Source organism: Myxocyprinus asiaticus, chromosome 8 (genome assembly GCF_019703515.2).
Source record: "Myxocyprinus asiaticus isolate MX2 ecotype Aquarium Trade chromosome 8, UBuf_Myxa_2, whole genome shotgun sequence".
Classification (NCBI taxonomy): domain Eukaryota; kingdom Metazoa; phylum Chordata; class Actinopteri; order Cypriniformes; family Catostomidae; genus Myxocyprinus; species Myxocyprinus asiaticus.
Genome location: NC_059351.1, coordinates 30,291,664 through 31,445,096, shown reverse-complemented (window position 1 = coordinate 31,445,096; position 1,153,433 = coordinate 30,291,664). Strand labels below are relative to the sequence as shown.

Here is a 1,153,433-nt window from a genome sequence, read left to right as displayed (position 1 = left end):
CGGACTCGTGTTTATCATCGAAGGAATGAGCGTTACACCAAGGCCTGTACTCTGGAGCGGGATCGATTTGGAGGTGGAGGGTCCATCATGGTCTGGGGCGGTGTGTCACAGCATCATCGGATTGAGCTTGTTGTCAATGGCAATCTCAACACTGTGTGTTACAGGGAAGACATCATCCTCCCACATGTGGTACCCTTCCTGCAGGCTCATCCTGACATTACCATCCAGCATGACAGTGCCACCAGCCATACTGCTCATTCTGATTTCCTGCAAGACAGGAATGTCAGTGTTCTGCCATGGCCAGCGAAGAGCCTGGATCTCAATCACATTGAGCACGTCTGGGACCTGTTGGATCGGAGGGTGAGGGCTAGGGCTGTTCCCCCAGAAAGTGCCTTGGTGGAAGAGTGGGGTAACTTCTCACAGCAAGTACTAGCAAATCTGGTGCAGTCCATGAGGAGGAGATGCACTGCAGTACTTAATGCAGCTGGTGGCCACACCAGCTACTGACTCTTACTTTTGACATTACAAAACGAAATCTCATAACTCTCATAAAATTACACATAACTATATTGCAGTGTTTCCCAAACTTTTTTCTGCCACGGCATACTTTTTAAGATGAAAAAATTCTACAGCACACCACTATGCCACATAGGCTAACCATCGTCAATATTGTTCCTTTTCAAGAACTTGTCATGTTTTCTGTCCGTCTTAGTAGCGTGTTTACTTGTAATGTTTGAAATTCGGCTATGCAAAAAAAATTAAAAAAATAAAATCACATAGGTAGGCTACGCTGTGTGAGGTCACAGGTGGCAAAAGCGCTAAATGGGTAATGAAAAAAACAACAAATTTGCTTCTTTTCTCATTTGTATATTTGTTCTTGCAATGCTACAGCAAATTACAGGGATGTAAACTCACAAGGGGTGAAAAAGGTAAGACAATCACTGGTCCACGAATATTTTTTCTGGGGATATTTTTTTTTTTTTAAAGAATAAGCTAAAAGCACCAATTCCAGCTATTTTAGTGATTAAAGTTTATTCAAGCTTACAATTGTGCAGAATTAGCTGCAAAATAAAGAGTATTTTGGTGAGGCTTGCTTCTGTTTCACAATTTGTTACATTTTATTAACTGATTAGTTCAGTGACCCCTTCAGGAATTGTCACAAGGTGGCAATAAATGAGCGTCTTATGTGCTATGAGTGAGTCAGTGAATCATTTTGAGTCATTCATGACCGAAATCTACCAAGAGACTTTATAGTGTTAAAGCATTAAAAGAACAAAGCAGATCTATAGTCTTCCTTCAGTCTGAGCATTATTTTTCATCCAAAAAGACAACAATAATAGTCTAATAATAGTGAGTTTCTATAACGTCCTTACCTTCTTCTTTATTAAAACTTGCATGGCTACAAATCTACTGACTTCAGTATAAGAATTACAAACACAAAGCAGATCTATGGTATCATTTTCCTACAGTAGCCTATTTAAACTGCTGAGCATGGCTTTTATCAGAAAAGACCACAATAATAGACAAATAATAATAATTTTGAGTTTCAATAATGTTCTTTCGTCATTGTAAAGCGCATTTCACATGAGTTGAGTCGAGGCGTCAATGCTCCGTTCAACGCCATCGTCAAGCGCCGCATTGCCCTCCACATGACAGGAGTTGCAGAAAGCATCACAGAGGGGTGATTCTATGAGTTTACGACGTAAAAAGCGGGAGGTGTGCACAGTAAACATTGAAAACATGTATTTGGATGAGAGAAAAAAGCTTGCAGTTGCTTTGATAGCAGAAAGTAATAAAAGGATCCGTTTATGTTTAGGTCTAAGCATTTTCTTGGTGAATTTAAATTACTTCAATAACTGTAAACAATAAGGTAATATTTAATTAAAAGAAATTATGAGACATTCAATGTCTCTTCACAAATTTGAACAGTTTTTAAATATTTCTTGTTACTTAGTTCTCTCAACGACATTATTAGCGTAGCAAAAACGTGTGTGTGAAAAACACTGTGGTGTAAAGTGGCGTCACTTCATAGACTTCAATGCATTCTGCAATGCTGACGCGAGTCATGTTAAAGGCCCTTAACGCGTATAAATATCAGTCACTTTTGCACATTAATCATTGTTCTTCATAATCACAAAAGTGACCGAATATGGTTTCAAAACAGCGAATTTCTCTGAAAGGTGAGGAGTTTGGATCCCTGAAATTATATATATTTTTTCATGCATTTATATATTTTGTGGAATTTGATAATTTTCCACGGCACACCTGAAAATCTGTGGTTGGGAAACACTGCTATATTGCATATATTATATTTTGTTACATGTTTGTTTAATTTTATAATCTGTACTATTCACAGGTCTATTATTCTATTTGTTTCCATGTCTCAACCATTCATATCCCAAGGTTACCAGAGCCGGCCAGATCCAGCTCTGTTCCTGCTTGGTGTCGGACTCCACTGCTACGTGTCGCTGAGTGATGACGACAAACTACAGCCAGTGCTAGCCAGACACTTCGGTCTTTTACAATGGACTTCAGAGGATGAACTGATGCCAACTCCAACTGTAAAACACTGAATACTTCATATGCCACTGGCTGAACTTTGGACTTAGGATGGACCCCACCGAAACTCACCGAAATGACCTGCTGGTTGAACTGCGATGCACCTCATCATTGATCTCTGCCTGCATCACTTTTGTCTTTTGATGGACTACACTCTTGAAATGGAATACATAGACTATCAAATAATTGCCAACAAAAGCCTTCATAAGCCAACTACCAAAGGACAATGCATCTATGTGAACTTCTGCGGTTAATCCAGGATGGACTTCAAAGACATTAGTCTTTAATCTTTTTTTTAACACTGGACCTTAACACTTACTTAGTTTACAAATTTTAAATCATGACTTGTACTGCACCCAAATAACTAATATTGGGATTATATTCCAATATATGTTATATGTTGTTTAGCCAGAGGGGAACTGGCCCCCACAGTGAGCCTGGTTTCTCCCAATGTTATTTTTCTCCATTAACCAACATCTTATGGAGTTTTCAGCTTGCTCACAGGGGTTCTAAATACAATTATTATTTAATAATTTAATTTGTATACACAATTTACAATCATATTTACTCAAACTACGCAATGATCACTCTAAAACTTTATAGATATTACAATTTAATTTTTTTGTTAATGCATGATTTTCTGTAAAGCTGCTTTGAAACTAGGGTTGCAGTGGTATACTGGTTTCACGGTATACCACAGTATGAAAATTGACGGTTTTCATACCATGTACATTTGCTTATCTACATTATTGAGAAAAAAAAATGCAACCGGATGGAGAATCTCACCTGCGCATGCGCATCTCCTTTCCTCCTCGACTACCTGTCAGATTCGCCAATTTGTGCCACACACACACACATGCAGCGGAGAAAATGTCAGAGAGAAGTGAGGCGAGGGGGTCTGACATAAGTGAGTGGGTGTGTGAGTTAAAGCAGTGTTTCTCAACTGGTGGGTTGTAGGTCTATTCGGACTGGGTCGTGGACAGCAGGGAAAGAACAATGCCATGGTTCTCCCATTGAAGATATTTCGGCGGCCACCCAAGTGATAGCCTATTTAGGACTCCTGAGGCAGATTTAATGATAATCTCGCAATCAGCTAAAGGCTTCTTATCTGCACTTTTGCACAAGTGTAACAGAACCAGCTCGTGATCATGATTTGCTCTTCTCTCTGGCGCGCTTGTGCAACAACCGGGCTTCCCTCGATATTGCGGATCGCAGACCTCAAAACTGATGTGACCATTTTAAAGTGTTACGGAGGAAGTCAAGTCGAACCTCTCAAACGGTAGGCAGCCCTGACATGCCAAACAGCACTGAGGAGGAAAAGAGCAACACTGTGCTTTGCGCAGTTTTTTTTTTTTATTATACATCATCACCTTTACAAAATTGTTGCATGATTTTACATGAGTACATGTTATATTTTGACAAAATGTTATAGTTTCTTATGAAATAATCTAAAGGTAGAATCTATTAGACCTCATTTTATATCAACAGTGGCATTTGTAGTTAAAGTTTCTTCATAAATAATATAATTAGTTATTATTATTACTATTATTTAAGACTAGCTACACTGACATGACTATGGTAATGAGGAGCCTTTCCTCCTGTGTAATATGTATGTTCTGTTTGAATTATGTTTGAAATTAGGAAACAAACGGGATAATAATGGGCTCATATAAGTAAATATGCTCTTCAATTTGTAAAAGGGGGGAGAGAAAACTTCCTGTCGCTTTTGTTGTTGACATCAACAACAAAAATAATGTATCTTGATGCATGTCCTTGTACTTGAAAACCATGAACAAAACTATGCAACATAAAAGGAAATGCAACCCAGGATACATTAAATACAGGATATGTTTTTTCTATGATGGGTCGCCACTTGATTTCCAATGTAAAATCTCGGTCCTGAAGCAAAACCATTTGAGAACCACTGAGTTAAAGGTATAGAGAGGAGCAGTCTTGGCTGTGCTGTCGTGCACCTACAGTATATGTTAATTGTTAATAATCATAGGACATTACTTTAAAAGCTCAGACAGCTGATGTTATTTTTCATTTAGTAGTTAATTTAACATGCTATGCTAACATGTAAACTAACATGCTTTAGTTATATAACGTTATATTTACATGCTATTTTTTATCATGTTTATAATTCAGTTTATTATTATAATTCTGTTAGCTTTCTTATTTATACTATTTATTTTCAAAAAGGAGACTTTTTTTACACATACTTCAATTTAAAAAAAAAATGGTTTCAAGTTTCAATTATTATAAAGCTTTTATTCAAACAACAAAAAAAAAAGTTGGCTGTCATCACCATTGAGAAAGAGATCCTTATGGATTTAAAAACCTGAGATGTTCTGCACGATCATGTGATTGATTAATTAAACATGAAAGGAGGACTGATTTTCACTTCAAGCAAATTGGTAAGTGCTTTTTGCATTATTATAGCAACATCAGGAGTTTTCTAAGTGTAAATTAGGCTGCTTGAGCATTCAGTGTCGGATCAAGTTTTGAAAAGTAACCGTGTACCCTGACGAAACAAAATTTATTGCAAGCAAAATTTAAATTGCAAATATTATTAGAGAGCTTTTTCTTGGTATTAGACCTCCTTGGTTCTGGGTTTCATGCATGGACGTGTTTTTAAAATGTCAGTTGGTATTATTAGTTGACTGCTACGTAATGTATGATAGGCATATGGTGTCTTATAATGGCATGAATCGAACTGAAGGCCTAGACTTAAAATGCACGGGCCACGGCTAACTCTCAACATGCAGTGAAAGGATCTCTCTGCTGAATACTCCACCACTATACTACACAATTAATTCACTGGTGAGTGAAATCTAAACATTTACCAGCCAGTTGCCAAATATAAACATTTTTAGTCATATAGCACGAAATTTGGTTGCAAATGTGAGTGATTTTCTCTCATTGTTGTGGAGGGTTGCACATAGAGTAAAAGATTGATCCATGGCTTTTGAGAATTAATATAGAATCAGAAAAAAACAATTTTTTGCCCAGCCCTAGTAGGGCCACGGGTGCTCTTGCTGTGGTTACTGAGCTTGGACCGTACTCGCAGCTGAGTCATGTTCATCCATCTTCTTCTGCCAGTGATTGTTATAATTTGTCTCATGCAGGCACAGGTCAAGGTGCTGTGTGTTGTGGTAACATGATGTTGCTTCTCAATGACCAATGACCATGTTGGGGCCAATTTCATTTTATGTTAAAACTGACCTAATTGGCAGACTAAATAACATTTCACTTAAACTGGGCATTGGTGCAATTTGATTGGTTTGTTAGTATTAAGGTAAGATGGAAGAAAATGACCTGCAAAAATGTAACGAGTACGTTTCAAGTCTCAATAAAATTGTAAGGAGAAAAAATTACTATTTTTTTTTCTTTGAAATATAATTGAGTAAAAGTACAAATATTCCATTTAAATTGCACTCAAGTAAAGAACAAATCCCCAAAAATAATACTTAAGGATAGTAATGAAGTATAATTACTCAAGTACTTAAACCCCTGCAGATGGGGATGATTATTAGTGAATAAAGACTTATTTTTCAGTATGCTCCATAAACAAAGCTATCATATAGCTTCCAAAGATGTGCAATGGTGCACCCTAGTCTTATCTTTCTGTGGAGTGCTTTTTTGATAAAACTGATCTTTCTTTTGAGCCACAGCTTGGACATTCTGAAAACTCATTTTGTACCCCACAGTAAACAAAATAAATATTAAATAAAAAAAATACAATAATTTCATTTTAAACTGTTTAAATGGGTTGGCTAGAATCTAAACGTACTTTCAGCCATCCAAGGGTTTCATTTTACGATGTTTTATAAACCCTATAGGTGGTGGTAAAAAACATTTCGGCTTAAAATCACAAAGCCTAGTTATTAGCCTAATTATAAATGTGGATTAAAAGTTTGCACTTTGGGCAAATACAGCACCTTTGATGGTGCAGGATAAATGTCGCAAAAAAAATGTTAGAGCACCAGTTTGTCCATTTTGTGTAGAAAAAGCATTATAATCTCCAAATGCTGGCAAACAAATAATCTATTATTTTCTTTTCCTGTGAGAAGCCAGTTTCCTGAAATGGCCATTCTTTAAAGTTGTGGACATGCTATATTATAAAGCCAATCACAATTCTTTCTTTTGTTTACTTTCTGTCACTCTGAACTCTCAAGTCTTTTTTGTGTGACTGCTAGAAGTAATCATGGGAGGAGTCAGTCCATATACAATGTTTTCTCACATTCCCCACCTTCACAGCTTACTTTCTATTAAGTTCAACTCACTATGAATGTGACAGATTGAAAGCAGACAGAAATTCATTCAAATTTAGGAACTGTCAACATAGTGTTTGATAAAAAAATTCATAATTCATGCAAATTAACTGTTTAGATACATTTAAAATAGTTGAAATTCATATAGTTCATAAAATGTTTAAAAAGTGTTTATAATTGTTTATATCCAAAAATGTTGAAAAATCTCAAAGATCGTTTCCATGGTTTCCAGTACATCTGCGATCAATTGGTTAAGTAAGTACACATGCAAGTTCTGACACTAGGGAGGTCGTGACCCCAAGAAAAGTTATGAGTCAGTTTATCTGATAATTGTACAGATACACGACATGACTTTTATGACCTGGCGAATTCTGAAGCAATCGCATGAATTTTCACGCTATTTTTCATTATAACACATAAAGCCAGAGAAGATTGCTTTAATTCCTTGTAGCTTATGAATGCGATTTAGAAATGAAAAGAGGACTGGCATGGCCAGGGGCTACATTAGCTGAAAACTCTTCTGCCGATTAAAAAAAAAAATAAATAAAAAAAAAAAGGAAAATTATTACAAAAGCTGTCCGACATTTGACAGATTCAGATTTTGAAGGGAGGCTGTGTGATTTCATGACTGCACACATAAATCATAACAGCAGTGCTTTGCTGCCAGTTAGTTACTGCATGATAATAAAGCACATAAAATATACAAGATTAAAAAGAAAGTGCTGAAAATTTGCGCACTGTTTCTGCCAGTTATACTTGGATTTAATCAAAGCGCAAACAAGACTTAGTGCAGAATTCTGAGTTATTTTAGTGGAGTAGGCTACCTGTAGTCTAGTAGGCCACCACGTAGCAAAGTTTAAAAATCTTGTTTTAGCGCAGCGCTTGACTGACAGGTAGAACTTTCAACCTAGAAGTCCTTGGTTTCACCAGATTCGTGCTTAGGGAGTTTAAAAAAATCATATATCCACTATTGTGTGCATATACAAATATATAAGATGCTACATAAATAACCCCCTAAATGTAGCCCTAGAATTGAAATGAATGTAAGTATGAGGAATCAAAAATAGACCTGACGGAAATTTTAAATCTCTGTCCGTCAAAGTGATAAAGATTGTTTTCTAGCGCAACCCGTATGGCAAATTATTTGTTTGAAGAGCAGAGAACAGCATGGCTTTCTGTAGAATTCTTCTCAGTGATGGTCGTGAATAATATGGGAAAAACAGTTTTAACACAACCATTTTCTCCAAATGTGTAAAAGCTTCATGAACACTCAGTTCCCATTGATCGTGTGAGTTGTAACACTTTCTCCTGTTTGGTAAACTTCAAGTGGAAGGAAAACATGGCTTGTTCAACTGCACACACCTCAAGAATTCAAGCCGACAGCGGCCAAATTTTTTAGATATTTTTAAAAATTATCGGGTGGTAGTGAGGTGCTCGTAACCTGCTCAGCTCTGCTCGTAATTCCTCTCACACGATACGAGCTGCGACCAAACGAGCACCAACGATTTCCACGCGATCTCTCCTGACTGAAAAAACAGTCGGGAGCTCGCATGACAGGTTTGTAATTGATTAGTTTTGCCTGATTATACTCTAGGGGGAGCTCTCGCGGGTTTTCCTCATTCCACATAAAATTTGCAGTGGGGAAACATTGCATGTGTTTTTCTGTTATTACTCTTCTCCCCCTTTTCAGGTATGACAGTCAGTTTTTGGTTAATATAGTGTAAAATAATCAAATATATAATGTTTTACTGTTTACAGAGATTACTGTAATGTTTTTGAGGTAACTGAAAGTCTAATTAAAATTTGTGGTGAACAGTGAGTTCAGGGCTCTATTTTGAGCATAAAAGACACAAGGCTCACATGTGCACTGCATGTAAGATGTCTGACATCTGTCCATGTACATTTGTGTTTAATGTGCAAATGTATGTTTTCTGTAATGGTAATTGTTTTATTTCCTGTTGAAACATGAAAATATTAAGAAATATGAGAGCAATACAAGAGAAATGTATGAAATACAGGTATATACATTTAAAAGTTTAAATATATACATCCGAAATTTAAAAAGATAAATAATTGTGTATTTTTGTATTGTGTAATTGTGTAAAATTGAGATGTTTATTTACAAGTAAAAGGAAAATGTCTTTGATAAATATAAATTCATCAATATATCATTAATAATTATTCACAAGTAATCTGTGTACATGATGTACATTAATCTGTTGATGTAATTATTTCATACATTTAAGAAAACAAAGCATTGCTGTTGTGAAAATCTTTATTGTAATTTGCATTTTGTAAAAAATCAACAAAGTTTGCAGTGGGGAAACATCACAGGAGTTTTTCTGTAAGTAATCCTCCTCTTTTCAGGGGTGCAACATGAACAATTAGTGGGCCCTTTTTTAAACAATGCTGTTAAATCTGTCTCTAGTCACCCAATCAGGCTATAATCCTTACGTTGAGAGAGAGAGAGAGAGAGAGAGAGAGAAACATTCACATAACACAAGACTTTGTCCATAAGATGTTTGTACAGGATTACCCTGATAACGATAAATTGCTACAAAATTATGTAAATGCAGTGAAAGGCAAAGGATAAGGTTTTTTGTTTGTTTTTTAATAATTATTATTATACAAATAATCGAATAGTATGTCACTCATTTTGCAAAAACTAATCAAAAACACGCCTTGAGAGTCCACTCATTCACTGCATGATGTAGCCTAGTAGGATAGACTACTGTGCGTGCACACTGAGAGTGCATACTTTTACTGCGTGATGTAGCCTATTAGAATGCAGTGTGCTGGTATAGGCGTACATGGTCACCAAACCACAAGTTAAGCTAGCGTAGCTGCCTAAATATGCATGACTGAAGTTAAAAATGAGTGAACAAACAGCGCCAGGAGACAAAATACAGACTCCAGCATCCTCTCAATCTACGTCGTCAGATTTAATTGCTAAACGTGGGTCATCCTCACTCGCATGGGGAAGACGTGTGCTCTTTCATCCACGTGAGTTCCCGGGATCGGTGAACCCTGGATTCCTCCCCCAGCACCTGCGGCAAGCAAATTCGGTGGAGGAATTCGACACCAGGCCCAGTGCTTGTGTCAGTATGCCCTGTTCAGGTCAGCCCCTGTACTGGGATAGGTGCTCCATACGCGTTGGTTCCCTGTCGGTAACCCCATATGATGTAATCTTCCACAGTACGGTCTCCCTGACGGTAGACCCATGTCTCCCCTTGGGCAGAGTCCCCTCTGCCACTGGTCGCCATGTTTGTAGAGCTCCATCCCCTCTGGGTAGGACCGACCATGGGGACTTCCTCCACATGCGATACTGCTGATAAGGAATCGGTAAGCCCATGTGATGTATTTCCACACAATTACCTCCCCTTCGGGCAGGGTGTGGTCTCCGCGGTGTCCTTTTCCAAGTACACCTACCCTGACGCAAATACGTTTGGCCCCAGCTGGAATCAAGCGAGTTCTTTCTCTGTGAGATGAAAGAAGAGAAAAGGCTGAACCAGCTGGTGCAGCCTGTTCCCATTGTGGGCACGTCTGACCCCCCTTTTTTATGCTTTCGGGGGCGAGGGTCCATACAACGTGCACGGGGCATTGGGAAGGTTATGACGGGGCCGGTGCACTTGTTACTTGGCACGCAGTGGCCTGCCTGCACCTGCACCGCAGATCCTCGTAACACAGCTCAGCAAAGTTGTGGCGTTTCATATAGGGACCCCTAGTGTCACTACATAGACACAATTTTGAGTGAGTGACAGATAGGGAACATCTAGGTTACTGTCATAACCCTTGTTCCCTGATGGAGGGAATGAGACGTTGTGTCCCTACTGCCACAACACTGAACTACCCGCTGTGCTCCTCAGCACAAAACCTGAATGAGTGGTAGCACACCAGCTCCTTTTATACCCATATGTCCGGGGGAGTGGCATGCAAATTCCACTTGCCAATTTTCATTGGCCTTTTCTTAAAACATCAGAGGTGTTTGGGGCTCCCAAGAGTGACCCCTAGTGTCACTACATCAACATAATGTCTCATTCCCTCGACAGTAACCTAGATGTTTTCCTTAAAGGTTCTGTATGTAAGATTCAGAAACCCTTGTTATTAATGACACCTGTGGCCGTTAAGTGAACTGCAGCCAGCTACCTGTTGCATGTGCTCGCACTCGTGCACACACTCCATAGGGACACGAATGAGCGAGCATCGGCCAAAACAATGATGTAACGTACAAAGAGACTAAACGTGATTCACTGGCATCATGCTGACAGATGAGGTAGCATAATTAAAATTACACAGTTATGATTGTTTTACTACAAACTTTGAGACTAAACTAAAACTACTTATCAACTAACATAGCATACGGTTACACACATACAGCTACATACTACCAAACTATACCAAACAGTTTACTGTTGCACTGCACTGTTATGTTGCACTATTGTATATTCTATTGTATGTATATCTGTTGTACTACAATCAAGAAACCAGTGTATTTGCTTAAATTTATCCTGTATACCTGACTTTTAGTATAAAGAGAAGATTGTTGAAATTATTTGAAAGTTACGAAGCAAGGTAGCTTGCAAGTCGTCAGCATTAGCAGGCAAGATCAAGTTAGCTAAAATTACACAGATCAATCCTTATGGCACTATATTTCACATGCTTTGCAGTTATGTAAGCTTACCTGTCCAATAAGAAGAATGCCAATTCAGGGTCGGTTTTGATCCCCAAAACTGAACGAAGGTCCCTCCAGGAATCAAATGCCCTGCCGATGTTCACTCTAGTTTTCACTCGACCAAGATCACGTTCCCGCTTAGCCAGACGGGATTCAGTGGATAATTTTTTTTTTTTTTTTTTTTGGCTTACTCAGAGTTTGTCTAGGAGTCGGTGTTGTGATGGGACGTTTGCTGGATTCCATCTCTAAGATAACATTACCTAGTGTTGCAGACTGTCTGTTGTCGCTGTTGAATAGTAAAAGAGAAGCACTGAGGCAAGGCTCTCGGAAGCACGCATAATCGTCACATCCTTTGGATTTTCCCGGCAAAACCAACCCACTCCCTTCGCATGAAAATCAGTCTACAGGCTTTAGTAGGCAACCTAGGAAGTCCGGGAAGGGCTCATTTTTTAAGTTGCGTTACAAGCTGTTCACACATTAGCAAAAAAAGGCGAAAATTACATGAAAATTGTTACATACTGCACCTTTAAATATGTTGTTTCCATTAATATCATTAGTAAGCAACAATTAATATCCTATTAACAAGAGCAAGTTAGTACAATATAAGACTTTTACTTACACATTTTTGAAGGATGCAAAATATTGTCTACTATCGTTATCAACAAAATCCCAGAAAATATCGAGATATCATTTTTTGACAATATCGCACACCCCTAGTGAATACATGGAAATTCCTATGTGAGTACATATGTGCCACAATTTACATGTGAACAATAAGAGTGAAAACAATTAATATTATATGTATATATTTAGTTATTAAATGTTTATTTGAATATTAATGAATTGATTCATATGTTTCATTTGAATGCAAAATTACCTAGTACAGCAATCCTTTTAGTCTTGTTTTACTATATAGGCTATAGTGCTGTGAAAAAGTCAGTACACCCCTTGAAAAGTGCTCTTTAATAAATAAATAAATAAAATAAGACAAAGATATTGAATTGCCATTTTACAATGACCTTTTAAGCACCTCACCTTTTTCAGTGGTCATGATTTAGTTCATAAATGACAGCTTAGTCATTTATGACCTAAGTATGATTTCCATTTACAACTTACAATAGAAAACATCTTGTACCAAACATATTTTTATCTCTCAGATGTAAACAAAACTCTTGTTTGTAACTGTTTTTCATGTCATTTACTTTTTTATAACTTTTAACTCCATCAGTAAAATTGTCTATACACTTGAGTTCTGAGGATCATTGGATCATTCGTGGCAGTTCTTGGCTCATTTCAAATTAGTGTAACTGGTCCTGCTCAACCCACTCCAAGCGGGATTTGAACCATCATCTTCGGCATGGGAGATGGGCGTGATAACGAGGAGGCTAAAGGCTACAGCCACTAGCGTCAGTCACTTGTTCACCTCTTGAAGCCAGGGGAGTAAGGTTTACACACACTGTACAGCTATCATGTACCAGCTGGCTCCAGTTACATTAGGCATGACCAAAACTGCTCCACTGCTGCAACTGGATAAAACTAGTAATTTATTCATAAATCAGACATAATTATGTCTTTAATGGAAAGTTTTTTTTTTTTTAGGTACTTTTGTACAGTAACAGAAACACTTTGTTTCTCTCCACTGTAGCTTACTACATTGATGTATTTGTGGAAATTTGTACAATATGAAGTTCCTAAACATAAGTTTGGGAGGGGCGAGTCCATCCAATCTTTCAATTAACAGCCAGAGTATATAAGCAGCTGTTTACCTCTCTTTGGTCTCAGCTGTTTCCAGCATTTGGCCCCGCCCACCCACAACAGATCCATGCAATGTCTTATTACTCTGCTTGAAGCATTTGTCCTCCTTATCAGATAAGCTATTTTATCAAAATCATTATGTTATTCAACGAAAGCTGCTGCAGCAGCGCACTGTTTGCATACATCGTGATAATGCCGGCTGCCACTTTAACTGTGGTTTTCTACCCTGCCTTTTTAATCATTACTCGCCGAAGCAGATCCTATTGCATTGAGGCTGCCTCCGCAAAACTGGCCACTGCTTCGCCATATACCAGTGCTACCGCTTCATGTGGCCGTGCACAGGTCCTTTCACCTTAACTGGTTACATTTTATTCCCACATGCTTGATTGTTTAAATCCCGTTCTAGTGCACAGGTGTTTCCTCTTAGCGGCGCTTCAGCGGTCTCTCTTGCTCTCTCTCTCTAGTAGTACGGAGTATCTTCTCACAAAACTAATGCAATGTAGATACATCAATCATGCAAGACGTATATTGTACAGCAGGTGGCGGTCATGCAGTACTCCTAAGGAGTGAATGGCCACAAGTGAATAATGATTGCAAGTCCATTTTCTCAGTTTGCAGTGCAGAGCTAAAGCTCTTTTATTTCTCAGATAATTTTATGCTGTTGTTCATTGTTTTAAAGCTGTATTTCCCAGGAAGCCCTCTTTGCAGCCTCCTTTACTCTTAGACAATTTTATGCTGTTGGTCACATTATTGTTTCTAAATGTCACTAATATTCATTTTCTCTTCTCTCTAGACTGATGTCCCCGAAACATCGACCACATGCTTTCCCCTCAAATAAGCATTAGCAGAAGTATTCCTTTTACTGGCGCAAGTGCAGCCCATTCTCCAGTGGCCATGGATCTAACTTTTCACAGATTATATCTTATTCACAGGGTTGTGAAATGTCTTCTTAGTATAAGTTTCACCTAAATATGACTATTTTGTCTTTTCTACAGCAACACCTGAAATTGTGCCTTCCGCAGGGGTTTTACCAATATTACTTCCAGCAGGTAAAAATTCCAGGTTTAAATTCCTGTCACTGGATTGTATGGAGGTTTACCTCCTGCTTTCTCTACCTAGGTGTCTTTCCAAGACTTCACTATTACCTACCGAGGAGCCAAAGATGGCAAAAATTTTAGTTAGAAGGCACAACTGTGGTGCTCCTGCCATTGACTCCAAAACATCCCTAAGCAGCATAAATGTGCTGTCCACGTGCCACAACTGTGGCATCTTTCAGGTTATGCAACAACTCCCACGACACCACAAAGCAGCGCAAAGATGCTGTACAGGTGCCTCAACTGCGGCGTCTTTCGGACCATGCGACAAATCAGGCCAGGAACACACTGAACAGGGAAATCAGAGTGGCTAAAAGGAGATACTCTGAGAAGCTGAAAAACAAGTTTTCAGCTAATGACCCTGCATCAGTGTGGAGTGGCATGAAACATCTCACAAATTACAGGACTCCTACCCCCAACCCTTTAGGGAACCAACAACTGGCTGATGACCTGAATGTGTTCTACTGCAGATTTGAAAGGCCCAATCTCACACCCCACACCCACTCTGACCTTCACTTCACACAAACACCAACACCTCCTGCAACCCCCCTCCTGCTACTCAACCTGCACTTAAGATCTGTGAAGATGATGTGAGCTGCGTCTTTCGGAAACAAAAGACGAGGAAGGCTTCAGACCCAGATGGCATCTCACCAGCGTGTCTTTGATCCTGTGCTAACCAGCTGGCCCCCATCTTCACACAGATCTTCAATAGATCACTGGAGCAGTGTGAAGTCCCATGCTGCTTCAAATGCTCAATCATTATTCCTGTCCCAAAGAAACCAAAAATCACAGGACTTAATGACTACAGACCTGTCACCCTGACGTCTGTGGTCATGAAATCATTTAAGAGACTGGTGTTGGCCCACCAGAAGAATATCACTGGACCCTTTCTAGATCCCCTTCAGGTGTTGGCCTACCTGAAGAACATCACTGGACCCTTTCTAGATCCCCTTCAATTTGCTTATTGAGCAAACAGGTCTGTGGATGATGCAGTCAACATAGGATTGCATCATATCCTGCAAAATCTGGACAGACCAGGGACATATGCAAGGATCCTTTTTGTGGACTTCAGTTCAGCTTTCAACACCATCATCCCAGCTATACTCCAGAATAAATTACACCAACTCTCTGTTCCCTTGTCTATCTGTCAGTGGATTACCAGCTTTCTGACGGACAGGCAGCAGCTTGTGAGACAGGGGAAACTCACTTCTAGCACCTGTACAATCAGCACTGGTGCCCCCCAGGGATGTGTGCTCTCCCCACTACTTTTCTCCCTCTACACCAATGACTGCATCACCAAGTACCCCTCTGTCAAGCTCCTGAAGTTTTCAGATGACACCACTGTCATCGGCATCATCCGAGATGACGATGAGTCTACATACAGAAGGGAGGTTGAACAGCTGGCTGTCTGGTGCAGTCAAAACAACCTTGAGCTGAACACACTCAAAACGGTGGAGATCATTATGGACTTTAGGAGAAACACCCCAACACTGACCCCCCTCACCATTCTAAACAGCACTGTGGCAGCAGTGGAGTCATTCAGGTTCCTGGGCACTACCATCTCATAAGACCTGAAGTGGGAGACCCACATTGACTCCATTGTGAAAAAGGCCCAGCAGAGGTTGTACTTCCTTCGCCAGCTGAGGAAATTCAACCTGCCACAGGTGCTGCTGATACAGTTCTACTCAGCAGTCATTCAGTCTGTCCTCTGCACTTCAATAACTGTCTGGTTTGGTTCAGCTACGAAATCAGATATCAGAAAACTACAAAGGACAGTTCGGACTGCTGAGAGGATTATTGGTTGCCCCCTGCCCCCCCTTCAAGAACTATACACTTCCAGAGTGAGGAAAAAGGCTGGAAAAATCACTCTGGACCCCACTCACCCTGCCCACTACCTTTTTGAACCGTTGTCTTCTGGCCAACGCTTCAGAGCTCTGAGCACCAGAACCGTCAGGCACAGGAACCGTTTTTTCCCTCAGGCTATCCATCTCATGTACAGTTAAACTGCCCCACTGAGAAATAACTATGTGCAATACACAGTTTAGTGTTTTTCATATTTATCCAACACATCCAACCTCTTCTGCCATTTCATTCCTCTGAAAAAAAAAACTAAAACATTTGCACTGTACATAACAGATTTGTATTTGCACTACCCATGTGTATGTGTGTATGTATGTATGTGTGTGTCTGTAAGTATGTGTATAATTAGTTTTATTTTTTATCTATGTCTTGCTGCTGTTTTTGTATTGTTGTACACTGGAAGCTCCTGTCACCAAGACAAATTCCTTGTATGTGTAAGCATACTTAGCAATAAAGCTGAAATTTTGATTCTGATTTTGAAACTCCCACGATACTGCAAAGCAGCACAAATGTGCTGTCCAGGTGCCGCAGCTGTGGAACCTTTCAGGCCGTGCCACTAAATCACCCACAACACTGCAACCATGTTTCCTGTTTCCTCTTATAAAAGTCTAGGGGCATAGCTTATAAATATATACCCATTGCAAACCGCAATTCGTCAAGTTTCTCTACTCTGCGCCACCCACCATTCGAATGCTGTGTGGGCTCTCGTGTTCGGGCGCAGTGTGATCCTACGCAATTTGGCCACAGGTTCTCCTGTTTTGAATCGCTGTGTGGGCCCTCCCGTCCGAACGCTATGCAGGCTTTCCCGTCAAATTGCAGTGTGGGCTCTCCCATTCAAATGCAGTGTGAGCCTCAGCGCATTGGTCACAGGCTTTCCCGTTCGAATCGCAGTGTGGGCCCTCCCATTCGATTGCAGTGCAGGCTCTCCCATTTGAATCGCAGGGTGGGATCTCCCATTCGAATGCAGGGTGAGATTTCACGTCATTCACTCCGTTGGCTCTCCCATCCGAAACGCTGTATGAGCTCTCCCGTTCGAGTGCAGTGGTGGTGCAGTAATCTTAGGAGCCTTAGGCATTTCCCGTTAGCCTTCGCATTGGCATTTCTTTTGCTCACGGTTAAAATGAGCCCAACACATAATAAATAGAGCCTGATATAACCTACAAAATAACCTTGTGCTTTCCTTAAAGGCGTGTGTAAATATAATAAAGCCATGTGTGCCACACTTGATTCTGCCGCAGCAGCGCCCCACTTGGTACCGCCACAGTAGTGCCCCATTTGATACTGTGCCGCAGCACCCGACCACGCTCGATAGTACCGCAGAAGCTCCTGCCTATGCTCGATACAGCCACAGCAGTACTCCTTTTGCTTTTGATACTGCTGCAGTAGCGCCCCGACATGACAAACGTAATAAAGTTATGTTTTCCTATCTAACCTTTTGCTTCCCTTACAGGTACATACACGGAGTTATTTCTATTCTCTCCACAGGCACTTTCAATATCTAAGTTCCATATTTTTATACCAGTGCATCTACAGCAATGGAAACACAGCAGCGCTCCCACAGGAGCTCCTTCACTATGCCTCCAGATACTCAATTCACTGCCGCAGCAGCAATCCGCTCCCGCAGGAGCCCCCCCCCCCTTATATTACTATTCCATCTCCTCTACTCCACTGCCACAGCACTGCCTTAACTCTGCTCCTGCAGGAGACTCACTTTACTCTACTGCCGCAGCAGTGTTTTACCATGCTTCCGCTAAAGCTCCTTTGTCTTTGCTTCACAGCAGCTGTAATGTGCATTACAGCTGCGGTCACCATCTCCTCCTGTTCATTTCAAGCACCATATCTCTCTGTCTCCGGGAAGACCATCGAATGAGGCTACTGCCGCAAGCGAGTTGATCTGACAGTATACCTATGGTACAACTCCCTATTGTCGTACACAGGTCCTTTAATCTAAACCTTCCACCTAGAGAAGGCCCTTGCGTAAGGCTGCCTCTGCAAGCCAGCTGCTTCATTGCAGTTTACCAAAATCTAGCTCCTGTAGACCACCCTCTTAGACATCTCCACACCCTATCTATGGGTTCAATACTAAAAGCCATGTTCTCATGTTCTCGACCATGAGGGATCTACCATTCGGATTGCAGTGTGGGCCCTCCTATCTGAACAGCGGGCTGGAGGTACCAGGATTTGTTTGTCCCCCAAGCACAGTGGGCCCCCGTTCTCCTTATGCGATCCAGGCCCTTTCGTCGGAAGGATTGTAGCTCTGCATCTCATCTATATACCATAGGCTCCCTCCTTCTGATACCAGGAGGTTTTGCTTCAGCCCGCTCCATGGGGGACGAGGACCTCCTTCCCCATCTGTGACATTTGAGAGCCCATGCACTTTTGACTAATGGGCTCCATGTCACAGACTCTGCGGCAGGACATACTCCAGCTTTACTACTATAAACCCTCCAGTCTAAACACTGCTCCCGCAGGAGCATTTTCAGAGTGTCACTGCCGCAGCAAATCAAAATCAAATCACTTTTATTGTCACACAGCCATATACACAAGTGCAATGGTGTTTGAAATTCTTGGGTGCAGTTCTGATCAACATAGCAGTCGTGACAGTGATGAGACATATACCAGTGCTCGCTCACGACTCTTGGTCGATAAATGCAGCAGCGAGATGCATCCCAGCGCTAAGCTTACGAAATCCTAATGCAACCCCTTGAGATTCCTGCTTTTCTCACTGCCGCAGCAGTACCTCAATCACACCTTTCGCCGTAAATGCATCGCTGGGACATGCTTTCCAAATGTAGCTCCCACCGGAGCCCCTTTCTAAAATTATTCTGCCGCAGCAGTACCCAGCACATAGCTCCACATTTTGGACATAGTAGGGAGACATTGGTCCAGCCTAAGCAGCAGCAGCGCCTGCTCATGACTCTAGGTCGATAAACACAGCGGTGAGATTTGAATTGGTGAAATTGAAGCATCACCAGTTGACACTACCACTGCAATACTTGCTCCTGTATAAAAAAAAACGCAGCAGCGTAATGTGACCCAGCATTAAAACTCCATATAGTTCCCCCGCAAATGGAAACTCCCACAATAACTACCGCCAGTGCGCAACAGTTGCTCCGCTCACAGCTCCCGCAGAAACTAGGCAACCACCATCCCTCATCATATATTATAATTATAATTATAATTATATATTATATATCTTCATCCCTTTCAATTCACTTTTTTTTTGGTGGGGGGGGGTTCTTCCGTACTACCAAGCCTAATGATAACCTACATCATTTCAACCTCTAATCATCCAACTTGCTGTCCTAAACTCCTCCTGCATATTTTTGGGGGGATACTTCAGAGCTCGAGTTGAAGCTGCTTCATCGAGCCCCTCCTCCGTGGACAGCAAGCCAAATAAGTTTAACCTTAATAGCTCAAAGATTATATGGGCATACGAACTCATGAATTTCCCAAACATAAATTCAGGAGGAGCGAGTCCATCTAATCTTTCAATTAACAGCCAGAGTATATAAGCAGCTGTTTACCTTTCTTTGGTCTCAGCTGTTTCCAGCATCTCTCCACCTCCCCAACTCCACCTTTACCCTAGGCATCTTGCCCCACTTAATCATCTCCTATTAATAGTCCATGGGGGGATATTTCAGAGCTCGAGTTGAAGCTGCTTCACCGAGCCCCTCCTCCGTGGACAGCAAGCCAAATAAGTTTAACCTTAATAGCTCAAAGATTATATGGGCAAACGAACTCGTGAATTAATTTTTTTCTAAATGGCCTACACTTTAAATACCCTTCAAAGATAATCAAAATGTAGATACAAGGATACAGACATCTTGATAAGAGGGGCATATTTTTTTCCATGACAGTGTCAGTGGCAGCCAGATGAGTATTCGACTGCATTGTGATGATCGTCAGCCATTATCATCACACCGCTGCCTGCCGCCCTTAGTTCACACTGATTGTGTTCCCTGCTCACTGTGTGTCCATCTATAGGTGGAGGAGAATTTTAAAATGAATTAATTCTAGCCCCTTTTTCTCCACAAAGAAAATGGCCATTGTTCTGAAGGCAAGCGTCAAGCTCCTCATGATTGATGAGTGCCATGTTTGAGTACCAGGAAGGAGATTACAGGTTGTTGCTGTTTGAAAAAATAAAATAATAGTAACTCAGCAGTGTTTTGGAATTTGTTTGGTGCTTGGTGTTATGGGTGGCTTTTATAAGAGAGATATTGAACTCTCTAAAAGTGCCATTAGCAAGCACAAGCAAGATTCTGAGAATATGTTTCAGAGTACAGAGACAAGAACAACCTTGGACAACCTTGTTCTCTAGACATTTATCACTGCTGAGCGTAAGCAGTATGCTAGTATCAAATCAAAATCAAATCACATTTATTGTCACACAGCCATATACACAAGTGCAATGGTGTGTGAAATTCTTGGGTGCAGTTCCGATCAACATAGCAGTCGTGACAGTGATGAGACATATACCAATTTACAATAACATCAAATTAACACAACACAATTTAAAGTCTAATATACACATAATTACAAACAACACAATATGCAAATAATAACATACACTGTACAGTATACAATACGCACAATATAGATTACATTATTCAATAAAAATAAAAAATAAAAAGTATATATAGTAGTATATATAGAATGTACAGTAGGTTGTATTGTACTGTATTGACATTCAGTCGGTTGATAGTAAGTTGTTAAGAGAGAATATATATAATAGTAATACAATTTATGACAGTCCGGTGTGAGATATAAGAGTAGGAGTAATAAAGTGCAGTGCTGATGTATTTTGATCGTGGGAGATTCAAAAGTCTGATTGCTTGGGGGAAGAAGCTATCATGGAGTCGGCTGGTGCGGGTCCTGATGCTGTGATACCGCCTGCCTGATGGTAGCAGTGAGAACAGCCCATGGCTCGGGTGGCTGGAGTCTCTGATGATCCTCTGAGCTTTTTTCACACACCGCCTTGTATATATTTCCTGGAGGGAGGGAAGCTCACCTCCGATGATGTGTCTGGCAGTTCGCACCACCCTTTGCAGTGCTTTGCGGTTGTGGGCTGTGCTATTGCCGTACCAGGCAGAGATGCAGCCAGTCAGGATGCTCTCTACAGTGCAGGTGTAGAACCATGTGAGGATGTGGTGGTTCATTCCAAACTTCCTCAGCCATCTCAGGAAGAAGAGGTGCTGATGAGCCTTCTTCACAACGACTTCAGTGTGGATGGACCATGTGAGTTCCTCAGTGATGTGGACACCCAGGAACTTGAAGCTGCTGACTCTCTCCACTGGTGCTCCATTGATGGTGATGGCACTGTGTTCTCTGTCTTTTCTTCTGAAGTTCACCACAAGCTCCTTTGTCTTACTGACATTGAGGGAGAGGTTGTGCTCCTGACACCAGTGTGTCAGAGTGTGCACCTCCTCACTGTAGGCTGTTTCATCATTGTCAGTGATCAGACCTACCACCGTCGTGTCATCAGCAAACTTAATGATGGCATTGGAGCTATGTGTTGCCACACAGTCATATCTGTACAAGGAATACAAGAGTGGGCTGAGAACACAGTCCAGCAGGGCTCCAAGGTTGAGGGTCAGTGATGAGGAGATGTTACTGCCCATTCTAACCACCTGGCATCTGCTTGACAGGAAGTCCAGGATCCAGCTGCACAGCGAGCTGTTTAAGCCCAGAGCCCAGAGTTTCTCATCAAGCTTGGAGGGCACTATGGTGTTGAATGCTGAGCTGTAGTCTACAAACAGCATTCTCACATAAGTGTTCTTTTTTTCCAGGTGGGAGAGAGCAGTGTGTAGTGTAGATGCAATGGCATCATCAGTGGAGCGGTTGTTGCGGTAAGCAAACTGCAATGGGGCAAGAGAGAGAGGCAGCACAGAGCAGATGTAATCTCTGAATAGTCTCTCAAAGCATTTGCTGATGATGGGGGTCAGAGCAACAGGACGCCAGTCATTTAAGCAAGTTATTTTTGATTGCTTTGGAACAGGCACAATGGTGGATGTTTTAAAGCATGTGGGGACCACAGACAAAGAGAGGGAAAGGTTGAAAATTTCTGTAAAAACACCAGCCAGCTGGTTCGCGCACGCTCTGATGACGCAGCCCGGAATGCCATCGGGGCCCGCGGCTTTGCGGATATTCACCCGTCGGAAGGATCGGGTTACATCCGCTACAGAGACGGAGATTGAACTAACTTCTGTAGCTTCGGCCGCAAGAGCTCTCTCCAGGAGGGCGGTGTTATTTCCCTCAAAACGAGCATAAAAAGTATTTAGCTCATCCGGGAGAGAGGCAGCAGTGTTCATGGTGGATTTTTTATTCCCTTTAAAGTCCGTGATGATGTTAATTCTTGCCCATCTTCCAGGGGGGGCTCTTTGGCGACACAGTCGGGGACTTCGCCCATCAGTTCTCGATGGTGAAGAAGCAGACGGAGACCATCAAATACATCCTGCCGTGGTGCGACTCGGCCACCTACAGGCCTCTGAAGTCCCGCACCCCATCTGCCTCTTGCCACGGCCGTCCTCCTGCGGTGTCGGCCCTGGCTCCCCCACCATCTGAGCCCACACGCCGGCCTCTGAGAAGAAGATCCTCCTGCGGGAAGGTGGCACCTCCTGCCCGTCAGCCGGCCGCCTAGAACCCCGGACAGGCTTCGAAGCGGCCCTGAGACAGGCGACCCAGGGATGAGGCAATTATGGCCTGACCCAGGTGTGCGCATGGGCCCCACTCCCACCCCTGGGCCAGCACGAGGTGAGTACCCTCATAACATCACTGGGTGCCTTCTGGGCCCCGGCGCCCAAATTGTCAATAAAAGAGCAAATTTCCTCATTCCCTGGGTCATTCGTCAATGCTCAGCCCCTCTGGCCCTCGCGCTTGCATGGCCAGGCGCTGAAAGTCTTTCCAGTCAATGAGTGGGATTTTACCGGGGGGGGGGTTGCACCAAATTCTGGATCTGCGTGTCTTGAACAAGGCATTACACAGGCTTCCGTTCAAGATGTTGACGCAGAAGCGCATCCTGGCATCAGTACGACATCAGGATTGGTTCGCGGCCGTCGATCTAAAGGACATGTACTTTCACTTATCGATTCTTCCTTGACACAGGCCCTTTCTTCAGTTTGCCTTCGAGGGACGAGCATACCAGTACAAGGTCCTTCCTTTCAGTCTGTCCCTGTCTCCTTGCATCTTTACCGAAGTCACAGAGGCTGCTCTGACCCCGCTAAGGGAGAAGGGCATCCGCAACCTCAATTATCTCGATGCTTGGCTGATCCTAGCTCACTTGCGGATCTATTGTGTGCGCACAGGGACCTTGTGCTTCAGCACCTCGACCGACTGGGCCTTCAGGTCAACTGGGAAAAGAGCAAGCTCTCCCCTGTGCAGAGCATCTCTTTTCTCGGTATGGAGTTGGACTCGGTCACCATGATGGCACGCCTTACAAACAAGCATGCACAGTCGGTGCTGGCCTGCCTGAAAAACTTCAGATGGAAGGTAGCGGTGCCAGTGAAACAATTTCAGAGGCTCCTGGGGCATATGGCATCTTCGGCGGCGGTACACCCCCTCGGGTTGATGCATATGAGAATGCTCCAGCACTGACTATAGACTTGAGTCCCGAGGTGGGCATGGCACCACGGCACCCAGCGTGTGATTATCATGCCACGATGCTGCCAAACTTTCAGCCCTTGGTCAGATCTGGCATTTCTACGTGCAGGGGTTCCCTAAGAGCAGGTCTCAAGGCACGTCGTGGGCCAGATGATGTCCACCTTCTTGGTCCAAGAGTGGCACCTGTGATTCAACTTTGCGGACATGCATAAAGACGAGAAGGTCCACTTTCTCGATGCGCATCTCTGCAGGTGGACCTGTTCACCTCCTGAAAGTCCTCTCATTGCCCCCTTTGGTACTCCCTGTCCGAGGCTCCCCTTGGCATGGATGCCTTGGCACACAGCTGGCCTTGGGGGCTGTGCAAGTATGCGTTTCCCCCAGTATGCCTCGTTGCACAGACATTGTGCAAAGTCAGGGAGGATGGACAACAAGTCCCGATGGTTGTGCTGTACTGGCCCAACTGGACTGGACTGGAAGAGTGGACACAGACAAGCTGCTGCATGCCTCGCAGCGAGCGCTCAACCACGTCGTGACCTTCCAGCGAGTTAGGTAAGGCATCTCCCTAGTCCCGTTAAGGGGGCTGGAGGCACTTACCCAAGGAGGCTACAGACATTGTCTTAACTGATTGCTGTTAAGCAATGTCTTGCCGAGAACTTTTCTAGAATAGCACTGGGAAGTGCTCTTCCCTCTCGAGGAAGGAGAGCACTACGGAGACCGCATCCTGCTTAAGGGAGTTAGCTTGTGGAGAATACCTCATATGAACTTATCAATGGGCCGAGCACAGTGGCCGAGGCAGAGAAAGTTCTGACGAGGGGAAACACAGGGTTCACCTAAGGGGAACTGAACAGTGGAAACTCATCATACGGGATTACCAAGGGGGAATCACCATGCATGGAGCACTGAGCCCGTGAATACCATGAGTATTGGGCCTGGTAGTGTCACTCCTCTGCTGAGTTCGTCACCTGAACAGTGCTAAAGAATTAAAGAGGCGTCTGGAGTTCTGTGGAACGGGGAACTGTTGTGGACAAAAAGCGCACATTATCACCTTTGAAAAGGGGAAAGGCACAATGGAAGCGGTACACCCAACCGGCCGCCCGGTCTACCTACTGTTACCGCGTAACACTCGGGTCGAAACCGGGTCTATGCATAGGTTATAAAACCTCACAAAGGTATTGTGTGTAGCCCAACCCACAGCTCTGTATATGTCTGCAAGAGAGGCCCCCCTTGCCAGTGCCCAGGAGGACGCAACACTTCTAGTGCGCCCGGACTCCCAAGGGGCACGGCAAGTCTTGAGACTGGTATGCGAGGAAAATGGCATCCACAATCCAATGGGATAATCTCTGCTTGGAGACAGCTTTCCCCTTCTGCTGTCCTCCAAAACAGACAAAGAGCATCTAAAGCTCTGTGTGAGGTCCAGATAGATGCGCAGAGCGCGAACTGGACACAGCAATGACAAGGCCGGGTCTTCCTCATCTGAAGGGAGCACTTACAGTTTCACCACATGGTCCCAAAAAGGAGTGGTGGGAACTTTGGGCACATAACCAGGCCAGGGCCTCAAGATCACGTGAGAGTGTGCTGGCCCGAACTCCAGGCATTCGCTGGTAACAGAGAGCATCTGCAGATCCCCCACCCTCTTGATGGAAGTGAGCGTCACCAGGAGGGCCATCTTCAGGGACAGAGTGTTGAGCTCGGCCTGCTCCAGGGGCTCAAAGGGGGCTCTCTGTAGGGCAGGTAGGACCACAGAGAGATCCCAAGAGGGGATCAGGCACGGTCTAGGAGGATTCAACCTCCTCGCACCTTTGAGGAACCTGGTGATCAGGTCGTGCTGTCGTGAGGGTCTCCCATCCAGTGTATCGAGGTGAGCTGCTATAGCAGCTATGTACACTTTCAGTGTAGAGGGAGACAGCCATCTCTCCAGCCCTTCCTGAAGGAAAGACAGCCCCGACGGCGCATCTCTGTGGGTCTTCCCCACGGGAAGAACACCAGTTAGCAAAAGGACACCACTTCAAAGCATACAGCCATCTCGTAAAGGGGGCCCTGGCCTGAGTGATTGTGTCTACCACTGCTGCTGGAAGACCTGAAGGTCCAGTCCAGGAGCCAGATGTGGAGATTCCAGAGATCCGGCCGTGGGTGCTGGAGCATGCCCTGCCCCTGAGTGAGAAGGTCCTGCCTCAGGGGAATGCGCAAGGGAGGTGCTACTGTCAGGAGCATCAGATCCGAGAACCTAGTCCAGTTGGGCCAGTACGGTGCAACGAACAGGACTTGCTGATCATCCTCCCTGACTTTGCACAGAGTATGTGCAATGAGGCTCACCAAGGCATCCATGCCAAGGGGGACCTCGGACAGTGAGTACCACAGGGGGTAGTTAGAGGAGTCTTGGCATACAGGTCTACCTGCACCTCCTCGAATCTCTCCCAAATCAGCTGGACTATTTGGGGGTGGAGTCTCCATTCCCTGCAGAGCGTTACCTGCCGTGAGAGCGCATCTGCTGCACAGTTGAGGACACCAGTAAGGTGAGTGGTCCGCAGAGACTTCAAGGTCTGCTGACTCCAGAGGAGGAGGCGGCGGGCACGTTGCGACATGCGATGCGAGTGTACGCCACCTTGTATGTTTATGTATGCTACGGTCGCTGTGTTGTCGGTTCAGACCAACACATGCTTGCCCTGGATCAAAGGCCGGAGCCTCCTCAGGGCCAGCAATACTGTCCAGAGCCCTGAAACTGCCAGCCCCTTGCACACGGCCCCCCAGCCCGATTTTGAGGCAACCGTCGTGACCATGACGCACCTTGAGACCTGCTCTAGGGGAACACCTGCCCAAAGAAACACCAGGTCCGACCAAGAGCTGAAAGTCTCATGGCACTGTGGCGTGATGGTCATACGCCGGGTGCTGTTGCACAATGCCCACCTCGGGACTCAAGTCTGTAGCCAATGCTGAAGCGGTCTCATATGCATCAACCCGAGGGGGAGAACCGCCGCCGAGGATGCCATATTCCCCAGGAGCCTCTGAAATTGTTTCACCGGCGCCACTACCTTCTGCCTGAAGGTCAGCACTGACGGAGCACGTTCGGTTGTAAGACGGGCCCTGAGAGTGACCGAGTTCAACTCCATACTGAGAAAAGAGATGCTCTGCACAGGGGAGAGCTTGTTTCTCTCCCAGTTGACCTGAAGCCCGAGTTGGTCAAGGTGCTGAAGAATAATGTCGCTGTGCGCACACAATAGATATCTGAGTGAGCAAGGATTAGCCAGTCATCGAGATAATTGAGAATGCGAATGCCCTTCTCCCTCAGCGGGGCCAGGGCAGCCTCTGCGACCTTGGTAAAGACACAAGGAGACAGGGACAGACCGAAGGGGAGGACCTTGTACTGTATGCTCGTCCCTCGAAGGCAAACTGAAGAAAGGGTCTGTGTCAAGGAAGGATCGATACGTGAAAGTATGCGTCCTTCAGGTCGATGGCCGCGAACCAATCCTGATGTTGTACTGATGCCAGGATGTGCTTCTGCATTATCATACTGAACGGAAGCCTGTGTAAGACCTTGTTCAGGGCATGCAGTTTCCTCCCCCTCTCTTGGGCACGATAAAATAAGGGCTGTAGAAGCCCTTGCGCAACTCGGCTACGGGGACGGGCTCTATTGCTCCCTTCACCAGAAGGGTGACAACTTCTGCCCAGAGGACGGAGGCACCCTCGCCCTGCACTGCAGTGGAGAGGATGCCACTGAACCGGGGCAGGCGTTTGGTGAACTGGATTGCGTAGCCGAGGCAAATCGTCCTGATGAGCCACCGTGAGGGGCTGGAGAGCTCTAACCAGACCTGCAGTCTCCATGACAGTGGCAACAGGGGGACAACTGGACTGCTACACAAGCCTGCAATGGTGGCCGGTGACTGAGTAGGGCGAGCTGCCCCAGAGACCAACACACTTACCTGTTCGCCGGCTGTCTCTCAACAGAGAACGAGGGAACGGGAAGTACTCGCGTTTGCCTGATTGACCGGAAAGACTTCCAGCGCCTGGCCATTGTGAGTACACGGGCCCAGGGAATGAGGAAACTGCTCTTTTATTGACCATGTGGGTGCCAAGGCCCAGAGAGCACTCAGCAATGTTATACTCATCACGCGCTGGCCCAGGGGTGATGTTGGGGCTGGAGAGATGCCCTGGGCCAGACCGGTCAGGAGTTGTCACCTCATCCCTGGGCGGGCCATGTCAGGGCTGCCTTGAAGCCCATCTGGGGTACTTGGGGGCCGGCTGATTGGCAGGTGGAGCCGACTTCCCACGGGAGGATCTTTTTATCTGAGGCCAGCGTGCGGGAGATGGGCACATCAAGAAAGCAGACTTTCTCGGCATCTCGCATCTCCGCAAGGTTGAGCCACAGGTGCCGCTCTTGGACCACAAGCATGGACATCGTCCAGCCCAGGGTGCGCGCCTTGACCTTCGTCGCATGTAAGGCGAGGTCGGTCGCAGTGCGCAGTTCCTGCATCAGCCCTGGGTCGGTCCTACCCTCGTGCAGATCTTTTAGCGCCTTGGCCTGGTGGACCTGAAGGATGGCCATGTCATTAAGCCTTCATCATTAAAGAGGAAGAGAATTTACAGGCCTTGGAAGGGAGCCTTGCTTGGTCGCGACAGGTGGCTGCGCCCTGTGGGCATAAATGCACCGATACGGCGCACTCTACCTGGGGGAGCTCGACATATCCCTTAGCCGCTCTGCCGTCGAGATGCCAGGTGGTTAGAATGGGCAGTAACATCTCCTCATCACTGACCCTCAACACTGGAGCCCCACAGGGCTGTATTCTCAGCCCACTCCTGTATTCCCAGTACACACATGACTGTGTGGCAAAACACAGCTCCAATGCCATCATTAAGTTTGCTGACGATACGACGGTGGTAGGTCTGATCACTGACAATGATGAAACAGCCTACAGAGAGGAGGTGCACACTCTGACACACTGGTGTCAGGAGCACAACCTCTCCCTCAATGTCAGCAAGACAAAGGAGCTTGTGGTGGACTTCAGGAGAAAAGACAGAGAACCCAGCCCCATCACCATCAATGGAGCACCAGTGGAGAGAGTCAGCAGCTTCAAGTGCCTCTGTGTCCACATCACTGAGGAACTCACATGGTCTGTCCACATTGAGGCCATTGTGAAGAAGGCTCATCAGCGCCTCTTCTTCCTGAGATGGCTGAGGAAGTTTGGAATGAACCGCCACATCCTCACATGGTTCTACACCAGCACTGTAGAGAGCGTCCTGACTGGCTGCATCTCCGCCTGGTACGGCAATAGCAACGCCTATAACCGCAAAGCCTTGCAAAGAGTGGTGCGAACTGTCGGACACATCATCGGAGGGAAGCTTCCCTCCCTCCAGGATATATATACCAGGCGGTGTGGGAAAAAAGCTCAGAGGATCATCAGAGACTCCAGTCACCCAAGCCATGGGCTGCTCTTACTGCTACCATTAAGCAGGCGGTATCGCAACATCAGGACCCGCACCAGCCGACTGCATGACAGCTTCTTCCCCCAAGCAATCAGACTTTTGAACTCTTGATCTCTCATGATCAATATACATCAGCACTGCACTTTATTAATCTTATAATTGTATTATCTCACACTGGACTGTCATAAATTATATTCTCTTTTAACAACACACTGACAAATGACTATCAACCAACAGCCTGGATGTCAATACAGTACAATACAACCTACTGTACATTTTATATATACTTTATATACTAATTTTTATTGTATAATGTGTAATCTATATTGTGTGTATTTTATACTGTACATTGTATGTTGTTATTTGTATATTGTGTTGTGTGTAATTATATGTATATTAGATTTTAAATTGTGTTGTTTAAATCTGATGTTTATTGTAAATTGGTATATGTCTCATCAAGTCATGACTGCTATGTTGCTTGGAACTGCACCCAAGAATTTCACACATTATTGCACTTGTGTATATGTTGCATGACAATAAAAGTGATTCGATTTGATTTGGTAGTCAGAGTGGACGAGCCCACGAAGCGTGTACGCGCAGTAAAAGGTGCCTTCCACAACTTCGTTAGCTCCTCGTGCACTTCCGGGAAGAAAGGCACCGGGGCGGGGCGCGGCGCGGCGTGGCTGTGAGTTGCACTCCGAGCCCAGAAACCAATCAACTAGCCGTGAACGCCCAGTGCAGGGTGGAGGGTTCCACTTCAGCCCGATGTTCACAGCCGCCTGGGCAAGCACGGATGCCATCTCTGCATCTGCCTCATCCTGTGCTCTACCGCCCATGGGCGGGAGCTCAGAAGATTCGTCCGCTTCCGATAGCAGAAGCCCACCCTCCGATGCCACGACCGAAAGCTCATCCTTGTCGCGAGCCGCGAACGACACATTAAACCTGCCCTGAGGCAGACCACCTGCATTGCTCGACAGCTCGTCCGGACAGAACGAGCATGCTGGGGGATGGGAGGTCCGCGGGGGCTGAGCCGGTGGAAACGCTCCGATGTCCACATCCAGATCGCCCGCGGTGCTTGCCGACCCGGCCGACTGAGCGTCAGCTCAGAACAGACCAGGTTGGGGAGCAGCCGCGGTGGCTCCCTGCTTCATGAAGATGGAAGTGAGCCGTGACCGCAACGTTCTCATGGGTATGTTCTCGCAATGAGAACACAACCCTTCCACGAAAGCCACCTCAGCGTGCTGGCGCCCCAGACACTCAAGGCAGATTTCATGGGTATCCGGAGAGGAGAGATAATGGCTACATCCTGTAGCGCAAACACGGAAGGACATCTTTAAAAAGACACCAAGCGTTTGCGCGAGCTCTTTTAGAAGGAAAATACACTCTTTTATGAATATACTCTTTTAGCACCTGCAGACTCAGGCTGCCGAAGCGCCCAGGGGAAGCACAGCACTCAACTGTGCGAGGGTGACCGCTGATATGTGCCGTAAAAATCCAGCAGCGTAGCAAGAGGTGAGAGGACGAACACACACACACATACATTCGGCTCTGAAGAAAAAATCTGAATGAGTGATGCATGCCATCTTCTTTTAAACCCATACATCTGGGGCAGAGAGTGGCATGCAAATTCCACTCTGCAATTTTCATTGGTCTTTTCTATTTTAAGCAAAGGTGATTGGGGCTCTCATGATCGAACCCCTAGTGTCACTACATCGACACAACGTCAAGTGAGTGACAGACAGGGAACCTTGGTGTTTCAGTACCCTCGTAGCACATTGTTACCCTGAAGCAACAAACCAATCTGGTTGGGGGGGGGGCGGACGGACACATTTTTTATGGATATATTATCAGGGTCCCCCAAGCTCCCAAAAAAAAATGGGGTGAAATATTTTTTTCCCCCAAAATAAAAATTCATGCCATAGAGGGTTATGTCTTAAAGGTTTTGAATTGAAAATAAAGCTAAACGTATCCTAGTTTCCTCACCTACAATCTGTCCTCCTGGCACGCCAGCTGCAAAGTGTCATGTAACTACAAAACGCCTTGTGATTGGCTTGTTGCGTCAGGATGGAATTTAGACAGTTACATGTTGTTACATTTAATTTCAAGCACATGAAAAACTCACGCTGGGGGGTGAACGTATGTGCGAAAAGGTTAAACACACAGTATTTTATGCATTTAACACATGCTTAAACCACTCAAAGCATGTTATGCATTTAACACATGCTAAAATCACACACAGTATTTAGCTTATTTTTTATTCAGACTTTAAGGACATGTACAACAGCCCTAAACAACATAATTCTCATGTTCACTTAATTGGAAAACACTCTGGGTTATAAATCATTAAATAAGATTTACATACCCAGTTCTCACATGTGTGCAGAACATAGTCAAACTCCACACATGCAATCCATATGCATCCTTCAAAAATGATCCAAAACAAACACTCAGTTTTAACATACAACTATTCTGAACATATATTTAATGCAATTTATGAGCATTTTGTTATTTTCCCAAAGAATTATCAACTGATGAACAAAAACGGGAGCTCTCTTGCCCAATGAATGTTCTCATGTTTCTAACATGAGAGAATGCCAGAAAGCAGGTGTCGCAAAACTCTGGTCTTAAATTTATGACTAGAGTTAAATTACATGAAATGTTTCCACTTGGTTACATACAGTATACCCTCATTATTTAAATGGCAAAAATGTATGGTGAATCATAAAACCCATTTACCTATTTTGGGACAACTCATTTCATATGATAAGGCCATATAAATATGTCTTCTAAAAAAAAAAAAAAAAACTGACACATTTTTGTTTTACCCCACATTAGGGGTAAGCTTTGTCATGCCTCATACATATTTTTTGACATTGACAAATTTGATTCGACTTAAAACCTGTCATATAGACATTTTACTTCTGTACAATAGGCTTATTGTTACAGTATATATTCCCCATCATGAATATCTTGTACTTTTTATGAGTGCTCTCTCATTGGATGCCCTCCATCTGTTTGTCTTCTTGTCACCTTTCAGAGGAACCAGACAAGAACAGGTTCAGTTTCAGTGTCTCAGAAAGTCTGTTCGTGAACCTCCACAAGGAAGCCATGTGCAAACACAGCATACCACATTCTACTAAATTCTGTACCCCAGCATCTTCATTTGTACCTTCTTCAATACCTTATTTGCTGAGGCAGGGCCCAAGGGGGGCATGACCCAAAAGAGCTTGCTGAGATATTGAACCAGCCAGAGGATCACACAAATTATTCAATACTGATACTCAGAGGAGGAGAGTGGGAGAATGAAGAAACTACATCAGATGAAGCAGCAGAGTACTGAAAGGGGAGCAGCAGGCAGCTTTATTTCAGAGAGAGAGATTGAGAGAGAGAGAGAGAGAGAGAAAACAAGGTGAGGTTCCTCTGCAACTTTGTGCACCATCTTTTCTCCATAAAGACATTTTGGGAGTGCTGAGACAGACAATAAAACTATTAAACCAAATTGGTTTGTCTGAAAGTAGAGAGGAGCTCTAAACCTTCAAACTCTCCTTTGGACAGTAATGAACTTCAACCTTTTCATGAGTAGGGTCTAAATTCCTCTGCAGTGCCCCCTGGAGTGAGTTATTTTTGCACGTGACACTGCACAGCTGCTAGAGGGGAGTAGAGTGTTGACAAGTATTTTTTTATTTTTATTATTTTATTATAATTTTTGATTTCTTGTCATAAAAATTACTGTATATAATATAGTAAACGTGAACAAATGGGTTATGCCTGCTGTACTGTTTTTGTTTTATTTATTTTGTTTTTATAGCTGTAAAAACAAATAACAAATAATATCAGCAGTCCGGTTTGCCTATGCACTGTTTTATGTCTCAGACACTGTGTGTGTGTGTGTGTGTGTGTGTGTGTGTGTGTGTAGAGATAAGCGCTAATGTAAACAGACTTGGCTGCATGCATGGACAATCATACTCGATCAGCATGATTTCACTGAGTATACAAGTTTTAAACAGTTATTGTTGTGCTTTTGTGATAGTTTGGCTGTCTGTTTCAGAAAACAAACATATATGCCTGAAAAGACTGTTTGAGTTGCTGTTTGTGTGAATGAACACCGCATCTGTACCTAATCAGCAGACATGGCTGTGTGCATGGGAAGATCATGTTTGGAAATGATGGCTGTGCATATACAAGCTGTGAACTGTTATTGTGGTACTCTGGTGACATTAACGTTTGTTACATAAAATAAACATATTATGTGCTTGAAAAGACTCTTTGAGTAGCTGTTTGTTTGACAAATGACAACCGCTACTAACGTAAACAAACATGGCAGCATGCATCAGATGAACATCGTGTTTAATGTATTGACTGTGTGTATAATAGCTGTAAACTTTTTATCATGGTACTTTGGTGACGAGTTGGATGTATGTATATAAAATAAACTTATTCTGTAGTTTAAAAGACTGTATGAATAACTGTTTGTGTGAATACAGTCCAGCCCATTTGGGCATTGCCTGTGCGATTTCGCAAACCTGCTTGTGCCTAGACTTAGTGCATGCTTGCACAAAAATACCTAAACTTCATGGCCATGCCCACTGACTTTGCAGTTATGACTTACGGCATAGTGCTGCGCTTAACGCTAGTGCTCTTAAAATAGGGTCCAAGATTTTTAGTTTAGTTGATGATGACTCATAAGATCTTTAATTTTAAATATAACTATCTGCATTGTAATTCATCTGTAACACACTGTGAACATAAAATATTGAACAGAGATAACAATAGGAAAAAAGATAAGTTTGATTTGCATTAACCCTCTGGGGTCTGAGGGTGTTTTGGGCCCTGGAGAAGTTTTGACATGCCTTGACATTTGTGTTTTTTTCAGTTGCTTAAAAACATATTAATGGCTAAAGTCTGATAACACTGTATTCAGCACAAACTGGGATACAATAATATGCGAGCAACATGTATGTACATGTCTGTATTTTTGAGAAAATAACGTTTATGCGTGGTTTTTGAAAAAACAAAAATTTTAGGTCACTGAAATAAGGCCATATAACACATACTAAACATTTGTTCACAATACATTTGAGAACTGGATCTCGTAGCCTAGAGTTTTTGCTACAAAATGATGTGAAAACCATCCTGATCAATCAATATATGATCAACAATATAGTCATTTAACTTTTGTAAGACACTTTTAGTGTTAGAAAGGCCATATGCGAGGAAGCGTGGATGATCATGAATATTGATGGGATTCACACCTGAGGACCCCTCCTCTGAGAGAAAATGAATGTGAAGAAACTTAATGATTGAATGTATTGTTTGTAGCTTATTCACAAAATCAAGTTTAGTTAAAAGAAGTAATCTGACTATACATTTTCTTTACGTAAAGACTTTACTTAAATTTAGACCTACACTACCATTTAAAAGTTTTAGATCTGTAAGATTTTTTTGTTTTTAAAAGAAGTCTCTTCTGCTCACCAAGGCTGCATATATTTGATCCAAAATACAGCAAAAACAGTGATATTGTGAAATATTTTTACAATTTAAAATAACGGTTTTCTATTTGAATATATTGTAAAATGCAATTTATTCCTGTGATGTAAAGCTGAATTTTTAGCATCATTACTGCAGTCTTCAGTGTCACATGATCCTTCAGAAATCATTATAATATGCTGATTTTCTAATATGGGCATATTTACAGCACATTTTACACATTTACACCTGAACAGATATTTGCAAGCACAAGCTTCATTAATGATAATGAGGCAGCATAAACACTAGTTAAAATATAATCTAAACATTCATATTATTTTTATATCATATTACATATCATATTTATATCATTCAGCATACAATTTAAATACCTGCTTTAGCCGAAACAACATTTAAATGAAACTAAAACTTGCCTATTAGGACATACGTATTTCAAATTTCAATACTCTGAATACTGGCTGGCAAGTTTGAAAATAGTCCAACTAGTAAAATATGTACATGTTTATATAAAATAGCATGTCAACTAATGTATGTAAAACTAAAAGACTTACTCATCCAAAATTGTATCCTCGGCTGGATCAAGTCGCTCTTCAAACGTTCATCATCAGAGTCCTGCTCTTCTTCTGAGGAAAATGTGAACTCTTTGTCACTATCCAGGAGCTTCCTCACCTGTGTAGCATGCCATCTACCAAATGCGCAGGACAGTTAATGAACATGATGCTTTTTAAGGCATTATTGGGGGCGTTTACCATTTGCATTGATCGCCTCAGCACATTACCGTATGAATAGCACCCTCTGCCCATGGGTGGTATCACATTAGCGATAATTAGCTGAGCCACGATAAACTGTACATCACTTTGTTTCATACAGATTACATTGCAGGAGAATATTTGATTTAAATTTGAATTGTTTTATTTAAAAGTAGACATTTTTAGCTTTCTTTTAGCAAGGAGCTGGCCACTCATTCAGATTTTCTCTTCGGAGCCGAGCAGTGTTGATGTATTCCACAGCCAATCCATTCACCTCTGTTAGAAAGCAAACTGTCTCATGTGGCTGTTGGATTCTATGGTGCATCACAGCAATTTCTCCCCTCTCGCACAGATAAGTGCGGAGAACGCCCCTGGGCACTTCGGCAGCGTGCGTTGAGCACATATTTTCAATAAAAGAGCATATATTTTCTCTAAAAGAGTATATATTCTCTAAAAGAGTGGGCACTAATGGAAAGCGTCTTTTTAAAGATGCCTTTCCGGTTATATGCGGTTCCTGGTTGCGGTCGTTATCTCTCCACTTCTGACAGTCACGATCACTGCCTTATGTGTCTGGGCTCCAGACATGCTGAGACAGCGTTTGTGGATGGTTCATGCCCACACTGCGAGAGCATGACCATGGCCACATTGCGATCGTGGCTTTCCTTCCTCAGAGGGAAAGCCACTCCAGCACATCCCCCCCCCACTTCTTCTGCCCGCGGGCACAAGACTGCAACGGTTAGTGCTGGGGGCGATTTCGGGACTTTAATGGAAGTAACTCCGCCGGGTGAATCCCTACGGACCTCCCATTCCCCAGCTTGTGCAGAGTGTAACAGGTGCATATTATGGCCTCATATATTATGTTAGCACATGCAGAATGTAAACTTGACAAATTACACATTATCTACAGCATATATATTTACATTTACATTTACATTTATTCATTTGGCAGACGCTTTTATCCAAAGCGACTTACAAAAGAGGAAAACATAAGCGAATCATCTTAAGGAGACAGTGGTATGAAAAGTGCCGTATTACAAAGTTTCACTAGCATCAGAATAGTATTCAAAACAGAATAAAATGACTGGGTAAGTGCTCATGGAAAAGATGTGTTCTTAGTCATTTTTTGAAGACAGAGAGTGAGTCAGCTTCACGGATGGAGTTGGGAAGGTCGTTCCACCAACTTGGTATGATGAAGCTGAAAGTCCGGGAAAGTGTTTTGGTGCCTCTTTGTGTTGGTACAACAAGGCAACGCTCCTTAGCCGACCGCAGGCTTTTAGTGGGCGCGTAGCTCTGCATAAATGATTTTAGGTATGCTGCAGCAGACCCAGTGACTGTTCTGTATGCCAGCATCAGAGCCTTGAATTTGATACGTGCATCAACCGGCAGCCAGTGGAGAGAGACAAGGAGTGGTGTAACATGCGCTTTCTTTGGTTCATTAAAGACCAAACGTGCTACTGCATTCTTGATCATTTGCAGGGGTCTAATTGCACATGCAGGGAGGTCTGCAATGAGAGTGTTACAGTAGTCCAGTCTAGTTATGACAAGTGACTGGACAAGCAGTTGTGTGGCATGTTCAGAGAGGAAGGGTCTTATCTTCCTGATATTGTAGAGTGTAAATCTATATGATCTTGCGGTCTTTGAGATGTGGTTTGTGAAATTTAGTCTGTTGTCGATGGTTACCCCTAGATTTCTGACCGATTTGGAAGGCGTTACTGTAGTTGCACCCAGCTACACGGTGATGTTGTGTTCAACAGCAGGGTTGGCTGGAAAGACAAGGAGTTCAGTCTTGGCTGGGTTGAGTTGCAGGTGGTGCTCCTTTATCCAGGCTGAGATGTCTGCCAGGCAGGCAGAAATTCGAGTAGTCACTGTGGTGTCGTTGGGCTGAAAAGACAAGTAGAGTTGCGTGTCATCAACGTAGCAGTGCTAAGAGAAACCATGTGCCTGAATGTTGGGTCCCAGTGATGTTGTGTGTATAGAGAAGAGAAGTGGCCCAAGCACTGATCCCTGAGGTACCCCAATAAGTAGCTGATGAGGCTTGGATACCTCACATCTCCAGGCTACCTTGAAGGACCTACCTGAGAGATAGGCGTTAAACAAGTCAAGCACAGTTCCTGTGATGCCCAGTGAGGAGAGTGTAAGATCTGATGGTTGACTGTGTCAAAGGCTGCAGAAAGGTCCAGCAGAATCAGGACAGATGATCTGGATTCAGCTTTTGCCCGTCTCAGCGACTCAGTGACAGATAGCAGGGCAGTCTCGGTGGAGTGTCCACTTTTGAAACCTGACTGATTGTCATCCAGCAGTTTGTTCTGTGAGAGATAGGCAGAGATTTGATTGAAAACTGCCCTTTCCAGTGTTTTTGCCATGAATGGGATGAGACAGACTGGTCTATAGTGTTCTATTTGTGTGGGGTTAAGTGTGGGTTTCTTCAGCAGCGGGGTTACTCAAGCCTGCTTGAATGTAGTGGGAAAAGTGCCTGTAAGTAGAGATGTGTTAATTACGTGTGTGAGTGCAGGTAGGATGGTTGGAGAAATTGCCTGGAGAAGGTGAGAAGGAATGGGGTCAAGGGAACAGGTGGTGGGGTGGTTGGAGAGGAGGAGTTTAGAGACCTCAGTGTCAGTCAGAGGAGAGAACATAGAGACAGAAGAGTTGCATACAGAAGACGGGTGTTTGACAGGGTGTGGTGCTGAGAATGTATTGCTGATGGTTGTAACCTTATTAGTAAAAAATGTGGCGAAGACATCTGCTGTCAGTGATGTGTCAGGTGGTGGAGGGGGAGGGCAGAGAAGTGTGTTGAATGTTCTAAACAAGCTGCAAGTGTCTGTGGTGCTGTTGATCTTGTTCTGGTAATAGGAGGTTTTTGCAGATTTAACGTTATCTGAAAAAGTTGCAAGCAGAGACTGATATTTACCTAGATCTGCTGGATCTTTATCTTTCCGCCATCTCCTCTCAGCTGCCCTGAGGTCAGTCCGATGTTCACAAAGGACGTCAGACAACCAGGGGCTGGGTGGTGTAGCACGTGCTGGCCTAGAGGATATAGGACAGATGTTGTCTAGACAGGTTGTTAAAGTAGAGCTTAGTGTGTCTGTGGCAATGTTTACATTAAGCGTGGTAAATACATTTAGTGTGGGAAGAGAGGTAGAGACAGCAATGGAGAGGCGTGAGGGTGAAAGAGAACGGAGGTTACAGCGAAAGGAAACCAAAGGTGGAGACTGTTTTACTGTACATGGGAGAGTCATGTTGAATTGAAAAAGGAGTGATCAGAGACATGTAAAGGAGTAACAAGAATATTTGAGTTGGTACAGTTATGTGTAAAAATGAGGTCCAGCTGGTTGCCCGATCTGTGAGTTACTGTGGTGCGTAGTCTTTCCAAGTCAAATGAGGCCAGGAGAGAATTGAGTTCAGTGGCCTGGGGCTTGTCTTGGTGTATGTTGAAATCACCAAGAACCACAAGTGGCCTACCATCCTCCAGCAAGTAGGACAGCAGGACATCCAACTCCTCAAGAAAGTTTGTCAGCTGACCTGGAGGGCGATAGATGACAACAACATGTATTTTTGTGGGTTGAATTGTAGTAATAGCATGGAATTCAAAACTAGTATTGTTACATAGTGAAGAGTGTGGTGAAAAAGTCCAGTTGTTATGAATGAGCAAACCTGTTCCCCCACCCCTGCTGGTGTGTCGAGGGGTGTGAGAGAAGGAGAAGTTGTTGGAGAGAGCAGCAGGTGTTGCTGTATCCTCTGGACCTATCCATGTTTCTGTCAGTGCCAGGATGCTGAGGGTGGACTGTGTGGCAAAGGCTGGAATGAAGTCAGCTTTGTTCACAGCTGACTGGCAGTTCCAGATTCCCACTGAGAAACAGAGCGGAGCAGGTGCTGAAGTGCAAAGTGGCCGTAGGTTGTGTGGGTTGCGTTTGGTCTTGCATCGATATCGTGTAAACGGTCTGTAACAGATAACAGGGATGTGCTTGAAGGCATGCATTATTTGTGAAGTAGACATGTTAGTATATAAAAGGAAAATAAGAAGAGAGATAAAATAACAAGATACTTAAGTGCTATGGTGAGTGGCGCCTTGTCGGTGTCCTTGCTCGGTGGACTCGCACAGGTAGACTCGCTGGTCTTTACACAAGTAGGTCTTCACACGAGGAGGGCTTTACATGAGGGCTACCACTTCCGCTGCCGCTTCCGCGTCAGCATTCAAGTCAAATATATACATGATGATAACGAGCCGATCAATGAAAAAAGCAGGACATGTCTTAATGCTACTTAGCACAACAAAGCTAGTCACATGGTCAACCGAAACTAAGGGTCACACAAGGTGACAAGCACGGGAACAAACGCGACTTTCGTACACCGCAAATAAATTATGCTGCACTTTAGCAATAAATAATACTCTAAAACAAGTGAAGCACTGTTTATAGACACTAAAAACCATGATAGTTTTACACACACTGGACAACCAACGCTAAATCTAGCAGTGAATACCCTGGGACAAGTCAAAACAATATAGCACACACACACCAACCCACGTTTAAGTGACGCGAGTTCAAGACAGTAAACAAACAGCACAAGTCTAGCAATGAATACCACTCTACAACAAAGTAAAACAATGAAATAAACACACTTACACGCAACTGCAGACTCCTGTAGATAGATCACTTCTCCTGAATGACTATGGATCCAGCGGTTTAAATCTCTTACCTGGTGCTTGACACGCCTTAATATATATACATATATGACACTTTCAGGTCAGTTTAAGGGAAAATGAGGAAGTGGGAAACAGCTTACACACTTCAGGGTGATTTTATTTTGTTATATATACAGCCTGCACACAAAACTCATTAGCTTCTTATTAACTCAACACAAAGTCCTTCTTGTTCACACAACACAAGGTCACGCTACTGTCTGCAGCATTTTAAGCGTCAGGTCTCTCTCTCCCCCAACTGCCGCTATGGCTGCCCTTTATCGCTCTCCAGCTCTTCACGTAACACAAAACAGCTGTTAGAGATAATTCCCCCCAGGTGTCAATCCTTACCGTTCTTCATCTCCCGGCATCGCTCTCCACAGACATCACTCAGCCATGCCCACATCACCACATACCCCCATCACCCGACTCAGGTCGGGGAGCCATTCGGCCTGTCACTTACTCCTCCCCCCACCCCCCAATTCTGGAGAGGAAATCTGCAACAGCCATCTGTGCCTCCGGCCTGTAGACCACCTCGAACTTAAAAGGCTGAAGAGCTAGATACCATGGAGCCACTGGAGCGCAGCTTTCGTCCACGTGAATGCCTGCTGACATGGCTCCATCCACTGAACTGGATCTGGTGCCCCCTCTTTAGTAAGATCAGTCAGTGGGCTGGTGAAGGTTGAATAGTTAGGCACAAACCTACGATAATAGCCAGCCAGCCCCAGGAACTGTCTCACCTCCTTTTGGTTTTTAGGTCTTGAGCAAGCTGTAATCACTGCAGTCTTATCAATTTGGGGCTGCACCTGCCCATGACCCAAGTAGAAGCCCAGATACCATACTTCCACCCTCCCAGTTGCACACTTTTTTGGGTTTGCCGTGAGTCCCGCCCATCTCAGTACAGCCCTCAGATGCTGCAGGTGCCACTGGCAATCATTACTGTAAAGATTGTCGTCCAGATAGGCAGCAGCGTAAGCAGCGTGTGGTCTGAGGATTCTGTCCATGAGCCACTGAAATGTGGCCGGGGTCTCAAACAGAACGGAAGCATCACGAATTGGTGTAATCCGAATGGTGTGGAAAATGCAATCTTTTCATGGGACATGGGAGTTAAGGGGATCTGCCAATATCCCTTCATCAAATCCACTGTCAGAAAAAAGCGAGCCGCACCTAACCGATTGAGCAGTTCATAAATCCAAGGCATTGGGTACGCATCAAATTTAGAGAATGTATTGACTTTTCTAAAGTCCACACAGAACCAGACCAAGCTTAGACCAAGTTCTGGAAATGCTTAGGTTCCCCGCAGCTCCAGCAGACAAGCCCAGACTTCTTGCCCACAGCCGTGGCAATGGATTCACCAAGCTGTGGAGGAGAGCAGAGAGAGATAGGGGGAACTGGCTGGTTAAAAGGTCCCCGGGACCGGGAAACCGGTTTTGGGTGAACAACTTCCCATTTCTGGGGAGTAGGGACAGAACGGGGGAAACAGGAGGGGGAGGAGAGAGAAACGAGGGCTCGCCGGCCCCCTGATATGCCGCCAAGTGGTCCTCAGCCAGCTGGACGGCCTCCTCCAGTGACGCCGGGTGGTGGCACTGGACACATTTCTCCATCCCTTTTCAGCAGTCGAGAGATTAATTGCTCCAGCACCACCAGATCGATCAGTGCCACGGCATCGCGTCCTGTTGCCAGCAGCCACCGCTGGCAGGAGTCATGGAGCTGTTGCACAAATGCAAATGGGCAGGCAAGCTTGCTAAGCGTCAGTGAGTGGAAACACTGGCAATGCTGTTTGGGGCTGCGGCCGATCCGCTGCTAGATGGCTCATTGCAAGTTCTCGTACTACAGGAATTCTGTCACCAGAAGCTGTTGGGCCATGAGTTTAGCCTCCCCAGTCAACAGCAGCAAAAGACAGACCGCCCACTGGTTGTTGGGCCATCCCCAGGATTCGGCTGTCCGCTCGAACAACTTGATAAAGGCCTCCAGGTCGTCCTGCGGGCCCATCTTGACGAGTGTGACATGGGGGATGGCTGAAGTTGTGGCCGGGGTCGCGGCTGAAGTTTCCCCTTGTGGTACTAAGCTCTGTAATACCTGCTGGTCCTCAGCTTGGGCTTGAAGGAGCACCTGGAACCACTGTTCTCGCTCCACGTGCAGATCCAGGAGGGCCTGGTGCTGGGTTTGGTGGATACCAGCAAGGTGACCTTGATCACCTCGGCCAGTGGCGAGGATTCTATAATGGCGATTCCTTCCTGTTCCTGGGTTTCGGCACCACTGTGACACTCTCAGGTCAGTTTAAGGGAAAATGAGAAAGCGGGAACCAGCTTACACACTTCAGGTTGATTTAATTTTGTGTCGCTTTCCAGCCTGCACACAAAACTCAAAAATGTATATATATATATATATATATATATATATATATATATATATATATATATATATATATATAAATCATGTTCGAGTGGTTAAAACAGCTTCTTCTCCTGATCTTGTGTGAATTCTACTCATAGATTGAGGCATGAAATCATTGATAACACATTTTAATGTCGCATTATTTAAGGTTTTTACATGCAGTCTTGTCCTCTAAACACATTTGTGGTGGAACGACCCGTCCCTCCCTTTCATTATCATCAACCTGATTCTGAGGGCCGTCCTTCAGCCAGGTTCACAACAGGAGAGGGCAGGAGAGAGCAGAAGTGCAATTTAAAAAGTCTCATTTGGGCAGCAGACGATGAGGCCCACCTGATGTGAATCAAGCCTGATTGTCATAATAATGTAGAGCGAACCTCTCCTTGGGAAGCCGGCTTCTATCTCCTCGTGTGCACATGCTGATCTGTCCTTGCAGGTCCAGGAGTGCAGTGGGGACGGAACCGGCCGTATTAGATGCACTGCTGGACCCACTTCCCCGGAACCCTGGCACAAGTTAGATGCGTCGTTGGGGATGACAACACGCGTTGCAGCTGACAGGTTAGGAAGCCGGGCTGCCTTCCCCTCACACTTGCTGTGGCCCCAGGGAAGACTGGCCAACACAGAAGCCACCACCACTCACGCCACAGAACCGATGAGGGGAGCCCGTGCAACCGTCAGACACTGCCCACATGCTGGACCATCTCATTGACACTCCCCTTACCTACCCTGAGCCCCATTCATTGCAAGTGTTCCAGATCCCCCTTTATTTTGGAAATTTTCCACCATGGACACTTTATTCCCCTTTTTGAACATTTTATGTTTATTATTGTAAAAAAAAATGTTTGGTCTCAAAGTAGGAAAAAATCTCACAGAAATGTATTTATACAGAGGCCACAACAGATTAAAAGTTGTGCAAAAAGTGCCAAGTGCAGTAGCAAAATGTTTTCAGGATTACCCCTTCATCAGTGCTAGATACTTCTAGGTAACTCACCTGTAGTTATTTATAGCACAAGCATTTACTGTAAATATTCTAATATACAACAGGATCAAAGGTCAAAAAGACATACAGTAGTTTTATACATCCAGAAAGACATAGCTTGTAAAGATATCTCAAAATACACTTTTGGACCATAAATGCAAATTATTTACCATAAACAAATAATAATAATAATAATAAAAAGAATAATAAAAAAATAATAACATTTACATACACAATTTTTTTCGAATTTGGCTCACAGTAAGGAAATTAAGAATGTAATAAAAAAAAAATTGCCATATACTATCGAGTGAATGTATGAACTTAGAATGTATGCTTTTGCAGAGGGAATGTAGATTCTCTGTATTCTCTGGGAATGAATCAGTAGCAGCTTGTGACCACAGATATAGGCAGGGCAGATCTTGCTCTAAGCGCTACGGTTTCTCTTTTTTCTTTTTTTTTTTTTACATTATTCAACTTGTTCATTCTTCAAACAACAAACGCGATGACACCTGTTCTTGCATTATTCAACCACAAGGCAGCACTCTTAGAATATAATGTTGATTCTAATATTTAAAAAAAGAATGCTTTACCTTGGAATATTGACTTGTTGAAGATCAGAATCTAAATCATGGTGAAATATCTTTCTACATAAACAGAACTATATGCCATTAACACATTTTCACAGAACTAAAAATAAATAAAATACATCCCAGGTAGCCAGTGCAATCGGGCCAGTTGCAGCTGAGTGTTGGCTCACTCGGCTGTGTTCTGGCAGCGTCTCACCAAAGGCCCAGTAATGGTTGCCAGATTTGGCTAGGATTTGGATGTGCGGATTTGGCCCGGTTTGGGCTGAGACATGGCACATTTAGCCACATTCGGCCCGACTATGGACCATAAGTGCTGGCCTCATTTTGGGTGAGATATGACCATACAGACCTGGACCAGTTTAGGTTGAGTGCTGGGGGTGGACAGATCAGGGACTGGGGCATGGGGTAGGGTAGAGATGCCTTTTCAAGGTGGGTCACCTTTTAACAATGTTGACTTTGTCATAAAATTATGTAACAGTGACCCCTAAACTTAAACGTAATATATTTTAACACATACACATACACACACACATATGATAAATGTTTTTTTTTTTTTATCTATACTTTGGAAGATCAGTTGTAAAGCTCTTTCCCTGTCAACTTTATGTTATTTATTGTATTTCATTATTATTTTAATTCCTATTATTAATTTATTTTTTAGCTTTTTTCCCCAGATTCTTTTTCTTTTTCTTCATAATTTTGGTGATTTCATCATGGAGGTTGTTTGTTTCTTTAATTAATCCATTACATTTAACTACATTTGGTAATTAATGATTACAATTTGTAACTGACAATATTGTCTTTCAGGTCACCTATTTTGGAATGGCAGGGGATCTAACTGTAAAAGAAACTGTCTGGAGAATAATGTCAAAACTAATGACAAACCAACTGGTGAAGCAAATTAACTGGCGCGGTGTGAATGGGAAGTATGGCTTTGAACCACTTGCCATTAAAGATGTTGTTCTCAGTAAGTCTTATTTGTGTATCATAGTGTTAATTCATTTTCATCATTATAGGAAACACATCACACTGTCATGTCTATATGCTAGATATGAAGCTGGAACCATGAGATGGTTAACTTAGTGCAGCGTAAAATAATAATAATAATTAAAAAATAATAATAATAAAAACAATTTGGTAATGAAAAATAACCAATAAGAGTATCAATAAAGAACCGTGTAATGCATATCAATAAAATAAAGATAAAATTCTAACAATATACACAGCCCTTTAATAAAGTAAAAGTATTTCTTATCAGATTACTTGGTTAATCAATATAATAATCAGTGGAATACTTGATTACTAAAATAGCTGTAAGCTGTACCCATTTACAGGCTGTGATACTTGCCAAAGTACTGACCATGCAGTGTGCCCAAACTTTTGTTATGGGCCTTTTTCTTTTTTGTAATTTTGAAACTACAAAATATGTCAATTGTATTCATTTAAAACTAAATCTACAACACAATAAAGTCTGCAAAAAGTGAAGGGGTCTGAATACTTTCTCAAACGACTATATAACCCCGTAAAGTGCTAGTTTTTTCCAGACTAACTTACCAGCTTCATGTTTGAACAGGCAAACTTGTGCCATATTCACCTTATTGATCAATTCTTTTTCTTTCTTTCTTTTTTCTTTTTTTAAGAATCTGTGCAAAGAAATGTGAGTACTGCCAGTGCGTTGGACGGAGACATTGAAAAGTTCATAAAAAGATGAATGCAGCTTACATCTGACAGAGATGGGGGAAGAAGAGAGCGGGCCCTAAAGCAAGCAAATTCTTTCTAAGGTATGTTTCAAATGTTGTTACCATTTACCAGAGTTACCATTCATATCTTCAGTCTGAGATTTCTGAGATCTATCTGACTAACTAACCATATGTGTCATTGTATGTGCCCCCTTATCTCTCTCTTTCTGTCAATCTGTCTCTCTTTTAGGGTAGACTTACTTGAGGAGGGTCCTGGGGTTTTCTATTTTTTGTTTTTTTTGTTTTGTATTTGTTCATGCCACTTTTTTCTAATTCATATACAGCTGTATGTTAATGTTAGGGTTCAAATAAATTCTCATATTTCTCATATTTTCATCTTTTTATTGCCTGTATGTCTGGCTTGTCAGGACTAAGTTGTTTGATGGCCAGTTTTTCTTGAATTTGCTATAGAAACAACACACTGTTACACACACATTCATCGATAGCGCTCGCCATGTTCGCAATCAGTCACACTGCTGGAGTAATAATACTTAAATTACCTTTGCTTTGGCTCTACATTTATGGGCAGATTAATTTCTGCTGCAATGCGTCTCAATGAGGGCTCGTTGCAGTACCATATTTGACCACAGATTTCACTGGGTAAAAATGAGGGGCACTGTGGAGTTCGGGTGGGCAGCAGAGTCTCTGCTCCACATGCCTTAGATCTATATAAAGTAAAATGTTACGGAGTTTTCAGCTAAATTACATCTTAAAAATAGAATAAAAACTCATCGTGCGTTCCATTTGTCTCGGAAGTCGGAGTTCCGAGATATTTTCCAAGTTCCGAGACCGGAACTGACAAATGGAACGCCCCCCGTTGTCGGAATTCCTACTTGGAAAGTCAGACGAACTCAGAGGACCCCGAGTTCAGAAAGCAAGATGGCTGTGAAGAGCATCAACTGTAGTATGCTGTGGGTTTTTGTTTGAGTTTTTTTTAGCACTTTTGTCTTTTTTGTGTCCAATTTAGTAAGTCGTATACACAATACTGTATTACCGTTGCCTATAGGCATGTTGCTATGATCCTGTTATGTGTGAATTACCGCGTAATGTGCTAAAATTGGCTAGGTCGCTGCTGCTAACAACAACAATGGTCGCTGCTGCTACAAGAACAATGGTCAGTGTTGCTCCAACAACACTGCCTAATGTTACAAACCGTAAAACCGTTTACACATAAACCCCATTAGGCAAATTTATATTGCAAATATACGTTTGTACTTCCATAGGGCATTGCCCTTTGTTTACACCGCTGGTTCGATTAAAATGTGGTTAACATGTTTTGATACAATCAAATACGCGGAAACATTAACATACCTTCTCCGCTTTCTGTCATCTTCCTCAAGGTCTCTTAGATGAAGGGCATACTTATTTTGTAGCTCTCTGTACTCCAAAAGAGCTAGTGCAACAATTACTTTCCTGGAGGCGTCCATTTTTCTTTCCGACTTGTCGTGTTGTGTGTAATGGAACACATCCAACTCAGATTTCTTGTTTTTTTTAATGGATATGACGTCGATCCGAGTCCTGAGCTCCGACTTCCAAGACAAATGGAACGCAGCATCATTATAGGCCTGCTTTTAAATACATATGTCAGCATTGTGTACACATAACAGGTTAACAAATTACATATTGGCAATTCATAGTATGGATCTATGTTTTCATCTGGATGAATATTAGGTGGGGCTCTGCCATACCTGCCCACATAGATGGGCTGAGCCTCAAATGAATGAAGATCTTTCTTTGAGTTGTTTTCTTTAGATTGAAACTATGTGGTTAAATAAGTTTCTCCTTGATTGTCCATGTATAGAGTTGCACAAGGTCTGTTGTTTTGTGTGTATATACTGTATATTGCTGTTAATACTTAAAAAAAAAAAAAAAAAAAACAATATGAATAATAATAAAGTGTTTATGGCAAGTTATTTGTATTTATGGTCCAAAAGTGTATTTTGATATATACTGTATATTTTACAAGCTATGCCTTTCTGGATGAATAAAACAATGTCTTTTTGAACTTTGATCCTGCTGTATGCCTAATATTAGAATATTTAAAGTAAATGCTTGTACCATAAATGATTGCAAGTGTGTTGTTTACAAGTATCTAGCATTAATGAAGGGGTAATCCCGAAAACATTTTGATTCAGCACATCTTGCACATCTTTTGCTCTGTGGGGGCCTCTGTATAAATACATTTGTGATTTATTTATTTTTTTTCTACTTTGAGTGCAAACTATTTTATTTTATTTTTTTACCTTTGGATTATTCTATTTTTCAGTCTACGCACCTGGACAATTAGATTATTGTTTGAAGCCTGGACTGTTGTTTGGTTGTTATACTACTGTAGCCAAGTGGAGAAATTTCATGTGGTTTGGTTCTAGTCATAAATTGGATGTGGACCCTTTAAGAATCAGTTTTGGACACCTGCTTTCCAGCACACTTTTGTGCTGGAGAAGTGAGAATATGCATTGTGCAAGACAGCTCCCGGTTTTGTTCATCTGTTGATAATTCTTTGGGTAAATATAAAATTCTACACAAAATTTTGTTCAATTGCTTTAAATATGTGTTCACAAGAGTCATATGTTAAAACATAGTGTTTGTTATGGATTATTTTTGAAGGATGCATATTGATTACATGTGCAGTGTTTGACCACGTTTGTGCACACGTGCAAGAACTGGGTATGTATCTTATTTAATGATTTATAGCCCAGAATGTTTGGTGAATAAGTGTAATACATGTTATATATGAAAATATACTGGCGGCCAAAAGTTTGGAATAATGTACAGGTTTTGCTCTATTGGAAGAAAACTGGTACTTTAATTCACCAAAGTGGCATTCAGCTGATCACAAAGTATAGTCAGGACATTACTGATGTAAAAAAAACAGCACCATCACTATTTGAAAAAAGTCATTTTTGATCAAATCTAGACAGGCCCCATTTCCAGCAGCCATCACTCCGACACCTTATCCTTGAGTAATCATGCTAAATTGCTAATTTGGTACTAGAAAAGCACTTGCCATTATATCAAACACTGCTGAAAGCTATTTGGTTTGTTAAATGAAGCTTAACATTGTCTTTGTTTTTGAGTTGCCACAGTATGCAACAGACTGGCATGTCTTAAGGTCAATATTAGGTCAAAAATGGCAAAAAAGAAACAGCTTTCTATAGAAACTTGTCAGTCAATCATTGTTTTGAGGAATGAAGGCTATACAATGCTTGAAATTGCCACCCCTCCCCCCCCCCCCCAAAAAAAAGAAGATTTCATACAAATGTGTACACTACAGTCTTCAGAGGCAAAGGACAGCTGGCTCTAACAAGGACAGAAAGAGGTGTGGAAGGCCAGATGTACAACTAAACAACATGATAAGTACATCAGAGTCTCTAGTTTGAGAAATAGATGCCTCACATGTCCTCAGCTGACAGCTTCATTGAATTCTACCCACTCAACACCAGTTTCATGTACAACAGTAAAGAGAATACTCAGGGGTGCAGGCCTTATGGGAAGAATTGCTAAGAAAAAGCCACTTTTGGAACAGAAAAACAAAAAAAAAGGTTAGAGTGAGCAAATAAATACAAACATTGGACAACAGATAATTGGAAAAGAGTGTAATGGATCTTAACCCACTGAGCTTTTGTGGGATCAGCTAGACTGTAAGGTGCGTGAGAAGTGCCCAACAAGACAGCCACATCTATGGCAAGTGCTACAGGAAGCTTGGGGTGAAATGTCACCTGAGTATCTGGACAAACTGACAGCTAGAATGCCAAGGATCTGCAAGCTGTCATTGCTGCACGTGGAGTATTTTTTGATGAGAACTCTTTGAAGTACTTTATTTTTTTTAAACTGAAATAGTAATTTTTCATGTTATTAATGTCCTGACTATACATTGAGATCAATTGAATGCCACTTTGGTGAATAAAAGTACCAATTTCTTTCCATAGGAGCAAAATCTGTACATTATTCCAAACTTTTGGCCGCCAGTGTATGTGTAATTAAAATTATATTGTTTTGGACTGTTGTGCATGTCCTTAAAGCCTGGTTAAAAATAAGTAAAATACTGTGAGTGATTTAAGAATGTGTTAAATGCATAAAGTACTGTGAGTGTTTGGGCATGTTTGGTATGTATTAGGTGTGTATGCTGAGGCATGTGGGTAGGCTAATGCCCTGTTTGTGTTTTCTTTTGACATTAGCCTTTACCACATTTCATTGTACTGTATTTCATTTCCATATGTTTTTTTTTCTTTTCATTTTACTGTATCTAATTTTTTTTTTTTTTTAATACAATACGGCCCCATTGACTGCTATTTTTCTTTGTTACTGAAACAGCTGTAAGATAAAACCCCAAAAAGATATTTTTGTGTCCTGTGGTGATTATTTTCAACCCACCAGCTACACTACTATTATTATTTCCAGTAAATGCCTCTCAGAGGCCTGACGCCACAACCTACTGTCTCTCGCTCACCCCACTACAGCCTCCCACAGCGGCATGGCCGATGTCTGAAACTGAATGTTCGCAAACAGTATATTGTTGCTCAGCTGTTTCAAACTTATTTTTGGCTCTGAACAAAGAATGAAAAATAACTTCTCTGTGATTATGCCAGGCCTTTAGGTACTTTCCTGGAAATTTTGCATAAGAACTGATAATCAACTAATTGGATTACCACTCAAATGTTTTGGCATGAAAAACTCTAAAACTTTATCTCCTATTTCTTCACTTGGAATTGGCCTCTGTGGGGTTCTCAGCTGGTCAGAACTGTTTTTTTTTTCCAGAACGTTTTGCATTTCTCCTCAAAATAAGCCAAGCATCCAACCAAATGTAACTCAATGTGTAAGGAGACTTTATACATGTGCTGTTGAGCCAGAAGTTGGAAATACAGTACTTTGCTAGTGTAACATCATACACATTTAAGTCTATGCATCCCAATATACCATATATAAGGACATCTACCTCTGTTAAAAAGATCAAAATGTACAACTGGCAAAGATTCTCTTATTAAAAAAAGATCCTATGTGAGGAGTTGACGTAGATGTAATAGAATCAAATTTGAAAGAGGGGCAATTTGAACAAGCCTGAGCTCAAAGACAATGCGTTCTCTCCAAAGCCAAATTGCTTGCTTATCCCAATACTCTTTTTGTGCAGATAATTCCACCAGCCAGCTTCATCCAAAATAATGAAGCACTCATATTATGCATTAATGTCTCCTCTCATCACCAGTCATCTGAATTATGGATCTTTCTTTCAAAAGGTTTACAAGTCACAAATTGCTCCTCCTCTTCTCCATGAAAGTTCTATAATTATTTATCAAAGTCTGCACACAGAGCTCACACAACTATGATTATGTTGTGCTGGGGTCATTTACAAGATGTGCTCAGACTTTTATATATTCCACCTATCAAGGGAGACAACAACATTTCAGAATACTCATCGGCACTGGGAATCAATATCTAATTACCAGCCCCATATTACTGAGGCTCAGCAGTGAATTTGGAAAGAGAGAACCTTTCTTATTACTCTCTCTCAGCCTGAAGCTCAATAACATGTTGTGGATTATTTCTTCAGCAGTCATTTGCATGCTGTCACTGTAAACGCTCTCTGCTTTGAAAATCCATTCTCCCCCTTTATCCTTTCTTTTGCTACCAAGCTTTTTTACCCCTCTTTTTTAACACTTTTCCAGAAACTCTGCACTTTTAGAGGTAGGGAGATTTGTCTTGCTGTGGTCCATCACTCAACTTAAACTGCATTCGATTTACACCGCAAAACTGCAATAACAAGATCATTGGATGGGGCAAGACAGTTTTGCATTTTAAATATTCTATTTTACTTTGCAGTTGTTTTGAGAAGAAAATTCTCCATATTTGTACCCAGATTCCTTGTCTGATTCTGATCTGAAATCAGTCACCAAGGCTGTTTCAAGGTAGTCACTGATAGACAGACAATGCTGCAGTGCAAATATATCAAGCATATAAAACAATCCATCCAGCAAATTCAATTTGGCTCAGTTCAACTGATCATTTCTCACCTTCCTCCAAGACCTGTTGGATATTCATCTTACTGTGGCCATAAATGAGAAGCAATTTTAGCCACAGATGTCCTTATTTCTAGAGGGTTTTTTTTGTATTATTATTTTGAAAAACAAAGCCGAACAGATTAGAGATTCAACAGGCCAAAAGGTGGTTGCAGGTGTGAAGTGATCCCAACTGGGCTTTTTCTGGTTGTGATCCACCACTGGCAGCCACATACAGTATGTGGTGATAATTACAGAGGGGTGCGCTGACTGCCCTGGATCTTTCAGGGTTTGCTAAACTATCTTTAGCAATGTACTAAGCCCAGCTGTGCCAAAAAGAAGACCGCCTTTCAAAAGGTCCAGAGGGACCCCTGAATCACTGTTGTTAATGGCCAATGTACATCTGCTCTCGTTTCAAGGATGGATTCATCTCTTTTCTTCACCTCCTAATGTATCAGAAAGCAACCAGAACCAGATGAAGTGCTGTATGTAATCAAATCATTTCTCTTGACTCTTGTCCTTTTGTTTTTGTAATGCAGTTCTGAAGTGACTAGCACTGACCTAAATTCCATTGTGATCATTTTCTGAGCCCAGGTCTGAATTGGAATTCCTCAATAGTAATGGCTGTAGTTCACCACCTCTTTGTATTACAGTCATAGTTTTGGTCTGTTTTGACAGAAGATGCTTGAAATTTTTTGCCCAGATGTCAGAATTTATAAAGGGTTAAAGTCATAAAGAAACAATTAGAAAACTCAAATTTATAGCAATTGATTGGCAATTTATTTTCATAATATATTTTTATTAACTTATATAAGACACTGGCCTTAAAAGCCCTTATAGAAAATCGAGAGTTCTGGCAAACTAGCCACAAACTTAACACAAATTTGCCTGCAAATTTGCCACTCATTATATTCACATGCAAATGAGCTTGTGATTTGCCACAAATGTGTGCCAGAAGTTTGCAGCTCTTCACCGGTACTGGTGAACCTGCAGCAAACCTTTGGCAACAATGGACAATTTGCCTTAAGTTTGCTGTAAAGTTAATTTGCAAGTGAAAATGATCAGCATGTGAAAATGATCACAAAAATCGAGAGTTCATGGCAAATTTGCTGCAAATTTGCCACTGATCATTTTCAGATGCAAATGAGCTTTGAGGCAAACTTGCAGCAGTCCATTGTTGCCAAAGGTTTGCTACAGGTTCACCAGTACCGGTGAAGAGCTGCAAAATACTGGCAGTTGCGGCAGATCACAAGCTCATTTGCATGTGAAAATAATGAGTGTCAAATGTGAGGCAAGTTTTTTTTTATTTTTATTTTTTTAAAGTGAAGCCATAATTCTGATCTGATGGTGATAACTTTGACACTCTGAATTTTATGAAACAATTTTTTAATACTGTGTCATGTCGGGGAGCCACGTGACGCCATGCGAAGGGCAGATGTGTGAGAGACAGCTCTGTGCACTTTGCTAATTTTTTTTATTATTTTCATGATATAATCATGTGAAATTCAATACACCCAGTTACACATTTGCTGTTTGAGGTAAACATGGCAAAGAAGTCAAAATCCTTGGGCTCTGGAGACATTAAAAGACACTTCAAGATGAAAGCCAAGATAGGCCTGTGGACCGGGAACTCGATTTGGATGGTGCGGCGGGAGAAGGAATCCAGCGTCAGTTGTCCAACATGTCGGTGATGTTGACGAAGGTACTTGCGGACTTGGAGGATCTCACTGTAATACGTTGATCGATTACGGCGATGGAAATTTTTTTTATCTGAGTTAGTCACAAGAGTGACAGATGTTAAGAAACAAATCGATTATTTGGAGTCATCAGAGAGGGAATTAGCCGCTAATCCACCCTCGACCGAAGTTGATTTGGAACGTGTTCTTGAAAAGCTTGAAGATCTTGAGAATAGAAGCCGCAGGAATAACATTCGAATTGTTGGAATTCCTGAGCATGAGGAGGGCAGAGATATGGTGAAATTCCTAGACGAGCTTTTCCTGAGTCTGCTCAATATAACAGGCCACAAGCTGGAAATCGAGCGAGCTCACAGAGTCCCAGCTCACAGATCTGTTGAGGGAAAAAAGCCCCAATCGATTCTGGACACATTTTTGAGATCATCCGATAAAGATCTTGTGTTGCGCCAGGTGAGGAGCAAAGGAAAGCTTTCTTGGAAGAATCACAATATTTTCTTGTTCCCGGACTTTGCTAACTCGATGAGAGAAACGCGATTGGTTTAAGGAATGCAAGAAACTCTTACATCAGCGGAAGATCACTTTTGCGCTGATGTTTCCGGCCAGACTGAGAATAAACACCAAGGATGGCAGCAAAGTATTTACATGTTCCAATCAGGCAATGTCTTTTATTGAAACAATGGGTGAGTAACCATTGGGTGTTTTTCTTGTGAGTGGATTGACTCACTGCACATACTCTGGCTTTCGGAGGAAGCTAGGTGCTATTTCTGTATCTTTTTGCGTTGGCTCCGCCGAGTGGCTGGAGTTTGTTTTGTTATGTGGATTAACATTTTTCCTTAAAGAAACTTTTGCATTGACAGAAGATTACTTTTACAATGAAGTTCCCAGGCAGATTGAGAATAGACCCTACGGATGACCGCAAAATATCTACATGCCCACACAAAAGATGTCTTTTATAAAGTTGGCGGACTGTGTAAATCATGGGATATACTTTTATGCGGCCTCCGAGTGAATTAACTCTTGACCATCCGAGGAACCGGGATGCGTGTTTTGTTTCCTTTTGTGCTGGTTCCGCCTAGCGGTTGGAGCTTGTTTTGTTAAATAACACTATTTCGGGACAGTTATGGATGAATCTGTCAGTTCCTTGTGCTTATGCCTCCTGTTGGCTGGAGTATGATTTGTGGAGTATTTTCGTGGGGCATTGGAATGATTACAACATCTGCTGCACTCATCAGCTGGCTCACTGAAGATTCGTTTGTCTGTCTGAGGAAAATGAACGACTTTATATCGGCTGGAATTTGTTTTGTGAAGGAACACACCTTCAAGACAGTTCTGTGAATGAGTCTACATGTTCTTTGTGTTTATTCTGCCTATTGGCTGGGGTTTTTTTTACAAAATATTTGATGTTATGTAATTTTGCCTTACAAATTTGTGAGGCAAAATTGAGCAATCAGATGGCAAAGTTGTCGCGGGGGCTCTCGTAGGCGTACATGAACTCTTTGAGTTTAAAGGGTTTGACGCCGGTTGGCACTTTCGTGCACGGGGTTAATGCGCATGTTTATCTTTTTTCTGTTTGTTTTGTTCGGGGGGGAAGTTCGGGGTTTTATTGTTGCATTAATGTTGAAATGTGGTCTTCATAATTTTTGGCACACAGTTTATTTTCTATTATATCAAAATGTCAGATGTTAATATGAGTGTACTATCTCTCTCATCATAGAATGTGAATGGGTTGGGGCACCCCATAAAAAGAATGAAGGTTATTTCTTTTCTTAAACGTAAGAAATATGATATAGTGTTTATTCAAGAAATGCATCTTTCCCCGCAGGAAGCTGAAAAATTTGGGAAGATGTGGGGTGGACATGTTTTCTTTAGTGTTGGCTCAAGTAAGAGCAAGGGAGTCATTATATTGTTAAGTAAACATTTACAATTCAAATGTCTCAAACAGTTTAATGATAAATTAGGAAGAGTCATTATTGTTTTAGCAGAAATTCAGGGGCAAAGTCTGATTTTGGCTAATATTTACGCACCTAACGCTGATGATCAGGGCTTTTTTATAAATCTTGAAGGGATGTTGCAAGTCGCTGGCACCACTCATGATATAATTTTAGGAGGAGACATTAATCTTTTGATGGACTCAGTCCTTGATTATAATGAAGCAAAAGTGTGTAAGCCCCCTAGAGCAACACTGATGCTTCACAGGATGTGTAAAAATCTTGGTCTTACAGATATTTGGAGACTTTTTAACCCATCTGGAAGAGACTATACATTTTTTTCATCAGTCCATAAGATTTATTCTAGAATAGATTTTGTTTTTGATATCCAAATCCCTCATTTCATCTGTCATTGATTGCTCAGTTGGAAACATTTTAGTCTCGGATCATGCCCTGGTGAGTTTAGAGGTGTTGCCACATATAGAGAAAAAGAAATCATATAGTTGGCGCCTTAATGTATCCCTTTTGCAAAATCCTGATTTCCAACAAATGTTAAAGACTGAAATCAGTCTTTATATGGAGACCAACTGGACCTCGGTATCCTCTGTGGGTGTGGCTTGGGAGGCACTTAAGGCGGTTCTTAGGGGTCGGATCATACAGTATGCCTCATTCATCAAAACATCCAAAGCACGAGAACTCGTGGAGTTGGAAGGAAATATTAAAAGTGCAGAGGCAGAGCTGAAGCACCGTATGTCATCTGATGGTCTCAGAGAATTGAAATATAGATATAATACTATTTTGTCACAGAAAGTGGAGTTTTGGTTATTCAGGGCAAGACAGTCATACTTTGAGTCGGGGGACAAAACAGGGAAGTTTTGGCCAGATATATAAAGCAGAGAGAGTCTCTTTCTATCATTCCCTCAGTGAAATCTGCTGGTTGTGAAATTGTTTCCTTAGCCATTGATATTAATAATGCCTTTAAAGAGTTCTATCTTGGTCTTTATAGTTCCACGTCTTCATCTACTGATGAAGATATTATAAACTTTGTGGAACCATTAGATCTTCCTAAACTGAAGACTGAGCAAAAAAACTCTCTTGATTCTAAGATAACCTTGGAGGAGCTTGACGAGGTAATTAAGTCCCTGCCTACTGGCAAGGCTCCGGGGCCAGATGGTTTTGCCGCATAATATTTTGGATCCTATGCTACAGAACTGGCTCCACTTTTGTTAGAAGTTTATACTGAATCATTAAAGAATGGAAAGCTTCCTCCAACCATGACACAAGCCCGGATCAGTCTGATTCTTAAAAAGGACAAAGATCCAAGCGAATGTAAAAGTTACCATCCAATCTCCCTGATCCAACTAGATGTAGAACTTTTGTCAAAAATTTTGGCTAACCGATTAAGTAAGGTTATGACATCTCTTATACATATAGATCAGGTGGGGTTTATTCGGGGCTGCAGCTCTTCTGATAACATCAGGCGTCTCATCAACATCATGTGGTCAGTAGCGAATGATCAGTCTCCGGTCACTGCCATCTCACTTGACACTGAAAAGGCATTTGATATGGTAGAATGGGATTATCTTTTTAAGATTTTGGAAATGTATGAGTTCGGGAGTACATTATTGGTTGGATTAAGTTATTTTATAGACACACTGTAGCAGCGGTACAAACAAATGGATTAATTTCAGATTATTTTACTCTGGATAGGGACACTCAGCAGGGTTACCCTCTTCCCACATTATTGTTCTGTCTTGTCCTGGAACCATTAGCAGCCGTGATAAGAAAGGAGGATGATTTTCCAGGGGTGGTTGCGGGAGGTGTGGCGCATAAACTTCTGCTTTACGCAGATTATATTGTATTGTTTGACTCTGAACCTACTAGATCTATGCCTTGCCTCCACGGAATTATTAATTCCTTTTCCAAGTTCTCAGGATACAAAGTCAGTTGGTCTAAATCTGAAGCTTTGGCTCTGACAACGTACTGTCCAGTAACGGCTTTCCAGCCGGGCGCCTTCCAGTGGCCCAAACAGGGCATTAAGTATTTGGGGATTTTATTCCCAGCAAATTTGTCTGATTTAGTTAGTGTTAATTTTGAACCTTTAATAAAAAGGTTTTTGAGCAATGTGGGCAGGTGGGCTTCATTACATTTATCAATGATTGGGAAGGTTAATGTTATTAAAATGAATTTATTCCAAAATTTAACTACCTGCTACAATCTCTCCCTGTAGATGTCCCACTCTCTTATTTCAAGCAATTTGATATTATCCTTCATTTGGAATGGTAAACGTCCCAGATTGCATTTTAATAAGTTACATAGGCTGATAGACAAAAGTGGGCTGGGCCTACCCAAGATTTTGTTTTATTACTATTAGTTCAGTCTCAGACATTTGGCTCATTGGTCACTTCCACCTGAGAGAGCCCCTCCCTGGTTTGTTATTGAACAGGCATTTCTTGCCACATTTCGCCATTACAAAGCACCTCTGTCAAACTAATCGGAAAAGTTAAGTTACACCCCGTTATTTCACATTTACACTCGGTATGGACTAAAGTGTCCAGATTGTTTAAAATGGACACTTATTTAAATGTTGCCTCTAGCATATGGCAGAACCCAAGATTGTGTATTGGCAAGTCCCCTTTCTGCTGGCCAGAGTGGATTGTGAGAGGGGTTGCTACACTCGGTGACCTATATGAAAGTGGAGTGTTGAGATCGTTTGAAAACTTGGTCCAACATTTTGGGATCCCCAGACCTCAGTTTTATAGGTATTTACAACTGCGCCACCTGCTTTGTACTATTTTTGGGAGTAGCACACCCCCCCTAAGGAGGCAGATGCTTTGGGAGAGGTGATTGCGGCTTTTGGAAAAGGTCATGAGGCATCAGTGTACTACTCCCTGTTAATTCAGAGTCTGGGGGACGGAGCCTTAACTTCTCTCAAGAGAGTATGGGAGAAAGATTTCAACTTGGCTTTGGAGGAAGGAGTGTGGGCTAAGATTCTTAAAAACGTTAAGTCTGCATCTAGAGATGCAAGGGTGCATCTTATACAATTCAAAATTTTGCATAGATTTTATTGGACCCCCTCTAGACTGTATAGGCTTGGTCTTAAAGACACACCCACCTGCTGGAGATGCCAGTCGGAGGATGGAGACATGTTTTTTGGTGGTGTGTCGAGATCCAGAAATTCTGGTTGAAGGTTCAGAATTTTGTGTGCAACGTGGTGGGCACTCGGGTTTCGTTTTGCCCCAGAACTGTGTTCTGGGCGATGGGGCGGTCATCGATGTGGGGGATGGCCATATTGAGAACTGGGTTCTGACTTGTGTGATGATCACCAGGCAGGTTATTTTGAGGGGTTGGAGGTGTCTTATGAGGAGGTGTCATTGTGAAGACGGGGTGATTTAGATTTGTTTGTCTGGAAATGGGGCAGGTATTTGGAATTTTTGGGGGGCTCTCGGGTGGGGTGTGGAGAGAGTTTTGTAGTATAGTTTTTAAGTGAGTATGATTATTATGTGTGTGTATGTATGTGTGTATATATATATATATATATATATATAATATATATGTGTGTGTGTGTGTGTGTGTGTGTGTGTGTGTGTGTTTCTTGCTATTATAAGATTTAATAAAACATTTTAATTATAAAAAAAATACTGTCATGTCTTTTTTATTTACAAAAGGACATTTTAAGTAGGTTTCACCCTGTTGTTTGATATGCTTTTATATGCTGCTGTTTGTCTGCAGCCTGTAAAGCCATTCACACCTGAAACAAACTGATGTGTCTATAGTTATTATTCTTTAGTCTATATTCTGCCCATTGACTAATCCTGCCATATTTGTCTGCCATAGTAGCACCTATTATAGACCATTTCAAGCATGTAAACAATAACAAAGGAATTAGATCACAACTATTCCTTAAGCACTTCTGGTATCATTAATGGATCCTTTAAATAAGGCTCAGAGTTAACATATTTTTCTAAAATAATATCAAATGTTTACCTGAAGTGACTTATCTAGACGTGTTGTTGATACTGAGCATCTACGTGAGAGAGGCAAAGAAATTGTATTGTAGTTTGTATCATAGATCCTCACAATTATTTCCTCAGCAGAGAGATTGGGAATATTGGATTGCTCCTATTGTATAATCAATGAAGCTGTTCAATTAAGCTGTGTGCGTGACCTGTGGACAAGGTTCCCTATCTGTCACTCACTCGACGTTGTGTCGATGTAGTGACACTAGGGGTCACTCTTGGGAGCCCGAGACACCTCTGGTCTTTGATAAAAGGCCAATGAAAATTACCAAGTGGTATTTGCATGCCACTCCCCCGGACATACGGGTATAAAAGGAGCTGGTATGCAACCACTCATTCAGATTTTCTCTTCAGAGCCAAACGGTCATGCTCATTGAGCTGAATTCTACTGTTCATTCACCTCTGCTGGATCTGACGGCGCATTTCAGCGGCTTCTCCCTCCTCTGCACTGGTGCACTGCAGAAAACGCCCCTGGGCGCTTCGGCAGAAAACAAGAGAGTATATTTTCTGAAAGAGCTTTTTTCCTCTAAAAGAGTATATATTTCTCTAAAAGAGCGGCACACATGGAATGTCTTTTTAAAGATGCCTTTCCGATTGTGTGTTATTCCTGGTTGCGGTCGTTATCTCTCAACTTTGGATGGTCATGATCGCTGTCTTTCATGTCTGGGCGCGACCCACATGGAGGCAGCGTTTGTGGATGGTTCATGTTCTCATTGTGAGAACATGACCATGGCAACGTTGCGGTCGCGGCTTGCTTTTGTAAGAAAGCAAGCCACCCCAGTGGCTCCCCGCCTCAGTCCTTCTACCTACGGGTATGAGGCCAGCGCGGCTAGCACTGGGGGCGATTTGGGGACCCCAATGGGATCGCCTCCACCGGGTATCCCCCCGCGGACCTCCCATTCCCCAGCACGCTCGTCTGCCCCAGTCGGGCTTCTGGATGAGTTCGCCGGCTCGTCTCACGGTGAGTCTGGCTTCTTATTCGGAGCCCGCGAAGATGATGAGCTCTCGAGCGCAGCATCGGAGAGCGGCCTTGTCAAGTCGGACGCAGAAGCCTCAGCTGGGCTTCCCCCCTCGGGGATGATTGCCCAGTCACAGGCTGATGCTGAAATGACGGACATGCTTTCCCGGGCGGCCGCAAGCATCGGGTTAGAGTGGAACACTCCACACTTCTCTGAACCCTCGCGACTTGATGATTGGTTCCTGGGCTCGCGGCGCCGCTCAAAGCAGCCACGCCCCGTTCCAGTGCCATTCTTCCCGGAAGTGCACGAGGAGCTGACGAAATCGTGGGAGGCACCTTTTACTGCCTGGCCCCGATTCCGCAATTCCCCCGCTCTCACTACCCCCCGCTCCTCAGCATAAAACCTGAATGAGTGGTTGCATACCAGCTCCTTTTATACCTGTATGTCCGGGGGAGTGGCATGCAAATACCACTCGGCAATTTTCATTGGCCTTTTATCAAAGACCAGAGGTGTCTCGGGCTCCCAAGAGTGACCCCTTGTGTCACTACATTGACACAACGTCTCGTTCCCTCCATCAGGGAACGGAGGTTACGCAAGTAACCATGATGATTTTTTTTTATGTTCCTAATTTGTAAGTCGTTTTGGATAAAAGTGTCTGCTAAATGACTAAATGTACAAGTAAATAACTTGCGCAGCCTCATCCATCATAATGGGAGTGATATTTATATCTTACAGCATGACTATTGTTCTCCCATCAAAGTGACCTTTGGAGGGTGATTTATTAAGTTTTGAACACAGTCGGAGTTTGACAACTAGCAGGAAATGTTCAACGAACAAAAAGACGTCACTTCCTTAAACCATCTTGAAATGGTTTATATTGACACCAGACACCCATCCTTGCTATAGCATCAAATATCTTTCTTGAAAAACAAATACACAAATTTTTTTCTTTTTTTTTTGTGATCTTAAATGGATTCTTTTATCAAATCACATCATAAAACACAATAACAGAGGGTAACAGGTGCATACTATGGCAAAGATTAGCATGCTAGCATTAGCTCAATGAGTGCAGCTAGTAAACAATACAAATTGCACATTATGCACTGCAAATATCTTACTCTCAATGATCATCGAGTGGTTATAAAAGCTTCTTTTACTGATCTCCTCTGGATTCCTTTCATAGAATGAAGCAGAAAGCATATTATTTAATTATAATACACAACATGAAGCAAATAACAGATTCAGTAACAGATAAAGAACCCTTCAAGTAAACATATATCAAACCTATAAAATGCCAGAGATCGACTGAAAAATATAAACAAACCATATATTTTCATAATCATTTATTCACGAAATCTCTCATTAGTCTAAACGTTATTATTAGATGGATAGTTCACCAAAAAATGAAAATTCTCCCATCTGCTGGCTCATATGTGTATGACTTTTTTTCTTCTGCAGAACACACATTATGATTTTTAGAAGAATATCTCAGCTCTGTAGGTCCATACAAAGCAAGTGAATGGGTGCCAACATTTTGACACTCCAAAAAGCACATAAAGGCATCATAAAAGTAATCCATACGACTCCAGTGTTTTAATCCATAATTTCAGAAGTGATATTATAGGTGTGGTTGAGAAACAGATAAATATTTATGTTCTTTTTTGCTTGAAATTCTTCTTCCTGCCCAGTAGGTGTGTATGCATGAAGAATGTGAATCAACAAAAACACAAAAAGAAGAATGTAAAAGTGATTTGTTTCTCACCCACACCTATTATACTGCTTCTAAGATAAGATATAGATTTAACCTGGAGTCTTATGAATTACTTTTATACTGACTTATTTGATTTGTGGAGCTTCAAGATTTTGGCACCCATTCACTTGCATTGTGAGGACCAAAAGTGCTGAGAAATTCTTCTAAAAATCTTCATTTGAGTTCAGCAGAAGATGGAAAGTCATAAACATCTGGGATAGTATAATGTTGAGTAGATGATAAGAGAATTTTTGGGTGAACTATTCCTTTAAGATTTTTCATGGAGTTTATGTCCTACTTTGGTAAGGGGTGAGGAAGTGCTGTCATATGATCTCTGATGTATTAAGCCCTGACTGTTTTTAGTAAAGCCTAGAATAAAAAGTACCAGTACTTCCGTATCAAGTTGATCCTAAAATTAAAAAAAATATTTTAATATTAAGTAATATATCTAAGCAGTTGCACCGAAATGAAAATTATTGTCCGAAACCCAAAATTCTGGACACACTGAATATCTCAGCTCTGTAGGTCCATTCAACACAAGTGAATGGTGGCCAGGCCTTTGAAGCTCCAGTTATTAAAGATAATTCATCAAACTCCAGTGTTTAAATGAATGTAATGGATTGCTTCAGAAGACATTGATTAAACCACTTATGGATTACCTTTATGCTGACTTCATCTCCTTTTTGGAGATACAAAGGCCTGGCCACCATTCACTTTCACTGAATGGAGCTGAAATATTCTTCTAAAAATCTTTGTTTGTGTTCTGCAGAAGAAAGTCATACATATCTGAGATGGCACGAGGGTGAGTAAATGATGAGAGAATTTTCATTAAAGGTTGAACTATCCCTTTAATATATATATATATATATAGAGAGAGAGAGAGAGAGAGAGAGAGAGAGAGAGAGAGATCAGCCACAACATTAAAACCACCTGCCTAATATTGTGTAGGTCCCCCTCGTGCTGCCAAAACTGTGCCAACCCTCTTCTCCCCACAATTGTACAGTGCGGTTATCTGAGTTACCATAGACTGTCAGTTCAATCCAGTCTGGCCATTCTCTGTTCACCACTCTCATCAACAAATTTATAACGTCTCATAACACTCATTTTGATGCTGTAAACTGTTTATTTACTATCGCTTTTACTATGACTTGAATCAATATATGAATGAATTAAAGGGATACTTCACCCAAAAATTAAAATTCTCTCATTATTTACTCACCCTTATGATATCCTTGGTGTGTATGACTTTCTTCACTAGAATACATTTGAAGAAAAATACAAAAATATCTTAGCTCAGTAGGTCCTTAAAATGCAAGTGGATGGTGATTTCTCTTTTGAAGCTCCAAAAATCACAGACAGCATAAACGTCATCCATATGACACCAGCTGTTAAATTAAGGCCTTCTAAAGCAACACAATAGCTTTTGGAGTGAAAAAGATAAACTGAACTGACGCACTTGCGTCACAGCTGGCAGTGCTGTTTACAAGTGAGTAGGAAGAACTCTGTACAATAGCTTGGTTGGTTTTGGTTTAGATCTGTATGTATCTGTTTCTTTACTCTCAATGGTGCATTTGTGTGCTTCTCCTTGATGTTTCAACCGAGTGGAGAATGTGAGATTACCTCTGTAACATGGCAACGTGATATGTCACATGAGAGACCGCTTGAACTCCACCATCTTGCAAAGTGTTTTTCTATTTTTCTTGAAATGTGTTGTGGTGAAGCGAGAAAGTCATACACACATTTTTGGGTGAACTATCCCTTTAGTCGCAGAAAAAAAACTCCACAGGAAACCGACGAACACCGGTATTACCGCTGGTTGGACGCTAGATGGTACTATGGGGTAATTTTCGTTAAGCAGGCTTAGGGATAAACCTACACAATAAAGCAAGACACCTTGATTTCAAACTTTGAACTTTATTTTTTATTTATTTTAACTAAAAATTCAAATGAAACTGGAAAAAAATGAAGTGCAATTAAAATGTGTGTTGTTCAACTTTTTGAAAGATGTATTTACAACAGTTGTCAACATCACTCTGGCAAAGAACCTACTTCATCTGTGCATTCTCTACCGGAAGGGTATTTCCTTGTTCGGGAAAATACATCATGTGTGTGAATAAATTAGTTTTGTTGCCTCCTTCACGATATATATATATATATATATATATATATATATATATATTATCACAATATCCAATTACATCGGCAACCCCCGGGCTGAGGGATCGGTGAATATTCTTGCTTTAGTGATTTTGCATTGAAAATTAAATTAATTTATTTAAAAAACGAAAAATGTCATGGTTACTTGTGTAACCTCCATTCCCTGATGGAGGGAATGAGACGTTGTGTCGATGTAGTGACACTAGGGTTCACTCTTGGGAGCCAGAGACACCTCTGGTCTTTGATAAAAGGCCAATGAAAATTGGTGAGTGGTATTTGCATGCCGCTCCACCAGAGATACAGGTATAAAAGGAGCTGGTATGCAACTACTCATTCAGGTTTTATGCTGAGGAGCTGATATAAGGTCCGGCCATTTCAGCGGGTAGTTCAGCGTTGTGGCTGGAGGGACACAAGGTCTCGTTCCCTCCATCAGGGAACGGAGGTTACACAAGTAACCATGACGTTCCCTATCTGTCACTCACTCTACGTTGTCAAGTCGACTACCCAAAAGATAGAGACAGGCTTAACCCAGTCGTGGCCTCTTTTCCCCTTATTTTTTTTCCACTCCCTAAAAAAGAAGGGGGATTAACTGACTGGGCTGCCAGGTCTGGTTGGGGGGTGTCCCTCCCAAGGGGAAGACACAGCGGAGACCATACCTCGCCCAAAGAGAGGGGGGGATATTTAAGTGGAAGAATACTGTAGAGCTGAGGAGGGCGGGGCCGGGCTGGAATGAGACACACCCGGTCCCCAATCAGCCTGATGGGGCGCGCGAGGGATAAAGGCGGCCGGGGACGACAGTTCGAGAGAGAGAGAATTACAGACAGCTGTGCTGTGTTTTTAGTTGTGTGTTTTTGGTTGGGTTTTTGGTTAATAAATTATTATTTAAGTTGCCAAGCCGCTTCTCGCCTCCTCCTTTCCTCTAAACCTCTTTTACACTGGTGCCGAAACCCGGGATTGAAGTTTGGGTCGAAGATGGATGGAGGTCGTCCCGTAGAGTCCTCCCAGTTGGCGGAGATCCTCCAAGCCCTCGCCAGCCTACATCGGAACCACAAACAAACGCTGCTTGAGCTCCGACAAGATCAAGACCGCCGGTTTGTCGAGTTCATGCATGCTCAAGCCGAGGACCGGCAGGCGATCCGGAGCCTCCTCAGCCAGGAGGCGTCCCCAGCTGCGACCCTGGACGCTCACACGCCGTTACCCCCGCCCGCGTTACAGAAAATGGGGGTGGCGGACGACCCCGAGGCCTTCCTGGATTTGTTTGAGGGAACCGCCGAGGTCTGGTGCTGGCCGATCGGCCAATGGGCGGCCCGACTTATCCCGCTATTGTCCGGGGAAGCCCAGCTCACGGCTCAACAATTGCAAGCGACGAGCCTCCTGGCCTATGGAGGTTTAAAGAGAGCCATCCTGCAACGGGTTGGTCAGACTCCGGAGGTAAGTCATCAACTCTTCCGGAGCTTGAAGTTGGAAAGCTCCGACCGCCTGTTTGCATTCGCCCAGCGGCTCCGTGACGCCTGCCGAAGATGGTTGCTAGCAGGGGACCGCGACGTCGACGGGATTATCGACCAGGTGGTACTAGAACAGCTAATACATCGTCTGCCAAAAGGGACGGCGGAGTGGGTCCAGTGCCACCGCCCGGCGTCGCTGGAGGAAGCCGTCTGGCTTGCAGAGGACCACATGGCGGTGATCCCGAGGGCGGAAGAGACCTCCTACACTCTCTCTCCTCCCTCTGTCTCATCCCCCTCCCCTCTCTCCTCTCGTTCTGCTCTCTCTCCAGGTCCCGTTCCTGCCCCACGCAGACGAGGAGGACTTCAGCCCCTGAGACCAGTTCCCCGGGTGTGGGAGGCGACTCCTTCCCCTATGCCCCGCCACTCTCCCCCTCAGGGGGGGTGCCCGCCGACGCAAGTGCGGGCATAGCGCCTGGGCCAGCCTGCTGGAGGTGCGGAGACCCGGGCAACTTCCGGGATCAGTGCCCTCTGATGGAGCTGGGAACGGTGGTGCGGGTCTCTGACCTCCCACAGGCTGCCCCCGACCGGGCCGGAGCGTACTAGATACCGGTAAGTGTCAAGGGGGGTACTCACCAAGCGTTGGTGGACACCGGGTGTAATCAAACCACTATCCACCAACGCTTGGTTCAACCCGAGGCATTGGACACAACTAAAATGGTGAGGGTGAAATGTGTGCATGGGGATATTCACAAGTATACGGTGGTGACCCTGACGATTAAATTCCGGAGGAAAAAGCATAGAGTGGAGGCCGTGGTTAGTTCACGCCTCAACCCATCCGCTGATTTTGGGGACTGATTGGCCTGATTTTAGAGTTTTATTAAAGGGAATTTGCGTTGATGGGTCCTGTATGAAGTTAGGGAGATGTGTAATGTGCGATGCTCTGGCAGGGGAGGCGGAGCCGGGGCCGTCCTCGACAGTTCCACATCATAATGACAAGAGAGGGGGAGAGGCTGCAGCACCCTTTCATACCCCTATTTTGTGATTATAAATGAGCGGTTGTATAGAGTGACACAGGACACTCAAACTAAAGAGGATACAATCCAACTTTTGATTCCAAGGAGCCGTCGGGAAATGGTATTCCAGGCGGCTCATTATAATCCCATGGTGGGTCACTTAGGAGAAAGGAAAACACTGAACCGTCTAATAGCCCATTTCTATTGGCCGGGCATTGGCGGCGATGTCCGCAGGTGGTGTGTGGCATGCCGCGAATGCCAACTGGTTAACCCACCGGCCACCCCAAAAGCACCATTGCGCCCTCTCCCTTTGATCGAGGTCCCCTTTGAGAGAATTGGAATGGACCTCGTCGGGCCATTAGAACAGTCAGCACGTAGACATCGCTTTGTATTGGTCCCGGTGGACTATGCAACGCGATATCCGGAAGCAGTGCCTCTTCGCAACATCTCAGAACGCAGTGTTGCGGAGGCACTCTTCAAAATAATCTCCCGGGTGGGGATTCCGAAAGAAATCCTCACCGATCAGGGCACAACGTTTATGTCACGGACACTACGCGAACTGTACGAGCTGTTAAATATTAAATCGATTCGCACCAGTGTGTACCATCCTCAAACGGATGGCCTGGTGGAATGATTTAATAAAACCCTCAAAAACATGATTCGTAAGTTTGTGCACAACAATACTAGAAATTGGGATAAATGGCTCGACCCCCTGTTATTTGCAGTACGAGAGGTCCCGCAAGCCTCCACTGGCTTCTCCCCATTCTAGCTACTGTATAGGCGACGCCCACACGGCGTGCTTGATGTATTGCGAGAGGCCTGGGAGGAGGAACCTTCAAATAGCAAACATGAAATTCAATACGTTCTTGATCTTAGAGCAAAACTCCACACTTTGGGACAGCTAACACAGGAGAATTTGCTCCAAGCTCAAGAACAACAGCGCCGACTGTATGACAGGGGAATTCAGCTAAGGGAATTTGCACCGGGAGATAAAGTGCTTGTATTGCTTCCCACATCAAGCTCTAAATTACTCGCCAAGTGGCAAGGACCCTTTGAGGTCACACGACGAGTGGGAGATCTCGATTGTGAGGTTAAACAAACCGATAGAGGGGGCGCACATCAAATATACCACCTCAATCTCCTGAAATTGTGGAGGGAGGCGGCTCCCGTGATGTTGGCTACGGTAGTTCCCGAGAAGGCGGAGCTCGGACCGGAGGTGAGTTCAAAACATAAACAGTTCATTTATGGAGACCACCTCTCGTGGAGGTTGCTAGGTTGCAACAGGAGTTTGCGGATGTGTTCTCCCCTCTACCGGGACGTACAAACCTCATCCACCACCACATCGAGACCGAGCCGGGAGTCGTGGTACATAGCCGCCCCTATCGATTACCCGAACACAAGAAGAAAATCATTCGGGAAGAATTGGATGCAATGCTCGATATGGGGGTAATAGAAGAATCCCACAGCGATTGGTCCAGCCCTGTTGTTCTAGTGCCTAAGAGCGACGGGTCTGTGCGATTCTGTGTGGATTATAGGAAAGTCAACGCGGTGTCTAAATTTGATGCATATCCAATGCCTCGCGTTGATGAGTTGCTCGATTGGTTGGGCACTGCTCGATTTTATTCGACATTGGCGAAGGGTTATTGGCAGATCCCCTTGACACCAATTTCCCGTGAGAAAACCGCCTTCTCCACACCGTTTGGATTACACCAGTTTCGGTTCGGTTTGTTTGGAGCCCCGGCTACGTTTCAGCGTCTCATGGACCGAATCCTCAGACCGCATTCAGCTTATGCCGCTGCCTATTTAGATGACATCATCATTCATAGAAATGATTGGCAGCGGCACATGCAACATCTGAGGGCGGTTCTGAGATTGCTACGCCGAGCGGGACTCACAGCGAACCCAAAGAAGTGCGCGATTGGGCGGGTGGAGGTACGGTATCTGGGGTTCCACTTGGGCCACGGGCAGGTGCGTCCCCAAATTGACAAGATAGTGGCAATTGCGACCTGCCCAAGACCCAAGACCAAAAAGGGGGTGAGACACTTCCTGGGGCTGGCTGGCTATTATAGAAGGTTCGTACCTAATTATTCGGACGTCACCAGCCCACTGACTGATCTCACTAAAAAGGGAGCTCCAGACCCGGTCCAGTGGACGGAGCAGTGTCAGCGGGCGTTCACGCAAGTTAAAGCCGCACTTTGCGGGGGGCCGCTTTTACATTCACCTGTCTTCTCTCTCCCTTTTGTTTTACAGACAGATGCTTCAGACAGAGGGCTGGGGGCCATGTTCTCGCAGGTGGTGGAGGGGTAGGAGTGCCCGGTGCTGTACATTAGCCGTAAGCTCTCGTTTAGGGAAACTAAATACAGCACCATGGAAAAGGAGTGTCTCGCCATCAAGTGGGCGGTCCTCACTCTCCGATACTACCTGTTGGGGTGGGCCTTTACCCTCTGTTCTGATCACACCCCACTCCAGTGGCTCCACCGCATGAAAGATACCAATGCCCGGATCACCCGTTGGTACCTGGCTCTTCAGCCGTTTAAGTTCAAGGTGGTCCACAGACCGGGGGCGCAGATGGCTGTCGCTGACTTCCTTTCCAGGAATCGGGGGGGAGTGGTAGGCAGGCCATATGCCGCCCCAGCCTGAGTCTGGCGGTGGGGATATGTGGCAGCGGGGGCATGGTCAAGCATCTCTCTGGAGAGAGAGAAAGCGGTAAGGGTGGTTACACCTGAGTTAAATTATGTCTAACACCTGTCTCTAATTTTAGTGGCACGGGGAGAGCGGCATAAATAGAGCCACACCGCAGCTAGACGAGAGAGAGCCTGGGCACCAGAGACCCGAGTGTGAAGCGAAGAGTTTATTATTGAAAAGTTGAGAGTTTATTTTGTGAAATAGTTTGTGTATTTTTTTAGACTAACTTAGTGAACAACATAAAAGCCCTGAGAGTGTATATCTGCTGCAGAGAGGAAAATAAAAACCCTTACCTGAACCAGGAAAGCTGCTTCTCGCCTCCTCCTTCCACTGAGAAGTGTTACAGGAACTTAAATCAAATACATTTCTAAATTCAAATTGCACTCCAAACAAAAAATGGCCAGAAAATTACTTACACAAATGAAGACATAAAAACAATTATAAATGTAAAAATAATAATTATGATGATAATAATCACTGAAATATAAATTATGGTTATATGGTATCGAAGTGAATGTGTTTTTGTATTATTTTATGTTTTATTTACATATGTATAGGCTGCAGAGTTGTGGTCACAATGAACTGCTCTGTGGAAATAAAGCAAACTGAACTCAAAGCACCTCCTGAGCTGAGATGTCTGAGGTAATTTGCAGCACTCATAGACAATACTGTTCTTGCAAAAAAAAAAAAAAAAAAAAAACATTCAAAAGACAGAAACAAAGAAAGAGTGAGAACCTTTACATACGCTTGTTCCACGAGACTGCATGCCTCCGTACAAACATACATGCGCATAGATGGGTTTTTTGTCATCTGTTCTTAATAATATAATAAAGTGTTTCTTCAAGTGCGTGTCTGTGTGTCTACAGGCAAATTATTTGTAATATTAATTTGATAATAATGATAGCCTAATAATAATAATAATAATAATTTAATACATGGGAAAACTCGCCAAATATCGTCTTGACATCGTCAAAGGCATCAGTTATTGGCGATCACTCTGACCATCGTCGATTCCCGAGATCATTGTCTATCGGCGCAACCCTAATGTGCATTTCTCTCTATAAATTAACAAAATGTTCAGACAGTCTCCTTGCTGGTTTTTCCGACACATTCAGAATCATTACCGCTTTTGCCGGTGTCGCTGCAGCTCGCTTCGTGCGTGCGCTTGTAAAATTTATATTTTAAAGGCTCTTTATTATGGTTTAGTATTTCTCTGTAATGTAGAACACTGTTAGCAATGTTACTTATAACATTCTCAGTCCTGGAACTCAAACCATTTTCTGATGTCCCTCAACATATAAGTCATTAAATACATTTAAGTAATTAAATTAATATCATAAACGTGCGACTTGTCGAATAATGGCTTAAATTAACGCCTACTTTCCTAGTCGACTAGGAAAATCTTTGGTCGGGAGCAGCCCTAGTCTTGATAGCAGTGTGTGTAGTTGCTCAGGTGGAGGAAAGTGGGGGGTTCAGCGGATGTGGATTCTGCATGTTCCATTTGAATTTGATTCTCAGCAGGGCTCTAGTGTGATTTGCTTAGCATAGTGGCCTTGTAGTTTTTTTTTTAGATTATAATTATGCAGTACACATTGTCACCAGGTAACTACAGTCAAACCAAGTTAGGGTACACATTTTCAGGATACATGGCTAGCTACATGCAACTGAAAGCCACCTCACTGCAGCCAACATGTCTGGTGGCCAGATCTGCTTTGTGGTGGTGGGGGGTCCTATCATCACTCTGGCTTGTGTTCTTCTTTGAATACATAGTCATTGCAATATTAGGGGGATAAGTATTGATTCTGTTTGTATATGTTTTGCTTTTATCTGTTTAATATTTGAATCAATAAAACATGGTAATCACAAAAAGAAAAGGGGAAGGTTTTTTCAACTCTTTTAGGGGTGAGCACTGTAAGAAAGAGACCTAATGGAGATGTTGTAATGATGGTGAGCAGAGAGAAAGAGAACAGCAGGGTGGAAGAGTAGAGTAAAGGAGACACAGAAGAGGCTCAAATGATCTGAGAGTCCCTCTATTTGATCATGTTATGAATCACAGTCTCTCTGAGACACACAAACTGTAACTTTGGCCTAATGTGAGCAAATCTACAGTGACTTTAATTTCAACAAAAAAGAATAGGCAAGAATGGCATTGGTCTGCATGCCACAATAAATGTCCACAATTACTGTACCATCTGTGCTTACAGTGCTGTCTTAAGTAGGTCTACACAATATAGCAAGGCTGCATTTTGTTTCACAGTAAACTTCCTTGTCCTTTTTCCAGAGGAAAAGCAGTGGAAAAACTAGGAATTTTGAATTCAGTGAATTCAATAGAGAACACATCTATGGTTTTGATGTTAGTATTTAATTTTAATAAATGCATAATCAGAAAAGAATACAGTGATTCATTATGCAGTGAAATTGAATTGTTCGGCAAAATTAAGCATCTGATTTTTCGGCTGTTTGAATTGTTTTGAGAGCATTGACTATAGTCTAGAGAAATGTGTAAAATCGATCGAGAAAAACTGTAATGCATAAGTCAGTAGAGGCAAGGTCATTCTCCTAAGTGTTTTTGTTTTTCATTACGTAGTCTCAATCCCAACAACAAATATAGCTTTTTGTAGTTTTACATTATTGTCAAACTGGTAATAAATAATTGTCATTGACTATCCTTGCCTGCCAATGTCATATTCAGATATATGTTATTTAAATCTGTTGTGAAGCCCAATAATTATATTTAATGGGCATATTTTTCCAGTTTTGTCTCTATGCTAGGGTATAACAACTGCCTAGTTGGAGACAGATTTCTTCATTGTCTTTCAAAAGGAAGAGCATGAACAACTAGAAATTTAGAGAAATGTTATGAAAACATATGGAAAACGGTCTTTATTGTGGACTTTTTATCATAAATGTGTTATTTCAATAGAACAGTTGTGTGACTTTAGCTGAATATATTATGAATCCAATTAAATTGCAGCACAATTTCAGCGTTGATTGCACCTTCTTAAACTAGATTACGGATGGATAGTGAATAATACGCAGGTTTTTGCGCTGAAAAACGTCCTGGTTACTTGCGTAACCTCCGTTCCCTGATGGAGGGAACAAGATGTTGTGTCGATGTAGTGACACTAGGGGTCACACTTGGGAGCCCGAGACACCTCTGGTCTTTGATATAAGGCCAATGAAAACTGGCGAGTGGTATTTGCATACCACTCCCCCGGACATACTGGTATAAAAGGAGCTGGTATGCAACCACTCATTCAGGTTTTATGCTGAGGAGCCGAGACAAGGTCCCGGCCATTTCAGCAGGTAGTTCAGCATTGTGGCAGGAGGGACACAATGTCTTGTTCCCTCCATCAAGGAACGGAGGTTACACAAGTAACCAGGACGAAACGGGTTCCACCCGGAGATTGTAGAACCTCGCAAAGGTGTTGGGTGTTGCCCAGCCCGCTGCTCTGCAAATGTCTGTTAGAGAGGCGCCACTTGTCAAGGCCCAGGAGGCCGCTACACCCCTGGTAGAATGGGCCCGTAGCCCTACCGGGGGCGGCATGTCCTGGGTGTAATATGCCATAGTTATGGTGTCAATGAGCCAGTGGGCGATCTTCTGCTGTCCACCAAAGCAGACAAAGAGCTGCTCAGAGACTCAGAGACCAAATAGATGCATAAAGCGCGCACCGGACACAGCAACGTCAGGGCTGGGTCTGCCTCCTCCTGGGGCAGCGCTTGCAGGTTCACCACCTGGTCCCTAAAAGGGGTCGTGGGAACCTTGGGCACATAGCCCAGTCAGGGTCTCAGGATCACGTGAGAGTAGCCCGGACCAAACTCCAGGCACGTTTCGCTGACAGAGAACACTTGCAGGTCTTCTACCCTCTTGATGGAAGTGAGCGCAGTCAGGAGGGCAGTCTTCAAAGAGAGTGCCTTAAGCTCAGCTGACTGCAAGGGCTCAAAGGGGGCTCTCTGTAGACCCTGAAGAACTACAGAGCGGTCCCATGAGGGAACAAGGCACAGTCTGAAGGGATTCAACCTCCTGGCACCTCTCAGGAACCTGATGATCAGGTCGTGCTTCCCTAAGGACTTGCCATCCACTGTGTCGAGGTGTGCAGCTATAGCGGCTACATACACCTTCAAGGTGGAGGGGGATAGCCGCCCTTCCATCCTCTCCTGCAGGAAGGAAAGCACCGATCTGACTGCGCATCTCTGGGGGTCTTCGCGTTGGGAAGAACACCACTTAGCGAACAGACGCCACTTGAAGGCATACAGGCGCCTTGTAGAGGAGGACCTAGCCTAAGTGATCATGTCTACCACCGCGGGTGGTAGACCGCTTAAGTCTTCTGCGTCCCGTCCAGGGGCCAGACATGGAGATTACAGAGGTCTAGTCACGAGTGCCAGATGGTGCCCCGTCCCTGAGAAAGAAGGTTCTTCCTCAGGGGAATTTGCCAGGGTGGGGGGGGGCTGTCGTGAGGAGCATGAGGTCCGAGAACCACGTCTGGGTGGGCCAGTAGGGTGCTACCAGGATGACCTGCTCCACGTCCTCCCTGACCTTGCACAGGGTCTGTGCAAGTAGGCTCACTGGGGGAAACGCATATTTGCGAAGTCCAGGGGGCCAGCTGTGTGCCAGTGCGTCTATACCGAGAGGTGCCTTGGTCAGGGCGTACCAGAGCGGGCAGTGGGAGGATTCTTGGGAGGTGAACAGGTCTACTTGTGCCTGTCTGAATCGATTCCAGATCAGCTGGACCACCTGAGGGTGGAGTCTCCACTCTCCCCTGAGGGTAACCTGCCATGACAGCGTGTCCGCTGCAGTGTTGAGGTCACCTGGGATGTGAGTGGCTCGCAGCGACTTGAGGTGCTGCAGACTCCAGAGGAGACAGCGGGCAAGTTGTGACATACAATGGGAGCGCAGACCGCCTTGACGGTTGACATATGCTACCGTTGCCATGTTGTCTCTCCGAACTAACACGTGCTTGCCCTGAATCAACAGCCGGAACCTCCACAGGGCGAGCAGAATTGCCAGCAACTCGAGGCAGTTGATGTGCCAATGCAGCCGCGAGCCCATCCATAAGCCGTATGCCCATTGCAAACAGCGCCCCAGCCCATTTTGGAGGCATCTGTTGTAACCACGACACACCTGGAGACCTGCTCTAGGGGAACGCCTGCCCGTAGAAACGTGAGGTCGGTCCAAGGGCTGAAGAGGCAGTGACAGATCAGCGTGATGGCCACGTGATGTGTCCCGCGGAGCCATGCCCATCTCGGGACTCGAGTCTGAAGCCAGTGCTGAAGCAGTCTCAAATGCATAAACCCGAGCGGAGTGGCCACTGCTGAGGATGCCATATGCCCCAGGAGCCTCTGAAAGTGTTTCAGTGGAACCGCTGTTTTCTGTTTGAACGCCTTCAAACAGGTCAGCACTGACTGTGCGCACTCGTTTGTGAGGCACGCCGTCAACGAGACTGAGGCCAACTCCAAACCGAGAAAAGAGATGCTCTGAACCGGGAGGAGCTTGCTCTTTTCCCAGTTGATCCGAAGCCCTAGTCGGCTGAGGTGCGAGAGCACCAGGTCCCTGTGTGCACAACACATCCCAAGAGTGAGCTAGGATTAGCCAATCGTCGAGTTACTTGAGGATGCGAATGCCCACTTCCCTTAGCGGGGCAAGGGCTGCCTCTGCGACCTTCATGAAGATGCAAGGGGACAAGGACAGACCGAAAGGAAGGACCTTGTACTGATACGCCTGACCCTCAAATGCAAACTGCAGGAAGGGTCTGTGTCGAGGTAGAATCGAGACGTGGAAGTACACGTTCTTCAGGTCTACTGCTGCGAACCAATCTTGATGCCGGACGCCTGCTAGAATGCGTCTTTGCATCAGCATCTTGAACGGGAGTCTGTGTAAAGCCCGGTTCAGTACTTGCAGGTCCAAGATTGGCCGCAACCCACCGCCTTTTTTCGGTACAACGAAGTAGGGGCTGAAATAAACCCTTCTTCATTTCTGCCGGAGGGACAATCTCGTCAGACGTACCGGCGGGTGGGGCCTCGCGGCGGGGCGGAGCCTGAGGTGCCACACTGTGTCGCAGCCACTTGGGCATGCGCACAATTAAATGCAATTAAATGTAAAGGTAACAAAAGATTCTCCTCCTGGCCCACCACCGGGGGATGGAGTGGTCTGCTTACCAGCTCCAGAGCAGCGGGTTTCGTCGTCCCTGGGTCGCCCATCTCAGGGGCGCTTTGAAGCCTTTCGCGGGTTCTTGGCGGCCGTGAGACGGGTGGCGTCTGCTTCCGGCGGTGGGCTCCACGCCGGGGCCGGGCCGCAGGGGTAAGCTGCGGCGGAGCTGGTGCAGTCACCGCAGGGGGATGCCCTTGGTGATGAGCAGATGGGGTGCGGGATCTTGAGCCACGCCGGGGCAGGATGTGCCGGATAATCTCTTCTGCTGCTTCACCGCTGAGAACTGCTGGGCAAAGTCCTTGACGGTGTCGCCAGACTGGCCAACCTGGGAAATGGGGGCGCCAAGGAACCGTGCCTTGTTGGCCTCTCCCATCTCGACCAGGTTGAGCCAAAGGTGGCGCTCCTGGACCATCAAGGTGTCTGACTGGACGAGCCCGCTCTCCGATGCTGAGTTCGAGAGCTCATCACCTTTGCGGGCTCCAAGTAAGAGGTCGAACTCGCCGTGAGACGAGCCGGCGGACACATCCGGAAGCCCGATCAGGGCAGACGAGCGTGCAGGGGAATGGGAGGTCCATGGGGGGATACCTGGTGGAGGTGGTCCCATTGGGGTTCCCAAATCGCCCCCAGTGCTAGCGGCGCTGGCCTTATTCCCGTGGGTAGTAGGACCGAGGCGGGGAGCCTCTGGGGTGGCTTGCTTTCTTACGAAGGCAAGCCGCGACCACATCATTGCCATGGACATATTCTCACAATGAGTACATGAACCATCCACGAACGCTGTCTCCGTGTGAGCAGTGCCCAGACACGAAAGACAGAGCTCGAGAGATAACGAGAGCAACCAGGAATAACACACAAATGGAAAGGCATCTTTAAAAAGACGTTCCGTGTGTGCCGCTCTTTTAAAGATATAAACTCTTTTAGAGAAATATACTCTTTGATTTCTGCCGAAGTGCCCAGGGGCGTTCTCTGCAGTGCACCAGTGCAAAGGGGGGAGAAGCCGCTGAAATGCGCCGTCAGAGCCAGCAGAGGTGAATGAACAGCCGTGGGAATTCAGCTCAGTGAGCATCGACCGTTCGGCTCCGAAGAGAAAATCTGAATGAGTGGTTGCATACCAGCTCCTTTTATACCCGTACGTCCGGGGGAGTGGTATGCAAATACCACTCGCCAATTTTCATTGGCCTTTAATCAAAGACCAGAGGTGTCTCGGGCTCCCAAGAGTGACCCCTAGCATCACTACATCGACACAACATCGAGTGAGTGACAGATAAGGAACCCTACGCAAAGCTGCAAAACTGTTTAGTGAATTCACCCGTGTGTTCCCCAGCAAAACTGTGCTATTATACATGCAAATTATTTATGCTGAAAGAAATGTCATCCAATTCAACAGTTAGATCGTTCTTGCATTAAATTTTGAAACAGAACTAATGTGTTTAACTCAGAATATAGCCAAAGTGAATAAAAACAGCATGTCATCACCACTGTCAACTGAAAGGCATATAAAGTTTCTATGCAGTCTCAGTTTTGGAGTCTAAATCAATGGGTGGATTCACTACTTGAATATGGATTGAAAGAAGATGATAGCACACAGAGTTAATATGTGATTCACATGTGGTGAGTAGATGGTGAGTAGGAATGCTTTCATGAAAATAAAAGTACTGTGGGGAAATGCAGTGCAATTATTTTGCTCCATCTCTCCCTCAATCTCTCTCCCTCTCTCTCTTTCGCACAATATTAGCAATGGTTCTCAACTCGTTGGGTTTGTTCAAATAGGGATGCAGGCAGCAGGGGTAAAACTAATGTATGCTAAATGTAAATAATAAAATGCAACTAACCATATAATCATGCTTTTTAAGATAGCAAAATAGGCTTACCAACTTCCAAGGGAGGAAAAAACAGTTCATATTGTTTTTGTTGTTGATAACAAACCTTGTGCGCCCAATCAAACCCCCCAATTCAACAGTCACTTGGTAGCTACTGTAAGCAAATTAGACAGATGGCAACATGGGCAGGTTGCGGAACATGCCATCATCCTTGAAAACCAGTAAAAAAAAAAAAATAAGATGCAAGGTAAAATAAAACGACTCAGACTACATTAAATATGAGTTATGGGTTTGTTTTTGTGTTGCCACTTGATGTTCAATGTTAAACCTGGTCCTCCTGAAGCAAAACGAGTTGAGAACCACTGTCATATAGCATTGTCAAAACCCCTGAACGCACTCACACAGTACATCCACACACACTTTTTTGCTTTGCCATTTTAACACCTACAGGAAGTGCACCACACATTCACCATACACACACATTTCATCTCTCTCTATCTGTGTGCTTCTCTCTCACTAATGTGATTGATGAATATATCATTTGACACATATTTTCCAGGGAGGATCCTTGTCCATTTCTCTAGTATGGCACAACCTCCATCATTACTCTAATGATAGTGCTGGGCCACAGTGTGTCACCCACTCATTCTCCTACCTCCATTCTGCCCCTGTTTCCTTTAACCTTCACTTCCACACAGCAGACAGAGGTAATGTATGGCTCCGGCTGTAATATGAAGGCCTTCTTAAACACAGACAAGGTTATGTCTCATCACTAAAGAAGGTCACTGTCCTCAATTTGCAAATATAATTGTTTTTTCCAAAACTGTTATTCTTATCAACAGGCATGGAGGAAGAGGGGGACGGGGGTGGGTGAGTGGATGGTACTGTTGCTGGGTAAGTGATAAAAACCTCTTTTGGCTGGGTTCAGGTAATTTAGAGACATTTAAGTGCTAATGATGTCATAGACAAGGACATATAGGGCCAGTTTCAAGGGTCAACATGACACACCTAGGGTCCTATTTTAAGAGTGTCATAAAATAAACGTATATTTATTATTATTATTATTATTGTAGCCGAGTGGAGAAATTTCATGTAATTTAACTCGTCATAAATTGGACGTGGCCCCTTTAAGAGTTTTGCAACACCTGCTTTCCGGCAGTCTCTCGTGTTAGAAATGTGAAAACAAACGTTGTGCGAGAGAGCTCTCGGTTTTGTTTATCGTTATTTGGGTAAATATATAGGGGGTGTGTGTGTGACAGTGTGTGTGTAAGGAGGGACGCACACAAAATAGCGGACGTGACTCTTGTGGAGAGTATGTCACGCGACACTTCCGGCCAGGGAATATTACCGCGAATGGGGGCGGAGATGGCCTCTACCAGTTACCGCGTATATCCGCTTGTACGATAGCTTAGGGACAAAGCTGGGCTTTAGCATTTAAGCTATCTACAAGCCAAAATGTGTGCCAGAATGTTTGTGAGGGGTCGCGTGCCTGCGCGCGCGTGTGTGTGTGTTTGTGTGTGTGTAATTAGTACGAGAGAGAGAGAGAAGTGACAGCCCTAAAGCTGATTTCGCGATCGTGGGAGAGAAAGCAGCTGTTTAGTTCATCACTCAGAGACGCGGTGGATGGCTCGTAAACAGTCCCGTGTTATTTGACTCTTTAATGGATGAACTCAGTTGCGGTCTCACCCGCGATGGCGAAATTGCACAACAATCCAATTTGGTTGGACCACAATACAGCAAAACAAAATCATGATAATTAATACCCTGAGTATTAATAATGAGCGGACATGGCGGTCCATAAACTGTACAAGCAAAAACCTTGAAACACAAGAATAACACACTATAATATTCTATCTCTGCCCAGACGTAAACCTCTTACTTGAATTGCATGAGGACACAGGTAGAATGTGTTTTCCTCCATCCTTTAACTCTGACCCGGTTCCTTCAGGCTCAAGTGATGACGGGATGCCGTTTCCTCGCTCTGTCGGCGGGCGGTACGGCTGTTGATTGTCGGCGGGCGGTACGGCTGTTGATTCTCAGCGGGCTGGCGGAGAACTCAGAAATGTCGACTTGATTGAAGATGGAAGAGAAATCTTTAATCTCTTCACTTCTGTAGGCAAACGGATGAAGACGCGAATTGCTCGGCAGTCTCCTTCGGATCCGTTAGAGTGTTCGGTTGAACACAGAGTAATCTCAACTCGTCCAGCTAGATGGAGATTGTATGGCTACAGTTTCAAGTCAGATGTTACTTCCTTGTGCCACGAGGTTGCACCTGAGAGCAGCAAAAAAAAACTACGTCTATATTCGGTGAACAAAGTCGCTGGAAGTGAATTCTGGAAGCATTTCAGAGGTATTTCAACTCCTGATGATGTCATGTTTAAGGGACGTTCTGTTGTGTGCCTCATCCAATAGGAGTTGAGAGTTCGATCCTTTAGTGAGCAAGGCTTCATGGATTTGTAGTCTGTTTTGGACTCCCTTTGTTTGAAATTTACGACATGGAATGTGTGGGGGCTGAGTTAGGTTTTACGACTTGTGTTAGGCCTGCCTTTGTCTTCTATCTGAATACATGAGGCCCAACACAGATAAATGTAAGACATCATTAGAAACTATAAAGGGTCTACTTTTATTTGTGTACACTCACAATAACAACAAAACCTTGTGCTTTTGTAAAATAAAGAAAATAAACAGGGTGCGCTTTCAGCCGTCTCTGTCTCCACGAGCATCTTTCTGAAACACGTCACAAAAATGAACTGAAACTCCGTGAATACTTATCATACAAACATGAAACATATGTCTAAAGAAAGCTTAAAATGTCTACTTTTAAATAAAACAATTCAAATTTAAAACAAAGATTCTCCTGCAATGTAATCTGTATGAAACAAAGCAATGTACAGTTTCTCCTGGCTCAGCTAATTATCCCTAATGTGATCACACCCACGCGCAGAGGGCGCTATTCATACAGTAATGTGCTGAGGCGATCAATGCAAATGATAAACGCCCCCGAGGCAAGTTATATATATATATATATATATATATATATATTCCTCTGATGTAAAGCTGAATTTTCAGTGTCTTCAGTGTCACATGATCCTTCAGAAATCATTCTAATATGCTGATTTGCTGTAATATCTGATATAGGGCATATACACAATATATATATATTCAGGATACTTTGATGAATAGAAATTTCAAAATAACAGCATTTATCTGAAATAGAAAGCTTTTGTAACATTATACACAACCGTTCAAAAGTTTGAAGTCAGTAAGAATTTTTTGTTTTGTTTTGTTTTTTTGGAAAGAAATTAATACTTTTATTCAGCAAGGATGCATTATATTGATCAAAAGTGACAGTAAAGACATTTATAATGTTACAAAATCTTTCTATTTCAGATAAATGTTGTTATTTTGAACTTTCTATTCATCAAAGAGTCCTGTAAAAAATTGTATATATTGTGTATATGCCCTATATCAGATATTACATTTTATTCTGTTCCCAGGGGAGGGTCTTTGTCTCCTCAGGTGTGAATCACATCAATATTCATGATCATTCATGCCTCCTCGCATATGGCCTTTCTAACACTAAAAGTGTCTTACAAAAGTTAAATGACTATATTGTTTTGTATGAATGAGTGATTAGGATGGTTTTCACATCATTTTGTAAGTAGTATGTGTTATATGGCCTTATTTCAGTGACTTAAATGTTTTGTTTTTTCAAAAACCACGCATAAACGTTATTTTCTCAAAAATACAAACATATACATACATGTTGCTCACATATTATTGTAGCCCAGTTTGTGCTGAATACAGTGTTATCAGACTTTAGCCATTAATACGTTTTTAAGCAATTGAAAAAGCACAAATGTCAAGTCATGTCAAAACTTCTCCAGGGCCCAAAAACACCCTCAGACCCCAGAGGGTTAAACTAATTTTTTCCACAATTCCTGACATTTAATCATAGAAAACATTCCTTGTCTTAGGTCAGTTAGTATCACTAATTTATTTTAAGAATGTGAAATGTCAGAATAATAGTAGAGAGAATGATTTATTTCAGCTATTATTTCTTTCATTACATTCCCAGTCCCTCCTGCAGCAAAGCACCCCCATAACATGATGCTGCCACCCACATGCTTCACGGTTGGTATGGTGTTCTTCGGCTTGCAAGCCTCACCCTTTTTCCTCCAAACATAACGATGGTCATTATGGCCAAAAAGTTCAATTTTTATTTCATCAGACCAGAGGACATTTCTACAAAAAGTAAGATCTTTGTCACCATGTGCACTTGCAAACTGTTGTCTGGCTTTTTTATGGCGGTTTTGGAGCATTGGCTTCTTCCTTGCTGAGCAGCCTTTCAGTTTATGATGATATAGGACTCGTTTTACTGTTGATATAGATACTTGTCTACCTGTTTCCTCCAGCATTTTCACAAGGCCCTTTGCTGTTGTTCTGGGATTGATTTGCACTTTTCCACCAAACTACATTCATCTTTAGGAGACAGAATGTGTCTCCTTCCTGAGCGATATGATCGCTGCATGGTCCCATGGTGTTTATACTTGCGTACTATTGTTTGTACAGATGAACGTGGTACCTTCAGGCATTTGGAAATTGCTCCCAAGAATGAACCAGACTTGTGGAGGTCCACACATTTTTTTCTGAGGTCTTTTGATTTTACCATTATGTCAAGCAAAGGGGCAATGAGTTTGATGGTAGGCTTTAAAATACATCCACAGGTACACCTCCAATTCAGTACACCTCCTATCAGAAGCTAATTGTCTAAAGGCTTGACATCATTTTCAGGAATTTTCCAAGCTGCTTAAAGGCACAGTTAACTTAGTGTATGTAAACTTATGACCCACTGGAATTGTGATATAGTCAATTAAAAGTGAAACAATCTGTCTGTAAACAATTTTTTGAAAAATTACTCATGTCATGCATAAAGTCGATGTCCTAAACGACTTGCCAAAACTATAGTTTGCTAATATTAAATCTGTGGAGTGGTTAAAAAATGAGTTTTAATGATTTAAAGTGTATGTAAACTTCTGACTTCAACTGTGTGTGTGTGTGTATATATATGCCCCCATTGACCGCTGCTTTTTCTCTTTCTTCAAACAGTCATCAGAATAAATATAGATATTTTTGTATCCTGTGGTGATTATTTTCAATGCACCGACTACATTTTTGGTACCAGGAGTGAGGTATCTGATTGTTGGGAGCCTATAGGTCAATTTTTTGTTATTTTTGAAATATGGTAGAAGTGAAGATATGTGCCAGTGGGACACAGAGTGGAGGCTGTCTTCCTTGGCGCAGCGGTCCAGTGAACAGATGTCGGCCAGAGGTGACATGGCAAGGTTACAAGACTGCTGGACGAGAGAGAGGTAGCACCTGATTTCTGTTGATTTCACATGGGTACTGTTTGATGAGACACCTATCCAGTGACTGTCTACAAGAGAACAGAGAAATATTATACAGACATTTGGCAATATATCTTTGCACTGTAAATAATTTTTTGTTCACTCAACTTTATTGAGTGGCATTTTTGCTTTGACTCAGTTGAGTTTGTTTTGAATATTAAGTAATTTCAACTTAACAAGTTTTGTTTTAAATAATTAATTGACCCAACCAATTATTTAAAGTAACATCAATTTATTGAGTTTAGTTTAAATAACTTTATAAAAGTAAAGTGAACTTATGTTTTCACGTTTTCAGAACCAAAGTTCATGTTCATTTAACTTTGTACCTACATTTCTGTAGTTCAACCAAATATTTTTAATTGCAACCATTTTAAAAATGCCAAAAAATCTGTCAAAAATCATGAAGCAAATCTGAAATCTATAAAATGCTTTATTATTTTTCCCTTACAAATATAAAAGTGCAGAATAAATAAAATATTAAAACATTTAGCAATTCAATTGCTAATCTCTGTAATAAACTATGTATAATAAAAGAACAAATCTTAAATGTTAGTGAAAAAACAATCCTGTCTTCGTTTCCAAATAAAACCCGAAATTAAAACGATAAAAAATAACTTAAAATTAAATTACAAATTAATTAAAATTATATAACTTTTTTGAAAACAAATAAAATACAATCTTGATGTTCTTTTAAAAACACCTTAACAACAGGAAATATTTTTGAGAAATGCGTGTAACACTTTAACAACATGCAATTTCTTTCAGAACAATACCATCTCTACTTCAGCAATTTGTTTTTGAGTGAGTGGACTCTTGCACTGCAGGCATCAGCTCCATTGTCCATGATCAGCCTCTGAATTACCTCAAAAGTGAATTTTAGGTTTTTGGGGTAGTTTATGTTAAGTGCATTGAGCAGTCCAATCAAATTGGCGAAAGCAGTTGGTACATTACCAAGATTGCGCTGGACTATTTGTTCTTAGATCACCAAGGCCATATACCTGCAGACTAGTGATGGGAAGTCCAATTCTTTTCCGCGAACCGGTTCTTTCAGACGGTTTGTTTCAATGAACTGGTTTAAAAAAAAAACAATTCACCAGTTCGTTTACGTCATCACGTAATGACGTCACTATATATAATGCTAATATGCCAGCGTCATAGAATACATGCACAAACACATTCAATAAAGCCATATGTAAGGACATATTGCTGATTATATCATTTCATTTAATTAAGTTAAAATAATAAGTGTGTTTATTGTCATCAGTGTTTCATTCAGTGATCTTACAATACATCCTACATTAAAGTTTTGCACCTAAAGCACCTAATACGGACACTGATATGCAAACGTGGATGTTCTACACATGTTTAAAGCATAAAAAAGTGATTAAATTAGTCTTAATCAACTTACCCTTTTTTACAGAAACCATGATCCAGCTCATCACAACTTCAGATATAATCTGCATGCACAATACTCAATAGTAAAATTTGTTTACATCTCTTGACTGAAACGTTTCGCCCCCTCATTCAAGTCCTCGGTTTACGCATGCTCATCAGCTGCTCACTGATCAGCAGTTCTCAGTATTTCGTCCGAAAGAGGCGATTCTCAGTTCAGTGTACTGGTGACTCGCAAACTGCTGTGATCGACTCAATGTACTGCTGACACGAGAGCTGCTGTCCTCAGATCAGTGTACTGTTGACTCGAGAACTTCTGTGAATGACTCAATGTACTGCTGATGCGAGAGCTGTAGACTGGATCATCTTCATACGTTGATATAACGGTAATACAATGAAGTCATAAATACATTTCCAGTATGTTTTATTTGTTACACTCTGTTGTTCAGCAAAATACACCTGAAACATATATTTCGCCCCTTAATCACAAACAAAGCTCAATGTCAGCAGTTCATCAGTTCTCAGTATGTCGGACACATCCAAAACAGGCGGTTCTCAGTTCAGTGTATTGTTGACCCGAGAACTGTTGCAAGCGACTCATTGTACTGTTGACTCGAGAACTGTTACGACCCGAGTGTTCGGTTTGATTTGTGAACTAGTTGGAGTGGTTAATTGCAAAGAAGAGTTGGCAAAAGCAGATATCACCAGTTCTAGGATCATATTACTCACGGTTATCGGCACATTTCAATTCGGAGTGTCAGACACATCTGAGAGACAGGTTAAGATAGAGTAACTTGTGGATTAGTGTTGATTCGAGATGCGAACAGTTTCAAACGATTCAGTCCGATTGGTGAACTAGTTCAACTCGTTCACTAAAAAGAACTGGTTCAAAAGAACGATTCATTCACAAACTGGACATCACTACTGCAGACAGATGGAATTGGCTCACTCACATCATCCACAACTGCAAGGATTCCAACAGTCATGCCCTTGATAGATTCCTCTTCAGAACCTGTGTGCTTTAAAAAAAGTAAAGCTTTAAAATATGCTTCTACACAAACAATCTTAAAGATAACAGATTTTAAAAAAAAGAGAGCATATCGCTAAAATGCTGAAAATTCTATTAAATATTTTAACTCAACCTTTTATTTATGTCATAATTCAGTATGAATCATTGAGGGGGGCCTGGGTAGCTCAGTGACTATTGACGCTGGCTACCACCCCTTGAGTCACAAGTTCGAATCCAGGGGGTGCTGAGTGACTCCAGCCCGGTCTCCTAAGCGACCAAATTGGCCCGGTTGCTAGGGAGGGTAGTGTCACATGGGGTAACCTCCTCATGGTTGCAGTTAGTGGTTCTCGCTCTCAATGGGGCACGTGGTAAGTTGTGCGTGGATCGCGGAGAGTAGCATGAGCCTCCACATGCGGAGTCTCCGCGGTGTCATGCACAACGAGCCACGTGATAAGATGCGCAGATTGATGGTCTCAGAAGCGGTGGCAACTGAGACTTGTCCTCCACCACCTGGATTGAGGTGAGTAACCGCACCACTACAAGGACCTAATACAGTTGTGATCAAAAGTTTGCATACCCTTGGAGAATTGGTAATATATGTACCATTTTTAAAGAAAACATGAGTGAGCAGGCAAAACACATTTCTTTTATTTTGTATGGGATTCATATTCAACTGTAGGTTATAACAGAATGGCACAATCATAAAACAAAACATGGCAACAAAGAAAAAAATGAAATGATCCCTGTTCAAAAGTCTGCATACCCTTAGTTCTTAATACTGTGTATTGCCCCCTTAAGCATCAATGACAGCGTGCAGTCTTTTGTAATAGTTGTCTATGAGGCTCCAAATTCTTGCAGGTGGTATAGCTGCCCATTTGTCTTGGCAAAATGCCCCCAGGTCATGCAAAGTTTTTGGTCGTCTTGCATGAACCGCACATTTGAGATCTCCCCAGAGTGGCTTGATGATATTAAGGTCAGGAGACTGTGATGGCCACTCCAGAACCTTCACCTTTTTCTGCTGTAACCACTGGAGGGTCAACTTGGCCTTGTGCTTAGGGTCATTGTCGTGCTGGAAAGTCCAAGAGCGTCCCATGTGCAGCTTTCATGTAGAAGAATGCAAATTGTCTGCCAGTATTTCCTGATAACATGCTGCATTCATCTTGCCATCAATTTTCACAAGATTCCCCGTGCCTTTAGAGCTCACACACCCCCAAAACATCAGTGAGCCACACCATGCTTCACAGTGGGGATGGTATTCTTATCACTATAAGCCTTGTTGACCCCTCTCCAAACATAGCACTTATGGTTGTGACCATAAAGCTCTATTTTGGTCTTGTCACTCCAAATTACAGTGTCCCAGAAGCTGTGAGGCATGTCAAGGTGTTGTCGGGCACATTGTAACCAGGCTTTTTTGTGGCATTGGCTCAGTAAAAACTTCTTTCTGGCAACTCCACCATGCAGCTCATTTTTGTTCAAGTATCGTCATATTGTGCTCCTTGAAACAAACACATTGTCTTTTTCTAGAGCAGCCTGTATTTCTCCTGAGGTTACCTGTGGGTTTTTCTTTGTATCCCGAACAATTCTTCTGGCAGTTGTGGCTGAAATCTTTCTTGGTCTACCTGCCCTTGGCTTGGTATCAAGAGATCCCCGAATTTCCACTTCTTAAAAAGTGATTGAACAGTACTGACTGGCATTTTCAAGGCTTTGAATATCTTTTTATATCCTTTTCCATCTTTATAAAGTTCCATTACCTTGTTACACAGGTCTTTTGACAGTTCTTTTCTGCTCCCCATGGCTCAGTATTTAGCCTGCTCAGTGCATCCACATGAGAGCTAACAAATTCATTGACTATTTATACACAGACACTAATTGCAATTTAAAAAGCCACAGGTGTGGGAAATTGACCTTTAATTGCCATTTAAACCTGTGTGTGTCACCTTGTGTGTCTGTAACAAGGCCAAACATTCAAGGGTATGTAAACTTTTGATCAGGGCCATTTGGGTGATTTCTGTTATCATTATGATTTAAAAAGGAGCCAAACAAATATGTGATAATAAATAGCTTCGTATGATCACTGTCCTTAAATAAAAGACAGTTTTTTTTGCATGATCAGTCATATTTTCAAAATCAATGCCAAAATTCCACAATTTCTGCCAGGGTATGCAAATTTTGAGCACAACTGTAAGTAGTGGGAATTGGGCATTCCAAATTGGGAAAAAAAAGGGGATAAAAAAAAAGTATGAATCATTGTTCCCTATCTGTCACTCACTCGACGTTGTGTTGATGTAGTGACACTAGGGGTCACTCTTGGGAGCCCGAGACACCTCTGGTCTTTGATAAAAGGCCAATGAAAATTGGCGAGTGGTATTTGCATACCACTCCCCCGGACATACAGATATAAAAGGAGCTGGTATGCAACCACTCATTCAGATTTTCTCTTCAGAGCCGAACGGTCGATGTTTACTGAGCTGACTGTTCATTCACCTCTGCTGGATCTGATGGCGCATTTCAGCGCCTTCTCCCTCCTCTGCACTGGTGCACTGCAGAGAATCCCGCTGGGCGATTCGGCAGAAAAAAGAGAGTATGTTTTTCTAAAAGAGTATATTTCTCTAAAAGAGCAGCACACACGGAACGGCTTTTTAAAGACACATCTTTTTAAAGATGCCTTTCTGTTTGTGTGTTATTCCTGGTTGCGGTCGTTACCTCTCAACTTCAGAGGCTCTCGATCTCTGTCTTTCGTGTCTGGGCGCGACCCACGTGGAGACAGCGTTCATGGATGGATCATGTACTCACTGCGAGAACATGACCATGGCAACGTTGCGGTCGCAGCTTGCTTTCGTAAGAAAGCAAGCCACCCCAGCGGCTCCCCGCCTCGGTCCTTCTACCGACGGGTATGAGGCCAGCGCGCAGCACTCGGGGGCGATTTGGGGACCCCAATGGCACCACCTCTGCTGGGTATCCCCCTCTTGTCCGGAGCCTGCAAAGCTGATGAGCTCTCGAGCACAGCATCGGAGAGCGGGCTCATCCAGTCGGACACAGAAGCCTCAGCTGGGCTCCCCCCCTCAGGGATGGTTGCCAAGTCACAGGCTGATGTGGAAATGACGGGCCGGGAGGAGAAGCTTTTCCACTTAATTAATTTCCAATTTAATTAAGTGGCTGCGGTACCCAACAGTTCAGCAAAAGAGCAGTTTCCTCATTCTCTGGGTCACATTACCGGTGTGCACAGCTGTCATCACGACCACCGTCCACCTTTTCATCCTTGCAGGGTTGGTCTCCCCACCCCTGCGTACACAGCTGTGGCACAAATCTGTCCCCGATGTGACAGTCTCCACAGGTCGCGAGAACAGGCCTCTTCCTCTGCCGTCCCAGGCTGTTCCGGGGGTGGTCACAAGGAGCCAGGTAAGTGCTTCGATGTCCCTGGACACAGCACGGCCACAACATGGTTTGACACCTCGGGCTCCGCCCTACCGCAAGGCCCCACCTGCCGGTACGTCCGACGAGATTGTCCCTCTGGTCCCCCTCGCTCGGAGCTTGGATGCGTGGCTTGCGCTTTCCAATCTGTCGTGATGGCTGATCTGGACCGTCCGACTCGGCTGGGTTAAGTGGCATCCAAACGCTGCTACCTTGTGCGCGGAGATCGCTACCCTCCTACGGGATGATGCGATACCTGTCCCTCTGGCCGAGATGAAAAAAGGGTTTTACAGCCCCTACTTCATTGTACCAAAAAAGGCAGTGGGTTGCGGCCAATCTTGGACCTGTGAGTGTTGAACCGGGCTTTATACAGACTCCCGTTCAAGATGCTGGCGCAAAAACGCATTCTGTTGAGCGTCCGGCATCAAGATTGGTTCGCGGCTGTAGCCCTGAAGGACGTGTACTTCCACGTCTCGATTCAACCTCGACACAGACCTTTCCTGTGGTTTGCATTCGAGGGAAGGGCGTATCAGTACAAGGTCCTCCCTTTCGGTCTGTCCTTGTCCCCTCATGTCTTCACGAAGGTCGCAGAGGCAGCTCTTGCCCCGTTAAGGGAGGTGGGCATTTGCATTCTCAACTATCTCGATGATTGGCTAATCCTAGCTCACTCTCGGAATATGTTGTGTGCACACAGGACCTGGACCTCGCACCTCAGCCGACTAGGGCTTCGGGTCAACTGGGAAAAGAGCAAGCTCCTCCCAGTTCAGAGCATCTCTTTTCTTGGTTTGGAGTTGGACTCAGTCTCGTTGACAGCGCGCCTCACGAACGAGCGCGCACAGTCAGTGATGACCTGTTTGAAAGCGTTCAAACAGAAAACAGCGGTTCCACTGAAACTCTTTCAGAGGCTCCTGGGGCATATGGCATCCTCAGCAGTGGCCACTCCGCTCGGGTTGATGCATATGAGACTGCTTCAGCACTGGCTTCAGACTCGAGTCCCGAGATGGGCATGGCGCCGCGGGACACATTGTGTATTCATCACGCCGATCTGTCACCGCCTCTTCAGCCCTTGGACCGACCTCGCATTTCTACAGGCAGGTGTTCCCCTAGAGCAGGTCTCCAGGCGCGTCGTGGTCATGACAGATGCCTCCAAGACGGGCTGGGGCGCTGTTTGCAACGGGCACGCAGCCGCCGGCTTATGGACAGGCCCGCAGCTACATTGACACATCAACTGCCTCGAGTTGCTGGCAATTCTGCTCACCCTGCGGAGGTTCCAAGCACGTGTTTTTCAGACAGACAACACGGCAATGGTAGCATATGTCAGTCATCAAGGTGGTCTGCGCTTCCATTGTATGTCACAACTCGCCCGCCGTCTCCTCCTCGGGAGTCAGCAGCACTGAAGTTGCTGCGAGCCACTCACATCCCGGGCAACCTCAACACTGCAGCAGACGCGCTGTCACGGCAGGTTATCCTCAAGGGAGAGTGGAGACTCCACCCTCAGGTGGTCCAGCTGATCTGGAGTCAATTCGGACAGGCACAGGTACACCTGTTCGCCTCCCAAGAATCCCCCCACTGCCCACTCTGGTACGCCCTGACCGAGGCACCTCTCGGTATAGATGCGCTGGCACACAGCTGGCCCCCTGGACTGCACAAATATGCATTTCCCCCAGTGAGCCTACTTGCACTGACACTGTGCAAGGTCAGGGAGGATGAGGACCAGGTCGTCCTGATAGCACCCTACTGGCCCACTCAGACGTGGTTCTTAGACCTCATGCTCCTCACGACAGCCCCCCCCCAGCAAATTCCCCTGAGGAAGGACCTTCTTTCTCAGGGATGGGGCACCATCTGACACCCAGACCAGACCTCTGGAATCTCCATGTCTGGCCCCTGGTCGGGAAGCGGAAGACCTAAGCGGTCTACCACCCGTGGTGGTAGACACGATCACTCAGGCTAGGGCCCCCTCTATGAGGCGCCTGTATGCCTTTAAGTGGCGTCTGTTCGTTAAGTGGTGTTCTTCCCAACGGGAAGACCCCCAGAGATGCGCAGTCGGATCGGTGCTTTCCTTCCTGCAGGAGAGGTTGGAAGGGCGGCTGTCCCCTTCCACCTTGAAGGTGTATGTAGCCACTATAGCGGCACTCCATGACACAGTGGACGGTAAGTCCTTAGGGAAGCACGATCATCTGATCATCTGATCATCAGGTTCCTGAGAGGCGCCAGGAGGCTGAATCCCTTCAGACCATGTCTCATTCCCTCATGGGACCTCTCTGTAGTTCTTCAGGGTCTACAGAGAGCCCCCTTTGAGCCTTTGCAGTCGGCTGATATACCATAACTATGGCATATCACGCCCAGGACGTGCCGCCCCCGGTAGGGCTACGAGCCCATTCTACCAGGAGTGTAGCGGCCTCCTGGGCCTTGACCAGGGACACCTCTCTAACAGACATTTGCAGAGCAGCGGGCTGGGCAACACCAAACACCTTTGCAAGGTTCTACAACCTCCGGGTGGAACCAATTTTGTCCCATGTAGTGGCACGCACAAGCAGGTAAGACCGGGACAGCCGGCCGGGCGTATCACTTGCGCATAGCGCCTTTCGCCTGCCCTGAGCTGAAGACATAAGCCGTTAACTCCCAGTAATGTTCACAAACTGTGTTCCCTGGTTGATTTCCTCCAAGCCCTGTGGCAGACGAGTTTTCGGAGAGACTCGCTGCTGGCCCATTACACGTGCTAACTCAAGCACTGTACTGGGGTAGGTGCTCCGCATGTGGCGGTTCCCCGTAGGTAACCCCATGTGACGTATATCTTCCGCTAATTTGTTTCCCTGTTGGCAAACTGGATCTTCTTTGGGCAGAGGCCCCTCTGCCCCAGTCTCCATGCTTGTATTAACTCCTCCCCCATAGGGTAGGACCTACCATGGGACTTCTCCACATGGCATACTTCCGACATAGCTCAGCAAGACCATGTGACGTATTTCCACTTAAATACCCCCCCCTCGGGCAGGTGTGGTCTCTGCATTGTAGATAGACCTGGTTGGCCCAGTCGGTTAATACACCTTTTTTTTGGGGAGTGGAAATAATAGGGGATAAGAGGCCATGACTGGGCCATCCCATCTCTATCTTTTGGGTAATTGACTTGACCCAAAGGGCTGTTCGACACTCATAACAGTGTTGGGGGAGGTTACTTGTCGGCCTGGTGCACTGGCTACGAGGCACACAGTGGTCTGCCCGTTACACACTGCCAGTTCACGTAACACAGTTCAGCTAGTTGCGGCGTTTTGTATAGGGACCCCTAGTCCCCCTAGTCTCCAATGTCGAGTGAGTGACAGATAGGGAACATCCTGGTTACTTGCGTAACCTCCATTCCCTGATGGAGGGAACGAGACATTGTGTCCCTCCTGCCACAACGCTGAACTACCCGCTGAAATGGCCGGGACCTTGTCTCGGTTCCTCAGCACAAAACCTGAATGAGTGGTTGCAAGCCTGCTCCCAAGGGCAACCCCTAGTGTCACTACATCGACACAACTTCTCGTTCCCTCCATCAGGGAACGGAGGTTACAAAAGTAACCAGGACATTTTTTGCAGCAAGAAGTAACTTTCTTAGGTCATCATATTTCAGCTTGGTATTGGTACTGATCCAGGTAAAGTTGAAGCGGTCAAACGATGGAAAATTCCCAGTACAGTTAAGGAATTATGCTCGTTCTTAGGGTTCTGTAATTACTACAGAAAGTTCATTGAGGGATTTTCTAGAAATGCTGGCCCTCTTCATGATTTAGTGAACCTTTGTATCAAGCAGTTTGGCACCACAAAGAGAGAGTTTAGTGCTTTGTGGTCATTGGAGTGCCAGTCAGCATTTGAGCTGCTGAAGGAGAAGCTTACTTCTGCTCCTATACTAGTATGCAGATTTCAATCTTCCTTTCACATTGGACACTGATGTGAGCAGTGAAGGCCTGGGTGCTGTCTTATACCAGCAGCAGGGTGAGTGTTGGAGACTCATAGCTTATGCCAGTAGGAGACTTCCTAAAGCAGAAAGGAATGACATACTCTAAATTACATTAGCATGAAGCTTGAGCTACTGGCCCTCAAGTGGGCTATCTCTGAACAATTCTGTGGCTATTTGATTGGTTCCAACTTTGTGGTCATCACAGATAACAACCCTCTGTGCCATCTAAAAACTGCCAGGCTTGGTACAATTGAGCAAAGATGGATCGTTCAACTAGCCGTCTTTGATTTTGAGGTGAAATACCACCCAGGATGGCATAATGGAGCTGCTGATGCCCTCTCTAGGCAGCCATCAGCAGGGAAACCTGCCACTCCTGAGGATGCAGAATATGATGACTGTATTGCTATCTGAAATATAATAAACAAAGGAGCTTGACTTAGTGATGGCTGGTGAAAAGCTCAGTAGGTTTAGACAAATTTGTGCTTTAGAGTGTGGAGTAGTAACCCTCGAGAAAGTACGCCTACTCTGCCGGGTTATACAACAGCTGAACTGAAGGATTGTCAATTGAATGATCCCACTCTTAGTTCTTTCAGAACCTTTTGGGAACATAAAGAAAGCCTACCACTCGTGAGAGATCTGGTCTATCAAAGTCTGTTCTGTCACTGATAAAGCAGTGGAAGTGTGTTAGAGAGCTGGATGACTTGCTTTATCACATTACCAACATCATGGTGAATGTCAACAGCTGCTTTTACCCTCATGTCTAAAAGAACAGGTCCTTGAAAGTGTTCATGACAGTATGGGGCAACAGGGCATGTGGAGCATCATTATACATGCCAATCAAAAAGTGTCAAAGGTGCATCTTAACCAAGACGCCACAGCCAAGGATACATCCTCCTATGAAACCTTTTTTAGTTTCAAGGCCCCTTGAAGTAGTGGCAGTAGATTTTACTGTGCTTGAACCTGCCTCTGATGGCCGTGAGAACATGTCAATTGTGACTGTTGTTTTCACAAAGTTCACACAGGCATTTCCAACCAAGGATCAGAGGGCTAATACTACTGCCATGATCCTTCTGAAAGAGTGGTTCATGAAATGTACTGTGCCTGAACGATTGCATTCTGATCAGGGCAGAAATTTTGAAACGACGTGATTGCTGAGCTGTGTAAAATGTATGGTGAAAAAAAAACACACCACACCCTATCGGCCTCAGGGTAATGCTCAGTGCGAGCACTTTAACAGAATGCTCCGTGATCTATTACATACACTTCCCCCTGAAAAGAAATAGTGTTGGTCAGAACACCTTCCTGAGTTAGTTTATGTATATAATGCAACACCACATGCAACCACTGGATACTCACTGCATTACTTGCTGTTTGGAGTCAACCCTCATCTTCCAGTAGATGCACTGTTAGGTCAAGAGCAAACTGTGGACAGAAAACATGATTGGTTAGTGATTCACCAAGACAGATTGAGAGAAGCTCATGCAAAATCCAGGGAATACGCTGAACACAAGGCTGCTGAGAGACTTGCCCCTTTGAATGGCAAGGTCTTTTGCCCTGTGATTGATGTGGGTCAACAGGTATACTTGCATTACAGACCTTTGGGTAGGAACAAAATACAGGATTCATGGGGTCCTACTGTATACAGCAGGGGTCGGGAACCTTTTTTCACTAAGGAGCCAATTTTTAAATTTTTGGTTGATGCATTTTTTCGAAAGAGCCATAACACAAACTAATAATTTACTATTTTCAAAAAACTAAGTATTTCAATGAAATAAAATGTTTATTATGCCTATAGACTACTCAAAAACACAAAAAGAAAACAAATATGAAACAATGAATAGGTAACATGTTGCAATATGGAATTGAGTACACGTGTTTGTGCGGGTCTCCATAAAATTATTTAATTTAACAATTGTTCATGAAAAAGTTAACTTCCCTTTTGGACTGGGCGATATGTAAAAAATATTTTAATGATAATCAGCTTAAAAAATATAGCGATATCCGACTATATCGTCAGCACCCCCTGTCGAGGGTCAGTGAATATTTTTGCTTTATTGATTTTGCTTTAAAAATGTAATTAATTTATTGAAAACAAAATATATTTCTAAATTCAAATTGCACTTTAAACGAAAAAAAAAAAAATAGCAATTAAAATAACAAAGTGATCAAAAAATCTTATTTATAACCACTTCTCCATTTACCGTCTCCAACGGCCCCATTTGCCATCACGCAAGCATCCATCAACGACAACATTTGAAAAATTACTAATAGCCTACAAATTAAGAACTAAAGACAATTATAAATGTAATGATAATAATAATAATAATAATCATTATCATAATAATCATAATAAATAAGCCTAATAAATTCCCATGTGTTCCAAAAACAAATGCTGCCAAATGTGTGTTCTTATCGAATGTGTTTGTATTGCATTTTGGTAATACAGTTAATGCTGCCTAAAGAAAATAAAATAAAACTAAATCATAAAATAATTTGACACACTGAACCTAAAATTTAATCACTATCGTCATTGTTTCTTTAATACAATATACTATATATATATATATATATATATATATATACATATGTATATGTATGTATATATTAACAACATTATTCTTGCAAAACATTTTTAAACAAATGAAACAGAGAAAAAGGAGTTCCTTTACATGCACGTGTTCCACGAGACAGGGTCCTGCTGGACGCCTCCGAACAAACAGCGAATCAGACATGAGCATTGATGGCTTTTCTTTTGTCTGTTCTTGTATAATAAAAATGTAATAAAGTTTAATTTCAAGCACGTGTCTTTGTGACTAACAGCATTTTTTGTCATGTGTCACTCCGAGATACCTTAAATGTCACCCGCCTGTTGGGTAGATGAGCAAAATTATTCGCGCATGAAATACCTGCATTTGAACGAGGAGCTCGCGAACTGGATTGAGCCTCATCGCATTTGACGGGTGCTATTTCACACCCTGGGTGCTCATAAAAAATAACGAACGTTCGTAAAATCGCTCATAGAAAATGCTTAACGGCTAAGGTAGTTATTGGGAAATGAGGCCCAGAACTCTATGCATGTGCGCGTCTTGGAAAAGTGCTTTCATTGCACTTGTGAACAGCAGAGCTCACATATCAAATCAGACGTGCATCAGTGGCTTTTCTTTTGTCTGTTCTTCAAAATATAATCACACGTGTCATCAAACGCATGTCTTTGTGTTTCATTTCTTGTCATATATCACTCCGAGAATTGGGTCTTCCCCAACAGTGGCTGGTACATCAGCAAATTTACCCGCCACTGCACATGAAAAATCCAAATTTGGCAGGTGTTAATTTCAAACCTTGTTCATCAGGAGTAGACAAAGTGTCTTTGACTTCAAGCTTTGCAATCACATCCACACTTTCTGCAGGAAAATTATCTCTAGAAAGTTGTAAACGATCATGTGTTGGTGAATAGTGATACACCCTGCGAGCCACTTGATTTTTAACAAAGAGCCACTTGTGGCTTGCAAGCCATAGGTTCCTGACCCCTGGTATACAGGGTCATAGATATGCAGGGTACCACACATACCATTGAGCCCCTTGAGGGTGGTCCTATAAAGAAAGTCAATAGAGTTGACTTGCACCCTTGTGTTAACTCTGTTCCTGAGCCAGATGTTGGGCCTCATGTATTCAGATATAAGACAAAGGCAGGCCTAACACAGTCATAAAACCTAACTCAGCCCCCCACATAAGTCATAAATCTTACTGATAAAAACTGCGCCAAAACAAAGGGAGTCCAAAACAGACTACAAATACCATGAAGCCTTGCTCACTAAAGGATCGAACTCTCAACTCCTATTGGATGAGGCACACAACAGAACGTCCCTCAACTATGACATCATCAGGAGTAAAAATACCTCTGAAATGCTTCCGGGATTTGCTTCCAGCAACTTTGTTCGCAGTGTATAGACGCAGCTCATTGCTGCTCTCAGGTGCAACCTCGTGGCACAAGGAAGTAACGTCCGACTTGAAACTGTGGCCATACAATCTCCATCTCGCTGGATGAGTTGAGATTACTCTGTGTTCAACCGAACACTCTAACGGATCCGAAGGAGACCGCCGAGCAATCCGCATCTTCATCCGTTTGCCTGCAGAAGTGAAGAGATTAAAGATTTCTCTTCCATCTTCAATCAAGTCGACATTTCTGATTTCTCCACTAGCCCGCCGAGAATCAGCAGCCGTGCCCGCCGACAGAGCGAGGAAACGGCCTCCCGTCATCACCCGAGCCTCGAGGAACCGAGTCTGAGTTAAAGGACGGATGAACACACATTCTGCATCCTCATGCGGTTCAAGTAAGAGGTTTAAGTCTGGGCAGAGATAGAATATTATAGTGTGTTATTCTTGTGTTTCAAGGTTTTTGCTTGTACAGTTTACGGACCGCCATGTCCGCTCATTATTAATACTCGGGGTATTAATTATCATGAATTTGTTTTGCTGTATTGAGGTCCAACCAAATTGGACTGTTGTGCATTTTCACCATCGTGGGTGAGACCGGCAAACTGAGTTTATCCATTAAAGAGTCAAAGAACACGGGACTTTTACGTGCAGTCCACCGCGTCTCTGAGCGATAAACTAACAGCTGCTTTCTCTCCCACGATCGCAAAATCGGCTTTAGGGTCATCACTTTATTCTCTCTCTCTCTCTCTCGTACTAACCACACACACACACACACACACACACACACACACACACGACCCCTCACAAACATTCTGGCACACATTTTTGGCTCGTAGATAGCTTCGTGCTAAAGCTCAGCTTTGTCCCTAAGCTATTGTACAAGCGGATACACGCGGTAACTGGTAGACGCCATTGACTGGTTTCTCTCTGCCTACATTCGTGGCCATATTCCCTGGCCGGAAGTCTCGCGTGACATACTCTACACGAGAGTCACGTCCGCCATTTTGTGCATGTCCCTCCTTTTACACACACACACACACACACACACACACACACACACACACACACACACACACACACACTCACACACACACACCCTCATGTGTTATATTATTATTTTGATTTCCATATCTAATCATATCATTGTTTAGTTTGTAGTTGTAAGTCGGAAGTTTATTGACTGCATTGTATTAATTATTAATTGATATTACTGCATAAATAAACTTTGTTTATATTACAAAGAGAAGTGTTTTGGTTTGTTTTGCATACGCCTGTGTCATGCTGACGGGATGTCAGTGCTCGGATTCAAGCCTTCTTCGGATGTCGATTTTCCTAAGAAAACAATCTAATATTGAGACTGTTATACTATCTGGTTATTAGTCTCTGATTCTAGGGTGGTGCCCCGTCAATGTTAATCCTTATTAATATTCTGTTGATTTTTGATAATTGATAATTATCTTTGATGAGTGTTGAATTTGAATGATCAATAAGCTAGTGTTAATTTTAATTAATGTTTCATCAATGTTAACCATTAACGATTATCTTTGATAATTGTTGATTTAAAGGATTAAAAAAAAGCTAACATTGATTCTCATCAATGTTCTATTGATTTTAATAATTAATAATTGTCTTTGATAATTATTAATTATTGCTAATAATCAAACCCGCTCCTAAACGTAGTGCACTACATTTACTGGAGCCGCATATGAGGTTTTAATGAGTTAGATTCAATTAATTAATTTAATTATTAATTAATAACTAAAGAAATAATTATTTCTGATAGTAACACTGATCTAAACAACCAGTAAAGCCCTACACAGAGATGACTGAAACCCTTTCTGCCATGACACCACAATCGAGGGGAGAATCTGTTTCTGAGCAGATTGAAGTTGTGCATTTTGATACTGATTTTGTTATGTTAGAAGAGGTCACATATCCTAGTCTGCAAGAGACAGAGAATGTGAACCCTGATAACCCTGTGTCAGCCGCTGAAGACCTTATAGGTGAACCTGTACTGATTTCAGGGAACACTGAACAATAAGGTTCGGTACCAGAGAGAGTTGAGTTTAGCAATGACACAGCTCCTAGAGTGTCTGGTCCAGAGAGGGTTGAGCCTGACACTGGCATGGCTCCTAGAGTGTCTGAGCCAGAGATGAAAAAGCCTGTCCAAGCACCAAGAAGAACTAAAAGAGCCAATGCTGGCATACACTCAAACCCATTTAATGAGCCAAAATCAGCATGCAGTGCTGTTTTACTCAGTCCTGAAGTCTTCTCTCAGGTGTTAACAAGCCTGGGTAGTGTGTTCTTTAGAGAAGCTGTTAAAGAAGTGAAAAATATTAAGTCATCGGGGACACTGACTTTTAGCAGGGGAGAATGTAGCCAAGTGGAGAAATTTCATGTAATTAAACTCTGGTCATAAATTGGAGGTGGCCCCTTTAAGAGTTTTGCAACACCCTCTTTCCAGCAGTCTCTCATGTTAGAAACCTAAAAACAAATGTTGTGCAAGAGAGCTCTCGGTTTTGTTCATCGTTTGAGAGTTCTTTGTGTAAATATCAAATTTTAAACAAGATGTTGTTAAATTGTATTAAATATGTCTTCACAAGAGTCATATGTTAAAATTGAGTGTTTGTTATAGATAATTTTTGAAGGATGCATATTGATTGCTTATGTGGAGTTTGACCACATTCTGGTGCACACATGTGAGAACTGGGCATGTAAATGTAGAATTAATCATATTGTTGTATTAGGATAACCAATATGAGGGTTTTCTACAAGGATTAAGCCAGAAGAGTCTACTGCTTGCTTACAACTTTTTCACACACATCCATAGCTCCCACATCCCTCACAACAAGAGGGCAATGTTTCCCCTTAACACTACATCCCCCTCTCTGAGCTACCCTCATCCCTTCTTTTAGTAAAACAGATGAGCAGGAGGATGCAAATGCACAACTATCACACTTTTTATTATTTTGTACATTTAACCATTGCTTTAGACATTTACCTTTTTTTCATCTTACATTCTTACCATTTTAAGTATTCTGTCTATACAAGAATACTTTACCTCTTTAGTCTTTTAAGCATTAAACATTCACATTACCTTCCCATTAATAGAACATATTTCTTCTTTTTTTCACAGAACATTTTCAAAGAACATTTAAAACATTTTTTTTTTTTTTTTTTTTTTACTAAGAAGGTTGGGGTGGACTACCAATGCCTTCTACTGAGTGTGGGGGTTTATTCTGCCCTGTTGAAAATCATTCAGTTTTCCCAAAACACCTGTTACCTACAAACAAAGTCCTTCAGGTATTTTTGGGGGTTTCTTTCTCTGGCAGGATATCTCTTCCCTGGAGTGTTGGTAAGTACAGGAACATTTTCTTGATTTTGATCGTCCTGAACATCCTTTGAAGCTCTTTTTTCCAGTTCAGGTACTTGTCCTTGTCCAGGTGGTGCTACTGGTGTGTAAACTAGATGACTGCGGTTGTGCCAAAGGATACGCCTAGGTGAGTCCACAAGGTAAAATCTTGGAGTCTCCGCTGAGGTAAGCACTGTTCCCTTTTCTCTAGTGTCTTTACTCCACACATGCTCCCCCAGATACAGCTGTGGTAATGTGTGTGCTCTGTCTTCTTTTGAATTGTTTTTTTCAGTTTCTCTCTCTCTCAACCTTTACTTTCAGCTGACGAAGTTTCACCCAGTCTGGGTTTAAAACTGATGGAATGACTGGAATGCTAGTGCGAAGTTTTCTACCCATCAGCTGTTCTGCAGGACTGTAGCTGTTGGCTAATGATGTGGCCCGATATGCCATAAGAGCTAGGTAAGGATCTGTTTCTTTGTTCAGAAAATCTTTCACAGTCCTCTCCATTGGCTTGAGGATACCTTGGGCTGGACGTTGTGTGAGAAAATCCCCAGTCTTTTGCGAATTTCTGGAAACATTCTGCACTAAACGGTGGTCCATTATCCGTTATCGCCTCAGAAGGAATTCCATGGCGAGCAAAAATACTTTTGAGATGAGTTACAACTGCTGCTGCTTTTGTTGATGACAGTTTAGCAATCTCCACAAAGCGTGAGAAGTAGTCTATCACCAGCAGATATCGTTCTTCTTTCCACTGAAATAAATCTGCCCCCACCTTTGTCCATGGTCTTTTGGGGAATTCCGTGGGAGTCAGTGTCTCTTTAAAGTTTTCCGCTCTCATGTATAAATGTTGCACTTCTCCACTATCTTCTGAAGCTGAGTACTGAGATCTGGCCACCAAACTGACTGTTTTGCACATTCTCGACATTTAGCTATGCCTTGGTGTGACGTGTATATTTCTCCAAGATGTCACTCTGTAGTGATTTTGGGATAACAAGTCTACAGCCTTTTTGCAACAGACCATATTCTACTGTCAGCTCTCCTTAAAATGGAAAGTACTGCTGTACCATGACTTCAGTTCTGTTTTTAATTGGCCATCCTTCTTGGCAATACTTCCTCACTAGTTAAAGAACAGGATCAGCTTCCTGGTGCTGTTTGATTTCCTGTAGTCTCTTTTTAGTAGCTGGTAAGTTTGTACTGTAACTATTGTATACACATACAAGTTTATCTCCTCTTCTTGCTGTTTGTCTTCTTTCTCTTTTGTAGGTGCTCTGGCGAGGACATCAGCAGTGGCAATATTATTTCCTGGAACATGAGAAACAGTTTACATGAACTTCATCAGTCTCATACGCAATCTTTGGATGCATGGTGGCAGCTCGTCTAGGTTTTTAGAACCCCGGTGGGATACCAGTGGTTTGTGATCTGTCTCAACATGAAAAATCTGACCCACCAGAAAGTCTGAGAAGCGCTCGTATGCACACGTGACAGCAAGAGCCTCCTTCTCAATTTGTGAATACAGTATCTCCTTTCTGTATCTGTGAGCGCTCTTGATGCATAAGCTATGGGTTTGAGCTGTTTATCGTCTTGGATTTGGATTAATACTGCTCCCAGCCCGTTTGATGATGCATCTGCTGAAACAATTGTTGCTGCTTTTGGATCATAGAGAGCAAGAACAGGTGGTGTGCTTAGCTCATTCTTGATGCTTTCAAATGCTCTCCCCTGAGGCTCTCCCCATGACCACATGTTTTCTTTCCACAGCAGATCTCTCAGAGGCTATGTCTTCTCAGCTAGGTTAGGCAGGAACGTTCCTAGATGATTTATCATCCCCATGAATCTCCTCACTTCACTAGTGTTTGTCGGCTCACTCATGTGTGAATGCTCTGACCATTTCTGGATCTGTGTGAACACGTGACCCATGCAGTATCTGACCAAGGAACTTCACACTTCTCTTGGAGAATTTGCATTTCTCATTAAGTGTTACACCTGCTTCTTGTAGTTTTTGTAGCACAGCAAAGAGACGTTGATCATACTCGGTTTGAGATGCCCTGAAGACCAGTATGTCGTCCATGTGATACAAGACACCCTTCAGACCCTCTAGTATCTGTGACATCCTCTTTTGGAACTGTTCTGGAGCTGATGATATTCCAAAACATAATGATATACTGTAAGCACATATTAAGGTGATGTATGCTGAAGCTTATGCTCTGTTTGTGTTTTCTTTTGACATTAGTCTCTACCATATTTAGTTGAACCATATTTCAATTTTTGTATTTTCTTTATTTTTTTTAAACATATATACAGCCCCATCGTCCACTGTTTTTTTCTCTTTCTTCAAACAGCCGTCGGAATAAAACCCCCAAAATATATTTTTGTATACTTTTGTGATTATTTTCAACCCACCGGCTACATTATTATTATTATTATTATTATTATTAATCATATTGATCTACTGACACACAAATCATGGCTAGTGTTAAAACGTCATCGATAGCTCTTTGATATCATCTGCTGGTGGAATCCACAAAACTGCTAATGCATGAACTGATTTTAGGCTTTGTGCCGAGATTAGATGTGGTTCTCAAACGTCTTAGCGGAATGACCTATTTCTCAGGAAATAGTGTGGCCACGTAAATAGAGCCCCTGCTGTTGGTCCAGTCTAATGTTATAGAACACTATTTCTTCTGTGTTTTAAGTTAATGTAATGCGAAGATGTGCTGCCATTGCAACTATATGAAGAATCAGTGATTTAATAGTTCACAAAACAAGCATTTGACAAAACAAAAATTTGTTCAAGAAATTATTTAAATTACAAATTACACAATTATTTATACTGTAGCATTTATAATATGTGATTATATATACTATAATATCATACTACAGTACATTTATATACTACATAGCGCATATAATGCTCCATAAAACTTTAATTTTGCTTGCAAAACACTAGCAGTTTTTTTATATAGAAAACACATTTGCAAAGCCACCTTTTTATCTATTGCATTATTAATGTTCAACGTCAGCCAATGGACAAGAGGAGACACATGGCTATTTATGCTAAAGCTAATGAATCACAAGACAAAAAAAATAAATAAAAAAAAAATAAAAAAACTCACAATAAAATTATGTTCATCTGTTGTAGTCACATTCTCCCAGAGCCACCATATTTATGACCATCAGTTAGGGAAGCTTTGATGGAAATTTCAAAAACATCTTAGTGACACTGATCCACCGGGCTCTATCTCTTTCTCCCTCACTGCCAACACAGTGCTCACTCTCCCCTGAGTTTTGATCACATGCACTTGCACATCATTAGTGGATAATCAAGGACGGCATTTATACCCAGCTTTCACACACACACCCTTTGTCTGTTCTCGTCGATGTTTTCTCAGAGACTACGGACCTTACTAGTATTGACAAACTTACCTGATATGATATTCTGTGGATATTGCCTCCTTGTTGTTATCCTCGTCTGGGTTTGTGTGTTGGTTCCTCCTCCGATTATCCTCCAGTGTTGTTACTTTCCTGGGTAGGGTTGCACCAGCTGTGCGCAAGTTCTCACGTAAGTTAGGATGTAAAGCTCACACTAAGGGCTTAGTAACTACTAGTTAGTTTGTAACTAAGTAAGTGCTTAATTTGGTTGCACCACCTGGTCTTAAGGCAAGTCTTAACTAGTAGGTTGTGAGCTCTCCGTAAAGTAAAGCGTAGTTGCATAATATGACGTTAACCTGTATTGATCCAATAAGCAGCCTTCAAATTTATACACAGAAGTGATAAAAAGCTGTGAACTTCAATTTGATCTTGTTAGGGTTAAGTAGATTTGATATAGTATATTTGCCCTATGTAAAAAATATTATAGGAACTGTATCTAAAATAAATAAGGGGTGATAAATAAATACTAATACAACAGGCTGGAAAAACAGACATTTATTCGTTTTAATATCATATATATATTGAATGTGTTGAAACGTGACACCCTGAAAACTGCACTGTTAGATCGGTTTCATGCTGAAGAGCCGCTTAAAAGTATAAACATTTTCTCTCTCTCGTAAATGTTAACATCATAATATATGTTGAAAGGATTGATGCCTGTCACGCAAAACATGAGCTCATTGATGTCATTAAATGAGTCTGCTTTTTTATTCCATCCGTTACCCCTGGTCGGATGCTTCTGTAAATATTTAGTTTATACGTAGGGTTACGTTTTAATTGTTTAATGGTGCAACGCTCAAATTTAGTAGTGCGTAAATTGCGTAGTGCCTATTTACGCCACAACTAGGCTAAGTTGTAAGGTACACATAACTGGTGCAACCGGCCCTTATTTCTTCAAAAGTTACCTGCAAGTATCAAAAGACTGAGTTATCTGTACATCGTGTTATTTCCCTGTCTGGAAATTACTTGCCCGCTGTTTGCAACACTGCTCAAACTGGATTTGCTCGCCCATTGTTTACATCACTGTTTCATTCACCTGTTCAATAAAACCCCGCTGTTGAGTCCATATCTCTGCCTCCGTGAGTTTCTCCGTGACACATAGAACTATAATAACCCTTTTGAACTATAATAATATTGCTCGTTCATTGCCACGGCTGCTAACATTATTTTGCTATCATGTGCCTTAACTCCGCTCTGCCTCTGACGTCACTCAGCTCGTTGTGGCTCCTCTCCATTTTTCACCTTATTTCTCGCCCGCACTTTCTCATCCTAATTTTACAATGTTGCAACTTAGTTACAACACACACAGCACCATCATCATCAGCGCTGTCTGATCACGGCCGGGTGTTCTCGGATCGACTCGGGTATTACACGTAATGTTAAACAGACCTGGGACTCGCAGCAATAGAATGGGACCCTGCTGACCGTATAAAACGTGGATCCGAACCCGTACGGCTCCCGGGTCGGGTCTCGGATCTTTGGGTTAGGGTGGACCCGTAAAGACCTCTACTTCATATGTTTCAGAGTTTTCAAAATCCCTGTATGCATTTTGACTATATCAATGTTGTATGGGGTCATTTTGACCCCAATATATTTTATGGTAGGCAACCTGGAAAAATGTACAGCTTTATTTTTCTCTACTGTTTTACCTTTTCTTGCTGACTCTGCCCCATGATATTTTCAACTTTTTGCAGAAGTATCCCATACCTTTATGTCCTAACATAAGTTTTTCTTTATTAGAGAGCTTTAATGAAGTTTAGGTCTCCTTTCAGAGTTTCACACCTCTGAAAACCTAATTGTGAGTTTGACTAATTGTGAGTGCTTTATATCAACTGCTTTTTCTCAAATAAAGGAAGAAACCTTGTATTTTTAAAAACAACAATGTATTTATAAACACATTACTCATTATAACACATTATATTTTTCTTACAACCATGAATCAAAAGGCATCGTTTACAGATGCAATAAACATACATTTACAAATGGTCTGGACAGTGTAAACATTGTGCAAGAGACTATTCTGAATTTGTGTTTGGCATGCAACACACTATCAATAGTACCATAGAAAAAGGTGTACACATGCAAAGATGTCTGATAGGGGATGGTGCTTTCCAGTAACTTGGCAAAATGGGGTTGATATCAGGGTGCTGGAATATTTGGGAGCAACACTGTGACAAGGCAGGTGAGGAATGAGGATCTAAATGCAGCTTTAATGGAACAAAAGATAAACAAAGTACTCAGAATAAAACTAAACAAAAACATGGGAAACCAGGCACAGAACATGAGAACACATGTGAAGACTGACAAAGAAAACAGGGAAAACAAGGGCTTAAACAGGGGCAAACAAGGGAATGAGGAACACCTGGGGAAACAATCAGGGGAAAATCAATCATAAAATGAAACTACAATGGACTACAAAACTAACAGGAAACAGGAACTAAACAAGAATTGCAACATAAAAGTCTAAGCAAAAAACAGGGAATACAACAAACATGTTGACTTACCGTATGATCATGTTAATTGGAAAGGGAGAGATTTTCAATTGTATTTATCAGTAAATAAATTCAGTGAATGTAAAAATTAGCTATTTTGAACTAGGTTATTATAGCCTTTTATTATTATTATTATATAATATTACTATTATATATTCTAGCTTTTTATTATAGTTTTTCCTAATACAAAGGAAGAAAACATCCTGGTTACTTGCGTAACCTCCATTCCCTGATGGAGGGAACGAGACGTTGTGTCGATGTAGTGACACTAGGGGTCACTCTTGGAAGCCTGAGACACCTCTGGTCTTTGATAAAAGGCCAATGAAAATTGGTGAGTGGTATTTGCATGCCACTCCCCCGGACATACGATATAAAAGGAGCTGGTATGCAACCACTCATTCAGGTTTTATGCTGAGGAGCCGAGACAAGGTCCGGCCATTTCAGCGGGTAGTTCAGCATTGTGGCAGGAGGGACACAACATCTCGTTCCCTCCATCAGGGAACGGAGGTTATGCAAGTAACCAGGACGTTCCCTATCTGTCACTCACTCGACGTTGTGTCGATATAGTGACACTAGGGGTCCCTATACAAAACACCACAACTGGCTGAACTGTGTTACGTGAACTGGCGGTGTGTGACGGGCAGTTCCCCCAACATAGTTATGAGTGTCGAACGGCCCTTTGGGGACAAGTCGACTATCCAAAAGATAGAGACAGGCTAACCCAGTCGTGGCCTCTTTTCCCCTTCTTTTTCTCCACTCCCTAAAAAACAAGGGGTATTATCCGACTGGGCCGCCAGGTCTAGTCAGGGGATGTCCCTCCCAAGGGGAAGACACCGCGAAGACCACACCTCGCCCAAAGAGAGGGGGGGATATTTAAGTGGAAAATACGTCACATGGTCTTGCCGACCATGTGGAGAAGTCTCACAGTAGATCCTACCCAATGGGGGAGGAGTTACTACAAACATGGAGACTGTGGTAGAGAGGGCTCTGCCCAAGGAAGATGCGCTGAACCTGGGCGGACACCTGGTGAACTGAATCGCGTAGCCGAGTCGGACGGTCCGGATCAGCCATCGCGAAGGATTGGAAAGCACAAGCCACGCATCCAAGTTCCGTGTGAGGGGGACCAAAGGGACAACGTCATCGGACGTACTGGCAGGTGGGGCGGAGTGGAGCTCGAGGTGCCACACCATGTCGTGGCCGTGCTGAGTCTAGGGATATCGAAGCACTTACCTTGCTCCTTGTGACCACCCCCGGAACAGCCTGGGACAGGGGAGGAAGAGGCCTGTCCTTGCAATCTGTGGAGACTGTCACAACGGGGGCAGATGTGTGCCACAGCTGGGCACGCAGGGGCGGGGAGACCGCCGCTGGAGCGCCAATCCTGCAAGTGAAGAAAGGTGCACTCCACCGGGGGATGGAGTGGTCTTACTACCAGCTCCATTGCAGTGGGTTCCGTCGACCCTGGGTCGCCCATCTCAGGGGCGCTTTGACGACCTTCGTGGGTTCTTGGCGGCCGGCCATGAGACGGGTGGCATCTGCTTCCTGCGGTGGGCTCCACGCCGGGGCTGGGCCGAAGGGGTGTGCTGTGGCGGTGCTGGTGCAGTCACCGCAGGGGGACGCACTTGGCGACAAGCAGACGGGGTGCGGGAACTTGAGCCGCGCTGGGGCAGGATATGACGGACAGCCTCCGTCTGCTGCTTCACCGTCGAGAACTGCTGGGCAAAGTCCTCAACGGTGTCGCCGAATAGGCCAGCCTGGGAGATGGGGGCAGCAAGGAACCGTGTCTTGTCGGTCTCATCCATCTCAACCAGGATGTCCTAATGTGGACATCATCCACTCGAGAGACCGCACTGTGACCTTCGTCATTTGGAGAGCGAGGTCGGTCGCCGAGCACAGTTCCTGCTTCAGATCTAGGGCAGAACTACCCTCGTGCAGTTCTTTTAGCGCATTGGCTTGGTGGACCTGCAGGAGAGCCATGGCGTGCAGGGCAGAGTTGGGTTGTCCAGCAGCGCTGTAGGCTTTGGCAGTCAGGAACGACGTGAATCTACAGGGTTTGGACAGGAGCTTTGTGCATCCACCCCAGGTGGCAGCACTCTGCGGGCATAGGTGCACCGCGAGTGCCTTATCCACCGGGGGAATCCCCGTATAGCCCCTGGCCGCCCCGCCATCGAGGGTAGTGAGGGTGGGGGAACTGAGAAATCGGGACCAGGCAGTAAAAGGTGCCTCCCATGATTTTGTCTGCTCCTCATGCACTTCCGGGAAGAAAGGCACTGGAGCGGGGCGCGGCTGCTTTGAGCGGCGCCGTGAGCCCAGGAACCAATCCTCGAGCCGCAAGGGTTCAGGGGAGAGTGGAGGGTTCCACACTGGCCTGACGCTCGCGGCCGCCTGGGAAAGCATGTCCATCATCTCTGCATCGGCCTGTGACTGGGTAATCGTCCCAGGAAGGGGGGAGCCCAGCTGAGGCTTTTGCGTCTGACTGGACAAGCCCGCTCTCCGATGCTGTGCTTGAGAGCTCATCAGCTTCGCGGGCTCCGAACAAGAGGTCGAACTCGCCATGAGACGAGCTGGCGGACTCATCTGGAAGCCCGATCGGGGCAGACGAGCTGGGGAATGGGAGGTCTGCAGGGGGATACCCGGCGGAGGCGGTCCCATTGGGGTCCCCAAATTGCCCCCAGTGCTAGCCGTGCTGGCCTCAAACCCATAGGTAGAAGGACTGAGGCGGGGAGCCGCTGGGGTGGCTTGCTTTCTTACAAAAGCAAGCCGAAACCGCAACATTGCCATGGTCATGTTCTCGCAGTGAGAACATGAACCATCCACGAACGCTGCCTCCGTGTGTGTCGCGCCCAGACATGAAAGACAGTGATTGTGACCATCTGAAGTTGAGAGGTAACGACCGCAACCAGGAATAACACACAATCGGAAAGTCATCTTTAAAAAGATGCGTCTTTAAAAAGATGTTCCGTGTGTGCCACTCTTTTAGAGAAATATACTCTTTTAGGAAAATATACTCTCTTTTTTCTGCCGAAGCGCCCAGGGGCGTTCTCTGCAGTGCACCAATGCAGAGGAGGGAGAAGCTGCTGAAATGCGCCATCAGATCCAGCAGAGGTGAATGAACAGTCATGAGAATTCAGCTCAGTGAGCATGACCGTTCAGCTCCGAAGAGAAAATCTGAATGAGTGGTTGCATACCAGCTCCTTTTATACCCGTATGTCCGGGGGAGTGGCATGCAAATACCACTCGCCAATTTTCATTGGCCTTTTATCAAAGACCAGAGGTGTCTCGGGCTCCCAAGAGTGACCCCTAGTGTCACTTCATCGACACAACGTCGAGTGAGTGACAGATAGGGAACAGGTTATGCGAAAACAACATAATAATGTGTTTACAAACACAGTAGGCCTACACTATTTTACAACCATGAATAAAAAGGTATTTTTTCAGATGCAATAAACATACATTTACAAATGATCTGCAATTATGTGCACAGTAGCACAGTGAAGGAGTGAACACTGGGTATCAATGAACATTAGTATCACTGGTGTATTGTTAAATGTTTCTTGTTGTGGGTCTGTGGTAGTTTTTTTTTTGCAACCTGTTTGTTTTGACTGGGGTCAAATTGACCCCAAACATAATAAATGTCATAATTTTCCTAAAGATACTGTGAATTAATTTGCCCTATCTTATTTTGTTCTCAAAATCACTCAAATGTGTATTAAAAAATTACTTTGGTTTCTGAGGTTTTAGTTGATGTGTTTTAATTCACATCACCAGAATGTATTGCTGGTCAGGGGGGTTGAATAATTTTGATTGCAACTGTACGTTGTATAAAAAGATTGGTCAGAAAGGACACCGTCAGTAGGCATGGCATAAAAGCAAATAACATTTTGAATTTGAGAAATTAATCTTATTCTAAAATGTTTGGGGTCATTTTGACCCCAAACATAAAAGTTGTTGCCCAAATTTACAGTAAACACAACAGGAGGGTTTATTTATTTTTTAATAACAAATTTGTATTGATTCATGCAGCAAATCACACAGACATAATAGAAAATACAACCACAAACCACATGAAATCAAAAAAAAAAAATTTTCTCCCCGAGCAATAATCCCTCCATCCCACCTGACACAAACAAGCACTCTAGTAATCAGAAGTCAACTGACAAAGACACACAATAGACAATAAAACAGGAAATATTTAGACATAGATATAAAAACATTATAAATAAATAAATAAAAAACTCTAATCCATCTCCACTTCCCCTCACCGAGAACCCTCCAAAAAGGCCAGATAACCGCCCCACTTCCTAATAAAAATATCCATGTTATCCAGCCTTCTGTACACCATCTCCTCAAATGCTGCCACCCTACCCAGCTCAACGCACCACTCACGAAACGAGGGCGCATCAGACGACTTCCATCCCTTGAGAATTAACCGCCTGCCAATCATCACGCCTGTCAGGACCCAACTCGCCACGTATTTATCACCCACATGTAGGACCGCTCCATCCCCCAAAACACACAATCTGGGGCAAAACAAAAACCGTGTGTTGACCACTTCGCATACGAACCTCTGTACTTTCAACCAAAACTCTTGTATCCTAACACATCCCCAAAAAACGTGGGATGTGTCCCCATCTTCCGATTGGCATCTCCAGCAGGTGGGTGTGTCTTTAAGACCAAGCCTATACATTCTAGAGGGGCTCCAATAAAATCATTGCAAAATCTTATATTGCATTAGGTGCACCCTTGCATCTCTAGATGCAGACTTGATGTTTTTTAAAATCCCAGCCCACACCCCATCCTCCAACACCAAATTAAAATCTTTCTCCCATAATCTCTTAATAGAAGTTAAAGCTCCATCCCCCAAACTCTGAATTAGCAAAGTGTAATACACTGATGCCTCATGTCCTTTACCAAAAGCAGCAAGCACCTCTCCCAACGTATCTGCCGCTCTAGGGGGGTGTACGCTACTCCCAAAAATAGTACAGAGCAGGTGGCACAACTGTAAATACCTAAAAAACTGAGATCTGGGAATCCCAAAATGTTGAGTCAAATTATCAAAGGATTTCAACACTCCGTTCTCATATAGATCACCGAGTGCAGCAAACCCCCTGACAATCCACTCTGACCAGCATAAGGGGGACTTATCAATACATAATTTTGGGTTCAACCATAAGCTCGAAGCAGCATTCAAATAAATGTCAGAATTAAACACTCTGGACACTTTTGTCCATACCAAGTTCAAATGCGAGATGACTGGGTGTAACTTAATTTCACCGGCTAATTTGATAGACATGCCCTGCAATGGCGAAATGGGGCAAGAACGTCTTGTTGGGTAGGCCTAGTCCACCTTTGTCAATCTGCCTATGTAATTTGTTGAAGTGCAATCTGGGACGCTTACCATTCCAAATGAAGGACTTCGCTATACTTTCAAATTGCTTAAAATAAGAGAGGGGGACATCTATAGGGAGTGACTGTAGCAGGAATTTGAATTTTGGAATACAATTCATTTTAATTACATTGACCTTCCCAATCATCGATAAATGTAGTGAAGCCCACCTGTCCACATCGCTCGAAAATCTTTTTATTAGAGGGTCAAAATTAACTCTAAGTCAGACAAATTTGGTGGAAATAAAATACCTAAATATTTAATGCCCTGTTTGGGCCACTGGAAAGTGCCCAGCTGGAAAGCCACTACTGGACAGTATGCTGTCAGAGCCAAAGCTTTGGATTTAGACCAATTGACTTTGTATCCTGAGAACTTGGAGAAGGAATTAATAATTCTGTGGAGGCAAGGCATAGATCTAGAAGGGTCGGAGACAAATAATAAAATATCATCTGCATAAAGCAAAAGCTTATGCGCCACACCTCCCACAATCACCCCTGGAAAATCATCCTCTTTTCTTATCGCGGCTGCTAATGGTTCCAGGGCAAGACAGAACAATAATGGGGAAAGTGGGCAACCCTGCTGGGTGCCCCTATTCAGAGTAAAATAATCTGAAATGAATCAGTTTGTTTGTACTGCTGCTACAGGGTGTCTATAAAGTAACTTAATCCAACCAATAAATGTACTTCCGAACCCATACATTTCCAAAATCTTAAAAAGATAATCCCATTCAACCATATCAAATGCCTTTTCAGCATCGAGTGAGATGGCAGTGACCGGAGACTGATCATTCGCTACTGACCACATGATATTGATGAAACGTCTAATATTATCAGAAGAGCTGCGGCCCCGAATAAACCCCACCTGATCTATATGTATAAGAGATGTCATAACTTAATCGGTTAGCCAGAATTTTTGACAAAATTTTTACATCTAACTGGATCAGGGAAATTGGGCGGTAACTTTTACACTCTCTTGGAACTTTGTCCTTTTTAAGAATCAGACTGATCCGGGCTTGTGTCATGGTTGGGGGAAGCTTTCCATTCTTTAATGCTTTTATATAAATTGCTAGCAAAAGTGGAGTCAATTCTGTTGGACAAGATCTAAAAAATTCAGCGGCAAATCCATCTGGCCCCGGAGGTTTGCCTGTAGGCAGGGACTTAATTACCTCATCAAGCTCCTCCAAGGTTATCTCAGAATCAAGAGAGTTTTTTTGCTCAGTCATCAGTTTAAGGAGTTCTAATGGATCCACAAATTTGCCAATATCTTCATCAGTAGATGAAGACGTGGAACTACAGAGATCAAAATAGAACTCCCTAAAAGCATTATTAATATCACTGGTCGAGGTAAATATTTCACCGGCAGAAGATTTTATTGAAGGAATGGTAGAAAAAGACTCTCTCTGTTTTATATATCTAGCTAAAAGCTTCCCTGCTTTGTCCCCGACTCAAAGTATGACTGTCTTGCCCTGAACAACCAAAACTCCACTTTCCGCGACAAAATAGCATTATATCTATATTTCAACCTCTGCCCTTTTAATATTCCCTTCCAATTCCACAAGTTCTTGTGCTTTGGATTTTTTGAGGAATGAGGCATACTGTATGATCCGACCCCTAAGAACCGCCTTAAGTGCCTCCCAAGCCACGCCCACAGAGGATACATATAAACACTGATTTCAGCCTTTAACATTTGTTGGAAATCAGGATTTTGCAAAAGGGATACATTAAAGCACCAACTATATGATTTATTTTTCGCTGTATGTGGCAACATCTCTAAACTCACCAGGGCATGATCTGAGACTAAGATGTTTCCAATTGAGCAATCGACTACAGATGAAATGAGGGACTTGGATATATAAAAAAATCTATTCTAGAATAGATTTTATGAACTGATGGAAAAAAAATGTATAGTCCCTACCAGATGGGTTCAAAAGTCACCAGATATCTGCAAGATCAAGATTTTTACACATCCTGTGAAGTGTCACTGTTGCCCTAGGTGGCTTACACACTTTCGCTTCACTAGGAGACTACACTACTTCAAGAACTGAGTCCATCAAAAGATTAACGTCTCCTCCCAATATTATATCATAAGGGGTGCCAGTGGTTTGCAACATCCCTTCAAGATCTATAAAAAAATCCCTGGTCATCAGCATTAGGCGCATAAATATTAGCCAAAATCAGCCTTTGTCCCTGAATTTCAACTATAACAATAATGACTCTTCCTAATTTATCCTTAATCTGTTTGAGATATTTGAATTGTATATGTTTATTTATCAATACAATAACTCCCCTTATCTTACTTAAGCCAGCACTAAAAAAAACATGTCCACCCCATATCTTCCCAAATTTTTCAGCTTCCTGTGGGAAAAGATGTGTTTCTTGAAGAAACACTCTATCATATTTCTTACACTTAAGAAAAGTAACAACCTTCCTTCTTTTTATGGGGTGCCCCAACCCATTCACATTCAATGTGGAGAGGGATAATCCATTCATATTAACGATTGACATCTTGATATAATAGAAAGAAAAAAAATGTATGTCAAAAACAAGATTATACAGACCACAATCCCAATTAGTGCAACATTCAAACCCCGAACCCCCCCCCCCCTCCCCAACCAAAAAAAAAAGAAAACGTGCGCATTAACCCCGCGCACGAGAGCGCCAACTGGCGTCAATCCCTCCAAACTCTAAAGGTCCATGCACGCCTGCAATATCCCCCACGTCAACTTTGCCATCGGATTGCTCAATTTTGCCTCACAAATTTGTAAGGCAAAATTACATAACAGAAAATACTTTGTAAAACAAACCTCTGCCAATAGGCATCATAAACACACGTAACGTATAGATTCATTCACAGAACTGACTCAAAGATGTGTTCTTCCAAAGAACAAAATTCCAGCCGCTATAAACCGTTCAGTGTCCTCAAACAGTCAAACAGATGAACGGTAATCATTCAGATGACGTAATCATTCCAATGTCCTGCAAAAAGACTCTGCAAATCAAACCCCAGCCAACAGGAGGCATAAGAACAAAGAACATGCAGGTTCATCCACAAAACTGTCCCAAAGCAGTGTTACTCCACAAAGCAAACTCCAGCCGCTAGGCAGAACCATCATAAACAGCAGCAAAACAGGAATCCCGGTTTCTCGGGTGATCATGAGTCAAGTTCACTCAGAGGGCACATGAAAAAAATACACCATAACTTACTCAGACCGCCAACTGTAAAAAAGACATCCTTTGTGTGGGCATGTAAACATTTTGTGGTCATCCATAATGTCTAATCTCAATCTGGCCGGGAACTTCAGTGCAGAAGCGATATTCTGTCAATTCAAAAGATTCTTTAAGGAAAAGTGTTATTACACCAAACAGACTCCAACCACCAGGCAGAGTCAATGCAAAAAGAAACAAAAATGACGCCCAACTTCCTCCAACAGTAGAGACAATGAACAGCGAGTCGATCCACTTACATTAGAAAACCCCAATGGTTTCCTCACTCATAGATTGTATAAAAGACTTGCTTGTTTCAGACATGTGAATACTTTGTGACCATCCTTCATCTCTATTCTCAGTCTGGCCGGAAACATCAGTGCAAAAACGAAATTTCTTTGATGTAAGAGTTTCATACACTCCTTGAATCGCTTGCGTTTCTCTTTTGTCGAATTCGCAAAGTCCGGGAACAACAAAATACTGTGATTCTTCCAAGAAAGCCCTCCCCTGTTCCTCGCGTGGCGCAACACAAGATCTTTATCGGATGATCTCAGAAATTTGACCGAAATCAATCGGGGCCTGTTTCCCTCAGTAGATCTACCCGCCGGAACTCTGTGAGCTCGCTCGATTTCCATTCCTGCAATTTCTATTCTCAAGAACACATTCCAAATCAACTTTGGTCACGGGTGGATTAGCAGGTAATTCCCTCTCCGATGACTCAAGACAATCGATTCGTCTCTCAACATCCGTCACTCTTGTGACTAACTCAGAGAATTTTGTTTCCATTGCCGTAATCGATCGACGTATAAGAGTGAGATCCTCCAAGTCAGCAAGAATCCTCGTCAGCATCACTGACATGTTGGACAGTTGACGCTGGATCTCCTCTCTCGTCGCACCAACCAAATCGAGTCCCTGGTTTGTAGGCCTGACGGGGCTTTCATCCTGAGCACGTAAGTGTCTTTTAATGTCTCCAGAGCCCGAGGATTTTGACTTCTTTGCCATATTTTACCTCAAAGAGCAAATGTGAAACTGACTGAATCGAATTTCACCAGGTTATCACATAAAAATAAAAAACATTGTAGCAAAGTGCGCAGAGCTCATTGCTCACACGTCTGCTCCCTGCATGGCATCACGTGACCTCCCCAACAGGAGGGTTTATTAAAATATTACAGTGATTAGACACTAGCATCTGTCTGGTGATGTTGGATACTACAACTGACCTTTTAATAAGTCTCTCCCCTGTGCAGTCCCCTAGGAGTAAACTCCTATGCAACGGGCACTGGTCAGCAATTTTGGTCCTGCTAATCCATATATATCTCCCTAAAGGGCCTGAAACTCACAGCCAGAACCATGCAGAGAAATGAATTTCTGCTAAGAGTTTATTTACTTATTTATTTTTTTATTCTCTCTCTCTCTCTCTCTCTCTCTCTCTCTCTCTCTCTCTCTCTCTCTCTCTCATAGCTTTGCTTAACTTTGAAGTCTTATTCTGTTTGCTGAGCTTTGAAACACAGCTTCAGGGCTAAGTGGATAAAAAGGAAGAAAGGAGTGTAGAAAGTGAATAAGATGACTCACAGCCTTCACAAGGAGAAATTCATTACAAAGCCTGGAGTATAACTTTGCTCATTTTAGCCAATTAAATGCACATCTTTAAAACATGAAAAAGCCCTTTATGGATATTTATTCTTGAAGGGAGGATTAATGCTTTATGTGGCCCATGGAGGTCTTTTTCCACAATAAATACACTCTGTACTTCACTGTTGGTGGTGATTCTGTTGAAAATAATTTTTAGTCTGTGGCCAGCCTTTATCTGTTTCTGGAACAGCAGGTAATACAGAAGTCCATGTGGCTAGCAAGAAAGCCTGACCAAGGAAATAATGGAGATAAAGAGGAATATACCATTGGCCGCACCAAAGTATTTCATTTTTAACTTATTCAAACACCTTGTGAAATCTATAATGCATTTACTATTTTCACTGTGAAAAAACTCATGAGAATAGAAGAATCAAGCAAATACAAAAATCAGTGCTTTGTAATATGTAATTATTCATGAATAGATCAGACTCAGGAGAAGTGAGGAAAGGTTTTTCCAGTTTCAAAGTGGGTCACACTTTATTTGAATAAATCAGTGCCTTACAGTAATAGACATCTAGCAATCAAAGCTGAGAAGGGCAGACTCTTCTTTTTCACTTCCATTCTTCTCTGATCTCTTTCACGTTTAAAATTAGTTGTTTTATAATTCCTATAGTAATTTTAGAACGATTGCTTCTCTCTTCAGGAGGGGGCGGTAGAACACAAGTAGGACGGCGTTAGCAACTTTTTGACATATAAAAACTAATTTTGTACCTGGCTTCACTCCTTCTGCTGTGTGTATGTGTGTATGTGTGTGTGTTTGCACGAGAGAATGAGTGCTCTGTGACCATGAGAAAAGGCATTTTTAATGCTTCTAATGACGGATAAAAATAACCATACCATAAATTTTACTTGTGAAAAATTTATGATTAATGGATAATGTTTATTTGCCGTGCAACCTCTGACTGGAACATGCATTATGTACCATGCGGTGATGTTTTACATTACTGTGACATACATACTCAAAAATATGTAGCGGTTGACAATTTTTTTTTAACAGGTATATAATTTTAACCTGTATATCAATGGATGAGCTGAATCCCGGAAAAGCACTCAAACATTGTGACCAATGAGGGGATAACTCACATATGACTTTCAGTAACACAGTTTTAGTAGTTTTGGTCTGTTTTGAAATATCGCCTTATGAAAGAACAGAACCAAGAAGAAAATGCAACATTGTAAGAAGTTTAGCCCCTGTTTCGGAAACAAATCAAACGAGCTACAGGTCTGAAAATGCCTGAAAAATTAAGAGGCTAGATCAATGAAGAACTTTGTGCTCTGGCAAACAATTTTGTGCTCTAGTAGTAATTTAATCATAAACACATTGGTTGTATAGATATGAATGGTGATGACACAGAAAAAAAGTCACACCCATAAAGCATGTTAAACGAGACAGAGTTTAATGCAGTTCATAAATGGTCAAAACAGAAAATCGACTACACTAGAGCATACATTTGAGCCATCAAAAAAATGAAGCAAAAGTGATTACCTGTGTTGAACTTGCTCCTCAGATGCTGACTGGGATTGTGAGATTCTTTGCCGAGGCAACGGTGCAAAACACAACACTATAGATCTTTTATGTTATTATGAGAAGTGTAAAAATATTTTCAGTTCATTATGAAACTGTGGGGGTACAAATATAGGTAAATAAAGGGAAACACTTCTATTTCTACATTTATCATAAGAACAGGCAACAACAAAGAACATGTTGCCACATTGTGCATGCTTTAGTGGTCTATAAAATAAACAACCATTCAAAATCAACAAATTTTACACAAAATTGAAAAAGGCTGTTCTCTGAATAAATAAAATAATAACCCAACCAATCTATCCTCCAAACTACAAAGTAGGCCTATATTCAGTTGCAACAATTAGGCTAAGTGCATTCTGTGTACTGAAGTGAAGGGAGCAGGATCATTCTCCTGCTTTTAAAGTTAAAATCAGATGAACAGTTTAACTTTCAAATCTGAGCTTGTAAAGGCCCTGGACTATTGTATTAAAATGACAATAAGTTGGCTTGGCTACAATTACCAGTAAATTTTATGTCACGGGAGTAAGAATCGATAATATACTAGGCTATATCTTAAAGCTTTTGCTAAACAGTATCATATATTTGCACATTTTCTTGTAACGGGTGACAGGCCGGCTAACATTTCTGATATCCAAATATGATTGACTATTAATCATGTAATGCATATTTATTTGTTTCAGTTACCTGACAAAGGAACTAGCCTACAGGAGTTCACTCGTTTTTCATTGACGATGGCGTCACAACACAATTTTATGCCAATGCCAGACTAGCTTGCTTGTTGTTAAGCTTAATGGAGTACGTTAGTTTGGATGTATTGAGATGTTTTAAAAGTGGTTTAATTTCACAACAGTGACAAACAATGCAGAAGCTTAGGGCAAACACTATCATTGCCTGGCTGTCACCAATGAAGGCAGGTCAGAGATCCGTGGATGATGCTCCGCAGGGCGCTCGATTTGCGTACGTTAACCGTGGTGGCAGTGACAAGGGAAGTCGAATAGGGAGGGGCAGGGACTCGCAGAATTAGAACTCAAATGCAGTTGTCGGGCATTACAACACACTTTTAATTGAGAATTTATGCCACTGGCCAAATTTAAAAACTAAAATATAAAATTAGGGAAAAAAAGGCACTTATCTAGTCAGAGGCCAAAAGGGCAGGTGCTTGAGCACCGCCTGGGGTCTATCTGTGCACGTGTGTGAAAGGGTGTGTTATATAGTGGTGTGTTATAAAATGTTCACGTCATATAGAGGTTTGTTGTAAATAAATATAAATGTTTGATAGAAATAAATATAATTATTTGTAATAATGAAGAAATAAAACTAATCAATTTATGTTTCTATTTTAAATAATCTGATGATGGTGTTGTAAAAAAACAACCCCCTTAGTCACAAACACACATTTGATCCATGAGAAAGTTAAGTTAAATTTGACCCTGTAATGATGGCAAATTATTCACCTTATTCAAACCCCGCACCTTTTCAGCATGTCTCTTTTCTGGGTTTTGTCTTCTAACTTCCGGTTTATATTGATGCTGCTGAGAAGAGTCGGTTGAAATAGAATACATGTGGGAACACAGAGAGTATTTTTCACCAAGAGGTGATGCTGTGAGGCTACAGCACTGCTCTATGTGAAAAAGCTAGCAATGTGTTTTTGTGTCACAGTAAAAGTTTTCTGACACCCATGGAGGTAAATTGGACCTGGATCACGGATCACATTCTGACAGCTATGACACACTGCACTATTTAGATGATACAAACATTAAATTGTTATACATGGAATTTGGTTTTATTTTTAGGTTCCAACTTGTCAATAATTTGTGTTTAAATCTGTATTTGACATGAAATTTCAAACAATGACAACTCATATTGTTATACATGAAACTGATTTGAAATTAATTTGTAACCCCACATTTTTTCAAACACTTAAATGTAAGTAAAATTGTTGAACTGAATGTAAAATTAGCGTACAGTTTCACTTATATGTGTGTGTCTGTTTATGTTGACTGTGTTTAGTGGCACTCCCCCACCCCCCGATTTGAGACATAAAAATCTGCTCACTTTAACTGTAATGTGATGTGTGAATGACACGAGAAGATGTACTACAGGTGTAGTACAGAGATATTTTTAATGACTTTGTGTTGGCTCTTGGATTTTCAAGAGCACAGAGGCATATCAGTACGTCCACAGAATGAAGGTAGGATCTTGTGGATTTATGAATGAAGCAATCTTGTTTTAAAATCATTCACCTCTACTTCCAGTTGATATGACATCCCCTGAACACATTACAATAGTCTTGATAACTTCTTGCCTTGTGCTTGTTTCTCTGGCACATAAGGTGAATAGCAACATGGAGTGATATTTACAACAAATACTAGAGCCCTTCTTTTGCAATTGCACTGAGATTTCAATCACAAATAATGTTAAGACACAATGAGCAAGAGAGAGAAAAAAAGAACAAAGAGGACCATTTTTTTTTTTTTTTTTTTTTTTTTTTTACTGTTCAGCGAAAAAATTTAGTTTAGGAGTAGTTGAGAAAGTGCATGACAACATTGTTGTGCCTCATGTATTCAGATAGAAGACAAAGGCAGGCCTAACACAGTCATAAAACCTAACTCAGCCCCCCACATAAGTCATAAATCTTACTGATAAAAACTGCGCCAAAACAAAGGGAGTCCAAAACAGACTACAAATACCATGAAGCCTTGCTCACTAAAGGATCGAACTCTCAACTCCTATTGGATGAGGCACACGACAGAACGCACCTCAACCATTACATCATCATGAGTAGAAATACCTCTTAAATGCTTCCGGGATTTGCTTCCAGCAACTTTGCTCGCCGTGTGTAGACACAGCTCATCGCTGCTCTCAGGTGCAGCCTGGTGGCATGAGGAAGTAACGTCCAACTTGAAACTGTGGCCATACAATCTCCATCTCGCTGGACGAGTTGAGATTACTCTGTGTTCCACCGAACACTCTAACGGATCCGAAGGAGACCGCTGAGCAATCTGCATCTTCATCCGTTTGCCTGCAGAAGTGAAGAGAAAAGATTTCTCTTCCCTCTTCAATCAAGTCAACGTCGCTGATTTCTCCGCCAGCCCACCGAGAATCAGCAGCCGTACCGCCCGCCAACAGAGCGAGGAAACGGCCCCCATCATCACCCGAGCCTCGAGGAACCGAGTCGGAGTTAAAGGACGGATGAACACACATTCTGCATCCTCATGTGATTCAAGTAAGAGGTTTACGTCTGGGCAGAGATAGAATATTATAGTGTGTTATACCTGTGTACCAAGGTTATTGCTTGTACAGTTTACAGACCGCCATGTCTGTTCATTATTAATACTCAGGGTATTAATTATAGTGAATTTGATTTGCTGTATTGTGGTCCAACCACACTGGGCTGTTGTGCATTTCCGCCATTGCGGGTGAGACCGGCAAACTGAGTTTATACATTAAGAATCAAAGAATGCGGGACGGTTTACGAGCCATGCACCGCGTCTCTGAGTGATAAACTAACAGCTGCTTTCTCTCCCACTATCGCAAAATCAGCTTTGGGGCCGTCACTTAATTATCTCTCTCTCTCTCTCTCGTACTAACCACACACACGCGCGCGCGATCCCTCACAAACATTCTCGGACACATTTTTGGCTCGTAGATAGCTTCGTGATAAAGCTCAGCTTTGTCCCTAAGCTATCGTACAAGCGGATACACTCGGTAACTGGTAGACGCCATTGACTGGTTTCTCTCCGCCCACATTCATGGCCATATTCCCTGGCCGGAAGTCTCGTGTAACATACTCTCCGCGAGAGTCACGTCCGCCATTTTGTGCACGTCCCTCCTTACACACACACACACACACACACACACACACCCTCATGTGTTATAGGATTATTTTGATTTCCATATCTAATCATATCACTGTTTAGTGTGTAGTTGTAAGTCAGAAGTTTATCGACTGCATTGTATTAATTATTAATTGATATTACTGCGTAAATCAACTTTGTTATATTACAAAGAGAAGTGTTTTGGTTTGTTTTGCATACACCTGTGTCATGCTGACGGGATGTCAGTGCTCGGATTCAAGCCTTCATTCATTGTTTTTTTTCCCGAAAATCGATATTCTTCAGATGTCGATTTTCCTAAGAAAACAATCTAATATTGAGACTGTTATACTATCTGGTTATTAGTCCCTGATTCCAGGTTGGTGCCCCGTCAATGTTAATCCTTATTAATATTCTATTGATTTTTGATCATTATTAATTATCTTTGATGATTGTTGAATTTGAATGATCAATAAGCTAGTGTTAATTTTAATTAATATTTCATCGATGTTAACAATTAATGATTATCTTTGATAATTGTTGATTTAAAGGATTAGAAAAAGCTAACATTGATTCTCATCAATGTTCTATTGATTTTAATAATTAATAATTGTCTTTGATAATTATTAATTATTGCTAATAACCAAACCCGCTCCTAAACGTAGCGCACTACATTTACTGGACCCCCATATGAGGTTTTAATGAGTTAGATTCAATTAATTAATTTAAATATTAATTAATAATTAAATAAATAATTATTAATTATTTCTGATAGTAACACTGATCTAAACAACCAGTAAAGCCCTACATAATAATTGGTGCCCCGTGTGAGGCATCCTACTTTGTCACAGTGTGTATGCATAAGAATCCAAAGTATTAACTTGAATCATTACTTCAAAGTTTGGTTCTGTTTGACAATTGACTTCTCAAAACTTGCCAAACATAAGCCAGTGTGGTGTGAAAGTGCTCTTAAGAGTGAATTAGGGGTTGGTAAATTTACTATAGTCTGCTTAAAACCTGCTGTTGTTGTTATTTAACTCCTAACGCTTTCATCTAGATATTACAGAGAGGTGCCAAGTCACTTCATTGACGTCCACCAAAGAGAGAATGCAGTGAAATTTGCACATTACATAACAGTAGCCCGTAAGCCACAGGTCGAAGCCTCTCACCTGTGCGTTCGTGTCAGCATTATAGCAACTGTAAAACAACAAGCTATCAGAGCCACTGTGTCAAAATAATTTTTACTGCCCCAGTAAAATGAGTCACCAATCGCCCCGCATGACTGGAGCTGAAGCTCCACAGAGGTCAGTCGACCCAGCGCTGCAAGATGTGGTTGCTGCTGTCCTCCGTCTCTCCGTAGAGGAGAGAGATAACCTTAATGGCTACAATATTAGTCGTTGTGATGAAGCATTGCAGGAACTAGTTGATTATGTCAACAACCCGGTCGGGAAGCCAAAGCGCACAATCCCGGACCTAGTGGGCCAAATGTTCCTTCTTCATCACCGCAAAACCCAACTGCAAACCGCAGAGCACCAGGCCCAGCTCACCCAGCAGCAGAGCAGCTATCAAGCGGTGCAGAAGGAAAATCTCAGCCTGCACCAAGAAATTAGGTGCACCCAAGCTGAGAAAGTCCAGGCACAGGAAGATAATGCCCGGATGCAGGAGGAAAATGAAACCCTGCACAGGCAGCTTCAAGCTGCCCAGCTAAGAGTAGAGTCAGATCAGGTTAGTGCAGCTGAAATGCACAGCACAACATCTGACATAGAAGAGGGCCCCCTCTTTAGCGCTATGCGTAGAAATGTGCCCCTGAGAAACCCAGATACACACGCTAGGAGCCGAGCTGCCCATAGTGGTACAGTCTCTGAGTTCATCCTCCAGGACACCTTTCAGGCTCCTCCAGCAGCCCGCTAGTTGGATGCAGGTGCCCCTCCTTACAGTTGCCCTCCTCAGTCAGTTTTCAGTCACGCCACCATGCATTTCAAACTGACTGATTCCACACCACGGAGGGGGGACAATTATTTTCAAGCCCAGAGTGGTGTAAGCAGCTCGAAGATCCCATTAGCCAGGGAGCCATACGCAACCCGGGGTCCACCCCCACATGTCGACTGGACTACTTCCCCACCACGAAGGGGAGGAAGTCGTCCTCATCGCTATAGTGATCCGAGTGACTATGGTGTTTTGGATGACTCGGACGACTCGTGGTCATACCGCCACCAACGCTTGCGAATCCGACAACTCGAGTCCCTCGCAGGGGACATAGAATGCTTTGACCCAAGTAATCGAGATTCAAACATCAACAATTATCTCAGAGAAATTGAGCACTGCCTGGTTGACTTGCCTTATGCTTCGTCGCGTGAAAAACTCAAGCTTATATGGAAGACCACGGTAAGGAGTGTCCATGCGTTCATGGAAACGCTACCGACTGGTACACGAAACCACTACTCTGCTCTGTGTAAAGCCCTACGCGAGGAGTATTCGCTGTATATCGACGAAACCTCCGCTACCATAGCTGCTTTCACCATCACCCAGAAGAGGCACGAGCCTCCGCGTGAGTATTACAGACGCCTGAGAACCACGTACTTCCAAGGAAGTAATGCACCAGGTCTAGAGGAGGAACGAGCTTTCAAGTCTCTTTTCCTTCACAACCTCCACGAGTGCGTGCAATATGACATCACGATGCACTGCAGAATGGGCAACCACACCATGCAGGAAATCAGAAGGTACGCGCAACTGGCATTGGATACACGCGTGCGCCCTGCCTGAGGGCATGAAGGTGATGCCAGAGCCCTGGGGATCCAAGCCTCATATGCAGACCTAGCGCTTGAAGGCAATGAAATGCCTCGCGTTAAGGTGAATGCTAGAACAGGACCCCAGAGGAGCCGATCACCCCACCAGCAGGGTAGGCAACAGAACCAGGGGGGTGGTAACCATACACACCCCCAGGGTCACAGCAGGCCTAAACAACAAAATGTTCACCGGCCGAAAGTAAATGCGCGGTTCGAACGAAAACCCAAACAAGAAGGTGAGTGGGTAGGCAAGGTTTCAAATCCCCTCAGAGAACAAGATTTGAGAGAGGAAATGGAGGATATAAGGAGATGCTTGACTGAGTTAGTAACGAAACTTGACGTGCTCCGTTGTTCACCAGGTCCGTCGAACTCCTCAAAGCAACACGGTGCTGAAACCTCGTCAGTATGACTAGACGGTATACCCCCTCATGTTAACACCAAAGTTTACTTTGTAGGTCGGGAAAAGGGGAACAGGGTCCAAGCTGCTCCCCAAAACAGTCACTCCTAACATGCCACACCCTCCTTTCCTGACCTTCTTGGGTGATCTGTTCCATAAGGGCAACGCCTGATACACGGGTCATTCAGCTCCCACACACTACTCGACACCAGTTCTGAAATAGTCTAATGGGTTCCAACACCTTCGCAGAGGTGGCTAGAGCAAAGCTCTCCCTTGGCAAACCGTTATAGACAGAGACCTGCAACGTAAGCATCACAAGCTACACGCAAGATAGGTCATCTATCACAAAACGGGCCTGGATTGAAACCTTTCAAGGGATGACGTTAGTACACCCTGTTTACATATGTCCCATTAATACGGAACCACTGTTAGTTGGCCAGGACCTACTGAACCGATTGTCTCCACTCATTGACTGCCATCGTGGACACATGGGCTCAGGTTGAAATACCGAGACCACTTGGTCCAGAAAACAGTTCGCCAGCTTCAGATGGACAAGTCGCCATCATCCAAAAATCCAGCAGAGACGACGACTCCAATAAGAACAATTACAGAGCCTGAATAAAACCCTTCAGGGTACTATGGTCACTGTAAATTTGCATTCCGTTCTTATCAATAACACTTTGCACGCTTTAGGGACTTTGTCAGAGAAGACAACTTATGTGCATATAGTTAGAGATCTAATGCAGGACCTCCTCAGGGAAATTAGCTCCTCAGTCAACAGTCTGAGTGGTGGAAGGATTCCAGCTTACGTGGTCTCCCTAGACCTTGTCGAACAAATCCTTAGATCTGCTACTATCTCCATTGTGCAACCTTCACAGATACACCTGACATATAGTTTTGGCATTGTAATTCCAATCCATGTAAATCCTCAGAACCTCAAAATAGGATTTATCCTCAATCTACCATCATAGGCAGAACATATACAGTCTAAAGTCCGTATTTAATGTTGGTTTTCAGAGAGGTAATGCACACATTCACCTCAAAACACCACCAACACTCACCTACCATGATGAGGACCCCTCGCTCTACCTTATCCCTAACCTAAACATGTGTACCAAGACAAAGTACATTCATTGGGTTTGTCAAAACGCAACCCCTTTGTTAGAGAGGTGACTAACTACCTCTGCGGCCTAAGAGCCAAATTCCCTGAACAAGTGTCATGGTAGCATGTCCATCAAAGATGAAGGAACAGAGACAAGGGTAGAGAGAGCAGACAATCGCTGGCTCGTTAACACACCAGCCACCGAAGTCCCAATGTCATACAACTGCCATGATACAGCCACTAAACTAAGGCTACCAAACCAAACGGTGTTCTTAATGGTTAAAATGCTTTGAGTGTTTTAAGAAATGTACTTAAATGCATAAAATGATTAAGCATGTTTAAGCACGTATTAAGTTAGTGGTTCTCAAAGTGTGGGGCGGTATTGTAAGGGGGGTGCGGAAGACTGGCCCATCCTCAGATCTCGGACAATTTTACACATTCAACAAAAATACTGACAATAAACACGAGAACCAGTGTGCGCAATTTCTTTTCCTCTGACTTTTCTCCTGCCTTGTTTAAACTTTTGCCTGGCACCGCAGCGCATCCTGTGTGCACAGCGGTGCCAGTGCATTTGGCTGGTTGTGATGACTGATGGCAGTCCTCCTAAGAGGACCTTTTATACAGCTGAAGTCAGAAGTTTACATACACTTAGGTTGAATGTATTTTTTTTTTAACCCACTCCACAGATTTAATATTAGCAAACTATAGTTTTGGCAAGTCGTTTAGGACACCTACTTTGTGCATGACACAAGCGGTTTTTCCAACAATTGTTTACAGACAGATTGTTTCACTTTTAATTGACTATATCACAATTCCAGTGGGTCAGAAGTTTACATACACTAAGTTGACTGTGCCTTTAAGCAGCTTGAAAAATTCCAGAAAATGATGTCAAGCCTTTAGACAATTAGACAGTTAGCTTTTGATAGGAAGTGTACTGAATTGGAGGTGTACCTGTGGATGTATTTTAAGACCTACCTTCAAACTCAGTGCCTCTTTGATTGACATAATGGGAAAATCAAAAGAAATCAGGCAAGACCTCAGAAAAAAACTGTGGACCTCCACAAGTCTGGTTCATCCTTGGGAGCAATTTCCAAATGCCTGAAGGTACCATGCTCATCTAAACACCATGGGACCACGCAGCCATCATACCGCTCAGGAAGGAGATTCATTCTGTCTCCTAGAGATGAACGTAGTTTGGTGCGAAAAGTGCAAATCAATCCCAGAACAACATCAAAGGACCTTGTGAAGATAATGGAGGAAACAGGTAGACAAGTATCTATAGCCACAGTAAAACGAGTCCTATATTGACATAACTTGAAAGGCTGCTCAGCAAGGAAGAAGCCACTGCTCCAAAACCGCCATAAAAAAGCCAGACTACAGTTTTCAAGTGCACATGTGGACTATAGGGGAGTTTGAACTATTTTTGCTGATTAGGAGATTGTGCTCACCCCAGGGTGTCAGAAAAAAACACATCACAGGATTCAGAACAGTCTGACTTTTACTTTTAGATAGGTGTGTGTGTGGTCTGCAATAAACAAATGAATAACATATTACAATAATATAATTACAATATACATACATAATAACAACATGCATGATAACCTACATCTCATATAATTCTCATTGTCTGGACTGCACTACTTAAATTAACCGCTAGATGGCTCATATAACAGGGATTCGCAAATTCTCTGTGTCTCTAAGAAAGTGCTGCGTCATCGTCATATATCAATAGGATTACGAAGAATATGATAAATACCAATAACTTATCACTTATTGAGTTACACTGCACCAAGTATCTATAAGTAAGGAATAAAGCAAATAAATAACTTTATATGCACAATCGGTTATATTTATGGCAATCAGTTCAGCGTGAATCTGAGAACTCTTCAGGAGATAAACAGCTCGATAATTTACGTTAAATAAAGTGGTAACATGGCAAATAACTCTATTAAATAGCACAAATAAGTAAACAGACTTAAATTTTTACATGAACGCACACAAGGGATGTAAACGTTGGAGGTTAAGATCAGGAATATAGGACTGTGTTCATTATCTTAACTCCGCTGGCTGACCGATAAGATCGGGAAGTTTCTAGCTCGCCACCTAGTGTCCTGTTCCGACATCACCAATAAGGAGGTCTCTGATTGGTTGAATCTCCTTAACAGGGACAAAGATCTTACTTCTTGGAGAAATGTCCTCTGGTCTGATGAAACAAAAATTGAACTCTTTGGCCATAATGACCATTATTTTGTTTTGAGGAAAAAGGGTGAGGCTTGCAAGCAGAAGATCACCATCCCAACTGTGAAGCATGGGGGTGGCAGCATCATGTTGTGGGGGTGCTTTGCTGCAGGAAGGACTGGTGCACTTCACAAAATAAATGGCATCATGAGGAAGGAAAATTATGTGGATATATTGAAGCAACATCTCAAGATGTCAGCCAAGAAGTTAAAGCTCGGTCGCAAATGGGTCTCCCAAATGGACAATGACCCCCAAGCATACCTCCAAAGTTGTGGCAAAATGGCTTAAGGAAAACAAAGTCATGGTATTGGGGTGGCCATCACAAAGCCCTGATCTCAATCCAAAAGAAAATTTGTGGGCAGAACTGAAAAAGCATGTGAGAGCAAGGAGGCCTACAAACCTGACTCAGTTACACTAGTTCTGTCTGGAGGAATGGGCCAAAATTCCAGCAACTTATTGTGAGAAGCTTGTGGAAGGCTACCCAGAAACGTTTGACTCAAGCAATGCTACAAAATACTAACAAAGTGTATGTAAACATCTGACCCACTGGGAATGTGATGAAAGAAATAAAAGCTGAAATAAATAATTCTCTCTACTATTACTGTTACACTTCACATTCTTAAAGTAAATCAAATCAAATCAATCAAATCCCTTTACTTTCACTCAACCATATACACTAGTGCAACAGTGGGTGAAAGTCTTGGGTGCAGTTCCGAGCAACATAGTAGTCATGACAGTGATGAGACATACACCAATTTTCAATAAACATCAGGTCTACTCAACACAATGTACATATCTAATATACACATAATTACACACAACACAATATACAAATGATAATATACAATGTACAGTATACAATACACACAATATAGAACACACATACACAATAAAAATAGAATAGTATATATACAATAAAAATGGTATATATAAAATATACAGTAGATTGTATTGTGCTGTATTGACATTTAGGCTGTCGGTTGATAGTCAGTTGCCAGTGTGTTGTTAAGAGAGAATATAATTTATGACAGTCCAGTGTAAGATTAATAAAGTGCAGTGCTGATGTATCATGATCGTGAGAGATCAAGTGTTCAAAAGTCTGATTGCTTGGGGGAAGAAGCTGTCATGGAGTCAGCTGATGCGGGTCCTGATGATGCAATACCGCCTGCCTGATGGTAGCAGTGAGAGCAGCCCATGGCTCGGGTGGCTGGAGTCTGATAATCCTCCGAGCTTTTTTCACACACCGCCTGGTATATATGTCTTGGAGGGAGGGAAGCTTACCTCCAATGATGTGTCTGGCAGTTCGCACCACCCTTTGCAGGGCTTTGCAGTTGAGGGCAGTGCTGTTGCCGTACCAGGCAGTGATGTAGCCAGTCAGGATGCTCTCTACAGTGCTGGTGTAGAACCTTGTGAGGATGTGGTGGTTCATTCCAAACTTCCTCAGCCATCTCAGGAAGAAGCGGCACTGGTGAGCTTTCTTCACAACAGCCTCAGTGTGGACAGACCATGTGAGTTCCTCAGTGATGTGGACACAGAGGAACTTGAAGCTGCTGACTCTCTCCACCAGTGCTCCATTGATGGTGATGGGGCTGTGTTCTCTGTCTTTTCTCCTGAAGTCCACCACAAGCTCCTTGGTCTTGCTGACGTTGAGGGAGAGGTTGTGCTCCTGACACCAGTGTGTCAGAGTGTGCACCTCCTCTCTGTAGGCTGTTTCATCATTGTCAGTGATCAGACCTACCACCGTCGTATCATCAGCAAACTTAATGTAGTGAGCTAAGACAGGAAATGTATTCTATGATTAAATGTCAGGAATTGTGAAAAACTGAGTTCAAATGTATTTGTCTTAAAGGTGTATGTAAACTTCTGACATCAACTGTATGTTAATGACTGACGTGTGAGTGAAATGTGTTAAGTGCTTGATGTGTTTTCAGAGCACAGGGCAAGGCAAATAACTGAAAGTTTGTCTTATTGTAGGCCACAGAGAACTACATTACTGTACAGATAAACATGCTAAAATAAACACCCTGAATGTAAAAATTGTTAACAAACAGTGGTGATATTTAACTCAATAATAACTACATTTATTTTACTTGATATTTTTGACAGACATTACAGAAATCTTTGGTTTTAAAAATCTGAGATTTATCCTTTTTTTTTTTACGTACATTTTCAACACCTACACTGTTACCATGTGCTGACATACTAGTTAATTTAAATGGGTAATGGATCATTCATAACAACTGCCTAAAGGAATTGGTCAATAGCCATGATCACTTGGTCATGAAATGTTAACCAAACCTTTTTGGACTCAAGATGGCGCCGAGTATGGCTGTTGTGTTGCGAGCTCCGAAACAACATTGTAGTTTTTTTGTTTGTTTTGTTTATAATTCTTATGTTTTTTGTGTTGGATGTTGTCTGCCTTATTGTCTATGACAGACAAACACTTTTGGACATTGGTTCTGCAATTACACACCATAAACCGGACTTCAAATTCCTCAATGCCGACCCGCTGTTTTCAAACACACCAGCGGAGCGCCTTTGTCTGGGCTGCCCGGCCGTGAAAACGCAGAAGGAAAAGGGGAAACAGAGCCGGCGTTCTCCTCAGAGTAAAACATCGTGCAAATCGACCCCCGTTACCCAGTATTCTACTGGCAAATGTTCAGTCTCTGGACAACAAGCTCTGTGAACTGAAAGCATGGATCTCTTTCCAACAAGAGACAAGGGACTGCTGCATTATCTACCTTATCAGAGCAGCAAAATGCCAGTACAGGAACAAGATTGAAGGACAGTTTAACACCACCAACTCTAGAAGCATGTGGTAGGGAATTAATATCATCACGGACTTTAAAGGGAATAAAAACTCCGCCATGAACACCGCTGCCTCTCTCCCAGATGAGCTAAATAATTTTTATGCACGGTTCGAGGGAAATTACACAGCCCTCGTGGAGAGAGCTCTCGTGGCCGAAGCTACAGAGGTTAGTTCACTCTCCGTCTCTGTAGCGGATGTAACCCGATCCTTCCAATGGGTGAATATCTGTAAAGCCACGGGTCCAGACAGCATTCCGGGCCGCGTCATCAGAGCGTGCTTGAACCAACTGGCTGTTGTTTTTACGGATAATTTCAACCTTTCCCTATCTTTGTCTGAAGTCCCCACATGCTTTAAAATGTCCACCATTGTGCCTGTACCAAAGCAATCCAAAATCACTTGCTTAAATGACTGGCACCCTGTTGCTCTGACCCCCATCATCAGCAAATGCTTTGAGATACTAATCAGAGATTACATCTGCTCTGTGCTGTCTCCATCACTGGACCCATTGCAGTTTTATTACTGCAACAACCGCTCCACTGATGATGCCATTGCATCTACACTACACACTGCTCTCTCCCACCTGGAAAAAAGGAACACTTATGTGAGCATGCTGTTTGTAGACTACTGCTCATCATTCAACACCATAGTGCCCTCCAAGCTTGATGAGAAACTCCGGGCTCTGGGCTTAAACAGCTTGCTCTGCAGCTGGATCCTGGACTTCCTGTCAAGCAGATGCCAGGTGGTTAGAATGGGCAGTAACATCTCCTCATCACTGACCCTCAACATTGGAGCCCCGCAGGGCTGTGTTCTTAGCCCACTCCTGTATTCCCTGTATACACATGACTGTGTGGCAACACATAGCTCCAATGCCATCATTAAGTTTGCTGATGATACGACAGTGGTAGGTCTGATCACTGACAATGATGAAACAGCCTACAGATTGGAGGTGCACACTCTGACACACTGGTGTCAGGAGCACAACCTCTCCCTCAACATCAGTAAGACAAAGGAGCTTGTGGTGGACTTCAGGAGAAGAGAAAGAGAACACAGCCCCATCACCATCAATGAAGCACCAGTGGAGAGAGTCAGCAGCTTCAAGTTCCTGGGTGTCCACATCACTGAGGTACTCACATGGTCCGTCCACACTGAGGCTGTTGTGAAGAAGGCTCATCAGCACCTCTTCTTCCTGAGACGGCTGAGGAACTTTGGAATGAACTGCCACATCCTCACATGGTTCTACACCAGCACTGTAGAGAGCATCCTGACTGGCTGCATCTCTGCCTGGTACGGCAATAGCACCGCCCACAACCGCAAAGCCCTGCAAAGGGTGGTACGAACTGCCAGACACATCATCGGAGGTGAGCTTCCCTCCCTCCAGGACATATATACCAGGCGGTGTGTGAAAAAAGCTCGGAGGATCATCAGAGGCTCCAGCCACCCGAGCCATGGGCTGCTCTCACTGCTACAATCAGGCAGGCGGTATCGCAGCATCAGGACCCGCACCAGCCGAATTCATGACAGCTTCTTCCCCCAAGCAATCAGACTTCTGAATTCTTGATCTCTCATGACCAATATACATCAGCACTGCACTTTATTAATCTTATTATCTCACACTGGACTGTCATAAATTATATTCTCTAACAACACACTGGCAACTGACTATCAACCGACAGCCTGAATGTTAATACAGTACAATACAACCTACTATACATTTTATATATACTATATATACTATTTTTTTTTTATTGTATAATGTGTATTCTATATTGTGTGTATTGTATAATATACATTGTATGTTATTATTTGTATATTGTGTTGTTGTTTTTTTTTTTTTTGGTTTTTTTTACAAAGTACGGGTACTAAAGAAATTGAATGCAAATAATTTAATATGTCTAATTAAAAAGACTTACTGTACAGTACAGTAGTAAACCAAAATGAAGAAGTTAATAAACAAATAAAGACATAAAAAATAAAGTAATAGAAGCAGAAAAATAGTCTCACCAAAACATTTTTTTATCCAAAATTATAAGATTTCTGTGCAGAGTGGTATTACTACTGATACATACTCTTTTGTCTGGCTTAACTGCACAGATTAAGTACAAAGTACACATCTGCCTGCAATACGTTACACAGGTAGGAACAGTCAGTCTGTGTGCCCTGCAAATTCCATACCTCCACAGTGCTCCCAAAAAATGTCTGTCTGGATGAGGGTGCAATGTGTGTTGCAACGTGTATCTTTTTCCTGGGCAATAACATGGAGCTGTTCAACAGGTGTTTTTTGCAGCCAAGGCTTTAAGATGTGTGTCTATACAGAAAAGACTTGAAAAAATAAACCTACTAAAAATATTTACTGGAGTAAAAAGTGTAACAGCTAGCCCTGGTCTCCCCCATTTTTGACTATTCATGATTGACCCCCACCCCTTAATCCCCCCACACACACCTCCACAAGTGTCATTTCAAACACACCTCAAGATGCTACAGACAGACAATCAGACTGCAACATTCAAAGAAGAATCTTCAATAAAAGTAATCCAATAACCAAGTAAGACCGATGATATATACTGTATTAAATGCCTGTCAGAGAGTGAGACAAAGAGACCCAAGAGCAGAGGAACAGTTCAAAGGATTTATTGACAATAAATTGTAACTTCAACTGGGCTGGCGAAGAGTGGAGAACCCGGCACCAGCTGCAGTAAGCAGGAGATAGGTGTTCGTTGATGCATGCGTGCGTGCTGTGGTGACAATGCCAATACTGTATTTAACTTTATCTGATTTTAACTGCATTATAATCTCTCACATATTGATTCCTCTTTTCCACAGGATAATTTTTTCCTACATGGCCAGACTCAACTCATCTTCACAGATTATATAAGGTAACATTCAAACCGTTGTTGCAATCTTTTAATATCAATTTTTATGTTGGTTTAACTATCAAGTCTTTCTCTTATTAATAATATTTTATGTCTTTTAAGATTCCTGCAAGACTTATAATGAGGCTATGAGTTAGAAGAATTCCTACTTTCATCCTGGAAAGGCAGAGCTGAGAGACCCAATCAAGATTGTGGCAAAGAGAGATAAGAGTACATTAATACAGTTGATGTAACTTTTTTAAGCCATATGTTGTTGAGTTTTTTGAGTGGATGTTTTCAGTGGCTAAACGTCATGTTTTGCAGTTGCTGAAGACCAGGCCAACAGAGAAAAACACAGACATGTTGTATGGAGTATTGTGGGGACATGATGTCTGATGATGAAGATGGAGTTGTCTATGGGAGGCCAGTGTTGGTTGTAAAGCCTGCAGCTTCGAGAAGCTTTGTTCCAGGAGCTACAGAAGAGACTTGATGCACTATACTGGGAAATAATCACATTTGTGTGATGGCAAGTGACAGAGTCAGATGCCAGTTCATTTTACTGAACTCTAATTGAAGTTTCACACTGTGTTTCAGCTGTTTGTATATTTTATTATTGATATATTTAGTACATTTCACGTTAACCTTTTAATAAAGATATTTAAACCCAATTATTGTCTCAACATTTATGTTGTGTCAACATTGATTAAAGACCTTTAATGCTGCTTGGGATTAGGTGGGCTAAATTTTAAGTATAACCAATCATTGCATGCAGTGGCCCAATAGCTGTTAAGGGATGTGCTAAAAAATTGTAACCAATCAAATAAATGCCAGTGTATGCAGTGACCCAATAGTTGTCAAGATTTAGGGGTAGGTTAAGTTTGAGGGCAGCCAATCAATTGAGAATAAGGGTGACCATTTTATCTAGAAGTTGAGAAATGCAAATGTGACTCAGGTGTGAAAAAGTCTCCTGACAGACAATTTAAGAGATTTACTTAGCAACAAATGGCCATAACACGTAAGAAATCATCAGTCACTAACATCCGAAATCGGGCCTGTGGAATTTAACACTCCCGGCCTGTACTTTTCTGAAAACGTCTGAAATTCAGCAGTTTATTATTCTTTTTTTTTTTTTTTTTGAAAATTTTAACTTTTCTTTCAGTTTTCGTTTGTATTTTTAAAACTTTCTGTAACATAAAGTTGAAAGAAAATGTAGGTAAATCTTTTAAAACCTTTTTTTCTGTAAAAAGGTGAAACATTGATTCATTTTTAATCATTTTTGATTAGATTATTTGAGTTTTTTTAACAACAGCTGTCAGAATAAAACCCCCAAAGATATTTTTGTATCCTGTGGTGATTATTTTCAACCCACTGGCTACATTTTTGGTACCAGGAGTGGGGTATCTGACTGCTGGGAGCCTATAGGTCAGTTGTTTTTGTTTTGTTTTTTTTTTTGGTTTTTTTTTTGTATTCATCTTGAAATACGGTAGATGTGAAAATAGATGCCAGTGGGACACAGAGTGAAGGCTGTCTTCTTTGGTGCAGATGTCCAGTGAACAGACGTTGACCAGAGGTGACATGGCAAGGTGAGGAGACTGCTGGAAGAGAGAGAGAGCACCTGATTTCCGCTCATTCCACAGGGGTACTGTTTGATGAGACACCTATACAGTGATATCCACATATAAGTATTATACAGACATTTGGCAAAATATGCTTTAGCTCCAGAAAAAAAATAAAAAAATAAAAAAAAAAACATTACAGACTGATTAAGAGACTTTTTGCCTACAAGTGAACAGACACTGTTTTTTACTGAGTTGAACTGAGATAATTTGAACATTACAAAATGACACAATCTGATGATGATGGTCCAGTATTACAAAACACTGATGATGAACATGGTGCAGGTAGTAGTATACATGATGTTCAGGGACAGATTCAAAAAATCATTAGAAAGCATGATGAGACCATAGCAGCTATCGCTAATTTGAGTCAAGAGCCAACCAGGTCTTATGTATATGTGCCAAGAGAGTGTCACATCCAACCATTTAATGGTAATTTCAGCAAAGATGGGATATGTTGATGAGTTTATTGAAGCAGAGAGGGTGTTACAGGCTAGAAATCAGACCAGTTAGACCCTGTACTCTCTCTCTTAAACGGTGCAGCCTTAGAAGAGGTCAGATTATGGATGAGAAATTAACCAAAGCGACCATGAGACCTCTTTATGTACCTGAGAGAAGCTTTTTAAGAAAAGCACAGTGTGTCTCAGTTATTCAGATTAAAATTTTTATTGGTTGCTCCTCAAGCATGACACATAACAAAACAAAACATTCATGAACAGAGTCAACCATTATACCCCTCAAACCCCAATATTTCCCTTCCCACCTCCAATCCCCAACCCCACCCCGACTCCCAACAAACATACCTCTGGCCAAACCCGTGTACACACGCAGATAAAAAAAATAAAAATAAAAAAAATGAATAATTTATTATTATTATTATTATATATATATATATATATATATATATATATATATATATATATATATATATATATATTACATACATAAATATGTATATAATAATAATAATAAAAACACACATTTAAAAAGTCCCTCTCCACTGCCCCTGGAGAGCCCTCCAAAAATGCCAAATACTGCCCCACTTTTTTTCAAACAACTCTTGCCTAGCCTTCTATATGACATCTTCACACATGCCGCCACCCTGCCCATCTCTGTGCACCACTCGTAAAATTAGGGTGCTCCAGCCAACTTCCATCCCCTAAGGATGACCTGTCTGCCGATCATAACACTGGCTAGGACCCAATTTTTTATGTACATATCCCCTATATTAATGACCGCCCCATTGCGGGGCAAAATGAAATTTGAGTGCCCAATACGTCACACATAAAACTCTGAACCCTCTTAACACACCTCCAAAAAACTTGGGTTGTGTCCCCATCTTCTGATTGGCATCGCCAGCAGGTGGGTGTGTCTTTAAGACCAAGCCTATACAATCTAGAGGGTGTCCAATATAATTGATGTAAAATCTTAAATTGCAGGTGCACCCTTGCATCTCTAGATGTAGACTTGATGTTTTTTTAGAATCCTAGCCCACACTCCCTCCTCCAATACCAAGTTTAAATCTTTCTCCCATAATCTCTTGAGAGAAGTTGAAGCTCTGTCCCCCAGACTCTGAATTAGCAGGGAGTAATACACTAATGCCTCAAGACCTTTTCCAAAAGCAGTAATCACCACTCCCAGAGTATCTGCTGCTTTAGGGGGGTGTATGCTACTCCCAAAAATAGTACAAAGCAGGTGGCACAGCTGTAAATACCTGAAGAATTGAGACCTAGGAATCCCAAAATGTTGAACCGTATTTTCAAAGGATCTCAGCACTCCACTCTCATATAGGTCACCGAACGTATTAACCTCCCTCACAATCCACTCTGTCCATGTCAGGGTTGTATGTGTTTTTGTTCATGTCTTTTACTTTTATAAATTTGATATGTTTGTTCCTGTTTCCTTGTCATGTGATCTTGTCATGTGTTTCCCATGTTCTTGTGTCTTGTCCCCATTGGTTCATTGTTTCATTGGGTTGTTAGCAGTCTAGTTATCTTGTTATCAGTTCTGTCATTGGTTATCATTGTCATGTCTCCCAAGTCCAAGTATTTAGCCCTCATGTTTGCATTGTCCATTGTCGAGTATTGTGAATGTATCGTTGTTGGTGTACAGCTTTCCATGTTAAGTTTATAGTCAAGCTTAGTCAAGTTAAGTCATGTCATGTCATGTCAAGTTAAGTTTAGTTTAGTCAAGTCATTTATGTTTGTTCTCACGTTGGATTCATGTTTTGGAATACACCTTGTAAATAAACTGCACTTGGGTTTGTCGCACTTCATCGTCATCATCTCTTCATCTATCTGTAGCCAGCCAATGTTACAGTCCAGCAGAAAGGGGACTTATTAATACATAAGTTAGGGTTAAATTAAACACTCTGGACACTTTTGGCCATACCGAGTACAAATGCAAGATAAAGGGATGTAACTTAACTTCTCCTGTTAGTTTGATAGAAAGGCTTTGCAATGGCGAAATAGGGGCAAGAATTTCCTGTTCAATACAAAACCAAGGAGGGGCTCTCTCAGGTGGAAGCGACCAATGAGCCAAATGTCTGAGAACAAATGCATAATAATAAAACAAAATCTTGGGTAGGCCTAGCCCACCTTTGTCAATCGGCCTATGTAACTTACTGAAATGTAATCTGGTACATTTACCATTCCAAATGAAGGACTTTGCTATGCTATCAAATTGCTTGAAATAAGAGAGGGGGACATTTATAGGGAGAGATTGTAGCAGGTAGATGAATTTTGGAATACAATACATTTTAATTACATTAACCTTCCCAATCATAGATAAATGTAATGAAGCCCACCTGTCCACATCACTCAAAAACCTTTTTATTAAAGGGTCAAAATTAACTCTAACCAAATCACACAAATTTGCTGGGAATAAAATACCCAAATACTTAATGCCCTGTTTTGGCCACTGGAAGTCGCCCGGCTGAAAAGCTGTTACCGGGCAGTACGCTGTCAGAGCCAAAGCTTCGGATTTAGACCAATTAACTCTGTATCCTGAAAATTTAGAAAAGGAATTAATAATTCTGTGCAGGCAAGGCATAGATCTAGTAGGGTCAGAGACAAATAATACATAAAGCAAAAGCTTATGTGCCACACCTCCCACCACCACCGCTGGAAAATCATCCTCCTTTCTTATTGCAGCTGCTAATGGTTCCAGGGCAAGACAGAACAATAATGGGGAAAGAGGGCAACCCTGCCAGGTGCCCCTATCCAGAGTAAAATAATCTGAAATTAATCCATTTGTTTGTACTGCTGCTACCAGGTGTTATAAAGTAACTTAATCCATCCAATAAAAGTATTACCGAACCCGTACATTTCCAAACTCTTAAAAAGATAATCCCATTCTACCATACCTAATGCCTTTTCGGCGTCAAGTGAGATGGCCACAACCGGAGTCTGATCATTCACCACTGACCACATGATATTGATGAAACGCCTAATGTTATCAGAAGAGCTATGTCCCTGAATAAACCCCACCTGATCTATATGTATAAGAGATGTCATAACTTTAAATTTTGACAAATTTTTGACAATATATTAACATCTAGCTGGATCAGGGAAATTGGACGGTAACTCTTACACTCACTTGGATCTTTGTCCTTTGTAAGAATCAGACTGATCCGGGTTTGTGTCATGGTTAGCAGAAGCTTTCCATTCTTTAATGAGTCCATATAAACTTCTAGCAAAAGTGGAGCCAGTTCTGTAGCATAAGATCTAAAAAATTCAGCGGCAAAGCCATCTGGCCCCGGAGCCAAGGCCTTAATTACCTCGCCAAGCTCCTCCAAGGTTATCTCAGAATCAAGCAATCAATCAAGTGATTATCTACTGGGGTCCAAGTTTGTGGTTATAACAAATAACAACCCTCTGTGCCATCTAATAACGGCCAAGCTTGGTGCAATTGAGCAAAGTTAGATTGCTCAATTAGCAGTTTTTGATTTTGAGGTGAAATAATGCCCAGGACGGCATAATGCAGCAGCTGATGCCCTTTCTATGCAGCCATCAGCAGGGGAGCCTGACACTCCTGAGGATGCAGAATATGTGATGACAGTATTAGACAGATTAGTGTTTTAGATTGTGGAGCAGAGGAAGGCAGTAACCCACAAGGAAGTACGCCTACTTTGCTGGATTATACAACAGCAGAACTGAAGGATTTTCAATTGAAAGATCCCACTCTCAGTTCTTTCAGAACCTTTTGGTAATGTAAACAAAAGCCCACAACTCGTGAGAGATCTGGTCTATCAAAGTCTGTACTGTCACTGATAAAGCAGTGGAAGTGTGTTAGAGAGCTGGATGGCTTGCTTTATTGCATTGTGAATGACCAACATTGTAGTGAATGTCAACAGCTGCTCTTACTCTCATGTCTAAAAGAACAGGTCATTGAAAGTGTTCATGACAGTATGGGATATCAGAGCATTGAGCGCATGCTAAATCTGTTGAGGCAACGATGCTTCTGTGTTGGCATGTATAATCAGGGTTGGGGAGTAACGGAATACATGTAATGGGAATACGTATTTAAAATACAATATATAAGTAACTGTATTCCATTACAGTTACAATTTAAATAATTGGTAATTAGAATACAGTTACATTCAAAAAGTATTTTGATTACTGAAGAGATTACTTTGCATTTTATTGTCATTTGTTTCATTTAATATTTAGTGCTTTCAGATGGAAAACATTTATACAAATAAATTTGTATGTATAAAAGTGCATTTGAGCAGCAGTGAAACACTTTCTTATGATGTGTTACATTCATACGAGAAGACAGAGAAGTTAATTTGAAGTAAGTTTGGAGCAGAAGAAATAGAAATAAACCTTGTGTAAATTTTCAGCTTTACGCTAAGCTAAAATGCTATTTCTGGTCATTTTACATGCACTTGCTACCAGGCACAATCATATTTGTTTATCAAGAAAGTTCACATTGGATCATAATTTCTTTTTTCTAGTAAGACCTTTGATATTAATGCAAAAATCATATTTTTTATAACAATTTTTGAATTGTTTTCCTGTAAAAATATCTAAAAATCCTTAAAACAAGATCAATTTGATTTATCTTGTTTAGAAACAACACTGCAAAAGATATTTAGGTTTTTCAGAGAATGTATTTTTAACATGTGTATTTTGTCTTACTGTACTGGCAGAGTTTTTATAGTCAAAACAAGTGAAAAAATCTACCAGTGCTGAAGAAGTAATCCAAAGTATTTAGAATATGTTACTGACCTTGAGTAATCTAACGGAATAAGTTACAAATTACATTTTACAGCATGTATTCTGTAATCTGTAGTGAAATACATTTCAAAAGTAACCCTCCCAACCCTGTGTATAATGTTGTGGAGCAGTGGATCAAAAAGTGTCAAAGGTGCATCTTAACCAACATGCCACAGCCAAGGATACATTCTCCTATGAAACCCTTTCTGGCTTCAAGGCCCCTTGAAGTAGTGGCAGAAGATTTTACTGGTGGCCATGATAATGTGTTAATTGTGACTGATGTTTTCACACAGTTCACACAGGTGTTTCCAACCAAGGATCAGAGGGCTGATACCACTGCCAAGATCCTTCTGAAAGAGTGGTTCATGAAACATGGTGTGCCTGAACGACTGGATTCTGATCAGGCTAGACATTTTGAAAGCAAGGTAATTGCTGAGCTGTGTAAAATGTATGATGTAAAAAAAAAACCCTGCACTACAACCTATCGGCCTCAGGGTAACGCTCAGTGTGAGCGCTTTAACAGAATGCTCCATGATCTATTACGTACACTTCCCCCTGAAAAGAAAAGGCAATGGCCAGAACACCTTCCTGAGTTGGTTTATGCTTATAATGTAACACCACATGCAACAACTGGATGCTCACCACATTTGTAACGTCTGTGTAAGATCAGTGATGGTTAATTACACTTCGTTTAAAAAAACCCTTTTAGCCTTTTGACATTTGCATATAAATTACTGACCTGGCCTCCGCGTTTACATTTATATGGGTGCTAAATTGCAGATGGTCTTTATCACTATCAAAAGGATGCTAAAACAGGTCGCCTCTGGAGTGTCTCCATCAAGCTTCAAACACATTCCACAGAAAGGGGGGTGACCCCCCGTGCCAGGCACCAGAGCAGTTGTCTGTCTCCAGTAATTCCAATACACGTCACACACACACCTAAAGACATTTTCTCTATTTTAGGCCATAGTAAGCAGTTATAAATGTATCTGCTATATGCATGTGTTGTATGTATATTCCCCTATTATATTAACTTAGTTAAAACCCTTTACTTGTATTAGTTAGACGTTAAATGCCTATATTCAAGTGTATGAGTGTATCTCTGCTTTAGTATCGTCTGGAGGTTACCTTCTTGGTATCAAAATGATCTTCCCTTTATTTCTCACACAATAATGTACACCATGTGATCGTGAAATGCATCGAACAATTCTTACTATGTTTTGAATTAAAAGCTGCACTAGCGGTCCAGATCAGCAATAAAATGCGAATGGGCCATAAACGGAGACAAAGGATGTCTCTCCCGCTCAAAATGCATGCCTCTGATTGGCCACTCCACCCACAAAATGGGTGCGGCAATGAACTAGTAAAACTCCAGAACGCAGACTAATCATCGCTCAAAAAAAACTCTTCTTCTTGAGACCAACACACTCCAAAACTCTCCTCTTGAGTTTAACCTTCTGGCAGTGTTTACCTTCAAGTAACTTTGTGGATTTGCTGTGGACTTCTTCAACTCACTCCTAAAGAAATCGTCGAGAACCTCGTCTACCGCATCAAGACTCTTATTCAGCATTAAACCAATGCAAGTAACCATTTACAACTGATTAGATGCGTGTTTAAGTTTGAACCCCTTTTAAGGTGAATTGTGCCTCTGATGATTCTTATTTAGGTTGTGGTTAATTGATGTGAATACTGCCATTCTCTGCTCTTCTCTCTCCTTTCCTTACTTTCCTTCATTCTATATATGTATGTTTTGCTTAGTTTGTTTGTATGTTAGTTATAGTTTCATTTATTAAATCCCTTATATTCACAATTGATTGTCTCTGTGTTCCGCTCACAATTCAAAGTCACTGAATGTTGCTCCTTGCTACATGCTAAACTACTGCTAGCACTGTATAAGTAGGAGGGCTATTGTTCCTTGGCCAGGAAAGTAATCTTCCTAGAATTGATAAATAATTATATTGTCTGCTCGGTGGACGGACAGATCAAGTAATTGTAATATCGATTCTGCTACAGTTAATTCTAAGATCTAATCTAAATATTTATTACTAATTATAACCAGTTATAATTAATTATAAATAATTCCCTTTTTAAGCTAATTTGCTACACATTACTTGCTGTTTGGAGTCAACCCGCATCTTACAGTAGATGCACTGCTCAAGAGTAAACTGTGGATAGAAAACGTCTTGGTTACTGATGTAAGCTCAGTTCCCTGATGGAGGGAACGAGACGTTGTGTTGATGTAGTGACACTAGGGGTTCAATCTTGAGAGCCCCAATCACCTTTGTGTAAAATAGAAAAGGCCAATGAGAATTGGCGAGTGGAATTTGCATGCCACTATGGGTATAAAAGGAGATGGCGTGCACCACTTATTCAGATTTATGCTGAGGAGCCGATAGAGAGTCCCAGCCATGTCAGCGGCCAGTTCAACGCTGCGGCAGGAGGGACACAACATCTCGTTCCCTCCAACAGGGAACAGAGGTTACATCAGTAAACAAGACGTTCCCTGTCTTTCACTCACTCTACATTGTGTCGATGTAGTGACACTAGGGGTTCCTATAGGAAACGCCGCAGGCGCTGAACCGTGTCACAAGGTATGGAAGAGTGGACACGGGCAAGCTGCTGTGTGTCTCGCAATGAGCACTCAACCACGTCATGACCTTCCAGCGAGTTAGGTAATGCGTCTCCCTAGTCCCATTAAGGCACTTACCCAAGGAGGCTACCGGCGGAGCCTTTCCTGATTGCTGTTAAGCAATTTCCCGTTGAGCACTTTCTAGAATAACGCTGGGAAGTGCTCTTCCCTCTCCAGGAGGGGGAGCACTACGGAGACCACATCCTACCGGAGGGAGGTTAACATGTGGAGAATACCTCACATGGACTTACCAACAGGGAAGTTTACATATGGAATGATACCACCAGAGGACCCTATCTACAGAGAGGGTATGCAGCAACAGTGGCCAAGGCAGAGAAAGCTCTGACGAGGGGAAACACAGGTTTCACCTAAGGGGAAAACGAACAGTGGAAACTCATCATACGGGATTATCAAGGGGGAATCACCACGCATGGAGCACTGAGCCTGAGCACATGGGCTTACCTGAAAAGGGGCATGCCACGAGTACTGGTCCTGGTGCCGTTAAGAACAGTGCTTAAGAATTAAAGAGGTGTCCGGGGTTCACCGGATACGGGGAACTGTTGTGGACAAAAAGGCGCACATTATCACCTTTTGAGAAAGGGGAAAGGTGCAATGCAAGCGATACACCCAACCAGCCGCCTGGTCTACCTGCTGTTACAGCGTAACACCCAGGTTGAAACCGTGTCTATGCATGGGTTATAAAACCTTGCAAAGGTATTGGGTGTAGTCCAACCTACAGCTCTGCATATGTCCGCTAGACAGGCCCCCCCTTGCCAGTGCCCAGGAGGATGCAACACCTCTAGTAGAGTGCGCATGGACTCCCAAGGGGCACGGCAAGTCCTGAGATTGGTATGTGAGAGAAATGGCATCCACAATCCAATGGGCTAGCTTCTGCTTGGAGACAGCTTTCCCCTTCTGCTGTCCACCAAAACAGACAGAGCTGCTCTGAGCGTCTAAAACTCTGCGTGCAGTCCTTATAGATGTGCAGGGCACAAACTGGACACAGCAACAACAAGGCCGGGTCTTCCTCCTCTGAAGGGAGCGCTTGCAGGTTCACCACCTGGTCCCGAAAAGGAGTGGTGGGAACTTTGGGCACGTAACCGGGCCGGGGTCTCAAGATCACATGAGAGAGTGCCGGCCCGAACTCCAGGAATTAGCTGGTAACAGAGAGCGCCTGCAGGTCCCCAACCCTTTTGATGAAAATTAGTGCCACCAGGAGGGCCGTCTTCAGAAACAAAGTACTGAGCTCAGCCTGCTTCAGGGGCTCAAAGGGGGCTCTCTGTAGGCCAGGTAGGACCACAGAGAAAACCCAAGAGGGAATCAGGCGCGGTCTAGGAGGATTCAACCTCCTCATGCCGCTGAGGAACCTATTGATCAGGTCATGCTGTTGTGAGGGTCTCCCGTCCAGTGTGTCATGATAAGCTGCTAGGGCAGCAATGTTCACTTTTAGGGTAGAGGGAGACATCCGTCTCCCCAGCCCTTCCAGAAGGAAAGACAGCACAGGCCCGATGGCACATCACTGTGGGTCTTCCCCACAGGAAGAACACCAGTTCATGAAGAGACGCCACTTCAAGGCATACAGCCACCTCGTAGGGGTGATCGTATTTACCACCGCTGGCGGAAGGTCTTCCATGTCCCATCCAGGAGCCAGACGTGGAGATTCCAGAGGTCTGGCCGTAGGTGCTGGAGCGTGCCCTGCCCCTGAGAAGGTCCTGCCTCAGGGGAATGCGCCAGGGAGGTGCTACTGCCAAAACCATCAGATCCGAGAGCCAAGTCTGGTTGGGCCAGTACAGTGTCTGTGCAATGAGGCTCATTGGAGGAGACGCATACTTGCGCAGCCCCCGAGGCCAGCTGTGTGCCAAGGCATCAGCGCCGAGGGGGCCTCGGACAGGGAGTACCAAAGGAGGCAGTGAGAGGACTCTTGGGATGTGAACAGGTCTACCTGCGCCTCCCCGAATCTCTCCAAAACCAGCTGGACTACGTGGGGGTGGAGTCCCTACTCCCCGTGGAGCGTTACCTGCCATGAGAGCATGTCCGCTGCATGGTTGAGGACACCCGGAAGGTGAGTGGCTTGCAGAGACTTCAACATCTGCTGACTCCAAAGGAGGAGGCGACGCGAGCGTACACCGCCTTTACATATCCCATAATATGTACGCTACGGTCGCTTTTATCCCATAAAAAAGGGGGGGGGGTACTATAAAGGTGTGCCGTAGTTTTAAAAAGTTTTGAAACCACTGCCTTAGGATATCCTTTAAATAACATAGTTGAAATCAAAATGTCACGTTATTACCATCACTTTACCATGGTACGGACTATTGTGAGAAACCTACTAGTGAATTCATGTGAATACTTAAAGTCTAGAAATGCTTTGTATCCCACATTTAAATTCATGCTACACAAGAAAATCTTGAAATCCTGTTCCCAAACTCACTAAAATAACATGCTTTGGTGCTGTTCTTTTAAAAAAAAATCACACAGGGGAGCATGCTGCCAGACCCCACTGCAAAATAAGAAAACACTATTTGACTAGATGAATCCTACAAAATACAATGTACATAGTTTCTGTTTTATTAAGACATAATGCAGATATTTATATACATTCATAGATTATTATACTGTATATATGTGTAACCCTTTTTGTTTTAGGCTTTTATTTTGGCAAGTAAGCATTTTTCCTTTAAAACAAGCGCTACCCCTTTAAGAACGTAGTAGCTTGTGTGTGGAGAGAGCTGCGATAGTGGGCAGTGGAGCCGACAGACGAATGCGCGGTGTGGTTTGGCGGGATAGCAACAGCTGTGCTGTGACTGAAGAGGATGATACAGGAAGCATGGATGGGGAAGATGATTCCTCATTCATAGATGGCAAGGTATGATCTCAGGTTCAAGCTACACACAAATGGAAAAACAGGGAATCAGAATCGGATGATAACATATCTGAAGTAAGAGTAAGGGACATTAAGACAAGGATGATGGAAGCTGAATTTAAGGCTATGATAATGTTTGCTGCTGAAGTTGAAAACATTAATAATCCAATGAGATTGACCAAATTAATTAAAAAAGTGATTGATAATATTAAATCTACAAAGTACGTGTCCAACAACTGTGTACCTTGTATTGTGTGTATAAAAAACAACAAGAAATAGCATTGAAAATAAAGGAATTGGGAGGGGTAGCTATCAAAGTTCATATACTGGGAGAAATGGAAAGCACTAAGAGGGTGATTACAGGAGTACCAGTTTCACTGGCTGACGATGTGCTTAAAACACAAATAAAGGATGAAACTGTGACCAAGGTGCAACGTTTGTTTACAAGTAGGAATGGCGGAAGAGAGGCTAGCACTACAGTGGCTATAACTTTTAGCTGCCAGAGGGTACCAGAGCATATCAAAATTTGATACGTATGCTATACAGTACACCCATATGTGCGTCCACCACTGAGATGCTTTAAGTTTCAAAGACTAGGTCATGTAACAGCAGTATGCAAAGGGAAAAGGAGATGTTGTAAATGTGGTGGAGATCATTATTATGGGAAATGTGGAGAGGGAGTGGAAGTGAAGTGCTGTAACTGTGGTGGACCACATAGTGCTGCCTATCTAGGATGTAAGGCTCAGAAGCAAGCCACGGAAGCTATAAGACAATGCACAATATTTCATATGCAGAAGCAGTAAGACATGTTCAAACTGAATATAGAGATGTCAGGAATAGTAGCTCTACCCAGATGCAGGATGGTATTGGAAAAGGAGCTTGCAAGCATTGGTGCCCTGTTAATGAAAATACTCTTGTGGTTAATAAGGTCAAGTTTGTAGCATTTATTGCTGAAGTCATTAATTGTACTGCTCAAACAAATAAAATAACTGAAAAACTGAAAATTATAATATCTGCAGCTGCTCGTCATCTGGATATAAATTATACTACAGTTGATCAGATTCAATCACTACTTGGACAATCAGAGGTTTCATCAATCTCACAGGACACTCTAGGCTGTCAAAGTAAAACTAAATGACAGTTATGATTTTACAATGGAATGCTCGAAGTTTAATTGCAAATGGTCAAGAATTCAAAAAATGTATATATAACTTAACAACTTTACCGGATATCATACACTATATTGCCAAAAGTATTCGCTCATCTGCCTTTAGACGCATATGAACTTAAGTGACATTCCATTCTTAATCCATAGGGTTTAATATGACGTCGGCCCACCCTTTGCAGCTATAACAGCTTCAACTCTTCTGGGAAGGCTTTCCACAAGGTTTAGGAGTGTGTTTATGGGAATTTTTGACCATTCTTCCAGAAGCGCATTTGTGAGGTCAGACACTGATGTTGGACGAGAAGGCCTGGCTCGCAGTCTTCGCTCTAATTCATCCCAAAGGTGCTCTATCGGGTTGAGGTCAGGACTCTGTGCAGGCCAGTCAAGTTCTTCCACACCAAATTCGCTCATCCATGTCTTTATGGACCTTGCTTTGTGCACTGGTGCACAGTCATGTTGGAACAGGAAGGGGCCATCCCCAAACTGTTCCCACAAAGTTGGGAGCATGGAATTGTCCAAAATCTCTTGGTATGCTGAAGCATTCAGAATTCCTTTCACTGGAACTAAGGGGCCAAGCCCAGTTCCTGAAAAACAACCCCACACCATAATCTCCCCTCCACCAAACTTCACAGTTGGCACAATGCAGTCAGACAAGTACCGTTCTCCTGGCAACCGCCAAACCCAGACTCGTCCATCAGATTGCCAGATGGTGAAGCGTGATTCCTCACTCCAGAGAACGCGTCTCCACTGCTCTAGAATCCAGTGGCGGCGTGCTTTACACCACTGCATCTGACGCTTTGCATTGCACTTGGTGATGTATGGCTTGGATGCAGCTGCTCGGCCATGGAAACCCATTCCATGAAGCTCTCTACGCACTGTTCTTGAGCTAATCTGAAGGCCACATGAACTTTGGAGTTCTGTAGCGATTGACTCTGCAGAAAGTTGGCGACCTTTGCGCACTATGCGCCTCAGCATCCGCTGACCCTGCTCTGTCATTTTACGTGGCCTACCACTTCGTGGCTGAGTTGCTGTCATTCCCAATCGCTTCCACTTTGTTATAATACCACTGACAGTTGACTGTGGAATATTTAGTAGCGAGGAAATTTCACGACTGGACTTGTTGCACAGGTGGCATCCTATCACAGTACCACACTGGAATTCACTGAGCTCCTGAGAGCGGCCCATTCTTTCACAAATGTTTGTAGAAGCAGTCTGCATGCCTAGGTGCTTCACTTTATACACCTGTGGCCATGGAAGTGATTGGAACACCTGAATTCAATTATTTGGATGGGTGAGCGAATACTTTTGGCAATATAGTGTATGTGTCCAGGAAACTTGGCTTAAACCGCAGTTGAACTTTGTCATTCCAGGATATACAACAATTAGGAAGAATAGGACAGAATTGAGTGGTGGTGGGTGTGCAACATTTGTGAAAAATGGGGTGGCATATAGAGAGATAATAATTGATACACAAATGGAATGTGTTGTTACTGAAGTGTGGATGTATATTGGGGTGTAAAAATAGTGAATTTTTATAATCCATGCAATCAATTAACAATTGAGAGCATGAACACAATAGGTGGTGATGGTAAAGTAATATGGTGTGGGGATTTTAATGCTCACAATGTTCTTTGGGGGAGCTCTAATACTGATAGAAATGGTGTAATAGTAGAAGAATACATGGATGAACAATCATTGGTATGTTTGAATAGTGGAAAAGGAACCAGAATTAATGTTAGAAACTCATCACTGTCCTGCATAGACTTAACATTAGTATCAGGATCTATTTCAATAAAATGTCAATGGGATATAATAGAGGATACTATGATAGGGAGTGATCACTTCCCATTAACGTGTAGAATTGATATGGAAATGACAAAAAGAACATTTAATTTGATAAAGCAGATTGGATGAAATTTAATAAATTCAACATAGAGGAGGATATAGATATAAGCAATAATAAATTAACTTCTGTTATAATTAATGCAGCAAAAGAGACAATTCCTAAAACAAAGAGTAGTGGAATGAAGAAGGTTGTCCCATGGTGGAGTCAGGAATGTTCTGAATCTATTAAACAGAGAAATTAAGCTTTTAGGGTTCTGAGAAGGACTTTAATCCCTGAATCCCTCATTAACTATCAGAGGAAAAGAGCACAGGTGAGGAGAATTATCAAGCAGGCTACAAGGAAATATTGGCAAACATTTTGCTCTAAAATAGGAAGAGAAACGCAGCTAGGAGATGTATGGAATGTGTTAAAGATGATGACCGGAGTACATCGATCCAACAATATACCTGTATTAATAGGAGAAGGGAGAACAGCAGTAACGGAGGAAGAAAAAGCAGAGCTGTTAGTCCAAACCTTTAAAAAAAGCACATAGTACTGAAGATCTAGATGACAAATACAAGAAAAGGAGAAAGGAACAGAATCAAGACATATATAATCAGAAACCTAATGGACAGACAGCTTTAGATGCTAAATTTGAGATGTTTGAATTAAAAAGAGTACTAACTCAGGTTGGCTATACGGCCCCGGGAAAAGATAGAGTGTGTTACATTATGTTTAAATATGCAGATGAAGTGATGCTTAAAGCAGTATTGGATCTATTTAATAAGGTGTGGGTGGAAGGTAGATTGCCAAGGGAATGGAAACAGGCTGTAATAATTCCTATAGCTAAACCAGGAAAAGAACCATCAATAGCAGGCAACTATAGACCTATTGCCATTACATCTAACCTATGTAAATTAATGGAAAGAATGATTGCAAATAGGTTGTACTATATAATAGAGAGGAAAAAACTAATAGCATCATACCAGTATGGTTTTCGCACTGGACATTCTACAATAGATGCACTAGTAAGGCTGGAAACAGATGTTTAAAAGGCTCTGGCAATGAAAGAGGTACTGATAGCAGTGTATTTTGACATAGAAAAGGTGTATGTTATGATGTGGAAAGAGGGATTATTATTAAAGAAAACTGGAATTGGAGGAAGACTATATAACTGGGTATTGAGTTTTCTGTATGGTCATTCAATTCAAGTGAAGGTGGGAGATATACTATCAAATATGGTCAATGTAGAGAATGGTACACCTCAAGGAAGTGTTATCAGTCCCTTATTATTTAATATTATGATTAATGATATATTTGAAGAAGTTAATCCAGACATCAACACAGCATTATATGCAGATGATGGAGTATTGTGGAAAAGGGGAAGAAATGTTACATTCATTACTCAAAAAATTAAAAAAGCAATAGGGAACGTTGAACGATGGTCATTAGAATGGGGTTTCACATTTTCTGTATCCAAATCTTGTTGTCAGTTCTTCACCAGGAAAAAGATAGGCTCAAATATACAGTTACTTATGTATAGACAACCACTGGAAAGAGTGACAAAGTTCAAATATTTAGGATTATGCATGGACTGTAAAATGACCTGGAAGATGTATATAGAATATATAGAAAAGAAGTGTAACAGAGTACTTAACTTAATGAGGTGTGTAGCAGGACAGGATTGGGGTGCAGACAAACAGTCGCTGATGGGAATATACTTTGCACTTCTTCGCTCCATAGTAGACTATGGATGTATAGTGTATAAGTCTGCATCCCAATCGTTGCTCAAGAAACTGGATGTTATACAAGCTAGAGCATTAAGATGTATCTTAGGAGCTGCTAAACAACACCAGTAGCAGCAATGCAGGTGGAGTTGTCAGAAATGCCTTTAAATTTATGGCGTCAAAAACTATCTATGGCATATTGGATAAATCTAAAGGGCCACAATAAGGAACATCTAGCAAGGAAAGTATTAAAAGAAAGTTGGGAGATAAAACATTCAAATGGATCAGGATTTGCATGGAAAGCTAAGGAGTGGGCAAAAGAAATGAAATTGGACTCAAGAATATTTGGAACAACTGTTGCAATATCTCCAGTACCCCCTTGGTTATTTAGTGAACCACAAATTGACTTTGCACTACATGACAGAATCCAAAAAGGAGAGAGTGGAAGGGATATTAAATCTATAACATTAGAACATATTAATACTACCCATTATGCATTTACTCCAGTATACACCGATGGATCAAAAAACCCTGATACGGGTCGATCAGGTGCAGCATTTTATGTCCCAGTATTTAAAAGTGGAAACAGAGGGAGATTAATTGATTCAACTTCAGTGTACACTGCAGAGTTAGTCGCCATTCAAATGGCACTTGGTTGGGTTGAGGAAGTGATGACAGAGTCTGAAATGCAAGTTTTAATTTGCTCGGACTCAGTGGCATCACTTTCAAGCCTTCAAACTTTCCAATCATGTCAAAGTGATATATTGATAGAAATGATGTTTATGTTACATAGACTAAGGCATATGGGAGTTTTAGTACACTTTCTGTGGGTTCCAGCACACGTTGGTGTACAAGGAAATGAAAAAGCAGACAAAATGGCTAAAGAAGCACTTAATTTGGATAACATCAGCTTGACAGTCAGTTTAAGTAGGGTAGAAGGAAAGTGTCTGATTCAACAAGCCTGTTGTAATAAATGGAAGAAGTACTGGGACACATGTCAGAAAAGCAGACATTTCTATAAAATACAAAGTAACATAAAACAAAGTAAAATTAGTCATAACGTAAACAGAAAGGAATATATTATATTTACAAGATTAAGAATGGGTCACACTAAACTTCACGCAACACTTCACATCATGGACAAACACAACACAGGTTTCTGTAATATGTGTCAGGAAATGGAAACTGTAGAGCATGTTTTGATTAAATGTACTAAATATGAACAGGAAAGAATTAAACTTATAAGAGAATTAGAAGCCTTTGGAAGCATAGAATTCACTATATGCAATATCTTAAGTATTGCACCAGAAAATGGTAGAACAATAATGGCGATAATGAGGTTCCTGAGAAACAATGGTTTGAAATATAGAATATAGAAAATCTTCCTCATATTCCAGCACAGTAGGTGGTGGTAAGCACCTTTTTAGTTGGTTTGCAACCTGCCAGTAAATCCACAAAAGAAGAAGAAGATGATGATAGCGGGCAGTGGGAAAAGGAGAGATCTCAAGTTTGCTCGTGCAGGGCCGAATGCTTGTTATAGTGTTTGAGAAATTCTCTTTATGTAGATGTTTTGAGGATTAACAAACGTCAAGTTAGGCAGTTTATTAGTTCTGCTAACAAATATTGAGCTTTGGAGGATTTCTTTGGTTGTTTCTCTGGTTTTTACAAGGCATCCTATCACTATTACTGATCTTTGGGAGGGAAATGTTCTTTGAATGTTTTTATCCTTCCAAATGTCCTGGTGATTGTATTTTGTTTTCATCTGACCATTAATTGTTATATTTTTATCAATTTTGAACAAAATCATATCAAAACCAGTCAGGATGTGGTTATTGGAAAGAAAAGTTAAATTGTCTGTGTGAGAGCAATTTTATAAGTGCGTAGAGAACGGCTGAGTAAAATGCTAAGCTGCTAGCATTGCTTTCCATGATGAACGTGGCATGCGATGTCTAAGCTTTAAGATACTTTGCATGTGTTGAGTGTTAACGTTTAACATGTAATGAGACAATTAATTATATATGTAGATGTGGGTATGTGGAAGTGTGTTGTAAATAAATAAAAAAATACCAGACAAGGTTAAATTTAACACTGTTTATTTCATGTATTGAGAGAGGTGTTGGAAAAAAGTACACATTGTATCCATTTATTGGAAATGATTTTGATGATGTAATCAATGTTGGGATTAACCTTGGAATTTTGCATTTGTGCAGACTTTTTTGTTGTTGACTGTGTTCTTGAGTGAATCATTTGGATTGAATTGCTTCAAGCAGATTCCTTTGAGTGAGCATTTCACTGGATTCTTCTATCCCCTTCATCATCCTTTCATCGAAACTGGACTGAATATCACCATTCCCAAGGGAGTGGTAGGACTGAGACAACCAATACATACGCGCACACACACCTCATAGGACTCAACACATTTTAAATGTTGTTTTGTTCACTTACTTTTGTCAACTTGTAAACGGTTCAGTTATCATTGTGATTCCAACTGTCTGTAATAAATTAAGATTGTTGTGAGAGTCAACCCCTTAACATTGAAGTTTAAGATTTAAGTGTCTGAAAAAAATCTATAAAAAAAGGAAAGGAAAAGATACAAGGAAATTCCTACCACAATTTACATATATTCAGGGCTCCAGGCAATCTCAATGCTCGTAAATGCGACCAAAAATAATTTATTACGACTATAATTTAAAATCTAGTCGCCACTGGCGACAGTCGGGTTGTGTGCGTTCATATGCGGTTTTGTCAGATATCATCTTGTGAGTTACTGAATACATCTATAGAGCACCAGTGTGTCTCGCGCCGCTTTTCACCCGTTCTGTCGTGATGACGAACTCACTGCACAGCACGCAACAACAACAACAAATCCAGCGCGAGAGAGTCGTGAACAAAAGACTCTTTTGAACTGGATCTTTTTTCATGAATCACATGAAAAGAACTCAGGGTTTGAACTTAGGAGCTCAAGTTAGCAGTTTGAATTAGATTCACTTTCTCAGCGAATCAGCCGTCTGTGAGCTCACAACTGGGAGTGCAGACATTTCAAAATAAGAGTCCCATGCGTATTTCGGGCTTCTTTATAATTAAAAGTCCCGTATTGTGTACCACATTGTTTTTCTCCTGGTAATTATTGATTGGGATTGGAGTAGCACAATAAACTACATCTGGGATTTCATTCAATTTGCACTCTTGTGGTCTCTGTGTCTGGGCCATCTGGTAACAGTAAAAGATTAAGGCAATATTGTAAAACAATTTATATAGTGTGTGTGTGTGTATGTATATGTGTGTGTGTATGTATATATACAGGTGCATCTCAATAAATTAGAATGTCGTGGAAAAGTTCATTTATTTCAGTAATTCAACTCAAATTGTGAAACTCGTGTATTAAATAAATACAATGCACACAGACTGAAGTAGTTTAAGTCTTTGGTTCTTTTAATTGTGATGATTTTGACTCACATTTAACAAAAACCCACCAATTCACTATCTCAAAAAATTAGAATACATCATAAGATCAATAAAAAAAAACATTTTTAGTGAATTGTTGACCTTCTGGAAAGTATGTTAATTTACTGTGTATGTACTCAATACTTGGTAGGGGCTCCTTTTGCTTTAATTACTGCCTCAATTCGGCGTGGCATGGAGGTGATCAGTTTGTGGCACTGCTGAGGTGGTATGGAAGCCCAGGTTTCTTTGACAGTGGCCTTCAGCTCATCTGCAATTTTTGGTCTCTTGTTTCTCATTTTCCTCTTGACAATACCCCTTAGATTCTCTATGGGGTTCAGGTCTGGTGAGTTTGCTGGCCAGTCAAGCACACCAACACCATGGTCATTTAACCTACTTTTGGTGCTTTTGGCAGTGTGGGCAGGTGCTAAATCCTGCTGGAAAATGAAATCAGCATCTTTAAAAAGCTGGTCAGCAGAAGGAAGCATGAAGTGCTCCAAAATGTCTTGGTAAACGGGTGCAGTGACTTTGGTTTTCAAAAAATACAATGGACCAACACCAGCAGATGACACTGCACCCCAAATCATCACTGACTGTGGAAACTTAACCCTGGACTTCAAGCAGCTTGGGCTATGAGCTTCTCCACCCTTCCTCCAGACTCTAGGACCTTGGTTTCCAAATGAAATACAAAACTTGCTCTCATCTGAAAAGAGAACTTTGGACCACTGGGCAACAGTCCAGTTCTTCTTCTCCTTAGCCTAGGTAAGACGCCTCTGACGTTGTCTGTGGTTCAGGAGTGGCTTAACAAGAGGAATACAACAACTGTAGCCAAATTCCTTGACACGTCTGTGTGTGGTGGCTCTTGATGCCTTGACCCCAGCCTCAGTCCATTCCTTGTGAAGTTCACCCAAATTCTTGAATCGATTTTGCTTGACAATTCTCATAAGTCTGTGGTTCTCTCGGTTGGTTGTGCATCTTTTTCTTCCACACTTTTTCCTTCCACTCAACTTTCTGTTAACATGCTTGGATACAGCACTCTGTGAACAGCCAGCTTCTTTGGCAATGAATGTTTGTGGCTTACCCTCCTTGTGAAGGGTGTCAATGATTGTCTTCTGGACAACTGTCAGATCAGCAGTCTTCCCCATCATTGTGTAGCCTAGTGAACCAAACTGAGAGACCATTTTGAAGGCTCAGGAAATCTTTGCAGGTGTTTTGAGTTGATTAGCTGATTGGCATGTCACCATATTCTAATTTTTTGAGATAGTGAATTGGTGGGTTTTTGTTAAATGTGAGCCAAAATCATCACAATTAAAAGAACCAAAGACTTAAACTACTTCAGTCTGTGTGCATTGAATTTATTTAATACACGAGTTTCACAATTTGAGTTGAATTACTGAAATAAATGAACTTTTCCACGACATTCTAATTTATTGAGATGCACCTGTACATACATGCACATACATACATACATATACACACTACCGGTCAAAAGTTTTGAAACACTCATTCTTTATTATAATTTTTTCACATTTAGAATAATAGTAAAGTCATCAAAACTATGGAATAATATAAATCGAACTATGGGAATTATGTTGTGACTAAACAAAATCCAAAATAAATCAAAACTGTGTTATATTTTAGCATCTTCAAAGTACTCTTGACATTTTCTCAACCAACTACTTGGGGTATCACCCTGGGATGCTTTTTAAATAGTATTGAAGGAGTTCCCATCTATGGTGGGCACTTATTGGCTGCTTTTTATTATTTGGTTCAAGTCATCAATTTCAAAAACTTTTTTTTTTTTTTATTATTTATTTTGTTTTTATTTTTTTTATTAAAGTTTTATAATGAAAGAAATTAATATGGTGGCACAATTATATTTTTTGTCTACAAAACTAATTTCAAACATTTAAGCATACGCCTTCAGATCAAAAGATTTTTAAGATCATGAGAAACATTTCAGTCAAGTGTTTCAAAACTTTTGACCGTGTGTGTGTGTGTGTGTGTGTGTGTGAGATCAAGCTTTTGACACTTAGGACAACTGAGGGACTTGTACACAACTATTACACAAGGTGCACACATATATTGCTGCTCAAGAAGACGACAAACTACTATATGCATACTATACTTTATGTAATTATCTGTAATGTAGATTGTGAAGAGCAGTATTCAATAAATCTTTTATCTCTTATATTTGTATAAAATATGAAAGGGGTGTGAATATTTATGAGAAAAGGGAATGCAAACTTATCTTCTCAACTATATACTGTATATTGTTTATTAAACCTCAGATTAATGGGTTATCAGTTGTCTTCATTTTCTTCTGCTTTCTATCTTGTTTCTGAACAGCAATCTAAATTGAGCAATTCTGTTATTTGGCCACTAAAAACAGCCATCTGGCTCCTTATTGTTTCAGCTTAGGAGCCAATGGCTCCTTAGTCATATTTTTAGTCTGGAGCCCTGATATTCCTTTCAGTCAACACAATTGTGTGTGGTGTATTCTTATTAATTGTTCCCCCCTAGACTGCAGTATATGCTTATTGTAAGTAACTGGTTTTGGAAAAAAAAAAACAATCCCAATCTCCTTGAGCAAATGAACCTAGCCTCATGATACTTGGAATTCAATTATACCGCCCTGCGATCATGTGGAGACCGGGGTTACATATGCATTCATAGTTTATTTACATATTATATGATAATCTTATGATAATCTAAATTTAATCCTGCATGTTTGGTGGGTTTTTGCCCCACCACCTTTGAGTAGTGATGCCAGCCCTGCATGTAGTTGCTATATTGATAGGCATAGCCATGTTCTGGACCTCAGCCCTGTTCTGAGTTCCTGAAAGAGGAGTAATCAGACACACTGTTGAGAGGCCAAGGCTCCATGAGAAAACAATTTCACTCCATATCACTTAATTTTTCTCACTAGGCACCCAGCTGCAAATAAACGCTGTTGGATAGAACTTTCCATCTCTGAACAACATGCTACTGGAAGCTTTTTAGATCCATGTGGGTAAGGAGTTAAAAGGGAAGAGTGTGAAAGACAGAGGCTGATACAAGAGGGAGGGAAGGTGAGACTGCTTGTCAGGTAAAAAAGGAGGCAGAGGGAGATAGAAGGATAGAGACAGAGGGAGAGAAGGACACAGCACAGTCTCTCTCAAGGTAACTAAATCACCTTGGCAGATATCAAACAGGGTGCTTCACTTGTGCTGAATGATAATTGTAGTGAGCTGCCAGGTCCAGTACTCTAGGGGTCATCTTTTACCAGGCATCTCTCTCTCTCTCTCTCTCTCTCTCTCTCACACACACACACTCAATCACACACACACACACACACACACACACACACACACACTATTTCTGTCTTTTCCCCATTCTTTTTTCACAGATTTGGTGTGAAGAGTAAACCATAGATGAGATCACACCAGTTTGTTCTTTGATTCAGCTTGAATAGCATTAAAATATACATAAAACCAGACACACTGAGGAACCATGAATGTTTCATGCTTAAATCTTACATGATATCACTGTATCATTCTCAGTTATACCCAAAGCATGATTTTCGTGACCCAGAAAAACAGTTTTTCAGCAAGTGATTTCTAAGTCATTTGTCTCTCAGAGGGGTTGTCCTGGGAATCATTCACTTTAATAACCATAGGCATTACCAGACTCTATTTAGGAGGGCTTCAGGCCCCCTAAAAATCGGTGACTGCAACAAGCACGTAAATGTTTTAAACAGCTGCAGCCACAACGTTAAATTGTTTGAAGCGCGAGATGCTTTGGTGGCTTTTCCTGCCTGTAAAGACTGACTAAATTGTGAGCCAATAGCATTGGAGTGCGGGCTGTGAAGGAGCATATCATTGGTTTGACCCACTGAATGAATACACCCCATTTCCTCATTCGATCATGAAAGAGCTAGGATCAGCGTCTTATGACCAATTGAAAGAGAGAAGGCATGTTGCTCATTTAGTTTAACAAAGAGAGAAAGGGGCTGGATTAATTAATAGTAAAAGTTACTAATGACATTAAAATGACATCAGGATGTATTTAAAACCTGTAATTACTTAAATAGGCTATGCTGTCTTTTTAGTGTACCTTGATGGTCATGCACAGCAGATCACGAAATTATATGCTTTGGTGTCGTTTGTGGGGAAAAAGTTTATGATGTAGAAACGCTGATTTTAATAAAAATACAATTAGACTTGTTTCGTTCATGAACATCTCTGTGCTTTATCAATGGTTTAATGACACAAAACACACAAAAGATGTTCATTTGTGGCCACCTACTGGCGTAAAATTGATTTACAAAAATGGTTACTGAAAAAACAAGTGAACAAATCTAAACTGATCTTTAAACAGCTCTGGAAAAAATTAAGAGACCACTGCAAAATTATCAGTTTCTCTGGATTTACTATTATAGGTATGTGTTTGAGTAAAATGAACATTTTTGTTTTATTCTATAAAGTACTGACAACATTTCTCCCAAATTCCAAATACAAATATTGTAATTTAGAGCATTTTATTTGCAGAAAATGACAACTGGTCAAAATAACAAAAAAGATGCAGTGTTTTCAGACCTTGAATAATACAAAGAAAACAAGTTCATATTCATTTTTATACAGAGTTCATAAATCAATATTTGGTGGATTAACCCTGATTTTCAATCACAGCTTTCATGCGGTGGCTTGTGACCATCCATCTTTCTCCTTGATCACTGTAACAATGTTCATATCTTCGGGGAAAATGGAGGAGTCAAAATAAACTCAGCAAAAAGAAATGTCCTCTCACTTTCAACTGCTTTTATTTTCAGCAAACTTGTGTAAATATTTGTATGAACATAAAAAGATTCAACAACTAAGACATAAACTGAACAAGTTTCACAGACATGTGACTAACAGAAATGGATTAATGTGTCATTGAACAAAGGGGGGGGGGGGTCAAAATCAAAAAGTCAGTATCTGGTGTGGCCACCAGCTGCATTATGTACTGCAGTGCATCTCCTCCTCATGGACTGCACCAGATTTGCCAGTTCATGCTGTGAGATGTTACTCCACTCTTCCACCAAGGCACTTGCAAATTCCCGGACATTTCTGGGGGGAATGGCCCTAGTCCTCACCCTCTGATCCAACAAGTCCCAGACGTACTCAATGGGATTGAGATCTGGGCACTTCACTGGCCATGGCAGAACACTGACATTTCTGTCTTGCAGGAAATCATGCACAGAACAAGCTGTATGGCTGGTGGCATTGTCGTGCTGGAGGGTCATGTCAGAATGAGCCTGCAGGAAGGGTACCACATGAGGGAGGAGGATGTCTTCCTGTTAACGCACAGCATTGAGATTGCCTGCAATAACAACAAGCTCAGTCCGATGATGCTGTGACACAACTGCCCCAGACCATGACGGATACCCCACCTCCAAATCAATCCCATTCCAGATTACAGGCCTCGGTGTAACGCTTCTGCAGTTCTCGGGCATCCATGCGCATGCCTAAGGCAATTTCACGCAGATGAGCAGGGGCCCTTGGCATCTTTCTTTTGGTGTTTTTCAGAGCCAGTAGAAAGGTCTCTTTAATGTCTTAAGTTTTTATAACTGTGACCTTAATTGCCTATCGTCTGTAAGCTGTTAGTGTCTTAATGACTGTTCCACAGGTGCACGTTCATTAATTGTTTATGGTTCATTGAACAAGCATGGAAAACATTGTTTAAACCCTTTACAATAAAGATCTGTAAAGTTATTTGGATTTTTTCAAAATTATCTTTAAAATACAGTGTCCTGAAAAAGGGACGTTTCTTTTTTTGCTGAGTTTATATACACAAACAATGTCAATGAGAGTACGTTAACAGTAGCGGACATACGCAGCCAACTCTCTCTGCTGATTCTCTCTCTCCCCTTACTGATGTGTCTGTTGGCCTTTTCAGGTCTCCCTCCACCATCACTATAACAAGAGTCAGGTGTTAGAGATAATGACAGCCCAGGTGCTGAGCCTTACTACTCTCCCGCAGACAGTTACATGACCATGCCCCCATCCCCACAATCCCATTCCAGAGGTTTTCAATGGGGTTCAGGTTTGAAGATTGGGCTGGCAGGGTCTTGATCCGGTGGTCCTCCATCCACACCCTGATTGACCTGGCTGTGTGGCATGGAGCATTGTGCTGGAATAACTAATCCTCAGAGTTGGGGAACATTGTCAGAGCAGAAGGCCAATGTTTTTGAAAGGTGGCATCGTAGCCTTTAGGAAATGGGGAAACTGACCCTGTGGACCCCTGCCACGGGCGTTTAACCCTGTAGGATTATCCATTTGAACACAACACCACATTCCACAGATCAGAGAGATCCCCCACCAAGCCATCAGAGAGTCATAACAACAAATGCATGGCACCTAAATTGCTGAAGGAGACCATCTCTCCCATGCCTGCTTAATCTCAAACTAGGTTTTGTAATGACAGAGCTGACCGATAAAGACAACCCTTCTGTGTTCCACAAACTTAAACCCTCTTTAAAAACAAATGGCCAAGTAACACCTTGTGACCTTAATGCATAAATCCACAGCCATATCAGGAAATGGAGACTCATTGAAGACAGTCCCGAGGCCCCTCAGCATGACCTTCTGAACTTCCAGACAGAGCAAATGAAGATTTTCTTGGAAAGTTTTCCTTGTGAGATCCTCCTGAATTACAATAACCAACACAACACTAATTCTATGACTCTTTATTCTGGACGATAATTAGTCATGAGATCCTCATGAGATCCTCATTATTCTGCAAACAGCAGCTAAAAAGGAATCCATGAATGTTGTACTTCACTGAGTTAACCCTCTAAAATGTACAGAATGCATTTAAACCCACAATGTATACAATACCTAGCCTTGCTAGATAATTCTGAAAATTACTTTGACCTGTGATTACTTTTATAACTGACAAATTAATGGTTATAGCCAATGTACCTTTTAAAATATGTGTAGTGATTTGTAATAACTTATAACTGACAAATCAATGATTATAATCTTCAATCTTGTATTTATTCATCTCATTGCACTAAGAATGGTAACTATTCAGGTTTCTCATAATGTGTAATGTATTATCCATGTTGTAAAACCAATGAATTAACCAGTATGATTTGTAATCAGGGATTTTCATGTTTTGTTACTTACACATGTAATATTCATGAAAGCAGGTCACATTTAGTATGTAAATGCTTGCTTGTTTACGTAGAGAATGTTGATGACAACGGATGTCATGTCTCTTGCACTGTTTTCAAGATATAAATGTTCATGTGTAAACATGCACTATTTTTGAGCGGGAGTTGAAAGGATCCTTCACACAAAGGATTGTAAATCAACTTTGAAAAGGACAGACCAGTCGCCCATGTGACTCTGAAAAGCCACTTCTGATTGACTCAGGACACCTTTTTGGGGTGCGGCCAATTTCATTTAAAAAAGTTTCCTACTGAGGAACAACATGCTTTTCCTCCTCTTTTTCTCTACTCATCTCTTGGTTCTGTCTCTTGCTTTTCACTGCAGCTCTTCAGCTTCTCAGCCTCCGTGCCATGTAGAGTCTGAGGAAAACTGGGGACTTGTCCCGAGGAAGCCTCTCACTCTCTGCTCAACGGTTCACACACCCAACGGGAGTCGCGAGTCCTCCTTGCAGAAGGCCTCGTTTCAAAGCCCACCTCACCATGCATCCAGACAATACCTATCCGCGATCATAACAGAGTCCAAGACATCGACGGAACGAACTTTCTTCAAACGCCAAAGAACCAAGCAACACAAGGAAACACAACGCAAGTAAATGCAATGACACGCAAGTACATCTCCAGACTTTTGCTCAAAGTGCTGGTGTATTAGTTAAATCCGATTGCAAATCGATGTAGACTCAAAGAAGGATAAATGGTTCTTAAGGCATTGTCAACAGACTCCATAAAGTTCATTTTCTCTGTACTGATAATTTATTTCACATTCTGTCACTTTACTCACCAACCTGTTTCATGTTGTATGTGTTAGATTAGTTTTATGTTTAGAATAGCAATAAAGTTTGTCTGTATTCAAAGATGATTTGACTGTGGTATATTTTGATAAATAATCTCATCCCTGTTTTTAAAAGATTTAGCTTCAAAGCTATACCTAAATATGTGTAATATTAGTTTAAATAAGCCATGAGAATAATATTACTCCAATAAGGGAATTAATCATAATTCCCTTATTAAAGCTAATTCCTTACAATAGAAATTGTGAGCGGATACAACGAGACGTATTACGATTTTAATGGTGGAGAATTTTATAAAGACAAATAATCTAGTTATTTGTCATTTATATAATTTATAATGGTTGTCCAACGCGACTCATTTCATTATAAATTTCCTTACATAATAATGTAGAATAAGGACAGTTTAATTTAATTCCTAGCTCACACATACTGTTTTCCTACATACTATAATGATGGGGGTACGCGGGCACTTTAACCCATCCCGTGTACATTTATACTACCAAATTCCCTACAAACCTTACCAGCCGGAGTGTTCAAATTTGGGAACAATTATTCCCATGGTTCCTGTCTCAGTATCTTCGCTGTCCAATCACCTATTTTATTTCTGAAAACTGCCAGATACCCATGACAATATAAGCTAAAAGCACTTATGATTGTTTAAGGGATTACTGGGTGTGAATAATAAATGTATCTTCATCAGCGTCATCCTTCATTTGCCTGAGCAGAGCCAGAGAGGATATCCTGGGAGATTACCTCCAGTGTTGGACTTACTGCTTCAAATTGAAAACTGAGGCGATCTTTCGAGGTAAGACAAGTTATTTAACACGTGTTGTCAATATTGTCGATTTAAAGTCAAAACATTTTAGTTACGAAGCATTTTTTTGTATGAGTAACGCTAGTTATTTCTGGAAAAAATGACATGACTGTCGGCGTTCATCGGACAGGCAGCTTCTGTGAAACTTGCTAAATAAATATTAGCTAGCAATATTATGTACATTTTTAGCTAAATATCAATAACTTTTTTGGCCAATTTTGTCACTTGTTGAAGATAGTCAAACCTTTTTAGTTACGAAGCATTTATTTGCACTATCTAGTGTTTTTCTGGAAAAATTGGTGACCGTCATTGGCGAGCCTCTTCTTTTTATATAAAGTTTTTTTGGCAGTTTCTGTGAAACTTGCTAAATAAACAATAGCTAGCAATACTATGTACATTTTTAACTAAATATCAGTAACTTTTTTTTGCCAATTTTGACGCTTGTGAAAAATCCACCTGAAGTAATGTGAGGCAGAGGGCAGGCACTGTTTTTTTTGTTTTATGCTGTTCAGACCTGCCTGGAAACTGGCCTGCTAGTTAGATAAGTTATCTAGCTTGTTGATTTTCCCATGTAATAAAACAAATGGTAGATATCTTTCTATAATTGAGCAGATAGCCTTACCAATCCATCACACAGACATGATTTTAGATTGTGTGTAGCTTCCTGTTCACAAGGAAAGTGTGAAAGGGCTGTCTGCAGTTGGACATTCTGCTTAGTCTGCAAGCCTTTGGTGACTGCTGGCTACCAATTGTGTACTTTTTTCTGTTGTAGAGATGGATAGAGACTATGGCTCCCTGCTCGGCACCCACAAGAGGAGGAGGCAGCTGACTGCTGATGATCTTAGGTTCATAGCAGAGGAGGACATGGCTCATGAGGGCATGAGCACACAGGAGGAAGATCTGCTGGACCAGGAACTACTGCAGGAAGACCCGGATCATGTGTAGATGGAGGATGAGATGGAACCTGATCCCCAGCCAAGACCAACAAAGACTGGGTATATATGAATGTGTATGTATAGTTTGTTTCTATTTCTCATTTGACTGATACTCACAGTAACACTAACACTGTTACTCTTATGATTTTGGGTATGGCTAGCCATTCTCGCACAGGTCCCAAGTCAGCTAGAAAGCGTAAACGCTTTTTTATCCCTTGTACTCTGACATCGATTCACAGGCACCAAAACCTCTCCCATTTAAGCCTAGCCGTCCATTCGGTATTGACTTAGTTAGCATGCGTCAGGCTGTGCGGTCAACCTCCAATGTGATGTTGTGAGAAATTGACTTTTTCATGCTGTTTTTTAATGGGCGAATGGGACTCAATCCCCCCGCAGACCCCTGGAACACCCGGGTGGGGGCCGGACCATCCGCAGACCCACTATCTGTCCCCTAATCAACTATTCTGCACACTATGACCCGAAAAACCTTGGTCTATTAACCACCAACATACTAAATGTCCATTTCCAATTTATTCTATAGGTCTATTAATTCTGTGTCCATCAACATACTAAATGTCCATTTCCAATTTACTGAATAGGTCTATTAACCCTGTGTCCACCAACATACTAAATGTCCATTTCCAATTTATTGTATTTGTCTATTACCCCTGTGTCCATCAACATACTAAATGTCCATTTCCAATTTATTCTATAGGTCTATTACTCATGTGTCCACCAACATACTAAATGTCCATTTCCAATTTATTGTATTGGTCTATTACCCCTGTGTCCACCAACATACTAATTGTCCATTTCCAATTTATTGTATAGGTGTATTAACCCAGTGTCCACCAACATTCTAAATGTACATTTTCAATATATTGTATAGGTATATTAACCCTGTGTCCACCAACATAATAAATCTCCATTTCCAATTTATTGTATTGGTCTATTACCCCTGTGTCCACCAACATACTAAATGTAAATTTCCAATTTATTGTATTGGTCTATTACCCATGTCCACCAACATACTAAATGTCCATTTCCAATTTATTGTATAGACCTGCTAATGTCCACCAACATTATAATGTACAGTATACATAAAATCACTTAATATCATATTTAGATGACTCTCTGACTCCTCCTGAACAACACAAGCCCTTCAAAACCTCCAAATTCGACTGTCCATGAAAGCACTATTTCTGGTAATGGGATAAATTGTAAGTGGGATGTCCAAATCTCAGCTCTGGATGGACTTAGAAAGGTGAAACCTGTGCTCCTGTTCTAATCTCAGCCTCCTCTTTCTATGGTATGATAATTATAATTATGAAATAAACCTTTTTTTTCCTGCTTAAATGTTCTTTTCCATTTATCCTGAGCTTATTGAACTGATAAAAGAATAGAAATAAGTGTATTATTAACTCTTACATTTACTGAAGGAGGAATGTGCATTTCAGAAAAGCAACTAAATACAGAAATAACCATATAATTTCGTAATTTACACAAAATAATGACAAAAAAAAAAAATAATATATATGTTATTGAACAAATATAAATATCCCTTTTGTTTGAAAAAAAAATAAATAAAATTGTTTTCCAAAATAGTAACATTACTTATATTTGGGGCAATCTCCAAGATGATATTGTTTTTAAAAAAAGAAAAATTAAGTAAATGCAAAAGTGCTTTTTTTACTACACGCTCACTAACCAGGCAAACTAACTATGTGGAAATTTACAGTATATACACATCATCTGGGCAACAGGACAGCCAAATGTAATTTTCATGCAAATTTCGAGGGCACGTTTCAGAAAAAATGAAATAAAAAAATAACCATATAACTTTTGATGACACAAAATAATAGACAAAATGGTATATACAGGTGCATCTCAATAAATTAGAATGTCGTGGAAAAGTTCATTTATTTCAGTAATTCAACTCAAATTGTGAAACTCGTGTATTAAATAAATTCAATGCACACAGACTGAAGTAGTTTAAGTCTTTGGTTCTTTTAATTGTGATGATTTTGGCTCACATTTAACAAAAACCCACCAATTCACTATCTCAAAAAATTAGAATATATCATAAGACCAATAAAAAAACATTTTTAGTGAATTGTTGACCTTCTGGAAAGTATGTTCATTTACTGTATATGTACTCAATACTTGGTAGGGGCTCCTTTTGCTTTAATTACTGCCTCAATTTGGCATGGCATGGAGGTGATCAGTTTGTGGCACTGCTGAGGTGGTATGGAAGCCCAGGTTTCTTTGACAGTGGCCTTCAGCTCATCTGCATTTTTTGGTCTCTTGTTTCTCATTTTCCTCTTGACAATACCCCATAGATTCTCTATGGGGTTCAGGTCTGGTGAGTTTGCTGGCCAGTCAAGCACACCAACACCATGGTCATTTAACCAACTTTTGGTGCTTTTGGCAGTGTGGGCAGGTGCCAAATCCTGCTGGAAAATGAAATCAGCATCTTTAAAAAGCTGGTCAGCAGAAGGAAGCATGAAGTGCTCCAAAATGTCTTGGTAAACGGGTGCAGTGACTTTGGTTTTAAAAAACACAATGGACCAACATCAGCAGATGACATTGCACCCCAAATCATCACAGACTGTGGAAACTTAACACTGGACTTCAAGCAACTTGGGCTATGAGCTTCTCCACCCTTCCTCCAGACTCTAGGACCTTGGTTTCTAAATGAAATACAAAACTTGCGCTCATCTGAAAAGAGGACTTTGGACCACTGGTCAACAGTCCAGTTCTTCTTCTCCTTAGCCCAGGTAAGATGCCTCTGACGTTGTCTGTGGTTCAGGAGTGGCTTGACAAGAGGAATACGACAACTGTTGCCAAATTCCTTGACATGTCTGTGTGTGGTGGCTCTTGATGCCTTGACCCCAGCCTCAGTCCATTCCTTGTGAAGTTCACCCAAATTCTTGAATCGATTTTGCTTGACAATTCTCATAAGTCTGTGGTTCTCTCGGTTGGTTGTGCATCTTTTTCTTCCACACTTTTTCCTTCCACTCAACTTTCTGTTAACATGCTTGGATACAGCACTCTGTGAACAGCCAGCTTCTTTGGCAATGAATGTTTGTGGCTTACCCTCCTTGTGAAGGGTGTCAATGATTGTCTTCTGGACAACTGTCAGATCAGCAGTCTTCCCCATGATTGTGTAGCCTAGTGAACCAAACTGAGAGACCATTTTGAAGGCTCAGGAAACCTTTGCAGGTGTTTTGAGTTGATTAGCTGATTGGCATGTCACCATATTCAAATTTTTTGAGATAGTGAATTGGTGGGTTTTTGTTAAATGGGAGCCAAAATTACCACAATTAAAAGAACCAGAGACTTAAACTACTTCAGTCTGTGTGCATTGAATTTATTTATACACGAGTTTCACAATTTGAGTTGAATTACTGAAATAAATGAACTTTTCCACGACATTCTAATTTATTGAGATGCACCTGTATATATTTGACCAAAAAAATCCAAATGCAAGTGCTTTTTTCACAGACTCACCAACTAGGCAGACTAACTGCAAATTTACAATATTCTCCAGGCAACAGGGCAGCCAGACGCAGCCTCTGTTCCCTAGTGCTAGTGAAAAAATAACAGGCACATATTACTGTTATCTAAGACAAACAGAGAACTTTTTTCAAACAGAACATTTTCCAAAGCTAGATAACTGATGTGCTCTCTGTAATAGATTTTGCCAATACCAATATATCTTGAACTGCTGATATTCAAAGAGTTTTTCTTTTATTCCCTCTATATACATATATAATACACAAAAAGGATGGCCAACACTAAACCCTGTCACACCACAAAATTCCTCATACTGTATTATGCTAATGGTGAAAACCAAAAAAAGACTAACTTCAGATGCAAGAGGAACAGATAATTTGTGTGTGTGCTGTACACAAATACTTGTGACATTTCAGACATCTTTTGTTAGTCTTTGAATATTTTTTTTCTGGAGCAGACCTGGCATTGTCCACGTTTTCCAGCAGCTGCTGGAGAAGTGATTGCTTCAGGCCGATTTTGAATCTCCCTCACAGTGGATGCAGCAAAAAGTGACCTAGGAAGGCACTCTGTCCTGTCAATGTGAGGCCTCACCAAGGCATATCCTAGCTGCTCCAAGAATATTCTCCTCCAGTTCATTTTGCCACCACACCACTCATTGTTGATGGCACACCATATCACAAACACATTATATGCACTGATATCCAGGATGTTGAAGAATATTACCTGGGGCCAACGAGTGGTCTTTCGTTGACAGCTGTATGTGGCAACCACTTTGTCCAGGTTGTCTACCCCTCCTTTTGTGTTATTGTAATCTAACACCATGTCTGGTTTTTTGTCATCTCTGGTGCTCAAAGATGTATCTCTGTGCAATGTGCTCATCAGGAGGACACTTTTTTTTTTTGTTTTTTTTTTATGGGACAGTAGGAGACAAGTGTAGTAGTGTCAGTGAATGCAAAGATGCATGATGTTGTCTCCCTTCCTTTAGTCTGAACAAGCTCTTTTGGAAGCTCTGGCTTGTTTTTCTTATTGTGCCCAACATTTTATGCTTTCTTTTCAGCAGTTCTTCTCCTAGTGCATATGAAGAAAAAAAGTTGTCACATGTCACATGATGGCCAGAGAGCCCATCAGTGACATCCAACACAACTCTCATAGCCTATTTTTTTTCTGATGCACCTCCAGGAGGTTTTCCAAGCATAGCTATTATTGGCATCACAAGCTGTCCATATCTTTATACCATATCTCGCAGGCTTGCTTGGCATGTTGGGCCGAAAGGGACATTTTCCTCTGAACGGAACAAGACATTCATTGACAGTCACATAGGGACATGGGTTATAGAAGAGGGGCAGTTGCTGATCCCATCTATCCCAAACATCCCTTATGGCTGCCAGTTGGTCATGTTCCCTCCTGTGAACTCTTGTCTCCCTGTTGTCAAAGTTTATGACTCGTGACAGGACATGAAAAGTTTCAAGAGACATGGTAGCTGGAAAATAGCTCTACCAGTCTTTGCATTCCAAAGGCTACTTGTAGCTTCACCTTTTGATCTGTATACTCCAGCAAGGAGCAGTAGCTCAATATAGCTTTGGAGGATCACATCTACATCGTTCCACTTGTCACCATAAACCTGCCTCCCCTCTAAATTTGTCATCTCAAGAATAATTCTTTCAATTGGAGGTGAGATGTAAAGCTTGAAAGCCGACTTTATGTCTGTGACATGGCTTACTGCATACCTGGTTGGACCTGGGACCATTTTGATTGTATTTGTATTGCTAAATCTACCCCTTTGCTCAGGTGTTGAGAGACCATGACAATTTTCAATTTTTTGGAAAGAAATGTGCCCGGTCTGGGTAGCTGAGCAACAGAGGCCCCTTGTGGTTGTGAGGATTCAGAAGGGCAATCCAGAAGGGCAAGCATTGCTCTCATCAGAGGAGGATCCAACATAATCTGGGTCCTCCACAACATCATCAATTTCAGAAGTATTGTCTGACTCTGACACATCCTCCTCAAAGTCACTGTCGGTGAGGCACACATCCCGTGCCTCAAAAACACTGAATCTGGCTCTTTTATTCATTTACAAACCAAAACATAGCCATGAGAGAAACCTAGCAGTGCAGACGTTTTAGATTGATTCAGATTGTCCTGTACTTCCCTTATTTTTTGCTTGCTCCACCCCTATGCCAGACAAGGTAGAAACTCAAAATTTTTCCTGGGGATTTACAGGTGTATACCACAGATTCTCACAGACGCACCCTTCCCCCCTCTATGAAAACACTGCAGAATGTAATTTTGTGTGTATGATAGAGAAAGAGAGAGAGAGAGAGAGAGAGAGAGTGTGTGTGTGTGTGTGTGTGTGTGTGTGTGTGTGTGTGAGAGAGAGAGAGAGAGAGAGAGAGAGAGAGAGAGAGAGAGTTTTGTATTGAGAAATCGCACCTTAGGTACCAAGCATGTGAAAATTCTTTGCTCTCAATAACATTTATTACTGGGGTCAATATAACCTCAAACATCACGTGTGTAGTCATGTCATAGCGGACATCAGAAACATTATCATTAAGTAAAAAACACATTTCTGAAAAGATCTTATGTAATTAGGAAAATTCATGAAATATCAGGATAAAAAAAATAACGATGCATGTTTTTTTACTATTTGAAAATGTTCTGGGGTCATATAGACCCCAAACAGAACATAAGGGTTAAAAAATGACTGCCCATGAACCATGTATTCGGTGCCATTTAAAACCATTGTACGTGGGACCTTCCTGTATGAAGAGATGTTTAGGGGGGAAAAAATAAAATCTTTTTTATTTATTAGTATTTACCTGTAGAACCTCTAGTACATCACTCAACATACTGTACAGAACACTTTTATGTAACTTACCACTTGTAGATATGCATAATTTGCTTAAAAATGAAAGTGTCCAAAAGTGTGCAATTTATTCTATGGAGACTCAATTTTAGTGACTTTAAGTGTCATTTACAATAAATTGTATTGATAAAATCGCCTTGTTAGCACTTAGAATACACAATACAACATGTTTATGCAACTTACAACTCATAAATATGTGTAATTTGCTTAAAAAATGACTGTCCACGAACCATGTATTTTTCGCCCTTTAAAAACATTGTACGTGGGCACTTCCTGTATGAAAAATTGTCACATTACGCTCACAGGTCAGCCAATAAAGCACTTAACAAGGTGAAACAGACTTCAAACTTTTCACACTGTCTAAGGGGCCCCTGAGAAGAAATAGATTTAAAATTGGAGTCAGTTGGAGCTTTCCGAGTGGCATCCATGAAAGCATTACAGACATGAATGGCTTAAATTGTACATGGGATGCACTCTAGCATTGCTCCGTGAGGTCCTACGGACCCCAAACTTCACACGGTGACACATCGAGTGCCCCTTATTGATACTAAGAGGACTAAGGCCTAGGATGCAAATAAGTATTTTTAATTATTTTCAACAGGTCTCTCTGCCTGCCATAGGAATCAATGAGACAGGCTGACTTGTAGGCCTGTGTGCAGCAGCATATTCATCAGAGGATTTAATAGTTACCGAGCATTCAGGGCCTCCAAATTCTAGAACCTGACATGGGGGCCCCTGATGGCCGAGGATCTCAAGTTTCAAGGTCCTGTGGCCTTCGTAACCCCCTTTCCTAAACGTCCTACTTGCCCATTAAACCAATGCCTTTTTCACAACAGGTCCATGGACGCTGTCCCTAAATGGGCCAGTTTAATGAGGAAAAAGGGTCAAAAGGTCACGGAACTCTGCACACTGTCTGAGGACACCGTGACGAGACATATGTCAATTTTGAGTCTTTCGGACCTTTCGGACATTTCGGAGCACAGTCCACCAAACCATTATAGAAAATGAATGAAATAGATTGCAGATGGACATTGCAGATTATCGAGGATCTCAAATTTCAACGTCTTGCGGCCTTCGGAACTCCCTTTTCTAGACGTCCCACTTGCCCATTAAACTAATGCAATTCTACACCAGTTTCGTGGACGGGGTTAAATTTGATGCTAAGTCTTGGGGGCTTTGAATGCTTTATCATTAGGCCTTCAGAAATGAGATATCAAAAAGCTGTGTTCCTCATGGGGGAAGTACTGTAAAAGAAATCAGCAATGAAAAATAGACACAAACAGTCCAAGGATTGGTCAAATGAACACTTCAAGTTACAGAGCCTTGAAACTTTGCACACTGTCTAGGGGGTCCCTGATAAGCTATAGATTTCAAATTTGAGTTGTTTGGACCTTTCTGAGTCATGTCCACAGACCCGCTATGAAAATTAATGGTATAAATTGTACATGGGATGTGCTCTAACTTCATTCCGTGAACTCCAACAGAGGCAAAATTTTGCACGGTCGCACATTTAGTGCCCCTCTATCACATCTCAGGTGATGTTTTTTTCAAACTTCAAAATATGCGTTTTTAAGGGTTGTGGGCCGGTACCAAACATGTGGCTCGTGATGACACAGACTGTAAATATCTTTTTGGGAAAAATAGTTGGTTAGGGGACAAATAGTGGGTCAGTGGGACTCTGGGGTGTGGCCTGGGTGGTCAGGCAGTCTTAGGGGTAATTTGGGAGAAATACATTTACATTTACATTTATTCATTTGGCAGATGCTTTTATCCAAAGCGACTTACAAAAGAGGAAAACATAAGCAAATCATCTTAAGGAGACAGTGGTATGAAAAGTGCTGTATTACAAAGTTTCACTAGCATCAGAATAGTATTCAAAACAGAATAAAGTGCAACAGGAATTTCTTTTATTTTTATTTTATTTATTTTTATTTTTTTTAATGACTGGTTAAGTGCTCATTTTTTGAAGACAGAGAGTGAGTCAGCTTTACGAATGTAGTTGGGAAGGTCGTTCCACCAACGTGGTATGATGAAGCTGAAAGTCCGGGAAAGTGTTTTGGTGCCTCTTTGTGTTGGTACAACAAGGCGACGTTCCTTAGCCGACTGCAGGCTTCTAGTGGGCGTGTAGCTCTGCATAAATGATTTTAGGTATGCTGGAGCAGACCCAGTGACTGTTCTGTATGCCAGCATCAGAGCCTTGAATTTGATACATGCATCAACCGGCAGCCAGTGGAGAGAGACAAGGAGTGGTGTAACATGCGCTCTCTTTGGTTCATTAAAGACCAAACGTGCTACTGCATTCTTGATCATTTGCAGGGGTCTAATTGCACATGCAGGGAGGCCTGCATTGAGAGTGTTACAGTAGTCCAGTCTAGTTATGACAAGTGACTGGACAAGCAGTTGTGTGGCATGTTCAGAGAGGAAGGGTCTTATCTTCCTGATATTGTAGAGTGTAAATCTACATGATCTTGAGGTCTTTGAGATGTGGTCTGTGAAATTTAGTCTGTTGATGGTTACCCCTAGATTTCTGACCGATTTGGAAGGCGTTACTGTAGTTTCACCCAGCTGCATGGTGATGTTGTGTTCAACAGCAGGGTTGGCTGGAAAGACAAGGAGTTCGGTCTTGGCTGGGTTGAGTTGCAGGTGGTGCTCCTTCATCCAGGCTGAGATGTCTGCCAGGCAGGCAGAAATTTGAGCAGTCACTGTGGTGTCGTTGGGCTGGAAAGACAAGTAGAGTTGCGTGTCATCAGCGTAGCAGTGGTAAGAGAAACCATGTGCCTGAATGATGGGTCCCAGTGATGTTGTGTATATAGAGAAGAGCAGTGGCCCAAGCACTGATCCCTGAGGTACCCCAGTAAGTAGCTGATGAGGCTTGGATACCTCACCTCTCCAGGCTACCTTGAAGGACCTACCTGAGAGATAGGAGTTAAACCAGTCAAGCACAGTTCCTGTGATGCACAGCGAGGAGAGGGTAGATAGTAAGATCTGATGGTTGACTGTGTCAAAGGCTGCAGAAAGGTCCAGCACAATCAGGACGGATGATCTGGATTCAGCTTTCACCCGTCTCAGTGACTAGATGATAGACAGCAGGGCAGTCTCGGTGGAGTGTCCACTTTTGAAACCTGACTAATTGTCATCCAGCAGCTTGATCTGTGAGAGATAGGCAGAGATTTGAATGAAAACTGCCCTTTCAAGTGTTTTTGCCATGAATGGGATGAGAGAGACTGGTCTGTAGTGTTCTATTTGTGTGGGGTTAAGTGCAGGTTTCTTCAGCAATGGGGTTACTCGAGCCTGCTTGAATGTAGTGGGAAAAGTGCCTGTAAGTAGAGATGTGTTAATTATGTGTGTGAGTGCAGGTAGGATGGACGGAGAAATGGCCTGGAGAAGGGGAGAAGGAATGGGGTCAAGGGAACAGGTGGTGGGGTGGTTGGAGAAGAGGAGTTTAGAGACCTCAGTATCAGTCAGAGGAGAGAACATAGAGACAGAAGTGTTGCCTACAGGAGATGGGTGTTTGACAGGGTTTGGTGCTGAGAATGTATTGCTGATGGATGTAACCTTATTAGTAAAAAATGTGGTGGTGGAGGGGGAGGGCAGAGAAGTGTGTTGAATGTTCTAAACAATCTGTGAGTGTCTGTGGTGCTGTTGATCTTGTTCTGGTAATAAGAGGTTTTTGCAGATTTAACGTTATCTGAAAAAGTTGCTGCAGAGACTGATATTTACCTAGATCTGCTGGATCTTTAGATTTCCGCCATCTCCTCTCAGCTGCCCTGTGGTCAGTCCGATGTTCACGAAGGACATCAGACAGCCAGGGGTTGGGTGGTGTAGCACGTGCTGGCCTAGAGGAGATAGGAGAGATGTTGTCTAGACAGGTTGTTAAAGTAGAGCTTAGTGTGTCTGTGGCAGTGTTTACATTAAGCGTGGTAAATACATTTAGTTTGGGAAGAGAGGTAGAAACAGCAGTGGAGAGGCATGAGGGTGAAAGAGAACGGAGGTTACGGCGAAAGGAAACCAAAGGTGGAGAGTGTTTTACTGTAGATGAGAGAGTCATGTTGAATTGAACAAAGTAGTGATCAGAGACATGTAAAGGAGTAACAAGAATATTTGAGTTGGTACAGTTACGTGTAAAAATTAGGTCCAGCTGGTTGCCTGATCTGCGAGTTGCTGTGGTGTGTAGTTTTTCCAAGTCAGATGAGGCCAGGAGAGTACTGAGTTCAGTGGCCTGGGGCTTGTCTTGGTGTATGTTGAAATCACCAAGAACCACAAGTGGCCTACCATCCTCCAGCAAGGAGGACAGCAGGACATCCAACTCCTCAAAAAAGTTTGTCAGCTGACCTGGAGGGCAATAGATGACAACAAAATTTATTTTTGTGGGTTGCATTGTAGTAATAGCATGGATTTCAAAACTAGTATTGTTACATAGTGAAGAGTGTGGTGAAAAAGTCCAGTTGTTATGAATTAGCAAACCTGTTCCCCCACCCCTACCGGTGTGTCAAGGGGTGTGAGAGAAGGAGAAGTTGTTGGAGAGAGCAGCAGGTGTTGCTGTATCCTCTGGATGTATCCATGTTTCTGTCAGTGCCAGGATGGTGAGGGTGGTCTGCGTGGCATAGGCTGGAATGAAGTCAGCTTTGTTCACAGCTGACTGGCAGTTCTAGACTCCCACTGAGAGAGAGAGCGGAGCAGGTGCTGAAGTGCAAAGTGGCCGTAGGTTGTGTGGGCTGTGTTTGGTCTTGCATCGATATTGTGTAAACGGTTTGTAACAGGGATGTGCTTGAAGGCGTGCATTATTCGTGAAGTAGACATGTTAGTATATAGATGGAAAATAAGAAAAGAGATACAATAACAAGGTACTTAAGTGCTATGGTGAGTGGCGCCTTAATGCTAATTAGTACAAAAAAGCTAGCCACGTGGTCAACCGAAACTAAGGGTCATGTGAGGTGACAAGTGTGGGAAAAAACATGACTGCAAATAAATTATGCTGCACTTTAGCAATAAATAATACTCTAAAACAAGTGAAGCACTGTTTATAGACACTAAAAACCATGACAGTTTTACACACACTGGACAACCAACGCTAAATCTAGCAGTGAATACCCAGGGACAAGACAAAACAATATAGCACACACACACCAATCCACATTTAAGCGACGCGAGTTCAAGACAGTAAACAAACAGCACAAGTCAAGCAATGAATACCACTCTACAACAAAGTAAAACAATGAAATAAACACACACGCAACTGCAGACTCCTGTAGATAGATCGCATAATAGTCAGTTAGAGGACAAATAGTGGGTCCGTGGGACTTGGGGGCGTGGCCCAGGTGGTCTCAGGGGTCATTTGTCCTATGCTTTGTGTTCCCAGGTCTAAACTTAAGAATAGTGGTGATCGTGCCTTTGCTGTTGGTGGACCTAAGCTATGGAACAGTCTTCTGGCACATATTAGAACTGCCTCAACTATCGCCGCTTTTAAAACTAAACTTAAAACGTATCTATTTTCCTTGGCTTTTAACATTTGTTGACCATTTTTCTTTTTACCTTTGTAAGTTTATTGTTTATTGTTATTACATGTCTTGATTTTTGTCTTTTTATATATTGTGCAACACTTTGGTCAACCTCGGTTGTTTTTAAATGTGCTATATAAATAAACATTGATTGATTGATTGATTTGGGAGAAATAGTTGGTTAGGGGACAAATAGTGGGTCCGTGGGACTCTGGGGGCATGGCATGAGTGGTCAGGGGGTCTCAGGTGTCATTTGTGAGATCTAGTTGGTAAGGGGACAAATAGTGGGTCTGTGGGACTCGGGGGCGTGGCCCAGGTGGTCAGGGGGTCTCAGGGGTCATTTGGGAGAAATAGTCAGTTAGGGGACAAATAGTGGGTCCGTGGGACTCTGGGGGCATGGCACAAGTGGTTAGGGGGTTTCAGGGGTCACTTGGGAGAAATAGTTGGTTAGGGGACAAATAGTGGTTTCGTGGGACTCTGGGGGACTAAGTGGTCAGTTGGGAGACCACCTGCTGCTCGACATCGCCCCCTATCTATGTCCTTTTGCCCATTAAAAGGGGTCCTTCAAGGATTACCTTGGAAAAGTCCCGAAAAGCTAAAATGTCCATTTGCCGTATAAACCTGATGGCTCACGTCAGTACACGGACCTGGTATTGTCCATCACAGCAACTGTTCACCCAGTGGCAATCAGAATGAATGGACAAATTTCCACAAACCTTCTAATTTCCCTTACCTTGTATGTGGCTTGATTCATGCATCCTTCATGAAGACAAATCTGCCCGAATCCAGCCTTGCTGTTCATCGGTGATGATCTGGGGGTGCTTCAGCAAGGCTGGAATCGGGGAGTTTTGTCCATGGTTTATCATGTTTTTCTGTCTTGTTTTCTCATGATCACAATTTAATTTTTGCAAGATGTCAACAAAACAAAAGTTGTATTCTTGTGTTCTCGTGATTTCAATGTACAGAGAATACACCTATTGGCACTTGGAGCAGCTCATAAGTCATATCACAGGCACAGCATCTTCATCTTCCACTTATCGAGATGGATATTATCTCATTTTTATCTAGTGACTCACAAGCCTGCTGACCAGTACCTCTCAGTCATGATCTAGTATTTATAGAGTACTGATGAGAAAATGAAGCTTTCTGAAGCAAGGGGGCTTTCATTATAATTGTATTGAAATTTGGTTTATTACTCAAAGCTTCTGTACAAGGTTAAATTTACTGCCATCTGGTAGTAAAAAAATACATACTAATATCATTGCAATTACTTAACACGATATGTGTAAATTAGCAGACTATGCTAAGGAACTCAGAGCATTCTCTCAAAGCCAAGCGCTGCGTTATGATCCACCTATTGACCTGTTGTGTTTGTAATACTGGCAACAATAACTCATGGACTAGCATTTCTACACGCATATTTGGTACCTTGGCAAACTGTGTGCATGTCATATTCGCCTGTTATTTATCATCTGAATAGTCTCATCCTCTTACCCCACATGCAATATATGTTAGGTCTTTTATATTAACTCCCCCTGCAGGTGACTTTTGTAAAGTTTGATAAGACGAGTTATGTAAATTGATTTTTTTTTTCTTTTTTTTTTCTCTTTAATTTTAGTTTTGAGAAGGGAGAATGGGGAAAAAATAGAAAAAGGCTAGAATCGATTAGTTTTTTCCTTTTGCAAAAATTTTTTTTTTTTTTCTTTTATCCTTTCAAAACAGATTTGGAAGAACGAAGATACACAAATTTTATGGTAATGACAGAATTCTCATTATTGGGTGAACTGTTACTTTAAACTTAAAACATACATACTGCATATTAGAAAACTTGTAAATCGAGTTTTCCACTCACTCAAACTTATCTTGCATTCAGCTTAGTTTCTCCACAGAGATGTGATATTACCTTTGCATTTCCCCCTGCAATCTGTCTTTATTTGTATTCTTCTCTTGAGCCATCAGCTTTGAAATTTCGCCTTTTGCCCATATTTAGAGTACTTTAAACTGAGCTGACAGAATGAAAAGGCACTCTCATTTCAGTGATATAATAGAAAGAGACCTGGGCTAAATGACAAAATGAATCCTCCATCGACCAGCACCACATTAGTGCACACAAATTCAGTCTCGTTACCAGGTCTGAAACTAAATGTCCATAGTTGTTACAGATCCAATTTATTCACATAAGTTGTTTGCCCGTGCAGGTCAATGGAATGCTCTGGATCACCTTGTGACATGCAGAAGAGGCTCTCTCCTCGGCCAATGACAAGGCAGTATAATCACTCCTCATATGCTGTGGCATCTTGACACTGGGCCACCCCATACATGATTTGAAATAATCATCTCATTTCATTCTGCTCCTGTGTGCACGTGTGTATTTTTTGTGTGTGCGTAGCTAGGGAGGAAATGATTCAATGTTCCGCCCCCAATGCATAGATTTCAATGCCTGAATCAGCTACCTCAATACTTCTAACACTAATTCCTTGCACTGAAATGTACAGTATGATACTTTGTCTAGAAATGCTTTTTTGAAAGATCAGTGGATATCAAGCACATATTATTTTTGTCACTCACCATGGATGTGCTGGACTCAAATAAAGTGCATCTCTTCCTGGGTAATGCTGATATTCTGATCCATCAGCCGTATCTGGATAAGTTTGCATCTAGATAGACAACAACATCTTCTCCATGTGTTAATTGGACTGCAGAGAATTCTGTTATTTCAGCCTCACATTCAAGTTTGCAACTTTGTAATTAAAAACTTGCTTGGCCATCATCCCGATCTTCATATGATTACATAGACTCCCCCACCATCTAGACTAAAAAGGCCACAAGCATCGGAATTTGCCGCAGTTCAACCACCACACCATATCCGAAGATGAATCGCTGAGAGACCTGCCATCATTCCCGAGCCTCACCTCACCTCTCCACATTCTGCATTCCTCCCACGGCCTCCGCTGGCTGCTCCGAGCCTCAAAGCAGCACCTCAGGCTGGCATTAAAAACTGCTCCCAGATGTCATTCTCCCCAGCTACGTGCTTAGATCCTCACAGGTAATGTCACTTTGGTTAAACAATTCTTTTGTGCTCTATACGGCTTGCTGTGGTGCTTATGGGGATATTCTACATTAAGGCTTTTCAATTTGCTGCCCGTGGCCAAATGTGGCCCTCAAATTGTTATTTAGCACTCCATCTGATTATGATAATCATCTAGCAGTCTTATCACGAGAGCACTCTGCGCAAACGCAGTGGTTAGTTTAACAATGCTCTCTGCAACGGCATTCAGCGGAAGTTTAATGACAGTCAGCGACGCGTGCAACAGCATTCAGCTGTTGTTAACTTCACATTGTTCCTCTTAGCAGCATAAAAAACAACTGTTATTAATTGTGATTAAATTATACACAGAAAGCAAGCAAAGAGCTCTCCCTTTATTATCACTGGAGCTGTCAATCACTCCAGTTCAGCGTGAACTCACTGACTGAGTTCCGCACTCTTGCCAAAATTCACGTTATAAACAATGAAGCTGCCTAGACTGCACAATAAATGTCTTATATACAGTGCATTCGGAAAGTATTCACAGCGCTTCACTTTTTCCACATTTTGTTATATTACAGCCTTATTCCAATATGGATTAAATTAACTATTTTCCTCAAAATTCTACAAACAATACCCCATAATGACAATGTGAAAGAAGTTTGTTTGAAATCTTTGCAAATGTATTAAAAATAAAAAACGAAAAAAATCACATGTACATAAGTATTCACAGCCTTTGCCATGACACTCAAAATTGAGCTCAGGTGCATCCTGTTTCCACTGATCATCCTTGAGATGTTTCTACAATTTGATTGGAGTCCACCTGTGGTAAATTCAGTTGATTGGACATGATTTGGAAAGGCACACACCTGTCTATATAAGGTCCCACAGTTAACAGTGCAAGCCAGAGCACAAACCAAGCCAGGAAGTCCAAGGAATTGTCTGTAGACCTCCGAGACAGGATTGTATCGAGGCACGGATCTGGGGAAGGGTACAGAAAAATTTCTGCAGCATTGAAGGTCCCAATGAGCACAGTGGCCTCCATCATCCATAAATGGAAGAAGTTTGGAACTACCAGGACTCTTCCTAGAGCTGGCCACCCGGCCGAACTGAGTGATCAGGGGAGAAGGGCCTTAGTCAGGGAGGTGACCAAGAACCCGATGGTCACTCTGACAGAGCTCCAGCATTTCTCTGTGGAGAGAGGAGAACCTTCTAGAAGAACAACCATCTCTGCAGCACTCCACTAATCAGGCCTGTATGATAGAGTGACCAGACGGAAGCCACTCCTCAGTAAAAGGCACATGACAGCCCACCTGGAGTTTGCCAAAAGGCACCTGAAGGACTCTCAGACCATGAGAAACAAAGATTGAACTCTTTGGCATGAATGGCAAGCGTCATGCCTGGAGGAAACCAGGCACCGCTCATCACCTGGCCAACACCATCCCTACAGTGAAGCATGGTGGTGGCAGCATCATGCTGTGGGGATGTTTTTCAGCAGCAAGAACTGGGAGACTAGTCAGGATCAAGGGAAAGATGAATGCAGCAATGTACAGAGACATCCTTGATGAAAACCTGCTCCAGAGCGCTCTGGACCTCAGACTGGGGTGAAGGTTCATCTTCCAACAGGACAATGACCCTAAGCACACAGCCAAGATAACAAAGGAGTGGCTCTGGGACAACTCTGTGAATGTCCTTGAGTGGCCCAGCCAGAGCCCAGACTTGAACCCGATTGAACATCTCTGGAGAGATCTGAAAATGGCTGTGCACCGACGCTCCCCATCCAACCTGATGAAGCTTGAGAGGTCCTGCAAAGAAGAATGGGAGAAACTGCCCAAAAATAGGTGTGCCAAGCTTGTAGCATCATACTCAAAAAGACTTGAGGCTGTAATTGGTGCCAAAGGTGCTTCAACAAATTATTGAGCAAAGGCTGTGAATACTTATGTACATGTGATTTTTTTTTTCTTTTTTTATTTTTAATAAATTTGCAAAGATTTCAAACAAACTTTTTTCACGTTGTCATTATGGGGTATTGTTTGTAGAATTGAGGAAAATAATGAATTTAATCCATTTTGGATTAAGGCTGTAACATAACAAAATGTGGAAAAATTGAAGTGCTGTGAATACTTTCCGGATGCGCTGTACATAATTTCTACACCTTGTTGTTTATAATAAGATCAATCATGAGAGTGCAGAACTTTGTGAGCTTGCACCGCTGAGCGGATTTCTTCTGCGCCAGTGACTTAACTTAAAAGCCTCTGATTGGCCGATGCATTCATGCGCTCAACAGACATGTCTATGATTTTGAAAAATAAATATGGTTATATTGTTATATTAATAATGTATATGAAACACAATTCTTGGTTACCTATGGTTTAGGGAAGTCCGACTCAATTCTTTCAAACTGTTCATTTCAATTATTGCGATTGTTTTACATCAGCATTTGTCTTTATTTTGATCAGAGATGGTCAGTGTTGTTGTCAGTGAAAAGTTTCTGTTTACGCATAGTTATAGAATAGTTTTATATTAAGTTTCCATCTCTCTGTTTAACTTTGATTGGCAAAGATGAATTTGGCATTCAATGGCTAACATGTGAAGCAGCCATCTGTGTTTTGAGAGTTCATTGATGATGCAAAAAAATAAAAGGAATGGGTGTACATGCAGCAGTGCTTGAAGTGGAAGAAAAAAAGTGCAGGTACTCTCCTTGTTAGTATTAAACTTGATTTATCTTACCTAACACATTTATTGTAACTGACATGTTAACATGAAAAATAAAACTGTTAATAGTATGCATATATTTATATTAAAATAGTATATAATTGCATTAATAGATGTATTTAATTAATATTTGAGTCAGGCTGTAAATTCCTTAAGACCTGGCTGAAGAACAAACATGACCTCACACCCTCAACTAACAAACAGGTTTTGATTAACTTTGAAAATAAAAACAATGTAAAGTTATTGTTTATGTAATCTGAGGAAGTATATTTAGACCTGCTTAAGTCTGTATCTTTGACAATATCAACCCAAATAAGAGAACTGTAATGATGAGTCAACTGAGTTGAGATCCATGTGCAGCTTTATTAACAATAAACTTAGTAATACCAATAGGCAGAGGTCAGTCACCAGCAACAGTAATATCCAAGGTAATCCAGAGAGGTAGTCAATAAACAGGCAAGAGGTCAAGGCAGGCGGCAGACAATCACAGGTTATATCCAGGTAAACAAGGCAGTAATAGTAGGCAGACAGCAACAGGTCAAAACAGTCCCGGATCATACACAGGAAATACAATAAACTAAGAGAATGCTCATAAATGTCAGTCAAGACAAAACAAGACTTCGCAATGACAGTGAGTAAGACTTAAATAGCTGAGTAAATGAGAAACAGCTGAGCAGGTAATCAGTGACAGGTACGGGGATTATGGGAAATGGAGTCCAGAGGTTGTGCATATCAGCTGACATCACCTCTGTAACAGCTTTGACATTTTTTTTATTTTTTTTAAGTCTGTAGTTTAAATACATTTGATTGAATAAGACGCGATAAAATATTCTCACCTAAAAGATGCTGGTTCATGTTTTGGAAAATAGTGTAACTGAACTATGCCCAGACAAGCTTCAACTTGCGCACTCCTCCGGAACTGGACCATGGATCGTTGACGACCGCCTATGCTGTTGTTGCACGTGTTGAGTGTTGTTAAACTCACCGCTGAGTTATGCGCAGAGAGGGCTCGGATGTTTACTGCCGCAATTTTATCAAAAATAATTTGGAAGGACAGATAAAAGTGATTGGGTGTCCTCATCGAATCAGTGACTTTCATTAAATAAAAACATTACATCATACCAGGAAGTGGTGATACGCAAGAAAAAATGCCGGTATGCTGTTGAGTAAATTATAGAAGTGCAGGTACTGCTTACCGCTGTGTACCGCCCCACTTTAAGCACTGACATGCAGTAAAATCAGACCAGTGCCATGCAGACCTCTACTGTGGTGGACAGCCTAGGAGCGACATCTTATAGGCTGTACACTAACCAAAAAAATTAACTTCACTTTAGTTGTATTATTTATATAGCTAGGCATTTGGGTTACAAAAGGCAATTCATAAAACTGTGCTGTTTTTATCTATATAGCTGTCTGGAAAATGTCAGAGTCTGCAGTCATAAAATTTGCATTTGAAAACTTTGAATTAGATTCTGAAAAGAAAAAATGGAGAGCAACCTGCAAAATATGTAACGTTAAGTGAAGCACGTGGTACAATGTCATCATTCAATATGTAAATTAGCTACATTGTCTTTGACATATAACATGTTTTTTTGTTTTATTTCTCAATTTTTAGACTGTTAACTTCCTAAAATGAGAATTTTAACATGTAACAATAATATAGTACATAACCTACCAATCTGCATAGTCTTTACAATGAAAATTATGCAATTTGACATTGTAGTGATGACTTTCATCACAAGACATTTAGGCCATTCATGTTTTCAATGAAAATGACAATTCATAATTATCATATTACAGTCTTTTTAAGTTTGATTTGTTAATGAACAATGGTATTTGAATAAAAAATAAAAAAGTAAATATAGTGGCCATATACCTCTGCTGCAATAAAGGTAGATGTGTTACACATTTTGAATGATGACCCTGTCTTCCACAGGCACTTGAAAAGGAAACACCCCTCAGTGCATTCTGATTATGAAAAGTACATCAAGAGAGATCATGATGCCTCTCAGCCATCAGTTGCCAATGTTTTTGGCAAGTCATCATCATCATCATCAATATATGGACAGAATCATCCAGAACAAATAAAACTAACAAAGACATTAGTGGAGAATCTAATTGTGAACTGTAGCCTTCCGATATCCATCACTGAAAATGACAACTTTGGGAAATATGAGTCAGACCTCAATCCTAAAGTCAGTTTTCTTTATTTTTTATTTTTTTTATTTTTTTTGTGTGTTTACCATAGCTAATTTGTTTTTCATTTGCTACAACCTGATTTTCATTTACTACAAAAGAAGTATTACTTACTAATAATATTTAATAATGTTTATGTACTTTTAAAAAAAAATATATTTTTTTTAATTTAAATTTTTTGAGGAAAACCTGAAACAAAAAATTGGTAAAGTTTGATTGTTGACTTGTTCCTTGTTCAATTAAGTAAAATAAATGAAATGGTGTTAAAATATTACTGTTGAATGTTGTAAATGATTCCTGCAATAAATTCAGCATCTTCATTCTTTAAAATTTGCTGCTAGGATGTACCGAAAGGCCATGGTCTGGGTCTTGGTTTTGGGGATTGGTCAGGGTCTTGAAGGGTCTAGTCTGGGTCTCGAGGGGTCTAGTCTTGGTCTGGGTCTGGATATTGGAGGGTCTCGTCTTGACTACTTCTCTGAATGTCAGTAAAGTTTTTTGCACCAAAACAGTCATAATTTAATAATATATGATCTCTTGCCCTCTGTCTGAAAGCTTGGTTTAAAGCTATCTGGCCCTTTAAGACTTCAATGTAAACACCCACTGTTCTGATTGGCTAACTTCCTGCAGTCCCCCAAATACAGCCATATTATAAACTCAGTCAAAAGAAAATGAACATGCTTTAAATTATAATTATATTTATAATTTAACTACATATCAGGCTTAACACATAACATATACCCAACATATTTCATCTGAATGTATAAAAATGTACACTTAAGCACAGCAACTATCAAATAGTCATTACATTTGAAACATTTGTGAATTAAACTGTACTCATGGGTCCACTCTGATATGAGCCAAAAACATAAAGTCAGTCCATGATGATGTTGGGTGCTTCAACGGGCCATAGCAGAGACACTGGTCTTCACTGGAGCAACATCTCACATCTTCCGTGTTTGTTTACACACAGGCAAGTGCTTCTCCCAGAGAGCGTCGGCAGCTGAATGAGTTGTGTTTTTAAAAGTTGCACTTGTACCGCTCTTAAAATGCAGTGCACATTGAAGACTGTTTTAATCACACTGACTGGAACATATTCAAGGAGGCTGCCATATCTGAGGGCCACACAGACTTAGAGGAATATGCGTCGTCTGTTACATGTTATATCACGATGTTGCTGCCTCACGTATAATATCCATTCCCCCCCAACCAGAGGCCCTGGTTTAATGTAGAGGTCCGCCTCCTTCTCAAAACACTGGATGATGCCTTCAGGTCTGGTGACAAAGCAGCATTGAGGGAAGCCAGGAACAGCCTCACTGCTGGAATAAAAAGAGCCAAGGCCACATACACCAGGAGAATCCAGGACCATTTGGAGACCAATGACCCCCAGTGCTTGTGGAAGGGGTTAAAGGATGTCACAGACTACAAAAGCTACAACACCGAGCCCACTGATGACCCCTCCCTGCCTGCTGCACTGAACAATTTCTATGCACACTTTGAGGCATCTAACAGCACTTCAGCCATGAACCCCCCCCAGCAGATGAAGAAGTGATGTCTGTCTCAATGGCCAAAGTGAGGAGAGCTCTGCAGAGAGTAAATCCACGGAAGGCTGCTGGCCCAGATGGCATTCAGGGCTGGGTGCTGAAAGAATGTGCGACCCATCTGACTGATGTCTTCACAGATATTTTAAACATCTCCCTGATGCAGTCTGTGGTCCTAGCATGCTTCAAAACTGCCACTATCATCCCTGTTCCCAAAAAGTCATCAGTAACCTACCTCAATGACTACCGCCCCATTGCCCTCACGCCCATCATCATTGTCATGAAGACTGTCATCCCACCCACTTTGAACCCCTTACAGTTTGCCTACAAATGGAACTGCTCCACTGCAGATATCACAATATCATATGTCACCCACCTGGCACTCTCACATTTGGAGAACAAAGACAACAACATCAGAATGCTGTTTATTGACTTTAGTTCTTAATTCAACACCATCATCCCACAGACACTCACCAGCAATCTCTCCACACTTGGACTTAACACCACACTTTGCAACTGGATCCTGGACTTTCTGACAAACAGATCTCAGGCAGTTCGAATTCATGATCACACATCACACTCTCTCACTCTGAACACTGGAGCCCCTCGAGGCTGTGTTCTCTGTCCACTACTGTTCACGCTGCTCACACATGATTGTGTGAGCCAGGCACCAGAACAGTTATATCAAGTTTGCTGATGACACAACAGTGGTAGGGCTCATCACTCAGAGAGGAGGTGAGAGAACTTGTGCTGTGGTGCAGAGACAACAATCTATCCCTTAATGTTGACTTCAGAAAGTCTCCTGTGGTCCACTCCCCTCTGCATGTCAGAGGTGGAAATGGGCCAAAATGTTAAATTCCTTGGGGTCCACATCACTGAGGATTTCACCTGGAGCCAGAACACCACATCCGTAGTGAAGAAAGGCCAACAATGGCTCCACTTCCTTAAGAGACTCAAGAAGGCTGGTATGTGCAACATCATCCTGACAAACTTCTACAGGTGTGTGGTGGAGGGCATTCTGACCAGTAACGTCACTGTGTGGTTTGGAAGCTGCACTAAGAGTAACTGCTGCCTATCTTGCACATATTAAGCCTACCTCACTGCAATACTTCCAGACTAAGCATAACTTGCAATACAGTAACTACCTAGAGCAGTGGTTCTCAACCCTGTTCTTTTAGCTGCATGCTAAGACATGTTAAATGTTATTTAATAAACACACTGCAGTGATGCCCCTACTGTGGGTTAGTACTGTGTGTTAGTATTTAATTTGGAGTGCAAATAGCATTTAATTCTATTTGCACTCACTGTAAAGAAGATGCTTTTTGTTCCTATTTACACTTAGTGCAAATAGCAGCTGTCTTTTTTAAAAGATAGATATACATGTTTAAACTTTTCCCTTATGGTAACAATGTTGCCTCGAGACAATAAAATTCCTAAAAATTACAAATATTTAGAAAATTTGTATTGATTAGGATTAAGTGTTGCATTTCAAGTAGAAAAAACAATACATTTTTACCCAATGGTTAGGGATCATAATGTGTACTACCATAGAGGACAAACTTTAATATTAATGTAAATATTTTTAATAAGAAATAAAATAATAGAAAAAATAAGAAAACAGAATTGTATTAATAAACAAAAATTAAATGATAAAAGCAAATAAAAATCAAATACATTAAATACTTAATGAAACGGCCAGGTAAGAATTTGAATGTATTTTTGTCTTAAACCTGAAGTGTAGTGTCACCAAAAGGAATCGCAAAAATAAACATTGTTTTCAAACAGATTTCTGAATACACTCTCTGTCTGTCATTGGTCGAAAAAAACAAAAAACAAACAGATAGTCCGGCCTCAAACGCTCTCCATTGGTTGAGCTGATGTTGCTGTGTCAAACTGGACGAGTGACTCAAAACAAACCGAGCACATTTGGAAAGCGCTACAGAGCCGCAGTGTTAACACTTTTTGGAGAAATCAACCTACTAATGGCTTACTTATATTTACCTCTACATATTAAGATGGGATAGGAGGAGGCATTGAAACACTGGAAAAAATTACGTCAGCTTTGAAAAAAAATCTAAAATGTGTGTAATATTTAACAAGATATTTAGAGGCAAAATATGTTTATTTGTAGATGGGCAAGACAGTTGGATCCATTGACATTTTTGCTGTTTTGTTTCTAGATTGACTGTCTCTTTGGCTCTGACCTACAAGGATAAAGCATTAGGGATCTTGAACAGCATCCTTATCAACCAGTCATGTCTGATTTGGGATACAGTTAAGACGATGATTGGTTAAGATGCATGTTAGATATGTTATTAAATGATGTTGATCAGACATTTACGTGTGAATATGACTGGAAATCTTCTGTCTCTTTCAGATGAGACCAAGCTGAAGTTGTGGAATGTGACCAGCAGTAAGAATGTTCTTCAGCTGCCAAGCATCTTCCACCATCTGCCACACCTGCTCGCCAAGGAGACCAGCCTGCAGCCGGCCGTGCACATCGGCCAGGGCCGCACTGGAGGTTAGTGTGTATGTGTGCAAAAATGAATGGGGGCTTTGGTTCAAAATGCCCCAAAATTAAAAATGTGGGCCCCCTATAATGAGTTCCTCACTATTTTGTTTTTCTAAATTAAACCTTTCTTTTTTTATTTCTTGTTCTTTCCTTTTTCCTTTTTATATTTTTTAATTATTTTAAATTGACCACGTCCACACTAATACGGTTTCGTTTGAAAATGCATTGATTTTGCCATTTATGCCACTCATCCACACTGAAATGGTGTTGTTCTCCACAAAAACGGAACGTTTCGAACACGCTTTCCATTACCGCATTCTTTGAAAAACAATGCCGTTAGGAAACTGAAAACAGAGCTGATTAGGGTTGATGTGGCCTTTATTTGTTTTATTCCCCCCTTCTCTTTACCATGTCTATGTAAAGCACTTTGAATTACCATTGTAGGTGAAATTTGCTATATAAATAAACGTCGCCTTGCCTATATTCTACTCTAGGCCTTTTTAGTTATATGGATATCGTATAAAATATAGGCTTTGTGCATCTTGTGACATGCACTGTAGCTGTCAGATTAGTTCATGTAATACTGTTTTAATCTCTGTATTTGCGGTCTCTGAAGAGAGTGTTATTGAAAGTGAAGCTGACATGAAGGGATTTTTGATCAGAAAGCTAAAATCAGCTCTGAAAGCGATAAAATACTTAGGCTAATCAACTTAAAAACCTGAAACCGTGATTACATCTAAATCCACGGTGACAGTAGAGAGCTCTTTAATCTGTCATACGGTCCAACCAGTTAATTAAGAAATAAGGTACAATAGGCTGTGCAATGTGTTTTATAAACTGTTACAGTATAACACATTTTCATTTTATAAAGAAATTCATTAAGTACCAACCTTCCGCTAGAAGATATTGTCACTCACATGGGTGCTGTGCAGTGAAATACACAATGCTCAATGGATGTAGAAAGGAAGTCCTGCCTTACAGGTAAAAGAGCCAATCTCCTTTTAGATTCAGACATAGCCTGTCAATAAACTCTATACAAGTTGCGGAAATTGTGTGTTTTAGAGTAATATGAGGTAAAGAAGCACAATTTATCATTCCAATATTATCAAATTTTATTGCTGATTTGAAATATGTTCTTTGATTGAAATCTTGACCAACCGGTTGTGGTGAACAATCGGACCAGATGACATTACATGAGCCAGTTTATGGCAGAGCTCTTCTCTAACTTTCAAAAGTTGCTCCATTTAGATCAAATCAAATCAAATCAAATCACTTTTTTTGTCACACAACCATATACACAAGTGCAATGGTGTGTAAAATTCTTGGGTGCAGTTCCGAGCAACATAGCAGTCGTGACAGTGATGAGACATATACCAATTACAATAAACATCAGATTTACACAACACAATTTAAAATCTAATATACACAACACAATATACAAATAATAACATACACTGTACAGTATACAATACACACAATATAGATACACATTATTCAATAAAAAAGTATATATAGTATATATAGAATGTACATTAGGTTGTATTGTACTGTATTGACATTCAGACTGTTGGTTGATAGTAAGTTGTTAAGAGAGAATATAATATAATAATAATATAATTTATGACAGTCCGGTGTGAGAAAATAATATTATAAGATTAATAAAGTGCAGTGCTGATGTATTTTGATCATGGGAGATCAAGAGTTCAAAAGTCTGATTGCTTGGGGGAAGAAGCTATCATGTCTGCTGGTGCGGGTCCTGATGCTGTGATACCGCCTGCCGGAGGTTGGATCGAGCCAAACAAATATCAAGTACCGCCATCTGATAACTGCTAGGACAACTGCCAGACACCCCTCACAAGGCAGGAAAGATCTTCCAACAACCTCCCAAACCTCCCATCCTAAGGCCAGAGGTGAGAAGGACCATAAAATTCTTCAAGACCTCTTGAAGTAGCATTAACTTACCATGTGGAAAAAGCTGAAACAAAGAAGCCACAAAGACAAATCTTTACACACAGACTTTTATTCATAACATGGACACCAACTACAACATATCCACTCCATGTTTGTTCACAGAACTGTTTATGTAAATTGCAGTTGTTCAGTTAGCACAATAGTTCACACAAACTGAACTATGGTGGTATAAATTAATTCATGTGTAATATTTAATCTTTTAATATCATGTTTGGTCTCTATTCTTCAGATAAATGCCAAGAGTATTTTTGAAGAGGTTTGGAAAATGAACAATGCAGAGATTAAACTTTAAAGACATTGTTCTAACTATGTACTTAAAAAAATGCAAATGTTCCAAACAGAGAAGGGAGGGTGAGCCACATTGGATGGCCCTCCGATGTCAGCAGCCAGTCATAGCCCTGAAACAAGAAGTGCCAAACTGAAATCTCCTCCTCATCAGGAAGGTATAAAACTATCCTCCGTATGACCATACCTTTGTCCAGAGTCCCTGTCCATAGGGTTGTTAAAAGGATACAGTTCTATAACACTTCTGAGTTCTTGGCTGTTTGAGTTCGGGAGCAATAACAGAATAAAAATGAACATTCTGAATCTCTGGCCTGAGTGGTAGGAGATGTAACAGACTACAAACCATCCAACATGCTAAGTCAGGATAACAGATCATCCAACTTTCTAAGTCTCCATCCGAGAGACAGTTGAAGATTGACCAAGTAACAAGTCTCACTAAGAGACTATTGCAATGGCAAGTTCGGAATCCCTATAACAGGGAGATAACTACAGCAACAAGGTTTAGCTCTGGTGAGCAAACATTCTCTTCAAGTTTCGTGCATCTGCGTGTACCAGATGAAGAAACCTGCACTGACCTAAGGGCTGTATATCTGCATGTTCCAGATTGCAAGAACCCCCTCGGTGCTTCCAGGAGATCAGCATTCCCCAGCTCCTTCGTTTCAAAGGCTGTTGAAAGGGAATCCAGCTCCTTCCCCACTGTAACGTGGCCCTGAGCCCCAGTGGAAGACGTCGCTATCACCGAACTCATCAATCGATCAAGGAGAATGTAAATATCACTACTAAGCCTCTTTCCAGAGACCTTGGCATTAGTGTATACTATCAGTTTATGATTTTCTAATGTTCTTAAGATTGCATAACCTGTGTTATCGATACAACGTGTAAATATTGGTATAGAAATTTTTTTAAGATGTACCTTTATTTTAATATTCTCATGTTAGCCACGTCCATACGCATTTCCGTCAGACGATGAAGCAACCTTATTACATTCATTTCACTTTATGAGTACTAAATACGCTTTTCATGTGGGACAAGGATGTGTGTGGGGTCTTTGAAGCCAAATTGTGCTCTGCTATATGTGCGGCATGCGCACGCGTCAACCGGGATTGCCGTGAAACGTGAGCTCCAGTGACAGGATCAGTGCGAGTACATCAACCGGGTGCTCCTTAAAATGCGAGCTCTTGTAATAAACGCAGAGCAGCTCACATGCACGATTAATTCTGTCTTCCATCGATATCGTTGTGCATGCAACCCATTTGAATTTTACCATGGAGCAGTTCTACCATCATTTGAAACATCTTGACAATGCTGACATTCTAAACAGCACTAACGAGGGAAAGAGAATTCACTTGCTCAGCACTAGCATCAGTTATAAGACTTCACACTTCACACAGTCAGTTTTTAGATACAGACATCACCTGCCAATCAACTCTAGAAAGCGCATGCGCATTAGCTATACAAGCCGAGAAACTTGCATATGCGTTCCGTCAACGCAAAATGCAGGTCTCACCTAGATCCGTCAACGCCACAGGCTGCTCTCACATGCGATCCGTCAACGTAAAACACAGCTCTCACCTAGATCCGTCAACACAACAGGCAGCTCTCACACACGATCCATCAGTGCAAAACACAGCTCTCACCTAGATCTGACAATGCCACACAGGGGCTGACACAGGCAAGGGGCCCTTCACATCCCTTGTTCTCCCCCTTTGTCAATCCTTATTTATCTAAGAAAGACCTATCTGTAACTTCTCTTCACAAGTCTTCACACAGCAATGATGTCTAGATTTGCATCTGTAAATAAAACACAACAAAACATTCAGTTTAACAAATTCACCCACTGTAAAATCTTATTTTCATAAACAATATGATCTATGTACAGTAATATTTATTGTCCATGTACATGGAAGATCCATCATCGGTTGTCATCATTTACCTTGGTTTTCCAGCAGGTTCTCTGATAGAATCTCCTTACTGGACCTGCTTGCTGCTGCCCAAATTGGAGAAGTTGTTTATGGTCTTCTATCTTCTATCTTGTGTTACTAAAGTGAGAAAATAACACTCAAGACAATAAGAGGTTACTTATGGAGACAAAAAAAATAATAAATATAATATACTGTTAAAATGTTTTACCTTTTTCTCTTTGTCTCTGTCCTTCTCTTCCTCTCCTTTTCTATTTGTCTCTGTCTTACTCTTCATCTCTGTATTTATCTCTCCCTTGAATGTATTTTTTTTTTAATTTACATTGGTTGAGTTTCTCTTGCTTTCTCTCCCTAATCAACTCAGCTTTAGTGGGTGGGGAACATATGAAGGGAATCTTGGGTTGTTGCTGTATTGTTGCATCTAGAGTAATCAGAACAGTGATGGATCTCTTTCATGGATTCTCTGAAGTTGTGGCACATCATATACCATGAGGCTATATTGTGTATGGCTGGGAGGCACAGTTTAGATGGCCATACTAAAATCTGACCTTGCGAGCCTTGGCCTCAGCAAATCTTGCTATCACTAATTCCATATCCAGTGACTTCCTGACTTCATGCTCGATGGAGAGAACAGTAAGTGCAGACAGCTTGTCCTGTGACATAGTTGACCTGAGGTATGTTTAATGAGTTTCAGTGATGAGAAACTTCTCTCAACTGAAGCTACTGTTACAGGCAGAGTGAGAAGTCTGAGAGCTATAATAAAATTTGGATATACGTCAAGGATATTCTCCTTATTTATATAATCAATCATCTCAGATGGTGATGAGATATGTGTGGGGAAGGATCTAACTGCACCCTTTACCCCAAGCTTCAGGTCATCTGCATCAATATCATCCATTCTCTGCTCCAGTCTGTGGCAGCATTCATTCAGCTTCCATCCCTTCTCAGTGCTTCTCATTATGCCAGTGGAGAAGAGAAATCCATATAGCTCATAGAAGGTTTCCATGTGTGATAATCTGTCCTCTAATGTGACAAGGGCCATTTCTGTAAGAGGCAGGGACAACTCACTTTTGAAGAGCTCTTCTGCATTTGACTGAGTGTGCTCTGTTCCTTCATACTCAAACTGTCTAGTTGATGCACCTCTGGCCAGCTCATCTCCACATCAAGCCTCTCTGTTATCTCCCTGGTATCTGTTTTGGCAGAGTTTAAGCCATGAAATTCCTGAAGGAAATCTGTCACTGCCCTGATTTCTTCCCTCATTGTCTTGACTGAAACTTTGGGGCTCTGCAGGATCTTACTCACTTTATTTATCTGGAACAACACATTGTACCACACAATGGAACTTAGCACAAAAGGCCATCTCTGCATCTCCTGGTTAATGCTTCCAGCTGTTGAGAATATCTGCATCCCGTTTCTATATGGCATACTCCTTTAGAGCAGTCAATACCTTCACGATTTCAGGCAGCTGGTAGCAAACAGCTTTAACAGCTTCAACCCTATACTCCCACCTGGCTGTTGATAGTGCCTTCAGTGTAAAGTTATTGACATGTTCTGTGAGAATGGTCCAGCGGTGAACTGAGGAGCTGAACGGAGTGTAAAGTCACTTTAATAGACCAAAGAAGCTTATAGATGTCACAGATGACTTGGCTGCATCACCAACAACAAGGTTCAGTGTGTGACTTCCACAAGGAACACGTAACGCTTTGCTGTTTCCAGCACTCTCTTTTGGACCCCCTGCTTTTTACCCTGCATGTTACGCCCATTATCATAAGACTGGCCTTGACAGTTAGAAAGATCCTAACCTAGTGTTTCTAGATGCCCTAAAAATGACTCACACAAGCCTTTTCCTGTTGTGTCAAGTGCCTGAAGAAAACCAACAAAGTGCTCACGAATGGAGATACCTTTTGAGGTCTCACAATTAAAAATGTTTAGCACCACTGATAGCTGCTCATTATGACTGAGGTCTGGTGTGCAGTCCATGATTACTGCATAATATTTGGTTCCCTATCAGTCACTCACTAGGGGTCACTCTTGGGAGCCCCAAACACCTCTGCTTTTTTGAAAAAAGGCCAATGAGAATTGGCGAGTGGAATTTGCATGCCACTCCCCCGGACATACTGGTATAAAAAGAGCTGGTATGCAACCACTCATTCAGATTTTCTCTTCGGAGCCGAAAGGTTCTATTCATTGAAGCTGAATTCATCCGCAAAGTTCATTCACCTCATCTGCTGGATTCTACGGCGCATTTCAGCGGCTTCTCACCCTCTGCACCTGTGGAGTGCAGAGAACACCCCTGGGCGCTTCGGCAGAAACAACTAAAAGAGTATATTCTAAAAAGAGTATATTTTCTTTCTAAAAGAGCGGCACACACGGAGCATCTTTTTAAAGATGACTTTCCGTCTGTGTGTTATTCCTGGTTGCGGTCGATATCTCTCCGCTTCTGATGGTCATGATCGCTGTCTTACCTGTCTGGGCGCTGCCCATGCAGAGACATCGTTCATGGATGGGTCTTGTCCTGTAACATTGCTGGGAGAATGTGGGACTGGTATACCAATATCCTTCCTCACATAAGGCGGCGGTAAGGTCATTACAACAGACATTGATATCCCAAGCTCCTCATAATGGTGAATGTCTATGTTGGATCGGATATAAATAATCATGTCTTGCAAATTACTCAGTGTGCATGTCACATACACAAAAAAAACTATGTGAAATCAGTATCTTTTTGCCAGCATAAACTAATAAAATGCCAGCCTACCCTTCCACTTCGTCACTGATTCATCCATGGAGAATTATATTTATGGAACAAAAACATGCTGAAAGGAGTGTTATTCACTTGTGAGTTGTAAATGTCCTGAGTCTGCATGATGTGAAGTACTATGTTACTTGGGTCTGCTTTATCAAGGTAGGTAGGTATAATGAATGACATACTGAATAATGAAATGTTAGCAGTTTTATTACAGTTATGGTTAAACAAAAAACACAAATTTCATAGACCATAGTAATTTCAAGAAAGAACTACTTACAAATTTCATTAAAAAACAATATACATATAACAATATTTACCAAGCAGTATGAAATAACATGAAATATTAACTATAAAGAACATTTAAACAACCTTTTATAGGTTCAATAATGTTTGAGTGTGTGGTACTCCTCAAAGCATAGATTAACACACAAGGGAGTGTTGCAAGTCACACACATGTATTTTGTAAGGCACGTCTCCTTTGTCTTCCGTGTGCTGAAGAGACAGACCTTGCAGTTCCGCCAGATCCTGCTGCCCTGGGAAGTGGTTTGAGGAACTTCAGTGGGGAAATGCCTGGCTGTCAGACACAGGGGATTGTCTGAGGCAGGACTGCCCCCACTGCCCCGATACCATGGTGAACTGTGCTCCTCAAGCAGCCCTCTCATCAGGTTGATCCTGAATTGCAGCGAATCAGTGGAGTGCCCTATCAATAGTAAGGGGCCAGTAAGGACATGATGACTGACCCAGAGATCCCAAGTCCCTCGTAGTGGTGGATGTCAGTGGTGGATCCAGTATAACCAGTGAGTACATCACACAAATTGTCCTGGTTACTTGCATAACCTCCATTCCCTGATGGAGGGAATAAGATGTTGTGTCGATGTAGTGACACTAGGGGTCGCTCTTGGGAGCCCAAAACACCTCTGGTCTTTGATAAAAGGCCAGTGAAAATTGGCGAGTGGTATTTGCATGCCACTCCCATGGACATACGGGTATAAAAGGAGCTGGAATGCAACCACTCATTCAGGTTTTATGCTGAGGAGCCGAGACAAGGTCCGGCCATTTCAGCGAGTAGTTCAGCGTTGTGGCAGGAGGGACACAACATCTCGTTCCCTCCATCAGGAAACGGAGGTTATGCAAGTAACCAGGACATTCCCTATCTGTCACTCACTCGACGTTGTGTCGATGTAGTGACACTAGGGGTCCCTATACGAAACGGCGCAACTGGCTGAACTGTGTTACGTGAACTGGTGGTGTGTGATGGGCAGACCACTGTGTGCCTCGAAGCCAGTGCACCAGGCCGACACGTAACCTCCCCCAACATAGTTATGAGTGTCAAACGGCCCTTTGGGGACAAGTCGACTACCCAAAAGATAGAGACAGGCTTAACCCAGTCCTGGCCTCTTTTCCCCTTCTTTTTTTCCACTCCATAAAAAAGAAGGGGGATTATCCGACTGGACCGCCAGGTCTAGTCAGGGGGTGTCCCTCCCAAGGGAGGACACCACGGAGACCACACCTCGCCCAAAGAGAGGGGGGAATATTTAAGTGGAAAAATACATCACATGGTCTTGCCGACCATGTGGAGAGTCTCATGGTAGATCCAACCCAACGGGGGAGGAGTTGCTACAAACATGGAGACTGTGGCAGAGGGGGCTTTGCCCAAGGAAGATGCAGTTTGCCAACAGGGAAACGAATTAGCGGAAAATATACATCACATGGGGTTACCTTACAGGGAACCGCCACATGCGGAGCACCTACCCCAGGACAGGGCTCTTAGTAAGCACGTGTACTGGGCCGGCAGTGAGTCTCTCCAAAAACTCGACTGCCACAGGGCTCGGAAGAAGCCAACCAGGGAACATAGTTTGTGAACACTACTGGGAATTAATGGTGCACGTCTTCAGCTCAGAGGAGATGAAAGGTGCTATGTGAAAGCGATACACCTGGCCGGCTATCCCGGGCTTATCCACTTGTATTGTGTGCTACTACCTGGGATGAAACCGGTTCCACCCGGAGGTTGTAGAACCTTGCAAAGGTGTTGGGTGTTGCCCAGCCCGCTGCTCTGCAAATGTCTGTTAGAGAGGCACCCCTGGCCAGGGTCCAGGAGGCCGCTACACCCCTGGCAGAATGGGCTCGTAGCCCTACCGGGGGCAGCACGTCCTAGGCGAGATATGCCATAGCTATGGCATCAATGAGCCAGTGGGTGATCCTCTGCTTGGAGACAGCGCTTCCTTTCCGCTGTGCACCAAGGCAGACAAAGAGCTGCTCAGAGATCCTAAAGCTCTGCATGCAATCCAAATAGATGCGTAAAGTATTCACCGGACACAGCAACAACAGGGCTGGGTCTGCCTCCTCCTTGGGCAGAGCTTGCAGGTTCACCACCTGGTCCCTAAAAGGGGTCATGGGAACCTTGGGCACATAGCCTGGTCGGGGTCTTAGGATCATGTGAGAGTAGCCCGGACCAAACTTCAGGAACGTTTCGCTGACAGAATGCTTGCAGGTCTCCTACCCTCTTGATGGAAGTGAGTGCAGTCAGGAGGGCAGTCTTCAAGGAGAGTGCCTTAAGCTCAGCTGACTAAAAAGGCTCGAAAGGGGGCTCTCTGCAGACCCTGAAGGACTACAGAGAGGTCCCATGAGGGAAAGAGGCACGGTCTGGAGGGGTTCAGCCTCCTGGCACCTCTCAGGAACCTGATGATCAGGTCGTGCTTCCCTAAGGACTTACTGTCCACTGTGTCATGGTGTGCTGCTATAGCAGCAACGTACACCTTCAAGGTGGAAGGGGACAGCCACCCTTCCAACCTCTCCTGCAGGAAGGGAAGCACCAATCCGACTGCGCATCTCTGGGGGTCTTCCCGTCGGGAAGAACACCACTTAGCGAACAGACGCCACTTAAAGGCATACAGGTGCCTCGACGAGGGGGCCCTAGCCTGAGTGATCATGTCTACCACCACAGGTGGTAGACCGCTTAGGTCTTCCGCATCCCGTCCAGGGGCCAGACATGGAGATTCCAGAGGTCTGGTCGCAGGTACCAGATGGTGCGCCGTCCCTGAGAAAGAAGGTTCTTCCTCAGGGGAATTCGCCGGGGGGGCTGTCGTGAGGAGCGTGAGGTCCGAGAACCACATCTGGGTGGGCCAGTAGGGTGCTACCAGGACGACCTGCTCCTTGTCCTCCCTGACCTTGAACAGAGTCTGTGCAAGTAGGCTCACTGGGGGAAACGCATATTTGCATAGGCCAGGAGGCCAGCTGTGTGCCAGCGTGTCTATGCTGAGGGGTGCCTCGGTCATGGTGTACCAGAGCGGGTAGTGGGAGGATTCTTGGGAGGCGAACAGGTCTACCTGTGCCTGTCCGAATCGACTCCAGATCAGCTGGACCACCTGAGGGTGGAGTCTCCACTCTCCCCTGAGGGTAACCTGCCGTGACAGTGCATCCGCTGTAGTGTTGAGGCCGCCGGGGATGTGAATAGCTGGCAGTGACTTAAAGTGCTGCTGACTCCAGAGGAGGAGACGGCGGGCGAGTTGTGATATACAACGAGAGCACAGACCACCTTGGCGGTTGACATATGCTACCGTTGCCATGTTGTCTGTCTGAACTAACACGTGCTTGCCCTGGATCAACGGCCGAAACCTCCGCAGGGTGAGCAGAATTGCCAATAACTCAAGGCAGTTGATGTGCCATTGCAAACAGCGCCCCAGCCCGTTTTGGAGGCATCTGTCATGACCACAATGTGCCTGGAGACCTGCTCTAGGGGAACACCTGCCCGTAGAAACGTGAGGTCGGTCCAAGGGCTGAAAAGATGGTGACAGACCGGTGTGATGACCACGTGATGTTTCCCGTGGCCCCATGCCCATCTCGGGACTCGAATCTGAAGCCAGTGCTGAAGCAGTCTCGTATGCATCAACCCGAGCGGGTTGGCCACCGCTGAGGATGCCATATGCCCCAGGAGCCTCTGAAAGAGTTTCAGTGGAACCGCTGTTTTCTGTTTGAACGCCTTCAAACAGGCCAGCACCAACTGTGCGCACTCGTTCGTGAGGTGCGCTGTCAAAGAGACTGAGTCCAACTCCAAACTGAGGAAAGAGATGCTCTGATCCGGGAGGAGCTTGCTCTTTTCCCAGTTGACCCGAAGCCCTAGTCGGCTGAGGTGTGAGAGCACCAAGTCCCTGTGTGCACACAACATGTCCCGAGAGTGAGCTAGGATTAGCCAATCATCGAGATAGTTGAGAATGCGAATGCCCACTTCCCTTAACAGGGCAAGGGCTGCCTCTGCGACCTTCGTGAAGATGCGAGGGGTCAAGGACATGCCGAAAGGGAGGACCTTGTACTGATACGTCTGACCCTCGAATGCAAACCGCAGGAAGGGTCTGTGTCGAGGTAGAATCGAGACGTGGAAGTATGTGTCCTTCAGGTCTACCGCCGCGAACCAATCTTGATGCCGGACGCTCGCCAGAATGCATTTTTGCATCAGCATCTTGAATGGGAGTCTGTGTAAAGCCCGGTTCAGTACTCGCAGGTCAAATATTGGCCGCAACCCACCTCCTTTTTTCGGTACGATGAAGTAGGGGCTGTAAAACCCATTCTTCATCTCAGCCGGAGGGACAGGTTCTATCGCACCCTTCCGTAGGAGGGTAGCGATCTCCGCGCGCAAGGTAGCAGCGTTTTCATCCTTCACCAAGGTGAAGTGGATATCGCTGAACCTGGGCAGATGCCTGGCGAACTGAATCGCGTAGCCGAGTCGGACGGTCTGGACCAGCCATTGCGACGGATTGGAATGCGCAAGCCACGCATCCAAGTTCCACGCAAGGGGGACCAAAGGGACAATGTCATCAGACATACCGGCAGGTGGTCCGGACCAGCCATTGCGATGGATTGGAATGTGCAAGCCACGCATCCAAGTTCCACGCAAGTGGGACCAAAGGGACAATGTTGTCGGATGTACCGACAGGTGGGGCCTCGCGGCGGGGTGGAGCTCAAGGTGCCACACCATGTCGTGGCCGTGCTGAGTCTCCTTGTCCTCTCCGTGCTGTCCCTCCTCCTTGGGCAGAGCTTGCAGGTTCACCACCTGGTCCCTAAAAGGGGTCATGGGAACCTTGGGCACATAGCCTGGTCGGGGTCTTAGGATCATGTGAGAGTAGCCCGGACCAAACTTCAGGAACGTTTCGCTGACAGAATGCTTGCAGGTCTCCTACCCTCTTGATGGAAGTGAGTGCAGTCAGGAGGGCAGTCTTCAAGGAGAGTGCCTTAAGCTCAGCTGACTAAAAAGGCTCGAAAGGGGGCTCTCTGCAGACCCTGAAGGACTACAGAGAGGTCCCATGAGGGAAAGAGGCACGGTCTGGAGGGGTTCAGCCTCCTGGCACCTCTCAGGAACCTGATGATCAGGTCGTGCTTCCCTAAGGTTTTCAAACATATGCATGCCCTGACGACACTCATCCAGGAGGAGAGAAGCCAGATGTCTGGATCCTGGTTTCTGCCAGTCTCCACTGTTTGCCAGTCCTGATTTCAAAGTTTACTATTTCATGCATGCTCACTCTGTCACATCGGAGCAGCGACACCAGCAGCAACTGCTGTTACAACATCTTCAAGTTCTTGACCAATATTCTTCTGGTGCACACCATCATCCCAGAATTAAAAGATATTTTGTCGTTCACGCAGCTGATCTGGCGGAGGCTTGGCAATCCTCCCTTAGGATATGAGTTGTTTGATGGCTCTTTTATTTCTGTATGGAAACTCTGTGGACATTGACTTGGCTCTAATCAACAAATTTGAATAAGCTAATCAATTTTTACAGCATTAATAGGAATCTGAGAATCTCTGAAATCTGAGGACTCTGGACCTAGAAATTCAGGACTCTGAGACACTCTGGTCTTAATCTGCACTCTGCAGGGTGGTGACCCTTCAACAGCGGATTTGATAGCTCTAATCTAAATGCTCTTCTACAGTATGCCAATATTCATATTCAAACTGATTGGCTCTTTGCTGCAACGGTGGGTGCTTTCCCGGTCTGCTTCATCTTATCAGTGCTCTTTATCTACTTGTACATGCTTGTTGCCTACATATACGGAGGCCTTGTATTCCTCGGGTTGTAAGCTTTCCCAATTAGGTCTCAATAATTTGAGGGGTCACACACACCCCTATAATATTCATGGTTTTGTGCTAAGCTAAACTGGTAGTCACTAACTTCATCTGAGGCTACACTATTAATCAAATTGGGTTTACAGCTGCATTGGTATCTGTTCTTTAAGTGTCAATAGCCTAGTTTCCATCCACTTTTCGCACTATTTTGTTATTGACAAAGTGAAAATGCGTAAAACAAATTTAGCTACATTTTCCGTCTTCTGCCAGTTTCCATTCAAATGGCCTTTTAGCGATAAGAATGATGTGCGTGATGATGTCATGCCTTAAAAAAACCACTTTGTCGCATAAGTTTTGTTTTATTGCAAAAGAAATGTGCCCTTAAGCCGTTTCCATACAGAAATGTGTGTTTATCGCTAATTCGCCTCCCAGATGTCCCTAATTTTTTTTCCTCCGAAGTTTTGGTAAAATGGGGAGAGTATTGAGACAGTTCATTGAAATTAGCCAGCTTACTGTCATTTTAATTTTACAAATAAAAGCAATCAGAAGACGAGGAATCGCAATCAAAAGGGAACAGTTGCCCTTCTGATAGGACTGTAATTCCAACCAACAGACAGAAATTAAAATCTGCTAAGCCAGTATTAAGGACTGTAAAGTGATGGACCAACGAAGTAGAGCTGGAACTACAAGCCTGCTTTGACTGCACTGATTGGAGTGTTTTTGAGGCTGCAGACACCAATCTGGACGAGCTCACAGATACTGTTACATCATATATCAGTTTTTGTGAGTATATGTGCATTCCAACTAGGACTTATTCAACATTTAACAACGACAAACCATGGTTTACAGCAGAACTCAGGCAGCTTCGTCAGGCCAAAGAGGATGCTTACAGAGTTGGGGATAAAGTCTTGTACAGTCAGGCCAGGAACACACTGAATAAGGGAATCTGAGTGGCTAAAAGAAGATACTCTGAGAAGCTGAAAAACAAGTTTTCAGCTAACGACCATGCATGAGTGTGGAGTGGCATGAAACAACTTACGAATTACAGGACTCCTACTCCAAACACTGTGGTGGACTAAACAACTGGCTGACGACCTGAATGTGTTCTACTGTAGATTTGAAAGGCCCAATCTCACACCCCACATCCACTCTGACCTTCACTTCACACAAACACCAACACCTCCTGCAACCCCCCTCCTCCCCATTCCTGCTACTCTACCTGCACTTAAGATCTGTGAAGATGATGTGAGCCGTGTCTTTCGACTACAATGATAAGGAAAGCACAGGGCCCAGATGGCGTTTCACCTGCAAAAATCACAGGACTTAATGACTACAGACCTGTTGCCCAGACATCTGTGGTCATGAAATCATTTGAGAGACTGGTGTTGGCCCATCTGAAGAACATCACTGGACCCTTTCTAGATCCCCTTCAATTTGCTTATCAAGCAAACAGGTCTGTGGATGATGCAGTCAACATGGGATTGCATCATATCCTGCAACATCTGGACAGACCAGGGACATATGCAAGAATCCTTTTTGTGGACTTAAGTTCGGCTTTCAACACCATCATCCCAGCTATACTCCAGAATAAATTACACCAACTCTCTGTTCCTTTGTCTATCTGTCAGTGGATTACCAGCTTTCTGATGGACAGGCAGCAGCTTGTGAGACAGGGGAAACTCACTTCCAGCACCTGTACAATCAGCACTGGTGCCCCCCAGGGATGTGTGCTCTCCCCACTACTCTTCTCCCTCTACACCAATGACTGCATCGCCAAGGACCCCTCTGTCAAGCTCCTGATGTTTGCAGATGACACCACTGTCATCGGCCTCATCTGAGATAACGATGAGTCTGCATACAGAAGGGAGGTTGAACAGCTGGCTGTCTGGTGCAGTAAAAACAACCTTGAGCTGAACACACTCAAAACGGTGGAGATGATTGTGGACTTTAGGAGGAACACCCCAACACTGACCCCCCTCACCATTCTAAACAACACTGTGGCAGCAGTGGAGTCATTCAGGTTCCTGGGCACTACCATCTCTCAGGACCTGAAGTGGGAGACACACATTGACTCTGTGAAAAAGGCCCAGCAGAGGTTGTACTTCCTTCACCAGTTGAGGAAATTCAACCTGCCACAGGTGCTGCTGATACAGTTCTACTCAGCAGTCACTGAGTCTGTCCTCTGCACTTCAATAACTGTCTGGTTTGGTTCAGCTACGAAATCAGATATCAGAAGACTACAAATGACAGTTTGGACAGCTGAGAGGATTATTGGTTGCCCCAGAGTATATTTTCTGAAAGAGTATATTTCTCTAAAAGAGCGGCACACATAGAATGTCTTTTTAAAGATGCCTTTCCGTTTGTGTGTTATTCCTGGTTGCGGTCATTACCTCTCAACTTCGGACGGTCACGATTGCTGTCTTTCGTGTCTGGGAGCAACCCATGCGGAGACAGTGTTCGTGGATGGATCATGTACTTACTGCGAGAACATGACCATGGGAACGTTGTGGTCACAGCTTGCTTTCGTAAGCCACCCCCAGTGGCTCCCCGCCTCGGTCCTTCTACCTATGGGTATGAGGCCAGCATGGCTAGCACTGGGGGCGATTTGGGGACCCCAATGGGGGCCACTTCCACTGGGTATCCCCCCACGGACCTCCCATTCCCCAGCACACTCGTCTGCCCCGATCTGGCTTCGGATGAGTCCGCCGGCTCCTCTCACGGCGAGATTTTCTCTTCGGAGCTGAATGGTCGATGTTTACTGAGCTGAGTGTTCATTCACCTCTGCTGGATCTGACGGCGCATTTCAGCGGCGACTCCTTCTCCAGTCACAGGCTGATGCAGAAATGACGGACATGCTTTCCCGTGCAGCCGCGAGCATCGGGCTACCCTCGCGGCTCGATGATTGGTTCCTGGGCTCGCGGCACCACTCAAAGCAGCCACACCCTGCTCCAGTCACTTTCTTCCCGGAAGTGCATGAGGAGCTGACAAGATTTTGGGAGGCACCTTTTACTGCCCGGTCCCGATCTTTCAGCTCCTCCGCCCTCACTACCCTCGATGGCAGGGCGGCCAGGGGCTATTCGGCAATTCCCCTGGTGGATAAGGCGCTCGCGGTGCACCTATGCCTGCAGAGCGCTGCCACCTGGCACGGGTGCCCAAAGCTCCCGTCCAAGGCCTGTAGCTTTACGTCATCCCTGACGGCCAAAGCCTACAGTGCCGCTGGACATACCGCCTCCGCCCTGCACGCCATGGCTCTCCTGCAAGTCCACCAAGCCAAGGAGCTAAAGGAACTGCACGAGGGTAGTTCCACCCCAGATTTGATGCAGGAGCTGCGCTTGGCGACCGACCTCGCTCTCCGGGCAACGAAGGTCATGGTGCAGTCTCTCCGGCAGGCGATGTCCACCTTAGTGGTCCAGGAGTGCCACCTTTGGCTCAACCTGGTCGAGATGAGTGAGGCCGACAAGGCACGGTTACTTGTTGCCCCCATTTCCCAGGTTGGCCTATTCGGCGACACTATCGAGGACTTTGCCCAGCAGTTCTCGATGGTTAAGCAGCAGACAGAGGCTCTCCAGCACATCCTGCCCCAGATGACCCCGCACCCCGACTGCTTGTTGCCAAGGGCATCCCCCTGCGGTGACTGCACTGGCTGTGCCACAGCCCGCTCATTCGGTGGAGCCCACCGCAGAAAGCAGACGCCACCCATCTCATGGCCGGCCGCCAAGCACCCACGGAAGGCTTCAAAGCGCCCCTGAGACGGGCGACCCAGGGACGATGAAACCCACCTTGGAGCTGGTAAGCAGACCACTCCATTCCCCGGTGGAGGGCCAGAAGGAGAAACATTTGTTGCTTTTTCATTCAATTTTGCCCTGACCAAGGCACCTCTCGGTATATACGTGCTGGCACACAGCTGGCCCCCTGGACTTCGCAAATATACGTTTCCCCAGTGAGCCTACTTGCACAGACCCTGTGCAAGGGTAGGTGCTCCGCACGTGGTGGTTCCCCGTAGGTAACCCCATGTGACGCATATCTTCTGCTAATTAGTTTCCCTGTTGGCAAACTGCATCTTCCTTGGGCAGAGGCTCCTCTGCCCCAGTCACCATGCTTGTAGTAACTCCTCCCCCGTAGTGTAGGACCTACCATGGGACTTCTCCACATGGCATACTTCCGACATAGCTTGGCAAGACCATGTGACATATTTCCACTTAAATACCCCCCCTCTGGGCGGGGTGTGGTCTCTCCGTGGTGTCTTCCCCTTGGGAGGGACACCCCCCGACTAGACCTGGTGGCCCCAGTTTGTTAATCCCCCTTTTTTTTTTAGGGAGTGGAAAAAAAAGGGATAAGAGGCCACAACTAGGCTAGCCCGTCTCTATCTTTTGGGTAGTCGACTTGTCCTCGAAAAGGCCGTTCGCCACTCATAACAGCGTTGGGGGAGGTTACGTATCAGCCTGGTGCACTGGCTACGAGGCACACAGTGGTCTGCCTGTCACACACCGCCAATTCATGTAACACAGTTCAGCCAGTTGCAGCGTTTTGTATAGGGACATCTAGTGTCACTACATCGACACAACGTCGAGTGAGTGACAGATAGGGAATGTCCTGGTTACTTGCGTAACCTCTGTTCCCTGATAGAGGGAATGAGACATTGTGTCCCTCCTGCCACAACGCTGAACTCCCCGCTGAAATGGCCAGGACCTTGTCTCGGCTCCTCAGCACAAAACCTGAATGAGTGGTTGCATACCAGCTCCTTTTAAACCCGTATGTCCGGGGGAGTTGTATGCAAATACCACTCACCAATTTTCATGGGCCTTTTATCAAAGACCAGAGGTGTCTTGGGCTCCCAAGAGTGATCCTAGTGTCACTACATCGACACAACTTCTCTTTCCCTCCATCAGGGAATGGAGGTTACGCAAGCTACCAGGACGTTTTCATCAATATTTTAAAATATATTTTACATTAATGAGTCCTCACAGATGTAAACATAAAGCATGTGTAATTTTAAGTGCTGATGCTGATGCATGTGTTTTGTGACCTGCACTATAGAAAGTCATAAGATGGCTACAACTGCACTTTAAAAAAAGTCTTACACAGTTTCATGTAATATTTCACATATTTACTCTATTTAATGAAAAAATTTGGCAGATGCTTTTATCCAAAGCAACTTACAGTGCCCTTATTACAGGGACGATCCCCCTGGAGCAACTTGGAGTTAAGTGCCTTGCTCAAGGACACAATGGTGGTGGCTGTGGGGATTGAACCAACAGCCTTTTGCTTACCAGTTCAGTGCTTTAGTCCACTACGCCACCACCACTCACCTACAATTAGTCTCATCCATTGAATGAATGAGAACGACAAAGTACACAACATACAGATAAGCTTCAAATCATGAACCACAGCAGATCAGTATGCAATGTATGCTTATTATAAACTGGTGTGTTATTTGCTAACAACCATTTTCTTACTAATTTACAACATTACATTTAATTTAATAGGTTTTATGATCACTGAATATAAAACTGGTTTGAATTTAAACTATACGTTTTTACAAAAGTTCATATTTGAATTATTTATTTTGCAGTTGTAGTGTATGACAGAGGCTTACCCTTCCTCTCTGTTTTCATAAAGCCTGGCGCAATGACTGAATCAGTAGGCTAAAACTACATTATTCAGTGGGATTGTTATGCTAGCATTTATGACCAAATAAATACATATTTAATGTCTTTGGTTGAGTTCTACATCTACTTGTGCTCTCTAATTAAGTGTGACCATTACATTTACAATGTAAAAGAAAATGGCAAGTGCTTACCTTAACACAATATTAGTTATAACTAGGGATGTGCCCGAAGCACAATAACTTATTCGGAAAGGCAAGAGAGGGATAAGGCCGAGCCGGATGCAGCAGTTCAGGAGAGAGAGAGCCACACACAGCTGCCGTGTGTGTGTTTGTGATTTGTGTCTAAGTTTTCATTAAAATATTACATTGATGCTTCGTTCGGTTCCCGCCTCCTCCTTGCCCATCCCAGGAGGGATGCGCTGTCGTGGAGTCCGCCGAAAAGAGCAGCCGCGGCCATCTGCCGGGGGATGGAGGAGTCGCTGCTGGCTGCGTGGACGTGGAGGAATGGCCACTGTCCGTGACGGGAGGAGGGGTTCGCTGCCGGCAGCCTGGAATGGTGGAGCTGCTGTCTGGGGAGGAGGGGCTCACTGCTGGCTTCCTGGAGTGGTGGAGCCACTGCCAGGGGCGGAGGGGCTTGCCACCGGCCGCCAGAATGCAGAGGGGCGTTCCATCTACCAGGTGTCGGAGGACTTGTTGCTGTCCACCTGGGGAGGAGCGGCTGTCATCCACAAGAGGGTGAAGGAGTAGTCTCACTGTCACTCCGCCTTGCCCTTTCCCTCTCTTCTTTTCCCTCCCCTTGTCTCCCTCCCAGGTCTTGAAATGGTGGGGAAAGCCTGCTGGCAGGCACAGCCGGAAGGGCAATACCCTCCTGGTATGGTAACATTGTCATTCTAATGAAAATGTACATGTATAACAATTTTAAAATTAAAGTCTATGTATTGTTTGCTACCATAGGTGAAATTTAGAAAACCAAAAAAAGGACAAAGACCAAAAAGATAAAAAATGTCAATACTTTTACCCTGTTAGAAGACAAGATAGTCTTTTCTACAAGCTTTTCTTTTCTCTGGTATAAGGTTAATGTTTTACTGTGTGCTGTCCAAAAGGAGTGAATGGTGTTAAACATGTGTGGTGGTCAGAAATATCTTTACGTTTTAAGACCAGAAGACTAAGGTGTCTGTGTGTGTGTGAGAGAGAGAGAGTGTGTGTGGGTGGATTTGGGTGGTTTACGAATACTTTAGGTTACAAACTGGTAATTACAAGGGTATTATGCTATAAATGTGGTTTATGAGGACATTTCTAGTGACCCCATAATTCAAATTGCTTAAAAAAACATACTAAATTATGTTTTTTTTGAAAATGTAAAATTGCATAACGTTTTTTTGTGAGGGTTAGGTGTAGGGGTAGGGTTAGGGTTAGGGGATAGGATCTATAGTTCATACAGTATAAAAATCATTAAGTTTATGTTGAGTCCTCATAAGCAGGGCCGGAGTGGGATTCATATTCAGCCCGGGATGTCATGTCCAAGTCAGCCCACACCCAAAAGGGGGACTGGAGGTGAAGATGATAACAATAAAACAAGATCTCAGCAAAAATATGCAATATATGTAATTACTTGAAAATTATTTAAGCTCTCCATGTCATTATACCACATACGGCATTCATTAAGATTTTCATTTTGTCATAAGACATCGTTGTATGTGTTGTAAAAATAAGTGAATGTTAAAGGGATATTTGATCATTTCCTCATCCTCATGCCATCCCAGATGTGTATGACTTTCTTTTGCAGAACATGAATGAAGAAGTTTAGAAGAACTGTTGGTCCATTCAATGCAAGTAAATGAGAAGCGGTGAGAAACAGATCAATAATTAATAATTTTTTTACTGTAAATCTCCACTTTCACTTTCATAAGCACTCTTCTCTCTTAAGAGCTCTTCTTCCGTGATCCTTCCCGCGCTGTCAAGTGAAGCGGCGCAACATCAGTTTCGTCTCTCACAGGCTACTCTCTCATTTGTTTGGGTGTGAGATGATAAAATACAGACTGCGTCCGCTATAATATGGAATGCAATTCTGATCCTTTAAATACCGGATGTTACGGACTGTTGGCAATTGTTATGCGACATATGATGAAAGTTTGTCAATCAACATGCGGACCTAACCGGACCAATTTTTGACCGGCCCAGCGGGAATTCTCCCGATCTTCCCGATCCTTAAGGCTCATAAGGATAGCCACACCAACATGTGTGTGTGTGTGTGTGTGTGGAGGAGTTTTGTGAAAGACATATAAACTTTAAAAACATAGTTTTAGATATGTCTGTTAGTTAAATGATCAGTGTTTGTACTCTTGCTTATACATATCTGTTTAAACTTAGTAGAATTAAAAGTATTTCCATCTAATTAAATATTTTGTTTAAACCTTACTTTTGTAGAAGAATGTATGATATAGGATGTTGTGTTTAGTAACCTATGGTCAAGTTTTATTTACGACTGGTCAGTCTTATCTAAAAACTATATGAGCAGGAGGACTCTGGTAGGTAATAAGAGGTAAAGATCGCTTACTTATATTTTGAGAGTTACTTGGCCTTTTTTGTTATTAACAATTTGTATTGATTCCAGTGTCAGATTAAATAAACATGACAGAAAACATGACCCCCCCATCATATTTTTTATTAAATAAACCCATGTTGCCCAACCTTCTGTATATCATCCCTTAAATGCCACCACCCTGCCCAACTCTGTGCACCACTCCCGAAACAAGGGCACTCCAGCTGACTTCCATCCCCTAAGGATGACCTGTCTTCTGATGATGACACCAGCCAGGACTCATCCCCTATATTAATAACCATCCCATCGCCTAGAATACAGAGTCTGGGGCAAAATTAAATTTGAATACCCAATACATTACACATAAAATTCTGAACCCTCAACCAACCATTCTTGTCCCTGTGTCCCCGTCTTCTGATTGGCATCGCCAGCAGGTGGGTGTGTCTTTAAGACCAATTCTATACAATCTAGAGGGGGTCCAATAGAATTGGAATGTAAAATCTTAAATTGCATCAGATGCACCCTTGCATCTCTAGATGCAGACTTGACGTTTTTTATAGAATCCTAGCCCACACTTCCTCCTCCAATACCAAGTTTAAATCTTTCTCTCATAATCTCTTGAGAGAAGCTGAAGCTCTGTTCCCCAGACTCTGAATTAACAGGAAATAATACACTGATGCCTCATGACCTTTTCCAAAGGCAGTAATCACCACTTCCAGAGTATCTGCCACTTTAGGGGGGTGTATGCAACCCCAAAAAATAGTACAGAGCAGATGGTGCAGCTGTAAATACCTAAAGAACTGAGATCTGGGAATCCTAAAATGTTGAACCATTTTTCAAAAGATCTCAACATTCCACTCTCATTTAGGTCACCGAGTGCATCAACCTCCCTCACAAACCACTCTGACCAGCAGAAAGGGGACTTATTAATACGTAATTTTGGGTTCATCCATATGCTTAAGGCAACATTTAAATAAATGTCCGAATTAAACACTCTTTTGTCCATACCACATGCATATGCGAGATAACGGGGTGTGACTTAACTTCTCCAGTTAGTTTAATAGAAAGGCTTTGCAATTGCAAAATAGGGGAAAGGAACTCCTGTTCAATAAAAAAACAGGGAGGGGCTCTCTCAGGTGGAAGCGACCAATGAGCCAAATGTCTGAGACGGAATGCATAATAATAAAACAAAATCTTGGGTAGGCCTAGCCCACCTTTGTCAATCGACCTATGTAACTTAGTGAAGTGTAATCTTGGACGCTTACCATTCCAAATGAAGGACTATGCTATCAAATTGCATGAAATAAGAGAGGGGGACATCTAGGGAGAGTCTGTAGCAGGTAGTTGAATTTTGGAAAACAATTCATTTTAATATTATTAACCTTCCCAATCATAGATAAATGTATTGAAGCCCACCTGCCCACATTGTTCGAAAAACGTTTTATTAACCCTTTAAAGCCTGAGCCCAAAATTCTGAAAATTCCATTCTGTGCCAGAATATGATATTCATATACAAATTCATATTATATTCATATTCATATAACATCACACACCTGAACTGTATATACCATATTGAAGAGAAGAACTAGGGCTTTCAAATGATATAAATATATATATGACTACATATAGCCTTATTTAAGGCTAATCATCCTTTATCAATAAGATTTCACACAGCAATTTTTACAAAAATCTTCTCTGGCCACCATACTTCATCAGACAACTGCATTTTCAACCATTTTATTTACAAACTAGAGGGAAACTTAGTGTGTTTGAAATATACATAATTTTGTGGGCAATGTAGAATAGCAGACAGATTAGAAATATAATCTATTGTTTAAAAATTATGACCATTCTAGTGATTAGTGGGAAAACAGAATAATACAAACATTTAGAATGTTAAGATACATTTCATATGACCACTCCTCAAATACTCATTTTGAGCACGTGTATTAATAAATTGAGATTGACTCTGAAATTGAAGGACACAAACACTGAAATATACATTTTATGTGTTCAATAAAACACACACTTTATTTAATTTGAACATTAGAATTACACACAAATTACACAGCAAAACATACAAAATCAAACTTTCGAACTATCTACTGTAAATACATTTTTAATAAGAGTGCAGGAACAGAATATATATAAATTCATAAATACTCAACTGTGTAGCAAATTAGCTTAAAAAGGGAATTATTTATAATTAATTATAACTGGTTATAATTAATAATAAATATTTAGATTAGATCTTAGAATTAACTGTAGCAGAATCGATATTACAATTATTCAATCTGTCCGTCCACCGAGCAGACAATATAACTATTTATCAATTCTAGGAAGATTACTTTCCTGGCCAAGGAACAATAGCCTTCCTACTTATACAGTGCTAGCAGTAGTTTAGCATGTAGCAAGGAGCAACATTCAGTGACTTTGAATTGTGAGCGGAACACAGAGACAATCAATTGTGAATATAAGGGATTTAATAAATGAAACTATAACTAACATACAAACAAACTAAGCAAAACATACATATATAGAATGAAGGAAAGTAAGGAAAGGAGAGAGAAGAGCAAAGAATGGCAGTATTTCACCTCAATTAACCACAACCTAAATAAGAATCATCAGAGGCACAATTCACCTTAAAAGGGGTTCAAACTTAAACGCGCATCTAATCAGTTGTAAATGGTTACTTGCATTGGTTTGTTGCTGAATAAGAGTCTTGATGCGGTAGACGAGGTTCTCGACGATTTCTTTAGGAGTGAGTTGAAGAAGTCCACAGCAAATCCACAAAGTTACTTGAAGGTAAACACTGCCAGAAGGTTAAACTCAAGAGGAGAGTTTTGGAGTGTGTTGGTCTCAAGAAGAAGAGTTTTGAGCGATGATTAGTCTGCGTTCTGGAGTTTTAATAGTTCATTGCCGCACCCACTTTGTGGGTGGAGTGGCCAATCAGGGGCATGCATTTTGAGCGGGAGAGACATCCTTTGTCTCCGTTTATGGCCCATTCGCATTTTATTGCTGATCTGGATCGCTAGTGCAGCTTTTAATTCAAAACATAGTAAGAATTGTTCAATGCATTTCACGATCACATGGTGTACATTATTGTGTGAGAAATAAAGAGAAAATCATTTTGATACCAAGAAGGTAACCTCCAGACGATATTAACGCAGAGATACACTCATACACTTGAATATAGGCATTTAACGTCTAACTAATACAAGTAAAGGGTTTTAACTAAGTTAATATAATAGGGGAATATACATACGACACATGCATATAGCAGATACATTTATAACTGCTTACTATGGCCTAAATAGAGAAAATGTCTTTAGGTGTGTGTGTGACGTGTATTGGAATTACTGGAGACAGACAACTGCTCTGGTGCCTGGCATGGGGGTCACCCCCCTTTCTGTGGAATGTGTTTGAAGCTTGATGGAGACACTCCAGAGGTGACCTGTTTTAGCATCCTTTTGATAGTGATAAAGACCATCTGCAATTTAGCACCCATATAAATGTAAACGCGGAGGCCAGGTCAGTAATTTATATGCAAATGTCAAAAGGCTAAAAGGGTTTTTTTTATACAAAGTGTAATTAGCCATCACTGATCTTACACAGACGTTACAACTGCAATACCTGTGGAGAGAAGAGAGGGAGAAAAGGGGGGAGGGGGAGGACGACAACACCAGTAAACACAGCCCAACCTAGGCCTCTTCGCGAAACTGGTCACACTCAGCTGATTGCCAAGACTGAAAACAGTTCCTATCGCAAACCAAGCAAAGTCTTTTGCCATTACATTCTGGTGCACAACAAGCTACTTTAGTTTTATTTTCAGTCCTACTTTTCCGATAGCATAGCCAACATCTCTAAGAGGACTCTTCAAATTTAGGGACATGGGCTGTGTGGAGTGATGACGAAGGAGGGACTACAGGCTTTAGTGTATGCAAGGGAAACTTGCATGAATATCGATACTGCCCAGCTGACGAGCCAGGTTTTCTCTGAAATCTATCTGGGTTAAGTTCACCGGTCTTCGCTCATCCCCTGGTGCTGCATGAATGTGTTGCCATTCCTTAAACAATATGAAACTATTGACGATGGCAATGTCTATGAAGTGGAAAAAAAGAGTCTTCCACCACTTCTGAGTTTTTTGTAGGACGTCGTAAGATTTTATCCTTTGGTCTGACCTATCAATACCGCCCATGTTTTTGTTATAATTGCTGATGACAGTGGGCTGAAGGACTACTTCTTTTGTCCAGTCACCATAATTTTTTACAAACCAAGTAATTTCGGTTGAGCCATTCGCATTGTGGAAATTGGAGAGGTATGTAACTGCACGCGTGTCCTTCCACTGAATTACAAGTATATTCCCCTCAATCCTACACCACCTCATATCCCCACGAGCTGTCTTGCGTTCCCATCTTTTGATGTCTTTAAATTCTGCAGGAAACAGTTGACGATTCACCCTGCATGTCCCACAGGCATTAGTTCCCATTTCTAATAACTTAACCATAAGAGCTGGGGACGTGTGAAAGTTGTCAAACCAAACATTGTGGCCCTGGTCTTTGAATGGCTGCAGTGACGATTCGGCTACTTTGGTGGCCAAGTCAGTGACACGCCCATCATGACTACCTGTGTAAACATTAAAGTCGAGAGTATACCCCTAGTCTGATGTTGCAATTAACCATAATTTAAAACCCCACCAAGTAGGCTTGCCCTTCATGTATTGTTTAAATCCTGACTGAGCTTTAGACTTGACCATACGTTCATCTATTGTGAGATTTTGGTTTGGCTGAAAGAGCTGCTGGCATTTTTGTTTGAGGTGGTCCATAAGATAACGAAACTTCCTAAGGCAATCCTGATTATCCTCTGTGGTAGGGTCTACAACATGTAGAGCTGCTAAAAGAGCCTTGTAGCGGTCACGCGACATATATCCCCTCGCCCACGAGCCCTGAAGTGACTTGGTTCCCCAATGACGATGGGAATCAGGGAGAATTGAAAACCCCATGTAAATGAGCAACCCAAGAAATTTTTAAAATTCATCGGGGTCACCTCCATCCAAGCTCCTTGGTAGCTGGAATATGACGGATAGTTTAGGATGAGCTCCCACCCCTGACAGTTTGTAAAGCTGCATATCTCAGCCTGAGTAAAAAACAGCATGAAAAAGTCAATTTCTCGCAACATCATATTGGAGGTTGAACACATAGCCTGACACACGTTACCTAAGTCAATACCAAATGGACAGCTAGGCTTAAATGGGAGAGGTTTTGGTGCCTGTGAATCAGTGTCAGATTACGAGGGATAAGAAACAGAGTCAGGGAAGCGTTTAAGCTTTCTAGCTGACTTGGGACCTGTGCGAGGATGGCTAGCCAAACCCAAAATAATAAGAGTAACAATGTTAGTGTTACTGTGAGTACCAGTCATATGAGAAATAGAAACAAACAATGCATACACATTCATAAATACCCAGTTGATGGTCTTGGCTGGGGATCAGGTTCCATCTCATCCTCCATCTCCTCGTGGTCCGGGTCTTCCTGCAGTAGTTCCTAGTCCAGCAGATCTTCCCCCTGTGTGCTCATGCCCTCATGGGAGCCATAGTCCCTATCCATCTCTACAACAGAAAAAAGTACACAATTGGTAGCCAGCAGTGTGTTCTTCACAAATCCGTACACTGAATAGTCACCAAAGGGTTGCAGACTAACCAGAATGTACAACTGCAGACAGCCCTCTCACACTTTCCTTGTGAACAGGAAGCTGCACACAATCTAAAATCATGTCTGTTTAATGGATGGGTAAGGCAATCTTCTAAATTATAGAAATATATCTACCATTTTTTATTACATGGGAAAATCAACTAGCTAGATAACTTATCTAACTAGCAGGCCGGTTTCCAGGCAGGTCTGAACAGCGTCTGCTCTCTGCCTCACATTACTTCAGGTGGATTTTTCACAAGCGACAAAATTGGCAAAAAAAAAAAAAAAGTTATTGATATTTAGTTAAAAATTTACATAGAATTGCTAGATAATTTTTATTTAGCAGGTTGCACAGAAACTGCCAAAAAGGAGGTCACGTGACGCCATGCAAGGGGCAGACATGTGAGCAATGAGCTCTGCGCACTTTGCAAAATTTTTAATTACTTTCATGTTATAATGTGGTGAATTTTGATACACCCAGTTACACATTTGCTCTTTGATGCAAAACATGGCAAAGACGTCAAAATCCTCAGGCTCTGGAGACATTAAAAGACACTTACGTGTTCAGGATGAAAGCCCCGACAGACCTACAGACCGGGGACTCGATTTGGATGGCGCAGCGGGAGAAGGAATCCAGCATCAGTTGTCCAACATGTCAGTGATGTTGACGAAGATTCTTGCTGACTTGAAGGATCTCGTTGTAATACGTCGATCGATTACGGCGATGGAAACAAAATTCTCTGAGTTAGTTACAGGAGTGACTGATGTTGAGAAACGAATAGATTTTTTGGAATCTTCGGAGAGGGAATTAACCGCTAATCCACCCGCGACCAAAGTTGATTTGGAACATCTCCTTGAAAAGCTTGAAGATCTTGAGAATAGAAGCCGCAGGAATAACGTTCGAATTGTTGGAATTCCTGAGCATGAGGAGGGCAGAGATATGGTGAAATTCTTAGAGGAGCTTTTCCCGAGTCTGCTCGACATAACAGGCCACAAGCTGGAAATCCCAGGTTAAGTCCCAGCTCACAGATCTGCTGAGGGAGACAGGCCCCGACCGATTCTGGCCAGATTTCTGAGATCATCCGATAAAGATCTTGTGTTGTGCCAGGCGAGGAGCAAAGGGAAGCTTTCTTGGAAAAACCATAATATTTTCTTGTTCACGGACTTTGCGAACTCGACAAAAGAGAAACGTGATCGGTTCAAGGAATGTAAGAAACTATTACATCAGCGAAAGATTACTTTTGCTCTAATGTTTCCAGCCAAACTGAGAATAGAAACGAAGGTCGGTCGCAAAGTATTTACATGTCCAAATCAGGCAATGTCTTTTATTGAATCAATGTCTGAGTAAACCATTGGATGTTTTTCATGTGAGTGGGTCGACTCACTGTACTTACTCTTGAGGAAGCTGGGCATCATTTTGGTTTCTTTTTTCTTTTTGCGTGTGCTCCGCCGAGCGGCTGGAGCTTGTTTTTGTGAATAACACTTTTCCTTAAAGAAATTTTGCATTGAAGTTCCCGGCCAGTTTGAGAGTGGACACTACGGATGACCGCAAAATATCTACATGCTCACACAAAGGATGTCTTTTATAAAGTTCACGGATTACGTAAGTCATGGTATACACTTTTATGCGGCCTCCGAGTGAATTGACTCGACCACCCGGGGAGCAGGGATGCCGGTTTTGTTTCTTTTTGTGTTGGTTCCGCCTAGCGGCTGGAGCTTGTTTTATTGAATAACACTCCTTTGGAACAGCTGTGGATTAATCTGTTCGTTCTTCGTGCTTATTCCTCCTGCTGCCTGTAGTTTGTTTTGTTGAGTTTTTTTTACGGGATATTGGAATGAATACGTCATCCGTTGAACTCATAACAGCTGGCTCACTGAACATTCGTTTGTCTGTCCGAGGAATCTGAACAGTTTTATTTCAGCTGAAATTTGATTTGTGGAAGATCACACCTTTGAGACAGTTCTGTGAATGAATCTACATGTTCTTTGTGTTCATTCTTCCCATTTGCTGGATTTATTTTCCAAAGTATTTTCTGTTATGTAATTTTGCCTCACAAATTTGTGGGGGCTCGTGGGTGTTCATGGACCTTTTGAGTTTAAAGGGATTGTCGCCGGTTGGCGCTTTTGTGCATGGGGTTAATGCGCACGTTTTTCTTTTTTCTGTTTGTATTGTTCAGGGGGAAGTTCGGGGTTTGATTGTTTCACTAATGGGGAATGTGGCCTGTATAATTTTGTTTTTGACACACAATTTATTTTTTCTACTTTATCAAAATGTCAAATGTTAATATAAGTGTACTATCTTTCATGGAATGTAAATGGGTTGGGGCACCCCTTAAAAACTTTTCTTAAACGTAAGAAATATGATATAGTGTTTCTTCAAGAAACGCATCTCTCCCCGCAGGAAGCTGAAAAATTTGGGAAGATATGGGGTGGACTTTTTTTTTTTAGTGCTGGCTCAAGTAAGAGCAAGGGAGTCATTATATTGGTAAATAAACATCTACAATTCAAATGTCTCAAACAGATTAAAGATAAATTAGGAAGAGTAATTATTGTTTTAGCTGAAATTCAAGGGCAAAGGTTGATTTTGGCTAATATTTACGCACCTAACGCTGATGATCAGGGCTTTTTTATAGATCTTGAAGGGATGCTGCAAACCGCTGGCACCCCTCATGATATAATACTGGGAGGAGACTTTAATCTTTTGATTGACTCAGTCCTTGATCATAGTGAAGCAGAAGTGTGCAAGCACCCTAGAGCAACATTGACGCTTCACAGGATGTGTAAAAATCTTGGTCTTACAGATATTTGGAGACTTTTGAACCCATCTGGTAGGGACTGTAAATTTTTTTCATCAGTCCATAAGATTTATTCTAGAATAGATTTTTTTTTGTTTTTTGATATCCAAATCCCTCATTTCATCTGTTGTTGATTGCTCAGTTGGAAACATTTTAGTCTCAGATCACGCCCTGGTGAGTTTAGAGGTGTTGCCACATATAGAGAAAAAGAAATCATATAGTTGGCGCCTTAATGTATCCCTTTTGCAAAATCCTGATTTCCAACAAATGTTAAAGACTGAAATCAGTGTTTATATGGAGACCAACTGGTCCTCAGTATCCTCTGTGGGCATGGCTTGGGAGGCACTTAAGGCGGTTCTTAGGGGTCGGATCATACATTATGCCTCATTCATCAAAAAATCCAAAGCACAAAAACTTATGGAGTTGGAAGGAAATATTAAAAGTGCAGAGCTGAAGCACTGTATATCAACTGATGGCCTCAGAGAATTGACCCGATTGAAATATAGATATAATACTATTTTATCGCGGAAAGTGGAGTTTTGGTTATTCAGGGCAAGACAGTCATACTTTGAGTCGGGTGACAAAGCAGGAAAGCTTTTGGCTAGATATATAAAGCAGAGAGAGTCTTTTTCTACCATTCCCTCAGTGAAATCTGCTGGTGGTGAAATTTTTACTTCAGCCATTGATATTAATAATGCCTTTAAAGAATTCTAAATTGATCTTTATAGTTCCATGTCTTCGTCTACTGATGAAGATATTAGAAAATTTGTGGAACCATTAGATCTTCCTAAACTGATGACTGAGCAAAAAAACTCTCTTGATTCTGAGATAACCTTGGAGGAGCTTGACGAGGTAATTACGTCCCTACCTACTGGCAAAGCTCCGGGGCCAGATGGTTTTGCTGCAGAATTGTTTAGATCCTATGCTACAGAACTGGCTCCACTTTTGTTAGAAGTTTATACTGATTCATTAAAGAATGGAAAGCTTCCTCCAACCATGACACAAGCCCGGATCAGTCTGATTCTTAAAAAGGACAAAGATCCAAGCGAGTGTAAAAGTTACCGTCCAATCTCCCTGATCCAACTAGATGTAAAAAATATTGTCAAACATTTTGGCTAATCGATTAAGTAAAGTTATGACATCACTTATACATATAGATCAGGTGGGATTTATTCGGGGCCGTAGCTCTTCTGATAACATCAGGTGTCTCATCAATAACATGTGGTCAGTAGCGAACGATCAATCTCCGATCGCTGCCATCTCACTTGACGCCGAAAAGGTGTTTGATATGGTAGAATGGGATTATCTTTTTAAGATTTTGGAAATGTATGGGTTCGGGAGTACATTTATTGGTTGGATTAAGTTACTTTATAGACACCCTGTAGCAGCGGTACAAACAAATGGATTAATTTCAGATTATTTTACTCTGAATAGGGGCACTCGGCAGGGCTGCCCTTTTTCCCCATTATTGTTCTGTCTTGCTCTGGAACCATTAGCAGCCGCGATAAAAAGGAAGATGATTTTCCAAGGGTGGTGGCGGGAGGTGTGGTGATATTTTATTATTTGTCTCTGAACCTACTAGATCTATGCCTTGTCTCCACAGACAATTTCTCAGGATACAAAGTCAATTGGGTTAAATCCGATGCTTTGGCTCTGACAGCGTACTGCCCAGTAACGGCTTTTCAGCCAGGCGCCTTCCAGTGGCCCAAACAGGGCATTAAGTATTTGGGGATTTTATTCCCAGCAAATTTGTCTGATTTAGTTAGTGTTAATTTTGACCCTTTAATAAAAAGGTTTTCGAGCGATGTGAGCAGGTGGGCTTCATTACATTTATCGATGATTGGGAAGGTTAATGTTATTAAAATTAATTGTATTCCAAAATGTAACTACCTGTAGATGTCCCCCCCCTCTTATTTCAAGGAATTTGATAGCATAGCGAAGTCCATCATTTGGAATGGTAAACATCCCAGATTGCATTTTAATATATTACATAGGCCGATAGACAAAGGAGGGCTAGGCCTACCCAAGATTTTGTTTTATTACTATGTGTTCAGTCTCAGACATTTGGCTCACTGGTCACTTCCACCTGAGAGAGCCCTTCCCTGGTTTTGTATTGAACAAGAAGTTCTTTCCCCTATTTCACCACTGCAAAGCCTTTCAATCAAACTAATCGGAGAAGTTAAGTTACACCCTTTTATCTCGCATTTGCACTCGGTATGGACAAAAGCGTCCAGAGTGTTTAATTCGGACATTTATTTAAATGTTGCTTGAGCATATGGCTGAACCCCAAATTATGTATTAATAAGTCCCCTTTCTGCTGATCAGAGTGGATTGTGAGGAAGGTTAATATGCTTGGTGACCTATATGAGAGTGGAGTGTTGAGATCCTTTGAAAATTTGGTTCAGCATTTTGGGATTCCCAGATCTCAGTTCTATAGGTATTTACAGCTGTGAAACCTGCTCTGTACGATTTCTGGGAGTAGCATACACCCCCCTAAAGTGGCAGATACTCTGGAAGGGGTGATTACTGCTTTTGGAAATGGTCATGAGGCATCTGTGTATTACTCCCTGCTAATTCAGAGTTTGGGGTATGGAACTTTAATTTCTATCAAGAGATTATGGGAGAAAGATTTAAACTTGGTATTGGAGGAGGGAGTGTGGGCTAGGATTCTAAAACACGTTAAGTCTGTATCTAGAGATGCAAGGGTGCGCCTTATGCAATTCAAGATTTTACATAGATTCTATTGGACCACCTCTAGATTATATAGGCTTGATCTTAAAGACACACCCACCTGCTGGCAATGCCAATCAGAAGATGGAGACACAACCCATGTTTTTTGGTGGTGTGTTAAGATCCAAGAATTTTGGTTGAATGTTCAGAGTTTTATGTGTGACGTATTGGGCACTCAAATTTCATTTTGCTCCAGACTCTGTATTTTGGGCGATGGGGATAAACACATAAAAAATTGGGTTCTGACCAGTATTATGATAGGCAGACAGCTTATTTTAAGGGGATGGAAGTCAGCTGGAGCACCCTCATTTCGGGAGTGGTGTGTGGAGATGGGGAGCGTGGCAGCTTTCGAGGAGGTGTCATGTAGAAGGCTGGGGATTTGGGATTTGTTTGATAGGAAATGGGGCAGTTTTTTAGCGTTTTTGGGGGACTCTCAGGGAGGAGCTGTGGAGTGAGAGGTATAGTTTTGGATGTGTGATTATTGTATTTTTTTATTGTATTTTTGTGTGTGTGTGTGTGTGTGTGTGTGTGTATTCTTATGTGTGACCACAAGGGTGTTTGTTGGGGGTCAGGATGGGGTTGGTGATTGGGGAGGGGGAGTGGTAATAGTGGGGGTTAAATGTTGATTTACTGTATATATGTTGTGTTTTTCTGTGTTATATCTACGAATCAATAAAAAATGTTAATCGGAAAGACTAGTGTACTCACTTTATATGCTTTAGACATGTGTAGAACATCCACATTTGTATATCAGTGTCAGTATTGGGTGCTTTAGGTGCAAAACTTTAATGTAGGACGTATTGTAAGATCACTGAATGAAACACTGATCACAATGAACACTGTTATTATTATAACTTAATTAAATAAAATGTAATAATCAGCTATATGTGCTTACATATGGCTTTACTGAATGTGTTTGACAACGCAGGCGCATTAGCATTATGTACAGTGACTTCATTACGGGATGACGTAAATGAACTGGTGAATTGGTTTTTTGAACCGGCTCATTGAAACAAACCATCCGAAAGAAATCAGATATGATGTTTATACAGTTTTTCCTCATATTTCCTCATAAGTGTATGAAAAGTTATCAAAAAAAAAAAAAAAAAAAAAAAAAAAAATTAAAATGAATGATTATTGTTATAACATCTAGAAAACATGGTCTGTACCATTTCATCCATATATAAAAGCCTGACAATTTCATACCAGCAGCTTTTCAGCTCTTCACATTCATCTGGAAGTCACAGTCCAACCCACACCTCTCGTGTATCCTTTGGAAACAAAGAAGTTTCTTTGTGTCTCAATAAGTGGAGAATACTACACAGCCATGTTTTCTGAGAGAATTATTATATATGCTCACTACTTGACATTTAGCGATATTAGTGCTCACTCTGTGCATTGTGCTGAAAGATCTGGCATAGTAAAGGTTCAGTATGAACATAATAGACCATGTAGAGAGAGGTTACGTCCCCATTTGGATTTTCTAGAGTTCTATCCTCCTCTCCTGCTGAGTGTTGGTGGTGCAGAAGAATGGAAGAAAAAGGAATGCCCACTCATTCAAAACCACTGATTTTCCAAAATGTTTTCTGCCATCTCACAAGGAACCCCTGCTGGAGAAATGATTTACAGTGGTTATGGAAAATGAATGCTGTTCTACTCAGAGCTCTCTCTCTCTCTCTCTCTCTCTCTCTCTACCTTCTGTACATTCACTCCACTCCCTCAAGGACCACTTTCTCTCCCAGCATGCAAGGTATCGATCTTTAAATATTTACCTTGAAAATGTCTGCCGGGCCAAGCCATGACTCTCCCTCCATGTGAAATATTCACCATTCCTCAATAATTAATTACCTTGTCCTTGCATTGGCCTAGCATGAATGGGGCTCTACAGATGGTGTTGTGGATGTTTTATTGGGTGGTATAGCCTGGGTATTGTATTGGCTGTGACAAAATGCTGGCTCAGGTTAATTGGGCCCTGGGCTTTGGCAGCTGAGGGATTGGGAGAGGAGGGAAGAAAGATTTTGTGTCAAAGATTCTTTGCTTCCTTCAGGCCAGGAAATGAAGTTTCTTCAGTCCAGGAAATAGAGCGACATTGTGGTAAAATAGCTTGGTGGTTTTGACTTTAGGAGAGTCAGTTTCTCAGGGAAAGATTTTATTGATCTGCTGCTCCACTGAAGCACCATCAATGTCACGGCCGCCAAACCTTAATTAGGCATGGAAATTAATATGACTTGTGAGACAAATTTACCTTAAACCCTTTCACACTGTCAGCTCTACATCTGTGACTATGTGATAGGAATAATTTGCTTACAAGCCAAAATATGCTTGAGTATCTGTCTCGTTTTTCCTCCTAGCTGCTCCAAGCTCAGTTTGTGGACATTATGACACACAGATTGACAATACTGGGCTAACAAGCCAACATGCCTGCCTGTGTATACACATGTTTGCATGAGGTAGGGAAACAGGTGGCAGCATGTCAGAACTGAAATGCGACACATTTGCACATTTCTACCAATGACTTCATAAATGATCAAAGGTTCCTCAATGCTATTCCCTGCTCTGCTTCAGTTATTTCTTGTTTATTTAAAGTTTTCATCTTATGCAACTGATGAGCCATCCACACATCTGAAGCAACTTGCATAGATATCATGAATGTATTAACAGTCACAGTTGGGTTGATCCTCATATCATGCAGTAATGCCTTCATTCTACCTCTCTCACATGAAGCATACAAATCCTGGACAATACTTTAATTGTCTGTTTTCTGACAACTGACACAAAAGTTATTGTATTTCAAGGGTTTTTTACAATCCCTAGTACTGCCATACAATGCAAGCAACATTTAGCTAACTTCAACTACAGTTAGCCAGTGAATCTGACAGATAACTGTGATTTCACCAAGTAGCACTTGTAGGGTAGGGTAGGGTTGTCACAATACCATAGTCATATCTTACAATACTACACCAGCTAAGGCATCATGATACCAAGCAGTATCACAATACTTCTCATTTTCTTTCCTAAAACAGGACAGTGAGTATTCTGTTATTTTGTTAATTCTTAAAAACCATGTCATGTGATTATGACCACATATAGAATTAACTATTAGCGTCATGAATGTAGAATGCTACGTATGACAAATTACACATTATCTACTGCATACAGTGTATCTTAATTTCAATCATAATCAAGTTGTTATTTCTTTAATTCTATTATGGCTGCAATAAACATATCAAAATAACAAAGACACTACTCATCAGTCAAAACATTGTTTGTTTGTATTTATACTCATTGCAGAGTTAATGAGGCTAATATTCTAATATGGAATGTTATGTAGAAATCCCTGTCACGTGAGTACTGAGGTAGACATGAAGTAATAACTTATTTTATGAAGATATAAGACAAGAAAGGCATGTGAGCACCCCTGGGTAAATGAAACTTCCACCATATGAGAGTATGTAAGTGCTTTAGTGTTTCATATTGCATAATTTCTTGGAAAATGGACATGAATAATAATTATTTACAAAAGTAAACATATTAAATATGTTGAAAACATATACAAATATGAGGAGGCCCTGAGATGCTGGAATGTTGCTGGAATGGAGTGGTTACTGATGAAAGCAACATGGTGAAAACATTCAATCTGCCTGGTTTCAATTAATTTGGGGATCTGGAACAGGATGCCTGGGAGACAGATGTGGAAGAGGATACCCCAGATTCTGATGCTTTCCAGCTGGTCATTCAATTGAACATGATGGTAGAGCACTACGTGATAGAATAAAATCTTCACCTGAGATGCCTGATCCACTTGCTCCAACTAGCTATTAAATATGCGATCGCGTAGCAATATGCAGTTAAATCAGTAATTAACAAAGTTGGGAAATTACCGGTAGTTAAAAGAGTCAGAAAAAGTATACTGAACACAGAGGAACTTGACAAATTAAGTGTTTGTCTAACAATTACATGCACAATAAGATGGAACAGTCAATTGCAAATGTTTGAATCGGTGCTGAAAATGTTAGAGAAGAATGCACTGTGGCAAAACAGGCTCACATTAGCTTAGTTTCCATCCACTTCTCGTGCTATTTTGTTATTGACAAAGTGAAAATGCATGAAAAAAAGTTTGGGAAATTTGCCATCTTCTGCCTGTTTCCATTCAAATGGCCTTTTATTGATAAACGGTGTGCGTGATGATGTCATGCCTAAAAAAAACACTTTGTCGCATAAGTTTTGGTTTATCGCAAAAGAATACTGCCCTTGAGCCATTTCCATACAGAAATGTGTTTATCGCTAATTGTGTAGCCTACCTTTCACCTCCCAGATGTCCCTAATTTTTTTTTCCTCCAAAGTTTTTGGTAAAATGGGGAGAGTAATGAGACAATTCATTAAAATTAGACAGCTTAATGCCATTTTAATTTCACAAATAAATGCAATCAGAAGACAGAATTGCAATCAAAAGGGAGCTGTTGCCCTTCTGATATTGGTCCTGATGTTGTGCCTATCGTAGGTTGCCACCGGTTCCGACCCAAAAGCGAATCACCATGGCTTTGTTCAAGCTGGCAACCTGCACCAAATAGTGCTTTAAGTAGTACTTTCGGACTTAGTATAAGGACCATCCATCGATGTGTATATGCTGTGTGCACAGCTATTAAAGAAAAATTGATGCGGTGTAATATCAGGGTTTACATATGATATATTCCTGATATTCTGTAGGCTATTTTGAACAATCATCTAATCTAAAGTGTTGCCATCACAACGGTATTATGGTCCGCATATTTGTCCAGCAACTTTTAACGACCAACTGAACTTGATTGTCATCTAAAATTAATTTTAGCATCATAATGCAATTTACATTTTCTGAAGAAGCTCAGCAAATGTGATTCGAGTTAAAGAGGGTTAGATTTAATATATTTAAAATGTAAAAATGTTCAAAAGCTTGTTTTCTGGGGGCCTGGGTAGCTCAGCGAGTACTGACGCTGATTACCACTCCTGGAGTCGCGAGTTAAATTCCAGGGCGTGTTGAGTGACTCCAGCCAGGTCTCCTAAGCAACCAAATTGGCCTGGTTGCTAGGATATTTCCAGCATCTAATGCTGATGCACAAGCTTCCCTGGAGTAACCATAATTTGCGTTGTAAATTTATTTCCCTGTTCAACATAAATATATATATATATATATATAAATATATATATACAGTATATACATTTAAATTTAACATATCCAATTCAACTTTGTGAAAATACTGCATATTATTGCCTACTAGTTTTTAATGCTTTGATGGGGGTTTGGGTCTTTCTTAAATTCACAGTATGCCCACCTCTTCAGACACTTCTACACCACTGCATAAAATCAAAAGTTGTATTTGTTAACATTAGTTAATGCAATATGAACTAACATGAACTAAAAATGAACAATTGTATTTTTATTAACTAACATTAATAAATGCTGTAACAAATATTTTGTTCATTGTTAGTTCATAATTCCTAATGCATTAACAAATATAAACGTATGGAATCTTATTGTAAAATGTTACCTTATTATTTAATTAAATATTATTTTATTATTTTTCTTTTTTTCTTTCTTTTTTTTTTTTTTTTTTACAGATGAAGCGAAGTTAGCTGGATTCCCCTCATACTTCTGAAAGTAATATCTGCTGAGATAGAATGTTTCTATGCAGGTATATCAGTGCTATTCGAGGGACAATATGTCAAGTAATAGTGAAATTTTAAGCACACATTTTGCAGCGAGTATTAAATACAAATACAAACATTAAAACAAAGATAGTAATGAAATGTGGAAACTGTGATTGAAATGAACAAGAAATTATGTATGCTTTTCTGAAGTGGTTATTCTGAATAAACATTATCTTAATTTGTCACTTAAAAAAGCATCTTGTTGTCTCAGAAGTGTTTGCCCAAGTTGACAAATTGTCCCCTATAACTATTGCCCGGTATCTACACTACATCAGTATAACCCCTCGCCACCTTTAAAAAACAAAAGGATTTTTTTTTTTATTCAAAACAACCTTCTGTTGTTCTTTCTTTTCACACAAATTATGTTGCTCCATCAATATTCAATAAAAATATATGTATTCCTTGAATCTTGAGACACTTTTTGACCAGAAAAAAAAAGCACATTTTCTTTAAGGTGTGCCTTTAGCCCCATTGTTCCCTATCTTAATTGGTGATGTGGATTAGGGATGTGCCCAAAGCCAAATACCTTATTCGGAATGGCACAAATAATTACTTTAAAATGAATAACTTATTGAGAAAGGCACAAATAATGACTTTAAAACAAATAACAGATTCATCCATGTCATGTCTAAATGTGTTTTTGTTCATGTTTTGTGTTCAAGTTAATTTCCTGTTCCTGTCATGTCATGCGATTTCCTGTTCCCTCGTGTGATCTTGTCACGTGTTTCCTGTTCATGTGTCTTGTTTTCATTGGTTTATTGTTTGATTACTTTGTTATTAGTCTTATCTTTTCATTGGTTATGGTTCATTTAGTCTTGTTATCTTGTTTATAGTTTAGTCTTGTGATTGGTTGTCTTGCTTACTTGTTCACCATGTCCTTGTATTTAAGCCCTCATGTTTGGCATTGTCTGATGTCAGGTATTGTGTTTGTAATGTTAGCCTCGCCTCGCCTCGCCAAGCCTCACCAAGCCTCGCCTCGCCTCGTCTCAAGTTTATGTGCATTGTTCATATTTGTTTTGTTTGGTTCATGTTTATAATTAGGGTTATTGGATTTCACTATTGTAAATAAAACCGCACTTGGGTTCATCACTTTTCCATTGTCATCGTCTTCATCATTGCCAGTGCCAGCAGCAGTGTTACAATCCAAATAATAGAAAAAAATATCTAAAAATACAAGGATAAAGTGAAATTTCAAATAAACATATAAAAAATTGCAACGCAATGATGAGTCTGGAAAGCCAGTATGACTAAAGTGTAAACCTTATGAATGAAAATGCACACAGTGTGATTTCAAATTGCATGGCCGCGGTCTCGACATTACTTAGAGGGTGAAGTAATAACTTCTGCAAATATTAAATTATAATAACTAATTTACATTTACATCAGAAAGCCATTTAATGTAAGAAAGCTGCTAAAGACACAAAAGTGGCATGCACTTTTTAATACGACAGTCTAATATGCTGCAATTGTGGAGTTCCCTTATGTGGAACTTGAGCTGCGTATGATTGCTATGGGATACCGCCTAAGTGTCACGTGGTCTGAAGCCCTTATAGAATCACGGCAATTTATTGGCTGATGGCGCTTAAGAGAGTGCTTCGTCTGTGCCATTATTCTCTCGGGATTCTATCAGGAGATGCAAGGCATTTTAACTAGTGTTTCTTTTTCACCGTTTCATGGATCACGCGGGCGTTCTGGCAAGAAAACAGACGCGCGTTGCTATCTCTGCTTGAATTTTCAATGCGGCATGGAAGTCGCTCTTTTCAGACAGCTGTTGGATCTACACACTATTGTTTTTACAGTCCAACCAAGCGCATCACATTAAGGAATGCCTTTTTGTGTTCACTGGCTCCGTTTTTCCCCCTGTGGCTCGCGCTGGGGAACAAGTTGGTCAAGGCGATGCTTTTGTTTTCGAGGGTGATAGACAACGGACTTTGTGCTTCCTTCTACAAATTGATCACGTCACACTTGCACTTGGGATTTGTATCGGTGCCATTCAGGGCACTGCATGTCTTTTGACCAGCGGTCAGAATTTATTGATGAAGCAGAGTTCACTATTGGGTCAAGTTCGCCGTTCTTCATGCCTCAAACACTCGAAGTTGCGCCTGCAGCTTGCACTGGGCAGTGAACATTAAGATATTGAATCCTGAATTCAGCCTCTGTCTCCATGACCAAGGGTCTCGAGACATGCGTAACCGAATTTGATGTTCAACAAGCACAAGTGTACACAAAACACACAGTCACACAAGCACCACACGCTGTCCCCCCATAGGAATGCTGGGCCATTGTGGCTGAACAGCTTGTTCCCAATATCCCCCATGTTCGCACACTCTTCCCTGCTCAAAATGCCAGGGAAGAGATTTTATCATTGAAAGTCCCTGCTGTAACACACTTCAGAGCAGATTTTATACATACCTAAATAATGGCAACTCTCCCTACATTCTTCCCTGTTCAACATGCCAGGGAAGATGTTTTATTCAATGAGCGTCTCTGCTATATACACACATCAGGGTGGTTTTTATGCATGCCTAGAAATAATAAAGGCAATTCTCCCTACATTCTTCCCCGTTCAACATGCCAGGGAAGTTGTTTTATTCCATGAGTGTCTCTGCTGTAGACACTTCAGGGTATATTTTAGGCATGCCTGGACATAATACAGGCAAAACATTATTTACCCTCATTCAATCGGCCGCAGTAGAGATGGCATAGTGGTCTCATCCCGATGTGCTGCTGATTTTAGAACAGTCACCAAAAGTAAGCTAAGATCACCATCTAGTGGCTACACTTTGCACTACAGGAGAAAGCCATTCCTCTGTCTGCCCATCTAGCAGCTTGGCAGCAGTTGCAAAACAATCAGATGATAAGAGCAAGTCATTTGTAACTGATAAGTGCAGTCTCTGTACTATGATGGGGCCCAAATCCTGACTGAAATTCTTCATATATACCATTTCTCTGTAAAAATGAACATAGTTAGGAGGACACTCCCGTATCTAGTATTTTTGACATAAATGGGAGATTTGAAATCAGTCTATAACACTATGTAACACAATTTTTGTTCCTGGGTAGTAAGTGTTATTTCCTAATTGCTTATGCCTCAGAAGTATAGAAAATGGCTATTATTCCCCACAAACTTTGCTTTTGTGACCAGGACAGTGATATTTTGAAATGTACTTATTACCAATGAGAAAACGGTAAAGTTCACATAAAGTCAGAAAAAAACAACAACATATGAATCTAAATTAACATGTATTTATACTAAAGTAATACAAAAATGACTACAAAAGATTTAGAAGTTAGTAGTTTTTCAAGATTTACGATTATACTGTAAATCACTTTCACGAATCAGCCCCCAAATGTAGTCTCCCATCATGTTCTCGTTATACTGTCCTTGGTAGCGGCATTCAAAGTCCAGTATATCCTGATGGAAGCGCTCGCCTTGCTCCTCCGAGTACACTTCCATGTTCTCCTTGAATTTATCAAGATGAGCATCAAGGATATGGACTTTGAGGGACATCATACAGCCCATTGTGCCATAGTTCTTCACCAGAGTCTCAACCAGCTCCACATAGTTTTCGGCCTTGTGATTGCCCAGGAAGCCCCAAACCACTGCGACAAAGCTGTTCCAAGCCACTTTCTCCTTACTAGTGAGCTTCTTGGGGAATTCATTGCACTCCAGGATCTTCTTTATCTGTGGCCTGAAGAAGACACCGGCTTTGACCTTTGCCTCAGACAGCTTAGGGAAGAAGTCTTGAAGGTACTTGAAGGCTACCAACTCCTTATCTAGAGCTCTGACAAATTGTTTCATAAGGCCCAAATTGATGTGCAGTGGTGGCATCAGCACCTTCCGGGGGTCCACCAGTGGCTCCCACTTGATGTTGTTCCTCCCCACAGAGAACTCGGTCCGCTGTGGCCAGTCCAGCCTGTGGTAGTGCGCCTTGGTGTCCCTGCTGTCCTAAAGGCGTCCCAAAAAACATTTTAAAATTAAAAACTTTTAAAATTTTAAAAATTAACAAATTTCATAACATAAAATTCTGAGCAACAATTATCCATCTTACCTTCCAGAGTTTTTCTGTCGTGCTCGCAAGTGAAATGAAGTGCCCAGGGTTTGTCTTGATCCCTGACAGGCATGCCGAAATATGCCATGTAGGCCTCACACATCTTAGCAGATCCTTCCACGGAGTACTTTTTCACTCTTGTCTTGATAAATTGGCCGCAGACATAGCAAAATGTGTCTGCCGGATGCTTGCAGCCTCTTGATGCCATCTCAGAAAAATGCAGATATGTATCCACTTAGGCAGCTGGAACTAAACTGAGCTGGTGGTCTTAAGGCCCCTGTATTTATACTACTATTTATATTACTGGAAAGTTCTAGAAAGTTCTAGAAGTTACTCCAAGTTTACTCAGCACTGAATCTAATCGGAATGTTCTGAAAATAGGTAAATTTTAAAATATCACTGTCCTGGTCACAAAAGCAAAGTTTGTGGGGAATAATAGCCATTTTCTATACATTGAGGCATAAGCAATTAGGAAATAACACTTACTACCCAGGAACCAAAAAAAAAAAAAAAATAAAATAAATAAAAATAAAAAACAATTTGGTACACGGTGTAATTAGCCAATTCTCCTGGATCAAGCTGTTGTCTCTTGATAAGCGGTTTGATAACTGCCCATTTAACGTTTCTTGGGACATGCCCTAAGGATAATGAGGAGTTAATAATATTAAGAAGAGATCTTTTTCTGAGATTATAGGAAACACCTCTTTTAGAAATTTAGTCTGTAACATTCTAACATTCATGTTGTTGATTTTGATGTTTTGATAATTTTTGTTAGCGCTTCCTGACCTATAACAGTGAAGGACTGAAGTTGCCTTTAGGGAATAATTTTAGTCTTCTGGGGTGATGCGGAAGACGGATACGTAATTCCAATTTTGTTTCTGATCATTTCAATTTTATCAGTAAATTAATTAATAAAGTCATTACTACCATACTGCGATGGAATATCTGGTTCAATAGAAGTTTTATTCCTAACCAATTTAGCCACAGTACTGAATAAACTCCTAGGATTGTTGTGGTTATTTTCTATGAGTTTGCTCAAATATGCAAACCTGGCAGTTTTTAGAGCCTATCTGTAGTTAGAGACACTATCCTTCCATGCACCGCGAAATACCTCTAATTTTGTGCCCACTGTTCTGATTGGCTAACATTGTGCATCCCCTCAAATTCAGCCATATTTGAAACTCAATCGGAAGACAATAAACAAGCTCTCCACAACATTATGAAACTACATTTCAGGGTTTACACACAATGCACATCCAACACAATGCATCCAAATATTTTAAACTGTTCGCTCAAGAACATCAGCACCATAACTATCAAACAGTCATGACATTTGAAATATTCATGAATTAAACTGTTTACTCATGGTTTTGCTGTCAAGTCCAAATGTTTTTAACTGCCCCATTCTTCAATAACAGTTCCTTTGCAAAGCTTGAATCATATTATGACTGGTTCACAAGCAGTCCATGCTGATATTAACCGCACAAACACATTCCATAGCACAGTCCATAGGAAAACATGACGCACACACATAGGTGCACTGAGGCGCAGATCACCAGAAACGCATCCAAATGGTCAAAGACGTCCAACTAGTGCTTGTTTACATACACTAACAAACAATTAAAAATAGTACAAATGGGTGCAAGAACAGCAAGACACAGAGCAGCTGAATGAAGCCGAATGGAGTCTCCTTTTCTTAGTTGTAACTGACACTGCGTCTTTTAAAACGGCACGATAAACATGACAACAGTCAAATACGTCTGTTTAATGCATGTTATGTGCACAAAAAACGTCAAAATGGTCCAAGATGGGTCCCCTTTTGGTGTTCAAGAATAGTTGGTCAAACTAGGCCTGTCTCTCTTCCTCTCTGTTTACGATTAGTGATGTCCAGTTCATGAATGAATCGTTCTTTTGAACTGGTTCTTTTTAGTGAACGAGTTGAACTAGTTCACCAAATCGGACTGAACCTTTTGAAACAGTTCGCGTCTCAAGTCAACACTGATCCACAAGTTACTCTATCGTAATCTGTCTCTCAGATGTGCCTGACACGCCGAATCAAAATGAGCTGATAACCGGGAGTAATATGATCCTAGAACTGGTGACATCTGCTTTTGCCAACTCTTCTTTGCAAATAACCGCTCCAACTAGTTCACAAATCGGACTGAACGCTCTGGTCACAACAGGTCTTGAGTCAACAGTACAATGAGTTGCTCGTAACAGTTCTCGAGTCAACAGTACACTGAACTGAGAATCGCCTCTTTCGGAGGTGTCCAACATACTGAGAACTGATGAGCTGCTGACATTGAGCATGTGTGTGATTAAGGGGCGAAATGTATGTTTCAGGTGTATTTTGCTCTTTCGGACATAATACTGAGAACTGCTGATCAGTGAGCAGCTGATGTTGACATGCATGAACTGAGGACTTGAATGAGGGGGCGAAACATTCCAGTCGAGAGATGTAAACGAATTTTACTATTGAATATTGTGCATGCAGATTATATCTTAAGTTGTGATGAGCTGGATCATGGTGTCTGTACAAAAGGGTGAGTTGATTAAGACTAGTTTAATCACTTTTTATGCTTTAAATATGTGTAGAACATCCATGTTTGTATATCAGTGTCAGTATTGGGTGCTTTAGGTGCAAAACTTTAATGTAGGACGCATTGTAAGATCACTGAATGAAACACTGATGACAATAAACATCCTTATTATTATAACTTAATTAAATAAAATGTTATAATCAGCAATATGCCCTTACATATGGCTTTATTGAATGTGTTTGTGCGTGTATTCTACGATGCCGGCGTATTAGCATTATATATAGTGACGCCATTACGTGATGACGTAAATGAACTAGTGAATCGGTTTTTTGAACCAGTTAATTGAAACAAACCGTCCGAAAGAACCAGTTCGCGGAAAAGAATCAGACTTCCAATCACTATTTATGATATGAACTGAGTGCCAGTGGGCGGGGCCAGGGTGCGATGACACATGTTGTGGGGCATGTAAATACAACTGAGCAATATCTCGTGATGTCATGAACACACAGTTTTGAAAACTATACGTTTCAATAGACTGGGAACTACAAATGCTATTTTTAGACTGGGGAGGAAGTTTTGAGAAATGTATAGTATCTTTTATAGTACAGTTACCTCTTATATGTCTAAATATCAAGGAAATTAGATTTTCCATGTCATGACCCCTTTAATATACAGTATATACAGTATCCGACAGCCCTACTGACCACCACTATTATTCTTAATTTGGGATGGAAATCAGTTCTCTGCACAATTATACAAGCATTATAGCAACTTGCTTGAGCGTGGATGCATGAGTGAATCCTATGCGGAAGTCTTTTTTGTCAAGGCACCTGATGCATGCATACATTCTGTTCTCCCTTCACATCTGACAAAACAGTTTTAATTCATGTTTCAACTTTGCGGTTTAAATAAACCATATTTTTCATAGATTTCAACAGTGCATCTTGAATTATTAGAATTTATTATGAATATGTTAATCAAGTTTCAGCAACATAACAGCAAGCACTCAGAGGTAATGCCACTGCACAAAGATGGTGCTCTGAAGTGACTTTAGAGTGAGCAAGGACATTCCATTTTACAAATACGTCTTGCTTTCATTCCCCCATTCTTGTTTTCTTTCCTTGCATACATTCCTCGCATCCTAGACATGTCAGCCAACCAGTTGTCAGCAAACCTGAACATGTAAAAGGAAGAGAGGCAGACAGTGCTCTCTGATTGGCTCTTTTTCTTTTTTTTTTTTTTTTTTGCTGTTTACATAGCCATGGGCTGTTACATAGACAGTTGTAATTTCTTAGGACAACTACTTCAGGAATAACTGTCAGGTAATGGGGATAATATATAATTTATTGAATTCCAAAAAAATTAACAAATAAGTAAAATGCTTACATCACCTTTAACATCACTTATTATGACTGTCTGTATCCTTATTCTTTTTACAAGCAAAGCTCTTGATTTTTGATTATGTAGTATTCAAGCAGTTTTAGTTATTTTGCATTGCCATCAAACTGAATGATGTTTTTGTACTATGCCAACAGTTTCAGGCTCCAGAAAGCACTTATCCTTGGTCTAGGAGCAAAAATTAGTCAGACTTTTATAGCACAGCTAGACTGGATACATAAGAAAATCTATAGGCTATTTATCTGACTTTCCTCATGAAAGATATGACACACTCTTCTTTGAAAAATGGAAAGAAAACTTTCAAAGACTTGCAGCTCAATAATGTGACTTTCAAGAGTTTTAATCAAGATTTGAATAACAGCTTCTTTATATGACATGAATAATACAGAAAAAAAGGTTTTAGATGTTATATAGTTTAGCTATTGTACACAGTAATTTAGTCATCACGAGAACCTCACACTGAGCCCTTCAGAACAGCATGTGCTGAGCTTTAAACTTCATTAGAGACTTTACAGTGGTTCTTACTCCAGAATGACATACCAACTCAGTCTGCTTGGAGCAAAAATGTCTCCTTTTTATGCTAAACATTTTTTATTTACCTGGCAGTCAAATGCTCTGAAATATGTTTCTTTAGAGCCACATAATTTACTGATTCAGGGTTATAAATCCCCTAGAGCCGTTGACAATGCAATAAATAAAACTCTTGATATGCAGTATTCAAAGCATATTTTTGCCTATAAGTGGCATATTCTGAGCCTGTTGGTAGGTGCAGATATGACTCATGAGAGAGCTAGAGGCTGAGCCTGATCTGTATGTGTGGGTCTGTTTGTATGTGTACGTGTGAATGTGTGTAGTATGGGTGGTGCACACTCAGAAAAGGGAATTCAATTAAAATGATATGGCCTATTTTTTAAAACCAGTGTTCATTGTTGGAACCATGCAAGGGAACATGCCCTGGGATGAAATGGAAAGTAAACAGATGTCACCAAGTTAAATAATTCATTCAGATTTTGATATGCTCCTGTTGCATGCCTGTGTTGTTTTAAATCCTTTGACCCCAGATAAGACTTTAGCTGCTTTTCCACCATCAGGCCTAACAGTTCTCGTCAGAAAACCGTGCCGTTCCATGCCGATCCAGGCCAGTTGGCATGGTTACGCTGTTTTTTTCCACTGTGGTGTTGTGAAATCAGAATAAAGTACTGTAAGTAACAGATCCGTCTATTGGTGACATCTTGAGAGGTAAACATTGAAGCGAGTGCACTATGGAGGATGATTGCATATTTACCCTTCTAATACACAGGAAAGACACAGCCCATGTTGCGAAAAGGAAAGCAAAAAGAAAAAATCAAGAGGTTTATCATCATTTGATGAGGGCTTGTGTATGCCACCGGACACAAACACACAGAAAGGTAAATGTTCCCAAACAAGTTAAAAAATATATTTATTAACAAAATATTATATTAGTATTAAATGAGAACAGTATATGAGAAAATACTGTATTAATACCTTTTGAGTTTTAATGAGCTAGTAATCTTCCCTGACAAAAAAAGGTGTTCATAAAATAAATGTAGGCTACAATACTAGTTAAACCATAATTTTAAAATCATGAAGATACACTAAACATACACAATTTTTTATTAACTTGTAGTAACTTCAGCCAAATATTAGTGAACTTGGCAAGCTAGAAACAACTAAAAGCACTAAAAGCTGGTGTTGGTAAATTGACAGTCATGAGTCGGCACATACTAAAGCCATTCAACCAGCATGGTTGAGAATGGTTGAGTATGGTTAGCTAACCATGCCAAGAATTCCGGGCCGATAACAGTTTATAATTGTTCCATGCCAAACTGTGCTTAAGTGCTACCGTAACCATTCCATACTGTGCTCAGAAACGTTCGGCCCGATGGTGGAAAAGCGTTGTATGTCAGGTGACTGGGAAAAAATAAATTCATATGTCCATTTTAAAAGATACATTTAATTGTATTGTATGTCTTTGATCTTTGACTAAAATCAATACTTTTAAATTTTGTCTCATCTCTTGCTTTGTTCTCTGATATTTCTTTCTCTGCCTCATATTTCTGTCTCTATTCATTAGTTTATTAGTCCCACCTTCAGGTTTCGGCAGTTTTAGACAATTTTAGTTCCTGAAAAATCTTTCATATTCATGTTTTTCATAAGAATAAAAAAGGATGACATTTTTTCTGTATTCTGACTCCATACTCAATCTATTGTCTCTATTTTAAGAACACTAAATTACACGGGATTGTGTCATGCATTTTTTTTCTTTTCTTTTTTTCTTGAGGATCTAATAATGTTAGTTAAGGTTTTTGCAAAAAAAAATAAATACAAATAAAAAAACAGTCATACTCATGTAGCCAAGTGGAGAAATTTCATGTAATTTAACTCATGTTAATTGGACGTGGCCCCTTTAAGATCTGAGTTTTGCAACACCTGAGTTTTGCGACACCTGCTTTCTGGCACTCACTGGAGTTAGACACATCAGAACATACATTATGTAAGAGAGCCCACAGATCACATTGCTTTTATGTTCTTACTTATTATAATCTCCTTGTATGACATAAGATCCATCTAAAAATGTTCAAATAAAGAAACCTTTTCATCCCAGAGTCCAATTACAGAAAATATCTGGTTTAACCCTTTAAAGCCTGAGCCCAAAATTAAAAAAAATCCATTCTGTGCCAGAATATGATATTCATATCCATATTCATATTACATTCATATTCATATAACATCACACACCTGAACTGTATATAACATATTGGAGAGAAGAGCTAGGGCTTTCAAATGATATAAAAATATGTATGATTATTTAAGGCTAATCATCCTTTATCAATAAGATTTCACACAGCAATTTTTACAAAAATCTTCTCCGGCCACCATACTTCTTCAGACAACTGCATTTTCAACCATTTTAATTACAAGCTCGAGGGAAACTTAGAGTGTATGAAATATACATAATTTTGTGGGCAATGTAGAATAACAGACAGATTAGAAATATAATCTATTGTTTAAAAGTTATGACCGTTCTAGTGATTAGTGGGAAAACTGAATAAAACAAACATTTAGAATGTTAAGATACATTTCACATGACCACTCCTCAAATACTCCTTTTGAGCACCTGTAATAATAAATTGAGATTGCATCTGAAATTGAAGGACACAAACACTGAAATATAAATTTTATGTGTTCAATAAAACACACACTTTATTTAATTCGAACATTAGAATTACACACGAATTACACAGCAAAACATACAAAATCAAACTTTCGAACTATCAACAGTAAATAAATTTTTAATAAAGAGTGCAGGAACAGAATATATATAAATTCATAAATACTCAACAACTGCAATACCTGTGGAGAGAAGAGAGGGAGAAAAGGGGGGAGGGGGAGGACGACAACACCAGTAAACACAGCCCAACCTAGGCCTCTTCGCGAAACTGGTCACACTCAGCTGGTTGCCAAGACTGAAAACAGTTCCTATCGCGAACCAAGCAAAGTCTTTTGCCATTACATTCTGGTGCGCAACATGCTACTTTAGTTTTATTTTCAGTCCTACTTTTCCGATAGCATAGCCAACATCTCTGAGAGGACTCTTCAAATTTAGGGACATGGGCTGTGTGGAGTGATGACGAAGGAGGGACTACAGGCTTTAGTGTATGCAAAGGGAAACTTGCGTGAATATCGATACCTCCCAGCTGACGAGCCAGGTTTTCTCTGAAATCTATCTGGGTTAAGTTCACCAGTCTACGCACATTCCCTGGTGCCGCATGAATGTGTTGCCATTCCTTGAACAATATGAAACTATTGACAAGGGCAATGTCTATGAAGTGGAAAAAAAAGAGTCTTCCAACACTTCTGAGTTTTTTGTAGGACGTCGTAAGATTTTATCATTTGGTCTGTCCTATCAACACTGCCCATGTTTTTGTTATAATCGCTGATGACAGTGGGCTGGAGGGCTACTTCTTTTGTCCAGTCGCCATCATTTTTTACAAACCTAGTAATTTCGGTTGAGCCATTCGCATTGTGGAATTTGGAGTGGCATGTAACTGTACGTGTGTCTTTCCACTGAATTACAAGTATATTCCCCTTAATTCTACACCACCTTATGTCCCCACGAGCTGTCTTGCATTCCCATCTTTTGATGTGTTTAAATTCTGCAGGAAACAGTTGACGATTCACCCTGCATGTCCCACAGGCATTAGTTCCCATTTCTAACAACTTAACCATAAGAGCTGGGGACGTGTAAAAGTTGTCAAACCAAACACTGTGGTCCTGGTCTTTGAATGGCTGCAGTAATGATTCAACAACGAAGCCCATCATGACTACCTGTGCAAACATTAAAGTCAAGAGTATATCCCTAGTCTGATGTTGCAATTACCCATAATTTAAAACCCCACCGAGTAGGGTTGCCCTTCATGTATTGTTTAAATCCTGACCGAGCTTTAGACTTGACCATATGTTCATCTATTGCGAGATTTTGGTTAGGCTGAAAGAGCTGCTGGCATTTTTGTTTGAGGTGGTCCATAAGATAACGCAGCTTCCTAAGGCGATCCTGATTATCCTCTGTGGTAGGGTCTACAACATGTAGAGCTGCTAAAAGAGCCTTGTAGCGGTCACGCAACATAAATCCCCTCTCCCACGAGCCCTGAAGTGACTTGGTTCCCCAATGATGATGGGAATCAGGGAGAATTGAAAACCCCATGTATATGAGCAACCCAAGAAATTTGTAAAATTCATCAGGGGTCACCTCCATCCAAGCTCCTTGGTAGCTGGAATATGACGGACAGTTTTGGATGAGCTCCCACCCCTGATGGTTTGTAAAGCTGCATATCTCAGCCTGAGTAAAAAACAGCATGAAAAAGTCAATTTCTCGCAACATCATATTGGAGGTTGACTGCATAGCAGTCAATACCGAATGGACGGCTAGGCTTAAATGGGAGAGGTTTTGGTGCCTGTGAATTGATGTCAGAGTACGAGGGATAAGAAACAGAGTCAATTAAGCGTTTATGCTTTCTAGCAGACTTGGGACCTGTGCGAAAATGGCTAGCCATTCCTAATATAATAAGAGTAACAGTTTTAGTGTTACTGTGAGTATCAGTCATATGAGAAATAGAAACAAACAATACATTCACATTCATATGTACCCAGTTGATGGTCTTGGCTGGGGATCAGGTTCCATCTCATCCTCCATCTCCTCATGGTCCGGGTCTTCCTGCAGTAGTTCCTGGTCCAGCAGGTGTTCCTCCTGTGTGCTCATGCCCTCATGAGCCATGTTCTCCTCTGCTATGAACCTAAGCTCATCAGCATTCAGCTGCCTCCTCCTCTTGAGGGTGCTGAGCAGGGAGCCATAGTCTCTATCCATCTCTACAACAGCAAAAAGTACACAACTAGTAGCCAGCAGTGTGTTCTTCACAAATCCATACACTGAATAGTCACCAAAGGCTTGCAGACTAACCATAATGTCCAACTGCAGACAGCCCTCTCACATTTTCCTTGTGAACAGGAAGCTACACACAACCTAAAATCATGTCTGTGTTATGGATGAGTTAGGCTATCTGCTAAATTATAGAAAGATATCTACCATTTTTTTATTACATGGAAAATCAACAAGCTAGATAACTTATCTAATTGCAGGCCAGTTTCCAGGCAGGTCTGAACAGCGTCTGCTCTCTGCCTCACATTACTTCAGGTGTATTTTTCACAAGCGACAAAATTGGCAAAACAAAGTTATTGATATTTAGTTAACAATGTACATAATATTGCTAGCTAATGTTTATTTAGCAAGTTTCACAGAAATTTGCTTAAAAATAGAGGCTAGCTGCCTGTCCGATGAATGCCGACAGTCATGTCATTTTTTCCAGAAATAACTAGCATTATTCCTACAAATAAATGCTTCGTAACTACAACATTTTGACTTTCAATAGACAATATTGACAACACGTTAAATAACTTGTCTTACCTCAAAAGATTGCCTCAGTTTTCAATTTGAAGTAGTAAGTCCAACACTGGAGGTAAAACTGGATGACGCAGATGACGATACATTTATTATTCACGCCCAGTAACCCCTTAACCAATCATATGTGCTTTTAGCTTATATTGTCATGAGTATCTGGCAGTTTTCAGAAATAAAATCGGTGATTGAACGGCGAAGATACTGAGACAGGAACCATGGGAATAATTGTTCCCAAATTTGAATGCTCCGGCTAGTAAGGGTTAATCGTTGTAAATGTGGAGTTAAGTACGATGCTTGGGGAAGCGTCCACTCACGAGTCGTGACCGAATGCAATGAAAATAAAACATAAAGATGAAAATGTCCCAGTGTCTACAAATTTATTATATTTACAGTAGTGAAAACAATGATGTTAAAACACTTAAACGCTATCTATTCGTACTTGAGTTGAGCACAATCATCCTCTGGGCTTAAGCTGAACAGCACGCACAGCTCCTCATGAACTGGGAAAACTTTACACTGATAATCACCTCGCTCAGATACTTTTACACATTAATGTGGTAGATAACACATATGGTGAAGTGCTGTGTTAATCCAAAGAAACAATTAAACATCTGATGTTTACTGCCAAGTGCATCCAAGTTGGCTAAATGTATTTTTTTTAAAACTGTGATCATCCAAAGACAGATCGATGGGTGGATGTTTGGTTACGCTACTATTCGGAGCCGGATGTGATGACGTGGACTGTGATAAAAGCCTATATATGCAAGAACTGGGTTTGTAAATTTAGAATTAATCATATCTTATTTAATGATTTATAGCCCAGAGTGTTTTCCAATTAAGTGAGCATGTGTAATGAGAATTTTATTGTTTTAAACTGTTAAGTTTAAGCCTGTTTAGAAATGCATAAAATGCTTTGAGTGATTTAAGCATGTGCTAAATGCATAACATACTGTGAGTGATTTAAGCATGTGTTAAATGCATAAAATACTGTGAGAGTTTAAGCATGTGTTAACCTTTTCACGCATACATTCCATTTTTTTGACTGTCACCCCCTGGCGTGAGTTTTTTATTTGTTTGAAATTAAATGTAACAACATGTAACTGTCTAAATTCCATCCTGGTGCAACAAGCCAATCACAAGGCATTTTGTAGTCATGTGACACTTCGCAGCTGGCACGCCAGAAAGACAGAGTGTAGGTGAGTAAACTAGGACAGGTTTAGCTTTATTTACAATTCAAAACCTCTGAAAATGTAAAATATCTATAAGCTATAATAAACATATTAACCAACAGTTTATGTTACCATTATTTTCACTTTACTTGAGCCTTGCATTTCACTGGTTCATGGGGTTTTACAGCCAATGCACACGTGAGGGATGAACATTGGTTAGTAAACTTTAAGCTTCATTTTCACTTCAAAACCTACAAAAGCATGCATAGACTATAATAGATGCATGAATTAAAGATGTCTGTCCTACATATACAGCCTTGTAATTTGTTATGACATTAGTTTTGTCGTACTGTATAATGCCATCATGTCCTTTCACTTTGTAATCAATCTATTTGGCAATGCTCTGCTCAGCACATTGCATAGTTTATTTTGTTGTGTTCACTCATGCTCACTTTAATGAAAGCTATTGCTTTAGAAGTTTTTTAATAGGATATATTTTTTTAGCTAAAGTTACGGTAGGATTGCATTGGTATTGATAATAGTATTGAACATAATATTACAGCAATGAAGCCAGACATTGTCTTTATTCATGATTAGCTGCTCATATGTTTCACCATAAAGGGAAAAATCCAATGTGATGTAAAATATCACTGTGGCAGCGGGGGCGTGGTCAAGCATCTCTCCGGAGAGAGAGAAAGCGGTAAGGGCGCTTACACCTGAGTTAAATTATGTCTAACACCTGTCTCTAATTTCAGTGAGCACGGGGAGAGGAGGCATAAATAGAGACACACCGCAAATAGAAGGGAGAGCCTGGGCACCACAGACGAGAATGAAACAAGAGTGTTGTTATTATAAATGATGAGAGTGTATTTTGTGTGCGATTGGAGATTAACTTAGTGGATAACGCAAAGACTGTAATTGTGCTACAGACACAGAAAATAAAATTCCTTACCTGAACAAGGAAAGCTGCTTCTCGCCTCCTCCTTTACAATCACACAGCATTGCTTTGATAGAGACAGATGTGAATTCAGTGTTAGTATCATATAGCATTGATTTGTTATAGACATATGTGAATTCAGTGTTATTATCATATAGCAGTGCTTTGTTAGAGACATATGCGAATTCATTGTTATTAAAATAATGGTAAAGAATTTTCATTAAAATGTAAATTTTCAGTAAATTAAAAATGATTTTTTTAAATTAAATGTATCAATAACAATAAAATATGATGACGGTAAGTAAATAATATGAATAAATAATAACACTGCCTTCTCTTTTGCAGTCTCAATAAGGCTTCAGGATGTGGTACTCCACAGAAACATGGGCTAACACAAAAGGAAGTGTTGCACAACTCTCATGTATTTGTTGAGTAACTTACTACTTTACTACTCTGCTTTCTCTCTTTTTATTTTGCAGGTGACCATGGTCATTCTCATCCTATTTGCCCCCACAGTACCACAGGCCCCGTAACATTGCTGGGAGAATGTGGGACTGGTATACCAGTATCCTTCCTCACATAAGGCGGCAGTAAGGTCATTACAACAGACATAGAGATCCCAAGCCCCTCATAATGGTGAATATCTGTGGTGGATCCAATAATCATGTCTGTGCAAATACTCAGTGTGCACATCACACACACCAATAATGTGAAATCTGTTTCTTTTTGCAGGTATAAACTGTTGAATGCCAGCCTACCCTTCCACTTTGTCACAGATTCATCCATGGAGAGTTATTTTTATGGAACAAATACACACTGAAAGGAGTGTTATTCACATGTAAGTTGTAAATGTCCTGAGTCTGCATGATGTGAAGTACTATGTTACTTGGCTCTGTGTTATCAAGTGGCATAATTAATGACATATTGAATAATGATGAAATGTTAACTTCAGTTTTATAATTACAATTATGATTAAACAAAAAACATAAATTTCATAGATCATAGTAATTTCAAATAAGAACTACTTACAAATTTCATAAAAAAGAAAACAATATACATATAATAATATTTACTAAGCAGTATGTAATAACATTAAATATTAACTATAAAGAACATTTAAACAACCTTTTATAGGTTCAATAATGTTTGCGTGTGTGGTACTTCTCAAAGCATGGAGTAACACACAAGGGATTGTTGCACAGCACACACATATATTTTGTAAGGTGCCTCTCCTATGTCTTCCGTGTGCTGGAGAGACAGACCTTGCAGTGCCGCCTGGTCCTGCTGCCCTGGGAAGTGGTTTGAGGAACTTCAGTGGGGAAATGCCTGGCTGTCAGATGCAGCAGACTGTCTGAGGCAGGATGGCCCCCACTGCACCGATACCATGGTGAACTGTGCTCCTCAAGCAGCCCTCTCATCAGGTTGATCCTGAATTGCAGGGAACCAGTGGTGTGTCCTAATGATAGGAAGGGTAAAATTGCTGGTAGCCCTCCAGCAGGAAGAGATTACCTCCTCCATCTCCCTTGGTGTTGTGTGTGCAGGCGTAGGAGCAGTGGCTGAGGCATCTCCATCCTCGGCGTCAAGGGCTTTGAGGTTGGGGGATGTCTCCTCATCTGTGTCACTTTCCTCATTGTCAAAATCTCTCTCCTCCTCATCAGAATTAAAAAAATATCTCTGATCTCCTCATCTGTAAATTATTTTCTTTTTAAAGCAGACATCTTTTTTTTCTGTGGCAATTGTGTAAATAAAACTGTAAATAAATCTAATTAACTCAAGTTATGTGTGTAAAATAGATGACGAGCTCCAATGGCAGTCTAAGGTAAAAGTGACATGCGGTGATGTCACTTGTCACCGGGGGAGAGGGAGGACTAGTGCCATAGCCATGATTATTATTATTTTTTTAGTCCAGAGCCTGTCTAATAATATATATATGTATATATATATATATATATATATATATATATATACACACAGATTCACAATTAAAAATAATTAACAACATTATATGTTTCATGTGAATAAAACATTGCGTTTGAAAGGTGATTGTTTTTCTCGCTGTTGTTATAGACACGAGTGTGTTGATATGCACTGGAAACTTGTATTCTAATACTTCTGTGTTTATTTGAATACAATTAACGTATCCTGTGGTTGAAAAGAATGTTCGAGCAGCTGTTTTAGACATAAATGACAAGCGCTTCGCAAGTCCCTCTCTCTATAGCAATGGCAGCTAAGCAGATTTGGTGAGTTTGTTATCTATTTTTGCCACTGTTATACACAATGTGTCGATACGAACAGTAAATTTGTATTCCTATGTTTGTTTGAATGCATGTAACATAAAATAAACATATCCTGTTGTAGAAAAGACTGTTCGAGCAGCTGTTTTAGGCATATAATTGACAAGTGCTTAGCCAGTCACTCTCTGTGGCAGTGGCAGCTTCACAGCACGAAAGCAGATTTGAATTTTAAATGTTGCAAGTCAATGACGTCAGACAAAAATGCTCTAATCACACGGGTGTGATTGTACGCCCCAGGGACCACTCTGGAATGATCACACTGGTTTGATTGTATGTGTCAAAGGGTTAAATGTATAAAATGCTATGAATGATATAATCACGTATTGAGATGATGTGTGCTGAAGTCTATGGGCAAGCTAATGCCCTGGTTTTCCATTAATTTGGACATTAACCTCTACCATATTTCATTGTACCTTATTTCATTTCCGTATTCCATTTTTGTACTTAATTTTGTATTTTCTTTATTCCTTTTTCTCTCTTTTTATATAATACGGCCCCATTGACTGCTGTTTTATTTCCTTTTTAATTAACAGTCATCAGAATAAAACCCCAAAAGATACATTTGTGTCCTGTGGTGATTATTTTCAAACCACCGGCTACACTCATAATATTGTAATAAATAACCTTTTCCCATCCTGTCTCTGGCCCTCTATCTGAAATGCTCGGTTTTCTGTGCTGTCCCCACTCCAGCACTCGTGGAACTGTTTTTAGTTAAAAAAACTAATGTATAATGTATAAAAAAATACAATAATTCAAATGTGCAGTTGATTTACAAAATCCCCTGAAGGCACTCATTCCAGGCAATCATTAATAGTTATATGTCCCAATTTATGTGAAGCATGCAATCAAACTACTACAGTTGTTCCGACTGAAATTACAATAGAAGACTGAACAAAGTTGGCATTCTGTTGCTCCCAAACACTTATATTGACAGGCATACAAGATTTGGTGTTACAATAATGCTATATAAAGTTAAAAACCGAAAAAAGAGTCTAGACTTGTCACGGATCCACCTGACCTTCCCGCCACAAACACTCAACCTTCCCGCTCCCCGAATACTAATCACCCTCACCTGCCTCCAATCACTGTGTCAATCAGCTCCTCTTTATAACTCTCCACTCTCCCTTCATTCTTCATCTGGTATCATCGCAGTATGCAGACTCACTTACCTTCAACTTACCTGACTCATCAGACGCCATTCCAGCATGCTCCCTTGACGATTCCTCTCCAGCGTTTTTCCGAAGTTTATTCCAAGTCTCCTCTCCTGTGTCTCCTTCCCTTAGTGTGATTCTGCAGCCCAAGTAATACTTCTACCTGCAAATACAATAACCACCAAGTACTGATGTCTATTCCTGAATCGATCTGCTCATTCTTCACTCACCTGCTAATTGCTGTCTGTGTTTGTGTTTGTTCCAATAAATACCTGCATTTGGGTTCACCACCATCTTCGAGTCTGGGTTACTGTCACAAGACTAACACAAGGTGTGAATGTGAAGGGTTAATAAATCTGTATCCAGCTGAAATGGACAGTCAACCAGGGTGTACGTCTCTGTTGTCTGGCCGCTTCAATATACATCCCATGTAATGGGAAATACAGGATGTTCGCTGGGTGTGGATTCGCACCCCCTGATCATGAGGATCAACCTGGACTGTTTCACTGCTTAAATACATTATAAGGGCGTCCTGATGAGTTCATTTCGGCCAAAATATGGGACGTCTTGGCTAAGCCACTAGCGTATTGTCTTTCACTGCACTCTGTGCTAAGTCTTGTTCTTACATAGTAAATTAATTGCACATCAATATTGTGTGAGCAATTACAGTATATGTATTCTTTGGTAACCGTGTAATAAGCACAATCTGCTACACGTATGAGTCCTGATCGTAGATTATTTGGCGACAAAAATGGATGACTATTCAATTCCTTACATACAGTATCAAACTATCACAGACAGTTGAAATAGTAGTATTAAATTTGTTACTTACCAGCATTACTGTTGTGTCAATATAGTTGACACTGCTCCATCTTTCAATATAAGTTTCTCATTCCTAATTAAGGGATACTTCATAAATCTTTACAGAGATGCAGTTTTTTTTCCACAACCAGGAACACATCAATTCTGGGGACCTTAACTGACATCTTAATTTTTTTTTGGTTAAAAGCAAACTATAGTAACAATAGTACCAGAATAGAAGGGCTGATTTCAAAATGTCATTTTTACAAGGTGAAAAATATAAATGCTATTTCCGAACTAGAGAGGAGGTTTTGCGTTCTGAAACTTACAGTATGTTTTTACAGTGACCTCTTATATGTCAAAATATCAAGGAAAATCTGATTTATTTTTACATGATCCCATTAAGCGCAGTGATGTTCAATACCTCGTATGCGCAGTCAGTGCGCATGGCCATGAAGTTTTGGTAGTCTAGGTATAAGTGGGTTGGTGAAATGTTGCGCACAAAGTACAAGCGATAAGTGAATATAGCCCATTCATAAGACATTGGTTGCTGGTGTAAATGTGTTTCAGTATCATTGTTTTGTATACAATTGTCCCTTGCAAATATTGCCACTTCATAACAGCCATCTAAAAATTAATTTACACCCACTTAGAATAAATGGAGATTTTGTGGTACTGAACAAGTGATTACAGAGCATGGGTTTGGCCATAATTTCTTTGAAATGAGCTCTCTGATGAGAAAGTGGGAGCCTCTCTTCTGTTCTCAGACACTGAAGTGCAATCTCTAGGTGCGATATGGTGTGTTGTAATCGCATCCTTAGAGGGAGAGAAAGAGAGAGAGACACTGACTCTTCTGCTTGAAAATATGAGAGGATAAAGGGACAGCGTCATTAACGCTTGTCATTCCACCTGAGAGAGGCAAGGCACTCTTAAGAGTCTAATGAGATCCAAGGCTGATTTTTGGAAACCTGTCCCCTCCTCAAGGTGGGATGAGGACTGCAATGCTAATGCCTGAATAATTAGCGTGTAGCACTGTAAGAACAGGCCAAGACATGATTAGTAACTAATCACATTCACAGTATAAGACAAGACAGGTCAAGAAAAGACAACACTCCATCAAATGTCAAATAATTTCACGAAAGTGTTTAAACCAATGTGTGATAAGTTACGTTCGTGGGCAAGGGAGGAGTCAGGAGACAACGAAGCAGGTTCAAGGTCAGTCTCTTTTAATTGTTCTTTTTTTAAGCACACAATTGACAGCCATAACATAAAATAATTTGTAAATAAATGAAAGCACAATTAATGACTCTCTTACTCAGGGATGTCGTGCTTTCCGGTCATTCTCTCTCCCACATTGATGCTCTGGTGTGCCTTTTCAGGTCTCCCACTGCCATCACTAGAATTAGAGACAGGTGTTAGAGTACTCACAACCCAGGTGACGAGCCTTACCGCTCTCCCTCTCCCACAGACTGACACATGAATTTGAGCTCATTATTGGTTAAAAGGGGGAATAATGATGTAATCTCTAGGGAATCTAACAGAATTAATATTTAACCCAATCAACATATTCATCCACCGATATGTTGAAACTAAAGTTTTTATCAATTATGGGAGGAATATCACCTCGTGGCCAATGAAATAATATCCTAAATTTAGCATAAACACTGTTTATTAGCAAGTAAACAAGAAGGTTTAAGACATTAAACTTATGAGCATGAAGTACAAGACACTTATCTTTGAATGCAAATGAGACTTTATTACACTATTCTACACCTAAGGCACAAACTAATCTAACACATGCACACAAATACACAAATTAACAGGTAAAGAAAATAAACTATGGAATACTGGAAAATTATGATGTGAAGTTTATGGCAATGGAAGAATTTTGACAAACCATGACAGAACAAACCATCAATCTATCCAATTCACCTTCATTTTAGCCTGCAAATGTGGTATTGGTTTTTATCTAATACACCAGTTTAGCGAGACATGGAAATACTGTACTTGGTTACTTGGTCAGTTGATGGGTTGTTTCTTTTGTTGCGTCTTCGGTCTGGGAGTCTAGCCAAAGATGACATGAGGGATCGGAAAAGCCAATCGGGAATAACGAATCAAGAGATGAATGAGCCGGGTTTCATTCATAGGCAGGTTGCTGCGGAGCATTCAAGGGCCGAAGGCAGTTGCGGTGAAGTAGACTACTATCGTGAAAGACTTTGCAGAAAACAAAGACTGGATGATAACGCTAACAACTCAAAAGAAAATGTAGACTCAGCATAGACTTTGTGTTCAGCATAGACTCGTATTAGACGTAGACTCAATGGTTCGTTTAGTGTCATGAGGTTTTAACCTTTCTGACTGGGTACAACCCAAAAGACTTCTAACCAGTCAGAAATTGACTTGACCACGGGGCATAAATAGCTTTTCCCGCCTCAAGTTAATTAGCATATCATTCTCTTGTTACATGCTTTCTTTGGTTTCCTGCTCTGACTAGAGGTATTTCAGTCCTAAACTTTGATAGTAACAATACAATGCAAGTTGTAGGATTTTACCCAACATCAACATTCTGTAAATTAACTATGGACCTCATAAATACCAAACATGAGGGTAATAATAATAATTGAAATGGTAATAACATGCATGATAAGCGATTAAAAGGGTGATAAGAATAAATAATATGGTTAAAGAAAGGATAACATTACATGGGGTAATCTGTCAAGCTCTAAGGTAGATATATACGTGAGAAAGACAAGAACGTTAGTTCCATGTATTTAAGATACTTGAGTGTAACTTCAAGAAGGAGGGGGGACCTCCCACCCCCTTTGTTCCTAGACTGAGAGCTTCCTAATACCAGATTAAAAGTTATAATGGTTACTCCAATAACTTAGAGCATGGTGATGCTTGATTATCTGTTATTGTAGATGATATAGTCAGGCTAAGCCTGGTATTTAAAATTATCTTGTATGTATGGTCCAACAGAGAGCTTGGACATCTTGGAGTGAGATGCATAGAGAGTCAAAAATGTGGTGCCTGCATGGAAAAATTGTTGGGCTGTTTTAGCAGAATGGTTAATCTCCTGACCAACCATTTGGCACTCGTTAATTATCTCAAATCAACAAAATAAAAAGGAGCTTCAGTCTCCCAAAATCAGACTCCCCGAGGAGTGCAATCTTTCTGAGAGTTCTTTTGTTTAGTGATGGATGCAGAATGTAATTGGGAGAGGGGCTACACAGACTTTCATCCCCAAATGTATAGATTCATAGTTTTATGGCCTGGAAAGGCCCTAAGGTTATTCCTCCGGAAGGTTCTGCTTATTGCTTTTGGGGTCCTTTGGAATGTCTTGCTGCCTGGTGCACTTAAAGTCCTACAGGCTACATGGTAAATTACCAGTAAAATTAAACATAAAATAACAATAAAAATAAAGCAAACCTCTATTTAAGGAATATTGAAAAGTAATGCACACCCTGAAGTGGTATCTCCGCTTTGCGTCATGGCCACCTCGGTTGTGCATTATTTTTCAATAATTCAACAGGCCAGAGTCAGATATTTCGCTTATACCACAGTTACCACACCTCAATATAGGGTTTCAGGGTTTTATCTCATTTTTAGGTTTTCATTCCTAAAACACTCTTTTGAATAGAACTACTTCGTTACACCATAAATTCAGTGTCTTGCTTGATCCAGCCGAAGCCTTCGTTGCTACTAGTATCATTAGTATTTTAGAACTAGTATCACAGGCTTGGGCTGCTTTTTAGAACTTATTGGAGTAACAAGGTAGTGTGTATAAGCATTTGTGTGAGTGAGTGAGAGAGTGAACGAGAGAGTGCTCGGGCATGTATAGGTGTCTGCTGCAGCCCTCGTCAGCAGTAACATTGCTTAAAGTCGTGAAGCTGTTAGTTTACTGTAACTAAACTTCTCTGTAGCAGAGTGGTAGCGTCGCCATTCTTGTATGGAGCCTTTCAGTTGCTGAACTGTTTTATTGAGCCACGGGGGTACGTTGACATCAAGGCTCTGTGTCTTGCAAGTGTGTGTGTGTGTGTGTGTGTCACTGCATTAAAAGGCAGATTTCTGGGATAAAACTGACATTGTAAATTCCTGTGACATATAAGGTGTACGGCCTGTGTGTGGTAATTTCCCGATCAAGTGTGCAGAGTCAAATAAACATCCGAACACTTGTGATGCACTGAGATTTCCAAGTGTACCACCTACCTGACATCCTATTTTTGTTGTGTGTAAAGAAATAAGCTTTTTTGAATATTTATTTAATTTTAAACTACTCGCTTGACCAATATACAATATTAATCATGATCACAATATACAAAACATCCAATATACTGTATATTAAAACAACATAATTATATAATACCATATATTAAATATAAATAAAGACAAAAATATATAAAGTATGCAAACATAATATTATATATGAAAACCTGCTGTTAACATAAAATCAGTGAAATTCATATTAAAACTGAGATTGTAATGTGTAATAATATTTTGCAGAGTTTAATCATTGCACTAACGCTGTAGTTTTATTTTGCATGAAAGAAATTGTGAATTTGGCTACAGCCCCTTTAAAAGTGAACACGGAAGTATCGTGTCTTTTAAAAGGAACAGATAACGTGAAGATGCTGGGTTCCGCCTCGTGTGCATTTCTCCAATATTTTCTTTGTAAATGCTCAATAATATCCTTTTTTTGCAAGTTCAGGTACATATGAATTTCGTTGTTGTTCAAACTCCCACAGCAGCGGGAGGTTTTTCTTTGTACCGTGATTTTTTAGGCTACTGTGGGGGTTGCGGTTGTGCTGTTGAATGCTGACAAAACAATGGAGCATTAATTAAATTTTATGAAAATATGATCATTTCAAAGAAACTTGGGTAAGCATAGATGCAAACGTACATTTTTGTGTATTTATTTAGTAAACACTCTTAAAGGAACAAAAAGTGCATTAAGTTCATGCACGAGACTACCGTGATGAACTGGCCTAGCCTAGCTTAGTTTATCTAGTGTTCTTCACTAACTACATCAGCCAAAAAACAAATTTTTTTTTATGTTTAATCTATTAATTGTTGAAAGTGGTGTGTTTTGAGCACTCTACACTGTGCTGAACTGAAACTTGATGAGGAACACGTGATGATGAAAGATGATGAAGATGATGAGAAATAGTAGGTTTGTTTGTTTGTTTGTATTTTTATGTTTATGTTTCTGCTGTTTGTGCCACGGTCATTCTTCTTATTCCATCAAGGCATTTGTATTAAGAAGGTTTTTTAAGAATTAAAAAAACAGGCAGTAAGGCAATAAAAGGCAGTAAGATTGACGAGGATTAGTTTATGCTGATAAGTATTAGAAAATATTATTGTTTTCAATGTAGCCATGTGGAGAAATATAATATAGTTTGACTCTTGTCTTCAATTGGACGTGGTCACTTTAAGAACTTTTTGTGTTGCGCATGCTTGCCGGTTAGAGATGTGGAAACAGACATTGTGCAATAGAACTCCCGGTTTTGTTCATATATTGATAATTCTTTGGTATGCATATGGATTGCATGTGTGAAGTTTACCACGTTCTGTGCACACATGTAAGAACTGGCCTCTACCGTATTTCATTACCGTATTTCATTATACCTTATTTCATGACCATATTTCATAAGCACAAAGACACAGTTTTTTTATTTTATTTATTTATTTATTTTTTTTTTTTAAAAAACACTAAACGGCCCCATCCACAGCTGTTTTCCTTTTCTTTTTTTTTTTTTCTTTTTTTAAACAGTCGTCAGATAAAAACCCCAAAAGATATTTTTGTGTCCAGTGTGGTTATTTGCCACCCACTGGCTACATTTTTGGTTGCAGAAGTGGGGTATCTGACTGTTGGGAGCCAATAGGTAGTTTGTTTTTGAAATATGGTAGAGGTGAAGATAGGTGCCAGTGGGTCACAGAGTGGAGGCTGTCTTCCTTGGTGCAGTTGTCCAGTGAACAGACGTCGGCCAGAGGTGACATGGTGAGGTGATGAGACTGCTGGATGAGAGAGAGAGAGAGAGAGAGAGAGAGAGAGAGAGAGAGCGCCTGATTCCGCTAAGTTTTGTTCGACGAGACACCTATCTAGTGGCTGTCTTCAAGAGGAAATAGAAGTATTATACAGACATTCTGCAACATATCCTTTGGTTTCAACGTTATGGACTGATTAATAGACTTTTTGTTTTACCCACAAGTGAACTGACAAAGAGTTGAACTGAGATAATTTGAACATTTCAAAATGTCACAATCTGATGATATTAGTCCAGTATTACAAAACACTGATGAACATGGTGCAGGTTTTAGTATGAATGATGTTCAGAGACAGATTCAACAACTCAACAGAAAGCATGATGAGACCATGGCAGCTATCTCCAATTTGAGTAGAGCGCCAACCAGGTCTTATTTATATGTGCCAAGAGAGTGTCACATTCAACCATTCAGTGGTGATTTCAGCAAAGATGGGAGATATGTTTATGAGTTTATTGAAGAAATAGAGAGGGTGTTACATGCTAGAAATCAGATCACCGAGGACCAGTTAGACACTCTCTCTTAAAGGGTGCAGCCTTAGAGGAGGTCAGGTTACGAATGGGGAAGGAACCAAAGCGATCATGTGACCTCTGTGTACCTGAGAGAAGCTTTTCGAGAAAAGCGCAGTGTATCTGTTATTACAAACATTCTATAGCCGAAAACAAATGGAAGGCGAGGATATTCGTGCCTTTTCTCATGCATTGTCCCAAATTCTGAGTTCTATCCTGAAGCAGCCATTAAATGCAATATCCAATGTGAATTTGGCATCCAAGTTCAATTCATTGAGGGGATTAGGGACACAGGCCTTAGAAGGGAGCTTCGTTTGTGAGAGACAAGCCACAGTAAACACTAACTGAAGTGCGTGATGAAGCCCTTATGTGGTCTTTAGAAGATCCTAAATCTTATGTCACAAAATTAGTCAGCAAAAGAAGTGTTCTGTCTGAGACAGCAGAAGCTCAGTACGCTGCTGTTGGTATACCTGAGAAAAACCCTACCACTCACTGAAGTTTTAAAAAATGTAGCAAAACAAGGAAAAGCTATAGGAGCGCTAACACAAGCTGTCGAGAAGTCAACCTGTGGCTCATTGTAAACCCAAGATGCATCCAAGGTTTACAGATGATGGTCAGCCAATATGTTTCTGGTGTAATGGTGTAGAACTCGCATAGCTAAGAGGTGTGTGAAAAAAAACAAACAGACTGTCACAGAGAGTGCTAAATCTTCAGTGCAGCAGGGAAGCCTTGCACCCTCGCTTGCTGTGAGCCAGGAAGTGCGAGGGCAGTCCATAGGCTCAGCCAATGTCGATACTTGTCATGACCGACTACTTAAGTGTGCTGTGGGAAAATGTCCTATCGCTAATCTAAAGATTACTGGAGTAATGGCCACTTGTTTACTTGATACAAGAAGCCAAGTCAGTACAATTTCTGAGAGTTTCTTCAGAGAACCTGTATGGGGAGGATGAAGATATGATGTCCACTGCAGGTTTGCTGAAGATTACAGCTGCCAACGGTTTAGACATACATTACCAAGGTTATCTTGAGTTGGAGGTTGAAACCATGGGTATTACCCTACCAGAGTGTGGTTTTCTAGTAGTCAGAGACTCACAAAACTCTTCTGCTGCACCAGCCCTCATTGGCATGAACATCATTAGCAGATGTAGACAACTGGTTCATGCAGAGTTTGATACTACCCTAGGTAGAGAGTTGCAGTCTGATTGGAGGGAGACTGATTGGAGAGTGCCAGCTGTCTAGAGAAGTGAAGCACAGTCAGAGTAGCTAGAAAAGACATAGTACACATATCTGCTTCATCAATTACAATGATAATGGTCAAAGGAGCAAAGAGTATATTACATGAAGGTTCACAGGACTTCCTGTTAGAACCAGCTAACACACCCTTTCCTGGCTGACTGATTGTTGTTTCCCCTCTTGTACCTTCAGAGAAACTGTTGTTTCCTGTACTGGTTGTTAATCTCTCCCCAGAAGATATCTGGTTACAGGCCAGAATTAGACTTGGTACTCTGTCTCCTGGCGAGAGTGTGAAGTCCAATGAGATGTGTGAGGTGAGATTTCAGAGAATTTCTGCTGATATTGAAGAGATCAGTGTAAACACATAAGACAGTCAGTTATTGGAGGACAGCTCCAAAAAATTTCTAAACATGCTACACATCAGTGGTAATCCTGAACAGCAGGCAGAGCTGAGTGATTTATTGATGAAGTACTCTGTTTTTGCTCTTGAGGATGAAGACCTCAGTTTTACAGACAAAGTGCAACATGAGAGTCACGTGGTGGATGATGTAACGGTGGCCCAGTCTTATAGGCGTATCCCACCCACTCAGTATAGGCAAGTCAGAGAACAAATCACCAAACTCCTTAAGAAAGGAGTGATCCAAGAAAGCACTAGTGGTTATGCTTCACCTATCGTGCTAGTTAGGAAAACTGATAGCAGTCTCAGACTTTGTGTTGATTACAGGTAGCTGAATGCAAAGACCAGATGCATTTCCTCTGCCTAGAATAGATGAAAGCTTTGATGCACTACAAGGAGCAAAGTTCTTTTCTTTTTTATTCTTTTGATTTAGCAAGTGGATATCATCAAGTTGCTGTCCACGAGCGAGACAGGATAAGACTGCATTTACGACTCCATTTGTGATCTTTGAGTGTTCTCGGATGCCCTTTGGGGTTTGCAAAGGACCTTCGATGTTCAATGTCTTATGCAGGCTTTCATGAGTGATCTAATTTTTCAGATCATACTAGTGTACCTTGATGACATACTAGTGCACTCGCCCATTTTCCCTGAGCACTTGCAGAAACTGGAAGTAGTCTTTAACAGACTAAAAGAAACAGGTCTCAAAGTTAAGCCTGAAAAGTGTCATTTCTTGCAGCAAGAAGTAACTTTCTTAGGTCATCAGATCTCAGCTTGAGATATTGGTACTGATCCAGCTAAAGCTGAAGCGGTCAAGCAATGGAAAATTCCCAGTACAGTTAAGAATTACGCTCGTTCTTAGGGTTCTGTAGTTACTACAGAAAGTTAATTGAGGGATTTTCTAGAATTTCCGGCCCCCTTCATGATTTAGTGAACCTGTGTATCAAGCAGTTTGGCACCACAACGAGAGAGTTTACTGCTTTGTGGTCATCTGAGTGCCAATCAGCAATTGAGCTGCAGAATGAGAAGCTTACTTCTGCTCCTGCATTATGGTATGCAGATTTCAATCTTCCTTTCACGAGCAGTGAAGGCCTGGGTGCTTCTCCTGAGGATGCAGAATTTGATGACTGTATTGCCATCTGCAATATAATAAACAAAGGAACATCCTTAGAGCCTGACTTGATGACTGGTGAAAAGTCTGCAGGGTTAGACAGATTCATGCTTAGAGTGTGGAGTAGAGAAAGGCACTAACCCTCAAAGTACACCTACTCTGCTGGGTTATACAACAGCTGAACTGAAGGATTTTAAAATGAAAGATCCCACTCTCAGTTCTTTCAGAACCTTTTGGGAACGTATACAAAAGCCCACCATTCATGAGAGATCTGGTCTATCAAATTCTGTCCTGTCACTGATAAAGCGTTGTAAGAGTGTTAGAAAGCTGTATGGCTTGCTTTATTGCATTGTGAAAGACCAACATTGTAGTGAATGTCAACAGCTGTTCTTAACCTCATTTCTAAAAGAACAGGTCCTTGAAAGTTTTCATGGCAGTATGGAACATCAGGGCATTAAGCGCATGCCAATCCTGTCGAGGCAGCGATGCTTCTGGGTTGGCATGAATAATGATGTAGAGCAGTGGATCAAAAAGTGTCAAAGGTGCGTCTTAACCAAGATGCCACAGCCAAGGACACATCCTCTAATGAAGACTTTCCTTGTTCAAAAGGCCCCTTGAAGTGGTGGCAGTAGATTTTACTGTGCTTGAACCTGCCTCTGATGGCTGTGAGAACATGCTAATTGTGATGGATGTTTTCACAAAGTTCACACAGGTGTTTCCAATCAAGGATCAGAGGGCTAATACCACTGCCAAGATCCTTCTGAAAGAGTGGTTCATGAAATAGGGTGAGCCTGAATGATTGCATTCTGATCAGGGCAGAAATTGTGAAAGCGATGTGATTGCTAAGCTGTGTAAAATGTACGGTGTACAGAACCCACACCACACCCTATCGGCCTCAGGGTAACGCTTAGTGCAAGCGCCTTAACAGAACATGATCTATTATGTACACTTCTCCCTGAAAAGAAAAGAGATGGCCAGAACACCTTCCTGTGTTGGTTTATGCTTATAATGTAACACCACATGCAACCACTGAATACTCACCACATTACTTGCTGTTTGGAGTCAACCCGCATCTTTCAGTAGATGCTCTGCTAGGTCTAGAGCAAACTGTGGACAGAAAACATGATTGGTTAGTGATTCTCCAAAACAGATTGAGAGAAGCTCATAAAAAAAGCCAGGGAATACACCAAACACAAGGCTGCTGAGAGACTTGTGCCTTTGAATGACAAGGTCTATTGCCCTGTTATTGATGTGGGTCAGCAGGTATACTTGCGTCACAGACATTTGGGTAGAAACAAAATACAGAATTAATGGGGTCCTACTGTATACAGGGTCATAGATGTGCAGGATACCACACATACTGTAATTTACCATTGAGCCCCTTGAGAGTGGTCCTATAAAAAGTGTCCATACAGTTGACTTGCACCCTTGTGTTAACTCTGTTCCTGAGCCAGAGGTGACTGAAACCCATTCTCCCACAACACCAAAATCAAGGGGAGAATCTGTTTCTGAGCAGGTTGAGGTTGTGCATTCTGATCCTGATTTTGTTGTGTTAGAAGAGGTCACATATCCTAGTCTGCAAGAGACAGAGAATGTGAACCCTGAAAACTCTGTGTCAGCTGCTGAAGCCCTTATAGGTGAACCTGTACTGATTTCAGAGAACAATGAACAACAAGGTTCAGCACCAGAGAGAGATGAGTCTAGCAATGACACAGGTCCTAGAATGTCTAAGCCAGATATGAAAAAGCCTGTAACAGCACCAAGAAGAACTAAAAGAGCCAATTCAGGTATGCACTCAGCCCATTTTATGAACCAAAATTAGTATGCAATTAGGGCTGCCCCCGACCAAAGATTTTCCTAGTCGAATAGTAGGCGTTAGTTTAAGCCATTTGTCGACTAGTCATCGCACGTTTATGATATTAATTTAATTACTTATATATATGTTGGGGGGCATCAGAAAATTGTTTGAGTTCCAGGGCTGAGAAAGAATGTTATAAGTAACATTGCAGTCTCGTGGAACACACGCATGTAAAAAGTTCTCACTCTTTCTTTGTTTCTGTCTTCTGAATTTTTTATTTTTTTTTGCAAGAACAGTATCGTCTATGAGTGCTGCAAATGACCTCAGACATCTCAGCTCAGGAGGTGCTTTGAGTTCAGTTCACTTTATTTCCACAGAGCAGTTCATTGTGACCACAACTGTGCAGCTATACATCTGTGATTAAAACATAAAATTATACAAAAACACATTCACCTCGAACCATGATTTATATTTCAGTGATTATTATCATCATTATAATTATTATTTTTACTTTGAGAATTGTTTTTATGTCTTCATTTGTGTAAGGATTGTGTATGGATACTTGCCTGACGGTAAATGGGAAGGTGGTTACTTATATATATTATTGTTTTGATTACTTCATTATTTTAATTGCTTTTTTGTTTCATTTGGAGTGCAATTTGAATTTAGAAATGTATTTGATTTAAGTTTTTTGTTTTTTAAATTAATTAATTTAATTTTTAATGCAAAATCACTAAAGCAAGAATATTCACCGATCCCTCAGCCCAGGGGTTGCGATGTAATTGGATATTGCAATATATATAGGGAACAAAATAAATGTATTCACACACAATGTATTTTCCCAGACAACGAAATACCTGACCAGTAGGGAATGCACAGATGAAGTAGGTTAGTTGCCAGAGAGCTGCTGTCCTTCACAACTGTTGTAAAGCCATCTTTCAAAAAGTTGAACAACACACATTTTAATTGCACTTAATTTGTTTCCAGTTTCATTTAAATTATTAGTTTAAATAAAAAATAAAGTTCAAAGTTTGAAATCAAGGTGTCTTGCTTTATTGTGTAGGCTTAACCCTAACCCTGCTTAACGAAAATTACCCCATAGTACCACCTAGCGTCCAACCAGCGGTGTTCGTCAGTTTCCTGTGGAGTTTTTTTTTTTTTTTTTCTGCGACCAACCGACCAATCAAAACTTGGTCGACCAAGACTCTTGACTATCATTTGGTCGACTATTAGGGGGCTGCCCTACATGCAATGCTGTTTCACTCAGTCCTGAAGTCTTCTATCAGGTGTTCATAAACCTTGATCAGTTGATGTAATTCTTTGGGAGGCATGTGGATTGCATTTGTGAAGTTTGATCATGTTCTATGCAGACATGTAAGAACTGGCCTCTACCGTATTTCATTACTGTAGTTCATTATACCTTATTTCATTACCATATTTCATAAGCACAAAGGCACAGTTATTGTATTTTCATATATATATATATATAATTTTATTATTATTATTATTATTTTAAATACTTAACGGCCCCATCGACCGCTGTTTACCCTTTTTTTTTTTTTTAAACAGTTGTCAGATAAAACCCCAAAAAGATATTTTTGTGTCCAGTGTGATTATTTGCAGCCCACAGGCTACATCAAAATAACCTCAAATTCTATAGACTGTGTAGCGGATCAGGTGGAGGCTTTGGCAGCTCCTTGGCTAAAGGAAGATTTTTGCACTCCGTAAGTTAACGCACTGTACATATATATGTTTGTGTAGTATATAAGACAGCAGTTAGTGTAAGGCTGGTTTACGTTGATATACTGTATGATGAATGTGTAATTTTGTTGCTAAAGCAAGCTTTGTTTTATTGTAGAATTCACTGTTATTTTTTTCTGGATCGTGAAGATTAGTGGAACAATTTGACCTGTAGACGGTGATTCAGCGAACCAGGAGAAAGCCGGTTTGTTTGTATTTATATATATATATATATATATATATATATATATATATATATTTTTTTTATTATTATTTATTTTTTTTCTGCCGTCTGTACCATAGTCATTCTTCTTGATTCATCAATGCATTTTTATTAAGGTTTTCTTCTTTCTTTTCTTTAGGCAATTGCATTCCAGTGAGAGTAAAGAGGATTTGTTTGTCCTGGTAAGTGTAAGAAAAGAGTCTTGATTTCAAATAACCTGATTTAACTAATTAAAATGCTATTTTCAGTGGTTGCAGTATATATATATTTTTTTATTATCAAAAATAATGGCAGTCACATTCGTAATTATCAGTAAAGGAGTGATCTACCACAATTGCTCTGTTGTAAGAAGTGTAACAGACTACATTTACAACACAAACAGTATCACATTTTATCACTTCTGTTGCTTTTCACTCTGCATGCAGAGAGATATGAATTACTGTTATTATTTCTCTTAACATGCTACAATCTGATGAAGAACTGGTTGTTTTTATATGCAATAGTCAATAAATCATCGCTGAAGACCCTATAGAAATGGCAGACGTTAATCTTCAGATACCTATGAAAACCAAACACTGCTTTTCTCCAAATCCTGAAGAAATAAGACTGAACTTCGTCCTCAGTCTACTTAGAAGTTGGAAAGTTGCAAATGTGTATTTAAATGTAAATTAAAGGCAGTAAATGTCAGCATGTCTTTACAATGTAAACACATTTTTGTTTCAGGAGGTGTAACATGGAATAACTGGGGGAGTCTCAACAGAAGAGGCTGTGTAGAGGATTGTGGGGAGGCTTTGGCAGCTTCTTTGCTAATGGTGAACTTGCCCGAAAGGTTTTTGTACTCATTAAGTTAATGCACTGTACATATACATGTTCATGTAGTATATAAGATAACAGCTACTGTAAGGCTGCTTTACTTGGATATATGCTGAATGTGTATTTTTGCCATTTTAAACAAGCCTTGTTTTATTGTTTCACTATTATTTTTTTCTTAACTGTGATGATCAGTGGATAAATAAGTGCATCTATTAGTTCTGTTTGATGTTACACACTTCAATATTAATCATGCTGGACACAGCCACTTATTGTTCTATCAGTGGACTCAGCATTGTGAATAGTCTATCAAACAACATACGGGTGTTAGCAATACATGAAAAATGGGCTTACTGTACATTTGCATATATTTTAAGTTTGCATTCAGTTAGACTGTGTTGCTTTTATTAATAAGCTATTGTACCATATTATTTACTCTTTACATGTACAGCATTGAAAAACAAATAAAAGAAAATTTACCAGATGAAGATGTGAAAAGACATGTTACACAATGACCATGACAAGCTCCTGATAGAGAGGGTGGAAGGAGAAAATGACAAACACCAATGTTATTGCTGGTTCACCCCCAAAATATTACTGATAATAGTTTGATCTAAACAAAAGGTTTAAATTATTTAAATATGTTAATATTATAAATACAAGTATACATACAAGTACATGCAAGTATAAAATGATTTAAATTAATGCCAAATAAAGTATTGTTGCTTTGCCTTTTAGCAAACTTCAGAAATTCTTTGTCATCCAATTTACATAGCCAATGTCTGTTTGTTTTTTGTTTTTTATTTTTATGCTGTGGTGGCCTTAAGGACACTGTAAAATAAAGTGTTACCGAATTTAATTCAGCAAAAATAATTTCCTGTTAACATTTTTTATTGATTCAAAGAGTTGACAAAGAAAAACAAAACAAATATACATCGAATCAACATTTAACTCCCTCTACTACCCCTCCCCCTCCCCAATCACCAACCCCACCCGACCCCCAGCGAACATCCCTGTGGTCACACATAAGTACACACACCCACAAAATAATAATAAAAGAATATAATAATCATACACACATAAAACTACACCTCTCTCTCCACAGCCCCTCCCCGAGAGTGCCCCCAAAACTCCAAATAACTGCCCCATTTCCCATCAGATGAATCCCAGATCCCCAGCCTTCTATATGACACTTCCTCAAAAGCAGCCCCCCCCCCCCATCTCCGTGCACCACTCCCGAAATTAGGGCGCTCAAGCCGACTTCCATCCCCTTAAAACAATCTGTCTCCCTGTCATAACACTGGTCAGAACCCAATTTTTTATGTGTTTATCCCCTATTTTGATGACCGCCCCATTGCCTAAAATACAGAGTCTGGGGTTAATCAAAACCCAAGTGCCCAACACATCTCACACAAAACTCTGAACCTTCAACCAAAATTCTTGGATCTTAACACACCCCCAGAAAAAATGGGTTGTGTCTCCATCTTCGGATTGGCATCGCCAGCAGGTGGGTGTGTCTTTAAGACCAAGCCTATACAATCTAGAGGGGGTCCAATAGAATCTATGTAAAATCTTGAATTGCATAAGGCGCACCTTTGCATCTCTAGATATAGACTTGATGTTTTTTATAATCCTAGCCGACATGCCCTCCTCCAATACCAAGTTTAATTCTTACTCCCATAATCTCTTGATAGAAGGTAAAGCTCTGTCCCCCAGACTCTGAATTAGCAGGGAATAATAAACTGATGCCTCATGACCTTTTCCAAAAGCAGTAATCACCACTCCCAGAGTATTTGCCGCTTTAGGGGGGAGTATGCTACTCCCAAAAATAGTACAGAGCAGATGGAGCAGCTGTAAATACCTAAAGAACTGAGATCTGGGGATCCCAAAATGTTGAACCAAATTTTCAAAGGATCTCAACACTGAGCATATTAACCTCACTAACAATCCACTCTGACCAGTAGAAAGGGGACTTAATAATACATAATTTTGGGTTCAGCCATATGCTCGAGGCAACATTTAAATAAATGTCCGAATGAAACACTCCGAGTGCAAATGCGAGATAATGGGGTGTAATTTAACATCTCCGATTAGTTTGATAGAGTAGGCAAGGCCTTAATTAGCTCGCCAAGCTCTTCCAAGATTATCTCAGAATCAAGAAATGTTTTTGCTCAGTCGTCAGTTTAGGGAGTTCTAATGGTTCCACAAAGTTTTTAATATTTTCACCATTAGACGAAGATGTGGAACTATAGAGATCAAGATAGAATTCTATAAAAGCATTATTAACATCAGTGGCCGAGGTAAATATTTTACCACCAGCAGATTTCACTGAGGGAATGGTAGAAAAAGATTCTCTCTGCTTTATATATCTAGCCAAAAGCTTCCCTGCTTTGTCCCCTTACTCAAAGTATGACTGTCTTGCCCTGAATAGCCAAAACTCCACCTTCCACGACAAAATAGTATTATATCTGTATTTCAATCGGGTCAGTTCTTTGAGGCCATCAGATGACATTCAGCGCTTCAGCTCTGCCTCGGCACTTTTAATATTCCCTTGAACTCCACGAGTACTTGTGCTTTCAATTTTTTGGTGAATGAGGCATACTGTATGATCCGACCCCTAAGAGCCACCTTAAGTGCCTCCCAAGCCACACCCACAGAGGATACTGAGGACCGTATATGTTCGCCATATAAACATTAATTTCAGCATTTAACATTTGTTGGAAATCAGGATTTTGAAAAAGGGATACATTAAAGCGCCAACTATATGATTTATTTTTCTCCGTAAGTGGCAACATCTCTAAACTCACAAGGGCGTGATCTGAGACTAAGATGTTTCCAATTGAGCAATCAACAACAGATGAAATGAGGGACTTATATATATATATATATATTCTAGAATAAATCTTATGGACTGATTAAAATAATGTATAGTCCCTACCAGATGGGTTAAAAGTCTCCAAATATTTGTAAGACCAAGATTTTTACACATCCTGTGAAGCGTCAATGTTGCTTTAGGGGGCTTACACACTTTTGCTTCACTATGATCAAGAATTGAGTCAACCACAACTGTCCCGAAGGAGTGTTATTAAACAAAACAAGCTCCAGCCGCTAGGCGGAACCAGCACAAAAAAACAGAACAGGCGCCCCGGTTTCTCGAATGGTCAAGTGTGTATTGAGCGAGTTAAATTCACTCGGAGGCTGCATAAAAAAATTCTCTGAGTTGTTTGCAAGAATGGGGGATGTTGAGAAACAGATCGATTATCTGGAGTCATCGGAGAGGGAATTAGCTGCTAAATTAGCAACCAAGATAGACTTGGAACACATTTGGGAAAGATTGGAAGACCTTGAGAATCATAATCGGCGAAACAACGTCCGAATTGTTGGAATTCCTGAGAATGAAGAAGGCCGAGATATGGTGAAATTTCTAGTCGAGCCCTTAACAAGTTTTTTCTACATAACAGGCCGTAAGCTGGAAATCGAGCGAGCTCACAGGGTCCTGGCTCAGAGATCTGCTGAGGGAGACAGGCCATGATCAATTCTGGCCAAATTTCTGAGATCATTCGATAAAGATCTTGTGTTATGTGAGGCGAGGAGTAAAGGAAGGCTTTCTTGGAAAACCACAGCATTTTCTTTTTCCCAGACTTTGCAAATTCGACAAGAGAGAAACGTGATCGATTCAAGGAATGCAAGAAACTCTTACATCAACAGAAGGTTGCTTTTGCACTGATGTTCCCGGCCAAATTGAGAATAGATACTAAGGATGGCCACAAAATATTTACATGCCCACAGCAAGCCATGTCCTTCATAAAGTCAATGGAACGAGTAAGTCATGGTGTGATGACCATGCCTAGCGGCTGGAGTTTGTTTTGTGGAATAACACTCCTTCGGGACAGTTGTGGATGAATCTGCACGTTATTTGTGCTCATGCCTCCTATTGGCTGGAGTTTGATTTGTGGAATATTTTTAGCAGGACATTGGAATGATTAGGTAATCTGCTGCACTCATGAAATAGCCGGCTCACTGAACATTCGTTTGACAGTCTGAGAAAACGGAAGTTTTTTTAATTTATTTTATTTTTTTAATTTTTTTGTGTGTGTGCTGGTTCTGCTAGAGGCTGGAGTTTGTTTTGGGGAGGAACACACCTTAGGGACAGTTATGTGGATGAATCTACATGTTTTTTGTGTTAATTCTGCCTATTGGCTGAAGTTTGTTTCATAGATTTGTAATTCTGTCTCACAAAATTTGTATAGAATCACCAGACTTGAGCAATCCGATGGCAAATTTGTTGCAGGGGCTCTCATAGGCGTACATGGATTGTTTGAGTTTAGAGGGATGGATGCCAGTTGGCACCGTCATGCGCACGTTTGTCTTTTTTCTGTTAGTTTGGTTCGGGGGGAGGTTCGGGGTTTGACTGTTGTACTAATGTTGGAATGTGGTCTTTTATAATTTTATTTTTGACACAAAATCTATTTTTTCCTCATATGTCAAAATGTCAGATGTTAATATGAGTGGATTGTCTCTCTCCATGTTCAGTGTGAATGGGTTGGGGCACCCCATAAAAAGAAGGAAGGTTATTTCTTTTCTTAAACAAAAGAAATATGATATAGTGTTTCTTCAAGAAACACATCTTTCCCCACAGGAAGCGGAAAAATTTGGGAAGATATGGGGTGGGCATGTTTTCTTTAGTGCTGGCTCAAGTAAGAGCAGGGGAGTCATTACATTGATAAGTAAACATCTACAATTCAAATGTCTCAAACAGAGTAAAGATAAATTAGGAAGAGTCATTATTGTTTTAGCAGAAATTAAGGGGCAAAGTCTTATTTCCGCACCTAACGCTGATGATAAGGGCTTTTTTATAGATCTTGAAGGGATGTTGCAAGCCGCTGGCACCCCTCATGATATAATATTGGGAGGAGACTTTAATCTTTTGATGGACTCAGTCCTCGATCATAGTGAAGCAAAAGTGTGTAAGCCCCCTAGAGCAACATTGACGCTTCACAGGATGTGTAAAAATCTTGGTCTTACAGGTATTTGGAGACTTTTGAAGCCGGTAGGGACTATACATTCTTTTCATCAGTCCATAAGATTTATTCTAGAATAGATTTTTTTATTTTTATATCTAAGTCCCTCATTTCATCTGTTGTTGATTGCTCAATTGGAATTAGTCTCAGATCATGCCCTGGTGTGTTTAGAGGTGTTGCCACATATGGAGAAAAATAAATCATATAGTTGGCGCTTTAATGTATCCCTTTTGCAAAATACTGATTTCCAACAAATGTTAAAGGCTGAAATCGATGTTTATATGGAGACCAACTGGTCCTCAGTTTCCTCTGTGGGCGTGGCTTGGGAGGCACTTAAGGTGGTTCTTAGGGGTCGGATCATACAGTACGCCTCATTCATCAAAACTGTAGGGCTTTACTGGTTGTTTAGATCAGTGTTACTATCAGAAATAATTAATAATTATTTCTGTAGTTATTAATCAATATTTAAATTAATTAATTGTATCTAACTCATTAAAACCTCATATGGGACTCCAGTAAATGTAGTGTGCTAAGTTTAGGAGCAAGTTTGGTTATTAGCAATAATTAATAATTATCAAAGATAATTATTAATTATTAAAATCAATAGAACATTGATGAGAATTTTTAATCCTTTTTTTAATCCTTTAAATCAACAGTTATCAAAGATAATCGTTAATTGTTAACGTCGATGAAACATTAATTAAAATTAACACTAGCTTATTGATCATTCAAATTCAATCAAAGATAATTATCAATTATCAAAAATCAATAGAATATTAATAAGGATTAACATTGACGGGGCACCACCCTGAAATCAGGGACTAATAACCGAATATTAAAACAGTCTCAATATTAGATTGTTTTCTTAGGAAAATCGACGTCCGAAGAATATCGATTTTCGGGAAAAAAAACAATGAATGAAGGTTTGAATCCGAGCACTGACATCCCGTCAGCATGACACATGCGTATGCAAAACAAACCAAAACACTTCTCTTTGTAATATAAACAAAGTTTATTTATGCAGTAATATCAATTAATAATTAATACAATGCAGTCAATAAACTTCCGACTTACAACTACAAACTAAACAGTGATATGATTAGATATGGAAATAAAAATAATTCTATAACACATAAGGTGTGTGTGTGACAGTGTGTGTGTGTGTGTGTGTGTGTGTCAGTGTGGTTAGTGAGAGAGAGAGAGAGAGAGATGATTAAGTGACAGCCCGAAAGCTGATTTCGCGATAGCTGGAGATAAAGCAGCCGTGTTCATCACTCAGAGACGCGGTTTTACGAGCGGGGCTCGTAAAAGTCCCTTGTTATTTGACTCTTTAATGGATGAACTCAGTTGCTGTCTCACCCGCGATGGCGAAAATGCACAACAGTCCAATTTGGTTGGACCACAATACAGCAAAACAAATTTGTGATAATTAATACCCTGAGTATTAATAATGAGCGGACATGGCGGTCCGTAAACTGTACAAGCAAAAACCTTGAAACACAAGAATAACACGCTATAATATTCTATCTCTGCCCAGACGTAACCTCTTACTTGAATCGCATGAGGACACAGGTAGAATGTGTTTTCCTCCGTCATTTAACTTTGACCCGGTTCCTTGAGGCTCGGGTGATGACGGGGGCCGTTTCCTCGCGCTGTCGGTGGGCGGTACGGCTGTTGATTCTCGGCGGGCTGGCGGAGAACTCAGAAATGTCGACTTGATTGAAGATGGAAGAGAAATCTTTAATCTCTTCACTTCTGTTGGCCAACGGATGAAGATGCGAATTGCTCAGCTGTCTCCTTCGGATCCGTTAGAGTGTTCGGTTGAACACAGAGTAATCTCAGCTCGTCCAGCGAGATGGAGATCGTATGGCTACAGTTTCAAGTCGGACATTACTTCCTTAAGCCACGGGGTTGCACCGGAGAGCAGCAAAAAGCTACGTCCGTATTCGGTGAACAAAGTCGCTGGAAGCAACTTTGGAAGCATTTCAGAATTACTTGAAGTCCTGATGATGTCATGTTTGAGGGATGTTCTGTGGTGTGCCTCATCCAATAGGAGTTGAGAGCTCGATCCTTTAGAGGGCAAGGCTTCATGGATCTGTAGTCTGTTTTGGACTCCCTTTGTTTGATTTTGACGCGATTTTTTTGTCAGTAAAATTTACGACTTAGAAGGAGGGGGCTTGAGGAATGTTTTTTCATGACTGTTAGGCCTGCCTTTGTCTTCTATCTGAATACATGAGGCCCAACAAAACAAATCCAAAGCACGAGAACTCGTGGAGTTGGAAGGGAATATTAAAAGTGCAGAGGCAGAGCTGAAGCGCCAAATGTCATCTGATGGCCTCAGAGAACTGACCCGACTGAAATACAGATATAATACTGTTTTGTCACGGAAGGTGGAGTTTTGGCTATTCAGGGCAAGACAATCATACTTTGAGTCGGGGGACAAAGCAGGGAAGCTTTTGGCTAGATATATAAAGCAGAGAGAGTCTTTTTCTACCATTCCCTCAGGGAATTCTGCGGGTGGTTACATTTTTACCTCAGCCACTGATATTAATAATGCTTTTAAAGAATTCTATCTTGATCTCTATAGTTCCATGTCTTCATCTACTGATGAAGATATTAGACATTTTGTGGAATCATTAGAACCCACTAAGCTGACAACTTGGCAAAAAAATTCTCTTGATTCTGAGATATCATTGCAGGAGCTTAGCGAGGTACAAACAAATGGATTACTTTCAGATTATTTTACTCTGGATAGGGGCAGCCGGCAGGGTTGCCCTCTTTCCCCATTATTGTTCTGTCTTGCCCTGGAACCATTAGCAGCCACGATAAGAAGGGAAGATGATTTTCCAGGGGTGGTGGCAGGAGGTATGACGCATAAGCTTTTGCTTTATGCAGATGATATTTTATTATTCGTCTCCGACCGCACTAGATCTATGACTTGCCTCCAAAGAATTATTAATTCCTTTTCTAAGTTCTCAGGATACAGAGTCAGTTGGTCTAAATCCGAAGCTTTGGTTCTGACAGCATACTGCCCAGTAACGGCTTTTCAGCCGGGCGCCTTCCAGTGGCCCAAACAGGGCATTAACCCTTACCAGCCGGAGTGTTCAAATTTGGGAACAATTATTCCCAAGGTTCCTGTCTTAATATCTTCGCTGTCCAATCACCGATTTTATTTCTGAAAACTGCCAGATACTTATGACAACATAAGCTAAAAGCACGTATGATTGGTTAAGGGGTTACTGGGTGTGAATAATAAATGTATCGTCATCCGCGTCATCCTCCATTTGCCTGAGCAGAGTCAGAGAGGATACGCCGGGAGATAACCTTAAGTGTTGGACTTACTGCTTCAAATTGAAAACTGAGGCAATCTTTCAAGGTAAGACAAGTTATTTGACATGTGTTGTCAATATTGTCTATTAAAAGTCAAAATGTTTTAGTTACGAAGCATTTATTTGTAGGTGTAACGCTAGTTATTTCTGGAAAAAATGACATGACCGTCGGCGTTCATCGGACAAGCAGCTAGCCTCTATTTTTAAGCAAATTTCTGTGAAACTTGCTAAATAAACATTAGCTAGCAATTCTATGTAAATTTTTAGCTAAATATCAATAACGATTTTGGCCAATTTTGTCACTTGTGAAAAATCTGCCTGAATTAATGTGAGGCAGAGAGCAGATGCTGTTCAGACCTGCCTGGAAACTGGCCTGCTAGTTAGATAAGTTATCTAGCTTGATGATTTCCCATGTAATAAAAAAAAATGGTAGATATCTTTCTATAATTTAGCAGATAACCTTACCCTTGCATCACACAGACATGATTTTAGGTTGTGTGTAGCTTCCTGTTCACAAGGAAAGTGTGAGAGGGCTGTCTGCAGTTGGACATTCTGGTTAGTCTGCAAGCCTTTGGTGACTATTCAGTGTACGGATTTGTGAAGAACACACTGCTGGCTACCAGTTGTTGTACTTTTTTTCTGTTGTAGAGATGGATAGAGACTATGGCTCCCTGATCAACACCCTCAAGAGGAGGAGGCAGCTGAATGCTGATGAGCTTATGTTCATAGCAGAGGAGGACTTGGCTTATGAGGGCATGAGCACACAGGAGGAAGATCTGCAGGACCAGGAACTACTGCAGGAAGACCTGGACCACATGGAGATGGAGGATGAGATGGAACCTGATCCCCAGCCATGTTTACTGGTGGTGTTGTCCTCCCCCTCCCGTCTTTTCTCCCTCTCTTCTCTCCACAGGTATTGCAGTTGTTGAGTATTTATGAATTTATATATATTCTGTTCCTGCACTCTTTATTAAAAATTTATTTACAGTAGATAGTTCGAAAGTTTGATTTTGTATGTTTTGCTGTGTAATCCGTGTGCAATTCTAATGTTCAAATTAAATAAAGTGTGTGTTTTATTGAACACATAAAATGTATATTTCAGTGTTTGTGTCCTTCAATTTCAAATGCAATCTCAATTTATTATTACAGGTGGAAAAAAGGGCACCTTTTGTTTTATTCAGTTTTCCCACTAATCACTAGAATGGTCATATCTTTTAAACAATAGATTATATTTCTAATCTGTCTGCTATTCTACATTGCCCATAAAATTATGTATATTTCATACACTCTTAGTTTCCCTCTAGCTTGTAACAAAACTGGTTGAAAATGCAGTTGTCTAATGAAGTATGGTGGCTGGAGAAGATTTTTGTAAAAATTGCTTTGTGAAATCTTATTGATAAAGGATGATTAGCCTTAAATAATCATACATATATTTATATCATTTGAAAGCCCTAGTTCTTCTCTTCAATATGGTATATACAGTTCAGGTGTGTGATGTTATATGAATATGAATGTAATATGAATATGGATATGGATATGAATATCATATTCTGGCACAGAATGGAATTTTTGGAATTTTGGGCTCAGGCTTTAAATGGTTAACCCTTTCGTACGTAAATTCTAAATTATTTAACTGAAAAATGACTTTTTTTTTTCAGCGGTTATTATACAACATATCAAATGTTAAACTCCAGTGTGATGCATCAAGCTTGTCATGTGACACTGGGCAGTCACATGACGGTTCACAGCTGACTCACTTGGAGCTGGAGGACAGAGTGTAGGTAAGCGATGCAAGTCACGTTTTAACTTTTTTCTTCACTTTAAAACCTTCCTAATAATATGTTTATTATCTGTATTTATCGTAGTTTGTTGTAGTTTACGTAATGGCTCGTGCTGTTCACTGCTTGTGTAATGTTATGGGTATATTGCACATACGTGATCTAATGTTTTATCATGTTCACTTTGATAAAATGCTATTGTGTGAGGTATAGTCTATTCTAATGCTAATATTAGGAAAGGTTGCAATTGAAAGTAGAATGATATGCAATTCATCAGCAATATACTCTAATGCAAAGGCAAAATGCTCTAAATACACATTTTACAAAATTGAGTTATGACTGAAATCGGGTCTCTTGGATTATGATCTGTCTTGTGTCAGATGGGTTTGGCTCAACTATGCTCATATTCCAACAAACAGAGTGTGACAATTGGCTGGACAATTAAAAAAAAAGTTAGAAGCCATTTTTGTTTTTGTTTCTATGTTGGCATTGTTACTATGTTTGATATTTGTAACGCTGTATAGTCACACCGTTTCCTTCCATCACTATTAGATGCTCAAATGTGTTACTAGAGTATATAGGGAATATAGAAAAATAGCCACATGGTGTAAAAAAAAAACAAAAAAAAAAACATGTATCTTTGCTCTGTGAGAAACAAGAGATAAGTTCAGTATTAGCATTATTCTTAAAATTAGATTTTATTTAATTGTATGTATTGATCTATGCTTTTTATATGCATTTGTTTATAGATTTGTTTTTTTTAATATCAATATAATGAATAACAATATAAATATTTTAATAAATACAAGCAACATAACCATAACAGCTACTAAATAGCATTCATTACATTCAATTACATTGAATTTGTGGTAAACAAAAGCCAGCAATGCACACATTTCATAGATTATAAACTAATTACAAGGACAAAATACACAATTTACAATAAATAACAATGGAAATATAACAATAACTAATACAAATGTCATAACAACAATAACAACTATGAATTAAAATGTGCTTATTTTATTTCACAGTTCTCAGTAATGCTTCAGTGTGTGGAACTCCTCAAAACATGGGGCAACACACAAGGCAGTGTTGCATGGCACACATATGAATTTGGTTAGGCACCTCTGCTTTGCCCTGCAAGTGCTGGATAGGCAAACCTTGCAGTGCCGCCTGGTCCTGCTGCCCTGGGAAGCTGTCTGAGGGACTTTGGAGGGGAAATGCCTAGCTGTCATACGCAGTGGTGTGTCCAGGGCAGGGCTGCCTGCTTTGGATGGACACCGAGGTGTACTGTGCTCTTCTAGCAGTCCTCTCATCAGGTTCATCCTGAATTGCAGGGATGTGATGACTTTTCCTATTGATAGCAGAGCACATGTGTGGGAAGTGAGGAGGAGTATGGAATATGACAGCATGGTCATTGTTGTTTTTTGTTAATTTTAGTTTTAAGTTTAAATGCATTCATTTAGTTTACATGAAAAAAGTATTAAAATAATCTCTTTATTTATTTATATGTAAATTATATGTTGTTCTAAGTCTGATGTGCAAATGTCTCACCCGTAAGTTGGCAGTGGACAATGTGGCTGTTCTGTACTGCAGTGTCAAGGAGGTGAAAGAAGACTTTCTTGTACCATTTGGTGGTTTTTCTGGTACAATAAAGAAAGCCTTTCATCATGTCAGCCTTGTCCACTGCCTCCATCTTTTTGTTATATTCCAGCACACAGATAGGCTTCATCTTTCTTTCTCTGGTGATATGATTGACCTTTCCCATGGCTGACATGATGGATGGATGGACCATGGTAAGAAGGTGAACATCCCTCTTGTCATGCCATTTCACTGCCAATTGTGTTCCATTTTCTTTACATTCAACCTGGCCCTTTGTCATTTTGCAGGTGAATGTTGGCATTCCCTTCCTGTTGGCTCGTACAGTCCCACAAGCTCCTGTGTCCAGAGACAAGAGGTGCTGGAACAGTGTGGGACTACTGTACCAGTTGTCCACGAACAGGATGTGACCCTTTTTCAAGTATGCAGCCAGTAATGTCATGACAACGGACCCAGAGATTCCAAGGCCTTCATAGTGCTGGATGTTGGTGGTGGATCCTGTGTATATGATCATGTCCTGCACGTAACCGGTGAGCACATCACATAACACAAAACATTTTACCCCAAATCTGTGCCTTTAATTGGTATGAACTGGCGAAATGACAGCCTACCCTTGAATTTCATCAGCGACTCATTGACACACAGATCCCTGTAGGGCACAAAGATGTGACGAAAGGATGACGTGAAAGCAGTGAATAGTTTCTGATTTTTTGCAGGGGGTCGTTGATGTTTGCCATCGCATTGTTGGAGAAGTGTAGGCAGGGGAGGAGCAGAAGGAAGTTGTCCTGGGAAACAAAGTCCAGAAAATTGGTGTCAGGAGCATGGGGTCTGTACTCCAATAATCAAGAAGTGAGTTTTTTATTTTCACAATTCCCATTAGGAGCACTGCCACCAGGAATGTATACATTTCGTGAGCATTTGTTGGAACCCACTTTGCAATCTTCCCTTTCACTTCAGGTGGTGTTTTCTCCTGCAGCTCTGAGGCATAGCGGTTTGTTTCCTCAGCAATTTCCTCAGTTAGTTCCTCAGTAAGGAACATCTTAAAACATTGGACTTCACTGGGTAATTCTGGAGGGTTTTGCATGCCGCACATCCGGTCATCAAAAGCAACCCCAGGTCCAGGAGGGTTAAAATTGCTGGTAGCACTCCAGCAGGAAGAGCTTACCTCCTCCACCTCCCTTGGTGTTGTGTGTGCAGGCGTAGGAGCAGTGGCTGAGGCATCTTCATCCTCAGCATCAAGGGCTTGGAGGTTGGGGGGCATTACCTCATCTGTGTCACTTCCCTCATTGTGAAAATCTCCCTCCTCCTCATCAGAATTAAAAAATATTTCTCTGATCTCCTCATCCGTAAATTGTTTTCTTTTTAAAGAAGACATATTTTTCTGTGGCAACTGTGTAAATAAAACTGTAAATAAATCAAATTAACTCAAGTTGTGTATGTAAAATAGATGATGAGCTCCGATGCGAGTCTGAGGTAAAAGAGACGTGCCGTGATGTCACTTGTCACTGGGGGAAAGGGAAGACTAGTGATAGCCTATGGTCATAGCCAGTGGCGGGCCGTGCATTTACAGTCTAGGCATTCAGTGTGATTCATGCCATTAAGAAAACACAGTTTCACAATGAACAAGACACCCTATGCCTTTGGGCATCATACATTATGTCACAGCTAACTAGTAATACCAATTGACGTTTTAAAAACACGTCCACGCACAAAAGCCAGAACTTGAAATGACATTTAATGCTCAAGCAAGCCTAATTTTAACTGCAGCATGACTGTTTTGTGAAATGAACGTCTCCCGAACAGACATTCAAAAATCATAATTTTTCATTTGAATCTACCAAGGAGGTCTATAATACCTGGAAAAATCTATCTAATAATATTTGCGATTTAAATGTTGCTTGCAATAAATTTCGTTTCGTCAGGGTACACGGTTATGCTGCGTTCCATTCAAGTTGGATGTGAGATATTCCTACTTGATATCTCCGACCATTAATGCATTCCATTCCCTGATATTCGGAAGATGACATTTAAGGAAACAAAACTGCAGTGCTCCCGTTAGCTTATCAGGGGTTTGACTCTCATTAGAGATGTCTCCTAGCAACCCAACTGATAAACAATGCTGTAGCACTAGCATTTGTGCTTCAGGTGTATGATTATCAAAAGAGATTATAATTTACCATGTTTTATACACCTGTTTCTGCAGGCGTTTGTTAAACAAGCTTTAATATCATGTAATGTGGAAACAAACTCATTTATAAAGTGAATGTTTATCACTTACTTTGTATATCTCCCTGAGTGTTGACATGTTTGTGTGACATCATGCACCTGCATCTCGGCGAAATCGGAGTTGAGAATTTCTGCATGAGCCTACAAGTTGTAATTCTGACTTCAAGATGCATTCCACTGCACTTTTCCTAGTAGGAAGTTGTAAAATCCGACTTTCCAAATTGAATGGAACACAGCACTACTTTTCAAAACTTGATCTGACACTTAATTTACAGTTAGAAAACTCCTGATGTTGCTATAACAACGCAAAAAAGCACTTACCAATTTACTTGACGTGAAAATCAGTCCTCCTTTCCTGTTTAATAAATTAAGCAATCACACGGTCATGCAGAACACCTCGTGTTTTTAAATCCATAAGGATCTCTTTCTCAATGGCAATACCAGCAGTGATGACAGCCGACTCGTCGGCAAGATCTTGTGTTCTTCGCTTTCAAATTACGTACATCACTTAAAGCGTGATTGGGTCACTCAAGGCCAGCTAGAAGGCCTTGACCGGGACATATCCTAAAGATCACACCCACCAAGAACAAATAAATCAGTCTGATTGGCTGATGAATCTGACAATCTGAGTTTAGTTGCCCATTCATTTGCACTGTTGAGGGATTCTGAAGAAATTCTGAAGGCCTGAGTGGGTGGAGCTCAGACTAACGTGCTGCTTCGGATCCAGGCATGTGATTTGTGAAACAGTTGTCACACTTGTAAGCATCAAGTAATAAATTCTGACTGGATAAACTTTTTGTTTTCAGGATAAATCAAAAAGTAACAATTTATTTGCAAGGTAGGAATTAAAATGTAAGTTACAAAATCAGTCAAAGCCAATTTCATACATGATCAGAATAAACAAACATTCCTAAAAATAAAAGATAAGTCAAAGAAACATACCTGACAATAGAAAATGACACACAGCAATTGTGCGGGATATCTGACTACAGACTCCCCGATTCCTTTGTCATCTCTCCTTAAGTACCAAACGATTCTATTGTTATTTCAGATGTGTGTGTTTGATGTTATTCAGGATTTAGTTTACAATTTAGGAGGTTGTACGTAGACTTTTGAAACTTGTGATTAAGTCGTTTGATGTTTACAAAGAATGTACATATCTGCATACAACATCTGGTCCCTGATAGAATGCAGTATTTTTAGTAAGTTCTTAAATCTTACTTGTGATTTGACTTTGCTGAAAGTGAATGAGACCATTTCACCAGTTGCACTGAGACCTCTTGAATGATACCAAACATGTATGATCAGAAAACCTTTTACATTACAGAACAGGATAAGTCATAACTTAGTTTTTGGTGACCCTAAAATGACCTGAGGTGAGGTATGTTAGAGAGGGGGGCAGAAGTGAGTGAAATTTGCATTTTATAGTCCTTAATCAGTAGGGTATGTTGTCTCAGGTGGAGATGCTCTTCTGTGTGAGAGTTTTATGACGTTGGTTCTCGCAGATTCCTTTGGAAATCCCGAAGTCGGAAATAGTGCCTTTTGGGTGTAGACATTCTGGTGCCAGCCTTACAAAGGGTTAAGTATTTGGGCATTTTATTCCCAGCAAATTTGTCTGATTTAGTTTGAGTTAATTTTGACCCCTTAATAAAAAGGTTTTCGAGCGATGTGGGCAGGTGGTTTTCGTTACATTTACTAATCTATGATTGGGAAGGTTAATGTTATTAAAATGAATTGTATTCCAAAATTTAACTACCTGTTACAATCTCTCCCTGTAGATGTCCCCCTCTCTTATTTCAAGCAATTTTATAGCATAGTGAAGTCCTTCATTTGGAATGGTAAGCGTCCCATTTCAATAAGTTACATAGGCCGATTGACAAAGGTGGGCTAGGCCTACCCAAGATTTAGTTTTATTATTATACATTTGGTCTCAGACATTTGGCTCATTGGTCGCTTCCACCTGAGAGCGCCCCTCCCTGGTTTTGTATTTAACAGGAAGTTCTAGGCCCCTGTTTTGCCATTGCAAAGCCTTTCTATCAAACGAATCGGAGAAGTTAAGTTACACCCTGTTATCTCGCATTTGCACTCGGTATGGACAAAAGTGTCCAGAGTGTTTAATCCAGACATTTATTTAAATGTTTCCTCAAGCATATGGCTGAACCCTAAATTATGTATTAATAAGTCCCCTTTCTGCTGGTCAGAGTGGATTGTGAGGGAGGTTACTACACTTGGTGTCCTAAACTACTGGTCAAAAATTTTGAAACACTTGACTGAAATGTTTCTCATGATCTTAAAAATCTTTTGATCTGAAGGCATATGCTTAAATGTTTGATATAATTGTGCCACCATATTAATTAATTTCATTATAAAACTAAAATGTAATAATATATATATTTTTTTTTAAATGATGACTTGGACCAAATAATAAAGAAAAGCAGCCAATAAGTGCCCAACATAAATGAGAACTCCTTCAATACTGTTTAAAAAGCATCTCAGGGTGATACCCCAAGAAGTTGGTTGAGAAAATGTGAGTACATGTCTGCAAATTCTAGGCAAAGGGAAACTACTTTGAAGATGCTAAAATGTAACACAGTTTTGATTTATTTTGGATTTTGTTTAGTCACAACATAATTCCCATAGTTCCATTTATGTTATTCCATAGTTTTGATGACTTTACTATTATTCTAAAAGTGAAAAAGAAATTATAATAAAGTATGAGTAAGTGTTTCAAAACTTTTGACCGGTAGTGTATATGAGAGTGGAGATCTTTTGAAAATTTGGTTCAACATTTTGGGATTCCCAGATCTCAGTTCTATAGGTATTTACAGCTGCGGCACCTGCTCTGTATTGTTTTTGGGAGTAGCACACCCCCCTGTAAAGCAGCAGATACTCTGGGAGAGGTGATTACTGCTTTTAGAAAAGGTCATGAGGCATCAGTGTATCACTCCCTGCTAATTCAGTGTCTGGGGGACGGAGCTTCAACTACTCTCAAGAGATTATGGGAGAAAGATTTAAATTTGGTATTGAAGGAGGGAGTCAGGGCTAGGATTCTAAAAAACTAGAGATGCAAGGATTCACTTTATGCAATGTAAGATTTTACATAGATTCTGTTGGACCCCCTCTAGATTGTATAGGCTTGGTCTTAAAGAAACACCCACTTGCTGGTGATGCCAATCAGAACATGGAGACACAACCCATGTTTTTGGGGGGTCTGTTAAGACCCAGGAATTTTGCTTGAAGGTTCAGTGTTTTGTGTGTGACATTTTGGGCACTCGAATTTCACTCTGCCCCAGACTCTGTATTTTGGGCGATGGGGCGGTCATCAATATAGGGAATAAACACATAAATAATTAGGTCCTAACCAGTGTTATGTTTGCCAGACATTGATTTAAGGAGTTGGAAGTCAGCTGGAGTGCCCCCATTTCAGGAGTGGTGCTCGGAGATGAGGAGGGTGGTGGCTTTCGAAGAAGGGGCATATAGAAGACCGGGGAATTTGGATTTGTTTGTTGGGAAATGGGGCAGATACTTGCCGTTCTTAGAGGGTCTCGGAGCAGTGGAGAGAGAGGGGTAGTTGTTAATGTGTCTGATTATTATTTATTTATTTATTTATTTTTGTGTGTGTGTGTGTGTTTGTTTTTTTTTCCTTTTGTGTGTAAGTGCTCATGTGTGACCACAGGGGTGTTTGTTGAGGTTTGGGGTGGGGTTGGGGTTGGGGTTGGGGATGGGGAGGGGTGGTAGTGGAAGTAAATGTTGATTCTTTGTAGATATGTTTTGCTTTTCGGTGTTCGATGTATGAATCAATAAAAATGTTAATCATCAAAACAAAAAAACAAACAAACAAAAAAAATTGTCACGTAGGTAATTCCAGGCCAGAATTATATCACGTCAGCCTGCATGACTCATACTGTAATTTGGATCTACATTTCAAAAATGTATAAATAATTTTCAAGAAAACTTTGAAATTCCATAGCATGTCCTAGATATTTTATGGAATATGTTCCATAATCAAGAATTTTACCACACACATTATTCTTATTAGAGGAAATGCAACACACTCAGACAAAGATAAAAAACTCTGGCTAAAAAGAGAAAGAGGTTCACATCATGGTAAAACAAAGAAATACAGCAGAGAATTTCTTTAGCTTGCCTAAAAGGTAGCAATACATACTGTGAGTAAGCACCTTTAAATAACAAGAGAATGTCACATCTAAATTTATGCTTCAGAGCATTGGGTCTTTGATGCTCATCACCTGTTGTCAGGGCAATGGAGAATTTTTGTTCAATGATAAAGTGAAAACCCATGACAGCATGATGCATCGACTATATGACTAATGCTGTTATTGTGTGCCACTGAGACAAATGTGGAATTAGGATGGATTAATCCTAAATTTATACAATGAATTTGTTCAGTTTATGTGCATTAGTGCTGATTTTTTTGTGTGATTATTTTTATTTGAAATAATGAATTACAATGCTAGAATAACAGTAAAAGTACAACAAAAATAATAGGAAAAAAAAAATAAGTACAGTAAGTAATGCTACAGGGAAAATTAAAAGGAACAGATGAATAAACCATGGCAGCAGATTAGCACGTAGGTTGACAGATCTTCAGTTTAGTAAAATTATTTGACAGCTTGGGCTATATTACTCCAATAGGTGACAGTATGTATTCTAGCCCCATTAATCCTTGCAGTGCGGCATTCCAAACAAACTATGTTATAAAATGAGAGCAACCAAGATCTTTTAATGTCAATGTCAGGGGTAAACCATTGCTGTAATATTGTTTTTTTAGCAGCAGTGAAATAAGACATTAACAGCCTTCTCTGAACTAATGTGAACTTATAAGAGGAATCAACATTGAGCAACAAGAGACAAGGATCTAGGTCAAACTGCAGCTCTGTGATTGTATAACAATTGAACAACATGTTTCCAGAAATGGGATATGACCGGACAATCCCAAAACATATGCAAAAAAGTACCTTTAGAATTAGTATTACACAGACCTTTAATGAGAGTTTCATCGAGTATCACTTATATGGGGTACAATACATTTTGTGTACGGTTTTAAAATGAATAAGAATGTGCGAGGTGTTTTTGGAGGTAAGTCAGAGATTTAACCATACTGTATTCCAGTCAGGACTATAACCCAACCAGGAGAGTTCTCTCTCCCATACAGCTAATATCTTCAAGGATTTATATGAACATTCAGGTAGTTGTTTATAGATCAGAGAATCTGTGCCCCGAAAACTTCCAGTGTGTTTGATCAACTTTAACAATGGGTGATCATCTAAGCCAGAATTCCAGGGCACACCATACACTTTCATTGCAGACCTTAACTTCAGATACATGAAGAAGGAGGTACCTGGCAGGGAATAGTCTGCTTGAATATCCTGAAATGTATGCAGTCCGCTACCATTAAAAATATTGCCAAAAGTGAGTACACCTTTTAAGGACCAGGGAGGGTAACTGAAAGGTTGGCTGGCAGATAACAGGCGGGTATTGTTCCAGAGAGGAGACTGACGTGAAAGAAAATTAGAGTGACCTGTTATCTTATCTGCACTGAACCAAGCCTTTTAAAGTAGTTGAAATAATGCTTCCGAATTTCTGATGGAGACTTCTTGAGCTTATACCAGTAAAGGGCAGATCTTGAAGCCTATGAGGGAGAACGTGGTCAGATTCAATACTCCTCCAAGGTACTTTGGAATGGGTGTCCACCCAGACACGCATGACCCTAATCTGGAAAGCGAGGTGGTAAAGCATTAAGTTAGGGAGAGCGAGACTGCCGTGTAATTTTGCACGCTGCTACTGAGAAACTGACTCTAGGATGTTTACCGCCCCAGATAAATGTAGAGATTAACGAATTAATTTCTTTGAAAAATTTAGGGGGAGGGAGACTAGGGAGCATGGAAAATAAAAAGTTTGCTCTAGGTAAAATATTCATTTTAACTGTGCTGATTCTGGCTTGCATTGAAATTAAGTTATCCCACCTCTGTATTTCCCGTTTAATTTTCTGACCAATTTCGCAAAAGTTTGTCTGAGCAACTCTTGACAGGGAATCAACAATTTTGTTGCCAATATAAGTACATGAATTAGTGAAGATAAGGCCATTAAGAAGATAAGTTGCTTTAGTGATACTGTTAAGTGCCATTAAAGATGACTTATCCCAATTCATTTTATATCCAGACATGGTGCTAAAGGTATTAAATAGTTGCAAAGCCTCTGGCAAAGAAGTGCTTAAATCTGAAAGATATATATATATATATATATATATATATATATATATATATATATATATATATATATATCTTTACATCAGCGTACAATGAGATATGATGATAGGAGTTATTAATTGTTATAGATTGTCTTGCTTTGTCTAAGGGCTTGTGCAAGAGGCCCGTGCCCGTACAAAAATAAAAGTGGTGATAAGAGACAACCTTGCCGGCAACCCCTTTGGAGTGGGAAAGGTTGTGATTGACAGGAACCTGTCATTACGGAGGCATGTAGGACATTTATATAACAATTGTATAATATTTCAGAATTTAGGGCCAAATCCAGAGTGTTCTAGAACAACCCATAGATAGTCCCATTCGAGTCTGTCAAACGCTTTGAGAGCATCCAAAGAAAAAATGGCAGAAGTAACCGTACTAGTGCAAGCATGGTCAATTATGTATAACAGCCGACGCATATTATCTGATGCTAATCAGCCCTTCAAAAAGCCAGTCTGATCATAATGAATCAGACTGTCAACATATGGTTCCAGGCGTAGAACCAATGCCTTAGCTAGGATCTTGAAGTCAGTAGATAACTAGAGCAACTTAATGGATCTTTATCCTTTTTAAGCATCAAAGTAATAAGGGCTACATTTTGATCTCTGTGAAGTGTACCGTGATCAATGGCATAGTTCATGGAGTTCAAAATTAAGGGACCCACAATGTCCCAGACAGCTAGGCAGAGCTCTGGAGGAATACCATCAGGACCGGGTGATTTACCTTTCTGCAGTAGTTTAGCTGAATTGTCGAGTTCCTCCAGTGTTAGATGAGCATCTAGGGATTCTTGAGCCGAAGTTGGTAAAGTGGGAAGATTCAGATCACTGAGAAAATCATTACATTTTATCTTGTCAAGGGAAACATCAGATGAGTACAACAAAGCATAAAATGATTTAAACTCATCGTTAATAACCTTTGGATCTGTAGTAATTTCACCAGAGCTAGTTTTAATTGCATCAGTGAGTTTCAATGTGAGCAATCTACTAGACCTATCTATATTAAATAGTATATTTGCTTTGTCCTATGAATGATAAACTCAGCTTTAGATATAGACAGAGAATTATATTCTGCTTTCAATAAAGAGAGTTCTTGATTAAGCTTGTCAGAAAAAGCACGGGCCTGTTGGCATTCTAGATCATGAATTTTATGTTCCAACTCCTCAAACTGTTTATTCCTAGAAGTCTTAACCTTGGAGGAATATGAAATACAGTTACCCCTTAAAAAACATTTTGTAACTTCCCACAACACCTGTGGATTGTGCCACTGAGGAGAATTAATCTCCAAAAAGGTAATTAATTCTCTTCTAAATTGAACTAAGAAGGAGGTGTCATATAATAGTGTATTATTGAAGCGCCATCTATTGACTTTAGAGAGTTTTACACCTATAGTGACATTACAAATGACCGGTGAATGATCCGATATCAAAATGGGCAAAATAACAATAGTACTGATGTGTTGGACCAAAAAGGAATCAACCAAAACATATTCAATCCTAGAAAATGACTTGTGATGGGCGGAATAAAATGTATACATCTTGGCATTACCATTTTTAATACGCCATGGGTCTGCTATTAAGAGCTAATGAAGATGGCATTGCCTCAGTGGAGTTTGCAGAAGAGTGGTCTAAGTCTGGGTGGACACAAGCATTGCAATCTGCACCAAGAATAATATGGTAATCGTTACCATAAATTGGTGGTCACATTCGTTCGGTGCATATATAGATGTTAAAAGGACTTTTGTACGATTAATTCTAATTGCTGCGTATACAAACCAGCCATCTCTCCCCACTGTATCAACAGACAAATTTAAAGATCTCTTATGTAGAATTAAGATGCCCTTAGATTTATTAAGAGCACAAGAGCATGTCAGCGTCTTTTCATTTTTATTTTGGAAGCAATGAACGTCTTACCCTTTAAATGGGTTTCTTGGAGCAGCGCAATAGATACATCTTTCCGTCGCAAAAATTCCAAACAATGAGTGCGCTTAACCGGTGAGTTTAACCCTCGCACATTCCAACTTAAAATATTAAGAGTAGACATAACGTGCAGATAGGAAGACAAAAGGAGAGTAATAAAGCCCAGACCTTGAAAAACATTTAAGAAAAGTTGTACATTTAGGTCAATTGCTGCCACTAACAGAACACAGACGAACATAAACCGAACTATATACACTACCATTCAAAAGTTTGGGGTCACTTGCCTGAAATGTTTCTCATGATCTTAAAAACCTTTTGATCTGAAGGCATATGCTGAAATGTTTGAAGGTAGTTTTGTAAATCAAAATATAATTGTGCCAACATATTAATCTATTTAATAACAAAACCAAAATTGTATTAATTTTTTTTTTTTTTTTAAATGGACTGAAAAATTAAGAAAAGCAGCCATTAAGTGCCCAGCGTATAGATGGGAACTCATTCAATACTGTTTAAAAAGCATCCCAGGGTGATACCTCAAGAAGTTGTTTGAGAAAATGTCAAGAGTACATTTCTGCAAAATCTAGGCAAAGTGTGGCCACTTTGAAGATGCTAAAATATAACAGCTTTTTGGGGGGGGGATCCCAATTTCTCCCAATTTGGAATACCCAATTCCCAATGCGCTTTTAAGTCCTCGTGGTCGTGTAGTGATTCGCCTCAGTCCGGATGGCGGAGTACGAATCCCAGTTGCCTCCGCATCTGAGACCGTCAACCCACACATCTTATCATGTGGCTTGTTGAGTGCGTTGCCACGGAGACATAGTGTGTATGGAGGCTTCACGCCATCCACCGTGGCAACCACGCTCAACTCACCACGCGCCCCACCAAGAACAAACCACATTATAGCGACCACGAGGAGTTTACCCCATGTGACTCTACCCTCCCTAGCAACCGGGCCAATTTGGTTGCTTAGGAGACCTGGCTGGAGTCACTCGAACAAGCGAGCTAGCGAACTCCAGGGGTGGTAGCCAGCGTATTTTACCACTGAGCTACCCAGGCCCCCAATATATAACATAGTTTTGATTTATTTTGGATTTTTAAACATAATTCCCATATTTCCATTTCTATTATTTCATAGTTGTGATAACTTTATTATTATTCTAAAATGTGAAAAAATAAATAAAATAAAAATAAAGAATGAGTAAGTGACCCTAAACTTTTAAACAGTAGTGTACATACACTTTGCAAGCCGCGAGGATGTTACAAACCCTCTGGCTAGCGTGAAACTGCAAATTACAAGAGCCGTGATTGCTCAATTGTGGCGTGGTCCCAACCACTACTAAATAGAATGTTTAACTGAAGGAAGGATTTATGATCATAATAACAATCATGCAAAAGATCACGCAACATGTGTGCACATAAAACCTCAGCGCTGTGTAGTTTATCTGGACTCAGTAATGGGCTGCTCCGCATCCATATCAGCACAGTGGTCCAGGTGAAAAGGTAGACCCACAGATGTTATAGCGTTGTTGTGCCCAGGCCGTGAAGACAGAAGATATTGCTCGGCCTCGAACGGCAACCAGAAGAGGTTTTGCCTCCCTGCGTGAATGACCTTGTGTGGCAGGAAAGAGGAGAAAAGACTGAATTCCGAGTATGTCCATCTTCCTCCTCACCTCAGTGAGAGTTTCGCTGCCATATTTAACAGAGTATACGGCCCTCGCCCCTTTGAGAATTGCTTGTCTATCGGTACAGTCCAACAGGTTAAATATGACCGTGCGGGGGCGGTTGGAAGACTTGTCTGAATAGATGCAATGCACACGATCGATTTTGATCTCCCTGTTCATGATGGAAGGTATCCATTTGGGCAGATTAGCCTTTAGAAAGGCGATGCAATCATCTCCCTCAGCTCCTTCTCTTAACCGCACATTGGATCTCCTGCTGCGATCTTCCATATCAGCAATCTTTAATGTAATGTCATCGAGTTTGGATTTCAAATCATTGATCTCATCCCTGTCCTTACGAATGGCGGCTTGAGTGGAATCGCATCTAGACTGAAGCAGACATACCGATTTTTCCACTTGCTCGATTTGTCCGGTTTTGGCGGCGACCGCTTTGTTAGTGTTTTCAATTTCAAGTTTCAGATCTAAAATCTGAGGTGTCAGCACTTCATCTATGGCAGATTTGACAGCGGCAGAAACAATTCTGTCTAGATCAGTCTGTTGCTCACTCAAGGCTTGTTTCACTCCAGCCAAAATGGCGCTATCCAACTCAGCTCAGGAGATAGCGGTGGAGGTCTCCTTAAATTTCTTCTTAATTGGAGAGTTTCCATCCTCCCAAGCATGAACAAGAGGGGTCTGTGTCAACATTTTCGATGATTTGATGTAGTTTAGCATTTAATTGTCATTCAAAGACCTGAAAATATGCGAGTGGTATGGAGAGTGTCTTTTCAAAGCTGCGCCACCTTTAACGCATCACGTGATCTCCCATTAGTGCTGATTTAAATTTATATAGGGGAGTGTAGGTATTATAGTAATGTCTATTGTTTTTTTTGTTTTTTGTTTTTTTCACAGCTTCAAGGTCACTGGTTGTTCTTGGACAACTACTGTATATTTATTACATAATCATATGCATAAATGAGTTGATTATTTGTTTTGTCTTCATTTAAGTGCAAGCTATTATGGAGATACAGAGGAAATTGCAGTTGACTACTCAGGGATCCTTGATTAGTACAGACTCCCCTGGGACAAAATCCAAAGGCACTGGCATTGTGACATAATTCTCCAGTGCCTCCAGTCTTGTTTTGTGAATATCATGGCCTTTCAAAAAACTGAAACCTTCCATTTATAACTTGGAATGAATCACTAAAGGGTTACTTCACACAAAAAATGAAAATGTGTCGTCATTTACCTAGTGTCTTTCCAAACCCATACAGGGGTGTGTGTCTTATACAATGACTTAACTTACTGCTTAGAGGAATAGTTCACCCAAAAATGAAAATTATTTCATAATTTACCCTTAAGTCATCCCAGATGTGTATGACTTTCTCTCTTCTGCAGAACACAAATTATGATTTTTAGAGGAAAATCTCAGCTCTGTAGGTTCATTCAATGCAAATTAAAGTGAATGGGTGCCAAAATTTTGACACTATGAAAAGCACATAAAGGCATCATAAAAGTAATCCACATGACTCCAGTGTTTAATCCATATTTTCAGAAGTGATATGATAGGTGTGGGTGAGAAACAGATCAATATTTAAGTAAATGTTTGCTTGAAATTCTTCTCCCTGCCCAGTAGATGGCGATATGCATGAATAATGTGAACCACCAAAAACACAAGAAGAATGTAAAAGTGATCTGTTTCTCACCCACACCTATCATTTCGCTTCTGAAGATAAATATTTAACTACTGGAGGCTTATGGATTACTTTTATGCTAACTTATGTGATATTTGGAGCTTCAAAATTTTGGCACCCATTCACTTGCACAGTATGGATCAAAAGAGAAATTCTTCCAAAAATCTTTATTTCAGTTCAGCAGATGAAAGAAAGTCATACACATCTGGGACGGCATATGAGTGAGTAAATGATGAATTTCCATTTTTGGGTGAACTATTCCTTTAACTGAGATTCAACCCCCAGCCCTTCCGCTGAGTGCCTTCTCCAAGGTGGAGCACAGGTCTTGGTCTAGTCTGCTCCAGGGTTCATTATCATTAGATCTTGGCCAATTAATTAGTTACCTGCTCCCTGACTCCTTTTCATTGTCTTTCCTTTGCTCTCTTGTCTATGTGTTAACAGTTGTATCCTCCTGCTGCCCATCTTGTGGGCATAACTTGTCCTGCTGGTGGTACTGGTCTTCTTGGTGACTCTCCACAACAGTGGATTCAGTAGCCCTGTGGTACTCAACCGGGTTCTGCATCCTTCTTGTCTGACCTGCTGCTGCAGTACAAGGTTGTGTCTGGCTGTTTCCGCCACATTTAATCCTTCCTTGATGAATCCGCAGCCCCTTGTAAGTCATAACCCTCGTCCATCCACAGCTGTATTTCCAAAGGATCCTTTGCTCATTATCCATGGCCATTCCAATCATGTCTGTAGAGTCCATCCTATTTGATCCATCTTCCATCCCACCTCTTGGAGGGCCACTGGGCTGTTTTTCTTGTATAGGGCTCGTAGTTAGTCAGGGTGTCCCCTGTATGAGGACCTGTGGGTAAGGTAACTAGCCTGCCCACCCCTGTGCAGACTTTCCTGCAGTCAGTCAGTCTTTCCTGACAGTCTTCCAGTCTTCCCTGGACTCCAACTGCCCTATTCACAGTAGTCACTGGTCTTCCAGAATATTACTCAGATGCACAGGTAAATGTTTAAACCTGCTGGGCATTACTGCCTACCACACCTCCACAGGGGCCTTCAGTTATCCTGCTATGGGGTCCACAACTGGGAGCAACCTTTCACGATGTTTCACCTCATTAATCCCAGAACATCTTCTGGTGGTGGGACAGTGGTCAGGGACATCTCCCTGCCAGCCCCCACAGCTGGACCCTGGATCCTCTTGATGGCATCTCATTCTTGCTCTGCCATCAAAGACATTCATCCTTTCCTGTCAAGACATACCATAAAACCAGGGTTCAATACACCTCCACCCCCCATGAACAGACATACCCTTCGTCCAAGGCCTCTTCTCTGTTAGAAAAACACAAGCCACAAAACTCTACCCACCACCCGTCCAGTGCCTGTCCTTAAACCAATCTGCCATTAGCATTAAGTAGGAGAGCGATATGAAAGGCAAGCCACGAGACTGCGTCAGTTGCCCCTCCAAAGCCTAGTTTGGCCTGGTTTCACTCCCCCACTCAATCCCTCTCCAGAAACCCCCATATAAGGACTGAGTGGGTCAGTGGAAATAGTTCCTCCCCACCCTTTTCCTGTTCTACTTGCTACCTCACCACATATAGCAATTGTTCCCTATTCCTACTTTCTCACTTCTGCACACCCCACTTTTTATCCTTCCTTCTTAACCATAGTCAGAAGCTCCCTTTTTCTGCTTCCTCTGCCATTTCCTTCATAGACTTCCTCAACACTGATCCATAGATACCAGTGTTTTTCAACAGGTGCTGCACTTATGTTCCAATAAACCCTTAACACCAACCCCCACAGGGTAAGTGGCAGCCCTACATCCATTTTCCCTGCACTCAGCAGCCAGATCAGCATATTTTAGCTTCTTTTTCTCATAGGCTGACTCCAGCCCCTCTTCCCATGGGACAGTAAGTTCAATCATTATGACTTTCCTAGCTGATGCCGACCATAACACTATGTCTAGCCTCAAGTAGGTGATGGTGATCACAAAAGGAAATATTAGCTTCTGGTCAAGGTCGACCATCATTGACCAATCACTTCCATGTGCCAGGAGTGACCATCCCTCCCTCAGTGCCGTGCCTTATGCAGCACCTCCCTTTTTAACAAACTCATTGTACTTCCTCTGTGGAGCATGATGGCCTTTGTTGGCCTTTATTCTACACATCTCAAGGATCTCTGCCAGCTTTCGCAGAACCTGATCATGTCACTACATTTACCATCCTTGTGCCAAGGCAGTCTTGCTCCCACTAATCCACTATAGTAAAATGCAATGTTGGAGAAATTAATTAGCTAGTCACAACTGTTTTACAAAACCATAATATATATGTCGCACATTCATTGTTCGAACCAAGTTGGTTAAACAATATAGAGCTGTCGTTAATGACATTATGCAGGGAGTGGAGTAATAACTGCTGTAAATATCAAATTATAATATCATATTTATGCATACACCAGAAAGCTGTTTACTCCGCAAAAGTTATTGAAGACACAAAAGTGGCTTGCACTGCAATAGTGGGGTTTCCTTCTTCATCAGACTTTGGGGTTCCCCCGACGCACTTGAGCACAAAGCATATGCACACTCTTAAAAAACATATAAACTCCACTTATGCATTAACATAAACACATAAAAGCCTTGTTCTTCGACAGAAACCATGTGTGTGAGAGGCGATAATCTGACGTTGTGTGAGCTGTGAGGTGATCGTCTGTGTTCTGCTACTGCTACACTGTTAGACCTTATCATACTTTTTACAGTAACAGACTGGCAATACTGTTGCCTGCTAGTTACTGTAAAAACCTGATAACAGTAAGCTATTGCAATTGCTGTGTACATTAATTTAATATAAATCTAAATTGTACCATAACTAGCTGTAATGATCTCATGCATTATTATTTTTTATGTTTTATTATTAGTAGTAGTAATTTTTATTATTATTATTAAATAAAGTTTATTATTAATTTTAGTTTTAATAATTTACTGTTTGTTTCTGGTAGGTTGATCTGCATGTCTGAGGGTTTCCTCTCTCTCTCTCTCTGACTTTCTCTGTTTAGGCTGCGGGGTTGAGTGCCTATAATGTTAGATGACACCACTGTTGTGACGGCGCTGCTGTTTTGCTATTGTTTTATTGTGTTTGCTTTCTTTTGTGTGTTTAATATGTATGTATATATATATATATATATATATATATATATATATATATATATATATATATACATACATACATACATACAATTTTTCTTTTCCACACCAACGGCAGTGTTGGAACAACAGTGTTGCTTTGTGTGCTAGTATTAGAACATTTTAGTCTACCTTTACATGTTTTGTTGCTATTTAATCTCTTGGTTTCCTTTTATTCCTTGGCCATTGTGCCCAGGGACTGTCGTTTTGTTTCTGTTATCATGTATTTATTTTTTTTGACTGAATTAGTTACTAACTTTTCTTTGTTTTGAGTATTGATTTTGTTTATTATGGCATAAACTCATTCAGTGTTAGTCAGTTTCCAGTTTAATATATTTTGTATAGTTGTTGTTTTCTTCTCTCACTCTCTCTCTCTGTCTCTCTCTGTTGTGTTGTCTAAACCCAGTGTTGTGATATACTCCACTCTGTATTTTGTCTGAAGCTCTGTCTGTGTGGCATATTCTTGAATATCCATAGGCTATTTTCTTTTCTTTTCATTTCCTTTCAGGAGCTAGAGGCCCCCAGAGTAGGGAGTCTAGCTGTCCCCATTTCTATGGTAGTGGTGTTTCCTTCACTGAGTGCTGTGTTTTGCTGCTTGCATCCAATCTCTCACTTAAGTGTGTATGGGTGTGAGAGTGTGTTTGAGCAAGTGGTGTGGTTCTAGGGGAATAAATAAGATCTCAGCTAGCCTACCCCACTGCTAGTAAGCTTCCGCCCTGTAAAGTTTATTTAATTATTTTGTTTTTCTTTTGTTTCTGTTGCTGGTAGATTACAAGCATTTCTTCCTGTGCATCTTAGCATAACATTTGTTTGCTCCAGTTGACAAAAGTTTTTACCTGTTTATTATTCCTTGTGTAAATTGCAGGAAACATCTATTTTTGTAATTGTACCCATCTCTTTGCCCTTATTCTGGTAACGAGCCTGTGTGCCCTTTTTGGGTTACTATTTCCTTGGGTAATTCCCAGGGTTGTGTAGTTGGTTGAAATTGGAGTTCATTTAACCCTTACCAGCCGGAGCGTTCAAATTTGGGAACAATTATTCCCATGGTTCCTGTCTCAGTATCTTTGCCGTCCACTCACCGATTTTATTTCTGAAAACTGCCAGATACTTTACTTAGGGTTACTGGGCATGAATAATAAATGTATCATCATCAGCATCATCCCCCATTTGCCTGAGTGGAGCCAGAGAGGATATCCAGGGAGATTACCTCAAGTGTTGGACTTACTGCTTCAAATTGAAAACTGAGGCGATCTTTCGAGGTAAGACAAGTTATTTAACATGTGTTGTCAATATTGGCTATTGAAAGTCAAAACGTTTTAGTTATGAAGCATTTATTTGTAGGAGTAATGCTAGTTATTTCTGGAGAAAAAGACATGACCGTCGGCGTTCATCGGACAGGCAGCTAGCCTCTATTTTTAAGCAAATTTCTGTGAAACTTGCTAAATAAACATTAGCTAGCAATAATATGTACATTTTTAGCTAAATATCAATAACTTTTTGGGCCAATTTTGCCACTTGTGGAAGATAGTCAAACCTTTTTAGTTACGAAGCATTTATTTGCGCTAGCTAGTTTTTTTCTGGAAAAATTTACGTGACTGTCATCAGTGAGCCTCTTCTTTTTATATAAACATTAAGTTTCTGTGAAACTTGCTAAATAAACATTAGCTAGCAATAATATATACATTTTGTTTTTTTGTTTTTTTTTATTTTTTCCCCTTTTTTTCTCCCAATTTGGAATGCCCAATTCCCAATGTGCTTTTAAGTCCTCGTGGTCACATAGTGATTCGCCTCGGTCTGGGTGGCAGAGGATGAATCCCAGTTGCCTCCGCGTCTGAGACCATCAACCATTCATGCCATTCACCACGGCAACCATGCACAACTCACCATGCACCCCACCGAGAATGAACCACATTATAGCGACCACGAGGAGTTTACCCCATGTGACTCTACCCTCCCTAGCAACCGGGCCAATTTGGTTGCTTAGGAGACCTGGCTGGAGTCACTCAGCATGCCCTGGGATTCGAACTAGCGAGCTAGCGAACTCCAGGGGTGGAAGCCAGCATATTATACCACTGAGTATTTTGTCGCTTGTGAAAAATCCACCTGAAGTAATGTGAGGCAAAGAGCAGACGCTATTCAGACCTTTTCTTTTTATTTTTTTTTATTTTTTTACGCTGTTCAGACCTGCCTGGAAACTGGCCTGCTAGTTAGATAAGTTATCTAGCTTGTTGATTTTCCCATGTAATAAAAAAAATGGTAGATATCATTCTATAATTTAGCAGATACCCTTACCCATCCATCACACAGACATGATTTTAGATTGTGTGTAGCTTCCTGTTCACAAGGAAAGTGTGAGAGGGCTGTCTGCAGTTGGACATTCTGGTTAGTCTGCAAGCCTTTGGTGACTATTCAGTGTATGGGTTTGTGAAGAACACACTGCTGGCTACCAATTGTGTACTTTTTTTCTGTTGTAGAGATGGATAGAGATTAAGGCTCCCTACTTTTGAGGGCATGAGCACACAGGAGGAAGATCTGCTGGACCAGGAACTACTGCAGGATGACCCGGACCATGAGGAGTTGGAGGATGAGATGGAACCTGATCCCCAGCCAAGACCATCAACTGGGTATATATGAATGTGTATGTATTGTTTGTTTCTATTTCTCATTTGACTGATACTCACAGTAACACTAACACTGTTACTCTTATTATTTTGGGTATGGCTAGCCATTCTCGCACAGGTCCCAAGTCAGCTAGAAAGTGTAAACGCTTCCCTGACTCTGTTTCTTATCCCTCGTACTCTGACATCGTTTCACAGGCACCAAAACCTCTCCCATTTAAGCCTTGCCGTCCATTCGGTATTGACTTAGGTGGCATGCGTCAGGCTGTGCGGTCAACTTCCAATATGATGTTGCGAGAAATTGACTTTTTCATGCTGTATTTTACTCAGACTGTAGTTGCTGAGATATGCAGCTTTACAAACTGTCAGGGGTGGGAGCTCGTCCTAAACTGTTTGTCATATTCCAGCTACCAAGGAGCTTGGATGGAGGTGACCCCCGATGAATTTTACAAATTTCTTGGGTTGCTCATTTACATGGGGTTTTCAACTCTCCCGATTCCCATCGTCATTGGGGAACCAAGTCACTTCAGGGCTCGTGGGCGAGGGGATTTATGTCGCGTGACCGCTACAAGGCTCTTTTAGCAGCTCTACATGTTGTAGACCCTACCACAGAGGATAATCAGGATTACCTTAGGAAGTTGCATTATCTTATGGACCACCTCAAACAAAAATGCCAGCAGCTCTTTCAGCCTAACCAAAATCTCACAATAGATGAACGTATGGTCAAGTCTAAAGCTCGTCAGGAATTAAACAATATATTAAGGGTAAGCCTACTTGGTGGGGTTTTAAATTATGGGTAATTGCAACATCAGACTCGGAGTATACTCTCGACTTTAATGTTTATACAGGTAGTCATGATGGGCATGTCACTGACTTGGCCACCAAAATAGTTGAGTCGTTACTGCAGCCATTCAAAGACCAGGGCCACAATGTTTGGTTTGACAAATTTTTCATGTCCCCAGCTTATGGTTAAGTTGTTAGAAATGGGAACTAATGCCTGTGGGACATGCAGGGTGAATCGTAAACTGTTTCCTGCAGAATTTAAAGACATCAAAAGATGGGAATGCAAGACAGCTTGTGGGGATATGAGGTGGTGTAGGATTGAGGGGAATATGCCTCTCCAGTTTCCACAATGCGAATGGCTCAACCGAAATTACTAGGTTTGTAAAAAATGATGGCGACTGGACAAAAGAAGTAGCCCTCCAACCCACTGTCATCAGCGATTATAACAAAAGCATGGGTGGTGTTGATAGGTCAGGCCAAATGATAAAATCTTACGACGTCCTACAAAAAACTCAGAAGTGGTGGAAGACTCTTTTTTTTCTACTTCATAGACATTGCTGTCATCAATAGTTTCATATTGTTTAAGGAATGGCAACACATACATGCAGCACCAGGGGATGAGCATAGACCGGTGAACTTAACCCAGATAGATTTCAGACAAAACCTGGCTCGTCAGCTGGGAGGTATCGATATTCACGCAAGTTTCCCTTTGCATACACTAAAGCCTGTAGTCCCTCCTTCGTCATCACTCCACACAGCCCATGTCCCTAAATTTGAAGAGTCCTCTAAGAGATGTTGGCTATGCTATCGGAAAATAAAACTAAAGTAGCTTGTTGCGCGCCAGAATGTAATGGCAAAAGACTTTGCTTGGTTCGCGATAGGAACTATTTTCAGTCTTGGCACTCAGAGTGTGACCAGTTTCGCGAAGAGGCCTAGCTTGCGCTGTGTTTACTGGTTTTGTTGTCCTCCCCCTCCCCTCTTTTCTCCCTCTCTTCTCTCCACAGGTATTGCAGTTGTTGAGTATTTATGAATTTATATATATTTTGTTCCTGCACTCTTTATTAAAAATGTATTTACTATAGATAGTTCGAAAGTTTGATTTTGTATGTTTTGCTGTGTAATTCGTTTGTAATTCTAATGCTCAAATTAAATAAAGTGTGTGTTTTATTGAACACATTAAATTTATATTTCAGTGTTTGTGTCCTTCAATTTCAGATGCAATCTCAATTTATTATTACAGGTGCTCAAAAGTAGTATTTGAGGAGTGGTCATGTGAAATGTATCTTAACATTCTAAATGTTTGTTTTATTCCATTTTCCCACTAATCACTAGAATGGTCATAACTTTAGATTATATATCTAATCTGTCTCCTATTCTACATTGCCCACAAAATTATGTATATTTCATACCCCCTAAGTTTCCCTCTAGCTTGTAATTAAAATGGTTGAAAATGCAGTTGTCTGATGAAGTATGGTGGCCAGAGAAGATTTTTGTAAAACATGCTGTGTGAAATCTTATTAATAAAGGATCATTAGTCTTAAATAATCATACATATATTTATATCATTTGAAAGCCCTAGTTCTTCTCTTCAGTATGGTATATACAGTTCAGGTGTGTGATGTTATATGAATATGAATGTAATATGAATATGAATATGGATATGAATATCATATTCTGTCAGAGAATGGAATTTTTGGAATTTTGTGCTCAGGCTTTAAAGGGTTAAAAGAAATGGTGAACAGTTACAACAACTAAAAATACACTTTCCCTAATACAAATACATACACTAAATTTGGAATAAAAATAGTTGATGTCCATTAGTCAGCTAACCATACATTGTGAACAGAGCTAGAGCTTCTAACCAGTCAAGATATGTTCAAGGACATCTGTAACAATTACTAGTTAATAGTCATTTGTCAATTTTTGACAAAAATTAAAATTGGACATTAAAAATCATGTCCATTTGTGCTATAAAAATTGCTGCTGTTAAAACTAGAGAGAATGAATCCTGATGATATGGCAGTATTACAGCATAATCCTCAGATCCAGACAGCAGCATAGCTGAATAGATATCTTGTTTACACAGGTAATGTAAAACGTTTCCTAAGGATCTGCCTTTTCTTTCTGTACTTCTGTTCAGAGTAAGACAATACATCTTACACTCACATGTACAATCTCACAATGTTGCACATACTGTATGCACAGAATGTCTGGCCTGACATGAAAAGTACCTGCTGCTTGACTAACAATAAACGTGCAGATACATAATCTCCTTAATAAAAATCTTTGCACCATGTGCTGAAGTCTTGGACAAAATATATTAAAAGAAGTCTGCTATTTATGTCCTCTTGAAGGTAAAAAAAGAAGAAAAAAAAAAGCATAACACCGAGTGTCTTGTGAATAATGATCCCCATGGATGTGATTTAGCTATACAATACACTTATAGTGAGCGGAGAGAGGAAAGGTCATATTCACACAGGCACTCTTGTATTATAATAAGACCTTTTTATTCTCTCCTTTTTTTCTCTCGATTTCTTTCTCTTTTTCCCTATACCTTTATCACTGTTGTGCCTCCACTGTATGTCTCATTAAACCAGGGGCATATATTCCAGGGGGGATTGGGGAGGGAACCCCCTTAGTAGTAAAGACACCTCTGCTTAAATGTCTGCACTGTTAAAGTCACCTCTGCTTAAAAGGGCACCTTTACATTTGTGCAGGGCACCTTTACATTTGTGAAAGAAAGCGGCAGGGGCTTGTGCCCCTGTAGCCACCGTTCTGTGCACGTCAGTGACCCCAATGATCAGGCCAAATCTACACTCTTGCATTAAACTATGTATATAGCACTGTTGGCTTTAAAGTGTGCAGATCTCTGTGTGATTCTACTGTTTTCTCTAACTGATTCACTGTCTTTATGTTCTTTTGACAGTCTACTTCGGTGGAGGTTGACATGGCCATTGGAAGCATATGCATTCTCTCTCTCTCTCTCTCTCTCTCTCTCTCTCTCTCTCTCTCTCTATATATATATATATATACACACACACACACTACCGGTCAAAAGTTCTGAAACACTTACTCATTCTTTATTATAATTTGTTTTTTTGTTTTTTTTTCACATTTTAGAATAATAGAAAAGTCATCACAACTATGGAATAACATAAATGGAACTATGTGAATTATGTTGCGACTAAACAAAATCCAAAATAAATCAAAACTGTGTTATATTTTAGCATCTTCAAAGTAGTTTCCCTTTGCCTAGAATTTGCAGACATGTACTCTTGACATTTTCTCAACCAGCTTCTTGAGATGTCACCCTGGGATGCTTTTTAAACAGCACTGAAGGAAGTTCTATGTTAGGCACTTATTGACTGCTTTTCTTTATTATTTGGTCATCGATTTCAAAAACTTTTTTTTTTTTAATTAAATGTTAGTTTTATAATGAAATAAATTAATATGGTGGCACAATTATATTTTTGTCTACAAAACTAATTTCAAACATTTAAGCATACGCCTTCAGATCAAAAGATTTTTAAGATCATGAGAAACATTTCAGTCAAGTGTTTCAAAACTTTTGACCGGTAGTGTATATACACTATATTGCCAAAAGTATTCGCTCACCCATCCAAATAATTGAATTCAGGTGTTCCAATCACTTCCATGGCCACAGATGTATAAAATGAAGCACCTAGGCATGCAGACTGCTTCTACAAACATTTGTGAAAGAATGGGCCGCTCTCAGGAGCTCAGTGAATTCCAGTGTGGTACTGTGATAGGATGCCACCTGTGCAACAAGTCCAGTCGTGAAATTTCCTCGCTACTAAATATTCCACGGTCAACTGTCAGTGGTATTATAACAAAGTGGAAGCGATTGGGAATGACAGCAACTCAGCCACGAAGTGGTAGGCCACGTAAAATGACAGAGCGCATAGTGCGCAGAGGTCGCCAACTTTCTGCAGAGTCAATCGCTACAGACCTCCAAAGTTCATGTGGCCTTCAGATTAGCTCAAGAACAGTGCGTAGAGAGCTTCATGGAATGGGTTTCCATGGCCGAGCAGCTGCATCCATGCCATACATCACCAAGTGCAATGCAAAGTGTCGGATGCAGTGGTATAAAGCACGCCGCCACTGGACTCTAGAGCAGTGAAGACGCGTTCTCTGGAGTGACGAATCACGCTTCTCCATCTGGCAATCTGATGGACGAGTCTGGGTTTGGTGGTTGCCAGGAGAACGGTACTTGTCTGACTGCATTGTGCCAACTGTGAAGTTTGTTGGAGGGGGGATTATGGTGTGGGGTTGTTTTTCAGAAGCTGGGCTTGGCCCCTTAGTTCCAGTGAAAGGAACTCTGAATGCTTCAGCATACCAAGAGATTTTGGACAATTCCATGCTCCCAACTTTGTGGGAACAGTTTGGGGATGGCCCCTTCCTGTTCCAACATGACTGCGCACCAGTGCACAAAGCAAGGTCCATAAAGACATGGATGAGCGAGTTTGGTGTGGAAGAACTTGACTGGCCTGCACAGAGTCCTGACCTCAACCCGATAGAGCACCTTTGGGATGAATTAGAGTGAAGACTGCAAGCCAGGCCTTCTCGTCCAACATCAGTGTCTGACCTCACAAATGCGATTCTGGAAGAATGGTCAAAAATTCCCATAAACACACTCCTAAACCTTGTGGAAAGCCTTCCCAGAAGAGTTGAAGCTGTTATAGCTGCAAAGGGTGGGCCGACGTCATATTAAACCCTATGGATTAAGAATGGGATGTCACTTAAGTTCATATGCGTCTAAAGGCAGATACTTAGAATACAAAAGAATACTTTTGGCAATATAGTGTATATATATATATATATATATATATATATATATATATATATATATATATATATATATATATATATATTATTTTTATTTATTTTTTTTGCAGTATGTCTTTAAATGCAGCTTGTTCAGAAGCAGACCATTATTCATCAAACTGTTCATACTACATATTTAAGAAGATGCTATCAGTACAGCACTAATACAGTTATCTTAAAATACCACCATAAAGAAGGAAGAAAATCTCATCATGGCTTATAAGTGCCTTGAAGTGAAATGTTTACTCTCTTACACTCATGAGGACTGTTTTAACCAGCTTTTCAAAACTCACTCTTTATCATGCATTGGCTTGCTTGACTAAATATTGGCACTTGTATTTACTGTGGAGGTTGCAGAAACCAACATGTCAACCAGCTGTAGAGGGTTAATGGATTTCTGCTCTGGGCAAATCATGTCTGCAGCCCTCCTCCACTGTAGCTTCAAATTCAGCTCAGTGGTGGAAAGCCAGTTTACTCCATGGGAACACTCAACAGCTAACCAACGATTAAGAAAAAGGTTTTCAAAAAAGACAGCAAGGAAGACTGTGCATCTTTCATGCTGTAAAAGCGCAGCTTTGCAACCTAGATTCAATATAAATAATGAAGTGCGGTGAGTAATTTGCAAATACAATAAATATGTATGATATGGAAGAGGATAATATAGTCTAGTCAACAAAGACTTGCAGCAGGAGTTGGTGTGTAGTGATACTTGGTGTGTAGTGAAACCAACAGATTAACTGTCTGAGGCTTCAGTACGGCTTTGGTGCCTAACTTTTCGAAGCCAACGTGTACAGTCTTTTCACTCCAGGGCCTCTCTTGTCCAAGTGCAGGCACTTTTGCAGCCTAGCATGTATTTTGCTTCTAAGAAATTAACATTTGACCTTGTACTTTTCACACCAAGTAACAAAACTAAGTCCATTTCAAGAGAATGGAAAATGACCCCCCTTTCTTGGCAATTGCAGAGCACAACCTTAAGTGGCTTACAATGAATATGAGAGAAATTAGGTGAATGTGGATGCTACTCAAAGAATGCAATCAGAAGAATGAGCCCTGTACAACATGACAGGAAAGATAATTACACATAATGTACAGTTTGTACAGTATGAATGCTTTTATTGTTTAATATGCTGCTTTAAAATGTTATGACATGCTTATTTTTGACACAAAATGGATGTTCACATAGGCACAATATGTGAGTTCTCTTTATAAGAAGAAAAAAACACCAACAAATTTTTTTAAAGGTTTTTTTTTACCAATGGCCTGGATCATTCCGATGGTAATACATGCCTGGTTAGTTTCTCACTTCAACAAAAAAAATAAAAATAAAAAAATAAAAAACAATAACAACATTGACCTTGATGCTCTATTTAGCATAGTTATGTGCATCAGGAAAGAACATGAAAAGACCATTTAGATGTTATGAGCAGATCATACAAGGGATCTTAAGACAGCTCTGACAACATGATGGGTGGAATCAATCACATTTAAGCTCAGAGTTCTGGGTTGGAAAAACAAACACCTCCCAGGTTCCCTGCAAGGAATCACTACAGCAAATTAAATATGTTTGCCACCCACAACAATTGGCATTGGCTTAATGTTTGCGTCGTTGAATGGCAGTGCACAATGGTTTATGTAAACATGCTGTACGTATACCACCATACGCAGAAGCACATTAACTCATGGCTTTTTATTCTCTGTGCATGTTTGTTCTTGTATTGTGCACAGACCCATATAGGATTTTACTATAGTGCTTGCACATTTACCGTAGTTTACCTGTGGAATTTGTAGTAAATTGAAACCACAGATTCAAAACATCAGATGGCTCCTCATTACCATGTTTATATTTGATGTAACTGATTTTTAAACTCAAACTTGTTTTTGTTACAACCCCAATTCTGAAAAAGTTGGGACAGTATGAAAAATGCTAATAAAAACAAAAAGGAGTGATTTGTAAATTATATTCACCCTTTGCTATATCGAAAGCACTACAACTAAACATTATATGATGTTTTACCTTGTGAATTTAATTGTTTTTTTTTTATTTTATTTTTTTTTATGTACAGTAATTTCAAATCAGATGATTGCAACACGCTCCAAAAAAGTTGAGACAGGGGAATTTTAAGATGAATTTAATAATTTGACGAGTTAAAATAATAAGGCAATGTGAAACAGGAGATGTTAAACATGTGAGGCAATCGTGTCATGGTATATAATGAGCCTCCAAAAACAGCCTAGTCCTTCAAGAGCAAGGATTATTCAAGACTTGTCAATTTGGCAACAGATGCTTCAGCAAATAATCCAGCACTATGAAAACAATGATCCCCAAAGACAAAGTGGAAGGATTTGGCCATTTCACCCTCTTCAGTGCACAATATAGTTAAAAGATTCAAGGAATATGGTCAAATCTCTGTGCGTAAAGGGCAAGACGAAAACCACTTCTGAATGCACGTGATCTCTGATCCCTCAGACATCACTGTCTTAAAAACCATCATTCATCTATAATGTATATCATGAACATGGGTTTGGGATTACTTTTGTAAACCTTTATTAGTCAACACCATTCACCGCTGCATCCACAGATGCAAGTTAAGACTTTACTATGCAGAAGCCCTACATCAACACTGTCCAGAAGTGCTGCCGACTTCTCTGGGCTTGGTCTCATCTTAGATGGAAAGTAGAAAAGTGGAACCATGTTTTTTGGTCCAATAAGACCACATTTCAAGTAGTTTTTGAAAAACACATCCATTGTGTTGAAAGAGGAAAAAGACCATCCAAACTGTTATCAGCATCAGGTCCAAAAGCCAGTGTCTGTATGGACCTGGGGTGTGTCAGTGACCATGGCATGGGTAACTCGCACATCAGTGAGGGCACCATTAATGCAGACAGATATGTACAAATTTTGGAGCAGCATATACTGCCATCCAGCACCATTTTTTCCAGGGATGTCTTGGAATTTTCAGCAGGACAACTTCAAACCACATACTGGCCAAATAAGCAGAGAGTGCGGGTGCTAGATTGGCCTGTCTGCTGTCCTGACCATCTCCAATTGAGAATGTGTGGTGCATTATGAAGCGCACAATACGGCAACAATGTGCAGCTGAAGACCTGCATAATAGATGAATGGGGGAACATTCCACTTTTTAAACTTAACAAACTTGTGTCTTCAGTGTCTAAATGCTTAATAAGTGTTATTAGAAGAAATGGTGATGTTTTACAGTGATAAACACTCAACACGCACCCATTTTCCTCCAAAAGTAACGATGGCCATTATGGCCAAACAGTTCAATTTCTTTTCATTAGACCAGAGGACTGTAAAAGATGAGGCGAGAAGCAGTTTTCCTTCTTAAGGTGAGGCTTTATTTTTCCCTCTTCGCCACACCACTTTACAGTTTTCCTTTAAGCACTAAGCTAAACACTATCACACACTGCTTTCACAAATAAACTTTCACTACTAAAAATCCTTGCTCTGGCTCGGCTCTGTCGTGTCCAGTCTCTCTCTCCGACTAAGTGCTGTGTCGCTCTATTTATGCCGCTCTCCCCGTGCTCACTGAAATTAGAGACAGGTGTTAGACATAATTTAGCTCAGGTGTAAGCGCCCTTACCGCTTTCTCTCTCTCCGGTGAGATGCTTGACCACGCCCCCACTGCCACATATCCCCACCACCCGACTCAGGCCGGGGCGGCATCCGGCCTGCCTACCACTTCCCCCCATTCCTGGAAAGGAAGTCAGCGACAGCCATCTGCGCCCCCGGTCTGTGGACCACCTTGAACTTAAACAGCTGAAGAGCCAGATACCAACGGGTGATCCGGGCGTTAGTATCTTTCATGCGGTGGAGACACTGGAGTGGGGCGTGATCCGAGCAGAGGGTGAAGGCCCGCCCCAGCAGGTAGTATCGGAGAGTGAGGACCGCCCACTTGATGGTGAGACACTCCTTTTCCATGGTGCTGTACTTAGTTTCCCTTAACGAGAGCTTACGGCTAATGTACAGCACCGGGCACTCCTCCCCCTCCACCACCTGTGAGAGTACGGCCCCCAGCCCCCTGTCTGAAGCATCTGTCTGTAAAATAAAAGGGAGAGAGAAGTCAGGTGAATGTAAAAGCGGCCCCCCGCAAAGTGCAGCTTTAACTTGCGTGAACGCCTGTTGACACTGCTCCGTCCACTGGACCGGATCTGGAGCTCCCTTTTTAGTGAGATCAGTCAGCGGGCTGGTGACATCCGAATAATTAGGTACGAACCTTCTATAATAGCCAGCCAGCCCCAGGAACTGTCTTACCCCCTTTTTGGTCTTGGGTCTCGGGCAGGTCGCAATCGCCGCTGTCTTGTCAATTTGGGGACGCACCTGCCCGTGGCCCAAGTGGAACCCCAGATACTGTACCTCCACCCGTCCAATCGCACACTTCTTTGGATTCGCTGTGAGTCCCGCTCGGCGCAGCGATCTCAGAACCGCCCTCAGATGTTGCATATGCCGCTGCCAATCATTGCTATAAATGATGATGCCATCTAAATAGGCAGCGGCATAAGCTGAATGCGGTCTGAGGATTCGGTCCATGAGACGCTGAAACGTAGCCGGGGCTCCAAACAAACCGAACGGAAGTATCACAAATTGGTGTAATCCAAACGGTGTGGAGAAGGCGGTTTTCTCACGGGAAATTGGTGTCAAGGGGATCTGCCAATAACCCTTCGTCAAATCCAATGCCGAATAAAAACGAGCAGTTCCCAACCGATCAAGCAACTCATCAACGCGAGGCATTGGATATGCATCAAATTTAGACACCGCGTTGACTTTCCTATAATCCACACAGAATCGCACAGACCCGTCGCTCTTAGGCACTAGAACAACTGGGCTGGACCAATCGCTGTGGGATTCTTCTATTACCCCCATATCGAGCATCGCATCCAATTCTTCCGAACGATTTTCTTCTTGTGTTCAGGTAATCGATAGGGGCGGCTACGTACCACCACCCCCCGGCTCGGTCTTGATGTGGTGATGGATGAGGTTTGTGCGTCCCGGTAGAGGGGAGAACACATCTGCAAACTCCTGTTGCAACCGAGCAACCTCCGCGAGTTGGCTCGGTGAGAGGTGGTCTCCGCAAATGACTGGGGTGAACTGATTATGTTTTGAACTCACCTCCAGTCCGAGCTCCGCCTTCTCGGGAACTACCGTAGCCAACGTCACGGGAACTGCCTCCCTCCACAATTTCAGGAGATTGAAGTGGTATATTTGATGAGCGTCCCCTCTATCGGTTCGTTTAACCTCATAATCGAGATCTCCCACTCGTCGTGTGACCTCAAAGGGTCCTTGCCACTTGGCGAGTAATTTAGAGCTCGATGTGGGAAGCAATACAAGTACTTAATCTCTTGGTGCAAATTCCCTTAGCTGAGTTCCCCTGTCATACAGTCGGCGCTGTCGTTCTTGAGCTTGGAGCAAATTCTCCTGTGTTAGTTGCCCCAAAGTGTGGAGTTTTGCTCTAAGATCAAGAACGTATTGAATTTCATTTTTGCTGTTTGAATGTCCTTCCTCCCAGGCCTCTCGAAATACATCAAGCACGCCGTGTGGGCGTCGCCCATACAGCAGCTCGAATGGGGAGAAGCCAGTGGAGGCTTGCGGGACCTCTCGTACTGCAAATAACAGGGGGTCGAGCCATTTAACCCAATTTCTAGAATCATCGTGCACGAACTTACGAATCATGTTTTTGAGTGTTTTATTAAATCGTTCCACCAGGCCATCCATTTGAGGATGGTATACACTGGTGCGAATCGATTTAATATTTAACAACTCGTACAGTTCGCGTAGTGTCTGTGACATAAATGTTGTGCCCTGATCGGTGAGGATTTCTTTCGGAATCCCCACCCGGGAGATTATTTTGAAGAGTACCTCCACAACACTGCGTGCTGAGATGTTGCGAAGAGGCACTGCTTCCGGATATCACGTTGCATAGTCCACTAGGACCAATACAAAGCGATGTCCGCGTGCTGACCGTTCTAATGGCCCGACGAGGTCCATTCCAATTCTCTCAAAGGGGACCTCGATCAGAGGGAGAGGGCGCAATGTCGCTTTTGGGGTGGCCGGTGGGTTAACCAGCTGGCATTCGCAGCATGCCGCACACCACCTGCGGACATCGCCGCCAATGCCCGGCCAATAGAAATGGGCTATTAGACGGTTCAGTGTTTTCCTTTCTCCTAGGTCACACGCCATGGGATTATAATGAGCCGCCTGGAATACCATTTCCTGACGGCTCCTTGGAATCAAAAGTTGGGTTGTATCCTCTTTGGTCCGAGTGTCCTGTGTCACTCGATACAACCGCTCATTTATATTTGCAAAATAGGGGTATGAAAGGGCGATGTCAGGCTGGAGTCGTTGACCATCGATGACTCTCACTTGGTCAAAGGCGTGTTTGAGGGTTTCGTCTCGCGACTGCTCCAAAGGGAAATCCCCGTCAGGGAATTCCCTGAGAAGGGGAGGGGCTGCAGCCTCTCCCCCTCTCTCGTCATCATGACGTGGAGCTGTCAAGGACGGCCCCGGCTCCGCCTCCCCTTCCAGAGCATCGCATATCACACATCTCCCTATTTTCATACAGGACCCTTCCGTGCAAATTCCCTTTAATAAAACTCTAAAATCAGGCCAATCAGTCCCCAAAATCAGCGGATGGGTGAGGCGGGAACTAACCGCGGCCTCCACTCTATGCTTTTTTTCCCCAAAATTTAATTGTCAGGGTCACCACCGGATACTTGTGAATATCCCCATGTACACATTTCACCTTCACCGTTTTAGTTGTGACCAATGCCTCGGGTTGAACCAGGCATTGGTGGATTGTGGTTTGATTACAACCGGTATCCACCAACGCTTGGTGAGTACCCCCCTTGACACTTACCGGTATCCGGTATGCTCCGGCCCGGTCGGGGGCAGCCTGTGGGAGGTCAGAGACCCGCACCACCGTCCCCAGCTCCATCAGAGGGCACTGGTCTCGGAAGTGGCTCGGGTCTCCGCACCTCCAGCAGGCCGGACCAGGCGCTACGCCCGCACTTGCGTCGGCGGGTGCCCCCCCCCTGAGGGGGAGAGCGGCGGGGCATTGGAGTAGGGGAAGGTGTTGCCTCCCACACCCGGGGAACTGGTCTCAGGGTCTGAGGTCCTCCTCATCTGCGTGGGGCAGGAACAGGACCTGGAGAGAGAGCAGAACGAGAGGAGAGAGGGGAGGGGGAAGAAACAGAGGGAGGAGAGAAAATGTAGGAGGGCTCTTCCGCCCTCAGGATCGCCGCCATGTGGTCCTCTGCAAGTCAGATAGCTTCCTCAAACAACGCCGGGCGGTGGCACTGGACCCACTCTGCCATCCCTTTTGGCAATCGATCTGTGAACTGTTCCAGTACCACCTGGTCAATAATTCCCTGGACGTCGCAATCCCCCGCTAGCAGCCATCTTCGACAGGCGTCACGGAGCTGCTGGGCAAAGGCATCGGGCGGTCAGAGCTCTCCAACTTCAAGCTCCGGAAGAGTTGACGAATTTCCTCCGGAGTGCGACCAACCCGTTGCAAGATGGCTCTTTTTAAATCTCCGTAGGCCAGGAGGCTCGACGCTGGCAGTTGTTGAGCCGTGAGCTGGGCTTCCCCGGACAATAGTGGGATCAGTCGGGCTGCCCATTGGCCGAGTGGCCAGCCCCAGATCTCGGCGGTTCGCTCAAACAAATCCAGGAAGGCCTCAGGGTCGTCTGCCGCCCCCATTTTCTGTAACGGCGTGGGAGTGTTCGGCGGGGGTAACGGAGTGGGAGTGTCCGGGGTCGCGGCTGAGGATGCCTCCTGGCTGAGGAGGCTCCGGATCGCCTGCCGGTCCTCGGCTTGAGCATGCAGGAGCTCGACAAACCGGCGGTCTTGATCTTGTCAGAGCTCAAGCAGCGTCTGTTGGTGGCTCTGATGTAGGCTGGCGAGGGCTTGGAGGATCTCCGCCAACTGGGAGGACTCTACGGGACGACCTCCATCCATCTTCGACCCAAACTTCAATTCCCGGGTTTCGGCACCAGTGTAAAAGATGAGGCGAGAAGCAGTTTTCCTTCTTAAGGTGAGGCTTTATTTTTCCCTCTTCGCCACACCACTTTACAGTTTTCCTTTAAGCACTAAGCTAAACACTATCACACACTGCTTTCACAAGTAAACTTTCACTACTAAAAATCCTTGCTCTGGCTCGGCTCTGTCGTGTCCAGTCTCTCTCTCCGACTAAGTGCTGTGTCACTCTATTTATGCCGCTCTCCCCGTGCTCACTGAAATTAGAGAAAGGTGTTAGACTTAATTTAGCTCAGGTGTAAGCGCCCTTACCGCTTTCTCTCTCTCCGGAGAGATGCTTGACCACGCCCCCGCTGCCACAAGGACATTTCTCCAAAAAGTAGATCTTTGTCCCCATGTGCACTTGCAAACTGTAGTCTGGCTTTTTTATGGCGGTTTTGGAGCAGTGGCTTCTTCCTTGCTAAGCAGCCTTTCAGGTTATTTCGATATAGGACTCGTTTTACTGTGGATATAGATACTTGTCTACCTGTTTCCTCCAGCATCATTCACATGGTCCTTTGCAGTTATTCTGGGAATGATTTGGACATTTCGCACCAAACTACGTTCATCTCTAGGAGACAGAATATGTCTCCTTCCTAAGCGGTATGATGGCTGCATGGTCCCATGGTGTGTACTATTGTTTGTACAGATGAACATGGTACCTTCAGGTGTTTGGAAATTGCTCCCAAGGATTAAACAGACTTGTGGAGGTCCACAATTGTTTTTCTGATGTCTTGGCTGATTTCTTTTGATTTTCCCATGATGTCAAGGAAAGAGGCACTGAGTTTGAAGGAAGGCCTTAAAATACATCCACAGGTGCACCTCCAGTTCAGTACACCTCATATCAGTAGCTAATTGTCTAATGGCTTGACATAATTTTCTGGCAATTTTCCAAGCTGCTTAAAGGCACAGTTAACTTAGTGAATGTAAACTTCTGACTCACTGGAATTGTGATATAGTCAATTAAAAGTGAAACAATTTGTCTGTAAACAATTGTTGGAAAAATTACATGTGTCATGCACAAAGTAGATGTCCTAAACGACTTTAGACTATAAAAACTATAGTTTGCTAATATTAAATCTGTGGAGTGGTTAAAAAATTAGCTTTAATGACTTCAACCTAAGTGTATGCAAACTTCTGACTTCAATTGTACATGTGTCTGGTCGCTAAAGACACGAGGTATGTAATAATGTTTGGCGCAAACATGTGTTGAGCAAATTTTACAACAGTTAGTTCCGGTCCTCAAATTTGATTGGCCAAGCAACAATCCAAGATTCATGCAATGGGATGCTTCACTATTTGTATCACTTGAGGCTTTGGAAACGGGAATTTTCATTCAAAAACATCCTCATGACTGAAACAATGAAAGGAAACGAAAACGATTCATTCACCTAAAAGATTTATTCAGAAGCACTGATTAGTTTACGAAAGAAACACCACTACTGTACATCAAAACCAGAGTATGAGAACAGAGAATGGACTTGTGCTTGATGCTTTGATGTACGTTTTTCAAACTACGTTATAAGTTGCTCAGTATTATTTATTTATTTGTTTGTTGAATGTTGTATACAAGCAATATCACACTCACTATCATGCTGTTGTTAACCTGGTTCAGCCAGTAACACTAATATTTAGCTTCTATTATTCTTCAGCATTTCCATTTTGAAGTAAACAAACAACTCCAATAGGGCTGTGAATATAAACTGTGTAGGTAAATTTATTATCAATCAAAATCAATAATATGTGAGCAACATGTATGTACATGTTTGTATTTTTGAGAAAATAACGTTTATGCATGGTTTTTGAAATAACAAAAATTGTAAGTCACTGAAATAAGGCCATATATCACATACTAAACATTTGTTCACAAGAATTTTGAGAACTGGATCATGTAGCCTAGAGTTTTTGCTTCAAAAATGATGTGAAACCATCCTGATCACTCATTCATACAAAACAATATAGTCATTTAACTTTTTTAAGACACTTTTAGTGTTAGAAAGGCCATATGCGAGGAGGCGTGGATGATCATGAATACTGATGTGATTCACACCTGAGGAGACAAAGACCCCTCCCCTGAGAGAAAATGAATGTGAGGAGACTTAGTGATTGAATGTATTATCTGACTATACATTTTCTTTACATAAAGACTTTACTTAAAAACTTGAGACCTACACTACTGTTTAAAAGTTTATAGATCTGTAAGATTTTTTAATGTTTTTAAAAGAAGTCTCTTCTACTCACCAAGGCTGCATTTATTTGATCCAAAATACAGCAAAAACAGTGATATTGTGAAATATTTTTTTCCAATTTAAAATAACTGTTTCTATTTCAATATATTGTCAAATGCCATTTATTCCTGTGATCAAAGCTGAATTTTCAGCATCATTACTGCAGTCTTCAGTGTCACATGATCTTCAGAAATCATTCTAATATGCTGATTTTCTAATATGGGCATATTTACAGCACATTTTACACATTTACACCCGAACAGATATTTGCAAGCACAAGCTTCATTGATGATAATGAGGCAGCATAAACACTAGTTAAAATATAATTTAAACATTCATATTATTTTTATATCATATTACATATCATATTTATATCATACAGCATACAATTTAAATACCTGCTTTAGCCAAAACAACATTTAAATGTAACTAAAACTTGCCTATTAGGACATATTTCAATACTCTGAATACTGGCTGGCAAGTCTGGAAATAGTCCAACTAGTAAAATATGTACATGTTTATATAAAATAGCATGTCAACCAATGTAAGTAAAACTAAATGACTTACTCATCTGGAATTGTATCCTCGGCTGGATCAAATCGCTCTTTAAAATGTAAACATTCATTGTCGGAGTCCCGCTCTTCTTCTGAGGAAAATGTGAACTCTTTGTCACTATCCAGTACCATCTGTAGAGCTTCCTCACCTGTGTAGCGTGCCATCTTCCAAATGCGCAGAAAAGTGAATGAACTTGATGTTTTTTAAGGCACTGTTGGGGGCGTTCACCATTTGCATTTATCGCCTCAGCACATTACCGTATGAATAGTGTGCTCTCTTGGTGGGTGGGATCACATTCACATCGACCACAGAGGGTTTAACGACCACTCAATCAAGCACCTACATGTGCCGCTTAAAGGAATAGTTCACCCAAAAATGAAAATTATCTCATTATTAACTTACCCTGACACCATCCCAGATGTGTATGACTGTCTTTCTTCAGCAGAACACAAATAAGGATTTTTAGAAAAAGATAGAGCTCTGTCAGGTCCTTATAATGCAGGTACACGGGTGCCAACACTTTGACGGTCCAAAAGTCACATTTTGGCAGCATAAAAGTAATCATGCGACTCCAGTCGATCAATGAATGTCTTCTGAAGCAAATCGTTACGTTTGTGTAAAAATAAATCGATAATTAAAATGTTTTCATTTTTGGGTGATCTATTCCTTTAAGTCGGTGGAACACAGACATTGTTGTGCTGAGTGGAAAGCAACATGTAAACTGGGGGTGTTGTGGCTGTAAATGGTTCAGTGGTAAATTAGTCCCAACGGGATGCCATCAGAGCATGTGTTTTACAAAGCAGGCATAACAAGTCTAAAGTCAGACATTTGATTTTAACATCCCATAGCAAGCAGAAAAATATGAATAGATGTTTTGTTTTTTATTCTTTAGCGTCTTCATGATTTTTACATGCATGACATGTAAATAATAGTGTTTTGTTTGGACAATGCGATGTCTAAGATTTAAATGAATGAGTTATGACAATTTTATGTTGCCAACTCTTTTGGTTTCTGTATATTTTGTTGTTATGAAACCAGGAACATTGTGAAAACAATATTGGATAGCTATCACATTAGACAAACACTTTTGGACATTGGTTCTGCAATTGCACACAGTAAACCGGACTTCAAATTCCTCAATGCCGACCTGCTGTTTACAAACACGCCAGCGGAGCCCTTTGTCTGGGCAGCCCAGCCGCGGAAACACAGAAGGAAAAGGGGAAATAGAGCCGGCATTTTCATCAGAGTAAGACGTCACGCAAATCGACCCCCGCTACCCAGTATTCTACCGGCAAATGCTCAGTCTCTGGACAACAAGCTCTGCGAGCTGAGAGCACGGATCGGACTCAGCCATCGAACCCACGGGGTTCTCCGTGCACTTAGCAGACAGAGCGAAAGACCTCTTAGGTAAAAGCAGAGGTGGTGGTGTATGCTTTATGATCAACAAATCCTGGTGTGATCAGAGGAACGTACATTCTATCAAGTCTTTCTGCTCTCCTGATCTGGAATTTCTCATTCTTCTGTGTCGACCATTCTGGCTACCGAGGGAATTCACAGCGGTCATTATCACTGCTGTGTACATCCCGCCACAAGCCGACACAGACCGGGCACTCAAGGAACTGTATGGGAGTATAAGCAAGCAGGAAACCATGCACCCTGAGGCTGCGTTCATTGTGACCAGGGACTTTAACAAAGCCAACTTCAAGTCAATAGCACCGAAATACTACCAGCACATCAGTTTCAACACATGAGGGGACCGGGTTTTGGACCATTGCTACTCTCCTTTCCAGGATGGCTACAAATCCCTCCCCCGCCCACCATTCGGCAAATCGGCCCGCTTACAGGCAGAAACTGAAACTGGAAGCACCCACCCTCAGAACGATCCAGTGCTGGTCAGACCAATCAGACTCTATGCTACAAGACTGCTTTGATCACGCGGACTGGGAGATGTTCCAGTCCGCCTCTAATTACGACATCGAGCTTTACGCTGATAGCGTAACGTGTTTCATCAGAAAGTGCGTAGAGGATGCTATTCCGACCAAAACAATACGGATCTACCCCAACCAGAAACCTTGGATTAATAGTGATGTTTGAGCGGCACTTGATGCGCGGACCTCCGCTTTTAATTCCAGGAATGCGGAGGAGCATAAACAAGCCAGTTATGCCGTCCGCAAAACTATCAGAGCAGCAAAACGCCAGTAAAGGAACAAGATTGAAAGACAGTTTAACAAACACCACAGACTTTAGAAGCATGTGGTAGGGAATTAATATCATCACAGACTTTAAAGGGAATAAAAACTCCGCCGTGAACACCACTGCCTCTCTCCCGGATGAGCTTAATACTTTTTATGATCATTTTGAGGGAAATAACACCACCCCTTGCGGCCGAAGCTACAGAGGTTAGTTCACTCTCCGTCTCTGTAGTGGATGTAACCAGATCGTTCTGACGGGTGAATATCCGTAAAGCCGCGGGTCCAGACGGCATTCCAGGCCGCGTCATCAGAGCGTGCGTGAACCAACTGGCTGGTGTTTGTAAGGACATTTTCAACCTTTCCCTCTCCTTTTGGTCCCCATGTGCTTCAAAACGTCCACCATTGTGCCTGTACCAAACCAATCCAAAATCACTTGCTTAAATGACTGGCGTCCTGTTGCTCTGACCCCCATCATCAGCAAATGCTTTGAGAGGCTAATCAGAGATTACATCTGCTCTGTGCTGCCTCTCTCACTGGACCCATTGCAGTTTGCTTACCACAACAACTGCTCCACTGATGATGCCATTGCATCTACACTACACTACACACTGCTCTCTCCCGCCTGGAAAAAAGGAACACTTATGTGATAATGCTGTTTGTAGACTACAGCTCAGCATTCAACACCATAGTGCTCTCCAAGCTTGATGTGAAACTCCGGGCTCTGGGCTTAAACAGCTCGCTGTGCAACTGGATCCTGGACTTCCTGTCAAGCAGACGCCAGGTGGTTAGAATAGGCAGCAACATCTCCTCATCACTGACCCCCAACTCTGTAGCGCCACAGGGCTGTGTTCTCAGCCCACTCCTGTATTCCCTGTACACACATGACTGTGTGGCAACACATAGCTCCAATGTCATCATTAAGTTTGCTGATGATACGACAGTGGTAGGTCTGCTCACTGACAATGATGAAACAGCCTACAGAGTGGAGGTGCACACTCTGACACGCTGGTGTCAGGAGCACAACCTCTCCTTCAACGTCAGCAAGACAAAGGAGCTTGTGGTGGACTTCAGGAGAAGAGATAGACACAGCCCCATCACCATCAATGGAGCACCATTGGAGAGAGTCAGCAGCTTCAAGTTCCTCTGTGTCCACATCACTGAGGAACTTGCATGGTCTGTCCACACTGAGGCCATTGTGAAGAAGGCTCATCAGCGCCTCTTCTTCCTGAGATGGCTGAGGAAGTTTGGAATGAACCGCCACATCCTCACATGGTTCTACACCTGCACTGTAGAGAGCATCCTGACTGACTGCATCTCCGCCTGGTACGGCAATAGCACCGACCACAACCGCAAAGCTCTGCAAAGGGTGGTGTGAACTGCCAGACACATCATCGGAGGTGAGCTTCCCTCCCTCCAGGACATACATACCAGGCGGTGTGTGAAAAAAGCTCGGAGGATCATCAGAGACTCCAGCCACCCGAGCCATGGGCTGCTCTCACTGCTACCATCAGGCAGATGGTATCACGGCATCAGGACCCGCACCAGCCGACTTCATGACAGCTTCTTCCCCCAAGCAATCAGACTTTTGAACTCTTGATCTCTCACGATCAATATACATCAGCACTGCACTTTATTAATCTTATTATCTCACACTGGACTGTCATAAATTATATTCTCTCTTAACAACACACTGGCAACTGACTATCAACCGACAGCCTAAATGTCAATACAGTACAATACAAACTACTGTACATTTTATATATACTATACATACTATTTTTTATTGTATAATGTGTATTCTATATTGTGTGTATTGTATACTGTGCATTGTATGTTATTATTTGAATATTGTGTTGTGTGTAATTATGTGTATATTAGATTTTAAATTGTGCTGTGTAAATCTGATGTTTGTTGTAAATGTCTCATCACTGCCATGACTGCTATGTCGCTCGGAACTGCACCCAAGAATTTCACACACTATTGCATGTGTGTATATGGTTGTGTGACAATAAAAGTGATTTGATTTGATAAGGTGCAAAACATATCTGCTCTATAATAGCAAAATCGCAAGATTCATGAGATAAAGATAAGAGCAAACTCAAACATCAATATGAGTTGAAAGACATCAACAATGATCAATGTCTGGATTATTTAATGAGCAATTTAAAAAATGTATAGTCAGAAAATATGTTGGTTATAAAAAAGTATTCTTAAAGCCTGAGTTAAAGCTGAAGATTAAGGGATAATTCAAGACATTCACTATTTAATACATGGTAAATATATGCCTATTTGACATATATGAGTTTTATGCAGCAACTCAAAACTCATTCCAATAAATGTATTTTATACATCTAAACTAACATAAAAAAACACCCTGAGTGCATATACTGTATGTCATTACTCATCTCAGATGTATTTTTGTGCTTTACATTTAATCATATTTTAGTCAATCACAGTCCATCATAGGCCACCAGAAAACAATGATCTTTTATGCATATGCACGAATCCATGAAATCCCTGAATAAAATGTATTACCCCCATTTAAATAAGAAGTATTTCCTCCAACAGCTGTGCAGTTGTGCATCATTTAATTGAGCAATCCGCAATGTCTAACACCAGCATACCATCCTGTCAGTGGAGATCACTGATGGGCTAGTAATTCCAAGAGAGTGGTTGGCTGTCAATTAATGTCTTATCTCATCATATCCATAATCACCTCTAATTGAAAGTAAAAACACAACACAGTCTAACCCACATTCCCTATCTGTCACTCACTCGACGTTGTGTCGATGTAGTGACACTAGGGGTCACTCTTGGGAGCCCGAGACACCTCTGGTCCTTGATAAAAGGCCAATGAAAATTGCCGAGTGGTATTTGCATGCCACTTCCCCGGACATACGGGTATAAAAGGAGCTGGTACGCAACCACTCATTCAGATTTTCTCTTCGGAGCCGAACGGTCATGCTCATTGAGCTGAATTCTACTGTTCATTCACCTCTGCTGGATCTGACGGCGCATTTCAGCGGCTTCTCCCTCCTCTGCACTGGTGCACTGCAGAGAACGCCCCTGGGCGCTTTGGCAGAAAACAAGAGAGTATATTTTCTGAAAGAGCTTTTTCCTCTAAAAGAGTATATATTTCTCTAAAAGAGCGGCACACATGGAACGTCTTTTTAAAGACGCGTCTTTTTAAAGATGCCTTTCCAATTGTGTGTTATTCCTGGTTGCGGTTGTTATCTTTCAACTTCGGATGGTCATGATCGCTGTCTTTCGTGTCTGGGCGCAACCCACACGGAGGCAGCGTTTGTGGATAGTTCATGTTCTAATTGCAAGAACATGACCATGGCAACGTTGTGGTCGCGGCTTGCTTTCGTAAGAAAGCAAGCCACCCCAGCGGCTCCCCGCCTTGGTCCTTCTACCTACAGGTATGAGGCCAGCGCGGCTAGCACTGGGGGCAATTTGGGGACCCCAATGGGATCGCCTGTGCCGGGTATCCCCCCGCGGACCTCCCATTCCCCAGCATGCTCGTCTGCCCCAGTCGGGCTTCCGGATGAGTTCGCCGGCTCGTCTCATGGCGAGCTCTCGAGCGCAGCATCGGAGAGTGGGCTTGTCCAGTCGGACACAGAAGCCTCAGCTGGGCTTACACCCTCGGGGACGATTGCCCAGTCACAGGCTGATGCCAAAATGACTGACATGCTTTCCCGGGTGGCCGCGAGTGTCGGGTTAGAGTGGAACCCTCCACTCTTCCCTGCACCCTCGCGGCTTGATGATTGGTTCCTGGGCTCGCGGCACTGCTCAAAGCAGCCATGCCCCGCTCCAGTGCCATTCTTCCTGGAAGTGCACGAGGAGCTGACGAAATTGTGGGAGGCACCTTTTACTGCCCGGCCCTGATTCCGCAGTTCCCCCGCTCTCACTACCCTCGATGGCGGGGCGGCCAGGGGCTATACGGCAATTCCCCCGGTGGATAAGGCGCTCGCGGTGCACCTATGCCCGCAGAACATGCAGGTCCACCAAGCCAAGGCGTTGAAAGAACTGCACAAGGGTCAAGATCCCACACCCCGTCTGCTCATCGCCAAGGGCATCCCCCTGCGGTGACTGCACTGGCTCTGCTGCAGCCCGCCCCTTTGGCCCGGCCCCGGCGTGGAGCCCACCGCAGGAAGCAGATGCCACCCTTCTCACAGTCGGTGCCTAAGAACCCACGGAGGTCGTCAAAGCGCCCCTGAGATGGGTGACCCAACGACGAAGGAACCCACTTACCTGGAGCTGGTAAGAAGGCCACTCCATCCCCCGGTGGAGAGCCGGGTGGAAAATCTTTTGTTGCCTTTTTGTTTGATTTCGCCATATGCCCAAGTGGCTGTGGTACCCAACAGTTCAGCAAAAGAGTGGTTTCCTTCCTCCCTGGGTCACATACCCAGTGTGCACGGTCATCATCACGACTACCGTCCACGGGTTTTCTCTTGCAGGACTGGCGTTCAAGTGGTGGTCTTTCTTCCCCTGAGCGCCCAGCTGTGGCACACAGCCACCCCGATGTGGCAGTCTCCATGGGTTACAAGGACATGCCTCTTCCTCCCCCATCCCAGGCTGTTCCGGGGGTGGTCACAAGGAGCCAGGTAAATGCTTCAATGTCCCTAGACTCAGCACGGCCACGAGGTGGTGTGGCACCTCGAGCTCCGCCCCGCCACGAAGCCCCACCTGCCGGTACGTCTGACGACGTTGTCCCCTTGGTCCCCCTTGCGCGGAACTTGGACAAGTGGCTTGCGTTTTCCAATCCGTCACGATGGCTGATCTGGACCGTCCGACCTACGCGATTCAGTTCACCAGGCACCTGCCCAGGTTCAGCGGTATTCACTTCACCTTGGTCAAGAACGAAAACGCTGCTACCTTGCGCGCGGAGATCGCTATCCTCCTACGGAAGGGCGCGATAGAACCTGTCCCTCCAGCCGAGATGAAGAAGGGGTTTTACAGCCCCTACTTCATCGTACCGGAAAAAGGTGATGGGTTGCGGCCAATCTTGGACCTGCGAGTACTGAACCAGGCCTTACACAGACTCCCGTTCTAGACACAAAAACGCATTCTGGCGAGCATCCGGTATCAAGATTGGTTCGCGATGGTAGACCTGAAGTACGCGTACTTCCACGTCTCGATCCTTCCTCGACACAGACCCTTCCTGCGGTTTGCATTTGAGGGTCAGATGTATCAGTACAAAGTCCTCCCTTTCGGCCTGTCCCTGTCTCCTCGCGTCTTCACGAAGGTCGCAGAGGCTGCCCTTTGGGCATTCGCATTCTCAACTATCTCGACGACTGGCTAATCCTAGCTCACTCTCGAGACATGTTGTACGCACACAGGGACTTGGTGCTCTCACACCTCAGCCGACTAGGGCGTCGGGTCAACTGGGAAAAGAGCAAGCTCCTCCCAGTTCAGAGCATCTCTTTTCTCGGTTTGGAGCTGGACTCAGTCTCTTTGACGGCGTGCCTAACGAACGAGCACGCCCGGTCGTGCTGGCCTGTTTGAAGGCATTCAAACAGAAAACAGCGGTTCTACTGAAACTTTTTCAGAGGCTCCTGGGGCATATGGCATCCTCGGCGGTAGCCACCCTGTTCGAGTTGATGCATATGAGACCGCTTCAGTACTGGCTCCAGACTCGAGTCCCGAGATGGGCATGGTGCCACGGGACACATCGCGTGGTCATCACGACTTTCTGTCACCGTCTTTTCAGCCCTTGGACCGACCTCTTAATTTTTCCGGCAGGTATTCCCCTAGAACTGGTCTCCAGGCGTGTCGTGGTCACGACAGATGCCTCCAAAACGGGCTGGGGCACTGTTTGCAACTGTTTGGAGTCAGCAGCACTTTAAGTCGCTGCGAGCCACTCACATCCCGGGCAGCCTCAACACTACAGCGGATGCGCTGTCACAGCAGGTTACCCTCAAGAGAGAGTGGAGACTCCACCGTCACGCGGTCCAGCTGGATTTGAGTCAATTCAGAAGGGCACAGGTGGACCTGTTCGCCTCCCAAGAATCCTCCCACTTCCCGCTCTGGTGCGCCCTCACTGAGGCTCCCCTCGGCATAGACGCAAATATGCATTTCCCCCAGTGAGCCTACTTGCACAGACCCTATGCAAGGTCAGGGAGGACAAGGAGCAGGTCATCCTGGTAGCACCCTACTGGCCCAACCAGACGTGGTTCTCGGACCTCACGCTCCTCGCAACAGCCCCCCCCGGCAAATTCCCCTGAGGAAGGACCTTCTTTCTCAGGGACGGGGCACCCTCTGGCACCTGCAATGGTAGACACAATCACTCAGGCTAGGGCCCCCTCTACGAGGCACCTGTATGCCTTTAAGTGGCGTCTGTTCACTAAGTGGTGTGCTTCCCGACGGGAAGACCCCCAGAGATGCGCAGTTGGATCAGTGCTTTCCTTCCTGCAGGAGAGGTTGGAAGGGAGGCTGTCCCCTTCCACCTTGAAGGTGTACATTGCCACCATAGCAGCACACCATGACGCAGTCGACGGTAAGTCCTTAGGGAAGAACGACCTGATAATCAGGTTCCTAAGAGGCGCCAGGAGGCTGAATCCCTCCAGACCGTGCCTCGTTCCCTCATGGGACCTCTCTGTAGTTCTTCAGGGTCTACAGAGAGCCCCCTTTGAGCCTTTGCAGTCAGCCGAGCTTAAGGCACTCTCCTTGAAGACTGCCCTCCTGACTGCACTCACTTCCATCAAGAGGGTAGGAGACCTGCAAGCATTCTCTGTCAGCGAATCATGCCTGGAGTTCGGTCTGGGTTACACTCACGTGATCCTGAGGCCCCGACCGGGCTATGTGACAAGGTTCCCACCACCCGTTTTAAGGACCAGGTGGTGAACCTGCAAGTGCTGCCCCAGGAGGAGGTAGACCCACGCCCTGTTGTTGCTGTGTCCGGTGCGCGCTTTACGCATCTATTTGAATTGTACGCAGAGCTTTAGGATCTCTGAGCAGCTCTTTGTCTGCTTTGGTGCACTGCGGAAAGGAAGCGTTGTCTCCAAGCAGAGGATTGCCCACTGGCTCATTGACGCCATAACTATGGCATATCATGCCCAGGACATGCCGCCCCGGTAGGGCTATGAGCCCATTCTACCAGGGGTGTAGTGGCTTCCTGGGCCCTGGCCAGGGGTGCCTCTCTAACAGACATTTGCAGAGCAGCTGGGCAACACCCAACACCTTTGCAAGGTTCTACAACTTCCGGGTGGAACCGGTTTTGTCCCAGGTAGTGGCACACAATACAAGCGGATAAGCCCGGGATAGCCGGCCGGGTGTATCACTTGCACATAGCGCCTTCCACCTCCTTTTGAGCTGAAGACATGCGCCATTAATTCCCAGTAGTGTTCACAAGTTTTGTTCCCTGGTTGACTTCCTCCGAGCCCTGTGGCAGTCAAGTTTTCGGAGAGACTCGCTGCCGGCTCAGTACATGTACTAACTAAGAGTCCTGTTCTGGGGTAGGTGCTCCGCATGTGGCGGTTCCCTGTAAGGCTAACCCCATGCAATATATATCTTCCGCTAATTTGTTTCCCTGTTGGCAAACTGCGTCTTCTTTGGGCAGAGCCCCTCTGCCCCAGTCTCCATGTTTGTAGTAACTCCTCCCCCGTTGGGTTGGATCTACCTTGAAGACTCTCCACATGGTTGGAAAGACCATGTGACATATTTTTCCACTTAAATATCCCCCCTTCTCTTTGGGCGAGGTGTGGTCTCTGTGGTGTCTTCCCCTTGGGAGGGACACCCCCCGACTAGACCTGGCGGCCCAGTCAGATAATCCCCCTTCTTTTTTAGGGAGTGGAAAAAGAGAAGGAGAAAAGAGGCCACAACTGGGTTAAGCCTGTCTCTATCTCTTGGGTAGTCAACTTGTCCCCAAAGGGCCGTTCGACACTCATAACTATGTTGGGGGAGGTTACGTGTCAACCTGGTGTGCTGGCTATGAGGCACACAGTAGTCTGTCCACCACACACCGCCAGTTCACGTAACACAGTTCAGCCAATTGTGGCGTTTCGTATAGGGACCCCTCGTGTCACTACATCGACACAATGTCGAGTGAGTGACAGATTGGGAACGTCATGGTTACTTGTGTAACCTCCGTTCCCTGATGGAGGGAACGAGATATTGTGTCCCTCCTGCCACAACGCTGAACTAACCGCTGAAATGGCCGGACCTTATATCGGCTCCTCAGCATAAAACCTGAATGAGTGGTTGCATACAGCTCCTTTTATACCCATATGTCCGGGGAGTGGCATGCAAATACCACTCGCCAATTTTCATTGGCCTTTTATCAAAGACCAGAGGTGTCTTGGGCTCCCAAGAGTGACCCCTAGTGTCACTACATCGACACAACGTCTCGTTCCCTCCATCAGGGAATGGAGGTTACACAAGTAACCATGACGTTTGACACTAGTTTCATCTTCAAAGTCTCTGTTTTAATATTCAAAACATGTCAAGAATCACTAGGCACAACATGTAATAAGAATACATCGTCACATATGTGCCACCAGTATCTTTGAAACCAAATTCATTGTGACAATGAAAGGTTTACAACAGAAACAAAGGCAGGTTGTGCTTTTAATCTCCAAAAATAATCATCTTGTTTCCCATTTTCTGCCAATGCCAGACTGAAGCTGCTGACATAGAAGACTTTACAAGAAGAAGCAATTTCACTGTCAGACTTTGTCAAAGTGCCAGATCCCAACAGGTGGCTTATATAATCTGCTCATGCACACTCAATTTGTGTGTGTTGTTGTGTGTGGAGCTTTGGGGAACCACTTTCCAAATAAAGGTTTACTCTTCATTTTTCATCTTTGCCAGAGTTTTTGCATTTGATTAAATCTATCAATCAATCAATCAATCAATCAATCAATCATCAATCAATCAATGCCTTTTAAAGTCCAATGATCATGTTAAACAAACCTGTTATGTAAAGAACAGATTGGGAGACACCATCTCTCCAACACATGATTTACCCAGGCAATTTGTTGACTTCTGCAACACTGGAATCAGACAGACTGGCTTAGGGTGAAATCAGTTTTCAGGTTTGGGAGGGACAGCCGAGTGTCTTTCATCACAAATTGCTGATGTCTTTATGCAGGGGCTCTCCAAGGATGAGCTGTGTGAAGTGTGTACTGTTATTATTTATTCCTGCATCTGATAGCAAGATTTAACTCTTTGAGGTATATGAAAGGAATAGGCCTGGAGAAGTGAGTTAAAGGGATAGTTCACCCAAATATGAACATTCTGTCATTATGTACTCACCCTCATGTTGTTTGAACCTGTATGACTTTTTCTTCTGTGGAAAGTTTGGGGATTGAGAGTGTTGTGACTTCTGCCACCTCTGTGAAACATCACTCTTGAAGTCTTAGGGTTTTGATGCCAGAAGATAGACTTTATTATCAGAGATAGCAAAGCCGAGTTGCTCCCAGCACAATTGACTTTCTGTATTCAAACAGGCCTATATACACATATTCACCTAGATCATGACCAATACACCCCATACATTTTGTTCTATGTCTTCAGACTGTTAGAGAACATGAAACTATTTGAGAGGCCCCTTTCCATCTCTCTACGGGGCCTTAACCTGTATTTCCTCTAGTGTCAAAACATGAGACTCAAGATTACCTTATATGAGTACCATATGTGATCACATATTCCATTTTGAGGGGTCTCCTTTACACAGGCTTCTACACACACACACACAGTAAAATCCATGCTTAACCATTTGAAATAATTGTAGACAAAAATGGCTATATTTACATTGATTATACTTGATTAATTTATATTTAACTGGATAAAAAATATTCCACAAGAGTGGCAGTTCCTATACTTTCATTGTATGGTAAACAGAGCAACACGAACCTTCTTCAAAATTTCTCCTCTTGTGTTTAGGGTTGCTATCTGTCCCATATTAGCCAGGATGTCCCATATTTTAGCTAAAATGAAGACATTTCATGTACGTACGGCAATGCGTATTGTCTTGTATTTCAGCGAATGGACAGCGAAATGTTTCCAAAAAAAGAAAGCCATACTGAGGCTGCGATTCCCAAAAGCATTGATAGCCAACTATAGTCGCAAATTTCATCGTTACCAAAATAGTTAAACGATTTGGTGTTTCCCGAAACCGTAGTTACAACGAACAGGGTCGATTCTTCCTATACCCATATTACGCAGCCTGCGTAGGGCACCATTTCCCTAGGTGAGCACCATCTTACCATAAGGGGGCACCAGAAACTCCACCAGCTGCCCTTCATTGCACGTTATACGTTATTCAAGGTAACATGCATTGCATCATGTGAAAGTTCTGTGGCATCACTCATAAATTACAGTAATTGCTACTAATTGTAGCTGAGTGGTGGGCAATAGAAAGCAGCAAGCTTGCTTAAGTTTTTTTCCACAACTTTTAACCAGTTCACTATTTCATGTCATATTTTAGACAAGATTTAAATATATTAGAGGTGCCCAGCATATAAAGCATTGATAATATTTATCCTACTGGTAGTGGTAAGTAACTAAACAGTTATGTGATGAAAGTTCAGCTGCTGGTTCCTCTATACTTTGAACAGTTAGGCTTCACCTGTATATCAGCCTCCCAGCTATTAGCTGTTATAGAATGTCTGCTTCCAAACTACTGCACAACCTACTCATGACCCCATTCACCCTCTAATAAATGATGTGGGCAGTTTCTAAATGGGCTTCAGCCAGAGAAAAAACAGTGCTGGGTCTTCCTAGAACATTGTTTTTTTGAGGCCAGAGGAATTTTGGCCAGAGGCTATGTTGAAGGGGTTTTGACAATCTCTGATATGCTGTATGCCTGCTTGATGAGAGAAATGTTACTCAGTAATCCTAGTTACTTCCTAGTGATTCTTCAAAAGGGAATGTTTAAGCAATATTCTCAACCTTTAAAGGTTTTCTGCCCTCATAAAAGAGTTCCCTATCTGTCACTCACTCGACGTTGTGTCGATGTAGTGACACTAGGGGTCACCCTTGGGAGCCCCAAACACCCCTGATCTTTGAGAAAAGGCCAATGGGAATTGGCGAGATGAATTTGCATGCCACTCCCCTGGACATAAAGGGAGCTGGCTCACAACCACTCATTCAGATTTTGTGCTGAGGAGCTGAGCGGTTGTGTTCAGCAAGCTAAATCCTCTGCCATTCCATTCACCTCTAAAAAAACTATTGGATTTACGGAGTATTGTAGCGGCTTCTCCCCATCGTGCACGACCTGATCATAGGTTCCTTAGAGGCGTGAGGAGGTTGAATCCTCCCAGACCGCGCCTCATTCCCTCATGGGATCTCTCCGTGGTCCTGGTCCTGCGGGGAGCTCCATTTGAGCCCTGGAGTCAGTAGAGCTAAAGGCATAGCTCACGTCCATCAAGAGGGTAGGGCACCTGCAGGCATTCCCAGTCAGCGACACATGCCTGGAGTTTGGCCCGGAATACTCTCACGTAGTCCTGAGGCCCCAACCGAGCTATATGCCCAAGGTTCCCACGACCCCGTTTAGGGATCAGGTGGTAAACCTGCAAGCGAAGCTGCCCCAGGAGGAGGCAGACCCAGCCTTTTCGTTGCTGTGTCCAGTGCGTGCTTTGCGCATCTACTTGGATCACACGCAGAGCTTTAAGAGGCTCTGAGCAGCTCTTTGTCTGCTTCGGAGGACAGCGGAATGGGAGCGCTGCCTCCAAACAGAGGATCGCCCACTGGGTCATTGATGCATACCATGCCCAGGATGTGCCGCCCCCCTTGGGGCTTTGGGCACACTCCACCAGGCCTCCTGGGCCCCGACCAATGGCGCCTCTTTGGCAGACATCGGTAGAGCAGCGGGCTGGGCAACACCCAATACCTTCACGAGGTTCCTCAATCTCCATGGGTTGAGCCGGTTCATCCCGTGTGTTGTCAGGTAGGAACAGGTAAGTTGACGGGACAACTGGCCGGGTGTACCGCTTCCGTATAGCGCCTTTCCCCTCCTGGAGGGGACGTGCACTTGTTACCCACCAGTCGTGTTCACGAGGTCGTGGACCCTGGATGTACTTCCTCCTTAGCCCTGTGGCAGGCGAGTTCGTGGAGAAACTCAATGCTGGCCCAGTACATGTGCTATTAGGCCCTGTACTGGGGTAGGTGCTCCACATGCGCTGGTTGCTTGTTTGTAACCCTGTGTGATGTATCTTCCATGAGACGGTTTCCCTTTTGGTAATCCCGTGTCTTCCTTGGGCAGAGTTTCCCTCTGCAACCAGTCGCCCTGTTTGTAGAGCTCCATCTCCTCTGGGTAGGACCTACCACAGGGACTTCTCCACATGCAAACACTGCCGACAAGACTCAGTAAGACCATGTGATGTATTTCCACACAATTGCCTCCCCTTCGAGCAGGATGTTGTCTCCGTGGTGTCTTCCCCTTGGGAATGGACACCCCCTGACGTGGACATATATGGCCCCCAGCTGAACGATTTCCATTCTTTTTTGGTGAGAAAAAAGAAGAGAAGAGGCCACGGCTGGGGCGGCCTGTCCCCATTTTGGGCAGACGACTTGTCCCCGAGGTGCTGGGGGCCATACGATGCTCATAGGAGCATTGGGGGAGGTTACGTGATGGCCAGGTGCGCTGGCTATGAGGCACACAATAGTTTGCCCGTCTCGCACCGCCAGCCCACGTAACACAGTTCAGCTAGTTGTGGCTTTTCGTATAGGGACCCCTAGTGTCACTACATTGACACAACGTCGAGTGAGCGACAGATAGGGAACGTCCTGGTTACTTTCGTAACCTCCGTTCCCTGATGGAGGGAACGAGATTTTGTGTTCCTCCTGCCACAACTCTGAACTACCCGCTGAAATGGCCAGGGCTCAGCTGGTCTCAGCTTCTCAGCACAAAACCTGAATGAGTGGTTGCGAGCCAGCTCCTTTTATACCAGTATGTCCGGGGGGAGTGGCATGCAAATTCCACTTGTCAATTCCCATTGGTCTTTTCTCAAAGATTAGAGGTGTTTGGGGCTCCCAAGGGTGACCCCTAGTGTCACTACATTGACACAACTTCTTGTTCCCTCCATCAGGGAACGGAGGTTATGAAAATAACCAGGATGTTCCACTTCTTCAACAAGGCAGACAGATAAAGTCTTTCCACGAGTACGTTGAATAAAGGATGGATTTATTGACACCAGCACTTTGAAATGTAATGCAGAACAGAGTAATACTTAAATAAAGGAAAGAATAAAAACATAAGCTTTTGTTGTTTTACATTAAATGAATAATATAGCCTTCTTACAGTTATGAATACTGATATGTTTTAGTATAAATACTCAACAAACAGAGATGCATGTAATAAAACCGCTGCCTGTAAACCTTGCTAAATATTATAATTAACTTTATAATATTGCAGAAATATCAACAATGAAATATAGATAAACATCTTATTAACACATAAACACTTATAGACAAAGCTTCTTTGAGAGATTAAAAAGATGATGGACAGATGGTTGCTGCTCTATAACCAGTGTGATCATATGGCTGAAAATCACAGATGGCTGCTATATAGGTCAGAGGTCAAAAACCCTGACTACAACATAAAACAAATTACAGGAAAGCACAACAAAGTGGCTCTAAAGCCTTAACCATGGGGATCAGAACAGAAAGCCCATGTTTAAGTGCCTCTTCCTGCAGTGCACTGTGATTTGATTCACACATTTGACCTTTAAGCATTGGAGCCAGCTTGAATCTCTGAATCGTAGATGTAAAACATCTTATTCTAAGAGGAACTCAGAGCAGAAGTGAGAGGGAAATATTCATTTGTTTTTCTTGCATGTGGAGAAAAAGAAAAGAGAGAAAAAAACTGTAAAAATGTCTCAAGAAGCTGGTTCCACTATATTAGTGTCCTTTAACTACTATGCACGTACATTTAAAATGTATCAAAGGAATTTGATACAATATACTAGTTTAGGGGTAGGGTCAACAGTGGAATTGCAGATGCAATCACTTGAATATACTTTAAATGTAAGTACAGTGTAACAACACTTGTTTTCACAATAAGAACTTTGTATTAAATCATTGTATCAAATCAGATGTCTGTACATAGTAGTTAGACCCGTAATAAAGTAAGTAATAAAGTGGGTCTGAGACATTTCTCTAGACTACATACTGCCATCAAATGGAGCAGATCAAGGCATAAAACATAGTTACACATGGCATAGCTTATAAGCTACAAATATATATATATATACAGTACCTTAAGTCAGTCCGGTCAAACCGAAGTATTCAATCCAACTAAATAAAGACCACTAGTGAAGACCAATTAGCCCCTTGTGTTAAAACATATAGTCAATGTGTGCAGATGACCATGCAAGTAACTTCTAGATCGCTGTTAAGAAGGGAGGCTCTGCCCAGTGCTGTAAAGATTACTGCATTCCTTTGCACAGTCTCTAATAAACTCACTAGAGTGCCTGCAAGTGTAATTTCGGCTTATTAATAGTACAACAAATCTGGAGAGGGAACATGTATTTGTTCATGTTAGTGGTATGGTGTGTGCATGTGTGTGTGTGTGTGTGTGTGTGTGTGTGTGTTTTGGAAGGCAGGCATTAGTGCAGACAAGCAGCTCCTTATGGTGGCAATTAACACTTAAAGAGATGTGATAATTAGTCTGTATAGATATCCTTGCCAACCACTGTGAGTTTGCTTGCTGCTTACTCTCTTTGAGTTATTGCTCTATGTGGATACTGTTGACCACCGAATCTGCCCCCAGCTAAACCCTCCCTGCCCAAACTAATACAGACAATTAAGAGCAGTGGACCCACACATTTCGGTTTAGCTGAAGAGAGCATTTTTAATCATCTTACCACATGTCACCAGAGACTACAATATTAACCCAGCATGCAAACAGCTTTCTGTGCCCTGTCTGTGGTTTTTGTACCTAATATTTCTGTGCCTGACATCAAGGGAACTCCTAATAGAAGATGTCTTTGATTGTGTGAACTAATTGTTTTAACATTGTTTTTTGTTTTTTAACCTGTTGATGTGCATGTGCACATCCCCCAGAACTGATGTCACTTTGCTTAAATTAGTTCACATATACTATATAGTCTAGTCAAAAAAGAGTTAATAATGTTGACATATTATAAAGATGTATAATTTGTCAACATTATGAACAATTTTGAAAAGCACACTATATGGTAAATGTGAACTAATTTAAGCAAAGTAAAGTCAAACCCATGGGTGGGGTCAATGAGCATCAACAGGTTAATACTCACACACTCCATCTAACTGGTACTGAGTCCCAATTGGCTGATATCCTGCATGATGGACAAGACTCGGGGTCACTTAGAGGGTGCAGACGGGTTCCCTCTTCTACATCAGTATTGCAAGAGTGAGATATGTGATTACAAAAAGGTTGAATAATATCATGGTCATACTCAGATTCCTAATTAGTCAGGAAGTACTGTATATGCACATACACACACACACACACACACACAAATTACACACACATCTAAATTAGCATTATAAATAAATTTGATTGAAAAAAACAACTACATTAAAATATGCAACAGTATCCCATTTATACATTCTAAGTGAAAAAAGTAGTTTTGTTTTTTTGTTTGTTTTTTTATTACAGATGGTCTCTGAAAATCCTAAAATGTTGCACATTACTTTGTTTGTGATGCATCATGGCAAAACATTTAACTTACAATACTTTTGATGGTAGGTGCTGGGTAGTAACTGATTGCAACTAACTGATTACGAAATCAAATTATAAAAATCAAGTACATGTAATTAGAGTACATTACATTTTAAAAAAACTCAATCAAATTACAGATCCCTTTGTATGGATCACGTGATCACATGTTAATCAGAAAATGACAATAAATGCACTGCAAAAAAAATAATAATTTCAAAACATGTCTTGCTTTTCAATAAAACTATCTAAACATCCTTAAAACAAGATTATTTACTTGAGAAGCAAAACTGCATAAAACATTAAGACTTGTTTTTAGGGAATATATATTGAAGTAAGCTTATACATGCTTGAAACAAAAAATAACTGTTTGCCAATGGGGTAAGAAAAATATGCTTAATTCAAGATTGATGTTAGCATTTTTTTTCTTACCCCAGTAGCAAACAGTTTTTTTCTTGTTTCAAGCATGTATAAGCTTAATTCAAGATATATTCTCTGAAAACAAGTCTACTGTAGCATTTGAAGGTGTGCTTGCATGTTTTCTTAACTTTACATTGCATACCTAACCAACTCCTGACAAACTCTTTTTAACTGTTATTTGAATTAACCTGTGTGTCATAAAAAAAAAGTGTCACTATGTATTTGGAAATGGAAGCGCAGCAGTAATTCTGTCAGGAAGACTCGGGTAGTATTACACCATTCATTCAATTAAGGTGTCTCATCCAATCATAATTCAGCATCTGCTTTATAGTTCCGCAGGTGTCATTCATCGTTTGCCATGCTCATTGGTTTCCCTCACTCGCATGTGAGTGAAACACATAATCCTAATTCATGATTCTTTGTTTTTCAAGCAAACAAACACTTCATATTTGAACTATACATCACTGGTTTACTCACCTAGATGTTCACATTCATCTATGCAGCTAGTCTCAACAGCAAGACACGGAAGTCCAATGGTTTTTAATTCTCTTGGGGAAAAAAAAGTCTAACTGGTGGTTGTTGGGGTTTTGGTTTTTACTATCAATTATCTCAATTCCCTCTTCATCATATATTCATATCAGTATGACTTTTCAAGTGGCAAGGTTTAATTTTCAAGCGTACTTGGTGTGCGCAGATCTTTATGTTTTGTGTGAGAAATGCTGTTTTTCCGCTCATGCAGGTGAGCCTTGTTAAGGTTTTCATTGCTCATATCAACAGTGTTTGCATGCACGATTATACTCCTGCATTGGGGAATCAGTTTCAATATTATACACATTGATTATGCATTGCACTTCAGTGCTCCTGGTCTGATTATCTCCTTTAAGTTACATGATGAGTCTCGTGTTTCTGTTGTTACTCCAATCACACATGAAATCATGGAGATTTTAGGTGTGTTCGACTTCATGCAGTGATGCGCAGATGATCAATTTTTTCCGACTTGAAACGGTGTCACTGCCGTGTCACCATGATGTATGCCATCAAAGTACCTTGAAAGCAATTCGAGAGTAGCCGGCTGGTGCAGCAGCTGCAGTTGCTCCACAGGAGCTTCACAAGCTCTGATGACGACACAGCTCATTCGCGATCGGCCAGTCTTACAATGTCACAGCGGTTACACACGTTTAATGGGCTGCGTTCGCAATTGCATACTTCGCATACTCTTACTACTTCTGCTATGTCAGTCTTTGGCAAAAATAAAAGTAGTATATTAGTATGCCATTACCATGGTGTTTATTCTGATGCCTCCAGTTCTGAGAAAACTCTTACAACTCTGTGTTTTTATAACAGTATATCATGTTTACATCATGCTATATTATGTTTTTCATTGTAATATCATGTTTATTCATTACAAAAATCTAAATTATTAAAAATACTGACTCATAAAATATTAATACCACTTTTTTGTTTGTGCACGTTTATACACTTTTGTTACTATATATGGCAAATCTTCAGTAAAACATTTTTCTCAATGGATCTTGGACTTTGAACCTAATTATTATTATTATTATTATTATTATTATTATATTTTTTTTTTCAACTTTTATGGAAGGTGTACGGATTCCTTTTGCCTTCTTTGATCTATTTGAATCGAATCGAAGCACCCACTTAATACTTGTGACTTTATGAATTGGTGCAGGACTTCTTTCCAGAAAGAACCAACTCTAGGTCATCATGGTAAATCTTTTTGCACTAAATGGTTCGAGATTTTGAACCAAGCATCTCTTGACCTCACAGTGCTTGTTATTGAGTTTGTTCAGAAAGAGTTGGATAAGATCAACAAACAATTTTTTCTCACTGAACAACAACTAAACTGTTTTACAACAGAGATTGACTTTGAATCACTTAAAACCTCCCTTGACTCCACCATCACTAAGTATCACCAAGAATTTGAAGAAGGATACACTGGACTATCGGGATGGACGGGTTTATCCATGGCTACATAACATCCAACATCTGCAACCAAGAAGAGCTCATCTTCCACCACGTTCTGTTTCGAGTTCCAGTGCCTCTGAGATGACCACAGATTCAAATTCTAATTTTTAAGAGGACATGTGTACAACAGGGACCGACCCAAACATCGCAGTGGATCCAGGGCTGCCGCAGAGGCAAGAGAGGCTTGAGGCGCAAGGAGATACGCAGGGTTAGGAGGGTTACTTTTCAAATGTATTCCACTACAGATTACAGAATACATGCTGTAAAATGTAATTTCTAACGTATTCTGTTAGATTACTCAAGGTCAGTAACGTATTCTAAATACTTTGGATTACTACTTCAGCACTTGTAGATTTTTTCACTTGTTTTGACTATAAAAACTGCCAGTACAGTAAGACAAAATACACGTTAAAAATACATTCCCTGAAAAACGTACATTTCTAATGCAGTGTTGTTTCTAAAACAAAATAAATCAAATTAATGTTGTTTTAAGGATTTTTTGATATTTTTACAGGAAAACAATAAAAAAAAATATTATCAAGAATAAGATTTTTGCCCTAATATCAAAGGTCTTACTAGAAAAAAAGAAATTATGATCTAATGTGAATTTTCTTAATAAAAAAATATGATCATGCCTGGTAACGTGCATGTAAAATAGCTAGAAATAGCATTTTAGCTTAGCGTAAAGCTGACAATTTACACAAGGTTTATTTCTATTTCTTCTGCTCCATCTTACTTCAAACTTACTTCTCTGTCTGCTCGTATGAATTTAACACATCATAAGAAAGTTTCACCGCTGTTCAAATGCACTTTGGATCGTATCATTTATATGTATAAATGTTTTCCATCTGAAAGGACTAAATATTAAATGAAACAAATGACAATAAAATGCAAAGTAATCTCTTTAGTAATCAAAATACATTTTGAATGTAACTGTATTCTAATGACCAATTATTTAAATTGTAACTGTAGTGGAATACAGTTACTTATATTTTGTATTTTAAATATGTAATCCTGTTACATGTATTCTGTTGCTCCCCAATCCTGGAGATATGATATGTGACAGACTACTCTGAAGACCCCCGGAGCTTAGTTTTCAACCTATATGACCATCTATTGACTGCTTCTGAAATTGCTGTCCTAAACAGACCTGCCAACCTTAGGAAAATATTTTGAGTACCACAATAGTGCAAAGCTTAGTTCACATGCTTTTGCACCACTTCACTTTGCATACGGTCATTCCCCACTCACCGCCATATCAAGTTATTCAACATATAAATTGGCTATGAAGAAAACAATACAATCATATACACTTGAGAAGAACTCTTTTAATCTTTTACTCACTTGCACTGCAGTGGGCTATATTATAATATACAGTGAAAGTCAAAAGTTTCAGTACACCTGCATAAAACCATTTTTTTCATGATTAATATTTCATTGTATGATATGTGTGCTTATACAAACTGATAACCATAAGTGAATTGCATTCAATTATTTAATAAAAATGGAAATAATTTATTTTGAATATTGTAACATATGTTTTCATTTTCAAGTATTTACAGAAACTTATGTTGTGATGTAAAACACTGTCAATTATGAATAAAACCCAAGTTTCTGTTCAGGAATTCCATTTTATTTAATAATTGAATCCGCATATACAGTATAGGCACACATCATATAGACCTAATGAAAAATATTTAGACTATTCAATTAAAAAATGATCTAGGATTGTAGGCCTTTGAAACTACAGGTTTAGCTACATTATTACCTGAAGCTCCATGGTGGCTAATGTAAAAATCATAATTGCACAATTATGCTCCTGATACTTTGTGAGGTACTTCTGGGGGGCAACTCGCTTCTTTTTAGGTCTGCTTCTCTCTCTCTCTCTCCCTGCCAGTTCCTCCTAATCTGATGTCATATTTATTTGAACTGCAAGGCGCACACACACACCTCCCGGTAAATTTCTAGGTAACGTTATTTATGCGGCATGTGCACTCGCTTTTTTTTTCATCCTGCCATGATCTGCTCCTCTCATTACGGCGATGGGTTTGCCTGCAATAATAATTATGAATACGGTACTATGAAAAGTCACGTTTAACAATCTGCGACACACCGACCATATAACTTAACGTTACTAACAACTTAAATGCCTGGTGAACAAGCAAGCTAGCTTGCAAATTACATAATGTTAGGCTAACTTTACTAACGTTAAATATTTTCCCAAGGTTGGCATGAATGCACTAACTCAGTTCACAATTTCAACTTTCCACATACACCCCAGCCCGTTTACCTTTGCAAAGGAGTTAAAAGCACTGTCCTCACTTGAGGAACCAGCCAGATGGAGTGAGGAGGGGGAACGAGAGGGATAAAACCTATTTCGTGTTGCTGTCGATTTGCAGTCTCTTGAAATGATTGACATTACGTATTTGTCAATCATCCCCGCTTGATATTTGGGGGAATGAACCCAGCACTATGATTGGTCGAACTCTTCTTCTTCTTTCGCTTTTCGGCAGACTAGAAGCAGCTGCCCCTTGCTGTAAGACTTGAGTACTGCACGTATACAATTGAACACAAAGGCGTCACCAGCTTTTTGCGTAGTTTAGTGTGACAAATCGTACCAGCATACTTTGATATCAAAATGCGTACCTGCTACGCACAATGCGTACAGGTTGGCAAGTCTGCCTAAACAAAGGTTTGTCTTATGTTCCTACTTCAATTCCAGATCCTTTTCAGTTAAAAATTTAATTGTTCAAATTTTTCACTGTTATCAAATTTAAATATTTCTTCCATAAAGATGGCCATAATTCATCATTGTTGACTACTTCTGTAGCTGACAATAGGCCTAAATTTAAACCCAAAAGTCAATTTTGTCCCCAAATTATGAGTGCTCCAATTAACACTTTTTGTAAATTGGTAGAAAGGGATGTAGAATCAATCTTTCAGACCTCGGATTTTCTAATGACATAACATCACAAGGCGGAAAATGAGGCCCTTCACAATTTGAGCAAAAATCGAGATGTCATCATTAAACCAGCAGATAAGGGTGGAGGGCTGGTTTTAATGAATACATCTGATTATACAGGGGAAATTGGAAGACAGTTATCTGATCAGTTTTACAAAAAAACAATATGACACTATGAAATGCTTCAAACTTGACTTTGATGGATTTCTTCAAAATGCTTTTGAATCTGATTGTATCAGTGATGTTGAAAAATTGTATCTAACCTGTGAATTCCCTAAAACACCTGTCATTTATATTTTACCTAAGGTACATAAATCCCTCACTAATGTTCCTGGTCAACCAACAGTGTCTGGGATAGGGCCACTGACTGAGCCTCTTTCCAACTTTATTGATGCCCATATTAGACCTCTAGTGACTCAACTGCCATCATATCTTAGAGTGATTTTTTTTTTAGAACAACTGTCTCTGGTTCAAATTGTTGATGATAATATCTATCTGGCAACTCTTAATCTGACTAGTCTCTATACCAATATTCCTCATTCTATGGGATTACAGGCACTTAATTTTTTTCTTAACACAAGATAGAACAAATTTCCCCCCCACCGATCTATTGGTAGAAATGGCACAATTGGTCCTTTCAGTAGTTCGCAAGTTAATGTAATCCTGTAGTGAGTATAGCATAAACATATGTGGCTTGCTGTCTCTGGCGGAGGGCTCGAGGCTTGAGACTTGACCTGAGCTGGAATGCCCCCCAAAAGAAGAAAAGAAAAGGAACAGCAAGTCACTGGCATCGTAGCCTCGTGAGACGCATGTTGGAAGGAATAAGAGGAACTGATTGATTTTAATGACAATACCCCTCCCCCCCCAAAAAAAAGAATGGAACCTGAAATGACGTACTGGAAGGGAAGGGGGGTGCTTGCCTAGCCTTGTGTGCAAGATGGGCAGAGGTGCCAAGGAAGATAGAACGAACGGAGCCGCTTGCAGAGGCAGCCTCATGCTAGTGTCCGCTTGGGGGATAGGAAACCAATATATGTAGGATAGGGAGGAATTAGGGAGTGAAATTTAGGCTGAAACACTGAAAGACAGTGGCGGTATCGGCTGCAGAGAAATGAGCTCGCGGAGAGCTATTGTGCACAGGAGGGATAGTTACGTCCTAACGTGGGGGGCACCCCCGAGAAAGGGCAGGGTCACCCTGGACGGAAGCGTATTATGACTGAGCTTGTTCATGTTGTGGCTTCTGCCGTCTTTGTGAAGATGGCTGCTCCTCACAAACTTTGTTAATAAAACACCATTTCAAATAACTATTTTAGGTTTCAGGGTGATTTCTTTTTACAGATTCAGGGTACAGCAATGGGGGCAACTTTCCTCACAAGATCTTTGAAACACGGTATATCTTATAGCCAGTTTTTACGACTGTGCAGAATTTGCAGCAATTCAGAAATTTTGAGTGCCAAGCCAAAGTCTTGTACAATCAATTTATTCAAAGATAGTATCCAAGAAAGTGGTTAGATACAGCCTTGGAGAAAGCTCGTACTGTTGACCTTTCTGATAACAGGGTACCAAAGAACAGTCATTCTTCACGCATTATTTGTTCCACAACATACAGTCTTATTATTGCTAAAGTGAAGGATATAATTAAAAAATATTGGCATGTGGTAGGGACTATACATTTTTTTCATCAGTTCATAAGATTTATTCTAGAATAGATTTTGTTTCTCTCGTTTCATCTGTTGTTGATTGTTCATTTGGAAAAATTTTAGTCTCAGATCACGCCCTGGTGAGTTTAGATATATTGCCACATACGGAGAAAAATAAATCATACAGCTGGCGCTTTAATGTATCCCTTTTGCAAAATCCTGATTTCCAATGGATGTTAAAGACTGAAATCAATGTTTATATGGAGACCAACTGGTCCTCAGTTTCCTCCGTGGGCGTAGCCTGGGAGGCACTTAAGGCATTTCTTAGGGGTCGGATCATACAGTATGCCTCATTCATCAAAAAATCCAAAGCACGTGAACTCGTGGAGTTGAAAGAGAATATTAAAAGTGCAGAGGCAGAGCTGAAGCGCCGAATGTCGTCTAATGGCCTCCGAGAATTGACTCGATTGAAATACAGATATAATGCTATTTTGTCACGAAAAGTGAAGTTTTCATTATTCAGGGCAAGACAGTCATACTTTGAGTCGGGGGACAAAGCAGGGAAGCTTTTGGCTAGATATATAAAACAGAGAGAGTCTTTTTCTACCATTCCCTCAGTGATATCTGCTGGTGGTGAAATATTTACCTCAGCCATCGATATTAATAATGCTTTTAAATAATTCTATCTTGATCTCTATAGTTCCACATCTTTGTCTACTGATGAGGATATTAGAGACTTTGTGGAACCATTAAAACTCCCTAAACTGACAACGGAGCAAAAAATTATCTTGATTCTGAGATAATCTTGGAGGAGCTTGACGAGGTAATTAAGGCCTTGCCTACAGGCAAAGCTACGGGGCCAGATGGTTTTGCCGCTGAATTTTTTAGATCTTATGCTACAGAACTGGCTCCACTTTTGTTAGAAGTTTATACGGAATCATTAAAGAATGGAAAGCTTCCTCCAACCATGACGCAAGCCTGGATCAGTCTGATTCTTAAAAAGGACAAAGATCGAAGCAAGTGTAAGAGTTAACATCCAATTTCCCTGATCCAGCTTGATGTAAAAAAAAAATTCAACAATTTTGGCTAACCGATTAAGTAAAGTTATGACATCTCTTATACATATAGATCACGTGGGGTTTATTCGGGGCCGCAGCTCTTCTGACAACATTAGGCGTTTCACCAATAACATGTGGTCAGTAGCGAATGATCAGACTCCGGTCGTTGCCATCTCACTTGATGCCTAAAAGGCGTTTGATATGGTAGAATGGGATTATCTTTTTAAGATTTTGGAAATGTACGGGTTCGGGAATACTTTTATTGGATGGATTAAGTTACTTTATAGACACCCGGTAGCGGCGGTACAAACAAATTGACTAATTTCAGATTATTTTACTCTGAATAGGGGCACTTGCAGGGTTGCCCTCTTTCCCCATTATTGTTCTGTCTTGCCCTGGAACCATTAGCAGCCATGATAAGAAGGGAAGATGATTTTCCAGGGGTGGTGCCGGAAGGTATTGCACATAAACTTTTGCTTTACGCAGATGATATTTTATTATTCATCTCTGACCACACTAGATCTATGCCTTGCCTCCTCAGAATTATTAATTCCTTTTCTACGTTTTCAGGATATAGAATCAATTGGTCTAAATCCGAAGCTTTGGCTCTGACAGCGTACTGCCCAGTAACGGCTTTCTAGCTGGGCGCTTTCCAGTGGCCCAAACAAGGCATTAAGTATTTGGGCATCTTATTCTCAGCAAAATTGTCTGATTTAGTTAGAGTTAATTTTGACCCCTTAATAAAATGGTTTTCGAGCGATGTGGACAGGTGGGCTTCATTACATTTATCTATGATTGGGAAAGCTAATGTTATTAAAATGAATTGTATTCCAAAATTCAATTACTTGTTGCTGTCTCTCCCTGTAGATGTCCCCCTCTCTTATTTCAAGCAGTATGATAGCATAGCGAAGTCCTTCATTTGGAATGGTAAGCGTCCCAAATTATATTTCAATAAGTTACATAGGCCGATTGACAAAGGTGGGCTAGGCCTACCCAAGATTTTATTTTATTATTATGCATTCAGTCTCAGACATTTGGCTCATTGGTCGCTTCAACCTGAGAGAGCCTCTCCCTGGTTCTGTATAGAACAGGAAGTTCTTGCCCCTATTTCGCAATTGCAGAGCCTCTCTATCAAATTAATCGGAGAAGTTAAGTTACATCCTGTTATCTCGCACTTGAACTCGGTATGGATAAAAGTGTCCAGACTGTTTAATTTGGACACTTTTTTAAATGTTGCCTCGAGCATATGGCTGAACCCCAAATTATGCATCAACAAGTCCCCTTTTTGCTGGTCAGAGTGGATTGGGAGGGGGGTTACTACACTCGGTGACCTATATGAGAATGGAGTGTTGAGATCCTTTCTAAATTTGGTTAAACTTTTTGGGATTCCTAGATCTCAGTTCTATGAGTATTTACAGCTGCGCCACCTGCTCTGTACTGTTTTTTGGAGTGGTTTACACCCCTCTAAAGTGGCAGATACTCTGGGAGTGGTGATTACTGCTTTTGGAAAAGGTCATGAGGCATCAGTGTATTACTCCCTGCTAATTCAGAGTCTGGGGGACAGAACTTCAACTTCTCTTAAGAGATTATGGGAGAAAGATCTAAACTTGGCATTGGAGGAGGGAGTGTGGGCTAGGATTATAAAAAACGTCAAATCTGCATCTAGAGATGCAAGGGTTCGCCTTATGCAATTTAAGATTTTACATAGAGTCTATTGGACCCCCTCTAGATTGCATAGGCTTGGTCTTAAAGGCACACCCACCTGCTGGCGATGTCAATCAGAAGATGTAGACACAACCCATGTCTTTTGGAGATGTGTAAAAATTCAAGAATTTTGGTTGAGGGTCTAAAGGTTTATGGGCGATGTATTAGGTACTCAAATTTCATTTTGCCCCAGACTCTGTATTTTAGGTGATGGGGCAGTCATTGATGTAGGGGATAAGTACATGAATAATTGGTTCCTGGCTGGTGTTATGATAGGCAGACAGGTTATCCTTAGAGGATGAAAGTCAGCTGGAGCCCCCTCGTTTCGTGAGTGGTACGAGGAGATGGACAGGGTTGCAGTTTTGGAGGAGTTGTCATATTGCAGGCTAGGCAACATGGAAATGTTCATCAGGAGCTGGGGTGACTATTTGGCCTTTTTGGAGGGCTCTCAGGGAGGAGCAGTGGAGGGAGATGTGTCGTTTTAAATGTGTGTTTTGTAGCCTAATGTATACTTTCCATTATGTATTTCTAAATATTTTCTACTGTTTTATTGTCTTTTTGTGTGTCTTTGTCAATTACGTTTGACCACTGGAGGATCTGTTCACGTTGGGTGGGAGGGTTAATGTTCGGGAGGAAGGGTTGTAAATAATATAATGTGATTCTATATATTTTGTTATTTTTTATTATTATTATATTTAAATATGTTATATGGAATCAATAAAACTGTTAATAATAATAAAAAATATATATATTGGCATGTGTTAACAGTCGATAATGTAGGCAAGAATCTATTTACTAACTTGCCTCTTTTTGTTCATTCTAGAGGATGAACCATCAGGGACAGATTGGTTCATGCTGACTGCAGCACAACAACAGTTGGACGCGATAAGAATCTGGAAGGTCCAAGTGTTTTTTTTTCCTTGCAGACATTGTCATTCTTGTCACAACTCCAAAAAGATTAACACCTTTGTTAGCTTTGTTACTAAAAAGCAATATAGAATTACTCGCTTTTTTACTTGTAGTTATACTAATGTTGTTTACCTTTTAACTTGTCTGTGTGGCTTGCAGTACATTGGCAAAACCAACAGGCAACACCGCACCCGCATTAATGAACATCGTAGTTCCACCTACAGAGGTGTCCGAAAATCTTTGTTCCCTATCTGTCACTCACTCGACGTTGTGTCGATGTAGTGACACTAGGGGTCACTCTTGGGAGCCCCAAACACCTCTGCTTTTTTGAAAAAAGGCCAATGAGAATTGGCGAGTGGAATTTGCATGCCACTCCCCCGGACATATGGGTATAAAAGGAGCTGGTATGCAACCACTCATTCAGATTTTCTCTTCGGAGCCGAGCGGTTCTAGTCATTGAGCTGAATTCATCTCTGCTGGATCTTATGGCGCATTTCAGCGGTTTCTCCTCCTCTGCATCTGTGGTTTGCAGAGAACGCCCCTGGGCACTTCGGCAGAACATTTAAAAGAGTATATTTTCTTTCTGAATGAGCGGCACACACGGAACATCTTTTTAAAGATGCCTTTCCGTTTGTGTGTTATTCCTGGTTGTGGTCGTTATCTCTCCGCTTCCGACGGCCACAATCGCTGTCTTATGTGTCTGGGCACTGCACATGTGGAGACATCTTTCATGGATGAGTTATGTCCTCATTGCGAGAACATGACTATGGCAACGTTGCGGTCACGGCTTACTTTCGTAAGAAGGCAAGCCACCCCAGCGGCTCCCCGCACCGGTCCTTCTACCTACGGGTTTGAGGCTGCGTCGGTTAGCACTGGGGGCAATTTGGGGACATCAATGGGACCACCTCGGCCAGGTATCCCCCCATGGACCTCCCATTCCCCAGCATGCTCGCTTGCCCCGATCGGGCTCTCGCACAAGACCGGCGGCTCATCTCAGCGCGAGTTCGACTTCTCGTTTGGAGCTCCGGAAGACAATGAGTTATCGAGCGCAGCATCGGAGAGCGGGCTCATTCAGTCTGATGCAGAGGCTGTGGCTTGGCTTCCTCCTTCGGGAACGGTCACCCAGCCTCACGCCGACGTGAAAATGATGGATGTGCTTTCCCGGGTGGCCACGAGCGTCGGGCAAGAGTGGAACCCTCCACTCTGCCCTGAACCCTCGCGGCTCGACGATCGGTTCCTGGGCATGGGGCACCGCCCACGGCCACGACCCGCCACCGTTCCTTTCTTCCCGGATGTGCATGTGGAGCTGACAAGATCATGGGAGGCACCTTTTACTGCCCAGTCCCAGTCTTTCAGCTCCCCCGCTCTCGCTACCCTCGATGGTGGAGCGGCCAGGGGGTATTCGGTGATCCCCCAGGTGGACAAGGCGCTCGCAGTGCACTTGTGTCCGCAGAGCGCCACCACCTGGCCTGGGCGCCCGAGACTCCCAACCAAGGCCTGTAGGTTTACATCGCCCCTGATGGCTAGAGCCTACGGTGCCACTGGACAAGTCGCCTCCACCCTACATGCCATGGGAGATTTTACAACATATCCTGCCCCAGCGTGGCTTAAGACCCCACATCCTGTCTGCTCGTCACCAAGGGCATCCTCCTGCAGCAACAACACCGGCTCTGCCGCAGCCCACCCCCGTGGTCTGGCTCCAGCGTGGAGCCCTCAGCCACTTCGAGCTACGCCCCGCCGCGAGGCCCAACCAGCCGGTACGTTCGACGTGATCATTCCCTTGGTCCCCTTCGCCCGGATTTTGGGCATATGGCTCGCGCTTTCCAACCCGTCGCGATGGCTGACCTGGACCGTCCGACTCGACTACGCGATTCAGTTCGCCAGGTGCCCAGCCAGGTGAACGCCGCTACCTTGTGTGCGGAGATCATTACGCTTCTGCACAAGGGCACGAAAGAGCATGTCCCTCCAGCCGAAATGGGTTCTACAGCCCTTACTTCATCATACCAAAGATAGGTGGTGGGTTGCATCCAATCCTGGATCTGCGAGTACTGAACCGGGCTTTGCATGGACTCCCGTTCAAGATGCTGACACAAAAATGCATTCTAGTGAGTGTCCAGCATCAATATTGGCTCGCAGCGGTAGACCTGAAGGATGCGTACTTTCACGTCTCGGTATTACCTCGACACAGACCCTTCCTGCGGTTTGCCTTCGTAGGCCAGGCGTACCAGTACAAAGTCCTCCCCTTTGGCCTGTCCTTGTCCCCTCGCATCTTCACAAAGGTCGCAGAGGCTGCCCTTGCCCCGCTAAGGGAAGTGGGCGTCCGCATCCTCAACTATCTCAACGACTGGCTAATCCTAGCTCACTCTCGAGAGTTGCTGTGCGCACACAGGGACCTTGTGCTCCGGTACCTCAGCCAACTGGGGCTTCGGGTCAACTGGGAAAAGAGCAAGCTCTTCCCGGTTCAGAGCATCTCTTTTCTCGGACTGGAGTTGGACTCAGTCTCGATGACAGAGCGCCTCATGACCGAGCATGCACAGTCAGTGCTGAACTGTCTGAAGGCATTCAGATGGAGAACAGTGGTTCCACTGAAACTTTTTCAGAGGCTCCTGGGGCATATGGCATCCTCAGCAGTGGCCAAATCGCTCAGGTTGATGCATACGAGACTGCTTCAGCACTGGCTTCAGACTCGAGTCCCGAGATGGGCATGGCACCGCGGGACACATCGTGTGGCCATCACGCCGATCTGTCGCCGCCTCTTTGGACCTTGGACCAACCTTGCATTTCTACGGGCAGGGGTTCCCCTAGAGCAGGTCTCCAGGCGTGTCGTGGTTACAACAGATGCCTCCAAGATGGGCTGGGGCGCCGTATGCAATGGGCACACAGCCGCCGGCTTCTGGACTGGCCTGCAGCAGCGTTGGCACATCAACTGCCTAGAGTTGTTGGCAGTACTGCTCGCTCTGCGGAGGTTTCGGCAGTTGATCCAGGGCAAGCACGTGTTGGTCTGGACAGACAACACAGCATCGGTAGCGTACATCAACCGCCAAGGTGGTCTACAACACGTCACAACTTGCCCGCTGTCTCCTCCTCTGGAGCCAGCGGTGCCTCAAGTCGCTACGAGCCACTCACATCCCGGGTAACCTCAACACCGCAGCGGATGCGCTGTCACATCAGGTTACCCTCAGGGGAGAGTGGAGACTCCACCCTCAGGTGGTCCAGCTGATTTGGAGTTGATTTGGTCGAGCACAGGTAGACCTGTTTGCTTCCCGGGAATCCTTCCACTGCCCACTCTGGTATGCCCTGACCGAGGCACCCCTCGGTATAGATGCACTGGCACACAGCTGGCCCCCTGGACTACGAAAATACGCGCTTCCCTCAATGAGCCTACTTGCACAGACCCTGTGCAAGGTCAGGGAGGACGAGGAGCAGGTCATCCTAGTAGCACCCTACTGGCCCACCCAGACGTTGTTCTCGGATCTCATGCTCCTCGCGACAACCCCCCCCTGGCAAATTCCCCTGAGGAAGGACCTTCTGTCTCAGGGACGGGGCACCATATGGCACCTGCGACCAGACCTCTGGAATCTCCACATCTGGCCCCTGGACAGGACGTGGAAGACCTAAGTGGCCTACCACCTGCGGTGGTAGACACGATCACTCAGGCTAGGGCTCCCTCTACGAGGCACCTGTATGCCTTGAAGTGGCATCTGTTCACTAAGTGGTGTTCTTCCCGACGCGAAGACCCTCAGAGATGCGCAGTCGGATCAGTGCTTTCCTTCCCGCAGGAGAGGCTGGAGGGGCGGCTGTCCCCCTCCACCTTGAAGGTGTATGTAGCCGCTATTTTGGCGCTTCACGATGCAGTAGATGGTAAGTATTTGGGGAAGCACGACTTGATGATCAGGTTCCTGAGATGTGCTAGGAGGTTGAATCACTCTAGACTGCGCCTCGTCCCCCCGTAAGACCTCTCTGTAGTCCTTCAGGGTCTACGGGGAGCTCCCTTTGAGCCCTTGGAGTTAGCTGACCTTAAGGCACTCTCTTTGAAGACTTCCCTCCTGACTGCGCTCACTTCCATCAAGAGGATAGCGGACCTGCAGGTATTCTCTGTCAGCGAATCGTGCCTGGAGTTTGGTCCGGGTTACTCTCACGTGATCCTGAGACCCCAACCGGGCTATGTGCCCAAGGTTCCCACGACCCCTTTTAGGGATCAGGTGGTGAACCTGCAAGCGCTGCCCCAGGAGGCAGACCCAGCCTTGGCATTGCTATGTCCGGTGCGAGCTTTACACATCTATTTGGATCGCACGCAGAGCTTTAGAAGCTCCGAGCAGCTCTTTGTCTGCTTTGGTGGACAGTGGAAAGGAAGCGCTGTCTCCAAACAGAGGATCGGCCACTGGGTCATTGACGCCATCACGATGGCATATCAGGCTCAGGAATGTTCCACCCCTGTTGTTGCTTCTGCCACCTTTATGAAGAATCACTCTCAAAGTCTTAAGGTTTTGATGCCAGAAGACAGACTTTATTATCAGAGATAGCAAAGCCGAGTCAGTCTGCAGAGTAACTAACTTTCTGTATTCAAACTTGCCTATATACACATTCACATAGGGTGTGACCAATACACCCCATACATTTTGTTCTGTGTCTTCAGACTGTTAGAGAACATGAAACTATTTGAGAGGCCCCTCTCCATCTCTCTACGGGGCCTTATCCTATATTTCTTCTAGTGTCAAAACATGAGACTCAAGATTACCTTATATGAGTACCATATGTGATCACATATTCCATTTTGAGGGGCCTCCTTTACACAGGCTTCTACACACACACACAGTAAAATCCATGCTTGACCATTAGAAATAATTGTAGACAAAAATGGCTATATTTACATTGATTATACTTGATTAATTTATATTTAACTTGATAAAAAATATTCCACATATCCCCCCTCTGAGACTTACATAAGTCTCAACTTCACTGTCTTTATTCAGAGTGCAGTTTCATAATTCAGTCGCCTCAGTTATGCTATCTAGTGACAAAGTTAAGTCACACAGCTTCATCACCAATGACCAGATTATGCAACCACACTCCGGTGGAGATTACAGAACCAAACGTCTCCATTCAATTTTGATTAAGAATGGAGTAAAAGATTCTGTTCTCTTACTCATTCAATAAATGCAACATATAAGCATGTTATAAGCATGAGCGTGCAATTGGTTCAGACTTGCTTGTGTTTGTCATAGTTACATAGAGTATATCAAAAATAAAACAAAATATTCATCCTAATCAAGAGTTCTTTTTTTGTAGTGTACATATCTTCAACCCAGATACTTTGCGCACCATAGAAGGTCACCCTTTGGGGAGAGGTTAGGCTAGCACTTACACCCAGGGTGTGGCTCATCTTTATTCATCTTCTTCGTCTTCATTTGAGGTACTTGAATTCCCATCCAATGTTTGTGAATCCCAATTTGGTTTATAAAGCCAATCCTGATAATATACACTTTGGTTATCCTCTAATATCACTTTCCCATAATCTTGACATCTTAGCACTTCCATTTGCTTAACTGTGGCTTTGATAACTAGTGACCTCAATAAAGGAAGTACACAACAAAACAATAGCCCTCCTATCATTATTGCAATTCCCAAAAACATTCCCAATTTAGCAAACCATGCTCCCCATGCTCCTAACTTTAGATCAAACCAATCCCACATATCTCTTCCAGCATTTGCTTTAACTTCGGTTCTTATGTTTTTTAATTTAATCATGACTTCATAAATGTTCCTCCTGGAGCAGTATTATTTGGTATAAAAGTACAACACTGATCTCCAAACGTAACACATACACCCCCTTTGTCTGCCAATAACCAATTAAGAGCCTGTCTATTTTGCCATGTCATCCTACTTGTTTCGTGTACTTGTTCTCCTAATGCAGATAAAGCATCATTAGTGTAATTAATAAACCTTTGTTTATTATAGTAAATATAATTGATCCATTCTGTGTTTTTATTTTGTATGATCCAAATGAATATTGCTTCAAATCCTGCTTTGACTTCATCTCTAGCTTTAAATTCATTAGGTATATTCCTGGGTTGACCAACTGAATCTATATACACATTAGGGTCTGTTTTATAAGCTCTCTTAGTTCTATTCTTATCTTCCTTTATAAAAAGTCCTAATTCCCACTGTGCCATGGCAATTTCCTGGATCAGTCGTACTCTAACACATATTCCTTTCCATCCTAGTGGTAATGAGGCCCTAAGTCATTCTTTTCCACAGACCCAAAAAAATCTGCCACCACTATTGTCTGATCCTCGTATAACTCTGTTGAAGATAACGCTATAGTTTGATTTTCACATTCTTCTGGATATATTTTCATTCCCTTTCCTAATCTTTGTGCTTGAAGTACTGTGGCTCTTACAGGTACATTTGATCGCCAAGCATTTATTTTGTCTAAGTACCAAATAGTAGCATATCTTCCCTTGAATTTTCCCATATCAAGAGTTCCTTCAGGCTTATTATAGCACTCATACTCTTGGCTATAATCTTTGTACCACCATTTTGGGATTTCTACCTCTCTTTCTTTTATTTTAATTTTTTCTTTTACATCCCAATATCTACACCAATCTCCCCAATGTGGTTTATTAAATTGCTCCTTAAGGATGGAATTACCCGCAAAAGCCAAACACTCAGCTAAGCAGTAGGGTCTAAAATGCTTTTCTAGATGACAAAAGTTTATATTAAATTCAGCACATTTTAAATGTTGCCCATTCGTACCATTCGTTATTTTGCGCTGTTTCCCATAAACTATTTAATTCATTAATTTTTTCATTACTATTAATATCATTATCAATGTTTCTACATTGTTTTGATATCTTCTGTTCTTTATTCAATTCTTGTTCTGTTGGGGTTATTATTGAATTGTTACTGGGTCTGACCAAGGGCTGAAAAATCAATTGTAGGGAAGTCTGATTGAAATTTTGAGCAGTGGTGTTGGCTGTAGCTTGGGCTTGTAGTATCAGATGCAGTAGACATGTGATGATCATTAGACATGCTACTGGACTCATTCCTTCCACTATCTTGATTCTTTCTGCTTTTCTCAGCTTTTTGTGCATCTCTTTCTGAGCTTTTGCCATTCTGCACTCTTTTATCCTGTGTCTCTGGTCTCTCCTCACTTTCTTCCTTATTTTCTGTTTCAAATCTATCTCCTTCTCTTTCCTTCCTTACTCTGGGAACTCTTGTGCAGTGGTTTAGATGATACCAGGTGGTGCTTCCTTCCACTTGGACTGCTGTTGGAGTAGCTGTCACCACTTTGTAAGGTCCTTCTCTCCTGGGCTCATTCCACTTTCTTCTGAATACCCTTAAATATACTTGTTCACCTGGGACGACTGGACAAGATGTCTCTGTCTCCTCTTTGGGCTCCTTTCTTTTTTCCTGTAAATGGATAGCTTTATGTATTGCAGTTAGTTTCTTCATATAAGACCTAAGTTCCATTTGCAATTGCTCTAGAGGGGGTCCTTTGTAGGGACCTCTGCAATACGGCACAGGCATGGGTCGACCCGTAAGCATCTCATGCGGTGTTAAGTGCATGCTTCTGTTAGTTTGCATGCGATAGCTCATTAGCGCAAGAGGTAAAGCATCAATCCAGTTGAGTTTAGCACTTTCACATATTTTGTTAAGTTTGGCCTTCAGGGTACCATTCACCCTTTCTACCATCCCTTGGGATTGTGCGTGATAAACACACCCTAGCCTCTGTTTTATTCTCAGTTGTTGCAATACTTGTTTTACAGTTATTTGAATGAATGCTGATCCATTATCTGAACTTATTTCTGATGGTATTCCAAATCTAGGGATTACTTCTCTTGTTAGAAATTTAATTACTGTTCCTGCCCCCTCATCTGCTGATGGTATTGCTTCTACCCATCTGCTAAATCTGTCTATTTCCACAAGCATATACCTTTTGCCTTGTACTCGCTTTATCATGTCCACATAATCCATCACCAGGTGCTTGAATGGTCCTTCTGGTATTGGTATGTGGCCTATTGGTGTTGCTGTTCCTTTCCTAACATTGTTTTTGGCACAAACTTCACATGTGGACAGAAATTTGTCTATTATTGTATGTAAGTATGGAGACCAATATCCCTGCTGTTTAATTTTTTTATCACTTCCCCCCTTGCGCAATGGTCAAAACCATGCGCATCTGGAATAAGAATGTTTAAAAGTGTTGTTGGTGCAACGATTTGTCCTTCATGTGAACACCAAATATCTTGTGTGTCTTTCGTGGCTCCTCTTTGTTGCCACATGGAGTGTTCATAAGGACCTGCTTGTTGTTGAATTCGAATAATATCATCCAATCGAGGTTGTGGTTCTATAAGAACTACTGGAGCTAATATTGCTACTTGACATCCTGATTCTTTTTTAGCTTCCAAATCTGCTTTGTTGTTACCCTTAATGATATAGTCATTTCCTTTTTTATGAGCCTGGCATTTGATGATTGCTATTCGTTTTGGTAGCATCATAGCAGAAATTAATTGACCTATCTGTTCAGCATGTTGGATGGGAGTTCCATCACTCTTTTTGAAGCCTCTCTGTTTCCACACTGCTCCAAACAGATGACATACACCATGAGCATAAGCTGAATCAGTGAAAATGTTTGCTGTTTGTCCCTTTGGTAATTGTCATGCGGTCGTGAGAGCTTTTAATTCAGCTAATTGAGCAGAACAAGGCTGTACACACTGTTGGGATATTACAGGCACAAATTCATACATGTTTTTCTTTACTACTGAGTATCCTGTATGAGTTCCCAAATAATCACTGAAACTGGAACCATCCACAAAGTAAGTGACTTCTGCCTCAAAGACTGGCATAGACTCAAGATCTGGCCATAACCTAGTGAATGCCAATGAATTAGCCACACAGTCATGTGGCTCACCTTCATAAGCCAAAGGAATCAATTCAGCTGGATTAACTGTATTACATCGCTTAATGGTAACATCTGGATATGTAAGTAATGATGTATATGCTAGAATGCGGGCTTGAATCAGAACAAATTTTCCTTGTTCTAGTAACTCCACAATTTTGTGATGCATATAAATGGTTACTGGGTATCCCATAGTTAATGTAGATGCTTTCTCATATGCGTAATATACTGCTGCAAGGCCTTGTCGGTAACATGGTGGGTAACCTTGCGCTACATTGTCTTTGTAAGCTATGGGTTGTTTTTTCCAACCACTAGAGGTCTCTTGCATCAATACAGTTGAAGCATAACCATCAGCTCTGTTTGCCACATACAGGTGAAACGGTATAGTGTAGTCAGGATTACAGAGGGCAGGTGCCCTTTGTAATTCTTTCTTTATAGATTCAAATGTTAGCATCGCATCTGTATTCCATCTTAGTGGAGTACTTAAATTTTGCAGTCCTGCTTGTTTCATGATTTCTCTTAGTGGAGCTATTTTTACTGCATATTCCTCTATCCAATCAGAACTGAAGCCCGTCATTCCTAAGAAAGTCATCATCTGTCCTACTGTTTGTGGCAATGGTGTTTTACTTATGCCTTCTAAGTGATCTGGGGCTATAGCTTTTGTGCCATATGAGATCAATCGTCCTAAATACTGTGGTTGGCAATACTGTAGTTTTGTTTTGGATGCCTTGTGACCTCCTTGAGCTAATTTAGTAAGTACTTTAATATAATCTCTATGACATTATTCCAATGATGTGGAACAAATCATCAAATCATCTACATACTGCAGCAGAGTACTGTCTATCATTAGGTCTTCTAAATCAGCCTTTAGAACTTGATTGAATATATGTGGTGAGTGTTTAAATCCCTGCGGCATTCTGGTATTGGTATACTGTTTACCAGCATATGTGAATGTAAACAAGTGTCTACTTTCCTCTGCTACCAGAACACTGAAAAAGGCAGAGCATAAATCAATCACAGTAAAGTATTTGGCATCAGGAGGGACATTTGTCAGCAGTGTGTGCGGGTTTGGAACATCAGCTGGCCAATCCTCTACTATATCATTGATTGCTCGTAAGTCATGAATGAGGCGCCATTTAGATTTGTTTGCTTTGATCACAGGAAACATTGGAGTATTACAGTAACTGTTTGTTTCCATTAACACTCCTGCTTTCACTAGACCTTCAATAGTGTCTTTTATGCCTGTTTCAGCCTCAGGCCACAAAGGGTACTGCGATTTTCTTGGCAGTCGTGCACCTGGCTTAAGTTGTATTCTTATTGGGCTGGCTGAATTTACCAGTCCTACATCTGTGTCATGCTGAGACCATAACTTAGTTGGTACCTGATGCTCCACTTCCTTAAACAGCTCAACATCAATAGTCTCTACCAATTTGGGTGTTGTTATCATCTGTGTTTGTATTTTTTTTTTTTTTTTTTTTTACTAATGACTACTTCCTGAGGAGTACCCATCAATAAACTTTCACACAAAATTTTGATGTCATTTTTGTCAGCAGAATGAAAAATCAATGGATTTACTGTTGGTTCCCATTGGCACTGTTTAACTTTTTTCATCAATGGCCCCAAATCTTTTGCATTCCAATTTTTCCCTACATATAATGATACATGTGGAGCAGAATCTGCTACATTAAACCAACTTTTTACAAATTCACTCTCAGTTATACTCAAAGCTGCTCCCTGTTTACTTATTATGATGTATTGTGAAGTCATTTCAATTTTTTGTCCTTCAGTTCCTTCCTGCCATTTCTTTTCTATTTTTGCATCTCTCTCAGGATCATATATCATTGTACAGTGAAATTCTGATTTTGGCAACTGTGCTTCAGGAATTTGTGCTTCAATAAACTTTCCCCATTTATTAATTGTTTGTCTCACATCATTTTCTATCTGTCCTATCCAGTACACATTTGCTCTTGGTTCAGAAATCATCATTTGAGTTCTTATTCCCTGTAAGTCTATATACACTCCCTCTGGAGAACACCAAATTTGAAGTCCCAATTTACATAATGCATCTCTCCCTAACAAATTAACAGGAGTCTGATTTGATACTAGGATAGGTATAGTTGCACTTTTGTTTTTAGTTTGTAGACACACAAAAAAAAAAAAAAAAAATTGGACTCAAGAGGGCGCAGAGTATGGCTGCTGCATTGCGAGCTCCGACACGACATGGCAGTGTTTTGTTTGTTTTGTTCACAGTTCTTATGTTTTTTGTCTTGGATGTTGTCTGCCTTATTGTCTACGACAGACAAACACTTTTGGACATTGGTTCAGCAATTTCACACCGTAAACCGGACTTCAAATTCCTCAATGCCGACCCGCTGTTTACAAACATGCAAGCGGAGCCCTTTGTCTGGGCAGTCCGGATGCGAAAACGCAGGAGGAAAAGGGGAAACAAAGCCGGCGTTCTCATCAGAGTAAGACGCCACGCAAATCGACCCCCGCTACCCACTATTCTACTGGCAAATGTTCAGTCTCTGGATAACAAGCTCTGTGAGCTGAAAGTGCAGATCTCTTTCCAACGAGAGACGAGGGACTGCTGCATTATCTGCCTAACAGAAACTTGGATGTCTGCGGAGATTCCAGACTCAGCCATTGAACCCGCGGGCTTCTCCGTGCACCGAGCGGACAGAGCGAAAGACCTCTCAGGTAAAAGCAGAGGTGGTGGTGTATGTTCTATGATCAACAAATCCTGGTTTGATCAGAGGAACATACATTCTATCAAGTCTTTCTGCTCTCCTGATCTGGAATTTCTCATTCTTCTGTGTCGACCATTCTGGCTACCGAGGGAATTCACAGCGGTCATTATCACTGCTGTGTACATCCCGCCACAAGCCGACACAGACCGGGCACTCAAGGAACTGTATGGGAGTATAAGCAAGCAGGAAACCATGCACCCTGAGGCTGCGTTCATTGTGACCAGGGACTTTAACAAAGCCAACTTCAAGTCAATAGCACCGAAATACTACCAGCACATCAGTTTCAACACATGAGGGGACCGGGTTTTGGACCATTGCTACTCTCCCTTCCGAGATGGCTACAAATCCCTCCCCCGCCCACCATTTGGCAAATCGGACCACTCTTCCATTCTGCTTCTGCCCGCTTACAGGCAGAAACTGAAACAGGAAGCACCCACCCTCAGAACGATCCAGTGCTGGTCGGACCAGTCAGATTCTATGCTACAGGACTGTTCTGATCACACAGACTGGGAGATGTTCCAGTCCGCCTCTGAAGACGAAATCAAGCTTTACGCTGATAGCGTAATGTGTTTCATCAAAAAGTGCATGGAGGACGTTGTTCCGACCAGTACAATATGGATCTATCCGAACCAGAAGCCATGGATAAATAGCAATGTTCGCGCAACACTTAATGTGCGGACCTCCGCTTTCAATTCCAGGAACGCGGAGGAGCATAAACAAGCCAGTTATGCCCTCCGAAAAACAGCAAAACGCCAGTACAGGAACAAGATTGAAGGACAGTTTAACACCACCAATTCTAGAAGCATGTGGCAGGGAATTAACATCATCACGGACTTTAAAGGGAATTAAAAACTCCGCCATGAACACCGCTGCCTCTCTCCCGGATGAGCTAAATACTTTTTATGCTCGTTTTGAGGGAAATAACACCGCCCTCGTGGAGAGAGCTCTCACGGCCGAAGCTACAGAGGTTAGTTCACTCTCCATTTCTGTAGCGGATGTAACCCGATCCTTCCGACGGGTGAATATCCGCAAAGCCACGGGTCCAGATGGCATTCCGGGCCGCGTCATCAGAGCGTGTGCGAACCAGCTGGCTGGTGTTTTTACGGACATTTTCAACCTTTCCCTCTCTTTGTCTGTAGTCCCCACATGCTTTAAAACATCCACCATTGTGCCTGTTCCAAAGCAATCAAAAATAACTTGCTTAAATGACTGGCGTCCTGTTGCTCTGACCCCCATCATCAGCAAATGCTTTGAGAGACTAATTAGAGATTACATCTGCTCTGTGCTGCCTCTCTCTCTTGACCCATTGCAGTTTGCTTACCGCAACAACCGCTCCACTGATGATGCCATTGCTTCTACACTACACACTGCTCTCTCCCACCTGGAAAAAAAAGAACACTCATGTGAGAATGCTGTTTGTAGACTACAGCTCAGCATTCAACACCATAGTGCCCTCCAAGCTAGATGAGAAACTCCGGGCTCTGGGCTTAAACAGCTCGCTGTGCAGCTGGATCCTGGACTTCCTGTCAAGCAGATGCCAGGTGGTTAGAATAGGCAGCAACATATCCTCATCACTGACCTTCAACACTGGAGCCCCACAGGGCTGTGTTCTCAGCTCACTCTTGTATTCCTTGTACACACATGACTGTGTGGCAACACATAGCTCCAATGCCATCAAGTTTGCTGATGACACGACGGTGGTAGGTCTAATCACTGACAATGATGAAACAGCCTACAGAGAGGAGGTGCTCACTCTGATACACCGGTGTCAAGAGCACAACCTCTCCCTCAATGTCAGTAATACAAAGGAGCTTGTGGTGTACTTCAGAAGGAAAGACAGAGAACACAGTCCCATCACCATCAATGGAGCACCATTGGAGAGAGTCAGCAGCTTCAAGTTCCTGGATGTCCACATCACTGAGGAACTCACATGGTCCATCCACACTGAAGTCGTTGTGAAGAAGGCTCATCAGCGCCTCTTCTTCCTGAGACGGCTGAGGAAGTTTGGAATGAACCGCCACATCCTCACACGGTTCTACACCTGCACTGTAGAGAGCATCCTGACTGGCTGCATCTCTGCCTGATACGGCAATAGCACAGCCCACAACCGCAAAGCACTGCAAAGGGTGGTGCGAACTGCCAGACACATCATCGGAGGTGAGCTTCCCTCCCTCCAGGAAATATATACAAGGCGGTGTGTGAAAAAAGCTCGGAGGATCATCAGAGACTCCAGCCACCCGAGCCATGGGCTGTTCTCACTGCTACCATCAGGCAGGTGATATCGCAGCATCAGGACCCGCACCAGCTGATTCCATGATAGCTTCTTCCCCCAAGCAATCAGACTTTTGAACTCTTGATCTCTCACGATCAAAATACATCAGCACTGCACTTTATTACCCTTACTCTTATATCTCACACCGGACTGTCATAAATTATATTATTATTATATTATATTCTCTCTTAACAACTTACTATCAACCAACAGCCTGAATGTCAATACAGTACAATACAACCTACTGTGCATTCTATATATACTACTATATATACTTTTTATTTTTATTGAATAATGTGTATCTATATTGTGCGCATTGTATACTGTACAGTGTATGTTATTATTTGTATATTGTGTTGTGTGTAATTATGTGTATATTAGACTTTAAATTGTGTTGTGTTAATTTGACGTAATTGTAAATTGGTATATGTCTCATCATTGCCACGACTGCTATATTGATCGGAACTGCACCCAAGAATTTCACACACCATTGCACTTGTGTATATGGCTGTGTGACAATAAATGTGATTTGATTTGATTTGATTGTCCTGAGAATCCTACTGTCTTTGCTAATTTTCCAGACAAGGGGAGATGTGAGGCATAATTTGAATTTACACACGTGTAAACCGCTCCTGTGTCTACTAGCATGGGTGTGGTTTTTCCCTCTATTTTAACCTGCAGCATAGGTTCTTGATCAGCATTAGTTGTTAAAACTGGAAGCTGACCCTGTAGGATTCTCTGGGAACCTAATATCCTTGATTTGGACCTCCCCAAGGGTTTACTGGGCCTTGAGATGGACCTTGAAAGGGCTGTTGACAACCCCCCCCCCCCCCCAGGTAACTGTTGCCATGGATTTATGTGGCAATCCCTCTTTATATGTCCAGGCTGTTCACATCCCCAGAACATTCTCAGAGAAAAATTATTAAGCATGCCTCTCCCTCTCTGTCCCTCTTGTGATGGTATTCTTTTCCATCCCATCGTCCCTGGCTGTTGAGCATAGACATTGACAATGGGTGCAGGGATCTGGTGTGTATTTGTAGGGATTGCTGTTGGTGGATTCAGCTGGATAGTAGGTGGTAGCATTTACAGGAGCCATTACTGTCATTTGCTCTGATTCTTCTTTCTTTACTGTAGCTTGAATCTTTTTCTTATGCTTATTTGTTAGTTCTTCAAGTTGTAACTGAGTCAGTTTTCTCTGCAGCTCTTTCTCTTGGTTCTTAAGCTTTTGTTCATTTTTTCTGTATTGCTCCACTGCATGAGTCACATGATTGCAAAACTCCTTGTGTTTTTTGGAGGTTAAGCCAAATACATTCTCCAGCTTGCTCTTTACAGCTTGTGGCATGGCATCTATCACAGCATTTCTAAACAATGTAGCCATTAATGGGTCTCTTTCTGGATCCCCTTCAGTCTCTTGCTTCCATCTGTTTAGTTGTCTCTGAACATATGTGATTGGGTTTCCTGCCTGCCACACTGCTGGACGGTATGCATCAAAAACAGTTCCATCCATGTAATAAGAGTTCACAGCTCTATTCAGACCAGATGTTTGAAGGATTTCTTCCATCTTTGCTCCTCCTTCAATTTTTGCCAGGAGTGCTTTAATGTCCCCCACAGATAAAAGTCTGCCCATTGTTTGTTTATCAAACACTTTATTCCACTACCCAGCCCCCTCGTGGATATCAGGGAGGCGAGTGACCAGCCCCTCAAGGTCCTGTGTATCCCAGGGCACATAATGTCCCTACGTACCTTTAATTAAAATGGGGAGTTGTTGTGCCAATGGTCTAAGCCTTCCTCATTCTCTCCCTTGTGTCCACCTTCCTCCATCAAATGATGACTCCTCTTCCCTTTCTATATCCCTACTGTCTAATAGTCTACTTCTATTTCTCACCAATTTATCTGTGTCTTGTATTAATTTTTCTGTTTCTCTAATTTTCCTATTTATTTGTGCTTCTATTACTTGCGCTTCCGCTTCAATCTCCTCTTGTTCTCTTCTCACTTGCCCTATCGGTTCTTCTTCACATTCTTTTTCATACTGTACTTTTATTTTCTGTAACGCTGTCCTTGCCTGTTCATAACAGTCTAAAGGCAAGTTTCTCTCATTTTTTCTATCCCGTTTCTTCTTTGGTCTCACTCCCAGTTTTGTTTGTCTTTCTTTTTCTAACTCCACATGTCCCTCCATCTGCATTTCTCCAAAAACCTCTACAGTTCCCTTGAGTATTGGGAACTGACCTTCAGAGGGCACATATGGAGGTGGTTTAACAAGGACTTCTTCTCCCTTTTTACTCATCTCTTTTTCTGCATCCTTCAGTATTTTTCTTGCCTGTCTTATATTTTTCAGAGAATTTTCTAGCACTTCTCTCTCTTTTTCCCTTTTTGTTTCTCTCTTTTTATTTTTTTTACTCTTATCTTTAGTTGTATAGTTTTTTTATCAACGTTTCCATTTCCTCGCACAACCCTACATCAAATGGCCCTTCCTTTGGCCATTTTGTCATCATATCTTTGGTTCTCTTTTGCCATTTGCTTGAAAGCTTATCTATAAGTTCTTTACACAATGGATATTTTAATCCTAATATGTCCACAGGAGTGGCTGCCATGTTGCCTATCTGTCACTCACTTGACGTTGTGTCGATGTAGTGACACTAGGGGTCACTCTTGGGAGCCTGAGACACCTCTGGTCTTTGATAAAAGGCCAATGAAAATTGGCGAGTGGTATTTGCATGCCACTCCCCCGGACATACGGGTATAAAAGGAGCTGGTATGCAACCACTCATTCAGATTTTCTCTTTGGAGCCGAACGGTCATGCTCACTGAGCTGAATACTACTGTTCATTCACCTCTGCTGGATCTGACGGCGCATTTCAGCGGCTTCTCCCCCCTCTGCACTGGTGCACTGCAGAGAATGCCCCTGGGCGCTTCGGCAGAAATAAAAGAGTATATTTCTCTAAAAGAGCGGCACACGCGGAACGTCTTTTTAAAGGCGCGTCTTTTTAAAGATGCTTTTCCGATTGTGTGTTATTCCTGGTTGCGCTCGTTATCTCTTGCCTTCTGATGGTCACAATCACTGTCTTTCGTGTCCGGGCACTGCTCACGTGGAGACAGCATTCGTGGATGGTCATGTTCTCATTGCAAGAACATGTCCATGGCAACGTTCCGGTCGCGGCTCACCTTCCTAAGAAAGCGAGCCAACCCAGAGGCTCCCACTTCGGTCCTTTTACCCACGGGAATGAGGCCAGCGTGGCTAGCACTGGGGACGATTTGGGGACCCCAATGGGACCGCCTCCGCCGGGTATCCCCCCGCGGACCTCCCATTCCCCAGCACGTTCGTCTGCCCCGATCAGGTTTCCGGATGAGTCTGCCGGCTCGTCTCACGGTGAGTTCGACCTCTTATTCGGAGCCTGCGAAAGTGATGAGCTCTCGAGCGCAGCATCTGAGAGCGGGCTCATCCAGTCGGAAGCCTCAGCTGGGCTCCTCCCTTTGGGGTCGATTGCCCAGTCACAGGCTGATGCGGAGATGATGACAGGCTTTCCCGGGCAGCCGCGAGCGTCGGCTAGAGTGGAACCCACCGCTCTTCCCTGAACCCTCGCGGCTCGGTGATTGGCTCCTGGGCTCGTGGTGCTGCTCAAAGCCATGCCCCTCCCCCATTCCTTTCTTCCCGGAAGTGCATGAAGAGCTGACAAGGTCGCGGGAGGCACTTTTTACTGCCCTGTCCCGATCTTTTCAGCTTCCCCGCAGTCACTACCCTCGATGGTGGGGCGGCCAAGTGCTATTTGGCAATCCCCCGGTGGATAAAGGCGCTCGTGGTGCACCTATGCCCGCAGAGCGCCACCACCTGACACGGGTGCCCAAAGCCCCCGTCCAAGGCCTGTAGGTTTACGTCGTCTCTGACGGCCAAGGCCTACGGTGCCGCTGGACAAGCTGCCTCCACCCTGCATGCCATGGCTCTCCTGCAAGTCCGCCAAGGTGCTAAAGGAACTGCTCGAGGGTAGTTCCGCCCCGGGATTGATGCAGGAACTGCGCTCGGTGACCGACCTCGCTCTCCGAACGATGGACGTCATGGCACGGAGTGGTCCAGGAGTGCCACCTTTGGCTCAACCTGGTCAAGATGGGTGAGGCCGAGAACACATGATTCCTTGCTGCCCCCATTTCCCAGGCGGGCCTATTCGGCGATACCGTCGAGGACTTTGCCCAGCTGTTTTCGATGGTAGAGCAGTAGATGGATGCTAGCCGGCATATCCTGCCCCGGCGCGGCTCAAGATCCCACACCCCGTCTACTCATCGCCAAGGGCGTCCCTCTGCGGTGACTGCACCGGCTCCGCCGCAGCCCGCCCCTTCGGCCCGGCCCCGGCGTGGAGCCCACTGCAGGAAGCAGACGCCACCCGTCTTGCAGGCGCCCAGAACCAGTGAAAGGCTTCAAAGCGCCCTTGAGACGGGCGACCCAGGGACAACGAAACCCGCTGCTCTGGAGCTGGTTAGCAGATCTCTATCTATTTGTTAACTTTTGCATTTAATTGCGCTGCATGCCCAAGTGGCTGCAGTACTCAAGATCTCAGCAAGAGTGGTTTCCTTGTTCCCTGGGTCACGTATCCGGTGTGTAAGGCCGTCATCATGACCACCGTCCACCACTCTATTTGGCAGGTTTGGTGCTCCAGTGGTGGTCTCCCACCCCTGAGCGCCCAGCTGTGGCACAAATCCGCCCCCGAAGTGACAGTCTCCACGGGTCATGAGGACAGGCCTCTTCCTCCCCCGTCCCAGGCTGTTCTGGGGGTGGTCACAAGGAGCCAGGTAAGTGCTTCGATGTCCTTAGACTCAGCATGGCCACAACGTGGTGTGGCACCTCGAGCTCCGCCCCGCCGTGAGGCCCCACCTGCCGGTACGTCCGATGACGTTGTCCCTTTGGTCCCCCTTGCGCGGAATTTGGACGCATGGCTTGCGCTTTCCAATCCGTTGCGAGGGCTGGTCCGGACCATCCGACTCGGCTGCGCGATTCACTTCGCCGGGCATCCGCCCAGGTTCAGCGGTGTCCACTTCACCTTGGTGAAAGACGAAAATGCTGCTACCTTGCGCGGAGATCGCTACCCTCCTATGGAAGGATGTGATAGAACCTGTCCCTCCATCCGAGAAGAAGAAGGGGTTTTTCAGCCCCTACTTCATCGTACCAAAAAAGGTGGTGGGTTGAGGCCAATCTTGGACCTGTGAGTTCTGAACTAGGCTTTACACAGACTCCCATTCAAGATGCTGACGCAAAAAAAGCATTCTGGCGAGCGTCGGCATCAAGATTGGTTCACGGTGGTAGACCTGAAGGATGCGTACTTCCACGTCTCGATCCTTACTCGACACAGACCCTTCCTGCGGTTTGCGTCCGAGAGTCAGGCGTATCAGTACAAAGTCTTCCCTTTTGGCCTGTCCCTGTCTCCTCGCGTCTTTACGAAGGTCGCAGAGGCTGCCCTTGCCCCATTAAGGGAGGTGGGCATTCGTGCTCTCAACTATTTCGATGACTGGCTAATCTTAGCTCATTCTCGAGACATGTTGTGCGCACAAAGGGACCTGGTGCTCTCACACCTCAGCCGACTAGGGCTTCGGGTCAACTAGGAAAAGAGCAAGCTCCTCCCGATTCAGAGCATCTCTTTTCTCGGTTTGGAGTTGGACTCAGTCTCCTTGACGATGCACCTTACGAACGAGCGCGCCCAGTCGGTGCTGGCCTGTTTGAAGGTGTTCAAACAGAAAACAGCGGTTCCACTGAAACTTTTTCAGAGGCTCCTGGGGCGTATGGCATCCTCGGTGGTGGCCACCCCGCTCGGGTTGATGCATATGAGGCCGCTTCAGCACTGGCTCCAGACTCGAGTCCCGAGATGGGCATGGAGCCAAGGGACACGTCGCGTGGTCATCACACCGGTCTGTCACCGTCTTTTCAGCCCTTGGACCGACCTCTCGTTTCTACGGGCAGGTGTTCCTCTAGAACTGGTCCTCTGCCCTCCTGACTGCACTCACGTCCATCAAGAGGGTAAGTGACCTGCAAGCGTTCTCTGTCAGCGAAACGTGCCTGGAGTTCGGTCCAGGTTACTCTCATGTGATCCTGAGACCCTGACTGGGCTATGTGCCCAAGGTTCCCACCACCCCTTTAGGGACCAGGTGGTGAACCTGCAATTAAGTTATTTTTACTTGGCACACAAAGAATGAAAAATTATTTTATCACCCTTCATTTAGATAAATCATTACATTTAGAAGATGAACGCATATCTTACTATGTTAATTCATTTCCTACTACAATAATCTGTAAAGCCAACAATTTTTCTAATTTCTTTCACCTTCACTTTTTAATACACAACATTCATACAAGTCCCTTTATTATTCTGTGGGGCTCAAATTCTCATACATACCTATTTTCATACATATATGTCCCCTTTTTAGGGCTCATACACTCATTCTTTGTCCTTTTACTTAAGGCTCATTCTCTCATTCTTTGCCCCTATTATTATTTAGGGTTCATTCTCTCATCCACTCCTCTCAAGTGTGACAGTAACTGTGCCCTCTGTTGAATCACACTTACGTGATGGTCCAGAAGGCACCCACTGTCCACAAGATACAGAGTTTATTTTCTCATACAGTCACAGATATACTCACACAGACACAGACTTAGTCACAGACACTTATATATAAACTTTTTACAAACACAAGGCATTTATAAACACAGAGCTCTCAAAGAATACAATAAAATTCTAAAACACAACTATTCTACCTCTCTTAGGTGACCTACCAAACAGCCCTTCTCGCCGATTCACTTCCTCCACATGACGAAAAGCGTATTTAGTAGGATTTTTGTCTACCCTTTTGACCTCTGTGATTCACTTCCTCAACACAACAGAGCAATATCCGCAGGACTTTTACACATACACTTTTCCTATTTTACACTCCTTTGTTGAGGAAGTGTATCAGTGAGAGTAGAACTCACAGTGAAAAACAAATGCCCCTGCAGGATTTTTGTCTACCTGGTTTCTTTAAACTTTATCTGCTTTCATTTACTACTTTTCCGTCAAGGCCCTCTTAACAGTAAAAATAGATCATTGCATGCAATTATTTCTTCTGGAATCAGAACCCTTTATTCTTTATTTTTTTTTTTGAATTTGGAGGAGCTTTTTGAATGTCCTTACCACCACGGGCAGATTCTGGCAAGCAACACAAACTAATTATATAACCAAAAAATGCTTACCTTTTTAAGTAGCCACTGTTTGAGTTGCTTGTCCAGATAGCCCGCTGTGGCTTCCACTCTGCTCCTTTCCAGTGCCCCACATTGGGCACCAATTTGTTGTGGCTTCTGCCGCCTTTATGAAGAATCATTCTCAAAGTCTTAAGGTTTTGATGCCAGAAGATAGACTTTATTATCAGAGATAGCAAAGCTGAGTCAGTCTGCAGAGTAACTAACTTTCTGTGTTCAAACATGCCTATATACACATTCACATAGGGCATGACCAATACACCCCATACATCTTGTTGTGTTTTCAGACTGTTAGAGAACATGAAACTATTTGAGAGGCCCCTCTCCATCTCTCTACGGGGCCTTATCCTATATTTTCTCTAGTGTCAAAACATGAGACTCAAGATTACCTTATATGAGTACCATATGTCATCACATATTCCATTTTGAGGGGCCTCCTTTACACAGGCTTCTACACACACACACACACACACACACACACACACACACACACACACAGTAAAATCCATGCTTGACCAGTAGAAATAATTGTAGACAAAAATGGCTATATTTACACTGATTATACTTGATTAATTTATATTTAACTTGATAAAAAATATTCCACACCCCCTGCGGGGTTACAAGCCCACTCTACCAGGAGTGTGGCGGCCTCCTGGGCCCTGGCCAGTGGTGCCTCTTTGGCAGACATCTGCAGAGCAGCGGGCTGGGCAGCACCCAACACCTTTGCGAGGTTCTACAATCTCCGGGTTGAGCCGGTCTCGTCCCAAGTAGTGGCAGGCACAGGCAGGAAAGTTCTGGGACAACTGGCCGGGTGTACCGCTTGTGCATAGCGCCTTTCCCCTTCCTTGAAGGGAAGATGTGTGCTCTTGACTCCCAGTAGTATTCACAGACTGTGATCCCTGGGTGCCTTTCCTCCTTGGCTCTGTGGCAGTTGAGTTTGCAGAGAAACTCACTGCTGGCTCAGTAAGTGCGTTAATGAGGCCCTGTACTGAGGTAGGTGCTCCGCATGTGCTGGTTCCCCCGAAGGCAACCCCATGTGATATTTTCCACAAAATCGTTTCCCTGTCGGTAAACTGTGTCTTCCTTGGGCAGGGGCCCCTCTTCCGACTTCCGACAAGGCTTGGTAAAGACCATGTGATGTATTTCCACTCAAAATACCCCCCACCCCTTTGTTGGGTGGGGTGTGGTCTCCGTGGTGTCTTCCCCTTGGGAGGGACACCCCCCGACGCAGACACTTATGGCTCCCAGTCAGTTAACAAATTCCACTCTTTTTGGGGAGAAAAGAGAGGGAAAAGAGACCTCAGCTGGGCTAGCCTGTCCCTATAGTTGGGCACTTGACTTGTTCCTGATGGACCATTCGAAGCTTATAAGAGCGTTGGGGGAGGTTACGTGACGGCCTGGTGCGCTGGCTACGAGACACACAGCAGTCTTCCCGTCACACACCGCCAGTTCATGCAACACAGTTCAGCTAGTTGTGGTGTTTTGTATAGGGACCCTAGTGTCACTATATCGACACAACGTCGAGTGAGTGACAGATAGGGAACGTCTGGTTACTTTCGTTACCTTCATTAAAAAATAAAAAATTCTGAAAAAAGAAAAGACACTTTGTAATATTACAACAGTGGTCAGGGAGGGCAGCATAAATCCTGTATTCGTACTTGCATTGTCTGAACAAATATACAGAACAACTAATTGTTCATTTGCACAGTTGATTGCTTATGTAGCCCCATAACTGTATATATCATGAATAATAATCACACAACAATCATAATATTTTATGAATTGTTATTTATTAATAAAAATATAGAAAAATATTTTTTTTACAAAACTGAAATTAGACTTAGTCCCAAAGTTCAGGTATGGTAGTCCCAAAGTTCAGGTATGGTAGTCCCAAAAACAGTTCTTGTCCTCCGATAAACAAAGACGAACATTGCACTTGCGGCATAAAGTATTGGTGTAGCCAGTTTTGCAGAGTCTGCAGCGTCCTCTTGTTGTTTTCACTGGTAAATGTGCAACCATGTCCCTGCGCACGTCCACCAGGGGTTGTGCAGATGGCCTCTTAGCTGGGGTCCTATTTGGTTCACTCCCATCTGAGGACGGTCTCTTGTGAGCATTCAAAGGGCTCCTTGATGTCACCGTCTGTGTTACTGGGCTAACCACCGGCTGAAGATGGTCGCCCTCTCTTTGGTTTAATTGGAGTTGTGTTCACCTGAATTGGATTAGAACAGAATCAATTAAGATGTCAAAAATACATTAGAATAATGGTGTTCCAGAAGATGTACAGGTACCACTGTTTCAATTTTATGCGGAACTTATATTTGGCAGCAAATGAATCCAATAAATCCACACCTCCCATGAATTTGTTGTAAGTTCCCACAATGTAAGGCCTCTCAACTTCAATGTAGGTTTTGGTGGCTTTGTCCCAGCATTTAATTTTCTGCACAGGTTCTGGACCAGCAAAGGATGACACAAATGTCACCGCCCTGTTATCAAACCATTTGACAGCACAGATGTTGTGGTTCCCCTCGACTCTGAAGTCAAAGCTTCCTCTCCCACTCTTCTTCAAGCTCTTCTCATCTGCAAGGTTACAGTTGAGTAGGTGTACCTGTCTAGATATTCCCAAGTAATGAATTCCACGATGAAGGAGCTGAACTACCAATGGGATGCAGGTGAAATAGTTGTCTGCATAAATTTTGTAGTTCTGCCCTTCTGGAAGCGTGGAAGCAAGCTTCATCACAACATCCCCTGACAATCCAAGTTCAGATTTGGCTTGATGTCCATTGACACTGCCTTGGAACACCTCAAAATCACAGACCATGCCAGAGAATCCACTTCTCACCCATAATTTGAACCCCCACGGGTGTGGCTTTCCTCGCAGATACTGCTTTATGCCGCTGAATTGCCCCTTGAAAGGGATCATCATCTCATCCACAGAGTTGTGTTCTTCCAGTACAACCTGCAGACACTTCTCTCTGAATGAGTTGAGCCAAGGTCTTAGTTTCCTAAGAATTATGCTACAACTGTCCTCTAAAACATTCAAAAACATCCAGAACCTGTTTCTGCCCAACTGTTTCTGACTAACAAACAAAGCCCATGGCCAGTTCAATGTAATTTTTTTACAACTAGAATGTAGTAATTTATTCAATTCAGGTCTAAATTCAAAATGTTAACAAAGAAAACACATTTAGAACTTAGTTATAGTGAATAATCAAAGACATTATATGTCTATTAGTATTAGTTTTCCATTTGGGCACAAGTGAGAAGTGAAATGTGCCCCCCAACCCATGAAAAAATGCTACCTGACTCAACCAGTGCTGTAAAAATAGCAACACAAATATAATAAGCTCAAAATATTTTTTTTAAACAAATTTCACAGTAGCTAAATATCTACATGTTGTACACATTGTAATAACCACTAAAAAAATATTTAAAGCATTTAACTTACTTGAATCTTGAGCTATTCAATCCAATAAAAACCGGTTATGTTGCTCCAAGAAAGTTTGCAGGTTGAGTGAGCTTCGGGTCAGATGGTCCGGCACCTTTATACATTTTAATGGCCAGCAGGATTCAGAGGCGGACCAACATGACCCATTGATTATTTAAATGTGGTCTAAAAAAAAACTAAAAAAAAAAAACGTAAAGATGTTTTTTTAGGATAGCTCAAAATAATTGTTGTAATATTACAACCATGGCCCTCACAGGGTTAATAGAGTTGCCTTGTCCCGCAGGTACTCAAATCTGGTGTAACAGACACAAGCCTGTTACCAATTTCTATTCATGCTGTAATATTATTCCACACCGCTCGGGGTGTTAGAGTGCCATAAAGTTTGTATAAAGCTAGGTGTTGAGTAGAGGAAGTTAGCATTTGCGGATGACGGGGCACTGTGGAAAAAAGGGAAGAATGTGCAACACATAGTTAAGAAAATACAAGATGGGATAAAACAGGTTGAAATGTGGGGGATGAAATGGGGATTTAAATTTTCAATGGAGAAGACCAAAGTTATGCTTTTTACAAGAAAGAAAATCAGGGAAGGTAATAATCTGAAATTATATGGAAGTGACCTGGAACGAGTTGAAAGTTTTAATTTCTTGGGAGTGCATTTTGACTCTAGATTAACCTGGAGAGAGCATATTAGAAATGTGGAGAATAAGTGTAAAAAAGTAATAAATATTATGAGATGTCTTGCAGGAGTGAAATGGGGAGCTGATATTGAATCACTGAAATATATATATGTAGCTCTAATAAGATCAAGGCTAGACTATGGGAGTGTGGCATTTGGACCAGCAGCAAAATATATACTTGTGAAGTTGGATGTAATACAGGCTCAGGCCTTGAGGGTGTATTTAGGGGCAGTGAGAACATCACCAGTGTGTGCGCTTCAAGTTGAGGCAAGAGAAATGCCATTGAGTCTCCGCCGAAAACAGCTGCTTGTATATTACTGGATAAATCTGAGAGGGCATGGAGATAGTCATCCAAGTAAAAATGTGTTACAGGCCAGCTGGGAAAGGGAGAGAGTGAAAAAATTTAGTTTTGGCTGGACAGGAGATGCAGCAGCAAGAGACTTGGGAGTGCATGGAAAGGACTTCTGTCCAACTGTAATATGGCCTATTACCCCTGTGTGGACGCTAGAAACTCTGGTGGTAGATTTGGAACTGCTTCAAATCAAGGCTAGAAATAAAAGTATAGATCTGGTGAGTGAGTTTTATAGATATAAAGAATCTAAGTATAAGACTATAAGCAGATCTTTACAGATGGATCAAAGGATCCAATAACAGGAATTACAGGTTCTGCGTTTGTAGTTCCTAACCAGAGAAGTGAGATATGCAGACGGACTTCAAATTACTTAAGTGTGTATACTGTTGAATTGTATGCCATATTGATGGCATTAGAATAGGTGGAACAAAACAAACAGAGTCCTAGTTTGTAGTGATTCAGTCTCTGCCCTGTACAGTCTTATATCAAGTATGACCAGTAATCGTCAGGATTTAATCTACGAAATAATATCATTACACTCAAGAATAAGGAAAGAAGGCACTGAGATCAGGCATTATGGGTAATGAAAGAGTGGACAAACTAGCCAAACAAGCTGTTAAAAAAGAAAACATAGACACAAATATTAGTGTCTCAAAATCAGAAGGAAAGAGCATTGTATGGAGAGAAACCATTAAAGAGTGGCAGCAGCAGTGGGATCAGGAGATAAAAGGAAGACATTTATATTCCATTCAAAATTGAGTTGATATTGTGAAAAGTAGGGGAGGAAACAGAAAAGAGGAAACAATCAAGGCTAGGTTAAGAATAGGACACAGTAATCTGAATATTACACTTCACATTATAGGAAAACATTCAACCGGCTTTTGTGATCATTGTCAGGTATCAGAAATTGTAGAGCATGTGCTTGTCAATTGCAGGAAATATGAAGCAGAAAGAAATGACATGATGGAAGAAATGGAAAGATTTGTAATATCAGGAACAGAAGTAAAGAATATACTGGAGTGTGGTGGGAATGAACAAGGTAGAAGATGCTTGAACAGCTTCCTAATAAGAACAGGATTGATGGGGAGAATATGACATACTGGACAATTTAAGAGTTAGATAACTCCAGAAGATGGCAGTAGTGCAACTTTAAGGATGCAAGCTGCCGGTAAAACCCAAAGAAGAAGAAGAAGAAGAAGGAAGTTAGCATGGCTAGAGTTGTGGAAGCATGTCTCACCTGCTCTGTGCTACAAACAAAAGTCCTTGTTGAAAAACGTGCTGTTTCAAGTTCAATTAAGGACTTTCTTTAGGTGTTGCACTATATGCTTAATACAATGCTGCATCGACATTGTGGATCCTGTGTGGATAATTAGCCACAAGATGGATGTAAGGATGTAACTTTATGAATGCTGGATTTCTATATTCATGTGAAAGAGTTCACCTTACCTGGAATTCGCCTTTTTTTTCTTTTTTCTCCCCAATTTGGAATGCCCAATACCCAATGCGCTCTAAGTCCTCGTGGAGGTGTAGTGACTTGCCTCAATCCGGGTAGCGGAGGACGAATATTAGTTGCCTCCGTGTCTGAGACCATCAATCCGTGCATCTTATCACGTGGCTTGTTGAGCGCATTACCGCGGAGACAGCGCGTGTGGAGGCTTCAAGCTGTTCTCCATGGCATCCACGCACAACTCACCACATGCCCCACCGAGAGCGAGAACCACATTATAGTGGTTACCCCATGTGACTCTACCCTCCCTAGCAACCAGGCAAATTTGGTTGCTTAGGAGACCTGGGTGGAGTCACTCAGCACACCCTAGATTTGAACTTGCAACTCCAGGGGTTGTAGTCAGTACCTGAAATTCACCTTAAATGGAACTATTAGAAGTTTGTTCACCAACAACAACCTCATCAGATATCATCATCGCTGGATCTCCTAATCACAGATAAGACTCTTATACTCACCGAACTTTCACCTTCTCAACCTCCTCCAAACAAGGTAGAACTTTATATTTGAAAAGACTGATTGGTTCACCTCAGCAATTCGATTGCATCTGAACTCTATATATGTTACACTATATGGCCAAAAATAGGTGGACACCCCCTTCTAATTAAAGAGTTTGTTACTCCGTTAATACCAGTGAAGATAAATCATAATTCTTCTCCAAACAATGGCATTCTAGGGCATTCGGTGCTTCCAACTTTATGGCAACAGTTTGGGGAGAGCCCTTTTCTATTCCAGCATGAAAATGCCCCTATGCACAAAGCAAAGTCCATAAAGAAATGGTTTACTGTGTCTGATGTGGAAGAAACTGACTGGCCTGCACAAAGCCCAGACCTGAACCCCACTGAACAACTTTGAGGTGAATTGGAACACCAACTGAAAACCAGGCCCCATCGCCCAACATCAGTGCTGGACCTCAGTGATGCACTTGTGTCTGAATGGGAGCAAATCCCTGTAGCCATGTCACTATGTCAGTATAGTGGAAAGTCTTCCCAGAAGAGTGGAAGTTGTTATTGCACCAAAGGGGGAAATTGATGCCTATGGTTCCTCAAGCACATATGGTGTCCACAAACTTTTGGCCACATAGTGTATTTTCTTTATTCAAGTTTTCTGGTTTTGCTATTGATGAATGTTGAGTTTTGTGTTTGGAATTTGAGTTTATATAAAATCACAGAAAGTATTTATGTTGCTGCCTTGGTTCTTAATTGGTTTTAAACATGTTGATGCTAGTAACTCTCCCTAAATACAGATGCATAGATGGTATGTATGCAAAAGCATGCGTATGGTTATACTGGAACAAAGATTACTGCAGTGTGAAAGTCGATGGATTTTTTTTTTTTGTTTGTTAAAACGGAACAACCTCTTGACTTTAATGAGACCTTAAATCTTTCCTCTTTTCTGTAGGTTTCATTCCTATCGACCTGTTGCCAGGGGTGTAGATTCCAGGGGGATGGGGGGAGGTAACCCCCCAATAATCAAAACAAGCAAGTACAACCCCCCCATTATTTATACCATGATCAATGCCTCGTGCTTATTGATAAATAATTTCACACCTTGAACGTCTGTCAACCAATGAGAACTAAGCATTCAATAGCATAGTGTTATACATGTATGCCAAATTATACGTCATCACAAGCGGTTCACTTCTGCAATTTGGTACGATTGCATTTATATCAGTAGCGTAGTTCACATGAACTGTACTCCAGACCACCTTTTCAAGGTTCAAAAAACAGCATTCACATTATCCAAACAAACCGAACTTTGACGTTATTAGAACCCGGGTGCACACCAAAAGTGCTAGTGTGAAAGCAGCCTTAGTGATGTCAGAAGTACCTGTGCTTCTGTATCAAGTTAATATTAAAACAATTAGAACATGTTATAAAACACACACTTATGTATGTGCGAGCATGCAGGAAGAGCGCTCACAACACGCGATTGCGGCAGTGTGCCTGGTCAACATTCCTGTCTTGGTAGATATTGGAAACTATTAATTTGGTCTCTGTAAATGCAGTACGTACCAAATATTTAGGTGTATAACCATGAAAATAAAGATTAATATATACAAATGTGCTTGAGGTATTTGCAAACTTTGTCACGTGCTAGAACATTTGCGTTTTTTGCAAAACTCAAAGCATTGTAGCATTGTGTTATTTAACTCGAAGCATTGTAGGCTATACGTTAGGCCATTGCTCCACTGATGTATACTAAAACGAAATATTAATTTCATCCCACAAATTTCTTGACCATGTTTAATTTTCACTCGAGAGAGACAAGGAGGCTGCACGGGAGAGAACAAGTGCTTGCTGCCTGCCACTTGTTCGGCATACTGGTGTGCACTGGCTGGCCCACTTCAATCGAGCACTGGATAGACCACCACTTGAAATATTATATCAATATTTGCATTTTGATTCATTTGCATTGACACCACCCTTTATTAAGCACATTTGGAGGCACGTCTCTAAATGGCATTTTCATTTCAGGGAAACACCCAAAAATTGGCAAGACGTGCTATTTTGTGCATCTGAAATACGTAATCCTTAGAAGACTACATTAGTAGATCAGCTCTGACCTTTTTGCTCATGTTTTTATACTCACAAACCTTAAGTAAATCAGGGTGTCAAACTGCAGAAAGGGACAATATATTGTTTTAAAAAATACAGTTTTAAAGGACATAGTGTTAAAAGCATGCAAATATAATAATAATATAATATAAATCTTGAATTAGGCTTTTACAAGTACGATAAAACGTTATAAGTTTATTCGTTTAAAAACTCCACCATTGATTCAGTATGCTTTTCATCAAGCAAACTCTTCTCTCCTAAACTGATGTAGCCCCTAGGCTAATACGAGTGAAGACGACTTTATAATGCTCATTCAAATTCATTAAAACTTTAAAGTTCTGCGTCAATGAAATATGGCGTGCATTTCTTCTTTGTGTCCGTTTCCATGGTGACTAATAGTAACAGGTTGATCAGACCCTGACAAAGAGTCATCATGTGGTTTATTTTACGGAAATGAGTGGCTGACTGGACTTTATCCCACTTATTGCATGGCTACTTACCAAATAAATACATGAACATTAATATTAATACATTAATATAGATTAAGAGACCAGAGAGTGCAATGCACTGAAGTGAGCACAGTGTAGGTGATTGTTTGCCAAGAACAACAGTTAAATATACACTTTCAGAGGTTCACATTAATGTAATCCTTGAATAGAGGAAAAGGTAAACAGATTGAGCTTGCTGTCCATAGTGGGGGGCTCAAGCTCGAAACTATACCTGAGCTCTGAACAAACCCAGACACCCACTTCCCCATACATTACTTGAGTCTAGTAAATAGAAAATGTGGAGTTGGGGTGGAGGAGGGATGTCGGAAGAATTGTCACAGCATTGAGATAAGCAGCAGTTTATGTATGCTTATGCCGGGTTCACAAGTCCTCCGTGAGTGAGGTGTGAGCGGGACGGTCTTGTTAGACGTTCACATTGGCTGCGTCTCTTCCGTGAGTATCAGCAGCGCCTCTGCGTAGGAAATAAAGTTTCCAAATCTATAGGGTCCTACACCATTTTTTGTCTTTAATGAGTTTGTAATAAGCTGAGGTTATTGCTGCTTCAAGGACAACAACGGGCAGTCATGCACACTTCATCTTTATCAGCACACTTGGATGTGATTGGTTAATGTAGTGTCTAAATTTTACACCTATATACACAGAATGGCAAAAGGTCCGGCAGTTTATTAATTCTTTATTTATTTTATTGAGTTTATTTGCATGCAGACATATAAATTGTAGTGCATTATAGGTTTGGTTTGAATCATTTTTATTTGCTTTTGACTTTTCTATAATCTCCTGATTATTTTAGTATTGTACTGCACCCAGAACATACTCCATCCTTCGAACGGGAGAGCCCTCACTGTGATTGGAACAGGAGAGCCCATGGCCTGGATGTGGTGACTCACACTGCATTTGAATGCGAGAGCCCACACTGCATTCAAATTAAACGATTAATGCTGCTATAGAACTAGAGCACCCCTCTGTGATATGAATGGGCTGAATCCTCAAGCACGGGAATGCACAGCATTCGACGAGAGAGCCTAATACTCTCTTTGCAGGAAAATTTCAAACGAGAGCTCCCACAGTGATACAAACGGGCTGAATCATCAAGCATGGCACTGCACAGCGTTCAACAGAAGACCCAATACTCTATTCATATAAAAATAACAATGCTGAGATGCAGACTTATGGCGAACTGTTTAGAGATGACCTGAAGAAGCCTGAATGTTGTCAGTCACTTAAGTCAGTAATGATTCATTTGGCATAGGTGATGGCATAATATGAGACAGTTGAGCAGAAAACACAGCGCAGTTGTGTGTCGGGATGCTTCATCACACGGCCTGAAAGACACACCACAGTTGTGGAACCTGGACAGCACTTTTGCGTTGCTTAGGAGATGTATTGAGCCAATAGCAGGAGCACCACGGCTGTGGTGCAGACATTGAGACAGGATAATATAGAAGCTCCTGTGGGAGCAGAGAGTGAAACAGTGCAGCAGTGGGGTATTTGGGACAGTAGTAATGGTGCCTAGCAGTAGCTGAATGTAATCACTGTTGCTTATGCAAATTAGTTAAGTAAATCTAATTTAAATGAGACCTCATTGGCTTCACTTCTTGCTTTGCTACTGTTCAGATGCTTAACTTGCTGCTCCGTGCTATGCTCCCATGCTTTTGCATTTTAACTGCAAATTTACATATCAGCAGTTCAGTACAATGCTCAAATAACCTAATTTGGCACCCACACTAAAACTAGAGACTTTTGGGATGGAAATGTTATTACAAAATGGGATTCTCAGTCAAAGTGAGTCCCACGGGTGCTTGAGACATCAGACTGTAATGAGTATCACATATTGCAGCATTAGCATCTTCCACCCCAGATACGGCTATGAACCGACTAGCCAATACTGATATTCTTCCCCTCCTGATACGTCTTGAAAATAAACATTCATTAGAGGTTGAACCTCTAATGAATGTGGTCGAAGAAACCTGAAGCGTGATCAGACATAGATCACATCAGTCAGCAGCTACTATTGCAGTTATCAGGCGCTCAAGGTTGGGCAGGCATCAGTGTTTTGCTGAGATAACTGCACTCTGATAGTGGGTGACTCCATTATCAGAAAAATTGGGAGCAGGGCTAGCTCTACTTGCTGCCTTTCTCAAGCAAGTATTTACGGATAATATAATATTTACAGATAATATAACAGTAATATGTAATTTATGCATTTGAGGAAATGCTTATAATTAAATGGCACTGCTGATTAGGGTAGTTAACAAATAGTTGAGCCAGAATAGTAAAAGGGGCCCTGTTGCTGTGGCTGTTGTGAGGTTGAACCAGAATGGTAAAAGGGGCTCCTGTGGGCGCAGAGTGGGGTACTTGAGAGCATGGTAAAAGAGTTCCTGTGGAGCTAGGAGTGAAAGCACTGCAGTGGAATCACCAGTATATGCACTTCTATAAAAATGTCTCAAACTTTGACGGAAGGGTGTGTAGAAATCGGATTTCTTAGGTTATGATAATGTTTTTCAGCATGATTAGGTGTTGCAAGACACCTGCAAACACATGTGAAATGAAAGTAGCTATGTTCTTATACTTGTAGAGGGAATTCAAACTCCATTCACCACAGCAGAATATTGTCATAAGGGACTCATTATTATTAAAGGTATCAAGCCTCTTTAAACTCTATTGGTGATGTTGGCCTCACATTGTTAATATTCAGAATGCAAAGCAAGGGGAAAAGGACACATCCAAGGGGTGAATCTGTTGATGCTTTTTCTAAAAAATGCTGTCTACTCTTAATGCTGTAATAAAAAATATTGGTACAATGATTTCAATGATTATCACAGCTTATTATTGGTAAAGAATGCAATGCTTCAATGGCCAGTGAGTCATCATGGGTGAAGAAAAGACTAGCAAAAGTAATAGTTCCAGGGCAGCCTATGATTTGCGGGTCACAGCAGAAAGAGAGAAGGGAGCATAGATTGCATTGATTAGGAGATGAACTTGATCATTTTATGCTTATTTAAGGCCAGCAGGCCATAAAAGGAATATAACTTTTATACAGTTGTGTAACAGAAGCGCCTAAGCAGACATAATGGTGATCAGTGGGTCCAAGCAGGTGAATAAAAGGAGGCTTTATTTGTAGTGGAGAGATACTGTTCTCATCTCCATACAGGTGAAAGCATTGGCAGAGGATGCATAAGCAAAACTAAATTATGTTTGCTGAATTCAATTTGGTAACACTTTATTTTAAAGTGTCCTTTTTATACATGTTACATGTATTGACTATAGTAATAATAGTAAATTATGCATAATTATATGTAATTAACCCTAATACAAACCCTAACCCTAAACCTATAGTAAGTACATGTTTTTCATTAATATTACTCAGTACTTACTTGTGTAATTACACTGTAACAAGGACCGTGTAACCCCCCCCCCCCCCCCTAATATTTAGACCATGATTAGTGGAAGCATATAAATGCTTCACGCTACAACCCCTCCTCCCCCACCAATGTCGAAGAAAAATCTACACCCTTGCCTGTTGTTGTTGCTGTTGTGTATACAATGGATTACAATGGGAGGTACTTGTGGATCATTCAATTGGTTTAGTGATTAACTAGTCTCTTGTTATCCCTGATCATCATTATCCAGTGTTTCCAATCAGTGTCTGTAATCAATGTTGTGCTTGATTTGTGTGTGTTTATATATGCTATCTACATTGAAGATGTTAAGCACTGAAAATGTCCATAATGGACTGAAACTTTTGCTACATTATCTTTTCTATTTTTTCTTTGCGCACATTCACTTTTTGTTTGTGCACATTTGTACACTTTTGTTTCGGCTTGACGGCTCTCTTTTCAACCCCTCCCCCGGCTGCAACCGGCAAAACTCGCCGATCAGCCAATCGAGATGCAGTTCAAGTCGAACACACCTTTTGATTTACTTCTTGTGTTTACATACGCTGTTCTCTTAAAGGGAAATGATCATATGCTGCGGTGTGCATTCTGACACCTAGTGTTAGGATGTTGTGCAACAACATTACTGAATTACACTCAAATAACAGAGCAGTATGCCTGGGTCATTATCTAATATGGTGACAAACATGTCACCTTGACTTTAAATCATGATAAATATTCAAATAGTAATGAAACTCCCTTCCAAGGCATTTTTCTATGCTTCTTCCATATTAAATTATTTCTATGTTTTGATTTTATTATCTTCTCATTTGAGATAATATTTAAATTTTCAATTCCTGATATCCCTTTTCCCTTTTAATCTAGTACAGCACTTCATGACATTTACAGATATTTGTGTTTATTTTCTCAGATATGTGCTGGTAGTACTAGGCCTTTCAATTGTGCTAACCTAATAATTGCATTCGCATGGTTCATTATATGTGTCATTAATGTTTAAGGTTAAGGTCCATGTGTGAGATTTGTGCAAATGATTTAATGGTATATTAATTATTTTGACTGTGGAGTGGTTGTGATATCATCATATGATTAATCTTTTGTCAAATTTGTCATTGACTTTCATCATGGTGTTTCGATAAAGTTTTACCCTCAGCTTCTATGGGCGTAAACTGAATTGTAATTTTAATATTCTTAAATTGAGCAGTCATCTATTTCGAGTATGACCTGGCTAATTTGGCTTAATACATCTAATAACCATTTAACAGGGGTGTCTTTCATTACTGATACTGGAATTGTTCTCTAAGCTTCTGTTCTTGGCTCTGTTCTGACAGCTTGTTAAACACTTCTATTAAATGGTCCTACAACGGATGTTTGTTCAACATCTTATAATTAGGTAAGTGACATATTTTTGCTCTGTGTAGGATTTCACTGTTCTATGATAGTGCTTTTTTGAAGCAGATACATAATATTTAGTCGATTGAGCTTCACATGTCATGAATCAATGTGTGTTGGTTTTTGACAGGATTCGACAAGGCTTGGGTATCAACATCTCATCACTACTCGCATTTACATTTTGCCCTCTTGAACTGCTTGTGGGATTCATCAGTTCATCGAAATTTCAGTCGTCTAGTTTTAAAGTTCAAGTTTATTTATAAAGCACTTTAAAAACTACAGTATAGCTCAAAGTGATGTACATTAAGATCAAACAAATCGGAGTTGCGTGGCACCATGCGAGGATCGGATGTGTGAATGGCGATCTCTGCACACTTTGCTAGTTTAAATACTTTTTGTGTCATAAACCAGTGAGATTCGATACACCCTGTTCCATAACTGTCCTATGAAGACAATATGTCAAAGAATTCAAAATCCTCGGGCTCTGGAGACATTAAAAGACACTTGTGTTCTCAAACTGAAGCCCCTGAGCAGCAGGCCAAAAGCCTGGGACTCAATTTGGCCAGTGAGGTGAAAGAGATTCAGCATCAGCTGTTGAACATGTCGGCAATGCTGATGAAGGTTGTTGCTGACTTGGACGATCTTGCTGTAATACATTGATCAATCACTGCCATGGAGACTAAATTCACTGAGTTGGTTACAAGAGTGGTGGATGTTGAGAAACTGATCGATTATCTGGAGTCATCGGAGAGGAAATTAGCTGTTGACCCACTAGCGACCAAGGTAGACTTGGAGCATGTCTGGGAAAAGTTGGAAGACCTTGAGAATCGTAACCGGTGAAACAATCGTTGGAATTCCTGAGGAAGAAGAAGGCCAAGATATGGTGAAATTTCTAGATGAGCTTTTCCCGAGTCTGCTCGACATAACATGCCATAAGCTGGAAATTGAGCAAGCTCACAGAGTTCCGGCTCAGAGATCTGCGGAGGGAGACAGGCCCCAATCAATTCTGGCCAAATTTCTGAGATCATCCGATAAAGATCTGGTGTTAGGCGAGGAGAAAAGGAAGGCTTTCTTGGAAGAACCACAGCATTTTCTTGTTCCCAGACTTTGTGAATCCGACAAGAGAGAAACGTGATCGATTCAAGGATTGCAAGAAACTCTTACATGAACGGAAGGTCACTTTTGCACTGATGTTCCCGGCCAAATTGAGAATAGATACTAAGGATGGCCGTAAAATGTTTACATGCCCACAGCAAACGATGTCCTTCATAAAGACAATGGAATGAGTAAGTAATTGTGTGATGCTCTTTATGCAGCCGAGTGGGCCTGACTCACTAAACATTCACTTGACTGTCCGAGGAAACTGAGCACCTTTTTGTTTCTTTTTGTGCTGATTCCGCCTAGTGGCTGGAGTTTGTTTTGTGGAATATTTCTTGCAAATCATTAGAGTAATTAGGGCATTTGTTATACTCATGAAACAGCTGAATTGGCCGGCTCACTGAACATTCATTTGACAGCCTGAGAAAATTGAACTGCTTTTTTATTGTGCTGGTTCCGCTAGAGGCTGGAGCTTGTTTTGTGGAGGAACACACCTTCGGGACAGTTATGTGGATGAATCTACACATTCTTTGTGCTTATTCCACCTATTGGCTGTAGTTTGTTTTATAGACTATTTTCTGTTGTGTAATTCTGTCTCACAAAATTTGTATAGAAGCAATGGACTTGAGCAATCCGATGGCAAATTTGTCACGGAGACTCTCGTAGGCGTGCATGTACTGTTTGAGTTTAGAGGGATGGATGCCAGTTGGCACTGTCGTGCGTGGGGTTAATGCGCACATTTTTCGTTTTTCTGTTTTTTTTTTTTTTTTTGGTTTGTTTTTTCTTTTCTGGGGGATGTTCGGTGATTGATTGTAGCCCCAGTGTTGGAATGTGGTCTTTATAATGTTATTTTTGACACAATCATTTTTTTCTAATATGTCAAAATGTCAAATGTTAGTATGAGTGAACTGTGTCTCTCCACATGGAATGTGAATGGGTTAGGGCACCCCATAAAAAGAAGGAAGGTTATTTCTATTCTTAAACGTAAGAAATATGATATAGTGTTTCTTCAAGAAATGCATCTTTCCCTGCAGGAAGCTGAAAAATTTGGGAAAATATGGGGTGGACATGTTTTCTTTAGTGCTGGCACAAGTAAGAGTAGGGGAGTCATTATATTGATAAGTATACAGGTGCATCTCAATAAATTAGAATGTCATGGAAAAGTTCATTTATTTCAGTAATTCAACTCAAATTGTGAAACTTGTGTATTAAATAAATTCAATGCACACAGACTGAAGTAGTTTAAGTCTTTGGTTCTTTTAATTGTGATGATTTTGGCTCACATTTAACAAAAACCCACCAATTCACTATCTCAAAAAATTAGAATATGGTGACATGCCAATCAGCTAATCAACTCAAAACACCTGCAAAGGTTTCCTGAGCCTTCAAAATGGTCTCTCAGTTTGGTTCACTAGGCTACACAATCATGGGGAAGACTGCTGATCTGACAGTTGTCCAGAAGACAATCATTGACACCCTTCACAAGGAGGGTAAGCCACAAACATTCATTGCCAAAGAAGCTGGCTGTTCACAGAGTGCTGTATCCAAGCATGTTAACAGAAAGTTGAGTGGAAGGAAAAAGTGTGGAAGAAAAAGATGCACAACCAACCAAGTGAACCGCAGCCTTATGATTGTCAAGCAAAATCGATTCAAGAATTTGGGTGAACTTCACAAGGAATGGACTGAGGCTGGGGTCAAGGCATCAAGAGCCACCACACACAGACATGTCAAGGAATTTGGCTACAGTTGTCGTATTCCTCTTGTTAAGCCACTCCTGAACCACAGACAACGTCAGAGGCGTCTTACCTGGGCTAAGGAGAAGAAGAACTGGACTGTTGCCCAGTGTTCCAAAGTCCTCTTTTCAGATGAGAGCAAGTTTTGTATTTCATTTGGAAACCAAGGTCCTAGAGTCTGGAGGAAGGGTGGAGAAGCTCATAGCCCAAGTTGCTTGAAGTCCAGTGTTGTTTCCACAGTCTGTGATGATTTGGGGTGCAATGTCATCTGCTGGTGTTGGTCCATTGTGTTTTTTGAAAACCAAAGTCACTGCACCCGTTTACCAAGAAATTTTGGAGCACTTCATGCTTCCTTCTGCTGACCAGCTTTTTAAAGATGCTGATTTCATTTTCCAGCAGGATTTGGCACCTGCCCACACTGCCAAAAGCACCAAAAGTTGGTTAAATGACCATGGTGTTGGTGTGCTTGACTGGCCAGCAAACTCACCAGACCTGAACCCCATAGAGAATCTATGGGGTATTGTCAAGAGGAAAATGAGAAACAAGAGACCAAAAAATGCAGATGAGCTGAAGGCCACTGTCAAAGAAACCTGGGCTTCCATACCACCTCAGCAGTGCCACAAACTGATCACCTCCATGCCACGCTGAATTGAGGCAGTAATTAAAGCAAAAGGAGCCCCTACCAAGTATTGAGTACATATACAGTAAATGAACATACTTTCCAGAATGCCAACAATTCACTAAAAATGTTTTTTTTATTGGTCTTATGATGTATTCTAATTTTCTGAGATAGTGAATTGGTGGGTTTTTGTTAAATGTGAGCCAAAATCATCACAATTAAAAGAACCAAAGACTTAAACTACTTCAGTCTGTGTGCACTGAATATATTTAATACACGAGTTTCACAATTTGAGTTGAATTACTGAAATAAATGAACTTTTCCACGACATTATAATTTATTGAGATGCACCTGTACATCTACAATTGAAATGTCTCAAACAGATTAAAGATAAATTAGGAAGAGTCATTATTGTTTTAGCAGAAATTCAGGGGCAAAGGTTGATTTTGGCTAATATTTACACACCTAATGCTGATGATCAGGGCTTTTTTATAGATCTTGAAAGGATATTGCTAGCCGCTGGCACACCTCATAATATAACATTGAGAGGAGACTTTAATCTTTTGATGGACTCAGTCCTTGATCATAGTGAAGCAAAAGTGTGTAAGCCCCCTAGAGCAACATTGATGCTTCACAGGATGTATCCTCTGTGAGCGTGGCTTGGGAGGCACTTAAAGAGGTCCTTAGGGGTTGTATCATACAGTATGCCTCATTCATCAAAAAATACAAAGCACGAGAACTTGTGGAGTTGGAAGGGAATATTAAAGGTGCCGAGGCAGAGCTGAAGCGCCGAATATCATCTGATGGCCTCAATTAACCCAATTGAAATATAGATATAACACTATTTTGTCACGGAAGTTGGAGTTTTGGCTTTTCAGGGCAAGACAGCCGTACTTTGAGTCGGGGGACAAAGCAGGAAAACCTCTGGCTAGATACTGTATATAAAGCAGAGAGAGTCTTTTTCTATCATTCACAGAGTAAAATCTGCTGGTGGTGAAATATGTCGGCCAGAAGGCAACAGTTCAAAAAGGTAATGGGCAGGGTGAGTGGGGTCCAGAGTGATTTTTCTAGCCTTTTTCCTCACTCTGGAAGTGTATAGTTCTTGAAGGGGGGGCAGGGGGCAACCAATAATCCTCTCAGCAGTCCGAACTGTCCTTTGTAGTCTTCTGATGTCTGATTTAGTAGCTGAACCAAACCAGACAGTTATTGAAGTGCAGAGGACAGACTCAATGACTGCAGAGTGGAACTGTATCAGCAGCGCCTGTGGCAGGTTGAACTTCCTCAGCTGGCAAAGGAAGTACAACCTCTGCTGGGCCTTTTTCACAATGGAGTCAATGTGTGTCTCCCACTTCAGGCCCTATGAGATGATAGTGCCCAGGAACCTGAATGACTCCACTGCTGCCACAGTGCTGTTTAGAATGGTGAGGGGGGTCAGTGTTGGGGTGTTCCTCCTAAAGTCCACAATCATCTCCACCGTTTTGAGTGTGTTCAGCTCAAGGTTGTTTTGACTGCACCAGACAGCCAGCTGTTCAACCTCCCTTCTGTATGCAGACTCATCGTCATCTCAGATGAGGCCGATGACAGTGGGTCATCTGCAAACTTAAAGAGCTTGACAGAGGGGTCCTTGGCGATGCAGTCGTTGGTGTAGAGGGAGAAGTGTAGTGGGGAGAGCACACATCCCTGGGGGGCACCAGTGCTGATTGTACAGGTGCTGGAAGTGAGTTTCCCCTGTCTAACAAGCTGCTGCCTGTCTGTCAGAAAGCTGGTAATCCACTGACAGATGGACATGGGAACAGAGAGTTGGTGTAATTTATTCTGGAGTATAGCTGGGATGATGGTGTTGAAAGCCGAACTGAAGTCCACAAAAAGGATCCTCGCATATGTCCCTGGTCTGTCCAGATGTTGCAGGATATGATGCAATCCCATGTTGACTGCATCATCCACAGACCTATTTGCTCGATAAGCAAATTGAAAGGGATCTAGAAAGGGTCCAGTGATGTTCTTCAGGTGGGCCAACACCAGTCTCTCAAATTATTTCATGACCACAGACGTCAGGGCGACAGGTCTGTAGTCATTAAGTCCTGTGATTTTGGGTTTCTTTGGGACAGGCATGATGATTGAGCATTTGAAGCAGCATGGGACTTCATACTGCTCCAGTGATCTATTGAAGATCTGTGTGAAGATGGGAGCCAGCAGGTTAGCACAGGATCGAAGACACGCTGGTGAGACACCATCTGGGCCTGAAGCTTTCCTCATCTTTTGTTTCTGAAAGACACAGCTCACATCATCTTCACAGATCTTAAGTGCATGTTGAGTAGCAGGAGGGGGGAGGTGTTTGTGGGAAGTGAAGGTCAGAGTGGGTGTGGGTTGTGAGATTGGGCCTTTCAAATCTGCAGTAGAACACATTCAGGTCGTCAGCCAGTTGTTGGTCCACCACAGGGTTGGGGGTAGGAGTCCTGTAATTTGTGAGTTGTTTCATGCCACTCCACACTGATGCAGGGTCGTTAGCTGAAAACTTGTTTTTCAGCTTCTCAGAGTATCTTCTTTTAGCCACTCTGATTTCCTTGTTCAGTGTCACCACTGTAAGCATCCACTTTGGCCTGACGAAGCTGCCTGGGCTCTGCTGTAAACCACGGTTTGTCGTTGTTGAACTTTAAATAAGTCTTAGTAGGAATGCACATATCCTCACAGAAACTGATATATGATGTAACAGTATCTGTGAGCTCATCCAGATTGGTGTCTGCAGCCTCAAAAACACTCCAATCCATGCAGTTGGAGCAGGCTTGTAGTTCCCACTCTGCTTCATTGGTCCATCTCTTTACAGTCCTTACTAATGGCTTGGTTGATTTTAATTTCTGCCTGTAGGTTGGAAGAAGATGAACCAGACAGTGATCAGAGAGTCCCAAAGCTGCTCTAGGGACAGAGCAATATGCATCCTTTATTGTTGTGTAGCAATGATCCAGTATGTTCCTGTCTCTGGTGGGGCATGTAATGTGCTGTGTGTATTTGGGCAGTTTACGTGTGAGATTTGCTTTGTTAAAATCCCCAAGAATAATAATAACTGAGTCCGGGTATTGTTGTTCTGTGTCTGTGATTTGATCAGTCAGCTGTTGCAACGCTGTGTTCACACACGCATTTGGCGCGATATACACACTCACCAGAATGAACGAGGAAAACTCCCGCGGCAAGTAGAATGGCTTACAGTTAATAAAGAGCACTTCCAAATTAGGACAGCACATCCTCTTTAACGTTGTTACATCTGTACACCAACTTTCATTGATGTAAAAGCATGTTCCACCGCCTCTCATTTTCCCCATTAACTCAGCAATGCGATCCGCTCCGAACAGCTGAAAGCCCAGCAGATGTAGCGTGCTGTCTGGAATGGCTTCACTCAGCCAGGTTTCTGTGAAGCACAAGGCAGCAGAGTTTGAAAAGTCCTTGTTTGTGTGGGTGAGGAGATGTAGTTTGTCTGTTTTGTTAGGAAGAGAGCAGAGATTTGCTAGATGAATACTTGGCAGTGCTGTTCGAAAGCCATGCCAACGGAGCCTGACCAGCGCGCCTGCTCGTCTCCCTCACCTGCATCTCATAGCACGTTTAAACACAGCCGTGCCTCAGACTAAAATGTCCAGCAAAACATCTGAATATTCAAAAACAGGGAAAAGGTTGTCTGGTATATGCTGCCTAATGTTCAGCAGTTCATCCCTGGTAAAACCTACTGGAATATTTTAGTAAATATTACTAAACACAGGACAAACAAACAAAAACAGTGAAGAGCTACACACCAAGGCAGCCATCCGCGGCGCCATCTTTACCTCGGCCATTGATATTAATAATGCTTTTAAAGAGTTCTATCTTGATCTCTATAGCTCCACGTCTTTGTCTACTGATGAAGATATTAGAAATTTTTTGGAACCATTAGAAATTCCTAAACTGATGGCTGAGCAAAAAAATTATATTGATTCTGAAATAACCTTGGAGGATCTTGGCGAGGTAATTAAGGCCTTGCCTACAGGCTTTGCCTGATGTCAGATGGCTTTGCCGCTGAATTTTTTAGATCTTATACTACAGATCTGGCTCCAATTTTGTTAGAAGGTTATATGGAATCATTAAAGAATGGAAAGCTTCTGCCAACCATGACACAAGCCCAGATCAGTCTGATTCTTAAAAAGGACAAAGATCCAAGCGAGTGTAAGATTTACCATCCAATTTCCCTTATCCTGCTAGATGTAAATATATTGTGAAAAATTCTGGCTAACTGATTATGTAAAGTTATGGCTCTTATACATATAGATCACATGAGGTTTATTCGGGGCCGCAGCTCTTCTGATACCATTAGGCATTTCATCAATATCATGTGGTCAGTGGCGAATGATCAGACGCCAGTCGCTGCCATCTCACTTGACGCCGAAAAGGCGTTTGATATGGTAGAATGGGATTATCTTTTTAAGATTCAGGAAATATACGGGTTCAGGAATACTTTTATTGGATGGATTAAGTTACTTTATAGACACCTGGTAGTGGCGGTACAAACAAATGGATTAATTTCAGATTATTTTACTCTGGATAAGGGCACCCGGTAGGGTTGCCCTTTTTCCCCATTATTGTTCTGTCTTGCCCTGGAACCATTAGCAGCTGCGATAAGAAGGGAAGATGATTTTCCAGGGGTGGTGGTGGGAGGTATGGTGCATAAGCTTTTGCTTTACGCTGATGATATTTTATTATTCGTCTCCAATGTGATGAAATTAATTGTATTCCAAAATTTAACTTCCTGCTACAATCTCTCCCTGAAGATGTCCCCCTCTCTTATTTCAAGCAATTTGATATCATAGCAAAGTCCTTCATTTGGAATGGTAAGCATCCTAGATTACATTTCAGTAAGCTGCATAGGCCGATTGACAAAGGTGGGCTAGGCCTACACAAGATTTTGTTTTATTATTATGCATTCAGTCTCAGACATTTGGCTCATTGGTCGCTTCCATCTGAGAGAGCCCCTCCCTGGTTTTGTATTGAACAGGAAGTTCTTGCCCCTATTTTGCTGTTGCAAAGCCTTTCTATCAAACTAATCGGAGATGTTAAGTTACACCCCGGAGGCCCAGACATTCCTGTCCCCTGCAACTTCCTCCAGCTCAACCTGGGGGATACCCAGCTGATCCTCATATTAAATGCTTCACACTCGATTGCAAACCATTCCAGCACGTGCTGGAGGCATCCATGTGATGGTGCCAAAAGCACAACATCATCCGCAAAAAGCAGAGACATCACTTTCCGGCTCCCACATAGAATGCCCTCCTGACCTCGGCTGCACCTCGATATCCAGTCCATGAAAATCACAAACAGGAGTGGAGACAATACACAACCTTGGTGGTGTCCAACACCCACATTGAATGAGCTTGACTTCATTCTGAGTATGCAGATACAGTTCCCGCTCCATGTGTACAGAGACTGAATGGCCTGCATTAGTGGCCCCAGCACCCCATACACCTGAAGCACCTCCCACAGAATGTCTCGGGGAACACAGTCATAGGCCTTCTCCAAGTCCACAAAACACATGTAGACTGGATTGGCAAACTCCCATGCCCCCTCAATTATCTGAGAGAGGGTGAAAAGCTGGTCCACTGTTCCACGGCCAGGACAGAATCCGCATTGTTCCTCCTCAATCTTAGGTTCAATTATTGGCCAGAGTCTCCTTTCCAGCACCCTGGCATAGACTTACCCGGGGAGGCTGTGAAGTGTGATACCCCGGTAGTTGGCACACTCTCCGGTCCCCTTTTTTAAATATAGGGACACCACCCGGTTTGCCAATCCAAAGGCACTGTCCGAGGTCCGTGCAAAATTGCAGAGGCATGTCAGCCATTACAGCCCCACAACATCCAGGCCTTAAGCAGTTCTGGGCAAATCTCATCCACCCCCAGAGCTTTGCCAATGAGGAGCTTCCCAACTACCTCCGTGAATTCCACCAGGGAAATGGACTCTGATACCCCAGAAGCCTCTGGCCCTGCCACCTGTAAGGGATGCATATCTCTCGAGTTTAGGAGTTCACTGCAAAAAATTATTTTCAAGCCAAGTATTTTTGTCTTGTTTTCTTGTAAAATTATCTAAACATTCTTAAAACGTGATTTATTTACTTGTCAAGCAAAATGGGATAAGATGTTAGGTCTTGTTTTAAGATAAATCTTTAGACTTAAAACAAGAAAAAAAAATATGCCATTGGGGTAAGAAAAATAAACTTAATTCAAAGGGAAAACAAGTTTATTTTGCTTAACCCATTGGCAGATTTTTGTCTTGTTTTAAGTCTAAAGATTAGATTTCTCTCAAAACAAGACTTAAAATTGTATGCAAGTTTGCTTGTCAAGTAAATAAATCACATTTTAAGAATGTTTAGATATTTTTACTGGAAAACAAGACAAAAATACTTGTCTTGAAAATAATTTTTTCAGTCCTCGAAGTGTTCCTTCCATCTCAAGACAATGCCCTCATTTGAGGTCAGAGTTTCTTCACCTTTGCTGAGAGCTTGAGCAAGGCTCCTCCGACGACTCTCGAGCTGCCGGGTGGTTCTCCAGAACCTCTTTAAGGCCAACCGAAAGTCTCTTTCCATGGCCTCCCTAAACTCCTCCCATACTCTGGACTTTGCTTCTGCAACCACATCCGCTGCTGCCTATTTTGCCTGCCGGTACCTATTTGCTGAGTCAGGAGTCCCCAGAGCCAACCAGGCCCTAATGGCCTCCATATTCAGCTTGATGGCTTCCCTCACCACTGGTGTCCACCAGCGGGTTCTTGGGCTGCCGTCATGACTGGCACCAACAAGCTTTTGGCCGCAGCTGTGCCTTGCTGCTTCCATAATGGAGGTTATGAACAGGGTCCATTTGGACTCCATGTCCCCCACCTCCTCCGGGACATTTTTGATTTCTTGTCATAAAAAAAAAATATATACTGTATATAATATGGTAAACATGTAAACAAATGGGTTATGTCTGCTGTACTGTATTTGTTTTATTTATAGTGTGTGTGTTTGTGTGTGCGACAAGCCCTAATGTAAACAGAATTGTCTGCATGCATCGGATAATCACTCGATCAGCATGTTTTCACTGTGAGTATACGAGTTTTAAACCGTTATCAAATTTATCAAAACATTGTGATTATAGATGGAATTGTTTACTGAGGAGACTAGCATAGCTAGCTAGTGATGTGATAAGAAATTATCAGACTAAAGTTATATCCTATTTTACACTTTATCCCTTGCTACTTAAGATTGTCATAAGCAGATGTAACGTTATGTAATATCAGTGTTGTATAGTACAGATTACAGATGTGTCATCTAGTTAGCTGGATAACCAACTTTTTGCCTCAATTTGAAATTAATGTGGGTAGAGTGAATAATGTGTTAATGATCGATGAGTTGTATAGGAATTTATATTACAATGTATATTGAGTGTTAATAAGTGTTGAATGGATAGATGGGCACATTTCACAGCAGTAGTCTGTGGATAATGTAGACATACACACTAATGTTTTTTTGTTGTTGTATTTTTTAAGATTCCCATGATGGGGCTGAGGATGACAGGGGTTGGAGGAAGAAAGCGCTATAATGAAAGTAATTTGAAGAAGTGTGTGCAGAAAAGGAGAAGAATGATGGGACAGCCCTATGTTGGGAGGAGAAAGAAAGAAGAGTTTACCAAGGAGCCGCGGGTGATGGGACCAAAATGCCAGTCAGCTGCATGTGTGAAGTCATCCAAGCATCACTGCAGTCAAATTCGAGAGGCAGACAGGGAAAAGATTTTTAAATGCTTTTGGGAGAACATGAACCGGGAAGAGAAAAGAATGTATGTGCGTGGTTTTGTAGATGTCATCCCAGTACAGATGAGAAAGGGGTCTGAAAATTCAAGAAGGTCATCTACTCTTGTTTTCTTTTTAAAAATTGATGGACAGAGAAGGAGGGTGTGCAGGAGTTTGTTTTTGGCAACGCTTGGAATAGGGGAATGGTCTGCCCTTAACTGGGTGCAAGACACAGGAAATACACAGAAGAATGCAGCATCATGCCACAAAGGTGAGGCTCATGAGTTCATGAGGAGCTTTCTACAGGATCTCCCTAAGGTGCCCTCCCACTACTGTCTTTCAGTCCATAATTGACCTGTATAAAGTGTACCATCATGCTGCTGAGGAGAAGATGCTGAGACCGTGCAGGACAAAAATGATGCGAATGACAAGACCATGGTTGTCTGCATGGATCTGAAAGCCCTCCTCCTCTGCCCCATATTGAAAGCGTCGGCTCTTTAATACAAGACAAAACTCACCATCCACAACTTTACAGTTTATGACATGTCTACGCACAACACCACTTGCTATGTCTAGCATGAAGGTGAGGGAGCTCTGTCTGCCAGTGACTATGCATCCTGTGTCACTGATTTCCTCTCTGAGCATGAGAAGTACATTTTGTGGAGTGATGGTTGTGGGTACCAAAACTACAATTTAGTGCTCGGCAACGCTCTTCTGAAGTTTTCTACAGAGATGAAGAAGGTAGTCATTCAGAGGTTCCTGTAGAAGGGACACACACAGATGGAACTGTCATTTAGAGGCGTCTGAGAAACCAGGAAATCTATGTCCCAGCTGAATACGTTGACCTGATGAAGACAGCGTGGTCCAAGCCCAACCCGAATGAAGTCAGATATGTGGACCATAACTTCCAAGACTTCACCAAACTGAGGCTTTGCAAGTCTATCCGTCCAGGGATCAAACCTGGTGACCCCACTGCCCATGATGTCAGAGCCATCAGGTAACTATCAAACTAAAATCAGGTCTCTCTCACCAGCCCAGGTCAAAAGTCATGAAGTTGCACATTTACTTGCTGTTAAATCTGTAATTAAACTTTGTATTGTATGTTAACTGTTAAATGATGCTGTGTAAATGGTGGTGTTCAAACTCTGTCAACTTTTTATTTTTGTATGTTATTAGGTACAACATCAATGGGACGATGGACTGCAAGATCCAGCACTTGGCTAACTGGACTCCATTTCCAAAGCACCAGCTCTGACACACCACCTCAGCCACACCTGCAGTCACCCCACTCTACACAGAGAGCCTGAAGATCAAGGAGATGACACCTCCAAGACCTCAAGGATGTCATACGGAAAGACTTCCACTCACATGCAGGTATATATACGTACACACACAACACACAAAGTGATAAACTGTTTATAAATTGTTGATAATTGTTGATTGTTGATAAATGGTTGTGGATAGATAAACTGAATTCTAAAACATTAGGAAACACATACACACAGATTAATTGTTGTAGGTAGTTGTAGATAAATTGTTAATGTTCATTGTGTAGTTGTTATTGTTAGTGCAGCATCACTTAATTTTATGATGGACTACCTGTTTTTTTATCTATTTTAATGCACATTTCAAAAAATTATTGTGTCTGTCCAATGCATGTAATCAACTATCTAACAAGTGTACACTACAATACCTGTGAGTACTGTTTTAGAAAATGTTTTAACTAGTACTTTTCTTAATAGTCTTGCATTCAGTTAAGCCCTATTGCTGTTTTGTACACCCTCCAGTGGGCAGCAGTATTGAGCCAGAATTGTTGGTAGGTGCTTCACTCAACTGTAGAAGACTACACAGCAGTAGTACTAGGGCAGCGTTCCATTTCAAATTTTTATCCCCTTCCCTCGCAAACTTCACCCTGTCTCATGGACTTGGATGTACATCACTGCTTACGTTGCGCGAGTGTCCACTGCTGGTGGAAGACGTGCAATGGGTTTAACTGGAACACCCTAAACCCTTGATCACTTGGATCATGTTGAAGACTAATGTCAATTTGTGGAATTATTTAGTGATTTTTGCACCTGAGAAAATAATGTTTTCAGAGATTGATTTCAAAGGCTTATGTATAAATCTTGCATGTTTAATTATTTTATTTTTTCATTAGAATGAATTGTTAGAAAGGATTAATCGAGATTTACACAAATGAAAATGTTAACATAACAATGAACACATAGGCTATAACTGCGTGATAAACAGTTTAAGGTAGCTACAATATTATGCTGTTAAATCTCAATATAACTCTTCTAAACTGCTTAATTGACCTAACTTCACTTCCATCATACATTAGAGTTGTGTGGGGGTGGGGTTGATGAAGCGTGATATGCTGCCACGTCACAATCGAGTTGCATTGTGGGATATGGAGCTGCCTGAAGCGTACATCAGAGTAGGCTCGCTCCCTCAGTTAAAATCGAGGGGTTAAGGGTCTGTCAACAGAAACTTCCCTCGCTCACAGAACGAAGTGGAACGGACTTCCAAAATGGTGGTGGGGATTCCCCCGATGGGAAGTGCTTAGGGGAGTTATCGAGTGGATGTTAAAAATGAAGTAGAACACAGCCTAGGCCATTGTTTGAAGACAGCCTCTGCTTGTTTGCAATGCAAGGGTAAATAAAGAACTGGTTGTTTGAATAAGTACTGCATTTTTTTTACTCAAGAAACACTACATCTATAAAGGCTAATATTTTATGTATTTGAGGCCTGAGACATGTGGGAGCGGAGAAGAGTGCAGGCAAACCACGGTAGGTTGGAGTGCAGTTTAGTCTAGCATTTGCCATCTAGTCATAGCCAATACTGTCTTAAATAGCCTGTGCATAGCACTTCATCTTTTATAACATGTTTGGCCAAATGTATTCAATGACAGGAAAAACTGAGTACCCACATAGCTACAATAAACTTTGTAACCTGTAAGTTGATGAAAACGTAATGTGATGCACTTACTGCCTCAGATGTGGCCATTCGAATGATGGACAAAACACATATCTCGACATTCGCTTGTCAAAAACTTCATAACTCCATTTGAGCTTGATTTTGGGAAAAAAAAATATAATATAATGACACATGCAAGTGTCTGACTATATATAAAGCCACAATACCAACTTTGACAATGCAGTGTTCAATTATTTAAAAAATACCGTTTTTTTTTATTTTTTATTTCCTGAAAAGTAACGGTTTTGAACATACAAGGTTTCTGCTGTTGGGCCTCATGTATTTAGATATAAGACAAAGGCAGGCCTAACACAGTCGTAAAAAGCCTGACTGAGGCCCACACACAAAGTCATAAATCTTACTGAAAAAAAAGTGCCAAAATCAAACAAAGGGAGTCCAAACAGACTACAAATCCCATGAAGCCTTGCTCACTAAAGGATCGAACTCTCAACTCCTATTGGATGAGGCACACGACAGAACGCCCCTCAACCATGACGTCATCAGGAGTAGAAATACCTCTGAGATCCATCTGGGCATTGATTCCAGCAACTTTGCTTGCCATGTGTAAATGCAGCTCATCGCTGCTCTCAGGTGTAGCCTTGTGGCACAAGGAAGTAACGTTCATCTTGAAACTGTGGCCATACAATCTCCATCTCGCTGGATGAGTTGAGATTTCTCCATGTTCCACCGAACACTCTAAAGCAGGGGTGTCAAACTGGATTCCTGGAGGGCCACAGTCAAGCAGAGTTTAACTCCAACCCTAATTAAACACACCTGAAACAGCTAGGAGGGCCACAGTCCAGCAGAGTTTAGCTCCAACCCTAATTAAACACACCTGAATCAGCTAATCAAGGTCTTCAGGAGTGCTTGAAGATTACAAGGAGGCATTTTGGAGCAGGGCTGGAACTAAACTCTGCAGGGCTGTGGCCCTCCAGGAACTGAGTTTGACACCCCTGCTCTAACGGATCTGAAGGAGACCACCAAGCAATCCACATCTTCATCCAATTGCCTGCAGAAGTGAAGAGAAAAAAAGATTTCTCTTCCCTCTTCAATCAAGTCGACGTCGCTGCTGATTTCTTTGCCAGCCCGCCGAGAATCAGCAGCCGTACAGCCCGCCGGCAGAGTGAGGAAATGGCCTCCCGTCATCATCCGAGACTTGAGGAAACGAGTCAAACGACGGATGAACACACATTCTACCTGCGTCCTCATGTGATTCAAGTTAGAGGTTTACGTCTGGGCAGAGACAGAATATTATAGTGTGTTATTCTTGTGTATCAAAGTTATTGCTTGTACAGTTTACGGACTGCCGAGTTCGCTCATTGCTGCTAATAATACTCAAGGTATTACTGTAATGTATTGTTATCACGAATGAGATTTGCTGTGTTGTAGTTCAACCACATTGGACTGTTGTGTATTTCCGCTATCTCGGGTGAGACCGGCACACTGAGTTTATCCATTAAAGAACCAAAGACCGCGGGATGGTTTACGAGCCGTCCACCGCGTCTCTGAGTGATAAACTAACAGCTGCTTTCTCTCCCACGATCGCGAAACCAGCTTTGGTGCCGCCACTTTATTCTCTTTCTCACTCTCGTACTAACCACACACACACGCGACCCCTCACAAACATTCTCGCACACACTTTTGGCTAGTAGATAACTTTGTGATAAAGCTCAGCTTTGTTCCTAAGTTATCGTACAAGCGGAGACACGTGGAAAACGGGCAGACACCATTAACCGGCTTCTCTCTGCAGGGAAGGCAACAGAACCAGGGGGTGGTGACCAGACACACCCCTAGGGTCACGGCAGGCCTAAACAACAAAACGTTCGCCAGCTGAAAGGAAAGGTGCGGTTCCAACGAAAACCCAAACAAGAAGGTGGGTGGGTAGAAAAGGTTTCAAATCCCCTCAGAGAACAAGATTTGAGAAAGGAAATGGAGGATATAAGGAGATGCTTGACTGAGTTAGTAATGAAGCTTGACGTGCTCCGTCATTCACCTGGTATGCCGAACTCCTCAAAGGAACATGGCACTGAAACCCCATCAGTATGACTAGACCATGTAACCCCCCCCATTAACACCAAAGTTTACTTTGTAGGTTGGGGAAAGGGGAACAGGGTCCAAGTTGCTCCCCAAAATAGTCACTCCTAACACGCCACACCCTCCTTTCCTGACCTTCTTGGGCGATCTGTACCGTAAGGGCAGTGCCTGGCACATGGATGCATCAGCTCCCACGCACTACTCGACACTGATTCCGAAATAAGTCTGATGGGTTCCAACACCTTCGCAGAGGTGGCTAGAGCAAAGCTCTCCCTTGGCGAATTGTTACAGACAGAACTGCAGCATAAGCATCACAAGCTACATGCAAGATAGGTCATCTATCACAAAACAGGTGTGGATCGACATTACATTTCTAGGAATGACGCTAGTACACCCTGTTTATATATGTCCCATTAATACGGAACCACTGTTAATTGGCCAGGACCTACTGAACCGATTGACTCCGCTCATTGACTGCCGTTGTGGACACATGTGGGCTCAGGTTGACATACAGAGACCACTTGGTCCAGAAAACAGTTCGCCAGCTTCAGATGGACAAGTCGCCATCATCCAAAAATCCAGCAGAGATGATGACTCCAACAAGAACAATTACAGGGCCTGGGTAAAACCCTTCAGGGTACTATAGTCACTGTAAATTTGCACTCTGCTCTTATCAATAACACTTTGCACGCTTTAGGGACTTTGTCAGAGAAGACAACTTATGTGCATATTGTTAGAGATTTAATGCAGGACCTCATCAGGGAAATTAGCTCCTCAGTCAACAATCTGAGTGGTGGAAGGATTCCAGATAACCTGGTCTTCCTAGACCTTGTCGAACAAATCCTTAGATCTGCTACTATCTCCATTGTGCAACCTTCACAGATACACCTGGCATATAGTCTTGGCAGTACAATTCAAATACATATGAATCCTCAGAACCTCGAAGTAGGATTTATCCTCAATCTACATCATATAAAGGCAGAATATATACAGACTAAAGTCCGTATTTAATGTTGGTTTTCAGAGAGGTAACGCACACATTCACCTCAAAACACCACCAACATTCGCCTACCATGATGAGAACCCCTTGCTCTACCTTATCCCTAACCTAAGCATGGATATTCATTGGGTTTGCCCAAGCAACCCCTTTGTTTGAGAGGTGACTAACTACCTCTGCGGCCTAAGTGCCGAATCCCCTGAACAAAAGTGTCAAGGTAGCATGTCTGTCAAAGATGAAGGAACAGAGACAAGGGTAGAGCAGGCAGGCAATCGCTGGCTCGTTAACACACCAGCCACCGAAGTCCCAATGTCATACAACTGCCATGATACAGCCACTAAACTAAGGCTACCAAACCAAACGGTGTTCTTAATGGTTCCCCAAGGAGCCACTGTGCACATTGACAATATTATCCTCCATCTCAATGTCGACAAACATGATGCAGAAATTGAGATCATGGACGCATTTAGAGGTCACAACCTCACCATTGATGACACCCTTCAACAGGAGCTTCAGGCTGAAGGGACGAAATTAGTGAAGTTCAGTCTCAAACCGACTGGCTTGACCAATATATTTCCTAGTCACATAAGCAGATCATCATCTTACCAAGAACACACAATCAGTTTGGTCGCACACTGGCTCATCCTTAGTGGTTGGATCACCACAGCAATTATTGCATACGCCATGTACAGGTACATTCAACACCCACAGGCCAGACTGGACTCCCTCCTCCTCGTACAGCTGCGTTTTACACACCAGTATGAGCCCATCCCACAGGTTAACCCCAATCATTTCCAAGGATAAGCCTTTTAACCTTTAACTCTTCTTTCCTTTCCTCTAACATTTTGGTCCTAGTAACCATTGTCAGGTTCTACTTTGATTTTGTGTTATGACCAAAGAACGACAAAGGATTGTGTTACGGTTACTGCTGTGCCTTCCAATAACTTGAAATGTTTATGTGTGATGAATGTAACTTTAGATTTAGCTAGAAGTTCTATGCCCAGATGTGCCTCAATCTCTGTCCAGATGATAAAGCCTCTGTGAACTCTAATGAACTGTATGGACTGTGCAATCATTTTCTTTTCTATCAGGAATATATGGATGGTGTAACCCACAGGTTACTGTGAACTGACAAGAACTGTTCGGCCCTTCAGTTGCTCTAAAGATTCTAGACAACAACCAACTCTTCAGACCAAAGGGGGGAGTGTTGGGCCTCATGTATTCAGATATAAGACAACGGCAGGCCTAACACAGTCGTAAAAAGCCTGACTGAGGCCCACACACAAAGTCATAAATCTTACTTAAAAACCGTGCCAAAATCAAAGGGAGTCCAAAACAGACTACAAATCCCATGAAGCCTTGCTCACTAAAGGATCGAACTCTCAACTCCTATTGGATGAGGCACACGACAGAACGCCCCTCAACCATGACATCATCAGGAGTAGAAATACCTCTGAGGTCCATCTGGGCATTACTTCCAGCAACTTTGCTCACCGTGTGTAGACGCAGCTCATCATTGCTCTCAGGTGTAACCTCGTGGCACAAGGAAGTAACGTCCGACTTGAAACTGTGGCCATACAATCTCCATCTCGCTAGACGAGTTGAGATTTCTCCATGTTCCACCGAACACTCTAACGGATCCGAAGGAGACCACAGAGCAATCCGCATCTTCATCCGTTTGCCTGCAGAAGTGAAGAGAAAAAAAGATTTCTCTTCCCTCTTCAATCAAGTCGATGTCGCCTCTGATTTCTCCGCCAGCCTGCCGAGAATCAGCAGCCGTCCCGCCCGCCGACAGAGCGAGGAAACGGCCTCCCGTCATCACCCGAGCCTTGAGGAAATGAGTCGGAGTCAAACGACGGATGAACACACATTCTACCTGTGTCCTCATGCGATTCAAGTAAGAGGTTTATGTCTGGGCAGAGATAGAATATTATAGTGTGTTATTCTTGTGTATTAAGGTTATTGCTTGTACAGTTTACGGACCGCCGAGTCTGCTCATTGCTGCTAATGATACTCAAGGTATTACTGTAATGTACTGTTATCACGAATGAGATCTGCTATGATGTAGTCCAACCACATTGGACTGTTGTGTATTTCCACCATCGCGGGTGAGACCGGCACACTGAGTTTATCCATTAAAGAACCAAAGACCGCGGGATGGTTTACGAGCCGTCCACCGCGTCTCTGAGTGATAAACTAACAGCTGCTTTCTCTCCCACGATCGCGAAACCAGCTTTGGTGCCGCCAATTTATTCTCTCTCTCTCTCGTACTAATCACACACACACGCGGCCCCTCACAAACATTCTCGCACACACTTTTGGCTAGTAGATAACTTTGTGATAATGCTCAGCTTTGTCCCTAAGTTATCGTACAAGCAGAGACACGCGGTAAATGGGCAGACGCCATTAACCGGCTTCTCTCCGCCCACATTCACGGCCATATTCTCTGGCCGGAAATCTCACGTGACGTACTCTCCACGAGAGTCAAGTCCGCCATTTTGTGTGCGTCACTCCTTACACACACACACCCTTACACACACACACCCATTCACACACACACACCCTCCTCTCATGTGTTATAGGCTTATTTTTGTTACCATATCTAATCATGTCACTGTTTAGTTTACATTTGTAAGTCGGAAGTTTATTGACTGCATTGTATTGATTATTAATTGATATTACTGCATAAATAAACTTTTTTATATTTCAAAGAGAAGTGTTTTGGTTGGTTTTGCATACACCTGTGTCAAATGCTGGCAGGAGATGTCAGTGCTCAGATTCAAGCCTTCATTGTTTCCTTTTGAATGTCGATTTTCTTAAGAGAACAATCTAATATTGAGACTGTTATACTGTCTGGTTATTAGTCCCTGATTCCAGGATGGTGCCCCGGCAATATTAATCCTTATTAATATTCTATTGATTTTGATAATTGATAATTATCTTTGATGATTGTTGAATGTGAAGGATCAATAAGCTAGTGTTAATTCTAATCAATGTTCCATTGATTTTAATAATTAATCATTATCTTTGATAATAATTAATATTCTATTGAATTTGATGGTTATCTTTGATTGTTGATGTGAAGGATTAAAAGAGCTAACATTGATTCAAATCAATGTTCTATTGATTTTAATAACTGATAATTATCTTTGATAATTATTAATTATTGCTAACAACCAAACCCGCTCCTGAACGTAGTGCACTTCATTTACTGGTGCCCCGTATGAGGCTTTAATGAGTTAGATTCTATTATTTAATTTAAATATTAATTAATAACTAAATAAATAATTATTAATTATTTCTGATAGTAACACTGATCTAAACAACCAGTAGAACCTACACTGCCCAACAGCGATGATATGATGGCTGTGCATATACAAGCTGTGAACTGTTATCGTGGTACTTTGGTGACAATTAGGCTGTTTGTTACATAAAATAAACATATGTGCTTGAAAAGACTCTTTGAGTAGCTGTTTGTTTGACGAATGAAAACCGCTACTAATGTAAACAAATGGCAGCACGCATCTGAGGAAGATGGCGTTTCATGTATTAACTGTGCGTATAAGAGCAGTAAACTTTTCATCGTGGTACTTTGGTGGCGAGTTGGATGTATGTATATAAAATAAACTTATTCTGTGGTTTAAAGGACTGTATGAGTAACTGTTTGAGCGAATATAAATTACAGACGCTTGACCAGCGCAGCCTGTGTCGGCATGAAAGCCGATCTGAATCTGGCAGCTTGTAACATAACTGGCTTTTGCAGAAACACATATGTGTGATGCTACTCTGCGGGGTCCAGTACGTATGAAAGGGTTAACAACATTCAGCAACGCGTGCAACAGCATTCAGCTGTCGTCAGTTGCTGCACAAATCTGGACCGGATTGCACGTTTACATTTTTCTGGCATAGTTCCAAAATATGAACCAGCGCAGTATAGGTAAGGACGTTTCATCGCATTCTATTCAAATGCATTAAGCTGCAGCGCGGAGTGCAGTCAAATCTGTCAATGTAAATGAGTATCACAGCAATTGTTATGCAAGTGGTGTCTGGTCATAAGCACAGGATTGTTCAACAAAGAGAAATTGATGAAATGAAACGAAAATGCACAGAAGAGTTGCTTTTATTCTCAATGATTCACGTGTTAAAATGCCATGTCTCATCTGCTTAGGGCCTGTAGTGTGTGTAAACATGATAACGTGCAGTGCGCACCACTTAACCTGCATACATGTATATTTCCTGACTTACAGTGCTGGCCAAAAATATTGGCACCCTTGGTAAATATGAGCAAAGAAGGCTGTGAAAAAAAATCTGCATTGTTTATCTGCTTTTGATCATTCATTCAAAAATCTGACCTTAAATTAAAGCAAAACAATTGAAACATCTCATTATTAAATAAATATTTTTCTCCAAAACGCATTGGCCATAATTATTGGCATCCTTTTATTTAATAAATTTTGCAACCACCCTTTGCAAAGATAAGGCATCACTTGAGATTAGTTAGCAGTGGTCAGTGCTCATAGCTATGGATTCAGAATTTCATTCATTTGATATCTCAACATACATTCCGGCTGTTTAGATTCAGTTAAGCAGCGGTCAGCATTACCTGTTGGTTGGGGGTTTGTTTGGCATATGGTTTTGTTTTGGGGGGTTTTATTTGCTGCACTCCCTGCTCTGTCCATGCACGAATGCATGGATGGGCGGAGGGTTTGCCCCGAACAGAACCATACAGCCAACACCAACAGATTGCTTTTAATTGTCTATAAGTGAATAAAGTATTAATTTAAGTATTCATGTCAAGTATTCATTTGATGGAAGTGGTCCTGACTGAAATCAAACTCGTAATAAGCTGACACTCAGCTGATCATGACATCTACCAAAACAATGCAGACGCTTATCATCGCATCGCATCATGTCAAAAGCAACTCGCTCCCATTATAATCAATGATGCCGTCTCCAGTGGAAGTGTCCAACATGACGCACCGCACAAAAATGGAGGGATGCCCAGTTTGTTTGGCGGAGCTATTTCAGCCTCGAGCTCACATCTGATTGGTCCGGTGAAGACAGGGTGTAAACTGAAACATGTTTATTTTAAATAAATTGACACAAAGCTCAATGTGTGATAGTGAACTGTGGATTTTAGCATTTGTAAATCATAGAAAACATTTTAACTGTATAATTTCACATCAGCAGTATTTATCTGGCGCATAAGCAATAAGAACATCAATGACGGTGATAACATCAGACGGGAACACATACATTTACAGTATACACAACAAGAAATCTGTACATCTTATAAGAACATGTAGTGATAAATAGACATGTTTAAATATATTTATTTTACTAAGAGAGAAAAACACGAAAAATTCCTCGCTGGAACTTCTGGGAATCGGCGTGATCACAATAAATAGCGTGATATTTGCTCGACAACTTGGTACAGCCATACAGAAGAACTCTTTAGAAACAACTCTGGAGTCTCTTTCAAGATGGTGATGGGAAGTCCGATTCTCTTCCGTGAACCAGTTCTTTTGGACGGTTTTTTCAATGAACTGGTTCAAAAAAATGATTCACCAGTTCATTTACGTTATCGCGTAATGACGTCAACATAATGCTAATACACCGATGTCGTAGACTACACACTCAAACACATTCAATAAAGCCATATGTAAGCGCATATTGCAGATTATTACATTTTATTTAATGAAGATATAATAATAAGGGTATTTATTGTCATCAGTGTTTCATTCAGTAATCTTACAATACATCCTACATTAAAGTTTGCACCTAAAGCACCCAATACTGACACTGATATACAAGTGCAGATGTTCTACACTTATATATAGAGTGATTAAAGTAGTCTTAATCAACTCATCTTTTTCACAGAAACATCATCCAGCTCATAACAATTTCAGATATAATCTGCATGCACAATGCTCAATAGTAAAATTAATTTATATCTCTTGATTGAAATGCCTCATTCAAGTCCTCGTTTCATGCATGCTCATCAGCTGCTCACTGATCAGCAGTTCTCGTTCTGGACCTACAGTAAAAATGGGTTGCAGTTTCTATTTTGATAGAATTTTGGACAATTTTGAAAAAACAATACTAAATTGAAATTACAAAATGCAACCAACCATACAACTGTGCATAGTTAGGGTGGCAAAATAACATTATCACAATAAAAGTTGACATGTTGCTACTGAATGTGCCAGTACCCTGACATTGCCCCCATTCTGCCAAGTGACTGACAAGTGCCATCTCATATTGGATATTTTTGCATCAGTTCAAATGTTTTTACCTTCTCCAATGGTGTGACTGATAATGTGTTTCATCACCAGCCTCAGAGACCTGGGTTCTTTTCCCGCACTGAAACCAGAAAGTGATCATGTTTTCATAATCAATGATGAGTTTGTTTCGGAGGTTCCGTTTTCCTCTAAGAATGCATTTTTTTCCCAATGTTAGTTAGGTTTAGGGTTTGGGGGTAGAGTTAATAAAATATGCAGTACTCGTCACTGTATTACGCCATTAAGAACTAAAACAGCATGCTTTAAAACTTACTTTTGGCACTCCTCTGTGGACATGTCCCCCGGAAACTGGAGCTCAATCATGACCATGTGTTCAAAAACACTTTCTGCTTCAGCCACTGGGGGTAGTTGTTCCAATTTCAGTAAGCACAGACTGAGTTTAGCTGAAGAACTCTGACCAACTGTATACAGTATACTCTATGGTTTTTGCTGATGCAAATGAATATTTTATTTGGTAATACGGCTAATACTAAAAAACTCAGCACAAAAAGAAACGTCCTCACACTTTCAACTGCTTTTATTTTCAGCAAACTTAACATGTGTAAATATTTGTATGAACATAAAAAGATTCAACAACTAAGACATAAACTGAACAAGTTTCACAGAAATAATACTCAACAGAAATAGAATAATATGTCCCTGAACAAAGGGGGGGGGGTCAAAATCAAAAGTAACAGTCAGTATCTAGTGTGGCCACCAGCTGCATTAAGTACTGCAGTGCATCTCCTCCTCATGGACTGCACCAGATTTGCCAGTTCTTGCTGTGAGATGTTACCCCACTCTTCCACCAAGGCACTTGCAAGTTCCCGGACATTTCTGGGTGAATGGCTCTAGCCCTCACCCTCCGATCCAACAGGTCCCAGACGTGCTCAATGGGATTGAGATCCGGGCTATTCGCTGGCCATGGCCGAACACTGACTTTCCTGTCTTGCAGGAAATGATGCACAGAACGAGCAGTATGGCTGGTGGCATTGTCATGCTGGAAGGTCATGTCAGGATGAGCCTGCAGGAAGGGTACCACATGAGGGAGGAGGATGTCTTCCCTGTAATGCACAGTGTTGAGATTGCCTACAATGACAACAAGCTCAGTCCGATGATGCTGTGACACACCGGCCCAGACCATGACGGACCCTCCACCTCCAAATCGATCCCGCTCCAGAGCACAGGCCTCGGTGTAATGCTCATTCCTTTGACGATAAACGGGAGTCCGACCATCACCCCTGGTGAGACAAAACCATGACTCGTCAGTGAAGAGCACTTTTTGCCAGTCCTGTCTGGTCCAGCGAAGGTGGGTTTGTGCCCATAGGTAACATTGTTGCTGGTGATGTCTGGTAAGGACCTGCCTTACAACAGCCCTCAGTTCAGCCTCTCTCAACCTATTGTGGACAGTCTGAGCACTGATGGAGGGATTGAGCATTCCTGGTGTATCTCGGGCAGTTGTTGTTGCCATCCTGTACCTGTCCCGCAGGTGTGATATTCAGATGTACCGATCCTCTGCAGGTGTTGTTACACGTAGTCTGCCACTGTGAAGATGATCAGCTGTCCTTCCTGTCTCCCTGTAGCGCTGTCTTAGGTGTCTCACAGTACGAACATTGCAGTTTATTGCCCTGGCCACATCTGCAGTCCTCATGCCTTCATGCAGCATGCCTAATGCATGTTCACACAGATGAGCAGGGACCCTGGGGATCTTTCTTTTGGTGTTTTTCAGAGTTAGTAAAAAGGTCTCTTTAGTAGCCTAATTTTTATAACTGTGACCTTAATTGCCTACTGTCTGTAAGCTGTTAGTGTCTTAACGACCGTTCCACAGGTGCATGTCCATTAATTGTTTATGGTTCATTGAACAAGCATGGAAAACATTGTTTAAACCCTTTACAGTAAAGATCTGTAAAATTATATTTATAAAATTATCTTTAAAACATAGTGTCCTGAAAATGGGACATTTCTTTTTTTGCTGAGTTTACTATATTTGGCCCAGTTTGTTTCATGTGTTAGGCTGGTAAATCAAACTTCTATTGTTTTTCACGCAATTGCCAACTTTCCTATTCAGCCTGATTTTAAACATATATGAATGAGTCTATGCAGTTGTAACAAGGTTTAAAAGGACTAATAATGATAATGAATTCATTGTGAGTGAATCCCAAAAAACTAGGCATTTAGTTACTGTATTTGAGTTATGCACTGTGTTGTTATTCTCAGGAATAAACTTAAGACATATATCTTGTGTATCCTTCCATCCGTTACACTGGTGCCATGACCTATTGGATCATCCTGATCAGCTTGATGCAGATCGATTGTAGTTGCTGTGTGCATTTCAAGTTCATCACCTAGATGGGTCTTCTATGTTGCGGATGTGGACAGTGTGCACATACACATATCAATATTGGGTAGACATACGCCATACACAAAGCATGAGTGGAGGAAAAAAATTGGACTGCTTTCATAATTTTACAATACATTGTTTTCAAATTACTGCTTTTGTTTTATTTTACTTCTCTCCAGGTGATTCATTACACACAATTCGCTAGCTGACAACAGTAGGGGTATTGGGTTAAGTCAGAACCTGGGTGGTACTCCTGCTGGGTGGGCTGCTGGAGAGGGTCAAAACACATCAACACCTAGTGCTGATAGAGATGCCTTCAACCACCTCACAGACATGGTAGGCCAATTCACAGATTGGTGAGCCAATAGTTGCAAAATTAGTGTCTGCTGGTTTGATTAATGCAAACTCTGAAAACCAGAGCAATTCACACAGCTACACTCAGACACAGGCACACACAGAACATTGTATGCCAGTGATGGCACCACAAGTGACAGTGTACATGAAGTCAGAACATGACACATTTAGAGGCAATGGCTCTGACAAGTATTGCATGCAAGAGTGGGTTGACAGGACCAAAGCTTGCATAAGAAAGTAAATCAGAATCAAAATCAGAAACAGAATGAGCTTTATTGCCAAGTATGCTTACACATACAAGGAATTTGTCTTGGTGACAGGAGCTTCCAGTACACAAAAATACAAAACAGCAACAAGACTTTTAAAAAATAATAAAAAATTGAATAAAACAAAATAAAAGAAAAAAATATTGAAAAGAAAAAAGTATAGAATACAAAATTTTATTTAAGGATAGTGATCATATGAAGCCATTTATTATCACATAGTTGTCTGGCTCCTTTTTAAATCATAATGTTAACAGAAATCACCCAAATGGCCCTGATCAAAAGTTTACATTCCCTTGAATGTTTGGCCTTGTTACAGACACACACGGTGACACACAGGTTTAAATGGCAATTAAAGGTTAATTTCCCACACCTGTGGCTTTTTAAATTGCAATTAGTGTCAGTGTATAACTAGTCAATGAGTTTGTTAGCTCTCACATGGATGCACTGAGCAGGCTAGATACTCAGCCATGCTGATGATGGGGATCAGAGCAACAGGATGCCAGTCATTTAAGCAAGTGAGCAATCCATAATCATCAGTGGGCTGTGGCATCCAGGCGCACATCAGGGACTGGAATTGGAGCAATGGGTCATTTTCTCCTCTTCTCCTCATACTCACCAGAAATTGTGGAACAGGGACGACCTTTCTTGCACTCCAGGCTTTTTCCACTTTTGCATAGGCCTTCAGCGATGTATGACTTGAAGGTATACAGCTTCATATATTCCTTCTTTCTCATGCCAGTGCCTTCACAATCTCTTCGGTAGAGCAGCCAGTCGGTGGTACCACTTCTTTGATCTGATTTTGTTCCAGTACAGTGCAATTAGTGAGTCAAGCAGATCCACCCCACTCATATTCTTATTGTATACTTTCACCACAGCAGGGCAGGGGACTTTGGTGATCATCTTTCACTTGCGATCCCACCTGTCAACCTCGGTGACTTGGTGGGGTCCAGTGTAATCACTCAGAAGGGTCACTGAGCAGTTATCTTACCACTTTACAACATGCAAGTTGGTTTCTCCAACCATGGCCATCTTCTGTTCAAAAGATCCACGTCCCGCTCACTTCAGCTCAGCATCACACATCAAGTTGACGCCTGGTAGTCTGTTGCCACTGTAGGGCTTTACTGGTTGTTTAGATCACATGTTTAGGTTAGGGATAAGGTAGAGCGAGGGGTCCTCACCATGGTAGGCGAGTGTTGGTGGTGTTTTGAGGTGAATGTGTGCATTACCTCTCTGAAAACCAACATTAAATACAGACTTTAGTCTATATATATTCTGCCTATGATGGTAGATTGAGGACAAATCCTATTTTGAGGTTCTGAGGATTTACATGGATTGGAATTTCAATGCCAAAACTATATGCCAGGTGTATCTGTGAAGGTTGCACAATGGAGATAGTAGCAGATCTAAGGATTTGTTCGACAAGGTCTAGGGAGACCAGGAAATCTGGAATCTTTCCACCACTCAGACTGTTGACTGAGGAGCTAATTTCCCTGAGGAGGTCCTGCATTAGATCTCTAACTATACGCACATAAACTGTCTTCTCTTACAAAGTCCCTAAAGCGTGCAAAGTGTTATTGATAAGAAAGGAGTGCAAATTTACAGTGACTATAGTACTCTGAAGGGTTTTATTTAGGCCCTGTAATTGTTCTTTTTGGTGTCGTCGTCTCTGCTGGGTTTTTGGACGATGGCGACTTGTCCATCTGTAGCTGCAAACTGTTTTCTGGACCAAGTGGTCTCAGTATGTCAACCTGAGCCCACGTGTCCACGATGGCAGTCAATGAGCAGAGCCAATCGGTTCAGTAGGTCCTGGCCAACTAACAGTGGTTCCGTATTAATGGGACATATGTTAACAGGGTGTACTAGCGTCATCCCTTGAAAGGTGTCAATCCAGGCCCGTTTTGTGATAGACGACCTATCTTGCATGTAGCTTGTGATGCTTACGTTGCAGGTCTCTGTCTATAACGGTTTGCCAAGGGAGAGCTTTGCTCTAGCCACCTCTGCGAAGCTGTTGGAACCCATTAGACTATTTCGGACTATTCACTGTTCCCCTTTTCCCGACCTACAAAGTAAACTTTGGCATTAATGGGAGGGGGTACATCGTCTAGTCATACTGACGGGGTTTCAGTGCCGTGTTCCTTTGAGGAGGTCAGCAGACCTGGTGAACAACGGAGCACGTCAAGCTTCGTTACTAACTCAGTCAAGCATCTCCTTATATCCTCCATTTCCTTTCTCAAATCTTGTTCTCTGAGGGGGTTTGAAACCTTTTCTACCACCCACCTTCTTGTTTGGGTTTTCGTTCGAAACGCGCATTTACTTTTGGCCGGCGAATGTTTTGTTGTTTAGGCCTACCGTGACCCTGGGGGGGTGTCTGGTTACCACCCCCCTGGTTCTGTTGCCTACCCTGCCGGTGGGGTGATTGGCACCTCTGGGGTCCTGTTCTAGCATTCACCTTAACGCGAGGCATTTCGTTGCCTTCAAGCACTAGGTCTGCATATGGGGCTTGGATCCCCAGGGTTCTGGCATTGCCTTCGTGCCCTCGGGCAGGGCGCACGCGTGTCTCCCATGCCAGTTGCGCATAACTTCTGATTGCCTGCATGGTGTGGTTGCCCATTCTGCAGTGCATTGTGACGTCATATCGCACGCACTCATGGAGGTTGTGAAGGAAAAGAGACTTGAAAGCTCGTTCCTCCTCCAGGCCTGGTGCGTTACTTCCTTGGAAGTACGTGGTTCTCAGGCATCTGTAATACTCACGTGGAGGCTCGTGCCTCTTCTGGGTGATGGCGAAAGCAGCTATGGTAGCGGAGGCTTCGTTGATATACAGCGAATACTCCTCGCGTAGGGCTTTACACAGAGCTGAGTAGCGGTTTCGAGTACCAGTCGTGAACGCATGGACAGTCCTTACCGTGGTCTTCCATATGAGCTTGAGCTTTTCACGTGACAAAGCATAAGGCAAGTCAACCAGGCAGTACTCAATTTCCCTAAGATAATTGTCGATGTTTGAATCTCGATTAATTGGGTCAAAGCACTCTATGTCCCCTGCGAGGGACTCGAGTTGTCGAGTTGATGCGCAAGTGTTGGTATGACCACAGGTCGTCTGAGTCATCCGAAACACCATAGTCACTCGGATCGCTATAGCTATGAGGACAACTTCCTCCACTTCGTGGTGGGGAAGGTGTCCAGTCGACGCGTGGGGGTGGACCCCGGGTTGTGTACAGCTCCCTGGCTAATGGGACCTTTGAGCCGCTTACACCAATCTGGGCTTGGAAATAATTGTCCCCCCTCCGTGGTGTTGAATCAGTCGGTTTGAAACGCAAGGTGGCATGACTGAAAACTGATTGGGGGGCAACTATAAGGAGGGGCACCTGCATCCAACCAGTGGGCCACTGGAGGAGTTTGAAAGATGTCTTGGAGGATGAAGTCAGAGACTGTACCACTTGGGGCAGCTCGGCTCCTAGCATGTGTCCCTGGGCTTCTTAGGGGCACGTTTCTACATGTATCGCTAAAGAGGGGGCCCTCTCCTATGTCAGATGTTGTGCTGTGCGTTTCAGCTGCACTTACCTGATCTGACTCTACTCTTAGCTGGGCAGCTTGAAGCTGCCTGCGCAGGGTTTCGTTTTCCTCCTGCATCCGGGCATTATCTTCCTGTGCCTGGACTTTCTCAGCTTGGGTGCACCTAATTTCTTGGTGCAGGCTGAGATTTTCCTTCTGCACTGTGGTTTGCAGTTGGATTTTGCAATGATGAAGAAGGAACATTTGGCCCACTAGGTCCAGGATTGTGCTCTTTGGCTTCCCGACTGGGTTGTTGACATAATCAACTAGTTCCTGTAATGCTTCATCACAACGACTAATATTGTAGCCGTTAAGGTTATCTCTCTCCTCTACAGAGACACGGAGGACAGCAGCGACTACATCTTGCAGTGCTGGGTCGACTAACCTCTGTGGAGCTTCAGCTCCAGTCACGCGGGGCGATTGGTGACTAATTTTACTGGGGCAGTAAAAATTCTTGCGACACAGTGGCTCTGATAGCTTGTTGTTTTCCAGTTGCTATAATGCTGACACGAACGCACAGGTGAGAGGCTTCAACCTGTGGCTTACGGTCTACTGTTATGTAATGTGCGAATTTCACCGTGTTCTCTCTTTGGTGGACGTCATTGAAGTGACTTGGCACCTCTCTAGATGAAATCGTTAGGAGTTAAATAACAACAACAGCAGATTTTAAGCAGACTATAGTAAATTTACCAACCTCTAATTCACTTTTAAGAGCACTTTCACATCACACTGGCTTATGTTTGGCAAGTTGTGAGAAGTCAATTGTCAAACAGAACCAAACTTTGAAGTAAGGATTCAAAGTTATTACTTTGGATTCTTATGCATACACACTGTGACAAAGTAGGATGCCTCACACGGGGCACCAATTATTATGTAGGGCTTTACTGGTTGTTTAGATCAGTGTTACTATCAGAAATAATTAATAATTATTTCTTTAGTTATTAATTAATATTTAAATTAATGAATTGAATCTAACTCATTAAGACCTCAAATGGGGCTCCAGTAAATGTAGTGCACTATGTTTAGGAGCGGGTTTTGTTATTAGCAATAATTAATAATTATCAAAGACAATTATTAATGATTAAAATCAATAGAACATTGATGAGAATCAGTGTTAGCTTTTTCTAATCTTTTAAATCAACAATTATCAAAGATAATCATTAATTGTTAACATCGATGAAACATTAATTAAAATTAACACTAGCTTATTGATCATTCAAATTCAACAATCATCAAAGATAATTATCAATTATCAAAAATCAATAGAATATTAATAAGGATTAACATTGACGGGGCACCACCCTGGAATCAGGGACTAATAACCAGATAGTATAACAGTCTCAATATTAGATTGTTTTCTTAGGAAAATCGACATCCGAAGAATATCAATTTTCGGGGAAAAAACAATGAATGAAGGCTTGAATCCGAGCACTGACATCCCGTCAGCATGACACAGGTGTATGCAAAACAAACCAAAACACTTCTCTTTGTAATATAACAAAGTTTATTTATGCAGTAATATCAATTAATAATTAATACAATGCAGTCAATAAACTTCTGACTTACAACTACAAACTAAATAGTGATATGATTAGATACAGAAACTAAAATAATCCTATAACACATGAGGGTGTGTGTGTGTGTGAGAGCGAGTGTGTGTGTGTGTGTGTGTGGTTAGTATGAGATAGAGAGAGGGAGAATTAAGTGACGGCCCCAAAGCCGATTTCGCGATCATGGGAGAGAAACAGCTGTTAGTTTATCACTCAGAGACGCAGTGGACAGCTCGTAAACAGTCCCGCGTTCTTTGATTCTTTAATGGATAAACTCAGTTTGCTGGTCTCACCCGCGATGGCGGAAATGCACAACAGTCCAATGTGTTTGGACCACAATACAGCAAATCAAATTCGTGATAATTAATACCCTGAGTATTAATAATGAGCAGACATGGCGGTCCGTAAACTGTACAAGCAAAAACCTTGAAACACAAGAATAACACACTATAATATTCTATCTCTGCCCAGACATAAACCTCTTACTTGAATTGCATGAGGATGCAGGTGGACTGTGTGTTCATCCGTCCTTTAACTCAGACTCGGTTCCTCGAGGCTTGGGTGATGACGGGAGGCCGTTTCCTTGCTCTGTCGGCGGGCGGTACGGCTGCTGATTCTCGGCGGGCTGGCGGAGAAATCAGAAACGTCAACTTGATTGAAGATGGAAGAGAAATTTTTAATCTCTTCACTTCTGCAGGCAAACGGATGAAGATGCGGATTGTTCGGTGGTCTCCTTCGGATCCGTTAGAGTGTTTGGTTGAACACAGAGTAATCTCAACTCGTCCAGCGAGATGGAGATTGTATGGCCACAGTTTAAAGTCGGACGTTACTTCCTTGTGCCATGAGGCTGCACCTAAGAGCAGCGATGAGCTGCGTCTATTCACGGTGAGCAAAGTTACTGGAAGCAAATCCCGGAAGCATTTCAGAGGTATTTCTACTCCTGATGATGTCATGGTTGAGGTGCGTTCTGTCGTGTGCCTCATCCAATAGGAGTTGAGAGTTCGACCCTTTAGTGAGCAAGGCTTCATGGGATTTGTAGTCTGTTTTGGACTCCCTTTGTTTGATTTTGGCGCGATTTTTATCAGTATAATTTATGACTTATGTGGGGGCCTGAGTTAGGTTTTACGACTGTGTAAGGCCTGCCTTTGTCTTCTATCTGAATGCATGAGGCACAACACCACGAACAGTACCAGTGCAGTGAATTCCCTGCTGAGCCAGTCTAAGCACAAGAGGGACACTCGTGAACCAGTTGTCGAAGAAAAGCTTGTAGTTCTCTTGCTTGTGTATAGGCTGGGCCAGGCGGAGGACAACGTTGCCACTTGCTCCCACATCTGCTAGATCAGGGGGTTGTACAACTCTCCCTGTGTAGATTTCAAAATTGTGTGGGACATCATCAGAGCCAGCCAAGATGAGTATCTTATAGCCCCATTTCTTTGGTTCTGATGGCAGGTATTGCTTCAGTCTATTTCTTCCCTTGAATGGGACCATCTGCTCATCAACAGCCAGCTTCTCACTCATTGGGATTGACGTCAGTTTTGAGGTTAGATGAGTGACCAGTGATCGGATCTTGTGGAGTGGATCATCATTTTCCTCCTGTCTCTCTTCATTGTTACTAAAGTGCAGGGATTTTTTGATGGCCTTCCATCATGTATCATGGTGTCAGCTACTTGGGACAATCAGCAGGCTTTGTTCCAAAACATGCGGGTGTCTGTTAAACCAAACAATGACATGTACACCACAATATCCAGGAACTGCTCCAATTCTTTTGTAGTGAGGTTAAGCGGCTTGTTTGCGTTACATTGTATCGCATATAGATTTGACTGCCCTACAATAACTTCCAGAATGTCTTCAGAGAAAAACTGCTTGAAGTACTGGAGGGGAGACATGATATCATCAGATCTTGGAAGTAGGCCTTGCCATTCTGGGTAAGCATTGAAGTATGCATTGTGGGGTGTTCTCCACCGGGGTAGGCGTGGAACATCAACCTCTGCTACATCTTCATCCTCAGACTCAGTCTCATTGTCAACAGACAGGCATTCTCCTAAAAATGAAAGCAGGAGGCTTATACATGTCATATACCTTTCATCATCCACTGACACGCATGCAACACACACACACACACACACACACACATGCACACACACGTTACTTTGCTGAATGACCCCTAACTGACCCCTGACCTCCTAACTGTCTCTCAAACCTGATTCAGGGATCCACTCTTCCTGACTCTCCTCAAGCTCACTGTCCTCATTGTCACTCTCCTCAAGCTCACTGTCCTCATTGTCAGAGGGAATGATCCCAACTGCTCGATCATGTTCCTTCCGCCCATAAAATGTTCTTGTGTTCATTTCCTGTAAGTATCAGAGATAGTAAAGTAAAAACATTGACTATTGGTACATTCAAGTCAAGTCAGAAAGATTGTATATAGCCCAGTGACAAATAAGGTTTTCAACTGACCAAAAATTAAAATAGGTTAAAACTGCACATCAAAGTAGTTTTTGCCTTTTTACTAAAATCTTATTTTCATACAATGTATTTTAAGTGTTTTAATCGAGAATCAAGTGACAACACCAGTCAAAATGTCATATGGGATAACGATAATGAATTTTCAAAATATTATCATATTAAAACTTTTTTAATCAATAATACTTAATGAATATATAAAGTGAGGCAGTAACCAATATTTAGAGCTCGGGAAAATAAAACTTGCACAATTATTTTTTCTCATTATAATGTGTTTGCTTTAAATGTGACCCTGCTTGTATGGGTCAATATGTCCACATTTTGAGCTTCAGTTAGCATATTAGCTTACAACAAACTGGGACAAGCTAACTAGCTAGTCTGGTTGAAGAGAATTTGTTATAGTTAAACTTACATATTTTGCAACAATTTTATTCTAATCACTTCTGGCATATTTTATGCTGACAGGTTTAACATGTTAAGCTTGGGCAGAGCAAGCAAGTAAGCAAACCTATGGAAAATTTGTCAGTAGGAAAGTAAGCTACTCACTAACCTCAGCTGAATTTCCCGCAACTGAAGAGAGAAAAAAACTGCCCAATATGACAGGTTGGACAATCATTTAATTGGCAGCATAAAAATAATAATAAAAAAACATCAATTACACATATAATGCATATTCTTTGCTCTTCATGTTGGTGCAGTAGCGCTAAAAAGCTTCCTGTATTTGTCAGTAAGTGGGGGAAAAAGAAAGAAATATGAAATTGCCCAGTGCGTAATTTTTCCCGACCAAAATCACTTGAACGCACTTTATGCTGTAATTATGACTTCTGAGCTCGTAAAAACAAACTTCCCAGGAGGACTTGAATGCACCATATGGTCCTAATTATGCATCAGAGCACATCTCCACATTTTAGCATGATATTGCCTGAACAAAAGTGGTCTAACTGCACAATGTTGCCCTGAGGCAACAAACCAAAAAACACAGTTTTAGTATATAAATAAAAACAAAATAAGTCTTTAAACAATCAAACATACTTCTTTACATACTCATGCACATGCATATATTTTTTTAATATATAGTTATTTCAATTTAAACATGTTAAAATGTAATATTTATCTTACCAATTGGTGGCACTGTGTCCCATGCCGCTTTGCTTCCTGAAAGGACTGCTCCACCCCCAAACAAAAGGCCACACCCACTTCAGCCCCTCATTTAATGGAACACAGACATGTCAGGTGATATTATATATTTTTTTTATTTAAAAAAAACTCAAAGGGGTGGTGTGAGGTCCAAAAAGGTAGTTTGTTGCCTGAGGGCAACACCATGCCATAGAGGGTTAATTATTGCTCAGTGGGGCAGTTTTAACTGTTCATGAGATGGATAGCCTGAGGGAAAAAACTGTTCCTGTGCCTGACGGTTCTGGTGCTCAGAGCTCTGAAGCGTCGGCAAGAAGGCAATAGTTCAAAATGGTAGTGGGCAGGGTGAGTGGGGTCCAGAGTGATTTTTCCAGCCTTTTTCCTCACTCTGGAAGTGTATAGTTCTTGAAGGGAGGGCAGGGGGCAACCAATAATCACTTCAGCAGTCCGAACTGTCCTCTGTAGTCTTCTGATATCCAATTTCGTAGCTGAACCAAACCAGACAGACATCGAAGTGTAGAGGACAGACTCAATGACTGCTGAGTAGAACTGTATCAGCAGCGCCTGTGGCAGGTTGTACTTCCTTCGCCAGTTGAGGAAGTACAACCTCTGCTGGGCCTTTTTCACAATGGAGTCAATGTGGGTCTCCCACTTCAGGTCCTGTGAGATGGTAGTGCCCAGGAACCTGAATGACTCCACTGCTGCCTCAGTGCTGTTTAGAATGGTGAGGGGGGTCAGTGTTGGGGTGTTCCTCCTAAAGTCCATAATGATCTCCACCGTTTTGAGTGTGTTCAGCTCAAGGTTGTTTTGACTGCACCAGACAGCCAGCTGTTTAACCTCCCTTCTGTATGCAGACTCATCGTCATCTCGGATGAGGCCGATGACAGTGGTGTGGTCTGCAAACTTCAGGAGCTTGACAGAGGGGTCCTTGGTGATGCAATTGTTGGTGTAGAGGAAGAAGAGTAGTGGGGAGAGCACACATACCTGGGGGGCACCAGTGCTGATTGTACAGGTGCTGGAAGTGACTTTCCCCTGTCTCACAAGCTGCTGCCTGTCTGTCAGAAAGCTGGTAATCCACTGACAGATAGATGTGGGAACAGAGAGTTGGTGTAATTTAGTCTGGAGAATAGCTGGGATGATGGTGTTGAAAGCTGAACTGAAGTCCACAAAAAGGATCCTTGCTTATGTCCCTGGTCTGTCCAGATGTTGCAGGATATGATGCAATCCCATGTTGACTGCATCATCCACAGACCTGTTTGATCGATAAGCAAATTGAAGGGGATATAGAAAGGGTCCAGTGATGTCCTTCAGGTGGGCCAAACACCAGTCTCTCAAATTACTTCATGAACACAGACGTCAGGGCGACAGGTCTGTAGTCATTAAGTCCTGTGATTTTTGGTTTCATTGGTATGGGGATGATAGTGGAGTGTTTGAAGCAGCATGGGACTTCACACTGCTCCAGTAATCTATTGAATATCTGTGTGAAGATGGGGGCCAGCTGGTTTGCACAGGATATAAGACATGCAGGTGAAATGTCATCTGGACCCTGTACTTTCCTTATCCTTTGTTTTTGAAAGACACGGCACACATCATCTTCACAGATCTTAAGTGCAGATAGAATAGCAGGAGGGGGGTTGCAGGAGGTGTTGGTGTTTGTGTGAAGTAAAGGTCAGAGCGGGTGTGGGGTGTGAGATTGGGCCTTTCAAATCTACAGTAGAACACATTCAGGTCATCAGCCAGTTGTTGGTCCACCACAGGGTTGGGGGTAGGAGTCCTGTAATTTGTAAGTTGTTTCATGCCACTCCACACTGATGCAGGGTCGTTAGCTGAAAACTTGTTTTTAAGTTTCACAAATTATCTTCTTTTAGCCACTCTGATTCCCTTATTCAGTGTGTTCCTAGCCTGATTGTACAAGACTTTATCCCCACCCCTGTAAGCATCCTCTTTGGCCTGACGAAGCTGCCTGAGTTCTGCTGTAAACCATGGTTTGTCATTGTTAAATGTGAAATAAGTCCTAGTAGGGATGCACATATCCTCACAGAAACTGATATATGATGTAACAGTATCTGTGAGCTCGTCCAGATTGTTGTCTGCAGCCTCAAAAACACTCCAATCAGTGCAGTCAAAGCAGGCTTGTAGTTCCAGCTCTGCTTCATTGGTCCATTTTTTTACAGTCCTTACTACAGGCTTAGCAGATTTTAGATGCTGTCTGTAGTTTGGAAGAAGATGAACCATACAGTGATCAGAGAGTCCCAAAGCTGCTCTTGAGACAGAGCGATATGCATCCTTTATTGTTGTGTAGCAGTGATCCAATATATATCTGTCTCAGGTTGGGCTTGTAATGTGCTTGTGTTTGTGAATGTGTTTGTATTTGGGCAGTTCACGTGTGAGGTTTGCTTTGTTAAAATCCCCAAGAATAATAATAACTGAGTCCAGGTATTGTTGTTCCATGTCTGTGATTTGATCAGCCAGCTGTTGCAGCGCGGCATTCAAACACGCGTTTGGCGCGATGTAAACACTCACCAGAATAAACGAGGAAAACTCCCGCGGCTAGTAGAAAGGCTTACAGTTAATAAAGAGCGCTTCCAAATTAGGACAGCACATCTTCTTTAACGTTGTTACATCTGTACACCAACTTTCACTGATGTAAAAGCATGTTCCACCTCCTCTCGTTTTCCCCGTTTACTCCGCGATGCGATCCGCTCTGAACAGCTGAAAGCCTGGCAGATGTAACGCGCTGTCTGGAATGGCTTCACTCAGCCAGGTTTCTGTGAAGCACAAGGCAGCAGAGGTTGAAAAGTCCTTGTTTGTGCAGGTGAGGAGATGTAGTTTGTCCATTTTGTTAACAAGAGAGCGGAGATTCGCTAGATGAATGCTCGGCAGTGCTGTTCAAAAGCCGCGCCGATGGAGCTTGAGCAGCGTGCCTGCTCATCTCCCTCCCTTGTGTCTCCCAAACAACACAGCCGCGCCTCTGACTAAAATGTCCAGCAAAACGTCTGAATATTCAAAAACCAGGAAAAGATTGACTGGTATATGCTGTCGAATGTTCAGCAGTTCGTCTCTGGTAAAACTGACTGGATAAAGATTACTAAACACAGGACAAACAAACAAAAACAACCAAAAAATGAGGCGGCCATCCACAGCGCCTGTTCAAGACCAGGCTGAAGAGATAATGAGTAGACTTGCTGGAAAAGCAAAGGATGTTGTTAAGATCAGTCTGCACAGTGATCATATGCTCAACGTCAAACAGAACCCTGAGTTGATTTACGGTATTCTGATGCAATGCTTCAGTGAAACGTCATCCTGTCTGCTGTTTGCAGATTTCTATGCTACCCTTCCCAAAGCTAAAGAAAATCCGGTGGACTACTGGATTTGAATCAACAAGGCGGCTGATCTTGCGGATGAGGGCCTGTGAAGACAATGGAAACGATTGGAAAACATAGAAGAATAAGTAACACGGATATTTGTCAAATACTGCCCTGACCCCTGTTTAGCAAGCATATTCAGATGCAAACCTATACATGAATGGAGCGCAAAGGAAATACAGAACAGGTTTGATGATTACCAGAGAGAATTTAGGGGATGTGGAAGTGTTGGTGTGAATTTACAGAGCCACACAACTGCAGTGCTCAGCAGTGAATAAAATGTGTATGATCATTTTAAGACAGTACAGCCTGCGGCTCCATGCCCTTCATTTAGTTCATTACCTGATGCTCAGATATGTCACCAGCCAGCGCCTGCCCCAGTGATCAGTCAAGCACGATATCAGGCTTGTCAACCCTCTAGCTTGCCTTCTGCCTCAGCAATAACTCAGCACATACAACAGTCTGAGGGTCAAGTGCTCTCTCGCATGATGGAGATGCTGGACTAGCTCATAGACAAAGTGCAATTACATCATGTTTCCAACAAGAGACGCAACTCAAGGCAGCAGCGTAGTCATGTAAGAAATGCATGTTGTGTCTGTAATGACAGCAAGCACACCACTGTGACACATTGCATGACAGACAAGCTGCTTTGAATGCTTCTCTCCAGGGCACACAAAGAAAGATTGTCCCAAACATTCCTCCTCCCAGGCACAACCTGAAGGAAACTACAAGACCCGTATACGGAGGGAGGCAGTGTGGGTCTTCATTGCAACTCCAAAATAATGGATGAGTGTGAGTCTGAGAATACATACCTTTCAATTAAAACGAAGCTCAATAATGACCCAGAGGATGGCTCAGTAATGATAAGAGGAGAGTCCTTATCTACATGGGATGATGCTGGCAATGACCCTGAGAATGATTCTCTACACATGCGAGAGCCTGTTAACAGAGTCAAAACACTCAGTTGGGTTTCAAATTTGCCTGACATATTCTCTGAGTCTCAGTCTGAGCCTCTAACTGACCAGGTCAATCCAGTAGTGTCTAAAAGTCAAGTATCTGATCTGTCGGGTGATGCCACAATGGATGATTCTGATGGCGGTGCAACAGATCATCCAGATTCAGAAGATACGAAATCTGACAATACAGTCCTGTCTGCTCAGCCCCACTCATAGGTTTCTACTAGGTTTCTACTTTAACACACGAGGGGACCGGGTTTTGGACCATTGCTACTCTCCCTTCCGGGTTGGCTACAAATCCCTCCCCCGCCCACCATTTGGCAAATTGGACCACTCTTCCATTCTGCTTCTGCCCGTTTACAGGCAGAAACAGAAACAGGAAGCACCCACAGAGAGAGCTCTCACAGCGGAACCTACAGAGGTTAGTTCACTCTCTGTCTCTGTAGCGGATGTAACCCGATCCTTCCAATGGGTGAATATTCATAAAGCCGCAGGTCCAGACGGCATTCCGGGCCACGTCATCAGAGCATGCGCGAACCAACTGGCTGGTGTTTTTACGGACATTTTCAACCTTTCCCTCTCTTTGTCTGTAGTCCCCACATGCTTTAAAACATCCACCATTGTGACTGTACCAAAGCAATCCAAAATCACTTGCTTAAATGACTGGCATCCTGTTGCTCTGACCCCCATCATCAGCAAATGCTTTGAGAGACTAATCAGAGATTACATCTGCTCTGTGCTGTCTCCATCACTGGACCCATTGCAGTTTGCTTACTTCAACAACCGCTCCACTGATGATGCCATTGCATCTACAATACACACTGCTCTCTCCCACCTGGAGAAAAAAGGAACACTTATGTGAGAATGCTGTTTGTAGACTACAGCTCAGCATTCAACACCATAGTGCCCTCCAAGCTTGATGAGAAACTCCGGGCTCTGGGCTTAAACAGCTCGCTGTGCAGCTGGATCCTAGACTTCCTGTCAATCAGACACCAGGTGGTTAGAATTGGCAGTAACATCTCCTCATCACTGACCCTCAACACTGGAGCCCCGCAGGGCTGTGTTCTTAGCCCACTCCTGTATTCCCTGTACACACATGACTGTGTGGCAACACATAGCTCCAATGCCATCATTAAGTTTGCTGATGATACAATAGTGGTAGGTCTGATCACTGACAATGATGAAACAGCCTACAGAGAGGAGGTGCACATTCTGATACGCTGGTGTCAGGAGCACAACCTCTCCCTCAATGTCAGCAAGACAAAGGAGCTTGTGGTGGACTTCAGGAGAAAAGACAGAGAACACAGCCCCATCACCATCAATGGAGCACCATTGGAGAGAGTCAGCAGCTTCAAGTTCCTGGGTGTCCACATCACTGAGGAACTCATGGTCCATCCACACTGAGGCCATTGTGAAAAAGGCTCATCAGTGCCTCTTCTTCCTGAGATGGCTGAGGAAATTCGGAATGAACCGCCACATCCTCACACGGTTCTACACCAGCACTGTAGAGAGCATCCTGACAGGCTGCATCTCTGCCTGGTAGGCAATAGCACCGCCCACAAACACAAAGCCCTGCAAAGGGTGGTGCGAACTGCCAGACACATCATCAGAGGTGAGCTTCCCTCCCTCCAGGACATATACACCAGGCGGAGTGTGAAAAAAGCTTGGAGGATCATCAGAGACTCCAGCCACCCAAGCCATGGGCTGCTCTCACTGCTACCATCAGGCAGGCGGTATCGCAACATCAGGACCCGCACCAGCCGACTTCATGACAGCTTCTTCCCCCAAGCAATCAGACTTTTGAACTCTTGATCTCTCATGATCAATATACATCGGCACTGCACTTTATTAATCTTATTATCTCACACTGGACTGTCATAAATTATAATCTCTTAACAACACACTAGCAACTGACTATCAACTGACAGCCTGAATGTCAATACAGTACAATACAACCTACAGTACATTTTATATATACTATATATACTATTTTTTTAATTGTATAATGTGTATTATATATTGTGTGTATTGTATAATGTACATTGTATGTTATTATTTGTATATTGTGTTGTGTGTAATTATGTGTATATTAGATTTTAAATTGTGTTGTGTAAATTTGATGTTTATTGTAGATTGCTATATGTCTCATCACTGTCACGACTGCTATGTTGCTCGGAACTGCACCCAAGAATTTCACACACTATTTCACTTGTGTATATGGTTGTGTGACAATAAAAGTGATTTGTTTTGATACTATAACACATGTAGCTGACAAAGTGAATGTGCCGCCAAGTCCTAACTCAGTCACTCAAGTCCAGTCTCGTTTTGGACACATCATCAAGCCAGTTGACAGATTAATAGATACAATGTCAGGACAGGCTGTGATTCAAGACACAAAACACAATGTTCAGGCCATTTGTAGGTCAGTGTTTAGAGCTTTCTCAGCTTAAGAAGCAATATTCCATTTCATAACACCTAACATACTGTTTAAAGCATGTTAAGACCTTTTGCTGGTCGAGTTTCAAGGTTAGAGTTCTAGATCGATGTTCAATGTGTTTCAGCACATACCTGATATAAAAGGGGGGTTCCTTATTGCTAAAAGGGATTCAAATAATTGAATTTTCATTTTCTTTTTGGTTGGAGATTCTGACAATGTAACAGGTGGAGGATATTGTGGGTTGTGTGTAGACGTCCTACTGTCAGTAATTGGTGTGAGAACCTAGCACTACTCTCTCATCACTTCATCCTTATGGGATAATTATGAGTTTGGCTGTCCTTCTGTAGGAGATACTTCCTTATTGTGAAATGTTTAAATGTGATGGTGTAAGAGTAAACCTAGTGTTTATACAATTCTTTTCATGCCTGAGTTTTATGAAATTCAGAGGGGGTGGATGTAACAAGGTTAAAAAGGACTAATAATTATAACGAATTCATTGTGAGTGAATCCCATAAAACTAGGCATTCAGTTATATTTACTGTATTTGAGTGGCTATTGATGGTACTGCAGACAGTGTACTTTGTTCCTTCTTGCTTGCCATACCCAGCAGATTTGAGTGTCGCTGCTGCGGTCTTTTGTGAATGTCTGCATAATTATGAGCAAAGCTGTTTGTGTACTTTTTGTAATCACAAGTAATTTCAAATGTCTTCAGTCATTATCACCTTGAGCTAATACACTGTGTTGTTATTCTCAGGAATAAACTGAAGACATATATCTTGTGTATGTGTGTCCTTCCATACGTTACACAGTTTATGGTAATATTACAACATTTCATGTTTTTTGTTTTGTTTTTGTTTTTTAAATAGCTACTTTTGTACAGTTATACAATTTGTTCCTTGTTGGGTTACCCTTTGATGTCTATGTAAATGGTAAAATTTGGGTCCGTGGGAAAATCATTTGAGAACTGCTGGCATAGATATAGATATTATACACAATAGACCTTATTCACGCTTGCTCCATCTTTGATTTTTAATGGGAATGACAACGAGGCTGTGCGGGATAGACTTACAGTCTCTTCAATGGGCTGTACTGCAGTTTAAAGTGTTTTTGGATCGTTCAGCTGACAAAACATTAATAAAATATCTGTCCAAGAACATTCAGTATTCAAAGAACTCTAGACAACATGAGTTGAGGAAAATCAGATGTGATCTAGGGGCTTTATACAGCTTTATACCATTCGTGCCATTGAAGAGATAGTAAGTCTATCCCTCACAGCCTTGTTGTCATTCCCATTAAAAATTAAAGATGGTGCTAGCGTGAATAAGGTCTATACTACACAAAGTCTTGATTAAGCTACAATATGTCAGTTTGTTGAGTTTTAATGTGTGGCAGCGGGGCGTGGTCAAGTGTCTGGAGAGAGAGAAAGCGGTAAGGGCGCTTGCACCTGAGCTAGATTATGTTTAACAGCATATAAGCAGCCATGCCACCAGCAGAGAGAGAGAGACAGAGAGTCTGGCACAAAGAAGGCCACGGTGCTCCTGAAGCTGCTACGTTTAATCTGTTATGTTTGTGAAGCCGATGTGTTTAAGTTACTACGTGCCTGTGAAGCTAATGAGTTTAAGTCTACGTGCCTGTGAAGCTGATGAGTTTGTGAAGTTGTAAAGCATTGAAGTGGCCGATTAAAAGTCCTACCTGAGCCTGGAAAAATCTGCTTCCCTGAGTTCTCCTTCCCTTCTGTTTGTGAGCTGTGTTACACTGGTGCCGAAACCCGGGATCTTGAAGTACGCCCCATGGAGTTCTCCCAGTTGACAGAAATCCTCAAATCCCTCACTGGCTTACACCAGACCCACCAACCGACGACGACCCGGAAGCTTTCCTCTACTTATTTGAGCGAACTGCTGAGATATGGAGCTGGCCGTGTGATCAGTGGGCGGCCAGGCTCCTCCCGTTGCTGTCCGGGGAGGCCCAGCTCGCAGCACAAAAACTGCCAGTGGCAAACCTCCTGGCTTATGAGGACCTGAAAAAGACCATCCTGCAGTGGGTTGGCCGCAGTCCGGAGCAGCATCGCCAGCTCTTCTGGTCTTTGAAGTTGGAGACGACTAGCCGCCAGTTTGCTTTCACACAACGGCTCCGAGACACCTGCCAGAGATGGCTGCTGGGAGTAATCGATCAGGTGGTACTGGAGCAGCTTGTCCAACAGATAACACGAGGAATGGCGGAAAGGGTCCAGTGACACCGCCCGGTGTCGCTGCAGGAGGCTGTTCGATTGGCGGAGGACCATATGGTGGCGTACCTGAGGGCGGAAGAGCCCTCCCACTGTCTCTCCCCTCCCCCTGTGTTTTCCCCGTTTTCTTCCCTCTCCCCTCTTCTCTATCACTCTGCTCTCTCCACAGAGCCCATTCCTGCCCCAGGGAGGCGAGGAGTCCTGCCACCGAAGCCAGGTGTTGCATTGCCCACAGCAGCGGTAGTGCCCCGCCGTTCTCCCCCTCAGGTGGAAGTGTCCGCCGATGCAGGTGCGGGCGTGGCGCCTGGGCCGGTGTGCTGGAGTTGCGGGGATCCAGGACACTTCCGGGATCAGTGCCCTGTGATGGAGCTGTGAATGGTGGTCCAGATCGCTGACACTCCGCAGGCTGCCCCTGATCGGGCCGGAGCGTACCGGATACCGGTAAGAGTCAAGGGGGGTACTCACCAAGCATTGGTGAACACAGGTTGTAATCAAACCACTATCCACCGATGCTTGGTTCAACACAAGGCTTTGGGCAAAGCTAAAATGGTGAGGGTGAAGTGTGTGCATTGGGATATTCACAACTACCCTGTGGTGACCCTTGTGATTAAATTTCGGGGAACAAAACATAGAGTGGAGGCCACGGTTAGTTCCCGCCTAATTGGCCTGAATTCAGAAATGTATTAACCCTTTCCAGCCGGAGTGTTCAAATTTGGGAACAATTATTCCCATGGTTCCTGTCTCAAAATCTTCGCTGTCCAATCACCAATTTTATTTCTGAAAACTGCCAGATACTCATGCAATATAAGCTAAAAGCACATATGATTGGTTAAGGGGTTACTGGGCGTGACTAATAAAATGTATCGTCATCAGTGTCATCCACCATTTGTCTGAGCGGAGCCAGAGAGGATATCCCGGGAGATTACCTCCAGTGTTGGACTTACTGCTTCAAATTGAAAACTGAGGCGATCTTCCGAGGTAAGACAAGTTATTTAACATGTGTTGTCAATATTGTCTATTGAAAGTCAAAACATTTTAGTTATGAAGCATATATTTGTAGGAGTAACGCTAGTTATTTCTGGAAAAAATGACATGACCGTCAGCGTTCATCGGACAGGCAGCTAGCCTCTATTTTTAAGCAAATTTCTGTGAAACTTGCCAAATAAACATTAGCTAGCAATACTATGTACATTTTTAGCTAAATATCAATAACTTTTTAGGCCAATTTTGTCGCTTGTGAAAAATCTGCGCTGTTCAGACCCTTTTTTTCCTTTTTTTTTTTTACGCTGTTCAGACCTGCCTGGAAACTGGCCTGCTAGTTAGATAAGTTATCTAGCTTGATGATTTTCCCTTGTAATAAAAAATGGTAGATACACTCACAGAAATATTTAAGTCTATTTGTAAGATTTTTGTAATTTCATTGCATATAAAATTTCAATTCATTTACATTATGTTGGGCCTCATGTATTCAGATAGAAGACAAAGGCAGGTCTAACACAGTCATAAAACCTAACTGAGGCCCACATACAAAGTCATAAATCTTACTGATAAAAACCGCACCAAAATCGAACAAAGGGAGTCCAAAACAGACTACAAATCCTGTGAAGTTTTGCTCACTAAAGGATCGAACTCTCAACTCCTATTTGATGAGGCACACAACAGAACGGCCCTCAACCATGACATCATCGGGAGTAGAAATAACTCTGAGATGCTTCTGGGATTTGCTTCCAGCAACTTTGCTCACCGTGCGTAGACACAGCTCATCGCTGCTTTCAGGTGTAGCCTCATGCACAAGGAAATAACGTCCAACTTGAAACTGTGGCCATACAATCTCCATCTCGCTGGACGAGTTGAGATTACTCTGTGTTCCACCGAAAACTCTAACGGATCCGAAGGAGACCGCTGAGCAATCCGCATCTTCATCCCTTTGCCTGGAGAAGTGAAGAGATAAAAGATTTCTCTTCCATCTTCAATCAAGTCGACGTGGCTGATTTCTTCGCCAGCCCGCTGAGAATCAGCAGCCGTACCGCCCCCCCGACAGAGCTAGGAAACGACCTCCCGTCATCACCCGAGCCTCGAGGAACCGACTCGGAGTCAAATGACGGATGAACACACATTCTAGCTGCATCCTCATGCGATTCAAGTAAGAGGTTTACGTCTGGGCAGAGACAGAATATTGTAGTGTGTTATTCTTGTGTATCAAGGTTATTGCTTGTACAGTTTACGGACCGCCAAGTCCGCTCATTGCTGCTAATAATACTCAAGGTATTACTGTAATGTACTGTTATCACAAATGAGATCTGCTGTGTTGTAGTCCAACCACATTGGACTGTTGTGTATTTCCGCCATCGCGGGTGAGACCGGCACACTGAGTTTATCCATTAAAGAATCAAAGACCGCGGGATGGTTTACGAGCCGTCTACCGCATCTCTGAGTGATAAACTAACAGCTGCTTTCTCTCCCACAATCACGAAACCAGCTTTGGTGCTGTCACTTAATTTTCTCTCTCTCTCATACTAACCACACACACACACACGCGACCCCTCACAAACATTCTCACACACACTTTTGACTAGTAGATAACTTCATGATAAAGCTCAGCTTTGTCCCTAAGCTATCGTACAAGCGGATACACGTGGTAAACTGGCAGACGCCATTGACCGGTTTCTCTCTGCCCACATTCGCAGCCATATTCTCTGGCTGGAAATCTCACGAGACATACTCTCCACGAGAGTCATGTCCGCCATTTTGTAAGCGTCCCTCCTTACACACACACACACACACACACACACACACACACACACCTTCCTCATGTGTTATAGGATTATTTTGGTTACCATATCTAATCATGTCACTGTTTAGTTTGTAGTTGTAAGTCGGAAGTTTATTGACTGCATTGTATTAATTATTAATTGATGTTACAGCATAAATAAACTTTGTTATATTTCAAATAGAAGTGTTTTGGTTTGTTTTGCATACACCTGTGTCAAATGCTGACAGGATGTCAGTGCTCAGATTCAAGCCTTCATTGTTTTTTTTGTTTTTTTTTGAAAATCGATGTCGATTTTCCTAAGAGAACAATCTAATATTGAGACTGTTATACTATCTGGTTATTAGTCCCTGATTCCAGGGTGGCGCCCCGGTGATTCTAATCCTTATTCTATTGATTTTTGATAACTGATAATTATCTTTGATGATTGTTGAATTTGAAGGATCAATAAGCTAGTGTTAATTTTATTCAATGTTTCATCGATGTTAATAATTAGTGATTATCTTTGATAAATGTTGATTGAAAGGATTAAAAAAGCTAACACTGATTCTCGTCAATGTTCTATTGATTTTAATAATTAATAATTATCTTTGATAATTATTAATTATTGCTAAAAACCAAACTCACTCCTGAACGTAGCGCACTACATTTACTGGAGCCCTGTATGAGGTTTTAATGAGTTAAATTCTATTATTTAATTTAAATATTAATTAATAACTAAAGAAATAATTACCAATTATTTCTGATAGTAACACTGATCTAAACAACCAGTAAAGCACTACAATTACATAGTTTTAATATAAACAAACTTTGTTTATATTAAAACTATGTAATGCAAATTAATGGAAATTTTATATGCAATTAAATTACATAAATCCAACAAATAGGCTTAAATACTGTATTTCTATGAGTGTATCTTTCTATAATTTAGCAGATAGCCTTACCCATCCATCACACAGACATGATTTTAGATTGTGTGTAGCTTCCTGTTCACAAGGAAAGTGTGAGAGGGCTGTCTGCAGTTGGACATTCTGCTTAGTCTACAAGCCTTTGGTGACTATTCAGCGTACTGTAGGGCTTTACTGGTTGTTTAGATCAATGTTACTATCAGAAATAATTGGTAATTATTTTTTTAATTATGAATTAATATTTAAATAATAGAATCTAACTCATTAAAACCTCATATGGGGCTCCAGTAAATGTAGTGCGCTACGTTTAGGAGCGGGTTTGTTTTATTAGCAATAATTAATAATTATCAAAGATAATTATTAATTATTAAAATCAATAGAACATTGATTTCAATAAACTTCCAACTACAAACTAAATAGTGATATGATTAGATATGGTAACCAAAATAATCCTATAACACATGAGGAAGGTGTGTGTGTAAGGAGGGACGCGAACAAAATGGCGGTTGTGACTCTCGTGGAGAGTATGTCATGCGAAATTTCCGGCCAGAGTATATGGCCGCGAATGTGGGCGGAGAGAAACCGGTCAATTGCGTCTACCAGTTTACCGTGTGTCTCCACTTGTATGATAACTTAGGGACAAAGCTGAGCTTTATCACGAAGTTATCTACTAGCCAAAAATGTGTGCAAGAATGTTTGTGAGGGGTCGCGTGTGTGTGTGTGTGTGTGTGTGTGTGTGTGGTTAGTACGAGAGAGAGAGAGAGAATAAAGTGACGGCCCCAAATCCGATTTCGCGATCGTGGGAGAGAAAGCAGCTGTTAGTTTATCACTCAGAGACACGATGGACGGCTCGTAAACCATCTCGCGGTCTTTGATTCTTTATGGATAAACTCAGTGCACCGGTCTCAACCGCGATGGCGGAAATGCACAACAGTCCAATGTAGTTGGACTACAACACAGCAGATCTCATTCGTGATAACAGTACATTACAGTAATACCTTGAGTATTAGTCGCAATGAGCGGACTCGGTGGTCCGTAAACTGTACAAGCAATAACCTTGATACACAAGAATAACACACTATAATATTCTATCTCTGCCCAGACGTAAACCTCTTACTTGAATCGCATGAGGATGCAGCTAGAATGTGTGTTCGTCCGTTGTTTGTCTCCGACTTGGTTCCTCGAGGCTTGGTTAAGGACGGGAGGAAATCAGTGACATCGACTTGATTGAAGATGGAAGAGAAATCTTTTATCTCTTCACTTCTGCAGGCAAACGGATGAAGATGTGGATTGCTCAGCGGTCTCCTTCAGATCCGTTAGTGTTCGGTGGAACACAGAGTAATCTCAACTCGTCCAACGAGATGGAGATTGTATGGCCAAAGTTTCAAGTCGTACGTTACTTCCTTGTGCCATGAGGCTACACCTGAGAGCAGTGATGAGCTGCGTCTACGCATGGCGAGCAAAGTTGCTGGAAGCAAATCCCGGAAGCATCTCAGAGTTATTTCTATTCCCGATGACGTCATGGTTGAGGGCTGTTCTGTTTTGTGCCTCGTCCAATAGGAGTTGAGAGTTTGATCGTTTAGTGAGCAAGGCTTCATGGGATTTATAGTCTGTTTTGGACTCCCTTTGTTCGATTTTGGCGCGGTTTTTATCAGTAAGATTTATGACTGTGGGCCTCAGTCAGGTTTTACGACTGTTAGGCCTGCCTTTGTCTTCTATCTGAATACATGAGGCCCAACATTACGGATTTGTGAAGAACACACTGCTGGCTACCAATTGTTTACTTTTTTTCTGTTGTAGAGATGGATAGAGACTATGGCTCCCTGCTCAGCACCCTCAAGAGCAGGAGGCAGCTGACTGCTGATGAGCTTAGGTTCATAGCAGAGGAGGACATGGCTCATGAGGGCATGAGCACACAGGAGGAAGATCTGCTGGACCAGGAACTACTGCAGGAAGACCCGGACCATGAGGAGATGGAGGATGAGATGGAACCTGATCCCCATCCAAGACCATCAAATGGGTATATATGAATGTGTATGTATTGTTTGTTTCTATTTCTCATATGACTGATACTCACAGTAACACTAACACTGTTACTCTTATTATTTTGGGTATGGCTAGCCATTCTCGCACAGGTCCCAATTCAGCTAGAAAGCGTAAACGCTTCCCTGACTCTGTTTCTTATCCCTTGTACTCTGACATCGATTCACAGGCACCAAAACCTCTCCCATTTAAGCCTAGCCGTCCATTCAGTATTGATTTAGGTAACGTGCATCAGGCTGTGCGGTCAACCTCTAATGTGATGTTGTGAGAAATGTACTTTTTCATGCTGTTTTTTACCCAGGCTGTAGTTGCTGAGATATGCAGCTTTACAAACCATCAGGGGTGGGAGCTCGTCCTAAACTGTCCGTCATATTCTAGCTACCAAGGTGCTTGGATGGAGGTGACCCCCGATTAATTTTACAAATTTCTTGAGTTGCTCATTTACATGGGGTTTTCAATTCTCCCTGATTCCCATCGTCATTGGGAACTAAGTCACTTCAGGGCTCGTGGGCGAGGGGGTTTATGTCGCGTGACCGCTACAAGACTCTTTTAGCAGCTCTACATGTTGTAGACCCTACTACAGAGGATAATCAGGATCGCCTTAGGAAGTTGCGTTATCTTATGGACCACCTCAAACAAAAATGCCAGCAGCTCTTTCAGTCTAACCAAAATCTCGCAATAGATGAATGTGTGGTCAAGTCTAAAGCTCGATCAGGATTTAAACAATACATGAAGGGCAAGCCTACTCGGTGGGGTTTTGAATTATGGGTAATTGCAACATCAGACTCAGGGTATACTCTCGACTTTAATGTTTACACAGGTAGTCATGATGGGCATGTCACTGACTTGGCCACCAAAGTAGTTGAATCGTTACTGCAGCCATTCAAAGACCAGGGCCACAATGTTTGGTTTGACAACTTTTACATGTCCCCAGCTCTTATAGTTAAGTTGTTAGAAATGGGAACTAATGCCTGTGGGACATGCAGGGTGAATCGTCAACTGTTTCCTGCAGAATTTAAAGACATCAAAAATGGGAACGCAAGACAGCTCGTGGGGATATGAGGTGGTGTAGGATTGGGGGAATATATTTGTAATTCAGTGGAAGGACACACGTGCAGTTACATGCCTCTCCAATTTCCACAATGCGAATGGCTCAACCGAAATTACTTAGATTGTAAAAAATGATGGCGAATGGACAAAAGAAGTAGCCCTCCAGCCCACTGTCATCAGCGATTATAACAAAAATGTGCGGTTTTGACAGGACAGACCAAATGATAAAATCTTACGACGTCCTACAAAAAACTCGGAAGTGGTGGAAGACTCTTTTTTTTCCACTTCATAGACATTGCCGTCGTCAATAGTTTCATATTGTTTAAGGAATGGCAACACATTCATGTGGCACCAGGGGATGAGCGTAGACCGGTGAACTTAACCCAGATAGATTTCAGAGAAAACCTGGCTCATCAGCTGGGAGGTATCGATATTCCCCCAAGTTTCCCTTTGCATACACTAAAGCCTGTAGTCCCTCCTTCGTCATCACTCCACACAGCCCATGTCCCTAAATTTGAAGAGTCCTTTTAGAGATGTTGGCTATGCTATCGGAAAAGTAGGACTGAAAATAAAACTAAAGTAGCTTGTTGCGCACCGGAATGTAATGGCAAAAACATTGCTTGGTTCATGATAGGAACTGTTTTCAGTCTTGGCACTCAGCTGAGTGTGACAAGTTTCGCGAAGAGGCCTAGGTTGGGCTGTGTTTACTTCTCCCCCTCGCCTCTTTTCTCCCTCTCTTCTCTCCACAGGTATTGCAGTTGTTGAGTATTTATGAATATATATATATATATATATATATAATATATATATATTCTGTTCCTGCACTCTTTATTAAAATGTATTTACTGTAGATAGTTCAAAAGTTTGATTTTGTATGTTTTGCTGTGCAATTTTCGTGTAATTCTAATGTTCAAATTAAATAAAGTGTGTGTTTTATTGAACACATAAAATGTATATTTCAGTGTTTGTGTCCTTCAATTTCAGATGCAATCTCAATTTATTATTATAGGTGCTCAAAAGGAGTATTTGAGGGGTGGTCATGTGAAATGTATCTTAACATTCTAAATGTTTGTTTTATTCCATTTTCCCACTAATCACTAGAATGGTCATAACTTTTAAACAATAGATTATATTTCTAATCTGTCTGTTATACTACATTGCCCACAAAATTTCATACACTCTAAGTTTCCCTCTAGCTTGTAATTAAAATGGTTGAAAATGCAGTTGTCTGATGAAGTATGGTGGCCGGAGAAGATGTTTGTAAAAATTGCTGTGTGAAATCTTATTGATAAATGATGATTAGCCTTAAATAATCATACATATATTTATATCATTTGAAAGCCCTAGTTCTTCTCTTCAATATGGTATATACAGTTCAGGTGTGTGATGTTATATGAATATGAATGTAAGATGAATATGGATATGAATATCATATTCTGGCACAGAATGGAATTTTCGGAATTTTGGGCTCAGGCTTTAAAGGGTTAAAGGGAATATGCGCGGATGGGTCCTGCACTAAAGTGATGAGATATGAAATGTGCGATACTCTGGCAGGGGAGGCAGAGCCAGGGCCGTCTTCGTTTGCTCCACGTCAGGATGACATGAGGGGGCAGAGGCTGCAGCCCCTCCTGTCTTCAGGGGATTTCCCTTTGGAGCAGTCGCGAGACATAACCCTCAAGCATGCCTTTGACCAAGTAAGAGTGATAGATGGTCAACAACTCCAGCCAGGTGTCGCCCTTTCATATCCTTATTTCGCAATTATAAATGAGCAGTTGTATAGAGTAACGCAGGACGCTCAAACGAAGGAAGATACAACCCAGCTCTTAATACTGCAGAGCTGTCGGGTATTGGTGTTCCAGGCGGCTCATTATAATCCCATGGCGGGTCATCTAGGGCAAAGAAAAACACTAAACCGCCTAATAGCCCGTTTTTATTGGCCGGGCATTTGCGGCAATGTCCGCAGGTGGTGTGTGGCATGCCGCGAATGCCAGCTGGTGAATCCACTGGTCACCCCAAAAGTGCCATTGCGCCCTCTTCCGCTGATCGAGGTCCCCTTCGAGAGAATTGGAATGGGCCTCGTCAGGCCATTAGAGCGGTCAGCATGTGGACATCGTTTTGTATTGGTCATAGTGGACCATGCAATGCGATATCCGGAAGCAGTGCCTCTGCGCAACATCTCAGCACGCAGTGTTGCGGAGGCACTCTTCAAAATAATCTCCCGGGTGGGGATTCCGAAAGAAATCCTCACTGATCAGGGCACAACTTTTATGTCACGGACACTACGCGAGCTTTACGAATTATTGGGCATTAAATCAATCCACACCAGGGTTTACCATCCGCAAACAGATGGCCTGGTGGAGCGATTTAATAAAACCCTTAAAAATATGATTCGTAAGTTTGTGCAAGAGGATGCTAGAAATTGGGACAAATGGCTCGATCCCCTGTTATTCGCAGTATGAGAGGTCCCGCAAGCCTCCACTAGGTTTTCTCCATTCGAGCTGCTGTATGGGTGGCGCCTGCATGGCGTGCTTGATGTTATACATGAAGCATGGGAGGAAGGACCTTCAAACAATAAGAATGAAATTCAATATGTCCTTGATCTTAGAGCAAACACTTTGGGGCAACTAACACAGGAGAATTTGCTCCAAGCTCAAGAACGACAGAGCCGACTGTAAGACAGGGGAACTCGGCTGCGGGAATTTGCACCGGGAGATAAGGTACTCGTATTACTTCCCACATCGAGCTCCAAATGACTCGCCAAGTGGCAAGGACCCTTTGAGGTCACACGACGAGTGGGGGATCTCGATTATAAGGTAAAGCAAACCGATAGAGGGAGCGCACATCAAATATATAACCTCAACCTCCTGAAACTGTGGAGGGAGGCAGTCCCTGTGATGTTGGCTACGGTAGTCCCGGAGAGGGCAGAGCTCAGGCCGGAGGTGAATACAAAACACAATCATTTCACCCCAGTCACTTGCGTAGACCACCTCTCACCGTATCAACTCGCAGTGTTGCCAAGTTGCAAAAGGAGTTTGTAGACGTGTTTTTACCTCTACCGTGTTGTACGAACCTCATCCAGCACCACATCGAGAACGAGCCGGGGGTGGTGGTACGTAGCCATCCTTACCGATTGCCCGAGCACAAAAAGAAAATTGTCTTGGAAGAATTGGATGCAATGCTTGATATAGGGGTAATAGAGGAATCCCAGAGCGATTGGTCCAGCCCGGTTGTTCTAGTTCCTAAGAGCGATGGGTCTATACGGTTCTGTGTGGATTATAGAAAAGTCAACGCGGTGTCTAAATTTGACGCATACCCAATGCCTCGCGTTGATGAGTTGCTCAATCGGTTGGGCACTGCTCGATTTTATTCGACACTGGATTTGACAAAGGGTTATTGGCAGATCCCCTTGACTGCAATTTCCCGTGAAAAAACAACCTTCTCCATGCTGTTTGGATTACACCAATTCGTGACGATTCCGTTCGGTTCGTTTCAGTGTCTCATGGACTGAATCCTTACACCGCTGCCTACTTAGATGACATCATCATTTACAGCAATGATTGGCATCAGCATATGCAGCATCTGACGGCGGTTCTGAGATCGCTGAGATGAACCCCAAAAAGTGTGGGATTGGGCGGGTGGAGGTACGGTATCTAGGTTTCCACTTGGGCCACGGGCAGGTGTGTCCCCAAATTGACAAGACTGCAGCGATTGCGATCTGCCCGAGGCCCAAGACCAAAAAGGGGGTGAGACAGTTCCTGGGGCTGGCTGGCTATTATAGGAGATTCGTGCCTAATTATTCAGATGTCACCAGCCCGCTGACTGATCTCACTAAAAAGGGAGCTCCAGACCCAGTCCAGTGGACGGAGAAGTGTCAAAAGGCGTTCGTGCAGGTTAAAGCCACACTTTGCGGGGGGCCGCTTTTACATTCACCCAATTTCTCTCTCTCTTTTGTCTTGCAGATGGACGCTTCAGACAGAGGGCTGGGGGCCGTGCTGTTGCAGGTGCACAGCACTCTCCCATACTACCTGTTGGGGCGGGCCTTCACCCTCTGCTCGGATCACGCCCCACTCCAATGGCTCCACCGCATGAAGGATACCAACACGCGGATCACCCATTGGTATCTGGCTCTGCAGCTATTTAAATTCAAGGTGGTCCACAGACTGGGAGCGCAGATGGCTGTCGCCGACTTCCTTTCCAGAAATGGGGGGGTAGTGGTAGACAGGCCGGAAGTCTCCCCGACCTGAGTCGGACGGTGGGGATATGTGGCAGTGGGAGCATGGTCAAGCGAGAGAGATAGCGGTTAGGGTGCTTGCACCTGAGCTAGATTATGTTTAACACCTGTTTCTAATTCCAGTGAGCATGGGGAGAGCGGCATATAAGCAGCCATGCCACCAGCAGAGAGCGAGAGTCTGGCACAAGGAAGGCCACGGTGCTCCTGATGCTGCTACATTTGATCTGTTATGTTTGTGAAGTTACTAAATGCCTGTGAAGCTAATGAGTTTAAGTCTACGTGCCTGTAAAGCTGACGAGTTTGTGAAGTTGTAAAGCATTGAAGTGACCGATTAAAAGCCCTACCTGAGCCTGGAAAAACCTGCTTCCCTGTGTTCTCCTTCCCTTCTGTTTGTGAGCTGTGTTACATAATGATTGCAATCTTCTCCTTGTCTTGAGAAGTTATTCATACATTAATTTGGCTTAGTAAGAGCATTAGAGGAAACGTGATATCTACACCTGTTTTACCTTTGCTCTTTTCTCCTTGTCTCTGGTCTTCCCTCCTTTCATCAAATCATGATCATGATTTTGAATGCAAGTCTTCACACTTACGATCTCTGATTGTGGGGTGGGAGTCGGGACTATTTGTATAACCAATGGATGACAAGGCAGTTTTCTGAAAACAGTAGTTATTGTTGTGCCAGTGACACAAAAATAAAACACTTCAGCTTTATGACAACCTTGATGGTTGTTTTGACCAAGAAGTGCAATTGTTCACATGTGTAGCCACGTTACTACTAGGCCCGCAGACTATTAAACATGTAAAAAGACTGGTATAGTAACATCTTATATAAATAAATATATATATATAGAGACTTGGTACTGATTTAGTTTTACTTTTTACTTTGTTCTTTTCCAAAACTTGAACAAGGCCTTCTGTTATGTAGAGGACACATCATTTTCTGAAGCATAAAGCGATTTCCTTTTTTGTACATTAAAGATGTGAGACAGGAAGTGGTGAACTGAAAATCAATGCGATGTCCTACAGCTGTCAGCCTGCTGCATCTTGTTTCCTGCTTGACGGACGAGTGGACTCCCATTTAAGCTCTTAACATGCTCCTGATTTTATCCCTCTGCAGCCCTGTAGCACACTTGGCTGCATCGTAATGCTCTCCATTTGCCATGCGCCTCAGGTGATGCTCTCAAAAACCATTTAATTACTTTTCTTCATTCTTTTCCTTTGTGTCATTAAAAAAAAAATATGCATGGCAACACTGCAGCCATAATAATTATATGTGACCTCATTGAGACAGAGTTGACTAATCCTCAGAGGCAGGCCGGAGCAAGGATAGGTGTCCTTGCCTGGCTTCTATAAACAGATATTAATGACTCCACTGACAGGCCCTGTTTGAAGTGGGAAACAAGGTGGAGAAACATAATTTTATGTGAGCAATCTTAATATAAATTATTCTAGACCTTGTTTGACTTCATCAGTAATTAAAGGCAAGTGTGCCGTTTTTACAAGACTCTCTATCATGAGCTTGTTCAGAGTATGACATAAATCATTTTAATAAATGAATAACTTTCAGTAAACCTGTTTACATAAAATCCCCTTTTCCTATGGTAAGATCAAAACCACCCTGACCGTATGTTAATTGTGACCCATTTACCACCTTTACAACATTTCAAGTGGGGTCAATAATTCATGGCTCCTCAAATAAAAGGGAAATATCAATATTAATGATGTTCAGTCAAATCTTTTAAGTTATACTTGGTTGTGTGCATGTATATGCTGAAAATCTAAAACATATGAAAGGTAATAAGCAAGCAGGTGTCAACACTGCATTGCCATGTGAAGATGGGATGTGCCAAGTGTTATGTAGTTTTTCAAGAGTTGTGAATCCCTCATTGTCTGCCTGACTTTCCCTCTGACATTTCCATTGATATATCGACAGTAATCTAAACATCTTGTTCAGCAATCCAACATCTTGTCAATATTATTTCCCCTCCTATGTGATTTTGCACTGTATGCACTGCACAGTTCCTTTAATTAGGCATTGGGTTTTTAAGGGGATTCTCTTATTTGACCTTTTTTATTTTTTTTTTATTTTTTATTTTTTTGCTTAACAGTTTTATTGATTCCATATAACATATATATATAAAACAAAACATATAACAAAAAATAACAAAATATTTAGAATCACATTACATTATTTCCAACCCTTCCTCCCGAACATTAACCTCCGTCCCCCCACCCCACCCAACACAAACAGATACCCTAGTGGTCAAATGTAATTGACAAAGACACACAAAAAAGACAACAAAACAGTAGAAAATATTTCAAAATACATAATGGAAAATATACGTTCAAAAACAAAAAGGCTACAACACACACATTTAAAACAACATGTCTCCCTCCACTGCCCCTCCCCGAGAGCCCTCCAAAAAGATCAAGTAGCCGCCCCACCTCCTGATGAACATATCCATGTTGCCTAGCCTTCTATATGACAACTCTTCCAAAGCCGCTAACCTGCCCATCTCCTCGTACCATTCACGAAATGAGGGGGCTCCAGCTGACTTTCATCCTCTAAGGATAACCTGTCTGCCTATCATAACACCAGCCAGGATCCAATTATTCATGTACTTATCCCCTACATCTGCCCCATCACCTAAAATACAGAGTCTGGGGCAAAATGAGATTTGAGTACCTAATACGTCACCCATAAAACTCTGGACCCTCAACCAAAATTCTTGAATTTTAACACATCCCCAAAAGACATGGGTTGTGTCTTCATCTTCTGATTGACATTGCCAGCAGGTGGGTGTGTCTTTAAGAGCAAGCCTACGCAATCTAGAGGGGGTCCAATAGACTCTATGTAAAATCTTAAATTGCATAAGGCGAACCCTTGCATCTCTAGGTGCAGATTTGACGTTTTTTATAATCCTAGCCCACACTCCCTCCTCCAATGCCAAGTGTAGATCTTTCTCCCATAATCTCTTGATAGAAGTTGAAGTTCTGTCCCCCAGACTCTGAATTAGGGAGTAATACACCAATGCCTCATGACCTTTTCCAAAAGCAGGCTCTCTCAGGTGGAAGCGACCAGTGAGCCAAATGTCTGAGACTGAATGCATAATAATAAAATAAAATCTTGGGTAGGCCTAGCCCACCTTTGTCAATCGGCCTATGTAACTTATTGAAATGTAATTTGGGACGCTTACCATTCCAAATGAAGGACATCGCTATGCTATCAAATTGCTTGAAATAAGAGAAGGGGATATCTAAAGAGAGAGACTGGAGCAAATAATTGGATTTTGGAATACAATTCATTTTAATAACATTAACTTTCCCAATCATAGATAAATGTAATGAAGCCCACCTGTCCACATCACTCGAAAACCGTTTTATTAAGGGGTCAAAATGAACTCTAACTAAATCACAAAATTTTGCTGGGAATAAAATGCCCAAATACTTAATGCCTTGTTTGGGCCACTGGAAAGCGCCCAGCTGGAAAGCCGTTACTGGGCAGTATGCTGTCAGAGCCAAAACTTTGGATTTAGACCAATATCCTGAAAACTTAGAAAAGGAATTAATAATTCTGTGGAGGCAAGGCATAGATCTAGTGGGGTCAGAGATGAATAATAAAATATCAGCTGCGTGAAGCAAAAGTTTATGTGCCATACCTCCCGCCACCACCCCTGGAAAATCATCCTCCTTTCTTATCGCATCTGCTAATTGTTCCAGAACAAGACAGAACAATAATGGGGAAAGAGTGTATACCCTGCCAGGTGCCCCTATCCAGAGTAAAATAATCTGAAATGAATCAATTTGTTTGTACCGCCGCTACTGGGTGTCTATATAATAACTTAATCCAACCAATAAATGTACTCCCGAACCCATATATTTCCAAAATCTTAAAAAGATAATCCCATTCAAAGGCCTTTTCGGCGTCAAGTGAGATGGCAGCGACCGAAGTCTGATCATTCGCCGTCTGATGAAACGCCTAATGTTATCAGAATTGCTACGGCCCCGAATAAACCCCACGTGATCTATATGTATAAGAGATATCATAACTTTACTTAATCGGTTAGCCAAAATTGTTGACAAAAATTTTCTAAAATCTAGCTGGATCAGGGAAATTGGACGGTAACACTTACACTCACTTGGAACTTTGTCCTTTTTAAGAATCAGACTGATCTGGGCTTGTGTCATGGTTGGAGGAAGCTTTCCATTCTTTAATGATTCTGTATAAACTTCTAACAAAAGTGGAGCCAATTATGTAGCATACGATCTAAAAAATTCAGCGGCAAAGCCGTCTGGCCCCGGAGCCGTAGAATTCTTTAAAAGCATTATTAATATCAATGGCCGAGGTAAATATTTCACCACCAGCAGATTTCACTGAGGAAATGGTATAAAAAGACACTCTCTGCTTTATATATCTAGCCACAAGCTTACCTGCTTTGTCCCCTGACTCAAAGTATGACTTTCTTGCCCTGAATAACCAAAACTCCACTTTCCGTGACAAAATAGCATTATATCTGTATTTCAATCGAGTCAATTCTCTGAGGCCATTAGACGACATTCGGCACTTCAGCTCTGCCTTGGCACTTTTAATATTTCCTTCCAACTCCACGAGTTCTTGTCCTTTGGATTTTTTGATGAATGAGGCATACTGTATGATCCGGCCCCTGAGAACCACTTTAAGTGCCTCCCAGGCCACGCCCACAGAGGAAACTGAGGACCAGTTGGTCTCCATATAAACATTGTTCCCTATCTGTCACTCACTCGACATTGTGTCGATGTAGTGACACTAGGGGTCACTCTTGGGAGCCCGAGACACCTCTGGTCTTTGATAAAAGGCCAATGAAAATTGGCGAGTGGTAATTGCATACCACTCCCCTGGACATACGGGTATAAAAGGAGCTGGTATGCAACCACTCATTCAGATTTTCTCTTCGGAGCCGAACGGTTGATGTTTACTGAGCTGACTGTTCATTCACCTCTGCTGGATCTGAAGGCGCATTTCTGCGGCTTCTCCCTCCTCTGCACTGGTGCACTGCAGAGAACGCCCCTGGGCGCTTTGGCAGAAAAAAGAGAGTATATTTTTCTAAAAGAGTATATTTCTCTAAAAGAGCGGCACACATGGAACATCTTTTTAAAGATGCATCTTTTTAAAGATGCCTTTCCATTTGTGTGTTATTCCTGGTTGTGGTCATTACCTCTCAACTTCGGACGGTCACGATGGTCATGTACTCACTGCGAGAACATGACCATGACAACGTTGCAGTTGCGGCTTGCTTTCGTAAGAAAGCAAGTCACCCCATCGGCTCCCCGCCTTGGTCCTACTACCTACAGGTATGAGGCCAGCGCGGCTAGCACTGGGGGTGATTTGGGGACCCCAGTGGGACCACCTCCACCGGGTATTCCCCCACGGACCTCCCATTCCCCAGCATGCTCATCTGCCCCGATTGGGCTTCCGGATGAATCCGCCGTCTCGTCTCATGGCGAGTTCGACCTCTTGTTCGGAGCCTGCGAAGCTAATGAGCTCTCGAGTGCAGCATCGTAGAGCGGGCTCATCCAGTCGGACGCAGAAGCCTCAGCTGAGCTCCCCCCCTCGGGGACAGTTGCCCAGTCACAGGCTGATGCAGAAATGACGGACGTTTTCCCGGGCGGCCGCGAGCCCTTGTGGCTCAATGATTGGTTCCTGGGCTCGCGGCACCGCTCAAAGCAGCCACGCCCCTCTCCAGTCCCTTTCTTCCCGGAAGTGCACAAGGAGCTGAAAAAATCGTGGGAGGCACCTTTTACTGCCTGGTCCCAATCTTTCAGTTCCCCCGCCCTCACTACCCTCGATGGCGGGACGGCCAGGGGCTATTCGGCGATTCCCCCAGTGGATAAGGTGCTCGCGGTGCACCTATGCCCGCAGAGCGCCGCCACCTAGCGCGAACGCCCAAAGCTCCCGTCCAAGGCCTGTAGGTTCACGTCATCCCTGACGGCCAAAGCCTACAGTGCCGCTGGACAAGCCGCCTCCGCCCTGCACGCCATGGCTCTCCTGCAGTTCCACCATGCCAAGGCACTAAAAGAACTGCACGAGGGTAGTTCCACCCCAGATTTGATGCAGGAGCTGCGCTCAGCGACCGACCTCGCTCTCCGAATGTCACGGCGCAGTCTCTCGGGCGAGCGATGTCCACCTTAGTGGTCCAGGAGCACCACCTATGGCTCAACCTGGTCGAGATGGGTGAGGCCGACAAGGCACGGTTCCTTGCTGCCCCTATCTCCCAGGTTTGCCTATTCGGCGACACTGTCGAGGACTTTGCCTAGCAGTTCTCGACGGTGAAGCAGCAGACGGAGGCTATCCGGCACATCCTGCTCTGGTGCGGCTCAAGATCCTGCACCTCATCTGCTTGTCGCCAAGGGCGTCCCCCTGCGGTGACTGCACCGGCTCTGCCGCAGCCTGCCGCTTCGGCCTGGCCCCGGCTGTTCCAGGGGTGGTTACAAGGAGCCAGGTATGTGCTTCGATGTCCCTGGACTCAGCACGGCCACAACATGGCGTGGCATCTCGGGCTCTGCTCCACCACGAGGCCCCACCTGCCGGTACGTACGACGAGATTGTCCCTTTGGTCCCCCTCGCTCGGAACTTGGATGCAAGGCTTGCGCTTTCCAATCCGTCGCGATGGCTGATCCAGTCCGTCCAACTCTGCTATGCGATTCAGTTCGCCAGGCATCTGCCCAGGTTCAGCGGTATCCACTTCACCTTGGTGAAGGATGAAAACACTGCTATTTTGCGCGCGGAGATCAGGAGGCTGAATCTCTCCAGACCGCTCCTCGTTCCCTCATGGGACCTCTCTGTAGTTCTTCAGGGTCTACAGAGAGCCCCCTTTGAGCCTTTGCAGTCAGCTGAGCTTAAGGTCCTCTCCTTGAAGACTGCCCTCCCGACTGCACTCACTTCCAGCAAAAGGGTAAGAGACCTGCAAGCGTTCTCTGTCAGCAAAACATGCCTGGAGTTCGGTCTGGGCTACTCTCACGTGATCCTGAGACCCCGACCAGGCTATGTGCCCAAGGTTCCCATGACCCCTTTTAGGGACCAGGTGGTGAACCTGCAAGTGCTGTCCCAGGAGGAGGAAGACCCAGCCCTGACATTGCTGTGTCCGTTGCGCACTTTACGCATCTATTTGGATTGCACGCAGAGATTTAGAGTCTCTGAGCAGCTCTTTGTCTGCTTTGGTGGACAGCGGAAAGGAAGCGCTGTCTCCAAGCAGAGGATCGCCCACTGGCTCATTGACGCCATAACTATGGCATATCACACCCAGGACGTGCCGCCCCGGTAGGGCTACGGGTCCATTCTACCAGGGGTGTAGCGGCCTCCTGGGCCTTGACGAGGGGCGCCTCTCTAACAGACAATTGCAGAACAGCGGGCTGGGCAACACCCAACACCTTTGCGAGGTTCTACAACCTCCGGGTGGAACCGGTTTCGTCCAGTGTAGTGGCACACACAAGCAGATAAGTCCGGGACAGCCGGCCAGGTGTATCGCTTGCGCATAGCGCCTTTAACCTCCCCTGAGCTGAAGAAGTGTGCCGTTAACTCCCAGTAGTGTTCATAAACTGTGTTCCCTGGTTGATTTCCTCCAAGCCCTGTGGCAGACGAGTTTTCGGAGTGACTCACTGCCAGCCCAGTACACGTGCTACCTAAAGTCCTGTACTGGGGTAGGTGCTCCGCATGTGGCTGTTCCCCGTAGGTAACCCCATGCAAAGTATATCTTCCGCTAATTAATTTCCCTGTTGGCAAACTGCGTCTTCCTTAGGCAGAGGCCCCTCTGCCCCAGTCTCCATGCTTGTAGTAACTCCTCCCTCATAGGGTAGGATCTACCATGGGACTTCTCCACATGGCATACTTCCGACATAGCTCGGCAAGACCATGTGACGTATTTCCACTTAAATACCCCCCCTCTCTGGGTGAGGTGTGGTCTCCACGGTGTCACCCCTCCGCCCCCCCAACCCCCCCCCCGACCAGCCCCGACTAGACCTGGTCGGCCCAGTCAGTTAAACCCCCTTTTTTTGGGGAGTGGAAAAAAAGGGGATAAGAGGCCACGACTGGGCTAGCCCGTCTCTCTTTTGGATAGTAGACTTGTCCCAAAGGACCGTTCGACACTCATAACAGTGTTGGGGGAGGTTGGTCTGCCCATCACACACCGCCAGTTCACGTAACACAGTTCAGCCAGTTGCGGTGTTTTGTATAGGGACCCCTAGTGTCACTACATCGACACAACTTCGAGTGAGTGACAGATAGGGAACGTCCTGCTTACTTGCGTAACCTCCATTCCTTGATGGAGGGAACGAGACGTTGTGTCCCTCCTGCAACAATGCTGAACTACCCGCTGAAATGGCCAGGACCTTGTCTTGGCTCCTCAGCATAAAACCTGAATGAGTGGTTGCATACCAGCTCCTTTTATACCCATATGTCTGGGGGAGTGGTATGCAAATACCACTCACCAATTTTCATTGGCCTTTTATCAAAGACCAGAGGTGTCTCAGGCTCCCAAGAGTGACCCTTAGTGTCACTACATCAACACAACTTCTCATTCCCTCCATCAGGGAATGGAGGTTACGCAAGTAACCAGGACAATTTCAGTCTTTAACATTTGTTGGAAATCAGGATTTTTCAAAAGGGATACATTAAAACGCCAACTATATGATTTATTTTTCTTTGTATGTGGCAACACCTCTAAACACACCAGGGTGTGATCTGAGACTAAAATGTTTCCAACTGAGCAATCAACAACAGATGATGGAATGAGGGACTTAGATATATAAAATCTATTCTAGAATAAATCTTCTGAACTGACGAAAAAAAAATTATAGTCTCTACCAGATGGGTTCCAAAGTCGCCAGATATCAGCAAGACCAAGATATTTACACATCTTTTGTAGTGTCACTGTTGCTCTAGGGGGCTTACTCACTTCTGCTTCACTATGATCAAGAACTGAGTCCATTGATAAATTAAAGTCTCCTCCCAATATTATATCATGAGGGGTGCCAGCGGCTTGCAACATCCTTTCAAGATCTATAAAAAAGCCCTGATCATCAGCGTTAGGTGCGTAAATATTAGCCAAAATCAACCTTTGCCCCTGAATTTCTCCTAAAACAATAATGATTCTCCCTAATTTATCTTTACTCTGTTTAAGACATTTTAATTGTAAATGTTTATTTGTCAGTATAATGACTCCCCTACTCTTATTGAACCAGCACTAAAGAAAACATGTCCACCCCATATCTTCCCAAAGTTTTCAGCTTCCTGCAGGGAAAGATGTGTTTCTTGAAGAAACACTATATCATATTTCTTACGCTTAAGAAAATAAATAACCTTCCTTCTTTTTATGGGGTGCCCCAACCCATTCACATTCCACATGGAGAGAGACAATCCATTCATATAAACATTTGACATATTGATATAATAAAAAAGAAATTGTGTGTCAAAAACAAAATTATACAGACCACGTTCCCCATTAGTGCAATAATCAAACCCCAAAGTTCCCCAAGAACAAAACAAACAGAAAAAAAAACATGCGCATTAACCCCGCACACGACAGCACCAACCGACGTCAATCCCTCTGAACTCAAAAGGTCCATGTACACCTACGAGAGCCCCTGCGACATCTTTGCCATCGGATTGCTCAAGTCCGGTGCTTCTGCACAAATTTTGCGAGGTAAAATTACATAACAGAAAATACTTTGTAAAACAGATCCCAGCCAACAGGCAGAATAAACACAAAGAACATGTAGATTCATTCACAGAACTGTCTTGAAGGTGTGTTCCTCCACAAAACAAATTCCAGCTGATATAAAGCCGTTCAGTTTCCTCAGACAGACAACCAAGTGATCAGTGAGCCGGCTGTTATGAGTTCAGCAGATGACGTAAACATTCTACTTTCCCTTAAAAATACTCCACAAAAACAAACTCCAGCCAACAGGAGGCGCAAGCACGAAGAACGAACAGATTCATCCACAACTGTCCTGAAGCAGTGTTATTCCACAAATCAAACTCCAGCCGCTAGGCGGAACCAGCACAAAAAGAAACAAAACAGGCTTCCCAGTTCCTCAGATGATCAAGTGTGTATTGAGCGAGTCAAATTCACTCAGAGGCCGCATAAAAAAAATACACCATGACTTACTCAGTCTGTCAACTTTATAAAATACGTCCTCTTTGTGAGCATGTAGATATTTTGCGGTCATCCATAGTGTCCATTCTCAATCTGGCCGGGAACTTCAGTGTAAAAGTGATCTTCCATAAATGCAAAAGTTTATTGAAGGAGAAATGTCATGCCACAAAACAAACTCCAGCCGCTAGGCGGAGCCAACGCAAAAAGAAACAAAAATGCCGCCCAGCTTCCTTAGACAGTCGAATCACTGAACAGCGAGTCAGTCCACTTACAAGAGAAAAACGCAATAGTTTACTCACCCATAGTTTCTATAAAAGTCAGTGCCTGCTTGGGGCATAAAAATACTTCGCGACCATCCTTGATGTCTATTCTCAGTTTGGCCGGAAACATCAGTGCAAAAGCGATCTTCCGTTGATGTAAGAGTTTCTAACATTCCTTAAACCAATCGCGTTTCTCTCTTGTTGAATTCACAAAGTCCGGGAATAAGAAAACATTGTGATTCTTCCAAGAAAGCTTTTCTTTGCTCAACGCCTGGTGCAACACGAGATCTTTATCGGATGACCTCAGAAATTTGGCCAGAATTGATTGGGGCCTGTCTCCCTCAACAGATCCGCGAGCTTATGGCCTGCTATGTCGAGCAGACTCGGGAAGAGCTCTTCCAGGAATTTCACCATATCTCTGCCCTCTTCATGCTCAGGAATTCCAACAATCCGTATATTGTTCCTTCAGTTCCTATTTTCGAGATCTTCCAATTTTTCCAAAATGTTTTGGACACGGGTGGATTGGCGGATAATTCCCTCTCCGATGACTCCAGATAATCGATCCATTTCTCAACATCTGCCACTCCTGTGACCAACTCAGAGAATTTTGTTTCAATCGCCGTAATCGATCGACGTATTACAGCGAGATCCTCCAAGTCAGCAACAACCTTTGTCAGCATCACCGAGATGTTGGACAGTTGATGCTGGATTTCTTCTCCCGTCGCGCTTTCTAAATCGAGTCCTCGGCTCACAGGGCTGTCAGAGGTTTCGGCTTGAGCACATAAGTGTCTTTTAATGTCTCCAGTGTCTGAGGATTTTGACTTCTTTTGCCATGTTTACCTCAAAGAGCAAATATGTAACTGGGTGTATTGAATCTCACCGGATTACAACATGAAAACAATTAAAAAACTAGCAAAGTGCACAGAGCTAGTCGCTCACACGTCTGCTTCTCGCATGTTGTCACGTGACCTCCCTATTTGACCTTTTTTATATTACTGCAGTGCATAAAATACAGTATATTTCTCTATTCTCTGCTGAACAGTTTGCTTAAAGGACCGTTTATGAAAGGGTTGCTTGAGTAAGCAGTTTTGTGAGAGGTAGTATTAGTGCTAATATCATAATAAAAGATCCTTCTGAAATAGAATGGATTGAAGAAAGGGTGATCTAAATCACTGAAGTGCACTGAGAGCTCAGTATTGCTTTTTCAAAAATATAACTGAATTACAGGTAGTCTACAATAACTAAGTAAAATATAAATGTTACAAAGTCTTTAAATAATAATAATAATAATAATAATAATAATAATAATAATAATAATAAATGAATAAATAAATAAATAAATAAAACACATTGTTCCACAAAAATAAAGCAAAACACTACTCTCTGGCCATTAAGTTCTATCAAGTTTTGTCCTCTATAATATAATATCATTATCAAGATTCAACATATTTCTCTGGCTTTGGAGCAATTCAAGTCAACATTGTGTCATACATTTTGGTGAACGTCATTAATGACCATAAATATTTCTTAAAATATGAAACCATTTTTTACAATATTTACACCTGACAAGGGGAATATTTAGTTTTCCTTTTTTTCTTTTGCATTTTGTGATAAACTCGCAGTATCACATGAGCCAGTCGCCCTCTACTGATAATACACATTGTGATTTTGTTTAATATATTTTCGGATTATCCATATATCTGTCGCTACATGAAGTTCTTCAATTTATATGCTGTGAGTTAAATTTTCCACTGAGATAAAAGTCATTAGAACACGAGTCACAACAGTTTTCTTTAGTAGACTGTTTGCAATTTGATCTCTTAAATCAAAATAACTCTTAAATCAACAAGCATCATACTATTATTCTGAGAAATTAAACCATGTATTATTCTGAATTTCCTAATAAAGTTAAATGGTGAGTAGCCTATTTATTGCTCCCTTGTTAAAGTGTATCCACAGATGAAGAATAGGCTAATTGTATGAATCAGAATCAGAATCAGAATTTACATTATTGCCAAGGAAGTTTTCACATACAAGGAATTTGCTTTGGTGTTTGATGCATACAATAACAATAAACATAGTTTGATAAATAATAAACTATATTTAAGATACAATATATAGAGAAAACGTAAACTGACTGGTTATAATAAAGGAGCTGTTCAGTTGTGCAAAATATGTGCAGTTGTGCAGGGATGTGCAAAATATATGCAGAATATGAACCACAGAATGTGCAAATGTTCACAGTTCAGTTTGAGTATAATAAACAGTGCAATAGACCAGATAAATGTTCTTTACGTTGACAAAACACAGATGTGGAACTATGTTAATGTAACATGTAGTGTCTATGGAGGTGAGATAAGAGTCAGGGGGGGTCCTAGGCCTTGATTATGAGGCCAGCTGCAGATGGGAAGAAACTGTTCCTGTGGCATGAGGTTTTGGTCCTAATGGACCGTAGCCTCCTGCCAGAGGGGAGTGTCTCAAAGAGATTGTGTCCTGGGTGGGAGGGGTTGGCCACAATCTTTTCTGCCCTCCTCATGGTTCTGGAGGCATACAGGTCCTGGAGAGATGGCAGATTGCAGCCAATCACTTTCTCAGCAGAACGAATGACACGCTGCAGTTTGATTTTGACCTTGGCAGTTGCAGCAGCGTACCAGATGGTGATAGAGGAGATGAGGATGGACTCGATGATGGAGGTGTAGAAGTGCACCATCATTGTCTTCGACAGGTTGAACTTCTTCAGCTGCCGCAGGAAGTACATCCTCTGCTGTGTTTTTTTAATTAGAGAGCTGATGTTCAGCTCCCACTTGAGATCCTGAGAGATGATGGTTCCCAGGAAGCAGAAGGACTCCACAGTGTCGACTGGAGAGTCACACAGGATGGTGGGGGTGGGTGGGCCTGGTTTCTTTCTGAAATCTACGACCATCTCCACTGTCTTCACAGCATTGAGCTCCAAGTTCTTCTGACTGCACCAGGTCACCAGATGATCAATCTCCCACCTGTAGGCAGACTCATCCCCACCAGAGATGAGCCCAATGAGGGTGGTGTCATCCGCAAACTTCAGGAGCTTGACAGACTGGTGACTGGAGGTGCAGCTGTTAGTGTACAGGGAGAAAAGTAGAGGGGAAAGAACAGCCTTGTGGGGAACCAGTGCTGGTGGTCCGGGAGTCAGACACATGTTTTCCTTGCCTCATGTGCTGCCTCCTATCATTCAGGAAGTCTGTGATCCACCTGCATGTGGAGTCAGGCACACTCAGCTGGGAGAGCTTGTCCTGCAACAGAGCCGGGATGATGGTGTTGAAGGCGGAGCTAAAATCCACAAACAAGATCCTGGCATAAGTTTTTGAGGAGTCCAGGTGCAGTAGGATGAAGTGGAGGGCCTTGTTAACTGCATCGTCTACTGACCTGTTTAGCTCTGCAGGTGAACTGCAGGGGGTCTGGGAGAGGATCAGTGATGGCTTTGAGGTGGGATAGCACAAGGCGCTCAATGACTTCATTACCACAGAGGTCAGGGCGACAGGTCTGAAGTCATTAAGTCCTGTGGTCCTTGCTTTTTTGGGGACAATGATGATGGTGGAGGTCTTGAAGCAGGCTGGCACATGGCATGTCTCCAGGGAGGTGTTAAAGATGTCTGTGAACACCGAAGACAGCTGATCAGCACAGTGTGGTGGGGGAGGATGGGGCCTCTGAGGTAAGGAGCTGTGGAGAGGACCAGGCCCCTGCTGTGATGGGGGAGGTGGAACAGGGATGGAGCTGATCAATGGTGTCATGGGGGATGGTGTCAGGAATGTCCCATTGTCTTTCAAAGCGACAGTGAAACTCATTCAGGCTGTTGGCCAGGCGTAAGTCGTTAGTGGAGTGGGGGGCTTTAGGCTTGCAGTTTGTGATCTGTCTGAGCCCTTTCCAGACAGAAGGAGAGTCATTGGCTGAGAACTGCTGTTGTAGTTTCTCAGAGTACAGCTATTTGGCATCTCTGACTGCCTTACTAAACCTGTACTTTGACTTTCTGTACCTGTCTCTGTCCCCACGCCTAAACGCTTCTTGTTTCTCTAATCTTAGCTGTCTGAGTTTGGCTGTGAACCAGGGTTTGTCATTGTTGTAACTCACCCTGGTGCGTGATGGTACACAGCATTCCTCACAGAAGCTGATGTATGATGTCACAGCCACTGTGTACTCATCCAGACTGTTGTTAGCAGTCTTGAATACATCCCAATCAGTACAGTCCAAGCATGCCTGCAGATCCTCCACAGCCCCAATGGTCCACTGCTTTGATGTCCTCACAACAGGTTTAGAGAGTTTTAATTTCTGCCTGTATGCAGGAATCAGGTGGACCATGACATGGTCAGAGTGACCAAGTGCAGCATGGGGGATGCCGTGATAGGCTCTTCTTACTGTAGTGTAACAGTGAACCAGAATGTTCTCCTCTCTGATCGGGCATTTAATAAAGTGTCTGTATTTGGGAGTTCATAAGTGAGATTACCTTTGTTAAAGTCGCCGAGGACAATGACTAAGGAGTCTGGGTTTGTCCGCTCCACACACAGTATCTGGTCGGCGAGCATGCACTGCGCATCCTGCATGTTGTCCTGTGGTGGAATGTAAATACTGACCAGTATAAATGAGACGAATTCACGGGGGGAGTAGAAGGGTTTACAGTTTATGATAAAAGATTCCAGATCAGGAGAACAGTGCTGTTGAATCACTGTCACATCATTGCACCAGTCACAGTTAGTGTAAAAACAGATTCCTCCACCTTTCGTCTTGCCTGAGTGTTCCGTGTGGTGATCTGCTCTGAAGAGTTGGAAGCCTGCAAGCTGCAGCGCAGAGTCCGGTATCAGTCCACATAGCCAAGTTTCCGTGAAGCACAAAACGGAAGATGAAGAAAAGTCTCTTGTTTTTCCCCACCAAGAGCTGAAGTTCATCCAGTTTGTTGCTCAGTGAACGTATGTTAGAGAGGAATATTCCTGGCAATGGTGTGCGAGATCCACGTCGGCGGAGACACACGAGCGTGCCGGCATGTTTCCCTCTCCTCCGGTGTTTCGCTGAATGTGCAAAGGTGAGGGCACCTTTGACCAGAATGTCCAGTAATTCCACAGATGTAACGATGGAAGTAGGAAATAAATCTACGTGAAAGAGATCCCGGTATTCTGACAAAACACTATATTTACAAACAAAACAAGACAAAACAAAGGGCACCAACAAACCACGGCGCCATCATTGATTAAAAAATGGTAGCACAATCAGCAGTGGCAGTGCTACCATCTAAAAAAATATGTGCCTTTTATTATTATTATTAATAATTTTAAATTCTCTTTAACAATAAATCTTTATTGTTTTAATTTAGTTTTAGTTTTCAATTGTAAATATATCATCATTTTCATGGTGTACTAAGCAACCAACCTCTCCACCCCTTTACCAAATCCTACAGGCAAGCAACTGTTATAACTGCACCCCACATTTTTAGAAATTAATAAATTCTTCGACCCACTTTCTGAAAGAATAGGTTTATTTGTCTTGGCAGCAGTGCAAATAAAACAAGACTGTAGCACTCACCTCCCAACATTTGCCTTTCAGCAAATCAGTTAGGGTAACTTCACATAACCTAATCTTCATGACCCAAACCATAGACATCTATATGCATCATAAACATCTATATGCATCTTAATGTTCACAGATGTTTTAGGCCAAATTATTAAAGTTTAATGACAAAAATTTGAAAGTGACTCACATGAGTCTTTCTATGGCAAAAGGCATTTAAAAGTGTTGTGGAAAAAGCCTCTCTTTGCCTTGAAATTCTTGAAAATGTCAATAAGCTAGTGGCCACGTCTGTATGCAGACAAGCAAGTACTGTTCCCGCGTTTGCAAAGCCCTAGGCAGGTCCCAGATCAGGTTGTGGATTATCCAACAAATGCTGGTAAGAAAGGAGAAACACATTATTATAGATTTGTTGTCCTACAATATGAAGGTCGTCAGTTAGAAAGCAAGATTTAGATGTTTGAAAACAACAGACTGTGAATTGGATACATTTGTGCTGACAGCCAGGGCCATCTTGCTGTAAGCGGTATAAGTGGCCACCAGTGGCCCTTGCAAAGCAAAGTTATTTTTTTTTATTTATCTTTTTAAATTAAACATTTTAAATGTACTAAAAGCTGCAAGCAAGACTCTATTATGGCTCATTTAGACAGTCATAGGGGCCCCCTTGTGGCAGAGAGGGAAGGGAGAATGTAACTGCAAGGAGAGAGTTGTAGCTTGATGTGACAGGAGCATGCACAAAGAGTTTTTCGCCATCATGAAGCACACCTACAAGTCGGAAGCAGAAAAAAGAAAAAGGAAGAGGAGGAGAATCGCAGCCAGAAAACTAGTAAGAAATAAATGTTTGTTCTGTAGAAATAAAGGTGTTAAGTATCATACTTTAAATTGCAATAATTAGTTACCTAATGTTTTGCAGTTGTGTCCTTTCTTTCAAAGGTACATGTTTTCAGACATTTCTGCTAGCTATAAAACTAAGGTGTAGCAAAAGACAAAGTGTAGCTAGCCAAGATCAGAGCATCAATGGGGCAAGACCATCTCAGTAAACTGGCAATAATTAGTGTCAATCACGAGATTGGAAGGATCCTACTTTCTCCAAGTAGGATTTAGCTTAGGGCCCCTATATGCTCAGAAACAGCCCTGCTGAGAGCAGATCAATCTTTTAATGTTCATAAATAGGTATGCTGTTGAGCTTCTGCTGTTTTCTCTCTTTAAGTGATTTGCAAACACTGTAAAAGTGATAACTAAGAATATGGGTCTAAAACATACACAGAAAGTTTCCTAATTTTTATGTTTAGTCTTATGCTTCTGCAGTAGTGATTGGGATTTTTTTTTTTTTTTTTTTTTAAAAGAGTCATATTTTACAATAAAAAAATGGATGAAATATGGATGAAATGAAGATATCAGTCTAACATTTAAATCCAGCAAGTTACTGCTAACTACAATAAAATAAATATAATTATTTTTGAGTAGAGAAGATTAGAAGACCTAAATATAAGTTAACTTTTTATTTTATTTCCAAGTTGTAGAGTTTACCATGGTACCAAACCAAACATATGGGCTTGAGCTGTAGCACATTGGCTAAGATCATAACTGTAACCATATTATTTAACCATTGGTATCTTCTAAAACCGGACACAGATGGTCTGACATCATTTTAAATCTAATCTCTTTTCCCACTCTGGTCACACCATATGGATGGTGTTTTTTGATAATCCCGAAAGAGTAGGTATAGAGATTGCATTTTGTTTGGCAAGACTTCCCTGTCATGTTATGTTATTAAAATGACCTCTAGGGAGAGGATTTCTGATTGAGTTTGTAAGGCTGAAACGAACCCCTTTGCATTTTATGAGTAACCCAATTTAAGTTGCATCTGATGGGCCACTAAAAAATTTGCCTTGCTTGGCATGTGTCATCCCTCAGATTCCCTATAAATCATTGCTGTCTTTTCATCCCCTTGGTGTAAGGGGCAAAAATAATCTCTCTGATAGGGCAAAAAATAATCTTTCTCTGCCCTTTTGTCCTACATACCAAGACTGTCAGGTTCTCACTGTATCTTTCTAGCTGCAACAACATTTAAATCTACAGGCTCAGGCTAATGAATGATTTAATACTGTAAATAATCTGCCCCTCTGTTACTTGAGAAAGGGTTAGTAATTTAGATAACTGTAAGTAGTGCAAAGTATGTGACCCTGTCATACAATTATTTCATCACAGATGATTTCACATTAAAGGATAAATTCACCCAAAAATGAAAATTATCTCATAATTGACTCACCCTCATGCCATACCAGATATGAATAACTTTCTTTCTTCTGCTGAAGACAAACAAAGATTTTTAGAAGAATATTTCTGCTCTGTAGGTCCATTCAATTCAAGTGAATGGTGGCCAGGCCTTTGAAGCTTCAAAAATCAGATCAAGTCAGCATAAACATGATCCATCAAAATCCAGTGTTTTAATCAATGTCTTCTGACATGATCCAGTTGGTTTTGGGTGGGAACAGACCAAAATGTAACTCCTTTTTCACTGTACATTTTGACAGCAGTCCCCTTGTCTATCAGGAATTCAAGCTCGGGAGAGCTCGGGAGAGCACTGCAGGAAGTGTAATCACACTTCCTGCAGCGCCATCTAGCATTCTGCGCATGCGTCAAGCACAAGGATGTGTAATCAAACTTGAAATGATGATTATGCCTACAGACTGCAATGGCAAGATCTACAGTGAAAAAGGAGTTATATTTTGGTCTGTTCTCACCCATAACTGACTGGATCGCTTCAGAATTCATTGATTAAACCACTGGAGTCTTATGGATTATGTTTATGTTGGCTTTATCTCCTTTTTGGGACTTCAGAGTTCTGGCCACCATTCACTTGCACTGTATAGACCAACAGAGCTGACATATACTTCTAAAAATCTTTGTTTGTGTTCTGCAGAAGAAAGAAAGTCATACACATTTTATTTTTGGGTGAACTATCCCTTTAAACTGCCTGACTTTGTTTCAACAGTTTCTACAGACTATAGTTAGTTAACATTCAACAACAATCAACTAATGGTGCTTAAATACTGCACACATTTACGACCTCAGCATGCGAAACAAGCTGGAAGCCCTCCATTCCAAAAATGTGGCTTAGAGAGCAAGATGTTGCTACATCTGTTATAAATTCGAGCAAATTAAATATTATTACATTTCTCCTTTCCCCAACCCAACAAAAAAGGGGGAAACACTGTCCTTCACTGTACCTTTAATGGCACTGGCTGCTCGTGTCCATGTAATTGACTTACATTAGTCAAATAAGCTGGTGATGGGAAGCAAACCATTTAGAAAAATGAGCATATTAGAGAGTCACAGCTGGCTGTCCAGCTGCTGAGAGTGAACTCTGTATTACTATTCTCTCTGTGTCCAACTAGGTCATATTAGCCCACCGCCAGCACTGTCAACACTTAACCCAACTTGCTATTTCTCACTGATCTCAGACTGGTTTTGCAGTCGGCCTCATAATAGGTGAGGTCAGGGCATATGATGTGAAGGCTGGTCCTAGATCAGTGGAAATAGAGGAGGCTTACAGCTTTTAATCTAATCAACACAGTCAGAAGAGCGATGAACCCATTTACTCTGTTTTGTTGGGCCTCTTCCTCGCTAACAGTGTAGTTCATGCACAGCCAGCCATTAAGAGGAATTAGATTTCAGCTTTGCTCTGGCTGTGAATGAGGGCTAATGTTTTGAATTTGACAAACCATTGAGAGGAGCCTTTAAGTGTCCCAGCGGCACTTAAAAGAAAAGAAAAGAAAAGAAAAAAAAATGTTAATAAATTTTAACCAAAATATTTCTGAATGGGGCCTGGGTAGCTCAGTGAGTATTGACGCTGACTACCACCTCTGGGGTTGCGAATTCGAATCCGCGGTGTGCTGAGTGACTTCAGCCAGGTCTCCTAAGCAACCAAATTGGCCCGGTTGCTAGGGAGGGTAGAGTTACATGGGGTAACCTCCTTGTGGTCGCGATTAAGTGGTTCTCGCTCTCAATGGGGCGCATGGTAAGTTATGCATGGATCACAGAGTTTAGCGTGAGCCTCCACATGTTGTGAGACTCCACGTTGTCAAGCACAGCAAGCGACGTGATAAGATGCGCAGATTGACATCTCAGAAGTGGAGGCAACTGAGACTTGTCCTCCGCCACCAGGACTGAGGTGAGTAACCACACCACCATGAGGACCTACTAAAGTAGTGGGAATTGGGCATTCCAACATTGGGAGAAAAGGGGATAAAAAAGAAAATAAAAAACAATTTCAGAATTTTTCCAAATAGGTCAGGTACAGGGTCAGGCTTGTCTATCTGAATATCAAAATCTTGGTAGTTTCTGCTATTGAGTAGCTTATTCAGTGTCCACAAACAGGGCCATAGCTAATGGGGTGAAATGTGGTAATGATTCTAGGGGCCCAAAAACAAATTTTAAACTGTATTTTTTTATATGAAAGGGGCCCAGACCAATATACAGTCATGGGGCCAAGAATTCCTTGCTACGGCCCTGTCCACAAACGCAGAGAATATTACAATTAAGTATTGCCAAATTCTCTTTCAAGGCAAGTCCGTCCACTCAAGTCTTTGGAACGCTCGCAGGCAGGCTGGGCAGCTATTTTTACAAGCAACATAAAAATACAGCTCCTATCTACTTGAATGGTGAAAGAAACAGTTAGTCAAGATTATGATCAAAGAACATATTTCAAATCAGCAGTAAAATCTGACAACACAAGTATCATAAATTGTGCTTCTTTACCTCAGATTATGCTAAAAAAAGCTATTTTCCTTGCTTGTCTAGCTAATGTGCATGCATGTTCTGAGTTGATTGACAGGTGAGGTTTGTATCTAAAAGATGATTGGCTCTTTTACAAGCAAGGCAGGACTTCCTTTTCTACATCCGTTAGGAGTGGGACGTTCCAATTTCTCCCATTCATTTTAATAGAAGTGGTCTGTCTCTGCTAAATACTCTGTGGTAATACTCAGGACTCTTAGTTCTTTATTTTCCCAAGTAATTAATTCCTTAAAAACAATGCAGTTTTTTTTTCTACACTCATGCACTTATGTGTCCACCTCTTTAAAAAAGTTTTACATGAAAAAAAAAAAAAAGGAAGTGTTTTGATGTTCATTCACATGAGATGAAAGATGAAGACTTCAGTCATATCAGTAGCAAAGCTGTTTTATTTTACATGGAGCGGGTTGCCAAATGGGGGTAGACATGTTGAGAATACATTACCAACTGAATGCTACTTGCTTTGTCTCAGTAATTCCCAATACTGGACACTTGCTTACAGAATAAATTAATTCTGGCTGACTGTGACGAGAGCATTTCTACAAAGACTTTGGTAACTGAAAACTTTAGCTTTTGTGTAATACTACATCCACATCACTAGGTGTCAGTATATATCCAAGACAACCAATGCAAAATAAACAAAAACTTACTCCCTGCATTCCAAACAGGATAAATCCGCCTCCAAAGGGCACTTCAAAGTGGGAACAATCATGACCGCCATATTGAAGGGTCATATATTGAAATATAATATTTGAACATATCCTGTACATTTGTATACTGGTTCATTTTTTTGGTTTATATATATATATATATATATATATATATATATATATATATATATATATATATTATAAAACCAATATTTAAATATGAAGCTTAAATTTCTTCATAAAGTCTAAAAGTTTTAAAGCATTTTGTTTCGGTTTGCATTCTGAAAATAGTTAATAGTAAGGCAAAATCATGTATAAACATTTCTGATTAGGTGCAGGTGATGGTCATTAGCGTCAGCCTTTGAGCCACACAGTGGCTCCTTTGGCTTGGACAGATGACGCTGAAGTGCGTTCCGAATGACTGGTATTTTTGAGCCCTACACCCTTCAACCTTCTGAAGCGCTCACTCTGGAGGGCAAACCCTCTGAACGGATTAGGGCATGGGGATGAGCCCTTCAGAATGGAACGCACCCACTGAGTGCACCTTTAAGTTATACTGTATGTTTGGTGCAGTGCCAAACTTATTCATGTTGGTTGTGTTGTGGAACGGAACAAGTTTTTGAGTGTGTGATAAACTTCAACTTTTTATGTCAATATTAAGTCCTCATCGTTCATCATCATGCTGCCTCCTCTCTGTCCACTTAGCTAGCAGCAGATTGCAGATTACATCAGTAACCATGGGAATACCTTTCCAAGGGGATACAAAGCCCAACTTCATACAGTTAGTGGAGAGAGAATGAAATAGGGAGGGGGGGATTTTAATAGCTACTTCAGTGATAATTATTTTCCATTTCTCCATGACAGCTTGTCTTGATAATATTTCAAGAAGCATGACAGGATCCATCTCACACCAAAGTTACTTTTCTGCTCAGTTATTCAGCTGAAGAATACTGAGTCTACCTATTATACAGGAAGCCCTACAGTTAATAAACCTTATTATGAGGTTGCAGTTTAATTTTGAGAACTGGATAGCAGGGTTGTGGTCTTGACACACTTGACTTGGACTTGACTTGGACTCGAGTCACAAATTTGATGACTTGGGACTCAACTCGACATAATCAAAGAAGACTTGCGACTCGACTTAGACTTTTACAACAATGACTTGCGACTTGACTAGGACTCAAGCCGTCTGATTCAAAAGACTTTATACCTTCTAAAACCAAAGATCAGAGTTGTGCATTTAACCCTATAACAGCGTATGTATCAAATATGATACACAATGTCTGACGGCTCCTGTCTCACTCCCTGTTCAAGCTGAAAAGCAAAAAAAAAAAAAAAAAAAAAAAAAAAATGGTATGTAAGTTTCACATGTTTATGGCACCATCTAGTGGTTATTTGTGAAAAAAGTGGTTTCAATGTTTATATCGATCTAATTAAAATGGTGGAAGACTTCTGCAAAAACATGTTAGGATAAATTACAGCTTATTTTAATAAATTAATGACAGTAATGATTATATTGTTACTGATATTTTAAAATGAGCATTTGCTAAATATAAGCAACTTTTGCTTGGTTAAAATGTTGTATATTATTTTATTGAAAAAGCATGTTGAAATGACATGTATCAAATATGATACAATAGGTTTTTGAGGTATATCTCTCAATCACCATTATATTACATTCATGCCCACTATATTATCTATATCATTATCTATATCACTATATCATGCCTACTGTATATATATATATATATATATATATACAGTACTGTGCAAAAGTTTTAGGCACTTGTGAAAAACTTTAAAAGTAAGGATTTCTTAAAAAAAAATAATGACATAAATAGTTTTCATTAATCAATTAACGTCATACAAAGTCCAGTAAACAGAAAAAGAGCTAAATCAATATTTGGTGTGAACACTTTTGCCTTCAAAATAACACCAATTCTCCTATTTACACCTGGACACAGTTTTTCTTGGTTGTTGGCAGATAGGATGTTCCAAGCTTCTTGGAGAATTCTCCACAGTTCTTTTATTTATTTCGGCTGTCTCAATTACTTCTGCCTCTTCGTTTAATCCCAGACTGACCTGATGTTTAGTGGGGGGCTCTGTGAGGGCAATGCCATCTGTTGCAGGGCTCCCTGTTCTTCTGTTCTATTCTATTTGCAAAAGGAATGTTTGGGAGTATAAAATGTATATTTCCTATTGACACACTAAAGTAGCAGATATAAATAACCATCTTAAGACAAATGTTTTTGTGAAACATCTTATGTGCCTAAGACTTTTGCACATTATTGTAAACAACAGAGCTTTGAATATTCTGACATATACTTTTTATAAGATATATTTAAAGTATGAACTAACATTTCTGTGTATTTTCTTATATGCAGCCTGCTCTGCCATTATAAAGATCTCATTATTTCACATTAAAAGCTATGATGTCATTTTACCATAAGTTCCTGAGTTTTACAAAGTTTTACAATTTCCCTTTTTTTAATGTCAGTATAGTGTTTGATGAATAAAATACATATTATAAAAATTGTTTATTGAAAAAAAGTAATTATATATATACACTGTATGTATGTATGTATATATATATATATATATATATATATATATACATTAGCGGCCAAAAGTTTGGAATAATGTACAGATTTTGCTCTTATAGAAAGAAATGTTACTTTTATTCACCAAAGTGGCATTCAACTGATCATAATGTATTGTCAGGACATTGATAACGTGAAAAATTACTATTACAATTTGAAAAAAAAATTTCAGAACTTCTTAAACTATTTTAGAGTTCTCATCAAAAAAATCCTCCACGTGCAGCAATGACAGCTTTGCAGATCCTTGGCATTCTAGCTGTCAGTTTGTCCAGATACTCAGGTGATATTTCACCCCACGCTTCCTGTAGCACTTGCCATAGATGTGGCTGTCTTGTCGGGCACTTCTCACACACCTTACAGTCTAGCTGATCCCACAAAAGCTCAATGGGGTTAAGATCCATAACACTCTTTTCCAGTTATCTGTTGTCCAATGTCTGTGTTTCTTTGTCCACTCTAACATTTTCTTTTTGTTTTTCTGTTTTAAAAGCTTTTTCTTTGCAATTCTTCCCATAAGGCCTGCACCCCTGAGCCTTCACTATACTATTGTACATGAAACTGGTGTTGAGTGGGTAAATTTTAATGATGCTGTCAGCTGAGGACATGTTAGGTGTCTATTTCTCAAACTAGAGACTCTGATGTACTTATCCTCTTGTACTTATTCCACATCTCTTTCTGTCCTTGTTAGAGCAAGTTGTCCTTTCAAACGGGTCATGTTCACACATTATCTCTAAACTGAAAATTGCTGTTACTTTTCTTGAAAAGGCTGCATGTGTGAAAGCAACAATTGATTGCAAAACGAGTTTTGATCCATGCGTGGGGTAATATTCTGTGCTTACACAGATGCAGATTACTGTAACAATCTCATCAAAAACAAGCTAAAAATAAACCAAACCATGTTTACCATTATCCATTAATTACTTCACCAATTAATAAATTCTAAACAAACCAATGAAATATTGTTGTTGATGTTAATGTGGATTTTTTTCACCAGAAAGTCCCTTGAAAGCTGCTGCCTGTTGGACATGTTGTACCAAGCAGCTCAGAAATAATTTAGTATGTTATTAACTTGTAATTGCAAGACTCTTGTTTTTGGATGCTGACTATATGTGAGTATGTTTCAGCATGTGTCTGTGTATGTTAGGAGATGTAATTTTGTAGCAACTCATAATGTAATAACTGCACACAATGTAATAAATGCACATAATGTAATAAGATAAATGTAATAAATGTTCACAATGTAATAATTTTCTCAAAACATAATAAATTGGGACAGCATGTGGTAATAGCATTTTTATTATTTATTTATTTATTTGCATAATATAATAGGCTATTACAAATGTGATATGTATTACATTATGAATTCCCCAAAAACATTTGAATGGGAAATGTAATAATTTTGTCATATTGTGATAATTTTCAAAACAACTGTATTCTTATTAAGGCAAAAAAAACATTGGCATTCCATTACATCAGTACCTAATGTTTTTTTTTTTCAAATCTAGTCTTAAACTATTACAAAATACACAGAATTGAAATATTCTTGCATCTATTATTATTATTAGTAGAATTATTATTATTATTATCATTATTATTATTATTATTATTACCATCATCCACATACATTATAACTATTATACAGTATATAATAACACATAATACTACTGATTATACTAACAGTCATATATTTGTTATATTTTTTCCTGTATTTATGCATGAGCCAAATACACTTGTAATCCTTGGTTTGAAGAGGACATTACATGTTTTGATATTTTGTGATGAATAGTGTGAGGTAACTATGTAAAATTATAGCAGGAGTATTCAATTAAAGTCTCTAAATTTCCTCTCCAGCAAAGGTCTGGGCAATAATAACTTGCACGTTTTCTGTAGCCATATGGCTTGTATGGTTATGAAATGAAATAAGCATTTTTTTTTTTTTTCTTATAATTGTTATAAATTAGCCAGCTAGCAGCAAGTGTTCTTGTGAAAGAAAGAAATAATAAAAGTGCTGCTTTGTCTAGGAGATACCAGGGGCAAGCAAGAGGACACTGGGGGCCCAGAGCCAAAGCAGTGGGGCGTGAGGGATCTTTTACCAAAAGATTAAAATGGATAAGAATATTAAAAGATAAGATCAATTATCTTTTATTTAACCTACTACAGAATGCAAAAAACTTTATTACACTATGCACTCACAATTTTTCTGAATTTTAGTTGCTACACATGTTTGTCAACATTGTGGGACCAAATGTCCCCCTAAGGATTGTAAAATCTGAAATCACCTACATTATGGACACTAGACAAATATCACCATAGGGTAATAACTTAATAAAAACAAATATTGTTTTCATTCAAATGAAAAATTTAAAAAAGATATCTTGTGAGGGTTAGGTAAGGTATAGAAAATAATTAGCTCGAGAGTCAATGGAAAGTGTGGCTGACCATATCGAAAAGTGAGAATGTGTGTGGGGGTTCAGGGTTTGAGTAATTTGTAGGAAAGTCCCCAAAATGATAGTAAAATTGGATATCATCATCATTGCAGGGACCAAACAGTCCCCATGAGGGAAATGGCTTAATAAACATATTAAATAATTTGGACATGATTATGGGTGCTGTCTTATGATAAAGCACACACTGATTCAAAAAATCTAGATTTAATGTACTCCAATGTTTGTATTCTATTATCATACTGTCATACTCAAATCAAGTTTCCCCCAAACTGTGGTTTCTCCAAAAAGTTATCTGCCTCTGATGAACATTATTTGAAATAAATATAAATGGAAATATTTCAATCTCCCAAAAGCACCTTTTTTTTAAACAATCACACATCAGCCCACATTATATTAGTCCATGCAGAATGTTCCATGTCACACAACAGGTGTGTAAAATTAACAGGCCTTATTCAAACCTCAGTTAAGAGTTTACTGTTGTTCTACTGATGTCTGCATTACAGTTTCTTACCTTGTTTCCACTCTCCAAGTGAATGATGTAGGCAGAGTTTTCGGATTCACTTATGATGTGCTGTGGCCCTTGTTTATTAAGACAAAGGCTTATATGCTCAGAAGACAAACTGTCTCATTGTTCAGTGTTCTTTTTAGCATGAGAGAAATTAGCCATCCATTTCTATGAACAGAGACTGAAAGATTAACATTTCAAGTTTTGGAAAAGTTGACAATGCGGTATTGGTAGGAGGGAAAGCAGGAAAAAGAAAACAGGGGGGGAAAAATAAGAAAGGATTTTATCCTGGCTATATTCATTACTCAGGCTGGGTGGCACAGATGGTGTTCCTCTCCACTTAACTGTTCAGCATATATATTGGCTCAAAAGATTTCATATTCATCTATTAAGGTCTTGCCACTGAGGGAGTAAAGGCAATCAACTGAATTGGATGCATAGGTATTTACCTGAATCTTAATTCATGTTTAGAGCGGTAGACAGAGAGGTTGAGTGCAGTAAGATAGAGGGAGAAAGAGGAAAAGAGAAAGAGAGAGAATTTTAGTGAGAAAGAGTTAGTGTTTAGAACTAATATATACAGTATATATAACAACAACTACAAAAAAAAAAAAAAAAATCTCAAAGTAGTTGTTACTCTGTATTATATTCATGTCTTTGCATACATTTGGTCTACGGACATCACTGTCCACTCTTACATTCCTTTCCCATACCCATTATTTTCATACTTCTCTTTGGATGGCTACGTTGTCTCAGCATTGATCAATATGTCACGGTAAGTCAGTGGGCATGGCCACGATGTTTTGGTATTTTTGTGCAAGCATGCTCAAAGTCTAGGCGCGAGTGGGTTTGCTGAAATTGTGTGAAAATAAGTACAAATTAATTTGGAGGTTATTTGATAATTGCACTGTGCATTCTATTATAAAGTCCATTACCTGTCAAGCAGCTGCTATTTAAACAAACACAGCACATATATATGAAGTTGGTAGTGTAAAGGGGCTGTATGCAATAAATAAGAAGAATAGAAACATGGAATTACGTTCTTTTGTGCATTAACTGCATCCTTGTTTAATGTCAGGCATATTTCTATGACCGTGAGATTCTCCTTTTATACACATGGAAAATGTGGTTTTCGTTAGGACATGGATGTAGACTCTGGTAAATTATAGAGAATGTTAGTGTAATTAATCATATTTATCTACAGACACACAAATCATGGCTTGTATTAACAGTGATTTTATCGGCCTTCCAGGTTAGGCTGTGGATTGAGGGATCCAAACATTTTATCCTCTCCAACTTATTCTACCTTCCTCTTTTGCAGTGCCTTTAAAATCATTCTACGACAACAGGTTGAAAAATACCAATACAATTAGATCATAAATACAACTGTAAATATAATCATAATAAAAATAATAAAAAAATAAGCTATGATAGTTTAACACAAACCTCATACATTTTTGTTTCATAAAACGGCTACAACTCTATCATAATTTGACATCATTTGATGTTCCACTATATTTTTAGAGTTTGAACATGAACTTTATTACTACCTGATGGTGGAATTTCCAAACTGCAAATGCAGGAAATGTAAGCGCAGCGTAGTTCTAGCGGGAAGACGAGCAGCTGTACATTATCACACTATTAGCTAGGTAACTCCTAGCCAATCACATGTAAGCCATTGCTTTATAAGTTTGCTCACAATCTATCACATTGCTGTTTCAGTGTGCTAACACGGTAACCTCCACCACCACCAGTTGAGTCCTGTCCTGCACGGGGGTAGGCTCCTCGCCCCTGCCTCCTATCTCCGACAGGATATGACGGTTCAGAGTACAACTTTTTCGGACCGCCAGACAGGGCTTACGCCAAAGAGAGACATTACATTTTTGTTTTATATTCATCAAATAAATTGTCATCTTAAATTTCACTCAAGTCTGCGAGTCTTTTTGATAGAACTGAGTTTAGACTTTGCGCTAAAAACAGACGTGGAACTGAAACGTCTTAGGAATAGCATATCAGTTTCAACACATGAGGGGACTGGGTTTTGAACCATTGCTACTCTTCCTTCCGGGATGGCTACAAATCCCTCCCCCGCCCACCATTTGGCAAATCAGACCACTCTTCCATTCTCCTTCTGCCCACTTACAGGCAGAAACTGAAACAGGAAGCACCCACCCTCAGAATGATCCAGTGCTGGTCGGACCAGTCAGATTCTACACTACAAGACTGTTTTGATCACGCGGACTGGGAGATGTTCTGGTCCGCCTCTGATGACGACATCAAGCTTTACGTTGATAGCGTAACGTGTTTCATCAGAAAATGCATAGAGGACATTGTTCCGACCAAAACAATATGGATCTACCCCAACCAGAAACCATGGATTAATAGCGATGTTCGTGCGGCACTTAATATGCGGACCTCCGCTTTTAATTCTGGGAACGCGGAGGAGCATAGACAAGCCAGTTATGCCCTCCGCAAAACTATCAGAGCAGCAAAACGCCAGTACAGGGACAAGATTGAAGGACAGTTCAATACCACTGACTCTAGAAGCATGTGGCAGGGAATTAATATCATCACGGACTACAAAGGGAATAAAAAGGCCGTGTCATTAGAGCATGTGCGAACCAATTGGCTGGTGTTTTTACAGACATTTTCAACTTTTCCTCTCCTTGTCTGTAGTCCCCACATGCTTCAAAACGTCCACCATTGTGCCTGTAACAAAGCAATCCAAAATCACTTGCTTAAATGATGTGTCCTGTTGCTCTGACCCCCATCATCAGCAAATGCTTTGAGAGGCTAATCAGAGATTACATCTGTTCTGTGCTGCCTGCCTCACTGGACCCATTGCAGTTTGCTTACCGCAACAACCAATCCACTGATGATGCCATTGCATCTACACTACACACTGCTCTCTCCCACCTGGAAAAAAGGAACACTTATGTGAGAATGCTGTTTGTAGACTACAGCTCAGCATTCAACACCATAGTGCCCTCCAAGCTTGATGTGAAACTCCGGCCTCTGGGTTTAAACAGCTCACTGTGCAGCTGGATCCTAGACTTCTTGTCAAGCAGATGCCAGGTGGTTAGAATGGGCAGCAACATCTCCTCATCACTGACCATCAACATTGGAGCCCCTCAGGGCTGTGTTCTCAGCCCACTCTTGTATTCCTTGTACACACATGACTGTGTGGCAACACACAGCTCCAATGCCATCATTAAGTTTGCTGATGATATGACGGTGGTAGATCTGATCACTGACAATGATGAAACAGAGCCTACAGAGAGGAGGTGCACACTCTTACATGCTGGTGTCAGGAGCACAACCCCTCCCTCAACATCAGCAAGACCAAGGAGCTTATGGTGGACTTCAGCAGAAAAGACAGAGAACACAGCCCCATCACCATCAATGGAGCACTGGTGGAGAGAGTCAGCAGCTTCAAGTTCCTCGGTGTTCACATCACAGAGGAACTCACATGGTCCGTCCACGCTGAGGCCATTGTGAAGAAGGCTCATCAGCGCCTCTTCTTCCTGAGACGGCTGAGGAAATTTGGAATGAACCACCACATCCTCACATGGTTCTACACCAGCACTGTAGAGAGCATCCTGATTGGCTGCATCACTGCCTGGTACAGCAATAGCACCGCCCTCAACCGCAAAGCCCTGCAAAGGGTGGTGCGAACTGCCAGACATATCATCGGAGGTAAGCTTCCCTCCCTCCAGGACATATATACCAGGCGGTGTGTGAAAAAGCTCGGAGGATCATCAGAGACTCCAGCCACCCGAGCGATGGGCTGCTCTCACTGCTACCATCAGGGAGGCGGTATCGCAGCATCAGGACCTGCACCAGCTGACTTCATGACAAGCTTCTTCCCCCAAGCAATCAGATTTTTGAACTCTTGATCTCTCACATTCAATATACATCAGCGCTGTACTTTATCAATCTTATTATCTCACACCAGACTGTCATAAATTATATTCTCTATTAACAACACTCAACTGACTATCAACCAAAAGCCTGAATGTCAGTACAGTACAATTCAACCTACTGTATATTTTATATATACTTTATATACTATTTTTATTGTATGTGTATTTTATATTGCGTGTATGTATATTCTATATTGTGTGTATTGTATACTGTACAGTGTATATTATTATTGTGTTGTGTAAATATGTGTATATTAGATACGTAAATTGTGTTGTGCAAATCTGATGTTTATTGTAAATTGGTATATGTCTCATCACTGTCATGACTGCTATGTTGCTCGGAACTGCACCCAAGACTTTCACCCACTGTTGCACTTGTGCATATGGTTGTGTGACAATAAAAGTGATTTGATTTTGATTTGGTTGCTTCAGCAGTTGCATTTTTCATCTCATATTTGCTTTTATTATTTTATTAGTTAGGTTTAAGATAGGGATATAGGTTTTGTTGACTGAAAACACCATAGAGCATTAACCTGTTTGAGAGAACATTTCCACACAGTGGAAATTTCACCTCAGAACTACTTTGTGTTTTTACGAGCTACGTCAGCAGGGGGCCATCAGCGCCCTTCACAAACCTCACAAGCAGAGCAGCCACAAAATGAAAGCTGGTCAAACAGGACACATTCTTGACAGCTGCACGAAGCACACCAGAATGCAGGGGTCTTGATACAGCGTCTTAAAAATAGCACAAACAAAATGCAAGAAACAAACAATCATTGACTTCTAAAGCTACTTTTTGTAATGACTAATAAATGCTTTAATTTCCTGCCACAATAATGCAAAATATTCAGTCTGAATATCTGAATTGTTGTAATATATATTTCAATTATTATGTGTAATTTTTATTGAATTTATTTGGGCCTTTCTAAGCAAATATTGGAATATGTGATTAATTAAGTTAATTAATGGCCATGTCATTTAATATTTAGATTTTTATTTTTATGTTATCGATTGACACCACTAATTTAAATATTTTTATCTGTAACATTTATAACATTTACACTGCAATATATGTCAAGTGTTTGCAACTTGATCATCTTTTTTTTTTCTTTTTCTTTTTCTTTTTTTTTTTTTTATACAATTTTGCAATGCAAAGGCATAAGGTGCCCATGCCCTCTCTTTAATGAGATTTTGCAGCACCCTTAAACCTTACTAAATCAAAGAATGCATTAAGTGCCAGGTATGGCTTTCGATTTGCTGAAAGACTCAAACATACCCAGTGGAATGTACAGGGACTTCTATCATGCCTGAGTAATTGAAAATAACTATTTAAGCTTTTGATTTTTCTCCTGTCACTTTGATTTTGTGTCAAAAGCTAATTTACTCACATAATTTTAAGAAAGATCAATAACGGCAAAGACAGCTAGTGGCAGAATTTCTAAGTAATTTATTGCGACTCAAGGTGCAGTCCATGCTAACTCCTAAAGAGAAGCTGAAAGGCCCAACTTTGTAATGTACAGTGCATTTAAATTACATATGTATATATGTGTATATATATATATATATATATATATATATATATATATATATATATATATATATATATGGTTTCTTTATAGTGTATGCAACCATTAAGTAAGGAAATGAAACATACTACAAAATAAAAGTCCCATTGAGCTCAAAATAAAAGTCCCCAAAAGGCAAAAGGAAGGTTCTAAAAGTTTACCTTATTTAAATAATTTTATATATCAGGGCTGCTGAAGTGAGAGGAAATGCAAATTGGTGACATAGATTGATGCAGGAGTCAAAGGCTAAGAATTATGATGGCATACACAAACTCAACAAACTGTGGCATTGTTTCGTGTCTGAGTGGCACCAAAATTCGAAACCCCTTCCAAATCGTTAAAGGTGAAGTGTAATTTCTGTGCCACAAGCATCATCAAATGAAATAGCAAACATTATGGGCCCTATTTTTAAGAGCACAAGCGTTAAGTGCAGCACTATGCCAGTAGGCATGACCATGAAGTTTTGGAATTTTCGTGCAAGCATGTGCTAAGTGGGTTTGTCAAAATCTCCCGCGCAACGTGCAAATGGGCTGTATCAAGTGCAATTTAATTTTGAGATTCTTCTCTGGTTATGCCACCATCTGCATCCTATTGTATAGTCCATTCCCTCAAGCACCAGCTAAATAAACAAAAGACAGCACATTCATAAGAAGTTGGTATTGTAAATGGACTATATGCAATGAATTAGAAGTACTTTTGCCCAATTACTGCGTCCTCGATGAAGCTCAGGCATATTTCTATGACAGTGAAAAGCTCCTTTTATATGCATGGAAAGTGTTACTCTTGTCAGGATTTGGATGTGTGATCCATTAAATGATAGAGAATGTAAATATTTTAAATAATTTTCATCTACTGAAACACAAATCATGGCTAGTATTAACAGTGATTGTATCAGCACTAGGGATGTGCCCGAAGCCGAATACCTTATTCAGAAAGGCACGAATAATGACTTCAAAACAAATAACAAATTCATCCGAATAATAGAAAAAAAAAATATTCTGAAGATTTATCATCCAATGAGCACAGGAATTAAGCGATATTTTAAATAATAGAAAATTACAAAACAATGATGAGTCTGTGAAGCCAATATTTCTACAGTGTAAACTTTATGAATGAAAATGCGCACGGTGTTATTTCAAGTTCATCAGATGGCTGCAGACTCGACTCAGTCTCCGTTAATTGTGCACATCTCAGAAATCGTATCTTGTCAGGAGTAACGTTAACTATGATACTCTATTATATACATTTTCCACTGTTTAAAATGCCTGTTAATACATAAACACCAAATGTTTCACACAATTCACACGTAAGGATTCATAAACCAGCCTGAGCGTGTTGTTGAATTCCTGACCAGAGGAGTGATGATTTTATAGCGGAGCTCATCTGCCCGTCTCTTAACGTTGATCACATTTACATCCATATCACCAGTGAAGGTATTTGCATGGTTTAGCCTTTATCCCCAAACAGTTTAAATGCCCAAAAGAGGTTTAAATACTTGTAAATCTATTCAGAATATTCCTGCACATGGAGGACTGCAGAGAAACCAAAACATGTACTTTTTTCCGCTTTTCTCTTCTAGAAATATAGAGGCTCGCTCTTGCTATTTATTCCACTGCATTTTGCTAATTCTGCACATGTAATTTAACTAAATAATTATGTTCTCCACATTATGTTAAAATATGTGCACACAAAATAAGCCTCGAGTGTAGTCTACCATAAAACTTTCTGATATAGATTTCGGTACTTTCACATGTTTATAGGCTTTATAATTTTTTTTTCTCATTTCTTTTAATGTTTGTATTTGTAGGCTATTTAATATTCTCTGTAAAATGTGTCCTTGACCTTTCACAATTGCTTGACATCAGGCTAAATGAAAATTCTGTTTCAGTGGATATTAATGTCAGAAATACCAGGAGAAACCAAAATTAAAAACACATTCCACAGTTAATGTAGCCTACATATCCAGCTTCATCTGGTGAGAAAAAAATAAAATAATGTATCAATAATATAATTAAATAGTAATAATTATTATTAGGCTATAATAATAATCATTATAATAATAATTATTATTATTAATAATAATAATACATAAATAGGCCTATCCGAGGCATATTTTATATACCGAATCTATACATGTAAGAGAGTTACATTTTAAAATGAGTTTTGAGGCACTTCCGGTTTAAGCCATGCCTACATCTGTTTCTATCCGAATACAGAAACAGATACAAATAATTTTGTCATAGTAATAAATACAAATACAGATACAGATAATGGCTTCACTGCACACCCCTAATCAGCACGCACTTCACTTCTGCTGGTCGATTTCTATTTTGAAAAATTAAATTCTTTTATTGAAACGTGAAAAAAATGAAACCAAAAATATTTCTAAATTGAAATTACACACACACAAATGAAAATATAATCAAAATAACAAAGTGGTCAAAAAATCATTCCAATTCCAAACATTTTCCTCTTTAACTTCTTCCACCTGCCTGTTTTGCATTGACTTAAAATTCACTCTACGACAACAGGTGGAAAATACCATTACATATAAGATCATAAATACAATTGTAAATTTAAACACAATAATAATGATTAAAAAATAATCTAGGGATGCACCGATACCACTTTTTTCTGTTCCGATCCGATTCGAATATCTGAAATCTCAGTATCGGCTGATCCGATACCAGTGTGTTATTTTTATTTTTTTATTTTTTTGCATAATCAGTTTCGAATATCTTTACATTATTGTGTGGAACTAATTGGGAGTACTCTGTAATATGTAAAGAAACACAGACCTCTAACTACACATTATTTCAATATAAATGTATATCTTATTAAGAAAAACGTTGTTGTTAACTCATCTACTGGATAGTGTAGCAGCAAAATTAACAATAATTCCAGTCTAAGTGTTCAGTAGAAAAGAAGGCACGTTTTGTTTTTGTTTGTTTTTTTGCATATTTTTTTTGGTGCTGCGCATGCATTTTACATATTTTCTTATTAAACACAGCCTTTTGTGATTCACAGAGCTATCGCACATCTTCAAGTGGCTTTGAATAAAATGCATGAGTCATATAAACTACTTTAATGGTGTTTTTATGGTTCTTTTATGTCATTTTTGGAGCTTTACAGTAACGAACATGACTAACACACAGTATTGGATTTGGATCGGGCTCATCAGACCGATACCCAATCTGTCTAAAAACATCAGTATCGGAGCCGATACCGATCCAGGTATCGGATTGGTACCATTCTTAAAATAAACCATGACCTATCAATAGCTTAACACAAATCTCATACATTTTTGTTTCATATAGGATGGCTACAACTCTGATCGTCAGGGACATAATTCATTTTCCACTATTTTTTTTTTTTTTGGAATTTGGACATGGACTTTATTACAAGCTGATGGTGGAATCTCCAAATTGCAAATGCAGGAACTGAGTTTAAACTTTGCACTGAGTTAAAATGTGGTTTTCAAACGTCTTAGTATAATTACCTTTTTCTCAGGAAAATAACAAATTGCACCCACAGTACAAAACACAGTTTGTGCCAATACATCCACATAGTGCAAACACTCCCACCCACTCACACTTGCGCTTTGCACTAGCACGAAAATTGTGTTTAGAATTAGTGCTCTCATGAAAATTGGATAACATGTTGCCCACGGGCTTTGCACGCTTACGAAATAGAGCCCAATGACACTTTTCAAACTCAAAAGCTTCCAGAAAACTCTCTCCATCTCCGATTGGTCGGCCAAACAGGTAGTCTCGCTCCAAACTCATACTTTTTTTTTACAGTGCTTCAGAGCAACGGTGTTTACACTACCTATGAAATCAACCTATGATTGGGTTATCTTCTTTGTCTCTAAAAATTAATCTGGTGTATTTTAACAAGTATTTTAAAATCAAACAAATATCTTAATGCTCATTGCACTCCACTTGCCGAAGCAGAGCTGAAGCAGTGAGTACTTTTCTTTTTCAGCATCCATATTAACAGGTTAGAGTACTCACATCGGAAGCAGAAGCAGCATGGCAGAAGGAGCACAGAAGCAACACTGCAGCAGGTGTTTCGTGCCGAGTCTATTTTTGCTGCACTGCTCCCACTGAATTACAGTGACAGTGCACTGTTGAGGAACATCATGAATATGAGCTGACTTGAAAATTAGAAATTGCACAGAATAAGCATATATTTGTAATCTAGTGTGTTTGCATTAGAGCACATAGGGAAAGAAAAAAAGGGGAAAAATATTAAAATGACACAAAAACAACATGAAATAATTGTATTATATAGCTTAAGCAGAAGTATGATTTTATCATTTAAAACTTTAGTAAACTACAAGTCATAGGCTTAAAAAAACAAAATAAAACAGCCTAATATACTATTAAATAGAGAGCAGGTCTTCAGGCTTAACAGCAATACCCATATACACAGACGAGTGCTAACAGCTGTCGTAAACAAATGCATGTGACAGCATGTGTTGTAGGTAAATTCAGAACTTACCTCAGTCTTTTATAGATGATGGGTGACAAGATTGATTGTGAAGAAACGAAGTGCTCTATGATCCTCAACTTACTTTTTATAATAATTAATTAACAAAGGAAAAAGCGTGGGATGCAGTTACCTTGGCTGTTAGTGCAGACTAGTTTATACATATTTATGGAAGTGTGTCCTTTTTGAGAGAAAAGTAATCAACACAACTTATTTCTGACTATATTATTAAGCTATATTATAAGGAGTGATCGAGCCAAACCAAGTGATCAAACTGTCCTCTGTTGTGCAAAACAACATTCAGGCTCATCCTCCCAATCCCCCTTCCACTGAAGGATGATGTTTGAAATAAGCAGAGCTTATTGTGTTGGCTGCCACTACATGAAAGAATTCTACAAGACTGCATTATGTTACACCAGCATCATGTAAATAAGATTTAATGGCAATCAAGTTTGAAATACGTATTGATAGCTCACTCCTGATAAAAAATGTTATACCATTATTTTCTGTAAAGAGTGCAGCAGTTTCTGCAGCAGAAATGCTGCCAGTGTAAAAGCACATGCGTTGTTTGCTGCTACAGATGTCCTAACGCATTGCTTTGGCTCGGCTCACGCGCTGATTCAGCGTGCAGTGTGCACCAGGCGTTATTTAGACCATACATGGGCTCTGTGTGTCATATCCAATATAATGTAAACAAAGACTGTACTTCTTAACAGTTTGAGTTGTAGTTTGAGCAACTTTTGGGAGCAAGCAACATTGTAGACACCAAAAACAACAGTCTGTGCTTCCACACTCTAGAAAAAAATTTAATAAAAAAAGATATAGGCAAGAAGGCGAAACGATGTATCATTCATTAAGAATGAAATTGGGATGCAAACAAAATGTGCAATTATTGATGAAGGAAACAACATCCCATTGATGTCTACATCATCCTTGGTGCATGAAAGCTAGAAAATTAAGTAAATCTGAAGACACAAGTTTAGAAAATACTGTGGTATTTTATTAAAAATGCGGCAGAAACAGTTTATACAGGTGTCCAGCCAGAAATATCATCTATCACTTAAGGCAAAAACTGCAAACAATATAAGACAAACTATTATTTAGAATCCTACATTGTACCCTTGTTGGACTGACAATTAAAGAACCAAGGGCTAAAATGGACTGATTTAATATAAAAATGTAACTTTATAAACTCCCACGTATTTTATTTTTTTAATTCTTTCTTTGAAAATCTTTTGTTATAGGATGCAGAACTAAAAAATGTCAGGGGTATTTTTTGTTTGCTTTTATTTATTTATAGTAATCATAGTTGTTTTTATTTACACTCATTCACTTATGTTTTAACCCATAATATCACAAGCCTGGCACAATACTTTACGTTTTGCCAGCATGTTACGAATAGAAATATCTAACATAATTTTTTTTTTACAAATATATCCAACTAATATACATAGATACCTAAATCCAGTGCCTGTGTTTTTAATAGATATTTTTAGCTATACAATGCTGGTCACATATGAAGCTCAGGCAGTGATGATACAGATTAAAACAAAAAAGTATTTAAACAATAAAGAGGTTTATGCAGGTAAAATGAGTAGGTTGTGAGTACAAGTTGCTCTGATTTGTGACTACCCTCCTCCATCCAAACCCCAAGATTACATGTAATGAGACAAATCTCTATACATCTTAAATTGGCAACTTCACCCAGCACTGTAATGTAATTAGAGGCAATCTTTCTTTTTTTTTAGCTCTGAATGGGGTCACTGTATGGGGTCATCAAATGTAAAGCAGCAATCAAACATGCAATATTCGTCAATCCTAGGGACAAAGGAACACTCGAATGATTGGCATGGATATTTGGAAGCTTTAGAATACGAATGCTGTCTTTTCTTTTATTTCTTTTTCATGTGTATAGGTTGTTTAGCACAGGATTTCAAAAAGAAAAAGAAATGATAGTGACTGTACGTATATTTACACACACCTTAACAAAAGTGTAAGCTTAGTAATAGTCATATTTTCAACTAAACAACAATAAAAGCTTTGTAAATATTTCAATATTTGTATTTGACTTAAGTATTTACATTTTTGTCATCTTTACATATTTCGTTATAATTACATTTCAGGCTGGGATTTTTTAATTCAGTCCACTTGTTTGGTATGTGACAACACTCTCAGAAAATAATATTAATGTGTTTGCTTGAAATATAGTTATCATAATCCATTGCTCTCTTTTGCTCTTGGTATATGACATATGGTATGGCAAATACAAAGCTTTGTCAGATACTGTACAGCACTCTTTGTTGTTTGTGTGTATATGTTGTCTATACAAGCAAAACTGTCCCTCAGAAAAAAAGTTCTTCTTGTCTTTTGGTGTGAAGTCCCCTGCCCTAAACAAACTTGGCTCCAAATAAAGTATTACTTTAGTAACATTCTTTTTATTTATTTATTTATTTATTTATTCGCAAGTAGGTCATATTTGACTTTCATATATTCTGCAAGAAGGCTTAATAGGAAAATAACATCTCATCCACCAAGATAAGTCTTAGAGTGGAACAAAGTCAGCACAGTTCACCATGACAAATAAAGGTCCTTATCTTTGTGCCCTTGCAGACCATGTCCTAAAGTCCACTGCACAAAGCTATACCCTGGTGGTGGAGTGACCATGGGGCAGGTTGGTACTGTTCTGACTACCTCCAAATGTGTTAAAATTGTGCAGGGGCTGCATTCCGGCTAGTGAGTTAGGAATCATTGTTATGGTACTTGGTGTCATGAGTGGGATGTCATCAGGTGAACGTCGCAGAGTAAGCGTATAATCGGCCGGGCAGGTAAGATGAAGCGTATCGTGAACTTGAAGAGAATCACACTCATGATGGTGCTCATGCTCCATTTGCTGATGTTTCATCTGGAGTGACATCAACTCCTCACTCTGCAGATGCGCTATGTCATTAGCGTTAGCTGCTGCATTAGCCGGTGCAGAGTTCAGCTGCGGACTGGGCCCTCGTCGGTTGGACTCATGTCGCCGCTTATCTTTCTTGTAGTAGAGGGCAGCAAAGGCCAGAATGTTGAGGAAGAGGAGGGAAGCACCCACCGCGATAGTCACGCTGAGCTCAGTGGAGTAATCTCGCTTTGTCTCAATCACCACCGCTGAGTCATCACCCAGATCATTTCCTTTGCGTTGGTCTGTTGTTTGTTTGGTGTTTGCAGGAGGAACTCCAGGATGACGTGTGGTGGATGGCCATGTTTTACCTAGTCTCTTAGTATAAGGGAATGGGGTGGTATCCTGAGGAGGTATCTTAGTCGTGGTTGAGACATACTGAAATAGTTCATTGATGTTATGAAGATGAGGCACTAGCTCCAACCAAAAGGCAACCTTAGTCGCACGATAGTGATCTCTCACCCTTGGCTTTAGCCCAATGTGTAGGTAGAGCTGGTCTTTGGGGTTGTATTTCGACCAGGCCACTTCCTCAAAGCGGTTAGGCTTAGTGTGAATGAATTTGGTGTCTTGTGGAACTGGCTGATTTGGATCCCTAAAATGAGAATAAAAAATTATCAATATTTGCTTAAAATCTTTAAAAAAAGTATTAGGCAAAAAAGTATTATAAAGCAAGCCTACATACACAGACCCATAACAAAGAACTCACATACACCATGTCTAGAGCTCAGGGTTGTACAGTATCACAGTTTTGCTCGCATTTGTGATTAACAGTTATGATATGCTATGACAAATTTTAACACATTTGCAGTGAAGCTATATGTGCCATTTCTGCCTAAGAGGAGCGTTGCATTAAAAAACATGTGCAATGAGTCTGATGTCTGCAATGCTATTGCCAAATCTTGTGCATTCAAACCTTAGCGGGTTGCTGTGGATAAGTTTTCTGGGTCGCAGTATTGTTCCTTATGCTGGGTGTTGGTTGCACAACTGCGTTCAAGAGTCGCACATTAGTCTGTGCGCACTGCGCAGAAAGAGATAAAAACGCGAGATATTATTCTTTTTGCCCTCAAAGTCTGCAAACATCTAGTTGTTCCATTTTCCCGAGGACGAGTTTAAACAGTGGTGCTTTTGACTCAGAAACACTGAATTCAGCATGTTCCTGAGATTCAGAGAAACATCCGTTACTCTAACATGCTATATTATCTATCAAAGGAAATACATCTGTGGTTGTGGGGGCTGATGCCTAGTCCAGGAAATTATAAGGGTGTTGCAGCACCATGATTTATCTTGTAATATTTATAATAATAAAAATATATACAGTAATTATATCAAATAAGTCATTAAAAATATGACAGAACAACACAACAATTTTAGTCCACCTCCAATGTGTGCTAATGAATTTTAATTTGTGCTAATTATTTTTTTTTGTTCACTAGAACCATTGTTAACACCTAAAAAGTACATGTATAGCCCTGCAATAGACAAATAATCAATTGCAATTCAATTGCCTGTCACGTACACAGTTCCCTATCTGTCACTCACTCGACGTTGGTGTCGATGTAGTGACACTAGGGGTCACTCTTGGGAGCCCGAAACACCTCTGGTCTTTGATAAAAGGCCAATGAAAATTGGCGAGTGGTATTTGCATGCCACTCCCCCGAACACACGGGTATAAAAGGAGCTGGTATGCAACCACTCATTCAGATTTTCTCTTCGGAGCCGAACGGTCATGCTCACTGAGCTGAATACTACTGTTCATTCACCTCTGCTGGATCTGACGGCGCATTTCAGCTGCTTCTCCCTCCTCTGCACTGGTGCACTGCAGAGAATGCCCCTGGGTGCTTCGGCAGAAAAACTAGAGAGTATATTTTCTGAAAGAGCATTTTTCCCCTCTAAAAGAGTATATATTTCTCTAAAAGAGTGCACACAAGGAACGTCTTTTTAAAGACGCGTCTTTTTAAAGATGCTTTTCCGATTGTGTGTTATTCCTGGTTATGCTCGTTATCTCTCGCCTTCTAACGGTCACGATCAATGTCTTTCGTGTCTGGGCACTGCTCACGCGGAGACAGCGTTCGTGGATGGTCATGTTCTCATTGCGAGAATATGTCCATGGCAACGTTGCGGTCGCGGCTCGCCTTCGTAAGAAAGCGAGCCACCACAGAGGCTCCCACCTCGGTCCTTTTACCCACGGGTTTGAGTCCAGCGCGGCTAGCACTGGGGGCGATTTGGGGTCCCCAATGGGACCGCCTCCGCCGGGTATCCCCCCGCGGACCTCCCATTCCCCAGCACGCTCGTCTGCCCCGATAGGGCTTCCGGGTGAGTCCGCCGGCTCGTGTCATGGCGAGTTCGACCTCTTATTCGGAGCCCGCGAAAGTGATGAGCTCTTGAGCACAGCATCGGAGAGCGGGCTCGTCCAGTCGGAAGCCTCAGCTGGGCTCCTCCCTTCGGGGTCGATCGCCCAGTCACAGGCTGATGCGGAGATGACGACATGCTTTCCCGGGCAGCCGCGAGCGTCGGTTAGAGTGGCTCGGTGATTGGTTCCTGGGCTCGCGGCGCCCCGCCCCATTCCTTTCTTCCCGGAAGTGCATGAAGAGCTGACAAGGTCGCGGGAGGCACTTTTTACTGCCCGGTCCCGATCTTTTCAGCTTCCCCACTCTCACTACCCTCGATGGTGGGGCGGCCAAGGGTTATCCCCCGGTGGATAAAGGCGCTCGCGGTGCACCTATGCCCGCAGAGCGCCGCTACCTGGCGCGGGTGCCCAAAGCCCCCGTCCAAGGCCTGTAGGTTTACGTCGTTTCTGATGGCCAAGGCCTACGGTGCCGCTGGACAAGCCACCTCCGCCCTGCATGCCATGGCTCTCCTGCAAGTCCGCCAAGGCGCTAAAGGAATTGCACGAGGGTAGTTCCGCCCCAGGATTGATGCAGGAACTGCGCTCGGCGACCGACCTCGCTCTCCGAGCGACGGAGGTCACGGCGCGGCCTCTCGGGCGGACGATGGCCAAACTAGTGGTCCAGGAGAGCCACCTTTGGCTCAACCTGGTCGAGATGGGTGAGGCCGACAAGACACGATTCCTTGCTGCCCCCATTTCCCAGGTGGGCCTATTCGGCGACACCGTCGAGGACTTTGCCCAGCAGTTCTCGATGGTAGAGCAGTAGATGGATGCTAGCCGGCATATCCTGCCCTGGCGCGGCTCAAGATCCCACACCCCATCTACTCATCGCCAAGGGCGTCCCCCTGCGGTGACAGCACCGGCTCCCCTTCCGCCTGGCCCCGGCATGGAGCCCACTGCAGGAAGCAGACGCCACCTGTCTCGCGGCTGCCCAGAAGCCGTGAAAGGCTTCAAAGCGCCCTTGAGACGGGCGACCCAGGGACAACGAAACCCGCTGCTCTGGAGCTGGTAAGCAGATCTTCGTCTTTTTGTTACCTTTTGCATTTAATTGCGCTGCAAGCCCAAGTGGCTGCAGTACTCAAGAGCTCAGCAAGAGTGGTTTCCTTGTTCCCTGGGTCACGTATCCGGTGTGTACGGCTGGCATCACGACCACCGTCCACCACTCCATTTGGCAGGTTGGCGCTCCAGCGGCAGTCTCCCGCCCTGAGCGCCCAGCTGTGGCACAAATCCACCCCTGATATGACAGTCTCCACTGGTCACGAGGACAGGCCTCTTCCTCCCCCATCCCAGGCTGTTCCGGGGGTGGTCACAAGGAGCCAGGTAAGTGCTTCGATGTCCTCGGACTCAGCACGGCCACAACGTGGTGTGGCACCACAAGCTCTGCCCTGCCGCGAGGCCCCACCTGCCGGTACATCTGATGACGTTGTCCCTTTGGTCCCCCTTGTGCGGAACTTGGACACATGGCTTGCGCCTTCCAGTCCATCACGAGGGCTGGTCCGGACCATCCGACTCAGCTGCACGATTCACTTCGCCGGGCATCCGCCCAGGTTCAGCGGGGTCCACTTCACCTTGGTGAAAGACGAAAACACTGCTACCTTGCGCGGAGATCGCTACTCTCCTTCGGAAGGACGCGATAGAACCTGTCCCTCCAGCCAAGATGAAGAAAGGGTTTTACAGCCCCTGCTTCATTGTACCGAAAAAAGGCGGTGGGTTGCGGCCAATCTTGGACCTGCGAGTACTGAACCGGGCTTTACACAGACTCCCGTTCAAGATGCTGATGCAAAGACGCATTCTAGCGAGCATCCGGCATCAAGATTGGTTCGCAGCGGTAGACCCAAAGGATGCGTACTTTCACGTCTCGATCCTTCCTCGACACAGACCCTTCCTGCAGTTCGCATTCGAGGGTCAGGCATATCAGTACAAGTCCTCCCTTTCGGCCTGTCCCTGTCTCCTCGCGTCATTACGAAGATACGCTGCCCTTGCCCCATTAAGGGAGGTGGGCATTCGCATTCTCAACTATCTCGATGACTGGCTAATCTTAGCTCACTCTCGAGATGTGTTATGCGCACACAGGGACCTGGTGCTCTCACACCTCAGCCCACTAGGGCTTTGGGTCAACTGGGAAAAGAGCAAGCTCCTCCCGGTTCAGAGCATCTCTTTTCTCGGTTTGGAGTTGGACTCAGTCTCCTTGATGGCGCACCTTACGAACGAGCACGCCCAGTCGGTGCTGGCCTGTTTGAAGGCGTTCAAACAGAAAACAGCGGTTCCACTGAAACTTTTTCAGAGGCTCCTGGGGCATATGGCATCCTCGGCGGTGGCCACCCCACTCAGGTTGATGCATATGAGGCCAATTCAGCACTGGCTCCAGACTCGAGTCCCGAGACTGGCATGGCGCCACGGGACACACCGCGTGGCCATTACGTTGGTTTGTCACCGTCTTTTCAGCCCTTGGACCGACCTCTCGTTTCTACGAGCAGGTGTTCCCCTAGAACTGGTCTCCAGGCGCGTCGTGGGCTGGGGCGCTGTTGGCAACGGGCACACAGCCGCCAGCCTCTGGACAGGTCCGCTGCTGCGTTGGCACATCAACTGCCTCAAGTTACTGGCAATTCTGCTCGCCCTGCGGAGGTTCCGGCTGTTGATCCAGGGCAAGCACGTGCTAGTTAGGACAGACAGCACGGCAGCGGTAGCATATGTCAACCGCCAAGGCGGTCTGCGCTCCCGCTGTATGTCACAACTCGCCCGCCGTCTCCTCCAACAGCGTCAGCAGCACCTCAAGTCGCTGCAAGCCACTCGCATCCCGGGCAACCTCAACACTTCGGTGGACGCGCCGTCACAACAGGTTACCCTCAAGGGAGAGTGGAGACTCCACCTTCAGGTGGTCCAGCTGATTTGGAGTCGATTCGACAGGCACAGGTGCACCTGTTCACCTCCCAAGAATCCTCCCCACTGCCCGCTCTGGTACGCCCTGACCGAGGCCTTCCTCGGCATAGACACGCTGGCACACAGCTGGTCCCCTGGCATTCGCAAATATGCGTTTTCCCCAGTGAGCCTGCTTGCACAGACCCTGTGCAAGGTCAGGGAGGATGAGGAGAAGGTTATCCTGGTAAGCACCCAACTGGCCCGCCCAGACGTGGTGCTCGGACCTCACGCTCCTCGCGACAGCTCCCCCCGGGCAAATTCCCCTGAGGAAGGACCTTCTTTCTCAGGGAAGGGGCACCATCCGGCACCCGTGCCCAGACCTCTGGAATCTCCATGTCTGGCCCCTGGATGGGACGCGGAAGACCTAAGCTGTCTCCCACCTGCGATGGTAGACACGTTCACTCAGGCTAGGGCTCCCTCTACGAGGCGCCTGTATGCCTTTAAGTGGCGTCTGTTCGCTAAGTGGTGTTCTTCCCGTCGGGAAGACCCCCAGAGATATGCAGTCAGATCAGTGCTTTCCTTCCTGCAAGAGAGGTTGGAAGGGAGGCTGTCCCCTTCCACCTTGAAGGTGTACGTTGCTGCCATAGCAGCACACCACGACGCAGTCGACGGTAAGTCCTTAGGGAAGCATGATCTGATCATCGGGTTCCTAAGAGGCGCCAGGAGGCTGAATCACTCCAGGCCGTGCCTCGTTCCCTCATCAGAACTCTATAGTTTTTCAGGGTCTACAGAGAGCCCCCTTTGAGCTTTGAAGTCAGCTGACCTTAAGGCACTCTCCTTGAAGACTGCCCTCCTGACTGCGCTCACTTCCGTCAAGAGGGTAGGTGACCTGCAAGCGTTCTCTGTCAGCGAAACGTGCCTGGAGTTCGGTCCGGGCTATTCTCACGTGATCCTGAGACCCCTACCGGGCTATGTGCCCAAGGTTCCCACCACTCCTTTTAGGGACCAGGTGGTGAACCTGCAAGCGCTGCCCCAGGAGGAGGCAGACCCAGCCCTGTCGTTGCTGTGTCCGGTGTGCGCTTTACACATCTATTTGGATCGCACGCAGAGCTTTAGAGTCTCTGAGCAGCTCTTTGTCTGTGTTGGTGCACAACGGAAAGGAAGCGCTGTCTCCAAGCAGAGGATCACCCACTGGCTCATTGATGCCATAACTATGGCATATCTTGCCCAAAACATGCTGCCCCCGGTAGGGCTACGAGCCCATTCTACCCGTGGTGTAGCGGCTTCTTGGGCCCTGGCCAGAGGTGCCTCTCTAACAGACATTTGCAGAGCAGCGGGCTGGGCAACACCCAACACCTTTGCAAGGTTCTACAACCTCCGGGTGGAACCGGTTTCGTCCCAGGTAGTGGCACGCAACACAAGCAGATAAGCCCGGGATAGCCGGCCGGGTGTATCGCTTGCACATAGCGCCTCCCACCTCCTTTTGAGCTGAAGACGTGCGCTGTTAATTCCCAGTAGTGTTCACAAAAGTTGTTCCCTGGTTGACTTCCTCCGAGCCCTGTGGCAGTCGAGTTTTTGGAGAGACTCGCTGCTGGCCCAGTACACGTGCTAACTAAGAGCCCAGTTCTGGGGTAGGTGCTCTGCATGTGGCGGTTCCCTGTAAGGCTAACCCCATGCGATCTATATCTTCCGCTAATTCATTTCCCTGCTGGCAAACTGCGTCTTCCTTGGGCAGAGCCCCTCTGCCCCAGTCTCCATGTTGTAGTAATGCCTCCCCCATTGGGCAGGATCTACCTTGAAGGCTCTCCACATGGTTGGAAAGACCATGTGATGTATTCTTCCACTTAAATATCCCCCCCTCTTTGGGGCGAGGTGTGGTCTCCGCGGTGTCCTCCCCTTAGGAGGGACACCCCCCGACTAGACCTGGTGGCCCAGTCGGATAATCCCCCTTCTCTTTTAGGGAGTGGAAAAAGAGAAGGGGAAAGAGGCCACTAATGGGTTAAGCCTGTCTCTATCTCTGGGTAGTCGACTTGTCCCCAAAAAGGGCCGTTCGACACTCATAACTGTGTTGGGGGAGGTTACGTGTCGACCTGGTGTGCTGGCTATGAGGCACACAGCAGTCTGCCCAACACACACCGCCAGTTCACGTAACACAGTTCAGCCTTGTGGCGTTTTGTATAGGGACCCCTAGTGTCACTACATCGGCACCAACGTTGAGTGAGTGACAGATAGGGAACGTCATGGTTACTGGTGTAACCTCCGTTCCCTGATCGAGGGAACGAGATGTTGGTCCCTCCTGCCACAACGCTGAACTACCCGCTGAAATGGCCGGACTTTAAATTGGCTCCTCAGCGTAAAACCTGAATGAGTGGTTGCATACCAGCTCCTTTTATACCCGTATGTTCGGGGGAGTGGCATGCAAATACCACTCGCCAATTTTCATTGGCCTTTTATCAAAGACCAGAGGTGTCTCGGGCTCCCAAGAGTGACCCCTAGTGTCACTACATCGACACCAACATCTCGTTCCCTCCATCAGGGAACGGAGGTTACACCAGTAATCATGATGTTTTATTTACCTCACAATGGTCTAGTCACTAGGAGATGATGTCTATCTAGGGGTGGGCAATATGACCAAAATCCTATATCACGATATGAGTAATTTTATATCATGATAATGATATATATCACGATATAGTTAAATTTTTCTGAAAATTCAATATTTTTTTTATTATATATTAAGCCATGTGGCAATGTGTAATTTTGAGTAATCCAGTCAGTGAATTAAATACTTTATAAATGAATGGTTTGTTTCCTACGGAAGCCCTGAACCGCAAGGTGAAAAAAAAAAAAAAGTGTCTCAGTTCCTTCTAAGGTCTTAGATTTTTAAGTCTTACATTTTTTTCTCTCTTACTAAAATTAGTTTTTCTCTCTTCAAAAAAATTTGTATCTTCAAAAAAAAAAAAAAATTCTCTTAAAAAAAATTTTTTTTTCTCTCTTCAAATTTATTTGTATTGTTTTTTTCCTCTCTTCAAAGACCACCAATTTGTTTGGGATGAACACTTTACATCGGCGTAACTGTCTAGCTCATGTTTAGACAGACCACAATATTTGGATATTTATTCGACATTCTTCATCTGGAACTCTTCACTTCTGCAGTAGACAGTGTGTTTCAAAAGCATAGACAACTTGTTATATTAAAATATATTATTAAATATATTAAATATATAATCGCACAAAACAGCTGCGCGTGTTTGGATGGGAGGCATGTTTGGAGCGCGGGAAGAATGTCATTGAATTTGCTTTGACGGTGGCTCAAGCAAAATTTCATGCCGCAGAAGCGGAACAGTGTCGTTTTTCCTCGCGTTCTAGACAAGCTTTTCATCTAATTACACGTGCAGCTGTAAGTGAAAAACTGTGTTTCATTATTTCTAACAGTCTCACGTGAAGCCTTGACCACTGATATATATGGCGCACATGGATATATCGACATGCACAATGTACAAATCTTGCAAATTGCTAATATCTGCTCGGTATCATGTTTTCTAAACCAAACCAATTGAACACCACGGAGGACGCACTTTTTCCTTCATAATCTCCTCTCATCTTCTCATTCAAATGAATTTGAGGAAGGAGCAGTCCCTCCGCCTTCCTCCATTTATCCAAATGAGTGTGTAATGCGTGCGTGTTATGTGCTGTACACATTTCTCGTGTGGCAATTTTACTTTACTTTGATAGAGACGATAATACAAAATGTATACCGGTTGGCAAATTTCTACTGGTTTATCATGTCTACCGTTATATCGCCCACCCCTATGCCTATCCATCAGTCTTTTCATTTAATTTCATACAGACCTAGTGCTGCTCAGTAATGCTGCTCAGTACAATTTCATACCTGACAAGCTTGAACAAAAAAGTACATCACTGTGTATTTGAACAGCCAATACTGGTATAGCTTTCCCAGCCACAAAAAAGAGCCTACCTGGTGATAAAGGTTTTAACTGGAAAGCCAATTTACCACTCCTACACATTATTCAGTCTGGGAGTAGCAGACAATCTAGCCGGGCATAAAAGGTTTCTAAATATGGAGATGAGGTGGTAAAACCAAACTGTTGTTTCTCTCAGTGCATTAGCACTGTCATGGTTTGTTGCTGGAGCAATAGCTTCACTCCTCAACAGAATTCACAAAAAGATTTGTTGGTTTAAAAAATTACTAGGGCTGGGCAATTTAGCAAAAAAATATTATCACAATATTCTTTGTCATATCATTCAATATCGATATTTATCACGATATACATTCACATTTGCACTTTTTTTTTTTAATTTCCAAGTTGGCAGAAGGAAAGAAGAAAAAATACATAAATCCTAAACAGTCAAACTAGTCTCTAAAAAACTGCATTGGGGGCCCAGAGACAGCCAAAGCAGTGGGCCTGAGGGATCTTCTACCAAAATATTAAAATATTTTATATTTACCAATCGAGTGCTGTTGGATATGAATGTTAAAAGATCATCTGTTTGTTTTGAAACATAATGACAGCAGTCCAGTTTTTTTTTTATTTTTTTTAATTTTTTTATTTTTTTTATATATTTTTACATTCAAATTATATATTTTTATATTTCTTTACATTCAGATACCCAAGTATGGGGACATAGAAGCCCTTGTGACTGAGGATTATCACCTACTTTTCAGGGGTATTCCCTGAGAGAAAATTTAGAAAATGTAAAAGTCTGAATGGACCATTTTTATATTTTCATTAAAGTGAGAAAGACTAGGCTACCAGCTAGTAATTTTATTGTCTTTCCTTGTCATCCATGCCAGAGATGATGACATCTGATTAATTTACTCAAAATTAGAACATAAATCTATTCATTTATTATTAAAGGCTCATAACATGCTGATTAAAAAAGCTAAATGTAGAAGGAAAAACGTTATGGTCTAAAGGCGCTTTGGAATCATGTTAACGTATGCACTGCCTCACGTCTACTCACATGCGGGGAAAAGAGTCAAAGTGTGGGGAGTGGGACAGGGCATAAATGAAGCATGTTCGTGATAGAGAAAAATATACAAGAATACAGCGCAGAAAGATCAGAGCTGGTGTACACTGCACTGTTGTTTTGTCGCACTGCTCACTAGAGACAATGAGAGCGGCACAAATGTTGTCAAAGTCTTGCGGTCTGGATGGAATCAATCCAGGGTCCAGACCACGGTGACTGGCGTAGCCTAATCGGTAGCAAGGCAGCTAACGTTAGCAACTTCATACAGTCTGAGAAAGCCAAACTGCTTGCATTTACAGAGACACACACCTGATCGTCTAGATGTAGAAAATTACTCAAAAGCTTATCATCGATAATGTGGATTTTTTTAACAGGATAAATATCAAGATCGTTTTATCGCCAACCCTAAAAATAACCATGATCATCTGTCACCTGGGTAGGGTTGCACCAGCTGTGAGTAAGGTCTCACTTAAGTTGAGATGTAAAGTTCACACAAAGGGCTTAGTAACTACTAGTTAGTTTGTGACTAAGTCAGTGCTTAATTTGGTTGCACCACCTGCTCTTAAGGCAAGATTTAGCTAGTAGGTCGTAAGCTCTCCGTAAAGTAATGTATAGTCACTAAATATTACGTTTACTTGTACTGATCCATTAAGCAGCCTTCAAATTTGTACACAGAGGTGTTAAAAATCTGTGAATTTGATGAGTTTGATCTTGTCATGGTTGATGTTCAAACCTTGTTTGCTCACATAACTGTCATAACCATTAGATCGGTTTCATGCTGAAGAAGTTTTTTACATAATGTTTTCTCCCATAAATTTAAATGCGTGTTATGCAACATCATCATATATGTCGAAAGGACTGAAGCCTGTCAACCGAAACATGAGCTCATTGATGTCATTAAATGAGTCTGCTTTTTAATTCCATCTGTGACTCCTGGTCTGAGGCTTCCGTAAATATTTAGTTTATACGTAGGGTTATGTTCTACTTAAGTTTAATGGTGCAAAGCTCACATATTTAATAGTGTGTAAATTGTGACTTAGTGCCCATTTACACCACAACTAGGCTAAGTTGTAACTTACATATAGCCAGTGCAACCGGACCCTGGTTATGACGTAAATGGGTCACAGTGCCTATATATATATATATATATATATATACACACACACACACACACATACATATATACATATACATATATATATATATATATATATATATATATATATATATATATATATAAAACAGTAATAATAAATTTCACAAGAAGAGCTATTTACCTACCAAAGCAATATGCAGCTCTTCAACTGCTGTATTTCAGATAAGAGCACCACTTCACAAAAGTGGAATAGTGTTCAAAATATACCCCATTACATACTCTCTGTCGTTGTCATTTATAGTATCACATATGACATCACTTATATAATCAGTTAGGTGTATTCTAAGGGGCCTCTAGGGGAAACCGTACTCTCCATGTGCACAACAAAACAACAAACAAACTAACAAATGGACAAAAATGAAAATGTAATATTTAAAAGACATCTCCAGAATTTGCACAGAATTCCAACTATATCTCTTATATCTTTTTGTTGCCTGAATTGTACAGATACACAAATTGCTCAAATATAAATATACACATATTCTGGGCACTGATATTTCCTTTAAATACAAAAGCCTTTTTCCATGGTTAAAGCCACAATGTCCTTAGACAGCATCAGGCAATGTTATGCTTCATTTCAGACAGTGAGTATACTTCTGAAATAAATGAACCCCATATTGATTTTCACTTTCATTAACAGATTTATCTCTCCCTTGAATATACTGTATTGTGAATATTTGATATATCACCCAGCCCTAAATAAAGCATACACAATAGAAAATAACTATTCCATAATGCTGTTAAACCTATGAAACTTGGATTTCTGTTCTCCCTGCTGTGTCCAATTGACTCACTTAAGACCAGCATTTGTTAATTTTCTCCAGTGCTAACATTAATGAACCATGTTTTGCTCCCTCCCGTCTGAGCATCAAAGCTTAACTGTAACAAAGAAGGGCTACAAAAGACATTACGTTGTTTGCATTCCCCCCTCGTAATTTATTTGTCCTATTTTTTTTTAAACACTCATAGAGACTGATATCAACACTGGAGTGTTTACCAGAGGCTGTAGTGACTCTCCTGCAAAGTGAGCATTCTCCAAGTGCTACTGAAATTGCTTTAGTTTTTCCTGCTCTGTTTTAAAGTACTTGCGCTGAGAGAGACACACTTAGCCAGAGGAGGGAGAGCAGCCTGACGTGAGGCTCTGATGAGCCTGCCAATCTATCTCCTGACACATAGGTATCAGTTGAAATGGTGCAAAACATCAGAACCCGGTCTGCCTATAAACAGCCCATGTGGTGTGAATACAGCCCTGAAAGTATGAGGGGCCCTAGTCACTTAAATTTCAAAGAATCATAATTGCGCCTAGAGACTACAATGGCAAAATGTACAGTGAAAAATTAGTTACAGTATATTTTGGTTTATTGTCACTCAAAACCAATTGGATCGATTCAGAAGACATTGATTAAACCACTGGAGTCATCTGGTATGACCTGAGAGTGAGCAAATTATAAGAACATTTTAATTTTTGGATGAAATATCCCTTTAAGAGCTGCTCTGGTACCAATAAAGGTACACTCCTTTTTTTTTTTTTTTTTTGTCGTTGTGGACTTACACTGACACCTAGGGGCATGGATGCATCTTTATTCAAATGCAAAAGTTTTCAGCAGGGCCGTTTCTGAGCATATGGGGGTTCCTAAGCGAAATCCTTATTGGAGGCCCTGGTTATATATATATATATATATATATATATATATATGACTGGAATACACTATGATCAATATGGTTTCAATTTTGAATTAAAGTTTATTTTGAAAAGTTAACTTTTGCTTATAGAGTTTGATAATATAAAATCTGTGGAGTGGTTAAAAAATTAGTTTTAATGACTTCAACCTAAGTGTATGTAAACTTCTGACTTCAACTCTATCTATCTATCTATCTATCTATCTATCTATCTATCTATCTATCTACATACCTACCTACCAACCTACCTACCTACTGTATATATCTATCCATCCATCCATCCATCTATATAAACACTTTGGCTTTGCCAGCCGCCCTGGTGGCTCAGGGACATTAAGTGCCCACTTATACCGTTTCTAGCTAGAAACAGCCCTGGTTTTCAGTTACCAAAGCCATCCTTTAAATGGATGGTCGGTGTGACAAGGTTGAGTCTTCAAGTTCTGATATGTGAGGAGACAGCAAATGCCACTAAAAATTATTTTGTTTAATCAAAACCATGACTCATTTAGCACAACTTCCTTAAATAGAAAGTGATGTTCCACATTGTGTGGTCTGAGGCAGTCAACAACAATCATTATTTGTAGGGTAGCAGAGAGCTTATAAAGATCTGAATGGACATAGGTTCCCTATCTGTCACTCACTCGACGTTGTGTCGATGTAGTGACACTAGGGGTCACTCTTAGGAGCCCGAGACACCTCTGGTCTTTGGTAAAAGGCCAATGAAAATTGGCGAGTGGTATTTGCATAACACTCCCCCGGACATACGGGTATAAAAGGAGCTGGTATGCAATCACTCATTCAGATTTTCTCTTTGGAGCTTAACGGTCATACCCACTGAGCTGAATACAACTGTTCATTCACCTCTGCTGGATCTGACGGCACATTTCAGTGGCTTCTCCCCCCTCTGCACTGGTGCACTATAGAGAATGCCCCTGGGCACTTCAGCAGAAATAAAAGAGTATATTTCTCTAAAAGAGTGTATTTCTCTAAAAGAGTATATTTCTCTAAAAGAACGGCACACAAGGAACGTCTTTTTAAAGACACGTCTTTTTAAAGATGCTTTTCCGATTGTGTGTTATTCCTGGTTGCGCTCATTATCTCTCACCTTCTGACGGTCATGATCACCGTCTTTCGTGTCTGGGCACTGCTCACGTAGAGACAGCGTTCGTGGATGGTCATGTTCTCATTTCGAGAATATGTCCATGGCAACGTTGTGGTCGCGGCTCGCCTTCGTAAGAAAGCAAGCCACCCCAGAGGCTCCCTCCTCGGTCCTTTTACCCATGGGGAACCCAATGGGACCGCCTCCGCCAGGTATCCCCCCGCGGACCTCCCATTCCCCAGCACGATTGTCTGCCCCGATCGGGCTTCCGGATGAGTCCGACGGCTCGTCTCACAGCGAGTTCGACCTCTTATTCGGAGCCCGCGAAAGTGATGAGCTCTCGAGCGCAGCATCTGAGAGCGGGCTCGTCCAGTCGGAAGCCTTAGCTGGGCTCCTCCCTTCGGGGTTGATTGCCCAGTCACAGGCTGACACGGAGATGACGACATGCTTTCCCGGGCAGCCGCAAGCGTTGGCTAGAGTGGAACTCACTGCTCTTCCCTGAACCCTCGCGGCTCTGTGATTGGTTCCTGGGCTCGCGGCGCTGCTCAAAGCCATGCCCCGCCCCCGTTCCTTTCTTCCTGGAAGTGCATGAAGAGCTGACAAGGTTGCGGGAGGCACTTTTTACTGCCCGGTCCCAATCTTTTCAGCTTCCCCGCCCTCACTACCCTTGATGGTGGGGCGGACAAGGGCTATTCGGCAATCCCCCGGTGGATAAAGGCGCTCGCGGTGCACCTATGCCCGCAGAGCACCGCCACCTGGCGCGGGTGCCCAAAGCCCCCGTCCAAGGCCTGTAGGTTTACGTCGTCTCTGACGGCCAAGGCTTACGGTGCTGCTGGACAAGCCGCCTCCACTCTGCACGCCATGGCTCTCCTGCAAGTCCGCCAAGGTGCTAAAGGAACTGCACGAGGGTAGTTCCGCCCCGGGATTGATGCAGGAACTGTGCTCGGCGACCGACCTCGCTCTCCGAGTGATGGAGGTCACGGCGCGGTCTCTCGGGCAGACGATGGCCACACTAGAGGTCCAGGAGCGCCACCTTTGGCTCAACCTAGTCAAGATGGGTGAGGCCGACAAGACACGATTCCTTGCTTTCCCCATTTCTCAGGCGGGCCTATTCGGCAACACCATCGAGGACTTTGCCCAGCAGTTCTCGACGGTAGAGCAGTAGATGGATGCTAGATCCCACACACAGTCTACTCATCGCCAAGGGCGTCCCCCTGCGGTGACTGCACCGGCTCCGCCACAGCCTGCCCCTTCAGCCCGGCCCCGACGTGGAGCCCACCGCAGGAAGCAGACACCACCCTTCTCACGGCCGCCCAGAACCCGTGAAAGGCTTCAAAGCACCCTTGAGACGGACGACCCAGGGACAACGAAACCCGCTGCTCTGGAGCTGGTAAGCAGATCTCCATCTTTTCATTACCTTTTGCATTTAATTGCGCTGCATGCCCAAGTGGCTGCAGTACTCAAGAGCTCAGCAAGAGCGGTTTCCTTGTTCCCTGGGTCATGTAACCAGTGTGCACGGCCATCATCACGACCACCGTCCACCACTCTATTTGGCAGGCTGGCGCTCCAGCGGCGGTCTCCCGCCCCTGAACGCCCAGCTGTGGCACAAATCTGCCCCCGATGTGACAGTCTCCATGGGTCACGAGGACAGGACTCTTCCTCCCCTGTCCCAGGCTGTTCCAGGGGTGGTCATAAGGAGCCAGGTAAGTGCTTCAATGTCCTTAGACTCAACATGACCACGATGTGGTGCGGCACCTCGAGCTCCACCCCGCCGCAAGGCCCCACCTGCCGGTACGTCCGATGACGTTGTCCCTTTGGTCCCCCTTGCACGGAACTTGGACGCATGCCTTGCGCTTTCCAATCCGATGCGAGGGTTGGTCCGGACCGTCCGACTCAGCTGTGCGATTCACTTCACCGGGCGTCTGCCCAGGTTCAACGGTGTCCACTTCACCTTGGTGAAGGACGAAAACGCTGCTACCTTGCGTGGAGATCGCTACCCTCTTACGGAAGGGCTCGATAGAACATGTCCCTCCAGCCGAGATGAAGAAGAGGTTTTTCAACCCCTACTTCATCGTACCAAAAAAAGGCGGTGGGTTGCGGCCAATCTTGGACCTGTGAGTTCTGAACTAGGCTTTACACAGACTCCCGTTCAAGATGCTGACGCAAAAACGCATTCTGGCGAGCATCTGGCATCAAGATTGGTTCACGGCGGTAGACCTGAAGGATGCGTACTTCCACGTCTCGATCCTTCCTTGACACAGACCCTTCCTGCGGTTTGCGTCTGAGAGTCAGGCGTATCAGTACAAAGTCCTCCTTTTCAGCCTGTCCCTGTCTCCTCGTGTCTTCACGAAGGTTGCAGAGGCTGCCCTTGCCCCATTAAGGGAGGTGGGCATTCGTGTTCTCAACTATCTTGACGACTGGCTAATCCTAGCTCATTCTCGAGACATGTTGTGCGCACACAGGGACCTGGTGCTCTCACACCTCAGCCGACTAGGGTCAACTAGGAAAGCTTTGGGTCAATTAGGAAAAGAGCAAGCTCCTCCCGGTTCAGAGCATCTCTTTCTCGGTTTGGAGTTGGACTCAGTCTCCTTGCGCAAATATGCTTTTTTCCCCCAGTGAGCCTGCTTGCACAGAGCCTGTGCAAGGTCAGGGAGGACGAGGAGCAGGTCGTCCTGGTAGCACCCTACTGGCCCGCCCAGATGTGGTGCTCGGACCTCACGCTCCTCGCGACAGCTCCCCCCTGGCGAATTCCCCTGAAGGACCTACCTGCAGTGGTAGACATGATCACTCAGGCTAGGGCCCCCTCTACGAGGTGCCTGTATGCCTTAAGTGGCGTCTTTTCGCTAAGTGGTGTTCTTCCCATCGGGAAGACCCCCAGAGATGTGCAGTCGGATCAGTGCTTTCCTTCCTGCAGGAGAGGTTGGAAGGGAGGCTGTCCCCTTCCACCTTGAAGGTGTACGTTGCCGCCATAGCAGCACACCACGACGCAGTCGACGATAAGTCCTTAGGGAAGCACGACTTGATCATCAGGTTCCTAAGAGGCGCCAGGAGGCTGAATCCCTCCAGACCGCGCCTCGTTCCCTCATCGGACCCCTGTAGTTCTTCAGGGTCTACAGAGAACCCCCTTTGAGCCTTTGCAGTCAGCCGAGCTTAAGGCACTCTCCTTGAAGACTGCCCTCCTGACTGCGCTCACTTCCATCAAGAGGGTAGGTGACCTGAAAGCGTTCTCTGTCAGCGAAACGTGCCTGGAGTTCTTCCAGGTTACACTCACATGATCCTGAGACCCTGACCGGGCTATGTGCTCAAGGTTCACACCACCCCTTTAGGGGTTCACATCTACCCCCAGGAGGAGGCAGACCCAGCCCTGTCGTCACTGTGTCCGGTGCACGCTTTACGCATCTATTTGGATCACATACAGAGCTTTAGAATCTCTGAGCACCTCTTTGTCTGCTTTGGTGCACAGCAGAAAGGAAGCGCTGTCTCCAAGCAGAGGATCGCCCAGTGGCTCATTGACGCCACAACTATGGCATATGTCGCCTAGGTCATGCCACCCCCGGTAAGGCTACCAGCCCATTCTACCAGGGGTGTAGCGGCTCCCTGGGCCCTGGCCAGGGGTGCCTCTCTAACAGACATCTGCAGAGCAGCGGGCTTGGCAACACCCAACACCTGTGCAAGGTTCTACAACCTCCGGGTGGAACCAGTTTCGTCCCAGGTAGTTGCACGCAATGCAAGCGGATAAGCCCGGGATAGCTGGCCGGGTGTATTGCTTGCACATAGTGCCTTCCACCTCCCTTGGAGCTGAAGATGTACGCCATTAATTCCCAGAAGTGTTCACAAACTTCAGAGAGATTCGCTGCCGGCCCAGTACACGCGCTAACTAAGAGCCCTGTTCTGGGGTAGGTGCTCCGTATGTGGCGGTTCCCTGTAAGGCTAACCCCATGCAATATATATCTTCCGCTAGTTCGTTTCCCTGCTGGTAAACTGCGTCTTCCTTGGGCAGAGCCCCTCTGCCCCAGTCTCCATGTTTGTAGTAACTCCTCCTCCATTGGGCAGGATCTACCTTGAAGGCTTTTCACATGGTTGGAAAGACCATGTGACGTATTCTTCCACTTAAATATCCCCCCTCTCTTTGGGCGAGGTGTGGTCTCTGCGGTGTCTTCCCCTTGGGAGGGACAACCCCTGACTAGACCTGGCGGCCCAGTCGGATAATCCCCCTTCTTTTTTAGGGAGTGGAAAAAGAGAAGGGGAAAAGAGGCCACGACTGGGTTCAGCCTGTCTCTATCTTTTGGGTAGTCGACTTGTCCCCAAAAAGGGCCGTTCGACACTCATAACTATGTTGGGGGAGGTTACGTGTCGACCTGGTGCGCTGGCTATGAGGCACACAGCAGTCTGCCCACCACACACCGCCAGTTCACGTAACACAGTTCAGCCAGTTGTGGCATTTCGTATAGGGACCCCTAGTGTCACTACATCGACACAACGTCGAGTGAGTGACAGATAGGGAACGTCATGGTTACTGGTGTAACCTCCGTTCCCTGATGGAGGGAACAAGACGTTGTGTCCCTCCTGCCACAACGCTGAACTACCCGCTGAAATGGCCGGACCTTATATCGGCTCCTCAGCATAAAACCTGAATGAGTGGTTGCATACCAGCTCCTTTTATACCCATATGTCCGGGGGAGTGGCATGCAAATACCACTCACCAATTTTAATTGGCCTTTTATCAAAGACCAGAGGTGTCTCTGGCTCCCAAGAGTGACCCCTAGTGTCACAACATCGACACAACGTCTCGTTCCCTCCATCAGGGAACGGAGGTTACACCAGTAACCATGACGTTAGATGCTACTGTACATGTAATGCATAATGACTAGTGAACAAGTAGGTTAAAAGTTGAGTTCACCCAAAAATGAAAATTCTGTCATCTTTTACTCACCCTCATGTTGTTCCAAACCTTTATAACTGTTTTCTTGTGTGGAACACAAAAGGATATGACAGAATGTTAGGGATCTACAGTCAGTGATGGACTAGCCATCTGACGCACCAGGCATTTTCCTGGTGGGCCAGTCGATCATTGGGCTGGTCAATCGCCCCACTCTTATTTATTAAGCGCTGCCATTTACTGCTGTGCATGAAAAACACCAAATACTCCAAAAGTATGACGCAGAGCGGGATGACCCTCCCACGCAGAGCATCCATTGGCCGCCGCGCAAGAGCTGAGCAGGACCAGCCCTTTTGCGCAATGCATGCACTGGCTACAGTGCGAGAGCAGAGAGGGACCAGCCCTCCCACGCAGCGATGACTAACTGCTCTGCGCTCGCACTGCGCAGTCACGTGGTAAACAGCGCGAGATATGAAAAGCGTAAAGGCTCCGTGCAAAGCTCTTTGAAACCAGATTAAACAACCCTGACATTCTCAACATCAGTGACAAGGTAAACAGGAAAACATTGTCTCATTCACAGTGGTGACTACATTCTTCTCAATCCACACATCACCTTTCTTATTGCATTGCAGGTAGTAACTAACTGTAGAAACTATGGTGTTTTGGCAGAAATATTGTATAGGCCTACATTTGAAATATATGTCACTTTAATTATAAATACACTGGTGGCCAAATGTTTGGAATAATGTGCAGATTTTGCTCTTATGGAAAGAAATTGGTACTTTTATTCACCAAAGTGGCATTCAGCTGATCACAATGTATAGTCAGGACATTAATAACATGAAAAATTACTATTACAATTTGAACATTTTTTTCAGAACTTCTTAAACTATTTCAAAAAGTTCTCATCAAAAAATCCTCCACGTGCAGCAATGACAGCTTTGCAGATCCTTGGCATTCTAGCTGTCAGTTTGTCCAGAAACTCAGGTAACATTTTACCCCACACTTCCTGTAGCACTTGCCATAGATGTGGCTGTGTTGTCGGGCACTTCTCACGCAACTTTCAGTCTAGCTGATCCCACAAAAGCTCAATGAGGTTAAGATCCATAACACTTTTCCAATTATCTGTTGTCCAAAGTCTGTGTTTCTTTGCCCACTCTAACCATTTCTTTTTGTTTTTCTGTTTCAAAAGTGGCTTTTTCTTCCCATAAGGCCTGCAACCCTGAGTCTTCTCTTTACTGTTGTACATGAAACTGGTGTTGAGCGGGTAGAATTCAATGAAGCTGTCAGCTGTGGACATGTGAGGCATCTATTTCTCAAACTAGAGGCTCTGATGTACTTATCCTCTTGTTTAGTTGTACATCTGGCCTTCCACATCTCTTTCTGTCCTTGTTAGAGCCAGCTGTCCTTTGTCTTTGAAGACTGTAGTGTACATCTTTGTATGAAATCTTCAGGTTTTTTTTTTTTTTGGTGATTTCAAGCATTGTATAGACTTCATTCCTCAAAACAATGATTGACTGATGAGTTTCTAGAGAAAGCTGTTTCTTTTTTGCCATTTTTGACCTAATATTGACCTTAAGACATGCCAGTCTTTTGCTTACTGTATCAACTCAAAAACAAACACAAAGACTATGTTAAGCTTCATTTAACAAACCAAATAGCTTTCAACTATGTTTGATATAATGGCAAGTGATTTTTTTAGTACCAAATTAGCAATTTAGCATGATTACTCAAGGATAAGGTGTTGGAGTGATGGCTGCTTGAAATGGGGCCTGTCTAGATTTTATCAAAAATTACTTTTTTCAAAGAGTGATGGTGCTGTTTTTTACATCATTAATGTCCTGACTATACTTTGTGATCAGCTGAATGCCACTTTGGTGAATTAAAGTACCAATTTCCTTCCAAAACAGCAAAATCTGTATATTATTCCAAACATTTGGCTGCCAGTGTATATTAAATATTATTTATATTGGGGAATATGTCATTTTTATGGCAAGTTTTTTATAGTCTCTACATTATTTTAAATTCCATAATTTGTTTTTTAGAAACCATAATTACGTCTGGTAATGAGTAACATGGTTTTACCTGTGATCACCATGCTCTTACTAATACCATGGATCCTATACAAGAACTATGGTAAATGTTCATAAGGGCAAGTACAAAGGAGAATTTAACAAGAGCTTTAAAGCCTGGACCCCTGTGAATTAAGGATGAAGCTGAGTTTTTTTTTCTCTGTAAATATGTTCAGTTCTGATTAACTTTACTGGGAAAAGTAAATTCAATAATTAAGATCCTGATAAAGTCCTACTGTCATTGCCTTACACAGATTACTGTTTACAGATTTTATTGTTGTTAATTTCAGTAAATGCACATCTGCCTCCCAATACAATTATGCGGTATTAATATTGATTACTGCAATTCAATTCAATAATAATATCACTGTATACAATATTATCAGCTCTGTAGGTCCATACAATGTAAGTGAATGGGTGACAAAAGTTTGAAGCTCCACATAAGGGCAACATAAAAGTACTCCAGATGAATCTGGTGGATAAATCCATATCTTCTGAAGTAATATGATAGGTGTGGGTGAGAAACAGATCAATTTTTAAGTTTTTTTTTTTTTTACTATAAATTCTCCTCCCTGTTCAGTCCATCTCCATTTCACTTTCACTTTCCCATTGTTCTTCTTCTGCTTTAGGTGATTCACATCCTTTGTGCATATCGACCCCTACTGGGCAGGGAGGAGAATTTATGATAAAAAATGACTTAAAAATTTATCTGTTTCTCACCCACACCAATTATATTGTGTCTGAAGATATGAATTTAACAACTGGAGTCGTATCCCCTTGATGTGGATTTTGGAGCTTCAAAATTTTGGCACCCATTCACTTGCATTGTGAGAACCTACAGAGCTTAAAAATCTTAATTTCTGTTATGCAAAAGAAAGAAAGTCATACACATATGGGATGCCAGGAGGGTGAGTAAATCATGAGATAATTAAATTTTTTGGGTGAACTATCCCTTTAAGGCCGATTAATACTTCAGCTACGCATGTCATGCACCTCGTTAAAAATGTAACAATGAGTACGTCGAAACAGACCAGAACAACTGTGAATGGTCCGCTATGTTACCAGAGACCATCCCCCAGCATAACAAAAAAGGTAGCATCACATTTTCATCGTATCCAATGATCAGTGATCGTGTTACATTGTATTTGGACTTGTTTTGTTTTTTGTGAGCATGTTTTTATTTTTATTTTTTATAATCTATTTATTTCGTGAAGTTTCAAGCAAAAACGTGACAAAAGACACATCCGTTTATAACTTTTACCATTGGTTTTTACTCTATATATTTGATATTTGAGTGAAAAAAAATACTTGGATTCTAATCGAGACCTTTCCGATCTGTATGATGTTTTGACCATATTGATAGTATACTGTACAGTAAATAGTCATATTTCATGAGTTATGAAAACGGAACACTTTTAATTTGTCAGCAAATTAAAAAGCACCTGTTAAGAGTTGATTCTTTTGACTTTATGCATTATTTTTTCCAGCACGGAGCATCAAAGTATGCCACAATATTTATTAATTATAATTATTCCTTTAGGGTTTCAATTAATTATCCAGATATACTGTTTATCTGACACCACAAATTGTATTTTAGTTCATAGAGTCATGCAGTGTTTATTCTTAGTTAATAGAAGAAACAAAATACTTCAAACTTTAAACTTACCCTGTTTTAGCAAAATTCGTCCAGTAAGTCATTACGACTGCAGAGAGCATGACATCATTCTTCGAGAAATTGCAGTTAAAGAGATCAGTGGGGCCAATCATGGGAATCCCAAACACATAAGGCACCTCATCTCCATGTGCCGAATCTGCCCAACTAGGTTTCATTTCACTCTGACAATGGTGGTAGAAGGCGTAGAAATAAGTTGGAGATCCGTATTGTGCATGCAGATCCGCTGTAGCTACTGCTGGTGCCACCCACTGGTGATCAGTAAAAAGTGCAACTAAAGTCTTTCGCCTCGTCTCTGGGTTCTCCTTGTCAGCCCAGTCCGTATACATGAACTTGATGGTCTCTCGAAGTGTGTCCTTGCCCTCTGGATATCCATAGAGGTGGTCCACAAAATCAGACACAGCAAAGTCAAAGTCATTTGCAGAGACGCCATCCTCACTGTCCACAATGCCATCTACAAATTTAAAACCTTCACCCTGGTTGACGCCTAGCATGATGTCATAGTTGAGGAACTCTCCTTGTTCCATCAGAATTTGTGGGTCATCAGGGATGACGTCCCCATCAATAACTGGCCCAAAGGCAATGTGGTACTTGGCCTGTGTGATGTACTGCTCAATCAGCTCTTTATAGTTTTTGTTTTGTAGACATTCCACCAGATCTATTGTATCTAGCATATTGCAGCCCACCTTCTCAGCTAATATACGTGTGTATTTGGCTGGCTGGTAGTTCACAGCCCAGCTTGACAAAGCAGTCCCACTCTGGATGATGGCCTTCTGAAACAAATCTGACAAGGAAAAAATAGGAAGAAACAGCAATTAATACTAGATGTGTATTTCCTGAAGGAAATATCAGGGCTTGGAGGAATCAAAATAATTAAATATAACGCTTTTAAAATATAAAACAAAAATAAGAAAGCTCACCCTAAGCTAAAATTGAATGAAAATCTTGAAATCAAAGTGTAACAAGAGTGTGTATATGGTTCGGGCTAAATTAATTGCTGAAGTTTAATACTTAAACTTGATTAGGGATTAAGAAAAATCTCTAACCAGAATGTTTGCAGAATATCAGTGCTGCCTTGCAAGTAGCCTAAAGTAATTAGGCTGATCAGTGTGAGAACAGAGGGGCAACAATGTGCAATGGAGAGGTATAACAATAAAATGAAAGAAACAAGGAAAACAAAAGCATGTTGTTTGATTTCTTCACATTTCAAGATTAAATTCCTCATTGACAACATCTGTTGACAAACCTTGCCCAAAAAAGCACATCGAGGACTCAAAAATGAAAGTGAAAAAGCATTCAGAATAAGAATGCTTTGTAATGATGCCTGAGGCACAATATTACGCAGGGTTTTTTATTTTTCCTTTTCTGTTTGAATGAAGTCTCTTTTTTCCCCTCCATACTGTTATGGATAAATAATATCATTCAGTGCCTGACACAGATGCCAACTAATATGCATATGCCTTGATGATGTACCTTTGTCAGCTCAGCCAGGCATGGCCATAACACGTTGACACCGATTGTGTCCTAGAAAATAGCAATACCTCGGGGTACAGATCTCACTAGGCTGAAGAGAGGTTTCTGATGCACTGACACGGAGTGAAAAATAGCCTTCACTCAAATCCAGGTTGCAGTAAATGTGGGGAAAAATAGAAAATGTAGAAAAACACAGAATGGAAATAGTTGACTTGCTTTTTTCAACATATGTTCAGTTGAAAATGGGGTTCAGCAGAACCTTCCCTCAAATCAAATAAAGACTCATAATATGTAAGTCCAGACTAAACCCAGATGCATGATGGGTTAGCCAGGCATATTGAGCTGTGCATGTGGGATCTGAACAATATTACAAGCACAAAACTGAAAATACAGTTTTTTTTTCTTTTCTTTTTTTTTTTATATAAAAGAAGCTCTTCTGTTGGTCAGAAAATGGTAATTTCAATTTTCTATATAAAATGTGAATTAGTATGTGATTTATATTTACTTATTGCATACAAATGTTAGAAAATGGACAGCATTTATATTTCCTAATAAAAGTAGAGTTGCATTACAAATAACATCCAAATGATAAACTGTAGCGTATGCATGTAGTATGTATGGCAAACATAAAATAACTCATGACATATTTCTAATGGGTCAGATCAAACAGCAAGGGTATCAAGTGAAATTATTCGCCTTCCCGCACTTTGTGATTAACATTATGTAATTCATTCATAAATCATGGCCGACCTTTCAGACAAGAACACCAGGAGGGAACAGCACATCTAGCCCATTTTATTGTGATCAAATATGGCACTTTCTTATTTGGGGATGTGTTAGCGTTAGAGTAACTGTAGCAAGAGGTCATTTGATCCATTACTAGATTTCGTCTGCTATCTAGCTGGGCTGGACATTGAATGTAAAATCTATTTTTATGGTGGGACAATTGAGTTCCAGCTGAATGCCTTGTAGAGGTTGTTGTTGAAAATGAAAATGAGATGCAGCCTGCCACACTGAGAACAAGGACTTTTGGTTCTTAGACCTCCGGCGGTTCAGTCAAGGGAACAGTGTGTATGTGGGTCATCAGTTCCATTCTATTGTGGACATTCAAAGCCAAGGTTTTTTGAAAGGTAATAGTAAAGTGTTTATATTTGTTCAATTTTTGAACATTAAAGTACTCACTTTTTCAAAAGTATAGCCACAAGACATGAAGATTATGTGTTTAAACATGATTTTAGTGTGATAAAATCACTTAATAACCTTTTCTGTGTACATTTATAGCCAACCTCGTTGCCATGACGATATGTCAACAAACCTTGATCCCTAAAATGACTGTAAAAAAGGCTATTTAAACAACTTTACAGCTCAAATAATACACACGTTTTAACAGAAGAATTAATACAAGTACCTTTATCATATTATAAGCTTCATATTTCTGCCTTTAAACCCTCCAAAAATTGGCCACATTAACTTCCATTGTAAGTTTCTCACTGCAACCTCAAATTATTATTTATTTATTTATTTATTTATTTATTTTTTAATGTAGGGATGAGTCAAAATACATTTTTGTGGTAATCAACATTATGCAACAAATGCTGTCGATTGAGCTTGACTTGTATTGAACCACCGGAAAATTACTTTAAAGAGCACCAAGTAATTCACAACCAAAACAATGGAGGTGAATGCAAATGATTCATTCACTTTAAAGATTAATACAAAAACACTGATTCATTTAAGAATGATTACTGACAATGTTTTGTCTGATCCGTAGGTTAATCAGTATTATGTACTTGTTTGTTTAACTGTAAGCAATACCACACACTATTGTGCTGTTGGTCTGAATATCAGCGTGGCTGGGTTAACTGCAGTCAAGACACAGCCATGCTGATATTCAGACAATTACCACTCTTGCTCATGTGATAATGTTTAAATATACTTTATTTGTCATTTTCATTGCACAATAATATTGAGTGCAATCATTCATTCTGAGCTTAAGCTTGAAAAACTGTAAGTGTCAATGAGGACTGCAATGGTGCAACAACATTGTCATCATCTAACTGACAGTTTATTAATAATGCTTTGTACCTTCTGAATAGTGCGACAGGGTCAGCAAGCTTACGCAGGATGCCCCAGCTCCTGATCCAAATATAGTCACCCTCTTAGGGTCACCTCTGAAAGCCTGGATGTTTTCTTTGATCCACCGGAGTGCTTGAATCTGGTCCAACAGTCCATAATTCCCTTTGGCTGCCTGGTCACCTGTGCTCAGGAACCCTGGTGACACAACAAATGACCACAAAACAGTTAAGAGAAAATCTTGGTGGGGAAAGCTTTTGATATAATTACATGTAGAAGTAATTCACTGCTAAGCAACATTATTAGAGGACGTGCACGAAAGCAAAGCATGTCAGTATCTATATAATATCCCTTATATTTCTTATAACCATCTGTGTAACATTTTCAAACAATTAGATCAAAGACAAATTTGAGAATTGAGTTTGATACAAAGCCAAGCTGCACTGCTTTGGCTTACACTTGTTTAGGCTATGGCTTGCATGTCTGAAAAATATTGTATCTCAAAGTGCAAATACATCTAAGCATTTCTGTATACAAACACAATACAATCTTGCTTTTTCTTTGTCTCCTGCACTCTGAGTTTGAACAACACAATACGAATATTTTTTTTATTTTTATTTTTTATTATTATTCTGATTGAACCAAAACATGTTTTATTTGCATTGTCTTTCACTTGACCTACCCTCCCTGCCCCCACCATGCACACATATAAATACACACACAAAAGAAACACTGCACTTGACATCTGAATATGGCGAGCACAGAATTCTAAAAAGAGACCCTTAATGGCTTGTCACCATAACTTCAGGCTAAGGGCACTAATGGATGCCCTCCTAATCCTCTCATTATTTACCACTGGACCCAGTCTGTCCTACTACCATTTCACTTAGTAATAACCATGAAAGAGAATCAAACAGGCCCCATTTCAGGTGCAAGAGACATCCTGTTAAGACATAAAGGATAGTTCAAGGTTGCATTTTAGACATTAATAGGGTCATTCGACTGTCTTTATGGAAAAGGCTGAGGTTACTTCCATGTTAATTGATGCAATTTAGCTACTCATTCAGATTTGGAAGTGGAAGTGCCCATATTTCCATTGGGTTAAGGGTAGTTCAGTCAGATGACATGAAAATGATGGCTTGACAGCAACTCTTGTGGTGGTCTATGCGTGGTTAAAAAAAAGTTACATTCTAATCAAAGTTCATATTTAAATTGCTGGATGATGGCAGTTCTTTCTCATTAAATGGCGATTTGATTTGGCTTTGTTTTACAAAATCACTTCTTATTTAAAGTGACACAACAGTACATCAAAGTGACAACATGCAGCAACAGATATATCCGCAAAGATCTTAAAGTAAAACCCCATTGCTCTGATCAGCTTATGATGTGTGTGCCAACATCCTTTAACAGGCTTGTCAATGTGCACAAAATAACAAACTGGTTGACAAATTAGCCAACTGTCTCAAACCCATTAGCAAGATCCAGAACAGTCTCTGGGGTATCAATTCTCTTCCCTTGCCCAGACTTGGATCTCCGATTCTGGCCACTGGCAAAGGAACTTTCCTGGTACACCCGGTTGGGGGCTGGTCCCAGACCAAACAGCTCTGGTCAAATAGGATGAGAAGCAATGGAAGGAGGGCTAGCAACTGTGGCTTTTTTATAGGGGACAGATTCAATTGGTCATGCCTAAATAGTATAGGCTTGCTGTGGGAGTAGGATTGCAAAGACCCAGAGAGCATCAGTAGCCCAACTGGATAAGGCTATGGTCATGTTTAGATCATCATCATGACTCATCCTGAGAAAAGACTAGAATTCTTGGAGTCTGTGTGCATATGACTGTAAACCTTTGCACTCTGATTAAGAATGTCACTGCTAGAAAGTACTGTCAGATATTTCAGCATGTGGATAGTGATGGAGCTTTCCGCAATCCAATCACCAACACCCCTTCAGCCAGCCCTCATCCAGCCTCATGATTGGAGTGCACTTGCAAAGAGTGAGGGTACAAAATAGAATGTTGCTGGTAATGTGTGATGAGACACACCTGGTGCAAATTGCACCACTATTATGTGTCTCATTTTTTTAAACCTCATTCTGCTGCTGTTCATTCACAGAGTGTCCTTCAAGACCACCTCTAAGCCAAACACCTAGTCCCCCTGGACTGACCCCCTTTGCCAGATCTTACTCTGAATCAGTGAGGACACTCTAACCCTAGATTGAATTAATATAAAAAAAGACCAAGAGAAAAGGTCACACAATGAAAATTTTATTTTTGTTCATGAATTTGGTTTTGAAACAAAATGTTCGATGTACTATGAAAACATTTTAGGCCTTTTTCCACTGCATGAACTTTTCCTAGTTCCTGGAATTATTTCATGTTCACATTGTGTTTCCACCACATGAACCAACTGCACATGGAACTAAAAGGTGAACCAAACCAGGAACCTATTAGTAACTGCTCCAGAGATAATTCTTTACTTGCAAAGTGGAACTTGGGTGGATTAAGAACAGCGAAAATTTCTCATTGTCAATAAAAATGTGTTGACAGCTGATACTGGCCATTTTTAAAAGACCAGTGAGAACTAGGTTTTTCAAATCGAAATATATAAATAGACAGACGCTGGTGTGCAGAACCTGCCAAGTATTAATGGAGAAGAAAAATTCAGCATAAGTATGAACAAAATGTATACCTGCTTCCATCCAATCTTAATATTTTGTGTTCTTTTAGACAAACTGCCATGACTCCATTTTGATAGAAGTTAAATAAAGTAGAAAATAAATAAAAAAATCTAAATATTAAATTAGTAAAATGAACTTTAAAATAACATAAATTTGTAAAAAAAAAGAAAAAAAGAAAAAAAAAGAAAAAGTGGTTTGTTTTCTTTTTAAACCATGTACTTAATTGAAAACATTTATTTGAGGCTTGCATTTATTTCACCTTATTACACTTTAGGTGTTCCTGGTAAAAAATGACCGGCCTATAAAAATTGCTTATAAATCTCTCGTTATGCTATATTATCACTAAATATTGGATTAGATCTTTTTGCCAACTTGTTTTCTTTCAATTAGCACAGGTTTTGTATTTCTTTTTAGAACTTATTGATCGTAGGGCCTCACTGACTTGGCCTCATTTTGAATTAAAAAAGCATTATTTGTGGATAATACTGGCAATTTAAAATTAAATATGAAAACATTCTGTACAATTTATTAGGGGTGTAAATCGGAGGTTTAATCATGATACAATCTTATATTGATTCTCTTGGCCTGCAATCCAATATTTGCCGATACTTCAAAGTCTGCCACGATACAGTTTCGATTTGATTGGATTCAGGGCCCTGCGATGGATTTTCCGATATTATGTGCCTATTTTACACAATCAATTAAATTGTTTTTTTTTTTTTTTTTGTACTCAAATGCAAGCAAAATATAATTTGAATATTTTATTGAGCTCTCCGAAAAGTGCACAATTAGTTTCCACATTGGGATATGCAAAACATAATAAGGTACTTCAGATGTTGAAAAAAAAATATCCAGATAATAATATAAAAAATAACATCACACACAAGTGATCATCACTCATTTGATGACAGCTTTTTTTCATTTTAATCCAATTCAAAGTAGGCTACTTATGGCACTTTTCCACTGCACGTTACGGTTCGACTCAACTCGACTCTGCTCGCTTTACTTTTCTGAGCTTGCTTTTCCACTGCAGTTTAGTGCCGCCTCAACATGGGTGGGATTATAGGCTGATCGTCATAGTTGTGCCACCTCTACTGCCGTGCCATCATCTTGAACGCGACACAAATATTACTGACCATAAACAATAACACGACCGCTAGCTGTTAGCAACTAGCTCATTGTGCTGCATAAAGCAGTTGTTGCATGGTGATTTTACACAAGTGTATAACAGTTAAATTGGCCTGGTTGTTTTAGAAGCAAGCTTTCCAGTAGTTGGTCAACTAAATAAAGTGAAGCTTTCAAGCAGAATATAGAGTTAACGTAACAAAACGTACTATCCTCCATTGTGGACTCCAGTAACGTAGAGTTCAGGGCACTCTCCCTCCCATTGCTCGCTGGTGTATTGCCATAGATAGTGTCCATTTGGTCGAACCACTTCCACTTTCTTCTGTTTGAACCACTCGAAGATTTTTTTTACTTTTCCCTACACTGTTGGTAGGTCCGGTGGTAGCCGTGTGTGGCCAACAGCTGAGACACTTCTTGAAAGACTATTTCGTTTCACGTCGTTTCGTTCGTCGCAAACGAGAGGAATGACTGCACCTCGTTAATTGACCACGACGTGGTTTTGCGCACAGCCATTTCTTTTTACAATTCTAAAGTTTCGTGAACAAATGATATTGTTGTCACTGTTGCTAACTTTAAAACTAGAGGGTTGATGTCCCATGACGCTGGTAGTGACGATTCTCTCTGACCAATCAGTGATTTGCAGGGTTTTGACGTCACATTTAGTATCGGCTCGCTTGGAACCTCGACCGAGGTGGTACTAAAAAAAGTATCAGGTACCAAGTACTATCCACAGTGGAAAACCCCCAAAAAGCGAGCAGAGTCGAGTAAAGTCGAGCTGTACCGTGCAGTGGAAAAGCCCCATTACATACTCATAACTTGTTTCCAACTATCAGTGCCATCCAAGGTTTACTTGGCTACAACTTCCACAGTTGTAATGAAAAATTCTGTTACAGTTAACTGGGATAAATGTTAGTAAGTGTGTTGATGTGTAAATGTGTAAAGTCTTATAACTGATGCTAGTGCTGGGCAGCAGGTGATTTCTCTTTCCCTCATTAGTGCTGTTCAGAATGTCGCCATTGTCAAGATGTTTCACATGATGGTTGAACTTATCCATGGTACTTTTAAATAGCAAATTATCATGTAAAATTCAAATGGGTCGCATGCGCAACGATATCGATGCAAGCCCGAATTTATCATGCACGTGAGCCGCTCTGCGTTTGTCACGAGAGCTCGCATTTTAAGCAGCACCCGGTTGACGTGCTCGCATTGATCACGTCACTGGAGCTCACGTTTCACAGCAAGTCCGTTTGACCCGTGCGCACAGATAGCAGAGTCCAAGTTGGCTTCAAAGACCCCACGCACATCTTTGTCCCACATGAAAAGCTTATTTAGTGCTGTTGGGTCTCATGTATTCAGATAGAAGACGAAGGCAGGCCTAACACAGTCGAAAAAACCTAACTCAAGCCCCCACATTCCAAGTCGTAAATTATACTAATAAAAATCACGCCAAAATCAAACAAAGGGAGTCCAAAACAGACTACAAATCCCATAAAGCCTTGCTCACTAAAGGATCAAACTCTCAACTCCTATTGGATGAGGCACACAACAGAACGTCCCTCAAACATGACATCATCAGGAGTAGAAATACCTCTGAAATGCTTCCGGGATTTGCTTCCAGCAACTTTGTTCATTCTGTATAGACGCAGTTTCATCGCTGCTCTCAGGTGCAACCTCGTGGCACAAGGAAGTAACGTCTGACTTGAAACTGTGGCCATACAATCTCCATCTCGCTGGATGAGTTGAGATTACTCTGTGTTCAACCCGAACACTCTAACGGATCCGAAGGAGACCGCCAAGCAATTCGCGTCTTCATCCGTTTACCTACAGAAGTGAAGAGATTAAAGATTTCTCTTCCATCTTCAATCAAGTCGAAATTTCTGAGTTCTCCGCCAGCCCGCCGAGAATCAACAGCCGTACTGCCCGCCGACAGAGCGAGGAAACGGCCTCCCGTCATCACCCGAGCCTCAAGGTACCAGGTCGGAGTTAAAGGACGGAGGAAAACACATTCTACCTGTGTCCTCATGCGATTCAAGTAAGAGGTTTATGTCTGGGCAGAGACAGAATATTATAGTGTGTTATTCTTGTGTTTCAAGGTTTTGCTTGTACAGTTTACAGACCGCCATGTCCGCTCATTATTAATACACAGGGTATTAATTATCACGATTTTGTTTTGCTGTATTGTGGTCCAACCAAATTGGACTGTTGTGCGATTTCGCCATCGCGGGTGAGATAGGTAAACTGAGTTCATCCATTAAAGAGTCAAAGTACGCGGGACTGTTTACGAGCCGTCCACTGCATCTCTGAGCGATGAACTAACAGCTGCTTTCTCTCCCACGATCGCGAAATCGGCTTTAGGGCTGTCACTTCTCTCTCTCGTACTAACCACACACACACACACACACGCACGCACGCGACCCCTCACAAACATTCTGGCACACATTTTGGCTCGTAGATAGCTTAAATGCTAAAGCCCAGCTTTGTCACTAAGCTATCGTACAAGCGGATACACGCGATAACTGGTAGACGCCATTGACTGGTTTCTCTCCGCCCCCATTCGCGGTCATATTCCCTGGCCGGAAGTCTCGCGTGACATACTCTCCACGAGAGTCACGTCCACCATTTTGTGCGCGTCCCTCCTTACACACACACACACTGTCACACACACACCTTATGTGTTATAGGATTATTTTTATTTCCATAGCTAATCATATCACTGTTTAGTTTGTAGTTGTAAGTCGGAAGTTTATTGACTGCATTGTATTAATTATTAATTGATATTACTGCATAAATAAACTTTGTTTATATTACAAAGAGAAGTGTTTTGGTTTGTTTTGCATACGCCTGTGTCATGCTGACGGGATGTCAATGCTCGGATTCAAACCTTCATTCATTGTTTTTTTTCCCGAAAATCGATATTCTTCGGATGTTGATTTTCCTAAGAAAACAATCTAATATTGTTTTACTATCTGGTTATTAGTCCCTGATTTCAGGGTGGTGCCCCGTCAATGTTAATCCTTATTAATATTCTATTGATTTTTGATAATTGATAATTATCTTTGATGATTGTTGAATTTGAAGGATCAATAAGCTAGTGTTAATTTTAATTAATGTTTCATTGATGTTAACAATTAACGATTATCATTGATAATTGTTGATTTAAAGGATTAAAAAAGCTAACATTTATTCTCATCAATGTTCTATTGATTTTAATAATTAATAATTATCTTTGATAATTATTAATTATTGCTAATAACCAAACTTGCTCCTAAACGTAGCACACTACATTTACTGGAGCCCCATATGAGGTTTTAATGAGTTAGATTCAATTAATTAATTTAAATATTAATTAATAACTACAGAAATAATTATTAATTATTTCTGATAGTAACACTGATCTAAACAACCAGTAAAGCCCTACATCAGCGTCCATAGGTCCGCAGCCCTGCGACCTTTATTAATACTTAATTGGCCCAAAAAGGGACAGCGTCCACGGTCTGCTTATGGATTTTCCATTGTTTAAGTTGCAAGTGGGATGTCTAGAAATAAAGGAGTCAAAAGGTCATAGGCACTTGAAATTCGGTACGGTGGTAGTCCAGGGCCCCCTCGATGCTGCCACCGAGTTCTGAAACTCTAGATGTTTTCTAGATATTTTTTTCTGCTCAATACTCTAACCCTTCTCCTGTCTGACAAAGGCTCTGTCTGGCTATGTGAGCAAGAGGGCTGTGGGGGAGATTCTAGAATAAAATGCAAAGAAACAAAGAAATACTTAATTGGCCCAAAAAGGACAGCGTCCACGGTCTGCTTCTGGATTTTACATGGTTTAACTTGCAAGTGGGATGTCTAGAAAAGGGGGTTCCAAAGGTCACAGACCTTGACATTTGAGGTCATCGACTGTCAGGGGCCCCCGAATCGGGACCCCCAACATGGGGTCTCTAGAACCTTCCTGAGTGTAAATCCCAACCCTACCCTTGTTGTCTCTAATCTAATTCAAGAGGCTCTGTTAAGCTGTGAGTGCAAGAGGCCTGTGTGAGAGAATCTTGCATAAACTCTAAAAAAGACTTTTCCTCTTTTCTAGAGCCTCGTGCTCCCGATATGTCGATAAGGGGCACTCGATGTGTCGGCATGTGAAATTTGGGGTCCGTGGGACCTCTGGGCACTCTGCCAGGGCCCATCCCATGAGCAACTTATTCATTTCTATAGGTAATTTGTGGACACCCCTCAGAAAGCTCCAAATGACTCCAATTTGAAATCTATAGCTTCTCAGGGGCCCCTTAGACAGTGTGCAAAGTTTGAAGTCTGAATGAGTTCGTTAAGTGCTGACTTTTGCACCTAAAATGACAGTTATTTTTCCAGAATATATTTCTTGATTTTTTTTTAAATACTTCCCAATAGGTGAGAGACATACATTTTTTATACTTTGTTTATGAGGGCCCAAAGATGAAGTATTCGAAGCCCCTAGGTCTTAGCATCAAATTTAAGGTTATTTTCACCAGTTCATACAGGAAGTGCCCACCTGCAACTTATTTGACAGGCTCCACGTAGGCTGTCTGTGGACAGACTTTTTTGTTCAAAAATATGCATTTTTATGAATTTTAAATTGCATACAATTGTTCAATGGTGTGTCCTGAGCATTATAAATATGGTTTTATCAAGAAATATGAATAAATGAATGAAATGTCACTTGTTAATGCACTGTCCAGGTAATACCTAACTGGGGCCCATTGAATAAGTTACAGGTGGGCACTTCCTGTGTTATTGCTTAGTCATACAGGAAGTGCCCATCTGCAACTTATTTGACAGGCTCCACGTAGGCTGTCTCTGGACAGACGTTTTTATGCAATAATATGCATTTTTATAAGTTTTAAATTGCATACATATGTTAAATGGTGTGTCCAGAGTATTATACAAATGGTTTTATTTAAAAATATGCACCTAAATAATAAATATTTCTTGAAAATGGATTGTCCAGAGACCACCTATTTGAGGCCCATCAAATAAGTTGCACTTGGGAAACCATAGCTAAAAAACTCTGTCCAAAACAGCATCCCACCTGCAACTTATTTGACAGGCTCCACATAGGCTGTCTGTGGACAGATGTTTTTGTTCAATAATATGCATTTATATGAGTTTTAAATATATTTATTTAATAATATGCACCTAGGGACCTGGGTAGCTCAGTGGTAAAGATGCTGGCTACCACCCCTGGAGTTCACTAGTTCAAATCCCAGGGCATGCTGAGTGACTCCAGCCAGGTCTCCTAAGCAACCAAATTGGCCCGGTTGCTAGGAAGGGTAGAGTCACATGGGGTAACCTCCTCGTGATCGCTATAATGTGGTTCAGCATCCCACCTGCAACTTATTTGACAGGCTCCACGTAGGCTGTCTGTGGACAGACATTTTTAAACTCCATAATCATTTAATCTAATAAAAAACCTATTTAGGTGGCTCTGCACTTCATCCTGCTGCATGTTCATCCATCAAAACTTCAAAATTCCTCTGTCCATGAACAGCCAAATGTTTTTAATAGGATAGGTTGTACATGGGATGTCCAAATCTCAGCTTCTGAATAACATAGGAGGCTGAAACTTGAATTTCTATGCTTGTCTCAGTGTCCACTATTCATGGTGCAAGAAGATGAAGATTAGAGAAAGTCAAAAATTTCGACCAAAAAAACTCAAAGGGGTTTTGAGTTTTTTTGAGCTGAATTTTCAAGTTCCTTCAATCTTTTTTAAATTCACATCGTGGACTGGGGACACCAAGACAAGCAGAGGACTGTGCAGCTTCCAATGTCATCCAGAAACTGAGATCTGGACATCCCATTTACATCCTATCCCATTCAAAAAATTAGGCTGTTCATGGACAGAGGAATTTTGAGGTTACAAAGGTTGCATATTGTTCAGGGGGACTCGTAGAGTCATATAGATGTGTTATTTTATTAAAAATATGTTATTATAAAAATAGGCTGTAAGGAGGCATCTTAGGTCCTCCGACCTCGGGGGGCATTGGTGTCACTTAGGTGGTAAGGGGGCAGAATAGGCTGTTCATGGACAGCCCCGCCCCCTCCCGGACACTCCCCCATGGTTAGCTAATCGAAATCCTGGATTGGGTGGCCAATCCCAAAAATAGGCAGTGAGGGGGCAACATAGGCTGTCCGTGGATGGGGGGGGGTGGTCCTCCGACCCCAGGGGGCATTGGTGTCACTTAGGTGGTAAGGGGGCAGAGTAGGCTGTTCATGGACAGCCCCACCCCCTCCCGGACCCACCCCCGTGGTCAGCCAATCAAAGTCCTTGGAGGGGTGGCCAATCCCAAAAATAGGCAGTCAGGGGTCATCAAAGGGGGTCTGTGGACACCGGGGGCTGCCCCCCAACATTGGGGGTATCAAATAAGTGGCAGGGAGAAGGATAGGCTGTCCGGCTAGGAAGACACCACCCCGTGGAAAGCTGACGAACTGTGAGGAAACAGGCTTTAGAAAGGCAAACTTTGGCGATTTTTTGCCCCGCCCCCGGGGGCCCCAGAGGCCGGGCGGCGCCTCAGGCCAGGTCGGGGGACCGCCCTGAAGGCCCCGGGGCTCTCCGGCGCTTCGGGAAAAATCATCTAGGGGGCGTCGCGCAGCGTCCACAAAGTGCGTCCACAGACTGCACTTTAGGCTGTTCAGATATCCCCTGTTGGACTTCCTTCCCTTAGTACCGAAAGGGAAAAGCTGCTGAAAATGTTTATGAGACTGCGATTCAGGAGATATGGGTGATTGTTTTATTTTCTAATGATTTTTTGTCTCCTGCTTCCCAATGCCTTTCTCTCCTCTTGCGCTCTATTTTTTATTTTATTTTTTTGGCTGTTGCTCATTGCTGGTCTCTCGCTCGTCGGAACAATGTGTATACGAGTTGCTTGCTTGATGTCTTAAGCAGCAACCCTGCCATTAGTGTCACTTTACTATCACTTGTGGTGAGGAAAGAAGAAGCTAACTGTATTCTCAAAGAAGTGGATATCTCATGTAGCCATGAACCGATAGTTGTGGTTAAAGTAATAGGCTAGGGATTGATTAATTCTTCATTAATAATTTAATATTATTTAATACTGAGTCTGTGTATTTTATTAATTTATTTATCCCATTTTCTCCCAATTTGGAATGCCCAATTCCCACTACTTACTAGGTCCTCGTGGTGGCGCAGTTACTAACCTCAATCCGGGTGGGGGAGGACAAGTCTCAGTTGCCTCAGCTTCTGAGACAGTCAATCCACGCATCTTATCACGTGGCTCGTGATAACGCACGACACTGCGGAGACTCACAGCACGGGAGGCTCATGCTACTCTCCGTGATCCATGCACAACTTACCACGCGCCTCATTGAGAGCAAGAACCCCTAATCACGACCACGAGGAGGTTACCCCATGTGACTACCCTCCCTAGCAACCGGGCAAATTTGGTTGCTAAGGAGACCTGGATGGAGTCTCTCAGCACGCCCTGGATTCGAACTCGCAACTCCAGGGGTGGTAGTCAGCGTCAATGCTCTCCGAGCTACCAGGCCCCGCCACTGAGTCTATGGACTGATAAAAAACAAAAAAATGGAGGACAACATGCATCAGTATGCATCGAGGATCGTTTTGTGAATGAATCGCTACCCTTTGAATAGTCAACTCAGTTTTGATTTATTTTGGATTTTGTTTAAAGTAGTCACCCTTTGCCTAGAATTTGCAGACATGTACTCTTGACATTTTCTCAACCAACTTCTTGAGGTATCACCCTGGGATGCATTTTAAACAGTATTGTAAAAACTTTTTTTTTATTTTTATTAAATTTTAGTTTTATAATTAAATAAATTAATATGGTGGCACAACTATATTTTTGTCTACAAAACTAATTTCAAACATTTAAGCATACACCTTCAGATCAAAAGATTTTTAAGATCATGAGAAACATTTCAGTCAAGTGTTTCAAACTTTTGATCAGTAGTGTGTATGTATATATATATATATATATATATATATATATATATATATATATATATATATATATATATACACACACATTGGCGGCCAAAAGTTTGGAATAATGTACAGATTTTGCTCTTTCAGAAGGAAACTGGTACTTTAATTCACCAAAGTGGCATTCAACTGATCAAAGTATAGTCAGGACATTACTGATGTAAAAAACAACACCATAGCTATTTGAAAAAAGTCATTTTTGATCAAATCTAGACAGGCCCCATTTCCAGCAACCACCACTCCAATACCTTATCCTTGAGTAAACATGCTAAATTGCTAATTTGGTACTAGAAAATCACTTGCCATAATATCAAACACAGTTGAAAGCTATTTGGTTCGTTAAATGATGTTTGTTTTTGAGTTGCCACAGTATGCAATAGACTGGCGTGTCTTAAGATCAATATTAGGTCAGAAATGGTAAAAAAGAAACAGCTTTCTCTAGAAACTCGTCAGTCAATCATTGTTTTGAGGAATGAAGGTTATATAATGCTTGAAATTGTCAAAAAACTGAAGATTTCATACAAAGGTGTTCACAACAGTCTTCAAAGACAAAGGACAACTGGCTCTAACAAGGACTGAATGAGATGTGGAAGGCCAGATGTACAACTAAACAAAAGGATAAATTCATCAGAGTCTCTAGTTTGAGAAACAGATGCCTCATCTGACAGCTTCATTGAATTCTACCCTCTCAAACACCAGTTTCATGTACAACAGTAAAGACAAGACTCAGGGTTGCAGGCCTTACGGGAAGAATTGCAAAGAAAAAGCCACTTTTGAAACAGAAAACAAAAAGGAAAGTTTATAGTGGGCAAAGAAACACAGACATCGGACAACAGATAAATGGAAAAGAGTGTTATGGATCTTAACCCCATTAAGCTTCTGTGGGATAAGCTAGACTGTAAGGTGCGTGAGAAGTGCCCGACAAGACAGCCAAATCTATGGCAAGTGCTACAGGAAGTGTGGGGTGAAATGTCACCTGAGTATCTGGACAAACTGACAGCTAGAATGCCAAGGATCTGCAAAGCTGTCATTGCTGCATGTGGAGGATTTTTTTATGAGAACTCTTTGAAGTAGTTTGAAGAACATTTTTTTTTCAAATTGTAATAGTAATTTTTCACATTATTAATGTCCTGACTATACATTGTGATCAATTGAATGCCATTTTGGTGAATAAAAGTACCAATTTCTTTCCATAAGAGCAAAATCTGTACATTATTCCAAACTTTTGGCTGCCAGTATATATAATTGGAACAGGTACAATTAGACCACAAACATTTCAGCAAAATTTCAGACTGGGAGTCTCACATTCATCCAGACCACCCAAAAAGCCAAAGCAAATTTTGAACGAACACCTCAAAAAAGCATAATTTACATTCCTTAGAATTACATTACTTTAATTGCTTAAAAAAAAGACAGTAAGACAAAATAATGCATTGTTCCTTTTGTGTGTATTTCTGTTGTTCCTAGCTTTAAAATGTACCCCAACTCACTTCTATCTGACCTGTAACATTAGTTAATTATGGCCTTAATTTCATTGATCAGCATAGAAAGCATAACAAACATAGTACACTGTATCTAAAATAATGTATTTTCAATAAATATATCCTTTATAAGACAAGTGTAATTGTATTTGAAGGGAATATGATTATCACATCTGAATGGCATGCACCATCGTGGGAACTGGATGCCAGTAAACTTTATTTATACTGTATGTTTTGTGCAGCCGGAGGTTTCTTGGGATGAACAACTCAAGTAAGTGTTCTTTATCCTTTATGCTAAGTGTATTGTGATTCAAAACATGGATATATGAGCCACATGACGCCATGCGAATGGCAGACGTGTGAGAGACAGCTCTGCGCACTTTGCTAATTTTTTTAATTATTTTTATTTTATAATCCGGTGAAATTTGATACACCCAGTTACACATTTGCTGTTTGAGGTAAACATGGCAAAGAAGTCAAAATCCTCGGGCTCTGGAGACATTAAAAGACACTTACGGGTTAAAGATGAAAGCCCAGACAGGCCTGTGGACCGGGGACTCGATTTGGATGGTGCGGCGGGAGAAGGAATCCAGCGTCAACTGTCCAACATGTCGGTGATGTTGACGAAGGTACTTGCGGACTTGGAGGATCTCGCTGTAATACGTCGATCGATTACAGTGATGGAAAAAAAATTCTCTGAGTTAGTCACAAGAGTGACAGATGTTGAGAAACGAATCGATTATTTGGAGTCATCGGACAGGGAATTAGCCGCTAATCTGCCCACAACCAAAGTTGATTTGGAACGTGTTCTTGAAAAGATTGAAGATCTTGAGAATAGAAGCCGCAGGAATAACATTCAAATTGTTGGAATTCATGAGCATGAGGAGGGCAGAGATATGGTGAAATTCCTAGACAGGCTTTTTCCGAGTCTGCTCGACATAACAGGCCACAAGCTGAAAATCGAGTGAGCTCACAGAGTCCCAGCTCACAGATCTGCTGAGGGAGAAAGGCCCAGATCGATTCTGGCCAAATGTTTGAGATCATCTGATAAAGATCTCGTGTTGCACCAGGCGAGGAGCAAAGGAAAGCTTTCTTGGAAGAATTACAATATTTTCTTGTTCCCGGACTTTGCGAACTCGACAAGAGAGAAATGCGATCGGTTTAACGAATGCAAGAAACCCTTACATCAGCGGAAGATCACTTTTGCTCTGATGTTTCCAGCCAGACTGAGAATAAACACCAAGGATGGCAGCAAAGTATTTACATGTCCCAATCAGGCAATGTCTTTTATTGAAACAATGGGTGAGTAACCATTGGGTGTTCTTGCGAGTGGATTGACTCACTGTACATACTCTGGCTTTCGGAGGAAGCTGGGTGTCATTTTTGTTTCTTTTTGCGTTAGCTCCATCGAGCGGCTGGAGTTTGTTTTGTGGATTAACACTTTTCCTTAAAGAAACTTTTGCATTGACGGAAGATCACTTTTACAATGAAGTTCCCGGGCAGATTGAGAATAGATACTACGGATGACCGCAAAATATCTACATGCCCACACAAAGGATGTCTTTTATAAAGTTGGTGGACTGTGTAAATCATGGGATATACTTTTATGCGGCCTCCGAGTGAATTGACTCTTGACCATCCGAGGAACCGGGATGCGTGTTTTGTTTCCTTTTGTGCTGGTTCTGCCAAGCGGTTGGAGCTTATTTTGTTAAATAACACTACTTCGGGACAGTTATGGATGAATCTGTCAGTTCCTTGTGCTTATGCCTCCTGTTGGCTGGAGTATGATTTGTGGAGTATATTTGTGAGACATTGGAATGATTACATCATCTGCTGCACTCATCAGCTGGCTCACTGAAGATTCGTTTGTCTGTCCGAGGAAAATGAACAGCTTTATATCGGCTGGATTTTGTTTTGTGAAGGAACACACCTTCGAGACAGTTCTGTGAATGAGTCTACACGTTCTTTGTGTTTATTCTGCCTATTGGCTGGGGTTTGTTTTACAAAATATTTAATGTTATGTAATTTTGCCTTACAAATTTGTGAGGCAAAATTTAGCCATCCGATGGCAAAATTGTCACGGCATACATGGACTCTTTGAGTTTAAAGGGATTGACGCCAATTGGCGAGTTCGTGCACGGGGTTAATGGTTAACGTTTTTCTTTTTTTCTGTTTGTTTTGTTCGGGGGGAAGTTCGGGGTTTTATTGTTGCATTAATGTTGAAATGTGGTCTTCATAATTTTGTTTTTGGCACACAGTTTATTTTTTCTATTATATCAAAATGTCAAATGTTAATATGAGTGTACTATCTCTCTCCACATGGAATGTGAATAGGTTGGGGCACCCCATAAAAAGAAGGAAGGTTATTTCTTTTCATAAAGGTAAGAAATATGATATAGTGTTTCTTCAAGAAACGCATCTTTCCTCGCAGGAAGCTGAACAATTTGGGAAGATATGGGGTGGACATGTTTTCTTTAGTGCTGGCACAAGTAAGAGCAAGACAAAAAGTCATTATACTGGTAAATAAACATTTACAATTCAAATGTCTCAAACAGTTTAATGATAAATTAGGAAGAGTCATTATTGTTTTAGCAGAAATTCAGGGGCAAAGTCTGATTTTGGCTAACATTTACGCACCTAACACTGATGATCAGGGCTTTTTTATAGATCTTGAAGGGATGTTGCAAGTCGCTGGCACACCTCATGATATAATTTTGGGAGGAGACTTTAATCTTTTGATGGACTCAGTCCTTGGTCATAGTGAAGCAAATGTGTGTAAGCCCCCTAGAGCAACATTGACACTTCACAGGATGTGTAAAAATCTTGGTCTTACAGATATTTGGAGACTTTTGCACCCATCTGGTAGAGACTATACATTTTTTTCATCAGTCCATAAGATTTATTCTAGAATAGATTTTTTTTTATATATATCCAAATCCCTCATTTCATCTGTTGATTGCTCAATTGGAAACATTTTAGTCTCGGATCACACCCTGGTGAGTTTAGAGGTGTTGCCACATATAGAGAAAAAGAAATCATATAGCTTAATGTATCCCTTTCGCAAAATCCTAATTTCCAACAAATGTTAAAGACTGAAATCAGTGTTTATATGGAGACCAACTGGTCCTCTGTATCCTCTGTGGGCGTGGCTTGGGAGGCACTTAAGGCGGTTCTTAGGGGTCGGATCATACAGTATGCCTCATTCATCAAAAAATCCAAAGCACGAGAACTCATGGAGTTGGAAGGAAATATTAAAAGTGCAGAGGCAGAGCTGAAGCGCCGTATGTCATCTGATGGCCTCAGAGAATTGACCCAATTGAAATATAGATATAATACTATTTTGTCACAGAAAGTGGAGTTTTGGTTATTCAGGGCAAGACAGTCATACTTTGAGTCAGGGGACAAAGCAGGGAAGCTTTTGGCTAGATATATAAAGCAGAGAGAGTCTCTTTCTATCATTCCCTCAGTGAAATCTGCTGGTGGTGAAATTTTTACCTCAGCCATTGATATTAATAATGCCTTTAAAGAGTTCTATCTTGATCTTTATAGTTCCACATCTTCATCTACTGATGAAGATATTAGAACATTTGTGGAACCATTAGATCTTCCTAAACTGAAGACTGAGCAAAAAACTCTCTTGATTCTGAGATAACCTTGGAGGAGCTTGACGAGGTAATTAAGTCCCTACATACTGGCAAGGCTCCGGAGCCAGATGGTTTTGCCACAGAATTATTTAGATCCTATGCTACAGAACTGGCTCCACTTTTGTTAGAAGTTTATACTGAATCATTAAAGAATGGAAAGCTTCCTCCAACCATGACACAAGCCCGGATCAGTCTGATTCTTAAAAAGGACAAAGATCCAAGCGAGTGTAAAAGTTACCGTCCAATCTCCCTGATCCAACTAGATGTAAAAATTTTGTCAAAAATTTTGGCTAACCGATTAAGTAAGTTTATGACATCTCTTATACATATAGATCAGGTGGGGTTTATTCGGGGCCGCAGCTCTTCTGGTAACATCAGGTGTCTCATCAATATCATGTGGTCAGTAGCGAATGATCAGTCTCCATTCGCTGCCATCTCACTTGACACCGAAAAGGCGTTTGATATGGTAGAATGGGATTATCTTTTTAAGATTTTTTTAATGTATGGGTTCGGGAGTACATTTATTGGTTGGATTAAGTTACTTTATAGACACCCTGTAGCAGCGGTACAAACAAATGGATTCATTTCAAATTATTTTACTCTAGATAGGGGCACTCGGCGGGGTTGCCCTCTTTCCCCATTATTGTTCTGTCTTGCTCTGGAACCATTAGCAGCCGCGATAAGAAAGGAGGATGATTTTCTAGGGGTGGTTGCGGGAGGTGTGGTTCATAAGCTTCTGCTTTACGCAGATGATATTTTATTATTTGTCACTGAACCTACTAGATCTATGCCTTGCCTCCACAGAATTATTAATTCCTTTTCCAAGTTCTCAGGATACAAAGTCAATTGGTCTAAATCTGAAGCTTTGGCTCTGACATCGTACTGTCCAGTAACGGCTTTCCAGCCGGGCGCCCAAACAGGGCATTAAGTACAGTATTTGGGGATTTTATTCATAGTAAATTTGTCTGATTTTGTTAGTGTTAATTTTGACCCTTTAATAAAAAGGTTCTCGAGCGATGTGGGCAGGTGGGCTTCATTACATTTATCGATGATTGGGAAGGCTAATGTTATCAAAATGAATTGTATTCCAAAATTTAACTACCTGCTACAATCTCTCCCTGTAGATGTCCCACTCTCTTATTTCATGCTATCTGATAGCATAGCGAATTCCTTCATTTGGAATGGTAAACATCCCAGATTGCATTTTAATAAGTTACATAAGCCGATAGACAAAGGTGGGCTAGGCCTACCCAAGATTTTGTTTTATTACTATGCGTTCAGTCTCAGACATTTGGCTCATTGGTCGCTTCAACCTGAGAGAGCCCCTCCCTGGTTTGTTATAGAACAGGCAGTTCTTGCCCCTATTTCGCCATTACAAAGCATCTCTATCAAACTAATTTGAAAAGTTAAGTTACACCCCGTTATTTCACATTTACACTCTGTATGGACTAAAGTGTCCAGATTGTTTAAATTGGACACTTATTTAAATGTTGCCTCGAGCATATGGCAGAACCCAAGATTGTGTATTGGCAAGTCCCCTTTCTGCTGGCCAGAGTGGATTGTGAGGGGGGTTGCTACACTCGGTGACCTATATGAAAGTGTGTATATAGCGAAGAGCGTTGAGATCGTTTGAAAACTTGGTCCAACATTTTGGGATCCCCAGACCTCAGTTTTATAGATATTTACAACTGCGCCACCTGCTTTGTACTGTTTTTGGGAGTAGCACACACCCCCCTAAGGAGGCAGATGCTTTGGGAGAGGTGATTGCGGCTTTTGGAAAAGGTCATGAGGCATCAGTGTACTACTCCCTGTTAATTCAGAGTCTGGGGGACGAAGCCTTAACTTCTCTCAAAAGAGTATGGGAGAAAGATTTCAACTTGGCATTGGAGGAAATAGTGTGGGCTAAGATTCTTAAAAATTTTAAGTCTGCATCTAGAGATGCAAAGGTGCATCTTATACAGTGCATCCGGAAAGTATTCACAGCGCTTCACTTTTTCCACATTTTGTTATGTTACAGCCTTATTCCAAAATGGATTAAATTCATTATTTTCCTCAAAATTCTACAAACAATACCCCATAATGACAACGTGAAAGAAGTTTGTTTGAAATCTTTGCAAATTTATTAAAAACAAAAAACGAAAAAAAATAAATAAATAAATCACATGTACATAAGTATTCACAGCCTTTGCTCAATACTTTGTTGAAGCACCTTTGGCACCAATTACAGCCTCAAGTCTTTTTGAGTATGATGCTACAAGCTTGGCACACCTATTTTTGGGCAGTTTCTCCCATTCTTCTTTGCAGGACCTCTCAAGCTTCATCAGGTTGGATGGGGAGCGTCGGTGCACAGCCATTTTCAGATCTCTCCAGAGATGTTCAATCGGGTTCAAGTCTGGGCTCTGGCTGGGCCACTCAAGGACATTCACAGAGTTGTCCCAGAGCCACTCCTTTGTTATCTTGGCTGTGTGCTTAGGGTCGTTGTCCTGTTGGAAGATGAACCTTCACCCCAGTCTGAGGTCCAGAGCGCTCTGGAGCAGGTTTTCATCAAGGATGTCTCTGTACATTGCTGAATTCATCTTTCCCTTGATCCTGACTAGTCTCCCAGTTCTTGCCGCTGAAAAACATCCCCACAGCATGATGCTGCCACCACCATGCTTCACTGTAGGGATGGTATTGGCCAGGTGATGAGCGGTGCCTGGTTTCCTCCAGGCATGACGCTTGCCATTCATGCCAAAGAGTTCAATCTTTGTTTCTCATGGTCTGAGAGTCCTTCAGGTGCCTTTTGGCAAACTCCAGGTGGGCTGTCATGTGCCTTTTACTGAGGAGTGGCTTCCGTCTGGCCACTCTACCATACAGGCCTGATTAGTGGAGTGCTGCAGAGATGGTTGTTCTTCTGGAAGGTTCTTCTCTCTCCACAGAGAAACGCTGGAGCTCTGTCAGAGTGACCATCGGGTTCTTGGTCACCTCCCTGACTAAGGCCCTTCTCCCCCGATTGCTTAGTTTGGCTGGGCGACCAGTTCTAGGAAGAGTCCTGGTGGTTTCAAACTTCTTCCATTTACGGATGATAGAGGCCACTGTGCTCACTGGGACCTTCAATGCTGCAGAAATTTTTCTGTACCCTTCCCCAGATCTGTGTCTCAATAATAACAATCCTGTTTCGGAGGTCTACAGACAATTCTTTGGACTTCATGGCTTGGTTTGTGCTCTGACATGCACTGTTAACTGTGGGACCTTATATAGACAGGTGTGTGCCTTTCCAAATCATGTCCAATCAACTGAATTTACCACAGGTGGACTCCAATCAAGTTGTAGAAACATCTCAAGGATGATCAGTGGAAACAGGATGCACCTGAGCTCAATTTTGAGTGTCATGGCAAAGGCTGTGAATACTTATGTACATGTGATTTTTTTTGTTTTTTATTTTTAATAAATTTGCAAAGATTTCCAACAAACTTCTTTCACGTTGTCATTATGGGGTATTGTTTGTACGATTTTGAGGAAAATAATTAATTTAATCCATTTTGAAATAAGGCTGTAACATAACAAAATGTGGAAAAAGTGAAGCGCTGTGAATACTTTCCAGATGCACTGTACAATTCAAAATTTTGCATAGATTTAATTGGACCCACTCTAGACTGTATAGGCTTGGTCTTAAAGACACACCCACCTGCTGGAGATGCCAGTTGGAGGATGGAGACATGGTCCATGTTTTTTGATGGTGTATCGAGATCCAGAAATTCTGGTCGAAGGTTCGGAATTTTGTGTGTGACATGGTGGGCACTCGGGTTTCGTTTTGCCCCAGACTTTGTGTTCTGGGCGATGGGGCGGTCAACAATGTGGGGGATGGCCATCTAGAGAACTGGGTTCTGACCTGTGTGATGATCGCCAGGCAGGTTATTTTGAGGGGTTGGAGGTCAGCTGGTGCGCCCCCATATCCGGAGTGGTGCACGGAGATAGGGAGGGTAGCGGCTTATGAGGAGGTGTCATCGGGAAGATGGGGTGATTTAGATTTGTTTGTCCGGAAATGGGGCAGGTACTGTTTTTGGAATTTTTGGGGGGGTCTCGGGTGGGGTGTGGAGAGAGTACTGTAGTATAGTTTTTAAGTGAGTATGATTATTATGTGTGCATATGCATATGTTTATGTATGTATGTATGTATGTATGTATATATATGTGTGTGTGTGTGTGTGTGTGTGTGTGTGTATATATTTACTTATGTGTGACCACAGGATTGTTTTTTGGGGAGGCGGGGTTGGGGGGGGGGTTGTGTGGTTTAAATGTTGTGTGTATATATACACGTGTTTCTTGTTATTATAAGATTTAATAAAAAATGTCAAAAACATGAATATATTATCTTTTACTTGCTTGTTTCTTGCACAACGGCTCTAGCCTTGTCCTAGGCAAAGACTGCGATTTGCTGTGTGCATTTGTATGCTGGTTTTGTATTAATGTTGTCAGTTAGATTATTGATAGATTCTCAGAACTTTAGTAAAGCTTGCCAGTATTGAGATTGCTTCTCAAGTTTCCCCAGTAAGTGGCTCTTTATGAGCAGCATGGTGGAAAAGGGTGTATGTGTGTGTGTGTATGTGTAGCTGTAAACTAAATCCTATTATTACACTGCTCTCTGAAATACTCTATCTGATTGGTTAATGGTGCTGTCCAGTGGTCCAATATTGCTCTATATCAACTGCACATCCACATATCAGACCGCTCATCCAGGTTCTGTGAGCCGTCTCTCCTGCTTCTCGGATCGCTGTGCGATCCTTACAAGTAAATTAATAAAATAATTTCAACTCAAATCATTGATTCATGACCATTTATTTGTTTATTTGGCAAGTAGTCTTGTAATAGGCTGAATAATGAGCAGTAAGTCATTTTCACAAAATAAACACCAACAGAAATCTGACGCAAACCGGAGGTTGATTTCAGCTGTTCAGGGTTTTCTTTCTTCTCAAATTACATAATTTTAGCGCAAATCAATATTATATGTCCATGTATTCATTTATTTGGTTAGTAGCCATATAATAAGCAGGATAATGTACAGTCAGCCGGTTGTTCTTGCAAAATAAACCCCTTCAGGGTTAGGGACGCTTCACGTCGGCGTCCTGATCACCCTGTTGGGGTTTATTATGCGATAACAACCGGCTGACTGTACATTATTCCCTTACTTAGCTATTTTTAAGAAGGGGATTCGTTTGACATGTCCTGCCCCCACTTCCTGTTTCAGTAGGGAATACGTCAACACCAAATCACATTGTGCTCTTCAAGGCACTTTAGTGTGACTATAAGTTGATGAGGTAGCAAACATTTGCTAGTGGCATTTGTGGTAAATTGAAAAAACTTTATTTTGCGGCATAGTACATAATAACCCAAATCCCATGTAATCTACTGTTTGTGAAACTGCAATATAAAGATGCTGGCAATAATGTTGGGACAGTCAGCCATGTAAATTCTGCACTGATTATGTTGACATCCGTTCTTTAGAATATTAGAAATAAGCCTAATTTTTCATTATCTTTTCATATCTCCATCTGTGTGTTTTGCTTCGGACATCACAGGTGAGAGAGTCTGGAGCTTATTCTCGTTTTCCCCTTACACAGTGAAGAATTACATTCATACTCAGCCACATGTTCTGGACAGTTTTGTATTAGTGTTAAGATAAACACTCAGGGACATTCAACAAGGATTGATGTAGTTTCCAGTATGTTGCTCAACACAGGAACCTCTCTAATCCTTTGCTGTATTAAATGGTGAAGCCAGCAAGAGCTGCATGCAAATATAGGTCACCCCTCCAAGTACTATGGAGAGATCAGAAGGCCAAACGACAGTGACAAAAAGATCTAGCCAGCCTCACATCTAGCTGCTGCTGCTGAAACACTTCCAGCTGTATCCTTAACACACAACAGGGGGTTTGAAAAAAAAGGGCGAGCACGCTGATGTCGCCACCATGGTGTGAGCAGCACAATTATACACCAGATGCAATCCCCCAAAGTGGTCTAGACTGACAGTTCTGATTTCTTGTGGAGCAATAAAGTAAACAGAAAGCTTAAAAACATGACAGGACAGTTTACTTGACAAGATGGTTTATAAAATATGGTTGAAGAGCTCTTTTTTTAACAATGGATGAGCAGGTTTATTTGAATAAAGGAATGTGAAAAAAGCTATAGGTGTGTTGTGGTGATTTATAAATCACACTTATCTATTTATGTGAAATCTTCAACAAACACCTTTTTTTACGTTCTTTGTTAAATCTCTTAAAAATTGTTAGCCCACTGTTGAAAAATGGCAGACTAATGACATGTATGACTGAAGAGATATGGTAATGTGTCTCTTTAGGAACAAAGACTTGTCTTGCCATTAGCCTGTTATCAGTACAATACTCTTACATTATTAAGTAGAGACAATCATCAAAATGCATCAGCTAGAAGAGGGAGAGAGACATAAAGGGAACACAAATCAGCTAAAGGATAAGTGATCGCTGAATTCATATTGAATGTAATCCCTGTCAGTGGTCTTGCTGTGTAATGGCTATGTGTGTTTATATTCTCAATAAATTATGCATGTATAGGTGGTTCAAACAAAAATACATTAATTGATAAATACATGCATTGGGTCTTTAGAGACCTGGGACCTCATTCCACCCCCTTTACTTTATCCATTTTTTGAAGTTATGCCCCCATCTCTTATTCCTCAAACTTTCTATTATAAATAGTGTAATAATAATAAAAAAATAAAAAAAGCCAAAATTGCAAATAAATATAAATTGCTTATTTACCAAAAGTGAATAGGGTTGTCAGTGACCTGTGATATATAGTGTCACGAAATATTTTTGCGCTTCCATAAATCATATTTTTTTGATTGTTTCATATCTATATAAGTTTAGTATCACAGTACTACTTCCTTACTAATCTACTTCCTAGTTTATTACAATGAGTATTATATTCATACAAAAGACTTCTATATCAGTGATTGACTTACATTTGACATTGCTATTTGGCGAAGCAATGTGGAAGTAAACTATAGCAAATACAACACATGAACAGTATGGCATAGACCAAAATGGCAATAGCTATTACTGAAATTTTGTAAGTTGTACATCTATTTAGACACAAAAAAGAAAATACTTGCAAATAGCATATGTGTAGCTTATGTGTAAGTTATGAGTTATGTGTAGCTTAATATGTGTTTAACAGCCAGTTCTCATAAAGTGTCTTATAAAGTTTCAGCGTGGAAGTAATGAATCCCATCATTTGTTGCATCATCTCTTTGATAAATGAAAAATAAAACTAAAAATAATACAATAATAATCAAAATATTCCAAAGATATTCTATTTTATTATCTTTTTTTTCTAATTGTCTTGAAAATGCATTGAAAATTGTACACTATCTGAGCATTTTGTAGATCCATTTGTGATTGATATACAGTATGTTCTGAGTCGCTAAGGACACAAGGTTTGTAATAATGTTTGGCGAACTGCCCATGCATTTAAGGGTTAATGGGGAAATTTATGGTTTCCATTAGGGATGCACCAATACCAATACTGGTATCGGAATCGGGTCTGATACCACGCTCATGTACTTGTACTCATACTCATAGAAATGCTCTGATACCAAAAACCGATTCCATCTGACGTACGAATGACATTACATAAACATTCAGCGCAAAGATTAAAATCAAGTCATGTCCTGGTGAGATTATATAACAGCAAAATCTGTGATTTAATGAGATAAATAGATTGTTTGCACATGCAGCATTTTAAATGTGAGTGCTTGTGAATGTGTGGAGCCGGTGTTGTGCAAGCATAGAGACACAAACTGCTCATACCTTTAGAGATCCTTGGCTCATACATGGAAAACACTATTATGAGCCTCGCATGTTCTGTTTGAAGCAGATGACAGTATGCAGAGCAAACATTTTAGCACATATAGAGTCATATACAGACTACATATTTATTTATTTATTTATATAGTAGCCTTTTGCGGTTTAATAATTACTGTGATTCACATAGTGACCTGCTTTTCCGGATTGGGAATCTGCCAACATTACGTCAGAGCTCCTTGGTCTAACAACACAGAAACACTTCAAAATATAAGCTCCGCCAAAATAAAAGCTCAATTTAAATAAAAAAAATATGAAAGAAGTAGATCACTACTATATAGTTATGTAATTTTCACTGTTATACTACTACTACTACTAATAATAATAATACATCAATAGTAACTGTACTATATTTAAGCAATATCTCACATCTGTGATGCTCTATTATGCAGCACTTTATTTAACAAAAATAAATCCAATGTTGTATTTAGGATTGTACTGTGAGGTTCTGTATAAAATCACTTAATTTGATAAAAATAATAAAATTTCATGTTGAAAATTAATTGTTATACTTTCATTTGATTAAAGTTTTAATAAATGTATTTACTTAAACACAATTTTAATGATAAAATTGAAATAAACTGCTGATATTAAGTTCAGGAAAAAATAAAACAGGTATCGGACTCGGTATCTCGGTAACTAAAAAAAAAGTATTGGTACTTGTACTCGTTCTCAAAAAAATGGCATCGGAACATCCCTAGTTTCCACTGTACAAGATTTTAATGTATTTTAAAGTTGAGGGTCTTTATCATACCATCATGTGTCACTGATTGTATTAAACCAAAGTTAATGAAGGATTTAAGCCACTGTGTGAAAAATACACAACTACAGCTAAGACACAGTGAAACCTTAACCTCAGGAATTCTATGTAACACAGTCACGTAATATTTTATGTACATTTTATGCTGCCCTGTAAGAGGATGGATGCAGCTATATAATGTAAGCAACCATAAACCATACAGATAAACCTCAGGGGAGGAGGAGAACAGCATAAAGGATCAGAGCATTAAGTAATCTCCTGGCAGAATAAAAAGATACACATTATGGTCTGTGAATGTATTAGATAGTATTTGTTTTCTGCTATGGGATATGTATACAATATATCAGAACATAACATGCAAATTTCCCATCGGAGATCTATCTAATCTCTGCATTGTTAAATAAATATATATCTCTGTACACATGTGTAAAAAACTAGCTCTTGCTTTTGTGCCCTTCAGATTTTTTAATGACTTTGGGAGCTGAAGCATGAACTGAAAACACCTTGTACCTAAATCCTAAACTCATAAAAGCCTCGACAGTTCACAAATCTCACTCATTTTTTGTAAAGTTGAGATACATGATGCAATGACTGTTCACTTTGTGACTTGTAAATGACCTGGCACTTCTAGAAGATCTATCAATTAGTTCCATAAACAAAGGTTCAGAAACAATACGTCATGACCTGTAAATGGTGGACACACTTAAAAACTGTTACAAATTGATTGGAACACTCACTTTCTTTGGTATCAAAAGTAATAACTATGTCAGATCCAAGAGAATAACTGTGCCCAGAGAAAGAACGCACATATTGCTTTCATTCCTTTGTGATGACAACTTCTAATTTCATAACTGCATAATAACAGGCACAGTCAGCAAAATCATCCCTAATGCCAAATCCTCCAATTATAATGCATATGCTCAGCCATTATTAACTAATGTTTTTAATCAAAATATGCAAAGAAGGAGAGAAAGGAAGAATAAAAGAAAAAAAAATGTATTCTGACAGGCTAATGGTAATAGTGCCTAATTGTGCTCGCTGTCAGAAGATAATCCCTTTGGCTCAAAGATGCAATGTTAATTTTCAAAGGAAGCGACGTGAGAAGGACATTCTGGAATAGCTCAATGAGGTCAGGTCACAGGCACACACAATTCAGAGAAGTTTATTAGAGATTTTATTGGTCTGTGTCTTTGTTTGAAGCCTGGTATGGCGTCTCAAAGGTGCAGGTGCTGGTTACAATGACCACCATCAGAGCAGCTGATGGGAAATTAACCCCTGTCCATTGACTCCTATCATCACATTCACACTAGACGCCAATCTCAGTTCAGGCTAGATTTAATCTCTATACGATGATACAGTGTCCGTATGAATTCCCTCTGGGATAATTATTGCAAAATGGTGCAGGGGGGAGGTATGGTGTAGCATAGTGTCCAAAGCACAGGGCTGGAAATTGGAGGGAATGGGAAAGATCATTTGCGCCTTTAAACAAAGGACTTAACCCCAAGTTGCTCAAAGGGAAAGTACCTATAACAAGTGTACTGTAAATTGCCATGGATAAAATTGTCTGTTAATGACTACTGTAAGCACTGACTAAAAAATACAACAGTAAGTACTACTACAAAACTTAGCGTGTTTCATATGTGTGACACCAGGGCTCCAGACTAAAATGGTCACAAATATGACAAAAAAATAAATAATTGTGACAATAATGTAATAATAATAATATAATCTAGTTGTCATTGGCGACACTAGGGTTGTGTGCGTTCATATGCAGTTTCGTCAGATATCGTCTTGTGAGTTATTGAACCAGTGCATCTCGTGCTGCTTTTCACCCTTCCCGTTATGATGAGCTCGCTTGCTGCAAGCAACAACATACAGTGCGAGCCATGATGTCCGATTCGTGAAAAAATGACTCTTTTAAACCGGGTCTTTTTAACTCAGGAACTCAGGTTAGCAGTTTGAATTGGTCACTTTCTCTGCGAATCAGCCATTAGTGAGCTCAAACTGGGAGCGTAGACATTTCAAAATAAGAGTCTCAGGCGTATTTTGGGCTTTTTTATAATCAAAAGTCCTGCATTATGTACCAAAACATGTTTTTGTCTTGTATTGTTTTGTCTTTTTTTATTATTATTATTATTTATGTATGATGTAAGATCCCACTTTTGACACTAAGGACAATTTAGGGACTCATACACAGCTATTACACAAGGTGCAAACATTAATTGATGCTCAAGAAAGTAACACACTACTACTGTATATGCAGACTATATGTAAATTTTTGTTATGTAGAAACTGAATGGCAGTACTAAATAAAAAATATATATATTTTATCTCTTATATTTGTATAAATTCTAAATGGGGTATAAACACTTTTGAGACAAAAGGGGGATCATTCAACTGTATATACTGTATATATTAAAATCCCGATTAAAGGGCTATCAGCTGTCTTCCTTTCCTTCGGCTTTCTGTCTTGTTACTGAACATCAATCTAAATCGAGCAATTCTGTGATCTGGCAACTAAAAACTGCCATTTGGCTCATAAATGTTTTAGTTTAGGAGCCAATGGCTCCAAAGTAATTGTTTGTCTGGAGCCCTGGACACACACGTGTCATACATTTTCCAACAAAAAAAAAAAAAAATATATATATATATATATATATATATATATATATTTATCTGTTTGTAAAGGGAATTCCAGCTAAATACATTAACTGGACAACAGATTACATTGCATTCAGCCAGCAGCCATATCACCCTGCAGCACTTGCCTGGTTACTCACTGAAGCTAAGCTGGGTTGAGCCTGGTCAGTACCTGGATGGGAGACCGCTTGGGGAAACTAAGGTTGCTGCTGAAAGAGGTGTTAGTGAGGTCAACAGGGGGTGCTCACCCTGCTGTCTGTGTGAGTCCTAATGTCCCAGCATTGTGACAAACAGTGGCGAATTCTCAGGGCCAGCAAAGCCTTCTCTGCTGGCCTAACATGCCAAATAAATAAATATTTTTCATCCTTTCATTCTAAATCACCTTTTTGCCTATGTATTTTTAATTGCTTTCCACTCTTAATTAATCTACAAACAAATAGAGAAAAACAAAAAGTTTATCCAGTCAGAATTTATTCCTTGATGCTTACAAGCAAATTATGACAACTGTTTCACAAATCGCATGCCCGAATCCGAAGCAGCGCTTGAGTCTGAGCTCCACCCCATCAGGACTTCAGAATTTCTTCAGAATCCCTCAACAGTGCAAATGAATGGGCAACTGAAGTCAGATTGTCAGATTCATCAGCCAATCAGATTGATTTATTTGTTCTTGGTGGGTGTGATATTTAGGATATTTCCCGGTCGAGGCCTTCTAGCTGGCCTTGAGTGACGCAATCACGCTTTAAGTGATGTACATAATTTGAAAGCTAAGAGCGCGAGATCTTGCTGATGAGTCGGCTGTCATCACTGCTGTTATTGCAGTTGAGAAAGAGATCCTTATGGATTTAAAAACACGAGATGTTCTGCATGACCGTGTGATTGCTTTATTTATTAAACAGGAAAGGAGGACTGATTTTCACTTCAAGTAAATTGGTAAGTGCTTTTTGCATTGTTATAGCAACATCAGGAGTTTAAATTAAGTGTAAATTAGGCTGCTGGATCATTCAGTGTCAGATCAAGTTTTGAAAAGTAGTGCTGCATTCCATTCAACTCGAAAGTCGGATTTTACAACTTCCTACTAGGAAAAGTGCAATGGAATGCATCTTGAAGCTCGTGCAGAAATTCTCAACTCCAATTTTGCCAGGATGCAGGTGCATGATGTCACACAAACATGTCGACACTCAGGGAGATATACAAAGTAAGTGATAAACATTCACTTTATTAAGTAATATCGATAAATATGTTCGTTTCCACATTACATGATATTAAAGCTTGTTTAACAAACACCTGCAGAAACAGGTGTATAAAACTTTATAATCTCTTTTGATAATCACACACCTGGAACACAAATGCTAGCGCTTCAGCATTGTTTATCAGTTGGGTTGCTAGGAGACATCTCTAATGAGAGTCAAACCCCTGCTAAGCTAATGGGAGCGTTGCAGTTTTGTTTCCTTAAACGTCATCTTCCGAATATCGGGGAATGGAATGCATTTATGGTCGGAGATATCAAGTAGGAATATCCCACATCCAACTTGAATGGAATGCAGCATAACCGTGTACCCTGACGAAACGAAAATTATTGCAAGCAACATTTAAATTGCAAATATTATTAGACAGATTTTTCCAGGTATTATAGACCTCCTTGGTGTCAGGAAATACACCAGAAGAGTAGGATGCAAGTGCAGTAAGGACAGTTCAATGTAAATCAGGCAACAGTACAGTTCAAACAGCAGGCAAAATACAATAATCAATACAGGCAGAAGGTTAGGCGATTGGCAAACAGAGGTAACAGGGCTAAAGGCAAACTCGTGGTCAAAACAGGCAAAGGTACTTTAACAAGAGATCAGGCAGATTATGAAGGCTTGGTAAAATCTTAGACACAAGGAAAAGAGTGTATACTTCGCACTGACAAAATGTGACAGGGTTTCTTATAAAGTGTGCAGTCATAACTGTGGTGATGAGGTTCAGGTGAGGCTGATCAATGTTCAGGTGATTGGGATCGAGGTAGTGCATTGTGTTGTGGGAATTGGAGTCTGGGGCGGCCATGTTTGGAGGTCGCATTGCTTGCTGGGAAACTGAGTTCATGACACTTGGTAGATTCATATGAAAAATTATGATTTTTGAATGTCTGTTCGGGAGACGTTCATTTCACAATACAGTCATGCTGCAGTTAAAATTAGGCTTGCTTGAGCATTGAGTGTCATTTCAAGTTCTGGCTTTCGTGCGTGGATGTGTTTTTAAAATGTCAGTTGGTATTACTAGTTAGCTGCGACATAATGTATGATGCCCAAAGGCATAGGGTGTCTTATTCATTGTGAAACTGTTTTCTTAATGGCATGAATCACACCGAAGGCCTAGACTGTAAATGCACGGCCCACCACTGGTGACGAAGACACTATACTGTAGAAAGGCACGTCTTTCAGATGAGATGTTAAACCAAGGTCCTGACTCTCTGTGGTAATTAAAAATCCCAGGGCACTTCTCATAAAAGTAGTGTGTCCTGGTGTCCTGGCCAAATCCCCCCCATCTATCATGGCCTCCTAATAATCCCTATCCATGAATTGGCTGCATCAATCTACCCTCTCCTCTCCACCAATAGCTGGTGTGTGGTGAGCATACTGGCGCTCTATGGCTGTTGTTGCATCATCCAGGTTGATGCTGCATACTGGTGGTGGTTGAGGAGGGTCTGAAAAGAACTATATAAGTGTAACATTCATTCATTCAAAGCATGCAATTCAGAATTTGTGCTGTCTCAACACCTCTTTAATTGCCCTTGTTCTATTTCAATGTATTATTATGATAGACAATTGTTATAAACATACTGAAACAACAAGTTGCCATGGTATCCATATTTCTCCTTATTTAATATATACATATAAGAATATCTCCATATTTATTACGTATTTATATTTCAGCATGGATCCACATGAATAAATCATAATGTCTTGCAGATTATTTATTGTTGATATGGAGCATCAAGCAAACAAAGATAAACACTTGGCCTTTACAGAAATATTTTTTCTGTCTGAATGATGAGGAAGCACCTTAAAGGGTTTGTTTGACATTGCATCTTAGTTTCTTTATCAGTTTGTTGTTTTACATAAAGACAAAGATACTGAAGATGAAAATACATATTGTATTGTGATTTGAGGATTTATTTATATCTGAGGCTGTCCCTTCCAGCGGAAAGGAATATCCTAACTTTCTCATATCTTAAACATAATAATCAAGTCAGAAAAACTGAAGGTGTCAGATCTGCCAAGGGCAACATCAAACCAACAGTTAAAACACAACACCCACATATGATATCACTGAGTGGGTAATACTTAATAACACTTATTATTTCCATAACTGAGACCTAGCCAAAAAAAGTGAAACTGTTGTCCTTTGCAGCTACTGCAAGAAAAAAAAGGACTGGTATCAGAGAATAAGACATGGGCATCAGATTGCAATTAAATGAGCCATAAGCACAAAGGTAGTTGAGTTTATTTAACATAGCAAGCAACTATTGACTGCTTAGGGAGAGATGTCAAATTGCATATTTAACAAAAGCTGGGTGCATTAGAGCATGGGATTTAAAATTACAGCTGATTTATTGTTCTCACTCCAAATGGCAACTTAAAAACTAGATTCTCTGGCCTGGGTAGCTCAGCGAGTATTGACGCTGAATACCACCACTGGAGTCGTGAGTTCGACTCCAGCCAGGTCTCCTAAGCAACCAAATTGGCCCAGTTGCTAGGGAGGGTAGAGTCACATGTGGTAACCTCCTTGTGTTCGCGATTAGTGGTTCTCGTTCTCAATGGGGCGCGTGGTAAGTTGTGCATGGATCGCGGAGAGTAGCATGAGCCTCTACATGCGGAGTTTCCGTGGTGTCATGCACAATGGGCCACGTGATAAGATGCATGGATTGACGGTCTCAGAAGCGGAGGCAACTGAGACTTGTCCTCCACCACCCGGATTGAGGTGGACCTACTAAGTAGTGGGAATTGGGCATCCAAATTGGGAGAAAAGGGGATAAAAACAAAAAAACAAAACTAGATTCTCCCTTCAAATTTCATGTGTTCCTTATTCATATCCCTCACATTAAGATTATGCAAATTGTGATGTTGCACAATGTTCGGTAAATGTTTGTGTAATATCTTCAAGCAAATATTTGTTATGTTCCATTGGTTCTGAGTAAACAAAAAGTTCCCTATCTGTCATTCACTCGACGTTGTGTCGATGTAGTGACACTAGAGGTCACTCTTGGGAGCCCCAAACACCTCTGCTTTTTTTTAAAACAGGCCAATGAGAATTGGTGAGTGGATTTTACAATGCCACTCCCCTGGACATACGGGTATAAAAGGAGCTGGTATGCAACCACTCATTCAGATTTTCTCTTCTGAGCCGAGCGGTTCTATTAATTGAAGTTGAATTCATCCGCAAAGTTCATTCACCTCATCTACTGGATTCTATGGTGCATTTCAGTGGCTTCTCCCCCTCTGCACCTGTGGAGTGCAGAGAACGCCCCTGGGCGCTTTGGCAGAAACAACTAAAAGAGTATATTCTAAAAAGAGTATATTTTCTTTCTAAAAGAGCGGCACACACGGAACGTCTTTTTAAAGATGCCTTTCCGTTTGTGTGTTATTCCTGGTTGCGGTCGATATCTCTCCGCTTCTGATGGCCACGATCGCTGTCTTACGTGTCTGGGCACTGCCCACATGGAGACATCATTCGTGGATGAGTCATGTCCTCATTGCAAGAACATGACATATCAAATCAAATCAAATCACTTTTATTGTCACACAACCATATACACAAGTGCAATAGTGTGTGAAATTCTTGGGTGCAGTTCCGAGCAATATAGTAGTCATGACAGTGATGAGACAATTTACAATAAACATCAGATTTACAACACAATTTAAAATGTAATATACACATAATAACACACAACACAATATACAAATAATAACATACAATGTACAGTATACAATACACAATATATAGAATACACATTATAAAATAAAAGTATATATAGTATATAGAGAATGTACAGTAGGTTGTATTGTACTGTATTGACATTCAGGCTGTCGGTTGATAGTAAGTTGCCAGTGTGTTGTTAAGAGAGAATATAATATAATAATAATATAATTTATGACAGTCTGGTGTGAGATATAAGAGTAAGAGTAATAAAGTGCAGTGCTGATGTATTTTGATCGTGGGAGATCAAGAGTTTAAAAGTCTGATTGCTTGGGGGAAGAAGCTGTCATGAAGTTGGCTGGTGCGGGTCCTGATGCTGCGATACCACCTGCCTGATGGTAGCAGTGAGAACAGCCCATGACTCGGGTGGCTGGAGTCTCTGATGATCCTCCAAACTTTTTTCACACACCGCCTAGTATATATGTCCTGGAGGGAGGGAAGCTCACCTCTGATGATGTGTCTGGCAGTTCGCACCACCCTTTGCAGTGCTTTGCGGTTGTGGGCGGTGCTATTGCCGTACCAGGCGGAGATGCAACCAGTCAGGATACTCTCTACAGTGCAGGTGTAGAACCGTGTGAGGATGTGGCAGTTCATTCCAAACTTCCTCAGCCATCTCAAGAAAAAGAGGCACTGATGAGCCTTCTTCACAACAGCTTCAGTGTGGATGGACCATGTTAGTTCCTCAGTGATGTGGACACCCAGGAACTTGAAGCTGCTGACTCTCTCCACTGGTGCTCCATTGATGGTGATGGGACTGTGTTCTCTATCTCTTGCTCCTTTGTCTTACTGACATTGAGTGAGAGGTTGTGCTCCTGACACCAGTGTGTCAGAGTGTGCACCTCCTCATCATTGTCAGTGATCAAACCTACCACCGTATCATCAGCAAACTTAATGATGGCATTGGAGCTGTGTGTTGCCACACAGTCATGTGTGTACAGGGAATACAGGAGTGGGCTGAGAACACAGCCCTGCGGGGCTCCAGTGTTGAGGGTCAGTGATGAGGAGATGTTGCTGCCTATTCTAACCACCTGGCGTCTGCTTGACAGGAAGTCCAGGATCCAGCTGCACAGCGAGCTGTTTAAGCCCAGAGCCCAGAGTTTCTCATCAAGCTTGGAGGGCACTATGGTGTTGAATGCTGAGCTGTAGTCTACAAACAACATTCTCACATAAGTGTTCTTTTTTTCCAGGTGGGAGAGAGCAGTGTATATTGTAGATGCAATGGCATCATCAGTGGAGCGGTTGTTGCGGTAAGCAAACTGCAATGGGTCTAGTGAGGGAGGCAGCACAGAGCAGATGTAATCTCTGATTAGTCTCTCAAAGCATTTGCTGATGATGGGGGTCAGAGCAACAGGACACCAGTCATTTAAGCAAGTTATTTTGGATTGCTTTGGAAAAGGCACAATGGTGGACATTTTAAAGCATGTGGGGACTACAGACAAAAAGAGGGTAAGGTTGAAAATGTCCGTAAAAACACCAGCCAGTTGGTTCGTGCATGCTCTGATGACGTGGCCCAGAATGCCGTCTGGACCCACGGCTTTGCGGATATTCACCCGTCAGAAGGATCGGGTTACATCCGCTACAGAGATGGTGAGTGAACTAACCTCTGTAGCTTCGGCCGCGAGAGCTCTCTCCGCGAGGGCGGTTTTATTTCCCTCAAAACAAGCATAAAAAGTATTTAGCTCGTCCGGGAGAGAGGCAGCGGTGTTCACAGCAGAGTTTTTAATTCCCTTTAAAGTCCGTAATGATGTTAATTCCCTGCCACATGCTTCTAGAGTTGGTGGTGTTAAACTGTCCTTCAATCTTGTTCCTGTACTGACGTTTTGCTGATCTGATTCGGAGGGCATAACTGTCTTGTTTATGCTCCTCCGCATTCCCGGAATTAAAAACGGAGGTTCGCGCATCAAGTGCCGTGCGAACAATGCTATTAATCCAAGGTTTCTGGTTCAGATAGATCCGTATTGTTCTGGTCGGAACGACGTCCTCTACGCACTTTCTGATGAAACACATTACGCTATCAGCGTAAAGCTCAATGTCGTCATCAGAGGCGGACCGGAACTTCTCCCACTCCGCGTGATCAAAACAGTCTTGTAGCGTAGAGTCTGATTGGTCCGACCAGCACTGGATCGTTCTGAGGGTGGGTGCTTCCTGTTTCAGTTTCTGCCTGTAAGCGAGCAGAAGCAGAATGGAAAAGTGGTCCGATTTGCCAAATGGTGGGCGGGGGAGGGATTTGTAGCCGTCCCGGAAGGGAGAGTAGCAATGGTCCAAAACCCGGTCCCCTCGTGTGTTAAAACTAATATGTTGGTGGTATTTTGGTGCGACTGATTTGAAACTGGCTTTATTAAAGTCCCCGGTCACAATGAATGCCATCTCAGGGTGCACGGTTTCCTGCTTGCTTATAATCCTGTACAGTTCCTTGAGTGCCCGGTCTGTGTCGGCTTGTGGCGGGATGTACACAGCTGTGATAATGACCGCTGTGAATTCCCTCGGTAGCCAGAATGGTCGACACAGAAGCATGAGAAATTCCAGATCAGGAGAGCAGAAAGACTTGATAGAATGTATGTTCCTCTGATCAAACCAGGATTTGTTGATCATAAAACATACACCACCACCTCTGCTTTTACCTGAGAGGTCTTTCTCTCTATCCGCTCGGTGCATGGAGAACCCCGTGGGTTCGATGGCTGAGGCTGGAATCTCTGCAGACATCCAAGTTTCTGTAAGGCAGATAATGCAGCAGTCCCTCGTCTCTCGTTGGAAAGAGATCCGCACTTTCAGCTTGCAGAGCTTGTTATCCAGAGACTGAACATTTGCCAGTAGAATACTGGGTAGCAGGGGTCGATTTGCACAACGTCTTACTCTGATGAGAATGCCGGCTCTGTTTCCCCTTTTCCTCCTGCATTTTTATGTTTGTTAACAGCGGGTCGGCATTGAGGAATTTGAAGTCCGGTTTACGGTGTGCAATTGCTGAACCAATGTCCAAAAATGTTGTCTGTCGTAGACAATAAGACAGACAACATCAAATACAAAAAACAAGAATTGTAAACAAAACAAACAAAACACTACAATGTTGTGTCGGAGCTCGCAACGAAGCAGCCATACTCGGCGCCATCTTGAGTCTGATCATGGCAACATTGCGGTCATGGCTTGCTTTCTTGGCTCCTCGCACCGGTCCTTCTACCTACGGGTTTGGGGGCGCGTCGGTTAGCACTGAGGGCGATTTGGGGACATCAATGGGACCACCTCCGCCGGGTATCCCCCCACGGACCTCCCGTTCCCCAGCATGCTTGCTTGCCCCGATCAGGCTCTTGCACGAGACCGGCGGCATGTCTCAGCGTGAGTTCAACTTCTCATTCGGAGCTCTGGAACACAACGAGTTATCGAGTGCAGCATCGAAGAGCGGGCTAATCCAGTCTGACGCAGAGGCTTCGGCTCGTCTTCCTTCTTCGGGAACGGTCGCCCAGTCTCACGCCGACGTGGAAATGATGGACATGCTTTCCCGGGCGGCTGCGAGCGTCGGGCTAGATTGGAATCCTCCACTCTCCCCTGAACCCTCGCAGCTCGACGATCGGTTCCTGGGCACGGGGCGCCACCTACGGCCACACCCTTCCCCCATTCCTTTCTTCCCGGAAATGCATGAGGAGCTGTCAAGATCGTGGGAGGCACCTTTTACTGCCCGGTCCCGGTCTTGCAGCTCCCCTGCTCTCGCTACCCTCGATGGTGAAGCGGCCAGGGGGTATTCAGTGATCCCCCAGGTGGACAAGGCGCTCACGGTGCACTTGTGTCCGCAGAGCGCCGCCACCTGACAAGCCGCCTCCGCCCTGCATGCCATGGCTCTCCTGTAAGTACACCGAGCCAAGGCACTAAAAGAACTGCACGAGGGTAGTTCTGACCCAGGATTGATGCAGGAACTCGGTGACCGACCTCACTCTCCAGCCGACGAACTGGGAACAGAGCAAGCTCTCCCCGGTTCAGGGCATCTCTTTTCTCAGTTTGGAGTTGGACTCAGTCTCGATGACAGTGCGCCACACGAACGAGCGCACACAGTCGGTGCTGAATTGTCTGAAGGCGTTCAGATGGAGAACAGCGGTTCCACTGAAACTTTTTCAGAGGCTCCTGGGGCATATGGCATCCTCAGTGGCGCCCACACTGCTCTGGTTGATGCATGTGTGACCGCTTCAGCACTGGCTTCAGACTCGAGTCCCGAGATGGGTATGGCACCGCGGGACACATCGCGTGGCCATCATGCCGATCTGTCACCGCCTCTTCAGTCCTTGGACCGACCTTGCATTTCTACGGGCAGGAGTTCCCCTAAAGCAGGTCTCCAGGCATTTCATGGTTACAACAGATGCCTCCAAGACGGGCTGGGGTGCCGCATGCAACAGGCACACAGCCGCCGGCTTCTGGACTGGCCCGCAGCTGCGTTGGCACATCGACTGCCTAGAGTTGTTGGCAGTACTGCTCGCCCTGTGGAGGTTTCAGCCGTTGATCCAGGGCAAGAACATGTTGGTCCGGACGGACAACACAGCATCGGTAGCGTACATCAACCGCCAAGGTCGTATACGCTCCCATTGCATGTCACAACTCGCCCGCCGTCTCCTCGTCTGGAGACAGCAGTGCCTCAAGTCACTACGAGCCATTCACACCCCGGGTGACCTCAACACTGCAGTGGACATGCTGTCATGTCAGGTTACCCTCAGGGGAGAGTGGAAACTCCACCCTTAGGTGGTCCAGCTGATTTGGAGTCGATTCGGTCGAGCACAGGTAGACCTGTTTGCTTCCTGGGAATCCTCCCACTGCCCGCTTTGGTATGCCCTGACCGAGGCACCCCTCGGTATAGATGCGCTGGCACACAGCTGGCTCCCTGGACTATGCAAATATGCGTTTCCCCCAGTAAGCCTACTTGAACAGACCCTGTGCAAGGTCAGGGAGGACGAGGAGCAGGTCATCCTAGTAGCACCCTACTGGCCCACCCAGACGTGGTTCTCGGATCTCACGCTACTTGTGACAGCCCACCCCAGCAAATTCCCCTGAGGAAGGACCTTCTTTCTCAGGGACGGGGCACCATCTGGCACCAGTGACCAGACCTCTGGAATCTCCACATCTGGCCCCTGGATGGGACGTGGAAGACCTAAGTGGCCTACCACCCTCAGTGGTAGACACAATCACTCAGACTAGGGTTCCCTCTACGAGGCGCCTGTATGACTAGAAGTGGCGTCTGTTCGCTATGTGGTGTTCTTCCCGACGCAAAGACCCCCAGAGATGCGCAGTCAGATCAGTGCTTTCCTTCCTGCAGGAGAGGCTGGAGGGGCGGCTGTCCCCCTCCACCCTGAAGGTGTATGTAGACGCTATTTCGGTGCATCACGATGCAGTAAATGGTAAGTATCTTGGGAAGCACGACTTGATAATCAGGTTCCTGAGAGGCGCTAGGAGGTTGAATCCCTCCAGACCGCGCCTTGTCCCCTCATGGGACCTTTCTGTTGTTCTTCAGGGTCTAAAGGGAGCTCCCTTTGAGCCCTTGGAGTCAGCTGAGCTTAAGGCACTCTCTTTGAAGACTGCCCTCCTGACTGCGCTCACTTCCATCAAAAGGGTAGGGAACCTGCAGGCATTCTCTGTCAGTGAATCGTGCCTGGAGTTCGGTCCGAGTTACTCTCACGTGATCCTGAGACCCCGTCCGGGCTATGTGCCCAAGGTTCCCATGACTCCTTTTAGGGATCAGGTGGTGAACCTGCAAGCGATGCCCCATGAGGAGGCAGACCCAGACTTGGCATTGCTGAGTCCGGTGCAAGCTTTAAGCATCTATTTGGATCGCACGCATAGCCTTAGAAGCTCCGAGCAGCTCTTTGTTTGATTTGGCAGACATCTGCAGAGCAGCGGGCTGGGCAACACCCAACACCTTTGCGAGTTTCTACAATCTCTGGTTTGAGCCGGTCTCATCCCGTGTATTGGCAGGCACGAGCAGGTAAGTTCTGGGACAACTGGCCAGGTGTACCACTTGCGCATAGCGCCTTTCCCCTCCCTTGAGGTGAAGACGTGCGCTCTTGACTCCCAGTCGTGTTAACAGACTGTGATCCCTGGATGACTTTCCTCCTTAGCCCTCTGGCAGCTGAGTTTGTGGAGAAACTCGCTGACCGGCCCAGTACGTGTGCTAATGAGCCCCTGTACTGAGGTAGGTGCTCCACATGTGCTGGTTCTGCAAAGGCGACCCCATGTGATATCTTCCGCAAAAATTGTTTCCCTGATGGCAAACTGCATCTTCCTTGGGCAGAGGCCCCTCTGACCCCGATCGCCATGCTCTGTAGAAAGTCCTCCCCCTTCGGGTAGGACCTACCATGGGACCTCTCCACATGATATACTTCCAACAAGACTCGGTAAGACCATGTGACGTATTCCACTCAAAATACCCCCCCCCCCTTTTTGAGCAGGGTGTGGTCTCTGCAGTGTCTTCCCCTTGGGAGGGACACCCCCCGACGCAGACACTTATGGCTCCCAGTCAGTTAACAAATTCCACTCTTTTTGGGGAGAAAAGAGAGGGAAAAGAGGCCACGGCTGGGCTAGCCTGTCCCTATAGTTGGGCAGTCGACTTGTTCCTGATGGACCGTTCGATGCTCATAAGAGCGTTGGGGGAGGTTATGTGATGGCCTGGTGCACTGGCTACGAGGCACACAGCAGTCTGCCCATCACACACCGCCAGTTCACACAACACAGTTCAGCTAGTTGTGGCGTTTTGTATAGGGACCCCTAGTGTCACTACATCGACATAACGTCGAGTGAGTGACAGATAGGGAACCTCCTGGTTACTTTTGTAACCTCCGTTCCCTGATGGAGGGAATGAGACGTTTTTTTTGTTTTTCACAACGTCATCGTTTTCACAAATTCGCGTTTTTGTATGTTTACACGGAGACGACAAGGGCATTGTTTTCAAAAACTTGCACGATGAAACCCGTTTTCAAAAGTTTGCGTTTTCAGGCCCCAAAACACCGTTGTCATGTAAACGAACAGCCAAAACACATAAAAAGTTTTCCGTTTTTAGTTGAAAACATTGTCGTGTAAATGGCCCCTTAGATCGTTTTTTACTTTTATTCTCAAATGAGAAATTCAGATATTTTTGGAAGAAATAAAATCAGATGTTACAGATGTACCTGTGGCTTACTTCATAAGGGATTTTGGTACTTATGGTAATTATCTTGTTGTAAGTGTTTTCAAGCCTTTCTTTTTTGTTATTTGCATTTCAGTATTACAGTGCACCATCTTTCCAGGGCTCAGATGCAGGAAATGAGTCAAGACAATCTTGAGTCACTAAGCTTCTCCAAAACGTCTTGGTTACTGATGTAACCTCTGTTCCCTGATGGAGGGAACGAGATGTTGTGTCGATGTAGTGACACTAGGGGTTCGATCTTGAGAGCCCCAATCACCTTTGCTTAAAATAGAAAAGGCCAATGAAAATTGGTGAGTGGAATTTGCATGCCACTCTCCGCCCCGGACATACAGGTATAAAAGGAGATGGCGTGCATCACTCATTCAGATTTATGCTGAGGAGCTGATAAAGAGTCCCGGCCATATCAGCAGCCGGTTCAGTGCCGCGGCAGGAGGGACACAAAATCTCATTCCCTCCATCAGGGAACCGAGGTTACATCAGTAACCAAGACGTTCCCTGTCTGTCACTCACTCGATGTTGTGTCGATGTAGTGACACTAGGGTTTCCTATAGTAAATGCCGCAGGTGCTTAACCATGTCACGAGGTACAGAAGAATGGACACGGGCTGCGTGCCTCGCAGTGAGTGCTCAACCACGTTGTGACCTTCCAGCTAGTTAGGTAAGGCGTCTCCCTAGTCCTATTAAGGGGGGTGGAGGCACTTACCCAAGAAGGCAACAGGCGGTGCCTAACTGATTGCTGTTAAGCAATGTCCCGCCGAGCACTTTCCTAGAATAGCACTGGGAAGTGTTCTTCCCTCTCCAGGAAGGAGAGCACTACAGAGACCACATCCTGCCGAAGGGAGTTAGCTTGTGGAGAATACCTCACATGGACTTACCAATGGGGAAATTCACTGTGGCGCTGAGGAGGGTGGGGCCGGTCTGGAATGAGGCACACCCGGACCCCAATCAGCCTGATGAGGCGAACGAGGGATAAAGGTGACCGGGGATGGCCTTTCGAGAGAGAGAGAGAGAGAGAACTATGGGCAGCTGCCCTGCATGTGTTTTTGTTTGTGTGTTTTCGTTTAAGTTTATTATTAAATTATTCTCTACCTGCTCAAGGGGAACACCTGCCCGTAGAAACGCCAGGTCCGACCAAGGGCTGAAAGTCTGACGGCACTGAGGCGTGATGGTCACACGCCGGGTGCCGTGGCGCCATGCTCACCTCGGGACTCGAGTCTGTAGCCAGTGCAGAAGCGGTCTCATATGCATCAACCCGAGGGGGAGAACCGCCGCCGAGGATGCCATATGCCCCAGGAGCCTCTGAAATTGTTTCACTGGTGCCACTACCTTCTGACTGAGCAAGTTTGGTCATAAGACAGGCCCTCAGAGTGACCGAGTCCAACTCCATACCGAGAAAAGAGATGCTCTGCACAAGGGAGAGCTTGCTCTTCTCCCAGGTGACCTGAAGGTGCTGAAGCACAAGGTCCCTGTGAGCACACAATAGATCTCACGAGTGAGCTAGGATTAGCCAGTCATCGAGATAATTGAGAATGTGAATGCCCTTCTCCCTGAGCGGGGCCAGGGCAGCCTCTGCGACCTTGGTAAAGACATGAGGAGACAGGGACTGACCGAAGGGGAGGACCTTGTACTGGTATGCTCATCCCTCGAAGGCAAACCGAAGAAAGGGTCTGTGTCGAGGAAGGATCGATACGTGAAAGTACGCGTCCTTCAGGTCGATGGCCACGAACCAATCCTGATGTCGTACTGATGCCAGGATGTGCTTCTGCATTAACATCCTGAATGGAAGCCTGTGTAAGGCCTTGTTCAGGGCACGCAGGTCCAAGATTGGGCGCGACCCTCCCCCTCTCTTGGGCGTGATAAAATAAGGACTGTAGAAGCCCTTGCGCAACTTGGCTACAGGGACGGGCTCTATTGCTCCCTTCACCAGAACTTCCGCCCGGAGGACGGAGGCACCCTCGCCCTGCACCGTAGTGGAGAGGATGCCACTGAACTGGGGCGGGTGTTTGGTGAACTGGATCACGTAGCTGAGGCAAATCATCCTGATGAGCCACCGTGAGGGGCTGCAGAGCTCTAACCAGGCTCTCCTCCAGTCTCTGTGACAGCGGCACCAGGGGGACGACTGGACTTACCATGCCTGGGCAGGGTGGTTCACAGCCCAGGGGGGACGTGCTGCTCTGCAAGCCCGCAACATTGGCCGGTGACTGGGGCGGGCGAGCGGCCCCAGAGACCAGCACACTTACCTGTTTGCTGGCTGTCTCTCAACGGAGAATGAGAGGACGGGAAGTACTCGCGTTCGCCTGATTGACCGGAAAGACTTCCAGAGCCTGGCCGTTGTGAGTGCGCTGGCCCAGGGAATGAGGAAACTGCTCTTTTATTGACCATGTGGGCCACGTGAGGCTCAGAGGGCATTCGGCGATGTTATATTCACCATGCGGTGGCCCAGGGGCGATGATGGGGCTGGAGAGATGCCCCGGGCGGGCCATGTCAGGACCACCTCGAAGCCCGTCTGGGATTCTTGGTGGCTGGCTGACTGGCAGGTGGAACTGACTTCCCACGGGAGGATCTTTTTCTCTGAGGCCGGCGTGCGGGCTCCGATGGTACAGGAACCGGTGCCGGCACCACAGCGGAACGGAATGGCTCTGGTGAGAAGCAGATGGAGTGTGGGACCTCACTGGCCTGAAGGCTGCCGGGTCACGCCATGGCAGGATGTGTTTAATTACCTTGGTTTGCTTCCTCACCGTCAAGAACTTATGGCCAAAATCCTCGAGGGTGTCACCAAAAAGTCCCCCTTGAGAGATGGGCACATCAAGAAAGCGAACTTTCTCAGCGTCTCACATCTCCGCAAGGTTGAGCCACAGATGCTGCTCTTGGACCACATGCGTGGACATCGTCCGGCCCAGGGCGTGCGCCGTGAGGGCAGCCAGAGTGGACGAGCCCACGAAGTGTGTACGGGCAGTAAAAGGTGCCTTCTATGACTTCATTATCTCCTCGTGCACTTCCGGGAAGAAAGGCACTGGGGCAGGGCATGGCCGTGAGTCGCGCTCCGAGCCCAGAAACCAATCATCCAGCTGCGAACGCTCAGGGCAGGGTGGAGGGTTCCACTTCAGGCCGCGATGTTTGCAGCCGCCCGGGCAAGCATGGCTGCCATCTCAGCGTCCGCCTCATCCTGTGCTCTACCACCCGTGGGCGGGAGCTCAGAAGATTCTTCAATCAACTCTTTCTTGAATATACTCTTTTAGCACCTGCACACTCAGGCTTCCGAAGTGCCCAGGGGAAGCACATCACTCAACCGTGCGAGGGTGACCACTGATATGCAGTGTAAAATCCAGCAGTGTAGCAAGAGGTGAGAGGAGGAACACACACACACACATGCATTCGGCTCTGAAGAAAAATCTGAACGAGTGATGCACGCCATCTCCTTTTATACCCGTATGTCCGGGGCGGAGAGTGGCATACAAATTCCACTCGCCAATTTTCATTGGCCTTTTCTATTTTAAGCAAAGGTGATTGGGGCTCTCAAGATCAAACCCCTAGTGTCACTACATCGACACAGCGTCGAGTGAGTGACAGACAGGGAACTAGAAATATCTACATTGACATAAGTCTCATATCATGACCATCAGACACAATGTAAAGTCTAGCAAAAATGGACCATATAACTTACAAACCCATAGCTCAAAATGCTTATAGCATAAAGATTTGTCCACAAAACATAATTATTGTCTAAACAACAGCTAAAATGTAGGTGCGCGGAAATGTGAGAATACAATCTTGAAATGCAAAACTACAGTGATTAAAAAGAGCATGTGTAATTATCAGAGAGTCTGTCTAATATGTGGTGAAAGCACCATCTGTTCTTTATTAAGTGAGAAATGTGCATTTCGGAGAGCATCTCCTACTTCTCCACCACCAGTGCTCCTGTCTGTTTGTATAAAAAAGTAAACATTTTGCAGGGAATTTGCTCCTGATCTAAAACTTAATTTAAAGGTGAAGTAAGTTATTTTTCAATGTTCAAATATTTTTTCCTGTCCATTTATCGGCCGAGTCCCCCCAAAAGTGTAAACAATGTGGCTTTGTGATGTTATAAAAACATTGCTCTGTTTGTTGGAGCATCCCGACCAGCTCGACATACCAGCATTGTCTAAACAATAAAGTTCATTTGGGTGGACTATCTATTTGATCAAACAATGAAAATCTAGGGAGTGTTCAGTAGGGATGTAATGGTTTCACAGCATACCTTGGTTTTAAAACAGGCTGTTTGCATACCATTGACATCTTCTAGTTCAGAGTATTGGATGAATATAAAGCCAGTTTTGTTATGAACTTTTCTCAAATCTGAAACAGTTTAATTAATACAGAATCGGTCACATTTACACAGCATCATATAAACATGATGTGATAAAATAAATCTCATTACAGAGACAATACAATTTTACACGATTTGTAATGACTCATTAGGTTTATAGGTAGGCTAATGCTTTTGTTTGTGCATTCTGCACACTCAGAAACATAGCAAACACACAGTATTAAGCACTCATATGCAACGTTACAATGGGCCTACTGTTTGTTCATGCATTTATTTGCTCAAGAGCAACACAACAGTAGGACAACAATGTGTTTAATAATAAAATGCTTTATATGTAAAATACTCAGTAGGGTTTACAAAGGGCTTTAGGCATAAAAGAACTGGACAGTGACACTATAGCAGAAAATAGACAGTACAGGAAAAAAAAACACCAATAAATAAACTGCAAATGAATAATAATACATTTTTATCTGAACTGTTAACCTGAGCAGTAATCAATACATATTATTATTATTATTATTATTATTATTATTATTATTATAGTTGATGCTTTAGTTGTTTTAATTAAATTACGGTAGGGAACATTTTTAGCTATAACAAAATTTTAAACAGCAAATAATTTTAGCAATGCATGTCAATACCGGGAAACCGTAATACCATGGTATTTTTTGTAATGGTTACAATTCCGTGAACATCCCATACCATTACACGTCAACACTCTTTAACAATATAGGTTCCAAAACTTTTTTTTTTTTTTTTTTTTTGAGTGTAGTGTTCAGGAAACCTGTTTGAAAACTGTCATGATTTTTGCAATTATGGTGACAGAAGTGCACAGAAATATTACACTTCACCTTTAACTTCCTCTAACCTCTATCAAAAGCCATACTCTATCTACCAGAGTTTATGATGCAAAAAAGAAATACACACACACACACACACACATACTGTATATATTGAAGTAGTACCTTGAAAATCAAAGTGCCATGTAAAGCAAGTTGTGTTCAGTGATCAAATGACATTATTCATCGTCAAAGCCTGGCATACCATATCGTGGACTGCATGCATTTTTGATGATCACATTCGGATGGCTGCTCTCCTGAAGTCATTCAAGGTTTATATGACTGAGGTGTGACTCCTTTCTCTCCCAGGCTGTCTCCACCTTTCTTTGTGTCTCTCTCTCTTTGCCTCTCAATAGTGGGCACCATTTTGTGCAGACCTCAACTTTAACAATTGCAGGGAGAGTTGCAAGAGGTTTTATATCTTCTCTATTAAGTACAGTTCTATGCGCAGTCAAATGCCATTCATTTCAGACGAGAGGAAAAGAACAGACAGCAGGGAACTGCAGTGCCCTTCCCCACATGGGTCAACATTTTAGCTCGACCTCAAATTTCTACACCGCATGCTGCAAATGCATATGGCATATGCCTCTCAATATCTCTCTCTCCCTCTCCCTTTCTCTTTGTGAGTGAAATCCTTATAAACTCATTCAACTTTAATTTGGTTTAAATGGATATAGAGAGGTAATACATATAGGATGTCTGGTCCCCAGAGAAGAGCTAAAGGAATTCTCCAGCCCCTCTAGTCCCTCTGAACCATGAAGAGTGTAATTGGTTACACATCCTTGAAGCCAGGCTATGCCTCCCATGATCCATTAGCGTATGTTCATTTAATTCTGCCGAAGTAATTAGAATCTATTTGACACCCCTAAGAGAAGGACTGCAAGGCTTGCAGGATTGTACATTAAAAAAATTGCTCTAAAGCTGAGGGAATGTACAGTGCATAACACTTAATGAGTTCTCACGCAAGTTCAGGATGAAGTTTATGTTTGTGTGTGTGTGAAGGTCTAAGTTAAGAGGTGGCTAGACCTCAGACTGCACTCAGCTGGACCAATTTGTGGTCTGTATGTAATTGGATTCATACATTTATAAATAAATTTACATAGACGCTTATGAAATTAGCCACTGTGAGATATTGAATCTTTAGCCCTTGCAGGTAGGTGTTTTATCTTTGGCCCCTGAGGCACAAATAAGTAAGTCTTTAATGTATGACTCTATTATCCTCAGTTCTGGCAGCACTGTGTAAAAGCAGTGGGCAAGCTTCAGGGGCATGGTGTTTTAAAGGACAAAATATTCCCATCTCACTGGTAATTGATGGAGTACTCTTTCTGCTCTACTTGCTGCCATTCTCCTGTTGTCAGATGGACATATTTTGATGGATGATGTCTTTTTCTGGATCATGATATGTTCTCAATATCTTTTTTTTTGTCTATCTCCTCCGCTCTATTTTCCCCACTCGTCTGTTTGTGGTGATTCTCACTACCAAGACATATATGGGTCTGCATGTATGTCTGTTTGGGTCAGGTTTTGCCTACATTGAGGGGATCAAATGTCCCAGCATGAATAGTGAAATCTAAAATCACACACATTGTGGGGGCCAGCAAACTGTCTATTAGATGAAAACTGTTTAACATTTTACTAAATAATGTCAATTGAAAATCTAAAAATGCAGAAACGTTTGTGTGAGTGTGAGGTTGTCAATAGAAAGTCCACACTATGATTGAAAAATATGTGTGCGTGTGTGTGTGTGTGTGTGTGTGTGTGTGTGTTTGTGTGCTCGTGTGCGTGTGCACAAAAAACACATTCATTTCCTTAATTTAATTTAAGAAAGTTTTTACAAGCAATATGATTAAGTTATTTCTAATTAATTCAGAATAGTTAAACCAACATAATTTAGTTGGATTAGGTCAAATCAATGTAGTATAGTTGGTTTAACTCAACTTTACTAGGTTAATCAAACTTAATATATGTTGATCTAATGTAATTTCATTAATTAAGGTTTACTTAATTAATTGTCTTATGTTGGTTAAAATTTTTTGTCATTAGTACATACCAGGTGAGCAAGTGTAAGGATAGTGAAACTGATGCACTGTCAGTTTCATAGCAACTGCTTATAGATCTAAGCAGCATTCAAATCAAACATCACTTGAAAGTGCAAGTCCATCCTCAACCAAAGCACAAGCACCAGTCTTCACCAAAATGGTAACCCCCCAAACTCCAGCCAAATAAACTCTACATTTAAAAAATGATAAAACAGAACCATAAACATGACCAAAACTCACCCTGTTCTTATCTTGCTCAAAAATGCATAAAATAACACTTAGTTTCAACATTTGTTCACACCATCCCGTCCCCTGCAAAGCATGCTAGGAAATCGAAATCCCCTGGCCAGTTTCATCAATGCTACAAAATAATATTCATGTAAGCCTTACTCAAATGGATTAAGTAAACTTAAATTTTACTAATTTAATTGAATTTAACTTAATGAATTTAAGACAAAATATTCTAGAATTGTGTTGCTTTAGATCATTTTATTTAAGTAAAGTGAAAAACCTGCAAAAATCATTTTTTTGAGCATGTGTGTGTGTGTGTGTGTGTGTGTGTGTGTGTGTGTGTGTGTGTGTGTGTGTGTGTGTGTGTGTGTGTGTGTGTGTGTGTGTGTTTATGTGTTTGCCTGAAATGAATCTCCACTGTCCTTGTGATTGACTTTTGTGCAGAATCATACCGTAGAAGATGTAAAAGCATGCACAAATCCCAGTATAACTCAAAAACCCTGGCCCCTTATATGTTCCCTAGGCTGGACTGTTGCGCTGCCTTACCATTATGAATATGAGTGGCCTGTTGGTCGACCATTGTGTCCCTTGTTTCTTTCTCTCTCTAGGAGAGAAAACATGACTACACCCACACATTTCAATCAGCTTTTTGAAAGCGTTTAAAAGGTAAATTTCAGTCAGATTCAGGGGTTACAGGGTTACATTTCTAGAATTTACATGAATTTCTTTGTATTTAGTAAATGGGAATTTATGCAATGTATGTAAATTTTTTAACTTTTTACACTTTTTAATCTGGTATTTTGGTATGCAGATATAATTTTATAATATCATATAAATTTAATGAAAACAGTTGTATAAATAAGTGTAAAATAGAAGCATGTTCACTAGTGGACCACACTGTATATTAAAAAAATAACCTCATAGCTCGGCTTCGTCCAGAATGTATATCGGACTACAAACTGCCCCGGCATGGTGCCCATGCTCTGAAAGACAGAGGTGACATGCAACATGTATTAACAGCACTTCTTCAGCTTATGTCCTTTCTTCAAATATTCCATTACGCATTGTGACTATGCAAAAATCCACTGTAGTTTGATTATAACTGTACATGTAAACGTACACACTGTCTACTGTGTACATATGGCAGCTACTATCTAAGCAGCATCCTAACTGAAATGGACATAAGTGACTAATTTGAAACACTCTTTATGGGAAGCAACATTAATTTATGGTCAATAAATGGCACACCATCTAACTATTGCTCCTCATGTGACGTGCGCAGGAAACATATGATCACAGTTATTTTCAAAATTCCAAAATCTAAAGATGTGATACTCTAATAACCACAAAACACAAAGTTCACAAAGTACATATTTAGAGCATTTATAATTTGATAAAATTATTTTCAGTACTGAATCTGAATCAAGATCATCAGTCCTGATTCTGCTGGACCTTTCTGCAGCCTTTGACACAGTCAACCATCAGATCTTACTCTCTACCCTCTCCTCGCTGGGCATCACAGGAACTGTGCTTGACTGGTTTAATTCCTATCTCTCAGGTAGGTCCTTCAAGGTAGCCTGGAGAGGTGAGGTATCCAAGCCACATCAGCTACTTACTGGGATACCTCAGGGATCAGTGCTTGGGCCACTTCTCTTCTCTATATACACAACATCACTGGGACCCATCATTCAGGCACATGGTTTCTCTTACCACTGTTACGCTGATGACACGCAACTCTACTTGTCTTTCCAGCCCAACAACACCACAGTGACTGCTCGAAATTCTGCCTGCCTGGCGGACATCTCGGCCTGGATGAAGGAGCACCACCTGCAACTCAACCCAGCCAAGACTGAACTCCTTGTCTTTCCAGCCAACCCTGATGTTGAACACAACATCACCGCGCAGCTGGGTGCAACTACAGTAACGCCTTTCAAATTGGTCAGAAATCTAGGGGTAACCATTGACAACAGACTAAATTTCACAGACCACATCTCAAAGACTGCAAGATCATGTAGATTTACACTCTACAATATCAGGAAGATAAGACCCTTCCTCTCTGAACATGCCACACAACTGCTTGTCCAGTCACTTGTCATAACTAGACTGGACTACTGTAACGCTCTCATTGCAGACCTCCCTGCATGTGCAACTAGACCCCTCCAAATGATCCAGAATGCAGCAGCACGTCTGGTCTTTAATGAACCAAAGAGAGCACGTTACACCACTCCTTGTCTCTCTCCACTGGCTACCGGTTGATGCACGTGTCAAATTCAAGTCTCTGATGCTGGCATACAGAACAGTTACTGGGTCTGCTCCAGCATACCTAAAATCATTTATGCAGAGCTACGCGCCCACTAGAAGTCTGCGGTTGGCTAAGGAACGTCGCCTTGTTGTACCACCACAAAGAGGCACCAAAACACTTTCCCGGACTTTCAGCTTCATCATACCACATTGGTGGAACGACCTTCCCAACTCCATCCGTGAAGCTGACTCACTTTCTGTCTTCAAAAAACGACTAAAAACACATCTTTTCCATGAGCACTTAACCAGTCATTAAAAAAAATAATAATACAAATAATAATAATCAAAAAAAAAATTCTGTTGCACTTTATTCTGTTTTGAGTACTATTATGATGCTAGTGATACTTTGTAATACAGCACTTTTCATACCACTGTCTCCTAAGATGATTCGCTTATGTTTTCCTCTCTTGTAAGTCGCTTTGGATAAAAGTGTCTGCCAAATGAATAAATGTAAATGTAAATGTAGTACTGAATAAACATATTTTAAATCCCTTTTTGTTCTTTTTATCTTGCTGCAGTATTTTCTGGGATTGCCTTATCTGTGAAGTATGCCCTTCTGCATAGGATTGTGCCCAAAAAAAAAAAAAAACAAAACAAAAAAAAAAAGTCTCATAAGGCAGCCTTATGAAACAGTCTATGATGCCAAAAAAATATTGCCTAGGTAGGCAGCTCCCCTGGTTTTGGAGCAGAGCTTTGAAAGAACTCGCACATCATACTCTGCTCACAGAGACAAGAGCTCATTGCATCAGCAGAACTCTTACTGAATCCAAACTGCTCTCAAGGACACAGAAATGATTATGATTTTAATGGCCACATGCAGGCAAGCACAGCAGGTTCTGCATGTGATATGTGAACCAAAATGTCCCACGGGACTGATGGGATTAAAGCGGTGAAAAAAACTTTCCCTTGGTAGTAGTTTATGTCTCACAGAGATTAATCTGAAATATTTTTACTGTTAAATTTGAATTATTGATATGCTTCGTACAAGTAATGTATTCATAAAATGCTGTACACTTTTTAAATCTCTAGAGAAATCTTGCAGTTTTCCTATCCTCCTGTTCTCCTTCCTTGGTCTCTCTCACTTTCATTGCTCATTTTTTGTCTTCTGAGACTGTTGGATGGCTTTTCTTTACCTGTAGGCCCCTAACTATCATCCTTAGCCTTGTCTCTACCTCTGTCTGTCTCATACTTCATACTAAGACAGGTGTCTGGTCTACTCAGTTTGACTGGACAAGGATCAGTTGTGAGTGGGAGAATGATGAGGGCCCACATGTGTGATGGAGTCTAGACACTCTCTGCTCATGAAGTTCTTTCCCATTCTGACATATGGTTAAAGGTCATGGGAATCAAGGCTGTGTCTGGTGGAGGGTATTCAGAATGACAGGTCATTCAGGTGAAGGACATCAGTGTGTGTAACCACAGAGGCAGCATTTCACTGGACAATGACAGCTCAGCTGAAGAACAGGCATGCAACATTGATTGAAAGGAGGAATGGGAAGGCAGTGAGATATATATCTATGAGCATACACCTATGTCTCGATAAAGATTGAGATTTAAACCAATTTTTGTCTATAAACCAGCTAAAAAAAACTTTCCCTCATCCACTGGTAAACAGGACATGACCACAGCAACATTATGACATGGGAAATTGACATATTTCTTCTGAATGTTCATGTACCCTGAAATTAACCCTATTTTGCCAAATTACTGCAAGCGCTACCCCATATTGACATTTTTGCTTCAATTCTGATTCTGCATCACGGGTTCGCATGGAAACCAGGTTGCAATTGCATTTACATAAATAATGGTAAGCGTGATTTAGAGGTTGCATTTTCACTCTAAAATGACATTCTTCCTCCCCTGATGTTTAGGTTTAGGGTTGATGTTTGGGTTAGGATGTACGGTTAATAAAATATCCATTCCTGATGACTGTATTGCTTTTGGTGCGACTCTGTGGACATACCACCCAAAAACTGGAGCTCAAACGTGCCCATACATTCACCAACAGTTTCAGATTTGGCCACTAGGGGCAATGGTTGGAATTTTGGTAAGCACAGACTGAAACCAAACCGAATTTTCACTAGCAGAATTTTTTACCAACTGTCGCTGAATTCACATTGCAATAAAACTTCCCTCATACCACATGTTGGGTCGCTCTCATGGAGGAGAGTTAACACAAAAATGAAAATTCTGTCACTATTTATTGAACCTCATATTGTTATAAACCTGTTACACTTTCTTTCTTCGGTGGAACACAAAAGGGGATGTCAGGCAAAATGACCTTTGAGCCTCAGTCACTATGCACTTTTATTCTATGGAAAAAATATGCAATGAGAGTACATGGTTACTGAGGCTGTCACTTTACCTAACATCTTCTTTTATGTTGAATGGAAAGTAAGTCAGATGGTATAAGAGCAGAATTTGCAAGGAAAACTGCTTTCTTGTGATGCACAGCAATGGTTTAGAACAGAGCTCTGTTGCAGAATCTTTGCTGCAGAATTGCTTTGCTCTCATTTACATCACAGTCAAGTCTTACTGAATGTGAGTTCAAAATGTAAATCTCCAGTACTTACCCACTGTAAACTTGCCCATCAAATTTCTCCATCAAACCAAAATGACTGAAATCTAGAAAAAATGTAAATACTACTGAAAATGTATGAGCACAGAAAATGCTAAATAGAGAAATGTAATGCAGAGAGGGCTAAATCACCCAAAATTACATGGATATCTTCATAAGTGATATTATTTCATTGCCTATATAAAAGCTTGTGTGTGACATCACTACTTGTGGACCTGGCCCTGTCTCATTGTTTGCAGGGGTACCCTCAAGATTTGCAGTACACCACCTCTGCTAAAAAAAAACAGCTTATCCAGCAATTCCCATGCTGGTCTAAGCTGGTTACTGCTTGTTAGTACTGGTTTAGCTGGTGGACCAGTATATTCATGCATTATTACCAACAAAACCTAGCTGGTGAAGTTGGTTGACCAGCATGGTCTTTCTGGTGAAGCTGGTTAAGCTAGTTTAGATGCCTGGTGGAAACACCAGAACACCAGCATCCCATGCTGGGGGACCAGCACACAAAACACTACATAAGCTTGTGACCAACAGTGCTGGTCTTTTCAGCAGTGACTGCCTTCATCACTTGTCATGCATTGGATTAGAAGAAGAAAAGACAAGTGAAACTGATTCCTTTCCCTTCACATAAATAAAACACGCCCTGCACTACAAGTTGTCCCAAGACAGGAATCCAAATTTTAAAAGCTCTCGTCTCTGTGAGCAGAGTATGATGTGCGAGTTCTTTCAAAGCTCTGCTCCAAAACCAGGGGAGCTGCCTACCTAGGCAATATATTTTTTTTTTTGGCATCATATACTGTTTTAAACAGTAGGCTGCCTTATGAGACTTTTTTTTGGGGCACAATCCTATGCAGAAGTGCATACTTCACAGATAAGGCAATCCCAGAAAATACTGCAGCAATATAAAAAGAACAAAAAGGGATTTAAAATATGTTCATTCAGTACTGAAAATATTCAGAGAAAATAATTTTATCAAATTATAAATGCTCTAAATTTACTTGGGTTTCATCAGTATCTCCAAGTAAACAGACCAAGATGAAACTGTTCAGTGAAGACTGATTTCCCAAAGTGCATGAAGGATTTTTTTAGTATTCATGTCTGATAAAATGTGATTTTGCCCTTGACCAGAGGCTGCAGGGAAGAACCGAGGCAAAAACAGGCCTTCATAAATAATCTGGGATTGAAAAGAGGAGAAAAAAAAGAAAACATATACCACAGCAGAAAAGAACACATTGTCATCCTCAGGATTCCAACAACCTCGGACAGGGCAAAATGTGGAGACTGCTTTACCGAGATCAGGGTCAGAGAGAATTAAATCTCCCTATTGCGATTCCACACAAACACACACAATACCTCAACACAAGCCATCTGTCCTCCAAAAGCATGGCAATCAGATCCATCAGGGTCTCCCAGGTCACTCTCCGCAGGGCAGCTAAACCCACGTGCCCATGCCATCTGACAAATACACTGAGCTCTCTCTTACTAACACCCAACTCTCTGCAAGAGCTGACGTACTACAGGGCAGATTCTCCCCTCTCTGCACACAGAGCACAGCATTATTAAGTGGGTTTGTTTAATAGCAGCCAGATGTTGGGGACTGAGGAATTGTAAGAAAATTCTGCTGTATTAACTATGGATGAAAATAAATATCGCTATGCATGTTCACATAATTGAAAACAGTATTGTTGATAACTTAGCCATTAAGAAGTTCAATACAATGATAGGTGTAGACAATAATATCACCATTATAAAAGTCGTAAATCCCAAGGATGATGCTGCTATTGCTGCCTTCACATGCTGTCAGAATTTTGCTACTTCCTACTTCTGAAGTCACATTCGATGGCTTTGTTGCTGGAGAGAACAGGAAACATGGAGGACACCAGGTTTTTTCTTGTATATTTAATGGGGAATTCTTTTTTTTGACACTGTAATACATGTTAGCCAGCTTGCTGATAATAATGGAATTTTGGTCAAATACATGCTATTTTCTCTTGTAAAAATACAGTAGATGATATACATTTTACTGATATATGTAAATGTATATGACCCAAACTTTTCTGGGATTGAGATACATTGCAGGCCAGACTCTAACCTACATAGCTCATGTGGGCACCACAGCTCCAATGTGTCAAGAACATATGCTCTAACTGCAACACTACAGCCCTAAGATGTGGCTCTGTTTTGTAATCATAAAGCAGTGAGCTGATCGATCCAGTATTTGACCTCTAGACAATCCTAAGACCCTCAAAGTATATCCGAACAGCTTTCAGTTTTACACTTCAGGCATCCTCATGTCACTGCATTATAAGACACTTTCAGGGATGAGAGTAAACATTCCTCAGCAGTCTAGTGGTAACCACACAGGTCCATGATTAAGCCTGCTGTCCCTTGCAGGCCACTATCTCTCACTCACAAGATGAACATCACACCTGGGAAATGCTTTCCTGTCAGCGTGGATGATGGATGTAAAAGTCTGCTGTACTCATTAAGACAGGTGATCTTCACCTCAAGGCTCAGGAGAACCCAAGGACCGTATATGATGCTTTTCTCCTTCACCTTTGACATGGAGTATTTAATCATCAAGCCAGTATGACAATGAGGCACAGTGATACTTAAGTTACATAGCATTTTAGCACGACATACTACTATCATATTGCATTAGAAGTTGTTAAAAGCTAGACCCTTACAATATATACCATGATTAACAAAGTTACTGCCAGAATACAATAGTTACCAATGGAATATTGGATACAACCTAAGCGGGGGCCCCCTTGCAATATTATGAGCCAATTATATTATAGTTAAATTTGCCTACTTGTAGCTGTTTTTACATTGTAAAGAAGCCATATCTAAAAAGCAAATGTACCATGTGCTTACACAGGTGGACAAAGGCGGAATAAGTGTATTTAGAAGAATTGACAATTGTGGAGAAAAGGAGGGTCATTTGCAAACTTTGCTTGTTGATTTGTGTGCACAACAGGCATAAAATAAGAAGTGCAATGATTGCCATGGCTGAGGGAATGTAGTTCATCAGTGAAAAGATACTGTAGAGGTAACAGATTTTGCCAGGTCAGCTACCTTCCTGTAATCTCAAGGAGGTATTTTAGAAGCTTCATTCTATAACTTTTTCTACAGGAGCTCTCATTTATGTTAATTTCAAAATCTGTACTCTGCTGATACTCCTCAAACAAAACAGCAATCTACCATGGCCTTTTATACTGTGATCTGGGTGATAATCAACTGCTGGCTCAGTTTTATTTTTTCAACCAAAATTAAACTAAAGAGCAATTTTAATGGCCCAATATGGATCCAATAATATAAAAGATGGCACCAATTAGTGATGGCATTAAGCCTAATTTTATTTGTAATTCTTTTGTCTAGCAAAACGTTTTCTTCATGGAGTTTGTTATTAGTAGAATGTACTTGGCCGCTAAGACTCTTTGTTGTGTCATTGAGACTGTTTATGCCGCTCTGGGAGGGCAGTGGATAAGACACATTAGGGATGGATCAATACTAGGCAAATACATAACCATGTCGAAACACAAACAAATCCTCTTCATCAACAAGAGCTGGAGTTCTTTACAAAGGCCAAGACCCACATGAAGAAGAAGAAGAAGAAAAAACAGCACTTTACAGATAAGGCAATCAAGTCATAAGTATAACAAAACAGCCATGACAATGGCTCAAAATATACCATCTTTTTTTAAGAACTACCTCGGTCCATGTTATCCATGTACAGAGTCACTGGTGTGTGTGTGGGTATATGGTGGGTGGGTGTGTATGTGGTGTACTGTAGAAAGGTTACTGTGACGAGGAGGAGGGCGTGGCCGAGCCGTGATGTGCACGGCTGGCGATGAATCAGCTGATCAGTGGGAGAGCGAGATAAAGGGGAGCCGGAGGCGCCAGTTTGAGAGAGAGAGAGAGACGCACGCGGCCGAGTTGCATGTGTGTCTGTGTTTGTTTGTTTATGTTTGTTGTAAGTTAAGTTTGACATTAAAAACTTTGTTTACTGTTCAGCCGGACAACTTGTGCACAGATACAGTAGCCTATCTTCATTCATTCAAACAACTTCAATACTATCTGTCATGTTTTCTACACAGGGAGAAATAATAATATATTACATTACTTAGTATAGTAGTATGTTATTTTATAAAATCACAAAAACTGATGTAGGTTAATGATTTAAAACCTCTATATTCTGACCCCCACAGAAACATTTAGTAGCCTACATGAAAACACATAAAGAAGTACCATGGCATTACCATGTTTTTTGGACATGTACCATTACCTGGGGGCGCCATATTAAGACAATAGTGTATGAATATGTTAATCATATAATAATGTACCATAGTAAAATGGTATCCTTTGAATTACCTTGAAGCACCATTTAAATCCAATTGCACAGCATATGGATATGGTAATCATATATCAAATTACCATGATAGTCCCATGGTATTCTTTGAAGTACTTTGAAGCAACATGTAAATACAGAAGAGTACATAAATATGGCAATTGTATCTCAGAGTACCATGGTATTACCATCTGATACCATCAGATATCACATTGTTATTGCCCAGATGTGCTCACACACACACACAAAGAATTTGCCTCTGATCGGAAGCATCTAGTACATACAGAAATACAACAGCTAGACACAGAATTACAGGATAAGATGAATAGTATATGTATGAGTTTTTATACAGGAATGTGCAGGAAATTATGTTCAAATGGACATGGGTTTGTAGAGGTAGTAGTATAAATATGAAAAATAAAATGTAATTTTTTTTATTTTTCATTTTGACCACATGGGTTTGTATAGGTAGCATATATAAACATCAATTTACATGTTTTTTTTGTTTGTTTTTTTTTTACATGCACATACATTTAATATTGCATACTGTATTGTACTATACTGTACCATGGCTTATATAAACATCATGTGATTAGATGCTTTGTCTATGACAGTATGCTCTGTGCATTTGGTTGAAAAAAATAAAATAAATTAACGTAAATGTAGCAAGCTACTTTTGGCATGTAGCTTGTAGTGTAACTTGCTACTTTCTCTGAGGTGTAACTTTTAGCTTAGCTTACCTAATTTTTTTGTTGAATAGTTGGTAGCTTAGCAAGCAAAATTTGTTGAGTAACTTGCCCAACACTGAAATTAGTGTTGTCATGGCAACATTTATAGCTGTCAAAAGTGCATTTTCTGAAGTGTTTAAATAATGTTCTACAGACTCAAGTGATACAGCATACTTGCAATTAAGACAGCTTCAGTAACTAATGTAAACACAATGCTGAGGGTTTTTAGAAATTGCAGGGCAAATAAAACATTTAAAAACTGAAAGGGATAGTTCACCCAAAAATTCAAATTCTCTCATCATTTACTCACCCTCATGATATCCCAGGTGTGTATGACTTTCTTTCTTCAGCAGAACACATTTGAAGAAAAATAGAAGAATATGTTAGCCTATTAGGTCTTTAAAATGCAAGTGGATGGTGATCAGACATTTTAAGCTATCTGTGATTTTTGGAGATTCAAAAGTCTGATCACCGTCCACTTGCACTTTAAGGACTTACTGAGCTAACATATTTTTCTTCAAATGTGTTCTGCTGAAGAAAGAAAGCCATACACACCTGGGATATCATGAGGGTGAGTAAATGATGAGATCATTTTTATTTTTGGGTTAACTAATCCTTTAACTCCATAAACAGTTGTGTCACTTTTGTGTGTGGCAAAAATCTGCATCTATCCACAATCCAGTTTAACCAAATGCAATGCAAATAGCAATTTAGAACATATTTCGTGCATGCATTTGCACCCTTTACTGGCTTGCATAATTCCTTCAGTGAATTGGTCACTAAAGCACCACAGACAGTGCTTGCAACTAAACTATGCTATCAGCAGGCACAATTCATTTACCCCTCCCCCCCTCCTCATTGCATAAACAATTACTTCATATACAGCTGTCATAATGTCAGTAGCAGTGCCTTGAGGTCTGTGGCATTACAAAGAATATACAGGTGCTGGTCATATAATTAGAATATCATCAAAAAGTTGATTTATTTCACTAATTCCATTCAAAAAGTGAAACTTGTATATTATATTCATTCATTACACACAGACTGATATATTTCAAATGTTTATTTCTTTTAATTTTGATGATTATAACGTCATGGTTACTGGTGTAACCTCCGTTCCCTGGTGGAGGGAACGAGACGTTGGTGTCGATGTAGTGACACTAGGGGTCACTCTTGGGAGCCCGAGACACCTCTGCTCTTTGATAAAAAGCCAATGAAAATTGGCGAGTGGTATTTGCATGCCACTCCCCCGAACATACGGGTATAAAAGGAGCTGGTATGCAACCACTCATTCAGGTTTTACGCTGAGGAGCCGATATAGGGTCCGGCCATTTCAGCGGGTAGTTCAGCGTTGTGGCAGGAGGGACCAACGTCTCGTTCCCTCCATCAGGGAACGGAGGTTACACCAGTAACCATGATATTCCCTATCTGTCACTCACTCGACGTTGGTGTCGATGTAGTGACACTAGGGGTCCCTATACAAAACGCCACAAGGCTGAACTGTGTTACGTGAACTGGCGGTGTGTGGTGGGCAGACTTGCTGTGTGCCTCATAGCCAGCGCACCAGGTTGACACGTAACCTCCCCCAACACAGTTATGAGTGTCGAACAGCCCTACTTGGGGACAAGTCGACTACCCAAAGATAGAGACGGGCTTAACCCAGTCGTGGCCTCTTTTCCCCTTCTCTTTTTCCACTCCCTAAAAAGAAGGGGGATTATCCGACTGGGCCGCCAGGTCTAGTCGGGGGGTGTCCCTCCCAAGGGGAGGACACCGCGGAGACCACACCTCGCCCCAAGAGGGGGGATATTTAAGTGGAAGAATACATCACATGGTCTTTCCAACCATGTGGAGAGCCTTCAAGGTAGATCCTGCCCAATGGGGGAGGAGGTACTACAACATGGAGACTGGGGCAGAGGGGCTCTGCCCAAGGAAGACGCCGTTTGCCAGCAGGGAAACGAGCTAGCGGAAGATATAGATCGCATGGGGTTAGCCTTACAGGGAACCGCCACATGCGGAGCACCTACCCCAACACCGGGCTCTTAGATAGCGCGTGTACTGGGCCGGCAGTGAGTTTCTCCGAAGACTCGACTGCCACAGGGCTCGGAGGAAATCAACCAGGGAACAACTTTTGTGAACACTACTGGGAATTAGCAGCGCACGTCTCCAGCTCAAAAGGAGGTGGGAGGCGCTATGTGCAAGCGATACACCCGGCCGGCTATCCCAGGCTTATCCGCTTGTGTTGCGTGCCACTACCTGGGACGAAACCGGTTCCACCCAGAGGTTGTAGAACCTTGCAAAGGTGTTGGGTGTTGCCCAGCCCGCTGCTCTACAAATGTCTGTTGGAGAGGCACCTCTGGCCAGGGCCCAAGAAGCCGCTACACCCCTGGTAGAATGGGCCCGTAGCCCTACCGGGGGCGGCATGTCTTGGGCGAGATATGCCATATATATGGCATCAACGAGCCAGTGGGCGATCCTCTGCTTGGAGACAGCGCATCCTTTCCACTGTGCACCGAAGCAGACAAAGAGCTGCTCAGAGAGTCTAAAGCTCTGCGTGCGATCCAAATAGATGCGCAAAACGCGCACCGGACACAGCAACGCCAGGGCTGGGTCTGCCTCCTCCTGGGGCAGCGCTTGCAGGTTCACCACCTGGTCCCTAAAAGGAGTGGTGGGAACCTTGGGCACATAGCCCGGTCGGGGTCTCAGGATCACGTGAGAATAACCCGGACCGAACTCTAGGCACGTTTCGCTGATAGAGAACGCTTGCAGGTCACCTACCCTCTTGATGGAAGTGAGCGCAGTCAGGAGGGCAGTCTTCAGGGAGAGTGCCTTCAGCTCGACTGACTGCAAAGTCTCAAAGGGGGCTCTCTGTAGGCCCTGAAGAACTACGGAGAGGTCCCATGAGGGAACGAAGAGCGGTCTGGAGGGATTCAGCCTCCTAGCGCCTCTTAGGAACCTGATGATCAGATCGTGCTTCCCTAAGGACTTACCATCAACTGCGTCGTGGTGTGCTGCTATGGCAGCAACGTACACCTTCAAGGTGGAAGTGGACAGCCTCCCTTCCAACCTCTCCTGCAGGAAGGAAAGCACTGATCCGACTGCGCATCTCTGGGGGTCTTCGTGTCGAGAAGAACACCACTTAGCGAACAGAGACCACTTCAAGGCATACAGGCGCCTCGTAGAGGGGGCCCTAGCAAGAGTGATCGTGTCTACCACCGCGGGTGGTAGGCCACCTAGGTCTTCCGCGTCCCGTCCAGGGGCCAGACATGGAGATTCCAGAGGTCTGGGCGCGGGTGCCAGAGGGTGCCCCGTCCCTGAGAAAGAAGGTCCTTCCTCAGGGGAATTTGCCAGGGGGGAGCTGTCGCGAGGAGCGTGAGGTCCGAGAACCATGTCTGGGTGGGCCAGTAGGGCGCTACCAGGATGACCTGCTCCTCGTCCTCCCTGACTTTGCACAGTGTCTGTGCAAGTAGGCTCACTGGGGGAAATGCGTATTTGCGAATGCCAGGGGGCCAGCTGTGTGCCAATGCGTCTATGCCGAGAGGAGCCTCGGTGAGGGCGTACCAGAGCGGGCAGTGGGAGGATTCTTGGGAGGCGAACAGGTCCACCTGAGCCTGACCGAATCGACTCCAAATCAGCTGGACCACCTGGGGGTGGAGTCTCCACTCTCCCCTGCGGGGAACCTGCCGTGACAGCGCGTCCGCTGTAACGTTGAGGTTGCCCGGGATATGAGTGGCTCGCAGCGACTTGAGGTGCTGCTGACTCCGGAGGAGGAGACGGCGGGCGAGTTGTGACATACAGCGGGAGCGCAGACCGCCTTGGCGGTTGACATATGCTACCGCTGCCGTGCTGTCTGTCCGAACTAGCACGTGCTTGCCCTGGATCAACGGCCGGAACCTCCGCAGGGCGAGCAGAATTGCCAGTAACTCGAGGCAGTTGATGTGCCAACGCAGCCGCGGACCCGTCCAGAGGCCGGTGGCTGCGTGCCCGTTGCAAACAGCGCCCCAGCCCGTCTTGGAGGCATCTGTCGTGACCACGATGCGCCTGGAGACCAGTTCTAGAGGAACACCTGCTCGTAGAAATGAGAGGTTGGTCCAAGGGCTGAAAAGACGGTGACAGACCGGTGTAACGGCCACGCGGGGACTCGAGTCTGGAGCCAGTGCTGAAGCGGCCTCATATGCATCAACTTGAGCGGGGTGGCCACCGCCGAGGATGCCATATGCCCCAGGAGCCTCTGAAAAAGTTTCAGTGGAACCGCTGTTCTCTGTTTGAACGCCTTCAAACAGGCCAGCACCGACTGGGCGCGCTCGTTCGTAAGGCGCGCCGTCAGAGAGACTGAGTCCAACTCCAAACCGAGAAAAGAGATGCTCTGAACCGGGAGGAGCTTGCTCTTTTCCCAGTTGACCCGAAGCCCTAGTCGGCTGAGGTGCGAGAGCACCAGGTCCCTGTGTGCGCATAACACGTCTCGAGAGTGAGCTAAGATTAGCCAGTCGTCGAGATAATTGAGAATGCGAATGCCTACCTCCCTTAACGGGGCAAGGGCAGCCTCTGCGATCTTCGTAAAGACGCGAGGAGACAGGGACAGGCCGAAAGGGAGGACTTTGTACTGATACGCCCGACCCTCGAACGCGAACCGCAGGAAGGGTCTGTGTCGAGGAAGGATCGAGATGTGAAAGTACGCGTCCTTCAGGTCTACCGCCGCGAACCAATCCTGATGCCGGACGCTCGCTAAAATGCGTCTTTGCGTCAGCATCTTGAACGGGAGTCTGTGTAAAGCCCGGTTCAGTACTCGCAGGTCCAAGATTGGCCGCAACCCACCGCCTTTCTTCGGTACGATGAAGTAGGGGCTGTAAAACCCTTTCTTCACCTCGGCTGGAGGGACAGGTTCTATCGCGCCCTTCCGTAGGAGGGTAGCGATTTCCGCGCACAGAGTAACAGCGTTTTCGCCCTTGACGAAGGTGAAGTGAGTACCGCTGAACCTGGGCGGGCGCCTGGCGAACTGAATCGCGTAGCTGAGTCGGACAGTCCGGATCAACCACCGTGACGGATTGGGAAGTGCAAGCCATGCGTCCAAATTCCGTGCGAGGGGAACCAAGGGGACAACGTCGTCGGACGTACCGGCAGGTGGGGCCTCGCGGCGGGGCGGAGCGCGAGGTGCCACAGCAAGTCTTGGCCGTGCTGAGTCTAGGGACATCGAAGCACTTACCTGGCTCCTTGTGACCACCCCCGGAACAGCCTGGGACGGGGGAGGAAGAGGCCTGTCCTCGCGACCCGTGGAGGCTGTCACATCGGGGGTGGATTTGTGCCACAGCTGGGCGCTCAGGGGCGAAAAGGGCACCGCTGGAGCGCCAATCCTGCAAGATAAAGCCCGTGGACGGTAGTCGTGGTGACGACTGTACACAGTGGGTATGTGACCCAGGGAGGAAGGAAGCCGCTCTTTTGTTGAACTGTTGGGTACCGCAGCCACTTGGGCGTACGGCGAAATCAAACGAAAAGGCAACAAAAGATTTTCCACCCAGCCCTCCACCGGGGGATGGAGTGGTCTTTCTACCAGCTCCAGGTGAGTGGGTTCCCTCATCCCTGGGTTGTCCATCTCAGGGGCGCCTCGAAGACCTCCGTGGGTTCTTCGGTGCCGGCTGAGAGACGGGTGGCGTCGGCTTCCTGCGGTGGGCTCCACGCCGGGGCCGGGCCGGAGGGGCGGGCTGCGGCGGAGCCGGTGCAGTCACCGCAGGGGGACGCCCTTGGCGACGAGCAGACGGGGTGCGGGGTCTTGAGCCGCGCCGGGGCAGGATGTGCCGGATTGCCTCCATCTGCTGCTTTATCTGCGGGCATAAGTGCACTGCGAGCGCCTTATCCACCGGGGGAATCGCCGTATAGCCCCTGGCCGCCCCGCCATCGAGGGTAGTGAGAGCGGGGGAACTGCGGAGTCGGGTTCGGGCAGTAAAAGGTGCCTCCCACGACTTCGTCAGCTCCTCATGCACCTCCAGGAAGAATGGCACTGGAGCAGGGCGCGGCCGGTCTGAGCGGCGCCGCGAGCCCAGAAACCAATCATCAAGCCGCGAGGGTTCAGGGGAGAGCGGAGGGTTCCACTCTAGCCCGACGCTCGCGGCCGCCCGGGAAAGCATGTCCGTCATTTCGGCGTCGGCCTGTAACCGGGTGACCGTCCCCGAAGGGGGAAGCCCAGCTGAGGCTTCTGCGTCCGACTGGACAAGCCCGCTCTCCGACGCTGTGCTGGAAAGCTCATCATCTTCGCGGGCCTCGAACGAGAAGCCAGACTCGCCATGCGACGAGCCGGTGAACTCATCCGGAAGCCCGATTGGGGCAGACGAGCGTGCTGGGGAATGGGAGGTCCGCGGGGGGATACCCGGCGGAGGCGATCCCATTGAGGTCCCCAAATCGCCCCCCAGCGCCAGCCGCGCTGACCTCAAACCCGTAGGTAGGAGGACCAAGGCGGGGAGCCGCTGGGGTGGCTTGCTTTCTTACAAAAGCAAGCCGCGACCGCAACGTTGCCATGGTCATGTTCTCGCAGTGAGAACATGAGCCATTCATAAACGCTGCCTCCGTGTGGGTCACGCCCAGACACGAAAGACAGCGATCATGACCATCCGAAGTTGAGAGAAATCGACCGCAACCAGGAATAACACACGAACGGAAAGGCATCTTTAAAAAGACGCGTCTTTAAAAAGACGTTCCGTGTGTGCGCTCGTTTAGAGAAATATATACTCTTTTAGAGGGGAAAAATGCTCTTTCAGAAAATATACTCTCTAGTTTTTCTGCCGAAGCGCCCAGGGGCGTTCTCTGCAGTGCACCAGTGCAGAGGAGGGAGAAGCCGCTGAAATGCGCCGTCAGATCCAGCAGAGGTGAATGAACAGTGCTATTCAGCTCAATGAGCATGACCGTTCGGCTCCGAAGAGAAAATCTGAATGAGTGGTTGCATACCAGCTCCTTTTATACCCGTATGTTCGGGGGAGTGGCATGCAAATACCACTCACCAATTTTCATTGGCTTTTTATCAAAGACCAGAGGTGTCTCGGGCTCCCAAGAGTGACCCCTAGTGTCACTACATCGACACCAACGTCGAGTGAGTGACAGATAGGGAACTGACAACTAAGGAAAATCCCAAATTCAGTATCTCAGAAAATTAAAATATTACTTAAGACCAATACAAAGAAAGGATTTTTAGAAATCTTGGCCAACTGAAAAGTATGAACATGAAAAGTATGAGCATGTACAGCACTCAATACTTAGTTGGGGCTCCTTTTGCCTGAATTACTGCAGCAATGCGGCGTGGCATGGAGTCGATCAGTCTGTGGCACTGCTCAGGTGTTATGAGAGCCCAGGTTGCTCTGATAGTGGCCTTCAGCTCTTCTGCATTGTTGGGTCTGGCATATCACATCTTCCTCTTCACAATACCCCATAGATTTTCTATGGGGTTAAGGTCAGGCGAGTTTGCTGGCCAATTAAGAACAGGGATACCATGGTCCTTAAACCAGATACTGGTTGCTTTGGCACTGTGTGCAGGTGCCAAGTCCTGTTGGAAAATGAAATCTGCATCTCCATAAAGTTGGTCAGCAGCAGGAAGCATGAAGTGCTCTAAAACTTCCTGGTATACGGCTGCGTTGACCTTGGACCTCAGAAAACACAGTGGACCAACACCAGCAGATGACATGGCACCCCAAACCATCACTGACTGTGGAAACTTTACACTGGACCTCAAGCAACGTGGATTGTGTGCCTCTCCTCTCTTCCTCCAGACTCTGGGACCCTGATTTCCAAAGGAAATGCAAAATGTACTTTCATCAGAGAACATAACTTTGGACCACTCAGCAGCAGTCCAGTCCTTTTTGTCTTTAGCCCAGGCGAGACGCTTCAGACGCTGTCTGTTGTTCAAGAGTGGCTTGACACAAGGAATGCGACAGCTGAAACCCATGTCTTGCATACGTCTGTGCGTAGTGGTTCTCCCCCACATTTTTGAATGGGTTTTGTTTCACAATCCTCTCCAGGGTGCGGTTATCCCTATTGCTTGTACACTTTTTTCTACCACATCTTTTCCTTCCCTTCGCCTCTCTATTAATGTGCTTGGACACAGAGCTCTGTGAACAGCCAGCCTCTTTTGCAATGAACTTTTGTGTCTTGCCCTCCTTGTGCAACGTGTCAATGGTCGTCTTTTGGACAACTGTCAAGTCAGCAGTCTTCCCCATGATTGTGTAGCGTACAGAACTAGACTGAGAGACCATTTAAAGGCCTTTGCAGGTGTTTTGAGTTAATTAGCTGATTAGAGTGTGGCACCAGGTGTCTTCAATATTGAACCTTTTCACAATATTCTAATTTTCTGAGATACTGAATTTGGGATTTTCCTTAGTTGTCAGTTATAATCATCAAAATTAAAAGAAATAAACATTTGAAATATATCAGTCTGTGTGTAATGAATGAATATAATATACAAGTTTCACTTTTTGAATGGAATTAGTGAAATAAATCAACTTTTTGATGATATTCTAATTATATGACCAGCACCTGTACTTTTCTTTTGGTTCTCCTTTCAATGTTATCTGTGATCATCATTATTAGATTTAAAAAAATGAACTGAGCAATCACAGAATAGATAATACATGATAATAAATGTATTACTAATCCTGCAGATGACGATCATAATTCTACATCGAAGTCCCATACAGCTGTTTACTTTGACATTCATTGGAAAATATGCAAATCCCCATTTATATTAAAGTACTAGGGGGAATCTACAGCTACAGCACATTCATTTCCATGTTCCCTTGTTAATTAGCTGGTGTATAAACAGCTTCTCTCCTGCGTGCCATCCATAAGGATGTCGACCTTTGTCGATATGATGGGTGAACGATTTGCTGTCGCACCCGATAGCCTCTAGTCGCTGAGTGACATTAATCTCTAATCAGCTTTAATCTTGGGGAAGAATCTATTCCTTAGAAGAGAGATGCAAATGAACTTGTTTTTGGTTTTCTAAAGCTATGCCTCAGCCCATTTTCTGAGAAATCAGAACAACCATAAAATGGCATCAATGAAAATGTCAAAGTACCAGTTATTGCTGCCTGAAACATTTCTCAGGGACAAATATGCAGTTTAAGCTTGGCATGACTAAACATGTATGCTCTATACATAATGTACATTTTTAATCCAAGACTGTTTCAGCAGGTCACATAAATAAAATCCTGTCAAGTCCTTTTTCAGTGTGATGTTCAATTACAACATTACATTTCCATTTATGCTTTTGGCAGATGCTTTTATCCAAAGCTAAATATACTGTAGATCATTTAGTGTATTTATTTTGCACATTTGTGTTCCCTGTGAAACAAACTGATGACCTTGGCATTGCTATACCATGCTCTTTCAGTTTACATCAGACATAAGTTATAAAATGTAGAGAGCAAAAGATTTATTACACAGAGGGTTTAGACTATGCTCTCTTTCAGCTTGAGTTTTTAGAAAACTCCACATTTCACTAAATTCTGTTTTCTTTCCATCTTTATCAAAATTTTGCAATGGATAAGACGGCATCTGCTCTGACAGGTCTCAATTTCAGCTCCTCAGGCAGATACCTGCTTCAGTGAACAGCTTGGTATCAACTGTAATTCAAGCATTTATTCTGAAATATCCAAAGAGTGCCCTTGGCCTTAAAAAAATCAACAACCAGCAGATGGAATAACTAAAGAACGTGCCGAACTGAGCTATGTTTTAACCCAAACATTGTCACAGTGAGTGAAATCTCATGGTTTCTAAATTATATCTCTTGTCTTTCATCACAGCAAGGTGGATGAAAATGTGATCATGTGAATCATTTGGATGAAGCAGAAATTAGGGAAAAACATGTCGTTACAGGATTTCTTTAGTCCTTTCTAGACATCATCCTGAGAACAGCTGTGGCAGAGAATCAGCTCATATGTACAATTACAGACAATAAGCACTCATCTAACACATGGTCTTTGGTACAGCTCTGATGTAAAATACTCGATCAAGATTTATTTTAGAGTACAAGGGTTTCAATTACATTCAAGTCTTAAGTTCAGAGTAAATCATCAGACAAATGTCTGCCAATATTGTAAATAAGCATAGATTTTGAAACATGTATAAAAGTCTTTGATCTGCCACCTGCAAAATCTGGTAAGCAACATCAGCAGACAGGTGTGCACAATTACACAGAATATTGGAAAATTCATACAAAGCACCACTAAATTCAGTGGATTTACAAACAAAATATTTCTAACACGTGTTTTTCTCTGTTTATTCAGTAACCTCAGAACCACTCTACATTCTGTAATGTGAAGTTTAATAGCATTGAATTGCACATGTAGTTGAAGTAAATTTGGTATATAAGGAGCTAATAATGTATGCACTGCTCATATTGACATTCTGAATATCGCCTCAAAGTGAAGGTCCTAATCAGATTGAAACTCATGTAATTAAAATCGTCCTCAGCAGGGATCAACCAATAATTAGTGTCAAGCCATTAACATTCTGTTATATGTCTGCTAACCACATATTTAAAACCTTATTCATGATTTCTAATCAGACCATCCTATCAAAACAGTATGCATTATTTAAAATTAGAAAAATAAAAAATAAAATGGGTCAAAATTGTAATTATGTTGATAATGAAAGTGATGTCAAAGAGGACAATCATGACAATCTTTCTAATTAGAGAGTTATAAAAACAGCAGTACAACCTCAATAACTCATTTTAAATGACCTTTTCTTGTGACATTTCAAACACTCCAAGAATCCCTATACAGTGCATCCGGAAAGTATTCACAGCGCTTCACTTTTTCCACATTTTGTTATGTTACAGCCTTATTCCAAAATTGATTAAATTCATTATTTTCCTCAAAATTCTACATACAATACCCCATAATGACAATGTGAAAGAAGTTTGTTTGAAATCTTTGCAAATTTATTAAAAATAAAAAACAAAAAAAATCACATGAACATAAGTATTCACAGCCTTTGCTCAATACTTTGTTGAAGCACCTTTGGCACCAATTACAGCCTCAAGTCTTTTTGAGTATGATGCTACAAGCATGGCACACCTATTTTTGGGCAGTTTCTCCCATTCTTCTTTGCAGGACCTCTCAAGCTCCATCAGGTTGGATGGGGAGCATCGGTGCACAGCCATTTTCAGATCTCTCCAGAGATGTTCAATCGGGTTCAAGTCTGGTCTCTGGCTGGGCCACTCAAGGACATTCACAGAGTTGTCCCGGAGCCACTCCTTTGTTATATTGGCTGTGTGCTTAGGGTCGTTGTACTGTTGGAAGATGAACCTTCGCCCCAGTCTGAGGTCCAGAGCGCTCTGGAGCAGGTTTTCACCAAGGATGTCTCTGTACAATGCTGCATTCATCTTTCCCTCGATCCTGACTAGTCTCCCAGTTCCTGCTGCTGAAAAACATCCCCACAGCATGATGCTGCCACCACCATGCTTCACTGTAGGGATGGTATTGGCCAGGTGATGAGCCTGCTTGCATGTGAAGCGACTGAGACATGTAAACGACCAGTCACAGTTCGTTTTGTTGTTACGTGCCATCGTGTTTCTACAATAACAGAGCAGTGTGCAACACAGTGGCATTTAAATGGTCCACATATCAAAACCACAGCAGACGCGTTTGAGCTCATAATGTTAAAGTGCTCATCTGTTTAATTCTCCCTCTCTCTCTTCAACAGTTCCCTGTAACATTTAACTGTCTTGTCTAATGATAAAAAGGAAAATATCAGTAAAACTAATATCATATACCATCTGCAAATATGCACATATCTCGTTTAAACAGATGTAATAAACCAACCTCACACAACTTCAGCTGATCCAGCATAATGTGGAAGCATGTATTCTAACAGTCTCTCCTCAACAGTTCCCTATAACTTTTTTAATGATAAAATGCAAATATCAATAAAACTTCTATTATATACCATCTGCAAATATGCAGATATCTCGTTTAAAAAGATGTCATTCACGAACCTTACGAAAATCCAGCATTTTCTTCCCATCGAGCGCTCATCTAATATCTTCCTCTGAAGCGCGTATTCTATCAGCCAGAATCAAAAACGTATGGATCAGGATCAAAAGTTACTATTATTCACAAATCATGACGGTCCGTCTGTGACAATCCAAGCAGGCAATCCAGGCAGTTTAAACTGTCAGGTGATTGCTTCTTGTCCTGGATCCGCAGGAGTGCGTGAATGCAACTTTAAGGCTGTGTTCGAATCCAGGAAAATGCTGCACACGGAGGTACATTGAAAATAAGATGCTTTTCAAACTGTTCAGGGACCAGTTTCCTTAAGAGTTCCATTCATTCAAAACAGATGTCACTTAAGCCATTAACTGATTAGGCAGCAAGGTAGCAAGTCAGCTGCCTACGTTTTCGGATGCAGCCCAAGGTAAAAGCGCTTCACGTATGCTATAAGTAAATGTCATGTGTACTGTAGATTCTGAAGAGCAGTACTAAATAAACAAATATTTTAACTCTTATATTTGTATAAATTATGTAAGGGGTGTGAACATTTATGAGACAAAAGGCAATGCAAACTTCTCAACTATATATACTGTTTATTAAACCTTCAATTAATTACCAGCTGTCTTCCTTTTCTTCAGCTTTCTATCTTGTTTCTAAACAGCAATCTAAATTTAGTAATTATGTGATTTGGCGACTAAAAACAGCCAATTGGCTCCTTAATGTTTCAGTTTAGGTGCCAATGGCTTCTAAGTCTTTTTTTTTTTTAGTCTGGAGCACTGTGTATTCTTTTTACTCTATATACACTGTAACAAATTTCTGAAGTTTTCACAGCATTATTACTGTATAATGAACAAATAACCTGTATACAGCATGTTTCTTTGGTGGGTGAATTCTACAGTAAATATATTTTTCCTGTGAATAGCAATACTGTAATTATTTTTTTTTTTTTTTTTTTGGCAGAAACAATAATCTGTCTTTGCTGATGGTACACTTTGCATTTTTTCCAACACAGACATTTTCTAGTTTTTGTTATCATGGAGGCAGATGAGGACCCAACATGTTTATATCCTCCATATCATTAACAGTTACACAAATGATGGGCGTATAACGACATGCTGATGGCCACCTGCTTTTCTCCACACTATTTTGTTGCAAGAGCTTACGGACAAGATTCCACACTTTCTTCAGCCTTTGACTTCAGCAAGGTAACTTTGCACATTATTTTGCAATGCTACATTAATTTAGCACAGTTTCTTCATGTAAAGTTACCTGTGTGTTTAACTTTAAGAGTGCACTGGGAGAGAGAAGTAGAGAGAGGCACCCTTTAGCTAGTAAGCTGGTGTGCATAATGTTACCAAAAGAAACTATTTGTACATGAAATTTTGATAGATTTTGTTATCTAGTGAGATTTAGTTGATAACTTCATCAGTTACATTAACATTATTGGATAAAAGTGAAAACACTTTATAATAATGGTCCGTCATTAATAGGTAACTATGCAGGAATTAATGCAGGACAAATGAGTAGTACTACATTAACACTAATATTAACTAATATGGAAACATGATTAACCAATCAGTAAGTAATAGCGAACTGATGACTGAGGTAGTTCACTGTAAGGTAATCAATAATTACTGAATTTGATCTGCCTCACTGAGAACTATTAACTAACTATGGCTAATTTAAAATAACTACTAATTAATTAGTAATCAAAACATTAACATGTGTCTAAAATGTGAATGATTATGTTTTTATTGTGAACAAGATCACGCATGGGTTCTTTGTGGGAATTCATTTATGAATGTAACAGGTCGCTAAATCAAGGCTACAGTGTCTGGTAGAGTATCATAGTCAAGGATGTAACCACATATTCAGTTTGATGGGGACCAGATTTAATAATGTAATAATTAACCATGGAAAAACAAAAAACAAACAAAAAAAACTTATCAGTAGACCAATTTTATGAATGTCTGTGGTGGTTATAGCCATGATCATAGTCAGCTTACCTTACAGAAATAAAGGGATGTATGTGCCCAACATGTGTATTCCTTGGGATATCGCTTCTGTTAATTAAAAATTATTAACTTCTGCATGTTTGATATTGCTGAAGGTCTTTTTTAAATAATTCTGGTAACCCATAAGTAATGAGTCAAGTCTTACCACATAAGTATGAAGGAATTACTAATGATCTGGACCATTATTCTAAAGTGTGGGTCATGGTAACGCATTATTAATTAATGAGATCTTACTGTTTCCTTCCTTGGGAGTTAAAGGTTATCTGGACCATTATTCTAAAGAGAAAACACATTATAAACCATTTATAGTAACTGTGTTACTTGTCAGTTAGTAATGAATACTCAAGTGTTTGTTCCTACATTTTCATTTAATCAAATAGATGGTTAACAAACATTCACAGACATTCAAAACATTTTTTTTCTGGTTTGAATTATGAATCATTGAAATAACTGAACATAATTGCATAGGCTACAAACCTTTAACAGGATAATGCTTTTAATTACTGCTGCTCACGGCTACATGTTTTAAACATTTTATCTCTTAACATAATGTAAAATAATAAAATGATGTGTCTAAAGGACAAGTGTGTGGATCTCCACAAGACTTCAACAGAAAACGGAGAGAAAACCGGCGTGCAGCATAAGGCCGATTCCACATGTGTACTTCCGCCCTAGACAGCCCACTCTGTAAATATGTACAGTTTTTATCAAATTAATTTGACATGTATCCTCCTTTGCCGATGTTCGGTATGAACAGAACAGAATGTATGTTGAAGTTTACCGTGTGCAGGCGGAGTGACGGGAGGGTGCAAAATCGCACTCGCTCTTCTTTAAGTTTCAGCATGAGCATTGAATATGCTGAACCCTGATTGGATTAGAAGCTTGATGGACCAGACACTCATTCGTTTTTCATTGGATCCATTAAGTTACTCAGAAAAAAATGCACTTCACATAAAATTAAACACTTCTTGTAAGATTAACCTTAAAAGTAAGATTAAAAAATGATTTGTAAAAAAAAAAAAAAAAAAATTGCATATATTCAAATGTGTATATATTAATTAATAATGAGTTACCATGACCCTAACTTTAATATAATTAGTAATTCCTTCATGTTTATGTGGTAACACTTGACTCATTACTTATGGGTTAGCAAAATTATTTTAAAAAGTCCTCCAGCAATATCAAACCTGCCAAAATTAATAATTTGTAATGAACAGAAGAGATATCCCAAGGAATACACATGCTGGGCACATACATCTGTAAGCTGACTGTGATACTCTACCAGACACTGTAGCCATGATTTAGAGAGCTGTTATGTTCATATATTAATTCCAGCAAAAACACACGTGAGGCACATGTTTCTCTGAAGGAGCATTTCATGATCATGTTCACAATAAAAACATAATCATTCACATTTTAGACATGTTAATGTTTTGATTTGTAAGTAATTAGTAGTTATTTTAAATTAGCCATAGTTAGTTGATAGTTCTCAATGAGGTAAATTAAATTCAGTAAATATTGATTAACTAACACTAACCTCAGTCCTCAGTTCGCTATTACTTACTGACTGGTTAATCATGTTTCCATATTAGTTAATAGTAGTAACTAAAGTGTTAATGTAGTACTACTCATTAATACTGCATTAATTCCTGCATAGTTACCTATTAATGATGGACCATTATTATAAAGTGTTACCATAAAAGTTAAATTGGAATTGTGTGTGCCCGTGTGTATGTGTGTGTGTTGGTGCACTAGCTAGCTCTGTTTGGAGAAGCTTGTCACTCGTTTTTCTCGTGCTAGCTACTGTGAGGCATGAGGTACCAAGCTGAAGCAGGCTGAGGCAAAACAAAATGCAACAATGGGTAAGACTTATAAACAGCACAACATTTTTGATAGGATCATGTTTTTTCTGAGCTTCATCACAGGGCAGACGGCAGCAGCTAAGTTGGATAGATTGTTGCTAGCCTAACTTGATCATACAGGGGTCTCATTCCCGACTCGTGGAAGCATAATACATTACACTGTATTAAGATTTTTTCCCAATTTTTAACTCTCACATGTTCTTTTTTGCAAAGTTGAAAGAAGTTACACAATAAATTTAATTTTTGTGACAAAAACAGTGTCTTCATTTTACAGTATTAAAATTAATGCAGTAATGCCTGTTAGAGTAGTATAATATTTGTTGTGATAAAAAATACAGCATCCTATTACTCTGATGACAATTACATCTTGAAATCTTCATATCTTCAATACCTCAATACATCTCACTCATTACATTAAGCAAGCCTGCAATAAGTCAAGCCAATAGACTAAGGAGAAATGAAGGCCAATGCAAAATAAAAATCTTCCCCTGTAATTTTATAAATTTTTACAATGTTACACTAGTAAACTCATACATTCCTACTCCTCCAAAGTGGTTACATATTTCTCCTTTTTTAAATTCTTGAGTCTTCTACTGTGTTTTTTCCCCTAGATTTAATAGTTTCTATTCGATTCACATGGCAATATTACAGTGGTGATTTTCAAAGTGAAAACTCATTTTTATCAAGTCACATTGTTCCTGTGCATTCACTAGAAATCGTCATGGTTACTTTCATAACCTCCATTCCCTGATGGAGGGAACGAGACGTTGTGTCGATGTAGTGACACTAGGGGTCACTCTTGGGAGCCCCAAACACCTCTGCTTTTTTTGAAAAAAGGCCAATGAGAATTGGCGAGTGGAATTTGCATGCCAATCCCCCGGACATACAGGTATAAAAGGAGCTGGTATGCAACCACTCATTCAGGTTTTGTGCTGAGGATCCGAGACCAGGTCCCGGTCATTTCAGCGGGTAGTTCAGCATTGTGGCAAGAGGGACACAATGTCTCGTTCCCTCCATCAGGGAACGGAGGTCACGAAAGTAACCATGACGTTCCCTATCTGTCACTCACTCGACGTTGTGTTGATGTAATGACGCTAGGGGTCCCAATACAAAATGGCACAACTATCTGAACTGTGTTACGTGAACTGGCGGTGTGTGATGGGCAGACCGCTGTGTGCCTCGTAGCCAGTGCACCAGGCCATCACGTAACCTCCCCCAAGAGCGTTGAACGGTCCTACAGGAACAAGTCGACTGCCCAACAATAAGGACAGGCTAGCCCAGCCGAGGTCTCTTTTCCTCTCTTTTCTCCCCAAAAAGAGTGGAATTTGTTAACCGACTGGGAGCAATAGTGTCTATGTCGGGGGGTGTCCCTCCCAAGGGGAAGACACTGTGGAGACCACACCCCGCCCAAAAAGGGGGGGGGGGTATTTTGAGTGGAATACGTCACATGGTCTTACCGAGTCTTCTTGGAAGTATGTCATGTGGAGAGGTCCCATGGTAGGTCCTACTCGAAGGGGGAGGACTTTCTACAGAGTATGGCGACCGTGGGCAGAGGGGCCTCTGCCCAAGGAAGACGCAGTTTACCAACAGGGAAACATTTTTCTGGAACATATCACATGGGGTCACCTTCGGAGAACCAGCACATGTGGAGAATCTACCTCAGTACAGGGTCTCATTAGCGCACGTACTGAGCCGGCAGCGAGTTTCTCCGCAAACTCAACTGCCAGAGGGCTAAAGAGGAAAGTCATCCAGGGATCACAGTCTGAGAACACGACTGGGAGTCAAGAACGCACGTCTTCAACACAAGGGAGGGGAAAGGCGCTATGCACAAGCGGTACACCCGGCCAGCTGTCCCGGATCTTACCTGCTCGTGCCTGCCAATACATGGGATGAGACCGGCTCAAGCCAGAGACTGTAGAACCTCGCAAAGGTGTTGGGTGTTGCCCAGCCCACTGCTCTGAAGATGTCTGCCAAAGAGGTGCCACTGGCCAGGGCCCAGGAGGCTGACACACTCCTGGTAGAGTGGGCTCGTAACCCCGCAGGGGGTGGCAGGTCCTGAGCGTGATATGCCATCGCGATGGTGTCAATGACCCAGTGGGCAATCCTCTGTTTGGAGACAGCGCTTCCTTTCCACTGTCCACCAAAGCAGACAAAGAGCTGCTCGGAGCTTCTAAAGCTCTGTGTGTGATCCAAATAGATGTGTAAAGCTTGCACTGGACACAGCAATGCCAAGGCTGGGTCTGCCTCCTCCTGGGACAGTGCTTGCAGGTTCACCACCTGATCCCTAAAAGGGGTCGTGGGAACCTTGGGCACATAGCCCGGTCAAGGTCTCAGGATCACATGAGAGTAACCCAGACTGAATTCCAGGCACGATTTGCTGACAGAGAACACCTGCAGGTCCCCTACCCTTTTGATGGAAATGAGCGCAGTCAAGAGGGCAATCTTCAGAGAGAGTGCCTTAAGCTCAGCTGACTCCAAGGGCTCAAAGGGAGCTCCCTGTAGACCCCGAAGGACTGCAGAGAGGTCCCACGAGGGCACGAGGCATGGTCTTGAGGGATTCAACCTCCTAGCGCCTCTCAGGAACCTGATTATCGTCGTGCTTCCCCAAGTGCCTCCCTGTGTGCACACAGCAACTCCCGAGAGTGAGCTAGAATTAACCAGTCGAGGATGCGGAAGCCCACATCCCTTAGCAAGGGCTGCCTCTGTGACCTGCCTCTGTGACCTTCGTGAAGACACGAGGGGACAAGGACAGGCCGAAGGGGAGGACCTTGTACTGGTACGCCTGGCCTTCGAAGGCAAACCGCAGGAAGAGTCTGTATCGAGGTAAGACCAAGATGTGGAATTACGCGTCCTTCAGGTCTACCGCCGTGAACCAATCTTGATGCCAGACGCTCGTTAGAGTGCATTTTTGCATCAGCATCTTGGATGGGAGTCTGTGCAAAGCCCAGTTCAGTACTTGCAAGTCCAGGATTGGTTGCAACCCTCTGCCTTTCTTTGGTACGATGAAGTAAGGGCTGTAGAACCCTTTCTTCATCTCGGCTGGAGGGACAGGCTCTATCGCGCCCTTGGGCAGAAGGATAGTGATCTCCGCACGCAAGGTAGCTGTGTTCTTGCCCTTCACCGAGGTGAAGCGGACGCCACTGAACCTGGGCGGGCGCCTGGCGAACTGAATCACATAGCCTAGTGGGACGGTCCGGGTCAGCCATTGCGACGGGTTGGAAAGCACGAGCCATGCGCACAAACTCCGGGTGAGGGGGACCAAGGGAATGATCATGTCGGACGTACCGGCAGGTGGGGCCTCACGGTGGGGCGGAGATCGAGATGCCATGTCGAGGGGACTCGAAGCACTTACCTGGCTCCTGCCACCCACCATAAGATTGGCTGAGGAGGGGGGAGGAGGAATCTTATCCCCGTAGTCCACTGGAACCAATCCCGTGTGGGCGTGTTTGTGCCACAGCTGGGCGCACACGGGCGGGGGGTCCGCCGCTGGAGCGCCATACCTGCCAAAATGGGACGGTGGACGGTAGTCGTAATGACGGCCGTGCGCACCGGACATGAGACCGGAGAAGCGGGTCTCCTCGTCCCTGGGTCACCCATCTCAGGGGCACTTCCAAGCCTTTCTCTGGTTCTTAGCGGCCGGCCGCGAGACGGGTGGCATCTGCTTCCTTCGGAGGGCTCCATGCCGGAGCCGGTGTTGTTGTTGCAGGAGGATGCCCTTGGTGACGAGCAGACAGGGTGCTGGGTCTTAAGCCGCGCCGGGGCAGGATATGTTGTAAGGCCTCCGTCTGCTTCTTCACCGCCGAGAACTGCTGGGCAAAGTCCTCAACAGCGTCGCCAAACAGGCCACCCTGGAAAATGGGGCGTCAAGGAACCGTGCCTTGTCCGCCTCTCCCATCTCGACCAAGTTGAGCCAAAGGTGGCGCTCCTGGACCACCAGGGTGGACATCGCCTGCCCGAGAGACTGCACCGTGACCTTCGTCACCCGGAGAGCGAGGTCGGTTGCCGAGCGCAGTTCCTGCATCAATTCCAGGTCGGAACTACCCTCGTGCAGTTCTTTTAGCGCCTTGGCTTGGTGTACTTGCAGGAGAGCCATGGCATGCAGGGTGGAGGTGGCTTGTCCAGCGGCACTGCAAGCCACAGTCGTCAGGGATGGCGTAACCTACAGGTCCTGGACGGGAGCTTTGGGCGCTTTGTGCCTTATCCACCTGGGGGATCACCGAATACCCCCTGGCCGCTCCACCATCAAGGGTAGTGAGAGCGGGGGAGCTGAAAGACTGGGACCGGGCAGTAAAAGGTGCCTCCCACGATCTTGTCAGCTCCTCATGCTCTTCTGGAAAGAAAGGGACCGGGGTGGGGCGTGGCTGTGGGCGGCACCCTGAGCCTAGGAACCAATAGTCGAGCCATGAGGGTTCAGGGGAGAGTGGAGGGTTCCACTCTAGCCCAACGCTCGTGGCCACCCGGGAAAGCATGTCCGTCATTTCCGCATTGGCTTGAGACTGGGCGACCGTTCCCAAAGGAGGAAGCCCAGCCAAAGCTTCTGCGTCAGACTGAATGAGCCCGCTCTCCGATGCTGCGTTCGATAACTCATCGTCTTCCCGAGCTCCGAACGAGAAGTTGAACTCGCGTTGAGACGAGCCGGCGGTCTCGTGCGAGAGCCCGATCGGGGTAAGTGAGCGTGCTGGGGAATGGGAGGTCCGTGGGGGGATACCTGGCGGAGGTGGTCCCACTGATGTCCCCAAATCGCCCCCAGTGCTAACCGACGTGGCCTCAAACCCGTAGGTAGAAAGACCGGTGCGGGAAGCCGCTGGGGTGGCTTGCTTTCTTACGAAAGCAAACCATGACTGCAACATTGCCACAGTCATGTTCTTACAACGAGGACATGACTCATCCATGAATGATGTCTCCACGTGAGCAGTGCCCAGACACGTAAGACGATCGTGGCCGTCAGAAGCGAAGAGATAACGACCGCAACCAGGAATAACACACAAACGGAAAGGCATCTTTAAAAAGACGTTCCGTGTGTGCCGCTCTTTTTGTAATGAAAATATACTCTCTTATTTTCGCTCTGCCGAAGCGCCTAGGGGCGTTCTCTGCACTCCACGGGTGCAGGGGGGAGAAGCCGCTGAAATGCACCGTAAATCCAGCAGTTTTGAGGTGCGTCTTTGGAGGGAATTGAATTCAGTGCACTGAATACAACCGCTCGGCTCCGAAGAGAAAATCTGAATGAGTGGTTGCATACCAGCTCCTTTTATACCCGTATGTCCAGGGGAGTGGCATGCAAATTCCAATCACCAATTCTCATTGGCCTTTTTTCAAAAAAAGCAGAGGTGTTTGGGTCACCCAAGAGTGACCCCTAGTGTCACTACATCGACACAACGTCGAGTGAGTGACAGATAGGGAACCCCATCGCTCTCGACATTGCATATGTTCAGTTAATGGTGTGATCACATGACCATTCAGGAGCCAAGTGCAGCTGAGCCCAGCTCATTTTACCACTAACTTTATTTCCATAGCACATATTTCCAGATGTGAGAATTTCTTGATAAGAGCATTTAAGTAATGTCCTCTGACAGAGGCTTAAGTGTCTGGACTGGATAAAGACAATAACCTTTGATGTAGAAGTGGTACCCATTTAAAGCTACACAAGGTATCCTGTGGAGAGATAAGGCCCTTAACACATCCTTGTCCTTATTCAAAAATAAATGAAGTGAGAAGTTACGTGTTTACTTGGTCGGGAACACAGAAAAGACAAAAATAAGCCAAAGAAGTGTTGCATTTGTTTTTTATGGTAATTGAATCACTAAGCTTTTGCTGTCATGGGGAGGAATAATGAGAAATAATGCGCAACTGTACATTTGGCACTATATCTCTGTGTTGCTATTGTCCCTCCTTCCATGGGAAAACAAAGAGGATATTTTTTTCACATAACCAGCCAAATGCAGTTATTTAATACTTGGCACTAACTTAAGACTTGGCACACTTTAGTAGCTATTATCACTGCTTGTTTGGCAAGGTTTTCAAGCTCTGTGCTTGCTAAATTCGAGCTATTGTACAGGTACATTCAAAAGAAAGTGAGGAAAAGCAATTCTTATAACCAGACATGCATATATAGAAGATGTGATAGACCGAAAAGCAAGCTGTGATGTTAAAACCAATATGGACTACCAAAAACCCATTATAATGAAAGTCATGCCTTCTTTGTCTCTATTCTCTGGCTCCAGTAAAGCTAGAAAAGTTTAAGGATTTGCATTACAACCCTGCTGAGCAGAGCAACACTGCTGCCAAGACAGTAACATTTTCATCATCGGCAGGGCACAATCTCAGAATTGCTTTTCCTTCAGTCAAATTGTTCCTGCTCCTTTCCTTTGCTGTTGCTGTTCATGCACTACATTTTCTGCATACTGATGTAGATGTAGTTTGGATGTTTTGCACCGAGTCAGAGCTATCAAACCCTGTGTGCATTGATATTAGGATGGTTAGTAATGACAGCACTGTGCATGATACATATTATCTGACAAGATGATCTGAACTGTGTTGCATTTAGTTTCCTGTTGCTGGTCCTTTCAGAACAAGCTGAAATCCTGTCACCATTTTCCCCAAGTCTCTTTCATGCTCTATTTATCTGTCAGATTTATAACACCTTAATCACTGCTATATACGTAGTTAGACGCCTAACAGTGTTTACATACTCTGAGCATATGTATAGATACTTCAACTGTATCAGTTTATTCGCCTTTACAATTTGAGGTTTGTGTAATCATGATGATTATTTTTGAGTGCACCAGCATACAGGACACCCCTAAAGCCACCCCGGGGATGTATGGTATGATTTGCATATTGATGTATCTAGGAGTAGTCTTTGCTAAAGGCTGAACTACACTATACAACTTTTACACCAACTTTAGCCCTGATTTGCAGTTGGGCCGAGTCGGTGTTGGAGTGGGCATGAAAAAAATGTTTAGCTAGCTTTTATATTATGAATACTGTAGAGAAAATGGCTTTGAAACCACACTACTGGATGTTTGACTACCCAAACAAATAAATCGGTCAGTGGGTGAAGAAAAAAATGTCCTGCATGCAGCTTGCAGGTAAGAGCTCCCATTAACAACACCCACAAGTTCCAGAGCACTTAAACCTATAAGAGTGAATGAACTGAAACAAATAAAACAATTTAGCATCCCCAAATTGCTCATGTCAAGTCAAAGTCAAGATGTTGCTTGTTTACATGCCTTTTCCTGTCATGCCTCATTATCTTTATTCCTCTTCCTTGATTTTTCTTTTGATCTCTCTTGATGCAGTTGTAATTTCAAGATTTAATGCTCTATGCAATTACAGCTGCTATACCACAGCTCAAAACAAAAACAAGCAGTATAAACAACATATTAGCATCCACACAATGAGTGCAGGGCAAAGACTACCACTCCACTGGCAGAGCAGCCTAAAATGGGGTAAGCATGACTGAACCAGCCAGACTGCCATCAGCCATATCCATGTTAACCCTTTGCCCTCCTTTGCCCCAGCACACTGGATCCCTGAGCAACAAGCTGTCATCTACAGCACTTCAGACAGTGTTCATAGGATTAACCAATCAACACAGTGTGGTCTCCTTCCCTCAGAGGGACCAGACCATCTGGAGTTATGGAGAAAACAAGGCCAGATCTCTCCAGTACATCTTGTTCATGAAGAAGGTCCACTCTGAGGTCAAATTGAGCTCCATCGTTTCTATCTGGAGATATGATGGTGTGAGATGGTATATATTTGAGATGAGAGGAGGAGGAATGTTTTCTGATAGTTGAATGTCTGTAAACAAGACTGCAGTACAATGGCAAAATGCAGTAACTAGGTTAACATCGAAACTGAGAAAAAAAAACTTTCTAATTATATAGCAAAATGTGTTGTTCATACATACATGATAATGTATTGATTAGATGCATGTGAAGTAATTGTTATGCAAAAACACAATGACAAATGATTTGATGCATGATCCCAAAAATGCATATTTTGGTCTGCAGTCTTACCTCAAATTACTGTAAATTTGCATTTGGTTTTAGTGTGGATTTTGCAGTTACTGCAATTTTAACATTCTGTTTTCTCTGAATCTGACTGAGCATAATCATAGTCTAAAAAACCCAATTAAGGAACCCCAAGAAACATGATTACGGTCATAACAGAATTTTACTGCATTTTGCCTTTGCACAGCAGAGGGATGTACTTTTTTATGCAGTTCCTAATGTTTATTGTCTGGGTCTATTGTCAGTTGTGCATACAGGTCTTCATCTGTACAGTACATCTGTGAGATAAACACAATAAAAATACTGTGTAGAACAGCTTCACAACCGGCAGGAAGGAGAACACAGGGAAGCAAGTTTTTCCTGGCTCAGGTAGGACATTTAATAGGCCACTTCAATGCTTTATAACTTCACAAACTCATCAGCTTCACAGGCACATAGGCATTTAACATATCAGCTTCATAAACACGTAGTCACTTAAACACATCAGCTTCATAAATATAACAGGTTAAACAGCTTCAGCTTCAGGAGCACCGTGGCCTTCTTTGTGCCAGGCTCTCTCCCCCTCTCTGCTGGTGATGTGGCTGTTTATATGCCTCTCTCCCCATGCTCACTGGAATTAGAGACAGGTGATACACATAATCTAGCTCAGGAACAAGCGCCATTACCGCTTTCTCTCTCTCCGGATGGACGCTCGACCACGCCCCCACTGCCACATATCCCCACCGCCCGACTCAGGCTAGGGAGACATCCGGCCTGTCTACCACTCCCCCCCATTTCTGGAAAGGAAGTCGGCGACAGCCACCTGCGCTCCCAGTCTGTGGACCACCTTGAACTTAAATGGCTGAAGAGCCAGATACCTACGGGTGATCCGCGCGTTAAGCCCAAGTGGAACCCCAGATACAGTACCTCCACTCGCCAAATCATGCACTTCTTGGGCTTTGCTGTGAGTCCCGCTCGTCTCAGCGATCTCAGAACCATCCTCAGATGCTGCATGTGCCGCTGCCAATCACTGCTGTAAATGATGATGTCATCTAAGTAGGCAGTGGCGTAAGCCGAATGCGTTCTGAGGAATCGGTCCATGAGACGCTAAAACATAGCCGGGGCTCCAAACAAACCGAAACGGAAGTGTCACAAATTGGTGTAATCCAAATGGCATGGAGAAGGCTGTTTTTTCATGGGAAATTGGTGTCAAGGGGATCTGCCAATAACCCTTTGTCAAATCCAATGTCGAATAAAATCGAGCAGTGCCCAACCAATCGAGCAACTTATCAACGCGAGGCACTGGGTATGCGTTAAATTTAGACACCGCGTTGACTTTTCTATAATCCACACAGAACCGTACAGACCCGTCGCTCTTAGGAACTAGAATGACCAGGCTGGACCAATCGCTGTGGGATTCCTCTATTACCCCCATATCGAGCACTGCTTCCAATTCTTCCTGGACAATTTTCTTTTTGTGCTCGGGCAATCGGTAGGGACAGCTACGTACCACCACCCCCGGCTCGGTCTCGATGTGGTGCTGTATGAGGTTCGTACGACCCGGTAGAGGGGAAAACATGTCTGCAAACTCCTTTTGCATCTTGACAACTTCTGCGAGTTGATACGGTGAGAGGTGGTCTCTCAAGTGAAATTATTTTGTTCTGTATTCACCTCTGGCCCGAGCTCCGCCCTTTCTGGGACTAACATAGCCAACGTCACAGGGACCGCCTCCCTCCACAATTTCAGGAGGTTGAGGTGATATATTTGACGTGCACCCCCTCTATCGGTTCGCTTTACCTCATAATCGAGGTCCCCAACTCGTCGTGTGACCTCAAAGGATCCTTGCCACTTGGCGAGTAATTTGGAGCTCGATGTGAGAAGTAATACGAGTACCTTATCTCCTGGTGCAAATTCCTGCAGCTGAGTTTCCCTGTCGTACAGTCGGCTCTGTCGTTCTTGAGCTTCGAGCAAATTCTCCTGTGTTAGTTGCCCCAAAGTGTGGAGATTTGCCCTAAGATCAGGAACGTATTGACCTTCATTCTTACTGTTTGAAGGTCCCTCCTCCCAAGCTTCGTGCATAACATCAAGCACGCCGCGCGGGCGCCGCCCATATAGCAGCTCGAATGGGGAAAATCCCATGGAGGCTTGCGGGACCTCTCGTACTGTGAATAACAGGGGATTGAACCATTTGTCCCAATTTCTAGCATCCTCGTGCACGAACTTACGTATCATATTTTTAAGGGTTTTATTAAATTGCTCCACCAGGCCTTGGTCTGTTTGTGGATGGTGAACGCTGAACGGATTGATATAATGCCCAATAAATCGTAAAGCTTGCTTAGTGTTCATGACATAAAGGTTGTGCCCTGATCGGTGAGGATTCCTTTCGGAATCCCCACCCGGAAGATTATTTTGAAGAGTGTCTCCACAACACTGCGTGCTGAGATGTTGCGCAGAGGCACTGCTTCCGGATATCGCGTTGCATAGTCCACTAGGACCAATACAAAGTGATGTCCACGTGCTGACGCTCTAATGGCCCGACGAGGTCCATTCCAGTTCTCTCGAAGGGGACCTCGATCAGTGGGAGAGGGCGCAATGGCACTTTTGGGGTGGCCGGTGGATTCACCAGCTGGCATTCACGGCATGCCGCACACCACCTGCGGACATCGCCGCCAATGCCCGGCCAATAAAAATGGGCTATTAGGCGGTTCAGTGAATTTCTTTCCCCTAGATGACCCGCCATGGGATTATAATGAGCCGCCTGGAACACCATTTTCGATGGCTCCGCGGTATTAAGAGCTGGGTTGTATCTTCCTTTTTTTTAGTGTCCTGCATCACTCTATACAACCGCTTGTTTATAATTGCAAAATAAGGATATGAAAGGGCAACACCCGGCTGGAGTTGTTGACCATCGATCACTCTCACTTGGTCAAAGGCGTGCTTGAGGGTTTCGTCTCGTGACTGCTCCAAAGGGATATCCCCTTCAGGAAATCCCCCGAGGATGGGAGGGGCTGCAGCCTCTCCCCCCCTCACGTCATCCTGACATGGAGCAGGTGAAGACGGCCCTGGCTTCGCCTCCCCTGCCAGAGCATCGCACATCTCACATCTCATTGCTTTGGTGCAGGACCCATCTGTGAATATTCCCTTTAATACATTTCTAAATTCAGGCCAATTAGTCCACAAAATCAGCGGATTGGTGAGGCGGGAACTAACCATGGCCTCCACTCAGTGTTTTGTTCCCTGAAATTTAATAACAAGGGTCACCACAGGGTAGTTGTGAATATCCCCATGCACACACTTCACCCTCACTGTTTTAGCTGTGCCCAAAGCCTCACATTGCACCAAGCATTGGTGGATAGTGGTTTGGTTACAACCCATGTCCACCAATGCTTGGTGAGTACCCCCCTTGTCACTTACCGGTATCCATTATGCTCCGGCCCGATCGGGGGTAGCTTGCAGAGTGTTGGGGTCGAGGAATTCTAAAAAATAAACAGTATCTTCATGCTGTGAACTTTTGTTGGCTTTTGAAAAATATTTTTTCCTTTCCACAAACAGATGAAATTTAATTATAAACATATTTCTCCACCCATTATAATATTGGCTTTACAAAGTATTATGACAACTGTGACCTTTTTAAGAAGAACTAAACATAAGCAGCTTTATGAGAACTTTAAAAGGGCAGAATTGGGACAGAATATTACTTTACATATTCTTTAAAGGTTCTTGAGACAAAAACTATTGTAAAAGCTAAACGTTTATCAGCTGTGACTACACTCTTAAAAATAAAAGGTTGCAAAAAGGGTGTTTTTTGGTTTGTTTACCTGTATACTGTTACATCATATATCAGTTTATGTGAGGATATGTGCATTCCTACTAGGACTTGCTTAACATACAACAACAACAAACCGTGATTTACAGCAGAACTCAGGCAGCTTCGTCAGGTCAAAGTGGTTGCTTACAGAGGTGGGGATAAGGTCTTGTACAATCAGGCCAAGAACACACTGAATAAGGAAATCAGAGTGGCTAAAAGAAACTATTATGATAAGCTGAAAAACAAGTTTTCATCTAACGAACCTGCTTCAGTGTGGAGTGGCCTAAAACAACTTACGAACTACAGGACTCCTGCCCCCAACACTGTAGGGAACCAACAACTGGCTGATGACCTGAATGTGTTCTACTGCAGATTTGAAAGGCCCAGTCTCACACCCCACACCCACTCTGACCTCCACTTCACACAAACACCAACACCTCCTGCAACCCACCTCCTCCTCCCTCCTGCTACTCAACCTGCACTTAAGATCTGTGAAGAAGAGGTGTGCCGTGTATTCCGAAAACAATAGACAAGGAAATCACAGGGCCCAGATGGCGTTTCCCCCACTTGTCTTAAATCCTGTGCTAACCAGCTGGCCCCCATCTTCACACTGATCTTCAATAGATCACTGGAGCAGTGTGAAGTCCCATGCTGCTTCAAACGCTCAATCATCATTCATGTCCCAAAGAAACCCAAAATCACAGGACTTAATGACTACAGACCTGTCTATGTCTTTGGTTATGAAATAATTTGAGATACTGGTGTTGGCCCACCTGAAGGACATCACTGGACCCTTTCTAGATCCCCTTCAATTTGCTTATTGAGCAAACAGGTCTGTGTAAGATGCAGTCAAACATGGGACTGCATCATATCCTGCAACATCTGGACAGACCAGGGACATATGCAAGGATCCTTTTTGTGGACTTCAGTTCAGTTTTCAACACCATCATCCCAGCTAATATCCAGACTAAATTACACCAACACTCTGTTCCCACCTCTATCTGTCAGTGGATCACCAGCTTTCTGACGGACAGGCAGCAGCTTGTGAGACAGGGGAAATTCACTTCCAGCACCTGTACAGTCAGCACAGGTGCCCCCAGGGATGTGTGCTCTCCCCACTACTCTTCTCCCTGTACACAAACGACTGCACCACCAAGGACCCCTCTGTCAAGCTCCTGAAGTTTGCAGTCGACACTACTGTCATTGGCCTCATCCAAGATGATGATGAGTCTGTATACAGAAGGGAGGTTGAACAGCTGGCTCACTGGTGTAGTCAAAACAACCTAGAGCTGAACACGCTCAAAACGGTGGAGATGATTGTGGACTTTAGGAGGAACATCCCAACACTGACCCCCCTCACCATTCTAAACAGTGCTGTGGCAGCAGTGGAGTCATTCAGGTTCCTGGGCACTACCATCTCACAGGACCTGAAGTGGGAGACCCACATTGACTCCACTGTGAAAAAGGCACAGCAGAGGTTGTACTTCCTTCGCCAGTTGAGGAAGTTCAACCTGCCACAGGCGCTGCTGTTACAGTTCTACTAAGCAGTTATTGAGTCTGTCCTCTGCACTTCAGTAACTGTCTGATTTGGTGCAGCTACGAAATTGGACATCAGAAGACTGTAGCATCTGGACCAATCAGACCCACAAGTATTCATTTTTTAATGAATAATCCAACAGATATCTCAAGACCGTAACATGCAAAGGTCCAACTCCGAGATGTCTGCTCTCCCACTAATCATTATCAGCTCTTACTCCCCCTTTACTGACACTGGTCCAGCAACTAGTGGACCTCAGAGACATTCCAGGTGGAGGAAGGTAGCCACATGCAAATGCAAAGGAATGTGGAGAAGAAACTCACTCCCCCATAGGAAAGACACATAATGCCCATAAAACAGATTTTTCTTCATTAATTTATAGACAAACTGTTCTATAAATGAACATGCATATCCTCAGGACATTGTGTTTGATTATTACTGTCTCGTATAGTGTCTTTTGTACTGTATACCGTTTTGTGCATGCATTATGACAGAACCACTAGATAATGTAAAATTATTGGTATTATGCTTCCTATCAAATTAATCCTTGTGTGATGCCCTAAACTTTGGAGTATAGCACCCCCTTATAGCATGCATTGTATGCTTGTTATATTAATCAGAGCATAAAGGGTCACAAACTGCTAGCTTACTCCAATCATGCAAATAAATCAGCTTCCAAACAAAGGAAGTTTTCCCGCTGGAAAATTGCACCTTTCTCATTGGTCAAGCCAAACTCGAGAGGAGTAAACCTCCCTCAGGAGTTGAAGGGCACTGTCGGAGTGACCTCCCCCTCTCTCTTCCCTCTTTCTCTCTCCCTTCAGCTCATGGTTGGTGTTCATGTGGGACCGGAAACACCCGGTCCGACCGCAAGGTCGCGGGCCGGCAGGCCTCAAACACAACAAGCCATGTGTAACTTCCTTGACCATAACAGAGTCAAACTAACACCGCAAGTTCATCATCATTTCTTCATTAAAAGCGGAAGAAATTGATTGCAACTTCAACACCATCGACTCAAGGAACCATCAAGACTTTCTCCTGAGACTGCATCCGGGCACTCTCTCAACAGCCAAGGCATTGCAAGTATCATACAATTAACTAACTAAACAGAAGTTTAGTATAAGCTGTGAACCCCTTTGTTAACAAAGGTTCTTTGAGGTAAGAAACTGATGGTTCTTTCAGATGGTTAAATCACTCTTTTCATAGCTTCATTCCCCTGATCTTTTCCGGTTTCATTCACTTTCACTTTTCCATTTCCCATGTATGCGTGATTTGTGTGTATGTGTTTGTTTAGATTAGTTATGTGTTCGTGATTTAATTAAATAAAGCTTTTGTGTACATTCTTGCGGGTTGATTCTGGTCTGCTTGAAAATCAATGTCAATTTAATGATTTGATCACAGTTACATGCTAAGAAAGAGTTATTTTTCTGTGGCCAAGAAAAATATCCTTTCTGAGAGTTGATAGATGATCAATACTGAGTGTTCGCTGGATGAACAGATTAACTGATTGTAATGTTAATTCAGCTAGTTAATTCTATTAACTGATCCAAATATTTATAATTGATTATTACGAGTTATGATTAATTGTTCATATTCCCCTTTTAAAGATAATTTGACTGTGGTATATTTTGATAAATAATCTCATCCCTGTTTTTAAAAGATTTTGCTTCAAAGCTGTACCTAAATATGTGTAATATTATTTTCAATAAGCCATGAGAATAATATTACTCCAATAAGAGAATTAATCATAATTTTCTTATTAAAGCTAATTCCTTACAATAGAAATTGTGAGCGGATACAACGAGACGCTGTATTACGATTTTAAAGGTGGAGAATTTTATTCAGACAAATAATCTAGTTATTTGTCATTTATCTAATTTATAATGGTTATCGAACGCGACTAACTCCATTATAAATGTCCTTACATAATAATGTAGAATAAGGACAGTTTAATTTAATTCCTAGCTCACACATACTGTTTCCCTACATATAATGGTGGAGGTACGCAGGCACTTTAACTCATCCCGTGTACATTTATACTACCAAATTTGCGACATATAATGGTGGAAGAATGCGTGCAAAGATCTAAATTAGTTATTTGATATAATTTCGCTACAAGACTACAAAGGACAGTTCAGACTGCTGAGAGGATTATTAGTTTCCCCCTGCCCTCCTTTCAAGAACTGTACACTTCCAGAGTGAGGGAAAAGGCTGGAAAAATCACTCTGGACCCCACTCACCCTGCCCACTACCTTTTTGAACTGTTGCCTTCTGGCCAACGCTACAGAGCTCTGAGCACCAGAACTGTCAGGCACAGGAACAGTTTTTTCCCTCAGGCTATCCATCTCATGAACAGTTATAACAGCCCCAGCAATAATTATGTGCAATTTACAGCTTAGTCTTTTATATTATCCAACAAATCCTACCTCTTCTGCCATTACATTCTCTTGCACTATATATAACAGATTTGTATTTGCACTGCGTGTGTATATATGTATATATTTTGTCTTATTGTGTATTCTATATACATGGTTGGGGAGTAATGGAATACATGTAATGGGATTATGTATTTAAAATTCATAATGTAAGTAACTGTATTCCACTACAATTATAATAAGTATAATTACAATTTAAATCATTGGTATTCAGAATACAGTTACATTCAAAAAGTATTTTGATTACCGAAGAGATTACTTTGCATTTTATTGTCATTTGTTTCATTTAATAATTAGTCCTTTTAAATGGAAAATATTTATATATATAAATGATGCGAACAAAGTGCATTTGAACAGTGGTGAAACACTTTCTTATGATGTGTTACATTCGCACGAGCAGACAGAGAAGTAAGTTTGAAGTAAGTTTGGAGCAGAAGAAATAGAAATAAACCTTGTGTAAATTAGAGCCCGACTGATATGGGATTTTTGAGACCGATACCGATACCGATTTTAGAGAGGGGAAAATTCACCGATTACCGATATGGTGGCCGATATATTTCATTTTTGAGCTGGAATAAAAACAGACCTTTTCTATGTGGATTTTTCACTGATTTTGCATCGATAAGACTATGCAAAGGTACTCAGAAGGCTGCTTTCTTAAACAAATATTTTTATCAAAGAATATTTGACATTATTATTATACATTTTCAACAAATTCTAGAAATGAACATTGAGAAAATAAAGAATAAAAATAAAATAAATAGCTAAATAAACATCAGTGCAGTATGTTTAGTATAAGTCAATTGCTGACCATTTAAAAAAAGAATAAATAAAAATACAATAAATAGTTAAATAAACATCAGTACTGTTTAGTGTAAGTTAAATGCTGACCATTAAAATAAAGAATAAATTAAATTAAATAAATAGCTGAATAAACATCAGTACTGTATGTTTAGTATCAGTCAAATGCTGACCATTAAAATAAAGAATAAATAAAAATAAAACAAATAGTTAAATAAACATCAGTACTGTTTAGAATCAGTCAAATAATGACCATTAAAATAAAGAATAAATAAAAATAAAATAAATAGCTAAATAAACATCAGTACTGTTTAGTATCAGTCAAATGCTGACCATTAAAATAAAGAATAAATAAATAGAAAATAAATAAATAGCTAAATAAACATCAGTACTGCATGTTTAGTATCAGTCAAATGCTGACCATTAAAATAAAGAATAAATAAAAATAGAACAAATAGTTAAATAAATATCAGTACTGTTTAGTATCAGTCAAATGCTGACCATTAAAATAATGAATAAATAAAAATAAAATAAATAGCTAAATAAACGTCAGTACTACTGTTTAGTATCAGTCCAATGCTGACTATATTAATACTGCAGAGACAAGAGATAAACAGCGGCAGCCGTGTTACACCGTATTCTGCTATACAAGTTCAGGAGAAACTTTCAACGGTGGAAAACCAGACTTTTAAATATTATATTTTATAAATGACATGACTGGAATTGTTCGGTTGAAAGGGGTACCAAACTGTGAATCCTAAACAAAACAGTTTGGTGAATAAAGGTTTACACATTAGCTTCCACTCAGCTGACAAAATGAAAGTAGCTACGTGATTAGCTAGTTAGCTATAAGCTTGTTGTCACAGAGAGTAAAAGACGAATGTTGTTTATTTTACTTTCCAGCATTGTGTCTAACCAACTAGGTAACAACATAGCATGAAATCAACACTCATCAGACACAATCCACCAACGCACCATTGTCTGCTGAGCTGCAAAAAGATGCTCTGATGTTTACCTTTCAATCTGCTACATTATTGACTGTACTGACAAACTATAGCTGGCTAACAGCAAACAGACATGAGTGACATGGTTGTCAGGGACAAGGTTAACATTATATTAGTTATATTGAAAAGGGAAAATGATGGGGTCATTGTTTATTAAGTTTCCAGTATGTATTAAACAGACTAGTTAACAACTTACCGTGATGACACCGCTGAACTCCGCCCTGTCTGCAGAGCCACCGTCAGTTCAGCTCTGTAACAATGGAGTCAGAGCATGCTCTGCTGGACAAACTACGCTATGACACCAATTCTAAAGCATTGTTTTATGCATTATATTTTCTGAAAAAAGGTTTTCATATCGGCACATCAGTAAAATATACCAATATATCAGTGAAAGGCTAATATCGGCCAGTAATTCACTAGTGTAAATTATCAGCTTTACGCTAAGCTAAAATGCTATTTCTAGCCATTTTACATGCACATGCTACCAGGCACTATCATATTTTTTTATCAAGAAAATTCACGTTAGATCATAATTTCTTTTTTTCTAGTAAGACCTTTGATATTAGGGCAAAAATCGTACTCTTAATAATAATTGTTTTATTGTTTTCCAGTAAAAATATCTACAAATCATTAAAACAAGATCAATTTGATTTATCTTGTTTTAGAAACAACACTGCATAAGATATTTAGGTTTTTCAGTGAATGTATTTTTAACGTGTATTTTGTCTTACTGTACTGGCAGAGTTTTTATAGTCAAAACAAGTAAAAAAAATCTACCAGTGCGTAAAAAGTATTTCAAAGTATTTAGAATACGTTACTGACCTTGAGTAATCTAATGGAATACGTTACAAATTACATTTTACATAATGTATTCTGTAATCTTCAGTGGAATACATTTCAAAGTAACCCTCCCAACCCTGTTTATATATACTTTATTTTCTATTCAATTTTCATTTTTTATTAAATTTTCTATTTATTTATTTATTATTTTTTATTATTATCTCTGTTTTGTTGCTGTATTCTATTGTTGTGCACTGGAAGATCCTGTCACCAAGACAAATTCTTTGTAAGTGTACGCATACCTGGCAATAAAGCTGATGTAGGATATTAGGTGCAGAAGAGAGAACAATTGCTGCAATATGACTTGAATCTAGAAAACCCAACCTTCTAATCCTGGAATTCCTCAACGTCATAAATTAAAAGATTCTGCTCGACTAGGCACCAAGAAGTGTTGTGGAGGCCTGCCTTTGGACAATAAAATGGTCAAAGAGACTGAAACAGCATGATTTAAACAAAAGAGGCCATTGGTCAGAGGCCCCTCAAACCATAGGATGGTGACATGGAGCTGACTTCTGAACTTCCACACAGAGCTAAAGCAGGCTTTCTTTGAAAGGTTTCCTTGTTAAAGCCCCTCGTGTTTGCACGATCCTAATATGAAGACATCTCATCTTAATCCATGAACATTACACACAAAGTCACTGTACTTCGCTGAGTTAACCCTCTAAAATGTACAGAATGCATTTGGACCCAAAACGTGAGTGGTGGTGGTGTAGTGGACTAAAGCATTGAACTGGTAAGCAAAAAGGTTGTTGGTTCAATTCCCACAGCCACCACCATTGTGTCCTTGAGCAAGGCACTTAACTCCAGGTTGCTCCAGGGGGATTGTCCCTGTAATAAGGGCACTGTAAGTCGCTTTGGATAAAAGCGTCTGCCAAATGCATAAATGTAAATGTAAATGCAGAACATACACAATACCTAGCCTTGCTAGATAATTCTGAAAATTACTTTGACCTGTGATTATTTTATAACTGACAAATCGATGATTATAATCTTTAGTCGTGTGCTATTTGTGTCATTTTTACTAAGAATGGTAACTATTCAGGATAAAACACCTCATGTTTACTATCGTTGAAATTCTTTCTGCATTTCAGGAATGTTTATGTTAATTTTTTATATATTCTGTTGTATCCAAGATATAAAAGTTCATGATTAAAAATTAACTATTTTGAGAGGGACATTTGTAAGAATCCTCCACACAAAGGTTTGTAAATCAACTTGGAAAAGGTCAGACCAGTTGACCATGTGACTCTGAAAAGCCACTTCTGATTGGCTTAGGACACCTTTGGGGTGCGGCCAATTTCAGCTCAAAAATTTCCTACCAAGGAAGAAGTCCTCGGTGGTGGTCTCCTCTCTTCTTTGACTCTCTTGCTCTTTACTTCCTCTGCAGCTCCTCTGCACTCTTGCCCTCGTGGCTTGCAGCATCCGTGCCATGTAGAGTCCAAGGAAACTCGGGACCCGAAGTCTCGAGGAAGCCTCTCACTCTCTGCTCTATGGGTCACACACACGTAATGGGAGTCGCAAGTCTTCCTTGCGGAAGGCCTTGCTTCAAAGCCCACCTCATCATCCATCAAGACAATAACTATCCATGATCATAACAGAGTCCAATACATTGACTTAACAAACTTTCTACAAAGGGCCAAAGAACCAAGCCATAGCAAGGAAAAGCAACGCAAGGAAACACAACAACATGCAAGTACATCTCCAGACTTTTGCTGAAAGTGCTGGTGTATTATTTAAATACTTTGGGTAATCCGATTGCAAATCGATTTAGACTCAAAGAAGGATAAATGGTTCTTAAATTATTGTCAACAGACTCCATAAAGTTAATTTTCTCTGTATTGATCATTCTGTCACTTTACTCACCAACCTGTTTCATGCTGTATGTGTTAGATTAGTTTTTGTTTAGAATAGCAATAAAGTTTGTTTGTATTCAAAGATAATTTGACTGTGGTATATTTTGATAAATAATCTCATCACATGATTTTAAAAGATCTTGCCTCAAAGCTATACCTAAAATATGTGTGATATTATTTTCAATAAGCCGTGAAAATAATATTACTCCAATAAGTGAATTAATCATAATTCCCTTATTAAAGCTAATTCCTTACAATAGAAATTGTGAGCAGATACAACGAGACGTTGTATTACGATTTTAATGGTGGAGAATTTTATTCAGACAAATAATCGAATTATTTGTCATTTATCTTTCTCATAATGTTTGTCGAACGTGACTAATTCCATTATAAATTTCCTTACATAATAATGAAGTAGAATAAGGACAGTTTAAATTAATTCCTAACACACATACAGTTCCTACACTGATTCTGATTCTCATTCTGAAAGGTACTTAAAATAACCATTTTAAGAACATTCCCACCTTTCCCACTACAAAAGGCCCTTTCCCACTGCAGGAACTAAAGCCCGTTTTAGGTACTTTTACCAGAAACTAGTATTTTTTGTAGTTTTCGCACATGAGGAACTATAGTCCCACTTTTAGAATGACGTTAGATAGACCTTTTTGTTCCTACCTCAGGGTAGGTAATTCTACCCTCAGAAGAGGGACTGTAGGAAGTGCTGCAGCTTGTGTGAAGCACAAAGCAATGAGAAACGCAAGGAGTCAGCAGCCGCCATAAGTAAACAAACTTGTAGCTACTTACATGGACTGCGTTAATTTTCCAATTCCCTTAACAGAAATAACATAAAACCAAAAAAGTATCCAAATAGTATTGCCTATTTCACATATGTATGTATGTATGTGTGTGTGTGTGTGTGTGTGTGTGTGTGTGTGTGTGTGTGTGTGCAGAGCTGTTGTGTGACTTCAACGGGAGACGCTTTGAGTTTTCATTGCATCTATACTCTGTGACTATACAGAAAATAAAATGATTTCTGGATTACTACATTGTTTTGTTTTGTTTTGTATTTTCCTAGGATTACGGGCATAACTAATAAGATATTTAACGAGAGTGGGTAGATTAAATCTATTGTAAACTTGATCATCTTGAAGTCTAATTTACATGAGGAAAGTGTTGTGTACCCGTTACTGCATGGTTAACTTGCATCAAGATAAAACATCCCTAGAAAAAGTGTATCTTCGATCCTGGCATCCTCCGGCTGTGTTGTTGATTTTTTGGTTGTTGTTGCTATTGAATTGTGTGTGCAAACAACATCAGAAGAAAAATGGTCAACACTAGATGACGTCACTACGGGGGTTACTTTTGTGTGTGTAGGAAAAGGAAAAGTACCAGGACTGTGTGTGGGAAAGTGGCTGAAGAAACTTTTGTGCAATTTGAAGGTTCTATGGATGTTAAAAATTCTTAATAGAACCATACATGCTGATGAAACTTTATTTTTAAGAGTGTAAAGCCAAAAGCTGCATTTCGTTAATTCAGTATATGTTTTATTTATACATTTTTCAACAATCATTTTAAAAGTATGCAACAAACTTATTTTTATGTTGGAAAGATTAACATGCTACAAGGTAATACATTACAAAATGGTGGAATTTCAACAAGTGGCTCTCAAGGTAGCCTTCCTTATCAGAGCTGCCAGACCCTCTCACAGGGCCACGATGATTCAAAATGTCTGAATAATCACTACAAGAGGGCTTGCATCATCCGGAGAGGATTTTATATAAATCCTAGAGGTTTGCATTTCTAAAAGCCATCAGAAGTGTGTGTGTACATGTTAAAAGGGAAGCATCAATGGGGATTTCATATTTCTTTAATTATGCTTTGTTTTTATTCTTTTTTCACCCCACCTTAGGCATCAGTGCCAAGAGAAGAAGCGTGTTTGCTTATTGTTTGTGTGTTCTGATTGTAATAGGGGGACTTTAACTGCACAGTGCTGTGTGTGCTTTATGTGTCATGCCATGAAGACCCCTCAGGCAGATGCCTCAAATTCTGTCCTTCTGTATCCAGCCTGTTCTTCTAATTTCTTTAAATATTTTTGGGACTTTTGCCATTGTATTGATAGTAGTAGAGAGATGACAGTAAATGTTGGGGAGAAAAGGGAGGAACAGGATTGGCTCTTACAAATACCAGGGATTTCGAGTATGGTGACATGACATCATATACTCATTTACAACATAATATTAAAGCAATATCACACAAGTAGGAGTGCTATATGGCCTTACATCAGCACGCTGTGATCCGGCTGCAGGCTGAGTGTCGCAGATAATCACAGCCATGCTGATTTAAGGCCATACAGCATGATGGCGAGTGTGATATTGCTTTTATATAACAGCTCAATGAACAATAAAAATAAATAAAACATTAAGGAAAAACTAAGGACTGACAAAAAAAAAAAAAAAAACAAACAAAAAAAAACTTTTGCATGGAAATACTTTCTTACTCCACAGATAAGGATCTTCCATTGACAGTTCAAAATATGCACACAAGGATGAGAGAGAGAAAGAGAGAGAGAGCGAGAGAGAGAGAGAGAGAGAGAGTGTGTGTGCATGTGTGATTACCTTCGTCAGTAGCGACTCCCAAGCAGTGATAAACAGTAAAGCTATAGCTGTTCAACTTTATTCCACAGCTCTAGTGTAGTGTTAGATTGCTAAAGATTATGGAATTTTGGTCAAATACATCCTATTTTCTCTCTCTAAAAATAGCCGCCCAAGCAGTGGGTCCCATCTGAGTATTTTGCGGTAGCCCGTGCGTACTCTCCTCTGTCATGTTGAATGTTGACATTTCCCAAAGCGATGATTTAGAGTTAAAAAGTACTTAAATATTGATCTTTTATCACACCAAAAGCGATCGTATCGCTTTAGAAGACATTAATTTAACCACTGGAGTCGTATCAATGATGTTTATGCTGACTGTCTGTGATTTTTGAAGCTTCAAATGTCAAATCACCATCCACTTGCATTTTAAGGACCTACTGAGCTGAGATATTTTTCAATTTTTCTTCAAATGTGGGTAAAATATATTTTGATATTTAACTGACTATAAGTGACTAATCAACTGGCTTGCTATAGCTAGTAAACATTGTATCAACAAACATTCAGTAGACTTTCAATAGCCTGTATAACAGCAGCAAAATAACAGCTTATCGACTGACTTGCTATAGGTAGTAAACAGTGTTTCAACAAACATTCAGTAGACTTTCAGTAGCCTGTATATAGATCTTTATTAATGACCTTTTAATGAACTGATGTTCTCAACAATCATGTAAGTAGGTCATTAATAGAGATCTATATACAGGCTACTGAAAGTCTACTGAAGGTTTGTTGAAACACTGTTTACTACCTATAGCAAGTCAGTTGATAAATGGAAGTAGGTCATTAATAAAGATCTATATACAGGCTACTGAAAGTCTACTGAAGGTTTGTTGAAACACTGTTTACTAGTTGATAAGTCACTTATAGTCAGTTAAATATCTATTTGGTTCCATCAAAATAAAGTGTTACCCAAATGTGTGTTCTGCTGAAAAAAGAAAGTCATACACACCTGGGATATCATGAGGGTGAGTAAATAATGAGAGAATTTTCATTTTTGGGTGAACTATCCCTTTAATGCTGAAGCTGTTTGTTCAACTGTACTTCCCAAAGACAAATTCCTTGTATGTCTAAGCATACTTGGCAATAAAGCTGATTCTGATTCTGGTTCTGATGTAGTAGTAATCTGAGCGATCATGGAGTGAGAGTGACAACACAATGACTTCAAAGAAACTGCTCGTTAACTGACATGCGCTGACTCAATGCACATCAAACTTAACTAGCTCATAACACATACATTTATTTATTTATTTATTTATTTATTTATTTATTTATTTATTTTTTTGCCATCTGCTGGCTAAAACCTTTAATGTCACAGGGATAAATGAAAAGGCACTTATCAAGCTGCTCTAGTCTGCGCTGCTAACACACACACACACACACACACACACACACATACACACACACAAATATATACTCAAAAACAGTGCCTCAATGTGTCTGGGGCACATGTGCTAACAGCCAGGCCACAGCTCCAATTTCCTTTACAATTTATCTCCCAAGCCCTTTCTTAGCTTGTCACATTTAGTCTATCTCTATCCATTCTCAACCATTTATAATTTGTTTTCCCTCCCATCTAATCTCTCCTTTTCACTTCTCCTGGCAGCTTCTTCAGCATGTGAATTCCCCCCTTCCTCACCTAGTGTTGACTTGTTATCTCTAATCTACTCAATACTCTCTTGACACCTCACTACTCTGTCCACTCTAACTCTCAACAACACATCTGTTTCTACCAGACCTCCACTAACCTATATTGCCTTTACCTAACCTCACCCCTCCTTTCTCTCTTTTTGTATAAAATAAAAATAAAATAAAACTCATTAGAACTATCACGAGAAAACAACAAACAACTCTGCCTTGCGGCTGCTGAGCACAGCATGCACATGCCCACAGATACCAAAAAACATTCTTACTGTTATTATTGCACCATAATATTGCTCAGCTGGACACTTTTTTCCAGAGTTCGTTGACATACACATTTTAATTTTGGAGGGTAAATCTAGCAAAACCTTTTCTCTCTTAATATACACTATTTAATGAGCATGCATGTCACTGAAATTTGTGTTATATGGCATTAATACAAATAAATTATAATAAACTATGATCTAATAAAAATCTATCAAACTAGTGAAAACACTGCTGCAACAGAACTACACAACCAGATTGATATCTATTAAATTATGAGGGTTAGTATGATTCCTTGTTTTAATTGCTATATTTAGTTTGCAGAATGAATGAATCGACTGAATTAATATTTGCTATGGTCTCCAAATTACCTCCAAATGCCAGATGCTCTGTAAACCCTGCTAGTGCTAATTTCCTAACATTCCAAATGTGTAAAAGGGCCCATGGCTTATATTACGAAACAAAAAAGCCCTCTGTTCCCTTCCGTGGAACTTGAACTGCATATGATCTCTATGGGACACCGTCCGAGTGTCACATGATCTGAAGCTCTTATACAGTCACGCCAATTTATTGGATGATGGCGCTTAAGCAACACCACCTAGGGAGCTATGTCACGGGCTCCATAAGGCACTCACTTTCGAGTCAAATTTTCTGTTCTTCAGTGCATGAATTGTCTAAGCCTGTGTTTGTTCTTAGAGACTCTTGTCGAAGTGAGGATTATTTTTCTTCCTTTTGAGTGGCACGTAAGGTGCTTACGCTGTTTAATTTTAAAATAAATGCTGTTGACACAGCGTAAATTTCAGAGCAATTTCAACGTGTTTTTTTTTTCAAAGCATTACAAGGGAGCGACAAGGTCAACGGCACTTCGTTGAGGCTCGCAATTTCTCACCATGAGGCATTATCCCCACTTGTTCCAGTTTCTCCTTGTGTTTGTTACCCACCCCCTGAGCGAAAGCTTGAGTCTCGTCGGACATGCTCTGAGGCCTAGCTCGGTGGCCATTTTCTGACAAACAAAGCGTGTGAGAGACCATGCGTGTCTTGAGCCATTGCCATTAAAAACCGCTGTATGAGTGAATTCATCGTTGGACGGTAAGGAAACAAAATGGGCCCCTTTGTCCCTATTGTCTTTTTCTGTGTCGTTCTGGGAGAATGCCCATGAATAAGGCAATGGAGGAGTGGCTTCTGCCTCTCTCTCTCTCTCTCTCCCCTCCCCGTTCAAAGCGCTGCTCGCAGTGGAGGGGATCATGCATAAACCGGTGAGCCTGGCCACAGAACGAGGGGGCTGGAATAAGAGAATATTCCACAACTGAGTGATGGCAAACCAATGTGCGGTGTGCTTCGTCAGTGCCATTATACTCTCAGGATTCTATCAGGAGATGCAAGATATTTTAACTAGTTTTTTCTTTCACCCGTTTCGTGGATCACGTGGGCATTCTGGTGAGAGAAGAGATGCGCACGCTATCTCTGCTCGATTTTTTTATGGTGACATGGATGTTGCTCTTTTCAGACAGCTGTTGGATCTACACACAATGGTTTTGCAGTCCAACCAAGCACATCGCGTTAAGGAATGCCTTTGAGTTTACCGGCTCCATTTGGACTCCCACTGCGGCTCGTGCTGGGGAACGAGTTGGCCAAGTCGATGCTTTTTTTTGTAAGGGTGATAGACAAAGGACTTTGTGCCTACTTCTAAGAATCGAGGTTAGCAAACGCTTCCCCTCTTGTATTGCGTCTCACAGATGAGTGCTTGGGGTTCTTTTTGGTGCCATTCTGAGAACCGCAATCTTCTGACCAGCCGAAGCCCTCTAAAGTATTTATTGATGAAGCGGAATTCACTATCGAGTCAAGTTTGCCATTCTTTACGCCTCGAATGCTCAAAGTTGTCTCTGCTGTATGCACACTTCAGGGCAATTTTTATGCATGCATAGATATAATACAGGCTAAACATTATTTACTTTCATTCAATCGTCTGCAGTAGCGAAGGCACAGGGGTGTCCTTCTACTGTTCTGGTGATTGTAGAACAGTAGGCAAAAGTAAGCCAAGAACACCATCTCATGTATACACTTTGCGCTACAGGAGAGAGCCATGCATTAATTCCTCTGTCTGCCTGGCTAGCGGCTTGGTAGCAGTTGCAAAATGTTTTGAAATGGGTAATTGGGAACGAAAGAGCATGGTCATCATGGCGGCTTGCATCCCATTCTGACGGAATGGCCCAGGCTTTCTCTCCTCCCCCATTTGAGTCGGAGGAACATGAAAGGTTACATATGCTTTGCCAAGTTCAGGTGCTGCGAGTTTATGTTGAAAGTACTAGCCAGTGGCGTTAGTCAGAAAAGTTGTTTGTGTGCTTTGGTGGCTACAATAGAGGTGTTTCTGTTTCCAAGCAAAGTCTCATTGGCTTATTGATGCAATTTCGAGACTTACGAAGTGCGTGGTTTACCTTTGCCTTCGGTTATTCAAGCCCATTCTACGAGGAGCATGGCATCCTCATGGGCTTTGGCTAGAGGTGCATCCTTGGAGGACATTTGTATGGCGGCAGGGTGGTCCCTTTCCGCATACATTTGTTAGATTTTATAATCTGGACGAGGGTTTGACTCCTGCTTCCCACGTTCACTCCATTGGAACAGGAGTAAATTCATAATTCCTTTATTTAGACACATTAGCTCGTTTGGCGCTGCTGTATGCTTGCCACACTGGCTTAGAGAGTTGGCAGCTACTGTTCGCATGGCGTGAATGTATTTAGTTCACATAGCGATCATACGCAGCTCGAGTTCCACAAAAGGGAACGTCTCTGTTTCGTACGTGACCTTGGTTCCCTGTGGGGAACGAGAATGGGCACGATGCGTTCTTTCATGTTTGTTAAAAAAGGAGAGCAAGGTATTGGGTAGCAGGAGACAAAAAATATTAGAAAATTAAATTATATTTTACCCAAATTTCCCAACTCGCAAATTTTCCCAACTTTTTTTTTTTATTTTCAGTTGTTTTTATTTTATTTTTTTCTTTGCAAATTGTGCAAATTAGCTTAAAAATGGGCTCAAGGCGTTCTTTCATGTTTGTTGAAAAAGGAGAGCAATATATTGGGTAGCAGGAGACAAAAAGTATTAGAAAATAAAATACAATTTTACCCAAATCTCCCTACCTGCTGTCTGTATTATTTTCAGCTGTTTTTATAATTTTTTTCCTTTGAAAATTTTGACATTATTTCATGTTTGTTGACAAAGGAGATCAAGGTGTTGGGTACCAGGAGACAAAAAATAATTAGAAAATAAAATAAAACATGACCCACATCTCCCTACTCACAATTTTTTATTTTTTTTATATGATATTTTTTTATTTTTTTTATTGTATTTTTTTGTAAATGGTGCCAATAAGCGCAAAAATGGGTGAGAGCCATTCTTTCATGTTTGTTGATATGTTATCAAGAATAAACTTTGCGAGTTTGTGAATTCATTTCATAATCTTAATTTCAAGATGCATTTTGGGCAATCCTTTTGAAACAGGACAACACTAAAGGCAGCTGTAATGACCTTTTTTTCGCCAGTTACGTGCGGATTTAAAGAGAAATAAGCTTACGAGCAAATGCAAGAACATGCACAATAGAGACACAGATATGAGCAGCATGCACATTAGAAGCTCAGTTACAGGTACTGCACTAAAATATCTCAGAATTCTGCTCTAAGCAGTATGTTTGCAAATAATTAAGATAAACTGTCAGTTTTTAGTGATTTCTTTCTCGTCTTTTACTTTTTTGTGATTTATTATCATTCAGTAATACACAGACATAATGATTTATGTGTGCCCATATATATATATATATATATATATATATATATATATATATATATATATATATATATATATGTACCTAAATGTTGCTATGCAATAACTGAACTGTGGTAAATAGGGAAAGTGCAAAGTAGAATCAGACTTTCATGGATTATGGACCAAGCTATCCATTTCCCTACTGTGTAAAATCTGTTATGTTCCAAATATCTAAAAAACTCATATGACTGTAAAAAATAAAAATCCCTGCCTTTGATTGCCTTCAGAAACTCCTACAGGTGACTGTACTTCAATAATTATATATATATATTTAATAATATATATATATATATATTTAATATTGGATTATGTGCATATAACGTAAAACATGAGGTCAGGTTCCTCTCTAGTGGTTTTTTTTTTCACCACTAAATAACATTGAAAGGAGTTTTTTCCTTGCTACAGTCACTTCAGCTTGTTCAGAATCAGAATGAGAATGAGCTTTATTGCCAAGTGTTCTCAAGTATACAAATAATTTTTTTGGTGACAGGAGAAAGTGCACACAGAACATTACAGTGAGACAGAATATAAAACAAGGTAAGAGTATAAATAGACATACAAATAATAGGACATATAACAGAATGGCATATGTACATGTGCAAGTGGTAATGTATGTGCAAGGTAGGGGTACAGTATGTACAGTTATTGAATTAAATATGTGAATTTATATAAGTACATGAAATATGTATTTACATTATTGCACTATGGGGGAGTCCTGAGGCAGTTTATTTGTTCACAGGGGGCTTTCAGACAAGGCATGATTTTCTATAAAGCTGCTTTAAAAATATGTGTATTGTGAAAAGCACTATACAAATATATATGACTAGAGTGTAGACAAACTTATTTTCTCAAGTTCATATTAGTTTTTCTCAGCAATCAAACAAAATAAATGCAGTTTAAGTTACTTAGAGTTCTGCTTTTTGTTGCCAATGTCAGACACTTTTGTGATTTAAAAGACATTTATGTTGAATCCTTGAATAAGTTTGAGCAAAACATTTGTGGGTGCTCATATCGTATTGTATCGTATCGTGAGGCTATGCATCGTATCATATCATATTGTGAAATTTGTGCATCGTTACATGCATAACGTGCCCCACTGCAGATGGTGCAATTACAATGAAAGCATGGAACACACACACACACACACACACATGCACACACACACACAGGTAGAGACATACATTTAAACAGACAAACACGTTCTTTCACTAATTCAAGACACACAGACATGCCCATTTGGCCTATACAAAACTGATTAATGAACACCCATATAATCATAATCATACCCACGTGATTATCACACTAACAATCCTGTTATCCATGCCACATTATCACTGTTTTTATCTCAATTGCATTTATGTTCAGCCACTTTTCTTTGCTTTTTAACTAGCCAATACCAAAAACAAATGCTTAACTTTCTGTGAACAGTATTTTCACCAGACTGCTCCTCTCAATTTCTGCTAATCAGTAAGCATGTGTCTAAAAGCTGTATAAAGCCATTACAACACTAGGTCTAAAAACAGCTGAGAAGAAAATCTGTCTAACTGGTGGCTGACTGGGCCTGGGCCAACTCGACAGCAGCCTGTGCAGTTTTCACACTCACATACACACAGATACACACATATGCTGTCACTAAGATACCTTTGAGGTGTTAAAAATGTACTTTTATGAAGGAGATAGCGCTCTCACTCTCTGAGGAGAGGGTACAAAGGGAACACAATCCTGCAATTTTATATACTTGGGAATGTGTCCCAGTCACATTTTACCCTCCATTTAGGGCAGTACTTTTCACTGCCACCATGCCTCAAACTCTTCTCCATAAAGACTAGGTAAGACGGAGACAACCAGACACTTTAGTCTATATCCATCTCCTTCATGCTGAGCACTGTCAGGCTAAGAAGCAGAAACAAATTTACAAAGGCCTCTCTCTCTCTTGCCCTCTCTCGCTGTTGCTCTCTCTGCCACTCTCCTTCCTCCCTCCAACTCCTGTCTTTTTACCCACAGTGCACACTTTTCCAGTATACCTTTTCCCCCTGGCTCCTACACACCTAAATATAGCCAGCCTCACAGAGAGCTGTAGCCGATAACATATGGTAAGAGCAGCAGAAGTGGAAGACTGAATAAAACTATGATGCCATTTTAATATTTGCCCATGGTAGCCAACCAAAACAGTAATAGACTGAGAGTCTTAAACTGAAATGAATCGTACATCATATTGAGGCATAACAGTACCACAATGAAAGATTATAGAAGGGTTTACGTGATCCTAGGTAAACTTTGAAAGGTTAGTAGAGAGCACAAATCAAGGGGTGTAGAAACCATTTTAACTACCTCCCTGCCGCATACCCCATTTCAGTAGTTCGCAAGTTAATGTAATCCTACTTAGAGGATAGTTTAAACGTGTGTGGCTTGCTGCCGTTGCTGAAGGGCTCGAGGCTCGAGTCTTGACCTGAGCTTGAATACCCCCAACCCCCCGGACTTAGATGAGATATTAGTAAATAGATAGGAGGAGAAAGGGGAGGTGGAGGGATGCCCGAAGACTCGACGCCACGTAGAGGTAAACAGCTGTATATATACGCTTACTCTGGTGATGTGATTGGTTGGATTAAATGACCTTGCTCCTCCCGAACATAGTTTATAAAAACTCCATTTCAGTAGTTCGCAAGTTAATGTAATCCTGCTTAGAGGATAGTGTAAATGTGTGTGGATTGATGTCCTGGGCAAAGGGCTCGAGGCTTGACCTGAGTCTCTTGTGCCCCCCAAAAGAATGTAAAAACGAGTTGCGGTTGTCGCTTGCTTATCTTGTGTGAGATGGGCAGATGTGCCAAGGAAGATAGACTCAAGCGGGGCTGCTAGCTGAGGCAGCCTTGTGCTAGGGTCTGCGTCGGGGGATAGAAATTGGGAGGTGTAGGATAGGAGGAGATTGGAGAATTAATTCATGTTGAAGCACTGAAGGGACAGTGGCGGTATCGGCCGCAGGGAAATGTGCAGGAGAGATCATTATGCCCTAAAGCGGGGGAAACCCCACAGAAGGGCAGGGTCGCCCCGGATGGAGGTGTGAATCCTAACTGCCCAGATTGACCTTAAGTCTCCCTCCAGGTTGTTCAATGGTGGGCTCTTGGGGCAAACGGTGCGAGCCCCTTAGGAGAAGACTCAGCAGCCGCTCAAGCAGGCAAGCCCAGCTGTGGCCGACCTGGAAGGGCTCTCACTGGGGGATGGTCATCCAAGCCGCGAATGAGGGAGCACACGATACAGATGAATGTGAATGGCTCATGCTGCATTTGGACAGGGAATCAATTACCGCAGATCAAATGGGGAGAGCCCATGGCATGATTGTGTTGGAGGGGTCTGCAATGCCCTACCATGGGGGTCACCTCCGCAGTCTGGCAGTATCGCTCCGAATGGACCTGGCCCCCCCTCCATATGCAATGTGGGTGCCCTCACTGCATCCGAAACAGGGGAGTCCTCACTGCGCTTCTAAGGGGGAGCCCATGATACAAATAAACGAGTTAGCTTGCATGCATTTGAACGGGAGAAACCCCTGCTACACTGAAGGGGGAGCCCTTGAGTTTTTAGGTGGACCCGTCGAGCAATATGAGACGGGGGCTCCCGGGCTGGCTGGAAAGGCTCCCGCAGTGCCTAAATGGTGGGGCCAGCCTGGCGACCTAACAAGGATAAGGCATGTGTCCCCCTGACCCTGATCGTGAATGAATTGTGGTTAGCTAATGAGGGCTTGTTGAGTGTTTTTGATGTGAAGATGTTTGGTATGAATGTAGCTGATGTAAGCATCGGATGACCAATGGCCTAGTAAATATAATTTGATGCTCTGGCAGGGCTTTTTGGGCTGCAATGGTTGCGGCGCTGATGGAGAAGGAATGGCTTGAATATAGTTTTTCTGAGATGCCGGATTTAAACAGAACGAATTTTAGATGTTTTTGGAACGAGAACCTGGAAACTGCTTGGTTTAGGTCATCTACAAAGAGTGGGTCGAGAGGGTTTTTTGGACTGTGAACCTCTGTAGTAATTGTAGTAAGTGTTAGTAGTAAGTGCTAGTAATTGAAAGGGCTGGATGGGAGTGGGCAGGTTGAAAATGAAAATTGGATGCCTTCTTTTGGTCTGATCTGTTTTACTCTGTTTAATAAGTTATCTGATTGTCTTGTGGTCTATGATGTGGAGGTCGGAAATGGTGGGATGGATTCTTGGGTCAAATTTTTCCATGGTAGTGAGTTCTGAACATCGAAGGAAGCCGAAGAAGGCAGGGATGGACATTGCGTCTAGTGTTTTTGAGGTGTTTGGAGATATGTAGCCCTGGCGGAGGGTAATTGGGCATTAGATGAGCAGGTCGATGGTGAGGTAGCCTAGTATCGGTGCTGGTGGGTTGGGATTGTGAATGCCCTTGATGTGAAGTGAGATCTGGTGATGGCTTATTGTGGGGGAATTTTTTTCCCAAAATTAATTTGTGGAAGAAATGGATGCCGCTGTTGGGGCTTCGTTCAGGAGCGGGGTTGGTTATTAGTAATAATTAATAATTCTCCACGGCATCCACGCACAAATCACCACGTGCCCCACCAAGAGCGAGAACCACATTATGGTGATCACGTGGAGGTTAACCCAACACAACTCTACCCACCCTAGCAACCGGACCAATTGGTTGCTTAGGAAGCCTGCCTGGAGTCACTCAGCATGCCCTGGATTCGAACTTGCGACTCCAGGTGTGGTAGTCGGTGTCTTTAATTGCTGAGCTACTCAGGCCCCCTGATCCTTCATCTTTGACAGACATACTACCTTGACACTTTTGCTTAGGGGATTTGGCTCTTAGGGGTAATTAGTCACCTCTCTAACAAAGGAGTTGCTTGGACAAATCCAATGAATGTCCTTTGTCTTGGTATACATGCTTAGGTTAGGGATAAGGTAGAGCGAGGGGTCCTCGCATCTGGAACGTATGTGAGGCAATGTCAGGATACGTGCTTGCATGGCATTTGTGATATGAACAGGCTAAATCCTCAGGTGCGGGATCGCATGGTGTTCAATGGGAGAGCATATGATTCATGTGAGAATGTTTATACTGAATTTAATGAGCTCGTTAGAAGCTGCGAGCGGCTGGATCCGCAGGGATGACCCACATGGCATATGATGCTAGGATGAATGGGATGAATCCTCGAGCGCAGCATTTAACAGGAAGAGCCCTTGCTTTCATGTTAAATGTTATGCTGCAAATAAGCAAAAAAATCACTCTGGTGTACAAACTGGTTGAGCACGGTATTCAATTTGATGTTGGAATGAAATTGATTGGTGCGAAGATGCAGGCTTCTGGTGAGCTGTTTAGGTAAGACCTGAAACAGCCAGATTGTTGTCAGTTGCTAGGTGGGTGATGGTTCATATGGTATGAGTGACATAATATGTGTTACAGAGCAATGGAGGCTGAGACGCATGGTCTGAAAGATGTGCTACGGTTGTGGCATGTGACCAGTTGCGGTGCTTGGAAAGTGCGTGCGCTGTTTGCTGTGTAGTGGGGGTTTGTTGCATAGCCGGAAAGATGCCACAGTTGCAGCGCATGAACAGCGTGTTGCACTGTTTATTGTGCAGTGGGAGGTTTAGTCGTATGGCTTGAAAGTCGCCACAGTTGCGGCACCTGGACAGCACATTTGTGCTGCTTAGGGATATGTTGAATTAATAGAAAACATGGTAACGTGGAAAACGTAGCATCCGCGGTGCCTGAACGTAATTGTTTGCTAGATTAAATGTCAGGAACATGAGAAACGATGTCAGGAAACAAGCTTGTGTGAGCATATGAATGACATCAATTAAAGTTGGTTTGTCATGAAATTAGAAGGCACCTGGAACTGAGTATCCAGATGAATACCGTGGTCTGATGTTTATTAACTTATTAAGCGTATAGTTTGGAGCTTTTTAGATTTGTTTCCCAATGTAATGCGAGTCATTTCATGACGGGATGACTGCTGTGTGCTGTGTGATGGTCAGAGCGAGCGCTGCATGGCATCGAGCTTGCATAAAAATGTCTGCGTTGGTTTGAAAAGTTGTAATTAGAGTATCGGTCGATTGAAAGTAATTCACTGTTGCATGATTGCCTCTGTGTTGCGAATGGTATAAATCACGCTCCGGATGGCATTTTGAAGGGAGAATGATCGTGATATTCATGTTAGAAGTAGACAAACAGAATCGCTGAATTGATTGCACCCTAAACGGGCTGTGCGGCAAGATAATGAGGCTGACAGGAATCAGCTGTGCAGGAGAACCTGACTGAAACGCTGGGGAGCATTGGAATGATGATGAATCAAATAGTTAAACTTTGTCCCCTTCGTATTCAAATGGAGCTGGGATAGAATTCGAGAGGCATGAGCCAGAGCGGCGCCCGTTCACGGAGACGGCTCGCGTGATAACTTCCAGGTGAAAAGTTTAGATAAGAGAACATATGAGCAGTCGTTGGGGGCTGTTTCATATGTGCGCGGTGCTGAAGCAGCCAGTTTGTGGAAGCAACTTCACACTATAAACTGCTTCAGTGAATGGAGCATAGAAGGAAAGAGTAAAAATGTAACACTTAATGTGGTAGCAGTCAGTACTACGAAAACAAATGAGCTGCTGTGGCAGCTTCTGTTGAATGACGAGATTGAATGCTTTGCAGCAAAGTTGCATCCAGTGGACCGAGTCGCTTGCGTGGGTTTGTTAATGGGTAATGGGTGGGACCGAATGCCGGAAGACTCAACTCCTTATAGAGGTAAGTGGCTGTTTATATACGCTTATTCTGGTGATGTGATTGGTCGGATTAAATGACCTTGCTCCACCCGAAACTAGTTTATAAAACTACTAAAAATGCCCCCTCAGTTTTTATTCTTTTTTTTTTTCCATGGTTGCTTGGCCACAGTTCACTGAAATATAAATTGTAGAACAATTGCTTTAAGACCAAACCTATGTCAACCGGTTGGTTCATCAGAACAGACGTGTAAATTGTACCACTTTGGCTAGTGCCCATTTACCAATGTCCGCATACATTTTGTAATTCAATTTTTCAGTTTTCGCATTCTCAACTATCTCGATGACTAGCTAATCTTAGCTCACTCTCGAGACATGTTATGCACACACAGGGACCTGGTGCTCTCACACCTCAGCCGACTAGGGCTTCGGGTCAGCTGGGAAAAGAGCAAGCTCCTCCCGGTTCAGAGCATCTCTTTTCTCGGTTTGGAGTTGGACTCGGTCTCCTTGACGGCGCACCATACGAATGAGCGTGCCCAGTCGGTGCTGGCCTGTTTGAAGGCGTTCAAACAGAAAACAGCGGTTCTACTGAAACTTTTTCAGAGGCTCCTGGGGCATATGGCATCCTCGGCGGTGGCCACCCCGCTCGGGTTGATGCATATGAGGCCGCTTCAGCACTGGCTCCAGACTCGAGTCCCGAGACAGGCATGGCGCCACGGGACACACCGTGTGGCCATTACGTCGGTCTGTCACCGTCTTTTCAGCCCTTGGACCGACCTCTCGTTTCTACGAGCAGGTGTTCCCCTAGAACTGGTCTCCAGGCGCGTCGTGGTCATGACAGACGCCTCCAAAACGGGCTGGGGCACTGTTGGCAACGGGCATGCAGCTGCCGGCCTCTAGACGGGTCCGCGGCTGCGTTGGCACATCAACTGCCTCGAGTTACTGGCAATTCTGCTCGCCCTGCGGAGGTTCCGGCCGTTGATCCAGGGCAAGCATGTGCTAGTTCGGACAGACAGCACGGCAGCGGTAGCATATGTCAACCGCCAAGGCGGTCTGCGCTCCCGCTGTATGTCACAACTCGCCCGCTGTCTCCTCCAACGGAGTTAGCAGCACCAAGTCGCTGCAAGCCACTCACATCCTGGGCAACCTCAACACTTCGGCGGACGCGCCGTAACAACAGGTTACCCTCAAGGGAGAGTGGAGACTCCACCTTCAGGTGGTCCAGCTGATTTGGAGTCGATTCAGTCAGGCACAGGTGCACCTGTTCGCCTCCCAAGAATCCTCCCACTGCCTGCTCTAGTACGCCCTCACCGAGGCCTTCCTCGGCATAGACGCGCTGGCACACAGCTGGTCCCCTGGCATTCGCAAATATGCATTTTCCCCAGTGAGCCTGCTCGCACAGACCCTGTGCAAGGTCAGGGAGGATGAGGAGAAGGTCGTCCTGGTAAGCACCCTACTGGCCCGCCCAGATGTGGTGATCGGACCTCACGCTCCTCGTGACAGCTCCCCCCGGGCAAATTCCCCTGAGGAAAGACCTTCTTTCTCAGGGAAGGGGCACCATCCAGCACCCGCGCCCAGACCTCTGGAATCTCCATGTCTGGCCCCTGGACGGGATGCGGAAGACCTAAGCTGTCTCCCACCTGCGGTGGTAGACACGTTCACTCAGGCTAGGGCTCCCTCTACGAGGCGCCTGTATGCCTTTAAGTGGCGTCTGTTCGCTAAGTGGTGTTCTTCCCGTCAGGAAGACCCCCAGAGGTGCGCAGTCAGATCAGTGCTTTCCTTCCTGCAAGAGAGGTCGGAAGGGAGGCTGTCCCCTTCCACCTTGAAGGTGTACGTTGCTGCCATAGCAGCACACCATGACGCAGTCGATGGTGAGTCCTTAGGGAAGCACGATCTGATCATCAGGTTCCTAAGAGGCGCCAGGAGGCTGAATCCCTCCAGGCCACGCCTTGTTCCCTCATCGGACCTCTGTAGTTTTTCAGGGTCTACAGAGAGCCCCCTTTGAGTTTTGCAGTCAACCGGGCTTAAGGCACTCTCCTTGAAGACTGCCCTCCTGACTGCGCTCACTTCCATCAAGAGGGTAGGTGACCTGCAAGCGTTCTCTGTCAGCAAAACGTGCCTGGAGTTCGGTCCGGTCTATTCTCACGTGATCCTGAGACCCCCGACCGGGCTATGTGCCCAAGGTTCCCACCACTCCTTTTAGAGACCAGGTGGTGAACCTGCAAGCGCTGCCCCAGGAGGAGGCAGACCCAGCCCTGGCGTTGCTGTGTCCGGTGCGCGCTTTGCGCATCTGTTTGGATCGCACGCAGAGCTTTAGACTCTCTGAGCAGCTCTTTGTCTGCTTCGGTGCACAGCGGAAAGGAAGCGCTGTCTCCAAGCAGAGGATCGCCCACTGGCTCATTGACGCCATAACTATGGCATGTCTCGCCCAAAACATGCCGCCCCCGGTAGGGCTACGAGCCCATTCTACTCATGGTGTAGCGGCTTCTTGGGCCCTGGCCAGAGGTGCCTCTCTAACAGACATTGCAGAGCAGCGGGCTGGGCAACACCCAACACCTTGCAAGGTTCTACAGCCTCCGGGTGGAACCGGTTTCGTCCCAGGTAGTGGCACGCAACACAAGCGGATAAGCCCGGGATAGCCGGCCGGGTGTATCGCTTGCACATAGCGCCTTCCACCTCCTTTTGAGCTGGAGACGTGCGCTGCTAATTCCCAGTAGTGTTCACAAAAGTTGTTCCCTGGTTGATTTCCTCCGAGCCCTGTGGCAGTCGAGTTTTCGGAGAGACTCGCTGCCGGCCCAGTACACGCGCTAACTAAGAGCCCGGTTCTGGGGTAGGTGCTCCGCATGTGGCGGTTCCCTGTAAGGTTAACCCCATGCGATCTATATCTTCCGCTAGTTCGTTTCCCTACTGGCAAACTGCGTCTTCCTTGGGCAGAGCCCCTCAGTCTCCATGTTGTAGTAACTCCTCCCCCATTGGGTAGGATCTACCTTGAAGGCTCTCCACATGGTTGGAAAGACCATGTGATGTATTCTTCCACTTAAATATCCCCCCCTCTCTTGGGGCGAGGTGTGGTCTCCGCGGTGTCCTCCCCTTGGGAGGGACACCCCCCGACTAGACCTGGCGGCCCAGTCAGATAATCCCCCTTCTTTTTTAGGGAGTGGAAAAAGAGAAGGGGAAAGAGGCCATGACTGGGTTAAGCCTGTCTCTATCTCTGGGTAGTCGACTTGTCGCCAAAAAGGGCCGTTCGACACTCATAACTGTGTTGGGGGAGGTTACGTGTCGACCTGGTGTGCTGGCTATGAGGCACACAGCAAGTCTGCCCACCACACACCGCCAGTTCACGTAACACAGTTCAGCCTTGTGGCGTTTTGTATAGGGACCCCTAGTGTCACTACATCGACACCAACGTCGAGTGAGTGACAGATAGGGAACGTCATGGTTACTGGTGTAACCTCCGTTCCCTGATGGAGGGAACGAGACGTTGGTCCCTCCTGCCACAACGCTGAACTACCCGCTGAAATGGCCGGACCTTATTTCGGCTCCTCAGCGTAAAACCTGAATGAGTGGTTGCATACCAGCTCCTTTTATACCCGTATGTTCGGGGGAGTGGCATGCAAATACCACTCGCCAATTTTCATTGGCCTTTTATCAAAGACCAGAGGTGTCTCGGGCTCCCAAGAGTGACCCCTAGTGTCACTACATCGACACCAACGTCTCGTTCCCTCCATCAGGGAACGGAGGTTACACCAGTAACCATGACGTTACTAGGTATATTCACTTTATCTACCCTATCTGCAGTTCTCTGCTCCACAATCTCTTTTGCTAACTTACATCCAATGTTTACAAAATACTCATTACATTTATTGACAATGTCATTCACTTTATTTATAATTCTTGTATCGTCATTTACAAAATGATTTGGATAGTCTACTTTTCCAGTACTCTTTGTAATTATATTGTTAAGTACTTTTCATGTTGCTTGGAAAGTATCGTCATTTACAAATGTAGCAGTGTCTGTTGTTATTAGGGGTCAAGCCCTGAAGGGGCGAAGACCCCTATTGTTTTCGTTAGTGTTCCTATTATTAGGGGTCAAGCCCCGAAGGGGCGAAAGTCCCCTATTGTTTTCGTTAGTTTTTTTCTTCTTATTATTATTATTATTAGGGGTCAAGCCCCGAAGGGGCGAAAGACCCCTTTTGTTTTCGTTAGTTTTCTTATTATTATTATTATTAGGGGTCAAGCCCCGAAGAGGCGAAAGACCCCTATTGTTTTCATTAGTTTTCTTATTATTATTATTAGGGGTCAAGCCCTGAAGGGGCGAAAGGCCCCTATTGTTTTCGTTAGTTTTTTCTTCTTATTATTATTATTATTAGGGGTCAAGCCCCGAAGGGGCGAAAGACCCCTTTTGTTTTCGTTAGTTTTCTTATTATTATTATTATTAGGGGTCAAGCCCCGAAGAGGCGAAAGACCCCTATTGTTTTCATTAGTTTTCTTATTATTATTATTAGGGGTCAAGCCCTGAAGGGGCGAAAGGCCCCTATTGTTTTCGTTAGTTTTCTTCTTATTATTATTATTAGGGGTCAAGCCCCGAAGGAGAGAAAGACCCCTATTGTTTTCGTTAGTTTTCTTCTTATTATTATTATTAGGGTTCAAGCCCCGAAGGAGAGAAAGACCCCTATTGTTTTCGTTAGTTTTCTTCTTCTTATTATTATTATTTTTACTATTATTCCACTCTTGAGTGTATGGCTGCCCATAGAACCGCTTGCGGGAAAGTTATGAAATTTGGCACACAGATAGAGGACAGTATGATGTGTTACCACAGCAAATTTGGCATCTCTACCTCAAACCCTCTAGCGCCTCCAACTGCCCAAATTTGCAATCGCATTTATGTTAATACATTTTGAACCGTGAGTCGCAGGAACGCAATTCTTTTTTTCTCTGATTCCTTGGCTCAAGACGATTTGATTGCACCATATGATGTCATTTTCCATCGTGAATAGAACTTGAGGCTGTATCTCCAAAACACTTTGAGGGATTGGGACGAAACTTGGTACGTGTCATCAACATTAGGCCCTGAGGTTAACTGCAGCATTTTGGCGCACTGCCCCCTACTGGTCACGAGATATGAAAAAAAGCACATTTTTGCTTATAACTTCTGAAAAGTTTATCATAAAATCATCAAATTGGTCTGATTAGATTCAGTGGGGTATATCGAGTCCAACAATATGAAAAATTCATATGTTGGTCATTTTGGACATGGGCCATTTAGAATTTTCAGAAAAACCTACTTTTTCAAACTCGTCCTAGGCCGTTTGTCGGATTTGCACGGAAATTGGCCTGCATCATCTAGAGGCACTCACGACAAAAAGTTATTCACAAAATTTTGATAAACCATACCGTTTTCGAATGGTGCGTCAACGAATTTGACAAAGAGCATGCCAAAATGGACGTGAGGGTATATCTCCGTAACGCTTTAGCATTTTCATACCAAACTTATTATTTGTTATAGGCACCATAACTCGAGGGTGCCTGCTCAGTTTCTGAACAGTGCCGCCTAGTGGTCACGAGATATGAAAAAGCACATTTCTGCTTATAATGTCTGAACAGTTTGTCATAAAATCATCAAATTGGTCTCATTAGATTCAGTGGGGTATAGCAAGTCCAACGATATGAAAAATTCCTATGTCGGCCATTTTGGACGTCAGCCACTTTTAATTGAGTCATAAAATGCTGTATTTTACGAACGACTTGGCGTATTGTTACGAATCTCAGTATGTGTCTTTGGCACCATGCTCTGAAGGGACTCAAAAAGTTTCAGGACAGCGCCAACTTGTGGTCAAAATTATAATGCTATTTCTAAAAATGCTTATAGCTATTGACTCCTTTTGCCTACTGTCATGAGACTGGTCTTGATAGATTCCGTGGTTCATGCCGAGAACAATGATACCAATGATGTCATGATGGAGCAAGCTTCCTGTCTCCCATTTTTAAATGTTTTGAAAACCTACTTTTTCGAACTCCTCCTAGACAGTTTGTCTGATTTGCACGAAAATTGGCCTGCATCATCTAGAGGCACTCACGACAAAATGTTATTCACAGAATTTTGTTAAACCATACCGTTTTTGAATGGCGCTTCAATGAATTCGACAAAGAACGCGCAAAATTGAACTTGAGGCTGTATCTCCACAATGCTTTGAGGGATTGGGATGAAACTTGGTACGTGTCATCAACATTAGGCCCTGAGGTTATCTGTAGCATTTTGGTGCACTGTCCCCTACTGGTCAGGAGATAGAAAAATGGCTATTTTGGCTTATAACTCTTGAACGCTTTCCTGCATGATAACCATCATGCCCAGATACTACCTGAGCAGTTTCAGCACAGCACCACATACTGAACAAAAATTCTAAGAAGTAGCTATTTTTAGTTATTTTTAAAATAAATGGGTTTTTTATGATTGAAAGTTTACATTTTCTACTTTTTCTTTCATACACTGTTCATCGGACTCTAAACAAAAACATGTCACAAAGCTTCTTTTGCTGCTCATGGTGCCGATAATTGGCTTGACCCCGGTATCGCTGCTTGCAGCTATATTTCTACTTGGTTTTGTAATCAAAGGAAATAGGCATTTACTATACATTGTATTAATAAAATCTGTTGTCCTCTTATGTCCGTTTGGATTTAACAAATCAATGCTAAAATCTCCACATACAATTTTTACCATGTTCTCATTCCATTCATTGAACATACCAACTAATTTATTCATAAATGTATCAATACAAGTTCCCGGTGTTCTATACACACAACTAATAATTATATTTTTAGATCTTTCAGTGTCGATTTCTATGGTTAAGCATTCCAAAATATTTTCTATAGTCATTGACATACTTTTAATCCAACTGCATCTTAACGCTGTATCAACATACAGAGCAACTCCTCCTCCTTTTTTATTAACTCTGTTAATCTTAAACAACCTGTATCCTTCCAATTCTACGTCTTGTACTTTCTCGTTATCAAGTCTCTGACACAGCAATCACATTAAACATGTTAAACTGGCACAAATAATCCTTAATTTGTTTGAAGTTTCTATACAGACTTCTACTATTAAGATGTATTATTGTTAATGCCCCCTCCATTTTCACATTCCTATTAAGTTGTTCTTCTGTATAATACTCACAATTATTATTTACATTATTGAAAATATGGTTTTCTGGGTCAATATCATTTTCAATACCATACATTTTATGGTCTGTGTGACTGGAAGTTTTAAAATTCAAATTTTGATACTTACAGGATTGGCTTTGTAAATGGTCAGACACACAGTCCTTATGAATACTAACAAGCTCCCCATCATCAATATCTCTGAATGGGAACAAAAAATCCTTATCAAAGTCTGTCATTTATTTTTATGATGATCCATGTGAGTCCCTATGAATATTCCTCCACACAGTCCTCACTTGTAACCACAATCCACAGTCCTCGTTTTTCATAAACAAAAAAGTGTCCATGTTTACAATACCAGTCAACAAAAATGTATAATACCTTATCCGTATTGGTCCAATTCTTTGAGTTCTCTTATTATGAGTATTTTGGCTTCTTCAGGTGTTCCATTTAGCCGTATCATCACTTTGCAATTTCTTGTCCATGTAGCTTGTATCTTGTTCTGTTTCCTCAGAATGCATGCGCGTCTGGCGATGTCAGCGTTCTTTTATGTAAGATGTTCATTCAGATACACCCTCGTACCCTTCAACTTCTTTGCCTGCCTCAGTAGCTCGGTTTTGTGCTTCCGATTCACAAACCGAACAATTATGGCAGGCTTCGTTCCGCTGTTCTTTCAGGGAAGGGTATAACAGGCTACAGCGTTATTGCTCTGAATGTTCATATTCTTACTTTCAAAGAACTGTATTACTTGTTTTTTCCAGCATTTGTAGTTCCTCTGGCAGGGCATCATCACCGACTTTATCTCCAGCCACAGTACTAGCATAAATTCGGTGTTTTGTTTCCAGTCCATTTACAATTAAGTCCTCCATTCTTGTATATTGTTCCAGATCATCAATCCTTCTCTCTAATTCTTCAATTTTATTATCTTTCTCTTTCACAAGGTTCTTCAGTTGTTTAACTTCATCCATCAGATCAAGTAGCATAGCTTGTTGTTTAGCGACTTTGCTCAGCTCATCTGACATGAAGTTTAAGGATTTTCTGATCTCCTCCAAATCTTCCTCAACTGTCTTAAAGACAAAACTAGTTCTGACGAGAGCTGCAAACCTTCGTTTCCATGTGTCCGGACACTCATGCAGCCACCATATGTAAATGAGCTAATCACGTAGCTACATATCCATATACAGTATACTGTATGTGTGTATATACTGTATATTAGTAATGTTTTGCAATTATTTTAATATTTTCATCTTCACAGACACACTGGATGACCAATCATATGCCTCAACCACAAGAAACTGAAGGGGACAGACATTCACAACTTCTTTTAACAGGACCAGGTTTTTGACAACAAGAATCAAATGTCATTAATAGAACTGAACAAATAATACACTTCAAACTAGAATGACAGATGTTTCAGGAAAGTTTAGAGCTTTCAAATAATTTACCATATGAGTATTCGTGGCAACAGACATTTAAAACTGTTTCATGTTCACATTTTATAAAATTTCTGGAGGATTGAATTTAACCTGGTCTTACACAATAAATATTTTACATGCAAATTCCAGCTCTTCTTTGTTTAATTTGAAGCAACAATGTCATTTTAAATCCTGTGACCTTTAACAATATGACTCTTTCCTCCTGTCATTGGAAGATCATGAGTCAATTTGTAGATGTTTATTGCATCAGGAGAAGGCTAAACATAAATCATGAGGTCAGAAAGATCTCTCTATTATCAAAACCATCCAGCATATCATTTAATGAAAAATAGTGACTTACCCAGCACCCCCAGTCTGTAGTTTAGGGTCACTACGATGACGTTTCCGTAGCTGGCCAGAATGCTGCCATCAATCATATTGCCCGTACCTTCCATGTAGGACCCGCCATGGATGTATACCATGACAGGCCTTAGTCCGTTTTCATCATGGATGTCTGTAGAAAGAAAAAGCAACAATCAACTGAAAATAGAGCAAACAGATGGCCCTTGATCACAGCATGAAGATCCTCGATAATCATGAAATGATTGTACATGTCTGAATAATGATCTCAAACAATTTCTTTCTGCAACTCATAATAACCTGTCAAAAGTTCTGATGCATTTTCTCAGTAAATGAACAAGAGTAGAACACATTATGCCCTCTTCAAATAAGAAAACCAGACTAATATCTCAATTTAAATTGCTCCTTTACACTATTACCAAGCAGCATTTTCATGGAAACTGATCCCACCTTGCAGAGATCCACCTCAAGATGTGGCTAATGCAAAGGGAAGTTCATAATTGCTGTAGCTGGGTTGGTTATTTGTAGGGCTCTTGTGTTCTGATTAAAGCCCCTGATTAGTACATGTGTAGGAGGCTGATTATAAAACAGGAGACATAGAGCCATGGGATGGTAAATAATCTTTGATAGCAAACTGCAGACAGGCTTAACAGACTATAGATTGTGCGCATAAGAAATGTAATGGTCCTGAACAGAGCAGTTAATGTAGAAGCATAAACTGTAGGTCCCCTGTGTTTAGTCACAATGGAAACACATTCAATGTTTCTAGATGAGTGCTCTTACAATGTAAGTTGAACAATGAATGTATCTTTATGAAACCTGCAAACAAGCAAAAAAAAAAAAAAAAAAAAGGATCTCAAAGCTCAAAGATTTTAACATGACCGGCTACAGGCAAGCTTTAACAGAGAGGCTTTTTGTCTAAGGATGAATAATCTTTCAATAATCCTTAATTACCCTGCTGAAAAGACCCTCTTAGACCAGCATGAGCTTCCATGGTTTATGTTTGTTATTGCTGGTTTGGTGCTAGTCTTGCTGGTGGACCAGCATAGCCGTGTTGTTTACCAGCAATAAATGCTGGTCAACCAGAGAGGGTTGTTGATTAAGCTAGTTGAGAAGCTTTGTAGGGACACCTGCATTTCAGCCTTCCATGCTGGGGATCAGCAATGTCCTGTCAACAGAGTAAGAGTATGCTAATGCTCTATGGTTTGCAGTGCTGGTCATAGGGGGGATACTGTATGTACTAATGTTTCATCAAGCGATTATACAGCTTGCTCAAAACGTCTGATGGAATGAGAGCTAATAGCAGGAGTTATCACATTCAGCATGTATGAGTGAGTCTGTCTGTCTTTGCATCCACCTCTGTTCACTGAACAGTTTTCACTCAGTGGGAGTGGTATGGCATTAGAAACACCCTTTCTGGCTTCTCAGCCTGAAGAGGAGTTCAGCAGGGGGACAGCATGAGACCCTGAGTAATTGGTATTCAGCCAAAGCCACATCACTGTACTATGATTATTGGTTTCTGTTGCATATGCTTTCATATACTGCAAAGATATGGCTCACACACACACACACACACACACACACACACACACACACACACATGTTGGTGCGGCTATCCTTATGAGGACTCTCCATAGACATAATGATTTTTATACTGTACGAACTATAGATTCTATCCCCTAACCCTACCCCCTAAACCTAACCCTCACAAAAAACTTTCTGCATTTTTACATTTTCAAACAAAAATATATTGTTTAGTATGTTTTTTAAGCAATTTGAATTATGGGGACTCTAGAAATGTTTATAACATAATACCCTTGTAATTACCATTTTGTAACCTACATTTTTTTCCTTGTAAACCACCTAAACCCGCCCACACACACACACACACACACACACAGAGTGGTCTGCTGCAGAGTTGGCACAATCCTCCAGTGTCTGTGGGCAGGCGAGTAGAATTAAAGGCAAGTCTGTGTATCATCCTCCCCCGCAAAAGAAAACAGAATGAAGGGGAGAAAGAGAAACAGAGAGAGAGAGAGAGAGGAAGAGAGTGAGAGAGAAAGAGAAAGAGAGGGAGAGGTGGAAAACAACCCATCGTGACAGGTGATTTATCTCGGTCGGGTTCTGAGTGGGTGCCAGGCAGCACACTAATGTGAGTGCATCTATTTTGCAGCTCTTTGCTGGTGTACAACTTTCAGCGTCACAGTGCTTTTATTGCACTGGACCATCAGCAAGGCCAGAACCTCCTGTTTAACACTCTGCCTCTCAGCAAGGCAAACTAATAACTGCTTCTGGCATAGTGGAGATGTTACACAAGCTTTGGGTTGATGTTTCAACCTTTTACACTGGTTTAGGATAAGCTTTACTGACCTAAAATTGCAAACTTACCCATAACCACCCAGGGTTGGGGAATAACGGAATACATGTAATGGGATTATGTATTTAAAATACAAAATATTAGTAACTGTATTCCACTACAGTTACAATTTAAATCATTGGTAATTAGAATACAGTTACATTCAAAAAGTATTTTGATTACTGAAGTGATTACTTTGCATTTTATTGTCATTTGTTTAATCTACTTTTTAGTCCTTTCAGATGGAAAACATTTATAAATATAAATGATGCAATCCAAAGTGCATTTGAACAGCGGTGAAACACTTTCTTATGATGTGTTACATTCATACGGGCAGACAGATAAGTAAGTTTGAAGTAAGTTTGGAGGAGAAGAAATAGAAATAAACCTTGTGTAAATTGTCAGCTTTATGCTAAGCTAAAATGCTATTTCTAGCCATTTACATGCACATTACCAGGCATGATCATATTTTTTTATCAAGAAAATTCACGTTGGATCATAATTTCTTTTTTTTTTTTTCAGTAAGACCTAATATTTCAGTAATATTAGGGCAAAATTCGTATTCTTGATAATAATTTTTGTATTGTTTTCCTGTAAAAATATCTAAAAATCCTTAAAACAAGATTAATTTGATTTATCTTGTTTAAGAAACAACACTGCATAAGATATTTAGGTTTTTCAGAGAATGTATTTTTAAAATGTGTATTTTGTCTTACTGTACTGGCAGAGTTTTATAGTCAAAACAAGTGAAAAAATCTACCAGTGCTGAAGAAGTAATCCAAAGTATTTAGAGTTACTGACCTTGAGTAATCTAACAGAATATGTTACAAATTACATTTTACAGCATGTATTCTGTAATCTGTAGTGGAATACATTTCAAAAGTAACCCTCCCAACCCAGTAACCACCACACTGAGAAGAGAATCTTTAAAAAACAGAATAGGCACTAGTTTAGTTACTGATACTGTTGGATTAAACGCAAAGGCAAAAAGCAAGTAAAAACACATTTAGTCAAAACTGAATTATGACTAAAATCAAGTCTTTAAGACTATTGTCGCTTTCACATATGCAGCCTTTTCAAGACAATGAATTATATTTTTACGTTTAGAGGTCTTGTGTGAACAGGACCCGTTGGGAAATACCTTTCAGTCAGCTCCTGGCAATTTCCTATCATGAAAAGTAGTAATATTACCAGAAAAGTTCAGTTTTGGTTCTGTGTTAACAAAACCGCAGTATTAACAGTTTGAGCATGTACAAGGTCTGGGCGCACTGACATAAGAAGTCTGCTTTGGGTCAGTCACAAAGTTCTGATGGAGGTGTCGCAATTACTCCGTGCCATTTAATATCTTTGACTTACAAATCAAAAACTGTCATCAAATTGGACAGATAGTGTTCAGGCTACAGGAACAGTGAGTAATTTTGTTACTTATGACAAAATAGTAGCCTCCCTTGGGAATGTGGTATACACAGCACCAAAAGCCAGATGATCACAAAGTTTAATGGGTACATTTGCCAGAAAAGGCATGCCAGCAATCTTACTACAATTTAATGTGTTTCATGTGTGAAAGTGGATTATGATTTGTCCAGTGGCAAAAGGGTTTGGCTCATCTATGCTCAGATTTAGAGAACACTGAGTGTGAAAAAGACAGCAACTACAAAATTCATACTAAAACAAGTAACTTTTCTCAGTTCTTAGTAAGCCGTGTTTCTCAGTTTCAGTGTTGATGTAGTTACTGCCCTTTGCCATGGAAGTGAGTGAAACTTTTAAGAAACACATTAAGATAATAGAATGGTGCCATGAACTTGTCAAGCTTCAATGCAGATACACATTTAAGGGCTTTTAGAGAGCAAAACCCATAGAGAGCGTTCAAATTTGGGAACAATTATTCCCAAGGTTCCTGTCTCAGTATCTTCGCAGTCCAATCACCGATTTTATTTCTGAAAACTGGCAGATACTCATGACAATATAAGATAAAAGCACATATGATTGGTTAAGGGGTTACTGGGCGTGAATAATAAATGTATCGTCATCCGCGTCATCCTCCATTTGCCTGAGCGGAGCCAGAGAGGATATGCCGGGAGATTACCTCCAGTGTTGGACTTCATATTGAAAACTGAGGCGATCTTTCAAGGTAAGACAAGTTATTTAACATGTGTTGTCAATATTGTCTATTGAAAGTCAAAACGTTTTAGTTACGAAGCATTTATTTGTAGGAGTAATGCTAGTTATTTTTGGAAAAAATGACATGACCATCGGCGTTTATCAGACAGGCAGCTAGCCTCTATTTTTTTCTGTGAAAAATTTCTGTGAAACTTGCTAAATAAACAATTAGCTAGCAATACTATGTAAATTTTTAGCTAAATATCAATAACTTTTTTGGCCAATTTTGTCGCTTGTGGAAGATAGTCAGTACCTTTTTAGTTACGAAACATTTATTTGTAGGAGTAGAGCTAGCAAGTTTTTTTCTGGAAAAATTTACGTGACCTTTATCGACGAGCCTCTTTTTATATAAAGTTTTTTTTTTGGCAGTTTCTGTGAAACTTTCTAAATAAACATTAGCTAGCAATACTATGTACATTTTTAACTAAATATCAATAACTTTTTTGGCCAATTTTGTCGCTTGTGAAAAATCCGCCTGAAGTTATGTGAGGCAGAGAGCAGACGCTGTTCAGACCTGCCTGGAAACTGGCCTGCTAGTTAGATAAGTTATCAAGCTTGTTGATTTTCCATGTAATTAAAAAAAAGGTAGATATCTTTCTATAATTTAACAGATAGCCTTACCCATCCATCACACAGACATGATTTTAGGTTGTGTGTATCTTCCTGTTCACAAGGAAAGTGTGAGAGGGCTGTCTGCATTTGGACATTCTGGTTAGTCTGCAAGCCTTTGGTGACTATTTAGTGTATGGATTTGTGAAGAACGCACTGCTGGCTACCAATTGTTGTACTTTTTTTCTGTTGTAGAGATGGATAGAGACTATGGCTCCCTGCTCAGCACCCTCAAGAGGAGGAGGCAGCTGACTGCTGATGAGCTTAGGTTCATAGCAGAGGAGGACATGGCTCATGAGGGCATGAGCACACAGGAGGAAGATCTGCTGGACCAGGAACTACTTCAGGAAGATCCGGACCAGGAGGAGATGAAGGATGAGATGGAACCTGATCCCTAGCCAAGACCATCAACTGGGTATGTTTGAATGTGTATTTATTGTTTGTTTCCATTTCTCATATGACTGATACTCACAGTAACACTAACACTGTTACTCTTATTATTTTGGGTATGGCTAGCCATTCTCGCACAGGTCCCAAGTCAGCTAGAAAGCATAAACACTTCACTGACTCTGTTTCTTATCCCTCGTACTCTGACATAGATTCACAGGCACAAAAACCTCTCCCATTTAAACCTAGCCGTCCATTCGGTATTGACTTAGGTAGCGTGTGTCAGGCTGTGCGGTCAACTTCCAATATGATGTTGCAAGAAATTGACTTTTTCATGCTGTTTTTTACTCAGGCTGTAGTTCCTGAGATATGCAGCTTTACAAACCATCAGGGGTGGGAGCTCATCCTAAACTGTCCGTCCAGCTACCAAGGAGCTTGGATGGAGGTGACCTCCAATTAATTTTACAAATTTCTTGGGTTGCTCATTTACATGGGGTTTTCAATTCTCCCTGATTCCCATCGTCATTGGGGAACCAAGTCACTTCAGGGCTCGTGGGAGAGGGGATTTATGTCGCGTGACCGCTACAAGGCCCTTTTAGCAGCTCTACATGTTGTAGACCCTACCACAGAGGATAATCAGGATCGCCTTAGGAAGTTGCATTATCTTATGGACCACCTCAAACAAAAATGCTAGCAGCTCTTTCAGTCTAACCAAAATCTCGCAATAGATGAACGTGTGGTCAAGTCTAAAGCTCGGTCGGGATTTAAACAATACATGAAGAGCAAGCCTACTCGGTGGAGTTTTAAATTATGGGTAATTGCAACATCAGACTCGGGGTATACTCTCGACTTTAATGTTTACACAGGTAGTCATGATGGGCGTGTCACTGACTTGGCCACCAAAGTAGTTGAATCGTTACTGCAGCCATTCAAAGACCAGGGCCACAATGTTTGGTTTGACAACTTTTACACGTCCCCAGCTCTTATGGTTAAGTTGTTAGAAATGGGAACTAATGCCTGTGGGACATGCAGGGTAAATCATAAATTGTTTCCTGCAGACTTTAAAGACATCAATAGATGGGAATGCAAGACAGCTCGTGGGGATATGAGGTGGTGTATGATTGAGGGGAAATATACTTTTGTATATTTGAAGGACACGCATGCAGTTACATGCCTCTCCAATTTCCACAAAGCAAATGGCTCAACTGAAATTATTGGTTTGTAAAAAATGAAGGCGACTGGACAAAAGAAGTAGCCCTCCAGCCCACTGCCATCAGCGATTATAACAAAAATATGGGTGGTGTTGATAGGTCAGATCAAATGATAAAAACTTACGACGTCCTACAGAAAACTCAGAAGTGGTGGAAGACTCTTTTTTTCCACTTCATAGACATAGTTTCATATTGTTTAAGGAATGGCAACACATTCATGTGGCACAAGGGGATGAGCATAGACAGGTGAACTTAATCCAGATAGATTTCAGAGAAAACTGGCTCGTCAGCTGGGAGGTATCGATATTCACGCAAGTTTCCCTTTGCATACACTAAAGCCTGTAGTCCCTCCTTCGTCATCACTCCACACAGCCCATGTCCTCTAAGAGATGTTGGCTATGCTATCAGAAAAGTAGGACTGAAAATAAATCTAAAGTAGTTTGTTGCATGCCGGAATGTAATGGCAAAAGACTTTGCTTGGTTCGCGATAGGAACTGTTTTCAGTCTTGGCACTCAGCTGAGTGTGACCAGTTTCGCGAAGAGGCCTAGGTTGGGCTGTGTTTACTGGTGCTGTTGTCCTCCCCCTCCCCTCTTTTCTCCCTCTCTTCTCTCCACAGGTATTTCAGTTGTTGAGCATTTATGAATTTATATGTATTCTGTTCCTGCACTCTTTATTAAAAATGTATTTACTGTAGATAGTTCGAAAAGTTTTGCTGTGTAATTCATGTGTAATTCTAATGTTCAAATTAAATAAAGTGTGTGTTTTATTGAACACATAAAATGTATATTTCAGGGTTTGTGTCCTTCAATTTCAGATGCAATCTCAATTTATTACAGGTGCTCAAAAGAACTATTTGAGGAGTGGTCATGTGAAATGTATCTTAACATTCTAAATGTTTGTTTTATTCCGTTTTCTCACTAATCACTAGAATGGTCATAACTTTTACACAATAGATTATATTTCTAATTTGTCTGCTATTCTACATTGCCCACAAAATTATGTATATTTCATACACTCCAAGTTTCCCTCTAGCTTGTAATTAAAATGGTTGAAAATGCAGTTGTCTAATGAAGTATGGTGGCCGGAGAAGTTTTTTGTAAAAATTGTTGTGTGAAATGTTATTGATAAAGGATGATTAGCCTTAAATAATCATACATATATTTATATCATTTGAAAGTCCTAGTTCTTCTCTTCAATATGGTATATACAGTTCAGGGGTGTAATGTAATATGAATATGAATGTAATATGAATATGGATATGAATATCATATTCTGGCACATAATGGAATTTTCGGAATTTTGGGCTCAGGCATTAAAGGGTTAAAGAGACATATAGAATGGGGGAAAAAGGCAGATCATCCAAACAATTTAAACTCAGCTTGGACTGCACTAGAAACATGTTGGCAAAATTTTCGCTCTTGGGCAATGCTGAAGAGGACAGAGTCTGTCTACTCTATCCCCATCCTGTCAGTACCCAGAGTTTCAGCAGCTTAGACGCTCCCTTTCTTGTTTTATCTGTGGCATTGCACTGCGAAAAAGAGAGATAGGTAAAGAGGATGAGAACATGAGAGACAGAAAGTGAAAGGAAAAGATAGAAAGCAAGTGTCAGAGAGATAAAGAGGAAGGGGAGGGAGAGAGGAAGGAAGGAAAGAAAGAAAGAAGAGAGAGAGAGAGAGAGAGAGAGAGAGAGAGAGAGAGAGAGAGATTGTGTGTGTGTGCATGGGTGACTCTGCAGTGCACACACCCTGGACATTCATCGTTGCCAGGACAGGCCGAGGAGGATAATATATTCCCTCATGTGCTACACAGCATTGCACACATTACTCATCTTTATACAGAGAGAGAGTGAGAGCGAGAGAGAGAGAGAGAGAGAGAGAGAGATCTGAATTCTTCATTAGACTCAATAGTTCTTATTAAGTGTTAGTAGGGGAGGATGGCTGTTAACGACCATGCAATGGAGATGTTTCCTTTGTACAGTGATGAGCTGTTCAGCCGGATCTGTTCAGCTGTAACAGAGATTGTAAAATGCATAGTAAAGCAGAGTGCTAAAACATAGCTGCGATACATCATTAAGGGCAATTGCATGACGATTATTGGTCGGACTTCAGCCTCACATCTGGACACACACTATATTTGGTATTTAAGTACTGCTACTGGTTCTCAAATGTAAGCTTTCAACATCAGCCTTTAATAAACCTGTTATAGGAATGCCGTAGGCCCTCCATTCAGAGCCCATGTTAACCAATTAAGACATGGTTGACAAGTGATATTCTATAATTAATTCGTTTCCAAACGAAAGCTCTTTCTCTCTATGTATAGGCTCAAGTCTTAAGAGCATTATCCTTTCAAAGGGACTACAGAGAAAGAGAACAGCTCTCTCTTTCATATCTATACATTTAAAGGATCTTTCTGGATGAGCTTTAAAGGTGGCAGGAAATTGTAGAGGCTGCTGCATTGCTGTAGGGTGATTTTGCCGGGGAGACTGATGACATAGGTACAACCTCAAGGGAGCCAGGAAGAGTAATTCATTGCCACTGCAGATGTTCACACAGACAGAGAGCATCGATCCTGCCCTCCTGAAAACACCATCTCCATCTCTTCAGCACAAGGAGCACTTGGTGGATGTACTTAACAGACTCAAGGCTGTATGCATTTATACTAGCCAGGTTTAACCCATGAGATTAACCAGCATTTTCACCTCATGTTAAATATTATAACATCTAAACGACCCAGTCTAAAGCGATTTGTGACCAAGGTTTTTATTTTATTTTATAGCTTATTTATATTATTTTATGTTTACCATCTTGGCACTTGATGAGAAACATGATATTTTCCCCCTGAATCTAAACTGATGCAAAAAAAAAATTAAGATTATGAGGCACATAAATATATGAGAGCATGGTGCAAATTAAGGGGGGTCTAAGATAACATCCACATCATGTACACAATATAAATCAGTTATATTACCATATATGTAGGTATCACTGACCTGCCTCTGTGTTGCCTCGAGAATTACGGAATACTCCACTGCTTTCATTCATCCTGCTCAACCATTTCTCAGTGCCTTAAAATTCATCATGTCTTTCAAATGCTATTTGTCCAAGTGTAATGGCAAGCAAAGGAGCAAGCCATTAATATTACAGTGAGAAGAGCTGCTACAACACTGCATATGACAGGAGTTACAAATGAACAGATTTGCATTGTCAAAACAATACAGGTTAGTGCTCATGCTTCATCGAGCAATGAAGGAAAAAACAAAACAGAGGGGAAAAAATAAGGGAAATATGACTGTTTAATAATTGCATGCAGATTTTTAGTTGACCGTCTTTCACTTTGAAGCACTGAGAGAAGGTAATGTCTATGTGAGAACCAGTGTTATTTTAGGAATGTTCTTGAGGCATTCTTGAGCTTTTTCACTCACTCCTTCAACTCTGTGCAAGGAAACATCAAAGAGGAAAGAGGTGTCAAAAAAGGGGTCCAAAAGGTGCTTAATGATGGTGCACTTCAATGGCAAAAAATTTAATTACTTAATTATAGGAAAAACTGAAAATAGGTTTTGCTTTCATGCAAGTACAGGGCTCCAGACTGTGACTGAATGGTCACATTTTTCCTAACAGTGGGATTAATCTTAGCAAGAGGTCGCACTGGTGCGACTACAAAGTTGGCCGACTGATTGTGCGCTGTCGTTTTTTTTGTTTTGCGTATAAGAGATATAAAACGGCAAATGTTCCAAACACGAAAGGAAACAGCTCTACCCGGATCAGTCAGCGCGGCTCAAGGCTCAATGGACAGATCAGCGCAGAGACGTGTATTTACACGCAGACCAGTCTCGAGCGCTCAGCTGTGCAGATCATCAAAAACAGTGCTGGGAGAAGCGCAGGCTGGGTCACGTATTCGGCATTGATTATTTGCTCAAAACCTCTATGAAAACCCATGATGTGTAGATGATTAAACTAGTTTAAAATGGAATTAAATTAAAGGAAAAATCATTACCATGAACAGACAGAAATTGTAAGGCTTTCAATCTACACATCAAATATATATATATAAAAAATATTTACCAAGGAAATTTAATTTCGGGATGTGTTTTTCTTATGAAACATTTTATAATTTGTTACTGTCCATATAATCATGGTTTTACTTTTACTTTTGGTTACTATGATATTATTGCAAGTACCACAGTTAAAACTATAGATACAATGGAACTTTCCTTCAGTGTAAAATCTTTTCTAATGCTCTCTAATTGTAGAAAAAGGCTTTGTTGTTTGTCTTCAGATGACTGTATTTTAATCAGCAAGATCCTGATGAAACAAAAATATGAAAGAAAACGAATTCCCACTATCATACCTTGTCCTAACCAGATGCGATGCTGCAAGATGCGATAAAAGGTATCTTTTCCATGTTAATCAGAGCTTTTTTTCCTAACCAGCCACCACAGGGCATTCGATTTTTGGAATGGTTTCTATTTTCTGTGATGTCGTGCCGGGCAGCCCAGTCAAAAATGGGTCTAAAATCCTTCTCATAACAGTATATTAAATCCAGGGTGACATTAGCCGGATGAAGAACTTGGTGGCACGGGTGCTACCACTCTCAAATGTTGGTCTGGAACCCTGAAGTATCAGGCTGGTCTCTCTCTTTGTTTCTAGTAAAAATTGGAAAAGACAGAAAAAATACCTTTATTTTCACCACCCTCATTATTGGTGAAATCATCGCCTGTGTTGGCTCCGACTGTCAACAACAGGGGAAAAGTAAAGAGGATAAAGGGGGGAACAGATTTTAAAACAGCAGCATTTTGCAAAGGAAAAATTAAGTGTATAGACAACAAAATAATAATAATAAAAATAAAATAAAGAAATTAAGGAAAGAAAAAAATACACAATTTTTCCTTTAAAGTCGGCATGAAACGGAAGTTGCGACCGACTTTACCTCTGTATTGTGACATATTTCCGAGTGAAACAGCTTATCCAACAGGAAAAAATTTAGGGCGGGGATTTGAGTTTATCCATTGGTTGTTGATTGGATTGTGAAAATATGGGCATTGCATAGTGGAACGAGGCAGATCTGAATGCGAGTGGACACACACCCCTACAACCGTGATGCTCGGGTCAGAGCCGGTTATCAGTGAAATTGAGCAGCAATCTCAACACATTTATTATCAAATGATTGACGCTTCGTTCAACTCTACACAAGGTTGTGGTGTCCTGCATACGTCACCAGAGAGAAGTCTGTCGTTTCACCGGAAGATCGAGTTATTACATTTTGATTAAAGATTATGAGGTAAAAAAATAAATACAAAAAAAGTAAAAATAAAACATATGCATGGATGAATCATTCACAATAAGATCAATAACATGCATTTAGAAAATAGGGTGAATTTTCATTTCATGCGAACTTTAACAATTGAGAAAGAAGCATGAGCATTCTGGTGTTTCTGTAAATGACCTTGGCTCATTAAATATGCAGCAATGTGTGTTAACATTGGCTCACACTGAGAGAGCATGCAAGTTCCAATATTCACTCAGGTAACAGAGGATTGTGAGATGTCAAGCTGTACAATCAAAAGCAAGTAGCATGTAAATCACTAGAGTGTGAACAGCACACCCACCCTGCTGGGTCATAAGCACTACACTACAGGAATCATGAGGTTGGACTGAAAAAATTAGACATTCAAAAAGCTTGTTGGGAGGTGATTAAGCATCAGATCCTGAATAATCTACTAATTAAACAGTACACACATTTATATCATGTTTATATATATATATATATATATATATACACATACAGTATATACATGCTTTATTTTTTGTTAGATCAGGAGTAGCACAAGTTATGATCTTTTAAAAGGCACCACAGTAGTCTTAATGTAGTCTTAAACCACCCCACCCTACTCCCATCAAAAATAAAGTTGACAGAGAAATAAAAACCTTTGAAATGGAGCACTCAAGTTAAGATCAGGATATGACAGGCCTTGAGTTGGATGTTAAATGATTAGCTACTTTAGCAACCAACTCCCTTTCTCTTTGAAATGATGGGCCTAACAGTAAATGTCATTTCTAGAATAGAGTTGCTTTCCAGTGGAGATGCAGTGCCTTGTATTACAAATCGGTATTGAATTTTCTGTGCAATTTCCTTTCAAATTAAGATTTTAAATTAAAAATGTAGGTCTATTTTTATATATATTAAAATTAGTTCATAACAAATATTCTTAACAAAATAAATGTTATTCTTTACAAAATTGTGTCACCATTAATATTAAAATTTCCAGGGACAACTTTTGCTGTGATTAAGACACATCGTTTAAGAAATGTAGGCCTACCTCAGGTTTGAAGTCTTTCTGCCCAGATTCAGTTTTTCAGCAGACTGAAACATATTCACTTGCATTATTTCTCTGCATTTTGTTAATGAAAAGTATGGTAGCTCTAGAGCATTATTCTTTCATTACTATATTGTACTCTAGTGTAGTTCACACCACACACATCATTTTGACTTTTGGCTAAAAAGCTTGGTCTTGGTCTCTTAATCTACCCCATCACAGCTACATCACTATTATGTTTTTGGCTCAAGATATGCTTTCAAATGGTTCTTTTTGAGGAATCGTTCTTTTGTGCTACCCTCCCGTACAGGCCTGTAATACATACAGTTTAGGAGATGTCTGAAAATCATGAAGTATACTTGCAAGAGAAATATTTAAAATATTCAATGTAACATTTACTGGCGTCAGAGTCACCACAGATTTGTCATTTCCAGCCCGATCTCATGAAAATTCGTTCATAATTTATGAGTTGGCTATTTCATATGGTTTCACACAATGTTGTTCGCATAAACTTGTATGACTTCATCACGTGCAAATTTAGAAAAGTCATACGAATCATGAGAGTGTGTTGTCATTTTAATTGTGTGTGTGTGTGTGTGTGGGGTGGTGGTGGGTGCTGGGGCTAATGACATATATTATTACATGATATAATCAAATCTTGTAACTTCTGGCTAAGTATCATAGGATAAAGTATTACTCTTTGAAACTGATTTATTTTAACACATCGAAATATCAAGTGCTAACATAGATAACATTGCTAACAAAGAAAGGTCCTCAGGCTATTTAATTGACTAGTTGAAAAGTAGGGAGGCAGTTCTTGTTTGCTGCACAACTAAAAATGACTTGCAGTGTGTAGTGATCTTGGATTGTGCCTTTCAGACTGCCTTGAATAAGACAAATCACTCTCATTTGTTCATAATCTCCAACATATAAAAGCATGAGGAAATGGCATATATATATATATATATATATATATATATATATATATAGAAGGGGACAATATACTGTACTTTTGCAAATACTTAAACTGGTTAATGCTTAAATAAAATGCCTTTGTTCCAAAAATATATACTGATTTACTAAAGGTCTGCATGTTTAAAAACGTGTAAAATTGAGTATACATGCAAAATTGCATCCATGAAATTGTAAAATACAGGGCATTGACATTTTAAATAGATTACATTGCCCCTACAAAGTGATTCACTGAAAGACAGGTATCAAGGGGCGTATTACAGAAAGATCCTAACTTTATAACCCCATCTCATCTGCTTGGTAACCATGGTAATTTCAGTTAGGATCTCATTTAGGACAAAAGATATTACAGAAGAACATTTAATAAGTGTTAATATCTGAAAGGAATATTCCGGGTTCAATACAAGTTAAGCTCAATTGACAGGATTTGTGGCATAATATTGATTACCACAAAAATTAATTTTGACTTGGTCCTCATTTCCGAGTCAAAATAAATTTTTGTGGTTATCAACATTATGCCACAAATGCTGTCATATGAGCTTAACTTGAATTGAGCCCAGAATATTCCATTAACTACAGTAAGGATTTGCTTCTGTAATATGAGTTTGTGAAAAATCATAACTTAACTGATCAGGGCTGCATTTCCCAAAAGCATAGCAAGCTTAAGTTGATCGTAGAGACCATTGGCGCCAATGGTAATTACAATCTACTTAGGCTTAGGATGCTTTTGGGAAACTTAAACTTAAGACAGGAAGTTTCTGTAATACGACCCCTGATTCTCATTGCAAATCTTGGCTGGTGACACTATGACAAAATGGAGACTTCTGAGAACAAAGAATATGTAGACGTACCCAATACACGTACTAATGTAATATAAAATAATATATTTCTTGTGAGCTTTTACCAGAGACTATTTAACAGGGATGGGTCACTTGTATTAAAATGAATGGGAAAAATTGGAATGCCTGACAGTCAACAGATGTAGAAAGGAAGTCCCACCTTACAGGTAAAAGAGCCAATTATCTGTTAGGTACAGATATTGCCTGTCAATCAACTCGAGAACACACATGCGCACTAGCTACACAACCTGGGAAAATAGTTTTTTAGTGTAATCTGCGGTAAAGAAGCACAATTTAGATTTCACTGCTAATTAGAAATACGTTCTTTGATTGTAATCTTGACAAACAATTTTGGAGATTTCGGTGTTTCCCCATTCAAGTAGATAGGAACTGCACTTGTTTACATAGAACAATAGCTGCCTGGGCACATTCTAAAGGTGGCCACTGAGTGAACTGACTTGCTAAAAAGACTTTGCTTTTACTAAGCAAATTTTTTTTTTATTGTTTAAAATTATATTTAGAACATTAGAACTGAATCGTTATAGCTAAACTGAATCATCATAGCTGAAATCATAACTGAATTTAATACATTTATACATACTCAAGCTTAAAATACAATGAGATAAAAAATTACTGACAATTTATATCCTCCTATTTCAGTATTTTAAAAAATTGCTTTTAACTGCTGGTTTTCTTTTCTTTTTTTAGGGTGTACATCATTCCTGTGTGCATCTCTCCGTCAGTGCATGCTGAGAGACTTGATAGAAATCATCATCATACTCAAAAAACCCTGGTATTTAAGGAGAGCCACAATCTACAGGTAGCTGCATGACTAATAATTGGTTTTACCACATGCAAAAGCCTCCTTTAAATTTGGTTCTGTCTAACACAAGGAAGTCTATAACTCCAGGAGAGAGCTATCTCTTAGCATTCTTATTAATTCTAATGTCAGTTGCTCAGCTTGCACAAGGACCCCTAGAAGTACACAACCTGCATGCTGCCATCTTTGTTCTTGGGATCTCAGCTCTGGGCACAGCATGTACTGAGCCAATCCTCTGAGCCGTAAATGCCTCATGATGTCCTGACATGCTAACAACGCTGACTGGCCGATGCCATCTCAAAAATACACAGTCCCAAGCCTTTCACTAGCAACTGCTCTGAGCTATAGCATAAAAGGCAGCAGACAGGAAAAAAATTCCATGTTAAAATGTCCATGTTACACTTTTAGGAGCCCTAAATGTACATGCAAACCAGCTCAACCTTGACCCCATGTGTCAAACGTGTTACTATTTGCACAGTTATTCTCAGTATATAACCCACAATACACTCACAAAACACACATACAGTATTTATTAGATTGTACAAGGAAATTAATACCCTTTTCTGTGATCTTAGTAAAACATGCCCTTAGTGTAATCTGTAAATAGGCAATACAGACATTACAAATGCAGCCATATCACCAGTGCTATGTAACAGAGGCTGCAGCATGTTGGGATGTGTGTGGTCACATGTGTGTGTGTGGGTTTGGTTGGTTTACAAAGATTTTTTTAGGTTATATACTGGTAATTACAAGGGTATTATGCTATAAATGTGGTTTATGAGGACATTTCTAGTGTCCCCATAATTCAAATCGCTTAAAAAACATACTAAACTATGGGTTTTTTTGACAGTGTAAAAATGCAGAAAGTTTTTTGTGAGGGTTAGGTTTAGGGGTTGGGTTAAGGTTAGGGGATAGAATCTGTCGTTCATACAGTATAAAAATAATTATGTCTTTAGAGAATCCTCATAAGAATAGCCGCACCAACGTGTGTGTGTGTGTGTGTGTGTGTGTGTGTGTGTGTGTGTGTGTGTGTGTGTGTGAACACATAGCATAGTTTTGTGTCCCCCAGCAGTGCAGTTCTGTGGCATTTCCTTTCTATGGCTGACCTGCTCCACAGAAACTTACACCTGTCTTTCCACACATTTGACTGCCTATCTATCAGAGAAAGAAGATCCAGTGGCCTACATACTGCTGTGCAATCGCTCTTCACGCATTTGCTTAATAATTAGTGATTTGTGTTACAGCAAAATGCCAAAGACAGTAAACAAATCATAGCTATGAATGATTTCTCATTGGAGCAGTTTTAGAGCTTGTAATGAATATATTTTTCTTATTTTTGAACTTATCTCTGCTGTGTGTGATGCTCTCGTGGTTTTTACTGCTTACCAGTACAGTATGTCACAATGACCTTTTGATATTGACAACAGAACTATTTATAACTGTTTCAAAACAAATAAATGTTAGCAATTCACAATTAATGTCATTTTAATGTCATTTTGGTAACTTTCTAAAAAGGTTCCATTTGTTAACATTAGTTAATTCATTAGGTATCATGAACAAAAAATGAGCAATATATTGCAGCCTTTATTAATTGTAATGTTAGTTAATAAAATTACAGTTATTTGTTAGTTCATGTTAGTTCATATTCATGTTAGTTCAGTTCATCTTTTGATTTAAAAAAATGTAATAGTATATGTTGTAACTAACATTAAGTTCATAAGTTCATGTTAACTACAATAATGTTATATAATGTTAGCAAACATTTTTGGAAAGTGTTACTGTAATTCAACTGTGTGGGGCATAAACATATAACTGCACAATATAACTTGCAAAAGTGTGGCAAAGACACTTTTTAAAAAATCAATATCGGCTGATCTTAGTGTTATAAAATCGGAGATCTGTACTGGCCTCATCAGTGCACCACTATAGTTAAGTAAAGGGTGTATTTTCTGTGGAAATTGCAAAAAGTAATAATTGTTTCCAAATAGATGAGGGTAAAAATATATTTTTTTCCCCCAATGCATCGCAATCTTCAGTTGAATAATCCCGATATTGATTCTTAAATCTCAAGATAAAGAAATGTAAATCACATATGTATGATATGTAAATCACACATATATGCAACCAAATTTTGCACTATTTGACTATGTCTGTATTAGCCACTGGCTGGTAAATGCTCAGATTTCACTGATCAGTGACTGAGTAGTGTAGTGGCGAAGAAGTTAAGTTCACTGTGTTTTGAGAGTTAAAGTTTGGTTTGACTCTTTCCGTGTAATGTGTCCAAAAATGAGATCCATCCAAAACAACATTTGTCAAAAACAACAAAATAAAAACATTTAATTCTAATCACACATAGCACAGATGCGGTAAAGAAACCGTGTGACTCCTCTCCTCCTAATTGAACTGCCAGTATTCTTAATGAGACAGTAACGTCAGTGTAAAGTCAATGTAAATACTTGCAAACATCATTGTACATCAATCAAACTGGTGTGATTACACTAGACTGGGATCAGACGAGTGCGATCAAACCGGTGCGTTCTGCATTCTTGTTGCTGTTTACAAGCAAAAGAGGGACTGAAGCAGTTGTCATAATGAACCAGCTGCTCAAATAGTCTTAGTCTTTTCAACATCACAATACCTTTAATTTTTATATGTTACAAACTTTAAAACGATCACTAAATAAAAGTATAAAGCCATTACCGTCAGAGTGCACTGTTTTGATGCAGCACTGCGGCCATGTTTTCTGACATCAAACAAAGAATATACAAACTAGTCAGCCCACTTGAGCCTTCCTCCATTCTGTCTGTCACAACCACTTCCAGGGCTGGGAAAGTGGAAGGGCTAGGTTTTTAGAACCTTATATGCTCCTCATTTTGTATGCCTATGAGACGAGATCGATGATTATCTGGGGGTGCTTCAGCAAGGTTGGAATTCATCTTTGTGAAGGACGCATGAATCAAGCCACATACAAGGTTTTCCTGGAAGAAAACTTGCTTCCTTCTGCTCTGACAATGTTCCCCAACTCTGAGGATTGGTTATTCCAGCACAATGCTCCATGCCACACAGCCAGGTCAATCAAGGTGTGGATGGAGGACCACCGGAGAAAGACCCTGTCATAGCCAGCCCAATCTCCAGACCTGAACCCCATTGAAAACCTCTGGAATGTGATCAAGATGAAGATGGATGGCCACAAGCCATCAAACGAAGCCGAGCTGCTTGAATTTTTGTGGCAGGAGTGGCATAAAGTCACCCAACAGCAATGTGAAAGACTGGTAGAGAGCATGCCAAGATACATGAAAGCTGTGATTGAAAATCAGGGTTCCATATCTGTCACTCACTCGACGTTGTGTTGATGTAGTGACACTAGGGGTCACTCTTGGGAGCCCAAGACACCTCTGGTCTTTGATAAAAGGCCAATGAAAATTGGCGAGTGGTATTTGCATGCCACTCTCCCAGACATACGGGTATAAAAGGAGCTGGTATGCAACCACTCATTCAGATTTTCTCTTCGGAGCCGAATGGTCATGCTCATTGAGCTGAATTCCCACGACTGTTCATTCACCTCTGCTGGATCTGACGGTGCATTTCAGCGGCTTCTCCCCTCTCTGCACTGGTGCATTGCAGAGAATGCCCCTGGGCGCTTCGGCAGAAATAAAAGAGTATATATCTCTATAAGAGTATATTTCTCTAAAAGAGAATATTTCTCTAAAAGAGCGGCACACACAGAATGTCTTTTTAAAGATGCCTTTCCGATTGTGTGTTATTCCTGGTTGCGCTCGTTATCTCTCGCTTTCTGACGGTCACAATCACTGTCTTTCATGTCTGGGCACTGCTCACGTGGAGACAGCGTTTGTGGATGGTCATGTTCTCATTGCGAGGACATGTCCATGGCAATGATGCAGTCGCGGCTCACCTCCGTAAGAAAGCAAGCCACCCCAGAGGCTCCCCGCCTTGGTCCTTTTACCCACGGGTATGAGGCCAGCGCAGCTAGCACTGGGGGGCGATTTGGGGAGCCCAATGGGACCGCCTCCACCGGGTATCCCCCCGCGGACCTCCCATTCCCCAGCACGCTCGTTTGCCCTGATCGGGCTTCCGGATGAGTCCGCCGGCTCGTCTCACGGCAAGTTCGACCTCTTATTTGGAGCCCGCGAAAGTGATGAGCTCTCGAGCACAGCATCGGAGAGCGGGCTCGTCCAGTCGGACGCGGAAGCCTCAGCTGGGCTCCTCCCTTTGGGGACGATTGCTCAGTCACAGGCTGACGTGGAGATGACAACATGCTTTCCTGGGCAGCCGCGAGCGTCGGCTAGAGTGGAACCCTCCGCTCTTCCCTGAACCCTCGCGGCTCGATGATTGGTTCCTGGGCTCGCGGCGCCGCTCAAAGCCATGCCCTGCCCCCATTCCTTTCTTCCCGGAAGTGCATGAAGAGCTGACAAGGACGTGGGAGACACTTTTTTACTGCCCGGTCCCGATATTTTCAGCTTCCCCGCCCTCACTACCCTAGATGGTGGGGCAGCCAAGGGCTATTCAGTAATCCCCCGGTGGATAAAGGCGCTCGCAGTGCACCTATGCCCGCAGAGCGTCGCCACCTGGCATGGGTGCTCAAAGCCCCCGTCCAAGGCCTGTAGGTTTACGTCGTCTCTGACGGCCAAGGCCTACGGTGCCACTAGACAAGCCACCTCTGCCCTGCACACCATGGCTCTCCTGCAAGTCCGCCAAGGCACTAAAGGAACTGCACGAGGGTAGTTCCGCCCCGGGATTGATGCAGGAGCTGCACTTGGGGACCGACCTCGTTCTCCGAGCGACAGAGGTCAAGGCGCGGTCTCTCGGGCAGATGATGTCCACATTAGTGGTCCAGGAGCGCCAAATTTGGCTCAACCTGGTCGAGATGGTTGAGGCCGACAGGACACGATTTCTTGCTGCCCCCATCTCCCAGGCTGGCCTATTCAGTGACACCGTCTAGGACTTTGCCCAGCAGTTCTCGATGGTGGAACAGTAGACGGAGGCTATCCGGCATATCCTGCCCCGGCGCGGCTCAAGATCCCGCACCCTGTCTGCTCTTCACCAAGGGCATCCCCCTGCAGTGACTGCACTGGTTCCGCCACAGCCCGCCCCTTCGGCCCGGCCCCGGTGTGGAGCCCACCGCAGGAAGCATATGCCACCCGTCTCACGGCCGCTCAGAACCCGTGAAAGGCTTCAAAGCGCCCTTGTGACGGGCGACCCAGGGACGACGAAACCTGCTGCTCTGGAGCTGGTAAGCAGATCTCTCCATCTTTCTGTTACCTTTGCATTTAATTGCGCTGCATGCCCAAGTGGCTGCAGTACTCAAGAGTTCAGCAAGAGTGGTTTCCTTGTTCCCTGGGTCATGTATCCGGTGTGCACGGCCATCATGACCACCGTCCACCACTCTATTTGGCAGGTTTGGCGCTCCAGTGGCAGTCTCCCGCTCCTGAGTGCCCAGCTGTGGCACAAATCCGCCCCCGATGTGACAGTCTCCATGTGTCACGAGGACAGGCCTCTTCCTCCCCCATCCCAGGCTGTTCTGGGGGTGGTCACAAGGAGCCAGGTAAGTGCTTCGATGTCCCTAGACTCAGCACGGCCATGACATGTTGTGGCACCTCGAGCTCCGCCCCGAAGCGAGGCCCCACCTGTCGGTACGTCCGACGACGTAGTCCCTTTGGCCCCCCGTACGCGGAACTTGGACGCGTGGCTTGCGCTTTCCAATCCGTCGCGTTGGCTGGTCTGGACCATCCGACTCGGCTATGCGATTCAGTTCGCCAGGCGTCTGCCCAGGTTCAGCGGCATCAACTTCACATTAGTGAAGGACGAAAACGCTGCTACCTTGCGCGGAGATCGCTACCCTCCTATGGAAGGGCGCGATAGAACCTGTCCCTCCGGCCGAGAGGAAGAAGGGGTTTTACAGCCCCTACTTCATCATACCGAAAAAAGGCGGTAGGTTGCGGCCAAACTTGGACCTGCGAGTACTGAACTGGGCTTTACACAGACTCCCGTTCAAGATGTGGACGCAACAACGCATTCTGGCGAGCATCCGGCATCGAGATTGGTTCGCTGTGGTAGACCTGAAGGATGCGTACATCCACGTCTCGATCCTTCCTCGACACAGACCCTTCCTGCGGTTTGCATTCGAGGGTCAGGCATATCAGTACAAGGTCCTCCCTTTCGGCCTGTCCCTGTCTCCTCGCATCTTCACGAAGGTCGCAGAGGAAGCCCTTGCACCGCTAAGGGAGGTGGGCATTCGCATTCTTAACTATCTCGACGACTGGCTAATCTTAGCTCACTCTCGGGACATGTTGTGCGCACACAGGGACTTGGTGCTCTCACATCTCAGCCGACTAGGGCTTCGGGTCAACAGGGAAAAGAGCAAGCTCCTCCACTTCAGAGCATCTCTTTTCTCGGTTTGGAGTTGGACTCAGTCTTTTTGACAGCGCGCCACAAGAACGAGCGCACCCAGTCAGTGTTGGTCTGTTTGAACGCCAACACCAGTGGTCAAAAACAGCGGTTCCACTGAAACTTTTTCAGAGGCTCCTGGGGCATATGGCATCCTCAGCGGTGGCCACCCCACTTGGGTTTATGCATATGAGACCACTTCAGCACTGGCTTCAGTCTCGAGTCCCGAGGTGGACATGTCATGTGGACAAGCGCTGCCCCAGGAGGAGGCAGACCCAGCCCTGTCGTTGCTGTGTCCGGTGAGCGCTTTATGCATCTATTTGGATCACACACAGTGTTTTAGAATCTCTGAGCAGCTCTTTGTCTGCTTTGGTGCACAGCGGAAAGGAAGCGCTGTCTCCAAGCAGAGGATCGCCCACTGGCTCATTGACGCCATAACTATGGCATATCTCGCCCAGGACATGCCACCCCCGGTAGGGCTATGAGCCCATTCTACCAGGGGTGTAGCGGCTGCCTGGGCCCTGGCCAGAGGTGCCTCTCTAACAGACATTTGCAGAGCAGCGGGCTGGGCAACACCCAACACCTTTGCAAGGTTCTACAACCTCCGGGTGGAACCGGTTTCGTCCCAGGTAGTGGCACGCAACACAAGCGGATAAGCCTGGGATAGCCGGCCGGGTGTATCGCTTGCACATAGCGCCTTCCACCGCCTTTTGAGCTGAAGACGTGTGCCATTAATTCCCAGTAGTGTTCACAAGTTTGTTCCCTGGTTGACTTCCTCCGAGCCCTGTGGCAGTCGAGTTTTTGGAAAGATTCGCTGCCGGCCCAGTACACATGCTAACTAAGAGCCCTGTTCTGGGGTAGGTGCTCCGCATGTGGCGGTTCCCTGTAAGGCTAACCCCATGCAATATATATCATCCGCTAATTAGTTTCCCTGTTGGCAAACTGCGTCTTCCTTGGGCGGTGCCCCTCTGCCCCAGTCTCCATGTTTGTAGTAACTCCTCCCCCATTGTGTAGGATCTACCTTGAAGGCCTCCACATGGTCGGAAAGACCATGTGACGTATTCTTCCACTTAAATATCCTCCCCTCTCTTTGGGCGAGGTGTGGTCTCCGCGGTGTCTTCCCCTTGGGAGGGACACCCCCCGACTAGACCTGGCGGCCCAGTCGGATAATCCCCCTTCTTTTTTAGGGAGTGGAAATAGAGAAGGGGAAAAGAGGCCACGACTGGGTTAAGCCTGTCTCTATCTCTTGAGTAGTTGACTTGTCCCCAAAGGGCCATTCGACACTCTTAACTATGTTGGGGGAGGTTATGTGTCAACCTGGTGTGCTGGCTATGAGGCACACAGTAGTCTGCCCACCACACACCACCAGTTCAGGTAACACAGTTCAGCCAATTGTGGCGTTTCGTATAGGGACCCCTAGTGTTACTACATCGACACAATGTCGAGTGAGTGACATATAGGGAATGTCATGGTTACTTGTGTAACCTCTGTTCCCTGATGGAGGGAACAAGACATTGTGTCCCTCCTGCCACAGTGCTGAACTACCCGCTGAAATGGCCAGACCTTATATCGGCTCCTCAGCATAAAACCTGAATGAGTGGTTGCATACCAGCTCCTTGTATACCCGTATGTCCGAGGGAGTGGCATGCAAATACCACTCGCCGATTTTCATTGGCCTTTTATCAAAGACCAGAGGTGTCTCAGGCTCCCAAGAGTGACCCCTAGTGTCACTCTATCGACACAACGTCTTGTTCCCTCCATCAGGGAACAGAGGTTACACAAGTAACCATGACATTATTCCAGCAAATATTGATTTCTGAACTCTTCCTAAGTTAAAACATTAGTATTGTGTTATTTAAAAATTAATATGGACTTGTTTTCTTTGCAATATTCAAGGTCTGAAAACACTGCATCTTTTTTGTTATTTTGACAGTTTCTGCAAATAAATGCTGTAAATGACAATATTTTTATTTGGAATTTGGGAGAAATGTTGTAAGTACTTTATAGAATAAAGCAAAAATTTTCATTTTACTCAAACTATAAAGAGTAAATCCAGAGAAACTGATAATTTTGCAGTGGTCTTTTATTTTTTTCCAGAGCTGTATATACTGTATATATATATATATATATATATATATATATACATACACTGGCAGCCAAAAGTTTGGAATAATGTACAAATTTTGCTGTTTCGGAAGGAAATTGGTACTTTTATTCACCAAAGTGGCATTCAACTTATCACAATGTTTAATCAGGACATTAATAACATGAAAAATTACTATTACAATTAAAAATAAATAAATAAATAAATAAATAAATTACTTCTTAAACTACTTCAAAGAGTTCTCATCAAAAAATCCTCCATGTGCAGCAATGACAGCTTTGCAGATCCTTGGCATTCTAGCTGTCAGTTCATCCAGATACTCAGGTGACATTTCACCCCATGCTTCCTGTAGCACTTGCCATAGATGTGACTGTCTTGTCGGGCACTTCTCACGTATCTTACAGTCTAGCTGATCCCACAAAAGCTCAATGGGGTTAAACTCTGTAACACTTTTCCAATTATCTGTTGTCCAATGTCTGTGTTTCTTTGCCCACTGTAAACTGTTTCAAAAGTGCCTTTTTCTTTGCAATTCTTCTCATAAGGCCTGCACCCCTAAGTCTTCTCTTTACTGTTGTACATGAAACTAGTGTTGAGCAGGTTGAATTCAATGAAGCTGTCAGCTGAGGACATGTGAGGCGTCTATTTCTCAAACTAGAGACTCTGATGTACTATCCTCTTGTTTAGTTGTACATCTGGCCTTCCACATTTCTTTCTGTTCTTGTTAGAGCCAGTTGTCCATTGTCTTTGAAGACTGTAGTGTACACCTTTGCATGAAATCTTCATTTTTTGGGGGGCAATTTCAAGCATTGTATAGCCTTCATTCCTCAAAACATTGATTGACTGATCAGTTTCTAGAGAAAGTGTTTTATTTTTATTTTTTTGGACCAAATATTGACCTTAAGACATGCCAGTCTATTGTATATTTTGGCAACTCAAAAACAAACACAAAGACAACGTTAAGCTTCATTTAACGAACCAAATAGCTTTCAGCTGTGTTTGATATAATGGCAAGTGATTTTCTAGTACCAAATTAGCAATTTAGCGTGATTACTCAAGGATAAGGTGTTGGAGTGATGGCTGCTGGAAATGGGGCCTGTCTAGATTTGATCAAAAATGACTTTTTTCAAATAGTGATGGTGCTGTTTTTTACATCAGTAATGTCCTGACTATACTTTGTGATCAGTTGAATGTCACTTTAGTGAATTAAAGTACCAGTTTCCTTCCGAAACAGCAAAATCTGTACATTATTCCAAACTTTTGGCTGCCATTATTTATATATATATATATATATATATATATATATATATATATATATATATATATATAAAATTATTCCATTAACCCCAATGGTTTTCGCTGTTGCGCACTGTCTCCGCGTTTATATGTGCCCTACAATATGGAATAGTCTTTCTGTGGGCCCCCCTCCAGTATGGCCGGGCCCTCCTCAAGCCCAAACTGCCTGCCTAATATTGTGTAGGTTCCCCTTGTGCAGTCAAAACAGCACAAACCTACATCTCAGAATAGCATTCTGAGATGCTACTCTTCTCACCACAATTGTACAGAGCAGTTATCTGAGTTACCGTAGACTTTATCGGTTCCAGGGGTGTAAAGTAATTGAGTAAAAATACTTACGTAAGTATTAAACTTAAGTAAAATTTTTAGGGTTTGTACTTTACTTGAGTGTAATTTAAACTGAATATTTTCAAAAGAAAAAACAGTACCTTTGACTCCTTACAATTTTATTTAAACTTGAAAAGTGCTCACTACATTTTTGCAGATCATTTTCTTTCGTCTTACTGGACTGATGCCGCCCTTTTACTGCATCCGACAAATGAGAGACTGACAAATGGCAGAGTGTCGTACTTTGGCTGTGTGGAGTTCTGACCATTTGTAGAGGCAGAATTTCTGATCTGATTTGAGCTTCGGATATGTTGAAATATTTGTGCGACTAGACCGTATGTGATCGCCCGACTGAATGTGATGTATTCATTCAAAACTATGAGCACGAAGTGAGATACATTGACAGTTTTTGTCCTAAACACCTGCTACTTCTACAGATTGGACAGTTATGAAGTCAAAAATGATTGTTCATGTTGCAAATATACAGTACATATATTATGAACTTTAACACTATCACAAAACTCAATTTAACCATCATTTTACACTGCACAATGCACTATTTTTTGATAACAAAAATGGACAAATTCATCTTCAGAATCAAAATCAGAATCAGTATGAGTTTTATTGTCATGTATGCTTATACACAAAGAATCTGTCATGGTGACAGAAGCTTCCAGTGCAAAAATGCATACACTGTACAACATACAGTATACATAAAAACATTTGAAATATATATATACACATATATACATAAACAGTGAAATAAGAATAAAAAATAAGATACAACAGATAAATATATAGGGGAAACTACAGTGGGGCAATAATGTTGTTCAAATATGTTATAATCAGATATACAGTTATGTGCAAGGTGATTTAATGTATTGTGGAGAAGAGGTAGGATATGTCAAATAAATATAAATGGAATATAAATATGAATGAATAGTTGAATATGCACATGATTGTATTGCCACAATGGAGAGTATTGGGGGCAGTTTTAACTGTTCATAAGGTGAATGGCCTGAGGGAAGAAACTGTTCTTGTGCCTGACTGTTCTTGTGCTCAGTGCTCTGTAGCACCAGCCAGAGGGCAACAGTTCAAAAAGGTAGTGTGCTGGGTTAATGGGGCCCAAAGCGATTTTTACAGCCCTTTTCCTCACTCTGGAGGTGTACAGTTCTTGGAGGGTGGAAAGGTGAGAACCAATAATCTGCTCAGCAGTCCTTTGAAGTCTTCTGATGTCTGAATTGGTAACTGAACCAAACCAGACAGTTATTGAAGAGCAGAGGTCAGATTCAATGACTGCTGAGTAGAACTGGATCAGCAACACCTGTGGTAGCTTGAAATTCCTCGGCTGGCGAAGCAAGTACAACCTCTGCTGGGACTTTTTTCACAATGGAGTCAATGTGGGTCTCCCATTTCAGGTCCTGTGAGATGGTAGTGCCCAGAAAACTGAATGACTCCACTTCAGCCACAGTGCTGTTCAGAATGGTGAACAGTGTTAATGCTGGGATGTTCCTCCTAAAGTCCACTATCATCTCCACTGTTTTGAGTGTGTTCTGCTCCAGGTTGTTTTGACTGTGCCAGTGAGCCAGCCGTTCAACCTCCCTTCTGTGTGCAGACTCGTCATCATCTTGGATAGGCAGATGACTGTAGTGTCATCTGCAAACTTCAGGAGCTTGACAGAGGGGTCCTTGGCGATGCAGTTATTTGTGTACAGGCAGAAGAGTAGTGGGGAGAGCACACATCCCTGGGGGGCACCAGTGCTGATTGTACATGTGCTGGAAGTGAATTTCCCCAGTCTCACTAACTGCTGACTATCTGCCAGAAAGCTGGTGATCCACTGACAGATAGAGGTGGGAATCGAGAGCTTGTTTAATTTATTCCATAGGAGAGCAGGGATGATAATGTTGAAAGCCGAACAGAAGTCCACAAAGAGGATCCATGCATAAGTCCCTGGTCTGTCTAGATGTTGCAGTATGTAATGCAGTCCCATATTGACTGCATCATCCACAGACCTGTTAGCTCGATAGGCAAATTGCAGGGGATCCAGAAAGGGTCCAGTGATGTCCTTCAGGTGGGCCAACACCAAAATGACTTCATGACCACAGACATCAGGGCGACAGGTCTGTAGTCATTAAGTCCTGCAATTTTGGGTTTATTTGGGACAGGGATGATGGTGGAGCATTTGAAGCAGCTGGAAACTTCACAGTGCTCCATTGATGTGTTGAAGATCTGTGTGAAGATGGGGGCCAGCTGGTTAGCACAGGCTTTTAGACAAGTGGGTGAAACACCATCTGGGCCCTTTGATTTCCTTGTCTTTTGTTTCCGGAATATCCAGCACACATCCTCTTCACAGATCTTAAGTGCAGGTTGAGTAGCAGGATGGGGGAGGAGGGGGGTTGGAGGAGGTGTTGGTGTTTGTGTGAAGTGACGTGAAGGTCAGAGCAGGAGTAGGTTGTGAGACTGGGCTTTTCAAATCTACAGTAAAACACATTCAGGTTGTCAGCCAGTCGTTGATTCCCTACAGTGTTGGGGGATGGTGTCTTGTAGTTGTTCATGTCTTTCAGTCCACTCCACACTGATGCAGGTTCGTTACCTGAAAACTTGTTTTCCAGCTTTTCAGAGTAGCTTCTTTTAGCCTCCCTCATCTCATTTGTCAGTGTGTTTTTGGCCTGATTATACAAGATTTTATCCCCACTTCTGTAAGCATTCTCTTTGGCCTGACAAAGCTGCCTGATCTTTGCTGTAAACCATGGTTTGTCAATGTTGTATGTTAAATAAGTCCTAGTAGGAATGCACATGTCCTCACAGAAACTTATATATGATGTCACAGTATCTGTGAGCTCATCCAATTCAGTGGCTGCAGCTTCAAAAACACTCGTGCAGTAAAAACAGGCTTGTAGTTCCAGCTCTGCTTCATTGGTCCATCTCTTTACAGTTTACAGTCATATTTGTCTGATGCGTGTTAGTTTAGCTATATGTTGTAGAATAGTTAACAAAGTTTGTTTTTTATTCAAAGAGAAGTTGACTGTGGTATATTTTGATAAATAAATTTGTCACTGAATTTAAGATCTACGCTCCGAGTTAAACAATATTTCAACATATTTGTGATATTTTCAATGGCCATGAGAACACTACTACTCTAAAAGGGTTAACAGATACGTCACAACTCCACACTGGCAGCAGGTTGATTGGACGTAAATTCTTTCTGTATTCCCCAAATTAAGCATAATTCCCTTCTTGAGCTAAATTTCTTGCATATAAATTATTAGCAGATACAACGTACCTCTTGTATTACATATTTAATGGTGGAGAATTTTAATCAGATTTCCAATCTGCTCATTTATCATTTATCTTGCATATATTTCCCTGCATTATTTTGGTGGTCAAACGCAGCCAAGATTCTTAAACCAATTATTAATATATTGTATAAAATCCTACATATTATTGGTGAAGATACACAAGCATTTTAATTACAATTTTGAGCATACAGCAAATCACTTAGTCTGTGCTGTATTTTATATTTTCCTTACATATTTCAAAGAAGTAGAAGCAATTTATTTAACAAAACGTCATAATTCATTATGCTGCTGTGGCACCAGCTATATCATGGAATAATAGGTTAAATATATACTGAATACATATATAAATATAAGTTCAATCGGCCCGGAACATGTACGGCTCATAGAGACAGTACATTGTCCCGTGTCCACAGAAGAATGCAATGTGTCAGCCTCAGCATGGCATGAGAGCGCACCCCTCCATGGCAATTGATGTAGGACACCACCGTCCTGTTGTCCAACAGGATGAGGACATGACTGTCCTGAATATACAGAAGGAAAAATCTTAATGCCAGCAGCACCGTGAGCATCTCCAGCCAGTTTATGTGCCAATATTGACGCTGGCCGGTCCAGACTCCATAGGATGGACAACCTTCGTGTACAGCACCCCAACACGTGGAGGGTCCATTTCCATGGCAGCAGAGTTTGGTAGCACCCACGTGTCACTCTGAAGGGATGAAGCACATGCATCAATGGTTAAAGTCCCTTTGTGGAGTTCATCCAGCATTGAAAAGGTCTCGCATGCAACATGCTCAGGGGAATGACAGCAGACACTGCGATCATGAGCCCCAAAAGCCTGTGAAATTTTCTCGCATGGAGATTGCTAGACACTGGCGTAATGACAGAACGCAAGCTGGAGACAGGCATGCCTGCATCGCCTGTGAGTCCAGCTCCACTCCTAGAAACAGAGTCTGTTGGTTTGGCAATGGGACGCTCTTGTCTAGGTTTACATGCAGCCCTAAATTGCTCAAATGGCTGAGAATGACATCTCGGTGTTGGACAGCCAAAGTCTCTAAGTTAGCTAACACCAACCAATCATTGAGATAATTCAAAACGTGGACGCCTTGAAGCCTTAAGTGCATCAGAGCTGCATCCATGCATTTTGTGAAAGTGTGTGGTGCCAGTGCAAGTCCGAACGGAAGGAAGCAAAACTGGTACGCTTTGCCCCCAAAAGAGAATCTGAGAAAACACCTGTGCTTTGGCACAGTCTGAATATGGAAATAAGCATCCTTCAAATCACTTTATTGTCACAAACCAGTCCCCCGGCTGTACTTGTGACATTATTTGTTTCTGCGTCAGCATTCTGAATTAACATTTTATTAGGGTGAAATTCAAACGTCTCAAATCCAGAATGGGACACAAGCTGCGTCTTTATTCGGGACCAGAAAAGAATGGCTGTAAAAGTTGCATTCTCACTGAGAAAGGGGAATCTCCACTATTGCCCTTTTTTCAAAGAGAGTGAATTTCCTGAATCAAAATTGGGGCATACGAACAGAAACATCTGTCAGAGCAACACCATTGAATACTGGCGGAGCCCACCTGAATTGAATGACATAACTATCTCTATCATTCAAAGTACCCATTTCGAAATGCCCTGCAACCGCTGCCAAGCCGCTAGACGGGCAGACAGAGGAATTAATGCATGACTCTCACCTGCAGCGCAACATGTAACCACTAGATGGCACGCTTGGCTTACTTTTGACAACTGCCCCAGAACCAGAGGCACAGCAGAGGTAGGCCTTTGTGCCTCTACTACTGTGGCTGGTTGAATGGGATTTAATAATGTTTCTGCCTTTATTATATTCAGGCATAAATGATGAGCACCCTGAAATGCATATACAGGTGCATCTCAATAAATTAGAATGTCGTGGAAAAGTTCATTTATTTCAGTAATTCAACTCAAATTGTGAAACTTGTGTATTAAATAAATTCAATGCACACAGACTGAAGTAGTTTAAGTCTTTGGTTCTTTTAATTGTGATGATTTTGGCTCACATTTAACAAAAACCCACCAATTCACTATCTCAAAAAATTAGAATACATCATAAGACCAATAAAAAAAACATTTTTAGTGAATTGTTGGCCTTCTGGAAAGTATGTTCATTTACTGTATATGTACTCAATACTTGGTAGGGGCTCCTTTTGCTTTAATTACTGCCTCAATTCGGCGTGGCATGGAGGTGATCAGTTTGTGGCACTGCTGAGGTGGTATGGAAGCCCAGGTTTCTTTGACAGTGGCCTTCAGCTCATCTGCATTTTTTGGTCTCTTGTTTCTCATTTTCCTCTTGACAATACCCCATAGATTCTCTATGGGGTTCAGGTCTGGTGAGTTTGCTGGCCAGTCAAGCACACCAACACCATGGTCATTTAACCAACTTTTGGTGACTTTTGGCAGTGTGGGCAGGTGCCAAATCCTGCTGGAAAATGAAATCAGCATCTTTAAAAAGCTGGTCTGCAGAAGGAAGCATGAAGTGCTCCAGAATTTATTGGTAAACGGGTGCAGTGACTTTGGTTTTCAAAAAACACAATGGACCAACACCAGCAGATGACATTGCACCCCAAATCATCACAGACTGTGGAAACTTAACACTGGACTTCAAGCAACTTGGGCTATGAGCTTCTCCACCCTTCCTCCAGACTCTAGGACCTTGGTTTCCAAATGAAATACAAAACTTGCTCTCATCTGAAAAGAGGACTTTGGACCACTGGGCAACAGTCCAGTTCTTCTTCTCCTTAGCCCAGGTAAGACGCCTCTGACGTTGTCTGTGGTTCAGGAGTGGCTTAACAAGAGGAATACGACAACTGTAGCCAAATTCCTTGACATGTCTGTGTGTGGTGGCTCTTGATGCCTTGACCCCAGCCTCAGTCCATTCCTTGTGAAGTTCACCCAAATTCTTGAATCGATTTTGCTTGACAATCCTCATAAGGCTGCGGTTCTCTCGGTTGGTTGTGCATCTTTTTCTTCCACACTTTTCCCTTCCACTCAACTTTCTGTTAACATGCTTGGATACAGCACTCTGTGAACAGCCAGCTTCTTTGGCAATGAATGTTTGTGGCTTACCCTCCTTGTGAAGGGTGTCAATGATTGTCTTCTGGACAACTGTCAGATCAGCAGTCTTCCCCATGATTGTGTAGCCTAGTGAACCAAACTGAGAGACCATTTTGAAGGCTCAGGAAACCTTTGCAGGTGTTTTGAGTTGATTAGCTGATTGGCATGTCAAAATATTCAAATTTTTTGAGATACTGAATTGGTGGGTTTTTGTTAAATGTGAGCCAAAATCATCACAATTAAAAGAACCAAAGACTTAAACTACTTCAGTCTGTGTGCACTGAATTTATTTAATACACGAGTTTCACAATTTGAGTTGAATTACTGAAATAAATGAACTTTTCCACCTCATTCTAATTTATTGAGATGCACCTGTATAGCAGGGAAGCTGACAGAATAAACCTTTTCCCTGGTGTTTTGAACAGGGAAGATTGTGTGAACATTGGAGGGAATGTTTATTTGAGAAAACTGGCTTGCCACAACGGCCCCAGCATTCTTTATGGGGGGACAATGTATGGTGCTTACATTCACTGTGTGTTTTGTGTACACTTGTGATTGATGAACACCGAATTCTGTTATGCATCTCTCGAGACCCTTAGTCATGGAGACAGAGGCTGAATTCGGGAAGCAAGCTGCGGGGGGAAACTGAACCATATTCTGGTTGTTGGGCATTCGAGGCGTGTACAACAGCAAATTCATCCTGATACTGACCGAAGGGCAAACAGGAGAGAAACTGACACGTTTATACAGTCCAATGTTGTTCACTGAAAGGGGGCTCATCCTTCGTTACACAGCAAGCCCATCAGGCTTGTGTGTAGACCTATTTTTATTGTACATTGAGTTATATTACGTGTGCCCCGAGACCCTTGGTCATGGAGGCAGAGGCAAAACTCAAGCTGAAAATATTCAATGCTCGTTCGCCAGTGCAAATTACAGTGGAAACTGAGCTAAACTGGTGAACTGAAAAATGGGTTAGACACTAAACCGGTCCCAGCATATAATAGGGGAACAATGCGTAGTACATGAGACAAAGTGCTTTTGCACACTGGATAGAACATTTTGTTGAGAATGCTCAACATTATTATTATAATTATTATTATTATTTTTTTTTTTTTTGTTATTCACGCTATACATATGGGGAGTTTGCTAACCTCGATTCGTAGAAGGAGGTACAAAGTCCTTTGTCTATTACCCTCATAAACAAAAGCATCGCCTTGACCAACTCATTCCCCAGTGCAAGCCGTGGGGAGGAGATCGAGAGAAAGTATAAAAAAAGTCAGTGAGTTCAAAGGCATTCCTTAAAGCAATGTGCTTGGTTGGACTGCAAAACCATCGTGTGTAGATCCAACAGCTGTCTGACCATGCCACCATCGAAAAATCGAACAGAGATAGCAGTGCGCGTCTCTTCTCTCGCCAGAAGGCCCGTGTGATCCATGAAACGGGAGAAAGAAAAAACGAGTTAAAATATGTTGCATCTCCTAATAGAATGGGGAATATTGTCTTATTCCAGCCCCCTCGTTTTGCGATTGGGCTCACCGGTCCATGCATGATCCCCTCCACTGTGAGCAGCACTTCGAACGGGGAGGGGAGAGAGAGAGAGGCAGAGGCTGCTAATCCATTACCTTATTCATGTGCATTCTCACAGAACGATACAGAATTTTTTTTTTATTTTATTTTCTCTTTTTTGATGCAATAAACTACATTTATGGAGGTACTGTTATTTCTATCGTTATTTCAGACAAGGTTGGATGAGCACTTCCAATTAAAAATTTGCAAGGATACCCTCCATACCCTGTTTGTCCTTTTTTTAGACTTAAAATATCTGGTCACCCTGGTAGCTATAGCATATTAATCCACTTCTTATTCTGAGTACTACTGTTTCAGAACAGGTAGAATCTGTATTTTTAGCATGAACAAGGCACGTTTATTAATTCCTTGGTTCAGGAGCTCATTACATTAAATTCATTAATAATTCAACCTCAAGAATATGAGGAACAAAGTTACACTAGCTTTGAACACTTTTTTCGGCTGAGCTTCAAAGAATATCTCATTACCCAAAAGTTGATACTGTTCCCATAGCTCTAATACTGTAAAGGTTTCACACAAAACACCAAGAGAAATGGCCAATTGTTCATGCTAGTGATTGACAGCAACAAATTAAAACTCATGGCGTAGAGGGAAAATGAGAGATGTTCATACAGTATGTGAGTGTATTAGCTCAAAGATTGACCTTACGTAAAGTATGTTGCCAGAACGAATTTCACCGATGCTTTTAAAACTTAGCAATTAATTGTAAAATACACTTAGTGGCACTTTTTAAGGTACACCTTTCTAAAACTGGGTAGGACACCTTGTTGTCCCACAAACAGCTGAATTCTTCATGGCATAGATTCCACAAGATGCTAAAAACATTTTTTGAAGACTCTGATAGCAACACAAAGTTACAGCAGATTTGTCGGCTGCCCATTCATGCAGCAAATCTGATGTTCCCAAAAGAATACACTGGAATACACCAAACTCCAAGTCATGCTCGTGGAACCAGTCTGAGATGACAAGCTTTGTGACTTGCCTCATTAGCTATCAGAGGATGGGTAGACTATGGTCATAAAGAGATGCACATGTTCAGCAACAATACTCAGGTTGGCTGTGGCATTTAAACAATGCAGTTGGTATTAAGGTTGGTATTAACTTCACAAACAGCATCAGCCTGAACCATGTGCCAAAAGTGAGTTGTGAAGCGTTTTTTTTTTTTTTTTTCAGCTGTACAGGCTATAATAAAGAGAAGAGGATTGCATATTTTATAAACTCTACCCCCAACCTAAACACTAAACCTAACCATCCATGGAGTAAAAATTTAATTTTAGAGGGGAAAATGCAACCTCAGAATCACGCTCGTCACTGATTATGTGAATGCAATTACTTCCTGGTTTTGACACAGGATCCAAACAGGGGTCTCCCACTCTGCTGACACAATGTGCTTCCGGTCACGCCACAAGGGAAGGTAAGCACATTGGAGTGGATGCAAAAATGTCTGATAGGAGATGCCGCTTATGTCAGTGAGTCAGCATAATGTGGCTGATCCTAGTGTACTGGAATTCTCATAAATAACACGCTGGCTTCTGCATGCCGCTGCAGAAATAGAGACTCCTCAGAGAAGGTGATGCTTCTCCAATCTAATGTGGTCCAGTTCTGGCGAGTGTGTGCCTACTGTGGCAACAGCTTCCTGTTCTTAGCTGACAGGAGTGAACCTAAAGTTCTCTTTTGGTGCTTTAGCTCAACCACTCAAAGGTTCAACATGTGGTGCATTCTGAGATGCTTTTCTACATAGCACTGTTGTAATGCATGGCTGTTTCCGTTACAGCAGCCTTCCTGTCAGCCTGAGCCAGTCTGGCCATTCTCCTGTGACCCCTCTCATTAACAGGGCATTACACCCACAGAACTGCAGCTCAATGGAATTGTTATTATTTATTTAACTTTTTCCGTGATTCTCTGTAAACCAGTGGAGGCCCGTGCATTTTAATTCTGGACCTGCAGTGCGATTCATACTATTAAGAAAACACAGTTTCACAATTAATAAGACCCCATGCCTGAACATCATATATTACATCACAGTTGACTAATAATACCAGTTGACATTTTAAAAACACATCCACGTGGGGCCTGGGTAGCTCAGTGGTAAAATACACTGGCTACCACCCCTGGAGTTTGCTAGCCCTTAGTTCTCAGATGCGGAGGCAACTGGGATTTGTCCTCCGCCACACGGACTGAGGCGAATCACTACGTGACCACAAGGACTTAAAAAGCATATTGGGAGTTGGGCATTCCAAATAAAAAAATAAAAAAAACACGTCCACGCATGAAAGACAAAACCAAGGAGGTCTAATACCAGGAAAATAATATTCTGATCTAATAATATTTGCGATTTAAATGTTGCTTGTAATAAATTTTGTTTCGTAAGGGTACACAGTTACTTTTGAAAGCTTGAGCCGACACTGAACGCTCCAGCCAGCCTATTTACACTTAAAAAAAATCCTGGTGTTACTATAACAATGCAAAAAGCATTTACCAATTTACTTGAAGTGAAAATCAGCCCTCCTTTCCTATGTACATCTTGGGTTTTTAAATCCATAAGGATCTCTTTCTCAATGGCGATAGTGGCAGTGATGACAGCTGACTCGTCAGCTATAGATCTTGCTCTCTTCTCTTTCAAATTATGTACATCACTTAATGCATGATTACATCACTCAAGGCCAGCTAGAAGGCCTTGACTGGGACATATCCTAAAGACCACACCCACCAAGAACAAATAAATCAATACGATTGGCTGATGACTCTGACAATCTGACTTTAGATGCCTATTCAAGTGCACTGTTGAGGGATTCTGTAAAAATTTTGAAGGCCTAACAGGGTGGAGCTCAAACTCATGCGCTGCTTCAGTATGTGATTTGTGAAACAGCTGTCACACTTCACTTGTAAGCATCAAGGAATAAATTCATAATTGGATAAACTTTTCCTTTTTTGCTATATGTTTGTGGATGAATTAGGAGTGGAAAGCAATTGAAAATACATGAAAATGCAAAAAAGGTGAATGAGACTGAAATTATGAAAGAAATATGTATTTATTTATTAGACATGTTAGACCTGCAGAGAAGGCTTTGTTGGCCCTGAGAATTCACCACTGCTGTAAACTCTAGAAACTGTTGGGCATGAAAATCCCAGGAAATCAGCTGTTTCTGAGTTGTTCAAACCAAACTCTCTAGCATCAACAATCATTAAACTGTCACATTAAAACTCACACATTTCTTCCTTGTTCTGACATTTGGATGGAACAACTACTGAACCTCTTGTACATGTCTGCATGCCTCTTGATTGTCTGATTAGAAATTAGCATTAACACCCAAAAATGAAAATTCTCACATAATTTACTCACCCTTAAGGCATCACAGATGTGTATGACTTTCTTTATTCTGCAGAACACAAATTATGATTTTTAGAAATATATCTAAGCTCTGTAGGTCCATGCAATGCAAGTGAATAGGAGCCAAAATATTGACACTCCAAAAAGTACATAAAGGCATCATAAAATTAAGCATCCAGTGTTTTAATCCATATCTTCAGAAGTGATATGATAGGTGTGGGGGAGAAACAGATCAATATTTAAGTCATTTTTTGCTAGAAATTCTTCTCCCTGACCAGTAGTGGGCATATGCATGAAGAATGTGAATCACCAAAAACACAAGAAGAATGTGAAAGTGAAAATTAAAGATGAGATTGACTGAGCAGGGAGGAAAATGTATAGTAAAAAAATGACAAAGTATTCAAACCCCTTCATTTTTTCCACATTTTGTTATGTTGCAGCCTTTTGTTAAAATACTTTAAAGTATTCTTTTTTTCACATCAATCTACACTCCATACCCCATAGTGACAAAGCAAAAATCTGATTTTTGATAACTTTGAAAATGTATATAAAAAAAGAAAAGAAAAAAATAAATATCACATTGACATAAGTATTCAGACCCTTTGCTATGACACTTGAAATTTAGCTCAGTTGCATCCCATTTCTCTGGATCATCTTTGAGATGTTTCTACACTTTGATTGGAGTCCACCTGTGGCAAAATCAATTGATTGGACATGATTTGGAAAGGCACAAACCTGTCTATATAAGATCTCACAACTGAAAATGCATTTCAGAGCAAAAACCAAGCCATGAGGCCAAAGGAACTGCCTACAGAGCTCAGAGACAAGATTGTGTCGAGGTACAGATCTGGGGAAGGCTACAAAAAAATTGGGCTGCATTGAAGGTCCCCAAGAGCACAATGGCCTCCATAATTCCAAAGTTTGGAACAACCAGGACTCTTCCTAGAGCTGGCCGCCCAGCCAAACTGAGCAATCAGGGGAGAAGGGCCTTGGTAAGAGAGGTGACCAAGAACCCAATGGTCACTCTGGTTGAGCTCCAGAGATCATGTGTGGAGATGGGAGAAACTTGCAGAAGGATAACCATCACTGCAACACTCCACCGATCTGGGCTTTATGGCAGAGTGGCCAGACAGAAGCCTCTCCTCAGTGCAAGACACATGAAAGCCCACATGGAATTTTCAAAAAAAGCACCTAAAGGACTCTCAGACTGTGACAAACAAGATTATCTGGTCTGATGAAAAGAAGATTAAACAGTCTGGCCTCAATTCCAAGCGTTATGTCTGGAGGAAACCAGGCACCGCTCATCCCCTGCGCAATACCATCCCAATGGTGAATCAGGGTGGTGGTAGCATCATGCTGTGGGTGTGTTTTTAGGCGGCAGGGACTGGGGTACTGGTCAGGGTTGAAGGAAAGCTGAACGTAGCAAAATTCACAGATATCCTTAATGAAAACCTGGTCCAGAGCACTCAGGACCTCAGGCTGGGCCAAATATTCACCTTCCAACAGGACAATGACCCTAAGCATACAGCCAAGACAATGCAAGTGTGGCTTAGGGACAGCTCTGTGAATGTCCTTGATTGGCCCAGCAAGAGCCCGGACTTGAACCCAATAGAACATCTCTGGAGAGACCTGAAAATTGCTGTCCTCTGACGGTCCCCATCCAACCTGATAGAGCTTGAGAGGATCTGCAGAAAAGAATGGAATAAAATCCCCAAATCCAGGTGTGCAATGCTTGTTGTACCATACCCAAAAAGACCGTAATCGCTGAAGCACCTTTGGCTGTAATCGCTGCCAAAGGTGCTTCAACTAAGTACTGAGATAAGTGTCTGAATACTTATGTCAATGTGATATTTCAGTTTTTTATTTTTAATAAATTTGCAAAGTTATCAAAAATCTGGTTTTTGCTTTTTCATTATGGGGCATGGAGTGTAGATTGATGTGAAAAATTAATAATTTAAAGAAGTTTTGCATAAGGCTGCAACATAACAAAATGTGAAACAAATTAAGGGGTCTGAATACTTTATGAATGCACTGTATATTGATCAGATTCTCACCCACACCTATCATATCGCTTCTGAAGACATTGATTTAAAACTGGAGTCTTATAGATTAGTTTTATGCTGACTTTATGTGATTTTTGGAGCTTCAGAATTTTGGCACCCATTCACTTGCATTGTATGGACCAAAATCGCTAAGAAATTCTTCAAATAATCTTGAAAGTTATGAATGTTACATTTATATAGTGCTTTTCTGACACTACACTCGAAGCTCTTTACATAGTGAACAGGGGACTCTTCTCAACCACAACCAGCGTGCAGCATCCACCTGGATGATGTGACAGCAGCCATAGTGCGCCAGTACACTCACCACACACCAGCTGTTGGTGGAGAGGAGTAGAGTGATACACCCAATGACTGATAAGGGCCAATGGGGGAAATTTGGCCAGGACACCGGGGTTACACCCCTACTGTTTACGAGATGTGTCCTGGGATTTTTAATGACCACAGAGAGTCAGGACCTCAGTTTAACATCTCATCCGAAGGACAATGCCTTTTTTATACTATAGTGTCCTCATCACTATATTGGGCATTAGGAACCACACAGACCACAGGGTGAGCACCCCCTGCTGGCCTCCCTAATACCTCTTCCAGCAGCTTAGTTTTCCCCAGGAGGTTTTCCATCCTGGTACTGACCAGGCTCAACCCTGCTTAGCTTCAGTGGGCAACTGGTCTTGAGCTACAGAGTGATATGGCTGCTGGCATCTTCATTTATTAATTTGAGTTCAGCAGATGAAAGAAAATCATACACATCTGGAATGGCATAAAAGTGAGAAATTGATGAGATACTATTCATTTTTGGATGTACTATTCTTTTAAAAAGTGAGTGTACAATTGTGCCAAATAAAGCAGACTGATCACACTGTGAATTTGGCAAAAGTACATCGAATGTTTTGATACTGAAATCAGTCTGCACTTACTGAACTTCAAATCTCTGACCCCAGTGGCTGAAGCTGGATGTGCTGTTGAATATATGGTTGTGTGTGCTCCAGTTAGGGTGACCAGACATCACGATAAAAGGGAACAGTCCAGATTTTACGAGCTGTGTCCCACGTCCCTACAGAAGTACAGTCAGGATGCCTTCTACCCGGATAATCAGTCAACTTAAATGTTTTACAAAACTGACATTGCTGTGTTTCATGATTTTTCTGTCATGAGAAACAAGTGTCAAGTAATGAGAACATTTCCGCAGTTCTGTTCATTTCCCAGCCTGTGCTAAACTTTCCCCCTCACCGCCCCCACCTCTGCTGCTGTCTGTCTGCCCATAAGAAAATTCTCCTCAACTGCTAGAAGCCAGAAACCTGGGAGGGATGAATGATAATAGTGTCATAAAGCACAAGTCAATGTATTCAAATAGCAAAATAAAATGTATCCTTTTCATATAGCCCACTAAATCCTATTTTATTGTTATTTATGGTTATTAACAGATGTTTAATATTTTATTAACCATATGCCCGCCCATACCCCAAACCTAAGCCTAATTGTGAGTGGAGTAAAAATGTCATGGTTACTTTTGTAACCTCCGTTCCCTGATGGAGGGAACGAGACGTTGTGTCGATGTAGTGACACTTGGGGTCACTCTTGGGAGCCCCAAACACCTCTACTTTTTTGAAAAAAGGCCAATGAGAATTGGCGAGTGGAATTTGCATGCCACTCCCCCGGACATACGGGTATAAAAGGAGCTGGTATGCAACCACTCATTCAGGTTTTGTGCTGAGGAACCGAGACCAGGTCCCGGCCATTTCAGCGGGTAGTACAGCGTTGTGGCAAGAGGGACACAACGTCTCGTTCCCTCCATCAAGGAACAGAGGTTATGAAAGTAACCATGACGTTCCCTATCTGTCACTCACTCGACATTGTGTAAATGTAGTGACACTAGGGGTCTCTATACAAAACGCCACAACTATCTGAACTGTGTTACATGAACTGGTGGTGTGTGACGGGCAGACCGATGTGTGCCTCATAGCCAGCACACCAGGATGTCACGTAACCTCCCCCAACGCTCTTATGAGTGTCGAACGGTCCTTTGGGAACAAGTCGACTGCCCAACAATAGGGACAGGCTAGCCCAGCCGAGGCCTGTTTTCCTCTCTTTTCTCCCCAAAAAGAGTGGAATTTGAGCCATAAGTGTCTACGTCGGGGGGTGTCCCTCCCAAGGGGAAGACACTGTGGAGACCACACCCCACCCAAAAGGGGGGGGGGGTACTTTGAATGGAATACGTCACATGGTCATACCGAGTGTTGTCAGAAGTATGTCATGTGGAGAGGTCCCATGGTAGGTCCTACCCGAAGGGGGAGGAGTTTCTACAAAGCATGGCAACCGGGGGCAGAGGGGCCTCTGCCCAAGGAAGACGCAGTTTACCGACAGAGAAACGATTTTGCAGAAGATATCACATGGGGTCGCCTTTGTGGAACCAGCACATGTGGAGCACCTACTTCAGTACAGGGTCTCATTAGCGCACGTACTGAGCCGGCAGTGAGTTTCTCTGCAAACTCAACTGCCAGAGGGCTAAGGAGGAAAGTCATCCAGGGATCACAGTCTGTTTCCTCCAAGAGTGCACGTCTTCACCTCAAGGGAGGGGAAAGGCTCTATGAGCAAGCAGTACACACGGCCAGCTCTCCTGGAACTTGCTCATGCCTGCCAATACACGGGACGAGACTGGCTCAACCAGGAGATTGTAGAACCTCGCAAAGGTGTTGGGTGCTGCCCAGCCCGCTGCTCTGCAGATGTCTGCCAAAGAGGCGCTACTGGCCAGGGCCCAGGAGGCCGTCACATTCCTGGTAGAGTGGGCTCGTAACCCCACACGGGGTGGCACGTCCAGAGCCTGATATGCCATCGTGATGGCATCAATGACCCAGTGGGTGATCCTCTGTTTGGAGCTAGTGCTTCCTTTCCGCTGTCCACCAAAGCAGACAAAGAGCTGCTCAGAGCTTCCAAAGCTCTGCGTGCGAACCAAATAGATGCGTAAAGCTCGCACCGGACACAGCAACGCCAAGGCTGGGTCTGCCTCCTCCTGGGGCAGCGCTTGCAGGTTCACCACCTGATCCCTAAAAGGGGTCGTGGGAACCTTGGGCACATAGCCCGGTCAGGATCTCAGGATCATATGAGAGTAACCCGGACCGAACTCCAGGCACGATTCGCTGACAGGGAACGCCTGCAGGTCCCCTACCCTCTTGATGGAAGTGAGCGCAGTCAGGAGGGCAGTCTTCAAAGAGAGTTCCTTTAGCTCAGCTGACACCAAGGGCTCAAAGGGTGCTCCTTGTAGACCCCGAAGGACTACAGAGAGGTCCCACGAGGGGACGAGGCGCGGTCTGGAAGGATTCAACCTCCTAGTGCCAGGAACCTGATGATCAAGTCGTGCTTCCCCAAGTACTTACCATCTACTGTATCGTGATGAGCCAAAATAGCAGCTACATACACCTTCAAGGTGGAGGGGGACAGCCGACACTCCAGCCTCTCCTGCAGGAAGGAAAGCACCAATCCGACTGCGTATCTCTGGGGGTCTTCGCGTCGGGAAGAACACCACTTAATGAACAGATGCCACTTCAAGGCATACAGGCACCTCGTAGAGGGAGCCCTAGCCAGAGTGAACGTCGTGAACGTCGCACCGCGGGTGGTAGGCCATGTCCTGTCCAAGGGCCAGATGTGGAGATTCCAGAGGTCTGGTCGCGAGTGCCAGATGGTGCCTCGTCCCTGAGAAAGAAGGTCCTTCCTCAGGGGAATTCTACGGGGGGGGGGGGCTGTCACAAGGACCATGAGATCCGAGAACCACATCTGGGTAGGCCAGCAGGGTGCTACTAAGATGATCTGCTCCTCAACCTCCCTGACCTTGCACAGGGTCTGTGCAAGTAGGCTCACTGGGGGAAATGTGTATTTGTGTAGTCCAGGGGGCCAGCTGTGTGCCAGTGCATCTATACCAAGGTGTGCCTCGGTCAGGGCGTACATTGGGAGGATTCCTGGGAAGCAAACATGTCTACCTGTGTTTGACCAAATCGACTCCAAATCAGCTGGACCACCTGAAGGTGGAGTCTCCACTCTCCCCTGAGGGTAACCTGATGTGACAGCGCATCCGCTATGGTGTTGAGGTCACCCGGGATGTGAGTGGCTCATAGCGACTTGAGGCGCTGCTGACTCCAGAGGAAGAGACGGCGGGCGAGTTGTGACATGCAACGGGAACATAGACCGCCTTGACAGTTGATGTGTGCTACTGTCGCTGTGTTGTCCGTCCGGACCAACATGTGCTTGCCCTGGATCAACGGCCGGAAACTCCACAGGGCAAGCAGTACTGCCAACAACTCTAGGCAGTTGACGTGCCAACGCAGCCGCAGGCCAGTCCAGGAGCCAGCGGCTGTGTGCCCGTTGCATACGGCTACCCCAGCCCATCTTGGAGGCATCTGTTGTAACCACGACGCACCTGGAGACCTGCTCTTGGGGAACCCCTGTCCGTAGAAATGCAAGGTCGGTCCAAGGACTGAAGAGGCGGTGACAGATCAGTGTGATGGCCACTCGATGTGTCCCGCAGCGCCATGCCCATCTCGGGACTCGAGTCTGAAGCCAGCGCTGAAGTGGTCTCATATGCATCAACTCGAGCGGTGTGGCTACCGCTGAGGATGCCATATGCCCCAGGATCCTCTGAAAAAGTTTCAGTGGAACCGCTGTCCTCCATCTGAATGCCTTCAGACAGTTCAGCACCGACTGTGCACGCTCTTTTGTGAGGCGCGCCATCATCGAGTCCAACTCCAATCCGAGAAAAGAGATGCTCTGAACCGGGGACAGCTTGCTCTTTTCCTAGTTGACCCGAAGCCCCAGTCGGTCTGTGTCGAGGTAAGACCGAGACGTGGAAGTACATGTCCTTCAGGTCTACTGCCGCGAACCAATCTCGATGCCGGACGCTCGCTAGAATGCGTTTTTGCATCAGCATCTTGAACAGGAGTCTGTGCAAAGCCCGGTTCGGTACTCACAGGTCCAGGACTGGTCGCAACCCACCACCTTTCTTCGGTACAATGAAGTAAGGGTTGTAGAACCCTTTCTTCACCTCGGCTGGAGGGACAGGCTCTATCGCACCCTTGCGTAGAAGGGTCGTGATCTCCACACGCAAGGTAGCGGCGTTCTCTCCCTTCACTGAGGTGAAGCGGATGCCGCTGAACCTGGGCGGGCGCCTGGTGAACTGAATCGCTTAGCTTTTCTTACGAAAGCAAGCCACGACTGCAATGTTGCTATGGTCATGTTCTCGCAATGAGGACATGACTCATCCAAGAATGATGTCTCCACATGGGCAGTGCCCAGACACGTAAGACAGCGATCGTGGCCATCAGAAGTGGTGAGATAACGATCGCTACCAGGAATAACACACAAACGGAAAGGCATCTTTAAAAAGATGTTCCGTGTGTGCCGCTCTTTTTGTGAATGAAAATATACTCTTTTAGTATATACTCTCTTATTTTCGCTCTGACGAAGCACCCAGGGGCGTTCTCTGCACTCCACGGGTGCAGAGGGGGAGAAGCCGCTGAAATGTGCCGTAAATCCAGCAGTTTTGAGGTGCGTCTTTGGAGGGAATTGAATTCAGTGCACTGAATTTAACCGTTCGACTCTGAAGAGAAAATCTGAATGAGTGGTTGCATACCAGCTCCTTTCATACCCGTATGTCCGGGGGAGTGGCATACAAATTCCACTCGCCAATTTTCATTGGGCTTTTTTCAAAAAAGCAGAGGTGTTTGGGGCTCCCAAGAATGACCCCTAGTGTCACTACATCGACACAACGTCGAGTAAGTGACAGATTGGGAGTGGAAATGCAGTTTCCGAAATGTGTTCACCATTGTTTTTGTGAATCTTACACAGGACCAGAACTCATGTCTTGGAGATTGCTTGTGCAACATGCTACCAGTAGCACTAAAGGGAACATTGTTAAACCTTAAATTGATGCAAACAATCGCTGTGTCTTGTTTGGAAGGCTGTGTCCTCTGGAGGTCGCATTTGTCGGCTGCATACGTCATCGAGGCTGTCTCGTTTCATTTTTTATTCTTTTTGTCTTTTTTTTCTTATTTTTTTATCTATTGTCAATGCCTTTTATGTATATGCACTTACATTTATACAATTGTTAACCTTTTTTGCATTCCCAATAAAAAAATTTAATCAAATGAAACGAGACAGCCTCGATGACATATGCGGCTGACAAATGCGACCTGCGGAGGACGCATCCTTCCAAACGAGACACAGCCAGTGTCTGATGGGGGATGGTGCTTTTCAGTAATTCGCCTGAATGGGGTTGATTTTAGGGTAAATAACTTTCAGAAGCAAAATGTTGATTTCCTACGTGATCAATAATCATAATAACAACAACAACAATAATAATAATAAAATAATATAATAAAAAGAAAAAGAAGAAGAAAATTGGTGCACATCATCGGACTTGTTGTTGAAATGTTGTTTTTTTTTTTTACTTTATGTTTGTCAAGTTTAAAATAAAGAGAAAATTATATAACATGAAAACGTTTTCATTTATAAAGTATTTAATTCACTGACTGGATTACTCAAAATTACACATTGTGACATGGCTTAATATATAATACAATTTTATTGATTTTTCAAAAAACGTAACTATATCGTGATATATATTGTTATTATGATATAATATTACTCATACCATGATATAAGATTTTGGTCACATCGCCCACCCCTACAGTACATGTAAGTAATTTATAATGAATTTAATAAATATTTATAAATTAATTGTTGCCTGCATTTTTACTAGTGTCCCTTCAGGAACCCAACATTCAAAAACCCCCTCAGTCAAAACACCCCCCCACCCTGATTACACGGATGCATTGTTTTACTGTTTGCTGGTTTCAAGTACATTGTTGTTGAGATTTGTGATGTTCAGAGTTTACCTAAATTGATTGATTGATTAATTGATCTGCCAGGTCCAATTTACCTCTGCTGGTGTCAGAAAAACGAACATTTACAGTGACAGAAAAACACCTCACAAGCATTTTCACATAGTAAACAAGTGGTGTATACTCACACCATCAACTCTTGGTGAAAAACACTTTCTGTGCTCCCACACATAATCCATTTTGATCAACTCTTCTCTATAGCGTCAATGCAAACAGAAAGTTAGATGACAAAATTCGGAAGAGCGGAGTTGGTTATCAAATGTACACGACTTTAAATCAAAGTTAAAAACTCATCTATTTTCTCTAGCTATACTCCTAGATATACTGTGATGTTTAATGTACTTTGTATTTTATTTTGTCTTGAATAGCTTTTCTTACACTGTATACTTTTATATTTTTATATTATAATCATTGCTGTACAGCACTATGGTCAACTGTTGTTGTTTTTAATTGTGCTTTATCAATAAACTGACATGACATGACATCAGTTGTTTTTGTGCCGAGTGATCATGTCTGCATGTCTGGTTAGAAATGTATTATATAAATATTCTACAGTATCCACCTTATTCAGCCCTGCCCCTTTTCAGTGCACTGCTCTTCCGAATTTTGTCATCTAACTTCCTGTTTGCATTGATGCTACGGAGAAGAGTCAATCAAAATGGATTATGTGTGAGAGCACAGAAAGTATACACCACTTGTTTACTACGTGAAAATGCTTGTGAGGTGTTTTTCTGTTACCAGCAGAGGTAAATTGGACCAGGCAAATCACATTCAGACAGCTGCACTTTTTCATGATATAAACGCTTCATTGTTATACGTGTAATTCTGCTTAATTTATAGGTTTCAACTTGTAAGTAATTTGGTTTAAAATGTGTAGTTGACATGAAATTTCAAACAGGACAGCTCGTATTATTTTACATGCAAGTTCATTACATAAAGGAAATTATATTTACTTTTTAAAATTAATTTTTCACCCCACATTTTTAAGAGGCTTAAATGTGATAAAAATATTTCTAAACGCAATATAAAATAAAATGTACACTGTGTGTGTGCAGGGACATTGTGGGTGTCAATACCCCCAATAATCAAAACAAGCAAGTACAACCACCCCCCCCCCCCCCCAATATTTATACCATGCTCAATGGAAATGGAAATTCTTCATGCTGCAACCCCCCCAATGTTTAAGACAAATCTACGCCCTTGTGTGTGTGTAAAGTTGCACCCCTTCCCCCGTTCGAGTTTAACACTCAAAAAATCTGCTCACCTGAACTATAATTTATAATTTCAACAAAAGAGTGGTTTCATTGTTCTCTGGGTCACATGTCAGGTGTGCACAGCCATCGTCACGACCGCCATCCACCGTCCCATTTTCGCAGGTTTGGCGCTCCAGCGGCAGACCCCCTGCCCCTGCGCGCCCAGCTGTGGCACAAACACACCCACACCCGGTTGGCTCTGACGGACTGTGGGGACAATGTCCCTCCTCCCCCCTCCTCGACCAATCTATGCTGGGTATCAGGAGCCAGGTAAGTGCTTCGATGTCCCTGGACTCAGCAAGGCCACGGGGCTCGAGCTCCCACGATGTGGCACCTCAGGCTCCGCCCACGCCACTATTATCGCCTTGGTCCCCCTTGCCCGGAGTTTGGACGCGTGGCTTGCGCTTTCGAACCCGTCGTAATGGCTGACCCGGACCGTCTGAGTTGGCTACGCGATTCAGTTCACCAGGCACCCGCCCAGGTTCAGCAGCGTCCGCTTCACCTCGGTGGAGGGCGAGAGTACCATTACCTTGCGTGCGGAGATTGCGACCCTTCTGCGCAAGGGTGCGATAGAGCCTTGTCCCTCCAGCCGAGATGAAGAAAGGGATTTACAGCCCTTATTTCATTGTACCGAAGAAAGGCGGTGGGTTGCGGCCAATCTTGGACCTGCAAGGTCTGAACCGGGCCTTGCACAGACTCCTGTTCAAGATGCTGATGCAAAAACGCATTTTAGCGAGCGTCCGGCATCAAGATTGGTTTACGACGGTAGACCTGAAGGACACGTACATCCATGTCTCGGTTTTACCTCGACACAGACCCTTCCTGCGGTTTGCTTTTGAGGGCCAGGTGTACCAGTACAAGGTCCTCCCCTTCAGCCTGTCCTTGTCCCCTGGCATCTTCATGAAGGTCGCAGAGGCAGCCCTTGCCCCGCTAAGGGAAGTGGGCGTCCGCATACTCAGCTACCTCGATGACTGGCTGATCCTAGCTCACTCTCGAGAGTTACTGTGCGCACACAGGGACCTGTTGCTCAGGCACCTCAGTCGTCAGAGCATCTCTTTTCTCGGCTTGGAGTTGGACTCAGTCTCGATGACGGCGCGCTTAACGAACGAGCATGCACAGTCGGTGTTGAACTGTCTGAAGGTGTTCAGACAGAAGACAGCGGTTCCACTGAAACTTTTTCAGAGGCTCCTGGGGCGTATGGCATCCTCTGCAGTTGCCACACCACTCGGGTTGATGCATATGAGACCGCTTCACCACTGGCTTCAGACTCGAGTCCTGAGATGGGCATGGCGCCACGGAACACATCGCATGGTCGTCACGCCGATCTGTCGCCGCCTCTTCAGCCCTTGCAACCATCTAGAATTTCTACGGGCAGGGGTTCCCCTAGAGTAGGCCTCCAGGTGCGTCGTGGTTATGACAGACGCCTCCAAGACAGGCTGGGGTGCCGTATGGAACGGGCACACAGCCGCTGGCTCCTGGAACATCAACTGCCTCAAGTTGTTGGCAGTACTGCTGCCCTGTGGAGGTTCCGGCTGTTGATCCAGGGACGGACAACACGCTGATGGTAGCATACATAAACCGTCAAGATGGTCTACGCTCCCGTTGCATGTCACAACTCGCCCGCCGTCTCCTCCTCTGGAGTCAACAGCGCCTCAAGTTGCTAAGAGACACTCACATCCCAGGTGACCTCAACACCGCAGCGGACGCGCTGTCACGACAGGTTACGCTCAGGGGAGAGTGGAGACTCCACCCCCCAGGTCCAGCTGGAGTCGATTTGGTCGAGCACAGGTAGACCTGTTTGCTTCCCGGGAATCCTTCCACTGCCCACTTTGGTACGCCCTGACTGAGGCACCCCTCGGTATAGATGCGCTGGCACACAGCTGGCCCCCTGGACTATGCAAATATGCATTTCCCCAGTGAGCCTACTTGCACAGACCCTGTGCAAGGTCAGGGAGGACGAGGAGCAGGTCATCCTAGTAGCACCCTACTGGCCCACCCAGACGTGGTTCTCGGACCTCACGCTCCTCGCGACAGCCCCCCCATGGCGAATTCCCCTGAGGAAGGACCTTCTTTCTCAGGGACGGGGCACCATCTGGCACCTGCGACCAGACCTCTGGAATCTCCATGTCTGGCCCTTGGACAGAATGTCGGAATGTCACCTTGAAGGTGTATGTAGCCACTATAGCGGCACACCATGAAGCACGACCTGATCATCAGGTTCCTGAGAGGCGCTAGGAGGTTGAATCCCTCCAGACGGCGTCTCATCCCCTCATGGGACCTCTCTGTAGTCCTTCAGGGTCTACGGGGAGCCCCCTTCAGCCCCTGGATTCAGCTGAGCTTAAGGCACTCTCTTTGAAGACTGCCCTCCTGACTGCGCTCACTTCCATCAAGAGGGTAGGGGAACTGCAGGCATTCTCTGTCAGCGAATCATGCCTGGATTTCGGTCCGGGCTACTCTCACGTGATCCTGAGACCCCGACCGGGCTATATGCCCAAGGTTTCCATGACCCCGTTTAGGGATCAGGTGGTGAACCTGCAAGTGCTGCCACAGGAGGAGGCAGACCCAGCTTTGGTGTTGCTGTGTCCGGTGCGTGCTTTACCCATCTATTTGGATCGCAGCTCCGAGCAGCTCTTTGTCTGCTTTTTTGGACAGTGGAAAGGAAGCACTATCTCCAAACAGAGGATCGCCCACTGAGTCATTGACGCCATCGCGATGGCATATCATGCTCAGGACGTGCCACCCCCCGTGGCACTACGAGCCCACTCTACTAGGAGTGTAGCGGCCTCCTGGGCCCTGACCAGTGGCGCCTCTTTGGCAGACATCTGCAGAGCAGCAGGCTGGGTGACACCCAACACCTTTGCGAGGTTCTATAATCTTCAGGTTGAGCCGGTTCTGTCCTGTGTGTGGTCAGGTCTGAACAGGTAAGTTCCGGGACAGCTGGCCGGGTGTACCGCTTGTATATAGCGCCTTTCCCCTCCCATGAGGTGAAGACGTGCACATTTGTCTCCCAGTCGTGTTCACAAGTTGTGATCCCTGGATGATTTTCCTCCTTAGCTCTGTGGCAGACGAGTTTGCGGAGAAACTTGCTGCCAGCCCAGTACATGTGCTAACTAAGCCCTGTACTGGGGTAGGTGCTCCACAGGCACTGGTTCCCCATAGGTGACCCCATGTGATATATCTTCCACTAAATCATTTCCCTGTTGGTAAACTGTATCTTCCTTGGGCAGAGGCCCCTCTGCCCCCGGTCACCATGCTTGTAGAAACTCCTCCCCCCTCGGGTAGGACCTACCAGGTGACTTATCCACATGACATACTTCCGACAAGACTCGGTAAGACCATGTGATGTATTTCCACTCTAAATACCTCCCCCCCCTTCTCTGGGCAGGGTGTGGTCTCCGCGGTGTCTTCCCTTTGGGAGTGACACCCCCCCAACGTAGACATTTATGACCCCCAGTCGGTTAACAAATTCCACTCTTTTTGGGGAGAAAAAAAGAGGAAAAGAGGCCACGGCTGGGCTAGCCTGTCCCTATTTGTTGGGCAGTCAACTTGTTCCCGAAGGACCGTTTGACGCTCATGAGAGCATTGGGGGAGGTTATGTGACGGCCTGGTGCGCTGGCTACGAGGCACACAGATGTCTGCCCATCTCGCACTGCTAGTCCACGTAACACAGTTCAGTAGTTGTGACGTTTTGTATAGGGACCGCTAGTGTCACTACATTGACACAACGTCGAGTGAGTGACAGATAGGGAACGTCCTGGTTACTTTCGTAACCTCCGTTCCCTGATGGAGGGAACGAGACGTTGTGTCCCTCTTGCCACAATGCTGAATTACCCGCTGAAATGGCCGGGACCTCAGCACAAAACCTGAATGAGTGGTTGCATACCAGCTCCTTTTATACCCGTATGTCCAGGGGAGTGGCGTGCAAATTCTACTCGCCAATTCCCATTGGCCTTTTTTCAAAGATCAGAGGTGTTTAGGGCTCCCAAGAGTGAGCCCTAGTGTCACTACATCGACACAACGTCTTGTTCCCTCCATCAGGGAACGGAGGTTACGAAAGTAACCAGGAAGTTCATTCATTCATTCAAAAGTGGAGCCCTTTGTCAACCTCAAGTGGCAGTTCAGTCACTAGTGACTAATCAGTAAAACATGAAACAGCTTTTCAGGTTTTTTATATTTAGCAATTGGACTGGAAAATACAAAAGCTGGGCTGGAGCATACAAATAAGAAATGGAATGGACCTTTTTATATATAATTTTTTTGAAGCATAAAAAAATCATCATACATCATTACGTCATGTCTGTAAACACAGAAAGAAGTACTGGCTGTCACGTGTATGGAAACTACGCTGTTTCAGTTAATCACTGTCACACAGTTCAGGACAGCATCGCTGCAGTCTGGATGGATGTTTATCTGTTAACTGTTTGGCAAAGTTCTTTACTTTGCTATAGATTTGTATCTTTTTCTTTTTCAAGATGGTGCTTGCTTGTGCTTTTGCCTCAACCTACTGAAAATCATTAGATTACGTCCGCATGTATCATCGCAAGTGGACAGACTAACTTTTCACAGATTTCCTATCAATGATCCTGAGCGACTGAAGCTATGACTGCTTGCTGTTCACTGGGATATCAAAACACCCACTGAGTCACTCAGAATATCGAGGGTGTGCCGTGAGCATTTTTTCCATGCTGATTTCAGAGCAGCTGAGTGTTCCAATGATATCGACATGCCAACATGCTTACGTCACACAAAATACAGTTTGAACTCCACCCTCGTGACTGTTCATACCACAGCTGGCCGGAAGCAAACATTTTTAGTAATAAAAGTTTTAAATACTGATCTATTTCTTACACACACTTGAAGTGGAGCAGTACGTAGCGGTACGCAATACCTGCACTTTTCTAATTTTGTCTACAGAGTACCGGCAGTTTTTCTTGCATACCGCCAGTCTCCCGGTACAATGTAATGTCTTTATTTAATGCAAGTCAGTGATTTGATGCAGCCCGCCAATCACTTTCATCTGACCTTCCAAATTATTTTGATAAAATCGTGGTAAACATCCGAACGCTCTCTGAGCAAAACTCAGCGATGAGTTTAACAACACTCGACCCATGCAACAGCGTCGGTGGCCATCAAGGGATCCGTGGTCCAGTTCCGGAGGAGCTTAATCTTGTCTGGACATGAACCAGCAACTTTTGGGTGAGCACATTTTATCGCATCTTATTCACTCAAATGTATTTATGCAAATTGTTTAGCCGCTGGGTGCAGTCAAAACTACAGACTTTAAAAAAAGCTGTTACAGAAGTGATGTCAGCTCATATGCACAACCTTTTTTCACAAGAGGCAAAACGATGATGAAAACCGAACCTTCAAAGAAAATACATAGGAAAATTTGCTTCTCCATTCTTTTCTGTATTGCTCGAAAAAGATTATGTAAATTGTCATTGAACTTGCCTATGCATATATCCTGACAATTCTCAGTCCTGAACATCATCAAATCAGTTTGTTCACCATTTCTAACTATTATTATCTGCATAAGTATCTGGCTCCTGTGTGAAAATTAATGTGTGTGCAGGATAAGAAAGGCAAATTTTGCCCCTCATTGAATGGGAGGATAATAAAAAATGTAAAAAGGAAAAACAGACATCATGCTCTTTTTCAGTTTTAGGCTACATTTATTTTGTGTAAAAAGAGAGTTCTGCATTAGATTGCCATTGTTCTCTTATGTGTGTTGATATCGACAAAGATACAGACTTTAGCAGATCTAAATATTCTTTCTCAGTAACCCTACATTGTATGTTTTTATTTTCAAAGTAAAGTTTATCAAAACCTATTTGTTAGTTGAAGATGTAAGGTCATATTTGTTCTTCAGCCAGATCTTAAGAAGGAATTTACAGCCAGACCTTGAAAATGTTATTTAAATACCTCTTTTAATGTAATTAAATACTATTATAATGTAAATAAACACATTATTATCCATTTTGTTTTTATGTTAGTTACAATAAAAGTGTTAGGTAAGATAAATACGGATAAAAAAAAGTCTGGCCCCAGTTCAGTTTATAAATTTGAGATTGATTACTTATTTTTTAAATAAACATACCGTATGTTGCGAACAAAAACAATCTCAGAGTATATTTTGTACAATACAAACATTAGTAGTAGATAAAACACCTGGATGATCATATTAAAATATGCTGGTGGTGGTTTGTTATCAGTAGTCGCTTTTCCACCATGAGGCCGAACAGATCTTGTGTCACAAAACAGTACCGTTCTTTGCCGATCCAGGCCAGATGGCGTAGTTACGCTTTCTTTTTCCACTGTGGTGCGGTGAAATCAGGAGAATGTACATAACAGATCTGTCTTTTGGCGATGACGTGAGAGGGAAACATCTGAGTGAGTGCACTATGGAGAATGTTCCCATTTTTTAGGACTACTTTTTCCTTGGTTTTACTCTGCTAATACACAGAAAAGACACAGCCCATGTCGCAAAAAGGAAAGCAAAGAGAAAAAAGTGAGAGGTTTATCATAATTTGATGAGGGCTTGTGTATGACACGAACATACAAAGGTAAAAGTTCCCAGACTAGCTAAAAAGGATGTTTATTGACAAATTATAATATAAGTATTTTAATAAAATAGTATATGAGAATATATTGATACATTTTGAGTTTTAATTAGCTAGCAATCTACTTCCCTGGTGAGTAGAATATACTAGTTAAACCAGCATCATAAAATCATGAAGATACACTAAACATACACTTTTTTCATGAAGTTTTATTAACTTCAGCCAAATATTTGCATTGGCAAATTGACAAATGTGAGTCGGCACATACTAAAACCATTCTACCAGCATGTTTGAGAACAGTTGAGTATGGTTAACTAACCATACTGAGAATTCTGAGTTGAGAATGGCTTATAATCATGCTGTGCTGAACCGTGCTTAAGTGGAAATGCTAATGTAACTGTTCCGTACCATGCTCAGATCCGTGAGTGGCTAATGTAAAAGTGCTTAGACTGTAGTCAGAAAAGCGCTATAATTGTAAAATGAATTAATTCATTCAAAATATATAAATATGAGTGTTGGTTATCTTTATCAAAGCAAGTAATATTTCAGTTTTAAATGTTTAATAGATCAACATGAAAATAGAACATTATGACTGTGGCTCTGAATATATCATAGGCAATGTCCAGGCAATGTCCAGGTAAGCTCAAATCATAACATCCATCCGCACAGAAGAGCAATGCCGAAACACAACTCACATAAAGAGTTCTTTCGCAGATTTCTTCACAGTTTCACGGATGTTTCTAGAGAGCACAAAGTTCCGTATTGCAGCTTTAATATCTGTATATAGTAGTATTACAATTGCATGGTCATAGGTGTCAGTTCCTGTTTTGCACCGTACATGCAGATCTTATTTACCCTTAAAACAAAAATGGATTTTAGATGTTACTAGGTTAAAGAAGACCATTCATTTGTCATGACTTCCTCTTTTCAATTTCTTTCTTTGTCTTTGAGTGGGTTTTTTGAAAAGTCCAATGGTAATGAATGTGGTGAGCTTCCTCAATTGAAGAGTGGAGGGGAGCCTTGACTGTTTTTTTTACCCAGAACTTCCCTTTAGGCTTAGGCATTCATTGTGATTAATTCAGAGCAAAACAGGATGTCACCTCCAGAGCCTTCGCTCGTAACTGCACTGTGTGATAAAGCTGACTCAGTCACCAACACACTGCAGTCTCTTTTGTACGCTTAGCTAACAAAAGATGCGGGCCACTAAAACACAAAGGGAATTTATTCATTGCTAAGCTGTTTTTTCCAAGTCAACTAAAGATCAGAATTTGGTCTTTGCACTAAAGGGCTTATTATATCTGTCATCCTACTTCAAGAGAGAGACAACTGCAGAGAAAGTCTCACTTTGAGTCCAAAATGGCAGGATGTTCCCCTATTACACAGGAGTTTGAGAGCTAACAGGGGATGACCGTCTTCGATATGGCACAAAAGAGGACTGAATTTCAACAACATATTGGGGACAATTTTATGCAAAACAGTGAGCTGTCTGAATATTTTGACAGTCTGTTATAGAGACATTTACTGCACATCGGAGCAGGACATTGAAACCACAATTTAAGTGTTCTCTAAGGTTTATTTATCAACAGAGGAATAACTTGGATTTAGGTCAGTATCTGTGTTGTTTTGTGGCTCAAACTCAGCAGCTGATTTTGGATGATTACAAATTTAGAGTTAGGGCCCTATATTAAGAGCGCTAGCACTAAGCACAGCGCTATGCCATAAGTCATAAGCGCAAAGTCAGTGGGCATGGCATGCGCTAAGTCTAGGCGCAAGTAGGTTTGGCAAATTGCCCATGCAATGTACAAATGGGATGGATCAAGTGCAACTGAATTCTGAAGTTTTTCTCAGGGATTTCCACCGTCCTATTATAGTCCATACCCTATCAAGCACCAGCGATATAAACAAAAACAACACATTCATAAGAAGTTGGTAGTGTAAATGGACTGTATGCAATGAATTAGAAGAATAGAAAATGTACATGAACTGCATCCTTGATGCCAGTCATATTTTTATGACAGTGACACGCTCCTTTTATAAGCATAGAAATGTGATTCTCTTCTGAATATGGATGTACGCTCAGTTAAATTATAGGGAATGTAAGTATTATTAATCATTTTCATCTACTGACACATAAATCATGGGTCATGATGATTGTATTGTGATTGTATCGGCACGCACTTCTCTTCTGCCGGTCAATTTTAATTTTAATTAATGTATTCAAACACAAAATAAAATAAAAAAAATAAACCAAAATATTTCTAAATTCAAATTACATTTTAAACGAAACTAAAATATAATCAAAATAACAAAGTGGTCCAAAAATCATACCAAATCCAAACATTTTAACTTCTTCCACCATCCCCTTTTGCAGTGACTCAAAAATCAATCTCAACAACAATAATAAATACAATTGTAAATATACAATAACAATACATATAAACTAGGGGTGTGCGATATTGACAAAAAATTATATCTCAATATTTTCTGGGATTTTGTCGATAACGATAAGTAGACGATATTTTGCATCCTTCAAAAATGTGTTTGTAAAAGTCTTATTGTACTAGCTCGCTCTTGTTAATAGAATATTCACTTTTTTTCAGAATGATTCCGCTAAAGCTTGCTGAGTGTGTTTTTGTGCTGGTACCTTGGCTGGTTTAGGCCTGTCGTGGACAGCTGACTCCCCAAGCTTTTCATATTCTTCATATTCTGTGCGGTCGTTAGTTCGCAGTTGTTGAAACAAGTTCGTTGTCTTTAACGGCAACCGATTTGCGACATAGTTTGCAGATTGCCATCTTTTGAGCAAAATTCATCTTTTCAAAGCCAAACCACCTCCATGCAGGTGAGGATAACCCACGTCTAGCAATTAAATCTAACGACGTAGATTGCGAGACTGGTGGTGTCTGTATTTTGTCTCTTGGTGCTGTTTGTTCACTCATTTTTATCTTCAGTCATGCATTTTTAGGCAGCTATGCTAGCTTAACTTGTGGTGCAGTGACCATGTACGCCTATACTAGCACACTGCATTCTAATAGGCTACATCACACAGTAAAAGTGTGCACTCTCAATGCGCACACGCAGTAGTCTATCCTACTAGGCTACATCATGCAGTGAATGCGTGAATAGTTTTTTGCAAAGTGAATGACATTTACATTTACATTTATTAATTTGGCAGTCACTTTTATCCAAAGTGACTTACAAGAGGAATACATTATAAGCGAATCATCTTAAGGAGACAGTGGTATGAAAAGTGCTGTATTACAAAGTTTCACTAGCATCAGAATAGTAATATTCAAGACGGATTAAATTGCAACAAATTTTTTATTTAGTGACTGGTGCTCATGGAAAAGATGTGTTTTTAGCCGTTTTTTGAAGACAGAAAGTGATTCAGCTTCACAGATGGAGTTGGGAAGGTCATTCCACCAACGTGGTACGATGAAACCGAAAGTCCGGGAAAGTGTTTTAGTGCCTCTTTGTGTTGGTACAACAAGGCGCCGTTCCTTAGCCGACTGCAGGCTTCTGGTGGGAATGTAGCTCTGCAGAAATTATTTTAGGTATGCTGGAGCAGACCCAGTGACTGTTCTGTATGCCAGCATCAGAGCCTAGAATTTGATACATGCATCAACCAGCAGCCAGTGAAGAGAGACAAGGAGTGATGTAACATCTTTGGTTCATTAAAGACTTGACGTGCTGCTGCATTCTGGATAATCTGCAGGGGTCTAATTGCGCATACAGGGAGGCCTGCAATAAGAGCGTTACAGTAGTCCAGTCTAGTTATGACAAGTGACTGAACAAGAAGTTGTGTGGCATGTTCAGAGATGAAGGGTCTTATCTTCCTGATATTGTAGAGTGTAAATCTACATGATCTTGCAGTCTTTGAGATGTGGTCTGTGAAATTTAGTTGGTAATCGATGGTTACCCCTAGATTTCTGACTGTTTTGGAAGGCGTTACTGTAGTTGAACCCAGCTGCACTGTGATGTTGTGTTCAACAGCAAGGTTGGCTGGAAAGACAAGGAGTTCAGTCTTGGCTGGGTTAAGTTTCAGTTGGTGTTCCTTCATCCAGGCTGAGATGTCTGCCAAACAGGCAGAGATCCGAGCAGTCACCGTGGTACTTGATAATGTCAGCTCGCACATCGTTAAAACAACAATTAAGATATTATCATAAATGATACATATCGCACACCCCTAATATAAACATGACAATAAAAATAATAATATAAATATTGAAAAAATAAACCATGATCTCTAGTTTAATACAATTAAAAAGCAATTACCCCTGAAAAATTGCAATTGTCAGGGACATTATTTGATGTTCTGTACTTTCAGAATTTGGACATTAACTTTATTACCACCTGCTGGTGGAATTTCCAAACTGCAAATGCAGGAACTGAATTTGAACTTTGCGCTGAGTTAACAAGTGGTATTGAAATGTCTTAGAGCAATGACCTATTTCTCAGGAAAATAGTAATAGTTAATTTACATACAATGCACCCACAGTTTGCGTGCATACACCCACACTAATTTTGCCAGTAATTCTAATCGCAATTTTCGTGCAAGCGCAAATTGCAATTTGAATTACTGTAGCTCCTATTTCTCAGCAAATAGCAGAATAATCAGGACTCTGGCAAAATCACACGCTATGACAAGGTAATGTCATAATAATGAGACAACAATAGTTTGAAGGGAGTTCTGCCAGAATTAGATTTGTTATTACATGCATCACAATTTTGTGTTGTGAGATAATCCCTTTTCTCTCTTCCTTAATTTATCTAGAGGCCATGCTAAATTTAGCAGAAAGTCACGCAGTTCAAGACTACAGGACAATCAATCTCAAACCACTGATGACCACACAATGCTATCTGGAAATTATTACAGGGTGACAACTATTCTTCATTTTGATTGACTTAATTTTTGATTGAGTGATAAGAACATTCTGGAATGCCACTGATGGATGCTTTACATTTAAATTACTGTGAGTTAAAACAAGTATGAGGACATAGCCAAAAAATGCAAAGCTAAACTAATTAGTTGAGTCGAGGAGCATGAGATATATCAGTAAGCTCATTTTTAAAGTTGGAAACAGAAGTTGCTTCCTTATTGTGATATATTTCCAAGTGAAACGGCTTATCGAACAAGAAAAAATTTAGGGTGGGGACTTGATTTTATCCATTCGTTGCTGATTGGACTGTGAAAAGTTTGCTATCCATACCGCAACGGAGGCAGATCTGAATGCCAGTTTGCAGTCGAGTTTGCACACAGACACCCCTTCCACCGTTCTGCTCATAACAGAACCGGTTATCAGCAGTGTTGGGGGTAACGCGATAAAAGTAACCAGTAAAGCAATATTTTTTATTTTAGACCATAATATCAGAGTTACTTATTAAATAAAGTAACGTGTTGCTTTTGTACACCTCTACTGTCCCTGTATTGTGAGAAATCAGAAGTAAAATTGTGCAAAGTTCGAGGAGGAGACATAGTGGATGATGGGCATTGCAGTTCTATAGAGTGTGAGCCAGAGTTTATTTAGCAGAGACAAGTCACTTCTATTTAAATGAATGGGAGAAATTGGAACGCCCAACCATGAAGCTGTAGCACCCAACAGTCAATGGATGTAGAAAGGAAGACCTGCCTTGCAGGTAAAAGAGCCAATCACATTTTAGATACAGACATCGTCTGTCAATCAACTTGCTAACGTGCAATTGTCCATCAAAATGTAAATTCAAGCCAGCTGGCCCGTAACCAAGGTAGTTTGGAGTAGGGAATAAGGTTTTGTTAGGGAAACAGCTGAACAAACACCTGTTCATTTCTGCATTAGCTGCTCTGAAGCCAGTTTTTTTTAGATGACAGGCTGTTGAAAGGGCGGGGTTAAAACTGACTAAAACTTGCTTAATTGCAGCACGGCCTTGTGTATATCATCAGAAAAGTGTCAGTCATATCACTGGAAGAGCAAGTTACAACATTTTGATTAATGATGAAGGCCTTTTTTTTTTTATTTATATAAAATAGTAAATATGCACGGATGAATCGTTCACAATAAGACCAGTAACATGCATTAATAAAATAAAAATGTCAATTTTGACTTCATGATGACAAAAAAAAAAAAAAAAAAAAAGAAGAATAAAAGACAAACCTATTTTCAGAGTGCCAACAATTTCTTGCATCAGTCAGGAAAAAGCACTTTGGGAGTTCTAAATTTACTGAACTTGGAAATTCTAGTTCTATTTCAAGTTCTGATTTTGAGATGTTGTTTCTATCTAAGCAGGTTTTACTGCAGAAAGCATACCAAGATGATTTAATAAAGACCTAACAAATTTCATCATCATAGTTTGATTGTTGTTAAGTAAAAACATGAAAGACATACATCACATTATGTTTTCTGAGTAAACAAATGACATACCATCCTCGGTGGGTACATAAATGTTTAAGTACAGGCAGTCTTCACTTTGATCTTGTACGTAGGTAACCACAGTATCCAAATTGGCCGTGAACCATACTGGTAACATATCATTGAGTAAAAAGCGGTCTTCCAGAAACTGAGGACAAACAGGAGCAAATTGTGTAGCATTTCGTATCCCTGGCCATGACATGGGGGGCTCAGGGGGCTGAAACCTTCTCTCCCTTGTGGGTGGAAGGGCATAGGGAATCCCCAGATACTGTTCCACAGGCCCTAGAATCTCATTGGGTAGAGCTGTTTTCAAGCCTCTTAGCTTGCCATAGTTTGTTGTGACAATAGGGTGCTGCTGTGCCTGTGCTACGGCTAGCCAAGCAGCTGTAAGCACAATCCATGTAAAAAAGCATAGGGTAGCCAGTGGATGCACCATGGTGAGAGGTAACCATGGGGTTCCTCCAAACCTTGACATGTTGAATTCACAGTCCTCCACTCCTCTCTTCTCCCACTGCCAAGATAAGGTTGTGCCCTCAGACTGTAATAAAACGATGATGGACAGCACACCCACCAATCAGATCAATGACCATGGCATTCCCCAATGCCATGAGGGCATTTTTGATCTCACAAGTATTTTTTCGTGCTGTTCTTTAAACTATATCCTTTTGACAAGAAACAAAATGTAGTTATTTTCCCTGAATTGTCTTCTGATGTAACTGCTCCCTCCTTTCCATTCCTCCTTTATTGGTTTGCCTGCAGGAAAGAAATAACCAGTTTAAATTCATATTCAAAAACATAGGAGTTCCACTTCTCTTTATTAACATTGTATTATGCATTTGCAACACCAAGGTAAACTTGCACTGTAAGAGGAAACCTACAAGAATAGACAAATAAATTATGACACTTAGACATCAGTAAATATTCTAGGTTCAAACAAAGGCTATTTTGAAATATGACTCTACGGTCGCATTGATTGGTCCACGGTATATAAGTGGTCTGGTAAATTGATAGGCTCAAATAACTGTGTGCATAACGTTGCGGTGTCTACACAAAGCTAGCATATCCATTTTCGAGGGTAGTTCTACTGAATAAGTTAGCTCAGAACATGTATTGATCTATTTGCCTGGAAACTGTCTATCATAACTGAAGCAGCCTCTATGAAGCATTTATGTTAGATTCAGAGCAACAATTGAATGCTCTCTATTAGGGGTAGTCACAAACAAATTAAAATATTATCACAATATTCTTTTTCATATCGTTCATATAATATCAGTATGTATCACGATATACTTATACATTTACACATTGCACTTTTTTTGTTTTGTTTTTGAATTTCCAAGTTGGCAGAAGAAAATACTGAAACATACTGAAAATACTAAACAGTCATAATAGTCTCCACAAAACTGCATTGGAGCCCAAGATACAGCCAAAGCAGTGGGGTCTGAGGGATCATTTACCAAAATATTAAAATATTTTTTATAAAAAATAGAGTTTATCTATCAAGTGCTGTTGGATATGAATATTAAAAGATCATCTGTTCGTTTTGAAACGTAATGACAGCAGTCCAGTATTTGCTTGAATATTTTACATTCAGATTATATATTTTATATTTCTTTACATTCAGATACCCAAGTATGGGGGCATAGAAGCCCTTGTAGCTGAGGATTGATGGGTTCAGGGGTATCCCCTGAGAGAAAATTTAGAAAATGTAAAAGTTGTAATGGACCATTTTTTATTTTCATTAAAGTGAGAAAGACATGGCTACCAACTAGTAATTGTATTGTCTTTCCTTGTCATCCATGACAGGGATGATGACATCTGATTAATTTTCACAAAATTATAACAGAAGTCTATTTGTTTATTATTAAAGGCTTATAACATGCTGATTAAAAAAAGCTAAATTTACAAGGGAAAAAATTGTTATGGTCTAAAATCGCACTGGAACCACGTTAACTTATACGCCGCCTCATGTCTAATCACATGCGGGGAAAAGAGACAATGCATGCAGAGCAAGATATGGCATAAATGAAGCCTGTTCGGTGCTAGAGAAAAAAATTCAAGGATACAGTGCAGAAAGATCAGAGCTGGTGTATGCAGCACTGTTGATTTGTTGTGCTGCTCACTAGAAATGAGAGCGGGCGCAACCGTCGTCATGAAGACATGCGGTTTAGATGGAATTAAACCAGGGTCCAGACCCGGACCACGGTGACCAGCCTAGCTTAATCTAGTGTGATTGCTAACATTAACAACTTTACACACTGTGGGAAAGACGATAAATATCGAGATTGTTTTAAAGCTCAGCCCTACTCTCTATATTATCTATTCTCTCTCTCTTTCTGCACTTTGGGGTAGAAATAACAATTTAAGACTTGTTTTCATTATCTGGGTCCAATAATGAAAATCATTTGTTATCTTTGCGACTGAACTCTAGATGAATGTTCTTCAGAGAGTATGATTATAACTCATCACATGATCGCTGAGTCATATACACAGATCTAAATCAGATCTGTCCATTGTGGTCTGTTGTTCAATTACACTTTTGAGAATTTAGCAACAGGAAAATATTCCATGTAATTACGAAAGAGTGAATGACATGAAGATATGAAAGACATTGTTCTGAGATGCCTCTAGCTGTGGCAACATTATACAGTACAAGTTCATAGTTTTTCCAGGAATCTTTCTATGAGCATCCTCTGGAATAAATCTAAACCATTTAACAGGAATTTCATTACACACATACAGTATATTGGACTAGACATACAGCAGGCTAAATACAAATTTTACTCTAATTCAAATACAAGTGAATATTAAAAGGGAGTTTAATTTATTATCTGAACAAATAATAATCTTTCCACCTGAATGAACAAACAGAAGAACCAAACAAATCTGAGCGCAGATTATGCACAAGAATTGCTACCCTGAGTGAGAATTTGAATAATGAATGCTCCATCCTTTTCATTCACATACAAGAAGGGTAGGAAGAGAGACAGACAAAAACAAGAAGAGAGTGGGTGTGAAAAGAAGGAGGAAGGATCAAGAAGATCCTCATGAAATCTGCAATTGGTGCTTTTGAAAAGTTTGGACTTTCACATCACAGTTCTGCAACATAAAACCATTGCTTGGATTTGATTAACTTCATATACGGTTCAAGTTAATCACATGCATTGATCATGCACATTTGTCACAAATTAGTGAACGGGACTTGATGGAGCCTCTGGAAGGCAGTTTTAATGACTACTGGAAGGCAGTTTTAATGACTACACCCTGAGTAAATCTAATAGTGATGAACTCTCTCATTCTCTCTGATCTCTCCATTAATAGCTCTGTCAGTGAAAGAGGTATGAGGAACCTTCCTAAAGCAGAGTTCTTGGATCAGTACCACTGCTGTTCATACAAGAGCATTAACACATGAAAGTTATCAGCTGTTCTAGATCTAGATCACTAAGTTTGATTGAAATATTTTTTTCATTTCCTTATAACACCAAGCAATTTTAGGAGAAATCAGATTGTAGCTAAGATAATCCATGGAAAGTTAATTGTGCGAACACAGCAGTGATGCGTGTAATAGACTCATTGAGACAACTTAAGTTTAACTTAAATTGGTGTTGAGCATTTCTAATTTATAAAAAAAGATTAAGGTTGTCTTCTCTTCTCCAACCCATAACTAAATGCTTTAATATAGTACAATGTTTTAAGCACTAAGAATCACCAGAGAAGACAGGAACATGTAAACATTATTTCCTATAATCAGAAATGCAGACAGTGTCTTGTTACAATGTACCTTGATACAATGCAAAAGGTTATTCTGAAAAAAATATTTACAGGGATTTAAAAGTATTTGGAAGGACATTCCTCTAAGATTGCATCTAAGAAAGGAGTAAGGCTTTAATAAGACCATGCACACATGACACTCTTTAAATGATATTTGGTGGTCTGAGAAAGGCCTATCCAGTGAAACCCTCTGGTTTTTAAGTAATTTCTTTTCTAAAATTAAAACTATGATTTAGCCCAGATATCAAGGCTCTTGCTGAGTATGCCTCCACAATGGCTTCATTATGAAGAGATACAAACAAAGAGTGAGAAAACATAATAAATAAATAAACACATTTTAATAGACTTGAATATTAAGGAAGACAGCTCTATCCATCAAAAGGCTATTGGTGATCTAACAGGTACTGACTTTTTTAGCTGCAGGCTTCCGTTAGCTCTCTTTCTTTGCCTATCATCAAATATCATAAAAAAATGTTTAGCTGTAGGCTTCCGTTAGCTCTCTCTCTTTGCCTATCATCAAATATCATAAAATTGGAATGGGCATTTCAGAAATCTCTCTCATGAACATCTATGTCCTCTGAGGCAGATGGGCCTGAATTTCTGGCAGGCAATTTAATTTCCAATACAGAAAAGAAGCTGGGGTACTCGAGTTTAGACTCGGACTCGAGTCAGAGTCATAAGTCCAATTTTAATGGACTTGGACTTGTCACGGACTCGAGCCTTTGGGACTCAGGATTTTTTTCAGAGTCCAGCTGAGTCCATCACATTTGTGATACAATTAATTAAATAAATAAATAAATAACAAAACAGAAATTTACACCTCTGGTCTTTGATAAAAGGCCAATGAAAATTGGCGAGTGGTATTTGCATGCCACTCCACCGGATATACGTGTATAAAAGGAGCTGGTAAGCAACCACTCATTCAGATTTTCTCATCGGAGCCGAACGGTCATGCTCACTGAGCTGAATTCCCACGACTGTTCATTCACCTCTGCTGGATCTGAAGGCGCATTTCAGCGGCTTCTCCCCCCTCTGCACTGGTGCAATGCAGAGAATGCCCCTGGGCGCTTCGGCAGAAATAAGAGTATATTTCTCTAAAAGAGCGGCACACACGGAACGTCTTTTTAAAGACGCGTCTTTTTAAAGATGCCTTTCTGATTGTGTGTTATTCCTGGTTGCGCTCTTTATCTCTCGCCTTCTGATGGTCACGATTGTTGTCTTTCTTGTCTGGGCACTGCTCACGTGGAGACAGCGTTCGTGGATGGTCATGTTCTCATTGCGAGGACATGTCCATGGCAACGATGCGGTCACGGCTCACCTTCGTGAGAAAGCAAGCCACCCCAGAGGCTCCCCGCCTCGGTCCTTTTACCCACAGGTATGAGGCCAGCGTGGCTAGCACTGGGGGCGATTTGGGGACCCCAATGGGACCGCCTCTGCCGGGTATCCCCCCACGGACCTCCCATTCCCCAGCATGCTCGTCTGCCCCGATCGGTCTTCTGGATGAGTCCGCTGGCTTGTCTCACGGCGAGTTCGACCTCTTATTCGGAGCCCGCGAAAGTAATGAGCTCTCGAACGCAGCATCGGAGAGTGGGCTCGTCCAGTCGGACGTGGAAGCCTCAGCTGGACTCCTCCCTTCGGGGATGATTGCCCAGTCACAGGCTGACGTGGAGATGATGACATGCTTTCCCGGGCAGCTGCGAGCGTCAGCTAGAGTGGAACCCTCTGCTCTTCTCTGAACCCTGCGGCTCGATGATTGGTCCCCGGGATTGCTGCACCGCTCAAAGCCACGCCCGCTTCCTGGAAGTGCATGAAGAGCTGACAAGGTCGTGGGAGGCACTTTTTACTGCCTGGTCCCGATCTTTTTAGCTTCCCCGCCCTCACTACCCTCGATGGTGGGGCGGCCAAGGGCTATTCGGCAATCCCCCGGTGGATAAAGTGCTCGTAGTGCAGGAACTGCACTCGGCGACCGACCTCGCTCTCCGAAGTCACGGTGCGGTCTCTTGGGCGGACGATGTCCACATTAGTGGTCCAGGAGCGCCACCTTGGGCTCAACCTGGTCGAGATGGGTGAGGCCGACAGGACACGATTCCTTGCTGCCCCCATCTCCCAGGCTGGCCTATTCGGCGACACCGTCAAGGACTTTGCCCAGCAGTTCTCGACGGTGGAGCAGTAGACGAAGGCTATCCGACATATCCTGCCCCGGCGCGACTCAAGATCCCGCACCCCGTCTACTCGTCGCCAAGGGCGTCCCCCTGCGGTGACAGCACTGGCTCCGCCGCAGCCCGCCCCTTCAGCCCGGCCCCGGCATGCAGCCCACCGCAGGAAGCAGACACCACCCGTCTCGTGGCCGCCCAGAACCCATGAAAGGCTTCAAAGCGTCCTTGAGACGGGCGACCCAGGGACGACGAAACCCGCTGCTCTGGAGCTGGTAAGCAGACCTCTCCATCTTTTTGTTACCTTTTGCATTTAATTGCGCTACATGCCCAAATGGCTGCAATACTCAAGAGATCAGCAAAAGCGGTTTCCTTGTTCCCTGGGTCACGTATTCGGTGTGCATGGCCGTCATCACGACCACCGTCCACCACTCTATTTGGCAGGTTTGGTGCTCCAGCGGCGGTCTCCCACCCCTGAGCGCCCAGCTGTGGCACAAATCCGCCCCCGATGTGACAGTCTCCACGGGTCACGAGGACAGGCCTCTTCCTACCCCATCCCAGGCTGTTCCGGGGGTGGTCACAAGGAGCCAGGTAAGTGCTTCGATGTCCTTAAACTCAGCACGGCCACGACATGGTGTGCACCTCGAGCTCCGCCCACCGTGAGGCCCCACCTGCCGATACGTCCGATGACGTTGTCCCTTTGGTCCCCCTTGCACGGAACTTGGACGCGTGGCTTGCGCTTTCCAATCCGTCGCGATGGCTGGTCCGGACAGTCCAACTCGGCTACGCGATTCAGTTCACCCGGCGTCCGCCCAGGTTCAGCGGTGTCCACTTCATCTTGGTGAAGGACGAAAACGCTGCTACCTTGCGTGGAGATTGCTACCCTCCTACGGAAGGGTGCGATAGAACCTGTCCCTCCAGCCGAGATGAAGAAGGGGTTTTACAGCCCCTACTTCATCGTACCGAAAAAAGGCGGTGGGTCGCGGCCAATCTTGGACCTGTGAGTACTGAACTGGGCTTTACACAGACTCCCGTTCAAGATGCGGATGCAAAAATGCATTCTGGCGAGCGTCAAGATTGGTTCGCTGCTGTAGACCTGAAGGACGCGTACTTCCACGTCTCGATCCTTCCTCGACACAGACCCTTCCTGTGGTTTGCATTCGAGGGTCAGGCATATCAGTACAAGGTCCTCCCTTTCGGCCTGTCCCTGTCTCCTCGCATCTTCACGAAGGTCGCAGAGGCAGCCCTTGCCCCGTTAATGGAGGTGGGCATTCGCATTCTCAACTATCTCGACGACTGGCTAATCTTAGCTCACTCTTGGGACATGTTGTGCGTGCACAGGGACTTGGTGCTCTCACACCTCAGCCGACTACGGCTTCAGGTCAACCGGGAAAAGAGCAAGCTCCTACCGGTTCAGAGCATCTCTTTTCTCGGTTCGGAGTTGGTCTCGGTCTCTTTTTTAATGCACGCCTCATGAGCGAGCATGCCCAGTCGGTGTTGGTCTGTTTGAAGGCATTCAAACAGAAAACAGCGGTTCCACTGAAACTCTTTCAGAGGCTCCTGGGGCATATGGCATCCTCAGCGGTGGCCACCCCACTCGGGTTGATGCATATGAGACCCGCAGCCGCCGGCTTGTGGATGGGCCTGCGACTGCATTGGCATATCAACTGCCTCGAATTGTTGGCAATTCTGCTCGCCCTGCAGAGGTTTCGGCCGTTGATCCAGGGCAAGTACGTGTTAGTTCAGACAGACAACACAGCAAAGGTAGCATATGTCAACTGCCAAGGCGGTCTGCGCTCTCGTTGTGTGTCACAACTCGCCCGTTGTCTCCTCCTCTGGAGTCAGCAGCACTTCAAGTCGCTGCGAGCCATTCACATCCTGGGCAACCTCAACACTACAGTGGATGCGCTGTCATGACAGGCTACCCTCAGGGGAGAGTGGAGACTCTACCCTCAGGTGGTCCAGCTGATTTGGAGTCGAATCAGACAGACACAGGTACACCTGTTCGCCCCCCAAGAATCCTTCCCACTGCCCGCTCTGGTTCGCCCTGACCGAGGCCTCCCTCGGCATAGCTGGCACACAGCTGGCCCCCTGGCATGCGCAAATATGTGTTTTCCCCCAGTGAGCCTACTTGCACAGACCCTGTGTAAAGTCAGGGAGAACGAGGAGTAGGTCATCCTGGTAGCACCCTACTGGCCCGCCCAGGCGTGGTTCTCGGACCTCACGCTCCTCGTGGCAGCCCCCCCACCCGTGAATTCCCCTGAGGAAGGATCTTCTTTCTCAGGGACGGGGCACCATCTGGCACCCTTGACCAGACCTCTGGAATCTCCATGTCTGGCCCTTGGATGGGATGCGGAAGATCTAAGCGGTCTACCACCTGCGGTGGAAGGGAGGCTGTCCCCTTCCACCTTGAAGGTGTACGTTGCCGCCATAGCAGCACACCACGACGCAGTTGACGGTAAGTCCTTAGGGAAGCACGACCTGATCATCAGGTTCCTAAGAGGCACCAGGAGGCCGAATCCCTCCAGACCGTGCCTCGTTCCCTCATTGGACCTCTCTGTAGTCCTTCAGGGTCTACAGAGAGCCCCCTTTGAGCTTTTGCAGTCAGCCGAGCTTAAGGCACTCTCCTTGAAGACTGCCCTCCTGACTGCACTCACTTCTGTCAAGATGGTAGGTGATCTGCAAGCGTTCTCTGTCAGCGAAACGTGCCTAGAGATCGGTCAGGGTTACTCTCATGTGATCCTGAGACCCCGACCGAGCTATGTGCCCAAGGTTCCCACGACCCCTTTTAGGGACCAGGTGGTGAACCTGCAAGTGCTGCCCCAGGAGGAGGCAGATCCAGCCCTGTCGTTGCTGTGTCCGGTGCACGCTTTACGCATCTATTTGGATCGCACGCAGAGCTTTAGAATCTCTGAGCAGCTCTTTGTCTGCTTTGGTGCACAGCGGAAATGAAGCGCTGTCTCCAAGCAGAGGATCTCCCATTGGCTCATTGACACCATAACTATGGCATATCTTGCCCAGGACATGCCGCCCCCGGTAGGGCTATGAGCCCATTCTACCAGGGGTGTAGCGGCTTCCTGTGCCCTGGCCATGGGTGCCTCTCTAACAGACATTTGCAGAGCAGCAGGCTGGGCAACACCCAACACCTTTGCAAGGTTCTACAACCTCCGGGTGGAACCGGTTTCATCCCAGGTAGTGGCACGCAACACAAGCGGATAAGCCCAGGTTAGCTGGCCGGGTGTATCATTTGTACATAGAGCCTTCCACCTCCTTTTGAGCTGAAGACGTGCGGCATTAATTCCCAGTAGTGTTCACAAACTTTGTTCCCTGGTTGACTTCCTCCGAGCCCTGTGGCAGTCGAGTTTTCAGAGCCCAGTGCACATGCTAACTAAGAGTCCTGTTCTGGGGTAGGTGCTCCGCATGTGGCGGTTCCCTGTAAGGCTAACCCCATGAGATATATATCTTCCACTAGTTCGTTTCCCTGTTGGCAAACTGCGTCTTCCTTGGGCAGAGCCCCTCTGCCCCAGTCTCCATGTTTGTAGTAACTCCTCCCCCATTGGGCAGGATCTACCTTGAAGACTCTCCACATGGTTGGAAAGACCATGTGACGTATTCTTCCACTTAAGTATCCCCCCCTCTCTTTGGGCGAGGTGTGGTCTCCGCTGTGTCTTCCCCTTGGGAGGGACACCCCCCGACTAGACCTGTCGCCCAGTCGGATAATCCCCCTTCTTTTTTAGGGAGTGGGAAAAAAAGAAGGGGAAAAGAGGCCACAACTGGGTTAAGCCTGTCTCTGTCTTTTGGGTAGTCTACTTGTCCCCAAAAAGGGCCGTTCGACACTCATAACTATGCTGGGGGAGGTTACGTGTTGACCTGGTGTGCTGGCTATGAGGCACACAGTAGTCTGCTCACCACACACCACCAGTTCATGTAACACAGTTCAGCCAATTGTGGCGTTTCGTATAGGGACCCCTAGTGTCACTACATCGACACAACGTCGAGTGAGTGACAGATAGGGAATGTCATGGTTACTTGTGTAACCTCCTTTCCCTGATGGAGGGAACGAGACGTTGTGTCCCTCCTGCCACAACGCTGAACTACTGAGCTCAAGGTGCCACGTCAAGGGGACTCCAGCCCCGTGGCCGAGCTGAGTCAAGGGACATCGAAGCATTTACCTGGCTCCGCCGCTGGAGCGCCAACCCTGCCAAAAAGGAACGGTGGACAGCGGTCGTCACGATGGCTGTGCACACCGGACATGTGACCCAGGAAACTGCTCTTTTGCTGAACCTTTGGGTATATGCAGCCTCTGGGGCATGCGGCGAAAAAAAAATAAACAAAAGATTCTCCTCCCGGCCCTCCACCAGGGATGGAGTGGTCTGTGCACCACCTCCAGAGGAATGGGGCTCCTTGCCCCTGGGTCGCCCGTCTCAGGGGTGCTTTGAAGCCTTCCTCTGGCAGGAAGCAGACAGGATGCGGGATCTTGAGCTGCGCCGGGGCAGGATGTGCTTTATAGCCTCCGTCTGCTTCTTCACCGTCGAGGACTGCTGGGCAAAGTCTTCGACAGTGTAGCCAAACAGGCCAACCTGGGAGATGGGGGCGTCAAGGAACCGTGCCTTGTCAGTCTCTCGCATCTCTACCAAGTTGAGCCAGAAGTGGTGCTCCTGGACCACGAGAGTGGACATCGTCTGCCCGGAGAGCGCAGTTCCTGCATCAATCCCAGGTCAGAAATACCCTCGTGCAGTTCTTTTAGCGCCTTGGCTTGGTGTACTTGCAGGAGAGCCATGGCGTGCAAGGCTGAGGTGGCTTGTCCAGCGGCACCGTAGGTCTTAGCTGTCAGAGATGACATAAACCTACAGGCCTTGGAAGGGAGCTTCGGGCGCCCACACCAGGAGGTGGCACTCTGCGGGCACAAGTGCACCACGAGCGCCTTATCCACCTGGGGGATCCCCGAATAGCCCCTGGCCACCCCACCATCATGGGTAGTGAGGGCGGGGGAGCTGAGAGACCAGGATTGGGTCATGAAAGGTGCCCTCCACGATCTTTTCAGCTCCTCATGCACCTCCGGGAACAAAGGAACCGGGGCCGGGCACGGCCGTGAGCGGCGCTCCGAGCCGAGGAACCAATCGTTGAGCCGCGAGGGTTCAGGGAAGAGTGGAGGGTTCCACTCTAACCTGACGCTCGCGGCTGCCCGGGCAAGTATGCCGGCCAGCTCTGCGTCGGCCTGCGACTGGGTGACTGTACCCGAGGGAGGAAGCCCAGCCGAAGCCTCCACGTTGGACTGAATGAGCCCGCTCTCCGCTGCTGTGCTCGAGAGCTCATCGTCTTCCCGGGCCCCGAATAAGAGGTCGAAATCGCCCTGAAACAAGCCAGCAGTCTTATCCGAGAGCCCTACCGGGGCAAACGAGCGTGCTGAGGAATGGCAGGTCAGTGGGGGGATACCCGGCGGAGGTGCTCCCATTGAGGTCTCCAAATCGCCCCCAGTGCTAACCGCCGTGGCCTCATACCCATAGGTAGAAGGACCGAGGTGGGGAGCCGCTGGGGTGGCTTGCTTTCTTACGAAGGCAAGCCGCGACCGCAACGTTGCCATGGTCATGTTCTCGCAATGAGGACAAGACCCATCCACGAACGATGTCTCCACGTGGGCATCGCCCAGACACGAAAGACAACGATCGTGGCCATCAGAAGCCGAGAGATAACGACCGCAACCAAGAATAACACACAAACGAAAAGGCATCTTAATAAAGATGTTCCGTGTGTGCCGCTCTTTTATTTAAGAAAATATACTCTTTTAGAATATACTCTTTTTGTTGTTTGTTTGTTTCTGCTGAAGTGCCCAGGGGCGTTCTCTGCACTGCACCGGTGCAGAGGGAGAAGCCGCTGAAATGCGCCGTAAGAACCCAGCAGAGGAGGTGAATGAAAATCGTGGAGAATCCAGCTCAATGAATAGAACCGCTCGGCTCCGAAGAAAAACTCTGAATGAGTGGTTGCATAACAGCTCCTTTTATACCCGTATGTCCGGGGGAGTGGCATGCAAATTCCACTCGCCAATTCCCATTGGCCTTTTTTCAAAGATCAGAGGTGTCTGGGGCTCCCAAGTGTGACCCCTAGTGTCACTACATCAACACAACGTCGAGTGAGTGACAGATAGGGAACTTTAATTTATTGCTACTTGTTATTTTTATTCATCCATACTAAAATATCATAATAAAATAAATAAAAATAAACAAATAATTCCACCTTCCTACTAGGAAAAGTGCAGTGGTATGCCACATGATGTTAGACTTCCAACTTGGAAATTCCTAAAAAATATTGCACTCCACTTTTGCCAAGACGAAGAGGCCTGTCGTCACACAAACATTCCAAAACCAGAAAGATGCACAAACTTCGTACTATACCTTGACTTTTATTATAAAATATCACTCTGTGAAGCAAAGGTTCTATATTACATGATTATTTAACAAACATTTGCAAAGACACGTGTTCTAATCATGCTACGTTGTACTCTGATGTACGCAAATGCGAGCATTGCAGCATCATTTATAATATGGTTGCTCTGACATGTCTCTAATAACAGTCAAACACCTGCTAGGCTAACAGGATTGTTCCAATTTTGTTTTGTTATAATATTATGACCATCATGCAATTAAATGCCATTATGATCAAACATCAAAGATATCAAGTTTCATGTAACACAACATAATGACTTTTGACTAGACTTTCATTTTGATAACAGTAACATCATGACAACCAAAAAAATAAAAAATAAAAATAATTAAACAAATAGCCCAGTTGTGGCTATATTTATTATTTTTATTATTAGAGCCCGAGCACTGAAAGTGCAGAGACCCTATTGTTCTTCTAAGGATTATTATTATTATTAGGGTCCAAGCACTGTAAGTGCGGAGGCCCTATTGTTCTTCTAAGGATTATCACGGGCCAAGCTCCGAAGGTGCGTAGGCACCTATTGTGTTTTTTAGTGCTCTTTTTATTAGGGGCCAAGCACTGAAGGTGCGTAGGCAACTACTGTGTTTGTTAGTGTTCTTTTTATTAGGGGCCAAGCACTGAAGGTGCGTAGGCAACTATTGTGTTTGTTCGTGTTCTTTTTATTAGGGGCCAAGCACCGAAGGTGCGTAGGCACCTATTGTTCCTGTTAGTGCTCTTTTTATTATTAGGGGTGAAGCACCGAAGGTGCGTAGGCACCTGTTGTATCTGTTGGTGTTCTTTTAAATTAGGGGCCAAGCACCAAATGTGCGTAGGCACCTATTGTTTCTGTTAGTGTTCTTATTGGGGGTCAAGCCCCGAAGGGGTGAAGACCCCTATTGTTTTCATTCATTTTCTTATTGGGGTCAAGCCCCAAAGGGGCGAAAGACCCCTATTGTTTTCGTTAGTTTTCTTACTATTAGGGGTCAAGCCCCGAAGGGGTGAAAGACCCCTATTGTTTTCATTAGTTTTCCTATTATTATTATTATTATTCTTCCGCTTCTTCTTCTTCTTCTTCTTCTTCCGGTCTTGAGTCTATGGCAGCCCATAGAACCGCTTGCGGGACAGTTATGAAATTGAGCACACAGATAGAGGACAGTCTGATGTGTTACCACAGCAAATTTGGCATCTCAAACCCTCTAGCGCCAACAACTGCCCAAATTTTTACTCACGTTTATGTTAATAACTTTTGAACCGTGAGTCATAGAAATGAAATTATTTTTTCCTCTGGTTCCTTGGCTCAAGACAACACCCTATGCCATTTTGAATTTTCTGAAAAACCTACTTTTTCGAACTCGTCCTAGGCCGTTTGTCCGATTTGCACGAAAATTGGCCTGCATCATCTAGAGGCACTCACAACAAAAATTCATTCGCAGAATTTTTATAAACCGTATCATTTTCGAATGGCACTTCAATGAATTCGACGAAGAACGCGCAAAATTGAACTTGAGGCTGTATCTCCGCAATGCTTTGAGGGATTGGGACGAAACTTGGTATGTGTCATCATCATTAGACCCTGAGGTTTCCTGCAGCATTTTGGCACACTGCCCCCTACTGGTCAGGAGGTCTTTTTTGGCTTATAACTCTTGAACACTTTCCTGCATGATAACCATCATGCCCAGATACTACCTGAGCAGTTTCAGAACAGTGCCACACACTGGACAAAAATTCTAAGAAGTAGCTATTTTTAGTTATTTTTAAAATAAATGGGGTTTTTTTATGATTGAAAGTTTACTTTTTCTAACTCCTGTAGGATATTAGATGCAGAAGAATTGCAGCCATATGACTTGAAACCCAACCTTCTAACCCTGGAATTCCTCAACGTCATAAATTAAAAGACTCTGCTTGAGCTGACATCAAGAAGCCTAGCTGATGCTCATATCTGGCCAATAAACTAACAAAAGAGACTTGTGTAAAGAGCGCATGACTTGAGAAATTCATGCTTCTGAAGAAATGTCCCCACATTCAATGGTTCTGGCCTGACACTGCTATTAAGAACTTCTCTGCAAAGAGGCCCCTATGTGCAGAGGTCACAAGCAATAAAAGACAAAGGACACATTCCCTGGAACTCCCAGGAAAGACTCAGAACACACCCTGTTTGTTCCCCTTGAATTACAATGAACAAATTCTGGATGATAATTAGTCATGAGATTCTCATTATTCCACAAACAGCATCTAAAAGGAATCTATGAATGTTGTAAGATGTACAGAATGCATTTAGATCCACAGTGTACACAATACCTAGCCTTGCTAGATTATCCTGAAAATTACTTTGACCTGTGATTACTTTTATAACTGACAAATCAATAAGTATAATCGTCAATCTTGTATTATTCATCTCATTCTACTAAGAATGGTAACTATTCAAGTATTTAAACTCCGACAACCAGGTTTCTCATAACGTGTAAAGTATTATCCATGTTGTAAAGCCAATGAATTAACCAGTATGATTTGTAACCAGGGATTTTTATGTTTTGTCACTTACACATGTAATATTTATGAAAGTATGTCACATTTAGTATATAAATGCTTGCTTGTTTACGTAGCGAATTTTGATGAAGATTAATGTCATGTCTGTTGCACTGCTTTCAAGATATAAAAATTCACTATTTTTGGAGCAGGAAGAGTGTAAGGATTCTTCACACAAAGGGTTTTAAATCAACTGTGAAAAGAACAGACCAGTCGACCATGTGACTCTGAAAAGCCACTTCTGATTGGCTCAGGACGCCTTTGGGGTGCGGCCAATTTCAGTTCAAAAGTTTCTAAACAGGAAGAATGCACCTCTCTACTCTTCGGCCTCTCTTGTCCCGTTTTCTGCTCTTCGAATCCTCTCGTGCCTCTTCCAGATCCTCCGTGCCATGTAGAGTCCAAGTAAGACCTCGGGCCACAAAGTCACGAGGAAGCCTCTCACTTTCTGCTCTATGGTTCAGACTTCCAACAGGAGTCGAGAGTCCTTCTTGCAGAAGGCCTCGCTTCATCTAGACAATAACTATCTGATCATAACTGAGGTCCAAAACATCGACAGAATGAACTTTCGACAAAGAGCCAAAGAACCAAGTGACACAAGCAAACGCAATGCAAGGAAACGCAACGACACGCAAGTACATCTCCAGACTTTTGCTCAAAGTACTGGTGTATTAGTTGAATACTTTGGGTAATCTGATTGCAAATGATGTAGACTCAAATAAGGATAAATGGTTCTTAAGACATTGTTTAACAGGCTCCATAAAGTTCATTTTCTCTGTATTGATCATTCTGTCACTTTACTCACCAACCTGTTCCATGTCGTATGTGTTAGATTAGATTTATGTTTAGAATAGCAATAAAGTTTGTCTGTATTCAAAGATAATTTGACTGTGATATATTATGATAAATAATCCCATCCCTGTTTTCAAAAGATTTCGCTTCAAAGCTATACCTAAATATGTGTAATATTATTTTCAATAAGCCATGAGAATAATGCTTATTAAAGCTAATTCCTTACAATAGAAATTGTGAGCGGATACAACGAGACATTGTATTACGATTTTAATGGTGGAGAATTTTATTCAGACAAATAATCTAGTTATTTTTCATTTATCTAATTTATAATGGTTGTCGAACGCGACTAATTCCATTATAAATTTCCTTATATAATAATGTAGGATAAGGACAGTTTAATTTAATTCCTAGCTCACACATACTAAATTTCCTTACATATAATGGTGGGGTACGCGGGCATTTTAACCCATCCCGTGTACATTTATACTACCAAAATTCCTACACTCCTCATACACTGATCATTGGACTCTAACCAAAAACATGTCACAAAACTTCTTTTGCTGCTCATGGTGCCGATAATTGGCTTGACCCCGGTATCGCTGCTTGCAGCTATATTTATTTATTATTATTCTGTATACGTTTCCTATGGCAGCCCATAGAACTGTTCTTTTATGTTGTTGATTTGAGATAATTAATGAGTGCCAAATGGCTGGTCAAAGAGACAACCATCCTGCTAAAACAGGAAAAACAGCATGATTTTAAACAAAAGGGCAGACTCAGTTCTCACTTAATGACCTTGTGAACTTTTCCACACAGGCACCGAACTTTTGAACTCTCTATGCGTGTGGGACAAAGCTTACAAGATAATTTTATACCCAGGCTTAGCGTGAGTATATCATCTACAATAACAGACAATCAAGCATCACCACGCTCTAAGTTAATGGAGTAACCATTATAACATTTAATCTGGGTTTACTAACACATGGAACTAACGTTGTTCTTCTCATATGTATATCTATCTTAGATATTGTCAGACTACCTCAAGTAATATTATCCTTGCTTGAACCATATGATTTATTCTTATTATCTCGTGTAATGTTATCCTTGCTTGAACCATATGATTTATTCGTATTACTTCACGTAATGATATCCTGGCTTTAACTATATGATTTATTCTTATTACTCTTAATCACTTATCATGAATGTTATTACCATTGCAATGATTATTATCATTACCCTCATGTTTGGTATCCATGAAATCCATAGATAATTTCCAGTGTGTTGATGTTGGTAAAATCCTATAACTTGCATTGTATTGTTGCTATCATAGTTTAGGACTAAAATACCTTTAGTCAGAGCAGGAAAATAGGGGAAAACATGTAACAAGAGAACGATGCTAATTAACTTGAGGTGGGAAAAGCTGTTTACGTCCCATGGTCAAGTTAATTTCTGACTGGTCAGAAGTCTTCTGGGTTGTGCCCAGTCAGAAAGGTTAAAACCTCATGACTTTGAATGAATGAGTTGAGTTGAAATGAGTTGGGTCGGGTCGATGCTGAAAACAGAATCTACACTGAACACTGAATCTACACTGAACAGAAAGTCTATGCTCAATCTATATTTTCTTTTGAGCTTTTAGCATTATCATCCAGTCTTTGTTTTCCACAAATTCTTTTGCGATAGTAGTTTACTTCGCCGCAACTGCCTTCGGCCCTTAAACGCACCGCAGCAACCAGCATATGGATGAAACCTGGCTCATTCATCCCTTGACTCATCATTCCCGATTGGCTTCTCTGACCCCTCACGTCATCTTTGGCTCAGCTCCCAGACACAACAAAAGAAAAGAAAAAATTATCAACTGACCAATTAACCAAGTACAGTATTTCCATGTCTCACTAAACTGGTGTATTAGATAAAGTCAATAATGCTATTGAGGGCTAATACAAAGGTGAAACGGTTAGATTGATGGTTTGTTCTGTCACGGTTTGATAAATTTCATACATTGCCTTAACTCAATATTTTGCATTTCCAGTATTCCAAATCTTGTTTTCTTTACTGTTCACTTTGTGTGTGTGTGTGTGTGTGTGTGTGTGTGTGTGAGAGAGAGAGAGAGAGAGAGAGAGAGAGTGCATTAGATTAGTTTATATATTAGGTTTAGAATAGTTTAATAAAGTCTCGTTTGTATTCAAAGAGAAGTGTCTTGTACTTCATGCTCATAAATTTTATGTCTTAAACTGTCTGATCCTATTACTTGCTTATAAACAGTGTTTACGCCAAATTTAGGATATTATTTCGTTGGCTACGAGGTGATGTTCCTTCCAGAATTGATAAAGATGCTAGCTTCAACATATCGGTGGACGAATACGTTGATTGGGTGTTAAATATTAATTCTGTTAGATTCCCTAGAGATTAAATCATTATTCCCCCTTTTAACCAATAATGAACTAAATTCCTACATTATTGTTAGCAGTGGAAGCCAGTAATTATTCACATTTCTAACAAACATTATTTAAAAATTATATAATAGTTTGTTTACACCACTAAATAAAATAATAAATGATCCAAATAGCCCATTCATTCACACTGATCAGTGCCTGTGCATTTAACTTTAGCCCTATAGCTGCTTTGAGTCCACACACAGAATATGCGCTCCTGCCAGTTTGGTGTTTGTTTATCCTCAGATCTGTGTGGGACTTATTCCAAAGTACTCAAATCTAGCTAGATTGTAGTGTTTTTGCATAGATCCATTGAAAGAAGCAGTTAAAATGTTAGATTTAATCTCCGATTGGTCATCTGAAACAGAAGAAAGCTCAGAGTGTAATGGTGGCCTTAGGTTCTCTATCCAAACAAACACTAGGATGATGTCACTGTTCTGCAATAAGCAAGGCCAACCCCTATAACCATAGAAACGTCATATCGATGGCTATATGATTTGTCAATCAAATCTTGACTAGCGATCCATTGGCTGGATCTATTCACTGAAACAACCAATGTGCATTTTGGAGAGGCCATGGAGCCTTTGATCTGGATTGATTGACAGCGCTGCCTGTGAATCACAGAGAGACTCGTTGGTAGGCTCAAACAACGCAGAAGTTTCACCAGAATAGCAGAGACCTCAAGACCTCGATGCTGATTGATAAAATAAGTTTTATAATCAATATTTTATTGATAATAGACATTTTAATTTACATGATGATGCAAGCAAAGAATAATCAGTCAGTTTTTTCCTCAATTTTAGCTGTTTTGGATAAAATGGTCGTCTACTTTCAATCGTAGACATTTACCATGGATTGTATGCTTTAATTTCCTGCCATCATCCGATCGGATCAAAACCAGAAGATATAAAAGATAAGTAATACTGCTCACATGTTGCATGTTTTAAAATCCACTCTTTCAGTATTTTAATGCATTACTGTAATGACATCATTCAGATTTCAAAACAGTGGGCAGTAGCTTTCAAACGATATAAGGTTTGTCAAGATTAAAGCCGGATATGAAGGTAAAATAGTCCAATAAACATAAAAAAACGCTAAAAAAAGTCTAATATATATGGGACAGTGCCAGTTAATCAGCTAAACTATCTCTTCAGTATACTTACTGTCTGATTGTTCATATGACAAATAAAGAAGAAAACGTTTGCAACATTTTATAAGGAATTTATTTCAATTTTAATTTATTGTATTTAAATGTATTATCAATTTTATTATGAAATGAAAAAAAGAGTTCACATTTATTTGAGTGTGTATTTTGATAAAATAATTGAAATATGATAAGATGTATCATGCTGCATCAAGACTTATTTTGTAATCAAATCATAATGATGTTTCTAAAAATGCTAATAACTTTTGCCATTGATAGACTCCTTGGCTGATGCCAAGAAAAATGTATATTACAAGTGATTCTATTCATTAATTTTCAAGCAGTTTCCCTAAAATCTTCACAGCAATGCTATTTTTGCAATTTTTTGCCATTCCTGTGCTCTGTAGTGCCCCCATTTTCACCTACAGTCACCAAAATTGGTACATATATAGTTCTCATAAAGCCAGACAACTTTCATAGTCGCCATTTTGGATTTTCTAAAAATCGCAGGCTCTGAACTTTTAAATACTCCTCCAAGGGGATTCATGTGACTGGCACCAAATTTGTGCAACATCATGCCAAGACATTGCAGATACTAAACTACAAACAGATTTTTGATATTTGAAAAGTGTCACCATGGCGAAGCAATACATTTATGCCGAAAAATGGAAAACAGGAAGTGCCTTATATCTTCTGTGTGCATTGTGTGATTTTGATGAAAATTCAGCTGTATGTTTGGTAATGAGGACTGATCACATTGATGCAGCTATTATGGGTCACGGACATAGAGCCACCAACTGGCAGCAGGAAGTATGGCACTTTTAACATACTTTGAAATAACCCTCTTGTGTTTACAAGAATTGCTTCAGCATTATTTAGAAGACACTGCTGATGTAAATTTGTAAAGGGTTATTTGATATCTTAAATACTGTTGCCATGGCAACACATTAATTGTTATTATTCCTTTCTTCTTATATTTGGGTGTTTTTGAGGCACTTGACATGCTTAAAATGTCATGAAATTTTGCACACACATCAGAGTTGTTGGCCATTAGGTCTGGTCAAAAGTAAACACATGGGCATGTAGGGGGGCTCTGTAGCATCCCCTTTAAAATTGGTGTATAAGACGGCCTCTGTAGCACCTCCATTTTCACCTACATCATCAAGCCGGACAACTTTCATAATTAAAATCATTAGATCAGCCCTACAGATTTTTTTTTAATATTGCAGTCTCTGAACTTTTAAATACTCCTCCTAGGGGATTTATGAGACTGTCACCACATTTAGACAACATTATGCCAAGACATTGAAGATGCTAAATTGTGAAAAGATTTTTGATATATATTGAATGGTGTTGCCGAGGTGAGGAATTAAATTAATGCTGAAAATGGGAAACCGTACGTGTCTCATATCTTCTGTATGCAATGTGTGATTTAGATCAAAACTGAGATGTACGTTTAGTCTTGGGGGCTAATCACATTGATGTGACTTTTTTGGGACATGGTCATAGTGCCACCACCTGGCAGCAGGAAGTGTGACTCTTACTTAACAGACTTTGAAATAGTCCTCTTGTATTTTCCCAAATTGCTTCCAAATGGTTTAGAATAATGTCAAATGCAAATGCATGTGTCCACCTTGCATTGTTTTACGAAAGCCACCGGGTGGAAATGGACACATTGTGCTTCTGCAGCACCACCTAGAACATGGACCTGTTTGGGGGGCTCTGTAGCACATCCCTTTTAAGCTACAGTCACCAAACTTTGTACACTTATAGATCTCATCAAGCCAGACAACTTTCGTGCTGACAGTTAGAGGGATTTCATGTTACAGGTACCAAATTTGGGCGACATTATGCCAAGACATTGACGATGCAAAATTGCAAAAGGATTTTATTTATTTTTTATTTTTTTATTAACATTTTTTATTGATTCAATAAAAAAACACAACAGAGAAAAACACAACATATACACACCGAATCATCATTTAACTTTTAACCCTCATTAACATCCCTCCCCAAACACCAACCCCACCCTACCCCAAAGAACACCCCTGTGGTCACATAAAATAATACACACACACACACAAACAATAAAATAAAAAATAAATAAAAATAATAAAAAAATAAAATATATAATAAACATGCATAATTAAACTAAACATCTCCCTCCTCATCCCTTCCCCACATATATGGACTCAAGATGGCACCGAGTATGGCTGTTGCATTGTGAGCTCCGACACAACATGGTAGTGCTTTGTTTGTTTTGTTTACAATTCTTATGTTTTTTGTCTTGGATGTTGTCTGCCTTATTGTCTAAGACAGACAAACAATTTTGGACATTGGTTCAGCAATCACACACCGTAAACCGGACTTCAAATTCCTTAATGCCGACCCGCTGTTTACAAACACGGCAGCGGAGCCCTTTGTCTGGGCTGCCCGGCCATGGAAATGCAGGAGGAAAAGGGGAAACAGAGCTGGCGTTCTCATCAGAGTAAGACGCCGTGCAAATCGACCCCCGCTACCCAGTATTCTACTGGCAAACGTTCAGTCTCTGGACAACAAGCTCTGCGAGCTGAAAGCGCAGATCTCTTTCCAACGAGAGACGAGGGACTGCTGCATTATCTGCCTTACAGAAACTTGGATGTCTGCGGAGATTCCAGACTCAGCCATTGAACCCACGGGGTTCTCTGTGCACCGAGCGGACAGAGCGAAAGACCTCTCAGGTAAAAGCAGAGGTGGTGGTGTATGTTTTATGATCAACAAATCCTGGTGTGATCAGAGGAACGTACATTCTATCAAGTCTTTCTGCTCTCCTGATCTGGAATTTCTCATGCTTCTGTGTCGACCATTCTGGCTACCGAGGGAATTCACAGCGGTCATTATCACAGCTGTGTACATCCCCCCACAAGCCGACACAGACCGGGCACTCAAGGAACTGTACGGGATCATAAGCAAACAGGAAACTGCGCACCCTGAGGCTTCGTTCATTGAAGCCAGTTTCAAATCAGTCATTTTAGTTTTAACACACGAGGGGACCGGGTTTTGGACCATTGCTACTCTCCCTTCCAGGATGGCTACAAATCCCTCCCCTGCCCACCATTTGGCAAATCGGACCACTCCTCCATTCTGCTTCTGCTCGTTTACAGGCAGAAACTGAAACAGGAAGCACCCGTCCTCAGAACGATCCAGTGCTGGTCGGACCAATCAGACTCTACGCTACAAGACTGTTTTGATCACATGGACTGGGAGATGTTCCGGTCCACCTCTGATGACGACATTGAGCTTTATGCTGATGGCGTAATGTGTTTCATCAAAAAGTGCGTAGAGGACGTTGTTCCGACCAAAACAATACGAATCTATCCGAACCAGAAGCCATGGATTAATAGCGATGTTCGCGCGGCACTTAATGTGCGGACCTCCGCTTTTAATTCCGGGAATGCGGAGGAGCATAAACAAGCCAGTTATGCCCTGGCATAACTGGCAGATCAGCAAAACATCAGTACCGGTACAAGATTGAAGGACAGTTTAACACCACCAACTCTAGAAGCATGTGGCAGGGAATTAATATCATCACGGACTTTAAAGGGAATAAAAACTCTGCCATGAACACCACTGCCTCTCTCCCAGATGAGCTAAATACTTTTTATGTTCGTTTTGATAGAAATAACACCGCCCTCACGGAGAGAGCTCTCCCGGCCGAAGCTACAGAGGTTAGTTCACTCTCCGTCTCTGTAGCGGATGTAACCCGATCCTTCCGACGTGTGAATATCCGCAAAGCCGCGGGTCCAGACGGCATTCCGAGCTGCGTCATCAAAGTGTGTGCGAACCAGCTGGCTGGTGTTTTTACGGACATTTTCAATCTTTCCCTCTCTTTGTCTGTAGTCCCCACATGTTTCAAAACATCCACCATTGTGCCTGTTCCAAAGCAATCCAAAATCACTTGCTTAAATGACTGGCGTCCTGTTGCTCTGACCCCCATCATCGGCAAATGCTTTGAGAGACTAATCAGAGATTACATCTACTCTGTGCTGCCTCCATCACTGTACCCATTGCAGTTTGCTTACCGCAACAACCGCTCCACTGATGATGCCATTGCATCTACAATACACACTGCTCTCTCCCACCTGAAAAAAAAGAACACTTATGTGAGAATGCTGTTTGTAGACTACAGCTCAGCATTCAACACCATAGTGCCCTCCAAGCTTGATGAGAAACTCTGGGCTCTGGGCTTAAACAGCTCGCTGTGCAGCTGGATCCTGGACTTCCTGTCAAACAGACGCCAGGTGGTTAGAATAGGCAGCAACATCTCATCACTGACCCACAACACTGGAGCCCCGCAGGGCTGTGTTCTCAGCCCACTCTTGTATTCTCTGTACACACATGACTGTGTGGCAACACATAGCTCCAATGCCATCATTAAGTTTGCTGATGACATGACGGTGGTAGGTCTGATCACTGACAATGATGAAACAGCCTACAGAGAGGAGGTGCACACTCTGACACACTGGTGTCAGGAGCACAACCTCTTTCTCAACGTCAGTAAGACAAAGGAGCTTGTGGTGGACTTCAGAAGAAAAGACAGAGAACACAGTCCCATCACCATCAATGGAGCACCAGTGGAGAGAGTCAGCAGCTTCAAGTTCCTGGGTGTCCACATCACTGAGGAACTCACATGGTCCATCCACACTTAAGCCGTTGTGAAGAAGGCTCATCAGCGCCTCTTCTTCCTGAGACAGCTGAGGAAATTTGGAATGAACTGCCACATCCTCACACGGTTCTACACCTGCTCTGTAGAGAGCATCCTGACTGGCTGTATCTCCGCCTGTACGGCAATAGCACCGCCCACAACCGCAAAGCACTGCAAAGGGTGGTGCGAACTGCCAGACACATCATCGGAGGTGAGTTTCCCTCCCTCCAGGACATATATACCAGGCAGTGTGTGAAAAAAGTTCAGAGGATCATCAGAGACTCCAGCCACACGAGCCATGGGCTGTTCTCACTGCTACCATCAGGCAGGCGGTATAGCAGCATCAGGACCCGCACCAGCCGACTTGATGATAGCTTCTTCCCCCAAGCAATCATACTTTTGAACTCTTGATCTCCCACGATCAAAATACATCAGCACTGCACTTTATTACTCTTACTCTTATATCTCACACCAGACTGTCATAAATTATATTATTATTATATTATATTCTCTCTTAACAACTTACTATCAACTGACTGCCTGAATGTCAGTACAGTACAATACAACCTACTGTATATTCTATATATGCTATATATACTTTTTTATTGTATTGTGTGTATTGTATACTGTACAGTGTATGTTATTATTTGTATATTGTGTTGTGTGTAATTATGTGTATATTAGATTTTAAATTGTGTTGTGTAAATTTGATGTTTATTGTAGATTGGTATATGTCTCATCACTTTCATGACTGCTATGTTGCTCGGAACTGCACCCAAGAATTTCACACACTATTGCACTTGTAAAATTGCACAATAAAAGTGATTTGATTTGATTTAGAGTCCTCCAAAACTGCCAAATACCTACCCCACTTCCTGAAAAATAAGTCCTCCAGCCCCAGCCTTCCATCTATCATCTTCTCATAAGCCGCCACCCTCCCCAACTCTACACACCACTCTGGAAATGGTGGTGCTCCGTCTGACTTCCATCCCTTAAAATAATTTGTCTGCCAATCATCATGCCAGTCAGAACCCAATTTTTTAGATATTTGTCCCCCGAATTTATAACTTCCCCATCGCCCAAAATGCAATGTCTGGGGCAAAGTAAAATTTGAGTGCCCAGAATGTCATGCAAATAATTCTGAATCTTTAACCAAAAATCTTGGATCTTAACGCATCCCCAAAAAACATGGGTTGTGTCTCCAACTTCTGATTGGCATCGCCAGCAGGTGGGTGTGTCTTTAAGACCAAGCCTATATAATCTAGAGGGGGTTCAATAAAATCTTTGTGAAATCTTAAATTGCATAAGGCGAACCCTTGCATCTCTAGATGCAGACTTGACATTTTTCAGAATTTTAGTCCACACTCCATCCTCCAATACCAAATTCAAATCTTTCTCCCATAATCTCTTAATAGAAGTTAAAGCTCCATCCCCCATACTCTGAATTAACAGGGAGTAGTACACTGATGCCTCATGACCTTTTACAAAATCCGCAATCACCTCTCCCAAAGCATCTGCCTCCTTAGGGGGGTGTGTGCTACTCCCAAAAATAGTACAAAGCAGGTGGTGCAATTGTAAATACCTATAAAACTGAGGTCTGGGGATCCCAAAATGTTGGACCAAGTTTTCAAACGATCTCAACCCACCTTTGTCTATCGGCCTATGTAACTTATTAAAATGCAATCTGGGACGTTTACCATTCCAAATGAAGGACTTTGCTATGCTATCAAATTGCATGAAATAAGAGAGGGGGACATCTACAGGGAGAGATTGTAGCAGGTAGTTAAATTTTGGAATATGTAGGGCTTTACTGGTTGTTTAGGTCAGCATTACTATCAGAAATAATTAATAATTATTTCTTTAGTTATTAATTAATATTTAAATTAATTAATTGAATGTAACTCATTAAAACCTAATATGGGGCTCCAGTAAATGTAGTGTGCTATGTTTAGGAGCAGGTTTGGTTATTAGTAATAATTAATAATTATCAAAGATAATTATTAACTATTAAAATCAATAGAACATTGATGAGAATCAATGTTAGGTTTTTTAATCCTTTAAATCAACAATTATCAAAGATAATTGTTAATTGTTAACATCGATGAAACATTAATTAAAATTAACACTAGCTTATTGATCATTTAAATTCAACAATCATCAAAGATAATTATCAATTATCAAAAATCAATAGAAAATTAATAAGGATTAACATTGACGGGGCACCACCCTGGAATCAGGGACTAATAACCATATAGTAAAACAGTCTCAATATTAGATTGTTTTCTTAGGAAAATCGACATCCAAAGAATATCGATTTTCGGGAAAAAAAACAATGACTTCCGACTTACAACTACAAACTAAACAGTGATATGATTAGATATGGAAATAAAAATAATCCTATAACACATAAGGTGTGTGTGTGTGTGTGTGGTTAGTACGAGAGAGAGAGAGAGAATTAAGTGATGGCCCTAAAGCCGATTTCACGACTGTGGGAGAGAAAGCAGCTGTTAGTTTATCACTCAGAGATGAGGTGGACGGCTCGAAAAGTCCCGCGTTCTTTGACTCTTTAATGAAAAACTCAGTTTCACCCGCGATGGCGAAAATGCACAACAATCCAATTTGGTTGGACCACAATACAGCAAACCAAATTCGTGACAATTAATACCTGAGCATTAATAATGAGCGGACATGGCGGTCCATAAACTGTACAAGCAAAAACCTTGAAACACAAGAATAACACACTATAATATTCTATCTCTGCCCAGACGTAAACCTCTTACTTGAATCGCATGAGGACAGAATGTGTGTTCATCCGTCCTTTAATTCCGACCCAGTTCCTTGAGGCTCGGGTGATGACGGGAGGCCGTTTCCTCGCTCTGTTGGCGGGCACGGCTGTTGATTCTCGGCGGGCTGGCGGAGAACTCATAAATGTCGACTTGATTGAAGATGGAAGAGAAATCTTTAATCTCTTCACTTCTGCAGGCAAACGGATGAAGTTGCGGATTGCTCGGTGGTCTCCTTTGGATCCGTTAGAGTGTTCGGTTGAACACAGAGTAATCTCAACTCATCCAGTGAGATGGAGATTGTATGGCCACAGTTTCAAGTCGGACGTTACTTCCTTGTACCACGAGGTTGCACCTGAGAGCAGCGATGAGCTGCGTCTACACACTGCAAACAAAGTTGCTGGAAGCAAATCCCGGAAGCATTTCAGAGGTATTTCAACTCCTGATGATGTCATGTTTGAGGGACATTCTGTTGTGTGCCTCATCCAATAGGAGTTGAGAGTTCGATCCTTTAGTGAGCAAGGCTTCATGGGATTTGTAGTCTGTTTTGGACTCCCTTTGTTTGATTTTGGCGCAATTTTTATCAGTAAGATTTATGACTTGGTATGTGGGGGCTGAGTTAGGTTTTACGACTTGTGTTAGGCCTGCCTTTGTCTTCTATCTGAATACATGAGGCCCAACAAATACAATTCATTTTAATAACATTAACCTTCCCAATCATCGATAAATATAATGAAGCCCACCTGCCCACATCGCTCGAAAATCTTTTTATTAAAGGGTCAAAATTAACACTAACTAAATCAGACAAATTTGCTGGGAATAAAATCCCCAAATACTTAATGCCCTGTTTGTGCCATTGCAAGGCACCCGGCTAGAAAGCCGTTACTGGACAGTACGCTGTCATAGCCAGATTTAGACCAATTAACTTTGTATTCTGAGAACTTGGAAAAGGAATTAACAATTCTGTGGGGGCAAATCATAGATCTAGTAGGTTCAGAGACAAATAATAAATTTGTCACACACCTCCCGCCACCACCCCTGGAAAATCATCCTCCCCCCTTATCGCGGCTGCTAATGGTTCCAGGGCAAGACAGAACAATAAAGGGGAAAGAGGGCAGCCCTGCCTAGTGCCCCTATTCAGAGTAAAATAATCTGAAATCAATCCATTTGTTTGTACCGCTGCTACAGGGTGTCTATAAAGTAACTTAATCCAACCAATAAATGTACTCCCGAACCCATATATTTCCAAAATCTTAAAAAGATAATCCCATTCTACCATATCAAACACATTTTCGGCGTCAAGTGAGATGGCAGCGACCGGAGATTGATCATTCGCTACTGACCACGATATTGATGAGACGCCTGATGTTATCAGAAGAGCTACGGCCCCGAATAAATCCCACATGATATATATGTATAAGAGATGTCATAACCTTATTTAATCGGTTAGCCAAAATATTTGACAATTTTTACATCTAGTTGGATCAGGGAGATTGGACGGTAACTTTTACACTCGTTTGGATCTTTGTATTTTTAAGAATCAGACTGAGTCCTATCTGATCCGGGCTTGTGTCATGATTGGAGGAAGCTTTCCATTCTTTAATGATTCAATATAAACTTCTAACAAAAGTGGAGCCAGTTCTGTAGCATAGGATCTAAAAAATTATTTAGCAAAACCATCTGTCCCCAGAGCCTTGCAGTAGGTAGGGACTTAATTACCTCGTCAAGCTCCTCCAAGGTTATCTCAGAATCAAGAGTGTTTTTTTGCTCAGTCGTCAGTTTAGGAAGATCTAATGGTTCCACAAAGTTTCAAATATGGACGTGGAACTATAAAGATCAAGATAGAATTCTTTAAAGGCATTATTAATATCAATGGCTGAGGTAAAAATTTCACCACCTGCAGATTTCACTGAGGGAATGATAGAAAGAGACTCTCTCTGCTTTATATATCTAGCCAAAATCTTCCCTGCTTTGTCACCCGACTAAAAGTATAACTGTCTTGCCCTGAATAACCAAAACTCCACTTTCTGCGACAAAATAGTATTATATCTATATTTCAATCGGGTCAATTCTCTGAGGCCATCAGCTGACATACGGCGCTTCAGCTCTGCCTCTGCACTTTTAATATTCTCTTCCAACTCCACGAGTTCTCGTGCTTTGGATTTTTTGATGAATGAGGCATACTGTATGATCCGACCCCTATGAACCGCCTTAAGTGCCTCCCAAGCCACGCCCACAGAGGATACTGAGGACCAGTTGGTCTCCATATAAACATTGATTTCAGTCTTTAACATTTGTTGGAAATCAAGGTTTTGCAAAAGGGACACATTAAGGCACCAACTATATGATTTCTTTTCTCTGTATATGGCAACACCTCTAAACTCACCAGGGCATGATCTGAGACTAAGATATTTCCAATTGAGCAATCAACAACAGATGAAATGAAGGATTTGGATATAAAAAAAAAAATCTATTCTAGAATAAATCTTATGGACTGATGAAAAAAATTTATAGTCCCTACCAGATGGGTTCAAAATCTCCAAATATCTGTAAGACCAAGATTTTACACATCCTGTGAAGCGTCAATGTTGCTCTAGGGCGTTTACACACTTTTGCTTCACTGTGATCAAGGACTGAGTCCATCAAAGGTTTAAAGTATCCTCCCAATATTATATCATGAGGGGTGCCAGCAGTTTGCAGCATCCCTTCAAGATCTATAAAAAAGCCCTGATCATCAGCATTAGGTGCGTAAATATTAGCCAAAATCAACCTTTGCCCTTGAATTTAAGCTAAAACAATAATGACTCTCTCTCATTTATATTTAGTCTGTTTGAGACATTTGAATTGTAGATGTTTATTAATCAATATAATGACTCCCTTGCTCTTACTTGAGCCAGCACTAAAAAAAATATGTCCACTCCATATCTTCCCAAATTTTTTAGCTTCCTGCTGGGAGAGATGTGTTTCTTGAAGAATCACTATATAATATTCCTTATGATTAAGAAAAGTAATAACCTTCCTTCTTTTTATGGGGTGCCCCAACCCATTTACATTCCATGTGGAGAGAGATAGTACACTCATGTTAACATTTGACATTTTGATATAGTAGAAAAAATAAATTGTGTCAAAAACAAAATTATACAGACCACATTCCCCATTAGTGAAACAATCAAACCCTGAACTTCCCCCCGAACAAAACAAGCAGAAAAAAGAAAAACGTGCGCGTTAACCCCACGCACGAAAGTGCTAACCTGCAACAAACCCTCTAAACTCAAAAGGTCCATGAACGCCCACGAGCCCCCACGACAACTTTGCCATCGGATTGCTCAATTTTGCTCAAATGCTCAAAAAATTACATAACAGAAAATACGTTGTAAAATAAACCCCAGACAATAGGAAGAATGAACACAAAGAACGTGTAGATTATGAGCCACTCACATCCCGGGCGACCTCAACACCGCAGTGGACACGCTGTCACGACAGGTTACGCTCAGGGGAGAGTGGAGACTCCACCCCCAGGTGTTCCAGCTTATTTGGAGTCGATTCGGTCGAGCACAGGTAGACCTGTTTGCTTCCTGAGAATCCTCCCACTGCCCGCTTTCGTACACCCTGACTGAGGCACCCCTCGGCAAATTCGTGTTTCCCCCAGTGAGCCTACTTGCACAGACCCTGTGCAAGGTCAGGGAGGACGAGAAGCAGGTCGTCCTAGTAGCACCCTACTGGCCCACCCAGACGTAGTTCTCGGACCTCACGCTCCTCGTGACAGCCCCCCCCCCCCGGCGAATTCCCCTGAGGAAGGAACTTCTTTCGCATCTGTTCGCAAAGTGGTGTTCTTCCCGACGCGAAGACCCCCAGAGATGTGCAGCTGGATCAGTGCTATCCTTCCTGCAGGAGAGGCTGGAGGGGCGGCTGTCCCCCTCCACCTTGAAGGTGTATGTAGCCGCTATAGCGGCACACCATGACACAGTGGATGGTAAGTCCTTAAGGAAGCATGACCTGATCATCAGGTTCCTGAGAGGCGCTAGGAGGTTGAATCCCTCTCATCCCCTCATGGGACCTCTCTGTAGTCCTTTGGGGTCTACGGGGAGCCCCCTTCAAGCCCCTGGAGTCAGATGAGCTTATGGCACTCTCTTTGAAGACTGCCCTCCTGACTGTGCTCACTTCCATCAAGAGGATAGGGGACCTGCAGGTGTTCTCTGTCAGCAAAACGTGCCTGGAGTTCGGTCTGGGCTACTCTCACGTGATACTGAGACCCCGACCGGGCTATGTACCCAAGGTTCCCATGACCCCATTTAGGGATCAGGTGGTGAACCTGCAAGTGCTGCCCCAGGAGGAGGCAGACCCAGCTTTGGCATTGCTGTGTCCGGTGCATGTCTTACGCATCTATTTGGATCGCACGCAGAGCTTTAGAAGCTCCGAGCAGCTCTTTGTCTGCTTTGGTGGACGGCGGAAAGGAAGCGCTGTCTCCAAACAGAGGATCGCCCACTGCGTCATTGACGCCATCGTGATGGCATATCACACTCTGGACGTGCCGCCCCCCGTGGTGCTACGAGCCCACTCTACTAGGAGTGTAGCGGCCTCCTGGGCCCTGACCAGTGGCACCTCTTTGGCAGACATCTGCAGGGCAGCGGGCTGAGTGACACCCAACACCTTTGCGAGGTCCTATAAACTCTGGGTTGAGCCGGTTTCGTCCCGTATGTTGTCAGGTCCGAACAGGTAAGTTCTGGGACAGCTGGCCAGGTGTACCACTTGCGTATAGTGCCTTTCCCCTACCATGAGGTGAAGATGTGCGCCTTTGACTCCCAGTCGTGTTCACAAGTTGTGATCCCTGGACGACTTTCCTTAGCCCTGTGGCAGACGAGTTTGCGGAGAAACTCGCTGCCGGCCCAGTACATGTGCTAACTAAGCCCTGTACTGGGGTAGGTGCTCCACATGCGCTGGTTCCCCATAGGTGACCCCATGTGATATACACAACAATAGTGAGTGACAGATAGGGAACATCCTGGTTACTTTTGTAACCTCCGTTCCCTGATGGAGGGAATGAGATGTTGTGTCCCTCTTGCCACAACGCTGAACTACCCACTGAAATGGCCGGGACCTTGTCTCGGCTCCTCAGCAAAAAACCTGAATGAGTGGTTGCATACCAGCTCCTTTTATACCCGTATGTCCGGGGGAGTGGCATGCAAATTTCACTCACCAATTCCCATTGGCCTTTTTTCAAAAAGCAAAGGTGTTCGGGGCTCCCAAGAGTGACCCCTAGTGTCACTACATCGACACAACGTCTCGTTCCCTCCATCAGGGAACAGAGGTTACAAAAGTAATGTAGGGCTTTACTGGTTGTTTAGATCAGTGTTACTATCAGAAATAATTAATAATTAATAATTATTTCTGTAGTTATTAATCAATATTTAAATTAATTAATTGGATCTAACTCATTAAAACCTCATATGGGACTCCAGTAAATGTAGTGTGCTACGTTTAGGAGCAAGTTTGGTTATTAGCAATAATTAATAATTATCAAAGATAATTATTAATTATTAAAATCAATAGAACATTCATGAGAATCAATGTTAGCTTTTTTTAATCCTTTAAATCAACAGTTATCAAAGATAATCGTTAATTGTTAACGTCGATGAAACATTAATTAAAATTAACACTAGCTTATTGATCATTCAAATTCAATCAAAGATAATTATCAATTATCAAAAATCAATAGAATATTAATAAGGATTAACATTGACGGGGCACCACCCTGGAATCAGGGACTAATAACCAAATATTAAAACAGTCTCAATATTAGATTGTTTTCTTAGGAAAATCGACATCCGAAGAATATCAATTTTCGGGAAAAAAAACAATGAATGAAGGTTTGAATCCGAGAACTGACATCCCGTCAGCATGACACAGGCGTATGCAAAACAAACCAAAACACTTCTCTTTGTAATATAAACAAAGTTTATTTATGCAGTAATATCAATTAATAATTAATACAATGCAGTCAATAAACGTCCGACTTACAACTACAAACTAAACAGTGATATGATTAGATATGGAAATAAAATAATCCTATAACACATAAGGTGTGTGTGTGACAGTGTGTGTGTGTGTGTGTGTGTCAGTGTGGTTAGTGAGAGAGAGAGAGAGAGAGAGAGAGAGATGATTAAGTGACAGCCCGAAAGCTGATTTTGCGATAGCTGGAGATAAAGCAGCCGTGTTCATCACTCAGAGACGCGGTTTTACAAGCGGGGCTCGTAAAAGTCCCTTGTTATTTGACTCTTTAATGGATGAACTCAGTTGCTGTCTCACCCGCGATGGCGAAAATGCACAACAGTCCAATTTGGTTGGACCACAATACAGCAAAACAAATTTGTGATAATTAATACCCTGAGTATTAATAATGAGCGGACATGGCGGTCCGTAAACTGTACAAGCAAAAACCTTGAAACACAAGAATAACACACTATAATATTCTATCTCTGCCCAGACGTAAACCTCTTACTTGAATTGCATGAGGACACAGGTAGAATGTGTTTTCCTCCGTCCTTTAACTTTGACCTGGTTCCATGAGGCTCGGGTGATGACGGGGGCCGTTTCCTCGCGCTGTCGGCGGGCGGTACGGCTATTGATTCTCGGCGGGCTGGTGGAGAACTCAGAAATGTCGACTTGATTGAAGATGGAAGAGAAATCTTAAATCTCTTCACTTCTGTAGGCCAACGGATGAAGATGCGAATTGCTCGGCGGTCTCCTTTGGATCCGTTAGAGTGTTCGGTTGAACACAGAGTAATCTCAACTCTTCCAGCGAGATAGAGATTGTATGGCTACAGTTTCAAGTCGGACATTACTTCCTTAAGCCACGAGGTTGCACCGGAGAGCAGCAAAAAGCTACGTCCGTATTCGGTGAACTAAGTTGCTGGAAGCCACTTTGGAAGCATTTCAGAATTATTTGAAGTCCTGATGATGTCATGTTTGAGGGACGTTCTGTTGTGTGCCTCATCCAATAGGAGTTGAGCGCTCGATCCTTTAGTGAGCAAGGCTTCATGGATTTGTAGTCTGTTTTGTACTCCCTTTGTTTGATTTTGGCGCGATTTTTATCAGTAAAATTTACGACTAAGAAGGAGGGGGCTTTAGGAATGTTTTTATGACTGTTAGGCCTGCCTTTGTCTTCTATCTGAATACATAAGGCCCAACATTAACCAGGATTGCCGATCCAGTGCTGGAATGTGTTATTTTGAATTTATGATAAATGTTTTTTCTGGCTATTATCAATTTCGTTTAGTGTCAACAGTTTTTTCTGGAGCTCGCGCTCTTTTCCAGGAAATAGAAAATTGAAAAATGTCCCCATTGTTATTGGCCATAGAGACTTTAAAATAGTACTCTTGATTTACCCAAATTGCTTCAGAATTGTTTAGAATAATGTTAAATGCCAAATGCATGGGTGCATTTCGCCCTGGTGGATTTCAGAAATCGATGCAAGGTGGACACATACATTTGGCATTTAACAGTAGCATATCTTCTGCATACATTGTGTGATTTAGGTCAAAATAAACCTTTTTCACACTCAGGGTTTTGGAACACAGAAGTAAATGTTTGCAGGGTAAACTTCGACAGCAATGAATGGGAGCAAATATAATTTTCACTTACCCATTTGCTCCGAGACCATAAGAAAAAATCCACTATTACGTTTGAATGACTTTCCAGAAGAGGAAAATAAAGAGCGGTGGATTAAGACAGTAAAGTGGGAGAAGATGCCAAATTTATTGTCACTCTCTCAGCAGCTGCAATAGAAACCCCCTCGCAGCTGTGGTAATTAGTTTTTTAAAACTAATTCCAGGGTAATATAACACAAAGCATAATGTTATAAATTTACACTCAATATAAAAAAAAAAACTGATGAATAAGGTGGAAACGCACCATCACAGTCTGTGAAAAAGGTCTATTGAGCTGCATGTTTGGTAATGGGAGATGATCACAAGGATGTGGCTATTGTGGGTCACGGTCATAGTGCCACCAACTGGCAGCAGAAAGTGTGGCACTTAAAACAGACTTTGAAATAGTCCTCTTACACTTACCCAAATCACTTCAAAATTGTTTAGAAAAATGTCAAGACACTGCTGATGTAAGATTGTGAAGGGTCCTTGATATCTTTAATAGTGTTTTTATGGCAACGGATTAAATTATATGGTGTTGCACTCAAACTGGAATGGTGGCATATATCTATTACACATTCTATGGTTTGGGTCAAAGTTTACATGAATGTTGAGTTGTTGTGGTGTCCATCATGCATTGTTTTCTGAAAGCCAATGGGTGGAAATGGACCCATGGTGCTTGGGCCCGTCATCGCTGCTTGTAGCTATATTTCTTATTATTCTTCTTTTCAAGGTTTTTGGTACTTTTGGGGTATATAACATGCATGAAAAATTGAAAGTTTGAACACACATCAGATCATCGACCATTAGGGCTGGGCAAAGTTGTAGGGGGGGCTCTGTAGCGCCACCTAGAAGATAGGCATGTTCGGGGGGCTCTGTAGCAAATCCCTTTTGAGCTACCGTCACCAAGCTTTGTACACATATAAATCTCATCAAGCCGGACAACTTTCATGCTGACAGTCATAAGCCCCACCCAACAGGAAGTCGGCCATTTTGGATTGTTTGAAAAATGTATGCTCTGGAATTTGAATCACTCCTCCTAGGGATTTAATGCTACATGTACCAAATGTGGGTGACATCATGCCAAGACATTGACGATGCTAAATTGCGAATGGATTTTTGATATATTGAATGGTGTTGCCATAGCAATGTGATAAATTAATGTAAAAAAATTTGAAAAAGGAAGCGTCTCATATCTTCTGCATGCAAAGTGTGATTTATATCAAAATTGAGCCACATATTTGTCCTTGCAGGCTGATCACATTGATGTGGCTATAGTGGGCCACAGTCATAGCGCCACCAACTGGCAGAAGGAAGTGTGGCACTTTCAACAGACTTTGAAATATCCCTCTTATGTTTACCTGAATTGCTTCATAAAATTTTTGAATAATGTCAAGACAGTGCAGATTTAAAATTCTGAAGGGATTCATGATATCTTAAATACTGTTACCATGGCAATGCATTAAACTTCATTATTCCTTTTTATGTATATTCACATGTTTTTGAGGTTCTTGGCATGCTTGAATTTTCATGATATTTTGCACACACATCAGAGTTGTCGGTCATTAGGCCTGGGCAAATGTTAACACATGGGCATGGCTGGGGAGCTCTGTAGTGCCACCTTTTGACAAAAGTGGTGGGCTCAGTTTCTTCTATGGTCACCAAACTTGCAACATATATTGTTCTCATCAAGCCAGACAACTTTCAAATTTACAGTCATTAGCTCCACCCAACAAGAAGTCGGCTATTTTGGATTGAATGTGCATTTTTTGAAAATTGCAGGCCTTGAACTTTTGAATACTCCTCCTAGGGGATTCATGTGACTGGCACCAAACTTAGGCAATATTCTGGCAAGACATTAAATATGCTATATTGCGAATGGATTTTTGATATATTGAACGTTGTTGCCATGGCGACACAATAAATTGAGGGCACAAATGTCAACAGGAAATTCCTTATATCTTCTGTGTGCATTGTAGGATTTTGATGAAAATTCAGCTTTATGTTTTGTAATGGGGGCTGATCACATTTATGTGGCTACTATGGGTCATGGTCATAGTGCCTCCAACTGGCACCAGCAAGTAAGGCAATTTTATCAGACTTTGAAATAGCCCTCTTGTGTTTATCTGAATTGCTTCAAAATTCTTTAGAATAATGTCAAGACACTGATGATGTAAAATTGTAAAGGGACATTTGATATCTTAAATACTGTTGCCATTTCAATTTATTGTGCAAGTGAAAGCAGTTTTTAAAGTGAAATATAAAGCTATAGAAGTCTTAAGTTTATTATAATGAAAATGTACTGCACAATCGTTTTATTTTTTTATATAAATAAAATATAATACAAATATCAACTGAAATGTAAAAATATTAGAAAATCAAAGCCACATGTCTAATCCAGTTCTGTTCTAAATTTTAGGTCGATATATAAAAATTACCTTTTAGTGGCAAATTTGAGATGCAGTACCAGAAATGTCCAATAGAGGACAGCCAAACTCCATTGGTGAATGATTCTCAAAAGACCACATTTTGCAAAATAGACCTTTTTTCACAGACTGTGATGACAGTTTCTGCCTTATTTATCAGCGTAAATCTTGCTTTTTTATATTATTTTTTTTAAAATATTGAGTGTAAATGTATAACATCATGCTTATTGTTATATTACCCTGGAATTAGTTTTAAAAAACTAATTACCACAGCTGCGAGGGGGTTTCGATTACAGCTGCTGAGAGAGTGACCATAAATTTGTCCACCGCTCTATTTTTTTCCTCTTCTGGAAAGCCATTCAAATGTAATAGTGTATTTTTTCTTTTGGTCTTGGAGCAAATGGGTAAGTGAAAATAATATTTGCTGTGATCTCCCATTCACTCCCAAAAAAGGTCTATTATCTGAATAACTCAGCAGGAATTGGCATAAAAACACAAAGGAACCAAAGCCACTTGTCTGACCATGTCCTGATATGAATGATATGCCCTGTTTTCCACAGATTATTGGAGATTAGGGCTTCTTTAAATTTCCACCAGATCGTTGCATCAGGAAAAACACAGGATTTTAAATAAACTATGATAATTCATGGGTCATCATCATTGTTATCGCATCTGCTCTATTAGACAAAATTGACCCGCAGCAGCTGTTGGTGGATATGAACTTTTTATCAAAGAAATCACGCAAACGGCTGTTTTTAATTTCCAAAGTGCTGTCACTGTGACAGATATGAGGTCAAATATGATCTAACAGTGATCTTATCTGATCAAGACCACTATATATAACAGGAGGAACAGATCCCGTCTCCACCACCGCAGAACATGGACTACTGTTTGTGAAAGGATAAATGAATAAAACGAATGTCATACTGCTAAAATGATGTCTCACCTGAAAAGGGGCATACCACGAGTACTGGGCCTGGTGGCGTCACTCCTCCACCAAGTTCATCACCGAGCAATACTTAAGACTTAAGAGGCGTCCAGGGTTCACCAGTTACAGGGAACTGTTGTGGACAAAATAGAGCACATTATCACCTTGAAAAAGGGAAAAGCCGTAAATACAAGTGGTACACCCAACCAGCTACCCTGTAACACTCAGGACGAAACCGGTTCTATGCGTAGGTTGTAAAACCTTGCAAAGGTATTGGGTGTAGCCCAACCCACAGCTCTGCATATGTCTGCTAGAGAGGCCCCACTTGCCAGTGCCCTGGAGGACACAACACCTCTAGTGGAGTGCGCCTGGACTCCCAAGGGGCACGGCAGGTCTTGTGATTGGTAAGCCAAGGAAATAGCATCCACAATCCAATGGGCCAGCCTCTGTTTGGAGACAGCTTTCCCCTTCTGCTGCCCTCCAAAACAGACAAAGAGCTGCTCCTAGCGCCTGAAGCTCTGCGTGCGGTCCAGATAAATGCGCAGGGCGCGAACTGCACATAGCAACGACAGGGCTGCGCACCTCTGTGGGTCTTCCCTACGGGAAGAACACCAGTTCATGAAGAGATGCCACTTCAAGGCATACAGCTGCCTCATGGAGAAGGCTCTGGTCTGAGTGATCGTATTTACCACCGCTGGTGGAAGATCCGCTAGTTCTTCCATGTCCTGTCCAGGAGCCTGATGTGGAGGTTCCAGAGATCTGGCCGCGGGTGCTGGAGCGTGCCCTGCCCCTGAGTGAGAAGGTCCTGCCTCAGGGGAATGCGCCAGGGAGGGGCTGCTGCCAGGAGCATCAGATCTGAGAACCAAGTCCGGTTGGGCCAGTATGGCACAATGAACAGGACTTGCTGCCCATCCTCCCTGACTTTGCACAGTGTCTGTGCAATGAGGCTCACTGGAGGAAGCCCCCGAGGCCAGCTGTGCACCAAGGCATCCGTGCTGAGGGGAGCCTCATACAGGGAGTACCAAAGGATGCAGTGAGAGGACACTCGGGAGGTGAACAGGTCTATCTGCACCTCCCCAAATCTCTCCCAAATCAGATGGACTACGTGGGGGTGGAGTCTCCACTCCCTGCGGAGCATTACCTGCCATTAGAGCATGTCCGCCTTACGGTTGAGGATGCCCGGAAGGTGAGTGACTCACAGAGACTTCAACATCTGCTGACTCCAAAGGAGGAGGCGGTGGGCGAGTTGTGACATATTAAGTGAGCGTACACCGCCTTGGCGGTTTGTCTGGTTGACCGGAAAGACTTTCAGCACTTGGCTGTCGTGAGTGCACTGACCCAGGGAATGAGGAAACTGCTCTTTTATTGTGGGCCATGTGGGTGCCGAGGCCCAGAGGGCACTCGGCGATGTTATACTCACCACGCGCTGGCCTAGGGGTGATGGTGGGGCTGGTAAGTTCACCCGGGCCAGACCGGTCAGAGTCAGTCGCTTCATCCCTGGGTCGCCCTGGTCAGGGCCGCCTCGGAGCCTTCCTGCGGTAGGATCTTTTTCTCACAGACCGGCGTACAGGCTCCGATGGTGCGGGAGATGGGGCCGGCACCGCAGGAGGACAGCCCTGGTGAGAGGCAGATGGGGCACGGGACTTCGGAGGCCTGAAGGTGGCCGAGTTGCGCCGCAGCAAGATGTGTTTGATCGCCTCCATCTGCTTCCTCACCGTCGAGAACTGATGGGCAAAGTCCTCGACAATGTCGCCAAAAAGCCTCCCTTGGGAGATGGGCGCAATGAGAGAGTGAACCTTCTCGGTGTCACACATCTCCGCAAGGTTGAGCCACAGGTGCCGCTCATGGACCACCAGAGCGGACATCGTCCAGCCCAGGGCTCGTGCCATGACCTTTGTCGCCCGTAGGGTGAGGTCGGTCGTGGTACGCAGTTCCTGCATAAACCCTGGGTCGGTTCTACCCTCATGCAGATCTTTCAGTGCCTTGGCCTGGTGGACCTACAGGATGGCCATGGCGTGCAGGGTGGAGGCAGAAGGGAACTTACAGGCCTTGGAAGGGAGCCTTGTTGGTCCCTCCAGGTGGCTGCACCCTGCGGGCATAAACGCACTGCTATGGCACACTCTACCTGGGGAAACTTGACATATCCCTTAGCCGCTCCGCCGTCAAAGGTAGTTAGGATGGACAAGCCCGCGAAGCGTGTACGGGCAGAAAAATGTGCCTTCCACGACTTCGTTAGCACCTTGTGCACTTCCTGGAAGAAAGGCAGAAAGGGTGGGGCGCGGCCTTGAGTTGCAAAACGCTCCCATGTCCACATCCAGATTGCCCGTGGCACTCACCGACCCGGCCGCCTGAGTTTCAGCCCAGGACGGATCGGGTTGGGAAGCAGCCGCGGTGGCTCCTTACGATGCGACCGCAACGTTCTCATGGTCATGTTCTTGCAATGAAAACATGACACCTCCATGCAATGATATGGGGTGGGGCGCAGCCGTGAGCGGCGCTCTGAACCCAGGAACCAATCGTCGAGCCGCGAGGGATCAGGGGGGAGTGGAGGTATCCACTCCAGCCCCACGCTCGCAGCCGCCCAGGCAATGAGGACATGATCTATCCACAAACGATGTCCCCACGTGGACAGCGCCCAAGCATGTGAGACAGCGATCGTGGCTGTCAGAATCGGAGAGATAGCGACCGCAACCAGGAATTATACACAGACGGAAAGGCATCTTTAAAAAGACGCTCCGCCTGTGCCACTCTTTTAGTAGGAAAATATACTCTTTTATTAGGAAGAATATACTCTTTTAGCTGCTGAAGCACCCAGGGGCATTCTCTGCACACCACCGGTGCAAGAGGGGAGAAACCGCTGTAATGCGGCATAAATCCAACAGCTTTTGAGGTGAATGGATCGGCAGAGGAATTCAGCTCGCTGAAACACAACCGCTCGGCTCCTAAGAAAAAATCTGAATGAGTGGTTGCAAGCCAGCTCCTTTTATACCCATATGTCCGGGGGAGTGGCATGCAAATTCCACTTGCCAATTCCCATTGGCCTTTTCTCAAAGATTTTTTCATGACTAAATTTGCAACTAAAATCTTTAATAGTGCTCTCTAATGTTTTGGAGAATATTTGATTATATCTTTCTCCTGATCAATTCCCATTAATAAATCAACCTATTTGATCTGATGAACAGCACTTTTGAAGTCATCTAGTTTATGTTTTGGGATGCTGGAAGAATCATATTTCCTAACAAATGAATTAAATCTCTTACTAGATAATTTTCTGGCCACTAAAATCTAATTGTGGTCAGAGAGGCCTGTTAACATATTAAATGATTTTAAAATTCTCTCAGCTCGGTTACTAAATATTAAATCAGTTTGAGTCCTTGTTGAATTAGTTATTCTTGTAGGCCCATTAATCAGTTGCTTCAGATCAAAATGATCAGTTATCTGTTTAAGATTCTTTCTAGCTATTTTGTCATCCCAGTTCATATTTAAATTTCCCATAATAATGACCTCTTTGTTAAAATCACATTGTTTTAGTAATTGCTTCAAATTTTCATAAAAACTACTATTAGAAGAGGGAGGACGATAAATTACAATTAATACAAAGGACATTTGTGATGATAAAGTAATATTCAGGCCAATACATTCCAAGTCCATAGAGTTTGACCAAGGGATTTCATTACACTGGATACTAGCTTTCACATAAATCATAACTCCACCCCCCTTAGAACCAACTCTATCTCCCCTATACAGTTTAAAACCAGATACTTTTAATGCTGCTGACGGGGAATTTTCATGGAGCTATGTCTCAGATAAACAAAGAAAATCTAAGTTAGAGTCCAGTAGAAGATGATGAATTTGATCATTTTTTGATATAACACTTCATATATTCAAATGACCACTTAAAAGTCCCTTTGGCTTAGCTTCAGGATCCCAAATTGTTCTTGATTGATTTACTGTCCGAAAGATCCCCCACTTCCTGTTCTTTAAAATCGCTTGATTTACAAATTTTCTTTTTATGTTTTGCATAGTCTTTTCAACTACATGAGAAGTACCTAAACCAAAGTTTGCAGTACTGAAAATGTTACGCGGTCCAACCAGTACAGAGTCCCCCTCGCTCCCCGAAGCCGTCAAAACACACCATTCCATCTGTAACTCCGCGTCACTCCTGTCCATCGCACAAGAACCCAGGCTCGTCTCAGTCGCCGACAACCCCATAGGGACGCCGCGAAACACCAACCCCGGCCGTGGAAGCACCCGGTAGCCTCGCCGCCGCCACCTCAGAGCCCACCACGACACTCCAAAAAGGCAGAACACCACCAGTGAACCAAAGCGAGGAAGGTTAGTTTGTTGTGCATAGTCAGACAGCAACGTATCGCTATCAAAAGTGTGTACCTGTGAGATATAAGTTACCGCTAGAACATGCTTGCCATGCCCGAAATTTCCTAAGGTTTTATTTGTTTGTTGGATTGACCGATCAACATTATTGGCATATATTTTCCCATATCCATTGCATGATGAATGGTTATTAGCATGATTCAGAAATAAACTAAAATTACCAGGTCTTAAAAAGTTAAAAAGCAAGCTGTATATTAAGAGAGCTGTGACAACTCCTACTACTCCTGCCGCCATCTTGTCCCTCCACGGTTTGTGCGAGCTCTTTTAGTAGAAAATATACTCTTTAGAATATACTCTTTTAGCACCAGTAGACTCAGCCGCCGAAGCGCCCAGGGGAAGCACAACACTCAACCATGCGAGGGCGACCGCTGATATGCGCCGTAAATCCAGCAGAGTAGGTGATAGGACGAACACAATACATGCATTCGGCTCTGAAGAAAAAATCTGAATGAGTGGTGCACATCATCGCCTTTTATACCCATATGTCCGGGGCGGAGAGTGGCGTGCAAATTCCACTCGCCAATTCTCATTGGCCTTTTCTATTTTAAGCAAAGGTGATTGGGGCTCTCAATATCGAACCCCTAGTGTCCCTAGTGTCACTACATCGGCACAACGTTGAGTGAGTGACAGACAGGGAACAGCTGTTATTAAGTTTTGATATGGAATATGATCATACTGAAGTAAGATTATTATTATTTATTGTATGTGGGTTAATAATTTAAGCAGCAAAGACACATATTGCATGTCTAGTGGTAGTTTTTATTTTTATATATCACATTTCTTAGGCTTTAGAAGCATGTTAAACATGTGAGGATGTGTATTCATAAACCTGTAACATGTCTGACATAATCATACAGGCTCATTGAACCAAGTTTAAACTTGTTTTGCTGATATTTCAGAAAAGAACCCACATAATTTCTTTATTGTAAACCATAGATAAACCATTTATAATAACTTTTATTAACATTAAAATACATTATTACATTCTATAAAGCTTAAAAATTATTAAAACTACAGCGCTGCCTATTTCCACCATTGAAATCTGCTGCTCGAAAGAACCTGGAAGTGCGGTTTCCTGCAGTGTGATGTCAAGAGTAATATAATCTATAGACCTGTTCTATATTTAATAGTACATAAAATACTTTTTTGTCTCATATTTTCAGGCTCATAAGTTGTAGTTTACTATAGTTTTAAATGATAAACTGTACTTCTGATTAAGATCTTTAATTAACATATTTTAAATTGGTTTAAATTCTTAAATCTCCTGGATTTTTTTTTCTTTTCATTTGTTTTTTCAGATGTGCTCTAATTCATGCAGTATAAATACACACTAGACTACTAACATATGCTTATTCTGTGCATTGTGTACTTTTTTTTATGTCAAATCACATTCATTTTATCCATCAACAGTGCATGGTCACTTTAATTGAGTGCGAGCAGCACTGCAAAAATAGACTCAGAGACGAAACCCCTGCTGCACTGCAGCTCACACTATGCTCTTACAGGCTTCTGATGCTTCCAATGTGACTGCTCTAATCTGTTATTATGGACGACAAACAAAATAGAGTCTGCTCACGTGCTGATCACGCTTGAGATGTGAAACGGGCGTTACACCATATCACACTATCTGATAGTTATGCTGGTAGCACATCCTGATAGGTATTATCTGGCTAACAAGATGTGTTACCTAAGATTGTAACACCTTTAATGCTGTTGAAGTATATACCGACAGGTTCTCCCATGCCTCGACATGTGCTACCCAAGTTTAGGCTTTACATATCACTGTTTAAACTGCTGGTAGTACATCCTAAGCAGGAAGCAGAACACTGGCAGTTTTTCTTGCGTACCACCACTTCTCAGAGTCTCCCAGTACGATGTGATTATTTAATGTAAGTCAGTGATTTGATGAAGCCAGCCAATCACTTTTCTCTGACCTTTCAAATGATTTTGATCAAATCACTGTGGTAAACATCCGAGCCCTCTCTGTGTAAAACTCAATGATGAGTAGTGTTGGGTGGGCAACAACAGCATCAGCAGTCGTCAAGCTAATCATGGTCCAGTTCCGGATCGGAGCCGCATGTTTAAGGTTGTCTGGGCATAGTTCATTTACACTCTTTTCCAAAACATGAACCAGCAACTTTTAGGTAAGCACATTTTATCGCGTCTTATTCTATCAAATGTATTTATGCAAACTGTTTATCCGCTGGTTGCAGTCAAAACTACAGACTTAAAAAAATGTCAAAGCTGTTACAGAAGTGATGTCAGCTCATATGCACAACCTTTTTTCACAAAAGATAAATCGATGATGAAAACCGAAGCTTCAAACAAAATAAACTGGATAATTTGCATTTTATTCTCAATTCTTTTCTGTAGTGCTTGTAAAAAGATTATGTGAAGTGACACTGAACTTGCTTATGTATAAATCCTGACAGTGTTTATTTGTATACAGGTGTGTGTCAGCGTTCACAATCCTGAACATCATCAAATCAGTTTTTTCATAATTGCTCATGATTATTCATTATCTGCACAAGTATATGGCTTCTGTGTGCAAATTCATGTGTGCAGGACAAGAAAAGACTTATTGTCTCCTCATTGAATGGGAGGATAATAATAATAAAAAAGGAAAAACAGACATAATGCAATTTTTTCAGTTTTAGGCTACATTATTTTGTGTAAAAACAGAGTTCTACATTAGATTGCCACTGTTCTCTTATGTGGGTTGATATGGTCAAAGATAGGCTTAAGCAGGTCTTAATATTCTTCCTCAGATTTCATAAACACTTACCCTACATTGTATGTTTTCAAAGTAAAGTTAATCAAAACCTATATGTTAGTTGAGGGTGTGATGTCTTTTCTTCAGCCAGATCTTAAGGAATTTATAGCCAGACTCAAATGTTAATTAAATACCCCTTGTAATGTAATTGCATATGATTTTAATGTAAATAAATGCATAATATTAACAGTTTTATTTTTGTGTTAGGTAAGATGAATACCCCCCCCCCCCCCCCCAACTGAGAACAATAATACAAAAAGATCAGGTATCTGAAAGCTTTTTCTACTCCTCCTTGGGGATTCATGAGACTGTCACCACATTATGCCAATTTTTGATATATTGAACGTTGTTGCCATAGCGAGGCATTAAATTAATAGCATAAAATGGGAAACAGGAAGTGTCTTATATCTTCTGTGTGCAATGTGTGATTACCAACTGATAACCAACAAACAACTATTGTTCCTTGATGTTGCCACAATGTTGTCATGATGGACTGGCACAGTTCCAAAGCTAAGTTGTGGCTACAAATCCAGGAATTTCATTTTTCCTGTTGTCACAACGTAATCAGTTATGTTGCCATGATGAAACTTTGGTCATCAAATTACAGTGCAGTTAGGTAATGCAAGAACTTATCTAAGGTTAAAATAGATGTACAATAAATCTGTAAACTAAAAACACAAATGAGGATTCAATAATTAAGCCTGTTGCAATTATTGCATTGTCCGATATTTAAATCTTGTATATGGCCATATACGAACAAATACAATTAGAGTTAATATGTTTGAGCATTTATGTACACATTTAAATTCCACAAATATATATATAAAAAAAAAAAAAACATGTTACATGTATGAAAATTGGCGATGCACTAAATTAATGGCAAAAAATAGGGAAACATGAAGTGTCTCATATCTTCTGCATGCATTGTGTGATTTTGACCAAAATTGAGTTGTATGTTTTTTCTTGGGGTCTAGTCACATGGATGTGGCTATTGTGGATCATGGTCATAGCGCCACCAACTGGCAGCAGGAAGTGTGGCACTTAAAACAGACTTTTAAATAGTCCTCTTATGTTTACATGAATTGCTTCAAATAAATTAGAATAATGTCAATACACTGCTGATGTAAAACTGTCAAGTAGTGCCCGACCGATATATAAGAACATATAATGCAGAAAACAATGCTTTAGAATTGGTCTTATAGCGTAGTTTGTCCAACAGAGCGCGCTCCGACTCCACTGTTTACAGAGCTGACTCTGAGCTGACAGTGGCTCTGCAGACAAGGCGGAGTTGAGTGGTGTCTCAGTAAGTTAACTAGTTTGTGAAATACATACTGGAAACTTAATAAAAAATGACCCCATCATTTTCACTTTTCAGTATAACTAATATAACATTAACCTTGTCCCCGACAACCATGTCACTCATGTCTGTTTTCTGTTAGCCAGCTATAGTTTGTCAGTGCAGTCAGTAATGTAGCAGATTGAAAGGTAAACATCAGAGCATCTTTTTGCAGCTCAACAGACAACGGTGCGGTGGTGGATTGTGTCTCATGAGTGTTGATTTCATGCTATGTTGTTACCTAATTGGTGACACACAATGCTGGTAGGTAAAATAAACAATGTCTGTCTTTTACTCTCCGTGACAACAAGCTTATAGCTAACTAGCTAATCATGTAGCTACTTTCATTGTTGCCAGCTGAGTGGAAGCTAATGTGTAAACATGTATTCAACAAACTGTTTTGTTCAGGATTCACAGTTTGGTACCCCCTTCAACCGAGCAGTTCCAGTCGTTGGATTTATAAAATGTAATATTTAAAAGTCTGGTTTTCCACCATTGAAAGTTTCCCCTGAACATGTATAACAGAATATGGTGTAACACCGCTGCCGCTGTTTATCTTGACTCGGCAGTATTAATATAGTCAGCATTTGACTGATACTAAACGGTAATACTGATGTTTATTTAGCTATTTGTTTTATTTTTAATTATTTTTTTACTTAAATGGTCAGCAATTGACTGATACTAAACAGTATTGATGTTTATTAAGCTATTTATTGTATTTTTATTTATTCTTTATTTTCTCAGTGTTCATTTCTAGAATTTGTTGACGGTGTATAATAATAATGTCAAATATTCTTTGATAAAAATATTTGTTTAAGAAAGCAGCCTTCTGAGTACCTTTGCATTGTCATATTGGTGCAAAATCTGTGATAAATCCACATAGAAAAGGTCTGTTTTCATTCCAGCTCAAAAATTTAATATGTCGGCCACCATATCGGTAATCTGTGAATTTTCCCTCTCTAAAATCGGTATCAGTCTCAAAAATCCCATATTGGTCAGGCTCTAATGTCAAGAAATATTTAAAATATTAAATAGTGTTGCCATGGCAACACATTCATTGTTATTATTCCTTTCTTCCTCTATTTAGGTGTAAACTTAAACGGTTGTAACTCATGAATGCTAGGGAGTACAGACCTAAGCCTGGTCTCTTTTTAAAGAAGACACTTGGCAGTTTATTGTGCAAGTGCTGTTAGCAGTTGGAGCCAGCAACTATTTTCATTTTCAACAAACATATTATATTTGTTCTGCCATAAATTATTCAAGAGTTGGTTTATGTCACTAGATGATGCAATAAAGTAATAAAATGCTCAGGTGTGCTTATGCATGAACATAAGATGAGCGCCGGTGAGTAAAAGACTTTAGCTCGTTAGGTGCTCTGAGCACCCAGGCAAATCATGTGCTCGCACCTGTACATCGAGTGTTCCTCATCAAAACTGTGTGGAACTTATACCAAATACATTAGTTTATCCAAAGCATTGCATGTTTGCATAGATCCATCGCAAAAAGCAGTGAGAACATTTTATTTTGGGTCCAATCGGTCATGCACACACAGCAGCAGTGGAAGATGTTATGCCTCCAGGCAGCTTGGATGTCAGAGCCCCTCCTCTGGATCGCTCCAAATGATCACGTTGGTTGATGCTGCTTTCTAAACTGAGAAAGGCCAGCCCGTGTAACCATGGAAACACTTTTGCCTACATGACCTACCAGTCAAACCATTACTAGAGATCTATTGGCCAGATTGATCCAGGCAAATAGACAATGAGCGTTTGGTAATACCACAGTGTGTCTGATCTGTGTTGAATGAGAGCTCTGGCTGTGAATCACAGATCAAGGTTTGGGTGTGCTCAAAATACTCAGAAGAGTCAACAGAATAGGGAAGACATCGATTTTATAGCATAAAAATGAATTAGTAATATTTTATTTAAATTATTTTTATGTTATCATGTAATCAAAAATGTTGGGTTTTTTTCCCCATTTTACCTTCTATTTTCGATGATTTGAAAAAATTGTTGAGTCCATTTTCATCAGTGGACCCTCGCAATGAAATGCATGCTGTTTTTTTTTTTAATCTTTAAATTGGATCATAAGCAGAGAACATGAAACATAAGTACTGTCGCTCACATGTCACATGTTTTAAAAATGCACTCTTTTAACATTTTAAAATATGTTTTTCACTGGAATGTTCTAATTGCAAAATAGACTGTAGAAGATGAAAGTTGGGTTTTTAAGCTTTAATTTGATACCAAGTTTGTGAGCACTGATGAAGTGTTTGATATAAAACAAAGCATTTGGTTTATAGCCACACTTAAACGTCCCACCTGTTGGCCAGTGACAGTTAACAGGTTTAAAAATGGGCGTGCAAGACAGCCTCTGTAGCACCCCCATTTTCACCTACAGTCACCAAAATTGGTACATATATAGTTCTCATCAAGCCGGACAACTAATAATTATAGTTATTAGCTCCACCCAACAGGAAGTCGGCAATGTTGGATTTTTGAATATTACAGTCTCTGAACTTTAAAATACTCCTCCTAGGGGATTCATGAGACTGTCACCACATTATGCCAAAACACTGAAGATCAGGACCGGATGTAGACATGGGCAGGGGTGGACTGAGCCGACTAAATGCGAGTCTTGCCCACCCCATCAAACATTTGGCAAACACGGTATTAAATCAAATATTTTATTTTTTTACGAATTGTTCATTGGTTAAAAGCAATTTGGAGATGGGCTGTGTTTTGCAAACACTGATGATTGGCTCTAGACCGTCCCAACCAATCACAAAATAGCACTGGAAATTTGTAGTATTTTTTGTCATTGGCTGAAAGCAATTACACATACAACAGGCGGCTGCTGCAAAACTAGAGAGTCAGAGACAACATGCGAGAGAGAACGGTAACGAGATATTTTTGGACAATGCATAATTTTTTTGTGCACATAAAAAGCCTGGTGGTGTCTCAGTGATGTGGTAAAGCAACATCCTGGCCAATAGCTAATGGTACAGTTAGCGATCATGTCTAGATACAGTATTTTGCGGGACGCATGCTTTTGTTTCCCCTATTAAAAGTTGTTTGTCGCAGACGAGAGAGACACTATCTGTCTTCGCCTCGCCTTGCCTCTTTCATTTCTTTTATATACATCTTTTTACAGTGCTATGATTGTTTGTTGTTTATTTTTAGTCATTGCGCTTTAAACTACTCTGTTTTTGCCATAAAAATAACCGTTGGTGCTTACATGGCATTACTTTCTATCCATCCATTCATCTAAATTCCTGTCCCTAAAAATGACTTAACACATGTTTAGTTTCACTGGTAAAAATACCAATACCCTTTTTTACCCTACAAAGGCCAAACACAGTAACTAACACTGAAACTGAGAAAATGGCTTGAATTATTTTTATGTGGATTGTGTAGTTACTGCATTTTCACGCTGTTTTCTCTGAAAATCAGCATATGAGCCAAACTCGTCTGTCACAGGCCAGATCATAGTCAGAGAAATTATTTCAATCATAACTCAGTTTTACATTTTACTTTTGTAGGGCAGTATAATTGCTAATTACATTTCTATTTAACTAATTAATCAGAATAGTCAAAGAGAAAGAATTGTCATCATTTAATAATATATCATTACTCCTTTAAGCATCATTACTTCTTTAAGCAGTTTCCATCTGTGCTCAAATCCTTGTATTTATTCATCTCCACTTCATGCTCGCATTCGTGGGGACTCTGATTTGTCTCTGGAATTTGCTTTAAGGCTATCTAATTTCTCTGAAAGTGTATTTTTATCATTTATTTCTTAGAAATGGAAGTAGTATACCAAGAATAAGATTGTCAGAGCCCACTTCAATCTTATGATTATATACAATGTTTATCAGTTTATTTCAATAATTTTGTAATATTGGGAATAAGTGTAAAATATCATTTTAATGGGCCTTATGGTTTTAACAATTACACCATGTTAAGGCAATTAAAGACATTAAATTAGAAGTCTGGACCCATGGTGCTTGGGCCCGTCATTGCTGCTTGCAGCTATATTTATTCTTGTATCACACCAGTGGAGACAATAAGAATGTCTATGGGACTGCTGCATTATGCTTTTTTTGCTAACTTTGCAGGCTCACCTTGGTAGAAGGGCTCTGGTTGTTACAAAGCAGGGTCCAGGGTTGCTAGGTTACGAGGGCTGCTCCACCATTGCTGACAGTTGTTGTGAGACATGCAGTTGGATTGCGCTTAATAAAGTTTCAACAGTTAAGTTTACCACCTCATCTGCTTTGTGTATCATGACAGTAAATATTCCACTTGATTGTTTTCTGTTCTATTTATTTCATTTCTGTTTTTACGGAATGAGAAACTCTCCAAACGATACTAAACCATTTGACTTATTCTTTGAAGGAATCAACTCATAAGACTAATTAATTCGTAAATCAGGCATCACTAGTTCTGATTCTAAACAGTCAACAGAAATACAGGACACATGACATGACTGCTAAAATATTGTCAGGGAAAATGTTTCTTCATACAATCTTCATACAGAGGATAATCTGCTGGGAGTTACAGACATTTGCTGGGGGTGCTATGGACTTTCTTGGGGAGGCTGAAGCACACGCTAGCCTCTCCCTAGAGCCGCCTCTGCTTTTAGATGTGCTGTGTGTTGATGTGTGCACATTTGTGTTTATTATTATTATTATTATTATTATTATTATTATTATTATTTTACATAGTATATGTAATACTGGTCTGGGCACTTTCCCAGAAAAAAACAAACTAGCTTTTGGGCCCATCTCAAATATATTTAGCAAAAAGAAAAGTGGGTGGAATGTTTATCTTAAATACACCACATACTTTCCTTAAATGTGTGACACGGAGAGATGAGACCAAGGAGGATAAATGAAGAGAAAATAGCATGCACTGCACGTGTGATCGCTGAAGATAATGCACAGAAAATCTCAATGAGGGTGCTGAGTCTTCTTCTGCATATTAATTCTAATAAATGATCTGCTTCAAGTAGGTTTTACCAATTGCACTGTTCAAAAAGTGACTCACATCGCAGAGACAGTATTGATTAATTCAAAGCAACAGACAAAAGAACAACAGATAAAGCATTTAAACTGCCATGACCTTCGGGTGAACTTTGTATAAATGTGGTGTGATTTCGCTGCAAATGCACCTGCTATGACTTATTCAACATGCCGTCTGGGCAGGTAAGTCAGCTGGAATTCGTTTTCTCTGTCCTAAAATTCTCTCCCTCTATTTCTCTGTAAGTTGATTGAGTGTGGACAGGAACCCCAGAGAGTAAAGAGAGAGTGTGAATATGTATTCAAAGGTGACAGAGCTGTTGATGTATTCACACCAACAGCCAACCGCTGATCCAAGTGAGAGAACAGGAAAAATAGATGAATTCCAAGCTTAACCTGCACCTCTAAACTGCAGCGATACCAGAATTTATATTGTTCTTAAAAGCACCATTTATAACTACAATATTTCCCTAATATTTGTAAGCAAAAACCCAGCTCTGTCACACTTAAAATATGCATGTGGCATATTTAAGTAAAAAGCGATTACTAAAACCCAAAAAAAGCAACACGTTTGCATTTTCACCTGCAAAAATATAAAAGTTATGTTCCTTTTCTCTATCCAAAAAACATGCATTCTCAGTCACGATCAGTCAAGGCCTAAACCTATTTTAAAGCTACACTACCAAACCTGCATCAGAGTCTGCCATTTTACTGCTTGATTTCTTTTTTCCTAAAGCTGAGCCACTGAATTTATTTGAGCATCTGGTATAAAGAGACTGGACACAAAGACAAAACTCTCAAATCAGTCCAGCGTTCTCAAGTTGGACTTTTTTCAAATTATGTGATTCGGGAACCACATATAACCTGCTTAAACAGCCATTACTGTTCGTGCATTTGCCGCGTATTTTTAGCGAAGTAAAGGTTAAAATGCTGCACAATGTGTATTTTCGAAAGGCGGCCCAACATCTCCACCTCACACCATCCAAAAAACACGCACACGCACACAGTGCCACCAAGTGGCTCACTACTGTACTAGCGGGACAGCTTGTGTTGAAACAGTGGTACCTGTGATGAAAGTCCGGACTCACCGCATCTTTTGAGGAGATCTAGTGCGCCTGTATCCAAAACCAAAGCTAGGTGAGTGTAAATTTACAAACCACGACATATTACCAAAGCAAATCTTAAATCTGAGGGCACCTTAGTTTCCCGCCACAAACTGAAATGGTACTTTACCTTGAATTAATTCTTTGTTTGCCCTGTATTTTAAGTACTATTACTTAACATTTGTCAAACCTTAGGCCAAGGCCGAGCAGTTTTATTTATTTTTTTTTCCTCTCAAAAATGAAATCTCGAAATATTACCTCCACCACATCTGTAACAGTCGAGTGTCTTAATTTTACGCAAATGAATTTGCACCATGATTGTAGGTACAATGAGAAAACAATCATATAATCTCTCACTGTCCGACAAATGTCGTTAGTGTGACGAAGCTTTGGTTAGCCACAGATAAATAACGATCTACTAAAACACAAGATCCTCTTGCCCCCCCCCCAAAAAATAAATAAATACAAAAAAATAAAAACCTTCCCCACATCTCTTGGAGTCTCCAACTGCATACATGAATTTAATGACTCATAAATTGCTGGCTCTTTCAAGCAGTGTAGTTGCGCTTCATTTCTAAATGTAGATAGGGCCACTAATAGAGGGTAGAATACAAGTTTTTTATCGAAAATAATTATTTGGATGGGGAGAAGTGTACATGTAATTTTGTTTCATATTTATATTATGTTCGGACTGCCTTTTATCGTGCAGATCGCCGCGTAGTCCGAATGAAATGCACAAAGTAACAATTTATCGTCCGGATGAAGCACTGCTTTCAGAGGGACAGTGACAAAATCCTGGGAACCTCCTGAAAATAAACGTGTACGCGGCATCAGGCAAACAGTTCAACTCTGCTTAAGCACAAAAAGAGATAGCCTACTTTGACTTCCACGGCAGCTCGTATGTCTTACCTTTGCGTTATCTGCATTGTTCGGTTTCTGTCCTGCCGGCCCGACTTCCTGAGGTACGGTCAAAATGTATGTGCCACACAAGGGAAAAATAAAACTCCGTTCTGCCCCTGTTAAAATCCAAAGTGATGCTGCCGCCCGAGTGAGGTGGCACACCGGGGAGTGTTCAGCAGAGACACAGTAACATGTCTGATGTAAATGACCCACGTAGATTAATGCAATTCGTTGAAATCACTACGGAGAAACAGTTATTTGTAGATTTTCTGATTGTCTCCATAGCAAGAGAAAGAAGCAACACGGACTGAAAATAAAAGAGATTAAAGGGAGAAAGACTGTGGCTGTGCCAGGCGTCTCTCTCTCTCTCTCTCTCTCTCTCTCTCTCTCTCTCTCTCTCTCTCTCTCTCTCTCTCTCTCTCTCTCTCTCCACTTGCCATTGGACTGCACTGAATGAAATGTACAAAGCCTACAGCCAATAGATTTCCGCATTCACCATATCACCCTTTAACCAGATGCAGTTACCTTTATAATTGCAGAGTGTCTATGGTTAAGATGTTTTCTGGTGACATGTTGAGGACATGAAAAACAGTATGTCTTTTATCCACAGAAATGCCATAAATCACTTAATTCCACATGTTGCAGATCTCCTCCAATCTCAAAACATACACAGACTGTCCAGAATTAATGAGATCAGTGAGACTACACATTATGAGTTCAGCATTAGACTTTTGAGATGACAAGGAACAGTGTCTTGCCAAGCCTTTCCCCTCTATTATAAAAACATGTATTAACCAATTTGTTTTAATCTTTACTATTATTATTACTGACTGCAGCTGTAATTGGATGTTTTGATTAAAAAGGAGAGCCGTTGTGTAATTGGTGCTGCTTGGAAGGCACAATTACCAAACAGTGTCTGACGCACTATGCTGCTGTGGCTATAGTGGAAATTACTGTGCATGCCTAAGTGCTTTGGATCGCAGAGATACAATCACGCGTGAGACTTAGATCAAAGGCCAGGGGCACTCATTTCTCCAGGTGTTCAATCTCCCGGCACAGATGAAGCTCGTTGCCTCAGGGCAGCAAATGGATTCATATGGCAGCGGTGGGCCCATACGAGTGTGATGTGAGTAGATCCCTGTAGATGTAGATGCGAGTAGATCCCTAACACTGTTTACTCCCTATTCTTCATATCTGTTACAAAACAGTACTTTTATAAAGGATGCATTATAGTTTTATCTCCCCAGCGAAAGCCTGAGGAAATAAATATTTTCAACCTCTGGCTGAGACTGAAAAAGTCCTTTCAAAGAGATCTGCCAATATAATAATCAGTTCACAGAAATAAATTTAACACGGTACAGATTATGGTTGGTCTTTTGGTTGGATATATCTGGTGTTAAAAGTTATTTTAATAATGATAAAGCACACTCCATAGTTCCCAAATCAGAGGTGGGACTGCAGTCCATCCTTCCACCTCTCTGACTATTACATTTGAGTCAAACAACAACAGCATTTTCCATTTTGCCTCCCGATAAACTTTACCTCATCTCTCAGATTCTCTCACTTCCTGTGCTGCAACTGAGTCTCATTTCTCCTCACTGTCTACCTCCTCCCAGTCTAATAGCAGGGATCTGTCTAGTGCCTGCTGACCCCAAACGTAGTCGCACATTTAATCTGGCTGCATCCCGCAGCCACGTAACAATTGCTCCATCTCTAGTGAAAAGCCCATGATGTATCAGACATGACACCTGCATCAATAGCTGCTGAGAGCTGGCCAAGTGCTATAAGCGGTATGATAAAATATTTCAGCTTTAATACCTGAAATGTGCCTGTCAGACGGAATGAGAGAGAGACTGAGCAGAATGCTCTTTAAAATTTAATGTTCAGGATTTGACATATAGCTGTATATTTATTGATTTGATATTACACATTACATTTGATAACAGTAGAGTCCATTTAAAATGTGCATGATTTGAGTGCATCCAGTTGTGACGAAATGTTCAACTTTGGTGTAGATACACCTGAGAAATAACTACATCTGACAAATCTTTTCAGTGCCATTTTCACTTATTCCATGTTGACAAGTCTTTTATTTTTTGGTCTATATAAATGGGGCCTAAATATAACATTTTTACAAAATAATCAAGCGTTTGTTTTATGAACAGGCTGGAATTGTATATCATATTTGTGGCAGTGGGGGTGTGGTAAAGCGTCTGTCCGGAGAGAGAGAAAGTGGTAAGGGCGCTTGCACCTGAGCTAGATTATGTTTAACACCTGTCTCTAATTCCAGTGAGCATGGGGAGAGTGGCATATATGCAGCCTCGCCACCAGCAGAGAGGAGAGAGAGTCTGGCACAAGGAAGGCCACGGTGCTCCTGAAGCTGTTGCGTTTAATCTGTTGTGTTTGTGAAGCTGATGTGTTTAAGTAACTACGTGCCTGTGAAGCTGTTGAGTTTGTGAAGTTGTAAAGCACTCAAGTGGCCGATTAAAAGTCTTACCTGAACCTGGAAAACCCGCTTCCCTGTGTTGTCCTTCCCTTCAGCTGTGAAGCTTTATTACAATATTGTATTAGTATTTTTTCTTTCTTGCTTAGTTTTCTTTTTCAAGATTATTGAGAGAGATGAAATGAAGCATGTGCCAGATAATCTGTGTGAATAAATTCTGAGAAAAATTACTTCCATATCTGTAATGCATCTTCTTTATATGATAATTATGGATTCTTAGTCTCAATGAATATTAATGTGCTGGTTAAATATTAATACATGCATGAATAAATTATAATTGATTAATTCCATTTGACCTAATACATTTCTACAAGATTTGTTTATACTGAGAATTAATATCTTCTTTATGAATTTAACTAGGATCGGTGATGATCTGGGGTTGCTTCAGCAAGGCTGGAATCGGGCAGATACATCTTTGTGAAGGACGCATGAATCAAGCCACTTACAAGATTATCCTGGAAGAAAATGTGCTTCCTTCTGCTCTGACAATGTTCCCCAACTCTGTTTTTTCCAGCAGGACAATGATCCATGCCACACAGCCAGGTCAATCAAGGTGTGGATGGAGGACCACCGGATCAAGACCCTGTCATGGCCAGCCCAATCTCCAGACCTGAACCCCATTGAAAACCTCTGGAATGTAATCAAGCCACAAGCCATCAAACCATCAAACAAAGCTGAGATGTTTGAATTTTTGTGCCAGGAGTGGCATAAAGTCACACAACAGCAATGTGAAAGACTGGTAGAGAGCATGCCAAGACGCATGAAAGCTGTGATTGAAAATCAGGGTTATTCCACCAAATATTGATTTCTGAACTCTACCTAAGTTAAAACATTAGTATTGTGTTGTTTAAAAATGAATATTAACTTGTTTCTTTGCATTATTCGAGGTCTGAAAACACTGCATCGTTTTTGCTATTTTGACCAGTTGTCATTTTCTGCAAATAAATGCTCTAAATGACAATAATTTTATTTGGAATTTGGGAGAAATGTTGTCAGTACTTTATAGAATAAAACAAAAAATTTTCATTTTACTCAAACAAATTAAGTACCTATAAATAGTAAATCCAGAGAAACTGATAATTTTGCAGTGGTCTTTTATTTTTTTTTTCCAGAGCTGTATACATACAGTATATATACAGTATATGTATGTATTCGGTAGAGCCCTTCGAATACAGCACATTGTCATATGGATTACTTAATTTGTACTGTTTTCTTTCTTTTTTTTTTTTTTTGGACATTTTTTGGAATCAATTATTGTGGTTATACTGTATTTATCTGCCTGATATTTATTTTTATTTATTTTTTAATTGTTAAGAAATGGTTAGGGTTAGGTTATAATAATATGTTGTTGCTAAAATTAAAGTCACTATACATTTGTCTGCCTATTATGTTTTTTTTTTGTTATTTTTTTTTTTTTTTTAAATGTGGTTAGGTTTAGGGGTTGAGTGAGGTTAAAGGATCTAAAATATCTATAAAGGATTAAACATGTAACTATAAAATATATATTTATAATATGAATACATTTATAATATAAAGGATTTGAAAATATTTTACATTTCTAAGCTGTTAATACGTAAAAACAAATATTTTAGATGATGTCTGTATGTCCATCCAAATTTGCATGTAAATGTTATGTACAAAAGCATATGAATAACAATGAGATCAAGCTGAATATTCAATACTTTAGAGGAAACCAAATATTTATGTTTGCAAGGCATAAAAACACATGTACAAGATCAACTGGCCCAAAACTCTTTCACACTGGCCCTGGACTAGTGGGCCATTATTATTTTTGAGTCCTGCCATAAGGTTAAAACCGCCCCTTGCATGACCTCACAGTCACTAACAGGGACATGAGGAGTTAAAAAGGGCAAAGCAAGGTGCAAAATTACACACACAGCATATGACCCATTCCTCACCCGATAGCCTTGTGAAGACATTGACCACAGGGTCCGTTTTATCCCAGGTCAGACAGAAGCACTCCACATACTGCAGCACATCCATGCACTCATCCACACACAAACTTTAATATGAATCCTCTATGACATCTGACAGTCTCGCAAGGGCTGATGGACAGATTGAGTGATCCAATACTGAAGGATTTCCATATTCAGGGAGCAGCTAAAATAAGCACTGCAGTGTTGCTGTCCTGGAACGCAAAGGGGGAAAAAGATCTATGTCAAAACGGAACATGTTGATGGATAAGGATGATGTGGTTTGACCTGAACCATTAATAATTTATAGACCAGTAATATTGTTCGCATTGAAGAGTGCCTCTTTTTTTTCTAATGGTGTATTAATAATTGCTGCCCTGCATTACACTTTCCTCATCTGTCTGTCTGTCAGTGTTTATATATTTATATATATATATATATATATATATATATATATATATATATATATATATATATATATATATATATATAAATGGTCACTGAATGTGATAGACACTCTGTATACTCAGTATAAGTTTAATTTAATTAATGCTTGTCTCAGTATCATAGTTAGCATGTTTGACAATTTTGACTTACATTTTTTATTCATTGACTCATGCAAATATGTTGACACAATTCAATCAGGCATATCAGATGAAAATTAATAAAACATCCTTGTGTAACACTTCTACAACAAAGCAAAAATATTTACTGTTTCCTTTTCGCCTGGCTGCATAATTTTGTGCCTTCAGGCAAATATGCAGCAATATTAAATTTTGTTGGCAAATGTGACAAAATGTTTTTTTGTTTTAAACTCATCTCACTTTGTTATAACCAAAGAATTAATTACATTGCACATGATGCAACTTGTATTTAGGGAAATAGTTATTTTTAATTTATTCACCAGTAGCATTTAAGCTGTAAATTTAACCAGATATTTCAGGATAGAATTAATTATGGAAATTTATGGAATGTAAAGTGTATCAAAAACAGAATAAAGGAGTGCATAGTATGTCAGTTGTAAAACTAAGATGTTTGTATTTGCTTGATTTTTTATTTTATTTTTTCAGGTCAGGAATGAATGTTCCACTTTCTTAGAAAATGGTTATTCAGAAAAATGTTCTCAGAGGCAAAACTGATTAATTTATACACCTGAGTCACATACACACTGGTATAGAGACGTATGTATGCATGCATGCACAAATGCACACCTTTGCAAAAATAGATCTTCACCCAGTGCTTCATGGCAAAATTATGCAGTAGCTGTTCAACACAGCTGATGTCATAAAGCCTCAGGTCACCAGTGATGCAAAGCAACAAAAAAGTTGATTTTTTCCTTATACTGTATATAGAAATGTGGCACTTTTAATTAATATGTTAAAAAAAAGTAATTATAGACTGTTGTTTTAAACTAATTAATTGTAACAAATAATGTTCAAAACATCATATCAGGATTTTTATTAAATTGAGGTAAATTATGTCATTTTCTCTAGCATTTAAATATGATTTACTGAATCCCTTTCCTAGCTTTAGTCAATTGAAACCACAGCATTTAAATTTATAACTGGTCAAATTTATCAAACTCTGCTTAAATATTAGGTCAAGTTATGTATTAGTTTAAGAATATAAGACAAACAGTTTGCAGTTTTAAATTGTCTTAGCAGGATTGATATAGTTTGAAATAAAATTAAATCATATTTTTTTCCTAGCTCTCCCCATGTGCCATTGTTTATCATGACCTCATCTCACATCTCACAGAATACAACACAGCAAAACACTTCTGTCCAAAAAGAACTTTAGTTACCTTCAGAAACACAATTTCTTTCAGCAATCATTTCATATGATATTAATTATAAGGTAAATAGGATTAAAAATATCCAAACTTCCCATGTTTGGGAAGGCTGAAGTGCTATATTGCCCCTCTCTGCAAGGACTGCAACAAAATGCTAAATCAAAGGCCTATAGCAAACGTGATCATGAGGCATGCCATCTGCCAAGGTAATGTGCTATCCTTGCTGCTGATCTGCATAGACCTTAACCCTCTCAGCCAGATTAAGATATGGAAACAGGTTCAAGACTAGAGCTACAATAAGCAACCTCCTGCACATGGATGACATCAAACTGTATGTCAGGAGAGATAGGGACAGAGACTAGAGATGTTTGCTAGGATAAAAGTGAATAACAAGATAATATGATCAGAGCAGTTACTTAACAGACCTATAGGAAAATTACATTTGTAGCAATGCCTTTGAATCTCTGGGATAACGTAGGTATCTCACGGCCAGATGGGATGAATGAAGAAGAAACATGAAGGAAATCAACATTCAGGTATTTCTGTGTACATTGGTCTTGAAATGGCAATTGAATGGGAAGAGCTAAATTAAAGCCATCAACACATATACCCTGCCAGTCGTCATACCCAGCCACCAGGGGCATCATTTTATTTGAGGAGGCATGCGCACAGTCTGTGTACTAACCGTCTGATGCCTATAGCACACAAAATTGGGAACACTTTCTCAGTCCAGTCAGACTAAACCTGATTGTCGGACTTCTACGGGATTTTCGAGAGCCTAGTTTGCGCTGGTCCACGTGGAAGCATGAGTCGAGTTCACAAGGTTTTGTGTTGACACAATGAGCACTTTTGAGGACTAAATAATCACAGAATTTGCCCAAGTTTGCCTGGTTAGTGACATCAACTCTTTTAAAGATATTCAGTGTTTGGTTTGAGGCACGTAGCAGAAAGTAAAGCAGATATCCATGAGCAGAGCTGCATATTCTGCTTTGTTTACTTAGTTATGTCTGTGAAATACTCTGTGATATGGTTTTTCTGTGCTGTACTTACACTCTACACATTTTCCGCTATTGTCCTGTGTGTTTTCTGTGCAATTGCTCGTGGAGACTCGCGTGCCATTATATAAATAATTTATTTTATTTTTTATTATGGTATGATACAGTGCATCCGGAAAGTATTCACAGCGCTTCACTTTTTCCACATTTTGTTATGTTACAGCCTTATTCCAAAATGGATTAAATTCATTATTTTCCTCAAAATTCTACAAACAATACCCCATAATGACAACGTGAAAGAAATTTGTTTGAAATCTTTGCAAATTTATTAAAAATTAAAAACGAAAACAAATCACATGTACATAAGTATCCACAGCCTTTGCCATGACACTCAAAATTGAGCTCAGGTGCATCCTGTTTCCACTGATCATCCTTGCGATGTTTCTACAACTTGATTGGAGTCCACCTGTGGTAAATTCAGTTGAATTGGAAAGGCACACACCTGTCTATATAAGGTCCCACAGTTAACAGTGCATGTCAGAGCACAAACCAAGCCATGAAGTCCAAGGAATTGTCTGTAGACCTCTGAGACAGGATTGTATCGAGGCACAGATCTGGGGAAGGGTACAGAAAAATTTCTGCAGCATTGAAGGTCCCAATGAGCACAGTGGCCTTCATCATCCGTAAATGGAACAAGTTTGGAACCACCAGGACTCTTCCTAGAGCTGGCCGCCTGGCCAAACTGAGCGATCGGGGGAGAAGGGCCTTAGTTAGGGAGGTGACCAAGAACCCAATGGTCACTCTGACACAGCTCCAGCATTTCTCTGTGGAGAGAGGAGAAACTTCCAGAAGAACAACCATCTCTGCAGCACTCCACCAATCAGGCCTGTATGGTAGAGTGGCCAGAAGGAAGCCACTCCTCAGTAAAAGGCACATGACAGCCCGCCTGGAGTTTGACAAAAGGCACCTGAAGGACTCTCAGACCATGAGAAACAAAATGATCTGGTCTGATGAAACAAAGATTGAACTCTTTGGCCTGAATGGCAAGCGTCATGTCTGGAGGAAACCAGGCACCACTCATCACCTGGCCAATACCATCCCTACAGTGAAGCATGGTGGTGGCAGCATCATGCTGTGAGGATGCTTTTCAGCGGCAGGAACTGGGAGACTAGTCAGGATTGAGGGAAAGATGAATGCAGCAATGTACTGAGACATCCTTGATGAAAACCTGCTCCAGAGTGCTCTGGACCTCAGACTGGGGTGAAGGTTCATCTTCCAACAGGACAATGACCCTAAGCACACAGCCAAGATAACAAAGGAGTGGCTACGGGACAACTCTGTGAATGTCCTTGAGTGGCCCAGCCAGAGCCCAGACTTGAACCCAATTGAACATCTCTGGAGAGATCTGAAAATGGCTGTGCACCGATGCTCCCCATCCAACCTGATGGAGCTTGAGAGGTCCTGCAAAGAAGAATGGGAGAAACTGCCCAAAAATAGGTGTGCCAAGCTTGTAGCATCATACTCAAAAAGACTTGAGGCTGTAATTGGTGCCAAAGGTGCGTCTACAAAGTATTGAGCAAAGGCTGTGAATACTTATGTACATGTGATTTTTTTTTAAAAATGTTTTTATAAATTTGCAAAGATTTCAAACAAACTTCTTTCACGTTGTCATTATGGGGTATTGTTTGTAGAATTTTGAGGAACATTAATGAATTTAATCAATTTTGGAATAAGGCTGTAACATAACAAAATGTGGAAAAAGTGAAGCGCTGTGAATACTTTCTGGATGCACTGTATGTCTCTGATAACCCTGCCTCTAAATCCCACGTAATGACAAACCCAACTGTGATTGGTAGCTTTACATGTCAGTTATATGGCTTTTCCTGCCTAAGTGGGCAGTTATTTTCCAATGTAACTGCGATAAACCCGAGACCTTTGCCATAGTCTGGCTATGCGAGACTACTGCTCATTTGGTTCTCTAGGCAAGATGTCAAAAAAATCTAAATCAAAAATCAAAGCGTAACATAGAACAACCTATGCTAAAATCCTTTTGAGGAACTATATGTAAGAAGTTTTAAAATTATATAATGATAGGGTACAATGATTCTTTATTGTTATGTTGTTCCCAAAAATCAAACTGGTTTAAAAATCTGAGGTTTGAATGGGCGTGGCACTTCTATTAGCCACTAAAGTAATCTGAACAAGAAAGGAGATGAAAGCCATCCATATCTAGAACAGAAAACTCTTCATTGCACCTCAGTATTGCACCCGAAGTCCAGTATCTAGAATTTGGAAAGAAGGTGACAGGGTTTATAAAGTGTCAAGGCTTCATCCTGGTTGAAGTGCAAAACATCCATGAAAACAGTACCAGATCAATAGAGAGAACGTTCTATAGCATCAGAAAAAAAAGCCAATCCAACTTTCCAATTCCCAAAAGCAGGATGCAACATTAACAACATACACTGATCAGAACAAGTAAATGAGATTGTATATTGGATTATATGGAGTACAGCATTAAGACACCAAATTTCAAATGGGAAGCTCCACAAAGAGTGATGAAAACAAAGGCTAATATCCTGTGGATCTTCCAGATCCAGACAATAAAAGCAAGTACTGCTCAAACAGCCCAACATTGTGACCATGGATGCTATATTTGTGATGGATTGGCAATTTCAAATGATAACAGCAAAAAAAAAGTTGTTCTGCAGGTGATAGGTACTCTTTGGGCTGTGACATACTAGCTGGAAGAATGGCTTCAGCAAAATCCAGGAAAAGCTTCTCAATCTAGAAGATATTTACTCCAGTATACACTACAAACGCCAAACCTAAATGCATTATGTCTGGAAAAACACTTTAATCCATACATACTAAAGCAAGTCAAAGCAAAGCTTAAAATGCAATTCTTATTTTAGCCATGCGCTGAACAACCTAGTCCGACCCATAATTCCACAAATACAATAATGCTCACTCTTCAGAATCCAGATGGTCTATAACCTACACTGGTTTGCCACTATGTTAGCTAGCAAAGCCAGCTAGAAGTGTTCAGTAAATTAAGTCTGCTACAGCAGAAATGAAAAGGTCTGTGATGCTTCCATCTATGTTGATCTCTCATGATACATATTTATCCTTGCAGTCATGAACATGACTGGCCAAAGCCTTTTGTTGCTCTTGGTAGAAGTTGCTCTTTCATTCTAAACCAGGACCACCACCCTCCTCCTCCTTTTTAGGGGATTCCACACAAAATGGTTATGGCAGTGGCCACAAAACTGGTCTCAGATCAGAACAAAGGGGTGGCTCCAATTAAAACCCAGAGCAGCACTATTCAACACACGTGTGAGTGTTTCACCACTGAAAATATATTTATCAATAGTCTATCAAAGGTGTATGAATTGTTAGGTATCCATTTGCAGTAGTATTTATGGTAGTTCTAGGTATTTATGAATCACAGTACAGTTAGAGAGGGAAATAAACTGCAAAGAATGCAACGAATGAAATAAACAACAAAGAATATTAAAGCATAGCTGATGTTACATTCGAGCGGAGGTCAGTCTGCGCACGTGTTCACAGAAACAGTATGTGCGTGCATGCGCCATCTGTCAATCAAACATGCTTGCTCTCAATCTCACTTGAGAGTCACTCATCACAACACGACTATGTCAAACATGTTTAAATAGCTTAAATATTGCTTGTCATGATCACAGTCACAGATTTTTTTTCTGCAGTTACGGCATTGAAACACCTTCACACAAATGCTTTTTATCTGTGTTACTTCTCCTTAACACACTAAAGAGGGTGAAGAAATCGTTATTACTCCTCACTGGAGCAGTTTTGGAGTTAATATTGTATATGTTCAGTTCAATTCAAAGTACCTTTATTGGCATGACTGTAAATAATACATGCCAAGCAGACTTATAGCAAAGTTTTATATATACAATATACATGTATACATATACAGTATATATATATATATATATATACACACACACACCTATGAGAGAGAATATATGATACACCTTTTATATGTGGACACACACAACACTGAGCCAAGATTCAAAACTGTGGACAGAGCACACTGAGGCACCGAAGTACCATAGGATCATACCAGCCTTTTGATAACATCTTTGCCCAAATTAATCTCAGAACTCATTTCAGGGGTATATAAAGAAATAATAATGAAATAACAGAATGTTTATCCAAAGGAAAGCTCAAGAGGTTAGCTGAAAACCTTATTTTAATGTAAACAGATAAAGCTTGATGAGAACATTTTTCATATATATTTATTGGTCTGTCTTATTTTGCTTATGTTTCCTTCTAATCTTAGACTGAATGCTCAGGGGAAGATGTGTAGTGACTATAACTGACTGTGAGAGTCATAATAACAGTTGCCCTCTAGATTTATTCAATGGGCACACAGCCACCGGCTCCCGGACTGGCCCGCAGCTGCGTTGGCACATCAACTGCCTAGAGTCGTTGGCAGCACTGCTCGCCCTGCGGAGGTTCCGGCCGTTGATCCAGGGCAAGCATGTGTTGGTCCTGACGGACAACACAGCGACGGTAGTGTACATCAACCGTCAAGCGGTCTACGCTCCCGTTGCATGTCACAACTCGCCTGCCGTCTCCTCCTCTTGAGTCAACAGTGCCTCAAGTCGCTATGAGCCACTCACATCCCAGGCGACCACAACACCGCAGCAGACAAGCTGTAACATCAGGTACTGGACTCAAGATGGCGCCGAGTATGGCTGCTGCGTTGCGAGCTCTGACACAACATAGTAGTGTTTTGTTTGTTTTGTTCACAATTCTTATGATTTTTTGTCTTGGATGTTGTCTGCCTTATTGTCTATGACAGACGGACACTTTTGGACATTGGTTCAGCAATTTCACACCGTAAACCGGACTTCACATTCGTCAATGCCGACCCGCTGTTTACAAACACGCCAGTGGAGCCTTTTGTCTGGGCTGCCCGGCCGCGGAAATGCAAAAGGAAAAGGGGAAACAGAGCCGGCGTTCTCATCAGAGTAAGACGCCGCGCAAATCGACCCCCGCTACCCACTATTCTACTGGCAAATGTTCAGACTCTGGATAACAAGCTCTGCGAGCTGAAAGCGCGGATCTCTTTCCAACGAGATACAAGGGACTGCTGCATTATCTGCCTTACGGAAACTTGGATGTCTGCGGAGATTCCAGACTCAGCCATTGAACCCGCGGGGTTCTCCGTGCACCAAGCGGACAGAGCGAAAGACCTCTCAGGTAGAAGTAGAGGAGGTGGTGTTTGTTTTATGATCAACAAATCCTGGTGTGATCAGAGGAACGTACATTCTATCAAGTCTTTCTGCTCTCCTGATCTGGAATTTCTTATACTTCTGTGTCGACCATTCTGGCTACCGAGGGAATTCACAGCGATCATTATCACTGCTGTGTACATCCCGCCACAAGCCGACACAGACCGGGCACTCAAGGAACTGTATGGGAGTATAAGTGAGCAGGAAACCGTGCACCCTGAGGCCGCGTTCATTGTGACCGGGGACTTTAATAAAGCCAGTTTAAAATCAGTCGCACCAAAATACCACCAGCACATTAGTTTCAACACACGAGGGGACCGGGTTTTGGACCATTGCTACTCTCCCTTCTGGGATGGCTACAAATCCCTCCCCCACCCACCATTTGGCAAATCGGACCACTCTTCCATTCTGCTTCTGCCCGCTTACAGGCAGAAATTGAAACAGGAAGCACCCACCCTCAGAACGATCCAGTGCTGGTCGGACCAATCAGATTCTACGCTACAAGACTGTTTTGATCACACGGACCGGGAGATGTTCCAGTCCGCCTCTGATGACGACATCGGTCTTTACGCTGATAGCGTAATGTGTTTCATCAGAACGTGCGTAGAGGATGTTGTTCCGACCAGAACAATACGGATCTATCCGAATCAGAAACCTTGGATTAATAGCGATGTTCGTGCGGCATTTAATGTGCGGACATCCGCTTTTAATTCCGGGAACGCGGAGGAGCATAAACAAGCCAGTTATGCCCTCCGAAAAACAATCAGAACCACAAAACGCCAGTACAGGAGCAAGATTGAAGGACATTTTAACACCACCAACTCTAGAAGCATGTGGCAGGGAATTAACATCATCACGGACTTTAAAGGGAATAAAAACTCGCCATGAACACCGCTGCCTCTCTCCCGGATGAGCTAAATACATTTTATGCTCGTTTCGAGGGAAATAACACCACCCTCACGGAGAGAGCTCTCGCGGCTGAAGCTACAGAGGTTAGTTCACTCTCCGTCTCTGTAGAGGATGTAACCCGATCCTTCCGACGGGTGAATATCCGCAAAGCCGCGGGTCCAGACGGCATTCCGAGCCGTGTCATCAGAGCATGCTCGAACCAGCTGGCTGGTGTTTTTACAGACATTTTCAACCTTTTCCTCTCTTTGTCTGTAGTCCCCACATGCTTTAAAACATCCACCATTGTGCCTGTTCCAAAACAATCAAAAATAACTTGCTTAAATGACTGGCGTCCTGTTGCTCTGACCTCCATCATCAGCAAATGCTTTGAGAGACTAATCAGAGATTACATCTGCTCTGTATTGCCTCTCTCTCTTGACCCGTTGCAGTTTGCTTACTGCAACAACCGCTCCACTGATGATGCCATTGCATCTACAATACACACTGCTCTCTCCCACCTGGAAAAAAGAACACTTATGTGAGAATGCTGTTTGTAGACTACAGCTCAGCATTCAACACCATAGTGCCCTCCAAGCTAGATGAGAAACTCCGGGCTCTGGGCTTAAACAGCTCGCTGTGCAGCTGGATCCTGGACTTCCTGTCAAGCAGATGCCAGGTGGTTAGAATAGGCAGCAACATCTCCTCCTCACTGACCCTCAACACTGGAGCCCCACAGGGCTGTGTTCTCAGCCCACTCCTGTATTCCCTGTACACACATGACTGTGTGGCAACACATAGCTCCAATGCCATCATTAAGTTTGCTGATGATATGGTGGTAGGTCTGATCACTGACAATGATGAAACCAGAGAGGAGGTGCACACTCTGACACACTGGTGTCAGGAGCACAACCTCTCCTTCAACGTCAGTAAGACAAAGGAGCTTGTGGTGGACTTCAGAAGAAAAGACAGAGAACACAGTCCCATCACCATCAATGGAGCACCAGTGGAGAGAGTCAGCAGCTTCAAGTTCCTGGGTGTCCACATCACTGAGGAACTCACATGGTCCATCCACACTGAAGTCGTTGTGAAGAAGGCTCATCAGCGCCTCTTCTTCCTGAGACGGCTGAGGAAGTTTGGAATGAACCGCCACATCCTCACACGGTTCTACACCTGCACTGTAGAGAGCATCCTGACTGGCTGCATCTCCGCCTGTACGGCAATAGCACCGCCCACAACCGCAAAGCACTGCAAAGGGTGGTGCGAACTGCCAGACACATCATCGGAGGTGAGCTTCCCTCCCTCCAGGAAATATATACAAGGCGGTGTGTGAAAAAAGTTCGGAGGATCATCAGAGACTCCAGCCACCCGAGCCATGGGCTGTTCTCACTGCTACCATCAGGTAGGCGGTATCGCAGCATCAGGACCCGCACCAGCCATCTCCATGACAGCTTCTTCCCCCAAGCAATCAGACTTCTGAACTCTTGATCTCCCATGATCAAATACATCAGCACTGCACTTTATTACCCTTACTCTTATATCTCACACCGGACTGTCATAAATTATATTACTATTATATTATATTCTCTCTTAACAACTGACTATCAACCGACAGCCTGAATGTCAATACAGTACAATACTGTACATTCTATAAATATATATATATATATATATATATACTTTTTTTATATATTTTTATTTTTTATTTTTATTGAATAATGTGTATCTATATAGTGCATATTGTATACTGTACAATGTATGTTATTATTTGTATATTATTGAGTGTAATTATGTGTATATCAGATGTTTAAATTGTGCTGTGTTAATTTGATGTTATTGTAAATTGGTATATGTCTCATCACTGTCACGACTGCTATGTTGATCGGAACTGCACCCAAGAATTTCACACACCATTGCACTTGTGTATATGACTGTGTGACAATAAAGTGATTTGATTTGATTTGATTTTGATTTACCCTCAGGAGAGAGTGGAGACTCCACCCTCAGGTGGTCCAGCTGATTTGGAGTCGATTCGGTTGAGCACAGGTAGACCTGTTTGCTTCCCGGGAATCCTCCCACTGCCCGCTTTGGTACGCACTGACCGAGGCACCCCTCAGTATATATGCGCTGGCACACAGCTGGCCCCCTGGACTACACAAATATGCCTACTTGTGTAGCCTACTTGCACAGACCCTGTGCAATGTCAGGGAGGACGAGGAGCAGATCGTCCTAGTAGCAAGCTACTGACCCACCCAGACATGGTTCTTGGATCTCATGCTCCTCGCAACAGCCCCCCCCACCCACAAATTCCCCTGAGGAAGGACCTTCTTTCTCAGGGACGGGGCACCATCTGGCACCCGTGACCAGACCTCTGGAATCTCCACGTTTGGCCCCTGAACGGGACGTGGAAGACCTAAATGGCCTACCACCCGCGGTGGTAGACACGATCACTCAGGCTAGGGCTGCCTCTACGAGGCGCCTGTATGCCTTGAAGTGGCATCTGTTCACTAAGTGGTGTTCTTCCCAACGCGAAGACCCCCAGAGATGCGCAGTCAGATTGGTGCTTTCCTTCCTGCAGGAGAGGCTGGAGGGGTGGCTCTCCCCCTCCACCTTGAAGGTGTATGTAGCCGCTATTTTGGCTCATCACTATGCAGTAGATGGTAAGTACTTGGGGAAGCACGACTTGATCATCAGGTTCCTGAGAGGCGCTAGGAGGTTGAATCCCTCCAGACTTCGCCTTGTCCCTTCGTGGGACCTCTCTGTAGTACTTCGGGGTCTACAGGGAGCTCCCTCTGAGCCCTTGTGTAAGGGGGTACAGTGGAAAGGAGGAGGCGAGAACTGGCTTGATAATTTAATAAACAATTTAACCAAAAACACACCACCATAAACACACACAGTACAGCTGCCTGTAATTCTCTCTCTCTCTAACTGTTGTCCCCGGCCGCCTTTATCCCTTGCGCGCCCCATCAGGCTGAATGGGGACCGGGCATGCATCATTCCAGCCCGGCCCCGCCCTCCTCGGCTCTACACCTTGGAATCAGCTGAGCTTAAGGCATTCTCTTTAAAGACTGCCCTCCTGACTGCGGTCACTTCCATCAAAAGGGTAGGGGACCTGCAGGTGTTCTCTGTCAGCAAATCATGCCTGGAGTTTGGTCTGGGTTACTCTCACGTGATCCTGAGACCCCGACCGGGCTATGTGCCCAAGGTTCCCACAACCCCTTTTAGGGATCAGGTGGTGAACCTGCAAGCGCTGCACCAGGAGGAGGCAGACCCAGCCTTGGCATTGCTGTGTCCGGTGCGAGCTTTACGCATTTATTTGGATCGCACGCAGAGCCTTAGAAGCTCCGAGCAGCTCTTTTTCTGCTTTGGTGGACAGCGGAAAGGAAGCGCTGTCGCCAAACAGAGGATCGCCCACTGGGTCATTGACGCCATCGCAATGGCATATCAGGCTCAGGACATGCCACCCCCTGTGGGGTTACGAGCCCACTCTACCAGGAGTGTGGCAGCCTCCTGGGCTCTGGCCAGTGGTGCCTATTTGGCAGACATCTGCAGAGCAGCGGGCTGGGCAGCACCTTTGCGAGGTTCTACAATCTCTGGGTTAAGCCGGTCTCATCCCGTGTATTGGCAGGCACGAGCAGGTAAGTTCCGGGACAGCTGGCCAGGTGTACCGCTTGCGCATAGCGGCTTTTTCCTCCCTTGAGGTGAAGACGTGTGCTCTTGACTCCCAGTAATGTTCACAGACTGTGATCCCTGGATGATTTTCCTCCTTAGCCCTCTGGCAGTTGAGTTTGCTGAAAAATTAATGAGCCCCTGTACTGAGGTAGGTGCTCCACATGCGCTGGTTCCCCGAAGGTGACCCCATGTGATATTTTCTGCAAAATAATTTCCCTGTCGGCAAACTGCGTCTTCCTTGGGCAGAGGCCCCTCTGTCCCCAGTCGCCATGCTCTGTAGAAACTCCTCCTCCTTCGGGTAGGACCTACCATGGGACCTTTCCACATGACATACTTCTGACAAGACTCGGCAAGACTCAAAATACCTCCTCCCTCTTTTTGGGTGGGGTGTGGTCTCCGCGGTGTCTTCCCCTTGGGAGGGACACCCCCCGACGCAGACACTTATGGCTCCCAGTCAGTTAACAAATTCCACTCTTTTTGGGGAGAAAAGAGAGGGAAAGAGGCCTCGGCTGGGCTAGACTGTCCCTATAGTTGGGCAGTCGACTTGTTCCTGATGGACCGTTCGACGCTCATAAGAGCATTGGGGGAGGTTATTAAACATCTTCTTACAATATTACAGTGATGCTTAAAAACATTGAACCAGTTCTTGCCAGGGAAATCACACTGTCACGGACATGAGTCCAGGTATATTGTTTTTGTGTCTTATGAAACTGTCTCCAAATATCACATAACTCATGCCACCCAAGAATAAATATTCCTCTGCACAGCATTTTTGTAAAACAGAACACAATGTATTTAAAAAAAAAAAAAAAAAAATTATATCATTGACATTGGGATATACACACAAATAAAAACAAAAATAAAATTTCCAAAAGTGGATCTTCTTTTAAAAGCCTACCTTTAACCACTTCTTCCACTTGATAGGAGTGTGGACTGAAGCTCTTAGCAAAAAGAATGGCAACCCCTCCACTAAGTGAGGTGTTGTGGCTCAAAACAGAGACCCCATCCCACTCCTCTGCCCAATCAGCAGCATTCCTCAAGTCACTATGCATTTCTTGCAACATAACTTGCAACAATTTTTATTTTATTTTTTATTTTTTGTTTAATCATCTCAAACATTTCTGTTCTTTTTCTCATTTCTCTTACTCCGTTTACGTTCAACATCGCAGTATTCACTTCACCCATATTTGGAGAAAAGAAAGAGACTAAGAAACATGGAAGCACTCCACACACACACACCACATCAATAACCAAGCTTTCTCACTACCTTCATTGGCATTGCCAGAAATTAGTTTTCTCAACATCTTTCTTAATCAATATACCTCTTTGTTTGTAAACAAACCTTCCGACATAAAAAGCCTAGTTTTATCAACAAACTGTTTTGTGTCAGGAAAATACTCATTTACACGCACCCCTCTCTTGTTTTTAGTAGTTCTTAGGAAGAGTTTAATGTCGTCCACTTCATACCTGCAATTAGAGAAGTCAAGAAACTGACGCTAGAATCAGAAGACTCACTGCCACTTTCCATTCCGTCTTCACCAAAAAAACTTCCTCGTCTGCCTTCTTAGCTCTAACAGCTGAAAAATCATCAGATTTTTTCCTTTTTGATGGAACTTTGAAATTACTCTGCTCCGTCTACATTTCAAGGCCATCACAAAACAAATTGGGCTGCAAAACAATAACTGCGCTATCACTTTTTTGCATGTCCATCTTAGTAACGGGTTTACGAGATTCACAACCAATTGGTATCATTTTGATAGGTGACACCAATTTATCATATCGGGACAAAACTCCCACTGAAGTTTCATGACTTATGAAAGGCGGAATGTTAGACAGCAGCACTTTTTGGATGGCATGGGAAGTGGAAGGACAGAAGTAAAAAGATTATCAATAACTATTCCAGTCTCAACTAACTCGTTTTTCAACAGAGCTAAGAAAAATGACAGTGGCACTGTTCATTCTGGAGACCGACATGATATTTTCATGCACCACAACTTCTCCTACAGATAGACAACAGTCTTCCACGCTCACCGCGGATGCCACTTTCACTCCATGGCGCCGCGTGAGTTTACTCAAAACCTGCACACGTGGGGCCGTCATGCTGCCCGCAAAAGAAAAACGGTAGCACGCGGCCCGACCAAACAAATAAACCAACACTTGATAACAATAACACAAGCAAGAAAGAAAAGAAAAAAGAAAAAAGAAAAGGATTCACTCACAAGCTCCAACCCACACTCGCAGTCACTCCGGAAGTGAGAGAGAGAGAGAGAGAGAGACATATAGAAGTTCTTAATCAAAAACCTATTCGCAACCTGCAATCGATTTGCGAATCAGTGCTTACAGATTGCAGCATGCTGCACAGCAGGACTGAAAACAAACTCCTTTTTCTAGACAGCAAAACATCCTTGTATCTCATTATGGCAATTGTAGGTAATTTGTTTGTTTCCAACCAATAATGGATTTGTTCAATTGTAAAAGGGAGTTATTTTCTCCTCCACTGTAACACCTTGCTGCACTTGAGATATAGAAAGCAAAGTCTTGCTAGCCATTGCAAAACAAGAGCAAGGTCATGGGTTGGGTATGTGCCTCTTGTAAAATGTGAAGTATTGACAACCATTTAATTACATTTGAATGAATGTCAGAAATATAGACCTTTTGCTGGGCAGCAATCATTGCTTTCTCCATGGTGACCCTCTCAATAGAGCGCAACAGTTCCCAATCAAATCAACCAGCTCCGGGGTGAATTACAACATTAGAAACTTTAAAGTACAGTGTTTGAAAAACAAAATCAAAAGACAAAGCCACAAGTCGTGTACTTACAATTGTTTACTAGGACACTAACTGCAATCCCATTAAACATTGCAAATGATGTCATACATTTTTTTTTGAAAGTATATGAAACTGTTGATTTTAAATTGTTGGTTATAAGTATAGAAACAATAAGTTTTATGCGTATTTAAAAATGTCCAAAATATAGAAATTTGTAAGTAGTTTGAGAGTGAAGAGAGACCGACTTGAAACTTTACCAGGAATTCCACTATGAAACACGATTTTTAAACAACGAAGTTGAAATAACTGGGACTTATGTCTTCAACAGAGGCATATATCATCGATGAACAACCTCAGAGGTCATGGTAGGTCTGTCTTAAAGATTTATAAGTTATCATTAAAAAACAATTTGTCAAATTAAAGTTAGTTTACCCTAAAAAGTAAATTCTCTCATTATTTACTCTCCCTCATGATATCCCAGGTGTGTATGACTTTCTTTCTTCAGCAGAACACATTTGAAGAAAAACAGAAAAATACTGTATCTCAGCTCAGTATGTCCTTGAAGTGCAAGTGGATGGTGATCCGACTTTTGAAGCTCCAAAAAGAACAGATAGTGAGCATAAACGTCATCCATACAAATCCAGCTGTTAAACTGAAGTCTTTTAAAGTGACACAATTGCTTTTGGTGTGAAAAAGATCAATATTTAAGTATTTTTTAACTCTAAATCATCGCTTCCGGTCAGCAGGGGTATGCGTGTGTCACATAGAGCCTATTTACACTTGGCCACTTCATGCGTTTTCACTGATCGGATAGCTATCCGATCATGAAAAGACCAGGTGTAAACGCCCTCCAAAACGTGTTCGAGACGGATTGCAATCTGATCGCTCAAACCACTTCTAGAGATGGTTTGAGACGCAGGGCCATAACAGCAATATACATTAAGGGGGACAAGTCCCCTCCAATAATCAGATATGGCCAAATTGTCTGTTCTGCTGCAGTCCATTATGTGCTGCTGTATAATTGTCATTAAGTTGTTGCAGGAATAACATAAAGGTTTTAAAAAAGTTTAATTTTTAGTGTGCTTTTTGTCTAACACCGCTCGTCAATGTCATTTGAGATCAAAATGACCAAACTAAAAAAATGAAGGCGGGACTCAAGTTTAAGAAGCTAAGCAGGAACCTCGTGGATTACCCAGCGCCATGCATCAGCTAGCAGTTCAGGTTAAGAGTGTTAGTGTCATGTAAGATATAAGTATCTAACTAAATATGCTAAATTTGACCATTGTTTTATGATTAAAATGTTGTACCAACAAAAAATAATTTCCAAGGGAGCAAGCTATTTTCCATTCCCTATCTGTCACTCACTCAAAGTTGTGTCCATGTAGTGACACTAGGGGTCGCCCTTGGGAGCCCCGAACACCTCTAATCTTTGAAAAAAGGCCAATGGGAATTGGCGAGTGGAATTTGCATGCCACTCCCCCGGACATACGGGTATAAAAGGAGCTGGCTCGCAACCACTCATTCAGATTTTCTCTTCGGAGACGAGCGGTTGTGTTCAGCGAGCTGAATTACTCTGCCGATCCATTCACCTCGAAAAGCTGTTGGATTTATGGTGCATTACAGCGGCTTCTCTCCCTCTTGCACTGGTGAAGTGCAGAGAACGCCCCTGGGTGCTTCAGCATCTAAAAGAGAATATTTTCCCTTCTAAAAGAGTGGCATTAATGGAGAGCGTCTTTTTAAAGATGCCTCTCCGTTTGTGTATATTTCTTGGTTGCGGTCGTTACCTCTCCGCTTCCGATGGCCGTGATCGCGGTCTTACGTGCTTGGGCGCTGCCCACGCGGAGACAACGTTCGTGGACGGGTCATGTTCTCACTACGAGAGCGTGACCATGGCAACGTTGCAGTCGCGGTTTATCCTTCGTTAGAGGGAAAGACCACCCCAGCAGCTCCCCGCCTCGGTCCTTCTACCTACGGGTTTGAGGCCGCATCGGTTAGCACTGGGGTCATTTTCGGGACCCCAATGGGAGCCACTCCGCCGGGTAACTCCCCACGGTCCTCCCATTCCCCAGTACACTCGTTTGCTGGGATGAGACTTCCAGCTCGTTTTTTGCAGCATCGGAGAGCGGGCTGTCCAGTCTGACACTGAGGACTCGACTAGGCTCCCACCTTCGGGTGCGGTCGCCCAGTTGCAGCCTGATACGCAGCTGGCAGCCATGCTTGCCTGGGCGGCTGCGTGTGTCGGGCTGGAGTGGAACCCTCCACCCCCCCGAACCCTCGCAGCCTGAAGATTGGTTCCTAGGTCCCTTTCTTCCCGGAGGTGCATGAGGAGCTCACAAGGTCATGGTGGGCACCTTTTCACTGCCAGGACCCGGTCTCTGAGCTCCTCCGCTCTCACTACCCTCGATGGCAATTCCCCAGGTTGATAAGGCGGTTGCGGTGCACCTGTGCCCGCAAAATGCCGCCATCTGGTGGGGCCGCCTGAGACCCCCGTCCAGCGCCTTTAGGGTTACATTGTATCTGCGACTAAGGCCTGTGGTGCCGCTGGACAGGCCGCCTCCGCCCTGCACACCATGGCTCTGCTGCAAGTGCACCAAGCCAAGGCACTAAGAGAACTGCACGAGGGTAGTTCTGATCCAGGATTGATGCAGAAGCTGCGCTCGGCGACCGACCTCGCTCTGCGGGCAACGAAGGTCACGTTGTGGACTCTCGGGCAGGCAATGTCCACCCTGGTGGTCCAGGAGCGCTACTTATGGCTCAACTTGGTCGAGATGTGGGAAGCTGACAAGGTACGGTTCCTTGATGCCCTCCCTGGTTGGCAACACAGTCGAGGACTTCGCCCAGCAGTTCTCGACGGTGAAACAGCAGATGTAGGCTATTCAGCACATCCTGCATCAGCGTGGTTCAAGACCTCGCACCTCGTCAGCTCGTCGCCAAGTGCGTCCTCCTGCCGCAACAACACCGGCTCCGCCGCAGCCTGCCCCCATGGCCCAGCCCCGGCGTGGAGCCACCTGGAGGAAGCAAACGCCACCCGTCTCACGGCCGGCCGGAATGCTTTGAAGCGCCCCTGAGATGGGCGACCCAGGCACGTGGAGACCTGTTGCGGGCCTAGAGATGGTAAGCAGACCACTCCATCCCTGGTGGAGGGCCGGGAGGAGAATCCTTTGCCTTTTCTTTGATTCGTTGCATGCCCAAAGGGTTGCGGCACCTACACGTTCAGAAAAGGTATGGCGCTCCAGGGGTGGCCCCCCCGCCCCTGCGCGCCCAGCTGTGGCACAAACATGCCCACGCCAGGCCGGTTCTGACAGACTGGGGCACCGTATACAATGGGCGTGCAGTCGCCGGTGCTTTGCTGGCCCGCGACTGCGTTGGCACATCAACTGCCTCGAGTTTTTAGCAGTATTGCTCGCCCTGTGGAGGCTTTTGCCGTTGATCCAGGGCAAGCACGTGTTGGTCCGGATGGATAATACGGCAATGGTAGCATACATCAACCGCCAAGGTGGTGTGCACTCTCGTCACATGTCGCAACTTGCCCGCCGTCTCCTCCTCTGGAGTCACCATCGATTCAAGTCGCTGCAAGCCACTCACATCCCAGGCAACCTCAACAGCACAGCGGACATGCTGTCGTGGCAGGTCACGCTCAGGGGAGAGTGGAGACTCCACCCTCAGGTGGTCCAGCTGATCTGGAGTTGATTCAGTCAAGCGCAGGTGGACCGGGAATCCTCCCACTGCCCGCTCTGGTATTTCCTGACCGAGGCTCCCCTCAGAACAGATGCACTGGCACGCAGCTAGCCCCTGGGGCTACGCAAGTATGCGTTCCCCCCAGTGAGCCTGCTTGCACAGACGTTGTGCAAGGTCAGGGAGGACAAGGAGCAGGTCATCCTAGTAGCGCCCTACTGGCCTACCCAGACCTGGTTCTCAGACCTCATGCTCCTTGCAACAGCCCCCCTGGCGAATTCCCCTGAGGAAGTACCTTCTTTCTCAGGGACGGGGCACCATCTGGCACCCGCAACCAGACCTCTGGAATCTCCACGTCTGCCCCTTGGATGGGACGTGGAAGACCTAAGTGGCCTACCACTGGTGGTGGTAGGCACGATCACTCAGGCCAGGGCTCCCTCTACAATGCACAGTTGGATCAGTGCTTTCCTTCCTGCAGGAGGGGCTGGAGGGGCAGCTGTCCCCCTCCATCTTGAAGGTGTATGTAGCCACTATATCGGCACATCACAATGCAGTAGACGGTAAGTATTTGGGGAAGCACGAATTGATCATCAGCTTCCTGAGAGGCGCTAGGAGGTTAAACCCCCCCCCCCAGATTGTGTCTCATCCCCTCGTGGGACCTCTCTGTGGTCCTTTGGGGCCTACGGGGAGCTCCATTTGAGCCCCTAGAGTCAGCTGAGCTAAAGGCATTCTCTTTGAAGACTGCCCTCCTGACGGCGCTCACCTCCATCAAGAGGGTAGGGGACCTGCAGGTGTTCTCTGTCAGTGAAACGTGCCTGGAGTTTGGTCCGGGTTGCTCTCATGTGATCCTGAGACCCCGACTGGGTTATGTGCCCAAGGTTCCCAAGACCCCATTTAGGGATCAGGTGGTGAACCTGCAAGCGAAGCTGTCCCGGGAGGAGGCAGACCCAGCCTTATCGTTGCTGTGTCCGATGCATAATTTACGCATCTATTGGGATCGCACGCATAGCTCTAGATGCTCTGAGCAGCTCTTTGTCTGCTTTGGCGGACAGCGGAAAGGGAGTGCTCTCTCCAAAGGATCGCCCACTGGGTCATTGATGCCATCGCTATGGCATATCACACCCAGGACGTGCTGCCCCCTTGGGGCTACGAGCCCACTCTACTAGGAGTGTGGTGGCCTCCTGGGCTCTAACCAATGGTGCCTCTTTAGCAGAGATCTGCAGAGCGGCGGGCTGGGCAATACCCAACACCTTTGCGAGATTCTATAATCTCCGGGTTGAGCTGGTTTTGCCCAGTGTGTTCAGGTACCGACAGGTAAGTTCTGGGAAAGCTGGCCGGGTGTACCGCTTTCGCATAGTGCCTTTCCTCTCCCCCAGGTAAAGACGTGCGCTTTGACTCCCAGTCGTGTCCACAAAGCTGTGGACCCTGGATGACTTTCCTCCTTAGCCATGTGGCAGGCGGGTTTGCGGAGAAACTCACTGCAGGTCCAGTACATGTGCTAACTAGGCCCTGTACTGGGGTAGGTGCTCCACATGCGCTGGTTCCCTGTAGGTAACCCCGTGTGATGTATCTTCCGCAAAATGGTTTCCCTGTTGGTAAACTGCGTCTTCCTTGGGCAGAGGTTCCTCTGCCCCTGGTCACTGTGTCTGTAGAGCTCCTCCCCCCTCAGGTACCCTACCACAGGACTTCTCCACATGACACACTTCTGACAAAACTCGGTAAGACCATGTGACATATTTCCACTCAAATACATCGACACAACGTCGAGTGAGTGACAGATAGGGAATGTCCTGGTTACTTTCGTAACCTCCGTTCCCTGATGGGGGGAACGAGACCTTGTGTCCTTCTTGCCACAACACTGAACTACCTGCTGAAATGGCCGGGACATTGTCTCTGCACAAAACTTGAATGAGTGGTTGTGAGCCAGCTCCTTTTATACCCGTATTTAATTAATAATTTTATTTATCACACATTATACATTTGCACATATACAGTGAAAATATTTTTTTTCACATATCCCAGCTAAGCTGGGGTCAGAGTGCAGGGTCAGCCCCTGGAGCAGATAGGGTCAAGGGCCTTGCTCAAGGGCCCAACAGTGGCATCTTGGTGGTGCTGGGGCTTGAACCCCCAACCTTCTGATCAGTATCCCAGAGCCTTAACTGCTGAGCCTTAACCGCTGAGCCACCACTGCCCCTATGTCTGGGGGAGAGGCATGCAAATTCCACTCGCCATTTCCTCTTGGCCTTTTTTCAAAGATAAGAGGTGTTCGGGGCTCCCAAGGTGACCCCTAGTGTCACTACATCGACACAACATCTCGTTCCCTCCATCAGGGAATGGAGGTTACGAAAGTAACCAGGACTTTTGCGAAATTCGCCTTTTTGAATTGAAAATATGTCATGTACAGTATGTGATTCTGATTTAATTAATAATTATGAATGTGAAAACATTAACAGAGCCGTTTTCATCATATCAGGCTTAAAACAAAAAGTGAATGTGTGTATATTGTAAATTAATTGACTGAATGTAGTTATCTGGTATGTTTCTGAAGTACCTTTTTAGAAAATTCACATGATACTGTCTTAGAAAATGATCTATAACACAAAGTAGTGCATTCTCACCCTCAGATTAAAACTAGAACATGGTAAGACTTGTGACTTGTGGCTTCAATTGAGTTTTTAGGTTGTGGCAAGGACAGTGTCATATATTTTTAGTGCAAATAGTATTAGGTAATAATTAACAATCAATGTAAGATTTTGTAAATAATTTCTTTATGTCTTTAATTAATTCTGAATTTTGTACAGCATCTTCTAAGAGTCTTCTTTTAAAAGAGACTTTTTAGACTTTGAGGATGAGCCACAAGTTAAAGGAGTAGTTCACCTGAAAATGGGAAATGTACTTTTACTCACTCATTTACTCACCTTTATGTTGTTCAAAACCCATATGCTGTTACTTTTTCTTGGAATATAAAAATAGATATTTTAAGCAGCTCTGTTCCATAGAATAAAAGTTTATAGTGAGCAGGAGTTGTCAAGCTTCATAAAGGACAAATACTATAAATTGTTATTAAAAGTTCAGTATAAAGACATCACAACAGCAGTCCATATGATTTGTGCACTTTATTCCAAGCATTCTGGGGCCATAGAAAAGCTTAGTGTTGTGTGGACTACCTTTATGGTATTTTCATGATAATTTTTTCTCTCTTTGGACCTTGACATTAGTGTTCAATATGAACTGTTTTTGTATGGAAGAGTGCAGCATTAGGATTATTGAAGAAAAGATTGTTTTAAGATTCTATGGGGGAAAAAAACAATGAGAGACAACATAAGGACTGTATATAATTTTGTGTATGTTCTTTTTGCTAACCAGCTGATGTCATGTCATTTTACAGATACATCAGTGATGAAAATAAATTCAAATGATAGTCTTTATTTTTTTTTATACAGCACAAAAAAGAAAAAAAGAAAATATGACTGAAACAGGCAAATTGCTAGCAATGCAGACACAGTGTTTGTCTTGTACTGTGTGAACATATCATTTAAAACCAAAAATTATCACATTTTGGTCGCATTAAAAACTTTAACGCATTTAAAGCCTTTATTCAGAAAATTATTGCATTTACCGCATTTACTATTTTAAAGGACCGAGGACACCAGCGACCCCCCACCCCCAAAATGGTTTGGTTCCCCCCCAGTGTTCAAGACATGGTAACAGCCTTGTTGAGATGCAATCCATTCATAACTCGGTCAAGTGTAAATGCATCTGGCTGTTCAAGACACATATGTAAACTTTACTCCACCAAAACAGCGGTATGTCAACATGGGGAAAACACAAAATATAACAGTTTCTACCCAGTATTTGCATAAGGCTCGCGTCATGCAATAAATAACAACAAATTAAGACACGGATGCACGTTGTAGGAAAGACAGGACTTTTTTTAATTTCATTTATTTGATGCAGATCACTGAAGAAACTGAAACTAAACACTGGCAATAAGAGCAGCTGACGAGCATGACGCATCTTGCCTACGACTACGAGAAGCCCAGAGGGGGGGAAATACACAGTGCGCACACAAACAGAAACGCACGCGCACTATTCATTCAGTTGGAATCAAATAATAAATCACATATTTTTTTAATTTTCTGCCCGGCATTAGCACAATCACGGGAGTGAACTCCGTGTTATTTTCATATAGTGCGAAACTGAAGAAACACATTGTTTGATGGAGACACACTGATATGGCCAAGTGTAAATGGAATGTGCTTATTCAATCAGATATCAATCCGATCAGTAAAAACACATGAAGTTACCAAGTGTAAATAGGCCCAAAATCACATTTGCACGTGAGACATGTGAGAACTGAGGCACGTGTGACACAATAAGCAGGGCTGTTTACTACTGAGAAGGAGAAACGCTGTACAGAAGCTTCATTGGTTTGGTTGAGATCTGTATTTATCTGTTTCTTTACTCACAGTGGTGCATTTGTGTTCTTATCCTGGATGTCTCAACCGAGAGGAGAACGTGAGATTATGTCTCTAATATGGCAACTCAAATACGTGACACGAGAGACCGCATGAACTCCACCCTCTTGTGAAGCTTTTCCAGAAGGGATGATTTATTGTTAAAAATATTGTAAATATTGATCTTTTTTTGCACCAAAAGCAATAGCGTCACTTTAGAAGGCATGAATGTAACCGCTGGAGTCGGATCGATTACATTTATGCTGACTGTCTGTGATTTTTGGAGCTTCAAATGTCTGATCATCATCCACTTGCATTTTATGGATTAACTGAGCTGAGATATTTTTTCTATATTTCTTTAAATGTGTTCTGCTGAAGAAAGAAATTCATACACACCTGGGATACCATGAAGGTGAGTAAATGATATGTGAATTTTCAATTTTAGGTGAACTAACCCTTTAATGGAATTTGTACTTGAACCAGTCTGGTTCTTGATTCTTGATTCTTGACCACTCTTGATTTAACCATATTTTAGTCAATAAGAAAGGATAGCACAGACTTAAAGGAAAAGTTCACCCAAAAATGAAAATTTGCAGATAATTTACTCACCCTCAGGTCATCCAAGATGTATCTAGGTTTCTTTCTTCATCAAAACAGAATTTAAGATTTTTAGGATTTCATTTCAGGCCTTCTCCTTCAAACAATGCAAGTGAATGTACTCTTCCATACATCTCTGTGACACACGCTCATGAGAGGGATGACGTAAGCTCGTTGGTAAGGTCACGCGTGGAGGAGGAGGCAGGAAGCACGTCATTGTTTACAAGAGAAATTTGCACAGACCACAGACCAAGTGCCGTTCACAAATTAAAACAGTCCAAAGCAATTTCAAACACGATGTCAGAGGATTTTGATTTTAGAAGAGAAGAGGAGATGGAGTTTTTCACCCAACCCTACCTATCTGAGCCCAAATACACTGATGAGGAACTGAGGGAGATGGAGGAGGCTGCAGCAGTGGCGCAATCACAAGTCTTGGGGAGGCAGAGATGTATGCAGACATGGTGGTGCACATGTAGTAAATGCCAACCAATGACAACAGAGGCAGAGAGCCTGTGCAGCCACAATTGGACCATAGTAATCCCACCATTGGAAACAATTAGCGAGGCAGCCGGTGTGAACACTCCTAGTCCTAGTTGCATTACCGAACATAATGGTTTTCCACCATTACTGAGCCCCAGCATTTTAGAGGTGTTTTTTAGTTTGCCACAAATAAACTGGAAGCACCGTCCGAGGCCAGAAGGACCCAATGGCACCCTATCAGTAGAGTAAGTATCATGTTTTGTTTGTTACTATAGCTACTATATAGAAATATATAGGCTATATGACAAAGTTTTCACACATACATGAGTTTGCTGGAAAAACAGCACGGGCACAGCCAAAGAATTCAGATATTGACCCTTTGTTTCTTCCGGTGGTCTGAAATCCTCAGGGGTTAAATGTTCACTGCACACCCTCCAATATTTGAGAGAATGTAGCGGTTTACTGATATCCACGTTCAGCATGATAAGCCAGAGCTTCAATCACTCATGATCCAGGAAACACACACCAAACGACCATTTTGAACAATACACTTATACAAATACAAATCTACAGCAAAGACAATTTAACTTTTGTACAGCGCTCCTTCTCTTGTAAACAATGACACGCTTCCTGCCTCGTCCTCCACGCATGACCTTACCAACGAGCTTACGTCATCCCTCTCATGAGCACGCGTCACAGAGATGTACGGAAGCGAACATTTGTAGTTAAAAAGTATATAAGTATTGTTTTGTTTCTAAAAATAATCAATAGTTTGGGTTCAGAAGAACTTTATTTGTGGACTGGAGTCATGTGGACTATTGTGATACACCCTAAATATGTATTTTGGACCGTCAAAAAAATCACTTACATTGTTTAAAGGAGGAGGCCTGAAATAAAATCCTAAAAATCATAAATTCTGTTTTGATGAAGAAAGAAACTCAGATACATCTTGGATGGCCTGAGGGTGAGTAAATTATCAGCAAACTTTCATTTTTGGGTGAACTATTCCTTTAAATTTCACCAACTGAATTCAAGTCATTTTTATTTGTATAGCGCCTTTCAAAACACGCATTGTTTCATAATAATAATTTTTATAATTTTAATAATAATTTTCAAATTCAAAGCAGCTTTACAGAAGATCATGCATTAACAGAAAATGAAACTGTAATATCTATAATGTCTTAGAGTCATCATTGTGTAGTTTGATAAAATATGATTGTGAATTGTGTTTAAAAATAAGTAATTAAATAATAATTGCATTTATAACCCCAGTGAGCAAGCCGAAGGCGACTGTGGCAAGGAACACAAAACTCCATAAGATGTTGTTTAATAGAGAAAAATAACCTTGGGAGAAACCAGGCTCACTGTGGGGGCCAGTTCCCCTCTGGCTAACATCATGAATATAATGCCAATATTACTTATGTTTAGTGCAAGTCATGGTTTCAAATTATTAAACTTAGTAAGTGTTAAGGGTCAGTGTTTAAACAAAGATTTTGTATGAACTGTAAGATTGATGACTAATGTCTTTGAAGTCCATCCTGGATTAACTGCAGAAGTTCACAGAGATGCAATTGTCCTTGTTAGTTGGCTGATGAAGGGTTTTGTTGGCAATTAATTGATAGTCTATGTATTCCATTTCAATAGTGTAGTCCATCATTAGACCGAGGTGATGCAGGCAGAGATCAGTTAGGTGCATTGCAGTTCAACCTGGCTTTTAATTTCGGTGAGGTCTATCCTAAGTCCAATATTCAGGCAATGGCATATGAAGTATCCCATGTCTTATGGTTGGAGTTGACATCAGTTCATCCTCTGAAGTCCATCGTAATAGACTGAAGTGAAGTTTGGCTGGCACCGGCTGCTATTAGTCATCATCACTCAGTGACACATAGCAGTGGAGTCCAACACGAAGCAGGAATGGAGCTGGATCGAAGCTGGATAGGAGTCCCGAGGCTGAGACAGGGAAACAAATAGAACAATATTAGCATAGATGCCATTCAATTTATTGCAGAGTTATAGATCATGATCAATGTTTCTGGTTTCTGGTTCCGGCAGACCTATCTAAAGCAGCTTAATTGTAAGTTGAAGGATAAATTAGGTGTATGCCTGGCTAAATAGATGAGTCTTTAGTCTAGACTTAAACTGAGTGAGTGTGTCTGCATCTCGAACAGTGTTAGGGAGACTATTCCGTAGTTTAGGAGCCAAATATGAAAAGGATCTACCTCCTTTTGTGGATTTTTATTCTGGGAACTATTAACACGGCAGAATTTTGCGATCGTAATGAACGTGATGGAATATAGCATGGTAGAAGGTCACTTAAGTAGTGCGGACCTAGACCATTCAAAGCTTTGTACATAGTTAACAGAATTTTAAAATTAATATGAAATTTAACAGGCAGCCAGTGTAACGACGATAAAATGGGGCTAATATGATCATATTTCTTGGTTCTAGTCAGCACTGTGGCTGCTGCATTTTGAACCAAATGAAGTTTATTTATTGATCTTGCTGGACATCCTCTCAGTAATGCATTACAATAATCTAGTCTTGAGGTCATGAACGCATGAATTCGTTTTTCGGCATCAGCAACAGAGTCGTAATTTAGCAATATTTCTTAGGTTCTACAAACATTTTTACATTTTTATTGGTATAAAATATAACACCTAAGTTCTTCGCTGTTGAAGACGATGTAACAGTACATTCATCGAGAGTCAAAATATATTTTAGCAGCTTGTTTTTGGAGCTGGCCATCCAATCTTTTATTTCATTGATTTACTCTGCTAATTTGGAGAATTGTGAAATCTCATCAAGTTTTGAAGAAATATAAAGTTGGGTATTGTCGGCATAACAGTGGAAACTTATTCCACGATTCCTGATAATATCTCCCAGGGGAAGCATATACAATGAGAAAAGCAGAGGCCCTAAAACTGATCCCTGTGGCACTCCATACTTTACTTTTGTTTGGTTTGACAATTCCTCATTTACATAGACAAAGTGGTAGCGGTCTGCTAAATAGGACCTAAACTATGCTAAGCAACTCCACAAATGCAAACATAATTCTCTAGCCTATTCAAGAGAATGTCGTGATCTATCATGTCGAATGCAGCACTAAGATCTAAAAGCACTAGAAGTGAAATGCAGCCACGATCAGAGCAAGTCATTTGTAACTCTGATAAGTGCAGTCTCTGTACTGTGATGAGGCCTAAATCCTGACTGAAATTGTTCATATATACTATTTCTCTGTAGAAATGAACGTATTTGGGAGGATACTACCTTTTCTAGTATTTTCTACATAAACAGGAGATTTGAAATCGGTCTATAATTAGCCAGTTCTTGAAACAAACATCCTGGATCCTTCCAGCAAAGTAAGCAAGTATTTCTCTCGATTAGAGTGCTGATGTAAAGTAGGCCTTCGGCAATCCACATTGCACCATAACTTGAATTTCATTTTGAATAACTGAGACTGACACATAAAATCTAAACATTCAACAAACAAGGACTCTGCATCTGCACTCAAGCATTTTAAACAGAGCTGACCTGGCAGGCAATTTCAAAAGTTTCTTAAGTGATAGAGAACTGACATATTGAAACTCCAAGCATTGCAAAACAGAGGTGTTACTGGATTAGGCACCAAAAACTCTTTCTCTCTAAATCACGTAGTCTACGCTGCTTCATGACTGACACTAGCTATGTTTCCATCCAAGTTGTGAATTTTATTAATACAAAAAATTGGAATATTGCAAAAACAATCCTTGAACCCAGATGCTGACACTAAGCAATACTCTGCCTTCAGATGTATCTAACTCCAGCTTGATACGGCTTATTATATAACTTCAGAGATGCAAGCATCATTAGCCTGGGTTAATGAGTCAATACATGACTCCACAATTAACCTTTGTTCTGTAATAAATGTTCTCCTAAAATTATATTCTTCCATCCTATGAAATACTGACCTGAGTCAGTATCTTATATATTGCAGCTTGTTTAACATAAACTTGAATACTATATGAAAATTTAAATAAGACTTAAATTCAGAATAATCAACTACTGTATAATTAGCATTAATGACGTTTGATGCTTGATTGATTCACTAATGTTGTCAGTTCCATTTGATGGAGCAGGTTGACAGTACCAGAGAGAATCATATGCATCAGAGAACCAAACACCTTCTTAATTGATCTGTCAGACTCAGCATTAGTGTCTGGGGTTAAATTAGTTATCGAACACCCCCAGGCTAATATCATCTATTTCCTGACAGTCCATGCTGTGAGACCTGCAGCAGTTGCATAAATCACAAATTAAAATCTATTTCAGGTCAAATTCCAGCTCCTCGGCTCCTCTCTTCTGAATGATAGGAGAAGCCAGTATTTGTTCTCTCGGTGACATGGTCTAAATCTACCTTGAAGTGCTCTGGGACATGAACTAATGTTTAAAGTTTCCATTGTAACACTTTTCAACTTCAAAACTGAATTTTCACCTCTTAGTCAAAGTTAAGCGGAATTATATTTTCAGTGGGAGTCAAAAGTAGGCTATACTTTGGCAAAAAAAAAAAAAAAAGAAGAAGAAGAAGAAGAAAAGGAAAAATGTCTTGGTTACTTTCGTAACCTCCGTTTCCTGATGGAGGGAACGAGACGTTGTGTCGATGCTGAACCTGGGCGGGCGCCTGGCGAACTGAATCACATAGCTGAGTCGGACGGTCCGGGTCAGCCATCGCGATGGTTTGGAAAGCGCGAGCCACGCGCCCAAACTCCGGGCAAGGGGGACCAAGGGAATGATCATGTCGGACGTACCGGTGGGTGGGGCCTCGTGGTGGGGTGAAGCTCGAGGTGCCACATCGAGAGGATTCGAGCCCCGTGGCCGTGCTGAGTCCAGGGACATTGAAACACTTACCTGGCTCCTGCCACCCACCATAAGATTGGCCGAGGAGGGGGGAGGAGGAGTCTCGTCCCCGTAGTCCACTGGAACCAATCCTATGTGGGCGTGTTTGTGCCACAGCTGGGTGCAGAGCGGTGGGGGATCCGCTGCTGGAGCGCCATACCTGCAAAGATGGGATGGTGGACGGTGGTCATGACGACGGCGGACTTGTGACCCAGGGAACAAGAAAACCGCTCTTTTGTTGAATTTTTGGGTGCCGCAGCCTCTTTGACATGCGGCAAAATTAAATGAAAACGAAACAAAAGATTCTCCCTCCACTGGGGGATGGAGTGGTCGGCTTACCAGCTCCAGAGAAGCGGGTCTCCTCGCCCCTGGGTCGCCCGTCTTAGAGGCGCTTCGAAGCCTTCCTCGGGTTCTTAGCAGCCGGCCGTGTGACAGGTGGCATCTGCTTCCTGCATTGGGCTCCACGCCGGGGCCAGGCCACGGGGGCGGGCTGTGGCGGAGCAGGTGTTGTTGCTGTAGGAGCACGCCCTTGGCGATGAGCAGACAGGGTGCAGGGTCTTGAGCCGCGCCGGGGCAGGATGTGTTGTATAGCCTCCTTCTGCTGCTTCACCGTCGAGAACTGCTGGGCAAAGTCCTCGACGGTGTCGCCAAACAGGACAACCAGGGAGATGAGGGTGTCAAGGAACCGTGCCTTGTCAGCCTCTCACATCTCAAACAAGTGGAGCCAAAGTTGGCGCTCTTGGACCACCAGGGTGGACATCGCCTGCCCGATAGACCGCGCCGTGACCTTCGTCACCCCCGGAGAGCGAGGTTGGTCGCTGAGCGTAATTCCTGCATCAATCCCGGATCAGAACTACCCTCGTGCAGTTTTTTTAGCGCCTTGGCTTGGTGTACTTGCAGGAGAGCCATGGCGTGCAGGGTGGAGGCGGCTTGTCCAGCGGCACCGTAGGCCTTATCCGTCAGGGATGACATAAACCTACAGGCCCTGGAAGGGAGCGTCGGGTGCCTGCACCAGGTGGCGGCGCTCTGCGGACACAAGTGCACCGCGAACGCCTTATCCACCTGGGGGATCACCGAATACCCCCTGGCCACTCCACCATCGAGGGACCGGGCAGTAAAAGGTGCCTCCCACGAGCTTGTCAGCTCCTCATGCACTTCTGGGAAGAAAGGAACGGGGGCGGGGCATGGCCGTGGGCGGCGCACCGAGCCCAGGAACCAATCGTCGAGCCATGAGGGTTCAGGGGAGAGTGGAGGGTTCCTCTCTAGCCCGACGCTCGTGGCAGACCCCGGGAAAGCATGGCCGTAATTTCCGCATCGGCCTGGGACTGGGCGACCATTCCCGAAGGAGGAAGCCCAGTCGAAGCCTCTGTGTCCGACTGGACGAGCCCGGTTTCTGATGCTGTTCTTGATAACTCGTCTTCTTCCCGGGCTCCGAACAAGAGGTCGAACTCACACTGAGACGAGCCGGTGATCTCGTCTGAGTGCCCGACCGGGGCAAGCGAGCGTGCTGGGGAATGGGAGGTCTGTGGGGGGATACCTGGCATAGATGGTCCCACTGATGTCCCCAAATCGCCCCCAGTGCTAACCGGCATGGCCTTATACTCCTAGGTAGAAGGACCGAGGCAGGGAGCCGCTGGGGTGGCTTGCTTTCTTACGAATGCAAGCCGCAACCACAACGTTGCCATGGTCATGTTCTCGCAATGAGGACAAGACCCATCCACGAACGATGTCTCCATGTGGGCAGCGCCCAGACACGTAAGACAGCAAACGTGGCCGTCAGAAGCGGAGATATAATGACCGCAACCAGGAATAACACACAAACAGAAAGTCATCTTTAAAAAAACTTTCCGTGTGTGCCGCTCTTTTAGAAAGAAAATATACTCTTTTAGAATATACTCTTTTTGTTGTTGTGCCGAAGCACCCAGGGGTGTTCTCTGCACTCCACGGGTGCAGAGGGGGAGAAGCCGCTGAAATGCGCCGTAGAATCCAGCAGATGAGGTCAATGAACTTCGCGGATGAATTCAGCTTCAATGAATAGAACCGCTCGGCTCCGAAGAGAAAATAAGAATGAGTGGTTGCATACCAGCTCCTTTTATACCCGTATGTCCGGGGGAGTGGCATACAAATCCACTCGCCAATTCTCATTGGCCTTTTTTCAAAAAAGCTGAGGTGTTTGGGGCTCCCAAGAGTGACCCCTAGTGTCACTACATCGACACAACGTGGAGTGAGTGACAGATAGGGAATCTTGTTTAAATGATGGCCCTATTTTTTTCTATATCTGGTTCTGGTATCTGGAGTTGTCTGTCCTTTGCACAAGGCTTTAGTATTCTAGGTGCTTATGCCCATTGCTTTAAGTGAAACAAAATTAGCTCTGTTGTCTTTGTGTCATTGCATGTGATTAAATGCTAAAAAAATATAGAAGAGTCCTGGCGTATTTGAGTGAAGTAGTGTGCCTGAAGCCGAACACCGTAATTAGGTGCAAATAAAATCACCGAACAAATAAAAATAACATCATACTGATTATTTAACCAAAACAAGTGCAGAGGGACATTTTTAATCAAAATTACTACACACAAATCTGTAGATATAATATCATACCAGGTGTAACAGACAAATAAGGTGGCCTTGTTGCTGTCTGTCTTTCATTATGCATTTCTCAAATCCAAACTTGTCAAGAGCATCATGGAAACTGAGATATCTTACATAAGTAATATTTCTTTCATGTTTTAAAACAGCATTTCTCACTTTTTCAACTGTGGGATATTGCAGTTTGTGGCACAGAGCCAAATAAATTTATGGTGTGTGGCAGTGTCTCAGATTTTAGTCAGAACCTTGTTAGAGATAAACTAATCATGTTGTCATAGCAACATAAAAAAAAAAAAATTTATAGGCCTATGTGGATATTCATAGTTAGGATAATTGAATTGTTGATTTTAAATTGTAGTAACTATCAGTTTTAGTTTCATAGTCTTTATATTTTGCAGCCTTTCTTTCTCATTTACTCCATTATTCCCTTGACACCTGTGTGTCTGTCTATAAAAGAGTAGGCTTAATGCCCCAGCACACTAAAAGCATGCCAAAAAAAAAAGTTCTAAACAGCTGAGCAACAACATAATGTTTGTGAACATTAAGATAACCGCCACACCACAGGAATAGGCGTTTAGAGGAACATTTACATATGAAGACTCTCAAGATTTCATGTAAAACATCAAGTATGACATAAAAATATGTTAATTAAAAGTGACTTCATGCCTTGTTCTGTGAGTAGAATTCACAAAAGATCACTAAAAGAAGCTGTATTAACTACTTTTGTGTTCATGGTGCCAGTGTGCTAACATGCTAACAGTTTAGCAAAGTTTCATCGTGTCCCAGTGCTTATGATCGATGATCTCACAGTGTACAGAAGGTACAGTATATGGGTTTTGTTCACAAATATGGCAGAGAGAGAGCGGTCATACAGTAATGAAGCAGGTGAATAGCTGTAAGGTCAGGCAGTGCAGAGAAGCAATTGCTTTAGTAACCTCAGTGAAATTGTATATAATTATACAACATATAATTAAATAATTACCAAATCTATACCATTCGTTTGTGCTGATTTTAAATGAAACATCATAACTTTCTCCTTTCTTTGTATTTAACAAGATAATTTTTTGGGAGCCGTGAAATTGCGTAGGCTAAACACCATGCCAATCACTCTCACTTGTCTCCATCGTTTGTGCTCGCTTCTGGTTTGTGCCGTGTTTGGTATCACTGAAGCATTCATTTTTGGGCAAAGATTAATCTTTCAGCCCAACTCCAAATGCAACATCAAAAACTGTCTGTGTTTGTGCTGCAAATTATGATTTGTTTATAGTCTATATGTGAGACTGCTGAACAAAGCTATACATCATGTTTATATAGGTTAATTATTCAGATTTTTTTAAACAGCAACATTCAGCTCTGAATTTGCTTTTATTCATTTTAATTTAGCTAGAAACTAGCGCAATTTGCATTGACGGTGTTTGTGTAAATGCATAGGCCAGGGGTCTTCAACCATTTTCAGGCCAAGGAACCCTTTGTGGGTAGAGAGACTAAGCCAGGACCCCTGTTACATATTGTATAAAATTGAGTGCTGCATTTTATGCCTATAAAAATGTGTATGGTAGGATACCATATTATTGTATATACATACTTCATGATGTTTACATTGCAAAGCCATTGAAATAATCATTAAATGCTGCCCTGCTGAAAAGACCAGCTAAAACCAGCATAAGCTGGTAGGCTGGTTTTAACAGGTCGCCCAGCCTGGTCATACAGTAGCTGGTTAGGCTGGTTTTAAAGTGGTTTTGAACACTTTTTTAGCTGGTCAGGCTGGTCTTAGCTTGTCAAGCAGGTCATGCTGATCTTAGCTGGTCAGGGTGGTCTTAGTTGGTCAGGCTGGTCTTAGCTGGTCAGTGTGGTCTTAGCTGGTCAGGGTGGTCTTGGTTGGTCAGCCCCACCAAACTGGTTTAAGCTGGGAGGCTACCTGGTCTCCCAGCCTGACCAGCTAAAAAGTGTTCAAACCCCTCCTGAAACCAGCTAACTGACCAGCTTAGGCTGGTTTTAGCTGGATTTTTCAGCAGGGACAGCAGGAGTCTGCAACATTTTTGACATGAAGTGACATTTTTAATTTTCCTTGTTAATCCCTGTGCCAAACCAAAGAATATTTGTTTGAAATTTCAGCGCAATGTTTGAAAACATGTTAGGTGGCGTTCACATTCTGGAATGTGTTGTTGTTTCACTAAAATTACACGCAGACCCACAAAAGAGCAAAACGCAGGTGTCTCGACTTGAGATGTACGTTTAACAGTTTAGGTTCTTTTTTTAACCTGACATGCATCTAAAAACACGAACAAGCCGTCAAAGATGCACGTTTACATTGAAATCAATTATAAAACAACGCGAACGGACACAAGAACGCGCTCAATGTGAACAGCCCCTCAGTGTAAGACTGGAACTTTTTAGAAAAGTTTGATCACACTTGCCTATTCTTTATTATTTGTTACTCCACATTTTAGAATTTAGAGTAGGCTATTAAGTCACCAAAACTAAGAAGTAACACAAAAGTATGGAAATTATGCAGTAACCAAAACAAATAAAATCAGAAACATCTTATAGTTGAACTTCTTCAGTGTAGCCTTTTGTCTATTCCAGCTCTGCACACTGTTCATTTTTCTCAATCAACTTCAGGTGCATCCTCGGATGCTTTTTAAACAGTATTGAATGATTTCATATGCTGGACACTTGTTGGCTACTTTTCTTAAAAAAAAAAAATAAATAAATAAATAAATAAAAGGTTTGTATAGACATCTATAATTAGGCACAATTTATATTTTAGTACAGAAATAATCCTAAGAGTTTAAATAAACCATAAGCCTTTAGATCAAAAGGTTTTAAGCTTATGAGGAAAAAACTTAGTGAGTGTCCTTTTGGACTGGTTGTGTAGGCTACATTTATTTTATATTTATATGTTCTCAATATTAATTTTATTTACTAACTTTAAACAAAATATTATTTGATTTGTATTGTATCTTGCTTTGTTTTGCTATTACTGTAGACAAATCTAGAATAACTGAGTTTCAAGTTTAAGTTACCACTTAAAGTGATTTTAATTAGGACAACTTAGAAATTTTACCAAACAATTTGGGCAAATTAGCTTCTGAAAAGTTGACTAGCTGAAAGGTGAGTAGTTTTCATCCCTGGTTTAAATATCAGACTAAATCTGATATTTCCTGACCAAGAAAGAGAGATGTGTTTGAGTTTGATGGGCTGAAAGATTAATCTTTAACTAGAAACGAGCACAAACGATGGAGACAGGTGAGAGTGATTGACATAGGGTGTAGCCTGTGTGATTTCACAGCTCCCAAAAGCTATCCTGTTAAATAAAACAGAAGGAAATCGTTATAATATTTATTTTAACAGCGCAAATCGAGCACAAACGAACGGCACCGGTTCGGAGCGATTTGGACCTCATGGGGTGGAAACTGACATCACAGAGCCAAAATATATAATGTCTAATTACTCAAACACCGAACCAGCACAAAGTTAGTTTTTGAATGGTATATATTTGGTAAAGATTTAATTATATGGTGTGCCAACTTCACAGAGGTGCTTTAGTACAGGATCTGGCAGTATTCTTCATTGGTTCGGTACCTCAATCGGTAAAGTAGGGTGAGGCAAATGGCGGTTACTGCACATGTTTCAGTTCGGGGCATGGGTCAGGAGGCTGGTTCTGTTGACAGCATCACGATTACCAACTCCCATCCTGGACACACATCACTGTGCATGCTCTGGTAGGGCCATATTCAGCACTTCACAGCAACACGGAACGAGCCACCATTAACTTCTGATATGTTTCGCATCCGTTTCTTATGCGTGGGATTCGCAGATCCAATAATATCACGTTAACTGCACGTATAATTGTCCAATGACAGGCTATCTTACATCCTCTTTGAGTGGCACATGGGAGATGGGGTGTGTCTTATAACTGAATCGAAAGTTCATTGGTTGCTCTCAAGAGTCAACAGTCCAATGGCATTTTTTTAACTCGATTCTCAATTAGAGAAAGAAAAGGAAAAGCAAAATGAAAAAGACAGACTGTCAGTCTGCACATCTTATCATGTGGCTTGCTGAGCGCGTTACCGTGGAGAGATAGCATGTGTGGAGGCTTCATGCTATTCTCCGCGGCATCCACGCACAACTCACCATGCGCCCCACTGAGAACAAGAACCACATTATAATGACCATGAAGAGGTTACCCCATGTGACTCTACCCTCCCTAGCAACCAGGCCAATTTGGTTGCTTAGGAGACCTGGCTGGAGTCACTCAGCATGCCCTGGATTTGAACTTGTGACTCCAGGGGTGGTAGCCAGTGTCTTTACTTGCTGAGCTACCCAGGGCCCCTATTTGTCCATTTATAAATTGATAAAATTATTTTGTAAATGGCACTCCTGAGCTTCCATATTAGAGTAGAGAAGTTATCCTGCAAGTTCGCCCTAGTGAGCTGTTACAAACCACCAAAACGTACTTAAAAACACCTTCTTTTTGGACAGATTTTGTTTTAAATGACATCACACTCATTCGTTCATTGATTTCGTAGGAATTGTTCAGGGGCCTTTAACATGCACACACACACACACACACACACACACACACACACACACACACACACACACACACACACACACAGAGACAGAGGTGCACACACAAACTGGTTGCTGATTTTAGTTGTAGCTTAATAGAGACATCATCAAATAAAATAGTTCACAGAACTAGAAAAATGCTTCATATAAATTTACTAGTGTAGTGTGAAAGATGCACTTGTCATACCATTGCTTATTCAGCCTGTTCAAACACAACTGTTAGTTATACAGTAATTGTGAAGATGCTGGTTGGTGAGGGAGTACATTTAACAGCAATCAATTGTTATTTCATTAACATGAGGAAACACTATGATTATTCTAGTCCACTAAATGATTATCATAGTCCCCTGTACGTCTCCACAGACATCCTTATTTTAGTTGGTTTGAAATGTGTAAAACTACCATGCGGGGCATGCGAAGGCAAGGAAGTATTTGTAAGGCATATTCAGTACTACAACAAATAGAACTTCTACTGTAAGTAACTGTTGTTTAACATTACCATACAATATATGCAGGATGAGGCATATGTGTTTTATGGCAACTCTATTTTCATTTTCATTTAAAAGTGTATAAAATTTATAAACTTTTGAAGTTTTGATGATGTTTTTATGTCTAATGTTCATTAACACAAAAAAAAAGAGAAACACTTCAGTTTATTGAGGTGAAAAAGGTAATATTCCATGTAAAGCTGTTTTAATTGTAATTTTTAATAAACATAGGCATTAGATTAAAATTCTATTACTGAACTAAAAGACATTCAGATGTAATGTGACTTCCATTATGAAAAGCTGAATGGCAATCTTATAATTGTTCTTTTTCATTTCTCTTGTTTTGATATTTCCAGTTTAACCTTGTGCAATCCTGCATCCTCATGCATGTACTTTATGTTTTGTCTTTGCTATATGCTATGCATAATTTCATTTGATTTAAACTGACTGATCTCAGATCAGGACAATCTGTCCTGGGCTGTCAGTAAAGGATTAAATTTTCAACCACAAGTGACAAAACAACATGACGCTGATCACAGCGAAGTTTGTCTTTGGGAGAAATGCCAATAAAAGTACATCTGCTAAGAAACCTCATTAAGTTTTTACAGTTGAAACCTGTTCGAGTCAAAACTCTCTAGTTTCATCCGATATGCCATTTTGAAAAGTTCAGCGATTTATTGTGAAAAGAAACGCTGTTAAACACAATAACCACAGACAAGGACTATAGTATTTGTATATACGTATACGTATATATATATATATATATATATATATATATATATATATATATATATATATATATATATATATATACATACAGTTGCAATCAAAATTATTCAACCCCCTGACCAGCAATACATTCTGGTGATGTAACCTCAGTAAGCAGTCAAAGTAAGTTTTTAATACACATTTGAGTGATTTTGAGAACAAAGAGTTCAGTTTACCCAAATATTTAAATAAAAAATAAATAATTCTCTCCACAAATGTCGCAATCGAAATTATTCAACCCCCCCCCAGACAGTAAGGATTTACAAATGTAAGCTTTTCTGATGACCCAGAATTTTTAAACTTTACATCTATATCAGTTGAGTGACATATTCAAAATCATAGTGTGAATATATAACCTAATATTTATAAATAGCAGCATAATTATTCAACCCGCCTATTGCATGTAGCTGTTTCTTAAATATGTAAGGCTACAAAAGTAATTGTTTTAAACAAAATTAAGTCATCAATCTGCAATGGCACTTAAGTTTTACAATTTAAGTTTAGCGTTGCAAGCAAAAATTTATTTCTATGCATAAAATGCAATTAAAAATAAGCTGTCTCAAAAGCTAATTCATTACACAAGAAAGGTCATGGCTAAAAGTACATTTCCAAGGCACTTCAATTTCCAATAGACAAAGTTGGCAGCACCATTCATACATTTTTTTTAAATATGGTACAACAGCAACCTTCTTGGAGTGTGGAAGAAAGCAAAACTTCACCAAGGGAAATGCTGACTCCAGCTGACTGAATATTCAAGAAGTAATTAGGAAAGACCTGTGGAATCCTGAAAGAAGGTTTTATAGATGTATGACACTAAACTGAAAATGAGTTTTAGACCCATGGGTCAGCAGTACGTCTGGAGTAAGATGACAAGGTGATGACAAAAACGACACCATCCCCACAGTCAAGCATGGAGGTGGGTCAGTCCTGTTATGGGGGTGTTTTGCAGCTACAGGAAATGGCTATCCTGACTATGTGACTGACACCATGGATTCTTTCAGGTATCAGGCCATTTTGGCATGAAAAATGTGATGCCTTCATTGTGTAAATTGAAGCTCGGTGATCACTGGACTTTCCAGCAAGACAATAACACCAAGGATACATCCAAGTTGTCCAAAATCTGGTTCAGGGATAGGTCGTGGAATGTCCTTAAATGGCCCTTTCAGTCCATCATTAAAATCCCTTTGTTGGGATTTCAAGGAAGCAGTGGCAGTACAGAAACCAAAGAATGTCAATGAGCTGGAAGCTTTTGCTCATGAGAAATGTGTAAAAATTCTAATAGAGAGGTGTCCGAAGCCTGAGAACACTTACCTGAAACATTTATTTGCTGTGATTAAGGATAAAGGATGCTCCACAAATGATTGACTTTGGGGGTTGAATATTTTTGACATGACATTTGTGGAGAGAATTTATTTTTTTATTTTAAAATTTGAGTAAACTGAACTCTTTGTTCTCAAAATCACTCAAATGTGTATTAAAAACTTTCTTTGACTGTTTACTGAGGTTTTAGTTGATGTGTTTTAATTCACATCACCAGAATGTATTACTGGTCGGGGGGTTGAATAATTTTGATTGCAACTGTGTGTATATATATATATATATATATATATATATATATATTTGTCCTATTGTGTGCTTCTATATATACTTTATTTTCTATTCACTTTTTATTCTATTCTATTTTTTATTTTATTTTTATTATTATCTCTGTCTTGCTGTTGTATTGTTTGTGCACTGGAAGCTTCTGTCACCAAGACAAATTCCTTTTATGTGTAAGCATTCTTGGCAATAAAGCTCATTCTGATTCTGTAGGGCTATTTTTCCCTTTGAAATCCTGTATTCACTGTGCATTATCACATTGAGAATCAATGGGTGCATTCAAAAGATGGAAACTGTTGCTTTTAGAGGCTGTATACAGAGTTTTGATGAATATAGGGTGCATTTCAAACTGTTCTGAGAGCAGTGCAGACAGACAGCACACTGGAGGTTGAGTTATTCACTAAATAGGGAGCAAGATCAGAATAAATGATACTAATTTTTTATTGGTAAAATGCTTCAGCACTGGCTATCACTTGTTTGTTTGACTGTGCAAAGAGAGAACATTGAGATTTTGTTGCCAAAGTAGAAAAAAATAAAATTAAAAAAATAACATAAAAGTGAAATCGTCATTTTTTTTTAATAGTTTTTTATTTTTATTTTTATGTGTGCTTTTCCCAATACATGTTCCAAAGCAGCTTTACAGAAAATTAGCTGTATTGTCTGTAACGTCTTAAAACATGATTAACCAACAGTCCTGGAAACATAATAAACAATTTGATTAAAAAAAAAAAAAAAACTGACATTCTATAGTTTGGAATTAATTCAGATTTCACAACTTAGTCCTGCTGTCCCCAGGACTAAGTTGTGAAATCTGAAATAATTCCAAGCTATAGAATGTCAGTTTTATTTTATTTATTTATTTATTTATTTATTTTTTTATCAAATTGTTTATTATGTTTCCAGGACTGTTGGTTAATGAGAACATACAACAGAGAAAAAAGAAAAAAGAAAAAGAAAAAAAAAGAAAAAGAAAAATCAATCAATTTATGTTTTAATCCATTTTGATCACTAGTTTGCATATTGATTTAGACAAACCACCTCATCTAAATTTTTTGAATCGAATTGCAGTTTGATTGCTGTTGATCATGTAGCACCCTGTCGTTCAGAAATTAATTCCTGCAGCTTGCATTCAGCCTTCAGCCAGCACTCCACAATTTACATAAACTAACAACTATATTTGTTTGTTAGCATTAACACTTGAAATTAAATTATGAAAACAATCTGCTTTATGAAGTGAAACTGTATCATGTGCCCCCTGACATTACTGTGGTTTTGGTCTTCCATCTTTGCCTTCTTTCCTCATAAGTCTGACTTCTAACAGAGACTTTATTCTGTTTAATGCAGTGATTCATAACCAAGAGACTTCATGCAGATAGCTGCGACCTTGCACATATTATGTCAGCACAGTACCCAGTAGTATCAACAGATTTCCCTTACGAAACAAAAATATATGTGAATATATTGGAAAATATAATGTGATATATTAAATAATACATTTTCATATATGGGAATCTAGTGCTTATATTTTTCAGTATTCTGCAATATATGCATGAACCATGTATGGCTATATATTGATACATATAAAAAATATATATAGCAATAACAAGGCAAAAACTGTAATACATTTTTACATGTAATAGCTTTATTGAAACACTCAAATCATTTCTCTTTCATTAGTTAATGCATGAGTTTACATACAGCATTAAATATCTAAAAAATGTGTATATATATATATATATATATATATATATATATATATATATATATATATATAATTAATACATATGGATATATATTACAGAATATATTTCTCTCAGATTTGTGTATATATATTTAACATACATGTTCCCATATATATGTTATATATATGTTCAAATGTATGTATACTCAATATAGATATATTTGTAACAATATGAATATATATATATATATGGATATATATTTCAGTATATATTTTGCTCAGAATTGTGTACATATATTTCACATAAATGTTCCCATATATGTGTTAAAATATAGTGCATATATGTTCAAATGTATTTATACTCAATATGTATATATTTACAAATATATAATTACATAAATATTCACATACAGTATATGGATATATATTACAGAATATATTTCCTCAGAATTGTGTACATATATTGCTCACACATATTCCCATATAAATGTGTCTATATGTACAACTTATGTTAAAATATATTTAAGCACACGTTACCATTTTTTATCACATGCACATTTATATATTATGAAGTGTATTACTGAATATAAAATGACATACATTACAATATATAAGGACATATATTGTCATATATTTCCCAATATATGAAAAGCGGCAATTCATTATGTATTACTCAGTATATTGAAATGTATTAACACAATGTATTATTCTATATAATTATGAATATACTGAAAATTATTGAATATATTGAGCCTTAATATATAAGGAAATATATTTTCTTTGCGTAAGGGTTAGACTGAGTTAAACTGATTGTTACCAGTAAGACACTGATTTATGACATCAGACAGCCACAGTGTAACTTGGCTCAAGATTAGTTGTAAATTGACAGTAATGTTTTCAAACTGTTAAATGGCTGTCATTGAGAGAAAGTAAGAGAGGCAGAGAGAGAGGGAATTTAGAAATATGTATTACATTCACAAAGCACCATGTCATTTTCAATTCCCTGCTAACATTCTCCATTTTTGTTATGCTTGAGAGACGAGTCCTTGGCTTTGGAAGGTGTTGATGAAATGTTGCGTTCTGTAACAAAGACTTTGCCATGGTGACGCATCAGAGCCACATCGGAGGATGTGAATGACATTTTCAAGGCTTCGCATGAGTGGATGTCAGTGGTGCAGAAGCTGTCGCTACGTCCCGCCACTTCAATGATAAAAGACTGACAGGGATATTTGTGCATTGCAGATGTAATTAAGTTCATGACCATACACACTCCTAGGTGTAATTGCTGTCCATGTCTCTTTGGACTGAGCATTTATGAATTATGCACATTGCTGGGACTGCAGAGGCTGCTAACAAGGCATGACAGTGAATAAATGGGTTATGGCGACACTATAGCGCAGCATATTGCTCCAACATTTTTCACTTGTATTTACGAATACAGTCTTTACTACAGGAATAGTGATCAACGGGTACCAATTTTTCATTTGCATGGCTAGGGTTATTGTATTTTAGAATTTTTATACTGTTTTTACTTCAATTTTACCTTTCAATTTAGTTTTGTTTTCATTAGATTTCCCACTAGGACTCAATAGCCACTTTCACACATGAACCTTGTTAAATTGCAGTAAAATTGCCAAATATAATTTCCTGGTAAATTTACCACATCTGCTCTTCAAACACACACAAGAGCTTTCTGTCTTTTATCAGTTTTTGCTCCCATTCACACACTAGCACTAAAATGCTGTTAAACTCTGTGTTGTCATTTGGAAGATATGACCTTTTAACTCAAGCTGGTAAACTCACCACCAGGCTTTGGGTCCTGTGTATACCTTGTACCCTAAAGCAGAGAGTATACTTCGATTTTGACTTGAATGCTCAGCGTGTGCATACACTCAAATGCGAGCCTGTCAAAGTATACTCCATTTGAAGGTGCGCGCTTACACAGGTGGTTGACTCATGCGCGCTACGACTAGACGCTGGACAATTTCCCTTCAAGAGTTTAGACCCATAAAGATGTCTTTATATTCCATCAGACTAGAGTTATACAAATGCAGGTGTCTCCTGACCTCCTCACACATGCACTCTTGACAAACATATCAACTGTTGTTGTTTTTACCTTCATCTCCTGTAATTTACCGGCGATTGTGTCTTCTAGTGTTTCTTCATGACAGCAATGGCTCAAATGTGAGTATTGCCACCTTGTGGATCCATTAATTCATACAAATAATTCCAGGCACATGCGCATTCTGCAAATTCAAAGACGCGCGATTAGGCTCAAGTACTCTGCTGATGATGAGATTTGCACCACGCGTCCTGTACTGCATTCACGTCTGACCGAAGTATACTTTGGGCTTAAGGAGGCTAGTTATATTATCATAAGTAGTGGAATTACTTACTGTTCCAGTGAGCTGTCAGTAAATGTCTTCATATGCTCTATATTTCCCAACTTGTCCTGTTCACACTAATCTCTAAATGGAAAATGCCATTAATTAAAGGCTATATGTGTGAAAGATATGAGTAAGAAGACTGTTAGTTCATTTGGTGTACTCGTTTGGCCAAGAATGAAAGCAAGCATGTGAAATTTCTTCCACTGTTGTTTTAGTGCATGCCACTTGTGAGTGTGTTAAGATCCTCCTGTGTTGGATAATGCACACTATTTTGTTAAATATATACTATTTTGGTTAAAATCAAAATAGCCTACAAACAGGTGAAAGTCCTGTAAGTCTATCAGGAATTTTTACGATAGGACACCATTATTTAGTTAAATAATAATAATGTTATATTTATATAGTGCATTACCAGAGTTCAAGAACACTTAACATTTTCAAATTTAGCACAGTTTAAAGAAGAAAAAGAAGAAGAAGAGGTGTATGAAAGAAGAGTTTCAGTTTCTTCGTTTTACATAAGGAAGAATATTCCAAATAGATTAATTCTCTATGGAGCATTTAAACCTTTATGGAGCATTTGAACTTTCTTTCGGAATAAAGTCTTAACCAGTTAATAACCTTAATCGCTGAAATGAATATAAATGTGGTCAACGGATGGACGAGCTCTGACGTGAAATCACTTCAGGTCAGGAATTTAACATCTTGCTCGGGTTTAGGCTATAAATAAATAAATACATGGGAATCATTATGTGTGAATCGTGTGATACATTAACATAAACATTTCAAGAAGTGGAGCGTGTATATGATGTCGTATCTTACTTAATGTTACACTTGACAAGCTCCAGACGCACACAATTTACAGAGACCGCAAACGGAGTTAAGATCACGGCCATCCGATCTGAAATCACACCGTGCACATTTTCATTCATAAGGTTTACACTTTAGAAATACTGGCAGTACAGATTCATAAATTCATTGTAATTTTGGATATGTTTACTTAAAATGTCGCTTTATCCTTGTACTTTTTGGATAATCAGTCATACAAATATCTTTTATGTTATTCAGATGAATCCGTTATTCATTTTGAAGTCATTATTCGTGCCTTTCCGAATAAAGTATTCAGCTTCGGGCACATCCCTAACTCTGAGAATACCCTATGGAAATGTATCTTAACAAATCTCTGCACATGGGAATGAGTTTGTGGGCCACAAATGTCTGCATTTCCTCATCTACTAAAAGAGAGTTAGGAAATGCAATAAGAGTAGTCAGCCCCTTTCCTACAAAAATAGCATGTACATCTCTTTGAAACTGGGAACGTATTTAGTATGCATTGATGGCAGGCAGAGAGGCTACATACTCAGGTGGCTTGTATGAGGACTTTTGTGTTCTTTATTCTAGCTGTCATCCCATTGTGATGCCTTTTTATTTCTGCAGTCATACAAAACCAGGCAGGCGCTCTGACTTTACATGAAAGGAGTCAGTTGAAATTTCCCATTCACACTGATCCAAAATCTGTTGTGCGTGTTCTCCACTCACCATGAAGGTAATATTTTCTCAGGGGAAAGCCGATACTAAATCAGCTTGAAAGGACAAGCTCCACCCAGAGGAACAGGCAGCATGATATGACTCTCAGAGTGCTGCTCCTATTCTCTTACAATCCCTCTGACCTTTAGAGAGGTATACAGTATTCAGAATGCACTGCATTCATCTGTAAATCATTCCGCAGCTAAAGCCATTACAAAACACCCACATTTATGGCCTGAAGAGCACTGGAAGTGGAAAGGATATTAAGATGATTTTGAAATATGTATTAATTAAAAGTACAAATTAAAACAATTAAAATATCACAAATGGGTATAAACTCAATCAATGCAGAGCATTAATAAAAACAATGTTGGGAAGAAATATGCAAGTGCATGTTAAGGCTTCTTAAGTAGGCATCGTAAATGGGTATCACCATATATAGAAATAATGTAAAGTGCACATAAACCAAACCAAGTGGTCAAGATGTTAAAAAAAAAAAAAAAAAAAAAAAAAAAAGAAAGAAAGAAAAAAAGCAAAGGTGCACTGTCCTAAAGATCTATGCACATTGTACAGTATGTTTCACAGCAGGGGTATTTGTAAGCTTCCATCATTACTGGGGAGTCTGGGGCCCATCAAGTACACATCAAGTACCATGATGTTGTAAGGGGTCTGGGGGCATGCTCCCCTGGGAGATTTTTATTATTTATTTATTTATTTTATTGCAAAACAGCACAAAAGCATTAATTTCTGGTTATTTTAGGAGCATCATTTGAATATTTTATTTAGTAGCCTACATATATTGTGTAGCATTAATGAAACTATGGACTAAAAACACATCAGGACTTTTCACATTAGGACACAGCACAAGATTAAGTTTATCAAAGTTATCTTTCTCAAAAGCTTGCTGTGGCAGTATCATGGTACAGTGATGGTACAATATGGTAAAATCTTGGTATTTTTATAATAAATTATGGTATTTATATGGTAGGCTACTCCTGGAACATGTTCGATAAACATGGTATTGGCTTGGTCATTTTTGGTACTTTTAAGAGCTTTCGTGTAATGTTAGTATTTTGATATAATTGTATTTAGAAAATGTCTTTACCTGCAGTAGACAACCATTCACAGGCTGCACTTGCACATGATGATTGAATGCAGCTGGAGGTTTAGTTTCAATGAATTGTAGGTAAATATCCACTTCATTCAGCTTTGTTTTTGTCATCTGTCTTCTAAAGCATCCCGTTACTGTTTTACTGCTTGACAAAGCACTTCAAACAATTCAGCCCACACGTTAGACAAATTCACTGAGAAGAACCGCCTCAAAAGAGTGACTTTCACGCATCGGCATCGCTCCAATTCATGATCCCCATGCTCGTGAGTCTATGGCCGCGTTCAGAATGGCATCATCTATCCATACTTCTCTAACTGTTTTTGCCACACACAGATATGACAGAAACATTAAGAGTAGTATTGCAGTAAGGCATTTAGTACACGCTCTTTATGTTCTGTGGGGGGGCGCCACAACACTTTATCGGAACGCACAGGGTGCATTTTGTTCTAAACAGATTGGGCACATGCTAAAATTGGCTTGTTGATTGGTGCCCCTGAAGTGATGCCGTCCTAGGCGGTTGCCTATGTCACCTAATGGGCTGACCAGCCCTGTCTAAATGCTTTGTACAAAGCAGTGAGGATGCCTTCACAGGGTTTCAGTGCTCTAGTGTTGTATTATCCGGTGGCACATCATTGACAGGGTTGTTTAGGAGCTGATTATTTTATAAGTAATAGTTGACAGGGGTCTACAAATTTGTATATGTATATTGAGGGCCTGACAATAATAGGGATACAGAATCACATGCAACTATCTTGCTGAGGCAGTTAAAATGTGACAGCCACTGTGAGAACATGTCCTCAAGTTATTTTTGGCCTTCAATCTTTTCCGCAACCAGAGGTAAGAGTTGCACAGTGGGCAGAATGGGTTTATGCTGAGAAATCGCAAAAGTGATGCAAAGAGTCTTTTCAAACTTTAGTGTCTTAACGTCTTGGAGGTCATTTTGACATAAAGAGTTTTACTCATTTAGCCCTTGTTTTGTCCGGTTTGGATTAATTGCATGAGTTGAGACTAGCTTTTGTTGAGATACACCTGTAAAGTTATGGACTTCTCTTGAGTAGGGCTGATGTGGCATTACATAAATGACAATACAGACTCAAACCTCTGGCTATTCCTGTGCATGACAGTCAGATCAGCATTGCTTCTGTTTAGCCACAGGCACACTGCAGCATATTTTGAGCTCTTATGTAACGCGGTGTTTCTCAGGAATGATATCTTCTCTTCTCCTTTATCCTTTTTTAGGTTAGATGAGTTTGTATAAATGAAGCATCTTCTATCCTGTTTTTATTTTTCCACTCCCTTTTTTAAGCAGATGAAGAGAAGAGTCGAGTGTAACGGGGACACTGATAAGCAGAAGGTCATCCGAAACACTAAGGGTGGTGTCAGCTCAGGGTAGTCTCAGACTTTTGACTATTAGCATGAAGTCTGGTTCACTTGTTGCTTTTTCTGACCAAGAAGCACACACATACTTTTATTTTTTTTTAGGGGCATATAAATCTGAAATTAATGGTAACACATAAAATAGGGAAAAAAGGGCCAGATTTCAAGAATGATTGTACATCAAAGAAATTAGTCTTCAAAATAATGGAGCTTACGTGTTTATATTTTTTTTCCTTTTTGTTTGTTTAAAGCATACACCTAACCTAATTTATGTTTTTCATATATATATATATATATATATATATATATATATATATATATATATATATATATATATATATATAAATCATTTTAAGAATGTTTTTACAGATCATTAAATGTTAAATATTTTTCTGGAAGCAAAACAAAGATAGTGATTAAGAAAATTATTTAAAACATTATTTGACCATTGGATCAGAGCTTTTTTTAAAACATGCAATGTGTAAGCTTACCTTTTGTTTTACATTCAACTTGTTAGACCAAAAAATTGTTGAATGACAATAGTATTTTGCGTAATGTTTTTCATAAGACCACGAACAGGGTTATCATTGCGATTCGGGCCAGGGTTAAAGGTGCTGTAAGTGATTTTTTCATGGAAAGGTATGCAAAAAATGTTACTACTCCCTGAAAGATATTAATGAAATAAGTGTTATGAGATATCTCACCGGTCTCTATGACAGTTCTAGACTCTGTAAACAGCAAACAAAAAAGTGTCTGCAGCGAATTATTGAGGCATAATGCCATTTTAGTGCCATGTTGCTCATAACAGTTGTCAGTTGAGGGTGCTATTTTGCTGCTGTTGTTTTTGACAACCGTTCCTGCTCATGTCAGTCTCAATAAAGCTCATTTGGTATCTTTGGAGTGCAGGGTTTTGGAAAAAGGGGCGTGGCTAATAGCTCAGCTTGTGGAAATTCTAGAACAGCTAAAATCGCTTACAGCACCTTTAAGTGGGACATACAACTCCCAATGGTCTGTTTAACTACTGAATGTGTCTGTCAGTGTCTGTCCATGTCAGTCTGAGTAAAGTGCACATCACAGATCTTTATTTGAATGCTGTCTTATCTCAGAACATGATTTCTGTAATAGAACACAATTCCAAGTGTGCCGCCTTTAGTATCATAAGTATCTTTAGGATCAAAAGTATCATAAGCCAAGAAATTAAAAGCACGCTCCCTCAGTATAATTCCATGGGAAAAGTATTTTAAAAGTAGCGCATCCATTACCAATATTTCCTTTTTAAAAGCTTGTATGTTAATGCCTTTTAAATTAGTTGTGTAAAATTGATATCACCTGGATGATAAATTACTGCTGATCGGAGTGCTTATGCTTATGCCTCTGGTCAGATGGCAGTGGCACAATGCAGTTTATCTAAAACACAGGAATAAGAAGACGGAAAGAGTTGTGCTTCTTTCATTAGCATGACCGCTTTGGTAATCTTTTATTACAGTTAACAATGCAATCTCTTATCAAGTTTCCTTAACATTACTGTTCAACATTTAACAGCCTTTAACACATCACATGTGCAGTCTATAACATCAGTAAATCCTGTTTGTCACCAAATCATTTCAGGGTGATTCTTTTAAACCCTCATTATACACTAATACATATTAATATACATCCTCTTCAATGTATTCATGAACCTCCACCAGTTATTTGAAAAGACTGACATTTTCCCTCAGTAATAGTTCCCAACGTTTAGTAAAACATCTATCTTTAAGGAATAGATTGTACATTTTTAACCAAATAAATCAGCAAGTCACTCTTAAATGTTATATAAACACAAAACTCAATTATCTAAGCAAACCCAATGAATTTAGCTAGTCATCAATCATTTACTCTGATTACTATTATATTTTTATCATTATCACCTTAACTGTGTAATATAAGCCATAACTATATGCTACATCAACACTATAAACAAACACAGCAATTGTAAGGGGGTTTAAGTGTGCAGGAACTTACCATGTTAACTTAAGTATAAATTTACAAGTTACCTCGTCACAACTAATCATGGCCGTCAACAGTGTAATGCCTCAGTTAAACAAACTCAGGAAATCAACTTTATTCACGAAGCTAAAGTGTAAAATAATTCACTTTGTCAGTTTATACACATACTTAAGTAATCATGATGTTATATCACCAAAGTCTTCACTTTATAACAAGATTTACCCACCTAAAACACAGGAATAAGAAAACAGAAAGAGTTGTGCTGCTTTCATTAGTGTGACCGCTCTGGTAATGGTTGCCAGTTGCACGATAAAACTCCGAAGTCACTAAACAGAAACACCGCCCCATCTACTGTCCACTCAGGGAATTGCATGTTATCAGTCCATAAGATAAATAGAGTTACAATTGAAATCACCACAAAAATAAACAAAACGATCATCATATTCACCCAAAACATAAATATTTGTGACCAAACATTTAGGGTGTCACACTTAACTGCGTACTTTTTTATTGTAAATGTGCAGAGGTCGGTAGTAACGCGCTACATTTACTCCATTACATTTACTTTAGTAACTTTTTGGAGGAAAAAAAAATTACTTTTAGAGTAGGTTTTATTTATTTTTTTTACTTTTTACTCTCACTCAAGTAAATTTCTAATGAAAAAAAATTTACTTTTACTTCGTTACAATGGGCGGTGTTCCTGTCGTTACATTACTGGGTTTAATTTTAGTTCATGTGTCATTTATTGAGAGATTATTGAGTGGGACTTTTAGGACAGCAGAAGTTCACACAGCTTCGCGCGCTGTCACATACCATCACTCAAGCCGAGTCTACCACTGCTGCAGCATCATGCTCTTCAAACAAAGTGAACACTTTGTTTGCTCCGCACAGTGAAAAAAGAATAGTTTCGTCATGCAATGTCTTCATTTAACACCAAGACATGTGGATATTTCAACATTAAAATTGAAGCTCCAACTTAAGGCAGCACATTGAGGTAAGTTGTGGCTCTAATGCTAATGTGGGATTTTCTGTGTAATGTGATGATCACTTTCAGGATGACAATGTAACTGGGATCTTATGACATCAGTTTTTAAGTGTACATTTTTAAATAAGTGCAGCAATATATAGGTGTGCTTTGTCCCGCATGTCATGAGCAGTATTTATGCATTTACCCCACGCCCTCGCACTGGCAACTATCGCAGCTACTACGGGCTGAATAAAACTGAATAAATCCATGTAAACATCCAAGTTAAGTGTAAATGCCTTTTGCTCTGCCGTTCGCATGATTGACAACTGGAGCACGAAAAGACAGCATTTCTGCGCGTGCACAGCGGAGTGCACACGTGAGAGATGTGTGGGCGCGAGGCGATTGTCTGGCAAATAATATATATGTTAATATAAAGATTAAACACATTTTATCTAATATACATTATTGTATTTATTTATACTTTAGTATCTTTAAACTCTAACACAAGCTGGGTAGCATCCAACCAAATTATCATAACCTACATGTTATAACCGAATATTTAAATCATCCACAGAATTATTGTTTCCACTGTGTGCAGTCTCCTGAGTTAAAATAATTTCACCTCAGTGAATTATTTAGTAAATAAATAATTCTTCAGCTTAAAGGCAAAATTCTGTATAAATATAAATAAAGAGTACATTTTAAAATGTATCTGTATATTTTGCCTCTCTATATGTTATGTTATTTTAATCAAGTAATGATTTGTCAAAAAGTAATTTAATACATTCAGCATGAAATAAAACATTGTAGGAGTGAAGGAAGCTGTAAACTTCCAGCTCGTACGTCTTCCCTGTGGTGGATTATGGGCAATTAACCATCATCAAGTGTACATCAAATGTACACTCGGAATTAGAGTGCACTGTGGGTAAGAATGAGTGAACAAAATTAGGGAACGAGCGCCTCACTCAGAATTCAGACAATCCTACAAAATGGCAGACACCCGAAATATTGCACTATATAGGGGGCGGTTTCAGACACAGCGAGCATTCTGTGACCAGGGTTGATGCCCTACACAGGCCGCGTACTCTGCGTTTAGAGAGCGGCGGTACTGCTGTACAGAACTCATGATCTAAATTCTTTCGGCACTGAAAACTGTAACTACACTGAAAGAAGAATCCATGCAGGATGTTAAAAGCTATGACACAGTGAAAGTAGGCGTTAATAAAACATGATCTTGCTTTGGTTTATTTTTCAGCATTATATATAATGTCACTGTGGGACATTTTCTCATTTTTACTGTAATAATTACTAGAAACGTTTCCAAACCTCTCTTCTTATTGACAAATTCATCCAGATCTGACCAGAGCCCTTAAAGGGATAGTTCACCCAAAAATGAAAATTCTCTCATCATTTACTCACCCTCATCTCAGATATGAATGACTTTCTTTCATCTGCTGAACACAAATTAAGATTTTTAGAAGAATTTCTCAGCTCTTTCGGTCCATAAAATGCAAGTGAATGGGTGAAAACATTTTAAAACTAAAAAAGAAAATCACATAAGTCAGCATAATAGTAATCCATAAGACTCTAGTGATTAAATCAATATCTTCAGAAGCAATGTGATAGGTGTGGATGAGAAACAGATCACTTTCACATTCTTCTTCATGTGTTTTTGGTGATTCACATTCATAACACATATCGCCCCTTGCTGGGCAGGAGAAGATTGTCTAGCAAAAAATGACAAATATTGATCTGTTTCTCACCCACACCTATCATATCACTTCTGAAGAGATGGATTTAACTACTGGAGTCTTATGGACTACTTTAATGCTGCCTTTATGTGCTTTTTGGAGCACTGAAATTTTGGCACCCATTCACTTGCATTGTACTGAACTACAGAGCTGAAATATTCTTCTAAAAATCTTAATTTGTGTTCTGCAGAAGAAAGGAAGTATTACATATCTGGGATGGCATGGGGGTGAGTAAATGATGAGGGAATTTTCATTTTTGGGTGAACTATCCCTTTAAAATTATGGCTCAGCCATTCTGTGGAACACAAAAGATGTTAGACAGAATGTTAGGGACTGACAGTCTCAGTCACCATTCACTTTCAAAATATAGAGGAAAAAACACATTCACTGAAAGTAATTTGTGACTCAGGCAAACATTCTGTCTAATATCTCCTTATTGTGTTGCATGGAAGAAAGAAAGTCATACAGGTTTGGAACAACATGATAGTGAATGATGACAGAGTTTCCATTAATAATAATAATAATAATAATTCTGCAATACATGTTAAAGTAATGGAATATAGGGGAGTTAATGTCCATTATGTCATTTGTGAATGTTACGAGTTACTCACTACTTGAGTACTCTTTTAATTGGATACTTTCTTACTCTTACTCAAGTAACTATTTATGTTAGTCATTTTACTTCTAATTATTTTTTTTAAAGTAATTATACTTTTACTTGAGCGCAGTTTTTGGCTACTCTACCCACCCCTGTAAATGTGGTTTATTAAATAAAAAGCAGAGTTTGGAATCAGTCTGTTCAGTACATTATTTGGCCATTTGTAGTCGCCAATTCGCACACACCAGTAAAAGAGTGTGTCCTCATATTGACACCATGTTTATTGTTTATAAATCCCAATGTGTTTGTGGGAAATTGTATAGGCATATTTCATTTCCTCTTTTGTACGTATATGCAAAATTTATACATCACGCTTTAGGACTTTATATGATTGATTAACTGAATTATATGTTTTGAAAAGGTTTTACAGACTTTAAGGGGCAGATTCACTAAGCAGCTGCACAACTTCAACCTGCATCTTATTTATTAACCACATCTATTTTGCCAGGCACAATCAGCACTAAAATTGCAATGCATCTTCAGTATTTAAATGAAGTCATTCCATGCAAACACCCCTCCTTTCTATGTTAATTAGGCTCATTGTAGATTGTACTTCATTCAAAAAAATTGCCTGCTGCAATTTAGATAATACGCAAATTAAAGTAGGCGGTAAAATGTATTTTATTTAAAAGTGATGTTTGTGAACATTTTAAACCGATTATATCAGCAGTAATTAATCAAATAATGATCAAATGATGGAGAAGAGTGTTATAACCTGGCATATATCCAGATGCTCGGTGTAGCCAAGCACATTTTCGGCATGTTTAAGAGATGATTCAGGTGTCTGGATCACTTTGATGCAGTACAGTCCAGGCAGGGTGTGTCAAGTACGGTGGTCTGCGGCACCCTCCGTTGTATAGCGCTCAGAATAGGCCCACAAGATCAATTGTGTGTGCAAATTGCATTCAGCAGCCATTTTGTGTGCACGTTTGTGCCGTTGGCTTATTTGCATAATTTCTTTAGTGAATCGGGCGCTAAACCAGCACAGAGAGTGTGTACAAAAAAAAATATATATATTTTACCAGGTGCAATTCATTCTTAGTTAATCTGCCCCAATGTCTCATGAATAAATTTCTAAATGAAAGGAAATTTAAAACAAGTAGTAAAGTAAATTGGGATTTAATTTATCCTCAATCAATGAGAATTTCACCCCACTTCATAATTAGAAACTGAATCTCAATGCATCATGGATCAAACTCTTTGCCCCCTTCTCCATGATCTTAGGTCTTTGGGTTTACATAAACCAGCATATTTTTAGTACTTTCACCATCCCCTATCCTCTCTCCAAGACTCATGATTTGCTGTTGTTATGAAGTCTGTCTTATCTCTGGCTCAGGGGCAAAGAGGGAAACTCTAGGGTCGACCAGCCGAGGCTTTGATGCTTCCCAAGCCTGCAGGATCTGATTCTCTCTCTACAGAGCACATTGCCTTGCCTGACCCATCAGGCCGCATGTGGTGAGGAGCTGCAAGCACACTCTCTAGCTAATAACTGTACATAGAAAGTCATGTATATCATGTCTGTAGCTCCAGATGAGAGCAATTTATGTATGACAGCAATTATTTGTCAGGTTTCGCATTCAGAGAAGCAGCAAGTTAACCCATAGCGAGATGATTGGGAGAGAGAGTGTCCTTTCCAAAGGCAGGATGCCATTGATTTGTGCAGATGGATGAAAAACTGAGTGAACAGGAATGTGGAGAGATATTTGCTATCACACTGTGGGTAGCGATTACTCCCCACTGGACTCTGTGATTACAAATAACTGTGCAAAGAGGCTGATGGGGATAATATAACTTTAGATGTGTGCATTCATTCAAGATTTTAAAGTTATTTAAATGGGACCATTAAATAACAGATTCATTTGGTTAGATTTTTAAACAATGACCAGAATGTTTGATTTTAAAATGCGTTTTATAATAAGTAAATAATATACAGTCTCTGTTTAGTCTATCATGAGGAATCTAATTGTCCTTGATCTTTTGGGATAAAAGAGCTTGATGTATGAAAAAAGTTACTTGCAGAACCCAAAACTTAAAGCCTTTAATTAAACTGTGCTGCAAAAACAACTTTTTCAGAACTTTGTGTCTTCACACAGACGAATGCATCAAAATATGACTGTCCTCATTTACACGTCAATGACACCTATAACACTTGAAGTTTATTTTTAACAAGATCCCAAAAATTTCAGTCTGATCTTAAACTTTGTGCGGCACATTTCAGCACATATTGTTTTGTGAATTTGCCACAATGTAATGCAGGCTTTGCAAAGAGTCAGTTAAAAACTATATTTGATACAGGGCTGGTGTTACGATTCCCATGCCCTATAGGCAATCATCTGACTGGGGTTAATCATGATTTTTATAGTAAGATAACTTTTGTGTCCCAGGGAAGAAAAAAAATATTGGGTTTGGAACAAGACTAGGGAAGCATATTACAGGTTACTGACATACATCAGTCATTTGTATTACATAAATGAATATAGAATGAGTAACCAAATTTGATCACAGAAAAACATAATGTTGGATAGGAGGCTAGCTAAAATCTGATGCCTGTATTGTATTAATTTGAAATTCTGTTTGTTGATTGGTTGGTCTCTGAAGAAAAGTCTCACCTTTTCATCAAAGCCAAGATGTACAATATATTAAGATTATACTATGTTGTTTTCTTTAATGTTTAACTGTAAAGCATATAATTTAATTATATGATTTTTGTCAGAATACATTTAACAAACATTATAAGTAGTTATCCCTTTCTATGTATATTATAAGTAGAGCTACCTTTATTTCAAGGTGTCTGCTTTTACTTGATATTATAAAAATGAATCTGTGACAGAAAGCCACAAAAACATTGCCTTTAAAAAATGTGATCCATTGGCTCAACTTGCCCCAGGTTAGGGCTAAGTTGCTCCTGGTCAGTGGCTAAAGCCATCTGGGGGTAAGTTGACCAATTGAATTTTTCTATTGAAACACTAAATAAAATTGCACTTAATTTTTTATCCATAATTTCTAATCTATAATTTATTTATTAATTATAATGTCCTATTTTCCCTTTGTTTCCTTTAAGACTGATAATTGTTATTGCATGTAAATGACTGAAGGATTTGAATCAATCAGCAAACATTTTTGTCAGAAAAAAATAAATAAAAACTCTTTAGGTCATCTTTTAACTTCAAGCATTATAAGCAGAACGGTTATCCACTTGTTAAGACGTGACATATTGACCTTCTGATAATACTGTTTCCGGGTCCAAGCCTCTACTGCCGTTGGCTGAGGCTCTCGTCTTTTTGACATGCTGCAGTGCGGTGTCCCTTTTTGTTTGAACAGATCTGAGTCCAAAAAATTTATTAAACTGTCATTCTACCACTTTCCTTGCGATGAGAAAGAGAAGAGGAAATGGCTTCTGTTGATAAGGTAAGTTACAATTCTTAAACAAATGAAGAAGAACAAAGTTTGGCGCCAGTGGGCGCTAACATTAGTACCCACTGGCAAAAGCCAAACCGGCCCTTTGCGGATACCCCTGATATAGGCTATGGGTTTTTATAGTTTTTGTTCTAACCAAGCAAGAGCACAGCTGATACTACTGTCTACATCCTGTTACCTGATTACATCCTGTTCTTACCAGTTCTCATTATGAATATACATTAGTGCACAACCTGTCTACATTACAGTTTATCATTACTGTACTGTACCTACTGCCATATAATCTTACCACTGTATTATATTCTTTTTTATTACTATATTTTAATTGCTGCACTATTTTTTGTCTTGGATTCTTGTGTGTTTCTCTTTTCTATACGTATTGTTTGAGCATTGTTGGAGGGAGCATGAGATTTAAGATTTTCATTGCCAATGACTGCTTCACTGTAATCGTTGTGCACATGACTAATGAAGAACTTAAGTAATGATGATATATGGCAAAGCTGCTGGGCCATCGTGATTCGCATTGAACAAGAGGAAGATTTACCTTCGACAGTGACCTGTACAGTGGGAGTGCTCCATACAAGGCAATAACAGCTGACTGTGGACTTCTCCAACATCTACAACCAGGTTATATGGTTATGGCAGACAAGGGCTTCACAATTCGAGACATTTTGCCAGAGGGAGTTTTGCTGAACATCCCGTCTTTCCTTGTCAATGGACAGTTCACACAGGAGGAAGTGAACAATAACAGAACAAACTTAAACATTTATCTGGACAATAATATTTAACGAACAAATAAAATACTCCTTAAGGTCCTATTTTAATTGCAAACATTAAAAACAGAAAAGTTATTTTTTAGAACAAATTTGTTTCAGTAAAACCAATGGCTCAACTTTCCCTAAACTGTTTGGTTCATTTTGCCCAATAGTGACCATTTGGGGAAAAGGCACATAGCTTAGTTTCAGGGCAAAGATTGTGCTAATCAAATCATGGATATTTATTTATACACTGAATATACACCTACATGATATGTGTGATTTGTAATTTTGTACCTATAGATATATTTGCTTTGGTAAAACAGTCAGTGAACCTCAAATTTTATACTTTGGCCAGCAAACAAACACTTTTTCTGTAAAAACATACTTCGCTCTTTTCCCAGTTGCTTCTCTTCACAGCCAGAATGATGGATACTTCCTGATTACAATGCATGCTTACAAGTCACATGACAATTTTTTTTACAGTTGCCTAATTACAGGGGGTGGATGTCATGGTTTGGGCTATGGCTCGTATTTTTTCCCATTTCCTTGTGTTTCCTTGTTTTCCCTTTCCTTGTGTTTTCTGTGTTTGTCTTTTGTTATCCCCCGCCCCGTTTGTTTGTGATTGTGGTTTATTCCGGGCATAGCGCTACACTCGGCTCCACCTCCTGACTGTATCAGCCAAATCACCTGTTCCTCATCTTCTCATCAGCCTGCAAGTAATTAAACCCTGGTTCTCCAGTCACTCATCACCAGATCGTTCAGTCAGCCAGTGGTACTAACGTTTAGGCCTCCTAGTGATTTTTTGCTCAGTTCTACCTACCTAGAGTTTTGCCTTTTGTGTGTAACCCCAGTCTCTCCTATATTCCAGGGCCACGACTCACCGGGCCTGCCTGCAGCTCTGCTCAGCCACTCAATGCCAACCTGGCTATTCTTCTGCCTTTACCAGCCTTTTTCCCGCTACATGTGTCTACAAACATCTTGTAATAAACCTACTGAATCTGGGGGGCCTGGGTAGCTCAGTGGTAAAGACGCTGGTCAGATTTCTCAGATCAGTAATCAATTAAACACAATTTCCTCTCAGATGTCGACCGGTCTCCAGCCCAGCCATCCCATTCCTGCTGCTACACCTTCCATTCCTCAGGACCCTACTCATGTTCCCCACCCCGAATCCTACTCAGGAGACCTGGGAAAATGTAAGTCCTTTCCACTCCAGGGTTCTCTAGTTTTTGGCAAACGCTCGCAAACTTACTCCTGATGAGGCTAAGATTTCCTACCTGATGGGGCTTTTAAGGGGAAATGCTTTAGAATGGGACACAGCAGTCTGAGACAACCAAACTGTTGCTTTTGCTTTTTCCTCTTTTACTGCAGAGCTAAGGAAAGTTTTTTATCACCTGGTTCAAGGAAAAGAAGCCACCAAGCGTATACTCTCCCTTCGTCAAGGCCTCCGCAGTGTTGCCGAATATTCTGTGGAATTCCACACAATAGCCGTGGAGTCCGGCTGGAACAATGAGGCTCTCCAGGGGGTGTTTCTAAGAGGACTTAATGGTCAGGTTAAGGATGAATTTGCTGAAAAAGAATTAATCTGACTCCTTTGACTCACTTGTTTCCCTTGCCATAAAATTAGATAATCGCTTGCGAGAATGGCTCAGAGAAAGGTTCAGCTGCTCTCACCCTTCACCCACCTCCCGTTTAGCTCCCTGGCCCCCTGCAAAAACTGCAGCTGAACCACCTCCCAATCCACAAGCCCCTACCAATTCCACTCCATCTGGGGAGGAGCCCTTGCAGTTCGGTCGGGCCTGCCTTACTCCTGCTGAAAGTCTTTGAAGATTGAAAATGGGTGAGTGTATCTACTGTGGCCGGCTTGTTCATTTCTTTGTTGCTTGCCCCTACCGGCCAAAGAGGGGGCTCACAATTAGGTGAGGGGTTACTGGTGAGCCAGGTTCCCTATTCTGTGTCCCCTCTCCACATGCAAATTCAAGCTACCTTGTGCGCTAATCAATGTCCCCTTCCTCTTCTAGCCCTGGTTGGATCTGGTGCTGATGATAGCTAACTGGATAGCGAGCTAGCTTCCCAGATTGGAATTCCTGTCAAACCGTTGGCCTCTCCTGTCACGGTGAATGATCTGGATGGAAGATTATTGGCTCGAGTTACTCATCGCACCACCCTGCTACTCCTGGTCCTCTCTGGTAACCATCATGAGCACATTCAACTCAACTTAAATCTTCTCTCCCATGTCTCCTCTAGTTCTAGGATTCACATGGTTAAAATGACATAACCCACATATTGACTGGTCAGCGGGGAAGATAATCAACTGGAGCTTACCCTGTCATTCCTCCTATTTGCGGTCTGCTCTCCCACCTGCAGATGCCATTGTTGCACCACCTACCCTTGCTGATGGCATTATCCAGCCCTCTTCCTCTCCCCTTGGTGCAGGCTACTTCGTGGCCAAGAAAGACGGCACTCTAAGACCCTGTATTGATTTCCGTGGCCTAAATAACATAACCATTAAAAACAAGTACCCCTTACCTCTTATCAACTCTTGTGAAAAACGTCCTATGAGACTTCCTCAACCACTTTGCTTCATGTACTTGGACGATATCTCATCTTCTCTTGCACCCCCTTGGATCACATTAGTCACATCCATCTGGTCCTTCAACAGCTTCTCTAGAACAAACTATTTGCAAATGTAGAGTGAGTTCAGCATCAACACTGTCAGCTTCATGGGCTTCATAATTGAACCTGGACAGGTGAGGACTGATTCAGAAAAGATCCGGGCAGTGGTTGAGTGGCCCAGACCAACCAATCTCAAACCGCTACAATGCTTCCTGGGCTTTTTGAATTTCTACCTCGTTTAATCAAGGATTAAAGTCATGTGGTAGCTCCTCTCACCAGACTCACCTCTTCCTCCACTCCTTTCGTTTGGACCCCTGAGGCATATCATGCCTTTGCCAATCTCAAGGAACTGTTCACCTCAGCCCCAGTGTTAATTCAACCGGATCCCTCTTGACAATTCTTTGTAGAAGTGGATGCCTCCGATTCTGGTGTTGGAGCAATTTTGTCCCAACGTTCAGCTCCAGACCAAAAACTTCATCCTTGTGCCTTCTTATCCTGTCGCCTGACCTCTGCTATGACATGGGGAACCATGAGTTATTGCCAGTTAAGCTGGCCCTAGAAGAATGGAGACACTGGCTCAAGGGGAGAGAACAACCATTCGTTGTGTGGACTGACCATAAAAATGTAGCCTACATCCAAACTGCCAAATGACTGAATTCTTGTCTTGGTCGCTTCAACTTCACCCTCACATAATGCTCTGGGGTTCTAAGAATGAAAAGCCCGATGCACTTTCCCATCAGTTCATCTCCCCGAGCCTGGATACTATCCCCCCATCTTCTTGCGTGATAGGGGCCATTGCCTGGAAGATTGAGTCAGTGGTCAAGGAGGCCCAATGCGCCCAGCCCGACCCCTGTAATGTTCCCCCTGACCATTTGTTTGTCCCAGACTCTGTGTTCCCAAGTTCTCCAGTGGGGTCACTCCTCCCAATTTTCTTACCACCCTGGGTCCAGTCATACCCTTGACCTTCTGAAATGACACTTCTGTTGGCCTACTATGGACATGGACACTAGGGCCTTCATTGCTGCCTGCTCAGTGTGCGCCCGTGGGAAATCCTCACACCATCCACCTGCTGGCCTGCTTTGCCCCCTGCCTATTCCCTGTCACCCCTGGTCACACATCACTCTCGACTTTGTTACCGGACTGCCTTCCTCTCAAGGAAATACCACCATCCTCACTATTGTTGACTTTTTCCAAGGCAGTGCATTTTGTGGCACTCCCCAAACTTCCCACAGCCTGTGAGACTGCTAACCTTCTGTTCCATCATGTTTTCCGCCTTCATGGTATTCCCCTGGATATCCTTTCTGACCGTGGACCCCAGTTTATCTCTCTGTTTTGGAAATCCTTCTGTCACACTGTAACGTCTGTGTAAGATCAGTGATGGCTAATTACACTTTGTTTAAAAAAAAACCTTTTAGCCTTTTGACATTTGCATATAAATTACTGACCTGGCCTCCGCGTTTACATTTATATGGGTGCTAAATTGCAGATGGTCTTTATCACTATCAAAAGGATGCTAAAACAGGTCACCTCTGGAGTGTCTCCATCAAGCTTCAAACACATTCCACAGAAAGGGGGGTGACCCCCATGCCAGGCACCAGAGCAGTTGTCTGTCTCCAGTAATTCCAATACACGTCACACACACACTTTTCTCTATTTAGGCCATAGTAAGCAGTTATAAATGTATCTGCTATATGCATGTATCGTATGTATATTCCCCTATTATATTAACTTAGTTAAAACCCTTTACTTGTATTAGTTAGACGTTAAATGCCTATATTCAAGTGTATGAGTGTATCTCTGCTTTAATGTCGTCTGGAGGTTACCTTCTTGGTATCAAAATGATCTTCTCTTTATTTCTCACACAATAATGTACACCATGTGATCGTGAAATGCATCGAACAATTCTTACTATGTTTTGAATTAAAAGCTGCACTAGCGGTCCAGATCAGCAATAAAATGCGAATGGGCCATAAATGGAGACAAAGGATGTCTCTCCCGCTCAAAATGCATGCCTCTGATTGGCCACTCCACCCACAAAATGGGTGCGGCAATGAACTATTAAAACGCCAGAACGCAGACTAATCATCGCTCAAAAACTCTTCTTCTTGAGACCAACACACTCCAAAACTCTCCTCTTGAGTTTAACCTTCTGGCAGTGTTTACCTTCAAGTAACTTTGTGGATTTGCTGTGGACTTCTTCAACTCACTCCTAAAGAAATCGTCGAGAACCTCGTCTACCGCATCAAGACTCTTATTCAGCAACAAACCAATGCAAGTAACCATTTACAACTGATTAGATGCGTGTTTAAGTTTGAACCCCTTTTAAGGTGAATTGTGCCTCTGATGATTCTCATTTAGGTTGTGGTTAATTGATGTGAAATACTGCCATTCTTTGCTCTTCTCTCTCTCCTTTCCTTACTTTCCTTCATTCTATATATGTATGTTTTGCTTAGCTTGTTTGTATGTTAGTTATAGTTTCATTTATTAAATCCCTTATATTCACAATTGATTGTCTCTGTGTTCCGCTCACAATTCAAAGTCACTGAATGTTGCTCCTTGCTACATGCTAAACTACTGCTAGCACTGTATAAGTAGGAAGGCTATTGTTCCTTGGCCAGGAAAGTAATCTTCCTAGAATTGATAAATAATTATATTGTCTGCTCGGTGGACGGACAGATCAAGTAATCGTAATATCGATTCTGCTACAAATAATTCTAAGATCTAATCTAAATATTTATTATTAATTATAACCAGTTATAATTAATAATAAATAATTAATTATAAATAATTCCCTTTTTAAGCTAATTTGCTACAACACTCTTGGTGCCTCTGTGAGTCTGTCCTCCGGGTTTCACCCTCAAACCAATGGCCAGGCTGAGAAGGTCAACCAGGAGATGGTAGCAGCCCTTTGATGTATCACTGCTGGGAATCCCTCGTCCTGGAGTTCCCAGCTCACCTGGATTGAAAACGCTCATAACTCAATTTCCTAATGATTTTTGCTCAGTTCTACCTACTTAGAGTTTTGTCTTTTGTGTGTAACCCCCAGTCTCTTCTATACAACAGGACCACTACTCACCCGGCCTGCCTGCAGCTCTGCTCAGCCACTCACCACCAACTCAGCTAGTCTTCTGCCTGTGTCTACAAACATCTTGTAAAAAACCTGTTGAGCCAACTTCCTTCTCCGTGTCTGTGTTCTGGTTTTGGGTCCAGAACTGTCATTGGTCATAACAGTGGGTCAACTTACCCACAGGCTCATCTTACCCCACTCTCCCCTATGGATTGAAACATGATGTCCAGGTGACGTTAAAGCTGAAACAGTTTTCAGGACAGCATATATCAGCACGACCTCTAGGCAGACTCAGCCTTCAAAGATGCACAACTTGCTGCATCCCTCAAAGACATTCTTGCATTGTGCCAAATAGATGCTTTAAAATGTAATCAGGTTTTCAAATAAATATAACCAGGAGGAGAGAGTTGGAAGCATACCATATGAGCAGGAGAAATGGGGACCCAGCATTCAGAGCTGAAATAGATAACTTCTTTTCAGTGTTGGTGGAAAAAAGGGAAGTTTTTACATCATGACCTTTTAGGTGCAAGGGATATGATGTTTTCTGCAAGAGTCAGATGACTCACAGGTTCAGTCTGTCATTAGCTTTCTGTGTTAAATGTTCAGATCAAAACTAGCTCTCCCAAATTGGATCTGAACATGGCCAAATGTTGCAATTTTGAACAGATTTATTTAGTTGATGATATTAGTTAGGTGCCCTTCAAGTGAAGTTGGAAATATCGTAATTACGAGTTCGGAGCACATGAACGATCAAGCGAAGTCGAGGGAAACTCAAAATTCTAGATGAGACACGAGTTGCCAAGATGAGACGTTGGAAGGAGTGTGTGTCGACAGGAAAGATGATGGAAACAAATTATTTTGCTAAAATATTCCAAGTTCTTTATTTTAATAATATTTATTTGTTATATATGACAGTCAACAAATGACTCACATTTCCTGGCTTTAAGCAAATTAATTAATAATTTGATAGAATGCCATTCATTTATCAATCATATTGTGAATAAGTGATGAAAGTGTATTAATTTATGTTTATTCTCTGGTACAACAGAAAATGAGCTTTTGCCGTCGTTCATTGTGTATTTGTTTGAGTTTGGCTTCTTCTGTATTTTGTTTCCCACATGAACGTCGTAACGAATGCCCAACTCAGAGGTACGAGCTTCCTAGGTCCATTTGAAGGCAGCATCAGTCACAAAGTTCCCTTTTAGTATATCTTGATTTGGTGTCACATCCACACCATTAATCATCCCTTTAATTACTACAATATGCCCAACTGTAACCAGTGTGTGTTTTGAAGTTAGAGTTTTACTCAGAGGAAGTTTTACTTCTTTGAAAGCATAAAAGACTTACCAATAAGCATTTTTCCTGGTTAATCATTTATATCCTGCCCCATTCTTTCCCTATTTCCTATTTCTTTCTCTCAGCCATTACTGCCTTTTACCTCCAGGTCTGCTTTGACAGTTTTGTGGCTATGCACCCTTTTATGACTTGAAGGGGCTGCCAATTACACCTATAACAGTTAGCCATTTCAATTAGCCAGGAGCCATCTAAAGCTCTTTCAGTGCTTTATATCAAGGGACATAGTTTCAAGATTGTGACAGTATTTCAGTGCCATGAACAATAACACTAAAATGTCTCACCAGAGGAAAAGATATGGTAGCTTGGACACTCATCAAGTGTCAGTAAAACATTTTCCTTGTAAAAGCAATATTAAGTATTTCACTAAAAACCATTAAGAAAAAGCAGCTACACAAAAATAAACTATTTTATGTCACTGTGAATTGTAGCCTGCAATTAATGAACAAGTTCTTTGCACAAAAAAGCTTCACAGTTTCTTGTACCAGTTTCCTTGTTCCTTTTATGTTTAAATGGATGCTGAATTGATGTTGCTATAACCTAGTCATACCACGCATTAGTTTTTTCAAATCCCCCTTTGGTTTAGCACTCTCTTTTTGTTTAGCTCATTTTGCCATCCAACATCCATAAGTTGTACCAGCGTTGTTTTTTTTTTTTTTTTTTTGGCTAAATGTCTGTCAGCAATTCTCTTAGAATTTTTGGTGATCAGTGTTGTCTGCCATTTCCTCTGTGACTATTATACCCAAAGAGAGGCCCAACCGTTCTCATCAAAACAATTTCTAAGACTTAAATGGGAATAAAACAACATTCATTTCCATACAACTCAGTGGTGTGCAGAGTTGTCTGTAATAGGAGGGACTGATGCATGTTTGACGGAATAATACCTGATGGAGGGCACATGAGTGTAATTACATGTGATAGCTTTATAAGATCACTTAATCTTGTGAGTTATGCCACAACAGGAAAAATGTATGGCATATCTTACTAGCTGAACTTTTTCATGAAAAATTATATGACTGTGGCAACATTTTTGCAAAATGAAATTACATGTTTCGTTACACATTTTACTGCATTTTCGAGGTTTCCTGTAATAAAGACTCCTCCGCTTAAATCTCCATGCTCTTAAAGGCACCTCCACATAAAAGGGCACCTTTAAATTTGTGAAGGGCACCTTTAGATTTGTGAAAGAAAGGGGCAGGGGCTTGCCCCCGTTCGGTGCCTAGGAGACTGCCATGTCAAGATATTTAGTGAAAAAGGTGTTACATTTTGGTCTGTTTCTCACCCAAAAGCAATCCTATCATGTATTAACCTTATGAGACCCCCGCATCCTCAGGCACGTACATTGTTTTGTCTTCGCTATATGCTATGCACAATTTCATTTCGTTTTAGAACACTCTTGCCTGTCAGTATAGGGTTAAACCTTTGACGCACCGAGTCATGTGAGAAAACAACATGGCGTTGATCGCAGCAGAGTTTGTCTTTGGGAGAAATGCCAAAAAAACTACATCTGGAAAGAAACCTCATTGAGTTTTTAAAATGAAACCTGTTTGAGTGAAATGACTTTCTAGTTTCATCCGATATGCCATTTTGAAAATTTCATCGATTTATTTTGAAAAGAAAGGACTGTAGGGCAATTTTTCCTTTAGAAATCCTATATTCACTGTGCATTATCACATTGAGAATCAATGGGTGCATTCAAAAGATGGAAAATGTTGCTTTCAGGGGCTTTATATTGAGTTGAAAATAGGGTGAATTTAAAACTGTTCTGAGACCAGTGCAGACTGACAGCACACTGGAGGTAAAGTCATTCACTAAATAGGGAGCAAGGGAGCATCATATAGCTTTCCTGTGCAGCTAAGTGCATACACCCCAAACTTCCAGCCAAAAGTTCAATTTCAGGCTGCAGATGATATTTGCACCACTCAGCATGGTTGGCAGACTTGGGAGTTTACATAGATTCAGAATTTATAATGCTAAATTTTATTTTAACATGGTTGGAAGTGAAAGGACTATGCTGGCCATTACTTTGAATCAGAATTCATTTAGCTAATTTCTGAAGGTAAAATGCTTTAGCACTGGCTATCACTTGTTTGTTTGACTGTACAAAGAGAGAACACTGAGATTTTGTTGCCAAAGTAGAAAAAAACACTGTAACATAAAAGTAATTAAACATCTTAATATCGCTGTCCCCATATGAGGACATACATTTTAGGAAAACGATCTGATAAAAATAAATTAAATTAAATTAAAACTCAGATTCCCTATCTGTCACTCACTCGACGTTGTGTCGATGTAGTGACACTAGGGGTCACTCTTGGGAGCCCGAGACACCTCTGGTCTTTGATAAAAGGCCAATGAAAATTGGCGAGTGGTATTTGCATGCCACTCCCCCGGACATACGGGTATAAAAGGAGCTGGTATGCAACCACTCATTCAGATTTTCTCTTCGGAGCCGAACGGTCATGCTCACTGAGCTGAATACTACTTTTCATTCACCTCTGCTGGATCTGACGCCGCATTTCAGCGGCTTCTCCCCCCCTGCACTGGTGCACTGCAGAGAATGCCCCTGGGCACTTCGGCAGAAATAAAAGAGTATGTTTCTCTAAAAGAGTATATTTCTCTAAAAGAGCGGCACACACGGAACGTCTTTTTAAAGACGTGTCTTTTTAAAGATGCTTTTCCGATTGTGTGTTATTCCTGGTTGCGCTCGTTATCTCTCGCATTCTGACGGTCACTGTCTTCGTGTCTGGGCACTGCTCACGCGGAGACAGCGTTCGTGGATGGTCATGTTCTCATTGCGAGAATATGTCCATGGCAACGTTGCGGTCGCGGCTCGCCTTCGTAAGAAAGCAAGCAACCCCAGAGGCTCCCGCCTTGGTCCTTTTACCCACGGGTATGAGGTCAGCGCGGCTAGCACTGGGAGCGATTTGGGGACCCCAATGGGACCGCCTCCACCGGGTATCCCCCCGCGGACCTCCCATTCCCCAGCACGCTCGTCTGCCCCGATTGGGCTTCCGGATGAGTCCGCCGGCTCATCTCACGGTGAGTTCGACCTCTTATTCGGAGCCCGCGAAAGTGATGAGCTCTCGAGCGCAGCACTGGAAAGCGGGCTCGTCCAGTCGGAAGCCTCAGCTGGGCTCCTCCCTTCGGGGTCGATTGCCCAGTCACAGGCTGACGCGGAGATGACGACATGCTTTCCTGGGCAGCCGCGAGCATCGGCTAGAGTGGAACTCACTGCTTTTCCCTGAACCCTCGCAGCTCAGTGATTGGTTCCTGGGCTCGCGGTGCCACTCAAAGCCACGCCCCGTCCCCGTTCTTTTCTTCCCGGAAGTTCATGAAGAGCTGATAAGGTCGCGGGAGGCACTTTTTACTGCCCGGTCCCGAACTTTTCAGCTTCCCCGCCCTCACTACCCTCGATGGTGGGGCGGCCAAGGGCTATTCGACAATCCCCTGGTGGATAAAGGCACTCGCGGTGCACCTGTGCCCGCAGAGCGCCACCACCTGGCGCAGGTGCCCAAAGCCCCCGTCCAAGGCCTGTAGATTTATGTCGTCTCTGACGGCCAAGGCCTACGGTGCTGCTGGACAAGCCACCTCCGCCCTGCACGCCATGGCTCTCCTGCAAGTCCGCCAAGGTGCTAAAGGAGCTGCGCTAGGGTAGTTCCGCCCCTGGATTGATGCAGGAACTGCGCTCGGTGACCGACCTTGCTCACCGAGCGACAGAGGTCACGGCGTGGTCTTTCGGGCGGACGATGGCCACACTAGTGGTCCAGGAGCGCCACCTTTGGCTCAAACTGGTCGAGATGGGTGAGGCCGACAAGACACGATTCATTGCTGCCCCCATTTCCCAGGCGGGCCTATTCGGCGACACCGTCGAGTACTTTGCCCAGTAGTTTTCGATGGTAGAGCAGTAGATGGATGCTAGCCGGCATATCCTGCCCCGGCATGGCTCAAGATCCCGCACCCCGTCTACTCATCGCCAAGGGCGTCCCCCTGCGGTGACTGCACCAGCTCCGCCACAGCCCGCCCCTTCGGCCCGGCCCTGGTGTGGAGCCCACCGCAGGAATCAGATGCCACCCGTCTCACGGCCGCCCAGAACCCGTGAAAGGCTTCAAAGCGCCCTTGATATGGGCGACCCAGGGACAACGAAACCCGCTGCTCTGGAGCTGGTAAGCAGATCTCCATCTTTTTGTTACCTTTTGCATTTAATTGCGCTGCATGCCCAATTGGCTGCAGTACTCAAGATCTCAGCAAGAGTGGTTTCCTTGTTCCCTGGGTCACGTATCCAGTGTGCATGGCCGTCATCACGACCACCGTCCACCACTCTATTTGGCAGGTTTGGCGCTCCAGCGGTGGTCTCCTGCCCCTGAGCGCCCAGCTGTGGCACAAATCCGCCCCCGATGTGACAGTCTCCACGGGTCACGAGGACAGGCCTCTTCCTCCCCCGTCCCAGGCTGTTCCGGGGGTGGTCACAAGGATCCAGGTAAGTGCTTTGATGTCCTTCGATGTGGTATGGCACCTCAAGCTCTGCTCCGCCGCGAGGCCCCACCTGCCGGTATGTCCGATGACGTTGTCCCTTTGGTCCCCCTTGCGTGGAACTTGGACGCATGCCTTGCGCTTTTCAATCCGTCACGAGGGCTGGTCCGGACCGTCCGACTCGGCTGCGCGATTCAATTCGCTGGGCGTCCGCCCAGGTTCAGCGGTGTCCACTTCACCTTAGTGAAGGACGAAAACACTGCTACCTTGCGCGGAGATCGCTACTCTCCTACGGAAGTCTGTCCCTCCAGCCAAGATGAAAAAGGGATTTTTCAACTCTTAATTCATCGTACCAAAAAAAGGCAGTGGGTTGCAGCCAATCTTGGACCTGTGAGTTCTGAACTAGGCTTTACACAGACTCCCGTTCAAGATGCTGACGCAAAAACGCATTCTGGCGAGCGTGTGGCATCAAGATTGGTTCGCGGCGGTAGACCTGAAGGGTGCGTACTTCCACGTCTCGATCCTTCCTCGACACAGACCCTTCCTGTGGTTTGTGTCCGATAGTCAGGCGTATCAGTACAAAGTCCTCCCTTTCGGCCTGTCCCTATCTCCTCTCATCTTTACAAAGGTCGCAGAGGCTGCCCTTGCCCCGATAAGGGAGGTGGGCATTCGCGTTCTCAACTATCTTGATGACTGGCTAATCCTAGCTCATTCTCGAGACATGTTGTGCGCACACAGGGACCTGGTGCTCTCACACCTCAGCCGACTAGGGCTTCGGGTCAATTAGGAAAAGAGCAAGCTCCTCCCGGTTCAGAGCATCTCTTTTCTCGGTTTGGAGTTGGACTCAGTCTCCTTGACGGTGCGCCTTACGAACGAGCAAGCCCAGTCGGTGCTGGCCTGTTGGAAGGCATTCAAACAGAAAACAGCGGTTCCACTGAAACTTTTTCAGAGGCTCCTGGGGCATATGGCATCCTCGGCGGTGGCCACCCTGCTCGGGTTGATGCATATGAGGCTGCTTCAGCACTGGCTCCAGACTCGAATCCCGAGATGGGCATGGCACCACGGGACACTTCGCATGGTCATCACGCCGGTCTGTCACCGTCTTTTCAGCCCTTGGACCGACATCTCGTTTCTACAGGCAGGTGTTCCTCTAGAACTGGTCTCCAGGCACGTCATGGTCACGACAGACACCTCCAAAACAGGCTGGGGCGCTGTTTGCAACTAGACGGGTCCGTGACTGCATTGGCACATCAACTGCCTCAAGTTGTTGGCAATTCTGCTCGCCCTGCAGAGGTTTCAGTCGTTGATCCAGGGCAAGCACGTGTTAGTTCGGACAGACAACACGACAACGGTAGCATATGTCAACCGCCAAGGTGGTTTGCACTCTCGTTGTATGTCACAACTAGCCCGCCGTCTCCTCCTCTGGAGTCAGCAGCACTTCAAGTCGCTGCAAGCCACTCACATCCTGGGCAACCTCAATACTGCAGCGGACACGTTGTCACGACAGGTTAACCTCAGGGGAGAGTGGAGACTCCACCCTCAGGTGGTCCAGCTGATTTGGAGTCGATTCGACAGGCACAGGTGCACCTGTTCACCTCCCAAGAATCCTCCCCACTGCCCGCTCTGATAAGCCCTGACCGAGGCCCCCCTCGGCATAGATGCGCTGGCACACAGCTGGCCCCCTGGCATGCACAAATATGTGTTTCCCCCAGTGATCCTGCTTGCACAGAACCCATGCATGGTCAGGGAGGATGAGGAGCAAGTCGTCCTGGTATCACCCTACTGGCCCGCCCAGACGTGGTGCTCAGACCTCACGCTCCTCGCGACAGCTCCCCCCTGGCAAATTCCCCTGAGGAAGGACCTTCTTTCTCAGGGACGGGGCACCATCTGGCACCTGCGCCCAGACCTCTGGAATCTCCATGTCTGGCCCCTGGACGGGACGCGGAAGCCCTAAGCGGTCTACCACCTGCGGTGGTGGACACGTTCACTCAGGCTAGGGCCCCCTCTACGAGGCGCCTGTATGCCTTTAAGTGGCGTCTGTTTGCTAAGTGGTGTTCTTCCCATCGGGTAGACCCCCAGAGATGCACAGTTGGATCAGTGCTTTCCTTCCTGCAGGAGAGGTTGGAAAGGAGGCTGCCCCCTTCCACCTTGAAAGTGTACGTTGCTGCCATAGCAGCACACCACAACGCAGTCGACGGTAAGTCCTTAGGGAAGCACAACCTGATCATCAGGTTCTTAAGAGGCACCAGGAGGCTGAATCCCTCCAGACCACGCCTCGTTCCCTCGTCGGACCTCTGTAGATCTTCAGGGTCTGCAGAGAGCCCCCTTTGAGCCTTTGCAGTCAGCTGAGCTTAAGGCACTCTCCTTGAAGACTGCCCTCCTGACTGTGCTCACTTCCATCAAGAGGGTAGGTGACCTGCAAGCGTTCTCTGTCAGCGAAACGTGCCTGGAGTTCGGTCCAGTTTACTCTCACGTGATACTGAGACCCTGACCAGGCTATGTGCCCAAGGTTCCCACCACCCCTTTAGGGACCAGGTGGTGAACCTGCAAGCGCTGCCCCAGGAGGAGGCAGACCCAGCCCTGTCGTCGCTGTGTCCGGTGCGCGCTTTACGCATCTATTTGGATTGCACGCAGAGCTTTAGAATCTCTGAGCAGCTCTTTGTCTGCTTTGGTGCACAGCAGAAAGGAAGCACTGTCTCCAAGCAGAGGATCGCCCACTGGCTCATTGACGCCATAACTATGGCATATGTCACCTAGGACATGCCGACCCCGGTAGGGCTACCATCCCATTCTACCAGGGGTGTAGTGGCTCCCTGGGCCCTGGCCAGGTGTGCCTCTCTAACAGACATTTGCAGAGCAGCAGGCTGGGCAACACCCAACACCTGTGCAAGGTTCTACAACCTCCGGGTGGAACCGGTTTCGTCCCAGGTAGTGGCACGCAACACAAGCGGATAAGCCCGGGATAGCCGGCCAGGTGTATCGCTTGCACATTGCACCTTCCACCTCCCTTGGAGCTGAAGACGTGCAACATTAATTCCCAGTAGTGTTCACAAACTTTGTTCCCTGGTTGACTTCCTCTGAGCCCTGTGACAGTCAAGTTTTCGGAGAGACTCGCTGCCAGCCCAGTACACGTGCTAACTAAGAGCCCTGTTCTGGGGTAGGTGCTCCACATGTGGCGGTTCCCTGTAAGGCTAACCCCATGCGATTATATATCTTCCACTAGTTCGTTTCCCTGCTGGCAAACTGCGTCTTCCTTGGGTAGAACCCCTCTGCCCCAGTCTCCATGTTTGTAGTAACTCCTCCCCCATTGGGCAGGATCTACCTTGAAGGCTCTCCACATGGTTGGAAAGACCATGTGATGTATTTTTCCACTTAAATATCCCCCCTCTCTTTGGGCGAGGTGTGGTCTCCGCGGTGTCTTCCCCTTGGGAGGGACACCCCCTGACTAGACCTGGCGGCCCAGTCGGATAATCCCCCTTCTTTTTTAGGGAGTGGAAAAAGAGAAGGGGAAAAGAGGCCATGACTGGGTTAAGCCTGTCTCTATCTTTGGGTAGTCGACTTGTCCCCAAAAAGGGCCGTTCGACACTCATAACTATGTTGGGGGAGGTTACGTGTCGACTTGGTGCGCTGGCTATGAGGCACACAGCAGTCTGCCCACCACACACCGCTAGTTCACGTAACACAGTTCAGCCAGTTGTGGTGTTTCGTATAAGGACCCCTAGTGTCACTACATCAACGCAACGTCAAGTGAGTGACAGATAGGGAACGTCATGGTTACTTGTGTAACCTCCGTTCCCTGATGGAGGGAACAAGACATTGTGTCCCTCCTGCCACAACGCTGAACTACCCGCTGAAATGGCCGGACCTTATATCGGCTCCTCAGCATAAAACCTGAATGAGTGGTTGCATACCAGCTCCTTTTATACCCGTATGTCTGGGGGAGTGGCATGCAAATACCACTCACCAATTTTCATTGGCCTTTTATCAAAGACCAGAGGTGTCTCGGGCTCCCAAGAGTGACCCCTAGTGTCACTACATCGACACAACGTCTCGTTCCCTCCATCAGGGAACGGAGATTACACAAGTAACCATGACGTTTTCTATAGCTTGGTATTATTTAAAATTTGACATCTTAGTACCGTTGTCCCCATATGAGGACATACATTTTAGGAAAACTTTTTGCTCTTCAAAATATATATATATATATATATATATATATATATATATATATATATATATATATATATATATATTTTATTTTGTTCCTGTTTATTAGGGGCTACTACTGACAAATCAAAAAGGGAAATGGAAAATGCACACAGTAGTTGTGCTCAGGTCTCAGGAAGTTAAACCACCTTTTCCCAACCGAGGTGCTGTCTGGCGAGATCAGGGGTGCCGTATAAAAAATCCTGAAACATTTCTAAAATAAAAAAAATCATATAAAACATAAAAACAATTAAAAAATAAATAAAAATAAAAATGGAATATCATACATTTATCAATAGTAATAAGTAATAATCATGATAATAATAATAATAATAATAAGTCTCTCTCTCATGTGCATGCAGCAATCCGCAGCTCATTGGACGCTTGACGAACGTGCAGTGAGCCAAAGGAAGCACATTGCTATTTTATGTCTCTGCAAGCGGATGATACAATAAAACAATAGCTCCTGTTTATAATCAATGAAGATGTATACATTGCAAGCACGCAACATTTGAGTGATCTAGTTTTGCCAAGTCACATCGTGTTGCTCGCTCATATTACAACTTTGACAAGGAAGGCAGAGACAGCAAAAATTCTTTGTGCATACAGTTATGCTACCAGAACAGCTGCAGGGTAAAGAGAAACGCTTAAAACAGACTACTGTCAAAACTCTCATCTCCATCTGATCTATACAGGTATTTTCTCTGCCTGTGAATCAGACATTTTAATAATAAGTAGTAGCCTGTGTACCGATTTTCATAATATAATTACTATAATATTAATAATATGCATGCGTAATATTCAAAATATCATCATATTACTTATCTTTATTATGCAATTTATTATCTCTTTTCAAAAAACTTCAAAACTAGTGTAGCAGCAATGTCCCCTCTTTCAGGATTTTATCTGTCAATTTACAGTGCCTTTTGTCAACTTCAAACGGGTTAGCATTGACTTATTAAAGGGATACCACTGGACTTTTAAAGGTATAATTGACCCCAAAATAAAAATTCTGTCATCACTTACTCATCTTCATGTTTTTGCTGACCCACTTGACTTTCTCTTATCCGTGGAACTCAAAAGGAGATGCAAAATGTTACTCTTGGTAATTTCATTGTATGGAAAAAAAGGTGCATGAAAGTGAGTGGTGACCAGGACTGACATTCAGCCTGTTCCACAAAAGAGAGTAAGCTCAGCAATTCCTATGGGCTTGGTACAACATGTGGTCAAGCAATCATGGCAGTGTTTGCCAAGAGCAACAATATAAACGTAAGTCAGCACATAATTGCATGTCTTGCTGGAAAACAAATGACTGAAGAGAAGGGCTATAATTATATACAAAAATAAAATAATAATAATTCCATCTGAATAAAACTAGAGGTAAGAATTGTGGAAAATAGTCCCCTGTGAGATATAGATGAGATTATTGTAAAATTTTAGATATTTAATTAAACCATTTGATTTGTATGGATTACCTTTATGCTACCTTTATGTCATTTTTGAAGCTTGGAAGGACTGGACATCATTCACATAATAACTCCATCAAAATATTATTGTTTGTGTTCCGCAGCAGAAAGTAAGTCACACAAGTTTGAGACTGCATAAGGGTAAGCAAACTGTGAGAGAATTATCCTTTTTATTAACACTTGTTAAGCATTTAAATGTATTAAACACAATAAAATTAATAATAAGTTAAAAACGTGTGCTGAGTGACTCCAGCCAGGTCTCCTAAGCAACCAAATCAGCACCTCAGCATGTGCACCTATGGCCAACTTTAGCTCGTTATAATCAAGGCCCAGATGGTTTGTAATATATTGTATTATATGCAATTTACATCCAACTGACTGTGATTATAAAAAATAGGAGAAAGCTGAACATAGATTAGCCCCCGATGCTAAATTTATTAACCTAGCCCTACTCTTCCACTGGCCTAAATTAAGCTGTTCAACAATATTTACTACAAAATGTAAAAACCACACTCCTACATCGCTTGTAGAGGAGAGGCGACATTGAAAAATTCCTCCCGTACAGGGGCTGAGCGAGCTCTTACTCCTGCTGAGGAATTTCTATTTGAGGTGCGCTTTGGATATGAATTATTTCATGCTGATTTAGAATTCAAGAGGAAAGGTTGGCAACATATTTCAGCTTGTCAACAGGGCCTGTCTCTCGCGCTTCTTCTCGCTCTCTTCCACTTGTGTTTTACCTGCCTGACAAATGAAAGCGCTAATTCATGCAGATGCAATACAAGCCTGCTGCTGTGTGTTGGTTTAGTTCCATTTCTTTCTGCAGAAGTTCTGGGGCAGAGATGTATTCACACACAGCTGGAATTTGAAGAGGAAATTGTTACATACTAAAAAGTAAGGAACTGAAGAAGAAATTGAATTTTGTGGGGAACAGAAAGATTTTGAGGAAGGCTGACTCTCTTGTTACTCTCCTAGCAGTAAAGAGCAGACTCCGAACTAAGAAAGAAAGAGCTGACCTGAGGCAGTGTTGCACAAGACGATCTTTCTTTTGCCTTATTTTACGTGAGCTTATTTTCTTGTCTGTCTGTTTGTCTGTCTGTCTGTCTGTCTGTCTATCTATCTATCTTTAAATTAAATAATAATTAAAGATTATGCCAAACTAGAATTTCAGCCATTGAATTAGACTTGTTTTTATTTTTACTTTTTACAATCTATAGACAGCTTCACCACCTAGACATGTTTTACTTTATGCTCATCAAAATATATAAAATCAAAATGGCTTTTAACTGAGAAACTGAATGCATGTTCATCACAGAATATGCATATTCAAGTCAGTTTTGTATGAATTAATTTTATAATTTTTGCATAACTTAATAGATTCAGGCAATAGAATGAGAATAGAATGAATTGCATTGCCTGTATCTAATGGGTTAATCTTCCTGTGCCATAACTAAAACTAAAACACCATGTTTCTTATTTTTTTCCCCAAGAGTATTTTCTCTTGAGGACATGCCAGGAGCTATTCACACTCAAACAAGGGACTCAGTCTCCTGATGCCCTGCTTCTCCAACAACTGAAATGCACTTTAGTAAATGCTTGCCACAGAAGATTGCATAAAACGCATAAAACAACAATGTCCTATTTCCTCAGCCCTGCAAGAGAATGGAAATCTGGCATGCCTATGAGAAAGTATGTCACCTGCCTCAAAACTAAAAATGTGCACCTGCTAATATTCTATATTCGAAAATACAGCAATGTCAAGTAATTAAACTATTTATAGGCTTTGTTCACATATGTCGTACTCTACACAGCCTGTTCACTCTGGCACATTTTATAAAAAACTTGCTGTAACAATTCAGTGATGGCAAGGAGGAAGCTGGGACTGGCTTGACAAACATGTAGACATTTAATAAACACTTTTCAGTGTGTAACATAACAAAAACATGCACTGCTTTTCAGCCAGCTATGTATGAACATAAAGATACACAGACAGGCTTTGTGCATCTCTCTCTCTCGTCTGCCGCAGTCTCCTCTCTTTAAATACTCCCACTGTCCCTCACTGGAACACGAGACCGGTGTGGCACACAGGTGGAAGTCATTCACCACTTATCTTCCCGATCTTGCTCTGCCCAGATGCCACTCAGCCCCGCCCTGCTCGCCACACTCGCCCTTTTTATTTGGTGCATCATATAACCTCAGAGAGAACTCTGTTTTAAAAAAAAGATTTCCTGGAGATGTGACTGAATGCTCTAGCATCCAGGCCCTAGCATTTCTCCCCTGTCTATCTGTGTGTCCATTACTTTTCCTGTTTTTCTCTTTCTCTTTCTCTCTCCCTCCCCATGTGTGGGGAATGGAAGAAATCCCAGGGGCAATATTTAAGCACCCTGGAACCAAATCTCCACTCTTTCCCCCATTCCACTGTTCCCACGATGAGGAGGGTCAACTTTTTTTATCAGTCTTAATATGTCTGATGGCTCATTAAAAACCTGTCTGTCCCTGACCTGTAATTCGATAGCTGCACTGCTGGGAGAAGAGAGAATCTGTGAGCACAGTCTCTAATCTCCCTCCCTTCTTCCTCATCCCTTGTTCACAGCATGCATGTGTATTTTGATGGGGGAAATGATGGAGTGTGTGTCCATGCGGTTTCTTTTGAGTCTCTGCAGAATAAAGGAGCTCTGTAAAAATGCCACACTTTTTGTCCTGAGCCGCATGGGACATTTATCCCTGTGATAGTTCTGTTTTGTCTGGGTCTCTATGAATTCTCCTGCACCGGATCTGGAAGCTGTGAGGTCAAGACCGGAGCAACGGCAATGTTTCTGAGCTCCCCCCTAGACTTTGGGAAAAGTCATTTTTGTTCCACCAAGTCGTTATATAAGTAACAACTTGAGGTACAATTTTAGAGTCTGCCGTAGCAACACTGTATGCATTTATTTACCAAAGCCTTGCTGTTACCTGTTTAAACTTTCCAACTTTCAGCTGAGCAGAGAGCAACAAATGTGTCTTCGACCCAATTTTTAATTCAGACAAAGCAGTTTATTTAAAGTGCTAGGACTAAGTTTTCCTGCTTTTACAGACTGTTCTGTGATGGAAGAGAAAGTACAATTGTAACTAAATGTGTTCACTGAAATTATTACTCATTATTTTTAAACACTTTCTTGGCTGCCTGTAATCTGCAAATCTATGTCTAATTGACCTAACCAATAAAAATGACTTTTGTTGGTTTAACCTAATTTTTCAGGTTTATTTACTCAGATTAAAAGGTATTGCAATGAATAATTAATGAAATTGTATCGCCTTTTGCAAGCTATGGAAGTGTGCGTTATATATATATATATATATATATATATATATATATATATATATATATATATATATATATAGCTGAAGTGTTATGTACTTACCATTTTCTTTTTAGGTGTGTGAGGTTTATTTATTTATGATTTAGTCTGATCAAATTACATTTTTGACTTGCTAATTTAGATGTTACCATGAAATACTTTTTATGTTACCTGACAAAACATTTTTACAGAGTTTTATTTTTATTTTTTACTATTATTATTATTATTATTATTACAGTATGTGGGAAGCGAAGCAAGAGTATACAGTGCATCTGGAAAGTATTCACAGCGCTTCACTTTTTCCACATTTTGTTATGTTACAGCCTTATTCCAAAATGGATTAAATTCATTATTTTCCTCAAAATTCTACAAACAATACCCCATAATGACAACGTGAAAGAAATTTGTTTGAAATCTTTGCAAATTTATTACAAATTAAAAACGAAAACAAATCACATGTACATAAGTATCCACCGCCTTTGCCATGACGCTCAAAATTGAGCTCAGGTGCATCCTGTTTCCACTGATCATCCTTGAGATGTTTCTACAACTTGATTGGAGTCCACCTGTGGTAAATTCAGTTGATTGGACATGATTTGGAAAGGCACACACCTGTCTATATAAGGTCCCACAGTTAACAGTGCATGTCAGAGCACAAACCAAGCCATGAAGTCCAAGGAATTGCCTGTAGAGCTCTGAGACAGGATTGTATCGAGGCACAGATCTGGGGAAGGGTACAGAAAAATTTTTGCAGCATTGAAGGTCCCAATGAGCACAGTGGCCTCCATCATCCGTAAATGGAAGAAGTTTGGAACCACCAGGACTCTTCCTAGAGCTGGCCACCCGGCCAAACTGAGCGATTGGGGGAGAAGGGCCTTAGTCAGGGAGGTGACCAAGAACCCGATGGTCACTCTGACAGAGCTCCAGCATTTCTCTGTGGAGAGAGGAGAACCTTCCAGAAGAACAACCATCTCTGCAGCACTCCACCAATCGGGCCTGTATGGTAGAGTGGCCAGACAGAAGCCACTCCTTAGTAAAAGGCACATGACAGCCTGCCTGGAGTTTGACAAAAGGCACCTGAAGGACTCTCAGACCATGAGAAACAAAATTCTCTGGTCTGATGAAACAAAGATTGAACTCTTTGGCCTGAATGGCAAGCATCATGTCTGGAGGAAACCAGGCACCACTCATCACCTGGCCAATACCATCCCTACAGTGAAGCATGGTGGTGGCAGCATCATGCTGTGGGGATGTTTTTCAGTGGCAGGAACTGGGAGACTAGTCAGGATCGAGGGAAAGATGAATGCAGCAATGTACTGAGACATCATGAAAACCTGCTCCAGAGCGCTCTGAACCTCAGACTGGGGTGAAGGTTCATCTTCCAACAGGACAACGACCCTAAGCACACAGCCAAGATAACAAAGGAGTGGCTCCGGGACAACTCTGTGAATGTCCTTGAGTGGCCCAGCCAGAGCCCAGACTTGAACCCAATTGAACATCTCTGGAGAGATCTGAAAATGGCTGTGCACCGATGCTCCCCATCCAACCTGATGGAGTTTGAGAGGTCTTGCAAAGAAGAATGGGAGAAACTGCCCAAAAATAGGAGTGCCAAGCTCGTAGCATCATACTCAAAAAGACTTGAGGCTGTAATTGGTGCCAAAGGTGCTTCAACAAAGTATTGAGCAAAGGCTGTGAATACTTATGTACATGTGATTTTTTTTATAATTTATTTATTTTTATAAATTTGCAAAGATTTCAAACAAACTTCTTTCACGTTGTCATTATTGGGGTATTGTTTGTAGAATTTTGAGGAAAATTAATGAATTAATGAAATTTTGGAATAAGGCTGTAACATAACAAAATGTGGAAAAAGTGAAGCGCTGTGAATACTTTCCGGATGCACTGTACATTTGACAATTAAATTGATGATTTCAGGTTAAATACTGTCCAGTCTCATTTTTGGTAGCCTGTCTATTTATTCTGCCATACATTACACAAATGATACTGTAAACTAGCACCTAATCAAAAGGTCACGAGTCTAATTTCTACCCTGATAAATGTTTAAATAATGATCGCAGTATGACTCAGTCCACAGAAGGGAATGAACGGATTTGTGGATTTGTTTAGACCTTCCTCTCCAGAAGCATAATTGAGACTCATATTATACATGTGACAGCTAATCATGGAAGTGCTGCTTTTTCTCTCTGTGCACTGTGACAGAGCACCCTCTCACTGCATCCCACACATATATTCCCCACTTCCTGTGTACTTTTCCCCCGATGAAAGTCACTTAATATTTACATTTCTGCCCGTATTTTCAGTTCTGTGTTTATCAATTGCTTGTAGATGGATTTATTTGCCACTGTGATCCTAATGTAATTGATTCTTTTTTCTTGAAAATGTGTGAGGCTCTTTTTGGGTGCCTGAAATGTATCCATGATAGGACTATGTGTTTAGAAAAGCAAAGCAATAACTTCCTCAACAAAAATCAAAACAAACAAAGATGGCCTACTCATGTGTCTCCCTAAGTAGCAAACTATTTCATTAATTTTTTTCTTCTTCTTCTCTTTTGTTTCCTCTCCTTTGCTATTTTGGTCTAGTTGATAAATTACAGTTGCTACTAAATATGTTTTGCAGGTGTAGTAGGAAAACGAAAGAAAGTGTAAGAGAGAGAGATGCATTCCCGCTTTCACTAATTAAAATTTCACCCCACTTCTGACAACAAAACAGAGTAATTCACAGCATGATGGCAGATTGTTTTTTTTTTTTTTTTTTGTTTTTTTTTTGCACATTCAGCAAAGACTGAAAAAGCAATTCTGTAGTGCAGCAGCTCTGTTGGTCTCCATGAGGTTCTCCAGTCACAGACAACAACTGACTAACTTATTCAAGGATTCCAAGGCTGTGAGTCAACAACACTGTGTAACAATTTTTTTATTTTTTTATTTTTTGGGTTCCTAGGTAGTAAATATTATTTCCTAATTGCTTATGCCTCAAAAGTATAGAAAATGTGACCAGGACAGTGATATTTTGAAATGTACCTATTTTCTAGAACATTCCAGATAGATTCAATGCTGAGTAAACTTGGAGTAACTTTTAGAAATTTCTAGAACTTTCCAGTAATATAAATAGTAGTATAAATACAGGGGCCTTAAGCCCACCAGTTCAGTTTAGTTCCAGCTGCCTACGTGGATACATATCAAGACCTTGCTGGACACCTTGAAGTATGATGAGTACAGCTGGAAGGCCATAGGAGACTTCAAAATGGTGGCATTCCTGATGCGTCTCCAAGGCGGTTTTACCAATTTCCCTGCTATCTTTGCCTTTGGGACAGCAGGGACACCAAGGCGCACTACCACAGGCAGGACTGGCCACTGTGGACCAAGTTCTCTGTGGGGAGGAACAACATCAAGTGGGAGCCACTGTTGGACCCCTGGAAGGTGCTGATGCCACCACTGCACATCAAATTGGGCCTTATGAAACAGTTTGTCAGAGCTCTAGATAAGAAGTCGGCAGCCTTCTAATACCTTCAAGACTTCTTCCCTAAGCTGTCTGAGGCAAAGTTCAAAGCCGGTGTCTTCATCGGGCCACAGATAAAGAAGATCCTGGAGTGCAATGAATTTCCCAAGAAGCTCACTAGTAAGGAGAAAGCGGCTTGGAACAGCTTTGTCACAGTGGTTCGGGGCTTCCTGGGCAATCACAAGGCCAAAAACGATGTGGAGCTGGTTGAGACTCTGGTGAAGAACTACGGCACAATGGGTTTTTGGATGTCCCTCAGAGTCCATATCCTTGATGCTCATCTTGATATATTCAGGGAGAACATGGGAGCGTACTCGGAGGAGCAAGGCGAGCACTTCCATCAGGATATACTGGACTTTGAACGCCACTACCAAGGACAGTATAACGAGAACATGATGGGAGACTACATTTGGGGCCTGATTCGTGAAAGTGATTTACATTATAATTGTAAATCTCGAAAAATGACTCACTTCTAAATCTTTTGTAGTCACTTTTATATTACTTTAGTATAAATACATGTTAATTTGGATTCATATGTTGTTTTTTCTGACTTTATGTCAACGAAAAGACACAAATTCACCAGTTTTATCATTGGAAATAGGTACATTTCAAAATATCACTGTCCTGGTCACAAAAGCAAAGTTTGTGGGGAATAATAGCAATTTTCTATACTTTTGAGGCTTAAGCAATTAGGAAATAACACTTACTACACAGGAACAAAAATTTTGTTACATAGTGAATTGAAGTCAAAGCATGCTTGTATTTTTTTTTTTTTCTTTTTAATAGTTTTTAAAGGATTAGTTCACCCAAAAATGAGAATTCTCTCATGATTTACTTACACAGGTATGACTTTCCCTCTTCATCAGAACCAAAATTAAGATTTTATATAAGCAGATTTCAGCTCAGTTTGTCCATACAATGCAAGTAAATGGGTGCCATCAGCTGGCTGTTTGACGGTCCAAAAGGCATATTTAGGCAGCATAAAGTAATCCACACGACTCCATTCGATCAATTAATGTCTTCTGAACTGAATTGATGCGTTTGTATAAAAAATAAATCAATAATTAAAACTTTATTAACTTTTAAAAATTGACTTGTCTGCAGTCAATGTAACAGTGACGTAAGCACAATGGCACGTTCACGCGAGAAGACGGAAGTGCACGCTTTGTTTACAACAGAGGAACGAATGTCACACAAGAGTTAGGTAATTTCAAACAGCATCCCAGCACTGGCCGGAAGCTATGATTTAAAGTTAAAAACTTTTTAATTATCGATTAGTTTCTTACACAAACCTATCAATTTGCTTAAGAAGACATTAACTGATCGACTGGAGTCGTGTGGATTACTTTTATGCTGACTAAATATGCCTTTTGGACTGTCAAACAGCCAGCAACCCGATCGTACCTGTTTACTTGCATTATATGGACAAACAGAGCTGAAATGGGCATATAAAAATCTTCACTTCGGTTCTGCTGAAGAAGGAAAGTCATACACATCTGGGATGGCTTAAAGGTAAGTAAATCATGAGAGAATTTTCATTTTTGGGTGAACTAACCCTTTAAAGATTTTGCTATGATTTATGGGTCAGGTTTCCACACTCAAATATGTAACATAATAATTAAAGGAATAGTTCACCCAAAAATTAAAACTCTGTCATTATTTACTCACCCTAATCACCCTTGTGCATGCTTCAACCCTGACTTTATTTCTTCTGTGGAACACAAAATGTGAAATTTTAAAAAGTCCTTACAGAGATTATTTGCCATATAATTACAGTAGATAGTGACTACAATCTGTCAAGCTCAAAAATTAATGGTTAAAAAAAACCAAACTAAAACCACAGTTAAATTAATCAAGAGGACTCTGCACTATATTCAATGTCTTCTGATTACTTTGTGTGATGATCATTTTGTGTAATGAACAGAACAAAATTTAAGTCATTAGTCATTGTAAAATCAAATCAAATCATTAATAAACCACTTACATCAAATATGGCAGCTCATTGGTTCTTGCAGAATGACATCATCAAGTTTGGTCACAAGACGTGATGAGAACCATTGAGGTTTGCTGTTATCAACAGAACCGACATTTGATTTCAGCACTTCATTAATGATTAGATTTGATTTGAGATTAAATAACAACCTTAATTTCATTCTGTCTATCGCACAGTGAGCATATCACTTCAAAAGACTTGGAATATATGTGGTTTTATCTTTATTTATCCCTTTATTGAGCTTGACAGACCTGAGTCACTACTCACTGTCATAATATGGCAAATAAACCCTGTGCAAACAATTAACCTTTTGTGTTCCATGAAAGAGAGAAAGTCATATGGGATTGGATCTACATTAAAGTGAGTGAATAATGATAGAATTTTCATTTTGGGGAAAACTATCCCTTTAATACAGAAACTGAAAGAATGATCTCTGATCTGCTTTGAGAAATAGCTTCTAAAGTTATGACATCTAATGCATGCAACCACTGAAACTTTAGAACTACTCACACCAAAGCCCCAGTGAACATTAGGTAAAGTGTAATGGTAGCTCGGTCTGCATTTGGACAGAGTTGGAAGACCATTATTCACCATGTGCTGTTTCAGAACTTTGGACAACAACTCAGCTCAGCACGAATCCTTTACAGTAGCTAATGGGTCCCTTTCTACACTGCAAAAAAAAAAAAAAAAAGTTTTCTCAGTAACCAAAGAATGTGGTTCATGTGGACATCTAAATGAACTGGTTCCCTATCTGTCACTCACTCGACGTTGTGTCGATGTAGTGACACTAGGGGTCACTCTTGGGAGTCCGAGACACATCTGGTCTTTGATAAAAGGCCAATGAAAATTGGTGAGTGGTATTTGCATGCCACTCCCCCGGACATACGGGTATAAAAGGAGCTGGTATGCAACCACTCATTCAGATTTTCTCTTCGGAGCCGAATGATCATGTTCATTGAGCTGTATATCACTGTTCATTCACCTCTGCTGGATCTGACGGCGCATTTCAGCGGCTTCTCCCTCCTCTGCACTGGTGCACTGCAGAAAACGCCCCTGGGCACTTTGGTAGAAAAACTAGAGAGTATATTTTCTGAAAGAGCATTTTTCCCCTCTAAAAGAGTATATATTTCTCTAAAAGAGCGCACACACGGAACGTCTTTTTAAAGACGCGTCTTTTCAAAGATGCCTTTCCGATTGTGTGTTATTCCTGGTTGCGGTCATTATCTCTTAATTTCGGAAGGTCATGATCGCTGTCATTCATGCCTGGGCGCGGCCCACACGGAAGCAGCGTTTGTGAATGGTTCATGTTCTCACTGTGAGAACATGACCATGGCAACCCCGCCTCGGTCCTTCTACCTATGGGTATGAGGCCAGCGCGGCTAGCACTGGGGGCGATTTGGGGACCCCAATGGGATTGTCTCCGCCGGATATCCCCCCGCGGACCTCCCATTCCCCAGCACGCTCGTCTGCCCCAATCGGGCTTCCAGATGAGTTCACCGGCTCGTCTCACGGCGAGTCTGGCTTCTTGTTCGGAGCTCGCGAAGATGATGAGCTTTCGAGTGCAGCATCGGAGAGTGGGCTTGTCCAGTCAGATGCAGAAGCCTCAGCTGGGCTTCCCCCTTCGGGGAAGATCGCCCAGTCACAGGCCGATGCCGAAATGACGGACATGCTTTCCCGGGCAGCCACGAGCGTCGGGTTAGAGTGGAACCCTCTGCCCCCCTGAACCCTCGTGGCTTGATGATTGGTTTCTGGGCTCGCGGCGCTGCTCAAAGCAGCCGCGCCCTGCTCCAGTGCCATTCTTCCCGGAAGTGCATGAGGAGCTGACAAAGTCGTGGGAGGCACCTTTCACTTACCCCGACTCTGCAGTTCCACCGCTCTCACTACCCTCGATGGCGGGGCGGCCAAGGGCTATACGGCGATTCCCCCAGTGGATAAGGCGCTCACGGTGCACCTATACCCGCAGAGCGCCGCCACCTGGCATGGACGCCCTAAGCTCCTGTCCAAGCCCTGTAGGCTCACATCGTCCCTGACGGCTAAAGCCTACAGTGCTGCTGGACAAGCCGCCTCTGCCCTGCACGCCATGGCTCTCCTGCAGGTCCACCAAGCCAAGACGCTGAAAGAACTGCATGAGGGTAGTTCCACCCCAAATTTGATGCAGAAACTGCGCTCGGCGACCGACCTCACCCTCCGGGCGACGAAGGTCATGGCGCGGTCTCTCAGGCAGACGATGGCCACACTAGTGGTCCAGGAGCGCCATCTTTGGCTCAACCTGGTCGAGATGGGCGAGGCCGACAAGACACGGTTCCTTGCATCCCCTATTTCCCAGGCAGGCCTATTCGGCGACACCGTCGAGGACATTGCATGGTACGTCAGACGACGTTGTCCCCTTGGTCCCCCTCGCGCGGAATTTGGACGCGTGGCTCGCGCTTTCCAATACGTCGCGGTGGCTGATCTGGACCGTCCGACTCGGCTACGTGATTCAGTTCACCAGACGCCTGCCCAGGTTCAGCGGTATTCACTTCACCTTGGTCAAGGGTGAAAACGCCGCCACCCTGCATGCGGAGATCGCTACCTAAGGACGTGATAGGACCTGTCCCTCCAGCTGAGATGAAGAAAGGGTTTTACAGCCCCTACTTAATCGTACCGAAAAAAGGCCTGTGAGTCTTGGACCTGCGAGTACTGAACCGGGCTTTACACAGACTCCCGTTCAAGATGCTGACGCAAAGACGCATTCTGGCGAGCGTCCGGCATCAAGATTGGTTCACGGCGGTAGACCTGAAGGATGCGTACTTCCACGTCTCGATCCTTCCTTGACACAGACCCTTCCTGCGGTTTGCCTTCGAGGGTCAGGCGTATCAGTACAAAGTCCTCCCTTTTGGCCTGTCCCTGTCTCCTCGCATCTTTACGAAGATCGCAGAGGCTGACCTTGCCCCGCTAAGGGAGGTGGGCATTCGCATTCTCAACTATCTCGATGACTGGCTAATCCTAGCTCACTCTCAAGACGTGTTGTGCGCACACAGGGACCTGGTGCTCTCACATCTCAGCCGACTAGGGCTTCGGGTCAACTGGGAAAAGAGCAAGCTCCTCCCGGTTCAGAGCATCTCTTTTCTCGGTTTGGAGTTGGACTCAGTCTGCTTGATGGCACGCCTTACAAGTTAGCACGCCTAGTCGGTGCTGGCCTATTTGAAGGTGTTCAAACAGGGAACAGCGGTTCCATTGAAACTTTTTCAGAGGCTCCTTGGGCATATGGCGTCCTCGGCGGTGGCCACCCCGCTCGGGTTGATGCATATGAGACCGCTTCAGCACTGGCTCCAGACTCCAGTCCCGAGATGAGCATGGCACCACGGGACACACCGCATGGCAATTACGTCGGTCTGTCACCTTCTTTTCAGCCCTTGGACAGACCTCTCATTTCTACGAGCAGGTGTTCCTCTAGAACTGGTCTCCAGGTGCGTCGTGGTCACGACAGATGCCTCCAAAACGGGCTGGGGCACAGTTTGCAATGGGCACGCAGCCGCCGGCCTCTGGATGGGCCCGCGACTGCATTGGCATATCAACTGCCTTGAGTTATTGGCAATTCTGCTCGCCCTGCGGAGGTTCCGGCTGTTGATCCAGGGCAAGCATGTGTTAGTTCAGATGGACAGCACGGCAGCAGTAGCATATGTCAACCGCCAAGGCGGTCTGCACTCTAGTTGTATGTCACAACTCGCCCGACGTCTCCTCCTCCGGAGTCAGCAGCACTTCAAGTCGCTGTGAGCCACTCACATCCCGGGCAACCTCAACACTACAGCGGACGCGCTGTCATGGCAGGTTTCCCTCAGGGTAGAGTGGAGGCTCCACCTTCAGGTGGTCCAGCTGATTTGGAGTCGATTCGGATGGGCACAGGTGGACCTGTTTGCCTCCCAAGAATCCTCCCACTGCCCGCTCTGGTATGCCCTCACCGAGGCTCCCCTCGGCATAGATGCGCTGGCACACAGCTGGCCCCCTGGCCAACGCAAATATGCGTTTCCCCCAGTGAGCCTGCTTGCACAGACCCTGTGCAAGGTCAGGGAGGACGAGGAGCAGGTCGTCCTGGTAGCACCCTACTGGCCCACCCAGATGTGGTTCTTGGACCTCACGCTCCTCGCGACAGCTCCCCCTGGCGAATTCCCCTGAACAAGGACCTTCTTTCTCAGGGACGGGGCGCCCTCTAGCACCCGTGCCCAGACCTCTGGAATCTCCATGTCTGGTCCCTGGACGGGACACGGAAGACCTAAGCGATCTACCACCTGCGGTGGTAGACACGATCACTCAGGCTAGAGCCCCCTCTATGAGGCACCTGTATGCCTTTAAGTGGCGTCTATTCGCTAAGTGGTGCTCTTCCCGATGCGAAGACCCCCAGAGATGCGCAGTCGGATCAGTGCTTTCCTTCCTGCAGGAGAGGTTGGAAGGGAGGCTGTCCACTTCCACCTTGAAGGTGTATGTTGCAGCCATGGCAGCACACCACGATGCAGTCGACGGTAAGTCCTTAGGGAAGCACGACCTGATCATCAGGTTCCTAAGAGGTGCCAGGAGGCTGAATCCCCCCAGACCGCGCCTCGTTCCCTCATGGGATCTCTCTGTAGTTCTTCAGGGTCTACAGAGAGCCCCCTTTGAGCCTTTGCAGTCAGCCGAGCTTAAGGCACTCTCCTTGAAGACTGCCCTCCTGACTGCGCTCACTTCCATCAAGAGGGTAGGTGACCTGCAAGCCTTCTCTATCAGCGAAACGTGCCTGGATTTCGGTCCAGGTTACTCTCATATGATCCTGAGACCCCGACCGGGCTATGTGCCCAAGGTTCCCACCACCCCTTTAAGGAACCAGGTGGTGAACCTGCAAGTGCTTCCCCAGGAGGAGGCAGACCCAGCCCTGTCGTTGCTGTGTCCGGTGCGAGCTTTACGCATCTATTTGGATCGCACGCAGAGCTTTAGAATCTCTGAGCAGCTCTTTGTCTGCTTTGGTGCACAGCGGAAAGGAAGCGCTGTCTCCAAGCAGAGGATCGCCCACTGGCTCGTTGATGCCATAACTATGGCATATCTTGCCGAGAACATGCCGCCTCCGGTAGGGCTACAAGCCCATTCTACCCGAGGTGTAGCGGCTTCCTAGGTCCTGGTCAGAGGTGCCTTTCTAACAGACATTTGCAGAGCAGCGGGCTGGGCAACACCCAACACCTGTGCAAGGTTCTACAACCTCCGGGTGGAACCGGTTTCATCCCAGGTAGTGGCACGCAACACAAGCGGATAAGCCCGGGATAGCTGGCCAGGTGTATCACTTGCACATAGCGCCTTCCACCTCCCTTGGAGCTGAAGATGTGCGCCGTTAATTCCCAGTAGTGTTCACAAACTTTGTTCCCTGGTTGACTTCCTCTGAGCCCTGTGACAGTCGAGTTTTCGGAGAGACTCGCTGCCAGCCCAGTACACGCGCTAACTAAGAGCCCTGTTCTGGGGTAGGTGCTCCGCATGTGGCGGTTCCCTGTAAGGCTAACCCCATGCGATATATATTTTCCGCTAGTTCGTTTCCCTGCTGGCAATCTGCGTCTTCCTTGGGCAGAGCCCCTCTGCCCCAGTCTCCATGTTTGTAGTAACTCCTCCCCATTGGGCAGGATCTACCTTGAAGGCTCTCCACATGGTTGGAAAGACCGTGTGACGTATTCTTCCACTTAAATATCCCCCCTTTCTTTGTGCGATGTGTGGTCTCTGCGGTGTCTTCCCCTTGGGAGGGACACCCCCCGACTAGACCTGGCGGCCCTGTCGGATAATCCCCCTTCTTTTTTAGGGAGTGAAAAAGGGAAGGGGAAATGAGGCCATGACTGGGTTAAGCCTGTCTCTATCTTTGGGTAGTCGACTTGTCCCCAAAAAGGGCCGTTCGACACTCATAACTATGTTGGGGAGGTTACGTGTCGACCTGGTGTGCTGGCTATGAGGCACACAGCAGTCTGCCCACCACACACTGCCAGTTCACGTAACACAGTTCAGCCAGTTATGGCGTTTCGTATAGGGACCCCTAGTGTCACTACATCGACACAACGTTGAGTGAGTGACAGATAGGGAACGTCATGGTTACTGGTGTAACCTCCGTTCCCTGATGGAGGGAACGAGACGTTGTGTCCCTCCTGCCACAATGCTGAACTACCCGCTGAAATGGCCGGACCTTATATCGGCTCCTCAGCATAAAACCTGAATGAGTGGTTGCATACCAGCTCCTTTTATACCCGTATGTCCGGGGGAGTGGCATGCAAATACCACTCGCCAATTTTCATTGGCCTTTTATCAAAGACCAGAGTTGTCTCGGGCTCCCAAGAGTGACCCCTAGTGTCACAACATCGACACAACATCAGGGAACGGAGGTTACACCAGTAACCATGACGTTTTATTCAAGTCAAAAACATTATTTAATATGCCTAATCAACCAAACAAACAAACAAATCAAATCAAACAAAAGCAATTTTAAAGGTTAAGATCAAGATAAAGAGTTAACCTGAATTGCATGATATTTTATAAAGAAATTGCAATAATAAATTGGTTAGATTTTTTACAATTCCTTTTCCTTTGGAAGTGACTGCAAATTATCTGATTTAACCTTTAACTCTCATTAATTCTTTAATTCTACCAGTCAATTTAAAGCATTTACATGATTTACCACTTTTACTACAGTCAAATAAAGTCCAGCCTTGGGCTTGCCTGGCCGTGTGATATATTTGAAAACAGAGATACGAGTGTTTCCAGAAAATCTGTATAATTTTAAGTCTAAATAAAGTATGCTTTGTTGATGTCTAAGTGCATATCTGTGAATAATGACAAAAGAAACTGGATAAAATTATTTTCTTTCTTTATTGTCGTGTCAGACATCACTCAAACCTGCAATGCTTTTTGGTGCAAGAACTTGTCAGTGTGCAAATAGTGTCTATATCAGTAAAACAAACAAAACAAGGACAATAATTATATGTTTCTGCTTTTTAACCCTTAATGGCATCTTGTAATTGCTCGCGTGTGTGCAGGTGTGTTGTCTGTGTGTATTCTTCAGTCCTTTCCACCACTTAAGTTTCCTGCTCTCTTTTTCATGACATTGATTAGCAGGCTAGATAAAATGCATTTCTCAAACAATAGTGCTGATATTTATCCTCACCACAACCCATCATAAACACCCCCACTGATTAGCCCTGACATCACACTTACTCACATACTGTATACACAAAAGAAAACTAAACACACAGCACATATTTGCATGAGTCACAAAGCCTGACTTTTCCATGACAAGTATTTCTTGACATTGCTGGAAAGAGGTTTCAAGTAAAATATTCTCAAAAGGAAGCAGGAATTCTAACAGCACATCTAATAGAAAACAAATCTCCTTCATCAAGATATTCTCTTAGAGAAACACAATGTGTATTGTGGCTTTGGTGACAGCAAAGAATCGATTTCAACTCAAGATACTGATGTGCTACATCAGTGGTATTAACTGAAAAGTATAAATAACAGTATCAGATGAATAGGTTCAGCTCAATATCAGTTTGATAACAGCAGGTGCACACACACACACACACACACACACACACTTGTAAAGTGGCTGTCAGCAAGAAGCACTTTGTTTTAAAAGCTGAGACAGTTTGCAAGCACTGTTCAACAACACTCTCTCATGGTCGACAATCTATTGATATCTCAGCAGGCAACAAGCCCTAACAGCAACAGAGCCATTGACCTGCCCCAGCCCCCTCCTGAGCCAGAAGGAAGTGGGACATGGAGAAGAGAGGAGAAGTTGGGAAAGGAGAAGGTCCTATTTGAATAGTCACAAGGAAACATACTGCACCAATGTGGCAGATTCATGATTCTGCAGAATTTAATGGGAGGATAAGTACTAAAGTTGGCCAGGATAGTGGCATCAAATCTTTTTAAAGATACTTCTGATCACAAAGTCTATACAGTATTTCCACTGTTTATCAGTGTTTCAGTAGAACCATTTGCAGAGACTGCTGCATCATTATTTGAAGACTAGAGAATACACACACACACACACACACACCCACACACACACACACACACAAACACACACACAAATGCATTCAAAAACACTTGGAACACAGTTTTCATATTTTACCCTGCAACTTTTTGGAGTATTTTGAGATCACAAATTGCCAGTGTTTAGGTTAAATGTAGTTAAGTACCCATCCAATGTGGTCACCATCTGTCACATTTAAGAATATAAACTTTCCATTCATTCAGGATTGGAGGGACCAAATGAAATAATAATCAACCAGTGAAAAATCCATTTCGGTTGACCACTAAACTGAATTTTGGGGAGGATGTGTCCCCCCTTAATTTCTATGGTAGTTAATGTCCCTGATTCACAATGCAGAAATTCTCTTTAGGAAACTAGTGTACACTGTATGGAGACCCCACTGCAGGTACTGTAAATGCTGCTGCAAGTTGCCCTTCTGTTTTGATGCCAGCTTTCCAGTTTCTTTTGGGGTTTTAAGATAGGCACTGTTAATCCTGGGTCAGTGTAATAAATCACATCTACACACAGTGTAAAGAACAAATCCAGTGTAAAGGTAAAGGTTCATTCCTGCATTGTGACCTGCTCGCATGTACAATAAATAAAGGAAAGCAGACTCAATGGCCCAGATGTACTGAAGAGAAGAGCTTTTCATAAGACCCTCTGAACTTTACAGAAAAAAGTGGATATACAACAATGTGAAATCCTGATATTTTTTTTCAAGTCATCATACCTTCAGCAACAAGTGAAACATTAAGTCCATGGAACTTGTGTTGTTTCACCAACACATCCCCGTAAAGGGGGTCGCACACCGGATGAGAAGCACCATGCCACGTTGTGTCACTGGTATTGCACACAGAATGCGTCATTCTGTACAAATGATCTCAAGTTCAAAGTCAACTCCTGATGAGATTCAAGATGGGTGAGTCTCTGTTTTAGTTGCCAGGTAGAAGTTGAAGTGCAAGTTACATAATAACTATCTATTTAATGTCAGCTAGCTAGCCTGAACATTAACCAAACAGGCTATTCGATACTTTAAAGCTATTTTTGGTTTGAATTTAATAGAAAATGTCTCGGTTACTGTCGTAACCTCCGTTCTCTGATGGAGAATGTAGTGACACTGGGGGTCGATCTTGAGAGCCCGGGACACCTTCAGATCTTTGAGAAAAGGCCAATGAAAATTGGCGATTAGAATTTGCATGCCACTCCCCCCGACATACAGGTATAAAAGGGAGGCTGGAATGCGGATTCATTCAGGTTTTTGCACTGAGGAGATGAGACAAGGTCCCGGCCATTACAGCGGTGTAGTTTAGCCTGTGGCAAGAGGGACACAACGTCTTGTTCCCTCCTTCAGGGAACAGAGGTTACGAAAGTAACCGAGACATTCCCCTTCTGTCACTCACTCGACGTTGTTTCGATGTAGTGACACTAGGGGTCCCTATACGAAACGCCACAATGGCTGAACTGTGTTATGTGAACTGCCAATGCAGGTGTAGGCAAGCTACTGTGAGCATAGGAACAGATGCATTTGGACTACACGTAGCCTCCCCAGATGCCCCAAAACATCATGTAATTCCCAACAACCCTGAGGGGGGGAAGGAGATATATCTAGTATGGAAGCAGGCTGCGCCAGCCGCGGCCTTTTCTCTCTAAGTTTTTCTCTAAGTTTTCTATCTCCACAGAAAATTTGATTCATCTGGGGCCTTTAAATGCTCATAAACTGCACCGGGGACGGTGTTCTTTTCCATTCCTATTCTTTCAGGGGGAAAAGACCCCACGGAGGCCACACCCTGCCCTGAAGGGGAGGGTAAAAACGTCATATGGGCCTAAGGCCGCACATGGAAGAGGTGCGGCGGTAGGTCCTGCCCTTCGTAGGGGAGAAGCTCTACAAATGCAGTGACTGGGGCAGAGAGGGCTCTCAAGGGAGACACGGGTCTACCGAAAAAGGGAGACCGTACCGCAGAAGATACATCACAGGAGGTTACCGGGGTATCCGAGACCTGTGGAGCACTTACCCCAGTACAGGGCACGTTAGCATACGCACTGGGTCCGACTATGAATTCCTCCGCTGAATTCGTGAGCCAGAGGGCTAGGAGGAAGGACATCCAGGGTTCACAGGTCATGAACACGCATGGGAGAGAAGAGCGCACGGCTTCACCTCGTGGAGGGGAAAGGCGCTATACACAAGCGGTACACCCGGCCAGCTGCCCCACATCACGAAACTTACCTGTTCATACCTGAAAGAACACGGGACGAAACTGGCTCAACCCGGAGATTGTAAAATCTCGCGAAGGTATTGGGTGTTGCCCAGCCCGCTGCTCTACAGATGTCTGCTAGAGAGGTGCCATTGGCCAGTGCCCACGAGGATGCCACACTCCTTGTGGAGTGTGCTCGAACCCGCAAGGGGGCAGGCACGGACTAGGTCTGGTAGGCCAAAGCGATGGTGTCCACAATCCAGTGGGCAAGCCTCTGTTTGGAGACAATGTTCCCTTTTCTCTGTCCGCCGAAGCAGACAAAGAGCTGCTTAGAGCGTCTAAAGCTCTGCGTGCAATCCAAGTAGATGCGCAAAGTACACACTGGACACAGCAACGATAAGGCTGGGTCTGCCTCCTCCGGGGGCAGCACTTGCAGGCTCACCACCTGATCCCTAAAAGGGGTCATGGGAACCTTGGGCACATAGCCCGGTCGGGGTCTTAGGATAAAGTGAGAGTCTTCCGGACTGAACTCTAGGCACTCTTTGCTGACAGAGAACGCTTGCAGGTCCCCAACCCTCTTGATGGAAGTGAGCGCAGTCTTTAATGAGACGGCCTTTAACTCGACTCACTCTAGGGGCTTGAATGGGGCTCTCTGTAGGCCTAAAAGGACCATGGAGAGGTCCCATGAAAGAAAGAGGTGCAGCCTAGGAGGGTTCAACCTCCTGGCGCCTCTCAGGAACCTGATGATCTTACCGAAAGACTTACCTTCAACAGCGTTGTGGTATGCTGCTATAGCAGCTACATAGACCTTGAGAGTGGAGGGGGACAGCCGCCCGTCCAACTTCTCTTGCAGGAAGGAAAGCACTGACCCGACTGCACACCTCTGGTGGTCTTCGCTACGGGAAGAACACCACTTAGCAAAGATACGCCACTTCAGGGAATACAGCTGCCTTATAGTAGGAGCTCTGGTCTGAGTAATCGTGCTAACCACTGCGGGCGGTAGACCAGTTAGGTCTTCTGTGTCCTGTCCAGGGACCAGACATGGAGATTCTAGAAGTCTGGGCGTGGGTGCCAGAGGGTGCCCCATCCCTGAGAAAGAAGGTCCTTCCTCAGGGAAATTTGCCTGGGAGGTGCTGTCACGAGGGGCGTGAGGTCCAAGAACCAGGTCTGGGTGGGCCAATCCTCCCTGACCTTGCACAGAACCTGTGCAAGTAGGCTCACTGGGGGGAATGCGTATTTGTGCAGCCCCAAGGGCCAGCTGTGTGCCAGCACATCTGTACTGAGGGGAGCTCCCATCAGGGCATACCACAGCGGGCAGTTGGAGGATTCCAGGGAGGCAAACAGGTCTTCCTCTGTCTTGCCGAATCAACTCCAAATCAGCTGGACCACCTGGGGGTGGAGTCTCTACTCTCCCCTGAGCATCACCTGCCACAACAGAGCATCTGCAGTGGCATTGAGGTTGCCAGGGATATGAGTGGCCCGCAGTGATCTGAGTTGCCGCTGACTCCAGAGGAGGAGGTGACGGGCGAGTTGAGACATGCGAAGAGAGCGTAAACCGCCTTGTTGGTTTATACAAGCCACTGTCGTCGTGTTGTCCGTCTGGACCAACACGTGCTTGCCCTGGATCAATGGCAACGCGAGCTGTACTGCCAGCAACTCGAGGCAGTTGATGTGCCAATGCAGGCGAGGTCCTGTCCAGGAGCCAGTGGCTGCCTGCCCATTGCACATGGCACCCCAGCCTGTCTTGGAGGCGTCCGTCGTAACCACGACGCGCCTGGACACTTGCTGTATGGGGACTCCAGCCCGCAGGAATGCAAGGTCTGTCCAAGGGAAGAAAAGGTGGCGGCAGGCAGGCGTGAGAGCCGTGGAGCCATACGTACCTCGGGACTCGGGTCTGGAGCCAGTGCTGTAGCGGTCTCATATGCATCAACCCGAGTGACGTGACCGCCGCTGAGGATGCCATATGCCCCAGGAGCCTCTGAAAGTACTTCAGTGGGACCTACATTTCCCGCCTGGATAAGTTCAGGCAGTTCAGCACTGACTGCGCATGCTCGCATGTGAGGCACGCTATCATTGACAAGAGATGCTCTGAACCGGGGAGAGCTTGCTCTTTTCCCGGTTGACATGAAGCCCTAAAAGGCTGAGGTGCGTGAGCACCAGGTCCCTGTGTGCACACAGTAACTCTCAAGAGTGCTCTATAATCAGCCAGTTATCAAGATAATTGAGTATGCGAATGCCCACTTCCCTTAACAGGACAAGGGCTGCCTCTGCGACATTCATGAAGATGCGAGGGGACAGGGACAAGCCGAAGGGGAGGACCTTGTACTGATATGCCCGACCGTTGAACGCGAACCGTAGGAAGGGTCTGTGTCGAGGTAAAATCGAGACGTGAAAATACACGTCCTTCAGGTCTACCGCCGTGAACCAATCTTGATGCCGGATGCATGTCAAAATGTGCTTTTGCGTCAGCATCTTGAACGAGAGTCTGTGCAAGGCCCGGTTCAGAACTCGCAGGTCCAAGATTGGCCGCAACCCACCGCCCTTCTTGGGAACGATGAAGTAAGAGCTGTAAAACCCCTGTCTCACCTCGGCTGGAGGGACAGGCTCTATCGCACCCTTCTGTAGGAGGACCGCGATCTCCGCCCGTAGGACGGCAGTGCTCTCATCCTTCACTGACGTAAAGAGAATGCTGCGGAACCGGGGCGGGCGCCTGGCGCATTGAATCGCATAGCCAAGTCGGATGGTTCTGGCCAGCCGACAGTGTCTCCGAGGAGGCCGACCTGGGATATGGGCGCGTTAATGAACCACGCCTTGTCCCTGTCCCTCATCTCGACCAGGTTCAGCCACAGGTGGCGCTCCTGGACCACAAGCATAGACATCGTCTGCCTGAGCGCACGCGCGGTGACCTTAGTCGCACGGAGGGCGAGATCGGTTGCCGAGCGCAGCTCTTGTAGATCAGAACTACCCTCGTGTAGCTCTTTCAAAGCATTGGCCTGATGGACCTGTAAGACGGTCATGGCGTGCAGGGCGGAGAGGGCCTGAAAGGCAGCGCTGTAGTCTTTAGTCGCCAGAGATGACGTGTACAGGCTCAGGAAGGGAGTGCCGGGCGACTCCGCCAGGTGGTGGCGCTCAGCGGGCACAGGTGTGCCACGATCGCCTTATCCACCTGGGGTATCGTGGCATAAGCCTCGGCCACCCCACCGTCTAGGGTAGTGAGAGCTGACAAACTGAAGGATCGGGTTCGGGCAGCGAAAGGTGCCCTCCACGATTGGGTCAGCTCGTCATGCACTTCCGGGAAGAAGGGGACTGGAGGGAGGTGTGGCCGCGAGCGGCACGCCAAACACAGAAACCAGTCGTAAAGCCGTGAGTGCTCAGGGGCGGGTGGAGGGTTCCACTCAAGCCCTACGTACCCGTAGGTAGAAGGACCAGCAGGGGGGACAGCTGAAGTGGCTTTCCCTCGAAAGAAGGAAAGCCATGACCGCAATGTTGCCATGGTCATGTTCTCGCAATGAGAACATGAACCATTCACGAATGCTTCCTCAATGTGATTTTGGCCCAGGCACGTGAGGCAGTGATCATGACCGTCAGAGGCGGAGAGGTAACGACCGCATCCAGGAACTGCACAGAGACGGAAGGACATCTTTAAAAAGACGTGTCTTTAAAAAGACGTTCAACATCACTGTGCCTCCTCTAATAGAGGAAATATACTCTTTAGAGGAAATAAACTCTTTTAAAGCGCTGTCGAAGCGCCCAGGGGTGAAGTCTGCAGTGGAGTGCAGAGTGGAGAGAAAGCCGATGGAATGGTGTTTTCTCAAAGATCTGAAGTTGCCTCGGGCTCTCAAGATCGACCCCTAGTGTCGTGTGAGTGAGTGACAGAAGGGGAACTACAATATGTGAGTGGCACTCAATGGCGTGCCTCCCAGGTCATGGAATGCGGCGTATATCCAACAGCACATGCTTCTGAAGAGGTGAATGGATCAGTAGTAGTATTCAGCTCGCTGAAATACAACCGCTCGGCTCTGAAGAATAAATCTGAATTAATCTGCATTCCAGCCTCCCTTTTATACCCGTATGTCAGGGGGAGTGGCATGCAAATTCTACTCGCCAATTCTCATTGGTGTTTTCTCAAAGATCTGAAGTTGTCTCGGGCTCTCAAGATCGACCCCTAGTGTCGTGTGAGTGAGTGACAGAAGGGGAACTACAATATGTGAGTGGCACTCAATGGCGTGCCTCCCAGGTCATAGCTGGGCAACGCCAATGGATGCTGAATGGCGGCAGCAGTGTGTGTAAATGTTTTGGAAATCAATGATTTAGAATTTTAGGATGCTGAATGTTGTCCGCTTCTGCATCTGTTGTGCGACCCCCTTAAAACTGCACTATGGAACTTTAGTCTCTCTATCTCTATCGGTGGTTGTGGTTGAAACCTAAAATTGCAAGCAACTTGCGAAGGACTATTTTACATCAGTTGTGTTTTGGCACTGCTCTTCTGCATAGATGAATCTCATGCTTTGAGGTTACCTGGACTTTGCCTCTAATCACTCGGATGTACACAACTGCAGACCCAGAGTCGTAACGTGTTAATTTTACATTGATATGCTCATGGTGGAAATATTTATAACCGATATATACTTGCTTTGTGGAAGATAAAAACACTCTAATTTACATATTTTAATATGATTATTTAAGTGTTTTATTTACTACACATTATTGTTTTTATTGTACTACACATATCATTTTAAGAGGTGAAACTCATGACATGGCTGATATGAGTTCAATGGAAGACCTTTAATTATTTTTAAATTTCAATCTGCAGACTCAGTGGACAATGTAATAAAAATGAATGTCACTGTGTAGGTTTATGCACTGCAAACAATAAAACTGTAAACTAAAAAACAAAAAGAGCATTCAGTAATGATGTGGATGAAATACACTTTAATACAAATTAAAATAATATTGTAAACATATGCAACATAAAAATTACAATAATAAACAGTCTCCTTAAAGGAATATCCCAGGTTCAAAACAAGTTAAGCTCAATCGACAGAATTTATGGCATAATATTGATTGCCACAAAAAATAATTTTGACTTGCTCTTCCATTTCTTTTTGTTCTTTTATTTTTGGATTTTTTTTTTTTTTTTTTGGATTTTTCCCCTTTTTCTCCCAATTTGGAATGCCCAATTCCCAATGCGCTCTAAGTCCTCGTGGTGGCGTAGTGATTCGCCTCAGTCCGGGTGGCGGAGGACGAATCCCAGTTGCCTCCACGTCTGAGACAGTCAACCCGCGCATCTTATCACGTGGCTTGTTGAGCGCGTTGCCACGGAGACATAGCGCGTGTGGAGGCTTCACGCCATCCACCGCGGCAACAACGCTCAATTCACCATGTGCCCCACCGAGAACAAACCACATTATAGCGACCACGAGGAGGTTACCCCATGTGACTCTACCCTCCCTAGCAACCGGGCCAATTTGGTTGCTTAGGAGACCTGGCTGGAGTCACTCAGCACGTCCTGGGATTCGAACTAGCGAACTAGCGAACTCCAGGGGTGGTAGCCAGCATATTTTACCACTGCTCTTCCATTTCTTTAAAAAAAGCACAAATCTGGGTTCCAGTGTGGACTAACAATGGAAGTGAATGGGGCCAATCTGTAAATGTTAAAATATTCACTTTTTCAAAAGTATAGCCACAAGATGTAAACGATATTCATGTCAACATGATTTTAGAGTGATAAAATCCCTTATTAGCCTTTTCTGTCCAAAGTTATAGCCAATTTTACAACTTTGTTGCCATGATGATATGTCAACAAATGCTAAAACCCAAAAATGACTGTAAAAATTACGATTTAAACAACTTTACAGCTCAAATAATACATGAGTTTTAACATAATAATTAATTTAAGAGCTTTTAAAGAATTATAAGCTTCACATTTCTGCCTTTAAACCCTCAAAAAAATTGCCCTCATTCACTTCCATTGTAAGGCTATCACTGTAACCTCCCTTTTTGCTTTAAAAAAAAAAAAAAAAAAAAAAAGGATATACAAGTCAAAATTTATTTGTGGTAATAAACATTATGCCACATTTGCTGTCCATTGAGCTTATTTCATATTGAACCTGAATATTTCTTTAACTGTTTATTTTGCAGTAAAGTTATAATAGAGACAAAGTTACACTCTAAACAAATTAATTTATACAGAACATTACTGTGTTATGAAATCGGTACATTATAAAAACTTAGGACTCACGTCATATTAGGTGTCTTTAACTACTACGTACTTAAGCATTTGATACAATGTACTTATTATATATATATATATATATATATATATATATATATATATATATATATATATATATATATGAGCTGTTGCATTGTACTTACATATAAAGTACTTGCATTTAATTACATCTGTAGTTAACTTTACCCCTAACACTAAACCTAACCCTACCCCAATCTTTGTCCTAAATCTTAACCCCTAACCCTACTACTAAACTTACCCGTACATCAACCTCAGTAGCATCAAATGTGAATCTTGTGAGAATTTGCAGAACAAAATGTAGTTACACAATAATTATAATACTAATAATAAAAATTTTATTTATTTTAATGTTAGTACATAGTAGTTTAATAAACTTAATATTAAGTGGGACCAAAACTTGAAATGAGTATACATTCATGTGTAGGACCTTGTACCTTCACTGTCATTAAAACAGACTATCCACTAAAAAGGCAATAAAAAGTGATAAAACAACTTGTGCATTTAAGTGACTGAGGTAAAAGAAATGAGAAAACAGCGGCACAAACAAACACGCTTAGAAAACCTTGAAACCACAGCAATGTTATAAAATACTCTGAAATCATTAATATTAGTAAACATACTGTACTACTGTAACTTCACCAGAATCGTAGCCTATTAAATACACCACGATCATTAAATGCAATATCGCCTGAGGAATGTTCTACTCATTAAACCATGACAACCAAGCTTCAACAACCCTACCAGAAAACCTATCCAAGCATCATAGCACGTAAACAACTTGGCCAGGAAAACCTATCCAAGCATTATAGCAAGTAAACAACTTTGCCAAGACTGCTGTCTTGAATCTGCTGTCTTTATCTATGACTGACTGAAGAGTCGTAGCTTCCCCAGTCAACACAAGCAACATAGTAACTGGCCCTTCTTTCCTGTGCTTACGGTAAACAGGCAAAGACAAATTATGTACCGTAAGCCTGCGATTTCGGGTCAAATCTTATCTGACAGCTTAAAATATAAATTATTATTGTAGGCTTAGCATAATAAATCAGGGTAAGGCAAGGACAATGTTTTGAACACAATTTTTTCTGCACTCCCTCAATTATGGACTTTTATTCATTTTAACCCAAAAAATCGTCCGTAGGAACATGATAATACTGGAAGACAGCTTGTTGTTTTCAACAGTTCCAGTACCCTAGCATCCATAGCGGCCATTTCCCATCAGACAATTTTTCATCAGCTCAATTGTGTTTACCTTTCCTTGTGGTGCAAATGGAAGTGCGTTGTTTCCGGGTTTGCATCCCGCAATGCAATCAGGAAGTAATTGCATTTACATAATCAGTGATGACTGCGATTCAGAGTTAGCATTTGTCCCCCTGACATTACATTTTTACTCCATTGATGGTTAGGTTTAGGTTTGGGGTTTGGGGGGTACAGTTTCTAAAATATGCATTCCTCTTCACTGTATAGCTGAAAACTCCTATACTCACTTTTCGTGCCCCTCCACGGACATTTCGCCTGGAACATGGAGCTCACATGTGCCCATACATCCAACAACACTTACCACTTTGGCCACTGGGGGCAGTGTTTAGAATTTTGTTAAGCACAGACCAATTTTAGCTAAAGAAAAGTCAACCTACTGTTTCCGTTTTCACTGTGAGATCAGTCTGTCCATAGTGCAGCTTTAAGTTACTGTAGATTGGAATGCTAAAGAAACAGCAATATTTAAATATCAAATAACAGTGTGACCAATTTATGAATCAACCAGTTTCAAAAGCAGGATTTAGTAGATAGCTCTCCATATGGAAATGTAACTTGCAAGTCAATAAGAGAGGCTATTGCAAATCACTGTTTATATATGAAAATTGTGGGTAAAAATGTATGTTCACCTTTACTGAGAGTGATCACTTTTCCCCCTAGAGCCTTTGAGTACATCTTACAGATGACAAGCCACTTCCATTTGAAATATTTCTGAATAATGAATGAATTTGTATTATAACTCCCTGTAATTGAAATTATGTACACAATAATTGAGGCCATGCAATATTTATGTTTCTGCAGAGGCCCAGTCACCACATTATCTATCACCAAAAAAGTTGATGCATCTGTGTAGGTTAAGGAATGACTAATTAACTGTTATGTTATAACTGTAGTTTAATCTTAGCAGCTGGATTGTTGCTAAAACCCTCCTGCGCATCTAAGTGTGTTTTCTTTTTATTTTTTATTTTTTATTTTTTTTGTCTCTCCTCCCGCTATTTCTGCTCAACCACCTGCTGCCATAATAGGATTTATGAATAAAGGATGCTGCAATCTTATGTCTGATTTCTTTGGGCACTTTTCACTTTTCACAGCAATATCTCTTTTCTATTTTTCTTGGTAAAAACAAAGGCAGATCATTCAAAAGCAAGCAGAGGGCTGTATGCTTTTGGCGCATACAAGTCTGCTCATGAAAGATAGGAGGCTGATGTAAATATGTGTCATCGTTCCTTTTTGATTTCCTAATCTTTCTTTGAATTAGTCATTATTTTACAACCCCAATTCCAAAAACGTTGGGACAGTATGTAAAATGCTAATAAAAACAAAAAGGAGTGATTTGTAAATTATATTCACCCTTTACTATATTGAAAGCATTACAAATACACATTTTATGATGTTTTTCCTTGTGAATTTCATTGTTTTTTGAAAATGTACAGTAATTTCAAATCAGTTGATTGCAACATACTCCAAAAAAGTTGAGACAGTGGCAATTTAAGACTAATAACAATTTGACGAGTTGAAATAACAAGGCGATGTGAAACAGGTGATGTTAAACAGGTGAGTCAATTGTGTCATAGTATATAGGGAGCCTCCAAAAACAGCCTAGTCCTTCAAGAGCAAGGATCATTCGAGACTTGTCAATTTGCCAACAGATGCTTCAGCAAATAATCCAGCACTTTGAAATCAATGTTCCCCAAAGACAAATTGGAAGGATTTTGTGCATTTCACCCTCTATAGTGCACAATATATTTAAAAGATTCAAGGAATCTGGTCAAATCTCGGTGCGTAAAGGGCAAGACGAAAACCATTTCTGAATGTGTGTGATCTCTGATCCCTCAGACATCACTGTCTTAAAAAACAGCATTCATTTGTAAAGGATATCATGAACATGGGCTTGGGATAACTTTAGTAAACCTTTGTTAGTCAGCACCACTCGATTCTGCATCCACAGATGCAAGTTAAGACTTTCCTATGCAAAGCAGAACCCCTACATCAACACTGTCCAGAAGCACTGCCGACGTCTCTGGGCTCGGTCTCATCTTAGATGGAAAGTAGAACAGTGGAACTGTGTTTTTTGGTCTGAAGAGTCCACATTTAATATTTTTTTTGAAAAACAAAGCCTTTGTGTTATCCGGGCCAAAGAGGAAAAGGGCCATCCAAGCTGTTATTAGCCTCAGCTCAAATAGCCAGTGTCTGTATGGGCCAGGGGTGTGTCAGTACCCATGGAATGGGTAACTCACACATCTGTGAGAACACCATGAATGCCGACAGATATGTACAAATTTTGGAGCAACATGCATGTCCCTGCATTTTCCAGCAGGACAACTTCAAACCACATACTGCCCGGATTTCAAGTGCATGGCTGTGTGAGCAGAGAGTGTGGTTGCTAGACTGGCCTGCCTGCAGTCCTGACCTGTCTCCAGTTGAGAATGTGTGGCGCATTATGAAGCACACCCTGTACAATTGTGCAGCTAAATGATTGGGGGAAAATTCCACTTTCTAAACTTAACAACATTTGTTAAACAACATGTGTCTTCAGTGCCCAAATGTTTAATAAGTGTTATTAGAAGAAATGGTGACGTTTCACAGTGGTAAACACTCGACTGTCTCAACTTTTTTGGAGCGTGTTGCAATCATCTGATTTGAAATTACTGTACATTTCCAAAAAAGAATGGAATTCACAAGGAAAAACATCATATAATGTGTAGATGTTGTACTTTCAGTTTAGCAAAGGGTGAATATAATTTTGTTTTTATTACCAGTTTTCATACTGTCCCAGCTTTTTCGGAATTGGGGTTGTATATATATATATATATATATATATATATATATATATATATATATATATATATATACTTTAAATGTGTATAACAGGGGTGCCTTTAACCTTCTGTAATAAGAGTTTCCTATTCGTAATCTACATTTGTTTTTCTTTCAAAAGGTAATGATGCAACTTATCTGATCTATTTATAAAGAAATTGCACATCCCTTTTGTTAGTTATAGAACAACATAGTTATGACTCAAATTTTATTTGATTTTTTCATGCAATGACTATAAATTTAACATCATGGAATACATTTTCCTCCACGTTATATGATACTGACATAATACATAATCTTACACTTGTATAATTTACAGATGCTGTACATGTATGGCTTTCATTTCAGTGGATATCATTCTGCTAAATGTTGAAACTTCACATGAAAATCCATTTAAATATAGGCAGTACAGTAAGTAGTCTGTCTTTTCTTTATAGCTTATATTTTATAATAGAATGACATAGAGAGGTGTTTGAATGGAGGTTCCCTATCTGTCACTCACTCAACGTTGTGTCGATGTAGTGACACTAGGGGTCACTCTTGGGAGCCCGAGACACCTCTGGTCTTTGATAACCCCGCCTCGGTCCTTCTACCTACGGGTATGAGGCCAGCGCAGCTAGCAATAGGGGCGATTTGGGAACCCCAATGGGACCGCCTCCGCCGGGTACCCCCCCCGCGGACCTCCCATTCCCCAGCATGCTCGTCTGCCCCGATCGGGCTTCCGGATGAGTCTGCTGGCTCGTCTCATGATGTGTTCGACCTCTTGTTCGGAGCCCACGAAGCTGATGAGCTCTCGAGTGCAGCATCGGAGAGCGGGCTTGTCCAGTCGGACGCAGAAGCCTCAGCTGGGCTCCCCCCTCCGGGGACGATTGCCCAGTCACAAGCTGATGCGGAAATGACAGACATGCTTTCCCGGGCGGCTGCGAGCGTCGGGCTAGAGTGGAACCCTCTGCTCTCCCCCGAACCCTCATGGCTCGATGATTGGTTCTTGGGCTCGCGGCGCCGCTCAAAGCAGCCATGCCCCGCTCCAGTGCCTTTCTTCCCGGAAGTGCACGAGGAGCTGAGAAAATCGTGGGAGGCACCTTTTACGCCCGGTCCCGATTTCTCAGTTACCCTACCTTCACTACCCTCGATGGCGGGGTGGCCAGGGGCTATACGGTGATTCCCCTGGTGGATAAGGCGCTCGCGGTGCACCTATACCGTAGTAAGACCACTCCATCCCCCGGTGGAGGGCCGGGTGTAGAATCTTTTGTTGCCTTTTCATTTGATTTCTCCGCATGCCCAACTGGCTGCAGTACCCAACAGTTCAGCAAAAGAGTGGTTTCCTCCTTCCCTGGGTCACATACCCGGTGTGCACGGTCGTCATCACGACCACCGTCCACCTTTTTACCCTTGCAGGATTGGCACTCCAGCGGTGATCTCCCCGCCCCTGCGTGCCCAGCTGTGACACACATCCACCCCCGATGTGACAGTCTTCACGGGTTGCGAGGACAGGCCTCTTCCTCCCCCATCCCAGGCTGTTCTGGGGGTGGTCACAAGGAGTCAGGTAAGTGCTTCGATGTCCCTAGACTCAGCACAGCAACGACATGGTGTGGTACCTCGAGCTCAGCCCCGCCGTGAGGCCCCAACTGCCGGTATGTCCAACGAGGTTGTCCCTTTGTTTCCCCTCATGCGGAACTTGGATGCGTGGCTTGCGCTTTCCAATCCGTCATGATGGCTGGTCCGGACCATCCGACTCTGCTACGCTTCAGGCTACTCGGCTACGATTCAGTTCGCCAGGTGTCCGCCCAGGTTCAGCGGTATCCACTTCACCTTGGTGAAGGACGAAAATGCTGCTACCTTGCACGTGGAGATCGCCACCCTCCTATGGAAGGGTGCGATAGAACCTGTCCCTCCGGCCGAGATGAAGAAGGGGTTTACAGCCCCTACTTCATCGTAGCGAAAAAATAGTGGTGGGTTGCGGCCAATCTTGGACCTGCGAGTACTGAACCGGGCTTTACACAGACTCCCGTTCAAGATCCTGATGCAAAAACGCATTCTGGCGAGCGTCCGGCATCAAGATTGGTTCACGGCGGTAGACCTGAAGGACGCGTACTTTCACGTCTCGATTCTACCTCGACACAGACCCTTCCTCCGGTTTGCATTCGAGGGTCGGGCGTATCAGTACAAGGCCCTCCCTTTCGGTCTGTCCTTGTTCCCTCGCGTCTTCACGGAGGTCGCAGAGGCAGCTCTTGCCCCATTAAGGGAGGTGAGCATTCGCATTCTCAACTATCTCAACAATTGGCTAATCCTAGTTCACTCTTGGGACATGCTGTGTGCACACAGGGACTTGGTGCTCTCGCACGTCAGCCGATTAGGGCTTCGGGTCAAATGGAAAAAGAGCAAGCTCCTCCTGGTTCAGAGCATCTCTTTTCTTGGTTTGGAGTTGGACTCAGTCTCATTTACAGTGCACCTCACGAACGAGCGCGCACAGTCTGTGCTGACCTGTTTGAAGGCGTTCAAACATAAAACAGCAGTTCCACTGAAACTCTTTCAGAGGCTCCTGGGGCATATGGCATCCTCAGCGGTGGCCACCCCGCTCAGGTTGATGCATATGAGACCACTTCAGCACTGGCTTCAGTCCTGAGATGGGCATGGCGCCGCAGGACACATCGCGTGGTCATCATGCCAGTCTGTCACCATCTTTTCAGCCCTTGGACCGACCTCACATTTCTACGGGCAGGCGTTCCCCTAGAGCAGGTCTCCAGGCTCGTCGTGGTCACGACAGATGCCTCCAAAATGGGCTGGAGCGCTGTTTGGAACAGGCACGCAGCTTCCGGCTTATGGACGGGCCCGCGGCTGCGTTGGCACATAAACTGCCTCGAGTTGCTGGCAATTCTGCTCGCCCTGCGGAGGTTCCGGCCATTGATCCAGGCCAAGCATGTGTTAGTTCGGACAGACAACACGGCAACAGTAAGATATGTCAACCGCAAAGGCGGTCTGCGCTATTGTTGTATGTCACAACTTGCCCGCCGTCTCCTCCTCTGGAGTTTGCAGCACCTCAAGTTTCTGCGAGCCACTCACATCCCGGGTGACCTCAACACTGCAGCGGACGCGCTGTCATGGCAGGTTACCCTCAGGGGAGAATGGAGACTCCACCCTCAGGTGGTCCAGCTGTCCAGGTAGACCTGTTCGCCTCCCAAGAATCCTCCCACTGCCCGCTCTGGTATGCCCTGACCGAGGCACCTCTCAGCATAGATGCGCTGGCACACAGCTGGCCTCCTGGCCTGCACAAATATCATTTCCCCCAGTGAGCCTACTTGCACAGACTCTGTTTTACAACCTCCAGGTGGAACCGGTTTTGTCCCGGGTAGTGGCATGCAATACAAGCGGATAAGCCTGGGATAGCCGGCACATAGCGCCTTTCACCTCCTCTGAGCTGAAGATGTGCGCCATTAATTCCCAGTAGTGTTCACAAACTATGTTCCCTGGTTGACTTCCTCCGAGCCCTGTGGCAGTCGAGTTTTCAGAGAGAATCGCTGCCGCCCAGTACACGTGCTAACTAAGAGCCCTGTTCTGGGGTAGCTGCTCCGCATGTGGCGGTTCCCTGTAAGGTAACCCCATGTGATGTATATCTTCCGCTAATTCGTTTCCCTGTTGGCAAACTGTGTCTTCCTTGGGCAGAGCCCCCTCTGCCACAGTCTCCATGTTTGTAGTAACTCCTCCCCGTTGGGTAGGATCTACCATGAGACTTCTCCACATGAATTCTGACATAGTTCGGCAAGACCATGTGACGTATTTTCCACTTAAATACCCCCTCCCCTCTCTCTGGGTGAGGTGTGGTCTCCGTGATGTCCTCCCCTTGGGAGGGACACCCCCCGACTAGACCTGGTCGGCCCAGTCGGATATTCCCACTTTTTTTAGGGAGTGGGAAAAAAAGAAGGGGAAAAGAGGCCACGACTGGGCTAGCCTGTCTCTATCTTTTGGGTAGTCAACTTGTCCCCAAAGGGCCATTCGACACTCATAACTATGTTGGAGGAGGTTACGTGTCGGCCTGGTGCGCTGGCTACGAAGCTCACAGTTGTCTGCCCGTCACACACCGCCAGTTCACGTAACACAGTTAGGGACCCCTAGTGTCACTACATCAACACAACTCATGATTCCATGAGTGAGTGACAGATAGGGAACGTCATGGTTACTTGCGTAACCTCCGTTCCCTGATGGAGGGAACGAGACGTTGTGTCCCTCCTGCCACAAGGCTGAACTACCCGCTGAAATGACCGGACCTTGTCTCGGCTCCTCAGCATAAAACCTGAATGAGTGGTTGCACGCCAGCTCCTTTTATACCCGTATGTCCGGGGGAGTGGCATGCAAATACCATTCACCAATTTTCATTGGTCTTTTATCAAAGACCAAAGGTGTCTCGGGCTCCCAAGAGTGACCCCTAGTGTCACTACATCGACACAACGTCTCGTTCCCTCCATCAGGGAATGGAGGTTACGCAAGTAACCATGATGTTTTAAATCATGAAGGACGGTCTGTCTTATCAGATGAGTTTTTTAATGTAACAGTAGAATCACTCATCCAGCAGGGCTTGGCAGTCTCTAAGAGGGATAAAAAAGGCTTTTATGTTTGAAATTAGTCATCCATACCAAGAGTCTTTTCGACAAGTGTGTTCTGCTGGCCTGTGTAAGGGCCGGTTCACTGAGTGTTGATAAAATCCTGACAAAGACTGGCACTGTGGATGAATGTAGTCTATACACTCCGCCCCTCCAACATTGCAGGGAATAGAGGAACAGAACGTGTGAAAAGAGCCATCTCTCCTGGTTCCTGCTCCCTCTTTTTCCTACATATTACTATCACCTCTCATGCATTCATTCCTGAATCTCCATTCACCCTTTCCTATCTTTATCACTCTGCTGTTGCCCTCTTCTCTAGCAGCTTTCCTTCTCCATATCTTTACGAACCATTCTTTCTCTGGATCTCCTCTCCAGCTCTATCTGTCATTTTTGTCATCTCACTAGCCATTTAAAACATCCTCAGATAAAACAAGCTGACCTCCCTAGAGACCTGCATATTATACCCTGCCTACTGGCAGTCAAGTGACAGTCAAATACCTGACCAATCAAAGTGTTCCCAGGATGGGTTGTCTGTGCTCTGGTCGGGCAGGGGTGTCTAATTTTTAGGTAAACATTGGACATGGCCTGTGGCCAGCCTAAGGCAACTCCCCTTCTCCGTCTGTCTTGCTGTGCATGGACACAGGCACAGTCCTGGTACTGTAATAATGGATTACATTTAATCTGGATTACCTAATCATATTACAAAAAATCAAGCACTCGCAGATTAAATTACATTGTAAAATACTCAAAATCAAATTACAGTTACTTTTTATGGATTACATGATTACATATTAATCAGGAAATGGCACTAAATTGTTCTTAATTTATTTATCCCCCTAACTGTTTTATTAATCTTTACAATTTTTCATTCTAAATCAGCCTATCGTTGATATACATTTAGTAAGTCTTTTCGAAAGAGACGAGGGGAAGGGTAGCGGAATTGCAAACACAGACCTGATATTAGCCACTAGCCACTAGCCAGGTATAATTAAATGGAAGAAAGAGTGGACTTATTCAGCATTTGACTACTGGATTTACAAATATCATTCATCTATTCAGGAGACAGAGGGCAAAATCTTGACTGTGTAATGCAAACTCTGTTTTCCAAAACATAATATCCTGTTCACTGCAAATGATTCCACATCAAATCTAAAGTAGTATTTGGTGGTATGCTTGCATGTTTCAACATCACACTGCATATCTAACTAAATCCTGACAAACATATTTTAATTATTATTTGAATTATCACCATGTGTCACTATGAATTTTGAAGGGTTTTGGCCATCAGACGTATCAAAATGCACAAACGCACGTCATTTCATATTCACAATGTGATCCACACATAATTGCAGAACTGATTGTATTAGTGCGGTAAAGTTAGCTTTAGTTTTGCGAATTGTACTCTGCTTCAAAAATGTAAAAAAGCACTTTTGCTTTTATGATAACTTTTGTGACTTTTTTTGGGACATTGATTCACAAATATAACTGGTTTGACCTGTTACCACAAATAGATGGCGTTTGTAATGTTGAAATTGCCGGAGTAAGACCATGTTTGTTTAACATGCTCGGGCACCTGTCCATAATTGTAGAAACTCTCTTAAACATATTTAAGTCTGTCATGAATGGAGGGTCTTGAGCTCTATCAGCATCACAGGGAAAACATGCAACTCCCTTCATATTTTTACACCATTTAAAATAGATTTGTGATCCATGCTTCTGAATTTGTGGACAAAAGCACCACTCGATGAGACCATGCCTCCTCATGACGAATAATGATGCAAGTTTCTAAACACTGCTGCTGTATAGCTGTGAAATACTATGTCTACATCATATCCACTGTCACTGACCTTCACTAATTTGATTATGGAAGCCTGGATAAAATAAATAAATACATATAATAAAACCTGGAAGACATGTTTTCTGTGATCTTGGACTTGAAATGTGTTTTTATGTATCATTACCCTTTAAGTGTTTTTTTTTTATTATTTCACTCAGAAACAGACAAATAGTGAGTATTTAGATTCATTAATTTTTCTTAAATGAATTTAAGCATCCTACTCAATTGCATGTGACATCAAATGAACAAGAGTTAGGTCAGAGGTAATCCAAAAGTAATCAAAAAATAATTAGATTAGATTACCTAAAAAAATATAATCCAAGAGATTACGTTGCAGTTTTAATCAATTTGTAACCAGATTGCAATTCAGAAGTAATCAATCCAGCAATACACAGGCAACAGATACTAAACCAGTAGTACCAGTTTAAGTACCAGTCTCAATGAAAAAAAAAAAAGAATACTAATTGAAATAAAAATTCGTGCCATAAATCTAGTGTAGGTGGTGCTATATACAGGGCATATTTATTTGTTGAATGTCAAACTCCATCGCGCATGAGTCGTGTTATTAACACATAAACAAGGTTAATGATATACTGATATAATGATAAACAAGCCATCATTCCATTTGAACATGTATTTGTTAAACTAGAATTTTACAAAAGAGACAAAAAAGAAAAGTCTCAGGATGCACACAGTGTGTTTTGTTCAAAAATGCTTTATTACAATTTAAGTAAACTATCTAAAACACAAACTTGTGCAAAAACACATGCAGTGTTCTCATGTGATGGGCAGCACTAGCCCTGCTTCATTCATGTTTCATGGGTCTCATTTGTTCTTAAAAAAAAAAAAAAAACATCAACATAATCAAATTATTTATACAAAATACAAGTATTTAAGTAAATGTATTACACCAAGGAATGAGTGTGTGTGCACACAAGCTAACGTCCCCTCAGTCACTCACACCCTAAACCTTAGATCCTTAAGGTGTGAAATTACATGTAAAAGGCCTTCTTGTAGTGGAAAGTCCTAAAGAAAGAAAAGCCTTCCAGATAACCCCACCTTTAAGGATGAAAGGAGTCGGCACATATGGGGGAGGTGGTGGATGCTGGCAAAAATCCTCTACCAGAGGGGAAGGCTGAGAGAGATGGGCCTGAGCTCTCTTGAGATGTTGGACAGCACTGAAGAGGAAAGAGTGAAAATGCAAACTCCAGCTCTGCGAGGGTGAACATGGGAAGAAGATGAAAGCTGACTGTGCTCTCAGATCCCCTTTATTGGATTATGAAACATGGTTCAAACTCAAAAATATATCTGGTATTCTAATAGACCTCTCCAAGGTGGAAAGGTAATAGAAATCGTGGCTGGTCGAATGTGATTGTTAAACTGTTACTTACTGTAAATTTGAACCATGACCTGAAGGTTGTAAACTTGAAAGCTGCACTGAATCAGAGATTTTTACATACAAACATGCAAAAAGCACAAACACACACCAAGACAGCACCAGTGTCATTCGTATATATATATATAAAAAATAATTAAACATTACACTCTCTAATTGGTTGAAATGCAAAATGTCAATATGGCTTGATGGTTTAACTAAGGTTAATTGGGCAGAATAATCTAAATTAGTTGGGTTGTCACTCGCATGGTCAGTCTGAGAGAAAAGAGATCCAGCATTGAGACTGTCTAACAAAATTGAAACATTGAGGCCAAGAAAAGGCAGAAACAACATGCTGTTCTGTCCCTGAACAGCAAATCTATGGCTGATAGAAATTATGGTAGAGGTTGGTTTCCCCTGTTTTTTTATTATTATCATTTATTTTTTATTTTTATTTTTTTTTTTTATTGCATGAGCTTTAATTGCTTCTATTTTTTCTTCCCAAAAGACTGATTAGATATAGTGGAATTGAAATCTCCATGGTGATTACTGTTCTTATTGGTTGGCTGGGAGACCGAAAGGTTCGGGTCTAAAGTCCTTCATGCTTCTGAGAACCAAGGTGGCCTCCTTGGTGAGGCTGCATTCCAGGTTATCACCTGCAGGCTTGCCTTTACTCCATTTGGAGCATCTTCAAATACTAGACACTGTGGAGGGAAAACCAGAAAAAAAAAAAAAAAAAAAAAAAACGTTAGTGTACTTGAATGCGCTGGGAGTTTAAACTCAGAATACTGTCTAATTCTGCACATTTTTGACTGTGAATAGATAAAATCCAAAAGCAGGAGATAGAAAAATCCAAGGCTGGAAATACACTACTACAATAAGTAGCCCTAGACAGTAGAAAAAGGATATAACTTCCACATTGTGGCATGTCTATCATCTGTTGAAACTGATTTTCTTGTACTCTCTAGAGACATTTTATACAAGGTGAAAGAGTACAGAGCTATTATTATGGTTAGGGTTCAGATAAAAGGTGTGATGAGTTTGACAGCTACTGTCAAATGCATTTCAGAAATTGTCTCTTGAAGCAGTTTGGTCCTCCCAGTGATTCATTCTTACTATTCTTGTCCAATGAACCATATCATGGACATAAAGTATCCAAACATCAGCCCACAATGTCAATTCTGAGCATCACACAAACCATCAGCCTTCTACTCCATTCCCTTGAATATCAAAACTTGCTGTGACACAACATCTCCAATAAATAACTGTTAAAGGACACTGAATATTATAGGAATTTCATGTCACCTCTTCATTCAGTGCAACTCACAATCTTTCAAAGGTTGCCATGAAATAATTTTACATTCTCAAAACAGTAACAAAAATATGACACTAAAACCACATATAAGTGATCTATTAAAACTAATCTGTATTTCAATATGTCCATGGTTAGAATCATAAAACTATGAGGGAATCTGAATGTTTGCTCAGGAGACACTCAGGAAAAGAGACTCCGCATTGCCTTCCACTCATCACGTTCAGGAACAACACAAAAAAGGCACTTGAGATTCCATGAATGGCCCTAATTGACTGATGTCAGAAAGTCAGTTGTATGACGAGTGGAAGTGACTCACAAAGAACAGCGGAAGAATAGAGTTCACTTTGGAGAGTAAAGCTTAGCTAATTCCTTTATACTGGGGGCACAATTAAAACTTCTAATTATGCAAAGAGCCCAGCAAATGACCCATAATTACCAAGGCATGCATGTTTGTGAACAGAAAGAAAATAAAAAAGCTGGAGGACAAAAGCTAAGCACAGCAGCCAATGCTGGCTTTTTCACTGTCAACAATTTAAAGTGGAGCATCTTGTTGGATTAGAAACAGTCCAGGACGTCTAACACAAGAGAGATTCAGTAATTAGTCATAGCTAGTGTATGAGAAGACTTAAGATTCACATGTCACTTGTGCAGACAGCTAGGGATGAGAGGGTGAGATGACTGTCACAAACATTCACTCTCTAATTAAGAGAGTGAATCAGCGTTTTACAGTCGGATTTGCGTCACACATCAGGACAAGGAGGTATGTTAAAAGGTACACTTTGTTACCAGTTTTATTAGTAAGACAGACTTAGGTGCTCAAACTATAAAAGAGCCAAACTACAGTATGTCTTGAAGGTGCAAATTATTGAATTTAATAAGAGAGACAATGCATGACAGCAAAGAGAGAAGAAACAGGGAGAATTGAAAAATGAGAAGCCATCCATGAAACAGTCCGAGACAGGAGGTCTAATTTTTGCTGGTTAGATACGGCAGTTAGTCACCATTATGAAAGCAAAAAAGATGTCTCTCCATTGACAGTCATCCAAATAGCAATCTATTTTGATGAAAAAATGGTAAGCAACCTATATATCACAAATATTTCATTATATTGTAGTAAATGTTTTACTTGTGATGAATTTTGGAGAGCCCATAGTAACATGAAATGGATTTATATGTTTCCCTGTCTGCTGCTTTTGCGGCTTTCACACCGAAAATGTGTTTGTGTCCGTAAACATGTGCTAGACGGACCTGCCACTTCACACTGTTTTTTCAGCATCTCGCGCAGGAGTGCTGCGTTTTTGTTTTTAGGCACCATGTCAAGTTTAAAGAGACACCTGCATTCTGTTCCATTCATTGGGTTGCATCTTGCTTTTTTTAATACAGGAATGTGTTCTGTCTGCACAGACGGTACAGCTCATGCACCAGCAAGATAGTTGCTAGTGAAAGGCTTGGGACTGTACAAGTTATTGTGGTGCCATTAGCCAATCAGCATTGTCAGGACCTCATTTTCCTCATGCTCCACAGTCACATGGCATTTACAACTCAAGTGATTGACTCAAAAATGCCTAGAACAGATTTCCCATGAGCAAAGATGACAGCACGGGATTGCATACTCCAGGGCGCGCATGTGTCAGCCTCCTTAGCCCCAGATTCTTCAGTCATCCACATTCACAAATCCAGTTGATGTACAATGTCAAGAAAAATCAACACATACCCCAGAGTAATCAATGTGTGTTGACATTGTAATCACCATCACAAAGAGTCATTACAGTGATGGACATTGATGGGGAAAGACTGCGAGGGGTCCTTGCACAACAAATCTATTGCTAATAACAGTTACCTCCCACAGATAAAAAGATAAATTAACAATTATTTCTGTATTAAACTGAAATAACAGATATTTAGTTGTTTAATATTAGATACAAGGTAGGGCTGCTCGATTATGGCAAAAATCATATGCATGATTATTTTGGTCAATATTGAGATCACGATTGTTTAACATGATTACTCACTGACTTTGGAAACATCATGCAATTTTTTTTTTGTTTTTTTATAATTTTCTTTATTTATCACACATTATACATTTGCACATATACAGTGAAATTCTTCTTTTTTTCACATATCCCAGCTAGGCTGGGGTCAGAGTGCAGGGTCAGCCATGATACGGCGCCCCTGGAGCAGATAGGGTCAAGGGCCTTGCTCAAGGGCCCAACAGTGGCATCTTGGCGGTGCTGGGGCTTGAACCCCCAACCTTCTGATCAGTAACCCAGAGCCTTAACTGCTGAGCTACCACTGCCCCTGTTCTACCACTGGACTGGGCAGGGGAGGAGCCTATTGTCATATAATCATTATTTTATGTTACGTATGGTATTCAAATAAAGGAAAGCCTTCTATGGAATGTGATCTACTTTTTCATCATGTTATTGCAGCAAGATCTACCATGTACAATAAAGGCTATACATTATCACAATACCAAAATGTCAGTAGTCGGTAGTTAAATTTGACGATTCTCAATAACAGCTTCAAAACCACAACAAATATTAACACTAACTAATATGTTAATTATGGAAGAATGGTTTCAAGTTCTTAAGTAATTATTGAAGACCAGTAAACAGTCAGTAATAAAATAACAAAAACAGCAATAAATAGAAATAGATTAAAAATAATAGAACAAAAATAAAAATTAAGAAAATTCAGTGCTTTTTGTAACAGCTTTAAAAGTTTTTAGCAGCAGTATCAAGTATTCAAGTAAACATTCAGAATTAAATGCAACATAAAACTATACTGGTCTTCACTGTATGATTATAAGACATTAATACTTTTTAATGCTACTAAAGTTACCCAGTCAAGAGCAGTGTGTTTTCTCGTTTTCTTGTTATGGTTGTTTGATTATTATAATGACACACTAGATGGCAGCAGGTCTATTAGCTTACATTTATACTTACAAGTCCGACATTTTAATACAAATCCACTTTTTTCTCCGCTGTTTACGTGCACTTTAGACATCACTCTCTGTGTTTACGTGAATACATCACCAAGACGGGCATTTTGGCGGAATTTTGAAATGTATCTGACCATTCAGGTGTGCATTAGTGTGAGCATTTTCAGAACACACGCACATGTTTAGCACACACACATACGCCGCCTGTCAATCAATCAGGGCGCAGCTATTACTAGATCACTAGTAGCGAATTATAAAATTACGTGCTCTGGATTAATTTCAACAGCAGAATAAGAATATGAACTTTCTAATAAGTGACACAGGCCTAGGCTATTACAAATATAGCTGGTATTTTTTTCATTATTGACATTTAATCAGTCTGCTTGTCCGGTCGGGTAAGAAAAATTCTCTTTCACTTGTCCCTTCAAACATCCACTTGTCCCGGACAAGCGTTAATGTTGAGCCCTGATTAAATATTGTATTCAACATTCTCCAATAACAATATTTTCTTCTGCATATAGCTGCTAAAGTAAATTTATGTTGTTTTAAATAGTTAGTTTAAATAGTTTTAATAGTTTAAATTGTTTTAGATATTATTTTGGAAAACAAGCCAAAAAAGACTAATCAAAAATGTATTTTATTCCAGTGTATAATGGGCTAAGACTACACTTTCTCACCTTTATGTTCACTTTGATCCATCTTTATCTCACAAAAAAAAAAAAAAAAACGTTCTTAATAGAGCTGCGTATCACCGATTTTCTTCATAATTCATATATTATGATTCACTACGTCGTGAGCCATCACGTTATTACCTAGCTGCAGCAAATGCGCGCGAGTGACGAGCATCCCCGCATCAGCCGGGAGAAGATTCAGTCTCTTCCCTGGTCACTTCACTCAACTCATAGATGCAGTGCTGACCGCACAGATAAGTTTAATTTCATAACCCGCTTCCTTATTATCTGAACTTTAATAAAGGATGCTTTAAAGATATAAAACCGGGGTGTTTCATTGTGAAACAGAATGCGGCACAATAATAGTTTTATCTCGATTATTTTGTTTTCATAATCATTGGAAGCCATAATCGTAATTGAAAATAAAATTTGATTAATCGCCCAGCCCTAATACAAGGCCTGGTGAGTTATTAATTAATGGTGAGGGTGACACAAAGGATAACATTTACCACTTCTACAAGCTATCCAGATAAAATCTCTAGCATGTAAATGCAAATGTGCCACACTTCACAACTAGACATTAATTCTAAGATGATGCAATGATGACCTGACACAGTAGAGTCCCTCTATGGTCAAGCACTCTGGGAAATATCAGGGGCCAGATGACCATCCCAGCCAGGCTACATCAGAGTGACTAACGTGTGTATGGAAGACACATCACCAATGCATTTTTAATACACACAAGCTAACACATACACACAGCTGACTCAGAACTGACTGTCAGACTATAAAAAAATACATAAACATATGCCTATGAAGCACAGCACAGGTCCTGGAATGTACACCGCATGATGCAGTCCAAAAAGAAATAGGCAGATGCTATGTGCACCCTGGTGCAAATAATGGTAAATGCCATTTACACCCCAGTGCAAATAGTTGCAGATATTATTTGCACCCCAACCCTGGTGCAAATAATGGTAGATACTAATTGCACCCTGGTGCAAATATTGTCAGAATCTATTTGTATCTATATTTAAATACTAACATACAGTATGGGCATCACTGCAGTGTGTTTATTATATTTATTTAGAGTCCCACAGACACCCCTACCCCTAAACCTGACCTTAACCTTGCCTTATAAAAAATAACCTTGGTTTTACTACAGTAACCATGGTTTCACAATGGTATTTTTTGTACATTTACAGTAACCACAAAATTAGCCAAGGTTACTATATTAACAACATACTGTATTACTGTACTCGACATTCACAGTGACCAAATCACCACGACAACATTTATATACATTTGTATCTGTTATTTTAAGTAGTATTAAATTAAATATTAAGAGTGGAATTAGGAAATCGGATGGGAAAAAGAGTGTTATAAAATGCGGATCCGAACCGCGGTCGCTAGGACAACATTACACAGACACACACGGTCTTTACTCCTCGCCACTGCAACAACATCTGTTGTTTGGTTTGTCGTATATTTCTTTGGTTCCATCACACTACTGGGGTGCAAATAGCTGCACTGTGTGGCAGATGCTACATACACCGGGGTGCAAATAGACACTCCGAAAGAAATATGTTAGTGCTCTACAAGTCCCCGCAAGTCTGTTAATAATTGATGGGGGAAACTTTTCTTGTTCCTTCACAGCCTTTATTTAAAAAAAGACATTGTAACTATTTAAAGCAGAGACTTGGCATCTTTAGTTGATCCAGCTAGACAATAAACAGCCTAATGACATTACTATGTGGAAAGGTGGCTGAAGCATTGTCCATTCAGGATGCCTGAGTGTCATGCTGAAGAAATTACATGACAAGTAACCACAAATCAATGGCGCGTTGCTAGTTTTATAAGACTGTGGTAATTAATTTGACCAAGTCCATCTGCTCTTTAAGTCACATATAGTGATTTATGAAGTCATGTGATTGTAGGTATGTGTGTGTGTGTGTGTGTATGTGTATGTTTGAACATATGTGCCAGTAAGAAAGGCTGTTAAAGCTGTTCTGCTGAAGCTTTGACAGATTGCTGACAGCATCTTATAAATGATCAGTGAGCCTGTGGGAGACCTGAGATGATGTGTTTGGTTTATTATCTGTATTAAAAAAGAGATGGAAAGACAACTGTTAAGCACCCACGCCTGACACAGAGCACTTCATTGGGTCAAGACGCAAAACCCCAAGACCACTGTATTATAACACTTAAACATCATTGGATAAATGCAATCTTTATCCACCACTGCCTCGGCCTCAAATGCCTCTATCTCAAAAGGCCAGCCATGCTAAATATAAAACATTTTAAAAAGTTTTAAGAAAGGCATCAGAGATAATAATGAATATTGTTCAGCAAAGTTTGTTTTTATATGCATAGTCTACTCAAAAAGAGCTTAATTAATTTCTTTATAGACATACAGTATGTCCACATATTTCAAGGGATTGAGTGTACAAATGAGGCCGTTGTCTACAAATATATTTGGCCTAATCTTAGATTGCAATTCCCAACACCCAGTTGGCATGTTCTTTAGAGAGACTTGGGCGGGTAATCAATACGGCAAAGCTCCTCAATATACTCACACACACTCCACTTCTACAGCCCACTCACACTGTTCATGAGGTCCTGAACTCCACTCTGCACAAAGGGTTGATAAAGTGCTAAAGAGGATTGTTAAGCACTGCTTGATTAAGGAAGATCCTAGTATCAGCCCAACACACAGACATAAACAAATAAAAACACACACAAACTTTAATGCTATACTACTGACATAAAAGTAAATCAGTATTATTCTGTGTACTGCACAATTCATCATGTGTATAATACAACACACCATTTGTGTTTCCATTCTAATCTGATTATTATTTACATTTTGATCACCAAAAAATATAATTATGAGAGACAAACTTGGCATTCATGGCATTTACAGATTTGTTCTAATAGAAGGACAAAGTTGATGCAGGCATACATATTGTTAATACTTCTTGCCATTTACTGTACATTTTCACAAAATGTAAATCCAAGACAAAACGAATGTGTGAGGAATTCACTAATAATGAATTGTGCCTGGCATAAAAGCATCTTTTATTTGCATGCATTGTCTGTGCTGGTTTTGTGCCCGATAGACCAAAGAAATTATCCCGATCAGGCAACGGCACAAACACGGCCACAAAAATTTGTGCTGAATGCAAATGTGGCAACGGGGGCATGGTCAAGCATCTCTCCGGAGAGAGAGAAAGTGGTAAAGGCGCTTACACCTGAGTTAAATTATGTCTAACACCTGTCTCTAATTTCAGTGAGCACGGGGAGAGCAGCATAAATAGAGCCACACCGCAGGTAGACGAGAGAGAGAACCTGGGCACTAGAAACCTTATTGTGAAGCCAAGAGCTTATGAGTGCAAAGCTGAGAGTTTATTTTTCTGAAGTAGTTGTTTATTTTAGAGTGAATTGTTGAACACTGTGAAAGTCCTGGAAGAGTGTAGTTGTTGCAGTGAGAAAAATAAAATGCTTACCTGAACCAGGAAATCTGCTTCTCGCCTCCTCCTTCCACTGAGAAGTGTTACACTGGTGCCGAAACCCGGGAAAAAAGGTTTGAAATGGACGGAAGTCACCCCGTAGAGTCCTACCAGTTGGCTGAGATCCTCCAAGCCCTCTCTGGCTTACATCGGAGCCACCAACAATCCCTGCTTGAGCTCCAGCAAGATCAAGACCGCCGGTTTGTGGAGCTCATGCGCGCTCAAGCAGAGGTCCGACAGGCAATCCGGAACCTCCTCAGCCAGGAGGCATCCCCGGCCGTGACCCCGGACACCCACACGCCATTAACCCCGCCTGCGTTACAGAAGATGGGGGCGGCGGACGACCCAGAGGCGTTCCTGGATCTCTTCGAGCGCACCACTGAGATCTGGGGCTGGCCGCTCGGCCAGTGGGCGGCCCGACTCATACCGCTACTGTCCGGGGAAGCCCAGCTCGTGGCTCAACAACTACCAGCGACGAGCCTCCTGGCTTATGGAGACTTAAAGAAAGCCATCCTGCAACGGGTTGGTCAGAGTCCGGAAGAAAGTCGTCAGCTCTTCCGGAGCCTGAAGCTGGAGAGCTCCGACCACCCAAAAAGGTTGCTAGCGGGGGACCGCGGCGTCGAAGGGATCAACGACCAGGTGGTACTGGAGCAATTAATACATCAACTGCCAAAAGGGACGGCGGAGTGGGTCCAGTGCCACCGCCTGGCGTCGCTGGAGGAAGCCATCCGGTTTGCGGAGGACCACATGGCGGCGATCCCGAGGGCAGAAGAGCCCTCCCACTCTCTCTCTCTTCCCCCTGTCTCATTTCCCTCCCCTCTCTCCTCTTGTTCTGCTATCTCTCCAGGTCCCTTTCCTGCCCCACGCAGACAAGGAGGACTTCAGCCACTGAGGCCAGTTCCCCGGGTGTGGGAGCTGACACCTTCCCCTATCCCGATGCCCCGCCACTCTCCACCTCAGGGGCGTAGCGCCTGGGCCAGCCTGCTGGAGGTGCGGGGACCCGGACCACTTCTGGGATCAGTACCCTCTGATGGAGCCGGGGACAGTGGTGCGGGTCTCTGACCTCCTGCAGGTTGCCCCCAACCAGGCCGGAGTGTACCGGATACCGGTAAGTGTCAAGGAGGGTACTCACCAAGCGTAGGTGGACACCGGGTGTAATCAAACCACTATCCACCAACGCTTGGTTCAACCCGAGGCATTGGACACAACTAAAACGGTGAGGGTGAAATGTGTGCATGGGGATATTCACAAGTATCCGGTGCTGACCCTGACGATTAAATTCCGGGGGAAAAAGCATAGAGTGCAGGCCGCGGTTAGTTCCCGCCTCACCCATCCGCTGATTTTGGGGACTGATTGGCCTGATTTTAGAGTTTTATTAAAGGGAATTTGCGCGGATGGGTCCTGTATGAAGTTAGGGAGATGTGCAATGTGCATTGTTCTGGCAGGGGAGGCGGAGCCGGGTCCATCCTCGACAGCTCTTCGTCATAATGATGAGAGAGGGGGAGAGGCTGCAGCCCCTCCCCTTCTCAGGGAATTCCCTGAGGGGGATTTCCCTTTGGAGCAGTTGTGAGACGAAACCCTCAAACCCGCCTTCGACCAAGTGAGAGTCATCGATGGTCAATGTCTCACGGACATCGCCCTTTCATACCCCTATTTTGCGATTATAAATGAGCGGTTGTATAGAGTGACACAGGATGCTCAGACTAAAGAGGATACAACCCACCTTTTGATTCCAAGGAGCCGTCGGGAAATGGTATTCCAGGCGGCTCATTATAATCCCATGGCGGGTCACTTAGGAGGAAGGAAAACACTGAACCGTCTAATAGCCCGTTTCTATTGGCCGGGCATTGGCGGTGATGTCCGCAGGTGGTGTGCGGCATGCCGCGAATGCCAGCTGGTTAACCCACCGGCCACCCCAAAAGCGCCATTGCACCCTCTCCCTTTGATCGAGGTCCCCTTTGAGAGAATTGGAATGGACCTCGTCAGGCCATTAGAACGGTCAGCACGTGGACATCGCTTTGTATCGGTCCTAGTGGACTATGCAACGCGATATCTGGAAGCAGTGCCTCTTCGCAACATCTCAGCACGCAGTGTTGCGGAGGCACTCTTCAAAATAATCTCCCAGGTGGGGATTCTGAAAGAAATCCTCACCGATCAGGGCACAACGTTTATGTCATGGACACTACGTGAACTGTATGAGTTTTTAAGAATTAAATTGATTCGCACCAGCGTATACCATCCTCAAATGGATGGCCTGGTGGAACGATTTAATAAAACCCTCAAAAACATGATTCGTAAGTTCGTGCATGACGATGCTAGAAATTGGGATAAATAGCTTGACCCCCTGTTATTTGCAGTACGAGAGGTCCTGCAAGCCTCCACTGGCTTCTCCCCATTCGAGCTGCTGTATGGGCGGTGTGCTTGATGTATTGCGAGAGGCCTGGGAGGAGGGACCTTCAAACAGTAAAAATGAAATTCAATACGTTCTTGATCTTAGAGCAAAACTCCACACTTTGGGACAACTAACACAGGAGAATTTGCTCCAAGCTCAAGAACGACAGCGCCGACTGTATGACAGGAGAACTCAGCTAAGGGAATTTGCACTGGGAGATAAAGTGCTTGTATTGCTTCCCACATCGAGCTCTAAATTACTCGCCAAGTGGCAAGGACCCTTTAGGTCACACGACGAGTGGGAGATCTAGATTATGAGGTTAAACGAACCGATAGAGGGGGCGCACGTCAAATATACCACCTCAATCTCCTGAAATTGTGGAGGGAGGCGGTTCCCATGACGTTCGCTACGGTAGTTCCCGAGAAGGTGGAGCTCGGGCCGGAGGTGAGTTCAAAACATAAACAGTTCACCCCGGTCACTTGCGGAGACCACCTCTCACCGAGTCAACTCGCAGAGGTTGCTAGGTTGCAACAGGAGTTTGCGGATGTGTTCTCCCCTCTACCGGGACGTACAAACCTCATCTATCACCACATCGAGACCGAGCTGGGGGTCGTGGTACATAGCCGCCCCTATCAATTACCCAAACACAAGAAGAAAATCGTTCAGGAAGAATTGGATGCAATGCTCGATATGGGGGTAATAGAAGAATCCCACAGCGATTGGTCCAGCCCAGTTGTTCTAGTGCCTAAGAGCGATGGGTCTGTACGGTTCTGTGTGGATTATAGGAAAGTCAACGCGGTGTCTAAATTTGATGTGTATCCAATGCCTCGTGTTGATGAGTTGCTCCATTGGTTGGGCACTGCTCGATTTTATTCGACATTGGATTTGACGAAGGGTTATTGGCAGATCCCCTTGACACCAATTTCCTGTGAGAAAACTGCCTTCTCCACACCGTTTGGATTACACCAATTTGTGACACTTCCGTTCGGTTTGTTTGGAGCCCTGGCTACGTTTCAGCGTCTCATGGACCGAATCCTCAGACCGTATACAACTTACGCCACTGCCTATTTAGATGACATCATCATTTATAGCAATGATTGGCAGGGGCACATTCAACATCTGAGGGCGGTTCTGAGATCGCTGCGCCGAGCGGGACTCACAGCGAACCCAAAGAAGTGTGCCATTGGGTGGGTGGAGGTACGGTATCTGGGGTTTCACTTGGGCCACGGGCAGGTGTATCCCCAAAGACAGCGGCAATTGCGACCTGCCCAAGGCCCAAGACCAAAAAGGGGGTGAGACAGTTCCTGGGGCTGGCTGGCTATTATAGAAGGTTCGTACCTAATTATTCGGACGTCACCAGCCCGCTGACTGCTCTCACTAAAAAGGGAGCTCCAGACCCGGTCCAGTGGACGGAGCAGTGTCAGCGGGCGTTCACGCAAGTTAAAGCCGCACTTTGCGGGGGGGGGGGGGGTCACTTTTACATTCACCTGACTTCTCTCTCCCTTTTGTTTTACAGACAGATGCTTCAGACAGGGGGCTGGGGGCCGTGCTCTCGTAGGTGGTGGAAGGGGAGGAGCGCCCGGTGCTGTACATTAGCCGTAAGCTCTCGTTGAGGTAAACTAAGTACAGCACTGTGGAAAAGGAGTGTCTCGCGGGTCTCAAGTGGGCGGTCCTCACTCTCCGATACTACCTGTTGGGGCGGCCTTCACCCTCTGTTCTGATCACGCCCCACTCCAGTGGCTCCACCGCATGAAAGATACCAATGCCTGGATCACCCGTTGGTATCTGGCTCTTCAGCCGTTTAAGTTCAAGGTGGTCCACAGACCGGGAGTGCAGATGACTGTCGCCGACTTCCTTTCCAGGAATGGGGGGGGAGTGGTAGGCAGGCCGGATGCCGCCCCGGACTGAGTCAGGGGGTGGGGATATGTGGCAGCGGGGGCATGGTCAAGCATCTCTCCGGAGAGAGAGAAAGCGGTAAGGGTGCTTGCACCTGAGTTAAATTATGTCTAACACCTGTCTGTAATTTCAGTGAGCACGGGCAGAGCGGCATAAATAGAGCCACACCGCAGGTAGACGAGAGAGAGAACCTGGGCACTAGAGACCTTATTGTGAAGCCAAGAGCTTATGAGTGCAAAGCTGAGAGTTTATTTTTCTGAAGTAGTTGTTTATTTTAGAGTGAATCTTTGGGTGGTAATAGCGAGATGTGAATTGTAGCGGGCAAATGGGAATAAAGTGCATTCTATAAAAGGCCTTATTTACATAGAAATAATGCATATTTTACTTTGAAAGTAATGACACTTATTTAAATATTCAAAACGCAGCACTATTTCAGCGCTGATTGCAGCTGCTGAAACTAAATTGCAGGTGGTAAGTGAATAAGACAGAATAAGAGCATGTTTTTGCATTGAAGTACCATACACAACTGTTTTGTGAATTCGCCCCATGTGTCTACATTGCCTCCCTTTGTTCCTCAAAACTTCTTTCTCTCATCTTCTGTCCTGCTGTCTCTCAAATGTGCCAGATCAGTCCACTCTTACTCAGTCATTATGATAGATGGCGGTAGAATGTGACTTCCCCCATGTTCAAACAAAAACATGAACATCTGTTTCTCTGCGTTTCATTAATCTAAGCCATGGGACTGAACCCACCTTTTGTAAAACTTCACTCCCTTCAGGGCAAAACTCAGCATTGAGGGCTGCAAAATGTCTGCCTCTTCTAGGAAGAGGTAGTCCACTTCCTCGCCTCTGGTCACAATGGAGACAGATGACTGGGCAAACATACATTACTAACCTGCATGAGAGGGCCTCCATGCCTCTGGAAAGACAACTCAGTATTCACATCATGCTGGCCTTCCTCAAATTATACATGCATGCAATGGAGTGAGATCATAAAATCCACTTTACGGCCCCCACTCTTATACTGGTATGAATTTAGGAATGTTTTCTTTTGATCAGCTGATGAATGAATTTACTGTGGGGTGATCGTTTAAAATGATATTTGGAAAAAACATATGTTTCTGTGCCACTGAGACTTATCGAGTTTGATCCTGAGAAAAAGATCTAAAAAAAAACTAAGCTAAATGAGTGTTGATTCCCAGGCCAACATATACACAATGGAGAGGGATTAATTTTTGATCTGATGTTCCCTTTGAAGAGCAAGAACCCACATATATTATTGAGAGAATTCCAGTAAAGACTGATGAAAAGTCTGCTATCACAGACACACATCCTTTCTTAGAATATTTTTTAATTGATAGCCAGACCTTCTTTCAAATTTCAGTGATCTGAAGTAAAATGAATCACACTGATTTATTTCTGGTATAGCACTGCAAAAAAATAAAAACAATAAAATAAAATAAAAAAATTATAATAATCATAAAAATAATAATAATTATACATATATATATATATATATATATATATATATATATATATATATATATATATATACATACACATTTGAAGTCAGAAGTTTACATACACTTAGGTTGAAGTCATTAAAACTCATTTTTAAACACCATACCACTCAGGAAGTAGACACATTCTGTCTCCTAGAGATGAACGTAGTTTGGTGCGAAAAGTGCAAATCAATCCCAGAATAACAGCAAAGGACCTTGTGCAGATGTTGAAAGAAACAGGTAGACAAGTATCTATATCCACAGTAAAACGAGTCCTATATTGACATAACCAGAAAGGCTGCTCAGCAAGGAAGAAGCCACTGCTCCAAAACCGCCATAAAAAAGCCAGACTACAGTTTGCAAGTGCACATGGGGACAAAGATCTTACTTTTTGGAGAAATATCCTCTGGTCTGATGAAACAAAAATTTAACTGTTTGGCCATAATGACCATCATTATGTTTGGAGGAAAAAGGATGAGGCTTGCAAGCCGAAGAACACCATCCCAACCATGAAGCATGGGGATGGCAGCAACATGTTGTGGGGGTTAAACATTTTAAACAATTTAAAGGCAATGCTACCAAATACTAACAATGTGTATGTAAACTTCTGACCCACTGAGAATGTGATGAAAGAAATGTTTTCTACGATTAAATGTCAGGAATGTGAAAAACTAAGTTTAAATGTATTTGGCTAAGGTGTATGTAGACTTCTGACTTCAACTGCATATATATATATATATATATATATATATATATATATATATATATATATATATATATATATTCCAACTTTCATTACCTCTAATACCCTTGTGCTTTGATCAGAGATAGGTCCTTTAGATGCTAGATCAGATGCTAGTTCTTTAATTTCAGTTTCTTATCACAGGATTTTACAGGCTGAAAGACAATTCAAGAGCTACTGCTGAACTGCTGACCTACAGTGCATTCAGAAAGTATTCAGACCCCTTCAATGTTTTCACATTTTTATGTTGCAGCCTTATGCTAAAATGTTTTAAATTATTTTTTCCCCACATCAATCTACATTCCATACCCCATAATGACAAAGCAAAAAACAGATTTTTGATAACTTTGCAAATTTATTAAAAAGAAAAAAAAATGAAATATCACATTGACATAAGTATTCAGACCCTTTGCTCTGGCACTTGAAATTAAGCTCAGGTGCATCCCATTTCTCTGGGTCATCTTTGAAACATTTCTACACTTTGATTGGAATCCACCTGTGGAAAATTCAATTGATTGGACATGATTTGGAAAGGCACACACCTGTCTATATAAGGTCTCACAGCTGAAAATGCATATCAGAGCACGGATCTGGGGAAGGCTACAAAAAAATTTAGTCTGCACTAAAGGTTCCCAAGAGCACAGTGACCTCCATAATTCTTAAATGAAAGAAGTTTGGAACAACCAGGACTCTTCCTAGAGCTGGCTGCCCGGCCAAACTGAGCAATCATGGTAGAAGGACCTTGGTAAGAGAGGTGACCAAGAACCCGATGGTCACTCTGGTTGAGCTCCAAAGATCATGTGTGGAGATGGGAGAAACTTGCAGAAGGACATCCATCACTGCAACACTCCACCAATCTGGGCTTTATTACAGAGTGGCCAGACGGAAGCCTCTCATCAGTGCAAGACACATAAGAGCCTGCTTGGAATTTTCAAGGACTCTTAGACTGTGAGAAACAAGATTCAAGATGAAATGAAGATTGAAATGTTTGACCTCAATTCTAAGCGTCATGTCTGGAGGAAACCAGGCACCGCTTATCACCTGTGCAATACCTTCCCAACAGTGAAGCATGGTGGTGGTAGCATCATGATATGGGGGTGTTTTTCAGAGGCAGGGACTGGGGGACTGGTCAGGGTTGAAGGAAAGCTGAATGCAGCAAAATACAGAGATATCCTTAATTGAACCCAATCGAACATCTCTGGAGACACCTGAAAATGGCTGTCCAACGATGGTCCCCATCCAACCTCAACAGAGAAGAATGTCAGAAAATCCCCAAATCCAGGTGTGGAAAGCTTATCGCATCATACCTAAAAATACTTGAGGCTGTAATCGCTGCCAAAGGTGCTTCAACTAAGTACTGAGTTAAGGGTATGAATACTTATGTCAATGTGACACTTCAGTTTTTTTTTGTTTGTTTGTTTGTTTGTTTGTTTTTAAATTGAAGTTATCAGTCTGGTTTTTGCTTTGTCATTATGGGGTATGGAGTGTAGATTGTTGTTTAAATAAATAAATAATTGAAAGCATTTTAGCATAAGGCTGCAACATAACAAAATTTGAAAAAATTGGGTCTGAATACTTTCTGAATGCACTGTACATGACAGCTACATAAGCACATGCAATAGTCTTTACAAAGAGGTGCCATTCAGGCATTTCTTTCTGAGCATTTTCACTTTGCCCAGAGGGCATGTCATAGTGTGAAAATAGAAGGCGGACAATTAATTCCAACCTTGTTTCGTAGAATGAGTTCTACTATAACTACATTTTTGCAAACTGACTTTTACATGCTGCATTCTATGTTTCTTCGCAGTTTCCTGGTGAAATTAACACTGCAGGTGCTTCAATATCTTTGAGTTTTATTCATTTTCACACAAATCACGAGTACAGTGGCTGATTATTACTTTATTAACACATATGTTTTGCTCCATTACTAACACACTGCTATGTTTATATGTTGAAACACTTACTATGGCTCATCATTTATTAAAACTTCCACACTAGTGTTTGACTTTGAACTTGGAATTCCATGGTTCGAGCCCATTCAATTATGTAACATGACAAGTGAGACAAAAGTGTCATAGATGTGATACCCAATGATGAGGTTGCTTCAGAAAATGTGCTTTTCATAATGCATTTTGTTTTTGGACACTATCGGTTAGGTTTAGGTTTTGGTTAGGGGTAAGGATGTCTGTTTTATTCATCTCTGATTTGCTTTTAGAACACAATTGGTGAGGTTAAGGTTACATTTTTAGGCTAGGGAGGTACATTTTCCTCATTAAAACCTCTTTTTTTCATTATTCACTTTATAAACCTTGTTTGATTACAATACCATTTCACTCACTTTTGGCACCCCCCGCTGGCCATTTCACTGATAAACTGTAGCAAAACGTGTAATAAAATTTTGCCATGGTCACGTAATGTTCATGAGATCAGGCTGATTTATTCTCTTTTAGTTGCGTATTAAAGGGATAGTTCCACCAAAAATAAAAATTCAGCCATTATTTCTTCACCCTCACACTGTTTGAAACCCCTTTGGCATTCTTTTATTTTGTGGTTTCATTCATCAGCATTTCACTTTCGTGTATTTGCTTTTGTCTTTTTCTTTATATATATATATATATATATATATACAGTGGTGTGAAAAAGTGTTTGCCCCCTTCCTGATTTCTTATTTTTTTGCATGTTTGTCACACTTAAATGTTTCAGATCATCAAACAAGTTTAAATATTAGTCAAAGATAACACAAGTAAACACAAAATGCAGTTTTTAAATGAAGGTTGTTATTATTAAGGGAAAACAAAATACAAACCTACATGGCCCTGTGTGAAAAAGTTATTGCCCCCTAAACCTAATAATTGGTTGGGCCACCCTTAGCAGCAACAACTGCAATCAAGCGTTTGCGATAACTTGCAATGAGTCTTTTACAGCACTGTGGAGGAATTTTGGCCCACTCATCTTTGCAGAATTGTTGTAATTCAGCCACATTGGAGGGTTTTCGAGCATGAACTGCCTTTTTAAGGTTATGCCACAGCATCTCAATAGGATTCAGGTCAGGACTTTGACTAGGCCACTCCAAAGTCTTCATTTTGTTTTTCTTCAGCCATTCAGAGGTGGACTTGCTGGTGTGTTTTGGATCATTGTCCTGCTGCAGAACCCAAGTTCGCTTCAGCTTGAGGTCACGAACAGATGGCTGGACATTCTCTTTCAGGATTTTTTGGTAGACAGCAGAATTCATGGTTCCATTTATCACAGCAAGTCTTCCAGGTCCTGAAGCAGCAAAACAGCCCCAGACCATCACACTACCACCACCATATTTTACTGTTGGTATGATGTTCTTTTTCTGAAATGCGGTGTTACTTTTACGCCAGATGTAATGGGACACACACCTTCCAAAAAGTTCAACTTTTGTCTCATCAGTCCACAGAGTATTTTCCCAAAAGTCTTGGGGATCATCAAGATGTTTTCTGGCAAAAATGAGATGAGCCTTAATGTTATTTTTGTTCAGCAGTTGTTTTTGTCTTGGAACTCTGCCATGCAGGCCATTTTTGCCCAGTCTCTTTCTTATGGTGGAGTCATGAACACTGACCTTAACTGAGGCAAGTGAGGCCTGCAGTTCTTTGGATGTTGTTGTGGGGTCTTTTGTGACCTCTTGGATGAGTCGTCGCTGTGCTCTTGGGGTAATTGTGGTCGGCCGGCCACTCCTCGGAAGGTTCACCACTGTTCCATGTTTTCGCCATTTGTGGATAATGGCTCTCACTGCGGTTCTCTGGAGTCCCAAAGCTTTAGAAATGGCTTTATAACATTTTCCAGACTGATAGATCTCAATTACTTTCTTTCTCCTTTGTTCCTGAATTTCTTTGGATCTCGGCATGATGTCTAGCTTTTGAAGATCTTTTGGTCTACTTCACTTTGTCAGGCAGGTCCTATTTAAGTGATTTCTTGATTGAGAACAGGTGTGGCAGTAATCAGGCCTGGGTATGGCTAGAGAAATTGAACTCAGGTGTGATAAACCACAGTTAAGTTATGTTTTAACAGGTGGGGCAAACACTTTTTCACACAGGGCCATGTAGGTTTGGATTTTGTTTTCCCTTAATAATAACAACCTTCATTTAAAAACTGCATTTTGTGTTTACTTGTGTTATCTTTGACTAATATTTAAACTTGTTTGATGATCTGAAACATTTATGTGTGACAAACATGCAAAAAAATAAGAAATCAGGAAGGGGGCAAACACTTTTTCACACCACTGTATCTGAGGCTGCCATTCTTCCTAACAGCTCCTTTTGTGTTTCATGGCAGAAAGTCATATGGGTTTGGAACAATATAAGGGTGAGTAAATATTGAAAGCATTTTTGCTTTAACTAAATGTGAATGTACCGTGGAAAGGAGGAGGCGGGAGGCAGGTTGCTCTACTCACAGGTTAGGTTTCTTTAATGACCACACTGCTCTCAACTTTACAATAATAACTTCTTCCGTGATAGAATAACAAACTCTGCAACTTAACTATAATAAACTCTTAGCTTCACAAACATAACTCTGGGGACCCAGTCTCTCTCTCCTCATCTGCTGGCGGTGTGGCTCTTTTATGCCGCTCTCCCCATGCTCACTGTAATTAGAGACAGGTGTTAGACATAATCTAGCTCAGGTGCAAGCGCCCTTACTACTTTCTCTCTCTCCGGAGAGACGCTTGACCACGCCCCCACTGCCAAATATCCCCACCGCCCGACTCAGGCCGGGGAGGCATCCGGCCTGCCTACCACTCCCCCCCCCCCCGCCCCCCCATTTCTGGAAAGGAAATTAGCGGCAGCCATCTGCGCACCCGGTCTGTGGACCACCTTGAATTTAAATGGCTGAAGAGCCAGATACCAACGGGTGATCCGCACGTTGGTATCCTTCATGCGGTGGAGCCATTGGAGCGGGGCGTGATCCGAGCAGAGGGTGAAGGCCCGCCGCAACAGGTAGTATCGGAGAGTGAGGATCGCCCATTTGATGGCAAGACATTCTTTTTCTACGGTGCTGTACTTAGTTTCCCTCAATGAGAGTTTGCAGCTAATGTACAGCACCGGGCGCTCCTCCCCCTCCACCACCTGCGAGAGCACAGCCCCCAGCCCTCTGTCTGAAGCATCTGTCTGTAAAATAAAAGGGAGAGAGAAATCAGGTGAATGTAAAAGCACTCCCCCGCAAAGCGCGGCTTTAACTCACGTGAATGCCTGCTGACACTGCTCCATCCACTGGACCGGGTCTGGAGCTCCCTTTTTAGTGAGATCAGTCAGCGGGCTGGTGACGTCCGAATAGTTAGGTACGAACCTTCTATAATAGCCGGCCAGCCCCAGGAACTGTCTCACCCCCTTTTTGGTCTTGGGCCTCGGGCAGGTCGCAATCACTGCTGTCTTATCAATTTGGGGACGCACCTGCCCATGGCCCAAGTTGAACCCCAGATACCGTACCTCCACCCACCCAATCACGCACTTCTTTGGGTCCCGCTCGGCGCAGCGATCTCAGAACCGCCCTCTTATGTTGCATGTGCCACTGCCAATCATTGCTTTAAATGATGATGTCATCTAAATAGGCAGCGGCGTATGCTGAATGCGGTCCGAGAATTCGGTCCATGAGACGCTGAAACGTAGCCGGGACCCGAACAAACCGAACGGAAGAGTCACAAACTGGTGTAATACAAACGGTGTGGAGAAGGTGGTTTTTTCACGGGAAATTGGTGTCAAGGGGATCTGCCAATAACCCTTCGTCAAACCAATGTCGAATAAAATCGAGCAGTGCCCAACTGATCGAGCAAATCATCAACGCGAGGCATTGGATACGCTTCAAATTTAGACACCGCGTTGACTTTCGTATAATCTACACAGAACCGTACAGACCCATCACTCTTAGGCACTAGAACCACTGGGCTGGACCAATCGCTGTGGGATTCTTCTATTACCCCCATATCAAGCATTGTGTCCAATTCTTCCCGAACGATTTTCTTTTTGTGTTCGGGTAATCGTTAGGGGGCGGCTACGTACCAAACCCCTGGCTCGGTCTCTATGTGGTGGTGAATGAGGTTCGTATGACCTGGTAGAAGGGAGAACACATCCGCGAATTCCTGTTGCAACCTGGCAACCTCCACGAGTTGACTCGGTGAGAGGTGGTCTCCGCAAGTGACCGGGGTGAACTGTTTATGTTTTGAATTCACCTCGGGTCCGAGCTCCACCTTCTCTGCAACTACCGTAGCCAACGTCACAGGGACCGCCTCCCTCCACAATTTCAGGAGGTTGAGGTGGTATATTTGATGTGTGCCCCCTCTATCGGTTCATTTAACCTCATAATCGAGATCTCCCACTCGTCGTGTGACCTCAAAGGGCCCTTGCCACTTGGCGAGTAATTTAGAGCTCGATGTGGGAAGTAATACAAGCACTTTATCTCCCGGTGCAAATTCCCTTAGCTGAGTTCCCCTGTCATACAGTCGGCGCTGTCGTTCTTGAGCTTGGAGCAAATTCTCCTGTGTTAGTTGTCCCAAAGTGTGGAGTTTGGCTCTAAGATCAAGAACATATTGAGTTTCATTCTTACTATTTGAAGGTCCCTCCTCCCAGGCCTCTTGCAATACATCAAGCACACCGCATGGGCATCGCCCATACAGCAGCTGAAATGGGGAGAAGCCAGTGGAGGCTTGCGGGACCTCTCGTACTGCGAATAACAGGGGGTCAAGCCATTTATCCCAATTTCTAGCATCATCGTGCACAAATTTACGAATCATGTTTTTAAGGGTTTTATTAAATCGTTCCACCAGGCCATCTGTTTGAGGATGGTACACGCTGGTGCGAATCGATTTAATGCTCAATAATTTGTACAGCTCGCATAGTGTTCGTGACATAAATGTTGTGCCTTGATTGGTGAGGATTTCTTTCGGAATCCCCACCCGGGAGATTATTTTGAAGAGTGCCTCCGCAACACTGCGTGCTGAGATGTTGCGAAGAGGCACTGCTTCCGGATATCGCGTTGCATAGTCCACTAGGACCGATACAAAGTGATGTCCGCGTGCCGACCGTTCTAATGGCCCGACGAGGTCCATTCCAATTCTTTCAAGAGGGACCTCGATCAACAGAAGAGGGTGCAACGGCGCTTTTGGGGTGGCCGGTGGGTTAACCAGCTGACATTCGCGGCATGCCGCACTCCACCTGCGGACATCGCTACCAATGCCCGGCCAATAGAAGCGGGCTATTAGACGGTTCAGTGTTTTCCTTTCTCCTAAGTGACCTGCCATGTGATTATAATGAGCCGCCTGGAATACCATTTCCCAACGGCTCCATGGTATCAAAAGTTGGGTTGTATCTTCTTTAGTCTGAGCGTCCTATGTCACTCTATACAACCGCTCATTTATAATTGCAAAATAGGGGTATGAAAGGGTGATGTCTGGCTGGAGTCGTTGACCATCGATGACTCTCGCTTGGTCGAAGGCGTGTTTGAGGGTTTTGTCTCGCGACTGCTCCAAAGGGAATTCTCCCTCAGGGAACTCCCTGAGAAGGGGAGGGGCTGCAGCCTCTCCCACTCTCTCGTCATTATGACGTGGAGCTGTCGAGGATGGCCCCAGCTCCGCCTCCCCTGCCAGAGCATCGCACATTGCACATCTCACTATGCTTTTTCCCCCAGAATTTAATCGTAAGAGTCACCACAGGATACTTGTGAATATCCCCGTGCACACACTTCACCCTCACCATTTTAGCTGTGCCCAAAGCCTCAGGTTGAACCAAGCATTGGTGGATAGTGGTTTGATTACACCCGGTGTCAACCAACGCTTGGTGAGTACCCCCCCTTGACACTTACCGGTATCCGGTACGCTCCAGCCCGGTCGGGGGCAGCCTGCGGGAGGTCGGAGACCCGCACCACTGTCCCTAGCTCCATCAGAGGGCACTGATCCCAGAAGTGGCCCAGGTCCCCACACCTCCAGCAGGCTGGCCCAGGCGCTATGCCCGCACTTGCATCGGTGGGTGCCCCCACCTGAGAGGGAGAGCGGTGGGGCATCGGGGTAGGGGGAGGTGTCACCTCCCACGCCCAGGGAGCTGGTCTCAGTGGCTGAAGTCCTCCTCGCCTGCGTGGGGCAGGAATGGGCCCTGGGGAGAGAGCAGAAAGAGAGGAAAGAGGGGAGGGAGATGAGATGGGAAAACACAGGGGGAGGGTAGAGAGAGTAGGAGGGCTCTTCCGCCCTTGGGATTGATGCCATGTGGTCCTCCGCAACTCCGAACAACCCATTGCAAGATGGCTTTCTTCAGGTCACCATAAGCCAGGAGGCTCGTAGCTGGCAGTTGTTGAGCCATGAGCTGGACTTCCCCGGACAACAGTGGAATAAGTCGGGCCGCCCACTGGCCAAGCGGCCAGCCCCAGATCTCGGCGGTGCGCTCAAACATACCCAGGAAAACCTCGGGGTCGTCCGCCATCCCCATCTTCTGTAACGCAGGTAGGGCAATGGCGTGTGTGTGTCCGGGGTCGTGGCTGGGGACGCCTCCTGGCTGAGGAGGCTCCGGATCGCCTGCCGGTCCTCTGCTTGAGCGCGTAGGAGCTCCACAAACCGGCGATCTTGATCTTGCCGGAACTCAAGCAGGGTTTGCTGGTGGTTCCGATGTAGGCCAGCGAGGGCTTGGAGGATCTCAGCCAACTGGGAGGACTCTACGGGGCGACTTCTGTCCATCTTCAACCAAAATTTGTCCCGGGTTTCGGCACCAGTGTGAATGTTCCGTGGAAAGGAGGAGGCAGGAGGCAGCTTGCTCTACTCACAGGTTAGGTTTCTTTAATGACCACACTGCTCTCAACTTTACAATAATAACTTCTTCCGTGATAGAATAACAAACTTTGCAACTTAACTATAATAAACTCTTAGCTTCACAAACATAACTCTGGGGACCCAGTCTCTCTCTCCTCGTCTGCTGGCGGTGTGGCTCTTTTATGCCGCTCTCCCCATGCTCACTGTAATTGGAGACAGGTGTTAGACATAATCTAGCTCAGGTGCAAGTGCCCTTACCACTTTCTCTCTCTCCGGAGAGACGCTTGACCGCGCCCCCACTGCCACACTAAACTTTTGTCCTTGAACTTGAACTTTCCCTTTAACAGTTAATATAAAGTGCTCAGGGGGATATAGAAGGAGAGGGACAGACAAAAAGATATAAAAACAAAGAGAACCCTCTTCTGCATTACATTTTTTTTTCTTCTTCTTGCAACCAGATAGAAAAAGATAAGAAATTCATGGTGCATACAGAGAAGCAATAATGCTGCAAGCATGCTATAAGTGCTGAATGGCCACACTCATCCTCTCTTCTTCCTTCCACTTTCCTCTTTCTTTGTCCTCTTCTATCTGTCTGCTGGATCCTTCCTCAATCTAAATGCCCCTCTTCCACAGTTGTTCACACTGGCTGAATATTGAGGCACATGGTTAACTTAACTTCAAGGCAGACGCAGCATAATTTGTTATTCCCTTATAACTACTGATTCCCTCACAGCACCGCTTTCATTTCTTATCAGGGGAGATGCACGTTTTAATCGCACAGTTTAAGACCCAACTGACTGTTTCTAAAAACGTATTTTATTCCTTAAGAAGGTTTGACAAACTAGACGTTTCTCTGAAAAGACTGCATGGGCTTCCATTCTAGGAAATCACACAATGACCTAATAAAGGCTACAGCTGTTGATGTTAATCACTCAGCTATGCTGATCTGAGAGTGATGATGTGAGGGATAAAGGACAGGATGCTTGATGATTCTCAGAACTGAAAAAATCTACTATGATTTCTCAAGCACTCCAGAGCAATTTTGAAAGAGTTCTCATTGGCGCATGGAAGGGAGGTATACTGTGGATACTAGGGATGTCAATTTTCAGACATTTTCATAATCGATTGTCGTAGAAATTAATGATCAATTATTCGATTAATCATTAACGTTAATATTGCAAAACTCACATGGAGGACTCCAAATAATATGTGCATGTAGCCTATTGTTTAACCCTTACCAGCCGGAGCATTCAAATTTGGGAACAATTATTCCCATGGTTCCTGTCTCAGTATCTTCACCGTCCAATCACCAATTTGATTTCTGAAAACTGCCAGATACTCATGACAATATAAGCTAAAAGTACACATGATTTGTTAAGGAGTTACTGGGAATGAATAATAAATGTATTGTCATCCGCATCATCCTCCATTTGCCTGAGCAGAGCCAGAGAGGATACGCTGGAGATTACCTCCCGTGTTGGACTTACTGCTTCAAACTGAAAACTGAGATGATCTTTTGAGGTAAGACAAGTTATTTAACATGTGTTGTCAATATTGTCTATTGAAAGTCAAAACGTTTTAGTTACAAAGCATTTATTTGTAGGAGTAACGCTAGTTATTTCTGGAAAAAATAACATGACCTTCGGCATTATTCGGACAGGCAGCTAGCCTCTATTTTTATATTAAATAAACATTAGCTAGCAATATTATGTACATTTTTAGCAAAATATCAATAACTTTTTTGGCCAATTTTGTCGCTTGTGGAAGATAGTCAAACCTTTTTAGTTACGAAGCATTTATTTATAGGAGTAGAGCTAGCTAGTTTTTTTTTTTTTTTTGGAAAAATTTAGGTAACCGTCATCGGTGAGCCTCTTTTTATATCAACCTTTTTTTGGCAGTTTCTGTGAAACTTGCTAAATAAACATTAGCTAGCAATACTATGTAAATTTTTTACTAAATATCAAGAACTTTTTTTTTGCCAATTTTGTCGCTTGTGAAAAATCCACCTGAAGTAATGTGAGGCAGAGAGCAGACGCTGAGGCAGAGAGAAGACGCTTTTTTTTTGACGCTGTTCAGACCTGCCTGGAAACTGGCTTGCTAGTTAGATAAGTTATAAAGCTTGTTGATTTTCCCATGTAATAAAATTTTTTTTTTCTATAATTTAGCAGATAGCCTTACCCATCCATCACACAGACATGATTTTAGATTGTGTGTAGCTTCCTGTTCACAAGGAAAGTGTGAGAGGGCTGTCTGCAGTTGGACATTCTGGGCATTAGTCTGCAAGCCTTTGGTGACTACTCAGTGCATGGATTTGTGAAGAACACACTGCTGGCTACCAATTGTTATACTTTTTTTCTGTTGTAGAGATGGATAGAGACTATGGCTCCCTGCTCAGCATCCTCAAGAGGAGGAGGCAGCTGACTGCTGATGAGCTTAGGTTCATAGCAGAGGAGGACATGGCTCATGAGGGCATGAGCACACAGGAGTAGGATCTGCTGGACCAGGAACTACTGCAGGAAGACCCGGACCATGAGGAGATGGAGGATGAGATGGAACCTGATCCCCAGCCAAGACCATCAACTGGGTATGTATGAATGTGTATGTATTGTTTGTTTCTATTTCTCATATGACTGATACTCACAGTAACACTAACACTGTTACTCTTATTATTTTGTGTATGGCTAGCCATTCTCGCACAGGCCTTAATTCAGCTAGAAAGTGTAAATGCTTCCCTGACTCTGTTTCTTATCCCTCATACTCTGACATCGATTCACAGGCACCAAAACCTCTCCCATTTAAGCCTAGCTATCCATTCGGTATTGACTTAGGTAGCGTGCGTCAGGCTGTGCGATCAACGTCCAATATGATGTTGCAAGAAATTGACTTTTTCATGCTGTTTTTTACTCAGGCTGTAGTTGCTGAGATATACAGCTTTACAAACCTTCAGGGGTGGGAGCTCGTCCTAAACTGTCCATCATATTCCAGCTACCAAGGAATATTCCACCATTTTCCAGCTACTCTTTATTAAAAATGTATTTACTGTAGATAGTTCGAAAGTTTGATTTTGTATGTTTTGTTGTGTAATTCGTGTGTAATTCTAGTGTTTAAATTAAATAAAGTGTGTATTTTATTGAACACATAAAATGTATATTACAGTGTTTGTGTCCTTCAATTTCAGATGCAATCTCAATTTATTATTACAGGTGCTCAAAAGGAGTATTTGAGGAGTGGTCATGTGAAATGTTTCTTAACATTCTAAATGTTTGTTTTATTCTGTTTTCCCACTAATCACTAGAATGGTCAATTACTTTAAAACAACAGATTATATTTCTAATCTGTCTGTTATTCTACATTGCCCACAAAATTATGTATATTTCACACACTCTAAGTTTCCCTCTAGCTTGTAATTAAAATGGTTTAAAATGCAGTTGTTTGATGAAGTATGGTGGCCGGAGAAGATTTTTGTAAAAACTGCTGTGTGAAATCTTATTGATAAAGGATGATTAGCCTTAAATAATCATACATATATTTATATCATTTGAAAGCCCTAGTTCTTCTCTTCAATATGGTATATACTGTACAGTTCAGGTGTGTGATGTTATATGAATATGAATGTAATATGAATATGGATATGAATATGAATATCATATTCTGACACAGAATGGAATTTTCGGAATTTTGGGCTCAGGCTTTAAAGGGTTAAATATAATTGACATTAATACACTTACAAATTAATACAAATGCAAGCATTTTCCTCTTAAAATATTCTTATTTTATTGGATTTTAATCCATTTAGGCTGTGTTTAGTAGGAATTTGTGAATTGTTTAATTACTGGTAATGATTTAGACTAGTGTTAAAAATATATCACTTATGCATATTTGAGTTCATTAAAACTTCACATTGTGGATCGTGGGATATTTCGGACTTGGACTAATTTTTTTCATTTGAAATTATGTTAAACATAGTACTTAACATACTGTTTCTATGGTGACGATGGTGAGATGTCAGCTGAATGTACCTTCGTGCTTTCCCGGCAATCGCTGATGTATTTGTAGGTTGGGATGAACAGATCAACAGTGGTTGTTGTCATGTACTTTAACACACTATCACAGTGTGTGCAGAAAACATTAATGTTCATTTAAAAAGAAATGCTCCAACACTGTTTACAAGTGCTGTGTCTTGTTTCGAAGGCCGCATCCTCCAGAGGTCACATTTGTCCGCCGCATACGTCATCAAGGCTGTCTCATTTCAGAAAAGTGAGTAGGACACTCCGAATGCAGCCTTCGAATGTGATCTTCTTTCACAGGAATTCAATGCCAATTTGCCCGAACATATGGTGTTCAAACGCAAGTAATGTTAATTCCCAAGTTGAAGTACCACAGTAGATGGGTGCAGAGTATATAATATGTATAATTATAGTAATATATAATTAAAATAAAGTATTATAGACTAACAGTTCACCTGTAAATTTTATTTTTATTTTCTCCCTACATCATTATAACACTCATAGCAACCATGATAAGTTCTGTTTCTGTGCATCTTCTTCTGTGAACCACATAATGACATGCAGCCTGCAAGCATCCTCTAGCAGCGGATGACTGTATAGACAGCCTTTTCTACATCTGCTGGCTTGATTTCAGAACACATTTATCCTGAAATTAATTAATCGACGATCGATAAGCTTAATCGATCAAATTGTTAACGACAATTAATCGATTTTCGCACATAGGTTGAAAATAATCAGCCTGCACACAATATACATTTACTGTAAAGAACATATCTCACTCAGGATACATCAGAAATAAGATGGCGTATGTGAATGTTTTTATATGAATACAGTATATGTGTGTGTGTGTGTGTGTGTGTGTGTGTGTGCCTTCATTAAATTGTTAGATGCTTTTGTAAATTTCAATGTTCAGATTTTAGCAGTATGTGTGTTTCCTGGGAATGAACCCCAGGACTGCTTTACTATGCTCTACATGGTATAAAAAGTGTGTCTGCACAATGCAAAATTAACTACTTGAATGTTACATTGTCTTGTGTAAAAGAAGTGTTCAGTCCCTTTGTCACAGGAGATCTAAGATTATGAAGATGAATAACAACTGCTCTAACAGGGACATAATTGCCTTACGATTGGCCTCTATAACTGTGAGTCAACTCTTACAGTTAATGGATCATTATTCAGCTCATGAATCTGAAGGAGTTGTGAAAACAAAAACTAAAGAGTGCTGCAAAAAGTTAAAGAGATGAAAAAAAAGCATAAAAGGGTGCTAAATTGGTAGCCAAGTAGCCAATAGCCAGATGTCCGAGTAGTCCCTGTTGTTTCAGTTATCAAGAAGAGGAAGCTACATCAAATCACCCAAGAAACAAAGAAACTTCATTTTGAGAAAAGAGTAAAGGTGCACAAGTCAAATCTAATATGTGCTCTAAACAGAACGCTGGCCTATACAGTATGAAAGAATGGCACAAAATTTGTCCTCAGAAAAGAACTATGTCTGGAGTCAGTAATACAGCTGCAAACGGAAGCGTCATGAATTGGTGTAATCCGAACGGTGTGGAAAAAGCAGTTTTTTCTCAGGATATTGGAGTTAAAGGGATCTGCAAATAACCCTTTGTTAAGTCCAGCATTGAGTAAAATTGAGCCACGCCCAACCGATCGAGTAACTCGTCAATTCACGGCACTGGATGAGCATCAAATTTGGACACCGCGTTCACTTTCCATGAGTCAACACAGAAGGTGTCAACACAGTGATAGATGGTCTCCGCAAGGGACCGGGATGAATTAATTTGGTTTGGGAGATATCTCTGGCCCGAGCTCCGCCCTCTCCGGAACTACTGTCGCCAAGGCTATGGGCACTGCCTCCCTCCATGGTTTGAGGAGGTTGAGGTGGTAGATTTGACGTGTCCCTCCTCTATCCGTTCGTTTAACCTCATAATTGAGATCTCCAACTCGTCCTGTGACCTCAAAGGGTCCTTGCCACTTGGCGAGTAATTTGGAGCTTGAAGTGGACAGCAATACAAGCACTTTATCTCCCTGTGCAAATTCACGTTGTCGAGTGCCCCTGTCGTACACACGGCGTTGACGTTCTTGTGCTTGGAGCAAATTCTCCTGTGTTACCTGCCCCAAAGTGTGGAGTTTTCCTCTAAGGTCAAGAACGTATTGAATTTGGTTTTTGCTATTCGAAGATCCTTCCTCCCAAGCTTCCCGTATGATGTCAAGCACGCTGCGCGACCGACGCCCATACAGTAGCTCAAATGGGGAAAAATCTGTAGAGGCTTGCGGGACCTCTCGTACTGCAAACAACTGGGGTTCGAGCCACTTATCCCAATTTTTAGCATCTTCGTGTACGAACTTACGAATCATGTTTTTCAAGGTCTTATTAAATTGTTCGACCAACCCATCGGTTTGCAGGTGAAAAACACTGATGCGAATTGACTTAATGCCTAACAATTTGTACAGTTTACGTAGTGTCTGTGACATGAATGTTGTGCCTTGTTCAGTGAGGATTTCTTTTGGAATCCCCACTCGGGAGATAATTTTGAAAAGCGCCTCCGCAACACTACGTGCTGAAATGTTGCGAAGAGGCACTGCTTCTGGATATCACGTTGCATAGTCCACCAGAACTAGTACAAAGTGATGCCCGCATGCAGTTCACTCTAATGGTCCGACGAGGTCCATGCCAATTCTCTCGAAGGGGACCTCGATCAATGGCAGAGGGCGCAATTGCGCTTTTGGGGTGGCCGGCGTATTCACCTACTGGCATTCACGGCACACCGTACACCATTTGCGTATGTCGCCGTGAATGCCCGGCCAAAAGAAACGGGCCATTATGTGGTTCAAAGTTTTTTTCGTAAGCTAAGTGGCCAGCCATTGGGTTATAATGAGCCGCCTGGAAAAGTGTTTCCCGGCGGCTCTTTGGTACTAATAGCTAAGTTGTATTCTCTTTGGTCTGAGTGTCCTGCATCACTCGATACAACCACTCTTGTGAGCGCAACATTAGGCTGGAGCTGTTGACCATCAATTATATTTCACCTGGTCAAAGGCGTGCTTGAGGGATTCGTCACGCGACTGCTCCAGAGGTAAATCACCCTTAGGGAAGCCTCTGAGTACGGGAATTCCCCCATCTGCGTTATCATGACGCAGAGCAGACGTCGACGTCCCTGGCACCGCCTCCCCCGCCATAGCATCGCACATCACACAACATGACACCGTTTTGCAGGACCATCCACAAACATTACCCTCAATAAATTTTTAAAACCAGGCCAATTGGTTCCCAGAATTAGTGGATGGGTGAGGCGGGAATTAACCGCAGCCTCGACTCTATGCCATTTTCCCCTGAATCGTATCTCAGTGGTAACCACTGAATACTTGTGAATGTCACCATGCACACACCTCACCCTCACCCGCTTATTCCTATCCAATGCCCTGCCTTGCACCAAGCGTTGGTGGATCGAGGTTTGAGAATAACCCGTATCCACCAAAGCTTGATGTGTATACCCATTTACTCTTACCGGTATCCGTTATGCCCCTGCCCGATCGGGGGTGGCCTGTGGAGCATCCAGGATCCAGACCAGTGTCCCCACCTCCATCACCGGACACCGATCCTGACTGTGTCTGGCTTCCCCACAGCTCCAGCAGACCGGACAAGGTCTTCTTTCCACACTCGTGGGGTGGTCTTGCCAATCTGGGGGGAATAGCGGAGGGATACAGAGGGAGTAGGACGGACAGACAAGGGGAGGGGTCCCCTGGACCAAGGATGGGGTTTTGGCGGGGCTCCTCCCCACCTCCGAGGAGCCAATAACTGGGCGGGACTGGGGTGACGGGGTGGGGGGGAGGGGGAAGGAACATGAGATACAGGGTTTGGAGAGAGAGCAGAGATAGAAGAAGGAAAAGAAAAAAAAACTGGATCACTGCCTCCTGGAAATGCAACCATGTAGTCCTCTGCCAGCTGGATGGCCTCCTCCAGCAGTGGCACTGGACCCACTCGGACATTCCTCATGGAAGCTGGGCAACGAACTGCTCCAGCAGCACCGGGTCGACTACATCCACGATGCGGTGGGTTCCCTCCACCAGCAACCATTTCCAGCAGGCATCCCGGAGCTTCTGAGCAAAAGCAAATGGGCGGCCGTTCTTCCTGAAACTCAGCGACCGAAAGAGCTGATGCCTTTGTTCGGGGCTATGACCAAACCGTTTCTGGATGGCCTTCTTTAGATGTTGCCGGTCCTCCGCTTGTGCCTGGAGCAGGACTTGGAAACATTGTTCCTGCTCCAGGCGTACGTGCATGAGGGCCTGGTGTTGAGTCTGCTGGATGCTGGCGAGGGTTTTGAAGACTTTGCCCAGTGGTGAGGACTCCATAACTGCATACTCCTCCAAAGCCAGGTTTCAGCACCACTGTAGCAAGATGAGTTTTGGGCAAAGGAGGAGTCAGGAGACAGCGAACAGTCAAAGGTGAGTGTTTTATTACTCTTTCACAGTATTTAATAAAACTCAAACAAAAGGGCTCTTGATGGCCAAGCACACACTCAGCTTCAGGTGGTGGCTCTGGTCTCTCTCCCTACTCTGACGCTCTGGCGTACCTTTTCAGGTCTCCCTCCAGCATCACTATAATAAGAGATGGGTGTTAGAGGTAATTACACCCCAGGTGACGAGCCTTACTGCTCTCCCTCTCCTGCCAACTGACACATGACCACACCCCTCATGCCACAGGATAGTTCACCCAAAAATGAAAATTCTCTAATTTACTTATCCACATGCCAGGAATGCGTCTTCTGCAGAACACAAACAACTATTTTTAGAAGTATATTTCAGCTCTGTAGGTCCTAACAATGCACATAAAGGCAGCATAAAAGTAACCTATAAGACTCTAGTGGTTAAATCTGTATCTTCAGAAGCAGTACGATTGGTGTGGGTGAGAAACAGATACAAATGTTAGTCTTTTTGTTATAGAAACCAAGCAGTCACAAGGAGAATCACACCACAGAGAAGGAATGGCATTCCAAAAAGATGTTAAATCCATCAGAGGTGCAAAATTTACAAATAAATATTAAAAAGCGAGCATAAAAAAAAATTAAAAAAAATTAAAAAAACACTAGACCTGTTTCAGGTACTAAGAGCAGTACCAACCCCCTCCTTAAACAATGGAGGCAGAAGAATATTGGGCTCATGAACCTTGTCCGTGTGCTCCCAAACACTCATCGTCCATCTTTTCTCACACCTCTAGTGAAGGCAGGCCGATATATACACAATTTTCCCACCTCTGCAAATTGGAACATACTATATATTTTACTAATTTAAATCTCACCTCCCCATTCTTAAATAAAATATAATTTAATAAATACATAAGAACAAAAGATAAATGGGAGTTAAAAACAAAACCAATAAATAGGATGGATAAAAACATTTTCAAAATAAAACCCCAATAAATATTGTAAAAATGGCAAGTAAAACAATAAATAAGTCCTTTGAACACATGAAGTTCTGTGATGGGAGACTGCTCCAAAGGCTCACCATCACACCTTTATTCCTATAAATTCTCCTCCCTGCCTAGTAGATGGTGAAATGCACGAAGAATGTGAATCGCCAAAAACAAAAGAAGAAAGTGAAAGTGGAGACCAAGGGTAAAAAAGACTTAAATATCGATCTGTTTATCACCCACAACTATCATATTGCGTCTGAAGATATGGATTTAACCAATGAAGTTGAATGGATTACTTTATGCTGCCATTACATACTTTTGGAGCTTCAAAATATTGGTACCCTTTCACTTGCATTGTGAGGACCTACAGAGCTGAAATATTCTTCTAAAACTCTTTGTTTGTGTCCAGCAGAAGAAAGAAAGTCATACACATCTGGAATGGCATGAGGGTGAGTAAATGATGAAAAAATGTAAGTTTTGGGTGAACTATCCATTTAACAAATACTTTTGATTATAAAATGTATGAATATATGAATAAATTGTAGAAATATTGTTCATTGTTAGTTCATGTTAATTAATGTTTATTATTATTATTATTGTTATTGAGTACATATCTTCCTTAAGTAAATATTGTCCAAGACAGTCTAAAACGTATGTGCTACAGTACTATCTAACCTCCAATTAAAAATGATCAGTTTTATTTATTTTAACCCTCTGGGGTCTGAGGGTGTTTGGGACCCTGGAGAAGTTTTGACATGCCTTGACATATGTGCTTTTTTCAGTTGCATAAAAACATATTAATGGCTAAAGTCTGTAGTCTTTAGAAAACACTGTATTCAGCACAAACTGGGCTACAATAATATGTGAGCAACATGTATGTACATGTTTGTATTTTTGAGAAAATTACGTTTATGCGTGGTTTTTGAATAAACAAAAAAATTAAGTCACTGAAATAAGGCCATATAACACATACTAAACATTTGTTCACAAGACTTTTGAGAACTGGATCTTGTAGCCTACAAAATGATGTGAAAACCATCCTGATCACACATTCATACAAAACACTATAGTCATTTAACTTTTGTAAGACACTTTTAGTGTTAGAAAGGCCATATGCAAGGAGGCATGAATGATCATGAATATTGATGTGATTTACACCTGAGGAGACAAAGACCCCTCCCCTGAGAGAGAATGAATGTGAGGAGACTTAATGATTGAATGTATTGTTTGTAGCTTATTCACAAAATCCAGTTTAAGTTAAAATAATTAATCTGACTATAGATCTATCTTTTGCACTTTGCACACTTCATCGACCGGGCATATTTACAGCACATTTTACACATTTACACCCAAACATATATTTGTGAGCACAAGCTTCATTGATGATAATGAGGCAGCATAAGCACTAGTTAAAATATAATCTAAACATTCATATTATTTTTTATATCATATTACATATCATATTGATATCATACAGCATACAATTTGAATACCTGCTTTAGCTGAAACAACATTTAAATGTAACTAAAACTTGCCTATTAGAACATATTTCAAATTTCAATACTCTGAATACTGGTTGGCAAGTCTGGAAATAGTCCAACTAAAAAAATATGTACATGTTTATATAAAATAGCATGTCAACTAATGTACGTAAAACTAAATGACTTACTCATCCGAAATTGTATCCTTGGCTGGAATAAGTCGCTCTTCAAAATGCAAACGTTCATTGTCAGAGTCACGCTCTTGTTCTGAGGAAAATGTGAACTCTTCGTAACTATCCAGGACCAACTGAAGAGCTTCCTCACCTGTGTAGCGTGCAATCTTCCAAATGCGCAAGAAAGTGAATGAATCTGATGATGAACTTGATGCTTTTTAAGGCATTGTTGGGGGTGTTTACAATTTGCATAGATCGCCTCAGCACATTACCGTATGAATAGCGCGCTCTGCTGGTGGGTGGATCACATTAGCGATAATGAGCTGAGCCAGGAGAAACTGTACATTGCTTTGTTTCATACAGATTACATTGCAGGAGAATATTTGTTTTAAATTTGAATTGTTTTATTTAAAAGTAGACATTTTAAACCTTCTTTAGACATATGTTTCAGGTTTGTGTGATAAGTATTCGCTGAGTTTCAGTTCATTTTTGTGACGTGTTTCAGAAAGATGCTTGCGGAGACAGAGACGGCTGAAAGCACACCCTGTTTATTTTCTTTATTTTACAAAAGCACAAGGTTTTGTTGTTATTGTGAGTGTACACAAATAAAGGTAGACCCTTTATAGTTTCTAATGATATCTTACACTTATCTGTATGCCCAAAAATGATGGAGTATTTTAAGTTGTTTCCACTGTTATGAGGAAACAATCCAGCAGGACGCGCCGGCACGTCCGTCGACCCCAGAGGGTTTATATATTTCAATTAAAATGTACTTATTTAGATTCTTATTGTTCTTTAATCTAAAACAATGAAGGGCTAGAATGCAATCCCCAGTGAAGTCTTCTATCATTAACACTGCAGACAGTGGCACCATGCGAGGGTCGGACGTGTGAACGGTGAGCTCTGCGCAGTTTGCTAGTTTTTAACACTTTTTGTGTCATAAATCGGTGAGATTCGATACACCCTGTTCCATAACTGTTATAGGAAGAGAATATGTCAAAGAATTCAAAATCCTCGGGCTCTGGAGACATTAAAAGACACTTATGTGCTCAAGCTGAAGCCCTTGAGTGGCAGGCCGAAAGCCCAGGACTCAATTTGGCCAGTGAGGTGAAAGAGATTCAGCATCAACTGTTGGATCTTGCTGTAATACGTCAATTGATCACTGCCATGGAGGCGAAATTCACTGAGTTGGTTACAAGAGTTGCGGATGTTGAGAAACAGATCGATTATCTTGAGTCATCGGAGAGGGAATTAGCTGCTAATCCGCTAGCAACCAAGGTAGACTTGAAGCGCATCTGAAAAAAGTTGGAAGACCTTGAGAATCGAAACCGGCGAAACAACGTCCGATTTATTGGAATTCCTGAGGACGAAGAAGGCCGAGATATGGTGAAATTCATAGACGGGCTCTTCCCGAGTCTGCTCACCATAACAGGCCATAAGCTGGAAATCGAGCGAGATCACAGAGTTCTGGCTCAGAGATTTGCGGAGGGAGACAGGCCCCGATCAATTCTGGCCAAATTTCTGAGATCATCTGATAAAGATCTCATGTTACGTGAGGCGAGGAGTAAAGGAAGGCTTTCTTGGAAGAACCACAGCATTTTCTTTTTCCCAGACATTGCGAATTCGACAAGTGAAACGTGATTGATTTAAGGAATGCAAGAAAATCTTACATCAACGGAAGGTCGCTTTTGCACTGATGTTCCCGGCCAAATTGAGAATAGATACTAAGGATGGCCGCAAAATATTTACATGCCTACAGCAAGCAAGCGATGTCCTTCTTAAAGTCAATGGAATGATTAAGTCATTGTGTGATACTCTCAATGCAGCTGAGTGGGCCTGACTCACTGAAAATTAACTTGATTGTCTGAGGAAACTGAGTGCCATTTTATTTCTTTTTGTGCTGGTTCCGCCTAGTGGATGGAGTTTGTTTCGTGGAATAACGCTCCTTCGGGACAGTTTGTGGATGAATCTGCACGTTCTCTGTGCTTATGCCACCTACTGGATGGAGATTCTTTTGTGGAATATTTCTTGCAAAACATTGGAGTGATTAGGGAATTTGTTGCACTCATGTAATAGCCGAATGGGCCGGCTCACTGAACATTTGTTTGACTCTCCGAGGAAACTAAATGGCCTTTTTTTTGTGCAGGTTCCGCTAGCGGCTGGAGCTTGTTTTGTGGAGGAACATTCCTTTGGGACAGTTATGTGGATGAATTTACATGTTCTTTGTGTTTATTCTGCCTGTTGGCTGGAGTTTGTTTTATAGATTATTTTCTGTTGTGTAATTTTGTCTCACAAAATTTGTATAGAAGCACCGGATTTGAGCAATCCGATTGCAAAGTTGTCGCGGGGGCTCTCGTAGGCATACATGGGCTGTTTGTGTTTAGAGAAATGGATGCCAGTTGGCGCTGTAATGCTTTTTCTGTTTTTTTTTTTTTTTTTTTTTTTTCTGGGGGATGTTGGGTGTTGATTGTTGCACCAGTGTTGGAATGTGGTCTTTATAATTGTATTTTTGACACATGATCTATTTTTTCTAATATGTCATAATGTCAAATGTTAATATGAGTGGATTGTCTCTCTCACCACGTGGAATGTGAATGGGTTGGGGCACCCTATAAAAAGAAGGAATGTTATTTATTTTCTTTAGCGTAAGAAATATGATATAGTGTTTCTTCAAGAAACACATCTTTCCCCACAGGAAGCTGAAAAATTTGATAAGATATGGGGTGGACATTTTTCCTTTAGTGCTGGCTCAAGTAAGAGCAGGGGAGTCATTACATTGATAAATAAGCATCTACAATTCAAATGTCTCAAACAGATTAAAGATAAATTAGGAAGAGTCATTATTGTTTTAGCAGAACTTCAGGGGAAAAGGTTGATTTTGGCTAATATTTACACACCTAACCCTGATGATCAGGGCTTTATCGTTGATCTTGAAGGGATGTTGCAAGCCACAGGCACCCCTCATGATATAATATTGGGAGGAGACTTTAATCTATTGATGGACTCAGTCCTTGATCATAGTGAAGCAAAAGTGTGTAAGACCCCTAGAGCAACAGTGATGCTTCATAGGATGTGTAAAAATCTTGGTCTTACAGATACTTGGAGACTTTTGAACCCATCTGGTAGGGACTATACATTTTTTCATCAGTCCTTAAGATTTTTTCTAGAATATATATTTTTTTGTATCTAAGTCCCTCATTTCATCTGTTGTTGATATGCTCAATTGGAAACATCTTAGTGTCAGATCATGCCCTGGTGAGTTTAGAGGTGTTGCCACATATGGAGAAAAATAAATCATATAGTTGGCGCTTTAATGTATCCCTTTTGCAAAATCCTGAATTTCAACAAATGTTAAAAGCCGAAATCAATGTTTATATGGAGACAAACTGGTCCTCAGTATCCTCTGTGGGCGTGGCTTGGGAGGCACTTAAGGCAGTTCTTAGGGGTTGGATCATACAGTATGCCTCATTCACCAAAAAATCCAAAGCACGAGAACTTGTGGAGTTGGAAGGGAATATTAAAAGTGCTGAGGTAAAGCTGAAGCACCGAATGTCATCTGATGGCCTCAGAGAATTGACCTGTTTGAAATACAGATATAACACTATTTTGTCGTGGAAGGTGGAGTTTTGGCTATTCAGGGCAAGACAGTCATACTTTGAGTCGGAGGACAAAGCAGGAAAACTTCTGGCTAGATATATAAAGCAGATAGAATCATTTTCTACCATTCCCTCAGTGAAATTTTTACCTCGGCCATTGATATTAATAATGTTTTTAAAGAATTCTATCTTGATCTCTATAGATCCATGTCTTCATCTACTGATGAAGATATTAGAAACTTTGTGGAACCATTAGAACTCCCTAAACTGACAAATGAGCAAAAAAAAAAAAAAAAAAAAAAAAAATCCCTAGCCTCTCCATTCAATGGTGTAAACTTGAAGTAGTTCAGGAAAAGTCAAAAATGTCGACCACAAAAACTCCCTTTGAGTTTTTTTGGATGAAATGTTTGAATTTCTCCAATCTTCTTGAAATTCAAAACACGAACAGGGGAGGTCAAGGCAAGCACAGGAGTGTAGGTTTCAGCTCTCTAAGTGGTCCCAGTGTCGAGATATGGAGTTTCCACCTGCAATGCACATGGTTTGTGGACAGTTGATTTTTGAGGATTTTTGAGTCACATAGTCATCTTGCACATTTAAAAATTGATGTCCACGAACCATGTATTTTTGATAATGCAAATACATTGTACAAAGGACCATCCCATTTCCAATGTATTCACATTATCAAAAATACATGGTTCGTGGACATCAATGTTTATAAGGTCCATAGTCAAAATATTGACTAAAAACATATTTAGGTGACTATATGAATCCCCCTGAACAGTAGACACCCTTCAAAACCCCAAAAATCGACTGTTCACGAACCATGTGTATTTTTGAATGATATACATTGCAGGTAGGTTCTCCATATCTCAGAGCTGGGACCTCTTATAAACTTGAAACCTGAACTCCTGTGCTTGCCCTAGCCTCCACTTTCAATGATGCAAACTTGAAGTAGTTCAGAGAAAGTCAGAAAGTTCAACCAAAAAAGCTTTAATGGCTTTGACACCCCCATGAGAAACATATGTCGATTTCAGGACATTTGGAGCTTTCTGAAAATTTCCAAATTTGGGGGCTCGGTCGGGGGCCCCCAGGACTACAAGGATCTAGAATTTCAAGGTCCCCCTCTTTTCTAGACATCCCAATTGCCATTTAAAACAATGAGATTTTCATACTGGGTTTTTGGACGCCGTCCATAAAGGGACAAATTTTGTGTCAAAAGAGGTCAAAGGGTCACAGAACTTTGGACACTGTCTGAGGACACCCCGACGAGACGCATAGGTCGATTTCGGGATATTTGGAGCTTTCTGAGCTAGTTAGTTGGGCACTTCCTGTGTGACTCAGGAAATGCCTGTCTGCAATTTGTTTACATGTCATATTATTCATAAAACACATTGAATAGCCCTCAGGGCATACAGTTTAACACATTCATCTACCTTACATGTCAAAAAAGTGAATAATATGCTTAAAAACTGATTGTCCATGGACCATGTACTTGGCGGCCATTAAATACATCGCAGTTGGGATCTTCCTGCATGACAGAGTGAAAACACCCTTAAATGTGGTGCAAACAACTAGGGGCTTCGAATGCTCACTCATTGAGCCCCTGTGAACAACATATTGAAATTTTTTTCAGTCTGTGCTGGGCAAGTACTTGGGAAACAAAATCAGGAAAAATATTCTAGAAAAATAACTGTCACTTTTCATTCACAAGTCGGCCAATTTAGCACTTAACAAACTCATTCAGACTTCAAACTTTGCACACTGTCTAGGGGTCCCCTGAGAAGATATAGATTCAAATTGGAGTCATTTGGAGGTTTCGGAGTGGTGTCCATAAACAGAGTATAGAAACGAATGGTATACATTGCATGTGGACGTAGGCCTGGCATCTCGTCCGTAGGTCCGAAAGACCCCAAATTTAACACGGAGACACATCGATTGCCCCTCAACATACTAAGGGGACTAAGGCCTGGGATGCATAAAAGTATTTTTCATTATTTTCAAAAGATCTCCCTGCCTGCCATAGGAATCTATGAGAGAGCCTGCCCTGTAGGCCTGTGTGCAGCAGTACATTTATTTACGGGTTGTCATCCAGTCCCATCTTCATCAGGGCCACAGGTGGGGTGGGCTCCGGGGAGGTCACAGTGCCAGCTCCCTCTCTGGCAATCAGGCTCCGGAGCACCTGCCGGTCCTCCGCGTGTGCCTGGAGCAGGACTTGGAAATGCTGTTCCTGCTCCAGGCGTATCTCCATGAGGGCTTGATACTGGTTCTGCTGGATGCTGGTGAGGGTCTTGAAGACTTCACCCAGCGGTGAGGACTCCATAACGGCATTCTCCTCCAAACCTGGGTTTTGGCACTACTGTGATAACATTCAGTTTGTGGGCAATGGAGGAGTCAGGAGACAACGAATCGGGTTCAAGGTCAGTTCTTTTAATGAAAGCACACACACATTCGACGGTAACCGTCAACGAACATAAACTCGTGAGATCACTGGACACTGTCTCTCTCGTGCCTTCTGGTCACTCTCTCTCCCGTTCTGACGCTCTGGTGTGCCTTATCAGGTCTCCCTCCACCATCACTATAATGAGAGACAGGTGTTAGAGTAATTACAGCCCAGGTGACAAGCCTAAACCGCTTTCCCTCTCCCGCAGACAGACACATGACCACGCCCCCCCATGCCACAGAAGGGAAGATGATTTTCCAGGGTTGGTGGCAGAAGGTATGGTGCATAAGCTTTTGCTTTATGCATTATTTTATTATTCATCTCCGACCCCATTAGATCTATGCCTTGCCTCCACAGAATTATTAATTCCTTTTCTAAGTTCTCAGGATACAGAGTCAATTGGTCAAAATCTGAAGCTTTGGCTCTGACAGCGTACTGCCCAGTAACGGCTTTCCAGCCAGGCACCTTCCAGTGGCCCAAACAGGGCATTAAGTATTTGGGTATTTTATTCCCAGCAAATTTGTCTGATTTAGTTAGAGTTAATTTTGATCCCTTAATAAAAAGGTTTTCGAGCGATGTGGGCAGGTTGGCCTCATTACATTTATCTATGATTGGGAAGGTTAATGTTATTAAAATGAATGGTATTCCAAAATTTAACTACCTGCAACTATCTCTCCCTGTAGATGTCCCCATCTCTTATTTCAAGCAATTTGATAGCATAGCAAAGTCCTTCATTTGGAATGGTAAGCGTCCTAGATTACATTTTAATAAGTTACATAGGCTGATTGACAAAGGTGGGCTAGGCCTACCCAAGATTTTGTTTTATTATTATGCATTCAGTCTCAGACATTTGGCTCATTGGTCACTTCCACCTGAGAGAGCCACTCCCTGGTTTTGTATTGAACAGAAAGTTCTTGCCGCTTTGCCATTGCAAAGCATTTCTATTAAACTAACCGGATAAGTTAAGTTGCACCCTGTTATCTCGCATTTGCACTTGGTATGGACAAAAGTGTCCAGAGTGTTTAATTCGGACATTTATATAAATGTTGCCTTGAGCATATGGCTGAACCCAAAATTATGTATTAATAAGTCCCCTTTCTGCTGGTCAGAGTGGATTGTGAGGGAGGTTAATACGGTGACTTGTATGAGAGTGGAGTTTTGAGATCCTTTGAAAATATGGTTCAACATTTTAGGATTCCTAGATCTCAGTTCTTTAGGTATTTACAGCTGCACCACTTCTTCTGTAATATTTATGGGAGTAGCATACACCCCCCTAAAGTGGCAGATACTCTGGGAGTGGTGATTACTGCTTTTGAAAAATTCATGAGGCATCAGTGTATTACTCCCTGTTAATTCAGAGTCTGGTGGATGGAGCTTCAGCTTCTCTCTAGAGATTATGAGAGAAAGATTTACACTTGGTATCGGAGGAAGGAGTGTGGGCTAGGATTCTAAAAAACGTCAAGTCTACATCTAGAGATGCAAGGGTGTGCCTGATGCATTTAAGATTTTACATCAATTCTATTGGACTCTCCTCTAGATTGTATAGTCTTGGTCTTAAAAACACACCCACCTGCTGGCGATACCAATCAGAAGATGGGGACACAACCCATGTTTTTTGGTGGTGTGTGTTGGGCCTCCTGTATTCAGATAGAAGACAAAGGCAGGCCTAACACAGTCGTAAAAACATAATTCAAGCCCCCACCTTCTAAGTCGTAAATCTTACTGATAAAAATCGCACCAAAATCAAACAAAGGGAGTCCAAAACAGACTACAAATCCATGAAGCCTTGCTCACTAAAGGATCAAACTCTCAACTCCTATTGGATGAGGCACACAACAGAACGTCCCTCAAACATGACATCATCAGGAGTTGAAATACCTCTGAAATGCTTCCAGCATTTACTTCCAGCGACTTTGTTCACCGAATATAGACGTAGCTCTTTTTGCTGCTCTCAGGTGCAACCTCGTGGCACAAGGAAGTAATGTCCGACTTGAAACTGTATACATACAATCTCCATCTCGCTGGATGAGTTGAGATTACTCTGAGTTCAACCGAACACTCTACCAGATCCGAAGGAGACCGCCGAGCAATTCGCATCTTCATCCATTTGCCTGCAGAAGTGAAGAGATTAAAGATTTCTCTTCCATCTTCAATCAAGTCGACATTTCTGAGTTCTCCGCCAGCCCGCCGAGAATCAACAGCCGTGCCGCCCGCCGACAGAGCGATGAAACAGCCTCCCGTCATCACCCGAGCCTCAAGGAACCGGGTCAGAGTTAAAGGACGGAGGAAAACACATTCTACCTGTGTCCTCATGTGATTCAAGTAAGAGGTTTACGTCTGGGCAGAGATAGAATATTATAGTGTGTTATTCTTGTGTTTCAAGGTTTTTGCTTGTACAGTTTACGGACCACCATGTCCGCTCATTATTAATACTCAGGGTATTAATTATCACAAATTTGTTTTGCTGTATTGTGGTCCAACCAAATTGAATTGTTGTGCATTTTCGCCATCGCGGGAGACAGCAACTGAGTTCATCCATTAAAGAGTCAAATAACACGGGACTGTTTACGAGCCATCCACCACGTCTCTGAGTGATAAACTGACAGCTGTTTTCTCTCCCACAATCGCAAAATCAGCTTTAGGGCTGTCACTTCTCTCTCTCTCGTACTAACCATACACACACACACACACACACACACACACACACGCAGGCACGCGACCTCACAAACATTCTGGCACACATTTTTGCTCATAGATAGCTTAAATGCTAAACCCCAGCTTTGTCCCTAAGCTATCGTACAAGCGGACATACGCGGTAACTGGTAGACGCCATCTCCGCCCCCATTCGCAGTCATATTCCCTGGCCGGAAGTCTCGCGTGACATACTCTCCACGAAAGTCATGTCCGCTATTTTGTGCGCGTCCCTCCTTACACACACACTGTCACACACACACTGTCACACACACACACACCCTATGTGTTATAGAATTATTTTTATTTCCATATCTAATCATATCACTGTTTAGTTTGTAGTTGTAAGTCGGAAGTTTATTGACTGTATTGTATTAATTATTAATTGATATTACTGCATAAATAAACTTTTGTTTATATTACAAAGAGAAGTGTTTTGGTTTGTTTTGCATACACCTGTGTCATGCTGACGGGATGTCAGTGCTCGGATTTTTCCCGAAAATCGATACTCTTTGGATGTCGATTTTCCTAAGAAAACGTCATGGTTACTGGTGTAACCTCCGTTCCCTGATGGAGGGAACGAGACGTTGGTGTCGATGTAGTGACACTAGGGGACACTAGGGGTCACTCTTGGGAGCCCGAGACACCTCTGGTCTTTGATAAAAGGCCAATGAAAATTGGCGAGTGGTATTTGCATGCCACTCCCCCGAACATACGGGTATAAAAGGAGCTGGTATGCAACCACTCATTCAGGTTTTACGCTGAGGAGCCGATATAAGGTCCGGCCATTTCAGCAGGTAGTTCAGCGTTGTGGCAGGAGGGACCAATGTCTCGTTCCCTCCATCAGGGAACGGAGGTTACACCAGTAACCATGACGTTCCCTATCTGTCACTCACTCGACGTTGGTGTCGATGTAGTGACACTAGGGGTCCCTATACAAAAGGCCACAAGGCTGAACTGTGTTACGTGAACTGGCGGTGTGTGGTGGGCAGACTTGCTGTGTGCCTCATAGCCAGCACACCAGGTCGACACGTAACCTCCCCCAACACAGTTATGAGTGTCGAACGGCCCTTTTTGGGGACAAGTCGACTACCCAGAGATAGAGACAGGCTTAACCCAGTCGTGGCCTCTTTCCCCTTCTCTTTTTCCACTCCCTAAAAAAGAAGGGGGATTATCCGACTGGGCCGCCAGGTCTAGTCGGGGGGTGTCCCTCCCAAGGGGAGGACACCGCGGAGACCACACCTCGCCCCAAGAGAGGGGGGTTATTTAAGTGGAAGAATACATCACATGGTCTTTCCAACCATGTGGAGAGCCTTCAAGGTAGATCCTACCCAATGGGGGAGGAGTTACTACAACATGGAGACTGAGGGGCTCTGCCCAAGGAAGACGCAGTTTGCCAGTAGGGAAACGAACTAGCGGAAGATATAGATCGCATGGGGTTAGCCTTACAGGGAACCGCCACATGCGGAGCACCTACCCCAGAACTGGGCTCTTAGTTAGCGCGTGTACTGGGCCGGCAGCGAGTCTCTCCGAAAACTCAACTGCCACAGGGCTCGGAGGAAGTCAACCAGGGAACAACTTTTGTGAACACTACTGGGAATTAACAGCGCACGTCTTCAGCTCAAAAGGATGTGGAAGGCGCTATGTGCAAGCGATACACCCGGCCGGCTATCCCGGGCTTATCCGCTTGTGTTGCGTGCCACTACCTGGGATGAAACCGGTTCCACCCGGAGATTGTAGAACCTTGCAAAGGTGTTGGGTGTTGCCCAGCCCGCTGCTCTGCAATGTCTGTTAGAGAGGCACCTCTGGCCAGGGCCCAAGAAGCCGCTACACCACGGGTAGAATGGGCTCGTAGCCCTACCGGGGGCGGCATGTTTTGGGCGAGACATGCCATAGTTATGGCGTCAATGAGCCAGTGGGCGATCCTCTGCTTGGAGACAGCGCTTCCTTTCCGCTGTGCACCGAAGCAGACAAAGAGCTGCTCAGAGAGTCTAAAGCTCTGCGTGCGATCCAAATAGATGCGCAAAGTGCGCACCGGACACAGCAACGCCAGGGCTGAGTCTGCCTCCTCCTGGGGCAGCGCTTGCAGGTTCACCACCTGGTCCCTAAAAGGAGTGGTGGGAACCTTGGGCACATAGCCCGGTCGGGGTCTCAGGATCACGTGAGAATAACCCGGACCGAACTCTAGGCACGTTTCGCTGACAGAGAACGCTTGCAGGTCACCTACCCTCTTGATGGAAGTGAGCGCAGTCAGGAGGGCAGTCTTCAAGGAGAGTGCCTTAAGCCCGGCTGACTGCAAAACTCAAAGGGGGCTCTCTGTAGACCCTGAAAAACTACAGAGGTCCGATGAGGGAACAAGGCGTGGCCTGGAGGGATTCAGCCTCCTGGCGCCTCTTAGGAACCTGATGATCAGATCATGCTTCCCTAAGGACTTACCGTCGACTGCGTCATGGTGTGCTGCTATGGCAGCAATGTACACCTTCAAGGTGGAAGGGGACAGCCTCCCTTCCAACCTCTCTTGCAGGAAGGAAAGCACTGATCTGACTGCGCACCTCTGGGGGTCTTCCTGATGGGAAGAACACCACTTAGCGAACAGACACCACTTAAAGGCATACAGGCGCCTCGTAGAGGGAGCCCTAGCCTGAGTGAACGTGTCTACCACCGCAGGTGGGAGACAGCTTAGGTCTTCCGCGTCCCGTCCAGGGGCCAGACATGGAGATTCCAGAGGTCTGGGCGCGGGTGCCGGATGGTGCCCCTTCCCTGAGAAAGAAGGGCCTTTCTCAGGGGAATTTGCCCGGGGGAGCTGTCACGAGGAGCGTGAGGTCCGAGCACCACGTCTGGGCGGGCCAGTAAGGTGCTTACCAGGACGACCTTCTCCTCGTCCTCCCTGACCTTGCACAGGGTCTGTGCGAGCAGGCTCACTGGGGAAAACGCATATTTGCGAATGCCAGGGAACCAGCTGTGTGCCAGCGCGTCTATGCCGAGGAAGGCCTCGGTGAGGGCGTACCAGAGCGGGCAGTGGGAGGATTCTTGGGAGGCGAACAGGTGCACCTGTGCCTGACTGAATCGACTCCAAATCAGCTGGACCACCTGAAGGTGGAGTCTCCACTCTCCCTTGAGTTGTTACGGCGCATCCGCCGAAGTGTTGAGGTTGCCCGGGATGTGAGTATGCGTCCGAGTTCCACGCAAGGAGGACCAAAGGGACAACGTCAGCGGATGTACCGGCGGGTGGGGCCTCGCGGCGGGGCGGAGCTTGAGGTGCCACACCACATCGTGGCCGTGCTGAGTCCGAGGACATCGAAGCACTTACCTGGCTCCTTGTGACCACCCCCGGAACAGCCTGGGACGGGGGAGGAAGAGGCCTGTCCTCATGACACGTGGAGACTGTCACATCGGGGGCGGATTTGTGCCACAGCTGGGCGCTCAGGGCGGGAGACCGCCACTGGAGCGCCAACCTGCCAAATGGAGTGGTGGACGGTGGTCGTGATGCCAGCCGTACACACCGAAAATGTGACCCAGGGAACAAGGAAACCACTCTTGCGGAGCTCTTGAGTACTGCAGCCACTTGGGCATGCAGCGCAATTAAATGCAAAAAGGTAACAAAGAGAAGATCTGCTTACCAGCTCCAGAGCAGCGGGTTTCGTTGTCCCTGGGTCGCCCGTCTCAGGGGCGCTTCGAAGACCTCCGTGGGTTCTTCGGTGCCGGCTGTGATACGGGTGGCGTCGGCTTCCTGCGGTGGGCTCCACGCCGGGGCCGGGCCGGAGGGGCGGGCTGCGGCGGAGCTGGTGCAGTCACCGCAGGGGGACGCCCTCGGCGATGAGTAGATGGGGGGATCTTGAGCCACGCCGGGGCAGGACAAGCCGGCTAGCATCCATCTACTGCTCTACCATCGAGAACTGCTGGGCAAAGTCCTCGGTGTCGCCGAATAGGCCCGCCTGGAAAATGGGGGCAGCAAGGAATCGTGTCCTGTCGGCCTCACCCATCTCGACCAGGTTGAGCCAAAGGTGGCGCTCCTGGACCACTAGTGTGGCCATCGTCCGCCCGGGAGACCGCGCCGTGACCTCCGTCGCTCGGAGAGCGAGGTCGGTCGCCGAGCGCAGTTCCTGCATCAATCTCGGGGCGGAACTACCCTCGTGCAGTTCCTTTAGTGCCTTGGCGGACTTGCAGGAGAGCCATGGCGTGCAGGGCGGAGGGCATAGGTGTACCGCGAGCGCCTTTATCCACCGGGGGATTGCCGAATAACCCTTGGCCGCCCCACCATCGAGGGTAGTGAGAGCGGGGAAGCTGAAAAGATCGGGACCGGGCAGTAAAAGGTGCCTCCCGCGACCTTGTCAGCTCTTCATGCACTTCCGGGAAGAAAGGAACGGGGCGGGGCGTGGCTTTGAGCGGCGCCGCGAGCCCAGGAACCAATCACAGAGCCCCGAGGGTTCAGGGAAGAGCGGTGAAATCCACTCTAACCGACGCTCACGGCTGTCCGGGAAAGCATGTCGTCATCTCCGCGTCAGCCTGTGACTGGGCGATCGACCCCGAAGGGAGGAGCCCAGCCGAGGCTTCCGACTGGACGAGCCCGCTCTCCGATGCTGCGCTCGAGAGCTCATCACTTTCGCGGGCTCCGAATAAGAGGTCAAACTCGCCGTGAGACGAGCCGGCGGACTCACCCGGAAGCCCGATCGGGGCAGACGAGTATGCTGGGGAATGGGAGGTCCGCGGGGGGATACCCGGCGGAGGCGGTCCCATTGGGGTCCCCAAATCGCCCCCAGTGCTAGCCGCGCTGGCCTTAAACCCGTGGGTAAAAGGACCGAAGCGGGAGCCTCTGGGGTGGCTCGCTTCCTTACGAAGGCGAGCCGCGACCGCAACATTGCCATGGACACATTCTCGCAATGTGAATGTGACCATCCACGAACGCTGTCTCCGCGTGAGCAGTGCCCAGACACGAAAGACAGTGATCGTGACCGTTAGAAGGCGGGAGATAACGAGCACAACCAGGAATAACACACAATCAGAAAAGCATCTTTAAAAAGACGCGTCTTTAAAAAGACGTTCCGTGTGTGCGCTCTTTTAGAGAAATATATACTCTTTTAGAGGGGAAAAATGCTCTTTCAGAAAATATACTCTCTAGTTTTTCTGCCGAAGCGCCCAGGGGCATTCTCTGCAGTGCACCAGTGCAGAGGAGGGAGAAGCCGCTGAAATGCGCCGTCAGATCCAGCAGGTGAATGAACAGTAGTATTCAGCTCAATGAGCATGACCGTTCGGCTCCGAAGAGAAAATCTGAATGAGTGGTTGCATACCAGCTCCTTTTATACCCGTATGTTCGGGGGAGTGGCATGCAAATACCACTCGCCAATTTTCATTGGCCTTTTATCAAAGACCAGAGGTGTCTCGGGCTCCCAAGAGTGACCCCTAGTGTCCCCTAGTGTCACTACATCGACACCAACGTCGAGTGAGTGACAGATAGGGAACAATCTAATATTAAGACTGTTTTACTATTTGGTTATTAGTACCTAATTCCAGGGTGGTGCCCCGTCAATGTTAATCATTATTAATATTCTATTGATTTTTGATAATTGATAATTATCTTTGATGATTGAATTTGAATGATCAATAAGCTAGTGTTAATTTTAATTAATGTTTCATCGATGTTAACAATTAACGATTATCTTTGATAATTGTTGATTTAAAGGATTTTAAAAAAGCTAACGTTGATTCTCATCAATGTTCTATTGATTTTAATAATTAATCATTATCTTTGATAATGATTAATTATTGCTAATAACCAAACTTGCTCCTAAACGTAGCACACTACATTTACTGGAGCCCCATATGAGATTTTAATGAGTTAGATCCAATTAATTAATTTAAATATTAATTAATAACTACAGAAATAATTATTAATTATTTCTGATAGTAACACTGATCTAAACAACCAGTAAAGCCCTACATGTGTTAAGATCCAAGAATTTTGGTTGAGGGTTCAGAGCTTTATGTGTGATGTATTGGACACTCAATTTTCATTTTGCCCCAGACTCTGTATCTTTGGTGATGGGGCGGTCATTAATATATGGGATAGACATATAAAAAGTTGGGTCCTAGCCGGAGTTATGGTTGGCAGACAGATCATTCTCAGGGGATGGAATTCGGCTGTAGCACCCTCATTTCAGGAGTGGTGCAAAGAGATGGGCGGGGTGGTGGCATTAGAGGTGGTAATATATAGAAGGCTTGGAAAATGGTATTTGTTTAACAGAAAGTGGGGTAGATGTTTGGCTTTTTTCGAGGGTTCTCGGGGAGGGGTAGTGGAGAGGGATTTGTAGTTTTAAATGTGTATGTGCATTCTTATTGTTTTTTGAAAGTATTCTTTTTTATGTTTTTTTTTTTTTGTTGTTGTTGTTGTTTGTTTTGTTTTAATTATTTATGACCACTGTAGTGCATGTTTGTGTTGGGTGGTGGTTGGGGGTAGGGGGGTGTTCGGGGGAGGGGCTTAATGTATATAATTTGATTCCATATTTTATGTTATGTTTATTTATTTTGTGAATGGAATCAATAAAAAAAATTAATAACAAAAAATAAATACAAAAATAAAATACAGGAATTGTATGATCTTCGTGATTTTCGGTTCCGTTAATTGTTCTCCATCATGCAATTTTCTGCCGATGCGACTGGAACACCGTCCTGTAGTACTCTGTCAATGTTTCCAGCAGCACATTTCTACAGCAGCGCTGCCCTCTACTGACTCTACAGTGTAAAACACACAGCTCTACCAGTGCTGGCTTTTTTGAATCTACAGCGTTATTTTAAGCGGGCATGTTTTGTAATTTGAGGTGTTCCTTGTTATCTTGTGGGATGCAGACAGATACATTTGAAGTAGGGATTCAAATTTTGGAAAATTCTTTTAACTGAGTAACCACCAGTATTAACCGGTTATTAAACGAATATTCCAGGATCAATACAAGTTACTCTCAATCGACAGCATTTGTGGCATAACATTGACTTCCACAAAAAATAAATTTTTACATGACCCTCCTTTTCTTTAAAAAAAAAGCAAAAATCTGGGTTACAGTGAGGCACTTACAACGGAAGTGAATGGGGCCAGTCCATAAATGTTAAAACACTCACTGTTTCAAAAGCACCACAAGATGTAAACAATATGTGTTAACATGTTTTTAGTGTGATAAAATCACATACTAACCATTTCTGTGTAAAGTTATAACCAACTTTACAACTTCGTTGCATGACGATTTAATGTCAACAAACCCTAAAACTACAGTAAAAATGACCATTTAAACAAATTTACAGCTCAAATAATACATGATTTTTAACAGAAGAATTAATGTAAATGCTTTTATAAAATTATAAGCTTCACATTTCTGTCTTTAAACCCTCAAACAGTGCCTCTCTGTAACCTTGATTTTTGCTTCTTTTTTTTTTAAAGAAAATGAGGGACTAGTCAAAATTATTTTTGTGTTAATCAACATTATGCCACAAATGCTGTCGATTGAGCTTTTAAGCTGAACTGGTTAACCAATAAGCCATGAATCAAACAAGTGGCCAAACAGGCATGACACATGACAGATGTGCATATTTAGCAATAGTTATTACATCAACATTTGAATGAACAACCGTACATTTCCTTCTTATATCTCATAAATAAACAGTTACTGAATGGATCGCTTGCACGCCCTATTAACCTATGAGGCAATAACTATTGTCAGATTGGTGCCAAAAACAAAAAACATCCAGTGAGTGGCAGTTCCGTGGACGGAAACGCCTTGTTGATGAGAGAGGTCAACAGAGAATGGCTAGACTGGTTCGAGCTGACAGAAAGGCTACGGTAACTCAGATTATTAACTATACCCTCTGTATAATTGTAGTGAGCAAAATAGCATCTTAGAATGCTATTAGAAACATGTCGAACCTTGAGGCGAATGGGCTACATCAGCAGTAGACAACATTGGGCACTTTATTAGGACCATGATGTTCCTCATAAAATGCGTGGTGAGTGTATATTGATGGACATTGGTTAGTATTTGTTGTAGGTTAGTCAGAGACAAAGACAATACCAAGATTCATATGAGCTTTTATTGAGATTTACGGAGATGCATACAGCTTAGCTGGGTCTATGCAAGAGACAACTTATTGATTGTGACCACAGGCTATTTTACCTAGGATTAACCTGGAGAAGAGAAGCAAATCAAATAGAGATAACAGTTTCAGTTTGCCACAGAACATTCCATGAGACTCCCTACACACAGACAACCCATATACATATGTGATTAGAATAACATAAGAAACAGAAATAGCAGTTGGGTGCATAGCGGTTGGGTACTTTGTATATTGTGGGAAACCAACAGAACAGGAACATTAGGTTACACTTTATTTTACAGTGTCCTTGTTACAGTGTAATTACCCATGTAAGTACAGTGTACTAAATAATGTAATAACATGTATCAACGTGTACTTAATATGTAATTAAGTTATGGAACAGGATGTATTACACATTGTAACTATGTATGTGTAACAGACAAATATTATTACATATGTGTATCAGGCCAGTATTGTTACATACCTATTTGTGTAATAGGAAGATCTCGTTACATATGTAACTGCATACCTTAAGATGCTGTGCTTTAGTTTGACTTAACTCACTATTACACAGCTGAATACACGTAATGGCTTCATAATTACATTACAATTACAAAATGTTACACAGAAATAAAGGTGCTATATGTAATATTTTTACTGTACTAAATCATAAAATGACCATAATATGTCATTACAGCATTAGGAAACATGCTAAGCTAAAATACTGACTTCTCCGATAACAATGCTACAGCCAGTATATTATTCTTTGAAGTTTCCATTCCGGCCGGAATTTCTGTTTGTTTTGGCCTGTGTGATCCCGCCCACTGCCCACTCACCAATAGTATTTCGACACCGCCGGGTTGCCAGATTTGAAAAAGTTTGCAGGCAAACAACACTGCGTGCTGCAGCCATGGAAGCCAGCAAACGAACTGAATCAGAGATAACACATTCCGACCTAAAAATTCTCACCATCCGTCTAAAAAAATACCATGATCAGAGGCGTAGTAAAACATGGATAAATATTGGAGATGCCTTTGGAAGATGGAAACAGCTTAAAGCCCAGAAATCCTTTAAAACGGATGCTGAGTTGGCTAATTTGCATGTCAACATTCTGGCAACCTGCATGAGCTTCGAGTCTGGGGCGGGGCAGACAACTCTCCAATATTTTGAATTTGGACTGCAGTACCCATTTCAAACACTTGTTGTCAATCTTACATATAGCACCTTTAAGCACTGTAAAATAAAGTGTATAAAGATTGTACTTTTTTTGTAGTGTTTTTCTTGTGTAACTAATACTTTAATGTGCTGTGCTTAAGTTTGAATTAACTCTTATTAACTCTTAACTATTACACAGCTGAATACATGAAAGTGCAGTATTAAGCACTGTGAAATACAGTAAACTAACTGAATAGTACACAGGTGAACCGATTCAGTACTAAAGTGTACTTACCCAATCTGTATACCTGCCATTCTACACATGGACAGAAATTAATGAGACATGAGCAGATTTATTTAATTCAAAACCTTTATTGTAAAGGTTCAATAGAATGGAATACATATTTTATTTTTTTATTTTTTTTAAACATTGCTAATCAAAAACATATTAATAACAAATGCTTTTAAACACACTCTTACATACTGGAACTGATTTGTTAAAGAAAGAAAGACAGAAAGAAAGAAAGAAAAAAGTACCACTTTGATGTAAACAATAAGGTGTTTATTTGAATTTGTGCTTGATTGGTAGGAGCTTGCCTTTATCTTTTAAGTCTTTAGCAGTTGTGGACAGGCAATAGCAATTTCTGCCAGGGGAGCAGACAGAGCTAGTGTGTTTCGGTCCACACCTACAATTTTGAAAGCCTTTGTCATGCTCCCCTGACTTTTGAAGGCCTTCAGAACTGTGTGTTACAGATGTACCACATCATCAGTTGTATGAGCTGCAAAGGAAACAAAAAAGAACAGAATTATTAGTGTTCCCTTTGAGCTGACAAGAATAGGATTGAATTATATATTATTTGCAATGCTTTACCCCCACCTAATTATTGTAGAAAGCATTTTAAATGCATTTTTCCCTCACCTAACTAAATTAATTGTGCATTTGAAAATATTAAGTTGTAATTACAGTACTATAAGATGACATTATTTGTGTATATACACTAAAGACAATGTTATATGTTGTGCACTGCCCTAGATGCCATTTAAGCTACTGCAGGCTATTTACTTATTTCTGAGGATAACCAATGAAACATCCATTAATGAAACATGTGAGGTAAGCCCAACAAAATGCTAGCAAATTGTATGTTTACTAAAAGAGCTTATATTAGAATCTAAATAATGACTCTTTTTTTTTAACATCCATAATCAATAACAGTACAGCTCCTCTTCAATGTAATATAATTTAAAATATGTATAGCTTCTTAAATAAACGTTTTTATTTATTTACTACATCATATACCAGGGGTCGGCAACCTTAGGCATTTGTACCAAGGGGTTATCAAAAATAATTTGCACGCAAGCAATAAGAGCCAGAGAGAAATGTTGAGTTCATTTGTGTCTGCATACCAAATTATCTCAGTAATCATTCCCAAAAATGTGTCCCATTTAAAAGTTCAGAACATTTACAAGCACAATCCTCTTGATGTAGACTGGTCTGCTTTTGTCAGTGTCAGAACAATACTTTGTAGAAATGAGGGGATGATGATGGGGTGTGTCATCTGGCAGCGATTATCAAGAAAAAATTTAAATGGTACTTCATGACAAAAAGGTTGCAGATCCCAGAGATATACAGTACCTCTTGCCATTGCCAGAGGATGACAATATTTTTTTTTTTTTCCTCATCTTGCTTTTGCTTGTTTTGTTTTTTTTTCTCTCTCCCCATTTTGGAGCTGGAATGGGATGACAAGGATGTTAGTGAGGAGCTGGAGCTAGAGGTGGAACTGTAGGTGGAGGATGAGCTGGAGCTTGAAGTATTGGAATCATCTTCACAGGTTCTGTACTTTTTGACTTCCCTGCCCAAAGAACACATTACATTATAAAATCTCAACTTTAGTAATTTTCGCTTTTTAACATAATCAAGTCCCATCACAAGATCAATAACCCCCATTATAGAGCCAAACAATACAAATATTACAGTGGGTGTATTCTAAATATTAGCAGGTATCCTATCACCTGACGAAAAATTAAAGCTGTATTCCATATTTGTTCAGTTTGAAACACATATGCAGTAGAATTAACATGTACAATCCATCTATCCATCTTCTATTGCTGCTTATCCTATGCTAGGTTGCAGGATAGCTGGAACCTATTAAACATGTACTATATAAGATATTTTTAAATGTGGCAGTTTCTCAATTAATTTACCTAACATCTTAACAAACCTCACCCATAGTAACCAACCTGTTCTTGCTATCAACTTTGTTTTTTTCAAAAAGCCCAATTCGACATGCGTTTTCTTAATTTTCATCTGCAGCCTTTCATTTTTTTGCTGCAACTTCAGCGAGCTACTTTTATCTACAATCAACAACAAAAATCAAATGAAGTCAGTCATTTTATTTATGACACACATAAACAGTGGTTTTACAAAAGTGCTAAATACGAGGACAATTAGAGATAAATAAGAAAAAATAAATACAAACAAAACAAGAATAAAAACAAGAATCTGTGATTTGTTAATTCTCTTGAACCTTTATTTAACTGACAAAAGTACAAAGAAATGACTTTTAATGTTTTGTTTGACCAACTTGATTGTATTTTGAAAATAAAAAACACATTTTGAATTTGATGCCTGCAACACACTAAAAAAGGCAAAATAAGAGTGAAAAGTTTATAGAATATTCAAGTTCCACTGTTTTGAAACATTCCACAATAAGCAGGTGAATTGTTAATAGGTGAGGGTATCATGATTGGGTATAAAAGGAGCATCCACCAAAAGCTGAGTCGAGTCTTTGCTAGCAAAGGTGGGTTGTGGCTCACCACTTTGTGCCAATCTTTGCGAGAGAATTTTCAAACAGTTCAAAAATAAAATTTCTCAATGCAAGATTGCAAAGAATTTAGGTATTTCATCATCTACCGTACAAAATATTGTGAAAATATTCAGGGAATCCAGAGAAATCTCAGTCCGTGTAGGGCAAGGCCGTGTGACCTTTCAATCCCTCAGACGGCATTGCATGAGAACCCGTCATGCTACTGTGTTAAATATAACCACATGGGCTTGGAAGTACTTTGGAAAACCATTGTCACTTAACACAGTCTGCTGCTGCATGAAGAAATGTAACTTGAAACTCTATTACGCTAGGAGAAAGCCAAACATCAATTCAATGCAGAAACGCCGCCGTGTTCTCTGGGCCCGAGCTCACCTCAGATGTCCGAAAGACAGTGGAAATGTGTGCTGTGGTCAGATGAGTCCACGTTTCAGCTTGTTTTGGGGAAAAACAGACGTCAAGTTCTCCGTGCCAAAGACAAATGGGGCCATCAAGACTTTTATCAGCGAAAGGTGCAAAAGCCAACATCTGTCATGGTATGGGGGTGCATCAGTGCCCACGGCATGGGTGACTTGCATATGTGTGAAGGTACCATTGACGTGGAGGTGTATATTGGAATTTTAGAAAGACATATGCTGCCATCAAGACAATGTCTTTTCCCAGGTAGTCCATGGTTATTTCAGCAAGACAATGCCAGGCCTCATTCTGCACGTGTTACAACAGCATGGCTTTGTAGACACAGAGTGCATGTGCTTGACTGCCCTGCCTGCAGTCCAGATCTGTCCCCTATTGAAAATGTTTGGTGCATCATGAAGAGAAGAATCAGACAACAATGACCACAGACTGTTGAGTAGCTGAAGTCTTGTATCAAGCAAGAATGGGCAATAAATTCCACTTTCAAAACTGCAACAATTACTATCCTCAGTTCCCAAATGATTAAAAAGTGTAATTCAAAGGAAAGGTGATGTAACACATTGGTAAACATGCCTCTGTCTTTGAGTGTGTTGCAGGCATCAAATTAATAATTTTTTTATATTTATATAATACAATTAAGTTGGTCAGTGAAATAATTTGAAATGTTTTCTTTGTACTTTTGTCAGTTAAATAAAGGTTTGAGAGAATTACCAAATCACACATTCTTGTTTTTACTGGATTTGACAAAATATCCCAACTTTTTTGGAAATGGGGTTTGTAAAAGAAAATAAATAACATTTTAAAAGACAAATGGCATTGATAAGGCATGATATTTAAAATGATCTTCAACCAATAAATAAAAGCAATGACAGCCTTAACCTGAACCAAATGCTAAATAATAAATATAGGCTTTAAGCTGGTTTTAGTAAAAGCAGCAAAGGAGGGGGAGGACCCATGTTTAAAGAAATGTTCTCTTTTCTTGGTACTATTTAATAAAAACAGCTGCATTCTGAATTACAGAGGGTAGACCACAGACCAGAGGCAGACCAGATAGGGAAGACTGAGTCCCAAATACGAGAAGTTCTATCTATGATGTGATGAGTGCATTAATATCTGTCTCAAAATCCATCTGTGAGTGCAATGACTATTTGGTTTGGAAATCTCAGCTGGAAGAAGCACCTCTTTAATACAGCACTGATCTACACTTCAAACATTTCAAATGAGGACTCTTTACTTTCTCAGAATCAAGGCAGAATTACAATGAAATAAACTCAGCTTACCACTGAACACAACTTCATCAGGCTGATGAGATTCTTCCACAATGAACACTATCTTTTCATCTTCCACTCTCGTCCACTCCCACATTCTTCTCTGCCTCTTCAGCAACTATAGCCAGATCTTGTGTCACACTTCGTTAGTTCCCAAGAGACTCTTCGTCTATGTTTTTTCCCTTCTCCGTTGTACTCTTTTGCTGTAACAACATCAACGCGGGGAGTTGTGATGAACCCAAATGCGGGAATTTATTTAAAGGAAACTCAGGAGAAACAGGTAAGTTGTGTATACAGGGAATCACAGGATAGGACTAAAGTCTTTGACAATAGACTTAGGTCAAACACAGGGCAGTGGTAGTAGGCACAGATCCATAACAGGAAACACAAAACACGGCACTTGCAGAAAACAGAGAACTTAAGCTTCAAGCTGGCATAAAGGTGAGTAACTTCTTTCAACAGAAGTCACGACGTTGTAACAAGTGTTACCTTCGGACTCGGGTAGGTCGGTGATGAAGTCAACTCCCAAGTGTGACCATGGACGTTGTGGTAGAGCAGCGGGAGGAGTTTGCTAGCTGGTAAGTGGGGAGGAGATTTGGCAGTAGCACACTCAGGACATCCTTGGATGAAAATTCATACATCCTGAGACATGTGTGGCCACCGATATCTGGACCGGAGGAGCGAGAGGGTTTGTTGGATACCAGGGTGACCAGTGCCCTGAGAGGAGTGAACTGATTCAACAAGGGTGGCTCGAAGTGTGACAGGTTTTTAGAGTTTACCCTCGGGACACTCAGGCGGAGCAGGATCCGTGGCGGAGGCTTGGGTGATCAGGTCATCCAAAGCCCATTGTATAAGGCACATGAAATTCTCAGATGGCAGGATAGTCTCCGTTTCCATGGGGTTGGTGTCAGGAGAATGTCTGTGAGACAATGCATCTGCCTTGGTGTTCTTGGATCCGGGGCGGTAGAAGATCATGAACTGGAAGCGGGTGAAGAACAAGGCCCATCGGGCCTGACGTGGGTTCAGCCATCTGGAGGTATTCCAGGTTCTTCTGGTCAGTGATTACTAAGAAGGGGTGATGGGAACCCTCGAGCCAATGGCACCACTCGTCCAAGGCCAACTTTATGGCGAGTAGTTCTCTATTCCCAATATTGTAGTTCTGCTCTGCTTGAGATAACTTCTGGGAATAGAAAGCACATGGGTGCAATTTTGCTGGGTTCCCTTGCCGCTGAGATAGTACCGCGCCCACTCCCGTGGAGGAAGTGTCGACTTAAACCACAAAGGGGAGTTCAGGATCTGGGTGGACTAGTACAGGGACAGTGGTGAACTTTTTCTTCAATTTGAGGAAGGCGTGAGAGGCTTCTGGGGTCCAGGATAGGTTCTTGGGTCCCTTTTTGAGTAGGAAGGTCAGAGGAGCGGCAATGGAGCTGTAATCACGGATGAATCTTCGATAGAAGTTTGTGAATCCCAGGAAGCATTTAAAATCCTTGATAGTTTTAGGAGTTGGCCACAATTTTACAGCCTCCACCTTTCCCTGATCCATCTGGATTCCTTGCGGGCTGATGTTGTAACCCAGGAATTGGACATGGCTCAGATGGAAAGAGCACTTTTCGGCCTTGAGGAACAACTGGAACTAGCACAGACGCTCTAGCACCAGGGCCACATGCTGACGATGGTCAGTCAGGTTCCGGGTAGTAAATCAAGATGTCATCTATATAGACAAGGACAAAACAGTGGAGGTACTCCCGGAACACCTAGTTCATAAAGCCCTGGAATACGGAGGGGGTGTTGACCAGGCCATATGGCATCACTCAGTACTCATAGTGTCCCGTTGGTGTCACAAAGGCCGTCTTCCACTCATCCCCCTCCCGTATACGAATGAGGTTGTAAGCGCTGCGGAGGTCAAGCTTAGTGAACACAGTTGCTCCTCTCAGCAGTTCCAGGGCAGCAGGGATGAGGGGAAGGGGATACCGGTACTTGACTGTGATGTTGTTTAAGTCCCGGTAGTCAATGCATGGTCTCAGACCTCCATCCTTCTTTTGAACGAAGAAGAAGCTCGAGGCGGCAGGGGAAGTGGAGGGACGAATGTAACCTAGGGCTAAAGCTTCCCCATTGTAGCCTTCCATTGCCTTCTGCTCTGGGAGTGAGAATGGGTATATTCTTCCTCTGGGCAGTGGTGAACTGGTAGGAGTTCGATGGCACAGTCCCATGGTCGATGTGGAGGAGGTTGGGAAGCTTTCTTGGGGCAGAACACGTCAAGAAATGACTGATAACAATCAGGAATATCAAGGGGACCATCGCTGGCAGGGCTCTCGATGGTCATTGAGAAGACATTCACGGGCTTGACAGTGGAAGAGATTTCCTTCCCTCTCCTGTGAGGATGGAGTACTGGGCATATACAGGTTTTAAAACATTTCTATCCCCATTGTAGGATTTCACCGAACTTCCAGGACAGGACCGGGGAATGATCACACAACCAAGGACAGCCCAGAATGATATCCGCGGTTGAGCCCTCCAGAACCATAAACTCAATGTCCTTCATATGCATAAAACCCACCTGTAATGTTACTGGGGTGGTATGGTAACGGATGTACCCCTTGCCCAGCGGGTGACCAGTCACGGAGTGTATGGGGAGGTCAGTGTCAAAGGGGACCTTTGAGAGTCGGAGCTTGCGGCAAAGATCGTCTGCGATGAAGTTCCCCGCGGCCCCGGAGTCAAGGAGCGTGGTGACTGTGAAGGACAGGTAGGCAGAGGACACATTTACTCTTGTGCATAACGGAACATTGCTTGAATAAACAGCAGTAATAGAACTCACCGCAGAGCGTGAGGGTTTCACAGGACATGTGGCTATGAAGTGTCCCTGACTGCCACAGTATAAACACAATTTATTGTTGAACCTCTTGTTTCTCTCTGCTGGAGCGAGGCGAGAGTGGTCAAGTTGCATGGGCATGGGGTTGGGTTCTGGAGGGCGATAACCAGACAGGTGGTGACCGGGAGGGGATTGTAGGGCGGAGCATTCTGTTAGGCAGGACTGCCACTCGAATGGACAGCTGGATGAATCGCTCTAAGCCGATGGCGTCATCGTAGGAAGTAAGTTGCAGTCTCAGTCGAGGATCCAATCCTTGGCAGTACGTGGTCATCAGGGCAGTTCGTTCCAACCACTAGCCGCTGCCAACGTGCGAAATTGCAGTGCATAGTCGGTGATCTGTCATTTACCCTGGCGAATACCATGAAACGGAGGAATCACCTGAGGGGGGACAAAACACTTCCTTAAAATTATTTAGGAAATTTTCTAATGTCTCAGTTACCGAGCCTCCTTTATCCCAGATGGTTTCTGCCCACAGAAGAGCTCTCCCGGTCAAGAGGGAAATAACGTAGGCAATCTTTGAATGCTCAGTGGGGAAACGCTGGGACTGCATCTCCAGAATGAGCTGGCACTGCAATATAAAACCACTACAATCCCCCGTGGACCGGAGTATGGGGCAGGATTAACCATGGGACTGGCCTGAGGTAAAAGTGAATCGGGCTCTGGTGCAGGACGTGTGTTTGGCAGTGTAGGTTCTGGGGTGTGGAGGAGAGCTGCTCTGAGCCGTCGTACCAGTTCCGTGAATAGATCATCTTCACCGCTGGTGGTAACTTCCGCTGGGTTCATATTTCTTCAGTCTAGCCTTCCTGTAACGACACCAACGCGGGAGTTGTGATGAACCCAAATGCAGGAGTTTATTTAAAGGAAACTCAGGAGAAACAGCAAAGTTGTGTATACAGGGAATCACAGGATAGGAATAAAGTATTTGACAATAGAATTAGGTCAAACACAGGGCAATGGTAGAAGGCACGGATCCATAACAGGAAACACAAAACACGGCACTTGACGAAAACAGAGAACTTAAGCTTCAAGCTGGCATAAAGGTGAGTAACTTCTTTCAACAGGGAGGTTGGTATAAATTACAAGGCTTGAGGTTCACACATTGTAAACAAAGTCACATATCCAGCATAGACACAGCGGGGTGAAGCGTAACCTGAAAGTAACACTTGGGCAAGGAGTCATTCATAAATGTCAATATGTAGGAATCACTCAGGCTTCATGTTAGTCTTTAATCTTGTAAGAGCAAGCAGATCATCAACACACGAATGGTGAATGGTGTATGAATACTATACTAGTAAAGCCGGCATGCCATACACTCGGTATATACACTTATCTTGAGAAACTGAACAGTGCGTCGAAGCACAGGTAGGCAAATTGCAGAGATGTTGAAAGTCACATTATCAGAGCCGAGCGAGAGTCCATGATGCCTACAATAAGGCTAGATGCTGACTGAGGGTGAGAGTGCGGCTTAAGTGTGTGTCCAAACGAGGTGAAGATGAACTGCAGGTTAGAGTGATTAAAACGCAGGTGAGTGAGAGCGAGTGACTGACGGTGAGGGAGAGCCGGTTGCCGTCATGACATTTGCTGGCCATGGTGGTCCTGGAGTATAATCAGAATTGTTATCCACATTGCAGATATGACATGTATGTATGGTATGTATATTTAACATTACTGGGTGAATCTAAAGCCTGTCAATAGCACATCCTTTTTTTACCCCAAAATAAAAGAAAGGATTACAGTCACTGTATTATAGATGTAAAAAAAAAATGACAATGAAGTAATAACAAGCTCAAAGGTGGAAAAACCTGGCCACATTACAGCAATACGGGAGGAGAGAATGAGGGAGGACAACAAATATTGTTACTACTTAACAAGTAAATGTGAAACTATTAATAAACACCTAATTTCATATTAACTTGGTGCTACTAACAAAGCTTCCTTAACAGGCAGTACTGGGCAGACATAAGTAATAAACATTATAATGCATGCCTTCTTTAAAAAAGATTTTCGACTAGGTCTCAAATTATTGTCCCATGTGGACTTTTTTCACATGTTAAATTCAAATAAGACAACAATAGGCCTAATTCATGAAACATGAGCAGAACAAATTTGTGTGTACATCGTTAGTAAAGTGATTCTTACGTAAATTTTCCCATTCAATGGCACAGTTTACATCAAAATGCATTTGCACACAAAACTGTTCTGATTGTGTTCCATGAATAAGGCCAAAAGCCATTAAATGTTGTTACTTTTTTTTCAATAATATTTTTAACCTCAATTTAACCTCATTTTTTTTCTCAATTTGCTTGAATTTTTTGTTGTTATTTTGCCGTTACCTGGTTTTGCAGCCTAGCAGGGATTAGACATTGACTATATTAAAATGTATAGTTATGCAGTTACATGAAACACCTTACTGTTAACTCACCTTAACAAGCGTATCTACCATCAAAAGCACCAATGAATGCGAGCACTTCCATTACATCCAATTTTTTAAACAGAATGCCATGTAATACCTATTTCAACCAATAGGAGACAGCTTTATTATGGCCACATGATAACGCGGTTCACAGAATCCCAGAATTCAAGCGCGAATGAACGGGAGAATCTCAGGTGCGAAATTTCAAATATGACGTCTGTACCTGTGCATACAATATTACGATCAGGTAATGAAAATGACAAAATAAACCTTATTACATGGATGCAGCGGAAAAAATTGTTGGCCAAAAATATTTTTATGTGGACACCGCAGAAGAAAAATTCCGTTTGTCAAAGACAGTGGAACAGATGGAAATGCCTGGTGGGTGTTATGGAAAAGAGATTTAATCATTTTCTTTGGCTTAGTATTTATGTAAGTGTGTTTGTGTTCATTCATTCTTGCCAGTAAACAGAACCACATCCAAAGGATAAAGGGATTTTTTTGCATGGACTTTTATGTTGAAATTCTTGTTTAGTTCCCATGTTCCTGTTAGTTTGTAGTCCTTTTGTAGTTTCATTTTATGATTGGTTTTCCCCTGATTGTTTTCACAGGTGTTCCTGGTTCCCTTGTTTGCCCCTGTGTATTTAAGCCCTTGTTTTCCCTGTTTCCTTTGTCAGTCTTCACATGTTTTGTCATGTTCTGTACCTGGGTCCCTGTGTTTTGTTTTAATTCTTATTCTGAGTTACTTTGTTCATATTTTGTTTCCATCAAGCTGCACTTAGATCCTCCATCCTCGTTAAACAGGACAGGATCGATTTATTTATGTATTTATTTTTAATTTTATTTTTTATTCTGAATCCCATAAAGGATTCCGGGATATGGATGTTCAACATTTACAGGTATGTTGACACAAACACTACAAATTAGGGATGTTTGACATTAGCTTGACTTAATAATTAAATTTAATTTAGCCTTAATGTGTAATTGAAATGTGAGTGTAAAAACATGAGTCTACCTTCAATCATGTCACTTAAAGGTATACTAAGCAGCATTAAAAAAAACAAAACAAATAAACAACAATGTATAGACTCATACAAAAGTAATCCCCCTCAGTCATTACTTATGATCCACTAGAAGTGTGTGGTAGTGTTCGTGTTTACAGAGACACTACCCTCTGCCTGTATTTTCTTATTTACTCTTTATTTTGCTGTGTTCGGGACGTTTCTGGGCTGCAACCTTTGACCTGTGTGTGTGTGTGTGTGTGTGTGTGTGTGTGTGTGTGTGTGTGTGTGTGGCCCCCAGCCAGTAACGGTGCGCAGGTGAGGTCGGACTTTCTAAAACGGTAGCGACCAGACCGAAAGCAGCTATGAAAATGGCTGACGCAGCGCTGGAAAAACACAAATATAGCGAGGCGAAACGGCAGGCAGACAAAGTTCGTCATAATACCTCATCACTCCTCACGCAGGTAGTCTGCTCTTGAGTAGCTGTCTCATTTGATGATGCAGGTTGGGCTGTGTGTGTTCTGGCAACTCGGGTCAGGGGGCGTGCGCTTCTGGCGCTGTTGAACCCGAGAGGAGGGACCAAGATTGAATGTTGTGTTTACTATCAGTAACTTAAATTTAGCTTGGTATACCTTTTTATGGATGTTTAACTTTTCTGTTATCATTTATATTTGGCATCATGCAAATTAGGCAAGTATAGTTGGTCATCAAATTAAGTTTGGTGTTGTTCTCCAACATGTCTATTATACCAGGGGGAAAAAAATATGTTGACAGTACAAAGCAATCCAAATCTAGGTTATATGGAACCAAGGATTTCCATGTGGATACAATTTATCCAAGTGTCTAACAATCTCTAAGCAAGAATTCATGTGTTTTATTGAACATTAAAATGAAATGACTGGAACTATGAATGCAACATCTGAAAATATAAAACATCTAAAGTTATATCAAGTGCACACCCCAATAATGAGAAACCGTGATTATATGTACTGAATTCCACCACACAAAAATCTGACTTCAACACCTTCTTGTGGCCACTCTGGGTCTGCTCAGCCACATAAGAGAAATGCCTCTTTCCAAATATGGATTCTCACACACTTTAGTCATCCAATAAGGACGATCTAACACATTGTGAAGTAGTGGTTGACAGATATGCGTTTATGGGTGGCCGATATACATGCCGATAATGATAATACAATTTAACAATAGCAAATTAGATGTACCTAGAATTTCTATAGTGAAATGTCTGAAGTGACGCTTATTTTATACAATGTTTACTCCCATTTGCTTAAAGTTGTAAAACAGAGTTTTTCATCCATTGACAGATCTATTGGTAGATTTTTCAACTTCTGTTAATCGGCCATGTGAGCATGATTAATTACCGATAATCGCAAAATATCGGCCGACTAATCGGTCTGGCTGATATATCGGTCTATCGCTATTGTGAAGGATCGTGTTTCAGTGAATTGATCCCAGAGAAATGGTAAAAAAAATAAAATAATCACTGAGCACTCTTTGCCATAGAGATGCAATTAGCCATCATAGTTTGTTTTGAGACACTTTGAGGAATATTTCAAGATCTATACATATTACATTGAGTCTGGGCTTATTTAGTCTGCTTTAAGTTGCTATTAGACATTTTTCTATATCATGTTTATTTCTGATGAACAGAATTTCAAATTTTGGTTTATTACACTAATACTCATTGTAATTTTAATGAAACAATTGAGTTCATTGTATTCTATTAATTAGACTTCACCGTGAATCTTTACAGTGAATTATAGCTAAGATTTAATATATCTATATTGTGCAGATCAAGAAAATGGTTGTTGAATAATACCTTTTTTTTTTTTTTTTTTTTAATATTGTAATCCACGCCCCTAGAAAGCCAGTACTGTGCCGCTCTGGGTTTAAGATCATGTGTACTCCTATCACTGCCTGTTGGATTTTCCTAGTGACACAACTTTGAAAACAAACTTAAAATAACAAATAATGTAAGTAATGGTTCAGGCTAAATCAATACATCTGTTCAATAAGTTCATCTGTTCAATTCCATCTGTTTAATAAGTCTTGGAGGGAGGCTTTGAATTTTGTGAGCACTAATTTGATCATTTTCATAGGTTTGCTCAAGGACTGAAATTACGCCAGATTGACAAGATGGAATGGCAAACAGTTCAGCAACGCTCTCAAAAATGACAATGAAAGCTCAAATGTAAAGTGAAGTCATCTGTTTCCATTCTGTTTGACCGCTGTGTGCATCCTTGACTTGTTGCATGTATGTGTAAATCATCTTTAGGATGCATATGCTGGAAACCAAGAAAAGGTAATGTAATTGTTTTTTCTGATGCTTACGAATAATGGTATTTTATTTAAAAGGTGTGCACCAAGGCGCTGAGAAGAATTAAAAGAAAGCACAAGTTCAAAATTGGTGGGCAGTCAAGACATTGATTTGTTGTGATTGAGTCTTTTTGATTTTCTCTATTCTATTTAGTACACAACCCATTTTTAAATAATTATTTAATATTAGCTGCACTTTCCTTGTGATCTAAGTATTCCTTAATTCAAACTTAAGCACAGGTTTTTAAGGGATGTCATTACACATGAAATACACAAGTACAGTCTTGATACACTGTAAAATAAAGTGCTTAAAATGCTAAGCAGCATTTTTCAGTTACAGATTGTAAACGCATTCAAACTTGGTCCCTCCTCTCAGGTTCAACACTGCCAGAAGTGCACGTCCCCTGACCTGACCTCAGTTGCCTGAACGCATGCAGCCCAACCTGCAGCATCATGAGACAGTGACTCGAGCAGACTACCTGCATGAAGAGTGATGAGGTATGATGACGAACTTTGTCTGCCTGGCATTTAGCCTCGCTATATTTGTATTTTCGGCACTGCATCCGCCATTATCGTAGCTGCTCTCCATCTGGCCGCTACCCTTTTATAAAGTCCGACCTCACCTGTGCGCTGTTATTGGCTGGGGGCTACACACACTGGCCAAAGTTTGCAGTCCAGAAACGTCCCGAACACAGCAAATTAATAAGAAATAAAGAAAATACAGACAAAGGGCAATGTCTCTGTAAACACAAACACCACCACACACTTCTAGTGGATCGTAAGTAATGATTGAGAGGGTTTTTTTTTGTTTTTTTAAATGCTGCATAGTATCTTTACAAAATATTACACTGTATTAATGTAATTATGACGCCATTACATGTATTCAGCTGTGTAAGAGTGAGTTAAGTCAAACTACTGCATAGCATGTTAAGGTATGCAGTTGCATATGTAACAAGATCCTCCTATTACACAAATAGGTATGTAATAATACTGGCCTGTTACACATATGTAATAATATTTGTCTGTTACACATACATGGTTACAATATGTAATACATGCTGTTCCATAACTTAATTACATGTTGATGCATGTTATTACATTTAGTACACTGTACTTGCATTGTTAATTACAGGGTAACCGTGATGCTGTAAAATAAAGTGTTACTGAACATTAATTTTAAAAACTGTTCTAAAAGCTTCATGTCCTCCCCTCCGCCTGCCCAGAGTCTGGAACACAAATGGACTACAGAGGACTAACAAAAACACTGATTGTTGATTAAACATTGATTGTTGTAGAGTGTCCCATAGCAGAATGGTACGAAGCTGGTTGACAGTAAACCCGGACACTGAAACCCGCTCCAAAGGCACTGAAGTCCCACCACACATCACATTCCCATCTCCTGTACAATGAAGAATGGTCAGACTGGTTCGAGCTGACAGAGGCTACAGTAACTTTGATAACCACTCTGTACAACTGTAGTGAACAGAATAGCATCTTCGAAAGCACAACACAAGCGTAGCTATTTTTTTCTGTTATTCTAATCCCATATGTATATGGGTTGTCTGTGTGTAGGGAGTCTAATAGAATGTTCTGTGGCAAAATGAAACGTTATCTCTATTTAATTTGCTTCCCTTCTCCAGGTGTTTCATGGGTATAAAGCCTGTGTTCATAATAAGTTGTCTCTTGCATATACCCGGCTATGCTTATGTACAACATACAGTAAGCGGGTGCTATAAACATATGGTCTTAGATGTCGAGGCTTGCAGATGTTTGGTTTTCACATGGTTCCGCAAGATTTATTTTACAATTTGCATTGGAACATGTCTTCATGGATGAAATTATCCCACAGCGGACACTTTATATTTCCTTTTATATCAGACTGAGAGGAACCTAGTGGTTTATGTGCTAACAGGACCCTCATGTGTACCTTACGTGATAAACCCATACAATTATCTGTTATTTCTTGAATTAACTTCTCAATTTTTAACCAATATTATTAATCCAACAAATTGTTAATGCCAGTTAATCGGTTAATGAGGAGGACGTGGCCATGAGGTGATCAGCGGGAGAGTGAGATAAAGGGGGGCTAGAGACACTGGTTAGAGAATGTTTGTTTTATGTTGAGTTTAACAAACTTTATGTTGACCGTTCAGCCGGTTCCCGCCGCCTCCTCGCTTGTACCTTTACTGTTACAGTGGTGCCGAAATCTGGGAAGGAGGAGGGATGCGCTGTCACGGAGCCCTCACCACTGCCATCCGCCAAAGGAGCAGCCGTGGCCATCTGCCTGGGGACGGAGGGGTCGCTGCCATCCTCCGGGGGAGGAGTGAGCTGTCGACTGCCAGAGGAGCAGTTGGGGGCCAGGCGACAGCGTTACTGGGGGCCGGCGAGCAAGTCTTTTTCTCTCTCTCTCTCTCTCTCTGTCTCTGTGTGTGTGTGTGTGTGTGTGTGTGTGTGTGTGTGTGTGTGTGTGTCCCGCTTGCAATTTCCCTCTCCCCACGCTTCCCCTCGTCTCTCCCCCAGGTTCCCAGGAGGCGGGGTGGACCACCGGCTGACAGAACATCTGGAAGGACAGCGTCTCCTCTCCAGAGATTGGGGAGGAGTAAGTCAGTCCGGTGGCTTGAATCGAGCGGGGGAGGAGTGTGACGTGGAGGAAGGTGTGGCCGGGCCATGAGGGTGCACAGCCGTCACTAAATCAGATGATCAGTGGGAGAGCGAGATAAAGGGGGGGCTGGTGACGCCGGTTCTAGAGAGAGAGACGCACGCAGCTGCACTGCGTGTGTTTGTTTATGTTGAGTTTTGTTTAAACTTTGACTGTTCAGCCGGTTCCCACCTCTTTCTTGCCCATCCTTTTACGTCAAGGGAAGTTGTAAGGCTGGGAGGTCCTCGGAGCGCTTATTTGGTAGCTCCATGGCTGCTGGTTCGTGGACGCTGCGCGATGCCCTCTAGATGATTTTTGCCGACAAGCAGCGCTACTCCGCGTCGACCGGTGGGTCCCCCCAAAGACGACCAGAGGTGCCACCACATCCCACCGCAGGCTTATTGCAGTGGGCTCCCTCTCCATTCAAATAAACCACATGTGGGCTCTTTTTTTTTTTTTGGGAGGGTGGGGGCTCACCACGAAAACCCTATAAGCCCAAATGCCCACTATATTGTATCACTTCCTCCTCCGGGGTGCCAAGGACTGCCCCCACAACCCACGGAGCCACTAAACAGCCCCTTACCAGCTATTTTGGGGGAAAAGCCCACAGAAGCGAGCTTTTGATTGGCTGACTGCGGGGGCATGTCCGGGAGGGGGCGGGGCTGACCACGAGCACACTATTTGTCCACCTTCCCATTATATTACAGGACTTTGTCCCTGGGGGTCCACAGACCCCAGGGGTGTGTCCGGGAGGGGGCGGGGCTGACCAAGAACACACTTTATTCACCTTCCCACTATATTACAAGACTTTGTCCCTGGGGGACCATGGACCCCTGGAGTGTATCCAGTATGGGACGGGGCTGACCACAAAACATCTATTTGTCCATTTACCCACTAAATTGAACAACTTTCTCACTGTTGGTCTGAGGACCCTCTGTGTGTGTCAGGGAGGCAGTGGGTCTGTCCAAGGGCAAATTATTTGTCCCCTTTGACAACGTTAAAATATTTATGACGTGCAAGTGGGTGCAGTAGCGATTAAATTCACTTATGATATGACTGTGATAGATCTAATCACTGACAATGATGAAACAGCCTACAGAGAGAACAGGTGCACACGCTGTCACCACCTACATACTAAATGTCCATTTCCAATTTATTGTATAGGTGTATTAACCCTGAGACAAAATATTTGACTTTCTCCTTTTGAAATTGACACCAAAGATAGTGGAGACTGATATGAGCACAGAAGTACCAGTTTCAACATCCTAGCTAAACCCATAGCTGAGATATGCAGATCCCATGTACAATTTATCCAATTCAAAATTTTAGGTGGTTTGTGGACAGTAAAATTGAGGTTTTGAAGGGTGTATGTTGTTCAAGGGGCATCATAGAGTCACCTAAATGTGATTGAATCATACATTTTATTCTGGAGTTATAAAAATGATGTCCACCTAACACCTATTTTAGCCAATTAGATTGTAAGTGGGATGGCTCATGGGCAATTTATTTGCATTGCCTGAAATAGTCACTTGGTGGACATCTGATTTTAATGTGTGGGATAGATTAATTCACTGAATATCACATTTAGGTGACTGTATGACACCCCCTGAACAGCATACACCCTTCAACACCTCAAAATTTGACTGTCCACGAACCACCTAAAATTGTAACTGGGATCTGCATATCTCAGCTCTGGAATGAACTAGGAAGTTGCAACTGGTACGCTTGTGCTCTTCTTGGTCTCCTCTCTCTATGGTGTGACTTTTGAGAGAATCAGAGAAAGTCAAATGTCATGCAAAAAATTTAAACTGATTTTTGTGATAAAACATGCACTTTTGCACAGTGCAGTTCTCAATGTCAAGTATGTATCTATCTGCCCTATTGTTTTTATTTTTTTTCTCCCACGAACCATGTGTTTGTGTCCATTTAAATAAGCTGCAGATGGGACCTTCCTTTTGGATTTAGAATTTTTTGAGGAAAAATTGCCACACTTTATTTAAATGACTTTATCATTTTTATTGCATGTATGTAACTAACAACTCTCTAAAATGTATAATTAGCTAATTACTGTCCACAAACCATGTATTTGCCACCATTAAAATAAATTGTATGTGGGCACTTCCTACAAGACAGCAAAAAGACAAAAGTGCCCACGTGCAATTTATTTTAATGGTGGCAAATACATGGTTCATGGACAGTCATTTGTATGGCTTTTCTTGCTATTTGCATGTAATATCAATCAAACACCCTGTATAGTAATCAACATACTCAATGGAACCCATTTATGCAATTTATAACTCGTAATACTATATAATTTGCATTGAAATGATTGTCCATGAATTATGTATTTGCCACCATTAAAATAAATTGCACGTGGGCACTTTTGTCTTTTTGCTGTCTTGTAGGAAGTGCCCACGTACAATTTATTTTTATTAAATAAGCTGCAGATGGGACCTTCCCTTTGGACTTTTTTTTTTTTTTAGGAAAAATTGCCACTTTTTAATTTGACTTTTTTTAGCATTTATATTAAATATCAATAAAACATCATGTATGACCCTCAAGACACTCCTATAAATGCATGTATGTAACTTACAACTCTTTAAAATGTATAATTAGCTAAACAATTACTGTCCATGAACCATGTATTTGCCACCATTAAAATAAGATGTACGTGGGCACTTCCTACAAGACTAAGCAAAAAGACAGAAGTGCCTATGTACAATTTATTTGCATTGCCTGAAATAGTCACTTGATGGACATCTGTTTTTAATGTGTGGGATAGATTAATTCACTGAATATCATATTTAGGTGACTGTATGACACCCCCTGAACAATATACACCCTTCAAAACATCAAAATTCGACTGTCCACGAACCACCTAAAATTTTGAATGTGATAAATTGTATGTGGGATTTGCATATATCTGCTCTGGATTTGGCTAGGAAGTTGAAACTGGTACTTCTGTGCTCATCTCAACCTCCTCTATATATGGTGTGAATTTCAAGAAGATTGGAGAAAGTCAAAAATTTAGTGCAAAAAAACTCCAAGGTTTTGTTTTTTTCAGACGAAATTTTGGACTTTCTCTGATCCACTCGAAATTCACACCATTGATAGAGGAAACTGAGATGAACACAGGAGTGTGGGTTTGAAGTGTATAAGTTGTGCCAGTCTGGAGTTATGGAAATCCCACGTACAATTTATCCCATTCAAAATTTTAGGTGGTTCATGGACAGTAAAATTCTGAGGTTTTGAAGGGTGTATGTTGTTCAGGGGGTATCATAGAGTCATCTAAATGTGATTTTGAGTCATACATTTTATCCTGTAGTTATAAAAATGATGTCCACCTAACACCTATTTTAGCCCATTAGATAGATTGTAAGTGGGATGGCCCATGGGCAATTTATTTGCATTTCCTGAAATAGTCACTTGGTGGACATCTGTTTTTAATGTGTGAGATTGATTAATTCATTGAATATCACATTTAGGTGACTGTATGACACCCCCTGAACAATATACACCCTTCAAAACATCAAAATTCGACTGTCCATGAACCACCAAAAATTTTGAATGGGATAAATTGTATGTGGGATCACCATGTCTCAGCTCTAAATTGAGCTATCAAGTTGAAACTGGTACTTCTGTGCTCATCTCGACCTCTATCTATGGTGTGAATTCCGAGTGGATCAGAGAAAGTCAAAAATGTTGTCCGAAAAAACCAAAAGGGTTATAATTAATAAATGTATAATTAGCTAAAAAATGACTGTCCACGAACCATGTATTTTTCACCATTCAATTAAATTGTACGTGGGCACTTCCTGCATGACAGCAAAAACACAGGAAGTGCCCACGTGCAATTTATTTGCACGATGGCAAATACATGGTTCGTGGGCTGTCATTTTGAAAGCTATACTTGCTATTTGCATTTAATATTATCAATCAAACATCAAGTATATCACTCAATATACTCAGTAGAACCCATATATGCAACTTACAACTCTTTAAAATGTATAATTAGCTAAAAAATGACTGTCCACGAACCATGTATTTTTCACCATTCAAATAAATTGTACGTGGGCACTTCCTGTGTGACCTGGTGAAAATAACCTTAAATTTGATGCTAAGACCTAGGGGCTTCGAATACTTCATCTTTGTGCTCTCATAAACAACGTATTAAAAATCCGTGTCTCTCACCGATTGGGAAGTACTTAAAAAAAATCAAGTAAAATATTATGGAAAAATAACTGTCATTTTAGGTGCACAAGTCAGCTAATTAAGCACTTAACGAATTAATTCAGATTTCAAACTTTGCAGACTTACTAAGGGGCCCCTGAGAAGCTATAGATTTCAAACTGGAGTCATTTGGAGCTTTCTGAGGGGTGTCCACGAAACACCAATAGAAATGAATGGAATAAATTGCTAGTGGGATTCACCCTGGTATCGTGTCCAGAGGTCTGACAGACCCCAAATTCACACGGTGACACGTTGAGTGCCCCTCGACACCATATTAAGAGGACTAAGGCTTAGGATACAGAAAAGTATTTTTCATTATTTTCAATAGATGTCCCTGCTTGTCATGGGGATCAATGAGACAGCCTGCCCTGTAAGCCCATGTGCAGAAGTACATTCATCAGAGACTTTAATACTTAGCAAGCACTTACGGCCTCCAACTTTTCACACTTACTAAGGGGCCCCTGAGAAGCTATATATTTCAAATTGGGGTCATTTGGAGCTTTCTGAGGGGTGTCCACGAAACACCTATAGAAATGAATGGAATGAATTGCTCGTGGGATGCGCCCTGGCAGCGTGCCCAGAGGTCCCAGAGACCTCAAATTTCACATAGTGACCCCTTGTGGGCCTCTTATCAACATACTAAGGGGACTAAAGCCTAGGATGAAAAAAATATTTTTCATTATTTTCAATAGATCTCCCTGCTTTTCATAGGAATTAATGAGACCTCTCGTGGGCCTCTTGAAGACATAGTAAGAGTGCTAATGATTTCGGTGAAGTTTTGGTCGAACATCAGAAAACACCTTTAAAGGACTCTGGGCAGGCACAGCGGGCCCCCGCCGTGTGCCCCATGAGGAAATGGATTAAAAAAATTAACAAATAATTATTTGTGTCAGGAACACCTAAAAACGCACTTATAGGGGGCATGTGGGATGCCTGGGCGCTGCCCAGCACGAATTGGGGCGATGTATGGCATCGGGGGCACACTGGGGGCAAAGACATGCCAAAGTGGTATTTAGTGGGTAAGGGGACAAATAGTGGTTCTGTTGACGGAAGGAAGACTATGATGAAGACTAGTGGGAAAGGGGGACACAGGAAGTGAGTTCATGGACAACAGGAAGCCCATTTAGAAGAATAGTGGGTAAGGAGGACACAGGAAGTGAGTTTGTGGACAAGAGGAAGGCTATGGTGAAGACTAGTGGGTAAGGGGGACACAGGAAGTGAGTTCGTGGACAAGAGGAAGACTATGATGAAGACTAGTGTTAAGGTGGACAAAAAGAGGCTCTGTGGATGCTGTTTACATTACTAAATGCCCCGTGGGCAGTAGTTGGCTCGTGGGCACTCCCCGAAGTGATCATGACAACTCGAGAGCACCCCTAGAGGTGTCCATACAGCGAGATAAGGGGGAAAATGAAACTTACCCCAAAGTAATGGCAAAGTGACAGATGGCCACCAAGCTAGTGGCCAAGTGGGTGTCCACGTAAGGGGTACGATCCATCGCCCCAACTATGGGTTCAATGGCAATTTAAATGAATAGGACTCTATCCCTCGAACCACCTAACTTCACTTACTTGAAGCAAATGGGCCCCGCCACAGTCATATTGAGAGCATTACTGGTGAGATGATCAGGACTCCTGTTTGCAAAAGCCCACTCAGAGCTGGTGAGCAAATCTCCAATATTTTTTCCTATGTTTGGCTTTATAAAGAATCCTTGTTTGAAAAACAAAGCTTTACATTTTTCAGCTCTTGGAAATTAGATGGCAATCATGGTCACATAGGCCTCCATTGAATAGGTTGTCCACAAATTAGTGCTGTTTGCAGCCCAGTCAGATTGGGAAAGCGTGAGGTACAGCTCCTATTTCATAGATTGGCATCTAGGGAATACATTTATTTACCGAACAACTGTTGGCTGGGAATTGTATATCTTGATTTTAATGTTCTTATAATTTCTCTGAACGTTTTCAACCAACCTACAAGGGCTCATATTCATGCATATAAATCTTTCAATAGATGCATATGGATGGAGTTTTCAGAAAGATGTTGACCAAATAAGTTAGGCCTTACCATATCAGAGCATGAGACAGGTATAGGGTACTGCAGTTGCAGCTTCAGCTGTCTATAACTTCACACTATGGCAACTGCAAGGATGGTTGCTAATATTTGCTGTTTCCAAATATTTTGAATAGGGTTGCATGGTTAATCCAAATAAAATCAAAATACTTATATGACCTTTTTTGATTATTAAACTGCAAAGGGCTATGATTTAATTAAATAAAACAGTCTGCACATGCAGCTCACTTCAAAGTTTATGTGAGATGTGCTGTTCTGTCTGTATTATGCTAGTGGATTATTACAGTGTTTTCAGAGTGGTTCTGTGCTGGAAAACTCCATCTCGTGCTCAGAATAACAGATGTGCTCCGAGTTTGGTTTCGTTTCTTGGCTTACGTGCACTGAGTGCATTGTATTTAAAGCCAAGTGTGCTCATTAGGTAGATCGCAAGACTACCATATTCGATCTTAATAACAGGCCAAAAGGGAAAGAGGACATAGATAGAAACAACAAAATAACAAATCTTAAGGATTGACTTTCTATTTTCTAACTTCTGCATCAGTGCTCTGTTTGACAGACAGGCTTTAGAGTGTGCGTTTTACATGAGACTTGTGTCTCTGCAGAAAAAAATAGGCGTTTTCCAATCACTTGGCATTTTGTTTTTGTTTTTTTGTTTTTTTTTAACTGGGATGGGCGTTTTTCAACTGCTTTTCAGCTGGTTTGCCTACTTCACTGAGATTCCCTAATTTCATTGGATAGTTCAGAAATGCCCATCCTAGTTTGGAAACACCCACTGATTACTACACTGAGATTCCCTACATTCATTGGATAGTTGAAAAAATGCCCATCCCGATTTGAAAACAACCACAGACTGAGAAACTCACAGTAATGCGGATATGCTCCTAACAGTCAAATACACTTCAAAATTGGCAATGTATTAATGCAAACACAGTTATGTCAAGTGAATGTAAACAGTAGGAAAAAAACGTCTCTGTTACTCTTGTAACCACCGTTCCCTGATGGAGGGAACGAGATGATGTGTCGATGTAGTGAAACTAGGGGTTGCCCTTGGGAGCCCCAAACACCTCTAATCTTTGAGAAAAGGCTAATGAGAATTGGGGAGTGGAATTTGTATGCCACTCCCCCGGACATACGGGTATAAAAGGAGCTGGCTCACAACCACTCATTCAGGCAAGGTCCCGGCCATTTCAGCGGATAGTACCGCATTGTGGCAAGAGGGACACAATGTCTCATTCCCTCCATCAGCAGGTGCATCAGTCTGCACGTAACCTCCCCCAATGCCCCACAAGATGTCATGTAGTTCCCCACATCCAAGAGGGGGGGAAGCGACATAACTAGCGTGGGAGCAGGCCATGCCAGCAGTGGCCTTTTCTCTCTGTTTTCTCTCCACAGAGTATTAGATTCTGCTGGGGCCATCTAACGTTATTACAAGTGCCAGGGAAGGTGCTTCCTTTCCTATTCTTTCAGGGGGAAAAGACCCCGCGGAGACCACATTCTGCCCGGAGGAGAGGTAACGTGGCAATATGTCATGTGGGCTCACTAGCTGCACATGGAAGAGGCGCGGTGGTAGGTCCTGCCTGGCAGGGGAGGGACTCTACAAACACAGCGACCAGGGGCAGAGAGGGCTCTGCCCAAGGGAGATGCAGGTCTGCCGACAGGGAGACCGTACCATGGAAAATACATCACAGGGGGTTACCGGAGTAACCAGCACCTATGGAGCACCTATCCTAGTACAGGATATATTAGTACCCATAGTGGGTCTGGCTGCAAATTCCTCCGTCGAATTTGTGAGCCCCAGGGCTAGGGAGGAAGGACATCCAAGGTTCATGGTTCGTGAACTCGCATGGGAGAAGAAGCGCACGTCTTTGCCTCACGGAGGGGAAAGGCACTATACGCAAGCGATACACCCGGCCAGCTGTTCCGTATTACCAAACTTACCTGTTCGTTCCTGACAAAACACGGGACGAAACTGGCTCAACCCGGAGATTGTAAAATCTCGCAAAGGTATTGGGTGTTGCCCAACCTGCTGCTCTGCAGATGTCTGCTAGAGAGGTGCCATTGGCCAGTGCCCACAAGGATGCCAGACTCCTTGTAGAGTGTGCTTGTATTCCCAAAGGGGCGGGCACGGCCTGGGCTTGGTATGCCAGAGCGATGGCATCCACGATCCAGTGGGCAAGCCTCTGTTTGGAGACAGCGTTTCCTTTCCGCTGTCCACCAAAGCAGACAAAGATCTGCTCAGAGCATCTAAAGCCCTGCGTGTGATCCAAGTAGATGCGCAAAGCATGCACCGGACACGGCAACGACAGGGCTGGGTCTGCCTCCTCTCGGAGCAGTGCTTGCAGGCTCACCACCTGATCCCTGAAGGGGGTCATGGAAACCTTGGGCACATAGCCTGGCCGGGGTCTCAGGACCACATGAGAGTCTACTGGACCGAACTCCAGAAAGGTATCGCTGACAGAGAACATCTGCAGGTCCCCAGCCCTCTTGATGGAGGTGAGTGCCGTCTTCAAAGAGAGGGCTTTCAGCTCAACTGACTCTAGCGGCTCAAACGGGGCTCTCTGAAGGCCCAGGAGGACCACGGAGAGATCCCATGAGGGAAAGAGGCATGTCCTAGGAGGATTCAGCCTCCGGGCACCTCTCAGGAATCTGATGATCAGGTCGTGCTTCCCTAAGGACTTACCATCCACTGCATCGTGGTGTGCCTCTATGACGGCCATATACACCTTCAGGGTGGAGGGGGACAGCCGCCCCTCCAGCCTCTCCTGCAGGAAGGAAAGCACTGACCCGACTGTGCATCTCGGGTCACTTCCTCAGGGGAATCTGCCAGGGAGGGACTGATAGCCTGATAGCAGAGTGGCATAATAGCCACGCGATGTGTGCCACGGCGCTATGCCCATCCCGGGACACGAGTCTTAAGCCAGTGCTGAAGTGGTCTCATATGCATCAACCCGAGTGGCGTGACTGCCGCTGAGGATGCCATATCCCCCAGGAGCCTCTGAAAGTGTTTCAGTGGAACTGCTGTCTTCCGCCTGAATGACTTCAGGCAGTTCAGCACTGACTGCGTGCGCTTGCGTGCTCCCTAGACGGCTGAGGTTCTTGAGCACCAGGTCCCTGTGTGCGCACAGCAACTCTTGAGAGTGCGCTAGAATCAGCCAGTCATCGAGGTAGTTGAGTATGCGGACGCCAACTTCCCTTAATGGGGCAAGAGCTGCTTCTGTGACCTTAGTGAAGATGCAAGGGGACAGGGAGAGGCCGAAGGGGATGACCTTGTTCTGATATGCCAGGCCATCGAAAGCAAACAGTAGGAAGGTTCTGTGACGACGTAAACCCGAGATATGAAAGAATGCATCCTTCAGGTCTACCGCCGTGAACCAATCTTGATGCCGGACACATGACAAAATGTGCTTCTGCATCAGTATCTTGAACAGGAGTCTGTGTAAGGACCGGTTCAAAACTCGCAGGTCCAAGGTTGGCCGCAACCCACCGCCTTTCTTTGGCATGATGAAGTTAGGGCTGTAGAACCCTTTCCTCATCTCGGCTGGAAGGACAGGCTCTATCGCATCCTTGCGCAGAAGGGTCGCGATCTCCACATGCAGGGTGGCGGCGTTCTCGCCCTGCACCGAGTTGAAGTGGACGCCGCTGAACCGGGGCGGGCACCTGGTAAACTGAATCGCGTAGCCGAGTTGGCTGATCCTGGCCAGCCACCACGACTGGTTGGAAAGCAGGGCATGTCGGCTTCCTGCGGGGGGCTCTATGCTGGGTCCAAGAACTGGGCTCGGGCTGTGGTGGAGCCACCTGGGCTTTCGCCGCCGCAGGGGGACGCCTTCAGTGAGCAGACAGGGTACGGGATCTTGAGCCACGCCGGGGCAAGATGTGCTGTATCGCCTCAGTCTGCTTCTTCATCGCCGAGTACTGCTGGGCAAAGTCCTCGACGGTGTCGCTAAATAGGCCGATCTGGGAGCGTTGAGAAAGCGAGCCTCGTCGGCGTCCCTCATTTCAATCAGATTCAGCCACAGGTGGTGCTTCTGGACCACCAAGGTGAACATCGCCTGCCCAAGTGCTCACAACGTGGCCTTCGTCACCTGGAGGGCGAGGTCAGTTGCCGAGCGCAGCTCCTGTATCACATCGGGATCAGGACTACCCATGTGCAGCTCTTTCAGTGCCTTGGCCTTGGTACTTGCAGGAGGGCCATGGCATGCAGGGCAGAGGCAGCCTGCCCCGCGGCACTGTTGGCTTTAGTCGCCAGAGACGACGTAGTCCTACAGGCCCTGGAGGGGAGCGCTGGACGATCCCGCCAGGTGCTGGCGCTTTGCGGGTGGAGATGCGCTGCAACCGCCTTATCCACCTGAGAGATCTCCGCGTACCCGTGGGCCGCCCTGCCATCGAGGGTAGTGAGAGTGGACGAACTGGGAAGTCGGGTTCGGGCAGAAAAAGGTGTCCTCCACGACCTCGTCAGCTCGTCATGCACTTCTGGGAAGAAAGGGACTGGGGGGGGTGCGGCTGTGAGCGGCGCCCCGAACCCAGGAACCAATCATCTAGCCACGAGGGCTCAGGGGAGGGTGGAGGGTTCCAGTCCAACCCGACACTCTCGGCGGCCCAGGCAAGCGTGGCAGTCCGCTCTGCATCGGACTCAGACTGGGCAGGCACACCCGAAGGTGGCAGCCCAGTCGAGTCCTCGGCATTCACCAGCGCGCTCTCTGATGCAGCGATTGAGGACTCATCCTGCTCACAAGCCCCGAAGGAAACGTTAAGCAGGCCGTGAGGCGAGCTGGTCTCACCTTGCAACTTGACGGGGGCAAATGAGCATGCTGGGGAACGGGAGGTCCGCGAGGATTTACCCGGCGAGGCCGCACCCATTGGAGTCCCCAAATCACCTCCAGCGCCAGCCGGGCCGGCCTCATACCCGTAGGTAGAAGGCCCAGCATGGGGGGTGGCTGGAGTGGCTTTCCTTTTTTCTCCATAGGCAAAAAATTATAATGTAAAGAGTACTAAGCCTTGAACCAAACCAACCAGCTTCTATGAATAACAACATTACAACTAAAATATGTATTATTGTTGATGTTATCATTGCCCTTCACTTTCTGGTAGTACTTTCAGTACTTTTCTAAAGAAAAATACTGTAGTATTTTTCTCAGGGTGGGAGGGAGGATTAACGTGTTCCTTAGTTTAAAAAAAAAAAAAAAATGGTTGTGAAACCCCTGAAAGACTTAAAGCTCTTTTACTCACTGCAAAAACTGGTCTAAGAAACAATTTTATGCTTTGTCTGCTGTATATTTTGTCACATACTGTAAATCAATGTCATAGTAAAGTTTATTTTTGTGCTTCAGTGCTTTGAATTAATATATCACAAAGATCACGGAGAACAACATACACTGAATGTTTTTTAGTACAAAGATATACAAATATACTGTAGGCAGATTTCTATAAATAGCCCTTTAGTACACCCTCTATGTTTCCATTTCAAGCTTAAGTTTTCATTCTCTCCCTTCTTAAGGGTATTATTGTGCTAGGGGAAGTTCAGCCAAGAACAGAAAAAAAAAAAAAAAAAAACTTACAAAATAAAGAAACAAGTATCAATCCATCAAAGGCAAAAGAAACAAGTCAATTTGCAGTCCTGTATCTTCTTCCTGGCATCCTCTTCCATCCTTTCAAAGCCTGTTTTTTACCATTTTTCAGAATAGGGTTTTATGGCAGTATAAAAATGAAACATGCATTTAGTTAATCCCCATTTGCAATTGATTATTTCCTGCTAGACTTTGTTAAAAAGTTGCATGTAAGGCAATTAAAGAAGAAAATGAGCAGCTTGCCAATTGCCGGAACAGACAAGCAGCTTTAAACATTTCATCTCACCATACAGATTTTTAAATATATTAAAAGCACTTTCATTTACATTTTAATAATGCTAAATAAGAGGCATACATGATATAACACAAATATTCAATTTAATAGTGTTCACAAATTCACAGTGCTTCAGAATGTCTGTTGGAACTGGAGGAAAAAAAAAAAACATTGTGGTGTGCAATGGGTTGCTAATTCCCTCATCTCACAGTGGGGAAAAAATCTTATATGCAATTAGCTCTGACTTGCAGAAGACAAAAAAGGAGCATCATCCTCTTGATTTTAGATAACTGGAATTGTAAACACATGAGAGCAGCCTCCCTTTTGTTTAATAGATAAGCCAAATGTATGTTTAAACAGCTTGGGGCAATATCAAACAAGCTCATGTCTGCTTTATTTTTTCAGAAGTACAGTTATATATACACTGGCGGCCAAAAGTTTGGAATAATGTACAGATTTTGCTCTTATGGAAAGAAATTGGTACTTTTATTCACCAAAGTGGCATTCAACTGATCACGATGTATAGTCAGGACATTAATAACGTGAAAACATATTATTACAATTTGAAAAAAAAAATTCAGAACTCCTTAAACTACTTCAAAGTGTTCTCATCAAAAAATCTCCACATGCAGCAATGACAGCTTTGCAGATCCTTGGCATTCTAGCTGTCATTTTGTCCAGATACTCAGGTGATATTTCACCCCACACTTCCTGTAGCACTTGCCATAGATGTCTTGTCAGGCACTTCTCACGCACCTTACAGTCTAGCTGATCCCACAAAAGCTCAATAGGGTTAAGATCCATAACACTCTTTTCCAATTATTTGTTGTCCAATGTCTGTGTTTCTTTGCCCACTCTAACCTTTTCTTTTTGTTTTTATCTTTCAAAAGTGGCTTTTTCTTTGCAATTCTTCCCATAACGCCTGCACCCCTGAGTCTTCTCTTTACTGTTGTACATGAAACTGGTGTTGAGCGGCTAGAATTCAATGAAGCTGTCAGCTGAGGACATGTGAGGCATCTATTTCTCAAACTAGAGACTCTGATATACTTATCCTCTTGTTAGTTGTACATCTGCGCCTTCCACATCTCTTTCTGTCCTTGTTAGAGCCAGTTGTCCTTTTGTCTTTGAAGACTGTAGTGTATACCTTTAATTGGGGTGAATTAAAGTACCAATTTCCTTCCGAAACATCAAAATCTGTACATTATTCCAAACTCTTGGTTGCCAGTGTGTGTGTGTATATATATATATATATATATATAGGGTTGGGAAGGTTACTTTTGAAATGTATTTCACTACAGATTATAGAATACATGCTGTAAAATGTAATTTGTAACGTATTCCGTTAGATTACTCAAGGTCAGTAATGTATTCTAAATACTTTGGATTACTTCAGCACTGGTAGATTTTTTTCACTTGTTTTGAATATAAAAACTCAGCCAGTACAGTAAGACAAAATACACATGTTAAAATACATTCTCTGAAAAACCTAAATATTTTATGCAGTATTGTTTCTAAAACAAGATGAATCAAATTGATTTTGTTTTAAGAATGTTTAGATATTTTTACAGGAAAACAATAAAAAAATTATTAGCAAGAATACGATTTTTGCCCTAATATCAAAGGTCTTACTAGAAAAAAACATGAATTTTCTTGATAAAAAAACTATGATCGTGCCTGGTAATGTGCATGTAAAATGGCTAGAAATAGCATTTTAGCTTAGCGAAAAGCTGACAATTTGCACAAGGTTTATTTCTATTTCTTCTGCTCCAAACTTACTTCAAACTTACTTCTCTGTCTGCTTCAATGAATGTAACATAATAAGTGTTTCACCGCTGCTCAAACGCTCTTTGGATCGCATCATTTATATGTATAAATGTTTTCCATCTGAAAGGACTAAATATTAAAAGAAACCGATGACAATAAAATGCAAAGTAATCTCTTCAGTAATCAAAATGCTTTTTGAATAGAACTGTATTGTAATTACCAATGATTTAAATTGTAACTGTAGTGGAATACAGTTACTTATATTTTGTATTTTAAATACGTAATCCTGTTACATGTATTCCGTTACTCCCCAACCCTGTATATATATTTATGTGTATATATATATATATATATATATGTGTGTGTATATATATATATATATATTCATAAACATCATGACTGATGTTAACTGAAAGATGGCAGCAGGAGTAGTAGGAGTTGTCACAGCTCTCTTAATATACAGTTTGCTTTTTAACTTTTTAAGACCTGGTAATTTTAGCTTGTTTCTGAATCATGCTAAGAACCATTCATCATACAATGGATATGGGAAAATATATGCAAATAAGGTTGATCGGTCAATCCAACAAACAAATAAAGCCTTAGGAACGTTTGGGCATGGCAAGCATGTTCTAGCGGTAACTTTTATTTATCCATCTCTATATAAGTGGGTGAAGAAACATTCAAAGCCATCAACTCAACTTCAACAAAGTGAAGCTTTAATCATTACGATATGTTTGCTATTATCTGGAGATATTCATCTGTGTCCTGGCCCGTGCCATGCCAAACCAGAGAATGCAGTGGATTTTAACCGGATTCAGCTATCTCATAGTTACGCACTGTGAGACGTCTGACTATGCACAACAAACTAACCTAGCTTGCTTTGGTTCGCTGGGCACCTTTGGTGGTGTTCTGCCTGTTTGGAGTGTCGCAGCGGGCGCTGAGGTGGCGGTGGCGAGGCTGCCGGGTGCTTCCACGGCCGGGGTTGGAGGCTCACGGCGTATCCCTATGGGGTTGTCGGCAACTGAGGCAAGCCTGGGTTCTTGTGCAATGGACAGGAGTGACGTGGAGTTACAGATGGAATGGTGTGTTTCAACGGCTTCGGGGAGTGAGGGGGACTCTGTACTGGTTGGACCGCTAAACATTTTCAGTACTGCGAACTTTGGTTTAGGTACTTCTCATGTAGTTGAAAAGACTATGCAAAATATAAAAAGGAAATTCGTAAATCAAGCGATTTTAAAGTACAGGAAGTGGGGGATCTTTCGGACAGTAAATCAATCAAGAACAATTTGGGATCCTAAAGCTAAGCCAAAGGGTCTTTTATGTGGTCATTTTAATATATGAACTCTAACTTAGTTTTTTTTTTGTTTATCTGAGACATGTCTCCATGTAAATTCCCTGTCAGCAGCATTAAAAGTACCTGGTTTTAAACTGTATAGGAGAGAGAGAGTTTGTTCTAAGTGGGGTGGAGTTATGATTTATGTGAAAGCTAGTATCCAGTGTAATGAAATCCCTTGGTCAAACTCTATGGAATTAGAATGTATTGGCCTGAATATTACTTTATCATCACAAATGTCCTTTGTATTAATTGTAATTTATTCTCCTCCCTCTTCTAATAGTAGTTTTTATGAAAATTTGAAGCAATTACTATAACAATGTGATTTTTATGGGAGATTTAAAAATTAATTGGGATGACAAAATAGCTAGAAAGAATCTTAAACAGATAACTGATCATTTTGAAGCAACTGATTAATGGGCCTATAAGAATAACTAATTCAACAAGGACTCAAATTGATTTAATATTTAGTAACCGAGCTGAGAGAATTTTAAAATCTTTTAATATGTTAACAGGCCTCTCTGACCACAATTTGATTTTAGTGGCCAGAAAATGATGTAGTAAGAGATTTAATTCATTTGTTAGGAAATGTGATTCTTCCAGCATCCCAAAACATAAACTAGATGACTTCAAAAGTGCTGTTCATTGGATCAAATGGGATGATTTATTAATGGAAAATGATCAGGAGGAAGATAGTCAAATATTCTCCAAAACATTAGAGAGCACTATTAAAGATTTTATTTGCAAATTTAGTCATAAAAATAAAAAACATACTGTCCCTTGGATAAATTCAGATATTTTAAAATTGATGAAAGAACGGGATTTTGTTTTAAAAACTGCAAATAGATCTAAGTTAAGTCACGATAGACAATATTTTGTTATGTTAAGAAACAAGGTGGTAAAGACACTCAGTAAAGCTAAGGCAGATTATTTCCTGAAGATAATTAACAGGCAAGAGGTAATTCTAAAATAATCTGGAACCAGTTAAATATATTAAAAGGACATAAAAAAAGATAGAACATCACTTGAATTGAAAGTAAATGGGAAGCTGACAAATATTCCAGCTGAAGTGGCCGAAGCACTTAATCATTACTTTATTGATTCTGTAGTCTCAATTGCACAGTGTTTTTCCCCTGAGTATACAGAAGTTTGTCCAGTTAATACAGTTGAACATGCCTTTACTCTAAAGGCTGTCACTGAATTAGATGTCATAAGAGCAATTACATCTCTTAGACCATCCAGAGCAAAGGACATATTTGGTATGGATATAGTAATGCTTAAAGAGCTTAGTGTGTCACTAATTAATCCCATCACCAAAATTATCAACCTTTCAGTTCTCCAGGGGACGTTTCCGTGTGCTTGGAAGTCATCTGTTGTTGTACCTATATTCAAAAGTGCAAATTTTCATTGTGCCAGTAATTACAGGCCTATTAGTCTCAAACCTATAGTGTCAAAGGTTGCAGAGAAATTGATAGTTGTGCAAATTACTGATCATCTGAATACTAGTTCATTTGCCATGCATCCAATGCTATTTGGATTCAGAGCAAACTACTGGACAGAGGTGGGGTTGTTGGAGCAGTGTTTCTTAACCTTAAGAAGGCTTTTGACACTGTTAACCACAGAATTCTTATGTCTAAATTATTAGGTTTTATTTTTTCTCCAGAGACTTTAAGTTGGATAGAATCATATTTGTCAGGTCAAACACAGTATGTTCAAGTACTGAATTATAAATCAACAGCCCTAAGTATATCCACAGGTGTTCCCCAAGGATCTACTCTGGGTCCTTTGCTATTTACGTTGTATATTAATGATGTTCCATCTGTTTGTCCTGACACTAACATCCAAATGTATGCGGACGACACTGTTATTATATACATGGGAGCAGTGTGACACAAGTTGCTAATGAACTTACAAAATCCATGGTTCATGTAACAGCTTTGTTAGAACAATGCTGTTTACAATTAAATATCTCTAAAACAGTGTATGTTTTTTACCAAAACAAATAGTTCAAGTGTAGTGCCAGATGTTCCCTATCTTCACTCACTCGACGTTGTGTCGATGTAGTGACACTAGGGGTCGCCCTTGGGAGCCCCAAACACCTCTGATCTTTGAGAAAAGGCCAATGGGAATTGGCAAGTAGAATTTGCATGCCACTCCCCCAGACATACGGGTATAAAAGCAGCTGGCTCGCAACCACTCATTCAGATTTTCTCTTCAGAGCCGAGCTGTTGTATTCAGTGAGCTGAATTACTCTGCTGATCCATTCACCTCGAAAGCTGTTGGATTTATGGTGCATTACAGCAGTTTCTCCCCCTCGTGCACTGGTTGAGTGCAGAGAACACCCCTGGGAGCTTCAGCAGTTAAAAGAGTATATTCTTCTACTGAAAGAGTATATTTTCCCTTCTAAAAGAGTGGCACTCACGGAGAGCGTCTTTTTAAAGATGCTTTTCCGTTTGTTTTTAATTCCTGGTTGTGTTCATTACCTCTCCACTTCCGACGGCCATGATCGCTGTCTTACGTGCTTGGGCGCTGCCCACGTGGAGACAGCATTCGTGGATGGGTCATGTTCTCACTGCAAGAGCATGGCAACGTTGCGTTCATGGATTTCTTTCGTCAGAGGGAAAGCCACCCCAGCGGCTCCCCGCCTTGGTCCTTCTACCTACGGGTTTGAGGCTGCGTCGGTTAGCACTGGGGGCAATTTGGGGACCCCAATGGGAGCCGCTTCGCCGGGTAACCCCCCACGGACCTCCCATTCCCCAGTACGCTCGTTCGCCCCTGTCGAGTCCTGCGATGAGACCACCGGCTCATCTCAGTGTGAGTTCACAGTCTCATTTGGGGCTCGCGAAGAGGATGAACTGTCGATCGCAGCATCGGAGAGTGGGCTCATCCAGTCTGACTCTGAGGACTCGGCTGAGATGCTGACGCTGAGGACTCCCACCTTCGGGTGTGGTCACCCAGTCACAGGCCGGCGTGAAGCTGGCAGCCATGCTTGCCCGGGCGGCTGCGAGTGTCAGGCTGGAGTGGAACCCTCCACTTCCCCATGAACCCTCGTGGATTGGTTCCTGGGCTCAGAGCGCCGCACACAGCCACGCCCCATCCTGGTCCCTTTCTTCCCAGAGGTGCATGAGGTGCTAACAAGGTTGTGGCGGGCACCTTTCACTACCCAGACCCGGTCTCTCATCTCCTCTGCTCTCACTACCCTCAATGGCGATTAATGTGGTTGCGGTGCACCTGTGCCCGCAAAACACCGCCATCTGGCGGAACCGCCCGAGTTGCCTATTCAGGGCCTGTAGGTTTACATTTGTCTCTGGCGACTAAGGCCTACAATGCTGCTGGACAGGCAGCCTCTGCCCTGCACGCCATGGCTCTCCTGCAAGTGCACCAAGCCAAGGCGCTAAAAGAACTTGATGAGGGTAGTTCTGACCCAGGATTGATGCAGGAGCTGCGTTCGGTGACCGATCTTGCTCTGCGAGCGATGAAGTTCACAGTGCGGACTCTCGGGCAGGTGATGTCCACCCTCATGGTCCAGGAACACAAACTTTGGCTTTGACCTATTCAGCGAAACCGTCGAGGACTTTTCCCAGCAGTTCTAGGTGGTCAAGAAGCAGATGGGGGCATCCTGCCCCGGTGTGGATCAAGATCCTGCATCCCATCTGCTCGTCGCCAGAGGCATCCCCCTGCGGCAAAAACACCGGCTCCGCTGCAGCCCCCCCGGCAGCCTGGCCCCGGCGTGGAGCCACCCGCAGAAAGCAGACGCCCCCTGTCTCACGGCCTGCCACCAAGAACCCGAGGATGGCTTCGAAGCACCCCTGAGACAGGCGACCCAGAGACATGGAGACCCGCTGCATCCGGAGACGGGCCCCCCGCACCAGCGCGCCCAGCTGTGGCACAAACACACTGATGCCAGGGCAGATTTGACGGACTACGAGGACGATTTCCCTCCTTCCCCATCCCTGACTGGTCCTATGGTGAGTATCCGGAGCCAGGTAAGTGCTTCGATGTCTCCAGACTCAGCACGGCCACGAATTCCAGTACGTCCGACATGATTGTCCCCTTGGTCCCTCTCGCAAGGAGTTTGGAGGCATGGTGTGCACTCTCCAACCCGTCGCGATGGCTGACCAGGACCATCTGACTCGGCTATACGATTCAGTTCGCCATGCATCCGCCCAGGTTCAACGCGTCCATTTCACCTCAGTGAAGGGTGAGAATGCCGCTGCCCTGCGTGCGGAGATTGCAACCCTTCTGCGGAAGGATGCGATAGAGCCTGTCCCTCCAGCTGAGATGAAGAAGGGGTTCTACAGCCCCTACTTCATCGTACCGAAGAAAGGCGGGGGGTTGAGGTTGAGGCCAATCTTGGACCCGCGAGTACTGAACTGGGCCTCGCACAGACTCCTGTTCAAGATGCTGATGCAAAAAAGCATTTTAGCAAGCATTTGGCATCAAGATTGGTTCACGGCAGTAGACCTGAAGGACGTGTACTTCCACGTCTCGGTTTTACCTCGACACAGACCCTTCCTGCAGTTTTCCTTCGAGGGCAGGGCGTACCAGTACCAGGTCCTCCCCTTCGGTCTGTCCCTGTTGCCTCGCGCCTTCATGAAATTTGCAGAGGCAGCCCTTGCCCCGCTAAGGGAAGTGGGCATCCGCATCCTCAACTATCTCGATGACTGGCTAATCCTAGCTCACTCTCGGGACTTGTTGTGTGCACACAGGGACCTGGTGCTCAGGCACCTCAGCCGACTGGGGCTTCGGGTCACTGGGAAAAGAGCAAGCTCTCCCCGGTTCAGAGCATCTCTTTTCTCGGGTTGGAGTTAGACTCAGTCTCGATGATGGCGCGCTTCACGAATGAGCGCGCGCACGCGCAGTCTGTGCTGAACTGCCTGAAATCGTTCAGGCGGAGAACGGCAGTCCCACTGAAGCAATTTCAGAGGCTCCTGGGGCATATGGTGTCCTCGGCGGTGGTCACGCCGCTCGGGCTGATGCATATGAGATCGTTTCAGCACTGGCTTCAGACTCAAATCCCGAGATGGGCATGGTGCCATCTGTTGCCGCTTGTTCAGCCCTTGGACAGACCCGGCATTTCTACGGGCAGGGGTTCCCCTAGAGCAGGTCTTCAGGCGAGTCGTCGTCACGATAGATGCCTCCAAGTCGGGGTGGGGTGCCATGTGCAATGGGCATGCAGCTGCCGGCTCCTGGACGGGGCCACGACTGCGTTGGCACATCAATTGCCTCGAGATGCTGGCAGTGTTGCTCGCCCTGCGGAGGCTTCAGCCGTTGATCCAGGGCAAGCACGTGTTGGTCCGGATGGACAACATGGTGATGGTAGCATACATCAACCGCCAAGGAGGCTTGCGCTCCCGTCGCATGTCGCAACTCACCCGCCGTCTCCTCCTCAGCAGTGATTGAAGTCGTTGCGAACCACTCACATCCCGCTGCGGACGTGCTGTCGAGGCAGGTCACGCTCAGGGGAGAGTGGAGACTCCACCCCCAGGTGGTCCAGCTGATTTGGAGTCGATTCAGTCAAGCACAGGTAGACCCGTTCGCTTCCCGGGAATCCTCCCACTGCCCGCTCTGGTACGCCCTGACCAAGGCTCCCTTGGCACAGACGTACTGGCACACAGCTGGCCCTGGGGGCTATGCAACTATGCGATCCCCCCTGTGAGCCTACTTGCACAGACCCTGTGCTAGGTCAGGGAGGACGAGGAGCAGGTTGTCCTAGTAGCACCCTACTGGCCCACCCAGACTTGGTTCTCGGACCTCACACTCCTCGCGACAGCCCCCCCCCCCCCCCAGCGAATTCCCCTGAGGAAGGACTTTCTTTCTCAGGGATGGGGCACCATCTGCCACCCATGACCAGACCTCTGGAATCTCCACGTCTGGCCCTTGGACGGGACGCAGAAGACCTAAGTGGCCTACCATCCGCGGTGGTATACACGATCACTCAGGCTAGGGCTCCCTCTACAAGGTGTTTATATATCTTGAAGTGGCGTCTGTTCGCTAAGTGGTGTTCTTCCTGGCGTGAAGACCCCCAGAGATGTGCATTCGGGTCAGTGCTTTCCTTCCTGCATGGCTGTTCCCCTCCACCTTGAAGGTGTACATGGCTGCTATAGTGGCGCACCTTGATGCAGTTGACAGTAAGTCTCTCAGGAAGCACGACATCAGGTTCCTTAGAGGCGCAAGGAGGCTGAATCCTCCCAGACCACGCCTCATTCCCTCATGGGATCTCTCTGTGGTCCACGAGGCCTGCGGGGAGCCCCGTTTGAGCCCTTAGAGTCAGTTGAGCTAAAGGCACTCTCTTTGAAGACTGCCCTCCTGACTGCACTCACGTCCATCAAGAGGGTAGGGGAACTGCAGGCATTCTCTGTCAGCGACACGTGCCTGGAGTTTTGTCTGGAATACTCTCACGTGGTCTGGAGACCCTGACCGGGCTATGTGCCCAAGGTTCCCCCGACCCCGTTTCGGGATCAGGTGGTGAACCTGCAAGCACTGCCCCAGGAGGAGGCAGACTCAGCCTTGTCATTGCTGTGTCTGGTGTGCGCTTTGTGCATCTATTTGTATCGCAGAGCTTTAGACGTTCTGAGCAGCTCTTTGTCTTCTTTGGAGCACAGCGGAAAGGGAACGCTGTCTCCAAACAGAGGATTGCCCACTGGGTCTGTTGGGCCTCATGTATTCAGATAGAAGACAAAGGCAGGCCTAACACAAGTCGTAAAACTTAACTGAGCCCCCACACACCAAGTCGTAAATCTTACTGATAAAAATCGCGCCAAAATCAAACAAAGGGAGTCCAAAACAGACTACAAATCCCATGAAGCCTTGCTCACTAAAGGATCGAACTCTCAACTCCTATTGGATGAGGCACACAACAGAACGTCCCTCAAACATGACATCATCAGGAGTTGAAATACCTCTGAAATGCTTCCGGGATTTGCTTCCAGCAACTTTGTTTGCAGTGTGTAGATGCAGCTCATTGCTGCTCTCAGGTGCAACCTCGTGGCACAAGGAAGTAACGTCCGACTTAAACTGTGGCCATACAATCTCCATCTCGCTGGACGAGTTGAGATTACTCTGTGTTCAACTGAACACTCTAACGGATCCGAAGGAGACCGCTGAGCAATCTGCATTTTCATCCGTTTGCCTGCAGAAGTGAAGAGATTAAAGATTTCTCTTCCATCTTCAATCAAGTCGACATTTCTGAGTTCTCCGCCAGCCCGCTGAGAATCAACAGCCATATCGCCCGCCGACAGAGCGAGGAAACGGCCTCCCGTCATCACCCGAGCCTCAAGGAACCTGGTCGGAGTTAAAGGATGGAGGAAAACACATTCTACCTGTGTCCTCATGCGATTCAAGTAAGAGGTTTACGTCTGGGCAGAGATAGAATATTATAGTGTGTTATTCTTGTGTTTCAAAGTTTTTGCTTGTACAGTTTACAGACCACCATGTCTGCTCATTATTAATACTCAGGGTATTAATTATCATGAATTTGTTTTTGCTGTATTGTGGTCCAACCAAATTGGACTGTTGTGCAATTTCGCCATCGCGGGTGTGACAGGTAAACTGAGTTCATCCATTAAAGAGTCAAAGAACGCGGGACTGTTTACGAGCCTTCCACTGCGTCTCTGAGTGATGAACTAACAGCTGCTTTCTCTCCCACAATCGCGAAATCGGCTTTAGGGCCGTCACTTTCTCTCTCTCGTTCTAACCACACACACACACACACACACACGCACGCGACCCCTCACAAACATTCTGGCAAACATTTTTGGCTTGTAGATAGCTTAACGCTAAAGCCCAGCTTTGTCCCTAAGCTATCGTACAAGCGGATACACGCGGTAACTGGTAGACGCCATTGACTGGTTTCTCTCCGCCCCCATTTGCGGTCATATTCCCTGGCTGGAAGTCTCGCGTGACATACTCTCCACGAGAATCATGTCCGCCATTTTGTGCGCGTCCCTCCTTACACACACACACACACGCACACACACTGTCACACACACACCTTATGTGTTATAGGGTTATTTTAGTTTCCATCTCTAATCATATCACTGTTTAGTTTGTAGTTTGTAAGTCGGAAGTTTATTGACTACATTGTATTAATTATTAATTGATATTACTGCATAAATAAACTTTGTTTATATTACAAAGAAAAGTGTTTTGGTTTGTTTTGCATACGCCTGTGTCATGCTGACGGGATGTCAGTGCTCGGATTCAAGCCTTCATTCATTGTTTTTTTTCCCGAAAATCGATATTCTTCGGATGTCGATTTTCCTAAGAAAACAATCTAATATTGAGATCTGGTTATTAGTCCCTGATTCCAGGGTGGTGCCCCGTCAATGTTAATCCTTATTAATATTCTGTTGATTTTTGATAATTGATAATTATCTTTGATGATTGTTGAATTTGAATGATCAATAAGCTAGTGTTAATTTTAGTTAATATTTCATCGATGTTAACAATTAACAATTATCTTTGATAATTGTTGATTTAAAGGATTAAAAAAAGCTAACATTGATTCTCATCAATGTTCTGTTGATTTTAATAATTAATAATTATCTTTGATAATTATTAATTATTGCTAATAACCAAACTTGCTCCTAAACGTAGCACACTACATTTACTGGAGTCCCATAGGAGGTTTTAATGAGTTAGATTCAAATAATTAATTTTAATATTAATTAATAAATAAAGAAATAATTATTAATTATTTCTGATAGTAACACTGATCTAAACAACCAGTAAAGCCCTACAGTCATTGACGCCATTGCCTTGGCATATCATGCACAGGACGTGCTGCCCCCCTTGGGGCTACGAGCACACTCTACCAGGAGTGTGGCGGTCTCCTGGGCCCTGACCAATGGCGCCTCTTTAGCAGACATCTGTAGAGCAGCGGGCTAGGCAACACCCAATACCTTCGCAAGATTCTACAATCTCCGGGTTGAGCCGGTTTCGTCCTATGTATTGTCAGGTACGAACGGGTAAGTGTGCAGGACAACTGGCCGGGTGTACCTCTTGCGCATAGTGCCTTTCCCCTCCTGGAGGGGGAGACGTGCGCCTTTACCCCACCAGCCGTGTTCACGAGACCGTGGACCCTGGATCTCCTTCCTCCTTAGCCCTGTGGCAGGCGAGTTCATGGAAAAACTCGATGCTGGCCCAGTACGTGTGCTAGTAGGCCCTGTATAGGGGTAGGTGCTCCACATGCACTGGTTGCCTGTCTGTAACCCCGTGTGATGTATCTTCCACGAGACGGTTTCCCTGTTGGTAAACCAGCGTCTTCCTTGGGCAGAGTCCCCTCTGCCACCAGTCGCCGTGTTTGTAGAGCTCCGTCCCCTCTGGGTAGGACCTACCATGGGGACTTCTCCACATGCGACACTTCCGACAAAACTTGGTAAGACCATGTGACGTATTTCCACACATTACCTCCCCACCGGGCAGGGTGTGGTCTCCGCGGTGTCTTCCCCTTGGGAGTGACACCCCCCCGACGCGGACACTTATGGCCCCCAGTCGATCGATTTCCACTCTTTTTTGGGGAGAAAAAAAGAAGAGAAGAGGCCACGGCTGGGGTAGCCTGTCCCCATTTTTGGGCAGTCAACTTGTCCCCAAATTGCAGGGGAATATACGATGCTCGAAGGAGCATTGGGGGAGGTTACGTGACAGCCAGGTGTGCTGGCTAAGAGGCATGCAATGGTCTGCCCGTCTCGCACCTCCAGTCCACGTAACACAGTTCAGCTATTTGTGGCATTCCGTATAGGGACCCCTATTGTCACTACATCGACACAGCGTCAAGTGAGTGACAGATAGGGAACATCCTGATTACTTTCGTAACCAGACTTTGTGTCCCTCCTGCCACAACACTGAACTACCTGCTGAAATGACCGGGACCTTGTCTCGGCTCCTCAGCACAAAACCTGAATGAGTGGTTGCGAGCCAGCTCCTTTTATACCCGTATGTCCGGGGGAGTGGCATGCAAATTCCACTCGCCAATTCCCACTGGCCTTTTCTCAAAGATCAGTGGTATTTGGGGCTACCAAGGGTGACCCCTAGTGTCATTACATCGACACAACATCTCGTTCCCTCCATCAGGGAACAGAGGTTACAAAAGTAACCAGGATGTTTTTGTATCAGGGGAAAGGCTACAAGTTGTATCTAAATATAAGTACCTTGGAATTTTTATAGATTCCAGACTTTCTTTCAAAGCTCAGGTTAAAAAGGTCTGTAATTGGGTCAAATTTAGTCTCTCAAATTTTAGATTTATTCGAGAATATATGTCTACAGAGGCCGCTATGATGTATGTACATTCTATGGTCATTTCTCATATTACTTATTGTTTAACAACTTGGTCACAAGCAAGTACAACTACTACAAAACCATTGGAGTCTCTGTATAAACAATCACTAAAAACTCTTGATAAGAAATCGGTTTATTTTCATCATTGTTCAATATTAAAAAAATATAATCTGCTTAGTTGGGAAAACATGATCAAATATGTAGATGTTTGTCTTATGTTTAAGACTATACATAGCTTGACCTCCCCATTAAAACAGTATGTTAACATAAGAAAAACTGCACATCGGTCCACAAGGGGTGGGGCAAGAGGGGACTGTATTATTCCCCTCAGAAAGTGTAAATTTAGTCAGTCTGTATTTTCCATTAAAGCTGCACAGGAATGGAACTCCATCCCATCAACAATTAGAGGACTGGATACATACGGTTCTTTTAAGTTTCATCTTAAAAAATGGTTAATTAATACTCAGCACTGTCTACATTAGAGATGTATTTGATTCAATTTTAGCTTGTCTGTAATAATTGTTCTTGGTTAATTGTTATTCTCCTGTCGCTTAGTCTCTGACCTCTTACGTAGCACAATATGAGTTTAGATAAAATTTTCTACTAATTATAATGTATTTAATATGATTTATTGTGCTTGCAATCAATTATGTGCTTGTATTTTTTAATTAGTATTTGATAATGTAGTTATTGTGTTTTTCTTTCTTTTTTTTTTTTTTTCTTGTTGTTGTATTAATATAAGATTCTTTGTTTTTTAGGGTGACTTTTTAACATTCTGTCAAATATGAAAAATAGCCATTTGGCTAATTCTGGCACATTTACAGTCACGTTCATTAATGTGCATTGCCCCTGTTAATAAATAAATTAAATTAAATAACTGATTTAGCAACATGGTACCCTCTTTCAGGATTTCATCTGTTTATTTTTGGTGCATTTTGTCAACTTTAGTCTGGTGAGCATTGACTTGAACTCTTAAAGGGATCGTTGACCCAAAAATGTCATAACTTACTCGCCTAATGTATCACAAACACATATGACATTTATTCTTTCATCCTTGGACAACAAAAGGATATGTTATGCAGAATGTTAGTCTCAGTCACCATTCACTTTCTTTGCATGGAAAAAAAGATAAATAAAAGTGAATGATGACTGGGGCTAACATTCTGCCTTTGTATTTCATTTAAATTTCTCTCTTCTGTGGGCCTGGAACAACATGAGGTTGAGTAATCTTGACAGAATTTTAATTTCTGGGTGAACTATCCTTTTAATGACCTGTTTAAGTATTTGATTTGCCAAGAAAATCAATGTTAATGTAAGTTGGTACATGATTGTATTACGTCTTGGTGGAAAACAAGTGACTGAATAAGAATATGGAAGAGAATATTACTTCTGAAAAGAATATATTTACACTACAGTTGAAAAAAAAATCTTTTTTTTCTCTCCGGACAAGTAACTTTTTCCGAAGGACAAGCACATTACAGTCCTTAATGTCAAGCCCTGATTCTGTTTCAAAATGATCTTCCAGCTAGCCTCCCTGCTTAAACCAGCTTGGCCAGGCTGACCTGCCAAGACCACACTGACCAGTTAAGACCAGCCTGAACAACTAAGACCAGCCTGACCAGCTAAAAAAACTGTTCAAAGCCCCTTTAAAACCAGCCTGACCAGCTACTGTATGACCAGTCTGGACGACCAGCTAAAACCAGCCAACCAGCTTATGCTGGTTTTAGCTGCTCTTTTCAGCAGGGCATCATTTAATGATTATTTCAATGGATTTGCAATGTAAACATCATGAAGTATGTACATACAATAATTTGGTACCATAGCACCATACACGTTTTTATAGGTATAAAATGCAACACTCAATTTTATACAATATGTAATGGGGGTCCTGGCACCATCTCTCTACCCACAAAGGGGTCCTTGGCTTGAAAATGGTTGAAGAATATTAGGTAAGCCATATAATGATACAGAAAAAGACACGATTTGGGTCGTAATTCTAACACAGTGATCTGCTTTAGAGACACCAGAATACATCTGGAAAGATACACCTTGCCATTTTTGTTGCAAAGGCTTATGGGAAATGAAGTTTTTCTCTATAGCACTTTCATTCTACGCACATGATTAGTCAAAAGATTGAGGAATCTAGAGCAAACACAAAAAAAAATAAAATAAAATACAGATGCAAGGATGATCAGATTTTTACATCAATTCTCTAATGATGGTCACATTGACTAAGAATGATTTACTGTTGTGATATTTCAAGAACAAATGTAATTTTGGGATTGGAAGGCTCTTGTTTAATTGCATGTACAGTCAGCCACATTATTTTCAACTAAGTAATTGAATGACACATTATGATGTACATAATGATTTGTCTTTTTTTTTTTTTTTTTTTTTTCAGAACATTGTGTACAAAGCATAGAGCTGGGAATTAACATCATGATATTATTATGGCTTATTTTATATGACCATTAACGTCTACTTCACCGACCTTACTATAGACATACCAGTTAAATTTGTTTTGCCATTTTAATCACTATGTGAGTTTGCCTTTTTCACCATTAAGTTTACTGTTAATATCTATAAAGGGCATTTGAGTTAACATTGCAGATTACTCCTAACATTATGCATACTGCCTTTATCTCTTCATGTTATAGGCAATTTATTAAACAATATTCTATTCCATTCTGGAATCACTTCTATTGCAGTCTGCCACCAGTATCTTTGCAGGTCATCAGTTTTCCACACAGGAGCAGATACCTAAACACACCCGCCAGGCTTGCGCTCCACCCACATTTCCCAAGGTAATTGAAAGCACAATGTAAAATGCTACTCACCCTCACAGTGAAATTGTAAGGATTCATATGACTTTTCTAAATTTGGCTAATTTGTATGATATCGTACGACTGCACTCGTATGAATTCGTATGACTTTCACTACAGCCAATGACGTTGCTGGATATCGTTTCCATCTAATACGCGACAATTACTTGCTTCTGTCACACACAACAGCTTCTTATCATGTTTACACACTACTGATCGGTTAGGTTTAGATAAGGGGTTTGGGTAAGGGCATAACATTAATAAGCATGTCCTTATCGTCTCGTGTGCGAAACTCGCGCTTACATTCGCATTACACATCCGTGCATTTGCACGTGATGAAATCATATGAAATCATGCAACATAAGCAACTCGTAAAATATTTATGAATTTTCATGAGACTGGTTTGTAAAATGAGAGTGCCTCGTTAGGAGCAGGGGCATGTTTGGTAAGTGGGTTTGTCCTACAGCATGAGGCTATGGATTCCAGATCTAATTGGGTGTAGCAGAAAAGTATCCCCATTGTCAACCCTGGCTCAAATGTGGTCTATTGTACTGGCTGTCTGTTGTGTCACAGTCACACTGCATGGTCAGCCAGACAGTACAGTATGTGCTCTTCTTAGAAAGACAGAATCAGTATGTATGTCAGAAAGGATGCATAGTGCTTTTTCCTACTACAGGGGTCTAGTATTTTGAGTAGAGTATATGAATGGAAAACTGAGCCCTTTCTTCTTTTGAGCATTGTTTTTATTTATTTTTATTTTTTTCTGAATGTAATTCCTCACTTGAGCAAACTACTATCTTTGGAATTGTGCATTGCATTTTAGATCATTTCAGCATGGACTATATACATCATTCAAGCTTCTTTTTATTGGCTGCTTATCAGTATTGGTAAACACAGACATTACACCGACATGACGTGATATTGACATAGCCCTAAACTATTATAAGGCCATCGGTCTTTGGATAAACAAACAGCATAGATTTAATCTACAGCACTTCATCATGTTAAAAAACCTGTGCTGTCAGTCTGGGCAATGCAAGACTGCACAACTGTATTTTTAGATTAATTCCTCCAGAATGAGATGTTGCTCTTTGCCATTACAACTGCTTTGTTTGTTACCCATGCATGCATATTCTATATTTGTGAGAATTATGAATAATTGACCTTTAATGTAAACTTTTTACAACACTCTGCTTCTGACACATCAAACTATGGTGCTAATGAGTATTTGTGTGAAAATGTCAGAACTGACATAACCCCATCTATTAGTCAACTAAAAATGAACAACAGCACCAGAAAGGTACGTCTTAGTGGCCCATGTGAATCAAATATAAAGTTTCTTTGTAGGTTGGTAAAAAGAAAAAAAAAAAAAAAAAAAAAAGTTAACAAGACAAACAAATGGAGAGGCATGTGAATGCAGTGACTAAAAATAAATATGCAATTAACGGAGCTGAATAAAAAGGGTTTGGGAGGTAAAACGGTTCAAGGAACGAAAACGAGCTAAATTTTTAGCAGAATGTAACCGAAAACCGGAACAAGTGATTTTTATTTTTAAATGCTGGTAACCGGTTTTAATTTTGATCAGATAATTTTTTTTTATGAAACCAAAGGCCAAAGGGTTTATCACAGTACATTTTTGGAACTACACACTTTATGTTGTAACAAGCGATAGCAAGACAAACAGACCCAAATGCAGAGGAACAGTTCAAAGGATTTATTTACCATAAAAGTGAGCAGTCACTGTGGATGTCGAGGATCCCGGCATCAGCTGCAGAAGCAGGGAGAAATGACAGAGAAGCGCGTGTGCTGTGGCCGCACCCGGGGCAATCCGTGAAGAGTGTGTTCGTAGAATGAGTGTGTGCGATGTGGAAGTCAGGAATAGATTAGTGGAATCCTCCGTTGAAGCTTAGTGAGGTGCAGTATGATGCCCTGCAGGGTAAAGCGATCTAGCTTTCGACACGCGGGCAAAGACGAGCATCCTCCGTGGAAACCCAGCTGACACGCAGCGAACTGGAAGGCAACCACACACCCGACGTGGGCAACCAACAGATACACGAGACAGGACCAACTAGGCAGAGAGAGTGAGGTTAGTTACTTTACACCAAACAACAATCTAGCAAAACTATTGAGAACACGAAGGGCTTAAGAAGGGAGTGAATTAGAGGAGAACAGGTGTTGGTCGGCACGCTAATCAGTGGCATGCGTTCTGAGCAAAAACAGTATTTTTTTCATTCCGGTTCAGAAGTTCTGCTGCCTCCTTTCCAAAAGGTTACTGGTTAGAACAAAATAAATGAATGGTTAATAACGTTCTTTTTAAAAATAACAAGCAAGTACCTTTGCAAACTAGATACAATGGGAGATTCTCCACAAACAATACTGCAACAATTTATTGAAAGTACCCAAACCTTTCACAGAAATACAAATGGTCACAGCAGCAAAGTGAATGTGACCAACTAACTGGAAATGTAACTGGAAATAACATGGTTCGTCTCAAGTGTATTACATCATATACTACCAACTGATTACAGCTGTCTCTCAGTTAATTTATGTTATATATCTAACAGTGGTAGCATGCAATGAAAAATAAACAGCCAGCATAACTGCTTCAGCTGAGAACAGCATTAGATTACCACAGTTGTTTTCCAACCACTGGATCTTTGATCTGAATATTGTATTGTGACATTTATGTTTAGGGTTGCCAACCATTTACCATGTAAATATGGTGCGCTTGAGCATTTGAGAATTTTAATACGGGACAGGGTCCCCCCTGTTGCTGTCCGTCCAGGGGAGGAGGAGTAGCGGTCCCCCTCGAGTAACTCTTCACTAAAATATGTAACAATAGGCATCATTTCGGCAAAAATATGGGATTTCCTGGCTAATACGAGACAGTTGGCACCCCTACTTGTGTGGTTTATTCTAATAATATTTTAGATTGTTCTGTAAAAGAAATGGCATCAGTCTTAAGCCATTTATTTTATAGAACAAGACTGGAATAAAAATAAATACAAAAATAAATGTTGCTACATGACCTGACAATATAATAATGAAGTCTATACAGTAAGAAGCATTCCACCTAATTTAGAATTATTTTGACAGCAAGTGCACACAATTTACTTATAAACTACCTCTCTGCAACTGCGACTGTCACCTTCTTAAGTTTCATATTTGACTCTGTTATGCTATGTTTTTAGAGCACCAATTTAACCCAGAGCTGGTGCATTTTATAGTGGTCTCAGACCTGTTTTTTTCAGCCCATTATAAGAGGAAAAAGCAGGTCCTCCCTTTGTGTAAAAATAAATAAATAAATAAAGGTGTTCTTAAACATAATAATAATTAATAATAATTAATAATTTAATAATTACATTACAAAAAATAATTTACAAACATTCATTCACTGATAAGGTTTAGAAAGGTCAGTTTGACCTGTTAGGTTAGTGTTTATACAATGATCAGGACTGTGTATTTACTCTAAATGTTTACGTCAAATCATGTATGAAGGTGTAGTTGTTCTTGTGTAGAGATTAATTAAAGACTGTGCTCTATGGCAAACAGATTAAACACAAATGATTTGGGTGGGTTTGATGAAATTATCAACCAAGTAAATTTACATAGATTACCCACTTCCTGAACTGACCTTGCTCTTAAAATGTACACCATATCTACTAATTGTTATTTATCATGTCAAAAGTGGATATATTACAGAATTTAAAAAAAAGAAAAACTATGTTCTACTGAATAGTGTAGAGAGCAGATATCCTCACTTGCATTTCATTTCCATAAACAGAAGGCAATTAACATCTGAAATATTTACATAATGCAAATGTGCTCATTAATTTGAGTTGCTGATTGGTATCGCTACTTCAGCAGTTGTTTCTAAACCTGTGAGAGGTATTGGCAATCACAATCTCTGAGGAAAGGTGAAATGCCAGTTCAGCAGATACAATCAATATGAAGAGCCAAAGGCAAGGGAGAACATTGCAAACAGCACTGTGTGTCATTTGTGAAGGGGATCTTTGTGTGTGTGCTTGTGCGTGCGTGTGTGTGTGTGTGTGGGGGGGGGGGGGGGTTTGGGTGGTTTACAAGGACTTTTTCTTTTAGGTTACAAACTGGTAATTACAACGGTATTATGCTATAAATGTGGTTTATGAGGACTTTTCTAGTGTCAATATAATTCAAATCACTTAAAAAAACATACTAAATGTTTTTTTTTTGAAAATGTAAAAATGATGAAAGTTTTTTTGTGAGGGTTAGGTTTAGGGGTAGGGTTAGGGGATAGAATCCATAGTTCGTACAGTATAAAAATCATTATGCCTATGGAGTGTCCTCATAAGGATAGCCGCACCAACAGGTGTGTGTGTGTGTGTGTGTGTGTGTGTGTGTGTGTGTGTTTATTGTAGGTATTTCCACACAAACACCTAGTTAAGGCTACACCAATTAACTGATGATGCCTACACATACAAAACCAGCATAGACAATGTGAAAATGTCATCATGAACACTTAGTTCCCCAGGCTATCCATCTCATGAACAGTTAAAACTGCCCCACTGAGCAATAATTAATGTGCAATACACAGCTTAGTCTTTTTATATTATCCAACACATCCAACCTCTTCTGCCATTACATTCCCTTGCACTGTATATAACCAATTTGTATTTAGATTTGCACTACGTATGTGTATGTATGTATATATGTATGTGTGTGTCTGTCTGTGTGTGTATGTATGTATGTGTGTGTGTATGTATGTATATACTGTATGTATGTAAATGTATATGTGTATGTACACTACCGGTCAAATGTTTTGAAACACTTGACCGAAATGTTTCTTATGAGCTTAAAAATCTTTTGATCTGAAAGCGTATGCTTAAATGTTTGAAATTAATTTTGTAGACAAAAATATAATTGTGCCACCATATTCATTTATTTCATTATAAATCTAAAATTTAATAAAAAAGAAAAAAAAGTACGTGTTTCAAAACTTTTGACATATATATATATATATATATATATATATATATATATATATATATATATATATATGTCTATTGTGTATTCTATATATTCTTTTTCTTCAATATTTATTTATTTTTTATTTAATTTGTAATAATTTTTTTTAAAGTCTTGCTGCTATTTTGTATTGTTGTGTACTGGAAGCTCCTGTCACCAAGACAAATTCCTTGTATGTGTAAGCATACTTGGCAATAAAGCTCATTCTTCTTCTTCTCTAGTATCTCAGAGTCAGACTATAACTACAAAAAAAAAAATAATAATAATAATAATAAATAAATAAATAAGTGCAGTGTGCAAATAATGGGCCAGAAGGGTCAAGCAGTCCATAAAACTTCTCCCAAGTCTACAAATTAGTACATTTTCAAACTGATGTTCCACAAGCTCAGATTTTCAATGTTGGTGTCTTACCATTGCTACAACTGTTACATACCTGATCAGGAACCCTGTCTTCTCCATTAGTGCCTTTAAAAAGCAAGCACTTGAAGTGTGTAAGACCTTTCGATACCCTCCAAGTGAAGTCAAATAAAAGACTAAGAGGAATCCCAATTATAGGATCTGAGATTGTTAAAGTCTTCCTTCCATTAAAATGCAAGAACTGGGCACCAAAGACACTCATTATTCAAATCCATTGCTGTGTCAAACATATTTAACAAAGCAGAGTTGTAAACAGGCAATGGAGAGCAAAAAGCTGGACTCAATCTGCTGATTTAAGGCAACTTTATTTATTATTTGTGCTAAAAATATAGAGAAATAGTTGGAATATAGGACCTATAGATTCAGTGGAGTTATTTTCTTAAACATGGTTTATATATTACATTGAATTATTTTTATGTTTTGTTACACATACTGTATACAGTACTACATACTTTTTCCCAGCTTAAAGAGGTCATGATATGAGGAATAACATTTCCCTTGATCTTTTGACATTTTATAGTACATTGTATTATAAAAACATACTGTAAGTTTCAGAACTCAAAACTTCCTCCTCTATATAAAGAGAGCATTTATTTAAATGAATTAAATTTATTTAAATGAATTAAAATGTCTCATTTAGATTTAACCAACTTTGTGATGTCACACAGATGAATACTGTACATCAGCACATGACTGCCTCTACAGCAAGGCATCAATGCCTACTTTAACATCATCACACCCTTGGCCCACCCACTGGCACTCAGTCAGAGGTGAAGAGGAGAGAACAAGACAGATGGGCCTAATATTCTTGCACACCAAAGGGGACTTCCACAGGACACCGTCTTGTGCCCATCTGAACTATTTTTAAACAGTTTGCTATATTAACATGTAATAGACAAACTGCTTCAACTGTTATCATGCATTTTAAAAGATGCAATGTCAAGTTATTACTCTTATAAGGAGACCCCCATTCTGCATCTTGCTCTTTTGAGTATAAAGGCGTCATGGACCATCCATCTGTGCTATTTTTAATTGTTGGTCAATGTAAACATGCATTGGGTGGACATCTTTGACTGTTTTGATGCATTTGTGGTGATGTGTGCAACACTTTAAGAGTGGTTCAAGCTAAATTTTTTTAAACACGTCTGTTCTGCTCCATTCCATTGTTGCCACTAGAGGCATCGCTAGGGAAAAACACTCTGGGTTTGAGCCCTGAATGATTCTGGTTTAGCCCTGAATGTTTTCTGTTCGGAACTCAAAAGAAAACCAGGCTTCAGCCATGCAGCGCAGATGCATCTTTCAGATCAACTGCCCAGGTGGATTAAATTATATTCATCTCATGTTCGGCGCATTATATGCGCTAAATACAGTATGCTTCTCACCTGAAAGGTGCATTTGCGCTGCTCGATTGAAATCTGGTTTTCGCCACTATGGGAAAGTGTGCCTCAGGTTGTTCCTGGCAGGGTACACAGCCTTACAGGCTCCATATGGATAGGATTAGGGTGGGGGTGGGGTTAGAGCGTCTGCTGCCTGCCAGGAACAAACAAAGGCACCTTTGTACAACGGGCGGTTTTCGTGTGAGCATGGCATGAGCCATCACAGTACCACTGGCGCATGTGAAATGATTTGTGCGGACAGTTCTTCCATCAACGTGCATTGCCCAGCGGCTTTCGCTGTTGCGTGCTGTCTCTGTGTTTATATCCACAGCTCCCGCTGAACACGCTTAGATGTGCTATGCAATATGGAACAGCCTTTCTGTTAAGTCTGGATCTCCAAGACTTATGCAGAAATTATGGACAAAGTTTTCCTCCTGTGTAATTGTAGCCAAGTGGAGAAATTTCATGTAATTTAACTCTAGTCATAATTGGAAGTGACCTTTTAAGTGTTTTGTGACACCCACTTTCAGGCACTCTCTCGTGTTAGAGACCTGAAAACGTTGTGCAAGAGAGCTCCCGGTTTTGTTCATCGTTTGAGAATTCTTTTGGTAAATATTAAATTTCACACAAAATGTTTATAAATTACATTATATACTGTATGTGTTCAGAGGAGTCGTATGTTAAAATTGAGTGTTTGTTATGGGTTATTTTTGAAGGATGCATATGGATTGAATGTGTGGAGTCTGGCCACATTTTATGTACATGAAAGAACTGAGTATGTAAATTTAGAGTTAATCATCTCCTATTTAATGATTTATAGTCCAGAGTGTTTTCCAGTTTAGTGCATAAGTGTAATATGTGTTCCCTTTCGTGGAACTCGAGCTGCGTATTATCGCTATGGGACACCATCCAAGTGTCATGTGGTCTGAAGCCCTTATACAATCACGTACATTTTTTGGCTGATGGCGCTTAACCCTCTGGGGTCGACGGACGCGCCGGCGCGTCCTTCTGGATTTTTTCCGCATAACAGCAGAAACAACTTAAAATACTCCATCATTTTTGGGCATACAGATAAGTGTAAGACATCAATAGAAACCATAAAGGTTCTACTTTTATTTGTGTACACTCACAATAACAACAAAACCTTGTGCTTTTGTAAAATAAAGAAAATAAACAAGGTGCGCTTTCAGCTGTCTCCGTCTCCGCGAGCATCTTTCTGAAACACGTCAAAAAAATGAACTGAAACTCCGCAAATATTTATCACACAGACATGAAACGTGTCTAAAGAAAGCTTAAAATGTCTACTTTTAAATAAAACTATTCAAATTTAAAACAAATATTCTCCTGCAATGTAATCTGTATGAAACAAAGCAATGTACAGATTCTCCTGGCTCAGCTCATTATCTCTAATGAGATCATACCCACCAACAGAGCACGCTATTCATACGGTAATGTGCTGAGGCGATCAATGCAAATGGTAAACGCACCTGATGGCATGCTACACAGGTGAGGAAGAGTTCACATTTACCTCAGAAGAAGAGCGGGAATCCGACGAGGAACGTTTACATATTGAAGAGCGTCTTGATCCAGCCGAGGATACAATTTCGGATGAGTCATTTAGTTTTACTTACATTAGTTGACATGCTATTTTATATAAACGTACATATTTTACTAGTTGGACTATTTCCAGACTTGCCAGCCAGGATTCAGAGTATTGACATTTGAAATATGTCCTAATAGGCAAGTTTTAGTTACATTTAAATGTTGTTTCAGCTAAAGCAGGTATTTAAATTGCATGCTGTATGATATCAATATGATATGTAATATGATATAAAAATAATATGAATGTTTAGATTATATTTTAACTAGTGTTTATGCTGCCTCATTATCATCAACGATGCTTGTGCTTGCAAATATCTGTTCGGGTGTAAATGTGTAAAATGTGCTGTAAATATGCCCATATTAGAAAATCAGATCAAAATCATGTGACACTAAAGACTGCAGTAATGATGCTGAAAATTCAGCTTTGATCACAGGAATAAATTGGATTTTACAATATATTCAAATAGAATAGTTATTTTAAATTGTAAAAATATTTCACAATATCATTGTTTTTGCTGTATTTTGGATCAAATAAATACAGCCTTGGTGAGCAGAAGAGACTTCTTTTAAAAACATTAAAAAATCTTACAGATCTAAAACGTTTAAATGGTAGTGTAGGTCTAAAATTTTTTAAGTAAAGTCTTTATGTAAAGAAAATGTATAGTCAGATTACTTCTTTTAACTCAAACTTGATTTTGAGAAATAAGCTACAAACATTCATTCTCTCTCAGGGGAGGGGTCTTTGTCTCCTCAGGTGTGAATCACATCAGTATTCATGATCATCCACGCCTCCTCGCATATGGCCTTTCTAACACTAAAAGTGTCCTTCAAAAGTTAAATGACTATATTGTTTTGTATGAATGAGTGATCAGGACGTGATCAGATGTGTTCTCCCTGCAAAAATATTTCACAGGCTTTTGGTACTCATGAGAAGTCTTGTGAACCAATGTTTAGTATGTGTTATATGGCCTTATTTCAGTGACTTCAAAAACCACGTGTTGGACCACATGTATTCAGATAGAAGACAAAGGCAGGCCTAACACAGTCGTAAAACCTAACTCAGGCCCCCACATAACAAGTCATAAATCTTACTGATAGAAACTGCGCCAAAATCAAACAAAGGGAGTCCAAAACAGACTACAAATCCCATGAAGCCTTGCTCACTAAAGGATCGAACTCTCAACTCCTATTGGATGAGGCACACGACAGAACGCACCTCAACCATGACATCATCAGGAGTAGAAATACCTCTGAAATGCTTCCGGGATTTGCTTCTAGCAACTTTGCTCACCGTGCATAGACGCAGCTCATCGCTGCTCTCAGGTGCAGCCTCGTGGCACAGGGAAGTAACATCTGACTTGAAACTGTGGCCATACAATCTCCATCTCGTTGGACGAGTTGAGATTACTCTGTGTTCCACCGAACACTCTAACGGATCTGAAGGAGACCGCCGAGCAATCCGCATCTTCATCCGTTTGCCTGCAGAAGTGAAGAGATAAAAGATTTCTCTTCCATCTTCAATCAAGTCGACGTCGCTGATTTCTCCGCCAGCCCACCGAGAATCAGCAGCCGTATCGCCCGCCGACAGAGCAAGTTAACGGCCTCTCGTCATCACCTGAGCCTTGAGGAACTAAGTCTGAGTTAAAGGACGGATGAACATACATTCTACGTCCTCATGCGATTCAAGTAAGAGGTTTACGTCTGGGCAGAGATAGAATATTATAGTGTGTTATTCTTGTGTATCAAGGTTATTGCTTGTACAGTTTACGGACCACCGAGTCCACTCATTGCGATTAACACTCAGGGTATTAATTATCAAGAATGAGGTTTGCTGTATTGTAGTCCAGCCACATTGGACTGTTGTGCATTTCTGCCATCGCGGGTGAGACCGGCACACTGAGTTTATCCATTAAAGAATCAAAGACCGTGGGACGGTTTACGAGCCGTCCACTGCATCTCTGAGTGATAAACTAACAGCTGCTTTCTCTCCCACGATCGCGAAACTGGCTTTGGGGCCGTCACTTTATTCTCTCTCTCTCTCTCGTACTAACCGCACGCATGCACGCGCAACCCTTCATAATCATTCTCGTACACATTTTTGGCTAGTAGATAGCTTCGTGATAAAGCTCAGCTTTGTCCCTAAGCTACCATTGACTGGTTTCTCTCCGCCCACATTCGCTGCCATATTCTCTGGCCAGAAGTCTCGCATGACATACTCTCCATGAGAGTCACGTCCGCCATTTTGTGCGTGTCCCTCCTTACACACACACACACACCCTCATGTGTTATAGGATTATTTTGATCACTGTTTAGTGATATGATTAGATAGCAATTAATACAATGCAGTCTGAAGTTTATTGACTGCATTGTATTAATTATTCATTGATATTACTGCATAAATAAAGTGTTTTGGTTTGTTTTGCATACACCTGTGTCATGCTGACGGGATGTCAGTGCTCGGATTCAAGCCTTCATTCATTGCTTTTTTTTTTCGAAAATCGATATTCTTCGGATGTCAATTTTCCTAAGAAAACAATCTAATATTGAGACTTTTATACTATCTGGTTATTAGTCCCTGATTCCAGGGTGGTGCCCCATCAATGTTAATCCTTATTAATATTCTATTGATTTTTGATAATTGATAATTATCTTTGACGATTGTTGATTTTGAAGGATCAATAAGCTAGTGTTAATTTTAATTAATGTATCATAGATGTTAATGATTGGTGATTATCTTTGATAATTGTTGATTTAAAGGATTAAAAAAGCTAACATTGATTCTCATCAATGTTCTATTGATTTTAATAATTAATAATTATCTTTGATAATTATTAATTATTGCTAATAACCAAACCCGCTCCTAAACGTAGCACACTACATTTAATGGAGCCCCATATGAGGTTTTAATGAGTTAGATTCAATTAATTAATTTAAATATTAATTAATAACTAAAGAAATAATTATTAATTATTTCTGATAGTAACACTGATCTAAACAACCAGTAAAGCCCTACACACGCATAAACGTTATTTTCTCAAAAATACAAACATGTACATACATGTTGCTCACATATTATTCTAGCCCTGTTTGTGCTGAATACAGTGTTATCAGACTTTAGCCTTTAATATGTTTTTAAGCAACTGAAAAAAGCACAAATGTCAAGGCATGTCAAAACTTCTCCAGGGCCCAAAACACCCTCAGACCCCAGAGGGTTAAGCGACGCTCCTTAGGGAGCTATGTCACAGGCTCAATTAATGTGCTCGCTTTTGTGCCATCGAGTCAGATTTTCTGTTTTTCAGTTCACAAACTGTTTAAGCCTATGTTTGTTTCTAGCGACTCACTTCAAAGCGAGGATTATTTTTCTCCCTTTTGAGTGGCAAACACGTAAGGTCGTCGTTGACACAGCGTAAATTTCAGAACAATTTCAATGTGGTTTTTCCAAACATTACAAGGGACCGACGAGGACAACGGCACTTCGTTGAGATTCGCAATTTCTCACCATGAGGCGTTATCCTCACTTGATCTATGGCCCCCAGATTTGGAGCTCCATGTGCTGGAGCTGTTTGGGATTTCAGCCTTATGTCTGAGAAGATAGGAGTGCGAACGGACACCGGAATCCTCCTCGTGTCTGTCACCCTCCCCCTGAGCGAAAGCGTTAGTTTTGTCGGACATGTTCTGAGGCCTAGCTCGGCGGCCATTTTCTGATGAGCATTGCGTGCGAGAGACCATTTGAGTCGAGAGCCGTGGCCTCTAAATTACGCTGTATGAGAGAATTCGTCATTTGACGGTAAGGAAACAAAATGGGTCCCTTTGTCCCTGTTGTCTTTTTCTGTGTCGTTCTTGGAGAATGCACATGAATAAGGCAATGGAGGAGCGGCCTCGGCCCCTCTCTCCCCTCCCCGTTCGAAGCGCTGCTCACGGTGGAAGGGATCATGCAAGGACCTGTGAGCCCAGCCACAGAATTAGGGGGCTGAAATAAGAGAATATTCCCCAACTGAGTAATGGCGAACCAGAGTGCTTCATCTGTGCCATTATTCTCTCAGGATTCTATCAGCAGGATGCAAGGTATTTTAGCTCATTTTTTATTTCGCCTGTTTCATGTGTTCTGGCAAGAGAGGAGATGCACACTGCTATCTCTGCTCGATTTTTCGATGCCAGCAAAGATGTTGCTCTTTTCAGACAGCTTTTGGATCTACACACAATGGTTTTGCAGTCCAACCAAGCGCATCACGTTGAGGAATGCCTTTTTGAGTTCAACGGCTCCATTTGGACTGTCCCTCGATTTTCCCCCGTGGCTCGCGAGTTGGTCAAGGCACTGCTTTTGTTTGCAAGTGTGATAGACAACGGACTTTGTGTCTCCTTCTATGAATCAAGATTAGCAAACACTCCCCCCACCACATGTATCACGTCTCACAGACAAGCGTTTGGTGTTCGTAACGGCACCATTCAGAGGACCGCATATCTTCTGACCAACCAAAGCCTGCTAAAGTATTTATTGATGAAGCGGAGTACACTATCGAGTCAGGTTCACCGTTCTTCACACATAAAATGCTCGAAGTTGTGTCTGTCTCAAACTGATGCTGGGGCACTGTATACGTCAGCGGCTGGATTGACACATACACTGTCTGGAGATGTTCACGGAACTGCTCGTGCCATGCTGAGACTGGCACATCGCATCCTTCTGTAGGCACAGAACAATGTATTGTCTCTACAAGCCGTACATGTTCCGGGCCGGTTGAATTTAGGGGTAGATCTTCTGTCCAGACAGGGTCTGTTACCCGAAGAATGGACATCACATCCTCAGATTGTGGAACAAATCTGGAGGAAGTTCGGCAGAGCGGAAGTGGAGCTGTTCGCTTTGAGCGAGACTTCGCACTGTCCCCTCTGGACTTTTTCACCACACTCTTCACTATGTAACAATACTAGTTTTGAATTCCATGCTATTACTACAATGCAACCCACAAAAATCCATGTTGTTGTCATCTATCGCCCTCCAGGTCAGCTGATAAACTTTCTTGAGGAGTTGGATGTCCTGCTGTCCTCCTTGCTGGAGGATGGTAGGCCACTTGTGGTTCTTGGTGATTTCAACATACACCAAGACAAGCCCCAGGCCACTGAATTGAATACTCTCCTGGCCTCATTTGACTTGGAAAAACTACACACCACAGCAACTCACAGATCGGGCAACCAGCTGGACCTCATCTTTACACGTAACTGTACCAACTCAAATATTCTTGTTACTCCTTTACATGTCTCTGATCACTACTTTGTTCAGTTCAACATGACACTCCCATCTACATTAAAACAGACTCCACCATTGGTTTCCTTTCGCCGTAACCTCCGTTCCCTCTCACCCTCTCGCCTTTCCACTGCTGTCTCTACATCTCTTCCTACACAAAATATATTTACCACGCTTTATGTAAACACTGCCACAGACACACTAAGCTCTACTTTAACAACCTGTCTAGACAACATCTGTCCTATCTCCACTAGGCCAGCACGTGCTACACCACCCAGCCCCTGGCTGGCTGACGTCCTTCGTGAACATCGGACTGACCTTAGGGCAGCTGAGAGGAGATGGCGGAAATCTAAAGATCCAGCAGATCTAGGTAAATATCAGTCCCTGCTTGCAACTTTTTCAGATAATGTCAAATCTGCAAAAACCTCCTATTACCAGAACAAGATCAACAGCACCACAGACACTCACAGCTTGTTTAGAACATTCAACACACTTCTCTGCCCTCCCCCTCCACCACCTGACACATCACTGACAGCAGATGTCTTCGCCACATTTTTTACTAATAAGGTTGCAGCCATCAGCAATACATTCTCAGCACCACACCTTGTCAAACACCTGTCTCCTGTATGCAACTCTTCTTTCTCCATGTTCTCTCCTCTGACTGACACTGAGGTCTCTAAACTCCTCCTATCCAACCACCCCACCACCTGTTCCCTTGACCCCATTCCTTCCCACCTTCTCCAGGCCATTTCTCCGTCCATCCTACCTGCACTCACACACATAATTAACACATCTCTACTTACAGGCACTTTTCCCACTACATTTAAGCAGGCTCGAGTAACCCCGCTGCTGAAGAAACCCACACTTAATCCCACACAAATAGAACACTACAGACCAGTCTCTCTCATACCATTCATGGCAAAAACACTTGAAAGGGCAGTTTTCAATCAAATCTCTGCCTATCTCTCACAGAACAAGCTGCTGGATGACAATCAGTCAGGCTTTAAAAGTGGACACTCCACCGAGACCACCCTGCTGTCTGTCACCGAGTCACTGAGACAAGCGAAAGCTGAATCCAGATCATTAGTCCTGATTCTGCTGGACCTTTCTGCAGCCTTTGACACAGTCAACCATCAGATATTACTCTCTACCCTTTCCTCGCTGGGCATCACAGGAACTGTGCTTGACTGGTTTAATTCCTATCTCTCAGGTAGGTCCTTCAAGGTAGCCTGGAGAGGTGAGGTATCCAAGCCACATCAGCTACTTACTGGGGTACCTCAGGGATCAGTGCTTGGGCCACTTCTCTTCTCTATATACACAACATCACTGGGACCCATCATTCAAGCACATGGTTTCTCTTACCACTGTTATGCTGATGACACGCAACCCTACTTGTCTTTCCAGCCCAACGACACCACAGTGACTGCTCGAATTTCTGCCTGCCTGGCGGACATCTCGGCCTGGATGAAGGAGCACCACCTGCAACTCAACCCAGCCAAGACTGAACTCCTTGTCTTTCCAGCCAACCCTGATGTTGAACACAACATCACCACGCAGCTGGGTGCAACTACAGTAACGCCTTCCAAATCGGTCAGAAATCTTGGGGTAACCATCGACAACAGACTAAATTTCACAGACCACATCTCAAAGACTGCAAGATCATGTGGATTTACACTCTACAATATCAGGAAGATAAGACCCTTCCTCTCTGAACATGCCACACAACTGCTTGTCCAGTCACTTGTCATAACTAGACTGGACTACTGTAACGCTCTCATTGCAGGCCTCCCTGCATGTGCAACTAGACCCCTCCAAATGATCCAGAATGCAGCAGCACGTCTGGTCTTTAATGAACCAAAGAAGCACATGTTACACCACTCCTTGTCTGTCTCCACTGGCTACCGGTTGATGCACATATCAAATTCAAGGCTCTGATGCTGGCATACAGAACAGTTACTGGATCTGCTCCAGCATACCTAAAATCATTTATGCAGAGCTACGTGCCCACTAGAAGTCTACGGTCGGCTAAGGAACGTCGCCTTGTTGTACCAACACAAAGAGGCACCAAAACACTTTCCCGGACTTTCAGCTTCATCATACCACGTTGGTGGAACGACCTTCCCAACTCCATCCGTGAAGCTGACTCACTCTCTGTCTTCAAAAAACGACTAAAAACACATCTTTTCCATGAGCACTTAACCAGTCATTAAAAAAAACACACAAAAAACTAAATTTCTGTTGCACTTTATTCTATTTTGAATAATACTATGATGCTAGTGATACTTTGTAATACAGCACTTTTTATACCACTGTCTCCTAAGATGATTCGCTTATGTTTTCCTCTCTTGTAAGTCGCTTTGGATAAAAGCGTCTTCCAAATGAATAAATGTAAATGTAAAATCCATGTTGCTGCTATAGCAGCTGAACGTGCTTATCATTGGTGTCTCTGTTGGTAGACATTCCCTTGTCTCTCATTTTATGCACAGGAGACTCAGGCTTAGACCTTTTCTTCCAATCTGCGTCTCTTTATGAGATTTATCTGTTGTGTTAGAGGCACTCTATATTTTTTTTTTTTTTCACAAAAAATAAAAATACAACTTTACTAACATTTTTGGACCTCAGGGAAAATAATAAAATGATAAAAAAAATAAATAAAAAAAAGAGTATGCCATGACCCCTTTAATATATATGGACAACTACCGGTACGTATAAGCCATTCAGTTGCTGATACCTAATAATGTGTAAACAGAGTTGCTCTGTTTGTTTGAACATCACGACCAGCCAGACACAGCAACAAGTCTCAACAAATGTCGAGTTTTGGGTGGGACTATCTGTTTGTCTGATCAATGGAAGATGGAGGAAACTTGTTTGAAAACAGTCATTTTCAGTTCTGAAATTGTCCACTATTGTTAATGCTCTCAACTGTCCTCAACTCTCATGTCCTCAACTCTCATGCATTGAGTGTGAGAGTCACGCAACTGACACTGTTCTCACGCTCTCACGCCACATGTCCCTTTTCTCACGCAGTGATAATGTCACGGAGCAAAGAGGGCACTGACAGCGCACGGACAGACAAGACAGAGCAGGCAGCACCGTGCAGCAGCGAGTTATTCAGGCCAATCGGGGGAAAGCAGCAACACAGTGTCCCCCCCCCCACACCCCAACAAATCTCATGCCGAGCTGAACTAAAAAGTTGGCAGCCCTGGTGCTGCTAGCTGGTGGAGAATTAACACACTTAACCTTCAATACAATCTGCACGGTGAAGAGTACTTTTTTACAGCTACTCTTTTTGCCATCTCTAGTAAGTATCCCTAAATGCAATCAAACACCAGAGGAATATAGAGAACACACATAATATAAAAAAGGCTTACAATTTAAAAGCATTCTATCTTGAATTTTCATGCAAAACACAATCCACTAAAAGTGCATTTCCGGCTTGAGAAAATGAAACAGTCATAATCAAATGTTTACACGCATAACCTCTTGGTCTCCTTTTTATTCGGGCTGATAAGCAGAAAAGGAGTGTGACAGGAAACAAACTGTCATTGCGCACATTGGAAATCACAGGGATGTTAGATACGCCTCATACCATGGCCAGGAGACAGTGAAATTATAAAGATGTGTGGTGTTAGGCCTTAATTCAGTACTTGAGAAAACAGAGAGGGCAAATGACACGTGACCTACATATATTAAAAACTGCTGGTGCGTTTAGCAGTCATCTCTCACTGCAACTAAAGATGCACTATGATGTTCTGGCGAATGTGTGCTTTTTGTGCAGTTTGCACACACAGACACACACACATGCATGCAAGCACACACACATACATACACATATTAACAAGCTAATTGAAAACATGGGGTTGGATCTTAAAGAGCATGTCTTTTTCTTCCAAATCATGCACAGACATTTGCAAACACGTGAATACACACACATTCACGCACACACACTCCTTCCGACTAACTGAACAGACTGCAGCACTTGGTATTTAAGAGTACTATCATCTGTACACTAATGATAATAATGGTGATTATGACTCTTGACTGTGGCTTTTCTTGGTTTTTAATTACAGACTCTCTTCATGATTAAACAACATGGAGGTGAACAAAGCAAAGTGAGAGCTATGTTAAACAGCACTAGGGAGGAGTGCGAGGAGCTGGGATCTGAGAGGGCATGTTATGGGTCATGAACCTATAATGAACCTATAAAAACAAGCACACACACATAATTGCATACGTTAGTATAGGAACATGCACAAAAGCACAAAGACTTAACAGTAAAGTGTGTAATTTCTGTGTCACTATATAGCATTACCAAATGAAATTGTAAAAATAATGTTTTCCATCATCGCCTGCCGTTGGTCGAACATTGTTTGAGACAATGTTTCTGTGTTGGGCTGGTAGAGATGCTCAAACAAAGAGTGCAGTGTTAAAAGTGCAATAGTGCAACAGTGGGAATAAATCTACAAATGTCTTACATACTGTAAACTTGTCTTTGCATATCAAACTGGAATAGGAGCTTAGTATTTGAAGAGATAAGTATTTTAACATTGAAAAAAAAAAAAAAAATACAAATTTGCATGTACCCTTAAATGCAAACCTCAAGACTTTAGTGACCTTGGCCCTTTACCTCAACCAGTTTTGGAGTTTTGCCCCCAACTCTTCAGTATTCCTCAACCCCTTCTTATGAATAGTGGAACAATAATAATAATAATAAAGTGGTAAAATTATATATATATATATATATATATATATATATATATATATATATAATATAAATTTACCACTTTTTTTATTGTGTTGACACTAGAAATGTCCTCCTAAACCATATTTATAGCATAATACCCTTGTAATTACCAGTTTGTAACCTAAAAACATTTCCTTGTAAACCACCCAAAATGGTGGAGGTGAATGGGTGAAGACTATAACAGAGCATTTCTTTATTTTGTCAAATAAAAATCAGTCAGCCACAATGCTGAACACAGACAGAAATAAAGAGGTGAGACTATAACACATCCTCAGTGCAGAACACACACACAAATAAATGAATAGGTGAGACTATAACAGGGCATTTTCTTTCATCAAATAAAAAAATATATCAGCCACAGTCCAGAACACACACAGAAATGAAGGTGTGAGATTATAAAACATCCTCAGTGCAGCATACACACACAAAGAAATAAATGGGTGAGACTATAAAAGGGCATTTTTTATTTCATTATTATGTTTATTTTTTTTTTTTGTCAAAAGAAATCAATCAGGCACAATACCGAACACGCACACACACACTTCAAGGTCAGATCAAAGTCTTAGTTTAACCCCACTGTAAGGAAGTTTACACTTAAGTGTGGGAGCTGCATACCATGGTCAGGTTTGGTTAAGCATATTGTGGAATCATAGGCAAAATCTAACCCTTCAACACAAGTGTTTTAAAAAAATGCTTCAACTTTATAAATAATTGTCTTATATAATGTCTAAATATACCAATGCATAACTTTTGATAATATATATAAATTAAGTTTGTTACAACATTGGTTTATAGAGATCAGTCAATGCATGGAGCACTGAAGCCATCTATTGGCAATAGTTGTTATTTCATGTACTGTAATTGTTATTTTTTTTTTTTTTTTCAGCAGATATCACCATAGACCCCCAATGCATGACATATTTTGATGTTTTAACAATCTTTCAGTTTACTAAAATGAAGGTTTTTATTAAAGTAAAGATTAAATAAAATGTGCTCATTTTATATGAACATATTGTAGGAACAGTATGTGTGTTAGGAATTAAAATATACTGTCCGCATTTTTCATCATTATTATGTAGGGAAATCTATAATAGAATTAGTCATGTTCGACAACCATTATAAGAAAGATAAATGACAAATAATTAGATTATTTGTCTGAATTATATCCGCTCACAATTTCTATTGTAAGGAATTAGCTTTATAAGGGAATTATGATTAATTCACATATTGGAGTAATACTATTCTCATGGCTTATTGAAAATAATATCACACATATTTTTGGTATGAGCTTTAAAGCAAGATCTTTTAAAATCAAGTGTAGAGATTATTTATCAAAATATACCAAAGTCAAATTATCTTTGAATACACTTTATTGCTAATCTAAACATAAAAACTAATCTAACACATTCAAACATGAAACAGGTTGGTGAGTAAAGTGACAGAATGTGTCACTTGCTTTGAAGCAAGGCCTTCCGCAAGGAAGACTCATGACTCCCGTCACGTGTGTGAACCGTAGAGCAGAGAGTGAGAGACCTCCTCGGGACTTTGTGTCCCAAGCTTCCTTGGACTCTACATGGCACGGAGGCTGCAAGCCACGAGGACAAGAGTGTTGAGGAATGAGTAGCTGCAGAGTAAGTGGAAGAAGCAAGAAAGCCGAAGAAGAGAGAAGACAGAACGTGAAGACTCCCCTTGTAGGAAAGTTTTGTGCTGAAATTGGCCACACTCCAAAGTCCTGAGCCAATCAAAAGTGGTTTTTTTAGAGTCACATGGTCAACTGGTCTGTCCTTTTCAAAGTTGATTTACAATCCTTTGTGTGGAGGATTCTTAAAAATTTCACGTTCAAAATAGTGCATGTTTTAAACATAGATTTTATATCTTGAAATCGGTGTAAGAGATATGACATCTGTTAACATCAACACTCTCTACATAAACAGGCAAACATTTTCATATTAAACATGACATACTTTCTTATTAAATTTCAATTATAATTTAGTAATAATGCATGATAAAACTTCCTACTAATTAGTTTGTTAGTTTTAAACACAAATAATACATTACAAATGATAAAAAACATAATTGTCAGGATTATGATCAGGTTAAACCTTGAATGAGCGTTCTAAGCACTTTGGCAGATTATGTGCAGGATAAAATTATAGTAACTTTTGCAATTGTGTCACAGCTCCTAGATTAAGAAAAGATGTCCTGAGATAAACTTGTATACACTTGAAAAGTTCATTGAAGTTATGAGATTTATTCTGTTATAGATAATACCAAGGAATCCTTTCAAATAAAGCCTGCTTTCTTCAAGTCATCAAGCTCTTTTTGTCTTGGGTGAGTTTTAGCATATATGGTCAGGCATTCCCCAGGAAATTTCTAATTTTAAGTGTGTCAAATTGGTTTATATCAGAGGACAAAAACAGAGTGTGTTTTAGCCTCTCCCAGGGTTTCCAGGGAATGTGATCTAACACAGGGGTCATAGGGGATTCCCTGATTTATGACATGTATGAGAAGGGGTCCCCTTCATTCACAGATCTTCTTTAGTTCATTTTATTGGCCAGATGTTCTTCATCTCATTTAGCTGGGCCAGGCCAGACTTTAGGGAGCCATTTTGTCATTCTCTTAGTTTATGGATTTTGAGGAATTTCCAGGGGCCTCTGAGCGTGGAAATTAACGATTCTTCAGTCTATGAGATCCTACAATATAAAAGCCCAACCCTAGCGCCGCATATGATAAGGGTTGGAATTTGCTCATATGAAAACATGTCATCACATGTGAAAGGATGAATGCCCAAAACAATTTTTTTTAGATGTTACAGAAACAGATATGTAGAGGTTGCACATTGTTGAAAAAAAAATAGAGCAGTTATTATGTTTTGTTGAGTGTAAAGTTGTTATTTTTTCATTTTTTTCATTTCATCATTTCGTTCTGCTGGTTTTAATATAAAACCTGAATCTGTGATTTTTTACATTTTTGAATAAGTGTACGTGAACAAAGACAAAGAGAAAAAAACTGGAGTCTGGGTTTAGCTGCAGCATAAAGAGCAGAATATACAAGATTATCATATTAGATCATAGAGTGAGTATATTGTTGTTCAGGAAGGATAATAAAGGATCTTGGTTTGAGTCTGATCCATTTATCCAAGGCAGGACGCTGCCAACCTCTCAGTTAGAGTCACCTTCCTGTTCGAGTCCAGATCATGAGGAACCTGGTCAGATCTAGGGCTGCATTCCATTTCAAATTTTTATCCCCTTTCCTAACAAACTTCACTCCATCTCATGGACTCGGATGTACGTCACTGCTTATGTTGCGCGAGTGTCCACTACTGGCGGAAGACATACAATGGGTTTAACTGGAACACCCTTAACCCTTGATCACTTAGAGTATGTTGGAAGCTGATGTCAATTTGTGGAATTATTTAGTGATTTTTGCACCTGAGAAAACAATGTTCGGAGATTGATTTCAGAGGCATATGTATAAATCTCATATGTTTTTTTTTTCTTCATTAGAATGAATTGTTAGAAAGGATTAATCAAGATTTACGCAAACGAAAATGTTAACATAACAATGAACACATAGGCTATAACTGTGTGATAAACAGTTTAAGGTAGATACAAGTGTTATGCTGTTAAATCTCAATATAACTTTTCTAAACTGCTTAATTTACCTAATTTACCTTCCATCATACATTAGATTTATGTGGGGGTGGGGTTTATGAAGTGCAATATGCTGTCAGGTCACAATTGAGTTGTATTGTGGGATATGGAGCTGCCTGAAGCGTACATCAGAGTAGACTCGCTCCCTCGGTCAAAATCGTGGGGTTGTGGGTCTGTCAACAGAAACTTCCCTCACTCACTGAACGAAGTGGAATGGACTTCCAAAATGGTGGTGGGGATTCTCCTGAGGGGAAGAGCTTAGGGGAGATAGTGAGTGGATGTTAAAAGTGAAGTGTAAGCCTAGGATTTCCATGACAAAGCAAAGTCCTAAAATTTGAGGTATATGCATAAACTATGAGTTGTGATTGGTAGCAGAGTGTGCTACTACGTCATTCAGTTCGTTATTCATGAGAAGGAAAACTTTCATCCAATCTCTGTGCTGCCTCATGCAGGAACTCGCATTACAGCGGATCATTCAAAATTACAAGTACAACAGCACTCACGGAATAGATTATATGGATAGATTATTACTTGCATTATATGGATCAAAGGAGCTGAGAAATTATTCTAAAAATCTTCATTTGAGTTCAGCAGATGAAAGAAAGTCATACACATCTGTGATGGCATGAGGGTGAGTAAAAGATGAGAGAATTGTCATTTTTGGGTGAACTAACCCTTTAAGGGCTCTTGTCAGATCTGGATGAATTTGTCAATAACAAAAGAGAAACCTTTCTAGTAATTATTACGGTGAAAACTTAAACAATGTCCCACAGGGACATTATATATAATGCTGAAATATAAACCAAAACAAGATCATGTTTTATTAATGCCTACTTTCGCTATTTCATAGCTTTTAGTTGTTAGTTCAGTGTAATTACAGTTTTCAGTGTCAAAATAATTTAGATCATTAGTTCTGTACACAGTACCACCGCTCCCTAAATGCAGAGTACACAGCCTGCGTAGGGCACCACACACAGAAATGCTGTCTGTTCGCGCTCCAGTTGTCAATTACACGTTCGGCAGAGTAAAAGGCATTTACACTTAACGTGGATGTTTACATGGATTTATACAGTTAATCAGGCTGAAGTAGTTGCGATAGTTTCTGGGGTAAATACGTTAATACTGCTCATGACATGCGGGACACGGGACAAAGTGTACTGATATATTGCTGCAGATTAAAAAATGTACACTTAAAAACTGATGTCACAAGAGCCCATATTTACAGAATCACCCTGAAAATGACCATTACCAGCCCGCTTTATCATTAGAGCCACGACTTACCTCAGAGTGCTGTCTCAAGTTGGAGCTTCAATTTTAATCTTGAAATATCTGCTTGATTTGGTGTAAAATGATGTTGTATGACGAAAATATTCTTTTTTCACTGTGTGGAGCGAAGAAAGTGTTTCACTTTGAAGAGCATGATGCTACAGCAGTGATAGACTCAGCTTGGGTGACAGTCTGTGACAGCTTGTGCAGTTGTGTGAACTTCCGCTGTTGTAAATGTCCCTTTCAGTAATCTCTAAAAAATGATGCATTATTTAAAATTAAACCCAGTAATGTAACGACAGGAACCCCGCCCATTGTAACAAATTAAAAGTATATTTTTTTCATTCAAAATTTACTCGAGTGAGAGTAAAAAGTACCCACTTTTAAACCTACTCCTTTAATAGGGAACAGAGACACAACAGAGGTTACAGTAAGTGAACTCTGCTCCCACGATGGGCCTCATTCTGCGCTGCAGTCATTATGATGTCATGCTACACTATAACACAACCTAACATAATTGACATCCTACTGAGTGTTCATTCAAGGTCAAGTTATATGATGCATGCAGTTTCAGCTCTAAGTGTAGTGTCTGAACCCATTCCTCTGTTCCTGGTTATCACAGTGTCTGTATATAGAACATAAACTGTATGCGCTTTTTATTACCTAAATAAACAGAATTAAAATGGTTTATGTTAGCAATTTCTCAGTGTATAAAGTTAAATGTGATACAGTTTAAGCATTTCACTTCTGCCAATCCGCAATATTGCCACTTAAGCACTCTTTATTTAATCTCATCCATGAGAACTGTAAAAATTAAGCACTCTGCACAAATGGATTCAACATTCACACAAACATACATATTCACAAATGCTCTCCATCTCATGAACTATAATATATTTGCTTGTATCTCCTCAGTTGATTATACTGGTAAGCAGAGGAGTATAGTAACAAAGTACAAATACTTCCTAACAGAACTTAAGTACAGTTTTTCAATATTTGTACTTTACTTGAGTATAAATATTTATTTGAAATTTTACTTCACTACATTTTGAAGAGAAAATGTATACTTTTACTCCGATAAATTTCACCAGACCCTTTCGTTACTTTTGCGACTGAACACTGCAAAAAATAACAAGCTGTACGTGCAAAAATGCATGCAGAACGGCTATAGTTATGTCTGATTCATGAAAGAATCATTTGAGTACAATTTTAAAAAATACGTTCCCTATCTGTCACTCACTCGACGTTGGTGTCGATGTAGTGACACTAGGGGTCACTCTTGGGAGCCCGAGACACCTCTGGTCTTTGATAAAAGGCCAATGAAAATTGGCGAGTGGTATTTGCATGCCACTCCCCCGAACATACGGGTATAAAAGGAGCTGGTATGCAACCACTCATTCAGATTTTCTCTTCGGAGCCGAACGGTCATGCTCATTGAGCTGAATACTACTGTTCATTCACCTGCTGGATCTGACGGCGCATTTCAGCGGCTTCTCCCTCCTCTGCACTGGTGCACTGCAGAGAACGCCCCTGGGCGCTTCGGCAGAAAAACTAGAGAGTATATTTTCTGAAAGAGCATTTTTCCCCTCTAAAAGAGTATATATTTCTCTAAAAGAGCGCACACACGGAACGTCTTTTTAAAGACGCGTCTTTTTAAAGATGCTTTTCCGATTGTGTGTTATTCCTGGTTGTGCTCGTTATCTCTCGCCTTCTAACGGTCACGATCACTGTCTTTCGTGTCTGGGCACTGCTCACGCGGAGACAGCGTTCGTGGATGGTCACATTCTGATTGCGAGAATGTGTCCATGGCAACGTTGCGGTCGCGGCTCGCCTTCGTAAGGAAGCGAGCCACCCCAGAGGCTCCCGCCTCGGTCCTTTTACCCATGGGTTTGAGGCCAGCGCGGCTAGCACTGGGGGCGATTTGGGGACCCCAATGGGACCGCCTCCGCCGGGTATCCCCCGCGGAACTCCCATTCCCCAGCACGCTCGTCTGCCCCGATCGGGCTTCCGGGTGAGTCCGCCGGCTCGTCTCACGGCGAGTTCGACCTCTTATTCGGAGCCCGCGAAAGTGATGAGCTCTCGAGCGCAGCATCGGAGAGCGGGCTCGTCCAGTCGGAAGCCTCGGCTGGGCTCCTCCCTTCGGGGTCGATCGCCCAGTCACAGGGTGACGCGGAGGTGACGACATGCTTTCCCGGACAGCCGCGAGCGTCGGTTAGAGTGGATTTCACCGCTCTTCCCTGAACCCTCGCGGCTCTGTGATTGGTTCCGGGGCTCGCGGCGCCGCTCAAAGCCACGCCCCGCCCCGTTCCTTTCTTCCCGGAAGTGCATGAAGAGCTGACAAGATCGCGGGAGGCACCTTTTACTGCCCGGTCCCGATCTTTTCAGCTTCCCCGCTCTCACTACCCTCGATGGTGGGGCGGCCAAGGGTTATTCGGCAATCCCCCGGTGGATAAAGGCGCTCGCGGTGCACCTATGCCCGCAGAGCGCCGCCACCTGGCGTGGGTGCCCAAAGCCCCCGTCCAAGGCCTGTAGGTTTACGTCGTCTCTGACGGTCAAAGCCTACGGCGCTGCTGGACAAGCCGCCTCCGCCCTGCACGCCATGGCTCTCCTGCAAGTCCGCCAAGGCGCTAAAGGAACTGCACGAGGGTAGTTCCGCCCCGGGATTGATGCAGGAACTGCGCTCGGCGACCGACCTCGCTCTCCGAGCGACGGAGGTCACGGCGCGGTCTCCCGGGTGGACGATGGCCACACTAGTGGTCCAGGAGCGCCACCTTTGGCTCAACCTGGTCGAGATGGGTGAGGCCGACAGGACACGATTCCTTGCTGCCCCCATTTTCCAGGCGGGCCTATTCGGCGACACTGTCGAGGACTTTGCCCAGCAGTTCTCGATGGTAGAGCAGTAGATGTATGTTAGCCGGCTTGTCCTGCCCCGGCGTGGCTCAAGATCCCCCCATCTACTCATCGCCGAGGGCGTCCCCCTGCGGTGACTGCACCGGCTCCGCCGCAGCCCGCCCCTCCGGCCCGGCCCCGGCGTGGAGCCCACCGCAGGAAGCCGACGCCACCCGTCTCACAGCCGGCACCGAAGAACCCACGGAGGTCTTCGAAGTGCCCCTGAGACGGGCGACCCAGGGACAATGAAACCCGCTGCTCTGGAGCTGGTAAGCAGATCTTCTTTTTGTTACCTTTTGCATTTAATTGCGCTGCATGCCCAAGTGGCTGCAGTACTCAAGAGCTCCGCAAGAGTGGTTTCCTTGTTCCCTGGGTCACATATTCGGTGTGTACGGCTGGCATCACGACCACCGTCCACCACTCCATTTGGCAGGTTGGCGCTCCAGCGGCGGTCTCCCGCCCTGAGCGCCCAGCTGTGGCACAAATCCGCCCCCGATGTGACAGTCTCCACGGGTCATGAGGACAGGCCTGTTCCTCCCCCGTCCCAGGCTGTTCCGGGGGTGGTCACAAGGAGCCAGGTAAGTGCTTCGATGTCCTCGGACTCAGCACGGCCACGGTGTGGTGTGACACCTCAAGCTCCGCCCCGCCGCGAGGCCCCACCCGCCGGTACATCCGATGACGTTGTCCCTTTGGTCCCCCTTGCGCGGAACTCGGGTGCATGGCTTGCGCTTTCCAGTCCGTCGCGAGGGCTGGTCCGGACCGTCTGACTCGGCTGCACGATTCACTTCGCTGGGCATCCGCCCAGGTCCAGCGGTGTCCACTTCACCTTGGTGAAAGATGGAAACGCTGCTACCTTGCACGGAGATCGCTACCCTCCTACGGAAGAACGCGATAGAACCTGTCCCTCCAGCCGAGATGAAGAGGGGGTTTTACAGCCCCTACTTCATTGTACCGGAAAAAAGGCGGTGGGTTGCGGCCAATCTTGGACCTGCTGAACCGGGCCTTACACAGACTCCCGTTCAAGATGCTGACGCAAAGACGCATTCTAGCGAGCATCCGGCATCAAGATTGGTTCGCGGCGGTAGACCCGATGGATGCGTACTTTCACACCTCGATCCTTCCTTGACACAGACCCTTCCTGCGGTTTGCGTTCGAGGGTCAGGCGTATCGGTACAAGTCCTCCCTTTCGGCCTGTCCCTGTCTCCTCGCGTCTTTACGAAGATCGCAGAGGCTGCCCTTGCCCCGTTAAGGGAGGTGGGCATTCGCATTCTCAACTATCTCGACGACTGGCTAATCCTAGCTCACTCTCGAGACGGGTTATGCGCACACAGGGACCTGGGGCTCTCACACCTCAGCCGACTAGGGCTTCGGGTCAGCTGGGAAAAGAGCAAGCTTCTCCCGGTTCAGAGCATCTCTTTTCTCGGTTTGGAGTTGGACTCAGTCTCCTTGACGGCGCACCTTACGAACGAGCGCGCCCAGTCGGTGCTGGCCTGTTTGAAGGCGTTCAAACAGAAAACAGCGGTTCCACTGAAACATTTTCAGAGGCTCCTGGGGCATATGGCGTCCTCGGCGGTGGCCACCCCGCTCGGGTTGATGCATATGAGGCCGCTTCAGCACTGGCTCCAGACTCGAGTCCCGAGACGGGCATGGCGCCACGGGACACACCGCGTGGCCATTACGTCGGTCTGTCACCGTCTTTTCAGCCCTTGGACCGACCTCTCGTTTCCACGAGCAGGTGTTCCGCTAGAACTGGTCTCCAGGCGCGTCGTGGTCACGACAGATGCCTCCAAAATGGGCTGGGGCGCTGTTGGCAATGGGCACGCAGCTGCCGGCCTCTAGACGGGTCCGCAGCTGCGTTGGCACATCAACTTCCTCGAGTTACTGGCAATTCTGCTCGCCCTGCGGAGGTTCCGGCCGTTGATCCAGGGCAAGCACGTGCTAGTTCGGACAGACAGCATGGCAGCGGTAGCATATGTCAACCGCCAAGGCGGTCTGTGCTCCCGCTGTATGTCATAACTCGCCCGCCGTCTCCTCCAACGGAGTTAGCAGCACCAAGTCGCTGCAAGCCACTCACATCCCGGGCAACCTCAACACTTCGGCGGACGCGCCGTAACAACAGGTTACCCTCAAGGGAGAGTGGAGACTCCACCTTCAGGTGGTCCAGCTGATTTGGAGTCGATTCAGTCAGGCACAGGTGCACCTGTTCGCCTCCCAAGAATCCTCCCACTGCCCGCTCTGGTACGCCCTCACCGAGGCCTTCCTCGGCATAGACGCGCTGGCACACAGCTGGTCCCCTGGCATTCGCAAATATGCGTTTTCCCCAGTGAGCCTGCTCGCACAGACCCTGTGCAAGGTCAGGGAGGACGAGGAGAAGGTCGTCCTGGTAAGCACCCTACTGGCCCACCCAGACGTGGTGCTCGGACCTCACGCTCCTCGTGACAGCTCCCCCCGGGCAAATTCCCCTGAGAAAGGCCCTTCTTTCTCAGGGAAGGGGCACCATCCGGCACCCGCGCCCAGACCTCTGGAATCTCCATGTCTGGCCCCTGGACGGGACGCGGAAGACCTAAGCTGTCTCCCACCTGCGTTGGTAGACACATTCACTCAGGCTAGGGCTCCCTCTACGAGGCGCCTGTATGCCTTTTAGTGGTGTCTGTTCGCTAAGTGGTGTTCTTCCCATCAGGAAGACCCCCAGAGGTGCGCAGTCAGATCAGTGCTTTCCTTCCTGCAAGAGAGGTTGGAAGGGAGGCTGTCCCCTTCCACCTTGAAGGTGTACGTTGCTGCCATAGCAGCACACCATGACGCAGTCGACGGTGAGTCCTTAGGGAAGCATGATCTGATCATCAGGTTCCTAAGAGGCGCCAGGAGGCTGAATCCCTCCAGGCCACGCCTTGTTCCCTCATCGGACCTCTGTAGTTTTTCAGGGTCTACAGAGAGCCCCCTTTGAGTTTTGCAGTCAGCCGGGCTTAAGGCACTCTCCTTGAAGACTGCCCTCCTGACTGCACTCACTTCCATCAAGAGGGTAGGTGACCTGCAAGCGTTCTCTGTCAGCGAAACGTGCCTGGAGTTCGGGCCGGGCTATTCTCACGTGATCCTGAGACCCCCGACCGGGCTATGTGCCCAAGGTTCCCACCACTCCTTTTAGAGACCAGGTGGTGAACCTGCAAGTGCTGCCCCAGGAGGAGGCAGACCCAGCCCTGGCGTTGCTGTGTCCGGTGCGCGCTTTGCGCATCTATTTGGATCGCACGCAGAGCTTTAGACTCTCTGAGCAGCTCTTTGTCTGCTTCGGTGCACAGCGGAAAGGAAGCGCTGTCTCCAAGCAGAGGATCGCCCACTGGCTCATTGACACCATAACTATGGCATGTCTCGCCCAAAACATGCCGCCCCCGGTAGGGCTACGAGCCCATTCTACTCGTGGTGTAGCGGCTTCTTGGGCCCTGGCCAGAGGTGCCTCTCTAATAGACATTGCAGAGCAGCGGGCTGGGCAACACCCAACACCTTTGCAAGGTTCTACAACCTCCGGGTGGAACCGGTTTCGTCCCAGGTAGTGGCACGCAACACAAGCGGATAAGCCCGGGATAGCCGGCCGGGTGTATCGCTTGCACATAGCGCCTTCCACCTCCTTTTGAGCTGAAGACGTGCGCTGTTAATTCCCAGTAGTATTCACAAAGGTTGTTCCCTGGTTGACTTCCTCCGAGCCCTGTGGCAGTCGAGTTTTCGGAGAGACTCGCTGCCGGCCCAGTACACGCGCTAACTAAGAGCCCGGTTCTGGGGTAGGTGCTCCGCATGTGGCGGTTCCCTGTAAGGCTAACCCCATGCGATCTATATCTTCCGCTAGTTCGTTTCCCTACTGGCAAACTGCGTCTTCCTTGGGCAGAGCCCCTCAGTCTCCATGTTGTAGTAACTCCTCCCCCATTGGGTAGGATCTACCTTGAAGGCTCTCCACATGGTTGGAAAGACCATGTGATGTATTCTTCCACTTAAATATCCCCCCCTCTCTTGGGGCGAGGTGTGGTCTCCGCGGTGTCCTCCCCTTGGGAGGGACACCCCCCGACTAGACCTGGTGGCCCAGTCGGATAATCCCCCTTCTTTTTTAGGGAGTGGAAAAAGAGAAGGGGAAAGAGGCCATGACTGGGTTAAGCCTGTCTCTATCTCTGGGTAGTCGACTTGTCCCCAAAAAGGGCCGTTCGACACTCATAACTGAGTTGGGGGAGGTTACGTGTCGACCTGGTGTGCTGGCTATGAGGCACACAGCAAGTCTGCCCACCACACACCGCCAGTTCACGTAACACAGTTCAGCCTTGTGGCGTTTTGTATAGGGACCCCTAGTGTCACTACATCAACACCAACGTCGAGTGAGTGACAGATAGGGAACGTCATGGTTACTGGTGTAACCTCCGTTCCCTGATGGAGGGAACGAGACGTTGGTCCCTCCTGCCACAACGCTGAACTACCCGCTGAAATGGCCGGACCTTATATCGGCTCCTCAGCGTAAAACCTGAATGAGTGGTTGCATACCAGCTCCTTTTATACCCGTATGTTCGGGGGAGTGGCATGCAAATACCACTCGCCAATTTTCATTGGCCTTTTATCAAAGACCAGAGGTGTCTCGGGCTCCCAAGAGTGACCCCTAGTGTCACTACATCGACACCAACGTCTCGTTCCCTCCATCAGGGAACGGAGGTTACACCAGTAACCATGACGATTCATTTGAACCGATCAAAAAGATTCAAAAAAACGTTCTGAATGATTTGTTTTGTGAATCGTGAATCTGTATCAAAATCACAAGTGAAGCACATGCCGGACAACTTGTGTTCCGTCCTCTGTCTCCACTGGGGAAGACAAGAAATTGCCCATGTATGTAATATTTTTTTTTTATTATTTTTTTTTTTTCCTAATTAATTTGATAAGTTTAGGCTTAAACATTATGAAAGCTGTGAAATAATGATGCAGTTATGTGTTGTCAGTCCAGGAAACATGTTCATTTAAAAGTCAATCAAACGCACTTACCTTTTACATTTGACCAAGGTGGGATGTGTGTGAGTAATTACCAGCGCTCATGAAAATGTCTAACGATATTTATTTTTATATTTTATTAAAAATATATGAATGGTGCTTGCCAAAGCAAAACTAGCTTGTTCTGGGTGGTTGCTAAAGTGTTTTATTTGCTTTGTAGCACATTTATGTTACCGTATGTGGTTACTAGGGTGTTCTGGATGGTTGCTGGGGCATGCTATGCAGTTGTCAAGGTGATCTGCTGTGTGTTTTAGTGCATTGCTACAGTATATGGTTGCCAGGTTGTTACTATGCTGTTGCTAAGTTGTTTTCTTTGTTTTTAGCACATTGGTCTGCAGTTGCTAGGGTGTCTAGGTGGTAGTCAGGTTGTTGCCATGCTGTTGTTAAGTTGATTTAACTGTGTTTTTTGCACATTGCTATGCAGTTTCCAGGGAGTTCTGGGTGGTTGCTTATTGGCCCAAATGAAAAGAGCCCAGTCTCTATTCTGGTCACCAAATATGACTCAGCTCCCTCCTTCAGTGTTACAGTTTGTTATTGTTGGGCCTCATGTATTCAGATAGAAGACAAAGGCAGGCCTAACACAGTCGTAAAACCTAACTCAGGCCCCCACATACCAGGTCATAAATCTTTCTGATAAAAATCGCGCCAAAATCAAACAAAGGGAGTCCAAAACAGACTACAAATCCCATGAAGCCTTGCTCACTAAAGGATCGAACTCTCAACTCCTATTGGATGAGGCACACAACAGAACGTCCCTCAACCATGACATCATCAGGAGTAAAAATACCTCTGAAATGCTTCCGGGATTTGCTTCCAGCAACTTTGCTCGCCGTGTGTAGACGCAGCTCATCGCTGCTCTCAGGTGCAGCCTCGTGGCACAAGGAAGTAACATCCGACTTGAAACTGCGGCCGTACAATCTCCATCTCGCTGGACGAGTTGAGATTACTCGTCCACCACGTCTCTGAGTGATAAACTAACAGCTGCTTTCTCTCCCACAATCGTGAAATCGGCTTTGGGGCCGTCACTTAATTCTCTCTCTCTATCTCTCATATTAACCACACACACACACACACACACACACACACACTTGACCCCTCACAAACATTCTGGCACACATTTTTGGCTAGTAGATAGCTTCGTGATAAAGCTCAGCTTTGTCCCTAAGCTACCATTGACTGGTTTATCTCCGCCCACATTCGCGGCCATATTCCCTGGCCGGAAGTCTCGCGTGACATACTCTCCACGAGAGTCATGTCCGCCATTTTGTGCACGGCCCTCCTTACACACACACCTTATTTGTTATAGGATTATTTTAGTTTCCATATCTAATCATATCACTGTTTAGTCTGTAGTTGTCAGTCGGAAGTTTATTGACTGCATTGTATTAATTATTAATTGATATTACTGCATAAATATACTTTGTTATATTACAAAGAGACGTGTTTTGATTTGTTTTGCATACACCTGTGTCATGCTGATGGGATGTCAGTGCTCGGATTCAAGCCTTCATTCATTGTTTTTTTTTTCCGAAAATCGATATTCTTCGGATGTCAATTTTCCTAAGAAAACAATCTAATATTGAGACTGTTATACTATCTGGTTATTAGTCCCTGATTCCAGGGTGCTGCCCCGTCAATATTAATCCTTATTAATATTCTATTGATTTTTGATAATTGATAATTATCTTTGATGATTGTTAAATTTGAATGATCAATAAGCTAGTGTTAATTTTAATGAATGTTTCATCGATGTTAATGATTGGTGATTATCTTTGATAATTGTTGATTTAAAGGATTAAAAAAGCTAACATTGATTCTCATCAATGTTCTATTGATTTTAATAATTAATAATTATTTTTGATAATTATTAATTATTGCTAATAACCAAACCTGCTCCTAAACATAGCACACTACATTTACTGGAGCTCCATATGAGGTTTTAATGAGTTAGATTCAATTAATTAATTTAAATATTAATTAATAACTAAAGAAATAATTATCAATTATTTCTGATAGTAACACTGATCTAAACAACCAGTAAAGCCCTGCATTATGGACTGTTCCCTATCTGTCACTCACTCGACGTTGTGTCGATGTAGTGACACTAGGGGTTGCCCTTGGGAGCCCCAAACACCTCTGATCTTTGAGAAAAGGACACTGGGAATTGGCGAGTGGAATTTGCATGCCACTCCCCCAGACATACGGGTATAAAAGGAGCTGGCTCGCAACCACTTATTCAGATTTTTTCTTCGGAGCCAAGTGGTTGTGTTCAGTGAGATGAATCCTCTGCCGTTCCATTCACCTCTAAAAAAAGAAATGCCCCTGGGCGCTTCGACAGTCTAAAAGAGTATATATTCTTGCAATAAAAGAATATATTTTCCCTACTAAAAGAGTGGCACTGACAGAGAGTGTCTTTTTAAAGATGCCTTTGCGTCTGTGTTTAATTCCTGGTTGCGGTCGTTACCTCTCTGCTTCCGATGGCCACGATCGCTGTCTTACATGCTTGGGCACTGCCCACGCGGAAACAGCGTTCGTGGACGGGTCATGTTCTCACTGCGAGTACTGTTGTGGAGCATGGAAAACGTTTCTTCCCCTCTCTGTAAGAAACTCTCAAAGTCAGGAGTATTGAGCAAAACAACAAACCCGAGATGTCAGCTGAGATCTGACTTGCTCGGTCTAAACCCTCCTGTCTTATACATTTTGTTATCTAGCATTACTTCATGCCCTCTTAATATTTTTTGTATCAAATGGATTCAGCTCACCACCATTATTTCACAGAGCCTCTAACTTAATTTTAATGGTGGAAACCTGGCTGTTAGTTCCTTTTTTTAAAAATAACCTTTTAAATTCATTTATTATGAAAGTATACATTTTTTATGAATAATACGTCATAATCTGAGCATATAGTTAATTTGACACAACCAATAATCAATCTTTTAACTTTGCGTACTTTCATGACTCAGTACCATTGTTCTGTGCTTACAGCTGAGTGCACAGATCATTCTTGCAACATCAGCACTTTCAGTGTCCTTAAATGCCCTTTCCTAGGTCACACACAGTCCAGGCTTATGTTAGTGCTTTTCTATAATCTAGTACATTTTACTATAAAAATCAACTATATATTCCCTCCTTTGAGACTTACAGAAAGTCTCACCTTCTATTTGCCCTTTTCCCAGAGTGCATTCTCACAAGCCAGGCTCATTTATTCCTTTCAAGTGACCAATATAAGTCACACATTCTTCTAACAATGCCTATACTTATGAAACTGCACTCCAGAGGAACAACAAGACCAAACATCTCTCTCCACAACTGACCAGTAGAGTCTTGCTCTTGATGCTAAGCACTGAGGTGCTCGTCAATCCTGTCTTGTGATGTTCAAGTCTCTGGATCTCCAGTGGCACTTACAGTGATTTTAGAATTCATAAAGGTACATTCTATAGTACTTTACTTGATTATTAGTACCTTCAAAGATGATTGAACAACACATTTATAAAGTGCATATAATCAGAATAATCACAGTAAACCTTTTATCTCAAAGTCTGGTTACATTACATAGTTACATTACCTCATATCATGGATAATGATCTGCTTCAAACCTTCATCATTCCCTTCATGGATTGATTAAACAACATCAATTAAAGAAAATTATCACTTCAGGAAGGGGTATATGCCAAAATAATAAACATAATACCCTCTAACTTCCTGCCTACTCTATCCATCTAGAGGACTACCTAATTTTATTATAAAAGAAAATACAATGAGTATACTGACTCCCTTGCTATTTAAAAACAGGAGAAAATTGAAAATAAAATGTAAAAAATAAAAATGCACCCCTTCCCTACCTTTTTGTGTCATGCCAGGGGTTTTACTAGAATTCATCCAGCTCATTCAGTCCAGGGCCTATGGTAAGCCCTATATCAACTCCAGATTGTTTCACCGACACATTGAGCATCTGCTTAGCTGCAACATTTGCCATCATTGATCTGAGGAGAGGCACAACACAACACAACAACACCACAAAAATAACAATAGCTACAGCCATTATTATTCCTATTTTAGTAAGCCAATCTCCCCAGGATCCAAATAGGTTGTCAAACCGTTTGCCAACATGTTGATCTCTCCCAGCATTAGCAGTCACTTCCTCTCGTAAGTTTTTCAGCTTTTTCATGGTTATGGTAAAGGATCCATCAGGAGCTGTATTATTTGGGATATAAGTACAACAATCAGCTCCAAACATTATACAAACCCTTCCTTTTTCTGCCAATAACCAGTCTAGGGCCTGTCTATTTTGCCATGTAATTTTGCTGGTTGCAGCTAACTGATCACCTAAGGCCTTTAATGCTTCATCAGTGTAATTAATAAATCTCTGCTGATTATAATAAATGCAGTTGATCCACTCTGCATTCTTGTTGGGTGTTATCCACACAAATATAGACTCAAAGCCTGATTTTATTTAATCTCTGGCCTTAAATTCTTGTGGTATTCCTCTTGGTTGAACAATTGCATCTATTATTACATTAGGGTCAGGCTGATATGCTCTTTTCACTCTATATTTGCTTTGCCCAGTTTTGCTAGATGCAGTCAGGATGTCAAGAGTCTTTCGGGTCCCATGTCAACATAGTGACTTATTGTGCTAGTCTTATTCTAGTGTATATTCCCCTCCATTTTTTTGGCAATGTAGCCCTCAATTTCTTCCCACCACAAACCCATAAATAATCTGCTACAGCTACTGTTTGGTCCTCATGAAATTTTATTAAAAAGTTTGGTTTACAGTCCCTACACCCTCCCACCAGTTTGTCTTTGGGCATTTTAATTGTCCTGTTGGTATTGCTCCTTGTAGTGTAGCTTTTGCTCACATTGTATAATAGGTGCTAGTTAAATCTTCCCACACTGACCTGTCCTTTTGATTTATTAAAGCACTCATATTGACGTCCTGGGTCTATTACATATGCTACTGGTTTGTCCCTTTTGTTTGCAGGCACTCGAACATCTAGGCTTATACATTCACCTCCCCACCCATTCACCTCATAAAATATGTAAAATGCTGGATTGCTTAATATAGCTAAACACTCAGCTGGGCAAAAAGGTATTCTACCTGTTGCATTGCAATATTGTTTATAATGCTGTGCACATTGTGTATAATAATGGGGACTGGGCACTACCATAAGTTCTTTCAAAGGTGATGGTGAACATAACAGACAGTTAGACATTCCTGATTGTTTTGCTGTGTAGACTGCCCATTTGAACCAATCGTTATGATGTGCACTTTCTAATAATTCTTCTTTTGACAATGTCAGGTCAGCCTCATAATCTGTGTCATTATTGGGCATTGCTAATGGTAATTTTGTAGTCTGATTTTGTGTTTCCTTAGTAGGTCGTAGTGGCAGTGGCAATTTGATAGATTGATAATCTATTCCTCCATTTTGATCCTCATAGTCTTCTGCATTTAAATACCTTATTTTATTAGATTTGTTTTCTGGCATACTTGAGTTGACTTAATGGAAGTGGATATCACCAAGCTCTGAGAGGTCGATTGTTCAAAACTCTCCTGGCCCTGGGGAGAAGTAAGGTTGAGAAGGCCCTGCCTGCTCTGAGTCTGGGGAGTGGTCACCGGAGAGTCGTGGGGAGTGGAGGCTGGGAGACCCTGGGTCTGGGGAAGTCATTGCAGTAGGTGTACCAACACCAAGATCCATAGCAGAACTTTCCTCACCCTCCAGTTCTGACCCCAGTGGCTGCCGTACATCCGAACACTCTAACGGATCCGAAGGAGACCGCCGAGCAATTTGCATCTTCATCCGTTGGCCTACAGAAGTGAAGATATTAAAGATTTCTCTTCCATCTTCAATCAAGTCGACATTTCTGAGTTCTCCGCCAGCCCGCCGAGAATCAACAGCCGTACCGGCCGCCGACAATCAACAGCCGTACCGCCCGCCGACAGCGCGAGGAAACGACCTCTCGTCATCACACGAGCCTCAAGGAACCGGGTCAAAGTTAAAGGACAGAGGAAAACACATTCTACCTGTGTCCTCATGCGGTTCAAGTAAGAGGTTACGTCTAGGCAGAGATAGAATATTATAGTGTGTTATTCTTGTGTTTCAAGGATTTTGCTTGTACAGTTTACGGACCGCCATGTCCGCTAATTATTAATACTCAGGGTATTGATTATCACGAATTTGTTTTGCTGTATTGTGGTCCAACCAAATTGGACTGTTGTGCATTTTCGCCATCGCGGGTGAGACAGCAACTGAGTTCATCCATTAAATCGTAAAACCGCGTCTCTGAGTGATGAACACGGCTGTTTTATCTCCAGCTATCGCAAAATCAGCTTTCGGGCTGTCACTTAATCATCTCTCTCTCTCTCTCTCTCACTAACCACACTGACACACACACACACACTGTCACACACACACCTTATGTGTTATAGGATTATTTTATTTCCATATCTAATCATATCACTGTTTAGTTTGTAGTTGTAAGTCGGAAGTTTATTGACTGCATTGTATTAATTATTAATTGATATTACTGCATAAATAAACTTTGTTTATATTACAAAGAGAAGTGTTTTGGTTTGTTTTGCATACGCCTGTGTCATGCTGACGGGATGTCAGTGCTCGGATTCAAACCTTCATTCATTGTTTTTTTCCCCGAAAATCGATATTCTTCGGATGTCGATTTTCCTAAGAAAACAATCTAATATTGAGACTGTTTTAATATTCGGTTATTAGTCCCTGATTTCAGGGTGGTGCCCCGTCAATGTTAATCCTTATTAATATTCTATTGATTTTTGATAATTGATAATTATCTTTGATTGAATTTGAATGATCAATAAGCTATTGTTAATTTTAATTAATGTTTCATCGGCGTTAACAATTAACGATTATCTTTGATAACTGTTGATTTAAAGGATTAAAAAAAGCTAACATTGATTCTCATCAATGTTCTATTGATTTTAATAATTAATAATTATCTTTGATAATTATTAATTATTGCTAATAACCAAACTTGCTCCTAAACGTAGCACACTACATTTACTGGAGTCCCATATGAGGTTTTAATGAGTTAGATCCAATTAATTAATTTAAATATTGATTAATAACTACAGAAATAATTATTAATTATTTCTGATAGTAACACTGATCTAAACAACCAGTAAAGCCCTACACTGGCATGGGTCTGCCTGTTAACATCTCATGCGGTGATATATTAGTGATTATGTTGGTCTGCATGTGATATTTCATCAATGCAAGGGGTAGAGCATCTACCCAATTGAGCTTGGTGTCACGACAATTTTATTGATCTTAGCTTTGAGAGTTCCATTCTTTCTTTCAACCATGCCCTGGGATTGTGGATGGTAGACACACCATAGCTTTTGCTTTATTCTCAACTGTTGTATCACTGTTTTCACTGTTCTTTGAATGAATGCTGAACCATTGTCAGAGCTAATTTGAGAAGGTACACCAAATCTTGGAATGACCTATCTGGTCAAAAATTTTATCAAAGTTTGAGCTCCCTGGTCTGCTAATGGTACTGCCTCTACCCATCTGCTGAATCTGTCTATTATCACCAACATATATTTTTTTCCTTTTATTGATCTTGTCATGTCCACATAATCCATTACCAGATGTTTAAATGGCCATTCTGGCACGGGTATGTGGCCTATTGGTGCTGATGTACCCTTTCTGACAATGTTTTGGGCACAAATGTCACATTCAGCCAAATACTCGTCTACCATGGCCTGTAGGTATGGGGACCAAAATCCCTGTCTTTTTATCTTCCTTATTACCTCCCCCCTTGCGCAATGGTCAAAACCATGCGCATCAGAGATTAAAATAGTAAGGAGTGCTGTTGGAGCAATCATATGTCCTTCATGAGACTGCCATATGCCATTTACATCCCTGCTCGCACCTATATGTTGCCATATGGTATGTTCATAAGGGCCAGCTTGCTGTTGCATTTGTGCAATATCATCTAATTGTGGCTGAGGCTGAAGCAAAACTGATACAGGTGCCATCACTGCTACTTGGCATCCCAAAGCTTTTTTGGCATGTAAGTCTGCAGCATTATTTCCCTGAATAACAAAATCATTGCCTTTTTTATGTGCTAGACATTTGATGATAGCCAATTTCTTTGGATGCCTCATGGCTGAAATAAGCTTGATTGTATTGTCACCATGTTAAATTGGTGTCCCATCAGTCTTTTTGAACCCTCTTTGTTTCCAGACTGCTCCAAATAAATGGCATACTCCATATGCATATGCAGAATCTGAATAGATATTAACAGTTTTATTTTTAGCCAGTAGACATGCCTCAGTCAATGCTTTTAATTCAGCCAATTGTGCTGAGCATGGTTGCTCACAGTGCTGCAACACGATTGGAATGATAGTTTTGTCTTCTCATTTGACAACAGCATATCCAGCATGATTTCCTAGATGGTCTCTGAAGCATGACCCATCCACAAAATAATCTGCTTCTGCTTCTTTTATTGGTATTGACTCTAAATCTGGTCTTAAACGAGTGAAAGCTAAAGAGTCTATTACGCATTCATGAGGTGTTCCTTCCCCTTCTAGGGGAATGAAATTTTCTGGCTTTATTGTTGTACATCGTTTTATGGTAATGTCTGGGTAAGTGTCGAATATGTCAAACATCTGGCTTGCGTTAGAACGAATCTACCTTGTTCCAATAGCTCTGTCACTTTGTGATGTGTGAAAATTATCACTGGATAAGCCCATTGTCACATGGGAAGCTTTATCATAAGCAAAATACACTGCTGCAAGTCCTGGATAGCATGGCGGGTAGCCTTGTGCTACATTGTCCAGTTTGGTACTATAATAAGCTATTGGTTGCTTTATTCTTCCACTGCAGGTCTCTTGCATTAAGACTGCTGAGGCATATCCATCTCTTCTATCTTCTACATACAGCTGAAATGGTTTAGTATAGTCTGTTTCATCAGTGTTCTTAAGGGTGCTGTTTTAATGGCATAATTTTCTGTCTAATCTGCACTAAAACCTGTCATACCCAAAACGGTCATCATTTGTCCCACTGTTTGTGGTTGGGGCACTTTACTTATGCCTTCCAGTTGGCTTGGTGATATAGCTTTAGTTTTATGCGCAATGATTCATCCTAAGTATTCAACCTGTGGTAGGCAATATTGTAGTTTCTCCTTTGAGAACTTGTGACCTCCTTCAGCTAATTTAGTAAGCATTTTGATTGTATCTTGGTGGCATTGCTCTAGTGTTGTTGAACAAATCAACAAATCATCTACATACTGTATCAGTGTGCTATCCAATCAAAACTTGATTGGACACATGTGGTGAATGTTTAAATCTCTGGGGCATTCTGGTGTATGTATAACATTTACCTTGATAGGTGAATGCAAAAAGGTATCTGCTTTCCTCTGCTAGAGGGATGCTGAAAAAAGCAGAGCACAGGTCAATAACAGTAAAATAATTGTCAGCATGTGAAACATTAGTCAACAGCGTATGTGGATTTGGAACTTCAGCAGGCCACTCTTCCACCACTTCATTAACTGCTCTTAAATCATGCACTAAGCACCATTTTGACTTATCTGCCTTGATAACTGGTAATATGGGCGTGTTACAATGACTTACTGTTTCAATTAACACCCCTGCCTTATTCAATCCCTCAATTGTCTTTTTAATTCCCTCCACTGCTTCCTGTTTTAAGGGATATTGTTGTTTTCTTGATAGTTTTACTCCTGGTTTAAGCTTGATTCTAATTAGATTAGCAGATTTTACCAGACCTACATCTGTATCATGTTGAGACCACAGTTCAGCAGACACATGTTTTTCCATTTCTGACATTAGTTCAACTGTTCTTGACTCTAATTTTTCTTTTTCTTTAGTAGTCACTACAACCATTGGAATGCCTTCCATAGCAGTGTAACACAGAATTTTTAGCCATGTTTTATCTACAGATTCAAAGATTAAAGGATTTTCTGTGGCTTCCCACTTTTTCTTTTCTGCTCTTTTAATCATTGGTCCTAAATCTTTTGCCTGACTTCCCTCACTTGCATATAAGGTAACATGTGGAACTGAATTTGGTACTTGAAACCATTGTTCAATAAAGTTGCATTTCTCAATTTGTAGTGTTGCACCTTCTGGCCCTACAATTATATATTATGAACTCAAAGGCACTTCTTGTCATTTTGTGTAATTTAACCATTTCTTTTCAAACTCTGGGTCCCTTTCTGAATCATATATAATGGTACAATGAAACTCAGTTTTTGGCATGCTTGGTTCACATAGCTGTTCTTTAATGTATTTTCCCCATTTGTTTACTGTTTTTTTCTACATCCTTTCCTACATCTCAAATCAAATCAATCAAATCACTTTATTGTCAAACAGCCATATACACAAGTGCAATGGTGTGTGAAATTCTTGGGTGCAGTTCCGATCAACATAGCAGTCGTGACAGTGATGAGACATATACTAATTTACAATAACATCAAATAAACACAGCACAATTTAAACATCTGTTATACACATAATTACACTCAACAATATACAAATAATAACACACACTGTACAGTATACAATACACATTATTCAATAAAAATTAAAAATAAAAATATATAAAAAAGTATATATATATATATATATAGAATGTACAGTATTGTACTGTATTGACATTCAGGCTGTCGGTTGATAGTCAGTTGTTAAGAGAGAACATAATATAATAATAATAATATAATTTATGACAGTCCGGTGTGAGATATAAGAGTAAGGGTAATAAAGTGCAGTGCTGATGTATTTTGTTCGTGGGAGATCAAGAGTTCAGAAGTCTGATTGCTTGGGGGAAGAAGCTATCATGGAGTCGGCTGGTGCGGGTCCTGATGCTGCGATACCGCCTACCTGATGGTAGCAGTGAGAACAGCCCATGGCTCGGGTGGCTGGAGTCTCTGATGATCCTCCGAGCTTTTTTCACACACCGGTTTGTATATATGTCCTGAAGGGAGGGAAGCTCACCTCCGATGATGTGTCTGGCAGTTCGCACCACCCTTTGCAGTGCTTTGCGGTTGTGGGTGGTGCTATTGCTGTACCAGGTGGAGATACAGCCAGTCAGGATGCTCTCCACAGTGCAGGTGTAGAACCGTGAGAGGATGTGGCGGTTCATTCCAAACTTCCTCAGCCGTCTCAGGAAGAAGAGGCGCTGATGAGCCTTCTTCACAACGACTTCAGTGTGGACGGACCATGTGAGTTCCTCAGTGATGTGGACACCCAGGAACTTGAAGCTGCTGAATCTCCACTGGTGCTCCATTGATGGTGATGGGACTGTGTTCTCTGTCTTTTCTTCTGAAGTCCACCACAAGCTCCTTTGTCTTACTGACGTTGAGAGAGAGGTTGTGCTCCTGACACCAGTGTGTCAGGGTGTGTACCTCCTCTCTGTAGGCTGTTTCATCATTGTCAGTGATCAGACCTACCACCGTCGTGTCATCAGCAAACTTAATGATGGTATTGGAGCTATGTGTTGCCACACAGTCATGTGTGTACAAGGAATACAGTAGTGTGCTGAGAACACAGCCCTGTGGGGCTCCAGCGTTGAGGGTTAGTGATGAGGAGATGTTGCTGCCTATTCTAACCACATGGCATCTGCTTGACAGGAAGTCCAGGATCCAGCTGCACAGCGAGCTGTTTAAGCCCAGAGCCCGGAGTTTCTCATCTAGCTTGGAGGGCACTATGGTGTTGAATGCTGAGCTGTAGTCTACAAACAGCATTCTCACATAAGTGTTCTTTTTTCCAGGTGGGAGAGAGCAGTGTGTATTGTAGATGCAATGGCATCATCAGTGGAGCGGTTGTTGCGGTAAGCAAACTGCAGCGGGTCAAGATTGAGTGGCAATACAGAGCAGATGTAATCACTGATTAGTCTCTCAAAACATTTGCTGATGATGGGGGTCAGAGCAACAGGACGCCAGTCATTTAAATATCTCCTAACCAATATATGTTTGCTTGTGGCTCCTGAGGTTCTTGGAACTGTGTGACAGTCATTTGTTTGATGCCCCTGTTGTCTATATAAATGCCTTCTGGAGTGCACCAAATCTGTAAATTCATTTTACATATAGCATCTCTCCCTAACAAGTTGACAGGTGTTTGTTCTGATATTAGAATGGGAATTTTGATCTCTGCGTCATTTTCTTTTACGCTAACTGGAGCTGTCATTGGAATTAGCTACGTGAGTCCCGAGAATCCTACTGTCTTTACATATTTTCCAGACTTGGGGAGGTGAGAGGCATAATTTGGACTTATACATGTAAATGTAGCTCCAGTATCTAGCATGACTGGTATTGCTTTGCCCTCTATTTTAACCTGCAGCATAAGTTCTTGATCAGCATCAGATGATATCATTGGAAGCTGACCCCTCCCCGTAGGATCCTCTGGGCAGCCTCAGTACTGCCGTGCAAAGGCAAAAGGCTGTAACTTCGTTTTTGGTCGAAAATGAGTTATTTATATTTTTGAGACATTCAAGACCTCCTTTATCATGTGGATAAGTATCTTGAGTCAATTTAATTGTTTTTTCGAGAAAATAATGGGTTGTCTTAACAGTAACTTCCAAAAGCCCAGGATAAACCAAGGCAGAACTCCGTAACTCCAATTACCGCTCTTTGACTTTGTTTTGGAACGCTCAAATTGAGTTAGGGTACTCTGCCTTTGTTTAGCCATGCGTCAAAATGAAGTTACTGTGCCAGCATGGAGTTACTGTACTCTGCCTTTGTTTTTACATTAAAGTTTACCGCGTTTAAATTACGGTGTAGCCTGTGTACTGTCATACATCTGTCATTGAAGCAATCTGACACACACGATAACTGAATAAAAGTGTAGTAAACAAATATTGTTGAGTGTTTTTCTATAGCGTTTAAGGATGGCCTCTCGAGGGAAAATGATTTTTGAGATGGCTTTGAAACGCCGACATCAAGGTCAAGGTAAGAAATTGTGTAACACAAAAGATGCATTAGACAAACGAATTAGATAGATAGATCGCAATCTACACTGAATAAAAATATAAACGCAACGTGTAAAGTGTTGGTCCTATGTTTCATGAGCTGAAATAAAAGATCCCAGAAATTTTCCATATGCATTGATTAGATTAGATTAGGGCCTAATGAATTTATTTCAATTGACTGATTTCCTTAAATGAACTGTAACTCAGTAAAATCTTTGAAATTGTTGCATGTTGCGTTTATATTTTTGTTCAGTATACTTCATTTAGTTAGCTAGCAGCCTATAGCATAAATAGGTTACTCGGCTATCCAATGAATAGGCTACCAAACTGCTCCATATAACAAAGCACTGTAAACAAGCAAAGACTAGATAACTTGCCAGCAATAAGTAATCGTAAATATTCTCATAGTTTTTTTTAGTTTTTTTTTCCATAATGCAGATTATTCAGTCAGTGCCAGCCTGTCAGTGACAGCTGTCAACATCAGTGTCAGTGACAATCTGGGGCTGCCCACTAGTTGCACGAGTGTGGACTCGAATGCCATGACAGCGTAGCATGTAGCATGATCACACATAAAATCAGTAGTAACAGTTCGCAATTAAATCTGTCCTTCCTTTTCTAGTAACCCGATAAAATCCATGGCAATGAACGTCATCGTAGATGTTTAATCCACAACAATCCACAAGCATTCTGATTTCTGAGAATTATTCCTACTTGCTGGCATTCACATCAATCCACAAGTCTATCTTTTAGGCTAGGCTACTTTCATTCAGTTCGATGTAAAAGCACTTAGGCTAACTTATGTCTTGTATCCTTTTACGTTAGTGAACGCTGCAATAAATAAATTGGTTTCAAAACGGTATCCAACCACATGTATAACTATTTGTCTGGATGTCAGTTATGGTCAGATTCAGAAAAACAATTAATATAGTCACATTACTCTATATTATAGCCTTTGAGATTGGCCAATCCAGTCCACCACTCAGAGAGCTGTGCATTGGAGCATGGTAGCCAAACTTAACCCTTGATTGACCAGCTGTGGCACTACCTTGTAGGCCTGTGGCTCTATTTATTATCTCTTATTCCAATCCCATGCATTTTAAATTTGTACATGGTTTGTTATATCTTTGCATTCCATTATTAATTAAATTATTATGTTTACTCACTAGAAATGTGCTTATTTTGTATTTATTCATATAATTAAATGTCACCTATCTGCAGTCAACCTGTTAGTTTTGCTGCACACCAATTAAAGACATTCTTTACCGCTATGGAGGTATGTATCATGTCTAATGTATTAAAAATGCCATCAGAATACAACCAAAGCACAGGATAGCAATAATTACATGGCTATAAGTAATTGTAAATCATCCAAAATAAATGCCATGATCACTATATTTTATACAGGTGTTACTATAATGATTTTGTAAATGGTGATCAGCAACAAAATATTGATAATGTGGAAGTTACTGCCTTTTGCCTTGGTGTGAATTCTCACTTTTTGCAGACAATACAGTACAGTACAGGCAGAGTACAGTAACTTCAAAATAGGGGTCAAAATCAAAGTTTGAGCTCAAGATTTTTTTATGTAGATACATTTCATTACTAAAACATCTAATTGCCAGACTTCCAGTGTCCTACCTATAAAACATTTGGCTGGACAACCAAAAAACTTTAAAGTCATTTTTCTCAGTTCCACACTCTAGCGAGTTAAGGTCTTTTGCCTTTGTAGGGCAGAGTAGCCCTGCTGTGGTCCACACCATAGACTGAGTGGACCTGGTGCTGGAGCTTGGTATTCTTGCTGCCATGGGGCATTGCTTGGACTAGGGGGTTGTCTGCTTTGCCATGGATTAATAGGGCAATTTCTTCTGTTGTGTCCAAGCTGACTGCAGCCCCAACATATTATTGGTGGGCCATTAGTTCTAGGGCCACTGTTCTGTCTACCTCTTCCTCTTCCTTCCTGTTGTATTCTGTTCCAGTTTCCTGGTTGTTCTGGTTGCACATAGGTTACAAGCAGTGCTGGTGGCTGTGACGCATGTCCTGCTGGTGACATTGTGTTCTGGACAACAGGTACTGGTGACATTGCATTCTGCATAACAGGTACAGGTGATACCAGAGAAGACTGGACAGCAGAGACAGGCACATTCACAGGAGCCATTACTACTGATTGTTCTTCTTTCTCTTTGACTGTGGCTTGGATCTTCTTTTTCCCAGTTAGTTCTTCAAGCTGCAGTTGTGTTAGTTTTCTCTGTAGTTCTCTTTCTTGATGCTTCAATCTTAACTCATTTCTCCTGTATTGTTCTACAGCATGAGTCACATGTTCACAGAACTCTCTGTGTGATTTGGAGTTCAGTCCAACTACATCTTCCAGTTTTTCCTTCACTGGGGTTGGCATAGCATCCACTATAGCTGTTTTGAATAATGTAGTCATGACTGGGTCTGTTTCTGGGTTTTTCTCCAGCTCTTGTTTCCATCTTCTTAGCTGTCTTTGAATATATGCTGTAGGATTTTCAGTTTCACCTATTGGTTCGCCTTTCAGGGATCTTGGATCCATTCATGTTGGGTATTCCTTCCTCAATTCTCCCCACATGTCAGCACGATATCTGTCAAAGGCAAATCCATCCATCTTCATATCATCGGTTGCTCCTCTTAGATGCACCATTTTAAGGATCTCATTCATCTTGGATCCCCCTAAACATTTGGCTAATAATGCTTTGATGTCGCCAATCGCTAGGAGTTTCCCTGTTGTTTCTTCTTCAACAACCCTGATCCATTTTCCAGCCCCCTCATGGATGTCTGGAATGTGAGCTATCTGTCCATCAAGGTCCTGATTGGCCCATGGCACATACTGCCCTTGTGTGCCTTTAATTAAAATTGGCAAATGTGTTTGTATGGTATATTTACTGGGGGTGTCTGGATCCATAAGATATTTTTGCTGTTCTTCACTGTGTGGTTGCATGTCGCTTGGATATCTTCTGAACTGCTGTTCATAGTCCTGCTTTTCATCAAACATATCCCTGCCTCTTGGCTGGTCATTGGGCAGTCTCAGTCTGTCTAACCATTCTTTGGACAGATTCACATTGCTTGGGTATGCACTTGGGAGATGCATGCTTGTTGTTCTTACCAATCTTCTTTGTTGATCTCTTGTCCAACTTGGCTTTTCTTTTGGAACATCTTCAAGGACCAGGTTACCTGTGACATATTTATATTCTCTCTTAGGGCTGGTTGACCGTGCTCTACAGCTATCTTCTCTTCTCTTTTGCTGCTCCTTCACTAGTTGCTCCTCTAATACCTCTTGCTCCAATGCCTTTAGCTTTTTTGTTAAGTCACTCTTAGGTGTACCTCTAGCCCTTGGCCTCTCCTCCTCTTCTGTTCCTTGCTCAGAACACAGGTCTGCTTGTCTTTGTGACATTCGCTGTTCTTCTTTTTGTCTTTCTTGCATTTCAGCTAAGGCTGAGGTCACATGTTGACAGGTGTTGAGGGTCTCCATACCTTCTGAAGCTATGTTGCCCATGTCTTCTCTCAGGCTTGCCCCTTCAGTGTCCCTATCAGGACTGTTATCTTTTATGTCTATGTTCCCTTTTATTTCTACAGTCCCTGATATAGCAGGCATTAGTTTCACAGATTGGTCAAGAGGTGGTGCATAGGGAGGTGGTCTCTCTTTTTAACTTTTATCATCTGCTGGTCTCTTTGTCTGTCTTTCAGCTTTTATTAATTTTATCCCATGATTTTTAAAGAATTGCAACACATCCTGTTCTTTTTCTCTCTTATCTTCTCTTTTTTATTCTTATTTTTTGCTTTGTGATTTTTAATCAATGCTTCCATTTCTCTACACATAGCCACATCAAATGTTCCCTCTGCTGGCCATTTTGTGTTTAAGCCCTTTGTTCTTTTTCCCCATTTGTTAGACAGCTCCCTTATGATGTCTTTACATATTGGATACACTGAGCACATCTGTTCTACTGGTGTTGATGTCATTGTTGCTTACTTTTATTATGACAGTGTATCTTGTATTTTTAACATACCGCTCTAACCCCAGCTTGTGTTTACCCTTAACTAGTCTTCACCAGGCTGGTCAGACGAGGATCACTAAAAGTATCCAATCCCTGACTTCCTCTGGGCTTTTGCTGGGTGGAGGACTTGTTTTAATTGCTAACGTATTTTATTGGTCTTTCTTAAGTATTTCAGAATAGCATTTATTTGTTGTCTATTCAATGGTTTTACAGGTGTTTCCTCCTCTTCATCTAACATTTGCCAATGCGAATTATTCTGCATCCAGATAATGTCTCCTCCTAGGCTAATTATGTCAGAACTCCAAAGTTCATCTGCAGCAAACCAGCGACCTGTAGCAGATACACCCCCTACCCAATGCATAAAAGTGAGAGATGGGGTTAATTCTACTTGACACCCTCCCAATACAGTTACAGTAACATTTAATTCACTTCTATCACAATATTCTAAATGAAAAGGTTCAAGGAAGTCAATCTTCCTTCCCTTTCCACTTTGTTTAAAAGTCCCTTTCCTCTTCTTCCTCTCTTTCTCCCTTTCCCTCGTCTGTGTCTATATAAATCACTCATTATTTACAATGATTACTTGCTGTTATTTCTTTTTGTTTTAACACCCATATACTTCCACTTACAGCTGTTGGCTACGCTCTGGATCTCTGCCTATAACAATTGTTACATTCACTTTTCCCACAGTTCCATTTGTTGTGTAAAGTAGTGTTCATTTGCCATTGTTGTTGCTATGAAACAACACCTTGCTCTTCCACTGCACTGGACGTATGTCTGTGCTTGTCCAAAGGAAGCCACCGCTAAAGATGGTCACTCTTTGTATCCCTTTTGGCCATGGGCTATTTGAGTCCTTTTTGATGTACGGTACATATACTGGGTCAATTGGTATTTTTACTTCTGCACGTAATTGCCCCAATTGAGAAGGACTCAACATATAAAGTCCAGTTAGGTGGTGAACCAATGGTTCAAAGGTCAAATGTTTATCCACTATGGCTCTCCAATCTACTGATGGCCACTCCCTTTCTATTTCAAGCAAATTAGTGATTGTAGTCAATTTTTGCATAAATGCTTTTTTCTTTTGTTCTGTGAGATCCCATTTATCTATTCCTGTACAATCTACGTATTCAGATTCTCTCCAAAAATGAGTACTAATTCCCCGTGTTTCTATTATTAGTCTTCCTAATTCTAGTTTCTTTGAGCTATTTTTGTTTGTCAAAGTCAGAAAGAGTCTGCTTCCACATTAGGTTGCTTCTTAATGCAAAATTATTAATGGTCTGTTTCATTAAGCTTTGTAATTCAGAATCAGTAATAGTTTGCTGCCACATTTGGTTGCTGTGTAGGGGAAACACAGAGAAAAAACCTTGTCTGTGTCTCTGTGTGTTTCTGTCTGCTCGCTCACAGCCCCCCTTTCTTACTCGCTCTATTTGCCTCACTCAACCCCTGCCTTTTCACTCTTGAGCTCCACTGAATACAATGCAGCCTTTACAATGCTCCCACTGTATAAGAGAGAAAGAGAGAGAAAAACAGATGCTATTTCTTACTATAATTCATTCCTTTTTTCAACAAATGTGTTTCTTATCTGAATCATCTTACCTATAATGATTGGTGTCAGATAATTAACACCACCAGTGCTTCAGATTATTTCTAAACTTTTATAATCTTTATCATTTATCTATAATTTGTAATACTAAGTCTAATATATTTATTTCTTCACATCACACTTCTTATGAGAAAAACAGTTACATGGACACATATCAACAAACGCAGCCAACATGCAACATCAATATAACTGATTTGTACACAACTTAACACAAGCAATACATGTGTTCACAGCCACTTTTTTTCCCTTTTTCCCCTTTTTCACCCAATTTGGAATGCTCAATTCCCAGTGCGCTTTTAAGTCCTCGTGGTCGCACAGTGATTCGCCTCAATCCGGGTGGTGGAGGATGAATCCCAGTTGCCACCGCGTCTGAGACAATCATCCCACATATCTTATCACATGGCTTGTTGAGCACGTTGCCATGGAGACATAGCATGTGTGGAGGCTTCATGCCATCCACCGCAGCATCTGCGCTCAACTCACCATGCGCCCCATGGAGAACTAACCACATTATAGCGACCACGAGGAGGTGTGACTCTACCCTCCCTAGCAACCGGGCCAATTTGGTTTTTTAGGAGACCTGGCTGGAGTCACTAAGCACACCCTGGGATTCGAACTAGCGAACTCCAGGGGTGGTAGCCAGCGTCTTTTACCACTGAGCTACCCAGGCCCCCCAACACAAACATGTTTATAATCTTCAGCACATAATTTGAAATATCCAAATATCTTAACTATCACTATGCCCCTCTTGGGCGACCACGCCTCTTGCGTGCCTGCCAATTCAGCCCAAAATGCAGCGCTATTTTGAGAACAAGGCCAACCGTCCAATGTGGGCTTCCTGTGCCTCAGCCAGGTCAAAGGCCAACCATCTATGTGGACTCCTTATCATCTACTGGTGTCACTGCAACTTGCGGTATCCGCAGGTTTTCTAACACAGCCAATTCAGCCCACCTCCAGACTCCTGGGGTGCGGTATCCGTAGGTTTTTCAAACTTACCTATTCAGCCCTCTCAATATTGCTATCTTGACAAGCAGTGCCAACCATCAAAGTGGGCTCACTGCTTCTCTACCAGCTCAGGGGCCTCTGTCTCTGCAGGCTCCCCTTCGTCGCTGGCGCTCCACTGAGAGCGGTATCCGCTAAGTTTGTGCACTTCAACTTATTTACAAGACATATTTACATTTGCATGCATAGTTTTTGAAACCTGGAACCCAGTTCTTTATTTCATCCAATTAGTCATTTAATTCAGTTCAAGACTGGAAAAGCCTTGTTTAGAGTTACCACCTGGGCCAAACCTTGCAACAGACTGCACAAAAACACCATTTAAGCAAATGCTTACCTCAGGTTTTTTTGGCGCCACTGAGTCTGTTCAGTCAGTGCAAGGAAGCCCACAGCAGATCCCCCTGGCCCGGTGCCAGTCCCTTCGTGGTCGCCAATTTTATGTTGTGAAGCATGGAAAACATTTCTTCCCCTCTCTGTAAGAAAACTCTCAAAGTCAGGAGTTCCAGGTGTCAAAGGTTAGAGTTTATTAAGCAAAACAACAAACCCGAGATGTCAGCTGAGATCTGACTTGCTCGGTCAAAACCATCCTGTCTTATACAGTTTGTTATCTAGCATTACTTCATGCCTACGACCTCTTAATATATTTTGTATCAAATGGATTCAGCTCGCCACCATTATTTCACAGAGCCTCTAACTTCATTTTAATGGTGAAAACCTGGCTGTTAGTTCCTTTTTTTTAAATAACCTTTTAAATTAATTTATTATGAAAGTATATATTTTTAATGAATAATACATCATAATCTGAGCATATATAGTTACTTTGATTATTGGTTGTGTCAATTTTTAACTTTGCGTACTTTCATGACTCTTTCATTACAGCTGAGTGCACAGAGCATTCTTGCAACATCAGCACTTTCAGTGTCCTCAAATGCCCTTTCCTAGGTCACACACAGTCCAGGCTTATGTTAGTGCTTTTCTATAATCTAGTACATTTTACTATAAAAATCAACTATAGAACATGGCCATGGCAAAGTTGTGGTCGCAGCTTTCCTTCGTTAGAGGGAAAGCCACCCCAGTGGCTCCCCGCCTCGGTCCTTCTACCTACAGGTTTGAGGCCGCGTCGGTTAGTGCTGGGGGAAATTTGGGGACCCCAATGGGAGATGCTCTGCCGGGTAACTCCCCACGGACCTCCCATTCGGGGCTCTCGAAGTGGATAAACTCTCGATAGCAGCATCAGAGAGTGGGCTGGTTCAGTCTGACGCCGAGGACTTGACTGGGCTCCCACCTTCAGGTGTGGTCGCCCAGTTGCAGGCCGACGCGGAGCTTATGGCCATGCTTGTAGACCTCAAGATGGCGCCGAGTATGGCTGCTGCGTTGCGAGCTCCGACACAACATAGCAATGTTTTGTTTGTTTTGTTTACAATTCTTATGTTTTTTGTCTTGGATGTTGTCTGCCTTATTGTCTACGACAGACAAACACTTTTGGACATTGGTTCAGCGATCTCACACCGAAAACCGGACTTCACATTCCTCAATGCCGACCCGCTGTTTACAAACACGCAAGCGGAGCCCTTTGTCTGGGCAGCACGGCCACGGAAACACAGGAGGAAAAGGGGAAATAGAGCCGGCGTTCTTATCAGAGTAAGACGCCGCGCAAATCGACCCCCGCTACCCACTATTCTACTGGCAAATGTTCAGTCTCTGGATAACAAGCTCTGCGAGCTGAAAGCGCGGATCTCTTTCCAACGAGAGACGAGGGACTGCTGCATTATCTGCCTAACAGAAACTTGGATGTCTGCGGAGATTCCAGACTCAGCCATTGAACCCGCGGGGTTCTCCATGCACCGAGCGGACAGAGCGAAAGACCTCTCAGGTAAAACTAGAGGAGGTGGTGTATGTTTTATGATCAACAAATCCTGGTGTGATCAGAGGAACGTACATTCCATCAAGTCTTTCTGCTCTCCTGATCTGGAATTTCTTATGCTTCTGTGTCGACCATTCTGGCTACCAAGGGAATTCACAGCGGTCATTATCACTGCTGTGTACATTCCCCCACAAGCCGACACAGACCGGGCACTCAAGGAACTGTATGGGAGTATAAGTGAGCAAGAAACCGTGCACCCTGAGGCCGCGTTCATTGTGACCGGGGACTTTAATAAAGCCAGTTTAAAATCAGTCGCACCAAAATATCACCAGCACATTATTTTCAACAAACGAGGGGACCGGGTTTTGGATCATTGCTACTCTCCATTCCGGGATGGCTACAAATCCCTCCCCCGCCCACCATTTGGCAAATCGGACCACTCTTCCATTCTGCTTCTGCCCGCTTACAGGCAGAAAGTGAAACAGGAAGCACCCACCCTCAGAACGATCCAGTGCTGGTCAGACCAATCAGATTCTATGCTACAAGACTGTTTTGATTACACGGACTGGGAGATGTTCCGGTCCACCTCTGATGACGACATCGAGCTTTACGCTGATAGCGTAATGTGTTTCATCAGAACGTGCATAGAGGAAGTGATTCCGAACAGAACTGTACGAATCTATCCAAATCAGAAGCCGTGGATCAATAGCGATGTTCACGCGGCACTTAATGTGCGGACCTCCGCTTTTAATTCCGGGAACACGGAGGAGCATAAGCAAGCCAGTTATGCCCTCCGAAAAACTATCAAAACAGCAAAACGCCAGTACAGGAGCAAGATTGAAGGACAGTTTAACACCACCAACTCTAGAAGCATGTGGCAGGGAATTAACATCATCACGGACTTTAAAGGGAATAAAAACTCCGCCATGAACACCGCTGCCTCTCTACCGGATGAGCTAAATACTTTTTATGCTTGTTTCGAGGGAAATAACACCGCCCTCGCGGAGAGAGCTCTCGCGGCTGAAGCTACAGAGGTTAGTTCACTCTCCATCTCTGTAGCGGATGTAACCCGATCCTTCCGACGGGTGAATATCCGCAAAGCCGCGGGCCCAGACGGCATTCCGGGCCGCGTCATCAGAGCGTGCGTGAACCAGCTGGCTGGTGTTTTTACGGACATTTTCAACCTTTCCCTCTCTTTGTCTGTAGTCCCCACATGCTTTAAAACATCCACCATTGTGCCTGTTCCAAAACAATCAAAAATAACTTGTTTAAATGACTGGTGTCCTGTTGCTCTGACCCCCATCATCAGCAAATGTTTTGAGAGACTAATCAGAGATTACATCTGCTCTGTATTGCCACTCAATCTTGACCCGCTGCAGTTTGCTTACCGCAACAACCGCTCCACTGATGATGCCATTGCATCTACAATACACACTGCTCTCTCCCACCTGGAAAAAAAGAACACTTATGTGAGAATGTTGTTTGTAGACTACAGCTCAGCATTCAACACCATAGTGCCCTCCAAGCTAGATGAGAAACTCCGGGCTCTGGGCTTAAACAGCTCGCTGTGCATCTGGATCCTGGACTTCCTGTCAAGCAGATGCCAGGTGGTTAGAATAGGCAGCAACATCTCCTCATCACTGATCCTCAACACTAGAGCCCCACAGGGCTGTGTTCTCAGCCCACTACTGTATTCCTTGTACACACATGACTGTGTGGCAACACATAGCTCCAATGCCATCATTAAGTTTGCTGATGATACGACGGTAGTAGGTCTGATCACTGACAATGATGAAACAGCCTACAGAGAGGAGGTGCACACTCTGACACACTGGTGTCAGGAGCACAACCTCTCCCTCAATGTCAGTAAGACAAAGGAGCTTGTGGTGGACTTCAGAAGAAAAGACAGAGAACACAGTCCCATCACCATCAATGGAGCACCAGTGGAGAGAGTCAGCAGCTTCATGTTCCTGGGTGTCCACATCACTGTGGAACTCACATGGTCCGTCCACACTGAAGTCGTTGTGAAGAAGGCTCATCAGCGCCTCTTCTTCCTGAGACGGCTGAGGAAGTTTGGAATGAACCGCCACATCCTCACACGGTTCTACACCTGCACTGTGGAGAGCATCCTGACTGGCTGTATCTCCACCTGGTATGGCAATAGCACCGCCCACAACCGCAAAGCACTGCAAAGGGTGGTGCGAACTGCCAAACACATCATCGGAGGTGAGCTTCCCTCCCTCTGGGAAATATATACAAGGCGGTGTGTGAAAAAAGCTCGGAGGATCATCAGAGACTCCAGCCACCCGAGCCATGGGCTGTTCTCACTGCTACCATCAGGTAGGCGGTATCGCAGCATCAGGACCCACACCAGCCGACTCCATGATAGCTTCTTCCCCCAAGCAATCAGACTTTTGAACTTTTGATCTCCCACGATCAAATACATCAGCCCTGCACTTTATTACTCTTTTATCTCACACCGGACTGTCATAAATTATATTATTATTATTATATTATGTCTCTCTTAACAACTGACTATCAACCGACAGCCTGAATGTCAATACAGTACAATACTGTACATATATATATATATATATATATATATATATATATATATATATATATATACACTTTTTTTTAATATATATTTTAATTTTTCATTTTTATTGAATAATGTGTATCTATATAGTAAAAAAAAAAAAAAAAAAAACAGCGTATTGTATACTGTACAGTGTATGTTATTATTTGTATATTGTTGAGTGTAATTATGTGTATAACAGATGTTTAAATTGTGTTGTGTTAATTTGAAGTTATTGTAAATTGGTATATGTCTCATCACTGTCACGACTGCTATGTTGATTGGAACTGCACCCAAGAATTTCACACACCATTGCACTTGTGTATATGGCTGTGTGACAATAAAGTGAATTGAATTGAATTGCCTGGGCGGCTGTGAGTGTCGGGCTGGAGTGGAACCCTCTGCCCCGCCCTGAACCCTCGCGGCTTGATAATTGGTTCCTGGGCTCAGAGTGCCACTCAGGGCCAGGCCCCACCCCGGTCCCTTTCTTCCCGGAGGTGCATGAGGAGCTCACAAAGTCATGGCGGGCACCTATCACTGCCCGGACCGATCTCTGAGCTCCTCCGCTCTCACTTCCCTCGATGGTGGGGCTGCCAGGGGTACTCGGCAATTCCCCAGGTGGATAAGGTGGTTGCAGTGCACCTGTGCCCACAAAGTGCCGCCACCTGGCGAACCGCCCGAGACTCCTGTCCAGGGCCTGTAGGTTTACGTTGTCACTGGTGACTAAGGCCTATGGTGCCGCTGGACAGGCCACCCCCGCCCTGCACGCCATGGCTCTCCTGCAAGTGCACCAAGCCAAGGCGCTGAGAGAACTGCATGAGGGTAGTTCTGACCCAGGATTGATGCCCGTCCAGGAGTGCCACCTATCGTAATCAGACTTGGTTGAGATGAGGGAGGCTGATAAGGTACAGTTCCTTGCTGCCCCCGTCTCCCAGGCTGGCCGAGGTCTTTGTGCAGCAGATGGAGGCCATTCAGCATATCCTGCCCCAGCACGGATCAAGATCCCACACCCCGTCTGCTCATTGCCAGGAGCGTCCCCCTGCGGCAGTGGCACTGGCTCCGCTGCAGACCGAGCCAGCGGCCCGGCCCCAGCCTAGAGCCCCCCGCAGGAAGCAGACACACCCCGCCTCACGGCCTGCCACCAAAAACCCGAGGAAGGCTTCTAGGCACCCCTGAGATGGGATCAGTAACCAAGACGTTTCTTTTGATACTTAATTGTACCCTTAAAAATGTTAGTCCACTGATTTGCACAGACGTCTGTTATTTAAATCAGACAGAACTCTGTAAAGACATGTTTTTTGTTTTATTTTTTTAGCAAACTAAAGATTTTTTGAGGAAATTAGTAGTTTTATTTACCAACTAGGAGGCCTGTTTATTGTAACTCGAGAGCAGTATGGTGAAGATGTCTAGTAGCCTCTTAATCTACCCTACCAATATTGCAGTGGAAGTGTAGATGCAGAGACTGTTGGGCATTTTTGTCATGCAGCTGTTAGGGTGATTAAACAGAGTTGGTAAGTAAAACTACAAATCTCTCCAAACATCTTGGGTTTGCTATAAAACAAATGGTGTTGGCTGTTGGGCATTCCTTGTTCAAAAACATATAAACACAACATTACATTTCTATTAGTTTCCAGAATGTATTGCTCAGTGTAAATTTTTGTTTCTTTTGATACTTTGTCCTTTAAAAGGTTAAATCCACTGATTTGCACAGATGTCTGTTATTTAAATCAAACAGAACTCAGTAAAGACATGGACTTTGTTGTTTTTTTTTATTTTATTATTTGATTTTTTAGCAAACTAAAGATTTTAAGAAATGTGTAGTTTTATTTACAAAGGAGTCCTTTTCATTGTAACTGTCCAAAAATCTGTGTTTTGATATAAAAATGATGTTGGCTGTTGGGCATTCTTCGTTCAAAAATAAATGTGCAAAATTGTATTTCATGTGTTGTGTGTGATTAAAAGCACTGAGATATTTTGATATATTTTTTTACATTTCTATAGTCAGAATTAACTTGGGTAAATAATGTTAAGAAAATAACTAAACTGAGTTGTAACCACTTAAAAAAAGGTTAATTTACTAAAACTTTTAAGTTAAGTGCCATCGAAATACTGTATATGAGTTAGCTTACTCAATATTTCAAGTTAAGAGCAATTAACATGTACGTGTACAACAAAATCAAATTCTGACTGTTCTACTTACTTAAATTTGGAATTTCTTAACTGAACTTGTTTTTTTTTGTTTGTTTTCTTTTAGTTTTTTTAGTTTTGCCAACTTATTCGGGTTTACAGTGTACTTGATTTCTGTCCCATCTGGGTTTGTTTTGTACAACAAATAGCGTTAAGAGGTCCTTTCCCTATCACTTGATCACTCATTGCTTCAGAATATCAACACTTCCCTACTATATATTGTAGTATGCCAAAACAGAATATACGCCATATCAAACAAATTAAATAAATAAATAAAAACTCTGTGTCAATTCAAGTCATTTTTATTTGTATAGCACATCATTTCAAAGCAGCTTTACAGAAAATCATGCATTAACAGAAAATGAGACTGTAATATTTATAATATCTTATCGTTGTGTAGTTTGATAAAATACGATTGTGAATTGTGTTTAAAAATAAGTAATTAAATAATAATCGTATTTAGAACCCCAGTGAGCAAGCTGTGTCTCACAGGATCCAAACTCGTTCATTGATAATATGGTTGGATTGACGCTAGAGGTCATTATCAAATTGAGCCATTCAATGGTGACAGAAAATAGTGGGATCTTTGTGTTGAAGTCATGCTTCTGTATCAGTGTTTGTCACGGATCCACCTGACCCTCCTGCCACATACACACAACCCTCTCTCTCTCCTGAATACTGATCACCTGCACCTGCCTCTCATCACTGTGTCAATCAGCTCCTCTATTTAAACCCCATTCTCCCTTCACTCATTGTCTGGTCTCAACTCAGAATACAGACTCACTTACCTGAAACTTACCTGTCTTTTTAAACATCATTCCTTGATTTCTCTTCGATTCCTCTCCACCGCAACTCCAATGATCTCTCCAAGCCTCCACTTCTACATCTACTTCCCATTGTGTGTTTGTCACCCCAAGGATTATCACTACCTGCATCAACACGAACCATCCTCAGGTTTCAGTCCTTCACATCTGCACAGATCTGCTTATTTACTATTCACCTGTTTTTCACTGTTTGTGTTTTGTGTCAATAAATACCTGCCTTCGGGTTCAACACCATCATCAAGCCTTGGTTTCTGTGACAGAAGACCAGACCAACCAAAACCATGAACCCAGCAGGTCCGGACCCTTTCCAGGAGCTGGCTGACACTCTTCGTCAAGCACTTACCCCATCGTCTAACCCCTCTGCACCTCCGATCTCGACCAGCACTTCCAAAATTTCCTCTTCACTGGTCTATTCTTCCAGTCCCGTGGTCAATCCAGCGCCATACTCTGGATTGGTGGAGAACTGCGGCGGCTTCTTGCTCCAATGTTCGCTCGCCCTAGAGATCGATTTCCCCCATAGAGTGGGCGAAAATAGCTAACATTATCTCCTTGAGTGCTGCAGTGGGCCCAATCACTCTGGGAGCAAAACAGCCCTGTAACTCAGTCACTCGAGAGCTTCACCCAACACTTCATAGAAGTATTCGGATGCCCAGCGAGAGATTCTTCCATTTGTGAACAACTTTACAATATCTGTCAAGGCAAAAGTTAAATCAACGATTACACCCTCAAGTTCTGCCTCCAGTGGATGGAATAAGCCCGCTCTCCTCACCACCTACTGTCTGGGGCTCGAACCAAGACTGCGGCTGCATCTCCCATTCTTTGATGACACCATGGGTCTAGAGCGCTTCATCCAACTTTCCATCTGCCAACCGAATGAAGGCTTACCTCGACGAGTTGCCCACCTGGCAGTCTCTGCCTGTTCCTCAGCAGCATTCCTCTGTCCACTCTCCAGAACCAGACAGTGAGCCCATGCAGATGGATGATTTCCGGCTGTCCTCGGCAGAGCGCCAACATCGGCTGACCCAGCTGCTGTGCCTGTACTGTGGTGGTAATGGACACGTCATCTCGGCATGTTCCATTCGTCCTCCACGCCCACTAGTGAGTCATGTTAACACTTCAAATGTCTGTTCCTCTCCATTGTTAACCAGTGTGATGCTTACTGCTTCTGGTTTTTCTCTCACAATACTCCCACACTCCTCGACTCTGTGTCAGCTGGCAACTTCATCTCTGACGTGCTCTGCCGCCAGCTCCAAAGGTGACCATGTGTCCCCAACCTCAAGATACACTCCATAATTGGCAAGCCCCTTGGCAGAGGTATTATTCGTCACTGTGTGGGCCCAGTGAAACTTCAAATTGGATGATTACACAGCAAAGACATCACCCAACTTGTTCTGGAGAGCTGCACCGCTGACATAGTACTGGGATGTCCATGGCTCATACGACATTCCCCCGTCATCTCCTGGTCTACCGGTGACATCCTGAGGTGGGGACCCCAATGCTTTCCTTCCTGTTTCCCTAATCATCCCACTCCAAAACCCTCAGCTTCTGTCAAGAAATCTCCTCCTCTCTGTCTCAACACTACAACCATTGAGAGCCCTGCTAGTTCCACCTCTGTGGAGATCCCATCCTGCTACTCCCACTTTCAGGATGTCTTCTGCCCCCTACTTGCCTCACAACTACCTCCTCATCGACCATGGGACTGTGCAATATACCTTCTCCCTGGTGAGCCAGTGCCCCGTGGCAAGATATACCCTCTCTCCATCCCAGAGCAAAAGGCCATGGAGGAGTATATTGAGAAGGCCCAGGGCTACATCCACCCATCCACATCCCTTGCTGCTTTTAGCTTTTTCTATGCAGCGAAGGATGGAGGCCTACGGCCCTGCATTGATTACCACTCCCTCAACAAGATCACAGTAAAGTTCTGGTATCCGCTTCCCCTCGTCCCGGCTGCCTTGGAACTGTTGAGAAGAGCTACAATTTTCACCAAGCTGGACCTTCGCAGCACATAAAACCTCATTCGGATCTGGAGGGGAGATGAATGGAAGACCACCTTCGTGATTCCTACCGGCCACTACAAGTACCGGGTGATTCCGTATGGCCTGGTCAACGCTCCCTCCATGTTCCAGGGCTTCATGAATGAGGTGTTCCAAGAGTACCTCCATCAATTCATCCTTGTCTACATCGATGACATTCTGGTGTACTTCCAGAACGAGACCGACCATCGTCAGCATGTCGCACTTGTGTTGGAAAAGCTGAGGGAATACCACCTGTACCTCAAAGCTGAGAAATGTTCTTTTCATCAGATGTCCCTCCAGTTCCTAGGTTACAACATCAGCCCTGAAGGCATTCAGATGGATGAGGGGAAGGTAGAAGCTGTGCGATCCTGGCCCACTCCTACCACCATCAAGGAACTCCAGCACTTCTTGGGATTTGCCAATTACTTCCGCCGGCTCATTAGGAACTACAACTCCCTCACTGCACCATTAACCACCCTTCTAAAATCCAAGCCCAAGTCTCTGTTCTGGACCCCTGATGCCTCCTACGCCTTCCAACATCTCAAGGATGCCTTCACCACTGCTCCACTCCTCATCCACCCTGACCCAAGCAGACCTTTTGTGGTGGAGGTAGATGCCTCCATTAACGGCGTAGGAGCCGTCCTTTCTCAGCAGCAGGGGAAACCATCTAGACTTCATCCATGTGCCTTCTTCTCCAGAAAGCTCTCCCCAGCGGAGCAAAATTATGACATCGGAAACCGGGAGCTTTTGGCTATCAAATTGGCCCTGGAAGAGTGGCGTCATTGGCTAGAGGGTGCCCAACATCCCTTCCTGGTGCTGACGGACCACAAGAATCTCGAGTATCTTTGTGAAGCTCGTCGTCTCAATCCTCACCAGGTACAATGGGCCATCTTCTTCACGTGCTTCAACTTCACCATCTCCTATCGTCCAGGTGACAAGAATATCAAGGCGGATGCCCTTTCCCGTCTCTACGCTCCCGAGGAAAACCCTGAGGAACCTGACACCATATTTCCTCCTCACATCATTGTAAGCCCCATCCAATGGTCCCTGGACGATAGCATCGCGGAAGCCACTGCCAATGAACCTGCTCCTCCAAAACTTATGTACCCTCTTCCCAGCGTCTGACACTCATTGACTCTGTGCACTCCTCCTTGGGCTCTGGCCACCCCGGGACCAATAGGACCCTCTCGCACATCCAGGACCAGTTCTGGTGGCCACACATGGACAGAGATGTCAGAAGGTTCATCCAGGGATGTCCGGAATGTGCTATATCTCGAACCCTGTGACAACTACCAGCTGGCAAACTCCTTCCGCTTCTCATCCCACGTCGACCCTGGTTACACATAGGGGTCGATTTTATCACAGATCTGCCATCCTCTGAGGGATTCACCTGCGTTTTGGTGGCCATAGACTGTTTCTCCAAAGCCTGCAAGCTGATTCACCTCAAGGGACTTCCCACCACCCTAGAAACCGCAGAAGCCCTCTTTAATACGTGTTCCGAAATTATGGGATTCCTGAAGACATCGTCTCTGACAGAGGCCCCCAGTTCATCTCTAGAGTCTGGAGGGCCTTCTTTTCTATTATAGGAGTGACCATCAGCCTCTCTTCTGGGTACCGTCCTCAAAGTAATGGGCAGATGGAAAGGAAGATCCAGGAGATAAGCCGTTTCCTCAGAACCTTCTGTCCTTGGCCGAGTACGCACAGAACTCCCTGCGTCTGTCCTCCACCAACCTCACACCCTTCCAGTGTGTACTCAGCTATCAACCTCCCCAAACATATCATAATCATATTATAAGTTTGATCATATTCTATCCGTCCTTCAGTGAATCTGCTGTGAAGTGCAAGGTGATATAATTTTTTATAGTTTTATATATTATAAAAAACAATATTATTATATAGTTCAAAGTCGGCATGATGCATTAAAGTGGTTTGCTATTGGCCAGTTTACACTGCACTGCCTGTCTCTATCAAATTCAGTGACCCTAGCTAATTATCACAAAGTGTTTTGATTTACTCGGCTACACTCTTTACTGTTTTGCTTTGTATTTGCAAACTGCTATAGTAGGACATGTGTGCATTTATTACGCCTAATCAACCATCTGATATAATACAGCTTCCTTAAGTTCAGACATTCAGTCTTAGATGCTTATTGCCAGATATCTGTAGCATGTTTGGCATCTAACATCCGTGCATAGATTGGACTGTTGTTGATAAATAGGCTTTTTATCGCACTCCTGTCCATTGGTGTTTCAAGTCAAGAGTGTTTTGGTAACACTTTACAATAAGGTCCCATATGTTAACATTAGTTAACAACATTAACTAAATAACAATGAGCAATACTTATTAAGCTTTTATTAATCTTAGTTAATGTTACTTTCAACATAACGGGAATAAACCTGTTAATTGGACATGCAAATGGTGTTGTACCACGTCTCTATAAGCGAGCGATGCGATTAAAACTATTGCTTCTGTTTATAATCAACAAAGCTGTCTTCATCACAATCATGCAATGTTGGAGAGATCTAATTTTGTCTTGTCACATCGTGGTGCTCCCAGGCAGAAATTGCAAAAACGCTATCTGTACTATCTGTAAAGTGAAGAAAAACACTTAAAAGACTAATGTACCCGTTACATCTCTCATCTTTCTAGAGCTCCATCTAATGTATGTATCCGAGGTATTTTCTCTGCCATGTGAATCAGTCAATTTAATAAGTATATAGCAATATACATTATAATAATATTAACACTATAACATTAATAAATTGCACACAATGAAAACATATTATCTATCTTTAATATGTATATCTGTTTTGAATATACAACATAACTGATTTAGCACCCAGGTTCTCTCAGGATTTTATCTGTTAACATTTTCATTGCATTTTGTCAATATTAAACGGGTGTTTTTAATGCAACTGGTGAGAATTGACTTGTACTCATAAAGAGATGATTTACCCAAAAATTTGGTAACACTTTACAAAAAGGTTCCATTTGCTAACGTTTAATACATTAAAATAAAAAGTTGTATATGTTAACATTAGTTCATTCACTATGAACTAACAATGAACAATTGTGTGTGTGTGTGTGTGTGTGTGTGTGTGTTTTAGTAACTAACATAAACTAAGCTTGATAACTGCTAATAAATATTGTTCATTGTTAGTTCATGATAGCTAATGCATTATCTAATATTAATGAATGGAACCTTATTGTAAAGTGTTACCAAAAATTATGTTATTATTACTCGCCTTTAAGTTGTTCCAAACCTGTCTGACTTTCTACCTTCTGTGGAATGCAAAAGGAGATGTTAGGGAGAATGTTAGTCTCAATCTCAATTCACTTATTTTATGAAAAAGATAATAAAAAATAAATAAAAATGCAGTGACAGTCAATAGTGACTGTGACTAACATTCTGCCAAAAAGTGAATGAATAATTTACTTGTCCGAAGGACAAGCATGTGACAGTGCTAAATGTCGAGCCCTGTGAATGTACAATTGTGTTATTAATATTAAATTGTGTTTTTCTTGTTAATCCAGAGGGGAGATAAAAGCACTCAATGAGCCCTCTTTGTGATCTCCAGAGTGTGTGTGACACAACAGAGTGAGTTTTATTCACTTATCTCATGTTTATGCTCTTATACAAGTGTATTACATGAAACTGGTGAAAAGTTAATTTTCATTTAATTTCATGTGTGCTTTATACTACAAGATAACATACTTTGAGGTAAATTGTGATGTGTATGTTAAATAAGAATGTTTATGAAACTTGTGTGGCCTTATGTATACATTTTTCTGTGTTTTGCTACATTTTCTGGGGTTATACAGGCCACTACTGTTGTTTATGTGTTTATTTTTTAGGTTTAGGTCCCACAATTCATTCATTGTCAATTTGAGCATTGAGGATCCATCTGATAGAAGGGAAAACAGACCAATTGTGTATTTTTTATTCTACCAGGTGCTGTTGTTTTCACCAAGCTTCAAAATTTTTCTGATAAAAACACCACAAGAGTTTTAAGACTTGGGAAATCGTAAATCAAATAAGCGGAAGGAAAGGAGCAACTTCATTAAATAAGGTGAAAAAGCGGATGGAACCAACATCATCTCGCTCAATGAGCTGCTCAATGAGTGGCAGAAATACTTTGACACTCTCCTAAATGTAAAAGCCAGCTCACCATCCGAGGAACAAGACATGACAATTCAAACATCTGGAAAGGATCTCGATATCAACACCGGTCCTTTCACAATCAATTAAGTCAAACAAGCTCTAAAAAGCTTAAAATATGAAAATATTACAGAAAATACGGTACGTAATTAATTTTCCACTTTCTGAAGAGTCCCCAAATGTTTGACAATGTGTGGAACTAAAGTGTATGTGCTGCCCAGATAACCTCCCCAGACCACCAAACTAGGCCTCTCCCATCATGCATATCTGCAACATTGATTATACAATATACATATTTTTCCTCATTGAGACTGGAAGGCTTGTAGTAGGTTAGGTGAGGTCATATATTTTCATTTGAAACTTCCCCAAGAAACTCAATTTATTGACTCTAAACACTTTTTTTCTCATGTGCTAAAACCTAATCAAATCTGCCGCTGTGGCATCCCTGTTTCCCACTGAACATTATGATGACCTCAGCATCAAAGCAGTCTCAGATTTTAACAACTTGACTTGGGAGTGCACTGGTCTTTGGTGTAAAATATGTGAAGCTTCCCTCTGTTTCACTATTGATTTTTTATATTTAACCTTTCTTGGTCAGCTCATGCTTTGGACCTTTCCTTAGTCAGCAAACTGCAGGTAAAAGCTACATCAGGCAGGTCAGCTATATCAACACACAAATTCAAGTTCCCTGTCTGTCACTCACTCGATGTTGTGTCGATGTAGTGACACTAGGGGTTCAATCTTGAGAGCCCCAATCACCTTTGCTTAAAATAGAAAAGGCCAATGAGAATTGGTGATTGGAATTTGCATGCCACTCTCCGCCCCGGACATTCGGGTATAAAAGGAGCTGGCATGCACCACTCATTCAGATTTTTTCTTCGGAGCTGAATGCATGTGTTCGTCCTCTCACCTTTCGCTAAGCTGCTGGATCCTTACGGCACATATCAGCAGTCACCCTCGCATGGTCGGGTGTTGTGCTTCCCCTGGGCGCTTTGGAAGCTGAGTCTGCGGGTGCTAAAAGAGTATATTCAAAAGAGTATATTTTCTTCTAAAAGAGCTCGTGTAAACGATTGGCATCTTTTTAAAGCTGTCCTTCTGTGTTTGCGCTACTGGATGTGGCCGTTACCTCTCCCCTCCAGATACCCATGAAATCTGTCTCTAGTGCTTGGGACGTTCGTGGAAGAACATGCCCATGAGAACGTTGTGGTCATGGCTCACTTCCTTCTTCATGAAGCAAGGAGCCACTGCGCCTGCTCCCCAACCTGATCCGTCCTAGGCTGACGGTCAACCGGCCGGGTCGGCAAGCACCGTGGGCGATCTGGATGTGGACATGGGAGCGTTTCTGCCGGCTCAGCCCCCATCGAGCTGTCGAGTGATGCAGACGGTCCGCCTCAGGGCGGGTTTAATGTGTCGTTCGTGGCTAGCGATGAGGATGAGCTTTTGGTCACAGCAACGGAGGGTGGGCTTCTGCTATCGGAAGCGGACGAATCTTCTGAGCTCCCGCCCATGGGCAGTAGAGCACAGGATGAGGCTGATGCTGAGATGGCAGCTGTGCTTGCCCAGGCGGCTGTGAACATCGGGCTGAAGTGGAACCCTCCACCCGGCCCTGAGCGTTCACGGCTGGATGACTGGTTTCTGGGCTGGGAGCGCGACTCCTGGTGATCCTACTGATATTGTCTAATCACTGTTGTATGTTAACCTACTGAAATAAGTCTAATCATTGATGTATTCTACATAACGCTAGGCCAACTTTGCACGCACATGCTTTATACAAGAATTTGATTGCTGTTACCCTCCAGAAAGAACTTAGCTAGGGAGATGAGATAATTTACTTCCCTCTAGTCAAAAGTGAGGGAAGATGTTTGGTCTTATTTCTCCTCTGGAGTGCAGTTCCATAAGAGCAGTCAGTGTTAAAGAAATGTGTGACATATATTGGTCAATTGGAAGGAATAAAGGAGACTGGCTTGTGAGGCTGCACTCTGGGAAAGGTACTGCCTCTACCCATCTACTGAATCTGTCTATTATCACCAACATATATCTTTTTCCTCTTATTGATTTTGTCATATCCACATAGTTCATTACCAGGTGTTTAAATGGTCATTCTGGAAATGGTATGTGACCTATTGGTGCAGATGTATCCTTTCTGACATTATTTTTGGCATCTACCATTGCCTGTAGATATGGGGACCAATACCTCTGTCTTTTTATTTTTCAAATTACCTCCCCCATTGCGCAATGGTCAAAACCATGCGCATTTGAGATTAAAATAGTAAGGAGTGCTGTTGGAGCAATCATATGTCCTTCATGAAATCGCCATTTGCATCTCTACTCGCACCTCTTTGTTGCCATTTTTCTGGGGTTTTTATGCCCCAAAAAGGCACTGGCCTTCATACAAACTATGGGAGAGTAAACCATCGGGTGTTTCTTGTGTGAGTGGACTGACTCGCTGTTCAGTGTCTCGACTGTTTAAGGAAGTTGGGCGCCAATTTTTGTTTCTTTTTGCATTGGATCCGCCTAGCGGCTGGAGTTTGTTTTTGTGGCATGACATTCCAAGAAACTTTTGCATTGACGGAAGATAGTTTTTACACTGAAGTTCCCGGCCAGATTGAGAATGCACACTATGGATGACCGCAAAATATCTACATGCTCACATAAAGGATGTCTTTTATAAAGTTGACGGACTGAGTAAGTCATGGTGTATTATTTTAATGCGGCCTCCGAGTGAATTTGACTCGCTCAATACACACTTGATCATCCGAGGAACCGGGATGCCTGTTTTTTTTTTTTTTTTTCATACTGGTTCTGCTTAGTGGCTGGAGTTTGTTTTGTGGAATAACACTGCTTAAGGACAGTGTTGTGGATGAATCTGTGTGTTCTTTGTGCTTATGCCTCCTGTTGGCTGGAGTTTGTTTTTGTGGAGTATTTTCACAGGACATTAGAATGATTACATCATCTGCTGCACTCATAACAGCTGACTCACTGAACAATTGTTTGTCTGTCCGAGGAAACTGAAAGGTTTTATATCAGCTGGAATTTGTTTTGTGGAGGAACACACCTTCAAGACAGTTCTGTGAATGAATCTGCGCATTCTTTGTGTTTATTCTGCCTGTTGGCTGGGGCCTGTTTTACAAAGTACTTTCTATTATGTAATTTGCCTCAAATTTGTATAGAAACCAGGCTTGAGCAATCCGATGGCAAAGCTGTCACGAGGACTCTTGTATGCGTACATGGACCTTCTGAGTTTAGAGGGATTGAAGCCAGTTGGCGCTGTCGTGTGTGGGGTTAATGCGCACATTTTTCTGTTTGTTTTGTTCAGGGGGGCTGTTTGGGGTATGATTGTTGCATTAATGGGGAATGTGGTCTGTATAATCTTGCTTTTGACACACATTTTTTTTTAATTATATCAATATGTCAAATGTTAATGTGAATGGATTGTCTCTCTCCACATGGAATGTGAATGGGTTGGGGCACCCCATAAAAAGATGGAAGGTTATCTCTTTTCTTAAGCATAAGAAATATGATATAATCTTTCTTCAAGAAACATCTTTCCCAGCAGGAAGCTGAAATATTTGGGAAGATATGGGGTGGGCATGTTTTTTTTAGTGCTGGCTCGAGTAAGCATAGGGGAGTCATTACATTGATAAGTAAACATCTACAATTCAAATTTCTCAAACAGATTAAATGATAAATTAGGAAGAGTCATTATTGTTTTAGCAGACATTCAGGGGCAAAGGTTGATTTTGGCTAATATTTACGCACCTAACACTGATCAGGGCTTTTTAATAGATCTTGAAGGGATGTTGCAAGCCTCTGGCTCCCCTCATGATATAATATTGGGAGGAAACTTTAATGTATCGATGGACTCAGTCCTTGATCACAGTGAAGCAAAAGTGTGTAAGCCCCCTAGAGCAACATTGATGCTTCACAGGATGAGTAAAAATCTTGGTCTTGTAGATATCTGGAAACTTTTGAACCCATCTGGTAGGGACTATACATTTTTTTTCATCAGTCCATAAGATTTATTCTAGAATAGATTGTTTTTTTGTTTTTTTATCTAAGTCACTCACTTCATCTGTTGTTGATTGCTCAATTGGAAACATTTTAGTCTCAGCTCACGCCCTGGTGAGTTTAGAGGTGTTGCCACACACAGAGAAAATAAATCATACAGTTGGTGCTTTAATGTATCCCTTTTGCAAAATCCTGATTACCAACAAATGTTAAAGACTGAAATCAATGTTTATATGGAGACCAACTGGTCCTCAGTATCCTCTGTGGGTATGGCATGGGAGGCACTTAAGGCTGTTCTTAGGGGTCGGATCATACAGTATGCCTCATTTATCAAAAAATCTAAAGCACGAGAACTTGTGGAGTTAGAAGTGAATATTATAAGTGCCGAAGAAGAGCTGAAGCGCCGAATGTCATCTGATGGCCTCAGAGACTTGACCCGACTGAAATATAGATATAATACTATTTTGTTGCGGAAGGTGGAGTTTTGGTTATTCAGGGCAAGACAGTCATACTTTGAGTCAGGGAACAAAGCAGGGAAGCTTTTGGCTAGATATATAAAGCAGAGAGAGTCTTTTTCTACCATTCCCTCTTTAAAATCTGCTGGTGGTGAAATTTTTACCTCGGCCATTGATATTAATAATGCTTTTAAAGAATTCTATTTTGATCTCAATAGTTCCAAGTCTTCGTCTACTGATGAAGATATTAGAAACTTTGTGGAACCATTAGAACTCCCTAAATTGACAACTGAGCAAAACAATTCTCTTGATTTACAGATAACCTTGGAGGAGCTTGACGAGGTAATTAAGACCTTGCCTACAGGCAAGGCTCTCGGGCCAGACGGCTTTGCCACTGAATTGTTTAGATCTTATGCTACAGAATTGGCTCCACTTTTGTTAGAAGTTTATACAGAATCATTAAAGAATGGAAAGCTTCCCCCAACCATGACACAAGCCCGGATCAGTCTGATTCTTAAAAAGGACAAAGATCCAAGTGAGTGTAAGAATTACCATCCAATTTCCCTGATCCAGCTAGATGTAAACATTTTGGCAAACATTTTGGCTAACCGATTAAGTAAAGTTATGACATCTTTTATACATATAGATCAGGTGGGATTTATTCGGGGCTGCAGCTCATCTGATAACTTCAGGTGTCTAATCAATATCATGTGGTCAGTGGCGAATGATCAGACTCCGATCGCTGCCATCTCACTTGACGCCGAAAAGGCGTTTGATATGGTAGAATGGGATTATCTTTTTAAGATTTTGGAAATATACGAGTTTGGGAATACTTTTATTGGATGGATTAAGTTACTTTATAGACACCCGGTAGCAGCGGTACAAACAAATGGATTAATTTCAGATTATTTTACTCTGGATAGGGGCACCCGGCAGGGTTGCCCTGGAACCATTAGCAGCCGCGATAATAAAAGAGGATGATTTTCCAGGGGTGATGGTGGGAGGAGTGGCGCATAAGCTTTTGCTTTACGCAGATGATATTCTATTATTCATCTCCAACCCCACTAGATCTATGCCTTGCCTCCACTGAATTATCAATTCCTTTTCTAATTTTTCGGGATATAGAGTTAATTGGTCTAAATCCGAAGCTTATCTCTGACTGCTTACTGCCCAGTAACGGCTTTTCAGAGTTAATTTTGAGCCTTTATTAAAAAGGTTCATGAGTAATTTGGGCAGGTGGGCTTCATTACATTTCTCGATGATTGGGAAGGTTAATGTTATTAAAATGAACTGCATTCCAAAATGTAACTACCTGCTGCAGTCTCTCCCTGTAGATGTTCCCCTCTCTTATTTCAAACAATTTGATAGCATAGTGAAGTCCTTCATTTGGAACGGTAAGCGTCCCAGGTGTTGGGCCTCATGTATTCAGATAGAAGACAAAGGCAGGCCTAATACAGTCATAAAAACCTAACTCAAGCCCCCACCTTCCAAGTCGTAAATCTTACTGATAAAAATCGTGCCAAAATCAAACAAAGGGAGTCCAAAACGGACTACAAATCCACAAAGCCTTGCTCACTAAAGGATCGAACTCTCAACTCCTATTTGATGAGGCACACAACAGAACATCCCTCAAACATGACATGGTCAGGAGTTGAAATACCTCTGAAATGCTTCCAGAATTTACTTCCAGCGACATTGTTCACCAAATATAGACGTAGCTCTTTGCTTCCCTCATGTGCAACCTCATGGCACAAGGAAGTAAAGTCTGACTTGAAACTGTGGCCATACAATCTCCATCTCACTGGACGAGCTGAGATTACTCTGTGTTCAACCGAACACTCTAACGGATCCGAAAGAGATCGCTGAGCAATTCGCATCTTCATCTGTTTGCCTACAGAAGTGAAGAGATTAAAGATTTCTCTTCCATCTTCAGTCAAGTCGACATTTCTGAGTTCTCCGCCAGCCCGCCGAGAATCAACAGCCGTGCCCGCCGACAGAGCAAGGAAACGGCCTCCCGTCATCACCTGAGCCTCAAGGAACCGGGTCAGAGTTAAAGGACGGAGGAAAACACATTCTACCTTTGTCCTCATGCAATTCAAGTAAGAGGTTTACGTCTGGGCAGAGATAGAATATTATAGTGTGTTATTCTTGTGTTTCAAGGTTTTTGCTTGTACAGTTTACAGACCGCTATGTCTGCTCATTATTAATACTCAGGGTATTAATTATCACAAATTTGTTTTGCTGTATTGTAGTCCAACCAAATTGGATTGTTGTGCAATTTCGCCATCGCGGGTGAGACAGCAACTGAGTTCATCCATTAAAGAGTCAAATAACGCGGGACTTTTATGAGCCGTCCACCGTGTCTCTGAGTGATAAACACAGCTGCTTTCTCTCCCACTATCGCAAAATCGGCTTTAGGGCTGTCACTTAATCATCTCTCTCTCTCTCTCTCTCTTACTAATCACACACACACACACACACACACACACACACACCTTATGTGTTATAGGATTATATTTTTATTCCCATATCTAATCATATCACTGTTTAGTTGTAGTTGTAAATCGGAAGTTTATTGACTGCATTGTATTAATTATTTATTGATATTACTGCATAAATAAACTTTGTTTATATTACAAATAGAAGTGTTTTGGTTTGTTTTGCATATGCCTGTGTCATGCTGACAGGATGTCAGTGCTCAGATTCAAACCTTCATTCATTGTTTTTTTCCCCCGAAAATCGATATTCTTCGGATGTCGATTTTCCTAAGAAAATAATCTAATATTGAGACTGTTTTACTATTTGGTTATTAGTCCCTGATTTCAGGGTGGTGCCCTGTCAATGTTAATCCTTATTAATATTCTATTGATTTTTGATAATTGATAATTATCTTTGATGGTTGTTGAATTTGAATGATCAATAAGCTAGTGTTAATTTTAATTAATGTTTCAGCGATGTTAAAGGATTAAAAAAGCTAACATTGATTCTCAATGTTCTATTGATTTTAATAATTAATAATTATCTTTGATAATTATTAATTATTGCTAATAACCAAACTTGTTCCTAAACGTAGCACACTACATTTACTGGAGCCCCATATGAGGTTTTAATGAGTTAGATCCAATTAATTAATTTAAATATTAATTAATAACTACAGAAATAATTATTAATTATTTCTGATAGTAACACTGATCTAAACAACCAGTAAAGCCCTACATAATAATTGGTGCCCCGTGTGAGGCATCCTACGTGCCAGTTCTGTCACAGTCTGTATGCATAAGAATCCAAATTAATAACTTGAATCATTACTTCAAAGTTTGGTTCTGTTTGACAATTTACTTCTCAAAACTTGCCAAACATAAGCCAGTGTGGTGTGAAAGTGCTCTTAAGAGTGAATTAGGGGTTGGTAAATTTACTATAGTCTGCTTAAAACCTGCTGTTGTTGTTATTTAACTCCTAACGCTTTCATCTAAATGTTACAGAGAGGTGCCAAGTCACTTCATTGACATCCACCAAAGAGAGAACACAGTGAAACATTACATAACAGTAGACCGTAAGCCACAGGTCGAAGCCTCTCAACTGTGCTTTCGTGTTAGCATTATATAAACTGTAAAACAACAAGCTGTCAGAGCCACTATCACAAGAATTTTTACGGCCCCAGTAAAATGAGTCACCAATCGCCCTGCGTGACTGGAGCTGAAGCTCCACAGAGGTTAGTCAACCCAGCACTGCAAGATGTAGTTGCTGCTGTCCTCCGTCTCTCCATAGAGGAGAGAGATAACCTTAACGGCTACAATATTAGTCGTTGTGATGAAGCATTGCAGGAACTAGTTGATTATGTCAACAACCCGGTCGGGAAGCCAATGCGCATAATCCTGGACCTTGTGGGCCAAATGTTCCTTCTTCATCACCACAGAACCCAACTGCAAACTGCAGAGCACCAGGCCCAGCTCGCCCAGCTGCAGAGCAGCTACCAAGCGGTGCAGAAGGAAAATCTCAGCCTGCACCAAGAAATTAGGTGCACCCAAGCTGAGAAAGTCCAGGCACAGGAAGATAATGCCCGGATGCAGGAGGAAAACGAAGCCCTGCGCAGGCAGCTTCAAGCTGCCCAGCTAAAAGTAGAGTCAGATCAGGTAAGTGCAGCTGAAACGCACCGCACAACATCTGACATAGAAGAGGGCCCCCTTTTTAGTGCTACGCGTAGGAATGTGCCCCTGAGAAACCCAGGGACACACGCTAGGAGCCGAGCTGCCCCTAGTGGTACAGTCTCTGACTTCGTCCTCCAAGACACCTTTCAAAATCCTCCAGCGGCCCGCTGGTTGGATGCAGGTGCACCTCCTTATAGTTGCCCTCCCCACCAGTCAGTTTTCAGTCACGCCACCTTGCGTTTCAAACCAACTGATTCCACACCACGGAGGGGGGACAATTATTTTCAAGCCCAGAGTGGTGTAAGCAGCTCGAAGATCCCATTAGCCAGGGAGCTGTACGCAACCCAGGGTCCACCCCCACGCGTCGACTGGACTCCTTCCCCACCACAAAGGGAAGGAAGTCGTCCTCATCGCTATAACGATCTGAGTGACTATGATGTTTCGGATGACTCGGACGACCCATGGTCATACCGACACCAACGCTTGCGCATCGACAACTCGAGTCGCTCGCAGGGGACGTAGAATGCTTTGACACAAGTAATCAAGATTCAAACATTGACAATTATCTTGGGGAAATTGAGCACTGCCTGATTGATTTGCCTTATGCTTCGTCGCGTGAAAAACTCAAGCTGATATGGAAGACCACGGTAAGGAGTATCCATGCGTTCATGGAAATGCTACCGACTGGTACACGAAACCGCTACTCAGCTCTGTGTAAAGACCTACGTGAGGAGTATTCACTGTATATCGACGAAGCCTCCGCTACCATAGCTGCTATCGCCATCACTCAGAAGAGGCACGAGCCTCCGCGTGAGTATTATAGATGCCTGAGAACCACGTACTTCCAAAGAAGTAACACACCAGGTCTGGAGGAGGAACGAGCTTTCAAGTCTCATTTCCTTCACAACCTCCACAAGTGCGTGCGATATGATGTCACGATGCACGGCAGAATGGGCAACCCCACCATGCAGGAAATCAGAAGATACGCGCAACTGGCATGGGAGACACGTGTGAGCCCTGCTCAAGGGCAGGGAGGTGATGCCAGAGCCCTGGGGATCCAAGTCTCATATGCAGACCTAGCACTTGAAGGCAACGAAATGCCTCGTGTTAAGGTGAATGCTAGAACAGGACCCCAGAGGCGCCGATCACCCCGTCAGCAGGGTAGGCAACAGAACCAGGGGGGTGGTGACCAGACACACCCCCAGGGTTACGGCAGGCCTAAACAACATAACGTTCGCCGGCCGAAAAGAAATGCACATTTTGAACGAAAACCCAAACAAGAAGGTGAGTGTGTAGACAAGGTTTCAAATCCCCTCAGAGAACAAGATTTGAGAGAGGAAATGGAGGCTATAAGGAGACGCTTGACTGAGTTAGTAACTAAGCTTGATGTGCTCCGTTGTTCACCAGGTCCGTCGACCTCCTCAAAGGAACACGGCACTGAAACCCCGTCAGTATGACTAGACGATGTACCCCCTCCCGTTAACGCCAAGGTTTACTTTGTAGTTTGGGAAAAGGGGAACAGTGTCCAAGTTGCTCCAAAAACAGTCACTCCTAACATGCCACACCCTCCTTTTCTGACCTTCTTGGGCGATCTGTTCCATCAGGGCAACGCCTGACAATGGGTCATTCAGCTCCCATGCACTACTCAACACCAGTTCCGAAATAGTCTAATGGGTTCCAACACCTTCGCAGAGGTGGCTAGAGCAAAGCTCTCCCTTGGCAAACCGTTATAGACAGAGACCTACAATGTAAGCATCACAAGCTACATGCAAAATAGGTCGTCTATCACAAAATGGGCCTGGATTGACACCTTTCAAGGGATGATGCTAACAGACCCTGTTTACATATGTCCCATTAATACAGAACCACTGTTAGTTGGTCAGGACCTACTGAACCGATTGGCTCCGCTCATTGACTGCCGTCGTGGACACATGTGGGCTCAGGTTGACATACCGAGACCACTTGGTCCAGAAAACAGTTCGCCAGCTTCAGATACACACGTCGCCATCGTCCAAAAATCCAGCAGAGACGATGACTCCAATAAGAACAATTACAGGGCCTGAATAAAACCCTTCAGGGTACTATAGTCACTGTAAATTTGCAATCCGTTCTTATCAATAACACTTTGCATGCTTTAGGGACTTTGTCAGAGAAAACAACTTATGCGTGTATCGTTAGAGATCTAATGCAGGACCTCCTCAGGGAAATTAGCTCCTCAGTCAACAGTCTGAGTGGTGGAAGGATTCCAGCTTACGTGGTCTCCCTAGACCTTGTCGAACAAATCCTTAGATCTGCTACTATCTCCATTGTGCAACCTTCACAGATACACTTGGCATATAGTTTTGGCATTGAAATTCCAATCCATGTAAATCCTCAGAACCTCAAAATAGGATTTATCCTCAATCTACCATCATAGGTAGAATATATATAGACTAAAATCTGTATTTAATGTTGGTTTTCAGAGAGGTAATGCACACATTCACCTCAAAACACCACCAACACTCGCCTACCATGATGAGGACCTCTCGCTCTACCTTATCCCTAACCTAAACATGTGTACCAAGACAAAGTACATTCATTGGGTTTGTCAAAACGCAACCCCTTTGTTAGAGAGGTGACTAACTACCTCTGCGGCCAAAGAGCCAAATTCCATGAACAAGTGTCATGGTAGCATGTCCATCAAAGATGAAGGAACAGAGACAAAGGTAGAGTGAGCAGGCAATCACTGGCTAGTTAACACACCAGCCACCGAAATCCCAATGTCATATGACTGCCATGATACAGCCACTAAACTAAGGCTACCAAACCAAACATGTTCTTAATGGTTCCCCAAGGAGCCACCATGCACATTGACGATATTGTCCTCCATTATCTCAACGTCAACAAACATGACGCAGAAACTGAGATCATGGACACATTTAGAGGTTACAGCCTCACCGTTGATGACACCCTTCAACAGCAGCTTCAGGCTGAAGGGATGAAATTAGTGAAGTTCAGTCTCAAACCGACTGGCTTGACCACTATATTTCCTAGTCACATAAGCAGATCATCATCTTACCGAGAACACCCTATCAGTTTGGTTGCCCTCTGGCTCCTCCTTAGTGGTTGGATCATCATCGCAATTATTGCACACGCCATGTACAGGTACATTCAACACCTACAGGCCAGACTGGACTCACTTCTCATACAGCCGCATTTTACACACCAGTCTGAGCCCATCCCACAGGTTAACCCCATCATTTCCAAGGATAAGCCAAGGATTAACCTTTAACCCTCCTTTCCTCTAACATTTTGTTCCTAGTAACCAATGTCAGGTTCTACGATTTAGTGTTATGACCAAAGAACAACAAATGATTGTGTTATGGTTAATGCTGTGCCTTCCAATAACTTGAAATGTTTATGTGTGATGAATGTAGTTTTAGAACTAGCTAGAAGTTCTATGCCCAGATGTGCCTCAATCTCTGTCCAGATGATAAAGCCTCTTTGAACTCTAATGAACTGTATGGACTGTGCAACCATTTCTCTTTCCTATCAGGAATACATGGATGGCGTAACCCACAGGTTACTGTGAACCGACAAGAACTGTTCGGCCCTTCAGTTGCTCTAAAGATGCTGGACAACAACCAACTCTTCAGAACAAAGGGGGAAATGTTGGGACTCATGTATTCAGATAGAAGACAAAGGCAGGCCTAATACAGTCGTAAAAACCTAACTCAAGCCCCCACCTTCCAAGTCGTAAATCTTACTGAAAAAATCGTGCCAAAATCAAACAAAGGGAGTCCAAAACAGACTACAAATCCATGAAGCCTCGCTCACTAAAGGATCGAACTCTCAACTCCTATTGGATGAGGCACACAACAGAACGTCCCTCAAACATGACATCATCAGGAGTTGAAATACCTCTGAAATGCTTCCAGAATTTACTTCCAGCAACTTTGTTCACCGACTATAGACGTAGCTCTTTGCTGCTCTCAGGTGCAACCTCGTGGCACAAGGAAGTAACGTCCGACTTGAAACTGTGGCCATACAATCTCCATCTCGCTGGACGAGTTGAGATTACTCTGTGTTCAACCGAACACTCTAACGGATCCGAAGGAGATCGCCGAGCAATTCGCATCTTCATCTGTTTGCCTACAGAAGTGAAGAGATTAAAGTTTTCTCTTCCATCTTCAATCAAGTTGACATTTCTGAGTTCTCCGCCAGCCCGCCGAGAATCAACAGCCGTGCCCGCCGACAGAGCGAGGAAATGGCCTCCCGTCATCACCTGAGCCTCAAGGAACCGGGTCAGAGTTAAAGGACGGAGGAAAACACATTCTACCTTTGTCCTCATGCAATTCAAGTAAGAGGTTTACGTCTGGGCAGAGATAGAATATTATAGTGTGTTATTCTTGTGTTTCAAGGTTTTTGCTTGTACAGTTTACAGACCGCCATGTCCGCTCATTATTAATACTCAGGGTATTAATTATCACAAATTTGTTTTGCTGTATTGTAGTCCAACCAGATTGGACTGTTGTGCAATTTCGCCACCGCGGGTGAGACAGCAACTGAGTTCATCCATTAAAGAGTCAAATAACGCGGGACTTTTATGAGCCGTCCACCGCGTCTCTGAGTGATAAACACAGCTGCTTTCTCTCCCACTATCGCAAAATCGGCTTTAGGGCTGTCACTTAATCATCTCTCTCTCTCTCTCTCTCTAATCACACACACACACACACACACACACACACCTTATGTGTTACAGGATTATATTTGTATTCCCATATCTAATCATATCACTGTTTAGTTTGTTTTTCTAAGTCGGAAGTTTATTGACTGCATTGTATTAATTATTAATTGATATTACTGCATAAATAAACTTTGTTTATATTACAAAGAGAAGTGTTTTGGTTTGTTTTGCATACGCCTGTGTCATGCTGACGGGATGTCAGTGCTCGGATTCAAACCTTCATTCATTGTTTTTTTTTTCCGAAAATCGATATTCTTCGCATGTCGATTTTCCTAAGAAAACAATCTAATATTGAGACTGTTTTACTATTTGGTTATTAGTCCCTGATTTCAGGGTGGTGCCCCATCAATGTTAATCCTTATTAATATTCTATTGATTTTTGATAATTGATAATTATCTTTGATGGTTGTCGAATTTGAATGATCAATAAGCTAGTGTTAATTTTAATTAATGTTTCATCGATGTTAACATTTAACGATTATCTTTGATAGTTGTTGATTTTAAAGGATTAAAAAAGCTAACATTGATTCTCATCAATGTTCTATTGATTTTAATAATTAATAATTATCTTTGACAATTATTAATTATTACTAATAACCAAACTTGCTCCTAAACATAGCACACTACATTTACTGGAGCCCCATATGAGGTTTTAATGAGTTAGATCCAATTAATTAATTTAAATATTAATTAATAACTACAGAAATAATTATTAATTATTTCTGATAGTAACACTGATCTAAACAACCAGTAAAGCCCTACACAGGTTACATTTCAATGAGTTACATAGGCCGATTGACAAAGGTGGGCTAGGCCCACCCAAGATTTTGTTCTATTATTATGCGTTCAGTCTCAGACATTTGGCCCATTGGTCGCTCCCACCTGAGAGAGCCCCTCCCTGGTTCTACATTGAACAGGAAGTTCTTGCCCCTATTTTGCCATTTCAAAGCCTTTCGATCAATCTAATCGGAGAAGTTAAGTCACACCCCATTATCTCGCATCTGCACCTGGTTTGGACGAAAGTGTCCAGAGTGTTTAATTCGGACATTTATTTAAGTGTTGCCTCAAGCATATGGCTGAACCCAAAATTACACATTAATAAGTCCCCTTTCTGTTGGTCAGAGTGGATTGGGAGGGGGTTTACTACACTCGGTGACCTATATGAGAGTGGAGTACTGAGATCTTTTGCTAATTTGGTTCAACATTTTAAGATTCCTAAATCCCAGGAAAAAGTTTTTTAGGTATTTACAGCTGCACCACTTGCTCTGTACTATTTTTGGGAGTAGTGTACACCCCCCTAAAGCAGCAGATGCTCTGGAAATGGTGATTATTGCTTTTGGGAAAAGTCATAAAGCATCAGTGTATTACTCCCTGTTGATTCAGAGTCTGGGGATGGAGCTTTGCCTTCTCTCAAGAGATTATGGGAGAAGGATTTAAATCTGGTATTGGAGGAGGGAGTGTGGGCCAGGATCCTAAAAAGCATCAAGTCTGCATCTAGAGATGCAAGGGTCCGTCTGATGCAATTTAAGATTTTGCATCGGTTCTACTGGACCCCTCCTAGATTGTATAGGTTGGGTCTTAAAGACACACCCACCTGCTGGCGGTGCCAATCAGAAGACAGGGACACAATACACGTATTTTGGGGATGTGTAAAGATCCAAGAATTTTGGTTGAGGATTCAGAACTTCATGAGTGAGGTGTTGAACACTGAACTTTCATTTAGCCCCAGACACTGTATCCTGGGTGATGGGATGACTCTGGACATGGGGGACAGTTATTTAAAAAGTTGGGTCCTAGCAAGAGTCATGATTGGTAAAAAAATCATCCTCAGGTGATGGAAGTTGGCTGGGGCACCCTCATTTAGGGAATGGTGCGGGGAGATGGGCGAGATGGCGGCGTTTGAGGAGATGTTTTTTAGAAGGCTGGGGAAATGGGATTTGTTCGTCAGGAAGTGGGGGGGGGGGGGGGGCTTATTTGGCTTTTTTGGATGGTTGTGAGGGAATGGCTGTGGAGAGGGATTTGTAGTTTAGTTGGGTATGTGTTTTATTGATTTTGTTTGAATGTATATCTTGTTTTTTATGTATTTTTTGTATTTATATTATTTTGATGATCTAATTGTTGGTGACCACAGTACTGCATGTTTGTTAAAAAAAAAGAAAAAAAAAAAGATAAAAGCAGAGCACAGGTCAATAACAGTAAAATATTTGGCAGCAGGAGGAACATTAGTCAACAGCGTATGTGGATTTGGAACTTCAGCAGGCCAATCTTCCACTACTTCATTAACTGCTCTCAAATCATGCACTAAACACCATTTTGATTTGTCTGCTTTAGCAACTGGCAATATGGGTATGTTACTGTTTCAGTTAATACCCCTGCCTTAATTAGTCCCCCAATAGTCTTTTTAATTCCTTCTACAGCTTCCTGTTTAAACGGATATTGTTGTTTTCTTGGTAGATGCGCTCCTGGTCTTAAATTTAATTCTAATTGGATTAGCAGTTTGTACTAAACCTACATCTGTATCATGCTGAGACCATAATTCAGTAGCTACATGTTTTTCCATTTCTAAGATTAATTCATCTCTTTTTGAATTTAATTTGTATTTTTCTTTAGTAGTCACCACAACCCTTGGTATGCCTGGCATAGCAGTATAACACAGAAGTTTCAGGTGTGTTTTGTCAGAGGTTTTGAAGATTAAAAGATTTTCTGTGTCTTCCCACTTTTTCCTTTCTGCTCTTCTCATCATTGGTCCTAAATATTTTGCCTGACTTCCCTTATTTACATATAAGGTAATATGTGGAACTGAATTTGGTACTTGGAACCACTTTTCAATAAAGTTACATTTCTCAATTTGTAGTGCTGCTCCTTCTAGCCCTACAATTATGTATTGTGAGCTTAATGGAACTTCTTGTCCTTTTGTGTCATTTAACCATTTCTTTTCAAGCTCTGGGTCCCTTCCTGAATCATATATTATGGTACAATGGAATTCAGTTTTGGTAAGCTTGGTTCACAGAGCTGTTCTTTAATGTATTTTCCTCATTTGTTTACTGTTTTTTCTACATCCTTTCCTAAATCTCCTAGCCAATATATATTTGCTTGTGGTTCTTGAAATTTTTTGACAGTCATTTGTTTGATTCCCCTACTATCTATGTATATTCCCTCTGGAGAGCACCATATCTTTAAATTAATTTTACATATAGCATCCGTCAATAGTAGGTTAACAGGTGTTTGTTCTGATATTAGAATGGGAATTTTTATTTCTGCATTGTTTACTTTTATGCTGACTGGAGCTGTCATTGGAATTAGCTGCGTGAGTCCCGAGAATCCTACTGTCTTTACATATTTTCCAGACTTGGGGAGATGAGAGGTATAGTTTGGACTTATACATGTAAATGTAGCTCCAGTATCTAGCATAACTGGTGTTGTTTTGCCTTCTATTTTAACCTGCAGCATAGGTTCTTGATCAGCATCAGATGATATCATTGGAAGCTGACCCCTCCCCGTAGGATCCTCTGGGCAGCCCTAGTAGCCCTGTTGTGGTCCATGCCATGGATTGAGTGGACCTGGTGCTTGAGCTTGGTATTCTTGCTGCCATGGAGCACTATTTGGACTTGGGGGTTGGTTGTTTTGGTTGTTTTGCCATGGATTAATGGGACGATTTCTTCTATTGTGTCCAGGCTGACTGCATCCCCAACATATTACTGGTGGGCCATTATTTCGAGGGCCACTGTTCTGTCTGGCTCTTCCTCTCCCTCCTTGCTGTGGTCTGTTCCAGTTTTCATTGTTTGGTTGCTCCGGTTTTACATTACCACTGATTGTTCTTCTTTCTTTTTTACTGCAGCTTGGATCTTCTTCTTTTTCCCAGTTAGTTCTTCGAGCTGTAGTTGTGTCAGCTTTCTCTGTAGTTCTCTTTCTTGGTGTTTCAATCTTAACTCATTCTTCCTGTGTTGCTCCACAGCATGAGTCACATGTTCACAGAACTCCCTGTGTGTTTTGGAGTTCAGTCCAACTACATCTTCCAGTTTTTCCTTCACTGCGGTTGGGATAGCATCCACTATAGCTGTTCTAAATAAAGTTGTCATTACTGGGTCTGCTTCTGGGTTTCTCTCCAGCTCTTGTTTCCATCTTCTTAGTCGTCTTTGAATCTAAGTAGTAGGATTTTCTGCTTCATTTATTGGTTCTCCTCTCGAGGATTTTGGGTCCATGCGTGTTGGGTTATCTTTTCTTAATTCTTCCCACATGTCAGTGCGATATCTGTCAAATGCAACTCCATCCATTTTAGTATCGTTAATTGCTCCTCTTAGGTGCACTTTTTTAAGGATCTCATTCATCTTGGATTCCCCTAGACATTTTGCTAATAACGCTCGCTAGGAGCTTCCCTGTCGTTTCTTCTTCAACCACTCTGATCCATTTTCCAGCCCACTCATGGATGTCTGGAAGGCGTGCTATCAGTCCATCAAGGTCCTGATTGGCCCATGGTACGTACTGTCCTTGTGTCACTTTGATTACAATTGGACACTGTTTTGGACACTGTTTTCTCAGATATTTGCTGGGTATCTCTGCATCACTCATGGAACATTGTTGCAGTTCCTCACTGTATGGTTGCATATCGCTTGGATGTCTTCTAGGTTGACACATATGGCCTGTCTCTTCATCAGACATGTCCATGTCGTTTATTTGTTCATCATTTAGATACACATTACTTGGGTACTCACTTGGTATTTGCATGCTTGTTGTTCTTATCAGTCTTCTTTGTGGGCCTCTTTTCCTGCATGGCTTTTCTTTTGGAACATCCTCGAGGATCAGGTTGCCTGTAACATATTTATTTTCGCTTTTAGGGCTGTTTGAGCATGCTCTTGGAGTTAAGAGTGTGTGTTTTTCTCTAGATTCCAATCTTGTCAAATCTCTTCTTTTTGCTTGTTTTTCTTTTAATACTCGATCTTCAGTCTCTATTATTTCTTGCTCTAATTCCTTCAGCATTTTTGCCAAATCCCTTTTGGGTGTAATTTTTACCTGTGACCTTTCTTCTCCTTCTTTTTCTTGTTCATTTCTCAGTTCTTCTTGCGTTTGTGGCATATCCTTTTCTTCTTGTCTTTCTCTCATCCCCTCTAATGCTGATGTCACATTCATAATTTCCACACCTTCTGATGTTATGTTTCCTAACTCTTCTCTATCACTTACCCCTTCACTTTCCCTCTCACTGTTTTTATTTTTTAAGTCTATATTCCCTTTTATTTCTATTGTTCCTGATATGGCAGGCATTTGTTTTGGAGGTTGTTCAAGAGGTGGTGCATAAGGGGGTGGTCACTATTTTTTCAGTTTTATCATCCAGTAATTTCTTTGCCTGTCTTTCAGCTTTTAATCATTTAATCCCATGATTTTTAAATAAATTCAATACTTCTTGGTCTTTTTCTCTTTTATCTTCACTTTACTTGCTTTTATTTTTGGCTTTATGATTTTTAATCAATGCTTCCATTTCTCTACACAGAGCCTCATCAAATGTTCCCTCTGCTGGCCATTTTGTGTTTAAGCCCTTTGTTCTTTTTTCCCATTTGTTAGACAGCTCCCTTATTATGTCTTTACATATTGGATACATTGAGCACATCTGTTCTACTGGTGTTGATGTCATTGTTACTTGGCTTTTATTATAACAGTGTATATTTTATTTTAACGTACCTCTCTAAACCCAGCTCGTATCTATCCTTAACTAGTCTTCACCAGGCTGGTCAGACGAGGATCACTAAAAGTATCCGACCCCTGACTTCCCCTGGACTTGTGCTGGATTGAGGACTTGTCACAGTTCCTAAAGTTATTTATTGGTCTTTCTTAGGTATTTCAGAATAGCATTTATTTGTTTTTTATTCAATGGTTTTACAGGCATTTCCTTTTCTCCTAACCAGTGTGAATTATTCTGCATCCAGATAATGTCTCTTCCTAGGCTAATTATGTCAAAACTCCAAAGTTCATCTGCAGCAAACCAGCGACCTGTGGCACCTACACCTCCTACCCAATGCATAAAAGTGAGAGATGGAGTTAATTCTACTTGACACCCTCCCAACAAAATTACAGAAACATTTAATTCACTTCTGTTGCAATATTCTAAATGAAAAAGTTCAAGGAAGTCAATCAGGGCTTCCCTTTCCTCTGTTTAAAAGTCCCCTTCCTCTCCTTCTCCCTCTCCCTCTTCTATTTCTATAAAAATCACTCATTATTTACAATGGTTCATTGCTGTTATTTCTTTTTTGTTTTAACACCCATATATTTCCACCCACATCTTTTGCATCCGTGTTGGGTCTCTGCTCAAAACAATTGTTACTTCCACCTTTCCTTTAGTCCCATTTGTTGAGTATATTGGTGTTTTTTCTCCACTACTCTCTCTATGGAATAGTGTCTTGCTTCTCCACTGCACTGGCCTTATGTCCGACATTAGGTAGCCATTTCTAAGAAATGTTGCTCCTCCTGCCTTTCTTGGCCATCGACTCCTCGAACTCCTTCTGACATAAGCCACATATACTGAGCCAATTGGTATTTGTGCTGACGATACTAATTGCCCTAATTGATCAGGACTCAGCATATAGAGCCCATCCAATTGTACCAATGGCTCAAAAGTTAAATGCTTATCCACTATGGCCTGCCAGTCAATGCATGGCCATTCCTGTTCTATTTCCCTCAAGTTTGTGATTGTAGTCAATTTATTCACAAACCCTTTTTTCTTTTGTTCTGTCAGCTCCCTTTTTTGACCTTGACAATCCACATATTCAGATTCTTTCCAAAAATGATTACTAATTCCTTGTGTCTCTATTAATAATCTTTCTAATTCTATGTTTTCCCATTCAGCCCTTATTGCTGAACGTACTCTCTCAAATTCAGTGATGGCCTGGCTTCACATTAGAGATTTCTTGTTTTAGGAGGAAAACAGAGAAAAAAGTATTTTCTGTATCTTTCTGTATTTCTCTGTCTACTTGCTCAGCCCTCCCTTTCTCGCTCTCTCTGTCTTCTGTCACCAGCCCTCACTTTCTCGCTCACTCTGTCTTCAGTCTCCAGCCCTCCCTCTCTCGCTCTCTCTGTCTGCTTGGTCATGGTTCCCCGCACCTAAACAATCAGCCTTGTGGTCTTCACTCTCGCTGCGTGAGAGAGAAAAAACAGGTGCTGCTTCTTACTTTTAATTTCGTTTCTTTATTAACAGCTGTGTTTCTTTATCTGGATCACACCGACTACAATTTGGATGATGTCCAAATAATCGACAAAGCCAATATCTTGGAACATTTTTAGTTCTTGGAATAATTTTTCTAACTTCTTTCACACTTTTTTCATCATTCATTTTATAGCTTTATCAAATACTAAGTCTAGAATACCCATCTCTTTATATTACAGTTCTCATGCGAAAAACAATTACATGAATATATATATCAAAACACTCAGTCATACACTCACAGTCTATTTCAACACACACACAACATAGCACAGCGCAGTCAGTGTAAACACAATACAGTCAGCATGAACACATCAACAAACGCAGCCAACATGCAACAACAATACTATTGATTTTGTACACAACCAATATACATATTTACAGCAACTTATTCAGCGCAAACGTGTTTATAATATTCAGCACATAATTTGAAATATCCAAATATCTTTAACTACCACTATGCCCCTCTTGCGTGCCTGCCAATTCAGCCCAAAATGCAGCACTATATTGAGAACAAGGCCAACCATCCAATGTGGGCTCCCTGTTTCTCAGCCATGTCAAAGGCCAACCATCTGTGTGGGCTCCTTATCATTTACTGGTGTCACTGCACCTTGCGGTATCCGCAGGTTTTCAAAATATTGCCAATCCAGCCCACTCCTAGACTCCTAGGGGTGCGGTATCCGCAGGACCTGTCAATTCAGCCCACCTCCAGACTCCTGGGCGTGCGGTATCCACAGGATTTTCAAACTTGCCAATTCAGCCCTCCCAGGGGTGCTATTTTGACAAGCAGTGCCAAACATCAAAATGTGGGCTCACTGCTTCTCTTCCAGCTCAGGGGCCTCTGTCTGTGCAGGCTCCCCTTCTTCACTGGCGCCCCCCTGAGAGCGGTATCCACAAAGTTTGTGCGCACTTCAACTTATTACAAGACATATTTACATTTGCATGCACAGTTTTTTGAAACCTGGATCCCAGTTCTCTATTTTATCCAATTAGTTATTTAATTAAGTTAGAGACTGAAGAGGCCTTTCTAGAGTTACCATACTTTGGGCCAAATCTTACAACGGACCACACAAAAACACAATTTTAAGCAAAATTGCTTACCTGAGTTTTTGGCGCCAGTGATTTTGTGCAGTCAGTGGAAGCAAGCCCACAGTAGTCCCCTTGGCCCTGTGCCAGCCCCTTTGTGGTCGCCAATTTTATGTCGTGGAGCGTAGATAAACTTTTCTTTCCTTCTCAGTAAGAAAACTCTCAAAGTCAGGAGTTCCAGGTGTCAAAGGTTAGAGTTTATTGAACAATCCAACAAACCCGAGATGTCAGCTGAGATCTGAATCCCTTGGTACAGACCCTCATCTTTTATACAGTTTCTTATCTTGTATTACCTCATGCATACACCCATCTCATCATTTCTTGTTGTCAATGGATACCGTCTGCCACCATTATTTCACAGGGCCTCTGACTTCTTTTTAATGGTGGAAACCTGATTTTTAGTCTATTTTTTTAAATAATCTTTTAAATACATTTATTATAAAAGCATACATTTTGAGAAAATAAAATATAACAGTTTAAGCATAATATGGTTATTTTGAGCATTGGCTGGGTTAATCTTTAACTTTCCCAGTGCATTCTTGTATCATGTTACCATTGTTTCTGCTACAGCTGAATGCACTGTGCATTTTCTTGCAGCATAAGCACTTTTAATATCCTCATATGCCCTCTCCTGGGTTACACAAAGTCCAGGATATTCTGTATTAGTACTTTTCTAAGTTTGATATATAAAAATACACTATGGTATAGAAAAATATACTATAGGACCTGCCTTACAACAGGCCTACAAGCCCTCAGTCCAACTTCTCTCAGCCTATTGCGGACAGTCTGAGCAATGATGGAGGGATTGTGCATTCCTGGTATAACTCGGGCAGTTGTTGTTGCCATCCTGTACCTGTCCCGCAGGTGTGATATTCGGATGTACCGATCCTCTGCAGATGTTGTTACACATGGTCTGCCACTGCGAGGACGATCAGCTGTCCTTTCTGTCTCCCTGTAGTGCTGTCTTAGGTGTCTCACAGTACGGACATTGCAATTTATTGCCCTGGCCACATATGCAGTCCTCATGCCTCCATGCAGCATGCCTAAGGCACATTCATGCAGATGAGCAGGGACCTTGTGCACAGGGACCCTGGGCATCTTTCTTTTGGTGTTTTTCAGAGTCAGTAGAAAGGACTCTTTAGTGTCCTAAGTTTGTGTAACTGTGACCTTAATTGCCTACTGTCTGTAAGCTATTAGTGTCTTAACGACCGCTCCACAGGTGCATGTTCATATATCATCTTTAAAATACATTGTCCTGAAAATTTGATGAACCTTTATATACAGTTGTGCTCAAAAGTTTGCATACCCTTGGAGAATTGGTAATATATGTACCATTTTTAAAGAAAACATGAGTGAGCAGGCAAAACACATTTCTTTGTTTCTTATGGGATTCATATTCAACTGTAGGTTATAACAGAATGGCACAATCATAAAAGAAAACATGGCAACAAAGAAAAAAAAAATGAAATGACCCGTTCAAAATTCTGCATACCCTTAGTTCTTAATACTGTGTATTGCCCCCTTTAGCATCAATGACAGCGTGCAGTCTTTTGTAATAGTTGTCTATGAGGCCCCAAATACTTGCAGTTGGTATAGCTGCCCATTCGTCTTGGCAAAATGCCACCAGGTCATGCAAAGTCTTTGGTCGTCTTGCATGAACCGCACGTTTGAAATCTCCCCAGAGTGGCTCGATGATATTAAGGTCAGGAGACTGTGATGGCCACTCCAGAACCTTCACCTTTTTCTGCTGTAACCACTGGAGGGTCGACTTGGCCTTGTGCTTAGGGTCCATCTTGTGCTGGAAAGTCCAAGTAAATCCCATGCGCAGCTTTCACGCAGAAGAATGCAAATTGTCTGCCAGTATTTTCTGATAACATGCTGCATTCATCTTGCCATCAATTTTCACAAGATTCCCCATGCCTTTAGAGCTCACACACCCCCAAAACATCAGTGAGCCACCACCATGCTTCACAGTGGGGATGGTATTCTTTTCACTCTAGGCCTTGTTGACCCCTCTCCAAACATAGCGCTTATGGTTGTGACCATAAAGCTCTATTTTGGTCTCGTCACTCCAAATTACAGTGTGCCAGAAGCTGTGAGGTGTGTCAAGGTGTTGTCGGGCATATTGTAACTGGGCTTTTTTGTGGCATTGGTGCAGTAAAGGCTTCTTTCTGGCAACTCGACCATGCAGCTCTTTTTTGTTCAAGTATAGTCGTATTGTGCTCCTTGAAACAACCCCACTGTCTTTTTTCAGAGCAGCCTGTATTTCTCCTGAGGTTACCTGTGGGTTTTTCTTTGTATCCTGAACAATTCTTCTGGCAGTTGTGGCTGAAATCTTTATTGGTCTACCTGACCTTGGCTTGGTATCAAGAGATCCCCGAATTTTCCACTTCTTAATAAGTGATTGAACAGTACTGACTGGCATTTTCAAGGCTTTGGATATCTTTTTATATCCTTTTCCATCTTTATAAAGTTCCATTACCTTGTTACGCAGGTCTTTTGACAGTTCTTTTCTGCTCCCCATGGCTCAGTATCTAGCCTGCTCAGTGCATCCACGTGAGAGCTAACAAACTCATTGACTATTTATACACAGACACTAATTGCAATTTAAAAAGCCACAGGTGTGGGAAATTAACCTTTAATTGCCATTTAAACCTGTGAGTGTCACCTTGTGTGTCTGTAACAAGGCCAAACATTCAAGGGTATGTAAACTTTTGATCAGGGCCATTTGGGTGATTTCTGTTATCATTATGATTTAAGAAGGAGCCAAACAACTATGTGATAATAAATGGCTTCATATGATCACTATCCTTAAATAAAAGTCATATTTTCAAAATGAATGCCAAAATTTCAAAATTTCTGCCAGGGTATGCAAACTTTTGAGCACAACTGTGTGTGTGTATATATATATATATATGCAAACATCAATAACAAATAATGTTTTACTTTGATTTGGTGAACTGAAATTTGTCAAAATTAATAATCTAGTTGTATGAGTCTCAGACAAAGCAAAGTGTAGAACCCAGGTGCAGAGTTTAATAATGACCAAATCAAAACAAAAACAAGAAACTAGCACAATAAATTAGTAATTGGGAGAGGGCAGAGTCCAAGGGCGTTTGGGAGAGAGTGGAATCCAAAGGGGATCAGGAGAGTGCTGGAGACCAGGTGGGGAACTGGGGATCCATCTCATAGAAGGGAAAACAGACCAATTGTGTATTTTTTTATTCTACCAGGTGCAGCTGTTTTCACCAAGCTTCAATAATTTTCTGATTAAAAACACCACAAGTGTTTTAAGTGGGAAAAATATTATTTTCACAATCTTCCTTTTCTGAACTCCCAAAAAGCTTTTCTTAATGCTACTTCCCTTTGAATGCAGTCGGGAATAAAATATCCCAACAATTCAGTTTGCCTTGTATACTGCACATTTTGTAATCAGCAGGCTGTGAGCATGGCAACATATAAACAAGAGTTTGGAATAATGTACACATTTTGCTCTTATGGAAAGAAATTGGTAAATTTATTCACCAAAGTGGCATTCAGCTGATCACAGTGACATTAAAGGACATTAAAAACGTGATAAATTAACTACTTAAACTACTTCAAAGAGTTCTCATCAAAAGATTCTCCATGTGCAGCAATGACAGCTTTGCAGATCCTTGGCATTCTAGCTGTCATTTGTCCAGATACTCAGGTGACATTTCACACCACGCTTCCTGTAGCACTTGCCATAGATGTGGCTGTCTTGTCGGGCACTTCTCATGCACCTTACAGTCTAGCTGATCCCACAAAAGCTCAATGGTTTTAAGATCCATAACACTCTTTTCCAATTCTAATTTCCAATCTGTTGTCCAGTGTCTATGTTTCTTTGCCTACTCTATTTCTTTTTGTTTTTCTGATTCAAAAGTGACTTTTTCTTTGCAATTCTTCCCATATGCCCTGAGTCTTCTCTTTACTGTTGTACATGAAACTGGTGTTGAGCAGGTAGAATTCAATGAAGCTGTCAGGTGAGAACAAATGGGGGTCATCTATTTCTCAAACTAAAGACTCTGATGTACTTATCCTCTTGTTTAGTTGTACATCTGGGCCTTCCACCTCTCTTTCTGTCCTTGTCAGAGCCAGTTGTCCTTTGTCTTTGAACACTGTAGTGTACACCTTTGTATGAAATCTTAAGTTTTTTTTTGGCAATTTCAATCATTGTCCATTCCTCAAAACAATGATTGACTGATGAGTTTCTAGAGAAAGCTGTTTCTTTTTTGCCATTTTTGACCTAATATTGACCTTAAGACATGCCAGTCTATTGCATACTGTGGCAACTCAAAAACAAACACAAAGACAATGTTTAGCTTCACTTAATGAACCAAATAGCTTTCAACTGTGTTTGATATAATGGCAAATTATTTTCTAGTACCAAATTAGCAAATTAGCATGATTACTCAAGGATAAGGTGTTGGAGTGATGGCTGCTGGAAATGGGGTCAAACATAACTTTTTGATCTCTACTCTAGATTTGGTCAAAAATAACATTTTTCAAATAGTTATGGTGCTGTTTTTTTTTGTTTTTGTTTTTTTTACATCAGTAATGTCCTGACTATACTTTGTGATCAGTAGAATGCCACTTTGGTGAATTAAAATACTTAATTTCCTTCCAAAACAGCAAAATCTGTACATTATTCCAAACTTTTGGCCACCCGTGCATATATAAATTAATTAAGTGATATCTCCCAAATAGATTTATTAAAACCAAAAACAGAGCTCACATACTTTTGTCTACATAAAATAGTCATCACACAATGGCTACATTTTCTTTCAGGTCAGAATTCATATGAAATGCATGGAGCTGCATTTGTAAATCGAACTTACAAATCATCTCTCCACTCTGCAAGGCTTTAAATCTGTCATGAAGGTAAAATGCAGGAGTCTGCCACTTAAATTCATCATCAGCCTTTCTCAGTAAAGGTAGAGGAATTTTAATATATTTAATATTTTATCAAGATTTAGGCTACTGCACAATGATTTTGCAATATTTGTGGAAAAAATGTGCCCATTTCATGCACTGGTAAATTATTTATTACCTTGAGTCTTGATAATCAGAATAAACATGTAAATTAAAGTCAAAATTTTGTCACAACCATGAACCATTATTTGCTATTTGCTAGTTGGTTGCTGGTGGTATTATGGTATACACTCTCAATCTAGAGAGCATTTAATTGGACAGAAATTTGTGTTGTGCAACATAAGTTATAAATATTTCTGTCAATTTTTTCTAGGAATGAAAGCCAGTACATTTTAAAAAGGTATATCTGCTAAAGGATATTTTTTTTTTTTTTTACATTTAGAAGTACACTAGCACAGATGGTCTCAACAGAAGCAAACAGACATAGACTAAAATTCACAAAACCCTAAATTTTTATTTCATGGGGTCTTTAAATTTAACTGCTTCTAAGGGTACGTTTACACAAAAATGATGTACTAAAAAGTTTTTCTTTTGCGTTTTTGAACAATTCACACAGACGACAACGTTGTCAAAACGATGCACGTTCACACGGATCCACAAAAATGACTAAAAATGTTGTATTATGCATGCCAGGTCAATAGTTGGCGATGTCACTTTGTAAAGAAATACTACGCACCTGCGCACATAAGCATTTTTCCACAGAGCGGTGAAGACAAACAATGAAGATGGTGAAAGCATCGAGCAATTTTGTCTGGACGGATGATGAGGTTGCTTTATTACTACGATTACTTTGCTGGAGAAGCGTCAATCAACTCAAAATCTTGAGCAGCACAAACACAGTCCTGTACTCCGCCATTGTAGTTTTGAATGTCTCGCACATTGTTTTGAAGTACTCGCACGCATGCCTATAGACTGAACATGTAATACGCGTGCGCATGACGTCATCATTTTCACAAATTCAAATTTTTGTATGTTTACACAGAGACGATAACGGCATCATTTTCAAAAACTTGCACTTTGAAACCATTTTTCAAAAGTTTGAGTTTTCAGGCCCCAAAACGCTGCTGTTGTGTAAACGAACAGCCAAAACACATACAAATTTTCAGTTTTTTGTTGAAAACGTTGTCGTGTAAACCTAAGAGTTGTTGTGTATACATTGTGGTGTAAAGACCTGCCCCTCCCTCTCGTTATCATCACCCCACCTCTGAAAGCCGTCCTTCTGACATGCAGTTACCAGGGTGGTACTTAACAAGGCTACTTGCCATCCTGAGTAAAATAAGTCAACCTGGAAGTCTCTACGATTTTCTGGTGCAGAGATATGTGATTTGTTACTTGGTTGCTAGGGTAACCCCATCTGGCTGCTAGGCAGTTACCAGGGTGATACTTAACAAGGCTCCTTGCTATCATGAGTGAAATAATTCAACCTGGAAGTCTCTACGATGTTATGGTGCAGATATATGTGATTTGTTACTTGGTTGCTAGGGAAACCCCATCTGGTTGCTATGCAGTTACCAGGGTGATATTTAACAAGGCTCCTTGCCATCCTGAGTGAAATAAGTCAACCCGGAAATCTCTTTGATTTTCTGGTGCAGAGATATGTGATTTGTTACTTGGTTGGTTTGGAGAAATGCAGCCATGATCAGATGATAAGAGCAAGTCATTTGTAACTCTGATAAGTGCAGTCTCTGTACTGTGATGGGGCTTAAATCCTGACTGTAATTGTTCATATATACCATTTCTCTGTAGAAATGAACATAGTTGGGAGGACGCTACCTCTTCTAGTATTTTCAACATAAATGGAAGATTTGAAATCAGTCTATAATAAGCCAATTCACCAGGCTCAAGCTGTGACTTCTTAAGCAGTTTGATAATTGCCATTTTAAAGTTCCTTGGGATATGTCCTAAGGATAGCAAGGAGTTAATAATATTAAGAAGAGGTTTTGAGATTACAGGAAATACTTCTTTTAAGAGCTTAGTTGGTATTGGATCTAACATACATGTTGTGGCTTTTGATTTTTTGATAAGTTTTGTTAGCTCTTCATTACCTATGACAGCAAAGGATTGAAGTTGCTTGTGAGGAAAATTATAAGACACTGTTGTCTGAGGTACTGTGACAGTTTATTGCATAATTCCAATTTTACCAATTTTTTATGGTGATTTTGGAGCAGTGGCTTCTTCCTTGCTGAGCAGCCTTTCAGGTTATGTCGATATAGGATTAGTTTAAGTCTGGATATAGATACTTGTCTACCTGTTTCCTCCAGCATCTTCACAAGGTCCTTTGCTGTTGTTCTGGGATTGATTTGCTCTTTTTGCACCAAACTACATTCATCTCTAGGAGACAGAATGCATCTCCTTCCTGAGTGGTATGATGGCTGCGTGGCCCCATGGCATTTATACTTGCGTACTATTGTTTGTACAGATGAACGTGGTACCTTCAGGCATTTGTAAATTGCTCCCAAGGATGAACCAGACTTGTGGAGGTCCAATTTTATTTTTTTATTTTTTTTCTGAGGTCTTGGCTGATTTCTTTTGATTTTCCCATGATGTCAAACAAAGAGGCTCCGAGTTTGAAGGTAGGCCTTAAAATACATCCACAGGTACACCTCCAATTGACTCCAATTAGCCTATCAGAAGCTAATTGGCTAATTGCCTAAAGGCTTGACATCATTTTCTGGAATTTTCCAAGCAGCTTAAAGGCACAGTTAATTTAGTGTATGTAAACTTCTGACCCACTGGAATTGTGATATAGTCAATTTAAAGTGAAACAATCTGTCTGTGTAACGTTGCTAGCAACAGGCAGATGAAGAGACGATGTAGGAGTGATGAACCCAAGTGCAGTTTAATATGAATTGTGAAAACCTAACTCTAAACATGAACAAAACATAAACATGAACTTGACTAAACTAAACTTGACATAACTTGATAAGACTATGAAAAACAAAACATAGACATGGACATGGACTTGACTTACCATGATCATGGAACACACATTACATTAACAATACCTGATACTAGACAATGCAAACATGAGGGCTTAAATACACAGATATGGGTAACAAGCCAACCAATGAATAGACAGAACTATAAACAAAATAACAAGACTAATAAACTAAAACCAGTGACAAACTAGAACTGATAACAAAGTAATCAAACAATGAACCAATGAAAACAAGACACATGAACAGGGGAAACGCATGACAAGATCACATGAGGGAACAGGAAATCACATGACATGACAGGAACAGGAACTAAACTTGAAAATAAAAGACATGAAAAAACATGAACAAAACACATAAACATGACAGTCTGTAAACAGTTGTTGGAAAAATTAAGTAGATGTCCTAAACGACTTGCCAAAACTATAGTTTGCTAATATGAAATCTGTGGAGTGGTTAAAAATGGAGTTTTAATGACTTCAGCCTAAGTGTATGTAAACTTCTGACTTCAAATGTGTGTGTGTGTATATATATATATATATATATATATATATATATATATATGGAACTTACAATTACCTAAAAAGATCTCTCTGTGGACATAAAGATACGTCTGCTTTATTTTAGTTTATTTTCAGGACAAAATGAACATGAGAGATGGGATTTTTCAGCTAAGCATAATATGCTGCCACTGGTAAACCTGGTCAATTTCATCTCTCACCCAGGTCCACCTCACAAGCTGATAAGGAGAATGGTGAAGAGAAAGCACTTATGACTGTATATCTGTGGCCTGTAACAGTGTGAAGGAGATGGGAAGAGCATGGGACGATGACAGACATCACAGAGGATAGATAGAGAGAAGTTCACAGGGATAACAATGTCCTTAGCTAGATGTACACAGCAGGGGAAAACATCATTAAACTCTCTTTCTTTCTCCATCCATCTATCCTTCAGGCCTGAGTTTTAGATGATTTGGTTCACGACGAGTGTGCGTTGAAGATACTGGGCTGATCTCCTAAACGAAAAATCAATGAAACAGAGAGTGTATGGGAGACAAGAGACAGGATTTATCAGTGGCATTTTCAGCAAGTGAGTGGTGATGTTGTGTAGATGATCTAAATTCAATTAATTTAAAATTAGTAATTAATACAAATCTCGACCTCAAATACACACCCCACTGATTGTGCTCTGTTTGTGTGTCGAGAATGCCAATGTTCCCTGTCTGTCACTCACTCGACGTTGTGTCGATGTAGTGACACTAGGGGTTCAATCTTGAGAGCCCCAATCACCTTTGCTTAAAATAGAAAAGGCCAATGAAAATTGGCGAGTGGAATTTGCATGCCACTCTCCGCCCTGGACATACAGGTATAAAAGGAGATGGCATGCATCACTCATTCAAATTTTTTCTTCGGAGCAGAATGCTTGTGTGTTCGTCCTCTCACCTATTGCTACACTGCTGGATTTTTTTTTATGCCGCATATCAGCAGCCAACCTCGCACGGTCGAGTGTGGTGCTTCCCCTGGGTGCTTCGGCAGCCTGAGTCTGCGGGTGCTACAAGAGTATATTCAAAAGAGTATGTTTTCTTTAAAAGAGCTAGCGCAAACACTTGGTGTCTTTTTAAAGATGTCCTTCCGCGTTTGCGCTACTGGATGTGGCCATTATCTCTCCCCTCTGGATACCCATGAAATCTGCCTCGAGTGTCTGGGGTGCCAGCACGCCGAGGCGGCTTTCGTGGAAGGGTTGTGTTCTCATTGCGAGAACATGCCCATGAGAACGTTGCAGTCATGGCTCACTTCCTTATTCATGAAGCAAGGAGCCACCATGGCTGCTCCCCAACCTGGTCCGTCCTGGGCTGAAGCACAGCAGGCGATCTGGATGTGGACATGGGAGTGTTTCCACCGGCTCAGCCCCCGTGGACCTCCCATCCCCCAGCACGCTCGTTTTGTCTGGACGAGCTGTCGAGCGATGCAGGCGGTCTGCCTCAGGGCGGGTTTAATGTGTCGTTCGCGGCTCGCGACAAGGATGAGCTTTCGATTGCGGCATTGGAGGGAGGGCTTCTGCTATCGGAAGCAGACAAATCTTCTGAGCTCCTGCCTCCCACCTAGCAGGTCTTCCGCCAGTGGTTTTAGACATGATCACTCAGGCCAGGGCCCCCTCTACAAGGTGGCTGTATGCCTTGAAGTGGCGTCTTTTCGCTAACTGGTGTTCTTCCCGTGGGAAGACCCACAGAGATGCGCCGTCGGGTCTGTGCTGTCTTTCCTTCAGGAAGGGCTGAAGAGACGGCTGTCTCCCTCTTCCCTGAAAGTGTACGTGGCTGCCATAGCAGCTCACCACGATACACTGGACGGGAGACCCTCACGACAGCGCGACCTGATCAACAGGTTCCTCAAAGGCGCGAAGAGGTTGAGTCCCCCTAGACTGCACCTGATCCCCTCTTGGGATCTCTCTGTGGTCCTACCTGCCCTACAGAGAGCCCTCTTTGAGCCCCTGGAGCAGGCCGAGCTCAGCACTCTGTCCCGGATGATGGCCCTCCTGGTGGCGCTCACTTCCATCAAGAGGGTGGGGGAAATGCAGGCGCTCTCTGTTACCAGCGAATGCCTGGAGTTCGGGCCAGCACACTCTCACGTGATCTTTAGACCCCGGCCTGGTTATGTGCCCAAAGTTCCCATCACTCCTTTTCGGGACCAGGTGGTGAACCTGCAAGCACTCCCTTCAGAGGAAGACCTGGCCTTGTCATTGCTGTGTCCAGTTCACGCCCTGCGCATCTATCTGGACCGTACGCAGAGCTTTTGACGCTCAGAGCAGCTCTTTGTCTTTGTCTCGCAAATAACTTTGCGAGGTTTTAAAACCTACGCATAGACCCGGTTTCGACCAGAGTGTTACGCGGTAACAGCAGGTAGACCGGGTGGCCGGTTGGGTGTACCGCTTGCATTGCGCCTGTACCCTTTTTCAAAGGTGATAATGTGCACCTTTTTGTCCACAACAGTTCCCTGTACCCGGTGAACTCTGGACGCCTCTTTAATTCTTAAGCACTGTTTAGTGACTAACTTGGCGGAGGAGTAAGTCACCAGGCCCAGTACTCGTGGTATTCCCCTTTTTCAGGTGAGCCCGTGTGCTCGGGCTCAGTGCTCCATGCGTGGGGATTCCCCCTTGGTAATCCCGTATGATGAGTTTCCAGTGTTTGCTTTCCCCTTAGGTGAACACTGTGTTTCCTCTTGTCAGAGCTTTCTCTGCCTCAGCCACTGTGCTGCGTACCCTCTCTGTAGATAGGGTCCTCCTGTGGTATCATTCCATATGTGAACTTCCCCATTGGTAAGTCCATGTGAGGTATGCTCTACATGTTAACCTCCCTCCGGCAGGATGTGGTCTCCGTAGTGTTCTCCTTCCTGGAGAGGGAAGAGCACTTCCCAGCGCTATTCTAGGAAGTGCTCGGTGGGAGATTGCTTAACAGCAAATTAAGAAAGGCACCGCCGGTAGCCTACTTGGGTAAGTGCCTCCTCGCCCCTTAACTGCGAGGCACGCAGCAGCTTGCCCATGTCCACTCTTCCGTACCTCGTGACACGGTTCAGCGCCTGCGGTGTTTCCTATAGGAACCCCTAGTGTCACTACATCGACACAACGTTGAGTGTGTGACAGACAGGGAACATCTTGGTTACTGATGTAACCTCTGTTTCCTGATGGAGGGAATGAGACGTTGTGTCCCTCCTGCCGCAGCGCTGAACCGGCCGCTGACATGGCCGGGACTCTTTATCGGCTCCTCAGCATAAATCTGAATGAGTGATGCATGCCATCTCCTTTTATACCCGTATGTCTGGGGTGGAGAGTGGCATGCAAATTCCACTTACTAATTTTCATTGGCCTTTTCTATTTTAAGCAAAGGTGATTGGGGCTCTCAAGATCGAACCCCTAGTGTCACTACATCGACACAACGTCTCGTTCCCTCCATCAGGGAACAGAGCTTACATCAGTAACCAAGACGTTTCTTATTCTTGTGTACACAAGTTCCTGTGAGGAAGACTAGGGTGAAATCTATATGCAAAAGAGATGATAAACAAGATCACTTGCTTGCTCGCTTTCAATATTTTCCTTGTTTTTCCTCCCTACCAAGGCTAATGAGTTTTCATTTGCAGATTGCATTAATATGGTAATGTATTAATCATCATATTTAATTAGAATCCTGTTTACAAAAGATGGGAGATCACTGTCTGGTTTCTGAGACCTAATCTTGAGAAAGTAAACATACAGATCAATTTCAAGTCAGTACTCTAACAAAGCAGTGGAAATGAATGTAAAGAAATCAAAATTAGAGTTTTGTGACTTTTAGTCCATGTGTGTTTGTTTGAGGCCCATTATATGCTGCTCTACTCATATATATATATATATATATATATATATATATATATTGATTACTCATGTTGCACTACAGAAAACTGTGCTCACCAAGCAATTCTGTGGAATCTTTGAAATATTTCTGGGAAAAAAAAGCACTGTTCATGAAGAATATATATTGATATGATGATGTCTTTGAAAACTTTAAAAGTTAATCATCATTGTCTCTTACGTAATTGATTAGCTAAAATTTCAGAGGGTCAGACAGCACATTTTATAATCACTGCTCACTTCCTAAAACACTATTTAACCTGGCTTTAAAAATTTCTAAAAAGCGTGACCGAGTTTCAGACAGATAGAAGCAGAAAATAAATCTCTTTCACTAATTGCAATATGCATTGAATCATGAAGACTAAAGTTCCATCTGACTTTCCCAAATAAACTTGTGGATTAATGATCAAACGTTATTAAACATGTGGTTTAATGATCAAAACCTTTTCTGCACTAGCAAATGAATGTGTATTGGAGGAACTTTAAAGGAGCTGTGTATCCTTACTTGCAAGGCACCCTGTTGCTTTCTGCATTCTTTTCAGGGCACTTCAGTACTCTCATTTTCCTGATTATTAATGACACACATTTATTGTCATGGTTGCTGCCGACCCCTGAGTATTCTGAACAGAATATTGCAGGGAGAATGTGTTCAGACTCATAAATGCAAGTTTTTTGAGTGCAAAATGGTGGAAATTATCTTTATGAAGAAACATCAGAGAATGAAAAAGAAAACAACACAAATAAATCACATATTGTAATAAGATAAAAGGTCATTTGAATTAAATTATTATTATTATTTTATGCAATTAAAAGCATGTGCTAAAATCTAAACTGCAAACACTTGATGATTCATGGCAGGTTACAATAATCATGTCTTTTTTCCATGTACTTTCATCCACAAGCTGTCACTCTCCTCACAATTAATTTAATTAAAAGGCATTACCCACATCCAATTCCGTGGGCATCCTCTCCATACCACCACCCTCAGAGCTCTGATGGAGGGCACACATCCAAAGTCAATGCAAACATGATCAATCAAATCCAGAGAACAAAGGCTAAAATGCATTGATCTGTAGCACAGCATCTCCAAACAGCATAAATTAATTAAGCTTCATGAGTAAATGGAGCTCAAGTCAATTAATGTTATTGGTTCACTGATGACTTGCACTGTTAAAACATTATGGGTGGGTGCCATTAGCTGGCTGCTGATGCTGTTGTGTGTCTGCTTTGATGCACATGTGTCTAGGAAGAGGGCTAGTGATCATGACAGTTTAGGCTGTGCTTGTTAAGAGTTCATCTACAGTGACAAACAGTACAGTGATCTTACTGACACTGAGATTTCAATGTGGTGCATGTGATCATGGACTAAGCGCTGCCTTGTTACAAGAGACATTCATTCAAGAAAAAAAAAATCATATGCATGGAAGTGATTTGTTTGGTATGGATCAACTGCTAAACTTGATCACTCAGTCTGGGGCCTAGCAGTAAACACATACTGTATGCTCAGACACATTGAACCATGGTGCCCATGTGAGTGACGTGAGTTTGTGGCTGGCTCATTTCCTGAACCCTTTCACCCACTTTTCACCCTTATTTCTCAACATCGAATCTGTACCCAGGGACAGACAGACCATAAATAGCTCCAGGACTTTTCCCAGTGGATTGAAACCGAATTCATATATAGCGTAAATATACAAAGATTTAAAGTCAGAAAAAAATTTCTTTGTCTGGACTTTAAGGATAATAACATGCACCAGACTGATCACACTGTGAATTCACTGGCAGTAGTTCGAAAGTTCTGCTGCTGAAATCATTTGTGCTTACCAAAATTTGAATCACTGCCTCCCAGTGGCAGAAGCACTGGAAACATTGGAAGTGTTGTTGAACGGATTATATTGTCCACAATTGTAACTTGTCCACAGAGTGGCACCAAAAGCAAGTTGTATTTTTACTTGTAAATGATGTAATAAAGTCAACAGCAATGCATATCGTCGCTGTCCGATGAAAAACACGTGTCTCCGCTTTTGGCAATTTTGACTTTTTACCTACTTCGATGCACAATTCAAAGAGGTCCTCTTCCTACTGTGTTTGAATTGTGCATCAAAATTACCAATGAAATGATGTTTAATCAGGCTATCTGTTTAGTAAGTATCTCCACTGGCCTTGAAAAGTGTCCATCAAAACCTCATATGTCTTGCCCTTGTGTTTTGAAGATCGTCATCTAATTTACCTCAGCTGTCCAGCTGAAGTGTAGTGAAGAGATTGACTACATTGCGCTGGCTCTGTGATTTCCCTGACAACCAAAGCCATTCATGCACACACAATGTCAGGTGGCTTTAAAAAGCAGATTGTACCAGCTAGATAGGGTTGCCAGATTTCCATCTTCGCGAAACCGCAAGCGAAAGTTAATTCTGACTAATTCCAATTCTGATCTTGGACCCAGAAAATGCGTCTCGAAACTGAAATGTCCACTCACCAACCGGACTAGAAACCCTAGTCATAAAACTGATTTGATCTAAAATGGTAAGTAAAAGCTCAGATTATATACAAAATTAAATTCTCTAGCAATCGATAACCTACCAACTGAGTTCTGGGAACATGAACAGTTAGACTCGAGTCTGTAACTGAACACGCGCCACTGGAACCCATGATAAGAAAACTGTGTTCCACATTCGCTAACAATAATCAATGTAAGTCCAATTAAAATGTTGAACAGTTTATGAACAGATGTATAATGATAGAATTCTATTTATGGTGCTAAAGGTGACTAATTATGTTTTTGTCAAATCATTTTGTAAGATTGTTTATGAGAAAAAGAGTTTTTCCATGCTCTTGAAAATTTTATTTTTTGGAGATACATGCTTTTCATCAGACAGTGACACTTTTTTCCTAATTCTACATCCTGACCCAAACCCTAAACCTAACCATCAGTGGAGTACAAATGTAATATTAGAGCAAAAAAAATGCAACCTATGAATCATGCTCACCATTGTAAATGTAAACCCAATTACCTCCTAGTTCCCAAAGGACTAGAACCTGTGTTTCCCAGGTTGCTTACACAACACACTTTCCGTAGCACTAGAGGGAAAGGTAATGATGGTTTTCTTCAGCACAAATTTAAATTTTGTATTAAAATAGTCAGAAACCCAACAATTGGCAATGTTCTGCAGAGGAGAGGAATGAATGCTAAACTGCCTTCCTGCAATTTCATACAACTTCTGTTAGCAGTGGCATCATGGTGCCCCTACCTCCTGGTACTACCCCCGCTGTCCTCCACTCAACTCTGTGATGTCGTTAGCCCATCACCAGGCTGGCTCTGCCACTGCTCATTCTGCTTTATCCAGATCCACTGGGATGCTTGGCTACCAGCCGCTTCCTAGCCAGGCCTTCAATACCAAGCAGTCCAAGAGCTCTCCAGAGCGACTGCCCTGCGAAGCCCCTGCAGCTGACTTCCACCGGCAGGTTCCAGGCCTTCCATCCATTTCGTTGGCTCTTGAGGATGAGGCCCTGGTATTTCTTTAGCTTACACTCATCTGCTTCCTCCATCCTCTCTTCCCAGGGTTCTGTAAACTTGATAAGTACCACCTGCTTGGTACCTTTAGACCAAAGAACAATATCGGGTCTGAGGCTAGTTAGGGTTATCTCCTCTGAGAATTTGAGCAGCTTCTTAAGGTCGCCCGCATCTCCCAGTCACTTGCCGTGGCCAGGGTCACTTTGCTCCTCCTCTCTGCTGCTGCACTCTCCCCAGACCAAAGGAAATTAATGAAAGAGGGCCCCTTAGTAAGTTGTTTTGGCTTCTTTCTTGCCTGCTCCACACCGGCAGCCAACTGAGCTAGAATCTGGTCGTGTCACCACTGAAATTTCCCATCCGCCAAACTTGACTGACAAGAGGAGAGGACATGCTCAAGATTGGCTGGCCTTCCACAAAGCGTGCAGCTGGGGCTCTCTGCCAGCCCCCATGTATGGAGGTTTGATGGAGTAAGCAGGACATCATACACAGAACACAACAGAAACTTAATCTGGTATCCTTCCATGATCCAGATGTCCTCCCAGGTCAGTGCCCTCTCTCGCACACTCTCCCACCTCATCCAACTGCCCTGCTTGTTCATGGCTACAGCCTTGACATGTCGACTTTTCTCCTCTGCCTTGCGGACCTCCCTTTGCACTATGTCACACTGGTCCTTAGGATTAGCCTTATTCCAGCTTGCCCTAATAGAGCAACCTAGACCTTGCCTGCCCTGGGCCACTGACCCGACGATGTCGGCATGATGCAGGCGATCCTCCACCTCCCTCAGTGCTCTGCCGGCTGACCACTTGCGACCTGTTCTAACCTCAATGTCTGCCTGACATACTCTTGCATCTTTGCTGTCTCACAGCATCATAGCCTGGCGTGTTTTTGTTGCCTTGTACTCCTCGACCACTGATGTTACTGGCAGCTGCAGCTTGCTGCCTGTGCTGTACAGGCCAGTGGAGCAGAAGCTCCTCAGGACGCCCAGCCATCTCCTCAGGTAGGAGTTCATCTTCCTCTCCAACCCCTCTACAATGGAGACGGGTTCCTCGTAAATTAGCAGTGGCCAGAGCAGTCTGGGAAGCACCCCATATTGGTATCCCCAAGCCTTATAATTGCCGGGTAGGCCGCTCTTCTCCAGAGATGTCATCCAGGTTTCAACTTGAATGAAAATTTCCTTCACACTCTGTTTGTCATTGAGGTCTGCCCCGTACCACTTCCCCAAGCTCTTCACTGGTTTTTCTTGGACCATCAAGATGATGTCCTCTTTGATCTTAAAACTAAACTGATCTTGGATGCCCCCTCCTCAGCACCAAACTTCTTGATTTTGTAGGTTTGAACTCCATCCTTGCCCAGTCGGTGAGCTCGACCAAGTCTTCCAACATCCATCTCCCTTCAGATACTGATTTCGCCGTGATGGTAAGGTCATCCATGAATGCCTTGATAGGCACCTTTTGGATGCCACTTGCCAGTACTGCACCCCAACGTAAGTTCTCTGCTGACTTGACAAGAAGGTTCATCACTGCGGAAAACAGAATCACTGAGATTGTACACCCAGTGACAATGCTCACCTCCAGCCTCTGCCAGTCAGTGGTGAAGTTCCCACAGGTGAAACACATGTAAAATTTGTCGAAGTAGCACTGCAAGAGCTTCTGGAATCGCTCCGGGACATGGTAGGTCTTCAGTGTTAATTCCACTAACTTATGGGGTATCGTTCCATAGGCATCGGTCAGATCAAGCCAGAGAACTGTCAGGTCACCGTCGTTCCTCTTTGCATCCTAAATGATCTTAGAGATTACACTGGTGTGCTCAAGACAACCAGGTTCTCCCGGAACTCCCCCTTTTTGAATGGATGTGTCCATATATTCATTGTCCAACATGAAAGTGGTCAGCCTCCTTGCCAGAATCCCAAAGAAGATTTTGCCTTCCATAATGAGGAGTGAGATGGTATGGAATTGTTTGATATCTGTGGAGTTTTCTTCTTTAGGGATGAAACATCCCTCAACAACCAACCAACTGTCAGCAAGGAAGTTCTTCCTCCATGCCACCTCCAGTAACCTCCAGAGTCGTCTCCTGAGCCTTTTGATTTTACATGTTGTATAAAATTGAGTGTTGCATTTTATGCCTATAAAAACGTGTATGATAGGCTACCATATTATTGTATGCACATACTTTATGATGTTTATATTGCAAAGCTTTTGAAATAATTATTAAATAATGTACAGCAGGGGTCTGCAACTTTTCTGACATGAAGTGACATTTTTCATTTTTTTCATTTTTCATCACTGTTCCATACCCCATCCTTAATAAAAAGATCTGATAGATAGACTGACAGACAGACAAACAGACTGACCCTGTCCATGCAGAATAATTTTTTATAAGGTTACTGATATAGAGTCTTCATCTCATGTGCGACCAATTTTATGCATATATTTTAAAACTAAATTTCATTAGGAGTAAAACTTTGCAATGAGGAAAACAATGACTGAGTGCACCTTTAATTATGTTGTTTTGAGAGTCACCATCTTTTGTGTGTGTTGGAACTTTATGGACCTCATATGCCAGCTTGATAATCTCAGTGGTAACTATTTATTTACACCAGGCAAGTAGGCTATTGTCCTAAAGCAAAATGCAACTAATAATTAAAGAAACGGTTGGCTGTCATCTGCTTTTCATCATCTCTTTTTGGCTAAAGAACTAAAAGAATTTCATTTAATTTACAGTCTGCTTTGGCAGAACCAGACGTAGTCGACTCTATCCTAAAAAAGGAATTAGATCAAGGTTTCATGATCGGTCTTTTTGACTCTCATCCTTTTTAACTATTCCGTATCAGTCCCATTGAGATATAGAAAATAGAAAATTTTCAGGGAAAAAGTGCATTATTGACCTCTCAGCACCTTATGATAGCCTCTACACAAGCATCAAAAGTCTCATCTCAAATGATGAGTACTCTGTTCAACACCATGATGTGGACCAAGACATTCAATTGAATAAAAATGTCAGCCCAGTAGCCTGGCTTGCTAAGGTTGACATTTTCTCAGCTTTAAAAGTAATGCCAATCCACCCCGATTTCTGGCACCTTTTCAGGGTCTGCTAGTGATAAAAATATTATTTCGCTGTCCACCTAACCTTCTGCTACAAAAAGTAACCCCAAAATTTTTGACATACTTTCCGAAGCCCTCTGCTGGATCATGTCAAATAACTATGCAATTCCTCACCTCATCCATCTGCTCAATTACTTTCTCACCATCTCTCCAAATGATTCTCCACCAGCAGTCCATCTCACCACCGTTCAAATGTATTTTTTAGAGCTCTGAGTTCCTATTTCCCCCCTCAGAAAACATCAGGCCCTTCCACAACTATCAAATTTATGGGTATCAATCTCAACACAATCAAATTTCAAGCCTGTCTACCCAAAGAAAAAAATCGATAGAATCATCACAGTCATTTTTAGCCTTTTGGACATCCCCCAGTGCTCTAAGCATGATCTGCTTTCCTTGCTCGGTCATCTCAACTTCACTATGCATATATTGTCCTAAGGTCACCCCTTCATCTACTACCTACTCGCCCTAGCTTCGTCAGTTCCGGCATTAAACGACCCAGTGTTTTTAAATCCATCTTGCCAGGCTGCTTTACAGCTATGGCTTTCATTTTTCAGACAGTGGAACGGACTCTCCTTCTTCTACAATTACCTCTCCACTCCCAGCGACATGCAAATTATTCACTGATGCTACCCCTTCCGTAGGCTTCGGAGGGTATTTTCAAGGTCACTGGTTCACCTCCATCTGGCCCCCCGAATGATCTGATCATGACCAAACAGCAGCTTCCACTACCCTGCTCGAACTTACCCTCTAGTAGTGGCGGCTTATCTGTGGGAAAAAAGAAAGGAAATCTAAAAGCATTTTATTTCCATTGCGCCAATCAAGAAACTATCCATTGCATCAATAAAGGCTGTTCAAATTGTTCCACAATCATGCCTCTGTTAAGACGTCTCATCTGGATATCCGACTGCAATCAATTCATCATCAAAGCAGAACACATCCTAGGTTGTAAAAATCAAATTGCTGACTCCCTTTCTCATTATCTCTTCAAGAAATTCAGGACATTGTCCCCAGAAGCAGACATGACTCTAACCCGGGAGTGCCTCCCTTTTCGGAACTGATATTCCAGTAAACCATTCTTTCAGACATCTTTACAGCTTATCACGTGACCTCATCGTTCAAGCAGTCACCCCTAGAACACCCAAAGTTTACTGGACAGCCTGGAACACTCAAAGTTTACTTGACAGCCTGGAACAGCTTCAAACGTTTCCAGCTAAATAATAGCCTTCCCTTTCCCGATTTTTCCCTCATCTCAATTTCCTCATTTGCTGCTCACCTCCATATTACAAAGCATTTCCAATCCAGAACAATTAAGGTACTTCTAAGTGGCGTCCACTTCTTTCACAAGCTAATCCATGGCCAACAATTGCCTAGTTTCCATCCACTTTTTGCGCTATTTTGTTATCGACAAAGTCGATTTGCCTGTTTCCATTCAAATGGTCTTTTATCGATGAAAATGGTGTGCGTGATGACGTCATGCCTAAAAAAAAACACTTTGTCGTACAAGTTTTGGTTTATCGCAAAAGAAATCTGCCCTTAAGCCGTTTCCATACAGAAATATGTGTTTATCAATAATTCGCCTCCCAGATGTCCCTAATTTTTTCCCTCTGAAGTTTTGGTAAAATGGGGAGAGTATTGAGACAATTCATTGAAATTAGCCAGCTTACAGTCATTTTAATTTCACAAATAAATGCAATCAGAAGATGAGGAATTGCAATCAAAAGGGAGCAGTTGTCCTTCTGATAGGACTGTAATATTTGTCCTGATGTTGCGCCTATCGCAGGTAGCCACCGGTTCTGACCCGAAAGCGAATCGTCGTGGCCCTGTTCAAGCTGGCAAACCTGCACCAAGTAGTGGGGACATTTTTGGTCTTAGTATAAGGACCATCCATCGATGTGTATATGCTGTGTGCACAGCTATTAAAGAAAAACTGATGCAGTGTAATATCAGGGTTTACATATGATACATTCCTGATATTCAATAGGCAATTTTGAACAATCATCTAATCTAAAGCATTGCCATCTCAACTGCATTATTTCCCATATATTTGTCCCACAACTTTTAATGATCAGCTGAACTTTAGATTATCATCTAAAATTAATTTTAGCATCATAATGCAATTTACATTTTCTGAAGTTGTTCAGCAAATGCGATCCGAGGTAAAGAGGGTTAGATTTAAAATATTTAAAAGTTTTAAAAGGTTCAAAAGCTCATTTTCTGAAAGTGAACTCCGCATTGGACAAATAGTTCTGATAGTTTATAGTCTTGAAGTGTAGAAAATGTCATTCAGCCGACTTTATTCGTCTACAGAACAGGGTACAGCTAATTTAAGTTTGTGTAAAGAAAAGGCATATATAGGTCTAAAAATATATATATATTTTTGTTTGGTAATTTATTTATTTTTAATTTAATGCGTTTTTCGCTTGGCAATTTATTTGACATAATACAGGGAATTTTGCCAGCATTTATTCAAAAGTAAGCTAAAGAATAATTTAATATAATTGGGCTATGTTAGTGTTCCAAAAAAGCACACTGAAGCTTTTCTTCTAGTATTGTGTATAGGGATGTGCGCTACGACTAATTTGACTGTCGTTTAAACGGAAGTTTTGTAACTTACTAGTCGACTAGTCTAAAGAGAAACCAACCTTCAGAAAACAGTAAAAAAAAAAAAAAAAATGCGACCCATTTAAAATACTTAATCTATTCCAAATCTGATGCTAAATTCTACTGAAAGGGGGCATTTATCTGCGACGTCGTCACCTTGAATTATGATCATTGTACGTTAAATATAGAACATGACACCCATTCACTGAATCAACATTAGCGAATATTTAATAGACATATTTATTGAAAACAATTGAATGAATAGTGCAGGATTAATGGAACAACCCTAAAAGCCTGTTCTAAATGGAAATCACCAAGTAAACGTTACTTAACATATTAAAACAGTCAGGACATTGTTGAAAATAATTAATAGGTAGACTAAGCCAAATCTATGAGAGAGAAAAAAATGTGCTGAAAAGTCACATGTATTTCACGACATGCAGTCGTGTATTAGCCACTGATCTAATATGACAGCTGTTCTGTAAAGAATGTTAACCAATAACAGTTACGATGTAAAAAAAACAAAACAACAAAAAACAAAACAAAAAGGAGCTATAGGATAGGAAAAATAGGCCTGTGATGTAGCCTACAATAAACCTAATGTATTCTAAACATGACATGCACACAGAATCAAAGATAATTTAACCTGTTAAGCAGTCGGCACCTCGTTGAAAATAGCCTTCTTAATCAGCAGATTAAAAAAATTGCATACCTAGTCTAAAACAGTTACTTTCTAGGCTAATTACTCAAAAGCATAATTTTTTTGATGAGTAAAATTTATCCGTCGACATGGTCTGGTGCAAGACGGGACTTGACTCACCTTGCTCCCTATTAAGTGAATGGCTTAACATCCAGTGTGCTGGCTGCCTGCACCGGTCTCAGAACAATTCGAAATACACATTATTTTCATCCTAACTCCATATAAAGCCTCTGAAAGTAATATTTTCAGCTTTTGGATGAACCCATTGAATCTCAAAGTAATGCACAGTAAATTCACAGTAAGTAGGATTTCCAAGGAAAAAATAGTGCTATAGTCTACTATAAGGATCACTGTGTTTAACAGCATGCAGTTTTGCAATAAATCGCTCAAAATTTCAAAATGGCATATCGGATGAAACTAGAGACTCTGATCTTTTGACTCAAACAGGTTTCATTGTTAAAACTAAATTAGGTTTCTTACCAGATGTAGTTATGTTTGCATCTCTCCCAAAGAAAAACTCAGCTGAGACTGGTGCCATGTTGTTTTGTCACATGGCTCTGTGCCTCAAAACTTTAACACTCTACAAAGAAACCCAAATCTGTTCCCCCGCAGACCCGCTATTTATTGATTATAACCACAAGCCAGTTTCGAGAAAAAAGCTCCAAAACACCTTAGCTGTCCTGCTCAAGTCAAGTATACCACCTAAACTCAACTCCCTTCACTCGTTCCACATAGGAGCCTCAACAACAGCCACCCAAAAAGGCTTGCCTGATCTCCAACTCAAAGCTCCCAGCTCACAGCCCCATGAGTACCCACACATAGGCTGTGTACTTACCCATTTGAATCAAGGCTAGGGCTCTCCCGTTCGAAAACAATCCGGGCTTCCCTTGTTCAAATCACAGTGTGAGCTCTCCCACTTAAAGCACAGTGTGAGCTTTATTTTTATTCAACTCATGGGCCCTCCCAATCTAATGATTCACAGCGAGGGCTCTCCCCTTTCGAAGTGCTGTGTGAGTTACCACTTGTTATTCTTATCATGGGCTCTACCTCTCGAATTACAGTGTGAACTCTCCTGGTCAAATGAATTGGATCCAGAGTCCTGCGGGCCAGTTCCTAAGGGATGTCGTCCACAGACCCTTTATGAAAATTGCATTAGTTTAATGGGCGAGTGCGAGGTCTAGAAAGGAGGGGTCAAAAGGTCATAGGGTTTGGAAGTCAGGGATCCTGGTAGTCTTGGCAGCCCCCAATCAAGACCCCAAATTTTGAGTCTCTAGATGCTCAATGAGCATTATGTGCTCTGATGAAATATCTTCTGCTCACAGGCCTCACAGACAGAATGTTTCAGACTTCTCTGTCAGACATAGAGATCCATTGAAACTTATGAGAAATACTTTTTTCATTCTAGATCATAGTCCTCTGAGTATGATGTTAAGGGGTTGTTGACATGTCACCGCGTGAAATTTGGGGTCCGTGGGACCTCACGGAGTAACGCTAGAGTGAATCCCACATACAGTTTATACCACTCATTTTCTCTAGCGGCTTGGTGGACACCACTCAGAAAGCTCCAAATGACTCTAATCTGAAATCTTTAGTTTCTCAGGGGCCTCTCAGTAAGTGTGCAATGTTTGAAGTCTGAATGAGTTCGTTAAGTGCTTAATTCGCTGACTTGTGAATGAAAAGTGACAGTTATTTTTCTATCATATTTTTCTTGATTTTTTTAAAGTACTTCCAAAATTTTGAGGGACATGATTTTTAATGTTGTTTCTAAGGGCCCTACGATGAAGCATTTGAAGCCCCCAGGTCTTAGCATCAAATTTAAGGCTGTCCATGAAACCCCTATGGAATTGCATTGGTTTAATGGGAAAGTGGGATGTCTAGAAAAGGGGGTCCCAAAGGCCACAGGACCTTAAAATCTTAGATTCTCGACCACCAGGGGCCCCCAGATCAGATTCTAGAATTTGGAGGTCAATGGTGCTTTTTAAATATTAAAGTACATAAATGAATGTACTGCTGCACATGGGCCTACAGGGCAGGCTGTCTCATTGATTCCAATGACAAGCAGGAAGATCTATTGAAAATAATGAAAAATAATTTTCTGTGTCCTAAGCCTTAGTCCTCTTAATATGGTGTTGAGGGACAATCAACGTGTCACCCTTCAGAAAGCTCCAAATGACTCCAATTTGAAATCTATAGCTTCTCAGGAGAGCCTTAGTGTACAAAGTTTAAAGTCTGAATGAATTCGTTAAGTGCTTAATTAGCTGACTTGTGCACCTAAAATGAATGTTATTTTTCCAGAATATTTTTTCTTGATTTTTTTTTTTTAAAGAGTTGTAAGTTAAATACATGCATTTACTGGAGTGTCCTGAGGGTCATACAAAAATTCTAAGTCCAAAAGGAAGGTCCCATCTGCAGCTTATTTAATGGATGCAAATACATGGTTTGTGGACAGCAGAGCATGTGAGCAGAGCGTTGAGTGGAACGGTGATAATTCCACCTGAGCGGAGAGCGCCTTTTTGAAGATTCCGCTCCACTTGCTCAGTGCCGCTCGTTTAACCCAGAATGCACTTTGTAATATGCTGGTTTTGGAATCTGCAAAAGGAAGCAATAGTCCTGAGGTTATGGAGCTCTAACATTGTTTTAGTGAAGTTGCAAACCTTATAGCCTAAATAAATGCAAAGTATAAATCAAAGTTTAGAATGAGGAAATCAAAAGGGAGTGAGGAGAGACCATGAGAATGACCAAATATTCCTTTTGGAATCGTATGTGTCACATTGCCAGAAAGCAAGAGGATGTGCTACGCGAACATGGTAGTGCAGCAAAAGGTGAGCTAGTAGGCTACACAATGTATCTTGTTGTTTTGCAATCATGCAAAACAGCTGCCAGCTAGATGCAGGCCCGGTTCTGTGAGGTTGCGAACGTTAGAGCACTCTCAATTGAATATGTAAGCTTAATAATACTGTATATTGGCAAAGCATATTTCCTTGAATCCCAGTGAACACACACACACACACACACACACAAAAAACTGCATCAAAACCAATAAACATGTATGATCTTGCAGATCAGTGTGTCCTAATTTGCAGGCGGAGCATTCTGCTTTCATGCCTTTATTGTAAAGTTAAGCATTTGATTGGTAAAGATTTCTGCTCTCGCACAGAGAATTTCATAGTGGAATTATCTCACTTAACGACCACCTGTTGCTTTTGGTTTCTGCTTCAGGATAAAGTGGCACATAAATGCTGGTCAGTTTCCCAAAGCCAAATCCACACCTTAACGATAAGTGAAACGTAAAAAAAAAAATGACTCTAGATTAGTGGTTGCAGATAACAAGAAAAAAAGCCATAAATGATTGTATATTAGAAAAAAAAATCTTAAAGGCAGTGTAATTTGTGAATTAAATATGTTTTATTTGTTTTAGGATCATTAAACATGATTTCATCTAATATATATATATTGGACAAAATCTCAACTTTATGCAGGACAAATATTTTTTATTTGTTAAATCGTCCTGGTTACTTTCTTAACCTCCATTCCCTGATTGAGGGAACGAGACGTTGTGTCGATGTAGTGACTCTAGGGGTCACTCTTGGGAGCCCCAAACACCTCTGCTTTTTTGAAAAAAGGCCAATGAGAATTGGCGAGTGGAATTTGCATACCACTCCCCTGGACATACAGGTATAAAAGGAGCTGGTATGCAACCACTCATTCAGGTCCCAGGTCCCAGCCATTTCAGCGGGTAGTTCAGCATCGTGGCAAGAGGGACACAACGTCTCATTCCCTCCATCAGGGAATGGAGATTACGAAAGTAACCAGGATGTTCCCTATCTGTCACTCATTCAACGTTGTGTCGATGTAGTGACACTAGGGGTCCCTATACAAAATGCCACAACTATCTGAACTGTGTTACATGAACTGGTGGTGTGTGACGGGCAGACCGCTGTGTGCCTCATAGCCAGCACACCAGGCCATCACGTAACCTCCCCCAACGCTCTTATGAGTGTTGAACGGTCCATCAGGAACAAGTCGACTGCCCAACTATAGGCCCAGCCGAGGCCTCTTTCTCTCTCTTTTCTCCCCAAAAAGAGTGGAATATGTTAACTGACTGGGAGCCATAAGTGTCTGCGTTGGGGGGTGTCCCTCCCAAGGGGAAGACACCGTGGAGACCACACCCCGCCCAAAAGGGGGGGGGGTATTTTGAGTGAAATACGTCACATGGTCTTACCGAGTCTTGTTGGAAGTATGTTGTTTAGAGAGGTCCCATGGTAGGTCCTACCTGAAGGGGGAGGAGTTTCTACAGAGCATGTCGTCTGGGGGCAGAGGGGCCTCGCCCAAGGAAGACACAGTTTGCCAACAGGGAAACAATTTTGTGGAAGATATCACATGGGGTCGCCTTCGGGGTACCAGCACATATGGAGCACCTACCTCAGTACAGGGGCTCATTAGCGCACGTACTGGGCCGGTCAGATAGTTTCTCCGCAAACTCAACTGCCAGAGGGCTAAGGAGGAAAGTCATCCAGGGATCACAGTCTGTGAACACGACTGGTAGTCAAGAGCACACGTCTTCACCTCAAGGGAGAGGAAAGGCATTATGCGCAAGCGGTACAACCGGCCAGCTGTCCCGGAACTTACCTGCTCATGCCTACCAATACACGGGACGAGACCGGCTCAACCCGGAGATTGTAGAACCTCGCAAAGGTGTTGGGTGTTGCCCAGCCCACTGCTCTGCAGATGTCTGCCAAAGAGGCGCCACTGTCCAGGGCCCAGGAGGCTGCCACACTCCTGGTAGAGTGGGCTCGTAACCCCGCAGGGGGTGGAATGTCCTGAGCCTGATATGCCATTGCGATTACGTCAATGACCCAGTGGGCGATCCTCTGTTTGGAGACAGCACTTCCTTTCCGCTGGCCACCAAAGCAGACAAAGAGCTGCTCGGAGCTTTTAAGGCTCTGCGTGCGATCCAAATAAATGCGTAAAGCTTGCACCGGACACAGCAATGCCAAGGCTGGGTCTGCCTCCTCCTGGAGCAGCACTTGCAGGTTCACCACCTGATCCCTAAAAGGGGTCTTGGGATCCTTGGGCACATAGCCCGGTCGGGGTCTCAGGATCACGTGAAAGTAACCCGGACCGAACTCCAGGCACGATTCCCTAATAGAGAACACCTGCAGGTCCCTTACCCTTTTGATGGAAGTGAGCACAGTCAGGAGGGCAGTCTTCAAAGAGAATGCCTTAAGCTCAGCTGACTCCAAGGGCTCAAAGGGAGCTCCTAGTAGACCCCGAAGGACTACAGAGAGGTCCCACGAGGGGACGAGGCACGGTCTGGAGGGATTCAACCTCCTAGCGCCTCTCAGGATCCTGATGATCAAGTCATGCTTCCCCAAGTACTTACCATCTACTGCATTGTGATGAGCCGGAATAGCGGCTACATACACCTTCAAGATGGAGGGGGACAGCCGCCCCTCCAGCCTCTCCTGCAGAAAGGAAAGCACCAATCCGCATCTCTGGGGGTCATCGTGTCAGGAAGAACATCACTTAGCGAACAGACACCACTTCAAGGCATACAGGCACCTCGTAGAGGGCGCCCTAGCCTGAGTGATCGTGTCTACCACCATGGGTGGTAGGCCATTTAGGTCTTCTGCGTCCCGTCCAAGGGCCAGACGTGGAGATTCCAGAGGTCTGATCACGGGTGCCAAGTAGGCTCACTGGGGGAAACGCGTATTTGCGTAGTCCAGGGGGCCAGCTGTGTGCCAGTGCATCTATACCAAGAGGTGCCTCAGTCAGGGCGTACCAAAGCGGGCAGTGTGGGGGTTCCCAGGAAGCAAACAGGTCTACCTGTGCTCGACTGAATTGACTCCAAATCAGCTGGACCACCTGAGGGTGGAGTCTCCACTCTCCCTTGATGGTAATCTGACATGCCAGCGCATCCGCTGTGGTGTTGAGGTCGCCCAGGATGTGAGTGGCTCGCAGCGACTTGAGGCGCTGCTGACTCCAGAGGAGGAGACGGTGGGTGAGTTGCGACATGCAACGGGAGTGTAGACCGCCTTGATGGTTGATGTACACTACCATCGCTGTGTTGTCCGTCTGGACCAACATGTGCTTGCCCTGGATCAACGGCCGGAACCTCCATAGGGCGAGCAGTAGTGCCAACAACTCTAGGCAGTTGATGTGCCAACGCAGCCGCGGGCCAGTCCAGGTGCCGGCGGCTGTGTGCCCGTTACATACGGTGCCCTAGCGCATCTTGGAGGTGTCTGTTGTAACCACGACATGCCTGGAGACCTGCTCTAGAGGAACCCCTGCCTGTAGAAATGCAAGGTCAGTCCAAGGACTGAAGAGGCGGTGACAGATCGGCGTGATGGCCACGCGATGTGTCCCGTGGCACCATGCCCATCTCAGGACTCAAGTCTGAAGCCAGTGCTTAAGCAGTCTCATATGCATCAACCCAAGCAGTGTGGCTGCCGCTGAGGATGCCATATGCCCCAGGAGCCTCTGAAAAAGTTTCAGACAGTCCAGCACCGACTGCGTGCGCTCATTTGTGAGGTGCGCTGTCATCGAGACTGAGTCCAAACAGAGAAAAGAAATGCTCTGAACCGGGGAGAGCTTGCTCTTCCCAGTTGACCCAAAGCCCCAGTCAGCTGAGGTGCCAGAGCATGAGGTCCCTGTGTGCGCATAGCAACTCTCGAGAGTGAGCTAGGATTAGGCAGTCATCGAGATAGTTTAGGATGCAGATGCCCACTTCCCTTAGCAGGGCAAGGGCTGCCTCTGCAACCTTCATGAAGACACGAGGGGACGAGGACAGGCTGAAGGGGAGGACCTTGTACTGGTACACCTGGCCTTCGAAGGCAAACCACAGGAAGGGTCTGTGTCGAGGTAAGACCGAGACGTGGAAATACATGTCCTTCAGGTCTACCACTGCGAACCAATCTTGATGCCGGACGCTCGCTAGAATGCGTTATTGCGTCAGCATCTTGAACAGGAGTCTATGCAAAGCCTGGTTCAGTACTCAAAGGTCCAGGATTGGTCGCATCCCACCGCCTTTCTTCGGTACGATGAAGTAAGGGCTGTAGAACCCTTTCTTCATCTCGGCTGGAGGGACAGGCAGCCCTTGCACAGAAGGGTAGCGATCACCGCACGCAAGGTAGCGGCGTTCTCGACCTTCATTGAGGTGAAGTGGATGCCGCTGAACCTGGGCGGGTGCCTGGTGAACTGAATCGCGTAGCCGAGTCGGACGGTCCGGGTCAGCCATCGCGATGGGTTGGAAAGCGCGAGCCACACGCCCAAACTCCGGGCAAGGGGGACCAAGTGAATGATCACGTCGGATGTACCGGCAGGTGGGACCTCACGGCGGGGTGGATCTCACGGCGCCACGTCGAGGGGATTTGAGCCCCGTGGCCGTGCTGAGTCCAGGGACATCGAAGCACTTACCTGGCTTATGCCACCCACCATAAGATTAGCCAAGGAGGGGGGAGGAGGAGTCTCGTCCCCGTAGTCCACCGGAACCAGTCCCGTGTGGGCATGTTTGTGCCACAGCTGGGCACACAGGGGCGGGGGATCTGCCGCTGGGGCGCCATTGCAAAGATGGGACGGTGGACGGTGGTTGTGACAACAGCCATGCGCACCGGACATGTGACCCAGGGAACAAGAAAACCGCTCTTTTATTGAATTTTTGGGTACCGCAGCCTCTTGGAAATGCGGCAATTTAAATGAAAACGAAACAAAAGAGTCTCCTCCTGGCCCTCCACTGGGGGATGGAGTGGTCTGCTAACCGTCTCCAGAGAAGCGGGTCTCCTCGCCCCTGGGTCGCCCATCTCAGGGGCGCTTTGAAGCCTTCCTCGGGTTCTTAGTGGCTGGCCGTGAGACGGGTGGCGTCTGCTTCCTGCATTGGGCTCCACGCCGGAGCCGGGCCATGGGGGCGGGCTGCAGCGGAGCCAGTGTTGTTGCTTCAGAAGGACACCCGTGGCGTCGAGCAGACGGGGTGCGGGGTCTTGAGCCATGCCTGGGCAGGATGTGTATGGCCTCCATCTGCTGCTTCACCATCGAGAACTGCTGGGCAAAGTCCTCGACGGTGTCGCCGAACAGGCCAACCTGGGAGAAGGGGGCGTCAAGGAACCGTGCCTTGTCAGCCTCTCGCATCTCAACCAAGTTGAGCCAAACGTGGTACTCCTGGACCACCAGGGTGGACATCGTCTGCCCGAGAGACCGCACCGTGACCTTCATCGCCCGGAGAGCGAGGTCGGTCGCCGAGCGCAGTTCCTGCATCAATCCCGGTTCAGAACTACCCTCATGCAGTTCTTTTAGCGCCTTGGCTTGATGTACTTGCAGGAGAGCCATGGCGTGCAGGGCGGAGGTGGCTTGTCCAGCGGCACCGTAGGCATTAGCCCTGGACGGGAGCTTAGGGTGCACGAACAACAATTTATCCCATTCATACAGTTTATCCTGTTCAAAATTTTAGGTGGTTCATGGACAGTATAATCTTGAGGTTTTGAAGGGTGTATGTTGTTCTGGGGGTTTCATACAGTCACCTAAATATGATATTTAGTGAATTTCTGCATCCCACACGTTAAAAAACAGATGTCCACCAAGTGACTATTTCAGGCAGTGCAAATAAATTGCACATGGGCACTTCTGTCTTTTGCTTAGTCTTGTAGGAAGTGCCCACGTACAACTTATTTTAATGGATGCAAATACATGGTTCATGGACAGTCATTTCTTAAGCTAATTATACATTTTAAAGAGTTGTAAGTTGCATACATGCATTTATAGGAGTGCCCTGAGCGTCATACATGATGTTTTATTGATATGTATTATAAATGATAATAAAGTCATATAAATAAAAAGTGTGGCATTTTTTTCATAAAACAAATCCAAAGTCCAAAAGGAAGGTCCCATCTGCAGCTTATTTAATGGACAGAAATACATGGTTTATGGACAGTCATTTTCCAAGCAAATTATACACATTTATGAGTTATAAATTGCATAGATATGTTACATTTAATATGTTGTGTCCTGAACAGGTGGTTTCATGAATATGATCTAATACAAATACTAATAAATGTCCTAAAACCTGATTATCCACAGACCACCTATTTGTCACCCATAAAATAGATTGTTTCTGGGATGATCCCATGTTCAATATGTGACAAGGTCCATGATCAATTTATGACTCAATCACATTTAGGTGACTATAACTCCCTATGAACAACATGCAACTTACAAAACCTCAAAATTCAACTGTCCATGAACCACCTAAAATTTTGAATGGCATAGACTGTACATGGGATTTCAATTACTCCAGACTGGGACAACTTAGACACTTAAAGCCAGACAATTTAGACACTTCAAACCTAAACTCCTGTGCTCATTCCAGCCTCTTCTCTCTATGTTGTGAATTTCAAGAGGATCAGAGAAAGTCAAAAATTTCGTCCAAAAAATCCAAAAGTCCTTGGAATTTTTTTGCACTCAATTTTTGACTTTCTCCAGTCCTCTTGTAATTCACACCATAGATAGAGGAGACTGGGATTATCACAGGAGTATAGGTTTCAGCTTTTATAGTCTTCATAGAGCTGAGACATGCAGATCCCACATACAGTTTATCCCATTCAAAATTTTAGGTGGTTCATGGACAGTTGAATTTTGAGGTTTTGAAGAGTGTATGTTGTTCAGGGGGAGTCATACAGTCACCTAAATATGATATTCAGTGAATTTCTCTATCCCATACATTGAAAACAGATGTCCACCAATTGACTATTTCAGACAATGAAAATAAATTGCACGTGGGCACTTCCTGTCTTTTTGCTTAGTCTTGTAGGAAGTGCCCACGTCCAACTTATTTTAATGGATGCAAATACATGGACATGGATTATAGATGGTCATTTTTTAAGCATATTATACACATTTATGAGTTATAAATTGCATAGATATGTTACATTTTGTATCTACCTCATTTGCAACTGCACATTACCTGCATCTATTTTTTATAATGTATTACTGTTTGCGCTTCTGGCTTGATGCTAACTGCATTTTATTGGCTTTGTACTTGTACTGTGCACAATGACAATAAAGTTGAATCTAATCTAATCTAATTTTGAGAAAAACAGCTGTACGGCACTCACCACATCCCCTGGTGCTATGCACCCACTTACAAGTCATAAACACTTTAACGTGGTCAAAGCGGACAAATACTTTGTCCTTGGACAGCCCCACCACTTCCCGGACACACCACCGGGGTCCGTGGACCCCCAGAGACAAAATCCTGTAATATAGTGGGTATGTGGACAAATAGTGTGTTTGTGGTCAGCCCTGCCCCCTCCTGGATACACCCCTGGGGTCCGTGGACCCCCAGGGACAAAGTTCTGTAATACAGTGGGTACGTAGACAAATAGTGTGTTCGTGGTCAGCCCCCGCGTTAGGCCAATTAAAGGCTTGCTTCCGTGGGCTCTTCCCCAAAATAGCTGGTAAGGGGCCATTTAGTGGCTCCATGGGACATGGGGGTGGTCCTTAGCACCCCGAGGAGGAAGTGATGCAATATAGTGGGTATTTGGACATATAGGGTTTTTGTGGTCAGCCCCCACCTTCCCCAAAAAAGAGCCCACCTGTGGTTTATTTGAATGGAGAGGGAGCCCATTGCAATAAGCCTGCAGTGGGACGTGGTGGCGCCACCCAGCATTCGGCTGCAGAACTGCAAGAAAATCGGTCAGTTTTTGATCACTTGTAGCGTGAGCACCGTGGGGCTCAGCCACTCAGGGACACCTGTGGTCATCTCCAGGGGACCCACCGGTCGACGTAGAAATGCGCTGCACGTCAGCAAAAATCATCTAGGGGGCATCACGCAGCGACAATGAACCAGCGTCCACGGAGCTACTGAATAAGCGCTCCGAAGACCTCTTGGCCTTACTGGTTCCCTACGATAGGTTACTACTTCAATACCTTGTTTCAGTGGATCCTCATCTCAGTATATTATCTATGAGCTTCTCAAAAATAGGATAGATTTTTCACAAGTAACCCAAATCCCATTGTCTGGTGTACCTCGATTGCATTCTCCACACTGGACCTGAATTTGGGGAGTCTTTAGTTCAGAAGTCAACATTCAGGGATTCCTTTCTTTACATTCATTAACTTTATTACTTTACCATCTTGGCTCATATATTGTACCTTTCTGTGGGGCCCCATGAAACTTTATTCCATATTGTCATATATTGATTTAATTCTGGTTCGACTCTACATGGTCCTTTAATTATGATTCCCCTTACTGACACAAACTTCACTTGTCACCTCCTCTTTCTTAACATCCATTATATGGATTCTCATATCTAACTTTCCTCCTAAACAGTTATAATGGACTTTCCCTATTTCTGTGGTCCATAAATTTGTACCTTAAGTTTTAAATTTAAATTTAAACCTTTAAATTTGTATCTGTCCTACATATCCAAACAATTTTCCAAGTAGTTATTTCAGGTTCTGAGTTTTGTTCATCTGTAACAATTCTTAATTGTTCTGTTTTGACTATTTACATTTTCTTCATTTTCTCCATCTCCTTCTGTTCCACTTCTCTTTCTAATTCTTCAATTTTCTCCTCCAGCATCTCTTCCACCTATTTCAACATTACTCCAATAGTTCTGCTGAATCGTTTTTATCCCCTAACAGGGTCCCTATTATTTTAAGTTTACTTTCTGCTAAATCCCAGCTTGGGACTACATTTTCTACCATTGTTCTCATTACCCATGCTGTATTTTTAACCATGCTTCTTTTCTTTTTTCTAAGACCTACCATTCTTGATAATTTCTGTATGGTCCATTAATTATCCTAATGTAATCAGCCACCAGATTTTCTGTGCCATTGGCCAGGTCTATTTCTTCTTCAGTATCATCCCCAAGCAGGTATGCTAAGCATTCTCTCATTTCATCTACATGTTGCTACATCATCTTCTGTGACCTGGTGTCATCCTCTTCCTCTGTTTCAGAGTCAAAACATTTAAAACTTTACTGACTTCTTTCCTTGAAACTTTTCTCTAATTCATTATTGTCTTCTTTGGTAAGATTAAACTATCCCTACTAAGATTAGTTAGATCACGTAATTTTTCCAATTTAGTTGACCCCTTGGATGGTTCTTTCTCTTCTCCCTCATTCCACCAGTCCTTCTCATCTGATATTGGGCACATCTAGGAGAGTCCAATATCATTAACTCTTTATATTACTTTTCTGTGAAATAATACTTCAGATAATTCTAGCCATAGGATTATTACTACAAGTTTATTTATTCTATGCATAACTGCTAATATAGTTAATACCAGTATCCAAATTATTCCTTTGTTTATGATAACTCTGGTCTCTTTATTCTTAACTTTCCTTTCATTATCTGTCTGTTTACTAGATCTGATATTAACATTATAAAGGTCATTATTTCTAATACACTAAAGGCCACAAGTAAATTCTCAATTTTCACTTGGGGAATTTCTATTATACTATCCATGATTCTATATATAACTATCATGGTCCTCTGGAAATATCCCATACTTCCTTTTTATGAAATAGAATCTTGTAATTAAATTCAAAATCCATAATTCTAAGATCAGGTTATATCTTTCATATATCAATCTTAATACTTGTTTGATGATCTTTAATATTCCTATTGAAATTCTCATCTTTTTAGTTGGGTTCCAAGACCCTGGTAAGATGCAATACATCCACCACATCATGGTTTCTAGAGTGAAATTCACCCAGTTCAAATTTCCATCATTTACTTTGCATTCATTCGCATTGTTGAGATTGCTCATGTTGCTCGCCATTTTTCTTTTCAGTTGTTTGTGGTGTTCCACCCATAGGCCTCCCTTAATGTATACTTCTTTCTATGATGTTTAGCTTCTATGTTTCACATTATACACATTTGCCTATTTGTTGGAACTTGGTTTCTTAAAACTGTACCAGCGGTCATCCCAGGGTTCGTACAAGGTGCTTGAAGTACTTGAATTTGGCTTTTTCAAATTTAAGTCCTGGAAAACCCTTGAAAATAGCCATTTTTACTAAGGGTCCTTAAAAATTTATTGAATTATAGAAAATAGTAGAATACGTTGCTTAAATCATTTACTGGAAGGGAGGTGTTGCCCTTCCGGCCCTCCTTCTGCCGACAGGTCTTCCCCGCCTCTCTGGAGCCCTGGGAGGGATGAGGGGAGGGAGAGGGGAAAGAGCGAGGGGGAGATTCAGCAAGAGAGAGAAAAACTTGCTCGCTGGTCCCCTTTAGTGATATGAAATGGCTTAACTCTGTTTTGCAAATTTTTAAGAAAATATATTTGAAATTGTCAACTACCTGAAAAAATCCTTGTCCCTTTCATCTGGTACACCACTTCTATGACATGTAAAGTTATTTATGTATTTATTTTGTACTTGTTTTTAATAAAAGCATTAGTGCAAGGCCGAAAAAGTGTGCAAAAAAGCAAAACAAAATTATTATTAACAATTTAAATAATTAAAAAAGAAAATTTGTCCCTTGATTTCATGTCATTGGTGTTATCAATGTTAAAACCTTTTTTAATGTTTTAACTTTTTTTTAAATACAGAAAGTTGTGGAAAAACATTTTTGAGGTCACAGTTCAGAGGCTGCTTAAATATGCTTATAGTGATTTTTCCACCCGATAGTTTTGTTTATATCCTTATTTATTTCCCATTTTCTATCCTTATTCAATCCTTCTACCTGGTTATTCCAGTCTAGTTCTGCTTTCATTAATACTATTTTATTTCTCCCTAGCCCTATATGGTGTTTTCAGTCTTATACCACTCACTGAACTTCTGTTGCACCATGGTGATATTAACAGTATACACTATATTGCCAAAAGTATTCGCTCATCTGCCTTTAGATGCATATGAACTTAAGTGACATCCCATTCTTAATCCATAGGGTTTAATATGACATCGGCCCACCCTTTGCAGCTATAACAGCTTCAACTCTTCTGGGAAGGCTTTCCACAAGGTTTAGGAGTGTGTTTATGGGAATTTTTGACCATTCTTCCAAAAGCGCATTCGTGAAGTCAGACACTGATGTTGGATGAGAAGGCCTGGCTCGCAGTCTTCGCTCTAATTCATCCCAAAGGTGCTCTATCGGGTTGAGGTCAGGACTCTGTGCAGGCCAGTCAAGTTCTTCCACACCAAACTCGCTCATCCATGTCTTTATGGACCTTGCTTTGTGCACTGGTGCGCAGTCATGTTGGAACAGGAAGGGGCCATCCCCAAACTGTTCCCACAAAGTTGGGAGCATGGAATTGTCCAAAATCTCTTGGTATGCTGAAGCATTCAGAGTTCCTTTCACTGGAGCCCAGCTCCTGAAAAACAACCCTACACCATAATCCCCCCTCCACCAAACTTCACAGTTGGCACAATGCAGTCAGACAAGTACCGTTCTCCTGGCAACCGCCAAACCCAGACTCGTCCATCAGATTGCCAGATGGAGATGCGTGATTCGTCACTCCAGAGAACACGTCTCCACTGCTTTAGAGTCCAGTGGTGGCGTGCTTTACACCACTGCATCCGACGCTTTGCATTGCACTTGGTGATGTATGGCTTGGATGCAGCTGCTCGGCCATGGAAACCCATTCCATGAAGCTCTCTACGCACTGTTCTTGAGCTAATCTGAAGGCCACATGAACTTTGGAGGTCTGTAGCGATTGACTCTGCAGAAAGTTGGCAACCTCTGCGCACTATGCGCCTCAGCATCCGCTGACCCTGCTCTGTCATTTTACGTGGCCTACCACTTCGTGGCTGAGTTGCTGTCATTCCCAATCGCTTCCACTTTGTTATAATACCACTGACAGTTGACTGTGGAATATTTAGTAGCGAGGAAATTTCACAACTGGACTTGTTGCACAGGTTGCATCCTATCACAGTACCACGCTGGAATTCACTGAGCTCCTGAGAGCGGCCCATTCTTTCACAAATGTTTGTAGAAGCAGTCTGCATGCCTAGGTGCTTCATTTTATACACCTGTGGCCATGGAAGTGATTGGAACACCTGAATTCAATTATTTGGATGGGTGAGCGAATACTTTTGGCAATATAGTGTATGTCCAATAATATAACACTCTCTAAGTTCTTCTGCTATCTGCCCTATCCACATTTTTCAACGTTGGTTTGCACTTCCAACTCTCGTAGGGATTCCATTCATGGTCTCCAAATTCCATTACACATTTTCCTATATCACCTTCATCTACTTCCATTACTTGATCTTCGACCAAGTAATCTGTGGTTATATTCCCTTCTTTTACCTGTATCAATGTCCATCTCCTATATTCGTATATTTTGTCACTATCCCAATACTTTATTATATCTCATACTGTGGGATTCGTTTTGCCTCGCCCAATACTCTATCTTTGTTGCTCCATTCCCGTTTATTTTTATCTCTAATATATACTGCATATTGTATGTCTATTCTTTGGGTCCTATTACACGTCCCTTGTGTCCAGTTCCAGTTGCCACTGTTATTCCATTTTGCTATACCTTCTAACTCTTCCGAGCAGTTCCCATAAATCCGATCATTCCCTCGTATCCATCTGTAGGCTTCCTTTTACTCACCCTCTATATTTTCCATTTGTACTATTATTAATTTTCAGAATTAGAATCAGAATGAGCTTTATTGCCAAGTGTTCACACGTACACAAGGAATTTTTTTGGTGATAGGAGAAACAAGAGCACACAGAACATTACAGTGAGACACAGAATAAGGTAAGAAGATAAATAGACAAACAATAGGACATATAACAGAATGGCATATGTGCATGTGGTAATGCATGTGCAAGGTAGGGGTATGTACAGTTATTGAATTAAATATGTGAATTTACATATGTACATGAGATATGTATTTACATTATTGCACTATGGGGGAGTCCAGAGGCAGATTAATTGTCCATGCGGAAAATGGCCTGAGGGTAAAAACTGTTATTGTGCGTGGATGTCCTGGCACTCAGTGCTCTGTAGCGCCAGCCAGAGGGCAACAGTTCAATGAGGGAGTGGGCTGGGTGTGTGGGGTCCAGAGTGATTCTACCTGCATGTTTCCTCACACTGGAGACATACAGGTCTTGGAAAGTAGGCAGGGGGGCACCAATAATCCTCTTAGCAGCCCTGACTGTCTGTTGTAGTTTCCTTCTGTCTGATTTGGTGGCTGAACCAAACCAGACAGTTATAGATGTACACAGGACAGACTCAATGACGGCCGAGTAGAATGCTGATGCTAATTCCCATTTTACTTCACATTCTATTTGTCCTAGTATTCCTAAACATATAAGGTCTATGATTTTCACCCACTGTACTACACTTGCTTGTTTTAATGTCAATTTTCTTTTCTTTATTCAATCATTCTTACCATTCTTCATCTGTGTCTCCCATTTTTCCAGGTTCTTTCCTCTGTCCAGTATGGACCATGTCGACAGATTATGTTTTTTTTACTAAGGATTCCCTTCTTTTTCTTTCTCCCTCTCTCCGGTTCTGCTTTTTCCTCTTGCTTTATTATTGTTCTTATTCCAAATGTTCATTTTTCTTTAGTTGCTAGGTACCTCACTATTATCCTTACTTTTATTCATTCTTCAAATACTTCTACATTTCTCTATGCCCCTTTTTATCTTATTGCCATTTCATTGGCATTATACATCACATTTCCAATATTTCTTTCTCTAGCACTTCTCCTTCTAACTTCCAAACATCTAATCTACTCATACTTTGCTCTGTTTCTCCTACTCTCTTCCCTAGTTCCCTGTTAGGCCTATATTCCCCCTTATCTATCCATTATCTGCTCACGCTCATGATCAGTTTAATTATAAATTATTTTCAGGTTCCACTGTTCAAGTTTCTTGAACTGTCCTGTTATGATCCTGTTCTGTCTGCCCTTTGGTCCCTGTCTGTTTTCTGTTTGTGTGTGTTTGTCGTGTGTATATGTTTGTCTTAGCCATGTGCTTCCCTGACCCTGCCTTCTCATTACCCTCATCACTCTCCCTTGTTTAGTCCTTGTCGTGTTTATTGCCTTCACCTGTTCCTCATGTCCTTTGCCTCTATATATTGTGCCTCTTCCCTCTTATATTTGTCAGATTGTTTTGTGAGTTTTGTTATTAATCAGTCTGTTCCTGTTCCTGGTTGGTCCTATTTATTATCTTTGCTCTTGTTTATGTTTTGATTTGTTTTTTTCTCACCAGTGAGAGTTTTGTGTTACATAGTCATTGTCTTTATTCTAGTTTATGTTTAGTTTGTTTTCTTTCCCTCGTGAGAGTTTTGTGTTGCCTGTTTTGTTTTCAGTTTTATTAAAATATATTAAAATATATTTTATTTTTCAGTCATTCCTGCATTTGACATGTCCTTCTAGATTATGAATCCTCAATCCTCTAATTTCTTGTGTTTTATACCAGTTTTGTACAAGTCCTCTTTGTTGTACTATTTCTCTTTCTCTCATCTGTTTCCCTTCTTGTGCATCTTTCAGTATTTCCATTGCCTTTAAGGCAAAGGTATTTGTTTGATTCTTTATGTAGTTGTGTTTATGTACTATTATTTATGCTTTTACCTGTACTCTCCTTAGCCAGTCTCTCTGGTTTGAGGTCTTCATTCTAGTCTCACAGTGTTACAGTTGAATATCTCTATTACCTTATCTTGTTGTGTGTATTTCTTCTAAACGGGCCCTTTTTGTCAGATTCACCGGTCCTATTCTTTATCCACACCCACTGTCCTACAACAAGGGGACATGGGTATTTTTTAGGACTTCATCCTTTTTACCTCTGGTTGCACTAATTCTCTTCCCATAAATTATTTTGCAGGTGAATCTCTTTCCTATAGCTGTTATTAATTTTATACATGTATACTTTGTTCACTATTTCAGCCTTTTCCTTTCCATTACAGTTTTTTTGCTATATAGTTTTTATTATTCCTATTGCCCTTTCTGCTTTTCCATTTGCTTGTGGCATGTACGGGGGAGAATAGACACTCTCTATTCCATGGTTTTCACATAGTTTATTTATTAGCTTGTTTTTTTTAAAGGTGTTCCATTATTAGTCCTCAGATCTCCAGGTTGTCCAAACAGTCCTACTGCTCTATCCAATAATAACTTTACAGTATTTGTGTTGGCTATCTTACAACAGTGTATTATTGCATAACCACTTTTACTATCCACTAACACTATGAAAAATCTTTCACCTTTCTTTTCACTTTCTGGTAACGGTCCTCCTATGTCCATCCCATTGCTTCTCCATACATTCTGAGATTTAATAGTTGTGGGGCGGGACATGGTCGTGTGTCAGTCAGTGGGGAGAAAGGAAGCGGTAAGAGCCATCACCTGGTGATTATTGATAATAAACACCTGTGTCTCATTTCAGTGACTGAGAAGAGGGGCTTGAAAAGGCCAGCGGCACGCCAGAGAGGGAGAGAGAGTTGGTGCCACACACACACCCTGAAGCCCTATGCTGAAAAGCTGTTTTTATGATAAATTTAAGTTTGCTTGGACTGGTTAATTGAAGCTGTGTGTGCGAAGTAAAAGAGTTGCTGAAAAGCACATTTTTAAGTTAAACTTGGAGAATAAAATCACACTTACGCAGATTGCAACCCCGGCTCCCGCTTCCTTCTTACTGGAACCCTTTACACTGGTGCTGAAACCTGGGAATTGGGAAGAAGACTGGCCGCCATGGACACCTCGCCACTGGGCGAAGTCATCCATACCCTAGAATTATCTAATCTAATTCTGGTGGTGAGTCTCCACCAAGCCCTTCTCCCCAGGAGCGGTGTTTCCAGGAGCTCCTCCAAGCACAGGTCGAGGATCAGCAGGCCTTACGGAGCTGGTTAGCTCCAGCTGGGTGCTCCGCCATGGCCCTGGAAGCAGCGATGAAGCCACACCTGCTGCTCTCAAAGATGGGGCCCCAGAACGATCCGGAGGCATTTTTTAGTCTCTTTGAGCAGTCGGCCACCACCTCCAGCTGGCTACGAACCCAATGGGCCCTCCACCTGCTGCCACTGCTTTCCGGGGAGGCCCAGCTCGCAGCGCAGCAACTACCAGCTGAGGACCGCCTGGACTACATGAAACTGAAGACAGTTGTCCTGTAATGGGTTGACTTCACCCCAGAACAACACTGCCAGAGGTTCCGCTCCCTCACCCTGAGTGATGCTGGCTGCCCGTTTGTGTTTTCCCAGCAGCTCCGTGATGCCTGCCGAAAATGTGTGCTAGCCAAGGAAGGACGCAGCATGGAGGATGTCATCGAGCTGATGGTGCTGGAGCAGCTGACCGTTTGCCTGCCATGAAGAACCACAGAATGGGTCAAGTGCCATTGCCCCACTTCGGTAGATAGCACCGTCCAGCTGGCCGAAGCCCACATGGCGGCCTACCCTCGCAAAGGTATTGGGTGTATCCCAACCCACTGCTCTGCATATGTCTGTTAGAGAGGCACCCCTCACCAGTGTCCAGGAGGATGCAACACCTCTGGTGGAGTGCACCTGAACTCCCAAGGGGCACGGCAGGTCTTGTGATTGTAAGGGCTTTGTAAGGTAAGCCAAAGAAATTGCATCCACAATCCAATGGGCCAGCCTCTGTTTGGAGACATCTTTCCCCTTCTGCTGTCCTCCAAAACAGACAAAGAGCTGCTCCGAGCATCTAAAGCTTTGCATGTGGTCCAGATAGATGCACAGGGTGCGAACTGGACACAGCAATGACAAGGCAGGGTCTTCCTCCTCTGAAGGAAGCACTTGCAGGTTCATCACCTGATCCCGAAAGGGAGTAGTGGGAACTTTTTGCACATAACCGGGCCGGGGTCTCAAGATCACATGAGAGTGTGCCGGCCCGAACTCCAGGCATTCGCTGGTGACAGAGAGTGCCTGCAGGTCCCCAACCCTCTTGATAGTGGTCAGCACTACCAGGAGGGCCGTCTTGAGTGACAGAGTGCTGAGCTCTGCCTGCTCCAGAGGCTAAAAGGGGGATCTCTGTAGGGCAGGTAGGACCACAGAGAGATCACAAGAGGGAATCAGGTGTGGCCTAGGAGGAACCTGGTGATCAGGTCGTGCTGCTGTGAGGGTCTCCCATCCAGTGTATCGTGATACGCTGTTATAGTAGTCACGTACACCTTCAGGGTGGAGGGAGACAGCCGTCTCTCCAGCCCCTCCTGTAGGAAGGACAACACAGCCCCGACTGCGCATTTCTGTGGATCTTCCCCTCAGGAAGATCACCAATTTGTGAAGAGATACCACTTCAGAGCATACAGCCACCTCGTGGAGAGGGTTCTGGCCTGAGTGATCATGTCTATCACCGCTGGCGGAAGGCCTGTTAGGTCTTCCGTGTCCCATCCCGGAGCCAGACATGGAGGTTCAAGAGATCTGGCCGCAGGTGCCGGAGCGTGCCCTGCCCCTGAGTGAGAAGGTCCTGCCTCAGGGGAATGCGCCAGGGATGGGCTACTGCCAGGAGCATCAGTTCTGAGAACCAAGTCCAGTTGTGCCAGTATGGCACAACCATCAGGACTTGCTGCCCATCCTTCCTGACTTTGCACAATGTCTGTGCAACGAGGCTCACTGGGGGAAACACGTACTTGCGCAGCCCCTGAGGCCAGCTGTGCACCAAGGCATCCGTGCCGTGGGGAGCCTCGCACAGGGAGTACCAAAGGGGGCAATGAGAGGACTCTCGGGAGGCGAACAGGTCCACCTGTGCCTCCCAAATCTCTCCCAAATCAGCTGGACTGTGTGGGGGTGGAGTCTCGACTCTCTGTGGAGCATTACTTGTCGTGAGATCGCGTCCGCTGCACGATTGAGGATGCCCGGGAGGTGAGTGGGTCGCAGAGACTTCAACGTCTGCTGATTCCAAAGGAGGAGGTGGCAGGCGAGTTGCGACATGCGACGTGAGCATATGCCACCCTTGCGGTTTATGTACCCCATGGTCACTGTGTTGTCCATCCAGACCAACACGTGCTTGCCCTGAATCAATGGCTGAGGCCTCCGCAGGGCCAGCGATACTGCCAGCAACTCTAGGCAGTTGATGTGCCATTGCAGGTGGGGCCCTGTCCAGAGCCCCGATACTGCCTGCCCGTTGCACACGGCACCCCAGCTTGAATTTGAGGCATCCGTCATGACCACGACGCGCCTCGAGACCTGCTCTAAGGGAACCGCTGCCCATAGAAATGCCAGATCTGACCAAGGGCTTGAAGTATGGTGGCACCGTGGTGTGATAGTCACACGCTGAGTGCTGTGGTGCCATGCCCACCTTGGGACTCGAGTCTGTAGCCAGTGCTGGAGCGGTCTCATATGCATCAATCCGAGGGGGAGTACTGCCGCGGAGGATGCCATATGCCCCAGGAGCCTCTGAAATTATTTCAATGGCACCGCTACTCTCTGCATGAAGGTTTTCAGGCAGGCCAGCACTGACTGTGCACACTCGTTTGTAAGGTGTGCCATCATGGTGACTGAGTCCAACTCCATACCGAGAAAAGAGATGCTTTGTGCATGGGAGAGCTTGCTCTTTTCCCAGTTGACCTGAAGCCCCAGTCAATTGAGTGTTCTGAAGCACGAGGTCCCTGTACACACACAATAGATCTCGCGAATGAGCTAGGATGAGCCAGTCCGCCCTCATATGTTGCATATGCCGCTGCCGATCATTACTGTAAATGATGATGTCATCTAGATATGCGGCGGCATATGACGTGTGCAGTTTGAGGACCTTGTCCATAAGGCGCTGAAACGTGGCTGGGGCTCTGAACAAACCGAAAGAAAGAGTCACAAATTGGTGTAATCCGAATGGTGTGGAAAAAACCGTCTTTTCTCGGGACATTGGCGTTAAAGGGATCTGCCAATAACCATTCATTAAGTCCAGCATAGAGTAAAATTGAGCCACACCCAACCGATTGAGTAACTAGTCAATTCGCGTCACTGGATAAGTGTCAAATTTGGACACCGCGTTCATTTTCCAGTAGTCAACACAGAAGCGGACTGAGCCTTCGCTCTTCGGTACCAAAACTACCGGGCTGGCCCAATCGCTGAGCGACTCTTGTATTATACTCATTTCAAGCAAAAATGAGCATTTTCAAGGGAAAACCCGGTGGAGGCTTGCAGGACCTCTCGTACTGCAAACAGCAGGGGTTCGAGCCACTTATCCCAGTTTTTAGCATGTTCGTGCATGAACTTCGAATCATGTTTTTTAAGGTCTTATTAAATCGTTTGACCAACCCGTAGGTTTGTGGGTGATAAACGCTGGTGTGAATCGACTTAATGCCTAATAATTTTTATAGTTTGCATAGTGTACGTGACATGAATGTTGTGCCTTGATCAGTGAGGATTTCCTTTGGAATCCCCACTCGGGAGATAATTTAGAAGAGTGCTTCCGCAACACTACGTGCTGAGATGTTGCGCAGGGGCACTGCTTCTGGATATCATGTCGCATAGTCCACCAGAACTAATACAAAACGATGTCCGCATGCAGTCCATTCTAATGGCCCGACGAGATCCTTGGCAATTCTCTCGAAGGGGATCTCGATCAATGGCAACGGGCGCAATGGTGCTTTTGGGGTGGCCGGTGGATTTACCAACTGACATTCACGGCACACCGCACACCACTGAATGGTCCCCATGAATGTCCGGCCAAAAGAAACGGGCCATTATACAGTTCAAAGTCTTTTCATGACCTAAGTGACCAGCCATTGGATTATAGTGAGCCGCCTGGAAGAGTGTTTCCCGATGGCCCTTTGGCACTAACAGCTGAGTTGTATTCTCTTTGGTTTGAGTGTCCTGCATCACTCGATACAACTGCTCTTTAATAATAGAAAAGTATGGGTATGTGAGTGCAACACCGGGCTGGAGATGTTGACCATCAATTACCTTCACTTGGTGGAAGGCGTGCTTGAGGGACTCGTCACGCGACTGCTCCAGAGGGAAATCTCCCTCAGGAAAGCCCCTGAGAACGGAAATTCCCTCATCTGCGTCATCCTGACACGGAGCCGACGTTGATGGCCCTGGCACCGCCTCACCAGCCATAGTATCGCACATCACACCCCGCCCTCCTACTTTGCAGGACCCATCCACACATATTACCCTCAATAGATTCTTAAAACCAGGCCAATTTGTTCCCAGAATTAGTGGATGGGTGAGGTGGGAATTAACCGCGGCCTCGACTCTATGCCTTTTTCCCCTGAATCGTATCTCAATGGTAACCACTGGATACTTGTGAATGTCACCATGCACACACCTCACCCTCACCAGTTTATTATTATCCAATGTCCCGCCTTGCACCAAGCATTGGTGGATCGAGGTTTGAGAACAACCTGTTTCCACCAAAGCTTGATGTGTATCCCCTTTTACTCTTACCTGTATCTGATACGCCCCTGCCCGATCAGGGGCAGCCTGTGGATCCTCAGGAATCTGGACCAATGTCCCCACCTCCATGACTGGACACTGTTCCTGGCTGTGTCCGGTTTCCCCACAGCTCCAGCAGACCGGCCCAGGTCTTCCTTCTGCACTCGTGGGGGTGGTCTCGCCAACCTGGAGGGGATAGCGGAGGGGGGTAGGAGAGACAGAGAAGGGGAAGGGTCCTCTGGAGCAGGGGCGGGGTTTGGCTGGGGTTCCCCACCTCCGAGGAGTGGAACTGGGTGGGAGTGAGGAGAACGGGGGGAGGGGAGGGAACATGAGTCACAGGGGGTGGAGAGAGAGAAGAGAGAGAAGCTGCTTCACTGCCTCCTGGGAATGCTGCCATGTAGTCCTCTGCCAGCTGGACGGCTTCCTCCAATGATGCCGGGCAGTGGCGCTGGACCCACTCGGACATGCCTCGAGGGAGTTGGGAGACGAACTGCTCCAGAACCACCAGATCAACCACTTCCACGACGCTGCAGGTTCCCCCAACCAACAGCCATTTCCGGCAGGCATCACGGAGCTGCTGTGAAAAAGCGGCCATCCTTCCCGAAGCTCAATGAGCGGACGAGCTGCCAACTCTGCTCCGGAGTTTGACCGATACATTTCTGGATGGCCTTCCTCAGGTGATTGTAATCCAGGAGGCTGGAGGCGGGGAGTTGTTGTGCCGCCAGCTGTGCCTCCCCATAGTGCAGGGGCAAAAGGCGGGCTGCCCACTGATCGGGAGGCCACAGCCAAACCTCCACGGTTTTCTCAGAGAGGTCGAGAAAGGCCTCCGGATCATCATTTAGCCTCATTTTTGTAAGGGCCACCGGTGGGACGGGCTCCGAGGAGGTCGCAGCGCCAGCCCCCTCCCTGGCGATCAGGCTCCGGAGCACCTGCCGGTCCTCCGCTTATGCCTGGAGCAGGACTTGAAAGCGTTGTTCCTGCTCCTGGCGTATCTCCATGAGGGCATGGTGTTGTGACTGCTGGATTCTGGTGAGGGTCTTGAAGACTTCGCTCAGCAGTGAGGACTCCATAACAGCGTTCTCCTCCAATGCCGGGTTCTCGGCACCACTGTGAAAATGTTCTTAGTTCGGGGCAATAGAGGAGTCAGGAGACAATGAAGCAGGTTGAAGGTTAACTCTTTAATTTTCACACACACAACAGTAACGGTCGTTATAATCATAAAGGTAATAAAAATGTAGCACACTCTCAGGCACTCTGACTGTTGTGCTTTCTGGTCATTCTCTCCCCTCTCTGATGCTCTGGCGAGCCTTTTAAGCCTCCCTCCGCCATCACTATAATGAGAGACAGGTGTTAGAGGTAATTATGAACCAGGTGACGAGCCTTACCGCTCTCTCCCGCAGACTGACACATGACCACGCCCCCCATGCCACAGCAACGTAACTGCAATGTCACAGGCCCATAATTTCATTACCATTATATGACTGTGACAAGGTTCTTTCACTATCGCAAGGAGGAAGCGGGAGATGGTGACTCAAACTCAGAAGGTATCTTTATTTTCTCTCAATCCAATGCTTTTCAGCACACGCAAATTATGCCCACACACACACACACACACACACACACACAAGTGTAGGCTCAGCTCTCTCTCTCCCCTCTCGGTCTGGACTGCCCCTTTTTATCCCTCTCCGCTCTCACTGCAAAACACACACCCCCACATACCCCCATCGCCCGACTCAGGCCAGGGAGCCATCCGGCCTGCCCACTACTCCCCCCCCATTGCTAGAGAGGAAGTCAGCGACAGCCATCTGCGTCCCCAGTCTGTGGACCACCTCGAACTTAAATGGCTGAAGAGCTAGGTACCAACGGGTGATCCACGCGTTGGTATCCTTCATGCAATGGAGCCACTGGAGTGGGGCATGGTCCGAACAGAAGCTCAGCCCCCTTTTTAGTAAGATCAGACAGCGGGCTTGTGACAGTCGAATAAATAGGCACAAACCTATGATAATAGCCAGTCAGCCCCAGGAAATGTCTTACCTCCTTTTTGGTCTTAGGTCTCGGGCAGGCTGCAATCACTGTGGTCTAATCAATTTGGGGCCGCACCTGTCCATGACACTAGTGGAAGCCCAGAGACCGAACTAGAATAACATTTCCCGACGGCTCTTTGGTACAAACAATTGGGTTGTATCCTCATTTGTCTTAGCGTCCTGTGTCACTCGATACAACCAATCCTTAATAATTTAAAAATATGGATATGTGGGCGTGATGTCTGGCTGGAGGCATTGACCATCAATCACTTTCACATAATCAAAGGCGTGCCTAAGGGTCTCGTCTTGCGTCTGCTCCAGAGGGAAATCCCCAGCAGGGAATCCTCTAAGGGCTGGGGAAGCCGAGACTTCCCCCTCCCTCACGTCATTCTGACATGGAGCTGATGAAGATGGCCCCACCTCCCCAGCCAGTGAATCGCACACAACACACCGAGACACTTTGTTACAGGACTCATCCATACAAATTTCCCTCAATAAAGCAGTGAATGCCAGCCAATTTGTACCCAAAATTAGTGGATAGGTGAGGTGGGGACTAACCGCAGCCTCTACACTATGCTTTTGTCCCTGAAATGGAATGATGACTGTCACTAATGGGTAATCGTGAATGTCAGAAGAACGTAGTTATTCAGAGGTGACTGTATGTATGTTGCTCAGAAATCAGAAGCTTTGGCCAAGGTCCTTGTATGATTTGTAGCGCTGATCAAGCTCAGCCACAAGTTTGTAAATTATAACATTAAATACACTCACTTGAAACAACGTTTGTCTGACATTGAACTCTGAGAACCTGGCAGAGACGATTCATCTGGTTGCTTTTTACGTAGTCTTTTTCTTTGTGTGTCGGTATTGTATGTCTGGGATTCACATGATGATCATGTATATCTGCAATAAAATCTCTCAATGACTCCACCAAACCAACAGCATTAGACAGGTCAAGGGCAACCATTTCAAGTTGGGTGCTAGTTTTTTGAACATGCTGCAGTACTGTGTTCCATATGCTACACAGGATAGCAATTTCAGACTTCTCCATCTGCCTAGAGAGAGACATGGCCTCATTACGTGTGGTCAAGTTTTGATTTTCATCTTCTGCTACTGTTTGAAGCGACTGCTGAATGTTGTCATAATTCAGACAAAGTGTGCTGGTTTCTTGCGCATGAGCACACCACCTTGTATTACACAAGGATTTCAGAGTTTGAATGCGCCCCTTCTCATTTTCTTCTAGGTTGGACATAACAATCTGCCATTTCGATGTGGATTTTGAGCAGAAGTTAAAAATAGACAAATGTGAAAAACTCATCAGTCTCAAGACAACAGTTCACAGTATTTACTCCAACTAAGTTCAATGTATGTGCAGCACAGGGAACCCATTCAGCTAATGGGTTGACTTTGCGTACGCAAGACTGCACACCTTTATAAATACCAGACATGTTACTGCCATTGTCAAAGCATTGTCCAGGGCAGTTCTCTATGTTTAGGTCCATCTCCGTCAGAACTGAAATAACTGAATTGAACAGTGACTCGCCAGTGTGACTGATTATGGGTAGAAACTTTAGGATACGCTCATCTATGCTTCCTTTTTCTGATACATAGCACACAGAAAAATTAAGCTGGTCTGAATGTGAAATGTCTGGACTGGAGTGAACGATTATTGAATAAAATTTTGCCATCCTGATTTTACTCACGATTACAGAGAGCACATTTTCACCCATCAAATGTATAAACTCTTCACATACAGTTGATGAAAGATATGAAGGAGTCCCCTTGCCCGTGTTACCAAATCGTACAATATGTTCTCTAAGAAATGGATCGAACTGACTGATTAGCTCAAGGCGCCCAGGAAATTTCCATTATGGGGGGATCCAAATGATTGTGTGTCTCCTCTGAAAGCAAATCCTCACTCAAATATAAATGTAATAACTGCAACTACTCTTTTAAGGACCTCTGACCAATACTTGCACTCTGTTTTGTGCTGTTGTCTAAGTTCATGGTCAAACTTACCCTTCTCCATAGTTCTTGTGATCCATACAAGCATGCACTGGCGGTGTGACTCTGAGCCCTCATGCTCTACAATCCAGTTATTTGCATGCTTCCAATCATTAAAGCCATCAGCACTCCCAAATTTTGAATGGACATTCTTGTCTATTCCACCAAATAAGCTGGCACACAAAACAATACACGGCTCCCTTTGATGGGGAATAAAGGAGCCAATCTCGTTGCATGTTTTTGCCATTTACTAGTCTATGATTAAACAAGCTTTTTGAAAATATTCTCTTTTGATTTTTATATTGCTGTTCTGATGCAGAGAAATCAGCTGTCAGATTTTGATAAAATTGTGGGCCTTTATCAACCCAATACTGCCGAACCTTCTCGTTGATCTCACCTCAAGTTCCAGGATCAGTGCCTGTGTATGCTGTGTGATCTATGGTAGAGACGGCCGGTGGTGAAGCCGGTGAAAGGCCGCTAGTCTCGGGTTGCACTGCAGAGGGCGGTCCAAATTCATTATTATTAGCATCAACCTTGACCAAGTTTTTACCTCCTTCAGTCTCATTATCCCCAGCAGCAGTTAATGGTTGTGTAGCTTCATCTTTAAGATGATCTGGTCGGGATAAGCAAGCAACAAATCTACACATTAGCTGTTAGATATAACATTAACCTGTTAAGATAATTTAAGGCTTGCCCTAATCACACTGTTATAAACAAAGAGCTTGTGAAAACAATAAAATAGCAATGTACGTTTATCACATATATCAAGTTAATTACCAAACTAACCTAAAATTGGCGGGTAGAATGACGACATGTTTTAATCTGCTCCCCGGTCCACTTGCTTTTCCACTATATCATCAGCTTTGGTAAAATAACCTGACAGTTTGGGGATTTTACCGAGTATGTTTTCTCTGCTGTTTGTCTTTTATGTTTTTTTCTTTTTTGAGCCCCACTCTCAAATTGTTTTATAATGGATGACATTTTTATATGTCGAAGATGATTCCTCTAGTGTATCCTTTTCCAGAAATGGCAACTCAAACTCGAAGGTGAAGCGAATAAAATATAAGTTCCACGCAAGTTATCATTGGGCAATGAAAAGACACATGAATTTCCCAATCAAAAGCATTTATTCTATATTTACATTTTGAACATCTTGCACATAGGCCTATCTGGTGGTCGCTGCCTTATTAAGATATCCGCCAAGGCGCCAACCTCCTCTACTCTTTCTAATTAACACAGGCTGCTCCTGCACAGTGCAACTCGGAGCGAATCATAAAAACTAAAAAAGTAAAACTAAATATAATTTTTTTTTCGTGTCATGCAGGCCCCCTGGCAGCTCCGGGGCTTAAGCCCCGGTAAGCCTGTGCCTTAATGCAGGCCTAGACAGGACCGTTTGTTTTCCAGAGGTAAGACAATTTTAATTTCACAACAAAATATAAAATTGTCCTAAGTTTTGAAAATAACACTAGAATATTTCTATATTTACATAAAGCCTGACATAATCTCATCTGACAGCAGATAAACAGGACAACGCAGATATTTCTGAGGCACATTTTTACTTCTGCCTCGTCTGACAGGAGAGTTCGTTTTTCTGAGGTAAAACACATTACTTCACAACAAATAACAAACTTTTATTAAAAATGTACTGAAATATTGTGTTAAAGGTTCATTGACCTTTGGAAAGATGCTAAATATATAAAACCTGTTTCTTTTTTACCATTATATAGCATTGTTAGCAGTGGAGTTGCCATGGCAACCAGACCAAACCCAAACTGGAGAAGACAGCAGCTATCATCTATTTATCTCTCTCTCTCTCTCTCTCTCTCTCTCTCTCTCTCTCTCTCTCTCTCTCTATATATATATATATTCATTTTTAATTGTTAATTAAATTTTTTGCTAACTGATTAATTTTAAATTTTTGCTATAATTTAATATAATTATTTATTGAAAAAAAAAATGTAGATCTTCTGTAGTTTATATTGTAATGAAGTCATTAACCATTTTGATATATCCTGAAAATGGCTTTAAATTAAATTAACAAATGTAATTCAAGGCATTAGTTGTTAAGATGGTCTAAGTACAAAAGTCATTTAGGCTTGTTATTTCGCTGCAGTTCTGTGGCAATAGATCTCAATTTCTTTCACTGTTGCATTATTTCTCTGTTCTCTGTCAAAATAAATGAAGTACATTTATTTTGAGTCTGCATTTGTTATTCACACACACAACTGTTTAAATAGCCTTTAAATTAATGTTGGGCAAATGAGGGCATAAATTAGGTTAGAATACCTCATGTCCACACACAGAATAATCATTAAAAGCACAAATTACCAACTGGTTACCTACAAACAACTATTGATCCTCGATGTTGCCACAATGTCGTCATGACGGACTGGCACAGTTCCAAAATTACACTGTGGCTACGAATCCAAGAATTTCACTTTTCCGGTTGTCACAACGTAATCAGTTATGTTGCCATGACGAAAGTTTGGTCATCAAATACTGTTGCAGTTATGTAATGGCCACGTAATTTGGTTTGCTGGGATGTTTGTTGTTGCATGCAATTAAAATAAAACACCTGCAAGCCAAGCATAACTAGTGCTTTGGAAGAGAAAGAGAAAAAAACTCCTGCATTTTTTAACTCGAATGTAATGAAAAGTATTGCGTTATTGATTGATTTTTTTTTATTTTTATAAAATGTAATGATGCAACACAGTTAGATACTTTTAGTATGCGCAACAAAATAATGTAAACTGCTTTTAAAAGTAATGTTCCCCAACACTGGTCTGGAGCAGACATTATATTTTCAGTTAATTTCCCCCGCTTTATGGGAGCTGATCTTTGCTTGCCAAATATCCATGCCTTAATGTCCCCTGCTGATGTCACAAACTGCATTCTCCCTTTCCTCTGCTCTCACTGGTCAGTCTGGTGCTGAATAATGTAGCCAGTGTGATTAAATAACATGAACCAATGCTCTTTTTGAAGGGCCAGCTCTGTAGAATAGCTCTTTCTCCACACTAATCAGATTGCTCACACCGAAGGTAAGTTCAAAAGGGCAGTTTAACTGCTCAATAAAGTCTGAATGCAATGTGAAGAAAAGACATTAATCCTTCGTACTGGTGATAGACACTTAGAATTCTAGATATAGATGAAAGTTCTCTTTATCAGGCAACTGAAGCTTGAAGTACCACATTTACCAGGCAGTCAGGGCATAGCTGTATAGGCAACGCATCTTGCCAAACCTCACTTACTGAGAGCAGGAAGCACATAATAAGAAAGAAGCCTTTTACACAGGATGCATTCTTGCATTCAAAGACAGTGGGATGGAGCACAACAGAATGCAGAGGTCTTGAGACACATTTTTCATAGTTTCAAACTACTCTTAACCTGACACTGCATTGTACAAATGCACCATTTATGGCATAAGACATTGGACTACCAAACAGAGACACTCCAAAAGCTTCCTTGAAACATGTTTGCATACACCAACACATTCAGAGTAGCCCTCAAGTTCACCTTGGAACAGTGGGTTATGCAAGTAAACAGATCAATTCTGCACAATCCGACATGCTTCCAAAAAGTAAATAAATAAATAGATAATAAAACACAAAATATTAATTGAAAGCACTGAGACTTAAAACCCAAAGACTTGTGTGCAGTACATGTAGTACATCCATATACACTCCAAGCTGATTTGATGAAAGAAATTCTAGAATGAAAATATTGGCAAATTAACCTACAATGAAAAAAAAAAAAAAGTCTGTTGAGTCTATTGAGAACCACAAACGATAACAGAGACATTAGCTAGAAAGACATTGAGGATAATTATTAAGTAGATAGGAGAATAATTAAAGGTGGATCTTATTTGTCCTATTGTTCTTGAACTTTATACTGACACCTACTGGTGTGGATACATGAAGTTTTTGTTGATTAGGTGCTGCCACTTTACATCAGAGCTGTATATCTTTTATTTATCCTTTTCCATGAATCTGTATTTTTCCACCTAAAACACCCGTAAATTTTATGGACATGGAATTAAAAAAAAATAAAAATGTCTGCTGCATCCCACTGGTCTGCTGCTGGCTGTGTCTGGACAGAGGCATTTTGTGGCGTTGCAATTTGAGGCACTGTTGGAAAACCAAGTGCATTCACACACAAACAGTGGAATTAATCATAATAATGTGCAATGGACAGACCTATGCAACTTCCTCAGTTTAACCTTTGCAGAGATGGCAGCATCATTTGGAATCCACTTTCCCTTCATTCGATTGATTTGGAACTGATAATAAGCACCCTCTCCCTCATTCTTTTGCTTATTTTGCATCAGACTCAGGCTCACTTCAGCTCTAAGATGCAAAGTGAGCCATAGGACCCTCCAGGTAGGCCAAACAATTGAAGGGGTGGGTGGGGTGCAGTTGTCAAGGTGGGTCAAGCTCATGACAGGCCCCCCTGTGGAGCCAGGCCAGAACAGACTTGAAAAATATCACTACCCTTGGTTTCAGTGAAGGAGTGTGTTTCCCCTCCTTTCTGCAGTTTGCTGATTAGTCGACCTGTCTTAGTGTGTCCATTTGTGTGTGTCTATGAAGCAGCCTCTGTTGTTCTTTTTTTTACTGTACATGAACATATTTGGGCTGCATTCCACTTCACTTTAAACATACACTTGCTAACTTCCCTAAGCATTTCCCTTGGGGGAATCCCTGCTGCCAATTTAGAAGTCTGTTCCACTTCATTAAGTAGGCGAAGAAAGTTTCTGCTGACAGACCTTCAAACCCTCGATATTGACGAAGGGAGTGAGCCTACTGATATGAACGCTTCAGGCAGCTCCATATCCCAAAATGCAACTCGATAGTTACAACACAACACAGATTGCGCTTAACCTACCCCCACCCGACACAGCTCTAATGTATGATGAAGTGAATTTAGGTAAATTAAGCAGTTTAGAACAGTTATATTGAGATTTAATAATATAATACTTGTAGCTACCTTAAACTGCCTATGTGTTCATTCATTGTAATGTACTGTAAGTACATTTTTGTTTGTGTAAATTTGATTAATCCTTTCTATCAATTAATTCTAATAAAACGTTTTTTTTTTTTTTTTTTTTCTTAACAGACAAGATTTATACATAAGCCTCTGAAATTGCAACAACAAGGATAAGGTCTCATTTTATTATACGATTTCTTATTTCCTAAGGAGTCCTGCCAGTGGATTGCTTTTCTTAGATCTGGGCGTATGCATTCTCTGTCATCAAATATCTAAGCAGAGCCTTCTGATTGCAGCGTTTCATTAAGTATGCATGGGAGGAACTTTAGATTGCACTGAAATATGATTTTCTGCTCACTTATGACAGGCCAGCTAAGATTTGGCCACATGATGATTCACCAGCAAGATTTCACAAAAGCGGTCATGCTGATGATAATGTTTCCATCAAGGTTGGGGGTGGAGATGATGGATGAAGGGACAGAGAAATGGATGGATAGATAGACTAGTGAGAGAAAACAGCAGATAACATGAATGTATTAGTCAGAGTGAAAGCTGATCCCCATGTTTTATATAACTGAACCTAACAACCATTAATATGATGACAGCATGTGTCAGACAGGTGAATTATGAATAAGCTAATTTATGTAAATGCATTTATCGGTCTAAGCACCAGTGGAGACATGATTTATGTAATGTCTGTGGTTTCTTCATAGCATGTTCACAGAAGTAGAGCATGTCAGTACTTGGGGAGTTAATCCTGATTTTCTTTTCTTTTTTTTTTTTCTTTTTTTTTTCAGCATTAAATCCCTATGAGAATGCTAATAATTTGTGTTGCTTTACCTCAACTGATCCCCTGGGGCTTCTTAAACAGATACATGCAGACATACAGTACCCATTCACATCAGAGAGTGTCTTCAGTCTACACTTCAGTCTACACTCAACCACAAAAGCTCATATTGACACCTAAAGATGTGTGTGCAGTGGTAAACATCAAACATACATGTGTTACCTGTTGCCAACAAAGTAAATATCCACCTTTCAGAGGGTTCAATCCATTACACTACCAGTCAAAAGTTTTGAAACACTTGACTGAAATGATTCTCATGATTTTAAAAATCTTTTGATCTGAAGGCATATGCTTAAATGTTTGAAATTAGTTTTGTAGACAAAAATATAATTGTGCCACCATATTAATTTATTTCATTATAAAACTAAAATGTAATAATAATAATAATTAAAAAAAAGTTTTTGAAATTGATGACTTGCACCAAATAATAAAGAAAATCAGCCAATAAGTGCCCAACATAGATGGGAACTCCTTCAATACTGTTTAAAAAGCATCCCAGGGTGATACCTCAAGAAGTTGGTTGAGAAAATGTCAAGAGTACATGTCTGTTAATTCTAGGCAAAGGGTGATTACTTTGAAGATGCTAAAATATAACACAGTTTTGATTTATTTTGGATTTTGTTTAGTCACAACATAATTCCCATAGTTCCATTTATGTTATTCCATAGTTTTGATTTACTATTATTCCAAACTGTGACGGAAATAAAATTATAATAAAGAATGAGTAAGTGTTTCAAAACTTTTGACCGGTAGTGTATGTCCTAAGGTTTTGCACTTGTATTGCAATCTTGCTGTGTGTGTGTGTGTGTGTGTGTGTGTGTGTGTGTGTGTGTGTGTGTGTGTGCTGTCAGTCTGTCAGTCTGTCTGTCAATCTGTGGCCATAGTCTGGGGATAACACTGTCCCCAAAAGTGAGCTAAATTTGACAAAATCTCAATTTGGGGACATTCAGGGACATCCTCAATTGGAAAATCTATACATAAATAAAGCAAATGCTAACTACTTTTAATTTTTATTATTATTATTATTATAAAAATGCTGAAATGTTTCATTTAGGGGTAGTGTTACACATGGGTTAGGGTGTAATTAAATTAGCTTTATTTAAAAACAACAGAAGAAGAGTAATGCATATATTAAATTTTACATCAATATGTTTCATTCTCTGTGTGATTTTCTAAAACCTGATCGGAATCAGAGCTGATCAAATCGGAGCAGTACCTTTTTGGCTGCAGTACCTTTGTTATGGGCTTTTAAAGGGGTTCATTCATTACCAATAACTAATTTACAAATGCATTACAAATCTCTGAAATGCGATTATAACAACATGAATTAAAAGCGTGACTGTCATGCAATACTTGCCAAATAGTCAGCCAATTACCTTACAAATTATAAATGTTTCATAACACTTATTAGGTTGAAGAAGCACAACTGCTATGCATGAGGGCTGTTTAAATGAAAAGGTTCCATTTGTTATCTTGGTGAGAGAAAGAAGTATGTGGGCTGCTAATTGCTTTCTTAAATGTCTTGGGATCTAAAAAGCACACTTATAAAGAGACAGTGAAGCAGATGTAGATGATACTCTGAGGCACTGTGGTCAGGCACCAAGTTTCTCAGGATCGCGAAATAATTGGTTTTCAATGTTTTCTCGAATAATTTCCTCTATCCCAACTTAATATGCAGACACAACTATAAGGAAGCCATAGGTTGATTTCCCCCCAAAAAAATAAAAAATAAAGGGAAAAAAATGTGCTGGTTGCGGCTCTATGGTGCTTTAAAAACAATACTCTATGTTTGGGCTTCCCAACCAACTGGACACAGCAAAATTGACACAACCAATGGCAGGACGTGACTCAGGGCTGTTTCTGAGCATATGGGGGCCCTAAGCGAAATGCTAATTGGAGGCCCCCCTGCCCTCCTGCACCCACCAGATCCAGGCCCACCCAAGAATGACACCATAATAAAGTCTTCAACAAATTTCAATATATTAACTTAAAATTGGAATATATAAAATACACAAAACGCAAAATAAATAAATAAAATAAATAAATAATAATAATTTGAAAATGTATTTAGTTATCAAAGTAGATATTTGTTATTACATGATACTGCACAGCACAACAGGTACTATTGCAACTTCAACTCAAGGCAGCCTATTCCAATATGATGTAACCATAAAGCGGTGTTACCTGATGTCCCTGGGATCTTCTCATCCTGCTCAATTGAAGTCCCTGTAAGAAAATGAGGTTTAACAAATTCAGGTTTCATCAAGTTACTGCTCTCAAAATACTGCACAATGTCCAAGTATCTAAACTAGGGCTTCAAGATATGGAAATTAGCCAACACTTAAGACTACATTTATAATTATTTTGAAAAATACAGGTAAATACATATTAAATTGCAGGTGCCTCTCCATGTTTGATAAGCATGTGAATAAGTGAAGAATATCTGTTCTCTGCGACTCCATAAACTTTACACCTTAATTAATCTAAACACAGTAGTAATTACAAGTAATTAACCCCACTGCTCACAGAAGCATTAAAATAGTATGACATCAACATTACGTGACTAAATTAATATTAACTGCAGTGACCAGTGAGAAAACTCTAGTTATGTGACTGACTTCTTGCATTAGCCATTCTGTCTGTAATGATTACATACTGTATAAAATGGCTATTTACAAGGAATTTGTGTACCTGAATCCCCAGCTGCCATGCCCCTAAATATTTCAATTTCAATTTCAATATTTCAATATGGCACCTGAAAATAATGCAGACAAGACAAATTTGGTTTATTGAATCATCTCCAGTGCTGCAACTACCATCAGCTAGCTAACTAACTGAAATGAAGATAGCATTGAGTCTACTCTTGGCTAGCTACACAATGTTTGTTGTGACAGTAGTATTGTCTACACCATAGTTATAGCAGAAATGTCTGAAAATATGTACATTTGAAAAAACAGGACACAACTGCAAAACGTTAGCTAACTAATTGTTGCAATTTAAAGGAATGTTCGGAGTTCAATACAAGTTAAGCTCAATCGACAGCATTTGTGGCATAATATTGATTACCTCAAAAATTAGTTCAGATTCATCCCTCCTTGTGTTAAAAAAAAAAAAAAAAGCAACAATCAAGGTTACACTGAGGCACTTACAATGGAAGTGAATGGGGCCAATTTTTGGTGGATTTAAAGGCAGAAATGTGAAGCTTATAATTCTTTAAAAGCACTTACATTAATTCTTATTTTAAAACTCATATATTATCTGAGCTGAAGTAGTTTACATTGTCATTTTTACAGTCATTTTAGGGTTTTAGGGTTTGCTGACATTACAACTACATGACAATGAATTTGTTAAACTGGCAATAACTTTACACAGAAAAGGTTACTAAGTGATTTTATAACACTAAAATCATGTTAACATGCATATTGTTTATGTATTGTGGCTTTTATATATAATATAAATATACTTTTGAAATAGTGAGTATTTTAATGTGTACGGATTGGTCCCATTTACTTCCATTGTAAGTTCCTCACTCTAACCCAGATTTTTGCTTTTTTTTTTTTTAAATGCCAGCACCTCTTTCTCAATCGTTGATAAGTTAAATTGGTAAGAGTTAAGAGTATTTTTCACCACTGTTGAAAAATTAGTGCAAAAGTTACAACAGTTACCAACCATCCCTAAGAAATGAATTAATTCCTTCTTGTTGGTAGGAGGGGCAAGACTTTTGTCAGGGTTCCAGCAGATCCTTAAAAAATCTTAAAATGTCTTAAATTCAGTTTTCCAAAATTTAAGGTCATAAAAAGTCTTAAATATCTTAAATGATACAACAAAATTAATTTTTATTTAAAGAGGTCTTAAATTTGGGGGCCGAAAGACAGGAATTGTGATATGACCTAATGTGAATATCAAACTTCAAAAGAAAATTTAATTAAATAAATGCATGTGCTGCATCCTTCAAAGTGAAAACATGACACTGTTGTATTTTCTCCAAGCACGTGGGGGCTTGTGAGTTTCCTATGGGATGAATATTGTATAAAAATTATTCACTAATGCGTAAACATTTATCCATCAGTTCGATAAATGTCATACATGCATCTTACTATCCACATACAAATGCCTTTCAACTTGTGTCTGTGAAATTGCATAAAGATTCCTTAGTATGCCTGATTACACATATGGTAAATCTGTCATTTAGGCAAACAGTTGTCCTATCAGCTTGGAAGGTGGCCACGATTACCCCATTTTTTTAATCTGGGGAAAAACAAATATGGCTAATTATAGGCCAATCAGCATACTCCCGGTTATATCTAAGGTTGCTGAGAAATGGGTAGCAATGCTACTGACTAAACATCTAAATAAAGGCTACACCTCTATGCATCCTATGCAATTTGGATTCCATACCCACCATTCCAAAGAATCAGCAAACTGTGTCTTTGTAGAAAAAGTCAAATATTTACTGGATAAGAAAGCCTGTGTTGGCGCTGTCTTTTTAGACTTAAAGAAGGCATTTGATACCATTGACCACCAGGTTCTTTTATCTAAATAAACACACTTTAATTTTTCTGAAGAAGCTATTCTTTGGATGAAATCATATCTTTCCAGTAGAAAGCGATGTGTATGTGTTGACGGCACCAAATCTCCTTATCTTGACTGTCTTGTAGGGGTCACATTGGACTCTACATTAACCTTTGGAAGTCATGTAAAAAAGGTGTCAAACACCGTAAAATTTAATTTACAAAATTTTAAGCAAATTATGCAATTTTTGACAGTTAATGCTGTCAAGATGTTTCTACACTCAATTATTTTTTTCACACATTGAGTATTGCTTCACTAGCTGATCATTTACAGGTGGTATGACACTTAAATCAATAGAATCCCTTTTTAAGAAAGCCATAAAAGTTTTTGATTAAAAAAAAATTGTTCATTTCATCATTGTAATATTTTGGAAAAATATAATCTTTTGAGCTTTGAGAATTATAAAATTTTCAAATATGCTTGTTTTATGTTGGGCCTCATGTATTCAGATAGAAGACAAAGGCAGGCCTAACACAGTCGTAAAAACCTAACTCAAGCCCCCACGTTCCAAGTCGTAAATTATACTGATAAAAATTGCGCCAAAATCAAACAAAGGGAGTCCAAAAAAGACTACAAATCCCATGAAGCCTTGCTCACTAAAGGATCGAACTCTTAACTCCTATTGGATGAGGCACACAGCAGAACATCCCTCAAACCATGACATCATCAGGAGTTGAAATACCTCTGAAATGCTTCCAGGATTTGCTTCCAGCAACTTTGTACGTCCTGTATAGACGCAGTTCATCGCTGCTCTCAGGTGCAACCTCGTGGCACAAGGAAGTTACGTCCGACTTGAAACTGTGGCCATACAATCTCCATCTCGCTGGACGAGTTGAGATTACTATGTGTTCAACCGAACACTCTAATGGATCCAAAGGAGACCACCGAGCAATTCGCATCTTCATCCATTTGCCAACAGAAGTGAAGAGATTAAAGATTTCTCTTCCATCTTCAGTCAAGTAGACATTTCTGAGTTCTCCGCCAGCCCACCAAGAACCAACAGCCATACCGCCCGCCAACAGAGCAAGGAAACGGCCTCCTGTCATCACCTGAGCCTAAAGGAACCGGGTCAGAGTTAAAGGACGGAGGAAAACACATTCTACCTGTGTCCTCATGCGATCAAGTAAGAGGTTTACGTCTGGGCAGAGATAGAATATTATAGTGTGTTATTCTTGTGTTTCAAGGTTTTTGCTTGTACAGTTTACGGACCGCCATGTCCGCTCATTATTAATACTCAGGGTATTAATTATCACAAATTTGTTTTGCTGTATTGTGGTCCAACCAAATTGGACTGTTGTGCAATTTTGCCATCGCGGGTGAGACAGGTAAACTGAGTTCATCCATTAAAGAGTCAAAGAACACGGGACTGTTTACGAGCCGTCCACCACGTCTCTGAGCGATGAACTAACAGCTGCTTTCTCTCCCATGATCGCGAAATCGGCTTTAGGGCCGTCCCTTCTCTCTATCTCGTACTAACCACACATACACACACACACACACACACACGCATGCGACCCCTCACAAACATTCTGGCACATATTTTTGGCTCCTAGATAGCTTAATGCTAAAACCCAGCTTTGTCCCTAAGCTATCGTACAAGCAGATACACACGATAACTGGTAGACACCATTGACTGGTTTCTCACCGCCCCCATTCGCGGTCATATTCCCTGGCCGGAAGTCTCACGTGACATACTCTCCATGAGAGTCACGTCCGCCATTTTGTGCGCGTCCCTCCTTACACACACACTGTCACACACACACCTTATGTGTTATAGGATTATTTTTATTTCCATATCTAATCATATCACTGTTTAGTTTGTAGTTGTAAGTCGGAAGTTTATTGACTGCATTGTATTAATTATTAATTGATATTACTGCATAAATAAACTTTGTTTATATTACAAAGAGAAGTGTTTTGGTTTGTTTTGTGTACGCCTGTGTCATGCTGACGGGATGTCAGTGCTCGGATTCAAACCTTCATTCACTGTTTTTTTCCCCAAAAATCGATATTCTTCGGATGTCGATTTTCCTAAGAAAACAATCTAATATTGAGACTGTTTTACTATCTGGTTATTAGTCCCTGATTCCAGGGTGGTGCCCCATCAATGTTAATCCTTATTAATATTCTATTGATTTTTGATAATAGATAATTATCTTTGATGATTGTTGAATTTGAATGATCAATAAGCTAGTGTTAATTTTAATTAATGTTTCATCGATGTTAATAATTAATGATTATCTTTGATAATTGTTGATTTAAAGGATTAAAAAAGCTAACATTGATTCTTATCAATGTTCTATTGATTTTAATTAACTTTGATAATTATTAATTATTGCTAATAACCAAACCCACTCCTAAATGTAGTGCACTACATTTACTGGAGCCCCATATGAGGTTTTAATGAGTAATTTAAATATTAATTAATAACTAAAGAAATAATTATTAATTATTTCTGATAGTAACACTGATCTAAACAACCAGTAAAGCCCTACATTTATATATAAGGTTTTGCATGGGCTTGCCCCACCCCTTTTAAATGAATTTATTAAACAGAAGGCTAACAGTGGCACCAGGGCCATCACTAGAGGGGACTGTGAGGTGCCATATAGGCGCACCACATTTGGATAATCAGTGCTGTCAGTAAAGGGAAGTAAATATTGGAATAGCCTACCACTTGCAACAAGGGAGTGCTCTACGTATTCCACTTTTAAGATTCAACTCAAACAATGGCTTAAGGCAAACCAGATTTGTGATCACTTTTAACTTGGCATGCTGCACAATGTATATTGCTTCTCTCTACTTGTGTATTTTACTTTTTACCACTTTACATATCAAATTAATCTCCCATGACCCATTTCAAACAAGGGTTTAAGTAAAACCAGATCTGTGATCACTTTTAACATGGCATGTTGTAGAATGTAGTTTGCCCTTTTCTACCTGAGTATGGTGTATCTCTCTGTAACTGTATGTTGTCACTTATATATTGTATATTTGTATCTGTGTATTAGCACTTGTAACGTCTCTTTTTTTGTTACCTGTGTGACCGGCCTTCGTTAGCTCTGCGTTGTGTGGATAAATGAACAAGACCGGGCAACAGGAATTACTCTGGCCAGATTTTATTCTGCATGAATAAAGAAACAAATTAATCAATCTGTGGCCTTCTCTCACAACTGGAACACCAGCCTCTCTTCAGTCGCGCTTACCGCGAACTGAACACATTTTACACTTTTCATGTAAATCAAAATCAATTGTGTTCAACATATTTCATAAAAAAATAGAAAAATAAAACTAAATAAAATAAAGCATTTTACATAAATTCAAAACAATATTATCAGAAGCATGAAAGAGAACATACCTGCATGAATAAAGAAACAAATTAATCAATCTGTGGCCTTCTCTCACAACTGGAACACCAGCCTGTCCGTGAAAAGCATTATTTTAGCCACAGAGCTTGCACACTCATGCTTAATGAACTCTCTCCAAAAATACATGCTCCATATCATTCACACAAACTTCATACATGTTTGAATAAGATTAAAGTGAATTTAAGAACAAAATTACATGTCTTATTACAATAAAAAAAACCCATATCAAACTTTTTAGACGGAGCTTCAGCACAACTAACCTCTCTTCAGTCGCGCTTACCGCGAACTGAAGGAGAGCAACCAGAACCGGAACATAAGTCTTAAAGGAGCCACGTGCCATTTTTAACAATACTGAAAAAGTACCATATAACCATAGAAACATGACATCTCAAATAAAAGAAATCAATATTAAAAGAATTTCCAGAATACAAAATAATTATATAAATATAACAAATGATAATAACAAAAAGAGAGATTTTGTGTGAAATTAATAAATAAATATAACACCTGTTACACCTGCCTTGGGACTACAGATGTAAATTAGCAATGTTGCTAAAATCCGGCATGTTTACATCTTGTACTTTTATACTGATGTTCATTAATGTGCATTGTCCCTATTAAATAAACAAACAAACAAATAAACAATTAAACAAATAAAATGCCATGAGGGGGCCCATATAGCTGTCTAATTGAGCCATAACAGCTGCCTGAGTCTTACTCAAAGCTTTTAGTATATATAAAATGAAATAAAATTGACCTTGCTTAGCAGGGCTCCCTGGTGGCTCGGGAGCCCTAAGCAGACGCTTATACCGCTGATATCTAGAAACAGCCCTGACAGGACTATATGTTTGTCCAACCCATGGATGATGGGATAAGTATTCGAGTAACCTGTTTGAAAACAATAATTAAATGACATTACAGTTTGATGAAACTAGTGGTGCAGAAATTACATACTTAAGTGTAATTCTTTATCAAGCATTGAAGTAATAAGAAGGAAAGAAGTGATAGTGACTGTAATTATGCATTTATTGTTATAAACATATATTAAAATATTATTTTTTATCTTTTTGTAGATAACACAGGTTCTGTATGTAGCATCAGTGTAAATGTACATACAACAATGTGAATACTCAGGTAAAATGGCTTGTACTGTGACTTGCTTTGCGATTTTCTTCCAAGGCTGCATTATTCTCCTTGTAACCATGGGCAACTGGTTTATGGATATTAATACAATAAGATTAACATTACACATGTGTAACTGCACTGAAAGCTTGTGCCTGAAGCTCTTAGCTTGATGAAGTGTTAAAGCATTCTGGATGTAAAATGGACAGTCAGATTTCATTAAGTTCTGTAATGAATGACTTTGCTATTGAGACTTAAGTCCTTAGTCTCTCTCCAGAGCATGAAACTGGTACCTGAAGTCCTGTAGTTCTCATTTGTACAAAACTAGGCAAAGATTCATAGATAGGCTCAGTGAGACTGTGGAACAAGCTTTTGGTAGAGATCAGCTGCTTGCTTAATAGAAATAAAAAATAAAAAATAAAATAAAAAACATAAGCAATCCCCAGAACTGACAAACAAGGACTCTTAGCAGCACCTCTGAAATGTATAGTGCAGAGGTGGCCAACCAAACTAAAGACAAGGTCTATAAAAAAGTAGGGTAAGAGTAGGGTGTAAATCGAAAAAGTTTAAAGGTCGATAACACTGCATAAAATCGCTTCTTGTAAATGCTGGCAGCTGCAGACAGGATGTAAACTGATGGGTGTGTGTGTGGTTGAGTCTACTGCTGGTCATAATAAAGGTCCTGACATGGACAGCATCCAGAATCACACACACTGCTTTACCAAGATTGGCCATCAAGGCAATGTGAGAGCTCCAACTCAGTTACTGAGGACTCAAGAGAGAAGCGATTTTATTGACCACTCTTTCTTCTCCTTCTCTGGTCAAACTGTGACTGCTTTGTGTGTGTGTGTGTGTGTGTGTGTGTGTGTGATGAGGCAGGCAAGGAATGAGGATCTAAATGCAGCTTTTAATGAAGTAAAAGATAAACAAAGTACTCATAATAAAATGAAACAAATCACAGGGAACCAGGCACAGAACATGACAACACATGTGAAGACTGACAAAGAAAACAGGGAACACAAGGGCTTAAATACACAAGGGAAAACAAGGAACATGGGGAAACAATCAGGGAATGAAGAACACCTGGGGAAACAATCAGGGTGAACCAATAATGAAATAAAACTACAAAGGACTACAAAACTAACACAGGAAACAGGAACGGGGAACTAAACAAGAATTTCAACATAAAAGTCAAGACAAAAACAGGTAAAATGTGACGGGGGAGGGGGGGGGGCTCTAAGGAGCGGATTCAAGACGCTCCACAAAAAAAACACAAATTGTCCATGGGGTGTGGGGGGTAAAGGGGAAACGGGCAGTTCAAGGGGGCACAAGGTGCAAGGGGAGCAGAGGAACAAGTAAAAGTCAGGGAGGCTTGAGACCAAGGTGGAGCCGGAGGGATGGAGAGCCAGGGCGATGCTGCAGGCTCGGAGGACCAAGCTGGAGACAGAGGTTCAGAGGGCTGAGGTGGAGCTGGGGGCTCGGAAGACCGAGGCAGAGCCTGTGGGAGTGAGGACCAAGGAGACCAGAGCAGATCAGGCGGATGGCCAGGAGACCAAGGAGACCAGAGCAGATCAGGCGGATGGCCAGGAGACCAAGGAGATCAGAGCAGATCAGGCAGATGGCCAGGAGACCAAGGAGATCAGAGCAGATCAGGCAGATGGCCAGGAGACCAAGGAGATCAGAGCAGATCAGGCAGATGGCCAGGAGACCAAGGAGATGACCTCAAGTTGGGGACTGGTCAGGGGTCCTGGTAGGCAGCCGCAGGACCGAGACAGGGTCAGAAGGCCTGGGAGGTGCCTGCAGAGCTGAGACAGGGTCAGGAGGCCTGGAAGGTGGCCACAGGGCTGAGACAGGGTCAGGAGGCCTGGGAGGTGGCCACAGGACAGGGACAGGGTCAGGCAGTGGAGCCGCTGTAAGAGGAGTCTCTGGTAAGGTGGATGGAACCGCTGGAGGAGGAGTCTCTGGACGAGCAGGCGGAGCTGCTGGAGGAGGAGTTTCAGGGGAGCGGGTAGAGCCGCTGGAAGAATAGTCTCTGGAAAGCAGGCAGAGCCATGGAAGAATCTGTGCCGGGAGAGGCTCGACGAAGGCAGGCAGAGCCAGGAGAGGCTCAAGGGGCGAAGCCATTGAAGGTAGAACCGTGGAAGGCTCGAGGGGCGAAGCCAAGGAAGGCGAAGCCATGGCAGGCTCAAGGGGCGAAGCCAAGGAAGGCGAAGCCATGGCAGGCTCAAGGGGCAAAGCTGTGGAAGGTAGAGCCGTGGGAGGCTCGAGGGGCAAAGCCATGGAAGGCAGAGCCATGGGAGGCCTCTGTGGTCGTGAACACTGGCAGAGTCTCGGGAACGACCTCTGTGGTCGTGAGCATGGGCAGAGACTCGGGAATGATCCTCTGTGGTCGTGAGCATGGGCAGAGACTTGGGAACAATCTCTGTGGTCATGAGCATGGGCAGAGACTCGGGAATTCACTCTGTGGTCGTGAACATGGGCAGAGACTGGGAAACGACCTCCGTGGTCATGTAAACGGGAAGAGACTTGGGAACAGAAGCCTTTCTTCTCCTCTTCCTCCTCCGGATGGCTGAAGTTGGCAACGCTGGCACTGGGACGGATGAGGCTTCAAGCTCGTTGGCCGTGGTAGGCGTGGGCGCTGGCTCGTTGGCCGTGGCAGGCGTGGGCGCTGACAATTTGTGAGGTAGGGTCTTCATGGCCCTACGCACTGACATCAGTGGCAGATCATTCAACTTGGAGACAAGGACCATGGAAGGCTTCGAGACAGGGGCCGCAGGAGGCTTGGAGCAAGGAGTCGTGGAAGGCTTGACTGTGACATGGCGTGGAGCAGACTCAGGTGTGGCTGTGACATGGCGTGAAGCAGACTCAGGCGTGGCTGTGACATGGCGTGGAGCAGACTCAGGCGTGGCTGTGACATGGCGTGGAGCAGACTCAGGCGTGGCTGTGACATGGCGTGGAGCAGTGACATGGCGTGGAGCAGACTCAGGTGTGGCTGTGACATGGCGTGGAGCAGTGACATGGCGTGGAGCAGACTCAGGTGTGGCTGTGACATGCATGGAGCAGACTCAGGCATGGGTGCTGGCTCGTTGGCCGTGGCAGGCGTGGACGCTGGCTTGGAGCAAGGAGCCATGGAAGGCTTGGAGCAAGGAGCCGTGGAAGGCTTGGAGCAAATAGCCGTGGAAGGCTTGGAGCAAGGAGCCGTGGAAGGCTTGGAGCAAGGGAGCTGAAGATGCAGGTTTTGGCCAGGGGTTCCCGCCATGATCCACTGTGTAAAGGGAACCGCAAAGTTCCAGAGCCTTCTCCACATATTCGTAGAGTGTCCAGTGAGGATCAGCCGGAGGCATTAGTTCCTTCAGTGCACTATTCAGACTGGTCCGGAAGAAAACAACCAGATAGTGGTCTGGAAGTGCACTAAATTCACTAGCTCTAAAAACTCACGGACGTGATCCTCAACTGGATGGTCCCCTTGCTTAAGGAGCAGAATTCTGACAGCCGCTAGATCCGAGGAATGAGAATCTAAATCCAGCTTTAAATGAAGCAAAAGATAAACAAAGTACTCAGAATAGAACAGAACAAAAAACAAAACAAAACAAAACAAAACAAAACACAGGGAACCAGGCACAGAACATGACAACACATGTGAAGACTGACAAAGAAAACAAGGACTTAAATACACAAGGGAAAACAAGGAACACCTGGGGAAACAAACAGGGAACAAAGAACACCTGGGGAAACAATCAGGGTGAACCAATAATGAAATAAAACTACAAAGGTCTACAAAACTAACACAGGAAACAGGAACAGGGAACTAAACAAGAATTTCAACATAAAAGTCAAGACAAAAACAGGGAATATGTGACAGTATGAGTGTGTGAGCAAAGGGAGAGAAGAAAAAATAGACTGAAATAAAATGAGTGAGAGAAAAAAAAGAGGCAAACTCAAACAACTCTTATTTGGAGAACTCTCACATGGACAACATTGTAAAAAAACAACACACTTCTCACAATGTAAAGCATTTTCTTAACCATCTTTCAGAACTTCAGTACAGACAGTACATGATCCTTTGTAGACCATGGACCATATTCTAGTGGAAGGGCTTATAGTATGGTGGACTCCTAGAAGGAGGCAAAATCCCTTCTATGACCTTTGGATTTCTTGTTCAATGTAAATAAACATTCCAGTTCCACTTGATATTAACACTGATTCCAGGTCAAAGGAATATGAAATACCCATTTACTTTACATTTGGGTCGATCAACAATTTACAAATACTATAATATTGATAATTTGATTATTATTATATAATTTACAGTATAGTAACTGTGATCAATACTGACGGAGCTTTGGTGTACTGGGCTGAGCACATGCTCAAGACGTACCAAACTATTCATTTTTGGTTCCCAGAACATTCCTAGAACAGAGCTGTACAGTTCCTTTTTTATGTGTAGCCAAGTGAAGAAATTTCATGTAATTTAACTCTAGTCATAAATTGGACGTGGCCCCATTAAGAACCAGAGTTTTGCGACAGCTGATTTCTGTCACTCCTCGTGTTGTGCATGTGTGCAGGTTAGAGACGTGAGAACATACGTTGTGCAAGAGAGCTCCCAGTTTTGCTCATCGGTTGAGAATTCTTTGGGATGCATATAGATTGCATGTGTGGAGTTTGACTACGTTTGCATACAACGACTGGGTATGTAAATTTTAAATTAATCATATCTCATTAATGATTTAAAGCCCAGAGTGTTTCCCAATTAAGTGAACATGTGTAATGAGAATTTTTCCCCCCTTTTTCTCCCAGTTTGAAATGCCCAATTCCCAATGTGCTCTAAGTCCTCGTGGTGGCGTAGTGCCTCGCCTCAATCCGGGTGGCGGAGGACGAATCTCAGCTGCCTCCGCGTCTGAGACCGTCAACATGAGCATCTTATCACATGGCTTGTTGAGTTTGTTACCGCGGAGATATAGTGCACGTGGAGGCTTCACGCCATCCACCGCGGCATCCACACACAACTCACCACACGTCCCACCGAGAGGGAACCACATTATAGCGATCACGAGGAGGTTACCCTGTGTGACTCTACCCTCCCTAGCAACCAGGCCAATTTGGTTGCTTAGGAGACCCGGCTGGAGTCACTCAGCGCACCCTGGGATACGAACTAGCGAACTCCAGGGGTGGTAGTCAGCGTCTTTACCACTGAGCTTTGAGCTACCCAGGCCCCCAAGAATTTTTTTGTTTAAACTGTTATACATTTCGTTAATGCCTGGTTAAAAATGCATAAAATACTTTGAGTGATTAAAGCATGTGTTAAATGCATAAAATGCTTTGAGTGATTTCAGCAAGTACTTCAGTGCATAGGGATCTCTGAATGATATAAACAAGTATTAACTATGTGTTGAGGCATGTGGGTAGGCTAATGCCCCGTTCCCTGTCTGTCACTCACTCGACGTTGTGTCGATGTAGTGACACTAGGGGTTCGATCTTGAGAGCCCCAATCACTTTTGCTTAAAATAGGAATTTGCATGCCACTCTCTGCCCCGGACATACGGGTATAAAAGGAGATGGCCTGTATCACTCATTCAGATTTTTTCTTCGGAGCCGAATGCTTGTGTGTTCGTCCTCTCACCTATTGCTATGCTGCTGGATTTTTTACGGTGCATATCAGCGGTCACCCTCGCATGGTCGAGTGTGGTGCTTCCCCTGGGCGCTTCGGCAGCCTGAGTCTGCGGGTGCTAAAAGAGTATATTCAAAAGAGTATATTTTCTCTAAAAGATCTTGCGCAAACGCTTGCCGTCTTTTTAAAGATGGATGTGGCCGTTATCTCTCCCCACTGGATACCCATGAAATCTGCCTCAAGTGTATGGGGCGCCAGCACGCCGAGGCGGCTTTCGTGGAAGGGTTGTGTTCTCATTGTGAGAACATGCCCATGAGAACGTTGCGGTCGTGGCTCACTTCTTTCTTATGAAGCAAGGAGCCACCACGGCTGCTCCCCAACCCAGTCCGTCCTGGGCTGACGCTCAGCCGGCCGGGTCGGCAAGCACCGCGGGCGATCTGGATGTGGACATGGGATCGTTTCCGCCAGCTCAGCCCCCGTAGACCTCCCATCCCCCAGCACACTCGTTCTATCCGGATGAGCTGTCGAGCGATGCAGGCGGTCTGCCTCAGGGCGGGTTTAATGTGTCGTTCGCGTTAATTGGGGCAAAAAGCCTATTTTTTATTTTTTTAACTATGATAAATATTTCAAACATGTTTACGTATTATAAACATACATTATACTGTATAATAAGACCAAGTTAACTCAAAAACTCAAAGTTTATGCGTTCTTCAACATTTTTTACATGCTTAAAAAATTATAACTATAATGCTTGTTTTAGGACATCATTGAGAATGCAATGACCTCAAATTAGGCAAGAGAGACTCCATTTGTCTGTTTCATAGTGGTTTTAGTTTACATAATATTTGATCTTATATTTCAAGGTATTTGTTTAGCTTTATGTCTGTGCTTATGTCCCTAATTCTCAATAAATACTTGATGCTTGCTCATTTCCTTGCTTTTCCGTCATCTTACCTATGACCTGGAAACCGATCAAGGTCCACCATCATGAAGGATGTATCAATTCTCTAAATGCACTGAAAGGAGGCGAGGACCGAGGAGAGAGGAAGCGTCAAGAGAAGCCTTGAGCGAGGATGCACAGGTGCATCCTGTGCGATGTCTTTTTTTTTTTTTGCCGAAACACCTGATGCACACATAAATCCTCCTCCGCCTTTACATCTGGCACAATAGCTTTAATTTACATTTTACCATCGCAGTTTAAATAAACCATAAATATCACATACTTCAACTTCTTTATTAAGATTTATTAACAATATTTTAATCAAGTTTTAACAACATAACAGCAGACCTCTTAGAGGAATAGTTCACTCAAAAATGAAATTTCTCTCATCATTTACTCACCCTTATGCCATCCCAGAAGTGTATGACTTTCTTTCTTCAGCAGAACACAAATGAAGATTTTTAGAAGAATGTCTCAGCTCTTTTGGTCCATACAATGCAAGTGAATGGGTGCCAAACCTTTGAAGCTCCAAAAATCACTCAAGTCAGCATAAAAGTAATCCATATGACTCCTGTGGTTGAATCAATGTCTCCAGAAGTGATTTGTTAAGTGTGGGTGAGAAACAAATCAATATTTAAGTCAATTATTAAAATAAATTCTCCTCCCTGCTCAGTCAGGCTGCATTTTCACTTTCACATTCGTCCTTTTGTGTTTTTGGTGATTCACATGTTTCATGCACATGCCCCCTACTGGGCAGGGAGAAGAATTACAAGCAAAAATGGGCTTAAATATGTATCTGTTTCTCACCCACAATCACTTCAGAAGATGTGGATTTAACCACTGGAGTCATATTGATTACTTTTATGCTGCCTTTATGTGATTTTTGGCACCCATTCACTTGAATTGAATGGACCTGCAGAGCTGAAATATTTTTTCTAAAAATCTTAATTTGTGTTCTGCAGAAGAAAGAAACTCATACACACTTGGGATGCCATGAGGGTGTGTAAATAATGATAGAATTTTTCACACACTATTATTATTTTATTATTCCTTTAATACACTTTTTCATGACAGTGGTGCTTGAAGTGACAATTGAGTGAGCAAGCATATTCCATTTTACAATACAACTTGCATCAATTCCTCTGTCCCCGCATCTTATCCTCGCATCCTTTTCTCACTTCCTAAGAGGGAGGAGTTGGAATGCAAAAAAAAGATGGAAGGAAAAGAAAAAAGGATGCACAGTTTTGAAATGAGAACAATCCTGTCTACCATTCTTATAACAAATAGGTAGTTCCACCCCAAACTCACACCTTTGGTTGAGACAAAAGATAACACACCATGCTCAAACAAACAGAGCAATATTTTGATAAACTCACCTCCAAGTTTTCTTACTCGCTAACACGCATGTCCACGGTCAGATAATTATTTGCTGTTTACAGAGAGTGTTGCTATCACTGAGACAAGTGTGATTTTTCAGGACACCTATTTCAGTGACATATGTCAGATAGTAGGAACAATTTATTTGTGGTATTCTAAAAAAAAAAAAAAAAAAATGATAACAGCAGCTTAGTAATGTTACTGACAGAAATGTGTCCATAAGAGTAATCAGACTCTTATTCTCTAACTCTAACTGTTACTGTAGGCCTACATGTTTAATTCTGAGGGGGAAATTCTTGAATCTACAAATCTTAGACTAAAATGCTATTTCTTGAATTCAAAACTGCACTGAAGGGAATTTAAGACCCTTGTCATAGAGAGAATATATAGAAATGTACGTTTCTTTTCAGCTGTTGTAATCTGAATTCTATCTCAAGAGCCCTGTGTCCCGAGGTTCAGAATGTTTGCAAAATGCAAGAGAAATGATAAAATTCAGCCCAGATCACTGGCTACATTATTACTTACAGACACTGCATAGTAAACATAATGATCCATTTTAGAAAAACAGATGAACTTTTCATTTAATGCATTTGAAGACATACCTCTTAAGCACTTTAAGATCAACATTCATTCTGTGTAATAGTTGATGAAATGTAGACTGAGTACGTTGGTATGTGCATGTATTAATTATTTTCATTCATATAACAATATTTTCATGTAGTTCAAAACAAAGTTCAGATTAACAATTAGGTTTTGCTCCAGAGGAGAACCTATTGGGGGGAAAGAAATGGAAGCCTATGCAATGGTTCTTACAGAGGACTCGTTGGAAGCACTACGACATTCATTCGTTCAGTTCAGGCATCTCACCCAGTCATGATCCTGCCACTGCTTTATAAGATCAGCACAGCTGCCCCTTATCTTCGTTATGCTGTGATATTTATGAGCATAACACCACTACCTCCCTTGGACCACCAGTTTAGGTCCGGTCCTGCCATAAGGGGTAAGCTCCTCTCCCCTGCTGTCAGGTCTTGGAAGGTGGGCAGGGGGGCACCAATAATCCTCTCAGCTGTCCTGACTGTCCATTGTAGTTTCCTTCTGTCTGATTTGGTGGATGAACCAAACCAGATAGTGTACATCTATAACTGTCTGGTTTGGTTCAGCCACCAAATCAGACAGAAGGAAACTACAGCAGACAACAGACTACTGAGAGGATTATTGGTGCCCCCCTGCCCACCCTCCAAGACCTGTATGTCTCCAGAGTGAGGAAACGTGCAGGTAGAATCACTCTGGACCCTTAAAATCATTCCCGTAAAAAAATTAAGATGGCACTTTACTGTGAATAAGGACCATTCCAAGTGATCTGATGGTATACGATAGGTAGACTACGTAAATGTAAGTAATATTTCAATGAAAATCTTGATGTACGTTGCAATTTTATGGGCGCTATGAGAAAGGCTGGTCCACAGAGCCTCACGTGTTCACCAAAACCTGTTGTATGCCTTCAGAAGACCTAGAATATAACACAAGCCTACTTTTAGACTACTTTTATGATACTTTTGATGAACTATTCCTTTAAAACAAAACCATCACACAAGTCAGGTTGTTGTCTTGTATGCACAAAAGTCAAGGTTGTCATCATGGTTGCACAAAAGCAATGATTACAGTGAGATATTTATGCTCTCAAGTGTCATTACACCCTTACTGGTGTTCTTATTCACCCTTTAGTCATCAACCAGCTTTCAACATTGAAATCTGGACTATAAATCATAAACAGACAACTATAGCAGCCTTTAAAGATCATTTTAAAAAGGACACCTTCGGTCAAGGCCCATTCCAGTTTGATCTTATTCCATTCCATTTTATTTCCACTTTTATTGCATTGTAATTCAATTGTATTTATCTCTATTTATCAGACAGTGGGCCTAATTCTGTTTGTTAGTCTCTATTCAGCCGCAGGTTGAGAGAAATGCATTAGTGTTACTTCTCTTCTCATGCTGGGAGATGTCTTCATTTCACTTGTTGGGTCACAAAGATTTGTGTGTGACTCATTTGTTTTATCCTTGATATGTCAAATAAATATGACACTCCAATATGGGAGGACAGAATCCCACAAGAGACTCTTGCTTCTTGCGTAAAAAATGTCAGATGTTAAATTCTCCTTAGAATTGTGCATGGAACAGTGAAGCAAATCTATTCTCTCATATCTGCTGGCTTTTATCTCAAGAGCAGTCTTGTAGCAGGAGGTGAAAAACACTCCCACTAGTTCAATTAGCACTTGTGCAAGAAGACACAAAGAGCTGTGAATTAGAGTTTGAATGCAGGATGAAAAGGCTCCATTCTCTGAAGGTCATACACAGAATGTTCTGGATGCAGCAGAATGTTCTGGATGCAGCATTTCCCGAAAGGGTTTGCAAAAAAAGGGATATTTACACAAAGGAAGAATTTTTATTACTAGAGCTACAACTTCCTTCTCCAATAAACCTTTTACCCTCTCATCTTTCTTTCTACATGCCTTCCTTTTGCAACCTGTAGCTATTTGTTGAGTGGATATCAGTGTTGTGATTAAAAACCACTTAAGATGCCAGTGTCTCATGCTACATTAGCTCCATATGGACTTATACACACAAGCATTGCAGCGTTCTCCCTAAAGCCTTTAGCAACTATATAGAGCAATAATAGAGAGAGAGAGAGAGAGAGAGAGAGAGAGAGAGAGAGAGAGAGAGAATTGTGAGTGAGCACAGAGAATTCCTCCATCTTGAAACAGATGGTGTGAGGCATCATTAACATGTTAATATGAATGTCTCTCTCTCCTCTCGCACACGTACACACACAATATCCAGTGTATGCATGTGTGGAATACACAATCCACACATCAAGTTTTGTTATATATTTTACAAAGGAGCGCATTTGCCAGTAAGGTATTCCATGCAGTTGACGCTAATGTGCGGTTTAGCCTAAAGGGCTCCGTGCATTATATTCTATATTTTGATGCATAAGCCACTGACTCACTAAAACAGTTATGCAAACTTGCCCAGTGCAATTCTCAATCTGCCACACTTTAATGGGACTGTACAGCATCCCTCCACCACTGTGATCCAGGCACCTAAACTGGCTCTTTAATGCTGTATATGCAGTTATAACGCTCTTCTCCATCATTTCATAATCATTTAATAAATTACTGCTGCCATGATCACAGGAACATGTACACGAACATCTCTTTTTAATTTAAATTGGCTTACCGCTCGCTTTCCATGATTGTTAATAACAGACTGATCCTGTTGTGAATTTGGCAACAGGTGGTCGAAGGTTCTGCTGCTGTTATAGGTTTGTACTGACCAAAATTCCATCCACTGCTCCCAGTGGTGAAAAAAGCAAGTATTTTTAGTTATAAATGATGTAATATAGTCAACAGGAATTCATATTTTATTCACCCTACCCCTAACTCAAACTCCAACCCCAAACCTATCCATCAGTGGAGTAAAAATTTTATTTTCTAGCGAAAGTGCAACCTCCAAATTTGTTTTTTGCAAATTTCCATTATTTATGTGAATGTGATTACTACCTTGTTTCCACGTGACGAAAACCCATGTCCTGGAGGTTTCTCAAACAATACACTATCAGCAGTAACACTAGAGTGAGAGGTGAACACATTTGAATTGATGCAAAAATGTCTGATGGGGGAATGCGCTTGTCAGTAATTTGTCAGAATGGGGTTCAATTTAGGTACATGAACATTCGGAAGCAACATGCCGATTTTCCATGTGATCATGATGGTGATAACACATATTAATTGTTACGAGCCAGCTCGTAATGTAATTTGGGGAGGGGCTGTTGGGTGTCTGTCCTCTTTCCTCTTTTTCTCCACCTGTTGATCTGTAGGTACATGGATTCAGTTTCTGATTAGCTGTTCATGACTTAGCTGTGGTGACATAATAAGCAAATATAAAGCCTCCGCTGTTTTCATCCATGGCCTGACTCACGATCTTTGATCTGCGGTCTGCACGGCCGGACCCTTGCAAAATTTCAGCCCAGGTGTCTCACACTCATCCAGGCCAACCCATTGCCCACACTACATTTTGAAACATCAACCAACTGTAATGTATCTTTAAAAAAAAAAAAAAAAAAAAAAAAAACAATTCATTAATTTTATGAGTAATAAAAAAGCAACAATTTTGTAATTTGTTCCATTTGTGTGTATTTCTGTTGTTCCTAACCCCTAAATTTATCCCAGCTTCCTTCCATCTGACCTATTACATTAGTTAATTTTACCCTTAATTTTACTGATCAGAAAAGACAGCATAAGAAACATTGCAAACTGTAAATAAAATAATGTATTTTCAATAAAATATATCCTAAATATTTACATATACTCTGGCTTATATTCTCAAAGATAATTAAATTATTTCATAAATACAACTGGGCAACATGCTAATATAGATGAATAGAGTAAATCTTTCTCTCAGGCATGTGCACACTGATGAAGTATCACTGAGGAGCTGGGATAAACTGATAGCATGTAGGCTGGTAAACATTTCTATTACTAATGACATTTTATAGAGATATCACAATATCGGCCAAATCTATTTGAAACCGAACATTATCACAAAGTAGGGCCTGTATAATAATAATAATAATAATAATAATAATAATAATAATAATATGTATGGATGTCATGTTAATATGTGTTTTTTGTTCATGTTTTGACTTCATGTCTTTTTATTTTGGTATTTTCAATTCTTTGTTCCTGTTTAATGTCATGTGTTTTTTTTTTATGTGATTCCCCTGTCATGTCAATAATGATTGGATCATCGTCATCATCTTCATCAACATCATTGTTAATAATAGTTATTTGTTTTGTTCATTTTTTCTGTGGACATTTGTGCATGTAAACATTCAATCATTTATTGTGTGTGAACTTCATCCATTTCAAGTGCAGATAGTTCGCTACATTTCTGCCTGGAACAACAGTATGTGGAGAGTTTGTTTCTGATGGGGCACTTATAAGCAGCATGCTCTCCTGGTGTTGGCTGGCTGCTTTCCACTATTTCCTATTTTAATGCTGACATTTTTTAAAAAATAAAATTATTGGTTGTTTTGTTGGACTGAATTAAGGATTGAAGTCAGAGTGTTCACCATTTTAATTTTGATGATGTTATGTGCAGTATTTGAATTAATTTTGTTATTTGAATTGAACTTATTAAGTGTTAACATTAGCATTTTTAGCATTTCCGATTTGACATCAGGAGATATAGAGAGAGATGAAACACCTTTATAAATCACTTAAAAGTGTTTTGTATGTCTAAACTGGTATATTTAGATTTCCTTTTGAGTCTGTATGTGTTTCAAACAAGATTTCATTCATTTAAAGCAAGATTGGAGGATTTACACTTGACTTTCATTATTGTTTTTTCTTCACATTAATGGTGTTTTTCCCTTTAACTGTTGTGGGGGTTTTATGTCATATATGCTGGTGGATTTGTATTTTCAAATAAGCAGATCTATAAAAAAAAATCTTGGTCTTTATTTCGCTGGTGCAAAAGGGTAAGGATCACCTTAGTGCATGTGTATCAATACTAATTCATTATTAACTACCCATGAATCCATGACTTGTTAATGCATCATCATGTCATGTCTTTACTTGGTGGGGCACATCATTATTAACACATTGTTAACTACTCATGAACGGTCATCAACTGATGGCTTGTTAATGCATCATCATGTCATGACTTTACTTGGTGGGGCACATCATTATTAACTCATTGTTATCTACTCATGAACTATCATCAACTGATGACTTGTTAATGCAGCCTCATGTCATGACTTTACTTGGTGGGGCACATCATTATAAACTTACTATCAACTACACATGTACTGCACTAGTATTTATCACAAATAAATCACATATTGTTTAGCATTATTTGGTTTGACATGAGGTAAAAGCTGAGATGCGGACATGGAATGTGTATGGATGACGAGTGAACTGAGTGGCAGGACCGACAGTGGTTGGGTGAGTATGAAGGGATAGGAATGGAAAATCACACAGAACGGGTTGAGATCAATTATTATTATTAAGAATAATTATTGGTGGTAATCATTAAAGGGAAAGTTAACCCAAAATTAAATGTTTTCTCATCATTTACTCACCCTCATGCCATTCCAGATGTGCATGACTCTCTTTTCTTCTGCAGAACACAAACAAAGATTTTTAGAAGAATATCTCAGCTCTGTAGGTCCATAAAATGGTGACCAAATTTTTTTAGCTCCAAAAAGCACATAAATGCAGCATAAATGTAATCCATATGACTTCAGTTGTTTAAACCATGTCTTCTAAAGTTGTCCAATTGGTTTGCCGTGAGATCAGACCAAAATATAACTCTGTGCATGCATCAAGCACAATAAAGTGTAATTGAGATTTAAATCATGATTGTACCTAGAAACCGCAATGGAAAGATGTACAGTGAAAAATTAGTTACATTTTGGTTTATTGTCACCCAAAACCGAAAGCATCACTTACGAAAACATGCATTAAGATGGGAGAACTATTCCTTTAATATGTTCAACATTTGATAAGGATGATCCATGTAAATTATGCAGAATAATCCTGCATCATCCAGTGATGTTTGTGGCGAACCTGAAGACATCAAAAAATATAATAATAAAAAAAAAAATATGACTATATTAAATTATGCACGTTTAATTCAAGGTTGAAGTACTTCGCATTCTTTCTATAAAGCCTGTTTGATTTAGTTTATTTCCTCATGTTAATTAATGCATTAACTATCAAAAATGTAATAATATGTAATTAAGCTGACCGTTATTATTGCATGAATTCATATGAATCATGTTGTTGTTAATGTTAACTCTTCATTAGTTCCTTATTAGTCCATTCCTTAACTCATCATTAATTTATGTGGAAGTAAATATTTTTTCCAATTAACATTCTTTATGGTAACACTTTATTTTGATGGTCCAAAATAGATATTTAACTGACTATAAGTGACTTATCAACTGGCTTGCTATAGCTAGTAAACAGTGTTTCAACAAACATTCAGTAGACTTTCAGTAGCCTGTATATAGATCTTTATTAATGACCTACTTTTATCAACTGACTTGCTATAGCTAGTAAACAGTGTTTCAACAAACATTCAGTAGACTTTCAGTAGCCTGTAAATAGATCTCTATTAATGACCTACTTACATAATTGTTGAGAACATCAGTTCATTAAAAGGTCATTAATAAATATCTAAATACAGGCTACTGAAAGTCTACTGAATGTTTGTTGAAACACTGTTTACTAGCTATAGCAAGCCAGTTGATAAGTCACTTAAGTCAGTTAAATATCTATTTGGGACCATCAAAATAAAGTGTTACCTTTTTGATTGATTTATATATACACAACAAAGAAAAACCCAACACATATACAACGAATCAATATTTAACATTTAACCGCACTAATATCCCTCCCCAATCACCAACCCCACCCTGACCCCCAACAAACACCCCTGTGGTCACATATAATAATACACACACACACACACACACACACACACACACACACACAAATATAATACACCTACATAATTAAACTAAACTTCTCTCTCCACATCCCCTCCCCAAGAGTCCCCCAAAAACGCTAAATAATTGCCCCATTTCTTATCAAACAAGTCCCAAAACCCCAACCTTCTACTTGCCACCTCTTCGAAAGCTGCCACCCTCCCCATCTCCACACACCACTCCAGAAATGAGGGTGCTCCTTCCATCCCCTTAAAATAATTTGCCTGCCAATCATGAGACTGGTCAGAACCCAATTTTTTATGTGTTTATCCCCCAAATTTATGACCGCCCCATCATCCAAAATACAGAGTCTGGAGCAAAGTAAAATTTGAGTGCCCAAAACATCACATACAACTCTGAATCTTCAACCAAAATTCTTGGATCTTAACACACCCCCGAAAAACATGGGTTATGTCTCCATCTTCTGATTGGCATCGCCAGCAGGTGGGTGTATCTTTAAGACCAAGCCTATACAATCTAGAGGGGGTCCAACAGAATCTATGTAAAATCTTGAATTGCAGAAGGTGCACCCATGCAACTCTAGATGCAGACTTGACATTTTTTAGAATCCTAGCCCACATTTCTTCCTCCAATACCAAGTTTAAATCTTTCTCCCATAATGTCTTGACAGAAGTTAAAGCTCTGACCCCCAGACTCTGAATTAACAGGTAGTACTACACTGATGCCTCATGACCTTTTCCAAAAGCAGTAATCACCATAATTTAGGGTTCAGCCATATGCTTGAGGCAACTTTTAAATAAATGTCCAAATTAAACACTCTGGACACTTTTGTCCATAACGAGTGCAAATGCGAGACAACAGGGTGTAACTTAACTTCTCCGATTAGTTTGAAAGAAAGGCTTTGCAATGGCAAAATAGGGGCAAGAACTTCCTGTTCAATACAAAACCAGAGAGGGGCACACTCAGGTGGAAGCGACCAATGAGCCAAATGTCTGAGACTAAATTTATTATAATAAAAAAAAACAGGCGTAGACCTAGCCCACCTTTGTCAATCGGCCTATGTAACTTATTAAAATGTAATCTAGAATGCTTACCATTCCAAATGAATGACTTTGCTATGCTATCAAATTGCTTGAAATAAGAGAGGGGAACATCTACAGGGAGAGGTTGTAACAAGTAGTTACATTTTCAAATACAATTCATTTTAATAACATGAACCTTCCCAGTCATAGATAAATGTAATGAAGCCCACCTGCCCAAATCGCTTGAAAACCTTTTTATTAAGGGGTCAAAACTAACTCTAACTAAATCAGACACATTTGCCGGGAATAAAATGGCCAAATACTTAATGCCCTGTTTGGGCCACTGGAAGGTGCCCGGCTGGAAAGCCATTACTGGGCAGTACGTTGTCAGAGTCAAAGCTTCGGATTTAGACCAATTGACTCTGTATCCCGAGAACTTAGAAAAGGAATTAATAATTCAGCGCTTCAGCTCTGCCTCGGCACTTTCAATATTCCCTTCCAACTCCACGAGTTCTCGTGCTTTGGATTTTTTGATGAATGAGGCATAAGAACCGCCTTAAGTGCCTCCCAAGCCATGCCCACAGAGGATACTGAGGACCAGTTGGTCTCCATATAGACATTGTTTTCAGCCTTTAGCATTTGTTGTAATTCAGGATTTTGCAAAAGGGATACATGAAAGCGCTAACTATATGATTTCTTATTCTCCATATGTGGCAACACCTCTAAACCCACCAGGACATGATCTGAGACTAAAATGTTTCCAATTGAACAATCAACAACAGATGAAATGAGGGACTTAGATATAAAAAAAATATCTATTCTAGAATAAATCTTGTGGACTGATGAAAAAAAATTATAGTCCCTACCAGATGGGTTCAAAAGTCTCCAAATATCTGTAAGACCAAGATTTTTACACATTCTGTGAAGCGTCACTGTTGCTCTAGGGGGCTTACACAGTTTTGCTTCACTATGATCAAGGACTGATCCCATCAAAAGATTAAAGTCTCCTCCCAATATTATATCATGAGGGGTGCCAGCGGCTTGCAACATCCCTTCAAGATCTATAAAAAAGCCCTGATCATCAGCGTTAGGTGCGTAAATATTAGCCAAAATCAACCTTAGCCCCTGAATTTCTGCTAAAACAACAATGACTCTTCTTAATTTATCTTTAATCTGTTTGAGACCTTTGAATTGTAGATGCTTACTTATCAATGTAATGACTCCCCTGCTCTAACATGAGCCAGCACTAAATAAAACATGTCCACCCCATATCTTCCCAAATTGTTCAGCTTCCTGCAAGGAAAGATGCATTTCTTGAAGAAACACTATCATATTTCTTACGTTTAAGAAAAGAAATAATCTTCCTTCTTTTTATGGGGTGCCCCAACTCATTCACCTTCCATGTGGAGAAAGACAATCCACTCATATTAACATTTGACATTGTAACATATTAGAAAATATAGATTGTGTCAAAAATAAAAATATAACAACCACATTGCAACATTAGTGCAACAATCAAACCTCGAATATCCCCCCGAACAAAAAAAACAGAAAAAAGAAAAACGTGTGCATTAACCCCAGCCGGCGTCCATCCCTCTAAACTCAAACAGTCCACGTACGCCTATGAGAGCCCCCGTGACAACCTTGCCGTCGGATTGCTCAAGTCTAGTGTTTCTATACAAATTTTGTGAGACGGAATTACACAACAGAAAATAATCTATAAAACAAACTCCAGCCAATAGGAGGCATAAGCACAAAGAACATGCAGATTCATCCACAAACTGTCCCGACGGTGTGTTATTCCACAAAACAAACTCCAGCCGCTAGATGGAACCAGCACAAAAAGAAACAAAAATGGCGCTCAGTTCCTTGGACAGTCAAGTTAATGTTCAGTGAGTCAGTCTCACTCAGCTGTTACCTGAGTGCAACAATTGACCTAATAACTCCAATGTCCTGCAAGAAATGTTCCATAAAACAAATTCCAGCCAATAGGAGGCATAACCACAAAGAACGTGCAGATTCATCCACATACTGTCCAGAAGGAGTGTTATTCCACAAAACAAACTCCAGCCGCTAGCCGGAACCAGCACAAAGAAAAACAAAAAAGGCACTCAGTTCCTCGAACAGTCAAGTGAATGTTCAGTGAGTCAGGCCCACTTGGCTGCAACATGAGAACCACAAAAAACTTACTTAGTCATTGACTTCATGAAGGACATTGCTTGCTGTGGGCATGTAAATATTTTGTGGCCATTCTTAGTATCTATTCACAATTTGACCGGGAACATCAGTGCAAAAGCGACCTTCCGTTGATATAAGAGTTTCTTGCATTCCTTGAATCTATCACGTTTCTTTCTTGTTGAATTCGCAAAGTCTGGGAACAAGAAAAGGCTGTGGTTCTTCCAAGAAAACCTTCCTTTACTCCTCGTCTCGTGTAACACGAGACTTTTATCGGATGATCTCAGAAATTTGGCCAGAATTGATCGGGGCCTGTCTCCCTCCGCGGAGGGCCTGTTATGTTGAGCAGACACGGAAAGAGCCTGTCTAGGAATTTCACCATATCTCGGCCTTCTTCGTCCTCAGGAATTCCAACAATTTGGACGTTGTTTTACTGGTTATGATTCTCAAGGTCTTCCAACTTTTCCCAGATGCGCTCCAAGTACACCTTGGTCACTAGCGGATTAGCAGCTAATTCCCTCTCCGATGACTCAACATCTGCCGTTCTTGTAACCATCTCAGTGAATTTCGTCTCCATGGCAGTTATCAAGCGACGTATTACAGCAAGATCCTCCAAGTCAGCAACAATCTTCGTCAGCATCACCGACATGTTCGACAGTTGACGCTGATTCTCTTTCACCTCACTGGCCAAACTGAGTCCCGGGCTTCCGGCCTGCAGCTCAGGGGCTTCAGCTTGAGCACGTAAGTGTTTTTTAATGTCTACAGAGCCCAAGGATTTTGAATTCTTTGACATATTGTCTACCTGGAACAGTTAAGAATCAGAGTGCATCGAATCTCACCGGTTTATGACATAAAAAGAATTAAAACTTGCAAAGTGCTCAGAGCTTGCCGTTCACATGTCTGACCATCGCATGGTGCCACATGACTCTCCGGAAGTAACTATTAATTCAGGTATTAATTCATGATTATTCATGTACTGTTATTATCTGAAAATACACTGGTAATCAACAAGGCTAAATTTGTGGCTGTGACGAGCTGGACATGGAGGCAGCTTTAGAATCCATATGCAGGAAGCTTATTAAACAAATCAGGCAAACAATCCAAATTGCTGAGCAGAAAGATGTAGTCAATATAACAGGCAGTGAATCAATAAGAGGCAAGCATTCCAACAAGGCAAACAAAGCAAACCAGTGATCCAAAGACAATATCCAGTTAAACAGGCACAATGGTCATAACGTGAGACATAAACAGCAGGCAATGGAAAACGCTCGGTAAGACAGGGGTTAGCTGGCAATACTTCGCAATGAACAGTGGCAATGCATGGCTATATATACATGTGGCAAACAGGAAATGAGCAATGAAGAAATGTGGAGTGATCATTATTCGGGAGAGGGCTCCCTCTGGTGGTTGGTAGGATGTTAAACAACCTCAGACGTTACAGTGGCATTCATGGTTAAGGTTGTTAACATTACTGCTAACCAGAAGAGACAATCAGATAGATTAAAGACCATATTTGAAACAGCGGCTGAATTTCTGAATATTAAGGATGTGTCAGAAGAAAGCATTCATACTGATGCATTCTGCTAATGAGGAAGCATCTCAGATGTCTAATTAGTATAATGGTGCTAAACATCTTACAGTTGAACATTAGAAGTATCGTTGCAAATGGACAAGAACTTAAAAAGTACATTAATGATGTAATTTGTAAGCCAGATATAATGTCTACAAGAAACCAGGTTGAAACCACAGTGTGATTTCATAATTAATGAATATAGTACTGTCATAAAGGATATAAGTCAAGGAAGAGGAGCGATTACATTTAATTTCAGGAATAATTTGACTTATAGAGAAGAAAGAGTATCTAAGGAAATAGAGTGTGTTGTGTACATTAAAATCCCCACACCATATTTCCATCCCTTTAGATTTATTGATTGAAAAAAAAAAATCATTCAAAAGGCATGCAATTTAGAGGGATATAGAAAAGAGGAGGTGATTCTATCTAGATTGCAATTTAGATGTGATTTTTGTGGGGAAATGGAAACAGTAGAACACATAATACTGAAATGTAGAAAATATTATATAGAAAGAAAGAATATGATTGAGAACTTAAAAGGTAATACAAAAGATATAAGTATGATAAATTGGATCTCAGGGAAAGGTATACAAGACCAAATGAATCAAAGAGTTATTATGACTTTCTTGATAGACACATATTTGATACAGAAGATAAGAGGATCTTGATATGTTATTAACATAAAACTTCATACACACTGATATAGAGGGAAATCACATGGTGAGGTTTAGGCATGGGAGCTGAACATGTAGCAGCCTGAGCCCACCATTGTTGGAACCCAAAACAAACATAAGAAGAAACTTAGAAAGATCGCCCATGTTGGTTGCAAAGAAAAAGACTGCCAATTATGAACCCAGCAGTTCAACGAATGCACCTCCGCCAGGGGAATCGTCCCCTTGAGGACTTCGTAGTTGAGTTTTGTGGGCTCTGCGACTGGATGGAGTTTGTAGAAGTCTCCCTCAAGCTATTTTTTTCATGCAGGAACCTCTCTATTCGATGATGCCCGGAGGCGTTATTCCTTGAAATCTGGCTCAGTATATAGACCATGCCCTTATACTGAGCAGTTCGTCATTTACTGTGGGAGTGGCTGATGAAGAACTTGGGCCTCCTACAGTTACCACCATGCCAGAATACACCACCAAGTCAGAGTCCACTGCCACGGCCTCCACGCCCACCATGGACCACGAGCCAGCGCCCATGCCTGCCACGGACCACGAGCTAGCGCCCACGCTTGCCACACCTCAAGCCAGTGCCCACACCTGCCATGGACCACGAGTCTTTACCCACGCCTGCCACGGACCACGAGCCTGTGCCTGAAGCCTTGGCCATCCCAGAGCTAGCGCCTGAAGCCTCGGCCATCCAAGAGCCAGCACCTGAAGACTCGACTGTCAGACGTGGCAGCTTGACGTGGTGAGGCAGACATGGCAGCTTGACATGGCGTGACAACATGGTTTGGCATTTGACATGGCAAAGCTAAGCCGCCACATCTAACCCCACTATGCCAGGCCGCCTTAACCCCTGGGTCTCCACCTCCAGGAGCTCCGCCTCCAGCGGCTCCATCCCCTGAAAGTACAGCATGCCACGCTGCCTTGTCAGGCCCTGCTCCACGGCTTATGTCTGTCTCGTCAGGCCATGCTCCACAGCTCACGTCTTCCCCACTTATCCACGGCTCACGTCTTCCCCACCTGGCCATGCTCCTGGCCTTCCACTGGATCTGCCCTGGTCTCCTGTCCTCCTGCCCGATCCGCCCTGGTCTCCACAACATTACAATGGATAATTTTGATTAGGCTACTGGTCTGCTTATCAGTCAAAATATGGCAACATCAAATCTGTAAACCCACTGATTACAGTTGTGACCAAAATTTAGTTTGAAATTTGAATGTTCTCAAAAGAGTTGTTGATGTATTTTACACAAAGTTGTCAATTATAAATAACAGTGCAGACTGTCTTGATTTCACGTGACCATATTTTACACACAAAGTTGTCAATTATAAATGACAGTGCAGACTGTCTTGATTTCATGTGAACATTTTTACATGAGTGGTGCAAACAGTCAAATGACCAGAGCCATTTAATTCCACTGTGCTCCTCTAAAGATTGTGTTTGTGTCAAAACTCCATGAAAGGAAACAAATAAAACCTGTCATGATATGAATACAACTACCATATTTTGTACAAATAATGTTTAAAGGGTCTATTATTGATTTATTAATGTGATTGCTCTGCCTCATATAAATCATGCTCACAGGACATGTAAGTGGTCACAACTGTGACCATGGTAAAATACAGAGACCCATTTTTGAATAGGTAACTGATTGTAAAACTGCAGATTTCAAAGTATTATTACAATAAACTATCCAGTTTCTGATAAAAAACAAAACAAAAGTGGGCCCAGTATTCGTATTTCCCTTTATTATTTTGTTCCCGTAAGTTTTCTTCATGTTTTTGGTTTAGTTAGGGAGTTTATGATTGTCTTGCCTTTATCAGAGTGTCTATTTGCACCCTGGTGTAAGTAGCATCTGCCACACAGTGCAGCTATTTGCACCCCAATAGTCTGGTGGAACCGAAGAAATATACAACAAACCAAACAATAGGTGTTGCTGCAGTGGCGTGAGGAGTTAAGATGGTGTGTGATTGTATTCTGTTGTGCTAGTGACCACGGTTCAAATCTGTGTTTTGTCCCACTCTTTTTCCCATCCGATTTCCTGATTCCACTCTTAATATTTCATTTAATACTACTTAAAATAATAGATAAAAATGAATATAAATGTTGTCTTGGTGATTTGGTCACGGTGAATGTCGAGTACAGTAACATGTTGTTAATATAGTAACCATGGTTAATTTTGTGGTTACTGTAAATTTACAAAAAATACCACGGTGAAACCATGGTTACAGTAGTAAAACCAAGGTTATTGTTTCTAAGGTAAGGTTAAGGTTAGGTATAGGTGTAGGGGTTAATGTAGTGTGTCTGTGCGACTCTAAATAATCACAATAAGCACACTGCAGTGATGCCATACTGTATTTTAGTATTTAATTATGGGTGCAATTAGTTTCTGACACTATTTGCACCAGGGTGCAATTAGTATCTACCATTATTTGTATCGGGGTTGGGGTGCAAATAATAACTGCCACTATATGCACTGGGGTGTAAATAGCACCTTTATTTTATTATTAATGAGTTTAGTTTTAGGAAAGTTAGTCACTCGTTGTGTTTTATTCTTTTGTTGATTTGGGCCTTTTTCCATGATGAAAATAAGACAAAGAAATAAAAAACAAGGAAACAGAAGACGTGTTTGAGTTTTGATGCATTGATAACTTGTCAACTAGACAGTATTATATTGCAAACTCAAAGCCTGAATGTTCTGAATGCTTGCATTCTTCTAGAAATTTGGATTAGTTTGTAACATAATTGTGCCAGGTAAATAGAGGTCACTTTTGTGAATCTACATATATTAAGGCTAATTTACATAGAAAGGAGGTGTGTTTGCACTGAAAAGAATGACAATGAAATTGTTTAAATTTTCCTGGCGTAGTGCTATTTCAGTGCATTTTGTGCCAGTTTAAACTGGACGCAGGTTTTTATGCAGAAATACCACGCAGAAGAGTGGCTGATTGCCCCTCCGTTTTTCTGTTTTTCTAATTGGTTTAATTTCAGGTCAGTCCCAGATGTTCTGCTGAGAACCTACATTAAAGATTAAAGATAACTTAAGTAGATAGTTCAGACAGATAGATAGCTGCAAACCGTCCCCTTAATAATAATTATAAATAAACAAAGAATATTTTTAACCAGCTGATGTTCTCATTATCATCAGTATTACCTGTAGATAAGGGTATGTAGTGCTATTTATTTCAATGAGACAGCAGAAAACGTTTAAATACTATAATGTTTAAAATATTAAATATTCTACATCCCAAAAGAGACTTCTAGTTTCCATATATGAATTAATAATGCCCCATTAATTACCTCCATAATTGTACTGTATGTGACAACTCTCATAAAGAGGTCTTTGTGATCATGTTAAGAACATTATGTGTTGCATTAACAGAGGGTGACCCCCTGTGTTTGGTTGGTTTGAGTCTGTCATGCTTTCCTGGCCTCCCGGAGTGCTTGACATTTCTGCTCCATCTGTATTTGCCCCTTTATTTACAATCCACTATTGAGTGTACTGCCCAGCTTCAAAACAGATGACAATCTAGTTTACTGATTGTTTTCCTGTTAAGCTGAGAAATATGCCACAGCGAGCCTGTCTGCATTTCAGACGCTGCTGTCGGGTTTAAAAAATGTCATTGCTTCTCCTGTAGTTTATTTGGAGGCATCTTGCAACAAGATGCAAAGCCACTTCAGAGAAGCGTGTAGGTGTCAAAATAAATAAAGGCAGTGGTGAGGCAGGATGGGGATCTACATCATTCAGTTATCTGGCATCAAGGAACAAAATTAGTTTCCGCTACACAAGGCCTTGCTGTCAGAAGTGACACAGAAAACTAAAATATATTGTCAACTCAATAAGCCTGTGGCATATTATTCATTCTTCAATATTTGTGCATATTATTCACATTGTTCCATAGGCAAGAGTCAAAGGATATTTGTGGTAGATTTAGACTTAGAATCAATTACATTGATTTTGGTTTTCAGGTTTAATTTTTAATTAGTTGTGAACAGTTATGTCCAAACTACTAAGCGACCAGGATTTTGTTCATATGACACTTGAGCTTTTTTCTTTTTTCTTGTGCTGAACTGATGTGAACATCTGGAAACTGAATTAGTATTGGAACAATGGTTTTAAATTTTCATCTCTGCTAAAAAAAACAAACAAACAAACAAACAAACAAACAAAAAAACAACCAAAAAAGACTTCTTGCTATACTCCAAGCTTTATATGCCGTTTAGTGCTGGTTGAGTGATGGTCTGGCTGGTTTACCAGACACAGACATGTTGTTCACCTGAAAACGTGTTGGCCAGCATTATTTTTCATTGAAGTTGGTTGACAAATGAAGTCTAGGCTAGCTGGTTAAGCTAGTTAAGAAGCCCAATAGAGACACCAGCATCTTATGTTGGGGACCAGCATGCAAATCACAAAACATGCTGGAGACCAGATAAAGTATTCATTTCTTTGAGATGTACATTCTGTGTAAAAGAAATAAGGATTGCAATGCAAAAGATTCGTAGATGAAGTAGCAGGCATTATTATGAGCATTTTCTTTATTCTTATTTTTTATACTTCTCTCTGTTCACTGGAACAACCTAAGCTGAGCTATACAGCTCTCTAGGGTGTACAGCAGACCCTAGGGTATTAAGAAGACCCAAATCTTTTTAAAGGAATAGTTCACCCAAAAATGAAAAATCTATCATCATTTACTCACCGTCATGCCATCCCAGATGTGTATGACTTTCTTTCTTCTGCAGAAGAAAGAATTTCTAGAAGAATATCTCAGCTTTGTAGGTCCATACAATGCAAGTGAATGGTGACCAAACTTTGGAGCTCCAAAAAGCACATAAATGCAAGATGTCAAGATTTGTAGTGAAAAGGGGGTTATATTTTGGTTTGTTCTCATCAAAAATCAGTTCTCAAACCCCACTTAAACCCCAACCCTAAATCTAACCATCAATAGAATAAAAATGTAATCTTTGAGGGAAAATGCAACCTCAGATTTGTGCTCATCATTGATTATGTGAACACAAGTACTTTATCGTTTCCGTGGGACCAGAACCCATGGCTGCTCACATAACGTGCTACCAGTAGTGCCATAGAAAAAGGTAAAAACATTTGAGTTGATGCAAAATATCTGATGATGGGAGATGCCATTTTTCAGTAACTCAGTAAAATGAGGTCGATGTCAGGGTACCTAAATATTTGGTAGCAACGTGTTGAGTTCCTGTGTGACAATTTTGGAGGAGCACAGTGGACACAGAAAATAATGTTCAACCTCCTCCCACATTACTGTCATGTGAAATGGTCTCCCTTCAACAGACCCTGATAAACTCTTCTCGGGCTAAAATAAACACATTTAACTATGGGCTACTATAATCACAATCAAGGGTAATTAGGGTGGGTTATTTGCTTGAGCATTAATCAGCAATTCGATCATCTTGTACTTGCTCATACTTATAGAGAGAAAAAAAGTCTCTGGCAGCACATTTTAGCTTCAACAAGCTTAAAAAAAAAAAAAAGCAAAGAGAACAATGATTTTCAAACATCAATAACATGTTCAAGAGCACAGATAGTTCACTGCTAATCCTGGACCCCTTACCCTGTTACTGACGAGTGTGTGTGTGTGTGTGTGTGTGTGTGTGTGTGTGTGTGTGCATATTAAATGGTGTGTGGGTGCAGTGCAATGGCCTTGTTTATTCCAGCTATTAAATGCAACAATTAAAATAGGAGAGAACTGTGAGAAAAAATATAACCATCAAAAACCTGGTTTTATATGTAATTTTGAGGGGCCGAGTAAAACAACTCAAATTCAAAGATTAAAAACAAAAAGATGAAGACGGTCAAGGTCAACTAAGATCTTTCTTTGTAGAATGACAGAACAGTGAAAGAGATCAGCTGTTTAACAGAAAACATTTTTGTTCCTACCTTTACGGATATGAAATAAAAACGTTGCATTTCTGACCACATGGCATCAAGAAGCACTTAACTCACCTGAATAATTAATTTTACACATGTACAGAGACACATCTTTGACCTTTTGTGTCATGTTGCAGGACTTTTCAGAAGGAAATGGACTGTATCAGCAGATGCCTTCTCTAATGTAGATCAGTAGCCCCAAGCAGGGCCGGATTGGGATTCATATTCAGCCCGGGATGTCATTTCCAAGTCAGCCCACTCCCAAAAGGGGGTTTGGAGGTGAAGATGATAAAAATAAAACAAGATCACAGCAAAAATATGCAATATATGTAATTACTTGAAAATGATTTAAGCTCTCCATGTCATTATACCACATACAGCATTCACTAAGATTTTCACTTTGTCATAAGACATCATTGTATGTGTTGTAAAAATAAGTGAATGTTAAAAGGATATTTGATCATTTCCTCACCCTCATGCCATCCCAGTTGTGTATGACTTTCTTTTGCAGAACATGAATGAAGATGTTTAGAAGAACTGTTGGTCCATTCAATGCAAGTAAATGAGAAACAGTGAGAAACAGACCAATAATTAAGTCATTTTTTACTATAAATCTCCACTTTCTCTCTTAAGAGTTCTTCTTCTGTTTTTGGTGATTTACATAAGCATATCACCCCCTACTGGGCAGGGAGGAGAATTTATAGTAAAAAAAAAAAAAAAAAACTTAAATATTCTCACCCACACCTATCATATCACTTCTGAAGACATAGATTAAACCACTGGAGTTGTATGGATTACTTTTATGCTGCATTTATGTGATTTCTGTACCTTCTGAGTTCTGACCACCATTCATGTGCATTGAAAGGACCAACAGAACTGAGAAACTCTTCTAAAAAGCTTCATTTGAGTTCAGCAGAAGACAGAAAGTCATACATATCTGGGATGGCATGAGGGTGAGTAAATGATGAGAGAAATTTCATTTTTGGGTAAACTAAGTTTATTTTTAAGACTATCTATGCACATAATAACACTATAGAACTGTAAATGTTTATAACTCTTTCAAGATGTACAGGCTCACACTTTAAATGGTCAGTGCTTTGTATTTTAGATAATTAAAATAGCAACAGATCCAGTGAAACAACGAAGGTTGAGTGATTGTTTTTACATTTTTACATGCCATTTTACAATGATAAGAGTGAAATAAAAGACTAAAAAATAACACATTTGTACTTTTCTTTTACTTGGAATGTAAATGTTCAGGACAAAGGCAAAAAGGTTACTGTCTCTTTAAGACGGTTTTATTGCATGATACAATATTGAAGGCACTCTGTGCAGTTTGTTTAATTGAGTTTAATCTTTTGAGAGCTCCAAAAGTCCCATTATTTTCGTACCATGTCATGCTGTTGCATCTGTATTCATTTACTTTTAGTATTCTGTTATTTTGTGACAAAAAATAATTTTGCTATTATCATTCTGCATTGCTAGGGAAGAGGATTTCAGAGATTAATTGATTGAGATTGTGAGACTGTAGTCAGACTTGTGATGATCTTGTAGGCTACCTGAAGCACGTTCATCCATTCAGCTATTAGTAGCGTATCTGTTCTCGATGGATCTTCCATGATCCTTCCCGCGCTGTCAAGTGAAGCGGCGCAGCATCAGTTTCGTCTCTCACAGGCTACTCTCTCATTTGTTTGGGTGTGAGATGATAAAATACAGACTGCGTCCGCTATAATACGGAACACAATTCTGATCCTTTAAATACCGGATGTTACGGACTGTTGGCAATTGTTATGCGACATATGATGAAAGTTTGTCAATCAACATGCGGACCTAACCGGCCCAATTTTTGACCGGCCCAGCAGGAATTCTCCCGATCTTCCCGATTGCCACTCCGGCCCTGGCCCCAAGAGGATTAAATTTATTAGTCTTTAATCTTAGTTTCGCAGTGCAGTGAATCTTCCAACAAGCTTTCATACTGGAATAATCTAAGCCCATGTTTCTAAAAGCCTCTGTGTGGATTGACTTCTATCACATTGTGATGTTTTTCTAACCTGTGGATGTGCTTCAAGAATTTCCTTCTTTTGCTCTGCAGTTTTTTTTTTTGTTTGTTTGTTTGTTTGATGGCAATGATCTAAGCGCTTTTTGAAAATCAGCACCTGCACTTTTCTTTTGGTTTTGAGGAGATTTATCACATACATTCGGGTTAGAATGACCTCAATATATCATAGCCCTTTGTTAAACACACACAGAAATATGATGCAATTTAAAAGCTAAAGGCATTTTTCTCTGATGCCTGTTCGATGATCTCATCTGACTCTAAACCATAACCTCCTAGTTCAGCATCTGTAGATTACCATTCACTGACCCTGGATCTGTGATCAAAGCTTCTTATTCTATCTATGAGCTACCCTGATGGAGGCTCAGTCTGTGTTCAGTCCTCTAAAATTCTCCCTCTCCTCTGTGTGATAGGGATCTTAAACACTTCACCAGTGTTCTGCTTTTATCTGGAGCGAGCGCAAATGTGCCTCATTACTTGCCAAGACTGTTCCTCATGCACTGTTGAAGAGCAATAGATGGAGAGGGGCAGAAAATATAAGGGGAGAGAAATGCCATGAGCTTTAGAGTAAGAGAAATCTCCTTTGGGTTTGTTCGGGAGGCCAGCGATTGGCAAAATCAGCAAGGCGTGAAATATGTGCGTTTTGCTCTAGCTGCTGTTGGGTCTGTGGCATGTAATTTTAACACAAATTGAATATACTGTTAAAAGTGGTAACGTCTGATTGCTACCATTAGGACATATCTAATCTATCTGATCTAACCCTTAAACCTTTCGTTGGTGTAACCTAATGTATTCAGGTTGATATTTTGTCTCAAAGCAGTTAATTTAGATATTACAACATGAAGCCAATTTTTTAGGCTTACTTTTTTCAGTGTATAGTAAAATGGATCCATGAAATAATATGTTTGTTGGCATTGTGGATTCCACAAAAAGTACAAAATCATTTCCGCATCACCTATTTTTGGAGTCAACCTGCAATGGTACATTTTGAAGAACATTTAAAGCACAAAACTGCCACCACAATCAGCCCAGGGAAGATCAAAATGTCTGCTTGAGTGATTATGTGCAAGAGAGATGATTTTGGATTTTACAGCGACTGCTGTAGCGCGACTTATGGCATCAACACAGGCAGGAGAAAAGGGGAGGGGTTAAAGTGTTGACAGGTGCGAGAGCTTGTTTAACACTAGAATGCACAGCAAATAAACATACTCGAATTGCTGTGTGTGTTTACGCACGGCTGGTTCACAGCTGGTTATCAGAGAGAAATGGAGTGCGGCTTTCCTCTTTGACAGTATGAAATAAGAGACGGGACTCTGGAATCCAATATTTATCAAGTGAGACAGCTCCAGCATTTTTAAAAAAAACATTCATATTTGCATATCAGGTGCATACCCACAGGTTTGTAAATGGAAATACTTAAAAAAAAAAAAATAACATATCAATTAAAAAGTCACACAAAAATAGCAAAAATAATTTGTTCAAAAAACTGTAGTGAGTAAGAAAAAACGCTACTAAAAGAAATTTTGTAAAACCATCCAGTAATTGAAAGTAAAAACTATACTACTGTTTACTTCCTTTGGTAAATATATTCCACTGTCTGTGTAAATCTTTATTCTTATTTCATTCTAAGGAACATATATTTGTGCTTCTAACGGTGTGTTTTTTTTCCAGAGGAAAGGAATCTGAACAGGTTGGAAGAGCCAGTGCACTGTGAGTGTGTACCCTCCATATCTGCTAGCATCCCTGAGAAAAGATGCTACCACCACAAATCAGCAGAGAAAAAACAAGATGACCATGCATGAAAAGTTAGCTGGATAATTTCATGAGCATAAAATGAAATATCTGAAGGAAGAACATTAGATGAAAATGAGAATTCTATAGATTGAATTGGATATTAAGTTGGAAGAGAGAGGTATGATCCAAAAAAGATTCAGTAAGGAGACAATTGTGATTACCAGTCATGGTGAACAATATGATATGTAAAAAATAAATGTTTTGTCATTTGGATATTCATGAGTGAGAGTATTTTAATCACCATTTTAAACCAGCCTTGGTTTAGTCACTCATTTAATTTTGCTGCACACTATTTGACTTTTGTTCAGAACAAACATTATCAAAGCAAAAATGAGCCATTATGAATACATTCCATATTGAAATGCATCTCATCTAGTGTAAGTGCTGCAATGTGAAAGCAACTCTGTGTGCAAGTCCTCGTTGGTCATTGCCTGCCTCAGCCATGGGCATATCTACTTGATCCAGATCTTCCATTGGAGGATCAGGACAGCAATGCTGCTTCATGTAGTTGTGCAGCACAGCTGTAGCAATGATCACCTTGCAGCATCTTCTTGGCATGAAACAAAGTGTATTGCGTAAACACTGGAATAGATTTTTCCATACTCCAAACATATGCTCTGCCATCCCCCTCATACGGATATGAGCTCTGTTGTATCTTTGCTGCTCAGCTGTTGTGGGATTTATGTACAGAGTAAATAAAAAGTTACTCTGACCATATCCATTGTCACCAAGTAGTAGTCCACTATGTTGTCCTCTCTGAAACTGAGCACACAATGAAGAGTTGAGAAAAATCATTGAATCATGAGTTGCACCTTTCCAATGGGCAACAATGTTTGAAAAATCTAAATTTGGATTGCATACACCCTGAACATTGATGGAAAACCAGTTCTTACAGTTCCTGTACTCCTCAGCATCAGGAGTTGATGAACACTTGATGGGAACATGGCATCCATCTATATAGCCAATCACTCCTGGGAAGTGCCCATATTCATAATGCACTTTATAGTTGGCTTGCCCAGCAGCATCAGGAAACTTGATGTAAAGACTCTTCAGTTCACAAATGGCCATGCAGACTTTGTGAACTATTCTACACTGTCACACCTGAGACTTTTGCCCTAGCGGCCACCAGAGGTCACTAGATGTTTAAGTGACTTTTAGTTTGAAGTTTTGTTTACCTTCTTGTGTCTCTGTTCCTGGTTCCTGCCTTGATTGTTCCCAGCTGTTTCTCATTTACCTTGTTTGCCCCAGTGTATTTAATGTCCTTGTGTTTGCTTGTGGCTTTGTCAGTTGTTGTTTCCTGTTACCTCCATGGATGTAACATTTGTTCTGTTCCTGAGTTTTAGTTTAGTTTAGTTTTGTTTTGTTCCTGTGTTTTCCAAGTTTTGTATCTGGGCTCATTTTCTTATTAAAGCAAAGCTGCACATAGATCCTGCTCTCTTGACTCTTCCTGCATCCGTTACAGAACAACTGACCAGCAAATATGGATCTAGTGGCTTTGCAACTGCTGCATCTCAAACAGAGATCCCAAACCATAGAGCAGTATACAGAGCTTTTCTGCAGTCTCGCCCAGGATTTTGATTGGGGAGAGCTTTGTTTTAAGAACATCTATTGCCTTGGACTCAATGAGCTGGTGAAGTCTCGCATGCCTAGAGGCAGGTGTGAACTCTCTTTAGTAGAGTTCATTGACCTTACTTTGAGGTTCACATTCTCCCCTTACACCTGTGGGGTATGGCAGGAACCCCGTGCCACTACCCACGCCTGCCACGGCCAACAAGCCAACACCCACACCTGCCATGGCCAACAAGCCAACGCCCACGCCTGCCACGGCCAACGAGCCAATGCCCGTGCCTGTCACGGCCAACGCCCATGCCTGCCATGGCCAATGAGCCTGTTCTTGAAGCCTCCTCCATCCCAGAACCAGCATTGCTAGCCTTGTCCGTCCCAGAGTCAGCGTTCATGCCCGTTTCAGCCCTAGTGGAGTTTTCGGGGGGTCACCATGGCTCTGCCCTTCGAGCCTCCCACGGCTCCACCTTCCGAGTCTCCCACAGCTGTGCACATGGCCGTCCGGAAGAAGAGAAGAAGGGCTCCTGCTCCCCAGGCACTGCCCATGCTCACGACCACAGAGGTCGTTCCCGTCACTGCCCGTGCTCATGACCACGGAGGTCATTTACCTGTCGCTGCCCGTATGCATGACCATGGATGTCATTCCCCTGTCGTCGCCCATGCTCAGGACCACAGAGGTTGTTTCCCAGTCACTGCCAGCGCTCCTGACTATGGTAACTCCGCCCTCAGAGTCTTCCACGACTCCGTCCGCTCTCCCAGAGACGACTCCTCCAGCGGTTCCATCTGCTCTCCCAGAGACTCCTCCTCCAACGGCTCCACCTCCTGGCCCTGTGGCCGCCTCTCAGGCCACCTGATCCTGTCCCGGCCCTGTGGCCACCTCCCAGGCCTCCTGACCCAGTCCCTGCCCTGTGGCCGCCTCCCAGGCCTCCTGACCTAGTCCCTGCCCTGTGGCCGCCTCCCAGGCCTCCTGACCCAGTCCCTGCCCTGTGGCCACCTCCCAGGCCTCCTGACCCAGTCCCTGCATCACACCTGAGACTTTTGCCCTAGCGGCCACCAAAGGTCACTAGGTGTTTAAGAGACTTTTAGTTTGATGTTTTGTTTCCCTTTCTGTCTCTGTTCCTGGTTCCTGCCTTGATTGTTCCCAGCTGTTTCTCGTTTACCTTGTTTGCCCCAATGTATTTAATGTCCTTGTGTTTGCTTGTGTCTTTGTCAGTTGTTGTTTCCTGTTAACCCCATAGATGTAATGTTTGTTCTGTTTCCGAGTTTTAGTTTAGTTTTGTTCTTGTGTTTTCCAAGTTTTGTATCTGGATTCGTTTTCTTATTAAAGCAAAGCTGCACTTATATCCTGCTCTCTTGACTCTTCCTGCATCCATTACATACACACAGTTTCTTTACTGGAACCACACAAATCACCAGTTTCACAATGGAAGTTTCCAGATGCCAAAAACCGAAATGTGATCAGAGACAATTGGGTAAAGGCCTTCCTCTTTGAGACAGAGGGCTCCTGCTCCCCAGGCACTGCCCATGCTCACGACCACAGAGGTCGTTCCCGTCACTGCCCGTGCTCACGACCACAGAGGTCATTTCCCTGTCGCTGCCCGTACGCATGACCACGGAGGTCATTCCCCTGTCGCTGCCCATGCTCAGGACCACAGAGGTTGTTTCCCAGTCACTGCCAGTGCTCCTGACTATGGTAACTCCGCCCTCAGTCTTCCACGATTCCGTCCGCTCTCCCAGAGACGGCTCCTCCAGCGGTTCCATCCGCTCTCCCAGAGACGACTCCTCCAGCGGCTCCACCTCCTGGCCCTGTGGCCGCCTCCCTGGCCACCTGACCCTGTCCCGGTGATAATTTTAATGTTTGTGGTTTGGCCCTATTCACTTGTTCCACCTGACCCTGTCCCAGTGATAATTTTAATGTTTGTGGTTTGGCCCCATTCACTTGTTCCACTTGACCCTGTCCCAGTGATAATTTTAACGTTTGTGGTTTGGCCCCATTCACTTGTTCCTCACTGTAACTTTTTTTTTTTTTTTTTAAAGAAAAGGAGGGACAAGTCAAAATAAATTTTTGTGGTAATCAACATTTTGCCACAAATGCTGTTGATTGAGCTTAACTTGTACTGAACCCCAGAATATTCATTTAATGTCTCATCAGCCATGATGCAGTTATAGCACATCTACCCCCTTTCCTTCAAAATGAGATAGAGAGAGAGAAAAAAATAAGTGTGTTGGGCAATATTAAGTCTCTTGACACAGGTAATATTAAGTCTCTTGAATTACAATCACACAAAACAGACCATTAATTAACACATATACCAATCCTACACAGTGTCGGACACTGATTTGTAACAAAACACTGATGATGGGTTTAATGCTCATTTCAGTAGCTTGGACTGTCAAAACTGATTTTGTACACTTAAGCAGTTACACTGACTGGGTCACTCTCAGCTCAGTTTCAAGGTTGTTAGTTTTCCACAAATCGCAGAGGAACTGTATTTTTTTAAATTGTGCACTAACAAGGCAAAATTCAGTGGTTTAGAACCACTGCTCCCCCACATGGAGATAGCCAGTAACTTCTCCCTCCCATTCATGTTTATGGCTTTGCTAAGGTGAAGAGTCACTCTTCTCTCTCTCCCTATCACTTCCTCCCTTTTACACACACACACACACACACACACACACAATGGTAAAATTGCCTGCTCGCTTACCTCTCCCTTAGAGTGTGCAATATAGAGGCCTTACATATTGGCTACTTTTGAAAAGTTAAATGTGAATCTCAAAAGTTTCAGACAGGTAGGCAAGTGATTGATGTAAAGATCAGTCATGTGTCCACAGAGGCATTTACAGAGTATTCAGAAGACTCCAAATGACACCAAATGGCCCACCTACAAGGAGACAGCAGCATAAATCTCAATAATTACCACTTTGTTGACTTTGCTGATAAGTGTAATGATACCATTTTACAGCATGGGACTATGGCTGTAGGTGAGAACTACCCTTTCATGCTGATGAGGGTGATGACCTTCTCTTCACCATGTCCTGACTATAATGACAAGGCTGATGCTCACACTGGTCTGTGATCAGGTGCAAAGTGCCTCATCAAAATGCGTTGATGACACCAATTTAAAAACCTCAATAAAATACTTCTTAGATTTGACCTTCAGTATGATATGGGATGTAAAACCTCTTTGTGTGCATCTGACTTTTATTACAAGATTCAATAAAAGCTGCACACAGTTGGATTTAGCTTATGTTCCCTGTGATAACAAACATGTTGCTTTACAAAAGCATAGAGGGTGCTTGTCTTGGGAGCTTAGATAGCTGCAAGATTTTTCAAATCGGTTTGATAAATGTCCTGAGTCCTGCTAAAGAGAGAGTCACATTCAATGGCTGTCAAATCTGCCATCATGTGTTTGGAGTTCTGAATGAGAGTGTGATTGTGTGAAGACTGAAGCAGTAAACACACACTTGCAGACACATTCATTGCTCTGAGTGGTTGTTTTGATGTAGCAAAATATTTTTAAGCAATATCACACAAGCAATCTAAGAGTGCTATTGTACTGAATATAAGCATGGCTTTGATTCAGTCGAAAGTAATCCAGCTGTGTTAAAGGGGTCATGTCATGAGGAATCAAATTTTCCTTGATATTTTGACATATAAGAAGTCACTCTACTATAAAAACCTACTGTAAATTCCAGAACTCAAAACTGAATCCCCAATGCAATAAAAGCATTTATTGAAACGAAGCTGCCAAAATACCCCATTCTCTACTTCCACGACTTCCCTACGTCACATGGGGTACTTATTAATTCAAGATGGCCTCTACAGGAAAAACATCAACGCCTATTTTAAAACCATTGCACCCATGGCCCCGCCCACTGGTGCTCACTTGGCTCCTAAACAGAGACAGAGATAAGGACAAAAGGCTTACTGTCTATGGCCATCTCCCATCCCATCTGGACTATTTAGAATAATTTTTGTATACAAACATTTGCTACACAGACATCTGTTGTCATCTCTCTGGCACGCTTTAAAAGACATGGTGTCAAGTTTAAACTCTGCGGAGTTGATGCGTTTCATCAGCTGCTGTGGCTCCTGTTGTTTTGTTGCTTAAACTGCTCAACAAACTGTTTGTTCACCTATCAGAGCTATTTTTAATTGTTGGTGTATGTAAACACGCACTAGATGGACGTCTTTGACCATTTTGATTTGTTTCAGGCGATGTGCACCTCAGTGCAGGATGATAAACTGGATGTGTGTGTCTTGTGAAGCAGTTATAAAAAGAAGGAATTGTCACTGAAGGATATGGGGCAGTTAAAAACACTATTGGACCTGATCAAAAACATAAGTACAGTTCCATTCATTAATATTTCAAATGTCATGATTGTTTATGATGCTGACACGCTGTCTACACCGGGCGTGTCCATTGACGTGACGCAACGCAATGGCTTGAGGCTGTCTGCACCGGGCGCATCGACATGAACTTTCTGAAACGTTTCTTTGTGCTGTTGGCAGTAGTAGTGCCAGCACAAAATGGAATGGGACAACTGTTTATTTACTGTTGGAGTAACGCGCAGCAACGGACGCGTCCATGGAAGACAGCATCATTAATTATAGCGTCCGGTGTAGACAGGGTGTGAGTGTTAACTGTTGTACTTGAGATGAATGGTGTAATATATTCGGATGCAATGTATTGGATGTGCGTTATGTGTATACCGTGAAATGTAAATTTCTAATGTTTTGGTGCTTGTTTATTCTCTTCCGATTGAGTTTCAAAAATGACTCAATTTGAGGGGCTGCACGCTGTTAGCCAATCATAACAGAGGGCATTTACAATGAAGTTTAAAGGAGGAGCTGAAGCAAAAATCTCGCTTTTCAGAAAGATGGTCAGAGACAGGGTGGAACACTGTCATATATTACAAAATTATGACTATTTTGGTGAAAAAAAACTTTACTAACATTATCAGTCGACCTCAGGGAAGATCATGAAACTATAAAAAACAGCATTTCATGACCCCTTTAAAATTTTGAACAGAATAATTGTGAGTAAGATATTGCTTAACCCTTTAAAGCCTGAGCCCAAAATTCCAAAAATTCCATTCTGTGCCAGAATATGATATTCATATCCAAATTCATATTATATTTATATTCATATAACATCACACACCTGAACTGTATATACCATATTGAAGAGAAGAACTAGGGCTTTCAAATGATATAAATATATGTATGATTATTTAAGGCTAATCATCCTTTATCAATAAGATTTCACACAGCAGTTTTTACAAAAATCTTCTCCGGCCACCATACTTCATCAGACAACTGCATCTTCATACATGAAACATACATAATTTTGTGGGCAATGTAGAATAGCAGACAGATTAGAAATATAATCTATTGTTTAAAAGTTATGACCATTCTAGTGATTAGTGGGAAAACGGAATAAAACCAACATTTAGAATGTTAAGATACATTTCACATGACCACTCCTCAAATACTCCTTTTGAGCAACTGTAATAATAAATTGAGACTGCATCTGAAATTGAAGGATACAAACACTGAAATATACATTTTATGTGTTCAATAAAACACACACTTTATTTAATTTGAACATTAGAATTACACACGAATTACACAGCAAAACATACAAAATCAAACTTTCCAAATATCTACAGTAAATACATTTTTAATAAAGAGTGCAGGAACAGAATATATATAAATTCATAAATACTCAACAACTGCAATACCTGTGGAGAGAAGAGAGGGAGAAAAGAGGGGAGGGGGAGGACAACAACACCAGTAAACTCAGCCCAACCTAGGCCTCTTCGCGAAATTCGTCACACTCAGCTGAGTGCCAAGACTGAAAACAGTTCCTATCGCGAACCAAGCAAAGTCTTTTGCCATTACATTCCGGCGCGCAACAAGCTACTTTAGTTGTATTTTCAGTCCTACTTTTCCGATAGCATAGCCAACATCTCTTAGAGGACTCTTCAAATTTAGGGACATGGGCTGTGTGGAGTGATGATGAAGGAGGGACTACAGGCTTTAGTGTATGCAAAGGAAAACTTGCATGAATATCGATACCTCCCAGCTGACGAACCAGGTTTTCTCTGAAATCCATCTGGGTTAAGTTCACTGGTCTACGCTCATCCCCTGGTGCCGCATGAATGTGTTGCCATTCCTTAAACAATATGAAACTAATGACGAGGGCAATGTCTATGAAGTGGAAATAAAGAGCCTTCCGCCACTTCTGAGTTTTTTGTAGGACGTCGTAAGATTTTATAATTTGGTCTGACCTATTAACACCGCCCATGTTTTTGTTATAATCGCTGATGACAGTGGGCTGGAGGGCTACTTCTTTTGTCCAGTCGCTATCATTTTTACAAACCTAGTCATTTCGGTTGAGCCATTCGCATTGTGGAAATTGGAGAGGCATGTTACTGCATGCGTGTCCTTCCACTGAATTACAAGTATATTCCCCTCAATCCTACACCACCTCATATCCCCACGAGCTGTCTTGCATTCCCATCTTTTGATGTCTTTAAATTCTGCAGGAAACAGTTTACGATTCACCCTGCATGTCCCACAGGCATTAGTTCCCATTTCTAACAACTTAACCATGAGAGCTGAGGACGTGTAAAAGTTATCAAACCAAACATTGTGGCCCTGGTCTTTGAATGGCTGCAGTAACGATTCAACTACTTTGGTGGCCAAGTCAGTGACACGCCCAACATGACTACCTGTGTAAACATTAAAGTCGAGAGTATACCCCGAGTCTCATGTTGCAGTTACCCATAATTTAAAACCTCACTGAGTAAGCTTGCCCTTCATGTATTGTTTAAATCCTGACCGAGCTTTAGACTTGACCATACGTTCATCTATTGCAAGATTTTGGTTGGGCTGAAAGAGCTGCTGGCATTTTTGTTTGAGGTGGTCCATAAGATAATGCAACTTCCTAAGGCGATCCTGATTATCCTCTGTGGTAGGGTCTACAACATGTAGAGCTGCTAAAAGAGCCTTGTAGCGGTCACGCGACATAAATCCCCTCGCCATGAGCCCTAAAGTGACTTGGTTTCCCCAATGACGATGGGAATCAGGGAGAATTAAAAACCCCATGTAAATGAGCAACCCAAGAAATTTGTAAAATTCTTCGGGGGTCACCTCCATCCAAGCTCATTGGTAGCTGGAATATGACAGACAGTTTAGGACGAGCTCCCACCCCTGATGGTTTGTAAAGCTGCATTTCTCAGCAACTACAGCCTGAGTGAAATACAGCATGAAAAAGTCAATTTCTCGCAACATCATATTGGAGGTTGACCGCACAGCCTGACGCATGCTACCTAAGTAATTAACGAATGGACGGCTAGGCTTAAATGGGAGAGGTTTTGGTGCCTGTGAATCGATGTCAGATTACGAGGGATAAGAAACAGAGTCAGGGAAGCTTTTACGCTTTCTAGCTGACTTGGGACCTGTGTGAGAATGGCTAGCCATACACAAAATAATAAGAGTAACAGTGTTAGTGTTACTGTGAGTATCAGTCATATGAGAAATAGAAACAAACAATACATACACATTCATACATACCCAGTTGATAGTCTTGGCTGGGGATCAGGTTCCATCTCATCCTCCATCATCTCGTGGTCCGGGTCTTCCTGCAGTAGTTCCTGGTCCAGCAGATCTTCCTCCTGTGTGCTCATGCCCTCATGAGCTATGTCCTCCTCTGCTGTGAACCTAAGCTCATCAGCAGTCAGCTGCCTCCTCCTCATGAGGGTGCTGAGCAGGGAGCCATAGTCTCTATCCATCTCTATAACAGAAGAAAAAGTACAACAATTGGTAGCCAGCAGTCTGTTCTTCACAAATCCATACACTGAATAGTCACCAAAGGCTTGCAGACTAAGCAGAATGTCCAACTGCAGACAGCCCTCTCACACTTTCCTTGTGAACAGAAAGCTACAATGTAAAATCATGTCTGTGTGATGGATGGGTAAGGCTATCTGCTAAATTATAGAAAGATATCTAACATTTTTTTTTTTTTTTTTTTTTTTGTTATTACATGGGAAAATCAACAAGCTAGATAACTTATCTAACTAGCAGGCCTGTTTCCAGGCAGGTCTGAACAGTGTAAAAAAAAAAAAAAATGGTCTGAACAGCATCTGCTCTCTGCCTCATATTACTTCAGGCGGATTTTTCACTAGCGACAAAATTGGCAAAAAAAGTTTTTGATATTTATTTAAAAATGTACATAGTATTGCTAGCTAATGTTTATTTAGCAAGTTTCACAGAAACTGGCAAAAAAAGGTTGATATAAAAAGTGGCTCGCCGATGACGGTCACGTAAATTTTTCCTGAAAAAAACTAGCTAGCGCTACTCCTACAAATAAATGTTTCATAACTAAAAAGGTTTGACTATCTTCCACAAGTGACAAAATTGGTCAAAAAAGTTATTGATAATTAGCTAAAAATGTACATAGTATTTCTAGCTAATGTTTATTTAGCAAGAAATTTGCTTAAAAATAGAGTCTAGCTGCCTGTCTGATGAATGCCGATGGTCATGTCATTTTTTCCAGAAATAACTAGCGTTACTCCTACAAATAAATGCTTCTGTAACTAAAATATTTTGACTTTCAATAGACAATATTGACAACACATGTTAAATAACTTGTCTTACCTCGAAAGATCGTCTCAGTTTTCAATTTGAAGCAGTAAGTCTAACACTGGAGGATCTCCCGGCGTATCCTCTCTGGCTCCACTCAGGCAAATGGAGGATGAAGTTGATGATGATACATTTATTATTCATGCCCAGTAACCCCTTAACCAATCACATGTGCTTTTATTTTATATCTTCATGAGTATCTGGCAGTTTTCAGAAATAAAATTGGTGATTGGACGGTGAAAATACTGAGACAGAAACCATGGGAATAATTGTTCCCAAATTTGAGCGCTCCGGCTGGTAAGGGTTAAAACAAAATTTCTATCAACTTTAGGTAAAAAGTAAATTAACTTACATTTTAGACACATTATGGCCAGTTATTTTGTCTGTTTTTGCTCTACTAATAAACATTATTGCAAACAAAGCCAAAGCTGTATTGACAATAAAGCACAACAGTGCCCGTCCACTATTTCAGCCATATTGGTTCCGGAAGTTTTTTCCATAGGAATTTTAAAAAGTTGAGAAATAGTCCTGTCCATGAACCAACCCAACCAGCTCTGAGGTGAATCACAACATGAATCACAACATTAAATACTTTAATATGAAGCAAAACATATATTTGAAAATCAGACACTAAGATAAAGGTACGAGACTGTTTACTTAACCTCTTTCATGATGGCATGAACTACAATCCAATAAAGCATTGCAAATGATGTAATCGAATTAAAAAACATGGAAAATAATCATAAAATAACTATTCATTTAAAGTTTTTGATTATACATACAGAAACAATATATTTCAAATTTATTGTAAAATGTTATATACAAATATGGTAACACTTTACAGTAAGGTTCCATTCATTAACATTAGTTAATGCATTAGGTAACATGAACAAACAATGAACAATGTATTTTATACAGCATTGTAGAATAGCTTCACAGCAGTAGGGAAGGAGAACACAAGGAAGCATGTTTTTCCAGACTCAGGTAGGACATTTAATCGGCCACTTCAATGCTTTACAACTTCACAAACTCATCCGCTTCACAGGCACATAGTCACTTAAGCACATCAGCTTCACAAACATAACAGATCAAATGTAACAGCTTTAGCTTCAGGAGCACCATGGCCAGAGGAGCATTATGCCAGACTCTACTCTCTCTCTCTCTCTCTCTGCTGGTGGCGTGGCTGCTTATATGCCACTCTCCCCATGCTCGCTGGAATTATAGACAGGTGTTAAACATAATCTAGCTCAGGTACAAATGCCCTTACCGCTTTCTCTCTCTCCAGACGGACACTTGATCACGCCCCCGCTGCCACAAGCATATATTAATCTTTGTTTATGTTAGTTAACAAAACTCCAATTGTTTATTGTTAGTTCATGTAAGTTTATAGTGCATTAACTAATGGTAACTAATACAACTTTTAAATTATTTTCATGTTATAATCTGGTGAGATTCGACACACCCAATTACATATTTGCTCTTTGAAGTAAACATGGCAAAGAAGTCAAAATCCTCAGACTCTGGAGACATTAAAAGACAATTACATGCTCAAGCTGACACCCCGAACAGGCTGCGAGACGGGGACACGATTTGGAAGGCACGTCGGGAGAAGAAATCCAGTGTCAACTGTCCAACATCTCGGTGATGCTGAAGAAGATTGTTGCTGACTTGGAGGATCTCGCTGTAATACGTCGATCGATTACGGCGATGGAAACAAAATTTGGTTATAAAAGTGTCAGTTGTTGAGAAACGGATTGATCATCTGGAATCTTCGGAGAGGGAATTATCTGCTAATCCGCCCGCGTCCAAAACAGACTTGGAACACATTTTGGAAAAACTGGAATATCTTGAAAATATGAGCCAAAGGAACAATATACTAATTGTTGGAATTCCTGAGCATGAAGAGGGCAGAGATATGGTGAAATTCCTGGACGAGCTCTTCCCGAGTCTGCGCAACATAACAGGCCATAAACTGGAAATCAAGCGAGCTCACAGAGTCCTGGCTCGCGGATCTGCTGAGGGAGACAGGCCCCGATCAATTCTGGCCAAATCTCTGAAATCATCCGATAAAGATCTCATGTCACGCCAGGCGAGGAGCAAAGGAAAGCTTTCTTGGAAGAATCACAATATTTTCTTGTTTCCAGACTTTGTGAATTCGACGAGAGAAACGCGATCGGTTCAAGGAATGTAAGAAACTTTTACATCAACGGAAGATCGCTTTTGCATTGATGTTTCTGGCCAAACTGAGAATAGAAATGAAGGATAGTCGCAAAGTATTTACATGTCCAAAACAGGCACTCTCCTTCATAAATACATTGGAGTGAGTAAGCCATTTGATGTTTCTTATATTAGTGGTTTGACTCACTGAACATACACTCGACTGTCTGAGGAAGCTGGGCGCCATTTTTTGTTTCTTTTTGCGTTGGCTCTGCCTAGTGGCTGGAGTTTGTTTTGTGGAATGACACTTCCTTCAATAAACTTTTGTATTGACGGAAGATCGTTTTTACACTGAAATTCCCGGTCAGATTGAGAATGGACACTATGGATGACCGCAGAATATCTACATGTTCACATAAAGGATAACTTTTATAAAGTTGACGGACTGGGTAAGTAATTATGTATTTTTTTTACGCGGCCTCCGAGTGAATTTGACTCGCTCAATACACACTTGATTATCTGAGGAACCAGGATGCCTGTTTCATTTCTGTTTGTGCTGGTTCTGCCTAGCAGCTGGAGTTTGTTTTTGTGGAATATTTTGAAGGGACCTTAGAATGATTACGTCATCTGCTGTACTCATAAACAGCCGGCTCACTGAACAATTGTTTGTCTGTCTGAGGAAACTGAACGGCTTTATATCAGCTGGAGTTTGTTTTGTGGAGGAACACACCTTTGAGACAGTTCTGTGAATGAATCTACATGTTCTTTGTGTTTATTCTGCCTGTTGGCTGGGGTCTGTTTTACAAAGTATTTTCTGTTATGTAATTTTGCCTCACAAAATTTGTGCAGAAGCACTGGACTTAAACAATCCGATGGCAAAGTTGTCGCAGAGATTCTCGTATGTGTACATGGACCTTCTGAGTTTAGAGGGATTGACGCTGGTTGGCGCTGTCGTGCGCGGGGTTAAAGCACACATTTTTCTTTTTTCTGTTTGTTTTGTTCGGGGGTTTGATTGTTGCATTAATGGGGAATGTGGTCTGTATAATCTTGTTTTTGACACACAATTTATTTTTTTTATTATATCAATATGTCAGATGTTAATATGAGTGGATTGTCTCTCTCCACATGGAATGTGAATGGGTTGGGGCACTCCATAAAAAGAAGGAAGGTTATTTCTTTTCTTAAGCATAAGAAATATGATATAGTGTTTCTTCAAGAAACGCATCTTTTCCCACAGGAAGCTGAACAATTTGGGAAGATATGGGGTGGACATGTTTTCTTTAGTGCTGGCTCAAGTAAGATTAGGGTAGTTATTATACTGATAAATAAACATCTACAATTCAAACATCTCAAACAGATTAAAGATAAATTAGGAATAGTCATTATTGTTTCAGAAGAAATTCAGGGGCAAAGGTTGATTTTGGCTAATATTTACACACTTAACGCTGATGATCAGGGCTTTTTTATAGATCTTAAAGGGATGTTACAAGCTGCTGGCACCCCTCATGATATAATATTGGGAGGAGACTTTAATCTTTTGATGGGATTAGTCCTTGATCATAGTGAAGCAAAAGTGTGTAAGCCCCCTAGTGCAACATTGATGCTTCACAGGATGTGTAAAAATCTTGGTCTTACAGATATTTGGAAACTTTTGAACCCATCTGGTAGGGACTTTACATTTTTTCATCAGTTCATAAGATTTATTCTAGAACAGATTTTTTTTATATATATCAAAGTCCCTCATTTCATCTGTTGTGGATTGCTCAGTTGGAAACATTTTAGTCTCAGATCACACCCTGGTGAGTTTAGAGGTGTTGCCACATACGGAGAAAAAGAAATCATATAGTTGGCACTTTAATGTATCCCTTTTGCAAAATCCTGATTTCCAACAAATGTTAAAGACCGAAATCAAAGTTTATATGGAGACCAACTGGTCCTCAGTATCCTATGTGGGCGTGGCTTGGGAGGCACTTAAGGTGGTTCTTAGGGGTTGGATCATACAGTATGCCTCATTCATCAAAAGATCTAAAGCACAAGAACTCGTGGAGTTGGAAGGGAATATTAAAAGTGCAGAGGCAGAGCTGAAGTGCCGAATGTCATCTGATGGCCTCAGAGAATTGACTCGAATGAAATACAGATATAATGCTGTTTTGTCGCAGAAAGTGGAGTTTTGGTTATTCAGGGCAAAACAGTCATACTTTGAGTTGGGGGACAAAGCAGGGAAGTTTTTGGCAAGATATATAAAGCAGAGAGAGTATTTTTCTATCATTCCTTCAGTGAATTCTGGTGGTGGTGAAATATTTACCTCGGCCACTGATATTAATAATGCCTTTAAAGAATTCTATCTTGATCTTTATAGTTCCACGTCTTCGTCTACTGATGAAGATATTAGAAAATTTGTGGAACCATTAGAACTTCCTAAACTGACGACTGAGCAAAAAAATTATCTTGATTCTGAGATAACCTTGGAGGAACTTGACGAGGTAATTAAGGCCTTACTCCAGGCAAGGCTCCGGGGTCAGATGGTTTTGCTGCTGAATTTATTAGATCTCATGCTACAGAATTAGCTCCACTTTTGTTAGAAGTTCATATGGAATCATTAAAGAATGGAAAGCTTCCTCCAATCATGACATAAGCCCAGATCAGTCTGATTCTTAAAAAGGACAAAGATCCAAGTGAGTGTAAGAATTACCGTCCAATTTCCCTGATCCAGCTTTGTCAAAAATTTATGTAAATGTTTAATAAAGTTATGACAATCTCTTATACATATAGATCAAGTGGGGTTTATTCAGGGCCGCAGCTCTTCTGATAACATTAGGCATTTCATTAATATCATGTGGTCAGTAGCGAATGATCAGTCTCCGGTCGCTGCATGCCGAAAAGGCGTTTGATATGGTAGAATGGGATTATCTTTTTAAGATTTTGGAAATGTATGGGTTTGGGAATACATTCATTGGTTGGATTAAGTTATTTTATAGACACCCTGTAGCGGCAGTACAAACAAATGGATTAATTTAAGATTTTTTTCTCTGGATAGGGGCACCCGGCAGGGTTGCCCTCTTTCCCCATTATTGTTCTGTCTTGCCCTGGAACAATTAGCAGCCGCGATAAGAAAGGAGGATGTCCAGGGGTGCTGGCGGGAGGTGTGGCGCATAAGCTTTTGCTTTACGCAGATGATATTGTTGGGCCTCATGTATTCAGATAGAAGACAAAGGCAGGCCTAATACAGTCATAAAAACCTGACTCAAGCCCCCACCTTCCAAGTCGTAAATCTTACTGATAAAAATCATGCCAAAATCAAACAAAGGGAGTCCAAAACAGACTACAAAACCATGAAGCCTTGCTCGCTAAAGGATCGAACTCTCAACTCCTATTGGATGAGGCACACAACACAACGTCCCTCAAACATGACATCATCAGGAGTTGAAATACCTCTGAAATGCTTCTGGGATTTGCTTCCAGCGACTTTGTTTGCAGTGTGAAGACACAGCTCTTTGCTGCTCTCAGGTGCAACCTCGTGGCACAAGGAAGTAACGTCCAACTTGAAACTGTGGCCATACAATCTCGAGTTGAGATTACTCTGTGTCCAACCGAACACTCTAACGGATCCGAAGGAGACCACCGAGCAATCTGCATCTTCATCCGTTTGCCTACAGAAGTGAAATGATTAAAGATTTCTCTTCCATCTTCAATCAAGTTGACATTTCTGAGTTCTCCGCCAGCCCGCCGAGAATCAACAGCCGTACCGCCCACCGACAGAGTGAGGAAACGGCCTCCTGTCATCACCCAAGCCTCAAGGAACCGGGTCAGAGTTAAAGGATGGAGGAAAACACATTCTACCTGTGTCCTCATGCGATTCAAGTAAGAGGTTTACGTCTGGGCAGAGATAGAATATTATAGTGCGTTATTCTTGTGTTTCAAGGTTTTTGCTTGTACAGTTTACGGACCGCCATGTCCGCTCATTATTAATACTCAGGGTATTAATTATCACAAATTTGTTTTGCTGTATTGTGGTCCAACCAAATTGGATTGTTGTGCAATTTCGCCATCGCGGGTGAGACAGCAACTGAGTTCATCCATTAAAGAGTCAAATAATGTGGGACTTTTAAGAGCCCCGCTCGTAAAACTGCGTCTCTGAGTGATAAACTGAGAGCTGTTTTCTCTCCCACTATCGTGAAATCGGCTTTAGGGCTGTCACTTCTCTCTCTATCTATCTCTCTCTCTCTCTCTCTTTCTCTCTCTCTCGTACTAACCACACTGACACACACACACTGTCACACACACACACCTTATGTGTTATAGGATTATTTTTATTTCCATATCTAATCATATCACTGTTTAGTTTGTAGTTGTAAGTCGGAAGTTTATTGACTGCATTGTATTAATTATTAATTGATATTACTGCATAAATAAACTTTGTTTATATTACAAAGAGAAGTGTTTTGGTTTGTTTTGATACGCATGTGTCATGCTGACGGGATGTCAGTGCTCGGATTCAAACCTTCATCCAAAAATCGATATTCTTCGGATGTCGATTTTCCTATGAAAACAATCTAATATTGAGACTGTTTTACTATTTGGTTATTAGTCCCTGATTTCAGGGTGGTGCCCCGTCAATGTTAATCCTTATTAATATTCTATTGATTTTTGATAATTGATAATTATCTTTGATGATTGAATTTGAATGATCAATAAGCTAGTGTTAATTTTAATTAATGTTTCATCGATGTTAACAATTAACGATTATCTTTGATAATTGTTGATTTAAAGGATTAAAAAAAGCTAACATTGATTCTCATCAATGTTCTATTGATTTTAATAATTAATAATTATCTTTGATAATTATTAATTATTGCTAATAACCAAACTTGCTCCTAAACGTAGCACACTACATTTACTGGAACCCATATGAGGTTTTAATGAGTTAGATTCAATTGATTAATTTAAATATTAATTAATAACTACAGAAATAATTATTAATTATTTCTGATAGTAACACTGATCTAAACAACCAGTAAAGCCCTACAATATTTTATTATTTGTCTCTGACCCTACCAGATCTATGCCTTGCCTCCACAGAATTATTAATTCCTCTTGAAATGCTGCTTGTCTAATCAGATTAGAGGAGTGGAACTAACTGTTGTTTAATAAAATATGTGACCAAAATAATTTACATGTTAAAGATGAAAAAATAATAAATATGTCATCTGGAAAGCCATGAGAGCTGATTACTTTTTAGCAGGGCAACTAATTGCACACTTCTTACAGTATGTTCAATTCATTGTGAACAGAGAACAGGAATGTTTCTCTTGACTGTCTAGGATTATACCATTCATTTGGGCTTTCATTTTTAAACTGATCAGTTTGTGGTTTTCTCTCATGACTTGTATGCTTTGTATCTGCATTGTAGAGACTAATTTTGAAGTTTGAGGGGAATGTCTCCAAAGCGTAAATGTCACAAGTAGGAGCTTTTGTTATAAACAGATAATTTCACAATATCCAGCTCAAGGAATTCCAAATCTGCATGTGAATTCTGATAGCCCACTCTTCTGGATACCTTAGAGTACATTGATTTGAGTGACACAGTTACTCTTCCTGTTCTCTAGATGAATCATTAGGATGCTCAACTGTGCGCTCTCTCTACATACATCCAACTCATCACCAAAGTACCACGATAAAAACTTTACAGGTCTTATATGCACAGTCAAACATCAAACGTGATCTTCCTCCGATGCGTGATGCTATTTGTTTACATTAGTAGCGGTTGTCATTCGTCAAAGAGTCTTTTCAAGCACATAATATGTTTATTTTATGTAACAAACAGTCAAATTGTCACCAAAGTACCATGATAATAGTTCACAGCTTGTATAGGCACAGCCATCATATCTAAATGCGATCTTACCATGCTCACAGCCACATCTGCTGATTAGGTGCAGATGCAGTTTTCATTCACACCAATAATTTGTTTTTCATTTTTTGTCACCCACAATGCAGCACATACACACACACACAGATCAACGTCAGAGTCACATTATGTCTATTCACGTCACTGATTTGAATTTGTCATTGCAAAGTATTCTGTTTGTACACAAATTGTATTATCACTGTTAATTGCTGTTCATATCTGTTTATTGATTGTATTAGTTTATTGAGTTATTGAATTTTGATGTTTGATGTCTGAAATAAATAACAGGCAACAAATTTATTTGTCTTTTCTTCATAATACCTCAGGTTTGAGTGGCACCAAATGCAAGTTATACTTTCATTTGTAAATTATGTAATTGTCATGTGTATTTTGTTGGTTAATTTTTTTCATGTCTTTTATTTTGAAAATCTAGTTCCTGTTTCATGTCATGCAGTTCCCTTGTCATGTAATTTCATGTTTCCCTCCATGTTCATGTGTCTTGTTTTCATTGGTTTATTGTCTTGTTATCTTGTTTAGAGTTTTTAGTGTTTATTGGTTATCTTTATCATGTGTTCTCCCATGTCATGTATTTAACCCTCATGTTTTCCATGGTCCATTGTCAGGTATTGTTTGTTGATGTAACTTTGGTCATGAGTTCAGGTTCATGTCAAGTCTAGTTTATGTCAAGCCAAGTTTATGTCTTAGTCAAGTTCATTTTTGTTTCATTTATGTTTGTAGATAGGGTTTATGGATTACACTGTTGGAGTAAATTTGCACTTGGGTTCTTTACTTCATGGTTATCATCTTTGTCATTGCCAGTGCCAGCAACATCATTACAGACATTACAGAACATTACAGTAATACTATCAAGTATTTCCTGTGTTTTTGCTTAGACTTATGTTGAAATTCTTGTTTAGTTCCCATGTTTCTGTTTTCTGTTAGCTTGTAGTCCTTTTGTAGTTTCTTTTTATGATTGGTTTTCCCCTGATTGTTTCCACATGTGTTCCTCGTTCCATTGTTTGCCCCTTTGTATTTAAGCTCTTGTTTCCCCTGGTTTCTTGGTCAGTCTTCACATGCGTTGTCATGTTCTGTGCCTGGTTTCCCGTGTTTTGTTTCGTTTTATTCTGAGTACTTTGTTTATCTTTGGTTTCCATTAAAAGCTGCATTTAGATCCTCATTCCTCGCCTGCCCCCTCACAGAAAGACTGACCAAGGAATGGATCTAGCGGCTGTCAGAATTCTACTCCTTCAACAAGGGGACCGTCCAGTTGAGGATCAGGTCCGTGAGTTCTTTGAGCTGGCAAATAAAGTGCACTATCCAGACCGCTCTCTGGTGGTTTTCTTCCGGGCCGGTCTGAATAGTGCACTGAGGGAACTGATGCCTCCGGCTGATCCTCACTGGACGCTCGGGAAATATGCTCCGCCATCCACGGCTTCGCCCCTCGAGCCTGTCACGGCTCCACCCCAAGAGCCTGACAGGGCTCTGCCCCAGAGCCTATTCCTCCAGCGGCTCCGCCCCCAGAGTCTCCCACGGCTCCGCCCCCAGAGTCTTCCATGGCTCCGCCCGCTCCCCCAGAGACTATTCCTCCCGCGGCTCCACCCACTCCCCCAGAGACTCCTCCTACAGCAGCTCCACCGACTGACCCTGTCTCGGCCCTGCAGCCGCCTCCCAGTACTCCTGACCCAGTCCCCACCTTGAGGTCATCTCCTTGGTCTCCTGGCCATCCGCCTGATCTGCTCTGGTCTCCTTGGTCTCCTGGCCGTCTGCCTGATCTGCTCTGGTCTCCTTGGTCTCCTGGCCATCTGCCTGATCTCTGGTCTCCTTGGTCTCCTGGCCGGCCACCTGATCTGCTCTGGTCTCCTTGGTCTTATGACCATACGTCTGTTCTGCTCTGGTCTCCTGGCGTCTGCCTGATCTGCTCTGGTTTCCTTGGTCTCCTGGCCATCTGCCTGATCTGCTCTGGTCTCCTTGGTCTGCTGGCCGTCCGCCTGATCTGCTCTGGTCTCCCTCATCTCCTGGCCATCTTCCTGATCTGCTCTGGTCTCCTGGCCATCTGCCTGATCTGCTCTGGTCTCCTGGCCATCTGCCTGATCTGCTCTGCTCTCCTGGCTGTCCGCCTGATCTGCTCTGGTCTCCTTGGTCTCTTGGCCGTCCGCCTGATCTGCTCTGGTCTCCCTGGTCTCCTGGCTGCCCGCCTTATCTGCTCTGGTCTCCTGGCCATCCACCTGATCTGCTCTGGTTTCCTTGGTCTCCTGGCTGTCCACCTGATCTGCTCTGGTCTCCCTGGTCTCCTGGCTGTCCGCCTGATCTGCTATGGTCTACTTGGTCCTCCGAGCCTGCAGCGTCACCCTGGCTCTCCATCCCTCCAGCTCCACCTTGGTTCCAAGCCTCCCTGACTTTGCCTTGTTCCACTGCTCCCCTTGCCCCTTGTGCCCCCCTGAACTACTTGTTTTCCCCCACACCCCATGGACAATTTGTTTTTTTGTTTTGTTTTTGGAGCGGCTGGAATCCGCTCCTTAAAAGGGGGGCTCTGTCACATATTCCCTGTGTTTTTGCTTAGACTTATGTTGAAATTCTTGTTTAGTTCCCATGTTTCTGATTGTTTCCACAGGTCTTCCTCATTCCCTTGTTTGCCCCTTTGTATTTAAGCCCTTGTTTCCCCTGGTTTCTTGGTCAGTCTTCACATGTGTTGTCACGTTCCCATGTTTTGTTTAGTTTTATTCTAAGTACTTTGTTTATCTTTGGTTTCCATTAAAAGCTGCATTTAGATCCTCATTCCTTGCCTGCCTCCTCACAAATACAGTGAACAAGAATACATATTTTAATAACCCTACACCCTAACCCAAACACCAACCCTAAACCTAACCGTCAGTGGATTAAAAATGTAATTTTAGAGCAAAATTGCAACCTCCAAATCGCACTCACCATTCATCACATGACATGATTATTTTCTGGTTTCAACAAGATCAGAACTCCCATTTGGGGATGGCGCTTGTCAGTAATTTGTCTGAATGGGTTGATTTCAGGGTACATGAACATTCGGAAGCAACATGCCGATTCCCAGTATGATCATGATGTGCTCATGAACAGATTGTGGTCATTCTCCCAAAATCTCCTTTTGTGTTGCATTGAAGAAAGTCATAAAGGTTTGGAACAACTTGAGGGATAGTAAATGTTCTAAGGCTTCAGATCTTTGTGGCTTTCCCCATAATTGAGAAGCTGGTGTAATCTGCTTGTGTTTTTCTTTACCCTTTCACTGTTAGCACTCTATCTTGTATTGTTTATTGGAAATTAAATTCACTCCTCAATTTTGAGTGTCCAAAAGCTGCATTTAAATTAAATAGCTTTATTTTGATATTATCAAATCAACCAAGTTACATTTATAAAGCATGCTGCATATCATTAGAAACAAAAATATAATTTACTACTAAAGTAAATTACATCTAATACCCGCTTAATGGAAAAAATGCACACTGTTCTATTAAGTTTGAGAAATCTTGGCTGCTTTCATTCATATTTATTTATCAGGGCTAATTTGCAGGGATGAACGAGACAGCACCATACCCACCCTGCTCACAAGATGGGCTCTGTCTGATGTGCACAGCCAAAAACAGATCATTTGAATTTCTGAAATGCATTCTGGTTTATTTTTGGAATCAAAGATTAATATTTGATCAGGTCAAATACTTCAGACAAGACAACAGAAATATGTAACGAGGCTCAGTGTTTGGATTATGCATAATTCATTACTTTCAACTCTCATTTATGAAGGCATGACAAAAGAAGAAGGGCAAAAAAATAAACAGCAATGTTTAAATGATATAGTGTGTGTGTGTGTTCTGTCTCATGAAATGAATGAAAACTTCTGTAAATACGGGAAGAGTAGTCAGAACTAACTATCCTTGACTATTTGACAACATCAATTCCCAGACATTTTGATACTGTGTCCAAAACAGCTAAATTGCTCCATATATACTGCTGTTCAATGTACATTTTATACTACATTGTTATGATCACTGAGTTCATAATTTTGCATTTCCTCTTGACCCAGACACAACATTACTTGAGAAAAAATGAATTGACTGGACATCCTGGCTTCAATTAGAAATGCACTTAGAATTAAACAAATTTTTTCTATTACAGACAAAACTATAAGATATTCGAAAAATGGATCAATGCAAATAATCATCTCAGCTCTAGCTGTAATGAATGAACACCTGTATGTTCTTTTCTTTCTGCATGAAAATGTTGTCTTTCTTTCTATCTCCTTCAGTACACACATCCTCAAAAGCCATTTTGAGCATGCTACATGCCTCTCAAAAACAGTCCGTCTGCAGTTATTTCTTCACATGACACAGCACAGAAAAGGTCAGAAGGTGAAAAAAATCACACACATATGCGAGTAATGAGTCAATTTACTGTGTAGCCCCATGGCTGAACATGCTGCCCAGCTCTTGACCTGACCTGAAGAGTATGGACCTTTACTGCATGAATACACAGTACTAGAGAAGCTGAAACAATAGGACACAATTGTTTTCTATGGACTTGGTCAACCTGCACATGTAATACATGTAAGATAATGAGAGTTAAAAAATAGCTGCTCAATAGCTCTGATGATAAAGTAGTACGGTTTACTTGAAAGAGACACAATGCACTATTTATCATGGCTGTTGGCAGAGTGCAACTCTGTTGCTTCTATTGTACCTTAGAAGTAGATTTCTGTTCTGAACTGTTCTTTTACAAATTCATGTTAAATTGAAAGTCTGATTTGCTCTTTGAGAATGGCTTGAATCACCACTGATAGGCTGAATGAATGAGCAATTCAAACAGCACTGCAGATGAATGTAATAAATTATGTCTCATGTTGTAACCCTCAATGCACACTGCATAAAACAATTGTCAGGAACATCCTGCCTGAGTGATAAAAAAAGCCTACATTCCTGGCATTTGTAGTGAACCACTACTGATAACAAATCAGTAGCATTTGGACACATTAAAAGAATAATTCACCACAAAATTAAAATTCTGGCCTTATTTACTCACCCTAATACCACTACAAACCCTTGTTACTTTCTTTTTTCCACACAAGGAGGAAATGTTAAAAGTCTGCACAGGGTTTATTTGCCTTATAATAAAAGTGACCCTGGTCTTTCAAGTTCACAAATAAATAAATAAATAAATAAACTTTTAAAAGCTGTCATCATGAATAATGTACTATATTCCAAGCTGTTGTAAGCCATCAGATCACTTTGTGTGATGAACAGAATGAAATGTATGTTGTTATTCACTCTTATACTCTTAAATCAAATAATTATTACGGGTATGGAGCAACATCAGGGTGAATATATAATGACAAATAACTGAGTTTTCCATTTTGGATGAACCAATCATATTCTGAACATTTTCTGATTTTGGTATGTAAGCTTTCAAAAGGCTTGTGGCTGAATATCTATGGTTCAATGTCTCCTCAGCTGGGATTCATACATGTTTGAAGTCTAGGAATGGAGAACCATTTTTTCTTGTGTTTCTCCCTTCCCAGACAAAGACTGAGTTTAATCTTGACCCAGGCTTAAATGTTATTCTGATTTCTCCCCACAATCCACGGCATCCGCTATGATACTTACTATTGCAATCTCTCCCTTACTCTTTCATTCTTTCCCACTTCGGAGAGATATCCAATATTTCCCCCTTAATGGTTTGTCCTCGTTTTATCTTGTGGAACACAGAGATTTCAGAGATACTGTAGTTGAAGGCCTGCAGTACATCTGTGTCTGATGTCTGTGAGGCTAGATGTTTAGGATGACACATGCACAGCACCCTTCGTCTGTAATCGTTCTAGTCTGATCCCATAATATGATACTTTTTCCTTGGTTTTTTTCTTGTTTTTGTTTGTTTGTTTTTAGGTTTGTTGTAGGTCCCCCTCGTGCTATCAAAACAGCGTCAACCCGCATCTCAGAATAGCATTCTGATATGCTATTCTTCTCACCACAATTGTACAGAGTGGTTATCTGAGTTACCGTAGACTTTGTTAGTTCGAACCAGTCTGGCCATTCTCTGTTGACCTCTCTCATCAACAAGGCATTTCCGTCCACAGAACTGCCGCTCACTAGATGTTTTTTGTTTTTAGCACCATTCTGAGTAAATTCTAGAGACTGTTGTGAACATCCCAGGAGATCAGCAGTTACAGAAATACTCAAACAAGCCCGTCAGGCACCAACAATCATCCATGTGATTATCTAATCAGCCAATCGTGTGGCAGCAGTGTAGTGCATAAAACCATGCAGATCCAGGTCACCTTGCTGCTGCCTGTCTGTTAAAAGACATCACTCGTCATTAGGAGAGGGGTTACTGGCGAGCGCAACACCTTTGGATAAATCCCCTGGACTTCAGACTCTTCTTCCGGCTCAACTGCAGTTTGGATCGGCCTGTCATTCTGTTTCTGCTTTGACTCTGGCACTGAGGGTAATTTTATGGACCTTGAATTAGTAGCTAAATGGCGACTTCCCACGTTTCGGCTGGATGAACCTATCAACATCCATACCGTGAGTGGAACACCACTGTCTGTCATCACTCATTCCACTGAACCGGTCACGTTTATCTCCGGGAATCATATGGAACAGTTGTCATTCCTCCTTATCCTGTCTCCATCAGCTCTGGTAGTGTTGGGGCATCCTTGGTTGGTAAAGCACAACCCACACATCGATTGGTCAACCAATACTGTTCTTGTTTGGAGTCCTTAATGTCGTACTGTCTTAATTCTGCTCTTTCCCATGCCCAGTCTTGTGTTTCATTGCAGGATGAACCAGCGGTCTTATCCGGAGTGCCGTCGACATACCTTGATCTGAGGGCGGTGTTCAGCAAGTCCCATGCCGCAACCCTTCCTCCTCATCGCCCATACGATTGTGCTATCAAAATGCTCCCTGGCTTTTCTCCGCCTCGGGGACAGCTGTATTCGCTCTCAACTCCTGAGAGGGAGGTCATGAACATCAATGATTCTGTGACAGCCGGTCTCATTCGCCCTTCCTCCTTGCTGGCAGGGGTGGGGTTCTTCATGGAGAAGAAGAATGGCTCGCTTAGACCCTGTATAGATTATCGGGGGCTGAATGACATCACGGTAAAGAATCGTTAACCTTTGCCGTTGATGTCCTCAGCCTTCGAACTCTTGCAGCTCACAACGCTTATCACCTGGTCCAAATTAGGGAGGGGGATGAGTGGAAGACGGCATTTAACACCCATAGGGGGCACTTTGAATATTTGGTTATGCCTTCCGGATTGGTCAACACCCCCGCCATCTTCCAGGGGCTTGTGAATGACATGCTTCGAGACATGGTCGATTGGTTCGTGTTTGTTTATCTAGATGATATTCTGATCTTCTCCCAGTATATCCAGGACCATGTGCAGCATGTCAGGCGGGTGCTTCAGCGACTGTTAGAGAATCTGCTTTTTGTCAAGGTGGAGAAGTGTGCTTTTCATGTACAGTCTGTTCCATTTCTGTGGTTCATCGTTTCGTCCGAGGGAGTGCACATGGACCTGACTAAGGTAAAGGCTGTTTCTGATTGGCCAACCCCATATTCTCACAAGGCCTTGCAGAGGTTTCTGGGGTTTGCTGATTTTTATCGGAGGTTTATTAGGAATTACAGTCAGCTTGTCGCACCTTTGAAGGATCTCAGCTCCACACGCACTGATTTTTGTTGGTCCCCGGTAGCCGAGGACGCTTTTTCAAAATTAAAGTGGTTTCCCGCAATCAGTTTGTGGTGGAGGTGGATGCGTCCACACCTAACGCTGATGATCAGGGCTTTTTTATAGATCTTGAAGGGATGTTGCAAGCCGTTGGCACCCCTTATAATATAATATTGGGAGGAGACTTTAATCTTTTGATGGATTCAGTCCTTGATCATAGTGAAGCAAAAGTGTGTAAGCCCCCTAGTGCAACACTGATGCTTCACAGGATGTGTAAAAGTCTTGGTCTTACAGATATTTGGAGACTTTTAAACCCATATTATAGGGACTATAAATTTTATTCATCAGTCCATAAGTTTTATTCTAGAATAGATTTTTTTATATATATCTAAGTCCCTCATTTCATCTGTTGTTGATTGTTCAATTGGAAACATCTTAGTCTCAGATCACACCTTGGTGTGTTTAGAGGTGTTGCCACATATGGAGAAAAATAAATCATATAGTTGGCGCTTTAATGTGTCCCTTTTGCAAAATCCTGATTTCCAACAAATGTTAAAGGCTGAAATCAATGTTTATATGGAGACCAACTGGTCCTCAGTATCCTCTGTGTGAGTGGATTGGGAGGCACTTAAGGCGGTTGTGGCAGCGGGGGCGTGGTCAAGCATCTCTCCGGAGAGAGAGAAAGCGGTAAGGGCGCTTACACCTGAGCTAAATTATGTCTAACACCTGAGCGGCATAAATAGAGACACACCGCAAATAGAAGAGAGAGAGCCTGGGCACCACAGACCGGAATGAAACAAAGAGTGTTATTATTACAAATGATGAGAGTTTATTTTGTGTAGCGGTGTGCGATTGGAGATTAACTTAGTGGATAACGCAAAGACTGTGAGACTGTAATTGTGCTACAGACGCAGAAAATAAATCCTTACCTAAACAAGGAAAGCTGCTTCTCACCTCCTCCTTTACACTGGTGCCGAAACCCGGGATTGAAGTTTGGGTCGAAGATGGATGGAAGTCGTCCCGTAGAGTCCTCCCAGTTGGCGGAGATCCTCCAAGCCCTCGCCAGCCTACATCAGAGCCACCAATAGACACTGCTTGAGCTCCGACAAGATCAAGACCGCCGGTTTGTCGAGCTCCTGCACGCTCAAGCCGTGGACCGGCAGGCGATCCGGAGCCTCCTCAGCCAGGAGGCATCCTCAGCCGCGACCCCGGACACTCCCACGCCGTTACCCCCACCAGTATTACAGAAAATGGGGGCGGCGGACGACCCTGAGGCCTTCCTGGATTTGTTTGAGCGGACTGCCGAGATCTGGGGCTGGCCGCTCGGCCAATGGGCGGCCCGACTGATCCCACTATTGTCCGGGGAAGCCCAGCTCGACAACTGCCAGCGATGAGCCTCCTGGCCTACGGAGATTTAAAAAGAGCCATCTTGCAATGGGTTGGTCGCACTCCGGAGGAAAGTCGTCAACTCTTCCGGAGCTTGAAGTTGGAGAGCTCCGACCGCCCGTTTGCCTTCGCCCAGCGGCTCCATGACGCCTGCCGAAGATGGCTGCTAGTGGGGGACCGCGACGTCCATGGAATTATCGACCAGGTGGTACTGGAGCAATTCACGGATCGACTGCCAAAAGGGATGGCGGAGTGGGTCCAGTGCCACTGCCCGGCATCGTTGGAGGACCACCTGGTGGCGATCCCGAGGGCGGAAGAGCCCTCCTACATTTTCTCTCCTCCCTCTGTTTCTTCCCCCTCCCCTCTCTCCTCTCATTCTGCTCTCTCTCCAGGTCCCGTTCCTGCCCCACGCAGACGAGGAGGACTTCAGCCCCTGAGACCAGTTCCCCGGGCGTGGGAGGCGACACCTTCCCCTACTCCAATGCCCCGCCACTCTCCCCCCCAGGGGGGGCACCCGCCGATGCAAGTGCGGGCATAGTGCCTGGGCCGGCCTGCTGGAGGTGCGGAGACCCGAGCCACTTCCGAGATCAGTGCCCTCTGATGGAGCTGTGGACGGTGGTGCGGGTCTCTGACCTCCCACAGGCTGCCCCCGACCGGGCCAGAGCGTACCGGATACCGGTAAGTGTCAAGGGGGGTACTCACCAAGCGTAGGTGGACACCGGTTGTAATCAAACCACTATCCACCAACGCCTGGTTCAACCCGAGGCATTGGTCACAACTAAAACGGTGAAGATGAAATGTGTACATGGGGATATTCACAAGTATCCGGTGGTGACCCTGACGATTAAATTCTGGGGGAAAAAGCATAGAGTGGAAGCCGCGGTTAGTTCCCGCCTCACCCATCCGCTGATTTTGGGGACTGACTGGCCTGATTTTAGAGTTTTATTAAAGGGAATTTGCACAGATGGGTCCTGTACGAAAATAGGGAGATGTGTGATGTGCGATGCTCTGGCAGGGGAGGCGGAGCCGGGGCCGTCCTCAACAGTGCTATGTCATAATTATGAGAGAGGGGGAGAGGCAGCAGCCCCTCCCCTTCTCAGGGAATTCCCTGAGGGGGATTTCCCTTTGGAGCAGTCACGAGACGAAACCCTCAAACACGCCTTCGACCAAGTGAGAGTCATCGATGGTCAACGACTCCAGCCGGACATCGCCCTTTCATACCCCTATTTTGCGATTATAAATGAGCGGTTGTATAGAGTGACACAGGACACTCAAACTAAAGAGGATACAACCCAACTTTTGATTACAAGGAGCCGTCGGGAAATGGTATTCCAGGCGGCTCATTATAATCCCATGGTGGGTCACCTAGTAGAAAGGAAAACACTGAACCGTCTAATAGCCCGTTTCTATTGGCCGGGCATTGGCGGCGATGTCCGCAGGTGGTGTGCGGCATGCTGCGAATGCCAACTGGTTAATCCACCGTCCACCCCAAAAGCGCCATTGCGCCCTCTCCCTTTGATCGAGGTCCCCTTTGAGAGAATTGGAATGGACCTCGTCGGGCCATTAGAACGGTCAGCACGCGGACATCACTTTGTATTGGTCCTAGTGGACTATGCAATGCGATATCCGGAAGCAGTGCCTCTTCGCAACATCTCAGCACGCAGTGTTGCGGAGGCACTCTTCAAAATAATCTCCCGGGTGGGGATTCCGAAAGAAATCCTCACCGATCAGGGCACAACGTTTATGTCACGGACACTACGCGAACTGTACGAGTTGTTAAATATTAAATCGATTCGCACCAGCGTATACCATCCTCAAACGGATGGCCTGGTAGAACAACTTAATAAAACCCTCAAAAACATGATTCGTAAGTTCGTGCATGACGATGCTAGAAATTGGGATAAATGGCTCGACCCCCTGTTATTTGCAGTACGAGAGGTCCCGCAAGCCTCCACTGGCTTCTCCCCATTCGAGCTGCTGTATGGGCGACGCCCACGCGGCGTGCTTGATGTATTGTGAGAGGCCTGGGAGGAGGGACCTTCAAACAGCAAAAATGAAATTCAATACGTTCTTGATCTTAGAGCAAAACTCCACACTTTGGGACAGCTAACACAGGAGAATTTGCTCCAAGCCCAAGAACGACAGCGCCGACTGTATGACAGGGGAGCGCAGCTAAGGGAATTTGCACCGGGAGATAAAGTGCTTGTATTGCTTCCCACATCGAGCTCTAAATTACTCACCAAGTGGCAAAGACCCTTTGAGGTCACAGTGGGAGATCTCGATTATGAGGTTAAACGAACCAATAGAGGGGACGCACGTCAAATATACCACCTCAATCTCCTGAAATTGTGGAGGGATGCGGTTCTCGTGACGTTGGCTACGATAGTTCCCGAGAAGGCGGAGCTTGGACCGGAGGTGAGTTCAAAACGTAAACAGTTCACCCCGGTCACTTGCAGAGACCACCTCTCACCGAGTCAACTCACAGAGGTTGCTAGGTTGCAACAGGAGTTTGCGGATGTGTTCTCCCCTCTACCGGGACGTACGAACCTCATCCACCACCACATCGAGACCGAGCCAGGGGTCGTGGTACATAGCCGCCCCTATCAATTACCCGAACATAAGAAAAAAATTGTTCGGGAAGAATTGGATGCAATGCTCGATATGGGGGTAATAGAAGAATCCCACAGTGATTGGTCCAGCCCAGTTGTTCTAGTGCCTAAGAGCGACGGGTCTGTACGATTCTGTGTGGATTATAGAAAAGTCAACGCGGTGTCTAAATTTGATGCATATCCAATGCCTCGCGATGATGAGTTGCTCGATCGGTTGGGCACTGCTCGATTTTACTCGACATTAGATTTGACAAAGGGTTATTGGCAGATCCTCTTGACACCAATCTCCCGTGAGAAAACCGCCTTCTCCACACCGTTTGGATTACACCAATTTGTGACACTTCTGTTCGGTTTGTTTGGGGCCCCGGCTACGTTTCAGCGTCTCATGGACCGAATCCTCAGACCGCATTCAGCCTATGCCGCTGCCTATTTAGATGATATCATCATTTATAGCAATGATTGGCAGCGTCACATGCAACATCTGAGGGCGGTTCTGAGATCGCTGCGCCAAGCGGGACTCACAGTGAACCCAAAGAAGTGCGTGATTGGACGGGTGGAGGTACGGTATCTGGGGTTCCACTTGGGCCACGGGCAGGTGCGTCCCCAAATTGATAAGACAGCGGCGATTGTGACCTGCCCGAGACCCAAGACCAAAAAGGGGGTGAGACAGTTCCTGGGGCTGGCTGGCTATTATAGAAGGTTCGTGCCTAATTATTCAGACGTCACCAGCCCAGGTGCGTTCACGCAAGTTAAAGCTGCACTTTGCGGGGGGCCGCTTTTACATTCACCTGACTTCTCTCTCCCTTTTGTTTTACAGACAGATGCTTCAGACAGAGGGCTGGGGGCCGTAATCTCGCAGGTGGTGGAGGGGGAGGAGCGCCCGGTGCTGTACATTAGCCATAAGCTCTCGTTGAGGGAAACTAAGTACAGCACCATAGAAAAGGAGTGTCTCGCCATCAAGTGGGCAGTCCTCACTCTCCGATACTACCTGTTGGGGCGGGCCTTCACCCTCTGTTCCAATCATGCCCCACTCCAGTGGCTCCACCGCATGAAAGATACCAGTGCCCGGATCACCTGTTGGTATCTGGCTCTTCAGCCATTTAAGTTCAAGGTGGTCCACAGACCGGGGGCGCAGATGGCTGTCGTCGACTTCCTTTCCAGGAATGGGGGGGAGTGGTAGGCAGGCCGGATGCCGCCCCGGCCTGAGTCGGGCGGTGGGGATATGTGGCAGCGGGGGCGTGGTCAAGCATCTCTCCGGAGAGAGAGAAAGCGGTAAGGGCGCTTACACCTGAGCTAAATTATGTCTAACACCTGTCTCTAATTTCAGTGAGCACGGGGAGAGCGGCATAAATAGAGACACACCGCAAATAGAAGAGAGAGAGCCTGGGCACCACAGACCGGAATGAAACAAAGAGTGTTATTATTACAAATGATGAGAGTTTATTTTGTGTAGTGGTGTGCGATTGGAGATTAACTTAGTGGATAACGCAAAGACTGTGAGACTGTAATTGTGCTACAGACGCAGAAAATAAATCCTTACCTAAACAAGGAAAGCTGCTTCTCGCCTCCTCCTTTACAGCAGTTTTTAGGAGTCGGATCATACAGTATGTCTCATTCATCAACAAATACAAAGAATGAGAACTCGTGGAGTTGGAAGGGAATGTTAAAAGTGCTGAGGCAGAGCTGAAGTGCAGAATGTCGTCTGATGACCTCAGAGATTTGACCCAATTGAAATACAGATATAGTAATATTTTGTCACAAATGGTGGAGTTTTGGTTATTCTGGGCAAGACAGTCATACTTTGAGTTAGGGGACAAAGCAGGGAAGCTTTTGGCAAGATATATAAAGCAGAGAGAGTTTTTTCTACCATTCAATCAGTGAAATCCGCTGGTGGTGACATTTTTAACTTGGCCATTGATATTAATAATGCTTTTAAAAAAGTCTATCTTGATCTCTATAGTTCCATGTCTTCGTCTACTGATGAAGATATTAGAAACTTTGTGGAACCATTAGAACTCCCTAAACTGATGACTGAGCAAAAAAATTATCTTGATTCTGAGATAACCTTGGAGGAGCTTGGCGAGGTAATTAAGGCCTTGCCTACAGGCTCTGGGGCCAGATGGCTTTGCTGCTGAGTTTTTTAGATCTTATGCTACAGAATTGGCTCCACTTTTGCTAGAATTTTATATGGAATCATTAAAGAATGGAAAGCTTCCGCCAACCATGACACAAGCCCGGATCAGTCTGATTCTTAAAGCGAGTGTAAGAGTGTAAGCGATCCAAGTGAGTGTAAGAGTTATCATCCAATTTCCCTGATCCAGCTAGACATTAAGTTATGACATCCCTTATACATACAGATCAGTTGGGGTTTATTCGGGGCCCGCAGCTCTTTTAATAACATTAGGTGTTTCATCAATATTATGTGGTCAGTGGTGAATGATCAGAATTCGGTCGCGGCCATCTCACTGAAGATATGGTAGAATGGGATAATCTTTTTAAGATTTTGGAAATATATGGGTTCGGGAATACTTTTATTGGATTGATTACGTTACTTTATAGACACCCAGTAGCAGCAGTACAAACAAATTGATTAATTTCAGATTATTTTACTCTGGATTGGGGAACCCAGCAGGGTTGCCCTCTTTACCCATTATTGTTTTGTCTTGCCCTGGAACCATTAGCAGCCACGATAAGAAGGGAAGTTGATTTTCAAGGGGTGGTGGCGGGAGGTATGGTGCATAAGCTTTTGCTTTACGCAGGTGATATTTTATTATTCGTCTCCAACCCTACTAAATCTACGCCTAGCCTACATAGAATTATTAATTCCTTTTCTAAGTTCTTGGGATACAGAGACAATTGGTCTAAATCCGAAGCTTTGGCTCTGACAGCGTACTGCCCAGTAACGGCTTTCCAGCTGGGGACCTTCCAATATTTGGGCATTTTATTCCCAGCAAATTTGTCTGATTTAGTAAGAGTTAATTTTGACCCCTTAATACAAAGGTTTGAGTGATGTGAGCAGGTGGGCTTCATTACATTTATCTATGCTTGGGAAGGTTAATGTTATTAAAATGAATTGTATTCCAAAATTCAACTACCTGCTACAATCTCTCCCTGTAGATGTCCCCCTCTCTTATTTTAAGCAATTTGATAGCATAGTGAAGTCCTTCATTTGCAATGGTAAGCGTCCTAGATTGCATTTTAATAAGTTACATAGGCCGATTGACAAAGGTGGGCTAGGCCTACCCAAGATTTTGTTTTATTATTATGCATTTGGTCTCAGATATTTGGCTCATTTGTCACTTCCACCTGAAAGAGCCCCTCCCTGGTTTTGTATTGAACGGGAAGTTCTTGCCCCTATTTTGCCATTGCAAAGCTTTTCTATTAAACTAATCAGAGAATTTAAGTTACACCCCATTATCTCGCATTTGCACTCAGTATGGACAAAAGTGTCCAGAGTGTTTAATTCGGACACTTATTAAATGTTGCCTCAAGCACATGGCTAAACCCTAAATTATGTACTGATAGGTCCCCTTTCTGCTGGTCAGAGTGGATTGTGAGAGGGGTTACTACACTCGGTGACCTGTATGAGAGTGGAGTGTTGAGATCTTTTGAGAATTTGGTTCAACATTTAGGGATTCCCAGATCTAAGTTTTATAGGTATTTACAGCTGCGCCACCTGCCCTATATTGTTTTTTTGGAGTAGCTAAATCACACAATGCATGCAGAAGATATGAGACACTTCTTGTTTCTCATTTTTTGCCATTAATTTATTGCCTCGCCATGGCAACACCATTCAATATATCAAACATCTGTTTGCAATTTAGCATCTTCAATGTCTTTGCATAATGTTGCCTAAATTTGGTGACAGTCACACAAATCCCCTAGGAGGATTATTTAAAAGTTCAGGGCCTGTGGATACCGTTCTGCTATATTAGCAAGAGGGCTGCACGGGTATTCAAATATCCTACTAATACCGCTTTTCATCATGTCGAGGAAGTGAATCGGCGAGAAGGGCTGCTTGGTAGGTCGCCTAAGAGAGGTGGTAGAATAGTTGCATTTTAGAATTTTATTGTATTTTTTGAGAGCTGTGTTTATAAAGGCCTTGTTTTTGTAAAAAGTGTTTAAGTTTCTGTGTTTGTGAGAGTGTTTGCATCAGTGTCTGAAAGTGTGTGTGAAGTGACTTTGAAGTGCGATTGTTTATAAAAGTGTGAATGAGTTCATGAGCCTAGTAGAGGGACTGGAATGTATATTGAGTCCTTAAAAATAATAAGGAACACAGAGCCCTATCAGTAAAGGGACAGGTGTGAATGGAATGTTTCATGAGCCCTAAAAATAAAGGGACAAAATGAATGAAGTAAATGCTGTCTAATAAAGAAGGTTTGTCTTTTATATATTGAATGAATGTTGGAAATTAAAGCCTGTCTCTTGTGAAAATTTGGAAAGGAATTTTCTTTGTTAACAGAGAAATCTAAAAATGTTCCGAGATACTGGCTTTGTAGATTGTTTGGTCATTCTTCAAACTGTAGAATTTTTGATCCAGATAGAAAGACTCAACCTTTGCTGCATAACTAATGTGGAGTATATATGTGTATATATATATGTAGAGTATATGTATAGAAAATCTGTTTAGGCCTATTCTCAACCTTCCATCAATATATGAGGTAGAAGTGATCTGACCATTAGACGCAGAGAGGGCACTTAACAAATATACTGGTTGTATGATAGTGGAGTTAGTACCAATGATAAAAAAAATATGGAAGGGTAAATGTAATATAGTATAAATTTACAATAGGAAAAAGAATAAAAGTGGTGAAACAACACAGCTGTATCCCATAAAACTAAATGTGCATGAAAGCAAAAATTAACTCTTAGCTGGCTGGACAAAATTTAGCCTTGGGCTATTCTTTTCATGCCATGAAGGAAGCATGATATAAGATGAGAAAGAGCAGCTGTTATGATTGTTGGATGTGTGTCAGATCATAACTCCTAAAACTAGACTGTAGCATAGAAATGTATTTTACTTTATACAGATAATTTATACATTCAAGTTGTATAAATGTGCTTACAGTTAAAGTTCATATCACAGTGACAAGTAAGAATATTGAAATTAAAAAGAACTTTAAAGGAAATCACATTATCTGGACAAACAATAAAGCTTTGAGTCCAATATGTGCCATGGGCCACACAAGACCTGGAGGGGCTGGTCTCTCGTCTGCCCGACATCCATGAGGGGGCAGGGAAATATGTTAGGGCGTTAGAGGAAGAGACAATGGGTAAGCTCTTGGCAGTAGGAGACATCAAGGCACTCCTAGCAAAGATACTGGGTGGGGCAAAGATGGAAGAGATCCTCTTTGAATCCAACCTGGGAAAAGTTGTGGGCACAACCAGCCTGGATGGCAGGCCCAACCAGACATGTGGAGGGCACTAAGAGCTGAATACCCAATCAGTATTGATCCAAGAGCACTGAAGGGAGAACAGCTGGGGGAAGCAGAAAACCCAACAACATATGTCTATAGACTATTGAAAAGACAGAAGCAAGAAACAGAAGGGGATCCAGAAAGAGACCCTTTGATGACCACATTCTTCAGAAATGCAGTGGTTGATGCCATGCCACAAGCAGTCAAGAGCAAGCTGGAAGATGTGGTAGGTCTGAACTCTAAGACGCACAAAGAGTTCTGTGGCCATGTGCTGTAGATCAATACAGAAAGAATGAACAGAATCTCATGAATCAAGAAAGAGAGCTGCAAAGAAAACTGAGACAGCTGCAACTCGAAGAACTGACAAGCAAGAATAAAAAAGATATAGCTTCCTATAAAGAAAGAAGAGGCAGAGCAGACAGCAGTGATAGCTTCAATGAACATCCCTCCTCCTTAGATGAACACTCCAAATCCACCAGTTGTCCACCCCACTCAAGCTGCACTGGTCCCTACAACTGTGTACCAGGCTGCACCTGTGCCAACTGTCAATGTCTACACTCAGGACAATTGGGATGGAAATGAAAGCTGCCATTGCTCAACAAATCCATGGCAACAGTCTCCTTATGGAGAAGGGGGGATGAGTTGGCAGCAGCCCAGTCAGGTCCAACAGCAAGGCCCAGCAAATTGGCAACAACCAAATAAAAGCCTACTTCAAGGTCCAGTAAATCCATAGGGGGT

At 42.2% G+C, this 1,153,433-nt stretch overlaps 1 protein-coding gene across 3 annotated transcripts; it reads right to left on the bottom strand.

Annotated features, from left to right (window-relative positions):
• Positions 1–464,061: 464,061 nt before the first annotated feature.
• On the bottom strand, positions 464,062–1,086,089 carry LOC127444913 (neuroligin-4, X-linked-like). Of its 3 annotated transcripts, XM_051704571.1 has the most exons (7): positions 1,085,252–1,086,089; positions 1,082,896–1,083,268; positions 1,079,826–1,079,867; positions 610,127–610,279; positions 492,352–492,537; positions 488,788–489,577; positions 464,062–466,590 (listed from the first exon to the last, which is right to left on the bottom strand). In XM_051704571.1, the coding sequence occupies exons 2-7, from the start codon at positions 1,083,257–1,083,259 to the stop codon at positions 465,702–465,704; spliced, it is 2,424 nt and encodes an 807-aa protein (XP_051560531.1). In that variant the 5' UTR covers positions 1,083,260–1,083,268; positions 1,085,252–1,086,089; the 3' UTR covers positions 464,062–465,701. The 3 variants fall into 3 exon arrangements, with proteins under 3 accessions (XP_051560531.1, XP_051560530.1, XP_051560532.1); XM_051704570.1 differs by lacking the exons at positions 1,079,826–1,079,867; positions 1,082,896–1,083,268; positions 1,085,252–1,086,089 and adding exons at positions 670,386–671,126; positions 723,606–723,933; XM_051704572.1 differs by lacking the exons at positions 1,079,826–1,079,867; positions 1,082,896–1,083,268; positions 1,085,252–1,086,089 and adding an exon at positions 723,606–723,933.
• Between the last annotated feature and the right edge of the window lie 67,344 nt (positions 1,086,090–1,153,433).

Excerpts from the sequence above, each read along its gene's own strand:
- LOC127444913 (XM_051704570.1), bottom strand. The coding sequence starts at position 670,848 with ATGTCAAGGTTTGGAGGAACCCCATGGTTACCTCTCACCATGGTGCAT. Across the intron at positions 610,280-670,385 it reads TTATGTACCCACCGAGGATG|ACATCCATGATGAAAACGGA; the intron begins GTATGTCATTTG and ends TTCTTTCTACAG. Across the intron at positions 489,578-492,351 it reads CCTGTCGCACTATTCAGAAG|ATTTGTTTCAGAAGGCCATC; the intron begins GTACAAAGCATT and ends TTTCCTTGTCAG.